Source organism: Ochlerotatus camptorhynchus, unplaced genomic scaffold, assembly GCF_037179485.1.
Source record: "Ochlerotatus camptorhynchus isolate MF236.1 unplaced genomic scaffold, CSIRO-AGI_Acam_v1.1 ptg000094l, whole genome shotgun sequence".
Taxonomy (NCBI): Eukaryota; Metazoa; Arthropoda; class Insecta; order Diptera; family Culicidae; genus Ochlerotatus; species Ochlerotatus camptorhynchus.
Genome location: NW_027040584.1, coordinates 280,391 through 1,318,479, shown reverse-complemented (window position 1 = coordinate 1,318,479; position 1,038,089 = coordinate 280,391). Strand labels below are relative to the sequence as shown.

Here is a 1,038,089-nt window from a genome sequence, read left to right as displayed (position 1 = left end):
AAAACCTTGAGGGAGAGCTGAACCGAAGTCCCTCTTGAGGACTGTTGGGATAGTGTCAAAGCAGCCATTAACAGCGCATCAGCAGGTGCCATTAGGTTTGTGGAACGAAATCGACGAAACCATTGGTTTGACGAGGAGTGTCAGATGATTTTAGACGAGAAGAATGCAGCGCGGGTGATGATGCTGCAGCAAGGTACCCGTCAAAATTCGGAGCGATATAAACAGAAGCGAAGACAGCAAACTCACCTTTTCCGGGATAAGAAGCGTCGCCAGGAAGAAGCAGAGTGCGAAAAAATGGAACAACTGCATCGTTCACAACAGACTCGCAAGCATAGAGGTAACTCTTAAGACTAGAAGGTCCCGAAGAAATGTGCTCAGCTTTTTGGTTCAGCTCTGGTACTCTCTTCAGTCCCAAGCTAATCGATGCACCCCTCGAAACATAGGAAAATCCACGAACTCTCATTTTATCTGTCAAACTTTCATAGCGAATCAAAACAAATATAACAAACAAACATTTTAAATTGGCTCACTACTTGACTAGCCTATTGGTCCCAAGCAAATTGATTAACGTACCCCATTCTAGTCGAAATTCTAGTACTACACAATGGTTGTTTTGATTCGCTATGAAAGTTTGACAGATAAAATGAGGGGTTAGTGGATTTTCCTATGTTTCGAGGGGTGAATCGGTTAGCTTGGGACCGAAAAAAATACCAGAGCTGAGCCATAAAGTTGAGCACATTTCTTCGGGACCTTCTAGTCTTAGAGTCTCCTCTATGGTAATATGCCCAATATACAAGAAAGGTGACAAGTTAGAATGTGAGAACTACTGGGCGAGCACCATTCTCAACGCATCATACAAAGTGCTTTCCCACATCATCTTCCGCCGTCTATCGCCGCTAGGAAGCAGATTTGTGGGAAGTTATCAAGCCGGTTTTGTGGACGGGCGATCGACAGCAGACCAAATCTTCACGTTGTGGCAGATCCTCCAAAAATGTCGCGAATATCAAGTTATCGCTCAGCTTCTGAGACGTGCAGACGTTTTTTTCGATTGCGCTTATCACAAGTGAAGTATTTACGGTTGGATATTTGTCTACTTCGGTGTGCCGCGTCGCGTGGTAAAGTGTTCCGCGATGAGGCGAGAAAACACTTTTAAAATCGATTATTCGAACTTCACCATCAAGCCATCGGTCGAAAAACTTTATGGATTTTGTCGGTCGGTTCTCGGTTTGAAAAGGGAAGATATCAAACGACTACAGTGCCACAGAGGTGGAGCATGTGCGTTTATCAAACTCAGTGACTTCGCGCTTGCACAAAAAGTTGTTGACGAACATGATGGAAAACATGAAGTGGAGTGTGAGGGGAAGAAACACAAGCTTCGGATTACGTTGGAAGACGGTAGTGTTGAGGTGAAGGTTTACGACCTCCCCGAAGGTGTGTCTAAAGAAAAGGTCGTACAATTCCTAAGCGCGTTCGGCGAAGTAATCTCGATTCGCGAGGTATCATGGAGTGAAAACAACGAATGCGAAGGCATACCGCTCGATATATGGTCTGTCCGTATGTTAGTGCAGCGGAACATCGACTCGTGGGTCATCATCGACGGAGAGCAAGCGTTCGTGGTGTACAAGGGGCAGCTGCAATCCTGCCGGCACTGCAAAGAGCACGCACACACTGGCATATCATGTGTCCAAAACAAGAAACTACTGTTTCAGAAAAGCTACGCAAACGTGACGAAGCAAACTGGACAGAGTTATAGGTCAACAACCGGTCATCAACCGAAAAAACCAGCTGGTGCGAAGCCTCCAAGCACGAAACCGTTCGGTCACAAATCCACCGCTCCGCCAGCGATATCGTTGGACGTTTTTCCCGAACTGCAGAAACGCACGAGCCAGGGTGAATCCTCAGGCTCGAAAACGAACGCAAACAGCCTGCCTACAGTGGGTGCTGTGTCGTTATGCCCACAAACACAACGAACACCCAATTCGTTGCCATCATTCCTAAATCCACCGCAAGCTGTCGTGTCGTTGGTCGATGTATTTAAAAAACCAGAAATACACCGCGATCGCAGAGCAAAAGCGGCAACGGGAACGAAACCGATGAATCCTCCACATCCACGAGCAGCAGACGAAGCAGAGGACGTCCAGTGGGCAAAAAACCTCGTCGGGACGACGAAGATATGGAGAAGGATGAGGATTCCCACCCATAAATGGCTCTCACGTCGTATAATATCTCGTCGATCAACATCGGCACCATCACGAGTCCAACAAAACTAAACGCGCTACGGAACTTCATCAATAGCCAAAGCCTCGATATTGTGTGTCTGCAAGAAGTAGAAAACGAACAGCTCTCCTTGCCTGGCTTCGTCGTTTTCTCAAATGTGGACCACACGAGAAGTGGAACGGCGATTGCACTGAAGGAACATATCCAGGTCTCTCACGTTGAGAAAAGTCTGGATGGTCGACTGCTTGCTCTGAGAGTACAAGACACGACGATTTGTAATATCTACGCTCCCTCCGGCTCCTCACAACGTGCAACTCGGGAGGATTTCTTCAATGGAACGCTTGCTTACTACCTCCGTCATCGCACTAGGCATGTCATCCTGGTCGGTGATTTCAATTGCGTACTTCGTGCATGCGATTCGAGTAGCCCGAACACGAGCCCTGCCCTTAGATCAGCTGTGCAACAATTGCAGCTTCACGACGTGTGGGAAAAACTGTGTCCACGCGAGACAGGATTCACGTACGTCAATCGGAACGCACAATCACGTCTCGATCGCATCTACGTGAGCGGTAAACTGCGACAACACCTTCGAGCAGCACACACACACGTGTGGTCATTCACCGACCACAAAGCGTTGACACTCCGAATTTGCCTTCCCCATCTTGGACAGGAGCCTGGCCGTGGATTCTGGTCTCTTCGGCCTCACCTTCTGACCGACGAAAACGTTGCGGAGTTCCAAAACCAGTGGCAATTTTGGACCCGGCAACGCAGAAATTATGGTTCGTGGATTCAATGGTGGCTTACATACGCTAAGCCTAAAATAAAAAGCTACTTCAAGTGGAAATCTCGTTTGGTGTTCGAAGAATTCCATAACGAACATCAACATCTCTATACGGAACTACGGCAAGCGTATGACCGCTATTACCAGCACCCAGAAATATTAACCACCATCAACAGGCTGAAGGGCGAGATGTTGGCGCTTCAACGAAATTTCTCCCAAACATTCATGCGAATCAACGAAACTCATGTGGTGGGAGAACCCATGTCTATATTTCAACTGAGAGAAAGGTGAAGGAGGAAAACCATCATCACGCAGCTGAAGACAGAGCAGATTCGAGCACCGAAAACTACTGTTCGTGATGCAGAGAGTACCGGACGAAAACTGCACACATTGTGGCAATCACACGACTGAAACTCTTCTGCATAAATGTTGTGCTTGTGCTCGTGTCGGCCCGGCTTGGACGGTTCTACAGCAGAGGATAGAAGCCATAATGAATGGATGGAGACGACTCTCTTTTGAAGACTTGGTGAGACCTGCCCTAGTAGGAGTAGACAGAAGAAGGCGCGCGGAAGTGCTTAGTGTTTTTATTAAATACATCTGCTTTGTTTGTGAATGTAACGAAATAATTGATGTAGACGCACTGAAATTTCATCTCGATTTAGAATAACAAATTATAATTACTGTTATCAAACAAACTGACAAATAAATAAAAAAAAAAAAAAAAAAAATATCATGTTCCTACACACCACCTATTCATCGATTTTAAAACCGCTTACGATACTATTGACCGTCAACAGCTATGGAACATTATGGACGACAACGGTATTCCCGGGAAACTGAGAAGAATTCGACAAGGCGCTGGCCTTTCCTGTCTCCTGTTTAACATTGCACTAGAAAGTGTTATGAAGCATGCGGGCTTCAGCATGCGGGGCACGATCTTCAATGAGTCCAGCAAGTTCATCTGCTTCGCTGACGACGTGGACATAGTCGGAAGAACGTTTCAGGCGGTGGCCGGCTAAACCGTGAAGCAGAAAAGGTTGGATTAAAAGTGAAAACGTCGAAGATAAACTATCTCTAAGCTGGAGGAACCGAGCGCGATATGGCTCGCATTGGCAGAAGTGTGACAATAGACGGAGATGAGTTCGAGGTGGTGGTACACTGCTATACAGCATTTATCTCGGCATTTATTCAATATAGGTGAAATGGCTCTAATGTTGGCCTATGGATCTAAGATTGGGCTAAAAATCTGCTATTTATCAATTTTATCTAGATGAACGCGTCATTGGGACGGTACTAATTGCTATTTTTAGTCGCTATTGAAAATTTTGTCGACTGCTGAATTTATGTATGGGCCCAAATTAGGGGTATTTAGGACGACATTACATCCATTTCCCCTGTATGCTTATTTGAGACTCTGAATTTTTCGTTGGGCAGTTTATATTGATACCCATGGACCGTCTACGGCTGGTACTATTACGTCAAGAAGAATGATGATTTGAGGACAGTATATGAAAACACTTCGAGGCAGCTGGTTGCTTCGGCAAGATCTTTCCTTTTTATCTATTTATGCTTCATATCCGTTCATGTTTAAGGTACGTCATTATCATCATTAGTTTATCAAAACGATCCCTGCTGCAAACCTTTCCCCACACCCAACATTTCAGTGATTTCTCCTGGAAGCGCAGAGGACTGCTCGGTTTCCTTCACAGCGAGTATCGCGTCAACACATTCCTTCCCATTCCCTATTTGACCTGCACTGGCCACGACCGGCGCTGGTATTGGTAAACATTAGATCTCCATCAGTGTTTACGTTTACACATTGAGGATCAGTGTTAGTCCCAGTTAGTGTCTCTGTGTAATTGCAGCTGACCTGGCAATAACGGAACAGCAACCGTTGGCGGTCAATCATGCTCATGCTCAAATTTTCAGACGAATTCGTCTCAATTTTGAGTTAATCTCATTGGCCGGGTACTAGTGTACTCATAGACTTAAAAGACGTAATTTTTTTCTTTTTTTAAGCAGATTTTTGAGAAAAATTTCACTCACTACTATTTTGAGAGAAATCCTACTCAATTTTGAGTTAGTCTTACCGTACACGGCGGTGTCTAACGGAGTGACAACCGTGTCATCCCCAGGCGATTTGATGCAAAACGTACAGGTAAGCTCTTATATAACCTCGCAACCGGTCGTCTTTCTCTGTTCTCTCGATAGTCATAATAAGCGAGCACGTGATTTGTTTATTGCGATTGTTTTGATAAATTTTCAATAGTTTTTCTAATGATAAATTACTATAATCTTTATACCAAACAAATCTTACATCAATTCTGAATCAAAGGATGTGAAAATAATTTGAATCCATCAAAACATGACCAAGTTGTAAACGTTTAAAACCTAACACTATTTCCATTTGTATAGTCAACAAAAACGTAGTCTTAATGTGATTGTTACTTCACTAAAGTAATGTTGAGAAAGATTTCGTTCATATTTACGTTTGTTTGCGAAAAAGATATCAATTTTTTATATTATATTCTGTGTCATCGTGTTCTCTAACGTGTCGATCGGTGTGGTATGATGTGCTTCGACACAGTGTGCAGAGTTGATTACCGCTTGTAAATTCATTTGAAAGCCAACTTAACTTTTCAAGAATTTAAGCAATAAACAAACTGATTCTGAATTTTGATACAGATTTAAAAGATTTTTTTACGTTGAAAATACAGATTAAGATTAGAAAAAAATGTGACGGTCGAAACCTGACTCTTACCGGTAACCGACGGATTCGGGTTGGGTACGTGTAATAACAAAATATGTTCGGGTTCAGGTCGGGATGTACTTTTTAATTAAAGCTTTTTTGAAGATAAAATTATGTTTAATTTTATTTCCTGACTAAGAACTACCGTTTAATTGATGTAATTTTCCTATGTTTGCATCAATATTAATAGTTGACATTGTTGGCCTTATTATATAAGTCGTGCCGAGCGTCACTTCGGCGCACTGTTCTAATTTGGTATTACCATAGAGGTAACTCTAAGACAAGTAGGTCCCGAAGAAACGTGCTCAACTTTTTGGCTCACCTCTGGTACTCTCTTCGGTCCCAAGCTTGTCGAATCACCCCTCGAAACATAGGAAAAACCAATAACCCCTCATTTTATCTGTCAAACTTTCATAGCGAATCAAAACAAACATTGCGTAGTACTAGAATGTCGACTAGAATAGGGTACGTTAATCGTTTGCTTGGGACCAATAGGCTAGTCAAGTAGTGAGCCAATTTAAAATCGTTAGTTTCATATTGATTGTTGGTATAACTTCTGTAATGAGCAGCTAAAACAAAAACATTTTTTTTTTACAAGGTAAAAAATAAATTTTAATATTACATCCAAGAGACAGATGACAGATGACTAACTGGCGAAGAAATCAATTAATTATTAATTATTAAAATAATGTGATTCGTTGTAACAGATTTTTTTTTAGTAGCTTGTGCCATCAGCCACTAGCTGGGCTAGTATTTTTGTTTTGATTTGGAGAAAGCTGATTTTGTGTGCAAAGAGTGAATCATTTTGTAATTTTTTTCTGCATTTCTGTTTTGAATAGAGTGAAACAGCTAGAACCAAAACATTCTAGTACATTTGATGAAAATGCTAGTACAATCCAGTAGAAGTGTTGCCATGTCGTACACTGAAAAATTGCAATAACAGTTTCGTCACCAAAGTTTTCGAGCCGGTGCGGCTGTCACTTCGTTTGTGGTGATAACGGCTCGGACAATGACCTGTTATAAGACCTGTATGTATGCTAAGATCTTTATTAGACAGGTCCAGGATTTTGTGGGTCACAGAAATGGTTGGATTGATGAATCGCTTCGACTGCCTAGCAATGGAAGTGTTCTTCCAGTTTTCCTCCACTTTTGAAGATTCCCTCGCTTTTAGCTCCATTCTAAGAGAAGCAGCCGATAAGCCACAAAAGGGCTCTGGCCCTATGAACTTATGAGATGATCCGAGCCTTGCTAGTGCATCAGCTCTTTCATTTCCGTCAATCCCGCAATGACCAGGAACCCAATAGAAGTTTGATTTTGACAAGACAATTTTTGAGGTGATTAAAAACACTCCCAGATAAATTTTGATGCACATGTCGCCGACTTTAAAGCATTTAGAGCAGCTTGACTGTCGCACATGATGCATATATTTGAACTCTTATAGTTTCTACGCAAAAGTATAATAGAACACTTTACAATCGCTTGGATTTCTGCTTGGAACACAGTTGGCCATCTGCCCATAGGAACCGATATGTCTATTCCTGGACCAGTTACTACTTGGTTGGTCAATTTTGAACCATCAGTATAATAAACAATCGATCCTGGACGAAGATCTTATCTTATCTTTCTTTATTAAAGAGCCATCGAACGAAGAAACGGACCACCAAATTGCCATGAATTGCACCAAGGCTGAAATACTTGAAAAAGTCGATTGAACTTGTAAAATAAAATCGTTTCGTCAGTTTGCGTGGAACTGCGCCACCATAGACCTCCGCTAATCTGATTGACACGTCATTCATATTAACGGAGTTCACTTTTTAATTTAAACTTCTAGTAACACTGTGAGTCCCTATGCGTATTTCTGGTATTTCTTGTTTTGTTTTGATTCTACTTTCCGTTTCACAATGTTCCATTTCGCTTCACTCCATTCCACGATCTAAATGACGTTTGAGCCATTGTTAATTTGCACGGCGTGCAGATTACCGGGGGTCCACGGTAATACCAAAACAGACCAGTGACCAGAAGTAACGCTCGACTCGACTTACATAGTAGGGGCTCTATTATGGCTGGAAAACATTGCTGCTTAGTTGTGTTTATGCAAGCTAACATAACGTTTACATTGAAAATATGTGAATACAAATAGAAGGGACTTATTCCAAAATCCAACGAAATTGCCAGAACCTTAACGACGTTTCGGCGGAGGCATCCGGAAGCCCTTCCGTCTCGATTTTGCCTCTATAATCATATTGGCCTGTCGCTTCAGATAGCTTCGCGACGGCACTTCCGCCTCGTCATCCGACAGGACAACCGTTGCTCCCGGGCCCGGTGAAGCGGAAGAAATCTGCGCCGTCGTTCTACCGGCTATCAAGTTCACATAAACCGGTGGATACGCCGGTGGTTTCTCTCGTTCCTCCTGCACCGACGAGGTTCCCACCGAAGGGCTCGTCACCGGAATTTGCAGCGCACTGGCCGGTCGCGGCGGTGGTGGAGGCTCAGCTTCGTCCTCGGATAGTCCACTGTCGACGTCGTTCGCCAGTTGACCGCTGGCAATCATGCCCAGCTTGATCTTCTCCTCCAGCATATTTCCCAGATCGTCCATGGAAATGTTCCCAGACGTGATGTCCAGCAGGTCCACCTGCTTGGTGGGCGTCCGGCTGCGCAAAAACTGCGCATCCAAATTTTCGTCAATCTCTCTCAGCGACAGCAGCAGCTCGACCAGCGAGTCTTTGATCGTATTAAACACATTCCGGGTATAATCGATCGCTTTCTCACACTCCTCTCGGCGTGCCTTTTGTTCCTCGATCGAGTTCCGGATTTTTTCCAGTTCCTCTTGATTGCTGAAATGAGAGACGGAGAGAGGGAGAGAGATATTTCGACGGCGGGGTGTTAAAAGTGTCCCACGCCCCATCATATGATTAGACAAGTTAGTGGTACTTACACATCGCTGTCCTTGACATCGGCAAACTTGAACGCATCCAATTGGGCCGTCATCAGCTCCCGTTGCGCTTCCAATTGTTTCTTCTCGTTCTCGGTGACCGTGCGAAGATACGTCAACCGGGCCGATGCTTCCCGTTGCGCCAGGAAACGATCAACGACCTCGCTCGCCGCGCTGACCCCTGGTCGTGGCATGTACATTGGTAAGGGGATGGGGTAGGGGGACAAGTTAATATTCGATTAGAGGAGGTTGATGACCAGTTTCATTATAGGCTCGTTAGGGACTAGTGATCATAGTTGACAAATAAAGCGTGGAAAATCTTAATTTCAAGCTAATCAACCGGTTCCCTAGTCTAGTGATGTAATTTAGAAGTCTCATTTGTGTTTTAGTGCTTAAAAAGGCTTCCGGTTTTTTCACCATACACGGTAAGAAAAAAGTACCCAAAAGTAGGTAAAGCGGGTCAAAGTAGTACTCATTTACTTGAGTGCAATTCGTGTGGCATTTTCGACTCGCTTTCTACCCAAAAGTAGGTAAATATTCTGATTAATAATTCTGACGAAACTCTGATACGAAATCAAATAGAATCTATCTGGGAGGAAATATAGTAGGAGGATGCCATGTGAACTTTGTAAGATTGCTTAGGAGAGTTCCTAGAGAGTTTACAGGACAATTCTGAAAAAATTCTCCAAGACAGCTCTGAGTAGAATCCTATGGCAATTCTAAGATAAATTCCATCGATATTTTAAAGGTTTTGTGAACTAGTTCTGAAAATATTTTGTGGGAAATTATGCAGAAAATTTAAATAAGGTAAGCAAGAACGATTGTTTGGAATGAGTTGTAGAGAGAATCCCAAGAGTTTTCTGGGGAAAATTTCCAAATCACAAGATCATTTAATAAAGGTTGCTGCCCTTAGTGCAAAAAGCTTTGGGAGAAGCCTGTTGCCATACTATTTCTCTATTTCTGGTCAGTCTGCCATTTTTGTTTTAGGATGATAACAAAACTGGGCGAAGGTTTCTCAGCAGGAAGAAGCGCTCATAAACGAGCCACAGTGCCACTGGCAAGTTGAAAGCTTAGTACTGCGAACTAACTCAAAATGCTTGTCATCTGGGAGCCGAGTCAAACTGTCAAACGGGAGCCAAACATTCAAAAGAGCTCAGAAGTCACGTAGGTAGTTACTGTTTGAACCACAATTAAAAGTGTTGCCACATACTGAAAACAAATTAAGAATTATAATTATAAAACTGTCGAAACAGGCGGTAGGCGGATAATGTAAATCATCGAGCGTGATGCTCGAAAAAGTGTTTTTATTTGATATTAATAATGCCAAAACTGGGTAGCTGAAACAAGAATGTAATCAAACTTTATAAGAGTCATGTGAGCTTTGTGGGCAGGTGCACTCCCATCACCATGTATACGTTATTTCTGGAGCAGAGGAGGAGGAGCCAAGGGTTCATTTGACAGCATGTATATACAATTTCGTGAGCTATCTCAGCAAAACAATTTGAAACTTCGGAAGATTTTCAAGATGTTTTCTAACTCACTTGAAACATAAAATCGGCTGAGTTCGCAGTAGTCAGGTTGAAAGCAACCTGAAAGCAACTTCGACGGCTCGTTTATGAGCTATTTTACCTCTGCTGAGCAGTTGCAGAACAAATATCGAAAAACAGACAAAAATCGTAGAAACAAGAACTTTTTTAGTTGGTTGGAAATGCTATCTAGCATGAAGCTTTAGTGTGATAATTTATTAGATAGAGAAAGGTCCGAAGAGGGTAGGTAGAGTATTGCAGTATGAAAATTGAATAGAAGTTTAAAATGAGCGAAGGGCCATTAATGCGACAGTACTAGCACCGACAAACCGACATGAATGATCATACAAAGTATCATCAAATTTCTGATCAAAGCACAAAACTGACATCTGCCGCCGTGTTCGCGAAAAATGTGTATCCTAGCCACAAACACACATACTAAATGTACGAGTTGGTTCGTGTCTAATCTATTCCGGGCAAATTATTTTTATCTAGATAACAAATTTCTATGGTTTTGACAGATGGGATCGCTGCACATTTGAATCCACCGTTATGGATTCTCGATCAAGAGTTAAGTTTTAGTTTCATGTCGGTTTGTCAAACGCACACTTCTTTACCTAATTCATACATTGATGAGGAGACTTGAAGTATTTTTTCAAATGCACAGGCAAAAAAGTGCGCTTCATGTTGATCATCGTCAAGCTTCGTCTACAATTTGGACTTCTACATCAACACATGTCAGGCAGCCTTCAGGTTCAATTGGTTAAACTTGCTGAGTTCGTTCCATTTTGTAAATTTTTATCTTTTCACCTTTTTGTGGTGCGCCGGTGGTTCTACCACCATCTACCACCGAACCCTAGTCGTGGCACCTTCAAACTAGGGAATCAGGATTTTCCAGTAATCAAAGGATCACATGTTAGTCCTTGTTACTTTTTATGACTTGATAATAGTGACAAGAATCGGGTAGTGACCAGTGCATTTCTATATTGTGTATTACAAATCAATAATATTGTTTATGTTCATAGATTTCACATAATCCTTTTCCCTTTGTGCTTCTCCTTTTCCGTTCCCTCTTCTCTTTTCAGAAAGCGAGGAATGGCGCTATAGCCATAAGTCATAAAAGGCTAGGACAAGAGTTGATGCTCATGCCCCAACCGTCAGAAGAAAATGGAGCATCAGTTAACCTTTCTTTGATGCTTCCAACGACCAATCATATCAGGCATAACATTTGATAACGGCACAAAAGCATTTGTAAACAAACTTTCTAAGGCCCTTTACACGTGAACCAAAGTACGCCCACGCAAACCAATACCACTTTCGGAAAGGTGATAGTTGCCCCTATCCGATGATATGATATGATCTACGTAGGGGGGGGGGGGGTTAAGAATTCCAAAAACCTGTTTAAATTCAATTGGAACGCTTCTCTGAATTCTCTAAACAGTTGCACCAGAATATACTTAGAATACTTCTCGTAATTCCATTGAAACCTTTGGAAAGATTCTCAGAATTTTCTTTTAATTCATTCCAGCATCCCACTCTAGCAGTATTCTCCAAAAATGTCCATAGACTTATGCTTCAGATTCGTTTTCTCCCACAAACTTCATAAAATTATCTTCAGGATGCCCTTGGAAGTTTCCTCTGTTTACTTTTAACTCGATTCAGGGTTTTCTTGAAATTCTACTCAAAACTATCTCAGGCTTCACATGAAATCTATAGTTCCTCAGAACTACCTTGAAAGCAGATTGCAATCGATGTTATTCCTAGAACTCCGTTGAAATTATGTCCTTAAAAAATTATAATAAAATTCCATGAGCCTTTAAAACTGTGTTAGGAATTTGACACCAGATTCTCGGAAATTTCTTGACGTATTATAACTTTCAAGTCCAAAATTTCAAAAACTTGTTCAATTTTTTTTTTTAGAAAATATGCATATTCAAGAACAAAAAAAAACTTTTCAGGCCTCTGCTTCTCATTGCTGAGAAGTAGGGGAAAAGTTGGCTTCGGCAATACCTTAACCTATTATCGTCAGGGGGATAAACAACGTCCTTGAGAGCTCAATTTTGGCATGTGGATTCATTGTGTTTCAGAGCAACTATTGGCCAAATTTGAGTTCTCTAGGACTTTGTTTACCCCCTGACTATAATAGGTTAAGGTACTGCCGAAGCCGACATTTCCCCTATTTGCTAAACACAGGCTTTACTGAAAATGCCTGTCTTGCTCAGCAGGAAATGTCACGCCAAAACTTCCTGCCATTATAGCAACCAGTGGCACCACTCCAGAAACCTACTGGATCGACCGCTTCCGGATCTGTGAATCTAAGCGTAGGTAAGGCTAGCTTAGCCTCATTGTCGTCTATGAGTTCGAAATGGAGCACTTCTCGATTCCGGCCCGTCGTTGATCCTCATTTCTACTAGCTTCTGGAACCAACATTTCTGTCGCAGGAGTCGGACAGTCAGTGCAAATCAACCGCAGACTGACGGCATCGACCAAAACTAGATCAACTACGTTCTCTGCTACATACAAAACCTGAAGTTCCTGTCAACTCCAATCAACGTTACATCATGGAAGATGCCAAACAACGTACCGCTAGCTGACCCGTATTTCAACCTCCAGGTATGATCTTTACCATAAGCTACAGTCTGGTAGTAGACTCTTCTTGAGAGCTGGGCTCCGACTGCTCGTCGAGACGTTCTTTTGCTGGACGATCTCAGGTCTAACTAATCAGCCTATTTCACTTTCACCGTCGTTCCACTAAGTCGATTCCAGGAAATTCCCACTTGTTCGCACGAACTCTTTGCAAATCACTAAAAGCAAATTTTCATTACGTCGAAAGTAACAAAGGTAAACAATGTCGAGCTATCAGTGTCAATCGATGCTCCTGCTATTACACTATATACTGTCCGAATATAGGATCACATCCCATTTTTAAATTTATTTACCAGTCAAATTGCTTTTTGACGTAATCACCTTCCGATCAAAATAGTTTTCGATGTTACTTAAGCCACCCGATTTCTATGGAGATGCCGTTTGACTTAAGTAACAGCGCTGAGAAACCCGTGAAAAGTGTACGTTCGTCGTTTCGCTTTCTCATTATTAAAGTGAATAAATCGAACTGTTTGTTGCTAAGATGATTTCGGTGGTCCTAAAATGATGAATGGGCTGCACGTAAGGAGACGTAATTGATAATTCTCCCGAATATCCTGGTAAATACACTTTGACTTAACTAACAATAGGGGCCACACAACGACGTATAATAACTTTTGACTTAAAAACCAGTATTTTTTAACAAGAAAGCTAGCGAATTACATTTGTATGATTAGAACCCTGCTATATATGTTAAACATTGCTATCACTATGAGATTATACGAGTTTAATTGAAAATAGGAATAACTTTTCGGTCATCAAAACAAAACTTTATTTTTCTCGGATTGGTGCGAATGTTACTTACGACATAATGAAAATTTGCTCATGAAATCATAGCCAACAGGATTGTTGACGAGAATTCTATTCGAAAATTCAGGAGAACTCCAAAGGAAATTATGAAAGAATTCCAAGATAATTCTGGGAAGCATTCAAGGAACTTTTGGAGCATTATCAGACTACTTCCTGGGGAGTAATCAAGATAATTTAGGCATAGAAACGGTTACAAGCAAGAAGATCACAAATTCAAAACCCAAGGATTGGAATTTTTCAAGATTCTTAGACTCCGAGGGCTACAAAATCGTGAGTCGGCAAAAAAATCCGGTCTTCACTAGGTCCCACCTCGAGCCATATAATTACAACAATACTAGCTGAAACATGGACACAACTTGGTGGCACAACTTATCAATTCGACAATAGCAAAGTGAGGAGGTGCGATGCGAAAACTGGCTCGGTAACCATAGTACCATAGAGGTAACTCTAAGACCAGAAGGTCCCGAAGATACGAGGTCAACTTTTAGCCTCAGCTCTGGTACTATCTTCGGTCCCAAGCTAATCGATGCACCCCTCGAAACATAGGAAAATCCACGAACCGCTTATTTTATCCGTCAAACTTTCATAGCGAATCAAAACAAACATTGTGTAGTACTAGAATTTTGACTAGAATGGGGTACGTTAATCGATTTGCTTGGGACCAATAGGCTAGTCAAGTAGAGAGCCAATTTAAAATCGTTAGTTCCGAATTGATTGTTGATAGTACGACGATAGAGGAAATGCTTCGCCAAGCGGCTGTTCATCATGGAGGTGCGGCTCAAACAGCGCCTGAATGGCATTCAGTTGCTGAATAAGAAATTTCCTCGTAAGCTACTCCTAAGATGGCAGTCTCATGACGGTGGATAGGAGACAACCTTAGGCTAACCACCTTCGAAGTGTATAAATGTTTTTGAAACTAGCAGAGCAATTCAACGAACTGGCCTTTTGCACCACTGAAAGTGCTCAGGATATTTAAAAAATCCCCGAAGTGGAAGACGTCTGTCCCTATAAAAGCCCATATATCCGTCCCAAAATTGCTCTCTTAAAAGGTATGCCTTTACATCCATTACCAAAGCGGAACTATACTGCATAAGAAATCTTCAAAATGTAAGCTAAGATTCCAGAGAATGCTGGGCAGCATTTATCTTAGGATTGATTAATAGAAATGCAGAGAGGTTTTTGAAACCGAGACCTGCTGAATTCTAGACGAAACTCCCCAAATATTGAAAGGGAATTTCCTACCTTCAACCTCCAGGACTCCAAAATATCAGATCGAATTTCTAAGCATTCCAGTAGAATTACCATAACTGTACACTGATTGACCGTTAAATGTAGGCTCTGTGTAAAACCATACGGCATACCAAAACAAAAACCTACCCAACCCCAACCATTACCTGTGGCATGCATCAACTTCTTGAACTTCCGCTCCATCTCCGATGCCGATTCCTTATCGTGACCGCTCGAATCCTCCCCGTCGCCCTTGCCTCCGGAATGATCCCCCGAAGCGGATAGGACACTTTCCTGATGCACCATCGTCTTCCCGGAGGAGAAAATCTTCCGCTCCAACCGTTCCAGTTCCAGCTTACGTTCCTCGACCTGCCGCCGGAAGTCCAGTGCCTGTTTCTCCCGTGCCTTGTTGGCATAATGCGTCGTCTGCTCCTGCCGCTGCAGGATCGACTTGGTATTGTCCCGCATCTGCATGGCTTCCTTGTGAACCGCTTCCAGCTTCGTAATCTCCGCTTGCTGCTCCGTAATGGCCTGTTCCAGTTCCAGCAAGGAACTTTCAAACTTCTCCGCATCCCTCATCAGCGACAGCTTGATTCCACGGTACTTCTTCCGGATATGCTCCGCCTCCATCCACTGAACCGAAGTCCGGTGGATCTCGTTCTCCAAGTGCGTTATCAGCTTCCTGTTGGCGTCCTCTTCCACCGTTTCCGGTGGGTTCGATCCATCCGCCTTGGAGTGTTTGTATCCTATCAACATGTGATACTGATCGAGCAGTTTCTTGTAGTAAATCTCCCGCTTCTTGTGCTTTGCCTCTACCGCATCCGCTTGCTTGTTCACATCGATGATCTTCAGGTCCACGATCTGCAGCGCATCGTGCACCGTCTTGGCCCCCGGCGGAAGCTGAATTCTTCGCTTGATTTCCTGGACATTCTTCTGCGCTTTGGCGCTGTTTGGATTGTGCAGGTAGGACAGCTTATTGGTCAGCTCGCGGACCTCCTTCTTCAGGTCGGAAATCTTCTCGCTTTGGGTCTTTCTCGAATCGGCCCACTCCTCGGTGTAGGCCTTCTTTTGACCCTCTGCCGAAGACAGAATTGAACTTGAATCGTGAGGAAAACACAGAAATTTTAAGTACTTACCAGCCAGCTGAACCTTCTTCTTGAGCTCGGCGATCTTCTTGTTGGTCAACGCTAGGCCCTCGCTGTTTAGTAGTGGCTTTGGAGTTGCCATTTTGCACTTTTCGCCGCAGGGTCCGAATTACGCAGTCTGAAGGTGGAAAAATTCCGAGATATATTTTTCCCCGTATCGATCTAACCACAAACGGTGGTTGACGGTCGACCCGTTGCCCTTGGCAATAGGGACAAGGAAGCATGGTTGCGGAATGCAATCTATTACAATTGTTTTGTCGTGGCACGTGTCTGTGTTTGGGTGTGCCGACTTTTGACCCTCGTTCCTTTGTTTATTTACTTGTTGCTTCTGTATATTGGAGCTACTTGTTGCTTCAGTGGCTGTTGGCATGTTTGGAAATAGTGGGAAGGTATGAGCTTACCTGTTGACTGGGGTTTTAGGTTGCATGTACCCAGATTCGTTACCACGAAAACAGTTTGTTTACATTCAAATTTTTGAAGCAAAGGCATTGTCAAGTTCGCAGATTTGATGGATGGGATGATTGCAAGTTGTTAGTATTTTTTAAAATATATTTCAATTGATTTTCTTTTCTGTTTTTCTATTCACAGGAGTTCTTCAAGATGAACGGCGTATTGTCGGATTATCCACAAATGATCTATTTATTCATCGGATTAGTGTTCTATACTTCATGTTCTTTTTTCCAGATACTCAAAACAATAAAACCTAGTACAGCCATTTGGTCGCCTTAAGGAACTAGGCTTTTAAGGAAAGTTTCTTTGGTTACATGGGTATTGGTATATGATTTAATTTGAAAAACACTAAGTAACTCGCAATGGAACATCGTCAAATACACATTGCAATCTTATTATTGTATTGATACCTAAGAGATGGTTTCCAGGAAATGAAATCCAGTGGAACACATTTTAAGGTTGGAACGACTTGCAGCAAACAGCGCACTTGGAATGCTTATAACCGAAATTATATTATGGTGATGTAATGTCAAATACGAAAGCTGGCCTTCCGAAATTGTTGGGTGATTTTTATGGCGACTTTACTGCCCGGGACTTTCGAGTTCTTCCAGCAGCCGCAACGATCAATAACAGGTTGAGGAAATGCATTTCAGTCGAAGTTCCTACTGATGATGGGAACCAATTACCATGCTGACAACGAAATGTTTAACTGGTTTAAACCAACCTAAGTCAGCTGACTGAGTTTATCGAACGACTCGAGAACGACGGAACGACTCGACTAACGGAAATGGTATGTTTACGTTGTTATAAAATGTGAATTAACCCAAAATTGCATTCTAGCGTTTGAATCCATTACACTTATCCTGAAATCGCAAAATTATCCCATTTGTTACATTTCCAGCCTGCCACCAAAATCAACATTCGGAAATACCTAAAGCTGGTTAAAGAAGCTACTGGGAGCTTAGAACTGTTCCATTTTTTGCTCTATTCCAATGCACATTTCCGTATACAAGATATGACTACCAAACGAAAGTGAGAAGAGCTGCGCAAAGAAAAAAATACTACATCGATGAAACGATTACCGCCAACAACGAGTCTCCTTAAGCAGTGGCTGTGTGAAAATGGCGCAAGGAAAACTGAAACTACAGAATCCGATGGTACGACGGATTTAATTAGAAGCTTAGTCATCTACATCTCAGAGAGTGATTGGAAGATTTGAGAAATTATGCCATTCGTCTTGCATGCTTAGATGACAAATTTAGATAGGACAATGTTTGGAATCGATAGAAGCACAGGTACAATTGACAGATCTGGTAAGATTTTGATGCCAGTAAGGCACGCACAAGCTTCTTTTGGCGATTCTCCTTTGTTAAACGCTGTGAAAAACTACTCTGAACTAGACGATGATGTCTCATGAGGATGGTGGTTTTGAGTTGATAGAGAAGATGGAACGCTAGTGAACATCCAGGATGTGTAGTGTAATAAGGTTATACCATAGAGGTAACTCTAAGACTAGAAGGTCCCGAAATAACGTGCTCAACTTTTTGGCTCAGCTCTGGTACTATCTTCGGTCCCAAACTAATCGATTCACCCCTCGAAACATAGGAAAAACCAATAACCCGTCACTTTCTTAGCGAATCAAAACAAACATTGCGTAGTACTAGAATTTCGACTAGAAGGGGTACGTTAATCGTTTGCTTGGGACCAATAGGCTAGTCAAGTAGTGAGCCAATTTAAAATCGTTAGTTTCGTATTGATTGTTGGTTATACTTTTTACAGATTAGGTTTCAGCTTCCACGCAGAGAAACAAGGCGTATTATAATCAAATACATTGCATTTTTAATTCAAACTTATGCTGTTTTGTTGATTCACAGAAAAAAATCTTTGTTTCTAATGTATAGCAGAGTTCATTCTACAAAGTTGTTATTACAAACGAAGACCTTGCTTTTTGATTAAAACAAATCTTTTGGAAATGATCTGATTTTTTGTCTATGTGTGGACCACAATTTTATAGAAAAATGGATTCGTACGAGGAAGATGTGATTGAAGAGCTGGAGGTTGAAACGCTTGGTGCAGAATATTTTGAATTATTTAAATTATTGAAATCATTTGGTTTGAGCGAAGCAGTAGTCGGTGCTTTCATAGGTAAGAATATTCTAATTTAATACATTTTTGCCGTTTAAATAATTGAAATTATTTCAGCGAATCGATACACAGTTGATAACTTGAAAGTCATCGAGCGGAAGGAAGTGGAGGATCTTATTCAGCAGCCATTTTTAGCGCAAAGGCAAAGTGCATTCATGCGTTGAATTCATGGAGAAAAAGCCTGGTAAGTGATGTTTAATCTTCAAGTACGCCCAAATCTGATTTCACTTTCTAAATAAACGGAATCTTCCGCTGTTAGCTGATTCAACGTCTTCTATTTTTTTTTCACTTGCGCTTCAGCAGTCAGATGTAACGAGAGCTAACTGTACAGCAACATTTATTTGATACAAACATCCGCAAGAGGCCAAGCAATCCTGAAAAAAATATGAAACAAATAAACATCTTACAAGGTCTGACAAGCGCATCATAACGCAAATCGTGGTCGACGAGTTTAAGGGCCGTTTTTCCAAATTGACTCCCAACGAATTGCAAAGTAGAGCAGTTGAGCTACGTTCACTATTTCCGAGTGAACCACAGGTATTTTTTCAAATGACACTTTTTAATCAACAGTTAAACTAATTTTCAGTTCATTATTTCAAGAGGAACATGGGAAAACGTCATAACAGCTTTCTGTAAACAAACATTTGTAGGCTCTTTTCTTGTGAACCGAAGGTCACTCACGCAAACCAACAACATCATCGGGTAGGGGAAACTTTAACCTTCCGGATGTTGGTTTCCGTTGTGACCTTCGGTTGACGAGAAAAGGGCCAAAGTAAATCAATCTAGGCTGTGAACCATTTGCCGAGTTAAATTTAACTCGTGGTTGAAAGTGACATTTCGAAAGTTATTTTTTATGTTCGAAAATCCCTGTGTTACCAATCGATTGGTTTTCGAGCAGAACTTAGCCACGGTTGCCAAAATTTAACTTCATGTCTGTCAGAAATAACCACGCTCGGATAGTCAGGGTTAATCGATAACTTTCCATCTGTCAAGTTTTAACCAAAAGTTAAAAAAATCCGCCAAATGGTTCAGATCTTTAGATACTATAATAAATATTGTTTGACATCCTGAAAATGATTTTATTTTTTCGATTTCAGCTAATATTAAAAGAAACAATTAAAATGGAAAATAAATCAAATATCAGGTTATTTACATCAATTGTTCCTCTTTTTAGAATCAACAAAATATTTTCTTTGAAACAAAAATCTTTTTTTTTTGTTTCAAAAAGAAGCGCGTGATTGGAACAAAATATATTTGTTTTGATTCAAGAAACGTCATGATAGAATCAAATAAAAATACTGTTGAATTTGCTCACAGTCACATGGAAAGTTGATTCACATTTATTTTTAATTCAAAGAAAAAACTGCATAGGCCCTGAGTCTACAATATTTTTTGTTGAATTCAATGTGATTTATTTTTTTTAAATTAAAAACCATTTCTCTGCGTGTATACTGCATTCAATTAGGAAGCCACATTGTTATGACAATGCCCTTGATTGAAATTATTGGACAACATGAGGATAATCATCTTGTTTGCTTATCGGATGTGGAGATAAAAGACAAGATGAAATTAAGGACGACAGATATTGAAGTGAATCATTCCATCGACGATTGCATATTTGGAGATAAATAAAAGGGCAGTTTGTGCCTATCATATTTGTTTAAAACTAACCGTCCAAATCATAATCTTTGCCTTACAAAATTGTTGAAATAATAATACTTCTGTGCACCTTGTTGGGTTAAAAAGATAAAAAAAAACCTTTTGCATGCAGATTTCAATCTTAAGTAAGTGTCTAAATTAATTTGTTTTATAATTTTGTCAGTTTGAAATTGTGCGTAAAATAATCATCCTACAATTCTAGGGACTCGTTTGACTCAACTTGCTACAAAGCTACTGACAACGAGATGCATATAATAAACACAGTATAATAAGTCTAGCGCCAGTCATGATCAGTCAACGTCGAGGAATGATTACAGTATGACCCGTGACATTTACGTTGTGGATCGTATAGCAGATAAATTGTGTATAGAATATCTTTCGACAATCATCATCAGACATATGAAATTGAAAATCATCAGACAGCACAATCGCCAATCACTGTACACAGACGAGCTATGTCGTTCAATAGATGTTAGAGGAAGAAGAATCATAATACCATAAAACGACGCTAGAGTTTAGTGAACGATCCAAACCCCGTCGTAGAAACGTGGAAGTTGCTTTGGTAAGTAATTTGGCAAAGTTAAAAAATCGTTAACGTTTCAAAAACGAACCATAACATACAATCTTAATCAACCACCATGATGCTGATGTCTGTGTTAGGACAGTTTGATTCCACGATCAACATAAAATCCCTTACTAAAAAGCGACGGGTTTCCGTCCATCTGTTCCACTACTTGAAATTGATGTCTTTGGTTGGGAACCATATTGTGCTGCCGTACTCTTAAGTAATTTTAGTCTAAATTCAATAGTTTTTCGTACCGCAGAACTTCCGTTAATCTAAACGACACTTCGTGCATATTAATGGGGTTAGTTTTTAATTTGAACACGTATTCCTATTTTTCTCACTTGCAATAATGCATGCAAATACTTGGAATTCGATCGGCCCGAAACAGGATATGACATAAATAAGAAATTTCACAATAAAAAAACTGAAACGGTCTAGATAAGATAAGGCAACGATTCCGTGAATTCCCTTCAGGTTGAGATTTCAGCAGCTGCTTGCAAACAATCAATTTCGTACAATATCTGATTCAATATTCCTGCTGTGGAAAGAAGAGCTTATCAGTCCGATTCTAAAACCTGCTACCCGGAAGAACTTGGATAGACCGATAACCCTGTTTAGCTGTGTCAGCAAAACGATAGAACAAGCGTTTACTTGAAACACTAAATCAACGCCAGTCACTAAAAAGTCTCTTTTTTTTTAGCATGAATTGATTTCAAGATTCATCATTCTTCTTGCACTGCACGTGTAGGATCTGATAGTCCAATCGATGCCTACATTTTGTTCTAATTTTCGAACAATCCGAAGAAGTTTTGTGACGTTTAATCGTCTTTTTCTAACTACAGGGTGTCTACTTATTTTTATAAATAAAATTATCTGAGTTTTCCAGGTTTTCCCAGAACTTTAACGGATAAATTCAAGGCTTATAATAAGAAAGCATTTTTTTTTAAATGGTAGATCAAAAACAACAGCAATTAACCCAAACGTTTTTAAGACATGGCAATCAGTTTTGAATAAACAGCTTTACAATGAAATCCATTGAATGTTGAAGTTTAAAACTTACATAATTTCTCACTTTAATAAAGTTAAAAAAAAAAACTTTGAGTAAGTCCAAGATCTAAAAAATATTCAATATATTGAAGTTTCGTATTCCATGCACAAGTTCAAGATATTGAACATTTTCAAAGTGCCAGAATTAAGTGCCCATGCACCCGTCCTACAAACTGCGGGAACATAAGGTAAGTTAAAACGCTGAAAATATGGGGAACTTAATGGAAGCTTTAAAAACCTCAAACCGGATCTTTTAGCATTCGAAAATTTTCAGCAACAGAGAACTTCACAGGTGTCAAGCGAACTTCAGAGACGTTGAATGTTAATTGAGGTCTTCGCATAAGTTCAGAAGTTTAGGACATTTTTAGGACAGTTCAACAAGCTTCATGAGAACAGAAAAAAAACTTAAGAGAAGTTTTGAGAATTTCAGAAATGAAAAGAACACCTCAGAGAAGTCACATACATTTTAAAGAAGTTTCGAAAACTTCAGCGTATTGTTAAACCTTTAGAGGAGATCCATGGTCGTTAGAAAAATTTAGGAAAATTTAGGAAACCATATAAAGTTCGGGGAAGTTTGAGAATTTGATGAGAGATATTGTAAGCACCAGTTCAGTTTCTCAAACTACAAAAGAACTTCAAGCCAGTTTCATTAAATTCAGGAAAAAATTGGGAACTTTCAAGTAGTACTGAAGACCTCAGAATAGTCCATTCCATATTCAACGGAGATTTTCATAGAAACTATCCTCTGAATTCAATTTTCTTTTAGTTTCCTCGGAATTACCTAGAAATTCTCCACAATACGAAACCTTTTGGAAAGATTCTTCGAATATTCAGTGAATTCATTTCAGATTTCCTTTTGAATCTCACTCCTTCCCTTGGAATTCTACTCACGTTGAAAGTCTCCTATGAATTCATTGGCATTGCTCTTCACAAATTCCTTAGATTTCTACTCATAATTTGTTTGCAAACTCTCCTGAATTCATTTTTCAAATTCCTTTGAAAATGTTTTTTTTTTTTTGTTATTCTTAGATTTAATTGTAATCCTCGTTTTAGCATTTTCAAAAAATTCCATGAACTTATGCTCCGGATTCGTTTTCTCCAAATGAAATTGAAATTATCTTCAGAATCCCCTTGCTCCTCAGAAATTCTTAAGAGTTTTCATAAAAATTTACTTTTAATTAAATTTAGAGTTTCTTGAAATGCTACTCAAAACTATCAGGAAATCGAAAATTCATCAGAACTACCTTGAAAGCAGATAGCATTTGATGTTTTTCTGAAAGATTTTTTCCCAGAACTCCCTTGGAATGAGGTCCTTAGAAATTATAACAAAATTCCACGAACCTCTAAAACTGTGCATGGAATTTGACTCCAGATTCTTGACTTGCATTGATCTTATTTTTGAATTCTGTAGTAATTTGATGTGTCGCATGATGGTTTTGATACGTTTTCCGTTAAATCCAGCGTGAAGGCCCATATTCACCGGATCTTATTCCGGCCATATCTCCGGAACCGGTTCACCGATTCCAAATCCGTTCAATAGAGTTCAATGGGACCCCACGACCTATCATTTGGCGCCGAGTTTGTCCAAATCGGTTGAGCGGTTGCTGAGAAATGTGAGCGCATTCATTTCGTTACATACACACACACATACACACATACACACACACACACACACACACACACACAGACATGTTCCGATCTCGTCGAGCTGAGTCGAATGGTATATGACACTAAGCCCTCCGGGCCTCGGATCGATAGTCGGTTTTTCAAGTGATATCTATACCCTTCTTTGTAAGAAGGGTAAAAAGTAACATTGCAAGCCTCTGATTTTTTAAAAAAATATTTGTTACTGAAGATTAATCCACGGTCTATAAAGTTCAACGTTTTAATAAAAATATCGAGAAAATTTAAATGCTTGTATTTTAAAATTCATTATTTTTTAAAAATATCCTTAGCAAGAAATTATTCAATTCTCTGAGACTTTCAGGTATTTTTTAGGAAAAATGAAATTTCCTTAGGACTCGGTTTTCCAGGTTTTTTAAGTAATAGTAGACACCCTGACTAATACCGTGGGTTTGACCATAAACTTCCTAATTAAAATTTAAAATAACGACTCCTTTTCTTCTCTTAGGTCATTTTTTAGTCACTATTTTTACAATTATAACTCACTATTTGGTCACTAAAATCACTATTTTTGACAGCAGTGATTGCTACCAGCCCTGGAATTAAATTCGCCGCCGCACGAAGTTGACTGTCTACAAGACGCTGATTAGACAGGTGGTCCTCTACGGCCACGAGACCTGGACTATGCTCGTGGAGCACCAACGCGCGTTGGTGTTTTCGAACGGAAGGTGTTGCTTACCATCTACGGTGGAGTGCAGATGGATGACGGAACGTGGAGGAGGTGAATGAAGCACGAATAGCACCAGCTGCTGGGAGAACCATCCATCGTCCACATTGCAAAAATTGAGCGAATACGGTGGGCTGGGCACGTCGTAAGTATCCCGCACGACGACCCAGGGAAAATGGTTCTAGAAAGCGACCCAACAGGAACAAGAAGAAGAGGCGTGCAGTGGGCAAGGTGGGTCGACCAAGTAGAAAGCGACCTGCGGACCCTTCGCAGACTACGCGGCTGGCGAAGTGTGGCCATGGATCGCGTAGAGTGGAGACGACTTCTTCGGACAGCAGAGGACAACAAGGCCTTAGCCTGATTGGTAAGGTAAGGTACATTGGTATGTTCCCTTCAGTCCTAAATTTAAATTTGGCCTATTAGGTGTAAGGTAACCCTGATAAAATTTGTATGGTTATTTTGCTTAACGATGTGTACAGGGTATCATCCAAACTATTTTTGGAATAGTTCTATCATTAAGATTATCGTTCGGGTATGGTATTTTTTATTAGAGGAGGTAATCTGATATAACTTCCTTAAACAGAATCGAGATCCTGGATATAGCAGGTAGACTAGGCCGTTGAAATTAAAATTATATTACCACATTATATTACTTCAACCTTCAACTTCAAGTAACATTCGCTCTTGAACAGTATGTGTATTGAATTTCCGAAAATGTATTCAATGTTTAATTTTGATAGTTGAGGTTAGTGTTAGAGGTATCTGGAATTGAAGTCTGTGTTGGGGAACTAGTTTTGAGAGCAATCAATACAAATTGGCTCCTTACTTGACTAGCCCATTGGTCTTAAGAACATCTATAAGCCTCCCAATTCGCGTACTACACTCCCAAAATTCCACACGTCATCATCATGTGTCTCACACTTAATTGAGCACTTATTGTTAAACACTGCTTGAATTTTATGCTATGAACCAAGTCTCAAAACTATTGGTTCAAATTGTGACACACTTGGAGTCTATATGCCTTACATGGTGTTATCATAGTTCAATGTTGTACAATATTCTACTTTATCGGCTTCTACTTTATCGACCCCAAAATTGAAAAGACAAATATATAAACAGAGATTACACATGCCCTATTTAATGGATCTGATTCGGGAATTGATCCTGGACTGTTGGGGTGTGCTGCTAACGTTGTCTTAGTTCAATCTCACTGGGCCACGGTTGTTGATAAGAATGAAGTCACAACTCATGTTTTCGATGTTTACAAGCAATTCACATCGTGTTTGGGGTTGATCCTTGCTCGGGAGGGGGGGGTGGTTCTCAGGGGTTTGTTCTCCTTTCCGCAGGTACGGCAGCTGCTGTGGGAGCGAGGCAACGGAAATACGGCAACGAAGACGGCCGATACGGATGCTGGTAAGTAACAGCTAAAGGAGTTCACTATTTCCAGGCACTTTGCGGAGTTGCTCAGTGAATCTACAAGCGATTCCGACGACTGCAACGTGACTCTCGACGCTCGAACCGGATCTCACGTAGTGGGACACTTGCGGATTGTAACGGGGTAAAAAACGGGTAATTTTCCAGAAATTAGGATTGGCGAGAAACACTTGCTTCCTTTCACATTCTACGTTGTGTGTTTTATTGTTTTATTCTTATTCTTTTTACGAAAAAACGAACTTACTTCCTCAAAAATGACATTTATGTTTTGAGAAATGCCAAATGTCAAAACAGTCGCATAGGTCTGTGCTAGGGGTGGCGGGCAACATAATTATGTGGGAAATATTTCAATAAAGATTTCAATTATACAGTGCTTGCTCAATTCTAAACCTAACATAACACCGGCCACCTTTGAAATACAATTTCAAAATATCTAATTCATTGTAAATTTTCTTAACTAAAGTACAATACGCAAATTTCAATCTTCGAACATACAAGGAAGTGGGCATACCTTGGAAACTGCTCGCTTCAGGATTCCGTTGGGTGTACGTAGGCTGATGACGCGGGTGATTCCATCCGGTCCAGGATGCGTTTCCTCAATGCGAGCGAGTGGCCACCGGGCTGGTGGAAGCGATTCGTCCTTGATGATGACGACGTCTCCAACGTCGAGCTGGTACTGCTTTGGGTTCAACTTGTACTGTACTTGAAGTTCCTTGAGGTATTCGTTACGCCACCTGTGCCAAAACCGCTGCGAATAGTATTGAAGTTTCTGGTACTGGTTTAAGCGGTTCAGTGGAGCATTTCTGACGTCGGGTTCTGGAAGCGGCCGGATCATGTTTTTTACCAGAAAGTGTGCAGGTGTCAGCGCAGACAGATCGTTTGGATCGTCCGATAGAGGAGTCAACGGACGAGAGTTCATACATCCTTCGATGGAGACCAATACGGTTGTCAACTCTTCGAACGAAAGAAGTGAATCGCCCAACTGGCGAACGAGATGAGCCTTTGCCACCTTCACCGCGGCCTCCCAAAGGCCGCCGAAATTCGGAGCTCGAGGAGGAATGAGATGCCACTGGATATTGTCCTCTGCTAGGTGCTTCTTGATGCGGTTCAAGTCCGCTCCGGGCTGGAGCATAGTATAAATCTGGTGCAAAGTGTTCTTCGCACCGATGAAATTCGTACCATTGTCCGAATACATGTGGTACGGTTTGTTCCTTCTCCAAACGAAGCGAGTAAGTGCCATCAGGAATGCATCAGTCGTTAGATCGCTGACTAGTTCTATATGAACTGCTTTTGTGTTGAAGTAAACAAATATAGCGATGTATGCTTTTCTAGACGGACCCTTCCGATGAGTTGGCTTAAGATAAACGGGACCACAGTAGTCAACACCGGTACATGCAAAAGCTCCGTGGGCGGTGACACGAGAAATAGGTAGTTGACCAATCGGTTGCTGTATTGGTTGTGGCTTGGCTCTGTTGCATCGATAACATTTCCTGAATACGCTTCTTACAGCTCTCCGTCCGTTTAGTGGCCAGAATTCATCCCGGACTGCAGCGAGAGTCATTGTAATTCCTCCGTGTAGGAACTTACGATGATAGTAGTTGAGTAGAAGCTTGGTGAACGGATGAAAACCAGGAATGACCATCTGATGCTTCACGTTGTATGGCTCGTCGGACAAGCTCAATCGACCACCAACACGAATCAGCCCTTTGGAATCGACGAACGGACTGAGTAGGCGCAACGGCGAGTTTGATGACACTGCTTGACCTTTCCTGAGTAGTTTCAGTTCGCCAGGAAACGCTTCGGCTTGCACGAGCTTGACGAGGACGAATTTCGCCGATTCCAATTCATCAGCAGAGAGAACTTTATCAGTGAGCTTACTCCCTTGTCGATTCCATTTGCAGCGAGTGTTGTGCGAAAATCGTAGACAGTATCCAACCACGATGACCAGCCGCTGATACGACGAGTACCTTTCGAAAAGGGGATCAGGTGAATGAACTTGAGCTGCCAGGATCGCGTTCGAATTTGCTTCCATTTCCTCGGATGGTAACTGATTCTCATGGGTAGTTTGAACCGGCCACCGTGATCTATCCTCTTGCAACCAGCTAGGACCATACTTCCACAAGTTGCTTGCGACCAATTCTTCAGCTGATATCCCTCGGGAAACGAGATCTGCGGGATTATCCTTTCCCGCTACGTGAAGCCATTGAGAGCCGTGAGTAGTGGATTGGATTTCGGAAATGCGGTTTGCAACGAAGGTTTTCCAGGATCGTGGGGGAGATTGCATCCATTGTAATACCACTGTAGAATCGGACCAAAACACCACAGTGGAGAAGTCCATATCTACCGCCGTTGAAATTCTTCCATAGAGTCGGGAAGCGATGAGTGCCGCACACAGCTCTAGCCGTGGAATGCTGAGCGGTTTCAATGGTGCGACCTTGGACTTGGATGCCAACAAGCTAATCTTCACGCTGCCATCTAGTGCTTCGGAGCGGACGTAGATGCACGCACCGTATGCTGCTTTCGAGGCATCTGCGAAGCAGTGTAGCTCTGCGAGTCGAAACTCGGGAACAAGAGCGTATCGATCAATTCGAAAGTTGGAAAGCAGGGGTAGCTGCTCGGCAAGGCGTATCCACTGTTGTCGGACGTCTGGAGGAACTTCGGTATCCCACTCCAGTGCCAGCAGCCAGATATGCTGCATGAGGATTTTTGCTTTTACCACGACGGGAGAGATGATTCCGAGTGGGTCGAACAGTTGAGCGATAGCCGAAAGAATGTTCCGTTTCGTAGGCGTTTGATTTTCGACGACGATCGCCGTATCAAACTTGAAAACGTCTGCCTCAGGTTCCCAACTGATGCCGAGGGTTTTGATGGTTTCATCGGGGCCAAATTTGACGGATGATTCGGTACCGAGGAGCTCCGGAGGAATGCCAGCCAAGACTGGTAGGGAATTCGAACACCACTTCCGCAAACGAAAACCGCCCTTCTGCAGAAACTCCGTCAACTCCGTGCGTAATTCGATTGCGCCTTCGATTGTGTTGTCGCCGCAAATGAAGTCGTCCACGTACACATTCTTCCTCAGAACCTTGCTTGCTTTCGGGTAATCGGTGCCATGATCTTCAGCTAACTGTAGCAGGGTTCTCGTGGCTAGGAACGAAGACGGTGCGAGTCCGTAGGTGACGGTGCATAGCTCATAAGTCTGAACGGATCCGCTGCTGCTAGGTGGCCACAGAATCTTCTGCAATGACCGATCTGCACGATGCATCAGTACCTGCCGGTACATCTTCTCCGCATCCGCCACTACTGCGATCATGACCATCCGGAAACGTAAATGAATGTCCAGAATGTCGTCCTGAACAACTGGCCCAACTAACAGTGCATCGTTGAGAGAATGTCCGGTGCTTGTTTTGGCCGAGCCATCGAAGACGACTCGAACCTTTGTCGTCGTACTTGAATGTTTCACCACGGGATGGTGCGGAAGATAGCAGCTAGTTGAACCACGTTCGTCATCATCGAGAGCGGGAACCATGTGGCCGAGACTTATATACTCGTCCATGAATGTATGGTACTGATTCTTCAGTTCATCATCTTTCTCCAGCCTTTTGTCCAACCACTTCAGACGCCGCATCGCGTTGGCCTTGGACTCTCCGATCATCTGGTTATATTGAGGATGCTTGGGCATCCGAACGATATATCGTCCGGAGGGGTCACGGGAAACAGTTTCCTGGTAGAAATTTTCACAGTTTTGCTCGTCGACCGAGTAGTTTGAGCCGCTTACTTCTTCGATCTGCCAAAATCGTTGCAGCAGTTCATCGACCGGCACAACTGTCGCCACATGACAAGTTGCTGTCGGCTGCTGGGAATGCTCACGGGACTCATCAATTTTTCCAGACGCAATCCACCCAAACACGGTTTCGACGAACAGAAGGCTTGGGAGACGGAATCGACCATTCCGCAAGAAAGAGTAGAAGTTAGCAGCACCAATGATCATATCTACCCTTCTAGGAGTGCCAAAGTCGGGATCAGCCAGAGGTAGATTGTCGGGAAGCTTCAACTCAGCTGTATTGAATGGTATGGATGGAGTGTCACTGGTCACTTTCCTCAACACCAGGAAATCGAGTACTTCACGGAAGTCGGACACGCGCGATCGAACTTCGGCAGATACTTCGTGCTTGGCGCTCGTTGCGGTCCCATCTACGCCGGCGATTGGAACGTTGACGGACCTACGGCTCAGGTGCAGCTGCTGGCAAAGACGTTCGCTGATCGCATTCGGTTGGGATCCAGTATCCAACAAGACGCGGGCGATGTGCTCTTGACCGTAAGCATCCACTACAATCAAGACTACGGTGGTCAGGAGAACGCTGGTGGATTGTACCAATGTCATCGAAGGCGGAGTTTCATTAACGGGAATAGTGGAAATGGCAGTGAGCACATTGGAAGGACCTGGATTGGCAGTCCCAGATGCGGATAATCGTGATGCGGCATTCTCTTGGGTGGTCGTCGAGTTGAGCTCGTAAGGACCGGGGTGGATCATGGAGTGATGACGTTTCGAGCACTGCTTGCAGCTAAACTTGGATCGACATGCGCGAGCGTAATGATCGCTTCGGAAGCAGTTGCTGCAAAGCTTCTTTTCTGCTACAACCTTCAAACGATTCTTCGGATCCATGCTGTTGAAGACGGGGCAATCGCACAAGGAGTGTTTCTGCTTCTCACATGCTGGGCACAGCGGGAACGTTTTAGTTGGGGCTTCAGTGACCGCGTTCGTACTCACGCGAGGTTGGTTGGGACGCTTCGAAGCAGAAGAATGACTCACTGACTTCATCTGGTTGTGGTGTGGACGGTTGATCGAGATCGTCTCCAGTATGCGGGCTCGCCTTTGGAGGAACTCAATCATCTTGGTGAAGGTGGGTTCATTTTCGGTGGCGATCGATTCTTCCCACGCAGCGAGAGAGGCATCATCCAGTTTGTCCTCTAATAGTTCCATGAGGATGGAACTGAAGTGTTCGACGGGTTCACCGAGTTGCTCCAAGATCTTGGTGTGTCGCTGGAATTCATCCACAACCTTATGCAGAGCTTCGACAGACTGGTTTGAAATCTTCGGGTACTTCAGCAGAGCACGTATGTGCTTCTTACGCAAGAGAGCTTTATTCGAGTATCGCTGCACCAACGTATCCCAGGCGACGGTGTAGTTGTTGGCAGTGATCGCGATGGACTGGATGAGGTTGGCGGCTTCTCCCTTCAGTGACGCACGCAGGTAGTGGAATTTCTGGACGAACGAGATCTCCGTGGACGAATGGATCATGGACAGGAACGTATCATGAAACGTCAACCAGTTGTTGAAGTCTCCGTCGAACTCGGGAAGGGTAATCGTGGGAAGCTTCACGTTAGTCAATGCCGCTACTTCTCGAACTGGCGCTGGAACTGCCGGTGGTATGGCGGGAGTAGCTACTGGTGGGCGTTTCGAAACCAACCCTGCCTTCGCTTGGAAGTACTTCTCTTCCATCTGTCCTCTGCATCGCAAGTTCAGTGCTGCAAATTCTTCGCTGTCGTCTAATTCCTCGCAATCGGCTTGAACTATCTCGAACGTGTCCCAAATCTTCTCTAAACGTTCCAGTCGATGGGGGACTTCGGCTTGATGTTGTTCGGGATTATAATTCTTCAGGAACATTATCATCCGATCCATAGCGTCGACCACATTTTTCCGCTTCTGCTCCTTCGCTTTCAGCTTCTTGTCATCCGGCATTACTCCGTGATGATTTTATCGGTGACGTCGGCGAGGCTGAAATGGTCGAAGAGGACCAAGAAGCACCACAAAACCAGACGTGAACGTATTGGAGAGGTACTCACCTGCTACCTCTTGGAATGAGGCCTTGTATTGTTAAAAATAGCAGGAATCACACCCAGTGTCTTCTATTGTGTTCGCAAACGAGGTTATGCGCAACACGTGTAGCTGAACGGAAACGATTGTTTCCAGGAGGATCCTGGTCACGGCACCAAAATGTTTGGGGTTGATCCTTGCTCGGGAGGGGGGGGTGGTTCTCAGGGGTTTGTTCTCCTTTCCGCAGGTACGGCAGCTGCTGTGGGAGCGAGGCAACGGAAATACGGCAACGAAGACGGCCGATACGGATGCTGGTAAGTAACAGCTAAAGGAGTTCACTATTTCCAGGCACTTTGCGGAGTTGCTCAGTGAATCTACAAGCGATTCCGACGACTGCAACGTGACTCTCGACGCTCGAACCGGATCTCACGTAGTGGGACACTTGCGGATTGTAACGGGGTAAAAAACGGGTAATTTTCCAGAAATTAGGATTGGCGAGAAACACTTGCTTCCTTTCACATTCTACGTTGTGTGTTTTATTGTTTTATTCTTATTCTTTTTACGAAAAAACGAACTTACTTCCTCAAAAATGACATTTATGTTTTGAGAAATGCCAAATGTCAAAACAGTCGCATAGGTCTGTGCTAGGGGTGGCGGGCAACATAATTATGTGGGAAATATTTCAATAAAGATTTCAATTATACAGTGCTTGCTCAATTCTAAACCTAACACATCGCATTGAAATGCAATATTGAAGTGTTTTTGAACAGTAGTGTTCAATGTGCTGATATGTTCATGCTTTGGAACTTACGTGAAATTCTATATACCCAAAAATATCGGGTTTTATCTTCAATGGTTAGAGATTTTTTTTTTTTTTTTTTCTTTGGTTTGTTTTCCGTCGATCTTGTTTTCCGTGCTGAGCACCAATGCTACCGACGCCAGGAAGGCAGCTCCCACACCTGGACCCTACCTATCGACCCATCAACTCATGAACCGGGGACCAACGGCTTTACTTCCCTTCCGAAGGAAGACGTGATCAGAGATGTTATGCCTCAGAACATCCCGGCGGCGCCGACTGGGATGGAACCCAGGCCTGCTGGGGTGAGAGGTAATCACGCTTACCACTACACCACCGGCACCGCTGATGGTTAGAGATGATCGGCTGGCAAATGACTGGGATAATGCGTACCACCGGTACTTCGCGTACTTGAAGGTTATAAAATAGACACGTAAAGCAATTGAAAGTGGTCCTTAGCCTCTTGCCCAGTAACTCCTATCCCTTCCTCCCCGCGGCGCCGGCTGGGGTACGAGTAACCTTAGGGAAGATCGAGGGGGGCGACACATCTAAATCTCAATTCTAGACGCTCAAAAAATCTCACACTAGCCAATAAATCTTTGAAAAATCTTCTTTCATTTCTCGCATCTACTTGCATCGCGCATCATCTTTTTGCAGGAAATCTTCAAAATCGTGATAAATCTTCTTTCTATCTACTGAGCGTACGCGCAGCTAGCCACAGCAAAACACAATATTTCCTGCATCGTAGATAGAGTCGTCCCCCTCGGGGAAGATCGGGTAACCAACCCCGGTGGGAACTTTGGTCGTATGCTGACAGGGAAGGGAGAGCTACATCCTTTTCCGAGGATGTGGCTTACAAAACCCGACCGTCTGTTCTCCATGTTAGGGGCGGATCAAACAGCTTCTGACTGGCATCCAGCGGCTGAATACGAAATGCTTCTCCCCGAAATGCAGTCCCATCACGGCGGATAGGAGACCATAGGCCAACCACCTACTGTCTCCGAAACCTTCAAATTGTTACAGAAACCTATAGTGAAAGATTACGAACTGATTTTATGGCAACGACTTTTAGCGCTAAACAACGGACAAGAATTGGAACATGGAATGTACTGACGCTAGCCCAACAGGGTAAACTGGCACAACTCGTCAGTGAGGCCCGCCGTATGAAGCTAGAAATCCTGGAACTTAGTGAAGTCCGCTGGCCCAACTTTGGAGAACACAAGCTGCCTTCGGGACAGGTACTTTTATATTCTGGTATGCGAGGTGAAAACGCTCCGCGACATCGTGGAGTTGGCTTTCTGCTTAGCGCCCTAGCACAGGCTGCGTTCATCAAGTGGGAACCTATCAATGAGAGAATAATCGTTGCCAGATTCAGAACACGGGTCCGAAACCTTACTATAATCCAATGTTATGCGCCAACCGATGCTGCCGAATTGCAGGACAAAAAGAACTTTTATAGTCAAGTGAATGCTGTCGTAAGACTCTAAGAGGTGATATCAAGATCTACACAGGCGACTTCAATGCGAAGATCGGCTCCGACAACTCGGACTATGAGCGCATTATGGGACGCCAACAACGACATGGTGATCGGGGGTTCGCTCTTCCCCCATCGCCCAGTGCATAAAGTCACATGGGTCAGAGAACCAAATCGACCACATCTGCATCAGCCGAAAATGGAGACGGAGCCTTCTTGATGTTCGGAATAAACGCAGCGCTGACATCGCGTCCGACCATCATCTCCTGGTCGGTGAGATCCGCCTACGCATTGCGCGGGTTCAACGGCGGAAGGAGAGACTCGGGTGGCGATTCAACACACGCCGACTGGAAGACCCAGCAGTGAAGAGATCGTTCGTCGAAGAACTCGAGGCTCGCGCAGCTAATATTCCGTAGCGTAGAAGAACAGTAGACGAGCATCAAGAATGCCTTTATTGAAGCGAGAACAACCTGGGTGAGCTGCGCACTCAGAGGATGGAGTGGATCACCGATGAAACCTGGACGAAGATCTAGGAGCGAAGATAAGCAAAAACCGCGATAGAGCGAGCAAGGACCCGAGGAGCCAAGAACGAGGCCCGTCAGCGGTATTCAACTCTAGAGAGGGAAGTTAAGCGTTCCTGTATACGGTACAAGCGAGCGTGGGTGGACTCCCTGATGATGAAGGGGAGAAAGCCGCAGCAACTGGCGATATCCGCCTCCTCTATGATGTTTCACGACGCCTGAGCGGGGCAAGGATGAACCCAAGGATGCCTGTGAATGACGCGACTGGACAGTTGCTCACGACCCCACTGACCAGTTGAAACGTTGGTTTGAGCACTTTGAACAATTTCTCGAAGTTTCAGCGGTCAACCAACCATCAACATCTCGGCATGATCCGCCAAGGGTGAGGCGCGTTACTCGCGTCAACACTGAAGCTCCATCATTGCAGGAGATAGAAGCAGCCATCCGAAGTATGATGTGAAGCCCCGGGGGTCGATCGCATATCAGCAGAGATGCTCAAAGCTGACCACATGCTATCCTCACAAATGTTGCATCAACTATTCGTAAATATCTGGGACACCGCGACTTTTCCGGCCGACTGGATGCAGGGCCGTCTTGGTAAAAGTCCCCAAAAAGGGGGATCCAACTGTATGCGACAACTGGCGAGGCATCATGTTACTGTGTATTGTTCTCAAAGTTCTGTGTAAAGTTATCCTCAATCGGATGCAGGAGAAGATCGACGCGACTCTCCGATGACGGCAGGCAGGATTCCGTACTGGAAGATCCTGTGTGGACCATATTGTCCCGCTCCGCATCATCTTATCTTGGAGCAGGTCAATGAGTTCCAAGAGTCCCTGTACTTGGTATTCATTGACTACGAAAAAGCTTTCGACTGACTAAACCACGAATACTTGTGGGGCGCTCTAAGACGCAAGGGAGTCCCTGATAAGATCGTCAACCTCATCGAAGCGCAGTACGAGGCTTTCTCATGCAGAGTGTTGCACAACGGAGCTTTGTCTTTGCCCGATTCGGGTGTGAGGCAAGGATGTATATCATCACCGCTACTGTTCCTCATCGTAATCGACGAGATCATGATTGTAGCCGTTGACCGTGTACCGTGCTGTGGCAGCCTATTACTATGGAGCATCTCAACGACTTCGATTTGGCTGCGTTATTAGCACAACGGCGCTCTGACATGCAGAGTAAGCTCGACGACCTTGTGGAACGCTCCTCTGAAGCAGGTCTAACCATTAACGTCAACAAGACCAAATCGTTGGATGTCAACACGGAAAACCGTTCCAATTTCACGGTAGCTGGGCAGGCAGTGGAGAAAGTTGAAAACTTCCAATGTCTTGGCAGCCAGATAGCGTCGGACGGTGGCACCAAGAGCGACATAGGTGCACGGATTAGGAAGGCGAGGGCTGCTTTTGCCAGTTTGCGAAATGACGACGCACCAAAATTCGCAACCAAAACTCGAACTTGAATTCTGTGCAGTTATACCATAGAGGTAACTCTAAGACTAGAAGGTCTCGAAATAACGTGCTCAACTTTTTGGTTCAGCTCTGGTACTCTATTCGGTCCCAAGCTAATCAATTCACCCCTCGAAACATAGGAAAATCCACTAACCCCTCATTTTATCTGTCAAACTTTCATAGCGAATCAAAACAAACATTGCGTAGTACTAGAATTTCAACTAGAATTGGGTAAGTTAATCGTTTGCTTGGGACCAATAGGCTAGTCAAGTAGTGAGCCAATTTAAAATCGTTAGTTTCGTATTGATTGTTGGTTATACGCCAGTGAAACATGGTGTGTATCAGCGGAGAACACTCAGAAGTTACAGGTGTTTATGGACCGATGCCTGCGGTACATAATTCGTGCCTGGTGGCCCCACAATTGGATCTCAAATTCCGAGCTTCATCGTTTGTGCCATCTGAAGCCGATAGAGACAGAAATTCCGCTACGACGGAGCGGAAACGAAATTTGTGTTGTTTGTAAAATAATGAATATGGTTATGAGCAGTGTTGGAAAAGTTCGCGATATTTCACGAAGTTCACCAAGGGAAAAGTTCGCGAGTCATAGGGAACTTTGATGAACTTTTCCATCACTGGTTATTCTTCTGCTAATTTAATGCTAGAAAAGCGGATTTTTTTTAAATCTCAGGTCTAGAACAAAGTTAAGGACCCAAGACATTTCCACATTTTTTACTGTTCTAAAATTCATTTAAACATTCCAGACTTTAGGTTATATTCACGATCTGTGACTTTTCATTTTGTTGGGTGGGCCTGTAATATCCGTTATCGCATGGCAGTTTCAAATTCTTACTATTTCCCCAACTTGACGAGTAAAAAAAAAATCAGGTCGCTGTAGGACAGTTTCGATGGCAATTTCCAAAATTATAAGAATTTCATATTTCTGGTTGTTTATAAATTTTTTAGAATGTACAATTTAGAATATGGCTTGACGTTTTGCTGCCATCTTAAATCTAAAAACAGAGATTCTGGGACTTCGAACAAATTTAACGACTCAAGGTCAACATTTAAAAATTATGTTCTGTTCTAAGAAAGCATTTAAACATCCCAGAACGAGTCCCAGACTTTGGGTCATATTATTGATCTGGGACTTTTCATAGTGCTGGGTGGACCTGGAATCCTGTCTATTTCCTCAACTTCAAGAGTTACAATAAATCAGGGCGCTGCTTGATAGTTTCGATGGTAGAATGCTGAAATTATAAGAATTTTTAAAGTTCTGGTTGTTTTGTAAAACTTTGCAAATGTTAAATTTAGAATAACCCTAATAAAATAAATATCATAAACGAATGATAACCCAAATCATAAAACTATTCCACAAATTGTTTAAATGATATTTGGAACACGTCGCTAAGTAAAATAACCATGACCATTTTATTAGGGTGGCTTGAGATGTTGCTCCCACCTATCTTAATACTAAAAAATACAGATATTTTTTGTTTTTATCTCAGGCTTAGCACAAATTTAAGGACCTAAGGTCAACAGTTGAAATTTATGTTCTGTTTTAAGAAAACATTTAAGGACATTATAAAAGGAAGCCCTGAATGGCAGATATTATGGCTGCCTTCTTCTTTTCATCTTCTTCCCCTCAAAATACCGCTTGTCGACATGGGAATACGATATGGAGAAAAAACATGCAGAGTACTAACCCCTCACCTTTCACGACATGTTTGTACTGCTGCTCCGTAAGTGTAATGCGTAAGCATATAATTTGTGACTATTTTTTCGGCAATTTATCCTTTTAAACTTCATTTTTGTACACATTTTCAATTTCACTTGTGGCGTGTTTTCTTTTTCGTTTTCAATTCTTTTTTTTTCAGTTCACTTCCAACCACTTTTGCTTCAGGCTATTTTAACCACTATTCTTCCAGCTGCAGCGTCCAGATTCCTAATCCATGCAAAATGAGCATTGTTTTTTTCACTCACTAGTCATGAAATTCTCTAAAAATCACTAGAAAATTACTTTTGTGCGTTTAAAATAATTCTAAAATTTTCACTCGCAGAGTATACTGATGAACGGGACCGCAACTACTGATAGGCGTATCGTACATTAGTATTGGTGTGATAAATCACCTATTTTGACAGCGTTGCCAGAATCTGCTATGTGGAAGAAGCCATCAAATTCTGGGAGAACATTATCTGTGCTCTAATATATTGATAAAATTAATGTTACAATATCACTTTTTATGTTACAATAGCAGAACATGTATTGTATTGTAATTTGAACCATAAATTGTGTGATTTTTTAAATCAAATTTAATAAGACAATTTATTACACCAATTTACTGGCAGCGCTGCTTCATGAATTCTAGCTGTCAAAAAATGCAATCATTAATCGAAGAACTGAGGTATTGCAATCCTGTACAAATAATAATTATTATTATTTATCTTTATTAGGGAGGCTTTCAGCCTTGGGCTGGTTCGCCTCCATCCTGTACAAATAAGAAAATGCCTCGTTTGTGCAAAAAAAGAAGAGCGGCCGGGAGGAACGAAAAAAATTTAAATGTTCCGAAACCAGTACCTATCCGAGGGGGGCGACACATCTAAATCTCAAGTTTAGATGCTCAACCAATCTCACACTAGCGAATCAATCTTCGAAAAATCTTCTTTCATTTGTCGCATCTACTTGCATCGCGCATCATCTTTTTGCAGGAAATCTTCTGAATCGTCATCAATCTTCTTTCTATCTACTCAGCGTGCGTGCAGCTAGCCACAGCAAAACACAATCTTTTCTGCATCGTAGATAGAGTCGTCCCCCTCGTACCTATCAGACCCCGGAGGATTCGGAATATGGTCAGCCGAGCAAGGCTTGTGCTTCAAGAACGGATATCGTCGAGGGATTCCTGCCTGATGGTGAGTTTCCTAAGAAGTAATCGTTCTGTTGTCGGTCTGGTGATCCGTCTATTGAATGATAATCATGGATTAAAAATGGGTCGAACAAAAATGTTCATCGACACGTGTCATAGCTATTTGTGTTGTGCTCCGGATGGTAATATTGTTTTCTTTGCATTTATTTTTAAATAAAACAACTTTCTATTTTACAGCTGCATCTGATCTATGATCTTCTAGCGATGAAAAAAGACACAAGAGCTACGATTAAAGACATCTATGATTCTTCTAGTGATGAAAAAAGACACAAGAGCTACGATTAAAGACATCTATTATTCTTCTAGTGATGAAAAAAGACACAAGAGCTACGATTAAAGACATTGCGACGAAAGCCGGCAACACTCTTGGTTGCAAGCTACGAAATGCAAGCAAGCAGCCATGCATACGTGCAAGGTGTTCAAGTGTGTAATGGTTTTTATTAACGCTAAGAACCATATCGATTATTTGCTCAAAATTATCGAGCATGATGCTGGTTTCTTCGAAGCTACACACTTAGAAAATAATCCCGAACTCGGTTTAATTTTCTACCGAACCTCTTCGGTTACCAACGAGAAACCGAATAAATGGTTTAAAAACCATCGTTTATCGAAGCAGACCCGAATTTCGGTAAAAGAGTATAAATTTGACAGATAGAAATGAAGAGTAAACCGAAAAGTACGGTAAAGTATCGATATTTACGAATTCGCTACGCGAAAACCAAGAAACTCGGTAAACTGATCCGAATATTCACTAAAACGTATTAAACGTCAAACGTTCAACTTGCGCTCAACTTCGCGACGGAAATTTTAACCGAAAACTCGGTTCTCTAAGCTGAGTCTAAAATTAGTCAGCCATTTTTTCTCGCGGGTGCCCATCGGACGTGTGCAAAACTTTAGTAAAAATGGAAAAAATTCTGGAGCAGCTGTAACAGGAGGATGCACGTTTGATTGAAATCTTTTGTAAGTATTTGAAACTATGATTGTATGATTTTATTTGCAGCCATCTTTTGCTATAGTTTGTCTCTACTGCCATGAAAATGTACAAGGTTATGTATCTGGCTTGCAAAGGCATTTAAAAACCATTTGAATAAGAATGACTTCGAAGTCAGTGATATTTTTTTTGACTGTACTTTTCCATGCAGTAACTCGCGTTACGGGAGTTTTTATTCTCCAAAACAAATTAAATAAATATATTTCATACATTTCTTTGACAAAACTGAACGAAGCAACGCATCCTTAATCAAAATTTAAAGTGGGATTTGAAGTGAAAACCGAGCGCTGCCCAAGAGAACCGAATTCCGTAATTACAACAGGTGGGTCGGTTTGTTTGACAGCGTTTGGTAATTCTCGAGTAAACCGATTTTCGGTTATTTCTGCTTGAATTTATTTTTCGTCAACCGAGATTTTCGGTAACATTGACAGATTGTGGGTAACAATAAGAACTAACGACAGCTCGGTTATTCCTCTTTGAACCGAACAGACTACCGAGCGTTCAGCAGATAAAAACTCGGTTGAAATCAAACCGAGTTCGGTAATATTTTCTAAGTGTGTAGTATTGATTATAAACTCTCAACTTTCTTCGAAAATCATCTAGCACAGAACGTATATGAAAGAAATCTTCCTGTGAAGAAATAGTTCGGTAAATCAATTAATTCAATTTTCAAATGGAAGGAAACAATTAAACTTCTTTTTTTTTTAAACTCTTTTCATTTGCTAATGCCAACTTCTGCTTTTTTACCTTTATTTTAATCATGAAATATATAAGAGAAGTAGCCAAAAGTATTTTAGGTAAATTGATCAAAAAGAAAAAAGTAAACATTGTTGATTGTACATCAAATAAATGGTATTATTTGTGAGTTCGAGAAACTCTCACTAACACTAACGCTGTATGTGAGAGCAGAGATTGCACTATCACCATTACATGATATTGACAGGGATTCTTTCACCCTTCACCTCATCCCAAACTTTGGGTTATGTTCACGATCTTGGATGTCATAATCCATTAAAATTTTCGTAATTCTAGGACCTCAAACTAATTTTACATTCATGACAGACGTTGAAAAACTACTCAGAATTATGTTTAATGTTTATGGCTGAGGAGCATGCTCGAACGATAACACAAATGATAGAACCATTCAGCAAAATAACCATACAAATTTTATTAGGGTTTTAAATTTTAGTTGGTTAGTAGTTTTAGTTAGTTGTCATTGTTTAGTGTATTCCTAATAGTTTATGGATATTTAAATTGAACATTCAATTTTTTTTTCTATGGCATGAATTTGACATCCTTTCGTAGATGACCAAATGTCGTGGCGCGGCTTCAAAACAGGGATTTCTGTAAAAACCCTGAATTAATTATTATTTAAGGGTACATCATCCGCAAGCCCCTACTGTATAATATCGACAAACATATCGATGGCTGCCGCACGCGCACACTGATATATAACCCACCGTACTGGACACCAATCTCATCACCACCACACCAGAACCTAGCACAACATAAAACCACCCAGTGCTATGCTGCCGAGAGAGTCGACATCCAACGTCGACCACCTTGCACAAAATTTGGTAATGAAAGCTTCCCAACTAGTTCGTAACGAACGGGGGCTAGTATGTGTGCATTCATGCATTAGCAGAGCAGGCTGTCGACCACCGACCGCCACCGAGTGCGATGATGGCTGGATATGCTTTTGTTTACTTTGCTTTTGGAACGGAGAAGTGATGACGATGCTGGTGGTGGTGTTGTTCCCTGAATCGTTGAAGGTGCCGATCGTGCATTTTCCTGTGAATGCACTACCACTATGTTAGTTCCATTGGGCCATTCGTTGATCCATTCCAAACGGGACAAAGTGGTCGAATGGCAACCTCCATGATTGATCCTGAATATGATATTATGCTTTGAAAATTAAACTTTGTTCCGAAAAAAAATCTAACGAGATTTAAATTTAAATGGGTTATTTTTTTAAAATTATGATATAATATAAATCAGGCATGATCTACATAATCATTGGGATCCCACGGCAAGCCGCGAGGGAGCTCATCAATTATTCCAGACACGTCCAGCACGAAGGTCTGCTCGGTCCATAGTGATTCAGAAATTTATGGAAAGGCAGAAAAATGCGCAAATGGATGGATTGAAAAGAGGAAACTTGCTTTAGAGAGCCCTTGCAGGCTACCTACATGCAAGCATGCATGCATGTGGTTATGGTGAGACTCTGGCACTAACAGGACACGCAACCGTCGTCGGTTCGGTCGCCGATATGTAGAAACAAAAAAAAACGTTCAACCACTTTGCACTCACACAGAACCGCGCAGAGCAACATGTTTTATGTGTGCAGTACTTCGTCTGTGGAAGCGCAAACCCGAACAGATAGGTGCGCGCGATACAGAGACACTGCGACGAGAGGTCCAAAAACTGGTTCTGGACTGGAACGAGGGGTCCCCTAATGTGTAGGCTATGTTGGTACATTTTTCAAACTGACGAGTTTTCATGATTGATAAGTAGAATTATGCTGAGCAAAATTTAGCGAATATTCCAATCCTAAACAAGAATCATCCAAGCACCCCTCGCCATTCCAAACTGGTTTGTCGCCATGACCGCGCTGTCTCGCTCGCTCTAGAGCCTTCTTTGTTCCGATCTCTCTCGATCGTAAAAATTTTCGTTGATCGCAACTAGATCCTGCAACTTTTCCCACGTTCAAACTGCTATACTTTCCACGGAAAGCGTCCGGAATTCGCCCATAAATCGATCCCTTATCTCAAATCAGGTTCTAATTCTTTGATTTTTACAGATCTCCGGAACAAACCCATTGAAAACCACGCCATCCAACGGTGGCCAGGCGCGTAGCAATACGGCAGCAGCCATTTTGCATTTTCCAGCCGAGCGCAGCCGTCCCTTTCTGGCGCACATATACAAGTTCGTGTTCGCCCGATGTGCGGATATCTTTCACCGAACCCCGACGGTCGACGAAGAGCAAGGCAACTTGGGTGTTTGTGTGTTCTAGGAAAACAAGTCCTGCTCAAAGTGTATCGAGACGCGAGTGTGAATGCACATGCTCCGTGCGCTCAGTGGTTCGAAGATTTTTTTTTATGGAGTGTTCCGTTAAGAAACATAGAATAGGAGAGGAAGCTCAAGGGGTGTACGATCGGTAGTAGCAGCATTTCACCGATGAGGAACCTCGCAATCTTCGAGGGATTCGGATTGTGGTGATTTTAAGGTGAAGAAGAATCTTGAAAGTGCAAAAAATCAAGAAAGTGAGCGCTACAGCAAGGAGCAACGCATGCATAGTGTGAAGGGGGAGGATTTTATGGATGTGCATCTAGAAAAGATAGTAGTAGCCCGTTTTGGCATAGTGTGAATTCCCGGAAGTCCTGTGGGGACTCTGCACAGTATATTGTATGGTGGAAGCAATGGGTGAATGAGTGAAACCAGATCAATGATGGCCGAAGAAGATTCGTTGGCAGAATTTTTATGTGCATGAAAAAGGAAAGGTGCGCGCGGTGATCGTAGAAGAAATAGATCAACAATCCAGCTCATGCTCCAGGGGCCGAATTTCAACAATGCGTGTCAATCGAGTGGTTGGGCCTTGGAAGACCCTGGAAGAATCGTGGTGACCTCAGCGGTGAAGAAAGGAGTCAACAGTGAGTGAGAAAACGAATTGGATGATCGAGAAGAAGTTAGATAAGTGTTAAAACTAGTGCGCGTAAACCGGAAGAACAAAATTGTGAAGCGGGTTGGACCGGAACCTACCCGCGCCTGAAAGGATTTACATATCATATCAACCGGAGCAGAAACTCCCCGAGTGTTCGAGAGATCGTTTCAACAATCTGGAACTATGTGGTTAACGACGACCACCCGCAGGAGGTCGTCCGTCGGCCATTACGGCGCTCCTGGCCTACTATCGTCAAATACTCGGATTACTCTACTCGTCATCGGATTGTTCCTAGCCGTATGCATTGATTCCGCTTCCGGTGAGTACGATTTTCCGATCAGAAAATTTCAAGATTTATCCTGGGCATTCCAACCGACGACTGTGGCCGTCATTGTTGCCACCACCAACACAAACAAAACCGCGCAAGGATATTCCGCACCAATACCGGTGCACGCGTCCGAACATGGAAAGGACCAAAGCAAACAGACAGCGATAATCGGGTTCGTTGCTTTCTCAGGATCACACATTTTTGCGCGCCGCACACCTGCAGTAGATCACACAGCCAAATCTGTCTTTCTCGTCCTTTCGAGTTGTTTGTGATGAGCTTCGAATGTAATTTGGGACTTTCTTTTCATTTTTTGTTTGTGCCGTGTCCTCATTTATCGTTGCATCCATCTGGATGAGGAGATCGGTGTTTTGTTGTAATTTGAATACATCGTCCTACAGCGACGATGACGAAGGCGACGCGACAGCCCTCTTTGTTATGGCAAAGGTAGGTACTTATCCATATGGGAAGGATAATGCACTGCCGGCGGAGTTTGATCGCACCAATACTGTTGCATAATATTAGGGTTTTTTTTTCTGCGTCCCGGTGGGGTGCATCAAGAGGACCAACTGTCGGTTTTCTTGAAGGTGTTTACGCAGTAGGAGAATGCGTTTGCAGCACTGGAAATGGGATTAATTTTCCATAAGCCTTATGAATCTGTTTAGCATCTGCTGGTTACAGATTTGAATGTTTTGTATTCTGGATTTTTGAAAACGTGTTTGATTTTAATTTTTTGTTATCTGCTAATTGAACATTTCGTGGATGGAATGTGGTCGACTATTCCCACTCAACCAAAGCGTGTAATATTTCAATACAGTTCTCCCCAACTCGATGCAAATCAAGGCTACTTTGGCCACTTTTCCCATGCTAAGGAAAATCTCCGATTAATCCATAAATTGAATCGATATTTAATTGGTATTTAATATCTAAATGGTGTCTTAGGCTATTGGCAAGATATTACCATTGATAGGCTTAACAAAAATTTGCTAAATTCTTGTTAAGTTTTGTAATTTGAACTTCTGTTCAATTTTTAAACTGCCGTATATTAATCTGTCATCTTCAGAACTTTCTCTAACTAATAAATTCATAACTCTGAATTCAACAATTTTCTTAGTTTTCTCAATAATTTTCTCTCTTGAAAAGTTTCTTTTGGAAATTTGTGCATGGAATATTCATAAGAATTCTCCTGAAGTTCATCTGGGGTCCAAACAGAATTGTCATTGAAATTCAACGTAGCATTCTGCCAAAGTTCAATGTTGAGATTTTTGTCAAGATTTGTCAAGTATTCTCCTAGCAATTTCATAGTAATTCTCTTATAAATTCCCTCTTAGAATCTCAGAACTCCAGACCGTTTTCCCAAGGGTCAAAAGTTATTCGAAAGTAACTGTTTCAAAAGTAACAGTCATGCTCTTTTAGACATTGATCTTGTAAAACCTCGACAGAACTTGTAGTGTTACCGGGATATTGTTATCACATTCAGCTGTTTCAACCAAACCGGGAAAACTGTGTCAGACAACCGGAAATTTAAATTCGTTATGCCATACGGACTTATGTCCATACATCAGTTAAAACTTCATGCTCGAGCTTTGGATCTATGTACATTAAGCTGGGTTTAGACAGGGCAAGTCAATTGATCAACTCAGTTGAATTCAATTGGCTTGAAAAGTTGAGCCTGGTTCAACTTTTTTTCAATTCAAGTGAGTTGCGTTCAAGTCAGTTGAATTCAACTGAGTTGATCATTTGACTTGCCTAGTCTAAACCCAGCTTTACCGATGTGATTTTTAAAATGCATTCAACTGAGGCATCTGGAACATTTTCAGTTGATCCAATCGAAGTCTTAAGCACTTCCAAAAGCCGAAAATAATTCAATTTTGTGAAATCAAACTCGAGCGTCTAGACGGATGAATGCCCAGGAACACATTGCACGTTTCTTGGACTTGGACCAAACCCCATAATGACACCTCAAATCGCATGAGAATTCACAATCAAGTTCACAAGACCATATTGGTCACATCCAAACATGTTCGGAGTGCCTCCGGGGAAGTGCTCTGTTTCCAACTTGGACCTAAACGCGACCATGCGAAACCTAAAATCACGTGAGAATTCAAAAACCAGTTCAATGGTAGCGTCAGCGTGAACAAGGATGTCAAACTCGGATAAGATTACTCTTACACGCTAGTGAATGGCAGTCATATTGAGTTTCTACATCTGGACATGTTCCAGGTGTTCCTGGAAACTCCTCAATTCCGGCGGTTATATTGACCACATTGGCCATAACCGGCCATGGCTTGGGAGCCCCTGAGGAAGGTTAGGTTTTAACCAAAACTTACCATGTGCCATATCAAATCTCATTAAGTTAGATAGCGAAAGCATATTCACTACCCGTCGATAAGTATGGACTCATATGGAAAAGTATTGCAACACTCATTTGAATATTGCATCACCCCCCAAAAAGTTTAGCATCACCATAAAATTTTTGAAATAGCTGAAAAACGTTCAGAATGCGCTTGGGGAACATATAATTTGCGTCTTTGGAACTTGGAAAAGTACTGATTCACTTCAGAAAAGTTCTATATCACTTCGGAAAGTTCTAGATCACTTAAGAAATGTTCTGAATCACTTCATAGAAAAAATCTAAATCACTACTAAAAACCCAGAACTACTAAACATCTCAAAAACGTTCGGAATCACTTTATGAAGAAATTATTCACATCAGAACAGTTCTAAATCACTTCAGAAAGAACTGATTCCGAGATTTTCAGAAGTGTTTCAGTGCTTTCCGATGAGCTTTCGAACCTATTTTTAAATGATTCTGGGCTTCCCGATGTGATTTAGATTTTGTTAATCTACGGGTGATTAAATATTTGCTGAAGAGCTTCCAATCTTTTCTGAGGTGATTTAGAATTACAAAGAATTACGAAGCGATTCTGAATTTTTCTGAAGTGATTCAGTACTATTCAAAGTTATTCCAAGCTTTTGTAAATTGGTTCAGTTTTTATGAAGGTTATTTCAAGCTTTCTGAAATTTTCGGAAGTGATTCTATATCATCCAAAAAGATTCCGAGCTTTTCTGGTATGATTCAGTACTTTCTGAAATTAATTCAAACTTTTCTAAAGTGACTCAGTTTTTTTCTGAAGTGATTCAGTACTTTCGGAAGTGATTACAAACATTCTGGAGTTATTCAGTATCATCCAGAATGATTTTACAAACTTTTAAGAAGTGATTCAGTACTTAGCAAACATTCTTAAAGTATTCCAGTATTTTTCGAATATTTCTAAAGTGATTCAGTGCATTCCTAAGTGTTAACATTATTTTCGAGTTCTTGCGGAAGTGATTACAAACTTTCTGGAATGATTCAGTACTTTCCAAAGTGAATTTCAAATTTTCTGAAGTTATTCACTACTATCCGAAGTGATTCCGAGCTTTTCGTTCGTGATTCTAAACTGATTCGGTACTTTCAAAAGTGAATACAAACTTTCCGCAATGATTCAGTACTTTCCTAAGTGATTCCGAATTTACCCCGGAATCTACTTTTCTGAAGTGATTCCAAATTTTTCAAAAATGATTCAGTTCATTTCAAAGTGATTTTGTACTTGCGGAAGTGATACCAAATTTTTCTGGAATGATTCAGTACTTTCCGAAATGCATCCAAAATTTTCTGAAATCTGTAAGTACTTTCCAAAGTAGTTCCTAACTCTGAACGAAATGGTTCAGTACTCTCCAAAGTGACTTTAAACATTTATAAAATGTTTCAGTACTTTCGGAAGTGATTCCAAACTTTTCTAAGTCGTTTCATTACTTTCAGATGTGATTCAGTGCTTTCTGAAGTGATTCAAAACATTTCTGAAGTGTTTCAGTACTTTCCGAAATGTATCCAAAATTTTCAGGAGTCTTACAGTACTTTCCAAAGTAATTTTTAACTATTCCGAAGTGATTCAGTACTCTCCTTTAAACATTTTTAAAGGTATTCTGTACTTTCTGAAGTGATACCAAACTTTTCTGAATCGTTTCAGTACTTTCAGCAGTGATTCCGATCATTGCTAAAGTGATGCAATATATTCCGAAGTAATTCAGTACATTCTGAAGTGATTCAAAACACTTCTGAAGTGTTTCAGTACTTTACAAAGTGCTTTACGTAATGAATACAAAATTTTCTGAAGTGTTTCACTACTTTCCAAAGTAATTCCAAACTCTTCCGACATGATTCAGTACTCTTCTAAGTGACTTTGAACAATTCTAAAGTGGTTCAGTACTTTCGGAAGTTAATTCAAACTTTTCTGAACCGTTTCAGTACTTTCGGAAGTGATTCTAAACTTTTCTGAATGGAGTTTCAGTGCTTTCTGAAGTGTTTCAAAACACTTCTGAAATGTTTCAGTACTTTCCAAAGTGATTGAAAACATTTACCAAAGTGAGTCCAATTTTTTCTTAAGTGATTCAGTACTTTCTGAAGTAGTTAAATTCTTTTCAAGTCCTTGCGGAAGTGATTATAAACTTTTTGAAATAATTCAGTATTTTACAAAGAGAGTTTGAAATTTTCTGAAGTTATTTAGAGCTTTTCTGAAGTGATTCCAAACATTTAAGAAGTAATTCAGAACTTTCTGAAGTGATCTCAAACTTTGTGTAAGTGGTTCAATTCTTTCCAAAGTGATTCGGTACTTGCGAAAGAGATTATAAACTTTCCGCAATGATTCAGTACTTTCTTAAGCGGTTCAGATTTTTTCCTGAAGAGATTTCGCACTTTTCTGAAGTGATTCATTACTTTGGGAAGTGATTCCAAACTTTTCTAAAATGATTCAGTTCTTTTCGATGTGAGTTAGTACATACGAAAGTAATTACAAACCGTTCTGGAATGATTCAGTACTTTCCAAAATGCATCCAAAATTTTCTGAAGTCTTTCACTTTTTCCAAAGTAATTCCTAACTCTTCTGTTGTGATTCAGTACTCTCCTAAGTGACTTTGAACAATTCTAAAGTGGTTCAGTACTTTCGGAAGTGATTCCAGACTTTTCTGAATGGTGATTCAGTGCTTTCTGAAGTATTTCAAAACACTTCTGAAGTGTTTCAGTACTTTCCAAAGTGGTTGAAAACATTTCTGAAGTGATGATGTACTTCCCAAAGCTACTCATTTTTTTTCTTAAGCGATTCAGTAGTTTCTCAAGTGTTTCAATTCTTTTAGAGTTCTTCCGGAAGTGATTACAAACTTTAAATAAATACTTTCCAAAGTGAATTAGAACTTTTCTGAAGTTGTTCAATATTATCCGAAGTGATTCAGAGCTTTTCTGAAGTGATTTCAAACATTTAAGGAAATAATTCTTTACTTTTTGAAATGATCTCAAACTTTGTTAAAGTTATTCAATTCTTTCCAAAGTGATTCGGTACTTGCTAAAGTGATTACAAACTTTCCGCAATGATTCAGTACTTTCCTAAGTGATTCAGAATTTTTCTGAAGTGATGCATTACTTTGAGAAGTGATTCCAAACTTTTCTAAAATGATTTAGTTCTTTTCGAAGTGATTTAGTACATGCGAAAGTGATTACTAACTTTTCTCGAATGATTCAGTACTTTCCAAAATTAATCCAAAATTTTCTGAAGTCTTTCACTACTTTCCAAAGTAATTCCTAACTCTTCCGACATGATTCAGTACTCTCCTAAGTGATTCCAAACTTTTCTAAAATGATTCAGTTCTTTTCGAAGTGATCTAGTACATGCGAAAGTAATTACAAACCTTTCTGGAATGATTCAGTATTTTCCAAAGTGCATCCAAAATTTTCTGAAGTCTTTCAGTACTTTCCAAAGAAATTCCTAACTGTTCTGGTGTGATTCAGTACTCTCCTAAGTGACTTTGAACAATCTAAAGTGGTTCAGTACTTTCGGAAGTTAATTCAAACTTTTCTGAACCGTTTCAGTACTTTCGGAAGAGATTTCGCACTTTTCTTAAGCGATTCATTACTTTGAGAAGTGATTCCAAACTTTTCTAAAATGATTCAGTTATTTTCGAAGTACTTTCTAAAATGCATCCAAAATTTTCTGAAGTCTTTCAGTACTTTCCAAAGAAATTCCTAACTCTTCCGACATGATACAGTACTCTCCTAAGTGACTTTGAACAATTCTAAAGTAGTTCAGCACTTTCGGAAGTTAATTCAAACTTTTCTGAACCGTTTCAGTACTTTCGGAAGTGATTTCAAACTTTTCTGAATCGTGATTCAGTGCTTTCTGAAGTGATTAAAACACTTCTGAAATGTTTCAGTAGTTCCCAAAGTGAGTTCAATTTTTTTCTTAAGTGATTCAGTACTTTCTGAAGTAGTTAAATTCTTTTCGAGTTCTTGCGGAAGTCATTAAAAACTTTAAATAAGTACTTTCCAAAGTGAATTAGAAATTTTCTGAAGTTGTTCAATATTATCCGAAGTGATTCCGAGCTTTTCTGAAGCGACTCCAAACATTTAAGAAGTAATTCAGAACATTCGGAATTGATTTCAAACTTTGTTAAAGTGTTTCAATTCTTTCCAAAGATATTCGGTACTTGCAAAAGTGATTACAACAATGATTATGTATTTTCCTAGGTAATTCTGAAAAGACTCCAAACTTTTCTAAAATTATTCAGGTCTTTTCGAAGTGATTTAGTACATGCGGAAGAGATTACAAACATTCTGGAATGATTCATTACTTTCCAAAATGAATCCAAAACTTTCTGAAGTCTTTCAGTAGTTTCCAAAGTAATTCCTAACTCTTCCGGAGTGATTCAGTACTCTTCAGTACAATTTCTAAAGTTATTCAGCACTTTCTGAAGTGATTCAAAAAAAAATCTGAATCGTTTCTGTACCTTCAGAAGTGATTCCGATCATTTCTAAAGTAATACAATACATTCCGAAGTGATTCAGTACTTTCTGAACATCACTTCAATCATGATTGATTTTCTTATTTAGGAGATTTTCAGCCTCAGGCTGGTTCATCTCCGAGGACTTTCTGAAGTGATTCAAAACAGCTCTGAAGTGTTTCAGTACTTTCCAAGGTGATTGAAAACATTTCTGAAGTGATAATGTAGTTCCCTCAGTGAGTCAAACTTTTCTCAAGTGATTCAGTACTTGCTGAAGTGATTTCCTACATTTAATAAGTGATTCAGTACTTTCTTAAATGATTCAGTGCTTTCCAAAGTTATTCCGAACTTCCATGAAGTGATTCAGTCCGTTTTAGAACTGATTCCCGAACATTCCTGAAGTTATTCAGTATTTTCCTTAGTGACTCCGAACATTTCTGAAGTGATTAACTACTTTCCGAAGTGCTTCAATTCCTTTTCTTAAGTGATGCAGTACTTTCCGAAATGATTCCAAACTTGAATGAAGCGATTCAGTGTTTTTCGAAGTGATTCCGAACTATTCTCTAGTGAATCAGTACTTTCTAAAGTGATTTAAAAGTTTTCAAAAGTTATTCAGCACTTTCCGATTTGATTCAAAACAATTCTGAAGTGAGTCAGTGATTTCCGAAGTAATTCCTAACACTTTGACACATTTTCTTTGGGCGATACTAAACTTTTCATGGTGATGTCGCAATACATATCTATGCGAGTCCATACTTCTGATGGGTAGTGTATGCAATAACAAATGCCCATAACAACTGTCAAACTCAAGAGCCACATGTGAAAAGGGCATACAAGTTTTTTGTAAACAAACCTTTGTAGGCCTTTTTCTCGCCAACCGAGGGTCACCCACGCAAACCAACAACATCATCGGGAAGGGGAAAGCTTACTCTACCCGCTAATGCGAATGGTATGCGTTGATGTCATATGGGTGGCGAGAAAAGGGCATAAGAAGGTTTGTTTACAAAAAGCTTGTATGCCCTTTTCACATATTGTTCTTGAACTGTCGGATCAAATCCAAACCGGATCGTGGGCTTCAACGAGGTTCGGCTAATGGATTTTTAACCAGCAATGCAGTGAAAACAGATTCTACTACAACCAATTCGTTCACTATGCCCCTTTTAAGACTGCTGAAAGGAATATTTGCCTTTTGTGAGAGCATAGTTTTCAAGGTTGTTAGAGGCGCGGAGGACCCAAAGTCGATACAAAAGCGTGGTTTTTTGTTGAATATTTAATCAATTCTTTGTGAAACTATGAATGTTTTTTTAGAATTTTTCTTTAACAGAATCTATTAATACAACTCGTAATCTAAAGTTTTAGCTCAAAAGAGTAGAAACAGCTCTTTTTTATGAAAATTAGCTCTATTTAACGAATTAGCGAACATCTTACCTCTTGGTTTATTCTGATTAGACTGTTAGAACTGTCTTAAGACAGTCTTTGTTATTTTAATCAGATATCTTATATTTAACCAATACGATCCCCTGAACTGCCACCGCCCGATTTTACAGCTTTCGGAAGTGTTACAAATCATCCCAATCGAGAGCCATTCACAATTCATTTAGCTTAACATCCACCTAATGAACTTGCCAATCTTCCACCCCTAGGGGTGCTGGGATTAAGGTCAATCAAAATCACCACACTTTCATCGATCGCTGATGCTGCTGCTGCTGCTGCCGCTGCCGAGTCGATCGCCGACAGCTCTCACCTCCACACGACTTTTACAACCTGGTCATCTGCTCTTTCTCTAATTATAAAAGGATTAACGCAGCATATTTCCCTAATACCTTCCTACTTGTATCTGTGAAAGAGACCGACCGACTTATAGGTCTCTTGTTTGCGATGGCGCTGCCATCGCTGGAAAGACTACAATTCGCCAATTTCGACAGAATGCCAAAACCCATTTCTAGATCAACGACCTCTCTGCCGTCGCCGCCGCCACCGCCGCCGCCGTGATCTTCCTTTACTCTTGACGGGCAACGAATGACGACCTACTTCGCCACGGCGGTGTCGAGTGAACGACTCTTCAAGGGGCACTCTACATTGCTGTTGTGGTTGTTGTTGTTGCTGTTGTTGGTGCTCTGCCCCATCATTCTATTTCGCTTCGAGCCAGGTTTGGTCACACACATCCCCTTGCCACTCGCTTTGGTGGCTGAGAAGGTGGCGATGGTGGGCACTAGTTTTACATCGGGTCTCTTGCGGGTTCAAGAATTCCTATTCAAGCCATTTTCGCTTCGTCATCTCGCCGCTCTGGTTGCTTTCATTTGCTTGCCCTGCGCGGAGCCTGCTCATGTGGACCCCTTCAAAAGCCAATGCCCGCTGCTTGAGTTGAATACATTGAACTCAGCGAATTTTGACACTTCTCGACTGCGAACTGTCAAAATTGCGCAGCATTAGAATCGATCGATTCGAGTGCAATATAGACGATCCCGTTGTTTGAATGGGCCACGCGCGCCCTTGGCGTCTACCCTCTCTTATCGCCTTATTGTATTGATTCCCGGAGATTATAGACTAGTGGAGATGCTGGACTGAGGGCAAAGAAGAACAACATAAAGGAATCATAGTAATAACAACTATGAAAACAAACTGTACTGGCTCTCGATCTAGCGATCGAGCGGGCTTCGTTCGGCCAACCCGACAACAAACTGCTACTGCTCGTCGCCGTCTTCTCTTCTTCGTCGTCGGAGTCGGAGTCGGAGGGGGCAGCCTCCACAAAAAGTAGAAGAAGGTACAATCACCTTAAGTCCATCATCATCTTCTTCTCCGCTCAAATTATATTTCCCCACATTTCCATGCACAAGTTGTCTCTCGCGGGGTTCGAAGCGATCAACGTGAAAAAGATGAAAGATTGTGTTGCTGTTGCTGCTACGAAGAGCAAACGAGGAAGGAACCCCGAAAAAAAGCTCTGCCGAGTCCGAATCTTAACACACGGAGAAAAAACACTCACACAACAACCAAATTGGATTTAAGGTGAGTCGAAGAAAAAAAAATCTTAAATCCGACAGAAAAAAAGCCAGGCCTGCGGTAGAATCGAACCCCCGAGAGATGATGAAAACGAAGCGCAGAGAAAAGCGCAAAGAAGGATGATAAAAAACAACACTATATAAAGTATTACAAATGTATATGGTATTATAATGGACGCACGTCGCGCGCACGTTGCCACCGTCCTCCGTCCGCTCTATTCCACCAGCACGGAATTAAATAAAAAAAAGAAACAAGGGTTGAGATTCTTCGGAGCGATCGGCAAGAAGAAGCAAAGATGACCATAAAAATCTCCTCTCGGCTCAGCTCGAAACAAAGGAACACGAGACACGAGCTGCGGCTGAGCTCAAATCCCGAAAATTTCCTGCTTGACTGAGTAGGCGTGTGTGAGTGTGTGTGTCTGCGCCCGTGCAGCGCGCTAAAATCGTGTTGTCGCACATTAAATCCATGCACAAAAAACAAGAACACAAAATAATGCCTTTTTAGAAGGAAAAAGGCTTAACATTTCGAATGTTCTTATAGCCGGCTGATGACGAGACGAGCAAATTTCGCTAAAAACGGCCATAAATTAGAAGATTTTCTCCTGAGTGCAAAGATAAATTCTTTCGAGAATATAAATGGGGGTGGAGGAGAACGATGATGATCACACACTGTGTTGCATCGGTCGGTTGATGGCGATCGTCTAATGGCGAAAATGTCGCGTGTGCAAATTGCCAACTAATCCGATCGGCCTTGACTGGGGATTTTCGAGAGTTGGAAAACCTATCGACTCTTTTCAGTCTCAAAGCTGCTGTTTATGGGATTGATAATTTGTCTTTGAAATTGAATAATTTATCTAGCATTGAGCGAATTTGCTTCACTTTGTCAAGCAGATTTGGCGTGAATTTCTACCAGTGGATTCAGAAAACTGGACCAGCAAATTACATTTTTTTATGAGACGCACAAATTTTGGCTACTTTTCTCTTGGTTCTAGAAGAAAAATCTCAAAATATTGTTTTATTTCGAAGTTCGAATGTTAGCAAACTGCTCGAATGAAGTTTATTAATTGGGTATCAAAACCAACATTTCAAAATGGTGTAACTGGCTGTTCTTGAAAGCCTCGAACCAAGGTTGCAAAGACTCATTTCAGCTAAAACAATGTTTTTCTAAATTATGAAATAATTAGATGCCATGATCAAATTTTGAATTGGTAGGATACAAGAAGAGGTTGCAAAGAATGTGTTTGACATATTAAACCTGTTTATTTCACTTCATGAGAGTCACAATCAGCGATTGTTCACAAACTCACTCACTCACTCACTCATTCACTCAGCGATCAGCAAATCGCTGATTGTGACTCATAGAAAGCAAAATTTACAGGTTTTATGTTTCCAACGCATACTTTGTAACCTCTTCTTGTAAGTTACAAGTAAAACATGCCATCATACCATCTTTTGGTTTTATTATTCCGAAAAACATTATTTTAGCTGAAATGAGTCTTTGCAACCTTGCCTCGAACCAGTATCAATTGAAAACATTCGAGTGCAAGGTATTGACTACCTAAAAAAAAACCTGGAAAATCAGGAAATTTTCTATAAGTTCAGGGAAATATTTCTCAATCCTTATTCATAACTGCATTGCAATCTATAATGATAGGTTAGAGAACTGCTTCGGCCTAATCGCCCATTTTGGGCCTATCGAGCAGAAAACTTCAAATAAATCCATGATTTCAGTGTTAACAAGTCAATTCAGTGCTAACATTTGAAAACGACACAAAAGCCATTTGTAAACAAATGGTTTGTGGGCCCTTTACTCACTACTTGAAGTACAACCACGGGACACAACAGCAACATCGGGTAGGGGAAATTTTCCCCTTCCTGACGATGCTGTTGGTTTGCGTGAGCGTTCTTCGGGTAGCGAGTAAAGGGCCCACAAACCATTTGTTTACAAATGGCTTTTGCGCCGTTTTCAAATGTTAGCACTGAATTATGCGTTTGGTACGATACTTTAGTTAATAAGCTACGGAACGAAGTCAATGAGAACGCGTGATATGAAGGTTTGCACCCATTATTCCCAAAAACAAAAGAAGCGCTGCGACCGAATCAATTTTTATCTTCATCCGATAGGCCGAAGTGAATTCATAGGCGTTTCAATGCGTTAGGCCGAGTTTAGAATCCATAGGCCGAGTTTGGCGACAAGAAGCAGTGTTAGACTTTTGACAATATCTCAACGATTGGTTTCTCTTTATCAAATCTTACGGTACATACGGAAAGGCTAATAAATTTGGAAGCCATCAATAATAATAACATTCCGTTTGGTGCTAAACTGCGCTAGATTAAGAAAGACAAAGTGCGGGTTGTGCTTAATAGACCGGAAATGGGGTAGTTAACCCTATTATCAATCAGGTAGGATAGTGAAATACAGCAACCCCTTAGTTTAATGGGTTTGTATACCGTCCACCCATCGCTGTTTCTTGGCTGTCCTTCAACCAATTACGCCGATTTTTAGTATGTGATTAGTGTCAACTATAAAAATGAGGAACCTCCACCATTATAAATATGGTGCCTATTAATGGATGACGGACTTAATAATCTACTTCATAACTAAACCATAAGGTAAAAAATTTCTATCGAAGTATGGTACCAACACTGTAGATTCACGTATCAAACTTTAATCAGTAACCTCTTTTTAATTGCTTTATTTGTACAGGCTCAATCGAATAAACTTTACAGAGCCAAGTTATCATTTGCCAGGGTGGCAAGTGAACCAGGAAAACCAGGAAAATATCGGGATTTTTTTTACCGGGAAAAAACCGGGAATTTTTAAGCAAAACCAGGAAAATAATAATTTACTGATGCATGTCGTTTTGAAATGATGACGTTACTATTGTGACTGCCCAAACAAATTCTGAAGATTTTCAGAACAAGTTCAGAAGAATCATTAGCTTGTTCAAAAGGCTTCTATGATACACCCAGTGGACTTCCGGGACACGATCAGAGGACTTTTATAGAGATTTTCAGAACAATACAAGTTCTGGAAATTTCCAGAACAAGTCCAGAAAAACCCAGAACAAGACTGGACAACTTTTGAAACTAAATCAAAACATTTCCAGGACTTTTAGGAGAGTTTCAGAACTTCAGGATTTCCAGTACAAGTTCTGATAATCTTCAGAGCTAGTCCGAAAAACTTCCAGAACAAGTCCAAAAAACGTTCACAACAAGTCCAGGAGGCTTTCAGATCTAATCCAGAAGACTTTTAGGGTTCAGAGAACTTTTAGACCAATTCATGATCGAGTTCAGGAGAATTCCAAAATTAGTCGAGAAGTCTTTCAGGATACTTTCAGAGGACAATAATTTCATACAAATCCAGAAGAATCATTAGTTGGTTCAAAATACTTCTATGATACACCCGGCGGACTTCCGGGTCACGTTCAGAGGACTTTTAGGAGATATTCAGAACAAAGACTGCTAGTACAAGTGCTGAAAATTTTCAGATCGTGTCCAGAAAAAAATCCATCTGGACAACTTCTAAAAATAGATCAAAATACTTCCAGGACAAATCCACAGGACTACTAGCCCTGAAGGCTTTCAAAACGAGTCCAGAGGACTTCCAGAACACGTCCAGAAAACTTCCAGAACACGATCAGAGGACTTCCAGAAGACTTTCACTACAAGTGCTGATAATCTTCAGAACAAGTTCGAAAGACTTCCAAAACAAGTCCAGAAAACTTTCAGAACAAGTCCAGAAGATTTACAGGGCAAGTTCAGATGACTTCTGGTCCAGGAAACTTTCAGGGGTTTCAGTACAAGTTCTGAAAATGTTTGGCCCATTTCATGAACGAGTCCAGAAGGATTCTAAAATTAGTTGAAAAGCCTTCCAGGATACGTTCAGAGGACTTACAGAAGACGTTCTGTGCGGGTTCTGAAATCGTTTCAAGTCCAGAAGATTTCCAGAACGAGTTCCAGAAATTCTGAGAGCTTTCCAGAATTTTCGAAAGCTTCCCATAAGTCCCGAGAATTTCTCAGATTTCTTCTAAAAAAATCTGTGCATTAAAAACAAATTCTGAAAACTTTCCAGAAGTTCCTAAATTTTCCCAGATGATCTTAGAATTTTACTGAAATTCTATAAACTTCCTAGAAGATCAGAGTACTTCGCAGAAATTCTGACAGGTTTGCAGAATTTTCGAGAACTTCCCATTAGTTCTGAGAATTTCTCAGAAGATCGGAGAACTTCCCAAAAAATGTGTGATGCGTGCAAAATAATATACCTGTACATTCAATACACTTTGGTAATCGAGTAGAAAAGCATCAAACGGTAACTTGCAACCAGGGTTGCTTCCACTCACTTGCTATAAAGGGATGTTTTAAGGAACTGTGAAGTCACTAGTGATGGTTCGTAGATGTAAGTTGCAGGAAGGGATTGTAAAGTGTGTGTTTGACACATAGAACCTTTCAATATTGCTTTCAGAGCGTCACAATCGGTGATTTTACGATTAGTGAGCGCTCACTCTGAGTGAACGCTCACGAATCGTAAAATCGCTAATTGTGGCACTTTGAAAGTGAAGTTGACAAGTTTTGTGAGTCAGACACATATTTTACAACCTCTTCTTGCTACTTACTAGTACAACATATCATTATATCATCTGATGATTTCATAATTCCGAAAAACATTGTTTTATAGCAAGTGAGTGGAAGCAACCCTGCTTGCAACAACTCAAAATAGCGTCGAACATGCTCATTTAAGCGGGAAGTATGGCTACTCAAAAGTTAGTAGGCGCACTTTTCCTCACTTTTGAGTAAACGACGTTCTCGCGCATAGTGAGTCAAAACCACTCTGTGATATTTTCAGCCAGAAAATTTGTTTAATTATTTGTTTTGATAAAAAAAAAGGAAATTACCTGCTCCAGATTAATTTATTTGGAGCTTTAGACGATTCGACGATTGAGAACAGTCTCCGCAAGCAATTCCTACTTACGTTAATACATTTCGGCCGGTGTTATTGAATAATTTCGCCGTTTCTTAGAGCGTTTGCTCCGACACGACTGGCATTTTTTTTTTTCGAGGCCCCAGATTTGGCTGACTCAGTGGCTTTTACTCTGTTTGACATTTCTCGTTTATTGAGATATTGACAACCTAATGCATCACCCGGTGAGTAAGCTTAAGTAAGCGTGCAGAGCTTTAGTCGCTGCTGTCATGACAACGCAACTTTGCTTTAGTACAAAAACGATGAAAGCTCAAATAGATCAGTGCACGGTCCCTAACCTCACACTTTAATGTTATTCGAGGCTAAAAAGCCCGAAAAATTCCTAGACCGGACCGGGATTCGAATCCAGTCGCCTCCAGCATCGTCTTGCTTAGAAGCTGCGCTTTTACCGACTGAGCTAAGGCAGACTAAAGGAACTTGGTTATTATTAATATTATTATTATTATATTTATCACAGCATGGTGTCGACTACCTGGAAAATCAGGGAATTTCAGTCCATGTTAGTCCTTGAACATCAGGGAATTTCTTTAAAAATCATAATCTTCTCTGAAAAGTAATACTGATCTCGCTAGTCTCATACAATTTATTTACTCGGTGTACTTTTAGGATGTTTGTAAATTAATAAAATCTTTAATAGAATTGTGAGCTGGGTGGGTGCTCGAATTAATTATTTTAATTGCTCAAACAAAGAACACTGTCTTCTCCAGCTGCATATGTATTGTATTAAAAATTGCAGATGCATTACTGTAAGAACTCTCAAAATCCTATGAATTTACACGCTAGTGTTCGTGAGATTCTGATTGGCGAGCTGAATTTTGATGATTTTGGGCCGTCCCTGAGTTGAAGTGGGATCCAGAGGGACGGTAAAAATTCATTTACATCTTTGAGTAAAGCTATACATTGTTGGTTGCGACAAAATTCATGCTCCAAGTGGATTAGCGTCCAACAAAAATTAAACCTCTGAAAATGGGTTGGAGTGCCTTTGTGTAAATGCAAGAATGGCAAGAAGTTAAGAGATATATTTCCGAATACTTATAGTTCTAGTTCTTCATTGTGTGCTTAAGAGGCCGGATAAATTCGGACATTAACCTATCCAATGAAAATTTAGAATTATGATCCTGCTTGGATGGACGAATTTTTGCTTGACTCAGGGTCACATGGACCAACATTTCTAATTTTGTGAAAGCACAACTCTGAATATCAAATTTTCGATTATGCTGATGGAAAGAAAGTGGAATCTCAAGTAACCAACAAGGCTGTTTAGTAATAATCCGACTAATAATAAAGCCCTGTGTTAGTCGTATGTTAGTTTTACATAGCATAATCAACCTGAATTAGCGGGCTCATTGGTTACCTCCCAAGTAACAATTTGGGTTTTTATGAGGATTCTGTTGACCATGATTTAGACGTGTACAGTGCTTTAAAACCTCAATAAAATTTGCAATGGTACTTGGGCGAATGTCGTATTGTCGTATTGCACGATTTCCCACCGGAGGTATCCCACTGCGATCAAGCGTTTGGTTAAACGTGTTATCCATAACAAATGTTCAACGGAAATGGGATGGGCATTGAAGTGTGCACGGGGAGATATATATATAAAGAGGGGATTAAAGACAAGTGTTTCATATGCTGAAATGTCCCTAACGGAAAGTCCAGAAACAGTCAGAAAAATAACTAATAAGGGTCAGGAAATTGACATGTCAATGAGAGGAAATTGAGAAAATAAGGAGATCATGAACACGTTGAACACTTTCTGGCGATATAGCCTGTGATGAAAATGCATTACTCTCAAATTTTAGCTGGTTCGTCTCTTCAGGAAAAATTGGTGTAAACATCTAAATAATAGCTGCATTATTTGCTTTGCAAATTGATCGATAGACTTTAAATCTATTGATACCGAATAAATCTTTAATGTATGTCGTTTCAGATGGCGCCAATAAATTTGAAATTTGTCAATAAATGGTTAAGCTATGATTTTTTCAAACATTGCAAATTTGCCGTTACACATTTTATCGGAGTGTTCGGAGTGTTAATGACCTATACTATAAATGCCAATATCGCTAAGAACTAAAGCTAGCACCCCTAAACTAGCAGAAAAATAAGTTGTTGAACTAGAATCTTTCGGGTAGGACGTTTTCTCGGCTTAGTGGATCATTGTGTAAGTGCTTCAAAAATCACTCGTTTAAGAGGTCCAATGTCATAACGCTCTCTAATGTTACACCTCAGAAAATACCCTCGTAAATTATCCAATATTTTCCCAGAAGATGTTGCGGAAAAAGATCAAACAGAATAGAACATTAATGTTTTTTTTTTGGTAATTTGAAAGTCATTTAGACTTGAGTTTAACAGTCAGTTAAAGATATTCGAAAATTTTAAAGAAGTCTCCTAGAAAAAAAGTTATTTCATTCTTTTAATTTGTGTATCTTATGAGCATTGATATTCAGTTTCTGTAACTTATATTTGAAATGATTTTTGGTTTCTGAAACTATGAGAAACGAAGTGTGACTTCTGAAACTTATTGGAACGATTTTCATTTTCTGTGAAGTAAAAGAATCGATTTTGGGAACGGGCTTGGCCTAATGATAAACTTCTGTAACTTACACACCAAGGTCAAGAGTTAAAATATAATTCCAGTATAAATCCAGAATAACCTAAAACTGCTGAAGTGACTAAATAAAAAATAAAAATAATAAGTCGATTGTTGGCTTCAGCAATGTATGAGAAATGATTTTCGGCCTCTCCCGCTTTTAAGAAACGGGTTTCGGCTTTTGAAAGTTTTGAGAAACGGTTGCTTGCTTACTCAACTTATAGCAAAAATTTTTGGCTTCTGTATTTTATTAAAAACGGCTATATTATGATTGGCTTCTGCGAGTGATTAGTTTCGATTATCGGCTTATGCAACTTATCATCAATTTTGGGTTCTGAAACTTAAAGAAAATGTTTTCCAACTTTCACACCTTAAGAGGAACGATTTTTAGCTTCTGAAATGATTTTCGGCTTCTACAACTTCCGTTCTAACATGAATGTTTAGTGTGATAATTTATTAGCTAGAGAAAGGTCTGAAGAGGGTAGGTTGATAGTTCCGTTGGAGTACGGCAGTATGAAAATTGAATAGAAGTTAAAAATGAGCGGTAGGTTGTGAGTCGCTAGGACTATTCCACAGCCGCTGGCAGTATATGAGCAAGTCAAACGCGCACTACTTTGCCTGCAGATTTGAAGAAATACTTAACTTGGAACTTTTAAAAATCGATTATCGGCTTAATGCAACTTATTACCAACGATGTTTTGTTTCTGAAACTTACAGACAATGATGATCAGCTTCCAAATCTTATGAGGAACGATATTTGGCTTCTGCAACATATTAGAAAATATTGCTCGCCTAAGCAACTTATGAGAAAGAATTTGAAACCACTGAAACTTATTAGGAATGACTGTCGACATGTGAAACTTATATGTATCGGTTGTCAGCTTTTGTAATCTTCTTATTCTTCTTCTTCGCATTTCAAGCTTATCGCATATTAGCCTATTGCGTGCTCTCTACCTAGTCTAGATCTAGATGCACTTCCACAGTTATTAATTGAGAGCTTTCGATGCCTGTACTATTTTTGCATTAGTATAATTGTAAGGCAAGTACAATACTCGCTATGCCCAGGGAAGTCGAGAAATTTTCCAACCCTAAAAATTCCTAGACCGATCGGACCGGGAATCGAACCCGGCCACCCCGAGCATGATTTTGCTGTGTAGCTGCGCTTACCGACTGAGCTTCGTTCGTTTATGTGGAACAACTTATGAGAAACAATTTTCGGCTTTTCCAACTTAAATGTGAATTGATTTTCGGCATCAGCACTGCTCAGGAACGACTGCCGGCTTCGAAAACTTATGTGAAACGGGTTTGGTCTTCTGTAGCTCATTAGCAACGATTTTTGGCTTCTGAAATTTATAAAAGTCGATTTTCGGATTCCGCATCTTAGGAGGAACGATTTTTGGGTTCTGTATCTTATCAGCATTTCCACGCCAAATAGCAAAAAAATATTGCACTTTTCATAAAAGCATGACAAATTTTTAAAGACTAAGTTTTTAAAAAGACGTATCCAGAAAAATATGAACTTGTTGATTTTGGTTGCGTCTAAAACGGAGTGAGTAAGTCTGGCAGCTCATGTGCCTTAAAATGAAATGTTTGTTATTTAGTATCCAATTATATAAAATATAGTTTGAAGCTGGATATCACGACTAACATTCGAAAAAGGTTGAACACAATGTCCTGCTTTTAAAATTCGCAATAACTTGAGAACGATTGGACTTAGGAAAAAAGGTTTAATGACTTAATGTATTGACAGTGATGCGTAGAACCCATTTTTGGCATTACGTTAATCAAAAATGTGTAAATCGAATGTGCGCATTTTACCATCTGTCAGCTTTCTTCACAACCAGAATTGAAAAAAATCGAAGGGTATTTCCCAGGGGCCTGACTGGCGGCCATGTTGTTGATGCTACTTTTGTCCTTCTGCTTATAACATGATTTTCCATCCCTTTCCACCATCTATACTATATTTGAATACGGTCCGCGATGTTGTCAAACGTATAGGATTGATATAGGGATGCCAGCCCTCTGGTATTTTCAGCAGTCAGTCTGTGATATGTATGCCTACAGACTGACCAAACATGTCAAAGATGCTAATCTCTGTTGTAATGTCATAGTCCAGAATTAACTTTGAATTTTCCACAGAATTTTCCTGTTGATTGCCTAGGAACACATATCACTGTTCCTTATGTATCCTGTCTAAATTCGGTTAAAATCCTCTTTAAAATGTTCTTGGAAATGGTTGATCATTTCCATCAGTCTCTTTTGAAAAGTATCCTTGGAATGTCTCCAGAAGCTCTTTGATATTCTCCTTAGAAGCCGCTTGGAATCTTCCTCGTGATTCGCAAGAAACACCCTCCGAACTAGAATTCGTCTCTAGAACTCCTTTGCAACTGTTATTAGATTGAGATTCCCTTGGATTTCTTATCAGAATTATTTTGGAACTCGTTTCAGCATGCTCTTGGATTTTTTTTCACAGGAATTCTTGGAATTCTCATCAGAACATTAATTTACATTCTCAGAAGCATTTTCAGAATTCATTAAAAAAATTTCATACATTGCAGTTTACCAAAACTCCGTTATAAAATTTGTTTTATTCTGTTGAATTCTTCTCAATGCTCCCATGACATCAACCTCAAATGTTGTGAGTTAGAACTTCCCTAAAATTACAGCTAAATAACCTAACCTTAATGCTATCGAAAATTTTAAATTATCCCTACACACTTAGAAATTATCGCCGACTTCGGTAATTTTTACCGAAATCTGAACAGCTGAACTGTTCGGTAAAATTTATGCAATTTAATTCAATTGCTTTTAAGTTACTTTGAAGCTAAATCTACACTAAAATGACAAGATTTGATCGTTTAAACAAGGTTGAACATGTTTTTTGAAATTATTTTTTGATTCAATGGACTTTAAAATGAAGGTCAAAGTTTTACCGAACGTTCACCTGTTCTGATTTCGGTAAAATTTACCGAACTCGAAAACAAAATCTTAGTGTGTAGGATTCCTTTGAAATCAAATCCACCTCAGATTCAGATTCCAATCGAATTCTCATTATTTATCTTGAAATTTATGTCAGCGCTGCTTTGGGACTCTTGTCAGAATTTAATTGGAGTCAGTAATGGCATAATCCTAACTCAAATGATTTTTTTTTTCATTCTCAAGGGCTTCCAATATCACGCGTGATATTGGAATAAAATATCAAGCATGATATTGATTTTACAAGCTCCTTGCGAGACTATTCACACCATGTAGCTATGAGAATGACTCGACACAAAACTGATTTCGTTGCTCATCGTTTTCTTAGAAAGAGAAAGCATAGTTTGCTATCTCTCGTTACTCTTCACAGATGGCAGACACGAAGCTTCTGCTGCCAGCAGTTTAGGTTCGTGTTTGGCTGTACATACAACAAAAATCTTGAAGCTCAAACTCACCACAGTTTGGTGAGAATTGTAGCTGGTGAGTTTTGTTAGCATGACATCAGATCTACCGTATCACAGTTTGTAATAGGATCAGCTGTTGTTTGCTTGTTGATTTTCGTTTACGATAGTCAAATGAGATTATGCTCATTAGTGATATTGTTTTCGCTTATGCTATGCTATGCTATTAGTGCTATTTATTTTTAACCTTAGAAATTCACCACATATCGTCTAGAGAATTCTTAGAATTTGCTCTACAATTATCTTAGTATTCTCAATGATTGTCGCGATAATTCATTTAAAATGCTCTCCGTTCTTCTCTGTAAAAGCTACTCTTTAGAAATTAATCTTTGAAATATTCCTTAGAATTTTCTGGGAATTCATCTCAGAATTGTCTTGGAAATTTAAACAGAACTTGGTGTTTAGAAATTATCTGATTTTTTTGAAATTTAACCCAGCATCCTCTCGGGATTCCCTTTCAATTCTCTCCATAATTTTTTTGGGTTTCTTCTAAAATTCACATTGAGATTATTCTAAAAATTTGTAAAAAATATTCTTGGAATTTCCTTGAGATTCTTTAAAAACTACGTATTTTCAACTCACAACTACAGACTGCTCTCCCCTGGGGACGAAATTTATATAAAATAATAATCAATGTCTCAATTAACAATTTTGGTTTTATCATAAACTATTGTAGACCATGATTTAAAACTTCGATAACAGTTGTAGTGTTCTTTGGGGTATTTCCCCATATTTAGCTGTTTTCTTTAAACCGGGAAAACCGGGAGTTAACGGAGAATTTACATTCCTCAATCCAGTGGCCACCATGGACTCGTGTCGTGGGAGTCAATGTTGCTCTTTAGACTGTTTTTTATATTTTGAGAATTGTTAAAGCCTAACCAAATCCAGAATCACTAATTTCTGTGTCTGGGATCTTGAACTATTTTCAATGTCTGATATTTTCTGAATTCATAGAAGGTAGCTCTTTTCTCAAGAATTTCTTTAGAATCATCCCAAGGTATGTTCAGAACTACTATCAGCTGGGAGACGAACCAGCCCAAGGCTGAAAATCTTCTTAATCTATCTATATATATATAAAAATGAATTTCTGTCTGTCTGTCTGTCTGTCTGTCTGTCTGTCTGTCTGTCTGTCTGTCTGTCTGTCTGTCTGTCTGTCTGTCTGTCTGTCTGTCTGTCTGTCTGTCTGTCTGTCTGTCTGTCTGTCTGGCTGTCTGTCTGTCTCTGTCTGTCTGTCTGTCTGTCTGTCTGTCTGTCTGTCTGTCTGTCTGTCTGTCTGTCTGTCTGTCTGTCTGTCTGTCTGTCTGTCTGTCTGGCTGTCTGTCTGTCTCTGTCTGTCTGTCTGTCTGTCTGTCTGTCTGTCTGTCTGTCTGTCTGTCTGTCTGTCTGTCTGTCTGTCTGTCTGTCTGTCTGTCTGTCTGTCTGTCTGTCTGTCTGTCTGTCTGTCTGTCTGTCTGTCTGTCTGTCTGTCTGTCTGTCTGTCTGTCTGTCTGTCTGTCTGTCTGTCTGTCTGTCTGTCTGTCTGTCTGTCTGTCTGTCTGTCTGTCTGTCTGTCTGTCTGTCTGTCTGTCTGTCTGTCTGTCTGTCTGTCTGTCTGTCTGTCTGTCTGTCTGTCTGTCTGTCTGTCTGTCTGTCTGTCTGTCTGTCTGTCTGTCTGTCTGTCTGTCTGTCTGTCTGTCTGTCTGTCTGTCTGTCTGTCTGTCTGTCTGTCTGTCTGTCTGTCTGTCTGTCTGTCTGTCTGTCTGTCTGTCTGTCTGTCTGTCTGTCTGTCTGTCTGTCTGTCTGTCTGTCTGTCTGTCTGTCTGTCTGTCTGTCTGTCTGTCTGTCTGTCTGTCTGTCTGTCTGTCTGTCTGTCTGTCTGTCTGTCTGTCTGTCTGTCTGTCTGTCTGTCTGTCTGTCTGTCTGTCTGTCTGTCTGTCTGTCTGTCTGTCTGTCTGTCTGTCTGTCTGTCTGTCTGTCTGTCTGTCTGTCTGTCTGTCTGTCTGTCTGTCTGTCTGTCTGTCTGTCTGTTTTTTTTTTTTTTTTTTTTTTTTTTTTTTTTTTTTTTTATAGTAAGGTTTAGGAAAGCTTCAAGAAGCCTGGCCTGTAGTGAAGGTGGCACAGTGTGGTATCCACTAGTTGCCTAGTGCAGCTCCACTAAAACCCATTCCTTACTCTCTCCTCTGCCTGGATCCCCCCGGGACCACTGTGAAGCGACTACTTCGGGGGGTGGCTGTGCTCATGCACTTGTCGTACTCTCAGCGCTAGCTGGCGTTGCTAGATCGCTGCTCTTCTCTCCATTTACGCTGCAGCTCTGACATAATCTGTGTGACTGCCCTGCTGACGGCATTCCAAGAGTCCTCCTCTCGACACATTTCATCAACGACATTCTCCACGTTAAGGACGGGCATCTCATCTCCGTTCGCACTGCCTCGAACCTTGGAAAGTCAAAGACCACATGCTCCGGCGTTTCATCGACGTTGCCACACTCCGGACAGAGGGGTGACGCTGCGTGTCCGAACCGATGCAGGTATTTCCTGAAGCAGCCGTGGCCAGACAGGAACTGCGTTAGGTGGAAATTGACTTCTCCGTGTTTTCTGTTCACCCAGGTCGAAAGAATCGGTATTAGTCTATGTGTCCATCTACCGTTCTCCGTCGTGTTCCACTCCTGTTGCCACTTAGCCAATGACTCCACTCTCACAACTTTCCGTACTCTTCCGGCTTCCCTCTGCCTGTAGCACTCGCTGTCCTCCGCCAGGGTGATGCCGATAGGGATCATACCGGCGATAACGCATACTGCTTCCGATGAGATGGTTCTGTACGCACTCACGACTCGCATGGCCATGAGCCGGAACGTACTGCTCAGTTTCCTTTGGTTCTGCTTCGTTTCCAGCGCTGCAACCCAGGCTGGACCTCCATATCTCAGTATCGATGATGACACGCTGGCCAGAAGACGCCTCTTGCTACTGCTGGGACCAGCGTTGTTCGGCATGATTCTAGCTATCGCGTTGATGGCCTTCGAAGCCTTCTCACAGGCATATTCGACGTGGCTGTTGAAGTTTAGCCGGTCATCGATCATCACTCCCAGGTATTTTAACACACGCTTCGAGGCTATGGTGTGCTCCCCGACGGTGATTTCTGCCCGCTGTACCGCTTTACAGTTACTGACCAATAACACTTCCGTTTTGTGGTGGGCTATTTGCAGCTTCGCTCCTTTCATCCAGTTACCAATCATGTCGATTGCCTCGGTTGACAACACTTCCACCTCTTCCAGCGTCTCGCCTGTTACCGTCAAGACGACGTCGTCCGCAAAGCCAACGATCTCAACTCTTTTGGGCAGTTTCAGCGTTAGCACGCCGTTGTACATCCCGTTCCAGAGCGTTGGACCAAGGATGGAGCCTTGTGGAACTCCCGCTGTGATCCTAATCGATCTCTGTCCCATGTCTGTCTCGTAGACCAGAACCCGGTTCTGGAAATAACTCCTCAGGATCCTGCACAGGTAGTCAGGGACCCTCATTCTATGCAGTGCTTCGGTGATGGCCTCCCAGCTGGCGCTGTTGAACGCATTCTTGACGTCGATCGTTATCACGGCGCAATATCGATCTCCTCTCCGCTTCTGTTTGGACGCCTTTTCAGCTCTCTCGACCACTGTCCGAATTGCATCCACCGTCGATCTCCCTTTCCGGAATCCGAACTGCCTCTCCGACAATCCGTGCTCACTCTCCGTGTATTTCGTCAGCCTGTTTAGGATGATCCTCTCCAAGAGTTTTCCGAGTGTATCCAGCAGGCATATAGGCCTGTATGATGCTGGATCCCCCGGCGGTTTTCCTGGTTTCGGCAGCAACACTAGCTTCTGTATCTTCCACCTGTCAGGGAAGTGACCCTCGTTCAGGCATTTCTGCAGCACCATCCTGAACATGTCCGGGGATGACTGGATCGCCGCTTTCAACGCTACGTTGGGGATTCCATCCGGACCGGGAGCTTTCTTCACCTTCAATCCTTTCGCCACTACTACGAGCTCCTCGTTGGTGATTTCGACGTTATCTCCCTCTCCTTCTCCGTACGGTGTAGGTGGCCAGGTTGTTGGGTCGTGCTTCGGGAAAAGTCCTTCCACGATGACTTTCAGCTTCTCTGGGCACATTTCAGCGGGCATCGTTGGACCTCTGATCTTCGCCATCACGACTCGGTATGCGTCGCCCCAGGGGTTGGCATCAGCGTCTCGACACAGCTCCTTAAAACAGTTCGACTTGCTCTGCTTAATCACTCGTTTAAAAGCGGCCCTGGCCGCTCGAAACACTTCTCTTCGTTCCTCTCTGTCTGCTTCTGTTCTTGCTCTCTGAACACGTCTTCTGGCTCTGAGACAACTAGCGCGGAGAGTACTAAGTGCCTCGTTCCACCAGTAGACTGGACGCCGTCTGTTATTTGGCTCCAGTTTCCTCGGCATGGTCGTGTCACATGCTCTCACTAACGTTTCTGTCAGCTCGTCCGCATTTAGATCTACGGGACTCCCGTCCACACGAAGTGCCTCAACGAACAAATCCTTGTCGAAAGCTTTCGTCTTCCACTTTCGGTCACAAGTTCTCGTCCTCCGTACTGCCACAGTATTCCGTTGACCGATGCCATATCGTATCGCCTGATGGTCGCTATGGGTATATCCTTCGCACACTCTCCAATCCATGTTTGCCATCAGCGACGGACTGCAGAAAGTAACGTCGATAATGGATTCTCGGCCATCTCTGCGAAAAGTGCTGCTGGTGCCTTTATTGGCCAGCATAACTTCCAGTTTTGCCAGAGCTTCCAGCAGAATGTGCCCTCTTGCATTGGAACACCTGCTTCCCCACTCCACTGCCCAAGCATTGAAGTCTCCTCCGATGACTACCGGTCGTCGTCCGACCAGCTCTTCGGTAAGTCCATCAAGCATCTCGTGGAACTTCTCCATCGTCCATCTGGGGGGTGCGTAACAACTACACATGAAGATTCCGTTGATTTTGGCGATGACGAAGCCTTCGTATGAGCTCGCAACCACTTCTTGAATGGGGTATCTGCCCATAACTTGTATAGCTGCCATCCCAGCTCTATCCGCAACCCAGTTACCGTTATCGGGAGGGACTCGATACGGTTCCGCAATGATTGCAACGTCGCACTTTGTTTCTGTTGTCGACTGCCACAACAGTTGCTGAGCAATATCGCAATGATTGAGGTTTATTTGGGTTACCTCCATTACTGTTGGCCTGCCATCGCCTTTTTGTATGCTAGGCATTTGAAGCCTCCCGTCGTATGATCGTTACCGTCCTCTTTTTTGCAGAGCATACACCTCGGATGCTTCGTGCAGCCTCTTGCAATATGGCCTTTCTCTCCGCATTTCCTGCACAGATCAGATCTGTCAGGGCCATTGCAGTTCCTCGCCTGGTGACCGAATCCCATGCACTTGAAGCATCGCTCCAATTGCTTGGTAACCCGAGGAGTGGCTTTCAGCGAGCACAATGACCAGCCAACCTTGACCTTGCCCGTCTCCAACAGCTTATTCGCTGCAGCTGTCGAAAGCCGTATAACCGCCGTTTGCATGCCGCCGTACGCCTTCCTCATGCGGATTGACATCGGGACATCTCCCAGATCGCAGTGCACTCTCAACGCACTTCTTAGCTCCTCTTCTGTGGTGATCTCGTCCAGGTCCCTGCACTCGACCACTGTCTCCTGGGATAGAGCTCTTACGCTCGCCCCTTCACCAAGAGACTTTTCAACGAGCTCCTTGTAGGCTGAGCTCTTGATAGCAGGATCCTTCTTCAGCTCAAAGAGGATCTCGCCTTTCTGGGTTCGCCTGGTTTTCACCACGTTCTCTCCTAGTTGCTTCAACTCCGGATCCTCTCGTACCTTCCGGAGGAGTGCTGCATACGACGTTTTGTCCTTAGCTTCGACGATCAGAGCATCGCCCTTACTTCGCTCCCGACGAGTCCTGGGTATCTCCTTCTTCTGTTCAGCTTTCTTCTTCACGTCTTTTTCCTTCCGTTTTTTCCACTTCTCCTTTGACTTCTCGACGGTACGCCAGCCTTCCTCCTTGTTGTCTTCTTTGTCGTTCTTGACTTTTTTCAACTCCTCTTCCTCTCCTGGAGTTTCCCTTTTCCTCTTCTCCGAGCGTGGATTTCGAGGTCCCTTTGGCGTCTCCTGTATTTCAGCTGCTGCTTTCTCCTTGGCCTCGATCAGTGCCCTTTCGGCAGTTACGGACCTCGTCCTCAGCGCATCCTGTTCACGTTCGGCAGCAATAATGGCGGATTTGATGCCCGTCACCATTTCCTTTATTGCCTTGTGGACGTTGCTCTTATCCTTGATGAAGTCATGGAGTTCATTGATCCTCCTCCTGACCTCCAACAATTTGGTCTTCCCAAGCTGCAATCCTTCTTGGGGTGTGCTACTGCTGGATTTCGGTGTGAACACCTGGCTTAGCATAAGACCTAGCTCTCCTTGGTGTCCTTGCTGCTCACCTTGGGGCTTACTGCTGCTGTTGGAACTCGCTGTTGCCTCCAGGTTCAACACTGGTGATCTCTGCAATATCCCGCTCCTTGCGAACACGTTCGCATTTCTGGCGTCTTGCCGTCGTCCTTCATATTTTTTTGGGTTTTCTCATTTTCTTCTTTTTTGTTTTTTTCTCCGTTTTTCTCCATTCTGTTGGGTCCCCCCTCCGGGCCGCTATCTCCACTCGTTGTATGTAGTCGCCTATCGTGATCCCATGGTTATCTATGCAAGCAGGGAGGCCATGCTAGGGTTGACACGGTCCTTCATGGGGGCCGTGTTCAGAGCCAGATCGGCGTAAGTCAGGAATGTTACATCTGAGTCTACTACTCACCAATCACCAATTGGTGACGAGTTTTGAACGTATCCGGAGGCCTGCCAAGGTTTTACCGGGACGGGGGCAGCCGCACTATTAGCCCACTCGCCATTTCAAGAAGGTGTCACCCTTCTTTACTTAGGGAGCAGAATAGCACGACTGTCAGCCCTGTAGCGTGGTATCCAATCCATTGTGCCGTGTCGTGTCCATAGTTCCATGCCGTATCCAGTATGCCGTAATAAGGATCTTACTGGCGTCGATCCTAATGTGCCGGTTGGCACTCCTGCGGGTTGACGAAGCATTTCCTCGATCGCCGTGTTATGGTTACCGCGCCAGTGTTCGCGTCGCACCCCCTCACTTTGCTATTGTCAGAAGGACAACATTGCCCAGGCTACACCACGGGGAGGTGTGAGGTAGGAACTTGTGAGAACCAGAGCTAGGTTGTCAACTCACCATTTGTAGCCCTGTCTGTCTGTCTGTCTGTCTGTCTGTCTGTCTGTCTGTCTGTCTGTCTGTCTGTCTGTCTGTCTGTCTGTCTGTCTGTCTGTCTGTCTGTCTGTCTGTCTGTCTGTCTGTCTGTCTGTCTGTCTGTCTGTCTGTCTGTCTGTCTGTCTGTCTGTCTGTCTGTCTGTCTGTCTGTCTGTCTGTCTGTCTGTCTGTCTGTCTGTCTGTCTGTCTGTCTGTCTGTCTGTCTGTCTGTCTGTCTGTCTGTCTGTCTGTCTGTCTGTCTGTCTGTCTGTCTGTCTGTCTGTCTGTCTGTCTGTCTGTCTGTCTGTCTGTCTGTCTGTCTGTCTGTCTGTCTGTCTGTCTGTCTGTCTGTCTGTCTGTCTGTCTGTCTGTCTGTCTGTCTGTCTGTCTGTCTGTCTGTCTGTCTGTCTGTCTGTCTGTCTGTCTGTCTGTCTGTCTGTCTGTCTGTCTGTCTGTCTGTCTGTCTGTCTGTCTGTCTGTCTGTCTGTCTGTCTGTCTGTCTGTCTGTCTGTCTGTCTGTCTGTCTGTCTGTCTGTCTGTCTGTCTGTCTGTCTGTCTGTCTGTCTGTCTGTCTGTCTGTCTGTCTGTCTGTCTGTCTGTCTGTCTGTCTGTCTGTCTGTCTGTCTGTCTGTCTGTCTGTCTGTCTGTCTGTCTGTCTGTCTGTCTGTCTGTCTGTCTGTCTGTCTGTCTGTCTGTCTGTCTGTCTGTCTGTCTGTCTGTCTGTCTGTCTGTCTGTCTGTCTGTCTGTCTGTCTGTCTGTCTGTCTGTCTGTCTGTCTGTCTGTCTGTCTGTCTGTCTGTCTGTCTGTCTGTCTGTCTGTCTGTCTGTCTGTCTGTCTGTCTGTCTGTCTGTCTGTCTGTCTGTCTGTCTGTCTGTCTGTCTGTCTGTCTGTCTGTCATACAGGGGTTTTTGGGGCCGTGGAAGGTTCTTATGATGGTTCGAGACCCCTCCCCCTTCTGTAAGGTGGGGCTCCCATACAAATGAAACAGAAATTTCTGCATAACTCGAGAACTAATCAAGCAAATGGAACCAAATTAGGCATGTGGGGGCGAGTGTGGGGGTATAAGGAGATAATCATAGGGGGTAGCCCCTTAGATAATAGGGGGGGTCTGTCTGTCTGTCTGTCTGTCTGTCTGTCTGACCCTTATAGACTCGGAAACTACTCAACCGATTGGCGTGAAAATTTGTATACAGGGGTTTTTGGGGCCGTGGAAGGTTCTTATGATGGTTCGAGACCCCTCCCCCTTCTGTAAGGTGGGGCTCCCATACAAATGAAACAGAAATTTCTGCATAACTCGAGAACTAATCAAGCAAATGGAACCAAATTAGGCATGTGGGGGCGAGTGTGGGGGTATAAGGAGATAATCATAGGGGGTAGCCCCTTAGATAATAGGGGGGGGACTACGTACAATATAGCATGTTTTTTTTTAATCGGCGCATAAACTCAAGCTAATATTGAATCCCGAGCAAGACCGGGCACCCTGAGGTAGGTTTTAAAAAGAAACGATCAAACTGACGTTTGTCAGAAAACAAACGGACCCAATCTTGAAACCCTATCCAGATTGGAACTGAATAATAAACGAATCCGCTATTACTGTTCTCAATAAGTCTCCCATTTGAGGGTTAAGTGACATTCTAATTCTCAGAACTTTGATGAATGTCACTGGAATACTATTAAATCTTGCAGAATTTCCTTCTGGTAAAATTTCATTGAATGACAGAACTTCGGGAATCACTCCAGAAATTTAAAAGATCTGAGCTTGTTGATTTCACATCATTAAGGTCCAAACGCAATGATAGCGGAAGTGATGCCGATGCGGCAGAGGCAGCGGAAAAGCCCAATCGGAGTAAGCCTACTCGTCGAGTAGGAAGCTAGTTAAAATCAAATTGACTCCGGTTAGACATCTTGACGTCATTTGTGATAACGGTAAAACAGAGCATTGCTTTTGGTCCTTTACTAAGAACGTACAAATCGAGTAGATCCGGTAATTACTAATTTACATGTATAGATTAGCGTTTCTTTGTGCAGATATCAATTTTGAGTTCCAAAATCATTCTCACAATTCTCAATGAATATATTTAATGTAAGTGCATTAGATACGATTTACTTGTCGCTATACGTAATCGTATATCAAACACATGACTTCGATTTCGCCCATAAAATTAATGCTCGAGGGCTTTGCCTGGACACTCATCAAATTTCCCCAAACAAATTCAGCATGCTGTCCGCACTTATTCGCATGCTTCTACGCCACACAATCGACCTAATGGCTTCACTTCACACACAACCAAAAAAAAAAAAAACGAGAGCACCCCTCTTACATGATCAACGCTCAGCCACTAATCACATACGATCGCGTCGTCTCCCAGCGCACAGCGGTATGTAAACAGAGACTTCCCTCCCTCGCCTTATTGTTACTGTCAGTCCATTTGCCGTTGTCATCATTACCCAAAACCATTGCACAAATTACCTGCTGTTGTTCCCCATCAAGCAGCGTGGCCCGCAAATTTGCATCTGCTCGCAATCACTACCTCTAGTTAGTGCTGTATGTACACACTTACTTTCGGAATTGGGCATGTCCAAGCAGTGTGCACAAAAAGGTCATTACTTAACCGCTTCCAAATAACCAATTTCGACCAAACCCAGTTAAGGTACGCAACCACCGCACTCTGTCTAATAGCCCGCAAAACCGGGAGGGTAATCATCACTCGGCCTAGCTCCATCAGCCGAAATCTCTTTTCTCCTCGCTTCTTTCACCGGGTGACTGCCGTCGCCGTCGTCGTCGTGTCGTCGTGATGATCGTCGGCCTTTCGATCGCCGCTGTCCGCTAGCGGCAGCTAGTCGCGATGTGTCGATGAGAAAAAAGTTAATTATCTGCACTTTTAGTATAGCAACTAACCAAGAAGCAGAGAGACAGATAAATCGGCTCTTAATGACGAGGCTGTTTTTCGGGTCGTCGATCACGCGCCCGCGTATGTGGGGAGTTTGGCGACCCACCGACGAACGGTGAGATTTGGGGTCTGCTTCGTCATTGTCATCGACGATCGGTCATAGTCGTCGTCGTCACCGTCATCGATTGTGTGCTGCTTTTCGGTTTTTGTCTATTCGTCACGCACGATCACCACATACGATCGATGAGATTGATCGACATCGGCGACGACCTCGATTGGGTTTTATTGTTTGGATTGGAGCTGATGTTTTTTTTTTAGAAAGTCCCGATCATCTTACACGCTGGATGCTGCAGCACCGATGGGGAATGGTGGAGAAAAGCATTTTTGGCAACACTGTCAGTGTTGACAGTTGGATGTGGCTGCGTGCTGAGCAAATCGATGCATTCCACGCACGCTTATTGCGAATCCTCTGTGTGCAGAGTGGGTCATTATCGAAGACAAGTAAAAGATCATAAGGTAAGCAACATGGCGGCCGTGCCCGCGCACGGCGAGATCGCTATCTCTAGTAGTCGCGCGGGACCAAAAAGCGCTAAACGACAGGAAATTGCGTTCGCACCGAAGAGAGGCGATTGCACAACCGACGGCCACCACCGATTTGTGGTCGTTTTGCCAGATTTTTCGTCAATGGCCGTGGCGGCGGCAGCGGTGAGAAAAAAGACAAAAACCAAAAAAATCTTTTCTCCCTCTGCGCGCGCTCTACCTGGAGGACCGAACCGTGTGACCGAAACTAAGAGCGGGGTTATGCGCGCTGTGTTTGTCCGCTGCTCGTCGCCGTGCGGTGAGCAGCGCAAACGATAATGTCCAACTTCAATCGAAGAATACAAATTAACTGATTATTTCGGGTAAGGCCCAACGACGAAGATAGGATATGGGTGTCCGAAGACAGAACACGGGTTAATTCAGTAAATCATCCGTGCGAAATGCCAAAAATGTATAAATGCGTTGTTTTTCGGCTATCTGGAACCACTCGGCGAGTTGAATATCAAGTAGGATCGGCCAAGGCGGCGAGCCGAGCCGGGCAGCGAGCTATGAAAAGTGACGATCATTAAATCATATCTCATATCCACGGCGACCGCGCGCAAGTCAGCGATGCCGAGCGAGCGAGAGCGGCAATAAAATAAAATAGAAGTCCAGGTCCGGTCCGGTCCTGGGTGCAGTGATTTCAGCCCGTGATCGCCACCGGCTATGTTATCGTTGAACGACCCGCCGCTCGTTGCGTTGATGCACCATGAAAGACGGAGGGATGGGAAAAGGTTACATTTGCCCTGTGGCCGTAATTAAACGAAAGCATCTTGCTCTTGCACGATGATTGCACTGCATCCAGTTCGCAAAGCTTGACATGAGAAGGGAGGGGGAAAAGAGAGAGAGCACTATCTTGCGTGTGTGAGCAGATCATGCGTTTTGTTTCGTTTTTTTTTTGTGGGGCGAGGGATGGAAGTGATCAAGCGATCGTGTTCGGAGAGCAATTTGGGAAGCTCATGGTAATACAATCGCAGTTACCAATTGGAAAACGGGGTTGAGCGTCGTTTTTTGCACTTACACTTTTTTGTTGTGGCCAAGGACGAAAGAATGGTGCAACTTGATTTTTCGCTTGGTTGTGGGGTTTCTGGACCAAAGGGTTCGGGTGAGTCATACTCTTCCTTTGAGGGGTTCGTTAGATGGACTTGGTGTAATTTGGTTCTTGGGATTTCGCTCAACGTACAATTTTGAAGGTGTTAAAAGAGTGCTTAAAGAGGTTCCAATCAAGGATTTTGCTCTGTTTCATAGTACAGGTATACCTCGATATAACGTAACTGTCACTTTTGGCTTCCATTCAAAAATCCAATCAAAGAAATCAACATTGCTGTTAATACTTTACTTGATCAAATGATCGTTTGCGAGGAATCGGCGATTCTGAGGTCGTCGTACCTATGACTAAAACCCGGCCAAACATGCTTTAACCCAATGACTCATTTCACCTAACTTACTGCGGTCAAATGACCAGATTCCATTCAGTTTCAATGAGTGATGTTCGTATGAATTTTACAGAAATCGGCCTTCACATTTACCTCATCGTGAAAGTCTGAATGATTGGGAAGTAAACAAGTCACTGACAGCAGAGCACTCATTCGGCAGCTCAGTCGGCACGTTTATAATTCTGTGTTGCTACCCACTTTTTGTTTTGAATGACTGCGCATATATTTTCTATGGAAAAGAATGCCTCAATTACATCCTTTACCGTTGGGTAAGCGTTTCCAGGATCTCAGAAATTGTATTAGAAACCTAACCTAAAACAATGAGTCTCAAGATTCCAGGCGTCAAATTACTGAGAGGTGTTCAGATTTCTAAACGATAAAGATTCCAGCTTTGAAAACATAGATCAAGGTTGGTTTGCCTCTCGAAAGAATGTTCAGGATTCAGGATCTAGATTAATAAATTTTTCAGAGAATTTTGAAATTCAGAGGAGAATTTCTTTCAAATTCTGCTGATAATTTTGAAATTATTAGGATTCTTAGAGATCACCGGGGAAAGTTCTAGGCAAAATGCCAACGACGTTTTGAAACCTTGTCGTTGTGAATCAGAGGAATTTTTATGGGAAATTGCAGGTGAATTCCACGGGAATTCCCGCAAGGGAAAAATCCCATGGGAATCAAATTCTGAGGGCAGTTCTAAGAAAATTCGGAAGGCAGTTCTAAGAAAAGAGTACCAACTAAATGCTGAAGAGAGCTTTAAGAATCTTCGGGCAGGATTCCAAAAGAGTTGGCTTTCAAGACAATTCTTATTAGAATTTCAATAGGGTTAAGACAAGATTAATAAGCACTCTAGGTCAGATATGCAATCCCATGAAAGCCTCAAAATGGCCATTGTGGATTCTCAAATCTCGTCATCTAGAGGTTGAAACAAGCTTAATGCTTCCACCAATTGTTTGCTTTTCTGCAGTAAACAATCAGTTACGATTTCAAATAACTATATTTACTAGATGGTGAGATAGTGGCGCCGGTGGTGTAGTGGTAAGCATGATTACCTCTCACCTCAGCAGGCCCGGGGTTCAATCCCAGTTGGCGCCACCGGGATTTTCTGAGGCATAACATCTCTGATCACGCCTTCCTTCGGAAGGGAAGTAAAGCCGTTAGTCCCCGGTTCATGAGTTGATGGGTCGATAGGTAGGGTCCAGGTGTGGGAGCTGTCTCCCTGGCGTCGGTAGCCATTGGTGCTCAGCACGGAAAACAAGATCGACCGAAAACAAATCAAGGGAAAAAAAATAATCATTTCGTTCAGTGGTTTCCGATAAACACGCCTTAGAAAAAAACCTATACGATTAGTATATGACATTCGGCCCTCCGGACGTCGGATCGAAAACCGGTTTTCCGTGATCAGAGATGTTATGCCTCAGAACATCCCAGCGGCGCCGACTGGGATTGAACCCAGGCCTGCTGGGGTGAGAGGTAATCACGCTTACCACTACACCACCCGCGCCGCTAAATTGGATTGGTTAACTGGTTCCGGATATATGGACGGAACAACATCCTAAAAACACGTATTTAGGAATCTAGGTCATGTTTCTTGGCAACCATTGAAACGAATTGGACGCAACAACCACCAAATGAAAGGTTTCATGATCCCATAAAACGCTTTTAAAAATATTTATAAAATCGGTCAACTGGTTGCGGATATATGGACGGCGGAGCAACATACTAAAATCACCGTATTTAGGAAACTAAGTCGTGCTCCTCGGCAACCACTGAACGTATTTGGACGCAACAACCACCAAATTGAAAGGTTGGTTTCACGGTCTCATGGAACTTTTTTGAATATCTTTGGAATCGATCAACTGGTACCGGAGATATGTACGGAAACATCCGAAAAACACGGATTTTGGGAACTAAGACGTGTATATCAATATTTTTTTGATTTGGTGTTCCGAAGATATGATCGGAACAAGATCCGATTTGCAGGGGGCACTCAATCGGGAAAACCGGGTAATCCGAGAATTTGATTGAAACTTTAGCATATTTTTTTAAAGTTCGATATTATTTATAATCATGAATCTAGCCCCATAATCTTGAACAGCTTTCTAATTCCAGGATCTTGAAATTTATTTTCAACCGAAGTCTCTTGAATATTGACAATTTACGTTAATCCTGGATCAAGAATTTCTGTGCACGGAATCTAAAACTAATCTGAATTATTTCTGTAGAACTTATCTAAGGATATTTTGCAAATTTCTCAAGGATTATCTTATGATAATTTCAAAATTACTTTGACTTGCAATATTCCCCTCAATCATCTCTTGATTTTGTCCAAAATCGGGAATACCCCCTGTACTCAATAAAAGTCTTGGAATTCTGTTGTTTTGCACAGAATTCCAAGGCTTTCATAGAGAATAAGGGAAAATCCCTCCAGTAAAAAAATCCTGAAATTCATTCTTCATTTATCTTTGTATTCTTAAAAATTCACGCGAGAATGTTTTAATTTTTCTTCATTATATTCTTTACAATACACTTGAAATATTCCGATAAATCTCTTGGTATGCCATTTAGATTTTAGAAAAGTACGATCGCAAAATTTCTTTGGAGTTCACTTCAATATTCATTTAACAATTTCCCGAGAATTTACTTGAAATGCTTATCAAAATGCGATCTCATGAGAATCTGTTAGAGTCGCTTTCGAATTAAACTAAAAGTGCCTCTTAAAATTCTGCAAAGATTTTATTGAATTATTTAAAAAAAATAGATTCTAACGAACAAATTTGCATTTCGACAACGAGACTGTCACAGAATCGACACGCATTTTGCAAGTTGATGATAGTTTAGATTGATTTAAGATTAATTCACTATGAATTTTCTTTCAATTCTCCTTGAAATTCCTTCCGATTTGCTACACAGTTCCCTAGAATTCTACTCCTTACCCCCATAATAGTCTTCTAACAACTACCTTAGAAATCGTCTGTAGTTCTCCTTAGTACTTACCTTACCAATCAGGCTAAGGCCTTGTTGTCCTCTGCTGTCCGAAGAAGTCGTCTCCACTCTACTCGATCCATGGCCACAGTTCGCCAGCATCCGCAGGTCACCTTCTACTTGGTCGATCCACCTTGCCCGCTGCGCGCCTCTTCTTCTTGTTCCTGTTGGGTCGGTTTCTAGAAATAATTTCCCCGGGTCGTCGTACAGCATTCTTACGACGTGCCCAGCCCACCGTAGTCGCCCAATTTTTGCAATGTGGACGATGGATGGTTCTCCCAGCAGCTGGTGCAATTCGTGATTCATTCGCCTCCTTCACGTTCCGTCATCCATCTGCGTAGATGGTACGTAACACCATCCGTTCGAAAACACCAAGGGCGCGTTGGTCCTCCACGAGCATAGTCCAGGTCTCGCGGCCGTAGAGGACCACCGGTCTAATCAGCGTCTTGTAGACAGTGAACTTCGTGCGGCGGCGAATTTTATTCGACCGGAGCGTCCTCCGGAGTCCAAAGTAGGCACGATTCCCTGCCATAATGCGTCTTTGAATTTCTCTGCTGGTATCATTTTAGACGGTCACCAGTGACCACCTCGATTTCGTCACCGTCAATCTGAACTCGGGGTGGGAGGCTAACATTGCTTACAGTTCTCCTTAGTAATTTTCTTTAAATAATTCGTAAAATTACTTGAAATTTCTAGTCAAATTACATTGAATATTTCCCCAGAAATCATTTTTAATTATCCATAGAATATCTCTACCTGCCTCCTCTACTCATTTGGCATTATCATATTACACATTAAATTTTTTTTTGCTGATTTTTGCACAGTCGAATGCTTGGCAATCTGTTTTACTGAGATCTCTGCAAAAGAGACGTTTGGTGCTGAGTTTCGGAAAATGCTTTACTGAACCTAAGGGTGTTATTCTCTAACCAATGCCTTAAATGCCAATGCCAATGCTTTGAAGGGTCACAATCCTTCAATTTTGTTTTAGTCCAAGAGCCACGATTCACATTTTTTGACGTAGGATTACGTCTTTCGGCTACATATTGGGGGTACAATTTCAAAAAACCAAAATCGACCGCGTTACGGAAAGTATGTCAGGTTTTGACCACACCACAAGCTAATCGACACTATAGAAAATTACACAAATGTCTAACTGTTGCAATGGTGATCAAAACTATCGCCGATTGCCTGTTAAAAGCGGATTTCCCTAACCTTAGATTTCAAAATCGAATTCCATCCGGTCTCGCCGAACGGTGTTTATTCAGTCAGCAGAAGCAGTGCTTTCGGCGTGTGGCGTTGAACATTGTTCTCCAGTACACAACGAAAGGCTGCCCGCACGCAGCGAGCTGCAGCCCACATGAGCATCTATTCACCGAAGAAGGAGAAAAAAGCCGCACCGCTGCTGATCGGATTCAGTTGCTCGTCGTGAGCCGCTGTGGGCCATCTATGCCAAGCGCGTCACCTCCGTTCCAAACAACATACAGCTCGTCAGCCTCATCCGTGTTGAACACTCTAATAGCTCAGCATTACTCAACCAGCACGACGTAACGGTCTTTTCAGGAACACCATAAATTATTGTTGTTTGGGAGTTATTTATCATTGCTGTCAGCCACCTCCACCTCCAAAGCTCTTTGATAATGTACCCAGCTACCAAACGTTTGTGTTCATATGCGTAGCAGTATTGAAGTGGTACAGACAAATTCTCGCAATGACCGAATACCACATGACCTTGTCAATTAACCAGAAACACTTCGAATTAAGGTAAGATCCCAGGACGCAAACAAATCTCGCATTTATATCATTGATCGCTAATATCTCGCGAAGGGAAAATTTTAGCAAGAACTACCTCCAATCACATTTTGCTGTATTTATTATTTATTAAATAAATCAAAAATTCCGTCGTTTTGTACACGAAAATGCGTAATTTTGTCATCAGAAAATGAGGCGTTTCCGTGATGAGAAAAAGTGGTTTCCCTAACACAGTCGCCGAATATTGATACCGAGCATACCATCAAATCGACGGCCATGTCTTTGATACAACCTCGTACACACTTAGAAATAACTACTTTTACACAAGACGTAATCCATATTGGACGTAAATCATGAAGCAACTCGACGAAGAGTACGTTTGATTGAATTGATTTTCTCGTTTCTTTCAACTGATTCTTATGTCAAAAGGGCCGCTTACATGTGTCGGTCTCAGGGAACCGAAATTTACACGACTTTTTCGTAGAGTGTATTTTTTTTTAAAATCTGAGATCTTTAAAATCACATTAGAACTCATCAACTCACATCATATGAGCACTCGACTGTGGTGAAGTTTGACTGGTTTTGAGTCTCGAGATGTCTCAATTTTATCGAACGATCAGCTGATCAAATATAGGTATTCTTTTTACGAATTTGGTGATACCTATTTAGTGTGCACGAGCTCCAATCTAACTGTCGAAATGCATTCGAAATTATGCATAATTCACTTTGATAATCGTAGAAAAGGTAGGTAGGTCCCCTGCCGTGCCATCTCTGCTTCTATTTTGGACCGATAGCTCAAGATTGAAGCTAATTCTGCCTGCATAATGTTCTACACCTTAAATCATTGCAACCGCCTGTTTGGACTCAACACACAGCCGATCACCACCCTTGCGAGCCGTCGTCGCATGATCGCACCCGATCTTACCACCCATACTCACACTTGCGATCCCAAAAGGGATCAAGAGAAAGCGGAAGGGTGAAGCACACCAGAGTAGGAACACCACGTCTTCCTCGCCTGCCCTTTATCCGATCGTTCCAACTGATCATTAAAATCAACAACAACAACAACAATAACAACGGCAAAGGCAGTTGTTGCGGTTAATCGAGAAATCCAGTCACCCTGGTCGCCAACCACTCTCCAAAGCTCTCGATCGCCGTCGTGTCAAGAGCTGAACCGACCATCATCTTCATTGGCTCAACACCAATACACACTCTCAGGTAGTGCCCGTGATCGCCGTATCCCAGAATCACAGTCTTTTTGCTTTTCGGTTTTTGTTCCGTACCTCTCTGTCCGTGTCCGGGTTTTTGGTTTGTTGGGTGCAGTGAGTGCTGCTGCTGCGGTGAAATGCGACCAATGTGTATTGGGTGCTGCGCTTCAATGGTGGTGACGACAGGAAGCACCCTCACACGAACACAAACGCATCGCGCAGAAGAGCGAAAAGCAAATAATAATGAAAGAAGGCAACACATCTCCCATCTCAGGGAAGGTAGGTAGGTACGTAGCGAACATGAAAATATGTAGAATTTTATAATAACCTTCGAGAGGCGAACGGACAGACGGACGAAGGAACGAATGATCGAGCAATCAGGAGTCTCTTTAGCCAAGGGAAACCTGCGATACGGTGGTTGGTAGCGCACCCCGAGATATTGGATATATGGCTTTGCGCTCACCTCACCTCACTTGGATTGGAACAAAACAACACCAAAATGACGAAGGAGTATGGCTCAAGGGGGAAACCTAGAACAGAATTATGTTAATTTATTCATAATAATAATAGCTGAATGGATTGGAAATGGAAGAAAAGTGGTGTTCGCTTTAGGCACTGACTGGCCGTGATGAGAGGGGGAGAGAGAGAGAGAGAGAGGTGCACATGGTTTCGTACGCAGGTATAGCCTAGAAGGCCAAAGAGATCCAGACGGCTGGAGAAATTATTGGATTTTAAGATTGGTGAAGAATACAAATTTGATTTTTATTGGAACGTGTTGCTGGTGGTGGCGGCGGCGGCGACCGATGATGATGGCTGCGTGTGCAGGTTTCCCGGAGTTGGAGTTCGTCGAAGGTGATAAATAATTTATACACATTTCCATGTACGCGATCACTTCGGGTTTTTTTTTTGTGTGTGCGGCAAGAATGGAACTACATCAACCGTAATGATTTCTGTGGAATTTGTACCCCGAAGGGGCTTGCAGCTTCTTCACGGATGGACAACTTCTAGCAGATCGACCCGCGGGTGAACACAAAGCTACCGCCGATCGCCGCCGTGCATCGAAAACTCGCCTTTTCGAGCTTCCAGGTTAGCTACGTTCAAATATTTAATTATCGACATCTTCAACAGAACCGTTAAATTACACCCGCGCCTGTGCCCGCGCGCGCTCGCTAGCCTGGGCTCCGCTGCGAGTGAAGTGAAGTGGACCTCTTCGGTAGCGAACCGGAGAACTTGACGACTCCCAAAGATAGAAGCTGGCGAGAGACCAGCCGGAGAGCAAAAAGTAAATACGGACTGTGAAGTGTTTTCGATTTGCGTATCTGGGCACGGTGGTGCAAGCGGATCAGGAGAAGGAGGACGATGGCTGTGCGGGGAAGTACGCCAGTCATAAATTGTGTGTACTCACTGTGGACTTGAGTCATGCCCGGTGTGCGTAGTAGCCCCGGAAAGCTCCTGCGACCTGCTCCTCTGTGTGTCCATAATGTTTACAATCGAATGTTTTATTAATGTGTAAACATTGAAAAGCAGGAAAATATCTCCATCCATTGTTAATTAGATGTGACTACTGGCTTTCTTTTACCGGTCGGCCGCAGTTGTAGGGCGAAGGCAGAACGCACGCAGGATGGGTGCATTTTTGACATGTGGGTACTAACTGAATGGAACGAATGCTTGGCGACAACAATCGAATGCATTTTACTGTTTAGTCAGCTACGCCGTAGTTGGATGTTTGTTTCAGTCAAACGGAGTGGAGCCTCACGCATATCGTAGTCGCTGGCTGGTGACCTGTCATTGGGAACGGGTGACCTCATTTCGGTATCTTGAAGCTCGCAGAAGATTTTTCTTTTTTGTGGGAGAGAAGTTGAGTAAGAAAACTCGGGAAAACTTATTGTGCAATCGCTGGTATGCAGTGCCAAATCAAAACAAAATGAACTTCTCACTGACATTAACTTGTAATTGGACCTTAAACTAGTATTGCCATTTCTCTTTATTAGTTTTTGTTTGTCTTGTCCCCCCGTCTCGATGAGTCTCATCGTCGCCCACTGGGCACCCACCATAGCCGGTCGAACTCCGGACGAAGCTAGAACAGCACTAGCGTTCATACTGGCGACAACGCTCTGATGAGACAACGAAACCCTACCCCAAGCTCCTCCCCTGATCATATCCTTCGAAAATGTACCCTTCTAACCTCGAGTAAGCCGCGAGTAATCGGCCCAACTCCTACTAGACATAGAATTAAGTGAATTTTGTTACACGCAGTGAACAATGAATTATCGGCTCCGTAAAGCTAACGCGATTGAGCCTTCCAAATAAACGAACTAGATAAAAAAAATAGTATTGCCATTTTAATGAAAAAAAATCAACGCACCTGACAACCGCAGCATGCTATTAAAGCTGATAATCTGAATGCAAATTTTTCTCTGAATCGGCAATATCATGAGCAACTAAAAGGCACATTTGCAGATTTTTAATCCTCTCCTTCCTATGGTTCCCATAGGTGATCCACAACTTTTTGGTCCGTCCGTACCATTAAAAAATCAGTACTTATTTAAGCTTCACCGTCGGTAAAGTATACCATACGTATTCTTGAGAATTCAACTGAGTAACTATTGAAAAATAATTAGAATACTATTGATTTTGTATGTAATTTATGCATGTAAAGAATACCACTCATTGTTGCAGGGCACAGCCATTAGACAGTGGACTGCCAACGTCGTATGACTTGATCAAGTACAATACCTGGCTGTATTCCATTTATCATTGTAAGAAGGGCCAAAAACGGAGGGGCGGTCCCGTAAGCAGAGACACTTACTCGTGATCCACGGGAGCAAGAAGAGCATCTCCTTTCAATGATGAAATCCTACAACCCGATACAGAACAAGCCATCATACGAGGCGATGTCCCAATGAATGGGGGAAAAGAGCCCACCTTCAATTCACGAAATGTTGACGACAGGGAGTTGGAAATTCCACTCTCCCCATCGCAAATTTACTCATCGCTGAGCTCCTGCACTTTATAACTAAATTCAAATTTGGGTCGCCTCATTGGAAGGTCAAATTTAGGTGTTCCAATTTCTTCATCTCCGCTTTTATCTTAATCCAGGTTAGCCCATAGAGTTCAAACTGGTTTAAGGCTTACGAGCAGGTGAAAAAAACGGCCCAGAGATTGACGCATACAAGCGTCACTTTTGATATGAAATTATGAAAAGCGCAAAATTTAGCTTCACAACCATTTTTGGAAGAATTTCAATATAATTGAGTGAAGAGCTTCGCATTTTAACGAGAGTGCCGGGCAGAATTCTAAGACAATTGTGATAAGTATTGGAAAAAAGTTCGGAGATTTTTTTTAAGAGAGCTCTGGTGAACTCCAAAGGTCTCCAAACTCTGCGGATAGTTCTAAAGCAGCGTTTCTCAATCTATGGGCCGCGGGCTGACGACCGCAGGTGGGTCGCAGATTTTCAGACATCTTGGTGATTATGTTTTTAAAATTTTGTGAAAAATATATCTGGTCTCAAAATTGATTCTGAATTGACCCACACCTTCTTAGTTTTAGATTTTATTGTGATTTCAATGTCATTTTAACATTTTTAAAGTAGTTAGGTTAGACCATTTTTAGCGTTTTTAGGACCATTTTGACGTCTCCAAATTGGCATTTTAAAGAATTTAAGGCCATTTTTGGCGTTTTTTAAAGCTATTCTAGGCAACTTTTGTGGACATTTTAAAGATTTTTCGTTTGTTTTCAAAACGTTTTGAAAATTCAAGTCAGTGTTTTGAGGAAATTATCGGGATCAAATCCCTTTTTTGCGTGTGTATGATCTTTTCAATGTTGCAAGTTGGCCCGTGATCGATTATTTCTCACCAATTCATCGTTTTGAGATGCTTTTCTAAATAGTTTCAATACTTCTTTGTTGTTTTGATACTATTCAGGCGTTTTAATTAGGCTATTTTTTTTTAGTTCACATCAGTTTCGTACATTTAACAACGTTTGAAAATTGTAAATTGCTATTTGCTGGTCATCTTGTACAACGTAATTAAATGGAAATGATTCAAATCACTTCAAAAGCTCCTCATAGGAGATTCCGTTGAGAGATTCGATACACATTTACGAAATGTAATTTTAAGTTCCATGATAAAAAATGGGGTTTATTTCAGTATCAAATCGTAATTTAATTTCTCACTCACCATTGGTTACTTACTTACTATTTGAAATTCACTATTTCAAGCGTAACTATTCAAATCGACGTATCTGATTTTGCAAACAATCACTTCAATCGACGATTTATAGATAGAGCTGAAATTAGGGAGTAATAGCTTTTGTAAACAATGACTTCTATCGTCGATTTCTGGGAACTCAAGGCTCGCACACGCAAACCTACATAACCGTCGGGTAGAGGAAGTCTTCCTCTACCCGATGGTGTTCTTGATTTGCGTTGGCGAGCCTTAAATTTCTAGAAATCATCGAAAGAATTCATTATTTACAAAAGCTGTTACGCTCTAATTCCAGCTCTTTCTAGATTTGTGCAACTGCTAGCTCACTCACAGAAACTAACAACACCAGCTAGTAGGGGAAAGATTCCCCTACCTGATGATGATATTTGTTTGCGTTTGATTTGGTCACTAGTTCCGTAATTTTGGTCACTACTATTAAATCGTATCAGCACTATCAGCCCTGTGCATCATAACGAATGCAGTACAAATAATATCCACGTTCGTTTATTTACAGCGGTACTTAAAGATTGAAGTTTCAATCCCTTAAACTAAATTTTCGTCGGGAAAAGCTCGTTTTCATCAAGAACACTTCAATTGTCTCGACTGAACCAAAACATCCCCACTCGTACACCAATTTCGTGGAAATTCCAAAGAACACCGTATAATTGGATCGAATCGGTTCCACAGCCAAGAACCGGCATTTAGAGTGAAATTGAGCGCTCCACAGCACTCAAACGATTTGGAACGTGTCCTGATAATCCACAGTCATCCACGGTCAGGTTCTAACCAAATAAGTTCAAATATTGGCAGGCTGATCAGGACCCGAAATAGACCATTTGAAGTTAAAATTTTAATGGAAATACATCAAATTCGGGTATCGGACACTCAAGGACCTTCCGGAGATGAACCGGCGTCTGGCTGAAAATCTCATTAATAAAGACAACCAACCAACCAATCACGGACCAGTTCGATGAAGAATATTCTGGAACTGATTTTATTAATCTATTGTTCAGGGTGGTAAGTAAACAAGGAAAAGCGGGAAATAGTCTGGATGTTATTTTCACCAGGAAAAAAACGGGAAAAAGTCGGAAATTTGATAAATCTACCATGAAAATCATGCTGATTCTATTATTTAAATAGCTTCTGAACTTGACATCGGTGATAAGGGCATAAGCTTTAACAAAACGGATGTCATCGTTTATCATCGACTTGATGCACACAACTAGAACTATGCTGCAAGTTGAACTCAATCTATCCTAAAAGTTAAGTAATCAATTGGATTCTGCAACGATAGCTAAGTGCTTCGTTGATTGCAGAATCGAGCGAAATTCGACAGGTGGGTAAACCCTGGCATTTGTAACAGCTAGGCGATCGCTTATTTGAGCGGATCAATAATTTGCTTCCGAGCTATAAACTATTTTTGTTTTAGCAGATAAAATGAATCAAAATGGGGAAAATCTAAGCCAAAAACGATTTGTCGCAGTCCTTAATCTATAATTTTCGACTTTGCACTCGGTGGGAACGTTTTTCACATTCTTTCAGTTTCCCGTCTGATCCGTTCTACTGCTGTCAATTATGAGCAGGGTTACTTCCACTCACTTCACTATAAAAAAAATGTTTTTCGAAATTTATGGAACCATTGGATGCTATAATGGTATTTTGTACTTGTCTGATACAAGACGAGGTTGGAAAGTATGTATTTGACACCTAGAAGCTGTCAATTTTGCTTTCAGTGCGTCACAATCAGCGAATTTATGACTCGTGAGCGTTCACTCGGAGTGAGCGTTCGCGAATCGTAAAATCGCTGATTGTGACGCACTGAATGAAATAATGACAGGTTTTACGTGTCAAACACCTTGTTTACAACATTTTCTTGTAACTTACTAGTACTAATCACCATTTTCGGTTCTAATGATTTCTCAATTCCGAAAAACATTTTTTTATAGCAAGTGAGTGGAAGCAACCCTGATTATGGGTATGTGTGCATTCCATCTGCTTGCTAGCATTAACACTTGTTCATCTTGTTTTAGCGGCAGGCTCGCTTGAATGAATGAGTTTTCCCCAAAATTGATGCGCTCAAAAATAGTTTAATGCACTTTCTGCCAAAATCAGTGGCGTTTCCGTAACCTCAATCTACCTGTGCACCAACTCTCAAAACATAAACAATTATCAAAACATTGCTTGCAATGGATAGATATCGAGTAAACTAGAAGATTAAGTGTATTTTTCAACCGATTCGAGTATGCATATGGCATTAAATCTGGGTTTGAAAGCTGGTGCACAAGTAAAAAGTGAGGTTACGGGACACCACTGGCCAAAATACAATGCTTTGGAATTGTTTTCACAACTGTTATAGCAACAGTAAAATAATAATTTAAACTAACAGTGCAAGTCATAATACCTCCTCATTCTATGTATTTTAAAAACTTCAAAATTGGCTTAACCGAATCGAAGAATTTATGGAACTTTTGATAATTTATACAGAAATCTATACAAATACATTTTATACATCTTCATCAAATTTTAAAACGGCTTAATATATTGCAGTTGTTTAATAGACCAGCGTTGTTGAAAAATATATTTGAATTTAATATCATATTGTGATCATAATTGTAGATTGCTCCTAATTTGTGTCGATTCCTTAAATACTATATTTGGCAGAATTTTGCTTCGGTTTGCGTGAAAAGGGCATTACAAGTTCTATTCCTATTTCAGATGTAAAGAGCATAGGCCTTAACAGACAGTATTGAAGATGCTGGACTTCTGAGAATTGGATTGCGTTGGAATTCTTAGCAGCATTTTCTTTTAACTCTTGTAAAAAGTTTTTTGCAGAAATATTTCGATTTTTTTTTTCAGACACCATTTGGCATTTTTAAGAATTTATTTCGAATCAACAGCTTTTTTTAAATCAATTCTATTGGAGTTGTCGTATGGATCTTCCGCACTATTCCTTCAAAATTATCCCCAGAACACTGTTAAAAATATGTTTCTTTCTGAAATTTCATCTCTTGGAATTCTCCCTAAAATTCATCTGTCATTTTCCTCACGATCCTCATACAATTCTCAGAATCACATAGGAATTTCCTTGAAGTTTTCTTCACGTACTCGTACTGGAAAAAAATACAACACTTTCTTTTGTGTATAACTTTCTATTGCATGGGTAAAAATTGATGAAACTTCGAATAAAACTAGTTTACAGTGTAATATTTACATGTGGAAAATCTCGCCACAATCTGTCATCTGGTTACCGCGATGGCTTCCAAACAAGAAGTGCTTCGACAAAAAAGTTATGGGAGTGGTCCTGGAAAATCCAGGCAGTCCCACAGGTGGAACGATGTTGTTTTTTGCCAAAGGAGGCAAATCCTCCAAACTCGCCAGAACTTCGCCCAATAGAAAAAATTCTGGGCGATTATGATGGACAAGCTTCGCAAAACAGGAAAGGTCTTCAAAAACGAAAAAAAAAATATGAAAGTGTGTAAAATAGATGGCGTGAGTGTTGCACAGGATTTGATGGATAGCGTTATGTCCAAGATGCGGGAATTTAGCCTAGGAGAGGAGGTTGAATAAACCAACTGTGCAAAAACATAGCTAATATTCCCTGAGAGTTTAAAAAATATCCGACTTAGAATGAATTTTTGGTGATCATGAACATTTCAAAAAACATTTCAAAAGATCATATCTGCATTGATCGATTATCTTCAACGGTTTTCTCTTTCGCCATTGTATTTGACGTTTTGGACGCTCGATAAGAAGCTCATTAATCAAACTATGTGGCAAAAATAACACGTTTACATAGTCATGGTATCAGGGTGACAAGTAAACCAGGAAAGAGTCGGGAATTTATTTTCACCAGGAAAAACCGGGAAAAAACCAGGAATTTCATAAGTCCACCAGGAAAACTAACCATTTTTGTTCAAGCTAAATCTTTCACACAACTTAACATTGATGAACAAAATCTACCCTGAGAATTAAGTAAATATATTTTGTATTTATTTTTAATTTAATTTTTTTTCTCGAATCAATTGCATGTATGATTTGTGCCTAATTGATAGCAGACTTAAGCAGTGCCGACGCGTAACTACTTTGAAGTACCTGTTCAACATGCTCAATAAAAAAGTTCTATTTCTAAAAACTTCAGATAAGGCCTTCGAACTTCATGCAAGTTCTACAAAATTCGGGAAAGTCTTACAAGTTTCAGGAAAATCATGTGAACTACTGTGATGACCTACGACGGTCAGGAAATCTCTCCGAACCTTCAGAGAAGTTCTACAAATTTCAGAGAACTCTTACGAACTTCAGGGAAGTCCTTTAATCTTTGGGGAATAACTACGAATTTTGCAGAATTTTCTACATATTTACTTCTACGACATTTAGGCATTGCTTAAAATTTAAGGATAATCCTATGACACTTATTGATTTTTTCCCAGCTTCAGAGAAGTCTTCAATACTCTTGGGAAGTCCTCTGAACTTAACATAGTTCTCCAAGATCAAAAAAGTTCCTAGAACTTCCGAGAAGTCGATTGAACTACAGGTAGTCCTACGAAATTCATGGCAGCTCTCCAAACTTCAGCGAATTTCCAAGAAATTAAGGAAAGACCCACAAACTTTTGGAAAACCCTTCGATATTTAAAGCTTTATGAACTTTAGGGAAGCTCTTCTAAATTTAGGGTCCTCATGTATTCAGTTAAGTCCTTCAAACTTCAGGAAGGAAGGAAGTCTTACGAACTTCTGAGAATTTCTACGAACTTCGTGGTACTTCTACGATATTTAAGAAATTCATATGAATTTAAAAAAAAAACTCCGAACTTCAGGGAAGTCCTAAGATCTTAAAAAAGTCCTTCGAACTTCGGCTTCAGGGAAGTTCTACGAACTTTAGGGAGTTTCTATGAACTTCAGTAGTCAGTCTTTTTAATAAACCAGCGTTGTTTATGATATGACCTTTTGAAATGTTCATCTAGATATGTGTCTCCTACAATGTGTCACTGCGAACATGTCGGACCCCATCACTCTGTTCACCACCAGTTTTGAATGGATTCGTCTATTCGATTATGGTTCCAAATTATCTTAAATTGATCAATGACAGAACTATGCTGTGGCTACCACAGTATTTTGCATTTGATCGTCCATATACAGCAGCGCCAAAAGTATGATGTGGTGGGATCAAAACTTGACCATCTAAATTGATCAATTAAAAGAAAATACCGGCTAAAGATCTAAGTTGAGCTTGATGCATTCGTATATCTAAAGGTACCGCTGTAAACAAAAGCGAATTGATGCGTACAAAACTGAACTAATTTCATGTTTCATTGTTCATACAAATTTGGCAACACGTAGTTTAAGAATGCCTTACATTTTTATTCGGAGCATTTTAAATTGATTTCTTGCTTACAAAATACAAAAACAAAATTTGCAAAAACATTCCACACTGGAACAAATTTCCACATATATTTGGAGCAATATTTCATGGCTAGGTTCAACTCCCAAAATGGCTTACCCTGGACCGGAACTTGACAATCGGGTATCGATTTCGAGCCAGTTTGCTGTCAAATCCGAGCCAGTTGCTGATTGGTCGATTTGACAGTAGCAATCGTGGAATAAAAAAGACAGAGGGATCACATCACTCTGACTGGCAGTGATGCCGGAATCAATGTTGACGTCAATGGCGTTGTTAATTGTTTATATTTTCGAAATTAAAGTTGGAAAATAGGGAATATAGTATGTACTGTCGGCCTAAGTGTCCCTAATTTGGGCCCATACATAAATTCAGCAATCGACTAAATTTTCAATAGCAACCAAAAATATCCATTAGTACCGTCCCAATGACGCGTTCATCTAGATAAAATTGATAAATAGCTTATTTTAAGCGATGGGCCCAATCTTAGATCTATAGGCCAACATTGGAGCCATTTCCCCTATTCTTGTTTGTTTATGGTTGTTTTTATTGTGTTAAGCAAAAATGATGTACAAGGTGCAAAACTGCGGTAGAAACTCCGAATCAAATTAAAATATAAGAATCATTCTGCAATCCTGGCATCATTAAATGTTGTCAACTCCGTTAAACACCATGCACTAATTTTCGACGGGCATTCTTCAAAAACATTAAATAGAGTGAGAAGTTGGATCGTCAAGTCCCGTTCCGGAGCTTGCCTACAAACATTCCAAACGAAAAAAAAATCCCATTGAAACCCGAACCCCATCTCCCGTCCTTTGCAATTGTTTGCAAATTCCACTTCTGCTCATCCGCTTTTGATTCACAAAATCCAGTGTAACCCTAAACTTACGGCTTGCCCGTGTTATCATAACGTGTCAACTCGCGCGACCTATAATATAAGGACCCGGTTTCATCATTCTGCCTACTTTTTTTTTCCAACGAACCGGACCCCGCGTACAATCAACTATCATCTACATACACACACACACACGCGCACTGTACTGTTTATTATCTTCCTGGTAAACGGGAGCGAGTCGGCTCACACTGCACCGAGTGCCGTGAGGCCCTTCGACGATGCACATGCATGCAATTTAAAAGGCCCACTTGAAAACTCCCCCTCCGCCGTATATGGCGGTGCAGGGCAGCAGTTCAGGTCGTCGAGTTGACGGTTTTGTGATCATCCTTCGCGTTCATAGTTTCGTATAGCAGCAAACAGGCTGCTGCCACTGCCGTCGCACCATATGTTGTCTTTTCGTTATAGTCACAGAATTTAGTGCACCACCACCTTAACACGGTTGCTTTGCAAGTAGTGGTCGCAGTTATGCTTGGCCTACTAGGATTCCCTCGTTTGCAGCTGCTGCGCCGCGTAGCGCTCGGACAACAACACACTCACACTCACGTGTGGCATTAAGCAGAAAACGACTTGTTGTGTGTTGAGGATGGATACAGTAGGAATGAGCAGAGAAAGAGGAATCGAGGGAAAAATGTATAACGAACGGCTCGGGTTCGCTGCGCTGTGCTGGCAGCTCTACTACTATGTGGAAGGAAAGCGCGCAGATGAACCAGAAAAAAGGATGTTGAAAGATATTAATTTACCGTCTTTTGCTTGCTTGGGTCGAGGAGAGAGAAAAAAAAATCTGATCGACAGCAGTGGTTTTTTTTTTCGTTCGCTCGTTCGTTCATTTGCTTTTGTTGAAATAAGAACATGATCTTTTTATTTCTGACAAGGAGAAGGACCCCCAGATTTTGAAGTTTGGGGCTTCGTTCCACCGACGGAGCCACCCATTGAGAAGGAGGATGCTTCGGTGTAGTTAAGTAATTCGTGCTGTGGAAGATTTATGCATGTTTGAAGGGAACGTCCATTCATTAATGTCGGAATTTTGGAATAACATAACCTTAAAATTTATTGAGCTTGTATTGCGCTACTGGGCGATTGTTGCAAGTTGCAGGAACATTTGAAAGGGGGACTGAGATGAAGGGGGCTTGCTCATATACTGTCTGCGGTTGTGGAGTCAAACGTGCACACTGCCTGTGGATTTGAGGAAATACCTCCAGTCCCGTCACCCATCAAGGGAGCTAGGCAAATGACTGCGCATTTGATTAGCGTAGTCGCATCAATGGCCTTTCGCTCAATTTCAACTTCTGTTCAATTTTTGCCCTGCCTAATGGAACTATCAATCTATCCTCTTCAGAACTTTCTCTAACTAATAAATTATCGCACTAAAGCTTCATGTTGATATTAGTATCCCGCATTTTACGAGCGCTGATGGCCACCACAATCCGGCTGACTTTCTGGTAGGGAACATTCGATTTGATGTTTGGGTCATGTCGATTGACATATAAACGATGTAGTTTGATCGTTTACAGGTCAAACGATACAAGCCAAACTCACGCACTTTAAATCGGCCAATCACGAGCTGGTTCGCATTTGACAGAAAAGTGGTTGTCTCATCTTTTCTTTGGTTAAGACTTGTTAATCTGGAAAATATTCACTGGATTCTGTAATCCAACATTACCGCGCTATCCTGTATCAACTGTTTATTGTTCAGTCAAGCCGATTTGTCTCTTCTGCATGCTTTAAATTTGATGCTATTTGTTTAATTAAATTGACCATTTGAATCCACCTTGGTTTTACCAAAAAGGACGCTCTATTTTGTTCAAAAGTTGCCTATAATAGTCACACTCGCCTGAGAAGTTTGGAGCGTTTTCAAACAGTTTTGGACAATTCTGTCGTTTGAAAACACACAAACTGTATATGTGTGCGTTATACCGAGAGAAAGCTCGTGGAAGCGTGGACGGTGTTTAGATTGGCGATAATATTCCAAATAAACAAAAGTTCCACATTCAACGATAAAACTCACTTCCAAGTTCCATAAAGTTCCGACAGAACTTTCAAGTTTCATAAAGTTCCGGTAGAACTTTCAAGTTTCATAAAGTTCAAATAACATTCCGACAGAATTTTCAAGCTCCATAAAATTCAAATAAAGTTCCGACAGTACTTTCTTCCCAAGCAACCAAAAGTTCTGCATTCAACGATAAAAACCCACTTTCTATAGAAAGCATACGAGGAACTTCAGGCTCCAAAAAGTTCCAATGCGTACTCCTTAACTTAAAGTTCCAAAACGGAACGGTTCCGGAACTTCTTGGCAACTTGAAAATTTCTAAAAAGGTCCGTCATAGCCCATATGAAGCAATCCGCACAAGTCTTTATTATTAACAAAATTTAATGTACGTAAATATGAAATGATCAGTGGCTCAAATAAATCATAATTCTTATATCTATGCAGTGCATCAACATTCTATCCAAACATAAAAAAACAAAGGGCAATTTCCTGGATTCGAACCCTTGTATTCGGCATGCGATCTACGAACGCTAACCAGTCTATTGGAATACTATGCAGGCAAACACCTATTGAAAACTCATCAAGGTGTTGTGTTTCGTATTCAAGTCAGTCCGCTGGCACTGAAATCTCCAACACTAGGCGGGACAACAGCTCAATTCAATATATCTCAGATTACGTAGCGGTTCGTGTTGGGGCTCTCACGCAGGACTGGGTTTAATTCTTCAAACTGCTCACCAATACTACTACTAATGCTGATAAATCATACACGTTCATACCTGCCTTTAGAAATAACTTTTATTGAAGACCTGACTTTAGAATAAACTTTCAGAAAAGTGCGAACTAAATATAGAATTGGTTTAGAGGACAAAACCTTTTTTAACTTATATTCTAACAGTTCCGTTCAAGTTCCGTCAGAAGCTGCTTAGAATGCTCTTCTATTATGGTAGCGGAACTTTCAAGTTCTTATAACGACTGAGAGGCTGCATAGAATTCTATAGACCACCTTCAACCAAGCTGCTTAAGCCACAAATAGCCTTTTATCAGAACGGTTACTTGAGATGTTAATTCCTCTACTTAGTATCAGTTTGTATAACTTTTTAAAGCTCGAATCATTTTAAGATTTCAAAGTGCCAGAATTTACAAATTAACATTGTCATGGAATTTTTTAAGGCCACTTAGCCGAACGCTATCGGGCTCAATGGGTAATTATATCGAATTTTGGAGTGTGAGATTGAATTAAGAAATAGTTCAAGAAACCTTGTAGGGTAAATGTCGGCTTCGGCACCCGTTGACTGCTTTCGGAAATCAAAATTTAAACGTTAATTTCAATATGTTGTCCCATCAGTCTTTCAACTTTCATCATCATTTTTTTCGACTGAGTAATCCTGTTATGCCAGATTTTTCTTTAAATTAAATATACGCTCTACAAAATGCGGTTGATTTCGAGTTGCCGATAATAGAACAGCGGGTTAACACGCAGTTCAAATGGAAAGGTTGCCGAAGACAAAGAAGCTGCCGAAAATAGACACACTCACCTGAGATGTTTGGAGCGTTGAAAATACGCCTTCGGACAAGTTTTTGACAATTCTGCCGATTGGAATGGATAGAGAGTATAGAGAGAAGTAAGCAGCAGGTAAATGTAGACAAACAAACACTTCATATGTGTGCGAGACGTTGAGAAAATGCCAATAGAAGCGTGGATGCTGCTTGGAATTGACGAGAATACGTAAATTCCCTTATTTGATAACATGATCTCGAAATGATTTGTATTAAAATAAATCTTAAAAAAAAAATAGTGTGCCAAAAATCACAGTGAAGGATACCTTTATTCATACTATACAGGCTGCCCTTACCGTGAAAAGCTGCATCGATTTGCACTATAATTTGTTTGCAGCGGCACCTGAAGCTTGAAGGAAAGCGTCATCTCCGATTAGGATTTCTGCGATTTCTAAAGGAGAACGAGCTTCAAGCGGTTGTTTCTTTCGATACAGATCCGGTTCGGAAGCCCTGCCTAATGCTTATCCAGAATCAAATTGATTCATTTCGATGAAAAATGGCAATATGAAGCCAAATTACAAAACATAATATTCTTTTTTTTTGGCTGTCAAAATGTGACCTATAATCGATTGAATAGAACTAATAGATAGAAATTGTTATGACAAACAACGAACATCCCTTGTGATTTTCCAACTTATGAATACTTTCCGGACTTTGTTCAAAACTTATTTATGTTGGTAAAACTGCTCGGCTCTACAATAGTTTGCAAAGCATTACGTATCTAAGAGGCCGTCCACATTGCAGCTGTTTGGAGATTTTAGGTCCCCCTTATTCTTGGTGGACAACTGTCCATATAAACTTTGAAAACATTGTATGAATAGTGGATGCTCAAACTCTTCTTCCCGCCTCCATAAACTGTGAACAGCCATTGTCAATAGGTCACAGAAGAATGTTGAGAACGGGTTGATGGAACATTGTGGATAAGTCCACCCATTGTAACATTTTATCGAGGTTTTAAAGCATTTTACAAGTTAAAATCATGGTCTACAGAACCCTCTTCTGCTTCTTCTTATTCGCATTTCAAGCTTATTGATTAGTGTATATTAGCTTATTGCGTGCTCTCCACTTAGTGTTCTACTAAATGCTCTCCCACAGTTATTCATTGAGAGCTTTCGATGCCATGCATGAATTAGTATATTGTGTGGCAAGCTCAATAGGGAAGTCGAGCAAATTTCCAACACGAAAGACCGGACCGGGAACCGAACCCGCTGCCTCCGGCTTGGTAATACCGTGCCTTTACTGACTAGGCTATGAGCCCCCTATAAAACCCTCATAAAACCCAAATTGTTACTTGGGCAGTTGAAGTGTTGAATTGATCATAATCTGAGATAAGATTGGGAGCTTTGAAAGGGAGGGGGAGGGGGATGCAGAAAGCTTGCTTAGAACTTAGAGGTCAAGTCTAGAGTACTACTTGTGCAAATTCCGAATCCTTGTAGAGCAGTTCTGAGCCCATGGAACATCAAATGTGGATTTCGGAGAACTTAAAGACTGAGTTCGGCAGTCTAATAAATAAATCTTGTACAATTTAGAGCTCAAAAGAGATGGGCCGAAGAAACATTGTCAGTGGGCTTATTAAGGGGTCATTAATAGCCCCCCTGGGCTTGTTATCACTAGTTAAGTTCTCCTTCATTTTCATTTGCCGTTAAATTTTATCATTGTCTATTCTGCCTTTTGTCGTGTGTATTTGGTTGTTGCCATCCATTGCCGTTAGGTTTACACGGCCGTTGAATTGGTTGAATCTGTGGTTATGCTGTGGTGAGTATATCCGTTGAGGTGTGGCGTCATTTTTCTGGCATTAACTTGTTTTGTGATTTGTCAAGTGGCTCTACTAGTGGTCGTCTGTTGGAATTCCAGATGAAGTGGAAGAGATCTGCATCTTTGAGGAAACAGATCAAGGCTACTTATGAAGTTTGGTCGTCTTGGGAACGTCACGGATGCTGTTTGAGATTTGATGTTTTTCCCGAAAATCGGACCCGGCATAGATCGCACTCTGTATGAAAAGATCTGCCGCTCATGTCGTGTGAGATTCTGGTGTGGCCGGTGCGAAGTCGGGATATTACCTTTTGTTCTCTGTGATCAGCGAGGTCTCCCCATCTGTGGATGCATCCCTTGATCTTGCGTAAGAACAGTGTCTAATATGATTGTCGGTTTGAATCTCATGTAGGCTCCAACTTCTTGGACCGCAGCGATGAAGTTCGGATATAGGTGGGAGGTTACAGTTGCAGAATCGGTTCACCCAGGCAGCATCTGCAGGTGTCGAAGGCAACAAACTGGATACGGTTCGGATCGCATTGTTGTATGTAGAGCTCAGCTTATCGATCACAGTGTCAGCTGCTGAACATAGAGTTTCAATACCGTAGAGAAGCTTTGATTCCACGATGGCCTTAGAGACTCGTAACCTGATGTCCCTGTTATTGCTGCGATGAGGCTTGGCGAGAGTGCGCAGGAGGTTAAGACGAGCTTTACAATTTTCTTTGACATCTTTCAGGTGCTCCAAGGAGCTGAGTCGGTTGTCCAGTCGTACTCCGTCCGAAGATCCGGATCGTCTTCTTGTAAGGAATCGGTTGGCTGTTGATTGTGATCGGTTGAAGTGGTGGCCGGTGGCTTGATTTGAAGATGTGAGTGCGCACACTTTTTACTGCAGAAAGGTTGAATCCGACTGAATCGTTCCAACGTACTACGGCGCTTACTCTGCTGCCTGCAATTTCCTTCTTAGAAGAAGAGGACTTTTACCTGGAACTACTAAGACGATGTCATCCGCGTACACCAGGATGTAAATACCTTTTGGTAGTTCATGACCACTAAAAAGAGTACCCCAGTTTCCTCGCTGGATATCCTCGAGCGGTGATTCCCAATTGTCACTTGGAAAGTTCTTTTCATAAGGAAATTCTGTAGGAAATGTATGATGTTCCCGGAGAGTCCCCTCTGAGCCAGTTGTTTCAGTATTCCCGGAGTCCACGTCCGGTTGAAGGCTTTGGCCAAGTCGAGAGAGGCGATCTCCACATGTTGATCGTTGTCCATGGCTTCACCTAAGATTTGGCCGAGTGCAGAAAAATAGGTACAAGTTGCATACACCGTTCTTTGGAATGGAAACTACAAGGCTGTGTCTCCATTCTGATGGGAAGGTATTGTCCAGCCAGACCTTATTCAGCAACCTGAGGAAGGCTGTTTTGCCGCTCGGTGGGAGCTGTTTTAGAGATGGGTAGTTCTCGGCAATTGCCATTAAGCTTCCGGGCTTGAATAAGAGTGAATAAGAGCCAATTAAACTAAACTGTTGGATTGCCTAGTTGAGGTGTTCCCTACCCGGGACATCCATGGAAAAACACCCGGGAAGTTTACCAAAAATCACGTTTCCCGACTCCCAGGAATTTGTTCTCATTTCCCGTGAAACAAATTTAGAACGGAAATTTTCTAGAGAAAACAAAATAAACTTCTAAGGAGACAGTTTGGATTAACGTCCAGAGGAATCTGAAGATCTTCTGAGGTAAATCGGAGGAATTTTCCAGAATACGTTGGATGAATTTTCCGAAGGATATCAGAAGATATTTCCGTGCGAGGTCTGGAAAGGGAAATCAGAAGACATTTATATGCGAAGCCAAAGAGACGGATCAATTAAGTCGGAAACAACTTCCGGTAAACGATTGAATAGAAACTTCCAGTGAAAGTTCTAAGAAGCTTGCTAAAAAAGTTGGATGAACGTTCTGGCGGAAGTCAAAAGAAGTTATCGTGGAAGTAATAAGTAGATAGCGGCGCCGGTAGTGTAGTGGTAAACATGATTGCCTCTCACTCCAAAGGTCCTGGATTCAATCCCAGTCGGCGCTGCCGGGATTTTCTGAGGCATAGAATCTCTGATCATGCCTTCCGGAAGGGAAGTAAAGCCGTTGGTCCCCAGTCCATGACTTGATGGATCGATAGGTAGGTTCCAGGTGTGCGAGCTGCCTCCCTGGCGTCTGTACGGAAAACAGGATCGACGGAAAAAGTCAGAACTACTTCTGGAAGAAGCTTCCGATGAAAACAAACGAAAATGTCTAGGAAAAAGACTTAAATTTACGGACGACGTCGAAAGAAAAATCAAAGGATGCTCGGATTTGGTCTGAAGTGAACATATTAAAATTAGGAGATGAAACTATTCCATACTTTATATCTCTGTCTACGGAAGTTAAAAAAAAATATAAATTCTGATGAGTAACTGTCATAAATTCAACTTTATACTTTTCTGGTCTCTGAACTTAAATATTTCCCGATTCCCGGGAGTTCCCGGGAAAAGCCATCAGCTGTTTCCCGTTTCTTTGGAAACCAGAAATAGACGGCTATCATCGTCTATCAAACCACCGACTGGTCTTACTCTGAAGATTATCAAGATTCTTAGGAGATATGTGAGTAATCAGTGCTTGTCTACGTAGTCATCTGGACTTACCATTTGGGTTCTTAGCACTGATCATGGAAGTTCTCCGAGGTTTGTGTCTTCTGAATTGCATTTTGAGAATTTCAGGCTTTCACTTGAAAGCCTTGGACTGTTAACTTCTAGATTCGTTTGGTTGACATTGGGGGCTTTTGATGGTGTTGTATATGACTCTGGATTTGGTCCGGACCGCGACTTATTTAAATGATCATTGGGACCTTCGCTAGGAGATCTCTAGATCTCCTAACTGGGCTGTTGAACCTCTTGGATTTGCTCAATCAGTGCGTTGGATTCATTTTTTGGACCTGATGTCTTGACTTGCGTTAGAAGTTCGTTAAAAACTCGGAAGTTCGACTTCTGGAAGCCGTCTTATTTTTCTCCAGGTGACCTTTTCGCGTATAATACGGAAAATGGTTTTGCGGTCCGAATCCCTAAGTTGAGGGCAATATTTTCTGTTTCTGATAGTTGAATAACCGAAATCGAAAATATCGTTTCGTTTCGTTTCGCTTAGACACAAGTTAGTCCTAACTTAATTGAGTAAATTATGCAATAAATGAATTCATGTGGTCTTTCAGAACCATACGTTTTTAAAATAAACTGAAAAACATCCTCGTTTTTAGAGTTGTTAAGCCAAAATTTCGTTGTGTTTCGCAACATTTTAGTCAGCAATACACAGGTCGATTGAGAACGACTCAAATTTGAGTTTAGTTCACCCATAATCGCCAAAAGTGCAGGAACTCAGCGATGAGTAAATTTGCCTCATGGTTTCCTGTGGAAAACGTTTAAAAATCTGCCGGAAAATGAGGAAAAGTTACGAAAATTTTACTCAGTCTACGAGTAGTACCAATAGACTGAGTGAATCCAATCTCATTTACTCATATTGCTGGAAGTTTTTCCTGTACAAACCTGGAAAAACATGAGGCAATTTACTAGGCATTAGTTCCTGCATTTGAGTCGTTCTCATTCGCCGAGCATACAGTAATGTACTAAGCTTAGGATTCTGACAGACGGGTACATAGAAGGTAAAACCAAAAGGTAAATACATATTCGAAATCTGCATGGAAAATGAAACCGAAATCCAATATTTCATCAATTTTGGTGCACTACAACTTTTTTTTTTAATAATTGCGATTACATTCGCAAAAGTCACCATCTTAGCGCCCCTTGGTTGGACTTTGTATCGGAGCCAGCTTTCAACTTATAGATCTAAACAATGAACAATTTGAATCTTGATTTATAAATCGAGATGAATGTCTATGGGATCGATAAAAATAACGATGTGCTCAGAAAACGAAGCTCTTTAAGTATGTTGTTTCGAAATTAAACAACCCAATTCACGTTGAAAAATGCAATAGGTCCTAAGTAACATTGATCGGTTCTGTTCATCGACTTTCGCTTTCGTTACTAACTTCGACACAGAATCGTTTCTTGTTGCGTTTTTGTCTGCTAGAACGACACTTCATGCATATTAAAGGGGTTCATTTTTAATTTGAACTTCTAGTAACCCTACGACCATCCGAAAAGCGAGTTTCTGGTAGCCTTATTTGTTGTTTTGTTTTGATTCTGCGTTCCGTTTTGCATCGTTCCATTCGCTTTTCTTTCTTTGAGCAATTAATTAACTATGGTAATTAACTCCTAGGACGACTTTGTCCACAACCGTATCTCGATAACTCAACACTTATCATTCGTCAACCTAAATTTGATTCGCAGCAGAAAATGTCCCCGAATCCACTTCCCGCACTGTACCGACCATCATCCACACGATGTGACGTACAGACAATGGATGGATCACACCCCGCACATCATCGTCATCATCATAATCGTTTGCGATCATTTGAACAATGTGTATCCATATCGCCTCGCGGCGGCATGCGTTATGAATTAATTTGAAAGATAATACAGCTCATCCGGGATGCATGCGCGACAAAAACAACAACAACGTGCTGCAAATACACGCAAAATTGAGACGCAGAGAATCAGGAATCACCCTTCTTTTCCTTTCTCGCTGAACTGCGCCTTTTGTTGTTCGGTCATCGTTTTCACTTGACAGCCCGCAACAACGAACGTCGACAGTGGTGGTGGTGGTTTTGGACGTGCGCCCGCACGACGTGGGTCATCTGACGTACCGAGATTCGAATGTTTATGTTTATATCCAACTCAATTAACTGATGCTTCGAAAACCGAGGATCGACCATGCACTTCTGCACTCGCAAAAATAAGGAGGCGGCGATGATGAGGACGGAGCCTTTCACCCCGATCGAGTGGATCGAAGCGACATTGATTTAAATCCATTTGGATAACCCCTCGCCCGAATTTGACAGTCGAATGATGATGCGACTGCGGGGGGTGACACGCAGCAACGAAGATACATGCCTTTCACTCTTCGCTTGCGCGGTGATTATCATCATCAATCGCACGCAGTTGGCTGTGAAGTTGAAAATTTCGTCGTTTATATGGCTCGTTACCTCACTTGAAACAATACCGATTAAGCCGAGCCGCGAGGGGGGTCTGTTAATAAAACTAATTAAATCTTTACCAACTGACTGACTGCTTGAACTGATTTTGGGAAGCAGATAAAGTTGTGGGAGCAGAAGAAGAAAAACACGTAAACATTACATCACGTGCGCTCGCTTCTTTGCACCTCTGTTTGTGCTATAAACTCGTGTTGCTTTTGCTATAATTACTACACGGCTACACAGCAAGTTGCCAAATTTCTTCTCGCTTCGCATAGAAACCAAAGTACCGTATCGTTTCGCATTCGTTTTGTGGTGTAGGTAGCCTCGTAAAAGTGCGCGGGAGTCTGGAGAGAGGGAGGGAGCGTTGATGAAAAACTTAACACTGGTAGCTACTCTGCGTCGGGCGAACCATAATTGCTGTAAATTTGATTTCCCTAATTATTACAATGTTTCGGAGCTAATTAAATCTGGCAGGTTTTTCGGAATCGACTTAATTAGCAGTGGCAGCGTGCGGGTGGAAACAATGGGGGGTCAGGCAGTTAGGGAATTATTATGTAAAATGTCTGTTTGCGTGTGGATTGAGGTTATGGTTTCGGCAACAAGTGCCTCAATAGAAGTTTTTTTTTTGTGTTTGGTTTCAATTTTGCTTTATTGTGGCAGTTGACACATGACGCTCAGGCACAGACACTCTCAGGATGAAATGACACCAATAAAAACAAACGACCGGCAATAAATTAGAAACAGCGGCTGTGGCCACATGCGTGTAGATTCAACCGAATCCAAACATTCCCGCCCGTTTTAAGGGGAGAGCAATCTGCTGAACCCATTCAAATGATTCCGTACAATTGTCGTATCGGATGCAGGACGGGGGAAGCGGGGCTAAAAAAAAACTACAGTTATTTAGTGAGATTGTAGCGTGCTTGACATTTCTGTCGACGCGTTTAGTGTCAGCGAAGCGCGAGCGCACCGAAGGGTAATCTAGTAGGCTATGTGCGGCGGCATTTTCGTTTTGATGGTTTGTGTATCGATAACGAATGGCACTTGACTCTCCGGCCGTCCGCCGTTGGTGGAAGCAAGCGACGACGTCTCTCAAGAGCCATCAGGCGCATTCATTACTAAATCCCGGAGAGCGCATCGCAGCTGCTACGGACAATCTACATCAACTGTGTGTACAACTCAATTGGAAAATTACTATAAACAATCTGAAACTATTAATGCGACAACGCGCGCAGTGGTCTAGCACTTTATACGATCGCGCTTCCAAAGTATGCCAGAAATGTCAGACGCGATGTCGTTTTTCTTTCGGTCGCCACGGCGGGATTCATTAAAATCGATTAAACAATTGCCGGCACAATGATCGATGATTGAGACATAAAACCCATCGGTAACAAGGCATAGTAATTGCTTAATTGATGTCGCGACGACTTCTGAACTAAAAAAAAAGAAAAGAGGATAGTGTACCGCTGTCAACAAACGCAAACGAAGCATGCTAATCGCATTCTAGTGGGACATCCAAATCACCAAGCAGAAATCCGACTGGAAATCTTCCTCTCCGCCTCTGCGTCCGCCCCGGGCGGATGTGGTCAGTGGATTCCCATGTGAAAGTTGACACCGCACAAGGCCGAAGCACAGTCCAAAAATATATTGCCACAGACGGCTACTACGGTTCTTATCGGCACCGTTTGAGGCGGTGCGGGCGTGGGCGTGCGAAATAGCCGGGCTGATAACAGAAATTCTTCGACTTGTCACGACACGTTCCCATTGTGATCGCGTCTCGCGTCTGGCTATGTGTTTGCAATTTTGACAGATCAACGCACATTGGTGTAACAAAAAGGAAGGAAGGAAGCAAATTTGTGTAAACTGCACCGATGGGGCGGAATGAAGGCGGTACAGTGGGGCGAAAGTGGCGTTAAAATGTTCGCGAGCAAACATAATTATCATACAGCGAGAGGAACGGACGGCGGCGGTGGTCAGAGTAGAGAAGAGTAATTAGTGATTAGAGCAGCAATACTTTGTAATTAGATGCATGGAGCGAGGCGGAACCGTGTGAAAATTCGTTCAGCCCCGAACCCGGGGTGTTTTGCAGAGCGGCTGATAACCGGAAAGCGCTCTTACGGCGGGTGACAGATCGATGATATCATAACAGCTTGCTTAGCTCATAAACAGTATCATTTTTCCCCATGAACTGTCGAACCGGAATTGGTTACACACATGTGCGTGCGGCGTGAAGACATTTGTTAATGTTACTTATAACAGCTTTTCGCCCAGCTCAGCTCGCAGCCAAACCGGCGTTTTTTTTTGTCTTTAGAGCACCACTGTATCATGTCGCGCTCATCACAGAAGCAACGAACCAATAAATACACTCTCGTACTATACCATTACGAACGAACTTGGGCAAAAGAAGCCTAGTAGCAGCAGCTACTGCCGATGGCAGAGAGTATGTGAATGGAATATAAAGATGGAAAAAGCAGTTGAGGAAAAATGAGGAGCAGAAAAAAAATGGAAAAACTGAAAAAACGCTTCGACGATGGAGCGGAGCCGACGAGGAGGGAGAGGTGGATGAGGAGCAGGAGGAGGAGGAGGAGCAGCAGCAGAGCGCAAAATGAAAACAAACTCGTGGGAAAATGTCTCGCCACTTGTGGAATTACTCGGCTGAGCTGTTGTTGTTGTTGTTGTTGTTGGTAAAACAGCAATAACGATGCTCGGCTTCTATGGCATCAATCTGGATGAAATTAACATTTTTCCTAACTGCTTTCCATATGTCCCCCCGGGTCTGGTCTGGTGATCTGGAGCAGTGGAAAAGTGTCGAGGCGAAAGTGTTGATGAACTGCCGATGGGGAGATGTTTAAAAAAAGAGGAAAATTGTCGTCTTAATCATGTGAAACAAGTTGCTGTGTTTGTAAGTGGATGCAATAGGGGTTCTTTTTGGGGTGATGTGGATGTATTGGATCCAACAAGGAATTTATCAATTAAATCCACACACAATGTGTTGAAACCCATTGCAGGGGTTTTTAATAATGTTATTATTATATTTATTTAAAGCGGCACAGGGAAGGAAGGCCTCCCGATTGAAGCAATTTGGATAGGGAGAGTGGAATTGACAACTTCCTGTCGCTAACATTTGGTGGATAAAGGGCGGGCTCTTCTCCACACTCATGGGGCATCCTTTGTTCTCGGTGGGTTTCGCGTGGGCGTTTCTGCTTACTGGTCCACCCCTCCGTTTTTGACCCCTAATACAGCGCAAAGCTGAATATGATTTGTCAGTGGGACTTGATCTAGTCGTCCTGATAGGATTGCCCATTGCTATGTGCAGTCGCCTTGCTACATGAGTGGTAGTCTCAATCATCATCATCATATTTATTAACCGCGGCACTCAAATTAAGAAATAAGCATCTAGCTAGCTTTGACTAAAGAATTGTAAAAGAGGGTAGCTGTCAGCATTTAATACATAATAACATGCTGAGCTAAATTCATATTTGCACTAGATGTCGCCAGTTAAAAAAAAACACTACAATATTTTCCTGTATCAATACCTGATTCAGTCATCTCTATTTTAGCATTGTTTGGAAATATAGCTGACAGCATTTCAATCTCTTACGTCTCTAATAAGTGAAACAACTTTGAAATGATCTATAAGGCACACTCAAAACAGGTTAACATTTGTCATTTTCCTACCGCAGTTTGTTTACAGCGGTACCATAGGTAAAATTTGCCGTATTTAAAAGAGCTACATATGTTTGACGTGAAGCTCAAGGCCTGCGGTTCTCAAACATGCATTGGTTCGTTACCCTTATAAAAAATTACCATAAACGAACGATAACCCAAATAATATAACTATTCCACAATTGGTTTGGATGATTCTCCGAACATGTCGTTAAGCAAAATAATCATAACAATTTTATTAGGGTAAACCTGCCACTCGCCAATATTGAGACAGATGAAACCCTAAATTACCATACAAACTTCAAAATTGCATTCCGGTGATATTGCCTGAATCTCATAATCACTTCGCATTTTCTAGAGCACAAATATCAGCCACCAGAAGACATACAATGATAAAACTGTTTCCAGTGTTCACTCGGCTGTCGACAGAAGCAGACCACTCCCGATGCGTGTTACGCGATCGGCTGTTTACTCGGCAGCAACCATTGTGTGGTCCTCCTCATTGTTCGTCATCAGCAGTTCTTTCGGTCGATGCGTCGTCGATTTTGAAAAGCAACCGTTCCGTGATGAGTGTGTGAGTGCTGACCACCAGTGTTGGCAAAATCAGCAATCAATTGATATTTTTCCGCTCTCATGCGTTGATTCTTGATATTGATTTTACAAGCTCCTTTGATATTGCGAGACTATTCACAACGTGCAAAAATCAAGCTGAGTTGACTCGACACAAAAATGATTCCGTTGCACATCGTTTTTTTAGTAAGAGAAAGTATCGTTTGCTACCTCTTTTTACTCTTCACCGATGGCAGACACGAAGCAACTGCTGCCAGCCGTTATGGAAGTTTCGGTTGCATTCGGGTGTAAAGCAAAAATCATAAAACTCAATCTCACCACAGTTGGATGAGATTTGCAGCTGGTTAGTCTTGTTAGCTTGATATTTCAAGCTGCGATATCACAGCTTGCCAAATCAACCGCAGTTGTTTGCTTGTTGATTTTTGTCTACGAAAATCAAGCGTGATCTTGGGCGTTGGTGAGATTTTTTTATATTTTCCCAACACTGCTGACCACGTTTTGCGTCCATTTCTGCAATGGAAGCGCTCTGCTCCCCGTTGGCGATACTGTCATACAACGAAACCACTGGAAGCGGATCCCGTTCTGATGGAGGAGGCTTATTGGACAGCGGAAGATAAAGTGTTTATTGTGTTGTACCTGTTGACTATAGTTTTACGATGTTTTGTATAGGGAACAAGAATCCTCGGCTCTGTAAAGTTAATTCGATTGAGCCACGAATTAATTTTACAGAGCCGAGGTAAAATATTTAAAGTGATAGTGAAAGTCAGCCATCTTGCAAGCCATTTTTGAACTCAGTATCGTATCACCGACAAACCGACATGAAACTGAAACTTAACTCTTGATCGAGAATCCATAACGGCCGATTCAAATGTGCAGCGATCCCATCTGTCAAAACCATAGAAATGTTTTATCTAGATAACAATAATTTGTCCGAAATAGATTAGACACGAACCAACTCATAAATTTTGTACGCGTGTTCGATAAATATTTTCCGCGAACACGGCGGCAGATGTCAGTTTTGAGCTTTGATCAGAAATTTCTTTGTAATTTGTATGATCATTCATGTCGGTTTGTCGGTGATCGTATCACCTTTAATGGAAACCCTAAAAAATCACCATAGTAGTCAAAAAATGCAAAAAGCAAGCATGCTCTAAAATGTCAAGTCGGTATGGCATTGCAAGTGTGAAAACTGGCACCGTTTGGGAACATTTGATTAATCATGTGGTTTGAGGGTAGGGTCAGAAATGTCCAGTTAGATAGCTTCAATTTACTTCGCGGCCGTCTAGGGTAGGACACAGTGACGAGAGTTGCGTTTTGCTGCATGGGCGAAGTTGCAAAAAGCAACCTCGCTTACCTAACCTCAACCTGGGTGATGCGAAGACGGACCCCAAAATCTAATCAATTTTGAGCTGTCAAATCGGACCAATTATTTACCGGGCTTGATGGAGCCTCACTCGCGAGTTTGGAATGAGCCGAGCGTAGCATTTTTCTGATGAGTAGAATGCCTACTGCCAAATCATTCCACTGAGCTTCAGAGCTTGTGAGCGAATGGGGATAAAATGAGAGTGAGGTTTGCGACCATTCATGTTCATGTTTTCTATCACACACTCTTACTCTCACTCTGGATGAACTCTGAGCTTCTTGTGTCGAACAAAAAAGACATTCGGAGTCTCGAAAAGCGCACCTCAAGAACAATCATTATCTCGCTGAAGTTCACTCTCCCTCTCTCTCGAGCAGTTTTTGATTACTTCTTGCATATTCCTGCCGCCACTCACTCGAGGTGAGGGCTGGCTAAACTCGCAGGACAAGAGTGTTTTAAAACCTCCAGTGAGTTTGAGGAGTTTCAGCAAACCTGTTATTTACTCTTCCGGTGTGACGAAACGCGAATATAAGTATTGCAGTCCATCAATATGAAACATGTTCAAGCTTATTTCAAATAATTTTATTAATTGTGGGATGTAGAGATAATGTAAGGCACATTTTTTCAAATATATCAAAACACTTTTTAAACTTTGTTTTATAAAAAATGTGTTCGTTTTGCTTCTCTCTAATCATTCGCGAAATAACGAACGTAAACAAACAATCGAAGAGTCACGATTGAGCTTCACGCATAATACTGCTTGGCAGCGCTTGCTGCCAGCTGATGGTGAAGAATAGCATTGTCAACATTGAAAAAATGTGATACCTCACCAGTCTAGTTTCTTCCAGTCCAGTCCCTACAAGCCTGAGTGTCCTTTGCTGTACACAGAAGTCGTCTTCATTCCACGAATTGCCATAAAAAAGCCAAACATAAGCGAGGGGGACGACACTATCTACGATGCAGAAAAGATTGTGTTTTGCTGTGGCTAGCTGCACGCACGCTGAGTAGATAGATGGAAGATTTATGTCGATTTTGAAGATTTCCTGCAAAAAGATGAAGCACGATGCAAGTAGATGCTAGAAATGGAAGATGATTTTTCGAAGATTGATTCGCTAGTGTGAGATTTTTTGAGCATCTAGAATTGAGATTTAGATGTGTCGCCCCCCTCGAACATAAGTGGGTGGCAGCAACTAGAGATGGGCAAAATGGATCACAGAAGTGAACGGTTCACAACCGGTTCATTCGTATAGGTGAGCCGGATCCTTTCAACGGTTGACCAGATCACTTTAACCTAGTTCAATTGGGAATTTTTTGAAGGTTCTCTATTTACCGTCGAATAATTTCATAAGCAACCGATTGTCTTCATATGTTGTTTGGCACCATGTCAAGGAAAATAGGTCTGGCACTGTGAAACAACTAGTTCAGGGGGTGGTAAAAACGGCTCCACCAAGAGCGACAAGCCATTTTTGATCATTTTTGGTAGCTTATTCTGTTTTCGATCTGAGAACTCTCAGAAAAAGTTACTGAGCTCTAGTGAGCCGGTTCTTATAAACACTTGAGCCGGGGATCATTCACTCTCAATACTGATCCGGTTCTTTCGAAAGGATCTGGATCTGATTGCCCATGGAAACAGACAACGTCTTGAACCAGGCTAGGTGAGAGTCGATCGTTCGACCGAGAGAGGACGGGTGACTTGTAGACTTTGACGCGATATAGAACCTTTCTTTTTGAGAAGTGGATGTTCGCAACCAAGTGCTCGGAGATCCTTTTCTTTGATGGTTGTGCGTCTTGCCTGCTATACGGGAGAATTCTGTCTATTTAGGCCAATCCAATCTCTACCGAGGGGTCGGATTCCAGCACGTCTTTGATCATCGACCGTCACCGGCTGACCAGTCATTACCGAACAGTTTGGAAAACAGTCGGCCACATGTCCTGACATGACCACCCCTTACTGGGTCCAAAGAAGCTTCAACACACTTTCAACGTCATCAAATGATTTGAAAACACCAAATAGCTAAGCACCTCAAACGATTTAATAACCTAAAAAACCTGAGAACGCCGAAATGATATGATAAACTCAAAAAATGTGACCTTGGAAACACCAACTTAACTTGAAATCTTAAAGATTGCGTTAAACGGCCACAAAATTTCAATAAATTGCCTCAAACCGCTGACTTTTAAAAACGCCAAAAATGGCATCTGAAAAGTAAAAAAAAAACCTTTCTTTACCTGCCTTTGACGTTCTTAATCGAGCTTGTGTCTGCTCTCAACTTAGTGTTCTCTCGAAGCACTTCCACAGTTTTGGGCCTAGAGATTTGGGCGTAATTGCTTTTGTAAACAAACACGTCTATAGCCGATTTCTCGTAAACTGAAACTCAATCTCGAGAACAAACCATACCAAATGATTGAGGAATCATTTCTCTACCTGTTTGAGCCGTTTAATTTGCGAGAACTCGGCAATTGTCGTGTTTGTTAACAAAGGCAATTATGCCCTAATCTCAAAGTTCTCCGGAATTGAGATCTTTCTATCAAAATCTGGTCAACATTTACTATACTTCCACTTGATTTTGTGTTTATGTTCATATCATTCGATTGAAGATGAACCAATACAACCATTCAATCAATTCTGTGAAAACGCATTCTAATTTGAATGCACCATAATTTGAAGAACCCCTTTCTCATTCGAAGTTCATCGTTACTGTCAATTGAGTCATTCACTATCATTTGACCAATGCAAGGCAAATTTAAGGTCGGTGTCGACTCAATGTCGTGCTGTTGTCAGGTCAATTTTGGATTTATGTCGGGTCAACATCGGGTTGGGGTTTGGTAGAAGTCAGGTTGGTGTCGGGTTGGCTTAGCTTTTTCGCCGGAATGTCGACCAGAGCTCCGTTTATGTGAAGGTTACAGTCAATTGAATGATATCAAGCGTGTCTCTAATGAGAATGATCCATGCCTTCGTTAAATGACTAAGCAACTGATATCACCCATTCGATGGAGGCCTCTTTTGATAGCGGAGAGCTGCTTTTCTCATTTTAATCAAAAATGTTCAATTGATTTTGAGAATTTACAGCACTGCTCGTTAGAGTTCCAAAGTAATGAATGTAAGTATGCTGTCAGAAAAATATGTTCTCATTATAATCTCTTGGGAACAACTATTTTCAAATTCAGATTATCTTGGAATTTGCATCACAATTCAGTTCAGAACCCCTTTGAAGTTGATGTCAGAGTTCTCTAGAAATTATGGTCAGATTTCATTAGACTTTTCGTTTCAATTTCCATACAATTATCTTCAGAATTTACTTTGAATTCCTCTGAAATTCCTCTCAGAATTTTCGTTGGAAATCTCCTGGACTTTACAATCCATATGGAATTCTTCATCGAATTAATTCACCTGAAATTTTCTTCGCATTCTTTTTAGAATAACCTCTGAGCTCTCCAAAGAATTCCTAAAATTAGAAAAATGGCATTGAAATTCCCATATCGATTATAGGTTCGAGGATTTGCATTCAGATGAACATTTGTTATGCACTTATGGAGCGCCCCAGTGTTAACTCGACTGTCGACAAAAGCAGACCACTCTCGATGTGTGTGTGCCACGCGATCGTCTATTTTCTCGGTTTGCAACCATTGTGTGGTCCTCCCCATTGTTCATCATCAGCAGTTCTTTCGGTCGATGCGTCATCGACTTTGGAAAGCAACCGTTTAGTGATGAGTGTGTGAGTGCTGACCACGTTTTGCGTCCATTGCTGCAATGGAAGCGCTCTGAACCTCGTTGGCGTAACTGCCATACAATGAAACCACTGGAAGCGGCTCAAGTTTTGATGGAGGATGCTTTTTGGATAGCGGAAGATAAAGTGTTTATTGTGTTGTACCTTTTGACTATAGTTTTACGATATACCTATTGTATAGTGACCAAGAATCCTCGGCTCTGTAAAGTTAATTCGTTTGAGCCTAATCAAATAAATTAATAAACAACACACAAAATGAAGATGGAGCGCCCCACTGGAGAGGAAAGAAGTGAATCGTTTCATAATGGAAAACAAATTTCAGTTGAAGAAATAAAGGTTCTATTGAAGCATTGCAAAGATTTGATTCTCGACATTTTCAAATGTGGAAAACTGACAGCATTCCGATTGCTTTCGGCTGCAGTGAGGGATTATTGCAATCATAAACGAAGTTTCGCAATTTGTTTACAGTGGTACTGTAGAAATTAACTGTGAAGTTCAAAATGATTGGTTGGAAAAACTGACAGCATTAAACACGTAATCAAAATGTTCTTTTGAACTGTGTACCTGTTAATTTTTTTCGATTGTTGGATTCGCATTCAGATGAACATTTGCTACGAACTTGTGGAGCACCCCACCGGGAAGGAAATCAGTAAATCGTTTCATAATGGAAAGCAAATTTCAGTTGAAGAAATAACAGTTCTTCTAAAGCATTGTAGATATTCGATTCTTGACCTTTTCAAACGTGGAAAACTGACAGCATTCAGATCGCTTTCGAAAGCAGTGGGGGATTACTGTAGTCATAAATGAACTGACACAATTTGTTTACAGCGGCATCGTAGAACATCACTTCCGAGGTCAAAATGATAGGCTGTATTTTTTTTCTGGTGGATTCTGAATTCTGACAGCATAGTGCTAGAATCCTACGCATTTTTTTTGCGACAATCTGCATTCAAAACAAAAACTTCACACTTGTTCAGACTACTGTCAGGTGTCAGCAAAATCAACCGATGTCGTTGATTGGTTGGGGAAACTGACAGCATTAAAAACGTAATCAAAAAATTTGAACTGTGTTCCTGTAAAATTTTATCGATTGTTATGATGAACAATTGTTATGAACTTTTAATAAATCGTTTCATAATGGAAAACAAATTTCTGTTGAAGAAATATTGGTTCTATTTAAGTATTTAAATGATCTGATTATTGACATTCTCAAATATGTTCAACTGACAGTATTAAAACCGGTTTGGAAAGCAGTGAGAGATTACTGTAATTATAAACAAAGTGACACAATTTGTTTGCAGCGGCATCGTAGAAAATCGCTGTGGAGATCAAAATGATATGCCGTAAGTTTTTTTTCTGATGGACTCTGACAGCATAGTGCTAGTTTTTAAGGCTTTTTTTTGCAACAATCTGCATTCAAAATTTAAAAAAATCCCACTTGACTAGTGAGATGTGATAGCAAAAACAACCCGTGTTGTTGATTGATTGGGAACTGACAGCATTTTTTTAACTAGTTCGTTTATTTGGAAGGCTCAATCGCTTTAGCTTTACGGAGCCGATAGTTCATTGTTTCTTTGTTTGTAACAAAATTCACTTAATTCTATGTCTAGTAGGAGTTGGGCCGAATACTCGCGGCTTACTCGAGGTTAGAGAGGTACATTGTTGAAGGATAGGATTAGGGGAGGAGCTTGGGGGTAAGGTTTCGTTGTCTCATCAGAGCGTTGTCACCAGTATGAATGGTAGTGCGGTTCTAGTTTCGTCTGGAGTTCGACCGGCTATGGTGACCAGTGGGCGACGATGAGACTCATCGAGACGGGAACTGACAGCATTGCAAACGTAATCTAAATGTTCAAACTGTGTTCCTGTTAAATCTTAAATGTGTTTTAAAAGAGACCGGTAGCATTAGATCTTTATAACGTCAAATATATAGTTTTGTAGCATTATAAAATAGCTACTTATGCAACAAGTTGCAAAATGAAGATTTTTTCAGCACGAGTCGTAGTGCTGGAAAAAATAATTTTGCAACGAGTTTCATACAATATTTTTTGGACTTAAAAGAGTGTCGGCACTGTTATTTTAGTTAGAAAAAGTAGACCATTATGTGATTCAATACAGTGTTGAAAAGAGACACTTAATAAACAAATCTTTTGTAATTTAAAAAAAAATTGCATGGCCGTTAATCGATAGAATAAATTGTCGAATACGGTTTGTCTTTTTCTCTATAGATATCTGTAATAATTTGTAAATTTCGGATACAGTAGATGTTTGGTCTAAAGGCTTCTATCCACCCTGATGGGACCGCCATCTTGGCTGCAGCTTCCGGGAAAAAGAATGACTTATTCAGTCGCTGGATGTCAATTAAACGTTGTTTGAGTTCGGAATGACTTGTCTCCTGACAATTGACGTAAAATTGCATTAAATTTCATGCTATCTATCACCACTTTGTTTACAACAGGCAGAAGATTCTTAAGAGCTTGATATCGATTGATATAATTCATTTACAGCGGCACCACGCATGAACACTTTCTTTGTATTGTCCAAAGTTAACACATGTCAACCATTCCGGTAATGCATTGAAGCTGAAATCTCCTAGAAATTTTTTAAGCTTCCGGAGAAATTCCACCAAACTCAAATGGCCCCATTTCCACTCCCACCACTGTAAAGCAGCATCGGGATCGGCGCAGTTCATCAACTGGAACCCGCAAATTGGCGCGAGCGAGCTCCAGCGCATGCATCAGCGTTTTCCCCCTTTAGACCAGTCACCTCATCCGCCCGGGGTGGTTCTCCTTTCCGCCTCAACCGTCAGCCCCCCCCCCCCCTCCCATTGAACTTGAAGAGGCGCGCGTATTATTATTATTACTTTTATTATTATCGTGGCCGTCGTCGTCGTCGTCGTCGCTGTGGTTGGATTGGATTGTCCGTCCCAAAGGGGGTAATTCATACCGAAACACAAAACGACTTGATGGTCAAATCCGAAATGTGGGGTTCTCGCGCGAATGGATTGAAACTGAATCGCGCGGCCAGAGTGGACAATTGCACGACAACGGCATTTGCAATTTCTGGAACGTGCGTCTGTGTGTGTGTGTCGTTCCGTGTATGAGGGAGGTACCGTTACGAAGGGAAATTAGAAACCTGTGCCCGGGCGAGTAGTCGAGTGAGCAGCCTAGGTCCTGAAATGTGAGTCTCACATGCACGCGCTTCGGAAATTATGATTGCCTTTTACTACACACTAGACAAGCGAGCGCTGCTAGCGAGAGTGGTGAGTAAGTGCGGCCTCTTTTAAATTGATTTTCTCCTGCTCTGACGTGACAGCATCGTGTGTCGAGATCGCAAGATCTCTCAAACGGCATTTAATTAAACCTGCCATTTGACATTCAATTTGGCCCGGCCGCCTGCTCTTAGATCTTAGCCGTCCGATATGGCCGACGGCCTACAGACGGTAATCAATAATAATATTCCTTGAGCCCTGGCGTACGTGAAATTTATTGCCACCGTTAATTGATTTTTATTGGTGGCGATGTAGGTGAGCGATAGGGTTTCCTACTTTCGGTGGACTGCGTGGAATTATGTGTGCGACGGCAGGGGCGTAGTGAGCAATCAAATTTCTACGCCATATTGGGAATTTTCTGACAGCCCGTGACCGGTTTGTTTACAAACAAATGGCGCACCGGAGGCGGTAAACGTGTGATGCAAGGGGCGTTTTTCTCGCCCATGCCTCGCGATGGCAGTGACTGTCCGGGAGTCAGCATGTCATAACACCGCTGGACATTCGATGATCTCGACGGATCTGAATCGAGATAAGCGGTTCGACAAGTAGTAGTAGTAGTAGTAGTAGTAAGGGTAAATCAATTTCTCCATCAGCAGGAAACAGGTTTTTCTCCTACTCTGCAGTAGAAGCCGCCACGAAATAATCACTGAGGAGGCCTTTGGATTTTCGGTGAGTTGTTCTTCCCGCGATTAGGCTACAGATCAATGAAAAGGTTTGTAATTATAGCCATAGAGGTGAACAAATTCGATCTTGGATCAGCCTTCGAAGTTAACTGTAATGCTTGCATGTATTAGGGTGTGTCTTATTTATCAAAATGTTTGTGGCTCGGGTGCATGCGGGAACGAATTTGTTCTGTACACGGCCACTGAGAATAACTCAGAGAGAGAGAGAGCCGCTTTTACTCAGAGGTATGGAGAAATTTATAAAATCTACAGGAACTCAGCGCTGAGTACCTGCAGTTTTTAGAAAGTTCTCATACAACTGAGTAGAAGTGACTCTTTCTCTGAGTTATTCTCGGTGGCAGTGTAGGCGGATTGAACCGGTTCAAGCTGTCAGTTTCTCACACATGGGAATGCGTCGAGCCTAACAACCGAAATAGGCGTCGGTAATGTAATTGCACTATTAACGCCTTTTTTCGGCTTCGTTTGGCAAACTTCATTCTGGCAGCAATTCAAATTAGCAACGATTCGTTATTCCGGCTCTAAACTTGTCTTATTAACAAGTCTGTTCCGTCCTCTTCTTGTCAATAGCATTCTCGTGCCACTAAGCTGGAAAGGTACACCAACAAATGTTTACATTCTCGATTTCGGCACCTCCATTACCGGTATCATACCGCCTCACTGGTCGCCTTTTGGTGACAGATAATGATGAACTGAACGTATGGTTTCATTTGCAAAAAAAAAAGTCGATACGCTCGGCAACCAAAAGACAATCCATGCTCTTTCTTCGCCCGTGACTTGACTTTTGCATACCAAATTAGCCGAAAACTATGGCAACTGACGTAATCGGCACATGATTACGGCGGCATGTGCTCAACATTAGCCTGGCGAGAGGGGGGGGGGGGGGAGGGGAGCAGTTAGGCAACGACACAAACAAGCACAGGTAAACACACTTCCTCCCGGGCGTACACTCCAAATCAAATGTTTGCTCGAAAATTCCGTCGTCCATCAGCGTGGCAAGACCTCATGTAGTTTATTTGCATTTCGTCCACGAGAGCTTTTCCGCCGTTCGAAGAACGACAAATGACGCGCGCGCTCCATGCTTGTGTGTATGGGTGTATGTTACCGATAAAATGTTGTGTGCTTTATTTAAATATCAATTTCCTGATATTTACACTTACTAAACAGATAGTATGCAATGGTTTCTTTTCTTTGCCGTCCACGCTCCTCGAAGCCTCCCCACACTTTTGGCATGAGCTCAGCGCAACGTGCCCCGCTCGCGCCATACGACAACGGATTTATATGGCTCTTTTGACGGCACAGAAGAACAGTTAGAAACGGCTCCGATTACAGCCCAGATAGCGCGATTCGTTCGACCAAGTGCATCGGCGGAAATCGAATCGCAGTGAGCGATGATTTTTTGACATTTCTTATTGTTGACGACATGTGTCTTTTTTTTTTGATTGGAAAGGTGATTACCCGCTATTGTTGTTGTAGCATGGGTTCCCACTGAAATTTCCGTGAAATTACCTGCCGAACGCCACGCGATCGAGCGCAAAATTCCCGCAAATTTGGCGAACCACCATCTGTGTTGTTGGTCGTGTTCCAGATTAATCTCATCTTGAGCTTCTCAGAAGAGAGCAATTAGACATTAGACAGAGATAGAGAGAGAGAGAGAGAGATGGAGAGAGGTCTTATTAGCACGTCATCAATGTGTCTGATGCAGATCACACGAGAAAAAAAAAATAATCAAAAGAAGGCGAATTCGAACCGAAGCGAAAGTCTCCCACAATAAAACGACGGACCCCTGGGCCCGGAGCACCCCGAAGCAGGGAGGGTCGTTTCTTTATCCACTATTATAAACATGGAAACAAATTGTTTCGACAGTCAAACAAGCCGTGATATGGTCACAGTGTGAGAAAAGAGAGGGGGGGGGGAGGTGGTGGAAGAAAAACAACATTCATTTAATGCTGCAGCTTGGGCGGATCGCAAGCACTCAGGTTGGGGGTATAACTCCGCGTAGCATGAGAGTAATTACAAAACTATTCAATTAAACCGGGCACACTTGAGAGTCGGTTGAAAATATGACTTTGCCGTGATGGAGCTTGTCAACCAGTTTTGAACCAGAGCTGATTGGAATCACGCGGTGCTGTTGCTGCTTGTGCAGCAAAGTACTAAACTATTCTAGGGGGTGTTTTAATTGAGCTTAGCACTGAATTGGGCTCGTCAAGATCTCGCATGTAACTCGGTTGAGGTGGTTTAGAATAATAGCCTCTCAACCGGATTAGGATTCATTCGAATATTACGTATGCTGTTAGTTGTGAACTCGATCTGGCAACTACTGACAGCGAGGAGCCATTTTACTAAACAAATCATGTACAGTCGAGTTTCGCTCGTTGGGCTATCTCTAGGTGGGCTTCGTTTTCGTTGGGCTGTTACTGAGGTCAGCCTGTCCAAAGTCTTGAAAAAACTGTGACATCTACCCATTTACCTATCTCAACCTTAATTTTTCTCAGAAAAGCCCGTTATTCCTGGTCGACTCAGTCCAGCGTGCCAGCACCTGATGTATGGGGTTAGGACCTCCTCTCCAATAAACAGGATGTCCCAACCGAGTCCCGCTAGACAGCTGTGGCTTATTACCAACACGAAGTTCGTATTTTGCTACACCTCGCTGTGAATAGCCTAATGATGGTGATATGGAACTACCAGTCACTATAGCAAGACAACTGTCGGTAGACTGTGGACTATCCTCGTTGTTCAGCTTGATAAAGTTTAATAACCACTAATTGTACTAAGCCTGCCATTGTATGAAGGACCAAAAACAGTTTGGGTGTATCCGTGGGCAACATCGCCCACGTGCATCCACGGGATAAATGAGAATCTCCTTCCAACAACAGGATCATGCAACCGGTCGTTAAACAAGCCATCCAGCAGGAGGATGCCCCAATGAGTGGGGAGAAGAGCCCGCCCTCTACTCACGAAATGTTAAAGACAGCATCAGTTCACCAGTGGATAGTCTGGAAGGGGCAGCAACAGCCCGATGAAAGCAAAACGCGACTTCCTCTCTGTGAATAGACTAAACCCAAGAATTCCAAAGCACGCTAGCTGAATCAGTGGTGATAGCTTACCGCGAAGAATCCGGGTTTCATGATGACCGAAAAGGCCGCCGATGCTGAAAAGATGGAGGCCATATTTGGAAGTTGAGCTGTAGACGGAAAACTTCGATCCCCACCTTAGCGCTAGCCTTGAGACCGTCTCCGAATATCTCGTAGCCTTTGAGTCTCGTTGAAACGTTGGCTTTCTGGTTGATACTTTCGGGAGCTCCTGGTGAGACAGCTTTGATGCCGGCCAGGTAGACGCTAGGGTGCTCGACCGTTCGAATTCTTCGGTTGTAAGTGGCGCTCAGCTTGTTTCATTAGACATTCAAAAGGTGATTTCGGTACCGTATAGCAGTTTAATTTTTATGATGGCATTGACCATCCCGAGGACTGTTTCTCACCCACTGGTGATGGATTTAAGTAACGGCGCCGGTGGTGTAGTGGTAACCGTGATTACCTCTCACCCCAAAGGACCTGGATTGAATCCCAGTCGGCGCCGCCGGGATTTTCTGAAGCATAAAATCTCTGATCCCGCCTTCCTTCGAATGGGAAGTAAAGCCGTTGGTCCTCGGGGTCCAGGTGTGGGAGCTGGCTCCCTGGCATCGCAGTTTTTGTTGAAATTCAATCCGCGACCAGACTCTCTGAATTTGAATGGTGGTGTGGTAAGACAATGGGGTACTGTTGATTTTCACGGGCATCCTTCCTTTCTATTTGCTTACCGGTAGCTCGAAGCCAATGAATTTTCCGACTTTTGGAGTTCCTGGCGGAGTGTCGCCGGTAACTTGCCCACTACCAAAAGGACGATGAAATCAGCGAACAGTATAACGAAGGTGTCGGCCAGAATAGATATGCTCTGGTGGACCACAATTTCCTCTTTGAAAGAGATTGTCTTATCTTTCCGACGGTGGTTGATTCGAATGGTTTTGTTGTTGAGGAAACATCGGACGAAAAAGAGAAGTTACAGAAAATTACTTGTATTTGTAAGTTACAAGAAGAGATTGTAAAGTATGTGTGGACACATAAAACCTGTCAATGCCGCTTTTCGAGAGTCACAATCAGCGATTTTTTTCCGTAGGATTACGTCTATATTTTCGTACACTTTGCGAGTATGAAAAATGAACATGTAACGAAAAGTGGTCAGGTTTTGAACGATTATAACTCGGCTCTTTCATGATACATTTTCAATATTTTTGAATCAATCGATCGAAATTTTCTCTACGTATTGATTTCAATAGGTAAAACTATTTATTTAAAAAAATATTTTTCAAAAATTGGTGAACGTCAACCTTCGTCTAAAAAGTCGTGTAAATCAAAGTATCAGTCCTACCCCGAGACTTAAATACTGTACCAACTATTTGTTGACATGACTGCAGTCAACCAGCAGCCACTATATAAAAGAGCGTTGTCGGCACCGCGCGCTCATTCTCGGAGAAGTTTTATTCCACCCTAGCTGGATCAGGCTTGCTGAAACGCCTCAAACTTACTGGAGGATTTACAAAAACTCTTGTCCTACGAATTTAGCCAGCCCTCACCTCGAGTGAGTGGCAGCAGGAATATGGAAGAAGTAAACAAAAACTCCTCGAGAGAGAATGAGAGTGAACTTCAGCGAGAGGATGATTTGACGTGAGGTGCGATTTTCGAGACTCCGGGTGACTTTTTTGTTCGACGCAAGCTCAGAGTTCACCCAGAGTGAGAGTAAGAGCGTGTGATAGAAAACATGAACATGAATGGCAGCAAACCTCACTCTCATTTTATCTCCCTTCGCTCACAAGCTCTGAAGCTCAGTGGAATGATTTGGCAGTAGGCATTCTACTCCTCAGAAAAATGCTACACTTGGCTCATTTCAAACTCGTGAGCCTGAGCCCTGAGCTGGACTGCAGTGTCTCGGAGATGGTATAATCATCCGCTCTCATACGCTCTCAATATCACGCGTGATATTGATTTTACAAGCTCCTTTGATATTGCGAGACTATTCACATGTTGAATAATGTTGAAGCTGAGGATTAAAGGTGTATTCAGATCTAAGCGTACATTAGCGGAGCGGAGCAAAATTTGCGTTGGAATGAGAGAGACAACTAGTACTTTTCTCCCTCTCGTACCTTCGCAAAATCTCTCTCCGCGCGTGAAATATCGCTAAGATCTGAATACACCTTAAATCGACACAAAAACGATTCCGTTGCACATCGTTTTCGTAGAAAGAGAAAGTATAGTTTGCTATCTCTCTTTACTCTTCACCGATGGCAGACACGAAGCTACTGCTGCCAACAGTGACGGTAGTTTCGGGTCGCGTTCGGATGTAAAGCTGGGTTTAGACAGGGCAAATCAATTGAATTCAACTGACTTGAACGTGAATTGAACGTGTAAACCATGCCATTCATCTGACTTGATCAACTCACTTGAATTGAAAAAAAAGTTGAACCAGGCTCAACTTTTCAAGTCAATTGAATTCAACTTTATCAATTTACTTGCCCTGTCTAATCCCAGCTTAAAGCAAATCATGACACTCGAACTCACCACGCTTTGGTTAGAACTGTAACTGGTGATTTTTGCTAGTTCGATATTCGTAGCTACGATATCACAGCTTGAAATATCATCCACAGTTGCTTGCTTGTTGATTTTTGTGTACGAAAATCAAGCGTGATATTGGTCATTGGTGAGATTTGATGTTTGATTTTGATTGATGATCTGCAATTACAAAACTGATTTAAAAAAATATTCCATGCGATTGGACAGATAGCAAAACGTCATTATCATTTTCCAGTGGCGTCCCGTAACCTCACTTTTTATCTGTGCACCAACTTTCAAAACCAGATTTAATGCCTTATTCATACTTGAATCGGTTGAAAAATACACCTAATCTTCTCGTTTCCTCGATATCTATCCATTGCAAGCAATATTTTGATAATTGATTATGTTTTGAGAGTTGGTGCACAGGTAGATTGAGGTTAAGGAAACGTCACATCATTTCCATCTGCTGATTGATCATCACTTAAATTCATCAATATTGTTACCCGATCCAGGTTGGAACTGACACAAATTTGGTGTTAGTCCAACAAAAAGGATGCGAGAACCATCAGGAAGACCACAATTCGATTTTAGAGAAAAGACAATCGGAACGACTAATAACCGCAAGTAGGGATGCCCTCTGAGGTTCACGAGAGAGATGACTGGAAACGAAAGGTGAATTTTCTCCACTAACCTCGAGACAACCGCGAGTATCCGGTCCAGCTCCTTTAACTTATATATAATATAAGACATCAATAATGTATAACGAAAATGATAATTCGGCTCTGTAAAGTTTATTCGATTGAGCCTGTACAAATAAAGTAATTAATAAAAAAAAGGTGAATTTAGCTCTCTAACGCCAGGAAAATTAGTTCAGCTAGTACTAGAAAGGCTCCATCAGCCATTAGAAAGACCAACTACAAGTCGCTTCTTTTCCTTGTGCTTCTTTCACTTCCGTGATCCCTATTGAAAGTTATCCTATCAAATCCAATACAAACACTCCCTATGGTAGCAAGCATCATAAACGTCAAAATCAATCAATCAGCCATCATGGATCACAAACTTGGTGCAAATCTATCTTTTTCTAGAGACTATCAGCTGAGCTTGAGCTTGAGCTTGATTGACCGCCCACGGTTGCTACTATGTTACTGCCAGATCAGCTGTAATTACACAGAGAACCAATAGACGATGCTTGGGACTAGCAATCATCCTCAATGTGTAAAAACTGGTGATCTTAAATTAGGCAATACCAGCGCCGGCCGCGCCCGGACACAGGTCAAGAAAGGAATGGGAAGGATTGTGTTGACATGACACTCGCTTTGATGGAAGCCGAGAACACCTCTGCACTTCCACGAGGAATCACTGGGATGTTGGATAAGAGGGTTGGGTTTGCAGCAGGGTTCGTTTTGGTAAACGATAAGCTGAATTGATGTCCTAACGATCATATAACGCGAAGGAGCTTGGGACTAAACCCACGGTCTTCTGCTCAGTAAGCAAAAACGTTTGCCACAAGGCAGACGAGCACCTTTTTAATCACCGAGTTGCTGTTATTACCATGTAGTCATATTAACAAATAAAACGATTGACGAATCTTGAATGTGGATGGGCCTGAGATTAGACTCATGATGTTCTGCTCAGTATTCAAAAAAGGTTGCTCTAAGGCCACCGAGCCCCTCATATCACATAATAACGTTGCTCAAATTTGTGTATCCATTCAAACCCGGAACCAACGACAACAACGAGTTTCGCTAAATACACGATACACAAGCGATTTTACCATAAATCTTCTTGATATGTAAGGACCTGAGACCGCGTTTTTCTGCTCAGTAGCAGGCCACTGTAACCGACGATCTTTCAAATCCGAAAACTAAAAACTACGAAAAAGTACTTAGGCCTTCATTAAGTTCCACTTTCACGCGACGTTCAATGACAGGGTCCTATCCAGGATTACATCTGAAAAATCCAAATCTGGTCAACGCCCACCCTAAACCTAAACCTGTTCTAATCCACCTGAAATGACTAACGAATGGAAGACTTTGACTACCCAGCCATGCAATAGTCTCATTCCGTGCCTTATGGCAACTTGATGATTCTATTGCGCTCATCTGTTGGCACCACCCAGGGGAGACTTGGTCCTGTACCCAATGCTTTACCTATCTCCATTCCACTCAGCTACTCGCAATTTCTTGCGATATAGTGGGTGGAATATTATTATATGAGACAATTCAATGCAAACGTCTTTCCAAATTTGGCAGATCGACAGGTAATCGGTGAGTTACCACGATAGTTGCTATTCAACAACTCGACAACGTCCCATCGTCAACGCCTGCTATGAGAATTTCCCATTTGCAGACGCCAACGAAATGACGTCATCGAGCTATCGATCAACTACCCTGGTTATCGCCTGGTACCTTATAGCACGATGCTAGGAGGCGAACCGGAAGAATCGATGAGCTACCTCTCCCCCTATCTTTTTCTAGAGACTATCACAGGCAAAAAACCGAACTGATTCGAGATTTGGGCGTAATAGCTTTTGTAAACAAACACTTCAGTTGCGAAAAAAAAGCTCAATATCGAAAACTAATAACACAATAGGGCAGAGGAATGATTCCTTTATCATTTGGTATAGTTTGTTTATGAGGTTGAGCTTGGCTTCGCCAGAAATCGGCGATTGACGTGTTTGTTTGCAAAAGCAATTCGACAGTGAGCATGCATAAGGGCGTAAACGCGATGATCGATTCTCTTCGTCGATTTTCTCTTATGTTAATAACTCGCTAGATTTAACGTTTCTCGGTGCGTTTGCTGTTGCTTTTGGTAGCCAATACAACCTGTTACAACTCTGCATTAAACAAATTCTAGAAAATTATTTCGCTTAGCTGTAGCAATGCAAAGAGAATCGATCATCGCGTATACGCCCTTATGCATGCTTACTGTCGAATCACTCCGGAAAAGACGCAATGAAGATTGTCTAATCTTGGGTCTATCCAGCATTTTACGAGCGCTTATGGCCGTCACAATCTGACTGAGTTTTTGGTAGGGAATATATGATTTGACGTCTGGGTGGTGTCGTTTGACGTGTAAACGTTCAAATTTGATCGTTTACACGTCAAACGACACAACCCAAACTTAAATCTTGTGTTCCCTACCAGAAACTCAGTCAGATTGTGGCAGCCATAAACGATCGTAAAATACTGGACTTAACATGTACGAGCGTCAATTTTGACATAAAATTAAGTCAATACAGACGTTAAATTCAGCTTAATTTTACACGACATGTTTATTTACGTCTCATCCGTTAAGTCAAACATGGTTTCCTTCACGTGTAAAATGGATTATTTCTAATAGCGACGAAACCGAACTTTTTGTCAGTGCGAACCTCAACCTGAGGTAGGTTTTAAAAACAAACGATCAAACTGACGTATGTCAGAAAACATGCATACCCAACATTGAAAATTGAACATGTACAAATCCAAATGTCGATCCCCGGAAGAAAACTGAGACAAGTTCCTGTATCTTTCAGCACATTTAACGGCATTCCCCGTAATGGATTAACTCCAAATCATCCCAAGCTGACGTCATTAGTCATCAGCAAAAATCGCCACCGAAACACAAACATTAACATCCGCGCGACACATTTCGCTTCAATTGTTCATCCAAGATCCAGCCCCTTAACCCCATTATTTGTCGTCAAACCATTCGTCGTTGTCTTGCTCGTCTTGGCCGAAAATCGGGCGGCGTGTTCTGCATATGGCATCCACATGAGCTGTCCGATCCGCGGTCGACGCGTCTCGTAAATTAATAACAATAATCTTGTACCCGCAACTACAAACAGTCAAACTGCCGTCGTCGTCGTCGTCTGCGCATATCAGAAGGATCGGTTGAGCGGGGGGCGAAAGGGCGGGATCTGGAGCGGTCGGACAAAGTCGCCTGTTCAATTTCGCTTCTTGCCTGTTTTTTTTTTTTCTGCTTCGCCAGCGCTTTTTTGCTCATCGCGAAAAAAATAAATAAACTGCTACCAAGCACGAAGAAGAACCCCGAAGCCCCGGAGTGGTGTAGTGGCCGCTTCGTGTATATTTGTATGAATATCCACCGGAATATTTATGGCTGACTTCAATCAAAACATATCGGAATGTTTTCTGTGCGGTGCGCATTTGCAATCGTGAAATGAAAGGAACGATCGAGCACGCGATCCAAGATGCCCTGGAATATAATATGTGCGAAATCATTGTGCTCGCGCAGCTACTTTGTTCGGGGTAGTACTGAAAGCTTTTTGATTGATCGGGATTGGCGAAATGCTGTCAAATATATGCTCAGTATTGGTTTTTTTTTTTTTTTCAAACCCCGTAACGTCAGAATGTCTTCACTGCTCATATGATCCACCGTTTGCCATTCTATCCAACGACCCCTCTCAGCTTACCTTGTTTCTAGTTCGCTCAATTAATTACCATAATTGCACGAAATCTCGGTTCAATGTACCAGTTCTCATGCTACACGGCACGGCTTGTGAACCGAGAAAGTAAATTAAATTACATTTTATTTATATTTAATTAATACGCTCTCGGTGGTGGTGTGTTCAGGTTACCGATTTGCGGCGGCTCTACCCGTTCGGTTCGCGAGTGCAATATAATGATGGCAAAAGGTAGCGCGAGCTTTGACTTTTTTTGCTCTACCTACTTCTCGGTAGTCATCGTTTTATTGTTGTTGTTGTTGTTGCATCAGAGCAGAGCGCACACCTCCTCTAATCCAGATTTGCTCAAACAACAACAGCAACAACAGCAGCAGCAGATGAGAGAGTACACGATTTTTTAATAAAATGCAAATGAGAGTTTAATTCCATGTCGAAGAAGCTCGGAGGCTCCAATTTTCGCACTGAGTCACGCCAATCTTGTGCTCGCTCTATGTGTTGTTTTAGTTTTTGCTCACGGCGAAGAGCAAGGGCTGCTTTAATTATTATGACGTTGTGTTGTACTACAACGAGCGCTCATCATCGCAGTATGCCATGCGATGGTTTCAGCGCAGCGCGCTCACATCTATTGACATCTTCTCGCTCGTTTTCAAAGCAGCTTGCTTGGCTTTCTTGCGCTTGGTGGATGCCCTTTTAATTGAATCAGGAAGTGGCTCATAATATTTACGAGATTATTTTTCACTTTAAAGCAGTCAATTTATCACTTTTAAATTACTCACAACGAGCCGTCGCAGTCATCGAAGTTCAAATGTCAACGACATCTCAATTTGGGCCGCCGCCATAGCTGCCACAGCAAGTCGATTTGTCACATTTTCTGGTTGGATAGGAGTTTTCCTCGTTTCTTGCGCCAATTTTTCCACAATTCACGAAGCGGCGGCCGTTTTGTGTTCGCGTCGGTTTTCCAGCTGTGTTGATTCATGCCTCCTGATAAGGAAGTTGTCGACAGCGCCACATATAGACACAGATAGAGAGAGAGGGCGCACGACACAGACGGTGGGGCAGGGCTAGGGCACCTTTTTTATTATAATTACCTTTATTTGTGATAACTGGAACAACGTTGGTAGTCGCGGGCTCGGTTCCCTTGTTTGGTTCCCGTTTCGCCCGTTCCGAAAACCGGTTTTCGCCCGTTCTTGTGCGCAACGTCGCTGTGCACAAATAATTGGCCCGCAACAGATTAGCCAAATCGAACCACCGCACTGCCACCAAACCATGTGCGGTTCGTCCATTTGAATAAAATTGAATAAAACATAGTTGATCCAGTTCGGCGGTTGGTTTCGTTTTTTTTCCGATCAAATCTCTAATTGATTGTTTTCTGTTTCCATATCTTTGCAGGCTTTCTGTCGTGTTCTCCATCGCCGTGTAAACATGGAGGATCATGCATCAGTAAACCGAACGGAGCATCCTACTGCAAGTAAGTACCCTGAACCAAAAGAAATCTCGGTGACCCCGCAGACACACTGTCATATATGGCACTAACTTTCGCTTTCCGGAATCTCCCCGAACTCGAACCGATTCGAGAAACGATTATCGAACGTTTATTGACGAAATCGAGTTTGGCAATAATAACAATAACAATCACAATAATAAATGGGCAATCGAGAGGGCGCTTCTGGCATCCCGCAGTAGCGAAAAAAGCGCAGCTGTCAGACTTGAGTTAGCGAAATGGTCGTTATTAAAACTATTAAAATAAAGCAAAAAAAAAACTGCATGCTCCGCGGGTTCAATTAAAATAATTTTCAGTCACGATTCCTTCTCTCCACCACGTGTGAGAGTGTGTGTGTGTGTATGTGTGTGAGTCTGTTGTTGGTTTATGAACAGCAACATTTGACAGTCGGTCGCGCACGCTGGCTAGACCGACTAGACGCCGACGACTGATTATGATAGGATGATCTCAAATATAAAGAAGCAGAGTGCCCCAATTGCCAGCGCTCCGCCACCGAACTGCACACTATACTTTTTGTCAATTGAATTGGCGACGGGGAAACCTTTTATGCCGCCGTATTTATTGACATTAGTCGTCGTCGTGCGATTGACTGCTACCGCCAAGGGGTTTCCCTTTTGATGGCTGACTCGTGCCTTTGTTCAGTGATTGGATTTAACTTCTCGATGGTTACTTAACTTTCTTGCCGTCGCGGTTTGGCAGCGAACGCAATTTATATGATAGGCGGCTTTCTTCACGTCAGAAGGTTTCTGAACAATTTTTGGGTGCGATTTGAATGTATTGTTCAGTACTCACACTGTACCAAAACATCATCCTCTGTTCGAATGAAGCCTCAGACCATTCAAATCGAAACATCGAAATCGCTTGTTCGAATGATAGCTGCAACCGGATGACGGTTGTTTTGTAATCAGATGATGCTCCTCTCGAATATACGAGAATATACGATGAGCATTGATGCGAGAAGCGAACGTAATGCTCTCTGTAGAATGATTGTCATCCCAAATTGAAATGCATATGGTATTGGTTCAACCCCATAACGCAAATGATCCAAAACGATTATGTAAATAATTCCATCGAACGTCATTTGCTGATCTGAGCTGACAAACGAGCTGGAAACATAGTCATCGCTATCAGAGGTGGTACGAACATTGGTAAAACGTGGAAACCGAAGACGGTCTATTCCGTGGTGGAGGAAGTTTCGATTTAAAGCATTTGCAAGTCATACTTTTCTTAAATTGTTTTTCCTCTGAGCGCTGTATGTTTTATAGCCAATTTTCAAATAAATATAATCCTTTATTTGGGTGACAGTCATATGAATGCTCATCAGCTAGTGACGAATTTAACCATAAGGCAATCATCCAAAATTCGAAAGCATATTTTAAAGGGCTCGGGCAATGCAATAATCATTCGAAGTAATGCGGATGGCTTCAACAACAACCAGACATTTTGTAGGAAAATTAACCGGTTCGATTGAGAACTGCGCCGAATTCAATCTTCGATTTAAAAAAAATCGACGCTGTAACAGGAAAGCATTTCTGGTAGAGCTAGAATTTTGGCACATTTTTACGAGCAGAAGTTCCCACCGACTTCTTCTTCTTCTTCCTCTTCTTCGCCTCTCAAGCTTGTTGCATATCGCATATTAGCTTATAGCGTGCTCTCAACTTAGTGTTCTAGATGCACTTCCACAGTTATTAATTGAGAGCTTTCGATGCCTGTACCATTTTTGCATTGGTATAATTGTGTGGCAAGTCCAATCATAATTCTATGCCCAGGGAAGTCGACCGGACCGGAAATTGAACCCAGCCACCTCCAGCATGGTCTTGCTTTTTAGCTGCGCCTTTACCGACTGAGCTAAGGGAGGACGCTGTCGTTCTTTATTCGAAAGGAAAATATAGTTTACGATGGGTTGAAGAATAAGTGCTTTCTTTGCAAAGCCACGACGTACCGGCGAGGAGTATTCTTGCAGAAGTAGAAGAACCATTGACGTCTAGATGGGAATATCGTATGGCTTGTATTTCTTCCCGAAACTTTTCTGAATCATATGAATTCGAATTAATTATTTCAAAACCAACTAATGGAACTTGACACGAATAAGTCATTTAGTAGAGAAATACTGTATCAGGGCAAGATTCCTAACCGAGCTGGATTTTAGCATGGTAATGGGTTCTCACCTAAAAGGAGCATCAGCTTTTTCGACGTTGCGCGACGTTCTATTATTTGATTTACTGGATTTAGCCTGGAGTTTTTAACAAGCTTGAGGCGAGCTCTGGAAAACACTTGAAAGCTTTTTAGATTGTTCTTAATGTTTTGATAGTCATCTGAATTCGTCTTGAAAAAACCGTCAGAGCTTGAACACTGGAATGTATGAGGAATGAAATTATATGACTTCTACTACTACTGAACTTTGCGGTCTACAAATGCTATGAAAATGCCCTTGAATAAATATGAACATACTCTGAAAGCCTTTCTGCAAGACAAGATCTTCGAAGGGATTATGGCTACTTTACATACATACATACACATACTCTGAAAGCCTTTCAGACATGTTCTGGAATTTCTTTGTATTTATCGTGAAATTCGGATGAGTTTATCCTAAAAATCCATTCATCTATATCAACTCATGGGTCCAGCAAACTCCCTGCAGTTGTTCTGGAAATATTATGAACTTTAAGTCAACTGACCAAGGTCGGGAAGTCGTCAGAACACACTATGAGGGCGTAGAAAGTTTCCTGAGCATGACCCAGACGTATTCGATGGATTAGACCGATCTGGGTATTCTGGATTTGAATTTGACTTCGGAGTCACCATACACTTGACCTCAAACTATTTTTCTATAAATCTTCTAAACTTGAAGTAAGCTGGCCAAGAGCGGAAAAGCCATGTTATAGAATTGCATTTGACTCGGAAGCCATACATTTTCTTCAATAAAAGTCTTCTGAACATGTCCTTAAAGTCATCTGAATCTGTCCAACAAGCTCTCTACATTCACCCTGTAAATTTTCTGAACTTGAAGATAACTGACCAAGGTCTGGACGTTTTCACTATGAAGGTCATTTACCAAATTCTAGATGTGTAGTTGACCTGGAAACCATCTGTATCCACCCTGGAAGTCGGCCGAACATGCCTTGGAAGTCATCAGGATCTGTCCAGCAAGCTCCCTGCGAATGCGTTGTAAACATTACGAACTTGAGTTCAACTGAACAAGCTCACGAAGTCTTCTGAACACACCATGAAAGTCATTTACCTTGCTATTCTTGAAATGGATTTGACTTGGAAGACATCTGTATCTACTCAGAAAGCCTGCGGAACATGCTCTTGAAATGATCTGATCAGAGAGCTCTCTGTTCAGTCCGCATCGTGCTCTCTTGCCGTGCGGATCTATTTGCTTTTTGCTGAAGGAAGTGTTACTACTACCTAAAGCTACAACAAATTTAAACAGCACTTTTCAGTGCTCAACCTGTAAAAATTTTCTACCTTGTTCAACTCTTATTCCTCTTCGATCCTTGTTTGGACCCTACCCGAGGTAATCCTTCTTGGATATCGATTTGGAAAATTCCTCTTCGATCCTTCAGATTCTTATAGTAATCTGCTTGGAAGTCGATTTGGATAAAAATTTACTGCCGCCATGGCGCCTAAACGCAAAAGAAAGGGGCAAACTCTTGACCCCCCTTCTGATGAAATTAATTTGAGTAATCAATTTGATTTGCTCACGGATGATGAGAATGATCCATCATCCAAGAAAAATTCTAGTAAACTTTCCCGGCTTAATGCCAAGAAGGAAAAGATTCCCCCTATTGTGATAACCACTACCGATTTCCATGCTCTTCGCATGGAACTTTTGAATTTCGTGAAAGTTAAGTTTTCACTACAAATTGGACGTCGGGGTGAATGCCGTGTATTGGCTGAAACCTTGGACGGATTTAAATGTCTTCTCAAGTATCTTACTGAGAAGAAGCACAAATTTTTTACTTACGACACCAAAACTGAACGTGTGTTCAAGGTTGTCATGAAAGGACTGCCCAGTGGTGAATCCCTGGATCAGATCAAAGATGAACTGGCAAAATTACTTGGAGTTGTGCCACTCCAAGTAATCAAAATGAAAATGAAATCCCGTCCTGGCGATTCGCGCAACGGGATTTCTAATGATTTTTATTTAGTTCACTTCAAGTCTAGTGAACTAAACAACCTTAAGGCCTTAGAAAAAGCTAGCCTTATGCTCCATGTCCGAGTGAAGTGGGAACACTTCAGGAAGACTGGAGGAAATTTCCAAAACCTCACCCAGTGCCGTAAGTGCCAGGGATGGGGTCACGGAACTAAAAATTGCTACATGCCAGCTAAATGCATGAATTGTGGTGATTCCTCTCACGCAAAGGACGACTGTCCTGTGAAGGAAGATCCTAAGAAATTTAAATGTTCAAATTGTGGTGAAAACCACAAATCCAATTTTTGGGAATGTAAGACTCGCAAAGCGATCCTACAATCTCGTTCTAACCGTCAGGTAGGAAACGCTCCACGTTTCCGACCAGGTACAAATTCCTCTGCTGTTAACAACGGTCAGCGAGGAACAAATTCTACATTCGTACCCGTAGGTACAAATATCTCCCCTGCTTCAAATGTTTCATCTGTACCTACTCCCCTCGCTGCTAACAATGTTCAGCGAGTTAATGGAGCTACCTATGCTGCTATTGCAGCGGGTAGAAATCAAAATACTAACCAACGTTCTAATGGAAATTTTGACAATTTTGACTTAGGAAGCATTACTGCCCCCAAAATGGAATTTTTACAGAATTCATTAATTGACATGATTTCTGATATGCTTAAATCTAACTCCATGTTTGATGCTATTCAAACTGGAGTAAAATTTGCAAATAATATTGTCATGACTTTAAAATTCAGTAATGGATTTTAAAGCATTAAATATTGTAAATTGGAATGCTCGATCTCTTAAAGATAATGAAGACGAGCTATTTAACTTTTTAAGAGTTCATAACGTGCATATTGCCGTTATAACTGAAACGTTCCTTAAACCTGCCCATAAGGTTAAGAAGGACGCAAATTACTTGATTTATAGAAATGATCGTCTTGATGGACCCTGTGGTGGCGTTGCCATCATTATTCATAGACGAATCAAACATAAAATTCTTTCTTCATTTGAAACCAAAGTTTTTGAAACTTTGGGGGTTTCTGTTGAAACAAAATTTGGACAACTTACGTTTATAGCTGCCTATTTGCCATTCCAATGCGTAGGCCAGCAAAAGAATTTTCTCAAGGGTGACCTCCAGAAACTTACCCGTCATAGGTCTAAATTCTTCATTATTGGTGATTTTAATGCAAAACACCGCTCATGGAATAATGCTCAAAGCAATTCCAATGGTAATATTCTGTTTGATGATTGTTCTGCAGGTTATTACACTATTCAATATCCAAACAGCCCAACATGCTTTTCTTCTGCAAGAAATCCCTCCACTATTGATTTGGTCTTAACTGATTCATGTCAACTTTGTAGCCAATTGGTTACCCATGCTGACTTCGGTTCTGATCACCTTCCAGTAACTTTTGAAATATCCCAAGAAATAATTTGTAATCCCAACAGCTCTACTTTCAATTACCATAGAGCTGATTGGGAGCAGTATCGAACATTTATGGAATATAACTTCGATCCAAACATTCCTTTGCAAACCAAAGATGAAATTAATTATGCTCTTGAATCTCTGACTACTTCTATAGTTGAAGCAAGAGCTGCCTCAGTACCAAAATGCGAGGTTAAATTCGATTCAATTATAATAGACGATGATCTTCAGCTCTTGATCCGTCTTAAAAATGTCCGTAGGAGACAATATCAAAGAACACGCGATCCTGCCATGAAAGTTATCTGGCGGGATTTGCAAAAACAAATTAAAAAGCGATTCTCTGCCCTGAGGAACAAAACTTTTGAAAATAATATTTCTAAATTAGACCCGAGTTCCAAACCCTTTTGGAAACTCACAAAAATTTTGAAAAAACCTCAAAAGCCTATTCCAGCGCTTAAAGAAGGTGGTAAAATTTTGATCACAAATTTGGAAAAAGCTCAGAAACTTGCTAAGCAATTCGAGAGTTCCCATAATTTCAGTTTGGGTCTTACTAGTCCTATTGAGAATCAGGTTGCTCGGGATTTTCTGAATATTTTCTCTCGGGAAAATATTTTTGATGATTCCTGGGGGACTGATTTGGACGAAGTAAGGTCTATAACTAAAAATTTTCAAAATATGAAAGCTCCAGGTGATGATGGAATTTTCTATATCCTCATCAAAAAACTCCCAGAGAGTACCTTGTCTTTCTTGGTAAAATTATTTAACAGATGTTTCCATTTGGCATACTTTCCTGATAAATGGAAAAATGCAAAAGTTGTTCCAATTTTGAAGCCGGATAAAAATCCAGCTGAAGCTTCTAGCTACCGTCCAATAAGTTTGCTTTCTTCAATAAGTAAACTTTTTGAAAAGATAATTTTGAATAGAATGATGCTTCACATCAATACGAACTCAATTTTTGCAGATGAGCAGTTTGGATTTCGCCATGGGCATTCAACTACTCATCAACTCTTAAGAGTTAACAATTTAATTCGTTCAAACAAATCTGAAGGCCACTCAACTGGAGTTGCTCTTCTAGACATAGAAAAAGCATTCGACAGTGTTTGGCATGAAGGTTTGATTGCTAAATTGAAAAAGTTTAATTTTCCACTTTATATTATGAAATTAGTTCAAAATTATTTAACTGACAGAACTCTTCAAGTAAATTATCAAAATTCCAAATCTAATCGACTACCTGTTAGGGCAGGAGTTCCTCAGGGTAGCATTCTTGGGCCTATATTGTATAACATTTTCACTTCGGACCTCCCTGATTTGCCTCAGGGTTGCCACAAATCTTTGTTCGCTGATGACACAGGCATTTCCGCTAAAGGAAGAAGTCTTCGTGTTATTTGCAGCAGACTGCAGAAAAGTTTAGATATTTTCTCTTCTTATTTACAAAAATGGAAGATTTCTCCCAACGCTTCCAAAACTCAACTTATAATATTTCCACATAAGCCTAGAGCTTCGTTTTTGAAACCTAGTAGTAGTCACATAGTCACTATGAACGGAGTTCCAATTTCCTGGTCAAACCAAGTGAAATATCTTGGATTAATACTTGACCAAAAATTAACTTTTAAAGATCACATTGAGGGCATGCAAGCCAAATGTAACAAATATATTAAATGTTTGTATCCTCTTATAAACAGGAAATCCAAACTTTGCCTGACGAATAAACTTCTAATATTTAAACAAGTTTTTAGACCAGCCATGCTTTACGCTGTGCCAATATGGTCTAGTTGCTGCACTACCAGGAAAAAAGTACTTCAAAGGATTCAGAACAAAATTCTGAAAATGATTTTGAAGTTGCCTCCCTGGTACAGTACAACCGAAGTACATAGAATTTCGAATGTTGAGACTTTAGCACAAATGTCCAACAAAATAATTAATAATTTCAGGCAAAAATCGTTGCAATCCTCAATTGCAACGATTAATTCCCTTTATACTTAGATAAGATTTAGTTTTAGTTTTTAGTTTTAAGATATTAATTGTTATAATGACATGCAGGTTAAAAAACCTGTTTAAAATACTGAATTGCCAAGACATGAACAATGTAAAAACACTTAGATATATATCATAACAATTAAGGCTGGTACGTTACTGCAGTAACTGGAGCACCTAGGTTAAAATGAAATGTAATTTATTTTGAATTTGGAACAAATAAAGAGTTAAAAAAAAAAAAAAAAAGAGAGCTCTCTGTTTTAAACTTAAAGTCAGCTGAGCAAGGCAGGGAACACTATGAAAGCCATCTACCAAATTCGATAATTGGATTTGACCTGGTAACCATCTGTATCTACCCTGGTAGTCTGTCGAACATGCCCTTGAAGTCATGCCCTTGTAAATGTTAGGAACTTGAAGTCAACTGAACAAGCTGAGGAAGCCTTCTGAATACACGATGAAAGTAATTTACCTTGCAATTCTAGAGGTTAATATTACTTGGAAATCATCTGTATTGGCTCAGGAAGCTTTAGTAGATGTCTGCTGAATATGTTCTTGTAGTCACCTGGAGTTGTGCAGAAAGCTCTTTAAATTTCTCTGTAAACCATCTGAACTTAGAACCAACTGACCAAGGTCTAAAACTCTTCTGAAGATGCTATGAAAGCCATTTACCGGGCAATTCTGGAATTGTACTTAAATTTAAATCGCCTGCATCTACTTAGCAAGCCTTGGATGTATACTGTATGCTCTGTGCAATTGTCCTGTAAATCTTCTGAACTGGAAGACAAGTCATTCTGAACCAAGGAAGTCTTCGGAACACAGCCATTTACCTGGAAAGTGTCCTGCATCTGAAATGAAACAAGAAATCTAGTCTTTTTAAACAGACCTGGTTGTCCTAGAGCAAGCCTAGAGTCTGGAGCTTGATTTCAACTGTAAGTCATCTGAACATGCATTCGAAGTCCTTTGAACAAGTGCTGAAAGCCTCTTCTGGATTCATTCGGATTACAGTTTAGAATGCTTTTGGATTTACTGACCCGAAAGTCGTATAGGCATGTCTTAGAAGTCCTTTTATGAAGCCCTGGAAGCCTTTTCTGGCGCAGTTTGAACATGTCTTAGAAGTCCTTACCACCACCGGAGTCCATACTTTGAACAGATTTAGCCTGGAAGCCGTTAGAAATTTACCAGGATGACAATCACTTGGAAGTGCACTTGATTTCAACTGTAAGTCATTTGAACATGCATTCGAAGCCCTTTGAACAAGCTCTAATAGCCTCTTCTGGATCTATCCTAAAAGTCGTTTTAGGATGTAGACTAGACATTTATGGATTTATCATGAGCCGCAGAATGAACATGTCTTAGAAGTCATTTGTACTTGTTAAGCCTGAAACCTCTCTGAAATTGACCTGGATTTTAACTGTAATTCATCTGAACATGCATTCGAACAAACCTTGAAAGCCTCTTCTGGATTTATTCTGAGCCGCAGTTTGAGCATGTCTTAGAAGTCATTAGTTCTTAACCGCTGGAGTCCATGTTTTGAAAATATTTAGTGTGGAAGCACTCAGAATTTGGCTCGAATGGCAATCACCTGGAAGCGTTCTTGATTTCAACTGTAAGTCATTTGAACATCCCAAGTAACAATTTTGGTTTTATGAAGGTTATGTAGACCATGATTTGGACTTGTAGAATGCTATAAAACCTCTATAAAGCTTGCAATGTTACTTGGGGTGCATTCGAAGCCCTTTGAACAAACCCTGATAGCCTCTTTTGGATTAATCCTGAGCAATACAGTTTGGAAATCGTTTGGATTTACTGACCCGAAAGTCGTATGAGCATGTCTTAAAGGCCTTTGTAGTTCATTGCAGGAAACTTTACTTGACATGCTTTGAAAATTCTCTATGTTTAATTTGAAAGCCTTCTGAAACTGACCAGGATGTCAACCCCCTGGATGCTCTCTTGATTCTTGATCTGAACATGCATTAGAACTCCTCTTCTGGATTTATCCTGAGCCGCAGTTTTGAACATGTCTTAGAAGTAAATACTTTGTAGCCTGGAAGCAATGGAGTTATCCTGAGTCGCAGAATGAACATGTCTTAGAAGTCATTTGTACTTGTTAAGCCTGAAACCTCTCTGAGATTGACCTGGAAGTCAACCAGCTGGATGTCCGCTTTATTTCAACTGTAATTCGTCTGAAAGTCCATTCGAACAAACCCTGAAAGCCTCTTCTGGATTTATCCTAATCCACAGCTTGAACAGGTCTTAGAAGTCCTCAATGGCGTCACCCTAACCTCAATCTACCTGTCCAATAACTCTCTAAACGTACTCAAACAAATAAATATTAGTTCCAATTGATACAAATCAGTGGAACTAGAAGACCTTGTGCCCAAATAACGTTTTCAAATTTGTTGTAAAAAGTGAGGTTACGCGACGCCACTGGAAGTCCTCCGTACTTAACCGCTGGTGTCCATACTTTGAAAATATTTAGTCTGGAAGCCCTCAGAAGTTGGCTTGGATGTCAATCACCTGGAAGCGCTCTTGAGTTCAACTGTAAGTCATTTGAACATGCAGTCGAAGCCCTTTGAACAAACCCTGATAGCCTCTTCTGGATTAATCCTGAGCAATACAGTTTGGAAATCGTTTGGATTTACTGACCTAAAAGTCGTATGAGCATGTCTTAAAGGCCTTTGTAGTTCATTGCAGGAAACTTTACTTGACATGCTTTGAAAATTCTCTATGTTTAATTTGAAAGCCTTCTGAAACTGACCAGGATGTCAACCACCTGGATGCTCTCTTGATCCTTGATCTGAACATGCATTAGAACTCCTCTTCTGGATTTATCCTGAGCCGCAGTTTGAACATGTCTTAGAAGTAAATACTTAGTAGCCTGGAAGCAATGGAGTTATCCTGAGTAGCAGAATGAACATGTCTTGGAAGTCATTTCTACCTGGTAAGCCTGTAACCTCTCTGAGATTAACCTGGAAGTCAACCAGCTGGATGTCCTCTTTATTTCAACTGTAATTCGTCTGAACGTGCATTCGAACAAACCCTGAAAGCCTCTTCTGGATTTATCCTAATCCACATCTTGAACAGGTTTTAGAAGTCCTCAATAGCGTCGCACTAACCTCAATCTACCTGTCCAATAACTCTATAAACGTACCCAAACAAATAAATATTGGTTCCAATGGATACAAATCAGAACCTTGTGCCTAAATAACGTTTTCACATTTGTTGTAAAAAGTGAGGTTACGCGACGCCACTGGAAATAATTCGTACTTAGCCGCTGGTGTCCAGACTTCGAAAATATTTAGTCTGGAATCCCTCAGAAGTTGGCTTGGATGCCAATCCCCTGGAAGCACTCTTGAGTTCAACTGCAAGTCATTTGAACATGCATGTGAAACCCTTTGCACAAACCCTGATAGCCTCTTTTGGATCTAACCTACAAGTCGTTTGAGCAAGTCCTTTGGACTTGATCGCAGAAATACATCTGAGTAAATATTTTTTGAATCTACTTGACATACCTTGGACCTTTAGCTCTGGAAATCCCCTGGAGCTGCCAAGCTTGATTTCAACAGTTTCAAGTTGATTAATCTACAATGCGGGCAATGGGGTCTACAATCTTTCATCACCACCTTGTCCAAAAGGTTTCGGAGGGTCGCCGAGATCAGTGGATCAGTGGATCAGAGCAAAATTCCTCGCTCTAGCTTCTTATGCGTTTGTTGACTAATGTAGTGTTTACATCTGGGCGGATTTGCTGGCGCTAGTACACTAGCACTGTGCAACACAGTAGCCAGCATAATGTAAACAGGGCATCTGCGTCTACCAGCATGAGCAGGAGCAATAAAAGTTTGTGCTATCAGGTTGAGCTGGTGAGCTTGTGAACTAGCATAAATGTAAACAGCCCATAAACGGAGCAACACAGTAGCCAGCATAATGTAAACAGGGCATCAACGTCTACTAGCATGAGATTTCAGTTGGTTTAGTCGGTAGAGCTGGTGAGCTAGTGAACTAGCATAAGTGTAAACAGCCCATAAACGGAGCCGCATACGTTTGTTAGCTCTTCTCGTCGCTTGTAAGCGATACGAATGGAGTGCTTACATCTGTGTGGATTTGCTAGCGCTAGTGTACTAGCCAACCAGCACGAATTCCAGTTGCTCCTGAAATCTCACGCTGGTAAAGGCTGATGCACTGTATACATTATGCTGGCTACTTTTTTGAACAGTGTCAGCACTAGAGGTGAGCAAAACAGCTCATCTGACTGAGCGAATCAGATCCGTCCAGCTCAATAAGCGAGCTGATTCTTTTGAACAGCTCTTCAGCTCACATTGAAACTATAGAAATTTTGACACAAATAGCTTACAACATTGCTCTACTTTTCAATTGAAAACGCCACTAACGCATCAACTGAACAACCACCGCGTAAACCAAAATGCACGCAAAATGACCATATCAGTAAAAGCAAAAAATGTAACCGAGAGAGCTATACCTATATCATACGCGATGATAGATTTGACACCTCGGCTCAGATTCGGTTCCGGAGCAGAATCGTGAAGAATCGAGAAAAAAGGGCCCAAGGGCTGGACGGATCCGAGAGCTGTCATCCTGAACAGCTCCCAGTGAATCATTCGGGTCGATGATTCAGATCCGGAGCTGAGCTGTGAGGTGGAGAGCTGCATTTCGCTGTTCGGTTATCTGCTTTTGTGCGAAAAGTCGACGAACAGAATCTGTCAATGTTACTTAGGATCTAATGCAGCTTGAAATACATTGGATAATATCAGTAGACATTTAACATCTCCCATAAAGTCGCTTGGAAGTTTGCATTTACCGTTGATCCTATCGATCATATGTTGTATTAAGCGCGCATCTTGGTTAACGCGGTGGCTGTTCAATGCGTAAGTGGAGTGTGGAGTCCTTCATTTATAAAGTTCCTCTATAAGTGACGGATTGAATGTTTTAGACTTGTTATATCAGTGAGCTGATGAGCTGCGGTTCCTAAAAATTAAACCGCGGGTTATCAGCTCACTTTAGTGAATCGACTATTTAGAACAGCTCGGGAGCGGATCGCACATCTCTAGTTAGTACACTAGCACTAGCAAATCCGCGCGGATGTAAACCCCCCTTAATCAACGCATAGACTTCTCTGAATGCCCAAGTATTAGAGCTGAACTTTGGGTAATTTCTAAGTGTAAGAAACATCAGGTACGGTGGCCAACAGATAAATTTTTACGACGTGCTGAAGAATAAGTGCTTTTAAAAGGATTTCCGCCAAGGAGGAGGTCCTCGGGGATCGTCCGGAACCGCCTACTGCGAAGCTTATCTTATAGCGAATTTGTGTTTGATTCAGTTACAACCTGGATCGGGCATCAAGATTGGTTCTTCTTGTTGCCCTTCAAACGTCAGTGTTAACGTTTGTTTTTGTAACCTGGCTCGGGTTGAGGTTCACACTGACAATAAGTTCGGGTTCGCACAGGTTGGAACTGGTTCCAACCTGGATAATAAACAAATTGCCTGGCTTGCTTAGCTGGCCTTCTTTGGTGATGTTTCTCATCTGACTCAAGCGAAGCTGGTTCCATCAACAGTTTCGAACCGTTTTGACGTAGGAATACGTCTGTGATTTCTATATGGGGGTACACTTTGTGAAAACCCAAAATAGAACATGTAACAAAATTATGAAAGATTTTGAACGTTAATAACTCAGCTGCCTCTGGACCAATTTCAATCATTTTATCACCAATCGATCTGAAATATTCCTACACATCTGCTAAAGTTAGGACTTTATCATTTTTCAAAATATCACTATTGAAAATTTCACGAATGTACAACTGTTGCTATGATAATTAAAATTATAACCGATTGCCTGCGAACAGCGATTTCTCTAACACAGATTTCAAAGTTGAATTCCATCCGGTATCACCAAACGACGTTTATTCAGTTACCGTGTGGTGAGTGGTGGTGCTCTCCAGTTCACAAAGAAAGGCTGCCTGCCAGCAGCGAGCTGCAGCCTACATAACAATCTATAAAAGGAGGAAGAAGGCGCACAGTTATCGATCGGAATCAGTCTTCGTGAGTCGCTGTGAGCCTTCTATGTCAAGCGCGTTATACGAGAGAGAACCCCGCTCAAATTCCTATTCCTAAACAAAACACAAGCTTCTACTGCAGTTACCAAATAAGATTTATTATATAAGACCACGTAGTCCTACGTCACCATTGCGTACAACCCCATAGGGCTGTCCCTTGCAGTTTTTGTTTTTTTTTTTTCAAATACGACCGTAGAATTTGAGTAAGTAGACTTCTTCTCCGTCCGAGAAACCACCAGCTTTATCGAGCTCAACTCGACAAACTTCCTTTGCACAACTGAAATCCCATAATAGACCACACTGCAGCACTACATCCGAGAAATATCCACCCCTCTTCAGACATCCAAGGTCCAACGTTTCTCGATCCGTGACATCATCGGCTGCCTGCGCCGCGCCGATGTTCCGAGCTGGCTCGCGCTGAGAACTAATCAAAATTCATAACGAACGATCGACCGACCCGGCAACGACGACGACGACGACGTGGTACGTGTCCAATATGCAACAAGCAACTATACTACACCGAAGAAATGTCCAATTGTCGTCTCGCGGCTACACGGACCCAATCGGTAACCCCAATGGGTCGGTCCAGCAGCAGGAGCAGCAGCAACCCGATCGAAAAGACCATATCGATAAATTATTTAAATTAGCCATTGGCAGAAGCGCACAACAAACAATAACACACAACCTGGCCGGACCCGACCGTGCAGGGCGACGAGAGGGCCCAACCGCGAACCCAAATTGGAGAGACGGACGACAACCTCGAACAACAAGTTCGAAAAGGCGGAGCAGCAGCAGACAAAAACTGTTTATGAATAATTTTTCGAAACCCGAAAGGGAACGACGACGACGACGACGACGGGAAGAAACGAGCGATTCTTCTTTTTTTAGCATACAATGGATTCCGAAGTTGCGCTTTTTTGTTTCGTTTGTCTTCCTTTCGGAGGTTGTTTTCTGGTTTTTGAAGGTAGAGGGCAAACACAAAATTGTGGAGGAATCTTCGAAGAATCGATCCGGGGAAATGTGCTACCGGATTGCGCGTCGTCCGCGCCGTAGTGTTTGGACATTCTGTCATTGTAGAATTTTTTTTTCTCCGGAAAGAATTCAGGTCATTAGTGCTGGAAGGATTAAATTATTCAGGAATTAATTAGTTTTTTTGGATTTACGGTAGAAAATTCTAACAGTACTTCAACTGAGAAAGAACGGTTACGAAATAGGATCGGAGTTTTAAAACGGCTTGCAGCGCCATCTATGCATAGTTTTCGCGTGGTTCACCCGAAACAGTAGCATAATTTCCCATAGTTGCTCTAGCGCAACCTCTTCAGAACATCTGTTAGTAAAATTATCCACATTAAGAACTAGCTGCTATGTGAAAAACGATCTACTGGGTGCTGCTAGCAATCATACCAGCACAGTAGGAAAACAGAAAATAAAAGAGCACTTCCGCTCTCGCACGGTTCCCCTTCGAGATTTTTCCCTAACAAGAAGGAAGGCAGCAAGAATTTAAAAAGCTTCCTACCGAAAAAAAAGGGGTAATTACAACCACTTTACGCTCTTTTTAACCGACCAGTGAAGGAAAACAAAAACATCTCGTAACATATCGGTTTCAATCTGTCATCGTCATCACCATCATCTCCGGTACTTGCAGTGGTGACATCGTGACCGAGGACGACGACGGCGATGACGGTGGGAACCTCGTAGGCGTCACTTTTCCAAGAACGCAACGGAGCCTATTAATAATTCGAAAAGATTTTTTTTGTCTGCATTCGATGGGGTTGAATATTTCATAAATTATTACAAATCGTTTGACATTTCGAGGGGGGGTTTATTATAAATGGTTTTTTTTGGGGTCCTATATTGGAGTTTCACAACACAACACACGAACGAACGAACGTCGAATCGAACGAAAGTGAAGCGAGAATCCCCGCTGGGAGTCGCGAAGAGCCTCCGCCGCGGGGCTTCCGCGAGCGGTCACCTTACGCCTCTTGTGATGGGCACATGGCACTATCTCGTTCTCGAAATGTCGTTATACAAGTGGAATGATCGTTTTTTTTGGTCGGTCCATAAAATCGCTTCCACGGTGACAAACAAATATTGAACGATGGTTTTCGCCCGATTCGTCTCCCTTCGAGTGCCCGTGGTTGAGATTTCTCTAAGGCGGAAACTGACAGCGGGATGGATTAACTTTTTTTTTCGTCTGGGAAACTGACATCGATGCTGTCAGTTTCCCAGACGAAACAAATTTCCATACTGATGTCAGTTGAATCCCAGATGGTGCGAAATCGACTAGGCCGCAATGTAGATACTCACAGTAATGAGTGTCTTTAGGGGTTTTCAATGCACCACTAGAGGGCGCCAGACGAGTTCGAGAGAAAACGTCAACCAAACCGTTTTTGTACATCAGAATAAGGTCTCTTTACAACGCAAATTAAAGCATTTCTCATTGAACATCTTGCCAATTTCCATCTGTATTTGTCTTATTGTACGATTTTCCACAGAACTAAACTGATTTGTACCTCAACTACTAACACACAAGAAATCCGGAAGGTAATTTTCCCCATTTTTCTCAACAAAAATATTCCTGAACACCAACAGAATCCTTGCAAAAACGATACAGAATTAAGTTTTTCAACTGTAGACCAAGTTTTTGAACATCCCAGAGGAACCAATTTATCAGGAAAAGTGAAAAATGGCTGCTCACAACGCTCTTTTTGACGTTTTCCTATTCACCACCAGAGGTTGACTATATCGCATAATTTCTATCAAAAAGGCGTACAGTTTGAAATTCCAATGCTGATTTGGATGGAAAAACAATTCGAACCGGTTCGAACCGGTTGTAAAGGATATGTTGATCTATTGCGGAACCAAGATTGCTTGAGCATTTCCAAAGAGCATCGAGCGCGCTCGTAAAAGTCTGCATGAACAATTCAAGATGTCAAATGTTGAACTTTGACTGACACCCAATTCGCCTCCTTTCGAGGCAAGTTACGAACAGGGATCAGGTTGAGATTTCTCTAAGTGGGAAGTTGACATCACGAAGAAGATGAAACTTTCGGTCCAGGCAGTGTTGGCTAAAATCAAGATCAGCTTATCAGAGCCCATTCCATAGATACGCATGCTGCTTGGGTTTAGATGCGTATACGCTATCCGGAAGTTGTTATATTGGATTTTGGTCCGCCATTTTGGATTCCAAAATGGCGGCAGATGTCTTTTTTCCACTTCTACTCATCCAGCCCATTCCATAGAAACCCATATTGGATGCGGTTAAATGCATATACGCTGTCCGGAGGCGCAATATTGGATTTTGGTCCGCCATCTTGGATTCCAAAATGGCAGACGTCGATTTTCCACTTCTACTCATCGAGCCCATTCCATAGATACCCATATTGCATTCGTTTAAATGCATATACGCTGTCCGGAGGCCGCAATATTGGATTTTGGTCGGCCATCTTGGATTCCAAAATGGCGCTAGATGTCGATTTTCCACTTCTACTCATCGAGTCCATTCCATAGATACCCATATTGCATGCGTTTAAATGCATATACGCTGTCCGGAGGCCGCCATATTGGATTTTGGTCCGCCATCTTGGATTCAAAAATGGCGCTAGATGTCGATTTTCCACTTCTACTCATCGAGTCCATTCCATAGATACCCTTATTGCACGGGTTTAGATGCATATACGCTGTCCGGGGGCCGCCAAATTGGATTTTGGTCCGATAACTTGATTTCCAAAATGTCGGTGGATGTCGGTTTCTTACTTTGACTGTAATACCAAGTTATTGATTTTTCATTTGTTGAATTTGTAACCTCAAAATCAGCTAAGTTTAAAATCAGTCTTGATTTTCTGCTTTGTGATTTTGCTACTCTCAAGATCAGCTAAGATAAAATCAGTCGTGATTTTGCTGATCTCAAGATCAGCAATGATTTTCGGCCGTTCCTGTTTTTGGATTTTTTGGATTTTTACCATCACTACGTCCAGGAAACTTACAGCATTGAGTGAACACCAGATCGAGCGAGACCGACTAGGTAAATACAATGAACCCTCCAGTGCCCATAATTATCTATAGGTAACACCTGTTTTGGTTTACTTGTCATAAATCCAATTCTTAACTAAGCTTGATGCCAGGGCGGGACCCCAGTGGATGTCGGAATATCTCCAGAATGGTTCCGGGCTGTTATGCTGCTATGAAATTTCCAACCTTTTATGGTCATTTAGAGGTTGTTTCAAACATTTTGGTTGTGAGGTGATAAAATAGTAGCCAATTAACTACTTCATTCGAGCAGTTACAATGACCTTTACTATCACTCGAACTTTGAAATAAGACATTATTTTGAGATTTTTTTCTTCTAGAACCACGAGAAAAGTAGCCAACATTTGTGAGTTTCATAAAAAAATAGAAATTAGTTGGTCCAGTTTTGTGAAATCGCTGGTAGAAAGTAACGCCGAAACTGCTTGATAAAGTGGTCAATTGATGTTTGGCTTTCGAGGTCGAATATGTAACAGTTAAGCATAATGAATGCTAGAGAGGGTCTAGTAAAAGAGAGGAGCGGACTGGCTGGTATTGAGCCAAGCGAACTGTCAAAGCCAGAGCTAATCGGCGCCTATCTTGATTGCATTGGCAGTGTCGCTAGAAATCACCTAGGCTACCAGTTTGTTTTGAATCCGCTCCTCTCTTATACTAGACACTCTCTAATGAAAACATTACATATAGAGTTGTATTTACCGGTTCAGAATTGAATCAATAGAATGAACCGGTATACTGACGCCGATGTTCAGCTGTTATTTTTTTGGAAATTAAGGTAGTTAAGCAAGCATATACATACAGAATGGCTTTTACCGGTTCAAAAACGAATCGGTAAAATCAAACGATTTAGTAAAACATCTTTCAGTGTTACCAACAGCATTCCATAAAAATTAAATAGGTTAATTCAACGGTTCCGTTTAGTTCTAGATCAAGAGCACATTGCTCTAAAAAAACCTTGTGTTCTCAATCCCTACCCTGCCACCCGTTTGTTACAATTTGTTACCCCTTACCTCGAGATAGCCGCGAGTAATCAGCCCCCGCTTTACTAACGTTAGTTTTAAGTAATTCTGTAACCCAAACGATGAATATCGGCTCCGCAAAGCTACGGCAAATGAGCCTGGAAAAATAAACGCATTAAAAAAACGGTTCCCTTATGTGCGCTTGAAGATTAAGCATAATGAAAAAAAAACGGTAAAATTAACCGGTACACAACAATCGATTTTAGGGGTGCTCAACTGTATTTTATAGGAAATCACATGACGCGAAATTAGCATAATAATGAATGCATAACATATGAAATTGCATTTACCGGTTGAAAACCGAATCGGTAAAATAAACCGGTTCACAAAAACACATCTTTCAGTGATACCAACAATTTCCCATCAATTGAAAGTAGGTTACTTTAACGGCTCCCTTATGGGCTCTGGAGGGGTAAGAACCGGTTCCAAAGGAGTTGTTGATGCATTATGGATGCACTTAGGTTATCACCCAATTCGCCTCTCGAACTATCGAGACAAGGTTCGGACAGGTCAGGCTTGGGGCTTAAAAGGCATAGAGGGCACCCCTAGATTTTTTTTTGGATCGCCATCATGAGAACATTAAAGCTGGGCTTAGACAGGGCAAGTCAATTGATCAAGTCAGTTGAATTCAACTGACTTGAACGCGAATTGAACGTGTAAACCATGCCATTCAACTGACTTGATCAACTCACTTGAATTGAAAATAGTTGAACCAGCTCAACTTTTCAAGCCAATTGAATTCAACTGAGTTGCTCATTTGACTTGCCTAGTCTAAACCCAGCTTAATAGCAAATCAGAAGGGTTCGAGTGCAAATCCGGAATTCAAGGGAAACATCCAAACTACTGTCGGAAAGCTATCGTCAACCCATGTGTTGACACCCTTTCTCTAGCATTTCCTAACCAAACATCCCGTTCTACTGGCAAGTAACCATCTTCTCATTCCACCTGATTCGCCTTATTCTCGTGGTCATGAAAGAAACATATTGGCCAATCCACGACCCGTCACTGTTTCTGCAGTGCCTTTCACAGCTCTCATTGAACTTCCCTAAGAAATTCATATGGACATCATCCAGAAGACCTATATGGAGGTTCTTCCAGGGTGTTGTAAGTCCTATGGATGTCTGCTAGCAGTGATTGGGACTTCCCCTAAATGTGTTGTGGACGTCCTTAAGACTTCCTATGTCGTTTGAACGGCATCCAAAAGACCTATATGGAGGTTTCTTCTGCAGTCTTTTTCATTCCTAGTCCAATGAACGGTTCCCTGAATTTTCCCCTCGTATCCTAATGGACGTCTTCTAAAAGTCCTTAGGAGGAAGTGTTCTGGACTTCCCAGAGTGTTATGGACTTCCTCAAAAGCTTCCATGGAGGTTTCCAAGAAGCCTTATTACAGTTATATCGACTTCCCCGAGTCCGAAGGATATTTTCTAGGAGGCCTACGAACTTCTTCAATGGGTTTCCCTCAGACGTTCTATGGACGTTCCCTAGAAATGACGGCTCCATAAAATTCAGATGGGCTTCCTAAGGATTTTCGCGAGAATTTATGTAGTCTTTCCTATTCCTAGTCATACACACTGAATTCAGATCACCAAATAGAACGCTCCGTTTGCGATCAAGGACCATAAAACTATTAACTCTTCCGGCATTTCACTCCATGATCTCGCGAAAAAATCTTCCTATTGGTAAATTTACGTACTACCCTTGAAAGTGTATTGAACGTGAATTGGAAGACCTTTGAACATTCTACTAGGAGACTCTAAAATGTATTGCTTTGAAAATGACTCTGCAAGTACTTAGACCTATCTCGGAAAACCTTAACAGCACCGGCCAACAACTCGTTTCCTCCCAAATGAAGGTTTGCAAACTTTCCTTCCCTATTCTGAGCGGCTTCCTGAAGCTCCCGTTCTTTGAATTTTCGCTCCTAACTTCCGAAATTCTCTGAACTTGCCGCGGGAGTTCCTTACGAATTCCACCAGATTTCCGCTGGGAGAGTCTTCCCTCGGAAGGCTTCCAAACTGTCCATGAAAGTATTTTCGATGTCCCCGGACGGACCTCTGAACTTTCTTTAGAATCCTTTCCGGACGTTCCCCATAAGGCTTCCAATTTTTCTCATTTTTGCTTTGGAGCTTTCTAGAGAATACACCAAACATGCTCACCACGGAAGGCATCAGAATGATTCTAGGAAGGTTTTAGAGCTTCATATTTCTACTTTAATTACTTTCAACATTCCCGATGAGACTTCTCTAAAACAGGCCTGTTTTCTAGTGTTTCCTACCCGGTAAACATTTCCCGGAAAATTTACCGAAATTTACATTTCCGGTTTCCCGGAAAAACTGGTTCGACTACCCGGGAATATCATTTGTTGTACAGAACATTCATTTTCACTTAAAATAGACCACATTTCCCGAGAAATTAACGTTTTGGCTTACTTGCGGAAATTAGAAGAAACTTCCGGGAAGACTCAAAAGCAATTTCCGGGGCGACAAAGCACTTCCGGAAAAACTTCAAGTGCAAGACGGAGATGGTAACAAGGTCTGGTGAGTTTGAATAAAGAACCCAGGAGAGGTCCGAAGAGTCCCCCGGAAGACATAAGGATGCTTCCGTGTGGAATAGGATACAATTTTTACATCCCGAGGAAGCCAGTAGTCATTTATTTGTCAAGGCTCAATTACGTTCGCTTTGAGGAGCCGTAGTTCAATGTATATTAACAATATTTAGGGAACATGCATAAATGACGTAGCATTTGAGGGGGGAGGTGAGGGTTTCAGAATTTGTGACCGGCCATGTATTGGATATAGCCAAATACGCTACGAGGGGGGGAGGAGGGGTCTAAAATTGATCAAAAATATGCTACGTCATTTATGGATGCTCCCATTATGACTTACGTTAGTAGAACGCGGGTGGAATAATCGCGGCTTACTCGAGGTTAAGGACTACTATTTTTAAACAGGTTGGACATTGGACGTGGTCATGGGGGTGAATTGTCGTATCTTCGTGAGGTAGTTGGAATTTACTTCTGGGAAACGATTGCAGAATCTTCCAGGGCAAGTTGGAAGAAATTTCCAGGAAGTGTTGAAAGAAACTTTCCAGCAAAGTAAGACGAAGTTCCAATTCTTATCAATAGTTATATCTGGTCACCGGATAAACATATGCCCCAATTCCCGGGAATTCTAAAAAAACCAATGCCGGGAAATGGAACCACTATTTGGAATAGAGGTTTACGAAAAAGTTGAAAGAATTTTTGGAAGTCAGAAGATAGACAGTCACAGGGACTTCTGCGGAAGCTGGAAGAATCTTTCGGAAGTATTCAGAAGAGTCTTCCGAGGGAAGTCAGAAGGAAGTTCCGGGTGAAATTGAAAATAATTTCCGCTATCAAAAGAAGGCAGTGAGCTTTGGCGTGGAACTACTCTCATGCCTTTGCTCAGAAGCCATCCAAACTTCCCTCAGAAGGCCTCCGGGTTTTTCTCAGAAGTAATCTGATTTCTTTTTAAAAGGCCTGTGGACTCGCTCCATAAAGTCTTCTGGATTTCCCTCTGATGACGACTAGGACTTTCCTCAAATGTCTTCTGGACTTTCCTCTGAACTTCTCTCAGAAGTCCTCTGGATTTCTCTCTAAAGTCCTCTGAACTTCGCTCATAAAACTTCTAAAAATCCTTCTATAAGTCATCTGAGCATTCGTCAGAAGTCCTGTAAATAAGAGACGAACCAGCTAAAGGCTGAAAGTCTCTATAATAAAGCAAAAAAAAGTCCTGTAAATTTCACTCGAAAATCCACTGGACTCAAAACTATGAACATTGTTTCAGAACTTCTCAGGGCTTCTTCTAAAAATCTTCCGGCATTCCCTCAGAAGTTCTCTGGACCTTCCTCAGACGGGACAGTAAAGGATCTCCTTCCAGCAACATGATCGCACAATTGATCAAAAAGACGAGCTCCCAAACAGGATTTTTTTTTAATTCTTTATTAAAGAGATTTTTAGCCTTAGGCTAGTTCATCTCTAATCCAAACAGGAAGATGCCCCAATGAGTGGGGAGAAGGGCCCGCCCTTTAGCTACGAAATGTTATCAACAGAGAGTTGGCATTCCCACTCTCCCCGTCCAAATCGCCTCGGGTGCCCTCCGAATCACAGCATTTTTTTGTGTAAGCAATAATATAATTCACCCTTCTGTCCAATTTTCGTGCCTATTTGTGAACTCATTGTCATTCTCTACATCACTGCTAGTCGCTACTAGTTTCCCGAAAGTCTCCCATGTTATTTCTGATGTGTTCTACGACATTTCGACGTCAGTGAGAAACATAGAAAGTGTCTCCGGGTATTTTATTAAGGAGCATCACTCCATTGTCGTATCGCATGTGCTCAATTTTGTTGACTTCATGGTAGGGTTTTTGATCTAATTTCCGTCCTACTAAGCACAACCCGCGCTTTACCTCTCTTTTCTGAACGAGTTTAAACAAAAAATGGAATATTTATATCAAAGATGACTTGCAAATTTATTCACCTTTCCATACGTACCGTTGGATTTGATAAAGAGTCACAAATTGTTGAGATATTGTCTAAAATCTAACACTGCTTCTTGATTCTAAATTCGTTCTATGAGTTTCAATTCCATCCTAACGCATTGAATCGCCATTAGATTTTCTTCGTCCTACGGATAAACGTAGAAAAAGGGGATTCGCTAGGTGCGCTTCTTTTGTTTTGAGAACAATGAGCGTAAATATTCATATAATGCGCTCTAACAGGATTTATGTTGTAGCTAATGGACTAACGCATCTTAACAAACCCATTATTGATTTGTGCACGGTGAAATCATTGATATTATTGATCTTTTCTGATCGATAGAACGGAAATGGGCAATTACGACGAAGTAGCGCTCTACCATACTGGAAAAGATATAGAATGCTGTGATATAACCACAACGGGATGGCCGTTAAGAATGGTTCAACGGATGTTAAATGAGGGAACATTTAAATTTAGCACGATTTAAAGTATTTCAATACGACTTTAAATTTGTTGACTAACAATTTACTCATTTTTCAATATGTTATCTGAACTAATTTCTGAAAGCATTTACTTGTGTTTTATCGAAGACAACAAAACAAGAAGACTGGAAACTTTGGCAGAATCCAAGTGACAGATACAATGGCGCTGCGCTTGAGTGAAGGTGGAAACAACGCATGGAAAATGGATGGATGTAATCTTTGCTATCAAATTCGTTCGAAGCATTTACCTTTGAGCGGCAGATGACGCGATTGTACCTGTCTCATATAGCGTTCGTATGAGCAAATGGAAGAGTTGCCAGTGAAAACTGTCGCTTTAATGGCCCTTCGCTCATTTTCAACTTCTATTCAATTTTCATACTGCCGTACTCTAACGGAACTATCCACCTACACTCTTCTAAAAGATCATTCTCTAGCTAATAAATCATCATACTAAAGCTTCATGTTAGCATTTCCAACCAACTCTGAAAATCGTTAACTTCGCGTATGAAGTAACATAAAAAACACTTTGAATGCTTCTTGATTTGTTGTCTTCTACAATTAGGATCAATGTTCCGTCCTATCGTATCTTCAAGTGATCTTCGCAAGCGCCACATTTCATTGAGGCTCTTTGGAACTACATGTGGTGAAATATGAAACGCAGCTTTTACAGTGAATTGCACATAATAATGTCCAATGTCATCAGTTACTTACACATGAAATTTGCCTCGACCAACCTGGCAGAACGCGCCCTAACCCTCACTGAACCAAAGGGCAGGGCGGATCCCTCTCAAGTATTCTGGACTTTTTCTAAAAGTCCTCTGAAGTTCCCTCAAAAGTTCGCTGGAAGTCCTTTGGATCAGAAGTCATATGAATATCTTCAGCTGCCCTCTGGTCTTTTCTCATAGGTTTTCTGGATTTTCCGTAGACCTTCTCTCAGAAGTCCTCTGGGTTGTCCGCTCAAAGGTCCTCTGATTTTTTTTCCTCTGGATCCTTTGGAATTCGTTCGAAATTATTCCAGGCTACTTCTAAAAGTCTTGTGGACTCCATCAGAAGTTTTCTGGACTTCCCTCAACAGCCTCGAAGGTTCCCTGAAATTTTCTGGACTTCCATCAGAACTATACTGGACTTTTGTTATAAGTCCTCGGAACTTCCCTGAGTTTCCCAGAATTTCTTTCAAAATTCCTCTGGACTACCTTCAAGATTCCTCTGGACGTCCTATAAAAAATCTCTAAACTTTACTCAGAAGTCCCATAAAACTTCCCTCAGCACTCTTCAGATCTTACAGTGCGTGTGTGTGTCAACCTCTACCCCTCACCCAGCTGGTAATTTGATCAAATCCAATTCTCCGTAGTGGCGCCCTCTATGTTGTGAAGATCAGTACTTTAAAAAGGATAACTTCTGAGGCAAGACAAGGCGTCCTCAACAAGTTTAAGGAAAGGGATGTACTAATGTCCACAACAGGTACAGCAAAACATCACATTGACGCCCCAATTCGCACCACCTATTCAGGGATAGAAGGAAAAGAAGAGCCAACTGAAACTTCAACCGGACCTGGGAAACCTGGGAAATACCCGCTACAACAGCCAGCAAACGATGCCCTGCCGTATTTAGTTTTTGAAAATTGTTGCATTTATAAATTTAATCTATTGCTCATTTGACAGTTGATTAGTTCCGGATTAGTTGCAGCGGGCAGTCGAACGAGAGGCAGGTTTTCAACTGCACAAATAATAAAAGATTTTGAGTGTTAAAATCCACAAGTACTTCACTGCCCGATCGAACATTACCACTGACTTAGTTCAACCCATCTCTTAAAAAAAGAAGAATGCAAAAAACCTACCAAACAATTCGCTCCCGAGAGACCCCATCGTCCACTCATTCTTGAAGGGCACCATCTCAGAACCCACCGTCCTGTCGAACGAAACCGAAATGCACATACAGCCCCGTATGTTGCGTTGCCAAATAGGGCAGTTCCACTCCACAAGGGCTGAGATGGGAACTGACCACGGCGAAGACGGGTCCCGAGCCGAACCTTAAAAGGATCTCCGGTCTGGCATCTCTCTCCCTGGAGTATGCCGCCGTGCAAACGCGGGCAACAAAGAACGAGAATTGCACCAGGGAGCGAAACAAAAAAAAAAGGTGGAAACCTTCACAACAGTGGAGAAGTCAACTCTCGGCGGTTATTATTGCAATTATTGTCTGCTGTATTCTCTTTTTACCGCTTCTTCGTCGTCGTCGTCGTCGTCGAAAAAAGGCAAAAAATCGAGCCGAAGGCGCGCAAGAATCAAATTGATAAAATAAATAATAAAAGCAAAACGAGAGAGAGAGAGAGAGAGAAGGCTTGTCGAGATAGTATGGACGAATTCGTCTTCTTCTTGCTTTGCTGCTGCCCACGGGCAATGTTTGTCCTCGCTCTTGCCCCCCTTGTCCGGTCCAACTTAATTTTTCGCAGAAACCGAAGAGGAGTATAACAATAGACGCTGCTCTGCTACCGCTTGAAACCATGTCAAATTAAAGGCGAAAGAAGCGAACATCCCCAAGGGATGCGTCAGACCTTTTGCCGTAGAAGGAAATTTCACGATTCCCCGAGATTGAGGCGGCTAATTTATTCGGAAAGCGAAAAGCGAAAACCGAAAATCAATTGATATTCGATTACAGTGCGCGCTCGTTGAATTGAATTGATTTCGGGTCTGTAAAACAGGACGAAGAAGCGATGAGCGATTCAAGGTCACTTGACGTGTACAAATGGGTGAGGCCTTTGTCGGTCATAAATTTCTGCGGGACAAGCACAAAGTAGCCCGCTCATCGCTTATTGGAAACCAATGCAATAGGTCATTGTTGGCAGACAGGCAAGCGCTCTTTCTCTCTCTCTCTCTCTCTAATGAACATGTTACGTAAATAAAATGGAGAATGACTCTTCGCTAGCGCACTTTCCAGTTCCATATCGTTTAATTCGAAATTTATTAGACACGTTTTCCGATTTCTGCAAGCGCTTTTAGCTATTGCTCTACCTCGCACGCCCTCTCGCTACCCGCCCCAGCAAAAGGTAAACAATACAATTAGCTGTCTCTTCGCCGTCGTTAAATCTCAATAGGGCAAATAGAGAAGGGACTGCCTTTTTTTTCCTGGGGGCGCTTTCCCGAAGGGCACTTAATTTAGAGCGCATCGCTTGCCAGGTTGACATTAAATATGGGAGGCAAAAATGGCGCATCGGTGCCCGCTAATGGCGTATGCACGGAAGCATATCTTGCCGCGGAGAATGGGAGCAATTAGCGAGATAAACGCGCGGCGACTGCAGCCTGCTCAAATTTATGGAAATAGTCCTTGAGGATTGTACATTCTGACAACCCTTATGCGCAGTTGTTATTTTTTTTTTGCTTGCTCGGATCGAAAGAACGGAGCCGGGCGGGAAAGACAGACAGACAGACAGCCAACCTACACAATACGAGGTATTGTTCTTGAGAGAGCGAGGTTGTCTTTCGTTATTGCAGAAAATGCGGGACGCGTTTTCTTGTCACCGGCACCATCGTCGACGTCGTCGTCGTCGCAGTTGCTAAGTGTTCTGCGTTACCGTTCGCGACATCAACGACAGAGAGAGGGGTAGATGAAGAAATAAAGCCGGAGAATTATTAAGCCCCGTAATAAGACAAGAAAAGATGAGTGCCGCTCCCTGCGGCTGTGGCTGGCTATGGAACCGGGATCGCCAACTCTCAACACACAAATGTGTGTAATGTTATCTTCGCCCGGCCGCCAGTCCGCCCGCTCAATCAGCCCGGACCATGACGGCAAAAGCGCAAGGGTTCGCCCGCCCCATAAATGTGCCGTGTTGTGTACAAACATTTCGGTCCGCGCGGACAGAAGATATATTACCGCCTGGCGGACTTGCGGGACCATGGTCATATTCTTCCTTTCTAACGCGTTCGTTATCGGACTCCATACATATTGTCCGGAGTGTGTGTTGTAGGTTTGCAAAAAGTACCGATCGCAAAACCGGCTGCTGCCCATTAGGCACGACAGGGGGCTCAATGTGAAGGGGCGGCAAGGGCGGCTGGGGATATAATCGAGTGCATTGCATGGAACACGGGCGCGTGGGCAGATCCGAGATGGGATATGCTGCTGCTGCTGCTTGTACTGTCTTCTGAGCTCACTTCAACTCGGTTTAGAGTGGGTTTTTATCTTTAAACTGCGAGAATCCTGTTTTATTGCGAGCGAGCGAGCGACCGATCTCCAGCGCACGCCCTTTCTGGAGTTTGTAGCAGCATTTCAATTGCCAATCGGGTAAAGTAGCTTGCTCTATCGTGGAACGTTTATGGCGGCGATAAATTGTTGGGAAAGTGAACTAAATTGGACAGGGTTTTGATGTCTAAGTCCGACCCGTTTGGCTCGGCGAAGGCAATTCTGGACTGGACATAAAGCCTTTCGACTCGTGGCGTCGTTAGGATGTAGCCGGAATTGATTGCTAAAGAAAACGACAAAATTCCTTTCACCGGGATGGGAGATTCGCCTTAATGGGTGCTCGAATCCGAAAAAAAAATGCCTACTGAGATCAATCGGCCTTAACCGGTTCAACTCGGCAGAGCCCACAAATGTAAAACTAAAGGTCCGTTTAGACTATCTGATTTCATGGTCTGATTTTGACCGCCGCTATAATGAAAAATCTGCTCGATTTTACTTTCGATACACTTGCTGATGTTCACACTGCTTGCACATGTCGAATGAACTGTCAAATTAGATTTCAAATCAAAACTGTATCAGGAATCAAAAGTAAATACTTCCAACATGAATTATCGGATAATTGCTCTAGCTTCGGTAGGCGTGTTGGCTTTTATTATTTTAAATAAGATGAGAAGGAGAAGGTGAACTAGGTGGAGTATGAAATGGTTGCTCAGGAGGAACACCGGCAGTGATTTGGCTCATCTTGCTCTTCAAGAACTGTGATATGAAGACGAAAAAGGATTTCAAAACATTGACAAGTTAGTGGGAAAAGAAGGTCTATAGATTTCTCTGAAATTTCAAATTTGTTCAGAAGTTGAACACGTCTTCAGTATCATTAACAATATTTGGAGTACTATTGATTACGTCGAGTATAACAAAACAATTTTCATAGCTTTCATTACTTTCATAACTTTCAAATGTATTAAATAGACTGATTTCTTGTGCTTAAATTAAAAAAGTCGATGCATATCCCTTGATCTATGAACATCCCTGAAGTTCATAAAATTTTCCTGAAGACTATCGGGAGTTCCCTGAAGTTCCACAAATATCAACGAAGTTCTGCAAATTTTTCTAATGCTCCACGCTCCATGCTGAGCTTCTCTGAAAGTCTAGGAACTTCTATGCAATTCTTCAAATTACTCTGAAAATTCATATGCGTCCCAAGTATTCTTTAAATTCCTATAAAGATCCCCGAAAACCCTTGCGAACTTCACTGGACTTCTACGAATTTGCATATAATAACCTGTGATTGTTCCATGAATCACAGTTTTCTAAAGTTTTTAGCAGGATTTTGCTGATTTTCCGATTCCCTGAATTTTTCGCGGATTTTGTAAACTTCCCTAAAAATCCGAAAATATCTCTGAAATTGAACAAATTTTCTTGAGATTTTGCAAATTTCTGTACAGCTCTACGAATTTCTCTTCAGTTCTTCAAATATTTTGAAGATCTTTCCTGCGAACTTCTCTGAAGGTCTACAAATATCTCTGAACATGCGAATATTCCTGAAGTTTTGCAAATTAATCCGAAGTTCTGCGATCTTCTCCGAAGATGCAAGCTATAATTAAAGGCAACAAACATCCTAGAAGTACTGCAAACTTCTCTGCAGTTTCACGAACTGTCTTATGAGCTTATTTGAACATCTGCAAATTAATCTGAAATGCTGTAAATTTACAAGAAATTCTGCAAAGTTCTCTATTCGATTCCTTGAGTTCTTAATGTTTCTGTTAAGCACTCAATTCTGCATATTTCCCTAAAGACCTTCGGACGTCCCTGGAGTTTTGTTTATGTTCTCTGGTAAAATATCTTTGAAGATCAACAAACTTTCCTGAAGATCTGCAAATTTCTCGGTAGTTCTGCAGATTTATCTAAAAATCTGCAAAGTTTCTGAATCCCTGCAAGTTTAAGATCCTTCTGATGTTCACTAAATTTCTAATAATCTACGAACTTCTCGAAAGTTCTGTAATTTTCTCTGAAGATTTTCATGATTCAATGAATATCTTCAAATATCTCTGAACATCTACACAATTCCCTAAAGAATTAAACGATTATCTACAAATTTTTGAGCTCCCTGGAAGTATTAGCATGTTCTCTGAAGATCTACTAATTTGTCTGAAGTTGTGCAAATATCTTTAAAGATCATTCTTAAGATCTACGAATTACCTTGAGGCTCAATAAATTGCTCAGTAGATCTGCAAACTTCTCTGAAGTTTTGTAAATTCCTCTGTAGGCTCTCGGGCTTCCCTGAAGGTCTGAAAATTTCCCTGAAGATCTTCTTATTTACGTAAAGTTCTCTAAATTTATCTGAAAATATTTGAGCTTCCTTGAAGTTTTAAATGTTTCTCTCAAGATCTACAAATTTCCCTGAAATCGTATAAATATTTTTTAAAAAATCGCTGAACTTCCCTGAAGTTCTGCAAATTTCACTGAAGATCTGCAAATTTCTTGAAGGTCGTCAAATTTATCTGAAGATCTATGACCATTCTTGTGATTTTTTCAGAAGTTCAGTAATTTTTTTCAAAATTCTGTAGCTTTGTTCCGAAGATCTACGAACTTTTCTGATCTTCAATAATTTTTTCAGTAGATCTCCAAACTTCTGTGAAACTCTTTAAATTTCACTGTAGATTCTTGGACTTGTCTGAAGATTTGCAAAATTTCCCGTATAGTTTTACAAATTGATCTGAAAATATTTTAGCTTGCTTGAAGTTTTGAAAATTTCTTTGAACATTTCTCTTGTGAACTTTTCTGAATTTATGCAGTTTCTTTTAATTTCTGTAAAATTTTCTGAAGTTTTGTAATTCTATTCTCAAAATCTACGAACGACCCTGAAGCTCAAAAAATTTCTCTCTAAAGTATAGTCGCTATATTCATAGTCTGGCGGATAGAATCTCGGGAACCAATTGAGCTGTCAAATAGCGGAACCAATCGAGCAAATCACGACCAACAACAGAAAAGAGCACATCAGCTATTGCGAACAAAACTTCGGAAACCCCTTTCTCGTGACTCAAGGCTCGCCTACGCAAACTAACACCATCTTTGGGTTGGAGAGAGTTTCCCCTATCCGATGATGCCGGTAATTTGCATTTGATTGGCGAGGAATGAATACTTAACGTTTTGTTTATAAAAGTTGATGGTACCTTTTCAATTGTTGCTCTAAAATATATTGAATTGGTTCCGCTTTTTGATAGATCGAAATTCTATCCGCCAGACTATGAATATAGCGACAATACTCTGAAGCTCTAAAAACAATCTTATAGCGAATTCGTTTATTATTCAGTTCCAACCTAGATCGGGTATCGAGATTGGGTCTGCTTGTAGGCTCTCAAACCTGCTGTCTGGCATGCTTATTCTTATATAATACATGCTTCGAATTATATAAACACTGTTTTGTTGACCATGCCATGATCAAAGCCATTACAGCATCTTTCGGCCAATCACAGTGGAAAATAAAAATCAGTCAAATCATACACAGGACAATATTGAATAGGGGAAAAGTTGGCTTCGGCAATACCTTAACCTATTACCGTCAGGGGGGTAAACAACGTCCTTGACAGCTCAATTTGGCATGTGGATACATTGTGTTTCAGAGCAACTATTGGCCAAATTTGAGTGCTCTAGGACTTTGTTTACCCCCCCCCCCCCTGACGATAATAGATTAAGGTATTGCCGAAGCCAACATTTCCCCTAGTGAAATCGGTTTACCATGAAATCAAAACACAAATCAAGCGTTCTTTAGCAGTTCAAATCCGTGGAAATTTAGCCTCACTTGCGGCTATTTTCGCCTAAACCTATTTCGTTCGACAAATCAAACGTCAAATCTAATCATCATGTCGAAAAAGTGTGAACACATCCGAACATTGCCTCCGACAAAATTATCGAGCAGACCGCTCGAATCAGATAGTCTAAACCTGGGAGGGAGAAACAGACTCGGAAAATGTGAATGTGAATGTGTTGCGCAATATTGTGATTGATTTATTAGATTTTGTGTGTAGTATTTGCTTCTCCCTCCCAGGTCTAAACGTACCTTAAGCAGCGTGAACAATCGCCCTAAATGCTAACTGGCACAGAATGACTACCGGTTCAACCCGACATTGCCCACATTGGTCCCTTTTTGTCGACTTGAAACCCTCGCATAGTGAGAATCCGTACACCGACTTCAATTCCACAGTAGAAAACGATTGAATTCAAAACATTCCAAAACCAGCTTCCGCATGCCGCTCCAGCAATTTCAACTCTCCACACCAACACACCGGCAGAAACAAGGTCAAATCTTTCGGACTGACCTTTCCTCCTCCGTACTGACGTACATACCTATACTGAAGCGTGTGCGAGCAGAGCAAGTGCTAACACGATTACCCGCTCTTCGTTTTGCACCTGGTCTCTCCGAACGGCTAAACAGAAAATCCGAAAACCAAATCCAAAAAGCAAGTCTGATGCTGTACACGCTTCATTTGAATAGCCATAAAAACGCACACACGCACACGCACCTTCTCGTCTCTATTCCTCCACTCTTCTAGAATCATTTCTGGGGTTATTGGTAGGTTATTTCGCTCGCCTGGTAGACCCTTGATCGGCTCCGGTTTGTTTGTATGAGTATCTGGAACCATTTTGGGTAGTGATAATGGAGCAGCATAAATTTGGGGATTTCGTGCGGTTCAAGCTCCAGAAAAGCGCCCCAACGGGTAAAACATATCCTCAATAATCGTCAGCATCGTCGTCGTTGGTTGAAAACTCGTCAGAAGACGCGAAATAAATCGAAATTTTATTCCCAACAAGTCTTATCTTAATGGCTTTCGCCTCTGTCGCAGAGGAGGACCAATCCCCCCCACCCCACCCGAACAAATCGGATTAGAGGTCGAAAAGAGTCGTGATTTATGTCCGAATTGAACCCCGCTTGCTGCGATCGAAAAAGTCTCTCGCCACGAAAAATAATCATTAATAATCTTTCACAATGACCGTCGTCGGTTGCTGCTGCTTCGCCTGCTGGACACCTGTCATTCCTCCTTGTTCGAAAGCCGCCCCGTGATCGTCGTCGTCGTCGTCGTCGAAGCGAGGCAATCACTTCGTAGAAATGTTTTTTTTGCGCTCAATTATTGCGCCCCAATCAATCGATCCTCCGGACTTGGATTCGACGACCGCCGAGTATAAATTGAATTAAGCAAGAGCATTGGGGGCCCCAGACAATTGGCCAATTGTGCCGCTGCCGGTTGCGGTTCGGGCCGGGGTAATAATTCGATTTAATTGTCAGCCTCATTGGCAGTAATCGAAGTGATCAAGTTTAACGGTTCTTCGCGCCGTCACATATGTGTGCATGAGTGAATGCGAGGGGCGGTGAAAAAAAAGAAGGGTTGATTGGCCCTTTATTCGGTGGAATCGAAAAACGCACAAATTCGTGACAACTCGAAAATAAGCCCAATTATATGCGCGATGAGAAAGAGATCGGACACGAATATCGATGCGAACCGGTTGTTATGCCGTTTACGCCCTATGCACTAAAGAATGGTTCTTGCCCAGCACGCGTTTGACCCGATTCGAAACCGTTAGCCGACCGGTTCCGCGCGAGGTGAATATTGAAGTGTCATCTCTAGTTCATTGAGGCCGAAAAATGCCCATTAAAGGGGAACGGATCGAACGATCGATCAATTGATCGGTATTGCACTTTTTTGTCATCCGGGCAGAAATTTTATGACGAGTTGACACCGAAGACGAAAAAAAAAACACAGACCCTGCTTCTTTCGCTGCTTCCTTCCATCTTGCTGGCAGCGAAGATCAGTGTGAGAAATAACAACCGATTGGGAGTCGAACCGGAATGAAATATGGCAACAATGTAAAAAGCTTTTTTTTCGCTCGCTCACGCACATTTCCTTCGTGCCTGGATCGTACTCTTTGGGCTTTGGTGAGGTGGATGCTGCATCAGTGGAGCAATCGAGAAAGATCAACAAACGAAATAGCGCGAGAAACAAAGACCCCGAAAACCCGTATTTGGGCCCTTAGGGCACTGTCTTGATTCGGACGCATTCTTGGAACGCATCGCCGTTCGTTCGTCCGTCCGTGCACTTTTGCAATTTGAACCGGTTCGTGCCCGGCGGGGCGGCGTACGAACGGGGGGTCCCAAAAATCTAAGCCCTCGCGCTGTCAAATTCCGTACTTCGTATTAGAAGGGGATTTGGGGTGAAGTGAAAGTGCTGCCCTCATCACTGTCACCGGCCACGACTCTCGAGAGTCGTGGGACCCTTTCTTTCAGCACCAGTTCGGCTAAGACTGAGAGACGTTTTATGACGTTTTCTTCCTGGATCTAGCTGAGCCGAGTTCGGCGCTCGGCGGCTGAGATCGTAAATTTCCAAAGCTTGTGGACCGAGGTGCCTCTCGGAATGGGATTTGGAAATGACAAAGTAGTATAATTAAGTAATTTAATTTATATGACTTTTTGGGTGGCTCGCCGTCTTGTAAAATGGGTCGCCGCTCCCCAACCGAAGCTCCAATCGGAAGAGGAAATGATTTATGATGTTTGTGTTTGGAAACAGGTGGAAGCTGGGAAGATCCGGTTGCTGCTGCTGACGGAAGGTAGCGCTTTTCGTGCGATTGATGTCGAATTAGAACCTGGGAGTTTTCCCACCATCGACTGTCAATAAGTGCTTCGCTGGCGGCAATCGTCCATTACAAAGTTGTAACCGAAAACCCCTTTTCGAATGTAAACATTTCCCGGGAGTCCACGCTCGGGAATGTTTTGTTTAAGGAGGCTGATCTAGTCAGCTTTGAGAATGATTTATTTACATCAACATCGTCGCTGAGTAAACAACTTTTTCGGAGCCTGCTAGGACAGGCTGAGAAAACCAGTGGTGCACTCAGCAATTATGCTGACGACGACGACGACGATCTGAACCTAAACCATAATATTAATATTTGCCCGTGTCGACTCTCGACTGACTTAATAACGTCACGATCTCCGACCGACATCCTGTTAGCGCTGAGAGTAGTGGCTGGTAGCAGTTGTCGTGCAGCTGCAGCAAACCACCAGTTGCCCAACCGTCGAACGGGCGGCGAGCGAGTGACTCACAGAAGCGGGCTTTTCACAGCGCGCCCGGGCGTGTGAGTGTGAAAATTTTTAATCCACATGCGAAACCATTTAATCCAATCAAGGACAAACGTCCCACTGACTAGCTACTGCTGCTCTAACTGTCTGTCTGCCTGCCTGCCTGCCTGCCTGCCATTCACCGACTTCCAGTTTCATTTGTAGGCCATTATATAATTACGCTTCTAGACGGACCCTTGCAGCAAAATCGAGATCTGTCAAAAGTGGGCTGAAATCCCGATCGATCGGTAATTAAACCGAAATCGAAACGAAATCATCTTTGCCATCTCGTGAGTGCCAAGTCTCGTTAAAAGGGGGGAAAACCGTGTTACAACCGCCTGACGCTTGTTGTTACGATTGCAGCGTAGAAGATTTTGCGATAGCGATTGTCGGCAGCCGGGTTAGAAAAGAGGTGAGGCTCATGCTCTATTCGCAGCTTCGCTCGCAGAAGGGGCGCGTAATTTGATGATGGTTATCTGTTACGGGCCAAGCCCCGTTCCGTCCCGTGGCAGTCGACGACGATTTTAGAAAGTCTTTCCCGGGCCGAATCTAGCCTACAACCTTCAACACCCGGCTTCGCAATCGCAAGGGGTTTTCAATTTGTTTTGCTGTCTGCTGCAAGGGCTCTCAAAACAAACAACAAAGTTTGCCATGAGTAATGACGTGTGGCGGCTCGGATCGGTAGCAGTTTGCCTTGCAAACATTATTTATCGATCGAAATTACTTTTAAAGCTCAATTAAACAGTTTTCCACTTTGATGAAAATGATCCACTCGCGTTGATAGTGTGTGCGCGCTAATGGACGACCTCCGACGTTCATATTGGAAGTGGCAGGCAGCACTTTTCGCAAGCAACGCGTCCGTCCGATAAACTGTCAATCATCTCCCATCGCAAAAGGTGCAAAGGAGGGCTGTTGCAATCCTCTCTAATTGAATTCTGAAGCCCGGTGCGTGGGCTCTTCTCAATTTGATTCGCATCAAGTAGCCTCTTCAGTAGTGCCCATGCAGCAGCAATCGAAGCGAAAGCCTAGGCTTTGTGCAATTAATCTCGCGCGCGCGCTGATGCTGGAGAGACCTTAATTGATCCCAAATGGGTTGGCTGCTTGCCGGTCCTTTCCCCCCACCCCCTCGGGCTTGTAAAAAGGTTTTTTATCGATCTTCACTTCGGCCCCCCTCGAGTGTAAACAGCGACCTTAATGGATTTCGATCGATTGTGCGCGATATTGCTCACGCGCGAAAAAGTGCACCACCGCACGATGCGAGAACAACAAAGATGGACGGCAAAGGCTCGACGCAGAACGGGGACGGGGAGGGGGCAGCATGCAGAGGCGAATCTGTCAAAAATCTCGACTTTGTCCGGTTGGTTTTTTGTTGTTTTCCTTTTGGTTGTGGTTTTTGTTTTTAACGACGAAATTGTGCCTTAATTACAAGCGCGGAGCGCGCATATTTATGCCCAATTAGTGCGACAGTTCATCAGTTGGCAGGTTGCTCCCATTTTTGGGACTTTTTGATCTGTTTTCCACTTGCAATTTCGTTGTTTTGTTTTGTTTTCGATCGTGGAAGAGGGAAGGAATTTGATTCCTTTTGTGCCTTTTGTGTGTTTTGCCCCAGCACGTTTGAAGTTGCAACAGATCGACTTTGCTGCTATTAGGGTAAAAAATTAACTTAAATTTGTAGACTCTTTAATTTGCGTGTAGTTTCTGTTGACGTTTGGTTAGTGCGTTCCAGGGATGCCAAATTTTAAATTATGTGAAGACATGTATTTTTCGCAGACATTTCATGTTTTGTGAAAACTTTTGAAGACATATGAAGGTATTTGGATTATAATGTAGATTTTGGAGCACACTCGGCATCTTTAAACAAATTTCTTCAAGTAAAACAATTTAGAATGATTACGAAGCTTGTAATACCGCAAAATGTTTTACAGCTTTGATTTTACAAATTTGCAATGCCCAAACATTATTTGAGTTCAAAATCTTGAAAAATTTTATACACTGATAGGCAAAATAAAGTGCCCACCCCATCATTTTTTGAATTTCTCTCATTTATTTGGTTCAAATTAAAGTAAATACACTGTAGTATTTTTTATATCTTATTCTTTATATTCTTTTTAAGTTTCACTTATAGAATACCAGATAAAAAGAAGAGACTGACTCGAAGAAAAAAAAATCAAAATGGGTGTAAAAAAGAACAGTGACAAAAAAAAGTGCCCACTGCATTTTAACTCCAGAAAACATAAAATAAAGTAAAAGAATACCAGCCTAATAGTTAATGTGTCCTCCTTTGGCCTTCAGGACCAGCTGCAGGCGCTTCGGCATGCTCTCCACTAGATTCTTCAGGTGCTGTGGATCTAGTTCTTCCCAGGCGCGCTCCAGGGCTTCAAAATAGTTATTTTTATTGGTAACACCAGTTTTGTCAACCCTGGCATCGAGAATCGCCCACAAATTCTCGATGGGGTTGAGGTCCGGGCTTTGTGGAGGCCATTCCAGTGGTTTAATTCGACATGACCGGAAGAAAGACTTAGTCTTCTTGGCAGTATGCTTCGGATCGTTGTCCTGCTGGAATACGAATTTCTCCTCAAGGCCCGTCTGGATCAGCGAAACTTCCAGATTTTCCCGCAGGATGTCGATGTAGGAATCTGCCGTCATTATCCCGTCGATTTTCACCAGGCTTCCCACTCCACCCCACGAAAAGCACCCCCAGACCATCACATTTCCTCCTCCATGCTTCACCGTGCCTTGTATGTGGCGCTCCTGAAGCTCCTCACCCGATCTACACCACACACGAACCCGTCGCTTCCGGTTGAACAGTTCGAATTTTGATTCGTCCGTCCAGAGAACCGTTTTCCAGAACTCTAGGGGCTTATCAGCATGCTCCTTAGCAAACTTAAGCCGTTTGACTTTGTTTGCCTTGCTGATAAATGGGCGCTTCCGAGCAACTTTGCTGTTCAACCCCTGTGCTACGAGACGGCGACGAACAGTTCGACTGGAAACTGTTAGCTGAAGAGCCTCCTGGATCTCGCGGACAGTTACCTTCGGGTTCTTCTTCACTTCACGCATGATCTTGGTGTCCGTTCTCGCATCCGTTTTGCGCATCCTGCCTCTGCCAGGGCGATCCACCACTGATCCGAACGATTTCATTTTCTGCAGAATTTTCCCGACCGCTGTTTTGCTGATATTGTACTTCCTAGCGACAGACCGGTGCGATTCACCGTTTTGCACATCACGAACAACCAATTTTCGGATACACACGGGAATTGCTTTCGAAATCACTACGTCCTCCATTTTTTTCAACTGATTCAAATGCGATCACGTGTACAAATGCACCAGTTCCACCCGTTTGCTTCAATACATGTCAAACTTTCAAAACAAAAACAATCGAGGGGTTTTCCGATGGAAACTTATCGAAAACATACCGATTTTTGAAGTGGGCACTTTTTTTTGTCACTGTTTTCTTTTTCAATCCAAATTGATTTTCTTTTACTTCAAGTAAAACTTTATATTTTCAGTATTCCATAGGTGTAACTTTAAAAGAATAATAAAGGTAAGACATCGAAACAGACTACGGTGTGTTTATTTGAATTTGAACCAAATAAATGAGAGAAATTTCAAAAATGATGGGGTGGGCACTTTATTTTGCCTATCAGTGTAGTTCCGGAATAAAGTTCCATAAATTTGATTTATTTTAAGTTAGCAATGTTCAAAAGTTCAGCATTTTTTTAAACAATCCGTGTTCCAGAATTATAAAAAAATACTCCACGTTCGAGATATGCATATAAGATCACATATTGTTTAAATCCAGAATTTTCAAATAAATGATAGGCTTAGAAACTTGAACTCCATCTTAAAAGCTCTTCTATAAGCTTGTGAATTTAAACATTTTCTGAAGTCTCAGATTTGTATGTTTTTCCTAAATGTGGATCTTGATTTTTTTTCTGTGTGATAAATTTTGATAGTGGCGTCAGTGGTGTAGTGGTAAGCATGACTGCCTCTCACCCCAAAAAGCCTGGGTTCAATCCCAGTCGGCACCGCCGGGATTTTCTGAGGCACAAAATCTTGGATCACGAGAGCAGGAAAGTAAAGCCGTTGGTCTCTGGTCCATGAGTTGATGGGTCGATAGGTAGGATCCAGGTGTTGGAGCTGACTCCCTGGCGTCGGTAGCATTGGAACTCAGTACGAGAAACAAGATCGACGGAAAACTAATCAAGGAATTTTGATAATCTGGATTATCTTAAAACCTTTCACAGGATTTCTCTGGGGTTTTCTCAATCATTTCTTCAAAATCATCTAATAATTTGGACTATTTTTCATTATTATTGAGATTTTTAGCCAGTTGTCTCGTTCATCTCATAACAATTGGGACTCCCTCTGGTATTCCCACATAATTTTCTTCAAACCAATTAAGGAGTTCTCTACAAATAGTTATTGAAATTCACTCTGCAGTTTGCCCGGAACTCTAGTAGCTGTCGCAGTTCCTTAAGATTCTCATTAGAATTCTCCAGAACATTTTTGATGAATTCTTCAAAACTTGTTCTTCAGAACTTACATTGAATTCCATTTTCAGTTTCCTTGCAGTTCGCCTAGGAATTGTATTGGAATAGACCATGGAATTCCTTTCAACCCAAGTAACATTACAAGTTTTATTGAGGTTTTTAAGCATGCTACAAGTCTAAATCATGGTCTACAGAACCCTCATTAAACCAAAATTGTTACTTGGGAAGCTCTCCTCTTTTCTTGGTACCATCCTTAGAATTTCCATCGGATTCTCCTCATAATTCTCCTGAAATTCTACTCAGAACTACCTCCTTAGACTTTGCTTTAAGTGCTCGTTTCAATTTCTTTAGAACTCTTCTAATCCTCTTGGTATTCTAGTCAGAGTTCCCATGGAATTCTCTTCACAATTCTTATAAAATTCTTCTTAGCTCAACTGTAATTCCCATTCTCAATTCCTATTCCATATTCCTTGGCATTCCCTAAGTTTTCTCATGTTTTGAAATGCCGTTGAATTTCTCCCTAGAATTCCCTGGGAATGCTCACAGAAGCAGGGCTCTATATTTTCGAAGCTCTAAAATGAACTCGAGTTTTGTGTCTTTCATACAACGTGTTCAACGCATAATTTCTATAACACCTAGCCTAGACTATCAGCACGAAACGAAAATGAAAAAGAAGCACGCTTAGAACGAAAGCCGGCTGTGGATTTTCTCGTCGTTGCTTTGATCACCACTTTCAATGGTTACTTTCGAGTTGAAACGAAAATCTCATTATTACTTTCAATCCTCAATTTCACCGACACTCTGCCACCGCTCTTTCAATTTGTTTAGTATGCGTTATGTCCCGTCTTATGGGGGTACACTTTGTGAAAACCGAAAATAGAACATGTAACACAATTATGAAAGATTTTGAACGTTAATAACTCAGCTGCCTCTGGACCAATTTCAATAATTTTATCACCAAACGATCAGAAATATTCCTACACATAAGTTGATTCAAGACAATATCATTTAAAAAAATGTCACTATTGAAAAATGCACGAATGTGCAACTGTTGCTATGATAATTAAAATTATCACCGATTGCCTGCGAAAAGCGATCTCTCTATCACAGATTTCAAAGTTGAATTACATCCGGTCTCACCAAACGGTGTTTATTCAATCACCACGTGGTGAGTGGTGGTGTTCTCCAGTACACAACGAAAGGCTCCTCGCAAGCAGCTAGCGATCAAGGCTGACCTGAACCGCTGATCGGATTCAGTTTCAATTATCGTGTGTGGTGATGTCAGGTCGTCGGCATCAGCAGCAGCAGCAGCAGCGCCTTCGGCACGAGGCGTTGAACATTGTTCTGCAGTACACAATGAAAGGCTGCCTGCAAGCAGCGAGCTGCAGCCCACATGAGCATCCATATAAGGAAGAAGAAGCCGCACCGCTATTGATCGGAATCAGTAGCTCTTCGTGAGTTTCTGTGGGCCATCTATGTCAAGCGCGTCGTACAAACAGAGAGAACCCCGCTCAAATTCCTATTCCTACTCAAAACACACGCTCCTGCTGCAGTTAACAAATAAGATTTATTCTATAAGACCACGTAGTCCTACCATAGAGGTAACTCTAAGACCAGAAGGTCCCGAAGATACGTGCTCAACTTTTTGGCTCAGCTCTGGTACTATCTTCGGTCCCAAGCTAATCGATGCACCCCTCGAATAATAAGAAAATCCATGAACCTCTCATTTTATCTGTCAAAATTTCATTGAAAATCAAAACAAACATAGTGTAGTACTAGAATTTCGACTAGAATGGGATACGTTAATCGTTTGCATGGGACCAATAGGCTAGTCAAGCAGTAAGCCAATTTGAAATCGTTAGTTTCGTATTGATTGTTAGTCCTACGTCGCCATTGCGTACAACCCCATAGGGACATCCCTCTTGTAGTTTTTTTTTTAGATAAATATGTGGATGGACGATAAATTAAACATATTACAAGTAATATTCAAGTGTTTTCACGTGAGAAATGCTTTGAATATATATTTTAATTTTCTGTCATATACGTCATGAAACCTCTGTTGATGTGTTTCATGAAAGACGAAACTACCAAAGTCAAGCGCACTTTCGCTTGTCCGCTCCACTGAAGCTTGAAAGAAAGACGAATGAAGCGACGGGAGAAAGGATGACAAACGATTGAAAATTTGTTTGTAGACGCCGACTCAGGTGCTAGAATGATGCGAAGCTGCTCGACTTCCGACAGAAAAAGAAAACTGACAGTCTCTTCGTCACATCGATTTTGTCGATTGAAGCTGATATTGTGACGCGCTGCTCAGAATTTCCTTGAAAATTCCCTCGGAATTCTCCTTAGAATTCAATTGAAGCTGTCCTCAGAATTACCTGAGAATTATACCCAGAACTCCCTTGGAAATCTCTGGAACATTTACCAGAAATCAAGAGGTAATAATTTCTAAGTGTGTAAGCCCTGCTTCTGGCTACACCCATGATTATGAACAATGCCATCAATTAAAAAAAAGAATGAAACATTGAAAGCCTTCTCCCGCTTTCCAAGTTGAAATATAACGGTGAAGACATCTTATTCGATCTTATTGAAAACTTTTTCTCAAAACACCTGGCATCCCTGGTGCGTTCCTTTATTTAACAAGGTTCGCTGTGGTCAGTTCTACGGGTTTATCCGTAGATCTACGGATTTTTGGATTTACTACGCATCTACGGATCCACCATAACATTCAATGGATTTTCCTGATTTTTTAAAAAGTGCCGAAGAAATTCTACGGAATCTCAAAATTTTGGCTCACCCCCCGCTCGCTCAACACCCCCGCTGATTGGTGGGTTTTGGGAAATGAGCATTAGATTTTGTATTGCCGATAGCAGTGCAACGTCAAAATATATGAACTGAGAAAGCAATTGAGTAATAGTTTCCACCAGGCAGTGATGGCATAATCATTAGCAAATTGATATTTTCCGCTCTCATATGCTCTCAATATCACGCGTGATATTGGAGCAAAATATCATGCTTGATATTGATTTTTCAAGCTCCTTTGATATTGCGAGACTATTCACAACGTGTACAGTTGAAGCTAAGAGTTAACGCGACGCAAAAATGATTCCGCTGCACCTCGTTTGCTTAGAAAGAGAATGCTATCACTTTTTGTTTTCACCGATGGCAGACACGAACTGACTACTGCCAGCCGTTATGGAAGCTTCGGTTGCATTCGGGTGTAAATCAAAAATCATGAGACACAGTTTGGTGAGATTTGCAGCTGGTGAGTTTGTTAGGTTGATAATCTGAGCTTGCAATATCAACCGTAGTTGTTTACTTGTTGATTTTTCTCTACGAAAATCAAGCGTGATCTTGTTCTTTGGTGAGATTGGATTTTCAATTTTTTCCCAACACTGGTTCTCACCATCAAATCCGACAGATGTCGCCTCACCTGTGGTCGATAAATCAGTTTTGCGGTATGGAGATTTTCGAAAAATCGTCGATTCTTCTTCAAACCAATTTCATATAAGTAGGCTGATTTGACAGCGCGTCTTTTTTTCCCTTGATTTGTTTTCCGTCGATCATGTTTTCCGTGCTGTGCACCAATGCTACCGACGCCAGGGAGGCAGCTCCCACACCTGGACCCTACCTATCGACCCATCAACTCATGAACCGGGGACCAACGGCTTTACTTCTCTTCCCAAGGAAGGCGTGATCAGAGATTTTATGCCTCAGAACTGGGACTGGGATTGAATCAAGGCCTGCTGGGGTGAGAGGTAATCACTCTTACCACTACACCACCGGTGCCGCTGACAGCACGTCCACCCCCAGTATGAAACACCTAATTCTAGATAAACATTTCAAGAGGTCCTATCTGCATTGATCGATTCTCTTCATCGACTTTCTCTTTCGTTAGTAACATTCCCCGTTGTGTTTGACGTTTTGGATGCTAGATAAGAACCTTCTTGATCAAACTAAGTGGCAAAAATAGAACGAAATCTGTTTGCATAGCCGTGGTTATCAAAGGAGAAAGTCGATGAAGAGAATCGATCAAAGCAGATAGGACATTTTGAAATGTTGTTTTGCAACCAGTGTTGCGATCCGTGGGGATTGCGAAATTTTGGAATATTTTTAATAAGATTATTGTCCTACAATTTAGTAAAATCCATCACATTTTACCAGCATGTGGTGTTTAGTGAACGAAGCTTGACTTGACTGCCTGCAAGACTCTTCCAATTCGCGGTTCGGCAAAAATTTCCAATTATAACTAACGCAGCGGAAACAAATTTACCTACCTACGGATCGTACTCCACGAAAAGTTAACAACACTGACTGTGAGTTGCTTTGTTTACACGTGGAACTGCGTTGTGTTGTACAGTCGCCTCTCTGTGGCCGTTAAGTCGAGAGAGCCTTTTTCATCCGGCCGCTTTGTCCCGGTTGCCGCTGCGTGGAAACTCGCGACGTGGCATTCTCCCATCACCGGGCTCCCGGATCGCCATAAAATCATAATTTTCTGTAATTCCTCGCACCCTGAACCCCAGCGTTCGGCTAGAAAATCCACTGGAGACAGAGAGGAAGTATTATCTAATGGCGCAAAACAACAATGAGGCCAATTTGCTTCGGCCCAGTTGGTGGCAAGTCGAACTTCTTCCTCCAGCTTGATAATGCCATTATCCGCCGCCCAGCAGCAACCATCGGCATCATCATCTTCATCATCATCGTCGTCGGTCGTAGACGTAATCGGCTCCGCCTTGCCGCCCTACACCACCACGTTAGAGTTTTACGATTATTGCCTGCAATGATATTGTTATTGTTATTTGAGGTCCATTATAATCTTCCACCACGAATGGGCTCTTTCTTTGTTCTGACGCTTAGGCAGCAACTGCTCCAAAGTGTTACTTTTTGACTTCGGTTATGTAGATTAGAGTTTCGCTTTTGCATGGCGACCCAGCCCGATCCCATTCTTGGCTGCGGTTTCCTCTCTTGATCGGGTTTGGTCTCACATTACGTCGTTTCTTCGGGGATATTCAATCCGTCTGGGATCGGGTCCGCTTTGCAAGAAGGCATCAGCAAAAAATAAAAACAAATATCGGTTCGCTCAAGGTCTGGAACCGCAAAGTTCCATTATCGCTTGCTTGCTCGCCCGGGAGTCGATGAACGTTGAAGAACTGACAGCAGACCGGAGAAAAATTGCGCTCATAAATATCATTTTCACATCATCGCCCTGCGACGACAAATCGTCGAGAAACCGCAATTTACTCCCTTTCCATTCATCGTTCGATCTGAAAAGCGCTCAAGAGAAGACCAATCCGGGTCGGATTTGGTTTTATGGGCCTCGTTTTTGATCGATCGTTATCAAGCACGAGACCCCTGCTTGGCAACTATGTATGCTCTGTTCGTCAAAATCGTGATCGCGTCTTCTCGAGTTGGAAATGTCAAAAAAAAAGCAGTGCGCTTGTTTACCTTTTAGCACAGGGGGAGAAAGTCTCTTGCTAGCGTAATCGATTTCAGTACACTAACGACGAATATGACACGAAAGAGGGTGGTGGGAAAACGAGACTCTCATTAGAGCGCCTAGATCGATTGACGCCATTTGTCATCGGGAACCCGGCTGTAGTCCGTATTCATATTATCTAATGAGTTTCTGAGCTGTCATCGCCACCGGCGAAACCATGCTAAGCTGCAGTGTGGGACCCCCAAAGGGGGAAGACAGATTCGCACCTGTTTCGGGATGACTTCCGGACCCCGGGAGAAGAGCATGCATGCAGATGACCCACTCCTGTCTGCATTCCAGTTTGCCTGCCAACCCCGGGGGTCACACGATTTGCTTGCCATCTTGGCGAAGCGACAGAGGGTCCCAACCCGAGGCGTGACTCGCTGCCGCACTGCGCCTACTTTTCGCCGCTAAGCGGAGCAGCTCATTTTGTCATTAAAATCATGTGTTTACTGCTCTGAATTGCTCCTCATCTGCTCTGCTCTACTCGTTCGTTCGTTCGTTCATTTGTCCCTTGCCGGTGAAAGAGAGTTGTTTTCCTCGTTAAAATTACATACACAAACAAGCCCGAAAATTGTCCGGCCGCTGCTTCGTGGTGAGCGATCTAACGTGGAAGACGTTTTGCGGCTCTTGGTGCTCGCCTCGCTCTCTATGGGAAACGATAAAAAAGAAATTACGGATTCAGCTTCTTTCTCCTGCTCCGCTCCGCTCCACGCTCCCCAATGCACGCGAGGCTGGTTTTCGCACACATTGCAAACGCATGGGAGAAGACGACGAAGAGCAGGAGGAGGAGGGAGAGCAAAAAAAAACACGAGACAAACAGCAATTTCTCAATCATCTGAAACGCGCGCGACCGATCAGTTTTCTCATTCTCACACTTTGTGGCCTCTGAGAAATTGGTTCGATTGGCTCGTCGTCGTCGTCGTCGGTAGCGGCAGTTCCTGAGCTGGACCAAAATGGAGCTAAAATTATCTCACGCTCGGGTCGAGATTTGTGCGGCTTCTGCGAATCCTCCGCAGATCGTTTACATTCGTCAACATTTTGACAAATGAACGATAAGTATGCGCCTAACTACGCCCGAAACGATCAGAACGGTCACTCCGCGCTGCGGTGGAATCAAACGCGTGGCTAATGGCCGCGAGGAATTAGATTTGCAACGGTGTTTTGCTTCCATTAGTCGCAGCACGAAGCCCCTCATTTTCGGGCGACCAACCGGCCATCAATTCTTCGAAATCGATAGAGAACTAATCAGGCATCGCAGGAGTTTATCGCAGCGTGATGCGGCGACTCACTCTGGGCAGTTGATTAGATTCCGTGTCTGTTCCGCACTTCTTCGTGGAAGAATCTCTCACGTCGTCGTCTCCCGTACGTGGAGTTATGAAATTCATCGTCGTCGTCGTCACCATGGCTGCCGCCCTGTGTGGTCGCCATATTTTTCCCCTAGTTTATGTTTATGTGATAATTTTCGAAATTAATAACCATTTTTAACCTCTCTCTCTCTTTTCTTCTTTTCATTTCAGTTGTACGTCGCGATATACCGGTGAATTTTGTGAATTTCCGAATCCGTGTCACATCGGTGCGGGTCCTCGGTGTCAGAACGGGGGCACCTGTGAGGTGACGTCCCGCGATGGCATTCCGTCGTTTTCGTGTCGGTGTCCGATCGGTTTCACCGAGAGTTTGTGCGAAATTCCGGTGAAGAACGCGTGCGATTCGTCTCCGTGCAACAACGGCGGTACCTGCAAGCTGAAGTCCCTGAGCGAGTACACGTGCATGTGCGCCACCGGTTATTCGGGTAAGTGATGCGAACGCTTCTTTGACAGTTGTCCTTAATTTTCCTAACCTCACTTTTTTGTTTCGGGGTTTGTTTTCATTTGCAGGAAAATATTGCGACAAGCAGAATCTCTGCGCGTCGTCTCCGTGTCGCAACGGAGGCACTTGCACACTGTCCCCAAACGGGCATGTCAAGTGTATTTGCCCGAAGGGGTTCAAGGGTTCGACGTGCTCCGAGGACATCGAAGAGTGCATCAAGAACCCTTGCGTCAACGGTGGCAAGTGCGTCAACACACATGGATCCTACCAGTAAGTACCACCCAAATCAAAACATGACCAGATTTGACCGTAACCGTAATCGACGTTGACTGCTGATGTGATGGCTAGATTAGAACGGTAACTTGATCCAGCTACTCACTCACACACATGAGTCAGAGCTTGTTGAGGTCTTCATTATTCAGCTAGCGCTCGGCGGTTGATGATTACACTGTACGAGACACATTGAGGTTGATGATGATCCAAGAAATCATAAAAAAACGGCTTGCGCCATCACCGCGCCACCAACGTGACTGACGAAACCTAGAAGTTCTTCAGCTCCCCATCATCATCAACAACAACAACAACAACAGCAACAGCAACAGCAACAAGAAATGGTCATTTTCGCTCGCTACGTTTTGGGGTCTATTTTCGTGTGCCTATATAGGTACGAACACTCTGAACCAGAGCGAGGAGGTGCACCATATCCCCCCAAGAATGATGACTCTAAGTCAATGAACTATGAAAAAGTTACGAATTTGGTTAATCTGAAGAGCTCTCGGGTTCAGCGGAAAGAAGCAACAGCCGTGAGAGAGAGAGAGAGAGAGAGAGGGGGAGGTCGATGCTAAGTGTATGTTAATGTATTTTAATACGAGATGTAGCATGTTTCGTATCCAGCAGGCCCGAGCGGTCGAGATTTCGGACGAACGAGAAACACAACGAAATCCAAGAGGTACACGTTTTTTAATTTTACCTCACCTCCCAACCGGTGATTCCCTGGTTCCTTTTGAACCATTGGCATGAATTCCTTTTTGTATTTGTGTACGCTCCACTCCGTTCGAAAGGCTGACTGGACCCCGGCCGGCCGGTCGGTATGAAGAGAACTGGTTCGTTTTTATTGCAATCCGCAGCACTGCTGTGACTTCGACGATGATGATGATGATGATGATGAAATATTAGAGACTGCTCGTACTGAGAATTGAGACACGGCCAGGTTTTCGTTTCGGAAAAAAAGTTACATTTTACGAACTTGTCGCGCCGTAACTAGATCTTTCGATGGCCGAGGAGAAATCCGGGCAGTCCGAAAGATTAAAAAAAAAAAAAGGTTAATGAAAGCAGAAGATGCGTCATTTCTTCCTTTTGCGGTCGTAAATGTCCCAACCCAGAAACACCGTTTGGGCTTGAAGAGAGTCGTTGGATTGGGATTGTAATTATCCCCGTTGATGACATGGAATAAAAGACGAGAAACAACCGAGCTTATAAAAGAGGACATTTTTGCGGCATGATGCTCGACGACAACGGACAAATTAGAAGGCAATTTGGATTGGAATTTCGTTTTTTTTTTTTTTGGAACCGGATATCCGGAGGATTTTGGCAGCAGACTTGCTGAACACTTGTCCGTTAGACGCAACAAACTTAGCCCACAAACCTTATCTAAAATCTACAAAATGTCGAGTGTGAATCCAGGAAACTCAAACGATGAACGTAAAGGAAATTCTAGGTCAACTTCAAATGACTACAGCAGTTTTTAACCAAGAGAATGATTTCAAGTTCAAATTTATAGAATCTCCGGGACAAGACCTTGATAGCATTTCTAAAAGACTTCTGATGCAAACCTCTTCGGACAAATACCGAGTGCTTTGAGACTCCGAAGTCCAGGTGAATCTAGCGGCTAGTTCAGAGAACTCCAAGAAATCGTATCTGGGATCTGAACTTGTCTTGATCCAAAAATGTGCTAAGCCTTCCCTGCAAAGAAGCCTAAGTTGAGAGCAGGTTTAAGCTCGTGTAGCTCTCTAATGTCAGGAAGAAGAATACGTTTGTTCAAGAGCAGTGCTGCTGATCATTGGAATTTTGCAGAACTGCTTAATGATATGTTGTCTTTGCTAGAAGTTACTGAATCCTGAAGAAGACAACACAACAATCCAGAATACTCTTTTGCAATCCAAAGGGACTCCATCTATAAGTCCTGCGAACCTCGAGCAGGAACTCGCTGTAGATTCTCTGGGGAAAAAAATTGTTGGTGATTTAAGTCCATGCCATTTCATGAAGAATTTCAAGGGACTTCTAGGACACACTGAATTGATTTAAAAGAAACCCGGCCAATAATCCGCAAATTCACGATAATAATATATCTTAGTCGGTAAAGGTACGGTATTCGTATTACCAAGCCGGATGCGGCGGGTTCGATTCCCGGTCCGGTCGAGGAAATCTTTTGCATTGGTTGGCATAGAAATCTCTCAACTTAATGAGTTGAGAGCCGACAAAACACTCGCTACATAAGCGTAAAAAGCCCGGAATAAGAAGAAGAAGAAGAAGTAGGTTAAAACCTAAAGGTCTCCAGAGCATGTTGACAGGCATGTCTATAGGAACTTTAGGGCAAATTTAGTGGGAGTTAAGGGCGAAGACAAGTTAAAAGAAATATTAGAAAGATCGGATTTAGATCCAAAATTCAGCGAATTTGGACCAAAATACAGTCAACTCTCCACAACTCGAGAGTTGTAGAACGTTCACTGTAGTTCTAAACCATCCTAACAAATTCTCATAATGAATTTTGTAAAACTGCGTATCCTGATGAGGTTTTGTGGATCTTGGAAGTAAGTCCGGAGGACTTCCAAGAAGTCGCTGAATGGATCTCACAACAATTCAGAAGACTCCGTGACAAGGCCTGTGCTTCTCGAGAATGAGACTATGTAGACCCAGTAGAACCTGTGGACAAATTCATTCACCGTCGGTGGTGCAATGGCAACTCAGGCCGGGAAATACTTCAGGGTACAAATTTATAGGATTTCGAAAGTGAACCCCACGAATCCCCAATATAAGTTAAATTGAACAAACTTCAACCATATAGATGGTGCTTGGAGTGTGACCTGAAGATCCCCACGGCAATTATACCGTACTAAACAGGACAAGCCTTAACGACCTGCTACAATACAAGGCCACTTGGTTCAAACTAGTGTTTTCAACCCGAGAGGTCCGGGAAACAAATTCCGGGAATTCTGGCAAAATTCAAATTCATAGATTCCAGGACTCGCTTGAATTCCTGGGAAACACCATTTTCGTACAGAGACCACACTACACACACATTTTCCCATAAATTAGCCACACTACCCATTTACTAACTGGATTTACCGGAAGAAACTGGAAGATCTAGTACACACTTCCGGGGAAGGAGGCAAAAACTTCCGAGGGACGTTGAAAGAAATTTCCAGGCGAACTTGAAAAAGCTTCTCATGGAAATTGGAAAGTCAGAAGAAACTATTGGTGAAGTCAGAACAAACTTCGGAGGGAAGTTGGTAAAACAATCCAGAGAAATAGAAAGACGCTACCGGAGGGGACAACCGGATGAAACTTCCGGAGAAAGTAGGAAAACTTTTGGGAAAAGTTCGAACACAAGTTTCCGGACTAAGTTGCAAAAATCTTTAGTGCGAAGTTGGATAAGTATCAAGGCCAAGAAACTGACAAGCGAAGTCTCTTCGTAGACGCTTCCAGGCATGTTGTGAAAAATTCCCTGGGGAAGTTGCAAGAGACTTCCAGGAAAAGTTGAAAGGAATCTCGGGAAGTCAGAAAACACAAGCAAAGGCAGTCACAGCGATTTCTGGGGAAGCCGGAAGAAACTTCCAGAAGAATTCTTCCGTGAGAAGTCAGAAGTAACTTTCGGCTGGAAGCCAGAAGGACTTCAGAGCGAAGTTAGAAGATTCTGTTGCAAAGGAAAATTTGAAGAAATTTCCGGTAAGGTTGGAAGAAACCTTCTTGGAAATAAAATTAAAAGTCGGTCAAAATCATCAACGTGAAGTTGGAAATCTCCCGTAGGAAACCAGGGTGAATCAGTAGAAATATCTGAGGGGAATTCGTGCAAATATTCCGAGAGAAAATTAATTATTAAAAGTTATCGAATTTTGTTTTACGCTTCATAAGTCGACCGGCAGAAGATCTAATTCTGATGAATATGTAACTAGCAAAAATTATATCTGGTGTCTGGATAACCATATTTCCTCATTACCGGGAATTCCTGGGAAGAGCCATCAAATGTTTCCCGATTCCCGGTAACCAGAAATGGCCGCGAAATGGAAACACTAGTTTGAACTCTTAGACCCTTAAACACGACTTTGAGCTCCCCCTGAAAAGTCGCAGAAGTCCGCTGGATTTTTACCTTTCATTCAAACTTACTTCACACACGCCCTAGAGCTCTCCAGGACCAGTTCCAGAAGGTCACCACATTTGTTACTGAAGTTTTCTGGGCGCCAATGAAGTCACCAGAATCTGTTCATCGTTTTGATTATAGTAAACAACTCACACACGTCCTAGAACTCTCCAGAACCAGTCCCAGCCCAAGTAACATTGCAAGTTTTGTAGAGGTTTTAAAGCATTCTACAACCCTCATAAAACCAGAATTGTTACTTGGGAGAAGACCACTGGATTTGCCCCGAACTCTTCTTCAGAAGACCACCGGATTTGAGCTTTCCACTGAGTTCAACGGAACTGTTCTTCAAGTTCACTATACTATGATCCTCAATCATGCCTTAGAGCTCCCTCTGACCACTGGAATGGGGTCTTAAGTTCTCTAGTTTTTGGTACTGATCGACTGAGAAATGTATGAGCGTTGTTCAATATTGAAAAGCCATCCACAACGCTCACTAAGTTCTCTGGGGCTGCCTTTGAAGAACCTTGGATCTGTTCTAAAGCTTCTCAAGACCAGCTTCTCACAAAGGCCCTAGATCATTGGTGCCCAAACCCTTTTTTTTACCAAGGATGTATCTTTGATCTGTGTATTTACCAATCATTTCGCTCGAGATTGTCTCATCATAGAGATCTAAGCACCCTATGCGGCCCGCGGATCGCACTTTGGGTACAACGACGCTAGAGTCCACCGGATTGGTCTACAATGTCCTCTGAAGTGTCCTGAACCTGTCATCCACAAATTCAATTCAATAAGATCTTCACACGCGCCTCAGAGTTTTCCTGAGCCAGTCCTAGAAGAACACCAGATTAGTCTTTAAGCCGCTGGAGTACCCTGGATGTTTTCTTCAAGTGCACTTTACTAACACTTTCATACACATCCTACACCGCATGAAAAGTTAATGTAAATTTCTGCGGTGTATAGCGCACACATAGTTATCGCTAGATTTGGCTTAACTATACTCGCGACTTCATATAAATTTAAGCGCAATATCGTAATCGTTATAAACAATTTCGTTGTTTATGCCAACTAAAGCCAGTGATTTCATGATCATTAGCAAATTTATATTTTTCCGCTCTCATACGCTCACAATATCACGCGTGATATTGGACCAAAATATAATGTTCGATATTGATTTTACAAGCGCCTTTGATATTGCGAGACTATTCGCAACGTGTAAAGTTGAAGCTCTGAAGCTGGGTTTAGATAGGGCAAGTCAAATGATCAACTCAGTTGAATTCAATTGGCTTGAAAAGTTGAGCCTGGTTCAACTTTTTTCAATTCAAGTGAGTTGATCAAGTCAGTTGAATGGCATGGTTTACACGTTCAATTCGCGTTCAAGTCAGTTGAATTCAACTGACTTGATCAATTGACTTGCCCTATCTAAACCCAGCTTGAGAGTTGAATCGACGCAAAAATGATTCCGTTGCACCTCGTTTTCTTAGAAAGAGAAAGAATAATAATGTTCTCTCTTTTTTTTATCTTCACCGATGGCAGACACGAAGTGGCTGCTGCTAGCCGTTATGGAAGTTTCGGTTGCGTTCGGGTGTAAAGCAAAAATCATGGAACTCAATCTCACCACAGTTTGGAGATTTGCTGCTGGTGAGTTTTGTTAGCTTGATATTCCGAACTGCGAGATCACAGCTCGCAATATCAACCACAGTTGTGTGCTTGTTGATTTATGTCTACGAAAATCAAGCGTGATCGTGGGCTTTGGTGAGATTTGATTTATTTTATATTTTTCCAACACTGACTATAGCTCAAAATTAAACGAGTCGAGATTCAGAACTTTTTTCTATGCAGAGCTTTGATTCTGTGTAGTCCTTTGGATCTGAATCTGAAGTGCTAGAACTGTCCTCCAAATTCACATTATTAAGACCCACACACGCGTCCTAGTTTTTTTTTCCAGGAAACCGTTGGACTTGCCCCCGAAGACACTCTGGACCTATCTCGGAAGAGTCCCGAACCTGTCCTATATGGCACAAAGCTTAGCCGCATCAGTCTTGGAAGTTTTCTAGAACCTGGCCTTTCTCCAAGGTCCGGTATACCTTTAAAGGAAGCTCTGCCTTCATATCTGTCTCCGACGATCACCGCATCAATAGCTAATGTGAACTGAACCTGTCTTAACAGAATGTGATCAGTCATAGATGTACAGAAAACTTCGATTTAACTTTATTCGAGGATTCAGATGACTTGACGAAAGAACGTCTTCAATCAAGGACTACCGGGTAAAATTTGAAGACATCGAGAGACTTCCGGAAGGTCAGAAGAATTTTTAATGGATCTTCAAAGACCATCTATGGGTTGTTCAACTTACAGAGGATGTTCTGATGATTGCAAGTAAAAGTTTGAAAGAGTTCTACTGTTCTACGGAATGTTTCGTGGGGAGCTTCTAGAATACACATCAATTCTGGAGGTGTTCAAATAGATCCTAGTAGATGGGAAAATTCTATGAATTATATAGAACCTGATAATGGTTCCGAAGTCCTCTGGAACCTGCTCATGAAGCCCTCTTATCATATCTCCTAGGTTCACTGTGTCTGTCTTCAAAGCTGGATCTGTAATACATGGTTTCAGTAGTCGATTTTCAGATAACTTTCGTGAGTTGACCAGAGAACATCTACCAGATGGTATAAGAACTTTTGCGTAGTGTTCGAAGACTCCCAGAAACTTCTTTAACTCACAATACTCTTGGAACTCTTATCGTAACCTGAAACTCCCCTACTGCATAGTTTTGAGTAAAATGTTTTCAACATTTTAATCAAAACTCTCCTTAGGAATCCTAGTATGTATGGACTAGATTAGACTATGGACTATTAACCTCTCCTCCTGAGTCTATTTCTTTCGAAATTCTCATCAGAACACCCTTCAAATTCTGTTTGTAATTCTCTTTAAATTTTTCGTCAATATTCTCTTGGAATTATGCTTAAAACTCACTTGCTATCCACACATATCCACACAATCCTCATAAAATTCTACTCAGAATCATCTAGGCATTCTCTTTGAAGTTCTTTTCGTAACTCTCATAGACAGGAATGGAAATTCATTTGCATTCCTTTTGTGCATTCATTTACATTCATTTGCCCCTAACTTTTTTCATCAACAGAATTCCTCAAAATAATGTATGGAACTTTTGTAGGTTTTGCTATTACCTACAACTTTTGTAAACAACTCAAATCCGTATCTCTTAAGCATGACGAACCAGAACAGAAACGAACAGAAGCCGCTACTGTTTTTCAGTGAACGTATTTTACATTCACTGAAAAACAGTAACAAGTTCTGCCCGCTCTAATTCATGATGCATAAGAGATACAGATTTGAGTTATGGGCAAAAGTTGTAGCTATTATTAAAACCTACAAAAGCTCTATACATCATTTTGCGGAATGCTGTTGATGAAAAAAGTTAGAGGCAAATGAATGTAAATGAATGCATGAAATGAATGTAAAAGATTTTCCATGTCTGCTCATGGAACTATTCTAAGAATGATCCGTATTTTTTTTAATTCATCTCCGAATGCATTAGGGCATTTCTCAGAATTATCTTGAAATCCTGGCAAGAACTCCCTAGGGTGTTTACCTGAATTTTGAACTAATTGTTCTCAGAATTTCCCTCGAATTAACACTTTTAATTCCTTTTAAAACACCCGAAAAATTATAGGAATTCTCCTCAAAATTCTATGGAAATTTATTTAAATTGTTAGAGCCACTCACCCAAATGATCTATTCCTGGCCAGAAGCAAAAAAAAACACATTTTTTGCTAAAATTCGGCAATTTTGTATCTTGTAATTTTGTTTTTCAAAATGGCGTCTGTTATTTTTTTAATAAACTAGCACAAAAACGACAATTCTGATCGAAATGACGCCTGAGACAAAGTTGTAGAGCAAAATAATGTGTTTCTAGAAAAATTATGCACAGTAACTTTTTCAGCCATAATTTTAAGTAAAAATTCAAAAAAGTGTTCAAAACTTAAATTTCTTTAAATGTTCTTGTTAAATAATCCGGAAGCAGAATTGTAGTATTTTTAAATACTCAGTAGAGTTGTTTATTTTTGAAAGATAAACAACTTTGTCGAACGCATCAAGTCTCCATAATGTTAGATTTTGGCGCCATCTATGTGGATGAGAAAGATTGCTGAAGACACCAAGCCTCGGAAATGCTTATTACCTTTCATTTGATACTTTGATCTTTGAAATCGGCCCAGTGGTTCAAAAGTAAAGAAGTTTTGAAAAAAGGCATTTTTGAAAGAAAAAAAAAAACGATTGTTTGGACACCCACCCTAACATGTAAATGGTCACCCTAATGAAAAAAAAAAAAAAATAATTTGTGGGTCTAATATTTTGAAATAACGAACCAATTTCAACGAAATTATGAGAATCACTATATCTATGGAATGTTGTTCTATGAAATGGCTGAATAGCAAAAGTTCTGTATTACTTTATTTTGTGTAAATTTACATCAGAAAAAACCAATTTTTAATATTTTGCAAATAACTCGAAAACAGTAGGCTATGGAATTTTCTCTTCAGAAGAATTTGATGAACATCTTTGCTCAAGACGTCAAACCGCCAAAATGTTAGAGAGAAAAGTTCAATTTTGGCGCCATCTATGCGGAATAATTTCGAACTATCTGTTTAGGTTGATAGATGATCCTCCCTCATTGCAATACGAAACATTTCTGAAGACAGCAAGTTTCGGAATTGCTTCGTTTTTGAGTCATTAATTATGTTCAGCTGGATTGCATTTCTGGCCCACGGTGCAATGCGTTTCACTATTATTATTCTCGATTACGCTTTAAATCCAAGAAAAGGGCATACAACCTTTTTGTAAACAAACATTCTTATGCCCTTTTCTCGCCACCCATAAGACAGCGACGCAAACCATCAACATAACCGGGTAGAGTAAACTTTCCCCTTCCCGACGATGTTGTTGGTTTGCTTGGGCGACCCTCGGTTGGCGAGAAATGGGCCTACAAAAGCTTGTATTGCCTTGAGTTGACGTATCTGTTTTTGTAAACAAAGATTCAAGCGTCAATTTCTCGAAACTCTGAGCACTCCCACGCAAACTACTACCACCATCTTATTAGGGGGTCAATATCCTTTCTGACTCCGAGTTTCAAAAAATTGACGTTGTTCACAAAAACAGATACGACGCTTTGAAAACGTAATCGTGAATTGAGTTCTTCCGATGGTAGCATTCACAATCTTCACCGAAATCGTTTGGAGCCTCCTCTGACGTTAGCAATCTCCGTCGAAATCAGCTGGAATTTTGATTGGCAGCATCAGAAATCTCCATCGAAATCTTCCTTAACCGCCTCCATCGAGATTGCAAGAAAACTTTGCTGAAATCCACTGAAAATTTTGCTCACAGCATCCGAAATCTTAACCGGAATCGACTGGAACCTTCTGTGTCGAGAACGAGAGAAAAATCCACTGGAACTTTCGTTGGTAGTATCCGAAATCTCCACCGAAATCGAGTGGAACCTCCTCTGCCGACAACGTTGGAAAAATCCGCTGGATGCTCAGTTGGAAGCATCGAAAAACTCCACCGAAATCGAGCGGAACCTTCTCCGCCGAGAGTTTGAGAAAACTCCATCAAAATCCACCGGAACTTTTGTTGGTTTCATCTTAAATGTTCATCGAAATCATGTGGCGCCTCCTTCGTCGAAAACTTAAGAAAAATCCGACGAAATCCACTAAAATCTCCACCAAAATCGCGCCGACCTCTTCCGGCGAGACTGTCAGCAATCTCCGTCGAAATCCACTGAAATTTTGATTGGCAGCATCAGAAATCTCCACCGAAATCAGCTGGAACCGCCTCTATCGAGAATGTCAGAAAAAATCCACTGGAACTGTCGTTGGCAGCATCTAAAATCTCATTCGATATCGAGTGGAACCTCCTCCGTTGACAACATCATAAAAATCCAATGGAACTTTCGTTGGCAGCATCTAAAATCTCCACCAAAATCGTGTTGAGCCTTCTCCGTCGAAAACTCGAGAAAAATACGTCGAAATCCACTGAAATCTCCACCAAAATTGTGTTGACCTTTTCAGAGGAGACCGTCAGCAATCTTCGTCGAAATCCACTGGAATTTTGATTGGTAGCATCAGAAATCTCCACCGAAATCTACTGGAACTGCCTTCATCGAGAATGTCAGAAAAAATCCGCTGAAATCCACTGGAGCTTTCGTTGGCAGCATCCGATATATCCATCGAAATCGACTTTACCTCCTCCGTCGATAGCGTCATAAAAATCAACAGGAACTTTCGTTGGCAGAGTCTAAAATCTTCACCGAAATCAAGTGGAACCTTCTCCGTCGAGAGCTTGAGAAAACTCCGTCAAAATCCACCGGAACTTTTGTTGGTTTCATCTAAAATGTTCACCGAAATCATGTGGAGTCTCCTCCGTCGAAAACTCGAGAAAAATCCGTCGAAATCTCCACCAAAATTGCGTGGACTTCTCCCGACGAGACCGTCAGCAATCTCCTTCGAAATTCACTGAAATTTTGATTGGCAGCATCAGAAATCTCCACCAAAATCTACTGGAACCGCCTCCATCGAGAACGTCAGAAAACTCCACTGAAATCCACTGGAACTTTCGTTGGCAGTATCTTAAATCTTCACCGAAATCGAGTGGAACCTTCTCCGTCGAGAGCTTGAAAAAACTCCGTTAAAATCCACCGGAACTTTCATTGGCTTCCTCTAAAATTTTCATCGAAATCGTGTGGAGCCTCCTCCGTCGAAAACTCGAGAAAAATTAGTCGAAATCCACTGAAATCTCCACCAAAATTGCGTGGACCTTTTCAGAGGAGACCGTCAGCAATCTCCTTCGAAATCCACTGAAATTTTGATTGGCAACATTAGAAATCTCCACCGAAATCTTCTGGTACCGCCTCCTTCGAGGATGTCAGAAATCTCCGCTGGATTCCACTGGAGCTTTCGTTGGCAGCATCCGAAATCTCCATCGAAATCGATTCTACCTCCTCCGTCGACAGCGTCATAAAAATCCACTGGAACTTTCGTTGGCAGCATCTCAAATCTCCACCGAAATCGAGTGGAACCTTCTCCGTCGAGAGCTTGAGAAAACTCCGTTAAAATCCACCGGAACTTTCATTGGCTTCCTCTAAAATTTTCACGAAATTGTGTGGAGCCTCCTCCGTCGAAAACTCGAGAAAATTCGTCGAAATCCACTGAAATCTCCACCAAAATTGCGTGGACCTTTTCAGAGGAGACCGTCAACAGTCTCCGTCCAAATCCACTGGAATTTTGATTGGCAACATTAGAAATCTCCACCGAAATCTACTGGAACCGCCTCCATCGATAATATCAGAAAAAACCGCTGAAATCCACTGGAACTTTCGTTGGCAGCATCCGAAATATCCATCGAAATCGACTTTACCTCCTCCATCGACAGCGTCATAAAAATCCACCGGAACTTTCGTTGGCAGAGTCTAAAATCTCCACCGAAATCGAGTGAAACCTTCTCCGTCGAGAGCTTGAGAAAACTCCATTAAAATCCACCGGAACTTTCATTGGCTTCCACTAAAATTTTCACCGAAATCATGTGGCGCCTCTCCGACGAAAGCTCAAGAAAAATCCGACGAAATTCACTGAAATCTCCACCAAACCGAGTGGAACTCTTCCAACGAGACTGTCAGTCATCTCCGTTTAAATCCACTGGAAATTGGATTGGTAACATCATAAATCTCCACCGAAATCTACTGGAACCGCCTCCATCGATAATATCAGAAAAAACCGCTGAAATCCACTGGAACTTTCGTTGGCAGCATCCGAAATCTCCATCGAAATCGACTCTACCTCCTCCGTCGACAGCGTCATAAAAATCCACTGGAACTTTTGTTGGCAGCATCTAAAATCTCTACCGAAATCGAGTGTAACCTTCTCCGACGAGAGCTTGAGAAAACTTCGTTAAAATCCACCGGAACTTTCATTGGCTTCCTCTAAAATTTTTTACGAAATCGTGTGGAGCCTCCTCCGTCGAAGACTCGAGAAAAACCCGTCGAAATCCACTGAAATCTCCACCAAAATCGTGTGGAACCTAATCCGACGAGACCGTCAGCAATCTCCGTCAAAATTCACTGAAATTTTGATTGGTAGCATCAGAAATCGAATGGAACCTCCTCCGTCGACAACGTCAGAATAATCCACAGGACCCTTAATTGGAATCGACTGGAACCTGCTCGTCGAGAACGTTAGGTCAATTCACCAAAACTTTCGTTTGCATCATCGAAAATCTCCACCGGAATCGACTAGAACCTCCTCCGTATCGAACGTCGTTCTTTATGCAAATCAAAACAAACACTGAACTAAAAAGTTACAAGTGGAACATTTGGCTAATTTGTTAAAATCAATCCTAAAATTTGTTTATCTCAAACCGATACAATTATTTAATTTTAACGATTATTTTGATCAGCATACAAATGATATTCTGTTTCTTATTTTAATCCAAAAGAACCAAGTTTCAAACAAAAAAAATCTTGATTTTTCTTCTATATATTTTACAAAAAAACAAACCCCCTGTAATCTGATCGTTTTTAATCTGAACACTTTTTTGTTTGATCCACGCCGTGCAAACTAAAAATTGCTCAAACGTCATTTAGCACATGGATTACTCCATTCTATGTGCTAAATGACGTTTGAGCAATGAGCAGTGAAATGGAACGATTCGAAACGGAACGCAGAATCAAAACAAAACAGTAAATAAGGTTACCAAAAATTCGCTTTTCTGATGGTCATAGGTCGTTCAGATTAACGGGGGTTCACGGTAGTATAACTTGTTTGTTTTAACAAAATAATGCTTTTTGATACAACACAATTCGACATTCAAACCAACAATATTCGAGTTTGATCATCAAATGAATACTTTGTTATTTTAATCAGGTTCCATGTTTCTGCGTGTATGATTATCCATCGTCCTGTTGTTACAACTATATGCCCTATTGAGCGTAAGCCTACTTCATATCAATTCCGTTTGGCCCCCTCTGCACTGGATAATGAAAACTCGATCTAATTGTGCAAAAATCTCATCAAACAAAATTAAAAATTGGCATTCATTTTGCGCAAATAAAGCGTATTTATCGCCCATTACCGTAAATTACATGGATCGAGTTACACTAATTGCGCCCCAAAAAGGCATGTTTAACCATATTTTTTTGTCCTTACCGCAGCATCGCCCAAAAGAAAGCAAAATTACAAACGCCTTATCAACCCAACTTACCAGCTGGCAAACTGGATGCGGACACATTAAAAAAAATCGAATCTTGCCATAAAATGCTACCATCAACTGTGCAAGAGACGGAAAAGGGACCCGTAAAAGCACACCTGATGCGTCGAAAGTACTAAACGCCCCTTACTCTTCGGAACCCGAACCCAGTGAGAGTAATCTAATTATCGGGTTCGTCGCCTGGTCTTTGGTTGGGCTCGGAGGAGCATTGAAATCGTTTGAGTTCTCTCGCGCCCGGCCCCGGCTGCTGGGTTAATTTTTGCCACTTTGTGCTCGTTTTGTCGTCGCCGCTGCCGTCGTCGCCGCCGCTACCGAGAGCGAAAAAAAAACATGATGATGATAATGCAAATTGAGATGTGCAATCGCTAAAAGAACTTCTTCGCGGTTTTATGGAAACTGGATCAATTTGCGATTCAGAAGTCGACGGTACTTAATTATTGCAGTGTCGTTGAACTGCGCTCGGCGACGGCGAATCGGTCGTTGACCATTTATTAGATTACAATGTTTTTTAATTTTATTTCGGGAGCACCTCAGCAGGAGGAACGTTTCTCAGGGAAGCGGAGATCAATGCGGAAGAAGCCAATACATACTGGAACGACAGCGCGCGGGGTATCTGGGGGTGAGTTCCTGGGCGGAGGAAACTTTAATTGTAGGTTGTGTTTTGTACTGGAAGTGGGCTCCTAGTTGCGCGAGTCCGATCGTTAAGCTGTCACTCCCGCTGTGGTAATTGCATTAGAAGTCGGGATGTGCACCACCGGGCGGTGGTAGCCGTTTCGTTTAATTGGAGAGGCTCTACTTGCGTTGATTTAGAAACTCCTGCCGAGGTCGAAACAAATCGGTCAATGTCAATCGTCGAGGTTAGGTTCTCATCACATCAGAGCAACAAGAAACACATTTACCACTGCACAGGTTGTACACCCTTTCCGTCCCAAACTATGGCCGTGTGGCACAATTGTGCAATTCAGCACGCAGCCACCGTCATCTGTCATCAGTTCATTTATCATCACCAACTAGAAAAACGAGCTCATTTTAATATTAAATTGCAATTCCGCATTGGCCTCGCTTGATTCCCACTCTCGACACCGAATGCATCCGCCCTGCTTAGCTGTCCAAGCCCAACTTGCCGGGTGGACTGCTGAATGCAGCTGCAAGTCGTTGTCTAGCGCTGCTGCTGCTGCTGCCACAGTCAAATCAAAACATTTATCAATTTTATACTCCAATAAAGCAGGCCGCGCGTTCGTTATAGGTAAAGGTACCGTCGTTGATCGTCGCAGCACGCCTTTCGCGACGAGCACTATTTCTCCATGGAGACAAATGGTCTGCCATAAATCGGACGCCTTGCGCTCGCACGCTCTTGCACTCTCTTTCTCTCACTCTCGCTGTCTGTCTCTCTCTCACTATCCCCCTTATTCCTAATCACCTATAATAAATGAATAAAATTTATAATTTTCCACCATCGAAAAGCAATTCGAGCGGGGAGAGGAACTAACCTGATGCGAAATTAGATTGTCATAAAATTTCGCCGCAGAATCCCAGTAGATCCATTCGGCTTAGGCGATATTTTAAAAGCTCCGGAGAGTGATAAGCCCGAATTAGTAGACGGGGGACCATGAATAAATTTTCGGAACCAGTTCCCCCCATACTACATTCCAATTTTTTGTTTTGTTTTATGGGTTGGGTTCGGTTGAATAAGCGTTAAAATGTTTCAAATGATCAGCAATTTATTGCATGTGCCGCGCGGCGATCGCGTTGCGTTGCCTTCGTTTCGTAAATTGATCACTCACCGTCGACCCCCGATGTCACTTGAATACAATGCGAGCGACCAGCCGGAGAGGAATGGGTTTTGAATTGCAGCGAACGATGATGGGGAGTACGCGGCGCACTTAGCAGGCTCGGTGCTGAATGTTTGATTTTGCGCACGCAGCCAATTTGAATGTTATGAAAGCCGAGGCGAGCAGGGTGGCCATACCTACCGATTTATTGGTAGTCCTACCGATTTTCGGGATGCCTACCGATTCACAGACGAAAGGTTCAAAACTACCGATTTTTCACTTTTCCTACCGAGAATCACAGATTTTAAGTAATCTTGAAAACTGTTCAATACCTTTGTTTTGTTTTGTTGACTTTCTCTGTCTGTCTCATAGCGGAGATGCTATTTTCTGTTTATTCCTTTTTTGGTTCCGTATTCCGTTCGTCCTACTCACACTAACTTGTTATGATTAGACTAGAGTCGGTGTAAAATGAGTCAAGCCAAGAGAAAAACAGTTGAACTCGCATCACTGTTTTCAAAAGATTCCCTTTCTTTTCACTTGGCAACAGAGGACTTCTACATCAACTTCAAATGACTTCTAGCGATAAAAAAGAGCGTATGTAGTAAATCATTATATCAGTGATTTTGTCAAATTATCTTATCAAAAAATAGTAGAAATTCTCAATACTGATCATTACCAAACGTATCCCATGACAATTGCGTGTTTATGATTATTTCTTCGATTATATTTTATATTTTATTGTAATACCTTTCGTAATGTTTGTTTATTTTGCACGATAGGTAGCCGGTTTGACAGTTCAATAGGTACACCGTTAGAAAAAAGTACTTAAAAGTAAGTTATTTACACTCATCTCGGCACTATAGCGCAGGAACCCAAAAGTAGGTAAAGCGGGTCAAAGTATTTTTCATTACTTGTGTGCAATTCGTATGGAATTTTCCACTAGCTTTCAATCCAAAAGTAAGTTAGTTGTACTCAACAGTAGGTAAATATGATTATACTCAACGTTGTGTTCCCACACTTAAATACCCCTGTTGGGTGGTTTTGCTCCTCCGTTTTTGACAACATTAGAAGGAGAAAAGGAGACAAACTAGTCAAAAGTAGGTAAAAGTGAACTTTGGGTACTTTTTTCTTACCGTGTAGACATGGCTTCACTCTTTGCGTGACTCATTATACACCGACTCTAGATTAGACTATCCAATATGAGGACTGAAAGTCCAAAATTGTGCGTGATTTGTTATCATAATTCCCCCACTCACAAAGGTTTTAAGTTTCGGGAAGCCTTATTAAGACGGCCTACCGATATCTACCGATAAAAGTTTTGAGAAGCTACCGATAATGAAAAAAATAATCTGGCCACCCTGGAGGCGAGCTCGTCGGACATGTTTACTAACTTGAATGATTTATACAAAGTGTGTACCGGGCGCAATCGTAGCAAATAGGTGGTCAATATTTGTAAACTTTAGAATTTCGGCAAACGATTGATTGGTTTTGGGCAAATGTCAATGATCTGATTGGATTACCAATGTAAACATTGGCGACTGTCAAAATCAAAGGTTTGCCCAATTTGGAAGCAGAAACATTGTTGAGGTTGCTGGATTAATGGGGGGAAACTTTGGACAATCGGGGTGAACTGTAATTAATAACATATCGTCTAACAGTATCCCCCGCTAATCCTGCTTTCGTTAATACGATGACTCGATAATCTGACAATCACGGTCACTTATAGAGCATTTTTTACATTGTTAGGTTGGTAATATATATGGATTTGACAGTCGGATTATCGGATCAATCATTCAGTCACGAAGGCAGGCGATTCTCGGTATCTTGTGTATGAATTCTAATGGTCCAAACTTTTCAGTCAAGTAAGGTTCCGTCGCTCGGTAGTTGTTAGAAACCGTTTTGATCTGCAAATGCAGGCGAATTTGGAGAACTTTCAAAGGAAATTTGGCAGACCCTCAGTGGCAGTTTTCCGCGTATCTTCCGTGAGTATTGTGCATTTAGATTAAAATTGTTGCTGATGAAGTCATCTCCGACGGCACAGGTAGCATTGAAAAAGATCTGTCGAAAGTACCAACACCAGCAACAGCAACAATTTGAAAGTTATGATTTCCTTAACAGTTTGAAGTATTAAGGATCGGAAGTCAGATTTCCGAACGTTAAGTTAGTGCTGGCGACTCAATAGCCCTGGTAACCTTGAGGTCTGAGCGTTTCCCAAAACTTAGGGATGATCTCATGGATCTTCTATGAGAAGTTTGTTGAAGACCAAATAGATCTTGTAGGACATTTTCAGATTTAGAATTAACCACCGGGTATGCGGCATTAGACGGAATTGAACGGAATTTCACTGAACTTTTGAATTTTGGCTATGAACACAGCAGAATTGTGGAAGTTTGACAGACGAAAAATTGTGTTGCGGGCCAGATCTCTCAGTTGAATACAATATTTGCTGTTTCTGATTGTTATAGCCGGAAATTGAAAATTTCGTTTCATATCGTTTAGACCTAAATTTATGATTACGGAAAATTTGGAAGTAAATTGACAAACATGTTGAACAGTTCGGAGGAAGGCAGGACAGATCGATATGTTGACTGAATGACGCATGACCGAATTAACAGAAGGCCAAACGGACAGATCACCGGATTGACAAATGCTTACAAGAATCGGGCGATGGGCAGATATGGCACAACTTGGGCACACCTGGGCACACCTGGGCACACTCATTGGCACTGTTTGGCACCCATGTGAGGAAATGTCAGGGTGGCTCCTCAACCGGGAGAATCGGGAATGAATCTGAAATAGAAACCAACCGGGATTTGATTGCAATCTGTGTAGATATGTTGACCAAATTCTGTCAACTTGTTAACAGGATGTAATTTTATGTACTTTGCCATGTGTAGACTGATTTGTACTTTTCTGGTGTGAACCACTTAACTTAACGATTTAATTTTCCCTTAGTCCGGGATAGGTGCATCGGAGTCTCATATTTTTTTGGAAGTTCTGGGTGGTTACCGATCAGAGTTATAACGGAGTCCGACTCTTGCTGTGTGTTGCTTGCTAGGGAGATTTTCCTAGACCAGGATCTTAAGTATTTTGAAAGCATGAAATCTAAACAACTGTTGGATGTCTCCGAATTTTAAAAACATTCCTAGAAGGGAGCATGTACTAAGCACGTCACCCGAAATTTAGGACAAACTAACCCTACTAAACGACGTACTAAATTAATACTCCCCAAATCCTAAATATTGTATTGCCGTGCCGTCCCGGGTAAAAATTTTCAACGTCTGAAAATCGACCTACAGTTTTCAACCAGTCGGTCTGATTTTTGGTATGTGAGTAGGGCCAATGGAGAACTAGTCACTTGCAGAAAATCAGAGCGCTTGGTTGAAAACCCACCGAGACAAAGCGGTGGGTGCAACTCAGTGGGTAACGCGTTCTTCTGGGGAAAGCTGTATGCCGATTATTTCTAGATTTCTAGAAGATATCTCTTCATATTTATGGACTCTTCTCAAAAATTGCATCAGAATCTCTTTATTCTCTTTGGCATTCACTTGACATTTTTGCCAATAACAGTCTTAGATTTTTTGCAATTTTGTATGGAATCCCGCTTTAGGAAACTCTTTGAATTCACCCTGCAATGATCTCAATAATTCTCGTGAGAATTCCCTTAAATTTGCCCTCATATTTCTCTTTAAAACTTACCGTTTGGAGATTATTTATCCTTTGAATATTCCTAAAAAAATCTCAGAATTTTCTTGGAAATCTAAACAGCACTATCTAGGAGTTCTCAGATTTTTATTCAGGAAATCCTCCTTGACATTCAGCTTAGCATTTTCAAATCATCCGCCAGGATTTCCCTTTAACTTTCGTTAGGATTTCTTTCGGAATCGGTATTTCAAGATGGCGGCTTACTATTTCAGAGAAAGTGGGTAATACCAACCGATGGAAACTAATGATTTTAAATTGGCTCACTACTTGACTAGCCTATTGGTCCAAAGCAAACCCCATTCTAGTTGGAATTCTAGTACCACACAATGTTTGTTTTGATTCGCTATGAAAGTTTGACAGATAAAATGAGGGGTTAGTGGATTTTCCTATGTTTCGAGGGGTGAATCGATTGGCTTGGGACCGAAGATAGTACCAGAGCTGAGCCAAAAAGTTGAGCACGTTTCTTCGGGACCTACACATCTTAGAGCTACCTCTATGGTAATACTGCCAAATACCCTTCAATCTTGATACTTTCAGAATCCGACTGACGTCTAGGGACCGAAAATCGATGCCCAGCGCCATCTTGAAATTCAAGATGGCGGCATCCGGTATAAGAAAAAGTGGGAATTACTACCAAATGCCCTTAAATATGGGTATTCTCGGGATCGGAATAACGTCTAAAACCTGTACGACACCATTTTGAAATCCAAGCTGGTGGCTGCCAGTTTCAGAAAAAAAAGTAGGAAATACTGCCAAACACTGTCAATATCGAGGGGGACGCATCTATCTACGATGCAGGAAAGATTGTGTTTTGCTGTGGTTAGCTGCGCGCACGCTGAGTAGATAGAAGGAAGATTGACGACGATTGTGAAGATTTCCTGCAAAAAAATGATGCTCGATGCAAGTAGATGCGACAAATGAAAGAAGATTTTTCGAAGATTGATTCGCTAGTGTGAGATTTGTTGAGCATCTTAACTTGAGATTTAGATGTGTCGCCCCCCTCGGTCGATATAAATAGTTTCGGAATCGGAATGACTTCGAAATACTGTGAAATCCCTTCAATATAGATATTTTCGGAATCAGGCTGCTGTCTAGAGACCAGATATCATTGTCCAACGCTATTTTGAAATCCAAGATGGTGGCTTCTGGTTTTAGAAAAATTGGGAAATACTGTCAAATAACTTTCAATATTTATATTTTTGGAATCAAGGTGACGTCTAGAGACCGTAAATCGATGTCCGACGCCATCTTGAAATCCAAGATGATGGTTTTCAGTTCCAGAAAAATAGAGAAATACTGTCAAATACCCTTCAATATGAGTATTTTTGGGAATGGAATGACGTCTAGAGACCGGAGATCGAAATCTGAATGACGTCTAGAAATAGAAAAGGAATGCCTTGAAATCCAAGATGGCAGCTACAGGATACAGGAAAAGTTGGAAATACTCTGTCAAATACTCATCAATGTGGGTATTTTCCGATTAGCGGTGATAGACACGGACTAGCAATTACTGTGCGATTCCATATTGAATTCCAAGATGATGGCAGATATAGTGGCTCAAAATCTATGTCCGACGCAATTCAGGACTCCTTTGGTTTGTTTTTTCCGTCGATCTTGTTTTCCGTGCTGAGCACCAATGCTACCGACGTGCCAGGAAGGCAGCTCTCACACCTGGACCCTACCTATCGACCCATCAACTCATGAACCGGGGACCAACGGCTTTACTTCCCATCCGATGGAAGGCGTGATCAGAGATGTTATGCCTCAGAACATCCCGGTGGCGCCGTCTGAGATTGAACCCAGGCCTGCTGGGGTGAGAAGTAATCACGCTTACCACTACACCACTGGCGCCGTTAAATTCAGGACTCTGTTTTTATAAAACTGTCAAATACCCTACAATAGACGCAAAATTGATGTCTGACTCCATTCCGGCATTCAAATTTTCGACATCCACGCGTTGCCTTGTTCCGAAAATATCCATATTGTAGAGTATTTTGCAGTTTTTCTTAAAACAATGGCCGTCATCTTGGATTCAAAAATGGCGTCAGACCTCGATTTTCGGGATGTACGCATCGTACTTGTTTCTAAAATAACCAAATTTGATAGTTTTTCTGAATCTGAGAGCCGCCATATTGGATTCAAAAATGGTGTCAGACGTATATTTTCGGGATGTACATGACGAATACGTTCCGAAAATACCCACATTGTAGGGTATTTGACAGTTTTTCAAAATCTAAGAGCTGCCATTTTGGATTACGAAATGGCATCAGAAATAGATTCTCGGCATCTACCCATCGCCCCCGTTCCAAAAATACCCATGTTGTGGGTATTTTACCATTTTTTAAGTCAACGTCCGCCATTTTGGATTCCAAAAAGGCGTCAGACATCGATTTTCGGAATGTATGCGACGGAATCTGACTACACCAGCTCATAGAACGAACATTTCTCTGTCAGATGATTTAGTTAGTTTGAGTGGGTGTGTTGTCATTCGTAAGAAACCGACGATCCAAGTCATTGTTTACGTTACGAGTTAGACCCTTCTGACATGTTTCCCCTGAATTGTGTTGTTTTGACGGGATTTCACCTCTGACTCGACGTAGCTTGAATCAAGATGGCGGCCATTGTTTTCAGATGATCTGTCAAATACCCTACAATACTATACCAGCCCAGTAGATCAGTCTTTCAAGCAGAAGTTTGTTGCATCGTGCTTGTCAGATGAGCGTTGACTTTTTGTTGTTGTCTTTGTTACAGTCTATCGTCATGAGGTAGACAATTCCCAAGCCTGATATTTTCATTGAAAAATCCGGGATATTCAACGGTTTATCGGGTTTATCTAAAAATCGCTCAAGTAGATTGTTCTGCTATTAGTTGCATTCGAAAGATTATAATTTTATTTATGCTGTAGGAGTCACACTACATTACATATTAGAGATAGACAATTGCTTCCTTCAAATGAGTTGTACCACAACTTTGTCGAACATTGCGGATCTCCAGCAGCTAATCAGCTCGGCGTTTACTTTTGCTGGAGTCGCTTTAGCTGAGATCTCTCATTTGTTTTTACTGAGCTCCAGCAAAAAAAATTGCAGAACTAATCGGCTGTTTGAATCTTGGCAAGTAAAACTAAGTGCGTAAGAACGAGACTGAGAAATTTATTGAATTTCCAGCATTTCCATCAGCTAGGGTAAATGTCGGCACCCATTGACTGTTTCCGGCAACCAAAATTTAAACGTTAGCTTCACTGTACCGCCGGGATCGAACTAAGAAGCTCGGTGGCCTAGTGGCGACCGATTTTGCTTACTCAGCAGAAGACCGTGGTTTCGAACCCATGCTCCTACGCGCTATTGAATCGTTAGCTGGTAGTGTGTCACTTTTTCAAGCCAGTCTCCTTTCTTAACGCCAAGTCACTAAAGTTACTTCTTCTTGTAATCAGCCACAATTTTTAACTTTTTTTAGCGTGAATTTATTTCAAGATTGGTCATTCTATGCTTTGTGGCTTTTTAATTGCCTTTCTCTGTCTACAGGGTGTCTGCTCGATTTTCGAAATAAAATTACCTGAGTTTTCCAGGTTTTTGCAGAACTTTGACGGATAAATTCCAGGCTTGTAATAAGAAAGCTATTTTTAAATGCGTTAAAAATATGCTTTTTTTGGTAGATCAAAAATAACACCAATGAACCCAAACGTTTTTAAGACATGGCAATCGGTTTTTTATAGAAACAGCTTTACAATGAAATGCATTGAATTTCTCACTTTCAAAAAGTTAAAATAACTTAATTTGAGTAAGTCCAAGATCTAAAAATATTCAATGTTTTGAAGTTTCGTATTCCATGTACAAGTTCAAGATATTGAAAATTCTCAAAGTGCCAGAATTAAGGGAAAAAATTAATAATTTACTTATTAACGTTATGAAAGATTAGAGATCTTCATTGCAGTCCCATTAACTTCACAACAATTGTAGGAACTTTGGAGAAGTTCTGATGACTGAAAGGAAATACTGAGAATTTCAGTAAAGCGGGAGCATATTAACACGCTGAAAATATGGGAACTTACTGGAAGCTTTAAGAACCTCATACCTGTTCTTTTAGCATCCAAAATTTTCCAGAAACTTTCATGAAGCTCCTAAAATGTCAGAGAACTTCACAAGTGTCAAGCGAACCTGAAAAAAATAGCAAACTTGAGGGGTATTTTACAAATTTTTAAGAAGTTCTACGCACCTCAGAAAAACTAGATCTAGAGATCTTTGGGGAATTTTAGAACTTAAGAGCAGTTAACGTAACTTTTGTCCAGACTTTTGGAGCAGTTTAAAGCAGTGTTGGGAAAATATCAAAAAATCAAATCTCACCAACGCCCAAGATCACGCTTGATTTTCGTAGACAAAAATCAACAAGCAAACAACTGCGGTTGATTTTGCAAGCTGTGATATCGCAGCTCGGAATATCAAGCTAACAAAACTCACCAGCTGCAAATCTCAACAAACTGTGGCGGAGATTGAGTTTCATGATTTTTGCTTTACACCCGAATGCAACCGAAACTTCCATAACGGCTGGCAGCAGTCGCTTCGTCTCTGCCATCGGTGAAGAGTAAAAAGAGAAAGCAAACTATACCTTCTCTTTCTAAGAAAACCGATGTGCAACGGAATCATTTTTGTGTCGAGTCAACTCTCAGCTTGATTTTTGCACGTTGTGAATAGTCTCGCAATATCAAAGGAGCTTGTAAAATCAAAATCAAGCATGATATTTTGTTCCAATATCACGCATGATATTACGAGCGCATGAGAGCGGAAAAATATCAATTGATTTCTGATTTTACCAACACTGGTTTAAAGATCAATAATCGTAAATTTAGAAATATTCAGGATAGCTCCATGATGTGCTGGAAAAAACAATCGAGAACCCTTAAGATGTTCCGAGAATTTCCGGGAAGTATGAAAACTTCAGAAAAATTTCAACAACTTCACAGAAGTCCCAAGTAACATTGCAAGTTTTATGGAGGTTTTACAGCATGCTACAAGTCTAAATCATGGTCTACAGAGCCCTTATAAGACCGAAATTGTTGCTTGGGGTCTAGAGAACTTCAGGGAAACTTAAAGGTGCTTACGGGAATTCCATTTTTTGCGTATCAGAACCGAGATCTTCAATAGAATTGAGAGCTTTAGGGGAGCTTCGATAACATCAAGAATGATTAGAGAATCAAAGGGCAGTTCAAATAATTTCAAGTAAATTGTAAATACCGTATGGGAGTTTCGAGAAACTCAGGGAATTTCCGGAAACTTCAGCAAAGCTTCGAGAGAACGTGATAAAAATTATATGAACATACGGAAAACGTGAGAGTGGTTTTGAGGGTGTTAAATCATGGAGATTTCAAGAACTTAAAAAATGCGAAAATTTAGCTAAGTTGATAAAAAGAACATCAACACGAAAAATGTGAGAACTTGTAGCAAGCAGCGATATCTTCAAGAAACTCCTGAGACCTTCTAATAAATTTAGATATTTTTCGATAGTTTCAGGATGTTCAGCGAAGTTCCGAGTACTTCGAGGATGGTCAGATAGCTTCAGAATGATCCTATTAACTTAAAAAAAAATTGCAGCGACTTACAAGGAGTTCCATGGAATTATTGGGTATTCCAAGAATTCTATGATGATTCGAAAACGTCAGAAGCGTCAGGGAATTATGAATATATATATCAGAATATTTGCCGGATTATCAAACAAATTTAGGGAACTTCAGGTAAGCATAGATAAGTTCAGGGAAAATTAATGAGCGTTTATAATGGTTATAATACTTAAGGAAAATGGTCGAAACTTTATGGCAAATCAGTTTCAGTAATGTTGTGGGTTCTTAAAAAATACTGATAAATTCAGGGCAGACTAGAGAACTTTAAAGAAATTCAGTAATCGTTTAAGCAGTTTTAATAACACCAGGACAGTCTAGACTATTGAAGAAGTTTTAAATTAGTATCGATATTTTAAGATTTTAAATCTTGAGAAATTCAGTGAAAATCATAGAACTATATTAATTTTAGAAAAACTTGGAAAACTTTACAGGACAGTGGACTTCAGAAACATTTAGAGAACTTCTTAGAAATCTATGGAGCTTAACCGCAAACTTTTTTATGAACATTACCAAAATTCTGGAGCATCCACAAATTGGAAGAATCTCAGGGGGAGGTCAGTTCCAGTAGTTTCAGAAAATTAGTGGGAAATTTAAAGCAGTTCCCAGATTTTCAGATTTTTAGGACCGTTCAATCAAATTCAGCGCAGTACAACAAGCTGCATGAGAACTGCAAAAACTTAAGAGAAGTTTTGAGAATTCCAGAAAAGAATACAGAACCTCAGAGCAGTTCCGTTAACATTAGAGAAGTCACATAAATTTTAAAGAAGTTTAGAGAACTTCAGAGAATTGGGAGAGAGGAGATCCACTTTAGTAATTGCTAAAAAGTTCAGGGAAGTTTGAGAATTTGATGAGAAGTATTGTGAGCATCAGGCTAGTTTCTCAAACTACAAAAGAACTTCAGGGCAGTTTCATTAACTTCAGGAAAAATTTGGGAACTTTCAAGTAGTTCTGGAGACCTCAGAATAGTCCATTCCATATTCAACGGAGATACTCACATTAAAAGTCTCCTAAGAATTCATTAGCATTTCTCATCGCAAATTCCTCCTTCTCATAATTTGTTTGGCAAACTCTCCTGAATTTATTTTCCGAATTCCTTTGAAGATGTTCTGGAGTTATTCGCAGATTTAATTGTAATCCTTCTTTTAGAAAAACAAATTTCAACAACTGAGTGAAAAGTTACTAACAAATGAGCAGTTGGTGTCTACAACTGTGCATGCCAAGCCTGGTTCCTGGGCTTTGAAGAGCTTTTGAGATCATGGACTTGAAAAGTAATCGAAGCTTTGAGACTTGCGAATATTTGTAGATTGCGGTTATTCATAAACTACGTGTATAGTAAAATATTGGGAACTTGATATTCAGGAATATTCAGGTTGAACTCAACATGTCTTCGATTTTGACCTTCTGCACCCAACCGGGTAACGTAAGATTCTATTATTCTAAAAATTTTCAATGTGTTCGCCGGAAGGTTTTTAAAACAGGTTTGTAATTTTTACCTTAGCCTATTTTTCGAAGAATGGTTGTATCCCCAAATGTATTGCGTCTAGAAAATCATATCGTGAAGGTTTCATACTCAAATATGCATTCTGAAAAAAAAACTACCATTACATTTGTTGTATGAAACATAGGCAGAGAATGTAATAAATCCAACCTTACATTGGATGTAAGAGAAATTAGTTTTCCGTGTGATTCTATGGGATTTGACGTTTTGGTAAAGAGCCCTATTCTGAATCAATGGGAAAATTAACAGCTTCCTTGCGGATAGTCCGTGTTCATCTTAGTCGCAAACGCATGCTCAGTATATTAGTAGCTTGAGCTAAAACATTCGGACTGACAGGTCGTAGAACTTCGATATGAAGAACAACCTTATAGAAGTTCTTGAAGAAGCCCTGTATACATTGCTAAACACACCAAATGACTACATTAGATCGCCCAAGTCAACTACCGTGCATAACCTATCATTTCTCTGCAGTTCCTTCATTAGCCAACCCCTTCCTATCGAGTCGGGGTGATAACCCATGTTTACCCAGCAAAACACTCCTTCGCCGAACCAACTGACGGACAGACACAGTGTGTTTCACGTTGCTCTCAGCTGTGACAACCGTCAATTACCTCGGGCGGCCGCATAAGATTTAATTCAATTCAAACGGCGCAGACATTTCTACGACCAATAGTAGTGCCTTATTTAAGTATGCTCGACTAAAGTCCACTTTTTTATTTTTTTGCATCCTTCCATTTCGATTGCACTCGAGAAACATGCTTATTACTCTCTGCTCGGTTCGGATGCCTTTCGTCTGACCATCGGTCCTCCCGTCGTCTTCTCGCCGTTGCCGCAGATATTAGATTTTATTTTTTACTACCCCCCCCCCCCCCTTCAACAAACGACGGTAGCACATAAACATAAATTATCCTCCGCTTTTGGTCGTCGATGTGTGGTGGTGATACAGTGACGTTCGGCGAGTCCCCCAAATGTGGTCATTTCCAGCCCCAGCTCTGACAGCCAACCAGCGAGCTCCTTATTCATCGCAAACGAACATGATTGTCAGCGCTGATTTGCACCTAGCGATGGATGGAGGGAAAATTGTAATTCGAGTTGATTGCTTCACGATTTGGTGTTGGAAAAAAAAAATGTCCTTTGATTGAAGAATATTTTTTTTTTGCAGCAATCTGATTTGACAGGACGAGCAGGCTGCGTAATTGCGAGTGCGTGACTTACGCAGCCACCGACGCGTAACCGGTTCACCATGGCAACGTTCGGCGAAGGATGGCTTATTTCAATCAGAACGCAGGCTGCTTCGCCCCTCATATGAGCAAAGGGTCAAAAAGCCGCGGTTGCTTGGCTGGCTAATCAATGCCTGCTATTGGGTAGTGTCCGAGCGCGGCTGCATGCTCGGACCACGATCGACCATGCAATTTACATTTCATTCTGTAAACATTCCTCGCCCCGAAACCGCAAGGTTGTTGATGGCAGGTAGCGTTCAAACGGTTGCAAGCAGGAGCAGCAACAGCAGATAATCAAAATAAAAGAGGTTAAAATTATACTGTTATTTAGCCTCTGCTGCTGCCGCCGTTCACCGATCCGCTCCCGGTAGGTACTTTACTTACTCTACGGGATGATCTTCGCCTTTTCCCTGTGTGCGCTGGCTGAGCCACCGTGGATTATCGGACGCTCTCTGCTCATGTGAAGTAATGCACTTTTACTGTGTGCTCGTTGAGGGCTTATTTTATAGCCTGCATTTTCTGTGGTAGTCGCTGAGATTGCAAGTCGTAAAAGTTGGTCCATAAAAACCTGGCGCCCAGGTTCCTTGTAATTTGACGAAATATAAAAAAAAAGGTTTCGTTAACGGCTGCGTCCATTCGGGCAGTTCTCTTCGTGTTTGTCAAATTCGAAAACAGAAACCCCCATTAGATGGGTAGGTGGAATTTCTTTCCGTCCACACAAAGTGCCCCAAATTACTACTGAATTAGTACGTACGAAAACAAAAAATGTCGGACGGTTTCTGGCCGTTTGAAACACTCTAATTTGCTGCCATCTTAACCTTAACCGACTTGGCAGCGCCCGTACATTCGTCGTCGATTCGGTAGCACGCGATGGGCCCCTGCTTTGGTTTGGAGGTTAGGTTGTTTGCTGAGATATCCCTTTTCTTGTGCACCACCTTCGCTTCGAGTGATCCAAACATGCCACTTCGGTTGCAACAGTGGAGCTTTCTTCTTCTCAAACACACACACATACACAGATTCAATTTGATTGATTGAGTGCGAGGGGGGTGCAAATGTTGATCAACTTTGTGTACAGTCTCCTTCAACGATGCGACGTCGCTCTCGTCGCTGCCAGTTTGGGAAGGGTAGTAATTAAGCTGATCTATATGCAAATTTGTGCCGCCCTTTTGCCGAACCAGAGCCGTCGTCGTGGTGGAAGGGCGCACTATCATCATCCCACACTCTCTCGGGTTAGCTTCCTGAGACGTGGAGCGAGTTTGTGAGTTCATGTTTGGAAGCAATTTTCCTGCTTTGGCTCGACGAACAACTCTCGCCCGCCGCCGCCGCCGCCGTGCATCATGCAAGCATGTTGCAGTTAATTGAATCGCTCGGGGTCATATTCCATGGTGGCTGCGTACTTGGAGAGCTTAGACTGCTGTCAAGAGTGAGTGATTTTAGTGCCGATTTTATTGCGCAGAAAACGGGAAATTCAAGACCTACGCGATCAGTAATTTTTAGTGACTTGGTCACTTTTTTCAAGTCAGTCACTAAAAAGTCTCTTTTTTGAAAGGCCAAGTCACTAAAGTCACTTTTTCTTGTAATAAGTCACTATTTTCAGCTTTTATAGAGTGAATTTATTTCAAGATTGATTATTCTTTTCGTTGTGACGGTTAATCGTCTCTCTCTACATACAGGATGTCTACTCATTTTTCTGGATAAAATTACCTGAGTTTTCCAAGTAAGTAAGTGCAAGATCTAAAAATATTCAATGTCTTGAAGTTTCTTATTCCATGTACAAGATATTGAAAATATTCAAAGTGCCAGAATTAGGTAAAAAAATAAATGATTTATTTCAAGTTCGTAATTAACTTTATGAAAGAATAGAGATCATCGTTGTAGGCCCATTAACTTTACAACAATAGTAGGAACTTTGGAGAAGGAAATGCTGAGAATTTCAGCCCTTTAAACAAACTGCAGGAACGTAAGGGAAATTACCACGCTAAAAATATGGGAAACTTACTGGAACCTGTAAGAACCTCAAAGCGGTTCTTTTAGCATCCGAGACTTTTCAGGAACTTTTATGAAGTTCCTAGAATTTCAGAGAACTTCACCGGTATCAAACGAACTTGAAAAATTTAAGAAAACTTGATGGGTATTGTGCAAATTTCTAAGAAGTTCTAAGCACCTCAGAAAAGCTGGATCTAGAAATCTTTGGGGAATTTCAGAGCTTAAGAGCAGTTCCCGTAACTATAGTCTAGACTTTTGGAGCAGTTTGAAATCTAGAATCGTAAATAGCTTGAGAGCTTTAGGGGAGCTTCGAAAACATCTAGACAGATCAGATAATCAAAGGGCAGTTCAAATAATTTCAAGGAAATTGTAGAAACCTTTAAGAAGTTTCAAGAAACTCAGAGAATTTCCGGAAACTTCTGCAAAGCTCCGAGAGAATATCTGGAACGTAATCAAAATTATATGGACATCCGGAAAACGTGAAAATTTAGGTAAATTGATTAAAGAACATCAACGAAGAGAACTTTTAGCAAGCACCGATATCTTCAAGAAATTCCAGAGAACTAAATTTAGATATTTTTAGACAGTTTAATGATATTCAGCGAAGTTCCGAGTACTTCAAGGACGATCAGATAGCTTCAGAATAATCCCATTAAATTACAGAAATTTAGAAATTTAGAAGAAACTTCACAGAAGGACAGTGGTCTTCAGAAACATTACTTCATAGAAATCTATGGAGCTTGATGAGATGAGATCCGCAAACTTGAAAATTAAAGCAATTCCCAGATTTTCAGATAACTTCAGAGGCGTTAAAATTTGTTTTGATGTCTTTGCATTAGTTCAGAAGTTCACTGAAGCATTTTTAGGACGATTTCTTTAAATTCAGCGCAGTACAACAAGCTTCATGAGAACTGCAAAAACTTTAGAGAAGTTTTGGGAATTTCAGAAAAGAACAGAGAACCTCAGAGCAGTTCCGTCAACATGTGAAAAGTCACATAAATTTTAAAAAAGATTAGAGAACTTCAGTGAATTGTTAAACCTTTAAAGAAGATCCATGATCGTTAGAAAAATTGAGGAAACTTTAGAAAGTCCTATAAACTTCATATTTAACGGAGATTTCCTCAAAATCTCGATGAAGCTATCTTCTGAATTAAATTTTCTTTTAGTTTTCTTCGAAATTAGTTTTAAATTCTCCACAATTAGAAATTCTTTGGAAAGATTCTCCGAAAAATTCATTGAATTCATTCCAGATTTCTTTTTGAATCTCACTCCTTCCCTTAGAATTCTACTTACATTGAAAGTCTCCTGACAATTCATTGGCATTTCTCATCAGAAATTCCTTAGATTTCTTCTCCTAATTTGTTTGGAAAATTGCTCTGAATTTATTTTCTGAATTCCTTTGAACATGTTCTGGAGTTATTCTCAGACTTAATTGTAATGCTCCTTTTAGTATTTTCATAAAGATTCCAAGGACTTTTGCACCGGATTCGTTTTCTCCCACAAAGTTTATGAAATTATCCTCAGAATGCCCTTGGAATTCTTCGGTGAAGTTCACAAGAGTTGTGCTCCTCAGAAATTCCTAAGATTTCTTGTAATTCTACTCAAAACTCAGGCTTCATAAGAAATCTAAAATTCCTCAGAACTAAATACCTCGATTGCATTTGATGTTTTTTTGAGTGATTTTTTTTTCGAGAGCTCGCTTGGAATGAGGTCCTTAGAAATTATAGTAAAATTCCTCGGGTCTTTAAAACTGTTCATGGAATTTGAATGCAGATTATTGGAAATTTCTTGTTCTTAGGTCACTTTTTAGTCACTATTTTTACAACTATAAGTCACTATTTGGTCACTTATTTCTTCAACATGGTCACTAAAATCACTATTTCTGACAGCAGTGATCGCTACCAGCCCTGGTAATTCGATGGTTATGCTATCAGTTCACGGGATGATGTTATATCGGTGGGACCATGTGGGACAGTGCGATTCCAATTGTAGCTAGGCTAGGATCGGAATCAGTAGCTCGTCGTGATCAGCTCAGCATTACTCAACCATCACTACAAAACGGTCCTTTTCAGGACCACCATAAATTTGTTAAAGAGTATTATTTGGACATTTGTCAAGGTCATCAGTTCCCGCAAGCAGCTAGCTATCAAGGCTCAAGGTTTATCATCGTCCAACCATTCTCCAGAACACTCTGGTAGGAAGTGTTAAAATCCATATAGAATTTGAGAGAAGTGAGAATAAATCGCTCTGGGTGTATATTCAGTCCCCAGAAAGCCAATAAAATCAAATTTGCGTGAAAATTAGCTCTCACGAGTTAAATCTGTCGAAGTCCCTCCTTTTTTACATATTCTGCACAAACGATACTTTCCGCCCCGCCCCATTCATATAATTCGGAAGGAAATCCTGTGAGGGGTGAATTTAATACACTTTAATACCAAAATGCACAAAACTGGAGATCGACATGCGCGCACTCCATGCGAGAAATGTAACCTTCTGGCAGAACACTTCAGACACGCCTTCAACGACACAACTGCCTCAGCGGATCAAGTGAACGAGGCAACCAGAGACACGCCAAATGATGTGTTTCGTTTCGACATCTTTGAGATATCTGAGGAGCTAGTGGAGTCTGCCATTAACAAGATGAAACATTCGATTGCTGCTGGTCCTGATGGGATCCCCGCATGTATCCTGAAGAAATGTTCCTCCGCACTTACTAAGCCATTAACGAAGTTGTTCAACCTTTCACTGCAGCAAGGTGAATTCCCTAGGAGTTGGAAATCCTCCTTTATGTTCCCAGTATTCAAGAAAGGAGAAAAGCGCAAAATTGAAAACTATCGCGGAATCACTTCACTCTGTGCCTGTTCTAAAGTGCTTGAAATAATCATTAATGACGCCCTATTTGCAAGCTGCTGTAGCTTTTATTCTCCGGGCCAGCATGGATTCTACTCTAAGAGATTTGTCTCTACAAATCTAGCACCATTCGTATCCTCCTGCCTTCGGAATATGAAAGCAGGAGCACAAACAGATGTCGTCTACACGGATTTGAAGGCTGCTTTTGATCGAGTTGATCATGCTATCCTGCTAGCTAAACTGGATAAGTTTGGTGTGTCACAGGGCTTCATTCGTTGGTTGAAGTCTTACTTGACAAATCGAGAGCTCTGCGTGAAAATCGGAGCAGCACAATCAAGCTCTTTCACCAATACATCCGGTGTCCCTCAAGGCAGCAACTTAGGACCGTTGCTATTTTCAATCTTCATTAACGAGGTTGGATTGATTATTCCCGCTGGCTGTCTCTCTTTCTATGCAGAATATGTTAAGATTTATGTTGTAGTTCGAAGCCTTACTCACTGTTTACAGTTACAGCATATGATCGAAGACTTTGAGGATTGGTGTTCCAGGAACTTCGTCACGCTGAGTATTCAAAAATGCAGCATCATCTCTTTTCATCGCAAGCAGAAGCCAATCAAGTTCAACTATACAATCAACAATGAACCTTTGCAACGTGTGAGCAGTATCCGTGATCTAGGAATTACGCTTGATCCTGGAATTACATTCAAGCTGCATTATTCTGAGATCATCGCTAAAGCTAATAGACAACTCGGGTTTATCTTCAAGATTGCTGATGAATTCCGTGATCCAACATGCCTGAAAGCACTGTACTGTTCTCTCGTGCGTTCAATATTGGAATTTGGAGATGTCATCTGGTGCCCTCCCATGGAACGATCCTGTCAATCTCCCACCATACGAACATCGCTGCCAACTTTTGGGCCTTGATACATTAGAACGTAGACGCACTATCGCTCAGGCAGTGTTCGTTGCTAAGGTATTTTTGGGCGGTATCGACTCTCCAACTCGACTAGGAGAATTAGAAATTTATGCTCCTGAACGACCATTGCCTACAAGGAATTTCTTACATCTTGGGACGCGTGCAACAAATTATGGCCTGCATGATCCAATAAGATTCATGTCTGCTAGTTTTAACAGCTTCTACAAATACTTCGATTTCAACATTTCTGAAGCTGCGTTTCGTAACCGAATTCAACGAAGTCTGCACGAGGGATGAAATCTACTGAAAATTGGAATAACTCGACTTGCAATGATGGGCAAAATTACATTTTGCAACAGGTGAGTAACATTCCAATGCTCTCACAGCTTAAGAAATGTGCTACCTGGATCTTTTTTGTTTCATGTTCTCTGTATTTTACTTGACAACGAGATTTGCTTCCAACGATGGACCATGCCAATTACACATTTTATGCTTCTGACTGCTACTGGCATCATGTTTGTTAAATGTTATGTTCCTAATTTTGTATTTTGTATTGTGTATTGTGAAAAGATGTGGGGTTTTTACGCCATTTCGGCTTTTCCCCATCAAATTATCAAATTTTATTAAGACAACACAAAGTCAGATGAGAAATATTAAATAAATAAATAAATAAATAAATAAAAACTTAAAAATTCATAAACAACAAAAAAAATCAAAATACACCTTTTAAAGTCGGGTAGATGAATCGAAAATACTCAAGTTGACAGTCCCTTGGATTCTCTTCATAAACTTTCTCTTTGAAATAAATACTACAAATTTGATACGCTTTGATGATTGATCAATTAAAAGAACTAAATGTTCACATTTGTTCCGTCCACTAGCGGTCCTACGTCAAGCTTCCGTTCGTGCCTCTAGGCACAGACCCTTCTACTTTTATGTAGTTCTTCCATAAGACAGTCTTTTACGGTTTTTACAGCAGAAATGTTAGAGGAGAAATTTTCAATTTTGGATGAAAGACAATTTACCATGGGAATAACTTTAGAAACTGTCACATATTTATCCCCACTGATGTCTCGTGTCATGAATTTAAAAGGTCTTGAAAGATTTAACAACTGCCGCACAAGCTCCAGCTCTGCCGACGTAAGCATTGGTGGACCGTTGGTGTCATCAATCAATATATCTGACACAGTTTTACGGAGCTCCAGAAACCTCTCTATCATGTAAAAGGTGGAGTTCCAACGCGCTTTAACATCAAGGATAAATTTCTTGATATTTCCCTCAGCTACGCCGTTATCCGTTTGAACCTTACGTAATTTATCGGAAGCTTTGACGCTGTTTTTAAAATATTTCACAACTTCTCGAATCTTAGTAATCGGTCCTTTGATTGAATCAAGCGACAATGCAGCTTCGGTCACGAGGTTCAAAGTGTGTGCAATACACGGTAGACGACGATTATCGAACGATTTACGCATGGCAGCCACTACGTTACTGGCGTTATCCGACACCACTCTCACCACCTTTTCGTTATCAATTTCCCATTCTGATATCGCTTCAAGGACTGTGGCCTCAATGTTTTCTGCAGTGTGACTCGTGGTTATGTGTTTTACAGTTATGTTGAGTGATTTGAATTCGACTCCTTCCAAAAAATGAGCTGTATTGCCGAAGTATCCTTGGATGTCCAGATGTCCAACGTCAAGCAGAAATGAGGTACAGATTGCAGTATTTGGTTGAAGGCAGCTTGAACGATGGCACCAGCTGTTTCATTAGTCTTCTAAAACCTTCACCTTCCACAACAGCAAACGGTCGGTTATCCTTGCAAATGAAGTAAAGAATGTTTAGTACCTTCAGATATTTTGGAACCCTTTTCGACCGCTTTAATTATTGGTCAAAACTCCTTCAATTGGCCTGGTTCGGTCTCCGTGTTGTGTTGTTTTTTTTTCCCATGCTTGGTGCGTTTGTTGATGGATTGGCTGGCTTCGATGAACTGGTTGATGCAGCAGCATCAGCTGCAGTTACAGATACACTGGCACCCGGAGTTGCACTATCCTTTCCCTCGACGTTTGACGATGACAGCTTGAGAAGATTGGGATGATGCACTTGCAGGTGCCGTGATAGGTTTGTCGTATTTCCGCTGTATTTCACATGTTTGCTACACTGCTTACACTTGGCAACCTTATTTGCCTCGATTTTTTCGAAGAAAATCCACACTCGCCATTTTAATGACACTTTGATAGATTCAGCTGAACACACACGACACGCCTGCTCTACATGCAGGTCTCACTAATTCTGAAACGTCGTGCAAACAAACACAATCTTGCAGTCTGCATTGCGGTCAGCATACAACGTAGCCAGTATTGAAACCTGTGTTAGTGAATGAATGAAGCGAGCGCAACAGCAGCGAGCGAGTGGATAGAAATTTGTTTCTCTTTCTCTCAACGATGCAGTAAATATCTCAATGGATCCATACCGTAGCTATTCATGTTTATTTGAGCATGTGTGGTCTCACACGTCAATGGCCATTACGACTACAACCTCTTCTTTGGATTGTATCGTGTCTTTTACACACACAGCCTGTGTGCGGCAGGGTAGGTAGAGATGAAAGGTAGGGATGCTTAATTTAAAAAAAAACATCATAACTAGAAAATTATTTTAAAAGTTATATGCATTCGATATTATAAATATCGAAATGATAATATCGATATTGGCGCTATATTGAATCGAATATATCGATATAAAAATATCGGATATCGTGTTTATTTGTTTACACTTATCTGCTGCTTGCTATTCTATCCAAACTCCAAACTTCTCAGGTGAGTGTGACTATTGTCGGCAGATCCTGTTTCTTCGGCAACCTTTCCATTTGAACTGCGTGGAAACAGTCAATGGGTGCAGAAGCCGACATTAACCCTAGCGGAGGGAAATCCTGGAAATTAAATAAAATTTGTCAAAATCGGTCCGATCACAATCTGCACAATTACAAGCACAAATTTCGTTCGTACGCACTTAGTTTTAATTGCCAAGATTTAAACAGCCGATTAGTTCTGCATTTCATTCTGCTGGAGCTCAGCAAAAAAATTAAGAGATCTCAGCTAAAGCGACGCCAGCAAAAGTAAATACCGAGCTAATTAGCTGCTGGAGATTTTACCGAGTAAGATTGAGTGTGAATGTTTCAATTTCTACTGTGTTACCTGACTCACAACGAAAATACGTTGTATCCAGGGGATCGTGAACTTAAAGTTAGACGAGGCAATGGACGATCTTGGATCGAAAGACAAAAGATCGATTCTTTTGGTTCGATTAATCGACTTTAATAATTCTGTTCACCGGATACCGGAAATATTCCGGCTCTTCGGAGGACTTCCGCCCACAACTTGGCCATAATCTTTCCTTTCATAGCCATGATTGGTCCAACTGAGTGCCATGATATGGCATCCCATACCATAACTGAGCCTCCTCCATGCTTTACAATCGCTAGCGAGCACAAAAGTGCTGGCGAACATCTCCAGAGCTGACGTCGACAGTCATTTTGTTCATTAAAGAGTTGTTGTTGTGCTCTTGCCACACCTTACATTAATACAAGAGAGAGAGAGACTTTTATTGGTCTACAACCAGAGTTTAAAGACCTAACCTCCCCATCCACTGCTAGTAGTCAATGGTCCATTTCAAGACTGCAGATAGTTTGAGCTGTCGAACGGCATAGTGAAGTGAAAATGCATTTTTCTTCTTACATGTTATCCTGGGGCATCTGCTGGTTCCAGAATGAGCTGCCCGATGGCATTGTTTTGAGCAAAAATGTGATTGCTGCCTCCGGGGGATTCCAGAGACTCCGGAAAGGCCAATGCGGTCAATGTTTCACTTTAAGTCTATAGAAAGAATATTCATAAAAATCCATGCAGAAAGAGCTGTCGCACGACACGTTTTTGAGTAAAAACGCAATTGTCCTCTGCTACAGGTTCTCCCGGGTGCATTCCAGTGGTTCCGAGCGCGGCCAATGCGGTCAATGATTCACTTTAAGTCTATGGAAAGCATATTGATGAAAATCCATGAATAAAGAGCTGTCGCACGGTACATTTTTGAGTAAAAACACAATTGTCCTCTGCTACAGGTTCCTCCGAGGGTATCCCGTGATTCCGAGAGCTGCCAATGTGGTCACTGATCCATTTGAAGTTTAATGAATGCCTATTTATGAAAAACCATGAAGAATGAGCTGTCGCACTGCATGTTTGGTGTAACAATCCAACTGACCCCTGCTACAGGTTCCCCCGGGGGCATACCGGAGATCCAAAGAGCGGCCAATGTGGTCACTAATGCATTTAAAGTCTATCAAAAGCCTTTTCATGAGAAATCTTGCAGAAAAAGCTGTCGCACGACATGTATTGGTGTAAAAATGAAATTGACCCCTGCTACAAGTTCCCTCGGGGAATCCCGGGATTCCAAGAGCGGCCAATGTTTATGGAAAGCCTATTTATGAAAAACCATGAAGAATTAGCTGTCGCACGGCATGTTTTGGTATAAAAACGCAATTGTCCCCTGGTCCAGGTTGCCCCGGGGACATACCGGAAGTTCCGAGAGTGGCCAGTGTGGTCAATGATGCATTTGAAGTTTATCGAAAGTCTATTGACGAGAAACATGAAGAAAGAGCTGTCGCACGGCATGTTTTGAGTGATTAAATGATCTGCCCGCATTCAGAACCCTCCACCAGAACCGATTCCAGGGAAATAGCCATATCTCGGTTGAGTATAGGCCGATTTTAGTTCTTGGAATATGATTCGCTTAAGAAATGGTTCTTTTTTCTGTGTATTTACTAAAATATATATATTTTTAACCAGCATCATATATAAAATCTCATCAAAAATTTAGCAAGTTAGACAAGACCTCCGGAAACCCAGAATATCTCCGGTATCCGGTGACCAGGATTATTTTCGTGGCTACACCGTGAAACAATGTTAGTTTTCTAGTTAAATGCTCTGGGAAGATTTAAAATCGGATCATATTTGACAAAGTTACAACGCTCCAAAATTGACCAAAAATTTGCCCCTATCCTAGTTATTTTGAGTAACCCCTGTGTCTAGATAGAACTGGAATTAGGGCGTAACAGCTTTTGTAAACAATGACTTCTCTCGATGATTTCTCGAAAGACATGACTCTCCCTGGCAAATCAACATTACCAAAGAATAGGGGAAGACTTCCCCTACCCGTTGGATATGTTGGTTTGTGTAGGCGTGCCTTGAGTTGCTAGAAATCAACGAGAGAAGTCATTGTTTACAAAAGCTGTTACGCCCTAATTCCAGCTCTATCTAGGTATGTATGTTACACTCACAACTTTTACTGTGCATACGTACCACACAATTTATTTCTAAATGATCATCGCACTAAATGAATTTTATAAGTAAAATGGCATAACAAGATAGCTTATGTAACGTAATATTAAATTTAGACTGAACTTTCCGTTAACCTGCACCAACTTTCCTATGATCCGTTATATTAAAAAAAATTGTTTCATTTTGAAAAAATGAATCGATTCATCGAATGATTGATTAAACCGGTGATTTTTTTTTTCAAAAAAAATGTATCGATTCACTTACATCGATTCTTGCTTCAAGATCGCCCAATGCTACAATCCCATGAATATTGTGCGTCCGACTGAAAATCAGAGCGACAATTCTCGCTGGCATCACTGGCCTTCCTATTCCTTCGAAACGCTTTGGGATTGCATCCAACTGAGTTGACATCTTCAGTGAAGTTTCTTGGATGAATTAGGACTAAAAACAACAAGTTCAAGTTTTCGCCGCAAAGATGGCGCAGCGATACAAACTTTTTTATTTCACAAGATAGAGGTTTGCTGTCTTTGGCAAAGTTGTAGAACATAAAATTTTATGAAAAGCTTCCCAAGAAATGAAAGCTGTACATCTTCAAACAACTGAGAAATACGAAGTTTTATAAAATTTGCCTGAAATTCACGTTTATAGTATTACACTTTGAATCATTCAAATGAGTACTTTTATCATTTTTCCTCGATCGGTACTGATCAATCCAATCTTTTCCAGATCAAATTATTATTTTGAGAGTACCAAAACATATACAGGGTGTCCCACATCAAATTGCATCACGAGAAAAAAACGCTGTTGAAAATTACCGCTCGCACCTTACGCTTAACTCAACTCATTAGGTTCTGTACACATCTTAACTCCACTCATTAGGTTCTGTACACATCTCAAACATCTAAAACTGGGTTTTTTCGAAAGACCCACGGAGCTCTAGGATCAGCTTCATGGATTGACCACTTTTACGGATATTCCGAATCTTTTGGGGGACGGTCCCATGGCCATCCGGGTCCACGTTTATGTCACGACCCCAAATTCATTCTTATATAACAGTTTCAATTGTTTTCGAAAAAAAAATCGCGGAGCTCTAGGATCAGTTTCATGGAGTGACCACTTTTACGGATATACTGAATCTTTTGGGGGGCGGTCACATGGTCATCTGGATCCACGTTTTTGGCACGATCTCAAATTCTTTTTTATATCACAGTTCCAAAGAACCGCGGAGCTCTAGGATCAGTTTCATGGATTGACCACTTTTACGGATGTCCATGTTCCGGATCTTCCGGAGGACGGTCCGATGGCCATCAGGGTCCACGTTTATGTCACGACCCCAAATTCATTCTTATATAACAGTTTCAATTGTTTTCGAAAAAAAAACCGCAAAGCTCTAGGATCAGTTTCATTGATTGACCACTTTTACGGACGTTCCGAATCTTCCGGAGGACAGTTCCATAGCCATCCGGGACCATGTTTTTGTCACGACTCCACATTCTTTCTTATACCACAGTTCCAAATGTTTTCGGAAAAAACACGGAGCTCAAGGATCAGTTTCATGGATTGACCACTTTTACGGATGTCCAATGTTCCGGATCTTCCACAGGACGGTTCCATGGCCATCCAGGTCCATGTTTATGTCTCGAACCCTAATTCTTTCTTATATCGCAGTTCCCAGTTCCTAACGTTTTCAAAACATCCCGCGGAGCTCTAGGATCAGTTTCGTGGATTAACCACTTTTATGGATGTTCCGGATCTTCCGGAAGACCGTTTCGTTGTCTCCAGGCATTGCAAACTTGCCACTACACGCTTTTCGGATGCTCCGTAGTCGGTGTAAAGGTTTTTACCCACCGTGTTCGGAGTGTTAAAAAGTATAAACACGCGTTTGAATACATTGGGTCTGTCAATAATCAAACCTCCTTTATCAAACTATGCGGTAGAATTAGCGCGAAATCGGTTTGCATAGCAGTGGTTATGAAAAGAGAAAGTCGATGAAGAGAATCGATCAAATCAGATAGGACCATTTGAAATGTTCATCGAGAATTTACAGATTTGTGCTGTAAGCATCTGTCTGTTTGTTTTGATTTTTTAGTATGGATTTGACAGTCGGATTAGCGAGTCAAACCCTGATAGTCCGACGATGATTTTGTCGGATGAGCGGGGGATACTGTATCTTGATATCAACTGTCATAAATATTTTTTCCAATACTGTTAAAGGGGTAATAGAAAGACAAAAGATATACTTGATTCCCTGTAGAGTGTAATGTTTATACATACCCAGTGTTTTGTAAATTTTAAGAAGAATTTCCGAATCTATCAAAAGTGAAGGTGTGGACTGTGGAGCTTCAAAAAGTAAATAAGTAAGGTTAAAACGGTCCGACAATTTTCCATAGTCGAGTAGTTTTGGGACGCCCTTCTACCATAGAGGTAACTCTAAGACCAGAAGGTCCCGAAATAACGTGCTCAACTTTTTGGCTCAGCTCTAGTACTCTCTTCGGTCCCAAGCTAATCGATTCACCCCTCGACCCATAGGAAAAACCAATAACCCCCCATTTTATCTGTCAAACTTTCATAGCGAATCAAAACAAACATTGCGTAGTACTAGAATTTCGACTAGAATGGGATACGTTAATCTTTTGCTTGGGACCAATAGGCTAGTCAAGTAGTGAGCCAATTTAAAATCGTTAGTTTCGTATTGATTGTTGCTTCTACCGCTTCTACCAGAGATTTCTAGGCCTTATAAACTTCTTTAAAACCATGATAAAACCAAAATTCTTACCTGGACTTCATGTGTCCAAATTTGTTCAAAATTACAACGAAAGCTACACCAGGACAACCATTGTCCCTTAAAACAACGACCAATTGCGGTGCCCACCACACCACCCACCATGTCCCATTTGTTCACCCCATTTGTGTTGGGTGGCCAATTTTGGCCATCATCCAATAAGCGTAAAAGCATAATAACAATATCACCCCATAAACGTCAGCCGCTGTAGCAGCATACGGTGGCGCTGTACTCGTTTTTGGTTTGCTCGTTAGCAATCGCGATGGCCATGATGATGGCGCAGCGCTGCAGCAGTCGCCCTTTTCCGAACTCGAACCCCGAACCACGTTTGGAAAATTGGACAGAAAATGGTCAAACGGCTTGCCTCGTTTGTAATCCTATTATTCGCAATGCATCCGCGACTTGGAGAAATGCAAATTTTGCACTAGGCCTAGAGTCGAGCAGAGTGCGAGTGCACCGCTTTCACGATCTTGCCAGGCTGCGGTTGGTAGCCGGAGCAATTTGCATATTGTTGTTGCATGACGACGCCGCGGGTTCGTCGCTTGTGATCTGGAACCGATTTGCGAACGGATCGGATCCAAATAAGCATCGTTTTCTTCTCCTCATTTTCTGTTTGTCGAGTTGCGATCGAACTTTGGGGGAACGAGAGCGATGAAATTATTTATTCTACGATTTTATCTGCTCGACACGGTACACGATCCGCGCGCAGGAGCCCGGAGTGGAATGTGCTCCAAGAAGTCTCCCGTGTACTACAGCGCGACAAACCTCCATCGTCTGCTGATGGAAGAAAGCAAGTTTCCTAAATTAGAATTTTCCGATTCTGTTGCCTCTTTCTGGACATGGACTTTTTTTTTTGCGACATCGAAACGGAGCTGGACACGCGGCTTATCAACACAGACAATGATGTGCGAAGCTGCACACACAAGACGCGACGACGACGCAAGCGAAAATATTTCAATCGTTCAAATATGGAAGTCCAGGTACTAATGATAAGGCCTTTTTTGCTCCATCGTGAAGTCTCGGAGACGGAATGCTCCTCACTCGCCCTTAGAAGGAAACTGGTCGTTGCTTTTCTGTGCGCAATGTGCTCCCTTTTTGCTGCATCATCGGGCCTTGCCTTGCCCGAAAGCGCGCTGTGCTCAAACGTGATAACATTTTCCTATCTCGGAAGCGATGTCACATGAATTAGTTGACAAGTTTTCGTTTTTGCCTCAGCTCTGCAAGTGACTTGAGTGACGAGGGGTTCGTGTCTTGATTTCTTGACATCTCCTTCAACGTTCAACATACACTGGAATGATGGTGTGTGAATACGAGCGGTCAGTCGAATTTCGCGCTGGAATTTTCGTACTTGCAAAAGACAGCGAAAAATAGCGAAAGTGACGCTCGCGGAGATGTGAACCGGCATTGTTGCCGAGTTTGACATATTGCTCTGGCAATCACGATGACATTTCCGTTTGCAGCGCTGCACCGGCGTATTAGTTATCGTTTTCATCACCTCATTTTTGCTATGCGCTTTCTTTTTCCCGAACCGTCCGTAAAGCCGAAATCGGGACGCTCGGAGCACTTCCTAATAGCTCCGGGAATCGTTAAAGTTCAGCGCTTGTCTCAGAAAGGCAAATTTCCGCGCAGTTGGAGAGCCCTAACTATGATTTATTACGCTCACCATAACAAAGGGAGACTCCTCGGTTTCGGAATGGAGAGCAAGATGGCTCCCAAACTGCTAGGCTAGACAGACGTGAATGGAGCAATAAAAATATTTTCTCAAAATATGTAGCTTAGATAACCCGGTCGACGTAGTAGGCCTAGGGATTTATTACCGTCGCTCTAGTACGCGAAGAAGGAAGTAGTAGAACGCGAGAGAATGGTTCATATATTCATCATATTCTACCACGACGACGACGACCCAACGTGGAGTCGTGCAGCTGTGGTTGGTGGTTACGTGGAGAGTAAGTCCCGACGTAGCAGTACATAGATCCTGATTGGAATGGAGAATGTCGCTGCACTTATAGCGGCAACAGCGAGCGGATGCGATTATGAAGGTGAAAAATTAGCCACCCGATTGTGACAGGTCGGAATGCATAAAGCTAAAAGCGAGTGCATGAATGAATGAATGGTTGAGCAGCGGATCTTGATCGCGTTCTCGGTGAAGGGTGAATATTATGTAATTTCGGAAACGATCTCAATGAAATAAAACGTCGGCGAAGATTTCTCATTGCGATTGTCTTGACTTGTTCAATTACCACTGGATCAATCCGAAAGACGTTTGCTACACATGGAGGATTTTACCAATGGTTTCAGAACCAGAATTGACGACGGAACGATTCCTTGTAATCCTCGTAAGTCCATAAGTTCCGAATCGGTCTTCCACGGTTAACGCTTGACTACGACTACGGTTGACGACGTGACAGCCGCAATTAGTCGTTCCCGCAACCGCAGCGCTTAGGAAGCGTTATCATCGGCTTACATCTCCTGCTGCTGCTGATGCCGCTTTAGCCGTTAGCGAGACTTAGACGCCACAGCACACTTTGATTGATTTGAAATTTTATGTCACACAGCGCGACGCACTACGGCGAACGGAGTCGGAAACACGCCAGCTCCGGACCAGTTTCCTTTTCTGAGCAGTCGGATCTCGCCGGACAACCTAAAATGGACCGAATGGAGCAAATCGGTGCAACAAATTTGCGCTCCCTGCCCCCCGGGTTTGATGAAGTAATGTGTGATAAAATCTCTTGGCTCTTGCCGTCGTCGTTGGGTTGCAACTTAGATGATTTATCACTGAACAGGCTCTGTCCGAGCCCCCCGGTCCGGTCCCCCATTTCCCGGTGGCTTCGGGTAGAGAAAGCTTCATTAATCTCACCTCGGTGTCCACCGACAAGAAGGGGGAATCATCGTCGCCGTTCGTGACTGCCACCGGCTGCCTTGGGGACGATAACAAAGTGTGTTTCCTTGCGGCCAGCCGCGCGCTGCACGCTCGATAGAATGCCGTTTAGGGGGCTTTTAAATGTAGAGCTAGCGCAAGCAGGTCTGTCCCATTTTGCATATTAAATGATATTCATAGCCGATAATTATTATTTTTCAAGACTAATCTTCACAAATGACGGTGACGGCAGCAGCAGCGCCGCAGAGCGCAATCATCATCAAGGGGACAGCCTGTCAAACCGGTTCCGCCGCGGACCAACTCGTAACCGATCGGTTGATGGGGGCTGGACGAACGCTTTTGCGATAATTATCTTGGGTGGGTGAGTCCCACTTGAGATTTTTCCAGTCGCAATGTGCCTTGGTTTTTGCAGTACTAGATTCCTCGACTGGGAGCTAGCAGTTGGTAGCCCCTCGTCGTCGCTGTTATAGTCTATCATACATCTAAATTCGTCGAACAAATAAATCGTAATCCATCCTAAGAAGGGGGCCATCAAATTAATCATTTCACTGGAAATCTGTTTTATATCTCCCTGGAGAAAAGAAATGCGAAAGATCGAAGCAGGCGACTGACTCTTTTTTTGGCATTACCATGACAGATCGTTCCCTCGCGACCCGCGCGAGGGCTTTTCTGTGTTGCTCTCTCTCTCTCTCTCTCTCTCTCATTCACCGTTGCCGTCGTGAGGAGCCCGAAAAAAAATCAATAACTTAGTAGGAATGTGAATTTAATCACTTCCTTCTCACCGTGCCCGGGTCGCCGTCAGCATGCTTTCTTCGCCAGACCCCATTCGACACACACGGTAGTAGATGGAGAAATGGCTCCCGCCCGAAACAGAAACGAAACGAGAGAAAAGCTTATCATCGGTTTCGTAATCTCTTTTGTCTTATTCTTTGTTTTGTTTTTGTACGCGGATAGACCATATTCAGCGCGGGGTGGTGAGAAGCAGGGAAACCGACGATAAATAAACCCTAAACCGGAAGGAGGCGACGCGGCGAGAATGGAGAGGAAGCAGTAGGCTTAATAGATGAATAATTATATATTTTTATGTCAAATTGATATTTTTATCTCTGCTCGAATCGACATTTTTACGCTACGGTTTTTGCCGCTTTTGGCGGAGCGAATTTTGGCCTCCGGGTGTGTGTGTGGTGGTGGTGCTGGAGGAAGGAAGAACGAATCGCAACATGGCGGCGCGGTGACACAGAATGTCAGCGCAGTGCTGCACGGCAAATTTGACAGTGGTGAAAATGATTGGTTTGTTTTCTGGTGAAATGTCAACAATTTCGGAGTGAGTAGTGAGCATTTCTTCTTCGCATTTCAAGCTTATTGTTTATCGCGTATTAACTTAATGCGTGCTCTCAACTTAGTGTTCTAGATGCACTGCCACAGTTATTAATTGAGAGCTTTCGATGTCTGTACCATTGTTTCATTAGTATAAATTAGGGGCAAGTAAAATCATACTCTATGCCCAGGGAAGTCGAGAAATTTTCCAGCCCGAAAAATTCCTAGACAGGATCGGGATTTGAAGCCAGCCACCTCCAACATGGTCTTGTTTTGAAGCTGAGCCTTTACCAACTGAGCTAAGGGATGCCCTAGCACTTAGAGATGTTAATTTTTTCCTAAAACCGAACCGGGAATTGAACCCGGCGCCCAGCAGGCTCCAGCATGGTCTTGGTCTATGCTTTTTGCAACATATGGCTGATACAAGGCTTTAAATTTTCATATCAGCATTACAATGTACTTTTTGGATTAGTGGGCTTGATGGTTACTTGGGTAGTTAACGGGCTTTGCCCAGTCATAGAAGACCCAAGTAACATTTCAAGTTTTATAGAGGTTTTAAAGCATGCTACAAGTCTAAATCATGGTCTTCAGAACCCTAATAAAACCAATATTGTTACTTGGGGAGTCAATATGATTCCAGATATATCCCTTTGAGAGACTTCAGATTTAGATATCAACTTCAAGAGGATACAGGACAAAAGGTCGTTGGACATAAGATCGAATGACAAAAGGTCGAAAGGACAAAAGGTCGAAGGGACAAAAGGTCGATTTTTTTAAAGGCTTAATTAGCGAGATTTTTAGCTCTTTGGCTAGTTCATCTCATCTAAAAGGTTGAATTAAACTTATATGGACAAAAGGTTGAAATGAACAAAAGATCAAAGTGGACAAAAGGTTGAAATGGTGAAAAGGTCCAAATGGACAAAAGGTCAAAGTGAAAAAAAGGTCGAAATGGCCAAACGGTTGAAATGGATAAATCGGTCAAATTGTTGGATGATAAAATAGCAGGCTAACTCTAAAATAATTTTACTTCTTGACATTATGATCAGTTCTTTAGAAAATTAAGACAACAAATAGTCACTGTAAGTGTCACTGCAATTTAAGAGACAAATTACTGCCTTTCTCTAGGCTAGTCTTCGTTAAATCATGAGCAGTTCTTTGGAAGTAGTTGCATAGTATTTTATAAAATTCTTTTACACTGTGAATGAAAGTTTCTAAACAATATTTTGTCAATTTTGATGTTGGTTTTTTGAACTTATGTCCACTTCAATGTTTTTCCCCTCAACCTTTTGTCGTTCTATGTTAAATCCGACCTTTTGTTCACTAGACCTTTTGTGCCTCTAAGTTTAATTTGAACTTTTGTCCATTCGATCTTTTGTCGTTCTATGTTACATTCGACCTTTTGTTCATTTGACCTTTTGACACTCTAAGTTTAATTCGACCTTTTGTCCATTCGAACTTTTGTTCCTCTAAGTTCAATTCAACCTTTTGTCCCTTCAACCGTTTGTCCCTCTAAGTTTAATTTGACCTTTTGTCCCTCTAAGTTCAATTCTACCTTTTGTTTGTTCGATCTTTTGTCCCTCTAAGTTCAATTCGATCTTTTTTCCATTCGAACTTTTGTTCCTGTAAGTTCAGTTCGACCTTTTGTCCCTCTAAGTTCCATTCGACCCTTTTTTCCCTCTAAGTTCAATTCTACCTTTTGTTTGTTCGATCTCTAGTCCCTCTAAGTTCAATTCGACAATTTGTCCCTCTAAATTCAATTCGACCTGTTGTCCATTCGGCCTTTTGTCCCGCTAAGTTCAATTCGACCTTTTGTAGGTCTACGTTAAATCCGACTTTTTGTCCTTGTAATTTCAATTTGACCTTTTGACCAGTCGAACTTTTGTCGCTGTAAGTTCAATGCGACCTTTTGTCTCTCTAAGTTCAATGCTACCTTTTGTTCGTTCGACCTTTTTTCTCTGTAAGTTAAATTCGACCTTTTTTCCATTAGAATTTTTGTCCATTCCATCTTCTGTCGTTCTATGTTATATTCGACCTTTTGTTCATTTGACCTTTTGACCCTCTAAGTTTAATTCCACCTTTTGTCCATTCGAACTTTTGTCCCTCTAAGTTCAATTTGACCTTTTGTCCGTTTAACCGTTGCCCCTCTAAGTTTAATTCGACCTTTTGTCCCTCTAAGTTCAATTCTACCTTTTGTTTGTTCGATCTTTTGTCTCTCTAAGTTCAATTAGATCTTTTTTTCCATTCGAACTTTTGTTCCTGTAAGTTCAATTCGACCTTTTGTCCCTCTAAGTTCAATTCGACCTTTTGTCCCTCTAAGTTCAATTCTACCTTTTGTTTGTTCGATCTCTAGTCCCTCTAAGTTCAATTCGACAATTTGTCCCTCTAAATTCAATTCGACCTGTTGTCCATTCGGCCTTTTGTCCCGCTAAGTTCAATTCGATCTTTTATCGGTCTAAGTTCAATCCGAGTTTTTGTCATTGTAAGTTCAATTCGACCTTTTGACCAGTCGAACTTTTGTCGCTGTAAGTTCAATTCGACCTTTTGTCTCTCTAAGTTCAATTCTACCTTTTGTTCGTTCGATATTTTGTCCCTCTAAGTTCAATTCGACCTTTCGTCCATTCGACCTTTTTTCTCCTTTTTTCCATTAGAATTTTTGTCCATTCGATCTTCTGCCGTTCTATGTTATATTCGACCTTTGGTCCATTCGAACTTTAGTCCCTTGTTTTCATTTCGACATTTTGTCCCTTTAACCGTTGTCCCTCTAAGTTTAATTCGACCTTTTGTCCCTCTATGTTCAATTCGACCTTTTGTTTGTTCGATCTTTTGTCCCTCTAAGTTCAATTCGATCTTTTTTCCATTCGAACTTTTGTTCCTGTAAGTTCAATTCGACCCTTGGTCCCTTCGAACTTTTCTCCCTCAAATTCGACCTTTTGTTGGCTTAGGTTCAATCCGACCTTTTTTCTTGTAAGTTCAATTCGACCTTTTGTCCCTGGAAGTTCAATTTGACATTTTGTCCATTCTACCTTTTGTTCTTCGACATTTTGTCCTTCGACAACTTGTCACTCACGGTGAAGTGATTCCCATTTGATTTACACGGCAATCACTTTACCGTGAGTGACAACTGGTCACTTCACTTCGTTTTCACCGTGAAATGCCACCCATAATAAGGGCCCATGGATTAGATTCAACTCAAGTGGCTTCATGAGTGACCTTTAAAGTATGTATTAGTCGTTGCCGGAGAACTTAAGGGTTGTCAAATCAATATCAAGATCTATTCCCAATGTCTCTTGGGTCATCTCGTCAAGTCTTATGTGATAATATTAGAGTCTCCTGATTCAGCTGCAAAGGTCTATCGCAGGCTTGCTTCCACTCACTTGCTATAAAAAATTGTTTTTCGGAATTATGAAATCATTAGATATTATAATGATAGTTAGTAGTTGTAAGTCACAAGATAAGGTTGTAAACTAGGTGTTTGACACATTAATTTTTGTCGGTATTGCTTTCAGTGCGTCACAATAAGCGATTTTACGATTCGTGAGCGCTCACTCTGAGTGAACGCTCACGCGTCATAAATGCGCTGATTGTGACGCACTGGAAGCGAAATTGACTGGTTTGATGTGTCAAATACATACCTTCCAACCTCTTCTTGTTTCTTACAAGTACAAACTTTCATAATAGCATCTAATGATTCCATAATTCCGAAAAACATTTACTATAGCGAAGTGAGTGGAAGTAACCTTAGTCTATTGGGTTAAGTCCAGTAACTTCACTATTCAACTTTGGGACCCTTACGAACCTGCAGTGAGTTTATGGATTAAGTTCAGCCTCCTGACTACGAACTTTGACACAGATTCCCGAGATAGCTAAGGAAAGTTTATGAGTTAATTCCAGGAGATTTATGAGTCAACTTCAAAGGGGGGCTGTTCATAAACTACGTTGACAAGTCTGCAGTTCATACAAATTGTTGAAAAATGTGTAAACAACGTGTCTATGCAGTGGGAGGGGGAGTTAAAATCTAATACTGTCTATATAGTTTATGGACAGGCCCTTATGAGTCAGCTTCAGTGGCTGTAGCAGCACTGAAATGTAAGTAGAGAGGCATTGTTGATCTGTATTGATAGCTTCCCAAGTAACAATTTCGATTTTATGAGGGTTCTGTAGACCATGATTTGCACTTGTAGAATGCTTCAAAACCTCGATCAAACTTGCAATGTTAGTTGGGTTAAGATATAGAAATGAGTGAGGGACTTTTGATCAACTTCAGTGGCTGTATAAAAAAAAAAATCTATTGGGTCAACTCAAGATATCTCGTATGGCAACACCAAAGGCTCATAGGCTGGGTTACCTTTTTGGATCAACTCTAACTAGCTGAAGAGGTACCTTACGTATAATTTTCTGTGCTATTAAAGACCAAGGTCGTCTGTTGGAGTCTTATGCGTAACTTGATAATGCTCTGTCCGCAGGCCTTATGGATTAATTATAATCGTAAGCCTCTACCTTCTCGATTGATCTAAGAGATTATGTGGCAGATACCTTGAATGTGTAATTAGAGCAACTGCGGTTGATATTACAAGCTGTGATACCGTAGCTAACAAAACTCACCAGCTACAATTCTAACCAAATCGTAGTGACTTTGAGTTTCATGATTTTTACTTTCATCCGAACGCAACCCGAAACTAACGTTACTGCTGGCAGCAGTAGCTCCGTGTCTGCCATCGAATAAGAATAAAGAAAGATAGCAATCTATGCTTTCTTTTTCTAAGAAAACGATGTGCAACGGAATCATTTTTGTGTCGAGTCAACTCTCAGCTTCATTTTCACATGTTGTGAATAGTCTCGCAATGGCCAAGGGGTTGCGATATCACGCGTGATATTGAGAGCGTATGCGGGTGGAAAAATGTAATTTGATAGATGCTTTTGCCAACACTGATCTTGCTCTTCTTGGTTAATTCGAACTGCTTAATAGGATAAGTTCTAGTGCCTTTGATAGTTCAATCCAAGGATGATTTTCGGAGATCATTTCTTCGCAATCGCAGCTCTGCAACCGCAGCACGATTATCAGCGCGGGTACTGTTTGTACAATCAAATAGCAACATTTTTAAGACGCTGAAGCTCACAAATTAATCAGGTTTTAATATATTTCAAACAGGTGTTGGAAAAGTACTTTTACTAGAAGGCTTCTGTAGAGTTTAGAAGGTATTTATTAACCGATGGAAGCCGCATCTGCCATGTAGGAAGCAACCTACCCGTCGATCTTGTTTTCCGTACTGAGCACCAATGCTACCGACGCCAGGGAGGCAGCTCCCACACCTGGACCCTACCTATCGACCCATCAACTCATAAACCGGGAACCAACTGCTTTACTTCTCGTCCGAAGGAAGGCGTGATCAGAGATGTTATGCCTCAGAACCAGTGCTGATAAAAATCATTCCTTCTACAGTCAACATAACTGAAAATGAAGACAACCTTAACAGATAGACCAACTACGTGCATGAATCTGAATTTTGACATAACAACATTCTCTTGATCAAGGCAACCTCTGAGTATCGTAGTCAACATTTGTTTTTCTTCATTAGTGGATATTCATTATCGCCTCCGTTGTTGTCAATATTAATATTCGTCTTCATCTTGGTTGTCATTTTTGAGAATAAAGTTAGAACTAGCACCTTTGGTGGTTATCTCTCCGATTCATTGTACTGGAGCAAAAACCTGATAAACACAAACTAATACAATTAAACTCTAAAATGGTACAATTGAGATCTCCAACTGTCACTCTAAAGTCACGGTTGCAGGTGAAAATATGCCCTACATTGTATTTTGATGGCTTGATCCTCGGTGAGAACACACATGAATAACGGTTTCCGTTTCGATCGAAAAACATACAAATTTATCATTTCATTCCTGGGATGTACCCATCAAAGCTGACAGCCAATTTTCGATCAATGTTCCGAATCCTACCGAACAACTTTTCGAGCAAGTTAACCGTTCAGGATCCATTTTTCCGCTCCGTTTTTGCCGTAAATCAACCGAGGGAAAAAAAATAACACATGATATCAAGGAAGACAAGTGTCAAATTTACCCAAAAACATACTCATCCAGGTGATCGAGAATTTCCAGATCCAAAAACCACTTTTCCCCTGTCACTACTTTCGGAACATCGACGACGACGACGACGTATAGAGTAATCTGATACCAAGAATTCTCACTCAGGAAAACCGGTAAAATTTGTGTAATTTTATCCGCTTCAATCCCGATCTCTTCATCGCAACAACCATCCTCCAAGACGACGACGACGACGACGATGATGATGACGATTATGGAAGGTGGTAACAGAATAACAAACTTCAATTCAGTTGTTGTTATTGCAGGGGCCAGGCGGGAAAGGAGGAAGAATATGTAGCAAAATGATTGTGATCCGGTCCACCGATCCTCGGTATCGGTTTTTGCTCCACACTGATATTCGCTTTTGCGTCCGCACTCGCTCGCTACGAATAGGGAAGAACTATTTAGGAATGTAAATTATATTCAGTAAACTACTACGGGCTAATGATGTCGTTAACGTTCGGACGATTAGAGGTAACGTTTATAGCTCTCGCCTCGCGGACCTCGGTCATTTCGATTTTGACAGCCGATCCCGTTTTAATTTTTTGTTTTGAATCTGCCATAGCGAGTTATCGCTATGGTGGCCGTTGTAGGGAAGGAAGTGAATTTGTTTTGACCCAATAACATAATGGCGTCGGGGCGCTTCTGAGAGCAAAACGATCGATTGCGATCGCGATCATTAGCGGGTATCAGATGAGGATCATTTTGGGATGGAATTTGAAATCGATATGCTAATTTTTGGGATCTGCGGTGGCAGTCCATTACGTGGTGCGTTTTGGTCGCATAAATGTTTACGAATGGGTAACATTTCAGCGATGCAACGTCGTGGTTGCAGTGGTGACATCTATCGTCGGTGGCGATAAAATCACGAAACTTATTTGTTCGACACCTCGCTTATTACTGCTTATTGACAGCTCGTCGTGTGCAGCGTGCTGCGCTGCGCTGCTGCCGGGAGGCAGTATCAAATGATCTGATTATCTCGCACCTTTTCCAGCTTTCAGTAAAATAGAGGCCCGGAGTTCGGCCGGTGCGTGGTCGTGTGTCACATTGACAAGCTACCACATCAAACAAGCTTTCATTTTCGCCTTTTTTAGCCAATTTTATCGCATTCTAATCGCATCGATTCTCTCTCTCTTTTCTTTACTTTTTGCAGATGCATGTGTGAACCCGGATACACTGGCAAAAATTGCGAGTCCCACTACATTCCCTGTTCGCCATCGCCGTGCCAAAACGGGGGCACTTGCAAGCAGTCGACGAAATTTTCCTACGAATGCAAATGTCCGCCAGGTAAGATCATTATTTCTGTATCTCTTCACATGTGACCACTACACCAGGGAAAAGAAAAAAAAATAGTCGCAGCAGGCCGCTGTTTAACACATTTTTCGCATTTCCCACACGCGCGGCCTACTGCAAAACCCGAGGCTCTCGCCTCTCAGGGGAAGATTGACAGATTTATGCAATCATTATTAGAATTCTATCGGCTCATTAAGATGACTGCTGCTGCATGCAGCAGCGGCATCTATTGAGTGAGAGTGCGGCTGCCACAATGTGTCACGCGTGCAATGCCCACATAACCTCACTGCTTCATCCCGACAATAATGGTTGTATCATTGCACCGACCGAGACCGAGACGACGACGCAACGATGGGCTGGCGGGATTGAAAACCGAACAAGAATCCCATTGTTGTTGCTGCCAACTCATCCTGGGCTCACCTGATGGGGTGTCTTCGTTCGCCGCTCGATCTGCTCAAAGAAGCCTATTGTAAGGGAGTCATTTTTCTTCAACTTGTCCGAATTAACACCTTTCTTGTGGAGACCTGCCTACTTTGTTGTCACTTTGATCACTTTGAATAACAGTAAATTCCAATCAGCGGTGAGAACTTGATGACTGGATTTCCCGAATTTCCCGGTAGTCATCGCTGTTTACACGAACGATCATGATGGTAGAATAAGCTTACCTCCTGCACACGTGACATCCACGGGGCTTTCACAATTACGTAACGGCACGATCCACCCATTCGCACCGATGTGCGCAGGTTCTTATTTCGTAATCCGGGAGCGATCATGTTTTCCAGAATCTCATGGCTCCTGCCAACACGATCTACCCTGCGGGAAAAGGGTGTTCCGTGAAATCGACCGCAATCCCACCAAGAACGGGACGGGAACTCTTCTTCCCAGCGGAACAAAGCAACTTCCCCAAAGGGAAAAACTCGATTTGCACCGAGGTCGTCCCCGTCTTGTGTGTGATAATTTTCCAACGATCTGCTTTGCGGTCTCCTTCTCTATGCTGTGCTGCATGGAAGAATGTCCTACCCCTGAACACGTTCTCAAGAGAACGTTCCGCATGTAAGGGAACTCTCGACGGTACAAACCCTGTGGTCATTTCCCATCGCAAAGCGGCACGGTTCATAATTAATAAAGTACCTTCGTACCATCATAACCCACAACCGTACGGCGTTCTTTGTCTTAGTTTATTTATGTCAAATCGTTGGTTTGCCTGGCAACGGCTTCGCCGTAAAATGGCCAAATGGAAAGTGACCACTCTCCACCACCTTCTCCTCTGAAATGCTGCGATTCTCCACGATTCGCTTCAGGACCGCTGCGCAGCGCGTCCATCAATCCGGCCGTCATCGATCGTAACGACGTGGCGAAAGGGTCATTAATTATTGGTCCTATCTTCCTGTACGTTTCGCGACCCCCGCCCTCACGTGTACGTACGCCGCAAAACTAGATCAGATCGACCTACTAAGACGACGACGACGACGGACATCCAAGTGGGCACTCGCTCTTTCTCGATAGATGTTGCGCTGGTTGTGTTGCCATGGCGACGAAGGTGGCGGGGACACAATAATCATTCATTTATCTTCCCTCCGGGCCGGTCGGGGCTTTTCAAGCCTCCTCCGCCCGCAACGCCACCGCCCTCTACAGGGGCGGCACGGTGCGGGGCGAAATGGAGAATAATAATAACAATAACGAAATATTGCGGGACCGTGATTACCCGGGGCCATTCTGCGATCCAAATCCGTCCGCCGAACCGAACAAGCGAATGCGGACAAAAAGACTGCTCTCTAAGATGCGATCCAAAGTGGAGGTCCAAAAATGTGGAAATTGCCGCAGCCGCCGCCGCCGCCGACGACGATGGGCTGAAAAGGGAAAAAGATCAAACTCCATTTCAGTCAGCAGTACATGATGGGCTGCAAATGCCGACGAAGGAGGATTGGAAATTGAACAAGAGAGTTCGCCGGATTGTGACTGCTTGTGGCTGCTCCGGCTGTAATTGAGGTGTGGTAAGATTTCGGTCTGGAAATGTGCCATCTTGTAATTGCGCGTCCAGTAAGGGCGAGTACTGTGGAGATTTGACAGCTCTGCTGGGCGATTGCTAATTTAAGAGGGGTTCTGGAAAACAAGTGCGAGAACATGTTTTTTTTTTTGGGAAACTGAGAACACCGCCTATTTCACGGTATTACGCTGAGCTGCCTGCAGTACTTATTTAGGGGATGGCAAAAGCAGGTCTTAATGTCTCAGGGATGAGTACAGTTCTGGTCTAAGTCAACATTCAGGAGCTTTCCACCTTTATAATCAGTTCAACCAATATTTGAAAAGTCTACAAATCAGCCCAGTGAAGAGGATTCGGACGGAAGAGTCTCAGATGAGTTTAGATGATTGATAGTAAATCTAGCTAACGACAATGGTAAACTCAGAGATCAACAAGCTCAGGGCTCATCAAATGAAATTCCAGTAAACCTTAACCCCAGAGGATCGCAATTGGAAGCCCGGCCACGTCTTGGAAACTTTGAGGACATCTAAGGTGTATCTAGAATATTCCGAACCCAAGGAACCTCCGAAGGGAAGTCTACAAGATGAAAAAGATCTTGAAATCCAGAAGTCCCTGAAGTTCAATGGGCATGCTCTTGAAGATCTCCAGTCTGGTAATCTAGCTGCAAATTCAAATTCTCACAATGAGCTACAGCATTGATTCAGAAGGTCTCAAGAGCAGGTCAAAGCGAACTCAAGGATGAGAAGTCGCAGATGCTTCCGATGAGGTAGTACAAATTCTGGGGATCTTCAGGATCAGTTTAACCAACCTGGGAAAGCCTAGTGAACTGTCCTTGGAAGGTCGATAAAAAAAAAACCAAATCGGTCAAAGGTAGAGGACTACTAGCGAAAGCCCAAAAACCCTAAAGGTTTGTATAGACCAGTTTCAGCTAATCTTAGAGGAATCTTGGAAGCAATTTCCCTGGACATCAGTAGTAAATCCAGTTGGACCTCAGGTAAAAATCCATAAACTTTTTCTTGGACTCTAATGTCAAAATTGACGACGTTTTTGCCAATCTCTGAAGACCTCAAGAGGAAGCCCAGATGACGTTTAGTGGAATTGGATTTCTAAAGTGGTGTTCGTTGATGGGTGATAAAAAGTTTCTTCGGGTATAAATCTAAGGGATTCCGATGCCAAAAAAGCTTTTCAAAACAAATCCATAAATAGGAATAATTTCTCAAAACTGCCCTAACATCTTGAGGATTTCCAATTTAAAAAGCCATGTGGCTCTTTTGCACGTTGGCTCTACTGGTCGAATTGGTCTTTAATTTAGGGTCTTCCAGAATTTTCCTGAACATCTGCCAGAAATTTGATCTCTTGCACGTTGGTCTTAAACCCTGAATAGTTTCTGAATTTCATCGAACATATTCCTGAAGTTCTCCCAGAAGTTGCCTGAAGTCCTCCCAGAAGTTGCCTGAACTTCTCCCAGAAATGATCTGAACTGCTCCTAGAGGGTGCCTACATCAATAGTTGCCTTAATATATCCCAGAATTTGTCTAAAATTTCACAATTTTCTGAAATTTTCCCAGAAGTTTCCTGAACTTCTTCAAGACTTTCCTGAACTTCTTCAAGACTTTCCTGAACATCTCCCATAAATTAGATCTCTTGCACGTTGGCTCCACTGGTCAAATTGGTCTTTAACCCTGAATACTTTCTGAAGTTCATCGAACATATTCCTGAAGTTCTCCCAGATACCAGAACTTCTCTCAGATTTTGTCTGAAATTCTCAGAGAAATTGCCTGGACTTCTTCTCGAGGGTGCTTAAACTTCTTCCAGTAGTTGCCTTAACTTCTCCTAGAGGGTGTTTAAACTTCTCCCACCCTCTTCCATCATCTGGTGAAATTTTTCTTCAACCCTGAATACTGAACATATTCCTGAAGTTCTCCTAGAATTTGTCTAAACTTCTCCTAGAATTTTTGTAAACTTCTCCCAGAAATTGCCTAAACTTCTCCTAGAAGTTGCCTGAACTGCTCCTAGAGGGTATCTAAACTTCTCCCACACTCTTAGAAGCATCAATTTTTTCCTAATTTCGTGTCTGTTATGACTCAGTTTTATGATAACATTGACGCCCCTATATGTCAGTTTCAGAGCACATAATATACATGATTTTTTATAAGTATGCAGTAGTTCCCTCAACTTCTAAAAGAAGTTTTCTGAACTTATCCCAAAAATGCCTTATTTTCTCCCATAGCTCCCTCATCTTCTACCAGAAGTTCCCTGAAATTTTCCCATAAGTTTCCTGAAACTTACCCATAAGTTTCCTGAACTTCTCCCAGAAGTTTCCTAAACGTATCGCAGAAGCTTCCTTAGGATCTCGTAGAAGTAACCTGATCATCTCCCAGATTTTTCGAGAACTTCTCCCAGAAATTTGATCTCTTGCACGTTGGCTCCACTGGTTGGTTGATTGTATTCATGAAGTTCTTCCAGTAGCTGCCTGAGCTTATCCCAGAATTTGTCTGAACTTCTCCTAGAATTATCTTCTTCCAGAAGTTCCCTGAAATTTTCCCATAAGTTTCCTGAACTTCTCCCAGAAGTTTCCTAAACGTATCGCAGAAGCTTCCTTAGGATCTCGTAGAAGTAACCTGATCATCTCCCAGATTTTTCGTGAACTTCTCCCAGAAATTTGATCTCTTGCACGTTGGCTCCACTGGTTGGTTGATTGTATTCATGAAGTTCTCCCAGAAGTTGGCTGAAGTTCTTCGAGAAGTTGACTGAGCTTATCCCAGAATTTGTCTGAACTTCTCCTAGAGGGTGTCTAAACTTCTCCCACGCTCTTAGAAATAACTCATTTTTCTCGTGACGGAATCCATCTTTGACATAAACGATGAGACGTAAACAAACAAGTCATGTAATATTAAGTGTTCCGAGTGTCAATTTTATGTCAAAATTGACGCTCGTTAATCTCAGAGCACCTACATGATTTTTCCAAGTGTGCAGTAGTTCTCTGAACTTCGCCCAGAAGTTGTCTGAACTTCTCCCAGAAGTGGTCTGAACTTCTCCCAGAAGTTGTCTGAAACTCTGCCTTAAGTTGCCTGAACTTCTCCCAGAAGTTTCCTGTACTTATCTTAGAAGTTTCCTGTACTTATCTCAGAAATTTCCTGAACTTCTTCTATAAGTTCCCTAAACGTAACTCAGAAGCTTCCTCAGCGTCTCGCAGAAGTTGCCTGAACTTCTCTCAGAGTTTGCCTGAACTTCTTCCAGAATGTTTTTGAACTTCTCCCAGAGATTACCTGAACTTCTCTTAGTAGTTGCCTGAACTTCTTCCAGAAATTTCCTTAACTTCTCCCAGAAGTTTCCTAAACGTATCCCAGAAGCTTCCTGAACGTCTTTCAAATGTTTCCTGAACTTCTTCAAGAAGTTACCTGAATTTCTCGCATCAATTGAAGCTATTCGAAGGATTCCTGTAGTCACTCTTGGATCATTCGTGACTTGTCCGGAGACGAAATTTGAACTCGTGACTTTCGCGTGAGAAGTATGGATGTTAACCACTTCACCGGAGCCGTCTCCTGTGCAGAAGTTGTCAGAACTTCTCCCAGAAGTTGTCTGAACTTCTCTCAGTAGTTGTCTAAACTTCTCCCAGAAGTTTCCTGTACTTCTCTCAGAAGTGTCCTGAACTTCTTCTATAAGTTTCCTAAACGTAACTCAGAAGCTTCCTCAGCGTCTCCCATAAGTTGGCGGAACTTCTCTCAGAATTTGCCTGAACTTCTTCCAGAATTTTTTTGAACTTCTCCCAGAGATTACCTCAACTTCTACCAGAAATTCCCTCAACTTCCTCCAGAAATTTCCTTAACTTCTCCCAAAAGTTTCCTAAACGTATCCCAGAAGCTTCCTGGACGTCTTTCAAAAGTTTCCTGCACTTCTCCCAGAAGTTGCCTGAACTACTCGGAGAAGTTTTTTTTAAATTCAAGCTATTCGAAGGATTCCTGTAGTCATTTTGACACTCTTGGATCATTCGTGACTTGTCCGGATACGAGATTTTAACTCGTGACTTTGGCGTCACTACGCCGGAGCCGTCTCCCTCGCATAAGTTTTCAGAACTTCTCCCAGAAGGTATCTGACCTTCTCTCAGAAGTTTCCTTAAATTCTCTAAGAAGTGACCAGAACTTGGCCCAAAAGTTCCCTGATCTTATTCCAGATTTTGACTGAACTTCTCCCAGAAGTTTTTTAAGCTTCTCCAAGAATTCCCAGAACTTCTGTCAGAAGTTACCTCACTACTTACCTACTGAAACTTTTTTTTTTGAGTTTCCTGACCTTCTTCCAAAAGTTCTCCAAACTTCTTAGAGTGGTTTCCTGAACGTCTTCCAGAAGTTCCCAGGACTTCTATCAGAAGTTGCTTGAACTTAACTTCTCGTAGATCAGAACTCTACCAGAAGTTTTCTAAACTGTTATCAGAAAATGCTTTTTTTTTATTAATTAATTTATTTGTACAGGCTCAATCGAATAAACTTTACAGAGCCAAGTTATCATTTGCGTTATACATAATTGATGTCTTAAATCTAGATTTAAAGGAACTGAACCGATTACTCGCGGTCATCTCGAGGTTAGTAGAGATTAACAGTTTTATGGATGGGGAGAAGGAGGAGGAGGTTTGAGTTATGATTTACGATACAAATAATCAGAAAATGCTTGATCTTCTTCTTTTTGGAATTATAGAACTATGTGATATTATGATGATAATTTGTATTTGTAAGACGCAAGAAGAGGATGCAAAGCTTGTGTATTATATATAAAACCTTCAGAGGATCACAATCAGCGATTTTATGATCGTTGAGTGCTCACTCATCCCAGAAGTTGCCTGAAACTTCTTTCGGAAGGTTCCGCATCGTTTCTCAGAAGTTCCTTCTTCTTATCTCAGAAGTTCCTTTAACTTCTCCCAGAAACTCTCATAACTCCCCTCTGAAATTTTGTGAACTCCTTCTCTACTCATTGAACTGTGAAGTTCTCTGAATTTCAGAGAAGTTCCCTAAACTTCTCTCAAAACTTTTTCCAGAAGTTTGCAGAACTTCTCCAAAAAGTTCCCAGAAGTTTTTTAAACTTCTCCGAGAATTCCCTAACCCTAGCCGGTCGAACTCCAGACGAATCCAGAACCGCACTACCGTTCATACTGACGATAACGCTCGGATGAGACAAGGAAACCCCAACCCAAGATCCTGCCCTGATCCTATTCTTCGACAATGTACCCCTCTAACCTCGGGTAAGCCGAGATTATTAGGCCCAACTCCTACTAGACATAGCAATCAGTAAATTTTGTTACAAACAATGAACAATCAATGGCTCCGTAAAGCTAACATTTTGACATGTTTTTAACAACAAACCATGTGGTTCTCTTGTACGTTTGCTCCACTGGTAAAATTGGTCTTTAACCCTGAATACTTTCTATATTTCATCAAACATATTGCTGAAGTTCTCCGAGAATTAGTCTGAATTAGTAGTTGACTTAACTTCTCCCAGGAGTTGCCTGAACTTCTCCCAGAAGTTGTCTGAAATTCTGCCTTAAATTACCTGAACTTCCATCAGTAGTTGCCTGAGCTTTTCCCAGAAATTGTCTGAGCTTCTACCATAAGCTTCCTCAACTTCTTCAAGAACTTCTCTGAAATTTTCCCAGAAGTTTCCTGTACTTCTCCTAGAAGTTTGCTTTTTATCTCAGAAGTTCCGTTAACTTCTCCCAGAATCTCTCAGAACTCCCCTCTGAAATTGAGTGAACTCCTTCTCTCCTTATTGAACTGTGAAGTCTCTGAATCTCAGAGAAGTTCCCTAAACTTCTCTCAAAAGTTTCTTTTCCAGAAGTTTGCAGAACTTCTCCCAAAAGTTCCCAGAACTTATTCCAAAATTTGCCTGAGTTTCTCCCAAAAGTTTTTTAAACTTCTCCAAGAATTCCGCAACCCTAGCCGGTCGAACTCCAGACGAATCCAGAACCATACTACTGTTCATACTGACGATAACGCTCGGATGAGACATCAAAACCCCACCCCCAAGATCCTCCCCTCATCCTATCCTTCGACAATGTACCCCTCTAACCTCGGGTAATTTTGTTACAAACCATGAACAATGAATTATTGGCTCCGTAAAGCTAACATGATTGAGCCTTCCAATGATCTAGAACTGCATAAACAAATGAATTGCGAGATGTTCTCCAAGCATTTCCATCAAGCTTACTGAAGCTCTTCCAGGAATTTCCTGAAGTTCTTCCAAAAATTCTACAAACTTCTTAGAGAGGTTCCCTGAACATCTTCCAGAACCTCGCTGAACTTGTCACAGAAGAAGCCTAACCTGCTGCCAAAAATTCCCTGGAATTCTATCAAATGTTGCCTGGGATTTCTCTCGGAAATTCTCTTAACTTCTCGTAGATCAGAACTTCTCCAGAAGTTTCCTTAACTTTTGATCTTCTCCCAAAAATTCCCTGACCTTTTCACAGAAGTTCCTTAAACTTCTCCTGGAAGTTTCTTAACGCTCTGCGAAGCTCTAAAGCTAATCTTTCAGAATCGCCAAATTTTTCTTAAATTCTCTCGAGTGGTCCCTGAACTTCTACGTAAAGATCACCGAAATTGTCTTTACTTCTTTAAACTTTTAAAACTTCTTTTTCAAGTTCCCTAAACTTCTTTCCAAAGTTCTGTGAAGTTTCATTATATTTTGATAAGTTCCCTGCAGTGTTCGTAAAAACTCTGGTTTTTTGAGTTTCTCTCAAATGTTGTAGATTAAAAACTTGATTTAATCCACCTATGGTGAGAATTAGACCCTTCTTACGTATTGAGTTCATGGGTACCCGGAACAGGTTCACATGTGTCTACTGTGATGCTAGGCACTTGATATAACCACCATTGAACTTTTTGTTGGATTCTCATGTGATTTGAGGTGTCGCATGATGGATTTTGGTTCAAGTCAGAAACCGACCACTTTCCCGGGGGTATCCGGAACATATCCGGATGTGGCCAGTGTGGATACTTCAAATGACTACCATTGAACTTGAATTCTCATGTGATTTGAGGTGTCACGTGATAGGTTTCATTCGTTTCAGGTCGGATTTAGTCATATGGCCCATACAATCCGGAACATGTTCCGGTCATATCTCCGGAACCAGTTGTCCAATACCAAAAAATATGCAAACAATTCGGTTCAACTGTTGACAAGAAACACGTCTTAGCTAATTTTTCGCTCTCAAACTTCGTGTTTTTCAGACCTTTTCCGTCCATATCTCCGGAACCAGTTGACCGATTCCAAAAATATTCAATTCAGTATTTTACGATTGTTTATCGCTGCCACAATCTGGCTGAGTTTCTGGTAGGGAACATAAGATTTCAGTTTGGGTTGTGTCGTTTGACGTGTAAATGATCAAATTTGAACGTTTACACGTCAAACGACACCACCCAAACGTCAAATCATTCCCTACCATTGTGGCGGCCATAAGCACTCGTAAATGCTGGATAGCGTTCTATGATAGGCGTAACTAGAATGTTTGGGATAGGAGGGGGGGGGGGGGAATGGACATAAACCATAAGCTATCGGTAGTATGGGGGGGGGGGGATCGACAAAATGTCTTCACTTCTACATTTAATCTGAGTTTTCACAGAAGTTCAGAGACCTTCTTAGAAATCAATATAAATTCGTAGAAGTCATGACCTAAGAGATTGATTTCAGGGAACTTCATAGAATGTTGGGAAACTTTTTAAAACTTTAGGGTATGTTATATGACTTCAAGAAACCTCGTAAATCTTCAGAAATTTAATAGCACCTTAGAAATCTTTCTAGAACTTCAGGAACTGCTCATCAAACTTCATAATATTCCAGTAAACTTTGTAGAAACGCAAATTATTTAGAAGAAGTTCATCAAACTTTGTGGAAATTTGTTGAAATTTTAGGAAGCTCGTTTTGACATTTTTCTTTACCTTCCCCCCTAATGTACACTGATGGTTCTATGGGACCATGTAACCTTTGCTTTGGTGGTTGTTGAGTCTAAATAATTCGGTTCAGTGGAGGCTGGGAAGCACCCCTTAGAAAAATGTTTATACACACTCACACACACAGAGAGACATGTTCCGATCTCTTCGAGCTGAGTTGACACTCGGGTCGAAAGTCGATTTTCCAAGCGATATGCATACCCTTCTTTTTTAAAAGAGTAACTAAACTGATATCTTTATGTCAACTGTCAAAATTACTGTTCTTTTCCGCTACCACTCACATTGCGTTTGAGCGTTGATGAGGCTCACTAAAGTTGGATTAACCTCTATCTGAAGTTATATTTTATATTTTGTTCTATTAAGTTTCTCGTGATTATCTCTTGAGTGCCCTGGATACCTTTCTGATATTCTTAAATTTCTCTTTGATGGTTCTGAACTATTCTTCGATTCCTGAAGTTCTCAACTCAGTTCTCTCTGAAATTTCCTATTTTTTATGATATTTAACTACTCTGAATATTCTTGTTTAAGAAACTTCAAGAAAGAGGATGTTTAGGAAATTGGGAAGTAGAATGAATTGTTGAACTTTCCGGCGAGTGCTCAATCTAACTTTGCTTCTTAAACCATTCCTTTAGTTCACTGAAGCGTCCATCTGAACTTTCTTGTCTTAGAAGAAGCCTTCCATCTCTTTTGTTCGCACTAAAGCCCTTGCAATATGATCTTCTAGAATGATCAAGATGTTTACAATAATAATGATCATCAATAATAAGCTCATCTCTGAACAATTTCAGTTTTCCGTGCACCAAATTTGACAGCTCTCTTTTCGATTGCCGTTGACCAGCGAGGGGCACTCAAATGTTGATGTTTTCCCTTCTTCATTCTGCAAAGCAGCGCAGCGCATTTCTCTAGTCCTCTTTAGGCTACGGCACTGCTCCTCTGACTCTGATGTGTGCGAATAATAATGCATATAATTTAGCGCAAATTGCAAGGAACCCCTCTCCCCCGGCTGCAAGAGACGTGCGTGTAAACTTTGAACCTTTTCCTGAACCACAAAGCTAATCTGCCATGCTGCGCCCCGGTTCAGCACGGATGGAATCCGAGCCCCCATCAGGGAGATAGTTGCACACTGCAACATAACGCGGCCGGATCGTGATCCGACACAATCGCTGGCTGACGATGGATGGGGGAAACGGAACGCAAAAGACGCACACAAAACAAAGAGGAGAAAAGCCACGCGAAAATTAATCCATTCATCAGTTTCTCACCGAAACTGTCAGTCTCAGTCTCGGCTCAGCTCAGCTTCGGTTGGGGGAAAGAGCGGCGGCATCGGGCGCACGGGCGGTGCGCAACTGAATTAGAATGCTTCCTCTCATTCGTTGCTCCCCATCGGGCTCCATTATATAGCTATCAATTTCATGAATGGAAGCACCCGCGCAACATAAAACCAAGTGTAGTTCACAAAATATAAAGCGCCGCCGCGCGTTGGCAGCGTGTTATCGCTGCTCGTTCGCTCGCACAGCATGGACTGCTTGGATATGTCACGTGGCCGGAATACATTGTCCGCTTATCCGGTCTCCACCCATCGTTTGCACGGATCACTCTTGATGGGGATGTTACATGTTCGTTTGCTATTTTATGGCCAAATCACAATTCCTGGCACGTTTTGCGCGTTTTTTGGGGTTTTTGTGAATGATAGACAAAGCCAACCAACGACAACGGCGGGGTCATATTTCTCGGTTTAACATTCACATGAGAACGGCGAGGCGCACATATTTACATGCGGTCCAATTTGTCCCCCGGCTCAGGTTCTTCTCAGGTTGCGAACAATCTGCGCTGGAGCGATAAAATTCGAATGATTGTAAACGCTTGGCAGTGGTTTATAATCCCGGTCGTAAACTACCTCATTCGACCCAGGCCCAGGCGGTTTTACGGCACACAGAAAGAACAAGTCGTTACCGTAATTTATGTATTACACCGTGTGCAATGACAAGCAAGTCCGAAAGGAAGAACCGATATTGCGCAAACTGGCCTACCTGCATGTCTCGTCCACCAGGTCAACAACAACCGCGAAATTTTACGGTTGTGTTGCCTGGCTCTCTCTCCTTCTCTCTTCACCAAAACTTGTTTTCCACCGCGACCAGTACTCGCCCGAGAAACATCCGAAAATTACTTTTGAATCTTAATAAAATTAAAATAACTGCAACCGTACTTATCTTTATGGTTCGCTCTCCGTCTGTTAGTTCGTTGATTTCTCCGTTTTCCTCATTTTCTGGATTTCGATTCGATCCCACTAAACCAATAGAGGAGGCCCCCCGAAAAATCATTGCTGACGACGCTCAAGTACGTGCAAAATGCGGCGATTCGGTTCCGCAAATGCGCGCGTCCGTTTTAAAGCAAAACAAGATTAAATTCCTCCTCCCCGCAGCAGCAGCAGCAGCAGGACTCACGCCTTCTTTGATCTGTGCGGAAGAAAGCGCAATCCATGGGAAATTTTGCAAGTGCCTACTGTAACCGGTTTTCCCCATCAGGGACGATGACAACAACTTATCACGTCAGAGCATCACCCTCATGTACGAAACGCCGCACTTTTTGTTGTGGTTTGGAGGACAATCACACCGATTGACAACCGCGACGGCAATCAATCGGAATTATTATTGACCGGTGAGGAGTCAGTGCAGTGCGTGACGGCGACGCGCAGAAATTTTGTACCGTTCAAAAGCGAAGAGGTCATATCAATTTGTGCTCGAATCGTCGCGATCGGGCAAATTATGCGGGGTTGGGTGAACATTTTTGATCTTTTTTTCGGCACCGATTGATCGTGAGATTTCAATGGTGGAGGCATTTTTTTTTAAATTAATGGTGAATATTTACACGAATAAAATATGTTTGTTTATAAAGCTGCCCTATCCTGGGGCCTCATTGCGCATGTCGAAACGAAGCTTTTTTTTGTATGAACGCTTGTATGGAAACAAATGTCGTTTCGACTTGCGAAATGAGGTCCCTGGTCTCAGTACATAACTTACTTATACCAACCAAACGATTTTTAATTGAAGAATCAAAGTGACGATTGACTCACAGATGGCGAGTGGGTTGATCACCACTTTTGTAATTGCGAATCTTAAAACTAGGTGTCGCATGACCAGTTTCGGATTTTTTTTAAACTAGTTCGTTTATTTACTAGGCTCAGTCGTGTGTGACACTTTGCGGAGCCGCCAAAAAATCAGTAATGCTTGAATTTACATTTTAAACAGCAGTAGTTCTAGGTTAGTATTGGGTACCAATTACTCGTGGCGGACTCGAGGTTAATGGGTAACAATTTTGATTGAAAGGAGCTAGGTAGGAAACTGGTTTCTGAAGCCTCCTTCAGATACTACTCTCGGATGGTTGACCAAATCCTGGCTGGGCAAGGGCAAGTAGCACAGATACAGGAGGATAATAAGACTGGGGCACAATGGCTGGAATTTTTTTGGAAAGGAGGGGAGGGTCACATCAAACCATAGAGGTAACTCTAAGACCAGAAGGTCCCGAAAAAACGAGCTCAACTTTTTGGCTCAGCTCTGGTACTATCTTCGGTCCCAAGCTAATCGATGCACCCCTCGAATCATAGGAAAATCCACGAACCCCTCATTTTATCAGTCAAACTTTCATAGCGAATCACAACAAATATAGTGTAGTACTGGAATTTATACTAGAATGGGGTACGTTAATCGATTTGCTTGGGACCAATAGGCTAGTCAAGTAGTGAGCCAATTTGAAATCGTTAGTTTCGAATTGATTGTTGATCAAACTCTAACATCAGACAAACGAAGGAATTCGTAGATCGCCTACATGTAGGGAAGCTCACGGGTTCCCAATACATCTCTTACTTCACGGAAGGGTTATCTACCTCGGGCCACTAGGGTATCCAATAGACGTGCTCTGGAGGCGTCATTACCCGGTCAATACCAAACTGCGTGATCGATGTCATCATAACCGGTTCTGCACATGATGACCTCCGCTAGAGATTTGCTTCTACCGAGTAGTGGTTGGACATAAGCCTCGACATCACGCGAATGAATCCCCGACTTACGTCCAGACCTTTGAACCACGCTCTCGAAGAAACATTTGGAATAATGGAATGTAACCACCGCCCAGGAGAATTACTTGTCCAATCGTTTTGCCAACTTAAAAGAGAACTCTGACGTACTAATGGGAAAAATTCATCATGTGAAATTCGCCTTGTTGTGCGCCTACCTTTGCGAGAGAGTCTGCCTTCTCATTGCCTGGGATTGAGCAATGTGAGGGGACCCATACAAAGGTAATCATATATGATCTTTCGACCAGCAAACTCATCTGCTCCCTTACCTTCGAAAGGAAATAAGATGAGTGTCTACCTTGTTTCATCGACCGAATAGCCTCAATCGAACTGAGGCTATTCGAGAAGATGAAGTAATGGTCTATGGGGATGTCGGAAATCATCCCAAATGCGAAGTTGATTACTGCTAGCTCAGCAACAAAAACGGAACAAGGTTCCTGAAGTTTCCGAAAGGCGATTGAGTATTCATTGAAGACGCCGAAGCAGGGTTCTGCAGTCACGTTGTCACGTTGAACATTCCTCTTTTCAACCATGACTGGACTATCACTTGTTTCGTTCGTCAAGTGCTTCAGTTCATTTCATTTGAAGCAAAGACTTGTTTCAATTGACGCAATGAATGACTCGAAAACTGCTTCCTTCGTTTTTTTCCACTTTCACTTCAATTCGGGGCTCATTCGACTTGTCACGACCAGACGACGCAGGGATCAAAATATAGTATCCGGATAGTATCCGCACAATATCGGTTGCCGATAGGGATGGCAACCGGTTTATGTGTAGTAATAATAGTTAGTAAAATTAAATTCAAGATACCATTCTGGAGCCCAAGATGGCAGCCATCGGGGTCTGGGAAAGTCTCAGATACCCTACAATATGGGTATTTTCGGAAGGTGCCGAAAATCTATATTCGACGTTATTTTGGAATCCAAAATGGCGGCCAAAGGGCTTCAGAAAAAGTGTCAAATACCCTACAATAGGGTATTTTCGGAACGTGGATGCCGCGTACATGCTGAAAATCGATACCCGACGCCATTTTGGAATTCAAGCTAGTGGCCATTGCACACTGAGGACAAAATCGAAACAATGTGTTACACTTCAATAACTTCGGTGCTCGCTGGAACAAGAGACTACAAAATAGTCATTCTTATGGAAAAAAATCTTAGGAATCGATTGGAGTGGGTTTCATCTTGGGCACGATAGGGTAAGTTGGGGTTTTTCACAGTTTTGCCCTAAAATCTCCTATTTTGCATGATTTGAATGCTGTATCTCAAGATACCGATGATATAGACGGATGATTTCTTCGGCAAAGTTGATCAGGAGGTCAAGGAATGTTGGATGATGGACAGAACAATTCGGAATTCTTCCGCTAGGCGGCGCTAGTGAGCATTCGAAGTGAATATGTTTGCGCTGCTGTATCTCAAGATCCTGACTATTTAGACGGATGATTTCTTGAGCAAAGTTGATCAGGAGGTCAAGGACTGTTGGATGATGGACAGAACAATTCTAAATTCCTTCGCTAGTTAGTGCCAACTGTAACTTAACGCCTGCTCTCAACTAATTAACAAGTTTTGAGGACAGTTTGGTGAACCTAGAACGTCTTAAACATATCGAATTCAAACGTAAATAATGTGCATGATATGTTTAACCCTGTTTGGAGATGTTTTAATACAAAGGGCTTTGAATAAGTGAACCTGGATGAGAATTTGATCTGAACTCAAGGACAATTTGGAGAACCGTGAGTATCTTATACACCTCAAAATCAACTATAAACGAACAGCAGAAACTGTATAAACGTGTTTCGGAAAGTTTTGTCGGTGAGATCATCGTGCAGATTTTAGTTGATCCAGTAGATCAAATAATCTGACCTCTAGAACAATTTGAAGAACCTAGAACTTCTAATACACCTTAAATTGATGTAGTTTGGAAATGTTTAGTTGCTAAGGACCTTGTATCAGTTATGGTTGATCAGGTAAATCATTTGATCTGAGCTCAAGACAATTTGGAGAACCTTGATTATAAATCAAATAAATCAAAAACGATCCGCAAAAACTTTATGAACATGTCTTTGTAGGTTTTGTCACTGAGGACATCGTGCAGTTCATGGTTGAGCCAGTAGATCAAATAATCTGAACTCCAAAGCAACTTGGAGAAAAAAAAATGTGCTGGATTGCTCTGTCCGTCATCCAACAGTCCTTGACCTCCTGATCAACTTTGCCGAAGAAATCATCCGTCTAAATAGTCAGGATCTTGAGATACAGCAGCACAAATAGATTCACTTTCAATAATCACTAGCGCCACCTAGCGGAAGAATTCCGAATTGTTCTGTCCATCATCCAACATTCCTTGACCTCCTGATCAACTTTGCCGAAGAAATCATCCGTCTATATCATCGGTATCTTGAGATACAGCATTCAAATCATGCAAAATAGGAGATTTTAGGGCAAAACTGTGAAAAACCCCAACTTACCCTATCGTGCCCAAGATGAAACCCACTCGAATCGATTCCTGAGACTTTTTTCTATAAGAATGACTATTTTTTAGTCTCTTGTTCCAGCGAGCACCGAAGTTATTGAATTTTAACACATTGTTTCGATTTTGTCCCCAGTGTGATTGGTTTTATGAAGTGTCAAATACCCTAAGATATGGATAGATGGCAAAAATCGATATCGGACGCTATGTTGGAATCCAATATGGCGGCCGTCAGGATTCAGAAAGTTGCAACTATCCTACAACATGGGTATTTTCGGAATGGGGACAACGTGTGGATGCCGAAAATCGATATCCGATGCCATTTTTGAATCCAATATGGCGGCCATCGGGTTTCACAAAAAGTGTCAAATACCCTAAGATCTGGATATTTTCGGAACGATGCGTAGATGCTGAAAATCGATATTCGATGCCATTTGACACTTATTCTGAAATCGGAAACCACCATCTTGAATTTCAAGATGGGGTCGGACATCGATTTCTGATTTCTAGATGTCAACCCGATTCCAAAAAACCCACATTGATCGGTATTTGACAGTATTTCACAGTTTTTTTCTGAACCAAAGCCGCCATCTTGGATTTAAAGACTGCGTGACATCAATTTTTGGCATCTACTTCTCATCCCCATTCTAAAAATAACCATATTTTAGGATATTTGACACTCTTCCGCAAATCAGAAGTCGCCGTCTTGGATTGCAAAATGGCGTCGGATATTGATTTTCAATCTCCAGCCATCACCCCGATTCCAAAAATAGCAACAGCATTTCCCATTTTTTCTGAAATAGGAAGCCGTCGAATTGGATTTCAAAATGGCGTCGGATATCGATTTCCGGCTTCTAGACGCCATCTCGATTCAAAAATACCTATATTGATGGGTATTTGACAGTATTTCCCACTTAATCTGAAATCGGAAGAATGGATTTCCAAATGGCGTCGCATATCAATTTTCGATCTGTAGACTTCATACCGATTACCAAAATACCAATATTGATGTGTATTTGACTGTATTTCCACTTTTTCGATTTTTTTCCTCGATTTCAAAATGGCGTCGGATATCTATTTTCATCCTCTAGACATCATCCCGATTCCAAAAATACCTTTATTGATAAGTATTTGACAGCATTTCCTACTTTTTTCAAACTGAAAGCCGCCATCTTGGATTTCGAATTGGCGTCGCATATCAATATTCGATCTCTAGACATCACCCCGATTGGAAAAATACCCATACTGATGGGTAAACAAACCACCCGACAATGATAAATTTGACATTCACGTGCACAGATCTATGCGCATACGCAATGAACCGTGAACAGCTTCGCTTCAATGCAAAAGTAAGTTCATTTGACAATGAAAGAAGAAATGAACACGAGTCAAGCCAAAACAAACAGCTTGACGATTTTCGATTGAAAGTGACTTTGTGGGGCCTTGCGCCGAAGCCAGTGGAGCCGGCGCCGGTGGTGTAGTGGTAAGCGTGACTGCTTTCTCTAACACCCCGATGGGTCTGGGTTCAATCCCAGCCGAGGTCGGTGGGATTTTTCTGAGGCATAAAAATCTCTGGAAGGGCCCATATGTGTTAAATGGGTGCGATATCCTACGCAGGTGTGGAAGCTGCCTTCCTGCACATTCGATTGCCGTCAATGGATGGCAATCGATGTCCGTCGGTGATTGGCACTAGATTGCGGAACAGAGACCGTCGTTAAATAAAGGAAAAAAGAAGAAGAAGACGAAGAAGAAGAAGAAGCCAGTGGATCGATCCCCATCAGTGAAAAATCATCAATTGCAATTGACTTGTTGGCACTTTTCAGCAAAAATACGGGGAATTGAGATAGGTCGAAGTTGATCTGGAACTCCTTGACTAGCCTGTTTCATGGAGAGACCATCGTCAATGTGGGAACTGTAGTTAGTAAAGCATACCCGAGGAGGGGTTATAGCACGGAAGGCTAATATCCGATGACACCTAATTTAGATAGATTCGCACGAATCTAAACTGGATGCTCAATTCGAGCATTTCTTCGAAGTTTGCAATCACAAGGTTGTTACTGACACTACATTTGATCTATATTCTTAATGAGAGCTCCCAGAAACGGTTCTGCAGGGGTTTTACTCCGGCTAGAACAGCTAGGCTTGGGTCCCCAAGTGCATTTTGAATCAAACCAGACTCCAAGGTATTTGAAGGTTAAAGATTGGGTGATGTCTCTGCCCAAAAGATTTAGACGCAGTTGGGCTGGAAACCGCTTCCTTGTAAACACTACCAATTCAGTCCCCTAAATTTCTTGCCCAGAAAGACAGATTATTTAGGGAATTTTGCAATGGTTTTTGAAAGATTTCCGCACGTGGACCTCTCAGGGAAACCACGGCATCTTCTGCAAGCTGTCTAAGCGTGCATCGGTTATCTAAGCAGTTATCAATATCCGTGTATGTATGGGTAGATGAGACGATATAGACAATTCGCTTCTTACTTCAATTTCCTGCAAAACACCTGCCACCTCTGGCTATTATCAACATTACGACTCTCAGGACCGTCAAACATTTTCGCTCGCCTTTCTTCTGCGGCCGCCTGTGGATCACCATAGCTGTCTTTTTTGTTCTACACTACACTACTAACACTACTATGGATATTTCAAGTTTCGCAGTACCTTAAATCTATACCATGAATTAAATTAATATATAATTTCAGCTTTAATTTTGTTTTGGTTTGTAAATTCATAATTGGAATATCTGCATTTTATAAAGCAGCTCAGCTGTTGAAAGCTTGATAAACAAAATCCGAAGTCGGCAATAGCCGCTAAGCCTCTGGACACGGACAAATCTATGCATCGTAGACGAAATTCTCGTATCTCGTCAAGGATAAGCAATGACCGAGGTGCAGTTGAATGGTAAATATAGGCTCTTCTCTCTGCAAGAGTCTTTTGTTTAGCTGCATAATGCTTTTATGCAGTGAACGCAACTAAATTACCCACTGTATGCAACACCACCGCTAGCGATCGCATAACCCAAGCGAACCCTTTGCACTACTTAACCTCACTTACTCACTTGCCCTGATCATCATCGCTCACACGAAACGTGCGCTGCGTTATCTCTGGCGGTCGTCCCACCCCGTATCCGTCCCCGTCCCCAGTCGTATCGGATTGCGTTTGAAACTGAAAAAGCTTGAATGAATGAACCGCGTGAAAGAAAACCGATTACACCGATGGTGCTTGTTGTAGATGAATGATTGCGGTAGCGAGAAGAAGAGGAAAATAGGCCTGAAGAGAGAAAAAAAAAACTAAAACACAGGAAAGAAGTAGAGTAATCAACAAAAATTACCAACAAATCGCATTAAAAATTCCAAAGCTGTGCTGCGAGTTCGTCTATTCCTGTGACCACCGACCGAGAGTTGCGCTCTAAGCTCTTAAATTGCTATTTGGACTGCATTTTAATTAACGTGAAATGATATCACGTCGTCGTCGTCGTCGTCGTTGACTATTTATTTATTTTTTTTATTGACTTTGTGTCACAACCGGAATGGGTACGACTCGTGAAAGTCGACCACAGCGCTGCCAAGCGGCTGAACCGGTAAACTGCATTTTTGTTTTTGAACCCCTTATAAAATCAAAACCAAAGCGGAATTTCCAGTGCATTTCTGTTGCGCTGGAATGTGCTCGCAGAGCAAAAATTCACATACACGCAACAAATTAGCCATTTCGTGCCAATTTCTTCTCAATTTGACAGATTGAACCCGACATTCCTTGCCGTTTCTTCGCCGTTCGCTGACTTGCTTTCGTCTCACCAATACAGTCGCGGCTGCGCTCGATCGCCGCTGCGTAAACAATCCCTGCGCGATCGTTCCGTACCACACGTGCTGCTGTGCTGGCCCACCAACACCATGGCGAATCGTCGTCGTGCGGTAAGCACGTGTATCGAGAGAAGAGTGAAGCGCGCGCGTAATTCTATCTCTGAATCCGACGGTGTGTCCTGCCTGAACACTCTCGTCGTCGAGCGATCCTTGTTGTGTTGTTGCCGTCTCAATGCTGAGCTGCTGTTGAGTCTGGAAACATTTTTTCGTCCATATGCGATCGACGAGGGCACAGCTTTTTGGTGTGGCCTCCGTCCCGGTCGGAGCAAGCGAGAGAGATCGCCGAGCTCTCGATCGAGAATGAGAGAGAAAGGGACAGAGAGCGAGAACGCGGAGACTTCCTCTATAAACAGATATGAAACCGTGGGAAAGTGTACAAGCGCATACATATTCGTCGTATACGGTTCGGCGAACCACACCGACCGAAGACGACGATCGACCATTGGGTCGCGGAGCAGCGGAGGGCGAAATCGCAAAAAACCACAAGACGTCGTCGTCCATGTCTCTCGATCGCCTTTTTGTGTGGACGCGAGCGTGTTTACACACAAAGAAAGAACCACCAAAGAGGAATCGGCGAAGAAACCCTTTGGGCTATAAAAACCAGTTCGATCATTGGATCCTCGCGAAACATTGGGATTGGGCTTTGGATATTGTATATTGTTGGGTTGATTATGTTGCATTAGTCACCCTCAGAGCAGGGAACAGTGGGTGACCTGCACCGCCTGCGCTGGGGTCAATCCGAACAATGTCCAATTCAATCCGCCGAGTGCTACCGAACATTAACTTATAGCACCCTTCGGAGGGTCGTCACCGTGGTTGACGCGTGCATGTTCTTCTCCCGAAAACGAAATCCGTTATCCGGATTTCACGTCACTGATAACAACAGGTGTGCGCTCGATCGCCGAACCTGCATTTCACAAGCACCCTTATTTTGTCTCCCATCTACACACTCATGAAACGGTTTTAATTTACTGGTATTTTCCTTCTCTTCCACCACTTTCTCACACAGGTTTTCAAGGCAAAAACTGCGAGGAGAACATCGACGACTGCCCGGGTAATATGTGTCAAAACGGTGGCACCTGCGTGGACGGGGTCAATGCCTACCACTGCAAGTGTCCGCCGAGCTTTACCGGCGAGTACTGCGAAACGGACGTGGACGAGTGCGTGCAGCAGCCGACGATCTGCAAGAACGGGGCCACCTGTACCAACACCCACGGCGGCTACAACTGCATTTGCGTGAACGGCTGGAATGGGCCCGATTGTAGCAACAATATCGACGATTGCGTCGATGCGGCCTGCTTCAACGGGGCGACCTGCATCGACGGGGTCGGGAGCTTCTACTGCCGGTGTACGCCCGGTAAGACGGGTCTGCTGTGTCATCTGGACGATGCCTGCACCTCCAATCCGTGCCATGCGGATGCAATCTGTGATACCAGCCCGATCAACGGATCGTTCACCTGTTCCTGCGCTTTGGGCTACAAGGGGATCGACTGTTCCGAGGATATTGACGAGTGCGATCAAGGTGAGTGGTGGGGGTTGATTTGTCTAATGTTCACCGAAATTCCAATTTTGGAAGCATATTCATCAGGGTGGGTCGAGTGTGCATGATGGATCACAACTCCCAGTTCCCCACTGCTCTTCCGATGTGTGTTGAGGTCCCCAAGAATGGTGCCAAACTTGAACGAATTTGGTTATGATCTGTATTTGCGGGATAATTTTAAATTTGGTTTGGGAAAATGTATGGGAAACGAAACTAACGTATTCATTTGCTTGTCATTCAAATTCAAATGTTGCTCAAATTTCCTAAAATCTTGGAAAATGATTTGTAATACTAAGTAGCACAACTTTGTCGAAGACTGCAAATCGATTAGACTTCTGAGAAAAACTTATTATTATATTAATTTAGACCTATTCTGCCGCTCATCGTTTGTCGGTCCCATTTGCCTTTTTGTCAAAACTGTTTTTTTTTTTCAATGGAGTTGGTAGCTAATCACCCATATTTTCATTTATACTAGATGAACTCAACAACTTCATTCTGGAAAAGTTTGGAAAAATAGCCACACGAATTATCTCATTACATAAGAAGCAATGGTCAGAAGCAATCTTTAAACGCCTTTTCCTCAGCTTGCTGATTTGTGCTATGGGACGGACTTGCCATGAACGGCAGTATTGCTCCACGCATACCTTCAGGCGCTTGTAGTACCTAATTGTATTCTACATAAACATTTCAAAATCGACTTTCTCTTTCGTCAATAACTCAGCTGCAAAACATTTCCCTGTTGTATTTGACACTTTGGACGCTAGATAAGAACCTCCTTTATCAAACTATGTGGTAGAATTAGCGCGAAATCTGTTTGCATAGCAGTGGTTATATGTAAATAGAGAAAGTCGATGAAGTGAATCGATCAAAGCAGATAGGACCATTTGAAATGTTCATCGAGTATTGTGCCTGGAACTGTTCAAAGAATTTTCTCACAATTCCCTTAGTATAACCTTCAGATTAACCATGGAATTCTCGCATAATTGCCATGTACTTCTGCTCAGAATTGTCTTGGAATTCTCCTGTAAATTCCCTAGAAACTTTGCATTGCATTATTTTTCCAAAATTTGCTTGTAAACTCCTCAAAAATTGTTTGCAGTGTTCCCAGATAATAATTTAAATTGTCTTGACAATTTAACGAGCACCTTTTTAATCACCGAGTTGCTGTTATTACCATGTAGTCATATTAACAAATAAAACGATTGACGAATCTTGAATGTGGATGGGCCTGAGATTAGACTCATGATGTTCTGCTCAGTAAGCAAAAACGGTTGCTCTAAGGCCACCGAGCCCCTCATATCACATAATACCGTTGCTCAAATTTGTGTATCCATTCAAACCCGGAACCAACGACAACAACGAGTTTCGCAAAATACAAGATACACAAGCAATTTTACCATAAATCTCTTTGATATGTAAGGACCTGGGACAGCGTTTTTCTGCTCAGTAAGCAGGCCACTGCAACCGACGATCTTTCAAATCCGAAAACTAAAAACTACGAAAAAGTACTTAGGCCTTCATTAAGTTCCACTTTCACGCAACGTTCAATGACAGGGTCCTATCCAGGATTACATCTGAAAAATCCAAATCTGGCCAACGCCCACCCTAAACCTAAACCTGCTCTAATCCACCTGAAATGACTAACGAATGGAAGACTTTGACTACCCAGCCATGCAATAGTCTCATTCCGTGCCTTATGGCAACTTGATGATTCTATTGTGCTCATCTTTTGGCACCACCCAGGGGAGACTTGGTCCTGTACCCAATGCTTAACTTATCTCCATTCCAGTCAGCTACTCGCAATTTCTTGTGATATAGTGGGCGGAATATTATTATATGAGACAATTCAATGCAGACGTCTTTCCAAATTTGGCAGATCGACAGGTAATCGGTGAGTTACCACGATAGTTGCTATTCAACAACTCGACAACGTCCCATCGTCAACGCCTGCTATGAGAATTTCCCATTGCAGACGTCAACGAAATGACGTCATCGAGCTATCGATCAACTACCCTGGTTATCGCCTGGTACCTTATAGCACGATGCTAGGAGGCGAACCGGAAGAATCGATGAGCTACCTCTCCCCCTTTCCTTATAATTCCCTTGTAATTCTCATTAAGCTATCGTTAGAATTTAAAATCAAATTAAAATGCTTTGGACCTATCATCAAATTTGGAATTATTATCAAGATGGCTTTGTAGTTTTTGTCAGAATTCCCTCGGAAACCCATAAGAATTTCTTAGAAAATAAGCTTAGAATTATTTTCAGACTGCCCTTTTGAATTCTCCTCAACATTCCGTTGCGAATTTTCTTAAAATTCTGTAGAAAATTTTTTCGTCAGAGTCAGAGTCAGAACTATTTTGGAATTCTACTCATAACGCCTCATAACTGCTGAGCAGTTCCAACCCAAATATCAAAAATAAAAATAGGTGACTCGACCTTCTCCGACTTGCATGAAACTTTGCATGATTGTTTGTTATGGACAATCATTCACATTTTTGTAAAAAATCGGCCATTTTTGATATTTTTTACAAAATGGCGTCTTAAAAAAAAAAATTAGCACGAAAACGTCACTGCTGATCGAAATGACATCTGAGACAAAGTTCAAGATAGCGCTGGAATTAGGGCGTAACAGCTTTTGTAATCAATTACTTCTTTCGATGATGTCTTGAAAGTCAAGGCTCGCTCACGCAAATCATCGACTTCCCCTACCCGACGGTAATGTTGGTTTGCTTGGGCACGTGCCTTGAATTCCTAGAAATCATCGAGAGAAGTCATTGTTTACAAAAGCTGTTACGCCCCAATTCCAGCTCTAGCTAGAGTTGTTGAGAAAAGTAAAGTCTTTCTGGGAAATTCTGGGAATCAATTTTCAAGTGTCGATGGTTTTAGATATTCCTAAAGTTTGCCGTTTTCATGAGCTAATTTTTAGATATTTTTGAGATATTTGCATTTTTGTATTTTTCTCAGGAAGACATTATTTTTCAACTTCAACTTTGTCTCAGACGTCATTTGGATCAGAAGTGACGTTTTCATGCTACAATTTATTTAAAGCAAGACAGACGCCATTTTGAACATATTTGCAAGATCCAAAATGACCGATTTTTTGCAAAATTATGCAAATCGGAAAAGGTGGAGTTTTTCCGATCCGTCATTTGGCGTGGAACTGTCCTACTGCCACCGTTCCCTAGGAATTCTCTACAGCATTGCCTAAGTGATCCTCCTTTGGAATACAACGAAAAATTCTCGTTAGAATCCATTTGGAAGTACCTTCAGATTCAGATTCAGATTCTCTTGGAATTCATGTCAATTTTGCAACACTCAAAATTTTAATTTCTTTTTCAAATATAGGATCGTGGAATTTATACAGCGTGAGTCCGACAACTCTAATAGATCGATTAGTCTTAAACATATTTCCTTCACTAAATCTAATCTCACTTTCCAAAATTTGACCTCATGACTCATTTAGCTCAATAGCGATCGACCTAAGTAAATTGAGGTCCCCGGGGGTTCCCGGAACATGGCCGGATGTGGCCAGTGTGGTCCTAGACACTCCAAATCACTACCATTCAACTAGTTTTTGAATTCGCATGTGATTTGAGGTATCGCATGATGGATTTTGCCCCTAGTCGGAAACTGGTCACTTTCTCGGGGGTGCCCGGAACATCTTCGGATGTGGCCAGTGTGTTCCTGGGCACTCCAAAATGACTGCCATTGAACTGGTTATTAGATTCTCATGTCATTTGATGTGTCACATGATGGACTTTATTCGTTGCATGTCAGCTTTAGTCTCATGGCCCATACAAACCAGAGCATGTTCCGGCCATATCTCCGAAACCAGTTTACCGATTCTTAAAATATTCTATGGGACCATAGTTTTCATTTGGTGGTTATTTCATCCAATTCCGTTCAGTCCTTATGCTTGGCCTTTAAATGGCAGAACACCAAAAAGCAAAAAACAACTCAATAAACATAAATACTTTAGTGGAAATGGAATGGAAATGGGATGGAAATGGAAATGGAAATGGAAATGGAAATGGAATGGAAATGGAATGGAAATGGAATGGAAATGGAATGGAAATGGAATGGAAATGGAATGGAAATGGGATGGAAATGGAATGGAAATGGAATGGAAATGGAATGGAAATGGGAATGGAAATGGGAATGGAAATGGGAATGGAAATGGGAATGGAAATGGGAATGGAAATAGGAATGGAAATGGGAATGGAAATGGTGGAATGGAAATGATGGAATGGAAATGATGGAATGGAAATGATGGAATGGAAATGATGGAATGGAAATGATGGAATGGAAATGATGGAATGGAAATGATGGAATGGAAATGATGGAATGGAAATGATGGAATGGAAATGATGGAATGGAAATGATGGAATGGAAATGATGGAATGGAAATGATGGAATGGAAATGATGGAATGGAAATGATGGAATGGAAATGATGGAATGGAAATGATGGAATGGAAATGATGGAATGGAAATGATGGAATGGAAATGATGCAATGGAAATGATGCAATGGAAATGATGCAATGGAAATTATGGAATGGAAATGATGGAATGGAAATGATGAAATGGAAATGATGGAATGGAAATGAAAATTGAATGGAAATTGAATGGAAATGGAATGGAATGGAAATGGCATTAACATGGATCTTTGAGTGCTTCATCTTGAGAGATCTGCACACTTCAAACTTTTTTTTATTTATTATAGTCACTTTAACACTCTTGGGTTATTCGTGACTTGTCCGGGGGTGAGATTTGAACTCGTGACTTTGGCGTGAGAGGCATGGATGTTAACCACTACGCCGGGGTCGCCCCCTCCCCACACTTCAAAGTATTGTAAGTTACTATTCTCAAAATTTATCAACGACAATTTTCAAATTTTCCTTTTTTTAATGGTCTTCCCTGGATATCATTTAAGACCTTCTAAAATATTCTTACGAACCCACAGATAAATGAAACATGAACCTATGGGTCTTCTAATTTCGGGTCTCCCTTAAACTCGCTCACACCGTCACAATATTAATCCAAGATAATCTTCGAAACTCGTCTATCCTTCCACTAAAAGCCATCCAAGTCAAGTCCTCTTCTGTCCTAGAAATAGTCAATAAAATCTCTTTCCAAAAAGTAATTCCCGGCTTCTTCAAGCTTCTTACTGCATTTCGAGGTCATTTTAAAAGGCTGCTCAGGCCTTTTGTACTGACAAATCGACAAACTTTCTCTTAACTTTTAGCTGAGCCGTTCCTAAAAAAAATATTAGAAATAGTAAATGGCTATTCACCAGCACCGTACTCAGCAAGTCGCGAAGATGGCATTTCCAGCCAAAAATTCTTGAGAGCTGGAAAAATTGCTCAAATGTTCATTGAACATCTACAAATTTTCTCAACTTCTACGAAGTTACATCAGCTTCATTTAAGTTCCATGATTACTTTCTTCCAAGGTCTCTCAATTTGACCAAGACTCGGAATATCCATGATCTTCTCCGACCTTCAGGAAAAACCTTGAACCTTCTTCGAAGTTCTCTGAGCTTCTACAAATTTGGCTGAACTTTAATCAAAATTCAGCACTACTATGAAGTTTTACGAAGTTCCTCGAATTGCTAAGTAGTTGGCGTGATTTCCACAAAGTTATCAGAATTTCTATGAAGATTTGCTGCACATCTACAAAGTTCCTTGAATTTTTAAGAATATTGTTAACTTTCTGCGAAGTTCCCTGGAGTTGTACAAAGATTCATGAATTTCTACGGAATTTTCGGATCTATTTTAAGTTCATTAAACTTCAACGAATTGCCCTGAAGCTACATGAAAAACTCTTATTAAATTTCTTAAAATTAAACAAAGTTCCTTTAATTTAAACGGAGTGTCTTGCCTGAAGTTCCCAATTCTTCGATGTTTTTCCGATTTTTTTTTATAAATCTCGCTGGTTTTCTTCGAAATTCTCGGAAGTTCTACGAAGTTCCCCAGATTTATATTGAATTTCCTTAATTTCTACGATGTCCCCTGAACATCTAAAAGTCCCTGGAGTTTTAGAAAGTCTAATGGAAAAATTCCTGAAATTTCAAGGAGTTCTTCGAATTTCTACAAAATTTGCTAAATTTCTCTAAAGTTAGCTAATTTTCATCAACGTTTGAAGAAGATCTACTAAGTTCTCTGAACTTCTACAAAATTTGCTGAAATTTAACAACATTATCTGAAGTTCTATGAAGTTCACTGAGCTTCTACAAAGTTTTCTAAGCTTTTACAACGTTGGCAGAATTTATGTAAAATGTTCTGAACTTGTAAAAAGTTTTCAGAACTGTCAACTTATACACCACTGCACATTTACAGTTATGAATTGAGAGCTTTCAATGCCTGTACCATTTTTGCATTAGTATAATTGTGTGGCAAGTGCAATCATAACTCTACGTCCAGGGAAGTCGACACATTTTCCAACCCGGAAAATTCCTAGACCGAACCGGGATTCGAACCCAGCCACCTCCAGCATTATATTGCTTTGTAGCTGTGCCTTTACCGACTGAGCTAAGGGAGGGTTCACAACGTTCTCTTTACTTTTAAGGTATGCTCCGAATTTTTGCGACGTTCTCTGAAATCAAATGATGTTCTCTTAATTGTTACAAAGTGACCTTGACTTCTAAGAAGGTCCCTGAACTTCTGGAAAGACTCAGTTTTATAAATCTGAAATATTGAACACATTTCAAAAGTAGCATAGAAGCGAAGACAACAAATCAAGAAGACTGGCAACTTTGCCAGATTCTAAGCGACATATACAATGGCGCTGCGCTTGAGTTAAGGTGAAAGCAACGCATAGAAAAATGAGCAAATACTCAAACCCTTCATCTGAGGATATAATCTTTGCTATCAAATTCGTTCGAAGCATTTACCTTTGAGCGGCAGATGACGCGATTGTACCTGTCTCATATAGCGTTCGTATGAGAAAATGTAAGAGAGTTGATTTGTTGTCTTCGATGGAAGGCATATGAAGATATCTCGTTGAAATTTGGGTTGAATTACTCCCACTTCCAGTCATTGAAAATAGGTTTAAAAGTGAGCATTTGTTGCTTTAGGTTATTTTAAATTTTACGCTAAAGCTATAGGAAATGGTTTTTCAGCTACGAACAAATCAAAATACACTAGACGTTCGCTAACTGAAACATGTTTACTTTTCACTTAGCGTACGACATTCGCTATCTGAAATGCATTTCATGTGTCAAATCAGCTGTCAAGTTCGTTAAAAATGCATCAATGTACTGTTCATCCTCTTCATTTGGCTCATCTTGACATTTTGAAATGCACACAATTTGACAGATAAATGTCCTTTATCTGAAAATTGTTTCAGTTAGCGGTCTTTCAGTGAAAAGTCTTTCAGTCAGCGATCGTGTAGTGTACTGTTATTTAATTTGAGTCCGATGTTTTGGTCTTTCCTTAGAGACAGTTTACAGTTTTGTGAAATGGAATGTCGGAGGATGCAGATTTTCTCGAGACTGGAAAGCGATTTTTTTAATCGCTCATTAGTCAAGCAGCTCAATAGTCGTTGCTTCCCGGAGCCAAACGAATTGGAGTTTATGGTTTCCCTGAAAAAGGGTAATGCATCTAATCCTCACAACAATGCATACCTCAGGTAGCCTTCCGAAAATATCCTTAGTTATTCAAAAATCAATTCTACTACATAGTATTAGTGTCTTTCAGTAACAATTCTAGATTCTAACGTTTTCCCATCATCCGTTTCAGGTTCCCCGTGCGAGCACAACGGCATCTGCGTCAACACGCCCGGGTCCTTTGCCTGCAACTGTACCCAGGGCTTCACCGGTCCACGCTGCGAGACCAACGTCAACGAGTGCGAGTCCCATCCGTGCCAGAACGAGGGCAGCTGCCTCGACGATCCGGGAACTTTTCGCTGCGTTTGCATGCCAGGTAAGTGTCGTCGTGGCGCCTTTCTGTTCCGAGAGTACAAGTACTTGCTGTTTGTAGAGAAAGAGAAAAGGTCAAGCCGGTAAATCATTTGCTTATTGTTGTTGTTGTTGTTGTTGTTGTTGTTTAGGTTTTACGAGTCTTGGTTGCGCTTGTAATGCATTATGAGCGCGCGCTCGGAGAAAGGAGATGGATTAGCTTGCGAGCGATTTCTGCGCTCGTGGAGATAATCAAGTGCCCGATGATTTATTGGGAAGGTGATCGTAAAGTACCGAGCTTTAAACCACCTACCTCCCTCTCGCCTTTTTAAGATTCCCCAACCCATAATGGAAACGAGAAACCAAAATTCAATTTGGACCTCGGGCGCAGAGAAATGACCTCTCATCGAGCATAAGTGTGCGCCAACGACGAAACGGGCCAAGCCGCGCACGATCCATAAAAGTAGATGAACCACTTTCCACCTTTGAATAGCTGGCCATAAATGTGGAAAAGCGATTCCAAGCCCCCCCGATGATTCGATCCTATCCGATCCGATCCGTCTTCGTGGGCTCTCTTCTTGTGGACGACGTGTTCAGCATAATTAGTATTAATCAATTGAACATCATTGCAGCATGTCAACCGAATCGCGCACGTCGTCGTTCCCAGTGCTGCTGCTGCACTTCTTCGAAGTTCGCAGTTGCTATATACGAAAAGAAGAAGACGAGGAAAAAGAGCAACTGGTGAAGCGCATTCCGACGACGAATGCGACATCCCACAGATTGTTTGGATTTATTTATCTCCCTTGCCATTCCTTGTGGGTACTTGAAGTTCTACTGCGGCAGCAGCAGCAGCAGCCTTGGCTACCACAGTTTGATCGTCATCAAGTTCGTGGAGCATCCCCCGCACCGCCTCCCTCCGCCAACCTTCCAATCCAATCTCCGGAGAAAAGAAAAGAGGCACGATAACAAGCGGAGGATGAAACATAAATATTTCCACTTGATTTTCTTTCTAGATTATGTTTCTCTCTCTCTCGCTGGAACTGTTCGTAGGCAGGCTTAATACTACGAAGGAATAAGGCTCGCGTTTTTTTTTTTTTTTATTCTGTTCGTTCGTTGAGATCATTTAATGCCCGCTCCGGAACGCTCGCTGGCAAAGACAATGCGCGAGATAGAACTATATAAGAAATGTCTTAGTCAGCTTGGACTTACGACCCGGGAGTTTGTATGTGACCATAACTGCACACCGTTAGGTGGTTCTGTGTCGTCTGCTGGCCGATGTGCGATGTTGGAGAGTTGCTGCTGGTCCAACGACGTGATCCCTGTGATAATATGTGGGTTCATTATGAAATACATCATTTGCGCGACGACGTCGACGATGGGCACATAAATATAAGGGGGAAAGAGTACCTACCTACCTACTTAATACAGTGTACTTACAGCAACAGGTAGCGGAAAATTGTCGATGATGGAAGGTGCTTCTCACGGCCATGGCCACGGTCGGTTGGACGATGATGATGATGATGATGAGGACGACGCCGATGGAATTTCTGCTCTGTGCGACATACCGAGGTGTGGTGGACGGGATAGTTCTATGTGGGAAGAATGAAGAGAACGTCGGTGGTGGTCCGCTGCTGGTCTCCGGAAGAAGGAAGGTGGCAGGGATGTGTTGTCTACTGGTATTTGGAAGCTATTAACAGGGATGCCCGCAATCCGGAAGGCGTGCAGTAGCTCAGTCTCTTCAAAGGTCAGAGACGTCGGTTGCTCAGTTGTTTCAAAAGGCTAGGTCCAGGGGAACTTTAAGATTGGAATGTGGGTGTTGTGGACTGTCGAAATCAGAAGGATCTGGAGATGATTTTTCAAGGCTAGGGTCAACTGACTGCCAGTACTGATCAGTGGGGATTCTGGAGCAGATGTAAGTAATCTCACTGTTGAATGCAGCGAGAAAAGTCTTCGAAGACAGCTTTAGATTCTTCTTAGAAGCTTTCCTAATGAGTCGTTTTTTTTCTGTAAGGGTCTTCTAAGTATTGAGGTCTTTGAATTAGTTCTTTTGATGATCTACACTTGTCTTCGATCATATCTAAACTTACTCTGTTCCAGTAAAAAAAAATCTGCCTCAAATTGCGTTCCATTAATTTCCGGAAAATTACAGGAACTTTTAAGACGTTCTGAGAAGTTCAGGGAACTCCAGAAAAAAAGTACAGCGAAGGTCAAAGCTCTATAGATCGATTTTTAAAACTTCTTTGGAGTTTCATGAACTTTAGGAAACCCCGAGACATTCAGAGATCTTTCAAAAATTTCAGGAAAGTTTTGAGAACTGCAGAAAAGTTCAGAACTTTGGGGAAGTTTATAGATCCTTAAGGGTCAATCATTGCAGATCCTTGAATTTCAAGAAAATGTCGTGATCTATGTTAAGAGATCATCAAGACAGCATCTAGAAGATTTCCGGAACTTCACAAGAAGTCCAAGAATAATTCACATAAGTTCGAAGATCTTTAGGAAGAACTTCAGGGCAGGCTTAACTTCAGGAAAAATGTAGGAACTTTACAGATGTTCCATGAACACAGTCCAGAAAACACAAACGAAGTTACGAGTTCGATAAACGTTGGAAAGAATAGAAAATTTTGAAAACTTTTTGAATTTCATGGAAATTCCAAGAATTTATAGGATGTTCCAAAAACTTCAGGGCAGTTTCGTGATATTCAAGAACTTCCAGAACAACATAATAGTATAAAGATCGGTTATGGTAAGTTCCGATAGCTTTCAAAAGATTTTAGGAAACTTTCGAGAACTTCCATGAAGAACTATGAGCTTCAGGGCAGTCCCATTAATTACAAAAAAAAAATTCTGGAACTTAACTGAAGATCCCAAAACATTGAGTTTAAAGATCTTAAGGGAAGCTAAATACGTAACTTCTGGCAGTTTTGTGAACTCAGTGTAGGTCCATTATTAGGAAATTTGCGGGAAGTTTAGGTAATTTTGGAGTACTTTAGGGCAGTTCCATTAAATAAAAAAAAATTGCGGGAGGCTTCAGGAAGTTTTAAAAATTAGAGATAGTCTTGTGAACATCAGGGAAGTTTGGAAAACTTAAAAAATGTCTGAAACATCAAAGAAGTGCCGAGAAATTTAAGAAACTGTAGAAAATGTGGGAAGCTTAGAGATCTTACAATCTTAATTCATTAATTTTAGGAAAACGGTTCTAGGAATTTCAGTTATATCCAAAGAACTTTAAGAAAGTCAAGAAAACTTTTGACAATTCCAGAGAACATTATGAATATGGTTAGAAATTTATTCTCTTTATCTTCTTTTAGAAGTTCAGAGGTCTTCTTCTTCCTCGCATTTCAAGCTTATTGCGTATGGCATATTAGCTTATTGCGTGCTCTCAACTTAGTGTTCTAGATGCACTTCCACAGTTATTAATTGAGAGCTTTCGATGCCTGTACGATTTTTGCATTAGTATAATTGTGTGGCAAGTACAATCATAACTATATGCCCAGGGAAGTCGAGACATTTTCCAACCCGAAAAATTCCTAGACCGAACCGGGAATTGAACCCAGCCACCTCCAGCATGGTCTTGCTTTGTAGCTGCGCCTTCACCGACTGAGCTAAGGGAGGTCCAAGTTCAGAGGTCTATCGATGGTTGTTTTGAAATATTTAGGCAACTGGAATGTTTTTAATTTTATAGATTTTCAGGGAAGATTGAAGATTTTTAAGAAATTTCCATCCATGTCAGGGTAGTAACAAGAACTTTCGGACAATTATGGGAACTTCAAAGTAGCATCAGGGAAGATCATACGACTCATACAGGGCAGTTCATTTGACTTCAAGGAAATTGCAGGAACTTTGCAGAAGTTCGAAGGAACTGAGAGAATTTCCGGAACTGCAGCGAAGTTCTTTGATTTTCAGGGAAATCCACAGAACTTCAGTGAAGTTCAAAGAGCAGTTTCATTATTCACAGGAATCTCTTTTTCCTTCTTTAAGAAGTTCCAGGAATTTCAGGGAAGTCCAGAGGTCTACCGATTGTTGTTTTGAAATATTTAGGCAATTTTTTTTTTGGACTTTCTAGAGTTTTTCAGGGAAGTTTAAAGATTTTTAAGACAGTTCCATTCATGGCACATCGGTCCCTAAACATACCTTGGGATGTTTTCTGAACTTTCTTTCAGAATTTCATAGAATTTGGCTCCACGAGTTCCCAGAACATGCATTCAGTAGATAATAGGACATCCCTATAGCATATACACTACTTGCATATGGAAGATTCCAGGAGAAGCCTTCCGATGATTTCAGAACGTTCCACTGGAAGATCTCGGAACTTGATTTTGGAAGGCTTTGGAATATTGCATCTTATGTTCCTATAGATAATCTAAAGGTGTTTCTTGAGAAAATTCCGAAATTTACCATTGAGAGGTTCTAAAAAATACCTTCAAAAGTCCACAGAACTTGCCTGTGAAAACTCGATATTTTCCCATCGGAAGATTGCAGGGCATGCCTTTAGAAGAAGTTAAAATTTTCCTCCTAAAGATCCCGGAATTGGCTTCCAATATCTCAGAACGAGTCTCCTAAATGCCCTAAAACTTGATTTTTTAAAGATCCTAACTTTCCTTCAGGTATTTCTAAAACAAGCATCTGGACAGTCTGAAAATATGTCTAGAAGATTCTGCAATTTACCTTTGTAAACTCTTGCGAAATAACCAGCAAAGGTTCTCAGAAACCCCAAAACTTGCCTCGGGAAGATTAACAGTGGAACATCGCAGTAAACAGGACTTAGGAAAATCTTAACCCCTGCCTTCGGAAGACTCTGGATTTATTCTAAAACTTGATTTTTTTTTTGAAGATCCTAAAGTTTCCTTCAGGTGTTTCTGAAATAAGCATCTGAACAGTCTGAAAATATGTCTTTAAGAAGATTCTGCAATTTACCTTTGTAAACTCTTGCGAAATAACCAGCAAAGGTTCCCAAAAACCACAAAACTTGCCTCCGGAAGATTTACAGTGGAAGATCGCAGTAAACAGGACTTAGGAAAATCTTAACCCCTGTCTTCGGAAGACTTTGGAGTTATTCTAAAACTTTATTTTTGAAGATCCTAAACTTTCCTTCAGGTGTTTCTAAAACAAGCATCTGAACAGTCTGAAAATATGTATTTAAGAAGATTCTGCAATTTACCTTTGTAAACTCTTTCGAAATAACCACCAAAGGTTCTCAGAAGCCCCAAAACTTGCCTCCGGAAGATTCACAGAACTTGCTTCTGGAAGTGGAACATCGCAGTAAACAGGACTTAGGAAAATCTTAACCCCTGCCTTCGGAAGACTCTGGAGTTATTCTTTGGCGGATTGGAGCATACCTCCGGAAGTTCGCCAAACTTCGCCTTCAGAAAATCGCTTAGAACTTGCCTTTGGATAATCCTTAATATTGTCTTCATAAAATTCCGGAACTTACCTTCGGTAGTTCCCATAACTGTTTTCGGAAAGATTTCCGAACATGTCTGAGAAAGGTGCCCTGGAATTTTCCTTCGGCATTCGTTTGCATTTAGAAGTTCCCTTCACTGCCCTTCGGATGTTAACAACACTTGTTCTGATGAAGTCCAGGAATGTGCCACCGGAAGGAAGTTTCCAAAACCTGTCTTAGGAAAATGTCCGATCTAACCTCCTAAGTTCGAAGACCTTTCGTGTGGAAGATTCATACAAGGGCCTTCGGTAGTTAGACACGTGCATTCCTCTGAAAGCAAAAATCACGAATTTCAAATTCGTAGATCTCAGCCATGCAGCATCGTAATTTGATGCAATTTTTGTCAAGATTGCCAGGTTTTGATACTGATACTGGTTATTTCCCCTAGAGAAATCCGAATCCCGGAACATCACCTGAAGTTGTCAGTGTGGTCGAAAACCCTCAGACTGACCCTCGATGATCCTGTTTTGTCAGGTTTTCGTACTGATCTAAATCTGGCGACTTCCCCTGGAGGAACCCAGATCCCAGAACACACCCTGGAACAGCCAATGTGGCCGAAAATTCTCATAATTACGCCAGAAGATCTTGTTTTTCAAAATCATGAAGATTGATATGTCGAAAGCCAGGTTTTGGTACTGATATAAATCTGGTTATTTATCCTGGAGAAACCCGAATCCCGGAACACCACCTGGAACGGCCAATGCGGTCGAAAACCCGCAGAATGGTCCCCGATGATCTTGTTTTGCAAAATCATGAAGTTTGATATGTCGCAAGCCAGGTTTTGGCACTGATCTAAATCTGGCACCTTCCCCTAGAGGAACCCAGATCTCAGAACACAAGTTGTTCAAATCCGGCCGAAAATCCTCAGAATGATGCCAGAAGATCTTGTTTTTCAAAATCATGAAGATTGATATGTCGTTAGACAGGTTTCGGTACTGATCTAAATCTGTTTATTTATCCTGGAGAAACCCGAATCCCGGAACATCACCTGGAACATCACCTGGAGGTTGAAAACCCTCAGACTGACCCCCGATGATCTTGTTTTGCAAAATCATGAAGATTGATATGTAGAAAGCCAGGTTCTGGTACTGATCTAAATCTGGCGACTTCCCCTGGAGTAACCCAGATCCCAGAACACCACCTGGAACGGCCAATGCGGTCGAAAACCCTCATACTGACTCCCGATGATCTTGTTTTGCATAATCATGAAGTTTGATATGTCGCAAGCCTGGTTTTGGCACTGATCTAAATCTGGCACCTTCCCCTAGAGGAACCCAGATCCCAGAACACAAGGTGGAACGGCCAATCCGGCCGAAAATCCTCAGAATAATCACCGATGATCTTGCTTTGAAAAATCATAAAGTTTGATATGTCGCAAGCCAGATTTTGGAATTGATCAAAATCTGGTTATTTCTCCTGGAGAAACCCGAATCCCGGAAAATCACCTGGAACGGCCAATGCGGGCGAAAATCCTCAGAATGATGCCAGAAGATCTTGTTTTTCAAAATCATGAAACTTGATATGTCGCAAGCCAGGTTTTAGTACTGATATAAATCTGGTTATTTATCCTGGAGAAACCCGGATCCCGGAACATACCCTAGAGTTGCCAGTGTGGTTGAAAACACTCAGACTGACCCCCGATGATCTTGTTTTGCAAAATCATGAAGTTTGATATGTCGAAAGCCTAGTTTTGGTACTGAACTAAATCTGGCGACTTCCCCGGGAGGAACCCAGATCCCAGATCACAAGTAGGAACGGCCAATGCGGCCGAAATCCATCAGAATGATCCCCGATGATCTTGTTTTTCAAAATCATGAAGCTTGATATGTCGAAAGCCAGGTTTTGGTACTGATATAAATCTGGTTATTTATCCTGGAGAAACCCGAATCCCGGAACATCACTTGGAGTTGCCAGTGTGGTCGAAAACCCTCATACTGACCCCCGATGATCTTGTTTTGCAAAATCATTAAGTTTGATATGTCGCAAGCCTAGTTTTGGTACTGAACTAAATCTGGTTATTACCCCTGGAGAAACGCAGATCCCAGAACACAAGTTGAAACGGCCAATGCGGCCGAAAATCCTTAGAATGATGCCAGAAGACCTTGTTTTTCAAAATCATGAAGATTGATATGTCGCAAGCCAGGTTTTGGTACTGATCTAAATCTGGTTATTTCCCTTGGAGAAACCTGGATCTCAGAACACAATCTGGAATGACCAAAGTGGCCGAAAACCCTCAGAACGATCCCCAATGATCTTGTTTTGCAAAACCATGAAGTTTGATATGTCGCAAGTCAGGTTTTGGTACTGATCAAAATCTGGTTATTTATCCTGGAGAAACCCGAATCCCGGAACATCACCTGGAGTTGCCAGTGTGGTTGAAAACCCTCAGACTGACCCCCGATGATCTTGTTTTGCAAAATCATGAAGTTTGATATGTCGCAAGTCAGGTTTTGGTACTGATATAAATCTGACCACTTCCCATGGAAGGGGGTTGTAGAACAAAGGTCGAAGGACATACAGTTAAAGGAAAAAAAAAGGTCGAAAGGACTAAAAGGCGAAGCCACAAAAAGTCGAAGGAACTAAAGCATGGATGGATAAAAGGTCGAATTGAACTTAGAGGGGCAAATGTCTAATTGAACTTAAAGGGAGAAACAGTCGAATGGACAAAAGGTCGAATTGAACTTAGATGGACAAATGTTGAATGAACAAAAGGTCGAATGGACAAAAGATAGAAATGGACAAAAGGTCGAATGGTCGAAATGGATAAACTGGTCAAATTGTTCGAGGATAAAAAGGGTGGCTACCTCTAAAATATTTTACCTTCTTTAAATCATGAGCAGTTCTTTGCAAAATCATGAAAACAAATAGTCACTGTGCATGTCACGGCAATTTAAGATACAAATAACTGCCTTACTCTATAATATATTCTTTCTTTAATCATGTGTAGTTGTTTGGGAGTATTCTTTAAATTTATTTTAAACTTTGAGCGAAAAATTTCTTTGTCAATTCAAAATTTTTTGAACTTTTGTCGACTTCGACTTTTTTACAATTTCGATCTTTTGTTCATTCAAACTCTTGTCCATTTGAACTTTTGTCCATTCGACCCTTTCTTCATTCGTCCATTTTCAGTGTTCAGTCGGCTGTCGACAGAAGCAGGTCGCCCTCGATGTGTGTCACGCGTTCGTCTGTTTACTGTTCTTCATCAGCAGTTCCTTCAGTCGATGCGTCGTCGACTTTGGAAAGCAACCGTTTCGTAATGAGTGTGGAAGCACTCTGCCCCCCGTTGGCGATACTACCATACAATGCAACCACTGGAAGCGGCTCCCGTTCTGGTGGAGGAGGCTTATTGGATAGCGGAAGATAAAGTGTCTGTTGTGTGACCCTTTTTCCGATCCTTTCAATTCGACCTTTTGTACATTCGAACTTTTTTCATTCTAAGTTCAATTCGATCTTTTGTCCATTCGACCGTACATTCGAGCTAATGTCTTTTGACCTACTGTCATATTTTTTTTTTTTGATTTCGATTATCGACTTTTAGTCAATATTAATTGTTTTTATGGTAAAGTTAGAAGGTACTGAGAGGTAAACACATATCATCGGAAAGCTTAAAATTGTATCAAATTTCGATGCAGCATAAATTTGAAATTCCATGATTTTAAGATCCTGTCCATTGTCTTCAATAGTTGTCGGAACGTTCAATATGTCCCTTCGGAATTTCCCAAAACTTAGCTTTGTAAGCATATCAAAACAAAACTTGCCATCAGAACGAGCTTCAGAAGTTGCTGTAACTTGCCTCAGCATTTGTTTTCAACTTACTGTTGGAAGATCAAAAAGAAATGCCTTCGGATGGTCTCAGCGCTTATCTTCTGAAATTTTCAGAAATGGCCTTCGGAAATTCCCAGAACATCCGGATCATCCCGGATCCTGAAAATATGGCGAATTAAGAACTCTGTAAAAATCTTAACAAATCATGGAAAGTCTGGATGACAAGAGATCGGCTGGATGTCTGGATGGTGAATAAAAACCTGGAAGATTCCGAAACAATCTGTTGAAAGATTCAAAATTTTCCTTCGGTAGTTCCTGCTATATGCCTCCGGATGTACACGAATCTTACCTGTTGAAAGGTTCCAAAACTTGCTTTGGAAAGATCCCAAATATTGCCTTCGTAAATCCGTAGATCTTACGTTCTGACAATTCCGGTATAGACCTCCTGTCTTCGTCTTTCCATGCCACAGATCATGCTTTCTGCCAAAAAACTGCCCCCTCAATTTGTATGCACCGCTTCGTACATTTTCCCCGCAAACTCCCGCCTCCCCCGAATCGTGCCCTCGCGATGACACCGATACACAACGATTTACACTCTTAATCGATAATCCTTGTTCTTGATATCGTTTTCGGTCCTTCCGCGTCCACACCTTCGCCTCGAGTCGCTATCTCCGTCCGAGCAGCACCGACGACGGACACTGATGATGCCATTATTTAATTAATTATCGATTCACAACAACCCACGGGTCCAACGCCGCCTCCGGCCGTCCCGCTATGAAAACGAGACCGGCACACACCTCGCTCGCTCGCGCCGTTCTTTGTCGTGTCTAATTCGGATTAAGCCCCTCCCTAACAGACAACAGAGACCTGTCAGCATTCCTTATATTCTGATTTTTGACTGCCACGGGGAAATAAACAAACATCATCAAGGGGAAAAAAAGAGCTCCATCATTGAGGAATCTATAACCACATCGTCCATCAACCTCTCGTCTCGAGCAGCGCAGTTCTAGATCTTCAACCACGAGATAGCCCACCACCAGCTCTTCCTCTGACTCATAAAATTATTTAATTACGTTTTATTGATCATTTACATTTTTTCTCTCCCGGGTGTAGAACCTCCAATAATATCGACGAAATCCTATACTTCGCTAGGAAGAAGGAGCCGGCCGTGGGCAAGAGAGTTGAAGCTTTTAAGCAATCCCAAAGTAAGCGGCGCGCGCTCGCTCGGCTCCACAGGCCACACCGCCACCGCCGTCTTTGGCTTGCCTACTCTGTAATTATTCTCTCCTATTTTTATTGCTTTTTAAATACACGATCGAGTGCGCTAGCAGCGGACGCACGATCGGCTTCTACTGGAGACCAGATCCAAGTTGGCTGTAGCAGGGCCAGGGCTAGGTGGCAATTGCAGCATTTCTATGTATGTGGCGTTGGTTGCTTATAGCGAATTCGTTTATTATTCAGTTCCAACCTGGATCGGGTATCAAGATTGGGTCTGCTTGTTTTCTGACAAACGTCAGTTTGATCGTTTGTTTTTAAAACCCAGCTCAGGTTGAGGTTCGCACTGACAAAAAGTTCGGTTTCGCACTGGGTTGGAACTGGTTCCAACCCCGATAATAAACGAATTCGCTATTAGAAAAGCCCTGCCTGACCAGACCAGGCCTGCTGCGATCTAAGCGCACTCGCTCAAGCATACCCGAGTCCGAGACGGCTAATACATAGGTGTAACAGTCGGAAGAAGTGTTAGTTTGTTTACTTAAATGAACCATGCCCATTTTGTTATGGCATGTTTGCTATACGAAATGCGCCTCGTGTTTATTAGCGAATTTCACATCAAAGATTGATTAATTGAGTAGGAAATCAGTTTGGCACGGCATTTGTGACCAGCATACACCTTCCGGTAGTATGAAACAGGTCAAAAACTGTTCAAATCCGCAGATAAAATTTTTGTTTTGAATTTCTGTATAGCAAAATAGTGAACTTTTCGTGAACATTAACGGCAAAGAACTCACCAACACTGGGAGACTGTGAGTTCCTGCCCACCTGTTCATTTTCCATCGTGACCCGAGTCAGGGCAACTAGCAAGCCAGCTAAGCAGTGCAAAGGAATGGGTGATAAATATTCCTATAAATAATTTCCCAAAAACCGGTTTGCAACAAACGGCTCGGTGTGTTCAACAGCAACGCGGCTCACGATGGAAAATGAACAGGTGGGCAGGAACTCACAGTCTCCCAGTGTTGGTGAGTTCTTTGCCGTTAATGTTCACGAAAAGTTCACTATTTTGCTATACAGAAATTCAAAACAAAAATTTTATCTGCGGATTTGAACAGTTTTTGACCTGTTTCATACTACCGGAAGGTGTATGCTGGTCACAAATGCCGTGCCAAACTGATTTCCTACTCAATTAATCAATCTTTGATGTGAAATTCGCTAATAAACACGAGGCGCATTTCGTATAGCAAACATGCCATAACAAAATGGGCATGGTTCATTTAAGTAAACAAACTAACACTTCTTCCGACTGTTACACCTATGTATTAGCCGTCTCGGACTCGGGCTATAGGCACGATGGAAAATGAACAGGTGGGCAGGAACTCACAGTCTCCCAGTGTTGGTGAGTTCTTTGCCGTTAATGTTCACGAAAAGTTCACTATTTTGCTATACAGAAATTCAAAACAAAAATTTTATCTGCGGATTTGAACAGTTTTTGACCTGTTTCATACTACCGGAAGGTGTATGCTGGTCACAAATGCCGTGCCAAACTGATTTCCTACTCAATTAATCAATCTTTGATGTGAAATTCGCTAATAAACACGAGGCGCATTTCGTATAGCAAACATGCCATAACAAAATGGGCATGGTTCATTTAAGTAAACAAACTAACACTTCTTCCGACTGTTACACCTATGTATTAGCCGTCTCGGGCTATAGGAACCTTCACGGAGATTTTGTAATCTCCCTTGTTGTGTACATGATGCGAAAACGATGGACGAGGGCGAGGCGAGGCTCTCGCGGTCGGGTTGATCTATGAATATGGATTGAAGATTTGTTTTTCGAACTAAATTGATCATGACATCTATTTGTCAAATTTTTTTTTGTTTAAGCGATGCGGGCGTCGCCCCTTCTCTTTTCGGTGGATCTACGAGCTATGACAGATGGAGTGGACGATGGCTAGTTTAGGCTACCTGTTTTCTAGGCGAACGAGTTTTGAGTCATGGTGCGGAAACAGAAGTAGGGCGATCTTAGTTTTTATTGGGTCCAAATGCGCACATTAAGATGAACCGATTATGAATTCAAATCTCTCTATTAGGAATGTTCTCGAAACTAAGAAGCTATGACGTCTACCGGACCAACGGTAAACACCTCCGTGTGCTCCCAGCGGGTTCAGTTCAACACACTCTCTAGCGTGCCCTGGTGAAGAGCCAGAAGCACTTGACATCGATTTATCTCAATCCTGCTTCCGACGACCGACGAGGAGGAGGCCACCGCTAAGCAGTCAGTAGGAGTAGTGGGAAGAACTCTTGAGCCCACACTCTGCTCGAACTAATGCAGCACTGCTCACTAGTAAGTAGGCTTGGGAGTAACCTCTACGAACACCACCGACAGAGGCTGAAGGTGGGCTCTCGAGATGCCCGTGTCGAGGTTTATTAAAATTTTATGTGCTTATTTATTTAACACCATTTCGCTTCGCTTTTGCTCTTTTCTCTCGCTCTGCAATGCTCCCCCTTGCACCGAGATCGAGAAGAGAAAGGTGATAAAATGTATAAGCAGGCATTTTGCCTGATCGTTGAAAGGGATCGGTCGAAGCAAGCCTTGTTGCTGCATTGCCAGGGAGCCCTCCCGCTTCCATGTAAACAAGGTTCCGATTAATTGCTTTGAACTTTTGATTCCGTGTTTGCCCAGGCACCCAGGATCTCGTGCCGAAACCCACCAGATTCTCGCTCAAATCAATTGATTAGTACACGAAAATCTACTACATCGAGGGGACCGGATTGGCTTGCCACGCGAAGGTTGATGTCCGTGCTTAATCTTAGCCCGATGGTGAACCGCCTCTTCGTTCATCGCTCGCTCGCGATCCCGATCAGCCCCGATCAAGCGAAGAAGCGAGAGCCGTGCAATTAAAATGGCAAAAGGTCGCCGCGTCGGCCGGATCGATATGGTTGCTGGGAGCGAGCCACAGCGAGTGAGCGGGAGATCGTTTCGTTGTCGTCGTCGTCGTCGTCAGCTCAAGTGGGCAAGGAACGAATGGATGACAGGCAGTCCGAAAACGCTTGTGCTCTCAGCAATAACAATAATGTAGATTTGGTGTTGGACGGTTTTTGCGCTCTCTGTAACGGTACAGTGGTGGGCAGAAGGTTTGCAATTGTTGGTTGTTTTAGCCTTACTTTAACTCTTAATTTTAACATTGTTTTTGAGTCTCCGTTATGGCTCGTTAGTATCGTTGAAATATTCCATGAATACTTCTCAAAACTTGTTCAGGAAATCTTCTGGGCAAGGGTAATTTGCAAAGTAACAATGGAAGTTTTGTAGTGGTTTTAAAACATTCTACAAGTCTGAATTATGGTCTACAGAACCTTCATAAATCCCAAAATGTTACTTCAGACTACCGAGTAACAATTTCGGTTTTTTTCATAGTCATAGTGACTATGATTTAAACTTGATGAATGCATTAAAACTTTGATAAAGCTTGCAATGTTACTTGAGACAGACATTTTCAACCAAAATCATTTCGTTCCTCCTGAAACCTGTACCTAGGGATGCCAAGTGTTTTTAGAAAATATCTGCCAATGTCCTCACTTCTACTTTTCAAATTAACGTCCCGGAGGGTACTCAGATTTATAAAATAGAGTCTTTAGAGCAGTTCAGGAAAATCATCGAAACATCATTTGATTTCAGGAAACTTCTTAGCAGATTGGGAAACTTCGTAAAAGTTCTGGGAACTTCTTTGAACTTCAAGCAATTTCGTAGAAGTTAAGGATACTGCGCTGAACTGGGTTCAGGAAACTCTCTAAAAGTGCAGCAAGTTAAGTATAAGTTCAGCAAACTTTGAAGCACTTCAGTGAACTTCATATGAATGCGGGGAATATTTTAGATGTTCAGAGAAATTTGTAGAAGTTTAGTGATGTTTAATGGGCTTTAAATAGTTCTTGCAATCCAAACATGTTCAGGATACTTCGTGGAACTTCGCGGATAGCAACGAGAAACATAAAAATGCAGCTTCCGATGTTTCGCGACGCGTTTTTAACGAAATCATGATCAGTGTACAACCATAGAGGTAACTCTAAGACAAGTAGCTCCCGAAGAAACGTGCTCAACTTTTTGGCTCACCTCTGGTACTATCTTCGGTCCCAAGCTTGTCGAATCACCCCTCGAAACATAGGTAAAACCAATAACCCCTCATTTTATCTGTCAAACTTTCATAGCGAATCAAAACAAACATTGCGTAGTACTAGAATTTCGACTAGAATAGGGTACGTTAATCATTTGCTTGGGACCAATAGGCTACTAAAGTGGTGAGCCAATTTAAAATCGTTAGTTTCGTATTGATTGTTGGTACAACTTCGTTACACATCATGATCAGCCAGGAAAACGGTAATCCACTGATATCAAAATATACACTGTGTAATACAGCTCGCAATCTGTCCTTATTTAATGTTGCTGTCTTTGGCAAAGTTATTCGGATAGCTAAAACCTTTCGAATGGTAGCCAAATTAGTTCAGAATTCTGCCATCATGCGGCGCTCGTGGACATGTAAACTTCCAGTATATGTTATATTTTGAGATCCTAACCAGCTGAGTAGTTGCTGTTTTCGAAAACGTTGCTCAGATAGCTAAAACCTTTCAATTGATGAGTAGATTAGTTCAGAATTGTAGTGAACTTGTGAGCTTTATCTTGTGATAATGATTATCTGGGAAATTATTCTTTCGAATGGTGGTAGAATTCTGAACTGATTTGTTCACCATTCAAAAGGCTCTGGTTGCTTGAACAAGTTTTTCGATGACTGAAACTTCCCAAGTGGTCAGAATGTCAAAATATCGCACATTTTGGAAGTGTATATGCACACTAGCGCCACGTAATGAGTACGCTAGTGTGCATATACACTTCCAACCATGTAGAAGTCCACCATGTAGAAGTCCTTGGTTAGCTGATCGACTTTGCCTTGACAATTGTATGTTCCCAGATATAAAAGATCTCGAGATATAGCATATATTGAAATTTAATATGCACACTAGAGAATAGGTAACCTTCATTCCCTGGTAGAAGTAAAGCAAATTACGTAGCAATTCAAGGAACTACGTAAAATTTAAACATTCAAACTTCTAAGAACATCGGAAATCTTCGTTTCAGGTTAAAACAATTTGTAGCAGTTTGCCAAAGATCTTACTTCAAAAAAGCTCAATGAACTTCGTTTGATATCTAGGGATATTTCCCAGATGATCAGGCATATTCGAAGAACATTTAAGAGTTTTTGTGGAAGTTCGATTAAGAGTTCGTAGATGTTCTGAAATCTTGGTAGAATTAAGAGATCTTGAAACAATTTAAACTCGGAGGAAGTTCGGTTATAGGATAATCCCTCAGATGTTCTCGCTAAACGGCAGGTTGTTAAAATTTGACAGTACTATCGGTGCAGTTGAAAACCGGAAAACTCACTAGCGTTTGGAAGAAGTGCGCTGTAGTCGCACAATGATGCGCTGTACAGCGCACTATTTACGACATGTATAACGTATAGAACGAGAGTAAAATCGATTTACGTTTGGGGGTGGGGTGGGGTTTTTCGGTTCCCAACTGTACCGAAAATACCTAAATCCGTTCAACCTAAAGTCCTCTAAGTAAAAGTATGGAGGTTTGTCCAAAGTTGATTCAATCTAACCTTCAAAATGCATTGCTTTGCTCGATTGGAACAGTTTTGTGGTGACGGTCGTCCATACTTTTACTAGAGTGCTTTAGCTCAACCTCTAGCGCTCAACCGATCGCTCAACTATAGCGGATGACCAACTCTAAGACCAGGGGATCCCGAAAAACCGTTCTCAATCTTTTGGTTTAGGAAGTACCAGACCTTCGGTCCCAAGCTGATTGAAGCACCCCTTGAAGTATAGGAAAAAAAAATTGTTTACGCTAACATGGAAAATCCGGAGCTGTACGAGGGGGACGACTCTATGTACGATTCAGGAAAGATTGGCTAGTTGCGCGCACGCTGATTATAAAAAAAGATATTGATTGATGACAATTCTGAAGATTTCCTGCAGATGCGAGAAATGAAAGACAAATTTTCGAAGATTGATTCGCTAGTGTGAGATTTTTCGAGGATCTAGAATTGAGGTTTAGATGAGTCGTCCCCCTTGGAGCGGTCTCAGCGTGCTTTGGGAAAAATGCTGCAAATCTGTAATTCAACCGTCTCAAGAGTACTACTGTTGGATACCCTAGTGACCCGAGGTAGACAACCTTTCCGTGAAGTAAGAGATGTATTGGGAACCCGTGATCTTCCCTACATGCAGGCGATCTACGATTGTCTGATGTTAGAGTTTGATGTGACCATCCCCTCCATGACTGATTTTTGGCTCCGCAAAGCGTCACCCACAACTGAGCCTAGTAAATAAACGAACTAGTTAAAAAAAAGTTCTAAAAAGGTTCAAGGAACGGTTGACATTGGATCCAAGCGCGGAGCAGGGCAATTTCTCGCGTAACATTTGAAAAGGGCCTATGTCCAAAATGTAAAAAACCAGAAAATGAATTGTAAATCCGCCACTATTTAATTAATATATAAGGAAATTGAAGTATTTTAGGCAATTATATTGTTACCATAACAATAGTAACAACATACAAATTATGCGATTTTTTTTAAATACTTGTAAATCGATAACAATTCAATTTTATAAATTAACAAGCCTTTTTGAGAATCTTTCAATGGTGAGGCCCTTTTTGTTAAGCCGTTTTGCTTGGCATCAGAAAATGGTAGGCCCTTTACTAAGCCTTTTACGCAAAACAAATCATCGGCCCTGCCTCAAGCAGTAGGACCTACACGGAATTTACTCATTAGCTATGAGTTCCTGCAGGTTTTCCCAAATATGAGTAAATTTCGTATGGAATGAAAATGCTCTGAGTCAACTGAATTCAGTCGCTGAGTCGTGTTCTAATTAGGATAGGACTACGTGGTCTTATATAATAAATCTTATTTGTTAACTGCAGCAGGAGCTTGCGTTTTGTGTAGGAATAGGAATTTCTTCGGGGTTCTCTCTGTTTATACTCTTTAGTATGACGTGCTTGACATGGATGGCCCAGAGCTCATCTTTGAATTCTGTGTTTCAACTCAACTTCAACTTTGAAATCTGTATTAGGGAAGTCGTTTTTCGCAGGCAATCGGTGATTTAATTATCATAGTAACAGTTGCACATTCGTGCAATTTTCAAAAGTGATGTTTCGAAAAATGATAAAGTGTTAGATTTAACAGATGCGTAGAAATATTTCTCATCGATTGGTGATAAAATTATTGAAATTGGTCCAGAGGCAGCTGAGTTGTTACCGTTCAAAATCTTTCATAATTTTGTTACATGTTCCATTTTCGGTTTTCACAAAGTGTACCCCCATATAGAAATCACAGACGTAGTCCTACGTCAAAAACGATTTGTTTACATTTTGGTCATAGGCTCTTATCAAATGTTACGCGAGATTTCATCAGAACACATTCACAACATTTCAACACGTCATGTTGCCAAAAAGGTCGGCGTTTTGCAAAGTTACGTCCAGAAGGTCAAGGTTCAAAATTTTCCGAAACAGCGATGAACGCCAATGCAGATGCTGTGTGAACGATGATACAGTTGCTGTGAGATGGATGATAAAACAAATGTAAGTCAAAGCTAACTTCCAACTAATACCAGGACATAAGTTTTACACCAGAAAAGATAAGTTCAAAATGGATGATAGTTTCAGAATGAAGAAAAAATGTCGAAATTCGCATCAAAATACCTGCAACTGTGGAAAGCAAAGTGAAATTTTCTTCACACAGGCACCATCGATGGTGAAATTTACAAGACTGAATGCATCCAAAAACGTCTTTTGCCATTTTTGGAGCCGGACAATGACAAACCACTATCTGGACTTGCTGCTTTCCGGTCTATAACTTTCACCAACTGTATCGGAAAAGTGTTCGAACGTATCGTGAACCGCAGATTGACGACTGAGTTGGAAGCGTCGATACATACTTGACGGAGTTGGATAGGTCATTGCCAAATCAGAACGAACACTGATTGATCTGTCCAAAGCGTACGATACCTCCTAGCGCTACGGTATCTTGTGCACTATGCGGAAGTTGCAGATCGGTGGGCGCATGTTCAACGCGCTGAACAGCTTCCTCGCCGAGAGGTCTTTCCGGGTGCCATTGGAGAATGGAGTCCTCCAAGGGTCAGTGTTGTCCGTTCTGAGTGGTGCCGCATACTGTCACCGTGCTTCTCTATGCGGATGATATTTTGCTGATGGTACGGAGGAATGAGGAGCGTCCTCTGTATCGAGAAGCTGTCGACAAGTGAGCGAAAAGCGTCGGCTTCAGAATTGCCGCGACAAAATCAAGCATTTTCTACGGCAGTCCCAACGCCCGTCGAGAACCCAGCAACGATATCTTCATCGATCGCGCAGTTGTACCGAAGACGAATCAACTGAAAGTTGTTGGCGTCAACCTTGACCGGTCGCTGTTCGGTCAAACACCATTGCAAGATAGTCAAAACCACGTGCGACTCTAGGCTACGGGTCTTGAAGATAACCGGGGCTAAACTTAAGCGAGGGCAACGTGATTCTCTGTTGTTTATCGGATCGGCAATCGTCCCGTCGGGACTTATCTACGGTATCGGGCTCCTCAGTAGAGCGAAGGTGGTTGCTCCCATGTACAACCGGATGGTCCGGTTCGCCTCAGGGGCGTACTTCAACAGTTCGATTCCAGTGATCATGGCTTAAACAGGCACATTGCCGTTCGATCTAATGGTTCTGCAAGCTATAATTCGTGTTGCAATTCGCTTGATGGAAAAGGATTCCAGGAATATCAATCTTCCAGTCCGAGTCTCGCCCACCGAGAATGGTATGAACCAAAGCCGCATATTGTTTGGGATGTGAAACGGCAGGTGAAAGCTAGGGATCCCCCGAATACAGTGCGTCCCATCGTGCAGGAGTTGCTGGCAAACCGGTTTGAGCCGTGCTTTGGCCATTTATACGAAGTGCGGGAACAGGTGTATTTAGCAGCAGCATTCAGCAAGCAATAGGTCTACCGTCAACGTGTAGCATGTTTTCGGCGGAGGCCTTTGTAATCAAGTCGGCCGTCATCGCAGTGAGAGCATCAAACGAACGTGTTATCATTCTGTCTAATTCGGCTAGCTGTCTTTCGACGGTAGCGAGTGGAAGATCGCTGCATCCGTGGATCCAGATAATCGAGCGCTCATTACTTGGACGGCTGATCCACCTTTGTTGGATCCCTGGTCATGCCGGAATCCGCGGTAACGAAGAAGCAAACCGACTGGCCAGTGAAGCGCGAAACAGTCCATCAATCAACGTCGCCGTACCCAGGAATGATGCCATCAAGAACGTGAACCAAGTATTTCGTCAATTGACAGATGTCAAGCTGAAGGAGGTCAAAAGGGAAACGAAGAAGTGGATCGATCCGTACACGGCGAATGAGAACGACCCAAATTTGAGTTTAGTTCACTCATAATCGGCAAAAGTGCAGGAACTCAGCGATGAGCAAAATTTGTCGCATGTTTTCCCAGGTTTTTCCAGGATTTTCCAGGGAAAAATTCCCGAATTTGAGAAAAGTAAAGATTGGATTCACTCAGTCTATTGGTGCTACTCCGAGACTGAATAAAATTTTCGTCAATTTCCTCATTTTGCGGCAGATTTTTTAGGTTTGAAACATTTTAGGAAACCATGAGACAAATTTACTCAACGCTGAGTTCCTGCACTTTTGGCGATTATGAGTGAACAAAACTCAAATTTGGGTCGTTCTCATTCGCCGTGTACAGAGTAAGACTCCGCCAGCATTTGAATGCTGTGGGACCGTTGTTGACGTTCGCCACATTATTCTGCACTGTAGGGAATTTGAAGTGGCCAGGACGAAATACGAAATCGATTCCACAAGCCTTTATCGGCGTTGCGCAACGACCAGGATACTGAAAAGCGGTTGCAAAAGCTCCTGCATGAAACCAACGTTCATCGAAAACTTTGAAGGGCAATGGTGGAAAGGAAAGGAAAGTGCAGGATGTAGGAAGAAAACGGAGCGGAGGAAAGATGCTTAAATAATTGATGAAGACAATGAAGTCCCGGATGCAGATAAAGAAAAAGCAAGCGATGCAGAAGAAGAAACGAAGTCTGTAATGAATGGAAAAAAGATGCAGACATAATACACTATGTTTGTTTTGATTCGCCATGAAAGTTTGACAGATAAAATGAGGGGTTCGTGGATTTTCCTATGTTTCGAGGGGTGCATCGATTAGCTTGGGACCGAAGAGAGTACCAGAGCTGAGCCAAAAAGTTGAGCACTTTTCTTCGGGACCTTCTGGTCTTAGAGTTACCTCTATGGAAAAACCATGGAGGAAGCAAAGGATGCAAATGACATGCTTAGGAAGTGGATACAAAATTTAAAAAAAGTCCGATTACGACTGTACCAACAATCAATACGAAACTAATGATTTTAAATTGGCTCACTACTTGACTAGCCTATTGGTCCCAAGCAAATCTATTAGCGTACCCCATTCTAGTCAAAATTCCAGTACTACATAATGTTTGTTTTGATTCGCTATGAAAGTTTGACAGAAACAATGAGGGGTTAGTGGCTGTACTTATGGACGGCTTGAAGTGAAAGTGTCGAGGATTTTACCAAACAACCTCCAATAACTGATCCAATATAATGTAAACTGACCAATGTGTAGTGTATGTTTTAAAGTGCTCTACAAATTTTGTTTTTATCCGATAAATACAGGAGATTTGATAGTAAATTTACTGTGTTGCGATAATTTCCTGTTCGCCCCCAGTGAATCAAAACAAACACACACTTTGACAGATTCTAGTACAAGAATGGGATACGCTAGTACGTCAAGTAATAGGCCTTTTAATGCACCACCAACGCAGAGGGCACCACGCGAGTTCGAGAGGAAACGTCAACCAAACCGTTTGTTTACGTCAGAAGAAGGATTTTTCACAGCTCAAATTAAAGCATTTTTCATTGAACATCTTGCCAGTTTCCATCGGTAGTTGTCTTATTTTACGATTTTCCACACATCTGAACTGATTTGCACCTAAACTATTCACACACAAGAATTCCGGAAGATCATAACCACTAAGGCACTATTGGAATTTTGCATTTTTCTCAACAAAAATATTCCTGAACACTAGCAGAATCCTTGCAAAAATGATACAAAATTAAATTCTTCAACTATAGATCAAGTTTTCGAGCATCTCAGATGAATCAATGTATCAGAAAAAATGAAAAAGTGTTCCGCTTCCAATGTCTCACGGCAAAAATGTCTGCTCACAACACTCTTTTTGACGTTCTTATATTGACTCAACCCCCAACTGTGAACACAACACGCTAAACGTAACCTACCCAGATTCTGCTCAAATTCCATCCTTCGCTACGGCTATTTAACGACAGTGCAATCATTTTGCCCGACACTGTACCGGCTATGTACCACTGGAGCCAACACGGTCGCCGTGACCACAACCGAATAATGTTGTGTGAACGATTAGAGGTGGACCGCCGTTCATAGCCGAATGGCCCCGAGGCCCACAATAATAAAGCATAAAATATGTACTTAGGCGAAGGATAAATAAACATAAAATGTAATGCTCTTCGTGTGTCAATAATACGGAATTATAGAAAGAGTGCCGTCCGATTGGCTGGGATTGGTCGTTTGCTGCTGCAACGTGAATTGTGCAATTTTCGTTTCAGCTGGCGCAGTATATCTAGACGAAAAATTGGCATGAGAATGGCGTTGAACCCCAATAATCTTCTCGGAATATGCCAAACAATACTGGTGGGAGGCGCGTATCCCGCAGGGATCTTCGTCGAATTTTCTTAAAATATTCAATTTTTACGACCACGACCACCAGAAGAGTCCCATGTCGATATGAATCCCCCTAGGACATAGGGCTGTTATGCGAATAGCGGCAGCATACGACGATTGAGAAAAATTGCAAACCCCGCAGAATGCGCGACACGCCTACGCAGTTTTTTAATTTTCTCGATCCTTAATCTCGCAGCAGCAGCAGCAGCAGCAGCAACAAACAACAACAACAGTGAAGATAAACGATTACACAGCGACGACAACGACGGGACGGGACCGTACGGTACCCTTTTCGCACTGTGCACGGTTCCCTGGGGTCATAAAGCAGAGGAAACAAAAAAACACGAATCTTAAATTAAATTAATAAGCAATATTCGGGTCGTTTTTGGAGCTCATTTTTCACCGTTACCGACTGTGTTGGCGACAACGTCGACGACGGTTCAAAAAAGACAACCCGCGCGCTGTCAACCAAAATTGCGGACAACCTCCACTTCATGGAGGTGACCTCCTGTCACCGTGAATCTGCACGAGATGGCGTAATCCCAAAATAACACCGATTGCAATAAGTGTGTATTGCTTGCTTTGTTTTGGGCTGTCATGTTGTCTGCGAATTCCATAAGTAGGCTAATTGATTGAAAGCTTGAAAGCAAGGGCGTGACTGTGGCAACTTCAGCGCGGGGCGAACTGAAATCCAAGTATGACAGAGGGAAGTGTGATTTATTGTCATTGCACAGATGGCGCTTGGTGTTTACAAGATGGCCCCTTGTACACCACCTTATGTAACAAGAGTAATTTTTCGCACTCCGTAGCCGGTTCTAAATTTGCCAGTGTACCAACTCTGGAATCGATAAATGCGAAGCGTGATTGTCCGCTATTTGGTGTACTCCGATCACGTACGGTACGCAGCCTAGCTGGCGTCGATCGGCAGATTTTCCCACATCGATCGTGCTGCGTTTGTGCTGTTTGTGCCAAATTGACGATCGAGCGACGCTAGGCTTTTGGCTAGTATTTATCTATGTATCTGCTGGAGGCAGGTGGTCTCGTCTGCTGGAGGCAGGTGGTCTCGTCTGCCGTCTGCGCCTCCCAGACAACTAAAAAGTATTCGAACGCCTAAGACAGATGGCCAATTTGCGATAGGCGCGCAGATGATTTGAATAAATCGAACGAAGAATACTAGGAAATAGGGTGGTCGGTTTAGGTTGAATGATGAGCATGTTTCAACGAAGGTGATTTTGTTGCGTTCACTTGTTTGAGGACATAGGTACCGAATGATTTGAGATTCCTGTATATATGAATTCTATACGCTTACAGATCCAAACAAAAATATGATACGTTTACTCGAACGAGTTTTATTAAATTTACAGACTTATTCAAAAAGCGTGTAATGGCGCTATAACCATAAGTCATAGAAGGTTAGGAAGTCAGAGAAAAATGGAGGCATCCCTTAACCTCTCTAGCCTAGATGCTTCCAACGACCAATAAATCATATAAATATTTACCAAAAACGGAACGTTCGGTACGAGATGTCCACGTTTCATCCATTTATTGGATTCTGAAGCATCGTGTTTAAATCTTCGATTCGATGCCCGATGTTTTCTGAATAATCTTGCCGCTTAAATGCGGCACAGTAAGACCATAGAGGTAACTCTAAGACTAGAAGGTCCCGAAGAAACGTGCTCAACTTTTTGGCTCAGCTCTGGTACTCTCTTCGGACCCAAGCTAATCGATGCACCCTTCGAAACAAAGGAAAATCCACGAACCCCTCATTTTATCTGTCAATCCTTCATAGCAAATCATAGTCAACAAACATAGAGTAGTACTAGAATTTTGACTGGAATGGGGTACGTTAATCGATTTGCTTGGTCAGATTCGGGAAATTTGTACCCTATTTAAAAACAAAGAAAACTTCCAACTTGCACTAATCCAGTAAAACTCGCGATTCCCAGCTGAACTTGACCTTTTCATCTTTCTAGAATAATCCGATAAGTGAATCCAAAATCCAGAAAAAAACAAACTATCGAAATTCTAACCTCTCCCATTCCCGCTTGCAGGATTCACCGGAACGCAGTGCGAGATCGACATCGACGAGTGCGCCACCAACCCGTGTCTGAACGGTGGCATCTGCCGGGATCTGATCAACTCGTTCAAGTGTACCTGCGCCATCGGCTTTACCGGGCTGCGCTGTCAGATCAACATCGACGATTGTATGTCGCAGCCGTGTCGAAATGGGGGCATCTGCCACGATTCGATTGCTGGGTACACGTGCGAGTGCCCGCCCGGCTATACGGGAATGTCCTGCGAGACGAACATCAACGACTGCGCATCGAATCCGTGCCACCGGGGAACCTGCATCGACGGGGACAATTCGTTTACGTGCCAGTGCAATGCGGGTTACACCGGGTACCTGTGCCAGATTCAGATCAACGAGTGCGAATCGAACCCATGTCAGTTTGGAGGGCACTGCGAGGACCTGGTTGGAGGATACATTTGCCGCTGTCAGCCGGGAACTTCCGGCCCGAATTGTGAGGTTAACGTAAACGAGTGTCACAGCAATCCGTGTAGGCACGGAGCCAAGTGCATCGACGGAATCAACAGGTACACGTGCCAGTGTGTACCAGGGTTTATGGGAACGCACTGTGAGACGAATATCAACGAGTGTGCTTCGGATCCCTGCGCCAACGGTGGAGTTTGTATGGATTTGGTCAATGGCTTCCGGTGCGAGTGCCCTCGCGGGTACTTCGATGCCAGGTGTTTGAGCGATGTTGATGAGTGTGCTTCGAATCCGTGCATCAACGGAGGACGGTGCGAGGATGGTGTTAACCAGTTTATCTGCCATTGTCCACCGGGATATGGAGGCCGACGATGCGAGACGGACATCGATGAATGTGGATCGAACCCTTGTCAACATGGCGGAATCTGTCGCGACGGGTTGAACTCCTACACTTGTCAGTGTATGCCGGGATATTCGGGAAGAAACTGCGAAATCAACATCGATGACTGCGTCAACAATCCCTGCCGCAATGGAGGTTCCTGCATCGATCTAGTCAACGGCTACAAATGCGTTTGCCGAGTTCCGTTCACTGGACGGGATTGCGAATCGAAGATGGATCCTTGCCTGCCAAATCGCTGCCGTAACGGTGCCAAATGCTCGCCAAGTCCGAACTATATGGACTTCTCCTGTAGCTGTACGCTAGGCTACACCGGAAGACTGTGCGACGAAGACATTAACGAGTGTGCTCTATCCTCACCGTGTCGAAATGGTGCCACCTGCAGAAACACCAACGGATCGTATCAATGCCTTTGCGCCAAGGGCTACGAAGGGCGCGATTGCACGGTCAATACGGACGACTGTGCTTCTTTCCCGTGTCAAAATGGTGGAACCTGCCTGGACGGTATCGGAGACTACACTTGTCTTTGCGTCGATGGCTTCGAGGGCAAACACTGCGAAGTCGACGTCAACGAGTGTCTGTCCTTGCCTTGCCAGAACGGAGCAACTTGCACGCAATACGTCAATTCTTACACCTGTACCTGTCCGCTGGGCTTCAGCGGAATGAACTGCCAAACCAACGACGAAGACTGCACGGAAAGCTCCTGCATGAACGGTGGCACTTGCATCGACGGAATCAATAGCTACAATTGTTCCTGTCAAGCCGGGTTCACCGGAGCCAACTGCCAGTACAAGATCAACAAATGCGACTCGCAACCGTGCCGAAACGGTGCCACCTGCTACGACTACGACAACGACTACACGTGCCACTGTTCGTACGGCTACACCGGAAAGCAATGCATGGACTACGTAGACTGGTGTTCGCAGTCTCCGTGCGAAAACGGCGCCACCTGCATCCAACGAGAGAACGTCTACCAGTGCATCTGCGCCCCAGGTTGGACCGGAAAGCTGTGCGACGTAGAAATGGTGTCCTGTAAGGACGCAGCCATTCGAAAACGAGTCGAACAGAAAATGCTGTGCCACAACGGAACTTGTGAAGACTTTGGAAACTCCCATCGCTGCCATTGCCAGCAGGGCTACACCGGATCCTACTGCCAGAAGGAGATCAACGAATGCGAGAGTCAACCGTGCCGAAACGGTGGTCACTGCAAGGATCTTATCGGATCGTACAAATGCATCTGCAAAAAGGGCTTTCAGGGCCAAAACTGCGAACTGAACATCGACGAATGCAAGCCGAATCCTTGCCGCAATGGAGGAATCTGTCACGATCTGATCAACGACTACAAGTGCTCGTGCCCGCCGGGTACGCTCGGAGTGCTGTGCGAAATCAACACGGACGATTGCGTTCCGGGAGCATGCCACAACAACGGAAGCTGTATCGACAAGGTCGGTGGGTTCGAATGTCGCTGTCCGCCGGGCTTTGTCGGATCTCGCTGCGAAGGTGACATCAACGAGTGTCTGTCGAATCCGTGTTCGAATCCGGGAACGCTGGACTGCGTCCAGTTGGTCAACGACTACCATTGCAACTGCAAACCGGGTCACATGGGACGACACTGCGAGATTAAGGTGGACTTCTGTGCAAACTCGCCTTGTTTGAACGGCGGTCTATGCTCAACTCGTCAATCCGGACATCACTGTGTATGCGCGGATGGCTACTACGGCAAGAATTGTGAATTCTCCGGACATGATTGCGATTCGAATCCGTGCATTAACGGATTATGTCAGATTGCGGACGACGGAGGTTACCGATGCGAGTGTCCGCTGGGAACCAGCGGAATCAACTGTGAGATGGACATTCTGGACGAGTGTAATTCGACTCCGTGCGAGAGGGGAGCCGCTTGTCAGAATAAGCTGGGCGACTTTGAGTGCTTCTGTCCGCCGAAGTGGGCCGGTAAGACTTGTAACACATATGATCCGACGTATAAGGGATGGTTCGAGAGTGCTAGTAAGAAGAAGGGAATTCTGAACACTTATGCTATCGATTTGGAGTATCAGAGAGCGCAGTGCGTGAAGAAGGGTTGCCGGGAGAAGCAGGGTAACCATAGGTGCGACGAGGAGTGCAATACGTACGCTTGCGACTTCGATGGAAACGACTGTTCGCTGGGAATCAATCCGTGGTTGAACTGCACGGCCAGTATCAACTGCTGGGAAGTGTTCCAAGACGGGTTCTGCAACGAGGAGTGTAACAATGCTCAGTGCTTGTTCGACGGACGGGATTGCGAGAAGAAGCTACAGCCATGCAATCCGGTTTACGATGCGTACTGTCAGAAGCACTACGCCAATGGGTTCTGTGACTACGGATGTAACAATGCCGAGTGTAACTGGGACGGTTTGGATTGCGAGAACGAGAGGGAACCGGCTCAATTGGCGGAAGGTGCCATTTCGATCATCCTGCTGATGGATATGGAGACGTTTAAGAAGAACTCTGTTCAATTCCTGCGTGATCTGGGTCATCAGCTGAGGACGACGGTTCGGATCAAGAAGAACAACGCCGGAATGGAGATGATCTTCCCCTGGAAGGGTGGCACCGCTCTGCAGGGACTAGCTGAGAGCGAGTTCGGACGCAAGCACCACGTGGTCTACACGGAAACCCGTCAGACCGGTATTCAAGTCTTCCTGGAGTTGGATAACCGTAAGTGCATCGGAATGACTGGTGCTGAGTGCTTCGGAACGGCCAGTGAAGCTGCAGAGTTCCTTGCCGCTACGGCCTCGAAGCATTCTCTGTCGAAGCAGTTCCCGATTTATCAGGTCAAAGGAGTCAACCCGGATGACGATGGCCTTCCAGAGCAAACGAACACAAACTACGTACTGCTTGGTTTCTTCATCGGATTGCTACTGTTTGCCATGTGCGGAGTGTTGGTGGCTAACCGCAAGCGAGCTCATGGTGTCACATGGTTCCCGGAAGGATTCTTCACTGCCAATACCAACGTTCGAAGGCCATCGCGTAGACGACCGGATGGACAGGAGATGCGCAATCTCAACAAGAATCCTTCGATGGTGGATATGTCCAATGGACACATGGGTAACTCGCAGCAGTGGTGCAACAGCGATGACGAATCAGAGATGCCGCAGCCGAAACGGATGCGTGGTATCGATCAGGGTTACTCGAGTGATCACACCGCGATCACGGACTACGAGGAAACGGAACCTAGGGTGTGGTCGCAACAGCACTTTGAAGCTGCTGATATCCGAGATCATCCGGCTATGATGACGCCTCCGACGCACCACGATGGCGGCCATAATGACGTGGATGTGCGAGGACCTTGCGGAATGACACCGTTGATGGTGGCTGCGGTTCGCGGTGGAGGCATGGATTCGGGAGAAGACATTGACACTGCTGACGATTCGACTGCTCAGATCATTTCTGAATTGGTTGCCCAAGGTGCCGAGCTTAATGCAACTATGGATAAGACTGGCGAGACTTCCCTGCACTTGGCGGCACGTTACGCTCGGGCGGATGCAGCCAAGAGGTTACTAGACGCTGGAGCCGACGCCAACAGCCAGGACAATACCGGCCGTACTCCTCTGCATGCAGCAGTAGCTGCCGATGCCATGGGTGTGTTCCAGATTTTGCTGAGGAACCGGGCAACTAACCTAAACGCCCGGATGCACGACGGAACGACACCTCTGATACTGGCGGCTCGTCTTGCGATAGAAGGAATGGTTGAAGATCTAATCACTGCCGACGCCGATATCAACGCTGCGGATAACAGTGGCAAAACTGCACTACACTGGGCTGCGGCCGTCAACAATGTAGATGCTGTGAACATTCTCCTAACGCACGGTGCCAATCGGGATGCTCAGGATGATAAGGACGAGACTCCGCTATTCCTGGCCGCTCGCGAGGGATCGTTTGAGGCGTGCAAAGCTCTGCTGGACAACTTTGCCAACCGGGATATCACCGACCACATGGATCGGTTACCACGGGACGTCGCCAGCGAACGGATACATCAGGACATAGTCCGACTGCTGGATGAACACGTTCCACGCAGTCCGCAGATGGTGACGACGATCCCGAACACGATAATGTCACCGACGACGCACCCGCATATGATTACTCATCCGACGATCATTGCCTCGACGAAGCAGAGTAAACAGAAGAAGCGGGCCAAGGTGAATGGAGCCGTCGGAGGGCCACTGAACCCAAACAGCCCGGACAATGATGGCAGCATCCGTCGGAAAGCAGTGGCCAAGAAGCCGAACGGAGCCGCGCTGAAGAAGAATCAGAACCTTGGCGATGTGCAGATTTCGGACGACCAGCTGAGTTCCGTGGAATCGCCGCTGGCCAACATCCCCAGCCCGTACGACACAGTCAGTTTGTACTCGAATGCAATGGCCGTGCACCAGATGGATACGATGACCGGCGGCACCAAGAAGCCACCGAGCTACGAGGATTGCATTAAGGTGAGTTTTTTGTTTTGCGAGTGTAAGACGATGAGATTCTATGTTTTTCGATGTTTCAGAGTGCTCAATCGATGCAATCGCTGCACAACATCAACTTGGACAACTATGGCTACTCGATGGGGGGTGCTGGTACTGGGAATACGCCCTTCCAGGACCTGCTGATGAACCAGCGGGGCAATGTGGCTGCCAACATGATGCACGCGATGCATGCGATGGGCGAGAGTGGTCTCAGTCCACCGTACTCGAACCAATCGCCGCCGCACTCGGTGCAGAGTAATCTGGCGCTGTCGCCGCAGGGGTATATCGGTAAGTTATCCGAAGTTTTGCCGCTAATTTTGAGCGGTTTCTCAAGTCGTCGATCTTCCACAGGTTCACCATCGCCGGCTAAAACGCGGCCCAGTTTGCCGACTTCGCCGACGCACATCCAAGCGATGAGGCACGCCCAGCAGCAGAAGCACGGTGTGCAAATGATCTCGAACGGAAGTATGCAACAGCAGCAGCAGCAGCAGCAACAGCAACAGCAACAACAGCAACAACAGCAGAATAGTGGTAGTATAGGCTGTGGACAGCAGCAGCAACAACAGCAACAGCAGAGCAGTAGTAATAACAATAGCAGTAACACAAACAGTGCAATGTTGGCCAACCTGCAGATGAGCTTTGTCAACGGTTCCTCCGGACTGGAGCTGGCGGGCTTCTGCAGTCCTACAGGTGGGTTTTCCTTTGCGGATTTGATTGGCTATGTATGTAGGTAGGGGAGAATAAGAGTAAGCACGAGGGTAATTTAGAATGGCCTCAAGAAGGGTAGTTAAGAACCCTCGATGCTTGAAAGTAGTTCCGCTTTCGTGTTCTCTAGAACCCAGAATGCATTTTGTAGAATTTCACAATGGTTCTGTCGATTACAAATGGCTCTCTAGATCACAAAACGGTATTTTAGAACCCAGAAAGGTATCTCTAGATCCCAAAAAGGGTTCTCTAGAATCTAAAAAGGGTTCATTAAGATTCAAAAATGGTGCTCTGAGACCCAGAAAGCGTTCGCTAGAATCTAGAATTGTCTGCCCATAATCACATATCAGTTCCATCTTTGCTTAGTTTCTTATTCATACGGGACAGATATGAAATTATGGGTAGTGTAGATTACAAATCGTTCTCTAAAGCCCTGATAGGGTTACCACCACACAAATGCTTATCTTTAATCTAGAAAGAATTTTTTTTAGAATCTAGATGAATTTGTGCTGCTCTAGAAGGATATTTCAGAACCCGGACAAGACTCTCAACAGAACTTCAAAGTTGTTTTGAAGATCATGAAAGCCTTTTTAGAACCTGATAATGCTTCTGTAGAACACAAATGGCTTTTTAAGACCTTGAAAAGCTTTTCTATAATCCACTCAAGGATCTCGAAAACTTAAGAAAGGTTTTTCTAGACGTGGGAAGTGTTCTTCAACATCTCATAGTAGTTCCATAGAGCAGAAATGATTCACAGAGAGAGTTTCTCTAGAATCTAGGAATGGCAAAAGCTTAAAGACCTGTGGATCATAACTAGATAACGTACATCCCAAGATCAATCAAACAACTAACTCCGCACTTTCTATGCTCTCTCCCTCCCCTCGCAGGTCAAGGATCTCAAGCAACCACATCGCAAAACACAACCGCCACCACCATCTCGTCGCCATCGTCGTCGACCATGTCGTCGGCGCACCTATCGCCGCTGTCTTCCGCGTCGGCGCACTGCCAGCAGTCAACGCTGAACAGCCAGCAGTCGTCGTTCTACCAGTATCTAACGCCACCGAGCCAGCACAGCGGGGGCATAACGCCACAGCATCTGGTCCAGACGTTGGATAGCTACCCGACGCCATCGCCGGAATCGCCCGGCCACTGGTCTAGTTCCTCGCCGCACTCGACTTCGGACTGGTCCGAAGGGGTTCAGTCGCCCGCCGCGGCCAACATGAATGTGTACGTGACGAGCGCTGCAACCGCGGGCCATCAGGCCAACAAGGGTTCCGAAGCGATCTATATCTAATCGCGGAACCGTGCCAGGTAAGCGTAGACCGCTGGGAAAAAAAACAGTTATTACAAGTGCCTCGTCCTAAATGTTGAGAAACGTTGAAGGGCCGTGTCCCCTTCAACGGGGACACGGTCAGCCTGTACAGAGAGTGTCTCCCCCTCCACTTCGCCAAATATTGTCCGCAATGCGAGGACCAAGGCGAAGCGTGATAGTGATAATTTATTCGATAATTTAACTAGTTTTTAAACAATTTGTTGCAAAAGACTTCCCCTCTTCAAGGACAACAGAGCGTGCTGAAATACACTGCTTAATGTATGTGCGTGTGAATGTGTGAGTGTGCTACTACGCCTGTAAGTACGTATGTGTCAGTGAACGATATTATTCGAAACGAGGAAACCGAGCATTCCTCCGTGTGCGTAAATTCCTTTCTTAACAAAAGAAACGAAACGATTTTATTCGAAAATAAAAGACAAATTGTACAATACTTTTTTTATATATAAACAGACAATTTTAGCAAAAGCAAATGTGCGCATTTTTTTACAAGCACAAACAAAGGCGAAACGATCCTCTCTTTTGCATTTTAAATCTACATGACATTTTTGTTCGCTTAGAAAAAGAAAACGTAATTTTAGTCACCCCCTGTTGTAAATAATAACGCGTACGGACAAGAAACTCAAGAAACATGGTCTGATTAATAGGTTAGGAATTCTTTACACGAAAAAAATACAAATGAAAACGTGCTACAATTAGCGAGTAATGTTTTTTTCAATACAGATCGTATCGTATTTTTCTCATCTAATGAACTAGGAATGGGATTTTTGCCCCCTTAAGGACCATTCCTGACTCATGGAGAATAAATAAACAAACAAATATATACGGCTTCGACCCATTTGTAGATGTTGTACATAGTCACACACACTAAAACAGACAGATCAAATATTATAAAAATACACTTTTTTCTATTCGAAAATAAAACTGTAATATTTTATTGAGAATTTTTAATGTAACGATTTTATAAAACAATCAACTCGATTTTAAAAAAAACAGCAACTAGCTTAGTAGGAAAAATGGAAATTCTCTCTTTTTTAGCGGGAAAAAAAAAGACAAATTTTGTTGACATTTTTTTTTTGTTCTCAACTCTGTTCTCAACTATTCAACGAGAATCTCAGTGTGCGATGATCAAAACGAAAAGATATCCAGTGAACCCGACTAGGGGTAGCATTTGCAATAAATTAAACTCACACTCACAGAGTTCATAGTAAAATATCTGTAACAATCATGACAGAAAGAAGCAAAAATCAATCGCAACGTAAAAAAAGTATTTTAATTGTGCATTTTTTTTTAAAGAATCAGTTTTAATAAGGAAAATGTTTTAAACGAGCTGTTTTTTATTAGGTTTTATTAAATATAGATAAACACCGTTGAAACGATTAAGAAAAGTGAACAAATAGAAAGACAGAGAGATATAAAGAGAGACAGCGTGAGCGAGACGATATTTGTCTTGAAACGATTTAAAAGAAGAGATAAAAATAATAAAAATGTATAAAAATTATTTTATAAAAAAAATGCAACGCGTATCGTGAATCATCCGAACAATGTCCATGATGTATTAGTATGAACTCACATAAATACCACCGACAAACCGACATGAAACTTAAAATTAACTCTTGATCGAGAATCTATAACGGCCGATTCAAATGTGCAGCGATCCCATCTGTCAAAACCATAGAAATGTTTTATCTAGATAAAAATAATTTGTGCGAAATAGATTAGACACGAACCGGAGATCGAAGTAGACCGCGCTGCGAAAATGACGTGTTTTGTTTTGCTGCGTCGTTTTCATTCTAGTGGAAATGTTATAAATTTACAATTTCATTTTTAAAAAGTGTTAATTTGAAAGTACAGAAGTGATGTTGAAAAGTGCATTAAGTGAAAATTTTCAAATTACTTATCCGTTGCATGTGGTGCCGACTGTTCTAACCTACGCGTAGTTACGCTCAATCAAGTTTATTTACCTTTTCGTTCCTCTGCCCTCGATAGGAAATATCCATCTAATTAAAAACGATCATTTCAAAACTAACTAAATACGCCTCACTACTGCTTGATCGAAAGTTTCAGTACATTATCAATGGTGTATATTTGCATCGATAATGTATTGGAGCGTGGCTTATCATGTGTGAAAATAGCTTCGGAATGCTTGCGTTCTTGAAATGGGTTATTGTAGCTGCGTCATCTTCTAACTCCTTGGTTCAAGCTTCTTGCATTCGTAAGAAATGATTTCAGGCAGATTTTATCCGTAATGCCACTGCCAGACAGTGGGAGTTACGCCAAGGACGAATCTTCATTCTAATCTACGATTCCACATACTATTAATAACCTTTTACACATGAGAACCTCCTATCAGAACCTCCTTGAGAGGCGGGATCTGCGGCAAATCAGCGGATACAGACACCTAACCAAGGCAGAACACTTGATTATGGTTTTCTCCACATGCGAACGGGAGAGGAGCTTTTCATCGAACAACATCCCGAGATAGGTTACTTCGGCGGACCACTTAACCCTTGTGCCATCCATGATTACAGTACAAGATGGAGTCGGTTTCAGTTTGGGCGATTGCCGATGGAGGAACATGATCGCTTGTGTTTTGGAGGCATTGATTTTGATTTTCCACGTGGTGGCATAATCAGCAAAGGCGTTAAGGCATCGTTGAAGTTTGTTCGTTATTTCGCTAGGCATCCTTCCTTTGACGGCTATTGCGGTATCATCTGCGAACAGGAAAAACACGCAACCGTCTCCAAGGGGAGGAATGTCGGAAGTGTAAATGCTGTAAAGCAAGGGGCCCAGCAGACTGCCTTGCGGGACTCCTGCTGGGATGGAAAACGTGTCGGAAAGACAACCATTCAACGATACCTTAAACGACCTTTGCTGGAGGTAGTTACGGGTGATTTTAAACAGATGTAATGGAAAGTTGAAGTTACAAAGCTTGAATACAAGTCCATTGTGCCAGACATTATCAAACGCTTTCTCAACGTCTAACAAGGCCATGGCTGTGGACTTGGATACAGCTTTGTTACTTCGGATGTTATTCATCACCCGCACTAGCTGGTGATTGGTGGAGTGCCCCTTTCTGAAACCAAACTGTTCCCGAAGGAGAATGTTATTTTCCTCGACAAACTTGAGCAAACGATTGAGAATGAGTTTCTCGAACAATTTGCTCAGCGCTGAAAGGAGGCTGATTGGTCTGTAGCTTGAAGGCAATGTTGGATCCTTACCGGGCTTGCGGATTGGTATGATTTTTGCTACTTTCCAGATACTTGGAAAGTAGTGCAGTTCCAAACATCTGTTGAAGATAGCGGTTAGAAGAGACTGCACTTTCATGCTGAGTCTCTTCAAGATCAAGTTGAATATGCCGTCAAACCCGGGAGCCTTCATGTTCTTGGTGCATTTCAGCGCTGAGCAAATTTGTTGTACTGTAATCATATCCGCCGGAGGCACGGCACAAGGGGGGGCATCTAGGTTTTGAACGCATTGCGCAACCTGATCATCGAGCGGAGTTTGGATAGTCGAGCCAAGCAAATGCGATGAAGCGACATGCTCGCCGATCGCATTTGCTTTCTCATGTGGGGTGAGTAAAAGCCGATCGTCATCATTTTCGACTCTGAGAGGTGGAGCGGGTTTGGGATGAGTTTTCAGGACCTTGGCTACCTTCCAGAATGGTCTGGAGCGGTCGTCCAGATTCTGGACAACACGCCCGAAACTTTCATTTCGGAGTGAGTCCATTCTGGAAGCAATCTGCCTGTTCAGATCGGCCATTTCACGTTTTTGCCCAGGTCTCCAGTCCTCTGAAACTGGCGTCTACGCACATTTCTCAATCGAATCAATAATTGGGTGTGGGAATCAATAGCAACAAACTTACCCCTCACATGAACTCGTCGAACGCATGTCTCGTCAGCCACGGATATGGCCTGTTGGAGTCCTTCCAACGCCCGGTCGATGTCATCTACGGTGTCGAGCAGTGGATTTTCATCGATGTTGCTGTCCACCATTCGTCCGTACTGCACCCAGTTGACATGGTGGTAGTCTTTACGCAGGCAGCTTCTAGCAGGAACCACGTTGACACCGACTTCAGTCACCACCGGTTGGTGGTCGGAGCTGAGATCGTTGTGCGCCTCCGGCTTGGATAGTCCGATGTTCGACAGGAAGAAGTCCAGCGTGGAGGGATTTCCCGTCGGAGAGATGAAAGTTGGTTCGTCCGGAAATAGCACAGTGTACAGTCCATGTTGTGCGTGGTCGTACAATAGACATCCGTTCCGGTTCCGCTGGTAGTTCCGCCAAGCTTCATGGCGGGCGTTCAGGTCGCCCCGAACGATGAATCGGGAGCTAGTACGAGTGATGGCGGTCAGGTCGTTCTTGAATTGGATGTCTAGGCCGTTGCTTGTGGTACACTGACGTTGGCAGTAAACACCTATAAACCGGACGTTTCCAGTTGGTGTTTCTACCTCCACACTAATGGCCTCGATGATAGAAGTGCGGATGTGGGGCAGAGTGCAAAACTTGATTCCCTTTCTGACGATGACCGCTACACCACCCCCCCTGGAGCTGGTGCGATCAAGCCGGATAATGTTGTGGTCAGGCAACCAGAAGCTGTCACCGGACTTTAGGTGGGTTTCCGTTAGAAGACCCACGTCGATGCTATGCTTGCGGAGGAAGTCGGCAAGCTCAATCTGTTTAGCTCTTACAGAGCAAGCGTTCCAGGTAGCGATGGTTAGCGGTTTAGACACCATATTGGATGATGAACTTACCGAGCACTTGGATCTGTTCGGGGTTATTGCGGCACTTACGTAGAGCACCGGTCATGTTGATAAAAATCTCCATAAGTTCATCTGCTGAGAACAGATCGGGATTATTTGTTTGAGCTGTTGGTTTCCTCCAGAATCCAGGGGGGATGGAGAGCTTTGTCCAGCAGAAGATCCAGACGTTTCTTGAGGGGGCGCGGATCGCACCCTGGGATTCACTTGTCCATGAGGAGGCGGAAAGTCCTCCGTCCTGAAAGCCGGGGTCTTATCCTTCCTTCGTGCTGGTTGATTGTTGGTGGACGCTTGATTTCGGATGCGCTTGAAATCCTCGCGTTTAGGGCACTGCTTGTTGGATCCTTGGTGAGCACCACCACAGTTGGCGCATTTGGACGCCACAGCTTCATCCGCAGCACATTCGGAGGTGGCATGGTCTTGAGCGCAATTTCCGCAGTGTGGCTTAATGTTGCAGTTGCGGGTACCGTGTCCGAAGTTCAGACACCGCTGGCACTGAGTCACATCGCGATGGCCGCCACGGTATGGCTCCTAGCGAACGATGATGGAATTGCTGGACCGGATGGCTTTCAGTGCATTGAGCGTCACCGTTCCCTTCTGGAAGTGTACCAGGAAAAGGCTATCCGGGTACGCCTTCACATTCTCGTCTCTTCTTGTCATTCGGTACACGGCACTTGAGGCCAGCTTGTACCTGTCCCTGATTTCATGTTCGATAAACTTCGGGTCGAAATTTGGTAGGCCCCTGATGACAACCTTGAACGGTTTTTCACCGGGGATGTCGTGGGTGAAGAATTCCACCTTGGAAGTCCTCAGGTGGGCGATGACCAAGTCATACTCCGCTTTGGTACGGAGCACCACCTTGGTGCCGACTCTGCCCAATTTGAATTCGGCTTTGACGCCCAGCGACGCCAGATCCGCGATGAGCTCGTTGAGATGGGCATTTTTCACCACCAGCGGAGGTAGCTTCACTCTTGCCGCGCTCATGTCAGCAGCATTTTCTTTATCGGCAGCGTCACCGAAATCTCCGTTCGTCGCCTAGGCATCGTCTCGACCAATCGTGCCATCAGACTGGCCTCGGTTCTTCTTCCTTTTCTTGCTGCGTTTTTCCAACACAGCCGGCTGGATATTCCCATTCATGGGGAGAACAGCAAACCTGTTCGAGGTAGGCACACCGGAGCTTCCTTCACCGGAGTTCTGGACCTTCGCCGGGCTTCGCGACCGATGCTTCCCCATTACGGGGCACACACACACGCACGACAAACCGCGAAAGAGAGAGCGCGAACAATATCGCCACGAACTTTTCAAACAACTCGAGAGAGCGAGCTAACACCGAACTGAACTGCTTGACGATCAAGCAGAGAATGAATGTGCATATGTTTAGGATCAACAAACATTTTCATGCGCAAAGAAGCAACAGGATCGAGCTGATAACGTTTCTTGATTCCAAAATCTGAAGGCTGGTTTGAATTAAAGAGCCTGAATTTATAAAGAGACGACATGTCCAAATTGGAACAATCGATTGCCTGTCAAAGTCATAGGAAAAGTCATTCCAATCGAGCAGAAGACCTGTCAAATGGGTAAGATGTCGTCTTTTTATAAATTCAGGCTCTTTAGTTTGAACAATATGTTTAGGTAATGGGCAGCAACAACGGACAGATAAACTACTTATAGCTTCTATTTATTAAATGCTTGATATAACGATTGCCAGCAACGCCGGCTGGACGTATTCTATGGGTTACCCTCCCTACTAACAAAAATCCACCTTTCTCGTGACACTTATCAGGCGTCTTTGTATCTCTCTTAAGTAAGTGTCGGACTAACATTCCTCCCCTTTCCCCACCAGATCCAAGGACGTGGCCAGGACAGCTCTGGCCTGTTGGAGGGAGAAACATCCTTTATCTAAGAAGTAGTAATTAATCGCAAATTACTATCTAACAGCAACGGATGAAGGTGGGTCTCCTTCTTAACAACAGTTTGGAGCTCGTACCACCTACGACATTGTGCAAACTGGTTTATGCTATGCTATGCTATGCTAATAGATTAGACACGAACCAACCCATAAATTTTGTAGGCGTGTTCGTGGCTAGGATACACATTTTTCGCGAACACGGCGGCAGATGTCAGTTTTGTGCTTTGATCAGAAATTTCTTTGTAATTTGTATGATCATTCATGTCGGTTTGTCGGTGGTAAAACTATGGACGACTGTCACCACAAAACTGAAAAAAAGTTGTTCCAATCGAGCAAAGCAGTGCAGACAGACAGACAGACGTCCCTACTTTTACTGTAGGGCTTTACGCAAAGCATGATGCTTGCACGGTAAGTGTACCAAAGACACCAATAAAATTAGACGGATACTGAGTACTTAATATGACCACCAAAGATCTTATTTATGAAATCTCATGTAATTTGAAGTGTTGTATGAGGGTGTTATTTCAAGAAAGATCTGGTCACTTCCCCGAGAGTATGCAAAACAGTGCTGTAAATTCTCAAAATCAATTGAACATTTTTGATGAAAATGAGAAAAGCCGCTATGCACTATCAAAGGAGACCTCCTTCGAATGGGTGATATCAGTTGCTAAGTCATTTGACGAAGGCATGGATCATTCTCATTTGAGAAACGCTTGATATCATTCAATTGAGTGTAACCTACACATAAACGGAGCTCTGGTTGACATTCCGGCGAAAAAGCTAAGCCAACCCGACACCAACCTGACTTCTACCAAACCCCAACCCGATGTTGACCCGACAACACAACATTGGGTCGACATCGGCCTTAAATTTGCGTTACATTGATCCGACATCGGGTCGACTTGTCTGTTCGAGACAATTTTGCTGGGTTTCTTCCATACTCCACTGCCGTATATCAAATGATAGTGGACGACTCTATCTACGATGCAAAAAAGATTGCGTTTTGCTGTGGTTAGCTGCGCCTACGCTGAGTACATAGAAAGAAGATTGATGACGATTATGAAGATTTCCTGCAAAAAGATGATGCGCGATGCAAGTAGATGCGAGAAATGAAAGGAGATTTTTCGAGGATTGATTCGCCAGTGTGAGATTTTTTGAGCATCTAGAATCGAGATTTAGATGTTGGGTTCCCCCTCACAATGAGCTTCGAATGAGAAAGGGGCTCATATGGTCATGTGAGAATTCGTTTTCACAGAATTTATTAAATGGTTGGTTCATCTTCAATCGAATGATATGAAAATTAACAGCACTGAATGCAGAACATGTCTAGATGTGCCCAACGTGGTACTGAGTACTTAATACGACCTTGGATGCTTATTTTTTTACATATTAAAGGTTCTGGTTAATCAAAAATTACAAAAAATACAAGAAGAAAACACAAAATAGGGGAAATGGATGTGATGTCGGCCTAATGCCCCTAATTTATGCCCATACATAAATTCAGCAATCGACTAAGTTTTCAATAGCGACCAAAAATATCCATTAGTACCGTCCCAATGACTCGTTCATTTCGATAAAATTAGCAAATTTTTAGCGATAGGCCCAATCTTAGATCCATAGGCCAACATTAGAGCCATTTCCCCTACAGCTGGAAATTTCCATTTTCGTCAAACCACTGACTGGAGGTATTGGACCCTCCCAATCGATTTCTACCAAAACAGTTACAACTCTAGTCGGTCCTCGATCCAACCCATGTTTCGCAGTATGTCAAATAGTGAGTGATGTAGTTTCACTGCTGCCATCGATCCATTGAAATGTAATCTTCCTCAATCATTTTTTTAACTAGTTCGTTTATTTACTAGGCTCAGTCGTGTGTGACACTTTGTGGAGCCAAAAATCAGTAACGTTTGAATTTACATTTTAAACAGCAGTAGTTCTAACAACTGTTCCAAAAAGTATAAGCACACCTTATTTTAACGGTCACTTTGAATATAATGAAATATTTCAACATGTTTTTGCTGCGTCCTTTTGTTTGCTCATTTCTGAATGACATAGCATCAAAAAAGTGCTCAGTTTTGTGTTTCCTGTCAAAATGCGTGGTCTTACTCCGTATCAGTATCGTGCACAAATGGTGCACTGTGAGCGGACTCTCCTTGAGAAAATTGGCCAAGGAAGAGGGTGTAAGCGTCGGAGCGGTACGAACTGCGATTAGAAAATATAGAGAACAGTTTACGTTTGAAGATGCGCCGAAGAGTGGCCGAAAATCCGGTCCTGTAAGTCCGGATATCGATAAAAAAGATCAGGGATGCCTACAAACGAAAAGCAGCGACTTCCGTTCGGGATGTTGCGAAAAAACTAGGGACCTCGTCGAGTAACGTCATGCGTGCCAAAGAAAGACTTAGGCTAAAAACATACCGGAAGCAGAAAAAACCCAAAACGAACCCAAAACAGGCCGCGTCCGTGAAACCACGGGCCCGCAAACTCTACGATTCGTTATTGTGTCGAAATTCTGGGTGTATAATAATGGACGACGAAACGTACGTGCAACTAGATTACAAAACGCTTCCCGGACCACAATTCTATACTGTAAGCGAAGGCAAGGACATCCCCGAAACGGAGAAGGCAATTTTTACCGAAAAATTCGGTAAGAAGGTTATGGTTTGGCAGGCAATATGCGAGTGTGGTTAAACATCTAGTCCGTACATCACAACGGCGATGATGAACACTCAGAAATACGTTAAGGAATGTCTCCAGAAGCGATTGTTGACGATGATCAGGCAACACGAAGGTCAAGTAGTATTTTGACCTGATTTGGCGTCATGTCATTACGCAAAAGACACTTTAGAATGGTACAAAAGTCAAAATGTATTTTTCCGACATGAATCCGCCGAACTGCCAGGAGGCACGGCCAATCGAGACTTTTTGGGCTTTAACCAAAGCAAAGCTTCGTAAATTAATAAAACCAGCAGACGACATCAAAAAATTCAAAAAAGATAGGCCAAAAGTGGTTAAAATGGTGGGAAGTATCACTGGTGCAGAAGCTAATGGGTCATGTTCAAGGAAAAGTTAGGAGTCTTGACTATGATATATGTTGATTAAACGAGAGTAAAACATCATTTGAAATACAAATACAAATATGATTTATCAAATAAAATTATTAAAACTTAAAAAAACATGACTTTTTTGTTATGTTGAAAGTGTGCTTATACTTTCTGGAACAGCCTATAGGTTAGTATTGGATACCAATTACTCGTGGCGGGCTCGAGGTTAATGGGTAACAATTTCGTTTGGAAGGATCTAGGTAGGAAACTTGTTTCTGAAGCCTCCTTCAGATACTACTCTCAGACGGTTGACCAAATCCTGGCTGGGCAGGGGCAAGTAGCACAGAAACAGGAGGATAATAAGACTGGGACACAATAGCTGGAAATTGTTTGGAAAGGAAGGGATGGTCACATCAAACTCTAACATCAGACAAACAAAGGAATTCGTAGATCGCCTGCATGTAGGGAAGATCACGGGTTCCCAATACACCTCTTACTTCACGGAAGGGTTATCTACCTCGGGCCACTAGGGTATCCAATAGACGTGCTCTGGAGGCGTCTTTACCCGGGCAATACCAAACTGCGTGATCGATGTCATCATAACCGGTTCTGCCCCTACATATATGGCTGTCAACGAGGTTTATTCTATAGAGATGTGCGTCTAGCGAGTAGTGGTTGGACATACGTCTCGACATAACGCAAATGAAGCCCCGGCTTACATCCAGGCCTTTGAACCACGCTCTCGAAGAAATATTTGGAATAATGGAATGTAACCAAGAGAATTACTTGTCCAATCGTTTTACCAACTTAAAAGAGAACTCTGACGTACTAATGGGAAAAATTAATCATGTGAAATTCTTCTATCATAAATCTCGCCTTGTTGTGCGCCCACCTTTGCCACCTTCTCATTGTCTAGGATTGAGCAATGTTAGGGGACCCATACAAAGGTAATCATATATGATCTTTCGACCAGAAAACTCATCTGCTCCCTTACCTTTGAAAGGAAATAAGATGAGTGCCTACCTTGTTTCATCGACCGAATAGCCTCAATCGAACTGAGACTATCCGAGAAGATGAAGTAATGGTCTATGGGCATGTCGGAAATCATCCCCAATGCGAAGTTGATTGCTGCTAGCTCAGTAACATAAACGGAACAAGGTTCCTGAAGTTTCCGAAAGGCAGTTGAGTATTAATTGAAGACGCCGAAGCCACAGTGGATCCATCAATGCGTGATCCATCAGTGAAAGTTCTTCAATCAATGTTCATTGCTGATCCACGCTTCTACGAGCCAGGTCCAATTGGGTTCTTTAATTTTGAAAAATATATCAGTTTTTATATATCATCTGAAAAAGCTTCGTTTTCTGAGCACAGCGATATTTTTTTCAACCCCACGCACTTTCATCTCGATTTTTAAATCATGATTTAAAGCAAAATAATAACTACTGTTTGACACTAAACTGACAAACTGACAGCTCGCTACCATACAAAGTGACACCGAGGGGCGCTAATTAGGTGATTTTTGCAAATGTAATCGTACTTATTTAAAATAGTTCCAGTGTGCCAAAGTTGATGAAATTTTGGGTTTGGGTTCCATTTTTAATGCAGATTACGAATATGCATTTACCTCAATACCCTTAAAGAACACAATTGACCTAATCATTGAAGCTGGATACCTCCTTTGTAACGAGCGACAAAAGACGGACCTACTTTGCAAAATACGGTGTTTGGATGGCTAGTTTCTGGACGAGTACCTGACAATTCAGAAGGCAGATTAGTCTCGCTGCTCGTCTGCTCTACGGCTGGGATTCAGGATCAGCTTACAGGGTGGCCACAGAACCGGGAAAACCGGGAAAAAGCCGGGAATTTGAAATGGACCGGGAATTCCGAAACAAAACCGGGAAAAATCAAATTATATATTTTATTTTAATTTAATTGCATATGCACAAGTTCACACTCTTTCTCAGTCCAACTTGCTCAATATAATTCGAAAATGCTAATCAGTCCCACCTTGATGTTGACTGGCGATGGCAGCTTTTATTCTCTTACATCGATTCCGTTTTCGAGGTGTACCTAACACTGAGTGCCAACAAGTGCGAGCTATTGACAGCTCAGCATCATTCGTTTATAAACAGACATGCACCAAACAGCTACACCCTGAAAAATTTGGGTGTACGGTAGTACAGATCTGCTGTTACTCCAGAACAAAAACGAACGACATTAAGCGGCTTAAAGCTTTTTTTTTTTTCGACGGCGATCAAGCGTCTGAAAGGATTCAGCAAAGTTGGACGATCGGGTTCGTTCGACATTCTCTTTTAAAAGTTTTTTTCGTTCACCTCACGTTCGGCTCTTCGCATGTATTGGTATGTTCTGAAACGTACCGACCCGATGACGAGCTATCAACCTTCGTCAATGAAAAAGCTTCGTGTTTTTTTCATTCATTTCGCGAGCATTGGCCTGTTCAAAACCGCATTTGCATTGACAAAAGTGAGACGCGTTTTCCATCTGTGTTTATAAGTGTAAAACTATCAAATAAGAGTAGTGAAATTTGAGAAAGTTGGAGCAAATAACCATGACTACAAAATATTCGACGAGGTATGAGAAGGATTATCCATGGGGCGCGCCGGATCCCAAAGTACCGACTGCTGCTCGATGCACCTGGTGCAATAAATCATTCAAAATTGATACGACGGGAGTCATGAAAAAAGCAAAGGCCATCAGCATCAGGCTGCAGCACGTCGCTCAAATTTGCCGATCAGCAGCTTATTTGGAACGAATGGTAAGCTCCGAAATAACACGCTTGATTATACCACAATGCACTGAAACTTGCAACGAAACTTCGATTATTGTTTTGGTTGCTATCGAATCAAGTTCATCATGTGCTGAGACTTTAATACAAGAATTCTATGAATTGAATACTGATCTTCTATCTCAAATTTCAGATCGTTCAACAAATGATAAAATCATATCTTCAACTTCAAGTTTGACTGTCGATCCCAAGGTGAGTACAACTACCTTGGTCGATCCAATTCAGACAAATGCTTCAACATCATCTGAAGTGGCAGTAGGCGCCAATCAGGCTGTCATGAAAAAGTATTTTTTAAACGATTCGGTGACGTCCGCTGAAATTTTATGGGCACTTGATACTGTGGCCACCCATGGTTCATACCATAGTGCAGGTACCAGTGTTGCTCTGTTCCAGAAGATGTTTCCTGACAGCCAAATTGCTTCGAAGATGGAGATGAGCCGCACCAAAGTTGGTTATTTCATCACACACGGTCTGGCACCTTACTTCAAGAAGATCTTACTGACCAAAGTTGAAAGTTGCTCCGAGGTCGTCCTTGGATTCGACGAAACACTGAACAAAATTGCACAACGGCAGCAACTTGATGTAAGCATTCATTTTTGGGATGAAGACAAGCAGGAAGTACAGACAAGATATGTAGGCTCAGCTTTCCTATCATCGACACGAGCGATTGACTTGATGAGTGGGATCAAGAAGTGTTTCGAAGCATATCCCGGACTGTTGAAAAAAGTTATTCAGGTGTCTATGGATGGACCCAACGTGAACTGGCGACTCCTTAACGATCTGTCCTCCGAATTGCAAGAGATGCGTGAGAGCAGTTCCTTCAGTCTACTCAGCATTGGCAGTTGCGGTCTTCATGTAGTGTATAATTCGTTCAAGAGCGGTATGCAGAAAACGGACTGGAAGATCGATCAGTTTCTGATGTCGTTGTACTACCTGCTAAAAGATGTTCCCCTAAGACGTGCTGACTTTATAGCAGTTACTGGTAGCACCATATTGCCGCTCAAATTTTGCGGAGTCAGGTGGGTGGAAAACCAGCGAGTAGCAGAACGAGCTCTAGATGTGCTTCCTCATCTGCGAACATATGTGAAGGCAGTAAAATTTCAACAAGAGTCAAAACGAAAAGAAAGTCATCCCGATTTCAGGAGAAGCTTTAAGGCGGTTTACAGCTCCAACGCGTTTTCAGTGGTGTCCCAAGCGGTATCGGATCAGCTCTTTGGACCTAAATTGAGCTTTTTTGTAGCTGCAGCGGCAAATGTGGAGCTATTTTTGAAAGAATTTCAGGGTGATGCACCACTTGCTCCCTTTTTGTACGATGAACTAACAAGCCTAGTTCAAAATGCGATGCAGAGAGTGGTGAAGCGAGACCGCCTTAAAAAGAAACCTAAAGCGCTAACGGAGATTGACTTAAATCAGGACAACCTTCTTACATCAGCTGAAGTAGACGTGGGATTTGCTGTAAAAGCGGCTATCAAAGCGGAAGGAATCCGTGGAAAAATGTCTGAACAACAACTCTTGGTGTTTCGCAACGACTGCAAAAACTATTATGTTGCATTTTTGACGAAACTCCTCGATCGTTCGCCACTTCGATATGCTCTAACAAGGTATATTTCTTGTTTAAGTCCATCTGTCATTTCAAACTCCCCAGATGTAGCCAAGAAACGACTTGAGTTTTGTTTGGAACATATGGTGGAGAAAGATCATTTGGCTGGAGCTGTTGCGGACAAGGTGAAGGATGAATATTCGCAAATTTGCACGATGGCCTTCTTCAAGTTAATTGCTTCAGGATATCGCAGACAGGAGACACGGGTCGATCATTTCTGGATGAAGGCAATTGCTGATTCTGGAAAACAGCTTCCGAATTTGGCATCGTTTGTCAAGAAGATATTGATAATATCTCACGGAAATGCAGCCCAGGAGCTCGGATTTTCCGTCAACAAGGAGTGCCTGGTGGTAAATCAATCCGAAGAAAGCCTGGTAGCACAACGCACTGTACATGATGAGATTTTAGCGGCTGGGGGTGTGACCAACATTCAAGTGGACAAGCAGCTTATTCAGTACTGTCGAAACGCCCGAGGTCGGTACCAGGAATTTTTGGATGCAAAGCGAGCTGATGGGATTGCAAGCGATAAAGAAGCTAGCCGAAAGAGGGAAGCGGACAAAGCAATAAAAGTGCTGGAAATGAAAAAGGCTAAACTTTTGGCAGACGCAGAGAAAGAGGCTGCTGCTTTGGACGTTAAACTAAAAGAGCTGAGAAAGTAAAGTGTAATATTAAGGTTTCTTTTTAAATATAAACTGATTCGACCATTTTGTATGGAACATAAACATATTTTCCTATTATTTTTGTATCTTCATCTGGATTCAGCTATGAGGTTGGTTTTCTGTTTTTGTGGATGAAAATTGTCGAAAACTTGCTTAGTTATTTTCATTTTATTTTGTTTGAGGCAAACCGGGAAAATATTAATGTTTTAACCGGGAAAACCGGGAAAAACCGGGAATTTCAAAATAAAAATTCTGTGGCCCCCCTGAGCTTACCATGTTCTGGGAACTAGAAATGTGCAGATCAACCAGCATCTTCTCAATGGAGGAATCAGCATGCGAAGAAATGTTTAACAGCACCACAGTTCGGGATGATGCTGGAAGATTCGTTGTCACTCTCCCCGAAGAAGGAACACCTCATCAACCAGATAGGAGAATCCAAAAAACGATCGCGATCAAACGTTTCATGGGACTGGAACGACGCTTCGCATCAAATCCCGAGCTGAAGGATGAGTACACGAAGCTTATCCGTGAATATGAAGAGCTAGAAAACATGGAGGAAATTTGTGGACAATCTACAGAGGAGAAAGATTATTGCCTGCCACATCACGCCGTTTTGAAACCAGATAGCACCACTACCAAGCTGCGGGTAGTATTCGATCATATTCGATGCTGATTGCCGTACGTCGAGTGGGATTTCGCATTAATGAAGCCTTGATGGTAGGTCCAGTAGTGCAGGATGATTAGGCCTATTCTGCGCGGCGTGTGAGGTGAGGTGACACGCTGTCACTGTCACAAAATTGTCACTGCACCATCACTTCGCTGTCACCTCACCTCACACGCCGCGCAGAATAGGCCTAGATATTCAAGACATTTCCCTACGCTTTCGTCTACATCGCTATGTTCTGGTTGGTGACGTAGCTAAAATGTATCACATGGTCCTGAACTGCCGTTATACGCATAAGAGTCCCACGGTGCATAAGGATTGCATAGAACATGGGACAGTTATGCGTAGAACGGTAGTGAAGCACATAGATGATCGCCGTTTCTCGAAAATTGTTTGGAGGGACAACGTAAACGAACCGATTCGTACGTATCAACTAAAAACGGTCCCGTACGGAACTGCTTCTACCTCGCTACAAAACATTTGCAACGTCTGTCGGAAGATGGAGAACCAACATTCCGTTAGCTGCAAAAGTGCTCAGGCAAGATTTCTATGAGGACAACATGCTGTCAGGTGTAGATAACATCGCGCAAGGCAAAGTATTGATTCAAGAAATTATAGCGCTGTTACATTCACCCGGTTTCATCCTTCGAAAGTGGAACTTCAATTCGAGTGAATTGCTGATAAACGTACCAGAAGGGACAGTCGTTCTATTCTGGAGCTTGAATCAGCTAATTCCAGTTGTAAAACACTAGGATTAATGTGGGAGCCTAGCTCTGATCACTTCAAATTCTGCACACCGTCGTGGAACACCACTTCAATAATCACCAAGCGAACTGTGCTCTCGGATGTTTTCCGTATATTCGATCCACTTAGCCTAGTAGGATCAGTTATAGTTCAGGCATAGATTTTCATCTAAGAGGAAGCAGTGTGGCGGGAGTACAAGCGGAATTTAGTAGATCTGGACACATTGACGATTCCTCGTTGGGTTGGATACAGCAAAAATGTTTCAGTTGTTGAGCTTCATGGATTCTGCGAGGCGTACGGAGCTTGCATCGATTTGCGCACCGTGTTGGAAGCTGGCAAAATTTAAGTACATCTACTGACAGCTAAATCTCGAGTAGCTCCTCTGAACAATCCGAAGAAAGCTGAAAAGCATGAAATCACTCCTCGATTGGAGCTTTCTTCAGCGCTTCTGCTTGCACATTTGTATGAAAGTGCAACCAGTTCGGTAGACTTCAACCGATCTACACACGATACATTCGAGCATTGACCAGATTGTACCACCCCATCGTAGTTTGTATTAGCCCCATTGATTCCATTAGTATGTAAATTGACATAAATCCAGTAGGTGCACCGGACTCTAATATGGATCCTTTTAGAATGCCACAGAAATGGATCTGGGAGTTTTCGAAAGAATGAAAAGTGAGGAGATGGTAAAAAGTTGCAGCACGGAATATGATTTCGTGGATAGAGGGCTGATTGTATGAACTTACTTCTGGAAGGAGATTCTCTATCGGGTTTCCCTGTAAGTGTCTCTGCATACGGGTCCGTCCCACCGTTTTTGGCCCTTCATACTGGAGATAAGAAATCAAATCTAGATCAAGGCATTTAGTACGAACAGTCCATTGCTATGTGCAGGCGCCTTGCTACAATAGGTGGTAGTCATCATCATCATCAGCACGGAATATGATTCGAAGAAAAAGTTTTCCTTGGCAATGACACCGCTTTATTTGTTAACTGCTACAGCACAGAAGTTGTGATAAATCTTAAAGAAATTTTCCAATTATACATTCAGCTTATCTACAGCTAATGATTCTACTCAATTAACGCTAGACAGGACACGCGCACTTCGAGAACTGAGTTGAATAGATACTTACAAAGTAGGTTAAGAGTGTATTCGGAATCATCGTTTGTGCTAGATATCTAGATTGAGCGTAACTAAAATGGCACATAGAAGTACGTTAAAATCGTTGATAGTAAGCCTAACCGTATCCTACTAAACTATCCACTGCTTTCAGTTGGAATCCGCCATTTCGAGTTCAATCTTTTCGAACTCGTCCTCCTTGTTGATTGTGGCACACCGAGCAGTGAGGTCATCCTGTAATGCAACAAAATTAACTTTACACCTGTACTTTGAATTTCAAATTCTATAATCTCCCCCTAACCTCTTCCAGCTCCAAGCAATTGCCCCACTCTTGCAGAGTGATCCTGTGGTCTCCGTTCGGGTCGCATGCTTCCAGGAACGGAGCAATGCAATGCTCCAGCGTCATCAGTGGTGCCCGGATCGGGAACAGCTCATGTCGCGATACGGAATTATCGTTCGGATGTCCATCCAAATCGCACCACTTCCAGATGGCGGCATTCGTCCACCGCTTGGTCAGATTGGTTTCGGCTTCCTGTTCCAGCTCCATGTACGCTTCCGGCAGTTCATTGCGCACGGCCAAGTCACGCATCACGTTGAACAGCCAGTCGCGCATGCGACGCGGGAAGTCGGCCAGATCGTTCTCGGAGCAGTCCTGAAAAATGTCCGTTCATATAATTTACCCTATTCGAGTGGCTCAAAGTGATCAACTCACCGGCATATCCCGGCACTGGCCGTAGTAGTCAATGTGAACGTGCTTGACTTCATCCCCGCGGCAACGTGGATCGTCCGTGTTGCACAGACACCGCTGCCTGTGGACCTCGCAAGCCGAGTCCCATGTTTCGTTGAAATTGGTGCAAACCTTCCTTCTGGAATCCGGTTCCTCCGGACACTCGGGAATGCAGATACACTTGGCATCATTGCCCTCGGCCTGGCAGATGCGTCCCGCGCCACAGCGAACGCCCTTGCATGGATCGGCCAGTCGCGGCAGGGTCTGAACGTCTTCCGGGAAGTTGTAATGTTCCGCAGCGATCTTGGCCGCCAGTTCCCGGGCCATTTGATCTTCCTTGTCGAACTGGCGTTGCACGTGCTGGGCTTCGATTTGTCTCAGCAGATTTTCATCGTCCTCGTCAAAGTCTTCGCTGGCATTGTCGTCCAGCAGGTCATCGTCGTCTTCGTTGGCGCTGACCAGCAGACACGAGGTCACCAACAGAAGAGCCAACGCCGTCAGCTCCAGTCGCCGCATGATGGTGATGACGTGGATTTGTCCAACTCACAATCGCACTTAGTTTCTATGCTCGATTAAATGTTGCAGACGGCATGAAAATAAATGGGGAACAGAACGAGTTAATGAATGAACCAGATTTGTACGACCCGATAGCAGCGCTGATGGAAGAGCTGCGAAAGAAATTGTGCGGAGCAAGTGGGTGGTGAGTGCTGGACGCGCGAGTCTGGAAAAGATATCAACGGTTGCAGGCGGCTTCTTGTTACATTTATCGGCATCAGCATCCTGTTCAGTTTGCGTAAACATTTTCTGATTGAAAGGGTGCTAGTGTGTAGAACACATAAGTAATTGTGATCGCGTACAAACATGAAAGTGCATTCAGTGCACACGGTTCTCGCCTGTAGATTCCACATGGCACACATTATCACTACTGCACGCCTTCAATTAAAATTTATTAAAAATGTTGTCATCTTTCGCTCGTTTAAATTACACATTCGCAACATTGCAATCTTCGTACGGCGAGTTGGTAGAGACAGATGCAACACACAACGGATAGGCATCAATGCGGAAACGTACTAAATCTCCTGCCCGCTCTGCCATGCAGTTGGTCTGTGGATGCTGCAATTATACATATATATAGGGTTAAGATCTAATTTCCGCCATAATAAGCACAAATCGCACTTTACCACTATATTTCTCAAACGGGGTTGAAAATCAAATGGAATGTTTCTATCAAGGATGATTTCTAAATTAATTTACCGTTCGAAATATGCCCCGACATCAATCTGAGACGAAGAGCCCTTTAGGCTAAATCAATTGAAGTGTAAGATGAAATGTAAAAATCGTAATCAATTTTACTGCTTTTTACTACCTTTCCATACCTACCGTTGGATTTGATAAAGAGTCACACATTTTTGAGATAATGTTTAAAATCTAACATCCAATTCAGTCATACGAGTTTCAATTCTGTCCAAACACATTGAAATGTCATTGGATTCACTTCGACATACGGATGAAAGCAGAAAAAAATGATTCTTTAAGAGCGCTTCCTTTGTTTTCGAGAAGAATGGATGTAAATAGGTATTCATTTTTTTTCCTTTGGTTTGTTTTCCGTCGATCTTGTTTTCCGTGCTGAGAACCAATGCTACCGACGCGACGCCAGGAAGGCAGCTCCCACACCTGGACCCTACTTATCGACACATCAACTCATGCACCGGAGACCAACGGCCTTACTTCCCTTCCGAAGGAAGACGTGATCAGAGATGTTATGCCTCAGAACATCCCGGCGGCGAAGACTGGGATTGAACCCACGCCTGCTGGGTGAGAGGTAATCACGCTTACCACTACACCACCGGCGCCGCTATGTAAATATTCATATTATGCGTTCTTATGAACTTTGTTTCGTAGCTTTTGAACTAAACTATCGTAGCAATAGCAAACGTATGATTGATACGTTCACGTCGGTATCATCGATATGTTTGATGTTTCTGCTCGATTTGACGGAAATGGGCGCTTACGCCGAAGTAGTTCTCTACCCTATTGTGCTTATGGCATTTTCAATGCTGGGCACAGTTTTATAAATAGTAACTGATAATAGAGCAACTTTCAACTTAATTCAGAAACGAATCTACCATGAATGTTATAACAACGTTAAAGAACGTGTAAAGTGTTTGTGTTATTTCATTATTCGTTATTCAAACTATGCTTAGCTATCTTTTATACAAAACTGTAAGAGAATCTTACGTTTTTCGACTGGGTGCATGCAAAACATAAACAAAACATGCAACATTCGAGTGATGTGCTCTAGAACCGGGACACCGCGTCAATCATCAAGGTTAGACGCATCTTCCACAACAGCACAATTTTCCGATTTTCTCCCTGTTACTGTTAAGCTAGAAAAAACAGTCCAGTCAATACAAACGGAAATTACATATTTGCGTAAACAAAAGCGTAAACTATATATCGACTATCTAACTCGGTACTGCACAGTTCAAAACAGTTCTTCGGTTGTGTAAAAACGACCAAAAAGAAAACTAATTTTATCTTCTTCTTCATCTTCATCTTCTCCATCACACTGCAATACGCTGTTTACTTATTGGGATGGTAAACACATTTTAAAGCTCATAAACTCACGATCGGTTGCTGACTGCACATAAACAAATGGAATTTTTGCGATGATCGATTTATGCCTCTACACATTTTGGAAGAAGGGATGTTTTGGGGCGAACAGGAAACCGTGAGGAGGTGTCTTGGTTTTAAAACCGAAAATGCAGCTGTTCGTCTGCTATCACACCAGAAATACTTGATATCGAATTTCATTTCGGTTGTAAGGTCGCATAACCATTCGAAATGAAGAATGTGTTTTTTTTTATTAAAGGACAATGCATTACATGCACACATGTTTACATGAGCCGTATTTTTAAACGCGCTCTTCTTTACTGAGCCGATATTTGTATACCTCTTGATGGTTGCCTGTAGATGATGTCATCATTTGTGTTAATCCACATATTGGGAACATTGAAGACGTTCGAAATGAATTTCGTTTCTGTACACACAAAAATGAGGATGAGGTAATGCCATTGGCAAGGCATACATCTTTTGCATCAGGTAGTAAAATACATATTGCGCGTTTCACACCAAATTGGAATTACAAGTTTACGTATAATCGTCTTGGTGTCTTCGGTGCACTTATTTCTTATGATGCAAGCAATAAGTGCTCCGAAGACATCAAAACGATTTGACGGGAACGTGCACTTTTATCACACTTTTTGCATTTTTGGGACAGTCCAGTTTCAGATGCAATCAGCAATATTATTTAGTATACTTTGTACTTTGACTTTCAATGATTAAGTAATCCACATGCTAAGAGCAGATAACCCAAATGTAGGTTTAGTTTACCCAGATTGGGCATAAACCGGACAAACTCAGAATATGGGTAAATTTGCAGCCAAATTAGCATGAAACTCACTCATACAGGGATCATATTTACCCATATTTGGTTTAACAAATTTATCCATATTCCGAGTTTGTCCGGTTTACACCCTATATGGGTAATCTCTTTGAGCAATCTGGGTAAACTTATCTTAGCGTGCATACTAGCTTTTCTCAATCGCTCCGGTAAGTCGCGAGCTGTCCTTAAGAGGGTCAGAGAAATTCAAATTCCAAATATTTATGGAATTATTGCCTTCAAATGTTATAGTCGCCTATAGTGAATTTTTCTCTATTTATGGTCAGCAGTCGCTCGTTAGCTGGCAACATCAATGGAGTGAAGGGAGCTTGGGACGATGGCTACATTCAATTATCCCTAAGGTGTCGAAGTTTGCATGGTTCAAAGGGTTGGACTGCAATCTCTGTAAATGTGGACAGCAATCTCTGTAAATGTGGACAAGGTTACCAGGACGCTGATCACCTCCTTTGGTCTTGTGCGGAGTATCGTGGAGTCAGATCACATTTTTATGATTCCCTTCGGGCTCGAGGTAGACAACCTAATGTTCCAGTTCGGGATATTTTGGCTAGACACGATCTGGAGTTTATGAAACTCATATAGGGGAAATGCAGGTAATGTCGGCCTAACTGTCCCTAATTTGGGCAGCAATCAACTAAATTTTCAATAGCAACCAAAAATATCCATTAGTAACGTCCCAATAACGCGTTCATCTAGATAAAATTGATAAATAGCAGACTTTTAGCGATGGGCCCAAATTAGGGACATGTAGGCCGACATTAACTACATTTCCCCTATGTTTACTTTAAGAATATTAACCTTAGATTGTAAGTTTGATTAACCTTGTGTTTAGTTTGTATTTTGTACGTGTGGGTTTTTTTCTCAATGTTTGTTTTCAAGATGAATAGAAATAATTTCATGTTTTAGGATTAATTAAATATTTGTATCGTAAACCACATTTCAGACCTCCTTCTTCCCTTTTCCCATCCAAAAAATTGTAAATCTCAACTAACCTCGAGACAACCGCGAGTACTCGGTCCAGTTCCTTTAACTTTAAATATAAGACAGCAATAATGTATAACGGAAAGGATAACTCGGCTCTGTAAAGTTTATTCAATTGAGCCTGTACAAATAAAGTAATTATAAAAAAAATGTTATATGAACGGCTTGAATTTTAAATGATTTAAAAGTTACTCAGAATATTGCAGATTTCGCACCTCATCAGACGTCTGTTAACAATAAGTACACAGTAGTTTTCTGGAGCTCGAACTCGTTAGTATAGCTTGCCAGTACTGTTTTAAAGCTGCTACTGATTTCAAATAAGTCGATTTTTCAATTTTATAGCCAGTGCGAAAAAAATACTGTACAATCCAGCTTTCCATGCTCGGTAACGGCGGTCTGTTTCTATGAATAAATGTATCCTTCACTGTGCTTTTTGACACTAACTGGAGGGCGTATGTAGTTCCATTTTCTTCTGTTCCTGTGAGAGGGAAAGAGAAGGATCAAAATCCGATCAAAATAGTGTCAAAAAGCACAGTGAAGGATACATTTAATCATACAAACAGGCCGCCATTACCGAGCATGGAAAGCTGGATAGTAAAAGCAACAATCAATACGAAACTAACGATTTTAAATTGGCTCACCACTTTAGTAGCCTATTGGTCCCAAGCAAACGATTAACGTACCCTATTCTAGTTGAAATTCTATTACTACACTATGTTTGTTTTGATTCGCTATGAAAGTTTGACAGATAACATCAGGGGTGTGTGGATTCATGCAGAACATGCAGGGATGAGTGAAATAGCTTGGGACTGCTTGGGACCGTTGTTCTGGTACTGAGTGAGCCAAAAATAATAATGATTTTCTTCGGGACCCAGTGGTCTTAGAGTTACCTCTATGGTAAAAGCAAGTAAGAGAACAGGCTCATATCTACACTACAGATATTCGCATATCAGTCCCATTTGGAATATCGTCATTTCGAGAAAATTACGACTTAACATATTAATATAATTTGTTGTTTTTATTTAACATGGGCTACAAAAAGGTGAGTTGACAACCTGGAAGGAGCGGAATACCTAGCTTTGGTCCTCACAAGTTCTTACCTCACACCTCCCCGAGTCATATGATAACAAAAGACTACCAGCTAAAACATGGCCACAGTCTCGGCCACAGCTGGGTGACGTAGCCTGGGCAATGTTGCCAGTCCGGCAATAGCAAAGTGAAGAGGTGCGACGCGAACACTGGCACGGTAACCATAGTACGGTGATAGAGGAAATGCTTCACCAAACCCGAGCGTCTGTTCACCATGGAGGTGCGGCTCAAAACGGCGTCTGTTCTCCATGTTAGGAGCGGCTGATCACCGTCCTAGTGCCAGCGTGGGACTCTAAACAGAGCTGTGCACAATGATCCCCCAGCGAGACAGGGAGTTGGGGCAGTCCCAACAAGCCGCCCTGGAAAAAAGCATAGTTGCAAATACCGAAGAAAGAAATACGGATCGAAACAATCGACACAGACCTACGCGACGAAATAGAGAACTGATAGGCTAATCTATGACGAACTTCAACCACGCAATTTTGAAATCGTAGCACCAACCGGTGGACACTAACGATTTTAAATTGGCTCACTACTTGACTAGCCTTTTTGGTCCCAAGCAAATCGATTAACGTACCCCATTCTAGTCGAAATTCTAGTATTACACTATGTTTGTTTTGATTCGCTATGAAAGTTTGACAGATAAAATGAGGGGTTCGTGGATTTTCCAATGTTTCGAGGAGTGCATCGATTAGTTTGGGACCGAAGATAGTATTAGAGCTGAGCCAAAAAGTTGAGCCCGTTTCTTCGGGACCTGCTGGTCTTAGAGTTACCGCATGCGCTCAAAACTCTCGACGGTGCATAATACCCGTCGAAGTCGTACGCCGCGACCCATCATTGAGCAAATTACGGGACGCCGGAGTTGCCCAGGATTTCGCGCAGCAGCTTGATGCTGCACGACCCATGAAAGAGCAGCTTGGCGCAGCTACTCTTGAAGATGGCTTCGATCCCGGACCGAAGAAATTACTGGTTTGACGGTGAATGCAAGCTGTTAGTAGAGGAGAAGAATGCAGCACGGGCGAGAATGCTGTAACACCGCACGAAATTGAATGTGGAGCGATACAGACCGAGATCACCAGAAATCTGTTCCGCGTAAACGACACACGGAAGTTCTATGAGAAGCTAAATAGTTCGCGCAAAGGCTACGTGCCGCAAGCCGATATGTGCAAGGACTTGGACGGTAACCTTCTCACGAACGAGTGTGAGGTGATTGAGAGGTGGAAGCAGTACTATAACGAACACCTCAACGGTGATGCAGCAGACAACGAAGGTGGCACGACAACAGACCTTGGAGCACGCGCAAAGGACGACAGGCTACCGGTCCCTGATCTTCAAGAAGTGGAGGAGGAGATCAGTCGGCTGAAGAACAACAAAGCAACTGGTGTAGATCAACTACCAAGTGAGCTATTAAATTCGGTGGCTACACACCAAATTTAAGTTTTCAATATCAGTAAAACGGATTGCTGGTGGGCGTTGGCCAAATTTGGATTTTTGAGATATAATCCTAAATAGGACCTAGGTTATTTAATACTCTAGTAACCTCATGTCCGTGCTCTGTCACGATGTTTCATTGTGATTAATCAACGCTCAAAGGGGTAAAATATAAAATTTGGGGTAAATTTAAAATAAAGGGAACTTGAAGTGTAGAGCGCACTGCCCACTGGACGATTCTGAAGCCTGGCCAAGTGAGTGGGGTATGGGTTTATTTGATTGAACGTCATTTGCAATGTATATATAGATTCATTCAAACCATTGGCATTTGAGATAAGACAGAGATAGGATGCGGAGGGCCCGCTTAGGAGGGGCGTGACCCATGTTATAGTTTCCATTTATTAAATAGGTCAGATATGCTAGAAATGACAGGTTTATAGTGAAAGAATGTACCATATTGGGAAAGCATAATTTTCATAGGGTTCAGAGCGGCTGAGCTGTTCGTTTGTAGTTTGACCATCCTTCAAAACCAATTTGGCTCTAGAACAATTTTAAACTTGTTCTGCATTATTCACATGTTGCAATTATTGAAAAGAGCTCGATATAAGATAGCCACGAGAACAGACGTTGAGGCTCCAAAATTTCTCTAAAAACTTGTGTAAAGATTCCTATTCGACTTAAGCGCCACTAACGGTGACTTCCCCACTTAAAAACCCTCTTTGACAACATGATGGCGCTGGCGTTGCAAAACTTACACTAGACACTAAGTGCTGGTAGCGCCAAGTGGCAATTTTCAGCAGATAATTTATCGATACTAGCGCCAAATTGGTCGAAAGTGATAAATTTATAGAGGAAATCAAGAGATGCTAGCGCTACGTAACGGCAACGTTTCCATTTAACTTTGCACAAGTTTCTGACCGAACTTGGACGTCTGGTCTCTGTGAGATAGCTTAATACAATTAAATAGAAGTGCCAAAATCTTACCGAGTAGTTTAGCTGTTCTGATTTCGGTACAGTTTGTTGAGGTCGGGCAAGGTTGCAATTTTTTTTTAAGGCTTTATTAAAGAGATTTTTAGTCTTAGGCTAGTTCATCTCTAAAGGTTGCAAATACTCATTTCAGCTAAAGTAATGTTTTTTTTATTATGAAGTAATTAGATGCTATGATCATATTTTGAATAGGTCAGATACAAGAAGAGGTTGCAAAGAATGTGTTTGACATATTAAACCTGTTTATTTCACTTCATGAGAGTCACAATCAGCGATTTTTCACACACTCACTCACTCACTCAGCGATCAGCAAATCGCTGATTGTGACTCATAGAAAGCAAAATTTACAGGTTTTATGTTTCAAACGCATACTGTGTAACCTCTTCTTGTAAGTTACAAGTAAAACATGTCATCATACCATCTTTTGGTTGTATTATTCCGAAAAACATTATTTTAGCTGAAATGAGTATTTGCAAGCTTGAGGTCGGGTATAGTTTCTGAGTATGGATGCCCATTGTGAAATAATTCATATTAGCACAGTAGAGTAATAGTTTTATTGCTAGGGAACTCGTACTCGCGCACGCTGAGTAGATAGAAAGAAGATTGATGACGATTCTGAAGATTTCTTGTAAAAAGATGATGCGCGATCCAAATAGATGCGAGAAATGAAACAAGATTTTACGAAGATTGATTCGCTAGTATGAGATTTGTTGAGCATCTAGAATTGAGATTTAGATGTGTCGCCCCCCTCGGTTCCAATATGAATCCAGATCTAATCCACACTTCCCACTAACAAAAACGTCCTTTTCGTGACAATCGTGGAGATGCAGAGGTAAACTCGGTATCTAGTAGCAACCAGTGTCAACAATCTTTTCCCTCCCCCGTAAGGACGTGTACGGTGCCGTTATTACTCGTCTTTTCTTCATACAATTCTCATTATTCATACTATATTAATCATGATCAGTCTTAGAAAATGTTATATGTTTAAGCTCCGTTCTAGATTTGTTTGTTATTCATATCTTATGCATTGCAGCTCGCGAGAGGTTACCAAATATGGGCTCTTTTTCTCATCCACAATAGTTTGGGGGGAGAGGGCGATTTGAGAGCTGAATAGAGGCAAAAAAAATAGGGAACACAACACCATCACCCAAACGACTAACCAACGCATGCGGCTCACACTTAACTTGTTCTATTTCTTTCTTCCCCTCATGTACCAATAGAACCTACCTGAGAACAAATGGGAACACGGCCAGATTTCAATAGGAAGCAGGAAAAAAGCGAGAAAACGTGAACAAGAAGAGAGTAAGGAGTCAGAAAGGATTAGCCCATTTGGAAGCAGCCAATTTACACTGGACGGAACTGGTAAGTAGGATAAGAATTATAAAAGGTGTGTGCTTGCATGGTTTACCTATTTTAGAATTACCTATAAGCCACATGAGAATCTCATTTCCTTCAATTACTACTCCATTGCAGCACACACCTAATAATGATCACTAACATTCATATAGTTTCAGCATTATCGACATTTATAATCGAAAGGTGAGTTGTAAAGTATAATTACCATGCATAGATATAAGTTAATGTACCAGAACCTGGACGGACACGAGCCTACCCAGGGGAGGACCCGGATACGACCACCCATGTGTGTCTAGAGTATCGCACGAGCTGACGAGTGCAACGGGAAGGACAGTAGGTGTATATACTAGGGGGTTAGTCCCTAGATAAGCCAACTTAGCGGTTGGCACAGCCTATACACTGAACAATTACAATTACAATTACAAAGAAGAGGTTCTAATGAAGAGTTCGTGTATTTGGGCTCACTGGTGACCGCTGAAAATGTTACTAGCAGAGAAATTCAAAGGCGCATTATGACAGGGAATCGTGTCTACTTTGGACTCCGGAGGAAGCTCCGGTCGAATAAAATTCGCCGCCGCACGAAGTGGACTATCTACAAAACGCTGATTAGACAGGTGGTTCTCTACGAGCACGAGCTGGACTATGCTTGGTGTTTTCGAACGGAAGGTGTTACGCACCTTCAACGGTGGAGTGCAGATGGATGACAGAACATGGAGGAGGCGAATGAACCACGAATTGCCCCAGCTGCTGGGAGAACCATCCATCGTCCACATTGCGAAAACAATAATAAAAGTGAAGAGGACATGATAAAGCTGTTAACACCAATCGAAATGTGTCTCAATTCGAGACGGTTGACACCGGTTCCATCTAATCTCACTGAGGCTCTAATGCCAGGCAATTTCATGGTAGGCTCAAACCTGCAAGCCATTCCGGTGCCAAGTCATGTCAACACGCCGGACAACCGTCTGGACCACTGGCAACTCACCCAAAAGTTATTCCAGCGTATTTGGGCCCGCTGGAACCCAGAGTATCTTGATCAACTACAGTCTCGAGCAACGAACGGTTGCAAACCTCCATTTGCTGCCATGGTGGGACAGATCGTCATGATCAAGAATGATAATATTCTGAACTCTAAACTAAAGCTAAATCCTAAAACTAGAGAACTTTAATTTGAACTAAACTAAACAGAATACAATATGAACCTAGATATGAACAAACACTAAATTAATTTATTGTGAACCAGCATATTACAAATTCTCACGAAAGAGAATAACTTCAATTAACATCAAATGACCAACGATATACCTCAACTTTTATGTAGGATTCCGAAGTTAAATCAACAAGGTAAGAGGGCTCTGTTACCGTACAAGCCATAATATTTTCAAATTTCTGTGCGAGTATCAACATGCACGGTCCTGAAATAACACCACATCACCAAACATTTTCAACGACATCATTTTAACCAATCGATCCTTGGTCTGGCCAAGAGTAATGCTTAAGAACGGTGTGTATATTAAAAACCAAAATCAGCATATTTAATACGCTGTCAGACGATATTTTCTTTGATCAGAAAATCGAGACTACTTTGATCATTTATGTGGGTAGCTCAAATTTACTCGCTGCAAATATATTTACTCTAAGTACAGCTGTCTTGCCCCTAGAAAAATACACTTTGCACAAGAATTTACCCCATCTGATTCGGATTCAGGGATTCAATAAATTAGAGAACAGTTACTAGAAATTTACGTGAAAGTCATTGGAAGGGTTGATCAATTTCACCCCATATCGATATTTTCTAAATTGTGATTTCAAAAATGTCCTAAAAATAAACACAACACTCAATATGGAGACCTCTTAGCTACTGATTTAAAAACAATTAATTTGTCAATTTCGTTGATTGTAAAAATTTATTTCTATGTGTAAAATATTAACTGATCAATTTTCCCCCGGATTACGGTACTTGTTCTCAAAGTAATCCTATCTAGCGTGTGTCGGCACCATACTTTGTGCATTTCCTAAAGATTGCGCACTCGTGAACTTTCGGTAGAATTTCAAAACGAGATTGTTTTCAAATCGGGTAAATGACGCTTCAGCAATGCCTTAACCTGTTATCATCGTCCTTGAGAGCTCAATTTTGGAATGTGGATACAATGTGTTTCAGAGCATCTATTGGTCAAATGTGAGTGCTCTAGGACTCTATTTACCCCCTGACGATAATAGGTGGTATTGCCGAAGCCGATATTTCCCCTCGTTAGATGAATTCTTAGAACACGGGAAGTAGTGTTTGCAGCGTGGTAACAGTTCAAAAATATCGATGGAAATTATTCGAAAATGATTGAGTGCGCAGAGTTGAAAACCGCACAAAGCATGGTGTCGGCTAACTGGACTCCTCAAAAGTGCCGAATCGTTAATAAAAGTGCGATTTGACGTTATTTCGTCTAAAGCTAATTTCTATTGAATTGCCCAATGTCCAACACACTTCTTAGTCGAACGATGGATCCTTGAACTTTGTCAGGCGCTATCGCCAACGATTGGTTGCGTAGGTACATTTTATGAACAAAAATGTTAAAACACGAAACGAAAAACAAACGTCCATTCCATTGACTGGTTTTTCTGCTGATAAGCACTCGAGCATTATTTATTACACACACTTCCTATTAAATAATGTAGTTCTTCTTCGCACAAATGGGTCGTCGTCGTCGTCTATGCTTCGCTATTCAGAACAGCCTTTATCAGCATCCTGAGAAACGGACTCTTTTGCGGTCAACTGAGCCTTCTCGAATGCACTTTTTTCGCGCGAAAAAAAATGCTGCAACACGAAATTTCAAATTTCTCAACGGGTTGTTTGAAACTTCCCCTCTCTCGCAATCGACTCCCAACACCAACCATGACAGACACAATAAACATTTCTCACTTCACAATTTACACTCCATCTAGTTAAGCCGAAACCGACAAATCCGGGGATCCGGAATGATTAAAGGGACCGCATTTCCCGCACCTCCGGTCCCGGTTCATAAATCTCAAATTTGTGGAAAAACAAGTGCCTAAAAATAACAATGCACCACCCCCTTGCTTCCATTCAGTGCATTCCGTGTGATTGTAGGTACTCACAATTATTTCTCAAACTGGAAAGTGAGCAAATGAAAAAAAAAACCTTCTTCTGCACTGTCGACTGTAGCGGACGAATCAATTCTACGGTTCCTACTGCTCTGCCACAACGCAACTGACTAACTGACTTAGATCGGACTCGAGTTGAGCTGTGTCGTGCTCTGCAAGTGATCGTATTGTGCGCGCGTAGGAGCAAGAGACTTACCGCGATCACGTCACTCTCCGCTGCTACGCTGTTACACAAAAGTGGCTGGAAAAACGCTTCACGTTCGCCGAGACCGAGCGACCGACGACCGTTGGTTGAGTGACATCAGCAGCTCCCGAAATTGCGCCCGACCCATATGGGACGGGGAGAAATGGTGCGAAGTTCTGGGGAGAGGAATTTGTAATCTGCAACGACTAGATGTGTAGATTTATGATCGCGGTGGGACTGGTCAACACTGATTACTTTTCCAAGCAACATATGGTGAGATTTGGTAAATTTATAGAGGGTTAAATGTTTCTAGAAAAATGAACAGGAACGAGATAGTTGCACATGTAGGGGAAATGTATGTAATGTCGGCCTAATTTGGGCCCATTAAGTCCCTAATTTGGGCCCATGCATAAATTCAGCATTCGACTAAAAAATATCCATTAGTACCGTCCCAATGACGCGTTCATCTAGATGCAATTGATAAATAGCAGATTTTTAGCGATGAGCCCAATCTTAGATCCATAGGCCAACATTAGAGCTATTTCCCCTGTTCGGGTAGATTTTGGTGAACTAAGTTTTTTGTAGCTTGTGGTACTAACAGCTCAAAACTGAAATTTATTTAGCCTTGCATCAGTTAAATTTTATCATTATATATATATATACATTATCAGATTACTCACATGAGTAGTCCACGGTATTAACTACCCAACAAACAATTGAGAGCTCTTATAAAACACCTGAGTTGATCAAACGTTGAATAATAGCTTCCAGAGTTGAACAAGAATGTAGTTGTATTGCCATTTGATTAAAAGTTTTAAAAGCTGTTGGAGCACTCTTAAATGATTGTTTACGTTCGGTTTAACTATAAGCTTTATAAGACCTACGATAACTTTTATAGCACCTTAGTTAAACTGATTCACAAGAGCTTTACAGAACGTGGAATAAACGCATCAAAACAAACCATTGGGAGCTCTTATAAAACACCTGAGTTGATCAAACGTTGAATAATAGCTTCCAGAGTTGTACAAGAATGTAGTTGTATTGCCTTTTTGGTTAGAAGCTTCAAAAGCTGCTTGGAGCACTCTTAAATGATTGTTTACGTTCGGTTAAACTGTTTGACAGGAGCCATATAGAACGTGGAATAAACGCATCAAAACAAACCATTGGGAGCTCTTATAAAACACTTGAGTTGATCAAACGTTGAATAATAGCTTCCAGAGTTGTACAAGAATGTAGTTGTATTGCCTTTTTGGTTAAACGCTTCAAAAGCTGCTTGGAGCACTCTTAAATGATTGTTTACGTTCGGTTAAACTGTTTGACAGGAGCCATATAGAACGTGGAATAAACGCATCAAAACAAACCATTGGGAGCTCTTATAAAACACCTGAGTTGATCAAACGTTGAATAATAGCTTCCAGAGTTGTACAAGAATGCACAGAAATTCAAAACAACCCAAAATTAAGTTCTTTTCACTCATCTCCCATGTTCCGTACGATAAGCCAAATTTGGGTAAGCCGGCTCAAAGTAGTTTGCATTTAAGCACGGCAAAAAAATTACCCATCGCTAAGTTATTTTCAATTTTTTCTACCCAAAATTAAGTTCAATTAACTCAAATTTGGGTATATCGCATATTACTCAATTTTGGCTTCTCGTACGGAACTAGACGGTTGAGTCGAATCTTTCGCTCTATTTTTGACAACAATAGCGAGAGGAAATGAAACGGGCAGAGGTCAAATAACTCAAATTTGAGTTTAAAAAACCCAAGCGGTGGGTAGTTTTGTTTTTCTGTGTGTAGTTGTATTGCCTTTTTGGTTAGAAGCTTCAAAAGCTGCTTGGAGCACTCTTAAATGATTGTTTACGTTCGGTTAAACTGTTTGACAGGAGCCATATAGAACGTGGAATAAACGCATCAAAACAAACCATTGGGAGCTCTTATAAAACACTTGAGTTGATCAAACGTTGAATAATAGCTTCCAGAGTTGTACAAGAATGTAGTTGTATTGCCTTTTTGGTTAAACGCTTCAAAAGCTGCTTGGAGCACTCTTAAATGATTGTTTACGTTCGACCAACCACCAACCACAATTTTGTTGCTAAAAATAGCACAAGTGATAGGCACGTTTATATGACCATAAGGCAATGATTATTCGACTGCAAGAGAAGTCCCTCAAGATGAGCTGCATATACTTCTCTCATATGATCAAAATATGTATTCAAGAATAGAGCAGATGGAAACAGAAGCGGCTGGCAATCCGGGATCATGAGTTCGAATCTTGCTTCGAGAAACCCTCGTCGGAGTAGAGGTAAATTATATATAGGTGTTATTAATAAATGCAAACATTAATTTAAGACATATATCATATAATCAACGATAACATTTCTAGATAAATTCTCTCAATTAATGATAAGAGAGATTAATTGAAAGAATATCAATCAAAGATTAAACTGATGCTAGTTACTACTTCCTCCATGATCACAGAATGTGAATTATGGCATAATTACATATTTTTTCAATGTGCTCAAATAAATTAATTTAATAAAAACTGTACAAGCAATTATTTTGGCGTACCACGACAATTGTTAAATTAATTTTAATCTGTGAATATTGTGAGTACTTACACAACGGTTATTAAGGAGTCATTAAAAAGTGCTATAAACGCTTTTCACCGCTTGCTGTACAATGATTATTTAGGAGTCATAAAAGAGTGCAACAAACGCCTCTCAGGTTTACTCTCTATTAAATTTCAAAGCAGCTGTCAAGGAGTGTCTACAAACGTTGTATAAGAGCTTTCACCAAAATAATAAAGCTTGAGTTTAAATATGTATCTATAAACGTTGTATAAAAGTTGCTTCTACTCCTATACCGCGTAAACATATAATGCTGTAGTTGAACAGGTTCTCCAAACCAGTGTAAACAAGAGTTTTACAGAAGTTGTAATAAACAAATTGTACAGTTATTATTCAGCATGCAGTTGAATAAAATCACAATGGAAGCGTTTCTTCAACAAGAAATTGATTTTGGATAAACGTTTTACTGAATACGTTAGACAACACCTTTGTGTTGCAGTTGTATAGGTTCTCCAAACCAGTGTAAACAAGGGTTTTATAAAAGTTGTGGTGAACACATTGTGCAATTATTATTCAACATGCAGCTGAACAAAATCAAAACAAAAGCGTTTCTTCAACTGGAAATTGTTACTTGGGTACTTAACCTCCCGACCTTACTTGGTTTCACGTAGCTAATAATAAATGACATTTATACTACTGACAATACACTCTATTTTCGGCGGCAGGGTTGTTATTGTATGTTCGAAGTTGTGCCCAGGGGTGCCTCAACAGCCCCGACCCGTACATCTGGTGGAGACTCCAGGTTACATCCGGATTTACAGCTTCTAATTTCTGGTACCGCCAACTTCGCCACCGGCCGTCGATATGTTCCCTTAGTAGTGTGTATAACTGCTTGTCTAATACGACCATCTACTCCTTTGATGACTTCCACCACGATTCCTCGTAACCAGTTTCGACGGTTGTTGTCGTCGGCTAAGTAGACTACTTCTCCTTTCTCGATCGGTTCTGGTTCCTCGTGCCATTTGCTCCGTTTATTGATCAATGGCAGATATTCTAATAACCAACGTTGCCAAAACGCTTTCGCCAACCATTGAGACCGTGAGTACTGATCACACAAAGCTGCTGCTTCGTTTGCTGCTACAGGGTAGCCTTCCGCATCGCTCGATGGATATCCTCGTAGAAAGTGGTTTGGTGATAAAGCCTCTCCTTCAGCCGACGCTTGTGGAACATATGTCAACGGTCTCGAATTGATAACATCTTCCGCTTCAGCCAAGACAGTCAACAAAAGCTCATCCGTTAGTCGTCGACCATCATCTAAAGCTGACATCGCCTGCTTCGTGGAACGTACTAAACGCTCCCATGCCCCTCCCATTTGAGGCGCGGACGGTGGGTTAAAGTTCCATTTAGTCCTTGCATCAGTATATGCTTCGCAGCAATTTGTTAGAATAGTCTTCATTACCTCCTTACTCGCGGCGACAAAGTTGGTTCCTTGGGCAGAGAAAAATTCCAATGGCATCCCTCTACGACATACGAATCGTCTAATCGCCATCAAACAAGATTGACTAGAAAGACTGTGTGCAACCTCTAGATGAATTGCTCTTGTTGTCAGGCATGTGAACAATGAAACCCATCGTTTCTCCGATCGACGCCCCACCGAAACAATCAGTGGTCCGAAGAAATCTACACCTGTAAAGCTAAAGGGACGTAGATTTGACGTAACTTTTTGCGCTGGTAATGGGGCCATTCTTGGGGTTACCGGTTTGCAGTTCTTTATCTTACACCAGACACAAGCATTCATGACTTTGCTCAGTTCCATACGGATGTAAAACCTCTGTTTGAGCTCGTTCACTACCGTTTCCCGACAAGTGTGACCTAGTTTGTGATGGTAATGTTCTATCAACTTACGTGTGACAAGATGCCCTTTTGGAAGCACAATCGGAAATCGGAGTTCGAATGGGATGATCTTAACAGGTTCTGTTCGACCTTCCATTCTAATGATTCCGAATTCATCCATTATTGGAGAGACCTTGAACAAACTACTGTTTCTTTCTATCTTCATGGGACTACCACCATTTATCTGGCGATTCTTGACGAAAATTCTTACCTCATCTGGAAATCCATCCGCCTGCGCCATTTTCCAGAGGGTCCTTTCGGCAACCTGATATTCTTCCCTTGTCAGCGACTTTTCAACTGTTGACAATTTCTTCAGCACCAACATTTTAACTTTCGGTATAGCTGGAACCACTTCGATTGATTGGCCCAGTCGTTTCGCACGAATGTTGCTAATGAATCGGTTGACACATGCCAGTGTTCTGACAAGCACGTTCCATTTCGATATCCTATAAACATCCACGAGTGGTCCTTGAATTTCGATCGTATGTAACAGGAAAGTTGCTCGCATTTCCTCCTGCACATCCGACGCCTTCGTTAACTGCTGAGGCCAGGTTATCTTCGGCTGATGTAGAAACTTTGGTCCTCTGAACCAAGGACTTTCCACCCCAATCTGTGGACCGTCCTTCCACTTTGTTAGATGATCCGCCACGTTGCCTTTACCTCATACCCAATGCCATTCAGAAGGATTCGATTGGCTGATGATTTGATGATGTTGACTATCGCATCACACGCATCCGGAAACTGGCATTTGAAGTCCCAGGCGTTTCTATCCTTCACGTACATGGCCGAACTAGGGGAGCACGTACGTCCAAAAATCGCACAATCCATAACGTATACCACGTTGTCGAATACAAATCTCAAAGCTTGTTTGTCCGCTGGTTGCATCTGGAGCTGATGGAACATCTTTTTGATGTCACCGCCGAAGCCGATAAGATGTTCCCGAAACTTGGAGATCACTGCTGGCAAAGGTGTTAAATTGTCAGGTCCTTTGAGCAGTTTTGAGTTCAGTGAAACTCCTTTCACTAGCGCTGCAGCGTCCCACACCAATCGGACCTTGTTTGGTTTTTTGGAGTTCAACACGACGTTTAGCGGTAAATACCATACCCTGCTGGGATCGCCTCCTTCGAGTTCTACCCAACAATCAATACGAAACTAACGATTTTAAATTGGCTCACCACTTTAGTAGCCTATTGGTCCCAAGCAAACGATTAACGTACCCTATTCTAGTTGAAATTCTATTACTACACTATGTTTGTTTTGATTCGCTATGAAAGTTTGACAGATAACATCAGGGGTGTGTGGATTCATGCAGAACATGCAGGGGTGAGTGAAATAGCTCGGGACTGCTAGGGACCGTTGTTCTGGTATTGAGTGAGCCAAAAATAATAATGATTTTCTTCGGGACCCAGTGGTCTTAGAGTTACCTCTATGTTCTACCCGCGTAGCCTGATGGCAATATCCCTTTTCTTGGTACTGCACAATCTGCTGCTTAACGTTTTCCGATAACTTCGGATTTGCCGATAACCGCTTTTCCAGACTCTTCATCCGTTTCATCGCCAGAGGAAAACTATCTGGAAATCTGGGCTCTTCTTCTTTCCAGAGCAGTCCTGTCATCAATCGCTCTCCAATGCGAACCGTTGTCCTCTCCATAATCTCTCGAGCTCTTCTTTCTTCCTTGGATTCCGGTACTACTTCAACGGAGATGCCCTTTTCATCCAGTGAATACTGCACTTTAAGAAGGTCGTGTAATTCTTCGTTTGATAATCCAACGCAAGAATGTTGCCCAACGAAGCTGCCGGTTTCCCCGGCTACTTGTGGGCCGTAGACGGTCCAACCTAACTTCGATCGAACTGCTATGGGTTCACCTGGTTGTCCAATACGCGACTCCAACGGGGCGAATAAATCAATATGCTTGAGACCGATGAGAATCACCGGTGTAGCCTGGCTGTAGTTCATTATGGGTAGTCCTTTCAAATGTTGGTACTTCTGTGCAACTTCCTCAAACCGTAACGTCTGCGCTGGAAGTTTCAAGTTGTCTACAGTGTGCACGTTTTGAATTAGGAACATCTCCTGTGATTCTCGAGCTGCAATTGTCAGGTGAACTTTCTGTGAGTCTTTCTCCAGTCTGGATACTCCTGCTGTCCACATGACACGAAGAGGTTGAGTTGTACCCTTGCAGCGAAGCAGTTTAGTTATCGAGCTGTCCACCAAAGTGTACGATGATCCTTCGTCCAGAAATGCAGTTGCTTTCACTGACCTGTTCCCGTTGGACAGAATGATTGGTACCATACGAAACAGGATGGACTCCCTTGATGAATATCCATGTGTATTGCAGCTAAATTGCATCTCTGGTTGATGAAGCAAAGTATTGTGGCGCCCCACGCATTCTTCCACTGAACAACGTATGTTTAACTTGCATTTAGCTTTCCCATGTGCATTCAAGCAAATTTGACACTTCTCTACCGCATCCCACCTCTGTGGAACGCTAAGCTTACGGAAATTCTCACAGTTCCGTAATCGGTGATTAATGTGACCACACATTGGACACGGAATACGTTCGGTTCGTTCCGTCTTTTCCTGTCTACCTCCGGCGACACCCACTAATCCAGAGTGCGCGTGAATATGACTCTCCAGCTCTCTCCCTTTCATTGCCTTCGTTTTTCCTATTCGGTTGGCACCAGACTGCGAAGTAGTATCCACCAAGCTGGCTACCTCACTTGCCAGCGTTCGCAAGGTTACCTGTACAGATTGTCGCTTGTATCGAACCCAGTCAATTTTCGTGCTTGCTGGAAGTTTTTCCACTAGTTCTTGAATAAGCATAGGCTTGACCAGATGATCCACCAGATTTGTAGCTTCGAGGTGATCACAGAGTTGTTGCACAAGAACACCAAAGCTAATAAACGATCCAAGTTTATCCGACTTCGGTGGATCAGCCTTGCGGACCTTTGCCAGAAGCGTATTCAAAAGCACCTCCGGTCGACCGTAAAGCATACGCAGGGTTTCCATTACCTGCGGAACGGAGTCGGGTAGCAAGAGCCGACTGCTGACTGCGTCTCTCGCTGCACCTCTTAAGCTGCCCTGTAGACGAGCCAAATTTTCCAAATTGGAAAATCCACACACCTTCGTCGACGTTTCATAACTGCTAAAAAACATCGGCCACTCTTCTGATCGCCCGGTGAACGTTGGATGTTCCCGAGACAGAAATTGGCGGGCCGACAATTGTGATTTTGTTGGTACTTTCATTTTACCATCCTTCTTTTTTTCTACCTTGTCACTGCGTATACTGCTCTCTTCAGACGAATCGGAATCGGATTTCGACGATTCGTCACTACTGGAATCATCATGATCGGTTCCATCAACTGTTTCACCTAAAGAGAGTCCCTGCGGATCCTTCTTTTGTTTTGTCTTCAACTGCGTAGGTTGCGAGATTGGAGTAGAATTACTCGGATTTCCATTGTCAAATTCTTCAGGATTTCCAGTATCCTCTTTCCGTGCCTTATTGCCTTTGGACATCTTCGTTTTCTTTTCCGATACCTGTTTTCGTTCATGTACGAGTTGATTCCAATCCTGCTGCAGCTTCTTACGTTCAGCTTCTCTTTTTTTTGTTAAAAGCTCTTTCGGAGGCAATTTTTATCTCCAAAACTTTCTTCTCCATCGCCCACTGCATCTCCCGTTTGTCGTTCTCGAGTTCGATTTCCATCTGCGCCAGTTTCAGCTTCTTCTCCATATCCTGTTTCAGACGTTTTCGTTCTTCAGCTTCGGCTTTTATGGCTTCATCCATCTCTTCTTCCACAGGATCCGACACCGTTTCAGTGCATTTAGGACAGCTCCAATCCTCAACGTACTCTACCGCTGAGGTCACACCCACGCAGGAAAAATGAAACCATTGTTGGCAGGAATCACAGAAAACCATCTGGCTTTCGTCGTGATCTGGACGCAAGCATATAACGCAATAACTTGCAGTTTCTTCCAGATCGGCATCGTCTAGGTTACGTCTGTTTTTTACCTTACTCATTTTTGAGTATGTTCGGGTAGATTTTGGTGAACTAAGTTTTTTGTAGCTTGTGGTACTAACAGCTCAAAACTGAAATTTATTTAGCCTTGCATCAGTTAAATGTTATCATTATATATATATATATATATACATTATCAGATTACTCACATGAGTAGTCCACGGTATTACCAAAGAGGTAACTCTAAGACCACTGGGTCCCGAAGAAAATCATTATTATTTTTGGCTCACTCAGTACCAGAACAACGGTCCCAAGCAGTCCCAAGCTATTTCACTCACCCCTGCATGTTCTGCATGAATCCACACAACCCTGATGTTATCTGTCAAACTTTCATAGCGAATCAAAACAAACATAGTGTAGTAATAGAATTTCAACTAGAATAGGGTACGTTAATCGTTTGCTTGGGACCAATAGGCTACTAAAGTGGTGAGCCAATTTAAAATCGTTAGTTTCGTATTGATTGTTGGTATTACCAACAATCAATACGAAACTAACGATTTTAAATTGGCTCACCACTTTAGTAGCCTATTGGTCCCAAGCAAACGATTAACGTACCCTATTCTAGTCGAAATTCTAGTACTACGCAATGTTTGTTTTGATTCGCTATGAAAGTTTGACAGATAAAATGAGGGGTTATTGGCTTTTCCTATGTTTCGATTCGAGGGGTGATTCGACAAGCTTGGGACCGAAGATAGTACCAGAGATGAGCCAAAAAGTTGAGCACGTTTCTTCGGGACCTACTTGTCTTAGAGTTACCTCTATGGTATTACCAACAATCAATACGAAACTAACGATTTTAAATTGGCTCACTACTTGACTAGCCTATTGGTCCCAAGCAAACGATTAAAGTACCCCAGAAGTATACTCAATTGTATCGTTGTGCATCTTCTTCGGATCCGGTTTAAAGTCCTTGCTGGTATAGTGACTCGCTAGACCAGAGCGAGTGACATTTCGAAAGTTATTTTCTATGTTCGAAAATACCCGTGCTGTCGTTCGACTGGTTTTCGAGCCGTGGTTGTCAAAATTTAACTTCTTGTCGGTCAGAAATAACCATGCTCAGATAGCAGGGTTAATCGATAACTTTCCATCGGTCAAATTTTAACCAAAAGTTAAAAAAATCGCCAAATGGTTCAGAGTCTAAATGAATAAAAGCTTCACAATACAATAAAATATCTTCATTTTGAAAAAAATCACATTTTTCTTACGTCAAGTCAATCTTGAGAAGCACCTGGTTTTATGTGTCTGGGTTCTAAATGGACCAAACTTTACTTAAGGTGTTGGGGTCTGTCGCGGCCAAAAGCTACTTTCTTCTCCGGTTAGGGCGAGTCTTTCGCTTACTAGGTCAGACACTGTTTTTTGATTCTAGGAGCTACTTTTTTCTCCGGTTAAGGAGAGAAGTTTTCGCTTCTAGGCCGAAAGTTCTTTCGGATTAAAAAATGAGAAGAATCTGGAGTAACCTACGATCTTAGTTTTATTTTCCATTCTGAACAAGGTGATCTTAAATTGATGTGTTACATTAGCGATCTATAATTATGTAAAATCATTTCCTGTCACAATGGAATGTTCCATGTCCCTATCAATACCGAACTTTAAGCTAATTTCTGCTAGTTATAATCGAATTTCTACGCGGGCTTAAAAAGGGCTAATCTATTTTTCGAGTCCTTATATACTATGTCCTTTTCGGAACCGGGATTTCTCAATATGCTCATGAATTTATTGCTTTTTGTCACTCAGATCCGATATGGCTCTACAAATAAGAATTCGAAGCCATGTAACGTTTAAACATTAGATTAATATCGAAGACGACATATCAAAAAGACTGGCAACTCTTCCATTTTCTCGTACACTGCTATGAGACAGGTACAATCGCGTCATCTGCCGCTCAAAGGTAAATGCTTCGAACGAATTTGATAGCAAAGATTACATCCTCAGAAGAAAGGTTTGTGTATTTGCTCATTTTTCTTTATGTTGGTTCCACCTTCACTCAAGCGCAGCGCTACTGTAACTGTCGCTTGGATTCTGGCAAGTCATTGTTTGCAAAAACTGACACGCCCTAATTCCAGCTCTATCTTAATATGGGAACGAACATCCGATTGATGACCTTGACAAACGTCCAAAAAATACTCTTTTACAAATTTATGGTGGTCCTGAAGTGGACCGTTTTGTCGTGATGGTTGAGTAATGCTGAGCTATTAGGGTGTTAAAAACAGATGAGGCTGGTGAGCTGAATGTTGTTTGGAATGTGGGTGACGCGCTTGGTATAGATGGCCCACAGCGACTCACGAAGAGCTACTGATTCCGATCAATAGCGGTACGGCTTCTTCCTCCTTAGAGCAACCGTAGCGGTCGTTGTCATTTGCGCGACTATTTTAACAGCGCACAGCGCTCTCATTTTAGTTTAGTCACTCTTCTCCACACCGGTCGCTGCTATCGCGGTTATCAATTTACTCGCCTTTGTCCGTACCGGTAGTGAGCATTTTGACGATAGCAACCTTTCTCCCGCGCTGCTAAATTTGGTAGCGCGCTTCTCACCGAGAAGCCGACTGCTATTTTAGTTACTCGTATGGCAACCCCCGATACGGTAGCTGCGCTATGATGAGGGCTGCTAAAATGAGTTTAGCAGCGTACCGTTACGGTTGCTCTTATATCGATGCTCATGTGGGCTGCAACTCACTGCTTGCAGGCAGCCTTTCGTTGTGTACTGGAGAACAATGTTCAACGCCACGCGCGGAAAGCACTGCTGCTGCTGCAGCTGATACCGACGACCGAACACCACCACACACGGTGATTGGAACTGAATCCGATCAGCGGTTGAGGCGAGCCTCGGTAGCTAGCTTCTTGCTGTTTGGTGAGACCGAATGGAATTCAACTTTGAAATCTGTGTTAGGTAAATCCCTTTTCGCTGGCAATTGTTGATCATTTTAACTATCAAAGCAACAGTTGCACATTCGTGCAAATTTAAATAGTAAAATTTTGAAAAATGGTATAGTCTTAAATTTATCAGATGCGTAGAAATATATCTGACCGATTGGTGATAAAATTATTGAAATTGGTTCAGGGGCAACTGAGTTATTAACGTTCAAATTCTTTCATAATTTGGTTGCATATTCCATTTTGGGTTTTCACAAAGTGTACCCCCATATAGAAATCACAAACGACGTCAAAAACGTATTCCTGCGCGATTCAAGCAACCGGTCAACACTCGTATTTATTTAAGTTACCGTCAGACGTTATTTGTGATTAGCCCCGGTCCCTTTCAAATAGTCTCATTATTTTTGAACGGCCCTTATATTTGAGATGACGTTTCTCATTCATCAGGTGATCAGGGGCGGGATGTGCTGTCAAATCGGCCTACTGATCATCCATCAATGAGATGTATAAATAGGTAAGGTCCACTGAATGTGTCGTCTCTTTCGTTCTCCTGCTGTTTAAATGGTTAAAAGAGTGTGACGTCAAACTCTGTCACCCATTTCAACAGACGGAGAACGAAAGAGACGAAAAATTCAATGACCCTCACCTGCTTACACTCATGGATTTTCCATATGTGAATTTTGCTCCAAACATCTACAAACCAGCCCCTGTGCTTCGGTCAGAGAGCGTTAGGGCGTCGTTGTGCCAATTTGGTCGTGGCACATTTCGAGTATGAGAGAGTAATTGCAGTTAGATCAAAAGTGCCTGAGAAAAATGCAAATACTTTCGCAGATTACCCGAAGTTGCGATAGTGAAGGTATTATCACAGAAAAGCAGACATAACATTCTTAAAACCTTCATCGAAATCGTTTTTAACGGTCAATTTAAACGTTTCTTAGTTGGTAGTACCGCCACCTGTGGTGCACATAATCAATTCCCTAGCGTTTGACGTTTACACACTACAACCATCTGTTGAGTGTATTGCCCATCAAAGTATATACACGGATAGAAATTTCCTTATACCTTTTGGCAAATTTCTATTGCTGATTATTCATAAAATGTATAAGTCAACTAATAAGCAGACGCTTTGCAAAAAGTTAATGAAGCTCATGTGTCAAATGAAATGTATAAGCGGTCACACATACCTTTTATGCACTCTTGTAGGACCTATTTGGTTTGCCTTATGGAATGTATAAGGCTGATCTTTTGGCAAAAATGTATAAGTTAAACACATGAATAAAATAATTGATTTTCGTTTCGTGTACGACAGATGGCGGTAGGGTTTACAATGATAAATGTTCAATGTGTTGTGTCTGCTTGTCTGTGATATAACATGGAGGTAACGTTAGGATAAAATCAAAACATTGAGAAATATAACGCATCACTTTCAGAAATATTCACTTCGCAACCGATGAACCATTCTGACGGCCATATGAGTACCCAAGTAACCATATAGTCGCAATATAGCTTGTATATTCTTACTTTGCTTGACTATGGTTAGTTGGGGAATCTGATGAAACTGTCACTTCTTGAAACTGATCCCTTTCGTATTTCTTTCATTCTCTTTTCGCACACGGAGCGCTTGGTGGAACAGCGACTTTGGACGTGAGCCTCGTCCCAGATCACCATGGAAATTCAATTCAATTCAATGAAGCCGACCAAAAAAGGCGGAATCATTTTAGAACCAACCAAGGACAATCTACGGAAGGAAATTGCCGGTGAAGCACGGAATGAAATACGAAGCGTTAGAGAAAAAGTCCAAGGGATTCCAAAAGAAGTAATCAACGACGGCGGAAGAGCAGAATATGGTGAGAGCTTTCCAATTAAAAAAAAAATATATCAAAAATAAACTAAATACATGCCAGGTTTGAAAAAATATATTTTCAAACCTGGAAGCGTGTATGTAATACCAATATCCATTTGATAACGGTGATGCATACATGCGGGGCTTATTGTAAGTGAAAGTAACCTCGGAATGGGCGTGACTCTCCAGACATTCTGAAATGGGTTGCTGGATCTGCAATAGAGCTATCACCTTCTAACTCCCGGACTAAAGCTGTCTACAATGACCATAAATGCGACATTGTAGAGAGAGTTCTTCCATAATAACACTGCCGGCCAGTGGGGGTTAGATTGAATACACACACACACACACACACACACAAACATCTACAAACCAGCCGACGCCGGTGGTGTAGTGGTAAGCGTGACTGCTTTCCCAATGGGTCTGGGTTCAATCCTAGCCGAGGTCGGAGGGATTTTTCTGAGGCATAAAAATCTCTGGTCACGTCTTCCTTCGGAAGGGAAGTAAAGCCGTTGGTCCCGGCCCATGTGTGTTGAATGGGTGCGATATCCTACGCAGGTGTGGAAGCTGCCTTCTTGCACATTCGATTGCCGTCAATGGATGGCAATCGATGTCCGTCGGTGATTGGCACTAGATTGCGGAACAGAGACCGACGTTAAATAAAGGAAAGAAAAAAAAAAAAACATCTACAAACCGTCGTTGCCTGTTGTCGTTTGAAACCAGTTATGCGAGCTAAGCGACGATTGTTCGTATTTGACAGTCACCTCCCCCCCTTGCTGGTGATGTCCAATTTCGATTAGAGTATTTTTTCTCTTGATCTTGTTTTACGTGCTGAGCACCAATGCTACCGACGCCTGCTCCCAATGAGCTGGATTACCGAGGTGAAGCATTCGGTTAAGTTGTGTGAGTAAAACCCCTGTACGATACAAGCAATTAATGACGTCACTAATTGCGTTTCCGTTGATTTTTTGTATTACTAATACAACCATATTTCACGATCTGCTTCACCTCTCTCTGTACCCATTGGCCTGCTCCCACTCCCACACCTGGACCTTACCTATCGACCCATCAACTCATGAACCGGGAATGGCTTGTAAGTTATTAAGGTATTAGATACTGATTAAACACTCGCCTACCCGCATAAATGCGGACCATTACTTAACTTTACCGAAAATGGCTAAAAATTGTTTATAATCCCTGCTAAACTTTAACTGAAGTGGTTATGGAACTTTACATGAACGTTTGTGTGATAAAATTTTAACCTTATGTATTATGGTTTTTTGGAAGTGAACCTTACAATTGATAGGTTGTTAAGAACCATTACCATGCTAAATTCTTGTTTTCTCCATAAATTGTTGGTAAAGGAACCATTTTATTTATGATTTGAGAACTTTAATGGAAATAGTTATGGTAGTCGGTAAGGTTCATAGATGGTTTTGTAACATCGATCAACTTTATGTGGAATATATCGCGAATTGGTTGCCTGTAAATTACTGATTACCAATTCGCGATATATTCCACGTAAAGTTGACCGATAATACAAAACCATGAATGGACCTTACTGACTACCATAACCATTACCATTAAAGTTCTCAAACCATAAGTAAAAAGGTTCTAATATAGTCCTCTCTCCGAATACATGTATGGAGAAGACAACTATTTTGAATGACAATGGTTCTTTACAACCCATTATTTGTAAGGTTCACTTCCAAAGAACCATAACCATTTCAGTTAAAGTTTAGCAGGGATTATAAACATTTTTTAACCATTTTCAGTAAGGTCAAGTTATGGTTTGCGTTTATGCGGGTTTGTTATGAAATATTGGTACTAATGTCTATTTCAAGTTTATTTTAGAAGTGAGCGGTGAAGGGAACCCTTGATCGTTGTTGGGTATCAGAGGGATGTAAACAAAAGTAATTGTTTACGACATTAAACAGTGAAATTAAAATGACTTTCGAAATTATTGAAACGCGTAACAACACATCTTGTTGAGTAATTGTCAATACACAGTGGCATCAACTCAGAGGCGCAGAATAGGCCTCTTCTGCTTTTATTGATCGCAAAAACAACTTATCAACATTAAACACTAAATACGCGACACATACGATGTTTTTATAATTATGTATTGTTAAGAGAAAAATTTCGTTTGGCGGCTACTACCGAATGGAAGGAAAGAAAAGCCTTACCATGTTTGTCCTTGTCCCCCGTTCAAGATTTGGCCTTCTTGCCCTTGTACTCGCCAGCTCGGGTCCGAGCATTGTTCCGCTCGATCGTCCCCTTCTGCTGTGGAGTGTTCACAATGGAACGGGACGCGTGATAGCGCGGCTGCGGCGTGTTTGGATCACTGTTCGGAATGGTATCGTCGTCCGGCTGCACCGAGGCTTCGGTTGTGTTGAGCGAAATGATACTATCGTTGTCACTGGGTACGTTAGGGCTGCTGTCTTGGTTGTAAGACGCGTTCTGTCGCCGGGGACGCTTATGAACGACTGGCGAAGGTGAAGCGGATATAGATCTTCTTCGCGGCGCTGGAGATGATTCCGGAGCGGAAGCTTCGCCCGCCTTCTTCTTCCTCCGATGGACATTGACGATCACATCGGCGTCGATGCTGACGTCCAACTCGAAGTTGAAGGCGTAGGTTTTCTTGACTTTGCTGCCCGCTTTGGGAGTACCACCTCCGCTAACGTTGGTGTTGAACCGAATCGAACCGGTTTGCTCTTGAGCGGAGAGCTTAGTCGATATTACTCCCGACGAAGGGGTGGACATTTTGTGACCGTTAAGTCCTGGTTCAGATGATTCGATGGCGACAGTGGGTTTCTTCTTCCTCTGGACGGGCTTGGATGGTGTTTCCGTTTTTCTTTTCACAGGTGCCACGTCTTGCGTAGTGGTGTCCGGACTTGTGCTGATGACCTTCGGAGGCCGACCACGAGGACGAGCCATCGGCCCAGAAGATTCATTCGAATCGGGCTCAACAATTTTCCTCTTTGACGGTGAAGCAGCCAGCGATTTTGATTCGAACTCCAAATCTCCAGAGTTTGATTTTTTCAACTCCTTGAGACCGGATTCGAACATTTTCCTACATTTGGCATAGTCTGGTTTCTTGTTGTACTCCAACGAAGCTACGTATTTTACGTACTCGTGGATGGGCTTAGGAATGTCCTTTTTGAAGCAATATTTCATGAAACCGCTAACGTCCTTCATATGTTTTTCCTTTGATTCCTGGACCTTCACGGGGCTAGCTAATAGCTTCTCCGCCTCCCATGGGAGCAAAGTGCCAACCCATTGCACCACGTTATACGCCAAGATTTCCATATCTCCGCGCATCGTTGGAACTCCCTGGTGGGCATCGCGTGAAGTATACTCAATGGTACCGTTGTGCATCTTCTTCGGATCCGGTTTAAAGTCCTTGCTGGTATAGTGACTCGCTAGACCGAAATCAACCAAGAACAGTTGCTGCTTGCTGGCCGTTTTCCCGAACCCGAGAAGTATATTCGCCCCTTTCAAATCAGCGTGAACATAGGTACAGTCGTGAATGTACTCCAAAACATCCACCATCTGCAATGCTATTCGGTACACCGTGTGCAGCGGGAAACGCTTCTCGTTGCGCAAGAAAATACTCCACAGATCGGTACTGTATCGGGGCATCACCAAGAAACGGTGTTTCAAATTCTGCAGATCATGCGACCCGTTGCCAGCAAAGTGAGGCATTCCCAGATGCTTCAAACCACGGGCTTTCCTGAACTTTTCAACATCGTCCTGCTTGGCATTGCGCATGTAGAAGTGCATCTCCACAAACAAGGGTCCATTGCCGTGGGGCTCCTGAAAAACATCATTAGGATCAATTGCGAGTATACGGAACGTGCAACAATTCGACAGTGAGCATGCATAAGGGCATATACGCGATGATCGATTCTCTTCGTCGATTTTCTCTTTTGTTAATAACTCGCTAGATTTAACGTTTCTCGGTGCGTTTGCTGTTGTTTTTGATAGACAATACAACCTGTTACTACTCTGCATTGAACAAATTCTAGAAAATTGTTTCACTTAGCTGTAGCAATGCAAAGAGAAAATTGATGAAGAGAATCGATCATCGCGTATTCGCCCTTATGCATGCTCACTGTCGAATTTTGGACGAAAACAAAATCCTCACATAACCTCAAACTTCAATTGGTCCAATTTCAGGTCCTGAACGAAAAAAAAAGACTTACAATCTTCACAACATAAGGATAATCGTCCGGTTTCTTCACACCGGAACTGGCATCACATGCGCAGTAGATTTCACCGAATCCGCCGCTTCCGATCGAGGGGCCGACCTTCCATTGGCGCTTGGTCATATCGGTTAGCACCGTACCCGGAGGCACCGGCTCGGGCATCTGATAGCCATTGGCGGCTTTCTTCCGTCCGCTACCGGCGGGTTTCTTAACGGGTGCCATTTCACACGGAACTGAAATTATACCTGTTTATCAAAAAGTGTTAATATTTATAGTGTTAACTTTTAAATGTTGCGTACCTTGTGACGAGACGCAGAGATCAGTTTACAGGACAAAACATGAAAAATATCAAACAACAACCACTTTTTACAGCTTTCAGAGTTGTAGGTCTCTCCGCCGATGCCCTTTCCGTGTATCGCAATTTCAAATCGATGGTTGATGGTTGTTTTGTTTGATTTGACAACGAAATTTTGCTTGGCTGTGTGTGATGCGAAGCGCGGTCGGCTCGGCGCGGGAGCCGAGAGCGAGGAGATCCGCGGATAAATTGAAGCTTTTGCGGAGAGTTTTGTATGCGCGAGCTTTAGTACTAATGGGGTGCTTACACTTCTTGTGCTGATTCACGTTTAAATGGAAATGTACACTAAGAAAATTTCAAAGATTGTTTGTTAATAATTAATAATTTATTTATCACATTGCAAAAATTCATGTGTGGGACACATAACAAATTATATCTAAGTGTCAGACACATACATCATATGTGTAGGCATAACAGCTATGTGTGACCACTAGACTGATGCAAAATTTGAAATTTTCGCTCCACGGTGCTCAAACGGTTTCAAATCAGGTTCTGATAAGCCTCCCAAAATTTAAACTCATGGGGTAAGAAACTGACTTGGCACAAACTATTCGAAATTTATATGGAAATTACTATAGGAAAACCAAACTTTTTGTTCACTGTCTTCTACAAATTTTCCATATTGCTTTTTCGAAAATGTCTATAACTATTCTTACGGGAAATTTTCTAAACTACAACTTTGCGCAATATAGTTTTTCAGTTAAATGTCAAATTAAATTGTTATTAATTGTTTAAGAGATTGATAAACTTATGGCATGATCAAGCGGCTGTTCTGTGGGCAACACTCTATTCTGTAGTGTGACATAGTAGCCATGATATTTGTGCTCTATTCTTCGCACCAGAAACACCAATGTTGCTTGCTGAACAGTTGAATGAGCATAATCATAAGACATCAGTGACTTGAATCGTTAATAACTTTTGTTCCTTACATTTGATTGAAAAGCAGTTGTGAACAAAGTTGTAGCTGAGAAAATTTGCTACAATCCCTGCTATCATTTTTAAAAGTATAGTGGTGTGGTAAATTGTTAGAAAGATATGAACAAAAACATAAGTTTTCCCATAGTAATTTCCATATAAACTTGAAATGGTTTGTGACAAGAAAGTTTCTTACTAATGTAGTTCAAATCTTAGGAGACTAATCAGGACCCAATTTGAAACCGTTTAAGCACTGTGGAGCAAAAATTTCCAATTTTGCATCAGTCAGTGACCACACATTCTATTCATTTGACACATCAATTTCATGTGTGCTTCTTAGTGGATTCTGTTTATGTGTGGGCACATGAAAATCATGTAGAATTTCACATGGAAATTCGCCAATAAAAATGTGTGGATTATTTGAGTGTAGGCGGAATTTGACCACCGATGAACCGACGTGACAGCTCATTCTACAAGCTACTTTCAAATTCGTGCCCAAGACGCCATATTTAAAATACGTTAAACACTACCGACATCTACTTATCCGTCATACCAAGGACACGAATCCACGCATATTTTATATAGCCAATCAACCGAGGGGGACGACTCTATCTACTACTATCTACAACTATTAAAATAATTTCAAAATATTTATGTTTATTTTAAACATAAGAAGCATGTTTAAAATAAAAATATTTATTTTTGTACACATATCTGTCAAACCAAACAAAAACAAATACGTTTGTTTTCAACAAGAATATTTTTAAAATAAAGGTAACATTATTTTTGTTTTAAACATTGATTTCACATGACTTCAAACATGGAATACGTTTGAAATCAACCTAATTTATTTTTGTGGCCAGAACAAACTGAGTTTACGTTTAAATTTACCTCAAATATTTTTGTTTCGAAGATAGTTTTTTCTGCGTGCACGATAAAAATTCCACTGCATCGATCCTTTTCATTAGGCCGTTCGCAATGCTGTTGTATTTTATAAGGACTGTTTCAATTTGAAACTAGAACAGAAACGCACCTCTCGCAATGTTGAGTTGGAGTTTCATAATTCGAGCACTATTTTGCACCAGATTTGCAACTGCTCGACTATTCTGTTTTATTTCTGAGCGAGTTTGAAACACGAATGGAACTCTGTTTCAAATTTCTTTGTATGTGTTTAAAGACGTTTCGAAGAGCTTCACAAACAAAAAACGGAGAGCTTCATAGAGGACAGTAAAGTTTATGAAACTTGATGATTACAAACAGCTTTTAGAACTGTGCGTTGCGCTGATCGTGTTGCAGTTTTATTTTTGACAGTTTCAAATAATAGAATTGACGAGTAGTTTAAAACAATCTTGAAACTCAGCATTGCAAACGGCCTTAGATTTTTGTTTCGATAAAAAAATTCAGAACATTTTCATTTGCAATCGATGAATTTAAGTGACGGTCGACCAACAGATGGGAATTATGTGAAAAATGATAATGACGTTTTGCTACCTGTCAAATCGTATGGAATATTTTTTAGTACATCATCAGTTTTGTAATTGCAAATCTGAAACTAGGTGTCGCATGGCCAGTTTTACCAAGTTTTACCTTTGCTTAAATTCATCAATTTAATATTGACTTTTTTTTGTCTTCTTCTTTGCACATCACTTGCCTTGAACATAGATTCTGCAAACAACCAGTGTGACAGTTCAGTAAGCAATGAGTTTTGGGATATTTGAATTAAGTATTATCTGTTTCTTTGGTAACAAAACACGCCGAAAACGACGCAAAAATCGTCGCCATAGGAATTTGTATGGCGATGATTTCTGCGTCGTTTTCGGCGTGTTTTGTTACCAAAGAAACAGATAATACTTTTCGTACTAACCTGCTTTTACACATCGACCATCGAATCGTACTAATACAACGAATATTATAACCTGTTCACTCACCTAATCAAGTATCCTTAACAAAAACTTCTGCATGTCAAATGAAATCAAAATAGTCATTTACTATATTCTCATCGAGGGACCGTCAACTTGAGTATTTTCGATTCATCCACCTGACTTGAAAAGGTGTATTTTGTATTTTGTCGTATTTAAGTATTTTTAAGTTTTGTGTATTTTGTATTAAAGTGTATTAAATTCATTGTGATATGTATTTTTCGCGTACAAAGTATTTTCGAGGTATTTTTGAGTATTTTTATTAGGGTATTTTAGTTTCAGCGTGTACGAATATCCGTATTTTTGTGTATTTTCCGAAGTGTGTATTTACTATTCAGCTGATTTATGAAGTTGATCGCCCTCGATTCTCATCATGTATGTATATTACACTCACAACTTTTACTGCGTACGTACTACACAATTTATTTCTAAGTTATTTCAATCATCACACTAAATGACTTTTATGAGTGAAATGTCATAAGAAGATAGCTTATGTAACGTAATATCACAGACAAACAGACATAGCACTCATAAGTTGTTCATCGAACAAGCATTTAACGGTCAATTTGAAAGTATCTCAGTTGGTAGTACCAGCCGGTGAACACTCGTGTTTATTTCAGTTACCGTGTGGACGTAATTTGTGATGAGCCCCGGTCCCTTTCAAATTGTATAATTCAGTGCCAACATTTCAAAGGGGCGTAATTGCATTTGTAAACAATGGCTTTAGTCGTCAATTTCTCGCAAATGAAAGCTCACTCATGAAAATGAATGACACCAGCACGCAGAGGTATGTTTCATGTATCAGCTAGCATTTGTAATTTGGAGAGGTGGGTTTGCATTTGCGAGAAATCGACGTCTAAAGCCATTGTTTACAAAAGCAATTACGCCCCTTTGAAATGTTGGCACTGAATTATTTATGTACGGTCCATATATTTGAAATGACGTTTCACATTAATCTAGTGATGGCCGATTTTCATTCGAAAAATCGATTAATCGATTAACGAACCGAAAAGTAAAATATTTGTAATCGGTTATATCATGCCGATATAAGCATTAACATCTCCAGAGGATCATCACCGATCGTTTCAAACATGTGCAGCACTCCCGGAAAAAAATAACCATGCAATTACCATAAAATAAAATACAATTACATCCAAATCTATGCCCAACAATCGATCTTATTGTGCGTATATTGTACAAGAAATTTTAACATATTGTTATTACAATAAATGTACAATACATTCCATATAGTAAGAGTTTTCAACAATAGAACAGCAATACAATTAATGGTAATTGGCTCAAGTTTGTTCGGGAAATAGTGATTTTTCGTATGGTTAAGATACATAACAACCCCCTTGTTCTATTGTATATTTTCACATTTACTATAGATTCTATTGTGGAAACAATACATTCTATTGTTATTTTATCGTTGTGGAGAATGCGATTTATTGTAAATACAATAAATTCTATTGTATGGTTACAATACATTTCATTGTATCTCCATGGTTCTTTTTTTTACGGGCTCATAGCTGGAAAAATGGCAGCACAGCGAACAAAAATAAATCGATTAGTTGTTAATCGAGTAATTAAAAAATTGGACATCTCTGATTTTGGTGTGATTGTTTTGATAAAAATGAGCGCAGAATTTCATCTCTACCGAGGGGGCAGCAAAACCACAAAATTACCTTGAATACGGGGGGGTATTCATTGGATGAAAAGGATCGTGAAAGAGGACACTAAAATAGAATGTTTTTCTTCTGACAGTTTCATCTTAGTATTCATCTTTGGTAGTACCATAGAGGTAATTCTAAGACTAGAAGGTCCCGAAATAACGTGCTCAACTTTTTGGCTCAGCTCTAGTACTCTCTTCGGTCCCAAGCCAATCGATTCACCCCTCGAAAATCCACTAACCCCTCATTTTATCTGTCAGACTTTCATAGCGAATCAAAACAAACATTGTGTAGTAGTAGAATTTCGACTAGAATGGGGTACGTTAATCGTTTGCTTGGGACCAATAGGCTAGTCAAGTAGTGAGCCAATTTAAAATCGTTAGTTTCGTATTGATTGTTGGTAGTACCATAGAGGTAACTCTAAGACCACTGGGTCCCGAAGAAAATCATTATTATTTTTGGCTCACTCAGTACCAGAACAACGGTCCCAAGCAGTCTCAAGCTATTTCACTCACCCCTGCATGTTCTGCATGAATCCACACACCCCTGATGTTATCTGTCAAACTTTCATAGCGAATCAAAACAAACATAGTGTAGTAATAGAATTTCAACTAGAATAGGGTACGTTCATCGTTTGCTTGGGAACAATAGGCTACTAAAGTGATTAGCCAATTTAAAATCGTTAGTTTCGTATTGATTGTTGGTCTTGCTTTGCAGTTCCCCATGTACCGAAGAGGCTTTTTTTATTAGCAATTACCATGGTATTCGATTCAGTGTAGCATCTATTGGCGTCTTGCAGTGAAACTTTTCGCCACCTAGATTTCGAAGTGAGAACTACTAGAAGGAGGATAGTTTCCAAATTCTCCAAGTAAAACAGACGATTTTTGGGGCAAATCGGTACATAAAGAAAAACTAATAATTTCCGGTGGATACTTTTGCTTGAATCGTGTAAGAAACCGTGTTTGCAAACTAACTGTTATTATTTCGGTATGGATCGGAGATGTTTTCATGGAAAATTATGCATAACAATTTTGCACCCACATCTAGAGGTTACCTCCTGGGCAGCAGCATTTTTCGGAAAATGGTGAATATGTGCGATTTCCACTAGGATGAAAGTGGAAATTAAGTGAATTTACTTAGGAAAGATTGTATCATGCTGGTGATTATGGAGAAATGGTTGTATAGGACGGCAATTTTCAATAAATGTTCATTTTGGCCTTTTTTAGGTAAACATATTGATATTCACAATTTTCGATGGAAAACGCAACGGAACGGAACTTGATTTACTCAACACGCACCATACTATAAAATGGTGGTCGATGGTTTATAAACTGATAACAAGATGACAAATCATCTTTATTTTGAATAATTGAGCAATTCCCGCATAACCATAAGAAGCGCCTAACCACCAATTCGGGATATCATCTCAACTTTATGTGGTATGGTCGAATCATCTATGATATCGTTAGTGTATCGTACCAGTTTATTAGGGTTTACTTCTGTTTAGATCATATGTACGATGCAGCATTGATGGAGCTGTGAAATGAAATGAATATATCTTATGGAATTATATCTGGAAAAGTCAAAGATGCTCATCAGTCTGATCGTGAAAATATTTTCTTCTTCAATTCGAATGTTATATTGGAAGGATATTACGCAGGCTTGATGAAAATTATGATTTAATGCTAATTTTCACGAATTTTATATGCAGTCTGTCATCATTACCATCATCATGCAGTGGCGACATCTGCGTCGACCTTTTACGGCAATCTTCCAATAGTTAGTACTCATGCCTCCATTTAGTACAGGTTGACATTTTCAGTCCAGAGTTACCCGATTCGAAGTCCCCACAAAAGCGCTCGCGACAATTGGAGAAATTCTCTTGTTTTAGGTAGAAACTCCGAGCAATTTCTCCGCACTCACCGAAGCCGAGCCGAAACCGTTGTGGCGTTCTCTCCCGCCCAAACGAACTAAACTTTCGCCTTCGGTTGCGGCGGTTCGGTAATAATTTGTCTTGAACTTCGTTTCAGTATTGTATCTTTTCTCGTTTAGTGCAGTTGACGGTGTGTGATTTGTTCCGTAGTGAGCGGCAGTTCCGGACTGAAACATCAGCAGCAGCCATTTTCCAAAGAAGTGTGCGTGTTTACAAGAGAGAAGTGGATTTTTGTGTCCCTGCGATAATCATTTTTATTACCAAGTCGACGTAGCCGAAAAGGAATATCTAGATAGCAAAAATGGTACGTAATTTTCCAGCCGAAATGGAGGTTATTCTTCGAGAAACTGGCTCTTCTGGGGGGAGCCGAAACTGCAGGCGTCCGACGCCGCTTGGATTTTTCGGGGCTTCGCTCTTGCAGATGGATGAAGCGAAGCTCGGTCGTAAAATGGAAAATACAGGAAGAAAATTTCTGACGTTTCTCCAGTTGCTGCTCTGGGAAGGAAAATCGATAGGATTTACCTAGCTTGCTTGGATTTTCCTCCGCATTGAGATTGATGAATTCCGCTCTTGTGTGGAGAGGAAAAATCGGCAAAGGCGCACAGAAAGAGCCAGCCTTGAAAGATAACCTATATTTTCGTGGTCCGCGATGGCGGACTTCGCTTGCGGTGGGTGATGATGATGATGAAATGGCGATTTTTGTTGCCGGCTGCTAACCGTTTTTTTGTTCGGATAATTTCGTAAACAGGCTGGAGGAAAGGCTGGTAAGGATTCCGGAAAAGCGAAAGCCAAAGCAGTTTCCCGGTCGGCCCGCGCCGGGCTTCAGGTGAGTTTATTTGCCGGTTTGGCAGCAGTGAGGAGGGAAAATTTGGCGCCAAAGTGCGTCTTTGGCGGAAGAGTGGAAATTTACCGGGCAGTAGTAGTGTGATAACGGTTGTTTTTGTTTTGCTATATATTTGTAGTTCCCGGTCGGCAGAATTCATCGACACCTGAAGAACCGTACGACCAGCCATGGGCGCGTCGGAGCAACGGCAGCCGTCTACTCCGCCGCTATTCTGGAATACCTGACAGCTGAGGTAGGTTTCCCGTTGTCCTTGCGTTAGAGCGGGACGGGTAAAGCGTAGACCGATGCGCTGCAGTGGGAGAGAGTGAAAAGTGCAACATAGGAAATTTGGGGTTAGGGATTAGCGCGCGCGTTCGATGCTACACATTGATGCCTGTTTTTAGTTCGTCGTTTGTTACGGCGCCATTTTGTTCGTTTTTTACAACCGATTGTTTGGGCATCGTTTTGTCGGAAGCGGGAGATGCGGGTAGCTGCTAGGTTCTGTATTCCGTGTGTGTACCTGCCACGGCTACGTAGGTTTAAACAATTTCGACGATGCGCGTAGATCTATTTATTCACAGGATAGCACCTAAATACGTTTGATCTGGGATAGCGCTTTGTTGGTAAACAAATAACTGGTTTCGCGCCATTGTTACCTTTACTGTCGCGCGCGCGATTACAAACGTTGGAAAACGTTCGTCTGGCTTAGTGCGTATGGCGTCATTTTTTTATATTACGCAACATATTATGTGCCTGAAAAAATTGAAAAACAAAATTAGGGTTGGGCATTTGTTGCCTGCATCTTAAAATTGGATTCTTAAAATTTTGAAAAAATATACCGGTTATTAAACATCATCGGAAAGAGCTTCGCTTTTTGACACTAAATTAATAAATTGACAGCTCGCTCCCTCACAAAGTCCCTCCATGAGACCAGAGGCGTCACTTTTTACCTGTGCACCAATTTTTAAGATCAGATGAATGCTGAAATTTTTGGTTGAAAAAAGCATGACATTCTACCGCGTTTTTACCTGTTTTTGTTGACTGTAACTGAAGAAAAAAATAAAAGTAGCCCTAACATATTATGGCTGATTTGGAAACTACGATACATTTCCTATAAGAATTGAACAACAGGAAATTATGATTTGACATTTACACACTCACCAAACCGTTTTGAGGTTTTCAAATCTTTAATTCTGATCAATTTATTATTTTAGGGAATTGAACGCATTTTCCAAATTGCAATAATTACTTTAGTTTGACAGTGCTTATTTCGTTTTAAAAACTGATAAACCTGTCAGCACCATTGTAACGTCACGTATAATATATACGTCATATAAGCTTCTAGTTACTCAATATCCTATCCCATTGCAAGGTAGATTGAGGTTAATGTGGTGTTTACATCTGTGCTCATTTGCTAGTATACTAGAACCACAGACAAACAGACATAACATGATATTTCTCATTTTAAAACATCGTTGCTAAAACATTACCGCCATCTGTTGAGTACACTGTGGTGGGTAGTACGCTGAACAGATGGCGGTAGTGTGTAAACGTCAAACGCAAGGGAATTTACTATGCGCGCTACAGGTGGCAGTACTACCAACTGATATATTTTCAAATTGACCGTTAAATGCTTGTTCGATGAACAACTTATGAGTGTCTGTTTGTCTGCTAGAACTACTGTACTTTTTTTTCCTTGATTAGAGCACCAATGCTACCCTACCTATCGACCCATCAACTCATGAACAGGGAACCAACGGTTTTATCTCCCTTCCGAAGAAAGGCGTGATCAGAGATGTTATGCCTCAGTACATCCCAGCGCCGACTGGGATTGAACCCAGGCCTGCTGGGGTGAGAGATAATCACGCTTACCACTACACCACCGGCGCCGCTACTAGAATTGTACTAAAAAGTAGTCAGTGTCTAGCATGAGATTTCAAGAACAACTGAAATTTGTGCTAGTTGGTTGAGCTGGTGGAGCTAGTGAACTAGCCTAAGTGTAAACAGTCCTTAAAGCAGCGCCACTGGTTTTATTATTTGTCATAAATGGAATAATTTAACCTTAATGTGTAAATTATTAGGGGGAAGTCCTCTATGCTCGGACAGTTTTTGTTTTTCAGCAATAACTTAAAAAGTATTGGATTTCAGGTGTTTACTTTCCCATTTATTTAAAGAGAAACAATATCGTAAGTAAAAAAAAACAAGCGAGAAAATAAACCCTTTGCAATTTGAAGTTAATGATGGGTAACAATTTGTGTGGGAATCAAATCATACGAAAAGTGCCCCTATGGCCGGACGTAGTGTCCTCTATGCTCGGACACGAAGGTCTGCTTTGTAAAAGATTACACAATCGGCACAAAAAGGCCAAGGGACGCTTTAATATTCCTGCGCAAGTCTTGTGGGTCCAGTCTTTGCACGTTGAGCATCTTATGAAGCCTTCCTTATCCGATTTCTGGCAGACTAGGCAAACGCGCTTAAGAGGTTTTTTTGCCAAGTGGTTTTCTTTGTTGCTTTCGCATAATCTTTTGGTTTGATTCCGCTCTTTACGAAGATCTTGCATGGACTCCTTAATTCTCTTTTCTTTTTCCTTTTCCTCTACCAGCGTTCTGATGGAAAGTGATGTGTCAAAACTGTGCTTTTTTCTGACTTCCGCTTCCTAGATTCCGAACGCTTCTGGACGGCATCGGGTAGTGGTGACAGTTTTTGAATGCTTGCGGTAGCACAAGTAGCAGAACAGGTTGTTGGATTGACAGCAGCATCTTTTACGAAGATTTCTTTTGGACCAGTTGCAGACTCTTCTAACGGAATGTTTGTAAAATCACATGATAGGAAGTCCGATGTCCGAGAAAATGTGTTTATTGAAAGGATGAATTCCCGTACACTGGAAACCCGAAACTGCAAGATCTGTTCGTGCTACCTTCACGTATGCCTCACCTACGAGGCCAGTAATATCGTAGTCTGATAGTCCGTGCTCCTGCATTTTTCCGCATCCACACTTCACAGCGTTCATGGTAAGCATTCTTGAACGGTTTCATGAAAGTCCGGTCGAGTGGTTGCAGCTTGTGACTTGTGTGTGGCGGAAGACTTAGAACATGAACAAAATGTTCTCTACAAAAGTTAATCACTTCCAACGTCTTCTGGCTGCTGTGACCATCAAGTATTAGAAGAACAGGTGATTGTTTTGTAGGATGCGAAAAATTTACGAAATGTTCAAGCCACTGTAAAAACAAATCACCATTCATCCAACTTTTTGGCTGAGCAACTCCTTTGCTTTGTGCGGGGGCGTTAATCATAAGCCTAGCATTCATGTTATGCCTTGGAAAGACAAACAAAGGCGGAATGTACTGTCCGATTGCACTCATCCAAAACAAGGTAGTGATATTTCTTCCACGTTCCGCAGATGCCAGTTTACCAACTTGACGAACGGCTTTAGGAGCTAAAACCTTCTCATGCTTCGGCACACAATTGACTCCAGTTTCGTCGCAATTGTAGATTCTGGTAATAAACTAGGCAGAGCAATTGGAAAAGAACTTCTTTATTGAACGAAGGTTTGTGAAGGAATGAATAAATTAGTGACACGAATCTTCATGGGTTGCTACATGCTTGTTGTTTGGACAGAGTTGATCGGTTGCTACTCAACATCCCCGCTCAACCGAAAAATCCCAGCTTTTCTCGAAGAAATGTGAACGGTCCTCTTGGCAAGGCCTTCGTGAATCTATCAGCTGCTTGCTCATTGGTCGGTACGTACATTATCTTGAAAGCACCTTCTTGAATCTTCTCGCGCATGAAGTTGTATCGAATATCTATGTGCTTCATATGTCTATGGTCTCGGGGCTCCTCAGCTATTCGAATGCAAGATTGATTATCTTCAAATATTGGTATGGGATGCTCGAACGTAGAACCAAATTCGCACAGCAAGTTACGCAGCCATATTGCTTCACACATCGCTTGACTAAGGGAAACATATTCCGCTTCTGTTGACGACAGGGCTACAGTTGCTTGCTTCTTTGTATTCCAGGATACCGTCGCACCATAAACTTGGAAAACATTCCCGGAAATTGATTTTCTGTCCTCTCGATCATTGCCCCAGTCGGCATCGGCATAACCCTTCTTCTCGTCGCTGATAGACTAAACCAAAATTGATCGTCCCTTTCAAGTAGCGCAGCAGTCGTTTCAGGTGGTTCCAATGGGTGTCAGTAGGGAAAGCTTGAAATCTGCTGAAATAACTTACAGCTGCGCTTATGTCCGGCCTTGATGATATCGTCAAGTAGGTCAGACATCCAATCAATTCGCGATACGGGTGTGTTGTTGGGTTGTCATCCTTGTTGGTGTCCAGCTTCAAATTCGGGTCCATTGGGGTACTAACGGGGTTACAATCCTCCATACCAAATCTTCTCAACATGTCTGCAATGTATTTCGGTTGGCTGATCTTCATTCTTCCAGTCTTGAAATTTCGTTCGACCTTCAACCCCAGATAGTGTTTCAGTTCACCCATGTCCGTCATTTCGAAATTCTTGGTCAACATCGTTTTGATTTCTGCTACAGAATCCAGTGAGTTCGAGACAATGATGATGTCATCCACGTACAATAGTATGTACATTACAGTCTTTTCTTGTCGCTTCCAATACAAACAGCTATCCAATTTTGATCGTCGAAATCCGAGCTTCAGTACATACGAATTGAACTGTTCGTTCCAACTCCTCGGAGCTTGCTTTAACCCGTATAACGACTTCTTCAAATGGCATACTAGTTGAGGATTGTCGCTCTGCAGTCCTTCAGGTTGACGCATATAGATGTCTTCCTTCAGCAGGCTGTTCAGGAATGCCGTCTTCACATCCATCTGGTGCACATGGTACTGCGCCTGATTCGCCACTGCAAGCAACACCCGAACAGTAGTAATCTTCGCCACAGGAGCATATGTTTCATTATAGTCGAATCCTTTCCTTTGAGAATAGCCCTTCGCTGCGAGGCGTGCCTTGAATCGATCCACGTTTCCAGCTTCATCACGTTTGACTTTGAAAACCCACTTGCTGTCGATGATATTCTTGCCTGGTGGTTTCGGCACTAGCTCCCATGTTCCGTTCTTCCGCAATGAGTCAAGCTCGCTGTCTATGGCATCTTTCCAGTCCGACCAGTCGCTTCGCTCCTTCAGTCCAGCTATTGTCGAAGGTAGGTTGTCCACGTACGCCTCTGCACTAAGTGCATACGCCATCACGGAATCATCAATGGTCTCGGTAGCACCTGCAAAACTTTGATCGGCAGAACTCGTCCCAAAGCTGGTAATGAAATCAAGGAACTTACCGGGAATTCTGCGCTCCCGTCCGCTATGCCTCGTGAGCACTTCTGCCGAGCAGTTGTCACGTTCTGGTTGCGAAGGGAGCGCGCCGGTTGGTTCCTCCTCCTCGTCAACAACTTGAACGTCGATTGGTTCCTCCAGCTCGTCAATCACTGCGGTTGGTTCTTCCATCTCGTCTTGAACGTCTTCTGTTTCTAGTTGTTCCTCTCGGCAATCATTATCTCCAAATGGCATCGGCATCGACTTCACTGTAGCTTCAACGACTTGTCGCTCGTCGAACACAACATCACGAGACGTGAATATCTTCCTCGTTCTAGGGTCCCAAATGCGATATCCATTCGTTGTATATCCTACCATCACATTCTTCGAGGTTTTAGAGTCCAGCTTGTCACGTTTTTCTTTGGGTATCCATGTATACGCAATCGATCCAAAAACGCGCATCTTGTCCACGTTTGGTTTCTTGCCATACCAGATTTCATATGGAGTTTTCTTTTCTTGAAGAGCAGACGTCGGACTTCGGTTCAACACATATGCAGCAGTCTGCACAGCTTCGCCCCACATTGATTTAGACAATTCAGCATCTTGCAGCATCGACCGGGCCTTCTCCGACAGTGTTCTATTCATCCTTTCTGATACTCCATTTTGTTGTGGACTGTACGGCACCGTGAATTCCAGTTGAACTCCTTCAGCACGACAGAAACTTCGAAACGATTTGCTGCTGTATTCTCCTCCGTTATCGCACCTGAGCCTAGCTATTTTCACGCCGAAGAATGCTGTCACCTGGGCATGGTAACGCTCGAACATCTTTCGAACTTCGTCCTTTGACTCCAACAAATAGATTACGGTGAAGTGGCTAAAATCATCGATGAACGTTACATAATATCGCTTTCCGTTCCAGGTAGTCGGAGTGAATGGTCCGCACACATCCGAGTGGACCAATTCTAGCAGTCGGCTTGAACGTCGTTCCGTCGATTCTTCAAATGCTTGCCTAGTCTGCTTCCCAGCCAAACATATTTCGCAGATACAACTATTTGGCCAGTCTTGAATTTTCGAAGAAGTTTCAACCATCGCATTCTTCCACAGACTCTTCAGATTACCTGCGCCAAGATGACCATACCTTCTATGCCACAAATCGAACCCATCGCTTTTGAACACCATCGCACTTGCGCATCCTGCCTCACTTCCGTCTCGGACAAAAATATCTAACGCATACAATTGACCCAATCGCCGACCAGTACAGACAATACGACCGTCCTTTTCTATAGTCACCTTTCCGCTGACGATCTTGACTGTCATATCATTATCTTCCAATCTCCGCACCGAAAACAGGTTGCATTGTAGCTCCGGCACGTATAATACCTCGTTTACCACGGCAGGTTGCTTCTTTCCATCGACCAGCATATCCACTCTTACGGTACCAGCGGTTTCAGCAACAATAACTTGGCCAGACTTCGCAACAGCTATGTGCATTTTACGCTTCAACGAATGTAATTCTTCGAACAACGATTTGTCTTTCAACATGTGATCAGTGGCGCCTGAGTCCAGGAACCACTCTATCTTCCGATTCTTCGACGAAGTCAGCAATGCACCACTGCCAGCGCTCGTAGTCGCAATGAAGGCCACCTCATTTTCGCTCGTAACATTCGCTCCAGCTTTCTGCCGTCGTCCAAATTTGCCTCCAGATTTCCAGTTCTTCTCTCGATCCTTTCTGTCGACTTGACGGTTCTCAGGACATTCAGCACGCTTGTGTCCAACACGACCGCAACCGTAACACTTGTAGCCAGCTTTTCTTCCAGCGAACGCAGATTCACCACTGCCGTTTTCTTCGTAATTCGTTGAACACTTACCGGACCGCTTCACTTGCTCATCCAACAAACGTTTCTTGACGTATTCGAGAGTTAATTGATCGGGCTGAATGGTTTCCAAGGCAGTAATCAGAGCTTCATAAGATTTCGGCAGGGCTAACAAAAGTTGACAGACGACGTCTTCTTCTTCAGTCTTCACTCCTGCAGCTTTCATCTCACGAAGTACCTTCTCGAACTGGAGCAAAAATGACTTGACGTTCTCTTCTTCCTTGAGCCGCAACTCTTGAAACTGCTTCCGTAAGAATAGTTTTCCAGCGATTCCGACCCTTTCAAAGGCGTTCTTGAGCGCATCCCAAGCTTCCTTCGCAGTTCTCTTATCCTTCACATATTCCAGCTGATCTTCGGCTATACGGTGAATTAACAGGTTCTTGCATTTTCTGTCCTTGGCCATCCGCTCGTCCAGTAGCTTCTTCTTCCGCTGCTTCTCTTCAGCAGTATCACCCGGAAGTTCCCTCGCGTACTCTTCGTCAGCAACAGCCTTCTTCAGACACTCCAGCAAGCCTTTGTCTTCCATCAATACTTCTATTCTGAGCTTCCAGTTCCCGAAGTTTTCGCCGTTAAACAGCCAGAGTTTGTCGTCGCTCATCTTGAAGTCTTCTTCCGTACGAATCAAACGACCGTTACTTCACTATCGATTCCGGTTCCGCTCTGGGCCCATAACCTAATAAACTAGGCAGAGCAATTGGAAAAGAACTTCTTTATTGAACGAAGGTTTGTGAAGGAATGAATAAATTAGTGACACGAATCTTCATGGGTTGCTACATGCTTGTTGTTTGGACAGAGTTGATCGGTTGCTACTCAAAATCTGGACGGTTCAAATTTGTACTTAACTATAAGATTGTCAAGATTTGAGTAAAATAACTGGTGAACCCAACAGCTCTCATTAGGCTAGTCGACTCAGGAGTTCTCAAAGAAAATCCATGCCTTTTCATGAAGCTGTAGTAAAAAAATGTGCCTTTTTTGGTGTTGAAGGTTCCTCTTCAGCTCTTCCACGAGATCATAGACCAGTTTCAAAAACTCCTTCAAAAGTCCTATCTGATTTGGCCGATATTCTCTTTTGATAACCAAGGCTATGCGAACCATGCCTGAACATACACACTTAGATTTTTTTGCCGAGATGGGCACCACCGAGCGGCTCGGCATTTTATTTTGCTGGAAATTCAGCAAAAAATATGTTTGTTAGCCGAGATCTCGGCAAAATTCCCGTTTGTTAGCTGAATCTCGGCAAGTTTTTCACTGAGATCCAGCAAAATAAAATGCCGAGCTGCTCGGTGGTGCCCATCTCGGCGAAAAAATCTAAGTGTGTACACATCAGCTGTAAACGGCAGTATGAAAATTGAATAGAAGTTGAAAATGAGCGAAGGGCCATTAATGTGACCAGTACAAAGTCAATCGTAGTAAAGTCGTTGGTCCCCGCTTCATGAGTTGATGGGACAATAGGTATGGTCCAGGTGTGGGAGCTGCCTTCCTGGCGTCGGTAGCATTGTTGCTTAGCAAGGAAAAAAATCAAGATGAGATCCAATTGACCGGAGATGAGCTTGCATGCAAGTTGCAGTATGGGTTGCTAGCATAGTACGCCTGACAACATATGGTAACTCTGGTTGAATGACATGTGCTGAAACAGCTGAAAAATGCGCGTTTAAAATCTTCGACATCAAAACAGACTCAACATTCTATTGATGGCTTGAACCTTCTTAGACGAATTCTTCAAAAGGTCTTTCTTTTTCGTTAAAAACTCTGCTGTAAGAACTTCTTCAATCGAACTGTGTGACGGAAATAGCACGAAATATATTCGCATCAGGCCTGAACATACTCATTATAGCTAAAACACTATTTCTCGAAATTATGAAACTATGAGATATTATTAATTTGCATATGTAAGATGCAAGAAGAGGAGGTATAGTTGTGTATGACACATAAAACCTCTCAATTGCTTTCAGAGGGTCACAATTGGGTTCTTTAATTTTGAAAAATGTATCGTTCTTTATTCATCATCTGAAAGAGTTTCGTTTTCGGAGCACAGCGATATTTTTTCGAACCCACACACTTTCATCTCGATATTTAAATCAAGATTTAAAGCAAAATAATAACTTCACTGTTTGACACTAAACTAACAAAGTGACAGCTCGCTCCCATACAAAGTGACACCGAGGGGCGCTAATAATGTGATTTTTGCAAATGTAATCGTACTTATTTAAAATAGTTCCAGTGTACCAACATTGATGAAATTTTGGGTTATGGTTCCATTTTTAATGCAGATTACGAATATGCATTTACCTCAATACCCTTAAAGAACCCAATTAGCTATTGTAGCTCGTCAGTCGTGGGCAGTACACTCAACAGATGGCGGTAGTGTGTAATCGTCAAACGCAAAGGAATCGACCATGTGTATGTTGGCGGTGGCACTGCCAACTAAGAAACAAACATTGATCCTAAAATGAGTGTCTTAAGTTTTTGCATCAACTTATTATACAGGTTGTGATCGATAAACTTTTTTGAAATCGTCATTGTCTCTGTGCCATGAAGATTGCAATTTTATCAACTTATATGTTATTTTTTAAATGGTTTAATATTCATCTATTTAAAATGAAAAACAAATTTACTTAAAAATTCTGCTCAGAATTATCATGGGATTTTACTTAAACTCACAAGAAACATTGTGGATTCTTCATAGAATTCATTTATTATTATGATGAAAAATCAATTCCTTCGCAAAATTTTATTATAAAATCTCCTCAGGAATCCTCCTGAGTCTATTCGTTTTAAAATTATAATGTTCGTCCGAATTTTCTTTGAATTATTCTTAAAATTCACTTGCTCTCCTCATATTCCTCCCATAAAATCATTCTCAGAATCGGCAAGGAATAACATTATTCTTCTTGAAGTTCTTCTCACAACTCTCATGGAATTATCATAAGAATTAACCTAAGAATTTAATCCAGAACATGCTTTCTTGTCCGAAGAAATTTATTGGAATTCATCTTAGTATTCCTTAGGACATTATCTTGTAATCCTGGTCAGAACTTGCTTAGGATAAAAGATTTTGAAATGATTCTCCTCGCCTTTCGCTTGAATTAAATGTTTAATTCCTTTCGAAACATTTCGTAGGTAAATTTCTCTTAGGAAAATCCTACCGAAATTATTCCTATAATATTTTGTAAAGAGTTCTGATCCAATTTTCAAGGTAGACAAATTTGAAGACTCAAATTCTAGATACAGGCACAATGTTGCTGTTATACTTATGGCCCATTATACTTAGTAATCTTTTCGGCGCAATCGCATTAGCTTGTATGCTTCCGGATAAAAAAGGGGAAACTGGTTATTGGAATTTGCTGGTCATCATGGCCGGCATACCGTTCTAGTTGGGTCATGATAAGCTATACTGCCTATAATCGCATAACAGTCCCATAAGGATGTTCATCAATTTTGAGATAACAACGCTATCCACTATCAACTGGCATCTACTTTCATATTATGCGATAAAACTACAAACTTCGATCATGCAAATGTGAGAACAACATCTAGTCAGTTTGTCCCATCAAGCAAAATAATCGCATAAGTCCCGTCCTTAAATTCAATCGTCCATAGTTAAAGTTTGAGTTTTGCCTTAGAAATGCCATATTTTTCGCTGATATAACAAAATTTGAAAGCTTCATTGCAACTGATTTTAACTTGAAAAAATTATCAATAAATTTGCTATAATTTTTCAAATATTGACATGGTAATTGCACTTCGTAACTTCGACGGCCATTTTCTCAATGCCTACTTTTTCCATATGGGACTGATATGCGATTATAGGCAGTATAATATATGGAAGAAACGTGTAAAAATGTCACTGAATATCCTACCAGAACCAAGATTACTAAATGTGCATCTTCCATTTCCTTCGCCCATTCCAGGTGCTCGAGTTGGCCGGCAACGCCTCCAAGGATCTGAAGGTGAAACGTATCACGCCCCGTCACTTGCAGCTCGCCATCCGCGGAGACGAAGAATTGGACAGTCTGATCAAGGCGACGATCGCCGGCGGTGGTGTCATTCCGCACATCCACAAATCACTGATCGGCAAAAAGGGTGGCCCCGAATAACGTCCCTAAATTTTGACTAAACAGAACAACAACAAATGATTAAAGACACAACACAAACCGCAACACGCGCCCCGAAGAGGACGAAGAAGAAGAAGAAGATCAAGTCTATACCACACAAACACATATAACAGAACAGCCACAATGGAAATACGAAGAACAGAATATTAACTGGGGTTGATTGTGCCAACGGATCAACCGGAGAGATGAGAAAGCATTAATTTTACTATAGAATCGCGTAGACAGAGAAGAAACATTACAAAGATAATCTATATCTTAGTAGAAATAATAACGTCTACATGACGATAACAACTGAATCGAATAGTTTCGTTTGCTATGAGTTTTAGCATCAGTTTTTAATACAATTAACTACAATTTGTTTTTCTTTTCTACATCCACTCTTCTGCCCTGTATCCAGACTAGAAAGGCTCGGACCGAAGCTCGGAGCCTTTCTAATCTGGGCTACTTGTATTCCGAGTAGCACGATTCTCTATATATTGTTTCTTTTATCCACGTTCTGCAGTTGATTTCGTGTAACACACACACCCGCCTTTTTAAAGAAATAATTTTTGTGTTTTTTTTTTCTCCTTTCTGTTCCCGGGGCCGAGGTGTCAGCTCAGCAAACAACAACAGCAAGTCGTCGTCGTGTTTAACTAATTTTTAACGCAAATTGAGAGAGAAAACTAAAATGAGAGAAAAATCTAAAAGAAACCCTAGAGAGTACATAAGTTAAGTGCGTTTTTCTTATTATATTTTCGATGAAAAATAATAAAATTTTACTATTAAGAAAACTGGATTTGCCTTTTGAGTTTTGCATTTCGAAATCACCTGCAAATGGAGTTGTTAAGCTAAATCCTTCGGTACAGTCCACTCTTTTTGATTCGATTGAAATCAAGGTTGAACAACCTCCTTATTCTCTACGCCGGAGTGAGGTGAGGTGACTCTTCGTGCAAATCAAATTACACCCGAAAGGAGGTGAAAGTAGACCATATTTGCAGCAAAAAATTGTATGAGCAGGTAGGTCGAAACATCATTCCTTACCGAGTTATTGAGCAATTGATTTTCTACTGATTCAAAGTGTCTCATTTTGCTCGGGTATTCCACTTACGTTCTCGAATTTCTGTTTCTATTACATTTAAATATAACATTAAACGGTTAGGACTTGATCAAATCCACCGAAAGTAAGCCTGAGCAGTCAATTGAATAGAGTGGTTAGCAAACCAAGATTGATCATAGTAGCCAAGCAATGATTACTCCCTGGTGGGCTTTGGTAATATTCGCGAGTGCCCGAGCAAAAAGTGGTAGTGTTGCTTGTAAGGAACGATTTTTCGACCTACTTTGTCACACAATTTTTTGATGCAAATGTGATCTACTTTCACCTCCTTACACAAATTACCAGTTATGCTGTGTAATACAGATTTATCTGTAATCATACAGAGTTTTCTCAATATTTTGAGAAAATTATGTTTATTAACGGATTACAGATTTTTAAAATGAGTGGATTTTTTTTTATTAATTCCGATAACTAATCCTTTCTTCCTGTTCAGCTGTTGGAGTTCACTCTTCAAGCACCAAACCCAAATCACATTTTCCACTAAATAAAATATTTTTGTATTATCTTCGGTAATTCTGATCGGGCTTCCGATATTCAGATGCTCTGATTTCTTGTTGGAAGGAGTTAAGTTTCCCTTTCTTATTGTTCAATTAACCATGTCACATGGACATGTGAAAGGAACGATTTTAAATTTTTCGAATCGGTAAACAAGTTTTAATGAACCTTAGCAACCCACAAACTAATTGATTCCAGTCAACTAGATCTTTTGATATTTGAATAACGTCATATCAGACAAATATTATATACAATTCGACCTCTCGCAAGCTGCAACCTCTCGGTAACCTCTCGCGAGCTGCAATGCAAAAGATATTAATAACAAACTAATCTAGAGCTGGGCTTAAACATTTAACATTTGCTAATACCCCGTTCACATTACAGCCTATATCACGTAATATAGGCTGTCTTGCAATGAGCACTCATACATAGGATTTCCAGTGAAAACTAGATGTATGAGTGCTCATTGCAAGACATCGTATATCACGTGATATACACTGTAATGTGAAAAAAAAATCAGATTGACCGCCCACGGTTGCTGCTCTGTTATTACCAGATCAGCTGCAATTACACAGAGAACCAACAGATGATGTTTGGGACTAACATGCATCCTCAATGTGTAAGAACTGGAGATCTAATATTTAGCAATACCAGCGCCGGCCGTGTCCGAATGCAGATCAACTAGTGAATGGGAAGGAATGTGTTGACGTGGTACTCGCTGTGAAGGAAACCGAGAAATCCTCTGCGCTTCCATGAGAAATCACTGGGATGTTGGATGTGGGGAAAGGTTGCACCGCACACGCAGGGATCGTTTTTGGTAGAGCGATTATAATACACAAACACACACGCGCGCGCACTCATCCAATTTCTATTTTTAGATCAGGACCCACACTGCGGTAAGTGATGCGATCGGTGTTAAAGAAGAATTTGTTTTTCATTAAAATCTAGTGGGTATAGAATAAGGCAAAGTGAAAAATTGCAAGGAAGGGGACGGGCCTGGGATTGAACTCCCGGACCTTCTGCTCAGTAAGCAGAAACGGTAACCACTGAGCTACCGAGCCTCGTCCGTGATATACGCTGTAATGTGAACGGCGTATAAAGTATTGCAGCGTACTGGCAGCCGAAAAACAATATAAAAAAAAAAAAATAAAAATGATATACAACCCACAATATCACTGCAGGCAAGCGTGTGAAGCATGTGAATCAAATTCATCGGTACGTCACAGCAAAGGCACAGGGGCTTACCCTAATAAAAAAAATACCATAAACGAACGATAACCCAAATCATTGAACTATTCCACAAATGGTTTGGATGATACCCAGAACACGTCGTTAAGCAAATTAACCATACAATTTTTATTAGGGTATGGCAACAAAACCCCAACAAGGAAATCAAGCAAGCCAATAGGAATTTGACCTGTGCCCAGGTCAAACAACCGCTCAGAATGTAGGTTTCTCATGTTGGCCATCTGCACCTCTGGAGGTTCCCAGGATACTTGAGTGAGTGAGCACGTGAAGAGGGACGTAACCCGCAGGAGCGGGAATGAAAGCGGACATAGCTCATGCAGCACAACAAATCGGCGTGCTGTTTTTGTTCTTCTCTTTTCAGAAAAAACAACAAATAGGTACTCTTTTATTCTCTTAAAGGGTTATACGGTCAAAATTTGGTCAATATCAACTTGACGTATTTCTTTCAATTTTGCATTTAAAAAACCTGAACACCCCTCATTTTGAAGGTGTGTGTGTGTAGAATATTGCTCCTATTTTGATTTTGGAATTCACTCTTCAGTTGTCAAAATGCCGTCCAAGCAAGAAGAGCAGCGTATCAAAATTTTGCTCGCGCATCGCGAAAATCCGAGCTACTCGCACGCAAAGTTGGCAAAATCGCTAAAAGTTGCCAAATCAACCGTTACAAATGTAATTAAAGTGTTTGGGGAACGTTTGTCGACAGCCAGGAAGTCTGGATCGGGGGGAAATCGAAAACCGGAAGCCGCTGAGACGACAAAGAGAGTTGCCGGTAGTTTCAAGCGAAACCCTAACCTCTCTCTCCGAGATGCCGCAAATAAGCTGGGTGTATCGTCTACAACCGTGCATCGAGCCAAAAAACGAGCCGGACTATCGACTTACAAGAAGGTAGTGACTCCAAATCGCGATGATAAACAAAATACCACGACCAAAGCGCGATCCCGGAGGCTGTACACGACGATGCTGACGAAGTTTGACTGCGTGGTAATGGACGACGAAACCTACGTCAAAGCCGACTACAAGCAGCTTCCGGGATAGGAGTTTTATACGGCAAAAGGAAGGGGAAAGGTAGCAGATGTTTTCAAGCACATGAAACTGTCAAAGTTCGCAAAGAAATATCTGGTTTGGCAAGCCATCTGTACCTGTGGCTTGAAAAGCAGCATTTTCATAGCTTCCAGGACTGTCAACCAAGAAATTTACGTGAAAGAGTGTTTGAATAAACGTCTGCTGCCTTTCCTGAAGAAACACGGTTGTTCCGTACTGTTTTGGCCGGATTTGGCATCTTGCCATTACCACAAACGAAGTGACAGACGACTAACTGGCAAAGAAATCCATTAAAATAATGTGGTTCACTGTAATAGAATTTTCTTGGAAGCTTGTGCCATCATCCACCAGATGGGTTAGTTTTTTTGTTTTGATTTGAACAAAGTTTATTTTGTGTACAATTATTCTTTGACAGTGTGCAAAGAGTGTATCATTTTGTCATTTTTTTATGCATTTCAGTTTTGAGTAGAGTGAAAGAGATAGAACCAAAACATTCTAATACATTTGGTGAAAATGCTAGTACAATCCAGTAGTAGTGTTGTCATGTGGTACAATCCAGTAGTAGTGGTGTTGCCATGTGGTACACTGAAAAATTGAAATAGCAGGTTAGTCACCAAAGTTTTCGAGCCGCTCCGTCTGTCACTTCGTTTGTGCCATTACGGTAAAAAGGCCATGGAGTGGTACGCCGCCAACAACGTGCAGGTGGTTCCCAAGGACAAGAACCCTCCCAACACGCCAGAGCTCCGCCCAATTGAGAAATACTGGGCTATTGTCAAGCGGAACCTAAAGAAGACCAAAAAAACTGCTAAGGGCGAGCAGCAGTTCAAGGCAAACTGGCTTTCTGCGGCGAAGAAGGTGGACAAGGTGGCTGTACAAAATCTGATGGCAGGGGTCAAGCGTAAGGCCCGACAATTCGGATTTGGAAAAGCGGAAGCCTAACTGAATATTTTTCCTGAATTTTATACTAATTGAACTTGAAAAAGAAATTTAATTTGATTTTTTAAATAAACGATTTCACCGATTTACACGCGTTTTCCCTTGACCAAATTTTGACCGTATCACCCTTTACTATCCCCTACAAATCTGAAGCTAGTGGGACTGCCTACTGGAGCAACAGGCCTGCTGGTGGAAGAAAGTCGTTATGCTATACGGTCTAGCATAGGCCACGACCAAAATTTCCGCAGGTTCATACCTAGCTTAAGTGCAGATGGGCGGGCGATAGTCGGTTTTTACGTTGAAAATACATAATGAAATTGGAAAAAATTGTGATCAAATTTGAACGAATTTGGTTGCGATTCGGTTTTGCAAGAGAATGTTAGTTTGTATGCTCTGAATTAATTAAGTTGAGTGAGGCGGAAAGTTACAGTTGAAACGTAATTGCCATTAGTATTAGATGAATTTTGTTCCGAAGAAACAAAAATGGACATAGCTAGATGAATATTTAAAAAGGTCCTAATATTTGAAATGTTAGGTATTGTGGGGTATAAATGTGTCACCCTATCAATAGAGATGTTAGCCGATAGTGTTCGTGCAACACGGCAGTGTGGTACGATTACGAACGATCATTGGAAACACGAACGCTCAACCGAGTCAGACGACGAGCGCAATCGACACTGCCACTCGTCCCTCTTTCGCATTCCATCTGTCGCCGTGAACGGACGTCTACACAGCCGGTGAGTAGCCTCAAGAGGAAGCGATCTCGTCGGAGCAACGGGATTTTCACATTGGCGATCCTGCCAGGTTTGCTGCTTAAACTTTTAAGCAGCAAATAAAGGTGACCTGAGAGGAAAAAAATCATAGTTTCTTTGCAAGTTCTCTCCGCAGCGCCCACCATTCGGTAATAATTCAAAAAGGAGAACCAAAAAAAACGTCAAGAGGTCATGTTTGATGCCCAGTTTTAGGGCTTCCGCTTTGGTAGCGTGGTTTTGATAAGATCACAAATACATTTGTATATGTGGTGAAAGTGAATCGGTATTCCCAGGTATGAGTTGAGACAACCATAGGAAGAAAATTACATTGGAGGAGCATTAAAGATGCATAGAAAGTAAAAAAATTCTTCGCTTGAGTCGGGACAACCAACGAAGAATTACTTTTTTTCTCACATGTTTGTATTGGTGGAGACATGAAAGCTTTTTGGAGACGGTAAATCTACACACAGGGTTGTGTGAAGTTTCGCACGTGTTGTGGCAACCGTCGAAAGTTTTCGAAACGAACGTTTGTACTAGTGAGTACATTAAAGCCACACATGGACTTACGTGTGATATTTTGCACGTGTTGTGGAAACCGTAGAAAGATGCTTACATAGAAGGTCCTTTGAGAAAACAAATCCACACACAGTTTGAAAAAAAGTGTTTTCCGAAACGTTATAAATCTACACATGGACTTGTGTAAGAATTTTTGTACGTGTTGTGACAACCGTCGAATGTTCTCGGAAGGAATGTTTGTATTAGTGAGTACATTAAAGTACATGCACACATGGACTTGTGTGTGAAATTGTGCACGTTTTGTGGACACCGTCGAAAAAAAAACGGAAGAATTATATGTATATGTATGTATATATATATAGAAGCTCGTCAGAGAAAACAAATTCGCACACGTGAAAATGGCTGAAGAGAATTTATTTTGCTGAAACAAAATAAACCCACACATGGACTTGTGTGTGAATTTTCACCCGTGTTGTGGAAACCTTGGATCGTTCTGATGTAGTAAATCCACACATGGACTTGTGTGTGAAATTTAGTACGTGTTGTGGAAACCGTCATAAATAACCGAAATTTGTAGTATCAATACCGACACACAAGGCACCTTAACAGGCGAAATCCATTCATGGGGATGCGTGTAGTTTCAAACGAGTTGTGACAATCGTCGAAAGTTATCGAAGAGCGTTTATAATAACTTTTACTGGACGATAAACCCACACATAGACCATAGAAGGCGGTAGAAGGCAGAGAAGTAATGTGCTTGGATGAGAAACTGAATTTACATACGGGGTAGTGCGTCGTCTTGCATGTGTGAATGAGAAAGCATATGAGATGACATATTGTCGCATAAATACTCAAATATCCTGTAGTTTTTTTTATGGAAAGGTGTTTACGAGAATAGCATCTAGTGCTTACATGCTCCATGCATTAAATGATCATGAATGATCTGAGATTCATTTGTATTTTCTGTCTCCGGATCTTTCAGAAATGTCAAGCAAGGGAAAGTATGTTCGAGCTTCGATCGACGATGTCGATTCAGAGACAGAATTGGTCAGAGACCCACTTGAAACCTACCGTGACGAATTGGAGTCAATGGAGTTAGGTGCGAACGAAATCGCTACGACAGGTAGCGCAAGTGATGTGGACTCAATCGACATAGTGCCAGAGGAAAATGAAGAAGGAGAGCCAAGTTCAGAGGTTGCGGAAGATAGAGGAGGGTTTTACGAGCGCATGGACAACATGGAAAAAATGTTGGCCGAAATGATACGTGCAATGGATAGAAGTACACCGAATGCTAACACGGTTAGCATCCCCCAGAAATCTGCCCTCGACTTAGTCGATGTAGTCGAACATGGCTGGGGATATCCAAGTGGAGGTGGATCCCACAAATTGCTCGAGGGTCAGCCGGGAATTCGTTGGGAAACTCCCTCTTTTCCCAAGAACGTGCCGGCAAACAAGCTCTGGGAAGCATGGAATCGCTTCCTAGAAAATTTCGAAATCGCCGCATCACTATCGAACGCCAACGATCCCGCTCGGCGTTCTCAAATGCTGTTCTTATCTATGGGAGAGGACCTCCAAGGGATAGTAAGAGCAGCGAAACTTCGACCGGATCTCCGAAGCCCCCAATGCTACTCGATTATGGTGAAGAATATCGATGCCCATCTCAAGTCGATGACCGACACGGCAGCTGAGCATGAAGCATTCATGAACATGCGACAAAGCAAGGATGAGTCAGCCGTAGCATTTCACGCCCGGTTGCAGGAAAAAGTTAGACTTTGCGGGTACAGCCAGATTGACCAAGAACGATTCGTTCGCGCGCAACTCCTGAAAGGGCTGTCAAACAGAGAGTTGGCAAAAACCGCTCGTACATTTGGGCACGAGACAATCTATATTGTGCAATCTGCGACTAGGGAGGAAGCGTATACCGCTGAAAGTGCAGCATCAAGTGGCCTGAGCGCCCTTGCAGTCTCCCAACGGTTCAACGTACCTGGCGGAAAGCAAACGTTCCGTAAACATGGGTATCCGGACACAGGAATGCGCCAACGGCGAGCACCTTACACTAACAAACCTGGCCAAGGACGACGTTTTCGTTGCTCGAAATGCAACCGTGTGGAGCACAAATACGGATCATGCCCTGCACTTAATAAGAAATGCAACACATGCGGTATGCTTGGTCACTTTGCCGTGACCTGTCGAAAGAAGCGAGTCAGTGCAATTCAGGAAAAGCAGGAAAAGAAGGATCCCGCAGGTTGGACCGACGAAGAAAATAGCAATGATCAGGTATAAATGGTTTGTACTTTTTGAAAGACTAGAGAAATAAAGTGTCCCGTAATTGAACTGCAAAAAAAAAATAGTATGAACAATTATTATTTTTTATACCACGCCATGCTTTTTTTTCCTTCTTCCAGCAAATAAATACTCTTTCTCTCAACGATGTATTGGTGGATTGCCGCTTGGGCTCATCGAGTCCTATTTCTTTTCTTATTGACTCGGGAGCGGACGTAAATGTCATCGGGGGTGATGACTGGAAGGTCTTGAAAAAAGAGTACCACTTGAAAGTGGCTCATCTGGATCCGATAAATTGCTCGAAAGATAAAGAGTTGCGTGCTTACGCATCGAACAACCCAATGAAAATCCGCTGTGTTTTTCGGACGCAAGTTGAGACGGTTGGAATCACCAAGCCAATCGTAACTGCAGAGTTTGTCGTCGTGGATCAGGGTCGAAGATCATTACTTGGTAGATCAACGGCAAGTGAGATGAGACTGCTTGAAGTAGGATCGGCGGTCAACAGCTGTGAGAGTTCGGGTACAATAGAAGCCTTCCCAAAAATGCCCGGGGTTAAAGTGAAGTTCAGCATCGATGAGACTGTACCTTGTGAGAGAAACGCATATTTCAACGTACCAGCTGCGTACCGGGAAGCTGCTAGATCCCGCCTTGCGGAAATGGAAGCTCGTGGAATAATAGAAAGAGTCGAGATGGCCCCGAATTGGATAAGCGGTATGTCCGCTGTGGCGTAAGGAAAAAACGACTTTCGCTTGGTCGTCAACATGCGTGCTCCAAATAAGGCGATAAAACGTGAGTATTTCCGACTTCCGCTGATAGATGAGATGAAGTTAAAGCTACACGGTTCGAAATATTACTCCAAGTTGGACTTGAGTAATGCTTTCTATCATCTCGAGCTCCATAAGCAATCACGGGATCTCACAACATTCTTGACCGAGAGCGGAATGTATAGATTTACGAGGCTGATGTTCGGTGTGAATTGTGCTCCCGAAATCTTCCAACGGGAAATGTGTCGGCTGCTGGAAGGAATTGAGAATGTAATTGTCTACATTGACGACATCCTCATTTTTGCCAAATGCTTAGAGGAACTACGAATCACTACTGCTCGGGTTCTTCATATTCTCCGAAGTAACAACCTTACACTGAACATGGATAAATGTGAGCTAGATAGAACCCGTCTAAAGTTCCTTGGCCACGAATTAGACGGAGATGGGTTCCACGTAGACGAAGCCAAAGTGAACAGCATCCGTAAATTCAGGCATCCGACCACTACTTCAGAGCTACGGAGCTTCCTTGGCTTAGCTTCCTATATTAGTCCTTACATAAAAAACTTCGCCGACATCTCGAGCCAGCTTTGGTCGGTAGCTACAAGTAAAACATGGACGTGGGGTACGGATCAAGAGCAGGCATTCGAGGAGGTGAAAAGACGAATCGTTCATTGCACTAGCACCCTAGGCTTCTTCTCCGAGAGCGACAAAACGGTATTGTATACCGATGCCTCCCCAAATGCACTCGGTGCAGTCCTCGTTCAAGAGAGTGAAGATCGTAACCCACGAATCATCAGCTTTGCGTCAAAAGCCCTTACATCTACTGAGAAAAAGTACGCGCAAAACCAGCGGGAAGCATTGGGAGCTGTTTGGGCAGTCGAACATTTCTCGTTCTTCTTGCTCGGCAGACACTTCACTCTTCGGACAGATGCACAAGGAGTGCATTTCATTTTGAATAGGTCCCGTGAGAACTCGAAAAGAGCTTTGACTAGAGCTGACGGTTGGGCCCTTAGGCTTAGTCCTTATAGCTATGACGCAGAGTACGTGCGTGGGCGCGACAATATCGCGGACTCATCGTCCCGCCTATACGTGGGAGACGACGATCCTTTTGATGAGCAACAAAGCCCATGGGAAATAGCTACTCTCGAAGCGAATGCTGTTGGTTTCTTAACAGAACAGGACATCCGGGAAGCAACTACTCAGGACTTGGAACTCCAAAAGGTGGCCGACGCTTTGGAGACTGACAAATGGACGAAGGAACTGAGGAGATTCCAATCTGTTGAGAGCGACCTTTCCATTCAAGACGGAATTCTAGTTAAGAACGGGTGCGCGGTTATCCCGACCAAACTTCGACAAAAAGCACTCGAACTAGCACATGATGGCCACCCATTGACGGCCAAGATGAAGAGCATCCTACGACAGCGAGTGTGGTGGCCGGGGATTGCAAGCGATGCAGAAACATGGGTTAAGACCTGCCAAGTTTGTGCTACGAATGGTAGACCGGAAAAGCCCACCCCAATGCGTCGGGTATTTGCTCCTCAGGTGGCTTGGGAGACGATCGCAATGGACTTTAACGGCCCTTATATCAGATTCGGCAGCATCTTGATCCTAGTCATCGTCGATTATCGTTCACGATACTTGATCGCACGCTCAGTAAAATCGACGAATTTTGAGTGTACAAAACGAATCCTAGAGGAAATCTTCGAGAGGGAAGGGTTCCCACGATGCATCCGATCTGACAATGGGCCACCTTTCAATGGCACCGAATACAAGCAGTTTTGCTCAGAGAGAGGAATTCAGACTGTTTATTCTACACCACTATTCCCGCAGCAAAACGGGTTGGTGGAGAACAGCATGAAAGTGATCAACAAGGCAATGTCAACAGCAGTTTCTAATAAGACTTCCTATGAAGAGGAATTGAAGGCCGCTGTTAGTGCTCACAATGCTGCTGCACATGCAGTAACCGGAGTCCCCCCGGAGGAGGTTATGTTGGGTCGCAAGATAAAGCGCCGACTACCACTTTTACGTCATACGAAAGCGAACCACGACGACGATCTGCTAGATGCGAAGGACCGGGAAGCTAAACTCAAAGCTAAGGACCGCGAAGATGCACGCAGAGGTGCACGGAAGTCCTGTGTAAAGCCTGGTGACACCGTCATAGTCGAGCGTCAATGTAGAGCAAAAGGAGAGACAAGATTCGATCCACAGCGGTACACAGTAATGGAGGAGGATAATGGGAACCTTGTCCTTAGTGACGAGCATGGCCGGATTCTTAAACGACATGTGTGTCAAACCAAAAAAGTGCACGAATGGCGAGACATGGATCAAAGACCGGCCGATTGCGTTGTCGACAACCGTCCGATCGAAGAAACCCAGCGACGTTCAACGAGAGGAAAGCGTGCTCCAGCTTACCTAGATAACTACGTACAGGAACTTGAAAGTAAAGGGGCATTCTACTGATTCGTGAAAGTAAGGAACATATTATTGGCATTGTTTATTATTATAACTTTAAACACTTTTTAGGACATTCGTGATCCTCATCAGCACGAGAAGGCACAAGGCCAGGCGATGCAACACCCGTTCCTCCAATTAACGGTACCACCATACGCTGAAATTATCTGTAAGTTCTTAGTCTGCGTTTCCGGCAAAACAAACGTGCTTTCCTCGATTGCGTAAAAAAAAAAAAAAAAAAAAAAAAAACAAAACAAAATATATATATATATAAAAAAATGTATAAAAGCATATCAATCTCTACTTTTCTACTTTCGTTTTTCATCAAAAGAAAAAAAACTGAAAACAGGGAAGTTGGTAACCTTTTTTTTATTTTTTTTTGTCGAGTGGAGAAGGGAGATGTGGGGTATAAATGTGTCACCCTATCAATAGAGATGTTAGCCGATAGTGTTCGTGCAACACGGCAGTGTGGTACGATTACGAACGATCATTGGAAACACGAACGCTCAACCGAGTCAGACGACGAGCGCAATCGACACTGCCACTCGTCCCTCTTTCGCATTCCATCTGTCGCCGTGAACGGACGTCTACACAGCCGGTGAGTAGCCTCAAGAGGAAGCGATCTCGTCGGAGCAACGGGATTTTCACAGGTATATGGGACAAAGTGCGACACAGGGGAGTGGTATAGTCCCTATATTTATAGTCTGGCGGATTGAATCTCGGGAACCAATTCAGCTGTCAAATAGCGGAACCAATCGAGCATACCACGATCAACAACAGAAAAGCGCACATCAGTTTTTGAGAACAAAAATTCGGAAACCATTTTCCTCTGACTAAAGGCTCACCTAAGCAAACCAACATCATCAACGGGTTTGTAACAGTATCCCTATCCGATGATACAGCTAATTAGTGTTTGGTTAGTGAGGAAAGAACTATAAAAGATTTGTTTATAAATGTTTACAGTACATTTTCAATTGATGATCTACAATATATTGAATTAATTCCGATTTTTGAAAGATCGAAATTCTATCCACCAGACTGTACACTGAGAAAAAGTCAATGATTGGTTCTATGTGTTCTACACATAGATTTTTGCAATTTGATTTATGATATAGTTTCTATATGCCAGACACATAAATCTCACTTGCACATATCATCTCTATATGTGATCACACATACTGTTTATATGACACATAATCTGTATGTGTTTTGTTCCAGGATATCTAATTATGTGTGGCCAAATGAATATTATGCTTAATATTTTATAGAAATTTTCTATTAGTTATGTGTGGATTTTTACCAGTGTAAATATAGCAACTATAGACTAGAAATACTCAGAGGGAGAGATAGGCGGAGAAAACAAAATACAATTCGGCAGCAGGGATTTGTACCTAAATTATCTTGCAACCCTTGCTAGAAGCCAGCATTTCAGATGACTTTTATTTTTGATTAGATTTACGTGCAAAACAATAATTATTGATTGCATCGTAATATTTTGCACATTTCTTGGTGTCATTAATTAACAAACTCATCAATTAATCAATAGAGATAGAATATTGTTTTTGTTTCCAAAAACTAGTTGAATTTGAGAAGCACACGAAACATAAAGGTGATTGAATTTTTGTTAGATTGTTATACATACTCTCAAATTTGATCTAGTAAGAATAAGAAATCCTCGGACAAATTCTAATAGGAATGTGTTGGATTTCCCAGATTTCTACATCCTTTCAATCTGTAAATTGATGCACACAACTGAACTGTTCTTGTTCACGTCTGTCTCATGATCAAGTTATCCTCTCTCAGCTCTCAATTTCCATGGAAGCTTTCCTGTTTGCGATGCTTTAGCTACATGTTTCTCTCAGAGACGTACTAGAATTACTCTAGCGCTTTTGAGAGATTAGTGCTTTCGCTTTATTTCTCCTTTTCACTCTCACACTCTCGCGTGTCTGAGAGCTAAGTGCTTTCGTTTTATTTATTTTATTCACATTCACAGGCTACTAGGCTACACATAATCTATTATTATCACATACATTATTATTATTTGAATACACTAGGATTATTATTACTTTTAATTTATTATCAACATATATTATCTACAGAATGTTATAGCGAATTTGTTTTTGATTCAGTTCCAACCTAAATCGGGTATCAAGATTGGGTCGGCTTGTTGTCTGTCAAATGTCATTGTAAACGTTTGTTTTTGTAACCTGGCTAAGGTTGAGGTTCGCACTGACAATAAGCTCGGGTTCGTACGGGTTGGAACTGGTTCCAACCTGGATAATAAACAAATTCGCTATTAGATTGGCTCAGATTTTGGCAGTTCATTTGGCTCAAAACATTATCTCCGCCCATCTCTCCCTCTGAGTATTTCCACTATAGACTATGGATGTTCGGTAATATGTAATATTAAGTTCGGCTGATTGGGAGAGTATTAAACATTTTATCCGCATTTTATTTTTTTTCTTTGTGTTGTCCTTATTTTGGACGGCTAAGACCGCTCACGGTCCATCTCGCCAACACCGCATTTTATTTTTTACATTGGTTTCAGTAAAACTGTACCGCGTTTCTTTTTCCCATGCTTGTATGTTTCTGAAGGGTTCAGTTTTGACAGCTTGGCTTGAGCGTTTCAACATTTGGCTTAGTCCATTCTATGTGCGCGAGTATTGATGGTCCGAATGTGAGGATAACAATAACAAACCAACATTTCTGGCTGGAGCGAAAGTGAGGATAACAACGTTTGCACTTGAAAATTGGATTCCGCAAGTGTAGGTGTGTAAACATCTGAAAGCTCAATACGCCAAGAAATGAAAATCAGGATCAAAACAAAACAGTTTGTCTCTTCACTTCATTCGCATCATCAGTCCCGTGGTTCGTGTTTGTTTGTGCGGTGCGTGCTCGATTCGCGAAGTAATATTTTATCACTTTTTGGGTGACGGTGGTTATAAGAAAATTTGCAAATTCAAAAAAGAAAAAGTGTCTTCCAATCAAATTTAGTTCACGGTGGATAGAAGGTGCTTTGGTGAATAGAAGGTAGAAAAATCGCAATCGGAAATTTTGCAGTGACTCATCAGCATGTATCAAGAAGGAAAAATGAAAACCTTTTTCAGAAAAAAAAATTGCAAGTCGTATAGCAGTGCTGCCAGGATTATTGTTTGCTATAGGAGTGTTTTAATTTTTTTTATGATTAACGGAATTGGCAAATCAAAGTTGGCACTCGTGGAGAATAGAAGAACTATGAGAGTGATGATGGTTTCGAAATTTTACACGGTGAGGTTAATCTTTAAATGCTTTTATTTTGCAAATGGAGCATTTTATTTAAATCTGGTTAATGCTACGCTAATAGAAAACTTAAGGACTACTTAATAGATATATAATAATATTATAGAAAAAATAATTTCTTTTTAGATTTTTATGTGTATACATAGATTTCAGCTTTTCTACAACTGTAGCAGCAACCAGATTTAAATAAAATGCTCCATTTGCAAAATAAAAGCATTTTAAGATTGCACTCGTATACCTCCCCGTGGAAAATTCTGAAACCATCATCACTTTCATAGTTCTTCTATTCTCCACGAGTGCCATCTTTGATTTGCCAATCCTTTTCCCATACATTCTTTGCCACTACACATTTTCACGAGGCCCACATCTGGCTAATGTACAAAGTTCAAAATAAATCTAATAATAAACACAAACCTCAACGAACGGCAATCTGGATGGCATAACCACAAACGAAGTAACAGACGACTAACTGGCGAAGAAATCAATTAAAATAATGTGATTCCCTGTAATAGAATTTTCTTAGAAGCTTGTGCCATTAGCCACTAGATGGGCTAGTATTTTTGTTTTGATTTGAACATAGTTGATTTTGTGTGCAATATGATCTTTGACAGTGTGCAAAGAGTGTATCATTTTGTAATTTTTTTATGCATTTAAGTTTAGAGTAGAGTGAAAGAGATAGAACCAAAACATTCTAGTACATTTAGTGTTGCCATGTGGCACAATCCAGTAGCAGTGGTTTTTCCATGTGGTACACTGAAAAATTGCATTAGCAGGTGCGTCACCAAAGTTTTCGAGCCGCTCCGTCTATCACTTCGTTTGTGGTATAACTATCCCACAAAATTTAACAAACCATTTAATGGTTTAGATCAGAGTTTGTTCAGTGACGTTTGACGAAAACGAAAAATAAATTGTCACCGTAGAAACATCATCTTTTCCATACATCATTCGTCAGTGACGAAGGGAGTCTAACAGTGATCACTAAGGCTGGGTTTAGACTAGGCAAGTCAAATGATCCACTCAGTTGAATTCAATTGGCTTGAAAAGTTGAGCCTGGTTCAATTTTTTTCAATTCAAGTGAGTTGATCAAGTCAGTTGAATGGCATAGTTTACACGTTCAATTTGCGTTCAAGACAGTTGAATTCAACTGACTAGATCAATTGACTTGCTCTGTCTAAACCCAGTTTAAGGCTGTGAACTATTTGGTGGATTTTTTTTAACTTTTGTTTAAAATTTGACAGATTGAAAGTTATCGATTAACCCTGATATCCGAGCGTGGTTACTTCTGACAGACAAGAAGTTAAATTTTGACAACTGTGGCTGAGTTCTTCTCGAAAACCAGTCGATCGACAGCACAGGGATTTTCGAACATAGAAAATAACTTTCGAAATGTCATTTTTAACCATGAGTTAAATTTAAAGCCTGGTACGCAGATGAAAAGAAAAGGAATATTCCCAAAAGTAAATTTGACAGCTATAGGGAGGTGTCTTTTGCTAAATTTGGAGTTCGTAGGTGGGTGTCGTCTAATTTTAAAATCAACAATTATCAGTTTTCATGTTGTTAAAATGCATCCAAAACATCATTTTTTAAACGCCGCCTAAGGCCTTGTTGTCCTCTGCTGTGCGAAGAAGTCGTCTCCACTCTACTCGATCCATGGCCACACTTCGCCAACCTCGTAGTCTGCGAAGGGTCCGCAAGTCGCCTTCTACTTGGTCGATCCACCTTGCCCGCTGCGCGCCTCTTCTTCTTGTTCCTGTTGGGTCGCTTTCTAGAACCATTTTCACTGGGTCGTCGTGCGGCATTCTTACGACGTGCCCAGCCCACCGTAGTCGCCCAATTTTTGCAATGTGGACGATGGATGGTTCTCCCAGCAGCTGGTGCAATTCGTTGTTCATTCGCCTTCTCCACGTTCCATCATCCATCTGCACTCCACCGTAGATGGTACGCAACACCTTCCGTTCGAAAACACCTCCACAAGCATAATCCAGGTCTCGTGGCCGTAGAGGACCACCTGTCTAATCAGCGTCTGGTAGACAGTCAACTTCGTGCGGCGGCGAATTTTATTCGACCGGAGCGCCCTCCGGAGTCCAAAGTAGGCACGATTCCCTGCCATAATGCGTATTTGAATTTCTCTGCTGGTATCATTTTGGGCGGTCACCAGTGAGCCCAAATACACGAACTCATCGACCACCTCGATTTCGTCACCGTCAATCTGAACTCGGGGTGGGAGGCTAACATTGTCTTCCCTAAAACCTCTTCCTTTCATGTATTTTGTGTTTGATGCGTTGATGGCAAGTCCAATCCGCCTAGCTTCAGCCTTCAGTCTGATGTACGTTTCCGCCATCGTCTCAAAGTTCCGTGCCATGATGTCAATGTCATCGGCGAAGCCAAGAAGCTGGATGGACTTCCTGAAGATCGTGCCACTCGTGCCTATCCCAGCTCTTCTGATCACACCTTCTAACGCGATGTTGAACAGCAGACACGAAAGTCCATCACCTTGCCGTAACCCCCTTCGAGATTCAAAGGGACTCGAGAGTGTCCCCGATCCATCGTCGCCTTGACCAATCGCGTCAGTTTATCCGGAAATCAGTACTCGTGCATAATCTGCCATAGCTGATCTCGATCGATTGTGTCGTATGCGGAATTGAAATCGATGAACAAATGATGTGTGGGCACGTTGTATTCGCGGCATTTCTGCAGAACCTGCCGAATCGCTAAAATTTGGTCCGTGGTAGCGCGGGCACCCATGAATCCCGCCTGGTATTGCCATGTAAATCAAATGGGAATCACTTCACCGTGAGTGATAAGTTGTCACTTCACCGTGAAGTGACATCGGTAATAAGGGCCACCTACTTCATAAATTCGTTCTGCTGAAGTTCACCGTTACAATTGTAGACCCCTAATTTGCTCAAATCATAATGCACACCTTTCTGGATGTTTCGACAACGATTTAAATGTTTAGTTTGACAAAGATGTCAGCTGGAGTTACCTATCCAGCTGGCTAGTTTTCTATTTTACTGTCCACTCACACGGTTTCACAAAACTTCAGACGGATTTGTGGATGGATTCATTTGAATTGGATAATCTTTAAAGTCACACATCCTAAACATACCATTTTTTCATGATTTAACATATCAGGGTAATGTGTCGTAAATTAATTAAATTTGGCTGGTTATAGTATCAATATAATAAAATAATACGAAAAAGATCAGTCTGACAGCTAATGTTTATGTAAACAGTTTTTAATCTTTATTTGTTGATGAATGTGTGACTACTTTGATCAATTTCGAGTAATCATGAGTTACTCAAATTTACTCGCTGCAAAAATATCAACTCTGAGTACAGCTGGCTTGCCCCTGTCCAGTGGCGCCGCGTAACCTCACCTTTTACCTGTGCACCAACTTTCAAAAATAGATTTAATGCCATATTCATACTTGAATCGGTTGAAAAATACACTTAATGAAGAGCTTTGAGTGGGTTGGTTTATTTCCTTTAAATTCCGTTATAATTGCTTATCTTTTGACAGATACGTATATTTCGTCTACTACTTGCGAACTTCATCAGTGCCAAGTACTCAACACCACTGAAGAATCCATCTTTTATCTACGAGTTAAATACTAATCAATAGGTACTAAAAATCAACAGGTATCCACTGCCATGTCACAATTTACATAACCAGGTACCTAAATTTAATCTCCAACCGGTAGAGGCATGTTACGATGTATGGTTTTAGGTAGCATGCTAAAGGGTCTAGAGTATCCGTTTCCTTGATCTCTATTAAGCAATGCTGATGGATTATGTTTAAATATTTCTAAACTTTCTGCTACGTCTAGTTTCCAAGGCGAAGATACACTCCGCAGGATGTTAATGTTATCCTTTGTCAAATTATTTTCAAAATTAATTTGTCAAAACGATATGTCCTTGCAACCTTGGATTTAAATTCATAATGAAGTCCTTTATCTATCTTTTTGTTAGGCTATTTTTTCCTCTGCGATGTGTTCCTTAAACCTTGTTCCCAAAGTCCTTTTCGTCTGACCAATGTAGATTTTATTGCAATCTGGACAAGAGATTTTGTAGACTCCGGCTTTCCCTAAGACATTTATTGAATCAGCTGATTTGTCCTGCTGCTAATCTTCTAGTTAACTCGATATCTATCCATTGCAAGCAATATTTTGATTATTTTTTTTATGTTTTGAGAGTTGGTGCACAGGTAGATTGAGGTTAAGGCGACGCCACTGCCCTTGTCAGATATTGAAACAAATTAAAAGGATGTAACTTTTTCGGATGCCGAATGTTTCACGACCCTCACTCTGGAATTGAACATATGCTCAAAAGCTTGATAGACTCGAGGGTAACATAAAAATACCATAATGATAGAACAATTATTCCACAAATAGTTTGGATAATACCCTGAACACGTACTTAAGCAAAATAACAATTTATTAGGGTCATTTTACAGAACAAAGATCCAGCTCCCGCATTCTTGGCAGCACTGCTCGTTCTGTTTCCTTTTGTTTACGTTTTTCCGTCATCACCCAACAGCCATCATCATCGGTCGATGCTTTTCTTGAGCGAGTGCGAGTATCAGATGGTGTTGTTGTGACTGTGAGTCGTCATCAAATTATTATTCCATCGGCAAGAGAGAACTGAGTGCGGTCGCGTGTTTTGTTTCTTCTGAGCTTCGGTCGGTTGACGGTCTTTTCTTTTTGAGTGCGGGAAATCGCAACGCATACGACGCACGCTGACGACGTTCGAGTAAAGACGAATCGAATCGATAGGAGTGTTGTGGTGGTTGTATAATTTGCAGCCGTTCGTTCCGTTCACAACAGTGCATAGTGCCATCGCTAGTGTGTGGCTGGTGTCCTTCAAGGAAAACGAAAAGAAAATTTCTCTGAAAATACCAAGTTAAGCTGCTGACCTAGCAGAAAATTCTGTACATTGTGAATTTGGTGCCGTTCTTTGTCTGAATTTGGCTGTTGTTTCGAATAGAGGGCGATATTTGGATAACCCTTATCAGCGACGACTAGCATTCAGTGAATAAACAGTTAAAAGGTGTGTACATAAGGGGATTCGTTTCGAAGATTATTGTGCATCGTGTGAGTGAATGTTGTGCTGTGCTGGCTGATAAAAATATACACCTTTCGCGTCGTTCACGTCTAGGTACAAAGTGGGATTGAAAACATAACACACTTGTTGTCAGTTGGAAACGATAATATATACAAAAACGGAAGAAGAGTATCGCTATTTTGTTTGAAAAAAAAAGATCAAAACAAATCCCTGGAGCCTGAGCGGCTATAGCAATCATCATCGGAGAAAATATGTCAACAACAACGCGAAGGAGAAAATCAATATCCACCCCACCGGGTTCGAGGCGTTTACCAGCCCGCTGTAACCAGTGGATGATGATCGTGGCCGTGGCGGTACTGATGCTGCTGGCATATCCCGTTGGCTCGTCAGCAAACAGCTTGGTACGTATATAATCATCTGTATCCATTCATCCGTAACCACCCTCTCTCAGTATCACTCCTTGTTTTTGTTCGACTCCGTTCGGGATCACGGGCGGGCGACAGACTGGAAGCATCATCATCAACGATGCAAAAATGACTGGCGCCGTGTCACTAGTGCAAGGTTATATTTAGAAGAAAAAAATGCAACTGCATTTTGCATCATACACAGGAGTCAGTATTTTTTTACTGGGTTTTTGAATTGTTGAAAAAGTCAGTAAAAATTCAAATTTATATTATTATTATCTATCATCAAATGTGGCTAACAGAACTAAGTATCTACAAGTTCGGAATAAATTGTCACATTTTTGAATTTTCCACAGATTTTTAAATTTTTACTGCAGAACTGAATTCAAAAATTAATAAAACCTTACTGACTGGATTTTAGTGTGTTCAAATTCAGTTTAGTTCAATTCAAACTTTGCTTTTCGGTATATTTCATTCGAAAAAGAGTACCTTCCTAATTGTGCTTTGATTTTCTTCGAATAATCTAGCGTGATAGAGTGATGTGTTTCGCGGACTCCAGCACAGGGATGGATCGCTCTTTTGAGCATCGTTCAATAATTTTTAATATGAAAAGCTAAGCGTTAAGTTCAATTAAAATTTCCGTTAATCCGGCTTAAAATAGATAGTTTAACGCTAGTATTCTTCCATACAAACTTCAAAAATGTCGCACCGTTGAGTCACACTCCGTGTTTCCACTGAAGATTCACTAGAATGCGCACTCGGTTGCACCTTCAGTGAAAACACAGAGTGTGGTTGTACGGTGCGAAAATTTGAAGTTCTATTGGGGGAATACGATGAACGATGGTCCAAAGAGCGAGTTATCCCTGCTCCACCATAAGAGTTCCTGTTGAGTCAGGCACGTTTGTGGCTGTTTTTTGCTGATAATCGAAATAGAAATCGTTACACTCAACATGTTTGCTTTATTTTCGCACTAATGATTTATAATCTTATGACTCATTGTCGACGAGTATTGTTTGGTATTTCACCTCTTATGTCATGCTGATCAACACCAAATTTTGGTATCAGAATACCGTTTTCGAGCTATAATTTTTTGAAATATTTAAGACGTTATTTTGAAAACTTTGCAACATTTAAATAGACCGAATTTGAACAAAACTGTGCACCATTGCCCTTAACCAGTGGCGTTTCCTTAACCTCAATCTACCTGTGCACCAACTCTCAAAACATAAACCAGGGTATGGACTACCTGGTAAAAACCTGGGAAATCAGGGAATCCATTGTTGTACCTGAAAATCAGGGAATTTAATTGAAATTCAGGGAAATATTTCCTAATCACAGAATGTTTTTAGAAAGTATGACTGACTTTGCTAGTTTCATACAGCTTAATTACTCGGTGTAGTTTGAGGATGGCTGTTCAATTAACATTTTAAATATAGTTGCAAATTTATGGTTGCTCAATGCTTGATGTTGCATTTTTGCAAGTTGAACAAGAATTACTCAAATAAAAGGGTATTTTGATGATTTTGCGGCTAATATAAATTCAGCTCCCACTGGGTGTTGACACATTCCTGAGTTGAACTGAAATCCTGAGGGTTGTCGCTAAGGGGATACCTGTGCTATTATTCACACTAACGTTAACTAAAGGATTTAACAAAAATCAATTGTTATCTGCCTCGAGGGAAAACGTGTTGACATCGATGAACTCATTATAATCTTTAAAGAGTGTTTCTGGCTCTAGAAGAAGATTCGACGTCAAAGCATCTTATAGTTTGCCGTTCTGTGTGACCAACCTTTTCCTCCGGTAGCCTTTTGGATTTAAGGACCTTCTTCGACAAATCCTTCTTAAGGTACTCAACCATCTCTTTATATTTCTTTGCCTCCACCGCCATTCCACATGAGCAGTCTAGAAAATAAAGAATTCTAGAGTAACATTTGAAATGGGCCTATGTCCAAAACGTAAACAAACCAGAAAATGAATTTTAAATTTTTCCGCTACTATTCATATTTAAGAAAACTGAAGTATTTTTGGCATTTATATTGTTCACTATAATAATAGTAACTGTATCTCAGTATACAACATGTCCTAGCTTCGGCTGGACATATACTAAAATTGGAACGATACAGAGTAGATTAGCATGGCCCCTGCGCAAGGATGACACGCAAAATCGTGAAGCGTTCCACATTTTTTATCCGCATCCTCGGCCTACGACTCGATAGGCATCTAAAACGCTGGCCAGACTGGATAGTTATAACATGTTATAACGGTTGTCAAATAATTGCAACACAGAATCCACCATCAAGATAGCGCTATAACATGTTATAACTCTGTAGTCTGAACGTACTATAAACTTTGTCGACCACTTTAATGAAGTGGAAAAGAGCTGCCAAACGAGGATTGATTTACTCCGAACATTGACCAAAAAACAACCGTGCTATTCGTATGCGTGTAGTAAAAGCGGTAGTTGATTCCAGACTGACCTACGGTTTAGAATTGACTTGCCTGCCTGCTGATAGGTTGGTTTCCAAACTGGCTCCAGTGTATTATCAGGCCATTAGGGTCACATCAGGTCTCCTCCATCCACCCCCAGGTTGGCAGCTTGCGTGGAGAGTGGAAAGCTGCCTTTTGAAAAGTGCATAGTTCCATCTGTTAGCAAGAGGTTGGAACTCACCCGGTCTGTCCATCGATCCGGCGATAAAGAACAGCTTCCGAGCGGGAACCAACCTCCCTGCACTAGTGAGAACAGTAGCCGAATTACATCGAACCAAATATAACAATCATCAAGTACGATACACCGACGGATCCCGAAGCGGCGGTAGAGTTGGTATTGGAATTTCCGATTCGGAGCTGTGTTCCTTTTACCGACTACCAGACCCTTGCAGCGTTTTCACTGCTGAAGCAGCCGCCATTCTCGTAGCTGCCACCCTACCTTCCAACAAACCGATCGTCATAGTCTCCGATTCTGCCAGTGTTTTAAAGGGTGACACGGTCAAAATTTGGTCAAGGGAAAACGCGTGTAAATCGGTGAAATCGTTTATTTAAAAAATCAAATTAAATTTCTTTTTCAAGTTCAATTAGTATAAAATTCAGGAAAAATATTCAGTTAGGCTTCCGCTTTTCCAAATCCGAATTGCCGGGCCTTACGCTTGACCCCTGCCATCAGATTTTGTACAGCCACCTTGTCCACCTTCTTCGCCGCAGAAAGCCAGTTTGCCTTGAACTGCTGCTCGCCCTTAGCAGTTTTTTTGGTCTTCTTTAGGTTCCGCTTGACAATAGCCCAGTATTTCTCAATTGGGCGGAGCTCTGGCGTGTTGGGAGGGTTCTTGTCCTTGGGAACCACCTGCACGTTGTTGGCGGCGTACCACTCCATGACCTTTTTACCGTAATGGCAAGATGCCAAATCCGGCCAAAACAGTACGGAATAACCGTGTTTCTTCAGGAAAGGCAGCAGACGTTTATTCAAACACTCTTTCACGTAAATTTCTTGGTTGACAGTCCCGGAAGCTATGAAAATGCTGCTTTTCAAGCCACAGGTACAGATGGCTTGCCAAACCAGATATTTCTTTGCGAACTTTGACAGTTTCATGTGCTTGAAAACATCTGCTACCTTTCCCCTTCCTTTTGCCGTATAAAACTCCTGTCCCGGAAGCTGCTTGTAGTCGGCTTTGACGTAGGTTTCGTCGTCCATTACCACGCAGTCAAACTTCGTCAGCATCGTCGTGTACAGCCTCCGGGATCGCGCTTTGGCCGTCGTATTTTGTTTATCATCGCGATTTGGAGTCACTACCTTCTTGTAAGTCGATAGTCCGGCTCGTTTTTTGGCTCGATGCACGGTTGTAGACGATACACCCAGCTTATTTGCGGCATCTCGGAGAGAGAGGTTAGGGTTTCGCTTGAAACTACCGGCAACTCTCTTTGTCGTCTCAGCGGCTTCCGGTTTTCGATTGCCCCCCGATCTAGACTTCCTGGCTGTCGACAAACGTTCCCCAAACACTTTAATTACATTTGTAACGGTTGATTTGGCAACTTTTAGCGATTTTGCCAACTTTGCGTGCGAGTAGCTCGGATTTTCGCGATGCGCGAGCAAAATTTTGATACGCTGCTCTTCTTGCTTGGACGGCATTTTGACAACTGAAGAGTGAATTCCAAAATCAAAATAGGAGCAACATTCTACACACACACACCTTCAAAATGAGGGGTGTTCAGGTTTTTTAAATGCAAAATTGAAAGAAATACGTCAAGTTGATATTGACCAAATTTTGACCGTATCACCCTTTAGCAGCTCTTCAGCTGAACACCCCTGGATCCAGGGTATCCAGCAGTTCGCTCCAGTTCGGAAACAACCTTTGTCTGGGTCCCCGGACACTGTGGGATCCCCGGACACTGGCGGCATCCGGAAGATAGTCCAACTTTTACACCAGAAAGGTCCCGTCCCCGACATAAAGTGGTGGATCAATATCACTATATGGAACTGCTGGACTAACGAATGGATGCGATCTCGAGACTTATTTATCCGGACGGTAAAAGGGGATACCAGGAAATGGGAGGATCCACTTGAACACTGACTCCAAGTCATTCTATCCCGGTTGAGAACCGGCCATACCAAAGTGCGGAGGCCGATTTAGACGACAGTGCGGTACGTGCACTGTCGATACGATTTCTTATGCGAATGCCCCCAGTACCATGGGCCCCGTTCCCTTTACGGGATCTCAGGCAGCATCAGGGATACCCTGACCAATCCAGCATCGCTGCACTTTTCTGCTTCCTTCAGGAGGCAAGTCTGATTAACCAAATTTGATCTATGAACACCCAAGCAACGACTACGGACAATGATCCGGACCAATATATGGACTCAAAACTATACCTCGGCAACAAATACTGACTCGGACACGGATGAACGAAGATATCGAACATAGCAAAGCATGTACAAGGACACGGAAATGGACGAATTATGGCACTAAAATTAAACACAGCGACTACAAAGGAACAGGACACGAAACTTGAACTTGACCACGATTATTCAAAAGGACAGTAACATCGGTAGCATTAAAGGAAAATTCTCAACACTGAATTATTAAAACTCTGTTATTATGGGAACTCCCTTCTGGAGCTTCCGCCCATCCCCTAACTCCGTATCCTCGGGGTTCTCTTCTGGAACCTCACCTCCCCTTCCTATTAGCTCTGTAATTAGGGGGACTCCCGTCTGAAGTCCCCACTCCTCGTTTTTAAGAGATGAACCAGCCCAAGGCTGGAAATCTCTCTAAAAAAGCAAAAAAAATATATATTTACTACATCCATAATATGCGAAAAGCTTTCAAAAATATAAGAAAATTGATAACAATTTAATTTCATAAAAAAGCCTTTTTGTGAATCTTTCCATGAATAGGCCCTTTTTGTTAAGCCGTTGTGCTTGTCATCAGAAATGGTACGCCCATCTTTTTTTCGCACCGCAAATTCAAAACAAATCACGAAAAAACGACCCTGCCTCAAGCAGTAGGGCCTAGCCTTGGTTTGAAATTTTTCAATCATTGGCCCTTCAAAGTCATTAAACTTATCAATGAAATGAAATAAATGAATGGTTGGCCGTTTTAGCGTGCGGGCCTATTAATGAATCGAAAAATTTCGTTTATCGGCCTTGTTATCTATAATTTTCGGGAGTTCCACGAAAAAAATCAATATGTTGATGATAAGTAAGATATATGATAACGATTGTGAAAAACACCGCCATGCCAACACATTCTTGAATATATAGCAAAGAGAGAGGGGCCTTGAGAGAGTACCACCCAACAGATGTAAGAACCACTAATCAGAATGATGTAAAAAAAAATCAATTTATTCGGCCATGAAAATAAAAAGTTTGTCCCGGGCTTTTACGGGTTAAGACATGACAATCAGTTTCAAAGAAACAGCTTTACTATAAAATATATTGAATTTTGAATTTTTACAACTTACTTAATTTTAGTAAGTCTAAGATCTTAAAGAATTCAATGTCTTGAAGTTTCGTATTCTTTCAAAGTGCCAGAATTAAGAAAAAAAAAAGATTTATTTCAAGTCTGTAATTTACTTTATGGAAGATTGGAGATCTTCGGTGAAGTTCCATTAACTTCACAAAAATTTTTTGGAACTTTACAGAAATGAATGAAAGACAATGCTGAGAATTTCAGTGAACTTCATAAACAAACTGCGGGAACAAAAGGAATGAAAATATAGGAAACTTACTGGAAGCTGTAAGAACCTCAAAGCGGTTCGATTAGCTTCCTAACAACTGCAGGAACTTTTAAGAAGTTCATAGAATTTCAGAGAATTTCACCGGTGAGAAAACTTTAGATATATTTTGAACTTAAGAAAAATTGTGAAAACTTTTTTTTTAGATCTAGAGATCTTTGGGGAATGTCCAAGGGCAGTTCTCATAAGTTTAATCCAGACTTTTGGAGCAGTTTAAAGATCTATAGGCGTGAGGAGCCTCCCTTAGTCGGTAAAGGCGTAGCTACAATGCCAGACCATGCTGGAGGTAGCTGGGTTCGATTCCCGGTCCGGTATAGGAGTTGGAAAATTTCTCAAGGGGGCATAGAGTATGATTGTACTTGCCACATAATTATACTAATGCAAAAATGGTACAGCCATCGAAAGCTCCTAATTAACACTCCGAACACGATGCCTCCGGTAGTTCATTATTTTTCAATAGTGATGGAGGAATATGACATGCACTAAACTACAATGGATCAAATTACTGGTCGGTCCCCCGAACAGAGAAAAAAAGGAAAGATCCGAGAACTTCAGGAACTTTCATCAACATCAGCAACATGCGGGAGCCTTTCAAAGAAGTTAAGTAAGCTCCTAAAATAGGGGTATTTTCAGGGGAGTTCAGTTCTATTATTTTCAGAAAATATGCGGAAATTTTTAAGAAGTTCCCAATTTTTCAGAAAACGTCAAATAGTTGAGAAAATTATTAAGGTCTTCACATAAGTTCAGAATTTCACGGCAACTTAAACATTTTTAGGACAGCTCAATTAAATTCAGAGCAGTACAACAAGCTTCATAAGAACTGCAAAAACTTTATTAAATTATTGAAACTTTTGAGAAGATCCATGATCGTTAGGAAAAATGAGGAAATTTGTGGAAGTCCGAAAAAGTTCAGGTATGTTTAAAATTTGATGAAAACTGTTGTGAGCATCGGACTAGTTTCATAGATTACGAAGGAACTTCAAGGCAGTTTCGTTAACTTCAGGAAAATTTTGTGGAATTTCCAAGTAGTTCTGAAGGCCTAAGTATAGTCAATTCCATGTTCAACGGAGATTTCTCACGAAAATTCACTTGGAGTTCTCCTCAGTAGTAGCTTTCTACACTCCAGAAACTCTCATGAAATTATTCTAAATAAAGCAAACCTAATCTATCCTAATTATTCTATAATTTCACTTGGAACGCTTCTCTGAATTATTTAAATAATACCACTACTGATCTAATCTACTAATTCCACTGAAATATGCCTGTAAATTTCGTTGAAACTATCCTCCGAATTCAATTTTCTTTAAATTTTCCTCGGAATTACCTTGAAATTCTTCTCAGTAAGAAACTCTGTGGAAAGCATCTCAGAATTATCATTGAATTCGTTTCAGACCTCCAAAATTCTACTTACATTGAAAATCTGCTAAGAATTCATTTGCATTTCTCCTCACAAATTCCTTCGATTTCTCCTCATAATTTGTTCAACAAATTCTCCTACAATTCTTTTCCGAATGCCTTTCAAGATCTCCTGGAGTTATTCTCAGACTTAATTGTAATCCTCCTTTTAGCATCCCCCTCGTCCCCTTAGTATTCTCCGAAAAAAAAAATCAAATACTTATGCCCCGGATTAGTTTCTCCCACAAACTTCATGAAATTATCCTCAGAACGCTCTTGGAGCTCTGCTCCTCGGAAATTTCTATGATTTTTTATTAAAATTTACTTTGAATTCAATGCAGGGTTTTCTTGAAATTCTACTCAAAACTATCTCAGGCTTCACATGAAATCTACAACTCCTCAGAACTACCTTGAAAGCAGATTGTACTTGATGTTTTTCTCAAAGATTTTCCCCCCAGAACTCCCTTGGAATGAGGTCCTTAGAAATTACAATAAAATTCCATTACCCTTTGAAACTGTGTAAGGAACATTTAGCTTTATAGGTCGTTTAGCGCTTCCCACCGAGTAAACTTTCGGTTGCCTTTGTTGCTGGTGGCAGCCTAGATTCTTGAGATCCCAATATGCACAGAAATCGTTTGTTCTTTATTCCACCATAACATACCGGCTGGGGATAAAAACAACTGAAAACAAACGAAATTAGGTGGGCATCTGTATGAACACCAATTCGCAGATAATCTCCATTCTAATCCACTCCTAAACTTTCTCAACTTTCAGACCCTAACCGGAGACAACTGCATCGTAAGGGAGCCCCTGTACAACATAACCTTCAACCTAACCGCGTTGGATTCCGAACTGGCGCACCATGTCAAGTCGGACATCAACGAGCAGTTCCTGTTCGATGTATGTGATCAGCTAAATTTCCCATGCAACAACATCACCGGTGGAGCGGCATGTCTCAACCGGAACGACAAATCGCAAGTTCTGCTGGGAATGCGTTCGACCCTCCAGCTGACGGACGGTCGAATCCATTTCAATTTCACCGGTGGAGAGCCCTGTCGCAATGGGATGAACTATACGTTGGATATCATACTGATGTGCAGCTACTCGGTGGTCAAGGAACCGTTGAGTGTTATACCGTATTCAACGGACCAGTGCAATTACTTCATATTCTGGACGACCAGTTTGGCCTGTGCTCCGCTGCCGGATCGAGTTAAAGCCAATGAATGCGCCGTCAAAGATGCCACTGGCCATACGTTCAATCTGCTGCCACTGAGTCACACCAACAACCACGTCGCCGATCGCAATGGATCGTACTTTTCCGTTACGGCTTGCAAGCCGGTTCAATACGGCCACATGACTATGTGTCCACCGGGAAGTAGCGTTTGCTTCGTGAACAACTCGGAATCCGACTATAGGAAGCGTTATCACGACTATGGCCAAACGGATCCAAATCCGACGATGGAAGGCGATAAACTGGTGATGCATTTGAATTCCAGTGAGGGAAGCTGTCAGAATTCGAAGATCATTTTTGAATGTGACCCGGACGCTACGGAAGAGACTCCGGAGTATGTCGCTAAGGAGGGTTGCGTTCATGTGTTTCTCTGGCGGACGTCACTAGCATGTAAGAAGAAGGAATTTTGCGCTGTGGTGGACCCGAACAGCGGACTGACGTTCAACATGAGCTCGTTGGCAAACCGAGTCTATTCTGTAAAGGAAGCGAACATGTCGTATGAGTTTGGAATCTGCAAGATGGCCAATAGCCAGTGCCCTGGTAGGTTAACTTTTTATCGTGGAAATTTAAAATCTAGTATGTACACTAATCCAGAATTTCTACTCGTAGATACGTCCGGAGCATGTCAGCTGACCAACAATAATTTGCAAGCCGTCAGTTTGGGTATCGTCAACGATGACCTGTTGTACAACATTACCGGAGCTCCGTATCTGCTATATCAATCGGGTTCCATTTGCAATCAAAATCAAAAATGGACCACAAAAATCGAATTCATCTGCGAAACTGATAAGGGAGACAAGTCTCAACCCAAGTTGGTGGAAAACAACAATTGTGAGGTGATCATTCAGATGGAAACGGAACTTGCCTGTAGCAAAGGAATTTCCTGCGTCGCTATGAACAATGAAAATGACATAACAGTCGATCTGAGTGCGCTGATCAACGCCGAATCCAATTACGAAGCACTGGTCAACGATTCCCTCGCGATATCGAAGGCTAGGAAATTCTATCTGAACGTCTGTCGTCCGTTACTTTCGACTTATGGACTGGGGTGCCCCGGAGGATCGGCCGCTTGCATGGCTGTCAAGACGCCTAATGATACCACTCCGAAGGAAGAACTATCGCTCGGTTATCCGGACGTTTCGTTGACCATGGTTGGTGACCGCGTCCAGCTGAGGTACCTTCGGGGAAGTGATTGTCCCGACGACAATGCTACGCAACTTTCGACTGAGGTTGAGTTCTACTGCCAACCGAAAGCCGGGCGAGGTGTACCGATTCTGCAGGAGGTAATGCACGAGTGCCACTACCGGTTCGAGTGGGCAACGAATGTGATGTGTCCACGGTTTGGAGCGGAGTTCCGCCAGAAAAGTTGCGAGATCCTGAGCAACGAGACGGGATCTAGTGTTGATTTGAAGAAGATTTTCGCCAGCGGGGAGCTAGTGGTGAATGCCAGTAAAGACAGTGGGTCGCAGGAGTTGCGGGATGGGAAGGTGCAGATTTGTACTAAAAATTTGACGGTGGTATCGAACTATCGGGAGCAAGCGGTAACGATGTTCTTTACCGTTGGCGATTCGAGCTGCAAGGAAACGGGAGGTGAGTTGAGAGTGATTGCGTTTCGGTACGATTTTTAACTGGCTCTTTTTTGACATTGCAGGAAATATCAACGTCAATCTGCGGGTCAAATGCGGAAGTCTACTAAGCTTCAACATTTATCAGGTAAGTGGCATGGTTCTTTTGGGGCTTAAGTCCTAGATGTAAAATGTACACTTGAAGCACTTATTTTTAAGGCCATCGTAAAATATTTGGACATTGATATTTAAAAGTATCGACTGGGCATTCCAGTTGGGACGACTCGAGGCTTTCGGATTCAGAAAACCCCAACTGCGTATTGTTTACCCTATTTATTACAACTTCACATCCGCCACATCCTTCTGCTCCCGTTTTAGATTTACCTCCCTCAGCGAACTGTTTCGCCATCGATGCTCCTCTTTCTGAGCCTTCCGTTCCTGTTTCATTGTGACTACATCGCGGCGAGGCATTGCATAGAGCAGCTTTCGCCAAAAGGCCACGTCATCCTTCCGCAGATACGTTGTCGTACTGAAGAACATCCTCAGCTGAGGATCCAGTTCATCCAACCGTTTGCTGACGTCACTGGCCAGGATGACGATCAATCTCGTCCGGTTCTCCCGGAGCGATTGATCGAACGCCAACCGAAACTCGTGCCGGGTCCATTCCGACTGCAGGAAGTGCTTCGTCACGTAGACAATCGTACGCCGCGAGTTGGTGATGGCCTGGATGATTTGCGATTGAATTGGCATTCCGACGATGAAATCTCTCACGTGAATGCAAAGTTGGAACTTTTGTGGAGCCGCTTCCAGGGCCGGAACGAGCTCGCTGGCTACGAAGTCTTCGTCGTGGTGGGAGTATGAAATGAATGCATCGTATTTAAAATGGGCGTCCGCTTCCACTTCGGAAACGCAACTCAGACACTGATGGTTGACAAAGAGCCAAGTTTTGATTGCCCTTTGGTAGCGATAGTAGATCGCGAATCCAACTGCGATCAGCATGAGGGTAAGGAATGAGATCGAGGTTAGAGCGAACATTTGATTCTCGCATGATTGTTCAATCGTCGACAGTAATCGTCCGGAGTCACCGCAGGTTAGGGTGTTGAAGTTGCTGATCTTGGATTGAAGGAGAAGCATCCGGTTGGCAAGCGCACAGTGGCAAGGCCAATGATTACCGTGTAGATGAATTTGTTTAAGTTCCGGCAGCGCCATAATTGCATCTACCAGCTTCATATCCAGATTTTGGAGAGTATTGTTTATCAGAGAGATCGATGTGAGGTTGTCATGCAAATTTGCCACACTCCAGCTTTCGAACAGATTGTTATCCATTAGCAGAGAATTCACCAGTCCGAATCCGGGATTGCTTTCGAGCTTTGGAAGCAGTCGAATACAGTTGTTGCGAACGTCCAGAACGACCGATGATGCATTTAGATGCAGCTCCGTTGGGATCCGCGGTATCGCTTCCAATGCCTTGTGCGAACAATTCATGATCAGCTGCCGTTGGGGTCCGAACAACCGACAGCTGTGGCATTCCTTCGGACATAAAGGCTGCTCCAGATCACAGAATAATTGCTCTTCGTTCAATTGTTCGATCCCGATGGACGGAATAACCCTTAAATCACGTTGCCTTAGAACCAATCGAACGAAATTCATCAACCGGCAATCGTAACTCAGCGAGTTTCCCTTGAGTATTAGCTTAAGTTGAAGCTGGTTGCTGTTCAGAGTTTCGTCGCTGACGTGTACATGTTGGATACTATTGTAGGATAGGTCCAACTCGCGCAATGTTTCGGGAATGACACTGACGTCTAAGCTGGTCAGTAGATTTTTGCTCATTTTCAGTACCTTCAGACTGGACTTGTCGGCCCATAAGCCAATGTTGCTTAGTTGGTTCGATTCGAGTGATAGCTCGGACAGGTTCAACCTATCGAAGGGAGAGATGGACTCTGGGTTGGACGAAATGTCGGTGAACATGTTTCCGTTCAGGTTGATCTTTTTTAGTTTGTTTAGTTTAGGAAAGATCTCCTTGGTAATGGACTGGAGCTGATTTTTGGCTAGTTCTAGATCCTCGAGGACGTTCAAATTGGCAAAGATGGGTCTGGAAAAAGGGAAGAGTTAATTAATTAATTATTCTATTAAGCTCTCGCAGGGTAACGAATTTGTAATAAATAATCAAAATTTCATATTTCGATCCCGTTTGTACGAAGCGACTAGAATCTGGAACGATTCTAAAGAATTTTGAATTCGACATTTGGACCTCTGTGTGCTGTGCTGAACTTTGCTGGGGATAACTCTCGGATGAGGCCAACAAACCCCACTTCCATACTACTCTCCTGATCTTCTACGGTCAGACGAATATGTTACCCCTATAACTTCGAGTAAATCGCAAGTAATCGGTCCCATCCATACTAGATTTAGATTAAGAAAATCTTGTTCTTTGAAATAAGAGATATTACGGCTCCGTAAAGCTGCCGGCAATGAGGCTCATACTGATTCACTTAAAAAGTTTCCCTTTGACAATTCACGCTTAGAATTTTAGAATTACCATGGAATTCTCGTCAGTATTTTTTCTCTGGAAATTCTTTTGAAACATTCCCAAAATAGATTTAAATTCTCCTCATATTTCATTTGAATTTCTTCTAAAAATTCCATTGAGATTTTTCTCAAAATCAGCCAACAATTTTCGTAGAAATTTCGTACAAATTCCCTTGAAAATTTGCTCTCACAACTACAGACATCAACAGGCTGGATTCGACGAAGCGTATCACGGATGAGATGAAAGTCGAAGACATATGCGACTCTGTTGAACACTCGATTGGAACAACTTTTGACAGACGTCCATACTTTTACTGTAGGGCAGCCGTCTATGCTGTTACGAACCCTCATTGGGAGCCAAGCAATTTTATGATGCTTTTCTTACAGTTGAACAAGAATACTCAAGGCGATATTGAAATATTTTATTGCTGATTGCATCTGAAACTGAAATCAAAGTAGTCGTTGGATTACCTGACCTGGTCACTCCTGTTATTTTTCGCTGTCATTCCAATATAAGAGCTCGATGTGAGCAATTCAAGTTTGCTTCAATAAAACATTCTTTTGTTCGTTAAGTCTCGGCCTGTTCATTATTGTCCTGTCCACGTATTTAGTTCCTTCAGGTTAAGGGCTCGTCTACGAAGGAAGGCTCCGGAATTCCGCAGTTGAATGGAACGAACTTCGAGAATTGGCGGTTTCGAGTTCAACTGTACTTGGATGCGGCAGAAGTTTAGGACGTATTCACCAAGCCAGTTCCCGGAGAATCGGACCAGGGAAGGGCGAAGTTTTTGCAGATAGATCGGAGAGCGAAGTCCTTACTAGTTGGATTCCTTTCTGATGAATGTCTAGGCATAGTACGGGACAAGGAGACTGCTCGAGAAATGTGGAAGGCACTGGAAGATACATATGCGAAGAAGTCTGTAGCAAGTCAGACCTTGTTGCGGAAGCCAGGCTCCGTACATCCAGGCATCGAAGGAACTTCGATGCGTCGATGCGGCATCATTTTCAACAGTTCGACGATATCATACGCCAACTCAAATCGGCAGGCGCGTAAGTATCGCAATTATTTCTCACCCTTCCCGATAGCTACGACTCCCTTGTAACGGCTCTAGAGAATATCAACGAAAACGACCTCACATTGGAGACTGTGAAAAAGCGGTTACTGGCTGAAGAATCCAAGCGGTCTGATAGGATGATTCGAGCGAAGACAAGGCAGCAGTGTTTGTTGGAGGCAGAAATAAGAAGCAACGAAAGTTCAACGGAAAGTGTCATCGATGTGGCAAAACTGGCCACATGATGAAAGATTGTCGTGTCAAGAAGACTGTTTGGTAACGTCAACGCAGCGGTTGGAAGCAAAGCAGTTTCGTTCATGGTGAACCAGAAGCAACCGAGGGTGCAGAACAAGCGAACCATCTTCTACGTGGACTCCGGTTGTAGCGACCATCTGGTTAACAGTTTAGATTGCATGCAGTCGGTTCGGAAGCTCAAACAACCTTTCGTTATTGATGTGGCCAAAGATGGTGTGTCGATTGTTGGGAAATATGAAGGCGAAGTCAAGGGGATTTCCAAAGAAGGTATTCTGATCCAGATGAAAAATGTAATTTTCGTACCAGAGCTGCGAGGCAACCTGCTTTCTGTCAAGAAGATGTCCCAAGCCGGGATTGACGTGTTGTTCACAAGCCGCGGCGGAAAACATCAAGCGTTGATGAAGCAAGTAGATGCGGCGATCGGTGTGGCACAGTTGCGAGGAAATCTCTACGAGTTGGAGTTAGATCTGGACGTGGTAGGACCTACAGCAAATCTCTGCGCAGCGGAGGTCAGCAATCTCTGGCATCGTCGTTTGTGTCACGCCAGTCAAACCACGATTAATGCGTTAGTTCGACACAATATGGTGGAAGTTCTTGGTCCAAAAGTTGATTCAATTGGATTCTGTGACACATGTGTGCTTGGAAAGCAGTGCAGAGAACACTTCAACGGAACTAGTGAGCGAGCCAGTCGATTGCTAGAGCGGATACATTCGGATGTGTGGGAACCAATCGATCCGCCGGCTTGGGATGGATCGAGATATTTCGTCTCGTTTATAGATGACTACAGCCATTTTACGTGCATCTACCTGATGAAGAGAAAGTCCGAAGTCTTCGTACATTTTCAAGAGTATAAAGCCATGGTAACCACCCAGTTTGAAAAACGAATTTCCAAGGTAACTGTCGATCAGGGACGTGAGTATTGCTCCGGAGAACAGAAAGCGTACTCCAAACGAAAGGGAATTCAAATTCAGCCAACCGTTTCATACTCGCCTCAACAAAACGGCGTGGCTGAACGGTTAAACCGAACCCTAGTAGAAAAGGTGAGAACCATACTTATCAATTAAAATATGCCAAAGTTCATGTGGTCGGAGGCAGCACTTACTGGAACGTACTTACTCTCCAAGCTGCGAATCTTTGGATGTAAAGCGTTTTCGTGGGTTCCAAGCCAGCTGAGGAAGAAGTTGAACAACAAGAGTCGGGAGGCGGTCTTGATTGGCTATGCTCCAAATGGCTACCGCTTATGGGACAGAAAAGCAAGAAAAGTATTCATCTCTCGTGACATCAAGTTCGATGAAACTTCTTTACCATACGCAAATGAAGAAGATGAAGGCTCGAAGGTTCCCTGAGTGATTTCCATGCTGTCGGTCGAACAAGAAGCAGTAGCTGTTATCGAAAGCAAAACCGAAGATGAAGTCGATCCGGATACGAAAAGCACCGTTGATCTGGATGAAGAACCAACCGAAGAAGCTCCATCCGAAAACCCTGGGGCGCTCCCTTCACAACATAGAGGTGATGACTATTCAGAGTCTGACACTAGACGCAGTGAACGGAAGCGCAGGCTCCCAGATCCTCCGGAATCGTACGCCGAAATCGAAGATCGAGAAGATCGACAGCTCTGGATTACCGCAGTTAGAGACGAGTTAAAATCTCTTGAGGACAATAAGGTGTGGACGACGGTGGAATGCCCTGCTGGTGTCAAGCCCTTGCAGTCGAAGTGGGTCTTTCGCGTGAAAGAGGATGAGGAAGGAAACCATGTGCAATGCAAGGCAACACTGGTAGTCAAAGGTTTCTTGCAGAAGGCTGGCCTGGACTACAATGAAACATATGCGCCCGTTGCGAAGTTGACGACGATTCGAATTGTGCTGGCCGTAGGCGTACAAAGGGGATTCCAGTTCCATCAGATGGGCGTCAAGACGGCGTTCCTTCATGGTGAGCTACAAAAGAGAATCTTCATAGCTGTTCCGGATGGCGTCAAGGCAGACCCTGGGCTGGTGTGCCAGCTACAGAAATCGCTGTGTGGTCAGAAGCAGTCTCCTCGTTGTTGGAACGAAAAATTCAATCAAGCGCTGCTGCACCCGTATCGACAAGAGGGGAAAAGACGTTGTTTTCATCGTGTTGTATGTCGATGATCTACTGATAGCAGGTATGCAGCTATCCACCATAATGAAGCTGAAATGCGAACTGTCGGCGATGTTTGAAATGATCGATTGTGGAAAGTTGACTCACTTTCTTGGGATGAAGATACGGTACGATCAACAAAATGGTAGAATGATGCTGTCTCAAGAAACCAGCCTGGAAAAGATCTTGCAGAAGTTCGGCATGGCGGAGTGCAATGCAACAAGGACGCCAATGGAGAAAGGATTGAAATTGGATTGTCAAGTGGCCGAAGGTGTTCAAGAACCGTACCGTGAATTATTGGGAAGCCTGATGTACGTGATGATGTCCACAAGGCCGGACATTTGCTTTCCTATTGGATTCAGCCTGGGCCACTGATACTGACGACCGGAAATCAGTAAGCGGATTTGTTTTCCGTGTTTTCGAATGTACTGTTGCGTGGTCAAGCTAGACGCAAACAACAGTTGCAACTTCTTCAAGCGAAGTTGAATATGTAGCGTTGAGTGCTGCAGCATCGGAAGCAATATGGCTAGTCGGTGTTCTAGCCGATCTCGGTGAGCTGAACATTGAACCAATCACCATATACGAGGACTACCGTGGATGCATTGGTATGACCAAGAACTTGGAGAGTAAGAGAGTCGAACACATCGACATTAAACACCATTTTCTTCGTGATCACGTCGCTGCTGGTAAAGCTATTGGTGGAGCCGATTGCCAGCAACAACCAGTTGGCTGACTTCTTCACTAAATCGTTGGACGTCGGACGATTTAGGAACTTCGGACGATGCTGGGACTATCCAAGCGATAGGGGGTGAAATCAAAGTAGTCGTTGGATTACCTGACCTGGTCACTTCTGTTATTTTTCGCTGTCATTCCAATTCAAGAGCTCGATGTGAGCAATTCAAGTTTGCTTTAATAAAACATTCTTTTGTTCGTTAAGTCTCGGCCTGTTCATTATTGCCACGTCCAGTCCACGTAGTTCTTTCAAACACCAAACAGAAAAGTACAGTTTCCAAGGGGTAAGTCACTCAGCACATTGTGCCGGAATTATATTCTACACAGCTTGGGCACATCCATTGGCACATTTTCGGCATACCTTCGGCACAATCTCGTAGGCATTAGATTGTTGTAAATAAAATGGGAGCACTGCTGGACAACTGTCATTGAAGTTGTTCAGAACATTAAGTGCTGTTTGACTGTATGTTCAGGAACATCTTCTAATTGAATATACAAGAGGAACTCAGCCCACCAGTTCACTTATAGATCTAAATACGAAATGTAGGCTCTAGAGTGGACTCAAGAGGAAGAGGCAGTCAATCAGACCTTATTAATACCCTTAATTCAAATAATGCTGCAAATGACACAAAGCAATCTAAAGAAGTCTATTCATCACCCTCTATAGTTGGTCTCTAACAATGCTCCCCACCGGTTCCAACTCTTTCCGGCCGAAAGGCTAGATTTCTGGTCTGCCTTTGAGGGCATTATAAAACACTAAAACACAGAACTTTTATTACCCTATGGATCACAAAACACCGAAAATTCACACACCCACCACTTCCCGCGTCATCCTCAATCCGATTTATCCTTGCGATTTCAAACCAAAACATTCAAGGTGTCAGAAATACCGGGTTGCCGCGATGGGTATTTTACAAACAATCGCAGCTTGCTCTATGACCGACACAATCGCCATACTTGCGGCACACTGACAAAAAAGATGACCCAAGATTGGTGTGTGGAGTGACCTACCCCTTGACAGTTTCGCACTGCACACTCAAACAATCTCAAACAATCACTACACGATCATAACAACTGTTTTCGAACATGTTTTTTTAATAATATCTGTACCTATCTGGCCTATGTGTGGCCCTTTTCAAAAATGACTCTTTAGTCCAAATGGTCATCTCTCCTACTGAAAATATGAGCCTATTATCATCTAAATCGAAGATGGTTACGCACGATTTCAGGTTTTTGGAGCTCATTCTGGATGGAATCCCTCTTTCACTAGTTGGACTGCAATTGCTCAATTTTTCCATTTCACATGAAACCAAATCATCCATACAGGGAAATCAAAATAGGATCTGTTTGTTTTCTCACATACATGAGTGTGATCGTTTGTTTTTGTAACCTGGCTCCGGTCGATGTACGCTCTGGCTCACCTAATCGCAATCGAAGTCGCCATAAGCTCTGCAAGTCAATCTAAATACATACAAGCTACTGTGTTATGACCAAGATTGTAACTATAACAACACGTACCCAACACTAATGGTGAATGTTTTTACCTCAACAATTGCCAGAACGTACAACTCTATACACATCATTGCATAGGAATTTCACTGATTATTAGACCACACATACTTTCACCTACCCTTTCAGTTGTGCCAATTGATTGTCACTCAAATCCAGTATCGTAAGGCGGCTTTGATTGCGGAACAGCTGCTCCTGAATGATCTGCAATCGTCCGCCAACAATTCGCAGCTCTGTGAGCGACTCCAGTGGCTCAAAAACGTGCTCCGGCAGCTGCCCATCGTCGAATCTCAAGTGTAAACATATCAAAGCTCGGTTGTTTCGAAAAGCGTCCTCTGCCACCCATTTGATTGGATTGGCTTTCAGATCGAGCACCGTCAAGTTCCTTAGCACGGAAAATACCGTCGACGTTATTCTTGCAATGTTGTTTTGCTGTAAATGTAACTTATGTAACGACGGGATGGCAAATATTTCAGGAAGATCACTCAGTTTGCTATTGTTTGCAATGAAGATTTGTTTCACGAACGGTTTGTTCGCAAGAAAGTTATTCGGTATCACACTAATTGAACTGCCCTGTAAGTAAAACTCTTCCAACTGTTCACTATCCGGAAGCAAATCGTTGTCACTCAGAGTTATATTCTCGGCGTATATTTTCACCTTTGTCAAGTTCAACCCACTTAACGGCAACTGATGTTCGAATCGCGTACCATCGTAGAACTGCACCGCTCGCACATCACGTATTCCGATCTTGTCCAGAGTGTCCTTTAGGGGGGCATTCACCAGGCAAGAGTACACTTCTAGTTTTCTTATCGCACTAAAGTCGACGCCAAACGGCATCGTCAGGTTCGTGTTTAAGTTTCCTCCATCACAGTTAATGCATAGTAAGGTGTGATCGTTCCGATTAAGACATGATTGTTCCAACCGAAAATCAGAGCACCACACTTGTCCATCGATGGTACAGTTGCACGGACCCGGTTCGGGAAGCGTCCTAAATTGGTGGCACAAATTGGCTCGCGCCACCGGTGAAACTGCACCGAGCGCAAACAGAAGCAGATTGACAAACATCGGCATTACACCTGCACCGGAATGATTCTCACTGTCAACTATCAAGTGGCTCAAAGGTCACCGCGATCGACTAACCGCCGACGGCAGTAAACATTTGATTGCTGTAGGTATTGATGCGACGCAGTAATCGCAACTACTGACTTGATGATGATGCTCTGTAGGCAAAGCTGCTAGTGGGATGGTTTTGGACGCCACTTCCCGTTGCAATTGTATATTAAAACGTGATAGCGCTGAACTAAGTGTGCGGCAGCGGTGATCAATACTGTACTCTGTGCGCTTGCGCTCTTCGGCAACTGACCAATCGTCAGGGCGATCGCGTTTGCCTCGAAGAATGCGTTATTACCTAAATAATGTCATTCACAGCCTATTATTGGTTTATTAGATGCTGTTTATACAAAGGCAACTGCACCAATATTGGGATCCGATCGCCAAAATTTGCCATCGATGCATTTTCTCTTTGGTTTGATTTTTGGTTTTCGCTTTCGAATCAAAATTTGGGAAATTATCCAATGTTGATCGTACTGCCATGGATTGTTATTTACAACAGATGGTATGATAATGGATGTATTCGGGAGTTCTCGCTATGTCATGTGGCTAGAGTTCACGAGGCAAAAAAGTGTTTACAGTTTGGAATTTACTACTGCAATTACGATTGGTCAACGCAATATGATATTAGTTTGAATGAGTCATTGTGTGATATTTATTTAAATTCGGTTTGTATGCTACTCATTTGCCTCTTGAGAATGATTTACTTGTTTACATTTTATTCTAATTTTCGACCAATTCGTGTTGCAACTCCCTCCAAAGGCGCGCTCCTTTGTCAGTCAAAAACGGATTCCTTCGCAGCAAAATCAAGCAATAACCGATAATGACCATGCATCAGAATCCTAGTCTTGATCACCTCAAACTAGCGAACAGTGAATAAAAGATTAGGAATCACGTAGATGAAAAATAACTATTTTTTTCTTGTTTCAAGATCATCTTCGGTGGACAAAGCAGAGTCGTGTCACTATCAACAAGGCATAAAAAGTAAAAAGGACTAAGATGTGTTCCTTTGCGTTAGCGTTAGCGCTAGATTAGATACTAGCGACACTCTCGACCCTTTTGAAAATCTCAGTCAGATTAGTTTAAGGAATAATGCTGGGGAGTAAACATTAATCTAAACAAGAATTCCAACAGCATGACTGTCGCTATTTCCGGCCACGCCCATCTTTATCATAACTAGGGATAGGGAAGAAAATGTTGATGTATTACTTACTTAACGACAGGCCACCGACTTAGCGACACCCTCATTAAGTGCCACGGAGTTGGACGTTCGGGTAGGGTATTCGGTTAGGATTCGCCTCAAGTTGGAAATGCAACCAAAAGTATATATTGTTTATGTGTTGCTAATTTAATCTCTCGATACCCGACTATCGAAAGAAAATGTTCATTTTCATGACAGTCAGTAAGCAAAAACAATTCCTCTTGGGTCATCGAGCATCTCAGAACCATAACGCTCCGCGACAAAACATGACTACGTTTTCGCTTGGTATATAACGAACGACTGAAATACGCGATAATGCAGATTTGTAGTTAACAAATAAATCGATTAACGAATCTTGAATGTGGAGGGGCTTGAGATTAAACTCTTGATGTTCTACTCAGTAAGCAAAAATGGTCGCTCTAAAGCCACCAAGCCCATCACATCACAACATACAAGCAGGCTTGCTGAAACTCCTCAAACTCACTGGAGGTTTTAAAACACTCTTGTCATGCGAGTTTAGCCAACCCTCACCTCGAGTGAGTGGCGGCAGGAATATGGAAGAAGTAAACAAAAACTCCTCGAGAGAGAGGGAGAGTGAACTTCAGCGAGAGGATGATTTGACGTGAGGTGCGCTTCTCGAGACTCCGGGTGACTTTTTTGTTCGACGCAAGAAGATCAGAGTTCACCCAGAGTGAGAGTAAGAGCGTGTGATAGAAAACATGAACATGAATATCAGCAAACCTCACTCTCATTTTATCCCCCTTCGCTCACAAGCTCTGAAGCTCAGCGGAATGATTTGGCAGTAGACATTCTACTCCTCAGATAAATGCTACGCTCGGCTCATTTCAAACTCGCGAGCGAGGCTCCATCAAGCCTGCATACAAGCTACGAATAACTGAAAGGAATAATTTTAAAACTTTTAAACACAGTCAAGTATCTGGGAGTTACTCTTGACAGCAAACTAAATTGGAATTGGCATCTAGAGCAAGTCATCAGTAAAGCAACACATGCTCTTTGGATAAATAAAAATAAACTTTTGTTAGGAAATGGGGACTAAAACCTTAAATGATCCACTGGATTTATTTGACGATTGTAAGACCCAGAATAACCTATGTATCATTGGTTTGGTGGCCTAAAACCAATGAAAAATCAGCTCAGAAGAAGCTGGGGGAGGCTGCAAAGACTAGCCACTCACTCAATTACTGGTGCAATGAGCAGCACACCAAGTATGGCACTAGATGCTCTAATTTATCTGCTTCCGTTGCATCAATTCATTCAATTAGAAGCCGAAAGGAGTACATCAAGGATCCGACGGTAACAGAACTTCCTTGAAGGTGATCTTGACCGGACATATGAGCATCCTAGAAATGTTCAATATTGATTCTCTTGTGATACAAAATGAAGATTGGATGAAGAAAAAATATCACTTCGATCGTCTTTACAATGTAGCAGTGCGGATCGCGATTTGTGGGACAATGTCTTTTATACAGACGGCTCTAGATTGGATAATCGTGTAGGAGCAGGGGTAACAGGTCCAGTAATAAATATCTCAATATCTAGCTAGGCTTGGATCATCTTAACAATTTATTGGACCAGAACCATTCTGTGGAGTTTCTACTTGCTCTCTTAGAATGGAGTTCAAGAAATGGGAAAACATGAAAGTGGAGACAAATTGGAACAACACTCTCATTGCTAGACGGTTTATTAATCCGAGCATTTCAGATCTCAGTATGCACACTGGTTTAATAATAGGACACTGTCCATGTAAATTTCACTTGAAGCTAATGGGAAAACTTCAAGACGAAATGTGTCGATTATGTGGCATAGAAAAAGAAGACTCTGAACACCTGCTATGCGCTCTTGTACAGCAATATTCAATAAGAGGCGTATTTTTCTGAATAAGGGGCTGACAGAACCCTTTGATATTTGGAATTCAGTTCCCAGCCAAGTAGTGCAATTCATTCGAAATGTAATACCTGACAGGGAAAATGCTTTAGGTCAGTCTATGTCGGTCGCTTCATAAAATGGCGATACGACATGCTGAAAAGCGATATCAAAACGGGGAACATATCACAATAGATCTAAGTACTGGATCTAAGTTTGGTACTTCTTAAAGATTTTCTACCTGACAAATTCTATCATCATTTTCTATATTTGTTTTGTGCAGTTCGTATATGTTCTATTGAAATGTACAATGGTTATCTTCCAGTTGCCCGTGATTTGTTGAATGATTTCATCCGGCAAAATCTGGTGAAGCATTATCATCGGAATCGAACAGCGTGCTCACTTCGGGTACATCGTCGTCACATGAATCAGTGGTTGCATCGACGTCATCAGCTTCTCTTGTATCATCAGCGTTTGACTCACGTTCATTTCCCTCAATAGAACTGTCTGCATGTGAAGCATCATCATCGGTATTTTACAAAGTTTCGGCTGTGGGTTCATCGATCTCATCATCTGTAGCACCTGCTCCAAGCTCGCTTTCAATGGGAATATCCGCATTTCCGTCGTGTTTCTTTTTCCGATTCGGACGACAAGCCGATTTCCGTAGCTGCTTACTGATAGACCTTGCCTTCGAGTAACGGAAGAGTCGAGTTTTGCAGAATGTTTCCAGATTTCGTAATGTGTACGTTGGATCACCAATACGTACAATTGCCAGGAGTAATTGAAAAACGTTGGCAAATTCGCAAATAGGCAATCTGCTATTATATAAAAAGCCGAATCTCCTCTTCCAATGTACGTGTCTGGGATAACAATTTTCGTGTAGTAGGCAATCTGAAACAAAAGTTTGTCAAGATTTGTTGATAAATTAAAAAAAAAACTTACATATTGTTTGCGTACATCCTCATTTGCCAATATTATGTTAAATTTAGTTAAATCATCTGCGTCATTGATAGGTACATGCTCCTCGACGGTTTGCATCACAGGCTCATCGATTTTTTTAGACATGTCCATCATGGCAGCCAATCGAATGAAATTGCTTTCGAAGCAATCTGGCTTGGCGAATTGAATTCGAGATAGTCTCATTGAATTCCTGCTTCATATTGTGGAATTCAGTCTTCAAATTAGCCATTTCAGATCTGAGCAAACGGCTTCGACTTCACATTTGAAATCAACAAAAGGAAGGAGCGACAGATTGCCTAAAAATATAGGAAAATATCTTAGTGACATGATCATATGATGATGATGATGGTCCCACCTCTTACCCCTACAAAGGTTTGAGCTGGACGATTTATCTTTAAGATAATTTAATATGACATTTTAACCAGGTTGGCAAACAAAATCGAACTGGTTTCAGTTACAGATATAGATTCCCTCTAAAGTTTACAGTTGCTTCACAGCGATATAAATGTGGAAAAGCTCAGGTGTCCACCTCTTAGTTCGCCTTTTTGTCCACCTAAAATATTCATAAGTATTACAAGCAATCAAGAGTTAATGAACAATCAACAAAGCATCCTATTACACTAGTAACCCCGCAATCTGATGCTATCATAATTTTCAGCAATGTCAGGAATGCTCACGAACCCCTAACATTTGCCAGAAAACTTACTACTAACTCAAGGTATCTTTCAAATAAGCTTCAAAATTGCATTTTTTTTTTTATCAAATGTTAAATTCAGTCCTCTATATCCGTAATACGCGCGCGAGGCTCAAACCTTTGTGGAATACTTTTTTTTTTTAATTAATCTACTATAAAATCAAATATTAAAAATCCATCATCACCCTCGTGGCGAACTGAAATAGTTTTTGCAGTGCTACAATAATTATTAAAAAGTCGTTATGACAGCTATCCATATAAAATAATCCGTTAGAGATAACTTCGTCAAGATACATAATTTGTCAATTCATAAAAAAAATCACTGGATAACTGTTCAAAAGACAGTTTTAACGTGTGAAATGCAGTGTCTTTTAAATTCTGTAAGTGTTGCTAAACGTTTGATATGTCTAGGCATCGAATTGAAAACATTTATTCCTTTATAATATAATGAATTTTGTGAAGCACATGTCAAGAAATGTGGTGTTCTTATTTCAACCGCGTTTCTAGTATTATATCTATGAAAGTCACTTCCTCTTTCAATTCGATCACACAAATATCGAGGCAGCAAACCGTTAATTACTTTAAAAATGAACACCATAGTCAAATATACAATTCTTTGCTTCACCGACAACCATTGTAAGGCGTCTAACATCAAAGTTGAGGAAGTGAATCTATTACATCTCAAAATCAAACGCATTATTTTATTCTGCAAGCGCTGTAATCTCGATATTTGTGTTGCATTGGCCAGAAATAAAATGGAAGGGCAAAAGTCAAGATGAGGAGAGATGATTGATTTGTATAGCTGTATTTTACTGGCAATAGTTAAATCGTTTTTCAGTCGACATAGAATTCCATACTTCTTGGCAATTTTCTTGATGACATTGTCAATGTGAGAGTTGAACTTAAGTGTGTCATCAATAATCACGCCAAGATATTTAATCTCCCGAACGCGATCAATAGTCTCATCATCAATTACAACAGAGACGTTCTCATTTACTCGATTCCGCGAAATTACCATAAATTTAGTTTTACTTGTATTCAATTTTAACTGCTTATACTTCAACCATCTACTTAGAGAACGCAAATCTTCATTCAAGTGTAAAACGGCATCATCTAAATCCTTAGCTGCAATGAATAACACAGTATCATCTGCAAAAAGATTAATGTCGCAAAATCGTAAAACACGTCGCAAGTCATTAATATACATAATAAATAACAGGGGCCCTAATACACTTCCCTGGGGCACTCCGAGGTTATTCCCCACGGGACTGGAAACAGAATCATTAAAAACAGTCCGTTGAGTTCTGTCAGACAAATAGCTTTCAAACCATTTATATGCAGTACTCGTAATTCCAAAGCGCTTGATTGATCTTAACAATAAGGGCCTAGAAATTGTTTCAAAAGCGCGTTTAAGATCCAAAAAAACAGCATTAATCGCGGGAACTATCGAGCACCGATCAAACCCTACATTTACTTTTTTCGCACATAACAAACATTTATACGTATCGACATCGACTGCAATTACAACACTAAACTTGTTATAAGTGAAGCGTGGATTTTCAAACATGTTCTCTACTTTTACATCATTTATAGCGATGTCTTCATTTTGACTTTTTAAGTAGTCAATGAAGACATCGAAGGAAAACTGATCGCTCATGCCGACTATTTTCAATCACCGAAGTGGGAACAACAGCATTATATTTTTCACTCAGATTGCTTTCAGTACCATTTTTCACATCATTTAGATAAGCTCCTGTTGCACACTCAACAATAATGGAGCCATCTTTACCATTCCTGAAATTACTGATTTTGTGTGTTTTTGGATCCAACTGAGTTTTCAAAAACTTACGAGCATATTCGCAAGCTTGTTTTGACTCTTTCGGTTTAATCACAATGACCGGACGAGTCTTACGATTATCTGGTTTGTTACTTTTACTATTACTGCATTTTCTTGAAAAACAACATCATCATCATAATCACTATTACTAATTACTAATTTACGGTTTTTTGCGTCTGGTATTTGGGTCCGATTCTGACTGAATCGTCCTAGATGAACTGCGCTGATCATTATTTACAGCTTATTGGTTTTCCGCATCAATTTTAAAAAATGAACTTTTCATATTATCCAATTTCTCACAAATTAAATTTTCAAGACCATTTACATTTATCCTAATGTCTGCCATCCCGCTTTTAACCGCGATGTCCACCTGAGCAGCAATGTGATCTCACATGCCAGTGATCGAGTTCATCTCTTCCTCTATCCTTTTGACGCGCGAGATCAGATCATTCTGCTCGTCACAACTCTGATCTGATAGACAACTATCCAGAGTTACATTTTCCTCGTGTGTGCAAAAATGTGCTGCCGAGACTCTCAACAAACCGTCTCCCGTCGCAACGAAAACAACATGTGACGAGCGAGAAAGAGACACGCGAGAATAAGATACGAGCGAGAAACAAATGCGACACCCAAAAATCCTGGCGTGCGTGAGGCTCGCGCTGATCTCATGTGCCTCATCTCATTTGCTACGATTAATGCTAGAACTGCAGAGCTCGAAGTTCTGGAAGGTGTAGGTTAGCGAAATACAGGCTGTTGAAACTTGGTTGCTTTGACCGACATTTCATTTGCGTTTGCACAAACCATTCCTATTTTAGAGGAAAGGTAGCATATATTTGCAGTGCTTAAATTCTTGAAATCCTCTAATAGCAAAAGCCACTAATTTGCCGGTCAATTAGAATATTCTTTGTTTATTTTTCCGGTTCAACACTTCACTGCACTTGCATGACTATTTTATTTTCAAAATATAGAATGGACAAAAATTCTACAAAAAGTGTATCGGTATTGTTTAGTACGGGGATTTGACCGTTGCAAGACGTTCACACATTGTCAACGTAATTTAACCATTCATCGGCAACACAACTGGTATACATTGTTAGATTGGGATGTTACGTATTTTGAATAGATTATATCGGAATGCTACGAATGCAGCAATGTTATGATAATTCAATGGGTGGAAGATTTTTTTGCAGAACATTTTTTCTTGGCGTATTACCAATACGCTTTCACTTGTACTTTGTTACCATTACTTTAAAAATGTTCAATTTTTTTTTAATGTGCCTCATGTGATCGAGCATTCAGATTAATTCTATAACAGAAGCGGTGACCCACTGGGTGATGGCGCGATCTCTGCTAAATCTCGATGAACATTTCAAATGATCCTATCTGCTTTGATCGATTGTCTTCATCGACTTTCTCTTTTGATAACCACGCTATGCAAATGCATTTGGTGCTAATTTTGCCACACAGTTTGATAGCAGCAGTTCATACCTTGTGCTTAGAACGTTGAAAACAGCAGGGAATGCTTTTGAAGTTGAGTTATTAATGGAAGAGAAATTCGATGAAGAGAATCGTTCAATGCAAATAGTACCTTTTGTAATGTTTATCTAGAAATATCTGCAGCAAAATAATGACATGAGCGGGCATCGTTGGCTTTAACTCAGATGAGCGTGTAGACCAGTGTAGTGATATATTTACCATTCCAATTATTAATATCACCAAGTCTACCGACCTTCTGTTCCGTTCCTTCAAATCGCTTACTGGTTGGCACGGTACGATCTAGGTGGCTTCTGCTGACCATTGCTCTGCGGGTTTCGATGGCATCGTTTTCGCGTCGATGTCCGTAATCGCTAAGGCTGTGAACCATTTGGCGGTTTTTTTACTTTTGGTTAAAATTTGACAGATGGAAAGTTATCGATGAACCCTGCTATCCGAGCATGGTTGTTTCTGACAGACAAGAAGTTAAATTTTGACAATCGTGGGTCAAAAACCGGTCGAACGACAGCACGGGGATTTTCGAACATAAAAAATAACTTTCGAAATGTCACTTTTAACCACGAGTTAAATTTAACTCGGCAAATGGTTCACAGCCTAAGAAGAAATAACCTTTTCGGTTAGATAATGGGCGACCTTGCCTTTGTATACCAACAGTGTCAGAAGGAAGCGCCTGAGTATCGGCACCAATTCCACAAAGTGACCACCAAGCACCACCATCTCGCTACAACAAACCAGAAAGTGGTACAGCCATTGCTACAACCTGCAACAGATCAACCAATCAAATCACCATGTTGCCACCATGTTGTTAGAGTGTATGGTTTAAATTTGGAAAATACCGTGTTGAAAGTTGATCCAAAACTGCTGTAGAAAGGGTAATAAGTACCATGAAATCAGCTGAAATGTTCAGTAAATCATTGTGTGCATTTGTGCATTTTTATTGAACATTTCAGCTGATTTCATGGTACTTATTAACCTTTCAACAGCAGCTTTTCCGATGATATATGGTACAATTACACTTCAAAATGGTGCAAAGCGGTGCATAGTAAGGAGCATTTTCAAATGCTTAATGTACAGTTTTCTTTATTTTAGGGAACGTACTTTAAATATTTACTGAGCATTTTAAGATTTTTAACGTATTTTGATCAATCATTTAAGGAGCAACCCGATCTATTTTACGGAGATTTTTTTTCACTTATTAAGGAACATCGTCATTGTTTAATGATTCATTTACCTTTTTACCGGCAGACAGGGTTTGCGGATCTGTCGGGATTCGATTCGTTGCAAGCACAAAAAAATATAGGAAATCGATGTAGATCTCCATTGTAATATTTGTTTAGTCCTTTGGCTCCACAGAGCTTTCAAAGATATTGAGCCTACTAAATAAACATTTTGGAAAACATGGTTTCGATTCAGATACTGACCGTTGAGTGTGTCAAATATGTTGGATTCATCCCAAAATTTACAATCCAGTTTTCTTATTTCTCATCATATTTTCAGGTTGACTACTACTTGGGACGAACACACCATGCTTTTTGTCTAAATGTATTTGAACAGTTCTCAAATTTAAGTACATGTTTGAATTAACTAGTGTTGTCGACTACAGCTTGAAAGGCTGAAAATGCTGATGGATGAAGTCACACGAATCAATTTCAACAACGAAGTTTTTTAAAGGGCCCTCCGAACTATTGGTTCTCTGCCAGCTGCAAAATACCTATCAATTTGATCCACCAAGATCAATCGAATCCAAATCAGGCTGATCAATATCCCAAAATTTGAGCTTATTTGATGGCGAACGGATTCTGCACTGGCTCTTTGAAGTTTATATGGGAATTACTATAAGACAAGTGTATTTTTTGTCCTCATCGTTCTAGCCCTACACCATAATGATTTATAGAAAAGTTGTCCATTAGAGCCCCCCCCCTTCTTACGTGAAAATTTCCCAGCTACAACTTTGTTGAATTGTTTTAATTGAATGTCAAGGAAATTTGTTATAAATTAATTTCCAAGTTGATAACTTGTTGGTAGGATTAATCGGCTGTTTTCAGGGCCAGTTAGCATGAGTTCGCATCCTAATGAGAACAAATTTTGTGAGAATGATCAGGAGCTGATTTGAAATCGTTTGAACTTGGTGGAGCTAAATCAATATTTTGAACCATGAAAATTCCATGCGCAAGGATCGGTAACAAATAACCCCGCCGGTAATTGGTTCGTAATCGTTTAACTCATCTTCCGCTTGAAATACTTCTATAAAACCACAATCTCTTAACCCTCAAAAACTGAATACCAACTGACTGAAATAAATCAGTTGTACCAGCAACACGAGAATGTTACAGGACTACTCGATCAACAGTTCTCTGTTGTTTTCTTCAGCACCAACCAGCCACTTTTAGCATGCACGCTGCCGATCTCCTTGGAGCTCGCCGAGCTTAGCTCATGAGACACAGCACATGTGACACGAATGAGGCACGTAGAAACAAAAAAGAAACGCGAAATAATACGTCTCGAAATGTACCAGGCACCTACGATCTTATAGAAAGCGTGTCTCTATCACGCGGGATGGATGCACGTGTACATTAACTCTGCAACTATCACACTTGAACAGAACATTTGCCTTGCCAACCTTTCCTCTACTTATCCAGTAAAAAAAAAACACAACGGGCACGCGTTGGAATAGTCCTTTCGCGGCACACGGCACTATTTCACACGAAATTATGAATTTATTTTCACAGCACAACTCAACAAAAACACCACTTTGTACGCCATACTACGCTTTTGACGTTGGATAACGTCTTTCGGCAACATACGGGGGTACAAAATTGAAAACAGTCATTTTGGATGCGTTACGAAAAATTAAAAGATTTTGAACGATAATAACTCAACCGTCTCTCGATAGATTTACGAGATAATGGCATCAATCGATTGGAAATATTTCTAGCAATTTGCTGAATGTTTCAAAACTATTGATTTCATTCTGTAAACTATTGAAAAATGGTTAAAAGTAAACCATTGTCTAAAGATGGTGAAAATCGATTGATTTTTTTTTATATTCTTATACTTTCTCCAACCGAGACATCAGATGCGAGTATCTGACACCTCTGATATTTTCTGTTCTACTATATAAGCGTCCAACAAGGTCGCCCGTTCCATCATTGTCTATCCGATCGTCGACCCAGCAGCAGAGCAGCAGAGCTGCAGTACCAGAGCAGCGGAAGCAGAGCAACGGCAGCAGAGCAGCGGCAGCAGAGCCTGGGGGCGAAAGGGCAACTACGCCGAGTGCGTTGGTGCCAGTGCTCCGGTATACTGGGCCGCCGTCATGGAATGCCCAGCTGCTGCAGTTCTCAGTCGGTCGTATTCACCGTCTGCTCCGCAAGGGCAACTACGCCGAGCGCGTTGGAAAAATGGCCCTTTTCAGGGCCACAACATTATCAAGAAAGAGTTTAACGTACGTATGCGAGTATCTGACACCTCTGATATTTTCTGTTCTCCTATATAAGCGTCCAATAAGGTCGCCCGTTCCATCCTTGTCAACAACATCAGCCCAACAAAACGGCCCTTTTCAGGGCCACCAAACTTTCGCAAAAGAGTTATTAAGGAATATTCCTAAAATATAATATACACAATTAAGTACAACACATAACAGACGTTATCCAACGCCAACCCTGCGGTCGTATCTAGTATACAACCCTTCCAACTTTTTTTGATTGGATATATGTATAAGAAATTTCCGGTTGGAACTCCTTGGAGCTTTTGATCAGTGGAACACACCCCACTCGCGTGAACAAAAGCCTGGCTCATCACATCAACCGAACTATAAGTCACGTGCGATTGAGGTCATATCCGGGTTACAAAGGGGAATACGAATAAACGATGTCTACGATCCGATCGACTGCTCACTTGACTGCCTCAAATTTTGTTTAACTTTTTTAACGGGCCACCCTCAGATTTGTGCTTTTACGTGAGGTGACCGACCACTCTCTGAAAGTTTAGTTTTAGTTCTCCCTAACTCGGGCTGTTAATTTTTTAAATAGTTCTTTTATTTGGAAGGCTCAATCGCGTTGGCTTAACGGAGCCGATAATTCAATGTTCATTATTTGTAACAAAATTCACTTAGTTGAAGATACTAATTTCAAATAAGAGACTAGTGGTAATTTTTATACGATAGATGGAGGAGATGAAAGTCTAGAGTTGATAGTTCCGTTAGAGTACGGCAGTGTGAAAATTGCATATAGAAAGTAGGATAGCGAGCTAGGACAACTTTTAAGGAAGGTAAAAATAGGTTTTTTCATCTCTCTTTACCAAACTCCCCCTTTGGAGAGGGATGGTGAGGGGTGTCCCCTCCCCCGCCACCACTGTAACCCCATCGCGTTGGTGCAGATATCGATGTAAGGAGAAAGTTCACTTCTTAAATAAGCTGCTTGTGATATTTATTTAAAAAAAATGTCAACCCACTTTAGTTATTAAAAATTTACAGATTTATTCTATCGATAGTCTTTTTGCATACTGTTCAGTTGTAGATCTTGATATTCAATTGTAGTCCTATGATCGTTTGTTTAGATGTTGATATTGTATGCTACTTAACGTCAGATATATAAAATTGAAATTTATGCAATAAATTTTTCTTTTTGTTAGGAAAAGAGATCAAGGCAATCATTGGAGTCTCATGATGATATACTTTTAATATTTCTCTTGATATCTATCATCGACCGTGACAATTAAAAGTGCAACGCATTATGATCAATTTCACCCCGGTGATCAATTTTCCCCCGGATTACGGTTCTTCCTGAACAATCTACAGTCTTGAAAGAGCATTGAATTTTTAAACAGTTGGAGATCGTCAGAACTTGATCAAACTGAAGTCTTGGAAAAATATTCAGAGAACTTTACTAATATCTTTGTCTATATGGAGATATTTTGAATATTTTCTGCTTTCTAGAAAGGATGTCTGAAAGAATATCCTGTAACTTATGCAACGTTTCGTGAACGTCTACAAAACTAACTTTTACTAAATTTCCTCAACTTCTACGAAGTTTCCTGAATTTATTCCAAATTCCATATTTTGTCAATCTCTCTTAATTCTACGAAAGTTCCGTGAAATTTAACAAAGTTCTCAAAACCCCCGAGAAGTTCTTTGAGCTTTTTCGAATTAAGATCTCCTAGAAGATTATTGAACTTCTACAAAAACCCCTGAACTTTTCAAAATATTCGTTACACTTATATGAAGTTTTCCGCAGCTCCTCAAAATGCTACGAAATTCGCAAAACTTCTACAAACTTTGTTGTACTTCTATGTTTCTCGATGATTTTCTGCGAAGTTTTACTAAAGAAGTTTCTAGCATTTGTACGTAATTTACAGAACTATTCCAAGACCATGAGGCTCCAAAAAAGTGCCCTGGAATTATGTAGAGGTTTCCGATCAATAATGAGCTTCACTGAAATAAAATAACGTTCCCTTAACTTCTACGAAGCTTCTCAAACTCAAATAAATTTACCCACTTCTACTCAGTTTTCAGAACTTTTCCAAGTTTTTTTTTGTTCCTGTGATTTTATTTTCTGTAAATCTATGATGTTCCCAAAATTTCTAATAAGTTTTCTCAATTTTTGCGATGTTCCCTGAACTTCATTCAAGTTTAAGTCAAGTTTCCAGAAGTTAAAGAAAAATTCCTGGGCTCAATACCAATTTGTAGATCCTGTAAACGTCTTATGATGCCGTCGATTAAATATCGATATAATATAATTTATCAAAATTGCTTCTTCTAGTCCGGAACGTAAGAAAAGTAGTCAACATAAAGGACTTTAAAAAAAGATTAAAGCTCGATTCAAAGTAAATCTGGACGCACGTTTTAATACACCACCGCGCCCCTGGCGGTTGGAACCAAAAATGTTTGACAGGCATTTGTTGATGTTTCATTGACAAAGAAATTGGTGAAAAGTTTTTCTCGATTGATCGACGCATCCCGAAATTACGGATCATGGAACTTGAGAAAAGAAAATTAATTGTGCACTAACATCTAGAGAACCCTTAGTGGTCTGCCTGAAAAATAACAAAATTCCCAAAGTCAACGGTGAGTCGTCTAATCAAACGTTACAAGGATACTCTGAGTGTGGATAGAGCACAGTGCATCTATCATAACAGTGGTACTAGGGACAAAGAGTTGAGGAGAAAGGTGTTGAGGTTCGTGAAAAGCAACCCAGGTGTCTCCATACGTGATTTGGCAAAGAAACAACTTTTCCACCGTGCGTAACATCCTTTCAAGAGAAGGATATAAGTCTTTTTGTGCCAGTAAATATCCGAATCGCTCCCTGAAACAAAATTTAGTGGCCAAAAAGCGAGCACGATTACCATACGAACGAGTTTTGACGAAATTTGATGGCTAGTCTAGTCTAGTCTAGTCTACACATACACAGCCAGTACTTGAAAGAATCCTGGAAAATGATACATCTATCATTTTTCTTGTCATTATTAATGCCTGCTGCACATCAAGGATGTGAAACAAACAATAAAACGGCCAGGCCTACTGTGTAGCGTTTAGTTAATTTTTGTGGAAGTGAATGTTTACCATGTCTACTTAATAAGTATAGACAGTGGTTAACATTTAATCCACAGGTAATCAAAGAGCGGGGACATACCGTACCAACCGCTCCGTATGCTGGATTTGAAAATAGGCTATATAAATCGTTGGGAGTGACAGAGCTAAGAAAGTTAATGTACACTCCTTGGTTGTCCGATCTCCTGGGATGGAACACAGGTATTTACCCCTTGTGTTCGAGCGTACAGTCCTCCCTCCGTACAAGCGTGGACGGCACCGCCAACCCACTGCCATCCCTCAATCGATCCAGCCGACCTCAGTTGAAGGACAACGGAGAGCGGTGTGCGGACGTAACCTATACGGAGGGAATGCTGTATTCGCCTAGGTTATAGCGCCCTTGCTCGCTACCATTTTCTTCTAGCGGTTGGGACCTGAGCACTAACTCTTGTCCTAGTCCTATATGGCATATGGTTATAGCGCCATTACTCGCTTTCTGAAAAGAGAAGAAGGGAAGGGAAGGAGAGGAAAAGGACTTGGGAAAAGGAAATGCGGAATTCCTTTCCTCATTAGTATTTGTATCGTCAACTTTTATGAAAACTATATAAATCATTTTTCCTTGGTCAGAGGTATTATTACGACATTTGAATAAGATTGTCTTATCATTTGTTATTCAAAATTTAATGTTATAATGATCAACATAGCTTTGAATTATCTAATATAAATCGGTAACACTGTCCTGCAACCGATTATTTTTCTAATCCGAAAACTAAAAGTTACGAAAAAGCACTTAGGCCTTCATTAAGTTCCACTTTCACTCGAAGTTCAATGTTTCGCGGTTTGCTCTTTACGCATTGTTCAGGCTATCATAACAAGCTATGACCAACGTGACGATTGCTTAAGCCCTGGTTAAACAAGTAAACAAGTTATTAAAATGAAATCATGTTCCCGAAAGCAGTCAACAATGTATCTTAAACCGGATTAAGCGTGCGCCCTATTTTTCTAAACATTCCGACGGGGTCCGCCCAATATCTATCAATTACGTTTTTCTACAATAGTAGCCTGGGATAAATCCTAATTCGACCGACACGTGTTTGTTGAAACATTATATTCTGCCTAATATCAGTAGTCAGTAGTCATTAGGAAACCTGTTACTATATTACCACATATGTATCCTTCTTTCATGAATTTGTCCACTGACTGGCAGTGGCATTATGGATAAAATCCTCCTGGAACCATCTTTTATATAAATAATTTCAAGAAGCTTAAATCCGGGAGTTTGAAGGTGACAGCTCTATCACAACTCCTAAAGCCCATTTCCAGACCGCAAGCATTCCGAAGCTTTTTTCGTATATGCTAAGCCCCGCTCCAATACATTTCAATGTAGGAATCATTAATAATGTACTGGGACTTTCAACCAAGCGGTATTGATTGATTGACGCATATTTAATGAGTTGGAAAGTTTTGTAGTATCACTAGTACTAGCAACAATCAATACGAAACTAACGATTTTAAATTGGCTCACCACTTTAGTAGCCTATTGGTCCCAAGCAAACGATCAACGTACCCCATTCTAGTTGAAATTCTATTACTACACTATGTTTGTTTTGATTCGCTATGAAAGTTTGACAGATAACATCAGGGGTGTGTGGATTCATGCAGAACATGCAGGGGTGAGTGAAATAGCTTGGGACTGCTTGGGACCGTTGTTCTGGTACTGAGTGACCCAAAAATAATAATGATTTTCTTCGGCACCCAGTGGTCTTAGAGTTACCTCTATGGTACTAGCATAGAGGTAACTCTAAGACTAGAAGCTCCCGAAATAACGTGCTCAACTTTTTGGCTCAGCTCTGGTACTCTTTTCGGTACCAAGCTAATCGATTCACCCCTCGAAACATAGGAAAAACCAATAACCCCTCATTTTATCTGTCAAACCCTCGTAGCGAATCAAAACAAACATAGTGTAGTACTAGAATGTCGACTAGAATGGGATACGTTAATTGTTTGCTTGGGACCAATAGGCTAGTCAAGTAGTGAGCCAATTTAAAATCGTTAGTTTCGTATTGATTGTTGGTACTAGTACTCGGAAATTAAGTATGAAAATATTGTAAAGGACAAAATGGAGCGAACTCACCAAATCTGGCCAAGTGAACCTAACAAGCTGGCATGATGTGTTAGAGGGGAAGTCGCAATTGTAGACGGTTCGCTTCACAGGGTAATCCGGTTTGTGGTAAAGCTTGCACGGAATGTATAGTCTTGAAATACGTCTTGGCAGTCTGATACAATCCACATATGTTAGAAAAAAATCCGGAGCAACGCAAAATCCATAAATTTAACGGGATGAAATTTCTTCGCTTCCATCTACAAGCACAACACTCTCCTATCTCCCACCGGTTTGTCCACTCGTGGTTGTCTAATAATCCGTTCGTTTCTATTTGTTGTAACAACCGAGCACTTACACACGAAATTATTGATTAAGTTTCAGTTGACGGAGTTTTTCAATTCTCTTACTAAATTTTCACTAAACACTCAGTAAAATTCGCGAAAAATAAAGCAGCAGCATAAGCAAAACACGTCAGATCCAATGCACCGTTTTGACGAAATTTGATGGCTGTATTTTAATGCATGACGAAACATATGTCAAAATGGATTATAAACAAATCCCCGGACGAAAATTTTACCTGGCAACTGGTCGTGGGAATGTCCCTTCCAGGTATAAATTTGTTTTTGCTGATAAGTTTGCTCGGAAACTAATGATTTGGCAAGGAATCTGCAGTTGTGGCCTTAAAACCAAGGTTTTCATCACATCTCACACAATGACGTCGAAGGTTTACATTAAAGAGTGTCTGAAATAGCGGATTTACCAACCTTATGTTTTGGCCGGATCTAGCCAGCTGCCACTACTCTAATGAGGTACTAGAATGGTATGCTGCAAACAATGTTAATTTCGTCGCCAAAGAGATCAATCCTCCGAATTGCCCTGAGTTCAGACCGATCGAAAAATATTGGGCAATTTCCAAGCGAAAACTTCAAGGATGCGGTAAAGAAGTGACAAATGCACAACAAATGCGTTAGAGGTGTTTCCTCGTAGAGTCCGTTTTTCCATCACACCTCGCAATTTCAAGAGCACACATCTCATGATCTACGAGGTGTATGCATCTGAAAATTTCAGACATCCCTTGCTTCTCCGCAGCAAACAACAAGTAGTAGTTTCAGCTACGTACATTCACAGAAAACTTATTATTTTTACATGTGAAATTGCGAAGTGTAACACGAACAAGGACACTACAGGGAATCACCTTAAAGTGGAATAAGTTCGCCGGTACAGTGCCACCAGCGACTTTGCAGATCATGATGGCATCGATCACAAGTAAAGTGCGACAATTCGTTCGAAACGGTGAAATGTAATAACTTGTTATATATCGTTTAAAAGCTGAATAAATACCCTTTTGTTTCACGTTTTCATCAACCGTGTATGTTGTTTAATTCTTGAGTTATGATCACTTGAATGCGTCCAAATTTACTTTGAATCAGGCTTTAGTAACATCGAACTTGACAAGCTTGACAAAATACCGGTGAATAAAAAAAAACACCAAAAGTTCTGGGGGGGGACCTAGATAATTCTGGAGGGGGCCTGGCACCCCCAGTAGCTACGCCAATGCCGTTGCGGCCTCGGGGATGAACTTCGACGTTGCGGATGAACTTCCACAAGATTGCGTCTTCACGTTGATTGGCGCGTGAAATGGTGAACGGATGTCTTGCCAACCTGCCTAGGGCGTGATATTGGTGAACGCAAACCCTCCTCCGGGAACTCCATAGCAAGCAGGTGGGGTCAGAAGCGATCGAGACTCAAGGTGTGATGTGCCGGTTGCGCAAGACTGCCACAAACTTATAGAGACACGTGATGCCGTTTGGCAGCGGAATAAGCACACGCACAAAGCACACAATTATATCGCACTGTTACCTGTTTTCCCAAAACCACTTTTTCCAGCAACGCACAAACTTGTTTGGGAAGCCTATTAGCTGCTAAAGGGAAAGCCTTAGTAAGCCACAAAAAGGTAACACATGTTAAGAAATTTATTGAAGTCTTCACAGAAGTTCAGAAGTTCACGGAAGCTTAAACATTCTTGGGACCGTTAAGTTATATTCAGGGCAGCACAACAAGCTTCATGAGAGCTGCAAATACTTAAGAGAAGTTTCGAGAAGTTCAGGAAAGGACAGAGAAAATCAGACCTCAGTACCCAGGTCAAAATCATTGCAGCCCTAACTATGTTTTTTGTCATGAAAATTAATAGGTTTTATATTTTTTGTGAACGTAATGCAACCAAACTTGAAACTTTGCCGAAGATACCACCCTGTTTTGATGCGAAAGATATAACACAAAAAACATTAAATTTGGCGTAAGGGACCATGTACTAATCACGTAAGATTTTTCTATCCCAGCTCCCCCTTAATAAGATCCAACATCGAACAATAAAATGTTCTGTATTCTTAGTGATTTCGTAAGGTATTTCTAAGATTCCCTGCCTCCCTTGTAAGAAGACGTAAGAAATTTTATTTCCAGAATACTACGTAATAAGTGCATGGTCCTTAATCGCACAAAAATTGTTCTCTATAATTTTCAGGGCTCATAGCTGATTGGATACATGTAAAAGAAATTTCATATTGGAACTCCTTGGAGCTCTTGATCAGTGAATATTTTTGTGAATCTAAAGTTATTTTAAGAACAAATGTCATTGACTCCAATCAGTTAAATTCCAAGACGAAATACTGCATGTATGATCATTATCGCGGTGACTCTTCTTTTAAGGAACACACCACACTCGCGTGAACAAAAGCCTGGCTCATCACATCAACCGAACTTTAAGTCACGTGCGATTGAGGTCATACCGGGTAACAAAGGGGAATACGAGAGCAGGCATCTCTTTTCTTACCATTCATCTGGACTGCATCAACAATTCAAGAATAAAACGTATAAAAAATTAAAGAAACTTATCGCTAGTGGGTTTCGGGACGAATAAACGATGCCTACGATCCGATCGACTGCTCACATGACTGCATCAAATTTGGTTTAAATTTTTCAACGGTTCACCCTCAGATTTGTGCTACCGACCACTCTCTGAAAGTTTAGTTTTAGTTCTCCCTAACTCGGGCTGTTATTTTTTTTAAATAGTTCTTTTATTTGGAAGGCTCAGTCGCGTTGGCTTTACGGAGCCGATAATTATCTAGTAGAAGTTGGACCGAATACTCGCGGCTTACCTTAGCTTAGAGGGGTACATTGTCGAAGGATAGGATGAGGGGAGGAACTTGGGGGGGTGAGGTTTCGTTGTCTCATCAGAGCGCTGTCGCCAGTATGAACGGTAGTGCGGTTCTAGTTTCATCTGGAGCTTGACCGGCTATGGTAACCAGTGGGTGACGGGGGGACAAGACATACAAAAACTAATAAAGGAATTGAATTCATATACTATACGCTCTCTGGCGGTGTCATTCCGTACATTACCAAACTGCATGATCGACGTCATTGTAACCGTTTCCACTCCGACAGATGTTGCTGTCCACGAGGTTTATTCTATTGAGATGCTCTAGGGGACAGATATTAATAAACTTAAGTAATTCAAAGAAATTTGTTTGGGATTACTGAAAGTATTATCGCTATTGCGTTAGTGCAGATATCGATGTAAGGAGAAAGTTCACTTCATAAAGAAGCTGCTTGTGATATTTATTTAAAAAAAAAATTTCAACCCACTTTAGTTATTAAAAAATTTACAGATTTATTCTATCGATAGTCCTTTTGCATACTGTTCAGTTGTAGATCTTGATATTCCTTTAACAAACTCTCGTTTCTTCCTAATATTGCTACTTAACTCATCTTCTTATGTTTTTGTTCTGCTTTGTTTTTTTTTTTTGGATTAGATCAGATACTTGTTTCAAACGCAAACTACTTACATGCTAATTCTTTGTTGTTTTAGCGTTCTAGCGTAGTAGTGTACAGGGGAAAGTAAATATACGCTTTTACACTTATGTTACACTAAATTAAAAGTTGAGAAAAGAATCTCGAGCAAAAAATTGACAGTATAAATCTCTTTCCTTCGTCGTCGAGGTTTACACTAGTTAAAAGATACACGAAAAAAGAAAATCACAAACGACGTGTAAAAACAACAAATTTCGATTTCCTTAACTTAATATTTGTAAAGTAGGAAAATACTCTTCTTTTATAAATTTTATATATATTACTATCGTCTATCGACGAATATCGAAAAAAAAAACATCTACATAGGTTCGTCTTAAACTGAAGACTGCTTATTCGAGGTTTCCGTTAAGAAATAAATAAGTCTTTCATATGTACACAGAAGGCTGTTCTATGATCTGTTCGATTCTTTTTTTTTCTTTCTGAGAAGCTCCTAGTATTTCGTTAGATACCCGGTTTCGGTTCAGATTCAATATGTTTCCACTAATTTTAGAGATCGCTTCGAAAAGACAAAGTTGTGCCATTTTCATCGTTGCTGGTTTTAAGTTATTTCGTTACTCTGTTTGCCTGCGGTTCTTTGATATTTTGTCCTTTATCACAATTTTATCGGTTGATGTACTCGCGGTTAATCTGATGGATTGCCTTAATCTCAAGCGTCAAATCAGTCTGGTTCGTCTAGGCTTTTTTGGTAGTCGTTGCCCGTCGAGCAATGCCTCATACGTCACTCTGTTTGGCATTGCTGTTGATGACGAATGCCCCATTCACGTGACCATTGACGTGGCCATTCACCAGGTGTCCGTTGACGTGATAACCATTGCCGTTGACGACCTTCCCGTTGGAGATGGTAAACGGAGGTGACAAGTGTCCGTTCATTTCGGCTGGAGGGGTCGTCAGAGGTGGCGGAGTGACCGGAACCGGTTTGATCAACTCTAGTTTATCGTCAACCGAACTCTTCAGGTGGTTCTTGATCAGCCCCTTGCCCTTGAGACCTTTCACCGTCGGCGGATGAGGCATAGCATAACGCAGTTTGTCCCAGAACCATTGGTCCCCCCACTTGACGTAGGTGTTCATTTTGAGATAAGCCTTCAACTCCGGATCTAGGTTGTCGATGTTGCCGATGTCTCCGTAGATGACGATGATCACCCGGGTACGCTTCTCTTCCATGGAATTGAGATGTGCCGTGCGGAACTCCATACGGCCCCAAACCGATTCCAGGAAGTTGGTTGACAGCACTACGATCGTCCGACGAGAGTCTTCCACCGATTTGGCGATCTGAAAAAACGAAAATTGTCACTCAAACACTCTTCAATACTGATCAAAGGAGGTCTCACCTGCGTCGGAATCAGCTCTCCGGGCATCCAATCGCGCACGTGCCAGCAGGTCTTGAAGTTCATCGGTTCCTTCTCCAGCGTCGGCACCAAGTGCTCCGTGATAAATTCCTCATCCTTGTGCGAGTAGGAAATGAACGCATCGTACAGTTTATCCTTGTCCAATTCCTCCTCGGAAACCCACCACAGACACATGTTGTGCGTAAACAACCACACCTTGATCTCCATATGGTAGGCAAAGTACAGCACCGTGAACAGTCCTATCAGCAGTCCCACGATCGACAGAATCACACTGACGGTTATGATCGTGGTCATACTCTCGCTGCATAGGTCACTCACCGTAATCGATTCGAGCGGCTCACCGCTCTCGCACGTAATCTGTCCCATGTCTCCAATTCTCTTATGATTGCGCTGGATAAAATTCAAGAACTGCGCAGAACTACAGTCGCAGCGCCACCGGTTTCCGGACAGCTGCATATTCTCCAGAACCTTGCTGCCGTTCAGTGCCTCCACGACCGACTGATTCAGCATGGCCAACTTGTTCCGTGTCAAGTCTAGAATCCGTAGACTACTGGGCAAGTTCTCCGGTAGCAGTTCGGCGATCGCGTTATTCCTAGCGTATAACTCCGCAACCTTACCGTACCCAGTCAAATTCGCCGTCGGCAGCTCGGTTATGTTGTTGTCCTCCACGTGCAGTTCGATGAAGTTGTATCCAAACATGGTGGGTTGCGGTAGCGGCGGGATTTCCGTCAGCCCTTGCCGCGTGCAGTTGACGATAACTCCGCGATCGAGCGGTCGAACGTTGCAGCTGCAATTGGCCGGGCAGCGTTTGATCTCCGTACCGGGTTGATCCAGCTGGCAGAGCAGGTCTTTGGTTTGCAGCTTGGACACGTTGACGTCGAGGAGGTCTTGCGGTTCCGAACAACGTAGTTCGTCCGCTACGAATTGTATCCGCCGGTAGACCACTTTGTCCAGTTCGTTCAGCAGGTACTGCACGAAGGAAAATATGACGCAGTTGCAGTTCAACGGGTTATCGTTGACGTAGACGTAGATCTTGCTGTCGTCCTGCTGCAGCCGCTGGGAGGTGATGATGGGTTCCATGTCTTTGAGGTCGATCTCGGAGATGCGGTTGTGCGTCAGGTTGACGCGGACGTCCTGCGAGACGAACTGTAGGCTGAGATAGGACAGAGTGGAGATGTTGTTGTAGCTGAGGTCCAGTTCTCGGAGCTGCAGGGTGTTGTAGTTCCAGTCGCGGAAGATGGTAGTGATGCTGTTGTTGCGCAGGTTCAGGATCCGCAGGTTGTTCAGGTACTGGAAGGGAGTACCGTCCGTGTCGCCGATGTCCTGCTCCTGGAGGACGAAGCTGAAGTCGTGGAACGACAGGTGGTTGTTCTGCATGTACAGTTTCTCCAGGGCTTTCGTGCTGCTGAAGGTGAAGCGATCGATGGCGTGCAGGAAGTTGTCGTTCAGGTGCAGCTCGGTCAGCTTGTCCAGGGAGGCGAAGATGCTTCTATGGGAGGAAGAGTGGAATCAGTAAGGGAGTTGGTGGAAATCATGGGTTTTACTTACGCGGAAAGGTTGTAGAGGCGATTGTAGGACAGCCGCAGGGTGAGCAATTCGCGGGTGTTTTCGAGCAGTCGTTCCGGAAGGGCTTCCAATTCGTTGTAGGCGAGATTCAGATCCTGGAGACGCAGCTGATCTCGCAGAAGCAATTCCGGTAGGGACCCGAGCTGGTTGTAGCTCAGATCCATGTGAGTGATGTCACTGGAACCGCGGAACAGCGAAGCGGGTAGATGGGTGAAGCTGCAGCGATTCAGGATGACCGTCTTGAGCTGGGAGAGGTTTCCCAGGAATGCCTCCGGTAGGGTTTGCAGGGGAGCTTGGTTGTTGATGAATTTGAACTCTTTCAGCTTTCGATTTTCGGACAGGAGATTCTCCGGTAGTTCGGTGAATCTATTGAAACCGAGGTTCAGGACGGTGAGATCCGGAAGCAGAGTGAACACGTCGGAATTGAGCGTTTCGATCGCGTTGACCGAGAGGTCTAGTTCCTGGAGAGTTTCCGCTCCGCGGAAAGATTCTTTGGTTATGTTACGCAGCTGGTTGCGCCAAAGATTCAGATGACGCAGCTTTCGTTGATTTTTGAAAAGGCCTGGCTCGAGTTCGATGATCTGATTGGCTCCGAGCTCCAGGATAACCAAGTTCGTTAGGTTATCGAAAACGTTATGGAGCAGTTTGACGTGATTACTGCGTAGAATGAGCCACTTCAGATTCGGTAGATCGGCAAACAGATCCGGCTGGATGTCCTCGATGCCGGAACTTAGGAATAGCTTTTCCAGGTCCTGCATACCTTCAAAGTGCTGCCGAACCAGCCTTACTCCGAGGTCCTTCCCGTAGTTTTGGTACCAGAAATCTTTGACGTGCCTAACGCCAAGAAAGCTGACAAACTGCCTTATCGACTGCCGTTGCGGCAGCGGACAGTGGATGATTTTTACCTGTGTCGTGTTGCCGACATTCAACGTCGGCAGTTCGCTAAACTCCTGCTTCTCGTAGCACTGTATCTGTGCGTAGATGCCAGGTTTTATTTTCACCGTAATTTCCGGATTAATCACGGGACATTGAATCTCGTAATCGGAGCTGGCATACATGCAGCTGCAGTCGCTGGTGGTGGTCGTCGGTTCGGGACACGTGAATCGCTGTTCACCGGCGCTGGTGCCAGTACTGGTGGCTCCCGTTCCACTGGACCCAACTCCCGTTCCTCCGCTTATCAGCTCGCCTCCGAGCACGTAGTCGGTGTAGTGTTGCTGCGGAAATGAACTTGCCAAATTGTGCGTAAGTAACGCCACTAGTAATGGGAACATCAGCAGCGCCATGATGGTAAACTACGGTTGTTGCTGTGCTGTTACTACAGGGCTGATAAATCTCCCCGCGCGGTTACGGTTGGTTGAGTCTTTATGATAATTTAGCATAAATCGTACGATTGCAACGGCAGTAGCACGGTGGAGCGAGCGGTATGCATGCTTTTCCCTCCTTTATCTGGCTACACTGGCTACGATGCTGCTGCTGCGAGAGTTGGGCGGTCGAGATAAAATCTGGAAAAACAGAAAACCGAGAGATGGAAAAACGAATCAGTTAACGAGCTTGTCGGTGCAATTGGATGTTTCGCGTGGACGAATGCGAGAAATTGGATCGAATGTAGTTATATGTTTGAATGTGAAATGGGTGAAGATTATGGATGTTATGTTTTTTTGTTGTGTGACGGATAGAGGTGAGATAGTTGGACGAGCAAAATGTAGGGTGCGGTGTGTTCGATAAGGGATTGCTTTTCGAAAACTGACGCATCTTTGTTCAATGCAGCTACAGTTAACGCCGACATCGCATGTAATAATGACATGCATTGCATTATGTTTAAGTTAAATCGTATACAATGCAAATTTCCGACATATAATGCAATTAATCATTTTTACATCGTAAGACTTTTTAAATTGAATACTTTATTACAGATTAACTCAAATATGATGTCAAATCAACTCGTTTAAAAATAATTTAGAATTTGCACGAATATGGCCTGTACTTTTGTACGTATAAGCAATTTTTGCATTCTATATGATTTGATTGTTAGTATATCACCGAAACAACCTTGAATATATGTACGTGCATTCTAGTTGCCTGGGTTGCTGATGATGGTCTTACCGCTTACCATTTCCTACACAGGTTTGAGCTGGACGATTTATCTTTAAGATAATTAACATTAACACAGCCCCTTAGCACCTGTTCAGACAATTAGGTATTTCGTACTGCTTCTGGCAGCGCTCACCACCAGAGGGCAGGCAGCTTTCAAATGTATGGGCTAGAAAACCAGGTTGCATATGTTTTCAGTTAATTTCAATATGACCTTTGAACTCTACTCAAAACTCTGTTGGAATTATCTTCAAAATTCCGTTGGAGTTTTTCTCATAACTCTCAGAATTCTAATTTAACTCTCCACGCAATCGCCATGGAAATCTACTCATAACAATTTTTGCTATTCCCTAGGAATTATCCCCATCAATCCCTAATATCCCTTACATTGCTGTCTAAAAATTATAGTCTCATTTTAGAATCTCTTTAGAGCTACCTTCAAATGTTTGTTACAGGCAATGATTCACATTTTTGCTAAAATTCGGCCATTTAGGATCGTTTGAAATTTTGAAATTGCGCGGTTTTTTTTGCGAAAGCCCTTGTTGATGAGTTTTCCGAATTAATTTGGCATTTTGGCCAGAATATGAACCCCTGGGGGTCATAGACTGATCCTCAAACAACCGTAAGAGTGGTTAATTCATGAAACTGGTCCTAGACCAACGTGTTTTTTGCGAAAGCACTTGTTGATTTTAAGAACTAATTTGACGCTGTGGCCAGAATATGCACCCTGGTGTCATAGACCCCAAGTAACATTTTAAGTTTTATGAAATACTACAAAGCAACTATAAAACAACATTCATAAAGCCCTGATCAAGGCTATTTTGTCATTAATGCATCCACCAAAACCTCATTAAGACTAGAATATGTCTAGTTGGCCCACCCTGAAGAAGGTTCTGAAGGGTGTATTCTCGAAGCTCTTCAAGATTGATTTACTGCAAAAGGTTGTATGACGAACGCATTGAGAACCATTTGAAAGCTACAATAAAAGCTATTTAGCAACAATAAAAACTCTTTCCGAGCCATTTCCCCTAGCCGCATGCTGAATCCACTAGGAAAGCATCAATCAAGATAGAAAAGGATTTATGAATCCGATCTTATCAAAATAATTAAAATAGAAACTGATGGTTTAAAAATCTTGTTGAATATCCTAATTTATTACAATAGTTCTCATTAAGTGGCCTAGTTTTAAGTGCCATATTAAATTTGATATGAAATGTACGTGAAAACATCGAAACAATTCAGTCCACCCTCGTTCTTCAGATCGAGCTTGGCCGAGACTTTTTTTTTATTATTTTCGCATTCAAATGTTTGTTCATTGCTAAATTTACCAAAATATAGTTATATCTAAGGAAATATTGATTGAAAATCGAAGATTGTAAAAAACAAGCAAACTAATTGTAACATGGCGGTGGCATAAAAGTTGATTTTCATGGGTCATTTGTGAAAAAGTTGTTTTGCTTTCAAAAATTCCTTAACAAATTAATAAGGGTTTAAAATGGCTTTTATTAAGAAAACTTGCAGGCTGAATTGTATTTATCTAAAGCCATTTTGCTTGATCCGAACCCTTCAGATTTATGGCAGCATTTATGGAGGCAAAGTTACCTGCAAAAAGTTAAACGTCAAAGTTTGTTTATCTTTCGATAGTTGTGCTGTGAGATCCAGGATTCTTCCAGGCGGTTTTCTCCCGATGGATTGGGAGTAGTTACTCAGATAGTTTGCGATACTGTTTTAGAACATTTCGCATTTCGAACAGCTGGAAGCGCAATCGATCCCGAAAAAGATCCCCTTCTTCCGGATGGTTACAGAAGTGCACCATACAACGATGCAGGGATGTATGCTTGAATGAAATTTTCGATGAGTTGATTCTTTCGCCGAATAAAATCGCTGCTATGGATCGGAAACCAGCTAATCTCTGCTAACTGGACGCAAGATCTGGAGAAGGCTGGTATTTTTTAAAACTTTCGACAATGTTTTATGAATTTGAGGGCCACGCTCACTTCTCTTCTCCGCCAGATGGTCAGTCGTTGATGGTGTGCTGGTTCTTCTAAAGAAGTAAATTTTGCTGAAATCGACTTGAATTTTTCATCCTACTTCGTCTATCCTTCGAGATTTCCTTGTCATAAATTTGGCATTTATTAACTATGAGGAACCTTATTTTAAGCTCAATTTGTAAACAGAGTAAATAAGGAGTGAATGATGCAAAAGTCTAAAAAAGCAACAATAAATGCTTTTTGCTCTAATGCAAAACCTAATGGTTTTATGGTTGCTTTTATAATGATAGAACACGTTTATAAAGTATTTTATCAAGACATTAATAAACAATTACTAACGACGTTTATGCTTGAATTACAGAACAGTTTTAAGAAGGGATTGTCAACTGTTTTAAATTTATTTTTAAAACAAGACAGTTTTTGACTTTCTTGCCAGACTATAAAAGGTTTTTAAAACAGCAAAAAGTTGAATCCGATCTTAACAAAATAATTAAAATAGAAACTGATGGTTTAAAAATCTTGTTGAATATCCTAATTTATTACAATAGTTCTCATTAAGTGGCCTAGTTTTAAGTGCCATATTAAATTTGATGTGAAATGTACGTGAAAACATCGAAACAATTAAGTCCACCCTCGTTCTTCAGATCGAGCTTGGCCGAGATTTTTTTATTATTTTCGCATTCAAATGTTTGCTCATTGCTAAATTTACCAAAATATAGTTATATCTAAGGAAATATTGATTGAAAATCGAAGATTGTAAAAAACAAGCAAACTAAGGTGGCATAAAAGTTGATTTTCATGGGTCATTTGTGAAAAAGTTGTTTTGCTTTCAAAAATTCCTTAACAAATTAATAAGGGTTTAAAATGGCTTTTATTAAGAAAACTTGCAGGCTGAATTGTATTTATCTAAAGCCATTTTGCTTGATCCGAACCCTTCAGATTTATGGCAGCATTTATGGAGACAAAGTTACCTGCAAAAAGTTAATCGTCAAAGTTTGTTTATCTTTTGATAGTTGTGCTGTGAGATCCAGGATTCTTCCAGGCGGTTTTCTCCCGATGGATTAGGAGTAGTTACTCAGATAGTTTGCGATACTGTTTTAGAACATTTCGCATTTCGAACAGCTGGAAGCGCAATCGATCCCGAAAAAGATCCCCTTCTTCCGGATGGTTACAGAAGTGCACCATCCAACGATGCAGGGATGTATGCTTGAATGAAAGTTTCGATGCGTTGATTCTTTCGCCGAATAAAATCGCTGATATGGATCGGAAACCAGCTAATCTCTGCTAACTGGACGCAAGATCTGGAGAAGGCTGGTATTTTTTTAAACTTTCGACAATGTTTTATGAATTTGAGGGCCACGCTCACTTCTCTTCTCCGCCAGATGGTCAGTCGTTGTTGGTGTGCTGGTTCTTCTAAAGAAGTAAATTTTGCTGAAATCGACTTGAATTTTTCATCCTACTTCGTCTATCCTTCGAGATTTCCTTGTTATAAATTTGGCATTTATTAACTATGAGGAACCTTATTTTAAGCTCAATTTGTAAACAGAGTAAATAAGGAGTGAATGATGCAAAAGTCTAAAAAAGCAACAATAAATGCTTTTTGCTCTAATGCAAAACCTAATGGTTTTATGGTTGCTTTTATAATGATAGAACACGTTTATAAAGTATTTTATCAAGACATTAATAAACAATTACTAACGACGTTTATGCTTGAATTACAGAACAGTTTTAAGAAGGGATTGTCAACTGTTTTAAATTTATTTTTAAAACAAGACAGTTTTTGACTTTCTTGCCAGACTATAAAAGGTTTTTAAAACAGCAAAAAGCTGCATTACTAAGCAGGAATGTTTTACACTTTGAAATGCTATATTTAAACTAATTGGATTGTTCATTGCCGTTATAAAACCATCATAAATCAGAGTGAATGCTAAATGGTTACTGGATTGTTACTTGGGGCTGGTTCTCCGGATGATCCGCAACGTATGTAAAAGTTCATGAAACTGGTCCTAGAGCTCCGCGTTTTTTTTTTGCGAAAGCACTAGTTGATGCAAAATAATTTGGCGTTGTGGCTCGAATATGCATTTTGGAAGACCAAGACTGGTCCAGCAGAAGATCCGGAACATTTGAAAAAGTGTTCAATTCATGAAGCTGGCCCTAGAGCAGCGCGGTTTTTTGCGAAAGCACTTGTTGATGAGTTTTAAGAAAGAATTTGCGTAGTGTCCTGAATATACACCCTGGAGGGCAAAGACTGGTCCTCTAAAAGATCCGAAACATCCGTCAAAATGTTCAATTCATGAAACTGGTTATAGAGCTTCGCGTTGTTTTGCGAAAGCACTTGTTGATAAGTTTTTGGAATGAATTTTATATGTTTTTTAGATTGGTCCTCCGGAAGATCCGGAACATCCGTAAAAGTGGTCAATTCATGAAACTGGTTTTAGACCTAAGTGTTTTTTTTTGCGAATTCACTTATTGATGGGTTTTAAGAAAAAAAAAAGACCGTTTTGACCAAAATGCATCCAAGAGGCCATAGATTGATCCTCAATGAGGTCAGGAACAACCGTAAAAGTGGTCAATTCAAGGGGTAAGTCATTCAGCACAGTGTGCCGAAAGTAGATTCGACACTGCTTGGGCACATCCATCGACACACCTTCGGCACAATCTCATAGGCATTGGATTGTTCATTAAATAAAATGGGAGCCCTGCTGGACTGCTGTTATTGAAGTTGTTCACAACAATACGTGCTGTTTGACTGTGTGTTTCAGAAACATACTCTAATTGAATATGCTAGATGAACTCAGACCAGCAATTCACTTCTCGGTTCGCATTTAAATTTGAAATGTAGGCTTCAGAGGCCTGTCGATTGGTATCGATGCCGGTCACAAGTTTTTCCAAGTTTTTCAGCTACTATGCAAATGGAGTGTACTACGAACCGGAATGCAAGAGCAATTTGCATGGATTGAATCATACAATGGTGGCGGTTGGATACGGAAAACTCAAAGGAGAAGATTCCTGGCTAATCAAGAACTCCTGGTACAACTACTGGGGCAACGATGGATTTGCTTTGATGGCGGTGAAGGGTAACAACTGTGGCCTTACCACCGATGCGACGTATGTAAATTTGAAGTGAGATTTCGGTTTAAATTTGAGTAGTTCACGTGGAATGTTTTTTGCTGCAACTCGACCTAATTAACTTACAATTTTTAAACTGAATTTCACTTGTTCAGGTACTACGATCGGATTCTCCCGGAACTCCAACTTGATGGTAAAATCAAACGTCTTAGTTTGAGATCCTTCTTCTTGGCATAAACCATTCCGACGTCGAAAACCGCCGAGAGCTTCTTGCGCGGAATCATCACCTTCAGCAGTTTCTCTTCCAGATTGAGCAGTAAAGTGTAGTGCTTCTGAATCGTTTCCGTCGGATTGATCAGGAACGTTCGGACGACATTCGATTAGTTGGACTTGTAACGCGCACCCAGAGCACAGATGATAGATCCAAAGTGCAGATAGTTTTGTCCGTCACCCTCCGACAGTTTGGCATGTTTTACTTTCTTATCAGCATACATAATCTCCATGACGTCATCCTTGAGGTACTTGTTGAATACATCTACCGTCTAATGGTGATAACCTCGGAGTCCTCCATGGAGGGCATGATGTTCGCGATTGGTTCGCTGATGTCCACCGTGTCGAAACTCTTGTCCTTGATGAAGGCTCGCCACTCGGAAAGTTTTCCTTGGAGAAGACGCTCAACGTTTTGCCATCCTTGGATTCCTTAATCGCCTTCAGCAGCTTTTCAAAATTGGCCTTGTCTTTGTCGTTCTTTTCCTGAACCAACAGCTCCACCGGCGGAATGCCCTCCTCACCGTCCTTCTCGATCTGCTTCAGGAAATCGACCTTCTTCTTGCTGGTCAGGAAAAAGATTGACTTTTCGCACAGCACCGTAATCGTATCGATCAGCTCGTATCCCAGCAGCCAGGTCTTCACCGAGGTTGATTTGCTGTAGATGGTTTCCTCGTCTACGCCGACCACCGTCAAAATGCAATCCACCTTCTGCAGCGAATCATCATGGGAAAACTCTGGTTCCTTCCAAATGGTGTAGAGGCGTTTTATTCGTCGGTAAAAGAAATCCTTTTCGAGCACGATATTCGACATTTTTGGGGTCGTTGCGATTGCAAACCTAAACATTCAAGCTGTCAGAAATACTGGGTTGCCAAATATACCGTACTATTTTTTTTTTTGAAAAATCACAGCTTGCTCTATGTCCGGCACTGCCGGCACAATCGGCAAACCAGCGGTACACTGAGCAAAATTTTGACCCAAGATTGGTGTGCGTCGATTAATGAAACTTGTCCTAGAGCTGCGCTACTATATATGTCCAGTAGTTCATACTGCGGAATTAGAGCCATCCCTCCAAGAAGATAGCTCGTAATCTCTGGATGAACCGGATTGGAATCTGGATATCTGTGTTGCACAGTGGCTCATCTGCACGCCCATAGGATCTTGCGAGGCTTTTGCTAAACAGCTAATTGCTTTGGGTCGTCAAGCCGGAACCGCTAAGCGCACCAAAACTCACTCTGTAGCGAGCCATTTTTTTTTTTAAATCAGCAAGGCTTTACAGATGGTTTATTGGAAGGCCACCCATCGCACCGGGGTCTCTTGCGATGAACAAATTGAACTAGTGAGCTGAATCTCCATGCAATTCAAATGGAGAGTAAGTTCACTAACAACAGAAAGTCACACGACTCGTAGAGTAGGCCTGGGAGAGTCACGTCACACGACGTGACTTTTGTCATCTCACGAGTGACAGAGAGTCACATGATTCGCAGAAGAGACCTGAATGACAAGATCCTCAGCAAAACCGATATTAGAACCACTATAATAATCGTTTTGTCTTTATTGATTATTCGCTGTTGGGTCATTAAGCCGAAGTACGTAAGGCTGAAGGACGTTGGGCTGATGTGAATTTATCAGCCATTCTACATAATAAACTTGTAAATGTAGCTCGACTCTCAGAGAATATCGTGACCTATCCTTCGTTCTAAATGTCAATTTGACCATCGCACGATGCAGGATATTGTTCCGGCCGTTCCCATTTCGGTTATGACTTTGTTGTACGTTTTGCGCACCTCCTGACGCAGGACATCTCCACTTGTAAGAAATTAACTGCAATGAACAGCACAGTCGAACAGTCACTCTTTCCGAAAGTCTGCTCGACTACTGTGGAAAACAGCCTTCTTCTACATTTCTTCTGCAGCCGGCACAATTAAGTGTGAACGTGCATACACTGACATTCAATGTCTACCGGTTGGTAATTGAACTTCATGTACCTACCAACCTGTTTACACCAACTGCAAACTCAACGATTTCGCCGATCGCATTCCGAACCAGATCTTCTAGGCATGTGACCAACCCTCGTTGGAGGTAACCCGTTACGGCCGTCTTGACAAAACCACAAGCCGCAGAAGTTTTCGCTGCGAATCAAATTAGATGGACTAAGTATTGTTAGTTTAATTCGATTCATGGTGCAGAAAATACTTGCAGATTTTCGAAATGTGACACGTCACAATCCACGAACTTATTGGGCTTTACTTGGAGTAAACAAAGAACTCATTATTAGCAACGATTAGCAAAACGTCAACGCTCGACAGTGATGCCATTTTATATTATATGTTTTGTATTCTATTTGTCAACGTATGCCCCAGCGTGCCGAACAGTGTGTCATGCTGTGTTTCGGCACAGTATGCAAAGTTGATTACCCCTTGTTAGGACCAGTGAATTTGTCGTCTCTTTCGTTATTCAGTAGGCATATTTCACAGCACATCCCGCTTCTGATTTTGAAGCGTATCGATGTAGGTATTCCTTTTGAGCCTGTAGCAGCTCCCTTCTGCGAGTGGAATTTTTGTTGCGAAAAAATGTGTTCCGGCTTTTCACAGCTTTTTAGGGACCAAGGCTGGTTGAACTGTCTAGAGGATTGCTGGGCTCTCAACGGAACTGTTTCTCTAATATTGTTTTTTTTGCAAATTATCGTAGAATACAAAGACGGAGTTGTCGGAGTTGAGATTGACCCAGTCCAGTGAAGCAATTCTTTCGTTTACGATGCAGTAATCAGCGAGTTACGTTGAACTCATGACGTGGAGTGGTATCTTCGACTAAATAATGGGTTTCGATAGCTAAAACTAACGGCTTGTGAGCTTTAATTTTAATAAGGGACCAACCATAAATGACGTAGCATATTTTGGAACAACTTTAGCCAAATTTATATTAAATTGTCGGAAAAAACGGGTAAAACCAATGAACTTCGATTACAATTCGGGAAAGTAGGGGAAATGGCTCTAATGTTGGACTATGGATCTAAGATTGGGCCCAGCGCTAAAAATCTGCTATTTATCAATTTTATTTAGATGAGCGCGTCATTGGTATGGTACTAATGGATATTTTTGGTCGTTATTGAAAATTTAGTCGATTGCTGAATTTATGTATGGGCCCAAATTAGGGGCATTTAGGCTGACATTACATCCATGTCCCCTATATACCTTCGTCATATCTCCGGAAAAAATAAGCATCTGGACCTTAATTTTTGTCAAAACCTAGATTACCTGAGTCCCAGTCACTTTGAAGAAATATTGGGAGAATTTTTATGAAAATTTAAAAGGAATTTTGAGCAGATTTTAGAATGATTTCTAAGGATCACAGCAAGGTATTTCAGATAGCTTTTTTAGGAAGAACTCTAAGAGAGTTTTAACTAGAACTTCAAGTCAATTGTGTGAACAGTTCTAGGGTAATAGTGAGAAGAGCTTCAGTTGAATGTTCAGAGTAGACTTCTTTGGATTTTGGGCCCATTTCTGAGGAATATTGTAAATTAGTTATGGAAAGAATTTCAAGAGAGTTCTGATGAGAATTCCAAGGAAATTCCTAGGGTTATTGAATTCTGCTTCTTCTTCTTCTTGTTCGCATTTCAAGCTTATTGCTTAGCGCATATTAGCTTATTGCGTGCTCTCAAACTTAGTGTTCTAAATGCACTTCTACAGTTATTAATTGAGAGCTTTCGATGCCAATACCAATGCATGAATTTGTATATTGTGTGGCAAGCACAATGATACTCTATGCCCAGGGAAGTCGAGAAAATTTCCAACCCGAAAGATTCCCTCGACCGGATCGGGAATCGAACCCGCCGCCTCCGGCTTGGTAATACCGTGCCTTTACTGACTAGGCTATGAGGCCCCTAATTAATTCTAATTATTGAATACTGATGAAACGGTAATTTCCAGTGAATTCCAAAAGGGTTCCAAGATAATTCTACAAAAAATACCAAGGGAATCGATTTTGGAAGGTACGATTCCAAAGGAATTTTAGGGGAATTTCGATGATAATTGCAAGGACATTTCGAGAAGAATTTCTAGAAGATTTAAGTGATTTTTTTGAAGAGCTCCGACGAGATCTCCATAATAGACTGGAGCAAATGTTCAAGAACATTTCTAATGTGAATGACATGGTGAATTCTAGCGAATAAAAAATATTTTTTTTGTTTATTAATTTATTTGATAAGGCTCAATCCAATTAACTATTATTGGTCACTACACAATACATCTTGAAACTATAGTCAAAAAGCACAACACAATAAACACTTTATCTTCCACTGTCCAATAAGCCTCCTCCATCAGAGCGGGAGCCGCTTCCAGTGGTTTCATTGTATGGCAGTATCGCCAACGGGGAGCAGAGTGCTTTCAATGGATGCAAAACGTGGTCAACACTCACACACTCATCACGAAACGGTTGCTTTCCAAAGTCGACGACAATGAAGAGGAAGAACAATGAGGAGGGGTTGCTGCTGAGAAAACAGACGATCGCGTGGCACACATCGAGTGTGGCCTGCTTTTGTCGACAATCGAGTGAGCACTCTAATAATAGAATTATGGAAGGAAGCATGTGTGCAATTCTTGGAAGAATCAGTAAAAATTCCAAGAGAATGTTAAGATTGATTCCATGAATTCTTTGAGTCGCAACAAACAATTTGAACTGATTAATATTCTTTTCCCAACTCCCATGGTATTATTCTACGAATTACCTAGGAATTCAATTAGGAAATTTCTGTCTGAAAATAAATCTCGGTTCCATTATTTAAAAAATAGCATCTGAATTTCACATAGGTGATAATGGCGTAAGTTATAGCAAAACAGTGTCATCGTTAATCATCGACTTGATTCAAAACTAATCATTTCATTCAAGCTAAAACTTCGACACAACTAAACCCATTTCTTAGATCTACACATTATTGTTACCTTTAAAGAATAATAATAATTATTAGCTTGACCCATAATTGCGGGATGACTGTAAAACGGATGCATAATGGCTCCAAACATGGTAAAGAACAATGGTTTATTTTTTAATATAGCAAGCGAATTATATTTTCAGCATTGAAAAATTATTCCTGTACACGCTAACTTCTGCTTACTCACCAGGTGAGTCGATCGTACTCACTTTCGTCCGATGTATCGAGTTGTCAAAATTTGAGTAAACGAGAAATGCCAAACTGAGTAAAAGCCACTCAATCAGCAAAATCCTGGACTTGGAAAAAATGCCAGTCATTTCGGAAGTAACCTCATAGAAAATGTTACTTAAAACCGGCTGAAATGCCTTCAGGTAAGTACGAATTGCTTAGGGAAATGGTGTTGAACCATTTTCTGCTGCGGTAGAATGAATCCGGAGCAGGCAATTTCCATTTCCTTGAATAAAAATCAAAACAAAAACCCTCCCCGCAACTGAAAATACCGGCGAGTGGATTTGACTCAGTCTACGTGAGAACGTCGTTTACTCAAAAGTGAGTCAACATAAGGCTACTCAATTTTGAGTAGCCCTACTTGCCGCTGAAATGAGTACATTCGACTCAATTTTGAGTTGACCAGAATAAGCGTGTAGTTTTGCTATTGAATATTGACTACCTGGAAAAAACTTGGAACACCAGGGAATATCGGGGAATTCATTTTTGGACCTGGAAAATCAGGGAATCTCTGGATATTTAATTCAAATTTAGGGAAATATTTCTTCATCACAGAAACTTATTAATAAGTAGAACTGACCTCGCTAGCTTCAAACAACTATAGAAAGGTCAACACCAACGATAGCAGTGAAAAAGGTCAGTTACGTTATGGAATACCTGTATTTTGGAAGATGTGCTGAACATCTACTGATCTAGTAGGTATCAAATATTGAAAATTAACCTTAACTGAACATACCAAACTCGTTTCGGAGACTAAACAACCTATAATTAAAGCACATCTCAGCAACAGTCATTACCAAAGTAACATTGCAAGTATTAACAAGGTTTTAAAGCATTCTACAAGTCTAAATCATAGTCTACAGAACCCTCATAAAACCCAAATTGTTACATGGGTAGGGAAGTCGCCCTAAAATGCTACGTCATTTATGCATTTTGTAAACCGGTTTAGCTCTGAAAATAAGCTTCTCAGTCAAGTTTTAATATTGCGATGTTGGTGCTATTGCTATTGAGATGGAATTTACTTACTCAATTTCAGATTTGAAAGCGCTTGGTTAAGCTATAACCCGGAATAATTTTCTTGCGAAGCTGGGTCTCAACATGCTCAAAGAAAAATATAATAATAATTAAATTATATGCAAGATGCAGGGGAACTGAGTGCATTTCTTCCCCTAGCGTGAAATTCGGAAACAGTTAGAAAAGAACTTCTGAGAGTGACAAAATTTCCATGCCACACATCGCTGTCAATCATAGTAACCTCCCGGTTGCTGCTTGAACTTATTCTCTGGCGCCTACCACGTTTAAAATTTGCGAATTTAGAAAAATGCGATGCCTTCCCTTGATTTTTGTCTTTTTTGCTTTCTATAAAATGTATCGAAAGCTTTATTCAATTTGAGGTTGAACTGGACCATTCTTCATAGGTTAGAGATCCATGTGCTATTTCTTGAAAAAGTGTACAGAAAACGCTAATACATATATGAGGAAAGCAATACCTGATGATGATTTTTTTGAAAATCTACTGGAAAAACAGGGATTATCAGGGAACTTGGTAATCTTCATTGAGTCGACACCCTGTCATCGTTATTATGCACTTGGTCACGTTTAAAAAACAATTGAAAACCATTGTTGCATTGTATGGGACGTGAGATATTTTCGCCTTAATCTATACTTCTTGTTGGTAGGTTAAATTTTTACCAAAAAATCTCAGTACAAATAACACCGTGCTCATTAAAATTCGCAAAATCTCCACTAAATCCGTCCGTAGTGCCAACAAATGATCGTTGAACAGCCGGCGACAAGGGTACAAACAAGCGGTGGCAATTCGCAGAGGATTATCCCGTAGCAGCGCCCAACGCCCTATGTTTTCTCGTCCTTGGCCCGATTGGCAATGGAATTACTTTCTAAAAGGGAAAATGATGGGAACTACAGCTAGCAGGAACGGAACGGGGGAGGGTACGGGGACGCGCACACTTTATCGAGACACTATCATCAGCGCCATTATCACATCACCAAACAATCTGCTCGCTTCTCTAAAACGGGGAATCTGATTTTCTATCCCCTCGTTCTATACCTACGGTACTACGGAGCATCGACGTTGGTAGGATACGTACCACAGACAAGCAGACATTGAAACTGCATTTAACGGACAATTTTTATTTTTTTCTCTCATTGGTAGTACCAACAATCAATACGAAACTAACGATTTTAAATTGGCTCACTTCTTGACTAGCCTATTGGTCCCAAGCAAATCGATTACCGTACCCCATTCTAGTATAAATTCCAGTACTACACTATGTTTGTTTTGATGAAAGTTTGACAGATAAAATGAGGGGTTAGTGGATTTTCCTATGTTTCGAGGGGTGCATCGATTAGCTTGGGACCGAAGATAGTACTAGAGCTGAGCCAAAAAGTTGAGCACGTTTCTTCGGGACCTTAACCATACCATAGAAACAAATTTATACACCAGAATTTCAGAATATACCGTTAAAACAGAGCGATCCTTTACCAAATGAGTGTCTTGCTCTATTTGCTGCATAATTTTCTTTAGTTTCCCGGCTTATTGTTATTAGAATTTAATCACTCAGCAATATTACAAATTGATTTTTGTCGTTTCAATGTCAGATGTAAAGTGCATGGTCCTTAAAATAAACCATTAAAGATGCTGGGCTTTGCAAACGAAAATTTGTTAAAATCGAAACTGAATTATTCTTTTCCGGGGTTTTAATTTTTCGTTGCTCAAAATTCTCATGATATGAATTCCAGCATTAACTTGGAATTCTGCTCTGAATTATCTTGAAATTGTTCTAAAATAAACCAGAAAACATTCCGCGTAATAATTACCGTTGAATTCTTTTTAGAATTTCCTCGCAACCCCTTCTAAGAATTTAATTGGAATTCTTCTTAGAACTCCCTTGAGGCTATCCGGAGACTTGGATTCCTTTGAAAATCTTTTCAAAAATTTCTTTTGACTCTATTCAAAACAGCAGAAATTTTTCGATATTTTATTTAGAAGTTCCTTGGAGTATTTTAAAGAATTTCTTTCTAATTATCAGCAAATTTTTTGCACTAAATTTTGTTGGAGTTCTGTGATGAATCTTTCGCACTAGGGTTAAAATTATTGCCAGAACACTCTTAGAACTCTGTTTCTTGTTGAATTCTGATCATAATTATCTTGGAATACTTCTTAAAACTCATCTGTCATTTTCCTCACGATCCCCATTCAAATCTCCTCAGAATCACGTATGAATTTTCCGTAAAGTTTTGTTTTTCACAACCCCTTTTTAAATCTTCTAAAATTACCTAACAATTTAATTTAGAACTTGCATTCTTATCCAAATTCATCTAACAATTGCTAAGGATTTCATGGCAGAATATTTCTGGAATTCTGCTCAGAACTTCTCCTTCGAAAACTGTGTGGGAATCCTTCTCAATATTTGTTTTAAATCAACACTTTGAATTCTTTTAAATTTTACTAAAATTTTCAAGGTTTGTCCTTAAGATTCTATAGATTGTTCTGTAATTTGTTATAACCCTTAAAATGCTTCCAAGTCTCAGAGCGTGACAATCATGACTCCACGACTAGGCATGGAAAATCATTTGCATTCATTTCGTGCATTCATTTACATTCATTTGTCCCTAACTTTTTTTCATGAACAGAATTCTGCAAAATGATGTATGGAATTTTTGTAGGCTTTGTTATTAGCTACAACTTTTGTTGACAACTCAAATCCGTATCTCTTATGCATTACGAACCAGAGCGAACAGAAGTCACTACTGTTTTTCAGTGAATGTATTTTACATTCACTGAAAAACAGTAGCAAGATCTGGTCGCTCTAGTTCGTGATGCATAAGAGATACAGATTTGATTTATGGGCAAAAGTTGTAGCTAATAATAAAACCTACAAAAGTTCTATCAGTGGCGTCGCGTCCACATGTGCAACCTGTGCGCGACACAGGTGTAAATAATAATAAAAAAAATGTGTTTAGATTTTTAAAGATTTTATGGTCACATTATAGCTGTACTTCTTTACTCCAGATCACATGTGACCATGAATACATATCTAGTTCGTTTATTTGGAAGGCTCAATCGCGAAACCATGAATACATTATTTTATAGTGTGTCGAAGATTTACCTTGGTTTGCTTCAAAAAAGATTAAATTCAGTTCGGATGGTCTGCCTAATCCCTAATGCATTGATTTCTAAGCATATCGATATCACTACCATGACAAAACTCGTTAAATAGTGCACCTAAAAGCGAGCTTTTTTGGGTGGTGGGTGGCAAGTTTGTGAATGGTCAAATGCCTGATGTAAGCCAAGCAGACCTTCTATCATTTCTTGAAACATATCAAAAATTTTCCACAATATATGGCGGTTTGCACCACTAATTGTAATTGAAACTTTCAGCAGTCACGGGTCAAACGGGAGCAACACGGAAACAGCAGTCTGGTACGCTTTGGACGTGTATCATACTTGCAGACCGGTTTGAGTGTGTGAGGGTCTAAAAGCGTGCACTTCTCGCTGTGCACTTGGATATCTGATTGCAGGCATAGAGAGTAATGGAGGAAGAGAGCGCAAAAGCTCGCTCTCACTCTCTTATCAGTTGCAAATCTCTCAATTGCCGATGGTTGCGCCGGTGCGCCTGTCAAAACTTATGAGCTTCCCCTGGTTCATTCTGATAGTGTTGTTCTGATGAATAAAGTGTTGATTAATTCAAGTTTGCTACCCAGGGGACTTCATGAATTTTCTCTAGATTTTGACACTCTTTTTGTATAAAAAAAATGTTTTCGGAAGTGTTTGATGGATATTCTTCATTACACTTCAGTCGAAAGAGTTAGCCTTGTGATAAAAACGAGAATTAGTTGAGTTTTGCCATTCCTTCTACTTCGGTTAGCGCGAAAAGGGCCATACAAGATAGACCCTTCAAATGTTACGTTAGGTAGTGATTAATAAAGTAATTGAGAATATGTCCCTCGAATTCATGGAGCATTGAAAAATAAAAGATAAACTAATATGTGGTGGTGAACTATAACGAACAAAGTTTGGTGCACAGGTAAACAATTGAGGCACTATACAGTTCTATACACTATTTAGCGAAATGCTGTTGATGAAAAAAGTAAGAGACAAATGAATGTAAATGAATGCATGAAATGAATTTAAATGATTTTCCATGCCTGTCCACGACTCATAAGTCTGATTTTTTTTCTTCAAATCTGTGATCTTGAAATTTTTTCAAAATCTCACATTTTAATTATTTTTTCTCCAAATCGTGATGCAAGATTTGGAGAAAAAAAAATTACAATGAAGACTGTTATTTATAACAAATAAAAAAAAAATTCTAGTATCAGACTGTACACAAATTTCAAAGCCCAAATCTTCTGCGTTCAATTTAGTTTTTTGATTTTTTGATTTTTAAGATTTTTTAAAGATTTAAACCGAGAAAACCCGGGAATTTCAAAATTAAAATTACTGTCCATCCTGTAGCCACATTGATGGGTATTTTATAGTATTCCCCACTTTTTTCTGAAAACAGAATTCGCCATCTCTGATTTAAAGATGGCGACTGACATCGATTTCGGCATCTACGTGTCAACCACCTTCTGAAAATATCATTATTTTACGATATTTGGCACTTTTCCTCAAATTGGAAGCCGCCGTTTTGGATTTCAAAATGGCGTCGAATTTCGATTTCCGGCTTCTAGACCTTACCATTATTCTAAAACAAAACAAAAAAGATTTGATAGAATTTCCCACTTTTTCTTAAACCGGAAACCGCCATCCTGGATTTCAAAATGGCGGCGGATATCGTTTTTGGTATCTACATCTTGTTCCCGTTCCGAAAATACCCATATTTATGGGTATTTGACAGTATTTCCCACTTTTAATTGGAGCGGAAGCCGCCATATTGGATTTTAAAATGGCTTTGCATATTTATTTCCAAACTCTAGACGCCACCTCGATTTAAAAAAATACTAATATTGATGGGTATTTGACAGTATTGCCCACTTTTTATTAAACGGAAAGCCACCATCTCGGATTTCAAAATTGCGTTGCTTATCTTTTCACAACCTCTAGACGTCACCCCGATTGCAAAAATACCCATATTAATGGGTATTTTACAGTATTTCCCGCTTTTTCTTAAATCAAGCCGCCATCTTGGATTTAAAAATGGCGTCGAGTATCGAATTTTATTCTCTAGACGTCATCCCGATTCCAAAAATGCCCATATTGATGGGTCGGCATCAGTATTTCCAACTTTTCTTAAACCGGAAGCGCCATCTTGTATTTCAAAATGGCTTCGGTGATCGATTTCCATCCTCGAGATGTCATCCGATTTCAAAAATACTCGTATTGATGGGTGGGAATCAGTATTTCCAACTTTCCTAAAATCGAAAGCTGTCATCTTTTTTGAATTTCAAATTGGCGTCGGATATCGATTTCCAGCCTCTAGACGTCGCTCCGATTAAAAAAATACCCATATTTTATGGGTATTTGACTGTATTTCCCATTGTTTCTGAAATCGGAAGGCGCCATCTTGGATTTCAAATTGGCGTCGGATCAGCGTTGCCAGAATGTTTTAAAGCTTGTCGGTATCAAAGGTTTTAGAAAATCGGTATTTATCGGTATTTACTATTTTAATTATTTTTATATAGGGGAAATGACGGCTTCGGCATGCCAGACTATTTTCGGCAACCCAAATTGAAACACTATTTTCACTGGATTTTCTTGCGAAAACACTTCGCTGAATGCATGCAAACGATTCTTTATGCTTTCAGCTTCAATTTGACTATATTTTTACCACTGAGAAAAAGCAATCTAGCAAGGTTTTCTTGAAATGAAACACACGCACTACGAATTGTAGCTGATTTCGAGTTGCCGATAATAGAACAGCAGATTTACATGCAGTTCAAATGGAACGGTTGCCGAAGAAAAACTGGCTGCCGACAATACTCGCTCTCACTAGAGAAGATTGGAGCTTTGTAAAAGCGTTTCAAAACAGTTTTTGACAATTCTTTCGACTGAAATTGTTAGAGCAACTGGCAGCAAAAGATTGTAAACAAACCAATACTGCATATGTGTGCGTTCCTTAGAGAAAAAGGCTATAGAAAGAAGGTCGCTGCTTAGGTTGCCGAGAATACGTAAATTCCCCTATTTGCCGTTTTTGAAGGCGAATTTTTTTTACTTTTGGACTATGATCGGAAATTTCTGGAAGAAAACTCCGGGTAATGTTTGAATTAGCTTCTGGAGGAAGCTGAAAACAACATCCAGAGAAAGAAGAAATAAGCTCTCCTGGAGGAAATTTAAGGAAAGTTCTGAGAGAAGTCGGAAAAACATCCGCGGATCTTCCAAGAAATAAATTGAAAAACTTCTGGCGAAAATTTAAAGAAACTTCCAGAAAAAAAAAATCGGATTTCACATTCAAATTTCGGAAATCGGAAATAAATTCCAGAAGTAGCCATTTCCAGAGGAAGCCAGAAGAAGCTCGGAAAAACCTTCCAATAGAAGTAAAAAAAAAACAACTGGACAAAATTCCAGAACTAGACGAAAGAAATTTCTGGGAGATGTTTAATTGAACTTCCTGGAGAAGACAGCAAAAATTTCCTGGAAACGCTGGCAGATAGATTGGAAAAAAAAAAAAAATCTGGAGGAAGTCGGAAGCCTGAGCGCTAACGGAACAGTCGAAAGAAACAAGGACATAATTCCGGAAGAAAGAGCTCTTGGGGGATGTTCTAATGATTCAGAAAATTTTCCAAATGGTCATAAAACATTGCCTTGAAGTTCTTGGAACATTCCTGAAATGTACTTAGGAATATTCCGCACGAGCTCAAATGAACCAACAAAAGTCAGAAAAACTGTGCGAATTTGGATCGAACAGCTTCGCTTCAATGCGAAAGTAAGTTCATTTGACAATGAACACGAGTCAAGCCAAAACAAGCAGCATGCAAACTGATCGAAAGTGGTTCTGTTGATGTTGAAAAGGGTTCTGATCGAAGAGGAGACAGAATGACTTCCAATTGAAAGTGATGGCGGGCAGCTTCATCGTCACTTGACGATTTTCGATTGAAATTGACTTTATTGGGCCCATGACGATATTTTACAGTGAAACATATTCAATGGGTTATGTCGGTTTGTCTGTGTACCTACTTTGTGTGCTTCTCACTGTGGAAGGATAGTTTAGTTGTTCATCCCCGAAGCTCTATTCCTGAGCGGGAGCTTCTATGTGTGTTAAAATTACGCTTCCAATGTAATAACATTTAATATTTACGCTCCAATTTCCATAAAATGGAAACCGACGTCATGTGTGTGATCATGTGGGTGCTTCAAGTATGAAATAAAGGGTTGTTTTTTAAAAGATTCCTGCAAATATTTACGATTATGAATGTACTTTCATTTGGCATTTGAAGTTTAATGCCATTGGAAGTATCTCAGAATCGAAAATGACTGTTTAGCAAATGGGAGCGCATTTTTGAGACGCCATCTATGAGTCAAATGCAAACTTCAGCAGACCTTCGTCGCCGTCGGATCACTCGCGTAACAGTTCCCGTAATTCACCGGAGTGGAAAAAGCGAAAGCTCATCACACCATCCATTAATTTCCATATGTAAATGTTGGTCTCCGGTGCCCTTTTGTGGAGAAGCATCTCACGGAGCCACAAAAAAAATAAAGAGTAGCGAAACGCGCCCGCGAAAGAAGACCGTTTCGTTCACATTTCCTCATTTGTTGCATTCCTCGTCCGTCGGGAAGGCAAGGGTTGCTACATTGCTACGAATGAGCATTATTCATTTCCACTTTTCATCGCCGACGTCGACGTCGGTTGCTACGATTGCAAGAGTGTGGCAGTCAGTGAAAGCAATGAGCTCTTTGAGTCCACTTTTCCCGTTTGGGGTAGGCCATAGGGATGAGCCTGCTCAAATCCCATTTGACGTTTTCCGGATTAGCGTGGCGTAGGATATGCGGCGGTTGCTGCGGTGTGCAGGTGGAAGTCCGGCACGTGGAACAGCAAAAACGAATTTCCATCATTAGCATCGTCGATGTGGGATTTTCTTTTTTTTTTTTCATTCAGCAGAACAGCGTTCCGCTTGGAATGGCATTCTACGGCGACGTCAGAGAATAGCCGCTCTGTGTGCGGTGAGAGAGCTCTTAAAATATGCACATATCTTTGTTGCTGCATAAATTCAGGCGGAGAAAGGGAGGCGGGGGCAGAAACGGGTTGCTATCTTTGAAACGGTTTGGCGGAGTAGAAATTTCTAGGTCACAGTTCAGTTGGAGGAAAAGGAGCTACAAAGTTTGTGTCAGCAGAGCGCAACCTGTCTGTCAGTTTCGCAGCAAATTAGAGTTGAACTTTGAACCGCGCGCGTGAGATTCTCGAAATGCAAACTGGCAGATGATAGATGGCACTGCGCTAATTACTAAACGCCACCTTCGTCTGCCCCCTCCCCCACTACGCGAAGGCACAGATTGAATTAAAACAATTAACGTTTCAGAACAGATGAGACGCTTAATGAATGTAAATAGTGCAACGGATGCAGTGACGAAATGTTGCATTTTTTGTAATGAAAACAAAACCCGCTTAGCAAACAATGAACTAATAAAACACGCTCGTGCACTAATGAAGACCACAAAGAGTAGCAAACATGGCGATTACGAAATTCGTGACCGGCAGTTTCGTTTTTCGCCTTGGGCCCTGGCAAAAAAAAATGCTGATTTATGATCAACCATCGCGAAATTAATCAGAGAAGACTGGAAATTGAAACCCAAACTTTTCTTCATCCGCCAATTATGGCGCTGCAAAAATGGCGCGAATATCATCAACGATTCGGGTGCCATTTTTTTGACAGCACCTGTCAAACTTTTCCGTTCGCTAATTAAAATGTGGTCTATGCTTCTCGTCTTTGACTTGGCGCGCGAAAAATGCGAAAGGAAAGGAGATTAATTAGTTGATCAAACTATTTTGCACAACTAACCCCGGGAAGCTCGTCTGTCGATGACGCTTTTGTATGCAGTTTCTTCTACGGGATTCGATACGGCACATAGGGAAAATTTTCCCCCGGTGTACCGGTAAGCATGTTATGACAAGTTTTTCCTAGCAGAAAACGAGTTTTCATCGAAGCAATTAATGTGATCATTAAACTTTTCGGTTGGTGACGGGCGCGCGGGAAGGACGAGGAATAAGTGACATCTTGCCCGCCCAGGCGGGCAGCAGTTCACTCGCCTACTATGCGCTATCTACGTCGCCATCGCCGTTGTCGTCGTCGGCGAAGTTATTAATTAAAACACTTTATTGGAAGCTTAATTTAGTTAGAGACGACAGTTGTGTGGAGTTCGTAGTCAGAGGGCGCCGGGAGTTTATTGGAACGCGGTTCGGAATCATCCGGATGGATGGATGGTAAGAGAGGGCGCTATTTATCACAGCTGTGGGCGCGAAGTGGCCTCTGTCCCGTAGTCGCCGCCGTCGTCAGTCGGGCTTTGATGGTGATTATTCGCACAAGCATTGGCGTGTTTATGGCATATTAGTTTCACAGTGCCAGCAACAGCTGCCGATGGGGCAATTCAATTTGCGCCTTGTAAAGTTGTGGAATGAAGTGGGTCACCAGCGGATTTGGAATGTTTTCGAGCGTAAAATTGGGGTGGGTGGTTCTTTTTTTTGGCGCAGGAGTGTGCCCGTTGAAGGTTGCTCTAAGGAGGGCAACATTGTGATCGTAGCTCGTTCAAATTTCGGTCCATTGTAAACTGAGAACTGTAGAAAAGCTGTGTTCTCTTTTGAGGAGTTTTTGGATTTTCCTCACGCTTAGACTGATAAGAAGAAGAGGCTGCTAGCTTTCTTTTTTCTGTTGAAGCCGAGCAGCTCTGCAGCATTCTAGCACTTCAGTCGGCGTCTACAAACAAATTTTCAATCGATTGTCACTCTTTCTCCCGTCGCTTCTTTCGTCGTTTTTTCAAGCTTCGGTGAAGCGGACGAGTGAAAGAGCGCTCGAATTTGATAGTTTCGTCTTTCATGAAACGCATCAACCGAGGTTTCATGACGTATTCGACGGAACATGAAAATGTATATGTAAAGTATTTCTCACGTCAAAAAACATTCGAAGATTACACGTAATAAGTGTAATTTATCTTCCATCCGCATATTTATCTAAAAAAAAGTAACGAAAATGGGACATAACGCATATCAAACAAATTGACAGAGCAGGCGACAGTGTCGGTGAAAGAGATTGAAAGCCATAATGAGACTTCGTTTCAACTCGAAAATCGACATGACTTTCATTGAAAAGGGTGAGCAAAGCAACGAAGAGAAAATTCAAGCCATTAAGTATCGTAGCAGTCCGAATCGCCATACGAAAGTGCGGTGAAGAAGTTATCTTCGAGGACGCATCGAAATCTGACCGTAAACCGGGACCGGTAGACTGAAAACTGGACCGGAACATCACCCAAGCTTTCGTCAATAAGAAAAGTGCTGCAAAAATGAGAACAAGGCAAGAAATGGGCTGAAAACATTCAAGAAGCAGAAGAAGCCGAAACGGAGTCTGAAACAAGCCGTATCCGTCAAACCGAGGGCTCCGAAGCTATATGATAGCCGAGGGGGACGACTCTATCTACGATGCAGAAAAGATTCTGTTTTGCTGTGGCTAGCTGCGCGCACGCTGAGTAGATAGAAAGAAGATTGATGACGATTCTGAAGATTTCCTGCAAAGAGATGATGCGCGATGCAAGTAGATGCGAGAAATGAAAGAAGATTTTCCGAAGATTGATTCGCTAGTGTGAGATTTGTTGAGCATCTAGACTTGAGATTAAGATGTGTCGCCCCCCTCGATGATAGCCTGGTTAGTGGAAAACTGGCGTGTGTTATCATGAACGATGAAACATACGTCAAATTTGACTATACAAGACGCTTCCGGAAGACCAATACTACACAGTTCGTGATGATCAGCCAAGTTGACAATGCCGATAAGTCACTTTTTACCGAAAAATTTGGTAAGAAGGCCATGATTTGACAAGCGATATGTGAGTATGGCAAGTTGACAAATGCCATTTATGATGAAGGAGACGATGAACACTGAAATTTACGTTCGGAAGTGTTTGAATCGGCGTCTGCGGCCCATGATCTGTCAACCCGATGCCCCCCTAGCGGCGCCGGTGGTGTAGTGGTAAGCGTGATTACCTCTCACCCCAGAAGGCCTGGGTTCTATCCCAGTCGGCGCCGCCGGGATGTTCTGAGGCAAAACAACTCTGATCACGTCTTCCTTCGTATGGGAAGTCGATAGGTAGGGTCCAGGTGTGGGAGCTGCCTCCCTGGCGTCGGTAGCATTGGTGCTCAGCACGGAAACCAAGATCGACGGAAAACAAATCGAGGAAAAAAAAACCCGATGGCCCAGTACTATTTAGGCCCGATTTGGCGTCAATGCACTACTCGAAAGACACGGTACACGCTATGTCTGAAGGCACTTTTTTTGCAATATTCATATACCTCAGTTTTTTCTTCACAGGATCTTAGTATTGATCCTAACAATCAACTCTGTGATGGTTTGAAAATATTTCATCTTGGGTTTTTTGAGAAATGGTGTTTTGAAGTTTACAAAGCCGATAACGAAGGCGTATATTGGATTATTGATGATACAAAACTATTGTGAATTGAACAAATGCTGTTGAATCAGGTTCAAAAGTTGATTGAATTAATTCAAATGGCATTTGACTCTCAAGCAAGATGCGTATTGAATACGTCGACTTTGCGCAAAATCAATTAATATTTGTTGCTAGAACAACTTCTTGTTTAATGTCTCTTCCCTCATAAGAGTAAAAGAGAAATAAACGAGCAGGACAGTCCAATACAGCCACGTTATCATAGTAGGCATTGATTTTCTGCCTGTTTCGAGTGTTTTTTTAATCTCTCGAAGAAAATAGAGAGTTCGCTTGTTGTGTTTCAAAAAGCGATTGTCAAAAAAAAAAACAAAAAAATCACGCCAGAAGTTTAACAACCTTCAGAGAAGTTCATTGATCTCAGTTCAGGAAAATTCTTCAAACTTTAAAGATGTGCTTCGATCTTCAGAGAAGCTCTATAAACCTCAGGAAAATTCTGCCAACTTCAGGGACGTTTTGTGAGCTTCAGGGGAGTTCAATGTCCTTCTGATAAGTTCTACGACTCACAAGACTCAGAGACGTTCTGAGAACTTAAAAAAAGTTCTAAGAAAATCAGAAAAATTGAAGAATTTCATCGAAGTTCAACGAAATCAAGGAAAAACCAAATGGACAGGGATATGAATTTGAATGTATTCAACTTCTATAAGCTGTCTCATCGGGTCGTTGGTGGAACAACTCCCACTCCATGTCTTAGAAAGCAGGTATGATAGAGAGAATTTGTTGCGATATCTCTTTCTCTTTTACACTTCCTTTATGATATGTGATTAACGGCATGAGCAGGGTGGCAGCAGGGGCGGGATGTGCTGTCAAATCGGCCTACTGAAAGTACATCAAAGAGATGTAAATATGGTAAAAAATCTCTCAAGAAGATTTACTCAGCTTTAAGAAAGATCTTAATCCGAGTGTTAATAAGGTCAGTATGTACATAACTTTACACTATATTTGTATTATGTTACATACGCTAAAATTGGCTCAACGTATGAGACATACCGACCGTCAAACTATCCAGCCCGGTCTCAAATCAGCTATGACGAAAGACAACGCGGCCAATAATGATCTCAATAACGCTTCAAATTCTGTGGCTGCTGCAAATGCGACTCATCATGCGCAATTTGGATTCGTTGGTCGCCATTGTAGGTGCTTGATAAACGTGTGGTTTTGGAAGGATGCAATTTTGATCATCAGCTAATGGTTTGGGATAATATGGATGCTATGATGAGACATTGTTTTGGTGATGAATTCATGGATGAGTGCATAGATCTTTTTTGTGAAAGTTGGTCTCCCGAAACCTTCCGGTGGCCCCAAAATTCAATATTGTAAAATATCACATTATAGATTTTTGCAAGAGTACAGGAAAAGTCTTAGCTTGGTTCACGGAAAAAACAAACGAAGCTGTTCATAATGATTTTTCCCAAACATGGAGTATCTATAAAGCAGTGGAATAATTTCAGATACGACAAAAACTTGATGAAAGCGGTGGTATCGAATAGTAGTGCTCATTTGAAGTAATCTCCTAATCTTGGCAGCTCCAAGTTTATTTTATCATTCTTAGATATTTATGTAAGCATTGATAAGATATTGATGGAATTCAAAATAGTGCGAAACCGAACTTTTTGTCAGTGCGAACCTCAACTTGAGCTAGGTTTTAAAAACAAACGAGCAAACTGACGTTTGTCAGAAAACAAGCAGACCCAATATTGATACCCGATCCGGGTTGGAACTGAATAATAAACGAATTCGCTATAAGATATGGGTATTTTAGGAACGGGAACAACACGAAGATGTCAAAAATCGATATCCGACGCTATTTTGGAATCCAAGATGGCGGCCATCAGAATTTTGAAAGTGTCAAATACCCTTCATGGGTATTTCCGGAACGGGGACGACGCGTAGACACCAAAAATCGATATGTGAGGCCATTTTGGAATCCAATATGGTGGCCATCGGGTTTCATAAAAAGTATCAAATACCCTAATATCTGGGTATTTTTTGGAACGGGGATGACGCGTAGATGCTGAAAATCGATATTCGATGGCATTTGCAGACCATTTGACACTTCTTCTGAAATCAGAAGCCACCATCTTGAATTTCAAGATGCCGTCGGACATCGATTTCTGGCTTCTAGATGTCACCCCAATTCCAAAAAAAAACCACATTGATCGATATTTGACAGTAGTTCACGGTTTATCTGAACCAAAGCCGCCATCTTGGATTTAAAGACGGCGTGACATCAATTTTCGGCATCTACGTCTCATCCCCATTCTGAAAGTAACCATATTGTAGGGTATTTGACACTTTTCCGCAAATCGGAAGGCACCGTCTTGGATTTCAAAATGGCGTCGGATATCGATTTCCGCCTCCTAGACACCATCCCAATTATAAAAAAACCTATATTGATAAGTATTTGACAATATGTTCCGCTAGTTCTGAAATCGGAAGCCACCATCTTGGATTTCTTAACGTTAACCTGATTTAAAAGAAACCGTATGTATGGGTATTTTATAGAATTTACAACTTTTCTTAAACCGGAGGCTGCCATCATGGATTTCAAAATGGCGTCGGATATCGATTTCCAATCTCCAGACGTCACCCCGATTCCAAAAATACCCATATTGATGGGACGGCATCAGCATTTCCCACTTTTTCTGAAATAGTAAGCCGCCATCTTGGATTTCAAAATGACGTCGGATATCGATTTGCGACCTCTAGACGCCATCCCGATTCAAAAAATATCTTTATTGATTGGTATTTGACAGTATTTACCATTTTTTATTAAACTGGAAGACGCCATCTTGGATTTAAAAATGGCGTCTCATATCAATTTTGATCTCTAGGCGTCACTCCGATTAAAAAAAAAAACCATATTGACGGGAAAACAAACCATCCGACAATGATAAATTTGACATCCCCGTGCACAGATCTATGCGCATACGCTTAAATGAACCGAGTGAACAATCAAGAAAAATCATAAAAACTGCGCCAATTTGGATCGAACAGCTTCGCTTCAATGCAAAAGTAAGTTCATTTGACAATGAAGGAAGAAATGATGAACACGAGTGTAGCCAAAACAAACAGCATGAAAGTGGTTCTGTTGATGTTGATGGGGATCTGCTCGAAGAGAAGACAGAATGACTTTCAATTGAAAGTGATGGTTTACAGCTTCATCGGCACTTGACGATTTGCGATTGAAACTGACTTTGTGGGGCCCTGCCTTGGATTGACTATAAGAAAAGTAAAAAAATGTATTTTTGGAGCGTCGTAGACGAATATGAGCGGTCAATTAAACTCAAACTCAAGATCTCTCGTCATTCGAACCTGGGTTTATTTTGTTCCAAAACGAAAATTACGGAAACCTAACAACGCTTGCATAATGCTCTTCGAGAAAATTATTTCCGTTTTACGGATTAATCCCACGAAGAAGAACAAGTTCTACCGCAGCTGTCAAATAAACAAGGCTTCAAAGAATCACCTGAAACAATATTTCAATTTTGTCAACGCACACTATGTTTTTTTTAGTATTCTGCTCTTTTTCGTACTGGCGGTAGAACTTGGCAACTGCGGTACAACTCTACGGTAGCCGCCGGACGGATTTTTTTCTAAGATCCGTAATAGGGGTTAGATTCAATTTTCGGCCTATCTCTCTTTTTTCGAACGGGTTTTTTTTTTTAAACGAAATGCAAAGTTTCTACTGCAGATGACTTCTTAATTTATTTACCTTTCCATATGTATCGATAGAGTTGATAAAGAGTCACAAAATGTTAATATTTTGTTAAAAACACAACATTGCGCTGCTTGATTTCAAATTCAGCCAACAGGTTTTAATTTCGTACGATGGGAACGTCATCAGATTGCTTCGTCATACGAATGAAGGCAAAAAAGGATTGGAAAAGGGTTTCGCTTGGAGCGCCTTTTTGACAAAAAAGGGTGTTAATATTCATACATTTTAAAAACGCCGAAATCATAGATATATTTTATGTTTTCTGCTCGATAGGATAAAGATAGGCCATTAGGCCGAAGTGAATTTTTACCCTACATACAGGGTTTCCGGAATTTGAATCTGTATAAAAATCAGAATGGCGTGCTTGGATTGAATGTATAAACAGGGGGGGCACCATAAAAACAAAGGTATCTGTACAACAATCATTGATCATCACAAATTGCATTATCTTTTACATGTATTAGTTTTTGAAAATATTTAAATATTTTCGCTGATATTTGATTGATGATGATATTGATGATACTTGTCATGCGAAACACTTAATTATTTGCGGTCATAGGCTATACGTATGTATATCGAAATACTAGCCCGCCTCTTCTGGCCATGAAAGAGACCCACCATTATTATCATCGTCACTCATCTCTGCCCTAATAAGGCCCTAATAAACCCAACTGCAATTATAAATGTTATCCCCTGCTTCGAAATTAGTTCATTAGAGCCCTATCAACCCCGATGCCATCCCTACTGCCCTTTCCGTGGGACCTTTTTTTCTCACACCGAACGCAATCGAGAGCAGGCAGGCACGTCACGGAACAGTTGCTTGCCCACCTGGGTCAACCACAAATTTCTCCGGGAACCGATTGATCTAATTATACCCCGAAAAACTTCTTCTCTTCTCGTACAAAAACCAGCAAACTTTTCTCCCAAAACCGCCCAATTAGAACTGGACCTGTGCTTCCTCACTCTTCTGTTGATTTTCTTCTTCGTCAACTTTTAACACCCCGGAGAACTTTAATTACATACCCACACTTGGGGGAAGAAAACTACGACAACAACGACTGTGAGATTTATTTCACTTCACAAGTTCTACGGCGAGACTTTCACAATCCGGATGAGATCAGCGAACCGTGAACCACTGCTGGAGCTGCCCCAACTAAAAACAATCATTCTTTCTCTGTCTGTCTCTCTCTTCCTGGGGAAGAGGAGAAAAGTAATTACGGAGAGAATTTTCCCACAAATGGCAATCTGCATGTCCGGGAATCCACCGATAATTGAATCGTCCAACTCCCATCCCAGATAATGGAATCGCTTTTCATTCGACGATGATACAAATATGAGAAATTGAATTTCAACCTGTGTGAAAGCCATTTGTTTACATTTTACAGTTCGGTCGCGAGGGCAGACAAGGAGAAGAAGACGAAATTGACTTTGCCATTCCCGCGGGGATCGTCCGACGATGTTTCGTTCCCCGAAAGCAAACAACTTAAAGAAGTCATGTAAAATGATCACAAGACTGACGTAAACAATGGGCAACCCTATAGAAGCGCCACTAGGCGGCGCCTCAGTGTAACCGAAACCTATCTTGAACTTGATTGTGTGAAGTCACTCGAAAGATAATATTTAATAATTTTCCTCGTTTGGCTTCCTTCGCCTTCATTCATAAGCCAGGAGAAAGATGACACATCGCAAACTGATCCAAAATATGCTAGCTAGTTTGACAGCGAACTCGTATTGTAGCGTACATAACCTTAGACAATGATTCGAACAGGTGTGTGCTCTATCGCCTTCAGCACCACCACCATCCGCCGATTGCCGGGGGAAGTCGCTTGTTTCAGCAGCAGGCAGACAGCAGAGACGACGACGACGACGACGACGGCTACGGCTATTGAATGTTTCCGCTCGGGTTCATGATTCTTCTGATGCAAAAGGAAATGTCATTTTAGGGGACGTAAGCTACCTCAGCTGCTGAAGATAGGGTCAAGTTGCCCTTAGTGGACGCCACATACGGATTAATTCAATTGTTTTCAATGGGACCGATTTACCTGTAATTCGATCGAAAGACATCGCTTGACATCAATGTAAATAACGACTGGAGCTGTCAAATAAACAAAGAGTCCTCGCGTAACATTTGAAGAAGGCCTGTCCTTGTTGATCGAATCTCTTCATCGACATTCTCTTTCTCAGAAGACGATGTTAGCTTGTGTCTGAAACAACACACTCAATAGAAAATGCAATTGCAGTCGGGTTATTCGCAAAAGAGAAAACCGATCAGCAATGATAGGCCCTTTTCTCGTGTTGCGCGAGAGTCCACATCAGGGCATCTAATATGAATGTTTCCTTTAGTGGACCATTTGTTCTAAGAGACAATTTAACTAAATGTGAGGCATATTTGTCTGTTTTCAGATTGAATTCAATCTAATTCAACCCCATCAATCGTTTGTAAGCTGAATTCTTATGTTAAATTTTATTTTATTATAGAAGGTACATCATAGGACGTATTCAATTCTACAATGGACCCGGGTAACTTCAATTTGTATCGCAGATTTTGTGGGTAAAATAAAATATCAGTCACACACAGCCAGAGACGAACCAGCCCAAGGCTGAAAGTCTCTTTAATAAAGAAAAAAAAAATATAAGTCACACTAAGTAACTCAAGTAACGCTTCTAGTTTTACGATGGTTCTGTAGACCATGATATTGACTTTTAGAATGCTTAAAACCTCGATAAAACTTGCAATGTTGCTTGGGAAAGAATAAACTTGCACCTTACTGAATTAATAATGTCTTAAACAGCTACTAGGGGGTCCATAATAGGCCAATTCACCCTATGTGGCAGCGACGAAAGACTACTCGAGAAAGGCGAACCAAAGTTTGCATAGGAAGTGGGCAATTGATGCCAGTTGTTGTTGTTATAGAGTTTGCGGATTGGGAAGATATATGTTTACCAGCGGCAGCGGCCAAGACAGGAACCAAGCGATTATTTTGACGGCGATTACAGGTCTCGTCTGAGTTTTGGCTTGGGGTAGGTCAGGAAGTGTTTCGGAGACGGACAACCAGCAATTCGGAGATGATTTACGTATCATTCCACCTGTGTTATTGGATTTAGACGAGGATTTAGAGCTAATTTTAAATGAACACGCACACTCAGATAACTAGACGCATGATATTCTTACGGTCAGTCTTATAAAGCTCGAAGCAAGCGTTGGAAATTCACTCCATAAGAAGCCGTATGCATTACCTGGCCAAGATGGCGAAAATTAAGGTATTTCTAAATTAACATATAAAAAGGTCCTATCTGCTTTGATCGATACTCTACATTGACTTTCTCTTTCGCTAATAACTGAGCTGCAAAAAGTTTTGGACGCTAGATAACAACCTTCTTTATCAAACTATATGGCAAAAATAGCACGAAATCTGTTTACATATGGCCTGTTTACACATATGCTAGCTCACTAGCACAACCAGCTCAACCTACTAGCACGAATTTCAGTTGTTCCTGAAATCTCATGCTGGTATTAAATCCAAGGTTCACAATATTGGATTCCAAATTGGCAAAATTCAAATATGGAGAAAGTTTGAGTGCCTTAGAACGAGATTGTTAAAATTCAAAGAACTATGAAAATTGCTCACATAGATTCAATTTTGTAAATGAGCGATATTTTTTAAAGATCCTGAACAGAGTTGTGACCTATCACAATCACGATCGTTAAACAGAGATGTTGGTAATGCTTGGTAAATTCCCATCAATGTGCTTGTCGAAGCACTCTCCATGACCATCCATCCAAAGTTGACGAAAGAAGTAAACAGCAACTGGTGAATGTCGTCTTCGGTGGTGATCCATCACCAAGCTGGTCATTCCCGACAATCACGACACTCATCTGTGAACGTTTTTAAGCAGTTGCTGCTTTGCTTGCTTATGTGAGTGTGTTAGTGAGTGAGCCCAATAGCTTCCGTTAAATTTTTCCAGCTTCGTTTGTAACTCACACAGCCGCGCCTGCCAAGACGAACTTGGAATGCGTAGGTATTGTTTTCATGTTCTTCTGTCGTTTCGCTTTTCTCATCATCGTACTGCAGAAGTCTTCACTGTTTTCGTTGTGCTTTTCATCACCAGCAGCAAGTGTTACGTTTTGCCTGTGAGCAGCGACCATTACTGGTGATTGTTGTTTGCCACGGCTCTACATCTCACTGCGTGACAAAACGATCTGTCAGCGACGGTCGGTTGATGCGTTGAGTCGTGTGAGTGTCATGATAATTTGCATCACTGTTCAAGACTTGAAAAGGCATTTCTTGGATAATTCAAGTTGAATTCATGCGTCTCAGGCAGAGATCTTGGAACATTTTCGAAATTCCAGAGAAATGAAAATCGTTCCAAAGATCAGTATTTCAATTTAAAAAAAAATCGATCTAATGACCCATTCGGCCTAAAAATACAGTCGGCTCAGGTTTTTTTTTAATTTAAGGAGACTTCATAAAATTTACGAGATTTTCTTTTAACTTCAGCGCATTTTGTTATAGAAGAGACGAACCAGCCACTGACTAAAAAAGTCACCCTTATAAAGAAAACTTGAAAAAGTGCAAGGAATCCCGCAGAAGTTCAGGAACTTCGCAAATAATAAACAAATAAATAAAAGTTCAGGCAACTTGGTAGAAGTGCAGCGAACTTCAAAGTAGTTCAGCAAACTTTGCAGAAGTCTAGCGAATTACGGTGCAAAGGATAAATCTTAGAATTTCAGGGATTTTCGTAGAAGCTGTTCTGTAACTTAGTAGAAGTTCATGGAACGTTTCATGAGTTTATGGAGCTTCTCACAGTTTTATAAAAAATCGGGAAAACTTCGTAGAGGTGGGAACTTTGTACCAGTGCGCAAAACATTCAGGTTCAATGAGTCATTTTCATATGAATATGAACAGCCGAGAGAGTCTAAATGATTGGGAAGTAAACGAGTCACTGACAGCAGAGCACTCAATCAGTAGCTCAGTCAGCACGTTTATTCTTCCGTGATGGTACCTAATCCTTGTTTTGAATGACTGAGCGTACATTTTCTATGGAAAAATGCCTCAATTACATGCTGTGTGAGCGATGGCAAGCGGTGTGAGTCACCTGTTTTTTAACTAGTTCGTTTATTTACTAGGCTCAGTCGTGTGTGACACTTGGCGGAGTCAAAATCAGTAATGTTTGATTTACATTTTAAATAGCAGTAAATTACTCGTGGCGGGCTCGAGGTTAATGGGTAACAATTTCGATTGGAAGGATCTAGGTAGGAAACTGGTTTCTGAAGCCTCCTTCAGATACTACTCTCAGAAGGTTGACCAAATCCTGGCTGGGCAGGGGCAAGTAGCACAGGAACAGGAGGATAATAAGACTGGGACACAATGGCTTGAAATTGTTTGGAAAGGAGGGGATGGTCACATCAAACTCTAACATCAGACAAACAAAGGAATTCGTAGATCGCTTGCATGTAGGGAAGATGACGTGTTCCCAATACATCTCTTACTTCACGGAAGGGTTGTCTACCTCGGGCCACTAGGGTATCCAATAGTCGTGAGTCACCTGTTAGTGAGTGACTGAATGTATTTGTTGGCTCTTTCATTGCCTCGTCCTTTACCTTTTGGTACATACGGTCTGGATAGAGCAATGAATTGAATAGAGCAGTGCTTTCACACTCAGCCTAAGCAGTCAATAATTTTACACTCTGCTTTGTACATGTTTGAGGAACTTCGTTGAAGATAATGAAACATTGTTTTACGTCAGGAGACTTCATAAAGGGAGGCTTCGTTCATCATTCCGGGGCCTTCTTTAGCTTCGAAGAACTTCGTTAAAGTTTAATGGACTTGAAAGAGTGCAGGGGATTCCGTTGAAGCTCAGGAACTTCAGAGAATTGGTAGAAGTGTAGCGAACTTCATAGTAGTTCAGTGAACTTTGTAGAAGTCCAACGAATTACGGGCAAGTTTTCGTAGAAGTAGATGGAATTTAGTACAAAATCATGGAAGTTTAAGGAATTTGCGGAGTTTCTCACAGCTTTCTGAAAATTCGGGAAAACTTCGTAGGAGTGGGAACTTCGTACATGTACGAGGAACTTCGTTGAAGATAAGGAAACTTTGTTTTACTTCAGGAGACTTCATAAATGGAGGCTTCGTTCATCATTCCGGGGCCTTCTATTAGCTTCAAAGCACTTCGTTAAAGTTTAATGGACTTTAAATAGTGCAGGGGATCGCGTATAAGATCAGAAATTTCGCAGAGATTCAAAGAAATCCTTTAAAATTCGGGTAACTTGACTGATAGACCTCGGTCGGAATTGTGCCGAAAAAGGTGGAATTAACGATAGAATGTGGCGTAGTTTCAATCTGGGTTCGAAAGCATAGTTGACTCCTTTCTGGGACATTATTCCATTAGAATAGCTTTATGTCGCCGGACTATCGATCGCAGTGATGTGATGTAAGGAGCTCGGTGGCCTAATGGAGACCGTTTTGGCTTAGTGTGCCGATGTTCGTGGGTTCAATACCAGACCTTTTTACATTTTAAGGCTGGTAGTCATTTGTTAGTGTCTTGGTCTCTTTTTTAAGGTCAAGTCACTAAAGTCACTTTCTTGTAATCGGTCACTATTTTCAACTTTTCTGTCTGTCTGTCTGTCTGTCTGTCTGTCTGTCTGTCTGTCTGTCTGTCTGTCTGTCTGTCTGTCTGTCTGTCTGTCTGTCTGTCTGTCTGTCTGTCTGTCTGTCTGTCTGTCTGTCTGTCTGTCTGTCTGTCTGTCTGTCTGTCTGTCTGTCTGTCTGTCTGTCTGTCTGTCTGTCTGTCTGTCTGTCTGTCTGTCTGTCTGTCTGTCTGTCTGTCTGTCTGTCTGTCTGTCTGTCTGTCTGTCTGTCTGTCTGTCTGTCTGTCTGTCTGTCTGTCTGTCTGTCTGTCTGTCTGTCTGTCTGTCTGTCTGTCTGTCTGTCTGTCTGTCTTCCCCTTCTTTAAGGGGAGGGGGGGGGGGCTCCCATACAAATGAAACATAAATTTCTTGATAACTCGAGAGCTAATCAAGCAAATGGAACCAAATTTGGCATGTGGAGGTCATAGGGGGTAGCCCCTTAGATAAGAGGGGGGGCTACGTACAATATAGAATTCTTTTTTTTTTAATTGGCGCATAAGCTCAAGCTAATATTGAGACCCGAGCAAGGCCGGGCATACTTAGCTAGTGATCTATAAGTGTGAGTTAAGAAAAAATCAGGATAGTTCCATGATGCCCTGGAAAAAAAATCGAGAACCCTTAAGATGTTCCCTGCGGAGAATTTACGAAAACTTCAGAAATATTTCAGGAATTTCATAGAAGTCCAGTGAATTTCAGGGAAGTTTAAAGGTGTTTGCGAGAATTCCATTTACTTCAGAGCAAAATCGAGATCTTCAATAAAATTGAGAGCTTCAGGGAAGCTTCGAGAACATCACGACAGATCAGAGAATCAAAGGGCAGTTCAAATAATTTCAAGCAAATTGCAGAAAGTTTCGAGAAACTCAGGGATTTTTTTGAAACTTTAGCAAAACTCCGAGCGAATTTCTTGAACGAAATACAAGTTATATGAGTATCCGGAATGTGGATGTTACATCATGGAAATTTCAAGAACTTCAAAATAATGAGAAAATTTTAGTTAAGTTCTTTAGAGAAAATCAACGAAGTTCCTTTAATTAAAAAAAAAAAATGTGAGAACATTTAGCAGGCACCGCAGCATTCAAGATGACTTCTATGAAATTTAGATATTTTTAGACAGCTTCAAGATGTTCAGCGAAGTTCCGAGTACTTCGAGGACAATTAGATGACTTCAGAGCAAGTTTAGGAAATTTGAAGCGACTTGCAAGGAGTTCCGTGGAATTGTGGGATGTCCCGAGAATTCAATGATTGTCCCGACAACTTAAGAATCGTCATGGAATTATGAATTTTCCGGAATATTTAGAGAACTTTAGGTAAGCATAGAACACTTCAGCGATGTCCAGATAAGTTCAGGAAAAAACTAGTGACTTAAGGCAATATACTATGGCGTTTATTTAATTTTCTAAAACTTTAGGAAAATTGTGGAAACTTCAAGGTAATTCAATAAATTTAAGTAAAATTGAGGATTCTTATAAAAAATACTGGGAAGTCTAGAGAATTTCAAGGAAATTCAGAAATCATTTGGGCAGTTTCAATAACAGCAGAAAATTCGATTGATAATTTAAGGGCAGTTCCATCATAGAGGTAACTCTAAGACCAGCAGGTCCCGAAGAAACGTGCTCAACTTTTTGGCTCAGCTCTAGTACTATCTTCGGTCCCAAGCTAATCGATGAACCCCTCGAAACATAGGAAAAGCCGCGAACCCCTCATTTTATCCGTCAAACTTTCATAGCAAATCAAAACAAACATAGTGTAGTACTAAAATTTCGACTAGAATGGGGTACGTTAATCGATTTGCTTGGGACCAATAGGCTAGTCAAGTAGTGAGCCAATTTTAAATCGTTAGTTTACACCGGTTGGTTCCATGCACTTCAGAAAAATCTTGAGAACTTCAGTGATAATCGTAGAACTATATTAATTATTTCGTTTTGATTCTACGAAAATTGCTAAAAATTAAAATAGTTCCAGAAATTTCAGGAAAAGCTTCGATAACTTCACAGAAGTTCAGAGATCTTCAGGGACGTTTTAAAAACTTCATAGAAGTCTATGGAATTTAAGGGAAGATCCGAGACCTTCATAAACTTTCATGAACATTAGCAAAATGCGGGAGCATTTCAAAGACATTTAGTAAGCTCCAAAAATATGGGGAGTTCAGTTCCATTAGTTTCAGAAATTTTGCGGGAAATTTTAAGAAGTTCCCATATTTTCAGAGAACTTCAGAAATATTAAGGTCCTCACATCAGTTCAGAAGTTCGCAGAAGCTTGAACATTTTTAGGACAGTTCAATTAAATTCAGGGCAGTACAACAAGCTTTATGAGAACTGCAAAACTTCTAGAGAAGTTTAGAGAACTTTAGAGAAAAAGTTCAGAATAGTTTAAAAATTGGATGAGAAGTATTGTGAGCATCAGGCTAGTTTCTCAAACTTTAAAAGAATTGCAATGCAGTTTCATTAATTACAGATTTTTTTTCTGGGAACTTTAAAGTAGTAATGAAGACCTCAGAATAGATCATTCTATATTCAAGAGAGCTTTATCGTGATATTTTTGGGCTGGTTCGTCTCCGGCTTATCGTGATAATTGACTTTTAGTTTTTTTTCAGCATTCGCTTTGTATTCTCCTGAAACTCTCATGGTATTATTCTAGAAATTCAGATTTTAATTTTCTTCGGAATTACCTTGAAATTCTCCTCAGCAAGAAACCCTTTGGATTCTTTGAATTTTAATTGAATTCATTTCAGATTTCCTTTTGAATCGTTTCTTGGAATTCTACTCACATTCAAAGTCTCCTAAAAGTTCATTTGCATTTCTCCTTACAAATTACTTAGATTTCTCCGCTTAATTTGTTTGTCAAACTCTGCTGGAATTCTTTTCCGAATACCTTTGAATATCTCCTGGAGTTATGCTCAGATTTAATAGCTTTCCTCCTTTTAGCATCCCCAACACCCCCTTAGTATTCTCCAAAAATTTCCAAGGTATTACGCTCCGGATTCGTTTTCTCCCACAAACTTCATTATCATTAGAATGCCCATGGAATTTTCCTCTGAAGTTCACAGGAGTTCACAGGAGCTCCCCAGAAATTCCTATGAAGTTTCTTTTAAATGTACTTTGAATTCAATTCAGGTTTTTTTTTATAAATTCTACTCATAACTATCAGAAGTACCTAGTAAGAAGATTGCACTTGATGTTTTCTCAAAGAATTTTTTCCAGCACTCCCTTGGAATGAGGTCCTGTGCAAGGAATTTTACTCTAGATTGTTGAAAATTTCTTGAAGTATTATAACTTTTAAGTCCATAATTTCAAAAACTTCTTCAGTGTTAAAGTTTGTGGGAAATACGCATGCATCAGAATCGCTACACTTTTAAAATTTATTTGACTGAAGAGCACATGAGCGTTCATTCACCGAAGAAGAAGGAAGAAGTCGCACCGCTACTGATCGGATTCAGTAGCGCTTCGTGAGTAGCTGTGGGCCATCAATGCCAAGCACGTCACCCTCATACCACACAACATACAGCTCGCCAGCCTCATCTGTGTTGAACACCCTAATAGCTCATTATAACTCAACCATCACGACAAAACGGTCCTTTCCTTTTGGTGGCATTTTTTTTAAAGAGTTCTTTCTGGACATTTGTCAAATTCAGCAATTGGATGTCAGTTCCCATAAGCAATATCGGGGGTACTATTTCAAAAACCAAAGTCGGTCGCGGCATGAAAGTGGTCTGATTTTGATCCAGAGATGATGGATTTTAATTCTTAATACGCCAATCGATAAGAAATTTTCCTACGAATCTGTCACTTTATCAATTTTCAAACGATCACTTTCGAAAATTGCACGTATTTGTAACTGTTGCTATGATAATTAAATTGATCACCGATTGCCTGCGAAAAGCGCTTTGCCTAGCACAGATTTCAAAATCGAATTCCATCCGGTCTCACCGAACGAAGTTTATTCAATCACCGCGTGTGGTGAGTGGTGGTGTACATTTTTCTCCAGTACACAACGAAAGGCTCCCCGCAGCTAGCTATCAAGGCTGCCCTTAAGAGCCCTCGATTCACCGAAGAAGGAGGACGAAGCCGCACCGCTACTGATCGGATTCAGTAGCCTTCGGGAGTCGCTGTGGGCCATCTATGCCAAGCGCGTCACCCTCGTTCCAAACAACATACAGCTCGCCAGCCTCATCCATGTTGAATACTCTAATAGTTCAGCATTACTCAACCATCACGACAAAATGGTTCTTTTCAGGACCACCATAAATTATTGTTGTTTAAGAGTTAATTTTCATTGAACGTTCGCTCTCCTTGCTGCCAGCCACATCACCCCCAAAGCTCTTTGATAATGTACCCGGCAACCAAAGGTTTGTGGTCAAATGCGTTACAGTATTGAAGTTGTACTATCTCGGTATCTGGTATATCTCACGAATGGAAAAATTTTAGCAAGAAATTCCTCCAATCAATTTATTGAATAAACCGAAAGTTCCGGGCATTTTGTGCACGAAAATGCTTAATTTTGTCATCAGGAAATGAGACGTTTCCGTGATGGGAAAAAGTGGTTTCCCTAACACAGTCGCCGAACATTGATACCAATCACATAATCCTACGTCAAATCTACGGTCGTGCCTTGGATACAACCTCTTATTTTTTTGACTAGTTCGTTTATAAGCTCAGTCGTATGTGACACTTTGCGGAGCCGAAAATCAGTTATGTTTGACAATTACTCTTGACTTGCTCGAGGTTAACGGGTAACAATTTCGATTGGAAAGAGCTAGGTAGGAAACTGGTTTCCAAATCCTCCTTCAGATACTACTCTGGGACGGTTGACCGAATACTGGCTGGGCAGGGGCAAGTAGCACAGAAACAGAAGGTTAATAAGAGTGGGACACAATGACGGGAAATCGTTTGGAAAGGAGGTGATGATCACATCAAACTCTAACATCAGACAAACAAAGGAATTCGTAGATCGCCTGCATGTAGGGAAGATCTAGGGATCCCAATACATCTCTTACTTCATGGAAGGGTTGTCTACCTCGGGTCACTAGGGTATCCAACAGTCGTGTTCTGGAGGCGTAATGTCGACGAGGTTTATTCTGTAGAGATGTGCGTCTAGCGAGTAGTGGTTGGACATAAGTCTTGACATCACGCGAATGAAGCCTTACATACTTACATCCAGACCTTTGAACAACGCTCTCGCTCTCGAAGAAACATTTGGAATAATGGAATGTAATCATCACCCAAGAGAATTACTTGTCCAATCATGTTGCCAAGAGAACTTTGACTTACTAATGGGAAAAATTCATCATGTGAAATTCTTCTATCATAAATTTCCCCTTCTTGCGGGCTTACTTTTGCTAGAGAGTTGGCATTCTAATTGCCTGGAATTGAGCAATGTGAGGTGATCCATACAAAGGTAATTCTAAATGATTTTTCGACTAACGCACGCATCTGCTCCCTTGTTTTAGTAAGCAAGTAAGATGAGTGCATCTCTGGTTTCGTCAACCGGAGGGCCTCAATAGAACTGAGAATATCCGAGAAGACGTAGTAATGGTCTATGGGCATCCCCAATCATCCCCAATGCGAAGTTGATTGCAGCCAGCTCAGCAAAATAAACGGAACGGACGTTTCCGGAATGCGGTTGAGTATACATTGAAGACACCGAAGCGAATCTTCTATTGCAATTGACTTGTTGGTACTTTTCAGCAAAAATACATAGAATTGAGATAGGTCAAAGTTGATCTGGAACTCTTTGAATAGCATGTTTCATGGAGAGATCATAGTCAATGGCGGAACTGTAATTAGTAAAGCGTACACGAGGGAAGTTATAGCACGGAAGGCTAATATCCGATGACATATATTTAAGATAGATTCGCACGAATCTAGACTGGGTGCTCAATTCTAGCATTTCTTCGAAGTTTTCAATCACATGGTTGTTACTGACACTACATTTAATCAATATTCTTAATGAGAGCTCCCAGAAACGGTTCTGCAGGGCTTTTACTCCGGCTAGAACATCTATGCTCATATTGTGTATTGAATGCCAAGGGCAATACGTTAACAACGATATTGAATACGTTCCAATTTAATTAGGTGTTTTTTTTTTCTTGCCGAGAGGAAGCAAAAAGATCCATACTCAAGAACTGAAAGAATAGACGATTTATACAGTCCGGGTACATGCCCATGTTAAATTATTCTACCCATTTTTATTTATATTTTTTTATTTTTTATTTTTACTAATTTTTAGTTTATATGAGAGGCTCAGTGGCCTAGTGTCGACCAAAATTGCTTATTGAGCTGAAGATCGTGGTTTCAAACCTCATAAACTCATCTTGTGACGCTCGTGGAATCGTGGAAGACTTCTTGGCGTCCAATCAAGTGAGCATCATGCCAATCAATTCCTTTCCTTTCCCTAATTGATTTGCATTCGAAGTGGCTGGTGAAGTACGTTGATGATTAATGCTTATCCAAAGCGACATATTAAGCTTCTATGAATATCTTATGTTTGTTAAAACGTAGTCCGTTTTTTCCAGAAAAAAACATTATTTTTCTCGCATTTGGCGTGGAACTGCTCTTATAGCTTTTGTCAATTTTTGCTGTCATATGGGCCACAATCGTCAACTCGTTGCCATCGATTTTATTGCTCATACGAGCTGTTGATGGGTAATAAATTCTACAGGGCATACCGAATTTGTTGGGGTATGACAAAGTAGAGTTGTTTGAATTTGCGCAAAACTCTTCCATCTAGAATAACGTGATGCATCTTCCAAGCAAATAATTGTGTATTTCCAAGCTATTGAAACGGAAATAATCATATCAGAAAACGGAGCTCCTGAAAAGTTATTCAATGTAAAACATGTTTTCAAAAAAGTTCTCCCATCACAGCCAAGGCTAATTTCTTCTCCAGAATTACAAGAACAGAAACCAAGCAGGTACCTACCGTTTCGACGGGACGACGACATGCGTATCATCGTGTTGCACCAACCAAGCCAAAGTAGAACACAAAGTATTCGACAAGAGCAAACGGATGAATGGAGATTTGCTTGTTGAGCTTGGTTCTACAACGCCACTTATCCGGGGACGACGTGTAAGTGCAGTAGCAGCTGTTGTAGCTGCATTCGGTGCAATGAACCTATAAAATGCAACAACCAGAAGTTGCAAACCGTAAAGAGTCCGATCCGTGTGGTGTTTGTTCTTCCCGGCGTTCACTTACTCACTCCGGGGTCCATGTTAGTGATGCGGCGGAGGACAGACGGAGAGGTAACTAACTGTACAATGCAAGTTCTTCTCGCTAGGTACAAGCAGCAGCAGCAACAGAATGAAGAACGAATCCGTCGCATGCATTATTCATTGCCTGTGGGCTTGCTGTGGATTAGAACAGCACCTCGTCTCGCCCGTCGTGGTGGCGTTCCATCGCCTGCAGGGTAATTAAAACTAGCTAGAAGAGGAGAAAGGTTTGTACCATTGGCACCTTCTTTCCATTGTGCGATTTGAAGTCTTGAAGTCACACACCATGTAGGGAAGGAACTGGTCAGTGACCTACCTTTCTTCCCCTGTCCACGTCCGATTTCCTCACGAGCCTAGCGAAAGGGCTCTCTCAATTAGCTTCGCGCGCAAAAAACCAGGTTAATTACATTAACCTCTTCCTTCGCCCGCCGCCAGCCCATTCTGGTTGATGAAGCCATAGATCCAAACGAAGGATGTCAGTATAAAACAAAATAAGAGCGTCGTCAGTTCATAAAACTAATGGTTCGCTCGTAACTACATACCTTTATAGATGTAGTGCAGAGAGCTACATTAGAAATGACCTGACGACGGTCGGTGTGATGATGATGACGTCCTCCGCCGGCTGAGCCAGGGTGGAATCAAGGTACATACGTTCGTTGTCATTGACCGGAAGGCAACTTCTCCGGCGGAGATGACATCTGCTTGACGACGCACTGACTTCGTCGGAAGTCTTCGGGGTGGATAAGATTCTGGCCGGGTGAAAAACCGGGTCATCTCCGGTTGAGTCCCACTCTTGCTTCCATTTGTTGCTCGAAGAAATGACTTGAGATGTACTCTCTCGCGGTCATGTCGTAAAACAGAACGGTAATTGAAGTGGATGGGAAGCGCAAATGGGCAAAAACTGCAGAGACCTGCGGTGAATTTGTAGACAAACTGTTGTTGCTATTACTGTGCCAGCCCGTAGCTCCGCAGCAGAGCGAAAATAAAACGTTGCCGATTATGGGTTTCTGTTACAGTTGTACCTTTACCGGGCGTGACTTTGGTGTTACTTTCGACAACGGAACTTCGAGTTTACCAAGTTAATCCGCTTGCGTGACGGTTCATTCGTTCCAAGGTCTTTAAAAAAAAAAACGGAGGGCCGAACACCCACGTCGCGTTGGCTAGACCTGCTTCCCACACCCAAATGTGATTTGATTAGCCGCTTATGGTATTGGGGTTGAGTTTTTCTCCGTTTGTGTTTGCGCGAGAATTAGTGCGGTTCCCATGCAATAAGCATGCGGAAAGATTGCGAAACGAACGCGATTTGTTCCACGCTTGTTTTTCGGTTTCAGATGATGATTTGAAACTCAGGAGTCTCAACCGCTCGAACTCAGCATCTTTCGGATCGAGAGGATCAGTGATCTTCTTAGAAATCGATGAAAATTCCTAGAAGCTATGACTTAAGAGACGGGTTTCAGGGGACTTCGTACCTTGTTGGGAACCTGTTTAAAAGTCTAGGGAGTGTTATATAACTTCAAGAAACCTCATAAATCTTCAGAAATTGCCCAATCGAACATTTTTGGAAGTTCTGGATTTTCTAGAAATTTTATTTGAGTTCAGCCATCATGGGCATGGCAAAAGCTCAGCGAACCTCATTAAAATCCAGTGAACATCGTAAAACTTCAGTTAACTTTGTAGAAATGTAAATTTTTTGGTAAAACCTCATCAAACTTTACTGAAATTTTGCAGAAATTTGGGGAAGCTCGTTCAAGTTTTGGCAGTTTTTCTTTACCTTCATTGAGTTTCTTTAAATCTTAGAAATGCTTGCAATCAAATATAACACGAACACGATAAAAACGCTGCCATTAAGGCATTGTTTGCGTATTTTTTTTTTTCAAAATTTCACTGTATCAAGCTAAGAGTGTATAGAATCACAGTAGGCATTGGTTGTCAGGATAAGTTCATTTGTTTACATCATGGCTTCACTGGAGCAAGCACATCGCGATTTGATCCTGCATAATCGGAACCGAAAATCCCGGTCTATCCGCTCCTGGCAGTTTTCTATCAAATTCCGGGGCAGGAATTTTATACCTCGGATGACCGGAAGAATGCAAAATCCAAAAGAAGTCGAAATTCCCCAAAAAGTTCCTTGTCTGGCAAGGAATATGCAGTTGTGGGCTGCAAAGCGAAACTTTCGTCGTTACTTCTGGGACCATGAACCAGCAAATTTACCAGGAGGAGTGCCAGGAAGAGACTCCCAAGTAACATTGCAGGTTTTATCGTGGTTTTATAGCATTTTACAACTCTAAATCATGATCTACAGAACCCTCATAAAACCAAAATTGTTACCTAGGCTACTACCTTTTCTGAAGCAGCATGAGGTGGATTGCCTATTCTGGCCGGGATTGGCAAGCTGCCACTCCTCAAATTCCACCAAACAGTGGTACAGTGAAAATGGCGTCACAGTGGTTCCCAAGGAGATGAATCCGATCCAATATTCCGGAACCAAGGTCAATTGAGGAATACTGGTCAACTGAACAAAGGGTGGAACTGAAATTGACCTGACGTTCGAAGCAATGACCGATGGTAAGAAGGAAGACTGAAACAATGGGCTTACAATAAGCATAATACTTACCAATGTAATGTAATAGCTGTTACATAGAACTGTGGAAAATTAAACGCATTTTTAATTTCCAGTAAGATTTTCGTGTCCTGATTTTTTCGTGGACAACCTTTAATTCGGAGAGTTTCGATTTTTATGGAAAACTTCGTAAAAGTGAGGAACATGTAAAAGTTTGGGAAACTTCAATGACATCTTAAAAAAAAAATAGAATATTTTAGGGAATTGCATAGAAATTCAAATGTTTCATAGAAATTCAGGGAATACAATAATAAACGAAATTCTTACAAGTTAGAAGGGCACCGAATGTATAGTAGTTTGGTGATCTTTGTACAACTTGAACGAATTAAATAGAAAATGGAGAAACTTCGCAAAATTTATGTTAAGAGCAAGGCATTATGTAGAAGTTGAGGGATCTTCATAGAAGCTCGACTAGATTTCAGAATTCATAGAGTTTTTTAGATTGGAATATTATAGAAATTCAACATGATTTTCTGAGATCTTGGTCAAATTTCCGGGAACATTGAATGAGGCATAAGAAATATTTGCAAGTTCAGCAATCTTGATAAAAATTTAGTTCTAGTTTGTGTAAGCTATAAATAAATCGTATAAGAAAACTTCGTAGAAGTGGACGTAACTTTCGAGCAATTCGCAGAACTTTACATAAATATAGGGAACTTCATATAGACTCTGAAATAAGTTAAATGGAGCTGCAAGAAGTTCAGGGAGCTTTATATGAATTCATGAAATTGGGTTCTTTAAGGATAGGTATAAATGCGTATTCGAAATCTGTATTAGAAATGGATACGAAATCCAAAATTTCATCAATTTTAGTACGTTGAAACAATTTTAAATACACATTAGCAAAAACCACCATCATAGCGCCCCTCGGTTCGACTTTCTATGGAAGCGAGCTATCAATTTGTTGGTTTAGTGTCAACCAGTGAAGTTATTGTTTTGCTTTAAATCTCGATTTTAAAATCGAGATGAAAGTCTATGGGTTGAAGTTAAATAGGAGTAAGTTCATGTTTTAGGAATAATGAAATATTTGTATCGTAAATCATATTTCAAAACCTCCTGCTCCCTACCTCATCCATCGAACTGTAAATCTCCACTAACCTCGAGACGACCGCGAGTTCAATTCCTTTAACTCTACATTTAAGACATTAATTGATGATAATTTGGCTCTGTAAAGCTTTTTTTCATTGAGTCGGTACAAATAAATTAATTTAAAAAATAGAAAATAAAAGGGAAAAAGAGATGAAGGTCAATCAGCAGCCGTGAATAGGTGTTTATTTGCCACCTCCACGTTCCGTCATCAATCTGCACTCCATCATAGATGGTACGCAACACCTTCCGTTCGCAAACAACAAGTGTGTTGGTCCTCCACCTGTCTAACCAGCGTCTTCCAGATATTCAACTTCGTGCGGCGGCGAATTTTATTCGACCGGAGCATCCTCCGGAGTCTAAAGTAGGCACGATTCCCTATCATAATGCGTCTTAGAATTTCTCTGCTGGTGTCATTTTCGGCGGTCACCAGTGAGCCCAAATACACGAACTCATCGACCACTTCGATTTCTTAACTGTCAATCTGAACTCGGGGTGGGAGGCTAACATTGTTTTCCCTAGAACCTCGTCCTCTCGTCTTCGATGCGTTGATGGCAAGTCAAATCCGCCTTGCTTCAGCCTTCAGTCTGATTTACGTTTCCGCCATTGTCTCAAAGTTCTGTGCCATGATGTCAATGTCATCGGCGAAGCCAGGAAGCTGGATGAACTTCCTGAAGATCGTGCCACTCGTGTCTATTCAAGCTCTTCTGATCACACTTTCTAACGCGGTGTTAGATAGCAGACACGAAAGTCCTTACCGTAACCCCCTTCGAGATTCAAAGCCAATCGCCCGTCAGGTACAAACAATTTGATTTTTGTTGGGCCGCCTCATGCACATGCACTTTTGTGTAGACAACTGAACTTTTTAATCGGTGCTTTGAAGGATGTACAAATATTGCACCGACCCTAGTTATAATAAAAAAAAAATGAAAAATGCCACCTGAAAATGACAAATGTTTTGCTTCCATCAGAGTAGAAAGAAGGTAACTTTGATAAATTGCCAATAACGGTTACCAAACGTATCCTAAGCCCTATCCTATCTACTAGCAAACGTCCTAGGACAAACGACATAGGAAGTGTCGTAAGGGCAGTTCCAATAACTTCAGGAAAATTGCAGGAACTTAAAAGTTTCTAGAAATGATCAGGGACTTCAGAGATCTGTTAAGAAGCTACGTAAAAGTTTAAGCAGTTCTGAGAACTTCAGTACAGAATGTTCCATTGAATATCAGGAAAATTTCGAAAAGTTTAGAACAGTTCCATTATTTTTTTTTCGGAAAATAGTGGAAACCTTCCAAAAGTTTCAAGAAGTCCAGGGAAGCTCAGTGATCTTCAGAAAAATTTCAGAAACATCGCAGAAGTTCCAAGAAATTCACAAAAGTCTAGAGAACTTCAGGGATCTTTATTAAAATTCCATTAATTTCAGGGCAGTTTCAAGAACATTATCATGCAATTGCGAAAACTTATCCGAGGTTCCAAAAACTTCAGGGTAGCATGTAGAACTTCAGAGCAGTCCCATTATTTTTACGAAAATTGTAGGATCGTAATAGAAGTTACTAGGATTGAAAGTAAATTCCAAAAATTCCAGAGAAGTTTCATCAACTGACAACTGGAATATTAGGGAAGTTCAGAAAACTTCTGCGATGTTTGAGGAACTTCAGAGAAATTTCGAAAAATTTAAGGCGCTTTCATTAGCGTCAGATAAGATACAGAAACTTTCAAGAAGTTCTGAGAATTTCAGGAATCTCTAGAGAATTTAATGGAAGTTCAGACAACGTCACAGAAATCCTCAGTTGAATGAGCTTCAGAAAGCTTACAGACCGTTTGGGCAGTTTATCGGAACTTCAGGAAAATTTTGAGAACTTAAGAAAGTCCTGATGTTTGGGTAGTTAACGACCTATAAGGGTGAGTTGAGAATTTTATAAAACTTCAGTAATAAATCTGAAATTAAACAGAAGGTCAGCGAACTAAAGGAATGATTTTTAAGGCAGTTTGATTAATTTCTAGGTAGGAAAATTGCGAGAACACTCCAAGAACATCTGGGAGCATACAAAACCTCAGGGCAGTTCCATTAACTTCATGTAGTTTGCAGGAATTTTTAGTGAATAGTTCCGAGAACCTCAACAAATTTTCGAAAACTTCAGCCGAGTTCCGAGAGCATCAAGAAATTAGTGGAACATCGAGAGAATGCGGAATCAGTTTATAGGAAGTTCCATAAACTTCAGAGCAATTTTTAATGCTTTAGAAAAGAAAAATGCAAAACTAAGTCTTCAGCAAAGTTCAAAGAACTTTCATTAGTTTCAGTTAGGCAGTTCATTAGGTTCAGACTAGTCCTAAGAAGTTTAGAGGAATTAAGGGTAATTCTATTAACTGTAGAGAAGTACTTTGGGAGATCAGATAACTATAAAACAATTACATTAATTTTATGAAGTTGTAGGAACTTGCCAGAAGTTTCGAGGGACTACGGGACTAATTTTAGAGATGTTCCGATAACTGGAAAGTTTGCGTGATCTTCAGGAAAGTTCCATACATGGATGATTACCGGGACATTAGGCAAGTTCCAAAAACTTCAGGCTAGCGGCACTGGTGGTTAAGAGGTAAGCGTGATTGCCTCTCATCCCAAAGGGCCTGAGTGTTCAATCCCAGTTGGCGCCGCCGAGATTTTCTGAGACATAAAGTCTTTGATCACGCCTTCCTTCGGAAGGGAAGTAAAGCCGTTGGTCCTCGGTCCATAAGCTGATGGGTCGATAGGTAGGGTTCAGGTGTGGGGGCATTGGTACTCAGTACGAAAAACAAATCAAGGAAAAACAAACTTCAGGGAAGTTCAGAGAAGTTCAGGGAAGTTTAAAGATCTTGATGAAAAAAAAAAAAAGAGAAAAGGGAACTGCAGGTCTGTAGGCTAGTCAAAATAACTCCAGAGGAGCTAAGAATTTTGTTAAAAAATCTATTCATACACATATTATAAATTCATGAATTTCAATAAAATTTTTAGAGCTGCAGTGGCAATCTCGGAGCAACGTAAATTATTTGAATGAAGAATTTCAGGAAAATTTACCATAGAGAAATCCTGATAATTTTAGTTCAAAGCACTCCAATGAATTTAAGAAAACGCCAGAAAATTACTACAAAATTACGGGAACTACAGTGAAGTCCAGAGAATTCCAGAAAAATAACAGGAACGTCAGAGAAGATTCATGAAAATAAGGAAAATCGAGGCAACTGAAGAGATGTTCCGAGAACATCTAGTAGTTTTTGGTAATTTTAGGAAAATCCAAAAAAGTTTGGAGATTTTTAGAAAAATTGCAGGGAAGCTCAAAGAACTTCAAGACAGTTCCATTAACCTCAGGAAAATAGTGGGAACTTTTGAGATGTTCTGTGGAATTCAGGGAAGTCCAGGGAATTTCTGAAAGTTCATAGAAGTCAGGAGAACTTCAGGGAAGTCGAAAGAATTCACAAAAGCTTAAAAATCTTTACAGAAGTTACGTAAATTTCGTGGAAGTTCCGAGAATTTCAGGAAAATAAAGGGATCTTTAAGTCTGATCTGGCAGATTTTGGAAACTATAAATAAGTTCCTGCAACTTAAAAAAAATCTCACTAATTGGCATGTGATTTGATGTGTTGCATACGGGGTTTTGGTTTAAGAAGAATCTGGCCACAAAAGACAACAATGTTGGGATAGAACAGTGGTTGAGGGTTTGACTTATCAAGGTTAGGATCTGGATTCAGTAAAATCGATTGCTAACTATTCAAATTGATTAGATTAAATAAAGAATAAAGGACCCTACCTATCGACCCATCAACTCATGAACCGGGGACCAACGGCTTTACTTCCCTTCCGAAGGAAGGTGTGATCAGAGCTGTTATGCCTCAGAACATCCCGGCGGCGCCGAGGTGGATTGAACCCAGGTCTACTGGGGTGAGAGGTAATCACGCTTACCACTACACCACTGGCCGCTATCCCTTCTACGTTTTGTTACAAATAAAAACATAGTTATATGATAAAATAGCCTGCGATTTAACACACGATCTTCTGCTCAGTAAACAAAAACAGTTGCTACCAGGGCACCAAGCTCCTTACATCACAACAAACCATTGCCCGATGACATGGAACTATTCAAACGGAATCGATTTGTTAAATCATGTGATCGTGTTAAGAAACAATATAGCTAGCATCTGTGTTGTGTGAATGAGCCTTGGATTGAACCCATTTTATTTTGTTCAGTATGCAGAAACAGTCGTCACTAGGCCACTGAACCCTTTTTATTGCCACATACCGCTATGCTACACCTTGATCACCACCAAGATCATCAACGTTCATTCATACTCGGTGACGATGAACACTATCGCGCAAAATGAAACATCAGTAAAATGACAACAATGTCAGAATTTTGTTTCAGAGGCGCATATTTTGTCCTGAAAGTTTTTTTTTTGTACGATCAATAACGGTTTCTAAAGATTCAAATTTGGTAAAAAAATGACAAAGTTATGGCAGCTTAAATATTTTTTTTATTTTAATAAAAAAATAGAGGAAATCTACGTTAAACGTAAATTCTTTGGTGCAAAATCAGAGATCAAAAAATTAATTGACTAATGATAGAGCTACGATGACTTTAGTAAAAGTAATTTATTAGAGGCCAAAAACTCACCTTCAAGTCATTTTCGCCACCTCTAAATCTAAATATGTTTGCTTCATGCTCGAGGGCATATCTTTCCAAGCCATTTTGAGCCAGTAAAAAAGGAAGGAGTTTTAGGTTTCATGAGCATTCGAAAAATGAACCGCACCCTACTAAGCAGTTCCTCGTGGATGAGAGGCTAATTTGAGCCAATTTTTGTGTGGTCGGAAAATGGACAACGTTTAATAGATTTTTGGGATGAGTACATAGTTGTGGTGTTCAGACTTATGGAGTTAGAGAATTATAGAGTCAATGTTGTATACTTACAGTTGGCCGTGTTTTTGTTGTTTATCTGGAATAAGATAGAATTAAAGATTTTAGGTATTTTTGAAATAAGTTAAATTATTGCAGGTATGATTTAATTCAAGAAGTAATTAGTAGTAAGGAGCTTTAAATTTGTTCGTCTTCTTCAATGATATCCTGATCCTTAAAGACAGATTTCACATTTTCAGGAGTTGCGTTTTCCGAATTTTAAGGAACTTTGCGTAGTTCTAATTATAAACAATAATTCAAATTGAAAAAGTATCTTATAATCGAAATTTTGATGAAGAAAAAACTGTGGGAAAATATCTGTCCTTTGGAGAAAAATATATAGGTACACGGTACAAAAATATTCAACAAATTTGTATCAAAAAAAATGGTAAAATGTCTCCTTTGGATATTTTTAAATTTATTTTATTTAAAAGCGAATAATAGTGGAGTTCTTAGAAATAAAATAATGTTCTGTTATACTTTTAAGAATTTCTCTTGACTTCTAAGATCTTCTCGATCTCTTCCTAACTCGATGGAAATACGGGCTTCTTTGACGATTTTCCTCTTAAAAAATTACAAAACATACCTTCGTAACTCGATATCCTTCCTCCTCGATGATTCCTTCAATATCTTGTTACAGGGTGGCAATTCATCCAGGAAAACCGGGAAATAGCCGGGATTTTATTTTCACCAGGCAAACTGGAAAAAAAAAACCTTGGATTCCTGGGAAAAAACCTTGGAATTCCGCTCTAAATATAATGGAATTATTTTTAAACTAATCAGACAGCTCTCCAAGAAACCAGAATCTTAAAATTGCCTTTGGAAAATTCATTGATTTTTTTTTATATCTCGTGTAATTGATTGGAATTTTTCTCAGATGTCGATTCATTATTAATTTTTCTCAAAATTTTCTTTAAACTAATCAATACTCTCGAAACTTTCTGCAAAAATCCCTTGGTCCATTTTTAAACATTTCTTTCGAATTTACACCCATTTTATGGAATCAATTTTATTATAATTCTCTTGAAATCCTTAAAATTCATCTCTCATTTTCAACACAACAATCCCGATACAATTCTCTTCAGAATCATGTAGGAATTTATCTTGAAGTTTCCTTCACAACTCCTTTTGAAATCTTCTTAAATTACCTGTGAATTAAATTTAGAACTTCGTTCCTTCTCATCAGAAATCCCTCCAGATTCATCTGACAATTTCTTTGGACTTCATATCAGAATAATGTGGAATTCTGTTCAGCACCTTTCCTGCCAAAATTATGTGGGAATCCTCCTCAGTATGTTTTTAACGTAGGACTACGTCTGTGATTTCTATATGAGGGTACACTTTGTGAAAACCGAAAATGGAACATGTAACAACATTATGAAAGATTTTGAACCGTAATAAGTCAGCTTCCCCTGGACCAATTTTAATGATTTTATCACCAACCGATCAAAAATGTTTTAACGCTTTATCAATTTTCAAAATGTCACTATTGAAAATTGCATGAACGTGCAACTTTTTCTATGATAATTAAAATTATCACTGATTGCCTGCGAAAAGGGATTTCCCTAACACAGATTTCAAAGTTGAATTCCATCCGGCCTCACCAAACGGTGTTTATTCAATCACCGTGTGGTGAGTGGTGGTGTTCTCCAGTACATAACGAAAGGATCCCCGCAAGCAGCTAGCTATCAAGGCTGCCCTCAACCGCTGATCGGATTCAGCCCAATCACCGTGTGTGGTGGTGTCTGGTCGTCGGCATCAGTAGTGCTTTTCGAGCGTGGAGTTCAATATTGTTCAGCACACAAGCTTCTGCTGCAGCCTACATAAGCATCCATAAAAGGAGGAAGAAACCGCACGGCTATTGATCAGAATCAGTAGCTCTTCGTGAGTCGCTGTGGGCCATCTGTGTCAAGCGCGTTATACTAAAGAGTATAAACAGAGAGAACCCTCAAATTTCTATTCCTACACAAAACACAAGCTCCTGCTGCAGGTGACAAATAAGATTTCATATATAAGATCACGTACACCCCTATTCTGCATTTCGTTCGAAACGAAATTCTCATACAAAAAAATAATTGTTTGTATAGGAATTTCGTTTCGCACGAAAATCAGAATAGGGGTGGTAGTCCTACGTCACCATTGCGTACAACCTCATAAGGCTGTCCCTTGTAGTTTGTTATAACCCTTCAATTTCTGCTCTGAGCCTTTTAAGCTTTGACAATCATGACTCCAGGGTCCATAATAATGACTTTTTTTTGAATCTGTGATCTAGGAAATTAAAAAAAAAACTCAGTTGGATATTTGCTGAATATTAACAACCGGGATAAAAATAAAAATTCACTGGCCACCCTGTAGTTAGAGAAAATTTAATTTCGCAAAATTCCAAGGGGTATTCAACTCTGCACATCCAAATCTGTTTCGAGTGCTTTATCTGTGCCTAAAGCTAGTTCAAGCGTTATGCTGAACGTGCCAAAGTGTCGCAATCAAGCTATCAGTCTCAGTAACCCATGAGTTTGGCAACCCTGCAGTCATGACTTTTGAGATTGTGTGTTTACATTTTCAAGTCAAGTACGGAAACAAGTCGTGATAACATTCAACGAGCTGGTTGCTGGTCATCCGCTTCAAGGAAATGGCACTCAAAGCGAGAAGGATAAGGGTGGCTGATGGCAGAAGCTGTCCATCCCAGGAGAAGACAGTTCTCTACCGTGCGTCATTCTGGTAGACGTTTGCCAAAACCAAGAACCCAACCGGCAAGTGGAACATGAATCTTGTCTGCAATATCGTCATGTTACTCGGGCAATGCTACAGTCTGAAAAATAGGAAGGACTCGACTTAAAATGCCCACCGGCGGTAGTAGTAGCAGTGTTCCCAGTGTAAGCAGTTGTGGTTAGGTACTTTAATTCGTCTGACTCAAACTACTTCGTCCATAGTTTATCCAAATGTCGGTCCAGAATCTCGATACTGGTTGCAGTCGTTTGATGATTACCTCCTCCTTGTATCTACCTGTTGTTCCATCATATTTGTTATCGGTTCCGATTGCGTTCATTAAGACCGTGATTCAGATTGGCCCTGTTACCTCCGGTGTGGTTACCTTCACAATTCTGTTAACAGCATCTTTCTTAATGTTACTGTTGCCATCGGTGATACGATCAGTTGCGAAAGAGCGTAGAGAGACCTCCACAGTCAATCGAATCCGAGTTCAGTCCATATAATGAACCGTAGAACTGATTGTACCAGGGTGTTATGCAGGAGAAACAGCTGCGATTGCAGATACATCTGAATAATGGTAGGATCGTTCGGCACCGGGGTGTTGTTGAAATCGTACATTATCGCTGCAATGCTCCTTACCCATATAATTGACTCTCGGTCCGGATCCTATGGCCATCGAGTTAATACTTAATTCTAGTTAATTCTAGCCTATTCTGCGGGGCGTGATTCGTTTGGGCTTCCCTGAAACTATGGACATCTCTCAAAAGCCGTGTGGACTTTCTGTAGAGGTTCATCCTCCAGAAGGCATAAGGACAAAGAGAGTCTCGTCAATTATACAATCTCTTATTATGATTGGGGACAATTTCGCTGGACAATGGCACTAACAAAAAATTCCTTTCACCCTTACATTGAAGTAAACGAAGAAGTAAACCTAATCAACGATTGGCAAAATGTCAACACAAAACAGTGATGCCATTTTATATTATTTTTTGTGTCATACTTGTCATCGTGTGCCATGACGCGCCGAGCAGTGTGCCACTATGTGTTACGGCACAATGTGCAGAGTTGATTACTCCTTGTAAAATTCTCAAATTTAATACTTTAAATTTGACAAAATTTAACAGATTTATTCGAGAATTATTTTCTGCAAAATGAGACTGGAGTCATAATGGTCAAATTCAGACACAAACAGTGATGGCATAATCATTAGCAAATTGATATGTTTCTGCTCTCATACGCTCTCAATATCTCTCGTGATATTGGAGCAAAATATCATGCTTGATATATTTATCACAACGTGTAAAGTTGAAGCTGAGAGTTGAATCGACGCAAAAATGATTCCGTTGCTGCTCGTTTTCTTAGAAAGAGAGAGGTGCTATCTCTTTTTCTTTTTCTCTTCACCGATGGCAGACACGAAGCGACTACGTGATGGCTGTTTCGGATGCATTCGGGGCAAAAATCATCTAACTCAATCTCACCACAGTTTGGTAAGATTTGCAGCTGGTGAGTTTCGTTAGCTTGATATTCCTTGAGCTGCGATTTGGTTTTTTGATATTTTCCCAACACTGGACACAAATTTGACAATTATGCAAAATTAAATTGAAAAACGCAGAAGTTTGTATCTGATCCGTTTTTTCAGTTGATTTGGAAATGCTCTTTGATCCCTATAAATTGTATTAAATTTCCTCGAAACTGTCTTCTTCACAACCTTTTTTTAAAATTTCAAAGACCCGCGCTCAATGATCCATCAGACAGCCCCTAATTGAACCAAATATCAACCGATTAAAGTGCTGCTGCTTTTTCGTCTCTGATGAATAAGCTTTCCCAGGAAGTGGAAAACATTTCCCCGGCAGTATCAATCTCGGCTGCTAAGAGCAGCAAAAAGACAACATGATCCTAATTTGCCCACCGTCATCCCGCATCGTCGGTGTGGCATTTCCGTTTTTCTTTTTGTTTCCCAGGAAAAAAGAATCTCCAATATCTTCCTCTCCCAGGAGGGGCGGGTTGAATTGTGCGTAAGTGGAGCCATGGCCACCAGTTCAAAAGAGAGGAGCCTGTTTAAATATTATAATCGGCTTATTTATGGGCATTTTCTCTCCGACCATCGCCGGGCCCTTTTCAGGGAATCGTTCACGTTTCGTATCGTTTCCAACAGTGAAAGAGAAGAAGAAAATGCGAGATCCTTCCCGAGAATGAATTAATAATCATGACTAATGGCCGAAAATCTGATTGAAATGAGCTGCTTTGGGAGCAACCGTTGCTGCGGTGCGGCAGACAACGAAATTACGCGATCTTTCGGTGCTGGGCCATAGATGGCGGCAGCAGTTATCTCTCTTTCTCTCTGCACGAATGCTATTTTGTAGCTACTTTTACATATTTATGAACAATTTTTGCTCCGCTATTCCCTAGCCATCTCCACCCGCACTGGACTGTTGTGGAACGGGAGAAAAGCACAGACAAAGCACTTGGCCATAAATATTTATTAAACAAAAGAGAGGCGGAGCGCTGGGAGTGCGCGCGCGAATGAAATTGCAAGTCCGCAATACCGCAGAAACCGAAAAAGCGCGGTAGGCACAGTTTTACGCTTTTATGTTTTGGGGGCCCGATGTGCGGTAAGCAGTATATGTGTTTTACTCCTTTCGCATCGAAAAATGGCATTTAAATTGGTTGCGTTATTTTTCCTGATCAAAAGACCAGGTAGAACATAACTCGTATAGAAAAACAATCCCCGGATGTGATGGACGCAACAACAACAAAAAAAAACCAAAGTCAGTTGGCGCTTTTCGAAGGGGTTTTCGCGGGGCCTCGTTCTATGAATTTTAAATCATGCATGAATTAATAGCGGCCAAGCAAGCCACACAAAAAAAGTACACATTGATGCACACTTTGGATAAAATTTGTTTAATTTTAATCATGAATCGGGTCGGGTCGATTCGACACAGAGGTGGCGCTACTGAAGGGATTCCGGCCCGGCGAGTTATTGTCACATAATTAAAGCATAAAAGTAAAAAAAAATCACGTCCTATGTTTGACGACGGGTCCTCATAGTCACATCAGCATCACACCGTCGTCATCATCGGAGCGTGTTGATAGAGCACAAGCTTCTCCGAATGGACGATAGAGGTCTCTCCGGGAAGGGGGTCAGACGCACAGCTGTGTTTGCCCGAGTAGGATTTGTTTGTTTTTAATTTTAATGAAATTTGCATTTTTAATCAAATCGATATGCGTACGAACCTGAAGAGTAAATATTCAATATTAGTGCTCGTTGGGGAGGGGGGCAGCAGGAATAAGTTGGTGGTTTGGGGAGGGGGGGATGCAAATGTCAATTTAGTTAATTAATTTCTCCGGTTTTCCCGGCTGATGACCCTGTGAGAGTGGTTTTACCTGAGCGTAGTGTTGGGATACGATGCTAACTGCTACCGGTGCCGTATGAGATGGAAATCTCGTTCGGAAATGGATAGTTGGATGGTTGGAAGACATTTTGAGATGGTCGAAAATAGCTTGAAAAGGTTTGTGGGTCTATTTTCAAAAATCACCGGTTAGAGATAATCATATACTTTGATTAGCATAATTGTTCTACTAAACCTTGCAGTTATGCATACTTTCAGAGAGTTTTCTTCAAATTACGCGCCTAACATTGTTTTCTATATGTCGAAAAAAGCATACACCAATACAGGAACCTGAGCAGAGGAAACGTGGTATTGAACGTTTTCCAAATCATCCTGGAATAGAGATGTTGAAGTTCTACATGCTCTGCAAAGTACTATACGATTTCCTGAGATTTTGAACACATTGAGCTTCATGGAGTCGCATCTGTATTACCAAAAAATCTATGATCCTCCAAATCATCCTGAAGTTCAGATTATTTAGGAATCATCTTATGTCATCCAAAGCTAAAGAAAAGATCTTGAAATTCTACAGTCCCAACGAAGTCTTGTACGATGTTCCGACTAGCTGTTTAAATCCTTTGAGCTTCGAGAGACCTCATAATTATTAACGAATATCCTTGGTTCTCCAAAGCTACCATCATGCTTGTTGACATCAGTGTTGGGAAAATATCAAAAAATCAAATCTCACCAACGCTCAAGATCACGCTTGATTTTCTTAGACAAAAATCAACAAGCAAACAACTGCGGTTGATTTTGCAAGCTATGATATCGCAGCTCGGAATATCAAGCTAACAAAACTCACCAGCTGCAAATCTCAACAAACTGTGGTGAGATTGAGTTTCATGATTTTTGCTTTACACCCGAATGCAACCGAAACTTCGATAACGGCTGGCAGCAGTAACTTCGTCTCTGCCATCGGTGCAGAGTAAAAAGAGATAGCTAACTATACCTTCTCTTTCTAAGAAAACCGATGTGCAACGGAATCATTTTTGAACGTTGTGAATATTCTCACAATATCAAAGGAGCTTGTAAAATCAAAATCAAGCATGATATTTTGTTCCAATATCACGCGTGATATTACGAGCGCATGAGAGCGGAAAAATATCAATTGATTTCTGATTTTTTGGTCACGAACTGCTCATTTGCTAATAACTTTGAACACAATTGACGAAACATAGTTCTTTTTGAAGTAGTAGATAGAATAGAGTTTAAGCTTGTTATAGATACGTAAAAGAAGAAGAAGAAGATTTTAGTTCTAGTAATAAACTGTACTTGTTTTTGCGTTGTAAAAATGAAGTGAGAAATGCTCGCTGCACATCTTGGACTTACAGCGTAAAAGTTCATTGGTGTTGATTCAAATGTTAAGATTTACCTACTCTTTGCATATCTATAGTAAGCTATGATTCCAATCTATCAATTACTTTAAAGGAAAACAAATTTCAACAACTGGGTGAAAAGTTATTAGCAAATGAGCAGTTGGTGTGTAAAACTGTGCATGCCAAGCATGGCTACCATAAGTTAAGTTTTTGGAAATTCGAAATCTCAGAATCTTGAAGTTCTTCACAGGATTTCTTTCGTATTTTCTCAGAAATTCCCTTGGAATGATCTCAAAATTCCTTCAGAGCTCGTCTTAGAACTCTCTCTGGAATGTCCATACAATTTGCTCCAGAAGGAGGCTTTTTGGTTCACTCTACAGTTCTCTCACCGTTAATATTTAGGTTCGCTGAATTACCTAGGAATTACTAAAGAATTCTCCTAAAATGAACTCTCCTCAGTATTCACCAAGTATTTCCTGAGACCCCCATGGAATCATCCTCGGAATTCCCTCTAAATTCCATTCAGAATTCTCTAAGAGTAGTCCCGTAAATTCCTGGAAATGCGGTCAGAATTCCCTAGGAACTTTTCATTGGTTTCTCTTAAAAGGATTACAGGAATAGTTTTGAAACTTTCCCAAATTTTTCTTTTATAGCGGCGCCGGTGGTGGTAAGCGTGACTGCCTCTCATTACAAAAGACCTGGGTTAAATTCCATTCGGCATAAAATCTCTGATCACGAATTCCTTCGGAAGGAAAGTGAAGCCGTTGGTCCGTGGACCATGAGTTACAGGAAGCTTAATAAGTATTGCGAATTGCGTTATTCGATTTGTTGGATCGTAGATTCTTAAATTCCCATGGAATTCGCATAAGTGTCTCTGCTTACGGGTCCGCCCCTCCGTTTTTAGCCCTTCATAACGCGATATTGTGAATTCAGATCGGTAGCTCAAATTGATCTTACTATTAAGTGGAGCTGCATACAAGACAAGATCTTCGAAGGGATGGTGGCTACCTTACATACATACATACATTTACATAAAAACTATGTTGGAAGTTTCATTGAAACTTTGCTTAGAATTCCTTTGGAATGACTCTCAAAATTTTCATTGTATTATTTTCAGAATTCCTTTTGGGTTCTCCTTCTTCTCTTGGAATTCTACTCACAAGTACCTTGGAGTTCTCCTTATTCATCCCTTAGTAAGAACAATCTTTGGAATTACCTTGGAATCCTACTCAGAATTCTGTCGAAAATTTCCTTGGAATTCTACTCAGGATCCCCTTGGAATTATACTCAGAATTACCTTGAAATTTTCCATACGTTTTACCTTACGTCCCATCTGGAGTTCAACTGAACTAACTTGAAAGGAATCTTCGGATTTCACGTGAAATTTTCCTAACTATTCTTCCCTTGGAATTATTCTGTAAATTCCCTTGAAACTACCCCTAGAGTTCCTTGAAAATTCTCATCAAATTCACGCATTAAAGTCCATTGGCTAGCGGCGCCGATGGTGTAGTGATAAGCGTGATTGTTTATCACTCCAAAGGGCCTTGGTGCAATCTCAGTCGGCGCCGCCGGGATTTTCTGAGGCATAACATCTCTGATCACGACTTCCTTCGGAAGGGAAGTAAAACCGTTGGTCCGTGGTTGACGCGTCGATAGGCAGGGTCCAGGTGTGGGAGAGTTGGTACTCTGTACGAAAAACAGATCGGCGGAAAACAAGATAGAGCTAGAATTAGGGCGTATCAGCTTTTGCAAACAATTACTTCTCTCGATGATTTCTCGAAAGTCATTGCTTTCCTTGGCAAATCGACGTCACGATTGAGTAGGGGAAGTCTTCCCCAACCCGATGGTGCTGTTTGTTTGTGTAGGCGTGCCTTGAATTCGTAGAAATCAACGAGAGAAGTCATTGTTTTAAAGACTGTTACGCCCTAATTCCAGCTCTATCTAGAAGTCAAAGGAAAAAATAAATAATTATAACAATTTCTCAATTCAATCTCTCACTTCTTGTAATTCGGTCTAATGACCCATTCAGTCCGACATGACTCAGTTGCTCAGTAAGTTCTGCCGCTTTGTATACATAAGAGGTCTGGAACATAGATTTTTTTTTGAAAAAAAAAAAAAATGCAATTCATGTTCATGTTTTCTATCACACGCTCTTACTCTCACTCTGCGTGAACTCTGAGCTTCTTGCGTCGAACAAAAAAGTCATCCGGAGTCTCGAAAAGCGCCCCTCACGTCAAATCATCCTCTCGTTGAAGTTCACTCTCCCTCTCTCTCGAGGAGTTTTTGTTTACTTCTTCCATATTCCTGCCGCCACTCAATCGAGGTAAGGGCTGGCTAAACTCGCAGAACAAGAGTGTTTTAAAACCTTCAGTGAGTTTGAAGAGTTTCAGCAAGCCTGATTTGGCGTGCTCTTGTGTGAGTTCAAAGTAGAATTATAATTTAGTTTAAGAAGTTCTGAGAAGAGTGTTAAGAGAGTCTTATGAAAACACCATAAAATGCCGAGGGTTCTGAATTCTGAGAAAATTATAAAGATAATTTCAAGTGAATTCTGAAGATAGTTCCAAGGGAAAATGATCACAAAGTGTAAATTTGTAGGGTGCAATTCCAAAGGAGCACTGATAAGATTTTTTTTTAAATTCCAAGGGTAGTTTCAATAGCATTATGAGAAGAGGTAGTTTCAGGGATCAGCCAGTCACTAATAGTCTCCCTTTTTAAGGCCAAGTCACTAAAGTCACTTTTTCTTGTATTTTTTTGTTGATTAATTTATTTGATAGGGCTCAACCGAATTAACTTTACAGAGCTGAGGATAGTCTTGGTCACTATACAATACATCTTAAAACTATAGTCAAAAGGTACAACACAATAAACACTTTATCATCCGCTATCCAAAAAGCCTCCTCCATCAGAACTGGAGCCGCTTCCAGTGGTTTCATTGTATGGCAGTTACGCCATCGTGGGGTAAAGCGCTTCCATTGCAGCAATGGACGCAAAACGTGGTCAGCACTCACACATTCATCACGAAACGGTTGCTTTGCAAAGTCGACGACGCATCGACCGAAAGAACTGCTGATGAAGCACAATGAGGAGGACCACAGTATGGTTGCTGCCGAGAAAACAGACGATCGCTTGGCACACATCGAGAGTGGCCTGCTTTTGTCGACAGCCGAGGGAACACTGACTTTTTCTTGTATTTAGTCTCTATTTTCAACTTTTTTAGCGTGAATTTATTTCTAGATTGATCATTCTTTGCTTTGTGACTTTTAATCGTCTTTCTCTAACTACAGGGTGATCAGGTTTTACAGGTTATTCCAGAACTTTAACCGATACATTCCAGGCTTATAATAAGAAAGCTATTGTTTAAATGCGTTAAAAATATGCTTTCTTTGTAGATCAAATACAACAGCAATGAACCGAAACATTGTTAAGACATGGCAATCAGTTTTAAAGAAACAGCTTAACAATCAAATCCATTGAATGCTGAAGTTTAACACTTACTTAATTTCTCACTTTACAAAAAAAAACTAAGTTAAAAAAACTTACTTAATTTGAGTAAGTTCAAAATCTAAAAATATTGCCAGAATTAAAGTAAAAATAAACGATTTATTTCAAGTTCGCAATTAACTATATGAAAGATTAGAAATCTTCATAGCAATCCCATTAACTTCACAACAAGTGTAGGAACTTTGGACAAGTTCTGAGGAATGAAAAAAAATGCTGAAAATTTCAGTGAAGCTCCTTAAACAAACTGCGGGAACATAAAGGAAGTTAACACGCTGAAAATATGGGGAACTTATTGGAAGTTTTAAGAACCTCAAAGCGGTTCTTTTAGCATCCGAAAATTTCAAGAAACTTTTATAAAGTTCATAGAATTTCAGAGAACTTGACAGGTGTCAAGTGAACTTGAGATATAAAGAAAACCTGAGGGGTATTGTGAAAATGTCTAAGAAGTTCTAAGCACCTCAGAAAAGCTATATCTCGAGATCGGTGGGGAATTTCAGATCTTACGAGCAGTTCCCGTAACTTGTGTCCTGACTTTTGGAGCAGTTTAAAGATCTTTAGCAGTGAATTTAAAAAAAAAAATCAGGATAGTTCCATGATTTGCTGAAAAAAAAAATCGAGAACCCTTAGGCCGACAACAAGCGATTCGAAGCGGCTCTCAATTGGCAAAGCGAAATGAAGCGGCAAGCAAAGCAACCAATGCCATAGTGAAAGCGTTTTTGAAAACATTACAGTCACGTGCGCAGTGCAAAATATTTGTTCAAATTTGCTTCAATTCAGCATGGATTCATCCGATGAGGAATATTTCGCTTCCTCAAGCACGATTAATTTCGTAATGAACAACGAAAGAGAGTTTTCAGTTCACCCGATCAATTGAAATAGAAGGCGAGATGGGGAGTTCTTCAGATTGTACGAAGATCTTCGTAAATATCCAGAGAAGTTTCAGTCTTACACAAGAATGTATATGGACACATTCGATTTGAGCAATCAGATTTTCCGAATCGATATCGGTGTCGATTTTTCCTCACTCGAATCAGTCCACTTGCGTTCGCAGGCGTCAAAACATAACACGAATAGCTTTGTCGGTTTGCTGAATGCTGCACACCTCTTCGCATCGCTTTTACTATGACAGGTTTGGGCGATTCCCATAGAACGCTCATAGAGGAAGCTTTCACGCAAGCGCTTCGCTTATTGCCAACGCATCGAATCGCTTCGAATCGCTTTTACTATGTTGAAGGCCTTAAGATGTTCCGAGAATTTCAGGGAAGTACAGGGAAGACTTTGAGAGAATTTATGAAAACTTCAGAAATATTTCAGGAACTTCACAGAATTGAGAGCTTTAGGGAAGCTTCGAGAACATCAAGACAGATCAGAGAATCAAAGGGTAGTTCGAATAATTTCAAGGAAATTGTAGAAACCTCAAAGATGTTTCGAGAAACTCAGGGAATTTCCGGAAACATCAGCAAAGCTCCGAGAGAATTTCTGGAACGTGTTAAAAATTATATGAACCTCCGGAAAGCTTGAGAGTATTTTAAAGGTATCATGGAGATTTCAAGAAATTAAAAAAATGCGAAAATTTAGCTAAGTTGATTAGAGAACATCAACGAAATTCCATTAATAAAAAAAAAATGCGAGAACTTTAAGCAAGCAGTGAGCGATATTTTCAAGAAATTGCAGCGAACTTTGATCAGAATAATCTCATTAACTTAAGCAAATTTGCAGCGGCGAAACCGAACTTTTTGTCAGTGTGAACCTCAACCTGAGCTGGGTTTTAAAAACAAACGATCAAACTGACGTTTGTCAGAAAACAAGCAGACCCAATTTTGATACCCGATCCAGGTTTGTAACTGAATAATAAACGAATTCGCTAAAATAGTTCCGTGGAATTATGGGGTATTCCAAGAATTCTATAATTGATCCGAAAACGTCAGAAGCGTCAAAGAATTATGTATATAGGGAAACGGCTCTAATGTTGGCCTATGGATCTAAGATTGGGCCCATTGCTAAAAATCTGCTATTTATCGATTTTATCTAGATGAAAGCGTCATTGGGACGGTACTAATGGATATTTTGGGTGCTTTTGAAAATTTAGTCGATTGCTAAATTTAAGTATGGGCCCAAATTAGGGACATTTAGACCAACATTACATCCATTTCCCCTATATCAGAAAATGTTCCGGATTATTAAAGATATTTAGAGAACTTCAGATAAGCATAAATAAGTTCAGAAAAAATTCATGAGTGTTTATAATGGTTATAATGCTTCCGGAAAATTGTCGAAAATTCAAGGCAAAAGTTGCGGGTTTTTAAAAAATTCTGATAAATTCAGGGCAGTCTAGAGAACTTTAAAGAAATTCCGCAATTGTTTATTCAGTTTTAATAACACCAGGAAAGTCTAGACTGTTGGAAAAGTTTTAAAGTAGTTTCGGTAAATTAAGTTTTAAATTACTAAAGAAAAATCTTGAGAACTTCAGTGAAAATCATAGAACTATATTAAGTTCCAGAAATTTATAAAAACTTCGAAAACTTCACAGAAGGACAGTGGACTTCAGAAACATTTGAGAACTTTATAGAAATCTATGAAGCAGGAATTTCAGGGCTGGTAGTAGGTCACTTTTTAGTAGCCTGGACACTATCTTTAAGTCACTCACTAAAAAGTCACTTTTTAAACCAAAAAGTCACTAAAGTCACTATTTTCGTAAAAATAGTCACTAAACTGAAAAATATCATCAAAATTAAATTGAGCACAGTGCAACTACAGTTGTTATGACGAAATATGCATATATGTCAAAAAATAAACAATTATAACCGGACAAATTCATGGAATTTTAAAAAACCGGGAAACAAACTTAGAATAGTTTTGAATTTCGAGGACGAATCGGGGAAAATAAACTTCCTTTTCTCGAAAATAAATTCTGCACCTTGGAAACTTTTCAAGGATATTGGTCTGTGCTAGATTTTCAGAAGTCTTTTATGAATTATCTAGAAATATCAATGCGAAAATTCCAAAGGAAATTTGAAGTGAATATCCAAGGAATTCTACGGATGATATCAAGATATTTCAGAGAAGAATGACAAACAACAACCTACGAAAGTCTCTTGTAAATTAAGGTGCTCTGAGGGTCGATTTGTTCACCTCCGCTTAAATCTTAAAACTGTTTTAAGGCTTAAGCGAAGGTGGAAAAAATGCAAAATTCAGCTCCAAAACAATTTTTGGATGAATTCCAAGATAATTGAGAGACGAGCTCCAGGTGCATTGTAACGAGAGTTCTGAAAAAAATTCTATGGCAATTGGATGAGGATTCTAATAAGTTTTTAAAATAAGTTCTGGTAAATTATTTTAGCAAATCTCGTGAACTCCAAAGGTCTCCAAACTCAGTAAAGGAATTCTGGCCCCGTAACGTGGGTAGATCATCTTTTCGTGGTACGTTACTGGATGTAAGATCTACCACCGATTACTGACTACTTCAATATAGGGGAACAGGATTTTTCAGTAATCCAAGGAACACATCTTAGTCCTCGTTACTATTTATGTCTTTTTGATAGTGACAAGACTCGGCTTTGTCCACCGAGGATGATCTTGAAACAAGGAAAAAATCAGTTAGTTAGTCGTCATCTATGTGATTCCTAATCTTCTATTCGTCGTTCCATAGTTTGAAGTGGTTAAGACTAGGGTTCTGATGCTTGGTCATTATCGGTGTCATTCTTAATTTTTTTTTACTACGGAATCTAATTTTGACTGACAAAGGGACGCGCCGTTGGAGGGTGTTTCAACACTCCAAAGGGTATAAATAGCGGGACCTTTCAATTAGAGTCGGATCCTTGCGATAAATGTAAGAATGATAACTGTAAAAAAAAAATCGATTAGGGTATCGAAATGGATTCAAAATTGGGTCCATCGTTAAAAATCTGCTATTTATCAATTTTATCTAGATGAACGCGTCATTAGGACGGTACTAATGGATATTTTTGGTCGCTATTGAAAATTTAGTCGATTGCTGAATTTTTGTATGGACCCAAATTAGGAGCATTTATGCCGACATTACATCCATTTCCCCTACTTCATCATTACTCAATAGTGATGGAGTAATACGACATGCACTAAACTAAGGACACGGGATATAAAACTACAATAGATCAAATTACTGGTCGCAGTGGTGCTAGGTCCCGAACCGAGGGAAACAAAAAGGCATTCTGGGGCGATTTCTGAGGCTGATTCCAAGAGAATCCTAAAGAATTCGAATGAAATTCCAAGAAGAATTCCAATAGAATCAAAATGGAACTGTGAGAATAGTTTCAAGGGTATTCTGAGATGATTTTTTTGTTGAGAATTCTGAAGAAATACCATAGAAACTCTCAAGAGAATACGAATTGAGGGTCCAAGATCATTCAGAACAGAAATTTAAGACATTTCTGAGGTTAATTGCATGTGAATTCCAAGGAGACTTCAAGTAAATTAATGATTCTAAAAAAGTTCTTGACAACATTGCGATGAATTTCTGGTTAACATAGACAATTCAAAATCTACGAAAAATACTGCAGTTGTAGTTAGCCCTATTTAACCTAGTGGCTTCATTGGTTTATACATTAATATAAATGTATGTCGCACAACCTGTACAATTTACAAAACTCCAGGAAACCCCGAAAAATTTTCTGGTCATCATGCAAAACGTAATCAAAAGAAAACTATTCCAGGGCTGTTACAACAGGTGCGGATTTCGCGATTTTCGCGGATTTGAACTTTCAGTCGCGAAAATCACGGAAACATTAAATGATGTCGCGACGAAAAACGATAGAATGATGTGCTGTCACAAAAATTCTGGAATACATTGTAACCTTCCCGTCCCGGATTATTTTGCTGTCATCAATTGTGTTGTTCATTTGGCTCTCAATTTTTTTCCCGGTTCAAACTAAACACCCTGCAAATAATCTAGAAATGATCTCAATTCCATAAGTCACACCGGATTAACACGGAAATTCCCTTTAGTCTGTCCAATGTGAGACATTTTCATGTTTTTTTTTTATTTCCAATATGAACATAGCATTTTTCGTTGTCAAATCATAAACGAATCGTATATATGCGAGTAATTGCCATCTATACCGGATATTCTTGGTTCTCCAAATCGTCCTGGAGCTCAGTTGATTTGTTCTACTATATCAACCAAGACTGCAATAATGTCTGCAGTATCGAAATATGTCCAAACAGATTCAAAGTGTCTATGTGGATTGTACCCGACCTATTGCTACGTATACAAGATGTTATAGGTTCTGAAATCATTCTGGAGATCAGATTATTTTTCTACTAGCCAAATGCCAAATGTTCTAGGATTTCCATATCGATAGTTTGATACAACAGATATTATCCCAGTCTTTGTTGATCTAGTAAAACAAATCATCTGAACTGCAGGACGATTTGGAGAGCCTAGATCATTTGGCATACGTGGAAATAATTAAACATTATCCATATAGAGATTATGAATCTTATGACATATTTCGATACTACAAACTTCATCCCAGTCATGGTTGATCTAGTAGAATAAATCATCTGAACTCCAGAACGATTTGGAGAACTTGAAACATCTGGTATACATGGCAATAGTTCATGCATGATCCACATAGACACTGTGCATCTGTCTGGAAATATTTCGATACTAAAGACATTGTCCCAACCTCGGTTGATCTAGTAGATCAAATTATCTGAACTCCAGGACGATTTGAAGAACCTACAACATCTGGATTACTCTGAAATAGATCATGCATGATCCACATTAGAAACTTTGAATCTGATTGGACATTTTTCGATACTACAGACATTATTGCAGTCTTGGTTGAATTACAAGAGTTAAAATGGCCGAATTCCAGCACAGACTTGGTTCATTGCCCCTAGCGAGCAATTCAATACAGAGCTGGAAAAAGGACCTAACAGTAATTACATTACCATCGGGTAGAGGAAGACGTCCCCTACCTGATGGTAATGTTGGTTTGCGTGGGCATGTATCCAATTCCTAAAAAATCATCCAGAGAAGTCATTGCAGGGTGGCAAGTGAACCAGGAAAACCGGGAAAAAGTCGGGAATTTATTTTCACCAGGAAAAACCGGGAAAAAACCAGGAATTTCATAAGTCCACTAGGAAAATAATCTTGTTGGTATAATTTAAGTAGGTTTTAAATTTTATGTAGGGTAAATTATGGCTTCGGCGCCCATTGACTGTTTTCGGCAACCGAAATTGAAACGTTAATTTCACTGTATTTTCCCATCAAAACTCTTCGCTGAATGTATAAAGCCGATTCCTTAACTTTTCAGCTTCAACCTGATTACATTTTTACGACTGTGCAATCCTGTTATGCCATATATTTCTTTGGATGAAATATACACACTACAAAATACGGCTGATTTCGAGTTGCCGATAATAGAACAGCTGGTTAACACGCAGTTCAAATGGAAAGGGTGCCGAAGAAAAAGAGACTGCCGACAATAGTCTCACACACCTGAGAAGTTTGGAGCGTTGTAAAAACATGGTCAACCCGTTTTGATCAATTCTGTCGATTGGAATTGGTAGAACAGGAAGCAGCAGATAAGTGTCAACAAACAAACCTGTCATGTATGTGTGTGACGCTGAGAAATCGCTAATAGAAGCTCGGACGCTGCTTAGATTGACGAGAATACGTAAATTCCCCTATGTCAAAGTTTCTTTTTATAATCAGGTCAAAACTAACCATTTTGTTCAAGCTAAATCTTTCACACAAATAAACATTGATGAACAAAAATTACCCTGAGAATTTAGTAAATATATTTTGTATTTATTTTTAATTTATTTTTTTCTCGAATCAATTGCATGTATGATTTGTGCTTAATTGATAGCAGACTTAAGCAGTGCCGACGCGTAACTACTTTGAAGTACCTGTTCAACATGTTCAATAAAAAAGTTCTATTTGTAAAAACTTCAGATAAGGCCTTCGAACTTCATGAAAGTTCTACAAAACTCGGGAAAGTCTTACAAGTTTCAGGAAAATCATGTGAACTACTGTGATGACCTACGACGGTCAGGAAATCTCTCCGAACCTTCAGAGAAGTTCTACAAATTTCAGAGAAGTCTCACGAACTGCAGGGAAGTCCTTTAATCTTTAGGGAATAACTACGAATTTTACAGAATTTTCTACAGATTTAATGTAAATGTTGTAGAAGTTACAGGCATTGCTTAAAACTTAAGGATAATCCTATGACACTTATGGATTTTTTGGGAGCTTCAGAGAAGTCTTCAATACTCTTGGGAAGTCCTCTGAACTTAACATAGTTCTCCAAGCTTAAAAAACTTCCTAGAACTTCCGAGAACTCGATTGAACTACAGGTAGTCCTACGAAATTCATGGGAGCTCTCCAAACTTCAGGGAAACTTCCAAGAAATTAAGAAAAGACCCACACACTTTTGGAAAACCCTTCGATATTTAAAGCCTTATGAACTTCAGGGAAGCTCTTCTAAATTTAGGGTCCTCATATATTCAGTTAAGTCCTTCAATCTTCAGGGAAGTCCTCAGATCTTCGAGAAAGTTGTTCGAACTTGAAGGAAGTTCTACGAACTTCTGAGAATTTCTACGAACTTCGTGGTACTTCTACGATATTTAAGAAATTCCTTTGAATTTCAAAAAACTCCGAACTTCAGGGAAGTCCTAAGATCTTAAAAAAAGTCCTTCGAACTTCGGGGAAGTCCCATGAAATTCAGGCAATACAAACCAAGGTTGCAAATACTCATTTCAGCTAAAATAATGTTTTTCGGAATAATAAAACCAAAAGATGGTACGATGGTATATTTAACTTGTAACTTACAAGAAGAGGTTACAAAGTATGCGTTTGAAACATAAAACCTGTAAATTTTGCTTTCTTTGAGTCACAATCAGCGATTTTCTTATCGCTGAGTGAGTGAGTGAGTGAGTGAGTGAGTGAGTTTGTGAAAAATCGCTGATTGTGACTCTCATGAAGTGAAATAAACAGGTTTAATATGTCAAACACATTCTTTGCAACCTCTTCTTGTATTCTACCAATTCAAAATTTGATCATGGCATCCAATTATTTCATAATTTAGAAAAACATTATTTAAGCTGAAATGAGTATTTGCAACCTTGATACAAACTTCAATGAACCCTTCAGGAAAGATCTTTAGGGAGTTTCTATGAGCTTCAGCAGTCAGTCTTTTTAATAATAAGAGTTATTAAACCAGCGTTGTTTATGAAATATTTTAATCATATGATTTTGAAATCATGTTGTAATCAAAATTCCGCTAAATAAGATCCTTAATCGTTAAAAATCTGCGGAAAATTTAAACAAACTGGAAATCCGTAAAATTGTTAGAAGCAAAGGTTTGTTTAAAGAGTCCTCATTCATATCACACTTCGCAATGTTACCTTGTGATAAACTAGGCCGTTGGCTAAAAATCTCAATAATAAAGTTAAAAAAAATCGCAGTTTCAAAACCAGAAATCTCAAGATCTAGATCTCTAAAATTCAGATATTAGATAGGGCTCCGCTCTAGTCCGTCGTATCTCAGCTTTTCTTCGTCAGACACCCCTAAAATCGCTCATTTTACGGGTTACCGCAAATGTTTCTGTGTCAATCGTAATTAATCTTGTAAGCAAAGATGTTTTTGCAAAAACATGAGTGAAAACGCTTTGCTATTATAGTACACATAGAACGGAAATAAGCGCCATGATACGACGAAGTAGCGCGGCTCCCTACTAGCTTCTTTACAGCAAACAATCAGATAAAGATACCTTAAAACCTATTTTGGTTTGTGAAGTTCCGCATTGCGCGAAGAATGATGGTACAAAGATTCACTTTATTTTTTTTTATTAAAAATTGTTTTTTAGATACATGGTTTTTAAAACCAGGAAATTTTTAAATCATTGACCAGGAAACCAGGAAAAAACCAGGAATTTCAAAATGGAAATTCACTTGCCACCCTGTCATTGTTTAGAAAAGCTGTTAGGCTCTTTTTCCAGCTCTGTATTGAATTATGCGAAATTTCATGGAATTCTGAGAGGTAAATCCTGATGAATGTGGACGTCTGTAGTGGAATACTTGTATAAAGAAAGAGAGAAGGATTTGCAATTTCTATGGAATTAAATAGAAATCACCAATCTTCTTTTATTATAATAGTATTATAAATTTCGTTTGTTTTTTCGCAATTTGGCGTAGATTGGTTCAATAGTAAATTGATAAAGTAGTCATGCAAATTTCGGCATAATGACCCATTTGATCTAGCGGCTCATTTAGCTTAATGTCATGCGGTCTTTTAGCTCACAGCAAAATAGCTCTATTCAGAAACCTGACTACGTCTTTGTTTTATCTTCATGCTATGTTTCATTCCACTTTTGTCTATCAAAGTTTAACTTTACCATTGCTCCATTTTCGCATCTTCCAGTCAAAATTAGTCCTGAAAAGTTGCCTTATTAAATCTGCAAGAAATTAAACGTGTCCCTGATCATACAAGGGGGAAGATTTCTGCAATTTCTTCCAAAAGTTGTCAACAAACAAAAGTTCAACATAAACAAAGAAGTTGCCTTCTTTGCACCCACAGAGAACTAGCAAACAAACAAACAAACAACGAAAACCAAAGCATCGTTGTCAGGCTCTGAGATCCACCCCGCCGCCGGTCTGCTCTCGAGAAACCTCGAAACTCCACTCAACAAGCACGTGTGCAATAATCCTCAGTTTTGTTGGTTGAATACATCCATATTTGCGCTAGGTGGTTGATGTGATTGCGAAAAAGTTACTCTCGGTGTTATGATTTGTGCTGTGTTTCTACCCCTCCCCGACGACCTCCACCACCACCACCACCACTACTAACCGCCGCTGAGCCGTGATTCGATGATGCTCAAAACTCCTCGGGAGCAAGGTAGAAGAGGCTCAGTCTTATGTGAAATTTTTGCATTCTCCAAACGGTCCAATTTCATCGTACCCTAAGCTACACCAACCAACAACCTCGTCTCTGCTGTGTGTTGATCATCATCATGATGATGAAGGTGGAAAGCAGACGAGACGAGAACTTGAGACGAGCACAATGCAGCCGCCGCCATATGATGTGAAATACTCGACTCGACTCTGCTATGAGGTATCGAATTGTTTACTCTTGGCATTATAACCATCAACGCAAGATATTTTTGTGTGTACAATCCTGCCCCCCTTACGCCCTCCCTCACCATCCATCATAAGCGGGCTGCATGTGTCAGTGGTGAGAACTGGGGTATGACGACGGCGAAGACCGAAGAAGGCCACGCGAGGAGGAGCAGTTTCGCAAGTTTTGATTCAAGCCGAGCTAGGGTGGTCTACCATTGGATAATGATAGCTGCTGTCATCCGTAATTCTGACAACTCGTTGTTGTTATTGTCTGCTAAATCTACACGTCACCGTAACTTTCAAAGTGTAAATTACTGTTAGTGGTATGGTTTGTCATCGTAAAAGTACGGTAAGTTGTTTTGAAACCAACTCTTCATGTCAAATTTGCTTTCGGTGGTAGATCTTGAATCGAATAAATTTCGAGAGCTACCATTGTGTTAATCGTTCCCATTCATCCACCCTACAAATCCACCGGGCATTCTTGTGATTTGTAACCTCAGCACGAGAGGTCACACTGCACATTCACCACCGCCGCACCGCATTGAGCCCAGGCAAAAGTGAGTCAACCAAAGAGAGAGGGAGGGCGCCGATGACTCACCTGTTATACCCGCTTCGTGTGTGTGTGTGTGTATGTAGTTAAGTTCAGGCAACATTATACAGCTGTGCTGCTGTTGTTGCTGGATCACGTCTCCCTGGTCCCCTTCGTTTGAACTCTGCTTGTACTATATCCATATTGTGAGGCCTCTTTTGTGCTTACTGAGCCCAAACTCTAGTCCTCTCCAGAATGAGCAGGCAGATTTCGGAACGAAGAAAGTCACGAATTTATCCGAAACACCGGAATGGGCTCTCCGTGGGCTCGGCTTAGCAATTTACTGCCGGATTAAGGCTGTGCATTCCGGGGAGGGGGCAAATCATGTGAGTATTGTTTTAAGCAGAATTACACAATTAAAATATACTGTTCGTGTGTGTATGGTTGGCCTGATTGTTAGAGTCGGGTAGGTACCATTAGCCGGGTGTAGGGGGAACAAGCAGCAGCCGGTTCAGGTTTTTATGGTCATTTATTGGATGACCGGTTTCTGGCTTTTTAAAGCGATTTAGGGGTAGGGAGGTTGCACAAAAGAGTTGGCATGAGAAAAATAGGATTTTCTATGAGGGCATGACGACATACGTAGGCACACACACACAGAAGATGGCGACCGTCAGGTTCGTAGAAGGGTTCTACCTGAAAAAGAACCATGGAATGTGAGAACTTTTAAAACAAATCCAATGAAGAATTTCGCCAGAGGCGAACATTGTATCCGAACTATTAGACTTAGGACACATGTTTTAAATGGAAAATATAACAAGTAGATGAAGTTTCAAGACACCAATCAATTTGCTCTTAGCTGGTCTAGATGGAAATCTTCAAATTATTTGAAACAACTTAAACAATCAAGTTAAAGATCCATACGAGCATGAGCATGGTTGACCACTCGAGGATGCAATTCTGTTATTGCCAGATCAGTTGTAATTACACAGAGAATCAATAGACATTGCTTGGGACTAGTAATCGTCCTCAATGTGGAATAAACTGGTAATCTAAAACTTGGCCGGCCACGTCCGAATGCTGGTCAAGAAAGGAATGGGTAGGATTATGTTGACGTACTACTCGCTATAATGAAAGCCAAGAACACCTCTGCGCTTCTACGAGAAATCACTGGAATGTTGGATAAAAGGGTTGGGATTGCAGCAGGATTCGTTTTGGTAAACGATATGCTAAATTGATGTCCTAACAATTCAATAGCGCGAAGGAGCGTGGGTGTGAACCCACGGTCTTCTTCTCAGTAAGCAAAATCGGTCACAACTAGGCCACCGAGCTCTTTGTATCATAAAACAATTTACAATTTAGATTTTACTGCCGTCCTCTCATCCCCTATCGACTTTGCTCATTCGCCATCTCCACGAAATCAACTTACACGCCGCACCGCAACTGCTGTTCAATGTTCTCCGACTGCGGTATTGGGGATCGGGGGCCAGGAGCCTGGCCAGAATGATCGTCCAACACTGCGTGATTTGCGTTAAAGCTCGTTCTAAGCTCGTTCAACAATTTATGGCCGAACTTCCCGTCGAACGAATCACCGCTACCCGGCCATTCCATCACCATAACCGGAATCGATTATTGGGGCTCAATTTCGCTTAAACCACTCCATCGTCGAGCAGCACCAGGCAAGGCATACGTCGCAGTCTTTGTATGTTTCTCTACGAAGGCTGTCCATCTAGAGCTAGTGGGAGACCTGTGTGCCGAAATTTTCAGCGACAACGGGAGAAATTTTGTAGGTGCCAACAACGAACTACAGCAACTTGTCCGAAGCAATGAGCATCACCGATCAATCACCGAAGAATGCGCCAACAACGGGATACGATGGCGTTTTAATCTTCCCAAAGCCTCGCACTTCGGAGGTTTGTGGGAGGTAGCTATTCAGTCCGCCCAAACACTTCGTTCGAGCCGCGGGAACAATGAAATTGGGTATGGAAGACATGCAAACACTGCTAGCCCAGATCGTTGCCTTAACTCGAGACCGCTAGTACCTCTCAGCGGTGATCCTACCGACTGCGAGCCCCTCAGTCCAGGACATTTCCTCACTGGATCGTCTCTGAAGGCCGTTCCAGATACTAATGTCACCACCATTCCATTCAATCGCCTGAGACACTTCTCCAACAGCTCCAGAAACTACTGCAACAATTTTGGCAGCGATGGCATGTCGAGTATCTCTGCACTCTTCAACGTCGCTCCAAATGGATAAATCCTCCAGTACACATCCAAACGGGCCAGCTTGTGCTTCTGAAGGAGGACAACGTAGCACCTACTGCTAGGATCGTCGATTTGCATCCAGGGAAGGACGGCATTACTCGCGTCGTCACATTAAAAACACCAACAGGACAGTACACTCGACCGGTTTCGAAAATCGCCATTCTGCCAATTGCTCCTTCTGATGTCAACAAATCCACACCTGCAGTAACAAATAACACAAATCAGCTCAATCAACCAGATCCAGCGAACAACATCAACTGGAGCAGAAATCCATCCACGAACGTTCCAAACGAAGAGCACCTAAAATAAACAACTACAAGGCAAGGGACAACAATAAATGAAAAATATCACCGCCAACGAAAGCATCAATTGACGTTTCTCATCACAACATCGAGTTGATCGACAATCGACGTGGGGACGGCATCATCATTTTGGACATCGATGCGATCTTTGAAGGGGCCAGGATGTTCGCATCATCGATCATCAATCTCGCCATCCAGCTACCACTCCCCGCTCATCGATTATGGGATCAACCATGCAGCAGAACTGTGCGTTTATTGACGTTTGTGCAGTTCCGACTGTTCCTTCTCTTTCTTCCGTTAACTGACAGCTATAAAAGGAACCGCCGCAGCATAAATAAATCTCTTTGGTTATTCTACCATCATAAAGGTGGAGCCCTTATCATCAGTGCCGAGTGGTTGAGACGACAAAAATTGGACATAGTGACGTTCGAACCTGATTAGTGCGTGATACTCACTTGTAAATAACTTACCTGTGGTTTATCTGTGGGTTAAACCGGTGAAGATCCTCAGAATTATCTATCTCCATCCGCTGTGTTGTTACTAGACGGTGACCTCACCGACGACAAAGATTTCCAATCAACACGCCCAAGTAACAATTTTGGTTTTATGAGGGTTCTGTAGATTGATTTAGACTTGTAGAATGCTTTAAAACCTTGATAAAACTTGCAATGTTTCTTGGGCGTTTTTCCTAAAAACTCAAATATTACTTCTGTTACGCACCCGTCCCTTCAACACTTTTTATCATATTATAAAAGAAAGCCGATTTAAAGTATAACTCTATAATGTGAAGAAGTTTGAGAACCCTTGATTTTCTGCTCAATAAGCAAAATCGGTCACCACAAGGCCACCGAACTCCTTATTTCATAAAACAACTGCGATCATGTTCCTGGTCAACTTGCTGTTACTACGACTGCAACTACTCTATATCTTTCCCAAAACTCGAATATTATTTCTTTTACGTGCTCGTTCCTCCAACAGAACTTCGATAATCTCACATTAGGAATGAATCCGATTTGCACTAAAACTCTATAATGTGAAGCAGCTTGAGATTGCAGCCACAATTTTCTGCTCAATAAGCAAAATCGGTCCCAGTTTCTACCGCTGCATTAGTTCGAAAATTTAGGTAAGCTAACAAATATGATACATGCCTCTTGTGAACTAAAGAAGGTACCGAAATTCATTGAGAAATTTATAGCTTAGCAAATTCACGCCCGCTATTTGAATTTGGATTTTCAGATTTTACCGCTCAGAATTCCATGAAACCTCGCATAATTGTTCGCTAGAGGCAATGAACCCAGTTTGTGCTGGAATATAATAAATAATAGGACGAAAACGTTTCATCTAATCGAAATGACGTGTGAGATAAAGTTGTAGGAAACTGGATTTCCTTTTCAGAAAACAAAACGCAAAATGGCGTGACACTTGCCATACCTAGCCTAAACTAGATTGAAAAAGACAAAATGGTGCCAAATCAGAGCCCAGCATTGCACAAATTTCCGGTGGCAAAATTTCAAATACGTTCAAATATGTTACATCTCGGATTTATTTGGTCATATCTCGCTCGACCGAAAGACACTCGTTCAGGTAAGCTAACGCCGATAAAAAGGTCTTCTTTATTTAACAAGTCGCATTGAGATTTTAAAGTATTCTTCACGCCTCAAATTGTGTCCAATGACAAAACCAGATCTGCTACATGAGTTTGAACTCCTCCTAATTTGGCGTTGGAATCCTCTACACTTGGGGCCTCCTGGGTTCGATTCCCGGTCCGGTCTAGGAATTTTTCGGGTTGGAAAATTTCTCGACTCCCTGGGCATAGAGTATGATTGTACTTGCCACACAATTATACTAATGCAAAAATGGTAGCAGACATCGAAAGCTCTCAATTAATAACTGTGGAAGTGCATCTAGAACACTAAGTTGAGAGCACGCAATAAGCTAATATGCCATAAGCAATAAGCTTGAAATGCGAAGAGGAAGGAAGGAATCCTCTACACTGGTGCGTGTGAACTCTTTCGAACCTAAACTTGAATGAAGCTCTTTCCTGTTTTGAGAAGTTTCTAAAATTAAAACTAAATCCCAAGTTAAAGAGGCGTTCCTTCATCGGAGAGAGGAGAAGTTCTATGATGACCTTAAAAACAAATGATTTTGATGTCATACTGGAGGAATTGCTTGCAGCCTTCTTCAAAAGTATTCCATCATAAAGCTCAAACATGTCGTAAACTGTCAAATAAAGTGCCGTTCTCGTCAAATATCCCATCCATCCTCGGCAAGCTCAAAGCTAAATTCTCGGAATCAATTTCAATCCCGAGGTTATTTCACCCGGTTCAATCTCGCAACAATCCGATCGAACCATAAATTTTTCCCGATTGAAGTTCATAAATTTTGCACCCACTCAATCTACTGCCACAGTCCTGTCCAGTCAGTCCGTCGGACACTACCTTCGCAATGCATCAATGTTCCTGCACGACCGTCCAGGAGTTCGAAAAATAATCATTTTCACCAAGCGATCCCATTCGTTACACACCTCCCTCCGCCGGAATAATAGATGAACCCATTGGAACGCACGAACAACTCGATTTTTCCCCGAATAGCCTGCCAACAGCTGCGGAATTGCAACTTCCAGCGAATCCAGAGAGCATCAATCGTCCTGCGGCAGTAGCGACTAGGTAGTAGTATTTTCACCCCGTTTGGCCAGTCACAGCTCACAGCAGCAGCAGCAGCAGCAGCAGCGAGAGAGATCGATTTTATAACCAAAACAAACACCCCAAATGCATCGCCGCCACCTCCTTCCTCTCCCTTGGGGAAATACGCTAGAAGCTGACTCAGTCCCAGTGCCAGTAGGACGCATTGCAATGCCGTTGTGCATTTATTATCCTGACTCGCGCGAGCCGAGTCCTCCACTCCGCGTGAGCACCTGGCAAAAGTTCGTAAGGTGCATTGTGCCTGCCCTTGCCCCACAGCGCCCCACTCGCCGGCCGATACAAATGCATGTAATTTTATCGATTGACACTGCTGGGGGTTTTCGTCGGCCCCATTGTGATGCAATGCAATTCAGCTCAGCAGTAGCAGCAGTAGGTTGCGGTTACTGGAGCACCGTATCGGTAGATATGTAGGGTGGAAACTATTACCTTCCACACTGTGGGTAGGTAGTTCTATCCGATAAGCGAAACTGATTTATGACCGTTGAACAGCGCGCTTGGCTGCTCCAGCGGGCGATAATGAAGTGAACAATACCCCGTTATGCCCACCACACATCTCGGGAGAGGAAGCGAGTTGGCTGAAGCAGGTGTACCATCAAACTTCCAAATCAGATTATCTACGCCGCGTCTGGTCTTGATTTAGAGTATACTCCGAGCAAATTGAGTTACACATTTTACTCGTCTTCGCATACATGTTTGCGAAACCGCAGCAACAAGTCCCGGAGAAAGAGAGAAAGAGAACGAACGACAGAACAATATCACGCATTCAACTTCCCATTTAAAATAAATCCAACGATTTTCACCTCAAGAAAAAAAAAACAAAACGTGCATCGCTTCCTCCGTAGATGGAGCTTAGGTAGTGGATGGAAGGATGTCAGGAGGTGGAAAAATAAACACAATTTCCTGCTCCTTGAGCGTTAATTTGTTTTAAATCTTGTTTGTTCTTTTAGCGTGTGAGGGATTTAAAATTGAGGTTATGTCATTGCCGGAAGGATGCGACATGATTCTTTGTTTTTGGAACAAAGGGTGGCAACACTGTTTACTGTCATTCAAGGTATGAATGGCCATGTCTGTATATAATAGTCTGAATCCTTTTGGTACTTACTGGAGAGGTAGAGAGCTCCGAAATTTCTGATAAGGATACTTTTACAGATTCTGGACAGTCCAGAATATTGCGAAATAATCGTAGACATCGAGAATCTAAAGATTTTTGATTCCTTTATTTTTTAACGTCGGTCTCTGTTCCGCAATCTAGTGCTAATCACCGACGGACGCTGATTGCCATCCATTGACGGTAATCGAATGTGCAGGAAGGCAGCTTCCACACCTGCGTAGGATATCGCACCCATTCAACAAATATGGGCCGGCCGGTTCCAGAGATTTTTATGCTTCAGAAAAATCCCACCGACCTCGGCTGGGATTGAACCCAGACCAATTGGGATGAGAAAGCAGTCAAGCTTACCACTACACCACCGGCGCCGGCTAAAGATTTCTGATGAGTACCATAATTATTGGAGAAACTTCGGAGGAAATCTTCGTTCTCTGGTGATAGCCCTGGAACTCCAGAAAAAAAATCCACAAGATCTTTGGACTTTGTTCTAAACAGTCCGATAATAGTTGGGTTATTTTTGAAAATCTAAAATGTCTCTTAACTTCAGAAAAGTTTCGGAATTCGGGATGATTCCTAAGGTTTCCAAAGCAGTTCCAAGCCAAATGAGGAATCGGAAAAACTAGACCTTCTCCGATTTGCATGACAATTGTTTGTTATGGGCAATGATTCACACTTTGCCATAATTTGGCCTTCTTATCGAATCTGGAATCAGGATTTACCGGGAAAATGGTAAATTCCTGAAAGTAGACCTAGAGATCTGCGATTTTTTAGGAAATGTGAAAAACCTTTAGTTGAGAAGATATATCTCAGTGGCATATTGATTTCGTCCCCCGGTGGTTATTGAACACCCTTCTGGAGATCCGAATTCATCGGGAAAGTGACCTATTCTTAAAAGCAGTCCTAGAGATTCTCGATTTTTTCTAAAATGCATACAATCTTGAGTATAGAGGACATATATCACCGCCATAGAGATTCTGCACTGGGTCGCCAGAAAACGATTCTCAAGATAACTGAATTTGACTATTTTCCCGGTGATTCCATGATTTTCCCCTTTGATTCAGGATTTGACTATTTCCCGGTGATTCCGGATATCCAGAGGACCGTTTTCTGGCCTTTTGGTTGCAAAATCGATATGGTGATGGTATATTTCCTCTATGCTCATGATTGTATGCAATTTAGAAAAAAATCGCGGATCTCTAGGTCTACTTTCAGGAATTGACCATTTTCCCGGTGAATCCGAATTTCCACAGAGCCACCTTTCACGGGTTTTAATTTTGCGGAAATTTCGAATTATAAATGTGCTATTTTATTGGCCATTTTCAACCAGCCCGTCAATTTCCGGCAAGCGTTTCCAATAATTTGATATTACGTACACACAAAATTCAGCATATTTGTAGTTCTGTGTCAAAATGTCAGCTCAATTGATTGCAACATAAAAATCGGCCTGCTGTCCGATGTTAATGGCCACCACTGTATGTGCTAGAAGTTTTTTTTAATTCAAAAATTTAGAAGATTTAAAATGGCAGATTTTTTGCAAAAAAGTGAACTGTGCCTGGAACTGCTCAAAAGGTCCCATCAAGTCTGGATACTCAGGCAATCAGAATAGTTCCAAGAATATCAAGATTGCTCAGAAATTTGGGGAAGTTCAATTCCATTAAAGTGTTAGTTCCGGCAGTTTCATGGATGCAGGTGAATTTTCAGAACTTCTGTGACGATGTAACCTTTTCCAAAGTTTACAAGCTGAAATTTAATGCTTGGTGATAGTTTTGAAATTAATAATAAATTACACCTGAAATATTGTGAGTGAATGTAAATTTTAACACAAGAGAATGATTGAATTATATAAACTATAATTATTCACATGAATTGAAATCAAATTTTACCTTTTGAATTTTTAAATATTAATTTTCTTTGCATTTTCTGGAAAATTTTACAAGATTCAAAATGGCAGATTTTTTGCAAAAATGCGAACTGTGCCTGAAACTGCTCAAAATGTCCCATCAAGTCTGGATACTCAGGCAATCGGAATAGTTCCAAGAATATCAAGTTCCGATAACTTAAGGCAGTTCCATGGATGTCAGGTATGTTTTTAGAACTTCTGTGACGATAAGAGACCTTCAAGGCAGTTCTATTGACGTTAGGAAAATTGCAGGAACTTTACAGGAATTACCAAAATAGTGTTAAGATCTTTAGGAAAAATAAGTGAACTTTAGGGCAATTTTGAGAAATTCAGTACAAGTTCCATGAATATCAGAAAAATTGCGGGAACTTCAGGTAAATTTCGAGAATCGTAGGACAGTTTAATTTATTCCAGAGAAACAGCGGGAACGTTCAAGAAGGTTCGACATGTTCGGGGAAGTATAGTGATATGAGAATAGTGAGAGCTTCCGGGAAGTTCCAGAAACTTCAGGAAAGATTAAAGAGCTTCAGGGTAGTCCTAATTTTTTCACGAAAATTTAAGGAACTTAAAATAAATTCCGAAAAATTAAAGAAAGTTTCTTCAATAGACTGCGGGAACATGAGAAAAGTTCTCAGAATTTCTGGAAAAGTTGCGGGCTCTTCTAGGAAGCTTCAGGCACTTGAAGGCGGTTCCATTAGCTTCACGAAAACTGTAGCATAATTTAAAAAGTTCTGAGAACTTCAGAGATATTCGGAAAGCCTCTATGAAGTCAAGAAAACTTCGGAAATGTCCAAAGATCTTGAGAAAAATTGTATAAACTTAAAAAAAAACTGTTCCAAGAAGCTCAGGGATGTTAGGTTTAGATACCTTAAGGACAGTTCCAATAACTTTAGGAATATTCCGAAAATTTTATTGAAGTCCAGTACGCAACACGCGGATATTTTCTACTACAATGAAAAATAATGGCAAATGAAAGCTAGAATACCGAATCTCGGTAAACAAACAATACTAAAGCAAGCAATGGTAAAACGGAGTCTTGACATAGATTACCGAGGTCAGCGAAAAAATTGTTTGCGTTTGTACTCGGCATCAAGTATTGCCGAATTTTGGATAAAATATTAAATAAGCCAAAATTTCAGTTTGCAGTAGTTCTGAATCACTGTTTAATTTTTTTTCTCTTGGTCGGTGATTACATTCCATTAGGGGATGTCCATAAACTATCCACAGCCCATACAAATTAAAAAAAATATGTATGGACAATTGTCTATACAAGGGGGGGGGGGTCAAGAATCCCAAAAAACTATCTACGTAGTTAATGAACACACCCTTATTCGAAATGTTTCTTCGAGAGCGTGGTTCAAAGGTCTGGATGTAAGTCGGGGCTTCATTCGCGTGATGTCAAGACTTATGTCCAACCACTACTCGCTAGACACACATCTCTACAGAACAAACCTCGTTGACAGCAGTATGTAGGTGCAGAACCGGTTATGATGACATCGATCACACAGTTTGGCATTGTCCGGATAATGACGCCTCCAGAGCACGACTGTTGGATACCCTAGTGGCCCGAGATAGACAACCCTTCCGTGAAGTAAGAGATGTATTGGGAACCCGTGATCTTCCCTATATACAGGCGATCTACGAATTCCTTTGTTTGTCTGATGTTAGAATTTGATGTGATCATCCCCTCCTTTCCAAACAATTTCCAGCCATTGTGTCCCAGTCTTATTATCCTCCTGTTTCTGTGCTACTTGCCCCTACCCAGCAAGGATTTGGTCAACTGTCCCAGATTAGTATCTGAAGGAGGCTTCAGGAACCAGTTTCCTACCTAGCTCCTTCCAATAGAAATTGTTACCCATTAGCCGCGAGCCCACCAAGAGTAATTGGTACCCAATACTAACCTAGAACTGCCCCGTAACGTGGGTAGATCACCTTTTCGTGGTACGTTACGGGATGTAAAATCTACCACCGATTCCTAGTCTTGACTAATTCAAACTAGGGGAACAGGATTTTTCAGTAATCAAAGGAACACATCTTAGTCCTTGTTACTTTTTAAGCCTTGTTGATCTATGTGATTCCTAATCTTCTATTCGTTGTTCCCTAGTTTGAAGTGGTTAAGACTAGGGTTCTGATGCATGGTCACTATCGGTGTCATTCTTTAATTTTGTTGCTAAGGAATTCAATTTTGACTGACAAAGGGACATGCCTTTGGAGGGTGTTCCAACACTTCGAAGGGTATAAATAGCGGGACCTTTCAATTAGAGTCAATTCCTGTATCAAAACCGAATACTTCATCATTTCTCAATAGTGATGAAGTAATACGACATGCAATAAACTAAGGACACGGGATATACTACAATACATCAAATTTCTGGTCGCAGTAGTTTATGTCTCGAATAGAGGAGAAAAAACCTAGAACTACTGCTGTTTAAGATACAAATTCAAACATTGCTGATTTCTGGCTCCGCAAAGTGTCACACAAAACTGAGTCTAGTGAATAAAAGAACTAGCTAAAAAAGACTATAAGGGACAGCCCTATGGGGTTGTACGCAATGGTGACGTAGGACTGCGTCGTCTTATATAATAAATCTTATTTGTCACCTGCAGCAGGAGCTTGTGTTTTGTGTAGGAATAGGAATTAGAGCGGGGTTATCTCTGTTTATACTCTTTAGTATGACGCGCTTGACATATATGGCCCACAGCGACTCACGAAGAGCTACTGATTCCGATAGCGGTGCGGCTTCTTCCTCCTATGGATGCTCATGTGGGCTGCAGCTCACTGCTTGCAGGTAGCCTTTCGTTGTGTACTGGAGAACTACACACGGTGATTGGAACTGAATCCGATCAGCGTTTGAGGACAGCCTTGATAACTAGCTGCAGATGGAATTCAACTTTGAAATCTGTGTTAGGGAAATCGCTTTTCGCAGCAACAGTTGCGCAATTATCATAGCAACAGTTGCACATTCGTGCAATTTTCAATAGTGACATTTTGAAAAAATGATAAAGTCTTAAGTTAGGCAGATGCATAGGAATATTTCTGATCGATTGGTGATAAAATTATTGAAATTGGTCCTGGGACAGCTGAGTTCTCAACGTTCAAAATCTTTCATACTGTTGTTACATGTTCCATTTTCGGTTTTCACAAAGTGTACCCCCATATAGAAATCCCAGACGTAGTCCTACGTCAAAAGATCAAAGAACCTTAGGACAGTTCAGTTAATTTCAATGAAATTACAGAACTTCTGAACGGTCTGAGAAACTCAGGATAGTTTCGGAAGCTTTAGAAAAGTTTTGAGGGTTTCAGGAAAATTCTGGAATCTTCAGGGAAGATCCATGAACATCGGGAAAGGGGAAGTTCCGAAAACTTCATGACAGTTTCGAGAACTTTCGATGAATTGCAGGTCTTTCAGCGATGATCAGAGAACTTCAAGTCAGAAAATCAATAGCCGCAACTTTCAAGAAGTTCCAAGATCTTTAGAGAAGTTTGATGATTTTTAAGTGGTTTATTTATCTTCAGAAAAGTTCCGCGTGCTTCGAGCAAGATCGAAGAACTTCAGAGCACTTTCATTAACTTCAGGAAATTTCAGCAACAAGTTTCAAGGAATTATGATAAAATGATCAGTCCCAATGGTCATCAGGTTGTTCCGTTAATATCCGGAAAATTGCCGGAACATTAAGGAAGTTCCGAGAACATCTTGACAATTTTCAGGAAAGCTCCCTAAAATAGCATTATTTATTTTGTTTTAACTTTCGGGAAATGACGGGAACCTTAAAATTTCCGGAAATTTTAGGAAGAACTTCAGTGAAGTTTATAAACTTATTTATAAATTTGGAAAACTTCTGGAACTTCACAGGAATAAGTACTGCTCATAAACGATTAAAATGCTATTATTTATACCAACCATGTCAAGTCATCCATGATCCTGTGGTAAATGATTGCTAACACATTTTAAAGTAATTCTAATAACTTCAGGGAAATTTAAGTTCCTAGAATTACCGGAAAAATACCGAAGTTCAAGATAGATTCACAGATTGAAGAAACTTCATGGATGTTCAGAGGTGTTTATAGATGTTTAAAGATATTCAAAATATTTTCGGTAGCATCAATGTTTCGAAAACTTCAGGAAAATTTCGGGTACTTCAAGGAACATCAAAGAACATCAAGTAACTTTAACTTACATAACTGTGGGAAAATTGTGTTAATTTTTGAGAAATACTGAAGACCTCAGTAAAGTCCTGAGAATTTCAGGAAAGTTCAAAACACTTCAAGAACTGCAAAAGTTTTTAGAAATTTACGAAAGTTTATAGATCTTCCTGAAAGTTATGTGAACCTTCAAGGCAGTTCCGAGAACTTTAGGAAAATTGAGGAATCTAAAGGGCTACTTAATGAACATGCTATATGAATTCTGAGAACTTAAAGAAAATTTAGAGAACTTCAGGGACACTTCGAAAACAGAATCCCTCTTGAGTCCACTATACTCAATATGCCTGCCATCAATTTTATTTTTGAATTCTCTTGTTATTTGAAGCGTCACGTGAGAGTTTTAGTTGAAACAAAAAATGCTGCACCGCTTGCCGTTTCATATTTTTGTATTAAGACAAGGAAACGAGAATGGCGAGAAAGAACCATGATAAGGGGTTTGGCTTAGCAAGGTGAGGTTCTGGCTGAGCTAGTTTTTTTTTATCTACTTCGTTTATTTGGAAGGCTCAATCGCATTAGCTTTACGGAGCCGATAATTCATTGTTCATTGTTTGTAACAAAATTCACTCATATCTATGTCGAGTAGGAGTTGGACCGAATACTCGCGGCTTATGGATGGTTAGAGCAGGCTTCCAAATAGTACAGCCTTCTCGCGACAGTTGGTTTATACCTGAATTGACTGTTGCTTTGTGTGCTTTACTACCGCTTGCTATCGTACTTTCCGATCTGAATTCGTAGTGTATTGGCTACAGCGCACGCACGAACGAATGAAAGCTGTATTAGAACAGTCGCATCCATACCACAGGACTGCAACGCCTGTCATCTGCGAACAACTCGAGTGAAGCCAAATTTCTCTGGTGCTCTGGTGCTAATTTGACAGTTCTTTCTTTTCCTCTATGATTAACCTTGGTACATGTCGCACCGAGTTGCGGAAAATAGGATTGATCATGACTTCCAAGCTTTCAGAACCTAATAGGTACATATCACTAAAGAAATCCAATTGTAGGTTTAAGGACAGACATAGCATTTCTTAAGAAATGCCGAAAATTAAATCTAACACCTATCAGTCATAAGATTAGGGTTAAGACACCAACTCCCTTAAAAGTAGTTCGTAAGATGGAGTCAGAATTTATAAAAGCGAGCATCCAGAGTCTCTATTCAAAGTTGGAAACAAAGTCGTTGGAATGTTATTCCCTGCATTTGAAATTGGCCAAAGAATTCACAATTGAATTTCCACTGTTTTTGGCTAAAGTAAAAGTATTGGAGGACTGCGAGGAAAAAAGGAAAAGAAAGTTACATAACAACAAACTGAGGTCACTACAATACTATTTGAATTACACAACACAACAGAGAGACCAGAAATCACACAGTTCAGTTAACACAAATGTGGTTCAATCCGTCGAAGGTTTTGTGGTAAATCGCTCGACGCAGCAGTTCTCAGAAGAACAATTGACACTTCTCAACAAGGGATTAGGATATGCGATCTCCTCAAAACCTGACGTGGAAGAGGCCATTGTTGACATGGAGACTGCAATCACTCACACACTTCCTATTCAATTACACGAGACTGCCAGGAATATTATTTCAAAACGGAAAGGGACATTGACTTAGTAAAACCGAAAAAGAAGAAATTCGAATTCCCAAAGAACTAAAAACAAAGCCGGTATTCTATACAAAACCGGACAAAGGTAATGCAGTAGTGATTTTGGACAAAGAGGACTATGACAATCGGATGACGGAAAAAATTACTAATGGCCCATACAGACAGTTGAGGATTGACCCCCTCCCATTTATAGTTAAACATGTGGATAAAACGTACAAGGCGGTTATTGGCAACACTACGAATCAATTGAAAGTTTCAAACCCTATTCTACCTAGGATCAAAGGTTTACCAAAGATTCACAAACCAGGAAACGAAATCTTGGCTGAAGGGTCCCCCACTCAAAAGCTTGCCAAATGGCTAGTAAAGGAATTTCAAAATATGCGTAAACCCTTTTCCACTCACTCAGTTAACAGCATACCGGAATTCGCAAATCAACTTCAGGCATCAGAAGAGATTCGGGGAGACGAAGTCATGGTTTCATTTGATGTCACAGCACTTTGTACGAGTGTACCAGTAAAGGAAGCCATCAGCCTTTTAGAGGACTGGCTTCTGAAGCAACGGGAGGATTCTACTTGGAAAACCAAAGTTCGGTCATATCTCAAGCTTACTCGTCTTTGTATGGAGGAAAATTATTTCATTTTCAGAGGAAATTGTTTTAAACAAACTAAAGGCGCTCCTATGGGCAATCCGCTTTCTCCATTTTAATGTGAATTGTTCATGGCTAACCTGGAAAATACTCTGGAGGATAGGAATTTGTTGCCCAAATGTTGGTATAGGTACGTGGATGACATTTTTAGCATTGTTAAAAGGGAAGATTTATCAAAAACTTTGAAGGCCATAAGCAACGTTCACAAGGACGTCAAATTTACTCACGAAGAACGGCAAACTTCCCTTCTTAGATCTTCTTATCATCAGGGAAACGTCTTCGTTCAATTTCGAAATCTATAGGAAACCAACAAACACAAAGAGAGTAATACCAAGCACTTCAAACCATTCCCATCAACACAAAATGGCTGCTTTTCACCACATGATTCACAGGATGCAAACTCTTCCTCTTAGCGATACAGGCAAATCAAAGGAAATAGCTCACATTTTTGAAATCGCTAGACTTAATGGGTATCAGGAAAAAAAACAATTCAAGCAGTAATCGATAAAAGAACAAGGGATCATTTTAGGCGTATTTCGACAACTCTTACTGAGGGTTTAAAGTGGGTAGCGTTGAATTTCGACAAAAACATTACCAAACCATTGATTTCGAAGTTTAGAAGTTTTGGCCTAGATTTAGTATTCAGCAGCAGGACAAATCAGTTGAAGTCACTGTTAGGTTCAACAAAAGATTCAATAAATGGCTTAGGGAAGCCGGAGTCTACAAAATTTCTTGTCCAGATTGCAATATAGACTGTTTCAGAAAGTATAAGCACACCTTATTTTAACGGTCACTTTGAATATAATGAAATATTTCAACATGTTTTGGCTGCGTCCTTTTGTTTGCTCATTTCTGAATGACATAGAATCAAAAAAGTGCTCAGTTTTGTGTTTCCTGTCAAAATGCGTGGTCTTACTCCGGAACAACGAAAAAGTATCGTGCACAAATGGTGCACTGTGAGCGGACTCTCCTTGAGAAAATTGGCCAAGGAAGAGGGTGTAAGCGTCGGAGCGGTACGAACTGCGATTTGAAAATATAGAGAACAGTGTACGTTTGAAGATGCGCCGAAGAGTGCCCGGAAATCCGGTCCTGTAAGTCCGGGATGCCTACAAATGAATACCAGCGACTTCCGTTCGGGTTGTTGCGAAAAAACTAGGGACCTCGTCGCGTAACGTCATGCGTGCCAAAGAAAGACTTGGGCTACAAACATACCGGAAGCAGAAAAAACCCAAAAGGAACCCAAAACAGGCCGCGTCCGTGAAACCACGGGCCCGCAAACTCTACGATTCGTTATTGTGTCGAAATTCTGGGTGTATAATAATGGACGACGAAACGTACTTGAAACTAGATTACAAAACGCTTCCCGGACCACAATTCTATACTGAAAGCGAAGGCAAGGACATCCCCGAAACGGAGAAGGCAATTTTTACCGAAAAATTCGGTAAGAAGGTTATGGTTTGGCAGGAAATATGCGAGTGTGGTAAAACATCTAGTCCATACATCACAACGGAGATGATGAACACTCAGAAATACGTTAAGGAATGTCTCCAGAAGCGATTGTTGCCGATGATCAGGCAGCACGAAGTCAAGTAGTATTTTGGCCTGATTTGGCGTCATGTCATTACGCAAAGGACACTTTAGAATGGTACAAAAGTCAAAATGTATGTTTCGTACCGAAAGACATGAATCCGCCGAACTGCACGGAGGCACGGCCAATCGAGACTTTTTGGGCTTTAACCAAAGCAAAGCTTCGAAAATTAATAAAACCAGCGGACGACATCCAAAAATTCAAAAAAGATTGGCCAAAAGTGGTCAAAATGGTGGAAAGTACCACTGTGCAGAAGCTAATGGGTCATGTTCGAGAAAAAGTTAGGAGTCTTGGCTATGATTAAATATGTTGATTAAACGAGAGTAAAATATCATTTGAAATACAAGCATGCTATCTAAAACAACACATCGTAGCATGCCTCTACCTGTTAGAGACTAAATTTAGGTACCTGGTTAGGTAAATTGTGACATGGCAGTGGATACCTGCTGATTTTTAGTACCTATTGATTAGTATATAACTCGTAGATAAAAGATGGATTTTTCAGTGGTGTTGAGCACTGTTAAATATGTTATGGATCACCAGCGGTGCTTATGTTTTCGGCCGTTTCAAGAACTGGGCATTGCAGGGGGTTGATCTATACCCGCTTTGCTAAAATCATCGTGCACATTAATCTAGAACGTAGTGAACCGAATGGGCTGTATTTATAAATTTCTTTATGACCAGGTTTTCAATGTTTCTTCCGTCTTGACACCCTTCACAAACTGACGACATCTCTCAGCATACCCAATTGGCTGTCACGAGACATTATATATAATTGATATACGGCAGTGAAGTATCGAAGAAACCCAAAAAAAAATATTCAGAACAGATATGTCGGCCCGATGTCGGATCAATGTAAGGTAAATTTATAATCGACGTCGGCCAAATGTCGGATCAATTCTGTGTTTATGTCGGGTCAATGTCGAGCTAATATCGGGTTGGGGGTTGGTAGAAGGCAGGTTGGTGTCGTGCAGTACTGCGCGTTTTAAAAAAATATCGGATGGAAATTTTGCAATGGGCAGCACGAACGAGCTTCGGTGTCACACTGGCAGTTTGACGGACTGCTTGTTCTATGTACGAGGAACGTTACAAATGACCATCCGAGGCTGCCATAGCCGAACGAACAAAATACATGAATAAGAACGAGCTGTCGTGTACTGCAGAAGACGGCAACGTTGCATGTCATATGACAGCCTCACTGTGGGCTGTCGCTTATAGCTCAATCTCAAGGTTGTCGTAGGAAAAAGAAAGCGAAAGCCGTTGGAATACTGTCATGAGGCGGTACTTTTGGGTTAGAGCGAACCATTGTCGAAGGATAGGATCAGGGGATAGGGGGTTTCATTGTCTCATCAGAGTGTTGTCGCCAGTATGAATGGTAGTGCGGTTTAGATTCGTCTGGAGTTCGTCTGACTAATTCTAGTTGGTGACAGGATTTCACTTCTCAGTACCTATTTTATGAATGGCATTCGTAGTATTTCAGTAGTTAGTATTTTTAAGTTTTATGACGAGCTGCTGGCAGACAAGTTTTGTCCATATCTTAGTCCGCCGGTTTCCACTTTGAGCCACAAATGTGTACAACAATCCATCTTCTTGTGATCAAATCGAAAATAACCTTCCATCTTTTCGGGCTGGAAAATTCGGTGGAAAATCAACAATGTTTGCTTGACGAAATAAAGCAAACGAGCACAACGGCGGTACCACATTCGTTTGACAAGGTTACCGAACACGAAGCGGAATGTTTATCTTTTCCGATGATTTGTTTAATTTTCGAGGAATTTAATTGAATTTCTGATTCTTGCAAACATTCCGGGCGAAAACAAAGAAAATATTCTGCGGCACACTTTGCCTCCCTCGCAATGCAAGGCAAGGCAAAGCAAAGCAAAAGAAAAAAGATGTCTTCTGTTTGAGAAAACTTACCTTCGGTTTCCTTTTGTTTGCAGTAACTAAAACGATGCGGAAAAAGCTGTTCAATTCCAGATGGCGCTGCTCCTCGCGCTGGGTGAACTCGATTCACTTGATATGTTGTTTCTGTTTCATCTCCTTGGGCCCTGCGAAAGAGAAGGAATAATAAAAATAAATACCGTCGTTTAATGGTGCCGCCAGTAGGCATAAATTCTCCCCCGAAAAAAAAAACAGTAAATCAATTTAAACTTTTTCCCTAGCTCACCGAAGAAGCAGACTAAAAAAAAAATTACGGGAAACGGGTCACACCGATCTCCGATCGGTGGCCGACGGGCGAATAAAAAAGGCTTAATCGTTCAGTTTTCCACCTCATTTAAATGATTCATTCGAGCTAGGGGTCAGTTGATTTTCGCCGGGCCGAAGATCCGAAGAAAGTAAATAACCCAACCAGGGCCAGGGCGCGCGGACATTAATCAGTTTAGTAGCGCTCTAAACACAATCCTCCGACACCCTTTTGATCAAGTTTAATGGCAAGCGAGTGAACGAGCAACCATTGGATCTTCACAAAGAAAGAAAAGCGATTATTATTGCTTTAGACAGGCCGCCGTGTGATGAAAAAGTACGCACGTAACTGTTTTTATTGCTTTCTCATTAAGATCGCGCGCTGGCTGGCCGGTTGATGATGTCGGGGTCCGAGTCCGGCTCTGTCAGTCAGTCAGTCAGTCGGACGACGGTTAAACAAACAATCCGGCATATTTTGGAAACGAAACGAACTGAAGAGTAATGGCAGGTAGTTACTAGTTTATTGTTTCCGACAAACTGCACAGGGCGCACAGTAAATCAGATTCAAACTAATGGTGGTGGATTGACCTGCCCGGTGAAGCGGGCCATGTACACGTAATACCATTTGTGAAGGCTTAGGCGGAGGAGGAGGCTAAAGTTCAGCAGCAGCACAGGTGATGGATGAGTGGTTGAGAAAGTTCAGCGCAGTTCGCTTCGGCGGTTCAACAGTCAATAATGTGTGTGTGTTGGAGGATAAGTTCCGGAAGTGTTAAGTAAGGGTCAGCAGGTTTTCACACCTGGAGCGAGACAGAGAGAGAGCATTTAGCGTGACGCTGTTTTAGCATGACGGGAAACTTACATGACGGTGGGTTTTATGCAGTAAATTTGTGGTTTCAACGGGGGTACGATTTCCTCTCGCGTCGACATTTCTGATTATTATGAAAATAAATTTTTGATAAGTTGCACAAATTTGTAGGTAGTACAAGTCTTAGATCATTGTTTGAGAATATTGCCATCTCCGTCCGTTACCGTATTGACCAAGATGTGGGATTGATCTCGGCCGCTTAAGATGGAAGTAGCACTATCTCTAACCGTCGAGAGCTGTCCTGGACACGTCCTTGCAACCAGAGATCGTAATTATCGCTGATGTAAGAGCAGAAACAGCATTTATCACCTGTACAAAGAATGAAACGTTCAAACAAAGAGCGAGACAACTTTGTACTAGCAAAGCAATTCTCGTGAGAAAAGTAGCCATGAGTATTTCTTCTCACTCGGTAGTGACAGCCGATAATTTCGTTTTCTTTTCGGCTTTTGTTTTTCGGTGATGATGATTTTCACCCTTCCTGAGAACCCGATTTTGAGCTGTCTTCAGACGAAACCGAGCTTTTGCCCTAAGGGACTGGATTAGCGGCGGTATGAGAGAGACAACTAGTACTCAGTGATGCCACATATTCAATTTTTTCTCAATAATTTGATTTCATATCAACTCCCAGAATTCATATAGAATCGAACGGGGGGCTCAATCGCTCTAAAAAGACTGAATTGGGTAAAGAGGCGACGTCTTATCCATTTGACAGGTCTTCTGCTCGATTGGAATAAATTTTCCTATGACTTTGACAGATAATCGATTGTTCTAATTTTGACATGTCGTCTCTTTGTAAATTCAGCCTAATTTGCTACACTCCTGCTCGGATTCCAGCAACACACTATCGATTATTTTCGGTGTCCAATAGCAGAAGAAAAAGTGTGCTCACCGGTTTTGAGAGAGTGGTGTTTTTTGTATGATGGGAGAGGAAAATGAATAATCGTTGAAGAATGAGAGATGAAAATACTGTCGACTTTCTGCTGTGCGAAAAGCAGCTTGAATGATGCGTCGCTCATCTTTCAGCTGAGCGAGAATTTCGATCTCTGCTTGCAACTTACTTAAGAGAGAAATCATAAGTATCATCACAGGAGTTTGGAGTTTTTTTTAGTGGGAGGGTAAGGCCACAGGATACGTTCGGTAAACATTGCTGGCAAATTTTTAATAGCTAGGTGGATATAATAAGGCATAGTGAAACATTGAAAGTCAGGGGACGGGCCTGGGATTGAACTACCGACCTTCTGCTTACTGAAACGGTAACCACTAAGCTACCGAGCCCGTCTCTGAATTAGACATTTCTGATTACACCCTAAATTAAGACCAAACTAGTCTAGCTGTTAAAATCTGAGTCATAAAAGAAATTAAACGTAAATTCCAGGGGTGGTAGCGAGTCACTTTTTAGTGATTTGGCCACTTTTTTCAAGCCAGTCACTAAAAAGTCTCTTTTTTAAAGGCCAAGACACTAAAGTCACTTTTTTTTTTGTAATAAGTCACTATTTTAAACTTTTTTAAACGTGAATTTATTTCAAGATTGATCATTCTTCTGAATAGGCCTACATGTTGTTCTATTTTTTGAACAATTCGAAGTTGACGACCTTGTATAGAGTTTTTCGTTACGTTTTAGCCAATAATTTGGCTAAATAAAGTTCCCTGAGATTTGAAGTTCTATTGATCTCAGAAAAGCTAGATCTAGAGATCTTTGGGGAATTCCAGAGATCTTAAGGGGAAGTCCCCGAAACTTTAGCCCAGACTATTGAATTGATTTAAAAATTTATAAACGTGAGTTTACACAAATTCAGGATAGTTCCATGATGTGCTGAAATAAAATCGAGAACCCATAAGATGTTCCGAAAGATTCAGTACAGAGACCTTAAGAAAATTTATGAAAACTTCAGAAATATTTCAGGAACTTCACAGAAATCCAGAGAATTCCAGGGAAGTTTAAAGGTGTTTACGAGAATTCCATTTATTTTAAAACAAAACCGAGATATTCATTAGAGTTGAGAGTTTTAAGGAAGCTCCGAAGACATCAACACAGATCAGAAAATTAAAGGGCAGTTCAAAAAATTTCTAGGAAATTGCAGAAACCGAAATTTTATGAAATTTCAGTTTGCTCAGAGAAAGTTTCTGGAACGCAATAAAAATTATATAAACATCCGGAAATGTGAGAGTATTTCAAGGGTGTTGTATCATGGAAATTTCAAGATCTAAAAAAAAAAATTCAAAAATTTAGCTAAGTTGATTAGAGAACATCAACAAAGTTCCATTAATTAAAAAAAAAGGCGAGAACTTTTAACAAGCACCGATATTTTCAAGAAATTCCAGAGAACTTTTAAGAAATTAAGATATTTTTAGATTGTTGTTACTTCGACGACGATCAAACATCATCTTAAAAATCCCATTAACTTAAGGAAATTTGCAGCGACTTACAAGGAGTTCTATAGAATTATGGGATATTCCGAGAATTCTATGATTGATCCGAAAACTTTAGAAGCTTCAGGGAATTATAAATATATATTAGAAAATTTATCGGAACATTTGATCAATTTAGAGAAATTAAGGTAAGCATCGAAAACTTCTGGGATGTCCAGGCTTTCCAGGGAAAATTAGTGATTTACGGCAAAGTTCCGTAAGCGTTTATAAGCTTTATAAAAAAATCTTTCTTTTAAAAAACACTAAGATATTCAGGGCAGTCTAGAGAATTTCAAGGAAATTGAGAAATATCTTGGGCAGTTTTAAAAACATCTGGAAACTGTAGACTATTGAAGAAGTTATGAATTAGTTTCGATAATTTGAACTTCACACAAACAACAACACAAAGTTCTCAAACTTCAGTGAAAATCATAGAACCATATTAATTATTTCGCTGCGGAAGCTTAAAGAAGTTCCTGAAATTTCATAATAACTTCGAAAACTTCACAGAAGTACAGAGATCTTCAGAAACATTTCGAGAACTTCACTATTTAGCATTGATCGCTGCTGCTTCTTCTTCTTCTTCTTCTTCGCATTTTTAGATTATTGCATATTGCATATTAGCTTATTGCGTGCTCTCAACTTAGTTTAGTTTATTAATTTATTTATTTGATAAGGCTCAACCGAATTAACTTTACAGAGCCGAGGATTCTTGTTCACTATGCAATACATCTTAAAATAATAGTAAAAAGGTACAACACAATAAACATTTTATCTTCCGCTATCCAATAAGCCTCCTCTACCAGAACGGGAGTGGAGCTTCCAGTGGTTTACTTGTATGGCAGATTCGCCAACGATGGTCAGAGCGCTTCCATTGTAGCAATGGACGCAAAACGTGGTCAGCACGAAACGGTTGTTTTCCAAAGTCGACGACGCATCGATTGAAAGAACTGCTGATGAAGAACAATGAGGAGGATCACACAATGGTTGCTGCCGAGTAAACAGACGATCGCATGACACACATTGCTGCTTCTGTCGACAGCCGAGTAAACACTGGTCTCTCAACTTAGTGTTCTAGATGCACTTCCACAGTTATTAATTGAGAGCTTTCGATGCCTGTACCATTTTTGCATTGGTATAATTGTGTGGCAAGTACAATCATACTTCTATGCCCAGGAAAGTCGAGAAATGTTCCAACCCGAAAAATTCCTAGACCGGACCGGGAATCGAACCCAGCCACCTCCAGCATGGTCTTGCTTTGTAGCTGCGCCTTTACCGACTGAGCTAAGGGAGGCCCCAGCATTGATCGCTACCAGCCCTGAAATTCTAAACAAAAACTATATCTTGAGATCTTGACATGAGGATAGGGGATGAGTACTTAAGGGGGATAGATTTTCATAAGTCTTTAGTGGGATTGAAACTGATGAAAACTGCACATTGTCGTCGAAATACGATTCTGTCATGGATACAAAAACTAATTAAATGGAATTAAATGGAAGATAGCCTTTTTTGGCTGGTTCAAAGCATTCCACTAACAACCCAATTTCATTACTTCATTGTAAATTCTAATCAAGGTTTCTTCTTCTCTTTCGTTTCCAGGTACGTTTGAATGTGGCCATAATCAAATCTAAGTAGGTAAGAACCAAATCGGACTGTTTCGACTTCAGCTTGATGAGTGACTCTGTCGAAATTATAGATAATTTACTGTCGGATTCACAGTGTCAACATTTTTAATTAATAGAAGAGACAGTTATTCTGGTGGAAGTGGGAACAGCTGGGTTCAACTTGTATTTAACTTCTTATAGTATAACTTCGGTAGGGCCTTATCGCCAGTTTTGGGCCTATCGAGCAGAAAACATTAAATATATCTATGATTGCGGCGTGAACGTGTCAAATATACGTTTTACGCTTCAATTCAATAGCTGCAAGACGAAATGTTGAAGAACGCAATATAAGATCTCGAAAACAAAAGGGGCACTTGAAGTGTACAACAGGCGCACGCGAATTAACTCCGTTCGATAGGCCAAAGAGAATCCCAATGGCGTTTCAATGGCTAATATTTCGCAACCCCTTATCAGAACTAACGGTACATATGAAAAGGTAAATAAATTTGGAAGTCATCTGTAATAATAGCATTCCGTTTGGCGTTAAACTCCCCTAAATTAAGAAAGACTAAATACGGGTTGTGCTTAATAGGCCGGGAATGGGGCAGTTAACCCTATATGGGTTCCATTTTTGTCATACGCTTCAAAAATAATGGAGACATCCAATATTCATGCATCAAATACTTTACTCGCGAGCTACGACTGCTGTTTAAGTTTTTGTATAAGGCTCTCGGAAGACGGATTTAATCGAATCGTAGTGAAGTGAATCATGTCTGGAAGTCAGGTACAATATTATCGAACCGACCTTCTCCGGAAGCTTTCACTGAATTATTCCCAAAAGTTTTCTGCGACTTGTCTAGGCAGTATCTTCCATCTTATCCAGAGACTTTCATCCAAATTCCACCGAAGGTGCTTCCTAAGTAGTTCTCACTTAAGTATCTTTCAACTTTCTCCGGGAATTCTTCCATCTTTTACTGGAATTTTCTTAACCTCTCCTAGAAGATTCTACTAAATTCTCCGACCGACATTTCCCACAGTCTGTCTTCCTCTGTAAGTGTCTTTCGACTTTTCACGGACGTTTCTTCCGACTTTCCCTAAAATTGGTTTCGCCTTGCTTCAGAAGCTTCTTCCAACTTCTACAATATAGCGCAAATTTACCGGAAATGGTTTCCCGCGCGATGAATGCTATTTTTTAATATATATGGAAACCATATTCGCGTCAATTAGGCTACAAGATTTTTGTCAAATTTCCCCGGAATGGTTTCGCAGGATGTTTCGAGTAGGAAATACTTTTCTCAACTAAGATGAGGAGGTGGTTTTATTAGGACACCTGATTGAATTTTTGGTCCCTACTGCAGTGCTGGTAGCAGGTCACTTTTTAGTGACTTGGTCACTATTTTGAAGCCAGTCACTGAAAAGTCACTTTTTACACCAAAAAGTCACTATATCCCTAGAAATAGTCACTAAAGTGACTTTTTCACTACTAAAATAGAGTGAAATTTTAAAATATCAACCAAATGTTTAAATTGAGTACTTGGTGCTAAGAAAGTCGAAAGACACCGCAAAACTTTTGAACACCAGGAAAACTATTGGGAAATGCTTACAATTTCGATTAAAAATCGAAATAAGTATACCTCCTTTCCCACAAAATAAATTGTAAACCTTGGAATCTTTCCAAAGGTATTTGTCTGTGATAGATTTTCAAAAGGCTTTCAAGGATGATTAAGAACTTTAAAAAATCCAAAGTAAATTTTAAGAGAATTTTAAAGGATTTTAGGGATGACACCAAGATATATCTGAAAAGAATACCGAAGTACAGACTACGAAAGTCTCATGTAAAATTAAGTGCTCTGAGACCGATTTCTTCTTCTGCGCTTAAATCTTATGCCAGGTTTACCTATATAGTTAAACATGGCTTAACACATACGAGCGTCGCTTTTAATTATTTTTTAAATGATTAGAGACGCAAAATTCAGCCCCGAAACAATTTTGGAAATAATTCCAATTGAGAGTGCATTTTAACGAGAGTTCTGAGAAGAATTCTATGATGATTGGATGAGGATTCTAGGTCCAATTCTAATAAGCATTCAAAATTTGTTCTGAAATTTTGCTTATGGTAGCTCTGGTGAAAATTCCATGAAAATCCCGTGAACTCCAAAGATGGTCTCTGCGGATAGTTCTAAAAGAGTTCTGGGTGATTTCTGAAGATACTTCCAAGAGAATTCTAAACAGTTCAAAACAAATTCCGGGAAGAATTCCAATGGAATCGAATTTTGAGGGTTCAATCTCAAAGCAATTCTGAGAAGAGTTTCAAATTTGTAATGAATTTTTGTTTTGAGATTCTGAGGAAATACTATGGGAATTCTAAAGAGAATTCGAATTGAATTTCCAATTGAATGGAAGGGAGTAGTCCAAGATTATTCTAAGCAGAAATTTATGAAATATCTGAAGAAATTCTAAGGATGGATTTATGGAAAGAGCCTTCAGGGAGTAGAGTTGATAGTTCCATTATAGTACGGCAGTGTGAAAATTGTATATACACAGTGGAAAGCGAGCAAAGGACAATTTTGAGGAAGGTACGAATCGGGTAGTTGTTTACGTCAGATGGCGACTTGAGTGTGAAACAATCGATAGAACTGTTTCCGCACATCAGAGGTACATGAGCAAATGTGCGATCATCCGTTTTTCCAGTGGTGATAGGGGGAAACACCCCACACCATCCCTCATTAACGGATGAGCTTGGTAAAGGAGATGCTCTACCCTATTCGTCACTTCCTCAAAATTGTCCTTTGTTCGCTTTCTACTTTCTATATACAAATTTCACGCTATGACGGAACTACAAACTCTTTACTTTCATCTTCTCATCTATCGTATAAAATGTCCAATTTAATTCTGATATTTCATGTTAAGCATTTCCAACTAATTTTTATTGATTGTTCTGCAAAGAATTTCTAGAATGCAATATTATGTTTGTAATAGCTTATTTGCCTCTAAGTTTAAGAGAAAGGGAATAATTCTAAAAAAGTTCTTGAGATCATGCTGAAGAAATTCTTTGAAAAGTTCATAGCAAATTATCAAAGTTATCTACCTAGATATATCAAATATTTAATGATTTCGAACTCAGAATCAAATTCAAGATCATAAAAAATGGGAATAACCATGTACAACGTAAGCAAAAGTAAATTATTCAAATCACTTCAAATGCTCTTCACAAGGGATTCAGTTGTGTAATTCGATTAAATTAGAGGAATTTATGAAATTTGATTTTAAGTTTCATGGCATAAAAAGTTTATTTCAATATCAAACTGTATTTGAATTTCCAAGTTACCATATAAATGGTTATTTATATAGTATTTACAAGTCACTATTTGGTCACTATTTCCGCAATTTTAGTCACTAAAGTTACTACTATTATATCGCATCAGCACTACTAGCCCTGCTACTGATATAATTTCACGGATAGACGGCGGTTTTTACCCCACTTATTGCGGTTTGCTCTTCAGCCATTTCATAGCAAAACAATATAGTGGTTCTTAGAATGTCGTAAAAAATCGTAGTTTTGTTTCTTATCGCAAAATATTAGACTCGTATTTTTTTTTAAATTTGGTCATCAGGGTGACCATTTCTATGTTAAAGTGGTCCAAAAATCGATTTTTTTTCATAACTTTTTAACCACTGGGCTGATTAAAATATCAAACCGATTCCATGTTACGGGGGGTCATAAAATCGGGAACATTGAGCGAAAAACCAAAACTTGATAACTTCTATAAAATATAACTCAAATACGAAAAAATCCCTGATTTTTTATATAGAGGAAATGGATGTAATGTCGGCCTAAATGTCCTTAATTTGGGCCCATACATAAATTCAGCAATCGACTAAATTTTCAATAGCGACCAATTATATCCATTAGTACCGTCCCAATGACGCGTTCATCTAGACAAAATTAATAAATAGCAGATTTTTAGCGATGGGCACAATCTTAGATCCATAGGCCAACATTAAAGCCTATGTTGATCTTTGAAATCGGCCCAGTGGTTATGTTAAAAAATTAAAAATATTTGAAAATCATTTATGAAAAACATCGATCTTTTTGACCACCCTAATATGGAAGTGGTCACCCTAATGACCCAATAAAAATACGAATCTAATATATTGCGATAAGGAACAAAACTACCAATTTTATCATTATATCGTTTTGCTATCGAATGCTATGTGCTATTTGGTACCTGCAAGGAGACAAAAGTGTACCAAAAGTGCTTCTGAACGTGTTTCGCAGTTGGGTGTGGTGAAATTCCGTGCATTTCCGGTTGATTTTCAGTGGAGATCACAAAATTGCTCACCGAGTTCCTTTTTTTTTGCCGTTTGAAGACGACGGGTTTGCTTTTGTGAGAGTGACGTTTATTAGATCGGTTTCTTTGCACGGGTGTGTTTTTTTGTAATCAGCAGTGTCAAAGTGTGCTTGTGATTTTCATTGCCCCCGGGGAGGCCAGTTCACCGTGTTTGGATGTCACGCTTTCGTCGTGTAGTTCTATCGAGAGTCTCGTCCCCGTGTGCGAGTTTGAACACGGTTCGGTTGGTAAATTAGCCGGGGAAAGCGCTGATAAATGTGTCCGTCGCGAATTTTGGTGGTGATTCGGTGGCCTACGTTGCCGTGAATCAGCTAGTTTACGGCTTGCAAATGTGCTCGTCTGCTGGTCTCTCGCCAGTGCACAGTGGTCCAGAATGCAGATTTTGGTGGAATGATATGTTTTGAGCCTGAAATTGCAACTTTAGACTAAAAGTCTCTTCTACAAAGTTGTTCCTTATAGTTAGGCCCTCATTTTTATAACAATAAATCCTAGGGTGGTTTCTATTAATATCAAAATCAACAATCTAACTTTTTTGTTTAAATAAATTAAGGTATACATTCTTCGGCAAAGTTATAGCTGAGCTAATTTCAAGCAACTTTTTTGTATCTCTTAAATTGGCCGATTTAGAGCTATTTTCTTGAATTGAGTTAGGGTGGCTCTTAAAAAACAGTTCTTTTGCTCTAGTTTTCTTATTTAGAATTTCTAAAAAAGAGTTATTGACGTTTTTATACTAAAAATATGCACTTTTCAAATGTTAATATTTCTGGTTGGGGCAAACAAAAAAAAAGTTTTTTTACGGCATTTGAAAGGGCGTATGTTATTCTAAATGATATAAAAAATTGTTATTTTTTAAACTCGTATAAAATCAATTTGAAATTATTCATATTTTTTATTACATTTGGGTATATCTTTTTTATTAGAAGAGATACAGGCAACAAATTCAGCTATAAAACATTCATCTTAAAGAGTTTTAAAAGTCTCTAGAAGATGTCTTTCGTGAGAAATTTCAAAATATATCATTCCACCTAAATCTGCATTCTGGACCACTGTGCAGTGTCGGAGATTGTGAGCAAGCTGAAGGATGCCTCGCTGAATACGCCCAAGACTGGACGGGCGGTAGCTACAGACCGTGAACGGTTCCTGGGGAAAACACTAGACGTGAATCTCCTCCCAGATGACCATGGCAATGCAAGAAAATTTGTTTTCGTTGAAGGAAGTATTACAACAAAGTTAATTGCTATTAGATATTTTTGCAAACAGTGACAGATAGCAGACATGAAGCTGAAGTGGAGGTGCCGGGCAAAGGTGTTATATCCTAGACAAATGGTAAGTTACAAATTCGCTGTTCTCGTTATTGTAGGCGCCGTCGTATTCGCCGTCGTATTCACCGTCGTATTCGCCGTCGTAGGCGCCGTCGTAGGCGCCGTCGTATTCGCCGTCGTATTCGCCGTCGTAGTCGCCTTAGGCAGTACCGTTAGTATATTTAAAATTAACCATCAGCCGCTGAAACTATATGAATTATCGCGTATTTCTGTTGTTCATTACATACCAAGTGAAATTCGAAAACAATTTCATTTGAATAGCTTGTTTAACCAGGACTCAAACAATTGTCACGCCAGTCATAGCTTGTTATGATTACCTGAACAATGCGTACAGAGCAAATCGAAACATTGAACGTCGCGTGAAAGTGGAACTTAATGAAGGCCTAGGCACTCTTTCGTAGCTTTTAGTTTTTGGATTTGAAAGATCGTCGGTTGCAGTGGCTTGCTTACTGAACAGAAAAACGCGGTCCCAGGTCCTTTAATATTAAATATGTATGGTAAAATCGCTTGTTTATCGTGTATTTTGCAAAACTTTTCGCTGTCGTCGATGCCGGGTTTGAATAACGGTATAATGTGATATGAGGGTTCTCGGTGGCCTTAGAGCAACCGTTTTTGCTTACTGAGCTGAAAATCATGAGTCTAATCTCAAACCCATCTACATTCTAGATTCGTCAATCGTTTTTATTTATTTGTTAACATGACTACATGGTAATAACAGCAACTCGATGAATCAAAAGGGGCTCGTCTGCCTAGTGGCAAACGTTTTTGCTTACTGAGCAGAAGACCGGGGGTTCAATCCCAAGCTCCTTCGCGCGTTATATGATCGTTAGGACATCAATTCAGCTTATCGTTTACCAACAGGAACCCTGCTGCAAACCCAAACCTTTTATCCAACTTCCTTGTGATTACAGAATCTGAAAAATGTCTCCATTTCTGGGAATGCACGTCCAAATATTTCCAAGCTTGAGATCACATGTTTCTTATTACTGCACTTTTCTGAAATTTGAACAGTTTTCTAAGACCTGGATCTGTAAATTTGTTCTCTATCTAGTCTCAGAGTCTTGAGAATTTTTGTTAATCTTGGATTGTGTATTTCTGTGTACAGAACTAAGTTTTTTTTCAATGTTTGAATTTACTTAATTGTTTATTTTGAACCGATTTAATTATAATTTTTTCCGATATTCTTCAGAATTTTCCTCATTACAGTCCCGAGATTCAGTGGAGAACACTTAAGGAATTTCTTTAAAAAAAACTCTCGAAATTCACTTTAAATTTATCACTATTCTTCCTTTAAATTTGTCGAACCTCTTAACGGAATCCCTTTATGAAGAGCTTTGAGTGGGTTGGTTTATTTCCTTTAAATTCCGTTATAATTGCTTATCTTTTGACAGATACGCGTATTTCGTCTACTACTTGCAGACTTCATCAGTGCCAAGTACTCAACACTTGGCACTGATGAAGTCTGCAAGTAGTAGACGAAATACGCGTATCTGTCAAAAGATAAGCAATTAAAGGGTGATACGGTCAAAATTTGGTCAAGGGAAAACGCGTGTAAATCGGTGAAATCGTTTATTTAAAAAATCAAATTAAATTTATTTTTCAAGTTCAATTAGTATATAATTCAGGAAAAATATTCAGTTAGGCTTCCGCTTTTCCAAATCCGAATTGCCGGGCCTTACGCTTGACCCCTGCCATCAGATTTTGTACAGCCACCTTGTCCACCTTCTTCGCCGCAGAAAGCCAGTTTGCCTTGAACTGCTGCTCGCCCTTAGCAGTTTTTTTGGTCTTCTTTAGGTTCCGCTTGACAATAGCCCAGTATTTCTCAATTGGGCGGAGCTCTGGCGTGTTGGGAGGGTTCTTGTCCTTGGGAACCACCTGCACGTTGTTGGCGGCGTACCACTCCATGGCCTTTTTACCGTAATGGCAAGATGCCAAATCCGGCCAAAACAGTACGGAACAACCGTGTTTCTTCAGGAAAGGCAGCAGACGTTTATTCAAACACTCTTTCACGTAAATTTCTTGGTTGACAGTCCCGGAAGCTATGAAAATGCTGCTTTTTAAGCCACAGGTACAGATGGCTTGCCAAACCAGGTATTGCTTTGCGAACTTTGACAGTTTCATGTGCTTGAAAACATCTGCTACCTTTCCCCTTCCTTTTGCCGTATAAAACTCCTGTCCCGGAAGCTGCTTGTAGTCGGCTTTGACGTAGGTTTCGTCGTCCATTACCACGCAGTCAAACTTCGTCAGCATCGTCGTGTACAGCCTCCGGGATCGCGCTTTGGCCGTCGTATTTTGTTTATCATCGCGATTTGGAGTCACTACCTTCTTGTAAGTCGATAGTCCGGCTCGTTTTTTGGCTCGATGCACGGTTGTAGACGATACACCCAGCTTATTTGCGGCATCTCGGAGAGAGAGGTTAGGGTTTCGCTTGAAACTACCGGCAACTCTCTTTGTCGTCTCAGCGGCTTCCGGTTTTCGATTTCCCCCCGATCCAGACTTCCTGGCTGTCGACAAACGTTCCCCAAACACTTTAATTACATTTGTAACGGTTGATTTGGCAACTTTTAGCGATTTTGCCAACTTTGCGTGCGAGTAGCTCGGATTTTCGCGATGCGCGAGCAAAATTTTGATACGCTGCTCTTCTTGCTTGGACGGCATTTTGACAACTGAAGAGTGAATTCCAAAATCAAAATAGGAGCAACATTCTACACACACACACCTTCAAAATGAGGGGTGTTCAGGTTTTTTAAATGCAAAATTGAAAGAAATACGTCAAGTTGATATTGACCAAATTTTGACCGTATCACCCTTTATAACGGAATTTAAAGGAAATAAACCAACCCACTCAAAGCTCCTCATATTCTTAATAATCTTCGGGGAACATGTATAAATGACGTAGCATTTAAGGTTGGAGAACGAGATGTCTCAGAAGTTGTGATTGGTCATGTATTAGGTATAGAAAAATGCGCTACGAGGGGGGAGGTGGGGGCCTAAAATTGGACAAGAATATGCTGCGGTCCCTCGTGAGAATATTCTTAAATTTCTCTATAATTTTCTTTACAATTCCTCAGAAATCTCTTGGTATGCCATCAATAATTTAGAAAATTATCCTCCCAACATCCATAAGAATTTCCTCTGAATGACATTGAAATTCTTCTCAAAATGCTCTTGAGAGGATCTCGTGGAATTTTCTTTTAAATTATCTTGAAACTCTCTTTTGAGTTTCCTTGCAGACTTCATCTAAATCTCCCGGAACACTACTCTGAAAAACTTTGGAAATGTGTTTAATATTTCCTGCCAAACCCTCCCAGAAGCTCCTAAAAATCTCTCAAAACTCTTATGAATTGTTTGAGGAATTCCTATTCCTATTGTCCATATTTTCTCGAAGCTCATAATTTTTCTTCGATTAATTGCTTGGTCAGCATTTAAGCGATTTTCAGCCGTCGATCATCATTGGGCGTAGTTTCAGGGTTGTAGTCATATCATCATTAATTTTGGTTAATTCTCTTTTAATCCTTCTCCGAATCCCCTTAGAATGTTGTTTGAATTTCATTGGTTTGTGATTTACTTTTTAGAGCTCCATGGAATTCTACTGACAATCCCCATAGTAGTCTCTTCAGAATTAGCTTAAGATTCGCCATTAGTTTTCATTAAATACTTTTCTTAATTTCTGAAAATTTTCTGAAATTTCTAGTCAATTTCCATTGGTTATTATTCCCAGAATTTCTTCAGAATTATCCCTACACTGAGGCAAATAAACCTAAGAATTTCATAAAGCTCGACTTAGCGTGACTTATGAATGATTTTCGTCTAACATGAGGTATCTGTTATGATGATGATATGGAACAAAAGGGTGTCCCACATCAAATGGACCACTTTGTCAAGCAGTTTTACCGTGACTTTCTACCAGCGATTTCACAAAATTGGACCAACAAATTACTGTTTTACTATTTTACGCACTACTTTTTGGCTACTTTTCTCGTGGTTCTAGAAGAAAAACCTTGAAAATATTGTGTTATTTCGAAGTTCGGGTGGTAGGAAACGTCATTTTCAACTGCTCGAATTAAATGGTTAATTGCATCGCGGAAAAAAGGCTGTAGAAAATTACCTAGTTGACCGATCCTTGTCAAGCTTTCCGACAATAAAATATAATGAAAATTCGGAAGCGATTTTCTCGATTTGGTGATTTTGGAATTCCACCCTTTTCAAATGTTAGTTTAGAAATCGAAATGTATTTCAACTGTCACCTCACAGAACGAATTGTGGTAAAAATGGACCAATTAATAGAATGATGAGAGTGTATAATAATTATTGTGAGCATATAGATCTAACGATGTCTAAAGATACAGTAAGGAGAACACTAACTGCTAGGATTTCATCTCGTTAAGTTTAAAACAATTTTTATTTTTTTAGATATTTGTATATGCAGTCTACATTTGCTGACAATTTCAAATAAAACGTATGTTTTAAAATAGCATGTAAGGCAACAGCACTATTGTAAAACGGTCTACACTGATTGACGACAAATAAATAAATAAATAAATGGCATTTGGACTAGCGGCTTTCAGACTAATGCAATTTGACTCAAAGCGTCGTATGGAAGGAAAATCTTCGTTCCATGATAAAAATTGTAGATTCTACTCGAAAATCTGCAGGCTTACATTCGATACACACGCCTACTTGGATGAAATGCGCTCATTTTCCGAGTGACAATCAACGCCTTGCCCGGCAGCTTCTTTACATCCTCAACGCACGATTCAAGCGAGTCCCTTTCCCCACTCATCGTCGGAAGCCGAATGATTAGATTAGATTCGAATTCGAGGAGTCGCCGCCTGCCAGAGAAAAGGCGCGCAGTCTGTCTGGATTAAGGACTTTCAGTCGGAGTAATTTGGGCCCTTTCAAAACGGGGGGGATTAGACGATTTAGCTTGCATGCGTGCTCAAGTCCCCGGAAAAGGGAACATGGGGGGGTTGGGAGACGAGAAACGAGAACGAGGGACGGATTTGGACAAAGTCGATTCGGTAGTCGAATGAATGGGAACGTGTTTCGTTCGTACCTTTGGGGCGCAAAGAAGAGTTACTTTGCATAATTTTGAGTGCGTTGAGGGGAAAGGGGGCTTACAGCCGAGAAGTATGCAAATGCGGCCACCACCATCTAGTGTTTCGAAAATGTGTGTGTGTGTGAGTGGATTCCACCGTCATAGTGGGTGAATACTTGCTGAAAACGTGTGATGCTCTGTTCTATCTATTGCGGTCTACCGCGTCGCAGAGCGGAGGCTTTCGTGGAACGTGATTTGGTCACCCACGAGAATTAAGCGCAGTTGTGCAGCGTATTGTATCAGCTGGGACGTTGCTGCTGCTACTATCACCAACCATGAATATAATGACCGACCCGAATAAAATGTGAATGTTAAAAAAAAAACTTTGTCAAGCGTTGGCAGGGATGACCGTAACATCAAAATGAGACGTTATCAAATTTAATTTTTGTTCGGGAACATCTCCGCCCATGGCCTTCTAGATCCACAGAAAGAAAAGAGAAAACCGAGAACGAGCAAAAAAAAAAACTGCTACATGTCATGTCCAGCAGAGCAAAAGCCAATAACGGGAATTGTTATTCCACGATTTCCCTCGGAGGATTGCGGGATGGACGGACGAATGGTTGTGAGAAGTTGCCAAGTAATTTCTGCCTGTTCTACATCTATCTAATATGAAAACAGATCCATTATTTAAAATCGCACAGCGCAACGTGTTTTTCGCCCGTTTCTTCTGTTTCTGCTTCGCTTCGAATGACGTTACTCTGAACAAGCTGGAGCGCCGGAGCCTGGAGGGCCGGTCAACCACAATGTACAGCTATTCAAGTACTAGTTTTACCGGACTGCATCCCTCTCCGGCGTCGTCGTCGTCGTCGTCGTCATCATCTCCTCGCACTGCACTTGTTGTAAATGGTTACTGGTCCGTTCCGTTGTTGTGTTGTTCAGAAGAGGAAATTAAATTTTATATCTTCCTGGGCGCTTGCCGCCCGATGCCGGTCTCTGGCAAAACCGACAATCACCCTAGAGAAATGCTCTCGAAACGGAGTTGCCATAACAAAGTAGGCGACTTGCCTGCCTTCCCACTAGCCGCTCTGGTAACCCGAAACGTCAGTTTGCTGCGTGCTGTCCAAACAAAAGAAAACAACGTCCATCAAGCCGCTGTAATCTTCGACCACATTATCTCGAAACCGCACAGATAAATGGATCTTGTAAATTAGCCCGATCACCACCACGAACAAAGCTCGGGCTCGGTTTTTTTTTACCCGAAACGGCCGCCGCAGGCATCGTTGGATTGAATTAGGTAAAATCAATTCCCCCTGTCGCGTTCGCTTCTGTCACCCTCGGAATTCGGTAGTGGCGTGGAAAAATGCCATTCCGTTCGCGCTCGATTGTTTTGGAATCCCAACGTCTCCGTCCGTCGTCGTCTCCCCAAGGATGGGGAGGCAACCGAATGAAAATAAAAACGAATTTTATTTTCGTTCGCACCTAACGGCGAAAATTACGCTCCGACACGCACCGAAACAAGCCGTTGAGTTGCTGCTCCATTGAGATCGATAAACAGCGAGGCTGCCGCTTCGACAGAAGTATGAGATACGACGCCGCTGGCGACGACGAGTCCTGAATTAATCATGAATTAAAGCCACGGTGTGAATTAAAGTGGATGCACCCAAAATCGGTGAAGCCTGTCAATCTGTCAATTATGTCCATCTGTCAACTGTCAATAATCGCTTAAAAATAGCACTCAATCATCCTCTTATCGGAGATGAGTTCTATTTTTCCAGATGGGAACCAATCACCATCGTCTCCCGTGTTCGCCCGTTCGTCTCTAAACGGACGAAGGACGACGACGACGACGAGATTGTTTTCCAATTTTCCCATTCCCGTAAATCCACCAGACAGCTTTTTCATAATCGCAAAAAGTTCTTATCAGCAAGAATCCATCCGAATCAATTTTCCTTCTTCTGCCCTTTTCGGAATTTTCTGATTAAACCCTGAATGTGAATTTGTTTTGACTAGACTTCGATTCCATTTCGTTCCCATCATCATCGTCATGATCCGTATCCCATCCCTTTCCTTTGAGGCAAAATCATCTGTAACTGATGTAAATTTTAATCAAATTGGAAACTGTCTGCTGCAAACCCGGCCCACGACGACGACGACGACGACGCGACGATGGCAAACAGACAGCGAGATGGGAAGTTGTGCAAATTCCCGCGAAAATGCGACAACTGGGTTTGTCCTCATCGGTGTGTCGTGTCGCGTCGCAAATTTCTATCCAATTTGTTTAAAATGTCAACGACAGTGAAAAAGTCGCCGTCGTCGTCGTTACTTTTCCCAGTCAGTCAGCAGAGTCGTCGGTACGGCGAAATTCGTTCTTAATTTCCTTTTTCGCCTCCAGCCTCCAGGTCGGCTCGGCTGACACTGGCGGCTGGTTGTGTCTGGTGATGTGCGCCAAACGATGAATGGAAGTCGGGGAAGAATTTTGATGCCGGTGGTGACAAGTTGTTACTCTTTTCCGAGAATCTTTCTCCCTTCCCTTTCGGCAAGGTTTTTTTTTCTTAGTCGGAAAAAAATTGACAAGCGCAACATGTTTGCGAAATTTGATTGCTGGCATTGGGTGCCGGCGCCTGAGCGTCTGGCATTGACGGTTGTTTTCAGTGGAAGTGAGTTCATTGTTTTAAATTGAAGAAGAGTGAATGCACAATCTTCACAGTTAAGGGTCCACCCACATAAGATCCGGATCGGACGCGTCTAACTGTCAAATTTAAGTCAACGCAACGCAAACGGATCTAATGTGGGTGGCTCTAAAGAGTAAAGGAAACGCGATTGCATTGAGCATGAGCATGATTGACCTGCCGCGGATGCTACTCCGTTATTGCCAGTTCAACTGTAATTACACAGAGAACCAACAGATGATGCTTGTGACTAGCAATCATCCTCATGTTGAAATGATCTAAAATTAGGCAATTCCAGCGCTGGCCGCGTCCGAATGCAGGTCAAGAAAGGATTGGGTAGGAATGTGTTGACGTGATACTCGCTTTGTTGGATGCCGAGGAGTACTCTGCACTTCCACGAGAAATCACTGGTATGTTGGATAAAAGCAAGGTTTGTTTTGGCAAACGGAACACTGAATTACAGTGAAGGTTCGAGCGAAGAAAACAAAGGGGCGACTAACGAATGATGTTCTGTTCAGTAAGCAAAAACGGTCGCGCTAAGACCACCGAGCCCCTCATATAACATCACACCACTTATGATGAGTTGGTGTAGCCTTTCAAACCCAGCACCGACTAGTAAAGGAAACGCGATTGCATTGAACTAAAAGATAGAATAAAATGCAGTTGCCTTGCACGGGCCAATTCGGCTCAAAATAGCCAAAAGTGGGGTAACTCTGTGAGTGAGTCAAATGAGACTTTGGACGCACTTTGAAGAACTTTTAGGATAATGTTGATGCAAATTCCATAGGAATTTTGAGAGGATTTCAGAACGGCTTCAAGAGGTAGTCCAGAGAAAATTTCCAAGAGAGTTTTGGGAAGAACTCTAAGAGAGTTTTAACTAGAAATCGAAGGCAATTGGTGTGAGTTCATAGTAGAATTGTTTAGAAGTTATGTGGAAAATTCCATGTGAAGAGGATTTCCGGATCCGCAAAAGTTATCAAGGGGATGGAATTTTGAGCGGAAAAATGAGTTCTCCGTTAAGTTTGAAGAGAATTTATTGTATAGTCGAGCAGTTTTGGGACGATCTTCTTCCAGGGCATTAAAATAAAATTAGACATCTCATAGCTGATATTTTAGGAGAACATAAATAAGACCCTATTTTCCCAAGGTTCTAGAGGACAAATTCTCAAAATGATGCTGCAAGGCAAAGTTTGAGTAGTAAGATGCGTTATTTTAAACTGATCGAATGCTGTGATGCATACCAAAGACAACTCTAGAATAATGTCTAGACTATTCTAGGGAGAATTTCAAGTGAATTTTCTGAAAAATTTAGAGGAGAACTAAAAGATAATTCTGAGACAAATTTCTATTCAAGGGGATTTAAGCGAATTTTGATTAGAATTATTGAATGAAGCTTCAGTGAACTCGTGGAATAATTATAAAATTATAAAATAAATATAAAAAATCCAAGAGAATCTTAGGAGTATTCTGCAAAGAATTTCTAGACTGTTGAAAATAAGTTAAGGGACGCCCAGAGAGAATCTTAAATTTATTTAAGAATAATTCTGAAAAGAACACTGTTAAGGGGAATGATTCTAAAGGAAATTCTTACGAATATTCCAATCAGCTCTGAGCTAATTTTCGATCCGTTTAAAATATAGATAAATTTTGGAAAGCGAACGCAGAAGAACATCCAATATCCAGGATAAATATAGCAGTCATTGTAATGCTGCATTCGCGGGTAAGCCGCGAGTATTCGGTCCAACTCCTAGAATAGAATCAAGTGAATTTTGTTGCAAACAATGAAACATTTATTATCGGCTCCGTAAAGCTAACGTGATCGAACTAGATAAGTGACATGTATATTATTCAAAGGGCACTCGATAGAATGCTACTGGGCGGTAATTGAGCTTTGAGATCTACGGAATAACGTTTGAAATTTCTAATAAAAAATATACTGAAGATTACATGAGAAATTTTTAAAGATTTTGAGGCTATCTGTGTTTCACATTCTTTAACTTTTCGAGATTTAAGGAATTCGAAAAAAAATTAAATTTCAATTAATCATGGTACCATGCTTCTGCGTTAATTTTCCTTCAGATGTCGCTGCTGTTCTTAATGGTAACATCTCTCTGAAATTCCGCATACACTTAGTTCCGATAATTGGTAACAGAGGGCAGTCGGTATTAATTTAGATTAACATCTGAAGTCCCTCCTTTTTTACATATTCTGCACACAAAATATTTGCTACACCCCACCCCTAACAGAATTTCCAGCTGTTTTTTTTTTATGAATGTAGCGGGGCAAAAAGTATATTTTGTGGAGGTTATGTAAAAAAGGAGAGACTTTTGATGTTAATCTAAATGCAAATATAGATGTACCAGACATGCTTTGCAGAGTCAGGTACTCTATTTTGTAGTCTGTGAGAGGGAAATTACAAATAGAGTGTCATCAAAATACATGGCATGTTGAAACATTGAGCACGTGAGAGTGAATTTTCTCACTCAAATTTGAATGTTTTGGCTCTCTGGGGACTGGTAGTAAACCGGTGCCGGGAAAAATAATTTTGATTGAATTGTAGCTTCTTTAACAATAATTTCCGGAAAATAATTGAACGAACTTTTTTAACCTGAATATGCATCGAAAGCGAATTATTTCCACTGCTCAAAATTTTTATATGGAGATTTATATTACTTTCTACCAGCGGAACAGCGCCATCTCTGTGGAAAATGGCCTGATTAATTATGGCGCAATTTTTAGGATCTCAAATTAAAAAAAAAATTATGCCTGCTGGGCTTGGACAAGCTCGTAGGATTCGGACACTTTGAAGAATTATAGAAAGAATTTTGATGAAATTGTCAAATCAGTTTTGAGGAGAATTGTAGAGGAATCGGACTAGAAGTTCCAGAAAATTTTGAGAAGTATTTCGGATAATTTTGAAAAGTATTTCAATTTGTAAGGACGAGACTATTTTGGAGATTATAAGTAGGCTACAATGGAATTTAAAAACACTAAGTTAGACTAAGGCTTGGGTCCCCTTTGCTATTCACCGAAGTCCTCAAGGAAAATCCCAATAGAATTAATTAGAATTTTATAGGAGCTTCATGGAATTCGTGGGAGGCTTCCTCTGTGTAAAATTCCCATATACTTATGAAGCGAAATCCAGGAAAACTTTGGGAGAATAGGCATACCACGAGATTGTTGAATATACAATAGGAATTTTTAAGAAAAATATGGGGAGAAATTGAAGAAATCTCTCGCGAAGATTATTAAGTATACGAGGATAAATGTTGCGTAAACTTCATAAGTTTTGGGAGTTGGTTGGAAATGCTAACATGAAGCTTTAGTGTGATGATTTATTAGCTAGAGAATGATCTTTAGAAGAGGGTAGGTGGATAGTTCCGTTAGAGACGGCAGTATGAAAATTGAATAGAAGTTGAAAATGAGCGAAGGGCCATTAAAGCGACAGTTTTTCAAGATAGACGCACATTTTTGCCTAGCCCGTACGATGTACGCGGGGACTTGAAGTATGTCTCCAAGTCCACAGGCAAAAATGTGCGTCCCTCTTGTTGCTCATAAACTGACTGCGGCTGTGGAATAGTTCTAGCGACGTTTTCATCACCACCTAAAGCCCCACGTTGCGAGAGCATTTCCAGTCGATGGTGTGTTATAATGCAGTTCTTCTTTACCCAACTATTGTGTTGCTCCTCTCGTCATGACCAACGTGATCATCTCAGAGAGAAAGCAGTAGGGTGGTTGTTGCGTGCTGTACCATCATCAGCATTGTTGACGGCTACTCCCGCCTTGAGTTGTTACATTCAAAGTGTTTTGTTTTGTTTAGAAGAAATTCCCTGAGCATTCTACACAGAACTCTAAAATTGTAATGGAGGAAATTTCGGGCGAATACCGGAGAGAACAATACGATTATTATGGAGAATCCTAAAAGTATCTCTGAAGATTTTTTTTTTAAATGAAATTCTAAGATAAGTTCAACAGAAATAATTTAGTACATTGCAACATTTTTAAGAATTTGAAGCTTTTTTTGTGGGGAAACGTAGCTCCGTTCATAGTTTATAACTTTTGTAGTATAGGGGCTCCAAGAGAATTTCTGGAACGTAATAAAAATCATATGAGCATCCCAAAAATATGGGAGTATTTTTAAGATCCACCCACATTGCGATGACGACAGTTAGACATTAGATTTTGCTGTCACTTTGCCGTAACGCATCGGATCCGAATCTAATTTATATATAATATATTGATATGTCATGAAAATTTCCAGAACATAAAAAAATAAAATTTATAAAAAAAAACAAATTCGAGAACTTTTAGCAAGAACCGATATCTTCAAGAAATTCCAGAAAACTTCTAAGAAATTGTGATATTCTTAGACAGTTTCATGATATTCAGCGAAGTTTCGAGTACTTCGAGGACGATCAGATAACTTCAGAACAATACCATCAACTTATGGACAGTTGTAGCGACTTACAAGGAGTTCCGTGGAATTATCGGATATTCCGAGAATTCTATGATTGATCTGAAAACATCAGAATAGTCAGGAAGTAATAATATGAATATAAATCAGGAAATTATCCGGAACATTAAAAAAAATTTAGATCACTTCAGGTAAGCATAGACAATTTCAGGAATGTCCAGATAAGTTCAGGGAAAATTAGTAATTTAGGTGATAGTTCCGCGAGCGTTTATAAAGTTTATAAAACGATTAGAAAATTGTGGGAATTTTAGGATAATTCAATAAATTTTAGTAAAATTGCGGGTTCTTATAAAAATATACTGAGAAATTCAGGGCAGTCTAGAGAACTTTAAGGAAATTAAGAAATCTTTTGGGCTGTTTGTTATTGGAAAGTCTAGACTGTTGAAAAAGTTATGAATTAGTGTCGATAAATTATAAATTATTAAGGGCAGTTCTATGAATTTCAGGAAAATCTAGAACACTTCAGTGAAAACTATTCGATTTATTTCAATTATTTCGTTTTGATTCCAGGAAAATTGCGGCAGCTTAAAGAAGTTCCAGAAATTTAAAAAAAAAAAACTTCAAGGAATTTCGAGAACTTCATAGAAGTCTATGGAACTTAAGGGAAGATCCGAGAACTTCCGAATGGCTTCAAGGGGTAAGCCAGGCAACATTTTCAAGAGAGTTTCGGGAAGAACTATAAGAAAGTTTTAACTAGAACTCGAAGGCAACTGTGTGAGTTTATAGTAGAATTGTTAAGAAGTTCTGTGGAAAATTCCATGACGATTGTGGAGAGGATTTCAGGAGCCGCGAAAGTTATCAAGGGAGTCGAATTTTGAGCGGACATTTCCACAAAAGTTCTCAGACGAGTTTGAAGAGAATTTATCGCATAATCGAGTAGTTTTGGGACGACCTTCCGATAGCTAGGGTACAGGTGTGGGAACTGCCTCCCTGGCAGGAAATATGCAGCGACTTACAAGAGGGTCCGTGGAAATATGGGATATTCCGAGAATTCTATGATTGATCCGAAAACTTCAGAATCGTCAGGGAATTTCGAATATATATCAGGAAATCAGGTAGAGCTTAAGGGGTATCCAGATAAGTTCAGGGTCAATTTAAGGCAAAGTTTCGTGGGCGTTTATAAAGTTTATAAACCTTTAAGAAAATTGTGGGTACTTTAAGACAATTCAATGAATTTTAATAAAATTGCGAATTCTTATAAATATGTACTGAGAAATTCAGAAATCTGGGCAGTTTTAATAACATCATGGAAGTACAGACTACTGGAGAAGATATCAATAAGTTAATTTAAGGGCAGTTGCATGAATTTCCGAAAAATCTTGAGAACTTCAGTGAAAATCTATAGTTCCATTAATTATTTCGTTTTGATTCCAGGAAAATTGCGGCAGCTTAAAGAAGTTCCAGAAATTTCAGAAAAACTTCAAAAACATCACAGAAATGCCTAGATTAACAGAAAAATTTCGAGAACTTCATAGAAGTCTACGGAACTTAAGGGAAGATCCGAGAACTCCAGGAACTGTCATGAACATTAGCTAAATGCGGGAGCATTTCAAAAAAGTTTAGTAAGGTCCAAAAAGGGGAATTTTAGGGGGAGTTCAGTTCCATTAATTTCAGAAAATTTGCGGAAAGTTTTAAGAGGTTCCCAGATTTTCAAAGAACTTCAGAGATGTTAAGAAAGCTATCGATGTGTTCACATAAGTTCGGAAGTTCACGGAAGCTTTAAAATTTTTAGGACGGTTCAATTAAATTCAGGGCAGTACCACAAGCTTCACGCGAATTGCGAAAACTTTAGAGAAGTTTCGAGAACTTCAGAGCAGTCTCGTTAACATAATAGAAATTACATAATGTTTAAAGAAGTTTCGACAACTTCAGCGAATTGTTAAAACTTTAGATCGTTAGGAAAATTGAGAAAACTTTAGGATGTTCGAAAAAGTTCAGGGAATTTTAAACATTTTATGAGAAGTATTGTGATCATCTAGCTAGTTTCTCAAACTGCAGAAGAATTTCAAGGCAGTTTAATTAACTTCAGACATTTTTTGGGAACTTTCAAGTAGTTCTGAAGACCTCAGAATAGTCCATTTCATATTCATCGAAGATTTCTCAGGAAAATTGACATTCGCTTTGTATGCTCCCGAAAGTCTCATGGACTTATTCTAGAAATTCACTTGGAACGCTTTTCTGTATTCTCGCAATTCCATTGAAATATGCCTCAAAATTTCGTTGTAACTATCCTCCGAATTCAAATTTATTGAAAAATTTAGTAAGAAACCCTTTGTAAAGATTCTGAAAAATTTCCATTGAATAAATTTCAGATTTCACAGCCACCATATCTGAGAATGAATTGTTTGTTATTAAATATGGAATCGTGGAAAACACATTCTGTTGTCTAAAATGATGAAAATTCATGATCATTTTTTTAATTCGCATTAACTTGAGAATGACTGAAATGTTTTTGATGCTCGAAACTCGATTGAACACTCGTGGCCAGAGTTGCGATCTATCACAATCACGATCGTCAAACAGTTGATGGTAGTAACGCTTGGTACATTCCTATCAATGTGATTGTCGAAGCACTCTCCATGACCATCCATCAAGTTGACGAAATAAGTAAAAACGCAACTGGTGAATGTCGTTTTCGGTGGTGATCCATCACCGATCTGATCATTCCCGACAATCACGACACTCATCTGTGCTCGTTTTGAAGCAGTTGCTGCTTTGCTTGCTTATGTGAGTGTGTTGGTGAGTGAGCCCAACAGTTTTCGTTTTGCCAGCTTTGTTTGTAATTCACACAGTTGCGCTTGCCAAGACGAACTTTGAATGCGTAGGCATTGTTTTCATTTGCTTCTGTCGTGTCGCTTTTTCTCATCATCGTACTGCAGAATGCTTCACTGTTTCCGTTGTGCTTTTCAACATCAGCAGCGAATGTTGCGTTTTTCCTGTGAGCAGTGACCATTACTGGTGATTGTTGTTTGTCATGGCTCTATCTCTCACTGCCTGACAAAATGTTTTGCTAGCGATAGTCAGTTGATGCGTTGACGAGTGTCGCGTGAGTGTCATGATATTTTGCATCACTGCTCGTTGTAGCCCATCTATTGCACCGTTCTTGTCATAGTTTGTGCGTTGAAGTGGCAATAGAAGATTTGTGTTTGCGTCGATCTTGTTTTCCGTGCTGAGCACCAATGCTAGGGAGGCAGCTCCCACACCTGGACCCTACATATCGACCCATCAACTCATGAACCGGGGACCAACGGTTTTATTTCCCTTCCGAAGAAAGGCGTGATCAGAGATGTTATGCCTCAGAACATCCCGGCGGCGTCGACTGGGATTTAACCCAGGCCTGCTGGGGGGAGGGGTAATCACGCTTACCACTACACCACCGGCGCCGCTGGCAATCTAAGATTGCCCTGCTGTCAATTCTATCTTGTAAAGTGACCGCGTTGAACAGGGTCCTAGAGGTATCTTTTCTAGTTCGAAGAGACTCCAGCTCAATCAGCTGGCAACGACGTTCATAACTGGGCACATGAACTGAGTCTTTTCAAGGCAGCCTACGCAGAGTGAACGAAGAAAACAGCGTTGAACGGACTCAACTCGCTCAGCTCAGAACAGTATTCTAGAATGGATCGCACCAAGGAACAGTACAGTGACTTCAGACAGTAGATGTCGGAGAAATTCTTTGCAATCCTGAAGATAAAGTCCAATATCCTAGACGCCTTGTCGATAAGTTACGAGATGTACTGTTTGTACGTAAGTTGAGAATCCAGAATAACACGTTCGCTTACAGTGCCCATGAGTTAGTCAAAATGTGATTGGTTCTGTCTTCCGAGTAAAAGTGATCACTGAACACTTAGTGGGGTTAACCACCATTCTGTTCAAATTACAGCAGCTGGCAAAGGCTCCGAACTGACGTTGAAGGAAGTGACAGTAATCAACCGAGCGGATTCGTAGGTAGATTTTAAGATCATCTGCATACGATAGTAGTTGGTCTTCGATGACCAAGTCCACGTCATTGAAGTAGAGTGAGAAAATCAAAGGTCCCAGGTGACTTCCTTGAAGTATTCCTGACGTACATAGCTAGATAGATATCGGACCGGTTGTCACCAATTCCAACCATCAGTTGTCGATCAGTGGGATACGAGCGAAACCATCGTAAGAGGTTGCCGCTGACCCCAAGTCTATGCAACTTGGCAAACGCGATGGTTTAGCTTATCGAAGGTAGTTGACAAGTCGGTATATATGACGTCTGTTTGAGTCCTCTCTGCTCTGCTTTCCACAAGATACGATGTCAAACACAGCAGATTTGTGGAAATAGAACGACCGGAAGTGAAGCCGTGTTGATTACCACTTAGATACTGCTTACAATGAGAGAGCAGAGGCTCCATGATGACTAACTCGAATAGGTTCGCAACTGCACTCAACGACGTAATTCCACGACAATTGTCCACATCAGGAATACGGTAGAAGGACGACTTGAGTTGTGATGCGGCAGTGGAAATCATCTCGACGTTGACATCCATTGCACCCAGTGTTTGATCGTAGAGTGGAACATTACTAGCTGCTCGGGTAACTTATTCGTCGGTTAATCTCTCATTCGAGAAAACACCGACGAACTTCTCAGAAAAAACAAGCGCCAGATCTGCTGAGGAGTGGAAGCAACTGCTCCATTCAAGACCATTGAAGAACGTAGACCAGATTCTTTGCGCTGCTCATTCACGTAATTCTAGAATGACTTCAGGGGCGACTTAAGTTTCCTCTGATTCCCTCGTTGATATCGCAAATAGCATCGACGGCTAACTCGCTTGAACTCATAATTGAGCCTAACGTAGTAACGTTTCAGCGAAAGCGTGCGGCTCTCTTGGTCGACTTCAACCTACGCAGTCCACTCGTCTGCCAGGGAGGATGAGACATTTTACGTGGAACTCTTTGCGGAACGTGTCTGTCAATGACGTAAGCCAAGACATGTGAAAATGTTTGCGCAGCGGTTTCAACGTTATCACGATCGAGGATGCTCTACCAATCTATACTGGATAGCACGTTGACGATACTACCGTGATCGGCTTTCCGGAAATCGTACGACACGGTCGTGGAAATGTCGTCAAAGTCCCAATCGTGATTGTCATCAACAGTGATGTACTTGCTTTACTAGTGGAGAAGGTGCCGTGGAGTTGAATGGCGCCTGAACGCTCACGAAACAGAGGTCCAAGCTACGGTTGGTCTCGGTGACTACGTCGTTTATTTGAGATAGCATTGCTGTACTATAGCAGTCGAGAAGGCTAACTGATCTTGAGTAATACAAAGAGCGTAGAGCATGGGTAGAGAAAGGCGCTGTGAGATGGTTTCCAGGAAACGCCGGCTAGATTGAAGTCACCCAGAACGATTATCTCATCAATTGATGTCGCACTCTACGGCCCAGCTTGTTCCACACAGTTCCACAACACGTTTTCAATAGCTCTTGCCTTTAATCCGGAATGAACTGCCACGAGAACACCTCCAGTAGATTTCCGACGGTTGTTTGGATTTCTGTCACAGCGGAAAACCTCGTATTTTGATCACTCATTTTCACGTTATGATTTTTTGAAAAAAAAAGTAAATAGAATCCCTTTTTTGAATACGCCTTTTTCAAATGATGCTCTGGAGAATAAATCATATATAATTGAAAAATGCAACCGTTGGTAGCTGCGAACATATGAATGATGTTTCATTCAAATCGGAGACACTCATGTCAAACAGGTTTGCGTTTTGGGCTCAAAATGTTCTGCAGGGAATTGACTCCAGATTCTTGAAAATTTCTTGAAGTATTATAACTTAAGCCCAGAATGTCAAAAACTTTTTTAAATTTTTTTTTGTGAGAGATACGCATATTTAAAAAAAAATGAAAGTTTCTGCAGTTTAAAAATTTATTTGTTACTGAAGATTAATCCACTCTGGATCTACAAAGTTCAATGCGTGAATGAAAATTACGCATAAGTGTTCATGTGAAACTAATTGAATAAGTCTAAAATATCAAACATTTATTTGGTGTGCCGTCAGAACGACTACTTTTCTTGTCTTAGGTAGCTTTTTAGTCACTTTTGTCACAAGTATAAGTCACTATTTGGTCACTTATTTCTTGATCATGGTCACTATTTTTAACTCGCAACCCAAAAAAAAAGTAGAAGGGTCTGTGCCTAGGGGCACGTACGGAAGCTTGACGTAGGACCGCTAGTGGACGGAACAAATGTGAAGAGCATTTAGTTCTTTTAATTGATCAATCATCAATTATCTTAACTCTTTCCGTTATTGATTTGTAAGCGTATCAAATTTATAGTATTTTTTCCAAAGAGAATGTTGATGAAGAGAATCAATCAAAATCACTTGCACCCCTGCTTCCAAGGTTGGTTACAAGATTGCAACTCTGGAGAGCATTTTGTGTGGTCGTTGGGGGCCTGTGGTTCTGAATATGGACAAACAGGCACAGGTAAATTCTATTCCAACTCTTTACTGTTATACTGTAGACGACATCCATGGCCAGGAACACCTTCAGCACACCTCGTAGATCAGACCGGAGATACGTCAGACACCGCCACGGCGAGCCAGACGACGGATCGCGGTTATCTCGAAGAACTTTGCGATGACGCTTGGCACCTCTTTTACCAGACCTTTTCCTCCTTTGCCACGATCAGTCAATTGTTGCTTGTTGAGTGGACTAGCCACCACCTTCCTACTGCTGCTATTGCTGTTCACCACGCCGTCCGAAGCGAAAATGAGTTAATGCCATACAGTAGCGCTATTTTATATCTTTTCAGCTTAAAGCAGAATGATGTGCCACCAAGTGGTACTCGATTATGAGGACTGGGTTTGGGTTTGGTTATTTCATGAAAACAGGGATTAAATTATCACTTTTTATTTTTACATTGGACAATGCTTGACATGACCACTTTTTCACAATAAAAATCATCAGTCGGAAGCAATGCTAGAAATGCGTAGAAAGATTTCTGATCGATTAGTGATAAAATTATTGAAATTGGTCCAGGAGCAGCTGAGTTATTTATGTTCAAAATCTTTCATAATTTTGTTTCATGTTTCATTTTCGGTTTTCACAAAGTGTACCCCCAGTATAGAAATGAAAGACGTAGTCCTACGTCAAAAAAATACTTACAGGGACGACATTTCACCATCATCAACTCTGTACGTTAACGGGAAATCCGAGATGATTGACTGCATCGGCATTAAATCAATGCATTTTTATCAGTCGAAAAAAAGTCCGAAATTTTCCACACGTCATCAATTATGGATGATGACTACCGACCTACCAGTATAATTGCAAATAATCGTACACGAAAATGTCATCGCACGGAACACGCCAATCCACGGGCACGTGTGACAATCCGGGCCACCCGGTAGACCAGTGACCGACCGGTGGACGAAATGCCACGAGTGAGTGAGTGATGGATTCCTTTTTCCATCACCATCACCATTACCCGGTTCAGCCGGCAGAGGATACACAATGTATGGGCATCATTATATGAATATGTATCAGCAGCCAGCGACAGCGAGAAGAACTTGTGTAATCAAGTTATTCCGTCCGTTCGTCTGTCGAACGGTGATGTTGCGCTGGATGGGCGCACGTGTGGTATTAATCGTTCCGGCATGATTACAAGCAGTGTCAGAGTGGACGAGGTCATTAATATCCATTAGTCGGCGGGAGAATTGCACTGTCTGCCGAGTGGTTGATGATGGTGATAATAATACAATTTGGGCCGAAAAACGACGCTCGGTAACGCTTGGGTGACGGGTGACGCGTCACCCTGCAAAAGTGCGCGAATTCAATCAATTTGCAACCTTATAATTTGATCTACTTGTTTCTCCCATAGTTTCCCGCGACTATTTTCCCATCACGTGAAATGGAAACACGCCGTGTGACCTTTTGCGAGTTGGAAATTGCTGCAAGTTTCAAGCCGAAATCAGAACACTTTCATCACCGCCGTCAATGGGAAAACTGTCTTGAACTCACACGCTGGAAACATCGTTTGAACCGAAACAAACCAAATAGTAGAAAGGCTTAATTAGGTAGTGTTCGCGGAGACCGTAAACAATGATGGCTTTTGCCATAAAAAGAAACACAGGTAGCCATAAAGCTTACGTCCGAATCTGTTTTGAACTAATTACCTTAGACATGGCAAGCGTTAGCTTACATCGTCATCGTTCGATCGTTGGATTACGATCTTTCGGTTCGTCGCTTCGGGCTTCGGGCTTCGGGCCAAAAACGCCCGAAGGGCGGACAGGTCCGGAACGCGGGGCATCATCAAAATCGATTGATTGCGGGCAGGATTTTCGGCCCGGCTGAATTGAAACTAATTAATTAGAATCCACAGAATTTAGGGTATTTTGATGATTAGGCATCGCTCGCACACGACAACAGGTCCTACCCCGGACTCCGGCACTCCGATACCGGTTCGACCGTTGTAGTTGAGAATGCAAATTAAGTGCGCAGAATGCGTTTTCGATGGCAACGATAATGAAGCCGATTGTTTATCATCATTTCGAGAGCGGCTGGCGCCAGTGTTGCCAGGCTTCAGTTATCCCTCCCCCAACGGCGGTCAGTAGCCAATTTGGCAACTCCGACGGGCGTACGTGTAGGCAACAAGCTAGACACAAACAGACCGAAACACGGTTTTCGCTTTTTCGCTTCATTCAATATTGATTTTCGGCACAATGATGCGCCTGCCTCCAGGTAGGTAGCTGACCGGCACCTACATTTACGCTTCATTGAGTTCGGAAGGGTTTATTTTGTTTTCGCCGCACCGCATCTGGTTTCTGGCGGCGGAAAATTAGACTATTTTGCGCTTCGATTTGAATAATTTGCAATTCGGCCGAGTGCGAAAATTGTCCGCGTGGGGTCGCAAAATACTGCTGTTCGAACCGCGGGCGGCAAGCCACTCGCCCCCTAATTGAATTGTTAATGTAGTGGTTCCTGCACTTGTCAAAATAGAGGCCGCAGGTAGGGTGCGCCATCTAGGAGCGAGCATCAACACGAGGCGAAGGAGCAGCCGGAAAATTAATGATTGCGGTAGTTGGTGTCATAAATTATTTGTAATATTATTACACCGCCCGGTGCAGTCGTGCACGGTGCCACAAAACCATCGCAGCAGGCCGGGTGTTTGTGTGGTCGTCAGACAGACTTGTTGGTGTCAAGCCCGCCTGGAGCGAGCGCTCTATAGCGACAACAACTCAGGAAGTCATGCCTCAATGGTCCCCTGGTCGACGCTCGATTCGGTTCGGTTCGGTGGCTGCCGGAGGCCTGTTTCGTGGATGATGAACCTACATACGTGAATGTGATTTTTCGATACTTGATGAAGTTACACAGCGTAAAATCCGTGCATGTCAGCGATTTAAGCTGATTTATGACTCTTGGTTTCGCGAGGCCTCCCGAGAGATCCGAGGTCAATGGAATCAATGTGGGTTTCACCGTCCATCAAGTTGCCATACTCTCGCTCTCAACGGAACGTAAACAGTGCTAATTGAATCAAATCATCTCAATTCTACAATCACCACTTTACCGGCATCATTGACTCCGAACTGAAACGTGTTATATCGCGTTGCAAATTGCGAATCTCTTATCTACCGGATTGCCTATGAGCAGGAAAACCGTTGCTTGCCTGCTTACCCACTGACTGCAGCAGATGTGTTATTCTTGATCCGCTTTTGCCGTCTGACTGTACGGCAATAATGTGCGGCAAGATATCATATGATGAGGTATTTAGAGACGGATGTTTATATACCAACCGCCTCCGTCGCCGAGGCATCCCGTTACGTAAACAAGAACATCTATCCCTCCGTCTATCCAACGACGACGACGACCGTTCCGTCCGGTTTTGTTGCAGCCAAGTAGCTGTTTGTTGTGTTTTTTATCGTAATCGTTGGCTATTGCTGATGCAAGCAAGTTATCAAACCGAGAACGGGGAAATTTGCTGAGTCTCAGGGATTGTGGTGTCGGTTGCGGGAATGGAACTCGGCTTAGAATTACAACGATCGTTTATGGAAGTGGTCTGAAATTTAAGTCAACGAATCGTCATGGCAGAAGGGCTGCCAGGTGTATTTAAGAAAAATCAACGAGGTCGACGAAAGGTCTTTAAATGTGTTCACCACTACTTTTAAAATTTGCAAGCAGTGGCGGGTGATCACTATTTAAGATTTATGAAACTGACTCTTTGCTATTTCCGGAGGTCCGGAATTTTTGAAATTTCAAGAGTACTTGCAGTTCCGTGTTTTTGACGTAGGATTACGTCTTTCGGCAACATATGCAATTTAAAAAAAAACCAAAATCAACCGCGTCACGAAAAGTGGTCAGGTTTTGACCACTTATAACTCTGCCAATAGCTGATGGATTTTAATTCTAAATAAACCAATCGATTGGAAATTTTTCTACGAACCTGCTGAAATTACACTACCGATCATAAGTTTAAGGACACCCCAAAAAAACCATGCAAATATGTTTTGTTCAATGATCTCTCATTTTACGTTCAATTTTCGATCTCCAAAGGTTATTTGAATGGTATGAATGGTATAGCATAAGTGTTCTACTACTACTTTTATTTCAAAATTTGGCCAACCCAATTCTGAGAAAATCAGTCACGATTCTTCAAAGTAAATTTTGAAAAATATTGTAACTTTGGGTGAACTTTTAGCACACAAAATTTGAAACTTATATTGAACAATTTGCCTACAAGGAAAGTTCCATTCAATACCTTTCAAATGCTCTAAAGAGAACGAACATTGGACGTAACATGACAGAGATATGAACATAACAAATTTGTCATGTTTTTTGGGGGTGTCCTTAAACTTATGATCGGGAGTGTAACACTTTATCAATTTTCAATAGGTCACAATTGAAAATTACACAAATGTTTAACTGTTACAATGGTGATCAAAATTACCACCGATTGCCTGCAAAAAGCGCTTTCCCTAACACAGATTTCAAAGTCGAATTCCATTTGGTATCGCCGAACGCTGTTTATTCAATAACCGTGTGGTGGTGTCCGGTCGTCATCACCAACAGTAGCAGCAGCAGTGTTTTCGGTGCGTGGCATTGTACATTTTTCTCCAGTACATAACGAAAGGCTCCTCGAAAGTAGCTAGCTATCAAGGCTGTTCTCAAGAGCCTTCAATTCACCGAAGAAGGAGGAAGAAGCCGCACCGCTACTGATCGGATTCAGTTGCTCGTCGTGATAAGTTATTGTTATTTAAGAGTTAATTTTCATTGATCGTTCGCTCGCCTTGCTGCCAGCCACTCACCCCCAAAGCTCTTTGATAATGTACCCAGCAACCAAACGTTTGTGGTCAAATGCGTAACAGTATTGAAGTGGTACATAAAACTTCTCGCAATGACCGAATACTACATGACCTTGTCAACTATCTAGAAACACTTCGAATCGGAAAATTTTAACAAAAAATTCCTTCAATCAATTTTCGCTTTTTTATTATTCATTGAATAAACCAAAAAATCCGTGCGTCTTGTGCACGAAAACGCGTAATTTTGTCATCAGAAAACGAAACGTTTCCGTGAAGGGAAAAAAGTGGTTTCCCTAACACAGTCGCCGAATATTGATACCGAGCACGTAATCCTACGTCAAATCTACGGTCGTGTCGTTAAAAATTTATCCGTTACGATCATATGATAAATTTAAGAAAGGGAAATGGATGTAAAATCGGCCTAAATGCCCCTAATTTGGGCACATATATAAATTCAGCAATCGACTAAATTTTCAATAGCGACCAAAATATCTCTTAGTACCGTCCCAATGACGCGTTCATCTAGATAAAATTGATAAATCCATAGGCGAACATTAGAGCCATTTCCCCTATATGGAGAATTTACCCATTTTTTCGTGTTGTGACACGTGACCGTCACTCGATCGTTACATAGCCGTTTTTAGCTTGTATTGTTCTACTTTTAACATTTTTTTTGCTTTGAATGAGAACAGTATTTTTTCTACCAACAATTCTATTCTCCAACTTTTGATTTGTTTTAAGCTCAAAGGCAGATGGAAGTTAGTTTTCACCCCCTTCGCATAACAAAGCAGATTATTGCAGAGCTGGAGAAACTTTTCCAAAACCCATTACGAGAAAAGTACACTCTCATTTATCTCCATTTACTCTGATTCAACCCAGTGGTGTTCGGTTTACACTGGTCTCGTCGGACCTTCCCTGCTTCTCAAGCAGATCGAATTCCTTCATTTCTATGTCCAATCCCAAAGAGATGAATTTTTAAAGACACGTCCTGCACACCCACCCTCCTTGCGCTTTTCCCAAACAGTGCGAAAAAAGGACCAAAACTTCTCGAAAGGATCCGAGGCTGAGTGCAAATTCTTACAATAATTCCTTCGACGATGCTCGCTCTCTGCGTCAAGGCGAGATAAAAAAAATACTGAAAGGAAGGAACATGCTTGGGAAAAAACTCTCCTATTACATTTCCCTATATATTTGCATTCCCCGGCGCTTTTGTAAAAAGATCCTGTTTCCGTGTTCTCGAATCCATCACACAGCATGCACAGAGCAGTACCTCCGCAGGACGGGGTTCCGATGAAAGGTAACACCTTCTTCCGCTCGCTCTGCGTGCTCCTCCTTTCCCGCAACTACTAACTTCTCAGAACTGCAGCAAATCCACTGCCAGACAAACAACCGGGTTTTGCTAGCTTCCGAGCCAAAGCCGGGCCGAGAAAGCGTAATTAATTCCCACAAAAGGAAAGTTGCTGTGCATTGTTGTTCCAGTTGAACGAGTTAAACAAATGAGAGATTTGAAAATCTAATCGCTCCGCGATCGAAGGAAAGCATGCCCAAAAAGTGGTACCAGCTGACGGTTACGCCTAAGCGCAACCGATTGCGTTGCAATCGACAAATTGGGCTTCTTTACCGTCAAAAACGAAAAAAAAAATGTATTAAAATGGATCATAAAAGCAAGAATCACATTTCTGGTACGGATCTGCTGCAATCATAAACCCTTCGCGGGTAATTAACTGCAAACGACGCAACGATGGATCGCAACGCCATTCACACCGTAACTCCCTTGCGCCCAAATTTGCTGTTTGCTCACACATTCGGGCCAAGTTTTTATGGCAAATCAAAAGCAGGAAATTTGGCGGGTGCGCTACCGACTATCATCGCCGAGCTCGGAATTACTTCCTCCTCCGATCGTCCGCCCACCCGCCATGCTGCTGCTGCTGCTGCTGCAGAGATGCAAAATCCACACCACACCCGTTTTGTCCGCCGTTTTGGGTTGTTCGGTTTTATGAGGGATCCGCCGCAGTGGGTAATTTTCGAAAGTGTTCAATCAGTGGAACCAGTGGTGAGGTGAGCTGTCGGCCAGCTGGTGATGCTTGCTGCTGCTGCTGGCCAGGTGGAATATCTGTATCATTTCAGCAGTATGCGCGCAACAGAACCGCTTTTGGCAGTCATCGGAGCGTGGCCAAACGAAACACCGGCAGGTTGAGTGGATGGAACAGTTAGTGCTACAAGCAAGCAGCATTGCCCCGATGGGGTGGGTCTTAAAGTGTCTTGGAAATTACTAAGGAGAAGCTGATTTGTTTCCTGCGAAAATTGGCGTCCCAAACCGTGGTGAATATCAACTCTAGGAGAGTGACGGTGAAGCGTCACTCAACCGTCACAGTGTCAATTTTCGATTAATTATTAATTATTTTTCCAGCAAATTGTTTTTCCACATTGAATTATTGTTTTATGTGCGTGACTCGTCACCGTCACTCAATCGTCACGTAATTAAAATTGTTATTAAAATCAACCGAAAATCACCGATTTTTTTCAAACCGAAGTCCGTCCACCCCACTGCCCAACAACGACGCACCCACGGCGTTCGTTGTTTCGACTTTGTGTTACACTTTCGGACCTCGCTCCGGTGAGCAATGGATTTCCAAATTCGCTTTATGAACGACTGACTGACTGACTGACAGACTGACAGACAGAGAGACGGACAGCTTCTTAGAGAGCAGCATGCAATGCACAATGCACCTCCACCGCGCAGCAGTAGATGTAGGTGTAGTCAGAGCGCAAACTTTCGATTACACAGTGCGGACGATCGGTTGGTGAGCTTGGAGCTGAAATAAGTTCATTATATCATCGTCGTCGTAGACGTCGTTCGTCAGTAGTTAGCGAATTTATTATGGTCGTCATCGTCGTAACCGTTACGAAGCTGCATGGTGTTTTGCCCGTTTTTGGAAGATTCACTTTTGAGCAGTTCCAGGCCAAATAGCAAAACAAAGTTGAATTCTGGACTCGATCTGCTCTGATTTGCTTGGAACTTTGCAGAATTGTTTGTTATGGGTAATTATTCACATTTCTACTTGATTTTTGTTTTCAAAATGGCGTCCTTGAAATTTTTCATTAAATCGTAGCACGAAAACGTCACTTCTCGACTACTTTTTCAAAGGGACGTATCAGCTTTTGTAAACAATGCATTTGATCGTCGATTTGGCGTAACTGGTAGCTCGCCCACGCAAGCTAGCACTACCATCAGATAATGGAAATTTTCCCCTACCTGCTAGTGGTGTTAGTAATCGTGTACGAGCTACCAGTTACGCCAAATAAGCTCTTTCAAGGAAAAATATACACAGTAGAGTAGAGCGCTACTTCGTCGTAATCGTCCATTTCCGTTCTATCAAGCAGAAAACATCAGTATAATCAATTAAACAAAGCCTATTATATTAGAGCGTATTGTGTGAATATTTACACTCATTGTTCTCAAAACAAAAGAAGCGCTCCTAGCAAACTCGTTTTTTCTACCTTCATCCGTAGGACGAAGAAAATCCAATGGCGTTTCAATGCGTTTGGACGGAATTGAAACTCGTAGGACGAATTTGGAATCAAGAAGCAGTGTTAGATTTTTAACAATATCTCAACAATGTGTGGCTTTTTATCAAATTTAACGGTATTTATGGAAAGGGGAATTAATTTAGAAGTCATCTTTATAGAAACATATAATTTATTGTTAAAATCCGTTCAAGAAAGAGAGGTAAAGCGTGGGTTGTGCTTAGTAGGACGGAAATCAGATCAAAAACCCTATTCATTTTGTTTTTCAAAAATTAAAAAAAAAAGTGATAAAAAATTATATCACAAACATATTTAAATTTTTTACTAAAAGTAGTTGTTCTACGATTTTTGTCAATTTTTATTTGACACTTAAAAATTGACATTGTTGAATTTGACCAACAGCTGTTGTTCCTTTTAATCAAAGTTTTGAACATATTTTATTATGTAATTATTTATCATAGTTTTGATATTTTTTTTACAAAATTAATGCTTAAAAAAATTTACGGTGAATATTTTAAGATTTCAAAAGTTTGTATTTTTCATGAGCTTTGAAAAAATATCAAGAATTTAAAAAAGTACATTTCTGATTGTTTAATTTTTTTACTTTTTTATTTTTTTTTCTCAAAATTACAAAAAAAAATACCGTTTATATTTTTTTCTCTCCTACTTTGTATCAAACATCATACCGATTAAAAGTGACGTTTTCGTGCAACGATTTATCGGAAAAATATCGAAAAAAAAAAGAAAAAAAAAGCAAGATTCAAAATGGCCAAATTTGAGTGGAAATGTGAATAATTGCCCACAACAAACAATTATGGCAATGTTTCATGCAAATCAAAAAATCAGAAAATTAGAAAATTCAGAAAATTAGAATACCAGAAAATTAAAAAACTAAAATAGAAAATCAGAAAATTGGGCAAAATCGGACAAAATCACAAAACCATTCAAAAATTTAAATCGTTAGAAAATCAGAACATCAGACAATCAGAAAATCAGAAAACTAGGCAGAAAGGAACAAAATCGGACATAATAGAAAATCATTAAATCAGAATATTAGAAATTTATAAAATCAGAAACTAATTCTGATCAAATCAGAATATCTAAATATTGAACAATGATACAATCAGAAAAGCAAAAAAATAAATTCAAAATCGGACCAAATCAGACATATTCATAAAATCATAATATACAAAATTCGGAATATCGGAAAATCAGAATATCAGTAAATAAGAACATCAGACAATCAGAAAAACAGCACTAAACAAAATAGAAAAAAAAATAAGAAATCATGAGATGATAAATTCGGAACAATAGAAATTCAGAAAATCAGAAGCTGAGAAAAGCAGAAAAGCAAAAAATTCAGACCAAATAAAAAAATCAAAAAATTCGAAAAAAAAAAAAGAAAAATATCAGATAAAATCAGAAATAATCATTAAACCATAATATCACAAATTCAGAAAACGAAAAACAGAAAAATAGTAAATGAGAACAAAACATCAGAAAAACAACACGAGACAAAATAGAGAAATTTATAAAATCATAAAGTGATAAATTCGGAATATTAGAAATTCAGCACCTGAGAAAAGCAAAAATCTCAGACCAAATAAAAAAATCAGAAAATTGGAAAATCAGAAAATCAAAAAAGTAGATTATCTGAAAATTAGAATATCAATACATCAGAAAATCAGATGAAATCGGAAATAATCTTAAAATCATAATTCAGAAAATAAGAGCATCAAAATCAGAAAATCAATTAATAAGAAAATCAGAAAATGTGAATATCAGAATGTCATAAAATCAAAAAATCTGATCATCGGAAATCACGAAACCGGGATAAAAGATATAAGAACAACTAAAATGTTGAAAAGCAGAAATTCAGAGTATATCATCAAATCAAAAAATCAGAAAAATTGAGAATCAGAATCGAACATATTCAGAAAATTATAAAATCATAATGTCATAAATTCGGAAAAGCAGAAATTCTGACAAATCGCAAAATTAAAAAAATCAGTGAATTAGAACATCAGAAAAACAGCACCAGACAAGCATTTTTTTATATCTCTTCTATCGAGATTTTAAGTCGCAGGCTGGTTCATCTCCCTCCCACCAGACAAAATATATAAATTTAAAAAAATCTTAAAATGGTAAATTCGGAATACATATTAGAAATTTGGGAAAAGCAGAAAAGCAAAAATATCAGACCAAATAAGAAAATCGGAAAATTTGGAAATTAGAAAAGCAGAATATCTGAAAGTCAGAAAATCAGAATACCAGAAAATCAAAAAATCTGAACAACGGAAATCAGGACACCGGGATATAAGATATTAAAACATCTAAAAAGTTGAATAGCAGAAATTCAGATTGATTATGAAAAACACAAAATCAGCAAAAAAAAAATTGAGAATCAGAATTCAGAAAAACAAAATCAGGAAAAATCGGTTAAAATCGGACATAATCAGAAAATTATAAAATAATAATTTCATATATTCAGAAAATCAAAAATTCCGAAAAATCTTAATATTAGAAATTCATAATATCAGAAATTTATATACAAGAATAGTCTTGATAATGTGTTTTATTACAAATTGTACACGAACTTTCTGGATAATTTTACAAGAATATTCTTAAACAGTTTTCAAGAATTTCTTGTTCAGTACTCAGAAATGTATTTAAATATCAATGATTTTCTTGAAAATCTTTCATGAAAACTTAAATTTCCCAAAGAAATTCTTAAAAAAAACTACAGCATATTGTTGTTGAATTTTAATGCATACAACATCGAAAGCAGAACATCGAAATATCTTAATAAGTCATGAAGAATCGTCATGAAAATTTTTGAATTTAGAATTTACAAATTTTAAATATAAAATTGTTGAATTTTTTTTATAGAAATTCTTGTAGAATTTTCAAAGATATTTGTTGAAGAATTTCAGCAAATTATTGAAAAAAAAATTCGAGAAAGCAGTTGTACGATTTTGGTGAAAATTGTTGTTACATTTAAAATTATTGTAGAATTCCCAAAAGAAATTCTTAGGGAGCATCCTGATAAAAAAAATCAAATAAGCAGAATATATGAAGGTCAGAAAATCATAAATAATCATAAAATAATAATATCATAAGTTCAGAAAATCCGAGCATCAAAATCAGAAAATCAGAATATCAATATAACAGAAAATCAAAAATTCTGAACATCGGAACTCAGGAAACTGGGATATAAGATATTAAAACATCTAAAAAGCTGAAAAGCAGAAACTCCGAGTAAATCAAAAAATCACAAAATCAGAAAAAAATTAGACCTGTGCGCCGCCGCCGCCGCCGACGATTTTCATACGCCGCCGCCGCCGATGAAATTGAGCCGGCGCGCCGCCGCAGTAAAATGGCTCGCGCCGCCGAATAAATTTATGTCACGCCGATGAAAATTCCGTAGCATCTTTTCGGTAAAATGCATCTAGAACGCATTGAAATTAGAACTTGTGTGCACGCTCGTTCGTGGCTACTAAAAATTGAGTGAAAAACCACTCAATTTAATTAAAATCAGATCTACTCTAAATTGAGTAACATTCCAAGTAACATTGCAGGTTTTATCGCGGTTTTGTCGCATTCTACAAGTCTAAATCATGGTCTACAGAACCCTCATAAAACCAAAATTGTTACTTGGGATAGCCAGAACTGTTATTTCTTCTCATTCCCATAAATAAATAAAATTTAGAAATGAGTCAAAAATACACAAATGGGCAAACATTTCGTTTCCTTTATTTTCTTCTTTTGGATTAATAAACCAAAAACTATATCAAGCATTTTATTTTATAGCAAACAGAATGCAAAACAATTACCTCTCAATACAAATGATTTGTTTTCCGTCGATCTTGTTTTCCTGCTGAGCACCAATGCTACCGACGTCAGGAAGGCAGCTCCCACACCTGGACCCTACCTATGGACCCATCAACTCATGAACCGGGGACCAACGGCTTTACTTCCCTTTCGAAGGAAGACGTGATCAGAGATGTTATGCCTCAGAACATCCCGGCGGCGCCGACTAGGATTGAACCCATGCCTGTTGGGGTGAAAGGCAATCAAGTTTACCACTGCACCACCGGCACCGCTACCCGAACCACGTTGTAGGTGGAAATATTCTATGCTTTTGGAAAATTAGAGTAGTATCCTTGCATGAAACCCAACAAGGCTCCAGGGGTCGATCGCATATCAGGAGAGATGCTCAAAGCTGACTCCATGCTATCCGCTCAAATGTTGCATCAACTATTATGTAATATCTGGGACACCGCGACTTTTCCAGCCGACTGGATGCAGGGCGTCTTAGTGAAGGTCCCAAAGAAGGGGAATCTGACTGTGTGCGACAATTGGCGAGTCATCATGTTACTGTGTATTGTTCTCAAAGTTCTGTGCACAGTTATCCTGAATCGGATACAGGAGAAGATCGACGCGACTCTTTGGCGGTAGCAGGTAGGATTCTAATGATCTTGTGTGGACCATATTGTCACGCTCCGCATCATCCTGGAGCAGGTCAATGAATTCCAAGAGTCCATTTATTTGGTATTCATTGACTACGAAAATGCTTTCGACCTTCTCAATCACGAGAATCTGTGGGGCGCCCTGAGACGCAAGGGAGGCCCGGATAAAATCGTCAACCTCATTGAAGCGCAGTATGAGGCTTTCACGTGCAGAGTTCTACATAACGGAGTCTTGTCTGACCCTATCCGGGTAGTCGCTGGTGTGAGACAAGGATGTATACTATCACCGCTACTGTTTCTCATGCAATTGACCGTGTACCGAACCGTGGGCTGCTTTGGCAGCCTATCACCATGAAGCATCTCAACGAATTCGATTTGGCTGATGATGTTGCACTACTAGCACAACGGCGCGCTAATATGCAGAGTAAGCTCAATGACCTAGCCGAACGCTCCTCTGCGTCAACAAGACTAAATCGTTGGATGTCAACACGGGCAACCCTTCCAACTTTACAGTAGCGGGCAAACAGTGGAGAAGGTCGAAAGTTTCAAATATCTTAGCAGCCAAATAGCGTCGGACGGCGGGACCAAGAGCGACATAGGTGCACGAATCAAGAAACGTATGGAGATCAAACCAGATAAGTCCGAATTTTCAACTCGAACGTGAAATCTGTGTTGTTATACGCCAGCGAGACGTGGTGTGTATCAGCGGAAAACACTCAGAAGCTGCAGGTCTTCATCAACCGATGCCTGCGGTATATAATTCATGCCTGGTGGCCTCACAACTGGATCTCGAAAGCCGAGCTCCATCCTCGATGTCATCTGAAGCCGATAGCAACAGAAATTCCAGAGCGAAAGTGGAGGTGGGTCGGCCACACACTTCGACAAGGCGGAAACGAAATCTGAAAGCAAGCGCTGAATTGGTATCCGGCAGGACATCGCAGCAGAGGCAGACCCAGGGGCACATGGCGGCGGAGCCTCAAAAAGGAAACAAAGCAAGTCGATAGGAATCTGACCTGGGCCCAGGTCAAGACAAAAGCGAGCAGCCACCCAGGATATGCAGACAACATGAAGCTCTTTATGGAAATAAGTAATTCTAGCGATGCAGAAGAATTCCAGAATTAAATCAATAAATTCCACACCTGGTGTGGTAAAAGTCTACTTCAACTGAACGTAAAAAATGTACCGCAATAGCATTTAGCAGAAAAATTGAAACACCGCATATTGAAATATCATTAGGCAACCAAATAGTAGAAAAATGCAAAATTGTAAGAGATCTAGGTGTAATCCTAGACTCCAAACTAACTTTTATAGAATATAATAATACTATCATTAGTAAAGCAAACAGAATGCTAGGCTTCAGTCATAATTTCGAAGACCCATACACTATTAAGCTATTATATACCACATATGTAAGGCCAATTCTGCAATACTGCAACCTAGTATGGAGTCCATACATTTCCGTACACGAAGAACGCATAGAATCTGTCCAAAAACAATTCCTTTTATATGCTTTACGTAAATTGAATTGGACTGCATTTCCATTACCATCTTATGAAGCGCACTGCATGCAGCATGAGAAAAGCAAAAATATCATTCTTTGACTATATATGTTTTCTATTACTTCTGCGTGAAGTCAACGATTTTCATAGTTGAAGATGCTAATTTCGAATAACTGACTGAAGTGGTAATTTTTATAGGATAGATGAGGAGGAGATGAAAGTATAGAATTGATAGTTCCGTTTTAGATTACGGCAGTGTGAAACTTGCATATAGAAGAGTAGATAGCGAGCTAGGACAACTTTTAAGGAAGGTACAAATCGGTTTTCTCATCTCTCTTTACCAAACTCCCCCTTTGGAGAGGGATGGTGAGGGGTATCCCCCCCCCACCACCACTGGCTATATCATACCAAATAAGTAAATCAGAAAATTTAAAAATCAGAAAATCAAAAAACAGAATATCACAATATAAGAAAATCAAAAAAAAAATCAATATCGGTAATCAGGAAACCAGAATGTAAGATATTAAAACATCTATCATCAGAAATTCAGAGTAAATAAGACAATCACTAAATCAGAAAAAATGAGAACCAGAATTCAGAAAATCAAAATCAGCCATAATCCGAACATTATAAAATCATAACTTCATACAGAAAACGAAAAAATTAAAAAAAAAAGAAAATCAGAAAATCTGAATATCAGAACAAGACATAAGCATCTGTGGAATATTATATACAAGAATAGTCTTGAAAATGAGTTTTCTTACACATTGTACAATAATTTTCTGGACAAATTCTATAAGAATAGTCTTAAACAGTTTTCAAGAATTTTCTTTAAATTCTTGTTCAGTACTCAGAAACAGATTTAAATTTCAATGAAAATTCTTGAAGATCTTTTTTAAGAATTTAAAAAAAATCCAAGGAAATTCTTTAAAAATTTTAAAACGAAATTCTTGTAGAAATTTTAAAAACAATTGTTGAATTTTCGAGAACGCTGGTGAAGGATTTTAGTGAAAATTGTTGTTTTATTTAAAATTATTATAGAATTTTCAAAAGAAAATATTAGGAAGCATTCTGCGAAGAAAATCAAAAAATCAAAAACGCAGAATATCTGAAAGTCAGAATATTATAAATAACCATACAATCATAATATCATAGATTCAGAAAATCTGAGTATCAAAATCGGAAAATGAGAATATCAGAGTGTCAGCAAATCAAAAAATCTGACCAACAGAATTCAGGAAGCCATACATACATACTGAAAAGCAGAAACTCAGAAATTCTATCTGAATCAGAAATTCAGAAAATCAGAAAAACATAATCAGGCAAAATCGGTCAAAATGGAACTTAATCAGAAAATTATAAAATCATAATTTCATAAATTCAGCGTTAGCGTTAGCGTTGTTATGATATACTTCGTAGATTGGATACTAGCGACACTCACGTCTCTTCTGAAATTCACAGTTAGACTACTTTCAGGAATAATGCTGGGGAGTAAACATTGATTCCAATCTAAACAAGAGTAACAGAAGCATGACCGTCGCTATTCCCGGCCACGCCCATCTTTACCATAACTAGGGATAGGGAAGGAAATGTTGATGTAGTACTTACTTAACGAGAGGCCACCGACTTAGCGACACCCTCATAAGTGCTACGGAGTTGGAGGGTTGGGTAGGGTATTCGGTTAGGATTCACCTCAAGTTGGCGATGCAACCAAAATTATGTATTGTTTATTTGTTGTTTATTTAATCTCTCGATAGCCGGCTATCGAAAGAACATATTAATTTTGTTTAGTGATAATGAATTTTAAGAGTCATGATGGAGAGCTTGGGATTAAACCCATGATTTTCTGCTCAGTAAGCAAAAACGATCCCTCCAGGGTCATCGAGCATCTCAGAACCATAACGCTTCTCGACAATACAGGACTACGTTTTCGCTTGATATGCAAATAGTTTCCGAGGCTAATGTTTAATATCAAATATACAAATGATGGTGGCGATTTATTGTGCTGTGGAAGAGCTTGGAGTTAAGTCCATGATTTTCTGCTCAGTAAGCAAAATCGATCCCTCCAGGGTCATCGAGCATCTCATAATCCACAGCGCTTCGCGTCAAAGTACGAATATATTGATGAACTATCTATTATTGAATAACTATTATTTTCGATAATTACATGAAAGAAATAAAACATAAACTACAAACAAAACGTGACAACTAAAATCTCAAAAAGATATTCTCACAAATATATTTCACGCAACTAGGCATCTCAAAACAATTAGACGCTATAATGATACTCTGCACTTGTTGGACACAAGAAGAGGCCAAAAAGCAAGCGTCCGACACACAAAACCCGCCAGATCCACTTGCAGTCACAATCAACGATTCTACGAATCGCGAGCGCTCACGAATCATAAAACCGTTGACTGCGACACTTCGAAAGCGAAATTGACAGGCTCTATGCGTCAAACACCCGCCACCCATAATTTCATAAATTCAGAAATCCATAAATTTGGAAAAATCTAAAAATCAGTGAATAAGAACAGCAGAAAATCAACACCAGGCAAAATATAAAAATTAAAAAATCATAAATTGATAAATTCGGAATACTAGAAATTCAGAAACTGATAAAAGCAGAAAAGCGAAAATCTCAGCCCAAAAAAGAATTTCAGATTTATTAGAAAATCAGTTAAAATCGGAAATAATCATACAATCATTTAATCATAATATCATTAATTCAGAAAATCAGAACATCAAAATCAGAACATCAAAAGCAGACAAATCAGTCAATCTAAATATAAGAATATCAGAAAATCAGACTAAAGCATCTGTAGAACATGATATACAAAAATAGTCTTGAAAATTTGTGTTTTCTTGTAAATTGTACAAGAATTTTCTGGAATATTTTACCAGAATATTTTAAAACAGATTTCAAAAAATTTCTTGAAATTCTAGTTCAATACTTAGAAATAGGTTGAACTTCAATGACAATTCTTAAAGGTCTTTCTTAAAAAATAATTTAAAATTTTTGAAGGAAATTTTTTAAAAACTTTTAAGGCATATTGTTGTTGATATTTTTTTGTCATGCATATAAATATCTTAAAAAGTCATGAAAAATCGTCCAGAAAATTATTGAAATTAAAAAAAATATTCGTACAAGTTTCAATGATAGTTGTTGAAATTACTTTTATGGAAATTCTTGTTGAATTTTCAAAGACACGAAAATTAGTGAAAAATTTTTTCTAGAAAACAGTTGTAGAATTTTCATCTCAAATTGTTGCAGAATTATCAAAAGAAATTCTCAGGGATCATCCATTAAGTACGTTACTCTCTCAGAAGAGAGCCGGGTGTTTACAAATGTATGACAAGCAATTCCTAAGGTATAGGAAAAACGTGAAGAAAAGGAGAAGGGGGAGGGGGGAGGCTAAAGTTTCCTAAATTTCGCGTGACGTATTTAATGAATTTTCATAAGATGTTGAACTACCTTGTTGTTGTCTAAGTTGTTGAATTTTGAATTAAAATTCTTGCAGAATTTTCCAATGAAATCTTGTAGATTTTTCATCGAAAATTTATGAAGATTTAGAATAGTATATTCTTAGTAATAGCAACCAGTGGAAGCTAACAATTTTAAATTGGCTCACTTCTTGACTAGCTTATTGGTCCCAAGCAAATCGACTAACATACCCCATTCTTCTCGAGATTCTAGTACTACACTATGTTTGTTTTGATTCACTATAAAAGTTTGACAGATAAAATGAGGGGTTCGTCGATTTTCCAATGTTTCGAGGGGTGCATCGTTTAGCTTGGGTCCGAAGAGAGTACCAGAGCTGAGCCAAAAAGTTGAGCACGTTTCTTCATGACCTTCTAGTCTAGGGGTCTTAGAGTTACCTCTATGGTAATAGTATTTGTAATAGTATATAAATTGTTGATTATTCAATAAAAATTATCATAGGATCTGCAAAGAAAATTGTAGAATTTTCAAAGAAAAATATTGAAGAGCTTTCAAAGAATACTATTGCAGAATTTTTCTTTAAAAATTCACGTAAATTTTTCTTAGAGAAATTTACAAGGGAATTTCTTGTGGAATTTTCATTGAAAACTCGTGCAGTATTTTCATTGAAATATTTTCAAACTCCTTGTCAAACTTTCAGAGGAAATTCTCTCTAATACTTTCCTACAAAATTCATCTATCGATTTGTCATTTGGCGTGGAACTGCTCTTTTTGGCAGATGATACTCGGGCAGTTAAAAGTGGTCCCCGGCGGAAGTCCACTTTCGATACAGATGTGAGCCCCTCGGGTTAAAATTAGCCAACATTTAAAAAGTTTCAATCGTACGGTGCTGCCCCCCCCCCTCCTTGAATTTCGTGGGGGTTATTTTTCATGTTGCAATAATTAGTGGTTGGAAAAAGGATGTTACGGGTGAAATATGGAATTTTCTTGAAAGGGAACCCGCCGCCGCCGCCGCCGCCGGAAGAGCTGGGTTTTGGGACAAGTGTTTGTTAATAAATTATGAGCTCTTTCATTTTAGGGTTGAGGGTAAATTCCGTGCGGTGATTCGAGTAAAAACTGTTGATTCAGTTTTAGGATGCCTCTTTATTGAAGGATTACGTTTTCGGTAGCTAACCACTCTTACAAGAGTAAATTTATTGCCGGAAACGGCTTAGTAACGGGTGACGCGAGATCGAAGAATTTAAGAGTAGTTCCGAGAATTTCAGAGTGCTTCAGAGAAGTTCTTGGAACAACTTCAGAGAAGTCATGAGAACTACAGGAAAATTTATAACACCTTAGAGAGCTTTAGGAAAACTTCGGGAACTTCAGGAAAGATCAGTGAAATTCAGGGCAGTTCCATCAATTTCAGGAACATTGTTAGAACTTTAAAAAAAGTTCTGAAAACTTCAGGGAAGTCAAGGCAATTTCAGGAATTTCCCCGGGAAATTATGGAAATGTTACGGAATTGGAAGAAAGAAAAATTCTGATTTCCTTGAATTTCTTTTTGTTGGTTCAACGGTGGTTCTGAGTTCATTTTTCTTGATGAGCTGATATTTGCCACGTTCCTGGAGAAGCTGATACACTTTCATATGTTACCAATATTCTTAGTGCCTTCAATGAAGTTCGAAGCGTTTCAGAGTAGCTTCGAGAACTTCAGAGTGCTTCAGAGAAGATATTGGAACAACTTCAGAGGAGTCCTGAGAACTTCAGAAACATTTAGGACACTTTCGAAAAGTTCTGAGAGCTTCAGGAAAACTTCTAGAACTTCAGAAAAGATCAGAAAAATTCAGGGTAGTCCCATCAATTTCGGGAACATTGCAAGAACTTTAAAAAATCCAGGGATTTTTCCCGGGAAATTCTGGAAATGTTATAAAAATTTCAAGTAGGAGAAATCCTGGTTTCCCTGAATTTATTTGGGGAAACAGCGATCAGTAGGGATTCTGACCACGTGGCGCTAATTGGCTCGACGGTTCTGAGTTCATGCTTCTTGAGCAGCGGATATTCACCACGCTCCTGGGGATTCTGGTACACGTTCATGTAGCCATCTAGCAATGTTCCCAATGAAAGTCTAAGTGTCTTCAATGAAGTTCGAAGAATTTCAGAGTAGCTTCGAGGACTTCAGAGTAGCTCTGAGAATTTTAGAGTGCTTTAGCGAAGTCCTCAGAACTGCAGGAACATTTGGGACACTTTAAATAAGTTCTGAGAGGATCAGGAATACTTGTAGAGCTTCAGAAAAGATCATAGAAATTCAGGGCAGTCTCATCAATTTCGGAAACATTGTGAGAACTTTGGAAAAACGTTCTGAAAACTTCAGGTAAGTCCAGAGAATTTTAGGAACATTTGGAAAATTTCGGGAATTACAGGATAGTTCTGAAAAGTCATAGTCCAGAGAACTTCATGGTCATTTAAGAGAAGGATCCATGAACTTCAGTGCAATTTCCAGTGCTTAAGAAAAGTTCATAGAAGTTCAAGGCAGATCTATTGACTTCAGGAAAATATCTGGAACTTTGAAGAAGTTCTGAAAACTACAGGAAAGTCCAGGAATTTCAGCGAAGTAAGAAATCTTTAGCGAACTTTCCGAGAACTTCTGGAAATGTTCTGGATCTCTAGGAAAGTTTCGAGTACTTCAGTTGAAGTTGCTTGAATTTTAAGAAAATGGCGGTGATTAAAAAAGATCAGGGACGATCAGAAACCTTAGGGCTAGTGGCGTCGCCTTAACCTCAATCTACCTGTGCACCAACTCTTAAAACACAAACAATTATCAAAATATTGCTTGCAATGGATAGATATCGAGTTAACTAGAAGGTTAAGTGTATTTTTCAACCGATTCGAGTATGAATATAGCATTAAGTCTGGTTTTGAAAGTTGGTGCACAGGTAAAAAGTGAGGTTACGCGACACCACTGCTTAGGGCAGTTCCATTAGCTTCAGAAAAATCGACGGAATTTAAAAAAAAGATACTTCAGTTAAAGTCCAAACCAGGTTAAGAATCTTTGAAGTAGTTCGATTAACTTCAGGACAGTGCTAAGTATTGTCAAAACTTCAGAAGAGACCAGAACATTTCAGAGAAGATCTTTAGGAAAATACCAAAAATATCAGAAAAGAGTCTAGATCATCAGAATATTTGCGAGTACTTCAGGGTAGTTCGGAGAACTTATCCAAAACTGCAGGAAAGTTCGAAAAACTTTGAAAATTTTTCTGAACATCAGGGACTTTTTTGAAATTTTTTGTGAAATACCAGAAATTTCAGGAAAGTGACGAGAACATCAGAAAAATTGCAGGAAATTCAGGGTAATTTCGAGAACTTGAGCAAAATTGCGGGAATTTTAGCGCAGTTCGGGAAACATCTCAAAAATTTCTGGTACCTCAGGGAAGTTCAGAAAACTTTAAGGGAGTCCAAAGACAGTTAGAGAAGTTGAGTGGTTTTAAGGAAAGTTCCATGAATTTAGGAATGATCAGAAAACTCCAGGTCACTTTAACAAACTTAAGAGAAATCTAGAAAATATCAGGAAAAGGTCCGAGATCTTCAGAGTAGTTCCATGAACATCAGTAACATTGTGAGAACTTAGGAAGATTGGAGAACATCAATGTTTCGGCCAGTATGTATTTCCCTACGTTGTGGCTCAATGTAAATTGGAGGACATCGTTGAACTGCTAGCTAACTTCACCAATAATTGCGGGAACTTTCCGAAATTTAGGGATGTTACAAAATTTTTAAGGAAGTCCAAAAAATTCCAGAGGAGTTTAGTGATTTTAAGTATAGATCCATGCATTCAGGAAAGATCAGGAAACTTCAGGTCAGTTTCATAAACGTTAAAGAAATCTAGAAAATTGCGGGATCTTCAGAGTAGTTCCATGAACTTTTGTAACATTTGGAGAACATTAGGGAAGATTGCAGAACTTCTGCAAAATTTCGGGAACTTCATGGAAATTCTGAAAATTTTAAGGAAGTCCAGTTAAGTTCCGAGGTTTAAGAGGTTTTAGGCTACGTTCCATGAACTTCAGGGCAGTTTCGAGAACTTTAAAAAATATTTTCAAGTTCATATACTTGAAGAAAATTTATGGAATTTCCTAAAAGTCTTGAGACTTCGATGAACTTTAGAGATGTGTAGGGCAGTTCCGATAACTTCAGGTTAGTTTCTGAGACCTTCTGGAAATGTTCTGGAAGTTCCGAAATTAGAAGTTATGAGATTTTCTGTGAACTTCTGGGCAGTTTCGAGAAATTAAACGTAGTTGCAAGAACTTTAGGAAAATTTCGGGAACTTCAGGAGTGATTCAAAAACATCGGGAAAGATCAAAGAACTTGAGAGCAGTGTCACTAACTTTAGATAAATTGCAGAAGGCACTTTTTGTAAACTTCTGGGGAATACCAGAAATTTCAGGAAAGTGTCGAGAACATCACAAAATTTGTGTTAAATTCAGGGTAATTCCGAGAGCTTCAGCAACATTGCGGGAACTGTAGGGAAGCTCCGTGAACTTTTGGAACATTTTGGGAACTTCGTAGAATGTTGAGAGAAGTTCAGGGCAGTTTAGAGGTTTTAAAGGAAGTTCTATGAACTTCAGAGCAATTTTGTGAACATCAGGAAAATTGCCGACACCGTCAGGAAAGATCTGAGAGCCGCAAAGCAGCCTAATTTACTCTAGGAAAATTTTGGGATCTTTTATGAAGCTCCGGGAAGCCCAGAGATTTTCACGATTTTTTGAGACCTTTTGGGGGAACGGACTGTTTTGGGGATCTTCGACTCTTTCAGTCTTCTAAGGCAGCAAACACGTTGTATTGCCTCAACTCTTTAGGGAAGTAACGTGAGCTTCAGGGCAGTTTCGAGAATTTCAGAACCAGTAAAGAGAAGAGATCTTCAGGGTAGTTTTATGCACATCTGCAAAATTGTGGACACTAAAGAGAAGCTCCGAGAACTTCAGGAAAATTATTGACTGGATGATTGGAACTTGATGTTCTCCAAAATTCCTGAAAGTTCTGAATTCTCAATATGCCCTCAGATTATATTGGTTTTGAATTCTCATGCGATTTTATAGCGGAGAAAGGTTAAAAAGGCAGTTCCATTGACTCCAATACATAGCAGGTACTTTAAAGAAGTTCTGGGAACTTCAAGGAAATTAAAAAAAAAAGTCAGGAAAATTTTAGAAAATTTCCGGGATTTTCAATGTAGTTCAATGAACGACAGTAAAATTGCGGAACTTCTGGACCAATTTGGAAACCGCAGTGGAGTTCTGAAACTGCTGAAAACTTCATCGAAGATCTAGAGTAGTTTTGACGAGAACTTTAGAGTAGTTCTGAGAAGAACTTTAGAGTAGTTCTGAGGCGAACTTCATAATCGTTTTGCGGATAACTTCATAGTTGTTCTGAGAAAAACTTCAAAGTAGTTGTGAGGAGAACTTCAGAGCAGTTTTGAGGATAACTTCAAATAGTTCTGAGAAGACTTTCAGAGTAGTTCTGAGAAGAACTTCAGAGTAGTTCAGAGAAGAACTTCAAAGTAGTTTTCAGAAGAACTTCAAAGTAGTTTTGAGGAGAACTTCAGACTAGTTTTGAGGAGAACTTCAGAGTAGCTCTGAGAACAACTTCAGAGTAGATCTGAGGAGAACTTCAGAGTAGTTTTGAGAAGAACTTCAAAATAGTTCTGAGGAGAACTTCAGAGTAGTTCTGAGAAGAACTAAAGAGTAGATCTGCAAAGAACTTTAGACTTGTTCTGAGATGAGCTTCAGAGTAGTTTTAAGGTGAACTTCAAAGTAGATCTGAGGAGAACTGCAGAGTAGTTCTGAGAAGAACTTCAAAGTAGTTCTGAGGAGAACTTCATATTAGTTTTGAGGAGAATTTCAGAGTAGGTCACAGAAGAACTTCAGAGTTGTTTTGAGAAGAACTTCAAAGTAGTTCTGAGGAGAACTTCAGACTACTTTTGAGGAGAACTTCAGAGTAGTTCTGAGAAGAACTTCAGAGTAGATCTGAGGAGAACTTCAGAGTAGTTCAGAGAAGAACTTCAGAGTAGTTTTGAGAAGAACTTCAAAGTAGTTTTCAGAAGAAGTTCAAAGTAGTTTTGAGGAGAACTTCAGACTAGTTTTGAGGAGAACTTCAGAGTAGCTCTGAGAAGAACTTCAGAGTAGATCTGAGGAGAACTTCAAAGTAGTTTTCACAAGAATTTCAAAGTAGTTTTGAGGAGAACTTCATACTAGTTTTGAGGAGAACTTCATAGTAGCTCTGAGAAGAACTTCAGAGTAGTTTTGAGAAGAACTTCAAAATAGTTCTGAGGAGAACTTCAGAGTAGTTCTGAGATGAGCTTCAGAGTAGTTCTGAGGCAAACTTCAGCGTAGTTCTAAGGAGAACTTCATTGTAGTTCTGAGGAGAACTTTAGGGAAGTTCCATTGGCCTCAGAAAAAAAATCGGGAAATTTATTAAACTTTCCGGGAGTACCCAGAACGAGGTCCTGAGTACTTAATACGACCTTGGTTGATTATTTTGTTCACATCTTGAAAGTTCTGGTTAATCGTAAATTACAAAAAAAAATATAACTGAAAACATTGAGCACTTATTTGATTGTCCCTCAATCGCACCGCGTTTTTCCAAAATTCCAAAGAAAAAACGCCTTTAGTACAATGAGGGTTTTACCGCAAAGCGCTTATTGTGGGTTGTCAAACGTTTTTCAGCGTATTGGAAATTAGCTCTTGCCGCTATGTCGCTGTCATTGAGTTCGACCCTTTCAAGTTTCGCCAAATTTTCTCGAAACGGTACGTTTTTCACATTTACTGCCGATTGCTCCAATTCGTTCCTCACAATACACGCTCAACTCATACTCCTACATTGTAACAGCAAATTTTACTCAATTACCCGCGAACAAATCAACTCTCCTTTTCAACCCCTTCGCATTCAGCTGCCACGCCAATTTCGCTAACATTTCGCAGCCGTCTTTTGAGCAGCAGCAGCAGCAGCAGCATCCATAGCTTCGATAGCATGTTGTTTTTCTCTACTCAAACTGTGCTCCTCATTATGCGAAAATGGTGCATCATTATATCCGCTCCGCAGATGAATTCAAGGTGTGTAATTCTCCTGCGCCGTCATCGTCGGTTACCGTGTGCAGCTGCGTTATTTGCCAGCAAAAGACATTGACCTTCTCTTCTCGTTGCAAACCTCTTCCATGATCATCATCGTCATCATCACTGCCATCATCGAGCAATCGGATTAACCTTTGCTTGTTCGATTTTTTCACCCTTCTCGAGTGAGAAAGAACACACCGAAATGAGCCAATCACTTCAGCCGGCTATCCAAGGTCAAACGTCTCCCGGAGCGAAGCAAACCAATGGCATCATCGATCCGTAACACTGAGAGTTTCCGAAATTGAATAAATTCTGCTTGTTTTATGTTTATTTTTGATCGTTCCCAAAATGCAAAAATCAAACTTCTTGGTCGGAAATCCGACGCTCCGTGAAAGATTCGCTTGGTTGGTTTTATTTTGTTCGTTTCGTTCCGGCAGCGATCCGAACCTTGGGAATCTTCTTCTGGAACACATGTTTTCGTCGGCAATCGGGACCGAAGAAAATCCGTAGAGAAACGGGCCAACATCTGGGATGGCAAGAACTTTGCCAAACACAAAGCTGAAACTGAAAAATTAACATAAATCGAGTGATCTTGAGAGCTGAAGTATTTACCATCTTTTGTTTTCGCTTCAAACGTAGATCTGGAAGTGAGTGTTTCACAACCCGTAGCATAAATCGTTCATACTGGGAATTTATGGCAGTTGCCATAGATTTTTATGGCTCCTTTGACAGAACATCTGCCTGCCGAGTTCGCAAATTCCGTGGATGTTTTTTTTGGCACTAAAAAAAATGCTGCGTCGAGCCTTCTATTACGGTTTGTTTAGTTTTCCTCTTCGGAGCTTCTTCTCGTATCGATTTCGTTCCGCTTTGCTCTTGCTTTTTTCTTTGTGCGTGTTTGTTCTTCTGCGATCTGCGCGAGTCATTATCGCCATTTTTGGTATTGTTGTTCTTGTTATTGTCCGTGATCGTTCCTCGCCCGGGTTTCGATCACTCGGTCGTCGATGTAAGCTCATTATTTACACACTCCGACTCCGATCGTATGTTTTATTCACACGGTCAGACTACCGAAGATTTTAGAGTGTATGGGTGACGTCCAGTAGAGCGTGCTTTTGCTGTGCTTTTCGCATCAGCGGGTGATGATTGTCTGTTTTTTTTTTGGTTGGCATCAAACAGCGAGTGTGATGAGCGATCGGCAATCGATCTTTTGACAGCAGTTGCAAAGCAGGCCTTGAATTTCGCACTCGGTTTCTTCTTTTGTCAGCGGTTACTTTAACAAATGGACTAGATTTCGACTGATTACATCATTACCGATTTGAAACTCAAACTTCAGTTAAATTCGTCAAACAAAACTCATCGGACCGACAAATTTGGCTGTTTCCGCTCAAAATGGCACACCATTGGGCTCGTTAAATTTTCCTCCACCAGTTATCGTTTTGCTCCATTCCGATAGAAACGAATATCCACTGGCTGTGCACAAATGGATTCCATTGAAATTGAGAGCCGAAAAAAATAATAATCCCCAGCTGCCGTTTACATTTTCATTAATTGGACACCCATCCTCAACTCGCGGAATCATTTTGTTGAACTGACGAATTCTTCCAATCTTCTGAACGGTCAAATAATCCCCCGTCACGGTTGCATTTGTCATTTTCCACCGGCAAGGATTAATTAAATTATGCCAACATGATAACGAGATCGGATAACGAGCTTAGCGGTACGAAATCTTTTCTTGTTTCACTGTTTACAGCTGCACTACAGTTGACAGATTAACACGCCGAACACGATGGCTTCGGTAAATGTGTAACGGAAAATTGGCAATGTTTGAAAAATCCAAAGGGCAAGTCACTCAGCACATTGTGCCGAAATTAGATTCGGCACAACTTAGGCAGATCCATCGGCACACCTTCGGCACAATCTTGTATGCATTGGGTTGCTGTAAAGAAAATGGGAGCACTGCTGAATAACTGTCATTGATGTTGTTCACAACATTAAGTGCAGTTTGACTGTATATTCAGGAACATCCTCTAATTGAATATACCAGAGGAACTCAGACCAGCAGTTCACTTATAGATCTAAATACGAAAGGTAGGTTCTAGAGTGGGCTCAACAGAAAGAGGCAGTTAATCAGACACCATTAATAGCCTTAATTTAAGTAATGCTGCAACTCACACAAAACAAACTACAGAAGTCTATTCATCACCCTCTATAGTCGATCTCCAACAATGTTCCCCACCGGTTCCAATTTTTTTCCGGCTGCTGATAGACTGTTGCTTTTCATATTACGAAAGGCTAGCTTTCTGGTCTGCCTTTGAGGGCAATAGGGTTTTATCTAAAACACAGAACTTTTATTATCCTATGAACACAAAACACCAAAATTTCAAACACCCGCGATTTCAAACCAAAACATTCAAGGTGTCAGAAATACCGGGTTGCCGGGATGAATATTTTACAAATCGCAGCTTGCTCTATGACCGGCACAATCGGCACATCTGCGGAATACTGACAAAAAAAAATGACTCAAGATTGGTGTGCTCAGTGACCTACCTCTTGATTGAAACCGAATAAATCTTTAAAGTATGTAGTTTCATATGGCGCAAATTGAATTTTGTTAATAAATGACTGGGCTATGATGTTTCAAACATTTTTGTTTGCCGTTACACATTTTACCGGAGGCATTGTGTTCGAAGTGTTGATTGTATGTAATCTAGTACTTCACTGCTTCTTGTTCTCTGTACTGCCTGGAGCAGGGTTGCCTACAAGGGATGGTCACTCTACATTTTTCTCAGTGTGCCTCACGTGTGCCGCAGCTGTGCCGGCAGTGCAGAGAGTGTAATCAGACTGATTTTTTACGTAGGCCTACGTCTGTGATTTCTATATGGAGGTACACTTTGTGACAACCGAAAATGAAACATGTAACAAAATTATGAAAGATTTTGAACGTTACTAACTCAGCTGCCCCTGAACCAATTTCAATAATTTTATCACTAATCGATCAGAAATATTCCTACGCATCTGTTAAAGTTAACACTTTATCATTTTTCAAAATGTCGCTATTGAAAATTGCACGAATGTGGAATTAAATTATCACCGATTGCCTGCGTAAATCGATTTCCCTAACACAGATTTCTAAGTTGAATTCCATCCGGTCTCACCAAATGGTGTTTATTCAATCACCGTGTGGTGAGTGGTGGTGTTATCCAGTACACAATGAAAGGCTGCCTGCAAGCAGCGAGCTGCAGTCCACATGAGCATCCATAGAAGGAAGAAGCCCCACCGCTATTGATCGGAATGAGTAGCTCTTCGTGAGTCGCTGTGGGCCATCTATGTCAAGCGCGTCATACTAAAGAGTATAAACAGAGAGAACCCCGCTCAAATTCCTATTCGTACACAAAACACAAGCTCCTGCTGCAGTTAACAAATAAGATTTATTATATAAGGCCACGTAGTCCTGCGTCACCATTGCCTACAACCCCATAGAGCTGTCCCTTGTAGTTTTTGTTTGTAACTGAAGAAACTGTCGTGACTCTCGGTTCGTTGCTCCCAAATTCTATCGGAAAAGGACTACACTGAACCTAATAAGCAACGGCCTCGGCCACCGAATGGAAGCTTCGAGCGAGAACGTTCTCCGGGGGGGGGGGGGACATCGGTGAAGATTCTACCAACCGGTTGAAACTTACGATTTAAAATTGGCTCACTACTTGACTAGCCTATGGGTCCCAAGCAAATCGATTTACGTACCCCATTCTAGTCCAAATTCTAGTACTACTCTATGTTTGTTTTGATTCGCTATGAAAGTTTGACAGATACAATGAGGGGTCCTTGGATTTTCCTATGTTTCGAGGGGTGCATCGACTAACTTGGGACCGAAGATAGTACCAGAGCTGAGCCAAAAAGTTGAGCACGTTTCATCGGGACCTTCTGGTCTTAGAGTTACCTCTATGATTCTACCTCCGAACATGGTCCGAGTGATCATCGAAGGCGAATTTATCGATGTCAATTACGATGAGGAACGAATCAAGGAAGTGAATGTCGGTTGGCTGATCAACGAACTGTTGAAGCGTTACGGAATCAAACATGGCAAACGACCACTGATAAAACTACTACGGCCAGATGGTGGCCTTTGTATGGACACTGATTACGACCTTCAATTCGTTTCTAATAGAGTTCGCAAAGCTGCGTTTGGATCAATTCTACGATGATTATTGCAAACATCGCGATGTTGAAATGCTTACCGAACTGCTACAATAGCTGGGCACCATGGAAACTTTACATTTCGCCGGGACTTCTTCTCCGCCACGCCTATAAATATTCTATTTCAAGCGCTGGGTTACAAGGGTCGTGTCTGAGAGCTAAACCTATCCTTCAACCAACTCTTCGATGTCGACTTTCAGGAGCTCAACAACTGACCAATCAACATCTTACAATTCCACTCAACCTCCTTCGGCTGTGATTTCAGGTCCGTCACGAATCTCCCCGCCCCAAATCGATCTACCAACGTCTTCAACATTCTCTTCATTTCCTCCTTCAGGTTCTCGCTCTCCCCACTAACCAACTCACTAATCACATTACGAATCGGCATTATGACCAGTAGAAGTCCTTTCATGGTCATCTTTTCATTCAGCTTCCGGAACGATCCACCATAGAGGTAACTCTAAGACCAGAAGGTCCCGACGCGCTCAACTTTTTGCCTGGTACTCTCTTCGGTCCCAAGCTAATCGATGCACCTCTCGAAACATAGGAAAATCCACGAACCCCTCATTTTATCCTTCAAACTTGCATAGCGAATCAAAACAAACATAGTGTAGTACTAGACTTTTGACTTGAATTTGGAAGTACTTGGGACCAATAGGCTAGTCAAGTAGTGAGCCAATTTAAAATCGTTAGTTGCCACCGGTTGATGCCTACTCCTTCCCAACTTCGATCAAACTGTTCTGAAACACCTAAGCCTTCCGTACACAGATCCTTGAACAGTTCGAACAACAATAATTCTAGTCGAGATTCTAGTACTACTCAATGTTTGTTTTGATTCGCTCTGAAAGTTTATCAGATAAAATGAGGGGTTATTGGTTTTTCCTATGTTTCGAGAGGTTAATCGATTAGCTTGGGACCGAAGATAGTACCAGAGCTGAGCCAAAAAGTTGTGCACGTTATTTCGGGACCTTCTAGTCTTAGAGTTACCTCTATGGTTCGTTCGTCTGGAGTGGAGGTTCTCCGATCTCGAAGTCTACCGGTAGCGACTCCAGCACCATCCGGAAGAACCCAGTTGTACAGTTGTACTTGGCAACGGTCATCGAATTGATGACCTCGCTCATCCTAATGTTCTGAAAATATGTGCGCTGTGAGCAATCCATGGCAGAACTTCGCCGGAAATTCACGGTCGATGTTATGAAATCAAAAATTGGATTCTGTCAACAACAATGATTAACATTTTGACACATGCACAGAGCGGGTGCAGTATAGTACAGTGTTGCCAGTAACTTTAAATATTATTAAAATTTCAAACCATAGGTGCCAATGAAAGTGCCCAGGTGTGCCCATCTGTATTTTTGGCACACTGTGCGGAGTAACCATCCTCTTGGTTGCCAATTACTTTTTTTTTTCAAATATCAGGACACTTACGAAAAATAAAACAGGACCTTAGGGTGTTGTGAGGAAAGTCTTAAAATGAATCGAAAAAAAGTCGCTATTGTCATTAAAAGTCGGGAGTTTTTGGAACCTATTATTTAAAATCAGGATGAATCAAGATTTTTAAAGCCTCCGCCATTTTATCAGGATGAAAAAAAATATCAAGATGAATCAGGATACCTGGCAACCCTGTGGCTTGGAATAAGGTCACGCTTGCTTTGCTAATCAATTTACAAGCGTGTCATTTGTAATGACATTTCGATTGGCATTTACATTAACTGAAACTGTCATCGCACGACATACCAATGGCACAAACTAGAGAGGGTCTAGTACAAACCTCCTCCATCCCGCTTCCCCCCACCCACAGATAAAAATGGAATTCCCATGTTTGTCCTAATCCTAAATGACAACCCAATTTCACTCTCCCGCCATATAACGGTTGCTGAGACTGCGATTGCAACGCCTTCTCTTGCCTAAATTGCGCTTTATATATCCACCTGTCAATTACGCCAATCGACACAAATGGAAAACAAACTTTCGAACGAGCGGAACCCGTTCTCGGTAGGTATGCCCGGAATTTCGGCGTCTGCACGCCCCAGCATCGAAAAGAAGAAAATATAAACCAAACTGGCTCTGATAAAGTGTGAAAGTCGTCGCCACGATAAAACAAAAAAAAACGTACAAAATTACAATCTGTCACCTCATTTGCATTCGATTGGCGGGCTCCCCCGGGACCCGGGAGCTGTCAATCCACTGCAGGCAACAAAACTGTAACAGTTTACTACCAATTTCACCGCTCTTTCGCTTCGTTTTTTTTTCTGATTAACTTACGGTGTATCTCGAAAACCGAAACGAAAAAGCTATTAAACAAAATCCGAATGCTAATGACAACAACTTTAGCATGGCGGTCGACGGTGACTAAGCGTGGCATGCTGTGGTGATCAACTGTCAGGAGCAACGAACTTCGACGTCACTGCACAAATTCGATTTCGATTCTCCAAAACGATGACGGAGCTGGTGGTGAAAAACATCATTACCCCATCATTCATTCAGCCAATCTTTTTTTTTTTGCGGTGATGTGAAGTGATTCAGCAAGGAGGATAAAGGGCTTGTTTTGGTCGTGGTTTTTCATCAACAAAATTCGACTGACAACAACAACAACAACAACGGCCTGAAAGAGATCGGCATCAGTTGCGTGTGGCTGCTGCATTCGACAACGACGACGACGACGGTGAGTTGAGTTTTCCCATAACCTTTTCCTTGAGTTGATGATGCTGTTTTCGACATTTGCCATCGTCGCCACAACAACAACAACAGCAACAACAACAAGAGGAAAGGTTTTCGAATCATCGGATCATTGAACCTTTTTTACGGTTTCTCGTTTGGAAATGGAGTGGAAGACGCCGCCGCTGTCATCATTAGCAGTATAGGTTAGATGAATCCGTGGGAGTGTTTTGGTTGCTATAAAAATTTGTTTGATTGATGAGTTCGGTCAGTTCGTTTTTACGAGCCTTCAGATAATTAGTCGCTTTTGAACGGTTGTTGCTGTTGTTTCGAATGGATTGATTCGATTTGGGGCGTTGTGTAATAACTGACAAAGTTATTTTATAGCACATTGTGAGCTGTTACGGCTTTTGCGTGTTTGACAGATGATGGTGCAGTACTAGAGCAACTTCCAGAAGATCCGTATTATCCGTAGAAGCAATCTCTTCATGAAGCGGAACTTAAACGCTGTGATTTATTTACTCGAAAACAGGGTTGCTTCCACTCACTTGCTATAAAACATATTTTTCGGAATTATGCAATCATTAGATGATATAATGATATGCTGTACTTGAAAGTAACGAGAAGAGGGTTTAAAGTATGTGTTTGACTCATAAAACCTGCCAATTTTGCTTTCAGAGCATCACAATAAGCGATCTTATGATTCGGGAGCGTTCACTCAGAGTGAGCACTCACGAGTCGTAAAATTGCTGATTGTGACGCACTGAAAGCAATATTGACATATTTTATGTGTCAAACACATACTTCACGTCCTCATCTTCTAACTTACAAGTACTAACTATCACTATACCATCTGTAGAATTTGTGCCCTGGTCTCCTGGATGTTGTCCCGTCGTATCCTCCAGTCTCAGTGGCCTCCGTCCGTGCTCTTCCTCTCGTACGTTCCCTCTGGATGAAAGTGTTATCGACTGCTCATGAGGGACATCCAGGGATCGTTATGATGAAAAACCATTTAAGGTCAAATGTTTGGTGGCCAAGGATGGACAAGGCTGTTGAAAGATTCGTGAAGAATTGCCGAGGTTGCACGTTAGTGGCGGCACCTGATGCACCGGAACCAATGATCCGCAGCAAACTCCCATCTGCTCCATGGGAAACAGTAGCTCTTGATTTTCTTGGTCCACTTCCAGAAGGACAATATCTGCTGGTTGTTATTGATTGTTACAGCCGTTTTATGGAAGTCATCGAGATGGAGAGTACGACCACGAGTGACGTTATCAGAGAGTTATCGATCATATTCAGTAGATTCGGAATTCCTTCAATTCTGAAGGCGGATAATGCTCCACAATTCAGCTCCGAGTGTGCTGAATTCCGAGAGTTTTGTAAAGCCAACGGAGCGAAGCTATTGAATACTATTCCCTACTGGCCCCAGTCTAATGGGGAGGTTGAAAGGCAAAACCGTTCAATTCTCAAGCGCCTACGAATCGCACAAGAGTTGGGCCATGACTGGAGAAAGGAGTTAAGGCTTTACCTGCTCACTTATCATGCCAGCAAACATCCGTCCACTGGAAAATCACCTGGAGAAATCATGTTTGGCCGTCGTAAAGGGTGATACGGTCAAAATTTGGTCAATATCAACTTGACGTATTTCTTTCAATTTTGCATTTAAAAAACCTGAACACCCCTCATTTTGAAGGTGTGTGTGTGTAGAATGTTGCTCCTATTTTGATTTTGGAATTCACTCTTCAGTTGTCAAAATGCCGTCCAAGCAAGAAGAGCAGCGTATCAAAATTTTGCTCGCGCATCGCGAAAATCCGAGCTACTCGCACGCAAAGTTGGCAAAATCGCTAAAAGTTGCCAAATCAACCTTTACAAATGTAATTAAAGTGTTTGGGGAACGTTTGTCGACAGCCAGGAAGTCTGGATCGGGGGGAAATCGAAAACCGGAAGCCGCTGAGACGACAAAGAGAGTTGCCGGTAGTTTCAAGCGAAACCCTAACCTCTCTCTCCGAGATGCCGCAAATAAGCTGGGTGTATCGTCTACAACCGTGCATCGAGCCAAAAAACGAGCCGGACTATCGACTTACAAGAAGGTAGTGACTCCAAATCGCGATGATAAACAAAATACGACGGCCAAAGCGCGATCCCAGAGACTGTACACGACGATGCTGACGAAGTTTGACTGCGTAGTAATGGACGACGAAACCTACGTCAAAGCCGACTACAAGCAGCTTCCGGGACAGGAGTTTTATACGGCAAAAGGAAGGGGAAAGGTAGCAGATGTTTTCAAGCACATGAAACTGTCAAAGTTCGCAAAGAAATATCTGGTTTGGCAAGCCATCTGTACCTGTGGCTTGAAAAGCAGCATTTTCATAGCTTCCGGGACTGTCAACCAAGAAATTTACGTGAAAGAGTGTTTGAATAAACGTCTGCTGCCTTTCCTGAAGAAACACGGTTGTTCCGTACTGTTTTGGCCGGATTTGGCATCTTGCCATTACGGTAAAAAGGCCATGGAGTGGTACGCCGCCAACAACGTGCAGGTGGTTCCCAAGGACAAGAACCCTCCCAACACGCCAGAGCTCCGCCCAATTGAGAAATACTGGGCTATTGTCAAGCGGAACCTAAAGAAGACCAAAAAAACTGCTAAGGGCGAGCAGCAGTTCAAGGCAAACTGGCTTTCTGCGGCGAAGAAGGTGGACAAGGTGGCTGTACAAAATCTGATGGCAGGGGTCAAGCGTAAGGCCCGGCAATTCGGATTTGGAAAAGCGGAAGCCTAACTGAATATTTTTCCTGAATTTTATACTAATTGAACTTGAAAAAGAAATTTAATTTGATTTTTTAAATAAACGATTTCACCGATTTACACGCGTTTTACCTTGACCAAATTTTGACCGTATCACCCTTTATAAGGAGCAAACTTCCGACTTTGCAAAATTTCCAGGAGGATGCCAGCGTTCGAGAACAAGATTTGGTTTCAAAAGAAAAAGGGAAGGAATATACGGATCGGAGACGTCATGCGAAAGCAAGTGACTTACGTGAAGGGAATGTGGTTCTACTGAGAAGAATGCGTAAGAAGAATAAGCTCGATACATACTTTGCAAATGAGGAATACATTGTTAATCGTAGGTTAGGAACAGATACCATTGTCCAGTCTAAACGCACTGGAAAACATTACAGGCGCAGTACTGCACATCTTAAGAAAGTCAGTGGATTTGAAACCGAGAATAGCGACAGCGATGATACACCTGATGACAGCTCTGGTACAGTGAACGATGAAGTAAATGAGGATTCTCTTCCTTTGCATAAGACAACACCTGAAGATGATTGTGGACCTTCTGGTGAACCAGGTGCTGTTGCAAAACGGATTAGAAATCAGCCTGTGAAGTATCTTAAGTGGAGGGGGGGGGGGGGGTTGTAGTGTATTGACCGTACCCTGTTAATACAACATTGCTCACCTCCAAAGCGAGAGGTAAACCATACTCACTCCAAGAGCAATGTTGTATTAACAGGGTATGGTCAATACACTACAACCACACTCGAACGAGAACAACATTGAGTTTAACGGTCGGCACAATCTTGCCCATGACTGCTTTTCCGAATAAAACTAGGACTAGGACTTTCGCTAGATCCGTCAGGATGTACATATGTGTTACATACGCAGAAAATTCCAAAATTCTACTTTTACAACAGTTGATCTTCATCAATTCCAAGAGAATGCTTAACATTCTCTACCCAACAAGGAGAATTTAAAAAATTCTCGCTTCTTTGGGAAGGTCCAATTGACCTTCGCCACCTCCAAGAGAATGCTACTGATTCTCGACCCATCAAGGAGAATTCCGAAAATTCTCGCTTCTGTATCTGTTCATCGGATATGGTTCATCATTTTATAGATTATACGATCAAAAAAAAATCATAACCTAAAAACCACACCACAGAATTTCTCACGTCACTCGCGAAACTGCTCTAATAACAGTGTTCCAAGCTTAGCGCTACACCCTGGGCACTATTATGGATGATTTATTTTCCTGGTTCGAAGATCATCCATAAATCTGTCGGTGTTATTTACCTTCCGCGTGCGGTTCTCCACCACCAAGTCGCCAATTGTAGAATTTGTGCCCTGGTCTCCTGGATGTTGTCCCGTCGTATCCTCCAGTCTCAGTGGCCTCCGTCCGTGCTCTTCTTCTCGTACGTTCAATCCCCTCTCCTCCTCTACCTTCGTCCGTCCCTCTTACTCCAAGAGCAGGGTCCCTTCCTTATAGGTGAGTATGGTTTACCTCTCTCTTTGGAGGTGAGCAATGTTGTATTAACAGGGTATGGTCAATACACTACACCATCTCATGATTTCATAATTCTGAAAAACTTTTTTTTTTATAGCAAGTGAGTGGAAGTAACCCTGCTCGAAAACAATAGGAATCGAGCAGAATGTGTGAAATGACCCCTTCATGAAGTTCTTAAGTCGATAGAAGCTTCCTGGGGATGTTTGTAGCAGCTTTAGTGGGAAGTTGAAAGAAACATCCGAAACAGAAAAGAGAAACTTCACAAGCAAATAGAAAGAAGCTTTAAGAGGAAATCGGATAAAAAAATCCAAGGATCTTACGCGGAAAAAAGGTCTGGATGATGTCCGAAAAATAGGAAGGAAGACAGAAGATAATCCCACCGGAAGGCAGCAGCTATTTTGGAGGAAGCGAAACTTCGAAAGACATCTGTAAAATCTTCTGGAGAAGTCTGGATAAATTTCCGGAAAAAGTCTGGAGAAACTTCCAGGAGAAGTCAGAAAGATTTCTGGCGACATTTCGACATTTCCGAGGGGTAAGTGACAACAATCTTTCGGGAGACCTGTCCAGAAGCCGGTTACAAATTTCTGGTACGTTTGAAGACATTTCCACGGGGAAGCAGCCGGAACCTCGGAAGAAACTTCAAATATCAGTTGGAAGAAACCTTCGGAGTAAGTCGGAAAACCATCCAAGAGAAGACGGATGTTGAAAGAACAGCGCACAATCAAAAAATCAACAAGCAAACAACTGCGGTTGATATTGCAAGCTGTGATATCGCAGCTCGGAATATCAAGCTAACAAAACTCACCAGCTGCAAATCTCAACAAACTGTGGTGAGAACGATTGTCATGATTTTTGCTTCACACCCGAACGCAACCGAAACTTCCATAACGGCTGCAGTCGCAGTCGCTTCGTGTCTGCCATCGGTGAAGAGAAAATAGATAGCATTATTAAATCTTCTCTTTCTAAGAAAACGAGGTGCATAGGAATCATTTTTTGTGTCGATTCAACTCTCAGCTTCAACTTTACACGTTGTGAGTAGTCTCGCAATATCAAAGGAGCTTGTAAAATCAATGTCAAACATGGTATTTTGCTCTAATATCACGCGTGATATTGAGAGCGTATGAGAGCGGAAAACCATCACTGGGCCAATTATGAACAATTTCAAAATCAGAGCAAAAGCTCGTATACAGGTTCTCCATCTGCTAAATGTATTGATAGTAAGCATAATATGCGTCGAACGTATTTCCAAATGTTTGTTAAATATTATTTAGAATTTCCTACCTCGAGTTGAAGGACCTTCTCCAGCGCACAATAGGAGCAACGATCCCAGTAGCGTGACCAAAACCTCCAGCGCCGTGGGTATGCATCCTACCGATCTGCAGTCTTCGACAACGCTGTTTAGTTTACAAAGAGCCAGCTTTTGGTAGTTTATGATTAGTTCGTATTCCTGTCGCATAGGTGACACTGGATTTTGAACACACTATTTTTTGAACGAAGCGTCCTACGATGATGGTTGTTTGGGTAAAGTTGTGCATTTTAAAGCTCTGAGAAATGTTTCCGAAGACGTTGGAGACTTCTGACTCATTAAAAGTGAGATATCGGGTATCAAAAAATGTCCTCAAGAGAATAATTATCACAATTTTTAGTTCAGTAGTGCAAACCTTGTACGAGTAGTTATTCAAAATGCTAAAATTTTCCCACTTATTACAAATTTTGAGGTAGGGGAATTTACGTATTCTCGGCAACCTAAGCAGCGACCTTCTTTCTATAGTCTTTTTCTCTATGAAACGCACACATATGCAGTATTGGTTTGTTTACAATCTTTTGCTACCAGCTGCTCTAACAATTTCAGTCAAAAGAATTGTCAAAATCTGTTTTGAAACGCTTTTACAAAGCTCCAATATTCTCTAGTGAGAGCGAGTATTGTCGGCAACCAGTTTTTCTTCGGCAACCGTTCCATTTGAACTGCATGTAAATCTGCTGTTCTATTATCGGCAACTCGAAATCAGCTACAATTTGTAGTGCGTGTGTTTCATTTCAAGAAAACCTTGCTAGATTGCTTTTTCTCAGTGGTAAAAATATAGTCAAATTGAAGCTGAAAGCATAAAGAATCGTTTGCATGCATTCAGCGAAGTGTTTTCGTAAGAAAATCCAGTGAAAATAGTGTTTCAATTTGGGTTGCCGAAAATAGTCTGTCATGCCGAAGCCGTCATTTCCCCTGCTTACCTCATATATTTTTATAAAAGTTTTTTTTAGTTCGCCTGGTGATCTGGATTCGCCGATTTCGTCACAATGCCCAGAGAGCGGACCGCACTTCCAGGAAATTCGGTTGCAGCGAAACGCAGGAGTATGACGATGCACTCAAGCACTTGGTTCAACTGTCGTACAAGGAATGCTTCCCGCAGGAGATAGCAAGTTTGTCCCGAGAGGTGTAGGTTCAAGATTCGTCCAGGATATTGTATCCTCAGATCTATGAGGGTGCCGGCTGCAAATGTTTCGGAAAGTCGGAAGCATCCGATGATACTCAAACCATCGCCTTCCTCTCGCTACACTGGTAATTCGGCATTACCACTTGAAGATGCTTCACTCCGGGGAACAAGTTCTGATCGCAAGCACAAGAGAAAGGTTTGGTATCACGAACATCCGCAACCTTGCACGAATGCATCATCTCCATCGGAAAGAGTAACTCCAGCACCACCATTCATGAAGGTGGGTGTGGATTACTGCAGCCCGTTCACCTATCCACAACGCCGTAGTCTTCTCGTGAAGCGCTATGTTTCTATATTCGTGTACCTCGTCACCACGGAAGCATTTCTAGCAACACTGAAACGCTTCATCGCTCGTCGAGAACGTCCAGCGTTGATACTATGAGACAACGCCAAGAACTTTGAATTTCTTAAGGTGTTCGGACGTAAGCAGTTCTAGAACGCAGCAGCCAGTAACGTCGCATCGGAGAGAATCAAGTTCAAGTTCATCCCGTCAAGATCACCAAACTTTGGAGGTTTATGGGAAGCTGCCGTAAAATGCTTCAAGAACGCCATCAAGAAAACCATCGAAACAAGGACTCAGTACTCGTACAGATCGAAGCGGTTTTGAACTCCAGACCCCGCACTCCAGTTAGCAACAATCCTGGAGACTTCGAAGCGCTCACACCAGGTAATTTCAACAGCTGACAGCAATCGCTGAACCGAACCTGGAGCAACTTTCTGCTAATCGGCTCTCAGTCTGGCAAAGATCGCAGAACTACGTTCGGATGCTGTGGACAAAATGGACTATTCTGTACCTCTCGGACGTGGATTATCGCACGAAATGGTCAAGGCAACGTGACAATATCGCAGTAGGAACTATGGTCTTGCTGATGGATGAGCAGTTACTGCCACTGAAGTGGAATCTTGGTCGAGTCACCGAAGTATTCCAAGGCTCTGACGACAACATAAGGGTAATAGCAGCATAGAGGTAACTCTAAGACTAGTAGGTCTCGAAGAAACGTGCTCAACTTTTTGGCTCAGCTCTGGTACTATCTTCGGTCCCAAGCCAATCGATTCACCCCTCGAAACATAGGAAAATCCACTAACCCCTCATTTTATCTGTCAAACTTTCATAGCGAATCAAAACAAACATAGTGTAGTACTAGAATTTCGACTAGAATGGGGTACGTTAATCGTTTGCTTGGGAACAATAGACTAGTCAAGTAGTGAGCCAATTTAAAATCATTAGTTTCCATCGGTTGATAGAAGTGCGCACAAGCTATGGGGTCTTCTAAATTGTCATCTCGAAGATCTGCGTGCTTCCAATTCGGGATAACGCCAACGAGGAGCACTAGTGCTTCTCCACCGGTGGTGCTAAAGCACCAGCGGAGGTGTGAATGTTCTCCGTGAACCAGTTAAGTTTTGTATTATATCAGTATTTAAAAAATTTAATAGAAGTTTCATAATTCATAGCCGCTGTTGTACCCCGGTCCTGAGACCCCCCCTCGATTTTAAATCGGCTCACTACTTGACTAGCCTGTTCGATTAAGCAAATCGATTAACGTACCCCATTCTAGTCAAAATTCTAGTACTACACTATGTTTGTTTTGATTCGCTATGAAAATTTGACAGATAAAACGAGGGGTTCGTGGATTTTCCTATGTTTAGAGGGGTGCATCGATTAGCTTGGGACCGAAAAGAGTACCAGAACTGAACAAAAAAGTTGAACACGTTTCTTCGGAACCTTCTGGTCTTAGAGTTACCTCTATGGTACAACTATGTATATATGTCGAAGGCATACGCAGAAATGGAAGCATTTTTATATCCGTTATCCCAATTGTTGAATAATTTAGTCGTAATAATGGTTTTCTTTTCGATAAATGTAGTACTAGATCGGGCGAAATTGCTCGAAGAGCGTGGAACGTAATCGAGAATTGCTAAAAACCATCACAAACCTCGCTAATGAGTGAAACATTGTTAACAAATATGCCTCATTGCTATTCCACGTTACATCAAATAACGGAAGCAGAAGTACTAGATTGAACGTAAATCCCAATCCAGTCGTCCTATGCCGGTTCCTTTATTGGAAAAATGTCGATTTCAAATTTCAGAACTATTCCACTGAAAGGCTTCCGAACCAAAACTCAAGACCCTATCGCATACATCCGGACCCAAACCGAGCCGAAAAAGAAACCCGAATTGCACCGTTCTCAACTTCCGGTCCCGTACGAGGCGACGGAAGAGACCTAACCGCCTCATCTCGACTCGGATCAGAATAGCACAAACAGAACAATTTATCCCGAGGGAGGAAGAACGTTTTCTCCGCCGTCCGTCCGTCCATCCTTCGACATCAGCATCATCATCGTCGTCACCAACCGGGCAAACATTCATCAGCTTCCGACTTAAAAACCATACAGCAGTCCCACAGACAAACAGACATAGCACATTGAATGTTTTTCACTGTCGCCATCTGTTGCGTACACTTTCATGGGTTGTACGCTCAACAGATGGCGGTAGTGAGCGCCAAGAAAAAACCGTTAAATGCCTGAGGTGTTACGCCAGTTTGTCTGTGGCAGTCCTATTTGTCGCCCAGGATCGTCCGGATCGAACAATACCGACCGATAGGATATGTGACTGAAATGTGCGTTGTTGTTTGTCCTGTACCGGTTTTCTTTCGAACTCGATGAACCAAACACATGGCAGAGGAAAATGTCATTCGTTCGTTCGTTTGTTTGTTGATCCTGAAGCACCAGCGCAAGCGACAGTGAGCGATTTCGATTTTTTTTTCCCTTTCTCTCATGGCAAACTTTGATCGCCAAAGGCATTTTCCTTCGTCGTCACATCAAAGAGAACATGGTGTCTTTTGTGTACGTTCCTCCGTGTCCCTCGCTCGATCTAGCACCGATTGCTGATGACACACATTCTCCTCCTCCGCGTGCCGCCGGTGCAGCCAAAGAAGAAAGGAAACAAATCAATCTGTGCACTTGAAAAACTTGCTGATTCTGTGGAGAGGAATGTTTTCGAAGTTGAATAGGAGCTTTCAAAAGGCGGACTCCTTTCCGGAGTTCGTTATCACTGTGTTTCACAAGAGAGAAAGAGAGAGAGAGAGAGGTAGGTGGCCCAGTTTGCACACGTCTTCCCTTTCTTCCGAAGCACCATGCGCCATTGTGATAAAGTAGTAAAAAGTGCTTAGTCTTCACACGTTCGATTGTTTTCTGAAGTGGTAGGTAGGTACTTTTTCTTTCGGTCCCATAAACTAACCTTAACTAACGAGGATGGATGACAGAGATGGAAGAAGGCGCTGGAAACTAGTACTACAGTGAAGCACCTATTCTGTTGTCTCTCGGTCGGGTCTCTACTCTGCAAGGTGTCTCTGCAACCATGGCAAATATTCCCACATTATTTACAGATGAATGCAATTTTTCTTTTTTTTTTCGAAGCTGAAACCAGTCGGAAGCGAAAGGGCTTGAAAATGTGGAAAATAGAAAAAGATGATCATCAATTTTTCGTGATGAACATCATCACTCTATGGTTGTGCTTTCCTCGTCGATTCCCATCGAATCCTATCCAAATTCGTGGAGTTTGCTTGCCTCTACCATCCATCCATATCCATCGTCTCATTATTACCACCGCCGCCGCCGCCGCCGCCGCCGCCAGCAGTGCACAGGTTCCGATTGAAGAGGCCAATTTACGTTGAGTCTGTATTAGTGGCAATGTGAGCGCCCTCTTATGTGGATTATTTACGGGTTATTAGTGGCGTAATTACGGGGATATCTTCTTTCAATCATCTTGAATAAGAGCTATTTTTTGTCTTCTTTTTGAAAGTGAGCTGCAGGCTGGCGCTAACTGTTTGTGGAGCCCGGAGAGCAGATTTCAAGTGCGAGAGGTTAAAGGTTATGTTGTTGTTACAATGGGACGGAATCGGACGGTTTGAGGATGAGATTGGGGCTTCGCGTGTCTGAGATTGGCATGCGAGGCAACGTTCGTGCTCGGGTTCACTTTCGCCTTTGAATTGATAGTGATCCACAAATGTTTTCTGATCTTGAATTATTCATACGCCGTGGTTTCTTCGCATGAAATTCGCGCAAAATTTGAGTTCGTTCTGAACAATACACTTGTTGATAGGTGTATTATCCTCGCACCACTAACATCCGAGCGCCGTGAGTGAGTTGCGATGAGAAGCTACACTTTCGAAGCATGAGAAGAAGTACTGTCAGCGAAAACTTCACGTGGGTTTTCAGTTGAACGGGCAATATAAGTATTGAGATCAAATCCAAAATAGGATGCATACTGCAGTGCCATCGACAGACATACAAAGTTCACCGTTGTACCATAGACTAATACCTAAGACAGACGTTGTACTTATTTAATCTAGTAGGTCGTTTGCATTACTGGATTACAGTAATGAGCTAAGCAAAAAAGTTGAGCACGTTTCTTCGGGACCTTCTGGTCTTAGAGTTACCTAATAAATATAACGGTACTACAACCATAGAGGTAGCTCTAAGACCAGACGGTCCCGAAGAAACGTTCTCAACTTTTTGGCTCAGCTCTGGTACTCTCTTCGGTCTAAAGCTAATCGATGCACCCCTCGAAACATAGGAAAATCCACGAAACCCTCATTTTATCTGTCAAACTTTCTTAGCGAATCAAAACAAGAATAGTGTAGTACTAGAATTTCGACTAGAATGGGGTACGTTAATCGATTTGTTTGAGACCGATAGGCTAGTTCAGTGTGAGCCAATTTAAAATCGTTAGATTCCACCGGTTGCCTTCGACAGATATGGTTGTAGTACTTTTATACTTATTTAATCTAGTACGTTGTTTGAGGTACTGGATTAAAGGAGTACAACGGTACTACAATCATGTCTGCCGATGGTATCACACTAAGACCAGGGGGTCCTGAAGAAATTTGCTCAATCTTTTGGCCCAGGAAGTACCAGACCTTCGGTCCCAAGCTAATTGAAGTACCTCTCGAAACGCAGGAACATCGAAGAGCCCCTTATTAAACTCTGTCAAATTTATAAGACGAATCAAAACTAACACATATTTTGACAGATTCTAGTACGATAATGGGGTTCGCTGATAGATGAACTTGGGACCAATGGGATAGTCAAGTAATGATTCAATTTACAATTGTTGATTGTTGGTTGTACTAACGTTGTACTCCTTTAGGCCCGCCAGCCTGAAAAAATGGGTTAGGACATGTTTTTTGAGGAAAATTTTTTTTGACACCCAAAAACGCTCCAAATCTCGATTAGAGCCGTATTAACACAGATAAATCGATTTAAAGATTTTCATACCCGCCAGCCTGAAAAAATGGGTTGGGACATGTTTTTTGAGGAAAATTTTTTTGACACCCAAAAACGCTCCAAATCTCGATTAGAGCCGTATTAACGGAAATAAATCGATTTAAAGATTTTCATACCCGCCAGCCTAAAAAAATGGGTTGGGACATGTTTTTTGAGGAAAATTTTTTTGACACCCAAAAACGCTCCAAATCTCGATTAGAGCCGTATTAACGGAGATAAATCGATTTAAAGATTTTCATACCCGCCAGCCTGAAAAAATGGGTTGGGACATGTTTTTTGAGGAAATTTTTTTTTGACACCTAAAAACGCTCCAAATCTCGATTAGAGCCGTATTAACAGAGATAAATCGATTTAAAGATTTTCATACCCGCCAGCCTGAAAAAATGGGTTGGGACATGTTTTTTGAGGATTTTTTTTTTGACACCTAAAAACGCTCCAAATCTCGATTAGAGCCGTATTAACGGAGATAAATCGATTTAAAGATTTTCATACCCGCCAGCCTGAAAAAATGGGTTGGGACATGTTTTTTGAGGAATTTTTTTTTTTGACACCTAAAAACGCTCCAAATCTCGATTAGAGCCGTATTAACGGAAATAAATCGATTTAAAGATTTTCATACCCGCCAGCCTGAAAAAATCGGGTTGGGACATGTTTTTTGAGGAAAAATTTTTTGACACCCAAAAACGCTCCAAATCTCGATTAGAGCCGTATTAACGGAGATAAATCGATTTAAAGATTTTCATACCCGCCGCCTGAAAAAATGGGTTGGGACATGTTTTTCGAGGAAAATTTTTTTGACACCCAAAACCGCTCCAAATCTCGATTAGAGCCGTATTAACGGAAATAAATCGATTTAAAGATTTTCATACCCGCCAGCCTAAAAAAATGGGTTGGGACATGTTTCTTGAGGAAAATTTTTTGACACCCAAAAACGCTCCAAATCTCGATTAGAGCCGTATTAATGGAAATAAATCGATTTAAAGATTTTCATACCCGCCAGCCTCAAAAAATGGGTTGGGACATGTTTTTTTGAGGAAAATTTGTACTGTTTGACGTACTAGATTACAACTAGAGTCCAACGGTGTACTTTGTATGTTGGCATAAGTCTTATGCATCGACAGACATGATTGTTGTACCGTTCTACTAATTTAATCCACACAATTTGAGGTACTAGATTAAATAGTACATGATGTTCCAGAATAACTGTCACCGATTTCACAAATATGCAATTCTCAATGGGTAAAATGGGTATATGGTCAAGTATTTTTGTTTTAAAGTGTGTGTCAATATCAGCTTGTGTCGATAGTAGGATTTGAAATTTCATTCGTTTGCGATTTCAAGCAGTTATGGACGTGAAAATGGAGCATGTCATGTATTTGTATGAAATCGTGTGTTCTCTTTAAGAAACTGAAATCTCTTCGAAAGAATGAAACATTTATTTTTAACATCATTATAGAGGTAAAAAGGAAAATCCGTTCCACATCAGAGCTTAGACGCATCGACAGGACTCTGGAACTAAAACGTGCGTGCCAGCTGTGGTTCTTTTTCGTGACAAATGTGGCGGGTAATTAAAGATAAAGGGAGAGAGATTTGAATTAAAGTATGCTAAGTTGAAGGTTATATATATAGTATATTTGGAATATAGGTTGTACTAGAATTTCGACTGGAATGGGGTACTTTAATCGATGTGCTTGGAACCAATAGGTTAGCGAAGTAGTGAGCCAATTTAAAATCGTTAGTTGCCACCGGTTGGTATAACTGAAAAAGTACAATTCGAGGTACTAGATTAAAGTGAAAGATGACGTCATTATTTTTTGTAGAATCAAAAGCAGTTTTTTGCCTGCTTACCGAAGCACAAGTGAAAACATTTCCATTGACAAAATAATTTTTCTACCAAAATTAATTTAATTTAGTACGTTGATTTTTATACCAGATTAAATTTGTAAAATGCTGTAAATGTCTGTCACAGGGATCAAACTTAACGTTGAAATATTCTACGATCAATCCCCGATTTAAAATGATTTAATTAAACTAGTATCTGTATGAAAGCATGCCTAATGACCAAGGAATCAAAAATATCTCCAAATGACTAAATGACAAGCGATCAACGAAACCGAATGATAACGCTATGTCAGAAGTGGAAAGCAATAATGATAGAATCTTCTTACTTTTTTTTCATGACAAGCAGCCCGTGCGACACAGCTCACTCGAGGCGGTAGAAGGAAACGAGCAAATTGTTGGCAAGCTGCTTCACGAAGTAAAGCCGAAGATGACGCACGTGTGTTAATGGGAATTTTTTTGTTATGTCTCTTCTCGATTCAGATCAAGCTATGCCCTCATCCATGTATATTGCAACCAGGGTTGCTTCCACTCACTTGCTATAAAAAAATGATTTTCTGAATGTTGTAATCATTCGATGTTATAATGATATTTTGTACTTGTTAGATACAAGAAGAGGATGAAAGGCAAGTGTTTGACTCATAAAACCTGTCAATTTCGCTACCATAGTGTTACAATACGCGATTTTATGATTCGTGAGCGCTCGCGAGTCGTAAAATCGCTGATTGTGACTATCTGAAAGCAAATTTGACAGGTTTCATGTGTCAAACACTTGCATTTCAACCTCTTCTTGTATCTCACAAGTACAAAATATTATTATAACATCTAATGATTTCAAAATTCAGAAAATCGTGTTTTTATAGCAAGTGAGTGGAAGCAAGCCTGATTGCAACAAAGCAGACAAGCTATATATCATTATCCTTCTACAACTCCGATCGAGCTATGTTACAAAGCGAGTTTTTCATGGTAGTCGTAGCAACCGTTTTGTCTGTATCGTTGGTTGTTTTATGTGTTTGGATTCGCTGCTAATGACACATTGATCTGACGCGACCGTCTCCGATTTGAAAATGCCATACTAATATCAACATGAAGCTTTAGTGCGATAATTTATTATCTAAATGAAGTTCTGAACTATCCTCTTCATGATTATGATTGTTCCGCTAGAGTACGGCAGTGTGAAAGTTGAACAGAAGTTGAAATTGAGCGAAGGGCCATTAGTGCGACAATACTAATCAAACGCGCACTCCTTTACCTAGCTCATACATTGATGCATGAGGGGATTTGAGGTATGTCCTCAAATCCACAGGCAAAAAAGAGTGCCCGTTTGACTTGTTCCATATACTGTCTGCGGCTGTGGAATGGTTCTAGCGACGTTTATCACTATCTAAAGTCACACGTTGCCGAAAGCATTTCCAGGCGATGGTGTGTTATGCAACTCTTCTTTACCCAACTAATGTTTTGTTTCTCTCGTCTATTCTGTAGTCATCTCAGAGAGAAGCAAAATGGTGGCGTTTCGTGCTATACCATCATCAGCATTGTTGACGGTTACTCCCGCTTTGAGTTATTACATTCAATCAAAGTGTTGTGTTACTTTATACTTCAACTACAACGGTTAAAAGCTTGCGCAAATGTTTGTTTTGGGCAATGATTCACATTTTTGCTAAGATTCGGCCATTTTAGATGTTGCAAAATTATCAAAATCGCGTGCTTGAAATTTTCTCAAAAATTGAAGCACGAAAACAGAATTTATGATCAAAATGACGTCTGAGACAAAGTTATAGAGAAACATAATATCTTTATGTAAAATATATAAATATAATAAGAAAGTAAGTAAGTAAGAAAATTAAAAAAAAATGTCAAAAACACATTTTTTTTAATAATGTAAAATGCAAATTTTAGGAATGTTCAAAACCATTGACACTTCAAAATTGCCAAAAATCGTTGAACAACAACTTTTCTTATTTTTTTTTTAATTTTCTGTTAGTGTGCTGTTGTGTATTTTAACCCTTTCAGTCCCATTTTTTTTCAAAAGAATATTTTAAGGAAATACTAACGCTTGTTGATAGAATACGGCTATTTAAGGTGAATTGGTTCAAAATAACTCACTTCATCGATTCTTTACAAAATAACGCAACGCTCAATCCAAAAAAACACTTACGTGCAAAATTAAAGAACTAAAATTGCTTTCTGTAGCTTTTTTTACAAGCTTGATTTATTGTTTAAAATGTTTTGAAAAGCATTTTCAAAGTTCAATTGTAGAACCACAATCATAGTGGTCACTAACTTTACCCATCAATTGCACAAGTATTTAGTACGAAAGGTCATACTTGACTTCCGTAGATCGTTTCAAAATATTGTTAGAAACATTTCCTCCGAAGACAGTATACCTGTAAAACGCATTATTTCAATACAAACCATTGTTTTGCAACGCAACCCCAAAATTTCGTTTTCCTAAGCAATCAACTGGCTTTTGCATGTATCTGTGCGTAAGCAGTCTCCAGGTGAAATGCCAATGTGATATGGAACGCGCGCACAAAACAGAGAAGCGAAAAAAGCCACACGACAGGGGCGATCCATGAGTGAACTAGCGAGAGAGCACCGAGAGCATGATCAAGCTCGCGCGTGACGTTTTTCGTTCGCGATAATTGATGAATATTGTAAGATATTTTTTGGTAGGTAAATGACGGCTTCGGCAATACCTTATTCTATTATCGTCAGGGGGTTAAGAACGTCCTCGAGAGCTCAATTTTGGCATGTGGATACACTGTGTTTCAGAGCATCCATTGGCCAAATTTGAGTGCTCTAGGACTTTGTTTTACCCCCTTGACGATAATAGGTTAAGCGTTAAGGTATTGCCGAAGCCAGCATTTCCCCTATTTCAATTCGAAATATTCTGCTAAAATTATCGATAATTGAAATGCGTTATCACAAGAACTCCTTGATTTTCATCAGCGCTTGAAAGTAAATAGTGGAAATAATGCTAAATTACGAGTATTCCTAAATCATTGCCATTGCTAAATGTAATATTTTTGAAACCCTCTATTTTCCCAAGTAGTTTCACAAGTATTTGAGGATATTCTGTAAAAATTCAAGCTATTTGATGGAGGTATTCTGATATATCTGGATATTTTTGAAAGATTATTAGATGAATTGAACTATTTTTTTTGAAATCCATCCTCTATCTTGAAATTGTGATTGTTATATCAATATTGGAATAATTATAACTATACGACTATTTTCTCGAAGACCCACCATCGTTAACCCTTTGTCTGTACCTTTAAAATAAAGCTTAGTTCCTTGCGAAAATACTTCAAAACGGGTATTACATTTAACTCGAAATATGTCTCAACGAAAAGTTAGGCATGTCAAGAAGATTTGAGCATGCAAAAATGCCAGAGAAAAAATCGTTTTGATGAACAATCAAGATTGAAAAAATTGCCTGGGGTCATATTGATCCCAAGATACAGACAAAGAGTTAATCCAAAGTTTTGAAAATCATCCAACATTTTGGAATTGAAATTTCCAATTTCAATAATGGAGTCATAAGCTTACAACAGTATTATATTTAGAAAGATCGAACATTTTATCAAAGACTCGGATTTTTAAATCCACAATTTTGAAAATCATTCACCATCTTGTATCCACCGTTGTGAAGATAAAACAACATCCAAGAATTGAAATGGCTGGACTTCTCTGAACTTCGGCAGGACTTCCCTGAAGCTCAGCAGGCCTTCCTAACTTTTGGCAGGCCTTTCCTGAACTTCGGCAGAACTTCCCTGAACTTCATTAGGACTTCCCTGATTGCCAAGAATTGAAATGGCAGGACTTTCTTGAACCTCGGCAGACCTTCTTTGAACTACGGCAGGACTTTCCTGATTTACGGTAGGACTTCCCTGAACTTCGGCAGGACTTTGCAAAAGTTCGACAGAACTTTCCTAAACTTTGGAAGAATTTCCCTGAACTTCAGCAGAACTTCCCTGAACTTCATCAGGACTTCCCTGATTGCCGAGAATTGAAATAGCAGGACTTCTTTGAACCTCGGCAAGCCTTCCCTGAACTACGGCAGGACTTCCCTGAACTTCGGCAGGACTTTCCCAAAGTTCGGCAGGCCTTCCCAGAACTTCGGCAGAATTTCTCTGAACTCCAGCAGAACTTCTTTCGACTTCGGTAGAACTTCCCTGAACTTCATCAGGACTTCCCTGATTGCCAAGAATTGAAATGGCAGGACTTCCTTGTACCTCGGCAGGCCTTTTCTGAACTACGGCAGGATTTCCCTGATTTACGGTAGGACTTCCCTGAACTTCGGCAGGACTTTCCAAAAGTTCGACAGAACTTTCCTAAACTTTGGAAGAATTTCCCGGAACTTCAGCAGAACTTCCCTGAACTTCATCAGGACTTCCCTGATTGCCGAGAATTGAAATGGCAGGACTTCTTTGAACCTCGACAGGCCTTCCCTGAACTACGGTAGGACTTCCCTGAACTTCGGCAGGACTTTCCCAAAGTTCGGCAGGCTTTCCCTGAACTTTGGAAGAATTTCCCTGAACTCCAGCAGAACTTCTTTGAACTTCGGCAGAACTTTCCTGAACTTCATCACGACTTACGTGATTGCCAAGAATTGAAATGGCAGGACTTCCTTGAACCTCGGCAGGCCTTCTTTGAACTACGGTAGGACTTCCCTGATTTACGGTAGGACTTCCCTGAACTTCGGCAGGACTTTCCAAAAGTTCGACAGAACTTTCCTAAACTTTGGAAGAATTTCCCTGAACTCCAGCAGAACTTCTTCGAACTTCGGCAGAACTTCCCTGAACTTCATCAGGACTTCCCTGATTGCCAAGAATTGAAATGGCAGAACTTCCTTGTTCCTCGGTAGGACTTCCCTGAACTACGGTAGGACTTCCCTGAACTTCGGCAGGACTTTTCCAAAGTTCGGTAGAACTTTCCTGAGCTTCGGCAGAATTTCCCTGAAATTCAGCAGAACTTCTTTGAACTTCGGCAGAACTTCCCTGAACTTCATTAGGACTTCCCTGATTGCCAAGAATTGAAATGGCAGGACTTCCTTGAACCTCGGCAGGCCTTACCTGAACTACGGTAGGACTTCCCTGAACTACAGTAGGACTTCCCTGAACTTCGGCAGGACTTTCCCAAAGTTCGGCAGAACTTTCATGAGCTTCGGTAGAATTTTCGTTAACTTCAGCAGAACATCTTTGAACTTCGGCAGAACTTCCCTGAACTGCATTAGGACTTCCCTGATTGCCGTGAATTGAAATGGCAGGACTTCCTTGAACCTCGGCAGGCTTTACCTGAACTACGGTAGGACTTCCCTGAACTTCGGCAGAATTTCCCTGAACTTCGGCAGAACTTCTCTGATCTTTGGTAGGACTTCCTAGAACTTCAGCAGGACTTTCCTGAACTTCAGTAGGACTTTCCTAAACTTCAGCAATACTTCCCTGACGTCCTGCCGAAGGGATTTTCCTGTTCGCCAGGCCTTTATTGAACTTCGGAAGGACTTCCCGAACATCGGCAGGACTTCCCTGAACTTTGGCAGGAGTTCCCTGAAATTCGGCAGAACTTCCCTAATCTTCGTCAGGACTTCCCTGGATTTGGAATTTTGGAATTGAAGTTGTCATTTTAGTAGTAGCATTCAGCCATTAGATATCAAAACAATATAGTGGTTCTCAGAATTTCGTAAAAATTGGTATTTAGTTTTGTTCCTTATCGCAAAATATTAGACCCGTATTTTTTTTCATTTTGTCATTAGGGTGACCATTTCCATTTTATTTTCAAAAATTACTTTTTTCAAAAATTTATAACTTTTGAACCACTGGGCCGATTTCAAAGATAAAAAAATCAAATGAAAGGTAATTAAAAATACTTTTAAGGAAAAATATAACGATCTTAAATTCATTGCATTTGTTTTTTTTTTATGGTTTTCATGCTTTGTAGAGAGAGGCCACAATATGCTTTTATATTTTTCCCTGAAAATTTAGGCTTTTTTTTACACATTATATCACAAAATCAACGGTTTTTTTTTCGTTTTTGAGTTTTATTTTTGATGTTTTGAGCAGTCGCTATAAATCGATGGAGACGCATGGTAGTCTAGTCGCATAGAATTATTGAGCGAAAACCCAAAACTTCAAAAATATATAACTCAAAATCGAAATAAACGCATCGCTGATTTTGTGATATGATGTGTAAAAAAAACCTAAATTTTCAAGGAAAAATGTAAAAACTACCAACCATGAAAACAATAAAAAAAAACAAATGCAATCAATGTTTTTCAATATAGAGCCTAATTTTTTTTAATATCATTATGGCCCTTATTACCGATGTCACTTCACGGTGACAAGTGACAACCCGTAATAAGGCTCTATATTTTTTCTAAAAAGTATTTTTAATTACCTTTCATTTAAATTTTTGATATTTAAAATCGGCCCAGTGGTTCAAAAGTTGTAAATTTTTGAAAAGTCATTTTTGAAAAAAAAAACACGTTTTTTTGGACCACTCTAACATGGAAATGGTCACCCTAATGACAAAATATAAAAATATGAGTCTAATATGTTGCGATAAGGAACCAAACTACAAGTTTTTATGAAATACTAAGAACCACTCGGTTTTGCTATGGAATGACTGAATTATTATTACTATACAATAATATTGTATTCACGAATATGGTCAAAATTTCAATACTTCCGATTTGCTAATTTGCAATGCTTGTTGGTATTGGTGCATGTTGAACTTGGGTGTGGTTCGAACGGGTGAGGAGTCAGTATCAACGGAAAAGCATTTACTTTCACCTTAAGTACAAATACCTAAAAATAAGTAGGAAGAAATTTTCTTTCGGGGTTTTTTTGGTCGTCCAAATTATTCTGGAGTTCAGATCAAATTATCGCACCAGATTAACCATGACTTATACAAGGCCCTTTGGTAACGAATCATATCAAAACAAGTTCATGTAGATTATGCACATCATTTACGTTTCAATTCAAAAAGTTCTAAGTTCTCCAAATTGTTCAGGAGTGCAGGCTATTTGATCTATTGGATCAACCAAGGTGTGCACGGCGTTCTCAGTGTCGACACCTGTCTAAACATGTTCATTGAGTTTTTGTGCATATCGGATTATCTATTTCGAGGTTTATAAGATGCTCAAGGTTCTGCAAATTATCCTGGAGTTCATATAAAAGGACCTGCCAGTTCAACAATAATTGATGCGGGGCCTTTAGTAACGAAACATCTTCTTGGTGTGGTTCGAACGGGTGTGGAGTATCAACGTATCAGTATCAAAGGAAGAGCATTAACTGTCACCCTAAGTACAAATACCTAAAAATAATCAGGAAGAAATTTTTTTGGGATGTTTTGGGTCATCCAAATTATTCTGGAGTTCAGATCAAATTATCGTACCAGATCAACCATGACTTATACAAGGCGCTTTAGTAACGAATCATATTAAAACAAGTTCATGCAGATTATGCACATAATTGACGTTTCAATTCCATGTGTATAAGATGTTCTAGGTTTTCCAAATTGTTCAGAAGTGCAGGCTATTTGATCTATTGGATCAACCAAGGTCTGCACGGAGTTCTTAGTGACGACACCTGTCCAAACATGTTCAGTGAGTTTTTGTGCATATCGGATTAGCTATTTGAGGTATACAAAATGCTCAGGGTTATCCAAATTATCCTGGAGTTCATATACTCAGCCATTCAGCCATGACTGATACAAGGCCCTTAGTTACGATGCAACTCCAAACAGGTTTTTTAGGGATTATGCACATCATTTACGTTTCAATTCCATGCGTATAAAATGTTTCTGATTTTCCAAATTGTCCTGGAGTTCAGATTATTCGATCTCCTGGATCAACCAAGGCATGGACGATGTCCTCAGCGATAACACATACTCAAACATGTTCACGTCGCGTCCGGACAATTACTACTGACCCCACTGATCAGCTGAAACGATCAACTTCTTCAAGTTTCGACATACAAACAGCCATCATTTAACAACCTACAACACAATATGCACACATAATTGAACCTGTTTGGAGTTGTTTCGTTACTAAGAGTCTTGTATAAGTCATGGTGGATCTGGTAGATCTTTTGATCTGAACTCCATGGTAGATTTAAGATCCTTGAGCATCTTAAATTGAAGTATTAATAGATTATAAGTGATGCGCAACAACTCTATGAACATGTTTGGGTAAAGGGTGATACGGTCAAAATTTGGTCAATATCAACTTTGCAATTTTGCATTTAAAAAACCTGAACACCCCTCATTTTGAAGGTGTGTGTGTGTAGAATGTTGCTCCTATTTTGATTTTGGAATTCACTCTTCAGTTGTCAAAATGCCGTCCAAGCAAGAAGAGCAGCGTATCAAAATTTTGCTCGCGCATCGCGAAAATCCGAGCTACTCGCGAGGAAAGTTGGCAAAATCGCTAAAAGTTGCCAAATCAACCGTTACAAATGTAATTAAAGTGTTTGGGGAACGTTTGTCGACAGCCAGGAAGTCTGAATCGGGGGGAAATCGAAAACCGGAAGCCGCTGAGACGACAAAGAGAGTTGCCGGTAGTTTCAAGCGAAATCCTAACCTCTCTCTCCGAGATGCCGCAAATAAGCTGGGTGTATCGTCTACAACCGTGCATCGAGCCAAAAAACGAGCCGGACTATCGACTTACAAGAAGGTAGTGACTCCAAATCGCGATGATAAACAAAATACGACGGCCAAAGCGCGATCCCGGAGGCTGTACACGACGATGCTGACGAAGTTTGACTGCGTGGTAATGGACGACGAAACCTACGTCAAAGCCGACTACAAGCAGCTTCCGGGACAGGAGTTTTATACGGCAAAAGGAAGGGGAAAGGTAGCAGATGTTTTCAAGCACATGAAACTGTCAAAGTTCGCAAAGAAATATCTGGTTTGGCAAGCCATCTGTACCTGTGGCTTGAAAAGCAGCATTTTCATAGCTTCCGGGACTGTCAACCAAGAAATTTACGTGAAAGAGTGTTTGAATAAACGTCTGCTGCCTTTCCTGAAGAAACACGGTTGTTCCGTACTGTTTTGGCCGGATTTGGCATCTTGCCATTACGGTAAAAAGGCCATGGAGTGGTACGCCGCCAACAACGTGCAGGTGGTTCCCAAGGACAAGAACCCTCCCAACACGCCAGAGCTCCGCCCAATTGAGAAATACTGGGCTATTGTCAAGCGGAACCTAAAGAAGACCAAAAAAACTGCTAAGGGCGAGCAGCAGTTCAAGGCAAACTGGCTTTCTGCGGCGAAGAAGGTGGACAAGGTGGCTGTACAAAATCTGATGGCTGGGGTCAAGCGTAAGGCCCGGCAATTTGGATTTGGAAAAGCGGAAGCCTAACTGAATATTTTTCCTGAATTTTATACTAATTGAACTTGAAAAAGAAATTTAATTTGATTTTTTAAATAAACGATTTCACCGATTTACACGCGTTTTCCCTTGACCAAATTTTGACCGTATCACCCTTTAGGAGTTTTTCCAGGAGATCAAATGGGGTTACTACTGGACAATTTGGAGAATCTGGAACATCGTATACACATGGAATTGGAATTTAAATGATGTGCATAATCTCTATGAACCTGTTTGGAGTTAATTTGTAACTAAGGGCACTGTATTAGTCACCGTTGATCTGGTAGATCATTTGATCTGAACTCCAGGGATAATTTGAAGAATCTTGAGCATATTATAAACATATAAATAGATTATAAGTGATGCGCGAACACTTTGGGCAGGAAATGTTTGGACAGGTGTCGTCAGTGAGGGAATCGTGCAGACCATGGTTGATCCAGTTGATCAAATAATTTGAACTCCAGTACAATTTGGAGAACCGAGAACATCGTATACACAAGGAAATGAAACGCAAATGAACCTGTTGGGAGTTGGTCTGAACTCCAGGGAAATATGAAGATTTTTGAGCATCTTAAATACCTCAAAATAGATTATGAGTGATGCGCAAAAACTCTATGAACATGTTTGGGTATGTGTTTTCACTGGAGACATCGCGCAGGCCTTGTTTGATCCAGGAGATCAATTGGGCTGGACTTCTGGACAATGGAAATGAAACGTAAACGATGTACATAATCTCTATGAACCTGTTTGGAGTTGTTTCGTAACTGAGGGCGTTGTATCAGTCATTCTGGTAGACCATTTGATCTAAACTCCAGGATAATTTGGAAAACCTTCAACATCTTATATACATCAACATATATCATAATCGATGTGCAAAAACTCAATGAACATGTTTGGGTATGTGTCGTCACTGACGACGTGGCGCAGACCTTGGTTGATCCAGTAGACCAAACAGTCTGAAGTCCTGGACAGTTTGTAGTACTTAAAACATGTTGCAACCAAGCAAATTCATCTAGAAATTTGGGTCAAATTGGGTTTAATTAACATGCCAGTGCATGATCCGTTACCAAAGGTATCGTCGCTGTCCACATTAAATTGTGTGTGGTCGTTAACATAATAACTTCATAAGGTTTTGGAGATCTAGGCCTTTGAGTTTGGCTATAAGCTGGTGCTTTCATATTTTTCCACTCACGACTACAACTTTGCTGAAGAAAGTGTGTCTACTACTTTTGATTTTATGCAAAAAATCATAGAACGTGGTCATGACCACGCGAGCTCGAAAGGGTTCAAATGTCTCAAAAATTGTGTTCTGTGTATAAATTCCATGAAAAACGTATTGAAAAAATGGTCAAAAAATTTAACAAAAATTCTTGTTCTACAATTTTTGTCAATTTTCGAGTGTCCATAATTTTAAGCATATAAAAAATCTGGAGTTCTGAGATACTTAGTAAAATTCCAGAAAAATTCCGAGAGGTTCATGAAAATGTTCGAATGTTCCCTTACATGAGCACCAGAAAATTGTGAGAACATTTTCAGAGATCTTTAATGCTGGTTTACCATTAATTTTAAGAATTGTGAGAGCACTTAAGAAATTCTCAAATTTTCCAGAATGTCGAGAGACCTTCGAAGAAGATTAGAGATTTTCCGGTAGTTTAATTATAATCAGAGAAGCTTCGAGTACTTCGAGGATGATCAAAAGGACTTCAAAATAGCCTGATTAAACTCCAGAAAATTGCAAGAACTTTCAAGGAGCTCCGAGGAATTATGGGATATTCTTCGAATACATTTCGGTGTATTTCAGGAATGTTCCGAACACTTTAAGGACGTTGCGAGTTTCTGGAATGTTTTATGTATATCAGAAAAATTTCTGGATCATTTGAACATTAAAGGAAATATTGTGCTAAGATCCTCCAGAATTTCCCAACTTCTCCTTCAAGTTTCTTTTGACTGCTCCGTAAGCCCTCTGGCTTCCGGCTTTCGCCAGAAGTTTCTTCCAATCTACCTTAGGAAATTTCTTCCAGTGTCTTCAGGAAGTTTCTTTCGTCTTCTCCAGAAAGTTCCATTAATCTTCTACCGGATGTATCTTTCGAGTTCTCCCAGAATTTGCTTGTGTCTTCCTCTGGAATTTTCTCCATAAATGATTCTCCGTAGGCTGTTTTCCGACAGCTATTGGAAGATTTTTCCGAGCTTCTTCTGGCTTCGCCTGGAAATGGCTACTCCTGGAGTTTGCTTCTGATTTCCGAAATTTTTCTGGCTTCCTCTGGGTGTGTCATCGGATTTTCCCCTGAAGTTGCGCCAGAAATTAATCAATATTTTTCTTAGAAGTTCTCCGGATGTTTTTCCGACTTACAACTTTGTTCAAACTTCATCCAGAAGAGCTTTTTTTATTCACTCTCTGGAAGTTTTTTAGTTTTTTCAATTGCTGAAGGATCTTTTACCTAAACTCAACAATGGATGCCTGAAAAGCTCAGATATATTGACAGACCAACGTATAAAATTAAATCAGAAGTTCAGAGCTAAAAATTCCCCCCTCAAAATGTTGAGAAACGAAAATTAAACGGTGTAGTGATCACCTCAATTTTCAGCTTCACTCCGCTTTACGATACTAAGTTATTTAAAATTATGGAACAATTTGATGCAATTTTGGAGTATTTCATTTTACCATATAAAACCGGGATAATTATGGGCTGTAACCGGAAATTTAATTTCTTAAATCCAGTGGCCACCCTGATCTATCAATTCCATAATCCTGGGTCCTATTGCACTCTGAAATTCTCACTGGATGCTACCGACTGAGGAACTTAATAGTCGGGAGTATATCGGCTTCGCAGTCCTCAAGTAATTAAGTGATTAAATGTTGCCCTTCATCCGACGTTTCGGTGTTTATTACATATTCTTCAGATCTTTTCATGATCGAATTCTTGATGTCTAAAGCAAACCCCACACGCATCAATATATTGACGCCAAGAGGAATTATTGACAATAATATTGATGATGTGAATTCAGAAATATTGTCAATCTCGATATATTGACGTCAATATAGTATGTATTGACAATACGATTATTGTCAATAAAAGCAATCGTGTAGGGTCCACTTAAAAGCGTTCAACAATCCAAGGATTGCCGCTGTAGCCTACTAATGTTGTTCCAAAATCGTCTATTCTTAGATGCAAATTTGTTTTCAATGACACCCTTCGCGCTTGTTTCCGGCACCCAACCCCCGTAGAATTCGGATGAGTCCACCTGTAAATCATACAACCCATCTCATTTCCTGCCAAGCGACTCTGCCGTTACAAACTCATCGCGAAGCGAATGATTTCCATTATCTCACGTTCTCAGCCACTTCTGTTTTCAACAACAACAGCACCTTCGATGCAACTCTGTCATCATCACCTTCAGCTTCTCGACATACATATATACACTCACACCTGTCTATTCTAAATGATTGTAAAACTGTACGACAGCGACACCGAAAGCAATCGATTCTCACCTTTCAGGGTCTGCAACTCTGCTTGATCTGCTAGTCACCAATGTAAATAATCCTGTGCTGAGGAGACTCTCATAAACTCCCCGTTTCCGTTAAAACAGGATTCAGTTACACGTAAACCACAAATCTTCTTCTTCTTCTTCTTTCTCTTCAGTTAAAAACATCAAGCACAATGCCTTTCGTTGTGACTTTCCTTGCTCGTGACACACTCGTATGCAAACACAATATCCACCAAAATGCCACTCGTTTGTCTGCTGCTGTTTCCAGCACCAACACTAACAATTCTAGGGATTAATAACAACAACAGCAATGTCGTTGTGTTGTTGAAATTGAAATTCAATCACTGACTTTATGGGTAGGAAATTAATAGTGCACACGTTTTGGTCTTTTTTTTATGAAACCGTCGTCGTTGTGTATTGAATGTCCCACACCTACCACTCAGCTGCTGTCATAACTTTTGGTTTAATGTTTCATTCATGCAGTTGCTCGGAAAAATTAACTGTACACCTAGCAGCAGTCTATCCGATTGTCTTCGGCCAGAGAGAGAGATAGAGGCTAAGGTACCTACTGCTGTTGCTGCTGCTTCGAATACCGGGGAGTCCCGCTACAGTCGAAGCATTTGCTGCGATCTAGTTTTCATGCGATGGTAGTTTATCTTCAGCCGTCGTACGCTTCTTTCCGTATTATTTACCGTATCGAGGCACCGGCATTCCCTAAATGCGGTCAGTTTCACTTGCTGTGGCTAACAAATAGTTTCAATCGAAACTGCTCCTACAACAGTGGGTAATTCCAAACCTCCAGCGTTGGTGGAATTCTCAGAACGACAATTATCCCGACGATCACTGCTACTGCTGGATATTTATTCCAATATAATTAATATTCAAAACGATATGCACGATCCATCCGGTGTAATAAACTATCCACGCGAAGCAATCTCAACGCTGTACACACTGCTCTGCAACACAACACACAGCCACGAAGGTCATGAACACGCACTTGCTACACACCTGAACGGCATCGACGTCGTCGTCGTCGTCGTCACATCAACCACTTTTGTTTTCTTCAAGAGTTGCACAAAATAACCTCCAACAGTCGTTATTTTTTCCCAAGGCGGCACTGCTTCACCTCAGTAAATCCGTTTCGTTCGTTTCGTAGTATTTTTTACAAGAAAGATGCAAATGAGTTCCACCCCCACCGGACTCAACGCATGGTGGTGGGAGGCTTTTCGGTAACGATGACAACGCAACGGCACGCGCGCGACGCAAACAATACAACAAAGCTCGACAATAACAACACACGTGCACTGCAACCGTTTGGCTCGATACCGGTATAATCGCGTCGACGTCAGCACTGGTTCAAATCTCGCAACGTACTGAAACAGAACCTGACTGACCGGACCGAATCTCCGATTTCGAGAACTACTCCAACACGTAGGTCACACGAGATGATGCTGTCTTTACTACTGCGATTAACAAGCTACCTTCTCGCCGGCTGACTGACTACTGAATGCTGACTGCTTTGGGTTTGTCTCGAATAGTGGGAAAAGCCCTCCAATCGAGACTGCTTCATATCTACCTAGCCTCCTATACACAGAATACAGCAGCGCCTGGCAGCAAAGCAAGCAACAGACCCTCGTGTGCTGTGTGGCTGTGGGGTTTTGCTTGGGATGGGAGTTTTGTTTTGATCTCTGCGTTCGCTCTCTTCGATGGCTTCGATGATGGGAGAGTGGTCGAAGTTGGTGGAAAACAGAGAGCTGTGATTGGGCGTGAGATTGCGAGAGACGGAGAGAGAGGTGTTCAAAAATGGTTGTGGGCCGACTGCTGTTTGGTGGCAGTAGCATTGATGAAAGTAAATATTGTCCTTTCGTCAGGTAGATAATAAACTGTTTACAAGCAAATGCAATGCTGGAACGGCGTATAGTTGTTGACATTGAAGAATTGATTTGCCTCAGGGGTTTGAAGGCAATGATTAGGGATTTCCGTGTTTTGTTGTTTTTCCACGTCGTAAACATTTGCATGATTTACAAGAATTTTTCTTGAGAATAAACATTTTCGAGTTCCTACAGAAAACCGTGGGCAGATTCGACCAACTGTTTATCTTATTTGCATATTATTTGTTTTGTATCACGCTTATGCATTTTGCTAAACAAAGGTAGGTATCCAAACTATAAAGCATGGTCTTTTTTATTTATTTTTTAACAATTTCGTCACTTTTCATAGAGATCCTTATTGACGATTTATATGTATTTATACGTTAGGCCTTGTTCAGACAACACACTTTTGACATGAGCATGAGCAGGGAATCAAGAAAATCCTATCTTCCTGTGCTTATCCTTTATTTCCATTTCGTCAAGCCAGTGTAGACTACATACAATGATTATTACAATGTTTACTTACATATTATGCATTAATTCTATTCTGTTTTAGCTTAGTTTTTATTTGCTGCTTGGACAAAGTGTCAATAGTTCCGCAATGCAAATTATATAGGCGCATCATTCGATTGATTGGGATATTTTTCTGAAAATAAATTCCGTGTTCTAAGATATCGACAAGGTGTGTAAAAGTTTAATTGTGCGAGAATTTCTGCCGAATCTATGCGCATTGAAATAATGTCGTTGATGAAGAAAAGCATTGCAAATTGGCGGCGCTCCTTAAGTGTTTGTATATTGATGAGCATGCAGCGCGCTTCATAAGATGGTAATGGAAATGCAGTCCAATTCAATTTACGTAAAGCATATAAAAGGAATTGTTTTTGGACAGATTCTATGCGTTCTTCGTGAATGGAAATGTATGGATTCCATACTAGGTGGCAGTATTCCAGAATTGGCCTTACATATGTGGTATATAATAGCTTAATAGTGTATGGGTCTTCGAAATTATGACTGAACCTTTTGATGAAGCCTAGCATCCTGTTTGCTTTACTAATGATAGTATTATAATGTTCTATAAAAGTTAGTTTGGAGTCTAGGATTACACCTAGATCTCTTACAATTTTGCTTTTTTCTACTATTTGGTTGCCTAATGATATTTCAATATGCGGTGTTTCAATTTTTCTGCTAAATGCTATTGAAGTACATTTTTTTACGTTCAGTTGAAGTAGACTTTTACTACACCAGGTGTGGAATATATTGATTTCATTCTGGAATTCTTCTGCATCGCTAGAATTACTTATTTCCATAAAGAGCTTCATGTCGTCTGCATATACAAGCAATTTTATTTTTTTAAGTATGTGGGAAATGTCGTTTATGTACAAAATAAAAAGAAGTGGGCCTAAATGAGAACCCTGGGGTACCCCAGAGGTGACTGAAATTGGTTCTGAAAGTTTATTTTGAAAGCGAACTATTTGTTTACGATGTGTTAGGTATGATTGAAGCCAATTCAAAAGTCCAGGCTCCATTCCTATTTTCTGCAATTTGAGGATTAATAATGGTATGTCGATGCGGTCAAATGCTTTACTGAAGTCGGTGTATAGCGCTTCAAGGTGCTTGCCACTGTCCAACGCTTTAATAATGAAAGATACATATTCTAGAAGATTAGAGGTAGTTGAGCGACCTTTAAAAATGCCGTGCTGTTTACTTGTAATTAGATTTTTCACCTGCTGAAAAATATTGCCGTTTACGATTGATTCAAAAAGTTTTCGATTGCAAGAAATGATAGCAATTCCACAATGATTTCGAATGTCTGATTTTGCACCTGATTTGAAAATAGGTACCAAATAAGACGATTTCCAAATTTCAGGGAATTTTCCATTTTTCAGAGACATGTTGAAAAGACGCTCTAGAGGAAATGCGAGTTCTTCAGAAAGGTTTTTCAAAAATATGGGTGCGATGCCGTCAGGTCCAGACCCTTTCGACGCGTTTAAGTTTTTTAGTGCGTTGAGGAAGTTGGTTGACAGAGATGTTTTTAGAAATTTCAGGAATGAATGCATAGAAATCGCGGTCACGATCTTCTTCGGAAAATGTTGTGTATACTTCATGGAAGAAATTTGCAAAGAGATTGCAAATTTCAGAAGAATTCTCACCTACATTTGCATCCAAATTCATTCGCGAAGGAAAATTGCTGCTTTTTAATTTCGTGTTTACATAATTAAAAAGTTATTAGGACATGATTTTACTTCATTTTCGACTTTGCGGTTATAGTCCTCATATGCAGAGTTGATGGCTGTATTTAATTGGTTGCATAAGTTGTGATAGTTTCGCAAATTGGTTTTAGTTTTTTTCTTTTTTTTATAGTTTATGAGCTTTCTGTTTTTTATTCTTCAAATTTTTCAGTTGTGGATTGAACCATGCGGGTAGTTTATTGTTTTGTGTTCGTCTTCTTTTTTTTGATGGTACAGTTTCCAAAATTAGGCTTTGAAGAATTGAGTGAAATTTTTCTACTTCAGTATCGACATTTCCTTCAATACTTATTAAATTTTGCCAATTTATTGTACATAGTCTACGTTTGGCTTCTTCGTAATTTACTTTATGGTATTCCGGCACTTCCTCGTATTCCCAGTCGCTGGAGGAAGAAGAATTTTGTACGAAGATTGAGTATTCAATTGCTGTGTGAAACACTTCATTTTTCCATAAAGGTGCTAATGATGTATCCACACAGAAGTCTTCAGTACAATTTGTAAAAAAAAGGTCTAAATATGAGTTTTGTTGATTTTTTACATGGTTTATTTGATTAGGACCAAAATAAGATATTTTGTCGAATAATAATTGTAATGTTTCGTCTTCACCTACGACCGGGAGTAAAAATGATACATTTTCAATGTCTGTAATAAAGTCTGCGTTTCGTTGATTGAAGTCGCCATAAATATGCAGTTTTACTTCTGGTTCCATATTTGACATTATAGTTTCAACAATTTGAAAAAAATAGTTCAAAATACTGCTTGTGGGCATGTTTAGGTGGAAAATACACAGAAGAAAAAATGTGTATTCCACCGGCAATAAGTGCTTTGACCCAGACATTTTCGAATTCCGTGTGCTTATTTGTTATGATTTCTTCAGAAGTAAAGTCAGCATTGATCGATGATATAAACACTAGTAAACGGAATCATGATCAGTGTACATCTGAGATCATGGGTTATCATTTGTGTTACACACCATGATCAGCAACAAAAACGACAATCCACTGATATGATTACAATCACTGTGCATGGAACTTACTGCCTTCGTTCTGGTTGTTCTGGAGGCCAAATACCCTACAATATGGATAGTTTTACTCAATACTCAACAATATGGGTATTTTTCGAACTGGGATGAACATGTACAATGTTGGAAATTGATGTCCGCTGCCATTTTGAAAACCAAGATGACGGCCATTGATTTCATGAAAACTGTCAAATACCCTACAATATGAGAATTTTTGGAACTGGAATAACGTGCAGATGTCAAAAATCGATGTCTGCCACCATTTTGGCAGCCATTGATTAAAAAAAGCTATCAAAGACCCTAAAATACGGGTATTTTTGGAACCGGGACTACATGTAAATGTCGAAAATCGTTGTATACCGCCATTTTGGAATCGAAGATGGCGGCCAATCGCTTAAGATAAAACTGTCAATAAACTAGTCAACTTGGTGGCCGACATCGATTTTCGACATCTACACGTCATTCCGGTTCCAAAAATACCCTATTTTGGGTACAGTTTGTTTCTTAAACCAATGGCAATCATCTTGGATTCTACATCTGCATGACATCCCTGTTCTGAAAATACCCTATAGCCGGGTACTCGACAGTTTTTCTGCAATCGATGGCGGCCATCTTCGATTGAAAAAATGGCGGCCGACATCGATTATCAATCTCTTTACGTCATCCCCGTTCCGAAAATACCCATATTATAGTTTTTTTTAAATTATTTTTCTTGTCTTATATGGGGAATTTTCGGTGACGATAGTTGATGATTATGATCGGAGATTATCGCTTTTTCATACGATCATTATCTGTAACACAAATGATAATCGCACTATCGTTTCCAGAATTGACCGGTGTGATTTTTCGGATTGTATACTGATCATGAGTGTACCAAAAACTGAGAATGACATTATCTTGATTTCGATTCCCTGTACCGCTGTTCCAAATATACCCTTATTGCATTGTATTTGACATTTTTTCTTAAAACGATGGCCACCATTTTGGATTTCAAAATGGCGGCGGTCATAGATTTTCGATCTCTATACGTCATCTCCGTTCCGAAAATATCCATATATAAGGGTATTTGATATGTATTGTATTGGGAATTTTCAGTAACGACAGCTGACGATGATGCTCGAAGATTATCGCTATTTCATATGATCGTGATCTGTAACACAAACGATAATCGCATTATCGTTTCCAGAACTGTCCGTTGTGAGTTTTGCGTTTGTACTGATCCTGAGTGTAACCAAAATGAGAATGAAATTATCTTTATCTATATTGAAGATTTTGATTCCCTGAGCATGAGCATTGACGACCACATATTTCGTAGTTGCTACTCCGTGATTGACGCAGCGAAATTTGCACAAAGAACCATATGAATGGGGTTTGGGATTGGCAATCCATTCTTTGCAAAATCCGATCCGAAGGTCAATTGGGAGATTTCATTAAAAGCTCAGCGCAGATGTCGCTACTGTAGATCCAAATGTTCATCAAACCTGCGTAAATCCTTCCAATATCACCTTCAAATTGAAGAGGAAAACGTTTTTCAGATCTGACTGATGTACATATTTGACTTTTTCAGATGAAAAAAAGCAAAGTGGTCATTTTATACGATAGATGAGGAGATGAAAATATAGAGTTGATAGTTCCGTTAGAGTACGACTGTGTGAAAATTGTATATAGAGAGCAAGGGTTAATTTTGAGGAAGGCACGAATCGGGTTGATCATCTCCTTTACCAAACTCTCCTGATAAAAATTGAAACGGCCACCAACGTTTTTAACCGATAACTCACAGTTTAATTCTTGGATAGTATCCTAATTTCTCTTTTGTTCTTTTCTTTTCTTCCACAGGTGAGACAAATATAATGAATGAAACAGGTACACGCAAAAGTAGGTAGTTGTTTATATAATTCTTCAAATATTGATGCAGAAGTTAGAACGGTCTGTTGGTTCAATACATGCCTAACAATGGATTAGGTTCTAAATCACATTGATCGATTCTGTTCATCGACTTTCTCTTTCAACCTAGGGGAAGTACAACTTGATCTGAAGACATACATATGTGGTGTAGAAATTTCTCATATTGGAAGTTATTATAGTTTTTAGTATAAATATTAATGATATAAACTGTCAAGTGGAAAGCTACAATAAAAAAAATCATCTTTAAAGTTCTTGAAAGCTCTCTGAAGATCTCGCAATTCTCCTGAAGTTCTTGGTGCTGCCCTGAAGTTGATGGAACTGCCATAAACATAAATTTATCGGAACTTTCCTAAAAATATCTGCAGTTTTCTGAAGTTCATGGAATTTCCCTTCAAATCTACATTGTCAAAGTTGTGGACTTTCTTGAAGTTTTCGTAACTTATTTAAAGTTCCTGCAATTCTCCTGAAGTTAAAGTTCTCGGATCTTATCTGAAGATTTTCTAGAAATTTTCCTTATGTTCTCGGAGCATCCCTAAGGTTTCCGAATTTTTATTGAAGTTGTTCCGAGAACTTCTTTGAAGTTCTCTAAAATTCTCTGACCTTCTCTAAAATTCTCGGAGTTACTCTAAAGTTTCATGTGATTTGATGATCGGACGTAAGCTGGTTTTTGAGTCAAGAAAATTTCACTTCCATCCGGATGTGGTCAATGTGGTCCTGAGTACTCAAGATGACAATGGATATCTTGTTTTTGAATTGTCATGTGATTTGATGTGTCACGTTTTCGGTTTTCCTTCAAGAATAATCTGGTCACTTCCCCGGGGATACCAGAAATGGAACATGTCCGGATGCAGCCATCAATACGGGCAAGCAATGTGATATGTTGCTTGAGGGATATGAGATCAATGAAATTATAGCTACTTCGCCGGTGGTGTCCAGGTACCACTTCGTCCGGATGGGGTCAATAATGATAGTCTTGTTTCTGAATTCCCATGTGATTTTATGTGCCGCATACCTGCTTTTGGTTCAAGAAGAATCTAATATCAGATTCACAAAACTTCAGTCTAGTAGATCAGGCATTATTCTGAAGGTTTTAAACTGATCATAAATATAAATGACGTCTCCCAGGTATTATTATAAGATTATTTATAAGACCTTCTGAACCAAGGTCGTATTAAGTAGCCAAACCATGTTGCGGGTACCCCCGGGGGAAGTGGTCATCAAATTACATGAGAATTCAAAAATAAGATCATTGGTGGCCGTATTAAGAACTGAAGACCACGTTGGCCAGATCCGGACATGTTCCGGGAACCCCCGAGGAAGTGGCAAACATTCTTCTCAACACCCTCATGCGACACTTAAAACTACATTCAGAGTTCAAAAATATGATCATTGGTAGCCAGATCTGGACATGTTTCGGGTACCCTCGGGGATCTGGTGAGCTTCTTCTTGAACCAACACCCACATACGACACATCAAATTTCATGATAATTCCAAAATATGATCATTGATGGCCATATTAAGTACTGAAGACCACGTTAGCCAGATCCGGACATGTTTCGGGTACCCCCAAGGAAGTGGCCACATTCTTCTTAAACCAACACCATCATGCAATACATAAATAAGATCATTGGTGACTATATTAAGTACGCAGGACCACGTTGGCCAAATCCGAACATGTTCCGGATACCCCCGGAGAAGTGAAACTTGAACCTACATCCTCATGTGACACATCAATCTACATGAGAATTAAAAAAAAAACATTTGTGGCCATATTAAGTATTCAGGACCACGTTGGCCAGACATGTTCCGGGTGCTATCGTTATCGGTGAAGTTGGCATGCATTGGCCTCACAATGGAACTTCTCCGGAGTTCTTGGAACTTCCCTGAAATTCTATTCAAAACTACTTTGATGATCTCCTCAGAACTACTCTGAAACTTTTCACATAACTTCTCTGAAGTTATCCTCAGAACTACTATGAAGTTCGCCTCAGAAATAATCTGAAATTCTCCTCAGAATTAATCTGAAGTTCTCTTTAGAACTGCTTTGAAGTTCTACTCAGAACTACTTTGAACTTCTCCTCAGAACTACTCTGAAGTTCTCCTTGGAATTGCTTTGAACTTCTTCTCAGAACTACTCTGAAGATCTCCTCAGCACTATTTTCAACTTCTCCTCAGAACTACTATGAAGTTATCCTTAGAATTGCTTTGAACTTCTCCTCAAAACTACTTTGATGGTCTCCTCAGAACTACCCTGAAGTTCTCATTAGAACTACTCTGAAACTCTCCACATAACTTCTCTGAAGTTCTCCTCAGAACTACTATGAAGTTCGCCTCAGGAATAATCTGAAATTCTCCTCAGAACTACTCTGCAGTTCTCTTCAAAACTACTGTGATGTTCTCCTCAGAACTACTTTGAACTTCTCCTCAGAACTACTCTGAAGTTCTCCTTAGAATTGCCTTGAACTTCTCCTCGAACTACTCTGAAGATCTCCTCAGAATTATTTTAAACTTCTCCTCAGAACTACTATGTAGTTATCCTCAGAACTACTCTGAAGTTCTCCGCAGAACTACTCTGAAGTTCTCCTTAGCATTGCTTTAAACTTCTCCTCAGAATTACTCTGAAGTTCTTCTAAGAACTACTCTGAAGTTCTCCTAAGAACTACTGTGAAGTTCTCCATAGCATTGCTTTAAACTTCTCCTCAGAACTACTCTGAAATTCTTCTCAGAACTACTTTAAACTTCTCTTCAGAACTACTCTGAAGTTCTCCTTAGAATTGATTTGAACTTCTTCTCAGAACTACTCTGAAGATCTCCTCAGAACTACTCTGAAGTCCTCCTTATAATTGGTTTGAACTTCTCCTCAGAACTACTCTGAAGTTCTCCTTAGAATTGCTTTGAACTTCTCCTCAGAACTACTCTAAAGTTCTCCTCAGAACTACTCTGAGTTCTTCTCAGAACTACTCTGAAGTTCTCATCAAAACTAAGTTCTCGTCAGAAATACTCTGAAGTTCTCATAAAAACTATTCTAGACCTTCGATGAAGTTTTCAAAATTTTCCTGTGTCGGAATATTTTCTTGAAGATCTTTTAACTTTCCCGATAGTCGGAACTTTCCTAAAGATATCGTTACTCCTGAGAAGTTCTTTGAACTTGTAAATAAATAAGAGATCCCTGGACTTCCCTAAAATTCACGGCACTTTCCTTAAACTCCTGCAGTTGTCTTGATATTCATAACTCTTCTCCGAAGCTCTCGACATTTTCCCACGGTTGGTTCATGGTATTTCTTCAAAGTGCTCCCACATTGTTTGACGTTAATTTTTACAAGAGCTCAGATTGAATAATTACTCAGAAGACTCTTCGCTATGTCAGCTGAATCAGAGAGATTATTCAAGTAGCTAATTAGCTAGTTTGAAGCTCTCCAACTGATTGAAAGTGCAAGAGACGACTCTCGAATATGATGCCTTCAAGTAGATCAAGTATTATTCTGAAGATCTTGGACTGATCACAACAATCAATGTCGTCTCGTAAGCATTCTTTTAAGATGCAAGCTAGATCAGGGATTATTCAAAAGATCTCCAAACGATAGAAAATTCTATTCGTTCAAGTATTTTTTAAAAATTATTCTGGTAGATCAGGGATAATTCAGGTAGGGTTAACTACCCCATTTCCGGCCTATTAACCATAACCCGCACTTAGTCTTTCTTTATCTAGTTCAGTTAAGCACCAAACGGATTGTTATTGTTACTGATGGCTTCCAAATTTATTTACCTTTCCGTACGTACCGTAAGATTTGAAAACGAGAAACCAATCGTTAAGATATTGTCAAAAGTCCAACACTGCTTCTTGACGCCAAACTCGGCCTACAGATTTTAAACTTGGCCTAACGCATTGAAACGCAATTGAAACGCCATTGAATTTACTTCGGCCTATCGGATGAAGATAAAAAATGATTCGGTCGGAGCGCTTCTTTTGTTTTTGTGAATAATGGGTGCAAACCTTCATATCACGCGTTCGCATTGACTTCGTTCGGTAGCTTATTAACTAAAGTATCATACCAAACGCATACTTGACTTGTTAACTCTGAAATCATGGATTTATTTGAAGTTTTCTGCTCGATAGGCTAAAAATGGGCGATTAGGCCGAAGTAGTTCTCTACCCTAACTGAAACAAAAAAATCAAATGATCAGCTGAAATCAGCTTACACAAGCTTGGTGATTTCATGCAGCTCCCATCGACGAAAGGAGTACACAAACTGCCACCACCAACAAGTTAGTCCGCCAAAAGTATACCCATCTGAGGATCGCGTTCTTCTTCCCGGACACCAGAATTGGACTCGATTTGATTGAACTAATTATACTGATCTACTACTTGTTGCTGTGTATCGAGTTCAGAACAGAAAAAAAAACATAAACAGATTAATCCATCCTGGCTGAAATAATCAAGATGGTAAAGTAAAATTAATTCGTTTGTCTTGATTCTATTATAAATAATTGTTAATATTTACCAACAAATCCATACGAAAATCAGTCGCCCGAACTCAAAACTGCAATCAAAATAATTTTTCGTGGTTTGTTTACGTACAGCATGCAGCGGAAGAGGAAAAATGCATTGTGGGTAGGAATGCGGCAAAGCGGCAGCAGTACAGCGCTTATCGCGATTTTAGTACGTTGAGCGTTTGCCGCTGTCATTGTGTTCAGCCGTTAACCATTGAAAGTTTCACAAAAAGGCTTATCAAATGGTTATCGATTTACATGTATTTTTGAAAACTTTTCGCATATTTTGAATGTTGTGTATTGAGATACAGCTACTATACTTGAATTTCCTTATATTTGAATTAAAATTGCGGTGAAAAAATTTAAAATTCATTTTCTGGTTTATTTACATTTTGGACACAGGTCCTCTTCAAATGTTACGCGAGAATTGTATTTTTATGCCTAAACTCATTTTGACCGTAAATTGAAAATATTTGTCCTTCGTTTATTGCATGAGCACCCCTAGCGGGTTTCCAATTCTTGGAGAATCTCTTCCCATTCTCTTTTCTCTTGCTTTCTCTCACTCTCGCGAAATTTTCCCGTTCCACTCGTTCAATTCGAGCGATCGTTCGTCGTGAGAGCAATGCAATCTCTTCCCTTTCGGCATGCATTATTTATATGCATAAACACCGTTCTGAGAGATCGCCGATTCCGATATCATATGGTGTTTCTGGGAAAACTCGTGTCATGCGAATGTTTTATATCTCGCGAGTGTTTGCCGTTTTTCACACTTATACGGTAGATTATTTTTCGGGATTCATTTGGTTGCCCACTGAAGAAATAATCCGCGTGCAGATTATTCGCACGAACGAAGTACGAAGAGCAACAGCGTTACAAAAACATCTTTGAAGTAACGCTTTCGATTATTTACAGCTCCGCTCCATCAATCTCATCCATCTGTCTGCAGCAGGGTCGGAACAGAATAGGATATTCAAATAATAATGCCAATGTTCTTTAGCAGTGCTTTTGCCTTGCACAGCCACAGCTAGTTTAGGTTACTGTTCTACAACAACTCTCATCGCGAAAGTGAATGCAAAGAAAAATATCAAAGAAACGTGCTGCGCTGCTGCACATGTCGGCGCGACACATTCGGGTTCGTTGGATTAGTGCACGCTTTAAATGTGAAGGTACGGAAGAACTCCACCACTCTTTGTGCACGCTCGTTGTGTTTGTTCTGATGCTCTAATGATCATTCTAATGTGACACTAGTGGAGGGTGGTGGCAGCAATGCATTGTGGATTGTAACAAGAGAAAATGATTGTTTTGCCATTAGGAAGGCGAATGCGTTCTTGCTTTTGTCACGTTCTTCAGCTTTCAGGCGTGAAGAAAGGCACATTCGTAGATGGAGGAAGATGGACGTTTTGCGGTGATGAAGGAGTTTTTTTTCCCGGATAGCGGCAGCTTCCACTGTTTGCGAATATAAAGGTGCATGCTAAAGGCAGTGATGTCGCATTTCAATCTTCTTTCTCGGTCAATTTTGAAACATTTGTGGAATCAATGCGTTTTTTTTTTCTCTAAATTTATCTCTCTAGTTTACATACATTTGTTCTGTATTAAACCTTTTAGAAAATCATTCAGTTGCAAATACAATTACATATTCATCGGTGCACGAGGTGTAAGCGAACTGACTGTGTGTACCGAAGAGTTTTCCTTGTTACTTATTTTGTTGAAAAGTTGATGTCTGCAACGTTTTCTGAGCCGTTGGATATACAACTGTCAAAATCTGTCAATCCTCTGTCCCAGTGTGTACCAACACAATTATGAAAAGGGCCATTCTAATTTCATAAACAAAGGCTTCAATCGCCCATTTCCCGTGAACCAAAACCTCTCCACGCAAACCAACAACACATTATGACCTTTGATTGAATCGTTTGATTGCAAACTGAGTTTGACCCTTTTCACAATTCATTCCCGAATTACCTACTAGATTTTTTGTTCGCATGGTCACCAAATAAAACCGCTTCAGAATTGCGTCGCTTTAGCCATCAAAACAAAACAACATCGACGGATGAGTGACTGGTGAGGATGCAAAAAAAAACAACAACAACTGTCATCTGCATCAGAGCCAACAAAGCATGCTAGGCCAATGCCAGTCAGAGTATGCTGCGGTACGGCGTGGTGGTATCCGCCGCCACATATGCATTGTCTCCCGGAAAAGATAAGAGCCGCAATGCATTTATGTGGTTGATTGATGCAATTGGGCACGTTTCGGTTGTCCAGCCATTCGCTTATCCTCGCCTGATGATAGTGGTGGTGGTGTGGTAGCGGTGCCTGTGGTGGTGGTCATTGTACAAAATCGCTCGTCTCTTTTTCGGTTAACGTGCGAGCGGAGGGATTTTCGTGTGGCTATGTGAGGGATAGGACGCATCAATGCGGGAAGATCAAAAGCTTTGCCGATACGGAATGGCGGCGGAGGCGGTGGTGTGATACGGTTGTTAGGGGATTAGAAGCACTTTTATGTGGTGGGTTATTCGGTGACTGCGGTTGTCCGAATGGTGGAAGATTGTCAGGAGCATACAATTGCATTTATGTTCAAATCGTCACGAAAACTGTCACATCTATCAAATGTTTCCAAATAACATCAATATTTGTTTACAAACCATGATATATTAAATTTTGTCTTGAGCTATTTGTGTCAATATCTTGAGAGTACACTCAATTCTGTTTTTACTACTGCTCGATTGGCTCGGGCTTTGACAGTTCGTTTGGCTCAAAACCAGCCAGTTCGTTCCTCTCTTATACTAAACTCTCTCTAGTTTTTACGTGATGATTTTCGTCTCTATTTTTGACTTGTTTCAGAAAATCACAATCATCAAAGAAAAATTCTTCATTTGACGTGTAACTGCTTTTCTGGTTCTATGAGATTTGACGTTTGAGTCCTATTCTATCCTAGTCCTATCAATGGGAAAATTAACAGGTTACTTGAATATTCCATGTTCGTCTTGGTTTCAAACGCATGTTCAACAATAGCCCCCATAGAACTCGATCTCTTGCTCTTTCGTAAACGAACGACCCCAATCTGTCACATTCATCGGAAGATTTGAGGTTAGATTCAGATCATGTAACACTTTCCTTGTCGGGAGCTGAGCTGCTTGCAACCCCACTTTAGTCCACCGTGCGACGCCTGCTCCAAGTGCCATTCCCGGAAAATATAGCTGCTTGCCACAACTGTTCCGAATTTGTCCCGAAGGGAACGTGTGTGTGTCTGCGTCTGTCGCACGGAAACTGCCGGGAAAGATTCCTTTCGGGGTAATTCGATTCAAAAGGACATGTAGGTAGGATAGTGCGCATTCATACAGGCTCTCTCAAGTGTTGTCACTGGTCCGATTCGTGCTGATGAATTTCTCGCTCTTTTCCTGGCTGGCAATTACCTGCTAACGCCGGTCGTCGTCAGTCAAAGCAGCACTCAAAAAGTCAAACAGCAACGTTTTTCTAGACGCAGGCGGTGAAAAGCGGATTCAGTGTGAGTTTTCGGCGAATTTTGTTTCGAATTAATTGGAAGAGTCGTTGCTTGCTCCGGAGCCGCCCGGAATCGATGACATGTGCCGCTGTCACCGTCGCCGACGAGACACGGATATTCAACCGGGACCGCATCAATTTTGGTTTCGTATTTTTGATTTCATTTCCAATCAATGGATTAAGGACAAGATTGATAGAATCCACAAATGGCCACCATCATGGCTGATTTTACACGACAAATCAGCCATGACAAAGGCCATTTGTGGATTCTGTCAACCTTGTCCTTAATCGCCGAATGCATGCGGATGGTCCCTGACAGTACACTCAAAAAATTCCACACGTTTGATCTAAGTGTTTAAACACTTGATTTTTTAAATGCATAATCACATTTACTTTAAGTGTATTTCACCTTGTTCAATGTGTTATACACGTTAATTTAAAGTGTTTCAAATGTTGAAATGTTAAAAATCTTTCACTATCTATTCAAGTGTATTGCACATTGAATCACACTACTGTTTAAAACAGATGGATTTAAAGTGTTTTCCATTTCAATGCGATGTGAATTGCTTGCTCAGAAAGGTAAACATCGAAAACAAGACTTGTGACTTTATCCTATCAATCCGCCTCATATATACGAACAACCGTGGCACAGTGAGATAGAACGAAGACTCCGGCAGCAGCACACCCCAACAGTCCATGATCGAATCCTAAATCAGACCCATTGAAAAGATATGTGAAAGCTGTGGCCTCTGGCAGTTTTGTTTATATATTTGTCTGTTTAAACCTGTATTTTTTAGGGTCTTTTCAAATTTATTTATCAAGCAAATTTTTAAGAATAGAATATTTTGAAGTACGCCAGTGAACCTTCTCAGGAGTTTTTAAATATTTAATAATACAACCAGTGCATGGACAAGAAAATAAACCGTGTTCTGCTAGGTTGGTCAAGGTAGATTTCATGTGTGAGTAAGTGATGACACTGCACATTGTTATGTGCAATTCACTTTAAAAGGAGCGTTTCATATTTCACCACATGTAGTTCCAAAGAGCCTGAATGAGATGTGGCGCTTGCAAAGATACTATATGACGAAACATTGATTATAAAATTAAATAAAACACAAGTAAATGCTTTCCGGAAATAAGTTTAGATACCATATTTTTATGTGATGAACTAGCCTACGGCTAAAAATCACAAAAAATAAAGAAAAAAAAAAACATATTGAAAAATGTGTTAATTGTTAGTCAACAAATTTAATGCTGCAATTGAATAGTTTAAATCGTATTAAATTTAAATGTTCCCTCATTTCATATACATTGAACCATTCTGAACGGCCATCTCGTTGTGGTTGGACAGTATTCCTAATAATGTAGATATTTATATCTTTTCCGATATCATGGAGTCAACAAAGTAAAAGTGAAAGGAGAGCAGAAAAATTGAGCACATGCGATACGACAATGGAGTGGTGCTCGTTAAGAAAATACCCGGAGATGGACACTGGTGTTACAGTTTTATAAGACGCAACTGTCTGACGCAAATGTCGTAGAACACATCATGCAGAGAAGGACAACGAGTTCACTAATAGGCACGAAAATTGGACAAATTGGATTTGTATATATATAAGAAAATTAAAGGGTTATGTACTAGACACGACCGCAGTATGACGTAGAACTACGCAAAATTGATGTATGTTATGCATTTTTGATTATTATACTTTATCTTAAATTTTTAAAGTATTTCAATGTTTCGGTTATGGTTCAAAACTCGCGACAATTCATGTTAACATAATCAGACCACGGTTCATCTTACGCATGAAATAATGTATTTAAATTTAATGTAATGGTTAAGAATTGACAGAATTTCCCCTACATAACTACCTTGGGTTGATCAATGTTGAGTCACATTGTATTGTACACTAAATTTGACATCAATAGGAACTGACACTATTTCGTCACACATTTTTTGTTGATTTGCACCTTAGTATAGTACACAAAAACGCCATGAATGTTGTGGGATAAAACATTTGCCAAAAAATACATTAATTTTTTTCAGTAGCTCCATCATTAGTTTTAAGCTAGGTTTCTGAAGCAGAGAATAATTATAATACTAAAAAATGAACAATTTTCTCAAAATAGGATTTTATTGAAACGCGGGCTCGTAATCACACAAGCATTCCTGAGTAATTGCGCTAATTGGGTTCTTTAATTTTAAAAAAGTGTGTCGATATATAAATCATCTGAAAGAGCTTCGTTTTTTGAGCACAACGATCGAACGAAACCGTAGACTTTCATCTCGATTTTTAAATCAAAGTTTAAAGCAAAATTTACTCCACTGTTTGACTAACTAACAAATTGACAGCTCGCTCCCATACAAAGTCCCACCGAAGAGCGCTAAGATGGTGATATTTTCTTATGTAATCGCACTTATTTAAAATAGTTCCAGTGCTCCAATTTTGATCAAATTTCGGTTCCATGTTTAATGTAGATTGCGAATATGCCTTCACATCAATACCCTTAAAGAACCCAATCGGAAACAGAAGATAGGCCTTCTTTCGCTATGTTGCACGGTATATGCATTTGGGTTAACATCCGACGCCCCTCCTTCTTTACATATTCTGCACAAAAAATACTTTCTAAGCCCCGCCCCTGACAGGATTTCCCATCGTTTTTTTATGAATGGGGCGGGGCAGAAAGTATTTTTTGTGCAGAATATGTAAAAAAGGATGGACATCGCATGTTTATCTAATTGCATATATATAGGTACCAGATATGTTTTACAGTCAGTTCATCATACGACATCATTCGCTGCCAGACTGTTGAGCAGTTCAGTCGATTTGAATTCTCTCTAGTTTCGTTCGTTCGTTCGCAAGTCGAATTAGCTCCGCGTTGTATAGTGACGCTCTCGCTGACCCAGCCATGGGTAAGAAATCGCGCGGTAACGCGAGTGCCGGATTATCGGGAAAACAGACTCTCCCAGGAGACGGCGCGACCACCGAGCCAGCCCAGAAGAAGCAGAAGAAAACCCCATTGCCCGTCCCGACAGGCGTTGCGGACCCGCAGCCGGGGCCTCCCGGAACTAAACGACCCAGACCTGAAGACATCAGCGCCACCGCATCGGCAGCAAAAAAGCTGCTGAGCAACAATCCGTTCTCCGCCCTGCAGAACGGAGCCCAGCCGCAGTCGGACCCTGAGACGGTGCCTAAAAAAGTTAAGTTGCCACCCTTCTATGTGAAGGGCTTCCCTCCCGGGCTATGGGAGCAGCTGGATTTCTACATTAAGCAGGGCCTTCATTGCACCATTCAACGGTGCACGGAAGGCTACAAACTGATGGTCTCGGCCGAAAATCACTACAACGCAGTCCAGGCCCTCTTGGACAGGATGAAGCTGGAGTACTTCTCCCACGACGTCGAGGCCACCAAGCCGCTGAAAGTGGTGCTGCGCGGGCTCCACGACATGGACACCACCACCTTAATGGACGAGATTAAGGCGAACGGCCTCAAGCCGGTCGAAATCCACAAGATGACCCGCAGCAAGGCCATCAAGTATCGTGACCAGCTCTACTTGGTCCATCTGCAGAAGAACTCCACAACCGTGAAGGATCTCCATACGACACGCACACTGTTCCACATCGTAGTGAAGTGGGAGCGGTATAAGCCAACCCACCGTGGCGTCACTCAGTGCTCGAACTGCCTATTGTTCGGGCACGGCACCAGGAACTGCCGCATGGCCAGCCGCTGCATCAAATGCGGCAAAAACCACAAGATCGACGACTGCGACAGCATCGAGGAAGCCGCTCCCACATGCGCCAACTGCGGTGCTGCCCACAAGGCCACGAGTAAGGCCTGTCCGAAGCGGGCCGAATACGCCGAGATCCGGAAGAAGGCCTCGTCCAACAACCAGCCCGGTCGCAAGAAGGTCCCGGAAAACAACGCGCAGAACTTTCCTCCGTTATCACCGGTCCAACCACGGCCAATTCCAGTGTTGGCGCCGCTCCCGCTCAACCAACAGTTGGCTGCTGCCCAGTCGGCTGCCGCTGCAGTACCCAGTCAAGCCTCCGGCCCATCGACGGATCCCCCTGCTCCGGGATTGGCCGGTACAACCGGTGAAGCTACAGACGATTCTCCGCTGTCAACGGATGAGATCGTCACACTGTTGGCCCAGGCCATCATCATCAAGCGCACCTGCGCAACAAGAACACAACAGCTCCAAGCTATCATCTCCTTCGTCGCTAATTATGGACCGTGAACCCATAAAGATCGCCAACTGGAACGCTCGCTCCGTAGGGGCGAAAAACATTGAGCTTGCAGACTTCCTCCGCAAGCACGACATCGACGTGGGCCTTCTCACCGAGACTCACCTCAAGACCGGTGACAGCTTCTGGCTGCCCGACCACAGCATTGTCCGGCTTGATCGCACCAGCTCCAGGGGGGGCGGTGTCGCGGTCATCATCAAGAAAGGCATCAAGTACTGCACCCTACCCCACTACCGCACTTCCATCATCGAGGCCGTTGGCATAGAGGTGGAAACATCGACCGGAAACGTCCGGTTCATCGCCGCCTACTGCCCCCGGCAATGTACCGTTAGCAATGGTACAGCACAGCAGTTCAAGAACGACCTTGCCATCATAACCCACACCAATGCCCGCTTTGTAATCGGAGGGGACCTGAACGCCCGGCACGAGGCCTGGCGGAACTACCAGCAGAACCAGAACGGCCGCCTGCTATTCGACCATTCCCAGCATGGTCTCTATTCCGTCTGGTTTCCGGACGAACCAACCTTCACATCACCGACGGGCAACCCATCGACGCTGGACCTGTTCTTGGCAAACACCAGATTAGCCAAGCCGGTTGCCGTCAACGACCTGAGTTCGGACCACCAACCGGTGCTGACCGAGCTGGGCTACAACGTGGCCCCTGCACCGTGCCAGCGGAAGGACTACCATCGAGTCAACTGGGTTCAGTTTCGACGCGTGGTCGACCGCCACATCGACGACAACCCACCGCTCGACACAGTGGATGACATCGACCGGGCCCTGGAGGGTCTCCATCAAGCCATATCCGTGGCTGACGAAGAGTGCGTTCGACGAGTTCCTGTGAGGGGTAAGTTTCAAGCAATTGATTCCCACACCAAACTCTTGATTCGGCTCAGAAATGTTCGTAGACGCCAGTTTCAGCGGACTGGGGATCTGCAGCGTAAATACGAAATGGTCGATCTGAATCGGCAGATCGCTTCCAGAATGGTCTCAATCCGGAACGAGAGTTTCGGGCGGCTCGTTCAGAACCTGGACGACCGTTCCAGACCATTCTGGAAGGTTGCCAAGGTGCTGAAGTCTCACCCCAAGCCCATTCCACCACTTAGAGTCAATGACGAACGGCTTATCACCAACGAAGAGAAGGCCAATGCGATTGGGGAGCACATTGCCCAGTCGCATTTGCTTGGCTCTAAAATCCCAAGTCCACTCGAGAACCAGGTTGCGCAGTGCGTCCTGACGTTAGATGCCTCCCCTTGTGCCGTCCCTCCAGAAGAACGGATTACAGAGGAACAAATTTGCTCAGCGCTGAAATACAGTAAGAACATGAAGGCTCCCGGGTTTGACGGAATATTCAACCTAGCGTTGAAAAATCTCAGCCCGAGGGTGTACTCGCTGCTAGCTGCCACCTTCAACAGATGCTTGGAGCTGCACTACTTTCCAAGCATCTGGAAGGTGGCAAAAATCATCCCGATCCGCAAACCTGGGAAAGACCCTTCACTACCGTCAAGCTACAGACCGATTAGCCTGCTCTCAGCGCTGAGCAAGCTGTTCGAAAAATTGATCCTCAGCCGACTAAACAAGTTTGTGGAGGAACATGACATTCTTCTTCCGGAACAGTTCGGGTTCCGCAAGGGGCATTCCACCAATCATCAGCTAGTGCGGGTGATGAATAACATCCGAAGTAACAAAGCTGTATCCAAGTCCACAGCCATGGCCTTGTTAGACGTCGAAAAGGCGTTTGACAATGTCTGGCACGACGGACTTATATACAAGCTTTGTAACTCTAACTTTCCACCATACCTTGTGAAAATCACCCGTAACTATCTCCAGCAAAGGTCGTTCAGGGTGTCGTTGAATAGTTCCCTTTCGGGACAATTTCCGATCCCAGCAGGTGTTCCGCAAGGGAGTCTGCTGGGACCACTGCTTTACAGCATCTACACGTCGGACATCCCTCCTCTAGGAGACGGTTGCGTGTTCTTTCTGTTTGCAGATGACACCGCGATAGCTGTCAAGGGTAGGATGCCTCGTGAAATTACGAACAAGCTCCAACGATGCCTTGACACCTTTACTGATTATGCCACCACGTGGAAAATCAAAATCAACGCCTCGAAAACCCAAGCGATCATGTTCCTTCACAGACAATCATTAAAACTTAAACCGTCTCCCTCCTGTACCGTAATAATGGATGGTACAAGGGTCGAGTGGTCCACTGATGTTACTTATCTCGGGATGTTGTTCGATGAGAAGCTCCTGTTCCGCTCGCACATAGAGAAAACCCTAGTTAAGTGCTCCGCCTTGGTTAGGTGTTTGTATCCGCTCATTTGCCGCAGATCCCGCCTCTCAAGGCAAAACAAACTGGCTGTTTACAAACAGATCATAGCCCCCGCGATCTTCTATGCCGCCCCGGTGTGGGAATCGTGCGCTCAGACCCACAGGAACAAAATCCAGGTTGCACAGAATAGAGTGTTGAGGATGATCCTAGATCGTCCATTCGACACAAGAATAGCAGACCTCCATCAAGAGGCAGAAATTCCCAAAGTAGATTCCAAAATTGATGATATGACAACTAAATTTATTCAAAAATGCAATCTTTCTGAACATGCTTTAATAAGCAATTTGTACATAGTAGGTTAAGTGTATATAGTAGAGTAGGTTAGTTTTAAGCTGTAAATAGTAGTATTAAGTAGTTTCTCTTCAAATTCTAAAAACAAAACAAACCAATCCCACCAAGGTGGTCGACCGTGTACTAAGTCTAGGACTAATTCTGTAAAACAAATTTTGAATTTTGCCCATACCTAAAGATGAAGAAAGCAATTAAATCACTTAGTAAAAATTTATATGGTAATCGTCCAAGTTAAACTAAAATAAAGATCATTTAAACTAAAAAAAACTTTTACAGTCAGTTGGTGGTAAATCAACCACAGAATAACATCAAAATATTGTGAGCGATTGGGTAAAAAAATTAACGGAATTAAACTTTTTTGTACTGCATTGTAGTTTGCTTAACCCTCCCCCCTCGTAGTTAATGAACAGCCCCTTAGTCGAACGGGACCCGAGTCACTTTTAACGACTGACTTGCTCCTTCTTACTGCAGGACCAAGCGCCACGTCGTCCGAAGCGGTAATGAGCAGAAGCGTGACAGCAGTGCTGTTTTATATCTTTTCAGAACGATGTGCAACCAAATGGTACTCGATTATGATGACTGGGTTTGGAAAAAAACGCTTATTTCATGAAAACAGTGATAAAATTATCATTTGTACATTTTTCAAAAGTTTTATTACCGAAAAATTATAAAATATTTACTGTAATGTAATATCCTATCGATTGGCGTATTTGGATTTTATTTCATCTATAAATGGCAAAGTTACAAGCGTTCAAAACCTAATACTTCTTCACCACACATATTTTTTGATTTGCACCCCAGTATAGTCGACAAAGACGTAGTTCTACGTCAAAAGTACGGCCCGGTGGTCGGAGGTGAGGCCGGCTGATACTGAGTGGTTGCGGTACAAGCACATATCGTCGATAATAGACGATTATTGTGTAGAAAGCTTGCGCAAAAATACTAAGGTGGGAAACGGATTCGAAGCTCAAATTTCATTAGCCAAATACATTCATAGACCATATAGGTCCACCGTTGTATAATTGGCAATGCACCCGTGTACTGAATGGGAATTGTGGGTTCGAATCCCTCCGGTGCCCTTAGATTTTTTCGCAAATTTTCTCACACACACATCTCTTTCCGATGATATGTGCTAAACTCTCAGTATGTTCAAACTTTCTTACAAACAATTAAATTGACTGCAAGTCGCTAAACCGTAAAATATATAAAAAAAAAACAATGCTGGGATTGGGAGGGACCATCAGTGCACCCGATTGAAGCGCTTTGAACGGGGAGAGTGGGAATTCCAACTCCCTGTTGATAACATTTCGTGGATAAAGGGCGGGCTCTTCTCCCTACTCATTGGGGCATCTTCCTATTTGGGGGCTCGTCTTTTCGACCAATTGTGCAATCAACATGGAAGGAGATTCTTCACTGTTCCGTAGATGCGTATAGGCGACTTTGCCTATCGATCCACTCAATCTGTTTTTGGCCCTTGAGGACAATAAGAGGTTATTAAGCTTGATCAAGGCAAACACTAAACAGAGAAGAGAGCCCACTGCTATCGGACTTAGTTTCCGTGCTACAATGGGTGGTAGACCACTATTGTGCATCATCATGCTATCATGCTTATGGTAAACGAAACTGAATCCAAAACCGGGTCTCAGTTTCGAAAACACAACCGAATCCATGTGCACCGTTTTTTGTTGAACACGATTTCACGGTTGGATGAAGAAGCTGAAAGTTGAGGTACAGTGCTGCCGAATGGACAACTGAATTAAAGCTTTAATAGTGGATCCAAGTGCATGGCGCATGTGATTCGTCAACTGAAACCATGCAATATATGGGTATTTTTGATGTCTAGAGGTCAAAAATCAAGTTTCACCGCCATTTTGAAATCCAAGATGGCAAACCAAAATCCAAGTTGGCGGCCTTTTCTTGACGATCTGAAATCAATATTTGGGTATTTGGGTCTCGGGAAGATGTTCAGTGATCATAAATCGTGATCCACCACCATTTTGAAATCCAACATGGTTGACCGAAATTCAAGATGGCTGCTGTTCTTGACAATTTATCATCTGAAACCATGCAATATGGTTATTTATGATATGGGGAAGGCGCAGTGTTGCAAAATATCATGACACTCACACGACACACGTCAACGCATCAACCGACTATCGCTGACAGATCGTTTTGTCACGCAGTGAGAGTTAGAGCCATGGCAAACAAAAATCACCAGTAATGGTCGCTGCTCATAAGCAAAACGTTACACTCGCTGCTGATAATGAAAAGCACAACGAAAACAGTGAAGACTTCTGCAGTACGATCATGAGAGAAAGCGAAACGACAGAAGAAAATGAAAACAATGCCTACTCATTCCAAGTTCGTCTTGGCAGGCGCGAGTGTGTGAGTTACAAACAAAGCAGGCAATATAAAACGGAAGCTGTTGGGCTCACTCATCAACACACTCACATAAGCAAGCAAAGCAGCATCTGCTTCAAAACGAGCACAGATGAGTGTCGTGATTGTCAGGAATGACCAGATCGGTGATGGATCACAACAGAAGACGACATTCACCAGTTGCTTTTTACTTCTCTCGTCAATGGAGAGAGCTTCGACGAGCACATTGATAGGAATGTACAAAGCGTTACTACCATCAGCTGTTTGATGATGGTGATTGTGATAGGTCGCAACTCTGGGAAGGCGTCTAGAGCAGTGAAGTTTTTTCATAACCATCATCCGGTGTGAAATTTTTGAGCGTGCGCACGGTTGAAATTGTACGGGAATATTTTTGAACGACCGCATGTTAATTCACAGAATAAGAACCGTTCTCACTTGCATTTACCGACAGTCGCAGAACTGCTGCAAGCTTACGTATGACGGGAAAAAAATTCACTGGATGGATTAATTTTTAGATCACTCAGTTTTGCAAAATTTTATTTATTTATTTTTTTTTTATTATAGTCACTTTAACACTCTTGGGTCATTCGTGACTTGTCCGGGGTGAGATGTGAACTCGTGACTTTGGTGTGAGAGGTATGGATGTTAACCACTACGCCGGGGTCGCCCCTCGAGTTGCAAAATTTTACTATTTACGCATTGGAGTGATTAGGATTTATTCTTATCTTATGATTGCATACATGATTGCATATATGCGGTGATTAGCCAGAAAACATCAACATTCCAAATAATACAAAACTGTGTACACCGCTGGGTCTTGTTTTTAGTTGTGTGCGAAAATTTAGTGTAGCTGGCAAAAAGCTCTCTAGAAATGTCGTGACATTTTTGTTCCAATACAGTTTAGTTTGTTTTGATTTGTGGTGCCGATAGAATGTTATATTTTCATGTGTACTGTAGGTAACCAGTACTGATACTAGCACTGGTCTAGAGGCCGAGGCCCGCTGCCATTTTAAAATCCATGATGGTAGACCTAAATTCATGATGCCGGTCTTTCCATGCATATGTTTTTTTTTTGGTCTGGGAAAGATGTCTAGAGGTAAGCAAATCGAGATCCACCGCAATTTTGAATAGCAACATGATCGAAATTCAAGATGGTGTTCTTTTCTTGATGATTTATCACCTGAAACCATACAATATGCATATTTTTGATATGGGTGGTTACAAAATGTCCGATATTACCTTAAACAAATACATATCTAACTTGAATCAAATACACACTCATTTTCCGCCAACTTTTTTCTCAGTGTGCCTCAAGTGTGTCGCAGCTGTGCCGACAGTGCCAGTCATCGAGCTAACTTTTATTCCTTGTAAATAATTACATGTTTGGTAACCCGGTATTTTGACAGCTCGAATGTCGCTTTAAGCAGCGGGATGTATTTTCATATGTTTGCGCATCGTTGCAACATTCTATGCTGTACGATGGACAGGCCGTGGAGGGAAGCAATCAAGTAAAAAATAACAGCTCAGAATCCCGACGAGCAGCTTCAGTTGGAAGGGAATTCTGGCTGCTCCAATGTTTTGGTTTGGACATTGACCTTCCGGCAATTATTCCACAATCAGTTGTTCGTAATGTACGGATCGGAACGAGGAATTGATAGAGCACAAATGAGGAAATCTGGATGGGTGTGTAGCTCTGGGCAACGATTTTGATTACGGAGCTAGAGGGTATTAAGCATCCGGAAGGGATAAGATATTTGCCGAGGATTAGGCTGATTAGATTTCTTGGAGGATCTTTTTTTTCAAATTAGAACCGGTGCTGTTTGGAATATGGGATTGATTGAGTGGAGTGTTGTTATCGTTGTTATACATGCGATGTTGATAATTTTCAGCACAGTAGCGATTGTCCTGGATTTGGTATACGCGGTGGTCCGAATGTGTGAACGCAGAGTCTCGCACGGAATCATGTATGACTTCGGACCGAGCTTTGGACTGGCATTAGGATATGCGTTGACTATGTGTTTTAAGGGATACAACGCGGGATTTGGTTGAATTTCACGGTTACGTTTTCGAAAAATTGGCTTGTGTCAACCACTTTGATTATCAAATGCGCACCGATAGTGCAGTGCTGCCAGAAACATTAAAGGTTATAAAAATGTCTAACCATGGGTGCCAAACTGTGCCAATGAGTGCGCCCATATTCTATTGTTGGCACACTGTGCGGAGTGACCAACCCCTTGACTTGAATACAACCTTCACTTTGATGCAATTCTGTTCTTAGTCTCTAACTCATCCAAGCTGGGAAACGCTAACGGGGTTCGGAGAGCGATTTTCGATTTTCGACAAAAGGAGGGTTGTCCATAAATCACCCTTCACGAAATTGAAAACACGAAAACTACGGAATGAGTGGTCGCCGGGTTAGTTTTTGAGGTGAAAGCATACCCTCATCTGCATGAACCGTTCATTATTAGTTTGATCTAAATTCAGAAATTAGAAGATGTCTAGAGGAAGAGGTATAAAATCGAAGTCGAAAGCCATTTTGAAATCCATGCAATTTTTATTTTTGATATGGGGAAGCCGTCTAGAGGTCAAAAACAAAAATCCTCCACGATTTTGAAATCAAAGATACTGCATGGTTTCAGAAGGAAAAATAGTCATGAGAAAGCCGCCATCATGAATTTTGGTGCGATATGTTGAATTTCAAAATGGCGGCGGACTTCGATTTTTGACTGTGTTTAATCCTATACAAAAATTCCCATTTTGCATGGTTTCAGATGATAAATCGTCATGAGAAAGCCGCCATCTTGAAGTTCGGTTCGACAAACATAATTTCAAAAGGGCGGCGTATCTTGATTTTTGATCTTTAGACATCTTTCCCAAATCAAAAATACCCTTATTGCTTGGTTTCAGGTGATAAATCGTCATGAAAAGACCGCCTTGAATTTCGGTTAACAATCCTGGATTTCAACTTGGTGGCGAACCACGATTTTTGACCTCTAAACATCTTCCTTGTACAACAAATACCAATATTGTATGACTTCAGATGATAAATCTTCATGAGAAAGCCGCCATCTTGAATTCCGGTCCGACATGTTGGATTTAAAAATGGTAGCGCAACTCGATTTATGATCTCTAGACATATTTTTCATATCAAAAACACCATGGTTTCAGGATAAAAATCGTCTAAAAAAACCACCATCTTGAATTTTGGTCCGCCACCTTGAATTTCAAAATCAAGGTGGATCTCGATTTTTGACCTCTAGACACCTTCTCCATATCAAAAATATCCGTATTTCATGCTTTCAGAAGAAAAATAGCCTCTTGAATCGGTTCGACATCATGGATTTCAAAATGGCGGTGGATCTAGATTTTTTACCTCTACACATCTTCGTCATATCAAAAATACCCATTTTGCATGATTTCACATGATAAACTATCACGAAAAGATCGCCATCTTGAATTTCGGTCCGTAATCTTGGATTTAAAAAGGACGACAATCTTCGATTTTAACCTCGAGACAGCTTCCTCATATCAAAAATACCCATATTCCATGGTTTTAAATTTTTGGTATAATTTTAAAATAATTGCATAAAATTTCATCCCTTTAAAATTTTATAAAAAAATCTGACACCACTTCCACGTCCGAAAAATATGAACCAGAACACACAGCCGCAACACAACCCAGATTTGGTTTTTTTCTTTATTAATTTAATTAACAAGGCTCAACCGAATTAACTTTACAGAGCCGAGGATTCTTGTTCACTTAATCAACAATACATCTTAAAACTATACCCGCATAAACGATAACCATAAGGAGTGCCTAACAACCTATTCGGGTTATCATCCCAACAATATGTGGTACGGTGGTACGATTTGTGGTATCGTTCATGTATGATGCTCGTTTATTATGGTAGTCAAAAGGTACAACACAATAAACACTTTATCTTCCACTGTCAAATAAGCCCCCTCCACCAGTGGTTTCATTGTATGGCACATTCGCCAACGGGGGTCAGAGCGCTTCCATTGCAGCAATGGACGCAAAACGTGGTCAGCACTGACACATTCATCACGGTTGCTTTCCAAAGTCGACGAAGCATCGACTGAAAGAACTGCTTATGCAGAACAATGAGGAGGTCCACACAGTGGTTGCTACCGAGTAAACAAACGATCGCGTGACACACATTGAGAGTGGTCTGCTTCTGTCGACAGCCGAGTGAACACTGAGGTTCGGTATTGTGTTTTTCATTTTTCCAATTCAAATTCGTTCGACGGTAAACGAAAACCAAACCTAAACCGGGGTGTCGTGTAAACGATTTGGTTTTAGAGCTTCGATCGAAACACAACCAGCTGCTTAACCAAACACGGTGTGCATCTGTCGGGAGCAACTAATAATATTTAAATTGAACGTTAAATGCGTGAACGATGATTGAGGACATAGAGTAAGGTCTGTTTGTCTGTGTTCTTAGGATTGATTTGTGTTTTTTAAAGGTTAAAGGATAATTTGTACAGATTTTAAATTTAGACTCTTTTTTTAAATCTTGGACCTAATGCAAACAAACTTGGAGAAATGTTCAAGAATCTGAAAGGAAAATTTATATTCAAGACAACGGACATTGAATAAATTACAAGAACCCACATTTTAAATAAATAAGAGTTTACCAAAAGTTTCAAAGGTTATAAACTTTAATAAATAAATGTGATGAGAATTGCCAATGACCTCTAGTAATAATTTTAAGGGAATTCAGACGAAAATATCAGAGGATAAGGTGTTCGCAAAGTGAAATCTGAGTAGTTCTGAGAAGAATTCCAAGGGAATCTTGAGTACGATTCAAAGTAAATTTACAAGAGAATTCTGTGGAGCATTCCAAGGCAATTCCAAAGAGAATTAAAAAAAACGTCCTGACCAAAACTGCAAATTAATTTTGATGAGACTTTTCTTCGGGATTTGTAATGAGTACTGAATGTGAATTCTAAGGACAACTCCAAAGAAATTCTAAAAAGCATTCAATGAACATTCTGAGGACAATTCCAAAAGTTCTCTTGGGAGTAGTTCAAAGAAGCTTTGAGGAAAATTTCATGAACATTTCCTAAGAAGTTTTAAGGTAAATTTGAAAACAACATTATGGAGAGTTTCAAGTTTGTTCCTGTAATCATCTTTCGAGAACTATGCGATGAACTAGCCAACTGGTTAAAAATTTCAATTATATAAAATATTTTTTTTTAGAGATTTTAAAGAAGAGTTTTTAGAAACCACTTCAATAGAATTCTAAGCGGAATATAGAGGGAATTCCGAACATTATTTCAAGGGAATTTAAAAAGAATGCTAATGAATACTGAGGAGAGATATTTTCAGGAGAATTCTTAGGCAATTCCAAGGTAATACAGAGCAGTTCCAGGCAAAATAGCGAAAAACTTTGCATAACTGTTTGTTATGGGAAATGATTTACATTTTTGCTAATATTGCTATTTTGGATTTTGTAAAACTAGCCGAGGTTAGGGACATATACTCTATTAGAGCAATTCCCTACGAATTTGCTAATCGTTTTATTTTTGTACTTTTTGATTTGGTTGAAAATTTTCAGAAACGCTATTTATGACCGACTTTGCCATTTTGCATCTTCATACCGCCAATTTGAATCCAGCCTTGTTTTTTAAAAAGGGTCTATAGAAAAATATCAAGCTTATCTTCAGAATTTTTTTACTTGAAAACTGTTTGCCCGATCGGTTTGGTGTCTTCGAATGCAGACCAACAGCATTTTCATTGTAAAATGTTCTGATCTATCGGACCTTTTTTTCGGAACTGGAGAACCGCGAAATACATTTAAAAATGGCCAAAAACTACCAACATTTTAAAAATATATACTTTCAAACCGCTACATCTCAAAAACGGTGCGACTTAGCAAAATTTTAGTTGGGTGCTTTTTATTGTAAATTTGGTGTACATTCATTATATAAAGTCAAAACTTGAGTTTAAAAAAAAATAACAACTTTTTTGTCCATCATTTTTTAATCTTGACCTGTAGTTCAATAAATGGCATTTTTCGTCCCCTAAAACTTATCAACAAATAAAAAAAAATGCGAAAAATCCTTTTTTGAGAAAAATTGTTTTCGAGACTTTATTTGAAATTTAAAAAAAAAGTTGAGTAAATTTTTTTACAGTGCATATTTTTTTCAAATAGTTTCATCTATTACCTGCAATATTGCCGGAGACACCAAACCGATTCGAGTAAACATTTTCCGAAGATATGCTTGATATTTTTCTATATGCCCTTTTCAAAAATAAGGCTGGATTCAAAATGGCGATATGAAGATGTAAAATGGCATTGTCTATCATAAGGAACGTTACCGCAAATTTTCAACCAAATCAAAAAATACAAAAATAAATCGATTTGTGAATTCGTAGGGAATTGCTCATTATTCAAAATATTCAATTGAGTGTAACCTACACACAATCTGAGCTTTGGTCAACATTCCGGCGAAAAATCTAAGTCAAACCCGACATAGACTCTATATAAACCTAAAATTGACCCGACATCAACCCGATATTGGGTTGACATCTACCATATCTGTTTGGGACAATTTTTCTGGGTTTCTTTCATGCTCTACTGCCGTACATCAATTGATAGCAAGTGACTCAATTGACAGTGACGATGAGGTTCCAGTGTTGGCGAAATCATCAATCAAATGATATTTTTCCGCTCTCATACGCTCTCAATGTCACGCATCTGACAATGGAACAAAATATCATCCTTGATATTGATTTAACAAGCTCCTTTGATGTTGCGAGACTATTTGCAACGTGCAAACATCAGGCTGAGAGTTGATTCGACACAACAATGATTCCGTTGCACATCGTTTTCTTAGAAAGAGAAAGTTTATAGTTTGCTATCTCTTTTTACTCTTCTCCGATGGCAGACACGAAGTGACTGCTGCCAGCCGTTATGGAAGTTTCGGTTGCGTTCGGGTGTAAAGCAAGAATCATGAAACTCAATCTCACCACAGTTTGTTGAGATTTGCAGCTGGTGAGTTTTGTTCGCTTGAAATTCCGACCTGCGATATCACAGCTTTTAAAATCAACCGCAGTTGTTTGCTTGTTGATTTTTGTCTACGAAAATCAGGCGTGATCTTGGGCATTGGTGAGGTTTGATTTTTTGGTATTTTCCTGGTCCAGAATGCAGATTTAGGTGGAATGATATGTTTTGAGCCTGAAATTGAAACTTTAGACTAAAAGTCTCTTCTACAAAGTTGTTCCTTATAGTTAGGCCCTCATTTTTATTACAATGAGTTCTAGGGTGGTTCCTATTATCATTAAAATCAAGAATCTAACTTTTTTGTTCGAATAATCAAGGTATACATTCTTCGGCAAAGTTATAGCTGAGCTAATTTCAAGTAACTTTGTTAAGAATAACTTTTTTGTATCTCTTAAATTGGCCGATTTAGAGCTATTTTCTTGAATTGACTTAGGGTGGCTCTTAAAAAACAGTTGTTTTGCTCTAGTTTTCTTATTTCGAATTTCTCAGCAAAGGTGCCTTCAAATAACTTTTAGATCTTACGATGGTGCAAATTTTTGCTGCACAAAGCTTGTCAATATCTTTCGCCGATCAAGAGTTATTGACGTTTTTATACTAAAAATATGCACTTTTCAAATGTTAATATCTCTGGTTGGGGCAAACAAAAAAAAAGTTGAAAGGGCGTTTGTTATTCTCAATAATATGAAAAAAATTTGGGGTATGTTATTTTTAAAACTCGTATAAAATCAATTTGAAATTATTCTTATCTTTTACTATATTTGGGTATATGTTTTTTATTCGAAGAGTTACAGGCAACAAATTCCTTAGATTATTCGAACAAAAAAGTTAGATTTTTGATTTTAATGATAATAGGAACCACCCTAGAATTCATTGTCATAAAAATGAGGGCCTAACTATAAGGAACAACTTTGTAGAAGAGACTTTTAGTCTAAAGTTTAAATTTCAGACTCAAAACATATCATTCCACCTAAATCTGCATTCTGGACCACTGTCCACTGTGAGGTTCATTTGAGAAAGTGGTCTTCAAATGATGGATATGAGAAAATTCGTTGCGGTTCATCATCAATCGAATGATATAAAAATTAACAGCATTTTGGGTGGAAGATCATGATCATCATGATCATGCTTGACCACCCGTGGTTGCTCCTCCGTTAATGCAGAGATTAGCTGTAACTGCACAGTGAACTAAGGTGCTTCGGACCAATGTTTATCTTCAATGTGCAAATTCTAGTGCTGTCATGTATGTTGTGTAATTTCGGCGCCGGCCACGTCTGAATGCAGGTCATTTAGGGAACTGTCCGGGTGGTATGATATTCTGCGCAATAAGCAAAAACGGCCACAATTAGGCTATCGAGCCCCTCACATAATAATAAACCATTGCGATTGACGTTGCGCTTAAATCTACTCAAATGCAATGACGTCTCCGGGAGCAGTCGGGGTGGCCGTTTTTACCACCCCCTCACTACGTCTCTGCTGATTAATGCATCGCATTGCAAATTGATGTAAACACGATCAATTCCAATCAATATGCAAAACCACCTATTTCCATGCATCTGCCAACTCATCCCCCAGTGCTGAAATCAGATTTACCCACACTGAAAACCCCAGGAAACTAGAAATTGATTACAAGAAATCATGCGACAGCTGCCAATCCCAAGAAACCAGTTCATCAGCCACACATTCCTATCTATATGTTTGGGGACAATTCCCGCTGGACGTCGTCGTTTGCTTACAGTCTAATTACAGTTTAGTCAATGGGCTTGCACGTGCTGGCAACTGATGATGCCTCGGAAAAACAAAACCTCAATCATTCCTTGCCTGATGCCGAACTAATGATAAAACGCAGCCCATGGCCATCATCGTTGGCGTCCCCGCGACTTAGATGGAAAACAATTAAAAACACTAAATAGATGCTTGTCTTGTGCGTGTGATGTGCACCCACCTACTTCCTTGCTCTGGTTCTAAATGCATCATCTCATCTGGTTCGGTACAGAATGCTGGAAAAAAAAAATGAGACGTAATTGAGTTTTGGCGCTCTCCCCCCGCCAACGGCGAACGGAACGTGTGCCGCAGAGTTCCCCATGGAATAAAAACAATGTCTTGAATGTGTTGCTAGAGAGAAGGCGGACCGTGGCGTGATCATAAATTCAATTTATTTTTTCCCGAAAACATTCACATCCCACCATCTCTTCTCATCGCATCGCATCGCAGAAGAAAGAAGTACTTTGTGCTCGTGTGGTGCATGTGGTCTCCCGGTTGGTTTTTAGGGAACCGGAGAAGTCTGGTTTCACTTATATCTTCTAATGGCTGTAAAAAAATTGCCGCCACACGTTTAGATTAAACGCTGCTGTTAAAAACAAACCATCTCATCCCGTGTGGGTTGGAGTTTTCAATTTTCTTACTACTATGGATGACTCCAGAGAATGGACACGCGCAGGGGATGGGAGAAATAATCCGTATCTCCTGATTTGGTTTTCCTGATGAATCTTGCGTAGCATTGTTTTAACTTCCAGTGGCTTTGTTATGGAGCTCGTAAATGGCGAGGCGCTTTTGTTGAAACAGTTTGCTCCGTTCGGAGTGTATAATTTTTCCGGAAAATTATAGATGAAGTTTTCGGAGTTTTTCCGGACATCACGTACTTCAGAATTCATCGTAGAAAGATCGTTGAGTAGTAAAATGAGAATGAAATTATACCAGCAATCACCCATAAATTATATAATCTGAAAAATGCTTTCTACGAAAATTTTATTGGTGCAGGAAAATTGCAATGAAAATCAGGAAAAATCATTGTCAGGGTAATGGTATTTTTTCTAGAATTATTTTTTCGTACTTGAAAACTTCTTATTTCACACTGGTAAAAATTTCAGAGTGTTGTCTCTTACCGGTTTTGAGTTATGAGCATGAGCATGAGCATGATTGACCGCCCACGGCTGCTACTCTGTTATTGCCAGACCAGCTGTAATTACACAGAGAACCAATAGAAGATGCTTTGGACTAGCAATCATCCTCAATGTGTAAAAAATTGTGATCTCAAATTAGGCAATACCAGCGCCAGCCGCGCCTGAACGCAGGTCACGAAAGGAATGGGTAGGAATGTATTGACGTGACACTCGTTTTGATGGAAATCGAGGAGTCCTCTGCACTTCTACCAGGAATCACAGGGATGTTAGGTAAGAAGGTTGGGTTTGCAGCAGGGTTCGTTTTGGTAAATGATTAGCTGAATTGATGTCCTTTTTAATTATTCGAGTTTCTGTTATTACCATGTAGTCATGTTAACAAATAAAAACGATTGACGAATCTTGAATGTGGATGGGCTTGAGATTAGACTCATGATATTCTGCTCAGTAAGCAAAAACGGTTGCTCTAAGGCCACCGATCCCCTAATATCACATTGTACCGTTACTGAAGTTGTTACAACTATTCAAACCCGGCACCGACGACAACGAAAAGTTTTACAAAATACACGCTCAGTAAGCAAGCCACTGCAACCAACGACCTGTCAAATCCGAAAACAAAAAGCTACGAAAGAGTGCTTAGGCCTTCATTAAGCTCCACTTTCACGCGACGTTCAATGTTTCGATTTGCTCTGTACGCATTGTTCAGGCAATCATAACAAGCTATGACTGACGTGACAATTGTTTGAGTCCTGGTTATTCAATTGAAATTACGTTCTCGACTTTCACTTGTTATGTAATGAACAACAGAAATACGTGATACTTCATATAGTTTCAGCGGCTGATGGTTAATTTTAAATATACTAACGGTACTGCCTATGGGGATTACGGCGGCGATAACGACAGCGATTACGACGGCGAATACGACGGCGTCTATAATAACGAAAACAGCGAATTTGTAACTTACCATTTGTCTAGCATATAACACCTTTGCCCGGCACCTCCACTTGAGCTTCATGTCTGCTATCTGTCACTGTTTGCAAAAATATCCAATAGCAATTAACTTGGTTGTAATACTTCCTTCAACGAAAACAAATTTTCTTGCATTGCCATGGTCATCTGGGTCTAGTGTTTTCCCCAGGAACCGTTCACGGTCTGTAGCTACCGCCCGTCCAGTCTTGGGTGTATCCAGCGAGGCATCCTTCAGCTTGCTCACAATCTCCGACACCAGCAGACGAGCACTTTTGCAAGCCGTAAACTCGCTGATTCACGGCAACGTCGGCAACCGAATCACCAAAAAAACTCACGACGGATACATTATCAGCACTTTCCCCGGCTAATTTACCAACCGGACCGTGTTCAAACTCGTACACGGGGACGAGACTCTCGATAGAACTATACGCCGAAAGCATGACATCCGAACAAGGTGAACAGGCTGCCCGTGAGGTAATGAAAATCACAAGCACTTTTACACACCGGTGGTTACAAAAACACACCCGTGTAAAGAAACGGATCCAATAAACGTCACTCTCGCGAAAGCAACCCCGTCGTCTTCGAACGGCAAAAAAAAGGAACTCGGTGATTAATTTTGTGATACGGAATTTCCACTGAAATACAACCGGAAATGCACGAATTTTACAATACCCAACTACGAAACACGTTCAGAAGCACTTTTGGCACACTTTCGGTATCAATTTCGGTTGAAAACACTTATTTTTTTTTGCAAAAATAGTTGCGAGCGAACCAACATCAACACTGACTATTCCGAGCTCTTTCACGCACCTTACAGCGCGTAAATAAACTGAAATTAAAAATTATCACTCAAATTATCACTATTGCTTCACACACTTGGTACAAAACAATTAATTTTGGAATTTTGAAATGATTAGATGACTAGAAACCTGTAAATTTTGATTTCAGAGTGTCACAATCAGCGATTTTACGATTCGTGAGCGCTCACGAGTCAAGTTTTTATAGCAAGTGAGTGGAAGCAAGCCTGAACAAGGCTATCGAAAACAACTCACTATTCAGTAAAATTTAACTCAGAATTGTGAAAATTTGCCTGTTTTAAATTATACTACCATTTTATTCAAACTGGAGGTTATGGCAAAGCAGAATATAATCCCATGTAGCATTGCAAGTTTTATCGAGGTTTTAAAGCATTCTACAAGTGTAAAGCATGGTCTACAGAACCCACATAAAACCAAAATTGTTACATGGGATATGTAGTAGAAAAAGCAACATCTGTCTAAAACGAATAATATTTAACCTTAGATGTTCGTTTCAAGTTGAGAGCCGGAAAATACCCACTACGAAAGCACTAAAAGACTAGAAAACGTGAATCCCTCTCAATTTAGAGTTGTTTTCATGGACCGTGTACCAACATCTGTTTATCTAAACTAAAGACTGACTGAAAGTAAATTGGTACGCACAAAAAGACCTGTAATTCGTGATAAGCTTAAAAATTCCATTAATGGTTGCTATACAGTACTTTCATTAAAACTTCAAAGTTGCAGCATTAGATCGTTACATTTCTCCAGTTCGAACGAAATCTCCAACCTTCCTCTTGGTGAAGCCCATCAGCGCCCGCACAGTGGGAATGGACTCGGAATCAGCGCATTTCTTCCATTTTGCCCGCATTTGCTGGATGTCCTTGACTGCCCCGCCGCTTCATTGAAGTTGCTGCTTGGAAATTGCCCAGTATTTTTCGATTGGTCGAAATTCCGGACAATTCAGAGAATTCATTAGCTTGGGAGAAAATCGATCTTGTTAACAGCATACCACTCCAGAATCACTTTGGAGTAGTGGCAGCTGGCTAAATCGGGCCAAAAGATGACTTTGCCCCTATGCAATACACGCTTTTTCAGGCATTCTTCGACGTAAACTTGGGATGTCATCGTCGAGGATGTGACGAATGGTTCCGTTTTCAGACCACAACTGCAAATCTCTTGCCAAATCATGGCCTTCTTCGGGCACTTGTCGGCAAACACGAACTTGAATCCACCCGGCACATCCCCACGTCCAGTCGCGATGTAAAACTTTTGACCGGGAAGCTGCTTAAAATCGAGTTTGACATATGTTTCGTCATCGATCAAAGGGCAGCCCTTGTGTTTCGTCAAAACACGGTCGTACAAGAGCCTTGCACGCTTTTTGGCAACGGAATTCTGCTTCATTTGCCGGTTTGGATGTTTACTGGCTTTGTATGCGTTAGCGTTGTACTTTCTGGCCACATCACGGATCGAAAAACCGGGGTTGGCTTTAACGCACCTCAACACCTTGCTGCGCAGCTGATGATCCCTGATTTAAGTTTTTTCGTAGGTCCACTGATTCCTTTCCACATTCAGGGTTTCCTCGTAGGTTTTGAGCACTCGACACTGTTGTTTTCGACATCTTCAGCACTTTAGCCAGCTTGAAACCGGACCACTCCGGATTTTCCAGGTGTTTGTGCACAATTTTTTTTCTTCTTTAGAGTTCCATTTGACGTTATTTCTGAACGCGATCGACTACTTTGATCAAACTTGCACCAGTTGTTCTCTATAGAAGTGTAAACAGTCCACTGTCAAAAATTTTCGATTCACAACACTAGAGGCGTGCTAGCGGCGCGCGAGGGGCGTACCAATTTACTTTTAGTCAGTCTTTATCTGGATCGTTTTACTTACTGATTTAATTATTTGAAAAAAAAAAAACGCGCGTTTTGCGCAGATTTTGGATGTTTTAGTGCAGAAAAAGCCCTTTTCTAGCATTCATTTCTTCCGGATTAAAGCTACAAACAGGTAAGTTGGTTTCCAAATATTGTAAATTTCAGCTATGCCATGTTTCGCAGGGCTGGTAACGAGTCATTTTTAGTGACTTGGTCACTTTTTTCGAACCAGTCACTAAAAAGTATTTTTTAAGGCCAAGTCACTTAAGTCACTTTTTCGTGTAATCAGTCACTATTTGAAACTTTTTTTTAACGTGAATTTATTGCAATAGTGATCATTCTTCTTGCAATGTGCAGGCCTACATTTTGCTCTAATATTTGAACAATTTGAAGCTGATGACCTTGTATAGTTTTTTTTGACGTTTAATCGTTTTTCTCTATCTACAGTCTGACCAAATAAAGTTCCCTGAGTTTTCCAGGTTTTTCCATAACTTTAGCGTGTTATTTCTAGGTTTATAATAAAACAGCTAGGGATAACTACCCCATTTCCGGCCTATTAAGCACAACCCGCATTTAGTCTTTCTTAATCTAACGCAGCTTAGCACCAAACGGAATGTTATTATTACTTCCAAATTTATTTACCTTTCCGTACGTACCAAAAGATTTGATAAAGAGAAACCAACCGTTGAGATATTGTCAAAAGTCTAACACTGCTTCTTGACGCTAAACTCGTCCTACGGATTCTAAACTCAGCCTAACGCATTGAAACGCCAATGAATTCACTTCGGCCTATCGGATGAAGATAAAAATGAAATCGGTCGGAGCGCTTCTTTTGTTTTTTAAGAATAATGGATGCAAACCTTTATATCACGCGTTCTCATTGACTTCGTTTCGTAGCTTATTAACTAAAGTATCGTACCAAACGCATAATTGACTTGTTAACTTGTACTTGTACTTGTTAACTGGATTTATTTGAAGTTTTCTGCTCGATAGGCCCAAAATGGGCGATTGGGCCGAAGTAGTTTTCTACCTTATTTATGAAATGCGTTAAAAAATGTTTTCATTTTGCAAACCAACAACAACAACAACAATTAACACAAACGTTTTTAAGATATGGCAATCAGTTTTAAAGAAACAGCTTTACTTAATTTTAGTAAGTCTAAGATCACAATATTGTTAATGTCTTGAATTTTCGTCCCAGCAAAATTGTGGAAACTTTAAAGAAGTTCTATTTATATCAGAAAAGTTAGATCTAGAGATCTTTCGGGAATTCCACAGATCTTAAGGGGAAGTCTCCGAAACTTTAGCTCAGACTTTTGGATTGGTTTTAAAATCTTTAAGCGTTAGTTTAGACAAATGAAGGATAGTTCCATGATGTGCTGAAATGAAATCGAGAACAATTAAGATGATCCGAGAGATACAGTACAGAGACCTTCAGAAAATTTATGAAAACTTCAGAAATATTTCAGGAACTTCACAGAAATCCAGAGATTTCCAGGAAATTTAAAGGTGTTCACGAGAATTTCATTTATTTTAAAGCAGAACCGAGAACTTGATTAGAATTGAGAGCTTTAGGGACGCTCCGAGAGTATCAAGACAGATCATAGAATTAAAGAGAAGTTAAAAAAATCCAAGGAAATTGCAAAAACCTTAAAGAAGTTTCAAGAAAATTTCTGGGAATTTCCGGAAACTTCGGTTTTCTCAGAGAAAATTTCTGGAACACAATAAAAGTTATATGAACATCCGGAAAATGTAAGAGTATTTTAAAGGTGTTATATCATGGAAATTTCAAGATCTAAAAAAAATCGATAATTGAGCTAAGTTGATTCGAAAACATCACCGAAGTTCCATTAATTAAAAAAAAAAGATAACTTTTAGCGTGCACCGATATTTTCAAGCAATTTCTGACAACTTCCAAATTTTTTTGATATTTTTAGATTGTTTCATTATATTCAGGGAAGTTCCGAGTATTTCGAGGACGATGAGATAACATCAGAAGAATCCCATTAACAAGGAAATTTGCAGTGACTTATAAGGAGTTCCTTGGAATAATGGGATGTTCCGAGAATTCTATCTAGTGATCTGAAAACTTTAGGAGATTCAGGGAACTATAAAACTTTTGGAGATTCAGGGAACTATTAGGGGAAATGGCTCTAATGTTGGCCTATGGATCGAAGATTGGGTCCATCGCTACAAATCTGCTACTTATCAATTTTATCTAGATAAACGCGTCATTGGAATGGTACTAATGGATATTTTTGGTCGCTATTGAAAGTTTAGTCGATTGCTGAATTTATGTATATGCTCAAATTACGGGCATTTAGGCCGACATTATATCCATTTCCCCCATATATGAAAATTTACCAGAACATTTGATCCATTTAGAGAAATTAAGGTAAGTATAGAAAACTTCAGGGCTGGACTTTCCAGGGAAAATTAGTGATGTAAGGCAAAGTTCCGTGAGCGTTTATAAACTTAAGGAAAATTGTAGAACTTAAAGGCAATTCAATCAATTCCAGTAAAATGGTGGGTTCTTTAAAAAAAAATACTAAGATATTCAGGGCAATATAGAGAATTTTAAAGAAATTGAGAAATATTTTGGACAGTTTAAAAAACATTAGGGAACTCCAGACTGTTAAAGAAGTTATGAATTAGTTTCGATAATTTGAACTTCAGACAAATCTTGAGAGCTTCAGTGAAAATCGTAGAACTCTTTTAATTATTTCGTTGCGGGAGCTTAAATCAGTTCTTGAAATTTCAGAATAACTTCGAAAACTTCACAGAAGTACAGAGATCGTCAGAAACATTTCTAGAACTTCATAAAGTCTATGAAACTTAAGGGAAGACCCTAGAACTTCAGGAACTTATATGGACATTTCGGGAGCATTTAAAATAAGTTTAGTGAAGCTCCAAAAACAAGGCTAATTTCAGGGGAGTTCAGTTCCATTAGTTTGACTAAATTAGCGGGAAATTTCAAGAACTTCCCAGATTATCAGAGATCTTTAAAGATGTTAAGAAAATTATTGAGGTTTCAATTAAATACAGGGTAGTACAACAAGCTTCATAATAACTGAACAAACTTTAGAGAGGTTTTGAGAACTTCAAGAAAGATATTGATCTCGCTAATAAAGCTCTACAAAAAAAAACTTCAAGAAAGAACAGATATACTCAGAGCAGGGATATTCCAGAGCAGTGAAATTACATAAATTTTTAAAAAGTTTTGAGAAATTCTGTGAATTGTTAAAACTTTAGAGAAGATTCATCATCGTTAGAAAATTGTGGAAACTTTAGAAAGCCTGAAAAAGTTTAAAAAAGCTGAAAACATTAATGAGAAGTATTGCGAGCATCAGGCTAGGTTCTCAAACTACAAAAGAACTTCAGGGCAGATTCATTAACTTCAGCAATATATTGGAAACTTTCAAGTTGTTCTGAAGACCTCAGAATAGTCCATTACATATTCAACAGAGATTTATCATGACAATTTTCGAATTCTTCCGAAACTTTCATGGAATTATTTCAGAAATTCCCATGGAACGCTGCTCTGAGTCACATAACATATGTGGAACTCGATCTTCAAAAATCGACCCCATTTCAGTGATTTCAAGTGGTATAGAAGGACCTCGATCTATCAAATTGAATATACCAGTTGTAAAATGAGAAAAGGGGATCAAGGGGGTAGTCAATTCTTTTGAAATAATTCTAACGTGGTTTATAATTCTATTTGTTCTTAGAACTCCTGAACTCATGTCTTACTATTTCTTTAACCATTTGTGTCCTTTATTTATAATTATATAAGCAAGCTTTAACAAATTCATCACCTTGCTTCACACAGCAAAACTGTGGTAAACTTAGAAGAAAACTGTAGGTAATATTTTCTTCTTTGGACGTTTTATAATTTTTTGGAACCATTTGCATCAAACTTTGATTTCATTAGGTTTCGCAGGAAGAAAAATACGACCGCGTAAATTTGGGATTAAGTGCTTACATATTGAAGTCCAGAGAGAAGCAGCAAAATTTTGCAATAAGTTGTCAAGGTTTATATAGTATTACCATTTGAAAAATATTCAGTGTTTTGAGCTGACCTTGCATCGTTACATTACACAAGAATTTTGCAAACAGAGCGACAAATGAGCGCTAATCGATACCTATAATACCCAAGACTTCAACACTCCCTATGTTTCTCAATTGTCGTCAATCGAAAGATTCTTCTCAAATCCCTACACAAAGAATTACTCCAATTACTTTGTAACAAAAACCGTGCAAAGGTTGATCGTGGTTGATCGAAATGGCAAAGGGCAACAAACTTTTTTTCGACCACTATGGCTAAGGTCTTAGGGTGGGACTCATAGCTAGGTGTATCAAAGTTAAGCACTATTTACAAACGAAAATATACGTTTGGTTATATTGGACGTTGTTTTGTTTATAACTTATTTCGTGATGTAATCCTAAGTTGACTCACTAAAAGCACAGTAAACAATATTTCAACATACTACAGACAAAATGGTAGTTTTACACCTATTCAACGTAATCATCAAATCTTCGAGTTTTTGCATTAAATTCAATTCAATTATCATAATTTCCGTAATCAATCAAATGCAATCAGATCGAAGAGACGAAGAAATATTACATCTGTAAATAGGCGATACTGGATAACAACGCTCTTGATTGGTTTCTGACTGACTTGAGGATACTAGTTGAAAATCCTTTGAAAAGCCCCCTGTCGAGCTAGACGAAAAAAGAATGCCCACACGTCAAACTCCGTCAAGCATTTAAACAGTGGAGGAACAAAACAGACGACAAATCAGGGGAAACATATCAGAAGGGTATAACTCGAAACGTAAACAATGACTTTGAACGTCGATTTCTCTTGAATGACCACACACCCACGGATTCTGACTACACCAGCTCATAGAACGAACATTTCTCTGTCAGATGATTTAGTTAGTTTGAGTGAGTGTGTTGTCATTCGTAAGAAGCCGACGATCCAAGTCATTGTTTACGTTTCGAGTTAGACCCTTCTGACATGTTTCCCCTGAAATTATCTGGGCCTTAATTGTTTACATCTCATCGACAATTCGCCTTTTCGGTCACTCTGTAACTCTTTACTCCTATGATAAAATCCCATAAGCAAACATCAGTCTGTGCGTCAAACATGGTGAACATTTCCTTACCCTTTCACTCCTATGAAAATCCCATAAGATTATATCTGAAAATTTAACAGAACATTTGATTCATTTAGAGAAATTAAGGTAAGCATAGAAAACTTCAGGGCTGGACTTTCCAGGGAAAATTAGTAATGTAAGGCAAATTTCCGTGAGCGTTTATAAACTTAAGGAAAATTGTAGAACTTAAAGACAATTCAATCAATTCCAGTAAAATGGTGGGTTCTTTAAAAAAAAAATACTAAGATATTCAGGGCAGTATAGAGAATTTCAAGGAAATTGAGAAATCTTTTGAGCGGTTTTAAAAACATCAGGGAACTCTAGACTGTTGAATAAGTTATGAATTAGTTTCGATAAGTTAAACTTCAGACAAATCTTGAGAGGTTCAGTGAAAATCGTAGAACTCTATTAACTATTTCGTTACGGGAGCTTAAATCAGTTCTTGAAATTTCAGAATAACTTCGAAAACTTCACAGAAGTACAGAGATCGTCAGAAACATTTCGAGAACTTCATAAAGTCTATGGAACTTAAGGGAAGATCCGAGATCTTCAGGAACTTAAATGGACATTTTGGGAGCATTTTAAATAAGTTTAGTAAAGCTCCAAAAACATGGCTAATTTTAGAAGAGTTCAGTTCCATTAGTTTTACTAAATTAGCGGGAAATTTCAAGAAGTTCCCAGATTATCAGAGATCTTTAGAGATGTTAACCCGTAAAGTACCAGGGCGAAATTTAATTTTTCGAAATTCTCGTTATCAGCAATGTCACAACCGATTTTCATAAACTTGGCTTTTTATTGAAGGAGAATAGTGGATCTAACTTTTGACGTAGGTAACGCTCCGCTTGACCCCTCCCCGCGTTTGAGAGATGCAAATATGTCTGTGTTTTGTTTTCGGTTTTTTCCACAAGTATGACCAACTGCTATTTGTTGTCTGACGAATTGGTTATCTGGTGCATTGAATAATACCAAATAGATGAAATATGGAACACGTCATTATCGATTCCGGGAGTTTTGGAATCCGAATCTATAAAACATAGTAATATTTCTGGAAATCGTATCATGCAAAATGAATTGAAAAACGTAAATTAGTAATTAGTAATAGTGATGATGATGATGATGTTGTTTTTTAAGAAAATGCGAGTTTTGCGGATGTTGTAAAAATACATAGTCGTGCTAGTCAAAGTAAAACTAATAGTAACAGTAACAGTAAAAGTAACAAACCAGATAATCGTAAGACTCGTCCGGCCATTGTGATTAAACCGAAAGAGTCCAAACAACCTTGCGGAGATACTCGTAAGTTTTTGAAAACTCAGTTGGATCCAAAAACACACAAAATCAGTAATTTTAGGAATGGTAAAGATGGCTTCATTATTGTTGAGCATTGATGGCTACCAGCTATTTTTTCGGTTTGCCAAATTTTAGGGAAGTGGATGCCTATACAACACAGCAAGAGCAGTCTCATTTGTTCTTTGCACTCATATTTAGTATCTATGTAGAGCAACATGATAAAGAACCTATGTGCCAAATGTTGCTTTCTCGTGAACATAGACTCATTCTGGCAAACGGACACCAGCATCTGAGAGAAAGTTTGTTCTAGTTTGTGCATGCATGTTGTAATTCGTTAACAATCGTTTGACTTGTATGATTTTTCACATGTTGCTCTCAAATCTGTGTAAATCGATTACGCAAATTTGGGTTAAAAATTCTTAGCGTTTTCTTCCTGTCAGTTGCCAATCTGGTATGTAAAGGGGGATGGCAGATATAATCTGCTTTTTCTTTTATTTGTTTTATTGTCGTTCGCCTTTAAGCTAATTGTACGTTCAGACTATAGCTGATATCACATAAAATAGGCTTACTTGATATCATATTACGTGATGTCAACTATAGTCTAAACTAGAGAGGGTCTAGTATAAGAGAGGAGCGGACTATCTGGTTTTGAGCCAAACTGTCAAATCCAGAGCCAAACGAGCATCGCCTATCTTGATTGCACTGGCAGTGTTGCTAGAAACCACCTAGGCATAGGTTGCCAAGGCAGTTTGTTTTGAATCCGATCCTCTCTTATCTATCTAGTCTAAACGTAGTATAATGTCATGACGTCAGAGTAAGCATGTAAGAATGCATGAGAAAGCTAATACTGCCTGCAGAGTTGCGACCTATCACAATCACGATCGCCAAACAGCTGATGGTAGTAACGCTTTGTACATTCCTATCAATGTGCTCGTCGAAGCTCTCTCCATGACCATCCATCAAGTTGACGAAAGAAGTAAAAAGCAACTGGTGAATGTCGTCTTCTGTTGTGATCCATCACCGATCTGGTCATTCCCGACAATCACGACACTCATCTGTGCTCGTTTTGAAGTAGTTGCTGCTTTGCTTGCATATTTGAGTGTGTTGGTGAGTGAGCCCAACAGCTTCCGTTTCATGTTGCCTGCTTTGTTTGTAACTCACACAGTCGCGCCTGCTGAGACGAACTTGGAATGCGTAGGCATTGTTTTCATTTTCCTCTGTCGTTTCGCTTTTTCTCATGATCGTCGGTTAGTCGGTAGTCGATAGTCGGTTGGTGCGAAGACGAGTGTCCCGTGAGTGTCATGATAGTTTGCATCACTGACTGCCTGCCACACCTTTTATTTTACTTATCTTATGAATTAATTACACGCTTAAATAATAATACCTCGAATGGTTTTAGTCACCTTTCTCACCGGGAGAGGGTATTACTGTTACGTCTTTTCAGAAACATTTGGGAATTTGGGAAGTGGACCATATTGTTAATTTATAATGTTTGAAGTACTCCAAGGATTCGTTTTCGTCCACAAACTTCAGGAAATTATCCTCAGGATGTCTTTGGAAATTACCTCTGAAGTTCACTGGAGTCCTGCTCCTCGGAAATTCCTATGAGTTTTCATTAAAATTTATATTAAATTCCTTTCAAACTGCTCTTGAACTTCCACTCAAAACTATCTCAGGCTTCACATGAACTATGAACTACCTTGAGGAATCAGGAATTCCTAAATGAAACTTCAGTGATCTCCCTGAATTTAGTTATTCCTTTCTGGTCGGGATAATTATTCCAAATCAATGTTCAAATTTCCTTTTGGCTATTACATTGTATTCCCCATCAAAATCATAATTCCCTTCCTTCTATTCGGTAGGGCACTACCACAGAATTCGAGTAACCGTTTAGTAAAACACAAACCTCTCCACGAACAAAACTTTTTCGTCTATCATCATCAACCTTGTAGTTTTTTATCACACCCGGTCGCTTTTAGTGGCGAATAGTTCTCCCTTTTTTTGATAGTCATCATCCAGCCTGGCCCGGTTTGATGGAATGTGTTGTCGTCGTGATGGTACACATGTTCTCACAAACAGCAACTAAAAACATTTGCCCAGAGCAGGGAAAACTGTCTCGGCCACAAACTCAGTCGCAACGCTTGTTTGTTTGTCCTCCCCGAGGGAGTCCATATCTGCACTCGACGCCACCACTCACCCACCACCACCACCACCACCACCACCACCACCACCGCCACCGCTAGATGACGGTAATTAGGAATACAAATAGTTCTTTCTGTTGGAGTAGGTGTAGAAGCATCAGCACCGAATTGAACACAAAGTTTTTCCTCGACGCGCTCGTTTGTCTGCCCTGTCAGACTGATGTGCTGCTCTGGATGTTGTTGGAATGGAAGAAGCCGGAATATATCTCACCTGGGAATAAGGTGAAAAATTACACGACAAAAAATAGACACGTTGATTTGATTGCAGGAGAAGAATGAAGCCGTACACTGTGATGATGCTCTTTTTCGCTCTTCAGGCACGGATGCGAGATGGTGGAATGTGCGGTTTTTCGGCTGCAATGAATATGCAACTGTTCCTAGATCAATTTGGTTTCGGTGATCTGTTGACTGGTAAATATTATTCGGGCATTTTTAAAGATCACCTATGGACTAAAATAGATGAAAGTGTTCACAACCCTCCGCCCTGGATTCCTCCTTTCTAAGACAGCCCAGCAAACAACGCCACCAGGTCCGAATTGAAATCACCGGAGCAGACACAAATTCAATCCGATAAGCGCGCGGTGCTTGCATGATTTACGGCAGAAAAATGAAATAAACTGTACATTTTAATAGGAAAAGATAACCCCCGGGTTCAAAGTGGTGGCAAACATGCATGCGGACGAACGTAGAATGGGTGCATCTGCTTCTTGTTCCGACCCCAAAATATAAAACAAACACCACACTTTGGTTGGGCAACTTCCACACAGTAGCACATGTAGTTATGTATGCACCTTCGAAAAAAATAAAAACTGAAGCAAAACTCCGGCTGAGTGCACTTGACTCCGACTTACTCTTCACCAGTAGCATCGTTTCGTTCTCCGCAACGACGGCGACGACGGTGGCAACTCTGGACCACGCCACCCACCCATTAGGCCACGACGAGGCACTTGCACTACTGGTGTGTTCCATTATACGGCCACGTGTACAGACCACCAGCAGCAGCAGAAGTAGAAGCAGATATCCAGTTATAGCCATCATATAAGGGGAAACCGAATACGGTGTCTGTTTCCTGTTTCCTTTGCTGTGCGCTATACCGCGCCTGCAGTCCAAGAAGAACAGCGAGATGTGATGCACCTTTCCCTGCGACGTTCTTCCCTCCGAAAATTCTGAACTAAAGCAACCGCCATAAAGCGCTATCTGCTCTAGGTACTACCCGAATGTGTGCGGCCATAAAGAGGCAAATCATATTACCTACCAGCACGTTTAGAGCGGAGTTTGGCCATCGCCGGGTTCTATAATGCACTTACGGAAGGGTGCAATATTCTTCTCCAGAAATGTCTCATCTTGCTATCTCCTAATACAACTGGACGGAAACGGTGGTAAGTAAATATGTAGCTCCTGTGCCGAGTGGTTCTTCATGTTCGAATCTGTTCCCGGTGACAAAGTTGCTGCGTTAGTTTGTAACAGAGGAAGGTAGGTACTGTGTAACTTCAAGTTCTGTGAAGTCGATATCTAGACATAGTCAGTAAACCAACACGATTTTTCCAATTAATTGCCTATTCACGGCTGATGATTGGCCCACTTTTTTGCTACTCGCAAACGTCTCATAAATATAAAGGTTGAATCTTTTCGTTCGTTTTGAAGATATGTCTTACTTTTGAAAACATTTGAAATTCTGATCTTTACAGGGCTGGTAGCGTGTCACTTAGGCCAAGTCACTAAAGTCACTTTTTCTTGTAATCAATCACTATTTCCAACTTTTTTAGCGTGAATTTATTTCAAGATTGATCATTCTATGCTTTGTGACGTTTAATCGTCTTTCTCGGTCTACAGGGTGTCTACTCGATTTTCTAAATAAAATTACCTGAGTTTTCCCGTTATTTCCAGAACGGATAAGTTCCAGGCTTGTAATAAGAAAGTTATTTTTTAAATGCGTAAAAATATGCTTTTGTTGGTAGATCAAAAATAACACCAATTAACCCAAACGCTTTTAAGACATGGCAATAGCGGCGCCGGTGGTGTAGTGGTAAGCGTGATTACCTCTCACCCCAGCAGGCCTGGGTTCAATCTCAGTCGGCGCCGCCGGGATGTTCTGAGGCATAACATCTCTGATCACGCCTTCCTTCGGAAGGGAAGTAAAGCCGTTGGTCCCCGGTTCATGAGTTGATGGGTCGATAGGTAGGGTCCAGGTGTGGGAGCTGCCTTCCTGGCGTCGGTAGCATTGGTGCTCAGCACGGAAAACAAGATCGACGGAAAACAAATCAAAGGAAAAAAAAAAAAAGAGATCTTTATTACAGTCCCATTAACATCACAATAATTGTAGGAACTTTTGAAGTTCTGAGGAATGAAGGGAAATGCTGAGAATTTCAGTGAAGCTCCATAAACTATGGGAACATAAGTGAAGTTAACACGCTGAAAATATGGGGAACTTACTGGAAGCTTTAAGGACCTCAAAGTTTTTGGCATCCACACATTTTCAGGAACTTTTATGAAGTTCCTAGAATGTCACAGAACTTCACAAGTGTCAAGCGAACCTGAAAAATATAGAAAACTTGAGGGGTATTGGGCAAATTTTTAATAAGTTCTAAGCACCTCGGAAAAGCTAGATCTAGAGATCTTTGAAGAATTTCAGAACTTAAGAGCAGTTAACGTAAATTTAGTCCAGACTTTTGGAGCAGTTTAAAGATGTCCAATCGTAAATTTAGAAAAACTCAGGATAGTTCCATGATGTGCTGAAAAAAAAAATCGAGAACCCTTAAGATGTTCCGAGAATTTCCGGCAAGTACAGAGACCTTCAGAGAATTTATGAAAACTTCTGAAATATTTCAGGAACTTCACAGAAGTGCAGAGAATTTCAGGGAAAATTAAAAGTGTTTACGAGAATTCAATTTTTTGTCGATCAGAACCGAGATCTTCAATAGAATTGAGAGCTTTATCGAGAACATCAAGAAAGATCAGAGAATCAAAGGGCAGTTCAAATATTTTCAAGGAAATTGTAAAACCCGTATAGAAGTTTCGAGAAACTCAAGGAGTTTCCGGAAACTTCAGCAAAGCTCTGAGAGAATTTCTGGACGTTATAAAAATTATATGAACATCCGGTAAACGTGAGAGTATTTTAAGGGAGATTTCAAGAACTTAAAAAAATGCAAGTTGATAAGAGAACAACCAAATAGTTCCATTAATTAAAGAAAAATGTGATAACTTTTAGCAAGCATCGATATCCTCAAGAAATTCCAGAGAATTTCTAATAAATTTAGGTATTTTTAGATAGTTGCATGATATTCAGCGAAGTTCCGAGTACTTCGAAGACGATCAGATAGCTTCAGAATAATCCCATTAACTTGAGAAAATTTGCAGCGACTTACAAGGAGTTCCATAGAATTCTATGATTGATCCGAAAACGTCAGAAGCATCAGGGAATTAAGAATATATATCAGAAAATTTGCCGGATTATTAAACAAATTTAGAGAACTTCAGATAAGCATAGATAAGTTCAGGGAAAATAAGTGAGCCTTTTAAAATGGTTATAATGTTTAAGGAAACTTGTCGAAACTTTAAGGCAAATGAATTAATTTCAGTAAAGTTGCGGGTTCTTAAAAAATACATCTTAAGAACTTCAATGAAAATCAAAGAACTATATTAATTTTTTCGTTCTAATTCCATGAAAATTGCGGGAGCACAAAAGTTCCAGAAATTTAGAAAACTCCCGAAAACTTTACAGAAGGACAGAAGGTCTTCAGAAACATTTCGAGATCTTCTTAGAAATCTATGGAGCTTAAGAAGAGATTCGAAAACTTTTTTATGAACATTGCCAATATTCGGGAGAATCCAAAAACTGGAAAAATCTCAGGGGGAGGTCAGTTCCATTAGTTTCCTGAAAATTAGTGGGAAATTTAAAACAGTTCCCAGATTTTCAGATTTTTAGGACCGTTCAATCAAATTCAGCGCAGTACAACAAGCTGCATGTGAACTGCAAAAAACTTTAGAGAAGTTTTGAGAATTTCAGAAAAGAATACAGAACCTCAGAGCAGTTCCGTTAACATTAGAGAAGTCACATAAATTTTTAAAGAAGTTTAGAGAACTTCAGCGAATTGTTAAACCATTAGAGGAGATCCATGATCGTTAGAAAAATTGAGGAAATTTTAGGAATTCCTAAAAAGTTCAGTGAAGTTTGAAAATTTGATGAGAAGTATTGTGAGCATCAGGCTAGTTTCTCAAACTACGAAGAACTTCAAGACAGTTTCATTAACTTCAGGAAAAATTTGGAAACTTTCAAGTAGTTTAGAGGACCTCTGAATAGTCCATTCCATATTCAACGGAGATTTCCATTGAAAATTTCGATGAAGCTATCCTTCGAATTTTTTTTTAGTTTTCCTCGGAATTACCTTGAAATTCTCCACAATATGAAACCTTTAGAAAGATTCTCCGAATATTCATTGAATTCATTTCCGATTTCCTTTTGTATTTCACACCTTTTCTTAGCATTCTATTCACATTGAAAGTCTCCTAAGAATTCATTGGCATTTCTCCTCACAAATTCCTTTGATTTCTTCTAATAATTTGTTTGGCAAATTTAATTTTTTCCGAATTCCCTTGAAGATGTGCTGGAGTTATTCTCAGATTTAATTGTAATCCTCCTTTTAGTATTTTAAAACAAATTTCAAGGACTTATCCGGAGCTCGTTAATTCAATTCAGGGTTTCTAGAAATTCTTCTCAAAACTATCAGGCTTTACATGAAGTCTAAAATTCCTCAGAACTACCTTGAAAGCAGATAGCATTTGATGTTTTTCTGAAAGATTTTTTTTCGCAGAACTCTCTTGGAATGAGGTCCTTATGAATAATAATAAAATTCCAAGATCCTTTAAAACTATGCATGGAATTTGACTCCAGATTCTTCAAATTTCTTGAAGTATTATAGCTTTTGTGTGCCATCATAACGACTACTTTTCTTCTCTTAGGTCACTTTTTAGTCACTATTTTAATAATTATAAGTCACTATTTGGTCACTTATTTCTTAAACATGATCACTATTTTTGACAGCAGTGATCGCTATCAGCCCTGTCTTTAGAACAATAATTATTAAACTTTTTCCATTTTCCATGACTGCGAAAAAAATCAAGAGAACTTTATTGAAATCATATTGAAAATCGAAAGTTCCTTCTGATACAAAGTTTCTTTAACTAAATTCCATGAACTCAAATAAAGCTCCCTAAACTTTTTCCCTTAGCCTCTACGAAGTTTACGAAATTTGAACTTATTCGATTTGTTTATAACTCACGCAAACTAAATTTTTACCAAGATTTCTGCACTTGTAAATATTACCTGTGTCTCATTCACTGGTCCCGTAAATTTGACCGAGATCTCACAACATTTTTTTACGTAGGATTACGTCTTTCGGCAACATATTGGTGCATTACGAAAAGTGGTCAGGTTTGGACCACTTATAACTCTGTCAATACCGGCTGGATTGTTATTCTATACAAGCCAATCGATTGGAAATTTTTCTACGAATCTGTTTAAATGAACACTTTTTTAATTTTCAATATGCCACTATTGAAAATTACACAAAAGTCCAACTGTTGCAATGATGATCAAACATATCACCGATTGCCTGCAAAAAGCGCTTTGGTGGTGGTGTCCGGTTGGACGTCAGAAGTAGCAGCAGCAGCAGTGCTTTCGGTGCGTAGCGTTGAACATTATTCTCCAGTACACAACGAAAGGCTGCCCGCAAGCAGCGAGTTGCAGCCCACATGAGCGTCCATTCACCAAAGAATGAGGAATAAGCCACACCGCTAATGATCGGATCAGTAGCTCTTCGTTAGTCGCTGTGGGCCATCTATACCAAGTGCGTCACCCTCGTTCCAAACAACATACAACTCTCCAGTCGCATCTGTGTTGAACACCCTAATAGCTCAGCATTAATCAACCATCACGACAAAACAAAACAAAACATCAAAATCTAACATAGGGGAAATGGATGTAATGTCGGCCTTAATGCCCCTAATTTGGGCCCATACATAAATTTAGCAGTCGACTAAATTTTCAATAGCGTCCAAAAATATCCATTAGTACCGCCCAATGACGCGTTCATCTAGATAAAATTGATAAATAGCAGATTTTTAGCGATGGGCCCAATCTTAGATCCATAGGCCAACAGTAGAGCCATTTCCCCTACTATATATTTTTAAGGCTACATTGGCAGTGCAATTTCAGAATCCAAAGTCGGTCGCGGCATGAAAATGGTCTGAATTTGATCCAGAGATGATGGATTTTAATTCTTAATACGCCAATCCATAGGAAATTTTTCTTCGAGTCTGTTAAAATTAAGACTTTATTATTTTTCAAATTGTCACTTTTGAAAATTGCACGATTGTGCAACTGTTGCTATGATAATCAAAATTATCACCGATTCCCTGTGAAATGCGCTTTCCCAAACACAGATTTCAAAATCGAATTCCATCCGGTCTCACCGAACGGTCACCGGTCTCAATCTCCTCGCAAGCAGCTAGCTATCAAGGCTGCCCTCAACCGCTGATCGGATTCAGTTGCTCGTCGTGAGTTGCTGTGGGCCATCTATGCCAAACGCGTTACCCTCGTTCCAAACAACATACAGCTGCTACATAGCCATCACGACAAAAGGGGTCTTTTCCAGGACCGCCATAATTTTTTTTTTTTGGTTTGTTTACCGTCGATCTTGTTTTCCGTGCTGGGCACCAATGCTACCGACGCCAGGGAGGCAGCTCCCACATCTGGACCCTACCTATCGACCCATCAACTCATGATCCGGGGACCACCGGCTTTACTTCCCTTCCGAAGGAAGGCATGATCAGAGATGTTATGCCTCAGAACATCCCGGCGGCGCTGACTGGGCCAAAACTCCCTCAATTCTACGAAATTCTTGAACATGTTACCAAGCTTTTATAAAGTTCTCTGAACTTCTACATAATTCCTTGCTCCTTGCGAAGTTTCTTGATTTTCTAGTTAATTTACTCAAGTTGTACAAAGATCGCTGAACTACAATAAACTCGTTGCCCTTCTGTCAAGTTTTTCGAACTTCTAAGAAATTCGGTTATTCTTTGTTTCCTGAAGTTCTATAAAAAATAGAAATTCTATGCGATTCCCTTAACAACTCTATTTTTTTAAGTTATAAAGACAGAAGAAATGTCCCGGAAGTTTGATAGAGTTTCCTGTCTTTAAACATAATTTCATTAACTTCATTGGACTTTCCTAACCATTTACATGTTTACGATGTAGAGGGTGTCCACAGTTAAATTGCATCACTTAGAAGTTCTCGCCAAAAGTAAGTCTCTCAACCGATTGTCATGAAAATTTCACGGAATGTAATACTATATAGGGGAATTGGATGTAATGTCGGCCAAATGCCCATAATTTGGGCCCATACATATAATCGACATGAGGAATCGACATGAGGAATCGACCGAATCTTAGATCCATAGGTCAACATTAGAGACATTTCCCCTATATAAGCTTAGATTACGTATCAAACTTTTTTCTTAATTCCACTCATAAGGTTTTGTACAACGGTTGAATCGAGTTTTTTTTTCTCTCTGCTTTCAACCATGATTTCAACTTTTCCTGCTCCGTAGTGACAACCTTAGGATGTTTATGGAGTTCGTGCGTTATCATAGCCCAGTATCTTTCGATCAGCCGCAAGTCCGGTGTGTTTGGGGGGATTGAGATCCTTCGGTACGAAATTGTTCCAATTCGTCTTGTACCACTCTAGCACGTCCTTGGAGTAGTGACAAGGGGCTAGATCCGGCCAAAAAATTGTAGGAACGTTGTGTGATTTGAGAAACGGAAGCAGTTGTTTCTGCAGGAACTCATTCATGTAGACTTGGTCATTTACTGTTGAAGTTGTTGCGAAAGGCTTGCTCCGTTTCCGCACGAACAAATCGCCTGGCAAATCATGTATTTCTTGGGGATCTTCAACACTTTGCTGTTTCCTGAGGGATTCTGAAACATCGAACTTGTCTTTCGCAGACACATACTGATTTCCCGGAATTTGTTTGAAGTCCACTCGTCCATAATACAGCAATGTGGTTGAATGAACGTAGTCGTGTTCGTTTTTTGGCTTTCTGAACGCAACTTTTTGTCCGGTGCAGTGTTTTCGCGACATCCTGAACGGAATAGTTGGGTTTGGCTTTGTAGCCAGCAACAACTCGCTCGTGATCTTCAACGTAGCACGGAACACTTTTTTTGCACTCACTTGCTTCCGATCGACAGTTAAATGTTCTCCGAAACGTTCTCTGACACGAGAAACAGTAGATTCCAACATCTTCCGGATGGCTCGGTGCAAAATTGTGGGTTGTTGAGGAGAGTGTGCAAAATTTTCTCGCGCACGCGCTGTTCCTTCGACTCCATTTACAAAAGTACTATACATTTCACAATAAAACTCACGCAGTGTAAACAATACAAGCTGAGGCTATCTCACCCAAAATTTCATTCAAATTAACCCATAGGGCAAAATGTTACAGATCTTGGAAAGTGATGCAATTTAATTGTGGACACCCTTTATTAAAAAAAATAAAACCGAACCTCTCCGAATTTATACAGTAATGACCCAATTTTGCCAGCCCCACTTTTTGAAAATCTTTTCTAATGTTCTACGAAACCCATGCGCTTTTTCAGTGACCTTATTACGCCAAAGTATACACCTTGAAGATAAATGAGAAAGATTTGGAATTACGATTATGTGAAATTTTTAAAATATAAAGTCTGATGCTGGATGGGCGACTTTTTTAGATTGCATGCATTTCTACGCTTTCACTTGAACTTCTCCAAAGCCACTAAAGTTTAAAGATACTCAATTAAGGTAAAGGAAAAAGCCAAAACTTTAACGAGCTTCCCCAAATCTATATAACGTTTGATGAAGTCAGTGGCGTCTCGTAGCCTCACTTTTCACCTGTGCACCAACTTTCAAAACCAGATGTAATGCCATATTCATAGTCGAATCGGTTGAAAAATATACTCAATCTTCTAGTTTACTCGATATCTATACATTGCGAGCAATATTTTGATAATTGCTTATGTTTTGAGAGTTGGTGCACAGGTAGATTGAGGTTAAGGAAACGCCACGGGATGAAGTTCTACTAAATAATTTGCAATTCTACGAAGTTCACTGAAGTTTTACGAAGTTGACTAGATTTTTATAAAGTTCGCTGAGCTTTTACAATAATAGCTAAACTCCTGTAAAATGGGTTGCCCTTCTAGAACATCTCCAAACCTTCTTCGCAGTTCCTGAATATAACATTTTTGAAGGTGAGGTTACTTGAAGTTACATAACATTCCCAAAACTTTTATAAAGATTCCCAACAATCCACGAAGATTCGCTGTTCATATATGACACTTTTTTTTCTGAACCCGATAACTGCCATCTTGGATTCCAAAATGGCATCGGACATCGATTTTCAGCATCTACGCGTCGTCCCCGTTCCGAAAATACACTTTTTCTTAACCCGATGGCTGTCATCTTGGATTCATAAATGGATTTGGACATCAATGTTCGGCATCCACGCGTCGTTACCCATATTGTGGGGTATTTGACACTTTTTCTAAACTCGGTACATAAAGTCGAGATATACCCTACCATATCGGTATTTTCAGAACGTCACGCCAAATCACACCGCTGCCGCTCAAATGAGCTTTCAGTGTGACGCCGGTGACGCCGCCTCCGAACCAAATAACCCCATTCGTCACAATCGAGCATTTTTAAATCGACGCACACATCTTTGATTCCAAAATATAGGATATCGATTTCCGGCATCCACGCGTCGTCACGAGTATATGACAATTTTTGTTAATCCTGATAAACTTTATGAGTCCGATGGCCGCCATCTTGAATTACAAAATGAGATCGGATCCTATATTGTTGCCGCCATATTGGATTCCAAAATTACTTCGGATATCGATTGTTGGCATCTACGCGTCGATCCAGTTCCGAAAATACTCATATTGTGGGGTATTTGGCACTGTTTCTGCACCGGATGGTCGCATTCATGGATGGATTTTTGGCATCCACGCGTCGTCTCCGTTTCGGAAATACGCATATTGTAGGGTATTTGACACATCTTATGAATCCGGATGCTGTCATATTGGACTTCAAGATGGCGTCGGAAATCGATTTTCGGATTTTTGATGTCACTCTTATTCCGAAAATACCTACACGCAAACCAAAAATCTATTACAATGAATGTTAGTTCCGTTTCCTATCATCCTCTGTTCATGAACATCGCAACGAATGTTAGAAATTGACCATGCAGGCGATGTAATGGTTTTTTGTCTTTTTTATTTCGTGTTCCATCTACGCTTTCGACTATACCAGTAAGCTTGTAGAACGACGCACATTGTAGAACATTGTAGAACGACGCACACACTTATCTCGAATCTCTCCAGCAGAAAAAGCATACGAAGTCGAGCATGCGAGAAAATGAGCGCTTCATGTTTGTGGTTCGAGTCCAGTCGGCAAACTTTTTTCTATTTTTTTTGACATAATTAATTTCACTCACTAATACACTCCACATTTTTCGGTCTCCAATTTTCTTACATCGGACCGCAGCTAGGTATATCGCATCCTCGGTTCATGCGGTCTCCACTTACATCCTCTGATGATGAATCCCACATAATTGTAAGCGAATCTTACATCCACCGGTTGGGTGTATATTTATGGGCATTTGAAAGTATTTCACACTTTTTCTGAAACCAAAGCCGCTATCTTTGGTTTCAAAATGGCATCAGGTATCAGTTTCTGGCCTCAAGACGTCACTCGGATTTTGATAATATCCATATTGATGGGTATTTAACAGAATTTTCCACTTTTTCTGAAACCGGAGGTCACCATTATGGCTTTCAACACTCCTTCGGACATCGATTTTCGGCAACTACGTGGTGTCGTCCCCGTTCCGAAAATACCCATATTGTAGGGTATTTGACACTTTTTTTGAAACCGGAAGCCGCCATCATGGATTTCAATATGGTGTTGGACATCGATTTCCAGCCTCTAGACGTCAACCCGATTCCAATATTCATGGGTATTTGAAAGTGTTTCCCACTTTTTATGGAACCGGATATCGATTTTCGGCCTCTTGTCGTCACCCCGATTCCAAAAATATCCATATTGATGTATGTACCCAAACATCCCTATACTATCCGGATAGAAAAATAATGGATAATATCCATGTTAAAATAATCCGGATAATTTTAACTTGGATATTATCTGAATAATTTTGAAGTCTGATCCCTTCACCTCAAGTTCTAAAATATGCGGGTGGTGGAAGGTGTTGAATATTGCGGATTTATAAAACTGAGTCTGAATTACAGAAGTTCAGGGACATTTTTAGAAATCAACAGAAATTCTTAGGAGTAAAGAGAACATCATTTGCTTTCAGAGAACTTCATAACGTTATAGAATTATAAGGACCATCTTAGATCTTTAGGAAACGTCGTAGAACTATTGAACCTGCGAAGAATTGCGTAGAAATTCTGGAAACTTTCTAAAATTGCAGAAAATGTCATAGGAGTTATGCAAATGCTCAGCAAAGCAAAGCTGTAGACGCTCAGTACACTTCGTAGAACTGCAGTGAACTTCGTAGAACCATAGAGGTAACTCTAAGACCAGAAGGTCCCGAAGAAATGTGCTCAACTTTTTGGCTCAGCTCTGGTACTCTCTTCGGTCCCAAGCTAATCGATTCACCCCTTGAAACATAGGAAAAACCAATAACCCCACATTTTACCTGTCAAACTTTCATAGCGAATCAAAACAAACATTGCGTAGTACTAGAATTTCGACTAGAATGGGATACGTTAATCGTTTGCTTGGGATCAATAGGCTAGTCAAGATGTGAGCCAATTTAAAATCTTTAGTTTCGTATTGATTGTTGGTAGAACTTCAGTTTTGTAGAACTTCAACATATGTTGTATTGAAGATTGTACTCGAAAAAAATGCAACACTTTCTTTTGTGTATAACTTTTTATTGCATGGGTAAAAATTGATTAAATTCAGAGTAAAACTAGTTTAGAGTGTAATGTTTACATGTGAAAAATCTCGTCACAATCTGTCAAGTGGTTATCGAGATGGCTTCAAAGCAAGAAGTGCTACGACAAAAAAATATGGGAGTGTTCGTGGAAAATCCAGGCCAGTCCCACAGGTAGATCGCGAAACAGTTTGGAATCGAAAATTCGACCGTGTCGCGTGCGGTAAAATTGTTCAAGGAGACCTAGATGACCCAGCGGCGAGCTGGCAGCGGAAGAAAAGCGAAGACAACCTCGACCCCGTGCACGCAAGGAAGGTGAGGGATTGCGTCAAGTGCAATCCGAACCTTTCGATTCGGGACGTGGCCAAGAAGGTCAAGTCTTCCGTCTGGTTCGTCCAGCAGACAATGAAGCGGGCTGGACTTCATGTCTTCCAGGTAAGAAAGGCGCCTAACCGAACCGATAAACAGCCAAATCCCGCGCCAGGAGGCTGTACCGCGAGTGGTTGGTGCAGCCAAAATGCATCGTAATGGACGACGAGACGGACGCTAAGCAGATCCCCGGCCTGGAGTTTTAAGTCGGCAGGTCCCGCCTGGATGTTCCGGAGATGTTCCGGAAGAAGAAAGTTTACAAATTTGCCAATAAGTACTTAGTATAAAGTAATATATAAAGAAGAATGCCTCCAGAAGCGCCTGCTGTCCATCCTCCGATCCCACGATGTTGACACTCTGTTTTGGCCGGATCTGGCATCGTGCCATTACGCGAAACAGGTTATAGAGTCGTACGAAGCCAACGAAGGAGGCAAATCCATCAAACTCGCCAGTAGAAAAATTCTGGGCGATTATGAAGGGCAAGCTCCGGAAAACAGGGAAGGTCTTCAAAAACGAGAATTTGAAAAAAGAGTGGATGAAAGTGTATAAGAAAGATGGCGTAAGTGTTGCACAGGATTGGATGGGTAGCGTTAAGTCAAGGTGTGGGCATTTAGCTTTGGAGAGGAGGTTGAATAAACCAACATAGCCAATATGTGTTTATTTATTCCCCAAGAATTTCAAAAATATCCGACTTAAAATGAATTTTTGGTGATCATTTTTGTCTGTTGCATTTATTTCGAGTACAGTTTTAAGTTGAGAGCATGCAATAAGCTTATATGCGATAAGCAAAAAGCTTGAAATGAGAAGAACAAGAATACATTGGCCTACTTCATGGGATATAAAGTTGTACTGAGCCCTCTTTTGTTTTGAATGTGTAAGAACGGTTGAATCTCGATCTAGGTTTATTCTATCATTGAATTCTTTCTCATCATAATATTTAAGGGCAAAGGAAGTCGACCACCCGCATAACAACGTCCGATTTGAATTTTTTGGATGAACCGTTCGCAAGAATGAACCAATTACATACACATATCCAAAACAGCAGAATGAACACAAGCGTTTGACTGTTCTTATCCGAAAAAGTATTGTTATCTAAGGACTGATCTCATTCGGTAATAAGTTCCAGAAATAGAGCAAGACCATGTTGGTTCGATTCCCGATGCAGTCTTAGAATTTGATGTATTTCAAAATAGCTTGTCTTTCCTGATCATAAGATATCATTGTAAATGCCATAAAATATGAAACTAGCTGAGTGTGCCCGGCCTTGCTCGGATTTCCATATAAGATTGAGTTGCTTTATTGTAAGTAGCCCCCCCCCCCTCTTATCCAAGGCGCTACCCCCTATGACCATCTCCTTATGCCTTCACATGCCAAATTTGGTTCCATTTGCTTGATTAGTTCTCGAGTTATGCAGAATAGAGAATTATTTACCATCATATTCTTGTTTTCGTAAGGGGTCATTCAAAAGTTACATAGTATTTAGAGGCGAGGGGTGGTTTGGTCTTTTTTACGCGCCTTATCAACCGAGACAATTTTATAGCTTTTTTTTTATAGGGTTTTTCTCCAAGTATAATACGATATGGGTATTTTCGGAACCTGCATGACATCTAGAAGCCGGAAATGCATGTTTGGCGTCATTTTGACTTCCAATATGGTGACTTCCGGTTTGCTGAAAAGCTGCGAAAACTCGTCAAATACCATTCAACATGGCAGTTTCCGGAACGGTATGACATATAGAAGCCGGAAATGCATGTTTCGCCCCATGTTGAAATCCAAGAAGGCAACTTCCGGTTTGCTTTAAAACTGCAAAAAATCGTAAAGAAATAGGCCTGGATAATATAATTATCCGGATAGACCTATCCAGTGGATAGAAATAAACGGAGTCTATCCCTATCCACATTTCTTTCCCTCCGGATAATATCCAAGTTAAAATTATCTGGATAATTTTAACTTGGATATTATCCATTATTTTTCCCTCCGGATAGTATCCGGAGTATTCCGAGCAGTTTATGTTTAGAATAGGGATGTTTGATATCAAATATGAACTCCTAAAAATGGGTATTTTTAGAATCGGGATGGGGCCACTTATTTTAAACCCAATGGCCATCATCTTGAATTCCATTAGGCATAGGATATCATTTTCCGGCCTTTGGACATCACCCAGATTCCTAAAATGTCCATATTGATGGGTATTGACAGTATTTTCAATTTTATATATAACCCGAAGCAGCCATTTTGGATTTCAAAATGGCGTCGGATATCAATTTTCGGCCTCTGGACATCACCTTGATTCCAAAAATACCCATATTGATGGGTATTTGCAAGTATTTCCCAATTAAAAAAAAAACGGATGCCACCATTTTGAATTTCAAAATGGCGTCGGATATCTATTTCTGGCCTCTGGACATCACCCCGATTCCAAAAATACCCATATTGATGGGTATTTGACAGAATTTTCCAATTTCTATGAAACCAGAAGCCGCCATTTTGGATTTCAAAATGGCGTCGGATATCATTTTTCGGCCTCTGGACATCTTTCCGATACCAAAAATACCAATATTGATGAGAACATATTTCATATCAAACATCCCTATTCTAAACATAAACTGTTCGGAGTACTCCGGATACTATCCGGAGGGAAAAATAATGGATATTATCCCTATCCACTTTTTCTTTCCTCCGGATAATTTTAAAGCTTTTCTATTCCGATAGTTTTAACTTGACTATTATCCGTTTTAAAATTATCCGGATAGGGATAGGGATAATATCCAATGATAGATTGGATAATGGATAATGGATAGGGATAATTTTGATGCCTGCAAATACCATACAATTTGGGTATTTCTGAAACCAGTGTGACATGTAGAAGCCGGAAATGCATGTTTGGCCCCATATTGAAATCCAAGATGGTGACTTCTGGTTTCGTGTAAAACTTCGAAAACTCTTCAAATACCATCCAATATGGGAGTTTCCGGAACGGTATAACATGTAGAAGCTGGAAATGCATGTTTGGCACCATTTTGAAATCCAAAACTTCCGGGTCTGGCTTCTACATATCATCCTGGTTCTACATGTCAACCGGTTCTACATATCACACCGGTTCTGGAAATACCCATATTACAGGTATACCTCGATATAACGTAACTGTAACTTTGACTTCGATCGTAAATTTTTGGCAAACGATCATTCAATCAAGCAAATTAACAACACCATCGGATATATGAGACAATTACCCATCTATTGGTAATGTTGATTTGCATGATTGAATTGTTATTTGCGAGATATCGACGATTGAAGTAAAAAGTAATAGTTACGTTATATTGAGGTATACCTGTATATGATATTTTACTAGTTTTAGCAGTTTCTCAACAAACCGGAAGTCTCCACCTTGGATTTCAAAATGACGCTAAACATGTATTTTTGGGTGCTACGTGTCACACCAGTTCCGGATATACCCATATTGTATGATATTTGACGAATTTAACAGTTTTCCAGCAAACCGGAAGTTGCCATATTGGATTTCAAAATGGCGCCAAACATGCATGTCCGGCTTCCGTATGTCACACCAGTTCCGAAATTATCCATTTTGTATGGTATTTGACGAATTTTCGATGTTATCATATTATATGATATTTGACGATTTTTCGTGGTTTTTTTTCCAGTTTTCCCGGCTTCTCTATATCAACTTTTTTTGCACGATTTCTCTATGCAACACTTTTGCACGGTACGTACCCTCGTGCAAAAACAGAATCGGGTCGCACATCTACCAACTGAGTAAAAGAAGTTCCCTCATCTTATTTAAATTTTGATCATCGCACAATTTCGCATTCTTAAAAAAAAAGAAAGATGCTTTTGAATTATGATTCGATGAGAGGTACTGCATAATGGGTTTTGATGAACGTTAGACACTGGTAACTTACGCAGGGACACTCGGAACATGTCCAGGTGTCACCAATGTGGTCCTGGGCTGTCGTTATAACCATCATCGATCTTCTTTTCAAATTGCGTTGCTTTTCAAATTTTATCAGTTTTCTAAGTTCTTAGAAGCGAAAGGTTCAAACGGTGCCACTGTCAAGACCCACCCTAATCATAAAATGAAATAAACTCCTACTTGTTATTTGCTGTACACATTTATCCTACGCCGCGCGCATGTGTGTATGGGTAAGCATGATAGAAGTGATGATCTAGCACCTATGATTAGTTGGTTTTTTCATATAGAAGTATGTAATTATTTTTATACCAAAACGTTCCTCGAATCATAAGGAATCTAATGGTACCAATAATAGCCCACAAGTAGAAAGTTTGTAGCATACTTTTTGAGTTTTCAAATCAAATGAAAACGATTCTCGCTATAGACCATCGTGATGTGGAAACCAAGAAACGAAAAAAAAGCAGCGGCTGCAGCGCGTGTTCATCCGCGCGTTCAGTAAACATTTTATACAAACCCCAAAAGAAATCATCTGTGTCATTTAATTTACATTTTTTTATGGAATAGTTGTTTGATATGAATATCTTTCTGAAATATTGATTCTACACACAGCTAAAGATATAATTGAGAATTTTTATAAACAAGTTAATTGCTCAATATAATCATAAATAATTATTTCATAACTTATACAACAATACTTTTTCTTCCTTTGATTTGTTTTCCGTACTAAGTATCAATGGTACCGACGCCAGGGAGGAACCTCCCACATCTGGATCGTACCAATCGACCCATCAACTCATGGATCGGCTTTGCTTTCCTTTCGAAGGAAGGTGTGATCGTAGATTGTATGCCTTAGAAAATCCCGGATTGAACCTAGGCCCTTTGGGGGTGAGCGATCAACAATACTTATATATGTTCAGAAATAGTTTAAAAAATAACTATCCTGAATTTGTGGGCACTAATCTTGGTTGTGGCTGCGAGCGTGTATGAGGCCAGCGATCTTGCAGCTTGGGAGCTGGTAAATTCTGAATTTTAAATTGTTTTTTTTTTTATCTAGTTCGTTTATTTGGAAGGCTCAATCGCGTTAGCTTTACGGAGCCGATAATTCATTGTTCACTGTGTGTAACAAAATTCACTTAATTCTATGTCTAGTAGGAGTTGGGCCGATTACTCGCGGCTTACTCGAGGTTAGAAGGGTACATTTTCGAAGGATAGGATCAGGGGAGGAACTTGGGGTAGGGTTTCGTTGTCTCATCAGAGCGTTGTCGCCAGTATGAACGGTAGTGCTGTTCTAGCTTCGTCCGGAGTTTGACCGGCTATGGTGGGTGACCAGTGGGCGACGATGAGACTCATCGAGACGGGGGGACAAGACAAACAAAAACTAATAAAGAGAGACAAAAGACAAAAGGAATTAAATTCTTATACTAGACATTTGAAGAAAAACATAAACGGACTGCATATAGCAGAGTTTTTTTTTTTTTTTTTTTTTTTTTTTTTTAAATTGTTAATAACTCTTTTTTTTAACAACTGAAATCAATATTCAGTACTCAACTAGTTTATTCTAGACAATTTACAAACGTTTCAAAACATATTCAAAATAAATATAAAATTATTTCAAGTTTCAGTAAGCAATGTCATAGTTACGATCCGCTTAGTCCTGAGGCGTGTATGATGTCAGCAAGTTTGCGGCTGGAAAGCCGATAAATTCTGAATTTCAGAATGCTAACAACTTTTTACTAACAACTGAAATCAGTTAGCAGCACCGGTGGTAAAGTGGTAAGAGTGATTGCCTCTCATCCCAAAGGACCTGGGTTCAATCCCCGTCGGCGCCGCTGGGATATTCTGAGGCCTAAAATCTCTGATCATGCCTTCCTTTGGAAATAAAACCGTTGGTACCCGGATGCGTTGTGGGTCGATGGTGGGTCCAGGTGTGCGAGCCGATACATTCTGAATACAAAATTGTTTTACCAATTTTGTTGAAAACTTTAGTCTTATGTTAAAGTATAAATTTTTATTTTTTCAAGAGCATTGCCATTTTCTTTTAGATATACAGGCATGTTTTAGAATGGCAAGCTTGCGCCCTGGAAGGCTGGTGATAATGATTGCTAAATAATTAATGAATTTAAGCTTATATGCTAAATCAATATATAGCAATTCAAAAAAGTTATTTTTCCAATGTTGCTTAAAATTTCAGTTATATTTTAAAGCACACATTTTATTTAACATGTGCATTTTCATTTATATCTACAGGCGTCTTATAGAGTAGCGAGCTCTGGAAGGCTTGTGATAATGGTTGGTAAATAATTATACATTTTAGCAAATTCCATTCCTAACGATTAAAAAAACATGTTTGACAATGGTTTGTTTCAATATTATTTATACAGTTGTGTTCAGAATAACAGCATGCTGATTTTCTTACAAAACGGCCAACTTTGACATGCTGTAACTTTGTCCTCTTTTCACGCCAGAACAAAAAATATGCCTAACTTTGTATATATGAAACATAAAATTTTTCGTGGCCTTTGCCGGAAAGTTGGGGTCAAAGCAATTTTGTTTAAATAATAGCAGCTTTTGGTTTGCAAATATTTGCTCTGCGAAAATTTTATAATTTTACAACTATGCTGTGTATTTGTTGATTGGGTGACAATTGTTTAATCATGAGTACTGCAACAAATTATAAATTCAAATCTTAACAGAAATACAAAACATTGGAAATGCTGTTATTTCGAACAATTTACCTAGTATCTCACTTTCCGACAGATGTATATTTTTTTTTTTATAATTCGTTTCTACCAAATTTAACTGTAGTTCTGCCGTGAAAGATTGAACTCGATTGATCAAAAGAGAACAAAGTTACAACATTTCAAAGTTGGCCATTTTGTATGAAAATCGACATGCGCTGAATACAACTGTATATATCTAGGGCAGCTATATATTTGCAGAATCTATTAAATTAAAATCTAGCTTCCACTAGGGCACCAGCTGGTCCTCTGGCAAAGCCGGGAGATCCGGAACTACCGTAAATTGGTGAATTCATGAAATTGGTCCTAGAGCTACGAATTTTTCGAAAGCACTTCTACTAGACTCATCAGATAGAACTTGGACTTGTGACCAGAAAATAGACCGTGGTGGCCATGAAGGGACATTTCGGAGGATCCGGAACAACCGTTAAAGTGGTCGATTCGTGAAATTGGTCCTAGAGCTCTGCGCTATTTTCAAAAGCACTTCTAGAATGCTCATAAGAATGAATTTAGACAGGTGACCCTAAAATTGACACTGGAGGCCACTGGGTGTCATTCCGGAAGATTTGGAACAACCGTAAAAGTGGTCAATTTATGAAACTTGCCCTAGAACTCGTTTTTTTAAAGCACTTGTAGAAGACTCATTAGAATGGATTTGGACTTGTGAGCGAGAAATGGATACTGGCGACCACTGGATGACCTTCCGGATGATCATAAAATTGGTCTTTGAGTTCTGTGGTTATCTCGAAATCACTTATGGAAGACTCATTGGAATGAATTCAGACTTGTGACCGAAAAATGGACCCTGGGGCTGCAGGGTGACCTTCCAGAAGATCACGAACAACAGAAAAAATGGTCAATTCCCGAAACTGGTAGTAGTAGCTCGTGGATTTTTCTAAAGTATTCAGGGTCTATTTTATTTTATTTTATTTTATTTTACTAGTCTTCGAACTGATTTTACAGACAGATATTTCTATTCACTAATCCTATTTCTAAACATTGTCTCTGATACATTAAAATCAAAAAGGACAAATACTTCATTAAGACGACGACAACAAACATCAAACGGATGGTTCTGTCCATAAAGAGTGCGGTGCACAGGAAGGCGGAGAAAATCTGCAGGCCGGATCGTTCTGGCCGGAATGTTTACATTTATATTGCTACGTATAGCAGTCTACGTTGCTCTTCAGGATGTCGAATATAAAAAGCCGCTGCAACAGGATCCTCCTACTAGCCAAGGTCGGTAGATGTATCAAGGCGCAGCGATGCTCGTAGGGTGGTAATCAAACCAGGTCATTCCACGGAAGTAAACGAAGTGCAAATTGAAGAATGTTCCTTTGAATACGCTCGATCCGGTTAATCTGAACGACATGGTATGGCACCCACACCAGCACTCCATATTCAAGTATGCTGCGTACAGACTTTTCAATATAGACTTTCCAAGCAATGAATGTCTTCAAACTGCTGCGTGTTTCGTTTGATGAATCCAAGCACTGCGTACGCGTTTAGCCTGCACCAGTGTAGTAACGCGTCGATGTCATCTTGTATGGCACAGAAATCAACTAACGATGAAACTACCCGAAAGAACTTCAAATCATCGACAAACATTACCTTCGGAGATTTAATATTTTCCGCTCGCAAATCCGAATTCCTTCTAAAGGACATCACGTGGCTATCAGGGTCCAGTTTTCGGTCACAAGTTTGAGCTTTTTCTGATGAGTTTTATGTAGGTGCTTTTCAGGCTTTAAAATTATCCGGACAGGCATGGAGTAGATAATTATTTTGATACATATATAAAATGGATAGAAATAAACAGGATCTTGGGTTCCAAAATAGCGCCAATCATTGATTTCCTTCCTGTACACGTTGTCCTTGTACCGGAAATACCCATATTGTGGGGGTACTTGACACTTTTCCTAACACCGATGGCCGGCATGTAAGGTTTAAAAATGACGTATGACATCCTTTTTCGTCCTCTACACGTTGTCCCGTTTCAAAAAATATCTACACTAAGGCAAGTGAACATAAGAATTCCATCAAGTTCCACTTATGAACGACCCATATGAATTTCATAAACATGTCACAGTATAATTGGGAATGTACCCGCGTACCGAGGTGGCAGTTGTGGGTTCAAGTCCCACCGGTTTCCGGTAGCCGGGTTTTTCACAAAATTTTCTCCCATACGTGTGTTTCTGGCAATGTAATTTGCTTTTCAGTATCTCACTTTCCAATAAAACATAAAACAACATGACTTATGCAAGGTTTTCGTCTAACATGAGGTAGCTCTTATTCGCCTTTAGCCATTCCATTCTTCTTAACGTTGACAGATGAGTAGTCATGATACAGGCCCTGTAATCTCAACGTCCATGGTTCGGTTCCAGTCTGTTTATTATTTTTCATAAGGCATATCAGTTAAATTCATACCGATTTCTTGTGGTTAAAATTCATAAGTGGTTCTACTGGAATTCTTACTTTCTTTGGCTCAGTGTATATTGTGGTTTTTCGACATTTCTTCTCAAACCGTAATTTGCCATCGTGGATTCCTAAATGGCATCAATCATCGATTTTCGGCCTCTGAACGTCGTCCCCGTTCCAGAAATATCCATAATGTGGTGTATTTGACACTTTTTAACAACCCGGAAGTCGCCATCTTGGATTTCAAAATCACATGATATACAGTTCCGGAAATACCCACACTGTAGGTTAGAAACCACGGAGCTTTAGGACCAATTTTATTAAATGACCACTTTTACGGTTGTTCCGAAACTTCCGGAAGGTCACCCAGTGGCCTCCAGCGCCCATTTTCCGGTCTCAAGTCAGAGTTCGGTCTAATGAGGCTTCTGAAAGTACTTTCGAAAAACGGGAATCTGTTGGACACATTTCATGAATTGACCACTTTTACGTTTGTTCCGGATCTTCCAGCTCTCCCAGAGGACCCTAGTGGCAGATAAATTTCACCATCTATTTGCTCAATAAGTTTCCCCAATACTCCAGGACATTATATTTCCAAATTGCTTCAAAATCAGAGTTCGGCCCCAATTAGGTCAAATTTCATATGGTACCTGTATTCCCATAGCGTGGTTATACCGCACTATAGGAATCTTATTGTATCCGCGCTATAGGAATCCAGCATTAACGAATCCGCGCTTTGGGAATCTTGACTGTATGTGTTAAGAGGATGAAATCAGTTTTTTTTTAAATTATGCAGGAGAAGTTGGCAAAATTTTCGATGGAAGAATAATAGCGCCTGCTATAAGTTTATTTCGATTTAATTAAATATTTGCTAATAGCATCGAGATTCAAAAAATTTAAATACAATTTGGATTTGGATTTGGAAACGATGATAAAGAAAAAAAGTCAGAAGATACTTGATCTGAAAGAATTCAATATACTATATACTTTAGGTTTTAGATTTGACAGAAATATTTTTTAATACAAGCTGTTCAATAAAATATTTGTTAATAAAATCCGTAATACTGACTTCGATTTTATCCGCAAAAAAAGAATTATCCTTCGGAATTCTAGCAACCTCTATATCACTAGGATTTCCACCATTCACGAAGGCTATGTAGCACATTGTTGCCTTTGTCACAATCATCGTGGCTTGAGCTTCCAAAACATGCTTGCTGTCTACGCAAATTTAATCATTTTTGGTCTTGAATCCAAATCCTGCTGTATTGTTCGCTGCTTCTCTTATATGAAGAAACTTCTTCTTCATGTGTTGCAGCTCTTTTCTCTTAACAATTATGACAGTTGTCCCATCTTCCGATAGACCTGTAAAAAAACGTTATGGACAAATATATGCTCTTATAAAAATATAAAATTTATGGTAAAATAAATTGTTGGAATATTTCGGCGTAAAATTTTATTAGTTGATTAGGAGCAGAGAGATATAATTTTTCTTGATGTGGAATCTGAAAGGCCACATATTATGCAACATTTGAGGATGAAATTGGAAGATTTTTTTTTCTAAAAATCTAAAATTGAATTATATCTCATGAGAATCTAGTCGAAACAACATACAAAATGTAGGTTTTCACTATATCTACAATTCTTTAATACACAGTTTTAGTGAGAAAATTTAAACAAAAGAGCTAGAGCATAAAATATGGTTATCTCACTAAAACTGTGTATGAGAGGCTTTATATATATATATATATATATATATATATATATATATATATATATATATATATATATATACAGTCATTTCAAAGCAAAACGATACAGTGGTTTTCAGAATTTCGATAATTTTTTTAGTTTTGTTCCTTATTGCAAAATATTAGACTAGTGTTTTTTTTTATTTTGTCTTTAGGGTGACCATTTATATGTTAGGGTGGTCCAAAAAATCGTTTTTTTTCGAAATCGCCATTTTTATATGTTCAGATCAAAATATTAAATGAAAGGTAATTAAAAGTTATCTTAAGAAAACGTACAATAATATTAAACAAAATCGGATTTTGTACTGTAAACATTGATTATACTTGTTTTTTTTTTATGGTTATCAGGGTTTGTAGACAGAGGGAGTAATATGTTTTTTATATTCTTCCTTGAAAAACGATGTGTTTTGTTTCGTTTTTGAGTTATATTTTATGAAGTTATCCAGTTTCGGCTTTTGGAGTATTGAATACTCCTTGCGACCAGGGAATCAAATCCACCGTTTCAGATAAAGATAATGTCATTCTCATTTTGGTTACACTCATGATTATTACAAACCCAAAATTCACAACGGACAGTTCTGGAGATATAATGCGATTATCATTTGTGTTACAGGTTATGGTCATATGAAATAGCAATAACCTTCGTTCATCATTATCAACTGGCACTGAAAATTCCTCACGTAACACAAGAAAAACCAAATACTCTATAAAACGGGATGACGTATATAGATCGGAAACCGAAGACCGCCATCATTTGGAAATCCAAGATGGTGGCTGTCAAAAAACTGTCAAACGCCCTGCAATATGGGTATTTATAGATCAGGGATGACATACAAATGTAGAAAATTTGCTGCCATTTTGGAATCCTAGATAAAACAAAAGCAGTACCTTACAATATGGATAATTTTGAAACCGGGATGACACGTAGATGCCAGAAGTTGAAGTCCGCTGCCATTTTGAAATCAGCGATTGATTTATGAAAAACTGTCAAATAACCTACAATGTGGGTATTTTTTAAATCAGAATGATATGTATGTCAAAAATCAATGTCCGCCGCCATTTTGATCAAATTATTTTACAGTTTTATCTAAAACCAACAGTCGTCATCTTGGATTTCAAAATGTCAGTGGACATTGATTTTCGGCCTATACACTTTATCTCAGTTCCAAAATGCCCATATTGTAGGGTATTTGAAAGTTTTTCTGAAACCAACGGATGCCATATTGGATTTCAAAATGGCAGTGGTCATTGATTTTCTATACTACATGTCTTCCCGGTCCATATTGTTCAGTACTTGACATCCAAAACAACTTTGCCGAAGACAGCAAATTCCTAGATTTCGAGATACATTACACAGTGATTGTTATCATTTCAGTGGATTATCGTGGATTATCGGATTATCAGTGGATTATCGTATGATCATGATGTGTAACACAAATGATAATTCATGATCTCAGATGTACACTGATCATGATTTCGTAAATTATTATTATTATACCTTATTATTTCAAATGTTACGTAATAAAGTGTATTGTTTTGTCTAACCAAAAGATGCCTGTACAGCGTTCTACAACTCTCTCTTTGACACCAACTTTCTATCTGGTTTAGTTTTGTTGCAATATTGTTCTAAACACATCATTTTGGGGTCGATAATTGACGGTTGCCTAGGCAGTATTTAAAAAATTGAGACAAAAACGTTAGCGCAAAAAAAAATATTATAGGCTGAAAATTTTCTCAAATATGGTCGAATAAAAGTGGGAAATATGGTGTCTTGAACAAAATTGCTTTAAATTACATTCTGTTCAACTTTGCTGAACACTGCATATGTATATAAAAAAGTTAGGTTATGCATTCATACTTAAATGAAAGCCACCCTAATCAGCTATTGCATCAAAATAAGGACACATTTATTCCAAACAACTTCTAGTAGGACACTTATTACCAAAAATGAAGAAAAAATTGTGTCGAGATTTTTTTCTTGCTAAATGGTCGCTTCGGACCCTTCAGGCATGTTCCAAGTGCCCTTGGGGAATTGTCCAGAACCGAACTAGAGTCCACCATGCCTCCACCAGTCGGCGCCGCCGGGTTGTTCTGAGGCATAACATCTCTGATCACGCCTTCCTTCGGAAGGGAAGTACAGCCGTTGGTCCCCGGTTCATGAGTTGATGGATCGATAAGGAAAGGGCCCAGGTGTAGGAGCTGCCTCTCTGGCGGCGTCGGTAGCATTGGTGCTCAGCACGGAAAACAAGATCGACGTAAAACAAAAAAAAAAAACGTTTGTTAGCCTGAAATATAATTGTAATTTTAAAATAAGGCAACTTTAAAAATTCGGTTGATTTATTATGCATCCAAAATTTTAGTAATTATTTTGCGAGGAATGCAACCGCCCTTCTTGCGCTTGAGCTCGCTTGTCTACAAGACGTTTGTTAGTCTGAAATATAATTGTAATTTTAAAATAAGGCAACTTTAACAATTCAGTGGATTTATTATGCATCCAAAATTTTAGTAATATTTTGCAATCAATGCAACCGCCCTCCTAGTGCGCGAGCTCACTTGCCCATTACACATTCCTTGCGAGCTAAGGTGTAGAAAGATGTATTATGTTTTAATATCTCCGTACAGCGGCGCCGGTGGTGTAGTGGTAAGCGTGATTACCTCTCACCCCAGCAGGCCTGGGTTCAATCCCAGTCGGCACCGTCGGGATGTTCTGAGGCATAACATCTCTGATCACGCCTTCCTTCGGAAGGGAAGTAAAGCCGTTGGTCCCCGGTTCATGAGGTGATGGGTCGATAAGGAAAGGGCCCAGGAGTGGGAGCTGCCTCCCTGATGGCGTTGGTAGCATTGGTGCTCAGCACGGAAAACTAGATCGACGTAAAAAAAATCCAAGGAAAAAAAAATTGTCCGTACATAGAGACATTTTAAAATTTCTGAAATATGTAATATTTTTATGATTCAAAATGAAAATAATAATATTCGAAAGGATTATTTATGAAATTCTTAAAATAAGCTTAAAAGCTTAGCTTAAAATAAATCAGCTATCTGATGCGTCAATTTTTTTTAATTTTTGTTGCATTGGAAGTTTCAAAGCTGCATCTAATATCTCTTGTACTTGGACGTGAAGTTCAAAACATAATTCAGTGGATGAATTATTTTGCAGATATCTTCGTCTCAGTGTTAAATTATTTACTTTATAAACTAAATTTTTAATAAGATATGTGTCTAACAAACAGTAGTTTTTAAAAGTTTTCGTTAAACCTCGAAATTTTTCAAAGAAAATCGTGAAAATCTGGAAAGCTCAAGGAAAATGTAAGTAAGTAAACATTAATTCTTCTAAATTATTGGCGCCCTCAAAGCTATGAAGTGCCAATTTGGTAGGCGGGCCCCCCCAAATGAAGAGGGCTGCGCACGCCTGTGCACGTAGCATATGGGATTAGAGCTAATTGGGGACAAACTCTCATGCCGATGCCACTCCAAAAATAAATGAATAGGTTATTTTTTAGCTAAAAATTAATAATTGTTACCCACATTCATTAGCTTTCCTTCGAGTAACTTATTGCGTTTTTGGGTAACAGTTGGTCATTTGTGCGTTAAAATCCATTACCCATCTATTGAACACTCAGAAAGAAAAAAAAAGGAAATGTAGACTTCTTTCCATACTAAATCTAGCCTCGCCGTTTTCATTCATTCGATGCCTAAAAGTGGAATAGTAATGGCTTGTATAAATAGAGTAAATTCTTTGGTTTTTATTTAAATACTTTATGAACATGATTTTTAGCCAAAAACTAGTTCATCATGGAGAGAATTTACACTGCTATGCATACTTTTTAGTCAAATGTATTTTAAGAGTATTATAATGTTCATCGTGAGTTTTGTCATACATATAATTTATTTTAAAGATTTTAAAGTTGGCCAGTTTTATTTTATTAGTACCGTAAATATTGAAAATCAATGATCCATCATTCATATAATATATTCGGAAAAAAAATCCGTTTCCATATTCGTGAACGGCGTAGAAGGAAATGTACACCGAGTAGTAAACGAATTAAATTCGACAGTTTTGAATTCGTTAAATGTAAAATTTGACAAAATTCATGCAAAAACCTTTCAAATATTTTATTTTCGCAAATCAATTTAATTTCATGCCTCCTCCATGCATGAATAATTTCATGCTTCCAAGACATCCGTGTGTTTGATGCCACCAGAAAAAGTGATGAAGTAGGTGTCTGTGTCTAATAAACTAAAGTTCAAATAGACACGCTAATCGTAAAAAGTATTTCAAAAGTGCATATTTTTTATGCATAGCGATATATAAATAAAGTGTAGTCAAAGCTTACATTGAAAATACCCTATTAACAACTTTGATTATTTTTGATTGAATATGTGCATTTTTTGGAGGAATGGGTAGTTTCCCATAGAACAAGCAGAATTGTTGGGTACCGTAAAACGGGGTAACTTTGGTAATTTATAAAGAATAGTATAAATATTTTTTACCACAACTAATGTTTGCAAAACAATTTTTTTTTAACAAGTACTGAGGATCGAGAAACGAAGTGCTCAATTTTGCACCTTATTTTTATATAACATAATATCCATTTAGCTAATGCGATCGTACAAATCATAAGGTAGCTATATTATAGTCAACCAATACATTTTGCAGATAATTTCAGATGTTACCGAGAAAAAGCACTTCGGGGCGATGATTTTTATTTATTTACTAATTCTTCACGTCGACTATTTCAGTTATAATAAGTTTATAACGTCTGTTTTTTTATACCAACTTATCTGGCTCAACTCGAACATTTTTAGCATACTTTTGTTCATTGTCACGTCAATTGTTTCGCAATAATCGTTATAACAAAACATCATTTTATTGAACGTCCCATTTCTAGCAAAGTTCCTTCTTTGATTGTTGACATGAAAGAAATGTATGCTTCTTAGAGGACGAGTAGGAGCATAAATCTCTGTGGTGTTCACCCTTTGCACAATAACATCGTTTATCAAAAGCTCTCTTCGCCTCTATATTAATTAACATACATCGCGATGGATGTTCCAGATCTTCCGGAGTACTGTCCCCTCGATCCCAGGGACAATGTTCTGCTCACATCTCCAAATTCATATTGATAAGACTTCCATACATAGTTTCAAAAAAAAATCTAATTCTAGAATCAGTTTCTTGAATTGACCACTTATATGGATGTTCCAGATCATCCAGAGGTCCATTATGTGATACCCAGGGTCCATAATCCAGTCACAACTCCAAAATAATTCTGAAAAGACGTCTATGAGTGGTTTTGAAAAAAAAAACACAGAGTTCTAGAATCAATTTCATAAATTGATCACTTTTACGGATGCTCCGGAAATTTCGTAGCTGCTTATTGTGTCTATCGCTACCCATAACGAAAATGAATGCAAAGTAGATGAACATACGCTGTGGGTTGTTTTTATTTCTCGGCTTTCCACTTCACACTGCGTGCTGCTGCTATAGCGGGGAATGTTTGCGCATGATTTGGAAATCCAAAAAGTATGCTATGAACTTATTATTTGTGTTCTATAATTGGCATCATTGGATTGCTTTTACTCTTAGTAATTATTTGATATAAAAAAATATACATAGTTCCATATAAAAATTTCAAGCAATCGTGGGCGTAATATGATCATGTCCATTTAGCGCACCTATACAAGCATATTCACCGCACGGGATAAATGCGTGCACCAAGAAGCAGATCATTTTTACAATGATTAGGGTGGGTCTGTGCAATTATGTTGGTTGAAACTATCGTTTCATAGACAAATCAAACTGAATAGTAGGCATTGTTAGAAATTGAGGTAATAAGAAGTTATGGTAGGGTTCCAATGTTTAGCAATTATCCATGTTCTACCCCGTTTTATCATAGCACTATTATAACACAGTGCAGCTCTCTTTGATGTAGTAACATCAGTGCAGCTCTATTTGACGCGGTATGCCATATGGAGCTTTTGTTGTCAGGAACATGTAAACTAATAACTTTTAAACAATTCTTAAAAATTGAGGAATTTCAGGAAAATGCGAACAAATTCTGAGCATTCGATAAAATAAAATCGTCACCAGCCTGCAGTTCTAATTTTATGAAATGCCGCACAGTGGATTGCTCCGATGATTCATTTTGATCATTTTGGTCAATCTCGATAGGTTCATGAGTCGCCTCGTAAAGATGGTAGTATATGGCTAGTTTTATGATAAATCTGGGATTTTTTGTATTGCATTAAAAGTACATTCACTAATCCCAGTGAAAGTAATTGGGCAATATTATATTACCAAATTGTTCTTTTGGGAGTTGGCTATCGATGGATTGACATAAATATCCAAAAAATTGCCCTGGCCCGGTGTTGAAACTAGAAAACCAAAGTAATGTCGAGTACTTTTGACCATTTTTTTCAGTAAAAACACATTCCTGTAAAAACAAATAGATTTATCAGTATAGTTTGTTCCCAAAAAATGATCTCTAATCAGTTCCGGACAGACAAGTGGAAGAAAATCCCAAGAAAACTTGCTCAATTTCTTGAAATTAGTAAAACAGTTCTCCCGGGCGCCCCGCTTCCTTTGCCCTTAATTAGTAGCCTAATGTCAGTTCTTTCTTTTCATTTGCAGGTAAGGCCAACATTAAAGGTCAACCAGGTATTTAATCACTTTAAAACTAAGCCCCGAAATACTTCTGCTCATGCAGTCTGTCAAATTGTGAACCTTAATTTAAAAAAAAAATGAACATCCTTTCTGATTCCTCTGTGAACCACCGACAAACGAGTGAAAGAAAAGCTGGTGGTGAGACATGCTGGCACATTTCAGTCCGACACAGAAAGGGTGCCGTTATGACCTGATGAATTCCGACTACCGCATCATCATCATCATCATCATCACCATCTAACGCTCAGCAGGTGACGCTGCCCAGGTTGAATAATTATAGAGGTGTGCCATAATTGCTGGCTGGGATTATTAAGTTATTACCGTCGCCAGTGGGTGATGGAAATAATAATGACTCCGCAAAGGGATCCGATCCTAGCAACGGAGAAGGACTACCGCCTCTCAAGAGTATCTAATTGGTACTTTGCTTTGAATAGCGCAGAGGCAGACCACCCACCCAACAAGCCAGTCGATCCTGGAAAACGCAAATGCAAATCCAATGCAACGAAACTCTCACGCTTTGTGCGCACGCACGGAAATGGAAAAGTTAAATTTTTCCATCCTAAACCCCGTTAAATCCTACCTTTCATCCAAGTGCAAATAATCCACTAAAAGCCCTTCTTTCGCTAGCTGGAGTGCGAGGAGAAAACCCGGTGCAAATATATCTTCCGTGCGCTCTCCGCCCTCCCGCCGGGGTGGTGGTATCGGTCGGTGAGTGTGCGGTGACTTCAGCTCCCATAAAAGCAAAGTTATGAATCTCAAAACTTTCGCCTTTTTCAACCACAATTCTTTGCTAAGTAGAGTAATGCCACCTTTTTCCACCGACGACCATGCCTCGCTGCGCAGCGGAATGTTCCACCCTTCTCCTCGACATTCGCGCCGAAAAGGGGTGCCTAAACGCAGAAGAAAAGTAGCTAGCCAAACTGGGAATGGCGTAGATTATACTTTTATTTATGGATCAAACTTTCCTCGGCGGCAGGCAGCTCTCCTTCAGCCCCCGGAGGATGTGGTGGCAGTCAGTGGCTTACGATTATTATAAAGCCTTTCCTAAATCCCAAAAAAAAAACACTGGAATCTCCTTGCCTTGGTGTGAAGATAGAGCACACACCTTGGCCGAGAAAGTCCAAAGCAGAGCAGCAACGGGTGCGAGCGCGCGAAAACATTTATCTTCATGTCAGAGTGATAAAACAGAAATTTTCTTCGCCGAGTTTGCACTTTCTTTCCATCCGCGAATACTGGCTAAACTTTTCTTTAGCTCCTAGTTTTATTTCTTTCATTCTTTTGCTCGGAAAGGAGAAGCAAAGTGCCACGACGACGACGACGACGACGACAGTCGTTCGACTTTTGAGTGAGCTGCGAAACGAAAAACTTTCCAACACTTTTCCAACTATAAGGTAGGTACTTACGGACGATTGAAGTGTACGGCCAATGAGAGTAACTCTACCTTGTGTCGAATTTGACTCAACATTGTGTAAAATGAGTTTACTATGTGAATGAGTAAAATATTCCTCGATTTTCCAGGAAAATCGAGAAATATTTCACTCAATCTAGTAGTATACTTGTACCCTAAAAAAAATCACCGCAAAAATGCTGATCCCAATCATTTGTGGAATAGTTCTACCATGGTTCCATATTCATCCATGTGAGGACAATTTTACTCACTCACTGAGTAACCCCACTTTTTTGCAATTTTGAGTTGAATGCGACTCAGCTACTGAGTTACTCTCATCGGCTGTGTGTGTGTGTGCCGCCGGTATAGTTTCGGAAAGAAAAGATTTCCCGGACAGCAGGGAAAATGGGCGAAAAGTGGCTGATGGCACGCTGTCTTCGGTTGTGATGGGTGCAAAAACTAGAACGAACGAGTTACCGGAGCTCACCGGATCAGCGCGCAGAGAGGGGCAAAGTTTAAATCCAACTTAAGCGGGGGAGTGTAGTAGGTGTTCAGTGATTTCGGTGGAGAGTTTGATTTGCTGGATGCTTTTTTTATGCTTTCTAACGAATCAGCTAAAAAGAAGAAAATGAGACGAGATGGGTGTCTTTTGTGGGAAACAAAAAGTTTGACATACGGATGGGGGTTCAACTTGGTAACGTGTTTGAGTTTCAAGCGTTAATTAAGAGTATCCTTTTGATGATGCGGGATTCGTTATTTGAAATGCAGCGGCGTTCTTCTTTTTAAAATCACCGGGATCATCAAGCTGTTTTTGGGAAATTCAAACAGGCATCATTTATTTATTTATTGTTCACCTTTGGGTGTCCCACATCAAATTGCATCACGAAAAAAAAAACCGTAGAAAATTACCTAGTTGACCGATCCTTTTGAAACTTTCAGACAATAAAATATAACCCATTAGTAAGCTTTTGGCATATTTATTTCATTCAACTTCAACATCATAACCGAACGCTCGCACCTTACGCTGAACTCCACTCATTAGGTTCTGTACAACATCTGGCTGCAGCTTCTTCTGTACGGAAACAACCCACTTTTTCTTCATGTCTTCCTCAGATTTGACCTCCTTGGGATGCTTCCGTAGTGCCTACTTCATAGTGGCACGAAGCTAGATCTGGCCAGAAGATCGTAGGGCCCTCGTGCTGCTTCAACAGATGAAGCAGACGCTTCTGTAGACACTCCTTGAGGTTACAGTCACGAACGGCGCACTCCGTTTGCCACATGAGCAGATCGCTTGCCAAATCGTGTATTTCTTGGCAAACTTTGAAAGTTTCTGCTTCCTTACTTCCTCCGGAACATCAAACTTGTGCTGGGCGGTGAAGAACAGTAGCCTCGGAAGCTGCCGGAAGTCCGCCTTGACGTAAGTCTCATCATCCATTATGAGACAATTAGACTTCGTCAGCATCTGGGTGTACAGTTTCCGGGCCCGTGACTTTCCAACCTTATTTTGCCGTTCGTCACGATTTAGAGCCTTCTACACTTTGTACGTATGAAGTCCCTCCCGAGCCTTGGGTCTCTAAACGAAAGACTTGGACAGATTCAATTTTTTGGCCACATCCCAGACCGAAGCATTGGGATTCCGCTTAAACGCTTTCACGACACGCTTGTGATACTGATCACTAATAGAACATCCATTCTGACCGCATTTCTCCTGCCGTTCGATGCTCAGAGTTTCGTAGTAACGTTTAATCACACGACTCACCGTTGACTGCACGATTCAGAGTTGTTTTCCGATGTCCCGATGAGAGAGTTGAGGATTTTCCAGGTGCTTGCGCAAAATCAATTCGCGACGTTACTTTTCGAGTGACGCCATTTTTTCCAACTTTCGAAAAACTGACAGCGATAAAAATACAGTGTAAACAATACACTCTAATCTACTTGTACCCAAATTTTCAATGAAAATTACCCAATGGGTAATTTTCTACAGCGTTTTTTTCCGTGATGCAATTTGATGTGGGACACCCTTTATGGGTATTTTCGGAACGGGGACGATGCGTAGATGGCAAAAATTAATATCCGACACCATGTTGGAATTCAAGATGGCGGCCATCGGACTCATAAAATTTATCATATTCCCTACAATATGGGTAATTTCGGATCGACGAAATCGCGTAGGTACCGAAAATCGATGTTCAACGCCATTTTGAAACACAATATGGTTGCCATAGGGTTAAGAAAAATTGTCATATCAAGAGACCAACAATTGAAATGGTCTCAACTCCATTTTGTAAACAAACCTTGAAAGGTCATTTTCTCGCAAACCGAAGTCCGTCAGTCGCAGAACTCAATCAACAAAAATCGACCTCATTTCTGTGATTTAAGGTGGTATAGAAGGACATCGATCTGTCAAATTGATTATACCAGCTGTAAAATGAGAAAGAGGATCAAGGGGCTAGTCAATTCTATTAGAATAATGCTAACGTGGTTTATAATTCTATGTCATCTTAGCACTCCTGAACTCATGCCTTTGTATTTCCTTGACCATTTACGTTTGCATTAAAAAAGTAGATATTTTCACCGATTTTTTATACTATGACCTACCAACTGTTTACAGCCTTATATTAAAAGAGAAACATATTGTTTTTCTGTGATTATGGCCAAAAAAAAAGTGGGGATACTGGAGATAGAAGAAAAATGTATGTACCATTTTTTTCTTTTGATATTTTCAATTTTTTGGAATCAATTGCATCAAACTTTGACTTCATCAGGTTTCGTAGGACGAAAAATACGACAGCGCAAATTTGGATCTAAGTGCTTACATTTCGAAGTCCAACAAGAGTCCCGGTTTATACATAAGCACCATGCGGACAATATTCAGTGTTTTGAGCTGATCTTGCATTGTACAATTCACCAGAATTTTGTAGCAGGAAGATGAAATCGAGTGCTTATCGATGTAATATCTAAGGTTTCAACTTTCTCTACGTTTCTCAACTGCGGCCAATTTCAAATGTATGCTCAAATCCCAATAGAAAGATCTACGCCAATTACTTTAAATCAAAAAAACGTGAAAAGGTTGATCCTGGTTACAACACAATCTTAACAAATTTTTTTTCGACCACTATGGCTAAGGTCCAAGGCTGTGACTTCCAGCTAGCTGCCTTAAAGTTACCAGGCATGGCTTTAACAATTTTTTTCTAGCAAAAATAAGCACTATTTATTCGTGAAAATTATCGTTTGGTTCTATTTGAGGATGTTTTTTGACTAGCTTTTTTGGAAAAAAAAATGGTTTTTTTTTATGTAAACGATAATATCCATCAACAGAATATGTTGTGACAGACAAAATGATAGTTTTACACCTATTCAACGTAATCATCAAATCTTCGAATTGTTAGCATTAAATTACATTCAATTATCATAATTTCCTTAATGAATCCAATGCAATTCAACCAGTTCCAAGAGACGAAGACATATTGCATCTGTCAATAGGCTATCAACGCTCCTGGCTTCAACCGACTTGAAAATACTAGTTAAAAGATCCTTTGAAAAGCCCCCTGTCGAGCTAGTCGAGAAAAGAATGCCCACACGTCAAACTCCGTCAAGCATTTAAACAGAGGAGGAACAAAAGAGGCGACAAATTATCTGGGCCTCACCAGCATCTCATTACGCATTACCGTGACTATTGACAATTCGCCTCTTCGGTCACTCTGTAACTCTTCACTCCATCAGTCTGTGCGTGAAACATGGTGAACATTTCCTTACCCTTCCACTCCTATGAAAATCCCATAAGATACTGTCAATCTTTCCGTGAAGAGACGGCGGTTTGCTGGTACCATGGTGGAATGAAGAGATAAGGCAAAGTCCGCTAAAGTGCACAGATTGTCAGATGCTTATGAGAGTTTACCATAGGAGTAACGAGTTGCAGAGTCAACGTCAAGATCAATGCTTACTGCGCATGAAACCGTATATCTACTTTTCTTTCATAAGGGTCAATGCCACAAACGCAAACAATTACTTTTTCCGCGGATTTGTCTATAATGAAATCTCACTCACGTAAACCACCACGATGATTGTGTAGAGCGAGAGTCATTCTATCCGATAGAATTGAAGGCTCACATGGGTTGATTGTGAACTACAAGAAGTTTACGAATAAAGTCATTGTTTACGTTTTCGACATTGGTCCTTATGAACGCTCAGTGTCGATATCACGAACATTTTATTTTGACAGATCGATGTCCAACTATGCCAGTTATACCACTGAGGAAACACAAAAAAGGGGTCAACTTTTAGTCAGCTACTTTGCATGAAGTTCCACATATGCTATGTGACGACACGCTTGTGATCCTGATCCCTAATAGAACATCCATTCTGATCGCATTTCTCCTGCCGTTCGATGCTCAGAGTTTCGTAGTAACGTTTAATCCCACGACTCACCATTGACTGCACGATTCCGAGTTGTTTTCCGATGTCCCGATGAGAGAGTTAAGGATGTTCCAGGTGCTTGCGCAAAATCAATTCGTGACGTTGCTTTTCGGATGACGCCATTTTTCCAACTTTCGAAAAACTGACAGCGATAAAAATACAGTGTAAACTAAACTACTTGTACCCAAATTTTCAAGAGAAAATATCCAATGGGTAATTTTCCACAGCGTTTTTTTTTTCGTAATGCAATTTGATGTTTGACACCCTTTACCTTAGGTACTTAATCCTAATTTTTAACATTATAATGCGTTTTTATGTTTACTGGTTAACCCTTTGTCTATACCTTGAGGTAAATTTGGCCCCAAACCACTTTGAAAAGCTGTAACTTTTTTATTAGTCGATGGATTTTACTAAATTATTTCGTTACTAGGTGCGTCTTTCAGAGCTCTGTAATATTAGATGAAATCTGCTTCAAAAAATTAAAAACATATTTATTGGAAAGATTTTATTGAAATCAGTGTTGGGAAAATATAAAAAAAAATTCTCACCAATGCCCAAGATCACGCTTGATTTTCATAGACAAAAATTAACAAGAAAGCAACTGCGAATTATATTGCAAGCCGTGTTATCGTAGCTTCGAATATCAAGCTAACGAAACTAATCAGCTACGATTCTAACCAAGCCGTGGTGAGTTTGAGTTTCATGATTTTTAATCCGCTTTGAATCCGAACGCGGCTCTAAACTACCGTCACTGCTGGCAGCAGTAGCTTCGTGTTGGCAATCGGTGAAGAGTAAAGAGGAATAGCAAACTATACTTTCTCTTTCGCAGAAAACGATGTACAGCGGAATTATTTTTGTGTTGAGTAATCTCTCGGCTTCAATTTAGCATGTTGTGAACAGTCTCGCATTATCGAAGGAGCTTGTAAAATCAATATCAAGCATGATATTTTGTTCCAATATCACGTGTGATATTGAGAGCGAATGAGAGCGGCAAAGAAAATACTTGGTGGATGACTTTGCCAACACTGATTGAAATACTTACGTTGTCGTCTGTACGTACCCTGGGTCAATTTGACCTCAAATTCAAATTGTCGTATCAATAATGGATTTCTGAAATTTCAAACGATTCGTAAAGCAAATTTAGAATTTTATTAAAGAGGCAGATTTATCGGGAGGAAGGGTCATTGCAAAAATATACCCATGGTGTTGCTTCCTTCTTCAAAGATATTTAAGAATACAAGGTCTTCAAAACTATGGATAGTGTATGACAGAATATACTCACTAGATGGCGCTTAAACGAAATTATCAAGTTGCGTCATCTTAAATACACATTATATCTATCTACTGTAGCCTGCTCATATGGATGGTTCCCGTTTTCAGCAAAGTTGTTCAGATCAACAGGATCTATCATAAGGAACAGAGTTTAGTTCCGAATTCGAATTCACTCATCAGGCGGCGCTAGATAGAAGGTTCTAGTCTTCGGTAAAGTTAATTAGAACAACAAAACCCACATTATAATAGAGAGTCTAGCTCAGAATTCACTCAACAGGGAACGCTAGTATGGCACATATGATGGGTTAACGATTTTTGAGCATTTCAAGGCAGTTTAAAGCGTAAGCTTCTCGAATTTGAATTCAATAATGCTCCAAACGACGACTAGGAGTAGTGACTAGGAGACGCATAGGAGTAGTGAGTGAAAACCCAAAACTTGATAACTTGAAAAAATATATATGTATATATATATAACTCAAAAACGAAAAACATTGCTATTTTTTATATGTTGTAAAAACCTAAATTTTTAAGGAATATATAAAAAAAAAATATTGCGCCCTCTCACAGTGGGTTGAAATCAAAAATAGTGGGAACATGGCTATTTGCGACGAAACTTTTGAGCGTAGCATTTTAATGTCTTTAAGATTGTTTCTTCATTTTTTGAGTATCGTAAAACGGGGTAACATTGATAATTTTTTAAAGTATATTCTAAATATTTTTTGCAGCGATAAATATTTTTCAAATTTTATATTTTTACAACAAGTACTAAGGATCCAAGAGTGAATTCGTTAGTAATTTGTTTAACGGAAATTAGAGCATTTGCACTATTTTTTTTTTAGTTTTGTGACCCAACATCAGTATTTTGATTTGGGGTTACTTTGATAATGCTCGATGAATGTAGAAAAAATGCGTGAAACTCAAATATTTTAGTTCTTTAAAAATGAAACTTTGAATGAGTATGTAACTAGAAAACATCATAGGCAATAAGAATACAATATTGAATTTGTGATGGCTATATCGGAATTACATTTCATAAGTAATGGTTTGAGTGCTTTTTCAAAAAGGTGAAAAATACGAAAATTGTTTTTTAAATATGTAACACATACTGTCACACCCCTGCTGCGTGTGACGAACCTCTCGTGATATCACCTTGATGCACGTAGCACGTACACTCGGTCCGACCCTGGCTCCCGAACTGTCAACTACCCCACCGGTAGCCGGGTGACGTGGCACTTTCCCGTAAGTAAACAGAAGAAAACAAGTGAAATAGAAAGTTGAAGTGCATAGGTGAGAAAGCTAGCTCTAGTGAGGAAAAAGTTATAATTAATTTCTTATTGTTCTTAAATTTAGCTTAAAACAATTCTGGCAAGTGCCAACTTACTTATCCTATCGATTAGTTTACGAAGCGTACAGAAATAACAGGTAAACACGGATGTAAAAAGGTGCACAACTTAACCTAATTCTAAAACGATTTCCCACAGTACACTTAACAGAAATAGTACGGATGGTTGCTGCAAGTACGGACAGATTGATAATTTAGAAGAACACTAAACGTAAGTACATCCTTATGAACTAAAGCTAGAATAGATCAAACACGAATGTCAAACGTGTGAATTAAACTGATTAAAATTCCTAATACTAAGCATAAAACCTACACATAGAACCTAACCTAATTGCTCTTTGTATTGATTTCCCCAAGGGATTTTATAACACCCTGCCACAATAAAGTGTTACGAAACCGGAACTTTTTCTTCTGTCTATCGGTTGCTTGCGCAACAATTTATAAAATCCGTTTACGCGATCGGGAGGCAAAGTCGGTAGTCGGTTGGTGAGTCGGTCGGTATGTCGAGAAAGGGTGACGGTCAGAAGCGGGGAACGTCTCCTGCAAATAATCCACCCGCCGATGTCAGCTGCGAAATTTGCAAGATGCCGGATGATAGTCGGATGGTAGCGTGTGATGTATGCGGAAAGTGGTACCACTTCGCGTGTGTGAAAGTTGATGATGGTGTCCAGGACCGTGATTGGAGCTGCGAGAATTGCGCCGGAGCCGGAGCAGCAGTTCAAGTCCCAGCCGGAAATTCAACATCATCCACCACCGGAGGAGCTACAGCAAAGGCAACAAAAACAAAGCTACATGAGCTTGGTCCGGACGACAGTCTTCAACGGCAGCTAGCGGCGATGCAGAAGAAGTTGAATAACCAGCTGAAGGAGTTCGAACGGGTCATGAAGGAGAAGGACGAGCACCGATACAGGGCCCTCAGAGAGCAACGGGAAAAATACGAACAGGAAATGGAGGATACCGAGCGACGAGTACGGGAACGGATGGAGGCTCGTCATCGAATAGTGGACGCGTTCGAAGGAGGACCAACAGCGAGCTCAACGGGCAATCCGGTACCGCAAGTTCATGTGAACGGTACCGACCAAGCGGGAAATGTTCTGGTACAGGAGCTACAGTTGCTTGAGGAGAAGCAAGCGTTAGAAAGGAGACATTTGGAGGAGAAAAGTCAGCTTCTTCAACGGTTTGGAGCGTTCGACGGAGGTGCAGCTCAAGGTGCATCCGGACTCAACCCTCAGGTGAACGCGTTTCATCCAACAAATCGGAGCAATCTGTTTGGTGTCTCTACACTCAACCAAAGCCAGGTTTCAGCGCGCCAAGCTGTTAGTAAGGAACTTCCGAGCTTCACAGGAAATCCTGAAGAGTGGCCCCTATTCTTCGCAAGCTACGAGAACTCTACTCGAATCTGTGGATACAGCGACGAAGAAAATCTTCTACGGCTTCAACGATGTCTTAAAGGAAGAGCTTTGGAAGCAGTGCGTTGTCGACTGCTGCATCCTTCAAACTTGCCAGGTGTTATCGCTTCACTGAGGACGCTGTTTGGAAGGCCCGAGATCATCGTGCATTCGCTGGTTAGCAAGATTCGAGAGATGCCACCACCGAAAGCAGAAAAGCTGAACACATTGATCGATTTCGGAGTTGCTGTTCAAAACGTCTGTGCCACCATCAAGGCATCGGGTCTCGACGAGTATCTCTGCAACGTAGCTTTACTGCAAGAGTTGACGGAAAGATTGCCACCTGCTGTAAGGCTCAACTGGGCGTACCACCGGCAGACGCTGGATAGGGTCACCTTGTCGGACTTTGGAGATTGGCTCGGAAAGTTGGTGGAAGCAGCCAGCGTAGTCACGATTCCATCCATCGGTGTCCCGAAATCGGAGAGACGTGGTCGAAAGGAGGATAACTACCTCAACGTACACTCGGATAGCAACCCCACCGAAGAACTCGCCACGAAGACTCGTTCGCTACCAGTTCCGAAAGGTTGCGCTGTATGTCTGGAGGAATGCAGCGGTCCAGAGACGTGTCGTAAATTCCTCAACATGGACATCGGAGCCCGTTGGACAGTTGTAAAGGAGCAGAAGTTGTGTCGAAAGTGTTTGCGGAAGCATTTCGGCGCCTGTCACGTTAAAACAGCATGCGGAAAGAATGGTTGTTTGTTCATGCATAGCAAATTGTTGCATGACGACAAACGGTACAACAAGCCCGCAGTTTCGGAACCGACGGCGTCTACGAGTGGAAATTCATCATCGCAGAGCTGTAACACTCATTCGAATACGGCTGGGAAGGTTCTGTTTCGATATGTGCCTGTGATCATCTACGGAAAAGGGAAGTCTGTGAAAACCTTCGCCTTTCTTGACGATGGGTCGTCGGCTACATTTATGGAGCACAGCCTGGCGAAGGAACTGGATCTTCAAGGAACATCGCATCCATTGTGCCTCAACTGGACGGGAGGTCAACAAAGGGAGGAAAAGGAATCGGTGAAGCTAACGCTGAAGATTTCCGGAACACACGACGCCAGCAAGGTCTACGAACTCCCGAAGGTTCACACGGTACGGAACCTTTCTCTACCGAAGCAGTCGGTTTCAGTACAACAATTGGCAGCCAAATACAACTACCTGAAGGGATTGCCAGTCGAATCCTACGAAAGCGTGTCTCCAAGAATCCTGATTGGGATGGACAATTGCCGCCTCGGTCACGCGTTGAGAAGCACCGAAGGAAACGTGAACGGACCGGTCGCAACGAAGACCCGTCTCGGTTGGCTCGTATGCGGACCGTGTTCGATGATATCTGGAGCAGCAAATACAGGTTACAGCGGCTACCACAGTTTTCACATTTGCCCGTGTAGTACGGAAATGGATAAGGACCTGAACGGTGCTTTGAAGGAGTATTTCTCGATTGACTCGCTGGGAATCTCTGGATCGTCCAAACCACTAGTTTCGAAGGACGAAGAACGAGCGCTGAAGATTCTATCCACCGAAACACATCTGAAAGGGAACCGCTATGAGACTGGCCTGTTGTGGCGGTACGATAAGGTGCAATTGCCCGACAACCGAGCAATGGCGTTGAAGCGTCTAACATGCTTGGAGAAGAGGATGAGACGGGATCCCGAACTAGCAGCAGCAATACGTGCTAAGATGTCAGAGTACGAAGAAAAGGGGTACATTCGAAAGCTTTCAGCGGCTGAGAAGGCGGAAAAGCATCCGAACGATTGGTATCTGCCGATCTTCCCGGTCACCAACCCGAACAAACCTGGGAAGATACGGATCGTTTTCGACGCAGCTGCAAAGGTGAACGGCGTGTCCCTCAACTCGTTACTTCTTACGGGACCGGATCAACTGGTAGCGCTGCTTACAGTTTTGTTCAAATTCCGTGAGTTCCGTATCGCCGTAGTTGGGGATATCCGCGAAATGTTTTTCCAGGTGCTGATGAGGCTGCAAGACCAGCGAAGTCAAATGATCCTGTGGAGCAGCGGAAAACCCAATGAAGACCCGGACGTGTACGTAGTGAATGTTATGACGTTCGGCGCAGCGTGTTCTCCAAGTTCCGCGCACTATGTGAAGAACCTGAACGCAGATAGATTCGTTGAGCAGTTCCCTCGAGCGGTCGAGTGCATCAAGTACGAACACTATGTTGACGACATGCTATCCAGTGTGGAAACCGAGGAGGAAGCCGTGCGGCTAGCCAATGAAGTGCGTTTCGTGCATTGTCAAGGAGGCTTCGAGATTCGAAACTGGCTATCGAATTCAAGCAAAGTCACGACGTCCTTGCAAGACGGCACCACCACGGAGAAGAACATGAGCCTATGTACGGAGATGGCAACGGAGAAAGTGCTTGGAATGTGGTGGGATACCGCCACCGACACGTTCACGTTCAAGCTATCATCGAAACATGATGCGGAGCTGTTGTCCGGAGTCAGAATGCCCTCGAAGCGGGAAGTTTTAAGAACGCTGATGGCGATATATGATCCAATGGGACTTATCGCCAATTTCTTGATGTATTTGAAAATTCTCCTGCAAGAAATTTGGCGCTCTGGGTGTGCTTGGGACGATGAAATCACTGGAAAGCTGGCTGAGAAGTGGATGATTTGGATCGCAGTGTTGCCTGACGTACGTAAGGTGAGCGTTCCTCGGTGTTACCGTTTCATCACGACTGCTGAAGCCACAAACACTGTTCAACTGCACGTCTTCTGCGATGCAAGCGAAAATGGAATCGCTGCCGTGGCATACTTTAGATTCGAAGAAGCTGGAGTGATAGAATGCGCCATGGTCGGATCGAAAACACGGGCAGCACCGTTGAAATTCCTCTCAATTCCACGTCTAGAACTACAAGCTGCTGTAGTCGGAGCGCGTTTGGCAGACAGCATTGCAGGCTCACACCGGATGAAGATTTCACGCCGAATATTCTGGACGGACTCCCGCGATGTGGTATGCTGGATACGATCCGATCACCGACGGTATAGCCAATTCGTAGCGTTCAGGATCAGTGAGCTGCTGGAAAGCACTGGAGGGGATGAGTGGAGATGGGTGTCTACGAGATCGAATGTGGCTGATGACGGAACGAAGTGGCAGAGGCTGCCGGACTTACAACCTACGAGTCGCTGGTTCCGCGGACCAGACTTCCTATGGAAACCGGAAACCGAATGGCCAGGTGAAGGCGGAGATCCGGGGACGACTGCAGAAGAGATTCGTCCCAGCGTTCATCATCACATGATCACGGAACCGCTGGTGTGCTTCGAACGTTTCTCCAAATGGAAGCGGCTGTTGAAAGCGGTTGCATATGTTCACCGATTCATCACCGGCCTCCGGAATCGAACCAACCAGATACCCGTCGAGCTAGGACCGCTTACGCAAGAGGAGCTAAATCATGCTGAACAAACCATCTACCGTCAAGTTCAACGGCAAGCCTATCCGGACGAGGTTCAAATGCTGAGCAACGTAGATCGGGACAAACAGCCCTGGGAACGCATCCTCCCGAAGACCAGCCTGCTATACAAACTTAGTCCAGCCATCGACGCACACGGTGTACTACGAATGCGCGGACGAATCGAAGCTTGCGAATGGGTAGATGAAACCGTCAAGAATCCGATTCTGCTGCCGAAGGGTCACTATGTAACCGATTTGGTGATCGCCGACTATCACGGCAAGTATCGTCACCAGAACCATCAAACGGTGATGAACGAAGTAAGGCTGAAATACTTCATTCCCCGGCTTCGATCAGAGTACAACCGTGTCCGTAAAAATTGCCAACATTGCAAGGTACGTCGAGTGAATCCGCAGCCCCCTGCCATGGGAAACCTTCCTCCCGCGCGCCTAGCGGCGTTTCAGCGACCGTTCTCGTACACCGGGATAGACTATTTCGGCCCGATGCTGGTAGTAGTCGGAAGACGAGTTGAGAAACGGTGGGGTGTTCTGCTGACCTGCTTGACGACGAGAGGCGTCCACATCGAGCTCGCACACTCACTCACGACGGATGCCTGTATCCTCGCTCCACGAAACTTTATCGCGAGAAGAGGATCACCGCTCGAGATCATTAGCGATCGAGGAACCAATTTCGTTGGAGCTTCACGGGAGCTACGAGAAGCTTCGAAAAATGTCAACGAGGAGAAGCTAATGGCCACCTTTGTCGGGCCGAACACGAAGTGGACGTTCAACCCACCCGCAGCTCCGCATTTCGGAGGCTGTTGGGAGCGATTAGTGCAGTCAGTCAAGAAGATCCTGAATGAATTCGATCCCCCGCGACTTCCGACCGACGAAATACTCCGCTCGATGTTGACGGAGATCGAGATGATCATTAACTCAAGACCGCTCACTCACCTACTGTTAGATACCGACACCGAGCCCCCTCTGACACCTAACCATTTCTTGTTAGGGTCTTCCAATGGGAGTAAGCCCCCGATCGCCTTCGACGACCGATCAGCTGTCTTGAAACAGTCGTGGAAGATGTCCCAACTGTATGCCGACGAGTTTTGGAGGAAGTGGCTGATGGAATACCTGCCGACTCTGACCCGGCGATCCAAATGGTTTCAGCCAACGAAGCCCATCGAAGAAGGTGAGCTAGCCTTGATCGTGGACAACAACCTCCCAAGAAACTGCTGGCCAAGGGGTCGCATCGTAAACGTGGTTCGCTCCGAGGACGGACAGGTGCGTCGGGTAACTGTGCAAACGGAGCATGGGCTACTGGAGAGACCGGCTATCAAGATTGCGGTTCTGGATGTCGGTTCAGCTAGGAGTAAGCCGCCTCAAGACCAGCGGCGTACTGGGGGGGAGTGTCACACCCCTGCTGCGTGTGACGAACCTCTCGTGATATCACCTTGATGCACGTAGCACGTACACTCGGTCCGACCCTGGCTCCCGAACTGTCAACTACCCCACCGGTAGCCGGGTGACGTGGCACTTTCCCGTAAGTAAACAGAAGAAAACAAGTGAAATAGAAAGTTGAAGTGCATAGGTGAGAAAGCTAGCTCTAGTGAGGAAAAAGTTATAATTAATTTCTTATTGTTCTTAAATTTAGCTTAAAACAATTCTGGCAAGTGCCAACTTACTTATCCTATCGATTAGTTTACGAAGCGTACAGAAATAACAGGTAAACACGGATGTAAAAAGGTGCACAACTTAACCTAATTCTAAAACGATTTCCCACAGTACACTTAACAGAAATAGTACGGATGGTTGCTGCAAGTACGGACAGATTGATAATTTAGAAGAACACTAAACGTAAGTACATCCTTATGAACTAAAGCTAGAATAGATCAAACACGAATGTCAAACGTGTGAATTAAACTGATTAAAATTCCTAATACTAAGCATAAAACCTACACATAGAACCTAACCTAATTGCTCTTTGTATTGATTTCCCCAAGGGATTTTATAACACCCTGCCACAATAAAGTGTTACGAAACCGGAACTTTTTCTTCTGTCTATCGGTTGCTTGCGCAACACATACTATATAAAAGCTATATACGATATCAACGGAAATACCCTAAGCTACAATATGGAACCAACATTTCTAATTTGGAAAAAGCGCAGGGAGTAAATTTAATATTTATATTATACTATCAAAGTTACCCGCATTATCAAAGATACCCCGTTTTACGGTACTTCAATTGAGTGATGAACATTTTTGATTAAGGAGGGTATACACTAAGTTAAAAAAATAACCTTATGTATTGTTGAAATTGATGAACATCTATGGAACCTTTGTCGATGAAGTCTTTTTAAGAAACTTTGTCCAAGACGTCAATTTTCTATCTCTCAAGTGGACGAAGCTATAGGGTTAAAATGGAGTACAAACGCTAGTACCCCCTTAAAACCGTTTTTTACCATAACTTTTTAGTTTGAATTTCTAAGTTTTTTCAATGTTCTACAAAGTGCTCTAAAAATGCACAATTTTGCTCACTAAATTAAATCGCTATTTCTTCATGTAAAGGATTTACATCCGTATTTATAATTTTTCAACACTAACTTTAAAGGGGTGTATCTTGCAGGTTAGCAGGTATTAGCAGCTAAATTCAATATAATTTTGTTCAGCAACTTATACCCTACTGTTGCATATAAAATTCATAGGGGGATCCAAGGGGATGCCTAATGAATTTTCTAATAAAGTACCTCAATGTGTTGTTACGTTTTGCTGTTTTCATGACCATTTTTCCAAGTATGAACATTAGAGTGGGTTGCAGCTTCGACAAAGTTGTTTAGTATAGTATTCTCAATCTACGTTTCCCATACAAAATTTAAAATTCTCCGCAAATCGAGATTATAATCAAAGTTGTTCAAATTTTGCCCAGTTGTTGGGGACAAGAATAAGCATTGAAAGAGCATTAGGGAACCCACTCTAAAACTTGGAAAAATTGTCATGAAAGCAGCAAAACATAACAAAACATTGAGGTACTTTTTAGAAAATTCATGAGGCATCCCCTTGGATCCCCTATGGATTGTATACATAACAGTAGAGTAGAAGATGCTGAGCAAAATAATGTTGAAATTAGCTGCTAATACCTGCTAACCTGCAAGATACACCCCTTACAGATAGCGTTAAAAAAATAAAAAAGGGACTTAAATCCTTAAAACAAAGAGATAACGAGTTGCTTTCTGGAGCAAAAATGTGCAGCTCTACACTTACAACTTTGTAGAACATTGAAAAAATTGGAAAATTCAAACTAAAAAGTTATGGTAAAAAAATGGGTTTTAACGGAGTACTACCGTTTGTACTCCATTTTCACCCTATAAATTCGTCCACTTGAGAGATGGAAGATTGACGCGTTGGACAAAGTTTCTTAAACTCTGTACCTTTGTCTACAAACCATGAAAACCATAAAAAAAAACAAATACAATAAACGTTTTTCAATATCATATCTCAAACCTCCTTCTCCCTCTCCCCATACATAAAACTGTAAATCTCTACTAACCTCGAGACGACCGCGAGTAATCGGTTCAATTCCTTTAACATTAATTATGTAAAACGCAAATGATAACTTGGCTCTGCAAAGTTTATTCAATTGAGCATGTACAAATAAATTAATACACAAAAAAAAAAACGTTTTCCAATACAAAATATTTTGTTTTAATATCATTATATTTTTTTCTAAAAAGCATTTTAATTACCTTCCATTTGATATTTTGACCTTTGAAATCGGCCCAGTGTTTCAAAAGTTATGAATTTTTAAATAAAGTCGTTTTTGATAACAATCGATTTTTTGGGGCCACTCTTAAAAAGAAATGGTCACCCTTATGACAATATATAAAAAAATGCGGGTCTAATATTTTGCGATAAGGAACAAAACTAGCAATTTTTACGTTTTGCTATGGAATGGCTGTTTAAATAATTTTATAATTTTCTGTACTCAAATAAAAGTGTAAAAATACACAAAAAAGTCGTGATTGTCGGGAATGATCAGATCGGTGATGGATCACCACCGAAGACGTCATTCACCAGTTGCTTTTTACTTCTTTCGTCAACTTGATGGATGGTCATGGAGAGTGCTTCGACAAGCACATTGATAGTAATGTAGCAGGCGCTACTACCATCAGCTGTTTGACGATCGTGATTGTGATGGGTCGCAACTCTGCTGGTGATGCTCTCAAATACTGGTATGCCTCTCTTATATTTGGAAGGATAAAGAGTCAAAGGAGAGACAGAGAGAAATTTCATACCTATAGGCAAGGTTGCAAAGACTCATTTCAGTTTATTTCACTTCATGAGAGTCACAATCAGCGATTTTGCATAAACTCACTCACTCACTCAGCGATCAGCAAATCGCTGATTGTGACTCATAGAAAGCAAAATTTACAGGTTTTATGTTTCCAACGCATACTTTGTAACCTCTTCGTGTAAGTTACAAGTAAAACATGCCATCATACCATCTTTTGGTTTTATTATTCCGAAAAACATTATTTTAGCTGAAATGAGTCTTTGCAACCTTGCCTATAGGTGAGAGTAGTTGGACTACACCGATGATACTCACGTAGGGTTAACTACCCCATTTCCGGCCTATTAAGCACAACCCGCACTTTGTCTTTCTTAATCTAGCGCAGTTTAGCACCAAACGAAATGTTATTATTACTGATGGCTTCCAAATTTATTTACCTTTCCGTTCGTACCGTAAGATTTGATAAAGAGAAACCAATTGTTGAGATATTGTCAAAAGTCTAACACTGCTTCTTGACGACTTCTTAAACTCGGCCTACGGATTCTAAACTTGGCCTAACGCATTGAAACGCAATTGAAACGCCAATGGATTCATTTCGGTCTATCGGATGAAGATTCAAAAACATGATTCGGTCGGAGCGCTTCTTTTGTTTTTTTTTTTGGAATAATGGGTGCAAACCTTCATATCACTCGTTCTCATTGACTTCGTTCGGTAGCTTATTAACTTAAGTATCGTACCAAACGCATAATTGACTTGTTAACTCTGAAATCATGGATTTATTTGAAGTTTTCTGCTCGATAGGCCCAAAATGGGCGATTAGGCCGAAGTAGTTCTGTACCCTATAGCACAGGTACTTTGTTTTGACAGGAGTAGCACTTTTCATGGGTAGACTTGGAGGAATTACAGGAATGACTGCAAACGGTATACAGTGGTGGCCTTTAAATTAGCACAATGGGCCGATTTCCATACAAACTAGTCAACTTAGGCATGTTGCAACTATGTTTTGTTATGATCAATTGAGCGTAAATTTTGACACAGAACTACAAATATGCTGAATTTTGCGTGTGCGTAAAATCAAATTATTGGAAGCGCTTGCCGGAAATTGACGGGCTGGTTGAAAATGGCCAACTAATTAGCACATTTATAATAAGAAATTTCAGAAGTGTTATAGTTTTAAAATTTTCAACCATATTGCCAATAAACGACGGCGTGCTTAAGAAAGTTATTTACGATATGGTCAAAAATTTCCGAAACAATAGACTTCGAAAATTTCGAATTATAAATCGGGAAAATATCCAGATAACGATACTAATATTTTCGTCTTTATGCAGGTTTTTTGAATATTTCCTGCTGTCTAGGAAGGATGTCTGAAAGAATATTCTGTAACTTATGCAACGTTTCCTGAACATCTAATTGCGAAGTAATTGTAAAGTAATTGCGAAGTAAAATAAAACATGTAATTGCGAAGTTTGACTCATTACAAATATGAGTGTATGTATTTAATCGTGGATAAATATCAAAAACTGAATAAATAAAATATAAACGACCATTTTAGACATCTTACCGGTCCAATTAAAAAAGTCACAGAAGATTGAATTAAACACTAACAGGAAAGATGGCAGCAGTGCACGTAACCAAGGTTGCAAAGACTCATTTCAGCTAAAACAATGTTTTTCTAAATTATGAAATAATTAGATGCCATGATCAAATTTTGAATTGGTAGGATACAAGAAGAGGTTGCAAAGAATGTGTTTGACATATTAAACCTGTTTATTTCACTTCATGAGAGTCACAATCAGCGATTTTTCACAAACTCACTCACTCACTCACTCACTCACTCAGCGATCAGCAAATCGCTGATTGTGACTCATAGAAAGCAAAATTTACAGGTTTTATGTTTCCAACGCATACTTTGTAACCTCTTCTTGTAAGTTACAAGTAAAACATGCCATCATACCATCTTTTGGTTTTATTATTCCGAAAAACATTATTTTAGCTGAAATGAGTTTTTGCAACCTTGCACGTAACCTGTGATTCGCTTTCTCTCTCATGGCGGTAAGCTCCAACTCGAATCAACATTTCATACCGGTCCTGATTGAAGCATGTTAAGGATCGTATTGATTGACATCGACACCATAGCACCTTGACATTCGTGATCAGGATTTAATCCGAGGATAATACCGGTTGGAGCTTACCACCATCAGGGGTGTAAACACAATTTCATACAGCGAGATCTGGCAATATGATGTTTTTGTCTACCTGTCCTTATGCACTAGATAGTGTGACGTCACATTTGCTGTTGTAGTGAAATGAAGGAAGAAAAGAGATGGTTAAACTTTCCTCACCATACCAGTTGATATTTATGAAACAAGGACAGTTTTGGCGCGATGACATGCACTTCCAATGAATTTTACCAATACATTTAGAAAATGAAGATCGAAGAACATTACAAAAAGAAGAAGTAGACAAATTATTTACCCTTTGTAGAAGGTCTACATAGACTTTCATAATAATAAAATAAAATTGTGTATTGTGTTGTATTTCCTCAGATTATATTGTATTCATAATTTTAAATCGATTTTTGCAGTTAAAATAATCAATATGAACAAATGAATATTAGTTCTTCCGGCGTTTTTATTGGCATCCTTAAAACTTACGTTCAGATCAGTCATATTTTTGTGAAATCTTAAAAACTTGATACAAATGCAATTCATTATGATACAATATTCACTCATTAGTTTTACGTTTAAACTATTTCATTAGAAAATTACACCAAAATTTTCGTTTGTTGAACTTTTCCATTTAAACAAAGAAATTATCCGATTATTATGTACGCGCAAAAATAAAGCTACTTTACAAATGCTTTCAAATATATATGAAAGTGTCCCAAAAGATCGTCAGAAATTAAAAACACAATACGAATGGACACTTGCGCTTGCTTACGATGACTTCATCAGAAAAAGTTAAGCTTGTACGATCAGTAAAACAGATTTTGTTGCCCAAATACCGACTCTCGATTACATTTTCAAAAGGGCGGATCTGCTTTTGTTAACGAAGATTCAAAAGTAAATTTGTCGAAACTCTTTAGCTGTCCCATCCAAACTAATACTACCATCAGAAAGGGTTATGTTTCCCAAAAAAGATGGTTTTGTTAAGTTTGCGTGGGAGTGTTAAGAGTTTCGACAAATTGACGTTTGAATCTTTTTTTACAACATCAGATACGTCCAGGTCTGTGATGGTGATTACTCATGGTTACTCCAAGATTCCCAGAACCGTTTTTTTACTGGGCGCCAAAATATCAACCTAGGATGTACCAAGAACTTTAGAGAATATTCAAAATATTCCGAGAAGCTTCAAAAACTTCAGGGAAGTTCCAACGACTACAGGAAGTGGAGATCTTTGGCGAAGTTTAATGATCTTTATGGGTAAGATCTGAGTATGTCAGGGCAGTTCAATAAACTTCATGAAAATTTCTTGAACTTGGTGAAGATTGCAGAACTTCATGACAGCAATAGCTTCAAGAAAACTTTCCTTGATTTTATTTTTCGTCGATCTTGTTTTCCGTGCTGAGCACCAATGCTACCGACGCCAGGGAGGCAGCTCCCACACCTGGACCCTACCTATCGATCCATCAACTCATGAACCGGGGAGCAACGGCTTTACTTCCCTTCCTCAGAACATCCCGGTGTCGTCGACTGGCCTGCTGAGGTGAGAGGTAATCATGCTTACCACTACACCACCAGCGCCGCTGTTCAAGAAAACTTATGCTTATCTTTAACATTGAAAAAGGTCAGATAGCTTCGAGAAAGTTCTGATAACTTCAAGGATGTTCCATGAACATTCGAAAAATTGCATAAACTTAAGGGAGATTCCTTAAACTTGAGAAAAAATTTAAAAATAAAAAAACATGATAGGAACATTACATATGTTTCATGAAAAATGTCCAGAAAACATCAAAGGATGAAGTTCCAAAAATTCCAAGAAAATTAATATGCCTTTTTTTTATTTGGGAGCTTATTAAGTAGTTATGAGAATTTTATTTAAATTCCAATATTTTCAAGGAAGTTCAGAAAATTTCAAGCTTGTTTTGAAAACTTAAAGGTCGTCCAGAACTACGGGGAAATTTTAAAGATCAGATTTCAATAAGCAATCCAATACATTCAGGAAAATTTCAGAAATTTTACAGAGGTTTCCAAAATTTCAATTGAGTTTAAAGATTTTATTGGAAGTAGCGTGAACTTTGGGGTAGTTCTGAACACTTTAAAGTAGTTCCAGCTCCAGTTTCGGGAAATTCATAAAAAATTCTGTCAACTTTTGGTAAATTTCGAAAATGTAGGAAAATAGCGAGAAATATGAAGAAGCTTAAAAAATTAAAGACATTCCAGAAAACTCAGAGAAGTTTTAAAAAAAAAACTGGAGAAAAATTCCGAAAACTTTACAGAAGCTCACAGTGCAGAAAAAGCCGGGAAGTTAATATATCTTCAAGGCAGTTTCATTAATTTCAGGGCTATTCCAGGAACATCCTCAAAGAAATAACGCGAACTTCAGGAATGATTAGAGAACATCAGAGTGGTCCACACATTTTTTAGAAACTTTAATGCAGATCCGAGGAACGAAAGCAAATACCGATGATTTCTGGGAAGATTCATGAACAGACTACGGGATAATAAGGTAATATCTGAGAAGTTGTTTATAACTGGTTTGATAATTTCGAGGCGCTTCAATCAGCTTCAAGGAAACTGCTGGAACTTTTGAGAAGTTCTAAGAAATTCAGGAATGTCATGTAAACATCAAAGAAGTCCACAGAACTTGAGAAAAACGGTGAATACTTTAAATAACCTCAGAGAACCTATGTCCAGAGAACTTCAGACAAGCTAAAAGATCTTACGGTCATTCCCAAAACCTTCAGGACAGCTTTTCGGGGTGGTTTAAAGATCTGTACGGGTTAGTTTCGGGGGCCTCTCTTAGCTCTGCCGGTAAAGGTGCAGCTACAAAACAAGTTCAGTTGGGTTCGATTCCCGGTCCGGTCTAGGCATTTTTCGGGTTGGCATAGAGTATGATTGTACTTGGCACTTGGCACACAATTATACCAATGCAGAAATGGTACAGGCATGGGAAGCTCTCAATAAATAACTGTGGAAGTGCATCTAGAACACTTAGTTGAGAACATGCAATAAGCTCATATGTAATAAGCAATAAGCTTAAAATGCGAGGAAAAAGAAGAAGAAGAAAAGGTATAGATTCTGAATGTCAGGGAAATATCTAGAAGCTTTGAGAGTTCTGGGATTATAAGGAATGTCCAGACAACTCCTGAGAAATTTATAAAACTTCTTACATATTTTGGGAACACTATAAAAGCCCAGAAATTTTAAGGGAAAATCTTCAGGTAAAGAACTTCACGAGAATTGTGTGAACTTCCGGGTAGCTTCGAGAACATTAGAGATCGTCAATGATTCCCAGTGCAGTTCAATTAACTTATCTGGAAACTTACACAGTTCGAAAAAAGTAGCGTAAATATTTCTGTTCAATATGATGCACATAAATGAAGCGTCACATATCCTATAAGCTTACATTATTAATCGTTTAAAGTTCTGAGACATCTCATGAAATTTTGCGTATATTGTATACAAAAGGTCATTTTTGTAAACAACATTGCTTATAAGTTGCTCGTTGTGTGTGTGTGTGTACAATCTAACCCCCACTGTCCGGCAGTGTTATTATGGAAGAAAACTGCTTTTTATTACCCTTAAATCCAGTGACCCATTTCAGAATGCCTGGTAATTCACGACCACTCCGAGGTCACTTTTACTTACAATAAGCCCCGCATGTTCACTCTACCTTTATCAAATGGATAATGGTATCATAAACACACTTCCAGATTCAAAAATATTATTTCCAAATCTGGCACGTATATAGTTTTGAAATTTGTTCAACTGTATTAAATCGATTTGAATGGACATTTCTTACCAATTTTGTTTCGAATACTTGATTCATCTGCTGGCAGCACTTACTGGCAGTGCTGCAAAATCTCGACAGTACACGGTGATATTGACAATTCTGCTTTGGTCACTCATTTGAGCTATCAGTCATAGTCAAGGCAAACCATGTCAATTGTCAATGACAATGGTGTAAGTGACGAACATGTGCAGATTTGTTTATTAGCTAAATTTGTAACGAAATTAAATGACTTGAGCAAAACAATTACATGGATCCATTTCAGTGAACAAGTATCTACGTCCTGAGCTACTTGGATAACAATAATGTGACACAGAATGTACTAAACTACACTTTTTGTTACCAGGTGAATCTTTGTCATTGACAAAAAAATTAATGAGATTTTGACTAAGGTTTTTTTTTAGGATCAAGTCTGTCAGTGACTATGTGACGAACAATTTTGTCAATATCGCACGAAAGTCTGTCAATGACAATGACAAATCTCAGCACTGCTTACTGGCCCTTACCGGCGACCAACCCTTACTCAAATGCTTCAACTTCCCGGATGGCGGCCCGCTTGATTCACTCCATCTTGATGACCTTCTGTTTGCCTATCAGCCTCTTCCACTTTTCGTTCTTCAGATACAAATCCGGAATAAGATCTTTTTTTTTTACACCATCAATTTTAGAGTTTTTTTAATCGTTCAAATTGATAAAAACCATAAAAACACATAGACTTTTTTTTTTAGCAAAATCAAAACACGTCATTTCAATCGCGCGGCCTACTTCGATCCTCATTGCTTATAAGTTGCTCGTTTGCGTTGCTCGTTTGCGTGAAATGAAATACAAATTTAGGTGAATGAATATTTTCATCACAATTAAAATTCAGAATTTTTTACTGTGTAACAAGAAAGCAATTTCATAATTTTCAAGGATGTTCCTAGTACTTGATGGATGATCAGAGAACTTCAGAGCAGTCCCATTGGTTATTTGCAGGAGCTCCCAAGAATTTCCGAGGAATTATGGAAAATTCCAAGAATTTCAGAAAGGTTCCTAAAATTTCAGGAATATTGCATACTATAGTTTTGTATACACTTCCCTTAATTACAGTTATTGGCACTCATTTAAGGGGAAGAATGTAATTCGAGGTGGGTGGGGGCACACATATGCTAAAATTTACTGTGGCAGCACTGGATACGTCCATTTGAAAAAATAATCAAGAACTGTACTGTTTGAATACATGATAGAACAAAATATGACAAACAAATCACATTTACTTATTAATTGTTAAGTATGAATAATAAATCGTGAATGAATAGGAAAATGTTCGTCATTAACCATATCTGCAGCTATTTCTATTTGTGAAATTTGTGAATTATGAGAATTTACATATTTTGGAAAAAAAAACCACGTGGACTTTGTCAAATACCCCCCCCCCCCCTCTGCCCTCGTAGACTAATATAGACTTTTTGCTACCCCGTCCCTCCCCTTAGAAAGTCTACGTGGTTTATGAACGGCCCCTCAACATCGATGTGTTTGCATTCAGTATTTAGTTCAACAATCGATGGAATTTTCCTAGAAGTTGCATAATATTTTGGAGAGATCTCGCCACACAATTTAATTTTAATGTTCTAATTCGAAAACTAGTTCTCCCGTTATCTCCAAGCGTCGTACAACTTTCGTCAACCCCATCAAAGTTTCACTCATCGACGGCGCAAGCCATGTATCTTCAAAGCCATAAACCTCAGCTCTCATGTATCCAAAACCTCGAAAAGAACCTCTATTACTGGATACATTGAGATCTCGATTTTGAAAACACAACACTGTTTAATTCAACGCTGTGTTTCTTATGTTTGTAAGCATGTGCAGGGAATCGACTTCAAGATTTGCATTTAATAAGTTTCACCTACGTGTTGTCAAAATCGCGATCTTACCGTTCTACTGCCAAACTGCACCAAGCCGAACCGAAACAAGAATGTTAATAAAACTTGAAAGCGGAAAAACTTTGACGTTGTCGTGGTCGTCTCCTTTGCCTTTTGTCAAGTTTGTCGTCATTGTTGTCATACCATTGTTTGCTGGAAATGGGATGTGTATATGTGTGTGTGTGTATGTGCGTACTAAACACACACATGGCTTCAACTCACCGACCAGCCGGATCTGCTGGATGCATAGTTTTCCAATGATTCCGGGGCTCTGACTCTTGCACTGCTCCGTTCGTTTGTTGGGCGAGTTTTCTCAGAAGTTTCCTTCATCCTGCATTGTTCGAGTAGCGAGCTCGTTGAAGCTCCGACATTCTTTACTCATCCTTTTACTTTGATTTGATTTTATTTACACTCTGTGTAAGTTTCCGGACGAGCAAGAGAGTAGTAGGTAGTGGAGAAGTTTTTAAACAAAGGATGCAACATGGGCTTCCGTTGTTGTTGTTGCCATTATCATTATGATTATGGAAGAATCCAGTTTGCCTGATGGATGTTGCAATCTGATAACGGTGCAATTGAGTTTGCTCAGTTTTTCTTTTCTTTCTGGAGTGCAGTTCATGTAAATTGAATTATTATGGAAGATGAAGAATGTCTTGTTCCGTCAAATTGCCCACTCAACGAAACATCGATTGGCTAAACGAAACAATGTTAGAACATAACACACTCACTTTTCATATTTACTTACCAACTTTGTATGTTGAAATGTACATCATTGTATTATCATCTCACGAAGGCCCCATTCACGGAAAACAAAGCATAGTGTAATCCCAAACCTTCCTTTAATTGAAAACGCGCGCTTCACCGTTGTCGCCGACTAGAAGAACAAGCCTCCTTGAATCAGGCGGCGCAACAACAGGATGTGAAGCCAAACAATTTTCAATTGTTATCGCGACGACGTCGGCGTCCGCGTCGGCGGCGGGCGATGAGTTCTTCATTCAAACTCCCGAATCCCTGCTGTGTGCGGGCATTGTATGGTGAAGCGCTCGCATAGGAGGAAGTCTTTTGTTTCATAATTCTTTCTCTTCGTGGCACCACCGAAAACATCTCTATTGCGATGTGCGGCGACGGCGTCGGTGGCGGTGGCGGCAATAGAACACCTTCATCATCGTCCCGTGGAAATTCGTCATGCGCTTCCTTATTCTTTCGTTTTTTTTACCTGCGGCCTACCGGCAACCAGATGACGTAGGGAAAGATTTTTTTGGTTTCTGTGAAATGACGATGGGAAATCAAGAGCTCTCCTTGACTGACGGTGGCAAGGATCGACCCTTGCCGCGGTAAATCAGAATGAAAGACTTCCACGATGAAGCGGTGGATGGGGGAAAAACGGGATGGGAAGAGGGATGATTGAGGTTAGGATTGAGATGTGGAATATGAGAGTGGTACTACTTACATTGTATAAGGATGCATCTTGTTCTTGTACGGGACATTGCAGGTACGTGCGAAGCCGTGATGAAGGTTTTGGATTGTTGTGGTGTAAATTTGATGGGAATGATAATCTGGCAAGTAGAGAAGGATGACAGAAAATTTTTGAGCAGACAAACCAACAAAACAGAATAGAAACAGTATGTTGGAAATGAGAATACACCTTAAAATCACAGAATTTATCTCAATCAGCTCTTAATACTGCTCAAACCATTAAAATATAAATGGTCTCCGGAAGATCCGTAACATCCCTAAAAGTGGTCCATCCACGAAACTGATCCTAGAGTTCCGCGGTTTTTTCGAAACCATTAGGAACTGTGATACAAGAAAGAATTTGGGGTTTTGACATAAACATGGACCCGGATGGCTATGGGACCGTCTTCCGGGAGATCCGAAACATCTGTAATTTTCTAGATTTGCTTTTTGACTCTCCATAATTCCAATTGAGATTCTTTTCTCCATTCCTCGTGAAATTTATCGGAATTAATTGTTATGTTCTTCCTCTCCTGTTAGCATTCTATGGAATTTCGATTAGGATTCTTTAGAATCTTCCTTGGAGTTATTTGGATTTCCTGTCTTCTTGTAGGTTTGTAGGCATGTGCCTATGGAAGTCTCAAGATAACAACGATTAAAGTAATTGTTACATTTCTTATTAGGCTCGTATGTTATGACACGATGAACATAATATGTTTTCACTAAAATGATGCATTTGAACCATTTACGACCATTTACCGTTGAACCATGGTCACATTGAGCATCCCGGAAAAGTTCCAGTGCCCCGGGGAAGTGGCCAATTCTCAACAAGAACCAAACCCGTCGTGCGACGTATCAAACTTAATGGTTTTTTCAAAAATTGGCCGGTCACAGTCCACGATCACATTAGCCCTCCCGGGAATTGAATGGTGCCCCGGAAATACTCCAGTGCCCCCGAGGAAGTGGCCAATTCTCGAAAAGGACCAACACCCGTCGTGCGTCATATCAAACTTCATGGTTTTACTAAACTTGACCGGTAATGGCCTTATTGACAGTCCATGGTCACATTCGCCCTCCCGGGCATGTTACAGTGCTCCCACAAATATTCCGGTGCCCCCGGTGAAGTGACCAATTCTCTAAAAGATCCAAAACCGTCGTGCAATGTATCAAACTTTATGATTTTACAAAACTTGGCCGGTAATGGCTTTATGACAGTCCATGGTCACACTAGCCTCTCCGAGCATGTTCTAGTGCCCCGGAAATGTTCCGGTGCTGACAAGAAGCAAAACCCATCGTACAACATATTAAACTTAATGATTTTACAAAACTAGGCTTGTAATGGCTTTATTGAGATGCCACAGACACGTTGGCCATCCCGTAAATGTACTGGTACCCTCGGAGACAATACACATCAAACTTCATGATTTTGCAGAACTCGGCTAGTAATGGCCTTATTGAGAGTCCTCGGTCATATTGGGTCTCCCGAGCAGGTTCCAGTGCCCATAGAAAAGTTCTGATGCCCCCGGGAAAATGGCCGATTTCCAACATGAACCGTATCAAATCAAATTAAGAACTTGTGTCACTATTCAAGATATACATGGAAACTGAAAACTGGTTCTGTAGACCACGATCTAGACTTGTAGAGTGCTTTAAAACCTCCATAAAACTTGCAATGTTACTTGGGATGTTTTGTAAAATCATGAAGTTTCATATGTCGCACGACGAGTTTTAATACTAGTTAAGATCACCGGCCACTTTCCCGAGGGCACCGGTATATATTCGGGAGTGCTAGTGTGACCGTGGACTGTCAATAAGGTCATTACCGGCCATGTTTTGAAAGACAATGAAGTTTTATATGTTGCAAGACGGGTTTAAGTTCTTGTCGAAATTAGGTCACTTTCCCGGGGGCACCGGAACATGCCCGAGAGAGCTGATCATGAATCCGTGATCATAGACCCAGGAGGTGATCATGGATCATCGGTATAGCAGTGAATGGTCCAATTACATCATTTGAGTCAGGAAATATTATGTTCACCGTGTGTATGCTTATTACAGAACAGTGAAGCCGAATCCAGAACCAGAGTGACCCCAGCCGAAACCGGAATAACTTCGGAATCATGTATTGATCCAAATTACTTGAATAGATTCCGGACAAAATGCAATTTGTTGTGCAGGGAAATATTGAAAAACTATGTTTTTAGAGATAGTTGAATTTACAAATCAATTCAAATTTAGACGCAAAGGTTAAGGAAGTTCTGATATCTTTAGAGCAGGTCCAATAACACCAGGAAAGGACACACAACATTTGCAAATAAATACTATACTTTTGGGGAAGATTTTAGAATTTAGACGATGAAGAATTACTTTCGGGAAAATTTTATGAAAACTTCGAGAACTTCACAGGAGTCCAGAGAATATCAGGAAAACTTTGGGAGCTTCCTAGAAGTGCAGAAAACGTAACTTCAAAGAAGATCATTGCAGTCCATTTGATTTTTAGGAAAGTTATATTGAGTTCAGGGTAGCACCAAGAGGTTCAGAAGAATTCTAAGAACTTTAGGGAAGAAGAACGAATAGAGAAAGGCTAAGAACCTCAGGGGCAGTTTCATTAACTTCAGGGAAATAACAGAATTTTTAAACATGTTTAGAGAACTCATGAGAAATCGTTAAAACTACATGAGCTTCCAAGAATTGCAGAAATGCGGCTTATTTGGGGAAGTCCAGAGAAGTTCAGAGAAGTCAAAAGGTTGTAAGGAAATTCCGTGAGCATCGGGATAGTTTCACAAACTTCGAAAGAACTTCAAGGCATTACTTTAAATATCAGACTGCTGAAAATTACTGTCACGTTTCATGTTAGCCTATCTACAGGTGAGATTCATATTCTAGCTTAAAGTAATGACATCTATTGCCTGTGCGAAGAGTATCGATATTATGGGTTCCCGATTCTGATTTGTAAACGAAGATAGCAAAACAATCATGCCGGGATACAACAGTGATTAGGCGTTTGGCGTATCGAGGCGAGGGCCTGGGCTCAAATCTGGCGAAAGTATGTAGTACATCCAGTGGCGTCCCGTAACCTCACTTTTTTACCTGTGCACCAACATTCAAAACCAGATTTAATGCCATATTCATACTCGAATCGGTTGAAAAATACACTCAATCTTCTAGTTTACTCAATATCTATCCATTGCAAGCAATATTTTGATAATTGTTTATGTTTTGAGATTTGGTGCACAGGTAGATTGAGGTTAAGGAAACGCCACTGAGTACATCGCTTGAATAAAATGCTAAAAACTTTTGAGGATCAACTCGGATCGTCTTCCGGTTTTGGACAAAGTTGATGAGCATATAATTTTCTTCTATGGAATTGTGTTTGGTGGTATTTGGGATGCAACGCCACCTAGCGAAAAAACCTTTGAAAATTGTGTTTTTTTTATTTGTAGCCCTTTGATATAAGAGCTTTTGAAAGGGGCACATGAATTTGAGGTAGGCAGTAGAGATGGGCGATCCGCTCCCGAGCTGTTCTAAAGACCCGATTCACTAAAGTGAGCTGATGACCCGCGGTTTATTTTTTTAGGAACACAAATCACAAATCTAAACCATTCAATCACTTATAGCTGAATTTATCAAAAAAGCACGCATTGCTCCTTTACGCATTGAACAGCCACCGCGTAAACCAAGATGCGCGCGTAATTCAACATGTACCTACGATTAGACGATCTTTAATTTCTACTGGTATTATCCAATGCATTTACGTACCCGGCTCTTATTGCTGCTGTTATTCCTCCAGTATATGTGCTCTTACCTCTCCTCCCATAATTCTCTCCAGCTTATCACCTCAGCTCCGGATCCGAATCATCGGCTCGAATGATTCACTGATAACAGCTCTTGGACCCATTCAGCTCTCGGACCAGTTCAGCTTTCGGACCCGTCCAGCTCTTCAGATCTTTTTTCTCTCGATTCGTCACGATTCAGCTCAGGATCCGGATCTAAGCTGATGATCTGGAGCTGAAGCCGAGAATAGTGGGAGCAATTGTGTTGGAGAATCAAGGTTGATTCCGTCCCGAGCGATATTTCACGCGCGGGGCGAGATTTTGCGAATGTACGAGAGGCAGAGGAGTACTAGTTGTCTCTCTCATTCCAACGCAAATTCTGCTCCGCTCCGCTAATGCACGCTCAGATCTGAATACAGATCTGATGATAGACTTATGATATCAATGAGCTGATGAGCTGCGGTTCCTAAAAATGAGCCACGGGTCATCAGCTGACTTTAGTGAGTCGGGTCTATAGAACAGCTCGAGAGCCCATCTCTAGATCTGAGCTAATGATCTGGAGCTGAAGCCGAGACTAGTGAGAGCAAATCTGCGGAAGAATTAACATCAGAAATAAAATCTGTATGTAGACTGGAATGCATAGCTTGAGAAAAGGCGTAACATCGTGTAACACGAAGTCGATCATATCATTGCGTGTGACATTTGTGTCAAAATTTCATGGTGAGCTAAAGAGCTGTTTGAAAGAATCGACTCCCTTTAATGAGCTGGACGGGTCTGACCCGCTCAGCCAGATGAGCTATTTTGGCCACCACTAGTAGGCAGTGCCGGCTAAATTAACCATGCCAGGCATAGGCTAAGAGCCCTTTTTTGATTTTGAGAATAATGGGTGTAAATATTCACATTTCGCGCTCTTATTCTTATTCTTCTTCTTCTTCTTTTTATTCTTCTTTGAAATTTGCTTATTGCATATCGCAAATTAGCTTTTTGCGTGCTCTCAACTTAGTGTTCTAGATGCACTTCCACAGTTATTAATTGAGAGCTTTCGATGCCTGTACCATTTTTGCATTGATAGGATTGTGTGGCAAGTCCAATCATACTTCTATGCCCAGGGAAGTCGAGAAATTTTCCAACCCGAAAATTTCCTAGACCGAACCGGGAATCGAACCCAGCCACCTCCAGCTGGGTAATCGAACCCAGCCACCGACTGAGGTAAGGAGGCGCACTCTTATAGGCTTTGTTTTGTAGCTTTTGAACTGTAGTAGCGAAGCAAACGTATTATTGATTAGTGCACGATGAAATTATTGATATTGGTGATGTCTTCTACTCTATGGAAATAGGTGATTACGACGAAGTAGCGCTCTACCTTATTCCTACCTTGGGAGATCTTTCAGATGAAAAAAGTTCAAACTTGGACTACTTTGCGCCACCCTAAATCATGTCCGATTGAGCCCAAATTTTGCATAGTGTCTTTTTTCGAGGCAAAGAAAATAAGCGGTTCTGCTTAGATCAGCGACTGAAAATAAGCGGTTCTGCTTAGATCAGCAACGGATTCATAAATCATCACAATACCTTATCGAATGCATCCAAAAGCACCACGATCAAACGAGGATGGGGAATGGCATGCAAAACACTGGTAACTGTGGAACTCACAGGAACGAGTGGAATATCTTGGACAGCATTGGAAACGAGCACGTTGTTCAAAAGATCATCACCGTAGGTAGTGCTAACTGAACAGTAGAACCAGCAGTCAAAGGATTTCCTATGATGTTTGTCATACAACCGATTGAGCCTAATCGATAAACCAACTGCACCACTGGTTAAGGGAAGATTCTCATTGAAATGGCCAAAAAGTAAGCAAAGTTTGGCATTTTTTGTGGGCCAATGAAAAAACATAGAAGGACGCGGTTTTGAAATTCAAAAATCTTAGAACTTCGTCAAGGCGAAAAAAACAAAATGGCGCCCGTGGTCCCGTTTTGCGTAAGGTGGTGTACGCCTGTAATGGTCAAACTGCGTATAGTCTGGTATCTCAGGATCGATCTGAAACACAATACGATTAATGAGGCTTTAAAGTGAACTCCAAAAAATTGAGGAATGACCTAAGAACGGGTAAATCTTTAAATTTGACAAAAACGTACGAATCTCAAACTTTTTGGTCTATTTTTCACCGGTTTTTAAGGCTTCAGAAAAAATACATTGAACACAGCTGAAGTATACAGACTGACTAAAAGTAAATTGGTACGCCCCCCCGCGCGCCGCTAGCACGCCTCTAGTGTTGGGAATCGAAAATCATTCACAGTGGTTTGTTTACATTTCTATAGAGAACAACTGGTGCAAGTTTGATCAAAGTAGTCGATCGCGGTCAAAAATAACGTCAAATGAAACTCGAAAGAAGAAAAACTATCGTGCTCAAACACCTGGAAAATCCGGAGTGGTCCGGTTCCAAGCTGGCTAAAGTGCTGAAGATGCCGAAAACAACAGTTTGTCGATTGCTCAAAACCTACAAGGAAACCCTGAGTGTGGAAAGGAATCAGCGGACCTACGAAAAAACTGGAACCAGGGATCATCAGCTGCGCAGCAAGGTGTTGAGGTGCGTTAAAGCCAACCCCGGTCTTTCGAACCGAGATGTGGCCAGAAGGTACAATCCCAACTTCCAAACGGTGCGGAACATCCTTGCCAGGGAAGGATACAAGTCGTACAAAGCTAGTGAACATCCGAACCCGCACATGAAGCAGAATTCCGTGGCCAAAAAGCATGCAAGGCTCTTGTACGACCGTGTTTTAACGAAACACAAGGGTTGCACTTTGATCGATGAGGACATATACGTCAAACTCGATTTTAAGCAGTTTCCTGTTCAAAAGTTTTACATCACGACTGGACGTGGGGATGTGCCGGGAGCATTCAAGTTGCTGTTTGCCGACAAGTTCACGAAGAAGACCATGATTTGGCAAGCGATTTGCAGCTGTGGCCTGAAAACGGAACCATTCGTCACATCCTCGACGATGACATCCCAAGTTTACACCGAAGAATGCCTGAAAAAGCGTGTATTGCCGTCCATCCGCAAGCATAGGGGCAAAGTCATCTTTTGGCCCGATTTGGCCAGCTACCACTACTCCAAGGTGGTTCTGGAGTGGTATGCTACCAACAAGATCGATTTTGTCTCCAAGCTAATGAATCCTCCGAATTGCCCGGAATTACTGGGCAATTTCAAAGCAGCGACTTTGATGAAATGGCGATTTTCTGGAGGGGGCCTAAGAGGGGGTATACTGTACTTTTTTAATTTTTCATAACTACGGTTAAATAAAAACTCACTCTAATTACGTCAAGGCAACTTATTTTTCGGTACATTTTTTTCTGTGACCAATAATATGATATTGAGGCTTACTATTATTTTAATGGTGAAACAACAAATTTTATTATATTTATTCCATAACAACGATTGGGACCTCGATTGGGAGAGCCTTAAACGCTGACTGATTTTGAACAAGCAATGATCGTTTGTTCATGGGTTTTGTAATGAAATCACAGTCCGGAACTTGTAAATGTAAGCATCTCAAACTTAAGAAAATTCTCAGAGTTAGGTTATTTCATGAATTTTGTAACTAGCTTCTTTTTTTAGAATTTGAATATTTCACCTCAGTCAAATCTCAGGCAAAGGAACCAAAATTAACTGCTAGGAGTTTGAATTTTACACAAAGAATAAATTTAATACATTTAGGACGTAGGAAAATGTTCAAGATGCTCAATTTTTAGAACGTAGGACTACGTATGTGATTTCTATACTTTGTGAAAACCGAAAATGGAACATGTAACGAAATTATGAAAGATTTTGAATGTTAATAACTCAGCTGCCCCTGGACCAATTTCAATAATTTTATCACCAATCGATCAGAAATATTTTAACGCAGCAATGCTTCCGACTGTTGATTTTCAACAAGAAACTATTGAAAAATGGTGTATGTCAAGCATTGCCCGAAAGCGTCAAAATAACTAACAAATCCACCAATTACGTACTTGCATATACTGCAGATGCACAATTCTTAACATTGTGAATGTAAAAATAAAAATAGTTTTCAGAACTTTTCCAAGTTCCTTTTTTTCTACGAATTTTTCTGAAGGTCTATGAAGTTCCCAGAATTTATACCAAGTTAACTTAATTTCTACGATCTTTCCTGAACTTCTATTTGAAGTTTTACGAAGTTCCCACAAGTTAAAGAAAAATCCCTGGGCTCATGGCCTGAAGGCGTCTTTTTGCCATCGATTTGATATAATATAATTTCTCAAAATTGTTTCTTCTAGTCCAGAACATAAATAAAAGTAATCAACATAAAGGACTTACAAAAATCTTTGTTGGTGGTCCAATTTTATTAATCACTGTTAAGCAGTAGCATCGAACTTAACAAGCTTGACAAAATACTGATGAGTCAAAAAAAATACAAAACTTCTGGAGCGGGCCTAGCCCCTGTAGCACCCCCATTAGCTACGCCAATGTGGACTGGTGATAAATGTTGTTGGGTACTTTGCAATGCTATTGACAGCACTCAGCCCGGAATCTTTTAGTCTTGATGGTTAAAAAAGGTACCTTATTACTCCCATTAAGATTTAGATATTACTTCAATGTTCCCAGCGTTTAATAGTTCGATTGGAAATTTTCCATAAATACCCTCAAATCACAGAGAATGATCGGAAGTTTGAACCAGCAATCGATAATCCACACAAATTAATTTCAATTCTCCCGACGACATCGGTATATCGGCTAATCCTCAGCTGTCAGAGGTGCACAGTTCTTTTAGAGAAAAATCACCCGACGTCGAAAGAAGGTGAGATTATCCCATGTTTGTGCGACTCATTGAAAACCAAAACAAAAACATTAAAACCTCGCTTAGAACACGTTTTGTGTCGAAATGGAGCGGGACCAGGAAGAACAGTTGGCAGTTGGCGGGCCAGTGTAGAATTTTAACACAGATTAAGAGATTGTTTGGTGATTCCTTCGCAGCTCTGGTTTCGTGTTTGTTTGTTTGCTTTTTATTCGTTTCCTCCCGCAGCATGGGTTTGTCGGAGTCCGGAAATAAAATTTCTTCGTTCAATTTCTACCTCTAAAGTGAGATACTGACTGGCGTGTTTGTGTGTGTGTGTGCTGCATCTCAAGACGTATATGAGCCGTCGGTTCTGGAAGTGTGGTTAGGGTGAGACGGGAAATGAAGGAAATCTGTTTTAAAACGAATTACACGCCTTTTTCGGTAGACAGACGCTTACACGATTGCATCAGGAAGTGCACGCACGTACGAGTGGGGATTTGGGTTGAATCTTAGTCCAACGTTCAAGATGAAAAATAATACTTTGTTGTGCTGTTGAGACCGGTTACGAACTTGATTCGATGGATTACTTTTTGATCACATTGGTAAAAATATATTTAAAATCCGGAATGATTCGAGATTTGGGCGTAGCCGGTTTTGTAAAAAATCGCTTCAATAAACGATTTCCTGAGAAATAAAAGTTAAGTGGTAATCGAATAATTGGACTTTTAGGCATCCCTAGAAAATAGTGTAATTTCAAAAAATTTCGTTCGAAAAAGTCGAACAACAGAATTTTTTTTTCCTTTATTTGTTTTCCGTCGATCTTGTTTTCTGTGCTGAGCACCAATGCTACCGACGCCAGGGACCCTACATATCGACCCATCAACTCATGAACCGGGGACCAACGGCTTTACTTCCCTTCGGAAGGAAGGCGTGATCAGAGATGTTATGCCTCAGAACATCCCGGCGGTGCCGACTGGGATTGAGAACAACAGAATTGCAACCAGCAAGTGTAATCCAAGAAGCGGTGTGATGCTAGTTTCCATTGATATGACGACGACTGAATTGAGGGGCTTAGAAGCAAAGGGGTGAAATTCTATTCTCTTCATCGATTTACCCTTCTGATGACCATGGCTTCACTAACTTATTTCGCTACGCTCCTACGATATCATCCAGAACAACAAACGTATCAATGAATATGCTTGCCGTCGAGCTATTAACGAAACATAAAGTCGACGAAGAGAATTGATCAAAATCATTTGCACTCCTGCTTTCAAGTTTCGTTACAAGATTACAATTCTGGAGAACATTTTGTGTGGTCGTTGGGGGTGTGTGGTACTGAATATTAGGATGAGTGTGCAAAATGTTACGCAATTGCATCCTCCCTATTCGCACATGCTCGAAGATTGGAGGCGAATGCCACTTCGACTTGTTTCGTCTACTAACGACTCTCTGATGACAGTGATGGGGAGGCAGCAATGCTACATGGACATGTTTCGTCTAGAAACGATTATCTGATGACTGTGTTGGGGAAGTAGCATATTCATGTACGTAATTGGTGGATTTGTTAGTAATTTCAATGCTTTTGGACAATGCTTGACATTTGACTTTTTCAATAGTTTCAACAATCGGAAACATTGCTATCGATGCGTAGAAATATTTCTGATCGATTGATGATAAAATTATTGAAATTGGTCCAGGAGTAGCTGAGTTATTAACGTTCAAAATCTTTCATAATTTTGTTACATGTTCGATTTTCGGTTTTCACAAAGTGTACCCCCATATAGAAATCACAGACGTAGTCCTACGTCAAAACGCTTTCAAACAGTTTTGAACAATTCTGTCGATTGGAATGGATTGCTTATCTATCCAGCAGCAGATAAATGTAAACAAACAAACACGTCATGTGTGTATGTGACGCTGAAAAAATGCTAATAGAAATGCAGACGCTGCTTGGATTGGCGAAAATACGAAAAGTTCCCTTAGATGATGTTCTACGATTTGTGTCTATTGTGTCCATTTAAGATAAGGCGGCATTTTTGATAATCTTTCCAATAAAACATAAGTTTAAATATCTTGAAAATGTACTTCGTTTTTAAACATTGAAGTTTTTAACAGATTTCTTTATTTTTTTTTTCTGGAAAGCCAATCCAGTTTCCTACAACTTTGTCTCAGACTTTTTTTTAATTATTATAGAGATTTTTAGCCGAAGGCTAGTTCATCTCTTTCGTCAAGGTTTAAGGTTTCAGAAGGAAACCTCCTACGGAGTTGTTTAACGGAGTTTTTTTTCTTACTTGTAACTAATTTGTCGGTGGATTTTGCATCGACAAACTGTACTAGGATGGGCACCATCATGAGGGTCAAAATACTCATCCCATGTGGAGCACTTACGGCTGTTGAGGCTGTAAATTACAGCTTCCCCTGGCTCATCGTTTCAAAAACATCGATAGTACAAATTTACACGCGTAGCAAAATCTGAACTAAACGACTCCGTCACGAGGGCCAACGGCTCATCCCATGCGGAGCCGTGCTGAGTCAGGACTCCTGACAGCCGAAATATAAACACTCAAAAACCTAGCTAAATTCTGTGGTACAGTTTGGCTTATCGGAGAAACACTAGCAGTGCGTCGGCAGCAGGCGAGTTGACTCCGAAAAGGTCCCGGATGCTGGAAGTAATCCCGTAGGTTTCCCTGAGGTTCACGATTTAGGGGCAGACGCAAAGAACGTGTTCTACGGTCGCCGGAACCCTGCAGATCCTTCAGTACTGAGCCTCGATAGGAACATCTGATCTGGAAGATTCCGGAGGTCGGTCCATGCCTCCTCCGGATGAAAGGTCCTCTGGTTTTGAGCCATTGGTCGCTGCACGCTTTTCTAATGGTAGACTAAGTCCATCGTTTGATGTCCTGCAGCGACACTTGATCTGTGAACCTGGGGCCGGACGAGATCGTCAGCAGTTACATTGTCGGGTATTCCACAATAGCCCGGGATCCAAGTGAAGACGGTGCTGCTTGTGGCCTGAATCCACGGCTGTATTGGGGCTGTGGAGCGAAGCTCTAGAATTGTGCTAAAAGAGTCGGTCAGGATCAGCACTGGCTGGTTTGTTGGTCCACTTCGGCCGAGAACACGGAGCACTGTGGCGGTAGGCTGCTGCTTGTTAGTATGCCACCTCCTGAAACTCCGATACCGACACCCGAACTGGACCGGAAACCATCCGTGTACCGGTGGGTGTATCCAGCGTTGTCGGCTCCCAGAATTTCTGCTACGGACCGGCGGAAGGCCACGGAGGTGTCCCCTGCCACCAAGCGGTTTTTTATTCGGCTATCGGTTTTAGGGTTAAGAGAGAACCAACCGGTGGAGGTCAGCGTTGGCGACCGTTTGTAGGATTCTATTACACTCATCGAGGAGAAAGATCCTCCCATTACCTGCGGTCTTGGCGGTGAAAGCTGCTGCTTTGATGACGGTGGCAGTCATGAGGCGCAATCGGAAAGGAAGAACGCCTGCTTCCACGCAGGCTGAGTCCCTCGGTCCCGTATAGCAGCCGGCTGTCGATGATCGCCTGCGCGACCCGGAAACGAATGGCCCGATTGTTGGATCGGTGGGTCTGGACATGGTTTTGATCCGATTGACCCGGCTTTTGCAGTCGCTCTTTACCTGGTGGAAATGTGGCTCGAAGGAAAGTGTGCGATCGATCAGCACACCCAGGACCCGAACGGAGTTTTTGACAGGGATGGTTTGGTTGCCAATTCTGATACCTGTTCCGCTTTAGCGACGGCTGAAACCGCGGCCTGGGCTAACTTCTTCGTCCGCTGTGTGGTTAGCCCAGTGACTACGATGAGCACATCATCAGCATACACAAAGAAAATTCCATTCATTGCTATCAGTAAGAGTGTGACAGCGATCTCTGATCCCTGGGGGACCCCTGTTTCTTCCTGAAAGCTGCTGGAGTTTTCGTTTCGGATGGCAACATGGAAGGTACGGTCCGTAAGGAAATTCCGGACGAAGTGGACGACGTTTCCCTTTAGGTCCCAGAGCTTGCGAAGCACGGCCGTCACGGCCTGACACAATCTCAGCGTGGTGCCCCAGGTCGTATGCGTCCTTCAGCACGTCTTCAAGTGTGGCGAAGTAGGTTGCAGTGCCGAAACCCTGCCGGAAAGCATGCTGGCGATGGTCGAGCAGGTTGTTGGTCTCCAGGAATGATTTGAGCCTTTTGTTTACCATACGTTCAAAAACCTTGCCCATACAGGATGTGAGAGCGAAGGGTCTGAATTTCGTCACGTCCTTGGTGGTTTCGCCGGCCTCAGGCCTGGCGTTGTTGCGGCGGCGGAAATTTTCTTCGTATCCGGAGATAGCAGAAAGTTCCGCGAAATACCTTCCTAATTCGTCGGCAACGGCCACTGGTTCGGAGAGTGTGTTGCTTCCCACTTGAACCTGAAGCGGGGCGGCACGTCTTTTCCCGCTCAGAGTGTTCACACGACTCCACAGGTCTGCCGAGGATTGAGAGGCGTCGATACTGCCGAGGAAATTTTTTCAGCTACCCCGCTTTGCACTGCGAATGGTTTCCCGGCATTGGAGGTGCAGTTCTAGATATTCCGCGAGAAAGCCATCCCTCCCTGGATCATCAGGACTTGCCCTTCTCACCTTCCGGAGGGCTTTCCGTCTGGCCTTTACCGCCGCCTTGGTATCTTCCGACCACCAACGGAGAGCTTTCCGTCCCAGGATGCAGCCGGTTTGGAGGATGGAAGCTACGGCTGCCTCTAGGATTACCTTGCAGAAATCAGGTGCATTACAGGGATCCTGTTCTTCGATACGCGATTGACTTGTTCTTCAGTACACTTCCCAGTCCGCTTTGTCGTTTCAGGGGCGGTTTTGACGTGAAGCTGAATTTGGATAGGGTAATGGTCGCTCCCGTAAAGATCCGGGTTGGTGGTCCATTGCATTTTTACGGCGACGTCTCTGCTGACAGCAGAAACGTCGATGGCGGTGGCATGACATGCATTGTAAAAAGTGGGCGCAAATGTCAGACATCATTTCGTTTAAAAGAACCATTTTCGTGCTATAATTTATTGAAAAATTAGGCGTGAGTTACCGAATTAACTTTACAGAGCCGAGGATTCTTGATCACTATACAATACATATTAAAACTATAGTCAAAAGGTACAACACAATAAACACTTTATCTTCTGCTATCCAAAAAGAACGGGAGCCGCTTCCAGTGGTTTCATTTTATGGCAGTATTGCCAACAAGGGTCAGAGCGCTTCCATTGTAACAATGGACGCAAAACGTGGTCAGAACTCACACACTCATCACGAAACGGTTGCTTTCCAAAGTCAACGACGCATCGACCGAAAGAACTGCTGATGAGGAGGACCACACAATGGTTGCTGCCGAGTAAACATACGATCGCGTGACACACATTGAGAGTGATCTGCTTCTGTCGACAGTCGAGTGAACACTTGATAGGCCGATAATATGCATCATTTTCTATCAAATTGTATACATGCCATGATGCTTCAATTTATGTCCAACCATTTGGACCGTATCACGAATTACCGGTTTTAATCGGTTGAAACTTGCTGTTAAATCAATAACCAGCTTGGTGGTGCAAAACTTGGAGGATCTGAAAAAGTCTTTACCATCTAAATGAGCTCAATTTAAAACCAAGAAAAACAAACAACCATTCCACTTTCCCGGGCAGCCATTTCATCACATTACATATTTAATCACGTCAAGAGGCAATCATTCCGAAAGGGGAAAAACTAGCCATTAGTCTAACATAACTCACCGGGTGGGGTGCACTTATCCATGCTGCTACTGCTGCTGGTTTCATACTTGACGGCTTCTGGTTTTCTTCAAATATTTGTAAACACTCTTCGGGAACCCTTTTTTCTCTTTTTTTCAACTCGATCGAAAACCCCGAAAGTGGTCCAAATTTATGGCATTATTATCGTTGGCTGACGACTTTTAAAATTACCCATCCAAACAACAAGGCGGAAATGCCCTTTCTTGGATTGTTTGTTTGATTTTCTCCCCTCCTCCAGCACCACCACCACCAGCAGCAGCATCCCGATAAATAATTGAGCAATAACGGCCCTCGGCACACTCCGGCAGTGAATCATCAGTGAAAAATTTCCCGGAAGAATTTGGGTCGAAGATTAGCCCCGCCGCCGCCGCCGAAACAATCGAACTCTTCCTCCCCACCCAATAGAGACACGGTGGAAAAACCATCGTAATCCGGGAAATCCGCCACCCGGTCCTTTCAACCCGTCCATTGGGAAAACTTTTTATCGACAGTTGCTTCCGCCTCCACCCAGTCGCCTTTCACAATTGTCTGAAAATTGTTTAAACACTAATTTAATCCTGGTGAAAAGTCGTTCCCCGATTCCGGTCCCGGTTCTCATTTTGGAGAATTTGGGGGAACCGAAGAAGAGAGAGCAAAAGTTTGCAACTTCCTTCGCTCCTCGCCTCACTCAACTCCCTGTGTCTCTGTCTGACTGTACATTATTTATTTAATGGTAAGATTTTCCACTCGGAAGGAACAACTTTTGTCCGTTGTTGAAGTCGAAGCAAAAAACCACATCCCGCTGCTGCTGGTATTTGGCCAAATGTGGCTTCTCAACCATTCCGGGGGGTCGTGGAAAGTTTATTCCTAGTTCTACTGAGCTAGTGATACTGTGATTGTTGGGTAATAGGCGTTCTTAGGAAGGAATTAAATAAAATTAAGCGGTTTAGTTCGCAGCTATACTGAACTGCCGGTAGAAGGTGACGAAATGAGAGCCGTACCTCTGTGGTGCATAGGGCTAACGTGAAAGAGGTTATTCTTGGGTGGCAGCTTACTTTTGCCTTGACCTGGGCCCAGGACAAACTCCTGTGAAACTTGCATGATTTGCTCCACCACCACAAAGATCTCCTGGGTCTGCCTCTGCTGCGATTGTGTTTCCGTCGTTCGTAGAGTGTGATCGATCCTTCTCTACTTCCTTTCACGAATTTCTGTTGATATCGGCTTTTGATGTCATCCCCAATGGAGCTCGACATTCGAGATTCAGTTGTGAAACAACCAGACACGAATTATGTACCGCAGGCAATGGTTAATGAATACCGGCAGCTTTTGAGCGAATAACAATACAGATTTCCCGTTTGAATAGAAAACTCGGATTGCGGTACGTTGACGAATCTGGTTGGATCTCTAAATATTTCGTAAGCTCGCAAAGACAGTCTTCTTATTTCGTGATACCATGTCGCTCTTGGTCCCACCAGTTGACGCTATCTGGTTGTCAAGATATTGGCAGCTTTCGGGCAACTACAGAGGATATCCGGATTGAGTTTATAGGATTCCTAACGGAATTTCAGATACCTTGTAAAGCAGATCTTAAAGACGTTTAAGGCGGCATCCAGTATTAATTGTATAATGATTGTTATTTCTTGACCTGCCGCGGGATTATATGAATTAACTATTTTAATGGAGCAAACCTACTGCAACCGGATTTAATCAGAAGAGTAATTCATTAGTGCAGTATTTATTGGAAACTTATTAATTGAACTCCATTATGTCGATACTAAGTCGAATGCCATGAAGCAGAAGTGAAGTATTACCAGCACAAAACTTCAGAAGCAGAACATATTTACGTTTGGTATACACTGAATTCTGTTTTTACGCAACTGTGTGTTTTAGAATCCCAACCAAATTTAGTGCAACTTGTTTCAGAAACCAGAAAAAAAGCTACAAGGGACAGCCATATGGGGTTGTACGCAATGGTGACTACGTGGTTGTTGCGACAGCTATAAATGAAAACCAAGGCACCGACTTCTATAGCTAGATTTATTCACGGAAAAACAGCGGAAGAGAGAAAACGAAGGCATACGTAAACTCGCACGTAACCAAGGTCGACGAGGTGTTCACTCCGGCTACGACGCAATACAAGGTGGGTGTATGCCTATACATTGCGAAAAAGAAGGTCATAAACTTCGAGAATGTCAGGCGTTTAGAACGCTCTCCATCGACGATCGCTGGCAACGGATTCGGGCTCTGAGTGTGTGTCAAATCTGCTTATTCGGACATGGAAGAAGAGCTTGCCGCAGTAACAACCGATGCAACGTAAGCGGATGTCAGTATAAACATCATCCGTTATTGCATGGCAAGTCAACAGCTCCAACAACGCAAGTTGGAAATAGCCACACCCATCGCCTCCTGGATTCTGGTGTCTTGTTCCGGATTGTACCCGTGACATTGCACGGAAAGTCGGGAAAAGTTGATACCTTCGCTTTTCTGGACGAGGGCTCGTCATTGACCCTAGTCGAAGGTGATCTGGTAGCCCAGCTTGGTTTGGCAGGAAATTTGAATCCACTCTGTCTTAGATGGACCGGAAACACGTCGCGAGTAGAGAAGGAGTCACAGACCGTGACGATTACAATTTTGGGACCGGATCAGAAGCGACATTACAAGCTTGTAAATGCTCGAACGGTACAGAATTTGGATCTACCGATGCAATCCTTCGACCTAGAAGAGGCAGCAAGGAAGTTCGCTTATCTGAAGCAGTTGCCAATTCACAGCTATCACAACGCTAAGCCGGAGCTCTTAATTGGGCTAGACAACCTCAAACTTGCTGTATCGTTGAAGACAAAAGAGGGAGATGGATCTGGGCCGATTGCCGTCAAAACTCGTTTGGGATGGTGTGTCCATGGGCGACAGGATTCACGGGTCAATGGCGGATTCAGTTTTCACATTTGCGGATGTACGAGAGATGTCGAGTTACACGAGACAGTCAAACAGTTCTTAGCCGTGGAAGAGAATGGAGTCAAGCCTCTCGAGAACACTTTCAGCGCGGAAGAAAAACGAGCTCAAGAATTGTTGGAGAAAACCACAAAGCGTGTTGGCAGGCACTTCGAGACGGGTCTACTGTAGAAGAAGGACGATATTGAGTTACCGGATAGCTACGGTATGGCGTTGCGACGACATCAGTGTCTTCAACGAAGAATGGAACGTAGCCCAGCTCTACGAGAGAATATCAGCCGTCAAATACAAGAATAAGTCAAAAAAGGTTACGCTCATCGGGCGACTCCAGCCGACTTTGAGAATGCGGATCCCAGGAGAGTTTGGTTCTTGCCGTTGGGAGCTGTTATGAACCCAAACAAGCCTGGAAAGGTGCGTCTTGTATGGGACGCGGCGGCGAAAGTTTCCGGAGTATCGCTGAATAGTATCTTGCTGAAAGGACCGGACCAGCTAACCCTCTTGCCTGCAGTACTGTTCCGTTTCCGTCTGTACTTCGTGGCTGTCAGTGCAGATACCGAACAAATGTTCCATCAGTTAGGCATTCGATCAGTCGATCGAAATTCACTACGTTTCCTGTGGAGTGAAAACCCCGATGATCCAGCGGTGGTTTATCTGATGGACGTTGCGACGTTCGGTGCTACTTGCTCCCCTGCTTCGGCGCAGTATGTGAAGAATATGAACGCCAAGGAACACATCCAGCAGTATCCCAGGGCCGTCGAAGGAATATTGAAGAGTCACTACGTCGACGATTACCTCGACAGCTTTGGCAGTGAAGAAGAAGCGGAGAAGGTTTCAGCAGAAGTAAGACAGGTTCATCACAATGGAGGATTTCATCTACGAAATTGGAGGTCAAACAGCAAAAATGTCTTAGCGGAACTCGGCGAAGCAGCGATGGTAGACAGCAAAAACCTAAATCTTGATTGCGACGAACAAGTGAATCGAGTACTCGGCATGTTGTGGTCGTCAAATTCGGATGAATTGAGCTTCTCCACTCGCATGGGAGAAGAAGTCAGGAATCTCCTCGACAGCGGCACTCGGCCGACGAAACGACAGGTACTACGGTGCGTAATGTCATTGTTCGACCCGCTAGGATTACTCGCACCGTTCATAATTCACGGGAAAGTGCTGATCCAGGATTTGTGGAGGGCTGGAACTGAGTGGGATGAAGCGATAGGCAATGAAGTATTCGAACACTGGAATTGCTGGACAAGGATGATCGAGTTCATTTCAACCGTGAGGATGCCGAGGTGTTATGTTCCCAGAGCCAAGACAGAAACGTACAAGGAAGCTCAACTACACGTATTCGTCGACGCTAGTGAGATTGCTTACTCGTGTGCAGCTTATATTCGCACCGTAGCATTACCGTAGGCGATGAATCACCCGATTGCGTTTTGGTTTCCGGCAAAACCAAGGTAGCACCGCTCAAACCGATGTCCATTCCAAGATTGGAGCTGCAGGGATGCGTTCTCGGTACGCGTCTTCTAAAATTCGTACAGGAAAATCATCCAATCGTATTTACGAAAAGGTTCCTCTGGACAGACTCTACTACAGCGCGTTCATGGATCCGGTCTGACCCGCGACGCTACAAGCCCTTCGTAGCTCATCGAGTCGGGGAGATGCTAGAGAGTACGGACAAAAGCGAATGGAGATGGGTTCCGTCCAAGCTTAATCCAGCAGATGAGGCAACCAAGTGGGGTCGAGGACCTTACTTCAAACAAGATAGCCAGTGGTTCAACGGACCAGAATTCCTGCGACTTCCTGAAGAAGCATGGCCCAGGGCGGTCGAACCAACAGATTCTACTTCCGAAGATATCAGGCCATCAGTGTTATTCCACTTCACAGTTGAACCGGTACTCGAGTTTGAGCGATTTTCGGTGTGGAAAAGGATGCTGCACACCACTGCATACGTCAAACGTTTCATCCACAACATGGTCAAACCAGAACAGAAGCTGCGTGGGCCTCTTACCCAAGCCGAGCTTCTCAGCGCAGAGTGTGTGATCTGGAAACTCGTACAGCAGGAAAGTTTTCCGGATGAAAAAGCTATCCTCGAACGAAATAGGTCAGAACCTAACAAGAACCAGATGCCCATCGATCGGAACAGCAAGCTGTTTACGTTAATTCCGGTGCTTGATGACACTGGTTTGCTGCGACAACGAAGTCGTATAGTAGCTGCTATGGATGTGACTTACGATACCCGGTTCCCGATAATCCTGCCTTCGAAGCATCGGGTAGTGAACCTCCTGATTGCAGATTTCCATCGTCGTTACCGACATGCGAACAACGAAACCGTCGTTAACGAACTTCGTCAGCGCTACACCATCCCAAACTTACGTCAGCTCGTGAAGAAGGTAGCGTATACCTGCCAGCTATGCAAGATCCGCAAGGCCCTTCCTCGTATTCCACCGATGGCTGCACTTCCTCCAGCCCGCCTAGCGTTGAATATTCGTCCGTTTAGCTACGTAGGTGTGGATTACTTTGGTCCGCTTCTAACGAAGGTGGGAAGGTCGAATGTGAAGAGGTGGGTCGCCCTCTTTACCTGCCTCACAGTACGAGCCGTACACCTCGAGGTTGCCTACAGTTTGTCAACGGCCTCCTGCATCTCCTGTGTCCGACGGTTCATCGGTCGTCGAGGGTCTCCGATCGAAATCTTCAGCGACAACGGAACGAACTTCCAAGGAGCGGAACGCATACTACGAGAGCAGATCGACAAGAAGCTGTCCGAGACGTTCACCAGCACGATGACGAAGTGGAGTTTCATTCCTCCTGGGGCTCCACATATGGGGGGTGCTTGGGAAAGGTTGGTACAGTCTGTTAAGTCGTCTATGAGGGATGCGTACTCAGAGGGAAAGTTAAGCGATGAGGAGTTGCTAACGCTGGTTGTAGAGGCAGAGAGCATTGTGAACTCGAGGCCTCTGACATACCTACCGTTGGACTCTGAAGAGTCCGAAGCCTTGACACCAAATCACTTTCTGCTGGGAACCTCTAGTGGAGCGAAGCAGGCTGGTGTCGACGTTGGTGAGTCCCAAAGGAACCTACGTGAAACCTGGGGAGGAATTCAACAACAGCTGGATAAGTTTTGGCAACGTTTCCTGGTGGAGTATCTACCTGTCATCAGAAGGCAACCGAAGTGGTTCAACGAGTCCAAACCATTGCAAGTTGGAGACCTTGTGCTGGTTGTGGACAGCGGAAAGCGAAACGAGTGGGTCCGAGGTAAAGTAGTCCAGATCTTCCAAGGGGCTGACGGTAAGGTTCGACAAGCTGCCGTGCACACTCGACAAGGAACCTTCAGGAGACCGACGTCTAGGCTTGCCGTAGTCGACGTACATGAGCAAGGTGCTGTCCCAGAAGACGGTGGGAAGCACCGGGGGGAGACTGTTAACACCGGTACCGTCGAGTTGGTCACTCTATCCCAACCGGTTCCACCGCTTGACTGATAAGCCGTCGCTATTGATAAGATGTCATGGGTGGGATTTTGTAAATCAAAACAAATGGACAATAGATGAACAAAAACTTGTCGATCCACATGAGGTGGACGTTTATATTGAAAGTTTATTTAGTTCGTTATTCCAGAGTGCTACTCTATTAATTCTACTAATTAGTGTCTAAAATCTAGTGTCTTATCTAACTAAGAACTAGTGAAGGTAAGAAAGGCTATTGAATTAAAACTAAAACTAAAATATAAATATAATGCAAATCTTACAAACTACGTAGGACCTAAACCTAACCTGAAGTTGGACAGTGAAAGTGAAAGGTCGATAGAATTGCAAGGGCCACTGAAATGTAAGTGATTATCCTAATGTTAAAACTAATCATAAACTAAACTAAACCTACTGTTGCAGTTTGAAGCGTGAATAAATCTAGCTACAGAAGTCGGTGCCTTGGTTTTCATTTATAGCTGTCGCAACAGTGGTCTTATATAATAAATGTTATTTGTTAACTGCAGCAGGAGCTTGTGTTTTGTGTAGAAATAGGAATTTGAGCGGAGTTCTCTCTGTTTATACTCTTTAGTGTGACGCGCTTGACATAGATGGCCCACAGCGATTCACGAAGAGCTACTGATTCCGATCAATAGCGGTGCGGCTTCTTCCTCCTATAGATGCTCATGTGGGTTGCAGCTCACTGCTTGAAGGCAGCCTTTCGTTGTGTACTGGAGAACATCACCAGTCACCACGGGGTGATTGAATAAACACCGTTTGGTGAGACCGGCTGGAATTCAACTTTGAAATCTGTGTTAAGAAAATCGCTTTTCGTAGGCAATCGGTGATAATTTTAATTATCATAGCAACAATTACACATTCGTGCAATTTTCAATAGTGACATTTTGAAAAATTATAAAGTCTTAATTTTAACAGATTCGTAGAAAAAAATGCTGTATATTAAGAATTAAAATCCATCATCTCTGGATCAAAATCAGACCACTTTCATGCCGACCGACTTTGGTTTTTGAAATTGTACCCCCAATGTTGCCTTCAAGAACATAGTATGTTAGATTTAAACATATCTAGATAGAGCTGGAATTAGGCGTAACAGCTTTTGTAAACAATGATTTTTCTCGATGATTTTTAGGAATTCAAGGCACGCCCACGCAAACCAACGTTACCGTTTGATAGGGGAAGTCTTATCCTACCTGATTCTGATGTTGATTTGCGTGGGCAAGCCTTGACTTTCAAGGCATCATCGAAAGAAGTCATTGTTTACAAAAGCCGTTACGCTCTAATTCCAGCTCTATCTTGATATGGAAACTGACATCTGATTGATTTTTTGTTTATTGGCATTTCACATGCAAGCATGCATTCATGTCATATTCATTTATTAATTGTGATAATTCTTTTTTCAATTCACTTATCTTAATATCTTGTTGACGGGTCTGCTTCATCTCCCCCTTTGCTGAATCAGCTGCGTATCGTCTTCGTCTTCTTGTATCTTCTTCACTTCTTCTGATATCTTGTTGCTTCTTGGTATTCTTCTAACTTCACTCTTTGATTTATTTTCTTCTTTCTTCTCTCCATACTTCTGTTTATTTTCTTGATTTCTTCATCATCTTCTTTCTTCGTCCTTCTTTATTTCCATTGCCTTGTTTGCCGCTCCTACGTTTTTACGCCTTCTCCAATTTTCCTTCGGTGCCGCCTTCTTCATTTAGCAATTTTCCACTTTATCTTCTTGATCTTCTCCTCCTTCCGCTTCGTTTTCCAATCCGCCATCATCGCTTTGTTTCACCAAATTAGCTTCTTTTTCATCATCATCATCATCATCTTCTTCTTCTTCTTCTTCTTATGTAAAATTCACGTTATTTCTCCTTAGTATTTCCATCCACTATCCGCTTTGTGTTCTTCATTAGCTTCACATTCTTTTTTTTTCCTTGATTTGTTTTCCGTCGATCTTGTTTTCCGTGCTGAGCACCAATTCTACCGACGCCAGGGAGGCAGCTCCCACACCTGGACCCTACCTATCGACCCATCAACTCATGAACCGTGGACCAACGGCTTTACTTCCCATCCGAAGGAAGGCGTGTACAGAGATGTTATGCCTCAGAACATCACGGCGGCGTCGACTGGGATTGAACCCAGGCCTGCTGGGATGAGAGGCAATCACGCTTACCACAACACCACCGGCGTCGCTGGCTTCAACTTGTTTACATGACAGTATCAATTTTCTTCAGCTTAGTTCACCTTCTTTGATCTTCATTCTGTTACATGTTTTTCTTTTTCACTTCATCCTTCCTTCCTTGCTCAGTTTTGGCTGCTTCTTCTTCTTTTCTCTACATCCTTCAAATTTTTCGGTACAATCCAGTTTGCCGTAGAAAATTCAGCAATTCATTGGTGGTTTGCTCCTCAGAGTTTCCGCTCCAAGCGCATCTCGTACGCTTGTTGTGTCAATGTCGTTCTCTTGTCGTTAACTCTCGTAGTTTTTACACTGCAGAATCACGTGTCGCACATCTAAAGCCGTTCCACAACAACTGGGCGGGGCTTCCTTTTTCAATAAGAGCGTATGGGTTAGCCGCGTGTGACCAAATCTTAGCCGTGTTAGCACACGCTGGTCGAAAGTGCTTCCCCGTTCCGTCCACTTGTGCGTGTCGTCTTTGACTTCTCTCAGTTTGGAGTCTCTGGACGTGAACCATTGGTCGTTCCATTGTTTCCGAATGTTTTGTATCACCATTCTCAGCTTATCATCGCCTGAGATTGGTACATCAATGGGAGGTTGTGTTCGCGCCATGTTTGCTAACCGATTAGCTTCCTTGTTTCCGTGGATGCCGGCTTGTCCAGGTATCCAGCAGAAACAGGCGGATTTGTATCGTGCTATTTGCTCCACTGGCTGAATCCACGGGTGCTTAGATGTTCCAGCTTCTAAGGCCTGGATACAACTAGCAGAGTCCGTACGAATTACTAATTCGTTCGAAATGTTCAGGATGGAAACAGTCATCTTAATGGGGTACGCCTTCGCAGAGAAAACGCTACATTCCTTCGGGAGGCTATACTTTCCCGCTAAACCATTGTTATGGAATGCAGCACCTACAGTGCTGTCGTGTTTGGATCCATCGGTGTAGACGACGGTTGATCGGTGGAAGCGGGTCGACAGTAGTTGTTGCACTACCAGGCGGACTTTCTCTGGCGGATCGCCGGTTCGTATGTATTTTTTGACGTCCCACAGGATCGATGGTTTTCGTGTGTGCCACGGATGATCGGTCTACCGCACAAGTTGATCGACAGCGTGTAGCGCCGTGTTTTTAGCTCATTGAGGCGATCCGATGCTCGTCGAATGAGTGGGAGGCTGCTGTTGTTCTGATTCTTCGCTAGTATCCGAATTGCAAGGTAAGGTACCCGCTTCAGCCATGATCGATTGTATCGGGCTAGTGACGAAGGCTCCGGAAGCAAACCTTACCATTTTATTGTAGTCTGGGGCAAGGTTCTGCAGGGTTACCGGTCGTCCTCGGCTAACTACTCCAATTCCGTTACAGCAATTTCGCGGTCACTAGGGCCGAGCCCATCTGCCGTAACGATTTTCGATCGCCACGCGGAAGTTTGGCACCGATCATCTGAAGAATTCATAACCGAGGTACACGCTTTCTTCACCATTTGACAATGAGGTTTGAAGTTCAGAGTTCGGTCGAGAGTTATACCCAGGACTCTTAACCGGTTTGTCTTCGGGATGGATACCGTTTGTTGAGACCGGTTGGAATTCAACTTTGAAATCTGTGTTAGGGAAATCGCTTTTCGCAGGCAATCGGTGATAATTTTAATTATCATAGCAACAGTTGCACATTCGTGCACTTTTCAACAATGACATTTTGAATGATAATGATAAAGTCTTAGATTTAAAAGATGCGTAGAAATATTTCTGATCGACTGGGGATAAAATCATTGAAATTGGTCCAGGGGCAGCTGAGTTACCAACGTTAAAAATCTTTCATAATTTTGTTACATGTTCCATTTTCTGTTTTCACAAAGTGTACCAAGTGTAGAAAATCTTTTCATGATTTATTTTTTCAAATTTGATTCATTAGAATGATTTATAATTGAATATGATTTTTCAGAACAAAACAAATCAAAATGAACTTGACGACCAACATCCTAAACATAGCCGTTTTTGAGATATTATGAAAATAATTGGTGCTTTCTTGAAAATTAGCTCTTTTCATAAGTTTCTCATGATTCTCCATCTACAGCGGTAAAATGTTGAAGATGTGCATAAAGTTCCCTACCCTTTGACACCAGAAAGATTGGACGAACTGTTTTTATGCAAATGATGAGTAAAAGAAGAACATTATATTAAATGTGGAAACACAACATGATTGTAAGTTTCTGCTTTCAGCTTCCAGCTTATTTTTTATTTTTTTTTATTTTGATGCTATCACTTATTATTACAGAACAGTAAAGATGAATGCTGACCCAGAGTGGCCCCAATGGTAACCGGAATAATTTTTCCTAACGGATTCAAAAAATTCAATAGATTCCAAGTCCAAGTTCCAAATGCAACTTGTTCTGCAGAAATAGAATGAAAAATTATGTTTTTAAAGTCAATTGAATTTTCAAATCTATGCCAATTTAGGCGTTAGGCACGCAGAGGTTAAAGTTCTTTAGCCTCTAAAAATGTTCCCACAATTCTGCTAATAATTATTAGCCTAGAAGATCTTCCTAGATCTTCCTTAAAGTTCCCGTAATTTTCCTGAAACTTTGAAAACTTTTTCAAAGCTCGTGGATTATCCCCTAAATTATCTAATTATCCCTGAACTTTTCTGAGCTTTCCTGAAGTTTTCGGTGCAGCTCTCAAATTCCCTAAATTTTCAAATTTTCAAATTCTCAAAAGCTTCCCTGAAGACCCCGCAGTGGCCCTGAAGTTCCCCGGAATTCCCCGAAAGTTGCAACTTTCCTGAAGTCAATGGGCTTGCTCTGATGTTTTTTGATCATCCTCGAAGTTCTCGGAACATCTCTGGATATGAAACTACCTTAACATCTCTAGTCTATTTTGAAGTTCTCTTGACTTTTTTTAAGATTTCGAAACTACTTAAAAGTTCTCTCAATTTTCGGGAAATTATTGGATCATAGGAATTGAAGTTGTTTGATCATCGCTGAAGTTCCCTCAATTTAATGAAGCTCCCGAAACTGCCTCGAGCTTCCTTTCAGATGTTCTCACATTTCTCTGATGGTCACGCAATGTCTCCAACGTTTCCAAAACATTCATGAACCTCTCGCAACTTTGCTGAAGTTTTCGGGAATTTCCTAATTTCAACACTTTCTTTGAAATCAATTAAACTTTCTTAAAGTTCTCTGATCTGTTCTGATGTTCTCGAAGCTTCCCCCGAAGTTCTCTCAATTCTCCAGAAGTTCTTGAAACTGTCTTAGAAGCAGTGTTGGCAAAATCATCAATGAAATAATATTTCTCCGCTCTCATACGCTCTCAATATCACGCTTGATATTGATTTTACAAGCTCCTTTGATATTGCAAGACTATTCACAGCATGCAAAAATCAAGCTGAGAGTTGACTCGACACAAAAATGATTCCGTTGCACATCGTTTTCTTAGAAAGAGAAGGCATAGTTTGCTATCTCTTTTTAATCTTCACCGATGGCAGACGCGAAGGGACTGCTGCAAGCTGTTATGCATTCGGTTTAAAGCAAAAATCATTAAACTCAATCATCGAGAGAAGTCATTGTTTACAAAAGCTTCTTCTTCTTCTTATTCGCATTTTCAAGTTAATTGCTTAGCGCATATTAGCTTATTGCGTGCTCTCAACTTAGTGTTCAAAATGCACTTCCACAGTTATTAATTGAGAGCTGTCGATGCCAATGATATTCTATGCCCAGGGAAGTCGGGAAAATTTCCAACCCGAAAGATTCCCTCGACCGAACCGGGAATCGAACCCGCCGCCTTCGGCTTGGTAATACCGTGCCTTTACTAACTAGGCTATGGGGCCCATACAAAAGCTGTTACGTCCTAATTCCAGCTCTATCTAGATTCGTTTTTCGAAATTGCGTGTTTTTCACCTTGGGAAATTTTTCAAATGAAAGAAGTTCAATATTTGGCGATTTTGCACCATATCAAATTTGGGGAGCTGCAACGTTTGATTATCGATGTCAGGATCTACGGTCGATGGATGATCCTGAATGGTTGGGGATATTTACTGGCACAGCGTAGAGCATTTCTGAACACTGCGCAGGTCAGCGAGAGGACTTGGTTAACGTCCGAAGACTTGTACTCGTCACGGGTCTTACAGGCTCTTAGTGGTCTGAGATTCCTGAACATTTTCCATCAACCATGTAGTTCTCAAGCTGATCGCGTTCTAAATAATTTCCACGCAAAATGCGATCAACCACATTTTGCGTGGAAATTGTTTAGAACGCGATCAGCTTGAAAACTACATGGTTGATGGAAAATGTTCAGGAATCTCAGACCGCTGAGAGCCCGGTTGACACAAGGACACACAGTACGTGAGATCCGCATCGATCCGGACAATTAGAAAACAATATTTACACAAACCTCCCCTTGAACATGAACATTCACACATTTTGCCACGTCTGACTTCGCTGTACGGAAAAGGTACCCCGAACCCCGAAAATTGCCAAATTAAACTCTTAGTCACGTAATTTCCACCCTAATCCATCCTTTGCAAACAGTCACGCAGTGAAAAGTACACCACCGGCAGCAGGTAGCTCCGAATCGATCCCGAGGCGGATTTGCAGCAGATTTCTTGTCGCTTTTCACTCTTCGCTAAACCTTTGAACTTTTCTGCTGCTTCTTCGTCTTCTTCTTCATGAAAAGAGGGCTACCCAAAAAAGTAACTTCTTTTTACGATTATTTAAGTTATTACAATAATCTGCCGCTGCCGCCGTCGCCGTCATTTGGAGAGATAGGGACGATGACCTATTGTGATGGTAATTTTATGGCCGAGCTCCGCTCGGAGTGAGACAGTTCAGGACGTGACAATTTGACGTTGCAATGTAAATCCTTGTTTGCCTTTTAAGGGGATTTCCGAGGACACCTTTTCGGTGCAGGTACGCAAAAGCGTGGGAAGTTTTTGCGACGAGATTGGTATGTCGGGAATTTCCAACATACTTAAAGAATCACTTCGTTGCAACAGTCAGTTTCGAGCCGTAGTCACGTTTCGGTCGTTAGAATCTGTGAAATCAAATCCCACGTTCCTGATATAGGAGAAAGGGATGTAATGCCAGCCTAAATACCCCTAATTTGGGCCCATACATAAACTCAGCAATCGACTAAATTTTCAACAGCGACCAAAAATATCCATTAGTACCGTCCGCGTTCATCTACATAAAATTGATAAAAAGCTGATTTTTAGCGATGGGCCCAATCTTAGATACATAGGCCGACATTAGAGCCATTTCTCTTATGTTGCTCACAGGGATTTGTTGCACTAATAAGCCACTTTCATTTGGACATTTTTCGATAACTTTAGATCGAATTTTAGTTGAATTCCGAGGATAAATCGGGGGAAAATAAACTTTATTTTCCCGAAAATGAATTCTGAACCTTGGATCTTTCCAAGGATACTGGTCTGTGCCAGATTTTCAGAAGTCTTTAAAGAATTATCTAGAAATTTTAATGACCATCCTAACGGAAATTTCAAGAGAATTTTAAAGATATTTCAGAGAAGAATACCAAACTACACACTACGGAAGTCGCATGTAAATTTAGGTACTCTGAGGGCAGATTTGTTCACCTCCGCTTAAATCTTAGACCAGGTTTATCCATTAATTTGAAACTGGCTTAAGGCTGGTAAAAAATAGGGCCTGAGACTGACACACACGAGTGTCAGTTTTGATACTGTAATGATTAGAATTCCGAGGTAATTGAGAGACGAGCTCCAGGTGCATTTTAACGAGAGATTTTAGACGAATTATGTGACGAATAGATGAGGTTTCTTGGTTCAAATTCTAATAAATATTTAAAATAAGTTCTGATAGTATTTCCCTGAGAATTCCAAGGAAATCCCGTGAACTCCAAAGATTGATTGTTGTAAAGGAATGCCGGTCCCGATTTCTGAGGCTAATACAAAGAGAATCCTAAAGAATTCAATAGAAATTTCAAGAAGAATTCCAAAAGAACCAAATTTTGTGGGTACAAGCACTCAAAGAAACTATGAGAAGAGTTTTCTGTATTCTGAGATGGATTTTTGTTTTAAAATTCTGTTGAAATACCATGGGAACTCTGAAGAGAATACGAAATATCATTCAGAGCAGACATTTAAGACATTTCGTTGGTTAATTGCATGTGAATTTTAAGTAGAATTCAAGTAAATTAAAAATGGATTTATGGAATGAAACCTAAGGGAATTCCTCGAAGAAACATTCGAAATTTGAAGATAGGGGAATGTTTGTTTATTAATTTATTTGATAAGGCTCAACTGAATTAACTTTACAGAGCCGAGGATTCTAGTTCACTATACAATACATCTTAAAACTATAGACAAAAGGTACAACACAATAAACATTTTATCTTCCGCTATCCAATAAGCCTCCTCTACCAGAACGGGAGCCGCTTCCAGTGGTTTACTTGTATGGCAGATTCGCCAACGGGGGTCAGAGCGCTTCCATTGCAGCAATGGACGCAAAACGTGGTCAGCACATTCATCATGAAACGGTTGCTTTCCAAAGTCGACGACGCATCGACCGAAAGAACTGCTGATGAAGAACAATGAGGAGGACCACACAATGGTTGCTGCCGAGTAAACAGACGATCGCGTGACACACATTGAGAGTGGTCTGCTTTTGTCGACAGCCGAGTGAACACTGAGGAAAATGTAGTAGTAGTAAAATTATGTTTATTTCTGTTGATTATGATAGTACATTGATTTATCATTTTAATTGATTAGCCTACTTGGCTCTTCATCTTTGTTTAATTTGATATTCTAATTTAATATTTGCGTTTTTCAACTAGTTTACAGAATATCCCTTTGGGGATGTGTTTTATTTGAATTGAAAAAAGTGATAACCTACCTAACTACGAGTATAACTTAACCAAACGTGCTAGATCACGTATGATCGGATGATTTGATCTCTGACAGGTGTCTCTGAACCTTTCCAGGATGAACACTCTCCATTCTTCTAATGTTTGAATTCCAGCCAGGAAGTGGATCTCAGAATTTCTAGTCCGCGGGGGACTGTTTAGGACCATCCTAAGGATCTTGTTCTGGATCCTTTGGAGTTTAAGGTGATGGCATTTTGCGCAACTCTCCCAGATTGGCATACCGTACTCGATTACAGGAAGGATGATTTGTTTGTAGACAGCAAGCTTATTTTTCAGGGACAGGATTGACTTCCTGTTGATAAGTGGATACAACGGTCTTATCAAGATGTTGCACTTGGTTTTTGTTTTGTCAACGTGCTCCCTGAAAAGAAGCTTGCTGTCTAGTGTTATCCCAAGGTACACAGCCTCTTTGGACTATTCCACCACTGTGCCGTTCAGGCAGATCTTGTTATTCTCCGACGGAACAAGTCTAGGAGATTTAAAGTGTGGAAAGATAATGACCTGGGTCTTTGCCGCGTTGATACGGATCTTCCAGCTGTTGAAATATTCAGACAGAACGTCCAGGCCTCTCTGAAGTTTGGCAGTCAGAGCTCCGATGACCCTACCCTTGTAGACGATGAATGTGTCATCTGCGAACAGAGACAACGATCCACCATCAGGGAGAGCCGGCATATCGGAGGTGAGCAGGTTGAATAGGATGGGGCCAAGAATGCTTCCTTGTGGATCCCCGGAACCGGTGTTGAAAGCATCCGATGTGATGCTATTCAGAGAGACTCGGAACGTCCTGTCCGATAGATAGTTGTTTATTATCTTCACTAGGAAGATTGGAAGACCGTACTGCTGCAATTTGAACACCAGGCCATCATGCCAGACATTGTCGAATGCTTTTTCAACGTCCAACAACGCCATGGCAGATGTTTTCGAAACAGACTTGTTCCGTCTGAGAATGTTTGTTACTCGAGTCAGCTGGTGAACGGTCGAACGATCTTTTCGAAAACCAAACTGTTCCTCGAGTAACAAGTTGTTTTCATCGGCAGATGTTAGGAGCCGGTGGTACAACTTGAAGGAGAGGACGGATCCTTCCCATGTTCCCGGATGGGTATGACTTTAGCTGCCTTCCAACACGAGGGCAAGTAGCCAAGTCTGAGGCACTGATTAAAAATCAGTGCCAGATGGTTGTAGAATCTGGAACTCAAGTGTTTGAGTTCTAGATTCAGGATGTTGTCGAAACCTGGGGCCTTCATGTTTTTAGATGATTTGATATAGGCCAACAGTTCGTCAGCCGTAATCTCGGATTCCTCTGGAAAAATGTTAGGAATCTGAAGAAGATTGGTTGCATTTTCAGCAACCTCAGATTCATGAGGGCTGACGATGTTTTGTTCGAGATTATGGGAGCTGCCGAAGTGTTGACCTATCGCCGCAGCATTCTCTTCAGGAGTTATCAGATGAAACACTGGGGCTGGGACGATCCAGTGGGGTCAGTGGTGGAATGGGCCTAGGCTTGTTTTTAAGAATTTTTGTAAGTTTCCAGAACGGCTTAGCACAATCTGGGAGAGAGCGGATCTTACTAGCAAAATCGTTATTTCTGAGATCCACCAACCTGGCCTGAATGATCTTTGTTAATCGATTACAATTGGTCTTCAAGTTAGGCAGGCCAGTACGCTGGTACTGCCTACGAATGGTGTTACGGAGTCTAATGAGATCTTTGGTAGGGCTGTCAAGGATACTGGCACGTGTTGTGCCCTGGCCCGGGAAATCGCCTCCTCGATGGTTTGTAGACACCGGTCAACATCTTCCGACGTACCCGGTTGGACATCGTAGTCGATGGTTGTGTCGACGCAGTGTTGATATTGCGCCCAGTTGACTCGATGGTAGTTGCGCCGGGAAGCTTCGAATCGGTTTACCGAGGATCCAACTTCGGCCACCACCGGATAGTGGTCCGAGCTCAGCTCCTGGAATGCCACAGGTTGCGAGACGTTGTGTCCCATGTTGCTTACGAAGATGTCGATGGTCGCATGGAACCCAGACCGACTCAACCGGGTGGGAGAGTCCGGCACTAATATGGTGTAGCGAGCCTCTTGCAGGTCGTCGTTCAGGATGGTGCCGTTTTGGTTGCGTCGACTATTGCCCCAAGCCTGGTGTTTGGCGTTCAGATGAGGGAAATGTTTGTATTATCGTCAATATAAGCAACGTTACGCACACATATGACTTGTTTGTTTGTTTACATTTATCTGCTACTCTATCCATGTCAATCGACAGAATTATCCAAAACGGTTTGAAAACTTTTTGCAACGCTCCAAACTCCTCAGGTGAGTGTGATTATTGTCAGCAACCTATTTTTCTTCGGTAACCTATCCATTTGAACTACGTTCTATTATCGGCAACTCTGAATTAGCCGAATTTTGTAGCGTGTGTATTTAATTTAAAGAACAACCTGGCATTACAGGTTTGCTTAGTTGTAAAAATGTAATCAAATTAAAGCTGAAAGACTAAGGAATCGTTTAAGGCTCCGCCGGAATCAGAAAATTTGTGGTTTTTTAGAAAATCATTTAACATCACGATTCTCTACATGTTCCACTAACATATTCGGGGTTAACAATAGATTTGGAATTAAGTGATGGTGAACATGGGGCTGTAGAGCAGACGTATCAGGTTCTGCAATAATTCTTATGTACCATGTTTTTGCATACGAGACTTGATGTTCTAACTCATATTGATCACATTTCCTGTGCTGACGTGACAGGCATGATCAATTGTAAATGGCTGGTATATTTCAGAAAACTCAATAAACAATAACTTGGCAGTTGTGCGGTACTATATTTGCCAGGGGTGCTGCCATTAATTTGCTGTAAAACAAGTTTTACGTAGTTATGAAATCATCAAATGTTCAGAAGATATTGTGCACTTGTAAGTTATAAAAAGAGATTATAGAGAATTAATATCCATTAATCATCAAATTATGGTTTGATATGCCAAACACATGCCTTTCGAACGCTTCTTGCATCTTGCATGTGCAAAATATCATCTTATCATATAATTATTTCATAAATCCAAAAAAAAAAATTATAGCAAACGAATGGCCGCATGCCTAAATTAAATCAGGACTCTTAAATATTCTCGCAAGAAAGAAGGTTGATCAACATTTGTTTAAAAAATTTCAGGAGATCGCAGACTTGCACTATGGTCTTTGGATATTTCTGGTTAGTTATTTTTTTTATTCTGAAAACCTCTAATTATTCAATCAATCAAATCGTGTCTCTTAGAAGTTCTCGCAAAAGTTGGTTAATCAAAAAATTTTCCATAGACTTTCAGAAGACAAATAGACCAATATAGAAGTTATTCTGAAGATCGCTTTTTGTTGATTAAATGAAATTTTGGAGAAGGAAGAAAGCTGATCAAAATTATTCCAAAACACTTCAGAAGACCATCGAGCTGCACTAATGTCTCTGCATATTTTGGAAATTTATGTGGTTGATTGGTATAGCACGGCACCATTTTGGTATACCTCACTTTATTTCAGCACACCCCACTTTAATCAGTCTTCCGTCAGCCCCGAACAATTTTTATAAAAGTATTTATAATTTAACTCGTGAGCAAAGAATTTGATTGAATGTGTTCCACCCTAATTATTCTGAAGATTTATAATTGTTCATTAGTCTTAGATATTGTCGCATGAAAGAAGGTTAATCAGAAATTATTCCAAAGAACTTCAGAAGATCGTAGACATTCACTATGGTCTTTGGAGATTTTTGGCGATTCTTCTGATTGATTGGTAATTATTCTGAAGATCTCGTTTTGCTCAATTCATTAAATCATGACTCTTAGATATTCTCGGGTGAAAGTAGGTTGATCAAAATTATTCCAAAGAACTTCACATGATCATCCCGAGTAGCACATGTCCGTCACAATAAGCTGCAGCAACTTGTTTATCACTAATATTAGTTGTATAGAAGTTGCCACAACCGATTTGTGACTACTAGGGATAGATCAGCACTAAGGTCTATGGATATTTCTAATTAGTTACTTCTCATTCTGAAATCCTCTAATTGTTCGATGAATCACATCTTGTTTCTTAGAAATTCTCCCAAGAGTAGGTTGTTTAGAAATTTATCCAAAGACCTTCAGAAGATCATACACCAGCACTATGGTCTCTGGATATTTTGGATTTTTTTTTTCTGGTTGATTGATAATTATTCTGAAGGTCTCTAATTGTTCAATAAATCAATTAATGTCCATTAGATATTCTCGCAAGAAAGTAGAATGATCAGATGTTATTCCAAATAACTTCAGAAGATCATAGCCCTGCACTATAATCTCTGGATATTTCTGGTTAGGTTAAGTTTAAACAATCAAATCATGTCTCTTAGACATTCATTATCTCGAGAGTAGTTTGATTAGGATTTTTTTACAAAATCCTTCAGAAAATCATGGACCTACATATATTGGCAATTCCTGTGGTGGATTGGTAGTAAGTCTGAAGATCTCTTATTGTTAAATAAATCAAATCATGACTCTTAAATATTCTCGCAAGAAAGAAGGTTTATCAAAATTATTACAAAGAACTTCAGAAGATAAAAGACCTGCACCATGGTCCCTGGATTTGTCTGATTAGTTACTTATTATTCTGAAGACCTCTAATTGTTCGATAAATCTAATCATGTATCTTAGAAATTCCCGCAACACTACGTTCATCAAGAATTTTTCCATAGACTTTCAGGAGACAAATAGACCAGCACTATTATCTCTGAATAATGAATTCTACTGGTTGATTAGTCACTCTAAACATCTTGAATTGTTCAATACACCAAAAAATGTATCTTAGATATTCTCACAAGAATGAAGGTTGATCAAAAAGTATTCCAAAGAGCTTTAGAAGATCCTAGACATGCACTATGGTATCTGGATTTTCTGGATAGTTACTTAATATTCGGAAGGCCTCTAATTGTTCAATAAATCAAATAATGTCTCTTAGAAATTCTTCCAATAGGAAGTTTATTAGGATTTTTTCCAAAAACTTTGAGAAGATTATAGACCAGTACTATGGTCTCTGAATATTTTGACAATTTTTTTGATTGATTGGTAGTTATTCCGACGATTTATTATTGTTCAATTAATGATATCTTAGATATTCTCACAAGAAAGAAGGTTGATCGATTTTTTTCCATAAACTTCAGAAGGTCATAGACCTACACTATCGAATCAGGATATTTCTGGTTGGTTAATTATTATTCTGAAGACCTCTAATAGTTCAATAAATAAAATCATGTCTCTTGGAAATCCTCACAAGTGTAGGTTAATCAGAAATTTTTCCAAAGACCTTCCGAAAATCATGTACCTGCACTATGGTCTATGGATACTCTGAAAAAAAAATCTGGTTGATTGGTAGGGTGCGGCTCTATTTCGGTATACCTTACTTTACTTCGACATGCACACCGACAGGAAGTACAGCATTCATAATTTAACTCGTGAGCAAGAATTTTATCATGAATTTTGGACGTTGCTGTTTGCCTTCATTGTTTTTGACGTGTATGACGGAAATGGGCTCCATAAGTCGAAGTAGTGCTTCGCCCTTATTATTTAGATGATCTCTAATTGTTAGATGAATCAAATCAAATCAAGACCTCTAATAGTTCAATAAATAAAATTATGGCTCTTGGAAATTCTCTCAAGCGTTGGTTGATCAGAAATTATTCCATTGACCTTCAGAAGATCATAGACCAGCACAATATAATCTGAATATTATTGGAATTCTGCTGTATGATTTGTAATTTTTCTGCAGATTTCTAATTTTTCAATAATTCAAATCATGTCTCTTCGATATTCTTGCAAGAAAGTAGGTTGATCACAAATTATTTCAAAGACCTTTAGCCTACCTTAGCTCAGTCGGTAAAGGCGCTTCTACAAAGCAAGACCATGCTGGAGGTGGCTGGGTTCAATTCCCGGTCCGGTCTAGGATTTTTTCGGGTTGGAAAATTTCTCGACATCCCTGGGCATAAAAGTATGATTGGACTTGCCACACAATTATACCAATGCAAAAATGGTACAGGCATCGAAAGCTCTCAATTAATAACTGTGGAAGTGCATCTAGAACACTAAGTTGAGAGCACGCAATAAGCTAATATGCGATATGCAATAAGCTTGAAATGCGAAGAAGAAGAAGGAGAAGAAGAAGAAGAAGCTGATCAAAGATCTCTTGATGACTTGAGGAGGCTTCAGATTGATCGAATACTGTTCTGAAAATCTCTAACTGTCCTGTAATTCAAATCATGTTTTCTAGATATTCTTTCCAGGTTGAACAAGAATTATTCCAATTAATTAATCCAGCTGATCTAATACTTGCATAATGTTCCAAGGACATTACTAGACCTGCAGAATGTTCCTTTTATATTTTGGAAATTCTTCTGGTTCATTACTTATTATACTGTACACCTTTAATTTTTCAATAAATCAAATCATGACTCTTAGACATTCTTGGGTTGGTTGATCAAACATGTTACTAAGACCTTCAGTTGATCAAATACCTGTATATTTTTGCAATTCTTATAAGTGATTAGTGATTGATCTTTTGACGTAGGACTACGTCTTTGATTTCTATACGCGAGTACACTTAGTGAAAACCGAAAATGGAACATGTAACAAAATTATGAAAGATTTTATAGAGGTTGAGTAAAGGTTACTTTATTTATTTATTTGTCGTCAATCAGTGTAGACCGTTTACAAAAGTGCTGTTGCCTTACATGCTATTTTAAAACATACGTTTTATTTGAAATTGTCAGTAAATGTAGACTGCATATACAAATATCTAAAAAATAAAAATTGTTTTAAACTTAACGAGATGAAATCCTAGCAGTTAGTGTTCTCCTTACTGTATATCTAGACATCGTTAGATCTATATGCTCACAATAATTATTATACACTCTCATCATTCTATTAATTGGTCCATTTTTACCATTATTCGTTCTGTGAGGTGACAGTTGAAATACATTTCGAGTTGAACATTGATAACTCAGTTACCCCTGGACCAATTTAAATAATTTTATCACCAAGCGATAAAAAATATTTCTACGCTTCTGCTAAATTTAAAACTTTTTCATTTTTCAAAATGTCACTATTGAAAATTGTACGAATGTGCAACTGTGGCTATGATAGTTAAAATTATCACCGATTGCCTGCGAAAAGAGATTTCCCTAGCACAGATTTCAAAGGTGAATTCCATCCGGTCTCACCAAACGGTGTTTATTCAATTACTGCAAAACACATCTGGTTGACCAGATATTATTCTGAATAGCTATAATTGATCGATAACTGAAACCATATTTCGCAGACAATCTCTCAAGATTTGATCAGGAATTATGACAATTTTTTGATGCATAAAAAATCAGCAGTTTGCTACATTCCATATTGTTACAGAGAGAAAACAAGGCATACCACAATCAAATATATGAAGTAATCAATTTTACGGACGTTCCGGATCTTCCATTACATATTGATATAGAGACAAATCAAGGCATACTACCATCACTTTTCTTATCATTTTCAATTGATCGACGAGTCAGTATCAGTATCAGTAAAAGGATAATAGTGCCGAAAACAATGAACGCCTGCATAAATGTGTTTCAAGTGTAGCTTAGCATATACATGCGCGAGCAATATAATTGTGCATCGTGAACACTACAAATGTTTTGTCGAACCGTGAAGCAACAAAGTGTGCACATTATATATCGGATAAATGAATGGTCAAAATGATTACGTTTCAATAAGAAAAAAAATACTTCAACTTTTTATTCATACATAGTATTCTAAAACTAGTTTGGAGTCTTCAACTACTATTTCAATAGAAAGGGTATCCAATCTTCATGAATATGTGCAGTTTGTTGTTCAAACTGAGAATTAAGTTAAATTTTGACCTAAATCTTCTGGTTATCACATTGTGCCAGCAACAAATCAAAGCTGACGCATGGTTGCTGTTTACGTTTTTTGCTCTTTACTTCACATCTAGATTTGAATCGATGTGCGGTATAAGAGGTGAGGAGAAAGGAAACTAGTGGACTCTTTCGTTCTCGCGTCTTCTTACGCAGCAACAGACGTGTCGTCACGTCTGCTGTTGCATAAGAACACCGTCAGAATGAAAGAGTTCACTAGTTTCCTTTCTCCTCACCTCTTATACCGCACATCGGATTTGAATAACACTTTGTTACTCTGTCATAGTATTGCTATAGTATTGTCGTACGTGGAGTCGCTGAACAATTGATACTAACCCAAGTAACCAAAAGTTCTGATAAAAGGTTATTTGTGGCTTAAGCAGCTTGTTTGAAGGTGGTCTATAGAATTCTATGCAGCCTCATTTTTAAGTCGTTATAAGAACTTGAAAGTTCCGTTACCATAATTTAAGAGCATTCTAAGCAGCTTCTGGCGGAACTGTAACGGAACTGTTAGAAAATAAGTTAAAAAACAGGTTTTGTCCTCTACACCAATTCTATATTTAGTTCGCACTTTTATGAAAGTTTATTCTAAAAGTCAGGTCTTCATGAAAGTTATTTCTAAAGGCAGGTATGAGCGTGTATGATTTATTAGCATTAGTAGTAGTATTGGTGAGCTATTTGAAGAATTAAACACAGTCCTACTGCGTGAGAGCCCCAGCGCTACGTCATCTGAGATATATTGAAGTGAGCTGTTGTCCCGCCTACTGTTGGAGTTTTCAGTGCCAGCTGACTGACTTGAATACGAAACACAACACCTTGTTGAATTTTAAATTGGTGTTTGCCCGCCTGGTATTCCAACACTCTTGTGGTGCAGTGGCTATCGTTCGTAGATTGCATGCCGAATACAAGGGTTCGAATCCAGAAAAATGTTTTTTTTTAAATGTTTGCATAGAATGTTGATGCACTGCACAAATATAAGAATTATGATTAGAATTATTATTTATTCGAGCCAATGATCATTTCATATTTACGTATTACTTTATTACTTTATTAATAATGAAGACTTGTGCGGATGGCTTTATATGGGTTATGATGGACCTTTTTAGAAACTTTCAAGTTGCCAAGAAGTTCCGGAACCGTTCCGTTTTGGAACTTTTTTTGAACTTCAAATTGCTAGGAGTACGCATCGGAACTTTTTGGAGCCTGAAGTTCCTCGTTTGCTTTCTATAGTTTCTAAAGTAGCCAGAATTTTGTGTTGGAACTTTATATGCACTTTATGGAACTTGAAAGTGGGTTTCATCATTGAATGCAGAACTTTTGGTTGCTTGGGAAGAAAGTACTGTCGGAACTTTATTTGAATTTTATGGAACTTGAAAATTCTGTCGGAACTTTATTTGAACTTTATGAAACGTGAAAGTTCTGTCGGAACTTTAATCGAACTTTATGGAACTTGAAGGGTCTGTTGGAACTTTATTTGAGCTTTATGGAACTTGGAAGTGAGTTTTTTCGTTGAATGCGGAACTTTTGGTTACTTGGGAAGGATCTTTAAGTCTTTATTATATTGAGTTAATCGTCATTGCATATCTAGCCACCAAACTAGGGTGATCGATTACCTCTATTATTTAAGTATTTTGGTGAGAAAGTACAATGAAATTAACGTTTAAATTTTGGTTGCCGAAAACAGTCAATGGGTGCCGAAGACATCATTTACCTTACATAATCTACTTCGAATTTTGTGTTCTGCAGAGATGTTCAAGAATGCAATATTATTTTTGTTAAGCTTATTTCAGAGTCAGAGGCAAGTTTGAAAGGAGGGGACTGGTCCTAAAAACGCTCTTGAAAACATTTCGAAGAAATTCTGTCCAATTTTCTTAGCGAATTATCAAGGTTAACATAACTATATATATACACCTTTGTAAGATTTCGAACGCAGAAACAAATCATGAAGTTATAATCTATTTAACCCTATTAAACCTAGTGGCTTCATTGGTTTATTCATTAGTTTAAATATATAACGCAAATTGCTATTTTCTGGTCATCATGTATAACGTAATCGAAATAAAATTATTCAAATCACTTCAAATGCTCCTCCTGGATATTCTGAGATTCGATAAAGTTAGAGGAATCTATGAAATGTAATGTTAGGTTCCATGATAAGAAATTGGGTTTATTTCAATATCAAGCCGTTTTTGAATTTTTGAGTATAAATGTCGCCATTGATAACTTATTTATAGTTGAAGATGCTAATTTCAAATAACAGACTGTAGTGGTAATTTTTATACGATAGATGGAGTAGATGAAAGCATAGAGTTGATAGTTCCGTTAGAGTACGGCAGTGTGAAGATTGCATATGGATATTAGAAAAGCGAGCTAGGACAACTTTTAAGGAAGGAACAAATCGGTTTTTTCATCTCTCTTTACCAAACTCCCCCTTTGGAGAAAGATGGTGAGGGGTGTCAGTCAAATCAATACTATTATATCGCATCAGCACTACCAGCCCCCTGCTATGGAATGTTCTTTAAGCTGTTTGATAATCATTCCAAATCCCAGAGCCTTGAACATTTTCCAGAACGTTTTTTAATCCAATTTTGGATCTTGTGAACTGTTTAAAATCCATCATATTAAGTAATTTTTAGAAAAAAAATCATTGCCTTATTAGCCCGTTTACGGTACAGCCTATGTTACGGGTTATAGCTTTTCCTGATATCAGAATTCATATATCAAGTTTTCACTAGAAATAATATGTATGACGTTTGATATCAAATGTCAAAGCCTCAGAATAATAGAAAGTTTCTTAAATCTCAAAATTCGAAAATTCTTTTTAGCACAGACTATAGAGTAATAAAACGTTTCCTGACTCCGAGCTTTACTACACTTTTTGCTAGCTCTCATTTGTATTAAGTTCCAGATTTCTAAATCGATTGTGGATTTTTTTTAAATTATAGGACAAAATGGGAAAAAGGGTCTCAAATTTTTATGAAAATTTAGCCACAAGTAAGGGTTGTAGTTAAATTTGAAAAAGAAAATTCTTAAAATTTTTGGTGGTCAATTTTCCCGGAAAATTTTAGATGATGTTTTTAGATTTTTCTGAACATCACATGCTTTTAAATTTCAGGAAATTATCTCAACAGTCCAAACATAAAAATAATCTGATAAATGTTTTCGTCCAATTTTTTAACGGTTACGGAAAATTGAACAAGAGAAACGCGAAACAAAATACCATGAATCTGTTTGGCCAAGTACTTATTAAATTTTCGCAACAATTGCGACGTTTCTTGGAAATTTCCCCCCGAAACATCCCTGAAGAATTATTACTCTTACGATTTTTGGTGACACTACTCACATTTCATTGCGTTTCAATGCTAAAAGCGTGAAAAATGCATCTCTAAATGTCATCAATTCTTCTTTTCAAATCAAAATGCACCTTTCCGTGCAATATTGAAGGATGATAAACATGTTTTAACCCGTGAAATAACACAACTAAATACCAATAGCTTCAATATAAGCTCCAACAGCCGCCGGCGACCTTCGCAAACGGTTCGAGCAACATAAATTTTGCTCATGTGCTGCTTCAAAAAATCCAAGGGATCAAATACTTCAACAATCCTGCCCCCGCCCACATGTAAAATCCTTACGAGATGGAACAGTCTTTTCATGCAAAAAAAAAAAAAAGCTTCGTCTAAATAAAGACATGAGACCGTTTCAGCACGTATCTAACTGGGATTTTGATGCCCAGTCTGTAGCTTTCCTCTTCTTTTCAATAAGCGTTATTATTGGAATTGCTTGCGAGCACGAAGACGGAAACCCTTGGCGGGATTTTCTGTGCATCGTTTCGTGTTTTCTTTCTTTCCGTTCCTTGGGAAACCATCCATTGGGCTTCGCGATATCCCTGTTTTTTTTTATTCATCGAACAAACGACGTTAGCAGCTCACAGTTGAAAGAAAAAACGATTGGAAAATATTAATGTTTTCGCTTAACAAAACATTCCTTCGGATGGATTTTGGATTTTAAGCGTCGTCGGTGGAGGGTTTCGTCTTAAGCGGAAAAAAACAGACAGCGTATTGAATATCGTTGGACGATATTTTTTCTGGGTAATCAAATGAAAACAGCCTTGCCTTGCTGGGAAAATATCGATTTCAATTCAGGAAATTGAAATGCGTCGAGGGATGCGAATGCAGTTAAAAGACTAAAGAGTCTCTAACAAAGTAGTAACAAAGACAAATTGGTCTAAATATTTGTAATATCCCAGCAAAAATTTTCAGCTTTATAAGCCAACGTTTCCAACGTTGTGCTGTAAAGTAGTTGAAAAAGAGCTGCAGATACAGTTACAAGCATTATTAAATTTGTCAGTTGCACTGAATAACAGCAGCCAATAAACACTAATTTCACTTCTATGCACATTAGACTGATGCAAAATTTGACATTTCCGCTCCACAGTGCTCAAACGGTTCCAAATTGGGCCCTGATTAGCTTCCCAAACTTTGAACTCATTTAGTGAGAGACTGACTTGGCACAAACCATTTGAAGTTTATATGGGAATTACTATGAAGAAACCATAATTTTGGTTCATATCTATCTCAAAATTCACCAGTTCACTCTACTTTAGAAAATGATAGCTGAGCTTGTTGAAAATTTTTTCAGCTACAACTTTATTGAAGACCACTTTTAGATCAAATGTAAGGAACAAAAATTATCAATGATTCAAGTCACTGATGTCTTATGATTATGCTCAATCAACTGTTCAGCAGGCAACATTGGTGTTTATGGCGCGTAGAATAGAGGACAAAAATCATGGCTACTATGTCACACTGCAGAATACAGTGTTGCCCACAATACAGTTGCTTAATCTTGCCATAAGATTATCATTCTCTTAAACAACTAATAATTATTTAATTTGAGGTTTGACTGAAAAACAATTTTCTGCAAAGTTGTAGCTGATAAAAATTCCCATAAGAAAAGCAATATAATTTGTTAATAGTACAATATGTGAAAGGGCTAGAAGACAATGAACAAAAAGTTTTGTTTTCCCATAGTAATTTCCATATAAACTTCAAATGGTTTGTGCCAATTCAGTTTCTTATCAAATGAGTTTAAACTTTCGGAGGCTAATCAGGACCCGATTTGAAACCGTTTGAACACTGTGGAGCATTAATTTCAAATTTTGCATCAGTCTAATGCACATTGCTTCTACACAACTAAACACTCTTGCTGAATAACATAAACATCAAAAGTGCTTTATCAACAACTAAAAAACCGATACTCAACTAATAACCTGTGTTACCGCTACTTTGGAAGCTATTTTACAGTCAACTAGGTTTACTTTTAAACGTGTGCAGTTTTACAGCTTTCACACCGCTCCTTTACAAAGCTTAATTACTATAGTCGAGAAAAGTGATTCGTGTGCACTATTATCAAGCCTCTACTCAGTGATTTTGTTGTAAAAGGGCATGTAGTTCAAAGTGTTGGCGCAGCAAAGTTGGTAGTGTCAAGAATTACCAATGCGGTCATCTCGAGTTCGAGACCAGGTTCCGGTGCAGGGTAATAATTTGTTGGTGTGCTTATAACTAATTTCGATTAATTTGATTCGAAGCAAAATAAAATCTATTCCTCCAACAAAAAGAGCACAACATAACAGCAGAATAATAGCTGTATAGAAGCGTAAATGGATATGCAATAAGAGCTTGCCCCAACCGTCAGCCATAAGTAGCTGACTAAGTTCGCCAGATTTGCTTGTATTGAGGTTTGAGTAAAGGTTGCCATGTCATATCGTATAACATTTGAATACAACTTGAGGCTGTATAAATGAAATGAGAAAAGCGTTTACATTGTGAAAATTGTTAGTGTACGCGAATAAGGCTGTATTACTTTGTTACACTACCGTATAAAATAAGGTTCTAAAGCCGGTTTCAACGTCACTTTTGGTTTGCGACAAATAGCAACCCGGCTTAAAAAACCATTTAATCTGTGTAAAACATTTCCAATCGATGGTTCATGACCCACTCTAACTCGACAGCTTGGCCATAGAGAATTTGAAAAGTAAGGTCCACATTAATCCGGACACGTTCAAATCACTGTAACTTTTGAAATATTGCACATAGGAGGGAAAAATTTCGCTTAGGTGTGTAGCTGGGAGTCATTGATGAAAAAGACTATAGAGATTAGTGACGTTTAACGTACGCACACTTGCGGGTGCACCGCCGTGTGAAGTTGTTTATTATTTTCATCTGGCTAACCTAAAAAATGTATGAAATTTGATCTGCCAAAATGAGTTTGACAGCGATTTGTTATGTATTTTCCTTGGATTTTCACTAACACGTTCTCACATATCGCACCAATACAACCGGACGTGGTGTTTACATTCCATGTTTAGTGTTCAAGATGACGACGAATGAAAAACACGTGCGCGAGCGGATTTTGTACGAACGTAATGCAAATCCTGACTTGTCAATACGGGAACTTGCAATAAAATTGGATATACCTAAATCCACTGTTCACGATGTGCTCAAATAATTTTCGGAACGTTTAACGGTCGAGAGGAAACCGAGAAGTGATAAAAACATTGGACGTGCTGATCCTATCATGGACCGAAAGGTGAAGAGGATATTGAAGGAAAACCCGAATCTCTCTTGTTCGAACGGTGGCTCGTAAAATAGGAATGTCACCTGGTTTTGTCCAAAAATCAAAACAGCGTTGGGGGCTGAAGTCGTATAAAGCAAAAACAGTTCCAAACCGCAACGACAAACAGAATTTGACAACAAAGTCACGGGCTCGACGTTTGTACAGCGAATATTTGACGTAGTTTTCATGCGATGAAATTTATGTCCTGAAGAATTTCAAGCAGCTTCCAGGGCTGGCTTTATATTCTGCTATGGCCATCAATGCTACAGTTGAGTATTCCAGGACGAAGAAGGCATCGAAATTTCATAAAAATACCTTATTTGGCAAGCAATTGTCACGTGTGGCCAAAAGAGTAAATCTTTCGTCACTACAAGCACAATCAACAAGGAGATTTACCAGAAGAGTGCCTGCAGAAGCGATTGCTACCCTTCATCAAAAGCCACACAAAATAAAAAACCCGATTTGGCATCATGCCATTATGCTAAAACTGTGATGAAGTGGTACGAAGCAAATCAAGTGAATATTGTACTAAAAACCGCAAATCCACCAAATTGTTCAGAGTTACGTCCAATCGAGAGATATTGGGCTCTGATGAAGCGGAAGCTTTCTGGAAAGAAACAAGGAATCAAAGATATCACACACTTCCAACAAATTTGGACAAAGACGGCCACCACGGCATCTGAGGAGTCTGTACAAACCCTATTGGATGGAGTTAAGCGCAAAGTTCGAAAATTTTATGCAAATACCGAATAACTATGCTTTGACTTCGTGAATTTTTAATCATATCCCATTGATCTGAAATAAAGAACTACATTTGAAATATAATGCGAAAATTGTGTTTTACTTAAGTTTTAATGTGACCGGATTATTGTGTATACATGCCTTAACCGGGAAAACCCGGAAATTAGACGCGAGAACCAAAAAAAAAACATTAATCTTTAATAGGGGAAATGGACGTAATGTCGGCCTAAATGCCCCTAATTTGGGCCCATACATAAATTCAGCAATCGACTAAATTTTCGATCGCGACCAAAAATATCCATTAGTACCGTCCCAATGACACGTTCATCTAGATAAAATTGATAAATAGCTGATTTTTAGCGATGGACCCAATCCTAGATCGATAGGCCAATATTAGAGCCATATAGGGGGAATGGTCACTTAAATTAAAGTTTATTTTTAATTTTTTATGAATGTACAAGTTTATTCTAACTACTGATGTATTTTTTCTTCAACTGAAAAACAAATTTCTGAACTTGCCATCATGCTGATTTCAACTTTATCAATTTAGGGAAAATGGCTCTAATGTTGGCCTATGGATCTAAGATTGGGCCCATCGCTAAAAATCTGCTATTTATCAATTTTATCTAGATGAACGCGTCATTGCCCAAGTAACAATTTTGGTTTTATGAGGGTTCTGTAGACCATGATTTAGACTTGTAGAATGCTATAAAAGCTCTATAAAGCTTGCAATGTTACTTGGGTAGGACGGTGTTAATGGATATTTTTGGTTGCTTTTGAAAAATTAGTCGATTGCTGAATTTATGTATGGGCTCAAATTAGGGGCATTTAAGCTGACATTATATCCATTTCCCCTACTAGCCTATTAAAAATCAACTATATTTTCTGTTTCTTCAATCACCTTGGAATTCTGATCGGAATAACCATGGGATTATCACAATAAAATACCCATGGAACTCTTCTCATGCATTAGAATTCACTTCGGAATTCCCTTATAACTACTTTAAGAATTCACTCGGAACCCTCCATAGAATTCCTTTAATATTATTCTGAGAATTGAATTCCTTTGGAAATATTCAAAAAGTTTTAATCAAAACTTTCTTCGGGAATCCTTGTATTATAGAATATACCATACTAGACTAGACTAGACTAGCTAACTCTATCCAGGAATCTTCCGAAGTTTGTTACCTGCCCATTAACGCCCTATGATCTATTTATAGATCAGTTACATTTTTGATTGCTTTCGAGAACTTGAGCTTAAAAGTTATACCTGTCTTCACCAATATTGTTCTATCGACCAATCTCTTGAAAATGGTAAACAATTTAGTTCGGAATTAACTCATTAGGTGGTGTCACAGTTTGCAGAAAGTTCTCATGATATGTGTTAGAATAGAAGGATGCAATCTTCTGCATTGTTGTTTGAATTTCAAAGACCAACACTACAGTGTATTTTGACGTAGGATTAAGTCCTTTGGCAACAAATTGGGGGAGCAACTAAAAAAAAATCGACCGCGTCGCGAAAAGTGGTTAGGTTTTGACCACAAATAACTTTGTCAATAGCGGATGGATTTTAACTCTAAACAAGCCAATCTAAAGGAATTTTTTCTACAAATCTGCTAATATGAACACTTTATCAATTTCCCATAGGTCACCATTGAAAATTACACCAATGTCCTACTGTTGATCAAAATTATCTGCAAAGAGCGCTTTCCTCAACACGGATTTCAAAATCGAATTCCATCCGGTCACGCCAAACGGTGCTAATTCAATCATCGTGTGTGGTGGTGTCCGGTAGGTCGTCATCAGCATTGGAAACTTTCTCCAGTACACAACGAAAGGCTGCAGCTTACATTAGCGTCCATTCACCGAAGAAGGAGGAAGAAGCCGCACCGCTACTGATCGGATTCCGTAGCTCCTCGTGAGTCGCTGTGGGCCATCTATGCCAAGCGCGTTGTCCTCTTCCCAAACAACATACAGCTCGCCAGCCTCATCCGTGTTGAACACCCTAATAGTTCAGGATTACGCAACTATCACTACAAAACGGGTTTTTTCAGGACCATTGTTGTTTAAGAAGTAATTTTAATTGAACGTTCGCTCGCCTTGCTGCCAGCCACATCACCCCCAAAGCTCTTTGCTAATGTACCCAGCAACCAAACGTTTGTGGTCAAATGCGTAACAGTATTGAAGTGGTACTATCTCGGTATCTAGTGAATGCAAAAATTTTAGCAAGAAATTCCTCCAATCATTTTTTTTATATTATCTATTGAATAAAACAAAAATTCCGTGCGTTTTATACATGAGAATGCGTAATTTTGTCATCAGAAAAGGAGGCTTTTCCGTGATGGGAAAAGTGGTTTCCCTAACACAGTCGCCGAATATTGATACCGATCACATAATCCTACGTCAAATCTACGGTCGTGCCTTGGATACAACCTCTTAATTTTTTTTAGTTCTCACAAGGTGGCTCTAGTGTTCATGTTAGATCTCGAGAACTTTGCAACGTTGCTGTTTTCTGCAATAAGGTTCAGGAGGCCCAGACGTTTCGAATTGTGGACAATTTAGGTCGGAGTTCTCTCGCTAGGTGACACTAGTATTCTTGTAAATTTCGTGAAAATGCAGGGTTTACATCTCGAGATCCCTGCTAGATACAAAGTTGATGTTTTCTGCATTGTTGTTCAGGAGGCTAAAACGTTTCGAATTGTGGACAGTTCAGCTCAGAGTTCTATCACTAGGCGGCACTAGTGTTATTATGAATTTCGTGTAATTGCAGGGTTGACATCTCGAGATCATCCCTGCTAGATACAAATTGCTATTTTCTGCAATGTTGTTCGGGAGGCCGAGGCTTTTCGAATTGTGGACAGTTTAGTTCGGAATTCACTCGCAATGTGGCACTAGTGTTCTGCTAAATTTCGTCGACATCTCGAGATCCTTGTTAGATACAAAGTTACTGTTTTCTGTATTGTTGTTCAAGATGTTAAGGCCTTTTTAATTGTAGACAATTTAGTTCGGAACACTAGTGTTCTTATGAATTAAGTGTACACGCTGGGTCGATATCTCGAAATATTTACTAGAAACAAATTTGCTGTTTTCTGCAACGATGTACAGGAAGCCAAAACCTTCTGAATTGGGGGCAGTTTAACAGGCTGTCTACTACCTGGAGAAACCTGAAAAACCGGGTGTCCTCAGGGAATTTTTATTTTCCTGAAAATACCGGGACTTCTCAGGGAATCTCATCATTACTCAGGAAATTCAAGGATTTTCTTACAATGGATATTTTAATGAAAATAATGCATTTTAAAATACAAACATTTTATTTTCCTCGTTATTTTCATTCACACATTAAACTGTAAAGATACAGGGTGGATTAATTTTCAGTAACAAATACATTTAAAAAAATCAGTTGCTTGAAAGTTTTGTTGTTGTTGTGAAATATGCACATTTCCTACAAATTTTAAATTTCAATAAGTTTTAGAAATTCTGGACCTGAAAGTTACTTCACGATATTTGCAAGAGTCGAACAGTTTTAAAGGATGGAATTTATAAAACAGCAAAAAAAGGTTATCTTCCATTTAATTCCACTTAATTAATTTTGGTATCCATGACAGATACGTATTTCTTTTTTACGTATTTATTTGAAGACTGCACATTGTAGTCGAAATACGTATCTGTCATGGATACCAAAATTAATTAAGTGGAATTAAATGGAAGATAACCTTTTTTTGCTGTTTTATTTAGCATTCCGCTAAAAACCCAATTTCATTACTTCACGATGGAATTTAATTATAATTTCTAAGATCCTCATCCCAAGGGAGTTTTGGGAAAAAATCGTTGAGGAAAACATCAATTGAAATCTGCTATCAAGTTAGTTCTGATGAATTTTAAGATTCATGTGATGCCCGAGATTGTTTTCAGTAGAATTTCACGAAAACCCTGAATTGAATTCAAAGTGAATTTTAATGAAAAAATCATAGGAATTTATGAGGAGCAGAACTCCTGTGAAATTCAGAGGAAACTTTCAAGGGCATTCTGAGGATAATTGAATGAAGATTATTGGATAATCCGAAACATAAGACCTTAGAATTTGTTGTAGAATACTTAAGGGGATGCTAAAAGGAGGATTACAATTAAATCTGAGAATAACACCTGGATATCTTAAAAGAAATTCGGAAAATACTTGCAGGAGAGTTGACAAATAATTATGAGAAGAAATGTAAGGAATTCGTGAAGACAAATGCAAATTAATTCTTATGAAACTTTCAATGTGTATAGAATTCCAAGGGAAGTAGTGCGATTCAAAAGGCCATCTGAAATGAATTCAATAAAAATTCTCAGAATCATTTCAAAGGGTTTCTTACTGGGGAAAATTCAAAGAAAATTTAATTCGGATGGTAGCTACAACGAAATTTTCAAGTATATTTCAATAACATTGCATATAAATATAATTAGGAGATATTTTGTTTATAGAATTCTTAGATAGAACCGTTCTGAATTGTGAATTTCTATAATAGTTCCATAAGAGTTTCGAGAGACTACAAAGCGAATGCTGAGGAGACCACCAAGTAAATTTTCATGAGAAAGTCCCGTTTTATATAAAATGAACTATTCTGACGTCTTCAGAACTACTTGAAGGTTTCTAAAATTTTCCTGAAGTAATGAAACTGCCATGAAATTGTTTTGTAGTTTGAGAAACTAGCGTGATGCTCACAATACTTCGCATCAAATTCTTAAACTTCACTGATCTTTTTCGGACTTCCTAAAGTTTCCTCAACTTCACTAACTATCATCAACTATCATCTCCCCTTAAATTTTAACAATTCGCTGAAGTACTCAAAACTTCTTTAAAATTCATGTAATTTCATTAATGCTAATTGAACTGTTCTGACATTCTCTGTTATTTCTTGAACTACCGCTCATGAAAACCCATAGCAAAAGTCAGCAAGCCGAGAATGGGGGGCGACCCGGCGTAGTGGTTAGCATCCCTACCTCTCACGCCAAAGTTATGAGTTCAAATCTCACCCCCGGACAAGTCACCAATGATCCAAAAGCGTTAAAGTGACTATAATAAAAAAAAGCAAGCCGAGAAAACGCGTTTTAAGTTTGCTTCGTACCATTATTTCTTATGTAATGTGACAACCCGCTTGGCTGTTTTTCAAAACTTTTCCAGAACATAGTTGTTGAGTTCATGCAGTATAAAGCATATATGGGTGATTAGCTAACATTTCCATTGAACAACTTAGTTTGATTCAAAGTGTTTTTATGATACTTACTTCATACGCGAAGTTAGCGATTTTCAGAGTTGGTTGGAAATGCTATCATGAAGCTTTAGTGTGATAATTTATTAGCTAGAGAATGGCCTTTAGAAGAGGGTAGGTAGATAGTTCCGTTAGAGTGCGGCAGTAAGAAAATTGAATAGAAGTTGAAAATGAGCGAAGGGCCATTAATGCGACAGTATAAAGTCAAACGCATATCTTTTGCCTAACTCGTACGATGTACGCGGAGACTTGAAGTATGTCTTCAAGTCTACAGGCAAAAGATGTGCGTCCGCCTTTTGCTCATTACTGACTGTGGCTGTGGAATAGTTCTAGCGACGTTTCATCACTACCTAAAGCCCCACGTTGCGAGAGCATTTCCAGTCGATGGTGTGTTATTATGCAATTCTTCTAGTTAGTTTGGACAAAACGCAAATGGAACCGACATGCGATGAGCGGCAGCACAGTTCTCGAAACTTCTTTAACATGTATGTAATTTTTCAAACTTTAGCTGGTTATTTGCTCTTTCCAGAAGTTCTGAAAACTTCTTTAAAGTTTTCGCAGTTCTCTTGAAGCTTGTTGTACTGCCCAAGTAACCACCAAGCCCGCTTAAACACGCCAAGCTTAAACATTTTAGGACAGTTCATCAGGACACCCAAGTAACCAACAGGTAAATATAGGGCTTCCGAACTTTATATCAGTCGTATAGCAGCCTTATATACCAAAAAGGGCGATTCACGGGCTTGTTGGTTACTTGGGTGTCCTGATGAACTGTCCTAAAAATGTTTAAGCTTCCGTGAACTTCTGAACTTATGTGAAAACCTCAATCATTTGCTTAAAATCTCTGAAATTCTCTGAAAATCTAGAAACTTCTTAAAATTTTCTGCTAATTTTCTGAAATAATTGTAACTGAACTTCCCCTGAAATTCTCCCTATTTTTGGGGCCTACTATACTAACCCCTTGATCAAGGCATCATCAAAAATTTCAAGCTGAAGTATGTCAAGAGAAGTTACGAATGCAATGAAGACGACAACGAGGATTTGCAGATCATGCCCGAAATTCAACAAATGCACGGAAAGTTTAGTGCGGCGTGGATAAGAAATACGGTGAAATCAACGAAATCATAAGAGATAAACCGGCTACAGCAGATGAAATTGTTAGCGAACTGAACCCATCTACAATGAATTGAATATGGATTATATTTTCATCCCACCACGGCAGAAATCGAGTTCAAAATAAATCAACTCTCCGAGTTCGAAAGCTTCTGCACATTGGACAGTTATGTCGAACATAGTGCAAAAATCCAAGATTTGCTAAGGGAAGACGAAACGTTGCTATCTTGCTCAATGATACGTTATACACATTATACGAATTATACGCAGTATGCTTGGTAAGCATTATTTAGGAAAATTAATGCGCGGCAAGATTTTGAGCTCCAAAATACCCTAAAACATTAATTAAACAAAATTCATCTTCCTAGTGGATTATCGCCAAACCTACCCCGTACACGGTCCACGTTAACTGTGCTGAACTGATACGAGGCTGTCCATACCCACTAAATGTCCTTTCGAAAGCCAATTTTGGGTCTATATAATTATGTGTTCACGGTAACGTTCGGCTTTTTAAAAAACACTACTTTTCATTACTGTCATTTATTTCACTAATTTAATCACTAATTAGGCACTTACACTGTTTATAACTCACTGACTAAAACTGAACTGAACTCCTATCTGTTTGATTCACTAATATTTAATGCCTAAAACTGCTGAGCCTGCATCCTAGAAGTGTGTCGCTGATCGATGCAGTTTGGTGTCGTCCGCTTCGGTCGTTGCTATCCACGTTTGGTGCAAAGTCCGTCGATGGGTCGGTATATTGCTGAGTCGGTCAGGATGTACAACGTAACTCTATACATCGATTTTGGGCCTATATACGTCGTCCCCATTAAAAGCTTACGCTAAAGCAAAGGCCACCATCTTAAATTTCAAAATGGTGGCTGGCATTGACATCTGATCTCTACACGTCGTTCCCTATCCAAAATCAACACCCACATTTTGGAATTTGACAGTTTTTCTTGAACAGATGCCCACCAGCTTTGATTCCAAAATGGAGATTTTAATCGATATCCAGCCTCTACACGTCATCCCCTCTCCGGAAATACCGATATTGTAGGGTATTTGACAGTTTTTCTTGAACCGATAGCCGCCATCTTGGATTTCAAAATGGCATTTGGCATCCTTTTCCGGTCTCTACACGTCATCCCCTTTGCGGAAATATCCATATTGTAGGGTATTTGACAGTTTTTCTTGAACCGATCACCGCCATCTTGGACTCTAAAATGACGTCTGGAATAGATTTCCGGCCTCTACACGTCATCCCCGGTCCGGAATTACTCATATTGTAGAGTATTTGACAATTTTTCTTGAACCAATGGCCGCCATATTGGATTCCAAAATGACGTCTGGCATCGATTTCCGGCCTCTATACGTCATCCCCTTTCCGAAAATACCCATATTGTGACGTATTTGACAGTTTTTCTTGAACTGATGGCCACCATCTTGTATTTAAAAATGGCGTCTGGCATCAATTTCCAGCCTGTACACGTCGTTCCCTTTCCGAAAATACCCATATTGAAGGGTATTCGACAGTTTTTCTTGAATCGATGACCGCCATCTTGGATTTTAAAATGGCGTCCGAAATCGACTTACAGCCTCTCTACACGTCATCCCTATTACGTTTCGTGTCCTCACATTGCACAGCAACATCTTATATGGACAAGCTTTTCAGACATAACATATTAAGGGAAGGTTTACTTGCACACTAGCGCCGCATAGTGAGAGAGTTCTTAAATAATATGACCACTATCCGAAAGGATTGGTCACCTGACCAACTTTGCTGAAGACAGCAACGTTCTATATGGCCAGGTTCTCGAGATACAGTTTATATAGGAAGTTCACATGTACACTAGCGCTGCGTAGTGAGAGAGTTCTGAACTAATATGAACACCATACAAAAGGACATGATTACCTGTGCAACTTTGCTGAAGACAGTAGCCTTCTATATGGCCAGGACTTCGAGATACAGCTTATATAGCTAGCTCATATGCACACTAGCGCTGCGAAGTGAGAGAGTTCTGAACTAATATGACCGCCATCCGAAAGGACTTGGTCACTTGAACAACTTTGCTGAAGACAGTAACTTTCTATATGGCCAGGATCACGAAATATTCTATGTTGGACCTATGATCCATATATTATAGCACCCGTCATAAGTAACATAAAAGTGAAGCGCCTCTAGCGGCGTAGTTACCAATTAAACCTGAATCCAATGACACAGGCTTGTTGGTTTATACAAACAACTTTGTCGAAGACAGTATAGCTCTATATATTGAAACAAATGAGATAATCCACCACAGCCCCTATTAGCGAAAATCGCATAAGCTGTGGGTATCCTTATTCGCGGATAGCCTGGCAATAAGGAATCCGGCAATAAGAATTCCTAACTGTACTAAAATCGAGACAAACAAAAAAGAGGTTGCATCCAAGACACGACGGTAGATTTGACGCAGGATTAGGGAAACCACTTTTTCTTATCACGGAAACACCTCGTTTTCTGATGACAAAATTACGCTTTTTCGTACACAAAAAGCACGGAATTGGTTTATTCAATAGATAATAAAAAAAGCGAATTGACTGGAGAAAAATCTTGCTCAAAATTTCCATTAGCGAGATATTTTTGATCAATCATATAAATTCGAGAACTTACGAGAAAATCTTACCTTAATTCGAAGTGTTTCTGGTTAATTGACAGGGTCATCTGGTATTCGGTCATTGCGAGATAGTTGAGTAATGCTGAGCTATTAGGGTGTTCAACACAGATGAGCTGTAGGTTGTTTGGACAGAGGGTGACGCGCTTGGTATAGATGGCCCACAGCGGCTTACGAAGAGCTACTGAATCCGATCAGTAGCGGTGTGGCTTCATCCTCTTTTTTCGGTGAATGGACGCTCATCTGGGCTGCAGATCGCTGCTTGCGGGCAGCCTTTCGTTGTGTACTGGAGAACACTGTTCACCGCAACGCGCCAAAAGCACAGCTGCTGCTGATGATGATGAGGACGACCGACAGGACACCAACACACACGGTGAGCACCGTTCGGCGAAACCGGGTGGAATTCGATTTTGAAATCTGTGTTAGGGAAGGTGCTTTTTGCAGGAATTCGTGATAATTTTGATGACCATTGCAACAGTTGGACATTTGTGTAATTTTCATTAGTGGCCTATTGAAAATTGTTAAGTGTTAATTTCAACAGATTTGTAGAAAAAATTCCAACATATTGGTTTGTTTAGAGTTAAAATCCATCCGCTATAGACGGAGTTATAAGTGGACAAAACCTGACCACTTTTCGTAACGCGGTCAATTTTGGTTTTTTGAAATTGCTCCCCCAATATGTTGCCGAAAGAGGTACGTCAAAAGAAAACTTAGGTCTAATTTATCTAGATAATATTAAACACAAGATTGTCCTGTGCAACAAAGGTTATTTTACAGGTGCCCGGTGGATCAATATGGATTTATACGGAAATAATTGGATTATAAGGTTAGGAAATAATATTGACGGAGCTTGCTTGAATATACACACCAACTTTCAATTTTACCAAAAAAAACGGCAAAACAGGTGAACGGCAAATTTTGTTATCTCGAAAAAACTGTGCTGCGGTTTCCAACAAACACTGGAGGATAATTACGATCCCTCATCTGGTCGCTATTCAACGGAGCACCTGTACAAAGTTTACCCGTTTTCATTTCATCCGTGGAGCTCCACCGCCGAGGAACCACCACACCCCAAGTCGAGAACCGTGTTAACAAACATGCATAACAAGTTTTTCTCTTAGTTTGGTTTGTTTTGATTTTTTCCTGTGTTCACTCCGTGGCAGCAAAACATTAATGAACAAAAAAAAACTCCTTCCAAGAATAGCGTTGTTGCATAATTTGTCTTCGCTCCGAGTAGGAAGACGCTTCCTGTTTGCCGGAAGTCCCGCCGCCAAGTCAAGTCGTTGGCAAAGTATATTTCTTCGCAGGTTCCACCGTGTGCTGTTAGTAGCACTTTCCGCTGCAATGCCACCGCCCGGAGATAAGTGTAAATAAACGTGTATAATTTATAAAGAGCGAGCAACAAGTCTGAACCTTCTTCACTCCGAAACGTTCGTCGGAACAGAATCAGAAGAACTGTCATAAACACTGCATCACTCCAAAACGCTTGAAACCAGAGACTCGAACCACACGGCAGGATGCTGCACTGGAACTTGTTTTTCTGCACCTCCGCCCAGAGCCATCACTGGAGCTAATGGGATGAACAAAGTCATCTCTTGAGCGGAACCTGTTTGATTCCGTCTGTTGGAGTAAATATTACAAGTCACACAAATCCGATGTATTTACCAAGTCACGCAAACCAAGCGGAGGAACGCAACACTGATGTGGTATTAATGGACTTTATCCAAACAGCAGCTCCATGACAGTCCATATTTACCCATTTGTCGCCGGGCTTCCTTCTATATGCATGTTGATATAGTTAGTCGGGTACCTGTTCAGTTCAAGAGGATTATTTTTGTTTTCGTTTGTCTCACTTTCATAATTATGTTTATTCTACACTTCTTAGGCGCATATAGCCCTTTTCACTCGTGCGTTTTCCGTTCTGTTTGTAGTTTGTTCCTTTTCCCACCCGGTTTGGCTTGGATTGCGAGTTGTGAAGCGCAAACATAACCTCATCCCGCTTTCCCGAACTGCCTGTGCCGGTCCGGAACGATACCTATAACATAGTGTTCAGTCGAAAAACTTCAGATGAAACGTGAGTAGCTCGTTCTGGCACGCATCTGAGGCAAATCTCAACAACGAGCGAACGCATTCCCGAAATGACAGCCTAATTTGACAGCCGTTGGAATCCTGTCAGCAGTTCGTAACATTTATTTCATATCCCCTTCGCACCCCTCCGACTTTAAGCGAGTGCGTTAGGGGTGATGCATATCTGATGTCACACTCTAAGGGAGAAGAGGGTGTAAGATTTCGTGACAAGCAATGTATTAGCTATAGAAAAAAAACGTGACTATTTTGTGACAATTCCTTAATTTAACGTGACACAATTAATGCATGACCCCTTAGACAGCAGTTGTCTCGTTTTACGATCGTTTTACAACTTTTACGGCGTCTTTTACCGGGATTTTCAACCGAAAAAAGGTGGGTGTGGAATTGAATTGGATTGTGCACGGTCGCCATGTAAGAGAGATTGCAGTGTTGGGAAGAGTGTGTACTCAAGGAACATGGAGGTGGATTCTTTTTACGACTCCGTCAGGAGTGATAAAGTTGTGCTGGATGACTCGGGAACTGTGTCATGCTATAAAATTGGAATCTCTTCCCGAACACGGTGGAAAATGTTTTCTTGAATGCTTGCATATGCACACCAACACGGTAGGTAACAGGAGTTCTATTTTATTGCAATGTTCCGACCAGCAGGATCCGTTCCCAGCTGACGCGCGATGATTTGAAGAGGAGGGAGATTTTAATAGCTTTGTTCAATGAGAGCTCGAAACAGATCGCAACAACTTGTGGGCTCGTTTTTTTTTTACTTCGAGCGAACTTGGTAGAAACACCAAATCAATCAAACCATCATGCCAAACACTGACGAAAAAGTTTACTTATTGAAGAAAGCAAACTTATTGGACGGTAGCTAGAACCTTCAGCTGGATTTTTATCCGGCTTCAAAATTGGAAGAACTTTTGCATTTATCAGGAAAGTATGCCAAATGGAAACATCTGTTGAATAATAATTTTATCAAGAAACACAAGGCACTCTCTGGGACTTTTTTGATGAGGATAAAGAAAATTCCATCATCACTTGGCGCTTTCATATTTTGAAACTTTTTAGTTATAGTTCTTTCTTCGTCCAAATCAGTCCCCCAGGAATCATCAAAAATATTTTCCCGAGAGAAAATATTAAGACAATTCCGAGCAATAAGACTGGTAAGTCACAAACAGAAATTTTGGGAATTTTCGAATTGCTTAGCCAGTTTCTGAGCTTTTTCCGAATTTGTGATCACAATTTTACCACCTTCTTTAAGCGCTGGAATAGGTTTTTAAAGATTTTGAAATGTTTTGTGAGTAGGTTTTGGAACTCGGGTCCAATTTCGAAACATTATTTTCCAAAGTTTTGTTCCTCAGGACAGAGAATCGCTTTTTAAATTGTTTTTTGCAAATCCCGCCAGATAATTTTCATGGCAGGATCGTGTGTTCTTTGAAATTGCCGCCTACGGACATTTTTCCGACAGATCAAGAGTTGAAGATCGTCGTCTATTATAATTGAAACGAATTTAACCTCGCATTTTGGTACTGAGGCAGCTCTTGCTTCAACTATAGAAGTAGTCAGAGATTCAAGAGCATAATTAATTTCATCTTTGATTTGCAAAGGTATGTTTGGATCAAAGCTATATTTCATAAATGATCGATATTGCTCCCTATCAGCTCCATGGTAATTGAAAGTAGAGCTGTTGATTAGAAATTATATCTTGGGATATTTCAAAAGTTTCTGGAAGATGATCAGAACCGAAGTCAGCATGGGTAACCAATTGGCTACAAAGTTGACATGAATCAGTGAAGACCAAATCAATAGTTGAGGGATTTCTTGCTGAACAAAAGCATGTTGGGCTGTTTGTATATTGAATAGTGTAATAACCTGCAGAACAATCATCAAACAGAATATTACCATTGGAATTGCTTTGAGCATTATTCCATGAGCGGTGTTTTGCATTAAAATCACCAATAATGAAGAATTTAAACCTATGACGGGTAAGTTTCTGGAGGTCACCCTTGAGAAAATTTCTTTTTCTGGCCTACGCATTGGAATGGCAAATAGGCAGCTATAAACGTAAGTTGTCCAAATTTTGTTTCAACAGAAACAGATCGAGCATTCCAATACAAAATATTTAATGACTTAAAATCCATTTTAGGAGCAGTAATGCTTCCTAAGCCAAAATTATCAAAATTTCCGTTAGAATTATGATGGCTAGAATTTTGATTTCTATCAGCTGCAATAGCTTCGTTTACTCGCTGAACATTGTTAACAGTGAGGGGAGCAGGTATAGATGAAGAATTTGAAGCAGGGTTGATGTTTGTAGGCATGTACCTACGGATACGAATGTAGAATTTGTTTACAGCAGAGGAATTTGTACCAGGTCTTGAACGTGGAGCGTTTCCTACCTGTAGCTTAGAACGAGATTGTAGGATCGCTTTGCGGGTCTTACATTCCCACAAATTGGATTTGTGGTTTTCACCACAATTTGAATAATTAAAATTCTTAGGATCTTCCTTCACAGGACAGTGTCGCCCTTTGCGTGAGAGGAATCACCACAATTCTTGCATTTAGCTTGCATGCAGCAATTTAGCTGGCACTTACGGCACTGGGTGAGGTTTTAGAAATTTTCTCTAGTCTTCCTAAAGTGTTCCCACTTCACTCAGACCTTTCATGACAACCTTGCACAAACGATCAGTTTTGCTGTCGTAAGTAAAAAATTGGTGCCGCTTCTCAGTAAGATACTTGAGAAGACGTTTGAATCCGTCCAAGGTTTCAGCCAATACACGGCATTCACCCCGACGGCCAATTTGAAGTGAAAACTTGAATTTAACAAAGTTCAAAAGTTCTGTGCGAAGAGCATGGAAATCGGATGTGGTTATCACAATAGGGGGAACCTTTTCCTTCTTGGCATTAAGCCGGGCAAGTTTAGTGATATGTTGGATCATTCTCATCATCCGTGAGCATATCAATTGATTGCTCAGATTGATTTCATCAGAAGGGGGATCAAGAGATGGCCCTTTTCTCCAAATCGATTTCCAAGGAGATTACTATAAGAATCCGAAGGATCGAAGAGGAATTTTCCAAATCGATATCCAAGCAGGATTACCTCGGGTAGGGTCCAAACAAGGATCGAAGAGGAATAAGAGTCGAACAAGGTAGAACAATTGCAGGTTTAGCACTGAAAAGTGCTGTTTATGTTTGGTGTAGTTTTAGGTAGCAGTAAAACTTCCTTCAGCAAAAAGCAATTAGATCCGCACGGCAAGAGAGCACGATGCGGACTTGTTTTATTCATTTTCAGTTCGTGATAGTGGAACGTCTTTTGATTTATTTTATAATGATCGTCTTTTTCCAGCCTTCGTTCGGGCTGGACCTGTTGATTTGGGTTGTTCGGGATGGTTCTATAATGAAGGAACATCTAAGGATTGATATTGCAATAATTCACTTATTATTTCATAATGGATTTGTTGAAATTAATAACTTTAGCCTTCGTTCAGTATGGATTTATTGATTTGGAATGTTTGAGTTTATTTTTTACGGTGTAACGTCTTAAGATTTGTATTATGTAGGATTACACTGATTTATTTTAAATTCAGACTGGATCTTTTGATTTAAATTTTTAAGCTTATTTTCAGCTTTTCTTATATGTAAAATCTTTAGATTTATATTATAATGATTTACTTTTTTGCAACCATCGTTCAGCCAAATCCAAGAATAATTAAATGCATTATCAGACTTTTTTTTTATCTTTTTTTTATATCCTTTATTACGATGTCACCTCTTGGCTTGTTCATCATCATGCATTACTATACTGATTTACCGAAATCTTATTTCAATTTTTTAAATGTCACATCGCTTATCAAGGTAAATCCTGATCCAACGAACCCAACCATACTAACAAAATCTCCCTCATGTATTATTGTGTCGATGCAGAGGTATGCTCGGTCTCCAATACATCTAGTCCCATCATCTTGAACTTTATTTCTTCGAAACCTATCTCAATATATCTTTGAAAATGACTCATGGATTTTTGTTATGATCTTTCCTAAATATCTTCAGAGTTATTTTCAGGATTCCCTTCACTAATCTTAAGATTCTGTCCGCTATTCTCCATAGCAGTCTTGGAATTATGTGCAGAACACTTAAGAAATCTCTGGTAATTGACTATACATGTTTCTTCAGATCCTTGATGATCGCAAGAATTTACTTAAATTTCGGTCCATAATTTTATGCAAAATTCCCTTGGAATATATTCCTCAGAATCCTGTTAGTATATCCAGATTGAAAAATAAATCAATAGACAAATCACCGATTTATAGCAGATAAAAGCTCAATATCGCAAACAAACCATATCAAATGGCAGAGAAATCACTCCTCTATTTGATTGCGTTGTTTGGATTGAGCTTCTATTCGCAAGAAATCGATGCATGCATTAATCACAAATCACACCGGATATTGTTAGGAGCATGAGGATGAGCATGAGCATGATTGACCGCCCGAGGATGCAACTCCGTTATTTCCAAATCAGTTGTGATTACACAGAGAACCAATAGACGTTGCTTGGGATTAGCAATCGATATGCTGAACTTATGTCCTAAAGATTCTAAAGCACGAAAGAGCTTGAGTTCGAACCCACGGTCTTCTGCTCAGTAAGCAAAATCGGTTGCTACTAGGCCACCGAGCGCCTTATATCATAAAACAATTACGATCAAGTTTCCGTTCAATTTGTTGTTTCTAGGTTTCGATCCCGGCGTTGACCTCACCGACAACGATAAACAACAACTGCTCTTGAGAAGGATTTGATATGGATTTCCAATCAAAACGTTTTTCCTAAAACACAAATATTACTTCTTTTACGTATCCGTCCCTTCTACAAGAGAATTTTATTAAGCTTTATATCATATTAACGAAAAAAAAACGACTAACACTAAAACTCTATAACGTGAAGGAGCTTAAGATAGAACCCACGAATTCTGGTCAATAAGGAAAATCGGTCGTCACAAGGCCACCGAGCTCCTTATGTCACAAAAAAAATTACGATCAAGCTCCCTGTTATTAGATGTCGATCCTGATGGCGACCTCACCGACGGCAACAACAACAACTGCTCTTGAGAAGGTTTCGATATGGATTGCGTACTCGTGCCTCCAACCGAATTTCAATACGCTTTATTTTATATTGAAATAAAATCCTATTTCTGAAAATAATAATTACAATCAAGCTCCCGCTCAAGCTGCTGTTAATATTTTTCAGTCCCGACGGCGACGACAATTTTTGCCCTTGAGAAGGTTTTGACATGTATTTTCGATCAAAACACTTTTTTTTAAACTTGAATAGGGTAGAGAACTACTTCGGCCTAATCGCCCATTTTGGGCCTATCGAGCAGAAAACTTCAAATAAATCCATGATTTCAGAGTTAACATGTCAATTATGCGTTTGGTACGATACTTTAGTTAATAAGCTACCAAACGAAGTCAATGAGAACGCGTGATATGAAGGTTTGCACCCATTATTCCCAAAAAACAAAAGAAGCGCTCCGACCGAATCAATTTTTATCTTCATCCGATAGGCAGAAGTGAATTCATTGGCGTTTCAATGCGTAAGGCCGAGTTTAGAATCCGTAGGCCGAGTTTGGCGTCAAGAAGTAGTGTTAGACTTTTGACAATATCTCAACGATTGGTTTCTCTTTATCAAATCTTAGGGTACGTACGGAAAGGTAAATAAATTTGGAAGCCATCAATAATAATAACATTTCGTTTGGTGCTAAACTGCGCTAGATTAAGAAAGACTTAGTGTGGGTTGTGCTTAATAGGTCGGAAATGGGGTACTTAACCCTATTAATTCTTTTACGTCTTTTTCCCAACCGAATACCATTGCGTCTTTTTCTCATCCTAACAAAGAGCCGATTTACATTATAACTTTGTTCATTATGGTTCCGTTTTTATCAACACGTACATTTTGACTTCTCAGTCTTCCACAAGTTTTAATAAAAAAAAAAGATTATCTGAAGCCGTCCAAAGCTTCAATCTAACCCAGTTTCGCTAGAACCGCCATATTGCATTTCAAAATGGAGTCATACGACGATCTCTGACCTCTACACGTCATCCCAGTTCCAAAAATACCTATATTGTGGGGTTCTTAACAGATTTTTAGAGCCGGAAATTGCCATTTTGGATTCCAAAATTGAGTTAAACATCAATTTCCGACCTCTACACGTCGTCCCCGTTCCAAGAATATATTGTTTGGTTTAAATATGTATCCATATCGTCAGTTTAAAAAAAACTGGAAATCCCCATCTTGGACTTCAGAAAACAGAATTAATAAAAAAGTATCTAACATATTGACCCATATTGATGGGTATTAAACAAATTGTTTATAACCGAAAGTCGTCTTCTTGAATTTTAGAAAACTGGAAGTCGCCATCTTAGATTCCGGAATGACAAAGAACAAATTCTAATTGATAGGTTCTTCTATTGATACCCTTCGAATAATTTAAACACCCTCCAAAGGCACGCCACTTTGCAAGTTAAAATCGACAAAATCCAGCAATGATACCGATATTGACCTCGCATCAGAACCCTAGTCTTAACAACTTCAAACTAGGGAACAAAGAATAAAAGATTAGAAATCACATGGATGAAAAATGACTAACCTTGTTTCAAGATCATCCTCGGTGAATAACCCGAGTCTTGTCACTAATTAACAAGGCATAAAAAGTAACAAGGAATTTAGAAAGTAGAAATTATTCTCAAATAAAAATAAATTCCTTGGATTTACCTCGGAATTCCATGGGAATTTTCTTTAGAAACTACGATGAAATTCTTCTCCAAACACCCTTCAGAGAATTTTTTTGAGTTTTCTTGAACTTATTTTTGGATAGCTCTTGAACATTTGTTAGAATTCTTTGTTAATTAATTGAGGATCTCCAATCTCAAAGAAATTGGGGAAAATGCTCAAAATTGGCTGTGAATTCATCTCTTGCAAATTTTCTTAGGGCTTCAATTAAAATTATTTTCAAAAATAAGCTTGAAATAACGCATAAAAAAATGTGTTTGCTTTTGTTCTGCAGTATTTTCTCTTGGAATTATTATCGATATTCCCTTGGAGCTCGCCTCAGAAATCAGGGTCCACTTGAATTCTTTTCAGAATTTCCTTAAAATGTTCCCTGTAAATCCTGAAAATCTACTCATAATCCCCAGAATAGTCTCTTCAGAACTAGGTACTTGGTGTTAATTTTTAGTTCTCCTTACAATTCTAATCTAATCTAATCTAATCTAACCCCAACACAGCCAGTTCTTGAAAGCATCCTGGAAAATGATATATATGCCTACATCATTTTTCTTGTCTATTTGATATTATGTTTCACATCGAAGATGCGTCACACATATCAAAACGGCCAAGCCTACTGTGCAGTATTTAAGGGGCAAGATGATTCAGAAAACATCGCGCCTGTTCAAATCGATGATTTAAACACGATGCTTAATCCAATAAATGGATGAAACGTGGACATCTCGTACCGTACGTTCCGATTTTGGTAATTATATGATTGGTTGGTCGTTGGAAGCATCAAAGCTAGAAAGGTTAAGTGATGCTCCATTTTCTTCTGACGGTTGGGGCATGAGCACTAACTCTTGTCCTAGCCTTTTATGACTTTTGGCTATAGCGCAATTACTCGCTTTCTGAAAAGAGAAGAGGGAAAGGAAAAGGAGAAGGACATAAACATGAACATAAACAATATTTTTGATTTGAAATATACAATTTAGAAATTCATAACGGCGGTGGTCACTACCCGATTCTTTTCACTATTATCAAGTCAATTCGGAATATGCTTTTCACCATGAAAATTTGAAAATCACTTATGCAGTTTGACAAAAATTTAAAAATCAATTAAATTACTCATTTGACCTAGTGACCGCTTGGGCCTAGTTACATTCGGCTTAGTAGCGCCTGTTGACATCTGGCCATGTCTACGCCCTTGCGATCAGGCTATGTCGCCAATCCTCCTCAATGGTGGGTCTTCCCATCTCCTGGTATCCCCCTTAATCCTCCGGAAGAAATGATTTCCTGACAGTTTAATATTGTGGTCACGAGCCAATGATGTAGATCCAGGGCAGGGACCTCCCAGGTGTAACAGCTTGCTAGTCTGCCAAAGGCTGCAAAATATGCTGTTTCCTCGTTTTCATTTACTCCGATGTGTCCTAGGGATCCATACAAAATAATATACTTCTGAATTCCTTTGATACAGGGTTATTTGACCATGTCGAACTGGAATTTGATTAGTACGCTAGCAGAATCAGTTCTTCCTGGGGTCATTCAATAGTGTCAATCCACTCTGCACCCACGATAATGGCGTCACCGTGCTGTGATTAATCGCCCACAGCTGCTTCTCTGTTATCGTCAGATCAGCTGCATTTACACAAAGAACCGACAGATGATGTTTGGGACTAACATTCATCCGCAATGTGTAAAAACAGCAGATCTAATACTTAGCAATAGCAGTGCCGGCCGTGTCCGAATGCAGGTCAAATAGGGAATGGGAAGGAATGTGTTGACATGACACTCGCTGTGAAGGAAACTTAGAAGTCCTCTGCGCTTCCACGAGAAATTACTGGGATATTGAATGTGGGGAAAGGTTTGCAGCAGGGATCGCTTTGGTAAACTAATGCTGATTGTAGCGTACACAGGTGACTATAAACAGAACATCAAATGATATTTGTTTGTCTATGTGTTTGCAGTTAAATTTACAACTATTTAAATCAAATAAATGGAAAGCTCTCACCTAATTCTGTAACTGTTTCTGGCTGTTCAACGCTGTTGACGATCATCATAACAAGTGAATTAATAAATAGGAACGAACTCACCAAATGAATCCATGAGCAATGTCAACCTGATGAAATTGCATGGCGCTGTTGGTCAATCTTTATTGCTTGAATAAGAATGATATGCACCCTTGACAGCTTCCTCCAACTCGTACTGATGATACTTTTCAACTGAAATAACATTTTGCCTCTCCTTGAATACACCTTGATCCATGGTGATTTCTTTTAATCTGGGGAATTTCCTATCTGTATCTGTGATTAAAGGAGTCTCCAGGATCACCACTTGTGGGTCGCTTCTCCGTGACGTCGTCGCAAACGAAAGAACGTCGGGGGTTCAGTGGGGGAGTTTGTTTTCGGAGCTCCTTCTTGACTGCTTGCTTTCAATTTTCTTTTCAAAACTCATTTGGCATTCTTAACAAAATGTTCTAAATAATTCTTCAAAGTTTCAGCATTCTCAAATTTTGTCCAAGTCTAAGAGTCATGTTTTTTTATTGGAGATGTTGAAAATAATGTAATGTTTGAAATATCGAAAATCTTGAAAACATTCTCTCATGTAATCTTAAAAAATCCTGAATCCGTTAATTTTATCGTTTAATATAAGAATTTATATATTCAATCTACAGTGGAATTTTGATTTCGCTTAGATCACGTTTTACAAAATTGAATAAATAGTTTGCATTGAGCGACAATAGAATGCAACTTTGTAGAGTTTCAGCTAGTAATCCGCAGTCAAATTGAACAATACATGCCTGCACAGCCGCTAATCGAAAGCCTGTTCCATTAGCGTCAAAACTCTTATTTCCGTAATACTGGACGTCAGGCCTGGAAAGCACCTCAGAGCGTTAGCAAAGTAGCTTTGTGCATGCATCTCACCTCGACAAAGAGTGTGCGGTTCTCCCGTTTACTTTGCACACTCTTTTCCAACTAATCTGTGAGAAAGCGATCCACACAATGAGCGGTACACTCCGTGCGGCGCAGGGAGCGAATATAATACAACAAGCGCTAATGTCTTCTTTGAATTCTTTGCAGACTTTGCTTTCCAGGACTGCATGCATGGGAGATGAAGAAGAGCATTACGAAGAAGAATTTTGTCGTTTTGCTGGGTTTCCCATTTGCAACCCTACACTGAGTGCCGCTCTTTGCGTCGGTGCGGTCGAAGCGATGGCTACACATTGAGTTTCCGTTATTTCTAGGTGTGTGTCTGTCTTCTCTTTTCCGCTGCTTTACACGTGCGCAGGGTGAAAGACAAGTAAACTTTGTCTTTGCTTGATTCTCACTTTGTTTATTTCAGAAAATCAGTACATTGCGCACATTGAGGGATCAGATGACAGCCCTGCTGGACGAACTTAATCACGTTTTTTTGTTGAAACAGTTTGGAAAGAAGCAATGGAACGAAGCAATTGTAAAACGTGTTTTTCTCCAGGTGTTGATTTGTCTTATGGGGCGTTGTTTACGCAATTTCAAAATATGTCTCATAATGTTAGAAGAATAGAAACCATTGCACAAGTGGACCTTAGATTAGTGCGAAACAGTAGTAATTTCAACTGTATCTATCAATCATGCAAGACCACCGTTGTCGTATTTCAAATTCCTCCTAAATTGATAAATCACATATCAAACCATTCTCCCATGGAGTCCCCCTCTCTGCAAAAACAATCCCGAATCCCAGCTCATCAAATTGTCATCCAAGGACTTAGGATCGTCCCTCTCTCCCCGTGACTAAGCAATCTCCTACCCGGGCATCTCGAGGGCCATTTACAACCGGCATGACAAGGCAATAACATTCTCCCTTCAACCGAAACTGTACGTAGGTAGTAAACCGCTTTCGTCCCCTTCTTGCTCCCTGCAGCCCACGAACGGAGGCCCCGTAAGGAGAGGCCTAATCGCTCCCAAAGGGACAATCCTTTCCGTGTCATCAAGCAGGCTACCGTGTGGCTCAATGCGAGCGAGTGAGTGACATTGCGGTGTCCTAGACCTAGCCCAGTACATATTTAGAGACAAGTAGGTAGGAAGGCGATCCTGCCGAATTGCCTCCCTAGGGGTGTTTTAAAAATCAATTGTCTGAATCGGTCCGTGTCATTTTCCCATGACGGTGGAAATGTTCGTGCAGCTATTATAGGTTGTACCACATTCCGGATGTTGACCCTCGGACATTTCTTTTGGTATTAAACGGATTTCACTCTCTGCATGTTTGTACTCGGTAACGGAAAAACAGATTGGTCGTCCTTTCGTGCACGTTGCTTGACTTTTGTTGGTTCGGAGAACATGTAACGTTGGGTGAAGTGGAACCCAAAGCCACATGATTGATGGCATTCAAACAACAGGCTCTCGGGCTCGAGGTGACTGAGAATGGCAGCTTGCCTCGGAAAGTGAAGGCGAAGGTATTGTTCCTGTTGGCGAACTCGAGGAAGTGTTTTAATTGGTTGGCTTTTTTGCTTTCGTTCCGAATGTTCGTCATAGACGACGCCGTCGTCAACCCGGGCTTAGGATAAAGTGTTGTACAGTCTATCGAAGCAGTGAAGAGAGGAGGTGTGTTTAAGTGGAACCTTGTGGAACACCGGGAAAGACGAGAAATAATTCTCTTCTGGTTCATTTTGGGCTGTTCTTTCCGGGTAAAGTGGAATCGATGGGTGTGGATACGGCACAGGTTGATTTCGATTCGAGTATGTGAGTCGAGGGGTTTGACGATGGAAAACTCGTGAACCAGGACTAGCGCCGAAACCTTGCAATGCTTATTCAAGTCCCTAAAAATTGAGGATTTGGTTGCGGGTGAATTTTATATTTTGTATGGGAAATGTATGGGAAATGTATGGGAAACGGAAAGTTCCTATTCATTTGCTTACTAAAAAATATTGCTCAAATTTCGCCAAAGCTCGGACTTAGATTGAGAAGAAGCTGAAACCCACCGTAATGTACATATTTGGAAAAATAGTCATGAAACAGCAAAACGTAACAAAACATTGGGGTACTTTATTAGAAAAGTCATTGGATTCCCCTATGAATAGTATATGTAAAAGTAGGGTATAATCTGCTGAACAAAATAAATTGAGATTAGCTTCTAATACCTGCTTACTTTCAAGATACACCCCCCATAAAGATAGTGTTAAAAAAATATAAAAATGGTCGTAAATTCTTAAAAGGAAGAGATAGTGATTTGGGTTTTCAGCAAAAAAGTGCATTTTTAGAGCACTTGCAACTTGGAACATTGAAAAAATTGGAAAAGGTTTTTAAAGGGGTACTACCGTTTGTGCTGCATTTTCCTTCGTATAGCTTAAGAAATAGAAAATTGTCATGTTCGATGAAGTTTCTGAAACTGACTGCATCTACAATGTTTCCAGAGATGTTCATCAATTTTAACCAGACATAAAAACGTTATTTTTTTTATCTGAGTGTATACCACTCGAATAAAGTACTCAAAACATGAAGAAACATTCTAAAAGACATCAATATGCTATGCAATATGCAATAGTTTCGCCGGAAATGGCCATGTCCCACTTTTTCTGATTTCTCCCCCCCCCCCCCCCCCCTTAATGTGGCGATTTCGGCTAATTTAATCGCACTTATTTAAATTAGTTCCAATGTACCAAAATTGATGGAATTTTGGATTTCGATTTCATTTTTAATGCATATTACGAATATGTATTTACCTCAATTCTAAAGGAATTCGGCGAAGAGCTAAAAAGGTATTCCGACGATAATTCCAAGGGCACCTCGAAAAGAATTTTAAGAGTGTTTTGACGTTAATTTCAAGTGAATTTTCAGAAGAATTTAGAGGAGCACTCCAAGATAATTCTGCGAAGTTTTGAAACCAATTCTAAGGCAAATTACATGGGAATTCTAAAGAGAATTCAATCGATTAAAAAAATAAGTGAAAGGAAGCTTCAGTGAATTCTTTGAAAAAAAAAATCGTAGAGAATTTAATAACGAATTTCATGAATTTTTTTTAGTGTTCTGTAGTGAATTTTTGAACTGGTAAAATAAATTGGAGGGATTCCCAGAGAGAACCCAAATTTATTCGAGAGGAATTTTGAATAGAAAGCTGTGAAGGGAAATTTTTGTAAAAAAAATGCTTGAGAATAATGCAAATCAGTCCTCTACTATTAAAGTAGTTATAAATACACAAATTTTGAAGACTTCGAACGCATACCCAAATTCAAGATGCAGTAAAAATGCTGTTGTCTTAATAATGACCCATTAAAGCGATTTTTTCGGCTCAACCGTATTCGATTTTAAGAAAATAACTGTGTTCGGCAAAGTTGCTTATGGGGTCAAAGCAAGTTCAGCATATTTTCGATATGCGGCGCTAGTGTGCATATCAAATATATTTTTTTTTTGTTTATTAATTTATTTGATAAGGCTCAACCGAATTAACTTAACAGAGCCGATGATTCTTGGTCACTATACAATACATCTTAAAACTATTGTCAAAAGGTACAACACAATAAACACTTTATCTTCCGCTATCGAAAAAGCCTCCTCCATCAGAACTGGAGCCGCTTTCAGTAGTTTCATTGTATGGCAAATTATCGTACGTCAACGAGGGTCAGAGCGCGTCCATTGCAGCAATGGATGCAAAACGTGGTCAGCACTCACACACTCATCACGAAACGGTTGCTTTCCAAAGTCGACGACGCACCGACCGAAAGAACTGCTGATGAAGAACAATGAGGAGGACCACACAATGGTTGCTGCCGAGTAAACAGACGATCGCGTAGCACACATCGAGAGTGGCCTGCTTTTGTCGACAGCCGAGTGAACACTGCATATCAAATATTTGTAGATGCTATAGCTTGAGGCCTTCACCATACAGGAAGTTACCGTCATCGGCAAAGTTGTAAATGCGGCAAAGTTCTTCCGGATGGTGAGCTGATTAGTTCAGAATTCTTTCGCGTTAGTGCGTTAGTATACATGTAAATTTTTTTATATGTATACTGAATCAAATGCAGCAACCGAAAATGTTGCACAAAGTTGGTCAACTTTGTCGACGACGCCTTCTTGTGGTGTTTACACACTTAAATTTTTTCACCGAGATTCCAACAGCCAAGTAGTTCTGCAATTTAGTTTGCTGAGGTTCAGTAAAACAATTGCCGAGACTCAGCTAACAATTATCATTTTGCTGAGATTTCAGCTAACAAACAGATATTTTGCAGATATGTCAGCAAAAGTAAATGCCGAGGTAATCGGCTGTTGGAGATTTTACCGAGCTAGATTAAGTGTGTGGAAGGGGCAAACAAAAATTGCCCAATCAAAAATTTAAATTCCTTTTCGCTTATTCTTAAAATTTATTAACGATTTTGTGTTATTTTTCCATTATTTGTTTTATTCAATACTTAATTTTGTTTTTGTCACATATTATTCATTGTTTGCCAAAGACAATCACTTTCTAGCTGGTTAGGATCTCGAGATATTTAATTTTCGGAAATTACACGCCACGTATTGAGAAATTTCGGAACTACTGTTCACCAGCCAAAAAGTCTTCATCTCCCTAACAGCTTTGCTGAATACAGTAACTTTCCAGCTGGTCAGGATCTCGAAATAATATATATGCGTGGATTTCACGTGTATCCTAGCGGCAAGTAGTTAGAAAATTCTGTACTGTCCACCAACGTAAAGGTTTTGATTGTCTGAACAACTTTGCTGAATCAGGGTTGCTTCCACTCACTTGCTATAAAAAATATTTTTCGGAATTATGCAATCATGATTTGATATAAAAATTTGTTGGTCTTGTAAGTAACAAGAAGAGGGTGTAAATTATGTGTTTGATTCATAAAAACTGTCAATTTTGCTTTCAGGGCGTCACAATCAGCGATCTTATGATTCGTGAGCGTTCACTCAGAGTGAGCGCTCACGAGTCGTAAAATCGCTGATTATGACGCACTAAAAGCAATATTGACAGATTTGATGTGTCAAACACATACTTCACGACCTCTTCTTGTAGCTTACAAATTCTAATTATCTTTATTCCATATCATGATTTCATAATTCCGAAAAACATTTTTTTTATAGCGAGTGAGTGGAAGTAACCCTTCATTTGACTGTGGTTTGATTTGCTCCCACGCCACGTCCTATTATGATTTTCCACTTTCCTGACGCGTCCCTAGCTACAACCATTCACTTAAGCCGATGACAAAGTAACGCGGAGCGTCGAGCAACGCGTGTTGTTCGCGTTTGCTGAATTTCAATAAAGCGTCGATTGATGCGTGCTATGACATACTCAACGCGTTTTTGAAAGCGCAGCTCGCATTATTGTCAGTCAAAATCACTGGTCTTCACGCTAATTCTAATATACTCAATTTTCAGTAGGATCTACTCAAATTCCGTCGAAACTAGGGCTACTAATTGAGTGCTAAAAGTTGATACTATTTAACAAGATGACAAAAAAACAACATCGGTTAGATAAGGGTCGATGTTGTCCATTTGCTAATCAATTTTACATTTAGCATTTATTATTTAGCATTTAACATTTACCATCGTACATCTAATATTGAATGTTTATCATTCAATATTTTAAATTTAGCATTTAACAAGCTAACATTTAGCGTTTATCATTTCACATATTAAATTTAACCTGTAACTGAAGAGTTGGATCGAAGGAGCAGTTGATTTCTAAAGTTAAGAACCTGTTTACCCGTTATCAACAACTGAAAACTTTATGTAGTATTGAACACACGTCTTTCTCAAGAGGTTATGGGCCCAGTTACGTCCGGCCTCTGAAGTTGTAGCTAATTGATTTGAAGAATCCGGAAGTTCGTTACGGAATTACGGAGAAGACGGGAGTGAAGATGTTAAGCGCGGCGAAAGTAGGAATAGTCCAGTTTGCTGGTGAAGGATACGACGTGTGGAGGTTCCGGGTCGAAACGCAGTTGTCGGCTCACGGCGTGAAGGAAATGATCACGAAGGATGTACCAGCTGACGAAGTGCAGAGGAAAGCTTTTCAAGAAAAGGGCGAAAAGGCGAAGGCTCTTCTAGTTGCGTACACCGCGGATTCTCATCTGGAGTACGTGCGTGACAAGAACACTGCGAAGGAAATGTGGAACTCCCTGGCAAGCACGTTCGCGGAGAAGGGTTTTGCAGCGCAAACATACATTCGGAGGTCCTTAGCAACGCTGAAGATGGAAGAAGGAACACCGTTAAAGGACCACTTCCGAAAATTTGACGAGTTAGTCCGCCAGTTGAAGGGAGCTGGTGCTACTGTCACGGAGTTAGATGCCGTAAGTCAACTGTTCATTTCTCTGCCATCGACGTACGATGTTGTCACCACGGCTATGGAGAACCTGGGAGATGATCAGTTGAAGTTGGACACGGTGAAGGCGCATTTGCTGGCCGAAGAGCAGAAACGAATGGGAAGAGGAGACAATTCATGTGCCAATGGTGTCTCGGATGAATCAGGCTCAGCGTTTGCAGCGAAGTCGGAAAGAAGCAAGTAAAAGTCCAAGTTTCAAGGAAAACAAGGGCACAAGAAGGTTGCATGTCCAAAGTTCAAAAAGCGGTATGATCGAGCTCAAGTAGCAACTGCTCCCGTAGACAGAGAAGTGGCGTTCATGATTTTCCAGGAAGCGATCTACAAGTCGAAATTGGACATTGAATGGATATTGGACTCGGGAGCAAGTCGTCACATGGCCAATGATGAGCGGTATTTTCACGAGTTCAAGGAGTTCGACAGACCGCTGGTAATTGAAAGTGTCAAGCAAGGTGAGAAACTTATTGCTACTAAAGAAGGCACAGTGAAAGCGAAGACGTTCATGGATGAGGGACGTCTTCGTTCCTTGGGAAACGTCTTATTTGTGAAGAACCTCAAGTTCAATTTGCTGTCATTGTCGCGGTTGCTGAAAGCAGGAGTCCAAGTGGAATTCCAGCCGGATCGAGCAGTGTTGTCCAAAGACGGTGAAACAATAGCTGTGGCGGAACTACGCGGGAATCTATTCTACCTGACGATGCAGCGTTATACATCAGATTCGGCCATCCTTGCGAAAGGTGATGGTGATGAGTTGCAGCTATGGCACAAACGGTTTGGTCACTTGAGCTTCAAGAAGAATGAAGGTGGATTTTGCGAGTCCTGTGCAGAGAGCAAGATGACCCGGTAGCCATTCAACAAGAGTCGACCGAGCACAACAAGACCATTGGAGCGTGTTCATACGGATGTTTACGGCCAGATAACACCGAAAACAGTAGATGGGTATCAGTACTTCGTGTCGTTTATCGATGACTATACTCATTTTGCTATTATATATTTGATGAAACAAGGAATTCAAGATGAATCAACCGTTGGTTATATACCACAGCATAACGGAGTAGCAGAGAGGTTCAACCGGACCATTGTGGAAAAAATGAGGACTATGCTAGCTGAATCCGGAGCACCGAAATCTATGTGGGGCGAAGCAGTATTGAATGCAGTGTACACAACAAACCGAAGTCCAACTGAAGCGTTGAAACAAAACTGTAACCCGGCTGAATGTTGGCACGGTGAGAAACAAGATGTTGGGAAACTGAGAGTGTTCGGATGCTAGTCATTTGCATGGGTTCCGAAACAAAAGAGGAACAATTTGGACCCAACCGGTTTGCGCAGTGTGATGCTGGGCTACGCACCAACCGGTTATCGTCTGTGGAATCCAAAAACGAGGAAAATGTTCGTGGCACGAGATGTGAAATTCGACGAGACAAGTTTTCCGTTCAAGACACCAGAGAAATCGCTGGAGGAAGAAGTAGCTTCGAAGATGGTGATTCTTGAAGTTATTCCAGCCGTTGAAGAGATTAATACAGATGACGTGCAGCCAACGAATGAATTTGAATCAAGAGCTGTCCGAAGATGAGTTTGAAGGTGTTGACGAAGTTACTGACAACACTAATGAAGAAGGCGCATCGGCGCTCCCACCACACTCGAAGAATAAGAACAGCTGTGAGGAGTGTGTTACGAGGTCTAGTGGTCGGGAGCGCAGGACCCCAGGTTGGTTAGCTGATTTTATTGCCCCTACAGAGCCTTTTCTGCTGCTGATGAATCCCAACAGGTTCCGACATGTTACGATGAGGTTGACGGTCATCCGCACGAGACGGAATGGAGGCAAGGAATAGCTGACGAGCTAAGGTCTTTGAAGAAAAACCAAACCTGGACGATGGTGAGGTGCCCTGATGCAGTGAAGCCTGTGCCGAGTAAATGGGTGTTCACGTTGAAGAACGATGCTGACGGGAATCCTGTGCGCTGCAAGGCCCGCCTGGTTGCCAAAGGGTACATGCAGCGGAAGCACGTGGACTATAAAGAGACGTTTGCTCCAGTGGCAAAGCTTTTAACGGACGATTCTGGCGATTGCGACGAACCGAAACCTGAAGATCCATCAAATGGCCGTAACAACGGCGTTCCTAAACGGTGTTCTCCAGGAAAAAGTGTACATGCGTGTTCCAGAGGGGGTAAGCAGTCAACCGAATGAAGCATGCTTGTTGAAGAAATCGCTATACGGTCTCAAGCAATCACCTCGCTGTTGGAACGGTCGCTTTGATGAAGTTCTGGTGAGCGTGGGATTTCGTCGTTCCCGACACGACTACTGCGTATATGTGCGTGCACAAGGAAATCAAATCGCTTACATCGTTATCTATGTGGACGATTTGCTCGTGGTTGCGGGCGATCTGCGCATTATTGAGGAGATTAAAGATCGATTGAAACTAGAATTTGAAATGACGGATTTGAACGAACTACATCACTTTTTGGGCATCAAGATAGAACGTGACGAGGAAGGTATTACGTATTTGTCTCAAGAAGCACTAATCCGAAAAATACTAAAACGTTTCGGAATGGACGGCTGTAAACCTGCCCACACACCCGCTGAAACTACGTTGCAGCTTCGAAAGACCACTGAAGGATGCAACTATCCGTATCGAGAACTGGTTGGCAGTCTTATGTTCCTGATGCTAGACTCAAGACCAGACCTGTGCTACGTTGTGGGCTATCTGGCAAGACAGGAACACTGGAAGCATGCCAAACGAGTACTTCCAGCGACAAAAGACCTAAAGCTGATCTTTAAGAGGAACCCGCATGAACGACCGGTCGCTGTGTTTATTGATGCTGACTATGCAAGCGACGAGGAGGATCGTAAGTGTGTTTCTGGATTCCTGATTAAGGTATGTGGATGTACTGTCGTGTGGTCGTCCAAGAAGCAGCGCACGGTAGCAATGTCATCCACAGAAGCTGAGTACATCGCATTGAGCTCATCTGTTAGCGAAACGATTTGGCTTACTGGACTGATATCCGATTTGTGTGAATCAAACTTGTATCCTGTACCAACCTACGAGGACAACCAAGGCGCTATAGCTATGGCAGAGAAGGAAGAGACGAAACGTGTCAAGCATATAGATTTTTTTTTTCCTTTGGTTTGTTTTTTCCGTCGATCTTGTTTTCCGTGCTGAGCACCAATGCTACCGACGTGCCAGGAAGGCAGCTCCCACACCTGGACCCTACCTATCGACCCATCAACTCATGAACCGGGGACCAACGGCTTTACTTCCCATCCGAAGGAAGGCGTGATCAGAGATGTTACGCCTCAGAACATCCCGGCGGCGCCGACTGGGATTGTACCCAGGCCTGCTGGGGTGAGAGGTAATCACGCTTACCACTACACCACCGGCGCCGCTTAAGCATATATATGTCAAGTTTCATTTTATTCGAGAAGCGGTTGCAGACGGAAAGGTGAAACTTGTATGTGTACCAACCCAGACGCAAGAAGCGGACATTCTTACAAAGTCACTTCCAGCCCCGGCTTTAACACTTTTGAGAACGAAGATAGGATTGAAGACCATCAACTGAGAGGGGGTGAAGAGTTGGATCGAAGAAGCAGTTGATTTCTGAAGTTAAGAACTTGTTTACCCGTTATCAACAACTTAAAACTTTATGTAGTATTAACCCGTAAAAGCCCGGGACAAACTTTTTATTTTCAAAAATTTGTATCTCAGAGATGCCATGGACGATTAAAATGACTTTTTTTTAACATCATTCCGGTGAGTTGTTCTTACGTTTGTTGGGTGGTACTCCCCCCCAGGACCCTCCCTCTTTTCTATTTATTCAAGAATGTGTTGGCACGGGGGTATTTTTTCAATCTTTATCATATAGGGTATACGTCCCTAACCTCGGTCTAATATGCAGCCATAGATTACGTTTTTAATCATAACTCATCAATTAATTTACCTGCAAACGATATTCTACTGCTAAATGGTATGCTTAGATATGCTTATCATGTCGTTTGCTATCAGGAACCGCAAAAAGTTGAAAAACTTACTTTTTTTAAGACAAAAACTCACCAGGGAAATGTATGTAATATCGGTCTATTGTCCCCAAATTGGGTCTATTTATGGATGCAACTTCGTCCTATCCTGTTTGATTCTCAAAAAAAACGCTCTTGGTAACGTTTTCTTATGTATTTTTTTTTATCACTATCACTGTTAACTTAATACTCTTCATTCCTCAAAACATTTCTTAGAGAAAATTTTACGAAAACTACATTAAATCACTCAAGTTAAAAATTAAAAATTAAAAATTTCGCTTATCGTCTTTCGACCGCAGAATATCTAAATCAAAACATTGTGATGTTCATTATACAGATTTGGCAGAAAAAATCTCCCTTCCTGTTCGTTCCTTATCATCCAAATGCAAACCACATTGTTGACGTTACTCTTATTGCTATATGCTGTCAAATGAATTTCATGGGCCAAAGTTAGGAACATAGAAAAGAAATGTGTCCCTAAAGTTGGGTCCATGATTTACTTGTGAAAACGTTGTTAAACAATTAAAATAAACATAAAATATTCAAACAGTAACTGTGAGTTTTACGTCTAGTGTGTATTATCAGGTAATTCCATTCAATAAATGCCATAATCAGGCCATTTGATGATCGTCAGTGCAACCTTCCCATCTTAACCTTAGAAGTCATGGCGGCTAAAAACTCCGAACAGAGTGATATTCTCAACCAGTTTTATTACTTACGAGAGCTGAAAATGTATTGAAATGTTGTGATATAAATTGATTTGTGTGTGGTACACATTTATCAATCATCAGTGATCAATATTTTCCTTATTTTTTGTGTAATATTCCTTAATTAATTATTTATTTGCGTGATAGGCCGAATGAAAGGACTAGACCCACATTACATACCGTAACCCTATCTTACATATCATTGCGACAACATATTGATTTTTTTCGTGGAACTCCTGGAAATGATAGAGAACATTCATAAGACCACATGGCTACCATGAAATCGGTTCCGGATGTTCCGGATTATGGTTCCAAATGGTCAAATGTATTGTCTGTCATAACAATATCAAGCAACATATCAAATCACATCTACTCGACGAAATATGACCAATGGCACTCAAAACGACGTCCACAGAGCCATATGACCACCGTAAAATTGGTTCCGGATATTCCGGATTATGGTTCCACATGGTCAAATTTGAAATCTCTCATAATTATATCAAGCGACATATCAAATCACATCTACTCGACGAAACATGACCAATAGCACTCGAAACGACGTCCACAGAGCCATATGGCCACCGTAAAACCGGTTCAGATATTCCGGATTATGGTTCCACATGGTCAAATTTGAAATCTCTCATAATTATATCAAGCGACATATCAAATCACATCTACTCGATGAAATATGACCAACGGCACTCAAAACGACGTTAACAGAGCCATAAGGCAACCGTAAAACCGGTTCCGGATATTCCGGATTATGGTTCTGTATGGTCAAATTTGATATCGCTCAGAACCATACCAAGCGACATATCAAATCACATCTACTCGACGAAATATGACCAATGACACTTAAAACAACAACTTTAGAGCCATAGGGCCACCGTGGAACCGGTTCCAGATATTCCGAATTATGGTTCCGTATGATCGAATTTTATATCTCACACAACCATATCAAGCGACATATCAAATCACATCTACTCGACGAAATATGACCAATGGCACTAACAAAACAATAACAAAAACTATATTTTCAATATTATGGCCAATGTTTGGAAAATCATCCTCTCATATATCATTCATTAATGAGCCTCCCAGAGAGAATAACAGCACTGTTTAGAGACCCACGGTGGCACGAGGACGATGATCAGGTACTGTAGATACAAATTACCAAATGAAATGTAAAATAGATAACAGTACTAACTATGAATAACTCCAAAATATAAAGCAATTAATTTTTGAACCTCATGAGTGATTGCAAGGCAAAACTCATAGGTGAATTCACTTATGCTTGAGATTTGAGTTTTTTAGTTTGTCCGAACTGGATGCAGGAAAATCCGTTGTCTATCAATTTTTGTTTATAATATTTAAAATATTTGGTTTAAAATTTATAAAGAGACATAAGAAAGACGATGCAATTATATAAACTGCCTAAGATACTCAAAACCGTTTCAATTGGTGATACTTTGAAATTTGAAGATCTATTGTTTCTTTGACAGTTTATGGAATTTATCATTTTATTCATAAAATTAAAAATTACATACAGGATTCACTTGTTCATGCAAGAAATGCACACTGAAAAGGTTTTTTCAACTGAGCAGTTTTGACAAACAGAGGACAGACAAAAGCAGCACATTGATTTTGTCCTCATTGGTTTATACTTGCGTTTTGTACATATCTGACAAAGTTGACGATGATCAGATTTGGGGATCCTTTTAACAGTCAAATTTGGGGTTTCATCGCATATTTTGCATACATACAGTGCAGTATCATTTTTGTGAAAATTGCAAAAAATTTTGGAACACAATACGCATTTTATCATTGCTGTCAATCCACATGTTGTGCAATTTGTGTATTTCGATAGAAGATCCCGAATTCCATCACTTACGTCTTGTGGAAGGTGACCAGCTGTCAATCGGTTCTCCATTTGTTCCATCGACAATTCTTCTGAAAGAATTCGCAAAAATTCGGAATGTCGGCTGGGATTTGAATTTTCCCAATTTGGGTACAGCTCAATGAAAATCATGTATGCATTCAGGCATCCAATGTCAATAATTTCAAAGAAAATTTTTTTGCTCCACACTGGACTTCTCCTTGCAACGGTTGTATTTCTCGTTCTTTGATCTCCTGCATCGACACCACCCTTGGTATGATTGTAATATTTAACAACATCCGGTTTTTCAATTCGAGGATCTGTTTCTTGGATGCTTTTTGAAGTAATCAAGACGATGGGTTTCTTTCTCTTGCGTTCAAAATATGACGTCAATGTCATAAATGTGCTGAATCCTTGAATGATTGAATTTGACTCTCGTCCTTTTGAAATTAGAAATTCTGGTGGAATGAAGGGTTTGTTTGATCTGACTGTTCCTGTATAGTAAGTGCTGTTATGCCACAGGTAGTTGACGAGGTCTATGGATGAGAATAAATTATCTGCTGTTACCTCCCTCCATTCATTCAAATATGGAAAGACGAGATCAGTGACCACCCGCATGGCTTGATTTTTTTCGGGCAAATTATTCACCTTGCCCGTATATACTTGCAAGTTTAGTATATATCCTTGAATTGAAGAACAAACCCATATTTTGATTCCATATTTGCCGGGTTTCGATTTTATATAAACGCGGAATGGGCAGTGTCCTGTGGATACGAAGAAATGTAAAGCCGTTTTTATCAAATCGTGAACTCGTTGTATACATATATCAAGGAAAGCAGATCTGGCCATGTGAACTAGGGTAAGTGAGCTAGTGTTTGGTCCTACTGGTCCTCTAATTGGCCCTACCTTTATTTTTTTTATTCATTTTTACACCATTTATTTACATGTACGATTAGAATTTAGATTTTGTCGTATATCTATGCAAATAAAGCCATGAAAGTTAATTTTAAATTTAAGTTAGGCGCTAGGGCCAAAAACTGAAGAACTTGTGCCATAATTGGCACACTTACCCTATTGCTTTTTTCTTCTAACGATGCTTATAAACACTTGTGTCAAAGAATTAAACACAAACTACATTTTCTTTCATACTCTTAAGCAATATTTTAATTTAAATCCTTACTTACCTCTGAAAAGGCACAGTCGTTCGTCTACGGTCAAATTTTTGGGAGCGACGTAATTATCTTGACACCTGACAACAAACGTGTCGAACACCGATCGAATTGGTTCAAGTTTGTCATTGCTAACTTGGAACCGCTGAGGACGAGTGGACCGATCGTCAAACCGTAGGCCGATATAGATTTGCTTGAATCGATTTTTACTCATTACCAGTCGGTAGAACTCAATCCGCCAAACTTTATCTGATGTCCATAGTTGATCCAAACTGACATGGTTCTGTTTATTTCGACCGGTCGCAATCAAGATGGCAATAAATCCTAGCATTTCGTTTCTTGTAACAGGTTTCCAGTTTTCTGAGAACCTTTGTACGCCATAGCCATTTGTACAAGAAACCACTTCTTCAATAATTTCGGCTGTAAAGAACGCTTCGAAAACATGTCGTGGAGTTTTCATGTTTTTACAATGACTCGCTGGCCCAATATTGAGTAGATGAAATTCACCACCAACGAATGCACTTTCGCTCGAAGTTACCTCCCATCGGTATTGATTTTTACCGATGAAAGCAGGTGTAATTGATTTTGAACTGCATACACGGCCATGTATAAAGCGTAGGTTTAGAATTAAAAAAATCGAAAAATATATGTAAAAAATACCTGGCATTATCGTCGTCCGATTCATCTGAGCTACCAATATCAGAAATTGTAACGTTCGAGCAGGCATCTTCCTCTTCGTCACTAAACTCAAAATATTCAATTTCTTCACACATTTTAAAACTCTGAATATGGCGACCAGAGATGCAATTACCAGGGTAAAGCAATGATTATAATCGATAGACTAAGTGCCATCACTACTACTAGTATTATACGCAATGTCTCTTAGAACGATGGCATTTTTATTTTTGTTCACTAATACAACAATATGCTGTTCAACTTCCACTATGATCCTCACTGTCAGTGATTTTTATTTAATGTTGCACAAAAGTGTGCGTGAGATTGCTGAGTGCAGGTGGAGCATCCTAGTGAAAGTTGAAAAGAAAACAGAGTAAATGTGGAAACCGACTATATGTATAGGCCTGTCCATAAGCTACGCATACCGTTTCGTAGAGATTTTAGAACCACCTCTCGTCCATGAAAACATCATTCATGCACATTTTAAATGCTTGTCAACCCCTGGGGATTGCGGAGTCGATCGATTTTATTTTGCAAGCCAATGGAAAACTACTTGAAAAATTTCTCAAGTTTAAAATTGTTTTGCTCTTTCTCAGTTGATTCCCACCAAAAGTTCTGAGCCAGGAGTGCTCGAGCCCCCATGACTCTACCAAAGTTTACTTTCATACATGTTTCGCCAAAGTATGTTTTACTTTTATTGAAAGCTAAGATGAGTCATAAAAACTATGCTAGATTTTAAACTTGATCACTGAGCCTGCTGGCTTTTGTCTTTGAGTTTAAAATTAAGAATGTGTTATGACAAAGTACGGATCATTTTTATGAGATTGCAATGCGTAACGATGGGTATTAACAGTAACTGCATTTGTTGATTCTGAATGTTTGGCTCCCGTTTGGCAGTTCACACTGGCTCCCAAGTGATAAGCACATTGAGTGTGTCCGCAGTACCCAGGTCAACCCCTAAATGATGAATGATGACAGAGATATTTCATAGTCTCACTAATAGCGGCGCTGGTGGTGTAGTGGTAAGCGTAATTGCCTCTCACCCAAGTAGGCCTGGGTTCAATCCCAGTCGGCGCCGCCGGGATATTCTGAGGTATAACATCTCTGATCACGCCTTCCCTCGTAAGGGAAGTAAAGCCGTTGGTCGGGGTTGATGGGTCGATATGTAGGGCCAGGGAGCTGCGTCTATGGCGTCAGTAGCATTGGTGCTAAGCACGGAAAACAAGATCGACGGAAAACAAAATCAAGGAAAAAAATAGTCTTACCTATGTCTCCTTGTAAATTTGTTACCAAATATTTGAAATCTTCGAATTAAAAAATTGATAGACAACGGATTTGCCTGCATCCAAATATCTGGAGCCGTCATATGATTTTATATTTTTTTTTTATTTGACATTGGTGATAAAGATTTCGTCGAGTACATATGCTTTGATGAAATGAAATTAAATGAAATTGAAGAAAATTAATCTATTACCTGGATCATCGGAAACCTATTCTAAGTTATCAAAATAGCTCTATTTATTTTTTTCTGAATATCTTGAACCGGTTCCACAGTGGCCCTATGGCTCTATAGTTGTTGTTTTGAGTGCCATTGGTCATATTTCATCGAGTAGATGTGATTTGATATGTCGCTTGGTATGGTTCTGAGCGATATCAAATTTGACCATACAGAACCATAATCCGGAATATCCAGAACCGGTTTTACGGTTGCCTTATGGCTCTGTTAACGTCGTTTTGAGTGCCGTTGGTCATATTTCATCGAGTAGATGTGATTTGATATGTCGCTTGATATAATTATGAGAGATTTCAAATTTGACCATGTGGAACCATAATCCGGAATATCCGGAACCGATTTTACGATGGTCATATGGCTCTGTGGACGTCGTTTTGAGTGCCATTGGTCATATTTCGTCGAGTAGATGTGATTTGATATGTTGCTTGATATTGTTATGACAGACAATACATTTGACCATTTGGAACCATAATCCGGAACATCCGGAACCGATTTCATGGTAGCCATGTGGTCTTATGAATGTTCTCTATCATTTCCAGGAGTTCCACGAAAAAAATCAATATGTTGTCGCAATGATATGTAAGATATATGATAAAGATTGAAAAAATACCCCCGTGCCAACACATTCTTGAATAAATAGAAAAGAGGGAGGGTCCTGGGGGGGAGTACCACCCAACAAACGTAAGAACAACTCACCGGAATGATGTTAAAAAAAAGTCATTTTAATCGTCCATGGCATCTCTGAGATACAAATTTTTGAAAATAAAAAGTTTGTCCCGGGCTTTTACGGGTTAAGCCAGACTTCCTACTGAACACACGTCTTTCTCAAGAGTAACAATAAACATTTTACATTTCACGTGTTACATTTTGAATTTTACATGTTACATTTAGTATTTAACATTAAGCATTTAGTATTTAACATTCACATTCAGCTTTTAACATCTAACATTTAAAATTCTCATTTAAATTTTACCAATCAACATTTAACATTTTACATGTTACATGTAACATTTAGCATTAAACATTAAGCATTTTATATTTTATAATTCACATTTAGCATTTATAACTTAGCGTTCAAATTTAGCATTTAACATTTACCATTTAATATTTAACTGTTGACATTTATCATTTAACATATTACATGTAACATTTAACAATTAACAATTAACATTTAACATGTAACATTTAATATTCAGCATTTAGCATTTGACATGCACATTCAACATTTAACATCTAACATTAAACATTTAACATTTAACAATTAACATCTAACATTTTTACAATTACCATCCATAATTTGGCATTTAACAATCAGCATTTAACGTTTAACATTTTTCATTTAAAATCAATCAATTTAATATTTAAGATTTAACATTTATGATTTAAATTTCAACGTTTACAATTTCAAATTTGCAACATTTGTTTAACATTTAACATTAAGCTTTTTAAGTGTTACATGTAAAATGTAACAATTAACATACAACAATTAACATAAACTATTACAAAATGTTTTGGATGATACCCCGAACACGTCGTTAAGCAAAATAACCATAACATTTTTATTGGGGCAGTTACCTAGTCGATCACCATTCAATTTCAATGGCACTACAACAGTCTTTTGCGTGCACGCGTGTGAAAACACTTCAAGGAGTGCTTTGACGCTATTGCTGACGCATCGCAACGCGTTTACTATGACAGGTGTAAGCGTTTCACCAAGCATTTTGCATGGACGCTCATCAAAGCAGCTCAGACGCACACCGCATTTATTGTGTGCACCGTGCTCGCTCGTCCACCGCACTATTTTTTCGCTCGCCCTGAGCTCTCATCAACATCGGCTGCACTACCGAACTGCGTCCTCCCACGCGGTTGCTTAACCGTGCCTCGATTTGTTAACCGCAGAGCAGACCGCACGCTCTCCGTACGTGGCGAATTTCTGATCACGCCGTCCACTAACTTTGATCGCTCTTCTCGAGCTCCGCTCAGTGGTGCCTCGCGTTTCCTCCCATTCCCGGTATTTCGGAACTTCCTCCAGCAACAGATCCTCGTAGCACCGAAGCGAAAAACCGGAGAGCTAACGACCAATTTAACTTACTCTTTGAGGCGCCTTCCTTTCTAGATAATCGTTTTGACGATTGGTCCTGCAAACCAGAACGGCTTCGTGTACGCTCTGCTTGCGTGGTCAATATCCCTGTGGATATATTTCGTGTAGCATACCACCTGATTTTGATGTCAGATTGTACGACACCTTGAGATCACTTTCCGTGTGAGGAATCAGCTAAATGGCATTACTCACAACCCGTTTTATCATCGGTATCAACCATTTACCTGTGCTAGTCAAATTTCTACACCGGCGAAACACTTCCACACTTCCATTGAATCGAAGCACTTTTCCTGGATGTCTACCAGGCAAACGCGTCGTGTACATCGGATTTTCCCAACGGATCGGCGATGTCACGTCACAATGGATCATTGAAAATGCTGAGGTTTTGACAGCACCGTACTGTGGCTACCACAGTATTTTACATTGGATCGTCCGTATACAGTAGCGCCAAATGCAAGCTGTGGTGGGTTCAAAACTCAGCCATCTAAAATGATCCATTGGCGTTGGCCTCCGGAGCTGGCCCGACTCGTCTGCACGCTCCACACTGGTTGTACCGATTTTTCGATCGCAAGAGGTGCCGCTACTGTTCAGGTTGCTGTCAGTAGTTTACTTACTGTCACTGCGTTTGTACACGCTATGCTAGGATTACCTAAAATTATCTGTATTTTTTACCGATATAAATCGTTACTTTTTACTAAAAATAGGTAGCACAAATATCTTACGAATTACGATTGGAAAATTTTAGCAAAAAATTCCTCCAATTAATTTTCGCTTTTTTATTATCTATAGAATAAACCAAAAACTCCATGCGTTTTGTACACGAAAATGTGTAATTTTGTCATCAGAAAACGAGGCGGTAAAAAGTGGTTTCCCTAACACAGTCACCGATTATTGATACCGAGCACGTAATCCTACGTTAAATCTACGGTCGTATCTCAACCTCTTACTTTTTAAAAAAAAAAAAGCTCACAAAAATTCATACCTTACCGTACAGCACATACTTTTGGTATTTTTTTGAACTTTTTAATAGAATCACAGACAAACAGACGTAACACTTTGAAAAAGTTTTTCTTGAAACATAGTATCTCAAAACATAGGACCTTAGTAACAACATATCTCGGGCTTCTCGCGGAAGAAAAGCTTGCTCGCTAACTCGCAAACAATATTGCATAAAAGTTCTATAGAATGTATAGAAACGTCAAAGTGATCCTATGCCAGCGCTGCGGCGAGTAGTTCGCGGAAGTGATAATATTCAAATCAACCGTTAAATGCGTGAACGAAGATACACAATGAAGTGTTACGTCTGTTGGTCTGTGATAGAACGCTTTTTAATGTTTTGTTCATTGCCCATAATTATGCAATTATGCAAAGTTTCATGCAAATCGAAAAAGTTTGAGTTTTTCCGATTCGTCATTTGGTGTGGAACTGCTCTATATTGTAAAATCATTTTTTTTTCGGAAACATGGACAAGAAAAACTGAAAAAATATGTTGTCATAATCTCATTCTTATTTTCGAACGCATCCACTCACCCCTCAGTTTGATTGCATCCCGCCTCGCCGGTGGTTTGTGCCCATGTCGTTGAGTAATGAAGATGTAGGATCCAGCTTTTTTTTGCGGACGTCTATTTTTTCTCCCTCACTCTCTTCAATCCAACAACATTGTAGGTTCCTTTCCCTAAACCGCCATCAGTCTATTCTTCGCAGCCGTCCGCCTGGGTATGCTTGATGGTGGTAGACAGGTAAGAGCTACGAGGCGCCCTTTCCCAGCCATATCAATCCGGTCTCTCCGGGGTCGTCGGTTGGTTTACTTTTCATTTATTTCCTACCCTCTGTCGGGTCCTATCCCAACCCCGTATCGGTTGAGTCGCACACAAGGAACGAGGATAACAAAAGTTTTCCGAAATGAGCATCCACCCAGGTAAAAACAGGTCCTCAAAACGTCGTCGTCGTCGTCGTTCACAGCCTGCCGCTGCGAATTGGTGGATGAGAGAAAAAGTGGCGCTGTTTGCGAACTGAACGAAGATCGATTCGAGTCGTAATCGATTCTTGTCCATGACGGAATGTGATCGATGAGTTTCGGAATGGATTTAGGGTTCAGTGGAGGAATTTGAGTTGTTTTTGGTAATCATCAAAAAGTTTGACGTTTCGGCTACCTTTCTTTGTTAGGATTTGTTTTTCCACCAATTCATTGATTTCATACCCGCACGACGTCATTCGCATACCTTCTTCAGTGATAAGCGCAAGTGTGTTAACAACGAGGAATAAATTGAATATACCTTATCAAAAACAGATTTTTTTTTCGACCAATTCAACATGATTCCCCAATTTATACATAGAACTGGCCACACGCCATGGAAGTCGCACTATCTACCGCCTCATTAATCATAATTCCGTTCGATTAGTACTTCCGACGTCGAACAACAGCGCACGCGGTGACACCTTTCCCGTTGATTGTGCTCCCGCTACCGTCGACACGAAAACAAGAATGATGAACCAACAGGTGCATACTTCGACTGTTGGATTGATGTTTGCTCCGAGCGAAAGTTCAATGACTCATTTTCTTTAGGGATTTTTAAGCTTAAGCAGATTCTTAGCTTAATGCTGCAGAGGGAAAAGGTCAACCGTTGCGACGATTTATGACTGCGCTCTGGGTCTGCTACTCTGCTCAGCTCAGATGTTTATGGTATCTCGTCGCACTTAGCTTCTGAACCTTCGAAATTCGATCACTACGCTGATGCTGCCGTTCGGATAAACATTCGCCGGCGTGAACCCGAATAAACAAGACGAGGTAATTTTTGGTTTCGTCTCACCACCTAGCGTCAGAAAAGATAACCAACAGGCATTTGCTGACAGCCGAGGGGAGAGTAAATTGTAATTATTACTCAAGAATTTAAAACTATATATATATCGGTTATTATACATCATCTGAAAGGGGTTCGTTTTCGATCCCAATTACATCTATCTCGATTTTCAAATCAAGATTTAAAGCAAAATAATCACTTCACTGTTTGACACAAATCTAACAAAATAACAGCTCGCTCCCATACAAAGTACCGCCGAGGGACGCAAAGGTGGTGATTTTTGCTAATGTAATCACACTTATTTATAATAGTTCCAGTGCTCCAAAATTGATGAAATTTTGGATTTCGGTTCCATTTCTAATGCAGATTACGAATTTGCAATAACGTCAACGAACCCAATTGACAAATCCACCGTGACGCTTTAATCGGTGATGGTGATGAGTCCGAAATCATGTGTCATACTGAATACATTTTTTGAAATTGTGACTACGAGACTCTGTGTAAGTCAAAGCATGATCCGAGCAAGTAGTACTTGTGATGCTGAATTTTTAAGTGCTTTGTTTCGAAAATATTTTCGAATCATCCAAATCACCCGATTCATCTACCGACTAAATCGAATGCCGCTTGTAATTAATTTCAGTAGATTGAATCGGAGCTGGTTGGAAATGCTTCTAATATCAACATGAAGCTTTAGTGTGATAATTTATTAGCTAGAGAAAGTTCTGAAGAGGGTAGGTTAATCCGACAGTACTAATCAAACGCACACTCCTTTGCCCAACTCATACATTAATGGATGAGGAGACTCGAAGTATTTCTTCAAATCTGCACGCGCGTTTGACTTGCTCATATACTGTCTCCGGCTATGGAATAGTTCTAGCGACGTTTCATCACTACCTAAAGCCTAAAGCGACGTTTCACCAACCTACCCTCTTTAGAACTTTCTCTAGCTAATAAATTAAAACAACCAACTCTAAAAATCGTAAACTTCTGGTATGAAGTAACCAGAAACACTTTGAATGACAGTAAATTGCATTTCATGTGGTGATAAACCGTGTAATCTGCCTTAGTTAATATATTTTCGTCGATGGATGTAGTCGACCGACTTTGTTTGCTGACAAATGGCTTCAATGCTTTACATGTTTTTTCTTGTAATTTACAAGTCTTGAAATAGCTTTTTATTTAGAAGAAATGCATAAGATTCATCTAATTTAACAGGAGATTTGCATAAAACTAGATTAAAATTTAACAATTTTGCAAACAATCAATGACATTTTCAAGGGCTGCCACAGAATTATCACCGTCGGTTAGTGCTTGTTCCTGCCACCAGTTGCGCAGGAGCTAAAGTTGGATTTCTCAATTACAATCAGATGGTCGAATTTTGAACATTTCTCAATCCCGTTCATACACTGGCCGCAAATTTGCATTGTGAAATACATCAAACATCGAGTAAATCTAAGTCAGTTAAATCAGAAGTGTTCAATCGTTTCCAGCGGTAATTTTTTACCCGGGTACCGCTCCGGGCGTTTGTTTATACCCAGAAAAGGCACTACCGAAGCAGTGGTTATTTTAAAACGCTCTCGAAAATTATGAATAGATTAGTTTTCGTCCCCGTTGCAGCTGTCTCGTGGGATGATAGTTCGTTTAAATGTCTCTGCACAAAGCAACGTCAAAAGGAGGGTGTCTGGGTTCTGGAACAGGGTGACGGACGGGCGGAAAGCTAGTTAAAAGGCAATTATCTGTAAAATGAGGCGCTCCACCAGTTATAAATAGACTGATGTAAGTCATTTATTATCGGAATGCGATTGGATCGGTTTTATGGCGGTTACAACATCATCCGGATGAGGGATAAGTTGAGTGAGTTTTAAGACATTTAATTCTGATATCCTGTTCAGATAGTCGGTTGAAAAATGCGTTTAAAATTCACCGAAGAGCATTTTACACCATCTGATTGATGTTACAGAGTTTAAGCAGGAAAGTGTTCTTTAACAGAATTTTGTTTCAGTTTGCGGACATTCATTAACAGTCTCAGTCAAATAGCAAAGGATAAGAGCAATTCAATAAACTTGTTTCAAATTCACAAAATTCAAACTCATAATTGAACCGCTCTGAACTGGTATGCAAGAGCACATAGTGCTGTGTGTAATTGCAAAAATATCATACCATTGTTATATTTTTGCCGTAGACTACGTCTTACACACTTAATCTAGCTCGGTAAAATCTCCAACAGCCGATTACCTCGGCATTTACTTTTGCTGATATCTCTGAAAAATATATGTTTGTTAGCTGATATATCAACTGTTAGCAGATATATCAGCAAAATGTTATTTGTTAGCTGAGTCTCGGCAATTGTTTTACTGAATCTCAGCAAAATAAATTGCAGAATTACTCGGCTGTTGGAATCTCTGTACGGGAAGGTACAGGGGGTAAATCGAAAATCTTAAATTGCGACTGTCACGAAAAGGTGTTAGGTTTTGAACGCTTATAACTATGCCATTTATAGATGAAATTATAATCCAGATACACCAATCGATAGGAAATAACTCTACAAATCTGCTAAAATAAGTATTTTCCCAATTAAAAAAAAACTTTTGCTAAATGTACAAATAAATCATAATCGTGTACCACTTGGTTGCACATCATTCTGCTTGAACCTGAAAAGTTATAAAAGAGCGCTGCTGTTGTGCCTTCGCTCATTTTCGCATCGGACGGCATGGTGAGTAGAGGAAGTGCGGATAAGCCCGTCGCTGTATGTAAGCCCGGCACCCCGCTACTTTTAATATAAATCAATTTTAGTATAATTAAATAATCATCACAGGTCACTTTTCTATTCATTAATTTGAACATTGTTTTAAGTAATTTTGTAATGTAAACAATGGATATCGGCTCGTAACAGCAAGGTAACAGCAAATCTTCCGGCGCACGACATCTCCATTGATGATTGGCAGATTCCCGAAGAGTTAGCTCTTGCTGATCCTGGATTCAACAAGAGCCAGCGCATCGATATGGTTCTCGGGGCAAAACATTTTCAATCCTTCTTCCCCAGCACCGTTCGCATTCATCTTGGTGAACATCGTCCGCTACTTGTGAAAAGCGTCTTCGGATGGGTGGTAACCGGTTCTGCACTAACACAGCCCAACAAATCGCCCACTCCATATTCTCTCTCGTACAGTATCCTGAACGTTTCGACGGTTACGCTAGAGGAGAGTATCAAACGTTTTTGGAAAACGGAGGACCTGTCAATGAAGGACAATTATTCGGTTGAGGAGCGCTACTGTGAATCCCTCTTCAAGTCCACGACGACCCGTACCGCTGAGGGTCGTTACATGGTTCGACTGCCACGAAAACCTGAATTCGAAGCCATGATGGGAGAGTCCCAGATCATGGTTTGAGAGGAGCCCAACACTCAAGGAGGATTACCACAAATTCTTGAAGGAGTACCTGTCCCTCGGCCATATGCGGTTGGTCGAGTCCGACAACGAAGGCAATTCTATACAGCATACTATTTGCCACACCATCCCGTGCTGAAGGAGTCGTGCACAACAACGAAGCTCCGAGTAGTGTTCGACGGCTCGGCTAAAACCTCGACTGGCCACTCGCTCAATGAGGCGCTCTGTGTAGGTCTTGTAGTACAGGATGACCTCATAACGATTCTTTTAAGGTCTTGGTTGCACTTGTCGCGGACATAGCAAAAAGGTACAGACAAGTTCTGGTACACCCTGACGACACCCATCTGCAACGCATCCTGTGGCGAGTTTCTGCCAGCACAGTCATCCATGTTTTCGAGCTGCTTACCGTTACTAACGGTCTTGCCCCTTCGTCGGTCTTGGCAACCCGGGTGCTTCAGCAGCTAGCTATAGATGAAGGCGATGCATTTCCTCTCGCCGGACCAGCGTTGCGAAAAAGCTTCTACGTAGATGATTTCGTCGGTGGTGCCAATTCCATAAAAGAAGCGATCAGTCTCCGTGAGCAATTAGAAGATTTGATGCAACGGGGTGGATTCGACTTGCGTAAGTGGACGTCCAGTCGTTTCGAAGTTGTGCAGGGATTTGACAAAGAGCATATCGGCACCCAGTCAACGCTTTGCTTTACCCCCAACGAGCCCATTAAGGCACTAGGAATCGTCTGGGAGCCCGAAAATGATGCCTTTAGATTTGATTCAGCGATCCAGCCACGTGACGCTCCACCTACGGAAAGATCGATACTATCGGATATCGCCAAGCTGTTTGACCCTCTAGGACTGATAGCTCCTGTAGTCGTACGTGCAAAAATCCTTATGCAGGAGTTGTGGTTGCTTTCTTCGGATTGGGACGAAACAGCTTCCGAGCTGAACGCTACGCTTTTCTTCCAAACTCCCGAGTTGAGCTTCACACCTTCGCGGATACTTAGGAATCGGCGTACGGAGCATGTACTTACGCTCGCTGCGAAAATGACCAGGGAGAAGTGTCTGTTCAACTGCTCATGTCGAAATCCAGAGTATCACCTCTCAAGCGTCTAACCATCCCTCGCCTGGAGTTGTGCGCCTCTGTCCTTGCTGCGCACTTGTATCACCGTATCAGACAAGCCATCGACTTTCCCATTTCTGCAGCGTTCTTCTGGTCCGATTCTGCTGTCCGCTGCAGTGGCTTCGCTCTCCACCCAACGTTTGGAAAACTTTTGTCGCCAACCGTGTGTCTGAGGTGCAGCATTTCACGCATGGATGCCAGTGGAACCATATTTCCGGGGTGGAGAACCCTTTTTATGTTGTTTTTGTGCTAACGTAAGAACTCCACGACACACATAATACGCGACGCGAGACAAGACACAACACTTATCGTTCTTACAAAACTTAAAACGGATTAAAAATTACCTTTCTGTCGACCGGTTTCGGGCGCGATGCTGCCCATCTACGGGACAATGTCCGATTGGTTACAATAGGATTGCTACGCTGTTGTGTAGACGTCCAGAGAAGAGAGTTGTTACTGTATTTTTATTTGACGAAGCTGAAAATACAGTAACAACTCTCTTCTCTGGACGTCTACACAACAGCGTAGCAATCCTATTGTAACCAGTCGGACATTGTCCCGTAGATGGGCAGCATCGCGCCCGAAACCGGTCGACAGAAAGGTAATTTTTAATCCGTTTTAAGTTTTGTAAGAACGATAAGTGTTGTGTCTTGTCTCGCGTCGCGTGTTATGTGTGTGGAGAACCCTGCTGACCTAGTGTCCCGAGGTCTTTCCGTTGGAGAATTTCTGCGCAGCGATTTGTGGAAGCGTGGGCCGTCATGGTTATCCGAACAGTCGAGTTCCTGGCCAATATCAAGACTACCAAACGTTCCTGAAGAAGCACTTGAGGCAAAGCAAATCGTCGCAATCGTTCATACAACCCCAGAGCCCAATCCGTTATTCGTCCGCTGGAGTACCTACCGTCGATTGCTGCACGTGTCTGCTAACTGTTTGCGCTTCATCGACAATGCACGTATCAAAGCCAGAACCCAACATATTCCCACCACTGAGCAAAGCCAAGAAGTAAACACCGTCGAGCATCTAGCACGAGCCAAATCGGTGCTAATCCGCCTTGCCCAGAGAGATGCGTTTCGGGATGAAATCAAAGCCATTAAGGGGAGGTTTACTTGGATTTGGCTGAAAAACAGTTGAACTTTGGAATTTTTTTTCAGGAGAATGAAAAGACATACGAACTTCCGGTTTCGATAATTATATTTGTCCACTATTCCTGAATACTTGGAAATTTTTTGAAGGTAAAAAAACAAAATGGCGGCTCAAAATGGCGGCTCGCGTGGAGGAGTGTCAGTCAGGTTTTGCTGCAGAACTTCGAGTGCACACCCTCTGGTGGTGAACTGAACTGAAATTTTTTTTTATTGTGGTTAAAGTTGATAATATTCCCTATGGCTTATACCTAACTAGAACGAAATCCGACAAAAATTGACCAAATTATGGTCATTTGAAAATTTAGTGCTTTTTTTACCCCTTTTTTTCTCACTTTGACCTTGCTTAAAAAATAGTAACTAACATTTTTTTTTCATTTTAGGTATAAGCCATACAAAAAATAGTATCCTTCAAAGCGAAATTTTCCGATTGTAAATCGGATCATTTGTTCAAGCTGTTCAGTTGTTATAAAAAATATGGTTTCGAGAAAAACGCTTTTAAAGTTTTTGTAGCGTCCCTCAGCGCGCATGACAAAGGTTCACTCAAAGCGCCATAATTCGCTAAATATGTTTCGGATCGTAAAATCCTTTTGGCCACATATTCTACACACTTGTAGCTTTCATTTTATGCAAAAAATCAATTTTTTTGAAAAATCCAAGTAAACCTCCCCTTAAAGTCAGGAATGTTTTACCCAAACGATCATGCATTCGCCGAATGAATCCTTTCATTGATCCTGAAGGGATATTGAGAGTTGGAGGCCGATTAAACCTTTCGCAATTGCCCTATCAGGCAAAACACCCTGCCCTCCTTACCAGCCTAATAGCCAAGTATTATCACCTTAACCTTCTTCACGGTGGCGGGCGCCTTCTACTAACAGCCATACGCGAGGAATTTTGGCAAATACGTGGCCGCCAATTAGTACGCTCTACAGTCCGTGCGCCTGAATCCCGTTCCAGCACAGCAGCAAATTGGCCAGCTACCTACCTCGAGAATCACGCCAGGCCGCCCGTTCTCCGTCACTGGCGTAGATTACGCTGGGCCTCTATACTTACGACCAATCCACAAGCGAGCCGCACCTGTAAAAACTTACCTGTGCCTCTTCGTATGCTTCGTAACAAAAGCAGTCCACTTGGAATTGGTTTGCGATTTATCAACCCAAGCCTTCATCACTGCCTTGCGACGGTTTATTGCCCGACGTGGACGCCCAAGCCACATTCATTCGGACAATGGAAAGAACTTCGAAGGCGCCAAGGGAGAACTCACCGAAATGTTCGAAATTTTTCGGAAACGTAACGAGAGGGAAACAATAGTATCCACCTGCGTCGAGGAGGGAATAGTGTGGCATTTCACTCCCCCACTTTGGAGGCTTGTGGGAAGCTGCCGTCAAGGTAGCCAAGAGGCATTTATTCCGTCAACTAGGTGCGTCGCGGTTGAGCTACGAGGATATGGCCACTGTCCTCTGCCAAATCGAAGCCGTGATAAATTCAAGGCCACTTCTGCCGATGTTGGATGATCCCAATGATTTGGCTGCACTCACTCCGGCCCATTTCCTAATCGGCACCTCCATGCACGCCTTGCCCGACCCAGACCTGCTGCACATCACGGAGAGTCGACTGGAGCACTACCACAAGCTGCAACTGCACGTACAGCAATTCTGGATCCACTGGCGTAAGGAATACCTGCAGGAACTCCAAAAGGACACGAAATCGGCGGAACGCAACAACTCCATCCAACCGGGAAGAATGGTCGTCATCGTCAATGAGCAGCAAGCACCAATTTGCTGGCCGCTAGCCAGAATAGTCGATCTGTGCCCTGGAACGGATCAAATAACCCGTGTGGTCACGCTTCGCACTGCAAGAGGAATAATTACCGGTCCAAAAACGAAAATCTGCTTGCTTCCTGACGTTTCCGCGGAATCCGGCGATGGGCATCGGCTTCCCGAGGAGTTCGACCCGTGAATCATCTACTGAAAATAGATTAAGAAGATTAAATTAGATTAATTAATGTCGTTTTCGTTTTTGCGGTGTAGCACCGGTGTAGTGTTAGCAGGAATAAGCGCGAGTCTTTTAAAAGCTCAACATAATTTGTTTGTAAACAAAGGTGCATCCTATATCTACACCCTAAATTATTTCGGTGTACGGCAGTGTAGCACCGGTGTAGCTACACCGCAAAAACGAAAACGATATAAGCTAGAATTTCTCTTGAATTGAGTTTACATACCTGTTAGTTGTCATCTCTAAGATTGTTTGTAAAATATTGAATTACTTCAAGGCGGCGGGTATGATTAAACATAATGTGAAGGTTTTGGTAGCGAGCCCATACAGCACCGCATTTTCGCCCGTTCAGGCGAAATTATATAGTTATAATGGCAACCTTATGTCTTCGGTTACTTGTGTTCGGGTTTTTTTTCGTCATGATCATCATTTCCTCCCATCATCATTTGTTTAGATCAGTCAGTCATTAGAAGTAGCTCGAAGTGAATAAACCTAAAATTTAAACTGGTGTTGAAGAACTCTTTTTCTTAATTTGGTGCAACCGAAAATTGCAAGTGTCTGTATCAGTGACATTCGGACTGGCATCTCTGCTCTTCTAAAGTGCATCGTATGCACTTTCTTCCCTGTGCGCACACTGGGGCCGTGCTGTGGCCACAATTCGTAAAGTTGAGACACAACGTAGGATTAAGTTTGAACATCAATTATCATCACAAACTTCACAGCGAAGATATTCAAAAAGAACGCTATTCATCTACACTGGGTTGAAGCGCTACTCCTCTTCAACCCAGTGTAGATTAAAAGCGTTCGTTTTGAATATCTTCGCTGTGAAGTACGAGCGAAACGAACAAATGAGTTCATTATACAGCAACTAATACGCGTTTGCTGATATTCACCACTGCTTGATTATCCAACCCAAAATTGTCAAAATCAGAAGTGATCCTCAAAAGCAAAATAATCAAATTCATTTAGAGCAAAATGATTATTTTGAATATTGTCGACTCCAGAGCCTAACACCTCGATATTATCATTAACTCAGCATGTGGCAATACTTTTCCATCAATCTGAGTATAAAAACCAACACAATACATTCTATAGCGCTATATTTGTGTAATATAAAAATAATCATATTGCATTTGATCCTCAAAATCATCCCTACCAAGATGAAGATGAATATTGAGATTGACAACAACACAGGCGATAATAAACATTTAGCCACGAATGAACAAAAACAAATGTAGACTTTGATACCCAGGGGTTGCCTTGATCAAGAGAATGTCTTTATGCCAAAATTCAAATGCATGCAGGTAGTTGGTCTATCTGTTAAGGTTGTCTTCATTCCAGCTAAGTTGAGTGTAGAAGGAATGATTTTTATCAGCACTGATCATGATGTTTCAAAGGTCCTTGAATTTTTGCAGTTCACTGGTCATCCTAGCTAAAGTTGTTAATTTTTCAACAGATATGCATATTTGGAATGCCTCGCGGGTAACGCCACTCGACCTTGCGTAGTTTCTCCCAAGGCCGAGTCCAGGGAAACCTTCGGGAAAGTTGGGGGAAGAGAGAGTGTGGCTACACCCGACTTTGAACGAAGGGCCAACGATCAGAATAATCTCTCGCATTACCGATCTCATTCGAAGAAGTTCGCGGGAAAATCGAACTTCCGTTAAGTTCGGCCGAGGTCACCTTCTCTAATCTGAGGTTTACGGTTTTGCTTCACTTTCGTCCGAACCGCAGTTTACAGTGGAAGTGTGTCGTTTTGTTCGCGTTAATGTATAGTTTTGTATAGTGAGTGAAAACAACGTGGTTTTACTTATACTTAAAATTCTAATTTATCGTTGATTGTTTAGTTATAGCAAATCATAAGCTAAATGTAGTGTGCGGCATAGGTTAGATTTTGTGTGCATAGTAAAACAATCTAGGCTAGGTAATGTGCTCGTAGAACAACATTTGTGCTTTGTGCTTAATATTAATTTCAACAGCCGACGACTACATCCAACTTCCGACAACATCACCTGCTTTCCCGGGGCGAAAGATCCCGGCAACCGTCACCTTGTCCGGTGGAAAGCGATCAAATTTCTCATCGCGTATCGGGGCTTGGTGGATACCAACTGCCATTGTTGGAGCGATCACCGTCCACCCACGTGGAAATCGTTGGCCGTCCAACGGTCGAACATTATTGTCGCTGCCGATAACAGCAGCGCAGCAAACAACAGCAGCGAAAACCAACTGGTGAGTCCGTTCCAATTTCTTTGTTGAGTGTGGCGTCCGGCGAGGGAGCGCCACGGAGGACCTTTTTTGCCGACCATAAGGTCGAAGAGCATATTTTGCTAATATGTGGACAAGTCCAATGATTTAATGGTTGGGTGTAGGCAAATAAATCGTGCGCACGTATCGTCAGATATGGACGCCCACCCAACCCATTAATAATAGACACCCGGGTGCCAAGCTTCGTCGTTTCCCGCTTGCTGCATCGTCGTGGGATTAACCGAGGAGACAGAGAAGAGCACAGCACAGATAGGAGGTAGTTGTACCGAGCGCACACAAGTATAAGGCTAGAAGTATAGAGAAGTAGAATAAAGAGGAGTAGAAATACAAACAAATCACAATAAATCCGCAAAAGCATGCTTTAGTTTAAAAACAATAAAAATCAACTTACCGTTTTCCGTTCGTAAATAAATGTTTTGATTTTAAATCGATGTTATGTTTTTGATCAGTCCTATCAAATATTAGAATGAGAGGAAGAAAGTATTTTTACGTTGTTTCGGGTCCGTGTAATTATGTTGTTGTCTTCCGCGTGGTCGGAATTTGACTGTTATGTTGCGTACCTCTTTTGCTGCGGCTGCGCCTCTGGCGGAATTTAAGGTTCAATTTACTTTGATGCTTTCTGAAAAATTTCAAAAGCAGTTTTTTCCGACGCATTATTTCAGATTGCAAAAAGCTCGCACTATTCGATTCCTTTTGATATTTTACACAAAATGACGCGAGCTTTTTGCAATCTAAAATAATGCGTCGAAAAAAACTGCTTTTGAATTTTTAAAAAATGCATCAAAGTAAATTGAACCTTAAGTGAAGCTACCGATGAGGAGAACTTGACGTGGAACGTCGTTTAGGGTTTGTGTATTCTCTTACCGGGAGCTTTTCAGAATTATTTCGATGTTGTGAGAGATTATGCTGTTTCGCAATAGGGGTTTCTACTCGATCAAATTCGATAGTAGTCAAGCTGGCTCGATCTCTTCTTTCTATGAAGATTTTTACTTGGACTCGCCCTGAGGCAGTCTCATCCGGGCAAACTCAACGTGGCCTGCGGTCTTCTTTACCGGAGTGGCGCTTAAGCCGCAAGCTTAACATAGATCGGCCAGTGTCGGCCACAACGATAGATTTGCCGAAGAACCCATTTCCAACGAACCGGAGAGTTTAAGAGTGACCATCCAAAAGTTGCCCGAAAATTCTGAATGTTAAATAAATATATATTTTCCTACTAATTGTTTGTGTTGTGTAAATTTATTCAAGATGATGCAAGAATCCTCCGTTCTTATGAAAACGGTAATAGAGGTGGAGTTCATAACAGTACTGTTATGGTAAATTTAGAGCTGGTTACTCACTGATTTCTCAGATGCGAGCGCCCGGCAACCTCAAAACCACGCGCCTCCATTCCGGATCATCTTTAATTCTAATATAGGAATGTATGTATATCTGCATGTACATACAATTTAGTTCCCTCAAACTGACACTGAGATATGAGTAAAACTTGTCTGCATTCAGCTCGCCGTAAAACTATCTGAGACGTAGTCCTCGGAACTGGGCTGAATTTCACGTAACTGCCGTAAAAATCGGTAAACATTTGTGAAATTCTCTAGACTTCCTTGAACTACTAAGGGAATCCACATTATTTGGACTTCATTGAAAATCACTGGAAGTCCTTCGAACTTCTTAAAAGCTACACAATTTTCCTGAATTGAATGGAGCTGCCTTGAAGTTCTTCATTTTCGGACAAAAATTGTGATGCTCTTAAAATTTCCCTGGACTTCTCTGGACTTCCCTAAAGTTCCCTCAATTTCCATAACGATGATGTGTCATTTTTTTAAGTTCCGCAATTTTTCTGGAATTCTAGGAATGTCCTAAAGCCTTCCTAGCCTTCCTTACATGACGTTCTCGAAACTTCTTTGAAGCATTTGCAATTTCCCTGAAATTATTGGAACTGTCTAGGTTCTTTGATATTCCCTGAAGTTCTCGGAACTTCTACAAAGTTCTTGAAATTTCAGTTATTCTGACTTCCCTGAACTTTTACGAAGCTCTCAAAAAAAGTTTTTTTAATATCTCTGAAGTTCTCTAGAAAACCTGGGAACTTCTTTAAATTTCCCAGTATTTTTCTAAAATCAATAGATTTTCAATGATCTTTCGTGACGTTTCCTCAGTTTTCGAAACATCCCTGAAGCTTACAGAGCATCTTTTAAAATGTTTTTGCATTTTCCTGATGTTTCCAGAATTTCTTTGAAGTTCTCGGATCTTTTCTGACGTTCTCTGGAATGCTTTGATGTTCCCGCTATTCCCATCTTAACTTCCCTTGAGTTATTTGGAATTTCTCTAAATGTCTTTAAGTCCCCACAATTTACCTGAAAATAAAACGAAATAACTAGTGCCGTTCTACGATTTCAACCTTAGTTCTCAAAATTTCCCTGAAGCTCATGAAAACGCCCATAAATTATGGATACAAATTCATCATCATTTTAGAATGTGCCTTCCTTATATGATTCGGACTACCAGAAAGATCTCTGAACTTCCCTTAAATTCTCTAGACTTCTCTGAATTTATCAATTTATTTAAAAAAAGACTCCGTAATTTTGCTTAAGTTAATTTAATTGCCTTGAATTTACTTGATATTCCAAGAAATTCCCGTATCTTTCCTTAAGTTTTGAAAATTTCTTAAAAGCTCACCCGGCAAGATGAAATTTGCTGATGTCTGTATGTGCGTCTGTGGACGCGTTTTATCTAGGCAATGGTTGATATCTCGTTCGATAGGCCCCATTGCGCCATTGATCGCTATTGATTTTTTTTTCTCGATCTAACTTCCGGTTCCGGAGATATATAGCGCAGAATGATTTTAGTTAATGATTTTTTAAAAATCAGCGCTTCATCAACATGAATTTTTTAACAGTAGAAAGCTCATCCATATCTACTTGTGAAAACAAATTCATACCGGTCTGACTTCCGGTTCCGGAGATTTACAGGGTATAATGATTTTAGTTTTTTTGTTTATAAATTTATTTGATAAGGCTCAATCGAATTAACTTAACGGAGCCGAGGATTCTTGGTCACTATACAATACATCTTAAAACTATAGTCAAAAGGTACAACACAATAAACACTTTATCTTCCGCTATCCAAAAAGCCTCCTCCGTCAGAACGGAAGCCACTTCCAGTGGTTTCATTGTATGGTAGAATCGCCAACGAGGGTCAGAGCGCTTCCATTGCCACAATGGACGCAAAACGTGGTCAGCACTCACACACTCATCACTAAACGGTTGCTTTCCAAAGTCGACGACGCATCGACCGAAAGAACTGCTGATGAAGAACAATGAGGAGGACCACACAATGGTTGCTGCTGAGAAAACAGACGATTGCGTGGCACACATCGAGAGTGGCCTGCTTTTGTCGGCAACCGAGTGAACACTGAATGATTTTAGTTAACAATTTTCAAAAATCCATGGTACATCCCATCAACATGAAATTTTCAGCAGTGGGAAGACCTCATCCATATCTACATGTAGAAAAAATTTCATACCGATTTGACATTTGGTGTTGGAGATTCCTCGTGTAAAAAAGGTTCTATTCACCTGGGTTTTCTACTGAAGGACTTGTTACTGCCCTGAAATAAAAGGAACTGCCCTAAAAATATTTTAAACTTTCCTGATAATCTGTGGGCTTCTTTGAAGTTCCCAAATTTTCAAATTGACTTTTCTTAAGTTTTCTGGAGATCTCTGGACTACTTTGATCTGTGGTCTTCTTTGAAGTTCTCAAATTTTCAGTTAAGTTTTCTGGAAATATCTGGACTACTTTGAAATTTTCGAAGCTTTTTTAGGGTTCTCGAAATTTTCATGAAGTTCTTGGAACTGTTCAGAATTTATCGGAACCTACGCTTACGCTTAAAACTTTCCCGATAGTCTGGACTTTCCTGCCGCTCTCCAAACTTTCCTGAAGCTATTGGAACTTCTCAAAAGATCTCTGTAATTCCCCAAAAATCTCTAGACCTAGCTTCTCTGAGGTACTGCGGACCCCCAATTTTATGTATGTTCTCTCTACATCCCTGAAGTTCTCTTGACTTCGCTGAAGTTCTCTGGATATTACTGAAATTCTCAGTACTTCTTAAAAGTTTCTGCAGTTTTTCTGAAGAAAATGATACCACCTTGAAGTTCTTTAAGCTTCCCTGAATTTTCCAAAATATTCCAGAACTTTTTGGGACCTTATGTTCTCGCAGTTTGTTATGAAACTTCTTTGAAATTATCAGCTTTTTCTGTAATTCCTGAAAACTTCTTAAAAGTTCCAACCAATTATGTGAGGGTAATCGGACGCGGCTGAAGATCTCTAATCTTTCATGAAGTCCACTAAGCTTCCCTGAAGTTCTCATGAATAGACTGATGATGATAGTGGTGGTGTAGTGGTAAGTGTGATTACCTCTCATCTCAGCAGGCCTGGGTTCAATCCCAGTCGGCGCCGCCGGGTTGTTCTGAGGTATAACATCTCTGATCAGTGTTCAGGGAAGTAAAGCCGTTGGTCCCCGGTTCATGAGTCGATGGGTCGATAGGTAGGGTCCAGGTGTGGGAGCTGCCTCCCTGGCGTCGGTAGGATTTGTGCTCAGCACGGAAAACAAGATCGACGGAAAACAAACCAAAGGAAAAAAAAAACTGATGATGATCTGGAATTGACCTAAAGATCTCTAAATCTCCCTGAAGTTTGTTGGCTTCCGTGATTTTCTTGGAATTTCTTTGAAGTTTCTGAAATTTTTCTTAAGTTCACTAGAATTCCTTGATGTTTTATGGACTATAATTGAATTTTCGGAAATTTTTGGACGTTCCCGATAACCTCCTGAAATCTGCAGAACAGGTCTTTGTAATCCTCCAAAAATCGCTAGACCTAGCTTCCCTGAGGTACTGGAAATCCTTAATTTTCTTTAAGTTCTCTCTACATCTCTGAAGATCTCTTGACTACGCAGAAGTTCTCTGGATATTATAAAAGTAGTGCGTAGTTCTAGACGTTCTTGACGATCTCGGATCTAGTTTTTGGAACGTCCTACCTTCTCCATAAAAGTTTTCTATTGTAAAACCCAGTTTTTGGAAACTGGGCTTATGAGTTCTAATAGATTGTTTTCTGTTGGTACACGATTCTTTTAGGAAATGTAAAGGTTCTTTGAAACAGTTCCAACGGTATTTTGATACAAATCAGTCCAGAGCAGGGGACAGGACACCTTGTCTGATTATTTAATTTTTTTTTTCAATATATTTTCACTTTCTTGACAAAAGTATTCGTAGAACAAACACTGTGCTATGCTGCACAAAGCTCTATTTTTTACATAGAAATAATTGATGATATTTTCAAATATATCTAAGTTGTCTTGTCCCTTGGTCCAGAGTCCAATTTGAAGGAGCACATGAATTTTGATGTGTCGCATCGAATGTGTCAAGATTGTATGCGATATCGTAGGCGAATTGCAAGCGCACAGTTTATCAGTAGATGTAGCAGAATTTGTTGCTGATTTCGATTGCCGTTACACTTGTCAAGGTAAATTGACAAATTGGCGTATCGGGTAGATAAGAGATCGCGATACCAAGCTCTAGACATTGTGCGTTATCTGACTAGGGCGCTATGTGCATTTGCCCGGTTGAACAACGTTGATTAGTGGAATCCTAGTTGTTTTATAGATTTAGTTGAAAAATGCAAAGCACCTAAAGCGACGGGATCTGCCAAATCGCTAGCATTTTGATTCGTAACTTTGAAGGGGTAATCTTATTTTGAAATCTTCTGTTTACTGCGCGATCCTCTGACGTCATCCGATGTGTTCTGAATTTCCACAACGCACCTTATCGCTCCGACTGGTAGACGAGTGGCATGTTCTCGTGCTTTGGAATGACCGGTTTGACAGCTCGTTTGATTTCGAATGTGGATGATGTATCACCTGTCAGCCGATACTCGTTGGCCTCCACTAAGGTCACTCCGTATAAAAGAACTGTATCTCCGCTTGACCGAACTAGTTTACCCGTGCGATATAGTGTAGAGAACAAGAGTCGGTAGAATGCGTATAGTAGCGTCCCCTGGAGGGACTTGGACAATTACAGTGCTGTGTTGTTTGTTTGGGTTAGTGGTTGGACAATTTTCGAACAATCCTTGCATTCCGAAGTGTACTACATACGAAGAAATCAACACACTATGGTTGACCGGAAATGTATGGCAGTATTGGCAGTGTGAACCGATCGACGGAAACGAGTGGAACCTTCGGTTGAAGACCTGTGCCGCCGGAACGGTGTTTGACTATGCACAGCAGACGTGCGTTGATCAGGACGTTGGCAACGATTTTACGAGTTTGTGTGTTGAACGAAATCCAGCAGATCTGATTCCACCGCATGAAGAATGGCTTGGAATATGTCCGGTTCCTACCTGCGTAACATACCAGGAGATCAATACACTGTGGGCTATTCCGGATCCTGCTTACTTTCTGCAATGTCGACCGGATCCAACCGGAATATGGGTCCTGCAGCAGATGCCTTGTGCTTTGCCGACACTGTTCCATTTTGGTAAACAGATCTGCGTTTCTCGAGACCAATGGGAGGCTTGTGATGGTCAGGTTGTACCTGATGACATAATCACCACTGTCGGGCCACCCGTCACGACTGCCGCTCCTTCAAACCCACCTACCAATGCACCAACGCCAGCTCCTACTCTTCCTCCACCGGTTACCACAATCGCACCCACTCCTGCTCCCACTCCTGCTCCCACTCCTGCTCCCACTCCGGCTCCCACTCCTGCTCCCACTCCTGCTCCCACTCTTGCTCCCACTCCTGCACCCACTCCTGCACCCACTCCTGCTCCCACTCCTGCTCCCACTCCTGCTCCCACTCTTGCTCCCACTCCTGCTCCCACTCCTGCTCCCACTCCTGCTCCCACTCCTGCTCCCACTGCTGCTCCCACTCCTGCTCCCACTCTTGCTCCCACTTCTGCTCCAACGCTTCCTCCAATTCTTTCCACTCCGGAAGACGAATCCGATTACTGCATTCTACCGCGCTGTGAAACTTTTCAGGAGATCAACACACTGTGGCCTTATCCGGACAATCACTTCTTCTACCAGTGCCGTCCTGCTTTCGGAGGCGGCTGGGTACCGCAACAGATGCCATGTGCTCCGGCAACAGTGTTCAGCTTCCACCATCAGGTTTGCGTTTGGCCTGTTCAATGGGTCGATCCGTGCATAGACGTAACCACAGATAGTCCTACGGAAGGGCCAACGACTCCGGATGAACCGGCAACTACGGTAGCACCAACGACTACGGTAGAGCCAACGACTACGGTAGAGCCAACGACTCCGGATGAACCGGCAACTACGGTAGAACCAACGACTCCGGATGAACCGACACAGCCGACCACGGCCGTCCCCAGCGATAGACCAATCCTTGTAGATTGCCTGGTCCCGAATTGCGTGTACCTTCAAAACAGTGAGCTTCTATGGCCCACCAGAATCCCGGAAGATTTCTACCGCTGTATATTTCTGTTGGATACCATATGGTTTGCCTTCCGGGATCGCTGCCCGCAGGGAACCTACTTCAATTTCAATGAGCAAAGGTGTGCCGATCCATCCTTGTGGGATGACGTCTGCGCGGATGTTCCCGAAGACATTACGACGACCCAGATGACGACGGTTGCGGTGACGGAAGATGGGGAAATAGGTGACCCACTACCGGTTATCTGCGGATCACCGCGTTGCGAAACGACCGCGGAGCGAGATATTCGGTGGCCCAGCACCGTTGCCAATCAATTCTACGAGTGTGTATGGGTCGAACGTTTCTTCCAGTTCATTCCGTTCCCGAAGCGATGCCCGAACTTCTTGCTGTTTGATTTCCTCAAGCAGGACTGCGTAGAACCCCTCGAATGGGTCGATATTTGTCCGATCTTCCCAACGCTGCCACCAAGCTGTCCGGACTGTTGTCCTACCTGTCCACCAGCTACGGAGAGTCCAACGGAGGCTCCTACTACACCTCCCGTCATTCCGGAGTGGATGCCGGTTCCAATAATTTGCGGCCAACCACGTTGCACTACGCCTGTGGAGCAAGCTTTCTTGTGGCCTGCTGAAAACCCTCAGAATTTCTATATGTGCATAGATACCGATAACGGTTGGATGCAGGCCACATTGTTGGATTGCGGTGCCGGTCAATATTTCCAAACCATGGTACAAACTTGCGTTCCTGAAGTGGACTACGATTGGACATTCTGTCCAATCTACCCACCACCTCCGCCGATACCGACTGTTGCACCACAACCTTCCGGCTGCCGAACGGACTTCAACCCCAGCACCGTGTTTCCCATTGTTTGCGATATGCCACGCTGTATTACTGCAACCGATCTGGCTACTCGCTGGCCGGCTACGCACAAACAATTCTTCTACATCTGCCAACCATCTGGTGATCACTTCGTCGAAACCTTGGTTCAATGTGACATTGGCTTTGAGTTTGACTTCTTCCGTCAATGCTGCACCGACGAGCTGGTCAGCGAAGAAGTCTGCCCAATCTACCCGGCCCTTCCGACAATCGCTCCTAGCATCCCGGTGAAGACCTGTGTAGACAACTACAATCCTACCAGTATCCTACCAGCAACCTGCGACCTTCCACGTTGCAGCACTTCACCCGAAGTTTCTGCATACTGGCCCTCGGCTAACCCATCGAAGTTCTACGAATGCGAACTGCAGTTATTCGGTTCGCACATCCCATCGCTCAAGGACTGCCCGCAGGATACGACGTTTGACTTCTTCCGTCAGTGTTGCACCTCAACGCCGGTTCTTTCGCCGGAAGAAGTCTGCGCGCTCTTCATCGAGCCACCTGCCACGGTTCCGCCCAAATCTGAGGTCGCCTGCGACCAACCTCGGTGCGATACCGACGAAGATCGCAGCTTCCTATGGCCGTCGGCTGATCCGAGCGTTTTCTACGGCTGCGAGGAATTGTGGGATGGATCCTTATGGCCGCAGATGTTCATCTGTCCGTCGGATCTGGTGTTCCTGGTGCAGAAGCAGCTCTGTGGTGAAGTCTCGCTACACCAGAACACCTGCGGATCGGTTGATGTTCCGCAGCCGGAACTGGAGCCTCCAGCGGAGGATACACCCATCTTGACGCTTCCTCCGTGGTTGTCATGAGGCGGTACTGTTTTGGGGTGACGAGGGATGGATTAGGCTTAGGATGTAGGTTAGGAAGTCGCCATTTTGTATTTATTGTGCGCGTTTCTCAGTATATTTGATTTGTATAATAAAGTATGAAAATGAGAACGGAGGTTTTGTTCGATGCCGAGAGTTCAGCTAGGAAATATGGACAATTTCGTCGTTGGTTAGGGTGAAAAAGTAATATATATCAAAACCTCTATGTAAGTCTAACGAAAGAAATTCCTGAATGTTTTGAATCGACCTTCTCCGATTTGTATGAAACTTTGCGCAATTGTTTGTTATGGGCGTTGAATTCCATTTTTGCTAAAATTTGGTAATTTTGGATCTTGTTTGAAGGTTGTTGAACTTCTCTGTTTCTCTGGAGTTTGCAAGAATTTCCTGGGGTTCGCAAAACTTTATTGAAAATCCTGTAGACTAGACTGCATTCAGTATCCCTCGTCGGAATGGTTTCAAACTCGTTTTGTATGACCTGCTATTGGTACCATCGGTCATCAACTTATTAACAATTATTAAAGTTTGAGAACGCAGTAGTGTTTTGTCTGCTACTGCCAACCCAACCCAAGATTTGGAACTATTTAGTATGATAATGTACAATGACGGTATTTGACATACTCAGGGCTGAAAAGTGCCTCAGAGCGTTGACAAAGCAACTTTGTGCATATGTATCGCACAAAACTAGACACATACACGTTTCTCCCATTTGCTTCGCACAATCTTTTCCAACTAATCTTTGAGAAAGCGATCCGCACAATGAGCGGTACACTTAGTGCGGCGCAGGGAGGGAATAAAAAACAGCAAGCAGTTAATGTCCTCTTTGAGTTCTTTGCAGACTTTTCTTGCCACGATTGTATGCATAGGAGATGAAGAAGTGCACAACGAAGAAGAATGTTGCCTTTTTGCTGGGTTTCCCATTTGCAAACCTACACTGAGTGGCACTATTTGCGTCGAAGCCGTCGGAGCGATGGCTACACATTGAGTTTTCGTTATTTTTGAGTGTGTATTTCTTCTCTTCTCCGCTGCTCTACACTTACGCATGGTGAAAGGCTAGCAAACTTAGAGTTTACTTGATTCTCGCTTTGTGGATTTCAGAAAATCAGTACATTGCGCGCATTGAGTGATCAGATGACAGCCCTGGACATGATGAACTACTTTACCCAAGACGGCAACTCTCTACAACCAGCCTGAAATGTGTTATAGCTTGGTGTAAAAATCAACTATTTCCAATGGAATCGGATTCCGGAATTTCCGTATCAGGTACTGTCCAGGGCAGGGCCCCACAAAGTCACTTTCAATCGAAAATCGTCAAGTGACGATGAAGCTGTCAACCATCACTTTCAATTGAAAGTCATTCTGCCTTCTCTTCGAGCAGATCCCCGTCAACATCAACAGAACCACTTTCGATCGGTTTTCATGCTGTTTGTTTTGGCTTGATTCGTGTTCGTTTCTTCTTTCATTGTCAAATGAACTTACTTTTGCATTGCGAAGCGAAGCTGTTCGATCCAAATTCGCGCAGTTTGTATGACTTTGGTTGATTGTTCACTCGGTCCATTTAAGCGTGTGCGCATAGATCTGTGCACGTGGTTGTAAAATGTATCATTGTTGGGTGGTTTGTTTACCCATCAATAGGGGTATGTTTTTAATCGGGGTGACGTCTAGTGATCGAAAATTGATATGCGACGCCAAGATTGTGGCTTCCGATTCCAGAATAAGTGGGAAATATTGTCAAATACCCATCAATATAGGTATTTTTGGAATCGTGATGGCATCTAGAGGCCAGAAATCGATATCCGACGCCATTTTGAAATCCATGATGGCGGCTTCTGGCTTAAGAAAAAGTTGTAAATTCTATCAAATACCCATACAAACGGTTTTTTTTAGAGTCTAGAAGCCGGAAATCTATATCCGACGCCGAAAATGGATGTCACGCCGTCTTTAAACCCAAGATGGCGGCTTTGGTTCAGAAAAACTGTGAAATACTATCCAATACCGATCAATGTGGGTTTTTTGAAACCGGGCTGACATCTAGAAGCCAGAAATAAATGTGCGACGCCATCTTGAAATTCAAGATGGTAGCTTCCAATTTCAGAAGAAGTGTCAAAACAGCCTACAAATGGCGTCATATATCGATTTTCAGCATCTACGCATGGTCTCCGTTCCGAAAATACCCAGATCTTAGACACTTTTTGTGAAACCCGATGGTCGCCATATTGGATTCTAAAATGGCATTGGATATCGATTTTTGGTATCTACACGTTGTCCCCATTCCGAAAATACCAATATTGTAGGGTATTTGACACTTTCTGAACCATGATGGCTGCCATATTGGATTCCAAAGTGATATCTGATATCGACTTTCGGCATCTACGCGTTGTCCCTGTTCTGAAAATAACCATATTGTAGGATATTTGACACCTATTCTGAAACCATATGGCCGCCATATTGGAGTCAAACATAGCATCGGATATCGATTTTCGGCAGCCACGCGTTGTCTCCGTGCCGAAATACCCATAGCTTAGGGTATTTGACACGTTTTGGATTCCAAAATGGCGTCGAATATCGAATTTTTGGCATCTACGCGTCGTCTCCGTTCCGAAAATACCCAAACTGTAGGATGTTTGACACTTTCTGAATCCTGATGGCCGTCACATTGGATTCCAACATATTGTCGGATATCGATTTTTGCCATCTACGCGGCATCCCCGTTCCGAAAATACCCTATTGTAGGGCATTTGACACTTTTCTGAAACCAGATGGCCGCCATATTGGATTCCAACATATCGTCGAATATCGATTTTCCGCACCTTCGTGTCGTCCTCGTTCCGAAAATACTCATATTGTGGGGTTATTGTGAACCACTTCGGCGACTTGGAGATGCTTTGCCACAGCAATCCACCCTGGGTGATAGCTCTCCAAGAAGTTAACAAGGTGACGGTAGACCAGATGGATCGTTCCCTTACCGGAAAATACGCCTGGACCCTCAAAAGAGGTAGCAATTTTCGCCACTCCGTAGCCATTGGTGTTCTAAGGAGCATACCTTTTCAACGAGATTGACCTGGGAACTGATCTTCCCATAGTTGCTGTTCAATTGGAGAAGCCGGCAAACATTGCGATTGCCTGTGCATACCTGCTACAAAATCTGTCAAATAAAATCACCGGCGTTTTCAGCAAGCTACCCGAACGAAGGATATTTGTCGGAGACCTCAATGGGCATCATCCAACTTGGGGCTGTCCTCTTCCGGATCCTAGAGGAAGCATCCTAATGGACCTACTCGATCAGGAAGACATGGCGGTGCTCAACCATGGAAACCCAACATTCTTCAACGGACCTCACGCCACGGCTATCGACGTCTCTTCGATCAGCCGTTCCATAGCAGGAAAAGTCACGTGATGTACCAATGCGGATTTGTACGGAAGTGATCATTACCCTATCCAAATGCAGCTTTCGTCAGCCACGGCCCCAAAAGTCAAGAAAAGACCTCGCTGGCGGTACGACGAGGCTGACTGGTCTGTCACTGATCCTCGAACGCAATCCGCTAACCATCTCGGATTTTTCTAAGTTGGCGTTAGATGCTGCATCCGCTACCATACCAAAGACCAGTAGCCTACCTGGACGAAAAGCCCTCCGTTGGTGGAGCGAAGACACCAAAAAAGCCGGTCAAGCCCGCCGGAAAGCTCTACGGAAACTCAAGCGAACCCCGAGAGATGACCCAAACAGGAAAGAGCTACTAACCCGGTACCGTGCACTGCATATTCAATGCAGAAAAGAAGTGAGAAGGTTTCCTTGAATGCATCAACGCCTCCCAGTCCTCTGCCGATCTCTGGAGCAGGGTAAATGCTCTCAGCGGTAAACGGCACTCGACGCCATTACATGTACAAGCTAACGGAGTTACCATCTCCGAACCGGCAGCCGTCGCCGAAGAACTCGGAGGATATTTTGCAGAAATTTCTGCCATCTCCCGTTACGATAGCCACTTTCAGCGGTTGGCAAACCTTACCCGTACATCAGTCGCTGAGTTCAGCATCGCGCCTGACACGGACAACCTCGAAATCAACGAGCCTTTCTCCTGGGAGGAACTTCAGCACGCACTAAGCCGCAGCAACGGAAAATCTGCGGGACCTGAAGATCTCGGGTATCCACTTTTAAAAAAGCTGCCCCTTGAGGGCAAGTGTTGCATGCTGGAGATGCTCAACCAACACTGGGTCTGTGATACCTACCCGACGCTGTGGAAGGAGAGTCTCGTCGTGCCCATCCCGAAGGCAAACGAAAAAGACAGGGGCACATCTAAGTTTCGGCCGATCGTTCTCACATCCTGCATGACCAAGGCATTCGAACGGATGGTGAACCGTCGACTCAAGATGTCCCTTGAGACCAACAGCTTGCTCAACCACCGACAACATGCCTTTCGACAAGGTTTCGGTACGTCCACGTACTTTGCCACTCTGGGGGACGTCCTCAAGGAAGCTTACGACCAGGAACACCACGTTGAAATCATCTCTTTGGACATCTCCAAGGCTTTCAGCCGGACGTGGACGCCAGCCGTCCTGAAAAAACTTACAAACTGGGGCTTGAAGGGGCATATGATGTATTTCATACAAAACTTCTTGACCAACCGGTCATTCCGTGTATTGGTGGGGAACACGCGGTCGAAAAGTTCCAGCGAGGAGACCGGAGTCCCTCAAGGCTCCGTTATCGCAGTCACGTTGTTTCTGGTGGCAATGAACGGGGTATTTGACCGGCTACCTGGGCGCATTTACATATTTGTTTGGCAGTCTCTGCCGTCGTCAAATGGACCGACTCGATGGGTTTCCAGCTGTCCGCCAGGAAGAGCATCCGATGCCACGTATGTCCGTCTCAGCACCGAGTCAATAGCACCCCAATTACGATCCACGACCAAGCCATTCCAAACAGGAAAACAGTTCGCGTCCTCGGCGTACTGATCGACCGAACGCTCTCCTTCGACCAGCATTTCCAACAGGTCAAAAAGGACTGCCGCAGTAGACTCAACCTCGTTAAAACGATCTCTCGGCCTCACCGATCCAACAACCGCGATGTTCGGTTCCGGGTGGCGCGAGCCATCATCGACAGTAGGTTGCTTTACGGGACGGAAATTACTTGCATCGCTTCCGAGAAGCTGGTTAGAACCCTAGCACCAATCTACAACAGCTACATCCGCATCATATTTGGTCTCCTGCCATCCACTCCAGCAGACGCCGCATGCATCGAAGCGGGTTTTCTTCCTTTCCGATTCTGCTTAAACGCAAATATTGCCACAAAAGCCGCCGCCTTTTCCGCCAAGACCTCCGGAAACAATAGGATCTTTCTCCTCGACGAGGGGAACAGAGTCCTCCGCACGGCCGCCGACATCGACCTCCCCCCAGTGGCCAAAGTCCATTGGTATGGAGAGAAAAGTTGGCACTCTTCACGAATCCAATTGGACAATCGGATCAAGAACCGCTTCAAAACAGGGGATGCATCCATGATTTTGCGCAGATCGGTCGCCGAGTTACCTGGGTTCAACTATGCCGACCACGTACATCGGTACACCGACGGCTCCCGATCGATAAACGGAGTAAGTATCGGGATTTTTGGAGACGGTACTGCTGTAAGCAGTAGTCTTCCTCCACAATGCTCGGTTTTCTCGGCCGAGGCTGCAGCGATCTTCCGTGCCGCTACGACGCCAGCCAACAAACCAATACATATATTAACCGACTCACACAGCGTCGTTCAAGCGATCACCTCGGAAGCACCAGAACACCCATGGATCCAGGCGATTATCAAGTACGCCCCACCGAACACCGTGTACACATGGATTCCCGGACACTGCGGAGTGCCAGGTAACGAGTCTGCTGATCACCTTGCCGGAGCCGGGACATCGGGTACCAGACTCACCAACAAGGTACCCCTACAGGACGTCAGACGGTGGATCATGCGGACCATTCGAGCGGCATGTGAAGCCGAGTGGTTCCGCAACAGAACTGCCTTCATTCGCAAAGTCAAAGGGTCAACTGAACCATGGAGCGAACTGGACAACCTGAGGGATCAACGCGTGATTTCGCGGCTTCGAACCGGGCACAACAAACTCTACTATAACTATGGTGGCCTGCCGTTCCACAGAAGCTGCATCATCTGTGGGGTACCCTACACCGTCGAACACATCCTGTGCAACTGTCCGGAGTTCCGAAATCTTCGGGAGTCACTCTGCCTAACTTCCAGCATCAGTGATCTGCTCGGGAATGATACTTCGGCCTCGGCAGCACTAGTAACCTTCTTAAAAGAAGCCAACATCTACCACTTGGTATAGCAGGAATTTCTTTCGGCCGCCGGGACATCTCATCCCCTATTGGACCCATGCCAGCTGAGCTCTGTTTTGTTTGGATTAATCGTTTGTTGCTTGTCTTAAATCATTTTGTTTTCTGTTGTTCCTCTGTTGCATTATTTTATATATTGTTATTTTTTCCATATAAGTTGAAGAGCCAGCAACCAAAGTTATTTACAAAATGTTAATATACCATGTATTTAGAGGTTACTTACTCTGAGCCCTCTCCCTTCTTCGAAGATAAACTAGCCATAGGCTAAAAATCTCCTTAATAAAGAACTAAAAAAAAAGTACTAAGTATTCATTTTTGAGTAACAAATATTCATAAATGGGTAATATTTTTACTCATTTAATGGGTAGTCCCAGTCTCCCTCAAAAATGCTTCCTTTGTAGTCATTATTGGGTATTTTGCGGTTACCGTGTAAACAAAATAAAAATATCCCTCCTAATTTCCCACTAAACAAACCAACGACCGAATCAACGCTACCACAACACTACAACAATCGATCAACCGTACCAAAACCACTACTGATAACGTTTTTCAGTACCGGAAAATCACTTACGCGAAAAAATACCGAGAAATTCTTTGGTACAAGCAATGTAAATATTTACCGTATTTGACAAAACCCAGGTAATCATGACGTTTGATTATTGAAAACAATTTGAATGAAAAGAGACGAACCAGCTACAGGCTGAAAATCTTTATAATAAAGCAAAAAAAAAATTGAATGAAGAGAAGAGACCTACTGCTGTCATGATTACCATGGGTTTTGTCAAATAAGGTAAATATTTACATTGCTTGTACCAAAGAATTTTGACAGCTCCTTAAAATGCCAACCGACCACGGGCAGAGCCTACTCATTTTTCGGAACCGGTTTTTTTTTTCACTCTGCAATGCATTTTTAATCGTCTTTGAATGAGGTATAAACATTGCCTGTCGGTTAAAATTTCACAATTCTACGAGAGGGAGAAATCCTGGTCAATGCAACCCTAATATCTTAAGTGCTACTTTTTCTAAATATCCGAGGAATGGTTGAAAAATGGGCAGAAGAACTTTTCCCCTGCATTTTATTTGTATACGCCTTTAAGTATGCTTCACCTAACCACCACCCGTTCGTTATCTACCCGAATTCTTATCTCCGATTGCCACTTCCGTTGTTCTCAGACACTTCGTCATCCATCGAAGAAAACAAAAATCCGTACCATTCACAGCGAAAAATAAATTTTAATATTACATCCAAGAGGATGCACTTCAATCATGTCGAAAATCTCAAGTCATTTTTATGGCCACCAAAATAAACAAATGCAGTAAAAGCAGCGTAAATGATAGTTTTGTCCTTTTTGGCAAGTTTTACATTTTTGACACGATTGAAGTACATCCACTTTGATGTGATATCAAAATTTAATTTTTTGCTGTGTTCCTCTCGTGTTTTCGGTCGCCCATCTCACCCATTCATGAACTGCATCAACCAGAAAAACTTTTAAACCTAATTAGGCACCGGAAAAAATTGAAAACAAACGCACTATGAATCGCACTGGGGCCCCGGTCCTGCTGCCAAAAACATTGTCCATTAAGATGACACGATAACGCTTTCAACTCGGTGCTATAAAACAACCATTGATTACCGATGGAAGGTTACTTTCGTTCCATTTTGTCTGTGCTCCGGTGTCTCGTCTACTTTCACGCTTTCCGTCGAACGGAACTGAATTTTTTTTTATCGTCATGAAGGGTACGTATCGTCCAGTTAGGTTCGATCAGGACTTACATTCGTTGGTTTGATTTTCCGCAGGTATCGCTCTGATACTGTTGGCCCTGGTGGTAGCCATCTCAGCCCGATGTGTCCGTGACAACACGGCCGGACAGCCGGGCTGCAAGAAACAGGAGGAAGTGACCCAAGGCGTCTGGCGCCACAATCACGATCCGACTGCCTACTGGGAATGCGTGAAGCTGAACGAGCCGGCCGTCCTGCGTCGTTGCGTCAGTGATTCCGCCTTCCATGCCACGATGCTGGAATGCGTCAACTGGGACGAGTGGGAATGGGAACCAGCATGCGCTCCGCTGTCCCGACCGGATAACTAAACGAGCCAATTGGGAAAATCGGATTCAAATGACTTAGCTTTTACGACAGCGATGTGCCAGTTGAAGTCTTTTGCCAAGACATTTAAGCAACGAAGAGTGGACGCAACTGTGATACCGTATCAAACCAACACGACCATAATAGCAGCAATCAGTGTGATAAGGTTCTTTTCTAGGGAATAAAGCCCAGTAAAACGTACGTTTCCAAGAGTTTTATTATATACAGTAGTCTTCCCATTCCCAGCGGTTGACGCAGAATTGGAATCCTCCGTGGAAGAAGGTTCCAGCACCGCAATCCCTTTCTATCGGAATCCAATGCCCGAACTCGTTTGGTATGCACTGATAGAACATGGTCCAGTCCGTGTGTGGGTAGAGGGTGGGATCCTGGAACATGCATACCGGAACTGGACAGGTGCCCCTAATGGGGTCAGTAGTTGTGCCTGGATCTGGGTACGGTGTTGTCGTTTCTGGGTACAGTGTTGTCGTTTCTGGAGGGGGGAACGTTGTTGTCTGAGGTTCCTCCGTGGTCGTCTCCGGTTGCTCCGTGGTTGTTGTCGGCTGCTCCGTGGTCGTCTGTGGTTGTTCCGTAGTCGTCTGTGGCAGCTGTTCCGTAGTCGTCTGCGGCGGCTGTTCCGTAGTCGTCTGGGGCGACTGTTCCGTAGTCGTCTGCGACGGCACCGTAGTCGTCTGCGGCGGCTCCGTAGTCGTCTGCGGCGGCTCCGTAGTCGTCTGCGGCAGCTCCGATGTCGTCTCCAATTCCTCATCCGGAGTTGTCTGTGGCGTGATCACCACGTCAAACGTGCAATCCTGCTCCCAAAAGCGAGCATCCACGCACAGCTGTAGCGAGTAGCTGAACAGGTAACCCATGGCACATTCGCGCCGCACGGCTACCATTCCACCGGTAGGCCCTGGAATGCACTGCAGAAAAAAGCTTGGGTCTTCCTCAGGCCATAGCTGCCTCTGGTCCAGTATAGTTTGGCAGACAACCCGGGGACATTCCGGTAGCGATGTCGTTGGTGGGCACGGTTTTTCCCACTGTGATGGATGAACGCACTGTTGGTGGGTGAAGTCGAACAAGGTTCCGTACAGGCATGGTCTTCTTATGAGGTGCCACTGCGGAGGCTCGCAAATTATATAGAAATTTGGATCACGGAAAGGCCACAGCGTGGCTTGGTCTGCTTCGGTGGCACACGACGGAGGCGCACAACTAACGTCCACTGCGTATAGATCAGGTTGAAGTGCGGAGCTCAACGCTGCGGCCCAGAGGAATACGGCCAGCTGGATTAGTGTTGACATCGCAAGTAGAGCTTAGTTTCGTTACTGAATGAAATGGATTTCTTCCGGAAGGTGTTGTCTTACTTGAAGGGGTGTTAATCTAATCTATCGGTACGAAATTGGACAGAAAACTTAATTGCTGCTTTATCTGCCGTTGGTAATGGACGATACGTTCCTTTTGTAGGTATTGTAAACAAATCACGTCATAAAGTTATTTGTGGTGAGTTTTCTACTGCAATGAGCTTCTGAGCAATGGAAGAAATTCACCTCTAGGAAATTCTTCGAAAAAAATCCAGCGTGGGGTTGTTGGAAGTACCCAGATGATCTTTCCCAAAGCTCAAGCTGGGATATTTATAGGGACTGGGGATTGGAGAGAGCTGTGAAAAACCGTTACGATTTGTTCGAGAGGTTCTGGCAACCGTGTTGATTAGACGACTACTGATGTCTTTTGGACAAGGTCTGAACTGCAATTTAATAAATGTTTCAACTTATTTTTGGGAATGGTGCTGGAAGGAAGCTTAGAAAATACTTCTGCAGATTATAGTCGCTATATTCATAGTCTGGCGGATAGAATTTCAATCTATCATAAAGCGGAACCAGTGGTACTCTGATATTCTCATAGAAGGCAGGGTTCTAGGCTTTGGTAGAATACCTGGATAATTTTCAGGAGTTCAGTCAGGGAAGAGTTTTCGAAAAGCTTGGTTGACTACCAAGATAGCAATTTATTTAAATTCAGTCAAATTGAGGGCTCTTATAAAAAGTACTGAGAAATTCAGGGCAGTTACATGAACTTCAGAAAAATCAGTGAAAATCATAGAACTATAATAATTATTTCGTTTTGATTCCAAGAAAATTAAAATTTCTTGACTATACAGGCATCGAAAACTCTCAATTAATATCTTTGGAGGTGTATCTAGAACACTAGGTTGACAGCACGCAATAAGCTAATATGCGATAAGCAATAAGCTTGAAATGCGAAGAAGAAGTAAGCTTCAAAAATAAACGGAAATTTTAAGAAGTTTCCAGATTTTCAGAGATCTTCAGAGTTAAGAAAATTATTGAAGTCTTCACATAAATTCAGAAGCTCACGGAAGCTAAAACATGTTTAGGTCAGTTGCCGGCGCCGGTGGTGTAGTGGTAAGCGCGACCTCTGTCTCACCCCAATGGGTCTAGGTTCAATCCCAGCCGAGGTCGGTGGGATTTTTCTGAGGCATTAAAATCTCTGGTCACGTCTTCCTTCGGAAGGGAAGTAAAGCCGTTGGTCCCGGCCCATGTGTGTTGAATGGGTGCGATATCCTACGCAGGTGTGGCAGCTGCCTTTCTGCACATTCGATTGCCGTCAATGGATGGCAATCGATGTCCGTCGGTGATTGGCACTAGATTGCGGAACAGTAAATAAAGGAAAGAAGATTAGGTCAGTTCAATTAGGGCACTGTGCAACAAGTTTCAAGAGAACTGCAAAAATATTAAAAAAGTTTCGAGAACTTCAGGAAAGAACAGAGAACCTTAGAGCATAAATTAGATAAATTTTAAAGAAGTTTGGAGAATTTCTGCAAATTTTTATAAATTTTAGATAAGACCCACGATCGTTAAGAAAATTGAGGAAACTTTAGAAACTCCGAAAAAGTTCAGGGAAATTTAAAAATTTAATGGGAAGTATTGTGAGCGTCAGGCTAGTTTCTCAAACTACAAAAGAACTTCAAGGCAGTTTAATTAACTTCAGGAAAATTTTGGGAACTATCAAGCAGTTCTGAAGACTTCAGAATAGTCCATTTTTATTCCAATTCAGTTCGAGTTCTCCTCATTTAAACAAAACATGAGATGGTTTTCAAAATCAGTTAACCATATAATTAGGATAACAGAAAATCAGAAAAACAAAAAACCAGACAAAATAGAACAAAATCTGACAGAAGAAAAAAATTGTAAAATTATAAAATAGGAATGTCAGACAATCAGACACTAAAAAAACAGAAAAGCAAACAATCAGCAAATCGGAAAATCAGAAAATCGTAAAAGCAGATAATCACAAAAATAGTATATCAGTAAATCAGAACATCTCGAAATCAGGCAACATCGGAAAAAATTGAACATAATCAAAAAATCATAAAATCATTATATCATAATATCATGAATTCAGACAAGCAGATACAGTCAGGAATCCTTATTGTTGGATTCCTTATTGCCGGTATCCCTTATTGCCAGGCTATCCGCGAATAAGGATACCCACAGCTTATGGGATTTTCACTAAAAGGGGCTGTGGTGGATTATCTCATTTGTTTCAATATATAAAGCTATACTGTCTTGGACAAATATGTTGTACTGGGATAGACCAACAAGCCTGTGTCATTGGATTCAGGTTCAATTGGGAACCCTACGCCCCTTTCCATATATACTATATATGTAGTATATATTATAATACCCATATTGTAGGGTATTTGACAGTTTTTCTTGAATCGATTGCCGCCATCTTGGATTCCACAATTACGTCTGGCATCGATTTCCGTCCTCTACACGTCATCCCCTTTCCGAAAATACCCATATTGTAGGGTATTTGACAGTTTTTCTTGAATCGATGACCGCCATCTTGGATTCCAAAATTACGTCTGGCATCGATTTCCGTCCTCTACACGTCACCCCCTTTCCGAAAATACCCATATTGTAGGGTATTTGACAGTTTTTCTTGAATCGATTGCCGCCATCTTGGATTCCAAAATTACGTCTGGCATCGATTTCCGTCCTCTACACGTCATCCCCTTTTCCGAAAATACCCATATTGTAGGGTATTTGACAGTTTTTCTTGAATCGATTGCCGCCATCTTGGATTCCAAAATTACGTCTGGCATCGATTTCATCGAAAATACCCATATTGTAGGGTATTTGACAGTTTTTCTTGAACCGATGGCCACCATCTTGGATTCCAAAATTACGTCTGGCATCAATTTCCGCCTCTACACGTCATCCCCTTTCCGAAAATACCCATATTGTAGGGTATTTGGCAGTTTTTCTTGAATCGATGGCCACCATCTTGGATTCCAAAATGCCGTCTGGCATTGATTTCTGGTCTCTACACGTCATCCCCTTTCCGAAAATACTCATAATGTATGGTATTTGACAGTTTTTCTTGAACCGATGGCCGCCATCTTGGATTCGAAAATGACATCTGGCATCGATGTCCAGCCTCTACACGTCATCCCTTTTCCGAAAATACCCATGTTGTAGCGTATGTGACAGTTTTTCTTGAACTGATGGCCGCCATCTTGAATTTCAAAATGGCGTCTGACATCGATTTCCAGCCTCTACACGTCGTTCCCTTTCCGAAAATACCCATATTGTAGGGTATTTGACAATTTTTCTTGAATCGAACACCGCCATCTTGGATTTTAAAATGGCGTCCGAAATCGATTACAGCCTCTCTACACGTCATCCCTATTCCGCTTCGTGTCCTCGCATTGCACAGCAACAACTTATATGGACAAACTTTCCAGAAATAACATATTTAGGAAGTTCATGTGCACACTAGCGCCGCGTAGTGAGAAAGTTCTTAAATAATATGACCCCCATCCGAAAGGACTTGGTCACCTGAACAACTTTGCTGAAGACAGCAACGTTCTATATGGCCAGGTTCTCGAGATACAGCTTATATAGGAAGCTTATGTGCACACCAGCGCTGCGTAGCGAGAGAGTTCTGAACTAATATGGGCATCATCCGAAAGGACTTGGTCACTTGAACAACTTTGCTCAGTAAGGATTCCTGACTGTAATCAGATAATCAGAAAATCAAATAATGAGGAAATCAGACCAATTAAGAAAATCCGAAAATTTTAGAATAAAAAATAGGCAGTCCGAAAATCAGAAAAAGCAGAAAATCAGGCAAAATCGGACATATTTAATCATCAAATTAATTATAAAATCATAATACAAGCGCCTCAGTACCGGCCAAGAGAGAGCCGGAACAACAACAACATCAACGTAATAGATGAGCCTCGGCGAAAGCGCGAGGTAGCAACCCGACCCAACCATATCTTGTTGTTCAGCATGATCAGCGAATCCAAACACATAAAGCAACCAACGATACAGACAAAACCGTTGCTACGACTACCATGACAAACTCGCTCTGAAACATAGCTCGATCGGAGTGGTAGAATGATAATGATATATTACTTGCCTGCTTTGTTTCAATATGCATGGAATATAGCTTGATCTGAATCGAGAAAAGACATAACAAAAAAATTACCATTAACACACGTGTATCATCTTCGGCTTTACTTCGTGAAGCAGCTTGTCAACAATTTGCTCGTTTCATGTGTTCATGGCGAGTGAGCTGTGCCGCACGGGCTGCTTGTCATGAAAAAAGGAAGAAGATTATATCATTATTGCTTTCTACTTCTGACATAGCGTTATCATTCGATTCGTTGATCGCTGGTCATTTTGTCATTTGGAAATATTCTTGATTCCTTGAGCATGATTAATCCACTCTATCCTATTACAGTGGACGTTCTACACATCATCTGCTCACCCAACGGACAAGTGCAACGTATCAAGATATTCAAGAAGAAAATGGTTGAGTTTTACAGCGTTGAATCCGCCACCAGAGCCCGCGATGCATTGAACGGCTGTGACATCTACTCCGGTTGCTGCACACTGAAGATCGACTATGTAAAGTCAGAAAAACTCAATGTTTACTAAATCGACACGGACTCCAGTTGGGACTACACATTGGAAGCAACCGTCGCCAAGGCTGCCTGCAACGGACGAGCCCCGTTGCTACACGATCCTACCATCTTCGACAGAAGGCCCACCCCGTACAACGACCGTCAATCATTAGTCAACCATGATCCTGAACCAGCCCTTCTGGGAGCCGCCGGAACACACGTCGGACTGATTAAGGACGCACCGCTGGTCCTAAACGGACCAGCCAACTTCATTCAACCGCCACAGCAACAGGGCGCAGTGATGATGGTCTACGGACTCGAGAACAACACAGCCATCACCGATAAGCTGTTCAATCTGTTCTGCCTGTACGGAAATGTTGCCAGGATAAAGCATTCAGCACTTGAACAACATTCCAATCGGAAATGATGGTAGCAAAATTCAGATTGCATTTTCCAAGGAGAACTACTTGTCAGAGTGCACCAACCCCTACACCCTCCCGGACAATTCGATCAGCTTCAAGGACTACAGCGCCTCCCAGAACAATTGCTTTCTTTCCCGAGCAAGATTCTCCACATCTTGAATACCCCACCCGGTATGGTATGTCCGAGGATCTGCTTCTGACTGCATTCACCACCAACGACTGCCACCCGTCGTAAGTGCGAATGTTCCCGCTGAAATCGGAACGTTACGCCTCCGGATTGGTCGAGTTCCCGAGCGTAGCCTTGGCGGTGTACGCCATTCATTATGAACATGTGCTTCTCCTCGTCCAACACTCAATGTCGGCAGCGGCCGCGACAGCCTCCGCCGTGGTAGCAGCGTCCGGTGGTGTGACGCCCATTTCGGTGACGGGTGACTGTCTCAAATCCGAACACGATGAACCAATGTAAGATGGAGTCCATGTCCTTAGAAGGAAAGCAAAAGCAACGACGAGACTTGGTGGAGATTCACGGTTGCGTTTTGAAAAAAAAAGAATGATTATATTGTAGCAACATCAGTAACAAATTTTGACACTGCGTAGGCGCAGAAAATTTTCAGTGTTGCCAGTAACTTTAAAGATCAGAAAAATTGTAACCATGGGTGCCAAACAGTGCCAATGACTGTGTCCAGGTGTTCCCAAGCTTATTTTTGGCACACTGTGCGAAGTGACCAACCCCTTGATTTCAGATAAAGGGTAGAGAACTACTTCGGCCTAATCGCCCATTTTGGGCCTATCGACCAGAAAACTTCAAATAAATCCATGATTTCAGAGTTAACAAGTCAATTATGCGTTTGGTACTATACTTTAGTTAATAAGCTACCGAACGAAGTCAATGAGAACGCGTGATATGAAAGTTTGCACCCATTATTCCGAAAAACAAAAGGAGCGCTCCTATCGAATCATGTTTTATCTTCATCCGATAGGCCGAAGTGAATTCATTGGCGCTTCAATGGCGTTTGAATGCGTTAGGCTGTGTTTAGAATCCGTTAGGCCGAGTTTGGCGTTAAGAAGCAATGCTAGACTTTTGACAATATCTCAACGATTGGTTTCTCTTTATCAAATCTTACGGTACGTACGGAAAGGTAAATAAATTTGGAAGCCATCAGTAATAATAACATTCCGTTTGGAGCTAAACTGCGTTAGATTACGAAAGACTAAGTGCGGGTTGTGCTTAATAGGCCGGAAATAGGGTAGTTAACCCTACTACATATTGCTTCAAATGGTCACTAAAATCACTATTATTGACAGCAACCAGCCCTGAATCCTTTTATCAACATTCCAGTGATTTTTGGTGGATGTGCAGAGGACTTCTTTGTTTCCAACAAAGCGAGTATCACGTCAACATATTCCTACGCATTCTTTGATTGACCTTGCGTGGATATGGCTGGTGCTGGTATTGCCTAGCTTAAGATCACCAGTTTTTACACATTGAGAGGATGATAGCTAGTCCTAAGCATCATCTGTTGATTCTTTGTGTAATTGCAGGTGATATGGCAATAACGAAGTAGCAACTGCGGGAGGTCAATCGTGCTCGTGCTGAAATCTAAAATTTATTAATCTACTTATAGGGGAAGTAGACTGTCAAAGAAGACTGCCTTGAAGTATCTACTAAACAGTTCAGAGACCTTCTGCGTTGGAAACGCACCTGAAAATTCTCTGGATCACCCTTCCACACAAAAGAAAACTTTTCCCGATTCGGTTTGGAACACGTTTTATTAGAATTCTTACATCTCTGTGACCTGCGCTACATACTTCCAGTTCAAAATCATAGCTTATCTTTCCACAGTTTATAGCATGCTTGGGGGCATGCAGGTCTCCGTCCAGACCCACTCGCTCCAGTTGATACAGGTCAGCGTGGCGGAGTCGAACATTCCCTCCGTCGGGCAGCGGCGGGCCGTGGCCGGGGTGTTGGCCGTTTCGCAGTCCCAGTACGCGGTGGGATCCCAGTTGTTACGCCAGAAGCGTTGCGTCATCTCCTCGGCATTGCATTGCGGCTGTCCGTTGGAATCGTCCCGGACGCAATTCTGCGCCAGGGCGATCGACAGCAGAGCGAGGAAAGCGAAGATTACTGCATGGAGAGGACGGGTTAAGACTTGAGGTATTCCAAGAATTGAAGATCTACTTACATTTCATTTTGTTCAAGCGAAGATATAGCCACTCTATTCGGTAAGACTATCTCTGTGAATGATACTTTCCCTACCGCTGGATGGGTAATTTATATCTAAGACCAGAACGTTATCACTTCCCGCATCGGTGTTGATGGTCATGTTCTTTCCTTTGGCAGTTCAGTTAGTCGTCGTTGACGACGTCATCGGCAGACGATTGTTGAAATCGCATTTTTTTTTGCCGACTCTGATAAGGGTTTGCAAATTTTGGAACCGTTGAGAGTGATGGTAAAAGTCAGCGTTCCAAAATAGACCACAGAAGTGCAACAATGATGACGACTTTTCGGGGACCGCGAAGGTCTTTGGTTGTTTTTGTGGTTGCCAAGAATGCCAGATACATCTGCCCGATAGTGGCGTGTGGCTTGTAGCGGAAGGTAGATGGGATCTTATTTCGTGTGCAAAATTTGTTGGATGACATGGAATTTTGCGATAACTAACATGCATAGTGCATTTGCAATAATTTGGTCGGTCGTGAACTGGATCTGCGCATGTGTCATGTGGAAATCCAATTTAGAACGAGCCCCTAGTCTTTACGTTTCGACGCTGACTAGTGCCTTTTTGAGACATAGCACACGGAGGGGACCGAGCTTGCTTTACGGTAATGGAAAATGTTACGTATCGTAACCTCTACATGCTATATTTCGGTAAGCCTTTAAGCGAAGACATCATATCGCTTGAGTGAAGGTGGAAGCAACGCATAGAAAAATATTATTATTATTTAACTTTATTAAGGAGGCTTTCAGCCTTGGGCTGGTTCGCCTCCAGCATAGAAAAATGAGCAAATACACAAACCCTTCTTCTGAGGATGTAATTTTTGCTATCAAATTCGTTCGAAGCATTTACCTTTGAGCGGCAGATGACGCGATGGTACCTGTCTCATAGCGTTCGTATGAAAAAATGGAAGAGTTGCCAGTCTTCTTGATTTGTTGTCTTCGCTTTAAGGCAATATGAAAATTTTGTGTTGTCCAAAGCAGTTTTTGTAAAACAAATTGAGTTCATTTTGTTTTCAATTTTTTCACAAATGATTGCCAGGATCCAATTTTAATAAAACTTTACCAACTGAAACTAGAACTCACGAACAAATTTTGGCCGAAATTTCTTAAAAAATCTGTTTAGTAATTTCGATGAATTTTTTTAAGTTTGGCATTTTTGCAAGGTTTTTTTTTACTGAAAATCGTGGGTATTTTTTTAACATTATTTCACATAATGATTTTGTTAACGATTTACTTCAAATAAACATATAAATGTTGGATAACTAGTGTTTTTTTTTTCAACGATTGACACAACACTTGATAAATAAATTGATTTGTTTGTTGAAAGGGAAGTGCACCAGTATTCACCATAGGTTCCTATCTTGGCCACACCTCAGAAAACCGATTAAATTACAATACTCGTGCAGTTTGTGGTCGACTTGTTTATGTACATCGATGAATATGATTTCTATCAACAAACTGAAAGTAGCTGAACATCTAAAAATTGTAAACAACGTGAAATATCGTCAAAAGGTTGCCAATACTGGAACGTTTCCCCTAGTTATCCCGATTAGAAAGGTGTTACTAAATGATAACATCAATATATCAAAATGTTATTAATAACCAATCTTGATATAATTTAGTTTCAGGGTGCGCGTGGAATAAAAAATACATATCTGAAACAACATAATAACACAATTTGTAAAAAATTAAAGTTTATTACCAAACAATTTTGTTGGATTTGAAATAGAAGGAAAAATTAAACTTAAATATTTTTAAGTTTTGTTTCAGTTTCGAAAGTTTTTATTTGTCAGTGACCAGTCAGGGGGGCAAATACCAAACAAATCCTCTCTTACATAAGGGTTGAATCAAATCGATACCAACATTTCCTGGTCTACATGCTACATTGAATTGCAGGCAACGGCGGTTGATCACAAACATCCAATGATGCTATAATAGCAAAAGTCCAACCAATTTCGGATATTTTTCAAAGAAATCCCATTAAATGAAGTTTCGTCAAAACTTTAACTTTGATTTAAAAACCGTTATGTGCCAAAATCCAGACCCTAAGTCCATAAATCCGGGCACTTTTTAAAGTTTATTATCAATGCTTTCTTTCTTAAAAATTGCACTTAAATGTTAGTATGACTTGAAACATGTTTATTATGTTGCAAAGTAAACGTAATAATTAATTAAACGTATGCGGAGCATTACGGTAATCTTCTCATTATGGTGAATTTATCGTAGTTTCTTAGTATTGCAATCAAAGGTAGGTTTCAAATTGGTGAATGCAATGCTCAAATACCGTCAAATTTGATGACTATAACAAATTATGTTATACATTAACACCCTCAATTTACGTCAATATTCGCATGACTCAGAAGAGTGAAGAAAGCGAGTTGAATTGTGCACCCAATAACAAAGGGTTACTTCATTATCTTGCAGCTGCTCTTCCTTCAAGAGTTCAGGTAGAGTAGATGTTAAAGGCGCGAGCATCTTCTCACCCCGAGAGTCACAAACGTCTGGGTTCAAATCATGGTTTTTCTTTAATTTGATAATCAATCTTGAAGAAGGGCTCGTAGCGGTGAGGGGGATTATAACTTTTTGATTATTCTGAGCAGGCTTGAACATGCTCATTACAGCTAAAATGCTACTTTTCGAAATTATGAAACTATGAGATATAATGACATAACGTAAACAATTCCGCTTCCAAAGTGTCATTTGTGATCATGATGTGATCATTTGTTGTGACGGCCATTAGCACTAGTGTTGTACTTTCGTCAGTCAAAATTTATCCGTTTTTCGTATGTTTTAACGTGTATTTATGTCCGCATTGTGCAGCAAAACACTCGATAGTTAAAAATCTATCACCACTATTGAAGTGCAGTTGATCCGTTAAATTCTGACGTGGTTATTTGTCGAAAATACTTTTCGTCGCAGTGGATTGCTTTTTCTCAAGCGAAGACAGATATCGTGCTTTGTGTACCAACAATAGTGCAGTGTATTTGATCTCCTTATTGCCGCTGGTTTCTGTACCATCCACTACCAGAAAGAGATGGAGCGCAAACAATGTGGACAATGCAAATCGGACATCAACGATCTCGAGCCAGTGCAGTGTGGCTTCTGTGAAACGTTCTACCACATTAGCCAGCAATGTTGTGGCTTCAGCGGCAGAGCCAACAAAGATCTGTTCGCACAGGGAAAGGCGATGTTTGTTTGCCCCGTCTGCCGAGATGAGCTGAATGGTAAAAGCGTGCGGTCCTACATAGACGATAAATTGAAATCGCACGAGCCGTCGTCGCACAGTCTGCCAGACCAGGTTCAGCAGTTATCAACGTTGGTAGAAAGCCTGAGTCAAAAGGTGGATAGTATTGCAGCGGCTCAGAACCAGTCGACCCGTCCGCTGTCTGTCCGTAACCCATCTTCCTGGCCTAGGTTGGGTGCCAATCGCGGTCAGAAACAAGTTATCACTGCTAAAACTGATCGTGGAACGAATGCGATCGACCTCAGTGGGCTTTCGGTTGCATCACTTACACCCACTCCAGCTCCCCCAAAGTTTTGGCTCTATTTGTCTGGCTTTCAGCCGTTAGTCACAACGGACGACGTTCGAAAAATCGTCGCGCGATGCCTGAATGTGACTAACTCTTGCGATGTTGTTCGTCTAGTGCCGAGAGGAATGGATATCAAAAATATGTCGTTCATATCCTTCAAGATTGGACTAGATCCTTCCTTAAAGCAGCAATCTCTGCTTGCCACGACTTGGCCATCTGGTTTGCTGTTCAGGGAGTTCATCGACGAGCCAAAAAACCGGAAGAAGTCGAATGCGGACGAGGAAAGCGATTGAGACGCAGATCCCAAGTCACCAACGGTATAGAATTCGGACGTTTTTCCGTGGACGGTGGGAACCCTCGGGTTCCCATCACAGGCGAGTATTGTCATTCTGCTTCTCGTATACCAGCACTCAATCGTTTTGCGTTGCAGCGTTTCCCCACCTCTCGTGACTCCAGTCTCCCACTGACTCCAGACACCGAAGCTGCTGACTCAACAAACACCGAACCGGGACGCATCATGGAAAGCACTGTGGAAGCCCTCGATCTCTCCAGCCCGGTCCTGCCTATCGCTGCCAGCGCTCATCATAGTCGTCCCGGACCCGTGGTTGGATGTAGAGAGAGGGTCTTCCAGCCTGCTTCTTCAGGCAAGTACCATGCGAATGTGGAATTTCCTCTTCCTGAAGTGTCTTCCAATTCCAGCGGCCCTAGTTGCAACGTTCCATCTCCCACCTTGGCTCTCTCTCCTGTCATCGAGTCTGCTCTAGTTGGCAATGAAGAAGCAGTTAATGGTATGCGGTTCTACTACCAAAACGTGCGAGGACTACGAACCAAGGTGGATTCCTTCTTTCTTGTCGCAAGCGAGTGCGATTATGACGTCATAGTGCTGACCGAGACCTGGCTCGACGACCGTATATACAGTGCGCAACTATTCGGGGACACCTTTGCTGTATATCGCACTGATAGAAATGGCTCTAATAGTGCGAAGACCCGCGGAGGTGGTGTTTTGATTGCGGTTTCTACCCGTTGGAACAGCTATATCGACCCTTCACCCGTCAGCGATGGTTTGAAGCAACTGTGGGTTAGAGTGACTATGCCGAGCCGAGTTGTCAGCGTGGGCGTAATATACCTACCACCGGACCGTCGTAACGATAGCAGCAGCATACAAGACCACGTGGATTCCATCGGTGCCATTGTTGCTAACTTGGGATTCAATGATTTTGTTCTACTGCTTGGAGATTACAACCAGCCTGCTCTCCAATGGAGGAACTCAGACGATGGGTCTATGCAAGTTGAGCCTCAAACTGCTTTGATGTCTGCAAGCTCGGCGCTTATCGATGGCTTCTCTCTGCATAGCCTCACGCAGCTCAATGGTATATCGAACAGAAATGCTCGCTTCCTAGACCTTGTTCTGTCGAACGAAGCTGCAACTCCAGCATGTGTTGTTTCGGAGGCTGTTGAACCTCTGACCACACTAGATCCTGACCACCCTGCTCTGGATGTAATGATGCAACTTCCGCCGCAGGTCGTTTTTGAGGCGCGCACCGACGATTCTCGTACCTTCGATTTTAGACGAGCTGATTATGCTGAACTTAGCGCTGCTATCTCCAGGGTCGACTGGCGACCAATAGAATTAGCTGACTGTGTTGACGATGCCGTCAATTACTTCAGGCAAACTATTTGCGATATCATGGCTGAATTTGTTCCTCTTTCACGACCTGCGCCGAAACCCGCATGGTCTAATGGTCACCTGCGTCGATTGAAACGGTACAGGGCCAAAGCGTTACGAAGATACTGCCGAAATCGTTCATACATCACGAAGCAAGAGTTCAACCGTAGCAGTAATAATTATAGGAAATACAACCGATACTTGTACCGCCGATATGTGCTCCGTACACAGGCATCCCTTCGCAGGAACCCAAAGCGTTTCTGGTCGTTTGTTAACTCAAAAAAGAACGAAGTCGGTTTGCCTTTATCAGTTCATCTCGGTGAACAATCCGCCAGCTCTGAAACAGAAAAGTGTCGTCTCTTCGCTCAAAATTTCATGAGTTCTTTTAATGATATGTCGGCATCACCTTACCAAGTTGGAATAGCAACCCGCGATACTCCAAGAGATGCGTTTGATTTTCGTTCATTCCAAATCGATGAGCATACTGTTGAATTGGCTATTCAAAGGTTGAAACTCTCGTATGCTGTTGGTCCGGATGGGATTCCCTCGTCCGTCCTAAAGCTGTGCTCTGAATCGCTACTCACTCCCTTGGCAAAGTTGTTCAACTTGTCTTTGCAGGAGTGCAAATTTCCTGAGGCATGGAAATTTTCGTACATGTTCCCAGTGCACAAAAAAGGTGACAAAAGGAATGTCCAGAACTACAGAGGGATCACATCGTTATGCTGCTGTTCCAAAGTGTTCGAGATTATCATCAACGAGGCACTTTTCAGTTCCTGCAAAAACTACATTTCCACGGCTCAGCATGGATTCTATCCAAAGCGGTCAGTTACGACAATCTTGACTGAATTCGTGTCACTTTGCGTTCGGACCATGGATTCTGGTGGACAAGTCGACGCCGTTTACACTGATCTGAAGGCTGCATTTGATCGAGTTGACCACTGCATATTACTGGGCAAACTTGAAAAACTTGGCGTTTCTGACTCCATGATTTCATGGTTCACGTCTTATCTCACAGACCGCTCGTTCTGCGTTAAGATTGGCGCCTCGCAATCTGAAGTATTCACGAACATCTCCGGTGTTCCACAAGGAAGTAATCTGGGACCGCTTTTGTTTTCGTTGTTTATCAATGAGCTTTCTCGTCTACTGCCACCTGGATGCCGACTATTTTACGCCGACGACGTTAAAATGTACATGATCATCAATAGCATCGCTGATTGTGAGGATTTGCAACAGATTGTGGATCATATGCAAAGCTGGTGCTCCCGTAACTACTTGACGCTTAGCATCAATAAGTGCAATGTGATATCCTTCTACCGTAAGAAGAAACCGATCAGATTTGATTATTCCATCTCCGGCCAGATTTTGGAGAGAGTTAGTCAAGTCAGAGACTTAGGAGTTACTCTTGACTGTGCATTGACGTTCAAGCCCCATTACAATGACGTCCTGAACAAAGCCAACAGACAGCTTGGTTTTATATTCAAAATCTCCGAAGACTTTCGTGACCCGCTGTGCCTGCGGGCATTGTATTGTTCATTGGTCCGCTCTATTTTGGAGTTCAGTGCTGTCGTTTGGTGCCCTTATCAGGCCTGCTGGATTGCAAGGTTTGAGAGTGTACAAAGGAAGTTTGTTCGTTACGCGCTACGTCATCTACCCTGGCGTGATGCATCTAACTTGCCTTCATACGGGGACCGCTGCCGCCTGCTTGGGATTGATACCCTGGAAACAAGACGACGTAATGCTCAAGCTGCCTTTGCCGCTAAGATTATTATCGGTGAAATTGACTCCCCACAACTACTTCGGCAGCTCTACTTCTACGCACCTGAGAGAGTAATGAGACAACGTAACTTCGTTCATCTTGCGACTCGTAACCGACAGTATGGGATGAATGAGCCTATCCGCGCCGTGGCTAATGCGTTTAATGATGCTTATGCTTGCTTCGATTTTAATGTACCGTTAACTGTTTTTATCAGAAGAATGTCCTGAATGTATAGATTGACTAAGCATCCTTTTAAACTTAGATTATTCATTAAGACAACCAAAAGTCAGATGAATTAAGATTATAATAAATAAATGTAAATGTCACTATTAGCGATTAGCTATAACGAATAGTACTCTTTCCGCACGATTTCTCATTACAGCTAAAATCACTAATTGTAACCCTCTGAACGCAAAATTGACTGGTTTTATATGTCATACATAAACTTTACCTCCTCTTCTTGCATGTTAAATTTTTTTTCATCTAGTTCGTTTATTTGGTAGGCTCAATCGCGTTAGCTTTACGGAGCCGAAAATTCATTGTGCTTTGTTTGTAACAAAATTCACTTAATTCTATTTCTTTTTTTGAGTTGGGCCGAATACTCGCGATTTACCCGAGGTTAGAGGGGTACATTTGTCGAACGATAGGAAAAGGGGAGGAGCTTGGGGGTAGGGTTTCGTTGTCTCATCAGAGCGATGTCGCCAGTATGAACGGTAGTGTGGTTCTAGATTCGTCTGGAGTTCGACCGGCTATGGTGACCAGTGGGCGACGATGAGGCTCATCGAGACGGGTGACAAGACAAACAAAAACTAATAAAGAGATACAAAAGACAAACGATTTAAATTCTTATACTAGACATTTGCAGAAACACATAAATCGACAGATAAATCGCAGAGATCGCGGGTACCCAACACGTCTCTGATAGGGATATAGGGTTGTCTTCCTTGGACCTCGAGGGTATTCAAAAGTCACTCTCTGGCGGCGTCATTATCCGTACATTGCCAAACTGCGTGATCGATGTCATTGTAACCGTTTCCACACCGACAGATGTTGCTGTCCACGAGGTTTATTCTATTGAGATGAACATCTAGCGAGTAGTGGTTGGACATAAGTCTACTCATCACGCGAATGAAGTCGCGACTTAAGCCCAAGCCTTTAAACCACTTTTCTCGAAGAAACATTAGGAATAATTGAATGTAACCACTGTCCAAGATTTCCAGTGTCCCAATTGGTTTGCCAACTCTAAAGGGTACTGTGATGCACTAAATGGTAAAATTCAACGTTTGAAATTTGCCTGTCTTAAAATTGGCCTTCCTCCGCACCCACCTTTGCGAGAGAGAGTCCGCCTTCTCATTGCCTGGGATTGAGCAATGTGAGGGGACCCATACAAAGGTAATCATATATGATCTTTCGACCAGCACACTCATCTGCTCCCTTACCTTTGAAAGGAAATAAGATGAGTGTCTACCTGGTTTCATCGACCGAATAGCCTTAATCGAACTGAGACTATCCGAGAAGATGAAGTAATGGTGTGCGGGCATGTTGGAAATCATCCCCAATGCGAAGTTGATTGTTGCCAGCTCAGGAACATTTACCGAACAAGGTTCCTGAAGTTTGCGGATGGCGCTAGAGTTTTCATTGAAGACACCGAAGCCAGTGGATCCATTGAGACGTGACCCGTCTGTAAAAAATCTTTTCACGCAATTGACGTGTTGGTACTTTTCAGTAAAAATACGCGGGATAATAATAGTTCGAATTTGATCTGAAAGCCCATGAATCACTTGTTTGACTGTTTTACCAAACTTTTCCAGAACAAGGTTGTTGAGTTCATGCAGAGTAATGAATCTGTGGGTGATAAGCTAACACTTCCCTTGAAAAACTCAGTTTTGACAAAAACGCAAATGGGACCGCCTTGCGATGAGTGGCAGTTTACAGATCGCGATGAATTAGTAATATTAATAACAAAATTAATAACTTTATACACCCTAAAAAAGGCCAAGTTCAAAGACCGACACGTCACCGTAAAACTCAAAAGCCAATATCTGACAATTAGTACATGTAAGTTTTATGGCGAGCTGATTGTAGACAAGTTTTATCCGTACCCTAGTTTTAATTAGAGGGAACTAGATTGTGCTTACATTCTAATATTAAAATTATAGGTGCTCCATAAAGGGGTCGCATCCATTTGAGGTGGGCGTGGAGAAAAATCAGTGAGTAAACAGCTCTAAATTTACCACGACAGCACAACCGGCCGGATATTAGGGCCAACACATAGATTTGAAAATTACATGTTATGTGAGCTGCCATGGTGTCCGGCCATTAAGCTAAACAAAAATTCGGTGGCAAATTGTGGGAAGTGGAAAATTGAACATAGCAATTGACTTGGACAATCTGGACATTGAGATTCCGAGAAATGTTTCCGAGATCTTGGATTTGGATGAAATTTCAAAATCCCAGGCTTTGAAATATTTTCAAGATTCAGGGTAGCTTATACAGTTTTTTGTTTTGCAAATATCGGACTTTGACAAACAAACATCCAGATCGTAAAGTTAGAACAAATCTCTTTTTACCATCACACGCAAGGAGTAGCGCTTCAACCCAGTGTAGGTGAATTGCGTTCGTTGTGAATATCTTCGCAGTGACGTACGAGCGAAACGAACAAATGAGTTCGTTATACATCAACGAATACCCGTTTGTTGACATTCAGCAGTGCTTGATTATCCAACCCAAATTTGTCAAAATCATAAGCGATCCTCAAAACCATCATCAATAGAGATTTTCACATCCGGTAATATTGGCGTGTTAATGCAAATCCGAGAAAAATTCAAAGCAAATCGCTGTCAAACTCATTTCAACTCTAATTTCATACAATTTTTAGGTTAGTCCGAGGAAAATAATAATCAACTTTACACGGCGATGCACTCGATAGTGTGCGTGCTTTAAACGTCAATAATCTCTCTGTAGCCGCACGGTATTCCATTCAAAGGAGTGCCGTTGCGGTTCTACTGAAAACCTCAATAAGCCCAGAAAACTACAAAGATGGGGTGAGCTCGATCGTTCACAGTAAGGGAGTAGCTTAAGCGCCACCTCGTTAGAGGACTACTCGCTCGGATATCAATTGCCCGGGATGAGACTCGCCAAAGAAAAGGCCATAAGAAGGCCCTGACGAACGGTTTGTAAAACGATCCAACTCCCCTCAACTTTCCTAGCGTCCGACTTACTAGATGTCCGAATCAGTAAGCAGGCATTACTCACTCTACCCTAACTCTCCGCACGAAAGGAAGCTTTTACCCAACTACAGCTTCTCATCACTGGTAGTTTCCTCCACAATCCTCGAGATGGCGATTCCGTCACAGAAGGGGTAACGACCATTCATTAAAATGAATGGAACAAGACTAATTCAACGAACGAGCGCAAAAGGAGATTCCTCAGGTGAACTCCAACATCAATAACGCTAACACAGGTAGGGTTTCTCCGAACACTTTGAAACATCGAGTTCTAACTCATGGTAACACAATTTATTTATTAAGACGATACTATTCTAGGCCTAGACTTCCCTACCTAAAGCGTGCGTTCTCTCTAACCAGAGCGTTCTTCCCTCCCGACGGTACATGTGCACATGGAAAACATTTAGCGGTCGCGGTCTTACATGCGGTGGCCGGTGCGATTAAAATCCTTCGCACCCGGCGAGAAAGAGCGACGGTTGTGCTATTGTCGCGCGCGATGACTCAGCTTACATGGGGTTTGCCGGTGCGATGTCCATGCTTTGCAACCGGCGAGAACAAACGACGGGTGTCGCTATTGTTGCGTGAGCTGGCTCAGCTCGCTATTGTTGGGTGGTGTTCTTTGTTGGTTTGGCTTGGCGGTTCAACCTCGTGTTCGACAGCCCGATGGTGAATCCACCTACCAGAGCGCGTTCGGTCAACTGACTCTCGAACGGTCACGATTCCGGTCACGTGGTCCGATTCGGATGCTTTACCGACGGATGATTCGCTCCGGACCGGGCGCGATGTTGATGGCGCAGCCCTCCTTGGCCACACGATGACAATGGCCAGCAACGCTTGCCTGGTCTCCGGAAGTGTCCACTGTACGAAACGTAGGTTTCCTAAACCCGAGAAATAAACCGTCGAACGGCTTTCTGTTCGATTTCTCGCTGCACCGATTTCACTACGGTAAACGGGTTTTGATTTTTTTTTTTTGAAGTGTAACACAAGCTAAGTTTTTGGTTATACGCGACTACGATCACTTCTGACACGTTTCACCAGTCCAGGCAAAGGCACGAGAAACTTTTTGGTCCTCAGATAGAAGCCTGGGAAAACTCGCGTCATCTTTTTGACTGCGACCTCTCGCTCCCACCAGTACTCATCAAGGCGACCTTCACATTCCCCGCCCCATTCCTCAAGGCCGTCCTATAAACTTGACCTTCGGCTTTAGTCCCGATCCCGAGCAAAACGGGAGAGTACTTTAACGAGTGCACTTCTACTCCCCTACAGCGGAACAAGTATTTGAAATGCCCATGTTATGAGCTGGCCTAAGCATTGGCGCAGTTTTATGGTATGATGCGCGCGCAAGGCGGCAAACTAAAGGTTTCGAAATAACATCGAGAGTATGTTGTATATTTAATGACACAGGTGTAATTTCATATGATGTTCGATAGTAATTATTCAATTCAATTATATGTTCTAATAAGGTAGTTATTTGTACATATTTACAAAAAGGGTGACTGTTACATCTCTTCAGCATGAGGCAATCACCCATATTCTCGTTTCCATTCGAACCGTTTATTTGAATGGAAAACACGGTTCGAACGAAAACAAGAATGTGGGTGAATAATTTTCCGTTGAACTGTGTGTAAAATCTACAGCCTTATGATTGTGTAATATGACAATAATCATGTTGCAAACATTGTTGGCTAATAGTTCAGCATTTGGCTGTTTTGAAAACCTTCTAAAGTCTGACGATAAAGTCAAAAAGTGTCTGGTTTTTAAGGGTTTAATGCAGCACACCTACATAAAACTGTTCTGTAAATCAATCATAATCCCAAGTAACATTTCAAATGTTATGAAATACTACAAAACTACTATAATGCTGTTTTGAAACTCTGGTGAAGGCTACTCTAAAATTGGTGCATCGCTTTTTCTTCTTCCTTTTCGCATTTCAAGCATATTAGTAGTGTTGTTTCACTCATGTTATATCTTCATTTTATTTCAGCAAGCTTATGTTCCAGCAGACGCTCTGGACAGCAATTTCAACATTTATAAAAAAACTACACTTCCAGCTATTGACTGGGTGTATCCTATGGCTTTCCTTCCCTACTAACATAATTCCTAAATTCCCGAGACATTTATGAGGGGGTCGTAGAGTTCTCTGCATCTCTTTTAAGTAAATGTTGGACTAACATACCTTTCCTATCCCTACCAGTTGTAAGGACGTGGCCAGGACAATCCTTAACTGTTAGAGCGGGATATGTCTTTATCTGGGGGATAGTAATTATTTCCTACTTACTATCTGTCTAGTCATAGATATCCGTCTTGCTCTTAATAGTTTTGAATTCGTACCATCTACGATATTGTGCAACTTGTTCGATGTTAATGCTTGTTTCATGGACAGATCATATTCAATTGAGGAACTGCTAATGATGAAGTGAGCACGGTCTGGCTTATACCAAGGAAGACACATATACGAAGATATGTAGTGGTGGTAGATTCTCATAAATCGAGATTGTGTGTTCTCAGTCCAAGAATTTCTTCAAAATTTGCAATTATAAGTGTGTTCGTCACTCCGCATTTGATTAGTATCCTGAGAGATAGAGAGAGAGCTTCTGGAGAGGTGTTACTCCTTCCAGAACCTCGAGACTCATGTTATGCGTTGAGTGCATACAGCCAAGAGCAATACGCAGATAACGATATTGAATTCCTTTTTTTTTTTTTTTTTTTTTTTTTTTTTTAGGGGGCGACCCCGGCGTAGTGGTTAGCATCCATACCTATCACGCCAAAGTCACGAGTTCAAATCTCACCCCCGGACAAGTCACGAATGACCCAAGAGCGTTAAAGTGACTAAAAAAAAAAAAAAAAAAAGGTGGCATTTTCTTGCCGAGAGAAACCAGACAGAGCCGTACTCTAACAGAGAGAATAGTTGTTTTATAAAGCGTTATGAGGCCTCCCGGATGAGCACCCCACCATGTGCCGCAAATTGAACGGAGAAAGTTGATCCTCTGTTGACATTTTTGCTTCAAATACGTAATATGGGTATTCCAAGTGCACTTTGAATCAAACCAAACCCCAAGGTACTTGAAAGACAATGATTGAGTAATGTTTCTGTCCAAAAGATTATGCTACATTTGAGCTGGATACCGCTTTCGAGTAAACACTACCAGTTCAGTTTTCTGCGGCGAGAATTCGATCTCTTGATTCCTAGCCCAAGAAGACAAGTTATCTAAGGAACTTTGAAATGGTCCTTGCAAATCCACGGCATGTGGACCTCTTACGGAAACCACACCGTCATCTGCAAGCTGTCTAAGCGTCCAAACAGTTGTACATATCGTTGACATAAAAGTTATAAAGAAGAGGGCTGAGACATGAGCCTTGGGGCAGGCCCATGTAGCTAATTCTGGAAGTTGTTAGTTGTCCAAGGGAAAAGTTCATTTGCTTTTCTGACAACAAATTGTACAAGAAATTATTTAAATTCCAGAAAGTCCACATATGTGCAGATTGCCTGGCAGAATTTCAATGGAAACTGAATCAAAAGCCCCCTTAATGTCCAAGAATACTGAAGCCAATTGCTCCTTGTGCGCAAAGGCCAGTTGAATATCTGTGGAAAGCAGCGCTAGACAATCGTTCGTTCCTTTGGTCTTGCGGAACCCAAACTGTGTATTTGATAGCAAGTTATTTGCTTCGACCCTCTGATCGAGTCTCCGAAGGATCATATTCTCCAACAATTTCCTAATGCACGAAAGCATAGCAATCGGACGGTATGAGTTATGCTCAGACGCTGGTTAGACAGCTTTTTAAATGGCTATTACTTTGACCTTTGATTCAATAAGTTTAAAAAGTCCATTGATGGTTGCTATACAGTACTTTTATTAAAACTACAGCATTAGATGGTTACATTTCTCCAGTTCGAACGAAATCTCGAACCTTCCTCTTGATGAAGCCCATTAGCGCCCGCACAGTGGAAACGGAAACGGAATCAGCGCATTTATTCAATTTTGTCAGCATTTGCTAGATGTCCTTGACTGCCCCGCCGCTTCGTCGAAGTCACTGCTTTGAAATTTCCCAGTATTTTTCGATTGGTCGAAATTCCGGGCAATTCGGAGAATTCATTAGCTTGGGGACAACATCGATCTTTTTGGCAGCATACCACTCCAGAACCACCTTGGAGTAGTGGCAGCTGGCCAAATCGGGCCAAAAAATGCCTATGCTTGCGGATGAACGACAAGACACGCTTTTTCAGGCATTCTTCGATGTAAACTTGGGATGTCATCGTCGAGGATGTTACGAATGGTTCCGTTTTCAGGCCACAACTGCAAATCGCTTGCCAAATCATGGGCTTCTTCGCGTACTTGTCGGCAAACATAAACTTGAATCTTCCCGGCAAATCCCCACGTCCAGTCACGATGTAAAACTTTTGATCGGGAAGCTACTTAAAATCGAGTTTGACGTATGTTTTATCATCGATCAAAGTGCAGCCCTTGTGTTTCGTCAAAATACGGTCGTACGACTTGTATCCTTCCCTGGCAAGGATGTTCCGCACCGTTTGAACGTTGGCGTTGTACCTTCTCGCCACATCTCGGATCGAAAGACCGGGGTTGCGCAGCTGACGATCACTCCACAAACTGTTGTTTTCGGCATCTTCGGCACTTTAGCCAGCTTGGAATCGAACCACTCCGGATTTTCCAGGTGTTGGTGCACAATATTTTTTTCTTCTTACGAGTTCCATTTGACGTTATATCTGAACACGATCGACTACTTTGATCAAACTTGCACCAGTTGTTCTCTATAGAAGTGTAAACAAACCACTGTCAAAGATTTTCGGTTCCCAGCACTAGAGGTGTGCTAGCGGCGTGCGAGGGGCGTACCAATTTACTTTTAGTCAGCCTTTATGCTCTGCATTTGTGACTGTTCAATCAAAGAATGTCAATAATCTGGAAAAAGGGCTATTAGAACGTGACAGAGCTGCTTGTAAAGGATTCACTTGGACTGATTTGGTGAGATTGTTCCTATTTTTCTACTTTTATCTATTTAAACTTAATTTCTGTGAATTCGTAGCATTTGGAATCGTTTGATTCGGATGAGACTCTTAACTTTTATTTGTTTACATTATATTTCAATCTGTATTCTTATGAACTTCACAAAATAAGGTCCCAATATTTGAATTGAGGAGCTCGGCTTGCTTGGTCGCTGCCGCTTTTGCTGACTGAGTAGAAGACCGTGGGTTTACTCTCAGGCTCCTCCAAAAGAAAACAGTTACCATGGTCGCATCGCCTGCATAAGCGAATCCTGACCCATCTCCTCTCCAGTAACGGAGAAGATGGGCGTGGCGGTCAATGGTAATTGTCATGCTTTTCCTACTCTGAACTTTGTTTGGAGAGCTATTCACTCCCAAATAGTTTTCCTTTAGCAATCAAAATAAGAACGTTAAAGTAGATACATGACAGTTGCCAGTATGCAATCTACGCATTACTCCGTTACAAACGCAATGCAACGCAAATTATACAAAGTTTCATAGGATTCGTAGGGGGTTAAATCTGATCGATTCGTCAGTTGGCGTAGGAATGCTCAATTAGAATGTCGCGATTATGAGAATAAATCCACTAACATAAAACCAATATATTGGAAGCCCAAGGCTCGCACAGTGCAGCAAGTCCAGATGAATTAGCTGACAAATTTGAAGAACTTTTAAAATATATGAAGATCACCATGACAAGTTCAGTAGCTATAAGGTCAGCAGACATTCAGGGTGATATTTAATATAACAAGTATCATACCTCATTTTGAAATATTTTTAGGCAACCAACAAGACGAAAAATGTAAAATTGTAAGGGACTTAGGTGTAATTCTAGACTCCAAACTCACTTTTGTAGCATATTATAATACCATCATAAGAAAGCCAATCGTATAATGGGCTTCATTAAACGGTTCAGCTATAATTTTAAAGACCCATAAACTATTAAATTATTACACGAGGAACGCATATAATGCGCTCTAAAACAATTATTTTGATTTGCCCTTCGGAAATTGAATTGGACCGCATTTCCCATTCCATCATACGCTCATCAATTTGTAAACACTCAAAGAACTCCACAAGTTAGCAATGCTTTGGCATTATTTCACCGCATCGGATCATCAGAACTACTCTCACAATTAAACTGTTATCTTAGAAAACGGAAATTATTCTCAGAAAAACCACACAGAACAAATTACGCAAAAAATGGCCCCATCAATCGAATGATGCGACAGTACACTGCGAAGTCATTAGCATCACTATGCCGAAAGAACAAATGAAAACCCGACTAAAACATAATAGAAATAATACATAGCATGTAAGTAAAACACTGAAACCATTGTAAGTAGTCTAATTTTGCTTGACGAAATAAGTAAATTAATAACGGTGGAAGTGCATCTAGAACACTAAGTTGAGAGCACGCAATAAACTAATATGCGATATGCAATAAGCTGGAAATGCGAAGAAGAAGAAGAAGAAGAAGAAGAAGAAGAAGAAGAAGCAAAGAACCATCTAGGAGATAAGTTCAATGATCCCTTGGGGCAAGTTTATTTAGTATTTAATTAACTTTGGGCACATCTCCCACCAGTAAGTTCAGAAAACTTCCTAAGCATACACAGTGGTCTCCCCAAGTTGGCCCGATGGACTTGGGGGCCAATTCGAAGCACTGGGGCAAGGCCAACATCTTGTAGAGTAAATCATCAGAGCTGTAAGGTCATGTACAGTAAAGGCCCAGGGGCAGAACACTCTGACTGAAATTCAAGGGCACCATCGAGTGTTAGTAAAAAAACAAGCCAAACTCATACCTTAGGAGGGCAAATCCACCAGACTTCACATTCTAATACCAGTTCTGACAAGTTTCTCAAAACCTGGAGTGTGTTCATGTATAAAACCGAAGACAACAAATCAAGAAGACTGGCAACTTTGCCAGAATCCAAGCGACAGATACAATGGCGCTGCGCTTGAGTGAAGGTGGAAGCAACGCATAGAAAAATGAGCAAATACACAAACCCTTCTTCTGAGGATGTAATCTTTGCTATAAAATTCATTCGAAGCATTCACCTTTGAGCGGCAGATGACGCGATTGTACCTGTCTCATAGCGTTCGTATGAGAAAATGGAAGAGTTGCCAGTCTTCTTGATTTGTTGTCTTAGATAAAACTTTCTGATTTAAAAACTATTCGATCTAATGGACAATTGGTACTGTTTTACGTTACTCATAACAGCAATTCAATAAAATCATGAGATTTTTTTTTAATCATACGGCTAGTAAAAAAAAAATTCAACGAATTCAGTATTTTTTATTAAAAACATAATGTTTATTCTTCAAAAGAACGTCTATGACTATTGGAGAAGGGGCCCTGGTCAGCCGTACGACGCAACTTAGTCACGATGCTCTCACAAGAGCGCTGGGCGGCACTGAAATCATTCTCATTTTTTATTGAACACCCGTTACAATTAGAGTTACCGTAAAACGGGGCATCATTGATAATGCGGGTAACTTTGATAATATAATATAAAGAATAAATTTACTCGCTGTGCTTTTTCCAAATAAGAAACATTGATTCCATATTGTAGCTTAGGGTATTTCCGTTGATATCGTATATAGTTTTTATATAGTATGTGTTACATATTTTACAAAAAATATTAACAAACCATTTTCGTGTTTTTCACCTTTTTGAAAAAGCACACAAACCATCACTTATGAAATGTGTTTCCGATACAGCCATCACAAGTTCAATGTTGTATTCTTATTGCTTATGAAGTTTTCTGATTATATACTCATTCAAAGTTTTATATTTAAAGAACTCAATTGTTTGAGTTTTTCTCATTTTTTTTTCTACATTCATCGAGCATTATCAAAGTAACCCTAAATCAAAATACTAAAGTTCGGTCATAAAACTAATAAAATAGTGCAAATGCTTTAATTTTCGTTCAACATATTACTAACGATTTAACTCGTGGATCCATAGTACTTGTTTTAAAAATATAAAATTTGAAAAACATTCATTGCTGTTAACAATATTTAGAATACACTTTAAAAAACTATCAATGTTACCCCGTTTTACGGTACCAATAAAGAAGGTCACGACTCCTCACACGAGTCACAGCTCGCGATCTATTTCATCACACATCGGGAACGAAAAAAATATTTCAGCACATACGTTCTCTCTCCGTGGTGAGTCAAAACGGAAGTGATATTAGTTCTTCTCAATCTCAAGCACGAAAGTTCACTCGGGAAATAACGCTTTGCAAAATCATCGCAAAGTTCCGTACCGAAAACATCTCGCTTGTGATAACGAACTTTTGGCAATATTTCCAACACTGGTTCTGATGCAACATCGACTGTATACGTCAATGTTGCTATTCCATTAAGAACTGCACCTATGAAATGGACGACATGCCAGGCCTCCTCTCCTTGACATGGAGCTTGAATATTACCTAAAATCCATCTCAATCTTATCGCACCACAGAGTTACCTAATCCACTGAAGCTTACTTTCAAATCCATCCCTTGCTGTATCTATTGTCGTTGCTAAATTGGACATGGCTCAATCCTACGTAAACAACAATACTCATTATCTCCAAAACACTCCCTCTCTCTCTCTCTCTATCTCTTTCTCTCTCGCTCTGTGGTCACTTCCCATGAAACCCAACCGTGTCAGTCAGTGCCTACTGTTGTTGCACCCTAATTTCTCTCGCTGTTTCGCACCAATTGTCTAGCAGCAGCCCCCTTACAACAGCAGAATCCCATCACCTTGTCTCGTCATGAATTTATTTGATTACATTTTCTAATGAGAGCAATTAATTCCAGTCTCAAATCTGTTGTTAGCTGTTGATTTTCTCACTCAGTTTTCGTCTTTTATTTCTTTCTCGTTACAGCAAAGCCACTGTCGCCTGTTACTGACGCAAGTGACGCCGGAGATTTGTGCGTTTGTAGGTGCGACGGTAACGGACGAGGATCATCCGACAAGCGCTGGTACTACGACGCCCCCTCCAAGTCCCGCAGGGACCACCACTAAAGCATCTAGTACAACTGTGGGTACTACTACTACTACTGCTGCTACTACTACTACCACTACTAGTACGGAGAAGCCTACCAACGATGGTGGTCAGGATCATCATGAAGTGCCAAGTGACAAGGATGGCAACACTGGCGGTGGTGGTACAGTTGGTAAGTAGCAAGAATTTGAATGGAATCTTTCAATCAGTACAGGTCCTTTAAAACCCGCCAACTTGAAAAATGACATGATGATGCAGATTTCAAAATTCAACGTGGTATGGGAGAGATGGCTCAAAATGCTATATTCTATTCTATTGAGTCTATTGAGTAGCCCTTGAGTTTTCCCCCACCGTAGAATCATAGGAGAGTAAATTTTGAGACAACAATGCTATCGATTATCAATTGGCATCTACTTTCATATTATGTAATAAAACTAAGAAGTTTGATAATGAAAAATGTGAAAACATCATCAAGTCAGTTTATCCTATCGAGCAAAGTAATCGTATATCAGTCCAATCCTTAATTTCAATCGTTCATAGGTTAAGTTAGAGTTTTGCGTTTCGAGTTGCAAGCTTGAATGCAACTGATTTTAACTTGAAAAATATTAATAAATTTACTAAAAATTTTGAAATATTTTTATGGAAATCGCACTTTGTTCTTCCATGTGGGACTGATATGGGGTTGTAAGCAGTATATCTCACCGTACAAAATTATTAAATCTGCATCAGCAAGCCTTTTTTCCCCGAGATGGCGGGTTTTAGAGGCCTTTAGTCTAAAACAGTGAGCTATAATATAATTGGCGATTTTCGTGAGGTCAAAGGCGAAATAATAAAAAAACGGCACTTATTTTCAATTTAAAATATCGAAGGAATTTTTAGAAATTTGTGTATGAAAAGTGATAAATGTTGTCTAGATTTCCATGGCGTTAGGCAGAATTTAGATAAAGAGAGAGTTGACTATATTTGGATACTTTCTGTGATGACCAATTCCATACCAACTACGTATCGATTGGGCGTGACATTCTCCGATTTCCTAGAAACTTTGCATAACTATGGGAAAAGCTAACTTTTTGTTACGGAGACGAACCAGCTTTTTGTTCTCGTCGTTCAAGCGTTTTGCCATAACTATATACGGAAAATTTTGCTATCTATGCTTATGTGAAATTTTCCCAGCTACAACTTTGCTTAAGACCACTTTTTGGATGAACGTCAAGAAAATTAGTTATTAATTGATGTCCAAGTCGACAACTTTCTGATATGATTGATCGACTGATCAACAGGCAACACTGCATCGATGATTTGAACCACCCTAATACATATGCAGCTGACACATTCTACGTAGCGTTACAACGGTTTTGATCAATTTTTGTCAGTTTTTTTTACAGTAACTGAAAAAATTTAAAACTAACCGCGCCGCTCTAAAGCGTACAATCTCCGCTGATTTGATTGCGCAAACGTGATTAATTAAATTGTGTGTGAATATACACATTGATTCAAAACGTGCAGTGACGCTCACTTTTCACCTCCGAGAGCTGTCATGGAACTGTGATGACCTTTCCCTTTTGAAATAATTAATCCTATCTGAAGCAATCATCTTTTGTTTTGATGTCATGACGTCGTAACGGTGTTGATTATTATTACGCAGTTTGTTCTCACTTCAATATCTTTGCGTTCACCAGGTATCATCTTGGCCGTGCTGACGTTGATTTCGCTGGCCGGAGCCGGTGGTTTTATGCTGTTACGAAACCCGGAACGGCGCGACCAGCTGCGGTTGCTCTTCCGAAGGCGGAACGTACTGGTGTCGTATTCAAGGGTAAGTTGCTATTGGGGTTAGAATAGTGCCTGTAAATGTAAAGTAAGTACATACAAAGTAAATTATTTCCACATGTGTGTTTATGTGCAGTTTAGGTAGAGGATGGTGTTCTTTCTTCATATAGGGAAGCATTTTCGTCTTCCGATAAAAACCGATAGCTAGATAGGTATATGCAGGCAATTATGAAAAAAATAGAAATAAATAAATAAATCATTTAAAAATAAATAAATAAACAAATAATAATCAGTAAATAAATCAATTAATAAATCAGTAAATTAAATAATAAATAAATAAATCAATGAATCCATCAATAAATCAATAAGTAAAACAATAATTCCAGCAATCTATAAATCTATAAATTTATAATTTTTTGGATTTTTTTACACCTAAAAATCTCTAAATCTTTTAAAAAAAATATATAATATAACTCTAGAAATCCCTTTCGCAGACTAGAAAATATAGTACCCGACTCTGCAAAGCATGTCTGGTACCTCTATGTATGCATTTAGATTCGCATCCAAAGTCCCTTCTCTTTTGCATACTCGGAACAAAAAATACTTGCTAAGCCTCGCCTCTAATAGAATTTCCCGCCATTTTTATTAATAGGGTGCTTAAAAATATCTTTTATGTCGCGTATGCCAAAAAGGAGGGACTGCGGATGTTAGTCTACTGTCATTGATGTTGTTCACAACATTACGTGCTGCTTGACTGTAAAGTTCAGGAACATCTTCTAATTGAATATACCAGCAGTTGAATATACTAGCAGTTCGCTTCTCGGTTCACTGATAGATTTAAATCCGAAATGTAGGTTCTAGCGAGGGCTCGAGAGTAAGAGGCAGTTAATCACACAAAACAAACTACAGAAGTCATACTCATTATCTTCTATATTCGGTCTCCAACATTGTTCCCCACCGGTTCGAACTCTTTCCGGTCGCTGATAGACCGTTGCGTTGCACAACATGAAAGGCTAGGTATTTGGGCTGTCTTTGAGGGCATTACAAAACCCTACACGGAGAAAAATACTACCCAAAATTTGAGATCTTTTTACTTAATATTTACTTCAGCCTCTCACTTGCACTCGTTATTGTTGTCAAAAAAGGAACAAGAGATTCGACCCAACGATATAGTTCAGCCCAATAAGTTACTTTTGAGTAAAATGCATATTCTCAAATTTACGTGAATTAAACTTAATTTTGGGTAGAATATACTTAAGAATAGGTAGTTTTTTTTTTGCTGGTGTTAAATGGAAACTACTATATGCGATTTACTCAAATTTGGGTTATTGGGTTGAACCCCGGAACTGAGGGAAAAGTACTTAATTTTGGGTAGTTTTTCATCTCCGTGTAAGGCCGGGCGCCCACTAATGTGGCGGAGGTGTGGCATTTGCTAGCAAGCGCCACACGACTTCGACATGATGTTTTGACATGTTGTATGATGCCACATCAGCCCACTGAGCCCGACCTCATAGACAGGACTTTTGTTATCCTATATTTCAAAAAGAAAAATTTCACATACCCACATTTCACGTATCCCGTGTCATCTTCAATGGGCTGGCGAACGAATGTTACGAATTGGCGTATTATCTACAACTGGTCAGATATATGTAGAATCAGGTCCGATCAGTTCTGATGAGGTAACGACTGAACTCGAACAAATGCAACAGACAAAAATGATCACCAAAAATGCATTTTAAGTCGGTTATTTTTGAAACTCTCAGGGAATAAATAAACACATATTAGCAATGTTGGTTTATTCAACCTCCTCTACTAGGCTAAATGCCCGTACCTTGGACTTAACGCTACCAAATCCTGTGCAACACTTGCGCCATCTTTCTTACACACTTTCATCCACTCTTTCTTCAAATCCTTGTAGTTTTTGAAGACCTTCCCTATTTTCCGGAGCTTGCCCAGAATTTTTCTATTGGGCTCAGTTCTGGCGAGTTTGGCGGATTTGCCTCCTTCGGCACAAAAACAACATCGTTGGCTTCGTACCAGTCCAATACCGGTTTCGCGTAATGGCAACATGCCAGATCCGGCCAAACAGAGTGTAGCCTTCGTAGAACCGGAGGAAGGACAGCAGGCGCTTCTGGAGGCATTCTTCTTTATATATTTGGCCACACTAAATACTTCTTGGCAAATTTCTCAACTTTCTTCTTCCGGAACATCCAGGCGGGATTTGTCGACTTAAAACTCCTGGTCGGGGATCTTCTTGTCGTCCGCTTTAATGTACGTCTCGTCGTCCATTACGATGCATTTCGGCTGCACCAAGCACTCGCGGTTCAGCTTCCTGGCGTGGGATTTGGCCACCGTATTCTGTTCAGTCTTGTAAGCGGTCACGGTAGTCGACACATTTTCTGTAAAACAGCAAAAGGGTTTATCTTCCATTTAATTCCACTTAATTAATTTTGGTATCCATGACAGATACGTATTTCGACTACAATGTGCAGTCTTCATCAGTGTCATTCCCACTAAAGAACTTATCAAAATCTAACCCCTTAAGTACTCATCCCCTAGGTAAAAAAGTCAAGATCATAGGTATAAAAATGAAACTACAATGTGTTGAATCGGAACCCACCTAACTAATAAAAACCAAAGATTTAAGTAAGCTAAAGGAGAAAAATCTATACAACTCTCTAATAAGGAAAATCCCCAAAGGCTTGGTAGCCATCATAATGAAGTAATGAAATTGGGTTGTTAGCGGAATGCTAAATAAAACAGCAAAAGGGTTTATCTTCCATTTAATTCCACTGACACTGATGAAGACTGCACATTGTAGTCGAAATACGTATCTGTCATGGATACCAAAATTAATTAAGTGGATTGTGGTTCGGATTGTGCTTGAAGTAATACCTCACCTTTCTTCCGCTGCCAGCTCGCCGCTGGGTCGTCTGGGTCTCCTTGAACGATTTTACCACACGGGACACGGTCGAATTTTCGATTACAAACTGTTTCGCGATCAACCTGTGGGACTGAACTGGATTTTCAACGACCGCTCCAATAATTTTTAGTCGAAGTAATTCTTGCTTGGAACCCATCTCGATAAACACTTGACAGATTGTGATGAGATTTTGCACATGTGAATATTACACTCTTAACTAGCTTTATTAAAAATTTCATCAATTTTTACCCGTGCAATAAAAAGTTATACACAAAAGAAAGTGTTGAATTTTTTTCGAGTATAATCTTTAGTAACCACATCCACATTTATGGGAACATTTTATCATCTCATACGTCCGACGGCAGTTGCTCCTTCCTACACTGATAAAACAGCAAAGATTTTATTTATGTGATTTCACACATAACTTTAATAAAATGTTCCACACATAAATTGTATAAGCTACACATAAACATCATGTTTTTTGCATATGTCAGGTATGTGTGTCTCACATAAACGTCATATGTAATGGGACATTGCAAAAAAATATGTGTGTACACGGTGTACACACATAAAATACACCCGACGGAATCGGTGAATTGGAAAATGGAGACCGAACTGGTGTGTGAAAGTTGCAATCGTAGATTCGGGTTTGTTTGTGTTGATTATTTTAATGGTAAATATGAAGAAATTTACAAAAAGATCAGGTAATGTAATGTGATCTGTATTTTAAAGGAAACAGCTGCTACAACAGGACGCAAGGCAGGAGATGAAAGATAGCTTCATCCACGATAGCAATAAGGTCCGAATTTGTTTGTTGTGTACGTTGGCTTGGACGAATTGTTGAGTACTGCATTAAAGGAACGAGTAAGCTGTGCAATCAGCGCCTTTATCAGGACAAGGTTCAACTTCCAGAACAGGGCCACCGAAAACGCTAGCTATTATCCTAATTATTAACTGCTATTTAAAGGGCATCCAGTACGTTCCTTACTCGAAACTCGAGAATAAATTGACATAAATAAAAAAAAATTGGTATTTTGGATTGATTTAGATCGAGTTTAATATCGTATAGAAAATATTTTCCGGGCATTTGAAAATAATATATCCAAACAATATAAAATATGAATCGGCACATTGAATTCATCTGTCACTAGCTTTAATGTTTATGTGTGACCACACATAATATTTATTGAAGGTCGAATGAAAACAATTATGTGTCTCACACATAAATTTCATTTGCGAAATCAAATTACAAAAATCTATTTGTGTGACACATAAACGAAATATCAGGCATAACATTTGATAACGGCACAAAAGCATTTGTTAACAAACTTTCTACTGCCCTTTACACGTGAACCACAGTACGCCCACTCAAACCAATACCACTTTCCGAAAGGTGATAGTTGCCCCTATCCGATGGTGTTGTTGGTTTGCGTGAGCGTACTTTGGTTCGCGTGTTAAGGGCCTTAGAAAGTTTGTTTACAAATACTTTTGTGCCGTTATCAAATTTTATGCCTGATATGATCAATTTTATCAGTGTACTTAGTATTTTTCGATAATATTTTCTTTTTTGAACATTACAATCCTCCATCCAAAACATTCAAGCTGTCAGAAATATAAGATTGCTAAATATACCATAATATACGTATTTTACAAACAACCGCAGCTTGCTGTATGACCGGGACAGCAGGCACAATCGGCACACTTGCGGCGCACTGAGAAAAAAGTTGGCCCAAGATTGGTGTGCGGAATGACCTACGTGCATGAATAACGGTTCCAACAACGTCTTCAATGCCAGGTGCCCTATTCTGTAGTCTGTGAGAGGAAAATCTCAAATCGCGTGCTATCAAAATAAATGGCATGTTGAGAGATTTAGTCCGTGCTAGAGAGAATTGTGAGAGACAAGGTAGTTTACTCTCTTGGTAGGTAGCTAGTTAGTAAATTGTATGGAAATGAGCTATTTTATTGATTTTACCGTAAATTAACACGACAATTCGAAGTAAAAGTTTCAAAGAAGGTAGACATTCTTGTTATTACCTCACACATTGAGCGCCAAGGGCAAACTTTACACCTTATCACATTCAGGAGATCGATTGCACAGCTTTATGAAAACACATTCACATTGAGGCAAACACAAAACGAAACGGAGTAAGAGTTATGCGCTTAGATAAAGTTTACTTTTCTCAGTGTGAAGTAACTTCTTAAGGTAGACTGGAAGAAACATCTGAAGAAAGTCGGAAGCCAGAACGCTAACGGAACAGTCGAAAGAAACAAGGACATAATTCCGGATAAAGAGGGGGATATTCTAATGATCCAGAAAATTTTCCTGATATTCATAAAGCATCCTCAAAGACTCCGCAATTTCTCTGAAGTTTTCGGAACATTCCTGAAATATTCCACAATTTCTCGAAATTCCTTAAAAGTTCTAGTAATTTTCCTGAAACTAGGAGCTGTTTTGAAGTTCTCTGGTCATCCTCGAAGCGCTCGGGACTTCCCTGATAATAATAAGACTACCGAAATATCTTTAATCATCTTTGAAGGTATCTGGACTTTCTTGAAGATTACGAAATCTTCTAAGTGTTCTCACAATTTTCTTGAATTTATTGTAACATCAGCATTGAAGTTCTCTGATCTTCACGATTTTTTAACTTTTAAAAGTTATCGACACTGCCATTAAAAGGCATAGAACTTTCCATAAAATGTTCTCAAAATGTTCTAATGTTCAGGTAACTTCCCTTACGTTTCCTAAATTTGCATGAGCCCCTCAGGACATTGCTAAAGTTTTCGGAAATTGCCTGAGTTTCTCGGAACTCCTTTATAATTTCAGCAATTTCATTGAAATTAATTGATCTGTCCTGATGTTCTCTGAGCTTTACTAAAGTTTCTGAAGACCATTAAATTTCCTTGAAGTTCTTTGGATTTGTGAAGTTTCCAAAATATTTATGATGTTTCCTTAAGTTCACTGGAGTTCACTGGACTTTTCTTAAATTTCCGGGTTTTCAAATATTAACAGAAGTTAATGAAACTGTATTTAATTTATCGAAACTTACACAAAAGTCTGGAATTAAATGTTAAATGTTCCTGCAGCTAGTGTGGATCCGCAATAAAAATCTGAATAGCAAGATGAAAGAATCATTCGAGCGAAGGCTAAAGAAGCTTCCAAGGTAAGGTGGAAGAAAATTCCAGGGAAAGTTGGATGAAACTTAAAAATGAATTAAAACTTCCGGAAGTTAAATAATGTTTAAAAAATATTTCTCGATTCCCTAGGAATTACCGGAAAGAGCCATCGACTATTTATCGATTGATGGGTAGCCAAAAACGGTGAGGAAATGCAAACATTCTAGTATAAATTCCAGTACTACAATATGTTTGTTTTGATTCGCTATGAAAGTTTGACAGATCAAATGAGGGGTTCGTGGATTTACCTATGTTTCGAGGGGTGCATCGATTAGCTTGGGACCGAAGTTAGTACCAGAGCTGAGCCAAAAAGTTGACCTCGTTTATTCGGGACCTTCTGGTCTTAGAGTTACCTCTATGCTTCTACTATAGAGGTAACTCTAAGACTAGAAGGTCCCGAAATAACGTGCTCAACTTTTTGACTCAGCTCTGGTACTCTCTTCGGTCCCGAGCTAATCGATTCACCCCTCGAAACATAGGAAAATCCACTAACCCCTCATTTTATCTGTCAAACTTTCATAGCGAATCAAAACAAACATTGTGCAGTAGTAGAATTTCGACTAGAATGGGGTACGTTAATGGTTTGCTTGGGACCAATAGGCTAGTCCAGTAGTGAGCCAATTTGAAATCGTTAGTTTCGTATTGATTGTTGCTTCTACTTTGTCCAACGGAACACAACGTAGGGTCCTGGTCGATCCCTAGCCGTAACACTGTGGTATCCTCAGTTTTTTGCACAGTGAAGGCGCCATCCGAATCATAATTGAAACACATAAGGGGCTGTCCATAAACTACGTTAACAGTTTAGGGGGGGGGGGTTGTCAATTATCCACGGCCCATACAAAATTAAGTTTTTGTGTAAGGACAATTATCTACGGAGGGGAGGGGGGGTTCAAAAATCCAAAAAAATGTTTCTACGTATTTAATAAACAGCCCCTAAATAAAATAATTAAATTTCGTTGCGTGTAGTCTTCAGCGTTTTCAACCACCTCCAGCTTTTAAACACCGCTTTTTGTACAATGCCTATTTATATGCTTTATGTTTTTTTTTTCTATCCTTCTAGGACAGTCTGGCAGATGATTTTTAGTAGTCTTTTCGTTGCTGTTACTTTTTTCACACCCCCGTTTGTGCTGCCGTTTATCATTTCCGTTCACGCGTTCCGTTTGACACACTTTATGTAGCCTGCAAACCAAAGGTCATTCTGTTACTTTATTTTCACCTTCAAACTAACCGTTCATCATACCAAGAAGACTGGCAGCTCTTCTAGAATCCAAGCAACCTTTGAATGACTGGTTTTGGTTGTAAAGAAGTTTACCCGACATAATTCTATGAATTTGTGCTTCTTGGGACTACATATCCGATATGCAATCCTCTCAATTGCGGTTGGAGTCTTTGCTATCAAATTCGTGTTTCTTTTACCTTTGAGCTGTAGTCTTCTGTCTTCTTGATATGTTGTCCTCGAACTAACCCAAACTAATCGTAATTCTAGCAAAATGGTGACCGCAATCTCATAGCAATAATCAACTCATAACTTCCCTAATAAAAAAAAACATACCCGAACGTTAACCCAAATGATAGAACTATCCCACAAGTGGTTTGGATTACACCCTGAACACGTCGTTAATAACCGTACACATTTTATTACGATTGTTGTCGAAATTAATGAAATGTATTTTTGTAAACGTCATTCACTCAAAAATATTGAAAACAAAATCTATTTTTCCACATTAGGTCCGCTCCAACGATGAGGGAAACCTGTTGATGAACCCAACCGGAACGCTCTCCGAAAGTGACGATGAAATGTTGATTTAGAACCACTACATTTTACTACCTAAATCCAAGAAACTTTTACACACACACACCCATACCTACATTTTACATGTTCAAGCCTTAAAAAGAATTTGTGGAGCCACAATAATTGTTTACTCAACGAACGTTAGAGCAGAAAAAGAAAACAATGAACAACGGAGTGATGAAGGAAGCAACCCAAATCGAAGAAAGGTGCCGGAATGGAGTCCGCAGTGATCAATTAGTCAAATTAACTTAATCAAATGATTTCAGTTTTTTTTTCCTAGATTTAATTTTTCATTTTAGGATTAGGTTAGGATTTTTAGAAGTTCTTCCGAGCCCGGCTCAATTTGTGTTACTTAAAAATAGAGAGGAAATCAAGTGAGGGCGGTTTTCGTTCCCAAATGAGTAGCTTTTGTACTGAATTAGTAATGTTAAGGGTAATTTTTTCGAGTGAAATCAGGAAAGTCTTCTAGGAAAACGGGATGCATACGGTACTTGAAAAGCTGTGTAGGAAATTTGATAGGAAACAAAGAAGAAAGTCAACTATTTTACAACATACGCTTTAATCTTCTAGAGGAAAAAAAAAGACAATGTAAACAGAAAGAGATAATAATCTATTTAATAGTCTAGAAAAGGGATTTTATTTATCGCTGATGACCGCATCCGTTTCGTAGTCTTCGATGATGAGGGATTTTTGGCGCCGAAGGCTGACGCTGATGCTGAATTGGCGTCGTTGGATAATGGTGGTAAAACGTGCGAATCGGTAGAGTCCACGGGAAGCACCAGTAGATGAGATCCTCCGGCGTGAATGAGAAACTGATTTCGTCATTCATTATTGTGCTGAGGTAAGTTTACAAACTGAATAATTTATTGAACGATTTCTTTCAGATTTTGATGTGTTTCTAAACAGTAACAACAACAATCAATACGAAACTAACGATTTTAAATTGGCTCACCACTTTAGTAGCCTATTGGTCCCAAGCAAACGATTAACGTACCCTATTCTAGTTGAAATTCTATTACTACACTATGTTTGTTTTGATTCGCTATGAAAGTTTGACAGATAACATCAGGGGTGTGTGGATTCATGCAGAACATGCAGGGGTGAGTGAAATAGCTTGGGACTGCTTGGGACCGTTGTTCTGGTACTGAGTGAGCCAAAAATAATAATGATTTTCTTCGGGACCCAGTGGTCTTAGAGTTACCTCTATGGTAACAACGCCTACTGATTGCTTCTACCCTGGGATATCTGATAGATCCGTTGACATACATGATTGACATTGACATACATGTACCATAGAGGTAACTCTAAGACCAAGCGCACCAGTGCATAAGTAAATGCGTGTCTATTATGAGTACGCAAGGCGTTGCTATTATATTTAACTACCCATTTTTGCACCGGTCGTTGATAAAAGGGTTTCCAAAGTACCTCTCTGTTTCCACACCGCTGGTTGTCAATCTAGTTACTTCGCATCGTAGTAAAAACAAACGATAATAACAATTCAAGCTGAACTGCATTATGTTTTAAGTAGCATTGATCGATTCTCTTCGTCGACTTTCTCTTTCGTTAATAACTTGAGCACAGAACCGTTTCTTGCTGAATTTGTCGTATTAGATGTTTTTTTTATCGATCTGTGTGCTGGAAATAGCTGTGAATGTTTTTACATGGTCGTGGTGATACAAAAAGAAAGTCGACGAAGAGAATCGGTCAATGTTACTTAGGACCTAATGCATTGTTCAGCTTAAAGTGTAGTAAATATTTGATTGCAATGGATGATTCTAAAATTTTTGTGGACTCGAGTGACGATGAATTCGACGAACTTGTATTCGCCCAGCAGGTAATGGTTCATGCACTTTCAACGGCAGCAGCAGAATCAGGGGAAAAACATAGAGGATCTCGTCCTGGAAAACGACCAAATATAAACAGGTTTGCGGAGGAAGGAGCTCGACGGCTATTCGACGACTATTTTGCAGAAGAACCAGTATATACGAGCGAACAGTTCCGAAGACGCTTTCGTATGCGTAGGTATTTGTTCTTGCGTATTGCGAAAGCATTGGAGCGGAACGAATATTTCATCCAAAAGCCAGATGCAACAGGAAAGTGTGGATTGACAAACCTACAAAAATGCACGGCAGCAATCCGACAGTTGGCGTATGGATCTCCATCGGATGCTATCGACGAATATGTTCGGATGGGAGAGTCAACTGCACGAAATTGTCTTCGGGAATTCTGCCAGACAGTAAATAGCATCTTTGGTGAAAAATATCTGCGTTCTCCAACCCGTGAGGATCTTCAGAGGTTGTTGCGTATCGGAGAAGAGCGGGGCTTTCCAGGAATGCTGGGTTCCCTGGACTGTACTCACTGGAGATGGAAAAATTGCCCTACGGCTTGGGCAGGCCAATATAAAGGAAAAGAAAAGAAACCGACCATCATCCTTGAAGTGGTGGCATCCCAGGATCTATGGATTTGGCATGCACTTTTTGGAATACCTGGATCTAATAATGATATTAACGTGCTGGAAAGATCTACGTTGTTTTCCAATATTTACAGTGGAAAAGCTCCTCCTGTGAAGTATGTAATTAACGGTCACATCTACAACACAGGATACTACCTAGCCGATGGAATTTATCCACCATTGTCCACGTTGGTTCAAACGATTCCATCACCCGTTGGCAATAAACGAAAGGTATGTAGATATACATATTCTTGCTTTCGTTCGAACCGTATACCATTTTTTTTGTGTGGAAAAACGATTCGAACGAAAACGAGAATATGGGTGTTAAATTTTCATTGCTAATATTTCATTTTTTAATTTATTGTTTCTTTTCAACATAGCACTTCGCTGAAATGCAGGAATCCGCGAGAAAAGATATAGAACGCACGTTTGGAGTACTGACTAGTCGATTTGAAATTATTAAAAACCCTGCCAGACTCTGGAATAAGGAAGAGTTGGGATCAATCATGCGCACTTGCATTATTCTCCACAATATGATTATTGAAGATCAGCGAGATTGTTCAACGCCATTTGATGGAGACACCTCGGCCAATACCAATCCTGTTCTATCGACGGGTGAAGTAGTCTTTGGAGCATTTCTAGCACGTTTCGAGAAAGTTCATGATACATTTCTTCATAACCAGCTACAAAACGACTTGACTGAACACCTTTGGAAACTGAAGGGAGATGAGCAATAATAAACGAGGCTTGTTCGTCTTATATCTTTTGAACTTACCTGTTATATTTTTCTTTAAACAATAAATTCTGTAATCTAGCCCGTCCAAACCAACAGACTTCATCATCAAGATGTTAATGTATTAGTCCTTTGAGCTAGACCTTAATGCAGGCGAGGGTGGGGATACTTAGTCCAGAGGGAGACATGGTACAATAAAAAAATGACATGAAAAACGTGGAGTTTTACGTCATTGAAGGTAAGCTCCACAAACACTTACATATTTTGCACTACATGAACACAATTTCTCTTTGCCTCTATATTAATTCGTGACATACATACATACATCGCGACAGATGTTCCAGATCTTCCGGAGTACTATCCCGTGGATCCCAGGGACCATTTTCTGCTCACATCTCCGAATTCATGTTGATAAGACTTCCATACATAGTTTCGAAAAAATCTAGTTCTAGAATCAGTCAATTCACCACGTATTTGGATGTTCCAGATCATCCAGAGGTCCATTCCGTGATATTCAGGGTCCATATTCCAGTCACAACTCCGAATTCATTTTGAAAAGACGTCTATGAGTGGTTTCGAAAAAAACCACAGGATCAGTTTCAGTTACGTGGTCCTCAGAGTCTATATTCTGGTCACAACTCCAAATTCATTCTGATAAGACGTCTAGGAGTGATTTCGAAAAATCCGCTGAGCTCTAGGATCAGATTCATGAATTGACCACTTTCACGGATGTTCCGGATCTTCCGGAGGACCATCCCGTGGTCCTCTGGATCCATATTCAGGTCAAAACTCCGAATTAATTCTGATAAGACATCTATAAGCGGTTTCGAAAAAACCGCGAAGCTCTTGGATTAGTTTCATGAATTGACCACTTTTACGGATTTTCCGGGTCTTCCGGAGGATCAGACTCGTGACTTTCCGGATGCTAAATGTTCCCAAAAGGTGGAAAATTTTCTGTTTAATAACTTTTCAGGAGACACCAGGAAGTTATCTCTTCAAATTACCCTACAATAAGAGTCTGTACTTTTTAGTTCTCATGTTTGTTCTGTTGTTTCTCGATCAAAATGAAATCAACTAATGTTATAAAAAAAACCATATATTTGTTGAACAAACAAGCTGATTAAAACCTCCCTATATGTTTAATATCCATCAAAACGAGTGAATGTGGTTTCCCCTGCCAGAATGATTTGTCATAAATTATTAACCAAGGTTCCCCAGGAATCCCAATCAAGAGCCTTTAAGAATTCTAAACAATCCTCAAAAATTTAAATTATAATTTTTTCAACTTCAGGCAATGTATTTAATTATTTTGTTTATTTTAAATATGTTAAAAAATACAATTAACATATTCCGATAGTAGTATTCAATAAAATAAAACAACAAATTTTAACACGTTAAAATTAGTCCTCTTGATCAGTGCAAATTATTAATGAATTACTCACTAATAGGATCAAGAACTTCTAACTCCTGCATTTCATCTTCTTCACCATAGCTATCATAATGATAATTCTCATCATTTTCCTCGGGGTTGTCATTGTCTTCCCCGATGTGATCTTCAGTAACATACATCGCATCCGTGAGTTCCATAGTGGATTCTTCAGAAGCATGCGCCACTTCTTGGTATGTTTCCTCCAGAATACGACGCTGCTCCAGCATATAGTATTGCTTGGCAACATCACTCAACTCGCTAAAATCAACCGACATGATCGAGTGATTCGCGATTCTCTTGAGCGCCTTAGTCCGTTGGATACCGTCGTTTGCCCTTGTATTGGCAGCCTCAGCTAATAGTTTACCGGCTTTGGCGAGTTCAAGTGTTTCCGAGCGATTAACTTTCTGAATTTTACTAGCATTTCTTCCCCTGGGCCGATCAATTGCATTGCTGATTCCCGTGGAGGATTTTCCTACTTCGACTAGGTCAATTTCTTCAACTCCGTCGTTTGAGACTTGTTCAATCGAGCGCTTCACGGCTGGCACCTGCAAAATAAAATGGAAATGCAACAAATGATTTGCTGTAATAGTTCTAAAGGTTTAAAGCCCACTGCACACTTCCGACACATCATGCAGTAGTACCGTATTGGTAACGCGAGTGCGGTTTAAAATATCCTAATTCAAATCAGTTGATGCACTTTTAAAAACACGGTAACGCAGCCGCGTTTGCGTGGGCGTCGAATCTTATGAAAATAGGTATTTCTAAATCTCGTTTTCGCTGCCGCGGTAGTAGCGATGTGTGATTTTCCACACGTGTGCAAGGGCCTAAAGTTGATGTTTGCTAGTATAAAAAATTAAAAATACCTTCAGAATATGGTACTGCTGCCACTTCGGTACATTTTCCAAAATCCTGTAGCAGTGCATCATGACAAACGGTGTTTTCTCTTTGGTGGCATACAGCGTCAACGCCTCTTTGAGATTGTCTTCCGGGGAAGCACCGCTTCGCTGGCGAGCATTTATTTGTGCCATGCAGCCAGCAAACTTGCTGACGGATTTGTTAATAAAATGCCACCTGCCTTTTATGCCGCTTGGAGCTCGTAGTTCCGGGTGGGCTGTGCTGTGACGCTGTTGTCTGTGCAAATTTCTACGAATTTCTCGTAAATTCTCCCGTACAGATTTTCGGCTTTTTGATTTGTCCCAACAATCGCGTCCTGAGACACATCAAGCCATGCCCGACACAACGCTTCGTCTTCCAGATGGGTCCAATTCTTTCCCCGTGGCTTCGACGCACTCATTTTCGCACTAGTTTCACTTCTGCCAAATTAAATACAGAACACTTGAAAACAAATTTTACCGCTAGACGAGCTTCGAGATTCGTAGAAACCTTTTGGCGTTTCACTTTGTTTTGTTTTGTTTCTTCGAATAGCAACGTTGGATCGGGTTGCCAAATCAGCACACCCACTGTTCACCGAAACGGTAAGTTTCTATTTCCCAACCTGTTTGGCAACTGGTGCGGTGTCGTGTTATGATGGTGGCTAGTAAATTGCGTTTAACAACGCACCAGTGCGCTTGGTTTAAGACCAGAATGTCCCGAAGAAACGAGCTCAACTTTTTGGTTCAGCTCTGGTACTATCTTCGTTCCCAAACTAATCGATTCACCCCTCGAAACATAGGAAAATCCACGAACCCCTCATTTTATCTGTCAAACTTTCATTGCGAATCAAAACAAACATAGTGTAGTACTGGAATTTATACTAGATTGGAGTACGTTAATCGATTTGCTTGGGACCAATAGACTAGTCTAGATTAGAGCCATATTTACGGAGATAAATCGATTTAAAGTTTTGGGAAACCCAGCAGCCGATATATAAAGAATTTTGGAATATTTTATACGGGGAAATCCGGGGATAAAAATTTCGACCATCTGAACACCCCCCAAATCGCGATTAGAGCCATATTTACGGAGATATATCGATTTAAAGTTTTGGGAAATCCAGCAGCCGATTAGTAAAGAATTTTCAAATATTTTATACTGGGAAATCCGGGAATAAAAATTTCGACCATCTGAACACCCCCTAAATCGCGATTAGAGCCATATTTACGGAGATATATCGATTTAAAGGTTTGGGAAATCCAGCAGCCGATTAGTAGAGAATTTTCAAATATTTTATACTGGGAAATCCGGCGATAAAAATTACGACCTTCTGAACACCCCCCAAATCGCGATTAGAGCCATATTTACGGAGATATATCGATTTAAAGGTTTGGGAAATGCAGCAGCCGACATATAAATAATTTTGGAATATTTTATGCTGGGAAATCCGGGGATAGAAATTTCGACCATCTGAACACCCCCCAAATCGCGATTAGAGCCATATTTACGGAGATATATCGATTTAAAGGTTTGGGAAATCCAGCAGCCGATTAGTAAAGAATTTTGGAATAGGTTATGGAGACTTCAAAGCATGCTCCGCATAACTTTAGACGCCGGTTTCCGCTATTTACTTGTTCTAAATTTATTTTCCTCAAACAAAATTCTACCGCCAAAACCGATTCGCCTTGACTTGCTCGCGAATGCAAATTAGCTTCCAGCCGAAAATCACACAAGCCAAAATATAAAATTCGATTCCACTTCGTTCAGTTTCACCGGATTCGCCGTACGATCAACAACCAGCAGCAATGGCCGAGTTGAGCAAGTACTTCTACGATGTTACCGCCGGGAAGACCTGCCGTGACCTCTGCCATCCGGAGTATGCCTCCTGTTGGACGTCGTTCGTCGAAAATGCCTGCCGTCTGCTGCCCGGCAGCTACAAGCTCTATTTCCCCTTGTTGGCGGTAATAATTATTTGATTATTTCGAGTGTTAGCCATGTCTGATTGTTTTCATTTTCAAACGCGATCAGATTCCTCCCCTGGTGAAAGGCGGTGGCTACACCCGACAGTACTGGCGAGATCACGTGCTGAGCTACAGTGAGATTTCGTACAAAACGTACCTCATTGCGATCATCGGATTGACGCTGCAGTGTTGGTTCTAGTGAGTTGTAAAATTTTTTAAACCAATGATCTTGTGAAGAGAATTTCCGTTTCAGTAAAATTTTCGGTCACCACAAGTTCTACTGGGTAATGGGAGCTACCGGGTTCATCAGTGCTGCACTGATATCACCGTTCCTGTCTCGGCCTCATCTGCGACTGCAGGGAATCACCTACTTCAATATGGTATGTACCTACTTACGTTATTAACTAGAAAATGACTTATAACTCGCTATCTAAAAATGCAGATGTTGGAGGTCGTGCTGAAGAAGAGCAAGTTTCGGTTCGTGGAAGTGCTGCGGGAGTCGAAAGTGTTTGGGACTCTGTTGTTTATGATCTTCAATACGAGGATCATGGAGATATTGCAGCACGGAGCGGTAAATCAGTTCTGGATCATGTACCCGGTGAAAGTCAAGGAGGTGGCTTTAGATTCGGTGGAGGACAGCCGAGTCATGGGGCGAATCTATCCTTGCGGGCACAAGGCGTGCTCACACGAGCGGTCGTGTGATGCGTACTTATTGGATGTAAGTATAGTTTGACCTAAAAGGAATAAAGTTTGCCAATCGAACTCCTCCCCTTCCAACAGGGTATCCTTAAGTACTCCTTCGTCGGTTTTACCATCGAATTCGCGCGGGCAGTGATCGCCAAGTTTCCCCTGCTCTACAAACGTCCCGGTGATTTCATGCCCGGATTGGGTCGGATCTTGAGCTTCAAACTGATGCTCTTTTTAGCGGCATACATTGCCATCTACCGGGCAACGGGGTGTCTTCTGTGTCGCCACTACGGCCACGATCGCCCCGTCAACAACCGGATCGCTGCCTTCCTGTGCGGAACGTCCTACTACATCTACCCCAAGTACCAGGTGTTTACGTTGGCATTTACCAAGTTTGTTGAGGTAAGATTTACAACCAGATTGAGTTAGAATGGGGATAATTGATCTTCGTATTGCAGATGTCCTGGGATCACCTGTTCAAAACGGCTAAGGATTTACCGACGTGGGCATTCCGGTTGAATCGCGTTCCCTTTCTCCACATAGCATACATGATTGGCGTCGGGTACATGTACCACTCACTCCTGTTCCACTCGCACCTATCGCCACCGTTCAACAACAAAGCCCTGAACTACTGCTCCGGCAATCGGATCGAAAATATGAAGCGACGTCTGGTCAGCTGGATGCTCGAGCTCGAGTGGAAACGGGCTTGAATATTTATGAATCGAAAGGGAGTGGAGAAAATTTGAATATTTTGTACTAAAATAGTAATAAATTGGGGAAAACCAAGTGCACGGGTTGGGAATCAGTTTGCTTCGAATGCCTCTTCGGTAAACATGTCTTCGTTGAGTAAGTGCTTCTACGAGGTGTCGGCCGGGAAGACCTGCCGCGACCTTTGGCATCCGGAGTTCGTAACTTGTCGATCGTACTTTTTCGACTTGTGGAAGCGGATCATACCGGGAAGTTTCAAGTTCTACATTCCGCTGTTGATCGTAAGTATTTGATGAAAATTTGTTCGCAAAATTAAGATAACTGAGATTTATGTTTCACAGCTTCCCCCGTTGGTCAAAACGGACGGTTTGACCGGATCGTACCTGGTGAACCACTTCCTGGAGTACCTGCACATCTCGGTGGCGACCTATGTCCAGGCGGCGCTCTCTCTGACCTTCCAGTGTACTTGTTTGTGAGTAATTCATTGGAAATTTGCATAAAATCAGGAACTTTCTAACGATTACCAAATGTAAACAAAGCAACCTGCTCGGATACCTCAACTACTGGGGCGTGATGTTTTGGCCCTGCCTACTGGGAGTCGCCCTGGGACCCCGGCTTCCCCCGCAGCACCTACGCCTACAGGGAATCACATTCTTCAATATGGTTGAATCGAATCGAACTTTCAGATTTTTAGAACAAGTTTAGTACAAAGATGTTTGTTTTGATAGATGGTGGAAACAATGGTTCGAAAGAGTCGATTGGGCATCGTTCGATACCTGAGGACCTCGAAAGCGGCCGGAACGCTCAGCTTTATGTTCTTTAGTGCGATGATCGTGGCCAAACTGCACACCGGAGTTGTGAAACAATTTTGGTACAAATCTGTTTTTAAAACTGACACTTCTCACAGTAATTGTTTTTAGGTTGATTAATCCCCCCGCTACTCGAGAAGAAGCCAAAAGCGGGTGCACTCACAGGAACTCCTGCTCTAACCATTTGCTGGACGGAATTCTGAAATATGGCTCCATCGGATTGATTCTGGAAACTGCACGTGCTTTGATCACCAAATTTACACTCCTCATGTCAAATCGATCTCAATTTTTGATAGAATTCAGGCAAATTTGGAACACTAAATTAGCTTTGTTTCTGGCATTCTACGTTGGTATCTACAGAAGCACTAACTGCATACTGACGCACTTCCAGCTGGATAGATCTTCGTTTGGGCCTGCACTCTCCGGATTCTTGGCCGGAAGTGCCTACTGTCTGTACCCAAAATATCAAGTCTTCACTTTGGGCTTCACCAAAGCGATTGAGGTCAGTATTTTCACGTTCGTTGCTGTACTAAAATCCATCTAATTCCAGAACGCTTACAGATTTCCTGGGAACATTGGATCAAAACGAAACCCAACCTTCCAGCGCTGGTGCTCAGATTCTCCCGGCTACCGTTCGTCTTCCTGGCCCAAATCGTATCCTTCGGCTATCTGGGACACATCTACGCCTTTTATCCGCACCTGTCGCCCTCGTTCCACGTCAAAGCGATGGATTTCTGCTCCAAAAATCTTACCCTGAACATGCGGCGGACGCTGATCGGGTGGATGATGGGACACGGTGGCTCCTCCTAAGGATTGGGACAACTGCATGGAATTGTAACTCGTAAGACAAGATTTGAATACATGACTGTTTCGCTTTACTATGATGTCGCTGACGTATGGATGACAATTCGATGTGTACAACTGATGTCGTCTAGAAGTGTAACGTCATGTTCTAATTTTTTCTCGATCTTCAATGAAATCCAATGTTTGAATTTGTTCCGAAGTCATCGGAAGATTCTTCTTTCAGTAATCCCATGGACTCACTTCATGAATCCTCTGGAATTTCTCTGATTTTCTCTATGATTCTTCTCAAAAGTTCATAAAACTACTCAAAAAACATCTTGACTTATCTGCTCAGAAAGTCAGTTAATTTTCTTCTGAAGTTTTCTGAATTTCCCTTACAAGTTCCTTGGACTCCGTCAGAAGTCTTTTGAACTTTCTTCTAAAATTCTTGTTGAAGTCACCTGGATTTTGTGCAGACGTCATCTGAAGATCCATCAGATCCTCATCCTCTGATCTTCCCTCAGAAATCTTCTGGACTTCCCTTAGAAAACCACTGGTTTTCCGCAAAAGTCTTCTGATCTACTCTTGCTATGCTATGGAATTATCGCAATAGTCCCCTGAACGTTTAATAAAAAAAAAAACTTCTAAGCTTCTCCCAAAAGCCAGCTTGGCATCTCTCAGAAGTCCTCTAGACTTATCTCAAAATCCATCAGAAACTCTCCCAAAAGTCTTCTAAACTTCTCTCTAGGCTTCCTTCAGACGTCCTTCAAATACCCTTTGGAGTTCCCTTAGAAGTCCTCAAATGTTTCCTCAGGAGTCATATGAAATTTTATTCCGAAATTCTCTGGACTTCCTTCAGAACTCTTCTGGTCTTCCGTCAGAAGTGTTCTAGTCTTTCCTCAGAATTTCTCTAATGTTTCCTCTAGTATTCTGAATGTTTCCCAGATGTCCTCTTCACACCAAACTTATATCGCTTAAATTCAGCAAAAGTTTGCTGATTTTAGACTTGATGGAAGATCAGCTAACTTTAAAGCAAAATAATACGGCTGAATCTTACAGAATTTCCAAATTATGTCAAAATGACATAATTTTACTGAAAATCAGTAAAGCATTCAGCTATATTTCTTTACTGATTTTTTGTTTTGCTGTTGATGTATCAGTCCCGCCAACAGCTGGGGTGCGTAACACTCCGGCAAACTCAAGTCGTCAGTGATATGCGGCAACTCCTCTCCACCTCCGGGGCTATCGTGGCAGCATGATGGTGCTCCCCCTTCACCAACGATCTAGAACGCAGACGCTCTGCTTACAACGGCGGAACTTGTTACACTCGTGACAGAAGTCATCATGAGCACCTGCAGGACCCGAAAAGAACAGCTTCAGGCTGCCATATCCCTCATCAATAAGTATGGACCGTGAAGCCATCAATTAGAACGCTTGCTCACTCAAGAGCAAGATCATCGAAATTAACGTCTTCATTTCCCGATTTCCGGCTTGTGAGGCTGGATCAAACCAGATTTGGGGGAGGAGGAGTGGCCATTGCTCTAAGGAGGACCGTCTAATGTCGGCTGCTGCCGAGCTTCCAGCTTAAGATGATTGAAACCGTAGGGGTGGAAGTTTCTACTCCTGTTGACCTCATCACCATCGTTGCGGCTTACTGTCCCAAACAAGTCAACATCAGGGACGGGTCGGCAGCAAATCGAACCGGTGGAAACTAACGATTTTAAATTGGCTCACTACTTGACTAGCCTATCGGTCCCAAGCAAATCGATTAACGTACCCCATTCTAGTCGAAATTCTAGTACTACACTATGTTTATTTTGATTCGCTATGAAAGTTTGACAGATAAAATGAGGGGTTCGTGAATTTTCCTATGTTTTGAGGGGTGAATCGATTAGCTTGGGACCGAAGATAGTAGCAGAGCTAAGAAAAAAAGTTGAGCACGTTTCTTCGGGACCTACTACTCTACTAGTCTTAGAGTTACCTTTATGGTAAACCTACGAAGAGATACTGTCAAGCTAGCACGACAGAGGGAAAACTTCATCATCATTGGCGACCTGAGCGCCAACATCGGCGCAACCAAAATGGCACCATCCTGTACAATGACCTACAGGAAGCTCAGTACAACATCTTGAGTTCGGTCACTCTCGCCCGTTTGAGTCGATCCGGTGTTCACGCCACCATCGACATCTACATCAGCAACGTGGCCAACAACATCTCGCAATCTGTTGTTTACCAAGAACTCAGCTCGGAGAACTATCTGGTGGTGGCCAAAGTGGGTTCCTCCGTAAACCGAATCGAAGGTTCCCGACGCAACTATCACGGCATAGCGGCGCATCGACAAACGCGCAATGTACTAAAATCTCGCTAACCGCTGTATCGCCATAGAGGTAACTCTAAGACTAGTAGGTCCAGAAGAAATGTGCTCAACTTTTTGGCTCAGCTCTGGTACCCCTCATTTTATCTGTCAAACTTTCATAGCGAATCAAAACAAACATAGTGTAGTACTGGAATTTATACTAGAATGGGGTACGTTAATCGATTTGCTTGGGACCAATAGGCTGGTCAAGTAGTGAGCCAATTTAAAATCGTTAGTTTCGTATTGATTGTTGGTATCGCTGCCGTGTTGCCACTAAGAGGAAGAGGTGACAATTGGCTTCTTCCTCTTTTATTTCTATCTCTATCTTACGCACATGAAATCGGCCAATCAGGAGCTTTGACGGAAAAGTGGTTCATTTTCGCCCCCGTATTGTCACCTCTTCTCTTAGTTTTGCCGCATTCCTACCCACAATGCGCGCAAAATCTATCTATTTTTCCTCTTCCGCTGCATGCTGTACGTAAACAAACCACGTAAACGGGATTATTTTGATTGCAGTTTCGAGATATTTGTTATTTGATTAATCTCTGATTCAGCTGACATAGTGAAGAAAAATTAGTAGAAGGTCTTCTGAATAATTAATCAATCTGAAATCAATATCCAAGGGCTTTGAAATTCTCCGAAACTCAGTGATCGTCTCTGAATTTGCATTAAATTAAAAAAAGAAGAAGTACCTTTAACCGTGGGGAAATATTGATGGCTTCGGAGAAGAGCTCCCGCAGAAGTCCAGACAACTCTAATTTATTGAGAAGATAAAATAACTTCTTGGGGAGCAAATACATAGAGGTAACTCTAAGACCAGAAGGTCCCGAAGAAACGAGCTCAAGTTTTTGGCTCAGCTCTGGTACTATCTTCGGTCCCAAGCTAATCGATGCACCCCTCGAAACATAGGAAAATCCACGAACCCCTCATTTTATTTGTCAAACTTTCATAGCGAATCAAAACAAACATAGTGTAGTACTAGAATTTCGACTAGAATTGGGTACGTTAATCGATTCCCTAATAAAAAATAACCATAAACGAACGATAACCCAAATCATTAAACTATTCCACAAATGGTTTGGATGATACCCAGAACACGCCCTTAAGCAAATTAACCATACAATTTTTATTAGGGTTTGCTTGGGACCAATAGGCTAGTCAAGTAGTGAGCCAATATGAAATCATTAGTTTCGTATTGATTGACTAGCGAGAAAGTTTAAAGGTCTTCAAGAGAATATTCGGACAACTTCGTACATTTCAGAAAAATGTTGAAAACTTCATCGAAGATCTAGAGTAGTTTTTTTGGAGAACTTCAGAGTAGTTCTGACGAGAACTTAGTTCTAAGGAGAACTTCAGAGTAGTTCTGAGGAGAATTTCAAAGTAATTCTAATGAGAACTTCAGAGTAATTCTGATGAGAATTTCAGAGTAGTTCTGAGCAGACCTTCACAGTAGTTCTGAGGAGAGACTTCAGAGTAGTTCTGAAGAGAATTTCAGGGAATTTCAGAGAACTCCAGAAAAGTTCGATTGGCCTCAGGAAAATTTCGGGAAATTTATGAAACTCTCCGGGAGCACCCAAAACATGTATGGCCAGTGTGGTCCTGAGTACTTAATATGGTCACCAATGTTCTTATTTTTGATTTCTTATATATTTTGATATATTTTGGTGTGTCACATGAGGATGTAGGTTCCTGTTTCACTTCTTCGGAGGTATCCGGAACATGTTCAGATCTGGCGAACGTGGTCTTCAGTACTTAATATGGCCATCAATTATATTATTGAATTATCATGTAATTTGATGTGGGTGTTGGTTCAAGAAGAATCGGACCAGTTCCCTGGGGGTACCCAAAATATGTCCGGATGCATGGTTCTGATTACATACTACGACCTTGGATGATTATTTGGTTCACGTCTTGAAGGTTCTGGTTAACTCAAAATTACAAAAAAATATAACTGAAAATGTTGATCACTTCTCAGGCTGCCGCTCAACCGCACCGCGTTTTTCCAAAATTTAAAAAAAAAGCGTTTTAGTACAATGCCGCTTTTGCCGCAACGCGCTCATTGTGGGTTGTCAAACGGATTTCAGTGTATTGAAAAATTTGCGATTGCCGCTATGCTAGAGATTTAGAGATTTTTGACGTTTAATCGGCGCACACTACTGCACCATTTAAATCGAACGAGTGCGAGCAAGAGGGAAACAGATTAGTGGGAAAACAAACCGTTCATTCATCCATGTGTGTTAGATAGAGAAAGACGATTAAACGTCGAAAAGGTCTATTGTGTTCAGCCCTTAATGCTTCAATGGCGCCATCGCACACCACTTCAGCTCGCTAATTGACATTGTGTACGGAGAAGTCTCGCGTCACTTTTCAAATAGACCCATGTATTATCGGTTTCTTTGGTAACAAAACACGCCGAAAACGACGCAGCAATCATCGCCATACAAATTCCTATGGCGACGATTTCTGGGTCGTTTTCGACGTGTTTTGTTACCAAAGAAACAGATAATAACAAATGTAAACAAATCGAGTTAAGCGATACAAACTATTGCTCTTCTATCATTGTATGTGAATTTGCATCCAAATTTACTTTCATTTATTTAAGATAATCATAGGTCAAAAATAGTCCAATGCACAGTTTGGACATTTTCTTATCACCATTTGTGGCACCATTTGGCCACATCAAACTTCACTACTTTTTCACTGAGTTCTCCTTTTTAGGGGTTTGTCATCATCCACTGATATCATAAACTCCGTTTTGACTTTTGTCAAGACTCTCTCTAGACTGTCTCTAAACTGTCTCTAAACTGTGTCTAGACTGTGTCTATACTGTGTGAATTTCTTTATTCCAAACGGTTTTTATGTTTACAATGTGTTGTTCAAATAATCTAGTACTTCACCATTCTAATGAATGGAGAGGGATATGTATCGGAGAGAGTAATCGGTCTCGATCCTAATTGGTTGTTATTTTGCATCTTTCTTTCGTGCGCTCGGAGGGCTTAAGCTCATGCGCGCGAAAGGGAGAATTGTATTGTCGCGTGGGTGAGTTTTCTATTCCGTGGGAATGTTTGTCGTCGGTCGCGTGCTTCGAGTGGATGTCAGCGTTTACGTTTTCGTTCTTTGTCAACCGTTCTGGTTTCTTCATGTGTGGTGGGAATATGATAGGTATGCAGTTAGGATGGTCATAGTCACTTGTTCGTTCTGAGGCAATAAATTAACCTTTCGAAATCTCAAGTGTGAAATGATGATGGTTGTCTTTGGTGTTAGGAAATTGGTTCTGGAAAATGTTGTTTTACAGTGAGAATGGATTGTTGGGTACGTCTCGGATTGCAAACATGCATTTTGTGAATTTGGGTCGATCGGGTCTTAACGTTAATGTCTTTTGAAATTTATTGTCGTGGGATAGTTTTGTCTGGTCATGACTTGGTCGGTTTTGTTGGAACGTAATTTGCATGTCTAATTGAAATTGAAAAAAGTTAAGGTTTGTACCTTACAACAGTTTGAAATGATGAGTACATGTTTGTTACTTCGGTCATTCGGACTGCCTAACATGATTGGTGCTCATTTTCTAAAGGCGGGGCCAATCTAAAGTTAGGTACTCTACTATGACATCTGTGAAAGGGAATCTAGTATCATGTAGAACAAATCGTCCAATGTAACACTAATTGATTATGTCATTGAGAAAAATCGTCCAATGTAACAACTTGACTAGTCAAAACGTCTTATGTGGTTTTTGCTATATTGTAGCAAGAAATTCAAATCGTGATTTTACAGTTTCTACTGAACTTTCAACGTTATTATTCACTGACTACATTAAAAATAGTATTGCAAAATGTATTGTTTCTAAACAGTTAAAATAATAATCTGTCCAACTTCGACTTCGATTTTCTCAAAATGGTATATGTTACATTGGTCTATTTGAAAAGTGACGCGAGAAGTGTCATCGAAACGTGAAGAGACGAATCAAAACAAACAGAATACAGATAGAACAGTGCACACCATATGAAGATCAATACAAAATACATCTAATTTCTTGAATTAATAATTGAATTAACGCTAAAATTTACCTAGTGAATACATTTACAGTTTCCTAATCGCTATGCTTAACCCACCGACGAACCGACATGACACTTAATTTTGACTTATGTCCGCAAATCTTAAATGGCCGAATTGTCAAAACCATAGGATTTTTTTTATCTAGATAAAAATAATTTGTCCAGAATAGATCAGACACGAACCAATTCATAACTTTTGCATGCGGGTTCATGACTTAGCTTCATATTTCCCGCGAACACGGAGCCAGATGTCAGTAGTGTGCTTTGGTCAGAAATTTTATTGTTCTTGCTATGGCCATTCATGTCGGTTTGTCGGTGCTTAACCTACAACACTAAAAGCAAGTGGAATTGCTTAAAACTAGTGAGCTAATCTTGCCTTAACCTAAATCAGGTCTACGAATACCAAAATTCCACACTGAGGGAATCCGATGATTCACCTCGTTAATTTAAGTGCAGTTGGTTCACCAAAATTGTGAGTAGAATGATAGGGAAAACGTTGAAACCTTTTATTAAATAAATTAAATTGTTGCTTGAAGCTGCCCTAATAAAAAATAACCATAAACGAACGATAACCAAATCATTGAACTATTCCATAAATTGTTTGGATGATACCCAGAACACGTCGTTAAGCAAATTAACCATACAATTTTTATTAGGGTGACAACAGACAAACTTTTCGCATTTGCTCTCAAGAGTTGGAGCAAACAACAAACTTCTACACTCAAAAATATTACTAATCTAAAATAGATTAAAATTTATTCATTATTTTATTTAGCTTTGTTTATTCATAGCTTTGATTAAAAAGTAATCTATTCCAGGTTTGTTTTTATGCATGAGTATAAATAACATGTCATAGTTCATGATTATGCATAGAAATTTGTTTCTCTGTTTAGTTCTTGTCAATAATCGCCATAAACCGCCTCAAACATGTATTTTCATCTGAGCTTCAAGTGGAAAAAAATCTGCAGTAGGTGTTTGTTAAATTTTATTTGAATGCAGCACCATGATTTTAGATGCTGATGTATGGCTATCTACAGCAAAAGATCATCGAAGGTATTAGGTACGAGTATTTTGCAGAACATTGGTCATTCATCATTGCTTTGGAGTGAATCACTGTCGCTGTGGGATTTCATGCTTTTGCCGCTGATCATGGGGATATCGAGAACAAAAAAGAGTTCCGGTGAGGGAATCGAGAAAGGTGAGAATATTCTATGGTACGGTGGTGAGTCTGATTCAAAATGTTTAATTATTATCAGGTATTTTCGGACTTCTATCGACATCCGCCAGCTGCGATCATACTGGAGGGAACCGAGCTGCGAGCCGAACTGCCGTCGCCACAAAATCGATGAAGCAAAAAATGATGAACCGGATGATCTGTGTAAAATAAAAACGTATCTCCATACGGTTCACTCTCTCCAGCTTTTTGTTTATGTTTTTCAATCATAACAAACCACATGAAACTGAAAAATAATCGAATCTGGCGAATAATCGCATAATATACATATGAAGAATACCACAATTTTAAACTATCCAGTGTATAAACCAGTTTTATACTAAGTTAGTATTCTCTCTCTTTATACCAAGCTATGCGTCGGTAAGGAGAGTTGTGATTTAGCGTAACTTTTAATCTAGTTAGATTTGAAAATCCTTTGAGTGTACAACTGTGGAGTTACGATGGCCACCTAGGAATCACCCAGCGCTGTCGCTGCCTGGTATGCGGAAACACGTCTTACCTTTGCGAACGCTGATGATGGAAAGCGAAGTGTGATCAATGACGTTTATATAAGGTCTGGGCCAACAGGCAGCTTGCTGGTGTTAGAAGCAAAAATGTTGTAAACATTGCTGAACATCTCCGAACAGATAGAAATACGTCACTTTCAACAGCTGTTTCGTGTAAAAAGATAAACATTGCAATAAAATACGAACACCACTAAACATTTGCACATTTCACTAACAAGCCCTTTGGTCCAGACCTTATATAAACGTCATTGCATGCTTATAGCGAATTTGTTTATTAACGGGGTTGGAACCAGTTCCAACCCAATGCGAAACCAAACTTTTTGACAGTGCGAACCTCAACCTGAGGTAGGTTTTAAAAACAAACGATCAAATTGACGTTTGTCAGAAAACAAGCAGAGCCGATCTTGATACCCGATCCAGGTTGGACTGAATAATAAACAAATTCGCTATTAGTCTGTGTAGGGTTTACTCACACAATCTCATAAAGCTCTTCGCAGGGTGATTCGCCCAACTTCAGCTCATGCTACACTGCAGTCTATTCAACCCACACATCTCCCTTCCTCAGAATAAAATTAGTTTGCAATATTTTTTAATTCTGTAGCGATTATCAATATTTGCTATATTTACGTTATTTTTGGATTACTAATATGTATAAGTGCATTTTACGAAATGCACCACCTTCTCCTATACCTCATTGCTCCTACCCATGGTATGGGTAGTTTTGCTCATCCGTTATTGGCAACGGTAGGTAAATTGTAGAAGACGATCCCTTTTTTGGTAGGTATAATCTAAAGAGCCTGAATTTATAAAGAGGCGATATCTTATCTATTTGACAGTTCTTCTGCTCGATTGGAATGACTTTTCCTATGACTTTGACAAACAATCGATTGTTCCAATTTTGACAGGTCGTCTCTTTATAAATTCAGGCTCTTTAGTATAATCGAGGTGATTTTTGGTTTCTTTTTCTTATCGTTTTACCCTCGGTTTTACCTGTCGAAATGGGTGAAATTTTAACTCATAAATGGGTATATAATTCTTGCCGTGTAGCACTACTGCACCCATGGCGCGTCATGCAGGTCGTGCACCATACAAAATTTTTTACAATTGGTTCAACGGTCATTTTTTCCATCCTTCATCGAAACAAAACAAGTCGACTCGAAAGCTGTAACTCAGCAACTCGGCAGATTTAGGCTCTGAACCATTTGGCGAATTATTGTAACTTTTGGTTAAAATTTGACAGATGGAAAGTTATCGATTAACCCTGCTATCCGAGCGTGGTTACTTCTGACAGACAAGAAGTTAAATTTTGACAACTGTGGCTCGAAAACCGGTCGATCGACAGCACGGGGATTTTCGAATATAGAAAATAACTTTCTAAATGTCACTTTTAACCACGAGTTAAATTTAACTCGGCAAATGGTTCACAGCCTTAGTGAAAAAGTTTAATGATTATTACTCCAAGAAGAAATGCATTGGAATTAGGTACGAAGGAAATGATTATTTATTATTAACACTTTGATTTCATTGTAGCTGGTTAAACTGATTATCTTGTAATCACTCAAGTGAGAAGGTGCCTTCCTTTTACGAATTACTCGCGTTGTCACAGCGTTTTGGTTAAAATCTGATGGGATTGCTCGGTGCCCGCTGTTGTTAACGTCCATACAACAGATTTTATTGATATTATCGGATATTTCAGATTTCATTTAGTTCTTCTAATTGAAGGAGATAATTCTAAATAAAGTTTTAGGATGTAAATACTATTTTTTTATTAAGGTTCAAATTTAAGATATCTTGAGATTATCTGGAAGAGTCGTTCCCCTCGGAATAAAATCGAATGTCTCGTGTGGGATTTTCCGGTGTCCAATATTACCGACAATATAATGGAATATAATTGACATCGGGTGTGTACGACTGCAAAGATACTTGCGACTGTGATAGCTCTCTATTCAAACCGTTTATGATAGCTGAATTTTTCGTTAAAATAAATCGTTTGCTGCATTTCAGTAAAGCATTGGTTTGCAGACCATGAACCGGCTCTGGCCTTTCCTTAGAATTCATCTAGACTACCCTCAGTAGTCCTCTGAACTTACAGTAGCTCACTGAATCTACAGTTCATTTGACCGCATTCGTCGTGGGATTCTTCAAATTAAACCTCAAAAGTTCCAGCCCTCGCTCTTTATTTCAACCCACTTACAAACTATCACAACCAACAATTGATAACGCTTGTATGAAAACAAAAACAAACCACAATCACGTTTTTTTCTCCTCCCCAAAGCGAGCTTAGCTCAGCTAAATCCCATGGCAGCCTTTCCCAGGCATTCGGCCGCTACTTGAGCTCTGTAAATATTCCAAAACAAATGTTATGGTGTTACAAATCCCTTCAAAACATCACGTAGCAAAGACTCACTGTTGCCCGGAGCACAAATCGGTGAACTTCATCGCAAACTTGGACATGGCGTACGGATAGTACGCCCGACCGTACATATTGTAGTTCATCAGAACCATCCACACGATCGAGCTGAAGGACAGTTTGTTGACCCACTGGATCCAGGCCACTTTGGCGTATTTCTCGGTGATGTAGTTCCAAACGTTCTGTATCACTGCGGCAACGCCCAGATTGAAGACGTTGTAGTTCGGTGACAGTCCGTAGGTGATACCGCTGAGGAAACCCGCCAGAGTGCTATCGTTCTCGGTCGTCCGCTTTCGATGCCGAGCCAGGAGGCAGGTTATCAACTGAAAGACACAAATTTCATGATTTCGTTATTAAGATCCCGCAAGTTCAACACAGATCAATCTCACCCTGAACAACCCATTGTACATGGTGAGGAAGGCAACGAACTTGAAGCGTATCCGTGCGAAGGCTTCCAGTATGGCAGAAGGATGTTTCCGGATCCGGGGTGCAACGTTGATCAGCTTCCGGACCAGTTCCATCAGGAAGCCGAAGGTGAAGCAGGTTTTCATCCCGTCCAGGATGTAGTTTTGGCAGGTGTTACGATGGAGGCAGAGTTTTTGGTGTCGGTCTTGTTCTGGGTTGAGGTTTTTCTTCAGCGGGGAGAAGAACCTGGGAATCGGAAGTGATATTTCTGTTAGAAGATGATGGGTGGAGAGTTCGGTTCGATACGGTTTAGATATGTTGAAGTAGAAATACTATAATCTTTCTGTAATACTTTTCATCGCTGTTGAAATAACAACTTCTGGATTCAAATTCATTCACTATTCCTGGCTTTTTCATTATTAGTTATGCAGACTTAGAAAAAATCACCGACTTCGGTAATTTATTTACCGAATTCTCAACAGCTGAACGGTCGGTAATGTTTTCGGTAATCGAGAACATTACCGAAAAATCTGTAAACTGGATCAGCAAAATTAGCTGTCAAATTTACCGAACGATCGTCACGTTTACCGATGTGCATTGTTTGATTTGTAGTCGACTTTAGCGGAGAACTGTAATTTTGAGGACGATATGCAAATCGAAAATTACCGAGCAATCTGTAATTTAGTAAAAAGGTAACCGACTCAACTGTAATTTGCTTTAATATTGTTTCAAGGTGGCGGTCACTGCAACCCATGCAAAAACTTGACTGGAGTTGTGATCAATGTGTTAGTGTTGCAAATTGCTCCACCAATGAACAAAAACAAGTTTTTGTCGGAAGGATTCGGCGCTACACTGAAAACAGGGAAGCATTGGATGAAGATTCCAAATGCTGTTTTCAGATCGTCACCAAAGGGGAATGGAACTTGGACAGACCTGCCGGTAAAAATGCAATTTGTTAGTTCTGCAAGTAGTTCTGCAATTTATTTTGCTGAGATTCGGTAAAACATTTGCCGAGACACAGCTAACACATAAAATTTTGCTGAGGTCTCAGCTAACAAACACATACTTTGCACAGATATCAGCAAAAGTAAATGCCGAGGTAATCGGCTGTTGGAGATTTTACCGAACTAGATTAAGTGTGTGTTTAAGCACAAACGAAGTGACAGACGACTTTCTCCGAAGAAATTAATTAAAATAATGTGGTTCTCTGTAATAGAATTTTAGTCCACCTTCCGCCCCTCACCGCCAGGTTCGCTAGTATTTTTGTTTTGAATTAATTCAAGTTGGTTTTGTGTGCAATGATCTGGCAACTCGCGTTGACGGGGAGCTGTTTTCTCACTCATCGAAGGAAATTTTGATTAGAGTGAGAAAGTAAGGAACAGTCAGCGCGGGAACCGTGTCCGTTACTATGTAGGAATGGGCGTTTTGAAACAAAAAATCGATGTTGTCGAATCGATTCTAAAACTGACTATAAAATCGATCCTCTAAAATATCGAAAGAAAAAAAATCGATTCGAGTAAAATCGATTTTTTTTTTAAATATTTGAATTATGCTTAATAATCTTCTATTAGACGAAATATTCCTCTTCCTGTTGTTTTAGTGTATGTGTGTGAGCATTTATTTGTATGAAACCAATTCACAAAAGTAATTGCACTCTATTTAAATATTGAAACCGAATTATTAAGAAATATTGCGAATATTTAGCTTCACAGTTGGAAATACCTAATTTTACATGTGACGGAATCCATCTTTGACATAAAAGATGAGACGTATACAAACATGTAATGTAAAATTAAATGCTCCGAGACAGAAAAGTTCGTTACTCGACGAAAAATACGTTTTATTGAGTTGAATTTCACGTCTATTATGACACAATTTTATGTCAAAATTGACGCTCGTATATGTCAGGCTCAGAGCACCTAAATTTACATGATTTTTTCTAAGTGTGTTTTTCAACTTCAACTCTATATCTGAGCTTTCAAAATCTTCTGTACACACTTAGAAATTTTTAAAGAAATCTTTAAAATTTAACCGAAATCTCAACAGCTGAACGTTCGGTAAACAGTTTCGCAGATTTCCTGTAATGTTTCACAATTATCTGTGAAATTTTCACAGATATCTGTAAATAAATACAGAAATCTGTTAAATAATCTTAGTGTGTAGGTATTAAAACTCACCTTTCCCGAGGGGGGCGACACACCTAAATCTCGATTCTAGATGCTCAAAAAATCTCACACTAGTGAATAAATCTTCGAAAAATCTTCTTTCATTTCTCGCATCTACTTGCATCGCCCAACCTTTTTTTTGCAGGAAATCTTCAAAATCGTGATAAATCTTCTTGCTATCGTACTCAGCGTACGCGCAGCTAGCCACAGCAAAATACAATATTTTCTGCATCGTAGGTAGAGTCGTCCCCCTCGACCTTTCCAATGTTTTTTTTTGCATCAAGGAGTGCGTGTTTTTTTTGCAAACAAAATCAGCTGGATGAATTAGAAAAAATGGGTCCAAAGTACACACAACATAAAAAGTAACAAATAAATAAAGCCCAAGATTGAAGGGGTGTTTAGTAAAATTGGGATACTGAAATACCATTTTGTTTATCATTTTTTTCAAGAATTCAATGATAACATTTGATTCAACATAATCAACAACAACATAAAAAGAATTCGGCGATTTTATTTTCTCCTTTGGTAATTTAGGCGTTTTGTTTTTCTAAATACTTTATAAAAAAGTTTAAATGAGTAAAAAATCGATATCAACTTTGAAAAATCGATTCTATCAAACATCGAACAGAAAAAGATCGGATGAAAAAAATCGATTTTTCGAGGCAAAAAAAATGGATTCTGTAAAAATCGCATCGACATCGCCCATTCCTATACTATAGGTGCGGCAGAAGGAATGTAGTCGACACTTTCGTTCTCACAACGTTTCGTCACACTAGATTATGCATAAGAACGTCGTGATAATGAAAGTGCTGACTTGTTTCCTTCTGCCTGACCAATCACATTGATCACAGCACTTGCGATTCTCCGTCAGTTTCAGGTGCATTATTTGTGTCATAGTGATTGCTGACGTTTATCGTACGCACACTACGTCACGTATACGTATACGCAAAATGTTTTCATCGGGAGAAAAAAAAACTTCATAGCGGAAAATTTTCCCGATGAAAACAAAGCACTAACACAATCATACTTTAGCAATCTCTATACCACCAGTCCAAACACTAGAAGTTTTGGAAGGTTCTCCCTCAGTACCTGCAAGCAACGTGATACCAGCTGACATTCGCTTAATATGTGAAATCCGGAACATTTTGTCACTTTTGAGCATCAACGTCAACCCGGTTTCGAATCGCATTCCCACTGAGGTGGCACCGTTGGCAGTAATCTACTGCGCCGTGGGAAAGACCTGACTAGCGCTGGAAAATTCGCCGTCTAAGGAAGGTCGCCATTAAAATTAAATCAACCTAATTTTCTTCGCTGTAACGTACTCCGTATCAGACTCGCTGAGGGACCGTTTTCTTGGAACGGGTTTCGACCCAAAAATCAATTAGCTTTTCAAAAGATTTCTGTAATGCGTCTTGGGACGCACGATTTCCTGTCCCACCGAGGCATCCGTTAGCGTGTCCGTGTCGGAACGGATGACCTCACGGTTGACGATCCGGAGGAGGATGCTTCGTCTTCATTGTCCGAAGAAGTCAACGATTTGATCTTTTCCGAGCTGAGCTTCTCGAGCCTTACGACCGGTTTGGCTCGAAGCAATTTTTCGACAGAAGTTCCTTGTGGCAGTGGAATCTCGAGTGGAATTTTCTTGACCAGTTCCTCCAAACTGATTTATTCGCCATTCGAAGAAACGAGCAAGGAAGAACTAGACGAAGACGTGGACAGTCGTCGCTTCGACGTTGGTTTCTTTCGTTTAGAAACCAGATCGGAATCGCTGTCGTCACTGTCTATTGTGGTTCGTCTTTTCGGTCTCGGAGTATTTCACCTTACCCACCAGCACTACGTGCTTATCGCACCACGACTGGAACGTATCCACGTAATGCGACAGGCACTCATTCTGCATCCCACAAAGCGTATGAAATGAACGGAAGCACTTCTTCACGCAACACAAAACGTTTGCATACCGTTTCTTGCAGACTTTTGTCCTCGCATACGAGCTTCCTCATTTCTGAAGTCCTCCTCCATGTATCCGAAGATTCCCTCCTCGTCTTCAGGTAACAAGATAAACGTAGCAGGTATTGCTGATTGCATCTGAAACTGGACTGTCCCAAAAATGCAAAAAGTGTGATAAAAGTGCACGTTTCCGTCAAATCGTTTTGATGTCTTCGGAGCACTTATTGCTTGCATCATAAGAAATAAGTGCACCGAAGACACCAAGACGATTAGAAGTAAACTTGCAGTTTCATTACACTTTTTAATAAGTGAAAACGCGCTTATTAGTCCAATTTGGTGTGAAATGCGCAATATAATGACTAGTTTTTTCACGTCTAGTAGACCGGTCCAGAATAGAGCATCGTACCGCAATCATGCTCAAACGCTTGACATACAGCATATTTAGCCGTAATAAATTAAAAAAAAAAAAAATCGGTTCCATCCGATCCTCCTTCATTCTCACCTCCAGCACGTCGATCGCCTCTTTGATTCGATGGATCTCGACATGATTTTGGAGTAAATTTTCCTCCTTCAGATCGCCCTCGTCGAGAGCTTCCGGTTCCGCTACGGAGGAGCGAATGCATACCGAGTATGGCCGCAAAAAATATAATTAAATAACGAATTTACAATGATTTTTACGGTTGAATTTTGGGCACATTAAAAATTTATTGTTAAATTATTGGACGGGAGAAAAAATAAATTTCGTTTTTAACGAAACAATTATCAATGAAAATTAATTTGATGAGATCAAATTTGTTCGAGAAAAATCAATTTTTTTATTGTTAGGATGCTTAACAACCCCCCTTTTTAACTGTACATTTCTCATATACCACGATTTTCGTTGTGATTTTATGGTAGGGGTAAGAGGGGCATAGTGAGGATCCCATGCCCCAACTTGGTCTTCCGGCTGTTTGGAACAAATTGGTTGGTGGTAGGATCAATATCAACCTACTATCAGTTGATTTGTTTCATGCAGCTGGAGATTCAGAGCCAAAGTGCGGAATGCTCACTATGCCCCTCCTACCCCTAATCAACAAAAATCTCCATTCAAAATCATTGGTTTTTTTTTACGGGCAGGTCCTGTTTGGCGTCCAACAACGATGTCTTCTCGGTCGCGAATGACCGTGGCTTTGGTTAGGAGCACCGACTGATGAAATCTTTAGCAACAATTGCCGCCAACAAGCGCGAGTCATTGACAGCTCAACATCGTTTACTTCTAAGCAAGTGTTAACTCGATGTGTTTACCCCTAATCATTTCGGCCTATGGTCTTCCATTATACAAAAGAAGTGCAGATAACAATGAACACAACATAGTGACATGCTGTTTGACAACAGGCTTTCCCTTTCAATTTTCGTTAGAGAAAAAGAGATAACAGGCGGTGCCCCAATAGCATCAACTACTTTAAGCTAGTACATATGAGTAGATAGTGTTGCCGTGAGGTACACTCGAAAATTTCAAATGAAAGTGCGTCAAATCAAACTTGGAGCGGCTCGCGTCTGTCACTTCGTTTGTGGTTTAAGCACAAACGAAGTGACAGACGGAGCGGCTCGAAAACTTTGGTGACTAACCTGCTATTTCAAATTTTCAGTGTACCACATGGCAACACCACTACTACTGGATTGTACCACATGGCAACACTACTACTGGATTGTACTAGCATTTTCACCAAATGTATTAGAATGTTTTGGTTCTATCTCTTTCACTCTACTCAAAACTGAAATGCATAAAAAAAATGACAAAATGATACGCACTCTTTGCACACTGTCAAAGAATCATGCACAGAAATTCAAAACAACCCAAAATTAAGTTCTTTTCACTCATCTCCCATGTTCCGTACGATAAGCCAAATTTGGGTAAACCGGCTCAAAGTAGTTTGCATTTGAGCACGGCAAAAAAAATTACCCATCGCTAAGTTATTTTCAATTTTTTCTACCCAAAATTAAGTTCAATTAACTCAAATTTGGGTATATCGCATATTACTCAATTTTGGCTTCTTGTACGGAACTAGACGGTTGAGTCGAATCTTTCGTTCTATTTTTGACAACAATAGAGAGAGGAAATGAAACGGGCAGAGGTCAAATAACTCAAATTTGAGTTTAAAAAACCCAAGCGGTGGGTAGTTTTGTTTTTCTGTGTGTATATAATTGATGCTATTGGCTTTGACGGCGAATCTATATAGCTCTTTACTCCTATGGTAAAATCCATAAGCAAACGTCAGACTGTGCGTGAAATTTACTTCCAAAAACGAAGAGGTTCGCAAGTGGTGCTACAATTTATGTTTCCCAACAGCGAACTTCCTGTTTTGTCGGCTTTTCCTCGAGTAAATAGTTCTTGGCGCAGGATCAAAATTTCTATCCCATTTTTTGCGGTTTTCGTCCTTTGATCCCCGAAGGAGTTCCTGCACAGCGGTTGATAATAATAATTATTAATTATTAATTGTGAAAGGGAGCTTCCTCCGTTTTGTTGTTTTTATGCTGCAGTTGAAAGTTATCGGTGTATTTATTTTGGCTTGATGACCATCAACGTATCGGAGTGTCGTAATCTACGAGTAGCAAGCTACGAACACCTCCCGATCCATGTCGATAAGCCAATGCTAATGTTCCACCCAAGCCACATACGCACCCAAGCCGAGCATCGTCATCGATAGGGCCAAAGGACCACTCCTACAAATAAGGTTAATGTTCCGTTCCACCTACACTGCGGCAACCGCAACCGACATGACAAGACGTGCCCCTATAATGACCTGTGTTGCCGAAGTAATTGATACCAAACATCGTTATCGAAGATTAAGGAAAGAACCGACGACGATGTTCTAATTAACAGTCAATAAAATTAAAGTGCCAGTCGGAAGCAGCACGTTGTGTATCGCTCGAACAATAACTCCGCAGGTGAAAGACGTTGTCAAATTTACTTCGATTTTTGACCCAGCCTCGAAGCTACCGTTTCCGTGTCGATACCGATCGGTCGTTAGAGTCTAAAGCTAGCCCATTAGTTTCTATCCCACAGCTCGTTCTCTACCAGGAGAACGGGACGGACCACGACGACGGAGAGAAACCACATTCGGACCGACCACTGATACACATGTTCGCCATTGCCACTCTGATGTTGCTGCTGCCGGTTATTTTGCTAATAAATCAAGCTGAACATTGCATTAGGTCCTAAGTAACATTGATCGATTATCTTCGTCGACTTTCTCTTTCGTAAATAACTTTATCACATAACCGTTTATTGATGTGTTTGTCGTATTAGATGCTAGACAAAAGCTTCTTTTATCGATCTGTGTGCTAAAAATACCGGGGAATGTCTTTACATGGCCGTGGTGATGCAAAGAAAAATTCAACGAAGAGAATCTGTCAATAATACTTAGGACATAATGCAATGTTCAGCTTGAAATCACTAATTCAATTACACAAACCCACTTCATCTGGCCCGTTTCAATCGGATGGTGGGGGAATGGGGGTTGAATGCGAGAGGCTCCCAAACATACAAACTTTGCTCTTTCATTATCACGATGTTCTTATGCATAATCTAGTGTGACGTAACGTTGGACCATGCGTAAGAACACCGTGAGAACAAAGGAGTCGACTACATTCTTTCTGCCGCACCTATAGTACCGCACACGGTTCCCGCGCTGAATGTTCCTTACTTTCTCACTCTAATCAAAATTTCCTTCGATGAGTGAGAAAACAGCACACCGTCAACGCGAGTTGCCAGATCATTGCACACAAAACCAACTTGAATTAATTCAAATCAAAAATACTAGCGAACCTGGCGGTGACCGGCGGAAAGTGGTCTAAAATTCTATTACAAAGAACCACATTATTTTAATTAATTTCTTCGGAGAAAGTCGTCTGTAACTTCGTTTGTGGTTTAAGTGTGTGCAAAATCGTAAATTACTACAAATTGTGTCAACCATAGACATTTGGTGAGAGTTACCCACATAAACGTGAACCATATCTTGAACTTAATGGTTAAAATTGTTTATAATCCCTCCTAAACTTTAACTGAAATGGTTATGGAACTTTACATGAACGTTTGTGTGATAAAGTTTTAACCTTATGTATTATGTTTTTTTTTTTTGGAAGTGAACCTTACAAATAATGGGTTGTCAAGAACCATCACCATTCAAAATTCTTGTTTTCTCCATATACATTTTCGGAAATAAAAAATTACACCAAGGGTAGGTTACTCCGCAACACCATACTTGGGTCATCTTTTTTGTCAGTGTGCCGATTGTGCCGGTCATAAAGCAAACTGCGATTGTTTGTAAAATATCCATCCCGGCAACCCAGTATTTCTGGCACCTTGAATGTTTTGGTTTGAAATCGCAAGGATAAATCGGATTGAGGATGACGCGAGAAGTGGTGGGTGTGTGAAATGTTGGTGTTTTGTGTTCATATGATAATAAAAGTCCTGTGTTTTAGGGTTGCCCTCAATGGCAGTCCAGAAAGCTAGCCTTTCGTGATGTGAAAAGCAACAGTCTATCAGCAGCCGGAAAAAATTGGAGCCGGTGGGGAACATTGTTGGAGACCAACTATAGAGGATGATGAATAGGCTTCTGTAGTTTGTTTTTTTTTTGAGTTACAGCATTATTTAAATTAAGGGTATTAATGGAGTCTGATTAACTGCCTCTTTGTCTTAAGCCCACTCTAGAACCTACATTTCGTATTTAGAACTATAGGTGAATCTGGTCTGAGTTACTTTGGTATATTCAATTAGAGGATGTTCCTGAATATACAGTCAAACAGCACGTAATGTTGTGAACAACTTCAATGACAGTTGTCCAGCAGTGTTCCCATTTTCTTCACAACAATCCAATGCATACGAGATTGTGCCGAAGGTGTGCCGATAGATCTGCCTAAGTTGTGCCTAATCTAATTTCGGGACAATGTACTGAGTGACTTACCCCTTGTATTACACTCTTAATCTAGCTCGGTAAAATCTCCAACAGCCGATTACCTCGGCATTTAGTTTTGCTGCTTTTTCTGTAAAATATCTGTTTGTTAGTTAAAATATCTGAATCTCAGCTAAATAATTTGCAGACTAATCGGCTGTTGGAATCTCGGCGAAAAAATTTAAGTGTGTAGAACCTTTTTACTAATGGTTTGAGAATTTTAATGGTAATGGTTATGGTAGTCAGTAAGGTCCATGGATGGTTTTGTATTGTCGGTCAAGTTTACGTGGAATATATCGCAAATTGGTTATCATTAATTTACCGGCAACCTATTCGCGGTACATTCCACATAAAGTTGATAGATGTTAGCGACTAGCGAAGATATCCAAAACGAACACAATTCATCTACACTGGGTTGAAGCGCTACTCCTTGCGTGTGTGGTAAATGAAAAAAAAAAAAAAAACAGACACTGATGTGCATTGTTCGAGTATAAGGGACACTCTCTCGTGTCCCTTTAAATCTCGAAGGGGATTACGGAAAAGTGATGGACTTTCGTGTCTGCTTTAAAATCGCGGTAGAAGGTATGATCAGAAGAGCTGGGATATACACGAGTGGCACGATCTTTATGAAGTCCATCCAGCTTCTTGGCTTCGCCGATGACATTGACATCATGGCAAGGAACTTTGAGACGATAGCGGAAACGTACATCAGACTGAAGACTGAAGCTAGGCGGATTGGACTTGCCATTAACACATCGAAGACGAAATACATGAGAGGAAGAGGTTCTAGGGAAGACCATGTTAGCCTTTCACCTCTAGTTCAGGTAGACGGCGACGAAATTGAGGTGGTCAAGTTTTGTGTGAGTTCGTGTATGTGGTCTCACTGGTGATGGTTATAAATGATACCAGCAGAGAAATTCAAAGACGCTTTACGACAGGGAATCATCAACCGGTGGAGACTAACGATTTTAAATTAGCTCACTACTTGACTAGCCTATTGGTCCCAAGCAAATCGATTAACGTACACCATTCTAGTTGAAATTATAGTACTATACTATGTTTGTTTTGATTTGCTATGAAAATTTGACAGATAAAATGAGGGGTTCGTGGATTTTCATATGTTTCGAGGGGTGCATCGATTAGCTTGGGACCGAAGATAGTACCAGAGCTGAGCTAAAAAGTTGAGCTCGTTACTTCAGGACCTTCTGGTCTTAGAATTACCTCTATGCTACTAGCACAAACGAAGTGACAGACGACTTACTGGCGAAGAAATCAATTAAAATAATGTGGTTCGCTGTCATAGAATTTTCTTAAAAGCTTGTGCCATCATTCACCAGATGGGTTAGTTTTTTTTGTTTTGATTTGAACAAAGTTGATTTTGTGTACAATGATTCTTTGACAGTGTGCAAAGAGTGTATCATTTTGTCATTTTTTTAATGCATTTCAGTTTTGAGTAGAGTGAAAGAGATAGAACCAAAACATTCTAGTACATTTGGTGAAAATTCTAGTACAATCATAGAGGTAACTCTAAGACTAGAAGGTCTCGAAATAACGTGCTCAACTTTTTGGCTCAGCTCTGGTACTCTCTTCGGTCCCAAGCTAATCGATTCACCCCTCGAAACATAAGAAAAACCAATAACTCCTCATTTTATTTGTCAAACTTTCATAGCGAATCAAAACAAACATTGTGTAGTAGTAGAATTTCGACTAGAATGGGATACGAAACTAACGATTTTAAATTGGCTCACCACTTTAGTAGCCTATTGGTGCCAAGCAAACGATTAACGTACCCTATTCTAGTTGAAATTCTATTACTACACTATGTTTGTTTTGATTCGCTATGAAAGTTTGACAGATAACATCAGGGGTGTGTGGATTCATGCAGAACATGCAGGGGTGAGTGAAATAGCTTGGGACTGCTTGGGACCGTTGTTCTGGTACTGAGTGAGCCAAAAATAATAATGATTTTCTTCGGGACCCAGTGGTCTTAGGGTTACCTCTATGCTAGTAGCACAAACGAAGTGACAGACGGAGCGGCTCAAAATATGATTTGACGCACTTACATTTAAAATTTTCGAGTGTACCTCACGACAACACTATCTACTCATATGTACTAGCTTAAAGTAGGGGGAACCACCTGTTATCTCTTTTTCTCTAACGAAAATTGAAAGGGAGAGCCTGTTGTCAAACAGCATGTCATTATGTCGTCTGCACTTCTTTTGTATAATGAAAGACCAGAGGCCAAAATGATTAGGGTTGAACACATAGGGTAAACATTTGCGTACAAGTAAACGATGTTGAGCAGTCAATGATTCGCGCTTGATGCAATTGCTGCTACAGATTTCTTCAGTCCATGCTTCTAACTAAAGTCAGAGTCATCCGCGACCGAGAAGACATCATTGTTGGACGCCAACAAACAGAACCCGGCCATACTCGGTACGCATTTGCTCCTCCGTAGCGGAACTGGAAGGACCCACCCAAGCTGCCTGTTGCGATATCAGTTTTGTCTGCTCCAGCTTCTTCTTTTCTTCTGCAGAACCAGACAGTGCGAGTACTGGTTAGCCAAACCAACCGGTGGAATACTAATCCGAGAGACGATTTCTTAGGCACGTTGCATTTGTCGCAGTAGATCGTCACTTGCCGGTGCACTTTCATGGTTACAATCGCCGTGGCAGTAGTTTCGTCATACAGATCGACCACTGGATCGATATCAACCCGATAGGTAAGGCCGGCATGCTTCGCGTAGTGGCGCTCCCTCATTTCGCGGGGAATCCTTTCCAAACAGGCGGCGCATTGAAACTTCTGTATACGAATCGATCGGGACATATAGGATTTAATGTCACGTTTTTATCTCTTGCTGTCTCGTCTGCTCAGCCTATTCTTATTCATCTTTTTTTTTCTATTACTTCGACATCGATCGGCTTCCAATTACTGCTGTGTACGGCGTTTTCGTTTGGCAACTCAAACCGGTTCCGGAGAGGCAAAACATTTTCCGGTACGGGTGCGGGTAGTGCAGCTAACGTTCGTATCGGAGTGGATGTCCCTGTCGAATTGGTTGATAGGATCTAGAACAGTTATCTAGGTTCCAGAGATATGAACATTTGTCTATGACCAAAGATTTACAGAAGTTTCTATATTCGAGATCTTTAAAATGGCTTATCTTAAAATTGACAAATTTGTACTAGACTTTGAGCTTTTCTCTCTGCACCTCAATTTTTCTCAATTTCAAGATTTCCTAATTAATGACTATGTTCAATCGTTCACATCCCGAAATTCATTCATAACCAATTCGCATTCGGAATCTAAAAACAACATAAATGGTTGGTTTTCCAAAAATAGAGACAGGAAATGAGCACTGAGTGAGGAAATGGAGGTTAGTAATTAACCTATTGAAAAATGCTGGTTTGTGAGTTTATAATATTTCTCAAAGTGGGTCGCATTCAACGACAGATCGGAACCACATCTTTCATTTCTTTCCGATCAATACATGTCACAATTGGTAATTTTTGTCTGTTTTAATCTCACTATTTGGTCACTTTTTTCGTTATTTTAGACTCTACAGCCACTACAGGTCGGACTCGATTATCCGGAGTATCGATTTTTTTTTCACTCCGGATAATCAAATCCTCCGGATAATCGAATCACAAAAAAAATCAAATCTGCCCCCCCCCCCTCTTAGCTACATCTAATATTGTTAAAATAATCATATTGTATATTATAATACTAAATTATTTCAAATGTCTGATGCATAAAAACTTATAGAAAAAAAACGCAAAAAAATACTCCGGATAATCGAGTCTAAAATTCCGGATAATCGAACCCCGGATAATCGAGTTCGACCTGTATTATTGTATAAAATACCCACTACCAGCCCCGCAAAGTAGACGTATTGTAAAGCAATTCTGCTGACAAAACTATATCATTATCTTTAAAGGGTTAATTTTAAACGCCTTTTTTTTTGATTAAGGCAGATTTTTTTTAAATAACCGGGAAAATACCGGGAATAAAAAAATGGTATTTGAATGGACACCCTGGTGAGCGACGGGTGACGCTGATAATCACTGGACCACGAAGCCCACAAATGTTGTCGAAAGAAGAAAAATTTACGGAAAAATAGGACAACGCAAACATTCCAGAAATTCTATATGTACTGCAAAATTGGTTTATACACCACTTGTTAGATACTGAAAAGTATTAGCTTAATCATTCCGAGCAATCGGGATACACCGGGGTCGCTGGAAGGATAACAGTAACATGTTTGCTCAGCAACAAAGAATGCCGGGTAGCATGATACCAATAACTGGTCCGCACAGCAATGTCCAAAAGTATGGCCGGAATACGTAATCAACGTTCCCTGTCGGATCGTCACAGCAGCGAAATATTCTTCAACCGCTAGTAGAATGGGACCACTATGTATGCCACGTTTTTCCATACCAGCAAACGTCTATTTTTTGCTCACTGTTTCAGCGAAACCGCCATCCCTCTACATTATGAATGAAATCAAAACATTGCTTCCCAAAGTGGCTACTCAGGTCAACTTTTCTCGGAATCAAAAAAAGAAAATCTCAATGTGATTGGTGAGGCAGAAGGAAACAAGTCAGCTCTTTCATTATCACGATGTTCTTATGCATAATCTAGCGTGACGTAACGTTGGATCATGCGTAAGAACACCGTGAGTACGAAAGAGTTGTCTTCATTCCTTCTGCCGCACCTATAGTAACGCACACGGTTCCCGCGCTGACTGTTCCTTACTTTCTCACTCTAATCAAAATTTCCTTCGATGAGTGAGAAAACAGCACCTCGTCAACGCGAGCGAGAACGCGGGTTGCCAGATCATTGCACACAAAACCAACTTGAATTAATTTAAAGCAAAACTACTAGCGAACCTGGCGGTGAGGGGCGGAAGGTGGACTAAAATTCTATTACAGAGAACCACATTATTTTAATTAATTTCTTCGGAGAAAGTCGTCTGTCACTTCGTTTGTGATCAAACTGTCGAGCCATATCGAGCAGAGATCTATCAATTGACCACTTTGTCAAGCAGTTTTGGTGTGACTTTCTACCAGCGATTTCACAAAACTGGACCAACTAATTTCTATTTTTTTATGAAGCGCACAAATGTTAGTTAATTTTCTCGTGGTTCTAGAAGAAAAAGTCCCAAAATAATGTTTTATTTCAAAGTTCGAGTGGTAGTAAACGTCATTTTAACTGCTCGAATGAAGTGGTTAATTAACCACTTCATTCGAGCAGATAAAATGACGTTTACTACCACTCGAACTTTGAAATGAAACATTATTTTGAGATTTTTTCTTCTAGAACCTCGAGAAAAGTAGATAACATTTGTGCGTTTCATAAAAAAATAGAAATTAGTTGGTCCAGTTTTGTGAAATCGCTGGTAGAAAGTCAGGCCAAAACTGCTTGACAAAGTGGTCAATTGGGAATGTTCTATACAGGTGAGATAGCTTGTGTGGATGGCTATCGGTCACAGACGGCAATCCGATTTTAATACCTATGTTACGGTAATAACATAGAGGTAATAATAACAAAGGTAAAACCACCTTATGCGAGGTTAAATTCGATTCAGTTATAATAGACGATGATCTTCAGCTCTTGATCCGTCTTAAAAATGTCCGTAGGAGACAATATCAAAGAACACGCGATCCTGCCATGAAAGTTATCTGGCGGGATTTGCAAAAACAAATTAAAAAGCGATTCTCTGCCCTGAGGAACAAAACTTTTGAAAATAATATTTCTAAATTAGACCCGAGTTCCAAACCCTTTTGGAAACTCACAAAAATTTTGAAAAAACCTCAAAAGCCTATTCCAGCGCTTAAAGAAGGTGGTAAAATTTTGATCACAAATTTGGAAAAAGCTCAGAAACTTGCTAAGCAATTCGAGAGTTCCCATAATTTCAGTTTGGGTCTTACTAGTCCTATTGAGAATCAGGTTGCTCGGGATTTTCTGAATATTTTCTCTCGGGAAAATATTTTTGATGATACCTGGGGGACTGATTTGGACGAAGTAAGGTCTATAACTAAAAAGTTTCAAAATATGAAAGCTCCAGGTGATGATGGAATTTTCTATATCCTCATCAAAAAACTCCCAGAGAGTACCTTGTCTTTCTTGGTAAAATTATTTAACAGATGTTTCCATTTGGCATACTTTCCTGATAAATGGAAAAATGCAAAAGTTGTTCCAATTTTGAAGCCGGATAAAAATCCAGCTGAAGCTTCTAGCTACCGTCCAATAAGTTTGCTTTCTTCAATAAGTAAACTTTTTGAAAAGATAATTTTGAATAGAATGATGCTTCACATCAATACGAACTCAATTTTTGCAGATGAGCAGTTTGGATTTCGCCATGGGCATTCAACTACTCATCAACTCTTAAGAGTTAACAATTTAATTCGTTCAAACAAATCTGAAGGCCACTCAACTGGAGTTGCTCTTCTAGACATAGAAAAAGCATTCGACAGTGTTTGGCATGAAGGTTTGATTGCTAAATTGAAAAAGTTTAATTTTCCACTTTATATTATGAAATTAGTTCAAAATTATTTAACTGACAGAACTCTTCAAGTAAATTATCAAAATTCCAAATCTAATCGGCTACCTGTTAGGGCAGGAGTTCCTCAGGGTAGCATTCTTGGGCCTATATTGTATAACATTTTCACTTCGGACCTCCCTGATTTGCCTCAGGGTTGCCACAAATCTTTGTTCGCTGATGACACAGGCATTTCCGCTAAAGGAAGAAGTCTTCGTGTTATTTGCAGCAGACTGCAGAAAAGTTTAGATATTTTCTCTTCTTATTTACAAAAATGGAAGATTTCTCCCAACGCTTCCAAAACTCAACTTATAATATTTCCACATAAGCCTAGAGCTTCGTTTTTGAAACCTAGTAGTAGTCACATAGTCACTATGAACGGAGTTCCAATTTCCTGGTCAAACCAAGTGAAATATCTTGGATTAATACTTGACCAAAAATTAACTTTTAAAGATCACATTGAGGGCATTCAAGCCAAATGTAACAAATATATAAAATGTTTGTATCCTCTTATAAACAGGAAATCCAAACTTTGCCTGACGAATAAACTTCTAATATTTAAACAAGTTTTTAGACCGGCCATGCTTTACGCTGTGCCAATATGGTCTAGTTGCTGCACTACCAGGAAAAAAGCACTTCAAAGGATTCAGAACAAAATTCTGAAAATGATTTTGAAGTTGCCTCCCTGGTACAGTACAACCGAAGTACATAGAATTTCGAATGTTGAGACTTTAGCACAAATGTCCAACAAAATAATTAATAATTTCAGGCAAAAATCGTTGCAATCCTCAATTGCAACGATTAATTCCCTTTATACTTAGATAAGATTTAGTTTTAGTTTTTAGTTTTAAGATATCAATTGTTATACTGACATGCAGGTTAAAAAACCTGTTTAAAATACTGAATTGCCAAGACATGAACAATGTAAAAACACTTAGATATATATCATAACAATTAAGGCTGGTACGTTACTGCAGTAACTGGAGCACCTAGGTTAAAATGAAATGTAATTTATTTTGAATTTGGAACAAATAAAGAGTTAAAAAAAAAAAAAAAAAAAAAAAAGGTAAAACCACCATCTCAGCACCCCTCAGTGGGATTTTGTACACGGCGAATGAGAACGACCCAAATTTGAGTTTAGTTCACTCATAATCGCCAAAAGTGCAGGAACTCAGTGATGAGCAAAATTTGCCTTATGTTTTCCAGGATTTTCCAGGGAAAAATTCCCGAATTTGAGAAAAGTAAAGATTGGATTCACTCAGTTTATTGGTACTACTCCAAGACTGAATATAATTTTTTTGTTAATTTCCTCATTTTCCGGCAGATTTTTTAGGTTCTCCACAGAAAATCATGAGACAAATTTACTCATCGCTGAGTTCCTGCACTTTTGGCGATTATGAGTGAACTAAACTCTAATTTGGGTTGTTCTCATTCGCCGTGTATGGAAGCGAGCTGTCAATTTGTTGGTTTAGTGTTAAACAGTGCAGTTAGTAAAATCTAGAAATACTCAGAGGGAGAGATAGGCGGAGAAAACAAAATACAATTCGGCAGCAGGGATTTGTATCTAAATTATCTTGCAACCCTTGCTAAAACTTAGCATTTCACATGACTTTTACATTTGATTCGTTTGGTGCCATTAATTAACCAACTAAGATCAATTAATCAATAGAGCTAGAATATTGCTTTAGATTCCAAAAACTAGTTGAATTTGAGAAGCACACGAAACATAAAGGTGATTGAATTTCTTTTCGATTGCAATACTCTCAAATTAAATCTAGTAAGAATAAGAAATCCTCGGAAAAAAATCTAATCGGAATGTTCGTTTGGCTCAGATTTTGACAGTTCATTTGGCTCAAAACATTCTCTCCACTCATCTCTCCTTCTAGTATTTCTCTGTATTTCTAGATGGTACCAATGCTACCGACGCCAGGGAGGCAGCTCCTACACCTGGACCCTACATATCGACCCATCAACTCATGGACCGGGCACCAACGGCTTTACTTCCCTCCCGAAGAATGGCGTGATCAGAGATTTTATGCCTCAGAAAATCCTGGCGAACGAGCTGTCAATTTGTTAGTTTAGTGTCAAACAGTGCAGTTATTATTAAGCTTTAAAGCTTAATTCAAAAATCGAGATGAAAGTCTATTGGATCGAAAAAAATATCGTTGTGCTCAGAAAATAAAGCTCTTTGAGATGATGCATAAAAACAGTTTTTTTTAATCAAAATTAAAGAACGCAATTTGGCGCAACTCACAACCATGGCATTGTATTAAAGCTAATAATATGATTTCAAATGCTAATTTTTCTTTGAATTGGCAATACATGAATTTAGAAGTCATCTTCGATAGTAACGTTCCAATTCTTGAACAAATCCCTTCGAAAAAGTGCGGGTTGTGCCTAGCATGAGAATGCTGAAGAAGATCTTAACTCTAATGTAGCAGTACGTTGCTACGTTGGAACGAAACTCACCAAAACTCCACCGCCTTGGTCCTTTGTGCGTAGTACCCGATAGCGGCACTCATGGCCATGAACGCCAACGTTCCGATGACCTTCGATTCCCGCGCGTACTCGAACAGTGGATGTTCTCTCGACTTCATCCAACACTCTAAAAACTTCCAAAAGCGCACATCAATCAATCAATCATCCGCCGGTCATGCAGAATAATTCACTTCTACTTTTTGCTTGCAGCAGCGCATGGAACTGGCAAGTCATCTTCGTCATAATCATCACCACCACCAGCACCATTGCGCTACATTAACCCACATACCACATTGAACATCGCTCTCGAATGGCTCATCTTGACGTAGGCAGGCATGAAGAACATCAGCAGTGTCCCCGGCAGCCCCGGAAGCGACACCGAGTAGTTGTTGATAAAGCCTCCGAACCAATGGTACATGCCACAGAACCCGGCACTCCAACAATTGGACACGGCCCACCCATTGAACGATTCACTAACCAACTCGAACAGCGCTTGCAGAACGATTTCCACCGACATCGTTTTCTTGGTGTAGCACAGCATGAACAACCGGACGATCGATATCGGAATGAAGAACTTCAAGTTGCCCCCGATGGTGGCTCGCATCTGATACCGGAGGTGATCGTGACATGTCTTGCCCGGGTGGGACAACGTTGCGCAGGTTACGCCCGAGTGGACGATTTCGTTCCAGTGCTTGCTGATGGCGGCCATTTCCGATCACTAGGTCACACACGCACGCTAACTGGGGCTTGAGAAGATTGATCGACGCGATCAACCAACCAAACAACCGTTGAGCCTGCCGTACTGTTCTTGACTGGTTTTGGTTTGAATTGGGTTCTAACCGTGCACCTTATTGTTTGGCGCAAATGAATTACCATGACGCATGTGTATGAAGAGGTGCTGATCGACAACAACAAAAAAAAACCGAGCTCTTCAATTTGATCCAACGCTCGCTCGCTGAGGTTCGGTTCAAATAGGAAGATAGTTTTTTCGTCTTGCCCTTGATACCCTCTGACATCTCAAAAGGAAGCTATCGTGTGTGCGTGAGTGCCATCGCCATTATTCCTGGATAACGCGTATGTTACGAAGACGACGACGACGACGACGGCGACGGCGATGGCGAGGATGGCACTAATTACGAAGCAGCAAATCAATTTCCCATTAATAGCCGGTTTTGAGGTGAAGTGTACATTTGGCACGGTAAATAGTACGTAAACGGTTGGATATAGGTACCTACTGGCACTGGCAGCGATCGAGGTTGCTGGGTAGGGTGGCTCTTCGGAAGTACATTTCCTTTAGGTCATTCATTATCGATCACGTTCATTGATTCTCGTGGGCAGTTTTAAAACGTGATAATTGCAAGGTTTCAATGCGTTAGTTGTGGATCGGTGAGTTATGCAAAATATCGAAAACCTTTGTTATTATATCAATAATGGTTATGATCGTCTAAATCTCTAAGATCTCTTTCGATTTGTAGTGTTTGCTGTCACGGGTTTCAAGTTCTACGTGATGTTGGAAACAAACTTTCAGCAGATTACAATATACAACACGAGTGTTTAGGCTTCATTTTGAAAGCCGCTTGAATCTAGTCCCTAACGTGCTTACATGGAGGAATGCATAGCTGAAGATGCAAATGTATGATTTATTGCCCGCACGAGTGGCGATTTAAATGTTTATTATTGCATTTCTGAATACTTGTTTTGTTTAGCTTCTTGGCAAAACTGATGAGATCAAAATAGCAATGTATGACTGGTCTTGATCAAGAATTACTACCAGCAGATTTAGGTCTGTAACCATAACAAATACTGACGGCGTTGCTTTGCGATGGTATCAGGGACACCAAATTTGAAGACATGTCTTCATTTTGAAGGCATATGAACTTCAGTGAAATATGTTTTTTTCCACAGACATTTTGAAGACAATTTATGTTTTGTGATGTTGAAGCTGAAGAAGACTTCCAATGACTATAGAAATTACAATTTTGACTTCATATTACCTTTGTTACTACCGTAAAAGATGATATTCTAATCGGATTTCACACGGATTTCCGTCTGTGACCAATAGCCAGCCAAACAAACTATCTTTACCTAGTTGGAGATGGTTAACGTCAAATACCACACTTAGGCTCTGAACCATTTGCCTAGTTAAATTTAACTCGTGGTTAAAAGTGACATTTCGAAAGTTATTTCTTATGTTCGAAAATCCCCTTGCTGTCAATCGACCGGTTTTCGAGCCACGGTCGTCAAAATTTAACTTCTTGTCTGTCAGAAGTAACCACGCTCGGATAGCAGGGTTAATCGATAACTTTTCATCTGTCAAATTTTAACCAAAAGTTAAAATAATCCATCAAATGGTTCAGAGCCTTAAAGTGATCATTTTATACGATAGATGAATAGAAGCTAGCCTGATGGGAATGTTCCTTGATTTCAGTTTGTATTCTAGCGAAAAAGTTTCAGTCGAATCTGGCGACCATTGTTAGAGATCGAAGTATGCTTTGAACGCGAGTGGACGTGTTTGCTTTTCAATGTAATTTTTTTTTCCGTTCGTTTCTTTTTAATTTTTAATGTAGGGACGACGACGACGACGCACGACGCGTTCAACTTGCGGTTCGATTTGGAGTGAGGAAAAATAAACTGTGTTGTACTTATGCTGCGATCTGACAGCAGCCGGCGTAAAACAAGGTATGTGCGTACGAAAGGTACGCATCGGCAGGTATGGATGTTAACTGACGCAAGGTACGGTGAAGAGGTGTGACATTGCACCGTTCTACACTCCCCCTCAATGAAGCATTTCTTCAGCTGTACTCTTTAAGCCCAAGCATCTCGCAGAACTCCTGGTGCTTCAGCGGACCCAAGGGCTTGGTCAAAATGTCAGCGATCATGCGATCGGTGGAGCAGTACTGCAACTCTATCTTCTTCTTGACACACAACTCCCGCACAAATCGCTCACGGGTGTCAATGTGCTTGGAGCGTCTGCTGGTTCTCTCCGTTCGTACAAACGCCAAGCATCCTTGATTATCATCCATAACAACCGTTGGTTTTTCTTGCTGTTCACCGAAGTCGCTGAGTAACTGTCGCAGCCACAACGCTTCCTGGCACGCATCGCTGAGAGCGACGTATTCGGCTCCCATGGACGAAAGTGTAACGGACGATTGGCGACGGCTTGCCCACGAAACAATGCTGCCTCCAAACTGGAACATCATTCCGGAAGTAGAGCGGCGACTTGTGACATCTCCAGCCCAATCTGCATCGGAGAATCCGACCAGTGGCTGATCAACGGCTCCACCCATCTTCAACTGATAGTCTCTCGTTCTCTTCAGGAAACGCAGCACACGCTTCGCTGCCACCCAATCTACTTCGCTCGGTGTACTAAACCTTCTTCGCAAAATTGAAGCGGAAGCTGCAATATCCGGCCTTGCTACGACGGCCAGGTAGAGCAAACCACCGACAAGACTGCGGTAGTTCGTTGGATCGTCGAAGGGGATTCCGAAATCGGCCAGTCCCAAATATCCAGGGTCCATTGGTGATTTAGCAGTTTTCGCTCCTCCCATCCCATGCACCTTCAACAATGCGTTTATGTAGTTACGCAAACTGATCTTGAAAGTATCGCCTTCATGCTGTACTTCAACCCCGAGAAAATGTCGCACTTCTCCGAGATTGACCAGCTCAAACTCCGCATTCAGGTACTCTTTTTTTTTTTTTTCCTTTGGTTTGTTTTTCGTCGATCTTGTTTTCCGTGCTGAGCACCAATGCTACCGACGCGCCAGGAAGGCAGCTCCCACACCTGGACGCTACCTATCGACCCATCAACTCATGAACCGGGGACCAACGGCTTTACTTCCCTTCCGAAGGAAGGCGTGATCAGAGATGTTATGCCTCAGAACATCCCGGCGACGCCGACTGGGATTGAACCCAGGCCTGCTGGGGTGAGAGGTAATCACGCTTACCACTACACCACCGGCGCCGTTGTTCAGGTACTCTTGTACAGCCTTGATTTCGTCTGCATCCATTGACGCCAGCAGAAGATCGTTCCCGTACACCAACAGAAGAACCTTCGCCTTTCTGTCGTCTCGAAAATAGAGGCAGGGATCTGCCACCGCTGCCTTGAATTTGTTCTTCACTAGCACTTCATGCAGCTTCTTGTTCCAGCAGCGAGCAGACTGACGCAATCCGTAGATGCTGCGCTGGAGCTTGCACACCAGCTGTTCCTTCCCGGCCTTCAAGTATCCCGGCGGTTGCCGCATATAAACTTCCTCCTTGAGGGTCCCGTGCAGGTTGGCCGTCTTGATGTCTAGATGCTGAACGACCATGCTGTGCTTTGCTGCCACCGTCAAAAACGTTCGAAATGTTGCTTGACTAGTAACGGGGGCAAACACTTCTCCGACGTCAACTCCGAACCGTTGCGCGTAGCCTTGCCTTAAACTTCACTACGCGGTTGTCTTCGTTCTTCTTCACCTTGTACACCCATTTTGATCCGATGACCTTCCGCCCCTCTGGCAACTGCACCAGCTTCTACGTTCCGTTGATACGATGGGCCTCCAACTCTTCATCCATTGCTTTGCGCCACACAGGTTCTGCTAGAGCTTCTTTAATACTAACCGGTTCTTCCACTGCGCACGGTGCTACGCCTGCCACGTAGTCCAGCTGAAAACCGTCCAGATGCCTTGGTCGTGTTTTCGACCGCTCCGATCTACGAACAGTTAAACTCGCACCTTCTTCTCCATTGTCAGCTTCATAAAAATCTTCCCGAGCAGATCCGCTCTCCTCATCTGGATCGTCATCAGAATCCTCATTCTTCTTCAGCGGCAGCAGCTTGATTTGTTCTTCTGGCTTCTTGCTTCGTTACTTCCACGAACGACGTGCCGTTCCCCAACTCAATGAAACGTGCATCGCGGCTGATCGTGATCTGATCTGTCTGAAGGTCAACAAAACGGTAACCCTTCTGCTCTATCGCATACCCGATGAACGTCATCTTGATTGATTTACTGTCGAGGTTCTTGCGCTTGGTTTCAAGTCCGGTTTCCGGCCCCACCACAACTGGTATGGTGTTGTCTGGATCAATCTAGATGGCAGCCTATTTTGGAGGTAGGTGGAGGTGAGCATCGCTTCACCCCAGTAGTGCTTCTCCAAACCCGCGTCCACCAGCATGCAAGTCGCCATTTCCGTTAGGGATCGATTCTTGCGTTCAGCGACACCGTTTTGTTGAGGAGTGTAGGGGGTAGTAAACTGTGGTTGGATCCCTTCCGATTTGTAGAACGCTTGGAGTTCCCTGTTGTCAAACTCTCCCCCTCCATCAGAACGCACAACGCCAGGTTTACGACCAAAAATATTGCTAACCCAACGCACGTAATCCCTTATATTGCCAGCCGCCTCACTTTTGTAACGGTGAACCGGCTGTAGTCATCGGTAATCGTCATAACATACCGATTGCCGCTCGGCGTAGCATTGTCCATCGGACCACATAAATCAGTGTGGACTATGTCCAACACTCGGGACGACTTACGGTCAACGACCGGAGAAAATGGAAGCCTAGCTGACTTACCTTCCATACAGGATTCGCAAACCAAACGCAGTCCACAATCGGTCACTTTGATCCCAGTAGCTAGTTGTTCGTTGATGATCCGCTCTGCAGCAGCCCAATCGCGGTGACCGAGCCGCCGGTGCCATTGATGCTGGCAATCCACTTTGTGCATTCCATCCGATGCAGCCATCGACGCTTACGCTACCCGCAGGTAGTACAAACCACAGTTTCGGCTTCCCGTAGCCACTACGTTATCTTCCGTGTCGATAATTTCACAGCCACTCTTGTCAAAATTCACTCGGAAGTTCTTCTGTGCCAACTTTGCAACACCGATCAATTTCGTAGAAAGTCCTGGCACAAATTTTTCCTCATTCACGTCAATTTTTGTCACTTTTCCAGAACCGTCGATACCGAGGATCACTCCGCAACCTTCCCCTTCAATTTGGGTCTTTGTTCCGTCGGCCAGCGTGATAAAACCACCAGCGAACTTACTCAACGACCCGAAGAACGCCTTGTCGTTGGACATATGTGCACTGGCACCACTGTCAATCACCCAGCTCGACGAACTTTTGATGAATCGAATCCACCCGCAGAGTCCGTGGGAACTTGGAAAAATGAGAAAAAGCCACCAGAAAACGAATAACGCGAAACTTAGTGAAAGAATAAAGAATGGTTTTATTTCGAGCTTCTCTTGTTAACACTTGGGTTGAGAAATTGAGGGCACAACTCGTGCGAATGCAAAATACAAAAGAAAACAAGCACGCAACATGTTCCGGTATAAAAATGTTCATACAGTGTTGGAAGATTACTAGGTTGATAGGGTTGTCGTTCCACTCCTACAATGTTCACCCCCAGCAGCAAACGCCACTCCTCTGACGTCATTATGTGCCGCTTTGGCCCTCGGATGGCCGTCTGAATCGTGTCGGGAGGGATTTCCGTCCTTCTTATGCGTAGACAAAAACTTGCGGCAGTTCCGCTTGATGTGTCCTGGTTTCTTACAAAAATGACTCCGACTTGCCATCACCATCCCATCGCTCTCTCCACCCTGGAAGATCCACCTTTCCTTTCTAATTGCCGGTTATATTCATCCACCAGCTTCGATTTTACGACATCGAGGGAGATATCGTCATCCGATCGGCTATCGAGCGCCGTGACCAGACCATCGAAAGAGGCAGGAAGACTACGAAGCAACATACAGATCTTCGTATCTTTATCCAACTTCATCCCAGCAGCATCCAGGCGATCGAAAATGTCGTCAAACTCTTGCAGGTGTTTTTCGATATCACCGTTTTCTTCTTCAGAAGCGATACACGAACCGAGCGGGTCGTCTTCTGGTGATAAGTTCTGAGCGCATTGAATGCATCCTTCGCATGCACACAGTTTCGAACTAGCGGGAGCTGACTGTCCTCCAGCAGCAGAATCATGGTCGCTTTCGCCTTCCGGTCCTCACTTTTCCACATCGCGGACATGTTTTCCACTTGCGGGATGTCCTTTTCGACGACGTGCCACAAATCTTCGCTCGCTAGCAGCATCTCGAGCCGCACCTTCCAAGTCTGCCAGTTGACACCGTTCAGCTTGGGAATGGCAAACTTTTCATCGGCCATGATTCACTTTTCCTCACCCGATCGACACACGGGCACAATAGTTTTCGCGATTTCACAATGTCGCCGTTGTGACGAGCCACCACAAAGGACTTTTCGATTCTCACTGATCGAATGTTCTTGAGATTGAATCCGTTCCAGCCTGGGTCCATAACCTGACGGCAGGTAGAGTCCGGGGGCCAACACAGTGGAAAACAACTCAGATGGAACGACTTGAAATCAATAAATGAAACTCTTGAAATTACATATGAACACTTTCTTTATTAAAAAAGTAAAAAATAGTACACGCACGACGCGTTTAACTTGCGGTTCGATTTGGAGTGAGGAAAAATAAACTGTGTTGTACTTATGCTGCGATCTGACAGCAGCCGGCGTAAAACAAGGTATGTGCGTACGAAAGGTACGCATTGGCAGGTGTGGATGTTAACTGACGCAAGGTACGGTGAAGAGGTGTGACATTGCACCGTTCTACAGTTTGCCTCTGGACCTAGGTCCAGATTCTTCGGAACCTTATCGTTGACAGTTTTGCGATAGTGATAGATTTCCTAACCAATCACCAAAAATGGGTAAACTATGTTCGGAGTGACAACTTGACAAATGAACAACATCGACATGAATCCGATCGACTTTGTTCTTTTGTCAACTTGTCTCTCCCAACAGACGCGTGAACCCTTAGCGTGAATGCTGAATTTTCAGCAATCCTGTCAAGTTGAACCAAATTACTGATTACTGTTACTGTTGAACCAGATTACTGATTACTATTACCAAATTACTGATTTTCAGTAAAATCGTAGATTGCTGATTGCTTTTCAGCAAACCATTTTGCAGAAATCTTCAATTAATTTTTGGTGTGTAGTTTTAAGTAAACCAGATTGTTGATCAAGGAAAAAATCAAAAATTAACTGTTGGTCATGGCAACTGTATTACTGATCAAGGCAGATAGCTAATCCAGAAAATTACTGACCAACCAAAACTTTAGATTAATGATTTTTTTGATTTAGATTGATTGTTGATAAAGGATTTGGAAGCCACACCACTGGTCAACGATATTATATCAATGGAGAACGAAGTACTTGGCAGAAGACCAAGATGTAATGGATAAAGAATAATACAAATTATTTCACTGTAGGATTTTTATTCATAGAACTAAACCTCTGATTTAAAATTGCTCATTAGAAATATATTTCCTAAACTAAATAAACTAAAAATTATCTTAACAGTACGTATTAATTCAATGACTTGGAGATTTGCCTGAATTTTATTAGTAAGTTTTCACAAATTTTAAGCGTATACAGCACAACTGTTTAAATTTCCAGTTGCGTCGCGTAACCTCACTTTGTACCTGTTCTCTGACTTAAAACCGCAATTTATATCTATATTCCTACACACCGAGTGAAAAACTTGGCGAGAATCAGCTAACAAACAGATTTTTTGCTGATTTCTTAGTAAAACCAAAGACCGAGCTGCTTGGTGGTGCCAATCTCGGCATAAAGATCAAAGTGTGTATACCCAAAGCGGTTCCAATTTGCACAGAACCTTCAGGTTTCTCTGATTTGTATCTATTAAAGCATTTTTGTTCAATTGTTTACGTTTTTCAAGAGGTAAAAAGTGAGGTTACGCGACGCCACTGCTTGTGCATTCGATTGCCCCAGTCATTGAAGGAGCAATAATTGCTACGTCACAGTCATGCTGCTAGTTCGATAAACACCCATTGATTTCATTGTTGTCCGCGGTGAGCACCTGTCAACTCCTCCCATTCGCAATGGTTTTTTTTGTACATTATGGCATTTTTTAATGGTTCTGTATAAGTTCCAATCCCAACGAATCATGGTGTGTGTGTGTCCCTTGAGTATTCTTCTTCAACAGTTGGCAAGATTCAACCTAACACAGTCTTCGGCGCAGTTGCATCCACCTGCTCCAGCAGAATTTCTTTTTCCACCCTCTTCAGTCCGTTGATCTTCAGTGGATGCGGCATGGCGTACCGGAGCTTGTCCCAAAACCACGGATCACCCCACTTGACGTAGGTGTTCGTCTTGAGGTACGCCCTAAGCTCCGGGTCTAGTTTTTCGACGTCTCCGATGTCGTCATATATGACGACGATCACTCGGACCCGGTTGTCCTCCATCGATTGAACGTGAGCCTGTCGGAACTCTTCCTTTGCCCACTGAGACTGCAGGAAGTTCTTCGAGAGCACTATCACCGTCCGGCGGGAGTCTTCGATTGATTTGATAATCTGCGTGATGATCATCTCGCCGGGCATAAAGTCCCGAACATGCCAGCAGGTCTTGAAGCACATCGGTTCCTTCTCCAGCGTCGGCACCAGTTGATCGGTGATGAAGTCTTCGTCCAAATGCGAGTAGGAAATGAACGCATCGTATCGCTTGTCTCGGTCCAGTTCATCCTCGGTAATGAGCCACAAAAATAGGTTATGCGTGAACAACCACACCTTGACCTCCGTTTGGTACCGGTAGAACAACGTCGAAAGCAGGCCCACTGTCAGCCCCATGACTGCCACCACTATACAGATCACGATCAGCTTGGTAAGATCTTCGTTGCACAGGTCGTTCACGGTAATGGAACCAAGCGGTCGACCTGTGACGTCACATAGGATCTCTGGCATGTCCACGATTCGGTTCTGGTTACGTTGGATAAAGATCAACAAGCGAGATTTCTTGCAATTGCAACGCCATGGATTGTTGGAAAGTCGGATGCTGGAGAGGTGGCTGGTGCGGTTGAGAAATGCTATTGTGGAATCGTCTATCGTTTTAAGTTGGTTTTGGGTAAGGTCCAAGAGGCGTAGATTGTTGGGGAGATTCTCGGGATGCAAGTGACCGATGGAGTTGTTGCGGACGTACAGCTGTGTGACTTGATCGTAACCGAGGAGATTTGAAGTGGGCAGTTCGGTCAGTAGATTGTCTTCGATGTGCAGTTCGATGGAGTTAAAATCCTCGAATTGATCTGGTGGTGGAAGTTCTGGAACCCGGGTAAGACCACGCCCATTGCAGTTGACGACGATCGTGTAATCTACCAGTCGTAGATCACAGCTGCACTCCGTTGAACAGCTCTCGGTTAGCCTGCATTTGAGATCTTCGGTTTTCACTTCTTTTATAGACGTATCGCGGAGATTTGCGGGTTCAGCGCAGCGTAGACGATCGGTGTTGAATTGTAGCGCTTTATCGCTTTTATCTTGGACATACTTGACAAAGCCGAGGACGTTGCAATTGCAGTCCAGGGGGTTATTGCTGAGGTCAACGATGATTTTCTGATTTTTCTTCAACTCCAGCTGATCGATTACGATGGAGATCAACGAAATGTTGTTGTTGGAAAGATTCACGGAGATGCTCGATTGGAACTGCAGGTCAGCGTACTGGAGTTTGGAGATTAGGTTATTGCTGAGATCCAGCTCTTGCAGTTCCAAATTGTTGATGTTCCAGTCCATGAAGATTGTCGAGATGCTATTGTTCTGTAACTTGAGGGTGCGAAGTTTTATCAGATATTGGAACGGCGTGTTGTCACTGTCGCCAATGTTCAGTTCGTCCTGTACGAAGCTGGTGGCGTGGAACGCCAGTTGATTGTTTTGCAGGTACAGCTCCTCTAGGGCTCTGTTAGCGCTGAAGGTAAAATGATCGATGGTCTGAAGGTTGTTGTTTTCCAGGTACAACTTCTTGAGATTTTTTAGGTAACCAAAGACGTTTCTGAAATAAACGATTGATTAGGATCGATGACGATCAGCTATTGAGATTAGTACTTACCCTGATAAGCTCTGAAGGCGATTGCTTGACAAGCGCAGTGTGATCAGCTCCCGGCAGTTTTCCAGAAGCTCATCGGGAATCGTTTCCAGTAGATTGTGGCCGAGATTGAGATCCCGGAGCTGATGCTGATCACGCAGCAGCATTTCCGGTAAGCTTCTTAATCTATTGTGAGCAAGATTAAGTTCAACGACCTCCACCGATTGATGAAGAAGTGAGTCCGGTAGATGGCTTATTTTGTTGTAATCCAGGTTGACCATTTTCAACTGTGGTAGGCTAGCAAGGAAATCCTCCGGAAGGGATTTCAATGAATTCTTGTTATTACGCAAACCGAAGGTTTTGAGTTTTCGATTACCAGAAAGCGTGCCTTCCGGGAATTTGCTGATCGGATTGAATCCGATATTTAATTCAGTAAGTTCTGGTAGCATAGTGAAAACGTCTGTGTCCAGTGATGCGATGCTATTGGTCCGCAGGTCCAGCAAACGCAAGTTGTTCAAACCGTTGAACACCTCTTTGCTGATGTTCTTGATATTGTTGCGAGCTAACGAGAGCACTTCTAGTTTTCCTAGCTTCTTAAACAAGCCCAATTCCAGGTGATCGATTTTGTTGTACTCCAAACTGAGAACTTCTAAATTTGGCAAACCATCGAACACACCACGTTGAAGTTCCAGTCTGTTATTTTGGATGTTCAACCGTTTAAGGTTCGATAAACGCTCAAAGGTATTCTCTTGAATTCCGAATCCACGCGTCAAGGTCAAATTTACCAGGTTTTCCAGTCCTTCAAAATGCGTTCGACTATACGGAATCGTTTGAAGGTCGTGATAGTCATCATACAGCAGCGCTCTAACGTTGTTAACTCCCAGGAAACCGAACGTCTCCAGAATGGGTTGCGTCTCGTTCAAAACGCAGGCCTTAACGACCAGCAGACTGATGTTGCCGATTGCCAGATTCGGCAGGCTATTGAGATCGTACCGCTCTCGGCATTTGAGTTGAACTGCTTGTATGGCTTCGTTTACCGTTATTTCCAGCGTCGGATTGGACTGCGGGCAGTTGAACATGAACTGGGTCCCGAACTCCTGACACGTGCAATCCGAGATGGTCGATTCATCCGGGCAGACAAATCGCTTCCTACGGACCTTGCTGCTGCCGGTCTGGTCTTCCGCTGAATTGGTCGAGATCGATGAGATGAGCAGGATGGCTGTTAGTGCAAGGGTTCGGTGAGTGTTCATGGTGGTACAGATCTTGTTGACAGTAGGGCTATGAGATTCTGGATGCTTGGTTGCACTGATCCCGATGACAAGATCACTGCATACTGGTTTCAGTAGATTGCAACTGGAGGGGGAAAGATAAATTAGCAATGGTTAGACTTGCGGAACTTCCTTGGTTTTCTTGTCCTAACATACTCTCATTCATACACATAGCCATTAGGTAAAACAAAAATCAATCCAATTTGAGTCTCTTAATCGATTGGGTGGACAACAGTGCCGATAAAAATTATTTCTTCTACACTCAAATTATCTCAAAATCGAGGCAACCTTGACAGGTAAACCAACTACCGGCATGAATTTAAATTTTGTCATGACAAAATTCTCATGATCAAGGCAACCGCTGAGTTTCCAAGTCTACATTTCAAGCGTAACTGTTCAAATCGACGTAATTGATTTTGCTAACCAATCACTTCAATCGACGATTTGTGGCAACTGCTTGCTCACTCACAGAAACTAGCAACACCAGCTAGTAGGGGAAAGATTACCCTACCTGATGATGGTGATTGTTTGCGTGGATGAGTTAATTTGAATAGTTACGCTTGAATTTGACTTTTTCATTCGTGGATGCATGTTCATTAGGATTTGCACCGTCGAGGTTAACCTCAATCTGATGACAGTTCAGTTGTACCGTTTACGAGGACTTCTTGGGTAGATTTTCTCGATAATTTTTCAGACTGCAGTGAGATGTAAACCACACTTCTGCATTGTCCATGAGCAACATTCTTTCCTCGCAAATTTTCAAATAAAAAATTCGGAAATTTTGAAATATTTGTTTTGGTAAAAACGACTTAGTGCTTGTAAACAGTACCATTGAACTGTCAAAAAGGTTCAGCCGATTAAAACTGGGTTCATTCGTGACGTCACGCTGCAGAACCTAATTATCGCCTGTGTGGTTGTCATAGACGGGTGCAAGGATGGATTTGAGTCCACTCACTCGAGAAAAAGTGGCACAGCTGCGGGCAATGTTTATTAATCATGAACACTACATGTTCATGAATAATGAATAATGAATATTTACACAGCAAAAAAAAAATTTTGATATCACATCAAAGTGGATGCACTACAATCATGTCGAAAATTTCATGTAATTTTTATGACCACATAAATAAACAAATGCAGTAAAAGCAGCGGAATGTCAGTTCATGCATTGTATTAATGATAATTCTGTCCTTTTTAGCAAGTAATATTACACCATATTTTCGACAAGATTGTAGTGCATCCACTTTGACGTGATATCGAAATTATTTTTTTGCTGTGTAGTGTTCATGATTTGTAAATATTGTCCCCAGCTTGTGTCACTTCTTTTTGTTTGAGTGAACTCACATCCATCCGTGCACTCGTCTATTTCAATAATGATAATTCTAGATAGAGCTGGAATTAGGGCGTAACAGCTTTTGTAAATAATGACTTCTATCGACGATTTCTAGGAACTCAAGGCACGCCCACGCAAACCAACATAACCGTCGGGTAGGGGAAGTCTTCCTCTACCCGATGGTGTTATTGATTTGCGAACTTTCTAGAAATCACCGAAAGAAGTCATTGTTTACAAAAGCTGTTACGCCCTAATTCTAGCTCTATCTAGAATTGTCTTGATTTGGATTATTTTGAACATCAAATACAAAATCGTTTTTATTCATTTACACTCATGTAACGTTATGAAAAGTGTGGTCCACACACACACAGATCCATAAAGATTATAGCCTTCTGCCAATTTGATGATAATATCGAGGTTTTAGGTTCTAAGGCTAGGGTCAGATCACTTGAGGTGTATTTATCATAAAAAAAAGAAAAAAATAAATTAAAATAAATAAATGCATTTTCTCAGTGGATTTTGTTGTTGTGTGTAGTTCTGACACTGACACCTCCCATCAATACATGCGTTTTGAGCTGTTCTGTTATTTGCTTCGGTTTGCACAAATCGACACTCCTGAAATTATTCAGCAGAAAAAAATCCGCCGAAATTTCCGGGGCAGCATTAAAAATCTCCCGGAATCGGCAGAGCCTCGTCCACCGAAAACGCGAGAAAACTCCATCCAAGCTCACTGGAACCTCCTTTGGCAGCATCGAAAACCTCTCGGAACCCTCTCCGCCGTGAATATCTGAAACTCCGTCGAAACTCCCCTCGAAAATTCAGATGCTCCCAACGGAGGTTCCCAGAGACTTTCGACGAAGTTTCCACGCATTGTCGACGAAAGAGGTTCTGCACGATACCAGTGAAGAGATTGGATGCTGCAGACGGAAGCTCCAGGCATTTTCTCACGTTATCGATGGACGAAGTTCCGCGTGATTTCGGTGATTTTGGATGCTGCCAGCGGGAGTTCCTGGAAGTTTCAATTGACGATTCAGCAGCTGCCAACGAAGGTTATTGGAACTTTGTCTTGTTCTGATAAAGAATTCATATACCAGGATTACGTTTGACTTGGTTTGACTAAATAAAATACATTGGAGCTACATTGTGTCTGTTGATGTTGCCATTTTTATCGAATACATAAAAATGCGAAATTTCGATGGCGGTTTTCTAGCAATCATGGCGGACGAGGTACCATCAATACGAAATTAACGATTTTAAATTGGCTCACTACTTGACTAGCTTTTTGGTCCCAAGCAAACGATTAACGTACCCCATTCTAGTCGAAATTCTAGTACTACGCAATATTTGTTTTGATTCGCTATGAAAGTTTGACAGATAAAATGAGGGGTTATTGGTTTTTCCTATGTTTTGAGGGATGAATCGATTAGCTTGGGACCGAAGAGAGTACCAGAGCTGAGCCAAAAAGTTGAGCACGTTATTTCGGGACCTTCTAGTCTTAGAGTTACATCTATGGTACCATACGGTTTCGGTGGCGATTTATGATGCTGCCAGCGGAGGTTCCAGGGAATTTTAACGGAGTTTTCTCGCGTTCTCAGCGGAAGAGGTTCTGTACAATTTTGGTGGAAGTTTTTGATTCTGCCAGCGCAGTTTCGCAGTTTCGAGGCTTCCCTTAGCTTTGTCGGTAAAGGCTCAGCTACAAAGCAAGACCATGCTGGAGGTGGCTGGGTTCGATTCCCGGGCCGGTCTAGGAATTTTTCGGGTTAGAAAATTTCTCGAGTTCCCTGGGCATAGAAGTATGATTGGACTTGCCACACAATTATACCAATGCAAAAATGGTACAGGCATCGAAAGCTCTCAATTAATAACTGTGGAAGTGCATCTAGAACACTAAGTTGAGAGCACGCAATAAGCTAATATGCGATATGCAATAAGCTTGAAATGCGAATAAGAAGAAGAAGAAGCGCAGTTCCGACGGCGTTTTCTCGTATTCACGGTGGTGATTTTCGGTGCTGCCAACGGAAGTTTCAGGAAATCTGTACGGTATTTTCTCGTGTTTTAGGTGGAGGAGCTTTCGCATGATTCCGGTGGAGATTTCTGATGCTGCCAACGGAGGTTCTACGGAATTTCGACGGAGTTGTTTCGCGTTATCGGAGGAGCTGGTTTTGCGTGATTTTGATGTTGGCAGGGGATATTCCGGAGGGAGCTTCTGCACAATTTCGTTGGAGAGTTTATTTTCTGCCGGAGAAGGTTGCAGGGAGATTTTCCTGAATTCACTACACCGAGTTTTCTTTTCCTGATGTGTTTGTTTATCTTCGCCTCGATGTATAGGTGTCACTGAAAAAGCGCATGCTTTGTTTTGATGTTCACATCCCACTGAATAGTTGATGCAAACGATGGAATTAAATGCATTTGATTTAAAGGGTGTCCACGATGAAATTGCCACACACAAAATTGATTCGCAAAATTCGAGTTTTCATCCGATTGCCATCAAATTTTCAGGGATTGAGAAATAACTATTAAACTTCATTTTACCATTTTACTCGTATTTTATTTACAGTCCATACGCAAATGCCCGCACCTTGGCCTTAACCCCGGCCATAAGATTCTGCACAACCTGTGAATCAACCGTTTTTTGCATGTAAACCCATACTTTCTTCAGTTCCTCGACTGTCTTCACTACCTTAGGTCGTTTAAGAAGGTGCTGCTTCATAATCGCCCAGTACTTCTCGATGGGGCGGAGCTCCGGAGTGTTGGGAGGGTTGAACATTTTCGGCACGAAATTGACCTTATTGTCCGCATACCACTTCAGCACGTCCTTGGAGTAGTGGCATGAGGCCAAATCCGGCCAGAAGATTGTTGGGACGTTGTGGGCCTTCAGGAGAGGAAGCAGCCGCTTCCGGAGGCACTCTTTTATGTACACCTGTCCGTTCATCGTGTCCTGGGTCACGAAAGGTGCACTCCGCTTCCCGCACGTGCAGATGGCTTGCCAAACCAGGAATTTCTTCGCAAATTTGGACATCTTCTGAGTGCGGACATGCTCCGGAACGCTGAACTTATCCTTTGCCGTGAAAAACAGGTTGCCGGGGATCTGTTTGAAGTCGGCGTTCACATATGTTTCGTCGTCCATGATGCAGTATTCAACTTTCGTCAGCATGTTGAGGTACAACTTCCTGGCACGGGTTTTGGCGGACTTGTTCTGCTTCTCGTCGCGATTAGGGGCCTTTTGTACCTTGAACGTTCGAAGCCCAGCCTTAGTTTTGGCCTTCTGGACAAAACTTCGGCTTAGGTGCAGCTTCTTAGCCACATCCCTAACGGAGGCGTTCGGATTTCGGTTGAAGGCCCCAACTACGCGGTTGTGATTTTTGGTGTTGTACGGAATACTTTTTCCTTCACTTCTGGGCTTCCGATCGGTGGTCAACCGTTCCTCGAACCGCTTAATCACTCGCGACACCGTGGAATTCGCGATTCCCAACGTTTTAGCGATGGAACGATGCGAGAGATCCTTGTTCTCGTGATGAATGCGCAAGATTTTATCACGCACGAGCTGTTCTTTCGACTCCATTTCCGCGAGTTTTGATCACAGGACTTTAAAACTTGTAGGATGTAAATAATGCACTATGAACTAAATCCACCCAAATTTTCATTAAATTCTACCCAACGGTTAAAAAGTTAGAGCAATTTCATAGTGTGGCAATTTCATCGTGGACGCCCTTTAAATTCAATGCTTATTCAATGGGTAATCGATTATATTAAAAATTATTTGTTTTTTTTTGCTTTGAGAATAAAAGTTTCCGAACGAGATGTGCGGAAAGTTAACACGAAGCTGCTCACCAAATCGTGTTGCATCGTGATGGAAGGCCGACTTCTCACAACTTCCTGGACAAGAATATTTCGTTGCCAAGCCTAAGTTAGATGCTCCGGAGGATGTTCGAAAGAAGAAATTATTGAAATTTGCAAAGAAGTTCCCGATCTGGCATGTGATTTGCGATTTACACGGAAGAGTGCCTTAAGAAGCGTCTCTTGCCATTCATAAGGAAGCACAAAGGATCAACTCTGTTCTGGGCTAATCTAGCATCCTGCCACTACGCTCGAAACGTGTTGGAGTGGTACTGAGCCAACGGAGTCAATTCTGTACCAAAAGATATGAACCCACCAAATTCACCGGAACTTCACCCAATTGAACAATTCTGGGCAATAATGAAGACGGAACTTTGCAAACATCCCAAAACTATTAAAACAGAGCTGGAGTTGGGAGAAAATTTGGGTAAAATCAATTGTACAAAATTTGATAGGTGGAGGGAACAGGAAGGTGCGGGCATTCGGGATGGGAGACGAAATTGAATAAAACAAATTTTGTTAATCATAACTCATTAGTAGTTTTTCATTCAATGAAAATTTCAAAAAAATCCGATGATTTGTTTAATTTTGGTGAGTAAATATGTGTCTGCCATTTTTATCGAATACGAGGATTTTCATAATTACATAAAGGATGTGATTGAAGGCCGCAAAGTATGCGTTCAGTGTGATAGAGCAGTTGGAGAAAACGCTGCGAAAGTAGCTTTGCTATATTAATCGTTGAACAAGGAAACTCATGCTCGGTAAGTTTTTAAAGAGTCATGAAATTATTTTGCTTTCAGAGTACCAGAGCTGAGCCAAAAAGTTGAGCACGTTATTTCAGAACCTTCTAGTCTTAGAGTTACCTCTATGGTACTACTTCAAATGCATTAATTACTTTAAGTACTTTTGATTGCATTTTAACTTCAACGGGTTTTGATTTTTTCTCCCGGTCCAGAAATGTGTGGCATTGCGAGCGATAATTTTAATTTTAGTTTATTTACGCGATGATGATGTTGGTTCACTCGCAACTACTTTTGAAAAAAAATTAAGTGTTTTTGAACGAAAGTGTACCAAAAGTGCTTCTGAACGTGTTTCGTAGTTGGTTGTGGTAAAATTCGTGCATTCCCGGTTGATTTTGGACATCTGTATCACATAATTCCCCACCGATTCCTTTTTTTTGCCGTTAGACGACGACGGGTGTGCTTTCGCGAGAGTGACGTTTATTTGATCCGTTTCTTTGCACGGATGTGTTTTTTTTGTAACTAGCGTAAGTGTGCCTGCGATTTGCATTGAGTGTCGGAGATTGTAAATAATCTGAAGGATGCCTCGCTGGATACGCCCAAGACTGGCCGGGCAGTAGCTAGTGGCCGTGAACGGTTCCTGGGGAAAGCACTAGATGCGACCCTCCTCCCAGATGACCATGGCAATACAGGAAGTATTGGTATTGGAGGGTAATTGCTATTAGATATTTTGCAAACAGTGACAGATAGCGGACATGAAGAACCAGTGGAGGTGCCGGGCAAAGGTGTTTATCCTAGCCAAATGGTAAGTTACAAATTCGCTGATGTTGTTGTCGTAGGCGCCGTCGTAGTCGTATGCAGTACCGTTAGTATATTTCAAATTAACCACCAACCGCTGAAAATATGAATTATCGCGTATTTCTGTTGTTCATTACATGTCAAGTAAAATTCGAGAACGCAATTTCATTTGAATAGCTTGTTCAACCAGGTCTTAAACAATCGTCACGTCGGTCATAGCTTGTTATGATAACCTGAACCATGCGTAAAGAGAAAATCGAAACATTTAACGTCGCGTGAAAAAGGATCTTAATGAAGGCCTCTTTCATAGCTTTTAGTTTAAGGATTTCAAAGATCGTCGGTTGCAGTGGCTTGCTTACTGAGCAGAAAAACGCGGTCCCAGATCCTTTCATATTAAAAATGTATGGTTAGATCGCTTGTTTATCGTGTATTTCGTAAAACTTTTCGTTGTCGTCGGTGCCGGGTCTGAATAGTCATAAAAACTTGAGTAACGCTATTATGTGATATGAGGGGCTCGGTGGCCATATCACAACCGGTTTTGCCTACTGAGCAGAACATCATGAGTCTAATCTCAAGCCCATCCACATTCAAGATTCGACAATCGTTTTATTTGTTAACATGACTACATGGTAATAACAGCAACTCGGTGATTAAAAAGGTGCTCGTCTGCCTAGTGGCAAACGTTTTTGCTTACTGAGCAGAAGACCGTGGGTTTAGTCCCAAGCTCCTTCGCGTTATATGATTGTTAGGACATCAATTCAGCTTATCGTTTACCAAAACGAACCCTGGTGCAAACCCAACCCTATTACCCAATATCCCAGTGATTACTCGTGGAATTGCAGAGGTGTTCTCGGCTTTCATCAAAGCGATTGTCACGTCAACACATTCCTACCCCTTCCTTTCTTGACCTGTGTTCGGGCGCGGCCGGCGCTGTTATTGCCTAGTTTGAGATCACCAGTTTTTACACATTGAGGATGATTGCTAGTCCCAAGCATCGTCTATTGGTTCTCTGTGTAATTACAGCTGGTCTGACAATAACAGAGTAGCAACCGTGGGCGGTCAATCATGCTCATGCTCATGCATGCTCAGTAATGAAATTATTTTGCTTTCACTACGACTGCTTAAAATCTTATTTTTACGCTGTTCATAAACTACGTAGACAGTTTTTTTGGGATTCTTGACGCCCTTCTCCCTGCGTAGACAATTGTCCATACAAAATGTCTTTAAATTTGTATGGGCCGTGGAAAATTGTCAACCCCCCTGGCAACTTTGCCAGAGTCCAAGCGACAGATACAATGGCGCTGCGCTTGAGTGAAGGTGGAAGCAACGCATAGAAAAATTTGCAAATACGCAAACCTTTCTTCTGAGAATGTAATCTTTGCTATCAGAGTCTTTAATTAGAAACGAATTTATTTGCTTCCGCATTCGATCCTGGCTAGCTAAACAATGGGTCGTATGAATAAAAAGAGTTTACTTTACTTTCCCGTGCTTTTCTTACGGGAAAAGTAAAGTAAACGCTTTTATTCATACGACCTAATGTGTGTCTCGAGTGGGAGTCTGTCTTTGCCGTGCACGCTTAGTTCAGTTCACCCATAAATAGGTAGTTGATTCACCCATATTTGGGTTTCTGATACAATACCTACAATATGGGTAAATAATACTGACACAAATCGGTGAAATTTACTTACATTGTGAATAAAGCGACTTAACCCAAATATGGGTAATTAAACTTTACCCATAATTGGATGAAAAACTTAACATTGTCAAAACCGTCAACTTTCGCTTTATGTGCGTGTGCGATCTAGTGTGCGCAGTATTAATTATCCGTCGTAGCAAATTACATTCCGGAAATTTAATCGAATTTGATTCCGTAATCAAATTGCCGTAATTCGTAATTCGGTGGAAATTCTACATTATTTGGAGGAGGAGGAGAAAGCTGGAGGAAGCAAGCTTACCTCGCCGTGTCATCATCCAGCGTTTTCATTGGTGACTGGTTAGTAATTTTACGGAAGTAATAGTAATTCAATGTTTTTTTTTTTCAATTTTCCCTTCTAGGTTCTGTGCTGCTTCGTAAGACCCCCTTTGATAGGTAAGTATTTTGCATGATAATTGATTGACCGATATTTACATTATTTTTTCCACTCACTGGAACTATTTGGCTGACTTTTAAAAGTTCCGAAACGGTCAAAAACTGCACTTTTGCGGCGAATAGTCTCGGTACCTTTGGCGTACTTATTCCTTGCTTTGTGACAAGCGCGGAAAAGGTACCGAGACGATTCGACGCAAAACCGCAATTATATGATCGTTTCCGCTTTTATAAAATCTTTGAAATAGTCCAGTTTGGTGGTACATGTTTAATATTTGCTACAAATAAAATACAATTTAAACAAAGCATTTGATTTTTTATTTAATCCGTTAAAATTTCAGAAGAAAAAATGAAAATATTCACCCAAATATGAGACAAATTCACCCAAAAATCAATAATCCATAAATAGGTAAAAATTACCTACATTATTCGTAAGGTGCATGTACTCATATATGGGTAAATCAACTTTACCCATAAAATGGGTATGTGCACTTTTTCGCGGAAATGGTACCTGAAAATGTCCTCCTCCACAGAGTTGTACCACAGTTTTGTGGATCCAGTCAACCTTGTGGTAGCATACAAAAGAGCAGCTGCATCGGTTCAATTGTAGAGTCCTTTGTAATGATCCAGTTTTCGTAGCCAGGACGTAACAGCACTTTCGCAATTCGCTTATCAAAGCTTTCACTTTCTCCGGATGGAGTGGATGGGATTGAGTTTGCGGTGCGTTCCTCATCAGCATGTTTTCTTCTTCCTCCAATGAATCGTATTCTCGTTCGTCGACGCCATGGCGTCGTCTTCGTCGGGGCATCCTTCTCAGTTAGGGTTTTACGTCTTAGACAGAGAATTAGCCTCCTCGTAACCGCACACCGTTTAAAATCACGGGATCAAGCCGCGGAGTATCCCACTTCTGAGAATTCTAGTCTTTAATTGATGAATTTACGTTACGGTCGTCCAGCAGATGGAAATGATGTGAAAGTGATAATGGCGTTTTGCTACCTGTCAAATCGTTTGGAATATTTTTTAGTACATCATCACTTTTGTGGTTTTGAATTTCAAACCTAGGTGTAGCATGATTCGATTCAATTCAAACTTCAATGGCTGCTTACGAATCATAGTATGCGATCTATTTTATCACATATCGGGAAAGAAAAGTTGTGCAATCTAGCTAGAACAAAAACTATCTCTTAACATACGCTCTCTCTTGCCGGTGAGTCAAAGTGGGAGTGATATTAGTTCCTCTCAATCTCAAACAAGATAGTTTGCTCGGGAAATAACGCTTTGCGAAAATCCCATCGATATTTTCCCTAGTGAAAACATCTCGTTTCCGATAATGAACTTTTGGCGATATTTCCAACAATGTACTCAAGCGTTGAAGAATATCAACAAACGCGTATTCATCGATGGGTAATGAACTCATTTATTCACTTCACTCGTACGTGACAGCGAAGATTTTCAAAACAAACGAAATTCATCTACGTTGGGTCGAAGTGCTATTAATTGCGTGTGATGGTATATGATAAAACCAGACACTGGTAGACAATGCCAAAAGTCGCTTTTTTGTTGGGAAAATGCTTCCCAATCCTTAACTTACTTCTCTTATAGCTTCTAAAAGTAGCTTCAATTACACTTTAATTCATTTACCTGTCGCTACGCTCCTTCAATTAAAAAAAAAAACGTAATAAACAGGTCACGTACTCAAATACAGTGATCGACTAGTCGAGCGATTTTTCAAATGTTTCAAAAGTTGCCGGCGACGACGACTCTGCAACTCTTTATTCCTATGGGGAAATCGTATCATCAACAGTCAATCTTTGCGTGAAGAGGCGATGCCTCGACGGTTCCGTCTACGCGAATTTAGCACCAATTTTTTTGCTCACGAGGAAATTCACATTAAAGTGCTAATGGGATAAGGCAAACTGGTTTTCTGAAGAAGTATGCGTGATGATTTTTTTAAGGGTGACTTGTGGTGAGACGTGAATTGGTTTGGTATTAATTTCAGATCAATTAATTATCAGTTTGATTGGTTGAATGACGTTTCCCGGATTGACCCATTTCGCAGATTTTCAGGATTGGATCTTTATTGGCGCTGGTGGTGTAGTGGTAAGCGTGATTACCTCTCTTTTCCAAGGGGATGAGGTCAATCCTATAGTCGCTACATTCATAGTCTGGCGGATAGAATTTCGATCTATCAAAAAGTGGAACCAATTCAATATATTTTAGACCAACAATTGAAAAGGTACTATCAACATTTATAAACAAACGTAAATTATTATTTCCACGTCAATCGAACGTAAATTACCGGCATCATCGGAAAGGAAAACTTTCCACAACCCAAAGATGGTATTAGTTTGCGTAGGCGAGCCTTGAGTCACGAGAAAATGGTTTCCGCCGTTTTGTTCGCAATAGCTGATGTGCTCTTTTCTGTTGTTAGCCGTGATTTGCTCGATTGGTTCCGCTATTTGACAGCTCAATTGGTTCCCGAGATTCTATCAGCCAGACTATAAATATAGCGACTATAGTCAATCCCAGTCGGCGCCGTCGGGATTTTCTGAGGTATAAAATCTTTGATCACGCCTTCCTTCGGGAAGTAAAGCCGTTGGTCCCCGGTCCACGAGTTGATGGGTTGATATGTAGGGTTCAGGTGAGGGAGCAGACTCCCTGGCAAGATCGACGGAAATCAAATAAAGTAAACAAAAAAGTGTATAGTTACTGATGTGGGTAAATTAGGTACTGCAGCGTGACGTCACAAAAGAACTCAGTGTTAATCGGCTGAACCTTTTTGACAGTTCAGTGGTAGTGTTTACAAGCACTTAGTCATTTTTCCGAAAAAAAATTCTAAACTTTCCGAATTTTAACTTGAAAATTGTCGAGGAACAGCGCGTTGAAAGGATGTTGCTCGTGGACATTGCAGAAGTGTGGTTTACATCTCACTGCAGTCTGAAAAGTTATCGAGAAAATCCACCCAAGAAAAAATCGACTAAGTCCACGTCAACAGTACCACTGAACTGTCATCAGATTGAGGTTAAAACGCTGTCCAGACTGGAGAGTTATAACATGTTATAACAGTTGTCAAATAATTGCAACACAGAAACCACCATCAAGATAGCGCTATAACATGTTATAACTCTGTAGTCTGAACGTAGTATAACCCCGACGGTGCTAAACCTAATACAGTTAGTTCTATACAGAGCTGGAAAAAGGGTCTATCTGTTTTGATCGATTCTCTTCGTCGACTTTCTCTTTTGATAACCACGGCTATGCAAACAGTTTTCGTGCTATTTTTCCACATATCATATAAAGGTGGTTTTTATCTATCGTTTAAATCGTCAAATACAACAGGGAATGTTGTTGCAGCTGAGTTATCAACGAAAGAGAAAGTCGATGGAGAGAATCGATCAAAGCAGATAGGCCCTTTTTCCAGCTCTGTATCGCGTGGTGAGATTCAACTTCCGAGTGTAGTCCGTTGTCGTTGCGTTTGGTCTGGTATGGTGCACTCAGGCAAATACACTTAATAATTCCATAAGGCTCGACTTATGAACGACACATATAAATTTTATAAGCGTAATTTATGCATGATTTTCGCCAAACATGAGGTACGTCTTATACGACTTTAACCATTTCACTTCCCCAAGCATTGAAAGAAGAGTGGTAAGCACACGGGCCCCATAATCTCAACGTCCATGGGTCGGTTCCAGTCTGCTCCGTTTTATTATTTTTTTGTCAACATTATTTTTCATAAGGTAAAATCAATGAAATTCATACCGAATTATTTTTATTTTTTTTAAATAATTTAAAAAAATTCATAAGTTGTTCTTATGGAATTCTTATGTTGTTTTGCCTCAGTATGGTGATAGGAAAGCTAGAAGGGCTGAAATTGTGGTAGATTCGTTTCCCAGAGCATTGCGGGTATGGGTCTGGGTTCAATCCCAGCCGAGGTCGATGGGATTTTTCTGAAGCATAAAAATCTCTGGTCACGTCTTCCTTCGGAAGGGAAGTAAAGCCGTTGGTCCCGGCCCATGTGTGTTGAATGGGTACGATATCCTACGCAGGTGTGGAAGCTGCCTTGCTGCACATTCGATTTCCATCAATGGATGGAAATCGATGTCCGTCGGTGATTGGCACTAGATTGCGGAACAGAGACCGACGTTAAATGAAGGAAAGAAGAAAGAAGAAAGAAAGAGCATTGCGGGTGCTTCCCGGGATGTCGTAGCGGGTTCTTAGTGCTTCGTATTTCGAACAGTGGCAGATATTGTGTTTCCACTGTTTATGGAATTCGACATAGATCGCAGATCCTATGGAATGGTCCGTCTCCCTTGTAGTTGTGGGAGATATTTGTATGATGTTTTCGAAGTTGGGGATACTATGACCAGATCTCGATGTAACGGTGGGCCGTCCCACCTGGTGATGTCTCCTTTAATTTTCCTTATGGCAGGGGTATCTCTGGCCACCCAATAGTGAGCCCATCCTTCGTTGGTTACTTTCGATTTCGGTCCGGACCAGGTACAAGTCGCATGTACTTGGCCATGCAACAACCTGAGTTGGCTAGATGATCTACTTCTACGTTACCTTGGACCCCGCAGTGTCCAGGTTACCACACAAAGACTGTGTTGTATGTGCGTATTCCTGTATCGCCCGGTTCCACGGGTGTTTGCTCGTATCGGATTCTAGCGCGGCTACCACACTAGCGGAGTCGATGAAGATGGCTATTGGTCGGTCGTGGGGAATGGTGGCTGCAATAAAGGCTTCCGCAGAGAAAATGGAGCACTGATCCGGGAGTCTATGGCATTCCGCGAGGTTTGGGCTGAAAATCTCGATTCCTACCTTTCTCTGGGCTACCGAAGCATCCGAGTACCGAATGGTGTATCCTCCGTATTTCTTGTTCTGAAGTTCGAGTACCGCCTGTGCCTAAATTTGTGTTTGATTGTGAGGTCGGTCAGAATCTGTGGCTAGTTCCTATCCCTTGCTCCGACCCAGTGAACCTTGGATACTGGGGGGGAGAGTCAGCTTGGATGCTTACCTGAGTGAATTGTTGGCCTCCGTGAGGAGGGAATCTTCCTCGCGAGGGGCACGCACTAGTCTTTCAATACTACGCAGTCTACTGACCAAATATTCAAAATCTTGTCATTACTGCTTTAATTACTTTATATACACTCTTAATTTAATTTAAAATTTTAAATACTGACAATATTTGATATTTAAATTATTTTCAAAACATTCAAAATATTTGCCATTACATTAATGATCGTTAATTATATGTTGATTACTTTCAATACCGCTAAAAGTATTTAACATCAAATGATTACTGTCCTCAAAGTATTTAAATTACTGCGATGTATTTTAATTATCACGCACTCATACCTGATAGTGCGCGCCCCTCGCTTCCTCGTCTTCGCCTGATGTCTTCTCGTAAAGCCCGATGGCTCGTTGGCAGATAATTTTGGAGATGAAGCGATCAAAGTGGAGCAGTCTTCCTTCGATGCAAACAGCTATTCCGGGGGTACCTGGCAAAAGAGCCGAATAGACTCGTACAGTCCGTTCATAGACCAGCGCTAGCTTTTCGATCAATCGGGGTTTGGCGAGGAACGTAGCTTCGATTCCGTAGGTTAGGCGTGAGTTGATGATGGCTTTCACTACGTTCAGTCGGGATGTTCGGTTGGCATTTGGATGTCGTCCCGCCAGAGTTTTGCGCAGGTTGATTTGCAGTTTGCATCCGGTCCTGACATCGTTGAAGTGTGTGTCGAAGGTAAGATGCAGACCCCGAGGATTCAGATCGTCTTCCGAAACGGAGTTGGATCTGATGCAGACTTTTGTGCTGACGAATTGGTGTTTAATCGGACAGATGTGGGTGAATCCGCTCTTAGTAGCGGACAGCTGGAAGCCAGCCGACAGCCATTAGGAGGAGAATGAAGATTCCAACTGCGATCACGGACCCCTATGGTACCCCAGTTTCTTCCTCGAATGTCTTCGATCGGTAGTTTCCAAGCGTGACTTAAAAGGTACGGTTTCACAAAAAGTTCTGGATAAATTTTAGGATGTGTCCCTTGAGTCTCTATTTCTTTACGTGGTCAACTACTCCCGGCCTCCATGCCTGATTGTAGACTTTGGATGGATCGAGAGTAACCAGTTCTGTGTGAAGGTTTTTGGAAAATGCATCCCCAAGGGCATCGCTTAGGGATGGGAAGTAGGTGTTGGTTCCGTGCCCCGGTCTGAATGCGTGTTGGTGGTGGTCTAGTACCTAGATTGCCTTCTTACAGGAAACTAAGTAGTCTCCTGTTCACCATCCTCTCTATTATCTTCGATGCGCAGCATTTTAGCGAAATAGGCCGGTACTTGTCGACTTCGTGTCCCACATAGTTTGGTTTGAGGATTGGGATGGTGAGACTGAGCCCCGATTGGTCCAGGAAGGTATCTTGTGTCCATTATTGTGGCCTGTTCTCCCATGGGGAGATTTCGAACGAGAGGGAACCCACCTTGTCCGGTCCGTCTGAGCCTCCACTGGCCTTTGACAAGGCGAGGGAAAACTACACCAATTCTAATGGTCGGTTGAATTATCGAACAATTTTGTTCTTCTCGTAATTGTTGGCAATTACTCCAACAACCGCGCTGTCAGTTGATAGTTTGCTTCACTCCCTTGGAATTCATCATCAGAAAGTGGTTTGGTGTCAAGGCTTCCTCTGTTTTGGTGTTGAGCGAAACGAAGGTTAACGGTCGAGAATTCACCATTTGTTCAGCCTGCTTGACAGAACGCACCATTCTCTCCCAGCAGCCTTTATTGGGTGGAGCTGATGGAGGATTGAATCTCCACTGAGTGTGGGCGTCTTTGGACGTACTGCTTACCATCCTGATCGATCCTCCGACGAAATTCGTCCCATTATCGGTAAAAATTTCCAAAGGTGCTCCTCTGCGCGCAACGAATCGTGAGATTGCCTTCTTACTCGAATCCGTGGACAAGGTAGCGACGGCCTCCAAATGGATGGCTCGGTTAGTTGAACAAGTGTACAGCGCAACCCATGCCAAACTTCACCTGGTAAGGACTGAAGTAATCTATGTCCACATAAGTAAATGGGCGGATGAACGGTGTGAGTCTTTGCACCGGAAGTGATCCCATCCGTGGACCTACGGGAATTGGTTTGTAGACACAGCACCAGTTACAGTTCCTCTTGACGAAGCATAACCGTCCTCTTAGCTTAGCATGTTTGTACCCCTCGAAACAAAGGAATATCCACGAACCCTTTATTTTATCTGTCAAACTTTCATAGCGAATCGAAACAAGCATAGTGTAGTACTAGAATTTTGACTAGAATGGGGTACGCTTATAGATGTACTTGGGACCAATAGGCTAGTTCAATGTGAGCCAATTTAAAATCGTTAGTTTCCACTGGTTGGTATAAGGTTAGCTCTTGTTGTATAAACGCATTAACCCGAAGTTCAGCCGTCTTGATGCTGCCTTATCATTCAATTATAAATAACCTCTTTCGATCCGGTAGTACTTGCAAAATGACGCACCATTTCAATATTTTAAGTCGATTTACTCTTTCCAGTTGCAAGCCGCCAAGTGCATAAGAGTCGTGCTCGATTGAAGAAATTTCAAGTAATAATTTATTCTAAATTATAGGGCTACGGGATGTGAACTGGGCCTATTCCTTAAATAGGCCTATCAAGCAAATAAATCCTTTTCAGCAATACATCCAAATTTTAATGAACCATAGAGTTCACTACTCATTTAAAACTAATAAGATTAATTGAGTGCATTTTCTGTTGCGGCGCCATCTTCTCTCGCTGTTCTGCGTTCGCAAGTTGTTCGGAACGCTTTTTGCTCAATTTTCCTAAATGCAATTTTTGCCGAAATAAAGAGAATAGTGTTGTGAAAACAAAACCACCAGCATTCTCAATTTAAGGACTATTTTCAAGAGGTAGAAGATACATCAATTGTAGGGCCTAAGATGGGGACAGTAGCCCGATGTTATATCCAACCAGTGTCTACAAACACTAATGCAGCGTGTGAATTCACAGGAACTCGACAGTTCAGCATTTTTATACAATGCATATATTCGTCGCCCACTGGTCACCACAGCCGGTCGAACTTGGAACGCGTTGACAGTGAAATCTTGTCTGCAGGTCAATCATTTGTTGAGATATGATTGAAATCGTAATTGATAGCTGCTTATTAGACCCGGGCTAGGGACATGTACCCTATTTGTTTATTATTTGCACATTATTCATAACAGTGCAGTTCATCACATTCAATTGCAACAGCAGATCGTGCATCGTTTATAGATTACGCTGCCCTTTAAGGAATTGTAATGATAATTTCTTCCTCTTGACTTTGGTGCCGCCACTCTGGAACTTATAGACGTTATATGCCTGTATGATTTTAGCAATCGTAGCTTGGCTAACAACAGCGGCCCTGCCTGTAATGGTAGCACGATCCATGATAATTTATTTAATACAGTTCTAGTTATATGATCAAGTACTCATACGATTTGCTTTTGACAATCAACGTCTGTTGTTGATTTTCGCAGCGGCAGATCGCATTCTCCTTTGTGTATGTATGTACGTCAAGCGCCATAAGATAAGATCTTCACTTGTGTTCACTCGATTGTCCGGAGTCGTCATCGTCGTCATAATGTATGGGTTAATCCAGCTGGGAATTAGAATAATCCTCAGGTCGCGATCACTAAATTGTTGCTATTCCTCCGAAAAAAAAAATGTTCACGCAGGGAGTGCCAATATTCCGATAGGAACATTTGTTTTGTCGTTTCTCTTAAGATATATACTGGTTTGTATTTTTAGAGCGGCCATAAATTTCCTCTCTTTGTTGCTTTCATGGGTTGAGGAACTCAAAACTTGTTTCGCCAGTCTTAGTGGCTATCGCACGCACAAACACTTCTTCTGAAACACATAGGATTTTGTTTTGCTAGCCTTTACCTTCTTTTGCGACTTCCTTTTTGCGTTGAGAATTTCTTGAGAAAACCTCAAAATGTTTCATAACAAACCACCACCTACACGCGTCTGTTGCAAACGTTTATTGCATTATTTTTTCGGCCTTCGATGGCGTTCCAATCGTTCTCAACGCGCAAAACACTAATCACAGTAATGTAGTTTGTTGTTCAGAGTATTGATCTAAGCTGTCACTGATTATCGCCGCAAGGTTTAATGGTTTGACCGATCGACCAAGCGACACAACACGTCGTCGCGATCGTGCTATTTTCGTTCAGCTCCCGACGTCAACTGAACGAGCTGCTACTCTGCTACCAACTGACTGTGGCGAGCGCGAATCTTCGTGCCGATCGGGCCTGTCCGTGCTGACTAGACTGGCCCACAAAAACAAAAGTTATAATTTTCCACGGGCCTAACTCCAGATTTGTGCCTTTAGATGAGAAAACCATTCTCTGAAAGTTTTAGCTCATTTAGTTGTAGGATGAGCTGGCGCTTTTAATTTGAATTTGTATGGGGAATTTGGATAAAATGCATGAAAAAATGACACTCCTATACTCTTTCGTTCATAACAAAAGTTTCCAAATTCTCGATTTGATTAAGATTTTCAAAACTTGCTGAAGATTGCATAATAAATACAGTTAGTTTTATTGAGATGTTCGCTTTTGAATATATATCAGCATTTTGTACATGAAATTTCAACCAAATTTTCTATATGGACATTAAACCAAAAGCGCCAGCCCGTTTAACGTCAAAAAGAGCTGAAACATTAAGATAGTGGTTATCGCACCAAAAGACATCCAGGCTCGTGTTGGTCTGCGGAAAATATGAACTTTTATTTTAAGTGGTAATCTTCCCTAATAAAAATTGTATGGTTAATTTGCTTAACGACGTGTTCTGGGTATCATACAAACCATTTGTGGAATAGTTCAATGATTTGGGTTATCGTTCGTTTATGGTTATTTTTTATTAGGGTTATCAACAAACTGCCTATATTTTGTTGCAATATACGAGCAAATTGCACATATAAGTAAAATAGTTAATATCTCAATAATACTAACTTCAATGGCGATGCTGTCTTGAGTAAAGTTATTCCTTATAGTTTGAGCTACGTTTGCTAAAATTCTGAACTTAATCGAGTTTGCTGAACCAGTTATATACACGAAAGAGTGAAGGAATTTTATTTCTCCATACATTTCAACCAATCACCCCTATTCTGCATTTCGTTTCGAACGAAATTCTCATACAAAAAAATATTTTTTTGTATGAGAATTTCGTTCGAAACGAAATACAGAATAGGGGTGAATATCTCCATATAAATTTTTAACCAAATGCGCCAGCTCGTGTTACATCCAAATGAGCTGAAATTTTCAGAGTGTTTTTCTCACAAATCTAGGGATTGGCCAGTTGAAAAAAATGATACAAAATTTCCCCCATATAAATGTGGACCAGTCTAGGTGCTGACTGACGACGACGCTAAACAGAAGCTGGTCAACCTGTCTCGCCGGTTTAAGTTCCTACAAATCTGGAAACCCCCGAAAAAGTGTGTAGACGAAAAGAAAGATCCAATTGATTGGAAATATGGTTTTTGTTTTGATACTGGCCATTTTATAACAATCTTTAAGAAGGAGTCAAAAATCTTCCAATCAGCCGATTTTGCGTGTTTGTTGAACATCAATCACGGTGTTTATGTTATCGTCGTGTCAAAGAAAGTGATTAAATCGATTAACAATGTAATTATTGACATGACCCTTGATTAAAAACCGACCACAAATTTCATTCGCGTTTAGAAATTGATTAGATTTACCTCGAAAATCGAAAAGATATCACTTACCGCACAGTTCTCTAGGCACACTAACTCGAACGTCTGATCCGTAAAAGTTTGTTTTGCCTTTCGTGTCCCTTCGCAACAAGGCAACCTACATACATTATGTGCAAAATGCATACCGACTGAGAAATGACGTCATGTCATGCCCATCATCGTTGGCTCGTCGTTTCGTGCAAACATCGCCGACTGGCATGCAACTCCAAACGCTGCGTGCAGCTTCAAGGTGGCACTACTGAGACATATTGTTGTATGGATTGAGTCTTTGATGATGAAACTAGAGGGATCATTGCCTGGTTTTGGAAATTTTCCGTTAGAGGGACTTAGAGGATTTTTGCACGACCAAATAAACCAACTCAAGTTTGAGTTTCGTTCAGTCATATTAGCATGAACGTACACGCAGAAAAAATACTACCCAAAATTTGAGTTCTTTTTATTTAATATTGAGTTCAGCCTCTCACTTGCATTCCTTATTGTTGTCAAAAAAGGAACGAGAGATTCGACCCAACGATATAGTTCAGTCCAATAAGTAACTCTTGAGTAAAGTCGAATTCTGGCAAAGTTGCCAGTCTTCTTGATTTGTTGTCTTTGGTGAAGTGCATATTTTAAAATTTACGTGAATTAAACTTGATTTTTTCGGCAACACTGCTTGTTGATTTGTCCACGGTTTTTTATTGTGATTATTTGTGTTAGATTTTTATACTACGTGTTGCTTTTTAATTAGTTTTTCGTTGCTCATCTGTTTATTCATCTCATCGTTCTCTCCCCGTCGGCGAAGTACAGTGCATATACATTCCGATAAGCGCGTCGTGAGTGTTGTGAATTTTGCTTTGAATTGACAACATTTGGCTTGTACCCAGCGATGCCAGATATACCGGTTTATCGGTATTTATACCGATTTTTATACTCAATACTGATAAACATATAAAGCCTTTGATAATACAGATTTTTAATTTTGCATACCGATAAATACCGATTTTTAAGATTCCGATCTTAAACATGATATTTGGTTCATTAATAATTAGAGTGCATCTTTTTGAAACGCTCTTATCTTGCGTCGTCCCTTGTGTGCGCTGCACTCATCTCTGTTCCTCCCTGCGCATTTTATTTTTTGTTTCTGTTTGTTTCTTTCGCAAAACGTCCAGATTAGATCAGACACAAGCCAATTTATAACTTATGCATGCGGGTTCATGGCTTAGCTAAATATTTCCCGCGAACACGGAGCCAGATGTCAGTAGTGTGCTTTGGTTAGAAAATTTATTGTTTTTGCTATGGTCATTCATGTCGGTTTGTCGGTGGATATATAACAAGTTATTACATTTCACCGTTTCGAACGAACTGTCGCACTTTACTTGTGATCGATGCCATCATGATGTGCACAGTCGCTGGTGACACTGTACCGGCGAACTTATTCCACTTTAAACGCATTTGTTATGCATTTGTCACTTCTTTACCGCATCCTCGAAGTTTTCGCTTGACAATTGCCCAATATCGTAGGATTAATCACTTTGGCGACGAAATTAACATTGTTTGCAGCATACCATTCTAGTACCTCCTTAGAGTAGTGGCAGCTGGCTAGATCCGGCCAAAACATAATACCTTGTACAGACATACAAAGTACACTGTTGTACCATAGAGGTAACTATAAGACCAGAAGGTCCCGAAGAAATGTGCTCAACTTTTTGGCTCAGCTCTGGTACTATCTTCGGTCCCAAGCAATCGATTTACGCCTCGAAACATAGGAAATTCCACTAACCCCTCCTTTTATCTGTCAAACTTTTATAGCGAATCAAAACAACCATTGTATAGTACTAGAATTTTGACTAGAATGGGGTACGTTAATCGATTTGCTTGGGACCAATAGGCTAATCAAGTAGTGAGCCAATTTCAAATCGATAGTTTCGTAGATAGTTGGTTGTACCAACAATCAATACGAAACTAACGATTTTAAATTGGCTCACCACTTTAGTAGCCTATTGGTCCCAAGCAAACGTACCCTATTCTAGTTGAAATTCTATTACTACACTATGTTTGTTTTGATTCGCTATTAAAGTTTGACAGATAACATCAAGGGTGTGTGGATTCATGCAGAACATGCAGGGGTGAATGAAATAGCTTGGGACTGCTTGGGACCGTTGTTCTGGTACTGAGTGAGCCAAAAATAATAATGATTTTCTTCGGGACCCAGTGGTCTTAGAGTTACCTCTATGGTTGTACCATAGAGGTAACTCTAAGACCAGAAGGTCCCGAAGAAACGAGCTCAACTTTTTGGCTCAGCTCTGGTACTATCTTCGGTCCCAAGCTAATCGATGCACCTCTCGAAACATAGGAAAATCCACGAATCCCTCATTTTATCTGTCAAACTTTCATAGCGAACAAACATAGTGTAGTACTGGAATTTATACTAGAATGGGGTACGTTAATCGATTTGCTTGGGACCAATAGGCTAGTCAAGTAGTGAGCCAATTTGAAATCGTTAGTTTCGAATTGATTGTTGGTTGTACCACAAACGAAGTGACAGACGACTAACTGGCGAAGAATTCCATTTAAATAATGTGGTTCACTGTAATAGAATTTTCTTGGAAGCTTGTGCCATCATCCACCAGATGGGTTAGTTTTTTGTTGTGATTTGAACAAAGTTGATTTTGTGTACAATGATTCTTTGACAGTGTGCAAAGAGTGCGTATCATTTTGTCATTTTTTTTATGCATTTCAGTTTCGAGTAGAGTGAAAGAGATAGAACCAAAACATTCTAGTACATTTGGTGAAAATGCTAGTTCAATCTAGTAGTAGTGTTGCCATGTGGTACAATCCAGTAGTAGTGGTGTTGCCATGTGGTACACTAAAAAATTGCAATATCAGGTTAGTCACCTAGGGGCGACCCCGGCGTAATGGTTAGCATTCATACCTCTCACGCCAAAGTCACGAGTTCAAATCTCACCCCGGACAAATCACGAATGACCCAAAAGCGTTAAAGTGACTATAATTAAAAAAAACTATATACATATACCTGGAAGGGACATCCCCACGACCAGTTGCCAGGTAAAATTTTCGTCCGGGGATTTGTTTATAATCCATTTTGACACATGTTTCGTTATCCATTAAAATACAGCCATCAAATTTCGTCAAAACTCGTTCGTATAGTAATCGTGCTCGCTTTTTGGTCACTAAATTTTGTTTCAGGGAGCGATTCGGATCGGTTCACTGGCACAAAAAGACTTATATCCTTCTCTTGAAATGATGTTACGCACGGTGGAAAAGTTGGAATCGCATTTCTTTGCCAAATCACGTATGGAGACACCTGGGTTGCTTTTCACGTACCTCAACACCTTTCTCCTCAGCTCTTTGTCCCTAGTGCCACTTTTATGATAGATGCGCTGTGCTCTATCCACACTCAGAGTATTCTTGTAACGTTTGATTACCTTTGCCTTTGGGAATTTTAACACTTTTGCTATTTTTGACGCAGACCACGAAGGGTTCTCTAGATGTTATTTTCTCAAGTTCCATGATCCGTAATTTCGGGATGCGTCGATCAATCGAGAAAAACTTTTCACCAATTTAATCGTCAATGAAACATCAAAAATTCCTGTCAAAAGTTTTTTGTTCCAAACACCAGGGGCGCGGTGGTGTAAAGGGTGTCCACGATGAAATTGCCACACACAAAATTGATTCGCAAAATTCGAGTTTTCATCCGATTGCCATCAAATTTTCAGGGATTGAGAAATAACTATTAAACTTCATTTTACCATTTTACTCGTATTTTATTTACAGTCCATACGCAAATGCCCGCACCTTGGCCTTAACCCCGGCCATAAGATTCTGCACAACCTGTGAATCAACCGTTTTTTGCATGTAAACCCATACTTTCTTCAGTTCCTCGACTGTCTTCACTACCTTAGGTCGTTTAAGAAGGTGCTGCTTCATAATCGCCCAGTACTTCTCGATGGGGCGGAGCTCCGGAGTGTTGGGAGGGTTGAACATTTTCGGCACGAAATTGACTTTATTGTCCGCATACCACTTCAGCACGTCCTTGGAGTAGTGGCATGAGGCCAAATCCGGCCAGAAGATTGTTGGGACGTTGTGGGCCATCAGGAGAGGAAGCAGCCGCTTCTGGAGGCACTCTTTTATGTACACCTGTCCGTTCATCGTGTCCTGGGTCACGAAAGGTGCACTCCGATTCCCGCACGTGCAGATGGCTTGCCAAACCAGGAATTTCTTCGCAAATTTGGACATCTTCTGAGTGCGGACATGCTCCGGAACGCTGAACTTATCCTTGGCCGTGAAAAACAGGTTGCCGGGGATCTGTTTGAAGTCGGCCTTCACATATGTTTCGTCGTCCATGATGCAGCATTCAACTTTCGTCAGCATGTTGAGGTACAACTTCCTGGCACGGGTTTTGGCAGACTTGTTCTGCTTCTCGTCGCGATTAGGGGCCTTTTGTACCTTGAACGTTCGAAGCCCAGCCTTAGTTTTGGCCTTCTGGACAAAACTTCGGCTTAGGTACAGCTTCTTAGCCACATCCCTAACGGAGGCGTTCGGATTTCGGTTGAAGGCCCCAACTACGCGGTTGTGATTTTTGGTGTTGTACGGAATACTTTTTCCTTCTGGGCTTCCGATCGGTGGTCAACCGTTCCTCGAACCGCTTAATCACTCGCGACACCGTGGAATTCGCGATTCCCAACGTTTTAGCAATGGAACGATGCGAGAGATCCTTGTTCTCGTGATGAATGCGCAAGATTTTATCACGCACGAGCTGTTCTTTCGACTCCATTTCCGCGAGTTTTGATCACAGGACTTTAAAACTTGCAGGATGTAAATAATGCACTATGAACTAAATCCACCCAAATTTTCATTAAATTCTACCCAACGGTTAAAAAGTTAGAGCAATTTCATAGTGTGGCAATTTCATCGTGGACACCCTTTATTAAACCGTGCGTCCAGATTTACTTTGAATCGAGTTTTATAAAAATCAAATTCCTCGACTTGAATGTCGTCACAAGTAGAACGGGATCTCGATCGTATATTGTCGCGCACTGTACGTTGTACGTAAGCTGTACGCAAGTGAGTGAATACCATTTTTGGAAAAAAAGTTGTATTCTGTGAAAATGCCTCGGTATCGGAAAGTCTCTAATCTAGAAACTAAAAAAAAAAAACAAATGGATTATTTTGCTCGAATTGGTAAGTTTAAAGTAGATCTTAGAAGGAGGAAGAATTCAAACCAATCCGAATTATCAGCAGGTCAACACAATCAGGAAGAAACCCAAAATAATCTGGGTGACGGGGCAGTGATGCAAGTCACCTCCACAAAAACGTAATCGACTTCGGAAGAATGCAGCTCACCCGTGGAACCATCACTGCTGGTTTCCAGTACTTGTAAGTCATATTATTTCAGGCATAACATTTGATAACGGCACAAAAGCATTTGTAAACAAACTTTCTAAGGCCCTTTACATGCAAACCAAAGTACGACCACGCAAACTAACAACATCATCGGATAGGGGCAACTATCATCGAATCGATTTGTATTGCGGTCCTTATCAACTGTGCCAAATTAGAACGAAGTTGGTCCCGGTCTGACTTTGCGGGAGAAAATTAGTAAACAATTTTTCTATGTGACATGATTCAACATTTATAAACTTTTCAATAGTTATGTGCACATAGTAATGTAACGATGTTGTATTACTAAATTTTGATGTGATGAAAACCGAACCCAAAAAGAAAAAGCCTAAAAAGTCAAATCAGCGATACATAAAGGACTGGGAAAAAAAGCTGCAATGGATTAACGAAAGTCAGAAAGGATTGTTATATGCATATTGCAAAATTTGTGAACATGACATTAAGTGCACGGATGGATTAGTAGATTTGGACAGGTACGGGAGGACAACAAAACACATATCGAAAAAAAAATCGTCAGTAGCACTGACGCCATGACCAGTTTTTTGTTGCTCTACCGAATCAGAACTCCGGCTTTGTGCGTGGGGAGCACAGCACAACATTCCGATGAGTACGATTGAGACATTTGCTAAAGTTGCCAAAGATATTTCCAAAGACTTTAATACAGCGCAAAATATGGAACTTGGTCGGACTAAAATTACTGCCATCCAAACCAATGTATTTGGTAAAAGCCAAAGAGAAGAGCTTATTGACCTGATGAAAACCAGTAAATGGAGCTTATTGGTTGACGAATTCACTGATCTTGCTGGTCAAAAATCTTTGGCGATGGTAGTCCGATCGAACAAGTGAGATGGTCATTACTTTGTAATTCAAGACTATTTTTACAAAATTATCACAGTCACGGAAGCTAGTGTTACTGAACTATACCAGCTCATAACTTCACAGTTTGAAGCGGATACTGTGCAATACAAAGGCAATATGATAGGACTTGGTACAGATGGTGCCAATGTCATGATGGGTCAGCACCATTCAGTTGGAGCTTTATTTCGTAAAGAATGTCCTGGAATTTTCCTTATGAAATGCATCTGCCACTCGTTTGCACTTTGTTCGTCGTATGCATGTAAGAACATCACAACTGAGGTTGAGCAACTTTCCCTAGACGTGTATAACTTTTTGAATTATGGAGGTCAACGAAGAGCAAGTTTCAAGGATTTGCAATGTTTGCTGGAGCTTCTGCCGTTGAAAATGCTCCATCTCTCAGCAACACGTTGGCTCTCGCTGGAAGCAGGAGTTCTGCGAATGTTAGATCGGTATCAGTTTTGCTACTCTTGACTGCATATTGAAAAGAAAATATGATATCAGACTTATGCCGCGAAAATATGTTTTCATTACGATACGAACAGCAAACTTTAATATTACTGCTTTCATTTTGTTAGCCGAGTTTGTTCAGGTGATCTGGTAATAGGCCTTCAATTAAGTTGAAATCGTATAGAGAAATTCCGACGTTCATTTCAAAGTTCAAGTGAGTTGAACGCTGAACTGAATCATCTAAGCCCAGCTTTAGCGAATGCCCTTTGCTGGACGAACCATACGCATTTTAATTTTTAATTCATTTCAAAAATAGCTAAAATTCACCACCAACAATTTACGTTTAATCTAGATTCCATGCAAAAGCCTGTTTTTTTACAATATACCGATAAATACCGATATTTTTATTAAGTTATACCGATATCATGAAAACCATCTGCCAACGCTGCACCTCCCCACGCACATTTGTTTCTGTGAAGCGATATCTGCTGGAAAAAAGAGGAACCTGCACTCTGCTGATCTGCCGTATAGTATACTTGCTGGCGACTTCTTTTCCGCTCCAACATCGTTAAGGATGACATGCACCACCTGCAAAAAAGTGGTGTCTCGAACCGAATTACTTGCCACGGATATTGCGGGATATTGGAGCCTCCCTTAGCTTAGTCGGTAAAGACGCAGCTACAAAGCAAGACCATGCTGGAGGTGGCTGGGTTCAATTTCCCGGTCCGGTCTAGGAATTTTAAGGTTTTAAAATTTCTCGACTTAGCTGGGCGTAGAAATGTATGATTGCCACACAATTATACTAATGCAAAAATGGTACAGGCATCGGAAGCACTCAATTACATGTGCATCTAGAACACTAAGTTGAGAGCACGCAATAAGCTAATATGCGATATGCAATAAGCTTGAAATGCGAAGAAGAAGAATAAGAAGAAGGATATTGCGGGAATTCTTTCCATTTGATCTGCGCTAAGGTGGATTATTCGCTTCATGAGGCACTAGGAACCCACTGCCGTAATGTTTTCTGGATGTGTGATGGTTGCGTGGATGTGTATTGCAATGAACATATTCGGAAAATTACGTTACGTTACACTGCCGATAATATGCCTGACGAAGCTTCGTTGAATTCGCTGAAGGACGACATAGCGCTGGACTGAAGGAAATGGTCAATGCTCTTTCTGCAATAGTTGATTCCAAACCAGCAGATTTAGGATCGAACCCAGTATGGAAGATTTTCGGCACTAATCCTGTCTTAAACACACCGAAACGGATGCGGGAAGAAGATCAACCGACGGCAAAGGCTCCGATAATTCAAGGAAAAAAATCAGTTTTGAATGTTGTAAAGACAGTTCCACAACGCGAGGATCTGGATTTATTTGTCAGTTTTTGACCCTAGTACTTCAGACGATGAAATTGCATCTGGGCAGGGATGTCCAACCTAAAGTGATCAGGTTGGTCCATAAGGACAAAGACCCTGCCACACTTAGCTTTGTTACTTTCAAAGTTGGAGTGAGCAAGAATCTCAGGGACGTGGCCTTAGCAAAAGAGACATGGCCTGAAAACGTATACTTCCGCGAAGTTGAGAACAACTCAAAAAACCGTCGAGACATTCGGCTCGATGCGAAGCCTACTGCAGACACCGGTGGCCAATAGGATTAGAACCAATAGATTATCCGCTGATCATCTCTTTCGCTGAAGTCAACCCAGAACGCACTGTCTGTAGCATCATGGAAGCCCCTAGTCCTCCCGACCCAGTTGTGCTTGCTGTTAGTTGCTGCCCCCAAAGTCGTTCTGGACCTGTGGTCGAGGAAGGTGTCGGGGTCTTCCAAAATCCTCTCACAGGCAAGTATCTCGCTTGTAACAGCATTTCGTTGGTTGATCGTTCTTTGGCTTCTAGGATACTAAAATTTCGCTCAAACACTACCGAAAACGAGTCTCTCAATTCTGAATCTAATTTCGGTATGCTTCATCTGGAACCTTTGGAAGCAAATTATCCTTCCGTCTCAGTCGAGCTTGCCGTTAGTTCCGCCGTCTTAGTCGTCCCGGGCCTCAAGTCGGAAGTGAAGACGTGGTCCTCCTACCTGTGATCAAAGGTCCGAAAATCGACAACAAATACTCCTTAAAACACTTCTGCAAGTTGATCAGCTTCATCCCGGGACGCACCAGCTTGAGAACAACGGAAGCCCCTGATCCCTCAATCACAGCCGTGCCTCTCCTGCTAGTCGTTCCGGCCCTGTGTTTGGGTCTGGTGAAGCGCTACTTCAAGGAAGTACGCTCTCAGTAACAGTACCTGATACGTCCGTCGTTTCTCACCAGCATTCGTTCCAGCACCGGGATGCACGCCTGCTAGCCTCATGGAAGCCCCTAATCCTTTCAGCACAGTCGAGTCCCTCCCTTCAGTGCTCAGTAGCCATCCCGGACCTGTGTATGAGAATGGAGAAGGGGTCTGCCAAACCGTCCTCGCAGGCAAGTACACACATGATTGGAATACTTCTCCTCCAGTAATGCCCATCGCTTCTAGTCACCAAACTTCAAAAGGGGTTTCATTCGGATATTGGCGCTTTCCAAGCTGCTAAATTATCTTTAACAGTAGCTGCTGCACGTGATATCGTCTCTTCAAGCATGCCACCGATTCCCGTTGCGCCCTCTGCTGCAAACCATACCACCGATCGCATGTTTTCTGTGTATTATCAGAATCGATCTTATCGGCTGAACATGAACATGAAAAAATCGATCTATTCGCGAGGTTGGATTTGATACAAATTGGGGAATATTTATAGAATTCAGAATCATAAGGGCGTAATGTTTACTGCCCGGGACATCCCGGGAATCCATTCCTGACAAATGTACTAAAAATACGTTTCCAGATTCCCGGGAAATAGATACTGTCACACAGAAAATTAATTCTGGAAAAATGGTTTACATAGTCAATGAGAACGACCCAAATTTGATTTTAGTTTACTCATAATCGCAAAAAAAAAAAAAAATATGCAAATTGACTCTTCGCTGAGTTCCTGCACTAATAAAAATTCAATTATTATTAAATAACAAATTTTGTTTGTGTCCCACACATGATTTTTTGCAATGTGATAAACAAATGATAACCCCTATGATAACTTAAATCTTTGGTTTTTTAGTTTGGTAGTTTTCGATTCTACACATTGTAGTTTCATAACTATCTTGACATCTTTACCTAGGAGATGTTAACTTATTTTTTTATTTATTTGTCGTCAATCAGTGTAGACCGTTTTACAATAGTGCTGTTGCCTTACATGCTATTTTAAAACATACGTTTTATTTGAAATTGTCAGCAAATGTAGACTGCATATACAAATATCTAAAAAAATAAAAATTGTTTTAAACTTAACGAGATGAAATCCTAGCAGTTAGTGTTCTCCTTACTGTATCTTTAGACATCGTTAGATCTATATGCTCACAATAATTATTATACACTCTCATCATTCTAGTAATTGGTCCATTTTTACCATAATTCGTTCTGTGAGGTGACAGTTGAAATACATTTCGAGTTCTTAACATGCGTGATGGTACGTAAAAATTTAATCTTGCTAATATTTTTTTCTGAATTTACGCGTTGTGAGATAATATCATTGACAAAGGAAATCATGGAAATTTCTCTTCGTTTCTTAAGTGTTTCATTGTTTATCAACATGCAACGGGACTCATAAGAAGGAAGGGGAAAAGAGGTCCAGCCTAGTTTCCTAAGAGCAAATAACAAAAACTGTTTTTGAACTGATTCCATACGATTTATATAAGTTTCATGGTATGGAGCCCAAACCACACTGCAGTATTCGAGAATTGATCTCACGTAAGCTATATAAAGTGTTTTGATGGTATATGGGTCTTTAAAATGATAACTAAATCTTTTTATGAATCCCAACATATTATTTGCTTTGTGAATTGTGGTATTCACATGATCTACAAATGTCAACTTCGAGTCAAGAATTACTCCTAAGTCCCTAATTTTATCGCACCTTACAACCAGCTGGTTTCCTAGAGTACATGTAAAATCTAGAGTAGTGTTTTTTCTGGAATATGATATAATATTGCATTTTTTAACATAAATATCCAGCAGACTTTTAACGCACCAGTTGTAGAAAACATCAATTTCATTTTTAAAATGTAGCAAATCAGAATTGTCAAAGATTTCCATGTACAGTTTCATATCGTCAGCATATATGAGCACATTTAAACGATTTAACACAAACTTCACGTCATCCACAAATAAAATAAATAATAAAGGACCTAAATGAGATCCCTGTGGAACTCCCGAGGTAACATTAACTGGCGAAGATATTTTTCCTTTAAAGCGGACCATCTGTGTTCTTTCTGTCAAGTATGATCCAATCCATTTTAAAAGTGTACTTGTCATACCTAAACGTTTTAATTTAAAAAGAAGTAAGGGAATGTCTACTCTGTCAAAGGCCTTACTAAAGTCAGTGTATAAGGTTTCAACGGTATTACCTCTATCCATTGCTTCAATAGAAAAGTTTACAAATTCCAACAGATTAGTAGACGTTGACCGACCTTTAAAAAAACCATGTTGATTATTTGAAATGCGATGCTTAACCTGGTTAAATATTTTCTGGTTAACAATTGCTTCAAACATTTTAGGAATGCATGACATAATTGCAATACCTCTATAGTTTTTAATATCTGACCGTTTGCCAGATTTAAATATTAGAACTAAAAATGATTTCTTCCAAATTTTTGGAAAATCACCTGTTTTGAGAGATAAATTGTAAAGCCAAAAAAATGGTTTAACAAAACTTGTTGCTATTTTTTTCAATAAAAATGGAGGTATTTCATCAGGACCAGGTCCTTTGCCAGCATCGAGACTTTCAAAAGTCATAAAAATTTCTTTAACAGTGATATTTTTAACTGATACGTCATTTTCCCCTTCATGTAGGTAAGAAAAATAGTTCAAATCGAGAGCATTACTGGATTTCTTATATGTGTTTTGGAAAAAACGAGCAAATAGGTTACAAATATCCTCACTATCAGTGCTATCACACTCTTCAAACTGCATGCGTGATGGGAATGTACATGACTTCATTTTTTCGTTCGCGAAGTTAAAGAACGTTTTGGGATCAGATTTTATATTGTTCTCTACTCTTGAATTGTAATTCTCATATGCTGACGATATTTCTGCCTCAAGTGCTCCGCAAATTTCAACGTATTTTTCTAAATTTTGTGACGTTTTAAACTTTTTATACGCCTTGTGTGCTTTTTGCTTCCTGTTTTTAATATTTCTGATTTCTTGTGTATACCACACAGGATATTTGGTGCTGTTCACTATTCTCTTTTGTCTTTTAGGAACGAATTCTTCAATAATATTGTATAAGTTAGTATAAAATATGTCAACAGCCTTGTCCATGTTGTTTTCATCTTTTAAAAGGTTTTGCCAACTTATGTTATTCAGTCTGTTGTTAAATTCAGGAACATTTGCATTTTTAAAATCATAAACTAATTCAAAATCAACAACGCTTGGGCGTGACCGATGCGAGTCTGTGAACACTGAGTATTCAATAGCCGTATGAAATTTTTCATTCTTCCATAATGGAACTGCTGCTTCTACAATACAAAAATCTTCTGTACAATTAGTAAACATAAGATCCAAATAGGAATTGAGCTGGTTACGAACATGGTTAATTTGATGAAGTCCCAAGTGGCTGCTTTTATCAAAGATGAATTGCAAAGTATCGTTTTCTCGTACAATTGGTAACAACAGAGAATCATTATCACTATCCTGTATAAAATTAACAGTATTCTGGTTAAAATCTCCATAAATATGAATTTTGGTTCTTGGATCTTCTCTTTGAATTTTCAGTTCTGCAGCAGTGAAAAACTTTTCGTAAGCTGGTTTTTTGGAAAAGTGTGGAGGAAAGTAGACAGAAGCGAAAAGATGTTCTTCGTCGTTTATTAAAATTTTAACCCACACATCTTCAAATTCTTTTTGGCTTTCACTAACAATTTGTTTAGCTTGAAATGTAGCATTCACAGCAATAAGTACACCACCACCTGATTTTGTACCTGATAATGATAAATCGCGGTCACATCGAAAAACACAATATTTACTACCAAAGACCTCTTCGCTATTAATGCTATCAGACCAACTAGTTTCTGTTCCAATTATTATATCATATGTGCATCCGCTTATTTTATTTTGAATTTCATTTATTTTATACGCACTACGCATACGGTTAAAATTTTGGCAATAGACTGTAGTTTCACTTAAAAAAGAGCTACTTGATAAACTAGCGGCATGGTCACTTACGTCGTGCTGGTCAGGGGGTGAAGTGGCTGCATCCTGTCCGAAATCCCTCAAGTTATGTGAGATGCCATGATCCTCGGGCTCAGCTATGTTGTCATATTCTACCTCAGGTGAGTGCGTCAGTGGTGCCGAAAACACGCGTACTCAGGGGTTAGGTTTTGATAAGTTCTTTAGTGGGAATAACACTGATGAAGACTGCACTCGACTACAATGTGCAGTCATGGACGACGTAGCTGTCATGGATACCAAAATTAATTAGGTGGAATTAAATGGAATATAACCTTTTTTGCTGTTTTATTTAAAGCATTTCGCTAACAACCCAAATTCATTACTTCACTTGAAACTAAGTTTCAGCACACAAAATAACAATTTAAAGCAAAAATGTTTAATTCCCTAACGAAAAATACGCAGCAAAAGAAAAACATGTCAGCTTTCAAGCGCGGCCTACTGCAATCATCTACAGTCGAAATTTGCTAGTTGGGCTTTTAATACTTGGGCTGCTTTTTAGCTGGGCCTCCGCTGTTTGGACCATGACCCAACTGGCTGTCAAAATCTCATGTCAAATTAGATTTGACAATCCAACACAAATTCTTCCAGGGGGTGAACATATGCTTTAAAGACTATGTGTTCGGGGTTGTGGACAATTTGTGGAATAGTTCTACTATTTGGGTTATCATTAAACTTGCTTCAATTCACATTTTGTGAAATCTTCTCACGCTAAACAAAGGATGCGCACACCCCACAACAAAATTTAGCCTTCTGACAGTTGGTCCAACTAACGAATCAAATTCGTTAGTTCGGCCGAGGTGGTGGCCCATCCAGCGAATTTCGACTGTATTTCGTTTGGATATTTTTTTCGAATTTGCTCCGGAAGGTGCTTCAAAAACTTCCCCGGGATAATTGTTCCGACTTCACCCAGATGATTCTTCTTCCAACATTCCTTATAGGTTCCTCCTAACAGTCCCCAGAAGTCCATCTGGCTTCCCCATGCAGGGTTGCGTCCACTCATTTCGCTATAAAAAAATGTTTTTCGGATTTATGGCATCATTGGATTCTACAGTCAGTAATCCTTATTGCCGGATTCCTTATTGCCGGTATCCCTTATTGCCGGATCCTTATTGCCGGGCTATTCGCGGGATTTTCACTAATAGGGGCTGTGGTGAATTATCTCATTTGTTTCAATATATAGAACTATACCGTCTTGGAAAAAGTTGTTGTACTGGGATAGACCAACAAGCCTGTGTCATTGGTTTAAGGTTTAATTGGGAACTATGTCGCTAGAGGCGCTTCACTTTTATGTTCCGAAAATACCCATCTTGGATTCTAAAATGACGTCTGGCATCGATTTCCGGCCTCTACACGTCATCCTCTTTCCGAAAATACCCATATGGTAGGGTATTTGAAATCGATTTACAGTCTCTCTACACGTCATCCCTATTCCATTTCGTGTCCTCACATTGCACAGCAACATCTTATATGGACAAGCTTTCCAGACATAACATATTAAGGAAGTTCATGTGAACACTAGCGCCGCGTAGTGAGAGAGTTCTTAAATAATATGACCACCATCCGAAAGAACTTGGTCACCCGAACAAGCAAGACAGCAACGTTCTATATGGTCAGGTTCTCGAGAAACAGTTTATATAGGAAGTTCATATGCACACTAGCGCTGCGTAGTGAGATTGTTCTGAATTAATATGAACACCATACAAAAGTCATGATCACCCGAACAACTTTACTGAAGACAGTAACCTTCTATATGGCCAGGATTTTGAGATACAGCTTATATAGCTAGCTCATATGCACACTAGCGCTGCGTAGTGAGAGAGCTCTGAAGTAATAAAAGCCACCATCCGAAAAGACTTCGTCACTTGAACATCTTTTCTGAAGACAGTAACTTTCTATATGGCCAGGATCACGAAATATTCTATATTGGACCTATGATCCATATATTATAGTGCCCGTCATAAGTAACATTAAAGTACAGCACGTCTAGCGGCATAGTTTTCAATTAAACCTGAATCCAATGACGCAGGCTTTTTGGGCTATCGCAGTACAACAACTTTTTCCAAGACAGTATAGCTCTATATATTGAAACAAATGAGATAATTCACCACAGCCCCTATTAGTGAAAATCCCATAAGCTGTGGGTATCCTTATTCGCGGTTCCTTATTCACGCCCCTGTTACCCCGGTAATAAGGATTCGTGACTGTCTAATTATATTGTGTACTTGTAAGTTACAAGAAGAGGTTGTAAAGTATGTGTTTTACTTGAAATCTGTCAGTTTTGCTTCCAGAGAGTCACAATCAGTGATTTTATGATTTGTGAGCGCTCACTATGATTCATAAAATCGATGATTGTGAGTCCAAATCGATGCGACGAAGAGACTACTGGCTTTATTTTTCTGTTAAAGTCGAACAGCTTCGCAGCATTCTAGAACCTCAGTCGGCGTGCACAAACCAATGTTCAATCGCTTGTCTCTCTTTCTATCTTCGCTCCATTGGTTTTGCTTTCAAGTTTCGGTGAAACGGATGAGCGAAAGAGCGCTCGACTTTGATAGTTTTCTCTTTCATGAAACACATCAACACAAGTTTCATGACGTATATGACGGAAAATGAAAATATCACGTGAAAACACTTGAAGATTACACGTAATATGTTTAATTTATCTTCCATCCATTTATTTATCAAAAAAAAATAACGAAAACGGGACATAACGCATTTTAAACAAATTGAAAGAGCGGTGATAGAGTGTTCGTTTAACTAGAAAATTGACGTTACTTACATTGAAAGCGATGAGCAAAGCAACGACGAGAAGATCCACAGCCAGCCTTTCCTTCTAAGCGTGCTCCTTTTTCATTTTCGTTTCTTGGTGATAGTCTAGCTAGGCGTTGAACACGTTTGTATGAGAGAAAAAAAAAACTCGAGTTCAGTTTAGAGCTTCGAAAATGTAGCGCCCTGATTGTGACTCTCTGACAGTGAAATTTGATGGTTTTAATTTTTTTATTTTACGTCTAAAAAACCACTTCTATGTAGAAATATCATTATAACTTCCAAAGATTTTTTTTACTAGTTTGTTTATTTACTAGGATCAGTCGTGTGTGACACTTTGCGGAGCCAAAAATCCGTAATTTTTAAATTAAAATTTTAAACAGCAGTAATCTAGGTTAGTAAGAGGTACCAATTACTCGTGGTGGGCTCGAGGATTTTTTTCAGATACTACTCTTGAACGGTTGACCAAATGCTGGCTGGGTAGGGGCAAGTTAGCGTTAGCGTTGTTATGATATACTTCGTAGATTGGATACTTGCGACACTCAAGTCTCTTCTGATCTCAGTTAGACTACTTTCAGGAATAATGCTGAGGAGTAAACATTGGTTCCAATCTAAACAAGAGAAACAGAAGCATGACTGTCGCTATTCCCGGCCACGCCCATCTTTACCATAACTAAGGATAGGGAAGGAAATGTTGATGTAGTACTTATTTAACGGGAGGCCACCGACTTAGCGACACCCTCATAAGTGCTACGGAGTTGGAGGGTTGGGTAGGGTATTCGGTTAGGATTCACCTCAAGTTGGCGATGCAACCAAAATTATGTATTGTTTATTTGTTGTTTATTTAATCTCTCGATAGCCGGCTAACGAAAGAACATATTCATTTTGTTTAGTGATCATGAATTTTAAGAGTCATGACGGAGAGCTTGAGATTAAACCCATGATTTTCTGCTAAGTAAGCGAAAACAATCCCTCCAGGGTCATCGAGCATCTTAGAACCATAACGCTTCGCGACAATACAGGACTACGTTTTCGCTTGATATGCAAATAGTTTCCGAGGTTAATGTTCAATATCAAATATACAAATGATGGTGGCGATTTATTGTGCTGTGGAAGAGCTTGGGGTTAAATCCATGATTTTCTGCTCAGTAAGCAAAATCGATCCCTCCAGGGTCATCGAGCATCTCATAATCCACAGCGGTTCGCGTCAAAGTACGAATATATGGATGAACTATCTATTATTGAATAACTATTATTTACGATGATTACATGAAAGAAATAAAATATAAACTACAAACAAAACGTGACTACTAAAATCTCAAAAAGATATTCTTACAAATATATTTCACGCAAACAGGAATCTCAAAACCATTAGACGCTATAATGATACTCTGCAAAAAGCAAGCGTCCGACACACAAATCCGGCAAATCCACTTGCAGTCACAATCAACGATTCTACGAATCGCGAGCGCTCACGAATCATAAAACCGCCGACTGCGGCACTCTGAAATCGAAATTGACAGGCTCTATAGGTCAAACACCCGCCCTCCAATCTTCTTTCGCATCCAACAACACAAATCTCCATTACAACATCTAACGAATTCAAAACTCCGAAAATCTGCCTATATTTCTATTGGACCTGTGGACATGCGTTAGCTCGACAAATTACAGCATGAACGTGGCTCTTTGAAAAGATGTCCAAGACAAAATTGTAGAAAACTGATAGATGGTATCGAAACAAGTAAACAAATAAACTGGAACGAACTCACCAAATGAACGATGGTTTGCACGTGAAGCCAATACTTGAAAGACTGTTGCATCTCTTAATTCTAGCTAAACATTTCATAACATTCCTTCGGATCTTCAGATAAGCTCTTGCACCTGCTTCCAATTCATTCCAATGCATTTCCAACCGATCACTTTCACTTTCTTGCACTACAATTAGAAAACGCCAAGAAAAAAAAAAAAAAAAAAAAAAAAAAAAAAAAAAAAAAAAAAAAAAAAAAAAAAAAAAGGGGATGGTCACATCAAACTCTAACATCAGACAAACAAAGGAATTCGTAGATCACGGGTTCCTAATACATCTCTTACTGCACGGAAGGGTTGTCTACCTCGGGCCACTAGGGTATCCAATAGTTATGCTCTGGAAGCGTCATTACCCGAACAATGCCAAACTGCGTGATCGATGTCATCATAACCGGTTCTGCACCTACATATATTGCGAGCTTTATTTTGTAGAGATGTGCGTCTAGCGAGTAGTGGTTCGACATAAGTCTTGACGTCACGCGAATGAATCCCCGACTTACATCCAGACCTTTGAACCACGCTCTCGAAGAAACATTTGGAGTAATGGAATGTAACCACCGCCCAAGAGAATTACTTGTCCAATCGTTTTGCCAACTTAGAAGAGTACTCTGACGTACTAATGAAATTCTTCTACCATAAATCTCGCCTTGTTGTGCGCCCACTTTTGCGAGAGAGTTTGCCTTCTCATTGCCAGGGATTGAGCAATGTGAGGAGACCCATACAAAGGTAATCGTATATGATCTTACGACCAGCAAACTCATCTGCTCCCTTACCTTTGAAAGGAAATAAGATGAGTGCCTACCTTGTTTCATCGACCGAATAGCCTCAATCGAACTGAGACTATCCGAGAAGATGAAGTATTGGTCTATGGGCATGTCGGAAATCATCCCCAATGCGAATTTGATTGCTGCTTGCTCAGCAACATAAACGGAACAAGGTTCCTGAAGTTTCCGGAAGGTGGTTGAGTATTCATTGAAGACACCGAAGCCAGTGGATCCATCAATGCGTGATCCATCAGTGAAAAATCTTCTATTGCAATTGACTTGTTGGTACTTTTCAGCAAAAATACGGGGAATTGAGAAAGGTCGAAGTTAATCTGGAACTCCTTGAATAGCTTGATTCATGGAGAGATCATATTCGATGGGGGAACTGTTGTTAGTAAAGCGTATACGAGGAGGCTAATATCCAATGACATATAATTCATCGCAGGAATCTAGACTGGGTGCTCAATTCGAGCATTGCTTCGAAGTTTTCAATCACAATGATGTTAATGACACTATTTACATTTGATCAATACTCTTAATGAGAGCTCAAAGAAACGGTTCGGCAGAAGTTTTACGCCAGCTAGCACCTCTAGGCTCATATTGAGTGTTGAATGCACACAACCAAGGGCAATACGTAAACAACGATATTGAATACGTTCCAATTTGATTAGGTGGCTTTTCCTTGCCGAGAGGAATCAAAAAGAGCCATACCCAAGAGCTGAAAGAATTTCTCTGCCCAAAATATTTAGACGCAGTTGGGCTGGAAACCGCTTCCTTGTAAACACTACCAATTCAGTTTTTTGCGGTGAAAACTCGATCCCCAAATGCCTGGCCCAGAAAGACAGATTATGTCTCCATGCTGGAACTATATTGAATTACCTTCCAATGATTCCATAAAAACAAAAAAATATAGCGTAGTGAGTCGAGCAACCCTGTTTTCAAGAAGTGCCTTGCAACTCTCTTCCGACTTCGATCGAGATAATTGTTCCAACTTTTCCTACAAGTTTTTGCCTACTGCCTCCGGAAACCTGGCTTCCGTTGGAAGATTCTTCCGGCTTTCCTCCAAAAGAAAGTTTCTTCCAACTTCTTCGCACACTTCTTACATTATTCACTGAAAGTTTCTTTTGATTTCTCGTTAGGACACCCGTTAGGAAGCCGGCACCATGCTGTCAGTAATGGTGAGATTAAAACTGACAGCTTATGATAGTATCTTTCAACTGGAAACTTTATCCAGTTATTAAGGTAAGTTCAGGCAGATAAAAAGAAAGCATCCAGATGATTGTAGTTCTAATTACTCATCGCTTCCAGTTCAGTTAGAGATTCCACCGAGTGCTTGAGCTGCCTGAAACCAGTTCCATACCCTTTTTAAAAATTTATAAATTGAATTCACAAACTATTAGTGATCCACCCTAAGCCATCCACCATCCATTTCATTCGCATGGCATGAATTCCACCATCATGCTTCTCTTCAAACTACAGTAATGGTGGGGATCATGCTTTTCGCGCTGTAGAATCCATTGGTTGATCCGATCCCAACCAGCCAGCAGCAAAGCCGGTTTACTACCACTAGTCGCACCCAACTGGATCATGCTTCATGCGGTAGAGATGGCAAGCATAAAGAAAATGGCGACCGGTAGAAACTTTCGATAGCTGGAAGAAATTTTGATACATCAGCCCGTAATGACGTCGAATTATCGGTCTATTAAACTCTGGGAACCGTTCAATCATTCGCCGATAGAAAAAAAGAGACAGCGATTGATGAAGCCCGATCACTTTCAATATTGATTCCCTTCTTGATTCGCCGTCGATGGTTATGAACAGATAAATGAGCTGGTCGTTAACAAAAATGAGCAAAAATTTGGCGAACAAAAAAAAAAAAAAACAGACACACAAACAGCGCTGGAACGTGTTGTCTACGGGTCGGGATAAAAAAGAGAATGCGAGGAAAACATATGAGGAAGCTGAATCGATCCACATCATTAAATTAAGTGGGAATCATTTTTCTTCCGACGTCGGTTGATTTGGTTTCTATCAGGTCGTTTTTTTTTGGGTTCGAAGTATAGTTATGAGAGTATCAAATACAAATACGTGAACGTGTGCACTGTCCGGTTGAACGAATTCGAATCATTGTATATTTGCGAAAAGATTTCTCTTTTCGGTTCGAGATATTTTTTTATATCGTATAAATTGTTGATGATCCGAGCAAAAAGTTTCAATTAGATGTGCCATTTTTCTACGAATATCTAATTATATTTAAATCAGATGTAGTGAAACGATATTGGTTCAAGCCATAGTGAAGAAGCTTGTTAATTTTGCAGATGAAATATGCTTAACTGTCAAGCATAGGCTATTAAGGTAGTGGAGTTTAATTATATTTATTAACCATTCCTTCTTTCGGTACTGTGGATTACCACCATGGATGATTTTCGCAACAGAAAAATAATAATGATTTTCTCAAAATAAGATTTTTTTTCGAAAAAAAAATTGATGCCCTTAATAGCTTTAATTTTTACCGAACCAGGCCCATCACGGTGGTTACTCATCATTACTCCATGAGAAACCAAATGGTTTGTTTTTATTAATCTAAACTAACTGAATTTTCGGACGGCCATCCATTATTGATCGCTAAAATTCCACGGCAAACATACTTTAAATGTGGAATTGAACTATTACAATTTCACAAACACATGTTTGAAAAATATTGTACCTACTAATGTGGTATGAAAAATGTTCTGCGCCCACTAGAAATAAAATTTGTTTGGTCCATCAGATACAAACAGTTTAATTTTATTTGGGGCGTCTTATGAATATTGACGTGATCCTGTGAAGATAGGTACCTTTCCGGTTAAGGAGGTGAAGAACAAGAAACATTTTGCCACCTCTAGTGATTTTCAGAGTTGGTTGGAAATGTTATCAGGATGTTGCACTTGATTTTTGCTTTATCAACGTGCTCCCTGAAAATCAGCTTGCTGTCTAGTGTATGTATACTACCTCTTACGACCACTCCACCACTTTGCCGTTCAGGGTCTTATTATTCACCGACGGAACAAGTGTGGGAGATTTAGAGTGTGGAAAGATGATGACCTGGGTCTTTACCGCGTTGATACGAATATTCCAGGACGTCCAGGCCTCTCTGAAGTTTGACAGTCAGAGCTCCGATGACCCTACCCTTGTAGACGATGGATGTGTCATCTGCGAACAGAGACAACGATCCACCATCAGGGAGAGCCGGCATATCGGAGGTGAACAGGTTAAATAAAATGGGGCCAAGGATGCTCCCCGGCAACGATGTTGAAAGCATACGATGTTATGCCATTCAGAGAGACTCGGAACGTCCTGTCCGATAGATAGTTGTTAATTATCTTCACTAGGAAGATTGGAAGACCGTAGTGCTGCAATTTGAACACCGGCCATCATGCCATACATTGTCGAAAGCTTTTTCAACGTCCAACAACGCCATGGCAGATGTTTTCGAAACAGACTTGTTCCGTCTGAGAAAGTTTGTCATTCGAGTCAGCTGGTGGACGGTCGAACGACCTTTCCGAAAACCAAACTGTTTCTCGAGTAAGAAGTTGTTTTGTTCGGCAGATGTTAGGAGCCGGTGGTAGACTGCTCTTTTGAACAATTTTGATAACCCTGAGAGAAGGCTGATTGGTCGATAACTTGAAGGATCTTTCCCAGGTTTCCGGATGGGTATGACTTTAGCTGACTTCCAGCACGAGGGGAAGTAGCCAAGTCAGAGGCACAGATTAAAAATCAGTGCCAGATGGTGGTAGAATGTGGAACTCAAGTGTTTGAGTTCCAGATTCAGGATGTTGTCGAAACCTGGGGCCTTCATGTTTTTATATGATTTGATATAGGCAAACAGTTCGTCAACCGAAATCTCGGATTCCTCGGGAAAAATATTGGGAATCTGATGGAGGTTGGTTGCGTTTTCAGCAACCTCAGCTTTGTGAGGGCTGACGATGTTTTGTCCGAGATTATGGAAGCTGACGAAGTGTTGACCTATCGCGGCAGCCTTCGCCGGGACTATCTAGTGGGGTCAGTAGTGGAATGGGTCTTGGCTTATTTTTAAGGATTTTGGTTAGTTTCCAAAAGGGTTTTGCACAATCTGGGAGAGAGCGGATCCTGTTAGCAAAGTTCTGATTTCTGAGATCCACCATCCTGGCTTGGACAGGCAAGCCAAAACGCTGGTATTGCATTCGAATGGAGGTACGGAGTCTGTCTGGATACTGGCACCGGTCAACGTCTTCGGGCGTCTCCGGAAGGACACCGTAGTCGACACAGTGTTGGAACTGATCCCAGCTGACGCGATGGTAGTTGCGTCGGGAAGCTTGGAATCGGTTGACGGATGAGCCCACATCGGACACCACCGGATAGTGGTCCGAACTCAGCTCCTGGTGGGTCACAGGTTGCGCGATGTTGTCTCCCATGTTGCTGACGAATATGTCGATGATGGAGTGTACGCCAGACTGACTCAAGCGGGTGGGAGAGTTGGGCGCTATTATGGTGTAGTGAGCCTCTTGCAGGTCTTCGTTCAGGATTGTGGTTGCGTCGACTGTTGCCGCAAGCCTGGTGTTTGGCGTTCAGGCCGCCAGCGATGATGTACTTCTCACGGCGTCGAGCTAGTTTGATGATGTCTCTCCGCAGGTCTGCTGCCGACCCGTCCCTGATGGTGACTTGTTTGGGACAAAAGGCCGACAGGAGTGGAGACTTCCACACCCACCGTTTCGATCATCTTCAGCTGGAAACTCGGTAGCAGTCGACAGCCAATATTTCTCCTTAATGCGATAGCCACTCCTCCTCCGCAAAAGCTGGCTACAAGCCGAAAATCGTGGAGGTGAACATTTATCTCCGGTTTCAGGTGTGTTTCGGTGATGACGGCGATGTCAATGCTATGTTCATTGAGGAAATCAACGAACTCAATGATTTTGCTCTTGAGCGAGCAAGCGTTCCAGTTGACTATTTTGATGGCTTCATGGTCCATACTTTTGCACGAGGGACATAACTGCACGAAGCGCTGGTGGTGCGCAAGATTATGATCACCTCAGTCACGAGGATCACTAGTTCGTCGCTTGTGAGTGGAGAATTGTCTTCTGACTCACCTGACACAGCAAGGGGGTACGATAATCCCGGAGCAGTAGAGCCAGCGAGGCGATGCTGAACTGAACGGTGGCTGGGACCCGCTTGATCTGATGTTGGATTCGCAACGGGGGCCTGCCTGCCGCTGTGGAATAGTTCTAGCGACGTTTCATCACTACCTAAAGCCCCACGTTACCGAAAGCATTTCCAGTCGATGGTGTGTTTTATGCAATTCTTCTTTACTCAACTATCGAGTTGCTCCTCTCGTCATGACCAACTTAGTCATCCCAGAGAGAAAGCAGTAGGGTGGTTGTTGCGTGCTGTACCATCATCAGCATTGTTGACTCCCGCCTCTATGAGATGACTAATAGCGAATTTGTTTTGCGGCATGACGAAAAGAGCAACACAATATGAAAGGATTCCAAGGATTCGAGTTTCGAACGCCGTTGGATACGGTTGAGTTTTAAGTTTGGTCTCTGTTTTGTACGTGCGTTCGCTTTCATAGTTTTCGGCTGCATTTGCTGGATTAGCGCTGGCGCTCTGCCTCCCGGACGGTTATACGTGTGTGAGTGGTGGTTTTCTCGCTTTCCGAGAAGTTTTAGAATCGAGAAAGAAAACGTGATTCATCATGTTTGCAAGCATCAGAAGAGATGTCGCAATCTGCGTTGTTTGATTTTTTTTTCTCCCGGACCAGAAGTTAGTGGCATCGCGAGTGATAATTTGTGTTTTGCCTGTGATTGCCTTGAGTGACTCGGTTGACCTTGAATCTAACCTCAAGAATCTACGACGCAGCTTCAATTCTATTGTTCGGTGTAGGTTCTCATTGCCTCCCGGGAGCCCGATTCTTCGAGTTCGGATGGCACACTTTCGGCGTGTAGTTCTATTGAGAGATTCGTCACCATGGGCGATTTTGAACCCGGTCCGGTTGGTGAATTAGCCCGGGAACGTGTTGATAATGTGTCCGTCGCGAGTTTTGGTCGTGATTCAGCCGTGAATCAGCAAGTTTTCCACTTGCACAAGTGCTCGGCTGCTGGTCTCTCGCCGGTTCCGAAGATTGCGAGCAATATGAAAGATGCCTCGCTGGATACGCCCAAGACTGGACGGGCGGTAGCTGGTGGCCGCGAACCACCTCCCAGATGACCATGGCAATGCAAGAAAATTTGTGTTCGTTGAAGGAAGTATTATGGAACGCATGGATTGGAGGATCAAGTGAACATGGTGAGACCAGTCCAAATACATTTTACAATTAAAAAAAACATAAACTAAATACGTGCCTGGTTCGAAAAGAATATTTTCGAACCTGGAAGTGTGTATGTCATACCAATATCCATTTGGTAACGGTGATGCAGGTTGCTACCCTGTGGCACGCCAGATAAGTTTGAAAATGGTTCCGAAGATTCAAATCCGATATTAACGGTGAGGCTACGATCCGTAATGTATGATCCAAACCAGCTAACAAGATCCGCAGAGACATCAATTCTTCCTAGACGTTTCAGTAATATTCCGTGGTCAACTCTATCGAAAGCTGATTTCAAATCAGTGTATGTGGTGTCGATCTGAGCACCAGCATCAATGTTCCGTATTCAAAACGGAGTAAACTGGACGGGATTGGTAGATGTTGATCTTTTAGGGTAGAAACCGTGCTATAATTCTTGTAGGAGTCGAAAAGTACATCATTTATTATGATTTCGAAAACCTTCGAACAAGCACACAGCGAAGTTATTCCTCTGTAATTCTCGATGTTCTGTCAATCTCCCTTTTTAAACACGGGGAACATGACCGCTGTTTTCCAGCTTGTGGGAAAACTACACTTCCGTAATGATATGTTGAAAAGTGTCGTAAGAGGGAAAATCAACTCTTCGCCGCATTTTTTCAGGATGCATGACGGTATGCCGTCTGGACTGGACACAGAGCATTTCAATTTGTTTATTGCGGAGTCCACCTGATTCGACGTGATCGTAAAGCTTCTCAGAGAACAGACCCCACTAGGTGTATCTCTACAAGCTTAGCTGTGATTTGACGTGCAGACGACGTAGAATCATTAAATACCCTTCTAATGTGAGTGGCAAACAAATTGCACTTTTCCAAAGCGGAGGTGGGTAACCCATTCTCCTTCCGTTTAGAGTCGACAAATTTCCAAAAATGTCGTGGATGTCTGCGTAGATTTTCCTGAGTTCGTTTGCAGTAGCGTTTGTTCAGATAACGGTTATACGTGCGATAATTGTTACTAGCACGTGCGAAATGTTGCTTGGAAAAAGGACAACTAGAAAGGCAGTAGGTTCGGAGTGCTTTGGATCTTAAACGTTTGAGTCGTCGTAAATGTATATTTCCCCAAGGTGGTTTCGAAGATGGCCTGCGCAGTGGAACAAAATCAACCAAGTAACTCTTCAACACACTGGTGAAGTACTCTACAGCAATGTCAATATCTTCAGCGGATTCAAGGATGTGCCAGTCAGTTTGGCGAAGCGCTTCAAGTAATCCTCCAAAATCAGCGCGGTGAAAGTCAAGTCCAGGTTCGTCCGAGAAACTCTCAAATTCAGTAGGCTGTGCGAGACTAAAAGTTACTTCAAAAGCGGGCTGATCCGTAGAAATATAATCATCTAGAGAGCGTTGCTTCATTCACCAAAGCGAAATCCAAGACTCGCATGTTCTGATTAGTAATATAGGGTAAATTATGGCTTCGGCACCCATTGACTGTTTTCGGCAACCGAAATTGAAACGTTAATTTCACTGTATTTTCCCATCAAAACTCTTCGCTGAATGTATTAAGCCGATTCCTTACCTTTTCAGCTTCAATCTGATTACATTTTTACGACTGTGCAATCCTGTTCTGCCATATTTCTCTTTAAATGAAATATACACACTACAAAATACGGCTGATTTCGAGTTGCCGATGATAGAACAGCTGGTTAACACGCAGTTCAAATGGAAAGGGTGCCGAAGAAAAAGAGACTGCCGACAATAGTCACACTCACCTGAGAAGTTTGGAGCGTTGTAAAAACATGTTCAACCCGTTTTGATCAATTCTGTCGATTGGAATTGGTAGAACAGCAAGCAGCATATAAATGTCAACAAACAAACCTGTCATGTATGTGTGTAACGCTGAGAAATCGCTAATAGAAGTTCGGACGCTGCTTAGATTGACGAGAATACGTAAATTCCCCTAGTTAACTTGATACAGACCATGCAGATTGAAGCCATCGAGTAACGAGGCGCAAGCAACAGAGTTATGAGACTGCAATGCATCTACGGAAGGGCGATCGTTGCTTGGTGTGTTCCAGACAAGTCCCGATTGATTATAATTGCCAAGAAGAATAGCATGATCATTATTCCCAAGGTGTGAATGTATCGCTTCGATAGACTCGATATGGTTATTCACGCTAAGTAAATCATTCTTGCGATCAGGTGGAAGGTAAATTACACAGATAAATACTAACTGAACATTGATGCAGTTTCAACTTAACCCAAAGCTGTTCTAGAGATATATTTACCGGAGTGGGATCAATGTACCCGTTGAAATTAGTTGAAATAGCGATCAACACTCCACCGCCACGTGATTTATGACTGTTAATATTGCTGCGATCTGTTCTGTAAACGGTGTAGGAATCTCCGAAAAGCTGTGATGAAAATATTTTATCATCAAGCCATGTTTCCGTTAGTACTAAAGGGCGAACACGAAATTATTGCGACACCGAAAATGTCATGCCAATTTTCTTATAATGTTTAGAATCAAACCAAAATTTTAGGGTAGTTTTATACATATATTTACTTCAAAAATCAAAAGAAAAGTTAATCGATGGAGCCTTGAGTGTAAAATTGAATGCATTTTCGCTTGATGCCCTCCATCAAAGTCTTTACAGTGTCATCCGGTACCAGTTTCTCAGTTTTTTTTTCCATTTTCTTAACATGTCCTTCTCGTCTTTGACTGTCTTCTTGCTCTTCCGAAGTTCCCGCTTCATTATTGCCCAGTACTGCTCCACCGGGCGCAGCTCCGGACAGTTTGGCGGATTCATGTCCTTTGGAACAAAATGGACAGAATTGGCCTCAAACCATTCCAGGACACTTTTAGAATAGTGACATGATGCCAAATCTGGCCAAAATAGCGGAGCTTCGTCGTGCTGCTGCAAGAACGGCAAAAGGCGCTTCTCGAGGCACTCAGATTTGTAGATCTCGCCATTTACTGTGCCCTTTGTCACGAAAGGCTCACTCCTCAGTCCACAAGAGCAGATGGCCTGCCAAATGAGATATTTGGAGGCGAACTTCGACATTTTCTTCTTCTTAAATTTGTCGTCCACATCGAACGTGCTCTTGCCGGTGAAAAACTCCAACCCCGGAATTTGCTTAAAATCGGCTTTTATATACGTTTCGTCGTCCATCACACAGCAGCCATATTTTTTCAGCATCTTCTCGTAGAGCTTCCGTGCCCGAGTTTTAGCCGTCGATTGTTGCCGCTCATCGCGGTTTGGGAAGTTCTGTACCTTGTATGTATGTAGTCCAGCTCTCTTCTTTGCATTCTGGACGTAGCTCTGTGACATGCCGATCTTTTTAGCCAAATCACGGCTTGAGACGTTGGGATTTGCTTTAATCATCCGCTTCATCTTTCCCTCCGTCTTTTTGTTCTCCGGTCCCGGTTTTCTTCCAGCTCCTTTGCCGTGGTCCAACGTCAACCGCTCCTGGAACCGCTTCAACACTCTGGAGACGGTTGAATGGTGAATGTTCAACATTTTTCCCAACTGCCGGTGCGACAGGTCAGGAAATTCCAGGTGTTTGAAAAGAATTTGTTCTCTCAACTCGCGTTGGTTCACTTCCATTTTCGTTAAATCGAAAAACACGACTTCGAGTTTGACAGCATGTACACAATACACATCAATGAGAAAGTGTGCAAAATTTGGTTGATTTTTACCCAATGGTAAAAATGTTATGCCCTGTTGAATGTGTCGCAATAATTTCGTGTTCGCCCTTTATAACGTCATAATGACATGACGAAACAGCCAAGAAAACGTCGTCAATTTTCGTAAGTAAAGTAAGTAGTCAGGAAGGATGCGCAAGCAGTGGCATTGGGTTCACTGGCTGGAAGGAATGCTGATGCTGTTTGCTCTGGTTCGATGACCAGTAACGGCTGAGCATCTGGACGTAGTACAGTATCAACCACTTTTCAGCGAGGAGACTGGAGTCCCTCAAGGCTCCGTTATCGCAGTCACGTTGTTTCTGGTGGCAATGAACGGGGTATTTGACCGGCTACCTGCGCGCATTTATATATTTGTTTACGCTGATGATGTGCTGATTGTGGCCTCCGGTCCTACACAGATCCGAACCCTACGGCAAGCGCAAGCGGCAGTCTCTGCCGTCGTCAAATGGACCGACTCGATGGGTTTCCAGCTATCCGCCAGGAAGAGCATCCGATGCCACGTATGTCCGTCTCAGCACCGAGTCAATAGCACCCCAATTACGATCCACGAGCAAGCCATTCCAAACAGGAAAACAGTTCGCGTCCTCGGCGTACTGATCGACCGAACGCTCTCCTTCGACCAGCATTTCCAACAGGTCAAAAAGGACTGTCGCAGTAGACTCAACCTCGTTAAAACGATCTCTCGGCCTCACCGATCCAACAACCGCGATGTTCGGTTCCGGGTGGCGCGAGCCATCATCGACAGTAGGTTGCTTTACGGGACGGAAATTACTTGCATCGCTTCCGAGAAGCTGATTAGAACCCTAGCACCAGTCTACAACAGCTACATCCGCTTCATATCTGGTCTCCTGCCATCCACTCCAGCAGACGCCGCATGCATCGAAGCGGGTCTTCTTCCTTTCCGGTTCTGCTTAAACGCAAATATTGCCACAAAAGCCGCCGCCTTTTCCGCCAAGACCTCCGGAAACAATAGGATCTTTCTCCTCGACGAGGGGAACAGAGTCCTCCGCACGGCCGCCGACATCGACCTCCCCCCAGTGGCCAAAGTCCATTGGCATGGAGAGAAAAGTTGGCACTCTTCACGAATCCAATTGGACAATCGGATCAAGAACCGCTTCAAAGCAGGGGATGCATCCATCATTTTGCGCAGATCGGTCGCCGAGTTACTTGGGTCCAACTATGCCGACCACGTACATCGGTACACCGACGGCTCCCGATCGATAAACGGAGTAGGTATCGGGATTTTTGGAGACGGTATTGCTGAAAGCAGCAGTCTTCCTCCACAATGCTCGGTTTTCTCGGCCGAGGCTGCAGCGATCTTCCGTGCCGCTACGACGCCAGCCAACAAACCGATACTTATATTAACTGACTCACACAGCGTCGTTCAAGCGATCACCTTCGAAGCACCAAAACACCCATGGATCCAGGCGATTATCAAGTACGCCCCACCGAACACCGTGTACACATGGATTCCCGGACACTGCGGAGTGCCAGGTAACGAGTCTGCTGATCACCTTGCCGGAGCCGGGACATCGGGTCCCAGACTCACCAACAAGGTACCCCTACAGGACGTCAGACGGTGGATCATGCGGACCATTCGAGCGGCATGGGAAACTGAGTGGTTCCGCAACAGAACTGCCTTCATCCGCAAAGTAAAAGGGTCAACTGAACCATGGAGAGAACTGGACAACCTGAGGGATCAACGCGTGATTTCGCGGCTTAAAACCGGGCACACTAAACTCTACTATAACTATGGTGGCCTGCCGTTCCGCAGAAGCTGCATCATCTGTGGGGTACCCTACACCGTCGAACACATCCTGTGCAACTGCCCGGAATTCCAAAATCTTCGGGAGTCACTCTGCCTAACTTCCAGCATCAGCGATCTGCTCGGGAATGATACTTCGGCCTCGGCAGCACTAGTAACCTTCTTAAAAGAAGCCAAAATCTACCACTCGGTATAGCAGGAATTTCTTTCGGCCGTCGGGACATCTCAGCTGGATGGATTTTCCCTATTGGACCCATGCCAGCTGAGCTCTGTTTTGTTTGGATTAATCGTTTGTAGCTTGTCTTAAATCATTTTGTTTTCTGTTGTTCTTCTGTTTCATTATTTTATATATTGTTATTTTTTCATATAAGTTGAAGAGCCAGCAACCAAAGTTATTAACTAAATGTTAATATACCATGTATCTAGAGGTTACTCACTCTGAGCCCTCTCCTTTCTTCGGAGATGAACTAGCCATAGGCTAAAAATCTCCTTAATAAAGAACTAAAAAAAAAAGAAAGTATCAACCACTCCATTCATAAAAGCGGCGCTGTCAATGAGACAGATTTCAGGAAGCGACAAACCGGTAATATTATCGTACTTGCCTAGGTTAGGAACTTGGAAGACCCCCTCACCAACTCCGAACATAGGAACGGAACGGCTTGGATGGCAGGAATAGTCAGCAGAAAAGCAGCAGTTCTCGACTGTGTCGAGTGGCTTAGGGGCTTCCATCATGCTGTTTAACGTGCATTCCGTTATCTGCAAACTTTGATGACCGGATAGGTGATGACTATATGATGGTGAATTGATTGGTGACGAAATTTGGCTGGAAACGTATCGAGTATCAGGTACGTAATTGTATGCAAAGGAAATGTACTTGCCTGTAGGGACGGACTGGAAGACCCCGTTTCCATACCCAAACCAGAGCTGGTAAACAGAGAAAACAGGTCCTCTCACTATCACGAGACGAAACTACCTATCATTAGTTTTCTTGTCATTTTCCAATGATCAAGCACTCATGAGAATAATTCTATTGCGGTTTTTGCATCTACATTTCTAACTGATTTAGATTAATTCAAGCAAGTAACCGTATGTAATCGGTAGAGGTAATATATTATTACGATTTTCTCGATACAAGTAACTTTAAAAGCAATAAATGAGCTAGTAATTATGATGATCACAACAGTGTCACATTTTGTCATGACGAAAAATTCGATGAGATTTTGAAGAAAATCTCTATCATCGTTTTCTCATCCGATGATAGTGACAGAAGTATGTCTGTAAATATCGCGTGAGATCTTTCATTGAAAATGAAATTTGCCAGCCCTGACCCAAACACAGGTCCGGGACGACTGCTGTGCGCTGGCGGGAAAGACACGACTGTGGTGGGGGGATATGGGGCTTCCAAATGGCTTAAGCTGATGCGTCCCGGGCTGGAAGAGTTTATCTCAAATCCATAACAGGCGTAATTGGGGATGACAAAGCTTCTGGTGGGAGCAGCGGTGTCACTGGCTTCTTTACTTTCAGTGGAACCCGAAATTTTTGAGATCCGTAGTCCTCAAATTCCCGAAACAGCAATCCCTCAGGCTATGTTGATTGATCCAGTGCTTTTCCTTTAAGCGAGGGGTCGAGCCCAAATTTGAAAGACACGAAAGAAAGGGAATCCAATTCCTTGCCGTTCGGGGCGAGCTTCACCACGACAAGATCACTGTCAATCTCCAGATTGGCTTTGACCATAGCACATACGGATTCTACGGCGAAATCAGGGCGAATTATCGACAGGTATAGCCAGAAGTTTTGATCTGTGGCATTGCTACAAATTGGGACCGCAACAACGAATGTCAGTTGCATTACATATCATCCTCCGCAGCGAATGATATAAGTTGACCTTGCAGGCATTTTTAACTTTTTTTTATTATGTGTTCTGTCTATGCTTTCAATATGCAAGTGAGCTTTTTTTTTTATTGCATTGTAGAACGAGGCACACAGTTGCCACGATTCTCTACAATTCCCGTTCAGCAGAAAAAGAGAAAGTTAACGTACTATGAACGCTTCTTATTCGCTTTTAGCCTATCCATATTCCGAAGCATAGAGAGAACAGTGGAGAAAGAACAGGTCTGATAATCGCAACGTTCGTGGTTCGAGTTCAGCCGACAAACATTTTTATTTTTTTTTTATTTACTCACTAATACACTTCACATTTTTCTTTCTCTATTTTTATGCATTTAACCGCAGCTGGTATACCTCATCCTCCATTCATGTGGTCTCCACTAACATCCTGCGATGATGAATCCCTCATTGTTGTAAGCAAATCTTACATCCCCTGGTTGGGTGTAATTTTAATTACTAAACGAACTAAATTGTGTACTTATTCCTAAAAAACAAGAGCAGCCGCATACATAGAGGGGTGCATGGATTTGGGTGGGGGCGCACATATGAATCTGATTATCTGTTTCTAAAATCTATATTTTTACTAAAAATTGTTTGAATTTCATTTTCCCCATAGAAAGATCCCGCCATGCTGCCAGTAGTGGTGCGATCAAATGGTTTTATGGTCTATCTGGATGATTTTTTTGCTCAGAATATTCAATCAATGAATTCAACAAGGCAGCTCCAGAACCTAGAACGCTCCACAAACTTGAACTCATCTATCTGTCAATAGACTGATGACCGATTCCCGACATTCTTGCTCAGCGTTGCATACTTATGTATGTACGTCTATCTATTCATTCCATACCGGGCTCCGACAGCAACAATGGAATGAAATATTTTTATAAATCGCTCCATGAATCCTCACACAAAAGCCATTTGCCAATCGTTTGGTCGGTCACATATGAATATATACAGATAGAACGATTTGACGAGATGATTTAGAAATATGTGAATGAATCTGATTATACCGACCCCTGTCTGCCTTGGCAGGATGCAAACGACTCCAGCTACATACGTCGATGTGTGTAGTTTGGAAGGATGCTGAGGATCGAGAGTGTGAGTCGAGCAGCTCATTTCCTATTCCTGTGACTATGAATCCCATTCATATATGTATCCCAGGGTATGTGTCTTTTTTAGATGAGGCAAAAAGTGCCATCGTCGTCGTCGTTGTCGGTGTCGTCGCCAGAGCAAAGAAGCGAAATGACAAGGAATTAATCATTCGATTGTTAGCGTGGAAGGATATAAATGATGTATCATTTAATCATGTTCAGCATAATTGATATAATTATGTGCGGTGCGGTTCGGTTCGGTTCCAAATGGGTGCAGCGAGCGAATCCTTTCTTCGATGATGGCGAGAATGGCGATACGATGGAGAGGAGGGGTTTTATTGCGATTCATCACACACACTCTCACTGGCACGATTCAGTGGAGTAGTTGTTTCCAGGGTGTTTAATATGGGATATAAATGAGCTCCGATGAGATGGGAGCGAACTATTTTTTAATTACTTTAATTGACTCTGAAAAGACGCGTAAAAAGTTATGACGCCTTTCGACTATTTTGAGGGATGATTCAACAGATGTTATGGGGTAGTATCGACATACATTTTGTCATGATGATGCATCTACATAATTTGCACTTCAAATGTCAATTCATGTGAATTTAATTAGATTTTATTATCCAGAATTCTTCGTCATACCTTTAATAATTAAGCAATAGAAATAAATGCTAATTGGAATGAAAAAGGCATGCCATTATGGAAATATCTGATTTAGGCTAATGACAGTTTATATAATAAAGAAGTCCCGTGAAAGATTATATTTTGCTGAAAACAATGCATAATTTTGGGTGTTTTTCTTCTTCTTAATTTCAGTTAATTGAAAGTTTATACTTTGGTGGTTCGGTTAAACTGATGAATCCAATCAATAAATAAACAATTTCTAATGCCAGCATAACGTACTAAATGAAATCCATGAGAAGACAAACTCAGTGTCACTCGTCTGACAGCTCCCGGCAGACAGCTACCTCACGCATGAACGAAAAGTGGTTGACACTTTACCAAGTTCCCGTCGTTCACCAGCCAAGCCCATTTCGTGTTGTCGGAAATCTTCCGACACTTGGTTCATCGAGCCCATACGTAGCGGGGCGAACGAAGCAAGCAACGACGGTGACGTGGATTAATTAATTTGCTGTCACACAGTTGACAGCTCGGTGAATGACTTGAAGCGAAAGAATCCCCCGTCGTAGACTTTCTTTTCGATTTCAGAACGTGACTCTTACCTATAGGCCGACCACGTGTGTTATCCTTTCCGACGTTCACATCCCTCATTTATAGCTGTAAGAAACAGCGGCTGCTCCGCAGTGAGTCGAATACCCCTAATAATGAGCCCGCATTATGTAACATGATGCACCACTATACGGTCATTTATGGCGTCGGTCGTTGTGTTATTTTAACAACTATGCTCATAAAAAAATCATTTCCAATTTTATATTGGCCCGATCGAATGTCCGGTCGTAAAAAAATCTGAAACACTTTTAATCAATATGAACCATTCGTCCGTTGATGTGCAGCACCACGATATTCATAAATTCAAATTAGGTCAACCATTCTTGTTCGGGTAGTTTGTTTTTTCCCCATATTTTTACGACGATTCATTACCACCATAAGCAAATTGTTTGTTGTTCTTTTTACTTCGAAACCGACCAGGTCGTTGAAATCGAGCATCCAGAGTGAATAGAAACCGGCCGATGATTTATTGCGTTTGTGTTTTTCTACTTCTAACCTCTGAACTTTCTGTGTTTTCCTCCAATTGTGATGGTCCACATGTCATTTGTTATGTGTTGCTACTTTTTCATCTATAGAAAAATACGCGACAATAATCGGCGGTCGTCGTCGTCGTCGTCGTCGTCGCCGTCGTTGTTTTTATCCCGAATCCAGGGAGCATATTATTTGGATGTTCGGTCAAAGGACGGCGAAAGGATTACAGCTTCTTCCAGTCACAGTAGGTAAATGGTTTAACTGTCCTTTTTTTCATTCGCTTCGCTTGCTATGTGCACGGTCCCGTGGATGGATGAGGCTTTGATTGATGACCCGGTCGACGACTTACTTACTGACTGACTAAGGACTGAGTGATTACTGCAGAGTAGGGATCCAAGAAAATGCAATCTTAGACGTGTTTCGTTAGAACCAACAATTTGCTTCAATAAAAAAAAACTGAAAATACACCAGTGAAACGGAATGGTCTTAACGTTAAAAGGCGAATCGATCAGACACAGCAAAAAATGAATTTTGATTTCACATCAAAGTGGATGCAATTCAATCATGTTGAAAATATGGTGTAATATTACTTGCCAAAAAGGACAAAATTATCATTAATACAGTGCATGAACTGACATTACGCTGCTTTTACTGCATTTGTTTATTTGTGTGGCCATAAAAATTACATGAGACTTTCGACATGATTGAAGTGCATCCTCTTGGATGTCATATTAAAATTTATTTTTTTGCTGTGGACGTGACCCTCTTCGATTTCCAAGAAATTTTGCATAATTGTTAGTTATACTATTCTAAAGGCGAAAGAGAGGGGGGGGATACCCCTCACCATCCCTCTCCAACGGGGGAGTTTGGTAAAGAGAGATGATCAAACCGATTTGTACCTTCCTAAAAAGTTGTCCTTGCTCGCTTTCTAGTCTCTATATACAATTTTCACACTGCCGTACTCTAACGGAACTATCAACTCTATAATTTCATCTCATCTTCTATCGTATAAAAATTTATACGTAATTTTAGCGTTTTTATTATCTGATTGAGATACATTTTTCAGTAGAGTTTTCATCAAATGTCCACCAAGATAGCAGTGACGCTTGATGAGCTGGTACCAACGGGTGACCTGATCGAAGTTAGGCAATTGGTTCAGCCACAGTTGAATCTACTTGGTGAAAAGGAATTTGTCCTAGATGGCCATCTGGACGGTGATGATCAGATCGCTCCATTTTCAAGCTTGGTTGAAGATCTCTGAACAAACATATAGGTTACATTTTAGTTACACGCTAGTTTCATTGGACCTACCGAAATTTTGTTGTAGTGAGTTGATCAACAATCACAATTCCATCTAATGGTTTATGATCTTTGTGACAAGCTTCGGTTCGATGCCTTTCATATGCTGCACACAACTAAAGTCGGTGTATAATGAGTCACGCCAAGAGTGAAGCCAAGTCTACCTATTGAACTGTCAAACCGGCTACCTATCGTGCAAAGTAAACAAACATTACGATGCTATGAAAGGTTGTGATGCGAGTACACCAACTCTACACACAACCACCGACTTTCTCGCAAGAGCTGGACCTCCACTCATTACCGGGTATTTCCAAAATCTATTTAGTCAGTTTGTCTTTGCAGCCACATCTACGGTTAATTGTTAATTGACGTCGATTATGATTCTGCGGATTGAATTCTAGGATTATCCAAGTCGTAGTTCGTGATCTCTATGCGCTTTTGACGTAGAACTACGTCTTTGTCGACTATATTGGGGTGCAAATCAAAAAATATGTGTGGTGAAGTAGTGTTAGGTTTTGAACGCTTATAACTTTGTCATTTATAGATGAAATAAAAATCCAAATACGCCAATCGATAGGATATTACGTTACGCATCTTCTAAAATAAATGCTTTTCCAATTTTCCATAAAAAACTTTTAAAAAATTTACAAATGATAATTTTATAAATATTTTCATTAAATAAATGTTTTCCCCAAACCCAGTCGTCATAATCGAGTACCACTTGGTTGCACATCGTTTTGCTTGAACCTGAAAAGATATAAAACAACGCTGCTGTCGTGCCTATGCTCATTACCTCTTCGGACGGCGTGGCACTGGGTCCTGGTTTGGTCTGGTTTGCATCTATGCGGATTTGCTACACACTTAGAAATAACTAATTTTACACGTGACGGAATCCTACTTTGACATAAAGGATCAGACTTAGACAAATATTTCATGTAAAATTAAGTTTAGGTCGTATATGTCAGTCTCAGAGCACCTAAATTAACATGATTTTTTCTAAGTGTGTAGCGCTAGTGTACTAGCATAGCACTGTGCAAAAAGTAGCCAGCATAATGTAAGCAGGGCATGTGCTAGCTGGCAAGTACACTAGCGAGGTGGACTACGGTGTGATCACCTTGAAAACCAGCGATGAGGTCGAAGGAAACTTGAGTTCATTTATACAAATCCAAGTCTAATACTCCGTACAGACTATGGCTTATATCATGTAATATAGGCTGTCTTGCAATGAGCACTCATACATAGGATTTCCTGTGAAAAGTAGATGTATGAGTGCTCATTGCAAGACAGCCTATATTACATGATATAAGCCATAGTCTGTCCGGGGTATAAAACTGGCTACTTTCCTAAGGGTTTCCGGAAATTGGATCCTGGCTCTTCCTAATAACTGCCATTGAACATTGAACTGGTTGTTGAATTTTAATGATTCAATGGTTTCTGACCATACTCAGAAACTGGCAACTTTTCCGGAGGAATCAAAACATGGCCAATGTGTCACAGGGTCCTAAAATGACTGCCATTTTTTTTCATTCTAATGTGATTTGAGTCACATGATAAGTTTTATTCGTTTGAGGTCGCAATTAGCCTCATGCCTTATATAAACCGCAGTATGTTCCGCTCATATTTCCGGAACCGGTTGACCGATTCCAAAAAATATGTGCTCTATGTGATCATAATACCTTTCATTTAGCGACTGTTGTTTGGTATATTACACTCGGTCTTGCGCTTAATCATACAAATGGTACTTTATATAATCATGCATTTTTTGGTCCAGCCATGATTTAAATTCATTGCTGAATAAAAACGTTCAATAAAATCCTATTATGAGAACATTATTCAATTTTTTTTAATTACTTTATTTTACTAGGCACAATCTAATAAACTTTACAGTGCCGCGATTTCTAGTTCACTATACAATACATCTTAAAGCTATAGTCATGAGGTACAATACAATTTTTTTTTTATCTTCAGCTATCCAAAAAGCTTCCTCCGTTCCTCCATTCACTTCCAGTGGTTTCAAGGTATGGCAACATTGCCAAAGGGGGGCACTCTCATCACGAAACGGTTGCTTTTCAAGGTAGATGTGTCTTTTAACGAAAGTGAATAATCACTGAGATTACACAATGCCTCTCAAAAATAATTACAGTGAATATTCACTTCCGCTAAGAGATACACGTACGTTGAACCATAACCGAAACATTGTAATACTTGAAAAATTTAAGATAAAGTATAATAGTCAAAAATGCACGACATACACCAATTTTGCGTAGTTCTACCAACAATCAATACGAAACTATAGATTTTAAATTGGCTCACTACTTGACTAGCCTATTGGTCCCAAGCAAATCGATTAACGTACCCCATTCTAGTCAAAATTCTAGTACTGAACAATGTTTGTTTTGTTCACTATGAAAGTTTGACAGATAAAATGAGGGGTAAGTGGAATTTCCTATGTTTCGAGGGGTGAATCGATTAGCTTGGGACCGAAGATAGTACCAGAGCTGAGCCAAAAAGTAGAGCTCGTTTCTTTGGGACCTACTAGTCTTAGAGTTATCTCTATGGTTCTACGTCATACTGCGGTCGTGTCTAGGACGCAACCCTTAATATTTTTTTTTAAATATTTGTGTTTGAACAAAGATTTTCGACCTCGATTATCAATACAGTAGGGCGGATCAGCAAACTTGACCTTAACTAGCAAACCGAAGCTCAGCTTAGCAGTTGAACACCACTATTGGATAGGAGAGAATTTTACCTACACAGTTCGAAAAAGTAATGTATATTTCCGTTACTATGATGCACATAAATGGAGCGTCATACATCATACAAGATTACATTACAGATCATTTAAATTTATAAGACATGTCATGAGATATTCCATATATTGTATGCAACCGTTCACCTTTGTAAGCAACGTTTCTTGCAAGTCGCAAAGGAATTTTACGTGCATGAATGAAAGGGGGGGGGGATACCCCTCACCACCCCTCTCCAACTGGGGAGTTTGGTAAAGAGAGATGATCATCCCGATTCGTACCTTCCTCAAATTTGTCTTTGCTCGCTTTCTACTCTCTATATACAATTTTCACACTGCCGCACTCTAACGGAAACATCAACTCTATACTTTCATCTTCTCATCTATCGTCAGTGTCTGTTTTTTATCATTTACCATCATACGCAAGGAGTAGCGCTTCAACCCAGTGTAGATGGATTGTGTTTGTTTTGAAAATCTTCGCTGTCACGTACGAGTGAAATGAAAAAAAAATGGTTCTTTATACATCAACGAATACGCGTTTGTTGATATTAACCAGTCCTTGATTATCCAACGCAAAATTGTCAAAATCAGAAGCGATCCTCAAAAGCAAAATAATCAATTTGATTTTAAAATCTCCCTAATAAAGACAACCAACCAACCAATCAACCAATTTTTATTTTGGGCAAAATGATTATTTTGAATATTGTCGACCCCAGAGTCTAAAACCTTGATATTATCATCAATTCAGCAGGAGGCAATAATTTTCCATCGATCTGTGTGTAAAAACCAACACATCACGTTCCTTCTTTTCTTTATTTAACGTCGGTCTCTGTTCCGCAATCTAGTGCCAATCACCGACGGACATCGATTGTCATCCATTGACGGAAATCTAATATGCAGGAAGGCAGCTTCCACACCTGCGTAGGATATCACACCCATTCTACACACGTGGGCCGAAGCCAACGGATTTACACTCAACTTTTTGGCTCAGCTCTGGTACGCTCTTCGGTCCCAAGCTAATCGATGCACTCCTCGAAACATAGGAAATCCACGAACTCCTCATTTTATCTGTAAAACTTTCATAGCGAATCTAAAAAAACATAGTGTTGTACTAGAATTTCGACTAGAATGCGATTTCTATAATGTTTTAGTTTAGTTTTAATTTCTTCTTTTGACATAGTGATGCTAATGACTTCACAGTGTAGATTATACTTTCGCATCATTCGATTGAAGGGGCCATTCTTTGCGTAATTTGTTCTGTGTGATTTTTCTGAGAATAATTTTCGTGTTCTTAGATGCCGACAGGGTGTGTAGAAGTTTAATTGTGAAAGTATTTCTGATGATTCTATGCGGTGTGAAATAATGTGATTGATGAAGAAAAGCATTGCAAATTCGCGGCGTTCTTTGAGTGTTTGTAAGTTGATGAGCATACAGCGTGCTTCATATGATGGAAGAGGAAATGCGGTTCAATTCAATTCCCGAAGGGCATATAAAAGGAATTGTTTTTGGACGGATTCTATGCGTTCCTCGTGTATGGCAATGTACGGATTCCATACCAGGTTACAGTATTCCAGAATAGGTCTTACGTATGTAATATATAATAATTTGATAGTGTATGGGTCTTGAAAATTATAGCTGAACCTCTTAATGAAGCCCAACATACTATTTGCTTTCGATATGATTGTATTATAAAGTTCTACAAAAGTGAGTTTGGAGTCTAGGATCACACCTAGGTCCCTTACAATTTTACATTTTTCTACTTTTTGGTTGCCTAAAAATATTTCAAAAAGAGGTGTTTCTACTTTTCTGCTAAATACAATTGCGTGGTATTTTTTTACATTGAGTTGGAGTAGACTTTTACTACACCAAGTGTTGAATAAGTTGATTTCATTCTGGAATTCTTCTGTGTCGCTAGAATTACTTATTTCCATGAAGAGCTTCATGTCGTCTGCATATATAAGAACTTTTATTTTTTAAGTATGTAGGAAATATCGTTTACGTACAAAATAAAAAGAATTGGGTCTAAATGAGAGCCCTGGGGCACCCCAGAGGTGACCGAAATAGGTTCTGAAAGTTTATTCTGAAAACGAACTATTTGTTTGCGTTGCGTTAAGTATGATTGGAGCCAATTCAGAAGTCTAGATTCCATTCCTATTTTTGCAATTTAAAGAGTAATAATGGTATGTCGATTCGGTCAAATGCTTTACTGAAGTCAGTATAAAGAGCTTCCACGTGCTTGCCATTGTCCATTGAGTTAAGAATGAAGGTTACAAATTCAAGAAGAATAGAGGTAGCTGAACGACCTTTAAAAAAGCCGTGCTGTTTGTTTGTAATTTGATTTTTTACTTGCTGAAAAATTTTGTCGTTTACGATTGATTCAAAAAGTTTTGGGATGCAAGAGATAATTACAATTCCACGGTAATTACGGATGTCAGATTTCTTGCCTGATTTGAAAATAGGCACCAAATGAGACGATTTCCAAATTTCAGGGAGTTTCCCATTTTTCAGAGACATATTGAAAAGGCGTTCTAAAGGAAGGGTAAGTTGTTCTGAAAGATTCTTCAAGAATACAGGTGCAATTCCGTCAGGTCCTGGTCCTTTAGATGCGTCCAATTTTTTTAGTGCATTGAGGACTTCATGTTGACATATTTGATTGACAGATATGTTGTTAGAGACTTCGGGAATGAATGCAAAGAAGTCGCGGTCGCGGTCTTTTTCAGAAAATGTGGTGTATACTTCCTGAAAGAAATTTTTATTTATTTATTTATTTATGTATTTAATCTTCGATATATAAAAACATCGTACAGACAAAAATAACTTATCTACTAATTCTAAGCTTAAACACAGTTTTAGTCATACCAAAATCAAACATATTGGAAACCTCGTTGAAACGATTACAGCAGACATCCAGAGGGTTGTTCATTCCATAGTCAGTACGGTGATTCGATCGGCGGAAGAACTCCGGTTGCCGCGTCACCCGAAACGGTGTGTTAAAGCGGAGTTTCTCAAGTATGTCTGCACAGTCGATATGGTCTGTCAGGACATCAAAGATGAGCATGCGTTGAAGGAATACTCGTCTGCTTGATAGTGTTGGTAGATCAATCAACATGCAACGGCTTTCATATGATGGCAGGTTCGTTCTATCTCTCCAGTGAAGGCCTCGAAGAGCATATCGAACAAAGTTCTTTTGAATTCGTTCAATCCGATTGATGTGAACTGCATGGTACGGGGCCCAGACTTGCACCCCATATTCTAAAACACTGCGTACAAGTGAGCAATACAGCGTCTTTAGACTGTACACATCTTCAAAGAATTTCGTGTTACGCTTCAAAAATCCCAGCAGAGAATACGCTTTGGCTGTTACCGAAGCGATGTGTTCGACAAACCTTAGTTTGCTGTCAACGAGAATCCCCAAATCCTTAACGGTGCTCGTACGTTTCAAGCAACAAGTTTCCATTCTGTACTCGAAAGCAATCGGTGTACGTGAACGACTGAATGTAATCACGCAACATTTCTTGATATTGGCTTCCATTCCATTCAAACTGCACCATTCCAGAAGTCCGTCGATATCCGTTTGAAGCGCACAGCAGTCTACCAGCGACGTGATTACTCGGTAAAACTTGAGGTCGTCAGCATACAAGGATTTTGGAGATTTTATCTTCATGCAGAGGTCGTTAATGAACAAAACAAACAGCAAAGGTCCCAAGATACTGCCTTGAGGCACTCCGGAATGAACCTGGAATGGAACAGAGTAGGACTCACCGACTTTCACCGAAGAACTGCGCCCTGTGAGATAAGACAGAATCCATTGTGTCAGCCACTCAGGAAGTCCTATCCTTTTGAACTTTTCAACTGCAAGGATGTGTGGCACCTTATCAAAAGCTTTGGCAAAGTCCACGTATACAGCGTCGACTTGCTGTCGTTTTTCCATCCTATTCACAAGAGTCGATACATAGCTTAGCAGGTTCGTTGTGGTCGAGCGCTTTTTTCATGAAACCGTGTTGTTCAGTAGAGATTATACATTTGGTAGACTGGTACAGCACATCATGCACCAAGCTTTCGAAGATCTTCGGCAGACAGCTGAGAATGGAGATCCCACGATAATTCTCTACATCGTTGAGCGAACCAGATTTATGAATTGGTGTGATTGAAGCAGATTTCCAAATCGTAGGAAAGCACTTCTCGTTAAGTGAACGGTTGAACAAAGAGATTGCAGATTTCAGAAGGATTTTCACCTACATTTCCATCAAAATGCATTCGTGACGGAAAATTATTATTTTGCAATTTCGTTTTTACATAATTGAAAAAGTTCTTAGGATATGATTTGACTTCATTTTCGACTTAACGATTATATTCTTCATGTGCAGTGTTAATGGCTGTGTTGAGTTGGTTGCATATGTTATGATAGTGTTGTAAATTGGTGCTAGTGCTTTCCTTTTTGTATAATGTGTGTGCTTTCTGCTTTTTGTTCTTCAAATGTTTTAGTTGTGGATTGAACCAAACTGGCAGTTTGTTGTTTTGTGTTCACCTTCTTCTTTTTATTGATACGGTTTCTGAAATTATGTTACGAATAATTGAATGAAATCTGCCAAGTTCATTGTCGACATTTCCTTCAATACTTATTATATTTTGCCAATTTATTGTACATAGTCTACGTTTGGCTTCTTCGTAATTTGCTTTATGATATTCCAGAACTTCCTCGTACTCCCAGTCGCTGGGGGGAAAAGTATTTTGTATGAAGATTGAATATTCAATTGCTGAGTGAAACACTTAATTTTTCCATAAAGGTGATAATGATGCATACACACAGAAGTCTTCAGTACAGTTTGTAAATAAAATAAAAATAAAACAATCAATACGAAACTAACGATTTTAAATTGGCAAACTACTTGACTAGCCTATTGGTCCCAAGCAAATCGATTAACGTACCCCACTCTAGTATAAATTCCAGTACCACACTATGTTTGTTATGATTCGCTATGAAAGTTTGACAGATAAAATGAGGGGTTCATGGATTTTCTTATGTTTCGAGGGGTGAATCGATTAGCTTGGGACCGAAGATAGTACCAGAGCTGAGCCAAAAAGTTGAGCAAGTTTCTTCGGGACCTTCTGGTCTTAGAGTTACCTCTATGGTAACACCCTGCCTTTAAGACCGGCAGGTCCCGAAGAAACTTTCTCATCTTTTTGGCTCAGCTCTGCAGACTTAGAAATTATTATTTTTACACGAGACGTAATGCAGCTTTGAGGAAAATCATGGAGAGTAAACAAACATGGCATGTAAAATTAAGTATCCTGAAACTGAAACATATGCAACTCGATGAAAAGTGCGTTTGATTGAATTGATTTTCTCGTCTTTTTCAACTGATCCTCAAGGCACTGAAATTTACATGTCTTTTTCGTAGTGTGTGGTACTCTCTTTGGTCCCTAGCTAATCTATGCACCTTTTGAAAAATAGGAAAATTCACGAACCCCTCATTTTATCTGTCAAACTTTCATAGCGAATCAAAACAAACATAGTGTAGTACTAGAATTTCGACTAAAATGGGTACGTTAATCGATTTGCTTGGGACCAATAGGCTAGTCAAGTAGTGAGCCAATTTAAAATCGTTAGTTTCGTATTGCTTGTTGGTAGAACTGGCAGTTTATTATAATATGAAATTCTGCTTTGTTTATGTTTACATTCAGCACCATTAACACCAGATCACTCACACACTAGATTTCTAGCTGTCAGTTCCACTGAGAAACGTCTCTTGGATCACCTTATAAGGGGGCGAAAACGAACCACTTTTCTGTCAAACGCAAACCAGTTTGGCCGATTTGAAGTGCGTAAGATAGAGATATAGATCCAATCGCGCTAATCTGCCTGGATATCAGCGACAACACCTCGCAAATCCCCCCAGCCCCTCCCCGGTTGGTAACCCATCAACAGCAGAAGGAGAAGCCTAACTCCAGCCCTCCTCCTAAACCGCTCCCAATCAACAACCTCCCTCACAAGTCCCGCAGGTGTCCAAGCAAGTACCGCAAACCTGCTGCTGCTCGGTCAGACTTAGGCCGCACCTATTCGGACAGAACCCATTATCCAGGAAGTGATGGGTGATCTTGAAGTACCCACATTCCTGATCAAACTCAACATCTCATTTCGACTTTTTCAGTCAAACTACTTCACAGTCTTCATATTCGCAAAATTTCCCAATTTTAAAGTCTAACAATGTAAGCCACTATTTCTATCAAATACACGAAACGAAATTTAATTATTTTATTCTTGCGTTTCACTTAGGGTAGGTGTTCCAGTCATAGTGGTGTGCGTGTAGTTGCAGTATGGAGGTTGTGCCGGAATAGTGAGGAGGTTCCGGATAAGATTATTTTTCATCGGTAGCTCTCCTAAAATAAAGCATTTAACTTAAAATATGCCCAAAAGTGACGGAAAATAATTAATTTTCCTTAAGATTTTCACTCCTTTGCACCTATAGTTGCGGTAGTGTCCTATAATAGTGGCACCCATAAGAAACCAATGCATTCCAATATTATAGGAACCAAAGTTAGCAACTACCACAACTACTGGAACAGTGTTCCTATTAATGGAGCACGATATGTTAAATTCTCATTTGGTGACGGCCAAAGCGCGCCGCTCATAAGCGCGCTGCAACCCCGCCCATAAGAATTATACAGAGGTGTGTAACTTAGATAGTATTTTATGGCAGCGGCTTGAGGAGCGAATCCTGGATAAAGAGCCGCCGTGTGTTAAATCAATGGGCGCAGTCGTACGGCTATAAACAGATAACAGATGGTATAATCAACAATCAATACGAAACTATCGATTTTAAATTGGCTCACTACTTGAGTGGTCTCAAGCAAATCGATTAACGTACTCCATTCTAGTCAAAATTCTAATAATTAGCGGCACCGGTGGTGTAGTGGTAAGCGTGATTACCTCTCACCCCAGCAGGCCTGGGTTCAATCCCAGTCGGCGCCGCCGGGATGTTCTGAGGCATAACATCTCTGATCACGCCTTCCTTCGGATGGGAAGTAAAGCCGTTGGTCCCCGGTTCATGAGTTGATGAGTCGATAGGTAGGGTCCAGGTGTGGGAGCTGCCTTCCTGGCGTCGGTAGCATTGGTGCTCAGCACGGAAAACAAGATCGACGGAAAACAAACCAAAAGGAAAAAAAAAAAAAAAAAAATTCTAATACTACACTATGTTTGTTTCGATTCTCTATGAAAGTTTGACAGATAAAATGAGGGGTTCGTGGATTTTCTTGTGTTTCGAGGGGTGCATCGATTAGCTTGGGACCGAAGAGAGTACCAGAGCTGAGCCATAAAGTTGAGCACGTTTCTTCGGGACCTTCTAGTCTTAGAGTTACCTCTATGGTATAATCCCATTTGGGAAATTATCATGTAACACACAATATATCATTTGACGCATGATCCTCATTAAGTTTTTGTAAGGCATCTGCTTATTAGTTGACTTATACATTTTATGAATAATCAGCAATTGAAATTTGCCAAAAGGTATAAGGGGATTTCTATCCGTGTAGGGAGACTATCCCTTTACACAATCATGTGGTAATTTACTTGAGCGAGTTTTAATCTTCGAGAAATTCGTGGTAGACGTAATTGTTTACGTTTGCGACATTAGCCTTTATGCAAGAAAAGGAGAGAGTTGTTAGTGGTTATAGTAAATCTAGATAGAGCTGGAATTAGGGTGAAACAGCTTTTGTAAACAATGACTTCTCTCGATGATTTCTAGAAAGCCAAGACTCGCTCACTCAAATCAATGTCGCCATCGGGTAGGGCAAGACTTCCTCTTCCCGTTGGCTATGTTGGTTTGCCAAGGCTAATAGGATCATTGAAAAGGCTTAAACAATATGTACAATATGGAACAAAAGCGCATTAAACTATTTTGACAAACGAGTACAGGATTGTTAACGGAATTACGACTTGTGCGAAGGATTGAGCATGTCAACCTTGTCCCAAAGTACTGCCAGTCGGGGTGACAGGAAATGATGCCGAACATTCAACATGTTTTAAAGACGATATAATTCCCACGCACTTAAACAGCTGTAACTTTTTAACCACGGTAACAAATGTCTTGAAATTTTCAGAGAAGATTCTTAGACGAATTCTTAGTAAGACAACAATATACCAAGCTTAAATGGCAAACTAATACCCACTTTTGAATTAGAGAATCCAAAAGCTGTCTTTAAACATTGTACAGTTGCAAAAAAGTCAATCCTCAGAATTCCTTGAGGTTCTTTTCGAAATTTTATGAACTCTATGAGCTCTTTTGAAATTTTTCTAAGAAGTTCTCTGGAATTATTTTTAGAACTCTTCTTGACTTTTACTCAGAACACCTTGAAACTGGAATTCCCTTAGAGTTTCAGAAGAATTACCTCAGTATTATCCAGAAATTATTCCCGGAATGAGCTAGAAATTATCGGTCCTCCCTTGATATTTTCCTCAAAATCACTTTGGAATTTTGCTCAAAATTTAATTTTCTCGGTATTCTTTTCGGAATTATCTTGGAACTATCTGCAGGATTCACTTGAAATTATTCAAAGAATTTTCTTGAAATACTCTCCAGAAATGCTTTGGAACTGTCCTCAGAAATCAATATGCTTGAGGTTCTTCTCAGATTTTTTTTAGAACTCTCCTTAGAGCTCTTTTGAAATTCATTTCAGAAGTCCACTAGAATTTTACTTGGAACTCTTCATGATTTTTTCTCAGAACACCTTGAAGCAGATTTCTGTTCCTTTGGAGTTTCAGAAATTTTTCTCGGAATGAGCTAGAAATTATCCTCGGAATCCGCTTGAAATTTTGCTTAAAATCCCTTTGGAATTTCACTCAAAATTTGATTTTCTCGGTACTATTTTCGAAATTGTCTTGAAACTATCTGCAGGATGCACTAAAAATTATCCGCAAAATTTTCTTTGAACTCTCCCTCCCCAGAAATATTTTGGAACTGCTCTAAGAATTCAATATCCTTGAGGTTCTTCTCGGAATACTTTAGAACTTTTTTTTTTCTTGGAACACCTTGGAGCTGAAATTCCCCTAAAGTTTCAGAAGAATTTACTCTGTGCTCTCCAAAAATTCTTCATTCAAAATTTGATTCTCTCGGTATTATATTCGAAATTATCTTGGAACTATCTGTAGGATTCACTAGAAATTATTCTCAGAATTTTCATGGAATCATCCCCAGAAATATTTTCTTTTGGAACTGTCCTCAGAATTCAATACCCTTGAGGTTCTTCTCGGAAGTCAAGATTAAGTTATCCGTCCATTGTAGTTTTTTTACCAGAAATGTTCAATTCAGCTTGTTCCTCCATGCAGCAGATTGTTGCAAATCTTACACCAGAAATTTTCACTGAAAATTTCAATTGACCAGAACTATGCAAAATTTCCACCGTTAATGTTAAATAAAAATTGCTTCTTGGTGCAGATTTTCTTTTTCATTTTCCACCAGAAATTTTCATTATAGTTGGCTTCTCCTATCACCAGAATGTTGCAGGTTTTTCACCAAATAAAGCTTGCACCTATTTTCAGATTTTTCATCATAAATTTTCAGTACGGCAACTATCCTCCAATCATCAGAATGGTGCAAATTTTACACCAGAAATTATTATTAAATTTTTTTATCTATTCAGCAGAAGAATGCAAATTTAAGACCAAAAAATTTCCGTAAACCTTGCCCATCCGTTCACCAGAACGGTGTAGATTTTCCACCAGAAATTTTCAATATGGCTTAATTTTAAATAAAGCTTGTATATTCATTTACCAGACCAGTGCAAGTTTTCCATCAGAAAATTTCTGTTCATTTCATTTATCAGAGCGATACAAATTTTGCAGCAGAAATTTTCAATAAAGCATGCTCCTCCATTCACCAGAACGGTGCACCAAAAATTGTAAGTGAAGTTTGTTTCACCATGCACCTTTGTGGTGAAATTTTCAGGCTTTGCCTCTTCATGCGCCAGAATGGTGCAAATTTTCCATCATAAATTTTCAATGATTGCATTCATCAGAGCGATGCAAATTAACACCAGAAAAATGAATAAACTTTGCTTCTACATTCACCACAGTGTTGTGAACTTTCCACCAGAAATTTTCAGTTAAATGTGCACCTCCAAATTTTTAGCGTGATTCAATTTTTCCACCAGAGTTATTCATTTTGATTAGTCCCTCCATGTACCACACACTTAAAAATAACTATTTTTACACGAGACGTAATCCATCTTTGACGTAAATTATGGAACGTAAACAAACATGTCATGTAAAATTAAGTGTTCCCAAACCGAAACATACGCAACTCGACGAAAAGTACGATTGATTGAGTTTATTTACTTGTTTCTTTCAACTGATTCTTATGTCATTTGGGCCGCTTGCATGTGTCGGTCTCAGGGCACGTAAATTTACATGACTTTTTGGTAGTGTGCACCTTGATGATATTTCTACACCAGAAATATTTAATAAAAAAATTTTTTCATTGATTTACCACCACGAAGGTGAATTTTTTCAACCTTAAATTTACCCTCTTCTTATAAGTCTCCATGAACACCCTTGAAAAAAATGACACCAGAAATTTTTTGACCAAAAAAGTTCATTGAGGTTTGTTCCTTCATGCACCTTTGTTGTGCAATTTTCAGGCACCATCTCAAAGAATTTGACGCATTAAAAGGTTTTCAGTGCCCTTATTTCAGCTTCAAATCAAGTTATCAAGAAATCAAGTTAATTTATGTTATAATTTTGTAAATGTGAAAATAAAAATTTTATTTATAAAAGGGGGAGGGGAGGCAATTGCCCCACCTTGTGCACGCCAGTGGAGATGTGATATATAAAAACCGATATTTTTCATTCTAAAGATTTAAACTCAACTACACCAAACTAAAGGGTATTTTTAAATAAAATTCAAATAAATCTGGGTCTTTGCCCCCTCGGCGAGGGCCTTATTATCTATTTACAATATTTACCTTTTGCCTACCTTCTAACTATTCGACTTTTTGTAGCTATTTCGATCATTTGACCTTTTCTCACCATACGACGTTTAGTCCAATCGACAATTTTTTCCTCTTGTGCCATTCGTCCTTTTGTCCATTGGGCCTTTTGTCCTTTTTTGAACCATTCGACCTTTTTTTTCCTTTCGTTCTTTTGTCCCCCTTCTCATCATTTATCTTTTTGTCTCCCTTCTCATTATTTGACCTTTTGTAGTTCGACCATTTGTCCCACAACCCTTTCAGAGATATCAATTCATCTTATTGTGCAAAAATGTGTATTTTAGCAAGCTCTAAAAGTTATTTGAAGACGACTTTCACGAGATATGTAAAACGAAAGGTTTAGAGTTAAAAAATTAAATTTTATGGTATAGCCTAATTCAATTCTGAAAATGTACTATAAGATGAGAATGTGTAGAGATAGAAACAATGTCTTTTGGTCAAAGTTGTTTGAAATTAACTCAGCTTCAACTTTGTTCAACAACGTATGTCTTTATTTTCATAAATAAAAATGCTAGTTTTTGAAAATCAATTATTTTGTTTACGACCTCCAAAAGAAGGGACTTTTAAAACACAAAAACTTCACCTGTGCTGAGAATTGGTCGGTGTTTAGTCAGACCGGACTAATTTTTGTTCTCCTTCATTAACGCCTTAGGCTGGTTTATCTTCGTGTGTGCAAAATATTTAGTACGAAACTCGTTGCAAAATTCAATTTTTTAAGCACTGGTCGTAATTATCCAACCCGGGAAGCCTTGTTTTTGAAACTTGCTGCATAAATAAGCTATTATAATTTCAATATTTGTTTTCCAATCTTAAGAATCGGATTAACACCCCGGACCATCCCTATAACGCACTGAATCGCTGCGCTTGCTATCAAGTTGCTGCCTGCTACCGACCCATGCCCTTTGATGACGGACGCGTGGCATTTTCGCGCCAAAAATGCCTTTGTTTTCATTTCCGCCCACATCGAGCTCATGTACCAAAACGGGACGCAATTATTTGTTACTGTCACACCACCACCATCACCCCCACCCCCGACAACTTTCTGCTAGGACTGGAGACGAGATTAATGAATTTAGGATATGCTACCAAACGCCACCGAAGCGTACTTATAAAAATGTCATTACATCTATTCTTTGGGATTGCGTTGCGACGCAGACTATTTACAAGCGCGTGTGTCCGCATATCGAACAAGGGTTCTTCGAATGACATTTCAGCGCGAGATGGTTAATGATTGTTTCAATTCCTGACAGGATCCGGTACTTTCAGTGGTTCCAGTGTTTTTGTCTGCCTGAAGTGAAACACTAATCAACGGGGCGTTTGTAATTAAACGTATTAATCAAAACCGAATCTCGGAAAGCGATTAGATGGCCGTCCCCTCGCTGATGACGGACGAGAGCGGAATCGACGGAATCCTTTCCCACAAAGTGTCACTCGACGTGTGACACGCGTAACGAAAGGCGCTCTTTTGCATCACCAGCGCGCTAGGATCTCGGATGGGTGACGCGATTCGTTCCGGTGCTGGTCGTCATTGTCGAATTTTTAACATTATTTGTCAATCTTCTTTTCTTGTGCCTTAAATTTATTATGATGTATTACATGAACCGAAGGTGACGCCTCTGCCGGAGAGCCATGGATGGGACCAACTTGAATGACATAATTGACCGGGCTGATGCATCGAGATTGAGAACCAAGTGACAGCGAACGGCGCTCTCAGCGAGCAACGGGGTTTTGGAATTGAAAATTTACAGTTGACTTGTTAACGGTGAGTTTTTCCTCGGAGAGTGATAATGGTGGGAAGGGGTATAGATTTCATTTTCATTCAGGTCCCTCTGATGTGGCCCTGTCCCGATTTAAGACGCTTGTGCTGCTCGGTCTAGCCTCGGGGTGCGGTTTCGTCACGGTGTCACTTCAAAAGACGGGATCAATCGGTCGGTTTCGGTTTTGTGAAGAGTGTTGATGATTACAATTATGCAGTAAGAACTGTGGGAAGGGTGCTGTTTTTCAAGAAGCTGAGGTTTTTTAAGAAGCTAACAGATCTTATTCAAAGGAGAAAAGTCTTTGAATTGAGCCCTAATTGAGTGAATAAAGAGGAAGGTGACGCCGATGGGTTGTAGGATATAATTAATTTTGTTTGGACATGGATGTTGGTATAAGGTATTTCGGTGTTGCATTCGAAATCTGATTTTAAGATTTGAGCTTACTTGATTTTTAGCTGCCGATAATCATCAAAACAAATGCTGTAATTTCAGCTGTGGGGCATTCATAAATCTTCATAAAATAATTAAAGTGAGGGTCTGATTTTGGAACTTTTTTTTATAAATGTAGCTGTGCTTTACACGAGAGTAGGCTCTGCCTTTGAACAAGTTTGACGTGCATTTTCTCCGCTGTTTATTTGGCAAGTGAAAAATAGGAAAATATATTTCGTCATATTTTTATAACAGTAAAAAAAAACCAACCATCACACCGGTCTAGAAGTCGATAACAAAGAGTTCAAGCAAAGAGTCAAGAAGGAGTTCCAAAAACAAACTCCCCCACTGAACCCCCGACGTTCTTTCGTTTGCGACGACGTCACGGAGAAGCGACCCACAAGTGGTGATCCTGGAGACTCCTTTAATCACAGATACAGATAGGAAATTCCCCAGATTTAAAGAAATCACCATGGATCAAGGTGTATTCAAGGAGAGGCAACATGTTATTTCAGTTGAAAAGTATCATCAGTACAAGGTGGAGGAAGCGGTCAAGGGTGGATATCATTCTGATTCAAGCAAGAAAGATGGACCAGCAGCGCCATGCAATTTCACCATTGACATTGCTCATGGATTCATTTGGTGAGTTCGTTTCTATTAATTAATTCACTTGTGATGATGATCGTCAACAGCGTTGAACAGCCAGAAACAGTTGCAGAATTAGCTTTCCATTAATGAGAGCTTTCCATTTATTTGATTTAAATAGTTGTAAATTTAACTGCAAACACATAGACAAACAAATATCTTTTGATGTTCTGTTTAAAGTCACCTGTGTACGCTACAATCAGCATTAGTTTACCAAAGCGATCCCTGCTGCAAACCTTTCCCCACATTCAATATCCCAGTAATTTCTCGTGGAAGTGCAGAGGACTTCTAGGTTTCCTTCACAGCGAGTGTCATGTCAACACATTCCTTCCCATTTCCTATTTGACCTGCATTCGGACACAGCCGGCGTTGGTATTGCTAAGTATTAGATCTGCTGTTTTTACACATTGCGGATGAATGTTAGTCCCAAACATCATCTGTTGGTTCTTTGTGTAAATGCAGTTATCTGGCGATAACAGAGCAGCAGCCGTGGGTTGTTAATCATGCTCATGCTGATGCTTATGCAAGTAGTCGCTTACCCAGTGCTTCCAAATCAGGTTGGCTTGGATTAGAGATAATCGCCATCATTGCCACAGCATGGTGACGCCATTATCGTGGGCGTAGAGTGGATTGACACTATTGAATGAACCCAGGAAGAAGTGATTCTGCTAGCGTACTAATCGAATTCCAGTTCGACATGGTCAAATAACCCTGTATCAAAGGAATTCAGAAGTATATTATTTTGCAAGCTGCTACACCTGGGAGGTCCCTGCCCTGGATCTACATCATTGGCTCGTGATCACAATATTAAACTGCTGAAAATGCGGAATGCTTACAGTCAGGAAATCATTTCTTCCGGAGGATTAAGGGGGATACCAGGAGATGGGAAGACCCACCATTAAGGAGGATTGGCGACATAGCTTGATCGCAATTGCGTAGACAAGTTCCACATGGCCAGATGTCAACAGGCGCTATTAAGCCGAATGTAACTAGGCCCAAGGGGTCACTAGGTCAAATGAGTAATTTAACTGATTTTTAAATTTATGTCAAACTGCATAAGTGATTTTAAAATTTACATGGTGAAGAGCATATTCCGAATTGACTTAATAATAGTGACAAGAATCGGGTAGTGACCACCGCCGTTATGAATTTCTATATTGTATATTTCAAATCAAAAATATTGTTTATGACCATAGATTTCACATAATCCTTTTCCCTTTGTTCTTCTCCTTTTTCTTTCCCTTTTCTCTTTTCAGAAAGCGAGTAATGGCGCTTTAGTAATAAGTCATGAAAGGCTAGGACAAGAGTTAGTGCTCATGCCCCAACCGTCAGAAGAAAATGGAGCATCACTTAACCTTTCTAGCTTTGATGCTTCCAACGACCAACCAATCATATAATTACCAAAATCAGAACGAGATGTCCACGTTTCATCCATTTATTGGATTCTGAAGCATCGTGTTTAAATCTTCGATTTTAACAAGCCCGATGTTTTCTGAATCATCTTGCCCCTTAAATACTGCACAGTAGGCCTGGCCGTTTTGATATGTGTGATGCATCTTCGATGTGGAACATATATCAAATAGACAAGAAAAATGATGTAGGTATATATATCATTTTCCAGGATGCTTTCAAGAACTGGCTGTGTTGGTGTTAGATTAGATTAAATGCAGTTGTGCTTTACACTTGAGCTTAGGCTTGAGCTAGAATGACCGCACATATCGTATGATTGTCAAAGCTAGCAAAATTTCACACTGAAACAAACTAATATACCTAGCATGTTTTGGAAACTCATTATTGTATTTTGCAATGGACCAATGAAAATGCTGAGGTTTTGACAGAACTATGCTGTGGCTACCACAGTATTTTACATTTGATCGTCCATATACAGTAGCACCAAAAGCATGCTGTGGTGGGCTCAAAGCTTGACCAACTAAATTGATCAATTGAAATTGGACTTCTCAAAACTGCACGTTTAAGTTGTATCGTCTGGGTATATTCTGGGCACTTATTCCTTATGAACTAAGACACCAAAATTATTTATCATAAAAGAGCACGTTTAAAAGCGCATATAATATGAGATCATTGAAGAAGGAAACATTAGTTCGATCACCGAGTTTACCTTTGAAACTCCACGGTTGTTACGGGAGGGATTCTTGTTAGTAGAAAGGGTAAATCAGATCTGGATTCATCATGGATTGCTAATTTGTTTTGTAAACTATTTTATAATACAAAGGACCCTTGGATTGAATCCATCATCTTCTGCTCAGTAAGCAAAAATGACCGCCACTAGGCCACCGAGCTCCTTATACCTCAAAAACAATCGAGGAGGAGATGAAAGTATAGAGGAGGAGGAGATGAAAGTATAGAATTGATAGTTCCGTTTAGATTACGGCAGTGTGAAAATTGCATATAGAAAGTAGATAGCGAGCTAGGACAACTTTTAAGGAAGGTACAAATCGGGTTTATCATCTCTCTTTACCAAACTCCTCCTTTGGAGAGGGATGGTGAGGGATGCCCCCCTCCGCCAACACTGGCAAAAAGAGATGATCGCTGACCGCTCAAGTACCAACGATGTGTTTGAAACAGTTCTACCGATTTTTACCGCACTTTTTCATTAGATCATAGCAATTTTTTTTTAAGTGTGAGTGTAAGAAGCCTCCACGGGGTGCCTTTTTAGGTAGTTGTGATATCGCGGGATACCTGACTAGATTTTTTGCTCGATTTAGCGTGACATAATTATTAATGCATGGGCCCTAAGTAGGAATTAGCAAATGGTAATATTGGGCACTGAATAGAATAATAAATTCTTTTCCGTCACTTCATGACATTATAACTCTTTTGACCTTCTCTCTTCCTGTGTGTTTGACGTTCCCACGGGCCATGACGCTTCTCGGCATCGGTGTCACTGCGTTGACAGCTGACGCAGCACCGCCGTGTAAAGCGTCGCCACGATGAGGGGTCCCGTCGTGACAAGACGTTGTACTTTAGTGTTGGTGAGATTGTACTATATGAGATATTTTCTATGGGATGAGTTCCTCACACGCTAACTTGAAAGTACCCATTAATGGTTGAAAAAGACCCATTTTGAAGAAAAGTGGCTTAACTCATTAAATGAGTAAATTTTTTACCCATTAATGAGTATCTGTTCCCCATTAATGAGTAATTGTTAATCATTTATGGGTAACAGATACTCATTAATGGGTAAAATTGTTTAATCATTAATGAGTTAAGCCACTTTTCTTCAAAATGGGACTTTTTTTTACTCATTAATGAGTACTTTCAAGTTAGCGTGCAGGTACAGTATGATAAACGTCAGAGAAGTACCTATTATAAATTCAGGCTCTTTACCTATTACCATTCATCAGCCACATACGGCTCAGCAGGCGTTGCTGGCTCGTTTGGCTAGCATCGTTGACGACATCGTCTGACCGTGGCATGGCCACCTTGGTCGAGCCGAGACGGGACCCTCCTTGGCAATTAAGACCACCTCCCTGAGGGAATCGTCCCTGATGGACGAACGAGGATCATTAGCGATTAGGCTCGGAAGGCTTGACTTCCGAGCCGAGCCGTGTTAGACCGTTTAATTGTACGGTACGAGGTGTACAAGATGTACAAAAGAGGTCCTATTTTTGGGTAGTATTCCCGTCAGGTTGGCTGATAGCATTAATTTAAGCCTATTTACCTGAACGGAGGCAATCCTTCCATCCCGAGCCCCTAAAAGGGGGGTATATACCATTTCACTGTACTTCACTATGGTCTTGATCACACGGACGCCTGTTTACTTCTGCCTAATTTTCCATACCTAAGATATGGCCTCTTCAATAAATTTTGCTAATCTTCTTTTCAGCATATGCGCATCCATTTTTAGCTTAAGGCAACGATTTTCCTCCCTTCAGTATCCTTTGAATGTTTTGGCAGCGGCACAAGCCCTCTCACTCTTGTGTGTTTCTACTGTTTTAAGTTTAACAAAACGTGAATGTTCCCAACCAACAATAACTCATCCAGACGAAAATCCACGGATTGTAACCAACTGGTCACGTTCTTCTCTACACACTTTGGAATGTTGATAATGAGCTTATTGCGACGGCATCAATTCACAAACAAATCAAGCAGAGCTTGAAGACGATGAATTTTTGACGTAGGACTACGTCTTTGTTTTCTATATGGGGGTACACATTGCGAGTACGAAAAATGAACATGTAACGAAAGGGTCAGGTTTTGAACGCATATATCTCCAAAGCATTAGTGTGAAATATGTCATGCAATATGCCATTCGACGGGGGGCTTACTCCAGCAATTTTGTGGCATATAGTACAAATAGTTCAAATAGTTAAACAACTAAGAAGTTTAACTAAAATGTGTTGCATCAAAATTTCCCATACATTTGCTTACACCATAAGGTGTATTTCCTAACAAAGACATCACATAGTTGGTCCCAAACGAATCAAGCCGTTGCCGCATTTCCTTTCGAACTTCAGACGTGTTCGAAAGGCTCCACAAGCAGCTTGCTGCCAAGGCTGCCTGCAAGTGCGCTCTAGACAGAGTAACAGTGATCAAGCCACACTGTCACTGTTTGGGTACAGTTGCTCATCGTCATGTCAAGCACGTTATCGTCATGTCGAAGCTCACCCAAGCTCAAACTAACCCACCGTATCCGTGGAGGTCGCCAAGCATTCTCCAACCATGACAAAGATCGAATAACCCGGTTGATGGTTGATGGTTCATTTTGTCAACATCCTAGCGAAGCACAATTCGCATGAACAATTCTAGAAGTTACCACCACGTCTTGCAACCTGATTGGATAATGCAACTAACCAATTACGTGTCAGCAGCCACTATATAAGATGGGCGTCGTCGAGCCGACCCTCAACACATTCGCTGCCAGACTGTTGAGCAGTTCAGTCGATTTGAATTCTCTCTAGTTTCGTTCGTTCGTTCGCAAGTCGAATTAGCTCCGCGTTGTATAGTGACGCTCTCGCTGACCCAGCCATGGGTAAGAAATCGCGCGGTAACGCGAGTGCCGGCTTACCGGGAAAACAGACTCTCCCAGGAGACGGCGCGACCACCGAGCCAGCTCAGAAGAAGCAGAAGAAAACCCCATTGCCCGTCCCGACAGGCGTTGCGGACCCGCAGCCGGGGCCTCCCGGAACTAAACGACCCAGACCTGAAGACATCAGCGCCACCGCATCGGCAGCAAAAAAGCTGCTGAGCAACAATCCGTTCTCCGCCCTGCAGAACGGAGCCCAGCCGCAGTCGGACCCTGAGACGGTGCCTAAAAAAGTTAAGTTGCCACCCTTCTATGTGAAGGGCTTCCCTCCCGGGCTATGGGAGCAGCTGGATTTCTACATTAAGCAGGGCCTTCGCTGCACCATTCAACGGTGCACGGAAGGCTACAAACTGATGGTCTCGGCCGAAAATCACTACAACGCAGTCCAGGCCCTCTTGGACAGGATGAAGCTGGAGTACTTCTCCCACGACGTCGAGGCCACCAAGCCGCTGAAAGTGGTGCTGCGCGGGCTCCACGACATGGACACCACCACCTTAATGGACGAGATTAAGGCGAACGGCCTCAAGCCGGTCGAAATCCACAAGATGACCCGCAGCAAGGCCATCAAGTATCGTGACCAGCTCTACTTGGTCCATCTGCAGAAGAACTCCACAACCGTGAAGGATCTCCATACGACACGCACACTGTTCCACATCGTAGTGAAGTGGGAGCGGTATAAGCCAACCCACCGTGGCGTCACTCAGTGCTCGAACTGCCTATTGTTCGGGCACGGCACCAGGAACTGCCGCATGGCCAGCCGCTGCATCAAATGCGGCAAAAATCACAAGATCGACGACTGCGACAGCATCGAGGAAGCCGCTCCCACATGCGCCAACTGCGGTGCTGCCCACAAGGCCACGAGTAAGGCCTGTCCGAAGCGGGCCGAATACGCCGAGATCCGGAAGAAGGCCTCGTCCAACAACCAGCCCGGTCGCAAGAAGGTCCCGGAAAACAACGCGCAGAACTTTCCTCCGTTATCACCGGTCCAACCACGGCCAATTCCAGTGTTGGCGCCGCTCCCGCTCAACCAACAGTTGGCTGCTGCCCAGTCGGCTGCCGCTGCAGTACCCAGTCAAGCCTCCGGCCCATCGACGGATCCCCCTGCTCCGGGATTGGCCGGTACAACCGGTGAAGCTACAGACGATTCTCCGCTGTCAACGGATGAGATCGTCACACTGTTGGCCCAGGCCATCATCATCAAGCGCACCTGCGCAACAAGAACACAACAGCTCCAAGCTATCATCTCCTTCGTCGCTAATTATGGACCGTGAACCCATAAAGATCGCCAACTGGAACGCTCGCTCCGTAGGGGCGAAAAACATTGAGCTTGCAGACTTCCTCCGCAAGCACGACATCGACGTGGGCCTTCTCACCGAGACCCACCTCAAGACCGGTGACAGCTTCTGGCTGCCCGACCACAGCATTGTCCGGCTTGATCGCACCAGCTCCAGGGGGGGCGGTGTCGCGGTCATCATCAAGAAAGGCATCAAGTACTGCACCCTACCCCACTACCGCACTTCCATCATCGAGGCCGTCGGCGTTGAGGTGGAAACATCGACCGGAAACGTCCGGTTCATCGTTGTCTACTGCCCCCGGCAATGTACCGTTAGCAATGGTACAGCACAGCAGTTCAAGAACGACCTTGCCATCATAACCCGCACCAATGCCCGCTTCGTAATCGGAGGGGACCTGAACGCCCGGCACGAGGCCTGGCGGAACTACCAACAGAACCAAAACGGCCGCCTGCTATTCGACCATTCCCAGCATGGTCTCTATTCCGTCTGGTTTCCGGACGAACCAACCTTCACATCACCGGCGGGCAACCCATCGACGCTGGACCTGTTCTTGGCAAACACCAGATTAGCCAAGCCGGTTGCCGTCAACGACCTGAGTTCGGACCACCAACCGGTGCTGACCGAGCTGGGCTACAACGTGGCCCCTGCACCGTGCCAGCGGAAGGACTACCATCGAGTCAACTGGGTCCAGTTTCGACGCGTGGTCGACCGCCACATCGACGACAACCCACCACTCGACACAGTGGAGGACATCGACCGGGCTCTGGAGGGTCTCCATCAAGCCATATCCGTGGCTGACGAAGAGTGCGTTCGACGAGTTCCTGTGAGGGGTAAGTTTCAAGCAATTGATTCCCACACCAAACTCTTGATTCGGCTCAGAAATGTTCGTAGACGCCAGTTTCAGCGGACTGGGGATCTGCAGCGTAAATACGAAATGGTCGATCTGAATCGGCAGATCGCTTCCAGAATGGTCTCAATCCGGAACGAGAGTTTCGGGCGGCTCGTTCAGAACCTGGACGACCGTTCCAGACCATTCTGGAAGGTTGCCAAGGTGCTGAAGTCTCACCCCAAGCCCATTCCACCACTTAGAGTCAATGACGAACGGCTTATCACCAACGAAGAGAAGGCCAATGCAATTGGGGAGCACATTGCCCAATCGCATTTGCTTGGCTCTACAATCCCAAGTCCACTCGAGAACCAGGTTGTGCAGTGCGTCCAGACGTTAGATACCTCCCCTTGTGCCGTCCCTCCAGAAGAACGGATTACAGAGGAACAAATTTGCTCAGCGCTGAAATATAGTAAAAACATGAAGGCTCCCGGGTTTGACGGAATATTCAACCTAGCGTTGAAAAATCTCAGCCCGAGGGTCCACTCGCTGCTGGCTGCCATCCTCAACAGATGCTTGGAGCTGCACTACTTTCCAAGCATCTGGAAGGTGGCAAAAATCATCCCGATCCGCAAACCTGGGAAAGACCCTTCACTACCGTCAAGCTACAGACCGATTAGCCTGCTCTCAGCGCTGAGCAAGCTGTTCGAAAAATTGATCCTCAGCCGACTAAACAAGTTTGTGGAGGAACATGACATTCTTCTTCCGGAACAGTTCGGGTTCCGCAAGGGGCATTCCACCAATCATCAGCTAGTGCGGGTGATGAATAACATCCGAAGTAACAAAGCTGTATCCAAGTCCACAGCCATGGCCTTGTTAGACGTCGGAAAGGCGTTTGACAATGTCTGGCACGACGGACTTATATACAAGCTTTGTAACTCCAACTTTCCACCATACCTTGTGAAAATCACCCGTAACTATCTCCAGCAAAGGTCGTTCAGGGTGTCGTTGAATAGTTCCCTTTCGGGACAATTTCCGATCCCAGCAGGTGTTCCGCAAGGGAGTCTGCTGGGACCACTGCTTTACAGCATCTACACGTCGGACATCCCTCCTCTAGGAGACGGTTGCGTGTTCTTTCTGTTCGCAGATGACACCGCGATAGCCGTCAAGGGTAGGATGCCTCGTGAAATTACGAACAAGCTGCAACGATGCCTTGACACCTTTACTGATTATGCCACCTCGTGGAAAATCAAAATCAACGCCTCGAAAACCCAAGCGATCATGTTCCTTCACAGACAATCACCAAAACTTAAACCGTCTCCCTCCTGTACCGTAATAATGGATGGTACAAGGGTCGAGTGGTCCACTGATGTTACTTATCTCGGGATGTTGTTCGATGAGAAGCTCCTGTTCCGCTCGCACATAGAGAAAACCCTAGTTAAGTGCTCCGCCTTGGTTAGGTGTTTGTATCCGCTCATTTGCCGCAGATCCCGCCTCTCAAGGCAAAACAAACTGGCTGTTTACAAACAGATCATAGCCCCCGCGATCTTATATGCCGCCCCGGTGTGGGAATCGTGCGCTCAGACCCACAGGAACAAAATCCAGGTTGCACAGAATAGAGTGTTGAGGATGATCCTAGATCGTCCATTCGACACAAGAATAGCAGACCTCCATCAAGAGGCAGAAATTCCCAAAGTAGATTCCAAAATTGATGATATGACAACTAAATTTATTCAAAAATGCAATCTTTCTGAACATGCTTTAATAAGCAATTTGTACATAGTAGGTTAAGTGTATATAGTAGAGTAGGTTAGTTTTAAGCTGTAAATAGTAGTATTAAGTAGTTTCTCTTCAAATTCTAAAAACAAAACAAACCAATCCCACCAAGGTGGTCGACCGTGTACTAAGTCTAGGACTAATCCTGTAAAACAAATTTTAAATTTTGCCCATACCTAAAGATGAAGAAAGCAATTAAATCACTTAGTAAAAATTTATATGGTAATCGTCCAAGTTAAACTAAAATAAAGATCATTTAAACAAACAAAAGCCGACCCTCATTCTTGTGCTTTTGTGATTACATAAGCGTTGGATAGTCCTTACTTCTAGGAAGTAACATTAGGGATTATTGAGAAATTTGAAGTTGTCTGGCAATGTCTAAACATATGAATGCACAGTAGGGTGCTTCATTCTGAAAAAAGTGATGAATTTCTGATGGGCCACCCTCCAGTTCGATTCATAGCCCCAAAATATGAACCTGTGCAAAAATTGGTAAAGATTGATGAAGGTTTAGAGGTCGCGCCAATGATTTGAAATTTGTATGGGAATTACTATGGAAGAATTTAAAAAATCGCTTATATCGCTATAACTTTGCTTCTACTTGTCCAAATGTCGAAAAAATTTAGTATGTTATTGCTATGGCAATAAACAAAAAGCCTACAGTTGCTACGCTCAGTTTTGCAGCGTATCAAGAATTATAAAAATGTGAAAAAATGGCAAAATAGGGTAAATTGACAGATGAATATGTACAAGGCAACAACGCCAATTTCATCGCAACAACAACAGGCTTGTTGATCATTGTCATGACAACCACATATTTTTTTTTTTCAACGTTTGGACAACTACAACCAAAGTTAGAGCAATGTAAACGAAAATCAATAATTTCCCATACTAATTCACCAAAATCTCCATACAAAATCCAAATCATTGGCGCGACCTCTAAACCTTCATCAATCTTTACCATTTTTTGCACAGGTTCATATTTTGGGGCTATGAATCGAACTGGAGGGTGGCCTATCAAAAATTCATCACTTTTTTCAAAATGAAACACCCTAATGCACAGTATAAGCGCGATTCCCGAAAGCGTGCAAAGGTTAAAGCGGCGGAAAATCATCCGAAGAGAGCAAGGACCGGTTTCATCGGGCCAACATGAAAGCGGCCAAACGTAATGCTTCACCTACTATCGACCGGGATGCTGGAGAAGGTAGGAAATCTTAACTATTATTATACAGGAAACGGCAATGACAACAATCACTGGTAGAGTAAGCACAGTGACGACATTTTCTCAGCCTGTTTTGGTGTTCATTTACACACATTTGAAGAAGTAATGAAGCAATGTGCTTTGAATATCGATTTATTATCCGATAAAAGATGCATTTTATTCAAGCTTTTGTTCAGGTATAGAGAGTAATCATTGTGAACATAAACATTGTTTTCTAAATTTTGTGAATAATTCCAACAGAAAACACTACCTTAATTATGAACTCTGAAGTGGAGTGTCCTTCCATTTGACTAATTCTTCATTCTCTGCAATATCTGCTTATGCACGTACGATTAACTTTAAAGTAATCTATTTTGGAGGGCTTAAGCCATGTGGATAATGTCTTCAGGTATTTATCCATATCGAGCAATAGACTGGCGCGTCATAGCCTAGTCAGTAAAGACACGGTATTACCATAGAGGTCCCGAAGAAACGTGCTCAATTTTTTGGCTCAGCTCTTGTACTCTCTTCGGTCCCAAGCTAATCGATGCACTCCTCGAAATATAGGAAAATCCACGAACCCCTCATTTTATCTGTCAAACTTTCATAGCGAATCAAAACAAACATAGTGTACTACTAGAATTTAGACTAGAATGGGGTACGCCATAGAAGTACTTGACACCAATAGGCTACTCAAGCAGTGAGCCAATTTAAAATCGTTAGTTTCTACCCACCGTTATTATTTAGCCGGAGGCGGTGGGTTCGATTCCTGCTCCGGTCGAGAAAATCTTTCGAGCTTAATATTTTCTCCACTTCCCTGGACATAGAATATAATTTTGCTTGCCATACAATACAAAATTTATATATTTGTGTTGGCACCAAATACTACTATGAAGCAAGCCAAAACCTTCATGACCAGGAATCTGTTCCAATGAATGATATTCCAATCATCGTTGCGGGGGATTTCAACGTAGACGATATAAGTCCAATTTATGAAGAATTTTCTGCAACTCGATCTCGTATCAGACCCTAAGCTGCCGACTATATTGGGTGGCACATGTATCGATTTGGTGTTTGCAAGGAAAATACCGGAATTGCCAACCAAAAGGTTTATTACGTACTTTTCGTTGTCTGCTGTATGTTTCTGAATAATTCTTGAATATGGTTGATCATTTGCTTTATTTTATAGCCACTGACGACTTTTACAACAACGTCACCCACGGGGGCGACCCCGGCGTAGTGGTTAGCATCCATACCTCTCACGTCAAAGTCACGAGTTCAAATCTTACCCCCGGACAAGTCACGAATGACCCAAGAGCGTTAAAGTGACTATAATTTAAAAAAAAAAACAACGTCCCCTGATATACCGTTCATTTTAAAACCATATCTCCAAAATGGTCCTTTTGGGTCCTAAGTAACATTGAGCGATTCTCTTCGTCGACTTTTTTTTTTTTGTTAATAACTCTTCTTGTTGTGTTTGTCGTATTAGATGCTAGATAAAAGCTTATTTTATCAATCTGTGAGCTGAAAATACCTGGGAATGTCTTTACATGGACGTGGGGATACAAAGAGAAAGTCGACGAAGTGAATCTCTCATTGTTACTTAGGACCTAACGCAATGTTCAGCTTGAAATGAACTAACATTTTACTCCCAACAATGCTGCTACATTTTTGAAGAATAACGTAAACAAAAGTGGACCCAGGTTACTTGTCTGAGGTACTCCAGAGGTGCTTGTAAACGTAGGAGAGACACAAGATCCTGGTTGTACTCGAAGAGTTCGTCCGGTCAAGTACGAATGTAACCATGACCTAAGCTGCTCAGACGCTCCTAGTCGGGAAATCTTACATAACAATAGAGCAGTTCCACACAGATTCGCAAATCGTTTCGGATCGACCTTTTACGATTATGATAAAACTTTGCACAATTGTTTGTTATTGCCCAACATGCCATTTTACATATATGGTTCCCTAGTTTTGCACACGACTAACACTTGAAAAGGGCTTATGCAAAAATGATAGGCATCAATAGAAAATCATATATCTCGTGAACGATTTGTTTGATCGAGATGGTGTCTTAGAACAAGTTGCGGACAAGTATTGTGCCTTCCAAGAAAAAATATACACTGTAAAAAATTAAAATCTTTTTTACAACAAAAATCAAAATTATCAAAATGAATTAAAATTAATCTAATAGCATATTTTTTTAAATATTTTTTTATATTTATGTTTTAGTTTAGATAAAGTTATACCTACTGACACTGTGCATTTGCTGGGCAAATCGTAAACAAAAAAGTTATGAATTATTGAAAAAATAAGTATTTTCCAAAATACCACCTACAGTTATCGAATAACTTTAAAATAGTGTTAATATTAAAAAAACATTAAATTTACAACAAAAAAGCTCATAATGCTTAAATTGCCCAAAGTTGTTATTTTCGAGATACTCGTAGGTTAAAGTTCACTTATCACATATTTTAAGAAATTTTTGCCCTTTTGAGATGTTTATTCAAGTTGCATATCTTTTTAAAATATTTTGTTTATATTTGTTTTATAGCTTAGGTAAAGAAATACCTATTGACACTGTGTATTTGCTGGGCAAATCATAATTAAAAAAGTTATGATTTATTGAAAAAATAAGTATTTTCCAGAATACTACCGATAGTTATTGAATATCTTTGAAATAGTGTTAATATTAAAACACAATAAATTTACAACAAAAAAGCTCACAATGCTTAAATTGCCCAAAGTTGTTATTTTCGAGATACTCTTAGGTTAAAATTCACTTATCGCATAATTTGAGCATTTTTCGCTCTTTTGAGATGCTATTCGTGAGTGTTCAATCTTGAAAATATTTTTAACAAAAAGCCCATTTAATTTCCTTAAACTTTGCTGTTCACAGTTTTTTAATCATACGCATGAGTTAGGTTAGGTTAACTACGAGTATCTCGAAAATAACAACTTTTGGCAATTTAAGCATTATAAGCTTTTTTGTTGTAAATTTGATGTGTTTTAATATTAATACTATTTTAAAGCTATTCGATAACTGTAGGTGGTATTTTGGAAAATACTTATTTTTTCAATAATTCATAAGTTTTTTGTTTATGATTTGCCTAGCAAATGCACAGTGTCAGTAGGTATTACATTATCTAAACTACAAAATAAATATAAAAAAAATAATTGTAAAAAATATGCAATTAGAGGAATTTTAATATTTTTTGATAATTTTGATTTTTGTTGTGAAAAAATTTAAAAATTTTTACAGTGTAAATTTTTTCTTGAAATTCGCAATACTTGTCCGCAACTTCTTCCCAGACCCCATCACAATCAAACAAATCGTTCGCAAGATATATGATTTTCTATTGATGCGTATCATTTTTGCATAAGCCCTTTTCAAGTGTTAGTCATGTTCAAAACTAGGGAACCAAATATATACAATGGCATGTTGGACAATAACAAACAACTGTTCAAAATTTCAACATAATCGTTGAAGGTCGATCAAAAAATTTAAAAAAAAATCGTCATTTGAAATGGAACTGCTGAACTGCTGGTCGATCTTATCGACTGAGGCTTTCAGATCAGTATATTTGACGTCGACTTGTGTCTTATAGTACGTTCAGACTACAGAGTTATAACATGTTATAGCGCTATCTTGATGGTAGTTTCTGTGTTGCAATTATTTGACAACCGTTATAACATGTTATAACTCTCCAGTCTGGACAGCGTTTTATCCTCAATCGCGATGCATATACTGATGAAATCCAAAAGGTGGTCAGTTGACACGTAGTTTTTCGAGCGATTCAAGACAGTTGGGACGCTGCCAAAATACTGGTAATTCCTCGATAGATCTTAAAAGATTCTGCTAAGGCAGCTGAGCAACGGCAGAACATCACTGCCGGAATTCCATCTGGACCCGGAGAGAGTGACGTTGTCAGTCTCATTGCTGCTGAAAGTACAATATCCCGAGTTCGTGCGAATGTGCTCAGTTCGATTAAGTCAGTAGGCGTATCAGAGGCAGTAGATTCGGATTCAACGTCACTTGTCATATTTTTTTTTAATCGAAGATAGAAGCAAAGTGTTTCGCAAACATCTCACACGCTTCACTAGGAGAAGTCGACTCTTTCCCATCGAGTAGCATGTTGAATGGTATACTCGAATCTTTCCTTTTACTGTTGACGAAGCTCGGGGTAATTTCGGGGGTTACGCCGCAAATTCCACTTGACTCTGAGGATATGTGATTTATACAAGGCACTGTTATGTTTACTGTGAGTGATGCTAGTATGCTTGAAATCACGTTTCGTGTTAGCTGTTCTGTGACGACGTAGTTTTCACTGGACTCTGCTACGCTTACATTTCAGCACTCTAAGCTGAGGAGTACTCCAAACTGAGGAATTAGGGCGCCTGTTGAGTGGAACATTTGATTCCAGGCAATGTTTAATAATGCTATTGAAACGGTGACGAATCGGGATCTTCGTGGAGCCCTGGTATCGATGAAGGACAATCTGGAATACTACTTTCATCACCTCCAACACGGGCTAAACGCATCGCGAAAGACCAAACCGTCCGTAAAAAAAACACTAAAAAAACCAACTAAGCCTCAAAGTTCCGCACTATCAAACCAATATTTTCTCCTGATGAATGTTGACGCCTTAGTGGAATACCTGTATAATGAGAGAGAGAAGGATTAGTAATTTCCATTTAATTCCACTACTTTATTTGCTTATCCTTGACAGATACGCGTATTTCGTCTACAATGTGCAGACTTCTTCAGTGTCTTGTACTAATACTCGAGTATTAGTACAAGACACTGAAGAAGTCTGCACATTGTAGACGAAATACACGTATCTGTCAAGGATAAGCAAATAAGGTAGTGGAATTAAATGGAAATTACTAATCCTTCTCTTTCTCATTATACAATATTTTCTATTACTCTGCTAACACGTTTGTAAAGGATACTAGCACTAAAAGAATCATTATAGCATTGATTCAATTAATCATACATATATGGAAAGAGCTCATCACTAAATTTCCTCCGTTAACATATTTTGTTTCAGTTACCTGAAACCCTATAAAAACAATAATCAAGATCAGTTATAACATCGAATATTTGCATATTTAGTTGAGACTTAAACATGAATTATCGGCCCCGTAAAACTATCTGGTGATTGGGCTTCAAATAAACGAATAGAGAAACAAACAACCCCCTGCTGCCCACTGTTCGTTCATTCTTGATTTTTCTGAAAAAAAAACTTTTAAAATATGTGAAAAATCGAGAGACGTTCACTTGGACTTCTAGACTGAGTCAAATGTTCGACGATTTTCCTCGTATTCGAGCAAATTTTTGAGGAAAAGCGAAGAAGAGTTAACTAAGTCTATGAGTAAAGTTTTGCGTATATGCGTTGGAGCTAGAACTAACTCTCTTACCTCAACGAACTTGGAAACGAGCTCTCCACCAGGCATGGACTTGTCTCAAATGTCTCCTGAGCACGTTCTGGAGTCTATCTGGTTACATAGACTACCGGAATCACAATTTGGCTCATTGTGTTTTCCCAGTTAAAGTAAAATTGAAAAACGCATAAATCAATTCCCATATGCTAATAAATCACGGCTACGTCAAAAATACGAGCCAACCAAATAGGGCAAAACCAATGCATCCCCTGCATACGATTAGCCACAGGGATTAAGTATCTCTCCCACCACAAAGTATGCGTCTGCTTCACCATGGCAATCAATGAACGAAATGATCCTCCTACACCCTACCGACTCACTCCTTCTGCCCTTTTCCGCTGCCAGTGTTTGGAGACCGCTAATGACCGTGGTGTTACCATCTGTTGTGATTTTAATAACTCTTTCGGTACAATTTTTAATTAGTTTTTAGCACTGCTGCAGTTGTTGCTATCGGTGGAGGTGTTCACGTATCCTGACGTGTTCGTCGCTCACCGGGAGTTCCGCCGGCGATGGATTTCCAGCCGTGATGATGCGTTCGGCTGTGGATCTACCGCCGCTAATACCGTAATAATTAATTTGAATATTAAAGGATTAGCCATCGCAGAGTTAGGGCTTCCGTTGCTCTGGGTTCTCGTGTCCCAAATGAGTCTACATCTCCCCCTGCAAGGATAAATCAGGGGTGAAAATTTTTCACCGACTAGGTACTGCTTATCGTGTTTGCAACAACTCTAATACAATCCATTGTAATGAATTTGTCAGCACCTCTTCCGGTTGTCCCAACGCACGAAATCGACCATTCTACCGTGACAATTTATGGCCAAACTTGAAAGAAGCTCTGTCGTCGTACCTTACCGATTTGGGTTGGTTTCTTGAGATTCTCCGAACGAGGCAGCCGGGCGCCAGTGAACTTAATTTATTCCCCTCTCCCTTCCCAGCCAGTTCCGGTTCGTCCTGCCGGGCGTGAAACACTCTCTTCCGAAAGTAATTTCCAACAATGTGCTCCGAGAAGAAATACAAGCGACGAAAACATAAGTCTTCCTCCCGCACAATCCACGTCCGGGTGCGAAATCTTTCCTAAATGCCAAAGTCCCAAAGCTATCCGAACTCATCCCCTGTTGATTCATTGTGTCACAATTCCCGTCGTCTTCTGCTTCGAACAAGGAAGGTGTGGAAGTAAAAGTTGCTCCTTTCGAGCAGCAATCGAACATCTTGTTACAGTGGAAGAGAAATAACCCTTTCCCGGCTGACCCCCTGCGTTGCACTCGCAATGTTCGCAAGGGGTGGGAAGCTTATCTCGGAAATCCTTCCTCCTCCGGTAAAAGAGTCGGAGTGAGTGAATTTCACGATTCATTCCACAAGGACTCATAATTAACCGTTTCGAATGATGTTCTTCGCCTGTTCTTTTGTTTCGGAAAGTTGCTCTTGTAGTCGCAACTCGAGCAGCAAGAAGCTAATGATGTCGATTTTGTCTGCTCTCACCGGGGGATCTCTTCGAACGGGTTCGGTCGTTCCGGTCGGATCGGGTGGGTGGTACTCCCACCTGGGCTCGCGTGTTGAAACAATGTAACCATAATTTAATACAATTTCCCTCATCGGGATTGGCAAACATGTCGTCGTCGTCGTCGGCCATCGAAAAGGTGTTTGTTTTGGGGTTTCTTGCTATACGGCATGGCCATATTTGCGTTTGCTTGGGAACCGTTGCTGTTGTACCTATAGTTGCATTTTCTGTGGCTTAGACACAGGCCATTCGGGATTGCTCGGCTATGGGATTTTGGGACCTAATGGCACCGGAGGCTATTACACTTGTGTGGCTGGGAACGTTAATGAATTAATTATGTTCCCTTTTGTAAATAGTGTGTGGATGAGTGCGTTGGGTGGGAGGTCAGCAGATTTCCGGAATGATGTTTAGTTTGCGGTAATTAGTGAATGCGATGAATATGTGTAATGCTTGTTTCGGGATGAGGGTGTGCTGGAGGAATCTCTATTTGAATAGTAAACTTTGTATAAAGTCTAAATTCTCTGGTAGAGTTTTTGATACTTATGCTGCTTTTGAGTTGTCCCAATAATAAAGCAACTGATTTTTTTCTTTATTATCGTGATTTTTAGCCGTAGGCTACTTTATCACGTTATACAGCAGATAATCAGGCTAGATCCTGCCTAAAAAATAGGTTTCAATTTGTCATTAACGTGACGTACAACTGGCTCTGAATACACAACACAATACATACTTTTTGATAATGTCCTGCAAAATACCTCAGCGGCGAAACCTGCCCAAACATGTTCAAGGAGTTACTGCGCATCGTTCTTGATCTATTTGGATGTATATAAGAAGCTCAAGTGACGTTCTAGGTCATCCAAAGCATTCTGTAGTTTAGAACATTTGACAACCAAGGCTTACACAATGTCCTCAGCGTCGAAACTTACTCAAACATGTTCAAAGAGGTTCTGTACATCGCTCATGATCAGTTTGATGTATATATGATGCTCAAGGTTCACCAAATTGTCCTTGATCTCAAATCAAATAATGTACCAGGTCTGTTATAACCGGTACAAGGCCCTTACTGCCGTGAGATGACAAAGTGACGTAAACGCCACCATGGTTAATTTTCACTTTTCTTCATATTCATAATCTATACCCTAAGATTCACCAGAAAACACTCCCTTCGTGATAAAAATGGCTTCCAGCCTGGAGACAAAGTGACGTAACCATACATTTTCGGAGAAAGAGTCATATGTGTTCACTGTTTCTGCGGATAAGTGACGTCCACCGTATAAGAATGTTGAAAATTCAAAAGAAGTTTTAAACAGTGAGGTTTTTATAATTATTGCAAGTTTATGCACCCAGGTACATGACTATAATGCACATCATTTTCGTTGTAATTGGTGGTGTATGAGATGTTCTAGGTTCTCCAAGTTGCTTTGGAGTTCAGATTATTTGATCTACTGGCTCAACCATGAACTGCACGATGTCCTCAGCGACAAAACCTACAAAGACATGTTCATAAAGTTTCTGCGGATCTTTTTTGATTTATTTTGATTCCAAGGTTCTCCAAATTGTCTTGGGCTCAGATCAAATGATTTACCTGATCAACCATAACTGATACAAGGTCCTTAGCAACTAAACGTCTCCAAACAACATCAAGGTGTAATTGATGGTGTATTAGAAGTTCTAGGTTCTTCAAATTGTTCTAGAGGTCAGATTATTTGATCTACTGGATCAACTAAAATCTGCACGATGATCTCACCGACAAAACTTAACGAAACACGTTTTTACAGTTTCTGCTGTTCGTTTATAGTTGATTTTCAGATGTATAAGATTCTGACGGTTCTCCAAAATGTCCTTGAGTTCAGATCAAATTCTCATCCAGGTTCAAAGCCCTTTGTATTAAAACATCTCCAAACAGGGTTAAACATATCATGCACATTATTTACGTTTGAATTCGATATGTTTAATACGTTCTAGGTTCACCAAATTGTCCTCAAGACTTGTTAATTAGGCTACCATCTCGCATTTTAGTTTGATTACATTCATAGATCAGGGGACCTCCATAAGCTCAGTCGGTAGAGCCTGCGACTATAAAGTAAACTATGCTGGAGGTGGCTGGGTTCGAATCCCGGTTGGTCTAGGATTTCAGATTGGAAAACTTCTCGACTTCCCTGGGCATAGTATATTATTGTACTTGCCACACAATATACACATGTAAAAATCGAACAGGCTTGGAAAGCTTTCAATTAACAACTGTGGAAGTGCATCTAGAGCACTCAGTTGAGAGCAGGCGTTAAGTTACAGTTGGAACGTAATAGTCAGAGAAGATCATAGATAGCACTAACTAGCGGAGGAATTCCGAATTGTTCTGTCCATCATCCAACAGTCCTTGACCCCCTGATCAACTTTGCCGAAGAAATCATCAGTCTAAATAGTCAGGATCTTGAGATACAGCAGCTTAAACATATTCACTTCGAATGCTCACTAGTGCCGCCTAGCGGAAGAATTCCGAATTGTTCTGTCCATCATCCAACAGTCCTTGACCTCCTCATCAACTTTGCCGAAGAAATCATCCGTCTAAATAGTCACGATCTTGAGATACAGCAGCACAAACATATACACTTCGAATGCTCACTAGCGCCGCCTAGCGTAAGAATTCCGAATTTTTCTGTCCATCATCCAACAGTCCTTGACCTCCTGATCAACTTTGCCCAGAAAATCATCCGTCTATATCATCGGTATCTTGAGATACAGCATTCAAATCATGCAAAATAGGAGATTTTAGGGCAAAACTGTGAAAAACCCCAACTTACCCTATCGTGCCCAAGATGAAACCCACTTCAATCGATTCCTGAGACTTTTTTCTATAAGAATGACTATTTTTTAGTCTCTTGTTCCAGCGAGCACCGAAGTTATTGAATTTTAACACATTGTTTCGATTTTGTCCCCAGTGTGCGACCCGAGAAGCTCTGCAGCAGAACGTCCCAAAGCTACAGAGTTATCGGAGGATTCCGATTTCCACACATGTGGCGTCTGCAGGCGTGGAAGGGAGAAGGCCGGATCCGATGAGTACGTAGGTATTGTATACCGGAGCGAGGATGTGGTTGAGCTTCTCGGTGGCTAAGCAGGTTATTTTGAGGCCGTTGAAAAGTCGACTGTCGGTAACAACCCGAACGACACGAAGGCGGATCTCACGGTTGCTGGAGCGATGCGGGCGGGAGATTGTCCTGACTATGTTGATGCAGCTACGACAGTTTTCTTTCACCATCCTGAAGTGCTGGTTGAAGCTTAGGGTGCGATCCAGTACTACCCCCAGAACACGCACTGGTTTCTTGAGCGGAATCGGATGATCTTTGATGGTGATCGGTGGTCCTCGAATCAGATGGCCCGAGTAACAGATATGGCAACCGAAAGCGCCCACCTGCTGACGGCGGAGACTGCTGCTCGAGCTATGTTCCTGGTCAGCTCGTCCCGTTACGACGATGAGTATGTCGTCGGCATAAACGATAACGTGCACGTTCTTGGGCAATCGGCTGAATACCCCGTTCATTGCCACCAGGAATAGCGTTACCGCTATGACGGATCCCTGGGGCACTCCAGTTTCCTCGGGGAACAGATCCAATCGATTGTACCCGACAGTCACCTGGAAGGTACGATCAAGGAGCAAATTCCGTACAATAAAGCCACTTATGAACGTGCTCTGATAAACGGTTTGAGTTAAAAAAAATGTCTGTGAGGTTAGGTTAGGTTACTTTATTAAAGAGACTATAAAATGTCTGTGGGACCCAGGGGCAGTGGTGCAAAATATCATGACACTCACTCGACACTCGTCAACACATCAACTGACTATCGCTGACAGAATGTTTTGTCACGCAGTGAGAGGTAGAGCCATGGCAAACAACAATCACTAGTAATGGTCGCTGCTCACAGGCAAAACATAACACTCTCTGTTGATGATGTAAATACAACGAAAACAGTGAAGACTTCTGCAGTACGATGATGAGAAAAAGCGAAACGACAGAAGAAAATGAAAACAATTCCTACGCATTCCAAGTTCATCGCGGCATGCACGACTGTTTGTGTAACAAACAAAGCTGGCAAAATTAAACGGAAGCTATTGGGCTCACTCACCAACACACTCACATAAGCAAGCAAAGCAGTAACTGCTTCAAAACGATCACAGATGAGTGTCATGACGACATTCACCAGTTGCATTTTACTTCTTTCGTCAACTTGATGGGTGCTCAATGCGCCAATCCGAATGTGGGATTCGTGGGTTTACACGCTGTTATTTTTCACATACCCACGAGTCTTGCTCATAATCATTGGTGTAGCTAATGGGAGAGCCAAGGGGGCCAGACTCTCTCCAGAATTATCTGCTCCTGCCCCCCCGAATTTTTGGTGTTTTTTTTACTCACCGGTATTTTGTCAAGCTTGTCTAGTTCGATGCTACTATTTAACAGTGGTTTATAAAATTGGACGACAAACAACGTGTTTTTTTTTAAATTCCTTTATGTTGACTGCTTTTCTTATGTTTTGGACTAGAAGAAACAATTTTGAGAAAATGTTTATAGAAAAATAATACTTCTAGCAGCTCTACAAATTGGCCATGAGCCTAAGGATTTTTCTTTAGCTTTTGAGAACTTCGTAAAACTTCAAAGATTTCTAAGCAGCTCGGAAAACATCATAGAAATTGAGGAAACTTAGTAAAAATTCTGGGAGCTTAAGGGGGGAGTACATTTTGATTTTTCAAAAAAAATGCATTTTTTTGGCTAAAATGTTCTTTGGGATGTATACTTTAATTTAGAAAAGACTCCAAGTCCGCCAGAATATTCCTTACCGCTTTACGAAGCGATTTCCTAAAAGATGTACCGGCACGCTGAGAGAGAAATTTTATCTTTAAACGCGTTTATCTCGAAACGGGGTTTTTCAAACTGGCGTGGAATAACTCTAACCAGTTATCATCAAATTTGGATATCGCCTAGGTTTTCTTGTTCAGAATCAAATTCTGCTTAGAAATACGTATCCACATTTTTGATTTTGTCAAAAATTGTTTTTTAATCCACGATTTTGTAAGCATTTTTAGAGTGAAAAAATGGACTTTTTTTCCTAAGGCCACAACTTTTGAAAAAAATAATTTAAAAAAAATCGGAATACGTATTTCGAACCCAAATTTCATTACTAATCAGGATTTTTGTTCGATTTATGTTCCAGGATTACATGGAAAGGAGTACTTTCCCACGCCGTTTTCCGACATTTGTCTACGCAGGGGGAGGGGGGGGGGGGTCAAGAACCCCAAAAAAACTGTCTGCGTAGTTTATGAACAGACCCTTAATAGATCTTCAAAAAACTTCGTAGAAAATCTAAAACTAGTTAAATAAATTTATAAGAACTTCAGGGATCCTCGCTTCAGCTTAGGGAACTTCGTTGCAGTTTGTCACAGATCTTACTTCAAAAAAGCTCCGCGAAATTGGGAACTACGTAAAATTTCAAGAAGCTTTCCAGATGTTCAATAATATTTGTAGATGATAGGTGTCATTCGAGAAGTGCAAAGATGTGCAGAGATCTTCGTAGAATCAAGAGAGATTAAAAAATAATGATTTGGAATAAGTTCAGGGAAATTATAGGCCAACAATATGTCAACTCTAGTATTTTCGATTCATCTGTCCGTATTTTAGTATTTAGTATAAGTATTTTTTTTCCTTATTTATGTACTTTTTTGCATTTATGTATTTCTGTGCATTTTTGAATTAAAGTGTATTAAATGTATTGTAAAATGAATTTTTCGTGTATAAAATATTTTTAGAAGTATTTTCAGTGTATTTTATTATGAGCATTTCAGTTTTATCGTGTGTCATTATTAAAAATCTGCATCAACTAGCTAGAAACTACTATGTCACACTGCAGAATACAGTGTTGCCCACAAGTTGCTTAATCTTGTCATAAGGTTATCAATCTCTTAAACAATTAATAACTATTTAATTTAACGTTTGGCTGAAAAACGATTTTGTGCAAAGTTGTAGCTGATAAAAATTCTCATAAGAATAGTAAAAGAACTTGTTAACAGTACAATATGTTAAAAGGCTAGAAGACAATGAACAAAAAGCTTTGTTTTCCCATAGTTATTTCAATATAAACTTCAAATGGTTTGTGCCAAGTCAGTTTCTTATCAAATGACTTTAAACTTTCGGAGGCTAATCAGGACCCGATTTGAAATTGTTTGAACACTGTGGAGCGAAAATTTCAAATTTTGCATCAGTCTACTGGGCATGCTCAAGACTTGATTCTGGCAGGATTTCCTGCGGGCTTCGTCGAGAGGTTTCAGAGCTTAAAAAAGTATCTGTAAGATGCTCAGGATAATACGAAGGACGATCTTCCTCGCGATCTTCATAACTTTCAACCACCTCCTCGTAGATGACATACTCGATTTCCTGATCTGGAACAACGAAGATTGGAGCAACAAGTTTAGCAGTACCCTGCATCACACTCCTGACGACTGTTGAGTTATCCATCTCAGTACCATTCTGAATGTTTATTTCATTTTCAGCAGGTTCAATAGAGAGCTCAACCGCATGTTGGTTTGAATCTAAGTCAGTTGAATCATTTTTCTCGTCATAATCCGAATCTTTGGCCGTACATGCAGCTCGATTAAAATAGTTATCCAGTGTATTTCTCTTACTGGATGTATGCTACAGAACGTGTTGGGTGAAGTTCGATACGATCCACCCCCATGATCCGTTGTATTCTCTCTTGTGCTCAAAGTAACAGATTTGGTACAGTGAAAGCACACAACGCTAGCTCTATGGGGTCCCAAAATGTCAACATGTATTTGTTCTGGTATCATCATTCCTTTTGCTTACAGCCAGGTTTTGATTTTTGTTTGTATCAGCAAACTCGATTCTTTACCGACAACTTGCTTCGAAGTGCCACTTCCATCTGCATTTTTCATCGACTTCAAAGGCGGAATACGTTGAGAATCCACCTGTAAAGTGGAACCGCTTACCTTGTGCTGTAACAAATACATTCAAAAACAGCTGCTTATTTTCTGGCAGCTTCTTGGACAACTCTTGCAGTAAATTCCAGTGTCCTGTAACGATCTGGAATTTGCGTGGATCGCGGTAGAAAATATGGAAATTCTCGGCAGTTTTTTCGAACATCGTCATTTGATCGCGGGCAAAATATTCAACCTCAGCTTTGAAATTGTCTTAAATTACTTTCAGAACACTGTAGCGATCATAACCCGCGGTGGTTATCATTCTTTTTAAATATAAGGGAATAGGTTCACACGAAATGTTCTCCACTGTCTTCCAAAAAGACTTTTCTTCAATTTCGAACCCTGTTGCATCCATTTTTGCTGATTCAGAACTGATACAATGTGAAAATCGAGGCGAAAATCACGGCGAAAATGAGGCGGCTAACGAAACGATTAACATGCGCGCAGGAAAACTTGCAAAACAAACACAAATTTCTTTGCTGTCAAAGTCGAGGTCAAAGTAACTGTATTAAACTGTATTGAAGTATTTTTCGAGATTCAGCGTACTATTCGAGTATTGGCATTGTATTTGAAATCGTATTGGAGGAATTTCAGCGTATTGATGAATTATTTCGAATTGAAGTATTTAAATTGAATTTTCGTATTTTGATGTATTTTTCAATGTATTTTTCGAAGTGTGTATTCACAATTCAATTGATTTATGAAGTTGATCGTCCCTCGGTTATAGGATATTCTTTCAGACATCCTTACTAGGCAGCAGGAAATATCCAAAAGATCTCCATCTAGACATAGATATTAGTAAAGTTCTCTTTATATTTTTCAAGACTTCAGATTGATAAAGTTCTGAGGATCTCCAACTGTTAAAAAAAATGTAATGCTCTTTCAAGACTGTAGGTTTTTCATGAAGCATTCAAAAGTTTTTCATCTAATTGAATCTGATGGAATCTTGAAAGATTAATCTAGATTTTCCGGCAAATGAATTCCGGGCATACATTTCAACGAAGAGATGGAAATTTCTAAATATACCTAACATGTATACTTTTCTTCTTTTCAATAAAATTTACGCCCGGAATTCAGAGTTTTCCTCTTGAAAAAATGAAGTTTCCCAAGATCTTGAATTACAAATGACTTCAACAGGAGATTCAAAGCTGGTCTATGCCTATTATAGCAAAACATTGTTTTAATCCCTAAAAATTATTTTGAACGAAATTTCGTCGAATTATGTTTCAGGCATATTTATTTTGTGGAGTTTTAATGATACTTTCAATTAGGTCAAACATATTTTTAATTTTTAAAATTCTTATTTCATTTGTTTTTAATACTTATGTACTAGAATTTTTATAAAACGACTGTCAAGGAAGGATCTTGCAATTTTATCTCTGTCTGAGAATTAGGACAATTGATCTAATTTCGTTGTCTTATATTTACATTTGTCTTCGAAGAATTTATACTTATAAGCTGTATCAGAGATATCTATTTTTTTAGTTACAAAATCTTGAAGACAAATGGGGTTGGGATCTCAAAACTATTTTTATTTTAACATTTAGAATGTTCTACGTCCTAAATGTATGGAATTTATTCTGTGTGCACTTTACCCTGTGTCACAGACCTGTGTGCACTTTATCCTAGAATTTTATGTTGGTTCCTATGTCTGAGACTGATGATAAAATATTCAAAATAAAAAAAGCTAGCTACAAAATTCCTAACTCTGAGTTTTTGTTTTCTTAAGTTTGAGATACTTAAATTGATGAGAAACTCGACCATTTTAGAGTACGTAGGGTGTTTCTCCGTTGCAATCGATTCTTCCCATGCGGTAAGCAAAGCGTCGTCCAACTTGTCCTCGAGCAGCTCGATGAGGATTGAACTGAACTGATCGACTGGCTCACCGAGTTGTTCCAGAACTTTGGTGTGGCGCTGAAACTCGTCAACAATTCGATGAAGCGCTTCCACGGTGTTGCTCTGGATCTTCGGGAACTTGAGTAGGGCTCGGATGTGTTTTTTCTCTCCAGAGAATGGCCTTGTTCGAGTAATGATTCGCTAATGTCTCCCACGCGACAGCGTAATTATTCGCCGTTATCGTTATCGACTGGATCAACTTGGCTGCCTCTCCCTTCAGGGCAGCCCGGAGGTAATGGAACTTCTGCACCTGTGATATCTCCGTGGACGAATGAATCATCGACAGAAATGTATCGTGAAATGTCTGCCAGTTGTTGAAATCGCCATCGAACTTTGGCAGCGATATCGTCGACAGCTTTATAAGGCCTGCACTCGAAAAAAAAAAAAAAAAAAAAAAATGCACCAGACAAAAGTGTTTGCCAAAAATTTATTTTAAGTCGGATTTTCTTGAAACTTTCAGGGAATGAACTAATTCATATGGATTATGTTTCGGCAACTTTATTCAATTTCCTTTTCATCGCTGAAAGCCTGCACCTTTCCCTTAAGACCCCTCATTACATTTTGTGCCATGGTGGAGCCGACCTTTTTGGTCACTTTCATCCATTCTTTCTTCAACTCCAGCTCGTTCTTAAACACCTTGGGCGATTTTCGAACTTTGGCCTTCATTATGGCCCAAAATCTTTCCACCGGACGAATTTCTGGTGAATTTGGGGGGTTGGCGGTTTTTGGTACAAAAACAACGTTATTGTCTCTGTACCAATCCAACGTCGATCGAGCGTAATGGCATGATGCCAGGTCCGGCCAAAATAATGTCTCGCCTCCGTAGGACCGCAGGAAGGGCAACATACGCTTCTGGAGGCACTCGGTGCGGTAAATTTCGCTGTTGATGGTACCCATTGTGATATACGGTTTACTCAGTTTATTGACAACGTAGAACTCCAGCCCTGGTATCTGCTTTGCGTTTGCCTTGATGTAGGTTTCGTCATCCATAACCACACACATCGGTTTCGTTAACCACTACCGGTGCCTTCCGGACCTTGAATACACGAAACCCAGCTCGTTTCATGGTTTGCTGAACGAACCAGGCGGAACACTTTGCCTTCAGAGCCGCGTCGCGAATTGAAAGGTTCGGATTACGCTTGAAATAATCCAACACCTTCCGGGCCTTCACAGGGTCAGCTGTCTTCGATTTTCTTCCACTTCCAGCCCGCCGCTCGGTCGTCTGGGACTCCTTAAACGATTTTACCACCCAAGACACAGTTGTATGGGTGATTCCCAGTTGTCTTCCAATCCATCTCATGGTTGCAGTCGGATTTTCCATGACGGTGCGCAAAATTTTCCGGCGATTTTCTTCTTGTTTCGATGACATCTCAATAACCACTTAACCGATTGTTATGAAATTTTGCACATGTAAACAATTCACTCCAAACTAGTTTTACCCAGATTTTCATCAATTTTTACCCACGGATAAGACAGTTACACACGGATAAAAATGGTGCATTTTTTTTTCGAGTACAAGCCTTATTGGCGAGGATGGTTGGAGCAGCTGGTGCGGTAGAGAGTCCAGCAACAGCAGGAATGGTCGTAGGTGGCAACTTCGTGGCTAGAGCTGCCTTCACACGGAAATAAACTTCTTCTACCTTTGCTCTCAGCTCCAAGTTCTTTTCCAAAGATTCTTCGGAGTCATCCAGATCTTCACATTCCTCCTGCAGGGTCTCGAATACATCCCACACCGTCTCCAGATGTTCCAATCGATGGGAAACTTCATGTAGATGCTGCTCGAGAACGTAGTCAGTGAGAAACTGATCCAATCGATTGATCCCTTCGATGGCATTCCGTATTCTAGCCTCCTTGGTCAAAAAAGACCCAAGAAGCACCACGATGATGGACGTAGAGGTATTGGAGAGGTGCTCACCTTGTACCTCTTAGAATGAGGCCTTTTGTTTTTCAAAGTCACGATCCAGGAACAATTTTTCCAATGGGTACGAGCTGATTTGGGTCACTCACTAATGCGGGCACAATAGTGTCGAAGTGAGGTTACACTGACGACTTCACGCGGTCGGGAATGGGACTCCAGTATCCTGGTCACGGCACCAAATGATGCGCAACGGGTTGACTCACCGGGCAATTTAGCGGGACGGGCTTCGGGTTTACATGTACCGGGACGGGTTTCTCTTTCTCTTTCTTCCTTAAGCCTAGTATACAGATCGAAGCGAAACAAAATTTGAACCTAGTGAAAAATAACGAAATTTCGTTAGCGAAAATGGAAGCGAAAAAATATTGTGGAACGTATTTTAATTTCACCACCTTGCAGTTTACAGTTCGTGCTAAGTGAAATCGATCAATTTACACTTCTAGCGAAGTAAAAATTTACCGCAACTGTCAGATTTTGTTATGGTTTAATTGCTGTTATTTTCGTTGGATTTCTATTTACAGTGTATAGCCGGTTGGAAAACTGCTCTTGGTGACAAAATCTGTTTGATTTGCGAAATTTATACATAATCAAAAATAATGTTAAATTTTTGGAATCTAGCAGCTACAGCAAGTGCTGCTGCAGGTGTAGCAACAGTTATAATAAGTAATTTACGTAAAAAGAAGCGTAAAGCAAGGGCAATGCGAGTAAATCCCTATTTAGCAGAGCGGAGCACCAAGGGCAGATTCGTAACCGCTGTAATTATTTACTACATTTCTCGCATTCGTTACGATTACAAATAATGTTACATTATTCTCAGTTTGACGATATGACATCATATCCACCAGCCTTAAAGGAAAATTTTCATATGGACATCAATGATTTCGAATATATATTAAATAGGGTATACCGTTGACTTCAGCCAAAGAGAAATACAAGGCCTGATGATGGAATTTCTCCGAAAGAAAAGCTCGCAATAACTTTGGAGTAAACATTTGCAGTTATGTAAGCCTACATTATAAAAATATAAAATTTTGTTTTCGATATCTTGCTTCAGGAACATTTGAACGCCATGTAGCATCATCGTATGGAGTTAGCAAGTCAACAATTGGTTCCATTATAATCAGCGTTAGCAAAGCTATTCGTGCAGAAATGGGTGCCGAAAATCTACCTCGTTATGACAACAACAGATGGATTGAAACTGCTAGCAGGTTCCACGAAAAGTGGAATTTTCCAAATTGTCTTGGGGCAATTGCTATCAGGTGCCCTCCAAAAGCTGGAAGTCTATTTTTAAATTACAAGGTATTGTGGTATTATGTTTAGCGTTCAGAATCATGAGGTTTTAACTACGATGACCGATTTTCTTCACTGGATTCACATTTCTCGGTGCGTGCAATTGCTTTTGCTAGCTAGTACAACCTTTCCTTACACTTTAGTGTAATAACTTCGGAAAATTTGTTCACTGAACTGTGGCAACGCAAAGAGAAAATCGATGAAGATAATCGACAACATTTGGCCTATTTGGCAAAAAAATCATTGAGGACTCTATGATTGCCGGAAGATACATTTATTGGCTCAAAGCGAATCCCGTACCTTTTTATTGGTGACGATGCGTTTCCTTTTTGCCGAAGAATTATGAAACCTTTTACACCAAGGAGAGGAACAATGCTTGCAGAGAATCAGCAATTGTTTAACTATCGTCTGAGTCGTGCCCGTCGGTGTATCGAGAACGCCTTCGATATTTTAAGCGCGCGATGGTTATGCTAAAGCAGGCCCAGCAGGCTTCCCAGACAAGGCTCAAATAGTTGTATCTGCCTGTGTGATATTGCAAAATATTGTGAATATTGCAAAAACATCATATTGCCCGGCAAATTTTGCTGATACCTACGATGCTAACGGCAAGCTCATCGGGGGCCAATGGAGGAATAACAATAACCAGTTATGTTCGCTTTCTGGCAACCGAGTTCGTGGACAAGGAAATGCTGTGATTATCAGAAACTACCTTAGAAAGTATGTCAACTCACATGAAGGTGCTGTTCCTTGGTAACGAAAAGCACATTAGTATCTAGTATTTTAGATTTGTTTTACTATGATCAGCAATAAAGGGTGTCCACGATGAAATTGCCACACTATGAAATTGCTCTAACTTTTTAACCGTTGGGTAGAATTTAATGAAAATTTGGGTGGATTTAGTTCATAGTGCATTATTTAAATCCTGCAAGTTTTAAAGTCCTGTGATCAAAACTCGCGGAAATGGAGTCGAAAGAACAGCTCGTGCGTGATAAAATCTTGCGCATTCATCACGAGAACAAGGATCTCTCGCATCGTTCCATCGCTAAAACGTTGGGAATCGCGAATTCCACGGTGTCGCGAGTGATTAAGCGGTTCGAGGAACGGTTGACCACCGATCGGAAGCCCAGAAGTGAAGGAAAAAGTATTCCGTACAACATCAAAAATCACAACCGCGTAGTTGGGGCCTTCAACCGAAATCCGAACGCCTCCGTTAGGGATGTGGCTAAGAAGCTGCACCTAAGCCGAAGTTTTGTCCAGAAGGCCAAAACTAAGGCTGGGCTTCGAACGTTCAAAGTACAAAAGGCCCCTAATCGCGACGAGAAGCAGAACAAGTCCGCCAAAACCCGTGCCAGGAAGTTGTACCTCAACATGCTGACGAAAGTTGAATGCTGCATCATGGACGACGAAACATATGTGAAGGCCGACTTCAAACAGATCCCCGGCAACCTGTTTTTCACGGCCAAGGATAAGTTCAGCGTTCAAGAGCATGTCCGCACTCAGAAGATGTCCAAATTTGCGAAGAAAATCCTGGTTTGGCAAGCCATCTGCACGTGCGGGAAGCGGAGTGCACCTTTCGTGACCCAGGACACGATGAACGGACAGGTGTACATAAAAGAGTGCCTCCAAAAGCGGCTGCTCCCTCTCCTGAAGGCGCACAACGTCCCAACAATCTTCTGGCCGGATTTGGCCTCATGCCACTACTCCAAGGACGTGCTGAAGTGGTATGCGGACAATAAGGTCAATTTCGTGCCGAAAATGTTCAACCCTCCCAACACTCCGGAGCTCCGCCCCATTGAGAAGTACTGGGCGATTATGAAGACAGTCGAGGAACTGAAGAAAGTATGGGTTTACATGCAAAAAACTGTTGATTCACAGGTTGTGCAGAATCTTATGGCCGGGGTTAAGGCCAAGGTGCGGGCATTTGCGTATGGACTGTAAATAAAATACGAGTAAAATGGTAAAATGAATTTTAATAGTTATTTCTCAATCCCTGAAAATTTGATGGCAATCGGATGAAAACTCGAATTTTGCGAATCAATTTTGTCTGTGGCAATTTCATCGTGGACACCCTTTAAAGAACACTATTTAGATACAATATAATTGAAAATTTATTCTCATTGTTACTGTTTGAGCATGTTGGATTGTTCTGCTTTGATTCGTTACCGACCAGAGTTATATTGAGTTTCGAATCCGTTGTTTTCTGACTCTATTGCATCATTAAGTCGTTTTGCTTCGCATCTTTGATATTTTCATAAACCATATTAATAATGGTTTGGTTTATTTGGTTTATAGTTGTTTCGTCCAAATGTGTATATACATTTTAATGGTGCTGGAAGTACTGTTCATGGTTGAGATGCTGCTACTGCCACCAGTTGGTTGATTGCCTTCGAAATACTCTGCATACACTCGGCGACATCGTCTTTCTTCTCTTTGGGTGCAGCCTAAAATGTGTTTTTATAATTAATGGACAATCCCTAATTCCTTGTAAATTTTCAACGAACAAGTGAAAAGGGCCAATGGGCTAGGTAAAAACAATGACTTCACCCTTGATGTCTCACAAATCACTAAAAACTTACTCAAACCAACACAGCAGTAAGTGGATTTATTAAGTTTGTTCTTTTATACGGTGTAATTGGATTGTGTGTCTTGTGATTCATGAGAAATCAGCAAAGCAATTGTTTTTATTTAGTTCATTAGTCCTTTCCACATGTTCGTTTATAGTTATAATTCTTAATTAAAATGAATACTCACATACGCATAGTTGGAAGTCGATGCTTTTTCGTTGATCGAATCGTCGAGAATAGGGTCCTGGGTTTCTTGAGCATCACCGTCTGTTGCACCCAGGGTTATTGTTTTACGTAGGAACTGAGTGGTAACGGGTGTGAGGAAAGATAGCATCTTTGTGATTTCTAGGTCCTCGGCATCGTTTTCAACATTTTCGGATTGATCCTTATTTCCACTATCACCAGATTTGCCTTTTACAACCGCTTTCCGCTAATATCTCAAAGCATCTCTCATGCTTCTCCACATGGTCTTGCACTCGGGTACTACAATAATAATAAAAAAAAAAAACACATAAATATTTCAAATGTCATAGTAAACATAACATAAATCTCGATTACTTTTTCGAAGGGACGTATCAGTTTTGGTAAACAATGCATTTGATCGTCGATTTGGCGTAACTGGTAGCTCGCCTACGCATTCTAACTCCACTGTAGGGTAGGGGGAAATTTCCCCTATCTGATGGTAGTGTTAGCATGCGTGGGCGAGCTACCAGTTACGCCAAATCGACGATCAAATGCATTGTTTACCAAAAATGATACGTCCCTTCGAAAATGTAATCGAGAAATAGAACTGTAGAATAATAAAACAACGACTGACACTGGGTTTAATTGGGAAAGAAGCAGGGTCTCAATTGAAAACCTTGAGCCCCTGTAGAAGAAGGCATTTGATTCGGGATTCGTTTCCAGGCAGCACTTAAAACGTTGAAGTTCGAGTGTAAAGCATGTTGCTTATTCCAAATTAGTTCTTCACTTTTCATCAATTCGGCCAGCCACTGTTTTTCTTCAGTGTGCTTTAATTTCCGCTGTTTCTTTCTTGATTTGTGTTTGGTTGCCGGTGAATCGTGACGTCTTTTGCGGTTTTCTTTACCTTTTTGCCCCGAGGAGTCTCCTTCTTCATCGTGTTCATAAAAGGAACCGATGATTCATCCATTATGAATTGATTGAAATAAATACTATTATCACTATTGTAATTCGTCTCTTCGTCTTCAAAAACTTGGCTGAAATCCATTTTTTAAAACATTTGTCGGAACAAATTCACAAATCCAGAAACACAACAACAAATTGAAACCAACTGATGTATTCAAACAACCCGTATCGAACATGAAACGTCAAATTTTCGCTACCTGCTGCGGTTTTCACTAGGGCGGACAGCGTGAAAAAAGTGCACGTAAGTGAAATAAATAGAATCCACAATCTTTGATTTCCGGAATGCACGGCAGGTTCTAAAAATGTAGTCTGGATCCATTCATTTCCAGGTACGGGTCAATGTTTGTCTGAGGCTTGCTGTACTCGGGTGGCGTGTAGAACAGGCCTTGGTCTTCATGACGCGCCATATTGAGTAATCTAGCACTTCTGAGTGCGGTTCGAGGTGTGGCACGGAGCCCCATATTGTTGAAATACAACATTTGGCTTCGGACTGTACTGTTCTTTGATCCACGTAAGAACATACTTACTTAAAATCCCGATGTAGACCTCCGTGTTGACCTTGTCGCATTCTGGAATAAACACCGGGTCAATTTTCCATCGGAAGCCACGAATCCAAACACCATAACGCTAGCAGGATGCTTGGTCAGATACACGTTCTTGTGCTCTTCGGTCACGTCTTTTACCAGAAGAGAACTAATATACCGGTCGATTGTGGAATTTGATACGGTATCGACGGTAAACATGCTCTCGTCGGTGAACAGGATAACCGGATTTTTTCATTTAGGGAGTTCAAGATTTTCTTGCATCGTTCGACTCGTAGCTACCGGATGCGGTTGGTAATCATGTGAGTTTTTTTTTCAGTGCCCTCGACTTCGCCCCGCAATCTTCCTTTACGATCTTCCGTGCCGGAAAGTCACTGATCCCGTGTTCCTTTGCCATTTTCCTTATTGAACGCACTGGATTCACCCGAATCTTCCTTTTGATAGCAGCGATAACCCTCGGAACCCGAGCTGACCTCGGACGACCTGTGGCCACCTTCGCAGATAGTTGCCCTTTCTTTTCTTGGTCTAAAATCCTTTTGATGGTCCACCGGGACACTTCCACGGCGATTGAAATGTCTTTTTGTGACATTTGCGCGTGGAACAAATCAGTGCCAACATTTCAAAGGGGCGTAATTGCTTTTGTAAACAATGACTTTAGCCGTCAATTTCTCGCGAATGAAATCTTACCTCTCCAAAATAACAATGCTAGCTGGTAGAGGAAACATTCCTCTACCTGCTGGTGTCGTTATTTTTCATGAGTGAGATTTTATTCGCAAAAAATCGACGGCTAAAGCCATTGTTTACAAATGCAATTACGCCCCTTTGAAATGTTGGCACTGAAATCACGAATACGCTGCCACTTCGTCGTGGTGCAACTGTCAAACTAAGTAAATCATTCTCTTTTCTACACAGCCTACTACGGTATGAGCTATAGGTTACGTGCATGCAAAGAAAACCAAGGCATTGTATGCACAGGTGAAACGGGAACCTTATTTGTACTATGGTGCAAACATTATCACGCATACGGTGTCCCTATGGTCATGAAAAGACATTCCCAGGTATCTTAGCATACAGGTCGATAAAAAAAAGCTTTTATCTAGCGTCTAATACGACAAACACAACAAGGCACGGTTATGTGCTCAAGTTAAGAGAAAGTCGACAAAGAGAATCGATCAATGATACTTTGGACCTAATGCAATGTTCAGCTTGAATTCTGTCGATTGAAATTGATAAAGCAGCAGGCAGCAGCCGAATATAAACAACGAAACACAGCAAATCAAGCTGAACATTGCATTACGTCCTAAGTAATATTGATCGATTCTCTTCGTCGACTTTCTATTTCGTTAATAACTTGAGCACATAACTGTTACTTGTTGCATTTGTCGTACCTATTAGATGCTAGATAAAAACTTTTTTTTATCGATCTGTGTGCAGGAAAAAACCTGGAAATGTCTTTAACTGGCCGTGGGGATACAAAGATAAAGTAGACGAAGAGAATCTGTCACTGTTACTTTAGGACCTTATACCATGTTCAGCTTGAAATGTGTGCGATAGATAGAAAAAAAGCTCATAGAAGCATGGACGCTGCTTAGACCGACGAGAATACGTAAATTCCCTTAGGCAAACTATCAAGATCCTAGACATAGAAAATCAAAAAGTCAAGATTTGGGAAACTTTTAAAGATTTCGAGACTTTGAATTATTTGTGAATTCTCATGCTTCAAAGATCGTGGTTTATCAAGACTCTGGGAATTGAATATTGGCAAACACATATCATTGCGTTCAAATATTTTTTTTAGGACCAGTGTTGGAAAAGTTCGCGATATTTCACGAAGTTCACCAAGGGAAAAGTTCGCGAGTCATAGGGAACTTTGATGAACTTTTCCATCACTGCTTAGGACATTGAAGTGTTTTGAAATCTGATGGGTGAAATAATTTGTGATATTCCAGACTCTGCCAAAATTTAAAATTGCTGCTATCAATTTTTTTCTTCAAGATGCAATGATTATGAAATCATTTTTCAATGTAGATTTATCTTTTTGTGATCATACTTCCGCACTTTAGACGTTATTTTTAAATTTTTCCCGTCTATTTTAAAACCTGAGTTTGCTTTTGTTCAAAACTATCATTTTTAAGAAGCTCTAAATCTCGTAAAAAAAAAGCACAATAAGAAAAACAAAATATCTTCAAAGAAATTCAAATGTATTCAATATGAAGACATGTCTTCAAATCTGGCATCACTGGTTATGTAGTCTTCCACATTTTTAAATTATTAAAATACAGGCATTAGTTAAAAGAATTTCATTTGATTTTTAACATCTGCGTTTGTACTAGCACTTTGTCAGATTCGTTCTAAAGTCAAAGTATTAGGATCAACACTGAAAATGGTATCCTTAAATTAATTTGTAAAGTAATATAACAAGTGTAACCTTAAGCTTGGTCAAAATTATTCATACGAATTAAAAGGTAAGATTAACTCACTGCAATAATCAATAATGATTGTAAACATGCTCAATAGACTGATGCAAAATTTGAAATTTTCGCTCCACGGTGTTCAAACGGTTTCAAATTGAGTCCTGATTAGCCTCCGAAAGTTTAAACTCATTCGATAAGAAACTGACTTGGCACAAACCATTTGAAGTTTATATGGAAATTACTATTCTTATGGGAATTTTTATCAGCTACAACTTTGCAGAAAATTGTTTTTCTGCCAAACGTCAAATTAAATAGTTATTAAGAGATTAATAATCTTATGGCAAGATTAAGCCACTGTATTCTGCAGTGTGACATACCCAACAAACAATTTTAGCTGCAGACTAGCTTATACAGGCAAATATTAGCCGTATAAGCCATTTTTTGGCTGTATAAGCTAATCTGCAGCTAAAATTGTTAGTTGGGTAGTAGCCATGATTGTTGTCCTCTACAACAAAGTTGTATCTGAGAAAATTTTTAACAAGCTCAGCTATGATTTTCTAAAGTAGAGTGAACTGGTTAATTTTGAGATAGATATGAACCGAAATTATGGTTTCTCCATAGTAATTCCTATATAAACTGCAAATGCTGAGCCAGTTTCTCACTAAATGAGTTGATATTTTGGGAGGCTAATCAGGGCCCAATTTGGAACCGTTTGAGCACTGTGGAGCGAAATTTTCAAATTTTGCATCAGTCTAATACTCAACAAAGAAAACTTAAACATCAACATCAACAAGTCTGAGGGAAAGCAGCAAAAGCATATTCAACCGTTTGACTTGATATTGATCAGTTTCTCACTTGATAATCATTTTAAAGCTTATTCCGAACTATACAAAATATTAACTCAATCAAGCAATTGTAAAGATATAATGAGAAAATCGCGAATGAGTTCTCATTTTGGCTATGGGAAAGACGCCATTCTGTGAGCGGTTTTAAGTTACAACAAAGGCAAAAAATGATTATCTCCAAACAAAATATCTTGAAAATTGAAAGTGATCGACTCCGCATCACTCGGATTCAGGAATGTTTATAAATTCGGGAATGTTTATCGATCATTTCAGTCGATGACATTGTTCCATTATTCAGTAATCCATTGAAGGCATCGATTCCGTAATAAGACACATTATCCACCGGTTCACCATAAACCATCTTTGTTATCTAACACAGGTCAGTCGTTCGTGCTCTTGCTAAGCAACATTTCCATATTCGAATATAGCTTGAAGGCATCGCAGCCCAGTTACAAACAGCCACGAGCCTAATGTGGCAAATCGGCTGTGGCAAAACAATCTCCGAACCGGAATAAACTTCCACGCCAATCTAATCACATGTCATTAATATTGTTTGATAATGATTATTGGAAACTGTTGTGCAAATATGGTCCCGTACAAACAGTCTTGCAGAGCGCCAGGCTCACTATCCAGCCACCGGAAGAAGCGCTGACCAGGATAGGCCGACCAGTTAGGTAAACAAATGGCCGCATCGTTTCCAATTCGCATTCAGGTTCATACGTAAGCGATAATGATAATCGAATTAGTTTGTCGATTGAAAGTGCCTCCTTCGTCTCCGGACCACCTCCGAGTCCCGCAAACAGCAACTACAATAGTGCGTGTACTAATGTCTTAAAATATAGCCATAATTTGTCAAGTGCTAATGACTCTGGGCCGGGTTTCCCGGTTTGCAGTGATTCGTCCTCGCTCTTATCGCCATCAAATGCGAATGTTTACATAATGAATAATATTCTCGCATACATCAAGGGATCTTCTCCCAGGAAGATATGGTCCGACCCAAACGCAAGCAATTAACTGCCAGTTGAGGAGATCCGAGAAGTGCTTCGCCACCACCTTGCCGTCTTAATCCCACGAGTGGGAGGGAAGCGGGACGATTGCTGTAACAGTACTAAGATAGCGAACGGGTTTTGCACCGTATGTATGTGAATTAGGGTGGATCAACTCTACAACCCACGGCTCCCTATTGCTCTTTCGATGTGTATTGAAATTCCAACAACTGTGTCAAATTTGAACGAATTTGGTTTGGATCTGGATTTGCGGGAGAATTTTAAATTATGCATGGGAAAATGTATGGGAAACCGAACGAAACTTTCCATTTGCTTGTCCAAAAATTCAAAACGTAGGAATTAGATTGAGAATACTATGCAGAACAATTTTGACGAAGACCGCACATGGATTCAACAGTTGCTAACCTTTAACTTTAGACTAAGCTCATATATACTGCAGGGGTGTACGGCTTTTAGCCTAAAGGCCATTAGGCTGCATGGTTTACAGTTTACCCAGACTTACATAAATTTTGACGGGCTTCCTTACATAGTTTGTTTTTAGGACTTTAAATACTTAGGTATTTTTACAGAATATTCGGACATGTTTCTCTATGCAATTCCACATGTTCTTATCAGAAACGTAGTAGCGCAACGACGACATCCACTGTATTAACAAAACATGGAAAGCTTTATATATCTTTCCATTATTTGCTGATTATTCTCTTTCTCAGACCAGCATATTTTCCCAATCTAAGTCAAAATTGAAGGATTTGTGAATTTTTGATAAGCAAACGTTTAGTTTCATGCAGTTTCCAATAAATTTTCCCATCCACAATTTTTAATTCTCCTGCAAAACCAGATCATAACCAAACTTTTTCACATTTGGCACAGTTGTTGGGGACCGAAAGAGCGGGTGATTCGTCATACAAACATGACCCACCCTATCCTCTTGGCAAAACACAATTGCTGGTCGCTGATTATACTGTTTGACTTCCACTTATTCCGGCTCATTTGTATTATGAGTCATAGTCACCTGCTAGAAGCTTCTGAGTCGGTGTTTCAATGAGACTATTTGTTTTATAAAAAGATTTTTTAGGTTGGCGATTTTGTACGGTCTATTTATATTTTTTTATAGATTAGTATGGATAATTGGCACATGAAGAACGAGTCTTAACTACTAAAATACCGTAAGTGGGGGTGACAGTAGGCCAAAACTCAAAAAATTTCGTTCCGTACCTTACAACACTGACGTTATAGTATGGAATACAATTTTAAACATGTGAATATATTCATCAATGATATAGTTACGACCAGGGCTCCAACTTCTCACTCATTTTCGTGAGCATTAAATCCTCACTCATCATATTTTTCTCTGAAAATAATCTTTTCAACTTTTCTCTCACTAAACCCTCACTGAAAAAATATTTTCTCTCACTCTCGTATACTGAGAAAAATCGTAAACATTGAAAATCGATGACGTTTATTTCTATCTCATAGCATCGATTCTCACCACGCAAAAAGCTTAATTCTCTTTTTCACTGACTGAGCGGAAGGCTCTATCGTAAATTTCTTCCTGTGGAAAGTTCATGGTGCTTTTTCATCGTTTGATATTTTTGTGCATTTGCGGTTTTTTTTTATGGAAATGGATGACAAAAATAAAATAAAACATCGGAGCGTTCAGGAGGTTGTCGATACCGTAATCTACATCACAGGGCAAGTTTAGCCTCAATAGTTACTTGTCTTCGAGACTCGGCGAAAGTTATGCAACGATTCCAAAAAGCAACACCTTAGAAATTAGGCTAAGGAATCTATTCAAAATTTCAGTATCGTGTACTACTTTGCTCAAAAACGCTTTGAAGATTCAGATATGTGGAAACTGGCCAGGGTTGTATTTGTTAGTGCAGCTACGCAATGTACTGTAGAACGTGATTTCAGTAAATTTAACATTGTACTGACAAAACCAAGAAAACGTCTTAAGGATCAAAATCTCGAGAACGTCCTTAAGATTAGAGCCAACAAAGGTATGATTCAGGAAGCTCCCTGTGCAGCTTTGCAAGAATGATTGTTATCGGTTGCTTTAATTTTTCTAGTTGAAATTTGATTCTCTTAAAATGTGTAACTTCTACCGAGTTTCCAACCTGAAATTCAATGTTTGAGTGGTAGTTTTATAAATCACATTCAAGTTTTGTTTTGGTTTATATAATTTAAAAAAAATAAACGGTTCAAGTAATTACTAAGTTTTTCATGGGTTCATTAACACACATAGTTCAGTTGATATGCTTATATTATACCTACTTAATAGACACTGGCGAAATATATTTCCCATTCTCGATCAGGTAAAATTAATAACCAAACGACACTCATTTGCTTTAAGCCGATAGCATGAAATATGGCTGAAATTATGCAGCATACATGCAACAGTCTTTTATATAATGTCCACCTTTTCATACTAAGCTATCCTTATCTTAATATTATTGATTCATTCATGAGCATTGACAGACCATGTACTGTTGTATATTGCACGTCAAAAGCCTAAGTGAGACACTATTCCAGCTACGATGACTGTTTCCGAAGAAATGATCTAGCTTATCGAATAATGGCACGATTTTCACGGGTGCTGCTTAAATTCTTTAGTCAAAATCAGACTCATCTCGGAAGTTACACAATTGCATCACATTAACTTATGGAACTAGGCATCCAACTATTGTTGTCAAATTGTCTACATTGGCAGCAGTCCTAACAGGAACCAGCAATACTCCGTTTTCACGATGATGTATCCGAATCGGTCTTGAGGGGTCCATATAGATATAGAGGCTAGTCGAAGCCATCGATTTATCGTTTGTGAAATGAAGTCTATGTTATAGCGGGAGCAATTATGCAATAGAGTAAATTATTTCTATTTTACCTTATTAACTACGCTGTACGTATTCGCCGCAGAATAAATTTGTAATACAATACTTCCATAACACAAAAGTAAACAGAAAAGTATGGATTGCTGTGATTGCTGTCTTAAATCGTTTTTGACATTTGCCAGTGTAGCTGCAGCGGCACTAAATACCTCACCGTACTCCGAATATAATGAAGAGTCCAGCAACCTGTTTTACGTTTGTTTACAAGCCATTTATGTTGAGTTGACAATGCATCGCGTTCGTTGGTGCCGCTTCACCGGTGCACAACCGTTTTAAAAACGAAAGTGAGATAGAGAGTGTTGACGTTTATCGTACGCACACTACGTCAGGTATACGTTTACGTAAATATTTTCGTTGGGATTTTTCTTCCGTTGCAGAAAATTTACCAGATAAAAACAAATCACCAACATAGTTGTACCAACAATCAATTCGAAACTAACGATTTTAAATTGGCTCACTACTTGACTAGCCTATTGGTCCCAAGCAAAACGATTAACGTACGTATAAATTCCAGTACTACACAATGTTTGTTTTGATTCGCTATGAAAGTTTGACAGATAAAATGAGGGGTTCGTGGATTTTCCTACGTTTCGAGGGGTGCATCGATTAGCTTGGGACCGAAAGGAGTACCAGAGCTGAGCCAAAAAGTTGAGATCGTTTGTTCGAGACCTTCTGGTCTTAGAGTTACCTCTATGGTTGTACCTTAGCAATCTCTATTTGTGGATCGAAACCAAACGTCAAACCGTTGCTGCGGAAGAAGAATAGACAAATTTTGCAAAAAGTCTTATGTGAAAATCAATTTAAACCGTATTTCTTAATAAAATCAATAATCAAAGAACAAAATTCAATTAGCTTTGATTTATGATTAAACCGATTGTTTATATAGCGAATGGAACTACACAATTTTGCTAACGTATGATACTTTTTTACTTGAAATTTAATTGATGAACTGAACATCGGACTTCTTCAAAAAGTATGCTAGGTGTTTCGAGGACTTGTTTGCAGCTCAATGTCCTATATACCAGGTCCAACAGACAGAATTTGCCGTCTCTTTTACTCTGTCATGCTTCAATAATAACAACGAACGACGTCACGTTCCTTGTTACATTTGAACATCTGCAGAGTGAAAGAGACCGAAAATTGTGTCTGCTTTACTAAGTCTGTGTGATATTGCTCGAAGCCCACTTGGTTAACGATCACAATGTACTTCGTATGTAAGGCTAAAGATCGCGTGCAACCCTCATCTATCCACATTCAAGTTTGTTCAAACTTTAGTTTGCCTGTGGACATTTTTAAAATCGTGTTTCTGCTACTATTTATTGCACTACACTTTACAGAACTATTTAAATAAAAAATAAAAAAAAAATTTACACTTTACTTCAGAAATTCAAGAAAGAAATTCTAGTCATCATTTTCTATATAATCAAGATATTAGCAGCAATAAAAAATTTCCAATCACTGTCTTCTTCTTGGCTTACAACTGGAGCTTTATGACTTTACACTTAATCTGCTTTATTGTGGTCTACATACTTTAAGCAAAGTTATTGGCAAATCAAAGTTGCCACTCGTGGAGAATAGACGAACTATGAAAGTGATGATGGTTTCAAAATTTTCCACGGACAGGTATACGATTGCAATCTTAAAATGCTTTTATTTTGAAAACTGAGCATTGAATTTAAATCTGGTTGTTGCTACAGTTGTAGAAAAGCTGAAATCTATGCATACACCTAAAAATCGGAAAAGAAATTATTTTTTCTATATTATATATCTATTGAGTAGTCCTTAAGTTTTCTACTAACGTAGCACTAACCAGATTTAAATAAAATGCTCCATTTGCAAAATAAAGGCATTTTAAGATTGAACTCGTATACCTCACCGTGTAAAATTTTGAAACCATCATCACTTTCATAGTTCATCTATTCTCCACGAGTGCCAACTTTGATTTGCCAATTATTTACAACCTTATTAAATTGCAACAATATTTGAAACGTAAACCAATAAAGTTTAATAATCAATCAGCCCAATTTTCCGTATTATCATTTAAAACGAAAATCGTAAGCAAAAAAAATTACAGTGGATCATTTCAGATCAGAGGATGTACCAATTTCTACTGTTTATCGTATTCTGGCATCCTTGACAACAGTTCGGAAGAGGGATAGTGGAAAACCAGCCAAAATAATAAACGAAAAAGGATTTCGATCGCTACACAATACGTTCAACAACAAAGATTCGATAAGCCAAAAAAAAATCAAGTGCACGCACCCCTACCCAACGTTGAAAAGGATTGGAATAATTGGTTGAAAGAAATCAAGAGCTCCAGGATTCACCGATCAACTAATTTCGAACTTGAAAACCCAAGACATTACTCAGGAAAATGTCACGTTTTGGATGATGAAAGTTACTTTCCGCTCTCAAAATCTCACATTCCTGGAAATGATCGATGTTATTCAGATAATAGTTGTACAACATATCCAAATGTAAAATTCAAGATCAAACACAAGTTTGAATAGAAAGTGATGCTGTAAATCGCCAAATCGGAGGGATTAATTTTTAAGCCATGGTTCAAGCGGTTTGGCTATCAACCAAGAAGTGTACCAAAATCAAACGTGTTCAAACTCCGTGTTTTGGCTGGTTAAAGCATCATCGCATTATGCTAAGAAAACACCAACCTTCTTGGAATTCAAAATATCCCGTGTGTACCAAAAAACCGCAATTAAGCAAACTTGCCTCAGTGTAGCCCAATAGACGATTTTTTTTTGGAAATATGAGTTCGTTGCAGTGATGCCACATATACAGATTTATCTGTAATCATAAAGATTTTTTTTTTCAATATTTAGATACAGATATCTGTGTATACAGATTACAGATTTTTCAGATTTTTCAAAAAAGGGAATCTATTTCAATTTCAATAAAACAGCAAACAGCATAAAACAGCAAAAAAAGGGTTATCTTCAATTAAATTCCACTTAATTAATTTTGGTATCCATGACAGATACGTATTTCGACTACAATGTGCAGTCTTCATCAGTGTCAATCCCACTAAAGGCTTATCAAAAACCTAACCCCTTTAAGCACTCATCCCATACGTAAAAATGTCAAGATCACAGGTATAAGCTCTTGATGATCTATGAATAATAATAGGGGTTTTAATCAGGGTAAAACCGAAGACTTCAAATCAAGAAGACTGGCAACTGTTCTTTTCTCCCAAACAAATGTCAAACGTCACTGATAACAGCGCCTCTGTCAATCAAAGGTGGAACTTTGAAGCACAAGTGTTAGTGAGACTGCTCATAAACAGTGACTGTGTGTGTGACCTAATGTCACCGAAACGAATGGTCATAACACGGTACTTGTTGTTGTTTTTGTTTTGCTCTACAAAATTTCACGGCAATTTGCATCCTAATCCCAGCAAGCCGGTGTTTTTCCAAATCCAAACCGAAAAACTTGTCATGGTGGATCAAGTAGAGGATTGAAACTCGGATCGATACTTAGTGAAAATATTTTTTACTTGTGAACGAGGAACCGAAATATTGTTTATTTTGCCTGTTGGAAGCAATCAATTATCAGGAATTGGCAGCTTCCACGACCATTGAGTGAACTACCGTCATTCGGAAGTTGCTGAAAATTCAAGGATTCTAAAAGAAGAAAGATCCGGTACCTACATCACGATCATTCGGAAGGCGTAGCAGGATATAATTTTGGAGACAACGAAAATGAAAGGTTGAAGGACTACAATCCCAAACGTATTGTTACAGAATATATTTCTATTTTAGATGTTGTCAGAACATGAAACCACCGGATAGTGATCCTCTGTATGCTTTAACAATTCTTGGAATCGACCGACCCCTTCCAGAGATTGATAACAACAGTGTCGGATTGGCCAGTAACATTCAAATGGTCAGCGAGTACTGTGCCAAGTTGCCGAGCGTCACAACTGAACCCTCCCTTCCTGTGGCCAAGTTCCAAAGCCGTGCGGAACGTGCATATATTTTACTAATGCACCCTACGAATGCCCATTAATGCATCACTAAAGGGCTGAGATAGCAAATTAAGGATCCTGGAAGGTTCCACCATCATTGTGACTGGCACCATTGCCATAGTTTTAATTTCCAAAACAAATTTAATTACGCATCTGTTCAAGTTCAGCTGCAATTTTACTCGTTGTCAGCATAAAGCAAAGAAAGAAAGAAACGTTTCACTTTTTACGACAATCATAACAAAACCAATAATTGACAGCTATTTATGTCTACCTATGTGAGTGAATGCACTCGTGAATTAACACACACCATCATACACAGGTTCCACTTTTGCTCAGAAGAGGCGTTGCCGTTACTGTCTCCTGATTTTTGGCAGAGTTGCAAGTCTTCTTGATTTGTAGTCTTCATTCTCTGATTATGCCTGTAAAACCATATAAGCTGTTGGAGTTCGTATGAACGATGTTGGAATATAGGCAAACGTTTGAAATTGATTGAAAAAAGTTAAATTAAGGCTACTTTGTTATTTCTTGAGTAGCTACGAGTAAGTCACAGTTACTCAATGTTAATATATTAGCTCAGAGTACAGCTGACTTGCCCCTAGTTTTGAACGTGTTTCGCAGTTAGGTGTGGTGAAATTCGTGCATTCCCGGTTGATTTTCAGTGGAAATTCCGTATCACAAAATTGGCCACCGATTCCTTTTTTTTGCCGTTAGACGACGGCAGGTGTGATTTCGTGAGAGTGACGTTTGTTGGATCCGTTTCTTTGCACGGCTGTTTTTTTTGTAACCAGCTGTTGTAGATGTGCCTGCGAATTGCATTGCCTCCGGATGTCACGCTATCATCGTGTAGTTCTATCGAGAGTCTTTCAGAGACGATAGTTTTTGTTTAACTGCAGAAGGATATAAATCGTCCTCTAATCTATGGGAGCTCTCCGAAATCGCTGTGAAGTCATGGATTCCATTGCAACATATCGGGTGAGATCTTTCCTTTATTGTTCTCTTAACATTCATTCCATTATTGTATGACATATTATATACTAGGTATGGGACGGTCCAATCGGGTGCCCTGATTGAAGCGATTTGGATGGGGAGAATGGAATTGCCAACTTCCTGTCGTTAACAGATCGTGAATTGAAGGCGGGCTCTTCTTCCCCACTCATTGGGACATCCCCTAGTGCGATGGCTTGTACATTACCGCGTTGTAGGATTTTATTGTTGGAAGGAGATTCTCTTTGATCCCGCGGACTAAGCGTAAGTGTCTCTGCTTACAGGTTCGCCCTCCGTTTTTAGCCCTTCAAACAATGGTAAATTGAATACAATCAGGTGTTGTACTTGATCAAGTCGTACGAGGTAGACAGTCCACTGTCTAATGGTTGTGCCTGAAACAATGAGTGATTTCCTTTACATTGCAAATACGTACATATACACTGTCCCGAGGCTGCTATATTGTATTTTGGTCCACCATCTTCGATTCCAAACTTGGCGGCGGATGTTGATTTTCCACTTCTACTTATCGAACCCATTCCATAGATACCATATTGCATAGATTTAGATGCATATTCGGTTGCAAGGTTACTGATCCTCACTGCGAAGCACATTTCGTTGTATATTTCTCTCACTGTTGGTGAAGTAGTGCTGCATGAGAGCGACTCTCTTCTTGTGCACGAGAATATATCTCCCATGAATGATGGTACATAATAGGGAGCAGAGTTGCGACCTATTCCAATCACGATCGTCAAACAGCTGATGGTAGTAACGCTTTGTACATTCCTATCAATGTGCTCGTCGAAGCTCTCTCCATGACCATCCATCAAGTTGACGAAAGAAGTAAAAAGCAACTGGTGAATGTCATCTTCTGCTGTGATCCATCACCGATCTGGTCATTCCCGACAATCACGACACTCATCTGTGCTCGTTTTGAAGCAGTGAGCCCAACAGCTTCCGTTTCATGTTGCCTGCTTTGTTTGTAACTCACACAGTCGCGCCTGCCGAGACGAACTTGGAATGCGTAGGCATTGTTTTCATTTTCTTCTGTCGTTTCGCTTTTTCTCATGATCGTACTGCAGAAGTCTTCACTGCTTTCGTTGTGCTTTTCATCATCAGCAGCGAGTGTAACGTTTTGCTTATGAGCAGCGACTATTACTGGTGATTGTTGTTTGCCATGGCTCTCACTGCGTGACAAAATATCTGTCAGCGATAGTCGGTTGATGCGAAGACGAGTGTAACGTGAGTGTCATGATATTTTGCACCACTGATAGAGAGCTGCACCGTCGAGTTAACCTCACTTATTTTGACATCTGGTAGGGGTTTGTTTACATGGACTTGGAAAAAAATGTTATTTAATGTTTTTTAGATTTTTTGGAGAGGAATATTTTTCAAACGACCATATCTTTTAACTCTTTTTTTTTAAACCTTAAATTCACTTGAATCCACTGGATGTCAAACTGATGAATGCAGGTTCATCGCATTCATTCGTGACATCAGCGTGCAGCATCCTATACGGTTTTACGCTTCTTCTACATTCTCTCGTCGTTCGCTGAGTTACGGCTTTAAACAAACCAACAATCGTCACTCATGCGCTTGTTCGTTACTGGACGAGTTTAGCTGGATCCGAGATGGGAAATGACAGGTGGGCAGGAACTCACGGTCTCCCAGTGTTGGTGAGTTCTTTGCCGTTAATGTTGACGAAAAGTTCAGTATTTTGCTATACAGAAATTCAAAATAAAAATTTTTATCTGCAGATTTGGACAGTTTTTGACCTGTTTCATACGACCGGAAGGTGTATGCTGGTCACAAATGCCGTGCCAAACTGATTTCCTACGCAATTAATCAATCTTTGATGTGAATTTCGCTTATAAACACGAGGAGCATTTCTTATAGCAAAACTTGCCATAACAAAATGGGCGGTTCATTTTAGTAAACAAACTAACACTTCTTCCGACTTTGTCACGTCTCTTACTCGCCTAGAGCTGGATCCATTCAATTCAAATTTCTATTCGTTTTTGGGTAGGTAATCTTCACAAAGAATGCAAGACTCCACTCGCCATGAGCGTTCACGGCGATGCGATGTACTGAGCTAGACGCTTGAGTGGTAGCTTGATGCTGCGCTGGAGCGAACCATTTTTAATCATTCAGCAATCGCACTACTGTGAGTACAGAGCAAGTGTATGCGAGTAAAGTAATTTTAAGATAGATAAAATCTCTCTAAATGAAATGGTGTTCGTATGTCAAGCTTTAACTCGAGAACGGATTGACGGATTTTCAATACTATTTTTTATGTTGTTTGTCTTGGGCCCTGACGGGTTTATATCAAATAGCTTGGTAGCATGTCGTTTGCCAGGTCAGCTAGTAACACAATTGAAAGACTTCATTAGCCTTTGCTCCTACAGTTCTGGGTTCAAGAAATTGGTGCCGTTGACAAAAATCCCAACCGCGTTTGACACAATTAAATATGTAGTACAACATTGCAATGTGTAGTATTGAATGAATGGTGTTGATTCATTGCCTAAATTGATGACCGTGTGATACTAAACAATCGGTACCACCACTGAGTATAAAACGAAGTTCGATTCAATTTTAAGCAATTAAAGATAGTATGTGAAACACATTTTGATGCGTTTAATAAAAAAAAAACGTAAGCATAATCCCATGTGGTCGGATGTGTAGAGGAGATCTTCCAACTCACTATGGCGATTTCTGCTAAGCTGTGGGTATTAGACAGGAGTAATGACAATATTTTATCAGCCTCTCCACGCAATCATTTTAATTTTAGCCGTAATTCCAAATCTTTCTCATTTCGTTCTTTCTGTGCAATTAGACCACTGAAAAAGAGCATGGGTTTCAAACAGTATTCTAAAATATTTTCAGAAAGGGTGGCATTGGTGATGATTTAACCTCCGAAACCAAACAGAGTGCGTCTCTGTCACTTCAAAACGTAGATGACATCCATGGCGTGTTTAGTGTAGGTGACAGCATCACGGATCTCATTTTTCAAGAACACCTTCAGCACACCTCGTAATTCAGATACGTCAAACACCGCCACGGCGAGCCAGACGACGGATGGGAGTTATCTCGAAGAATTTGCGTTTGGTTCTAAATATGGCGATGAGTGTGCAAAATATTACGCAATTCAATCCTCCCTATTCGCACGCGCCCGAGTATCGGAGGCGAATGCCACTTCGACTTGTTTCGTCTACTTACTACTCTTTGACGACTGTGCTGGGGAAGCAGCATATGCATGTAGGTAATTGGTGGATTTGTTAGTTAATTCGACGCTTTTGGACAATGCTGGACATTTACCAGTTTTTCAATAGTTTCTTGTTAAAAATCAACATTCGGAAGCACTGAGTGGTTAATTTTCCGAGAAGATTAAGTTGAAGTTTTCGGATATTCCTGTAGGGTAACTCGGTATAATACGCCCCACCCGGGAAATATGCCCCCCTTAGAATTTGGGCAAATCAGACTTTATTTAAGATTAAAAATGATTGGGAACCCTAGCTAATCATGGGACCACCCTACTATGCAATATTGAAAGCTTTAGCGCGCAGCAAAACAAAAACAAAACAAAAAGTATCAAAAGCCGTGATTTGATGTTATTTTCATCGCAGTCAGTTTAAGCGTTTACGGAGTGAACTAACGAAAATTAAATAGAAACTAGTGGTGAAACATCAACGTAGAGACTGAAGAACGTCCGTCATCTGTTGGTACGGTGAAAAACGAAGGTAAATTCCCTGAAAAATTCATTTTTTTACAATGACTCAGCTCTGGACAATATGCCCCACCGCCGGCCGGTAAGAGATGAACTAGCCTATGGCTAAACATCTCTTTAATAATAAAAAAAAAAAAAAAAACAAAACCGCCGGCCGGGCGACATGCCCCACTGTTGGAACCAGTCTGTCATTTATTGTTTTATTTGCAAATTGCATTGTTGTAGATGCCGCGGAAGATTACCGGAAAACCCGAAAGGTGCCTGTGGACTGCTGATAAAATGACACAGGCCGTTACGGCGGTTAAGCACGGCATGTCGCGGAATCAGGCAGCTAGAGTACATGGCATTCCAAAACGCACTCTTCGTCGGTATTTGGAAAAGCAATCCGAAACGGCCGGGAAACCAGAGCAAGTAAAGCTTAATCCCCTTGGAAGCTTCAAGCCCGTCTTCACTGTGGAGCAGGAGCAGCAGCTTGTGAATTACACCATTGAAATGGGTGAATCTTTTTATGGATTAAGTGCCAGAGAAATGCGCAGCCTTGCATTCCAAATGGCGCAGAAAAATGGCATTCCACACCCATTTGATGCGAAGCTCAAACTAGCCGGCCCAGATTGGATGAAAGGATTTCTCCAGCGCCACCCAGCACTCACAATGCGGGCGCCGGAAAACACATCACTAGCACGAGCAAGAGGTTTCAATCGGGAAAGTGTCGGAAAGTTTTTCAATCTACTCGAACGGATTAACGAGGAGCACGAGTATCCACCGAGCAGAATCTGGAATCTTGACGAAACAGGTGTCAGTACGGTAAGCAAAATTTGTTCATTTTAATGTACTTTAAAGCCCTAATGGGATGTTACGGTAATGACATCATGGTAACATTGATCACTTTTAAAACCTCTCGTTTCCCCTTTGACACACATTTGGTCCTACGAAAATGTTGGATGAGTTATCACACTTTTAAGCTGTCTGCACTTGATACGTGACGTGATTTATTATCCCTTCCTATTAGATTATCAATAGGATTTAAGCAGTTTTCAAAACTAAATAACGGTTCTCTTAATTTATTGTTTGTAGGTTCAGTCGCGAAACCCGAAAGTGTTGGCAAGAAAGGGACAGCACCAAGTTGGAAAAATGGCCTCAGCAGAGCGTGGTGTGAATACGACTGTGACGGTTGCCATGTCAGCAGCAGGACAGTTTATGGCACCTTTTTTCATTTTCCAGCGGCTGCGTATGAATGATGGACTCAAGGTTGGTGCACCCCCAGAATCGGCGTTTACATGTAACGCCTCTGGTTGGAGCACTGTGGAGACATTTGGACAAGCTTTCGACCACTTTTTAAAGTTTGCGCGTCCGACAGCTGAGGACCCAGTTCTTCTCATTTTGGATGGCCACATGAGCCATACGAAGAATTTGGAAGTGCTGGAGAAAGCCAAGATAAACCATGTTCATATCATCTCCATTCCGCCCCATACCTCGCACAAATCACAACCTCTCGACGTATCATTCATGGGTCCGCTGAAAACCTACTATGGTAAGGCATTGAATAGGTGCATGAAACGGTTGAACGGAAACCCTATCACCAACAATCAATACGAAACTAACGATTTTAAATTGGCTCACCACTTTAGTAGCCTATTGGTCCCAAGCAAACGATTAACGTACCCTATTCTAGTTGAAATTCTATTACTACACTATGTTTGTTTTGATTCGCTATGAAAGTTTGACAGATAACATCAGGGGTGTGTGGATTCATGCAGAACATGCAGGGGTGAGTGAAATAGCTTGGGACTGCTTGGGACCGTTGTTCTGGTACTGAGTGAGCCAAAAATAATAATGATTTTCTTCGGGACCTACTAGTCTTAGAGTTACCTCTATGCTATCACTGCCTATCACGTTGCTGGTTTGGTTAATGATGCATTTACTGCTGCAGCTACGGTCAGTGTAGCTCAGAATGGGTTCCGAAAAACCGGAATTTACCCGTTCAACCGACAAGTTTTTCCAGAAAGTGACTACGCTCCGGCTGATTTCCTGGTTCAGTTAGTGGACCAAAATGCTGCAGAATCTTCAGTTTCAACCGGATTGGCGTGTGCACCATTGGAAGGCTCATCGAGTGATCTTCAACAGTTGACAGGTATGTCAAAGAATCATTCTGTTTATTTAAAAATCACAGTAATTAAACAAATGCTTGCTTTTGTTACAGCTAGTACAATTGTATCGCAAAATGTAATCAATGTCTCTGATGTGGTTACACTAGACGCCGACTCTACCTTCTACTTCGTTGATGACAACGGCATCGTCATATCGGTGATTGTGCAGGAAAACTATCAGGATTACAGTTTCCTGACAACTTGTACGATGTTCAGGATGACACTCATAGCTCAGGAAATCTGGTCCACACATCGATGGATGCTAACGAAGGTCTGACTACGGATGAACCAATACCGAACCATCGAACGAAGATCAAGAAAACATTGCTCCATCTGCAATCGCTACACCGCTGAACCTGAAGCGACGTCGATGGGATCGTGGGTTCCCGAAGTCGCAAAACAAATCTGCTACCTTCGTGCTTCCCCCACGGATGACCGATCTCGACCCTGATGTTCAAATTCAAAGAGAGAAGAAACGCAAGGCTGGTAATAGGAAGCAGGAGTGTGCCGAACTGACCTCGTCCGAGTACCGAAAAGAGCTGAAGCAAGCTCAGGCACTAAAGGATATCAAAAACATCAAGAAGAAACCTACCCGTAAACGCAAATCGAAGGGAGACGATAAACTGGAAGATGCTTTATGTCCGACGTGTGGGTCGGCCTTCAGTTCTTCCTTGAATGGAGTTGGGTGGAAGCGGTGCATCAAATGCACTGAGTGGTTTCATATCGATTGTCAGGGTTCAACTGCTGACTCTGTGACATGCTATATCTGCATTTAAGGGTCTGTTTTGAAAATCGAGTCGACACAATCCATTCAGCTTTGATCACCGTCGAACTGAGCAGGCAAACGATGTAGTTTGATAAGGCCGACTACTGTTGGTCCACTTGACTCGACTTGCAAAAAAGACACCTTAAAAGGATCTCTTTTTTTTTGTTACACCTATTTTCAAACGCGTTTGAAACTGAATTGAAAAGAAACCATCGTTTTAATTTGAAAGATGTAATTTGGCAGTGCCATGGATTTGTTTAACAAGTGAGTATGAATTTGTTCAAAAGTTGTTTTCTTCGAAAATAAATATAAATTGATAGCAAACTGTGATTCTAATGCGTTTATAATTTTGTTCTCTATGACGTTCTTCTGTAATTTTGTGTCGGACGTAAATGTCTGGCATAGATGGGGCGTATAACCCCTGTGTTGTGGGGCATATTATCCATCTGTTGTGGGGCATACTATCCATTTGTTGTGGGGCATATTACACTGCAGCTGGGGCATATTGTCCTGGCTCTATTTGAAATTCAAGATTTAGATGATGATAGAAAAGATCATATTTTTTAAATATTACGTAGGTTTCGATAGAAACTATGCAATTTTCAATCAATCTATTAACTAATGAACCAATTAACGTGATTAATACATGTGATCAAGTGTTAAGCGTACGGATATTTCCATATTTTCTTAAGGGGGGGCATATTACACCGGGTTACCCTACATTACGTACATTGAAAATTAATAACCACATTTTCATCTTGCTCATATTGGCAACTAGTAGCACTCGCCGCGAGTATTAAACCGAATCACCGGGAACGTTCATTGAGGCCTGCACTCTTATCCGATCACACAAGTTCGTAAAAAACGATGAGAATGGAACGAGAGAGAGTGGAAGGCAGCGCGAATACTCTTCGCACATAGGTCACTCACGAAGACTCATCGGCATCGTTCGGTTCGTTCAGGAATGTATGCTTTGCTTTCGTTATTCCAAACGCGTTCGGAGACGGTAAGCACTTTTGAGTCGTACGATGCGAGTATCAGTAACATATATTCTTTTGAAGATCAAAAAGATCGAAATTAGAGATCGATTTTTTCGATCTTTTCGTGGACAAAGAATCGATCCGAAAAATCGGAAATCGGGATGAAAAAGATCGATCTTCGAAAGAGCGATCCAAGATCGCCCAATCCTAGTCCGGATACACACACTAATCGAGTCAGTACGGTTTTACCGAGTTTTTGAATTGCGGAACTGTTCGGTAAAAGTTTAAAAATCTGTGCAAAATTTTTTAATGAGAAAATTTGTTCTGAACTTTTACATACTTAGTTCTGTTAACCCCATTTAATGATAGAAAATAAAATTGGTCGATTTCATTGATTCCATACGGATAACGGTCATTTGAATTTTTACCGACTTTTTCAGTAATTCAAAAACCCAATAAAAAAATACTAACTCCTGTAAAAAAATCTTAGTGTGTATTGAGTTTTGGTCCGCTATCTATGATTCCAAAATGGCGGCCGATGTCGGTTTCTTACTTTGACTGCAATACCAAGGTATTGATTTTCCGCTTGGTGATTTTGTCCAATGGCCAATACGTCGAACATAAAACAGATTAGGGGCTGTTCATGAACAACGTAGTCTCTTTAAGGGGGGTGGGTTGTCAAATGTCTACGATCCATACAAATTAAAAAAAAATGGACGATTGTCTACGGGGGCAGGGAAGGTCCAACACATCTAAAAATCGGTCTACGTAGTTTATGAACAGCCCCTTATGCGTTTAGACCCACCGTTCCAATGACATGCCGATATACCGAAAATTTTCCAATAAGGGTATCACGTTGACGCAACGTTCAAGATCGTCCAATCGCCGCTTGATGCTATTTAACAGTGAAATTAACTGTAATTTGACTTGTGTAAACATAAGCGTAAATTGGTTCAGCGTTCAGTGTATCTTACGGGTATGGTCATAAGCCGCGAGGAACGCTCATCGTATCGGTAGCCTCATTGTATTGAGATACGACACTCTATTTACCGGAGAAGTTGAAGCCTGATGAGGTGGTAAATCGATGTTTGTTAATTATTCAAATTCAAAATTCAATATCTAATTGCTGACTCGGTTAAGATACAAGTTCAATCATCTGATAGTGTGTATTATGGCATGTGAAGCGGGGTGATAGGCTTCTTCCGAAAGCCTTTAGCAATCAATACAGATTAATGGAAAGTGAGATGTGCGATGCCTTTGCTGATGATTGCTTCCTGCTTTTAGGCCGTTTGACAAATGAGTGCTTATTGGGGGTGGTGGTTGGCGGAAGCCATTATCATCATCGATGATATTTGCATACCAACATACAGGCTTGGAAGGATACTTGGAAAGGAAGTCCATTACAGTCGTCCACCGTCAAGGGTTTGAGGGATATGATGCTTTTAATATCTCCAACCGTACAAACCACAAGAAGACTTATTATTTTGCATATCGAATGCCGGGAAGTAATTGCAGCAACGCAATAAAGACTTTTATTTGATTAACATATCATCAATTTTATCGGAGAGAGAAGACTTAGCCAGCAAACAGCATTTGTACACGTTCGAGAGTCGTTCGGATGTAATTGGATCTCTTGGAAAGGATATGACTCTTCGAACGCCCGAAATTACCTTAGGATCCTGCTGCACGCACATGGCTAATTGCTACATCCATACATCCTCTTCTCGTACGACGAGGCGATGTGCCAACATACATTTAGCAGATATGAATCATAAATCAAAAGGAATTTCGCATCGTAACGTTCTATCCGAAGCAATGCACTAATTTAAATTAGTGGGATTTGAGCTGATCTATGTGTGTGCTCTCACAGTCGTCGATAGATAGGCGCCGAACCAGCCAGATGCAATATGGAAATGAAATTGGAATGATTTTCCGGATTATAGGATGCATAATGTTGGCAGAACCGCAGGAATCCTCTTTCACCGTTCGTCGCGAGTTTTCCGCGGCGAAGACACCGCGGGTGGTGGGAGTGAATAATATTCGAAAATCATCTTTTCAATATCCAGAGCGACATCAAAGGGAAATCATTATCTCCGTCGACTAAGGACTAAGGACGGATCGTGTCTTGGATTTCGTGGAGCACACTTTCATTCTTTGGCTTGTTTCTTTTGTTGTCGGTCGCGGAAAGGAGGAAAAAGGTTGAAAGCAATCTGGCTGATGATTCTTTCTTTTTATTTGCTTGAATGGTGATTTTCAACTTTTTTTTTGATTCTTTGTTCCGTGGAAGCAGGTTTTATCCGCAATTTGAAAATGATTAAAAATTAATCGCAGAAATGCTCTGGGAAGAAGGACACGTGGTTTGAACGAGTTTGCTTTGATAAATGAGTTTCTTCATTCGATAGATGTTATTTGTGGTATATTTCCGGGGCAGTCAGAAAAGAACATTGTTAGCTGAAGTTTGTCAAAGCCAGGTAATGTGCCTAGGGTAGGAGAATTTCATGGGTTCACATTCCGTTCAAACATTTGACCAATCTTCCAACTATCCAATTAGCTGACTACTTAACAAATAATCTAAGGCTAGTTTCCTAAGATTATTATTTAAAATCAAAACTCTTCTCCAACATCTACAAACGCACGAAGGCACAACTCAAGAGGATTGTTTTAATCGTAGTTAGTTCACTGGTAAGGAATGGCTTCGGGGAGACACGTTTAAGTAATATTTATAATGCTCTGCTGAAGTCCTACCGGTCACGATAAAACTTTGATTACAATGAAACAATTTGCGCTGGTACGTGCAATCCGAGCCGGATAATTTGTACGACGTTATTAATTGAGCCATATCCATCCACCGAGAGCCATACTCATTTGATGGAGAGACGTGAAATTTAACTACCGTAATTACTTGCCTGCCCTCCACACCCAAAAAACCAGACAAAAGCCCCCCAAATCGTCACTGGGCGTCGCAAATAACAATAATCGTAAAGGATATAAAATTCCTCCTTCACCGAGGGAGTCATCAGACTTGTACTTTTTCGGTAGTCTATTGTCGATGGGTAGTTACTTCCCTGATAGGACATAATATGTACACACAATGTAGAATGTTAATCACCTTCCTGTGACGCTGCGACGACACCGTGCCAACCACCCCCGTTTTAATTATTATTCAAATAGTCAACGTCATAATCTAAGTAATTGATATTCGTCGTGTAATTAAAACGTTGGAAATCGATCCCGGCTTCGGGAGCCATAAACTTCTCTTCACGGACTATTTTTACGAGAATCCCGGTCTTCCAGAAAGAACTTCCGCCTCCTCGGTCGTCACCACGTGCCGCCAGGAAATTCGTCATAATCGAAGGAAAAACTCCGGCGGCGCTTATTTTCACTATTATGCCTTAATCGTCATCCAGAATTTAACGACTTGGCCCGAGATTCGCCAGCAACGTCTTCTCTGCTCCGTCGTAAACTCGATTCGTCTCATATGAATAGCCAACCGACCGACGTCCGTCCATCAGCTTCGAATACATTGGTCATTAAACCAATAAAGGTGCTGTTTGGTACAAAAGGAATCGTCATCATTCGATGCCCTGCTCTCGAATACCGATTCAGGGGGGGTTACGCTCGAAGGCGATTTTTATTGGCCACCGTTTTTCCTCTAATTTCTGGAATAAAAGCGAGATTTTATTAGCCACCCGGGTTGATGTGCTGCTGCCGAATGCCACTGTGCGGTGTACCAGCATCTTCTCACGTCGAGTTGACCACATTCGAACCGGGGAACTCCCACAGGAGCTGTGGAACTAGCACAAGGAGATAAAAAATAAATATCATAGCAGCAAAAGGGATAATAAAGTTTAGAGATTATGGTTTCGATTTCGTTGCACACACAATACTCCATACTCAATTGTTGACTCAATTTATATGCTTTTTAATGGGAGTTTTATCGTGCCCGTCGTCGTCGTCGTCACAAGCTGTAAAATTCCGCTCCCGGTCATCGTCTTCCGGCCATTATTGCATTGCGAATAGACTACTTAAAGGGGTGCAGTTTGAATTCCGGATTTTGATTCGACTTGACGTGCATTGATGTTTCGACAGTTGTTTAAATAATTCAACCTGCTGTGTAACTTAAGATTATAGCTCACGGAAGTCTTTTCTCATCACTTTGAATTTTGTGGGGCACTCGCAATTGACGGCCTTCTTCTAAATGTTTTGGATGGATGCAGTGATATCATTTCACCCAAATGCGGCTCTAGCGCGAGATGGAAATATGACAGGTGGGTAGGAACTCACGGTCTCCCAGTGTTGGTGAGTTCTTTGCCGTTAAAGTACACGAAAAGTTCACTATTTTGCCATACAGAAATTCAAAACAAAAAAATGTATGGGCGGATTAGAACAGTTTTTGACCTGCTTCATACGACCGGAAGGTGTATGCTGGTCACAAATGCCGTGCCAAACTGATTTCCTACGCAATTAATCAACCTTTGATGTGACTTTCGCTAATAAACACGAGGAGCGTTTCTTATAGCAAAACTTACCATAGCAAAATGGGCATAGTTCATTTTAGTAAACAAACTAACACTTCTTCATACTGTGTCATCATTCTATTTCCCGCCTAGGCTCTAGAGTACTTACTTTTGGGTACTTTTTTCTTACCGTGTAGAGAAATGAATTTAATGTGCTCTCGAGTACACTCACCAAAAAGCTCTCGAGGGTTTACCTCTCGAGAGCATTCACTGCAAAGCCCACTCTCCAGAGCATAGCGCTGTTGAGCGCTGTTGAAGCATTATTTTGCTACAAGCATATTAAGCATAAAATGGACCTACCTAGTACATATAAGACACAAACCAATCCCACTAAAGTGGTCATTCTCTAAACAGGCCTAATAGGACTAGGAACTGTAATTAAGAATAATTGAAATTTCATAAGAACTAAAGTTCAAAAGACGCATCGTCACTTGATAAGTCATACATGTAAAAAACATAAATACAAGAAATAAACAATTGGTCGGGTAATGCTGGGTAATGCGCAATACAGATCCCATTGAGATCACTAGCTTCTTCCCAGCAACTCCTATCCCTACCTCCCCGTGGTACCGGCCGGAACTGTGAGCAACCTTAGGGAAGATCGGGTAACCAACCCCGGTGGGAACTTTGGTCATAGGATGACAGGGAAGGGGGGGGGGGGGTTTGCTTCGGCAAGCCTGAGCGTCTGTTCTCCAGGAGGAGCGGCTCACAACAGCGTCTGTTCCCATGTTAGGGGCGGCTGATCTACGTCCGAGTGCCAGTGAAGGACTCTAAGCACAACTGTGCACCCTGGTCCTCCGGAAAGTTGGGGGGTTGGTGTCAGGCCCTGCGAGCCAGCCGTAAAAAAAGCATTGCAACGGAAAATCAGCAACAGAGGAATACAACGGCAACGATCCCAGCGACGAAATAGGACTTGCGATTGGAAACTCGGCACGTGGAACTGTCGATCTCTCAATTTCATCGGGAGCACCCGAATACTCGCCAATCTACTGAAGGACCGCGGATTCGGCATCGTAGCGCTGCAGGAGGTGTGTTGGACAGGATCCATGGTGCGAACGTTCAGAGGTAATCATACCATCTACCAGAGTTGCGGCAACACACGCGAGCTGGGCACAGCTTTCATCATGATGGGCGAAATGCAGAAGCGCGTGATCGGTTGGTGGCCGATCGACGAAAGAATGTGCAGGTTGAGGATCAAGGGTCGATTCTTCAACTTTAGCATAATCAATGTTCACAGCCTTCACTCCGAAAGCACTGATGATGACAAGGACGCATTTTACGCGCAGCTCGACCGCGAGTACGATCGCTGCCCAAGCCACGACGTCAAGATCATCATAGGAGACCTAAACGCTCAGGTAGGCCAGGAGGAGGAATTCAGACCGACGATTGGAAAGTTCAGCGCCCATCAGCTGACGAACGGGAACGGCCTACGACTCATCGATTTCACCGCCTCCAAGAACATAGCCATACGTAGCACCTTCTTCCAACACCACCTCCCCTAACGTTACACCTGGTGATCACCACAGCAGACGGAATCGCAAATCGACCACGTTCTGATTGATGGACGGCACTTCTCCCAAATTATCGACGTCAGGACCTATCGTGGCGCTAACATCGACTCTGACCACTACCTGGTGATGGTCAAACTGCGCCCAAAACTTTCCGTCATCAACAATGTACGGTACCGACGCCGGCCACGGTACAACCTAGAGCGACTGAAGCAACCGAATGTCGCCTTAGCATACGCGCAGAATCTCAAGGCAGCGTTGCCAGAGGAGGGCGAGCTCGATGTGCCCCCTCTAGAGGACTGCTGGAGTATAGTAAACGCAGCCCTCACCGACGCAGCCGAGAGCACCATCGGGTACGTGGAAAGAAGTCGACGGAATGAATGGTTCGACGAGGAGTGCAGAGCGATTTTGGAGGAGAAGAACGCAGCGCGGGCGGTAATGCTGCAGCATGGAACCCGACAGAACGTGGAACGGTATAAACAGAAGCGGAAACAGCAGACCCGCATCTTTCGGGAGAAAAAACGCCGCCTGGAAGAAGCGGAGTGCGAGGAAATGGAACTGCTGTGCCGTTCCCAAGAAACACGGAAGTTCTACCAGAAGCTCAACGAATCCCGCAACGGCTTCGTGCCGCGAGCCGAAATGTGCAAGAATAAGAACGGGAGCCTCTTGAAGGACGGACGTGAGGTGATTGAAAGGTGGAAGCAGCACTTCGATGCGCACCTGAATGGCGAGGAGAACGTAGGCACGGGAGACCAGCGCAATTGAGGAAACGACTACGTCAGTGCAGCAGAGGACAGAACTGACCCAACTCCCACGCTGAGGGAAGTTAAGGACTCCATTCAGCAGCTCAAAAACAACAAAGCAGCTGGTAAGGATGGTATCGCAGCCGAACTCATCAAGATGGGCCCAGAAAAGTTGGCCACCTGCCTGCACCGGATGATAGTCAGGATCTGGGAAACAGAACAGCTACCGGAGGAGTGGAAGGAGGGGGTAATCTGCCCCATTCACAAGAAAGGCGACCATTTGGAATGTGAGAACTTCAGAGCGATCACCATTTTGAATGCCGCCTACAAAGTGCTATCCCAGATCATCTTCCGTCGTCTATCACCTAAAATGACCGAGTTCGTGGGAAGTTATCAAGCCGGCTTCATTGACGGGCCGATCGACAACGGACCAGATCTTCACCGTACGGCATGTACGAGAACGGCTTTCCTGGGAAGCTGATCAGACTGATCAAATCAACGATGGACGGTGTGTAAAACTGCGTAAAGGTTGCGGGTGAACTATCCAGTTCATTCGAATCTCGCCGGGGACTGGGACAAGGTGACGGACTCTCATGCCTACTCTTCAACATTGCTCTAAAAGGTGTAATGCAACGAGCCGGGCT

General features: G+C 41.0%; 17 protein-coding genes, 1 non-coding gene and 1 pseudogene across 22 annotated transcripts; 9 read left to right on the top strand and 10 right to left on the bottom strand.

Annotated features, from left to right (window-relative positions):
* Nucleotides 1-7,913: 7,913 nt before the first annotated feature.
* CCDC151 (Coiled-coil domain containing protein 151) lies at nt 7,914-16,159 on the bottom strand. The gene is made up of 4 exons (XM_065218880.1): nt 16,022-16,159; nt 15,053-15,961; nt 8,683-8,860; nt 7,914-8,581 (listed from the first exon to the last, which is right to left on the bottom strand). The coding sequence occupies exons 1-4, from the start codon at nt 16,110-16,112 to the stop codon at nt 7,927-7,929; spliced, it is 1,833 nt and encodes a 610-aa protein (XP_065074952.1). The 5' UTR covers nt 16,113-16,159; the 3' UTR covers nt 7,914-7,926.
* A 26,511-nt stretch (nt 16,160-42,670) lies between these two features.
* On the top strand, nt 42,671-290,391 carry N (neurogenic locus Notch protein). Its single transcript, XM_065218825.1, has 11 exons — nt 42,671-43,629; nt 128,108-128,186; nt 174,612-174,883; nt 174,969-175,170; nt 227,645-227,778; nt 249,103-249,615; nt 257,375-257,557; nt 281,826-287,125; nt 287,185-287,431; nt 287,495-287,833; nt 288,736-290,391. Exons 1-11 carry the CDS (start codon nt 43,494-43,496, stop codon nt 289,140-289,142), a joined length of 7,812 nt encoding a protein of 2,603 aa, XP_065074897.1. The 5' UTR covers nt 42,671-43,493; the 3' UTR covers nt 289,143-290,391.
* A 15,948-nt stretch (nt 290,392-306,339) lies between these two features.
* Nucleotides 306,340-307,767, bottom strand: SPARC (secreted protein, acidic, cysteine-rich). Its single transcript, XM_065218905.1, has 3 exons — nt 307,191-307,767; nt 306,780-307,130; nt 306,340-306,712 (listed from the first exon to the last, which is right to left on the bottom strand). The coding sequence occupies exons 1-3, from the start codon at nt 307,719-307,721 to the stop codon at nt 306,629-306,631; spliced, it is 966 nt and encodes a 321-aa protein (XP_065074977.1). The 5' UTR covers nt 307,722-307,767; the 3' UTR covers nt 306,340-306,628.
* Nucleotides 307,768-334,996: 27,229 nt separating this feature from the next.
* On the bottom strand, nt 334,997-337,660 carry ball (ballchen). 2 transcript variants are annotated; one of them, XM_065218759.1, is made up of 3 exons: nt 337,503-337,660; nt 337,201-337,448; nt 334,997-336,811 (listed from the first exon to the last, which is right to left on the bottom strand). In XM_065218759.1, exons 2-3 carry the CDS (start codon nt 337,423-337,425, stop codon nt 335,204-335,206), a joined length of 1,833 nt encoding a protein of 610 aa, XP_065074831.1. In that variant the 5' UTR covers nt 337,426-337,448; nt 337,503-337,660; the 3' UTR covers nt 334,997-335,203. The 2 variants fall into 2 exon arrangements, with proteins under 2 accessions (XP_065074831.1, XP_065074832.1); XM_065218760.1 differs by having other exon boundaries at nt 337,201-337,436.
* A 6,470-nt stretch (nt 337,661-344,130) lies between these two features.
* LOC135698680 (histone H2A.V) lies at nt 344,131-356,853 on the top strand. Its single transcript, XM_065218758.1, has 4 exons — nt 344,131-344,299; nt 344,744-344,821; nt 344,958-345,071; nt 355,879-356,853. Exons 1-4 carry the CDS (start codon nt 344,297-344,299, stop codon nt 356,062-356,064), a joined length of 381 nt encoding a protein of 126 aa, XP_065074830.1. The 5' UTR covers nt 344,131-344,296; the 3' UTR covers nt 356,065-356,853.
* A 13,667-nt stretch (nt 356,854-370,520) lies between these two features.
* Nucleotides 370,521-854,386, top strand: Lerp (lysosomal enzyme receptor protein). Of its 4 annotated transcripts, XR_010517500.1 has the most exons (9): nt 370,521-370,691; nt 375,480-376,405; nt 384,801-385,797; nt 385,867-386,847; nt 386,909-386,970; nt 843,981-844,272; nt 845,780-845,913; nt 853,025-853,156; nt 853,693-853,772. XR_010517500.1 is itself a non-coding variant. In XM_065218874.1 (8 exons), exons 2-8 carry the CDS (start codon nt 376,256-376,258, stop codon nt 853,771-853,773), a joined length of 2,697 nt encoding a protein of 898 aa, XP_065074946.1. In that variant the 5' UTR covers nt 370,522-370,691; nt 375,927-376,255; the 3' UTR covers nt 853,774-854,386. The 4 variants fall into 4 exon arrangements, 3 of the variants coding, with proteins under 3 accessions (XP_065074946.1, XP_065074944.1, XP_065074945.1); XM_065218874.1 differs by lacking the exon at nt 853,025-853,156 and having other exon boundaries at nt 370,522-370,691; nt 375,927-376,405; nt 853,693-854,386; XM_065218872.1 differs by lacking the exon at nt 853,025-853,156 and having other exon boundaries at nt 370,522-370,691; nt 853,693-854,386.
* LOC135698816 (U6 spliceosomal RNA) lies at nt 378,489-378,595 on the top strand. The gene has a single exon (XR_010517504.1). It is a non-coding gene; the product is annotated as a U6 spliceosomal RNA (small nuclear RNA).
* Nucleotides 386,977-396,897, bottom strand: LOC135698747 (protein toll-like). The gene is made up of 2 exons (XM_065218871.1): nt 395,136-396,897; nt 386,977-388,914 (listed from the first exon to the last, which is right to left on the bottom strand). Exons 1-2 carry the CDS (start codon nt 396,083-396,085, stop codon nt 387,159-387,161), a joined length of 2,706 nt encoding a protein of 901 aa, XP_065074943.1. The 5' UTR covers nt 396,086-396,897; the 3' UTR covers nt 386,977-387,158.
* On the bottom strand, nt 416,504-600,210 carry LOC135698737 (protein toll-like). Its single transcript, XM_065218838.1, has 6 exons — nt 598,645-600,210; nt 510,761-510,891; nt 470,999-471,023; nt 419,583-421,102; nt 418,017-419,523; nt 416,504-417,957 (listed from the first exon to the last, which is right to left on the bottom strand). The coding sequence occupies exons 4-6, from the start codon at nt 420,881-420,883 to the stop codon at nt 417,400-417,402; spliced, it is 3,366 nt and encodes a 1,121-aa protein (XP_065074910.1). The 5' UTR covers nt 420,884-421,102; nt 470,999-471,023; nt 510,761-510,891; nt 598,645-600,210; the 3' UTR covers nt 416,504-417,399.
* Nucleotides 683,168-689,704, top strand: LOC135698779 (uncharacterized). Its single transcript, XM_065218916.1, has 2 exons — nt 683,168-683,479; nt 683,539-689,704. The coding sequence occupies exon 2, from the start codon at nt 683,900-683,902 to the stop codon at nt 689,702-689,704; it is 5,805 nt and encodes a 1,934-aa protein (XP_065074988.1). The 5' UTR covers nt 683,168-683,479; nt 683,539-683,899.
* LOC135698713 (uncharacterized) lies at nt 804,795-807,943 on the top strand. Its single transcript, XM_065218794.1, has one exon. The coding sequence runs from the start codon at nt 804,845-804,847 to the stop codon at nt 807,941-807,943; it is 3,099 nt and encodes a 1,032-aa protein (XP_065074866.1). The 5' UTR covers nt 804,795-804,844.
* LOC135698679 (uncharacterized) lies at nt 816,562-817,697 on the bottom strand. Its single transcript, XM_065218757.1, has one exon. The coding sequence runs from the start codon at nt 817,655-817,657 to the stop codon at nt 816,578-816,580; it is 1,080 nt and encodes a 359-aa protein (XP_065074829.1). The 5' UTR covers nt 817,658-817,697; the 3' UTR covers nt 816,562-816,577.
* On the bottom strand, nt 824,554-824,979 carry LOC135698678 (uncharacterized). Its single transcript, XM_065218755.1, has 2 exons — nt 824,894-824,979; nt 824,554-824,835 (listed from the first exon to the last, which is right to left on the bottom strand). Exons 1-2 carry the CDS (start codon nt 824,898-824,900, stop codon nt 824,555-824,557), a joined length of 288 nt encoding a protein of 95 aa, XP_065074827.1. The 5' UTR covers nt 824,901-824,979; the 3' UTR covers nt 824,554.
* A 1,135-nt stretch (nt 854,387-855,521) lies between the features above and the next one.
* Nucleotides 855,522-856,945, top strand: LOC135698796 (uncharacterized). The gene is made up of 3 exons (XM_065218930.1): nt 855,522-855,849; nt 856,294-856,439; nt 856,589-856,945. Exons 1-3 carry the CDS (start codon nt 855,522-855,524, stop codon nt 856,943-856,945), a joined length of 831 nt encoding a protein of 276 aa, XP_065075002.1.
* A 1,430-nt stretch (nt 856,946-858,375) lies between these two features.
* On the bottom strand, nt 858,376-859,708 carry LOC135698795 (uncharacterized; annotated as a pseudogene).
* Nucleotides 859,709-861,039: 1,331 nt separating this feature from the next.
* LOC135698676 (uncharacterized) lies at nt 861,040-862,677 on the top strand. Its single transcript, XM_065218753.1, has 6 exons — nt 861,040-861,204; nt 861,272-861,402; nt 861,458-861,584; nt 861,647-861,922; nt 861,985-862,293; nt 862,350-862,677. The coding sequence occupies exons 1-6, from the start codon at nt 861,049-861,051 to the stop codon at nt 862,599-862,601; spliced, it is 1,251 nt and encodes a 416-aa protein (XP_065074825.1). The 5' UTR covers nt 861,040-861,048; the 3' UTR covers nt 862,602-862,677.
* On the top strand, nt 862,624-864,260 carry LOC135698677 (uncharacterized). The gene is made up of 6 exons (XM_065218754.1): nt 862,624-862,880; nt 862,941-863,071; nt 863,139-863,262; nt 863,328-863,470; nt 863,520-863,910; nt 863,970-864,260. Exons 1-6 carry the CDS (start codon nt 862,725-862,727, stop codon nt 864,216-864,218), a joined length of 1,194 nt encoding a protein of 397 aa, XP_065074826.1. The 5' UTR covers nt 862,624-862,724; the 3' UTR covers nt 864,219-864,260.
* Nucleotides 864,261-874,510: 10,250 nt separating this feature from the next.
* Nucleotides 874,511-894,099, bottom strand: LOC135698763 (uncharacterized). Its single transcript, XM_065218895.1, has 5 exons — nt 893,506-894,099; nt 893,208-893,350; nt 875,139-875,400; nt 874,747-875,072; nt 874,511-874,676 (listed from the first exon to the last, which is right to left on the bottom strand). The coding sequence occupies exons 1-5, from the start codon at nt 893,923-893,925 to the stop codon at nt 874,625-874,627; spliced, it is 1,203 nt and encodes a 400-aa protein (XP_065074967.1). The 5' UTR covers nt 893,926-894,099; the 3' UTR covers nt 874,511-874,624.
* A 7,384-nt stretch (nt 894,100-901,483) lies between these two features.
* On the bottom strand, nt 901,484-923,365 carry LOC135698741 (protein toll-like). The gene is made up of 3 exons (XM_065218847.1): nt 923,054-923,365; nt 904,088-905,416; nt 901,484-904,030 (listed from the first exon to the last, which is right to left on the bottom strand). The coding sequence occupies exons 2-3, from the start codon at nt 905,311-905,313 to the stop codon at nt 902,212-902,214; spliced, it is 3,045 nt and encodes a 1,014-aa protein (XP_065074919.1). The 5' UTR covers nt 905,314-905,416; nt 923,054-923,365; the 3' UTR covers nt 901,484-902,211.
* Nucleotides 923,366-1,038,089: the final 114,724 nt, after the last annotated feature.

Coding starts and splice junctions, on each gene's coding strand:
- N (XM_065218825.1), top strand. CDS start 43,494: ATGTGGTTAACGACGACCACCCGCAGGAGGTCGTCCGTCGGCCATTAC. Junction 175,171..227,644: donor AACACACATGGATCCTACCA/GTAAGTACCACC, acceptor TACTTTTTGCAG/ATGCATGTGTGAACCCGGAT. Junction 257,558..281,825: donor TCGCTGCGTTTGCATGCCAG/GTAAGTGTCGTC, acceptor TCCCGCTTGCAG/GATTCACCGGAACGCAGTGC.
- LOC135698677 (XM_065218754.1), top strand. CDS start 862,725: ATGTCTTCGTTGAGTAAGTGCTTCTACGAGGTGTCGGCCGGGAAGACC. Junction 862,881..862,940: donor TCTACATTCCGCTGTTGATC/GTAAGTATTTGA, acceptor TATGTTTCACAG/CTTCCCCCGTTGGTCAAAAC. Junction 863,911..863,969: donor GCTTCACCAAAGCGATTGAG/GTCAGTATTTTC, acceptor GAACGCTTACAG/ATTTCCTGGGAACATTGGAT.
- LOC135698747 (XM_065218871.1), bottom strand. CDS start 396,085: ATGCCGATGTTTGTCAATCTGCTTCTGTTTGCGCTCGGTGCAGTTTCA. Junction 388,915..395,135: donor CAATTGGCACAACTGAAAGG/GTAGGTGAAAGT, acceptor CCCTTTTTCCAG/ACCCATCTTTGCCAATTTGA.
- SPARC (XM_065218905.1), bottom strand. CDS start 307,721: ATGCGGCGACTGGAGCTGACGGCGTTGGCTCTTCTGTTGGTGACCTCG. Junction 307,131..307,190: donor GCCAGTGCCGGGATATGCCG/GTGAGTTGATCA, acceptor GACATTTTTCAG/GACTGCTCCGAGAACGATCT. Junction 306,713..306,779: donor ATTGCTTGGAGCTGGAAGAG/GTTAGGGGGAGA, acceptor GTTGCATTACAG/GATGACCTCACTGCTCGGTG.
- LOC135698679 (XM_065218757.1), bottom strand. CDS start 817,657: ATGTCAACACTAATCCAGCTGGCCGTATTCCTCTGGGCCGCAGCGTTG.
- LOC135698763 (XM_065218895.1), bottom strand. CDS start 893,925: ATGGCCGCCATCAGCAAGCACTGGAACGAAATCGTCCACTCGGGCGTA. Junction 875,401..893,207: donor ACCAAGGCGGTGGAGTTTTG/GTGAGTTTCGTT, acceptor TCCGATTCCCAG/GTTCTTCTCCCCGCTGAAGA. Junction 875,073..875,138: donor TGTACAATGGGTTGTTCAGG/GTGAGATTGATC, acceptor TGTGTCTTTCAG/TTGATAACCTGCCTCCTGGC.
- Lerp (XM_065218874.1), top strand. CDS start 376,256: ATGTCAACAACAACGCGAAGGAGAAAATCAATATCCACCCCACCGGGT. Junction 376,406..384,800: donor GCTCGTCAGCAAACAGCTTG/GTACGTATATAA, acceptor CTCAACTTTCAG/ACCCTAACCGGAGACAACTG. Junction 386,971..843,980: donor TAAGCTTCAACATTTATCAG/GTAAGTGGCATG, acceptor TTCTCGTTACAG/CAAAGCCACTGTCGCCTGTT.
- LOC135698796 (XM_065218930.1), top strand. CDS start 855,522: ATGGATGATTCTAAAATTTTTGTGGACTCGAGTGACGATGAATTCGAC. Junction 855,850..856,293: donor CCAAAAGCCAGATGCAACAG/GAAAGTGTGGAT, acceptor CGTTGTTTTCCA/ATATTTACAGTGGAAAAGCT. Junction 856,440..856,588: donor CCGTTGGCAATAAACGAAAG/GTATGTAGATAT, acceptor TTTTCAACATAG/CACTTCGCTGAAATGCAGGA.
- ball (XM_065218759.1), bottom strand. CDS start 337,425: ATGGCACCCGTTAAGAAACCCGCCGGTAGCGGACGGAAGAAAGCCGCC. Junction 336,812..337,200: donor ATCCTTATGTTGTGAAGATT/GTAAGTCTTTTT, acceptor GATGTTTTTCAG/GAGCCCCACGGCAATGGACC.
- LOC135698741 (XM_065218847.1), bottom strand. CDS start 905,313: ATGAACACTCACCGAACCCTTGCACTAACAGCCATCCTGCTCATCTCA. Junction 904,031..904,087: donor CGCCTTCAGAGCTTATCAGG/GTAAGTACTAAT, acceptor CGTTTATTTCAG/AAACGTCTTTGGTTACCTAA.
- LOC135698713 (XM_065218794.1), top strand. CDS start 804,845: ATGCGTATAGTAGCGTCCCCTGGAGGGACTTGGACAATTACAGTGCTG.
- LOC135698779 (XM_065218916.1), top strand. CDS start 683,900: ATGTCGAGAAAGGGTGACGGTCAGAAGCGGGGAACGTCTCCTGCAAAT.
- LOC135698737 (XM_065218838.1), bottom strand. CDS start 420,883: ATGGCGCTGCTGATGTTCCCATTACTAGTGGCGTTACTTACGCACAAT. Junction 419,524..419,582: donor CGCCTCTACAACCTTTCCGC/GTAAGTAAAACC, acceptor TTCCTCCCATAG/AAGCATCTTCGCCTCCCTGG. Junction 417,958..418,016: donor GAGAGCTGATTCCGACGCAG/GTGAGACCTCCT, acceptor TCGTTTTTTCAG/ATCGCCAAATCGGTGGAAGA.
- LOC135698680 (XM_065218758.1), top strand. Junction 344,822..344,957: donor CGGCCCGCGCCGGGCTTCAG/GTGAGTTTATTT, acceptor ATATATTTGTAG/TTCCCGGTCGGCAGAATTCA. Junction 345,072..355,878: donor TGGAATACCTGACAGCTGAG/GTAGGTTTCCCG, acceptor CGCCCATTCCAG/GTGCTCGAGTTGGCCGGCAA.
- CCDC151 (XM_065218880.1), bottom strand. CDS start 16,112: ATGGCAACTCCAAAGCCACTACTAAACAGCGAGGGCCTAGCGTTGACC. Junction 15,962..16,021: donor GAAGAAGGTTCAGCTGGCTG/GTAAGTACTTAA, acceptor TGTCTTCGGCAG/AGGGTCAAAAGAAGGCCTAC. Junction 8,582..8,682: donor GATGTCAAGGACAGCGATGT/GTAAGTACCACT, acceptor CTCTCATTTCAG/CAATCAAGAGGAACTGGAAA.
- LOC135698676 (XM_065218753.1), top strand. CDS start 861,049: ATGGCCGAGTTGAGCAAGTACTTCTACGATGTTACCGCCGGGAAGACC. Junction 861,205..861,271: donor TCTATTTCCCCTTGTTGGCG/GTAATAATTATT, acceptor AAACGCGATCAG/ATTCCTCCCCTGGTGAAAGG. Junction 862,294..862,349: donor CATTTACCAAGTTTGTTGAG/GTAAGATTTACA, acceptor TTCGTATTGCAG/ATGTCCTGGGATCACCTGTT.